The sequence below is a fragment of the Bos javanicus genome, chromosome 16, assembly GCF_032452875.1.
Source record: "Bos javanicus breed banteng chromosome 16, ARS-OSU_banteng_1.0, whole genome shotgun sequence".
NCBI lineage: Eukaryota > Metazoa > Chordata > Mammalia > Artiodactyla > Bovidae > Bos > Bos javanicus.
In genome coordinates this window covers 31,398,360-32,320,637 of record NC_083883.1, presented here as the reverse complement: position 1 = coordinate 32,320,637, position 922,278 = coordinate 31,398,360, and the positions used below count along the sequence as shown (strand labels likewise).

General features: G+C 40.1%; 3 protein-coding genes, 1 long non-coding RNA gene, 2 other non-coding genes and 1 pseudogene across 12 annotated transcripts; 2 read left to right on the top strand and 5 right to left on the bottom strand.

Annotated features, from left to right (window-relative positions):
- Positions 1–40,444: 40,444 nt before the first annotated feature.
- SMYD3 (SET and MYND domain containing 3) lies at positions 40,445–786,813 on the bottom strand. 5 transcript variants are annotated; one of them, XM_061382446.1, is made up of 12 exons: positions 786,549–786,813; positions 619,490–619,553; positions 598,200–598,307; positions 596,608–596,665; positions 594,743–594,879; positions 205,374–205,441; positions 203,526–203,628; positions 193,617–193,727; positions 149,838–149,925; positions 145,367–145,541; positions 61,527–61,635; positions 40,445–40,758 (listed from the first exon to the last, which is right to left on the bottom strand). In XM_061382446.1, exons 1-12 carry the CDS (start codon positions 786,710–786,712, stop codon positions 40,657–40,659), a joined length of 1,287 nt encoding a protein of 428 aa, XP_061238430.1. In that variant the 5' UTR covers positions 786,713–786,813; the 3' UTR covers positions 40,445–40,656. The 5 variants fall into 5 exon arrangements, with proteins under 5 accessions (XP_061238430.1, XP_061238432.1, XP_061238431.1 ...); XM_061382448.1 differs by lacking the exon at positions 786,549–786,813 and adding an exon at positions 759,599–760,909; XM_061382447.1 differs by lacking the exon at positions 193,617–193,727.
- On the bottom strand, positions 189,351–191,118 carry LOC133227670 (non-histone chromosomal protein HMG-14-like; annotated as a pseudogene).
- LOC133227672 (uncharacterized) lies at positions 378,027–379,645 on the bottom strand. Its single transcript, XR_009729907.1, has 2 exons — positions 379,424–379,645; positions 378,027–379,372 (listed from the first exon to the last, which is right to left on the bottom strand). It is a non-coding gene; the product is annotated as an uncharacterized LOC133227672 (long non-coding RNA).
- LOC133228291 (small nucleolar RNA SNORA18) lies at positions 751,828–751,954 on the bottom strand. Its single transcript, XR_009730154.1, has one exon. It is a non-coding gene; the product is annotated as a small nucleolar RNA SNORA18 (small nucleolar RNA).
- On the top strand, positions 776,469–776,540 carry TRNAC-GCA (transfer RNA cysteine (anticodon GCA)). Its single transcript has one exon. It is a non-coding gene; the product is annotated as a tRNA-Cys (tRNA).
- Positions 786,814–803,976: 17,163 nt separating the features above from the next.
- On the bottom strand, positions 803,977–822,347 carry TFB2M (transcription factor B2, mitochondrial). Its single transcript, XM_061382445.1, has 8 exons — positions 821,886–822,347; positions 820,978–821,066; positions 814,130–814,283; positions 813,647–813,795; positions 811,531–811,620; positions 808,967–809,029; positions 806,176–806,327; positions 803,977–804,702 (listed from the first exon to the last, which is right to left on the bottom strand). The coding sequence occupies exons 1-8, from the start codon at positions 822,193–822,195 to the stop codon at positions 804,525–804,527; spliced, it is 1,185 nt and encodes a 394-aa protein (XP_061238429.1). The 5' UTR covers positions 822,196–822,347; the 3' UTR covers positions 803,977–804,524.
- A 283-nt stretch (positions 822,348–822,630) lies between these two features.
- CNST (consortin, connexin sorting protein) lies at positions 822,631–921,165 on the top strand. 3 transcript variants are annotated; one of them, XM_061382442.1, is made up of 12 exons: positions 822,636–822,721; positions 842,419–842,564; positions 854,119–854,547; positions 880,479–880,684; positions 889,298–889,328; positions 891,388–891,474; positions 891,904–892,018; positions 894,200–894,221; positions 894,397–894,493; positions 903,407–904,293; positions 916,542–916,677; positions 918,307–921,165. In XM_061382442.1, exons 3-12 carry the CDS (start codon positions 854,169–854,171, stop codon positions 918,510–918,512), a joined length of 2,166 nt encoding a protein of 721 aa, XP_061238426.1. In that variant the 5' UTR covers positions 822,636–822,721; positions 842,419–842,564; positions 854,119–854,168; the 3' UTR covers positions 918,513–921,165. The 3 variants fall into 3 exon arrangements, with proteins under 3 accessions (XP_061238425.1, XP_061238426.1, XP_061238427.1); XM_061382443.1 differs by having other exon boundaries at positions 822,637–822,721; positions 842,384–842,564; XM_061382441.1 differs by lacking the exon at positions 842,419–842,564 and having other exon boundaries at positions 822,631–822,721.
- Positions 921,166–922,278: the final 1,113 nt, after the last annotated feature.

Below are 922,278 nucleotides of genomic sequence, written 5' to 3'. Positions count from 1 at the left end.
GGAACAGGTCAGAAACTGGAAGGCCTCCTAGGTGTCCCCCATCCTCAAGAACAGTCTGGTGCCTTCCCCTGAAGGTATTCCCCTGGGCAGCATGAGACCCTTCTCGATGGTGGTACCTCATCCATCCAATGAATGAGTGCTCTGAGTCTGAGAGAGAGGGCAGCAACCACTTGTAGCAAATCACACTCATTGTTCCTGGCATGGCATGCTCTGAATCCATGTCTCCTACTTTACTGAGCCAGTCTGGACACACACAGCTCCCATCCACCCCCTCCTCTTGTCTCCACATCCTACACTGGACCCTCGTGGGCTCACTTTGGGCCACTGTAGCAGAAGTCATAAGTTCTTAAGAAGCCAGGAGCCATAAGGGTTTTCTAGACAAAATGCCTTCAATAGAAGAGCTGGTGGAGGGGATACCTAGCCCTGGCCATCCCCTGGGAGTGGAGAGACCATAAAGATGGCACCTAGAACTGCTTCTAACCCCTTGCTCTTCCCTCAAGGGAGGACTACCAAATATGTGATCTTACTTGTTGTTTAGTCTCTAAGTCATGTCCAACTATTTCATGACCCCACGGACTGTAGCCCACCAGGCTCCTCTGTCCGTGGGATTTCCCAGGCAAGAATACTAGAATGGGTTGCCATTTCCTACTCCAGGGGATCTTCCCCAAACCCAGAGATTGAACCTGCCATCTCCTGCACTGGCAGGTAGATTCTTTACCACTGAGCCACCAGGGAAGCCCATGATCTTATGTGGATTTGTCTCCTAAACCATTAAGCTCTCCAAATTGTTACTAACATAACTGTTACGTTTTTCATCCTTTCCATCCTGTCTTTTGGTCTCAGGGAGGACATAATGACTCTGTCTATCATGGGACCATGGCACACTCCTGCAGACACGGGGACAGGAGGACATAAAAACCAAAGCAAGGTGACACTGCCTTCCAGCAGCAGCAGACCAGGCCATTCCTACATCTGCGTGGAGAAAATGCTGCCCTGTCTCACTTAGGGCCCACTGCAATGTCTGATCTTCCAGCTGAAGGTTTTGTTTCCAGAAAACCCTTATACACATGCAGAGCACTTGAATGTAAACACATTGGCCTGTCAGCGGCCAGTGTACCCAGCACCAATGGGTGTTTCTTGTTCTTCTATATCCCCAGGGTCTAGAACAGAGTCTTGAATGTGGTACTCAAACAATACTAGTTGAATGTATGAGTGAATGAATGAAAGGATCACCTTTGGAAGAAGAAGAGGGTTCAGAAAAATCCTGGGCAGAAGTGTGTGGAAATGTCAGACTTCTTTAACAAAAGAACTGAAGGTCTGCAAACGCCTCTTTGGGCATGAAGTCCATAATTACACTCGGCACCAGGTCTGCACCAGGCAAACTGGAGCTCTTGCTTAGCAGACACACAGCCTTGATTTCCCCACCACTGAGCAGCCTTGGCCTTCGGGCCTCCTAGAGATAGAAGAGTAGCATTCAAGCACATGGATGCCTTCTCACCATTTACAAAGTAACCATGGAACAAATCTTCAGTGAGGGCTTGCTGAGGCTAAAACAAAACAGACTCCAGCCTCCAAAAGCTCAGTAAGTTGGCAACACCAGCTGGCAAACAGAAACCCCATTATAAACAGGCAAACACAGTTCCCCTCAAGGGAGATGACGGTTTCTCCTGCCAGTCCCCACCACGTGCCCCAAGGTTCCATCTATTTGGAACCTCGGGCCAGACCTCACCTCCAAAAGAATCTTCTTGGGCCCAAAATTGGGAGGGCAAGGAGGGGGGAAGGAGGGAGAGAAGAAAAGTATGGATCACCCTGCAAGTCACCTTATTTCTGCTATGGAAGTTCACTCCCCATGGGGTCCCAGGCTGGCCCAGCCCTAAACCTGTCTGCTGAGGCTTGTCATCCCCAGGGCTGTTCAGCTGAGTCCTCTAGCCCTTGTTTGGAAGCCTTCTCCCTGCACTTACCAAGGGTCTGAAAAGAATCCAGGAGGCTGAGGGGTTTAGGAGTGAGGGGTAGATTGTCCTCCCAAGCCAATAAGGCCTCTCCATCTGGGGAAGTGACCTGGAGGTCACCCGAGGAAGTTGCTCTGGGAGCTCCCGGTCCTGTGCGCTGGGTAATCCACTTATTTTTTGAGTTGCTTCCCTGGTGGCTCAGATGGTAAAGAGTCTGCCTGCAGTGCCAGAGACCCGGGTTCGATACCTGGGTTGGGAAGATCCCCTGGAGAAGGAAATGGCAACCTACTTCAGTATTTTTGCTTGGGAAATTCCATGGATGGAGGAGCCTGGCAGGCTACAGTTCATGGCGTCACAAAGAATCCGACATGACTGAGCAACTTCACTCTCTCTCTCCCGCTTATTTTTTTGTTTGTAATTGTTAAATTGCCCCCAATCTACCCATCCTTGGGCACCTTCCTTCCATAGCAGTCCCAAGTCCAGATGTGTATGTTACATTGTCTTGTGTGTGCTCAGAAGAAAAACTCGAAATAAAGGCTTTCCGCCAAACCACAGAACTTCATCCACAAACCCCAAGTTCCCTGAAGAGCCAGCAAGAAAAATCTTAAAAAAAAAAAAAAAACAACTAGGATTTTGAAAAGCTGGAAATAGAAAATAAAAATTATCTTTACTCTCACTTCAGAGAACCACTGTGATAATAGACACACAAAAACACCTGTACAAATACTGGATAATCACAGACTTAACCCTTTTTCAAAATTTGCTTTCCTCCCCCTTAATAATCTTACCTTGTAGCTCAAGCAGTAAAGAATCTGCCTGTGATGCAGGAGACCTAGGTTCAATCCCTGGGTCAGGAAGATCCTCTGGAGAAGGGAATGGCAATCCACTCCAGTATTCTTGTCTGGAGAATCCATGGATAGAGGATCCTGGTGGGCTACAGTCCGTGAGGTCGCAAAGAGTCAGACACAACCGAGCGAACAGCACTACTACCACTAATAATCCTACAGTGCACATTTATTTCCCCAGTCAAGAACATGTGTTCTTACAACTAATGTATAATGGCTCCTGAATATTCCATCAGGTGGATTGACCATCATTTCGGTACTACAGTTCCTTGCTGCTGCTAAGTCACTTCAGTCGTGTTCGACTCTGTGCAACCCCATAGACCGCAGCCCACCAGGCTCTCCCGTCCCTGGGATTCTCCAGGCAAGAACACTGGAGTGGGTTGCCGTTTCCTTCTCCAATGCATGAAAGTGAAAAGTGAAAGTGAAGTCGCTCAGTCGTGTCCCACTCTTCGTGACCCCATGGACTGCAGCCTACCAGGCTCCTCCGCCCATGGGATTTTCCAGGCAAGAGTACTGGAGTGGGGTCCCATTGCCTTCTCCAACAGTTCCTTGCTATTGGACCTTAAAATTGTTTCCACTTTTTTGGTATAAATTACATTACAATAAACATATTGAACATAAATCTCTTTTTTGCATCTCTGGCAAGTCTCTTAGGATAAATCCCTAGAAGTGATTCCTCCCAAGAGGAATCCAAGATTACAAGGCGTTTTATACACAGAGAGCAGCCATGTTTTAAACCAACATTACAGGGCATTTTATACACATGGAGAGTGACCTGAACAACTTAAAGGCCTCCTCCAGTGGCCCCATTTACAGTCATCTCTTCCTCTCTAAATTCCTATTTCATTGACTCACTTACTTGTTCACCCCACTAATGTATATCAAGGAGTTCCAAAGTGGGGATGTGTTCTTGCTCTAAGATGCAACAAGTCCTTATACATTCCTTTGTATCTAATGGAAGAAAAATGTATCTGCCTCTGTAGTAGGCTCTGGAGGTGTAGCAGAGACAAGACGTAACTCCAACCTTCTTAGGTCTTCTGCTGTACCTTAGAATTAAATTGACACAAGACAGGTTTACAGAAGAAACACATACATATTTAATATAAGCTTTATGTGCCATGAGAGCCTTCATTAAAAAAAAAAAAAAATGAAGATCCAAAGAAGTGGCAAAGCCTAAATGCTTTTAAACTCAGCTGAAGAGAGGCAGCTGTGAAAACGGAACTAAAATATGTGGGGAGGCTAAAGGAAGATGAGTTATTTTAACAAGGCTCTGTGTGCAGTGTTCTCTCAGCCTTGACTCCCCATCCCTGATGATAAGAACATTTTTCTTCTCCTCGGTACTGGGAGGACATCTTTCATAGGGGAGTTATACCTCCTGTTTTCAGGAAGAAAAGGGGGAGATCAGAACATACTTCTTACATCTGCGGCTTTTCAAGTGCCTTTAGCTCAAAATAACCTTCATGCTAAACTGGCATGTTGTGGGTGGCAGGTTCTTCAACTTTTCCAAGCACAGATCTTTCTATGACCCATAGTGTCTAGCACAGAGCTGGGCACACAAGTGTTAGCACACAGAGGTTTTGGGTCATCACTCTCAGAAAGGAACTTTTATACACATTATAAATATATACGTTTTGGGAACACTTCCCTGAGAATTCTGACATGTGTCTTCACTCCTAGCCAAGAAGTCACAAACCTGGGTGCTAGTTTGAGAACAGCATTCTGCACTCGATTTTGAGGGGGTGAAGGGAGATCTTTGGGTTCAGATTCCTTGTCTGTGTAGAAGCGAATGTGCGGCCGAGGTCCCTGGGGCTGGTTCTGACAGTGAAAGGAGACACTGTATGCAGAAGGATGTCAGAATCTGCTAATGCTCACCGGGCATAAGATAGTAGAGCGCCAGACACTTAATAATTAGAACAAAAACTCTTCAGACATACTTTCACTTCTCCCACGGGCTGTGCCTGTCATCCAGTGGCCTCATTCAGCATTGGTCCATTCGTTTATAACCCTCAGGGGCCTCTTCCTGCTGGACGTAGATGGGCTGTCTGTCCTTCACTCCCCACATCCCGCTCCCAAGTGGGATGACTGATGAAGGCCCAGGTGGTGGGGTTCTGCTGCACGTGGAACTTTTCTTCCCAGGTTCATAGCATCCTGTGACCCTGCCTCCCGGTCCTCAGTCACTCCGAGGAGAACCCCGTTCAAGGGGTGCAGGCAGCTGCTCCAGGGGGCATAGCTGCCAGCGCTTCCCTGAGCGATGGGGACACAGGATCAAGTGGAACCCCAGACCCAAGGCCTCGCTCCAAACTCCTTGCTGGATGCAGGTAAACCCCCCTGCCCGCACCAAGGATGGTTTAGTTTGTTTCTCAAGTGGACCACATGTCTTCAATCTCTCTAATATTACTAAGAAAAACAATTTCAAAATGCCTTAGCTATTAATTCACAAGCCCCCTGGTTTGATTCAGGTGATGAGGTTTAAACTGATTACTGCTATGTGGCTCTGAGTCCTTCACGTGCTGGCTAGCCATTCCTGGCGGATGGTTCCAGACTTTGCTGCAGAATCTGACTACCCCTGAGGTGTTCCCTGAAGCTCCCGCGAACCGCCGTTCACAAAGAACGCTTTAATGTACTGGAGCAGCCCGGGAGGGCACGGTCTGCAGGCGCCTCCCCCGGGCGGCCAGGCCACTCTGCGCACGCGCAGCCCTCTCTTGACGGTGGGAGGAGCTGCCAGGCCCGCACCGCGCGCTTCTCCTGCGGCCACCGCCCCCGGGGCGACCAGAGGTGGTAATGGAATCTTTGTGAAAAATGAAGAATTACGGCTTGAGTCCGCACTGTGCACGCGCACGTGCCTGTCAGAGGAGAGGCAACCCTACCCTGAACGAATGTGTTGCCGCCGGGGACTCGGCCGCGGTTCACAGAAGTGATGGGTGCGCGGCGCCAGGGTCCCGGCTCAGCCGGGCAGAGGACGGGGCGGGGCGGGGAAGAATGATGCGATCCTCCGCGTCCGCAGTCTGCACGTGGACGCCGGGCTGCTGGGGGCCGGGACTGCGCTTCGCAGCGCAGAGCACAGCGATCCACCGTGTGCCTCGGCGCCCTCGGAGGTGCTGGTCACCCAGACCCCGTGGGACGGTGCAGATGCCCTCGGCTTGAGCAACTTCAGTGCTGGGTTACCAAGACACACCAGCTTCCAGGCTGCTGATCTTTCTGGAAAGTTTTTTAACTGTGGAGGAGAAAGGAAACCTTATAGTTTTAGAAGCTGGAACTGCCTCGAGGGCGAGGCAAAAAGGTGGAGGGGACTGGAGGTAAGAAAGGTTCAGAGACTGAGGGGAGATCAGTTTTACCTTCTGCACAGCTTCTCTCAGCCCCCTAGGCCCTGCCTCTTGAGTTTCCTTTTTTGGACACCTGAAAACCTGAACTGATGTTACCGCTTTCCCCGGCTCCGTCTCCCCGCCTTTGCCAACTGTTTTCACCTGGTGGCTGTATCTGAGGCGGCAGGAGTAGGCAATAATTTCATCATCCCCGTCCTTCTCCACTTAACTCAGCTGTGTGCTGAGTGGCTTCAGTCATGTCCGACTCTGTGCGATCCCATGGGCTGTAGCTCTGTAGGCTCCTCTGTCCATGGGAATCTCCAGGCAAAGATACTGGAGTGGGTTGCCATTTCCTCCTCCGGTGATCTTCCCGACCAAGGGACTGAACTTGTGGCTGTTATGTCTCCTGCACTGGCAGGAGGGTTTTTTTTTTTTTTTTTAACCATTCGCGCCACCTGGGACATCCACTTCACTCAGCGTCACATGCTTTTTTTTAATAGACAAGGAAGGCCGTTCTGTAAAAGGCCAAAATGAGCGCCTTAGACGCGCTAGGCCAGCCTGGAGAAGGAGGAGGGAGCGACTTGAACCCTCAGGCATCTCGCACTTCGCATGAGGTCACCTGGTTTGTCCGTGTCTCCCTCTGGCTGCGCCCCAGCAGTTAACTGGGGACTTTTCGGTTCAGGAGTTCTTGGCAGGGAAGGAGGCTTCTCCTTGTCCCTGATGGAGTGTTTGAATTCACTCAGGCACAGACAGGCGGAGGGGCTTTGCTCCACGATACACCTCCCTGTAGCCTCCTGAGCCATCTCAGGCTCCAGGCGGGTGGCAGCCCCTCTTACCGGCCCCAGCTCATGATTTAAGCATGGCTCAACCCCTGCATACTCCTGTGTGGCCCACACCAGTGAACAGACATCCTTTTCCCGTATGTACACACATCCTATTGGTTCTGTTTCTCTGGAGAGCCCTGACTAATACAGGCTGCCTCCCACCATGACTGTGGAACTCCTTTCTCTCTAATAAGAGCTCCCTTTGGGAGAGCTCAATAAGAAAAAAGAAAAACCCTCATTAGGACTGTCCACAGGAGCAGTGACTGCATGAACCCTAATTACTGCATCCAAATTATTCTTTTCTGGTTGCAAAGGAAGGAATCTCTAAGGTCCTTATTAAAACGAAGGACACTTCTAAAGAATGGTAAATTGAGAAGGCTTGAGTCTTTTTTTTTTTTTCTTTTGCATTGACAGGAACATATAAGGTCCTAAGGGCTTCTGAACCCCAACCAGGTCAGCCCAGAATGGCTTCAGCCAACATGCCCCATGGAAGGGAAGAAGCAGTAAGTAGTAACTCATGTTTATAGAGCACTTTATACTGTACTAAGTGCTTTCATATTTGTTAATGTCTTTGATCTTCATCACCACCTCCTTTAGGTTAAGTATTAGCTCACGTCTTTGGACAAGGACAAGTCAGAAGGTGAGAGGGAAGGTAGGAAAAACATTTGAAAAGAACAGGAAGGAGGACCTGCTTGTTGGTTCATTCATGCACTCATTGCACAAATATTTATTGGCTACCACAGTGTGTCAGCTGGGGAGACAACAGTTAATGAGGGCAGTCATGGTCTTAAGTCCTTTATGAGCTTAGAGTCTAGCAAACATTTCTTCACTACCTGCCCCTGGCAAAGCACTATTGGTGAAATCCAAGTGTGCATCAGCCTGCTTACCAGAAGGTTTTCCAGGTCTGAAAGGTACCCTCCAGTGAACTTCCTTGTCCCCTCTAGCGTACCTCCGCCACAGTGATGGTCACTCTGTCTTCTGTTGTGGTTACCTCTTTTATTATCTTTCTCCCCAAGAGCAGGACCATTCTCTGCCCAGCCCAGCACAGTGTCTAGCCCGCAGTTCCTAAGGCATGTTTATCCACTGATGACCTATTGTGAGCCATGCTTGGCAGCAGTAACTGAGGCTGCAGGAAAGGAAGAAACCCAGGTCCTTTCCTCTAGGGATCTGGAGTCTAATGGGGAGAATGACAAATAGAGAAGCAATTATGTTGCTGTGATAAGGTTTGAGGGGAGTGAATAGATGCCTAAGCAGCACAGAGGTCTGCTTGGAACGGTCAGAGTGAGTGAGCAGAAAGTTTCCAGGGGCATGGGGGCGGGGGGAGGCAGAAGGGCATTTGGCACAGAGTGAGTAACATGAGCATAGGGGCACGAGGGACAGACTGCCAGGAGCTGGGCTTGGCTGCAGGGCAGGAGGCTTCTGGTAAGTTGGAGGAAGGTGAGGCTGGGCACCCTGTCAAAGGCCACAGGCTGACAAGCACAGGGACAAATGGTGGGCAGGGACACTTGGCGCTGGTGGACAGCACTGAATCATTTTTGCCCTTTAACCCTCATGGAAGAAAAAAATAAGCAAACTCAGAAGTTATTTAGCCCAGTTGTCACTGGATGCAGAGGTAATTTACCCAAAGTCACAGAGCTTATGGTAGAGACAGGACACAAATCTCATAGTCTTTGTCACTAACATCCCACATCCTCAGGCAACACCTGCAAGAATCTTTGTATCATTTATAGAAAACTCTCAGAAACTTTCTGGTGTGTCAACAATTTAGTCTGAAATAATTCAGGAAAAAACAATTTTTTTTGTCCTGTACTTGCAACTCTTCTGGAATTTTGTGATTGTTTTTTCTTAAAAATCCCAGCAGAATGGTTAACATATTAGTTTGCTAGGGCTGCAATAACAAAAGACCACAGGCTTAAACAACTTACTCTCCTGAAGACTGGGAGACCAGTATTGAAGTGCTGGAGGGTAGGTTTCTCTGAAGGCCTCTCCCCTTGGCTTGCCAATGGCCGCCCTCTTGCTGTGTCCTCACATGATCTTTTCTCCATGCACACACCTCTCTGGTATTTCTTTGTATGTTCAAATTTCCTCTTCTTTTAAGAACAACAGTCAGATTGGATTAGGACCCATCCCTAATAACCTCATTTTAACTTAGTCACCTCTGTAAAAGCCCTGTGTCCAAATGCAGTCATATTTTGAGGTACTGGGGGTTAGGATTTCAACAAACTTGGGGAAGGAAGACAGAATTCATCCCATAATAGTTAACTTCGTCACTTTCCTAACTCCTCTCTTGCGCGTGCTCACTCGCACTCACTTGCTCTCTCTTGGGTCTATACCCCCTATTTTCTGGGAATTGGCAGTGAATCTCTAGAACGCTCATCCTATGTCTTCAGCACCCAGGAGATGAGTACTTAGTGACTGAAAATCACACATCATTGGTTTGTCTGTTCTATGTCTTCACTACTGGGCAGTGATTTCTGATGGGCTCTGCAGTGACTGTTTCCCAGAATAGAGCCTTGCGCAAAATAGACATATTCTCAGTGGTTAAATGCATTCAATAGTCACATATCACATAGCAGTTAATTTGAAATTTTTTAAGAAAAGCAGAACAGCAAAAAACTGAATAATATTTATTCTTTTAGATTAGTTAGAAATGTATATTCTATACATAAGAAATATGAACCAATAGAATGAAATCCCAGAGTATAGTTTTTACATGTGCTTGCAATGTGATAAGTCCATGTTCCCTGAAGAATCATAAAAATGCACTAATCGTCCAATATTTAATGTATGAGAAAACTACCTAAATCATGGGGGAATGTTGCTTGATGGGGCACAATCAACTTTTTTATCTCTTATATGTTTCCTATTTGTGATTGTAAATGCATGTGCAGCCATGTGAAATCAGTGTTAATATCTGGTTTCTATAGGAGGTTCTGAAAAGGTAGGAAACCTGTCTTACTAGGATATTGCAAAACTCAGCACATTGCTGTGTACAGAGGATTCACATCATGAAATACCTAAGAAACTAGTCTGTGGATGATGCTTGTTATTTTTTACAGGTTTTGCTTAGTAACCCAGTCAGAGTTTCTCATACTCTGTTATTCTAATGACACACCTTATCAAATGTAAGGAGTAAAATGCCTACAGTAGAACTAAAACAATCAGAGTGGTTAATGAAAGAGAGAGAGGAGAGGAGGGGAAAAGAATAGGAAGGGTGAGTAATTCCTGTTCTCTCATAGTGGGTCATGTTTCTTAACTCAGCTATGAGGAAATCCCAATTCATGCAAAAATAATTCTGTCTTTATTATTCCGTGTCTATGGTGATTTGAGCCCTCCTTTTCTGAAGGGAAAAGAAAAGCATGTGTCTTAACAATACATTCCTCTTGTTCCCACTGAAATGTTACGTTAGTGACTGCATTTGATCTCAATATAACCTGTCTCAGACCCCCTGCTGGGCTCTTACAGACCATTGTTAATGCAGACTCCTTCAGGGGCTGTAATTTGGGATTCAATTTGCCATAAAATTGTCCTGAGTGTCACCTTGGTAATCGAAGATCATGTGACCCGTGAAACACATTGAACTGAAAGATGGCACCTCTTGAAAATTAATGTCAAATTGTTTCCAGTAGTAAAAAGGCCTTAGCCATTTTATGTGAAATGAATGTCGCTTTATCTTAGAGCTGGTAAGGGGTTAAGAGGAGGATGCTCCACCCACATCCCTTGAGCTGGGCCTCCAGGGTCTCAGAGCAGAACCTTCACCATAAATATCTCAAGGCTCAGCACACAGACTGGTCAACCCAGCAGCCCCTCTGGGTTTGATGGTCCTTCTTTTTAACCAAAAATCTGCATGTGGTTTAGTAAAGGGTTTTTATTTTGATTGTACATATAAAGGCAGTTTAAATGTAAAGTCTGGGCAAACAAAAGTCATAAATGGATGTTGGATATTGTCAGAAGCTTTTCCTGCATCTGCTGAGATGTTCATATGGTTTTTTTCGTATTTGTTTATATGGTACATCACATTGATTGATTTGTGAAGAATCCTTGTATCCCTGGGATAAATCCCACTTGATCATGGTGTTCAGTTCAGTTCAGTTGCTCGGTCATGTCCGACCCTTTGTGACCCCATGGACTGCAGCAGGCCAGGCTTCCCTGTCCATCACCAACTGCTGGAGCTTGCTGAAACTCATGTCCATTGAGTCAGTGATACCATCTAACCCTCTCATCCTCTGTCATCCCCTTATCTGCCTGCCTTCAGTCTTTCCCAGAATCAGGGTCTTTTCCAATGAGTCAGTTCTTCCTATCAAGTGGCCAGAATATTGGAGTTTCAGCTTCAGCATCGGTCCTTCCAATGAATATTCAGTACTGATTTCCTTTAGGGTCAACTGGTTAGATCTCCTTGCAGTCCAAGGGACTCTCAAGAGTCTTCTCCAACACCACAGTTCAGAAGCATTAATTCTTTGGTGCTCAGCTTTCTTTATAGTCCAATTCTCACATCCATACATGACTACTGGAAAAACCATAGCTTTGACTAGAGGGGACTTTGTTGGCAACTTAATGTCTCTGCTTTTTAATATGCTGTCTAGGTTGGTCATAACTTTGCTTCCAATGGAGCAAGTGTCTTTTAATTTCATGGCTGCAGTCACCATCTGCAGTGATTTTGGAGGCCCCCCAAATAAAGTCTGTCATGGTTTCCATATTTCCCTATCTGTTTGCCATGAAATGATGGGACCAGATGCCATGATCTTAGTTTTCGAAATGTTGAGTAAAACTCAAAAAAAAAAAAAAAAAGCCAACTTTTTCACTTTCCTCTTTCACTTTCATCAAGAGGCTCTTTAGTTCTTCTTTGCTTTCTGCCATAAGGGTTGTGCCATCTGCATATCTGAGGTTATTGATATTTCTCCCAGCAATCTTGATTCCAGCTTGTGCTTCATCCAGCCCAGCATTTTGCATATAAGTTAAATAAGCAGGGTGACGATGTACAGCCTTGACATACTCTTTTCCCAATTTGGAACCAGTCTGTTGTTCCACGTCTAGTTCTAACTGTTGCTTCTTGACCTGCATACAGATTTCTCAGGAGGCAGGTCAGGTGGTCTGGTATTCCCATCTCTTTAAGAGTTTTCCACAGTTTGTTGTGATCCACACAGTAAAAGGGTTTGATATATAGTCAGTAAAGCAGAAGTAGATGTTTTTCTGGAACTTTCTTGCTTTTTTGATGATCCAACTGATGTTGGCAATTTGATCTTGGGTTCCTCTGCCCTTTCTAAATCCATCTTGAACATCTTGAAGTTCATGGTTCACATACTGTTGAAGCCTGGCTTGAAGAATTTTGAGCATTATTTTGCTAGTGTGTGAGATGAATGCATTGTGCATTAGTTTGAGCATTATTTGGCATTGCCTTTCTTTGGGATTGGAATGAAAACTGACCTTTTCCAGTCCTGTGGCCACTGCTGAGTTTTCCCAATTTGCTGGCATACTGAGTGCATCACTTTAACACCATCATCTTTTAGGATTTGAAATAGCTCAACTGGAATTCCATCACTTCCACTAGCTTGTACATAGTGATGCTTCCTAAAGCCCACTTGACTTCGCATTCCAGGATGTCTGGCTCTAGGTGAGTGATCACACCATTGTGGTTATCTGAGTCCTGAAGATCTTTTTTGTATAGTTCTTCCGTGTATTCTTGCCACCTCTTCTTAATATCTTCTGCTTTTGTTCATGAATCATGGATCATGGTGTATGATCCTTTTGTTGTGTTGTTGGATTTTGTTTGCTAGTATTTTCTTGATGACTTTTGCATCTGTGTTCATCAGTGATATTGGCCTGTAATTTTCTTTCTCTGTGATATCTTTGGTTTTCGTATCAGGGTGACAGTGGCCTCGTAGAATGAGCTTGGGAGTATTTCTTCCTCTGCAAGTTTTTGGAAGAGTTTGAGAAGGATGGGTGTTCAGTTCAGTTCAGTCACTCAGTTGTGTCCGACTCTGCAACCCCATGAACTGCAACACGCCAGGCCTCCCTGTCCATCACCAACTCCCAGAGTTCACTCAGACTCACGTCCATCGAGTCGGTGATGCCATCCAGCCATCTCATCCTCTGTCATCCCCTTCTCCTCCTGCCCCCAATCCCTCCCGCATCAGAGTCTTTTCCAATGAGTCAACTCTTCACATCAGGTGGCCAAAGTACTGGAGTTTCAGCTTTAGCATCAGTCCTTCCAAAGAATACCCAGGACTGATCTCCTTTAGAATGGACTGGTTGGATCTCCTTGCAGTCCAAAGGACTCTCAAGAGTCTTCTCCAACACCACAGTTCAAAAGCATCAATTCTTCGGCACTCAGCTTTCTTCACAGTCCAACTCTCACATCCATACGTAACCACTGGAAAAACCATAGCCTTGACTAGACAGACCTTTGTTGGCAAAGTAATGTCTCTGCTTTTTTTTTTTTTTTGTCTCTGCTTTTAAATATGCTGTCCAGGTTGGTCATAATTTTCCTTCCAAGGAGTAAACATCTTTTAATTTCATGGCTGCAATCACCATCTGCAGTGATTTTGGAGCCCCCAAAAATAAAGTCTGACACTATTTCCACTGTTTCCCCATCTATTTCCCATGAAGTGATGGGACCAGATACCATTATCTTAGTTTTCTGAATGTTGAGCTTTAAGCCAACTTTTTCACTCTAGCTCTTTTCAAAATGCTTGATAGAATTCACCTATGAAGCCAACTGGACTTTTGTTGGGAGACTTTTTTTCTTTTTTAATATTTATTTATTTTTAATTGGTTGATTGCTTTACAATAGTTTGATTTCTGTCATACATCAACATGAATTAAACATAGGTGTACATATGCCCCCTCCCTCTTGAATCTCTCTTCCACCTCCTGCCCATTCCCACACCTCTAGGTTATTACAGAGCCCCAGTTTGAATTCCCTGAGTCATACAGCAAATTCCCATGGGCTATCTATTTACCTATGTTTATGTATATCCTTCCATGCTACTCTCTCCTTTTGTCTCACCCTCTTGCTCCTCTCCCCCATCCTTGTCTATAACTCTGTTCTCTATGTCTGTTTCCATTGCTGCTCTGTGAATAGGTTCATCAGGTTCATCTTTCTAGATTCCATTTATACGTGTTAACATACGATATTTGTTTCTCTCTTTATGACTGACTTCACTCTGTATAATAGGCTCTAGGTTCATCCACCTCATTAGAACTGACTCAACTGTGTTCCTTGTATTGCTGACTAGTATCAAAGAACATCATGAGAAACGCTGGACTGGAAGAAACACAAGCTGGAATCAAGATTGCCGGGAGAAATATCAATAACCTCAGATATGCAGATGACACCACCCTTATGGCAGAAAGTGAAGAGGAACTAAAAAGCCTCTTGATGAAAGTGAAAGTGGAGAGTGAAAAAGTTGGCTTAAAGCTCAACATTCAGAAAACGAAGATCATGGCATCTGGTCCCATCACTTCATGGGAAATAGATGGGGAAACAGTGGAAACAGTGTCAGACTTTATTTTTCTGGGCTCCAAAATCACTGCAGATGGTGACTGCAGCCATGAAATTAAAAGACGCTTACTCCTTGGAAGGAAAGTGATGACCAACCTAGAGAGCATATTCAAAAGCAGAGACATTACTTTGCCAACAAAGGTCCGTCTAGTCAAGGCTATGGTTTTTCCTGTGGTCATGTATGGATGTGAGAGTTGGACTGTGAAGAAGGCTGAGCGCCGAAGAATGGATGCTTTTGAACTGTGGTGTTGGAGAAGACTCTTGAGAGTCCCTTGGACTGCAAAGAGATCCAACTAGTCCATTCTGAAGGAGATCAGCCCTGGGATTTCTTTGGAAGGAATGATGCTAAAGTTGAAACTCCAGTACCTTGGCCACCTCATGCGAAGAGTTGACTCATTGGAAAAGACTCTAATGCTGGGAGGGATTGGGGGCAGGAGGAGAAGGGGACGACAGAGGATGAGATGGCTGGATGGCATCACTGACTCAATGGACGTGAGTCTGGGTGAACTCCAGGAGATGGTGATGGACAGGGAGGCCTGGCGTGCTGCGATTCATGGGGTCGCAAAGAGGTGGACACAACTGAGCTGCTGATCTGATCTGATCCCATTGTATATATGTACCACAGCTTCTTTATCCATTCATCTGTCAATGGACATCTAAGTGCTGCAGTGAGCATTGGGGTATATGTGTGTTTTTCAGTTTTGGTTTCTTCAGGGTGTATGCCTAAAAGTGGTATTGCTGGGTCACATGGTGGTTTTACTCCTGGTTTTTTAAGGAATCTCCATACTCTTTCACAGTGGCTGTATCAATTTACATTCCCACCAGCAGTGCAAGAGGGCTCCCTTTTCTCCACACCCTCTCCAGCACTTGTTGTTTTGTGGATTTTTTTGATGATGGCTATTCTGACTGGTGTGAGGTGATACCTCATTGTAGTTTTGATATGCATTTCTCTAATAATGAGTGATATTGAGCATTTCTTCATGTGTTTCTTAGCCATCTGTATGTCTTCTTTGGAGAAATGTCTGTTTTGGTCTTTGGTCCACTTTTTGATTGGATTGTTTTTCTGTTATTGAGTTGTTTGAGCTGCTTGTATATTTTGGGAATTAATCCTTTGTTAGTTGTTTCATTCGTTATTGTTTTCTCCCATTCTGAGGGTTGTATTTTCAGCTTGTCTTTTAGTTTGTTTTGTTGTGCAAAAGTTTTAAGTTTAATTAGGCCCCACTTATTTTTTTGCTTCCATTATTCCAGGAGGGAGGTCATTAACGATCTTGCTATGATTTATGTCATACAAAGTTCTGAAAGTTTTCTTCTGAGAGGTTTATAGTTTCTGGTCTTACATTTAAGTCTTTAATCTATTTCAAGTTTATCTTTGTGTATGGTGTTAGGAGATGTTCTAATTTCATTCTTTTACATGTAGTTGTCCAGTTCTTTCAGCAGCACTTATTAAAAAGATTACCTTTTTCCCATTGTATATTCTGGTTTCCTTTGTCACAGATAAGGTGTGCATATGTATGTGGGCTTTCTGTCTTGTTCCATTGGTCTATATTTCTTTTTTTTGTTCCAGTACCATTCTGTCTTGATGACTGTAGCTTTGTTGCATAGTCTGAAATCCAATAAGTTGATTCTTCCAGCTCCATTCTTTTCTCAAGATTGCTTTGGTTATTTGGCATCGTTGGTGTTTGCATACGAATTCGAGGTTTTTTGTTCTGGTTGTGTGAAAAATGCCATTGTAATTTGATAGGGATTGCATCAAATCTGTAGATGGCTTTTGGTATCTACAAAAATGACTGTGAAAACAGTCATTTTCAGAATATTGATTCTTCCAGCCCAGGGGCATGGAATGTTCTTCTATCTGCTTATGTTGTCTTTGATTTCTTTCATCAGTGTCTTATAGTTTTCTGAATACAACTCTTTTGTCTCCTTAGGTAGGTTTATTCCTAGGTCTTTTGTTTTTTTGTTGCAATGGTAAATGGGATTGATTCCTTAATTTCTCTTTTTGATTTTTCATTGTTAGTGTATAGGGATGCAGGTGATTTCTATGTATTGATTTTGTAATTCACTGGTTAGTTCTAGTAATTTTATGATAGTATCTTTAGGGTTTTCTATGTTCAGTATCATGTCATCTGCAAAGAGTGAGAGTTTTACTTCTTCCTTTCCAATCTGGATTTCTTTTATTTCTTTCTCTTCTCTGATTGCTATAGCTAGGAATTCCAAGAGTGGGCACCCTTGTCTTGTTCCTGATTGTAGAGGGAATGCTTTGCTTCTCACCATTGAAAGTAATGTTTGCTGTGGGTTTGTTGTATGTGACCTTTATTATGTTAAGATAGGTTCCTTCTATGCCCATTTTTCGAAGAGTTTTTTTATCATAAATGGCTGCTGAATTTTGTCCAAAGTTTTTTCTGCATGTGTTGAAATTATCCTATGGTTTTTATCTTTCAATTTGTTAATATGAGGTATCACATTGATTGATTTGCATATATTGAAGAATGTGTTGCATCCCTGGGATAAACCTGACTTGATCATGGTGTATAATCTTTTTAATGTCTTGCTGAATTCTGTTTGCTAGAATTTTGTTGAGGATTTTTGCATCTATGTTCATCAATGATACTGGCCTATAATTTTCTTTTTATGATATCTTTGTCTGGTTTTAGTATCAGGTTGATTGTGGCCTCGTAGAATGAGTTTGGAAGTGTTCTTTCCTCTGCAATTTTTTGAAAGAGTTTCAGAAGGATAGGCATTAACTTTTCTGTATTTGATAGAATTCACCTATAAAGCCATCTAGTCCTGGGCTTTTGTCTTTTTTTCTTGGGAGATTTTTTATCACCGTTATTTCATTGTTTGTAATTGCCTGTTCATAATTTCTATTTCTTCCTGGTTCAGTCTTGGAAGGTTGAAGTTTCCTATGAATATGTCCATTTCCTCTAGGTTGTCCATTTTATTATAGTTGTTCATAGTAGTCTCTTCTGAGCATTTGTGTTTCTACATTGTCTACTGTAACCTCTCCTTTTTCATTCCTAATTTTGTTGATTTTTTTCCGCATTTTTCTTGATGAGTCTGGCTAATGGTTTGCTGGTTTTGTTTATCTTATCAAAGAACCAGCTTTTAGTTTTATTAACCTTTACTGTACTATTGTTTCCTTCATTTCTTTTTCAGTTATGCTCTGATCTTTATGATTTCTTTCCTTCTACTAACTTTGGGGTTTTTCTGTTCTTTTTCCAGCTGCTTTAGGTGTAGTTAGGTTGTCTATTCAGTGTTTTTCTTGTTTCTTGAGGTAGGATTGTATTGCTATAAACTTCCCTCTTGGAACTGCTTTTGCTGCATCCCATAGGTTTTGGGTCATTGTGTTTTATTTGTCATTTGTTTCTAGCAATCTTTTGAGTTCCATTATTTCTTCAGTAACCTTTTTGTTACTTAGAAATTTATTGTTTAATCTCCATGTGTTTGTGTTTTTTGCAGTTTTTTTTTTTTTCCCCTGTAATTGATATCTAGTCTCATAGAATTATGGTCAAAGAAAATGCTTGATACAATTTCAATTTTCTTAAATTTACTGAGGCTTGATTTGCGACCCAAGATATGGTCTGTCCTGGAGGATGTTCCATATGTGCTTGAGAAGAAAGCGTATTCTGCATTTGGATGGAAGTCCTCAAGATATCAGATCCATTTGGTCTAGTGTTTCATTTACCATTTGACTTTCTGTTTTGATGATGTGTCCACTGGTGTAAGTGGGGTGTTACTTACTTACAACAATAGTTACCTACTATTGTTGTGTTACTGTCAATTTCCCCTTTTATGTCTGTCTGTGTTTGCCTTATGTACTGAGGTGCTCCTGTGTTGGGTGCATAAATATTTACAATTATTGTCTTCTGGGTTGATCCCTTGTTCGTTATGTAGTATCCTCCCTTATCTCTTATAATATTCTTAGTCTATTTTGTCTGAAACGAGAATCACCACTCTTGCTTTCGTTTGACTTCTATTTGCATGAAATATCTTTTTCCGTCTTTTTACTTTCAGTCTATATGTATCTGTAGGTCTGAAGTGGCTTTCTTGTAGACAACATATATATGGGTCTTGTTTTTTTTTAATCCGTTCAGCCAGTATGTCTTTTGATTGGAGTGTTTAATCCATTTACATTTTTTTCTTTTTTTAATATAAATTTATTTATATTAATTGGAGGCTAATTACAATATTGTATTGGTTTTTCTATTTACATTTAAAGTAATTATTGATATATATGTTTCTATTGCCAAATTCTTAATTGTTTTGGATTTGTTTGTGTAGTCTTTCCTGTCTCTTGTGTTTAATGCCTATATAAGTACCTTTAGTATTTGTTATAAAGCTAGTTTGTTGGGTGCTAAATTCTCTTAACTTTTGCTTATCTGTAAAGCTTTTGATTTCTCCATCAATTTTGAACGAGATCTTTGCTGAGTAGAGTAATCTTGGTTGTAGATTTTTTTTTCCCCAGTACTTTAAATATATCCTGCCATTTCCTTCTGGTCTGCAGAGTTTCTGCTGAAAGATCAGCTGTTAATTGTATGGATTTTCCTCTTGTATGTTACTTGTTGCTTTTCCGTTGCTGCTTTTAATATTCTTTCTTTGTGTTTAAACTCTGTTAGCTTATTTAGTATGTGTCCCAACGTGTTTCTCCTTGGGTTTATCCTGTATGGGACTCTTTTAGCTTCTTGGACTTGACTGACTATTTCCTTTCTCATGTTGGGGAAGTTTTCTATTACAATCACTTCAAAATTTTTCTCAGTGCCTTTTTTTGTCTCTTCTTCCTCTGGGACCCCTGTAACTTGAGGGTGTGTTTAATATTGTCCCAGAGGTCTCTGAGGATATCCTCAATTCTTTCCATTCTTTTCCCTTTATTCTGCTCTTCAGCAGTTATTTCCATCGTTCTATCTTCCGTCTCACTTATCCTTTGTTCTGCCTTAGTTATTCTGCTATTGGTTCCTCCTATTTTTAATTTCAGTAATTGGGTTATTCATCTCTGTTTGTTTTTTACTTCTTATACATCCTTGATAGTTGATTGCTTCTTGTATTTTCTCCATTCTGTTTCCGAGGGTTTGGAACATCTTTACTATCATTATTCTGAATTATTTTTTCAGGTAGCTTGCCTGTTTCCTCTTTGTTTATTTGGTCTTGTGAGTTTCTACCTTGTTCCATCATTTGTGCTGTATTTCTCTGTTTTCTCTTTTTTTCCCCCTAATTTACTCCATTTGAGGTCTCCTTTGCCAAGGCTTTTTAGGGTCATATTCCTTCTTCCTTTTGGTTTTTGCCCTTGGTGGGAAAGGTTGGTTCAGTTGTTTGTGTTGACTTCTTGTTGAATGTGACTTGTGTTTGCATTCTACTGGGAGCAGGTGAGTTTTTTTTTTTTTTTTTCCTTTTTTTCTTCTAATGGGCAGGGCTGTGTGAAGTGGTATGTTTTGGAGTGTCTGTGGGAATCCTGTTGCTGATGATTGTTTTTGTGTTTTTGTCTTGCTTGTTGTTTGGGTAAAGTGTCCTGCACTGGATGCCATCGGCAGCTGGGTGTTACCAGACTTTGTGCACAAGTGTAGGCCTTCCTGAAAGTTCTCAGTAATTAATACCCCTGGGGTTTGGAGTTCTCTGGCTAAGATACTGGACTCAATGCTCCCATTTCAGCAGTTCAGGCCCAGTCCTTGGATGGAGGATGGAGACTCCATAAGTTGTTTGTTACGGGATTAAAGGGGATTAAAACAAACACACCAAGACAAGAAGCAAAACATAACATGAAATAAAAGACAAACCCAGATAAATGGAAAATACAGGATCAGGCAGGTAATTAGAATAACAATGGGACACATGCACACACACAAACATAACCAAAGTATTCCAAAGGAAGTATAAGAGACTGACTTGGTGAGCAAAGGAAACCAAAATGATATTGACCAATTAAAAACAGAGCTAACTTAACACTCAGACCAGAAAACTCAGCCAGAGCAGAGTGCCAACTGGGGAATATAGCAGAGGAAACATAACAAATTAACGTACATGGTGAAAAAAGAGAGTGAAGGGGATAAAAAAGAAGGGAGAGAAAAGAGAAAAGGAAGGGGTGAGAGAAAGGATTAAAAGAAAAAATAGAAAAGCAAAGATAAATAGACATGTGAAAAAGATTTGTATATATTAAGGAATAGCTACAGCAGGAAAAGAACAATAAAAAAAACAGAACAAAAAATAAAATAACAAAAAAGGAAGAAAAAAAATCTTAAAAAAAAAAAGGAAAAATCCACAATTCCACAAAAAGCCAATGTAAAGTTCGAAGTATGTAGGGGGAATAAAAACTGTGATTTAAAAGAAAGAAAAAAGTTCTCAAGGTGCCAGTTCTTCTTAGTCGTGGAGTTTGCCCCCAGTGGATGGGGTTGGACGAGTGTCCTGTGATAGCTTCCTGGCTGGGGGACTTGTGCCTGTGTGCAGTTTGACGGAGCTGGATCTCATCTCTCTGAAAGGCAGCACAGTCTCCAGTAGTAGGTTTTGGGGTGTCTGTGGGTGGGCAGTCCACTGGCCTTGGGCAGTCCTTGGCTTTGGCAGCGGCTCAGGCAGTGACACTTCCACGTCTGCGTCAGAGTAGCCCTCTTAGCACATCCTCACTGCTGCCAGCCCCCTGCTTCTCCCTGGGGTCTTTGCTGTAGCTTCTGCCCACAGCCCCACCTGTGCTGCAGGGCAAAGCTTGCTAGGCAGAGGCTCCTGTGGCATGTTTCTCTGTTCCCTGACCCCACCCTCTGCTCTGCCGAGATTTGTGTGCACGTCTCTCAGCACACCGGGCCGCCCTCTGTTGGGAGGTTTTTAATTACAGTTTCATTACTTGTGATAAGCCTATCCATATTGTCTATTTATTCCTGGGTCAGTGTTGGAAGGTGTTTCCTTCAGTTAAGGAAAGTGTACCTTTCTAAGAATTTGTCCATTTCTTCCAGGTTGTCTGTTTCATTGGCATATAGTTGCTTATAGTAGTCTCTTATGACCCTTTGTATTTCTGCAGTGTCGGTTGGAATTTTTCATTTCTTATTTTATTGATTTGAGTCCTCTCCCTTTTTTTTTTTCTTAATGAGTCTGGCTAAAGGTTTATCATTTTTACCAGAAAACTGCTGGTACTAATCAGTGAATTTAGTAATGTTACAGGATATAAAAATTAATGTATAGAAATCTCATGCACTCTTACACACTGACAGTGAAAGATCAAAAAGAAAAATTAAGGAAACAATCCCATTTACCATTGCAACAAAAACAGCAAAATACCTAGGAATAAAGCTACCTAGCCAGGCAAAAAAAACCTCTATTCAGAAAATTTTACTGATGAAAGAAATCAAAGATGACACAAACGGAGCAATATACGATGTTCTTGAATTGCAAGAATATTGTGAAAGTGACTATACTACTGAAAGCAGTCTAAAGACTCAGTGCAATCCCTGTCCCAGTGGCATTTTTCACATAGCTAGAACAAAAGTTTTATAATTTGTATGGAAACACAAAACACTTTGAATAGCCAAGGCAATTTTGAGAAAGGAAAACAAAGCTGGAGGAATCGGGCTCCCTGACTTCAGACTATAGTACAAAGATATTAATTAAGACAGCATGGTACAGGCACAAAAACCATTAATATAGATCAATGGAAAAGGATAGAAAGCCCAGAGGTAAACCCGCACAACTTTGGTCATCTAATCTATGACACAGGAGGCAATGGAAAAGAGACAGTATCTTCAATAACTGAGCAGCTACATGTAAAATAACAAAATTAAAACACTCCCTAACTTTGACCACCTCATGCAAAGAGTTGACTCATTGGAAAAGACCCTGATGCTGGGAGGGATTGGGGGCAGGAGGAGAAGGGGATGACAGAGGATGAGATGGCTAGATGGCATCACCAACTTGATGCACATGAGTTTGGGTGAACTCTGGGAGTTGGTGATGGACAGGGAGGCCTGGTGTGCTGCGATTCTTGGGGTTGCAAAGAGTTGGACACGACTGAGCGACTGAACTGAACACCATACACAAAAATAAACTCAAAATGGATTAAAGACCTAAATGTAAGGCCAGACACTGTAAAACTCCTTGAGAAAAACATAGGCAGAACACTCTTTGACATAAATGGCAGCAAAATCTGTTTTGATTCACCTCCTAGAGTAATGAAAATAAAAACAAAAATTAACAAATGGTACCTAATTAAACTTAAAAGCTTTTGCATAGCAAAGGAAACCATAAACAAGATGAAAAGACAAGCCTCACATTGGGAGAAAATATTTACAAATGAAGCAACTGACAAGAGATTAGTCTCCAAAACATAAACAGCTCATGCCACTTAATATTTTTAAAAAAGCCCAATCAAAAAATGGGCAGATGATCTAATAGACATTTCTCCAAAGAAGACATACAGATGGCCAACAAAAACATGAAAAGATGCTCAACATCACTAATTATTAGAGAAATGTAAATCAAAAGTATAATAAGGTTTCATTTCACATTGGTCAGGATGGCCATCACCATAAAATCTACAAACCATAAATTCTGGAGAGGGTATGGAGTAAAGGGAACCCTCTTACACTGATGATGGAAATATAAAGTGATACAGCCCCTATGGAGAATAGTATGGAGATTACTTAAAAAACTAAAAATAGAACTACTCCATGACCTAGCTATCTCACTACTAGACATATATATACCTGAAGAAAACCATAATTCAAAAAGATACATGCACTGCAGTGATCATTGCAGCACTGTTTACAATAGCCAGGACAAGGAAGCAACCTAAATGTCTATCAACAGAGGAATGATAAAGATGTGGTACATATACACAATGGCATATTTACTCAGCTGTAACGATAATTGTGTCCTTTACGGAGATGTGAATGGAACTAGAAACTACCATACAGAGTGAAGTAAGTCAAAAGAGAAAAACTAGTATCTTATATCCCTTTTATGTGGAAGCTAGAAAAAATGATACAGATTAACCTATTTGCCAAGCAGAAATAGAGACACAAACTTAGAGAACAAATATGTGCACACTGAGTGGAGGAGGGGAGTGGGCAGGATGAATCGGGAGGTTGGGAAGGACATATATACACTACTATGGATAAAATGGTTAATTAGAATCTATTGTATTGCACAGGGAACTCTACTAAATGCTCTGTGGTGACCTGAAGTGGGAAGGAAATATAAAGAAGAGTGGATGGATATATGTATGTGTATAGCTGATTACTTTGCTGTAGAGCAGAAACTAACACAACATTATAAAGAAACCATTGTTCAGTCACTAAAGTGTGCCTGATGCTTTGTGACCCCAGGACTGCAGCACGCCAGGCTTCAAAATTTAATTATTATTCTGAAAAAAAATGATTAAAATGGTTAATGATTATAATTATATTATGATTATTTTGCTTGTTTACATATTGTATTTAGTACATATTATATGTATACTATATAATATAATGATTACTATATAATTATATCGATTATAGTTATATAGTGATTATAATGATTAACATTTATTCTTAAATCTTTTCTTTTTCTTATGACGCTGGCTAGGAACTCCTGTATAATGCTGAGAAAATATTTCTTGATAGAATATTTCTTTTTTTTAAATAAAATATATTTGGTGTGTAATATTATTGTAAGTTCAAGGTGTGTACCAAATGTTGATTTGATATGTTTTTATGTGAATGCCATTGTAGTACTAGCACCTGTATCACATGATATAATAATCTTTGTGTGTGATGGGAGTGTTAGATTTAGTGTGTTAGCAAGTTTGATTATAATACAATATTCACTAATATTCAATATTCACTAAACAGTGCATTATGTCTCCAAGACTCATCTACTAAGAAAGGCAAACTTCTAATGTTCACTATTAAGTGTGGTGCTTGTTATATGTTTTTGTAGATATCCTTCACCTTTTAAGGATTCTCCTTCTATGATTAAGGTTTTATTTAATCATAAAAAGATGTTGAATTTTCTTTAAATGCTTTTTCTGGACATCCTGAGATGTTCACATGATAACATCTCTCTAGTGTGTAAATGTAATGGATTTACTGGATGTATTTATCCCTTTTATTTGTGCTTACTTTGGCTTACCAGCATATTAAGTGTTGCTAACTTTGATTTACTAATATTTGTTTAGGGTTCTTGTGTTTTCTTTGTACTTTTCCCTTCTGTACTGGCAGATTTTGGTACTGAGGTAAAATGTCTAAATTTTAGTTTTATATAATTTAGTTTATATAATTTAGTTGGAAAGTACTCCTTAATGTTCCCTTCCTTGGAAAAACATTGTGAAGGGTTGGATTCTTTTCTTCCTTAAATGTTTTGGTGGAATGCACTAGTGAACGGGGAGGCCTGGCGTGCTGCGATTCATGGGGTTGCAAAGAGTCAGACACGACTGAGCGACTGAACTGACTAATGAAACCAACTCAGCTTTTCACTATCCTTTTAGAAAGAGTACTAAAGAGTAGAAAGTGTTCCTTGTTTTTCATTAGTGAATTTTTTTTCAGATTTTTAAAAATTTTCTTGAGTCAACTTTGGTGAGTCACATTTTTCTAGGAATTTGTATCTCTTCAAGAATTTTGGTATAAAGTTGTTAAAAATTCTCTTATTTAATGCTGAGGCATGAATGCTGTTCCCTTTTCATTTCTGATACTAGATGCTTATAGCTTCTCTTTATTTCTTCATTAATTTTGCCAGAAGTTTGTCAGTTTTATAAGTCTTTTCAAAAAATAGACTTTTTTATTGATCCACTGTATTTTGTCCTTACTTTGTGTTTTTGCAGATTTTCCCCTGGTCTGTATCATTCCCTTCCTTCTACTTTTGTTGGGTGTGTTTTCAGAGTTTTTTATAAGCTCTTGAGATAGGTTCTTAGCTGGTTTATTTTTGGCCTGTTTTTTTCTTTGAATAGTACAAGGACCTTGCAACATTTCTAGCCTATATATTTACACTGTCTATATCTGATTACTGCTGATCCTGCAAGTTTTTGTTATCAATCAGTTAGAATATGTTTGTGTTTCCATTGTAGTTTTTTCTTTGATCTTTAAGTTAATATCTCATTATGATTGTTGATATGTCTGTTTCTGTTAAAAGTTCTAGTCTTTTCTACCTTATAGATACTAATTCTGTATTATTATATGCCCTTTTTGATTTTATTTTTAGATGTCTTTATTTCATCCTTACTATTGAACTTTCACAGGGTGTAATATTCTAGGGCAACTGTTATTTTCTTTCATCAGTTGAAAACAGTTTTCCATTTTTTCTGACTTCTGGGGCTGATGAGAAGTCACCTGTGAATCTAACTGGCATTCTTTTGAAGATTATCTGCCTTTTTCCTTTGGTTGCTTTTCAGATTTTGTCTTTTTTCATTCTTCTTAAATTCACAATGATATACCTGTTGTGAATTTCTTGTTATTTACCATATTTGAAATTCACTGATCTTTGACTCTGTGGATTAGTGTTTTTATCAGTTTGGGGAAAATTTCCATCATTATGTGCTTGAATCTTTTCAACCATTGTGTGCTGCATGTTCTTACTCTTTTTTCCTTAATATATTTTATTGACGTATAATTGATTTACAATGTTTCAGGTGCACAGCAAGGTGATTCAACTATACATATACACATATATTACTTTTGAAATTATTTTCCATTATAACTTATTACAAGATACTATAGTTCCCTATGCTATACAGTAAAACTTTGTTGTATGTTGCATATCTATTGTTTATATTAGAAATCTAGCATTCTATCCATACTAAGTCAAACAAGTAGAATAAAAATGTCATGAATTTTTTACTTAGACAAAAATTCATAAGTTTTATAAAATACATAAATTATGTAGACACAAAAGCTTTTCTACTATGCTTGATAAAGGCTTGAGAAACTGGGAAACTGGAAAACGTAAATGAAATGGGATCATTGAGTATGAAATAGAAAAAGTGAAACAAACTAGGTAAAAATAAAAGATCGTCATATAGTCCCATTGTTTTTTTAAACATGGCTGCTCATTAAAAACATATCTGGAGCTCTGAAGAGAGAAAAAAGGAATACATAGGTATTTGTATTTTTCAAAAAATTCCGAGGTAGTTCTGATATGCATCTGGATTTTAGAAAATGATTACAGGTTTTTCTATTAAGTTGTAGTTTTGGTGATAATAGAGTTCTATTGTTTTTCTGTTGACAAATCTTGATACAGTGGTATTAAGTGAGTAGTAGTTACATAATCACAATAGTAAAAGATGTTTATCAGTTTTCACAATCAGTAGCCAGACACAAATTAAAAGATAATTACAACTGCAAGCCATAATGGGAACATGATTAAATCTCCCAGTACAAAATAATTACATACAATTTAGGGGGTCAGGCAGAGTGATGTGATAGGTGGAAGTGCATATACATGTTTTCATCCACCCAGCCAGTTTGTGTCTTTTGGTTGGTACATTTAATCCATTTACATTTAAGGTAATTATTGATATGTATGATCCTATTACCATTTTCTTAATTATTTTGAGTTTATTTACTGTAAATCTTTCCCTTCTCTTGTCTTTCCTGCCTTGAGAATTTGCTTTAGCATTTGTTGTAAAACAGGTTTGGTGGTGCTGAATTCTCTTAACTTTTGCCTGCCTGGAAAGCTTTTGATTTCTCTATCAAATATGAATGAGAGTCTTGCTGGGTAGAGTATTCTTGGTTGTAGGTTATTCCCTTTCATCACTTTAAATATATCGTGCCATTCCCATCTGGCTTGTAGAGATTCTGTTGAGAAATCAGCTGATAGCCTGATGGGAATTCCCTTGTATGCTATCTGTCATTTTTCCCTTGTTGCTTTTTATATTTTATCTCTGTCTTTAATTTTTGTCAGTTTGATTACTGAGTGTCTTGGTGTGTTCCTCCTTGGATTTATCCTGTCTGGGACTCTTTGTGCTTCCTGCACTTGGTTGACTATTTCCTTTCCCATTTTAGGGAAATTTTCAGCTATTGTCTCTTCAAGTATTTTCTCAGGTCCTTTCTCTCTTCTCCTTCTGGGACCCCTAAAATGTGAATGTTGGTGCAATTAATATTGTCCCAGAAGCCTCTTAGGCCTTTTTTAAAATATTCTATTCTGTGGCAGTAATTTCCACTATTCTGTCCTCCAGGTCATTTATCTGTTCTGCCTCAGTTATTCTGCTATGGATTCCTTCTAGTGTGTTATTCATCTGTTTGTTCTTTAGTTCTTGTAGATCTTTGGTAAACATTTTTTGCATCTTCTCCTTTGTTTTCCCAAGATCCCAGATCATATCTTCACTATCATTATTCTGATTTCTTTTTTCTGGAAGGTTGCCTGTCTCCCCTTCATTTAGTTGTTTTTCTGGGGGTCTATCTTGTCCCTTCATCTGGGACTCAACTTTCTGCTTTTTCATCCTGATGAACTTCATGTAATGTGGGTTTTGTTTTAGCTGCTGTGGGATTGTGGTTCTTCTTGCTTCTTCTGTTTGCCCTCTGATGGAAGAGGTTAAGAGGCTCGTGTAAGCTTCCTGATAGGAGGGACTGGTGATAGGGAAAAACTGGGTCTTGCTCTGGTGGGCAGGACCTTGCTCAGTAAAGCTTTTATCCAGTTATCTGCTTCTGGGTGGGGTTGTGCTCTCTGCCTGGTAGTTGTTTGACCTGGGGTGACCCAGCCCTTGGGTCTACAGTAGGGTTAATGATGACGTCCAAGAGGGTTTATGCCAAGGGGGACCTCCCAGGACTGCTGCTGCCAGTGCCCGCATGCCTGTGGTGAGCCCTTGCTGACCTGCGCCTCCACAGGAGACCCTGCAACAGTAGCAGATAGTTTTGGTTCAGTCTCCTGTGGGGTCATTCCTCTTCTCCTCTGGGTCTTGGTTCCTGCAAGATTTTGTTTGTGCCCTCCATGTCTGGAGTCTCTGTTTTCCCCAGTCCTGTGAAAGTCCTATAATCAAATCTCTCTGGCCTGCAAGGTCAGATTCCCTGGGGATTCCCAGTCCCTTTGTCAGATCCCCAGACTGGGAAGCCTGATGTCAGGTTCAGAACCTTCACAGCAGTGGGAGAACTTCTTTGGTATTATCGCTCTCCAGTTTGTGGGTCACTCACCCAGTGGATATGGGATTTGATTTTTATCGTGATTGCACCCCTCCTACTGTCTCCCTGCAGCTTTTTTTTTTTTTTTTTGGTAGGTTCCAGCATCCTCCTGTAGATGGCTGTTCAGCAGATAGTTGTAATTTTGGTGCTCTCTCAGGAGGAGATGAGCACACATCCTTCTGTTCCACCATCTTGAACTGGAAGCCTGCACGTTCTTACTCTTCTATCCTTATGGATCTTAGATCAAATTCATGGTTGACCTTATTACCATTTCCTCCTCATTCTTCACTTATTTATTGTTTTTTTCATATTTCTCTCTCTGTGATGCATTATAGATCATTTCTTCTGACCTATCTTCCAGTACATGGCTTTTTTCTATTCTGACCAATTGGCTGACAAGATTATCTATTGCAATTTTCATTTCACTTACTATATTTTTTTATCTCTAGAATCTGTGTGATTCCTTTTCAAATATATTATTTCACTTTTTATTCCTTATTCTCTACTGTTTAAAAATCTATCATTTATTATTTTAAATTGTGAACTTAATTGTTTTAAAATACGTATGAGATTTCCGTGCTTGGAATGTGAGTGTGTCGCTGCTCTTTGTTGTTTTCCTGATACAGACTCATGGCACTTCTGTTCTGGAGTTCCTGATTACCATTGACTGGTCATTAACTGGTCATGAAAAATGACTTGTGGGCATTGCCAGAGTTTTTCATTTGTTTCTGCCAGAGATTTGGGGATGTTATCAGCTGAGAATCACCCCTGAGTCAGTTCACAACCTGAGGCTCATTGGTTAACCCAGACTTTGCCTGGTTGGATAGTAAATAAACAGAAGTTCTGGTCTCTAGGCATGACTGTCACAGAGTCTTCTTTTTGCCTCCCCTTTCCTTTCATTTTCCATTTATTACTCTCTTCAATACGAAGACATTCCTGAGCCAGTCTCCTCTTAAAATAAGTATTTAGCCTTCTGGGGTCCCAGTTCAATATAAACAGAATCTCTGTTAAGTCTAACCATGTTAGAGATTTCATGAGTCTTAATTTCTGTCCCTTTTCCCCCACAAAGCCTCTGAAATCCAAATATGCAGCACTGACAAATGCCTTTAATAGATAAGCAGCTTTGGTTACAATATCTAATAGTTCACTAGCCTGTCTGTTACAGGCTTTCATCCAAAAATTAGCCTCAAAGTACCTCAGTGTTCCTTAATCTCTTCAGTGTTTTAAAAGTTATTTTTGTGGTTTCCCCCCCAGCATTTTCCTCATGAAAGAGTTGTGCCCAAAACTTAACATTCCATAATCAGAAGCCATAAAATCTCCAAACTCTTTTATGGAATCCTATTCTAAATTATGATGAATAGCCAGTGGTCACCAGATATTGAGAAAATATATTATAAGAAGAATAGATAATAAAACAAAAAGAAAAAGGTAATTTGGTCGAAATCAGTTATGCAGAGAAAAAAAATTAACCTCTCACTGTCATTAGTATCCTTAGAGAGATAAGATATTGAATCCATAAAACAAGAAGAAGATGCTATTTAAAAAGAACATTAGAATATAAAACAAGAGCTCTTGGAAGTTAAAAATGCTAGCAGAAGTGAAAAAATTCTATAAAAATTTGAGACTTAAAATGGACAGAATCTTTCATAAAGTAAAATAAAAATATAAAAGACTGAAAAATAGGGAAGAGAGACAAGAAAATTAGAGTGCTAAAATCATCTGGTAGCTTCCTAAAAAAGTATTCATGGGAAACACAATTTGGGAGACTTATAGTCCTTATTTCACGTTTACTTTTAATATACTAGGTTGGCATTTATCTTTCAGATTTGGGTTGTAAACAATTTTCTCTCACAACTACTGTTAATGCATTTGCAGATTTTTGCTTCCTATTCCTGTGACTTTTGAATCTGCTGGTTTAAGTTCCATGGCTTAAATCATTCCTCACTTAGAAAAGGGAGGAAGATTCCTCCAGGAAATACAATAATGGCACCATTATTATGGGAGCTGAGATTTTCATGTAGTTATTTGGGTCTTTTCTTGCCTCTGAATCAACAGAAGAAACAGATTACTGATCTGGTTGAACTGAGTGATCTCTTTCAAGCTGGTGCTATACACTCGGGTAAAGGAGAACCATGTCTGAACTCAGGGGATTCTCTGAAGTGCATCTTAGTAATTGTATATCTAGTTCAGTGAAGACTGAGGCAACCCAAAGGCAAAACCACTAAGGACCCTGACAGTCAGGTATGAAAATCTGGATCATTTCACCAGGTAAAGAACCTTGACAAGGCAAGGTGCTGACTGAAGTCAAGATCATAGAGTGGATTGTAGAAGAATGAATTTTAAAATATTAACTCCTCAGGTCAGTTTATTTCTCTTCCTCAGTTCTTGTCTCATTGCAACAAAAATTTTGAACGACAGACTAAAAGGTTTAAAACAACAGACAAGTTACAGCTCAATTCAGCACAAGCAGACGGATCTTTTACTACACAGACACTCCCAAGACACGGGAGCACACCAGCAGCACAGCAGTCGTCCTCCTGTCCCTCTCGACTTCCCCCTTTTTATACTTCCTGGCTTTTCCTTTTGGTTGTGCCGTGTGCAGAATAGGTTACCCACCACCAGTCAAGAAAGGGAGTACAAATGGGCATACGCTCAAGGCCGACTGACAGCAGGTTATGTAACAGTAGCCTCTGTTGTGCATGTCTTCCCGTAATCCTGTCTGTTATAAGCAGATGTATGTATGTGTAGAATATTTATGAACCATATATGGGCTTCTGGCTGCCTAAGGTTACTTGATAAAGCCCAGTGGCTAGTTTGTATCCATTGTGTGCCTAGGGCACATGTGCAGGAGGTAGAAAAGTCTCTGTGGTTATTTTTGTAGCATATCTGTGAGTTCTCCTTAGTGTGTCTGGGATGGGGTTTAGAGATCAGGTTGAATCCTTTTTGGCAAGGCCACCCCTCTTTGCTCATGCCTAATTTCCTATCTAATATTCCCCTCCTCAAGTGTATGGACCCCAATTCTTTGGGAAATGGATGTCTTTCATTCTGGATACTTCCTGCTGAGTTGGGCCTTGAGTGTCCATCACTTGCTAGCTGTCAACAAGAGGGGCTGGGAAGGGCTGCTGATGTCCATCCAGAGGGGAGCGGTATGAGGAAGTTGTCACAGAGGTCAGGGGTTGGTATCCATGTTGCATCAGAACCAGCCTGTATCTTGTTGACATGAGTAGAAATAAACCAAGAGAGAAAGTTGAGGAAACAGGGAGTGAACAGAATTATAGGCCAGAACCACTGTAGGAGCGTATCCTTGATTGACAGAAACCAGGATGTTGCTGTGGTGACTTTGTCTTGTTATGGTCATTTGGAGGCCTGTTCCGCTGAAGGCCTTTCTAGTAATCTCTGGAGGGCTTTGCCTACTAAATAAGTGGTGGCATATAGGGAGCTGACCAACTTCCATTCGAGGTTCTCGGGCAGCAAGAAGAGTCCCTCCTTTTGGAACCACCCCACATGATCTTGTTGAAAGCCCTCACTCTTAGCTTTGAGTGTCTCACCGTCAGTATATGAAGCAGTTTCTGGCAAGGTAGACTGTGGATCTAGGGTAGCAACCACTGCTATGTCACAGTTTTGTGCTCTCTTAGGCTCCTGATTGGCAGTTTGGTTTCCTCATGCCACCTCTGTACTTTGTTTTTGGTGTCCCCTGCAGTGGGAGATGGAAACTTCAGTCGGCAGATGGACTGATTCCAGGAGCTTAAGGATCTGGTCAGCATATTTGATTGGGGACCTTGGGTGGTCATGTGGGGCCCTCTCTTTCCAAGTGGCAGCATGTGCATATAGCACCAGAAAGGCATACATGGAGTCAGTATAAATAGCTACTGCTTTTGTTTTCCCTGGCTTTAAAGCTCCAGTCAGAGCTATGAGCTCAGCCAGTTGGGCTGAAGCTTCTGGTGGTAAAGTTTTAGCCTCTGTGGTCTCCAAATTGAAGACTACTTTACTGCATATCTTGCTTTCCTTTTTCTAGCAAAAAGCGGCTTCCATCACTGTACCAAATTTTCTCAGGATTGTTCATAGGATATTCTGACAATCCCTCTCGCAGCTTTAACCAATGGTCTGATAGTTTCTAGACATCAGTGGAAGGGGAGAGAGCCCTTGAGTGGGCAGACGGGTAGCTAGGTTAAGAACCTCACAAGGAGATATAGTCAGTCCTGGATTTTCCATCAGCAGTACTTGATATCTGAGGCTCCTTTGATCAGACATGTACAAATGTCCTCTCCTCTTCAGTTGTTCCCTCAGTGGGTGATAAAAATAGCTTGCCCCCAAGAGAGCATTTTAAGGCATCTTCTATCAGGAGTGCAAGGCCATAAGGTTTTGAAGGCAGGGAGGCCAGCCTCAGGCACTTGGGTTGAGCCTCTTGGAAAAGCAAGCCACTGGCTGGGGTTCAGGTCCCAACCTTTAAGTTAATACTCCCAAGGCATCAAGTCGTGGCACTGAATGTCAGGTCAGTTTATTTCTCTTCCTCAGTTATTATCTCATTGCAACTAAAGTTTGTTGATGGACTAAAACAACAGACAAGTTACAGCTCAGTTCAGCTCAACCAGACAAATCTTTTATTACACAGACATTCCCAAGATATGGGAGCAAACCAACCACGAAGGAGTCATCCTCCCTGTCCTCTTGGCTTCCTCCTTTTTATACTTCCCATCTCTTCCTTTTGGTTGTGCCCTGTGCAGAATAGGGCTTGCACCCACCACCAGTCAAGAAAAGGAGTGCAAATGGGCATACGCTCAAGGCCAACTGACAGCTGCAGGTTATATGACAGCGGGCTCTGTTGTGATGTCTTCCCATAATCCTGTCTGTTATAATCAGATGTATATATGTGTAGAATATTTATGAACCATTAATGGGCTTCTAGCTGCCTAAGGTTACTTTAAGTCCCTGTGGTTATTTTGTATCTACTGTGTGCTTAGGGCACATGTGCTGCTGCTGCTGCTGCTGCTGCTGCTAGTAAGTCGCTTCAGTCATGTCCCACTCTGTGCAACCCCATAGACGGCAGCTCCCCAGTCCCGGGGATTCTCCAGGCAAGAACAAGATGGGTTGCCATCTCCTTCTCCAATGCATGAAAGTGAAAAGTGAAAGTGAAGTTACTCAGTCGTGTCCGACTCTTAGCGACCCCATGAACTGCAGCCCACTAGGCTCCTCCATCCATGGGGTTTTCCAGCAAGAGTACTGGAGCAGGAGGTAGAAAAGTCTCAGTGGTTATTTTTGTAGCATATCTGTGAGCTCTCCTTGGTGTGTCTGGGATGGGGTTTAGAGATCAACTTGCATCCTTTTTAGCTAGGCCACTCCTCCTTCCTCATACCTAACTTCCTACGTAACAAACTTATGAATTGTTGAGTCAAGAACCATATGAGGAAAGTTGGTTGTGCTTACTAGTTTTAAAACTGGAAGCTGACTTATCATGGAGTAGAATTCTTACGGAATGTTTTTGAAACTTCTGTCCAAAGGAACTCAGGGCAAAAAAGTAAAGCAAAGTCAAAAAGCAAATGACAAGCTGAGAGATTATTTATTATAAAGGGAAAATCTCCCTATTATATAAAGATCATGAGGGGAAAAAAACAAAAAATCTGATAGAAAAATTGACAAAAGGCATGTAAAGATGGTTCACAAAAGATAGGCAAAAAGTCTTTAAATATTTGAAGACATCCAACTTCACTAATAAGAAGAATGCAAATTTAAACTACATTGAGATACCTACCATTTCTCACCTATCAGCTTAGAAGAATCCATTCTGTTGGAAAGGCTGAGGGGACACAGACATAATTATGTTATCCCTCTCAAGGTAAATTTGACAGTACCTATTATAAATACATTTACCACTTGATTCATAAATTCCACTTTTAGGAAATTACCCTGAGTGTACATCTCTAGCCATAGGACAATAAAAAATAGGCACACAGTTTTTCATTATGGCATTATTTATAGTAGCAAAATATAATATATATTAATATATTACTTTGATATTTATATACCAGCATACATCAGTAATGGGACAAACTGTAAAATCAAATAAAAAAAAGAAACCTAATTGGATATCAAATTGATTACATAATCTCATAGGAAAATTTAATTCAAAATTTTAAACATAGTATTCTGAAAATACGGTCTCTCTTGCTTAAGAACAAAAAGCACTAGAAAATTTAAATTTCACTTAGTAGTTTTGCTGTTAGTGGTGGTCATAGTCATAATTTTGGAACTATTGCGTGTGTATGAGAGAAGTTCAAATATGGAAGGAGGAGGAAGACAAGAATACCCCATATGCTGGATTTCTTTAAAAAAATATATATATATATATTATTTTTTTTGGCTGTGCTGGGTCTTTGTTGCTGTGCAGGCTTTTCTCTAGCTTCAGCAAGCAGGCTGTCCTCTCTAGTTGTGGTGCACGGGCTTCTCACTGCAGGGCCTCTCTTGTTGGAGAGCCTGGCTCTAGAGCACAGGCTCAATTGTTGTGGTGCTTGGGCTTAGTTGGTCTGCAGCATGTGCAGTCTTCCCAGATCAGGAATGGAACCCATGTCTCCTGCATTGGCATGTGAATTCTTTTTAGCACTGAGCCACTAAGGGAGCCCTGCGGATGCTGAAGTTTAATCAGGGGTATCAGTGTGAGCTCATGATTTTAAAAAGGCCTAGACATTGAAATATGTATAATATCATATATGAAACGAGCCGCCAGTCCAGGTTCGATGCACAATACTGGATGCTTGGGGCTGGTGCACTGGGATGACCCAGAGGGATGGTATGGGAAGGGAGGAGGGAGGAGGGTTCAGGATGGGGAACACATGTATACCTGTGGCAGGTTCATTTTGATATACGGCAAAAACCAATACAATATTGTAAAGTTAAATAATTTTTTTAAAAAATCAAAAAATAAAAATAAAAAAAATAAAAAGGCCTAGAAAGCTGTGCAGTAAGCAAACACAGTACCTGGATCAGGGCTTCTAATAAACCTTTCGTTAGTAAAAGAAACCAGAGATCTTCAGAGAACGGTTAGTTCCAGGTCTACAGTGCAAGAGTGTAAGATAAGCCTAGAATATCTTGCTGTACCAAGTAAAAAAGTGTTCCCCAAAACATAGCAAGTCATAGGAAACAGGATCCAGCTTGAAGATGATTCCAATAGCCGACTGATACAACCTGAACATCAAAAATAGTAATTCTTGTTATAGAATGTAACATGTTTGAATGATTTTTAAAAAAGAAAAAAAGAGGCTTGGGCTAGACCTTTGAGAATGGATTCAATTTAAATAGATGGAGAAGAAAGGTAGTTTAGTCAGTATGAAGAAAGTAAGGAATTGGTAAAGAAGAGGGCATATTTCAGGGACTTGGAGTTGGGGTGGGGTTGATCCAGCTAGGTTGCAGGTTCACATGGGGATCAGTAAGCATAAGAGTTGATGGTTCCAGTGCCAATCTGAAGACTACATTTTGAGTGTAGTGGCAATGGGGAGCCACTGTAAGTTTCTGAGCAGAGGAGATATATGAGGAAAAGACAAAATAGGTGTTTTGGGAAGATGACTGGCAGCTAGATGGGCAACAGGAAATAGAGGGATGGCAAGCAAGGAGATCAGTGAGGGAGTCTTTGCAGAAGTGCTGTGGCCTGCAAAGAGCCTGGGAATGGATAAGGAGAAGAAGCGCTGAATTTAAAAAAGCATTTCAGAGGATGAATAGACAGAACTTAGTCCTCTCATGAAGGACAAGGGACGAGTCAGTGACTCTTGAGTTTCTGTGTTGAAGGGTAGAAAGATGATGATGGAGCTAAGCTAAATATGAGGAGCAGAGAATTGTTTTTTGATGTATTTTTTAATGGAAGATAACCTGCTTTATTTTTTTCATTTTGTATTGGAGTATAGTCGATTCACGACGTTGTGATAGCTTCAGGTGAGCAGTGAAGGGAGTCAGCCATACGTGTACATGTATCCATTGTCCCCCAGACTCCCCTCCCATCCAGGCTGCCACATAACACTGAGCAGAGTTCCGTGTGCTGTACAGTAGGTCCTTGTTGGTTATCCATTTTAAATATAGCAGTGTGTACATGTTCAGAGTTTTGATGTATTTCAAATTGGTTTTGAATATATTGACTGAGCCAATAGCATTTGGATGTTTACCGATCTCAAAAACATCAAATGGGTGTGCCACTTTAGGGATGGTGCTGCTGGGCTTCCTCAACCAGCTTGATCTCTTTCAGAGCTCAGGCGAAAGCAGGGCTCTGGTGTTTTCCTAAAGCTGCTGTCAGTGTTTGCTTTTCACGGTACTTTATGCTGCTCCACAGACAATGCTCAGAACAACCATGTCCCTGTGGAAGCCCAGTGGGCTCCTCTGAGCGAATATAACATCACCTCCTGGTTGGGCCAGAAAAGCGTTTTCAAGGCACAACTCAGGGGAGGGCGCCCATATATGGAAATTTCTCTTTCATCCCTGCAGCGAGGCTTGACTGAGGGGCCTCTGTGGTTTGTGGCTGTCTGGCTTCATCACAGGGTGATTGCCCTTTCTAGCCGCCCCACACTCTTGCTTAGCTAAAGGAAGCCTGTGCTGAGCTCTCACAGTGAGCAGGTTTCCAGGCAGCCTTCCTCCCCTGCAGTCTTGGCATCCACATGGCATGGCTATAAATTATGCCCGGTGTGTTCATTTTCAGTTTAAATGTGTTCTCATCCCAGAGGAGCAACTAATGGAGTCAAGTTACTGATGTGAAAAAAGCCTGCCGCTACAATGACTATGGATTAATGAAATAGCAGACATGGAGGCTGGGGCAGCAATAAATTGTCAGCCACCAGTGACGTGGGTTTTAAATTATATTCTCCATTTCCTTTCAGCTTCACCCAAATTGTTTTCCTGTAGAGTTGTTTGGTAAATGTTTACCATTGTTTAAATGTTTGCTTTCTGTTAAAAGTTGGTGCAAGCTGGGCCCCTTCCTCTTAAGAACCCTTTTCTCAGAAAACTGGAGGTGAGCTAAGAGGGATTTCAAAGCCTATCATGCTTTCTCTAGGAGGCATGAAGGCAAATCTCTTAATCCAGGATCATCACTGACTGATCACTTTCATTCAGAGAACTGGCAAACACAGGGCTCTATCAGTGAATTCTGCTCATTCAGCATGTAAGTTGGCTACCTTTACCTTCTATTATGACCTTTTTCTTTTCCTAATGAATTTAAAATTCACCATGTTTCTGACAGGCAACGAGTCTGTTTTTCATAGATGAAGGACCCCAGGCAATCCATTGATGGGCCATAGGGAGATCAAGGATGCCTGATCCTATAAGCAAATTGCCCGTATGTGTGTTTCCCTAGAAGGAAGGTCTGTGGGTTTCATCAGATTCACCAAATGTTCTGTACCCCTGAAATAGCTTAAGGGCTACCATGGTGGACTACATAAATAGCCACAACATCTCCCTCTCCCCAGATCTATACCCTTGCAGTGCACTTTGTATTTCTTCTGACTGAGAGGAGTCTAGCTACCCTGTATTCTGGACTGGCATTGTGATTGGCTTTGGCCTCTGTTGTTCAGTTGCTCAGTCATGTCCAACTCTTTGCAACCACATGGACTGCAGCATGTCAGGCTTCCCTGTCCTTCACTATGTTCTGGAGTTTGCTCAAACTCATGTCCATTGAGTTCATGATACCATCCAATCATCTCATCTTCTCTTGCCCCCTTCTCCTCCTTCCCGCAATCTTTCCCAGCATCAGGATCTTTTCCAGTGAGTTGACTCTGCATTAGGTGGCCAAAGTATTGGAGCTTCAGCGTCAGTCCTTTCAATTAATATTCAGGGTTGGTTTCCTTTAGGATTGACTGGTTTGATCTCCTTGCTCTCCAAGGGACTCTCAAGAGTATTATTCTCCAGCACCACAATTCAAAAGCACCAATTCTTCAGGGCTCAGCCTTCTTTATGGTCCAACTCTCACGTCCGTACATGGCTACTGGAAAAACCATAGCTTTGAGTAGATGGACCTTTGTTGGTTTCCCCATCTGACCTGCCAGCAACTGCAGACAGTGAGTGTGCCCAGCTGAGATCAGCCACGCCAAGGTTTATGGATTTCATTAAACTCACTAAATGTGAGTTTATGCTGAAATAGTGTAGGGGCTGCCATGGTGGATTGCATATGTGGCTGCAACTTCTTCCTCTCCACATATCTATGCTCCTGCATTGTGACTTTGCAGGATCCAGGGGTGTATGGAGATTGGGCCAAACCAGAAGCAACTATTCAGTCCAGATTGCTGACATACAAAATAGTGAACAAAATTAATTTATTTTGGAGTAGTTTATTATACAGTAAAAACTGATATAAATACTGTAACTGTGCATTTTGAGAATGAGGGATACATCTCATTCAGACTTTGTATCTCTTTCTCCTAAGAACACAATAATCATTTAATATGCATGTGTGCTCAGTTGTATCCAACTGTTTTTGACCCCATGGACTGTAGCCCTCGGGCTCCTATGTCCTTGGGGTTTTCCAGGCAAGAGGGTAGCCATTCCCTTCTCCAGGGGATCTTCATGACCCAGGGATTGAACCCACATCTTATGTCTCCTGCATTGGCAGGCAGATTCTTTACCATCGCCCCACGTGGCAGTTCTCCAACCATTTAATATATATTTATTGAATTGGTTAGAACTGGTCTCTCAAAAAGACTGAGACTTAGCCACTTTCTCAAGGTCACTTAATAAATCAGGAGAGATCCCTGAGCACCTAACTCTGGCCCTCCATTTCCTTATTTATAAAATGTGCTTCAAAACACCGACCTTGTGGTGCTACTGTGGCTATTAGAGATACTGTGTGCATTAGAGATGCCTAATACTTGACAGACAGCAGCTCCAGCCAAGCACATGGATGAAATGGCTGCAGGACTCATCAGCATGCAGGAGATCAGGCATGTTTTGATGATCACAGTGACCACCAGGTGTGAGGCTTCCAGGTGTCAGCTTTCTTTGCTGCAAAATGAGGTTGGTTCCTCCTGGCTCGATCATGTGTCATTCTGACATGGCTGCTGCTGCCTCATGCAACCATGTGGCCAGAGGACTCACCACTCCCTCCATGGGGGTGGGGGAGGCTCCTGAAGGAACAAGAGTTGCTGCTCTGGATTCTGCCATCACTCCCTGTATCGCATTTCCTTGCTTGTAAAATCAGGTGTGGGTGGCAGCAAGCTCTCTCAGAATCCTGTCAGCTGCAGGAATCCAAGGGCTTCAGTTACTACCAGAGTCTCCTCTAAGGACGGGGGACTAAACTGCTCACAGGATCACTGAGCCATAAGAGAAGTTACCTTGCACCTACTAGAGGAAAAGAAAAGGTTTCTGTATTTGTCTAAAGCAGAAAGAGAAAAAGCAGACCATGGAATTGGGGAATAACTAGTGAGGAAAAAAGGGAAGGGAGCAAGCCTGATTTGAGCTGGGGTGCTAGAACCCTGCTTCCTGCAGGGTAATGGTGCCTCATGCTGTGTAGATCACATGGTCAAACCTTAGACATAGAGAATTACAGAAAAAAATTCCTTCCCCCAAAGCATGACACACACCAAGAGTTATGAAATGCTTAGAATGAATTACACAAAGAGCCAAGAGACATATGAATTTTTTTTCTTTTCCATTAAGACCTCCTGTCCTTTTCTAATAAAACCTAATAAACCTAATATGACTTCTTTCTAAGATTTAGAATAAAACTTCTTGTGTTGGAGACATATTTGGAAGTGAATAATGGACACACATATCATTTACCACAAGCAGTGAGGACAGTATCTGAAAATCTTGCTTTATGCCAAAACAGACATTAACTTTTGCTTGGAAGCAAGTGTGAAAACACTGATTTCTATCCAACTCTCAACATATATCCAACAAGAAAGTTACAACTTATTCTGTTATGCTTTTAATAGGATTTTCTGTCTTTAATGTTGAGATCTTTAACATTACCAATGAAAACAAAGCAAACAATTACCAGATGGTATTTTCAACCAAATTTTTTTATATTATAATCATGCTTCTTTACAACTAAGGATTCTTGTGGTGTGCAAACCATATGTCTGATTTATTTACCTAAGTAAATATGGAACAGCATTTCCAATAGGGGAGGCCCACACAACAAATAAAATATAGTGTGTGTGACCTCAAGGCATTCAGTAAAGGTACAAGCTGGCTCTCCCTCTGCAGGGTTCTCTTAGGGTGCTCTGATGTTGGCGTCGCATTCTTCTAAGAGTAGAATCAAATCTTCAATCAGGCTGTGCTCTCTGCCATGTGTTACTCTCATAATATCAAAAGCCTGAAGGAAAAAGAAGATGGATTAGATCCCCAAGTTAGGCAGGTCCCCACCTGTTCCTCATCTTTTCTTGGGCCAGGAGCCCGGAGAAACCCGCAGCCTACAGTATGATCAGCACAGTGGTTCTCCACACTAGAAATGAAGTGACAGGGTGATTTAATGTGGTGCTTGGACTTACTGCTTGAGTCTTGCTGGAACTGGTGTCCAACAATGATCTTCAGGGATTATTAGAGCTTAGATTTGGTGTAGGTAGTTAACAGAGGTTTAAAAAGAGTTACTCAAATGATTAATATTAATGATTAAGTACCATGCTGTTATCACCTTAAAATAAGTTTTCATGCTGTATTTCTCATCTGTATGATACATATAACATATACATATGCTTTTTGTATTCTTTTCATGTTATATGGCATTATAGCATTTGCATTTTGACATTCATTGCCTTCAGTCTTCACTAAATCTTGTCAATTCTACCTCCAAAATATTTCTGAAATCTGGATGGATTTGTGACCACTACAATAATAGAATATGATGGAATTAATGCTGTTAACTTCCAAAGCTAGGTCAAAAAGACCATGCAAATCTTTGCCTGGTTTATTAGTACACCTGCTCCTGGAAACAGGAGCTTCTATGCTGTGAGGAAGCCCAAGCCACATGGGGAAGCCAAGGGTAGATGCTTCGGTTGATAGTCCTAGCTGAGCCTGTCTTTAAATTTTATTTATTTACTTTTGGCTGTGCTGGGTCTTCACTGCTGCATGCTTTTCTCTAGTTGTGCAGGTCGGGGTTACTCTCTGCTTGTGGTGTGTGGGCTTCTCACTGTGGGGGCCTGTCCTGTGGAGCACAGGAGCTAGGTCGTCTAGGCTTCAGTAGTTGCAGCTCCTGGGCTCTGGAGCACAGGCTGAATAGTTGTGGCACACAGGCTTAGCTGCTCTGAGTGAACCTATCTTTAAAATCACCTTAGCCTAAACACCAGAAAAATGTGCATAAAGAAGCCTCCAGATGATTTCAGCCAGATTTCTAAGCTGCTACTGCTGCTAAGTCGCTTCAGTTGTGTCCGACTCTGTGTGACCCCAGAGATGACAGCCCACCAGGCTCCCCCGTCCCTGGGATTCTCCAGGCAAGAACACTGGAGTGGGCTTTAGATCACTACCAATTTTTTGTTATGGTGTAAGTCTTCTGGCATCGGCCAGATTCCAGTCTTCGCAGCCGACACCCAAGACATTATGGAAAAGAGGCAGGCCATTCCTCCTGTGATCTGTTTGAATTCCTGATCCAAATCATCTGTGAGCATAATAAAAGGGCGGTTGTTTCACTCTGCTAAGTTTTGGGATGGTTAGTTATAGAGCAATAAATAGTCAAAATATCCACAAAATATTTTTGCAGTAAATTATAGATAAACCATATCATCCTGAGCTTCCCAAACTGGGGGCTCTCAAACAGAAGGGCTGGTCAGCTCATTTGGTTAGAGCATGATGCTAATAAATTACACCAGGGTCAAGGGTTTGTCCCCATATGGGCCAGGCTGTGCAGTGACTATATTTATGGGCTTCCCTGGTGGCTCAGTGGTAAAGAATTTGCCTACCAGTGCAGGAAATGTGGGTTTGAGCCCTAGGTTGGGAAGATCCCTGGAGAAGGAAATGGAAACCCACTCCAGTATTCTTGGCTGGAAAATCCCACGGACAGAGGAGCCTGGTGGGCTACAGGGCATGGGGCCGCAAAGGGTTGGACACGACTGAGCGACTAAACAAAAACAAACAGAAGGGTCATCAGATCCATTGTCTTCCATGTAAATGGGCCTCAAGAGACAGGTAAACACACTTTGGGTGTTTTAAGCACCCAGAAAATTACCTGGCAGGCAGTACCATGGCTCTCAGCCTTGGGTGCACAGCAGTATCAGCCAGTGGGCTTCCAAAGGTGTACCAGTGCCCAGGCCCCACACATGGTCAACTGACTCCTGTTCTCTTGAGGTGAACCTAGCCTGGGGAGATTCTCACATGTCCTCAGGGTTGAGAACAACTGATAGAATAAGCTTTCAACAAGTAATAACAACTATTGATTATTCAATGGTTACTTGTAGCCAACCATAATTACCATTTTAATGGCTGTGTACAGTTCATTTCATCAGGTTTATAGATCATTATTCACTGAGCTACTCTTAGAAATTCAGATCACTACCATGTTTTTGTTGTGATGTAGATCTTTTAGCATAGGGCTTTTTGGCCTTTGCTGACTCTGCTTAAGATGCGTTCCTAGAGGTGGGATTCCTAGGTGTGCGCATCTTTAAAGCCATAAAGACTTTAAAGCTGGGGCATACAGTCTCTTGAGGGGGAGACCTGAGAGTGGAAGAAGCAAAGTGTTCAGGACGAGGAGCACTTTCCACCCATGTTCCTGGCTTTTGGGCCTCTCTAAAAATGTTCCCTTTAGGCTGGAATGAAGGAAAATAGGCAGACAGATGGGGTCTAGATTTAGCTGCTGAGAGAAAAGAGAAAGGGAAAGAAAGGCCCGCCATCTCTGGCACTGGTGTGCCAGCCTGGAAAAGAAAGAGCTCCGCTTATGGAATCAGCTATAATCCTGCAGACCCATCACCTGTGATACCCTAGCTGGAAAACCAGAAGGTGGCTGTGATGGAGTCAGGGTGGTGGGATTTGGTTCTTATTAACTTGAGTGGGTCTGCCCTGTATAGTATCTGCAAGCAAATCCCGAGGGTGGTTGGAGTGAGGGGTGTCTGAGATGGAGGGGAGGCGTTGGGAATAGCCCACACCTTGGAGGCAGCCAAACTCAGTGAGATGTCTTTGGGCAGAAAATCAAAATCAAATATTTGATGCCATTCAGAGAACAAATGTCTCCTGTCTCCTCCCCATACCCCCCTTGGTGCTCCATTGTTCTGGACATCTCAGGGTCTGAGGCAGAAGCATATGGGAGAGCGTGATTGGACAGAGAGACTGGAGACATGCTTAAAGCCCTTCACGGGAAATTCTCTCACTCAAAAGCTGCTTACATGTTCTCCCTTCTGCTCAACAGAGGGCCAGATGTACTTGTGATCTGACAAAAGGAGTGAATCCTCAGGAGCACTGCCTGAAAAGCTCTTTGCAGGAAGAGACATACTGTTCTAGCCCACCCCATGGACAGCTGGGCCAGAGAAAGGCTAGCCTGACCTGTGGGGGCTCTCGCCTCCCCACTCCTTACAGTTCTCCTTCGCAGGGTGAGGGCCTGGCTTTGTTTCTCAGAACTCCCAGACCAGCTTCTCTTAGTCCTCCTCGTTGTATTTCTCCAGGTTCCTCCCCAGAAAATATTTCTCAGGGACTTAACTCAGAGGCTAGGACAGTCACCTTCGTACCACTCGGACAGGGTCAGGCCCATCTGCATGTTTTTAGACCTGTTACAGCTGTAGCTTCCTTCCTCACTGCCATTCTTCCAGTCATATGCTTCGCTGTCTCCTCCCTTCCAGCTCTAAGAATAAGGCCTACTCCTCAAGAGCCAGAGCTCGTGGTGGTTGGTCTGGAGTCTTCCCATTCGTTCCTGCTCATGCCACAACAGGGCAGGTGCCAGCAGGAGGCTTCTGGCCCCGCAGCCCTTCAGGATCCACAGAGGCACAGCCAGGAAGGAGAGCCTCGCTTCCATGCCTCCCAGCCTGTTCCCTTGCAGAAGCGCCGTAAAGACCATGTGGTCCAATGTCCTCATGTCTGGCCTGAGAGTGGCCCCAGGGTGAACCCAGTGTTCATTCCATGCCTGTGCTATGTGGCCTTCCCCTGCTGAGAGTCTGCAGTGACCAAGGAGAGGGCCTGGAGGGTCTCTGAGCTGTGCCTTCTGCAACACCTGGAGGGGCCACGAAGGTCTTCCAGGTCAGGATGCTGCTGGTTTTGACCTTCATTCTTATTTGGTGATGAATGAAGCATTGGAAGCAAAAGTGGGGTGGGGACAATCCCTGGGTGTGCATATGTAAGATTCGAGATACTAAGATTTGAGGATCTTATCAAATCTTCTAGCCACAGGGGTGACTAGAAGCAGAGCAGAAATGGGCATAGCTGGGAGCAGAGGGCCAATATGAAGAGCCTGGGAAAAAAGTCCGTATCGTTTGTCTAGAAGGTAAAACCAAATATAAATATGATGAACAAGTAAATACTGTAATTTTCTCAGAGCCATGGGTGGGATAGGAGGGAAAGAAAAAAAGAAATAGGATTTAGTAATGTGCAAAATATGGTGATGACTATGTTCTGTGTGTGTTGAGAAATATGTCAATTTGGGTGTACAGGAAGCTAAAATTCAGACCTGGTCAGGTAGGACATCTGGTCCTTGTCGTGGATGCCACCTGGGCCTCCAGCTAAGCTGGGGCACAATTCTCAGTGATGTAAGAAGGGAGCCCTAGGGAGCTGTCAGCACAGGCCGGCTCTCTGCGGTGGCCACAACCCCTCAGCCCGGCAAGAAGAGGAGGGCTCCCCTCCCCCAAAGTTACAGTCAATCTCTGACAAAGCAGAACAATTGTTTCTGGGAGCCCTGTGTCTCCCTTCTCTCAGCCCTGCCCAACTGCCACACATACACAAGTCAGAGAGAATGGCTTTGATTTAATTTCCTGCAGCAGTATGTAAAACAGATTAAGGAAGTATAGAACCAGAGCCAGCCTGTGCTGGGAAAAGCTTATCTCTTTCCATTAAATTTTATTTTTTTAATGGTAGCATTTAAAAAGAGCCTGGCGTAATCTCCCACTGAGGACCTATTTGAAGCCTTCAAGGGGGGCTGCTGCCCCTGTGAACTGACTCTAAATGTCACAGGAGGAATGGAAGCACAGATTGTCTGCCACATGACAAGCACGTTCACTCAGGAGTAAAGATGCGGTCCTTAAAAGATAGGGTCCCCAGAACGGGTTTCAATCTCATCCCAGCGTTTTATTTTAAAGTAATTTTAGAATTGTGGTCATATATTAAATAAAATGAATTGAATCAAATTATAATTTAAAGTTGCAAACAATATAGCTTTCTTATTAATTTTTAATAAAAATATATTAAGCTTATCAAGGATCTCATATACTCTCTCCCAAAAGCCTGAGGGAATCCAATAAATGACTTTCCCAAGCAGGATTTAAATATGGATATAAATCAGAGGGAAAAGAAATGTATGCATGATAAAATCCTCTGCAGTCAGATCACAAGAGAGGGAAATGCAGGCATGTTTTCCTCTGCCCATCCAGGACGAAAGCAGAGCAGTGGGGTAGACGTGTAAGAAGACAGACCTACAACACATCAGGAAGCTCCAGAGCCATGATGGGCCCTTCACAAGGGGCAGCAGGGAATCCCAAGGCTTTTGATGACCTGCCTGAGCTCACAGCATCCTTGCAACTTCATTGTGCTCTACACTTTGTACAGGACCCACTGGAAGGACCTGTCCTCCTAGCAGGCAAAATTGCCTTAAAAGGTCTACACACTAAATATTGTCTGTGCTGTGCTTAGTGGCCCAGTCGTGTCTGACTCTTTGCGACCCCATGGACTGTAGCCCGCCAGGCCCCTTTGTCCATGGGATTTTGCAGACAAGAATACTGGAGCGGGATGCCAGGCCCTCTCCTCTAGGGGAACTTCCCAACCCAGGGATTAAACCCAGGTCTCCTGCATCGCAGGTGAAATACTGTCTAAGCAGCTGTAATGCGTAAGACTTGGCCTTAACTCTGGGAGGAGCTTTGGCACAACCAGGAGACAGGGTTATAGAAGGACAGTGTGTGACAAAGGGAGATGAGAGGTGCCGAGTGTCCAGAGGAGGGAGCCCAGAAGGGGTGACAGGTGTGCTGAGCTGAGGTGTGTGTCTTCCAGTGGGAGTAGCTGTTCCAGAAAGAGTTGACTTTGTGTTGCTGTGTTTAACTAATCAATCGATCTAAGGAATATTTATTTGTTGAGTACCTGAGAGACCCTGAAGACATCATGTCTCCTCCCTGAGCTTAGGTTTCCTCATTTGAATACGAGGAGATTGGATTAGATCAATGCTGTGGACAGTCACAGACACAGAGCTAGGAAATGCTGATTTGGTTTTGCTTCCAAATATTGTGGTGTGTGTGTATTAGTGTTTTCTAATATAACTCCATTGGAGTCAGAGAATTTACCTTGTATGACTTGAATCCTTTTACATTTATTGAGACTTGTTTTATAGCCCAGAATATGGTCCTTCTTAGTATGTTTTGTGGGTACTTAAAAAAGAACATGTATTTTGTTACTACTGGATAGAGTTTTATAAATGTCAGTTGGATCCTGTTGGTTGGTTGATGTTGTTAAATTCTTCTACATCCTTGCTGATTTTCTGTCCATTTCTTCTGTCTGTTGTTGACAGGGGGTGTTGCGTCCCCAGCTATAGTCATATCCGTAAGTCTACTGCCTGTATCTTCTTTTAGTTCTATTAGTTTTTGTTTCCCATATTTTCAACTGGGTTGTTTAGTGCATACACACATAGGATTGCTTTTAATATGTTTCCTTGATAAATTGACCTCCTTTTCCAAAATTTAATATCCTTCTCTGTCTCTAGCATCATTTTCTTTGCTATGAAGTCTACTTCATCTGATATTAATATAGCCATTTCAGCTTTTTTTTGATGAGTTGTGCTTTCATGGTATATCTTTTTCCATCCTTTTACTTTCAACCTCCCTGTATCCCTATATTTAAAGTGAGTTTCCTATAGACAGCATGTAGTTGGATCATTAAAAAATCCATTCTAATAATCCCTGTCATTTAGTATATTTTAGACAAGAAATTTATACTTCTTACATAGATCACTTACATAATGTCATTCATATATTAGGGTTTTAAGTTTGCCATTTAGAAAAATTTATGTCTATTTTTGTTTTTTTGTTTTTTTTGTTTTTTGCTTTTATTTTCTTTCTTTCATTTCCAGTGGACAGCTAACTTTTTAAAAGAATTCTATTCTGTAATGTTTTTGAGTGTATTTGTGTAGATTTTAAAATGGTTACTCTAGGTCTTATATATAGACACAGACGTTGTTATTGTTCAGTTGCTAAGTTGTGTCTGACTCTTTGCAACCACATGGACTGCAGCATGCTTGGCTCCTCTGTCCTCCCCTATCTCCTGGAGTTTGCTCAAATTCACGTCCGTTGAGTTGGTGATGCTAACTGACCATCTCATCTCATCCTTCCATCTTCTCCTTTTGCCTTCAGTCTTTTCCAGCATCAGGGTCGTTTGCAATGAGACACATACATACACAAATAGAGACATATTCAGTTGTGTATGGTATCTCTTCACACTTCTACTGGTGTCCTCATTTTACCAGTTCAAGAAACCTTACCTCCCTTTATGTCTTTTACCCTCCCCGAAACACAAGCTGGAATCAAGACTGCCGGGAGAAATATCAGTAACCTCAGGTATGCAGATGACACCACCCTTATGGCAGAAATTTAAGAGGAACTAAAAAGCCTCTTGATGAAAGTGAAAGTGGAGAGTGAAAAAGTTGGCTTAAAGCTCAACATTCAGAAAACAAAGATCATGGCATCTGGTCCTATCACTTCATGGGAAATAGATGGGGAAACAGTGGAAACAGTGTCAGACTTTATTTTTCTGGGCTCCAAAATCACTGCAGATGGTGACTGCAGCCATGAAATTAAAAGACGCTTACTCCTTGGAAGGAAAGTGATGACCAACCTAGATAGCATATTCAAAAGCAGAGACATTACTTTGCCAACAAAGGTCCGTCTAGTCAAGGCTATGGTTTTTCCTGTAGTCATGTATGGATGTGAGAGTTGGACTGTGAAGAAGGCTGAGCGCCGAAGAATTGATGCTTTTGGACTGTGGTGTTGGAGAAGACTCTTGAGAGTCCCTTGGACTGCAAAGAGATCCAACCAGTCCATTCTGAAGGAGATCAGCCCTGGGATTTCTTTGGAAGGAATGATGCTGAAGCTGAAACTCCAGTACTTTGGCCACCTCATGTGAAGAGTTGACTCATTGGAAAAGACTCTGATGCTGGGAGGGATTGGGGGCAAGAGGAGAGGGGGACGACAGAGAATGAGATGGCTGGATGGCATCACTAACTCGATGGACGTGAGTCTGAGTGAACTCCGGGAGTTGGTGTTGGACAGGGAGGCCTGGCGTGCTACGATTCATGGGGTCGCAAAGAGTCGGACACGACTGAGCGTCTGATCTGATCTGATCTGATTTTGAATATAATTGTCCTAAACATTTCCACTATATACATTTAGAACCACAGAAGATAGTGTTATACATTTTGTTTCAACTGTCAAAGATTAGCTAAAAAACTTAAGAGGAGAACAAAAGTCTATTTAATTTACCCTTATTTTTGCTGACCATGTTCTTTCTTCCTGATGTTCAAAGATTGCTGCTTTTATTACTTCCGTTCTGTTTAGAGAAATGCTTTAGCAATTCTTTTAGAAGCGATCTGCTGGTGACAAATTCCCTTAGTTTTCCTTTATCTGAGAATGTTTTGATTTCCCCTTAACTCTTGAAGGCTATTTTGCTGAATGCAGGTTTTTGGCTTAACAGTTCTTTTCTTTCAGTCCTTGAAAAATGTGCCACTGTACATTTGGCCTCCGTGGTTTCTAATGAGAAAGCCACTGTAACTCAAATTGTTTTTCTCCTATAGGCAAGGTATCATTTTTCTCTTGCTGCTTTTAAGATACTGTTGTCTTTATAGTTTTCAGAAGTTTGACTAGAATGCCTTGATGTGCATTGTCTTGGATTTTTCTTATTTGGATTCACTTAGCTTCTTGAATCTGCAGGTAGATATTTTATTTTCAGTGGCATTAATTACATTTGCATTGTTGTGCAACCACCACCACTATCCATACCTAGAACTTCTGCATTATTCCAGACTGAAGCTGTATACCCGCTAAACAAGAATTCTCCATTCCTTTCTCTCTCAATCCCTTGGTACCACTCTTCTACTTTCTGTCTCTGTTTTTGACTACTCTAGGTACCTCATATCAATGGAATCATACAACATTTGTCTTCTTGTGAGTGGCTTACTTCACTTGGGGCTTCCCTGGTGGCTCAGCAGTAAAGGATCTGCCTGCAATGCAGGAGCTACAGGAGACACAGATTTGACTCCTGGGTCAGGAAGATCTCCTAGAGAAGGGCATGGCAACCAACTAAAGTATTCTTGCCTGGAAAATCTCATGGACAGAGGAGCCTGGTGGGCTACAGTCCATGGGGTTGCAAAGAGTCAGACATGACTGAAGCGACTTAGCATGCACGCAATGTTCAACAAGTTTCATCCATGTAATTTCACTTTTAAGGCTGAATAATATCTCATAATATGTATATTCCAGCTTTAAACTACTCATCATCCATGGACATTTAGGTTTTTCCACCTTTTAGCTGTTGTTAATAATGCCTGCTATGAACACTGGTGTACAAATATCTGTTGAAGTCCCTGCTTTCCAGAGGTGTAATTGCTGGATCAAATAGTCATTCTATGTTTCACATTTTTTAGGAACTGTTATACTGTTTTCCACAGTGGCTTTTCCATTTTGTAGTCCTGTCAGTAATACGCAAGGGTTCCAGTTTCTCCACATCTATACCAAGACTTCTTTCTCTTCTGTGTGCTTCTTTCTTTTCTAATAATAGCTATCCTAGTGGGTGAAAAGTAGTATCTCATTGATTCTGGTTTGCATTTCCCTAATGATTAGTGATGTTAAGCTTATTTCTTATGTGCTTTTTGGCTGGTTGTATATGTTTTTTTGGAGAAATGGCTATTCAAATCCTTTGCCCGTTTTTGAACTGCACTGTTTTGATGTTGAAATTTAGGCATTCTCTATGTATTCTGGATATTAACCACGTACCAGAAATGTGATTTGCAAATGTTTTATTCCGTTCTATGGGTTGCCTGTTGATTTTTACTATTTACTCCGCTGATTTTGTCTTTTGGTGCACATTTTTAACGTGGATGAAATTCAACTTGTCTATTTTTTCTTTGTTGCCTGTGCTTTTGGTGCCATATTCAAAGAAACCATTGCCAAATTCAGTTACCATGAAGCTTTTTCTCTGTGTATTCTTCTAAGAGTTTTGTAGTTTTAGCTCTTATACTAAGTCTAACCCACGCATCACTCTTTTTAATATAGTATTAGGTGAGGCTCTATCTTCATTTTTTTGCACGTGGATATCCAGTTTCCCCAGCACCATTTGTTGACTAGACTGTCCATTCTGCATTGAGTAGTCTTGTCACTCTTGTCAACAGTCATTTGACATATACACGAGAGTGTATTTCTCAGCTCCAGTGTATCCCGTTGGCCTTCATGGCTGTCTATCCCGGTCCCACCTTGTTTCGATTACTGCAGTCCTACAGTAAATTTCAAAGTCATAAAGTATGAATCCTCCAACTTGTTTTTTCAAAATTGTTATGCTATTAGGGTTCCTTGAGCTTTCATATGAATTTTAGGATGGACCTTTCCATTTCTTAAAAAAAAAAAAAATGTCATTGGGCTTTTGACAAGAGATTTCACTGAAACTATAGGTTGCTTTAGGTACTATTAAATCTTAACAGTAATAAGTCTTTCGATCATGAACATGGGATGTTTTCTGTCTTATTTTTTTCAGCAGTGTTTTGTACTTTTCAGTGTATAGTCTCCTACATCCTTGGTTAATTCTTCAGTATATTTTGTTTACTGTTGATGTTCCATCACCCAGTCATGTCTCACTCTTTGCGAAACCATGGACTGCAGCATGCCAGGCTTCCCTGTCCTTCACTATCTCCCAGACTTTGCTCAAACCCACGTCCATTGAGTTGGTGATGCCATCCAGCCACGTCATCCTCTTTCAACCCCTTCTCCTCCTGCCTTCATTCTTTCCCAGCCTCAGGGTCTTTTCTGTGAGTCAGTTCTTCGCATCTAGTGGCCAAAGTATTGGAGCTTCAAAATCAGTCCTTCCAGTGAATATTCAGGGTTGATTTCCTTTAGGATTGACTGGTTGGCTCTCCTTGATGTCCAAGGGACTCTTGAGTCTCCTCCAGCACCACAGTTCAAAAGCATCAATTCTTCAGTGCTCAGCCTTCTTTATAGTTCAACTCTCACATCCGTACATGACTGCTGGAAAAATGACAGCTTTGACTATACAGACCTTTGTCAGCAAAGTTATGTCTCTGCTTTTTAATATGCTGTCTAGGTCTGTTATAGCTTATCTTCCAAGGAGCAAACATCTTTTAATTTTGTGGCTGTTGTCACCATCTGCAGTGATTTTGGAGCCCAAGAAAATAATGTCTGTCACTGTTTCCATTGTTTCCCCATCTGTTTGCCATGAAATTATGGGACTGGATGCCATGATCTTAGTTTTTTGAATGTTGAGTTTTAGCCGTCTTTTTCACTCTCCTCTTTCACTTTCATCAAGAGGCTCTTTAGTTCCTCTTCACTTTATGCCATTAGGGCGGTGTCATCTGCATATCTAAGGTTATTGATATTTCTGCCAACAATCTTGATTCCAGCTTGTGATTCATCCAGCTTGGCATCTCTCATGATGTATTCTGCATATAAGTTAAATAAGCAGGGTGACAAAAATACAGCCTTGATGTACTCCTTTCGGAATTTTGAACCAGTTCATTGTTCCATGTCCGATTCCAGCTGTTGCTTCTTGACCTGCATACAGGTTTCTCAGGAGGCAGCTAAGGTGGTCTGCTATTCCCATCTCTTTAAGAATTTTCCACACTTTGTAGTGATCCACACAGTCAAAGACTTTAGCGTAGTCAGTAAATCAGAAGTAGATGTTTTTTCTGGAATTTTCTTGCTTTTTCTATAATCCAGTGGATGTTGGTGATTTGATCTGTGGTTCCTCTGCCTTTTCTAAATCCACCTTGTACATGTGGAAGTTCTTGGTTTACGTACTGTTGAAGCCTAGCTTGAAGGATTTTGAGCATTACCTTGCTAGCATGTGAAATGAGTGCAGTTGTATGGTAATTTGAACATTGTTTGGAATTAGAATGAAAACTGACCTTTTCCCATCCTGTGGTGACTGCTGAGTTTTCCAAATTTGCTTCCATATTGAGTACAGCACTTTTACAGCATCATCTTTTAGGATCTGAACTAGCTCAGCTGGAATTCCATCACCTCCTCTAGCTTAGTTCGTAGTAATGCATCCTAAGACCCACTTGGCTTCACACACAAGGATGTCTGGCTCTAGGTGCATGACCACACCATCATGGTTGGGTGATTAAGACCTTTTTTGTATAGTTCTGTGTATTCTTGCCACCTCTTCTTACTATCTTCTGCTTCTATTAGGCTAATACCTTTCATGTCCTTTATTGTGCCCATCTTTGTATGAAATGTTCCCTTGGTATGTCTAATTTTCTTGAAGAGATCTCTAGTCTTTCCCATTCTATTGCTTTCCTCTATTTCTTTGCATTGTTCACTTAAGAAGGTTTTCTTATCTCTCCTTGCTATTCTTTGGAACTCTGCATTCAGATGGGTGCACCTTTCCTTTTTCTCCTTTTCTCAGCTATTTGTAAAGCCTCCTCAGACAACCATTTTGCCTTCTTGCATTTCTTTTTCTTGGCAATGGTTTTGATCACCACCTCCTGTACAGTGTTAGAAACCTCCAAACATAGTTCTTCAGGCACTCTATCAGATCTAGTTCCTTGAATCTATTTGTCACTTCCACTGTATAATCATAAGGGATTTGATTTATGTTACACCTGAATGGCCTAGTGGTTTTCCCTACTTCCTTCAATTTAAGTCTGAATTTTGAAATAAGGAGTTCATGATCTGAGCCACAGTCAGCTCCCGGTATTGTTTTTGCTGACTGTATAGAGCTTTTCCATCTTCAGCTGCAAAGTATATAATCAGTCTGATTTTGGCATTGACCATCTGGTGATGTCCATGTGTAGAGTCGTCTCTTGTGTCGTTGGAAAAAGTTGTTTGCTATGACCAGTGCCTTCTCTTGGCAAAACTCTGTTAGCCTTTGCCCTGCTTCATTTTGTACTCCAAGGCCAAACTTGCCTGTTACTCTAGTTATCTCTCGCTTTCCTACTTTTGCATTCCAGTCCCCTATGATGAAAAGGACATCTTTTTTGGTGTTCTGGAAGGTCTGGTAAGTCTTCATAGAACTGTTCAACTTCAGCTTCTTCAGCATTACTGGTTGGGGCATAGACTTGGATTACCTTGATGTTGAATGGTCTGCCTTGGAAATGAACCGAGATCATCCTGATGTTTTTGAGATTGCACCCAAGTACTGCATTTTGGACTCTCTTGTTGATTGTGAGGGCCACTCCATTTCTTCTAAGGTATTGCCCACAGTAGTAGTAATAATGGTCACCTGAATTAAATTCACCCGTTCCCATCCATTTTAGTTCACTGATTCCTGAAATGTCCATGTTCACCTTTCCCATCTTCTGTTTGACCACTTTCAATTTACCTTGATTCATGGACCTAACATTCCAGATTTGTATGCAATATTGTTCTTTACAGCATCTGAGTTTACTTTCACCACCAGACACATCCACAACTGGGTGTCATTTCTGCTTTTGCTCAGCCTCTTCATTCCTTCTGGAGCTATTTCTCTGCTCTTCTCCAGTTGCATGTGGAACACCTATTAACCGGGGCGGGGCTGGGGGGCGGTTCATCTTTCAGTGTCATATCTTTTTGCCTCTCATACTGTTCATGTGGTTCTCAAGGCAAGAATGCTGAAGTGGTTAGATGCAATTACAAGTAGAACTGTTTTCTTAATTTTCTTTTGGCATTGTTCCCTCTCAGTGTTATTAAACACTGCTGACTTTTGTATGTTAATTTATATCCTCCCGCTTTGCTGAATTTCTTAGTCGTTTTATCTCTGTTTTTTCAATTGGACAGCTTATATTGCTCTGTCTTCAAGTTCATTAACTCATTCTTCTTTCCGTTCTGTTGTTAAGCTCCAGTCTGTTTATTTTGGCAGTGTATTTATCAGCTTTTAAATTTCTGTTTGCTTCTTCTGTGTTAATTTCTTTGCATTAGTATTCTATTTTTTCATTTGTTTTAAGGATTTTTGTGATTACTATTTAAGCATATTTATCATGGGCTTTAAAATCTTTATCAGTCTAAAATCTATTATCTCTGAGTTGGCATCTATTGATTGTCTTTTTTTTTTCATCAAGATTAAAATCTTCGTCTTTCCTATGGTGAGTGATTTTCAACTGAAACCTGGACATTTGGGGTATGACATGGAGATTCTGAATTTTATGTCAACTTTCTGTTTTAGCTGGCTTTCTCCACCATTGCTCCAACAGGAGTATGGTGGATGACACCTTGTTACTGCCTGGTAGAGGTACAAGTCCAGGTTCCTCGCTTGGCTCCTTGTCACTGCTGGGATTACACTTTCTGATAGGTAAATTTCTATTTGTTTCCTTTAATGTAACTTAATCACTATGCTCTCATTTTAGGATCATTCTCTCATCTTCTCCTTTCTTGGTTCAGAAACATACTCTTGAAATTGTTGTTCCCTATTTCAGGTTAGTAGGGGCCTGTCATAAGTACCAGAGGCAGAGACTGTCAAACTCCTCTTTGAAGGCATCAGTAATGATTATGGCACACCTCTGCACACCTTCTTTTCCTTCCTGTCTCCCTTCCGTCTGTCTACATGTGTGATGATACACACTTAGAGAAGAGATTTTTTAACCTAGAGACTGCTGGCCTAGAGAAAGTCCATGGAGTCTTCAGGTGGTCCCTATATCCCCTTTCCCCACTCTCTCTCTCTCTCTCTATAAAATGTTTTATGTGTGTACATTTTCTCTGGTAAGTCAGTGGTTCTCACACAATTCATAAGTAAGAACATGACCAGAGGGGTTAAGAATCATTGTAGCAGATTAAGAAATGGGAACAATAGATGTGCAGGCTCTAAATCATCCATTTAAGGAGGAGGACTTGAAATCAGGGTGCAGGCTGGAGTAGACACACACCAGCTTGTGCTTGGCGCTTTCCTTGAATGTGCTGAAATAGCGCATAACTGTGTGGGTGTGAGAGGAGCTCTGTGTGGGACTGAGCCTGGGCTCCCTATTCAGGTCCAGGAAAAGCTTAAAAGATCCTCAAAATGCTTTAACATACAAAATGAGAAGAGAAAAAGCATTACAGTGTAATTTACATCTCAATAAAACTGGCTATTAAGGGGGATGAAGTCTGACTTTTTCTTTCTGACTTCAGTTAACAAGGCACTGCTAACAAAGCCAGGGGTGAGGGAGTTGGCAGTGTGCAGAGCTCACAGGAAAGAAGCAGGCTCCCTGATAAGACAGCCCAGATGAGGACGGTTGCCCTTAAGGTCTAAGAAGTCAAATTAGTGACTAACAAAATTCTTCTTAGAAATAAATGGAAAGAAATGAAAATAGATTAGAGACAGGACAAAGCAGGAGGGAGGTACTGTGAAGGGACCTCAGGGCTGTCCTATGGCAGCAATCACAAGAATTTCAGCTGAGCCCAGTGGAGATGGGGGCCTAAACCAAATCAGAGCTGGGCTAAATGGATTCCTTTCCTGGAGGAGGCTGGGCCTAATTGAATCTGTAACGCATTTTTGTTTCTGAAGCTTTTCTCATTTTTGTTCCAAACTCAGCCTTTGGAACCGTTATTCAAACTCTTTCTTCCATCCTATTATTTCCAGAGCTTCTAAGAAAGAATATCTAGGGGTGCCAGTCTAAAAAGAACATCAGTTTATTTTTATTTTTAAAAAAACACTTATTTATTTTGGTTTCACTAGGTCTTCATTGCTGTGCACAGGCTTTCTCTAGTTGCAGAGAGTGGGGACTACTCTTTGTTGCAGTGCTCAGGCTTACCATTACAGTGGCCTCTCCTGTTTGGGAGCAGTCTCTAGGCTCACAGCCTTCAATAGTTCCATCTCACAGGTTAAGTAACTGTGGCTTATGGGCCCTAGAGCATAGGCTCAGAAGTTGTGGCGCATGGGCTTTGTTGCTCTATAGTATGCAAGATCTTCCCAGATCAGGGATCAAACCCATGTCCCCTGTGTTGGCAGGCAGATTCTTATCCACTGTGCCACCAGGGAAGTCCAAGAACATAAATTTTAAAAGGCAAGTATATATCTTTCTTTTCCTTTCTCTGGGTCACCTGAACCCTGAGAAACCTCAGGAGGAGAGTCTTTCTGCTGAATGAAACTGACCTGCTTCTAGACTCAGGTCCTGTGAACTTGCAAAAAGATGGATGTGTGTGGGCCATCCCTCGTGTGACACTGTGATATATAATAAATATACACTTGGTCTTCATCCCTGTTTCTGGTACTGAGCTCCTAAAACCCTTGGAAGTTCCTAAGTGATGAGAATGATCAGGGTGTCTCTTGTTATTTTAATAAGACGACTTTTAGAAGCACCTAAATGTGGGGGCTGGTTGCTAGGATAACCATGTGATTAAAAGGTTGGAACTTTCAGTCCAACCCCTGATCTCTGAGAGAAGAGGAGCTGGAGGTTGAATCAGTCTCTAGTGACCAATGATTTAATCAATCATGAGTCTGTAATGAAGTCTTCATAAAAACTCTAAAGGATAGAATTTGAAAGCTTCCGGGTTGGTGAACACATGGAGAATTGAGGAAAGTGGTATATTCGGAACGGGCCTGGCACCTCCATGCCCTTTCCCAGTGCCCTGCCCTGTATGCATCCTTTCCGTCTGGCTGCTCCTGATGTACAGTCTTTTATAATAAATAGGTGATCTAGTAAGTAAAATGTTTCTTGGGGTCCTATGAGCTGCTCTGGCAAACTAATCAAGGCCATGGTGGGATCCTGGGAACCCTCAAGCTGTAGCCAGTCAGTCTGAAGCCTGTGTGACAATCTGGGCTTGTGAGTGGCATCTGAAGTGGAAGAGGATCTTGTGGGCTGTGGAATCTGATGCCACCTCCAGATAGATAGTGTCAGAGTTGAGTTGACTTGTAGGACACCCAGTTGGTGTCTGAGAGATGTTTGTTGATGGGGGACAACCCCTACTGCATGCTGGAATTGGGTGAACAGAATCTTACTCTGCTAGTAAATGGCCCGCACAGGTCCATATGTGTTAGATTAAATTGGACAAACTAGACCTGGCTCTGCCTCAGTGGGACTCTAAGCCTTAGCTCCTTTGGTTTTCAAATGGCCATGAAAATGCCTGGCCCACTGGCCTCAGATGGCCGTCATGAGCATTCATGTACACATGAGCAGTATTAATACTTTCTAGTTCCATACAGGAGAAGGCAATGGCACCCCACTCCAGTACCCTTGCCTGGAAAATCCCATGGGCGGAGGAGACTGGTGGGCTGCAATCCGTGGGGTTGCGAAGAGTCGGACACGACTGAGTGACTTCACTTTCACTTTTCACTTTCATGCATTGGAGAAGGAAATGGCAACCCACTCCAGTGTTCTTGCCTGGAGAATCCCAGGGACGGGGGAGCCTGGTGGGCTGCCGTCTATGGGGTCACACAGAGTCGGACACGACTGAAGTGACTTAGCAGCAGTCCCATACAACATAAAGGATTAATTTGATTACCTGTAGATTACCTACTTGGAGATGACCCTTGGAAAATTTCCTCCAGAATGTTTTTGTGGGAGAACATTCATATGGTAGATCCTCAATAAGCGTTTTCTGCCCAGTTGATTTGACTGACTGACCACCATTCACCAGAGCAGAAAAGAAAAGTTCTTCTGAAACTGCAGGAACCTTCCAGTGTTCTTCTGTCAGTCTGGGTAAAGATGTCAGACCAGGTGAACGAAATAGGAAGTGATGAGTGCCTTCAGGAATCCTAGGATTCTTCCTGTTTACGTCACTTAGAGATTGGGAAAAAGACAACAGGGCTGGTATTCAACAACCACCAGCATAAGGGAATGTCACTTTTGAGTATCCCTTTGTTGTTCTTGCTCAGTCACTAAGTTGTGTCTGCAGTGAACTGCAGCATGACCAGCTTCCCTGTCCTTCGCTGTTTTCTTGGGTTTACCCAAACTTATGTCCGCTGAGTCAGTGATGCCATCCAACCATCTCATCCTCTGTCGCCCTCTTCTCCTCCTGCCCTCAATCTTTCCCAGCATCATGGTCTTTTCCAGTGAGTCTGCTCTTCCCATCAGGTAGCCAAAGGATTGGAGTTTCAGCTTCAGCATCAGTCCTTCCAATGAATATTCAGGACTGATTTCCTTTAGGATTGACTGGTTTGATCTCCTTGCTGTCCAAGGGACCCTCAAGAGTCTTCTCCAGCACCACAGTTTGAAAGCATCAATTCTTAGGCACTCAGCCTTCTTTATGGTCTAACTCTCACATCCATACATAACTACTGGAAAAACCATAGTTTGACTATATGGACAGACCTTTTTGCAGCAAAGTGATATCTCTGCTTTTTAATATGCTGTCTAGGTTTGTCATAACTTTTCTTCTAAAGAGCAAGTGTCTTTTAATTTCGTGGCTGCAGTTACCAACTGTAGTGATTTTGGAGCCCAAGAAAATAAAGTCTGTCACTGTTTCCATTTTTTCCCCATCTATTTGCCATGAAGTGATGGGACTGAATGCCATGATCTTTGTTTTTTGAATGTTGAGATTTAAACCAGCTTTTTCACTCTTCTCTTCCACATTCATCAAGAAGCTCTTTAGTTCCTCTTCGATTTCTGCCATTAGAGTGGTGTTATCTGCATATCTGAGGTTATTGCTATTTCTCCTGGCAATCTTAATTCCAGCTTGTGATTTATCCAGCCCACCATTTCACATGATGTACTCTAAACAGAAGTTAAACCAGCAGGGTGACAATATACAGCCTTGACATACTCCTTTCCCAATTTTGGAACAGTCCATTGTTTCGTGCCCAGTTCTAACTATCGCTTCTTGTCCTGCATACAGGTTTCTTAGGAGGCAGGTAAGGTGGTTTGGTATTCCCATCTCTTTTAAGAGTTTTCCACAGTTTGTAGTGATCCACACAGTCAAAGGCTTTGGTATAGTCAGTGAGGCAGAAGTAGATGTTTTTTGGGAATTTCCTTGATTTTTCTATCATCCAACAGATGTTGACAATTTGTTCTGTGGTTCCTCTGGCTTTTCTAAATCCAACTTGAACATCTGGAAGTTCTCAGTTCACATACTGTTTCTCCAAGCCTGGCTTGGAGAATTTTGAGTGTTACCTTGATAGTGTGTGAAATGAGCACAGTTGTGTGGTAATTTGAACATTCTTTGGCATTGCCCTTCTTTGGGACTGGAATGAAAACTGACCTTGTCCAGTCCTGTGGCCACTGCTGAGTTTTCCAAATTTCCTGCCATATTGAGTGAGGCACGTGAACAGCGTCATCTTTTAGGATTTGAAATAGCTCAGCTGGAATTCTATCATCTCCACTAGCTTTGTTTGTAGTAGTGCTTCCTAAGGCCTGCTTGACCTCACACTTCGGGATGCCTGGCTCTAGGTGAGTGATCACACCATCATGGTTATCTGTCATTAAGATCTTTTTTGTACAGTTCTGTGTACTCGTGCCACCTCTTCTTAATCTCGTCTCTTTCTGTTTGGTCCTTGCCATTTCTTTGCTTTATTGTGCCCATCTTTGCATGAAATATTCCCTTGGTGTCTCTAATTTTCTTGATGAGATCGCCAGTCTTTCCCTCTATTTCTTTGGATTGTTCACTTCTGAAGGCTTTCTTCTTGCTATTCTCTGGAACTCTGCATTCACAGTTGGGTATCTTTCCTTTTCTCCTTTGTCTTTCTCAGCTATTTGTAAGGCCAGTGGCAGGATAACATGATGACATGGAAAGTATCCCTTAGGCATTTGTTATTTTTCTCGTCTAAATGTGGATAACCAGCCCCGAGACACTCCCTGAGAGATCCCATTTCAGGGCCTGAGTCTCTCCATTCTTCTGCAGACAAGGGCATCATGGCCCAGAGGACCTTGGGAAGGTGCTGCCCCTGAAGCCCCACACACCAGTTCTCCATACAAGCCACCAGTCCAGTGCCTGGACCAGAGGAGCACATGAGCTCTCCTTTTGGAAGCTCTGCCAGAGTGGAGTGGTCAGGACAGCATAGAGCCCTGGGCCTTGGTGGCAGCGGAGGCGCCTTGAGAGGGTGAGCACAGGTGTCATCCTTTACATCGCATCCCAACATGAACCCAGTTCTCCCACTTGGTCTCTGCACTTATTGCAAGGATTGTACTGACCGCTCCCTTCTTCTTCCAACAGTGAACACTTCCTGAGTCTCAGGTTCTTTGAACACTTCCTGAGTCTCAGGTTCTTTGTGGCTATTTTGAAACCAGCTCAGCATCAAGCAGAGACCTTGCAGTATCCTGAGGGGAGGGGCCTCAGGTATTTGTGCTGCTGTGTGGTGAGGGCTCAGCTGACAGAGTGAGCAGGCTGCAGAAGGTCAGGGAGCAGACAGCATTCCAGCGGGCTTTAAAGGGTCAGGAGAGTTATACCAAGCCTGAGGAAACAGCTTTGAAAGGACCGAAGTGTGAGCATGCCTTGGGCACTGGTGAGTGTCTCCGTGTACACTGTCTGTAATGTGTGGAGGTGGGAAGGGAGGCTGGAGGTGAGGAGGCTATGAAGGTGGTCAAGGGTCTGCAGATTTAGACTCGGTTCTGTGGGCCGAGGGTGGGGAGGCATGGAGACAGATGGGTACAGGGGTGTCTGAGGTCAGTTTGCACCAGTTAATAAGAGTTAATTGTTACTTTTTCTGAGTTTTGTGAACTGGTTGATTTGACATTAGTAGTTTAAAACCAGTGACGGTGGGCATGTTCATACCATAGAAATTGGCAAACACGCCAATGATTTTTTTTTTAAAACATTTATGGGCGTGTGTGTGTATTAATGCATGTGTCTGCACACTGGTATAGAGTTGATAGAAATCACAAGGAAGAGGCCTACCAACAGAAAGAACTGCATGCGATTTTGGCACACTCACCAGCCTCAGATTCTTCATCGCTTGGGGAAACATGCCTTGGTGTAACTGCAGTTTGCCAACTTTCATTATCTGCACACCTCTGACGGGATGGTTTCCTGGGTAAAAAATCCTGGAAGAAAACAAATGGCAAGCAGTGTGAGTAGCTCTCACCCATGCAGTCAGCATTTCATCAGGAGAATACAAAAGTGGGAGCGAACGCTGGCTGTGGATGTCAACGAGCCACTAAGCAGAATCAGCTTTGCAGCCTTGAGAACACGATGCTGAAGGAGGAAGCTCACTGCTGGTCTCCTGCTCCCTGGAATGCCTTCTGCATTCAGGGAAAGCGACAGGACTGGAATGCCTCTCTACTGAACGCCAAGAGAAGCTCCAGCACCCAGGAAGCCTTGGACCAGAAGCTGGCCTCTCAGTATATAATTGTTAAGTAAATCAATGATATGCCCACAGCCTCCTTTAACCACAAAGTCCTCTGAATCTCAGCTGCAGAGTTTATCATTCATCGCAGTCCATCTTTCTTACTGCCCCTATGTATTCATTCTATCATCACTGGACTCCAGAGCTTTGGATTCAGCCACCCCCTCTGTGTTGGCCACCGTGTCCTGCACGTAAGAACTCCGCACATACTTGACCTCTTCCACACACAGCGGAATAGAACAGAGCGTTGCAGTGGACTGAAGCATGAAAACCCAGACTATGTTTCAGACCCAGTGTTATCTCACCTTGACTCAACAAGAACTTACTATATTAGATTCAACAAAATGTGAACAGTTCGGCCTCTTCCTCCTCCTACATCGTCTATCCTGAGAGTCTCCTGGGCTCCTGCTGTATGAGTAAGATCGATCCTAGGGCTGGAGGAGATAGTACACTGTATATATGTGATCTTTCCCCTCGAGGCTCATAATCCCATTAGACACAAGACAGACGTTCATACAACAGTTTAAAAATATCCCAGGATAGAGCATGACTTCGTACACAGCAATGGTCAGTTCAAGTGTGTGGCATGAACTGAGAAAGTGACACAGGAGTTACGAAGAGGAGAGTTATGATGATTGGTGGGATCAGGGAAGGTTTCCTGGAGGAGGGGAACAGGAGGACTTTAATGGGGCTCCCCGGGATCTGGGAAGGCTTGTCTTGGTCGGGCGGGGGGGAGGGGGATGGAAATGCATCCTTGCTGTTGAGCGGCTTGAGAGAAGGTGCATTCCAGATGCTGCCTGTCCAGAGACCACAGGTACTTGCCTGTAGGCCTCCAAAAGGTAATCCTAAGTCATGACTTATATGGGGCTTGCCATGTGCCAAGCACGGTTCTGCTTTTCATTTATGAACACGTCATAGAACCCACATTTAGGCTCTACTGTGAGGTGGCTTTATCAAGAGACACATATGTTCTCCAATTAGTATACTATCTGCACACCATTCCCTAGCCCTGAACCTCAGCTCTTGCCCACATGAAATGTGATATAGAAACTTTGTTCATTCAGGCTCTTAAAGAAATGGAAAGCAGTACCCAAGAGAGGGAGGTACTTAAATTAATAGAATGTTGGCTATGTTTCTTTTAAAGAACTAAAAAGGGAGGGGACGGAGGGAAACAAAGGTGACACCTGGGTCCTGGCTTTTCCTGCATCTCCTGAGCCTGCCGAGAGATCAGTCACGTCACCTCTCCCCTTTACAAAACGAACATCATTATCTACTTGTGTGGGAAAGATTTTAAGATCCCCGGACAAAAGGCTTAAGTATAGGACGCCATTTCCCTGTACTTAATTGCCTCGGACACTTTCCTTGAAAAGCACACCTGGATTTGGAACTTTATTTTATTGCTATGAATGTGACATAATTAAATTTAAAGGCCAAAAAGTAATTTAATACTAATCATCATTCTATTAAGTGGATGTCTGTCATGTCAGCTAGCAGAAGCAAAGAAAATCTTGGGTTCTATGGTTGCAGAGAAAGTGGTGCATATAATTACTCCATGACAGGTACCTGCTCTGGTTGCTTAAAGATATTAAAAAAAACGAAGTGGAGTTTAATCAGGAGAGGATAAGGAAGTGTCTGGGAGGGGGACTTCCACATAAATATTTAGGGAGCAGCCTTGCAGCTCTGGCAGGGGGTGCTGTGCATGTGCCTGGGTTGTTTCTGGAGGCCTCCCAGCTGACATATGGAATAAGCATCATGGTTACTTGCCGGAACAGCACCCCAAGGAAACCTGGTGAAGCTCACTCCTGCTGGGAGAAGTTCTCTACCCAAGGCACAGCTTTCATCAGCTCTCTGCATGTGACAGTGATGAGGAGGGAGGAGGCCTGCAAGAGGTCTTCAATCACAGAATCAAGGCCAGGCTGAGGGCCTGAACCAGAGAAGGAATGAAGGATGCCCAAGGACTAAAACAGGAGTTTGAGTGGGAAGGTGAGACTCTAGAGGCAGAGAGACCTGAGGCAGGATGGTGGTAATGAGAACAGAAGAGAAGGATCTGACGTAAAAGATGTTCTACAGCTGACTGGATAGGGCCTGGAGACCCGCTGAGGTCTGGCAGTCAGAGTTGACTCCAAGATTCAGAAATCAAAATGCCGCCACAAAAACACAAGCAGACTGTATAATAACAAAATTTTCATTCACCCAGGCATTCTGCTTGTTCGGTGTTATGAATTTTCTTTTCGTGGGTATAGTGCTAGCAATCGTGTGGCCCAGGATGCTGGGCCCAGAAAGGAAAAAGCTCCCTTGGTGTTTCCGTGGTGAAGTGTATAGGAAGGAAGGTGTTTAAACAAGCAAGAGAAAAGCAGCAGCACATGCTAATTTAACTAAGACCCATAAGCACCAAGATCTTTCTGCTATATTCTCCCGGAAGGCTTCAGGTCAGGGAACTGGAATGTCTCAAATTAAAAGGGGATAGAGAAAAACACACCCGATGGCAGGACCTATGTTGTTGGTCTTGCTGAGGTTTTCCCACGTGATGCAATTACAGGTCACATTTCTTCACTACAGGTAGCAGTTCTAACATTTGTATGGCAGCAAAAACCACTTATTGTTAGGACTCTTTTTTAGAATGGATATAAACTGTATTTTAGTGTAACCAAGTAGCTATAATGTATTAGTATGAATTTTAGCTGATAAATGTGAAATCTAATTCTAATAATTGAATTAGAAAAATCAGCATTTTGCAACTCTTGAAGAAATAACTAATCCATGGAAAATGTATCACTATATGAAACCAGTAGATCAAAGAATGATGGAAAATTTTTACAGTGTGTAAGGTTGTTACCATCTGAACCCAGTCATCAATCTTAGCATCACTAACATGGGACAGCCAGACACTACCTGCTGTCTGAGCTGACACAGTAAGATTTTGTACCACCTATAAAGGATCCTTGACAACAACAAAAAAAGAAATTTAATCAAGCCCATAAAATTCCATTTTACAGGAAAAACAATTGGTAGAGGAACAAATAAAAGCAACCAGCTAAATTCAAAATATGGGAAGTTTTACAGAACCGTCATCACCCAGGATCTTCAGCAGATCCATGGCATGAAGAGAAAAAGGTTGCAGAGGAGGAGAAGACTAGATTAAAAGAGACTTAAGAGATAAAACAGTCAAAGGTAATTTGTAGACCTTTTTCATTTTAACTCAAAATAACTATAAAAAGACATTTCTGAGTCAATCTAGGAAATTTGAACATGAAATGGGATTCTAAGAACATGTCCACATTTTTCAGAGATACAAACTGAAATACGCATGGATGAAATGATGTAATGACTGTGATTTGATTTAAATCTCTTCAGCATAATTTCTTCTTCCAGCAATGATGAGGTTTTTTCAGACCAAACTCCATGCTAACAAGAAACGTTAGACAAAATATTTATAAAACTGTTTGAAGATGTCAAAGAATGACTGAGGGACTGGAGTCTGAAAGAATCAAATGGCAGAAAGAATAGAATCTCAAGTAGGTGGTCCTTTGTTGCTATTTTTCCCTTTGTTGATTTCAAAGGAGAGACAGCTAGACTAAAGAGCTGAGCACAAGTTTTGGCAGTCTCAAAGGTATGGAGACACAGAATTTGGAGTTCAGGGCTCAGCAAAGGAGAGAAGGAGCACTAATAAACATCCTTGACTTTCATTTGTGACCCAGCACCCTCCTCAAAGGACTACAATCCAGGAATAGTGGTGGAGTAGCTTTACTTGTAATATGATGCATTTTTGTTGTTGTTAAAAAAGATCCTAACATTGGGATAAAAAACCAAAGAAAGAAAAGAATGTGTAGCAAAGAGAAGCCTGATGGGCCAGGAGAGGTTGGGAAGACCCTGGTTGAGTAGCCAGAAGCTGCCTCCTTAAGGAAAGGCTTATGATGTAGATAGAGTTAAATTTTGAACCTAAAAGTTTGAGTTTTAGCTTTCTTTTTGAAAAAAATGTACAGAGAAGACATTGCCTATACTTGTAACTTTCAACTAGGTGTGTTTAATTAGTTTAATTTAACCCTGGACTTGTGCACACATTTCCTCATCCCCTTGCCAGACCTGCTTCTGTGCTGCCCGGTCCACTGGCAGTATGGCTAACAGTGGGCAGTTGCCATGGGCCAGCCAACACGACCGAATTCTACTGTGACTATAATTTAGTCATTAAGTCCTTGGGAAAAAATGGCAATGAGATTTTCACTAGAAAAGTTCCACTTGTCCTATATAAGGTCTATTTATTCACTTACATGGGCAACAAAACTCACCACTGAAGTTCTAGATGTATACTCTAAATCCCCTTAGTATCTGAATACACAGACCTCATATCACTCTGAGATCAGTTCCCAAGAAGAAGCTCTTGAGTAGAAATCTTGTTTTCATAAATTAGATTTTATTTGAACCTGTTCAGATTTATGAAAATTGTTCTGATGCTGTTTTATTGGTAATATGGCAAGTTTAGTAGCCATATTGATTATCTCACTGAAAACAATGTAACGTGGCAGGTAAAATATTTTTAAAAGTAACAATGTGCTGGCAAGATAGTAAAGAACCATCAGGCCAAAATCTAAATGAAGAGGTACCCTTGAGAAGTAAGGAGAATGGTGAGACTACTGCTCCACTGGTGTGCTGGAACCTCTGGCTTCATCTGCTTTTGGGAGCTTGTGGGGCAGAAGAGCAAGCTCAGGGTCTACCCAGTGTGGAGGGGTCTAATAGGGGAGCCTCCCCTTTTGCCAATCATGAGAGACAGATTACATTCAAAAGCGATGCAGTAAGGCTGACAGGGGAAGCCTGTAGAATGATACCTTCAATGTGCCTAGGAAAAGTGATTCCTAGACCAGTATTCTGTATCTTCAAAAATAACTTTCTCAAGAATCAAGATGGATAGGTGAAAGGTAAACTTCTGGAGGTGATGAAAATGTTCTAGAATTGACTGTAGGGATGGTGGCATATCTTTGAACATAATTGAAAAAAAAAAAAACACTGACTTGTACCTTTAAATGGGTTGTATGGTGAGTGAATTGATTACAACTTAACAGAACTTTAACAAAAAGAATGAGACATTAGCACCCCACAAATGAAATAGCTATAAATCTATAACAGAATATATAGAAGATCTATACAAGAAAAACTGGAAAACTCTGATGAACAAAATCAGAATAAGTGGAAAGATATTCCACGTTCACTGATAGGGACAGTCAGTATTGTCAAAATGTCAGTTCTTCCTATTTTGATCTATAGATTCAGTGCAATCCCAAACAAAATTCTAGCAACTTACTTTGTGGCTGTCAGCAAACCCATTCTAAAGTTTTCATGGAGAGGCAAAAGATTCAGAATAGCTAGCACAATACTGAAACAGAACACAGTTGGAGGACTGACACTACCCAAATTCAAGACTTACCGTAAAAGCTACAGTAATCAAGACAGTGTGGTATTGTATTTGTGAAAGAAAAGACAAAATACTGCGTTGGTCAGTGAACTTTGTGACAACCCAGCAGATCAATGGAACAGAAGAGAGAGCTCAGAAAGACCCACATAAACACAGTCAACTGATCTTTGACCAAAAAGCAAAGGCAATACGATGGAGCAAAGACAGTATTCTTTTTTACCCCCCTCAAAAAATGATTGCAGAACAACCGGCGATCCATATGCAAAAAAAAAAAAAAGACACGTATCTTAACACCCATCACAAAAAAGAACTCAAAACCAATCTTGGTTTGGTGGTGCCTTTTACTTACAACATCAAAGACACGATGAAAGTGAAGTGAAGTCGCTCAGTCGTGTCTGACTCTTTGCGACCCCGTGGACTGTAGCCCACCAGGCTCCTCCGTCCATGGGATTTTCCAGGCAAGAATACTGGAGTGGGTTGCCGTTCCCTTCTCCAGGGGATCTTCCCGACCCAGGGATCGAATCCAGGTCTCCCACATTGTAGGCAGACGCTTTTAACGTCTGAGCCACCAGGGAAGTCAAAGAAATAATTGATAAGCTGGACTTCATTAAAATAAAAAACTTCTGCTATGTAAAAGACAATGTCAAGAGAATGGGAAGATAAACCACAGATGGGAAGAAAATATTTGCAGAAGACACTTCTCATAAAAGCTTGTTATCCTAAATATACAAAGTACTCTGAAAACCCAATAATAAGCAAAAACTCCATTTAAAAAATGGGTCAAAAACCTGAACAGACATCTTACCAAAGAGGATACAAAGATGACAAATAATGATTATGAAAATGTGCTCCATATTATATGTCATCAAGGAAATGCAAACTAAAATAACAAAGACATATCAGTACACATCTGTTGGAACAGCCACAACCCCGAACATGGGCAACATGAAGGGCTGGTGAGGAGGTAGAACAGCAGCTTTCACTCATCACTAGTGGGATGCAAAATGGTGTGGCCACTTTGGAAGAGTTTGGCAGTTTCCTACAAAACAACACGTGCTAATCAGACTAAACCGCAGTATCCAGGAATTGTGCTCCTTGGTATTTACCCAAAGGAGTTGAAACCGAAAATCTACACATGGACATTTATAGCAGCTTGTTCATGATCGCCCGAAGTTGGAAGCAACAGAAGTGTCCTTCAGTAGGTGAATGGATAAATAAACTATGTTATTGATACATCCAGACAATGGAATATTATCCAGTGCTAGAAAGAAATGACCTGTCAAGCTATGAAAAGATATGGAGGAATGAACCTTAGGTGTATAAACTGAGAAGCCAACAACCTGAAAGGGCTATATTCCAACTGTATGACATTCTGGAAAAGGCAAAACTATGGAGACAGTAAAAAGATCAGTGGTTCCCAGGGGTTCAGAGGTGAAGGAGGCATGGATAGGCAAGCACAGAGGTTTTTTCAGAGCAGTGAAATTACTCTATCTACCACCATAATGATGGAAAAATGTCATATACATTTTACGTATACATATATATACCTTTGTCCAAATACGTAAAATGTACACCACCAAGAGTGAACCCCAAGGTAAACTATGGGCTTTGGGTGGCCGTGATGTGTCATTATAGGTTTTTCAGTTGTCACAAGTGTCCCACTCTGATGAGGAATATTGATAATGAGGCATGCATGTGTGGGATAGGGAGCATATGGAAAATCTCACTACATTCCACTCAATTTTGCTGTGAACCTAAAACTTAAAAAAAAAACAAAACTAAGGTGTAATTTAAAAAAAAAGGAATGAGGTTGAAATGAAGTCGTTTTGGACAAAGAAAAACTGAATTTGTCACCACAGATCTTAACTAGAGGAATTTCTAAACCTATGTACTTCTGGTAGAAGGGAACTAAGTGAAGATGGGAAGTCAGAGGTTCAAGAAGGACTGAAAAGAATGCTTATATGGGCAAGTCTACAAATACTGACAGACAAAACAGTTTTAGGACATTAAAAATACAGTAAAAGTAAAAAATATAATAAATACATCATATATGTCAGTAGGAAAGCAGGATTCAGGTACTTTAAAATCCTTCTATGTCCAGAAAGAACTTGGAGATATATATTTCTTTAAATAGTTCATTATAATTTATGTACTCTTTGATATATTTAATATATCAAATATTATATTTATGATATGTATTTAATAATTATTTAATAGTCTTAAATAACTGAATTAATGTTCTAATTTCTAGGTACAAAACCATTGTGTAAAGAACAATTAGATTAATTATAATTGGCATCTGGTCAATCGCCTGGAGAATCCCATGGACAGAAAAGCCTGGCAGGCCATACAGTCCATGGGGTCACGAGAGTTGGACACAACTTGGCAACTAAACCACCACCACTGCCCATCACTTCATGGCAAAGAGATGGGGAAGCAGTGCAAACAGTGGCAGATTTTATTTTCTTGGGCTCCAAAATGACTGCGGACTGTGACTGCAGCCGTGAAATTAAAAGACACTTGCCTCTTGGAAAAAAGGCTATGACAAACCTAGACAGCATACTAAAAAGCAGAGACATCACTTTGCTGACAAAGGTGCATATAGTCAAAGCTATGGGTTTTTCAGTAGTCATGTACATATGTGAGACGTGGACCATAAAGAAGGCTGAGTGCTGAAGAATTGATGCTTTCGAATCGGGGTGCTGGAGAAGACACTTGAGAGTCTCTTGGATGGCAAGGAGACCAAACTAGTCAATCCTAAAGGAAATCAGGCAAGGACTGCATATTCATTGCAAGGACTGATGCTGAAGCTCCAATGCTTTGGCCACCTGATGGGAAGAGCCAACTCATTGGAAAAGACCCTGATGCTGGGAAAGATTGAAGGCAAAAGGAGAAGGGGGCAACAGAGGATGAAGGAGTTGGATGGCATCACTGACTCATTAGGCACGAGTTTGAGCAAACTCCAGGAGATAGTGAAGGACAAGGAAGCCTGGCATGCTGCAGACCATTGGGTCACAAAGACGGACACAACTACTGAACAATAATAATAATGAATTTAATGATCTCAAAATGTTGAGTATTAAATGAAGAAGGGAACATTGTGGCTTTTAAAATGTACATATACACCTTTCCTTTGTTTTGAAGGAAAACTCAGATTTATAAAAATGAACAACTAATAAAAAGTTGCACAATCTAGTTTTACATCTAAGATGAAATACAGCTTGCCATCAGTAAGGTTAACCAAGTTGTGTGTCTGTATCTGTAATACAGTGTGTTGATACCCAACAACACAGTGTTGTTGACATATATTCCAGAAGTGACATGTACTTTTACTGAAATCAGCTCATACAGATGTCAGGCACTCTTTAAGAGTGCCCTGAGCTCTTGAAGAAGTCTTAGGCTCCCAGAGCACAGGTGTTGGGAGGAGCTGGAATGTGTGCTGAGAAGCAGAGATGTTCTCTTTTTCAGTGATTTCCAAGAGAAAATATAGCCTGTTGGAGCCGAGCAAATGGCACTGCTAAGATGTAGAATCTATAAGACAATGAGTCAAAAGCAGGGGTCAGCCAACTATAGCCCGAAGGCCGTACCCGACCTGCAGCATGTTTTTGTAAACTGCTTTATTGGCATACATCCACACTTATTCATTTATATATTGTCTATGGCTACTTTCAGGCTAACTCAATAGAACTGAGTAGGTGACTGGACTGTATGACTTGCAAAGCCTAAATATTTACTGCCTGGCCCTTTACAGAAAGTTTGCAGACAGCTGGTTTATATAGTAAAGGAGTTTCTAGAAATAAGAGGCTGGAGAGAGGCTCGCATGCAAAAAAAAAAAACACTCTATAACAGATGACTATGAATATGTATTAGATATGTAACTATAGAGTTGTCTCTGTCACTAATAAGAATAATGATAATGATAGGAAATACAGTTAAGAGTCCTTGCTTCATATCAGGCACTGTTGAAGCACTTTATTCTAAAATAACCTTAGACAAGTAAACTTGGTAAAGATGATGGGATCCAAGAGTCTCCTCTGCAAAAAAGTATGAAGCTGAACAAAATTGCCAAAAGCCATCACTTCAGGGCATGATAAATTGACCAAAGGCAAAGAACAGATTGAAAAGTGTTTATTCTCAAAACAACAACAACAATAAAAATAGCTAGAACTTAGAGTAAGAAAAGCAGAAGGCTATAACCTGCTTGCCTGGATGAGCCACAGAATGACTGAGACAACCTCTCCATGTCACCTGGGTACCTGAGAAACTGGACATCCACAAGAAAATCTGGAGATAACTTGGGAGGTTGAGAACTGGCTACAACTTTGAATGCAACCTTCCCGCACATGGCAGAAGGTGGAAAGTGAAAGTGAAGTCGCTCAGTCGTGTCTGACTCTTTGCGACCCCATGGACTGTAGCCTACCAGGCTCCTCCGTCCATGGGATTCTCCAGGCAAGAGTACTGGAGTGGGTTGCCATTTTCTTCTCCAGGGGATCTTCCTGACCCAGGGAAAGAACCCAGGTCTCCTGCATTCCAGGCAGACGCTTTAACCGCTGAGCCACCAGGGAAGGAAGGAAGCCTTATAGGTTCAATGTGTTCGAGCAACACTTTTGCCCACGTCATTGGCTGGTCACTAAGCTGTGCAGCCAATAAATGGAGAAGCTGAGTTCAGAACCCAGCAACTGCTTCCTGAATCTGTTTTCTTTTCAGTCTGTATCTCTGCCTCACTAAATCTCCTCAGTCTAAGTTTTGCCTTAGATTAGCTCTGTGCACTTTGTTAACCTCTCATAGTACACCTAAAATATCTCCAGTTAATTTCAATAGCCCCTAGTACACAAATCTGATACCACTGAGCACAGGCATGCCAGCAGCCTGACATTACCTCTTGCCACCAGGTGCCTACAGGTGAAACCAAATTCATCATTTAACTGGAAAAAAAAATCACAAACTGTTGAAAAAATGCAAAACCAGTGAATCTGCCAACATGGTTCACACAGAGAACTGGGAATCCAACATCCAAAGAAATAGCAGGATACTGTTGCTACCAGCTGTGCTCCCATTTAAGATGCCATTTGTAGAAAATATTTATCACAGTCTTCCATTTTCTCTGCGCAAAATGAAAGAAAATTGAGAAATGCCAAATTACATTGTTTTAAAAAATCCTGCCATAGAGCATCTCCGCTCTTACAAGCTATTCTCTGAAGACATTATTGATGTTCTACCAGGTTGATGGAGTAATATAATTTGCTAGCAGGAAGAAAGGCTGGCAAAGAGACCTATGTTCATTAGGGCAATATCTTTACAATGACTTATTCCATTTTCATTATTTTTCAAGATCACACATATCACAGGGAAGAACAGTTGACTTGCTATGTCCTGGATATTTCAGTATTTTTACAGTTGGAAATAGATTTTTTAACACTTCTGTAAATTACATCTATTCTGGCTAGAAAGCACTCTTATTATACTGCTGAGGAAAAGAACTCTCTGAACACCTATGTGGCTTCTGTTTACAGGCAGCTTCCCAGGATTCACTAGTGGTAAAGAACCTGCCTGCCAATACAGGAGACTGAGTCACAGGCTTAGTCCCTGGGTTGGGAAGATCCCCTGGAGGAGGGCATGGCAACCCACTCCAGTGTTCTTGCCTGGAGAATCCCATGGACAGAGGAATCTGGGGTCGCAAAGAGTCAGAGATGACTGAAGCAATTTAGCACACATGCACATCATTTTAGACTCAACAAGTTCCTGTGGGGCAGTCTTTTCCTTAAGCAGTTCATCAAGCCCATCAAGCTGGGGCTGGACCAGCTCTAGAACTGACATCAAAGTTTTGAAGTGCCATTTGTCTTCACTCGTTTCATATCTCCTCCTTTTTAAAACTCTTCCCTTCAGATTGGGACTCACCAGTGGTCTTGTCAGTGGTGCCTCACATAAGCTGTCTTCCCCAAGAAAGAACCCGCTTCACCCAATCAAAACTCCCAATCTTCCTTTCGAATAGTCTGATTTCATCAAGGTGTTAAAAAATTCAATCCTATTAAATTATATTTGTTAATGATTGATAATTTCAGAGAGCTGTTTGCATTCTGAAGAAGAAATTTTCATTAACCCAAAGGATTTCTAATGGATAAAATTCAGAACAATATAACCAGGTGATGCATTCTCATTAGTGAGAAGGAAAAGTATTTGGGGGCACAAGTACCTCTCAGGAATTTTTTTAAAACTCTGGTGAGTTGAGGTTCACAAGTGTGGTAGTTGAGCACTAGCCATGGGACAGCCTAGGTGAGCCGTGTGCTGGTCGCACCCTCAGCCTTGCTACTGAAATGTCCATTAGCTTGTTTTGTCCTGTGAGGTCATGTAAGATGCCGGGAAGGGCCTCAAACCACCTGACCAGACTCCACAACAGTGACTAGAAAGAGAGAACCCTTTAGGCCTTTTCTTCTACTTTCTAAACTGTTGGATTGAAAGACTTGTTACTATGAGGTCTGTCATCTGCCTTCCTCTCCTTCTACCAATCTTTCATGGCATTTGGCTGGCCAGATGATATTCTTTGTATGTGCTTTGCTTACAGTTGTTAGAATGAATAATAAACTGTTCAGAGTTAGAAGGAATCAGAGATCATCTACTTCAGCCCCTTGAATTTAAAGACAGTGTAAAACCCAGAAAAGTTGCTCAGAGTCCACTAACTTGTGCTAAGCCATGTAGCATTAGGGTGACACCACCCTAAAAGCAAAAAGCAAAGAGGAACTAAAGAGCCTCTTGATGATGAAGTTGAAAGAGGAAGGTGAAAAACCTGGCTTAAAACTCAACATTCAAAAAACTAAGATGGCATCCTGTCCCATCACTTTATGGCAAATAGATGGGGAAAAAATGGAAACAGTGACAGACTTTATTTTCTTGGGCTCCAAAATCACTGTGGATGGTGACTGCAGCCATGAAATTAAAAGATGCTTGCTCCTTGGAAGGAAAATTGTGACAAACCTAGACAGCATATTAAAAAGCAGAGACATCACTTTGCTGACCAAGGTCTGTATAGTCAAAGCTATGGTTTTTCCAGTAGTCATGTATGGATTTGAAGGGTTGACCACAAAGAAGGCTGTGCACTGAAGAATTGATGTTTTCAAACTGTCATACTGGAGAAGACTCTTGAGAGTCCCTTGGACAGCAAGGAGATCAAACCAGTCAATCCTAAAGGAAATCAACCCTGAATATTCATTGGAAGGACTGATGCTGACACTGAAGCTCCAGTACTTTGGCCATCCGATGTGAAGAGTGGATTCATTGGAAAAGACCCTGATGCTGGGAAAGATTGAGGGCAGTAGGAGAGGGGAGCGACAGAGGATGAGATGGTTGGATGGCATCATTGACTCAATGGACATGAATTTGAGCAAACTCCGGGAGATGGTGAAAGGGAGTCAGAAAGAGTCAGACTTGACTGAGCAACTGAGCAAAAACAACAATGTGGCATGATAATCTGCCACTGGTTAGCCACCTTTTAGGGAAGCCTGGCGTGCTACAGTCCATGGGGTCACAAAGGGTTGGACATGACTGAGCGACTTCACTTTCCTTTTTCCTTTTCATGGAGATAAAGAGGAAATAAAGCAGATAATGGTTCTTCTCTTCATGATGCTTACATCACTGGGGATGGGCCAGACATGGTGAAGTACTGACAAGTCTGGTGAGTACCAGGTAAGCTTCTGTAGGGGTCTGTAGCAGGGGCTTCCCTGATGGCTTAGTGACCAAGAAGCCGCCTGCTGGTGTAGATGTGGATTCGATCCCTGGGTCTGGAAGATCCCCTGAAGAAGGAAATGGCAACCCACTCCAGTATTCTTGCCTGGAGAATTCCATGGACAGAGGAGCCTGGCAGGCTACAGTCCATGGGGTCGCAAAAGAGTTGGACACGACTGGGCGACTAAACAACAACAAATAGCAGGAAAAGTGAAGTCGCTCAGTCGTGTCCGACTCTTTGCGACCCCATGGACTGCAGCCTACGAGGCTCCTCCGTCCATGAGATTTTCCAGGCAATAGTCCTGGAGTGGGCTGCCATTTCCTTCTCCAGGGGATCTTCCCAACCCAGGGATCGAACCCGGGTCTCCAGCATTGTAGACAGATGCTTTACCGTCTGAGCCACCCGGGAAGCTCAGTTATCAGGAGACCTACTCTAAACTGGAAGGTCAGGAAAAACCTTCTGAGAACAGGAAACAGTTGGGGTCTGATCGATGAGTCAAAATGAGACTGATGAATATTCTGGGCAGAAGGAACGGTAAGTACAAAGGTTATTGGGCACAAGACAACACTTGTATTCAAAAAACTGATGAAAAGTCAATGTTCTGAGTATGGAATGCAGGTGACACAGATCATATTGATTTGCAGAGAGAAAGAGAGAGCACGTTACGGTACCTGCTGTATCAGCTTAGTCAACCCCAGTGGCTCATGAGGCCACATGAGCCTGCCCTCACCCACCCACTTGTGTGTCACGTCCAAGCCAGGGGGAGTGCCTATAGTCAGTACAGCAAAGCTCGGACAAGGCAGGACCTGAGGCTCCAGAGCGATGGTACCTTTCACACCCAGCTACAAACAAGGCCAGCCAGCACCCAATAAATGTGAAGGCTTTAAAAAGAGGGAGGCACAAGTACAATTAAAGACAGAGTGGCAGCCAAATTTTGGAAGCAGGAATTGCCACAGACAAGCCATGATGGGTGGTGAATGCGCTTACAATGTGATACTCTGGCACCACTGCTTGAGTCATTTCCACTGAAACAGCGAACTTTAAGAAAAACATTTGAGCATCTTTATGGATCAACCAAAAATTGAAACTTAGCAACAGGGCTGAATTTGAATCCAAGACTCTATGACTCTCTGTTCTGTTTAACCATCAGACCTCATTATTTTCCACTATGGAATGAAGAATTTTTTGCCTAAATCACTGTACATGTGTACTGCATCTCTACTAAGTTGCTTCAGTCATGTCTGACTCTTTGCGACCCTATGGACTGTAGCCCACCAGGCTTCCCTGACCACGGGATTCTCCAGGCAAGAACACTGGAGTGGATTGCCATGCCCTCCTCCAGGGGATCTTCTCAAGCCAGGGATGGAACCCATGGCTCCTGCAACTGGTAGGTGGGTTCTTTACCATTGGCGCCACCTAGGAAGCCCCAATTCACTGTATATTCCTGAGTAAATCTTATTTTTCAGTTGAAAAAGTACTGCATCTACCTCAAAAGCTCAGGAAGTAGAAAGACGAGTGATACAGATGAATCCATTCTGTAATTAGACATATATTTGGTGTTTGTCATTAAGAAAAGATGCACAGGAGACAGGAAGAAAGGAGGCAGCTTCAGTGAGCTACTCAGCTCAGCTCTCTTTAGAGAGCTGTGTCATTACAAAGGGATGTCCCTATCAGACAAGCAGTTCCTCCCCAGCATCTAAGATTTCAGTCATTTTCTCAAACTGGCTTTTTTTGGCTCATTCCCAAGTGACCTCTTTATGAAACTGTTTTGGGCATTTTGCAGGGAATGAAATCAGCTGGGTAAAAGACAACTTATTTCACCTAGGCGAAGAGGTCTGGCAAGCACAGCAAGAGCCTTTCCAGATCCCTCTTGGGCACCAAAGTACTTCTTGCAACACTAGTTAATGCAAGGGATCAGTTTATCCCACTGACTCCGTGACCCTGCAAGATGCCATATGGAAACGGCAGGAGTCCCAGCGTGGGGCACTGCGACACGCGTCTCTGTCGCTAACCAAGGTTTATGTGCTCACAGTCTGTGTTTTTCTTGAGTAGGGATGTGGAGCAGGGCTCAGCCAGATGGATTATCATTTTCTATAGTTAATGAGTTTATCTGTCTCTTAGGAAAGAAATGCAGAGAAAGAAGGGTGAGGGGAGGGAGGGAAACAATGTGTCCATACTCATATGAGCATCGGTGGACATTTGTCCTGTAGAAATTCAATTCATTAAACAGAAATGCTCGTCTTTTTAGCCTCCAGCCAGGTTGCGTCTGATACCCAGAAGGTCACATGTGTTTGGAAGCCAGTGAAGAAGTGACACTGAGCAGCTTCTGCAGGTCAGGCAGGCTCCTCCCCTCCCCCAACACTCCCCTCTTGCTTTTTTCCCCAGAATCACTGCCTGACTCTTCTCTGAGCCACTCCCTCCTCCCATCAGTAGCTCTTTTCTCATTTTTCCTGATTAGCTTTCATTGTCAGGCCCAATGACACACAACCACCTGATTAGATTATTTAAAACATTCTAATCTGAAAACAAGTCTATGTGTCTGTGTTAGTGGCACATGTAAATTTCTTCCCCAAAAGGCTGCTCTGAGGAGTTCTGTTCATGTCACTGTTCTTGGCTTTTTCTCAAATATGGATCAAAGACTGCTGTGTGCCTAGGGGCTTTACATCTCTCCCTCCCCTCCACCCCCACCTTCCTCACCCCCCACCCCCACCCTGCAGCTTCCTTCAGTCCTGGAATATTTACTGAGTATTGAGAAGTAGTCAAGCACTCTTCTAGGCGCTGGGTACTGTTCTACAAAAGCATTACTTCAGTTAATCCTTACAGTATTATGAGTTTAACATTAATATTCCCATTCTATATGAGAAAACTGTATCTCATAGAAGTTGAATAATTATCCTAAATCACATAACTACTGTAGTGCAAAACTGGTCTGCCTCTACCAGTTAATCTTTTTACAGTGCTGTAAGCTATGGATCACAGCCTTGTTGTGGTGAAGGAGCTTTGACACCGTGAACCATGCCGTGCAGGGCCACCCAAGATGGACGAGTCAGAGTGGAGAGTTCTGACAAAATGTGGTCCATTGGAGGAGGGAATGGCAAACTCCTACAGTATTCTTGCCGTGAGAACCCCATGAACAGTACAAAAAGGCAAAAACATAAGATCCGAAAGACGAGTACCCCAGGTCAGAAGGTGCTACTGGGGAAGATCAAAGGGCAACTACTAACAGCTCTAGAGAGAATGAAGCCGCTGGGCCAAATCAGAAATGCTGTGGATCGTTGTGGATGTGTCTGGTGGTGAAAATAATGTCCACTGCTGTAAAGAACAATATTGCATAGGAATCTGTGGTGTTAAGTCCATGAATCAAGATAAATCGGATGTGGTCAAGCAGGAGATGGTGAGAGTGAACATCAATATCTTAGGAATCAGTGAACTAAAATGGATGGAATGGGTGAATTTAATTCAGATGACCATTATATCTACTACTACTATGGGCAAGAATCCCTTAGAAGAAATGTGAGTAGCCCTCAGAGTCAACAGAAGACTCCAAAATGCAGTACCTGGTTGCAATCTCAAAAAAACCCAGAATGGACTCCATTTGTTTTCAAGGCAAAACAGTCAACATCACAGTAATCCAAGTCTGTGCCCAAACCATTCATGCCAGAGAAGCTGAAGTTGACCAGGTCTACGAAGACCTGCAAGATCTTCTAGAATTAACACCAAAAAAGATGTCCTTTTCATCATAAGGGATTGGAATGCAAAAGCAGGAAAGCAAGAGTTACCTGGAGTAACAGGCAAGTTTGGACTTGGAGTACAAAATGAAGCAAGGCAAAGGCTAACAGAATTTTGTCAGGAGGATACACTGGTCATAGCAAAACATCCTTTTCCAACAACTCAAGAGACAACTCTATACATGGACATCACCAAATGGTCAATACCGAAATCAGATTGCTTATATTCTTTGCACTCAAAGATGGAGAAGCTTTATACAGTCAGCAAAAACAAGACCTGGAGTTGATTGTGACTCATATCATCAGCTCCTTACTGTAAAATTTAAGCTAGGCCATTCAGGTATGACCTGAATCAAATCCCTTATGATTATACAATGGAAGTGACATATAGATTCAAGGAATTAGATCTGATAGAGTGCCCGAGGAACTGTGGATGGAGGTTTGTAACACTGTATAGGAGACAGTGACCGAAACCATCCCCAAGAAAAACAAATGCAGTAAGGCAAAATGTTTGTCTGAGGAGGACTTACAAATAGCTGAGAGAAGAAGAGAAGTGAAAGTCAAATGAGAAAAGGAAAGATATATCCATCTAAATGCAGAGTTCCAAAGAACAGCAAGGAGAGATAAGAAAGCCTTCTTAAGTGAACAGTACAAAGAAACAGAGGAAAAGAATGGGAAAGACTAGAGGTCTCTTCAAGAAAATCAGAGACACCAAGGGAACATTTCATGCAAAGACAGGCAAAATAAAGGAGAGAAATGGTGTGGACGAAACAGAAGCACAATATATTGCATATCTGGAAAACTCAGCAGTGGCCACAGGACTGGAAAAGGTCAGCTTTCATTGCAGTCCTGAAGAGGGGCAAGGCCAAAGAATATTCAAACTGCCATATAACTTTGCTCATTTCACATGCTAGTAAAGTAACATTCAAAATCCTTCAAGCTAGGCTTCAACAGTACATGAACCACAAACTTCCAGATGAACAAGCTGGATTAGAAAAGGCAGAGGGACCAGATGATCTGGTTCCAGATTTGCCAACATTTGTTGGATCATAGGAAAAACCAAGTGAATTCCAGAAAAACATCTACTTCTGCTTCACTGACTACACTAAAGCCTTTTCTGGATCATAAGACAGTGGAAACTTCTTAAAGAGATGGGAATAGCAGACCACCTTACCTGCCTCCTCAGAAACCTGTATGCAGGTCAAGAAGCAGCAGTTAGAACCAGACATGGAACAATGAACTGGTTCAAAATTGAGAAAGGAGAACGTCAAAACTGTATATTGTCACCCTGCTTATTTAACTTCTGTGCATAGTACATCATGCAAAATGCTGGACTGGATGAAGCACAAGCTGGTTTAAATACTGCTCGGAGAAATAGCAATAACCTCAGATATGCAGATAACACCGCCCTAATGGCAGAAAGTGAAAAGGAACTAAAGAGTCTTTTGATGAAAGTGAAAGAGAGTGAAAAGCTGGCTTAAAACTCAGCATTCAAAAAATGAAGATCATAGAATCCATCCCATCATTTCATGGCAAATAGGTGGGGAAACAATGGAAACAGTGACAGACTTTATTTTATTGGGCTCCAAAATCACTGCAGATGGTGACTGCAGCCATGAAATTAAAAGACGCTTGCTCCTTGGAAGAAAAGCTATAGGAAACCTAGACAGCGCATCAAAAAGCAGAGATATCACTTTGCCAACCAAGGTCCCATCTAGTCAAAGCTATGGTTTTTCCAGTAATCATGTATAGATGTGAGAATTGGGCCATAAAGAAGGCTGAGCGCCTAAGAATTGATGCTTTTGAATTGTGATGCTGGTGAAGACTCTTAACAGTCCCTTGAATAGCATGATGATCAAACCAGTCAATCCCAAAAGGAAATCAACCCTGAATATTCACTGGAAGGACTGATACTGAAGCTCCAATAGTTGACCACCTGATGCAGATAGCCGACTCACTGGAAAAGACCCTGATGCTGGGAAAGATTGAGGGCAGGAGGAAAAGGGGGTGACAGAGGATGAGATGGTTAGATGCATCATTGACTCAATGGACATGAGTTGGAGCAAACTCCCGGGAGATACTGAAGGACAGGGAAGCCTGGTTTGCTGCAGTCCATGGGTTCACAAAGAATTAGACATGACTGAGGCACTGAACAACAACAACATGATAAGCAAAGATTCTGTTGTTTCAACATTTTCTAAAAAGAATATATAATAAGTTTATTAGGACTAATTGGGCTGATTAAACAACTTATTTAATAAAAATTTTAAATTTTGGATTCTATTAGTAAGACAGATTGATTTTTTGTTTTATATAAGTGTGTACAATAACAGAGTGTTGGCTACTAGAATCTTGCCAGATAGAGACTCTGCCAGGGCCTGCTTTAATAAATAGTGAGGAATTGTCCATGATTAGCAGTGTTTATTTGGGATAGCATGCTTAAAGGCAGTATTAATGAGTATGTCCCCTATAATTTCCTACATATTCATCATTTGCTTTTTAGAAAACATTTTTTTTCTTCTATAGATACTGGAAATGTGAAGATCAGCCCAAGTCTTCTCTAAACTACCATACATTCAAAACCCATGAGGCCAAATCAATGGGATTTGATGTGCACAAAACTCTTGTATATTTTGATTTGAATTTGGAAGGAAACGCAGTGTAGTCACTGCATGTTCAGGCAGCTCTTTTTTCTAAATTTATTTTTTATTGAAGGATAACTGCTTTACAGAATTTTGTTTTCTGTCAAACCTCAACATGAATCAGCCATAGGTATACATATAACCCCTCCCTTTTGAAACTCCCTCTCATCTCCCTCCACATCCCACCCCTCTAGGTTGTTACAGAGCCCCTGTTTGAGATTCCTGAGCCCATACAGCAAATTCCCGTTGGCTATCTATTCTACATATGGTAGTATAAGTTTCCATGTTACTCTTTCCATACATCTCACCCTCTCCTCCCCTCTCCCCAAGCCCATAAGTCTATTCTCTATGTCTGTTTCTCCACTGCTGCCCTGTAAATAAATTCTTCAGTACCATTTTTCTAGATTCTGTATATGTGCGTTAAAATACAATATTTATCTTTCTCTTTCTGACTCATTTCACACTGTATAATAGATTCTAGGTTCATCCACCTCATCAGAACAGACTCAAATGCATTCCATTTTATGGCTGAGTAATATTCCATTGTGTGTATGTACCACAATTTCTTTATCCACTCATCTGTCAATGGACATCTAGGTTGCGTCCATGTTCTAGCTATTGTAAATAGTGCTGCAGTGAACAATGGGACACGTGTGTCTTTTTCAGGTTTGGTTTCCTCAGGGTATATGCCTAGGACTGGGATTGCTGGGTCAAACAGTGGTTTTATTCCTAGTTTTTTAAGGACTCTCCACACAGTCTTGCATAGTGGCTGTATCAATTTACATTCCCACCAACAGCACAAGAGGGTTCCCTTTTCTCCACACCCTCTCCAGCATTTATTGTTTGTAGACTTTTTGGTGATGGTCATTCTGACCAGTGTGAGGTGATATCTCATTGTGGTTTTGATTTGTGTTTCTCTAATAATGAGCGATGTTGAGCATCTTTTCATGTTTTTTTTTTTTTAATTGAAGGATAATTGATTTACAGAATTGTGTTGGTTTCTGCCAAACATCAACATGAATCAGCCATAGGTATACATACGTCCCCTCCCTCTTGAACCTCCCTCCTGCCTCCCTCCCCATTCTAACCATCTAATTTGTTACAGAGTCCCAGTTTGAGTTTCCCGAGTCATACAGCAAATTCCCATTGGTGCTGATGAAATTATTTTCAGGGCAGCAACGGAGACACAGACATATAGAACAGATTTATGGAGGTGGGGGAGGAAGGAGAGGGTGGGATGTATGCAGAGAGGAACAGGCAGCTCTTTTACTACAACTTGATCACTGCCCTAGTCTCTCAATTCCAGTCAGGCAGCAAATAGCTGGTAAAGTGAGGAGTCTCAGTGTTTCTTTCTCCTTTCTGTCTCTCTCGCTATGGAAGGCATCACTGTTCTGATTAGTCTGTCAAAAATGAAAGGCCATGTGAAATGGTACCTCATAGTGGTTTTGATTTGCATTTCTCTGATAATGAGTGATGTTGAGCATCTTTTCATGTGTTTGTTAGACATCTGTATGTCTTCTTTGGAGAAATGTCTATTTAGTTCTTTGGCCCATTTTTTGATTGGGTCATTTATTTTTCTGGAGTTGAGCTGTAGGAGTTGCTTGTATATTTTTGAGATTAGTTGTTCATCGCAGCGCTGTTTATAATAGCCAGGACATGGAAGCAACCTAGATGTCCATCAGATGAATGGATAAGAAAGCTGTGGTACATATACACAATGGAGTATTACTCAGCCATTAAAAAGAATACATTTTAATTAGTTCTAATGAGGTGGATGAAACTGGAGCCTATTATACAAAGTAAGCCAGAAGGAAAAACACCAATACAGTATACTAAGGCATATATATGGAATTTAGAAAGATGGTAACAATAACCCTGTGTACAAGACAGCAAAAGAGACAGTGATGTATAGAACAGTCTTATGGACTCTGTGGGAGAGGGAGAGGGTGGGAAGATTTGGGAGAATGGCATTGAAACATGTAAAATATCATGTATGAAACGAGATGCCAGTCCAGGTTTGATGCACGATACTGGATGCTTGGGGCTAGTGCACTGGGACGACCCAGAGGGATGGTATGGGGAGGGAGGAGGGAGGAGGGTTCAGGATGGGGAACACATGTATACCTGTGGTGGATTCATTTTGATATTTGGCAAAACTAATACAATTATGTAAAGTTTAAAAATAAAATAAAATTAAAAAAATAATAAAGAAAATGCAAACAAAGAAAAAAAAATTCAAAAAGCAAAAAAAAAAAAAAATGAAAGGCCATGATGAAAGTGCAAAGCCCCTAAGAAATCATGATGAATCTGAAAGGAGACATATCTATACTGGCTAGTACACTCAGGAGCCAGATGATGGAGGAAATTGCTTCTTTGTTAGCATGAGTGAAAGTTTTCAAAATAGTCAGTACAAGGAACTCTCTATTCAAGTACCAGATTGCTGGACACAGAATATGAGGGGATCTGGTGTATGTTTTCTTTTAAACAGGGCCTTCCTTCACTTGAAGGAAAGCTGCTAATGTCAGTACAGGAAATGGGCAACTCTGAAGAGATTTCAGGTCTGCTGCAAATGCCCACTACTGGCAGCTTTTCAAAACCACGTCAAGGTGTGTCTCCTCATTTGCTTCTGGTTTCCAAAAGAAAGCTGGACCCAGAGATTGTTGATGCGCATTACTACCTGTGTATTCTAGGGAATTCCATTTTCAAAAGCTGTAAGACTTCTCACGATATGAATTCAAGTATGCTCAGTAGGTGACATGAGCAGCTTGGGGCACAGGAGACAGATTAAAGATTAGGCATAAATGTCCAGTGTTACCCTATGTGAATGAATCACAGTCCAGAAAATAGAAACAATCTTTAAAACTTTTTGGAAATTATCCTATCTTTAAAAATATATACAATTCTTAGCTATTACTGGCTACTTCAAATTCCAGGAAGTCACATGTGAGATTTCTCACACCCAGTTGTTGCCCTTGAGCATGGCAGCCCCAGCCGCCCTACCCCACCGCCTGGCCCAGGCCTTTATGTCCCTGAGTAGAGGTGGTGCCAGGCTTGGCTTCAGTCCCTCAGGCCCGCACAGAGGATGCAGTTTCCAGTGCAAGCCAGAGGGGCCCCACCTGCAGAGAACTACAGTCTGAGAAGACTTCTGAATGAGGAGCCCTGTCTATTTAGCGCTTGCGCTTGCGCGCACCCATGCACGCGCGCACCCATGCACGCGCGCACACCTTGTGCCTTCTCCATGCTGAAGTGTCACCAGCTTCTCAGCCTGTCTACTCCAGAGCAAGCAAGCGAGGGACAAGTATCAAGGGTCTTAGGCTCCCTGTTTTCTCCAGGCGGGGCTTGTCCCGTATGAGGCTGAACAAGAGCCGGGGGCAGGCATCCTTAGCTCTACCATGGCTGTGCTCCCTGTATCTCCTGCCTTTCTGGCTCTGGATTAGTACTCCAAGCTGCACTCCTCACCCTCGCTGTTCGAGTCTCTTCAGATCACCATCCTGCCTTTGCTCCCTATTTTCTTCTCCCACTTCTGTCTTTCATTTCCCCCCAAGAACGCATCATCAGCCCCTCAGCCCTGTTGTTCTTTCGCTCCCTCTGCTTCCACAGTCTCTCCCTGAGGACAAACATCCTTGTGACTTTTCCACAACCCTTGTGCCCATGCCCCTCCCACTCCCTAAACTCCGTACTCTGTGGAAACGCCGCAGCCCTTCCAGGCCAGAGGCCCTGCCTCTCCTCTTAACCAGAGGCCTTCAGGAAGCAGGGCTGCATGCGAAAGCGCCCCCTGCAGGTCAGGTGCAGTGCGACCGGTCGAGGGGAGCATCCAACCACACAGACGCCCAGGAGCGCAGCAGCAAGGAGCTCATGGTGCACAGGGCGGGGCCAGCTACCGCTCCGCAGGAACGTCCACCACGTCCTGCCTCATCCAAATGCCAGGTTCTACATATTCTGCTTCTTACACCCAGACCCAACCTGTTCAGGACCCCAAAACTAGTTTCTGTGAGGGATCTGCAAGCAGTTCATCCCCCAGAACCACCGGGTAGTGTGGTCATAGTCGGGGAGGCACCTACCTTCCACTCCATAAGTCCCTCTCCTCTCCTTTCCGGTGAAACGACAACTTTTGGGGCATGAGTGCATGGAGTCTGGGGTATTTATGACGAGAGGTAGATTTAGTTGCTCTGAAGCAGACTAAATGATGAGTGAGTTTATGCAAATGAGCATTTCAGGCTTGGTTGGAAAGCGTAAATAACGTTAATCACGGGGGTGAACTGCGCAGGCACATCACTCTTCCTGCATGCCCGCGGCAGCGCTGACAGAGGAGGCAGCCATCCTGCCCTGCAGTAGGTTCTCTGTGCTGTCTGCTCATGGGTTGCTGAGCCAGGAGAGGATTCTCCTGGCAACCCCAGCCACGGGCTGTGCCTGCCCAACTGCCCACCGCAGGTTGCAGCTCAGGAATTCACACCAACTGCACGAGCAGCTGGCATCACCTCCAGACACCCTGTGGGGGCCTCTGCATTTAATAACAGAAACTTGAAACCACGACCAAGGTAGCAAAGCAGCCAGCCTGAGGCATGTGCCCATTTCGCCAGCCTCCTTCAGGGCCATTCATCCTGCCGGATCCTTCACATCCTCCTCTGCCCCCTAGCACACTAGCCTTTGTGCAAATTCTTGAGTCTATCATCCCTCCTGCCTCAGGACCTGTGTGCCAGCTTTTCTCTGAGACTGGCTCAGCCCCTCGCTAGTTCATATCACTCTCTGAGAGAAGTGTTCTCTTTCTAATGCCACTCCTCTTCACCCCAGACCATGCCAGGTCCTTCCATCTTAAGCTCTCACAACAGTGTATCTTCCCTTCACAGCTCTAACACAGTGCTTAACGACATGCTGTATTTTTAGAATCCTGTCATTAAGGTACGGGACTTCCCAGGTGGTGTGGTGCTAAAGAACCTGCCTGCCAATGCAGGAGATGCTGGTTCAGTCCCTAGGTTAGGAAGGTCCCCTGGAGGAGGAAGTGACAACCCACTCCAGTATTCTTGCCTGGAAAAGTCCATGGACAGAGGAGCCTCATGGGCTACAAGTCCATGGGTTTGCAAAGAGTTGGATACGACTAAGCACTCACATTAAGGTATGCCTCTCACACCAGGGTATGAGCTGCCTGGTGGCAGGATTCCTATATGCTTTTTAAAAAAATATTGTATCTAATAGTGCTTGGTAAGTGGGAGATAATAAATAGTTAAATTTTTAAGAAGTTGATGAATGAATGGCGGAGAATGGTGCGACAGAGAGCCCTAGCGTGCCTGTGTAAACAAGCAGCGAGGGAGCTGTTGCAGGGCATGCTAGGTCACTTCAGTCATGTCCAACTCTTTGCAACCCTATGGATTGTAGCCCGCTAGGCTTCTCTGTCCAAAATTCTCCAGGCAAGAATACTGGAGTGGGTTGTCATTTCTTTCTCCAGAGACTGTTTCTGACCCTGGCGTCAAACCTGCGTCTCTTACATCTCCTGCACTGGCAGACGGTTTCTTTACCACTGTCGCCACCTGGGAAGCCCTGATACTGGCTGAAAAAAAAGAAACCTATTAGAACCAAATATGGAGCAACAGACTGGTTCAAAGTTGGGAAAGGAGTACATCAAGGCTGTATATTGTCACCCTGCTTATTTAACTTCTGTGCAGGATACATCATGCAAAATGCGGGGCTGGATGAATCACACGCTGGAATTAGGATTGCTGGGAGAAATATCAATAACCTCAGATATGCAGATGACACCATCCCAATGGCAGAAAGAGAAGAGGAACTACAGAGTCTTGATGACGCTGAAAGAGGAGAGTGAAAAAGCTAGCGTAAAACTCAACATTCAAAAAATGAAGATCATGGCAATTGGTCCCACACTTCATGTCAAATAGATGGGGAAAGAATGGAAACAGTGACAGATGTTATTTTCTTGGGCTCCAAAATCACTGTGGACTATGACTGCAACCATAAAATTAAAAGAGGCCTGCTCCTTGGAAGAAAAGCTATGACCTATCTAGACAGCATATTAAAAAGCAGAGACGTTACTTTGCTAACAAAGGTCCGTGTAACCAAAGCTATGGTTTTTTCAGTAGTTGTGTACTGATGTCAGAACTGGACAGTAAAAAAGGCTGAGCGCTGAAGAACTGATGCCTTCAAACTGTGATGCTGGAGAAGACTCTTAAGAGACCCTTGGACTGCATGGAGATCAAACCAATCAGTCCTAAAGGAAATCAACCCTGAATACTCATTGGGAGGGCTGATGCTTAAGCTGAAGCGCCAGTACTTTGGCCACCTGATGGGAAGAGTGGATTCACTGGAAAAGACCTTGATGCTGGGAAAGATTGAGGGCAGGAAGAGAAGGGGGCAACAGAGGATGAGATGGTTGGATGGCATCATTGACTCAATGGGCATGAGTTTGAGCAAACTCTGGGAGATAGTGAAGGATAAGGAAGCCTAACGTGTTGCAGTCCATGGGGTTGCAAAGAGTCTGACACAACTGAGCGACTGAACAACAACAAATGGATAACAATGGATGAAAATCTTTTCTTAAAGACTACATTTTATATAAAAGCATAAGGAAAGACTAGGACTTTTTTTTTTTTTTTTTTGCAATTAATAATAAGGATCCTAAAATAAGCAGTAGCCAACCCAGCATCACCTACAGGAGACTGAGAGGTGCTCAGGGGCAGGTGCCCAGGACCTGGAAAAAGGGTGCGGTGTGGCTGATGAAAGACACTCTTTCCTTGGACACCATGGCTGAAGATTAGCACTACCTTTCTGATGGGGAAGAAACAGAAACTGTCAGAGCGGGGCCCATTTGTGGTTAGTTGCACATAACTATGAATTTTATGTAGTTCTCATTACAGAGCATGGGACTTAGTGATTCTCAACAGCTTCTTTGTTCATCACATAAAATCCTGAGTTGACGAAGCCCTCTAGATATTATGATGTTGGGGTGCCAGAATGCACTGAGTCCAATTTGGCTTTTAAAGTCAAGTGTCTGATGGACAAACCAAATAAACAGCCCCACTTAGAGAATTCGATCTTAAATAAGTTTATTTTTTGTCTGGGTGTGCTACATATTATACCAGAACCAATCACAAGTGTTTAAAATAGCTAAACTTTAAAAGATGTGTTTGATGCTTTTATACGTAAAAGCATTTTCAAAAACAATAATAATGTCAATAAACAGAGTATCAGATGTGACAAGGTAGATCACTAAGTGGCTGAAAAACTATTCCCAGAGGATGTTGATTAACATCTCCCTCCGGCCTGGGGGGCACTGGAAATAGGCCATCCCCGGCCTGGATTTAGTCAATGTCTGTAGCCATGATCTGGATAAAGATATTTAAGACATGTTTATGAAACCTGCAGCTGCTACAAGTCCAGAGAAGGGATAATAGCTCTATAATCTTGGCCATGTTACTTAATCCACTGGACTCTCCATTTCCTCATCTATAAAATGGGGATAACGCTTCTGATCTCAGAGGGTTACTGTGAAGAATTAACGAGCTAAAAGTACATCAAGTGAGCCAATAAGGCTAGTTATCCTCCTTCTTGTGCAGAGGAGTGGAATCAGGATTTTTTTGAAAGTCTCAAGTTTGAAAGGCTGAAACTTATCAAAATAAAAGGGGAATCCTGCATTTACTTTTCAAAAAGAAAAAAATGACTTCGGGGAAGGAGCCACACAAATACAGTGGCACAAGAAAACGAGTGAGTGGCAAACAAACAAAAACAGAACATCAAAAAGCAAACTTGGAATAATGTCATCAACTCATGTTCTTCCAAAAGATAATGTCATTTACAGAGTCTTGATTAAGTCTTTGCTACACCAGTCCATTAAAGGAAGGCTGTCTGTTGTACAATTCAGTCCAGTGATTCCCAGGGACCTGAATTCAGGAATGTTATGAACACTGCTGTGAACATATTCCACTGTGTTTTATTTTATAATCATTTATTGAAAATAATCTGAGTTACTTTCAGAGTACACCTGCATATAAGCAAAAAATTACTGAAAACTCACAGAATGGGAGAAATCTGACCCGACAGTGTTCCTAAGATGGAGTTTTCATGGCCACCAGCGCAGTAGGCTGCTATAAGGCTGCTGTAGGGACTATACGTGAGTCCTAGAGTGAAGAGTCAAATGTTAACCCCTCCCCTTCTCAAATCATGAGATGACTCTTTCTTCTTCATTATAAATTATAAAACTAGCTACTATAGTAAGATCAAAACTAATTTAATCTCTTGCAAGATGATTAGTTGTTTTTAAGATTAAAAAAAAAAAAAAATCTTATGCCTCCCAAAGCAGAAGGACTGCAGTATTAGAGATGGAATTTGCCCATGCTTTGGATACCCCAGGTCAGTGGCTGCAGGCTGTAGCCTAGGGCCTGTCTCTGGGCTTTGAAGATTTCTGGCATTTAAGGTGGTTCCAGTTTCTAATGTTCCCTCATGTGTCTGTCTGTGACCTAAAATTTCACAATTAAAAACAAGTCAAGCTATGAAGGGGGAGGGGAATGAACTTGACTCCTCACTCTGGAAGGCCAGCATTGCTCCTGGAAATGATAGAATAAGAGGAAAAAGACAGGGCCAGGAAGCCAGAGCCATAAGCCTTGCCCTAGTTCTGAGTCTGGGCGCATATCTTAACTCACTGAGATTCGACATTCTCATCTGTAGAGTGAGTGGCTAGATTGTCTTTAGAGTCCTCTCCAGCTCTGAAATTCTATTCTCTGTTAATGGTCTTAGCACATAGGTAGATTGGTCTTTTGGGGATTTATGGACACTCTCCTCACCCCACCAACAAAGGCAGAAGTGAGTTAAAAAGCACGAATGTTTTAAGACTCACAGGACTGGCAGTGAGGTGCTGCAGTTTCTAAAAATGTCTCCTATCTTTTCTCATTATCTGACTCACAGAACCTAAATTAATGGTGAAATTCTGGAACGGTATGCCAGAACCTCCAACTGTGACATGAAAGATGGTCATCTTGGGCACGGGGCTCAGTTATGAATGACTTGCCATATGCTCAAGCACTCTGTCATTTGCCTCCAGCTGTTTATACATCACACTGAGGCCAGGAGAGGTGCCAGTAACAAATCGTCAACAACAACAACCAAAAAATAGCGATTTATGCAAGGTTCCTGCTGCTGCTGCTATAAAACATTTACCACTGCAAACCTGATATTTTAGATTGAACTGTATGAACCTGCCAATTTCATAGATCAGAAACGATTGGCTATCAATAGTTCCATATGGTTAAAGCTACACAAGATCCCTGATAGATAGGGAAAGTAGAGTTCTACAGATCTGCCTCTGAGTGCAGTACAACAGAAAGAAGATAAATGACAATCCAAACACAAAGCCAGGACACACAGAGGCTAAACGGTTTTTATAAAACTGAAGGACAGTTTTGGAGGGGCCTTCTGGAATACTGGAATCAGGTGAAGGTTCAAGGGAAAGAACAAATTCACTATTTCTAGAATTAAGAAATATCAATAGAAAAATGACACATTTAAACAAATTTGATGTACCTGATTATGAAGCCAACACAAGGGGAAACAGCTGGAGAGAAACAGTGTTGTATTCTTTGAGCCCTGGATCCAGCTATGACTAAAGCTAGATACCCCTGGACTTTTCAGTTCCATGAGTCTTCCCACTAGAAAACATACTCACACTTACACACAAATAATAATTATGATATACACAAAAGCTTATGACGCTAGACCAGACTGACTTAAAGTGCTGAATCACAAAGAGGCAGAATCCGTTTCTTATCAAACATTCAAAAAACCTTAGGCTTCTAGTCTGATTTACAAATCCATGGGGCCAAGGCCCAGGTAGCTGAAAACTGCAGAGATAAATTGTTTATGCGAGATTCTGAGTAAAAGAAAAAAGAATATATTTCCTGTCAAAACAGGAGAAATGAAAGAGAAACTTCTCATATCCACAGGTTCTGCTAGTGTGTTATAGTGTCTAATGCAGAGCTGAAAGTCAGGCTATTTCACAATTAAGTCTTCAGAATATAAGACAGAAGCAAGTTTGTTATGCCTTCATTCATAGGCAAGCAGCTCAAGTTTAGGTAGACTGTGTAATTTGCACAAGCCAACAGCTAAAATTTGATTAAAATGACCAAATTATTAGATTAAAACTATTAGAATATTCCCATATTATGCTAATAATAAAATATTAGAATAATACTAATAATTCTATTAGTACTAATAATTCCAAGTCAATTTTGTCTCTTTTCTGAACTGGTTAAACATTTGCGAATATGTAATACAGAAAATAATAGCCATCTGCTCATTTGTGTCCTAAGTCTTCCTGCCCACATTCTGCTCTGATAATTTATTGTTTCAGGCAAATAAAAGATAGATTTTAATTTACTGCCAAATGTGTGGCATGGGCAAAGGATAAGTTGGAACCAAAAAAAAATATTTTCCTTTTTACCATCTATTAGTCACCATTTGAAAATCAGTATTCACCCCATCCATGCCTCCAGACAACCAAGTGAAAATTGTGGTCTGTTCCCAATTCCAACTGATGATGCATTGTGCCATTATCCCAGGAGCTAATATGAGATTCAGTAGCTGCTGTCTCACCTGACAAATATGCCTTCAGAATCCAGGTTCACGCACATTACTTGAAGAATCTGCAGCTAGGAGTTTAACATAATTTATACTCCCGAGTCCCTCACTAAAGCTTCTGTATGCAGCGTATGACTTGAGACAGAAGGATAAAGAGACCAGAGTGGTTCTTTTCTTTCCTGCTCCATCATCTAGTTGGTTTTGGACATTCCTTCCATCTCTGTGGTCATCTATTACATATTGAGGGCCTACTGTGTGCACTGGAACAAGTTAGCTGCTGGGAATATGCTGATAAGTAAGACAGTCTTTCCAGTGGTTCAGCCCCTTTGATATTCATAGGAAGGATAAAAGGAAGAGGAGAAGAATTCTAGTCTGGAGAGGTGTTAGAAAGTATTCTAAAAGTACTTCAAAGTAAGGATGCAGAATTAAAATGCACCCCAAAAAGAATGCCAATGTCCCATACTATAGATCAATAATTAAAACATTAGCAGCTAGTATTTGTTGAGTACTTATTTTGTGCCAGGCATTTGCTAAGATTTATATCCTTTAATCCTTATTACAATCCTATGAGGCAGGTTCTATCAATACACCCACTTTAGAGATGGGAAAAGTGAGGCTCAGATACACTAAGAAACCCATATCTAAAGTAAGAGACCTCAAGGCAATGGAGTTGCAGCACAGCCTTATTTGACTCCTATCTAAACTCTTAGCTGCTATGTTACACTGCACTAATTTACTCATAAACTTACATCCTGCCAATTTAGGACAGGATATAAGTATTTCTTAAGATGAATTTTCAAAATGTATATTTTTTTAAAAAAAGCCATGTCTTCCCCTAAATTAAAAATGAATCTGATTGAGGTCAGGGCACGAAGGTGGGCCTTGCCTACAAATCACAAGTAGGTTGAGGTCCAGCTGCCACTCACGTTGAGTCCCCTCCCAACCAGCACTCCAGCGTCCCCTAGCGTTGAGGCCGGGCTGCGGGCAGGTGGGAGCTCTGCTCCTGGTGTGTTCAGCTCCACCTCGGGCCCGGCCGGCTGTCAGAGACTGGGGAGCTGACCAGGTCTGTGTGAGAACACTGACCTCAGATCCAAATTCAAGAAATCACTTATTAGCACAGCTCTGCCATGCAAAGACATTTCTACCAACAAAGAGAAAAAGCGATGAAGGGAATGGAAGGAGGAAAAAACATTTGGCTAAGGCCAGACAGGGTCAGCCAATTAAGTCTCCCAACTTCTGGCCAAATGTTAATTCCTTGTCCACTGGTGACAAGTCAGGAATGGACCCTAAATTGTGCAAAGCTATGTGAGGGAAGCGAGGCTGGCAGTGAGATGTCATTACTGGCACACGTTAGTGAGAGCAGTAACAGCCAATTTGAAAATGGCCTTTCGTTCCTGGACTGGTTACTTATTTTTTGGCCTCTGAGAAACCAAATAAAATTAAAATGCACCATTAATAACAAAACAATACTTTACTATTCCCCTTCCTTTTCAGAGACCCATCCATGACTGCATCTGATCAAAGCTGAATTATTAAATGCCTATAGATTAATCCTGTAACTCTCAAGGGCTTAGAGTTTGTAATTTCCTTGAAAAAAAAATAGTCACAATCCACACCGTGAAAAATTTAATTGCACTTTAATTACCAGTTAGGCTGACTAGCATGAGATATGGGTGCCTTCAATTTCTAATAGTCATTATGATTCCAAGAGAATTTTGAAAGGAAATAATTGAATCTCTTGGGAGTATTCTCTTCTTCTTCCACTGCCAAAATCAAAATGAGAGCAGGAAAAAAAAAAAAGTACAGGGTGATTCAAATTCTTCCAGATCATAACCCAGGACGGCCCCCAGCAATAATAAACTGGCCGTTCCCAGGCAGCTGCACTGCACATTTGGTAATATGCTAATAGAGAAACCAGTTTCCTGCAGTTGAGTTCTGGTACATTAAACAGATAAAGGCTCTGCGCTGGGGTGTTTCTTTACGAAAATCAGATCCAAAGATGTCATACTTGTTTCTTTGTTTCTAGGAGCTAGGCACTCCTGTAGGCCTGTGGACCCCACCCCAAAGCACTTATGTGTACACCGGCTCCTCTCCCACCTGTTTCCACGATGTTTCAAAAACATTATTTCTAAAGGAAAAAGGGTAGAAAATAACACCATTAGGAAAGTCTCCAGCAAAAACGGAAATCGGAAGAATTCAAGAGGATACAAGCTTAGCTCTTCACCACTTTCACTTTATCAGAGAGCCAGCTGGGAAGAGAGCAGGCCTCCTGAGCGCTGGTGCAGGGGGTGAATGGAGGCCAAGCACATGTTGGCTCCTAGGTGCCCCAAGGTTCTTGAGGTGTTTGCCGTGTGTGTGTGTGTGTTTCCATCTAGACTGTGGAATGCCTCAGCCTCTTTGGGGGTGCCATCCCCCCACCGCCCAGCACAGGACTTTTTATATGAAAACAAATGTGGCTGTGTTTTTTTTAAAGTCAGGCTGGAGAACAAACGGGCAGATACCTGGAAGATTGGGACTGGCATATATACAACTATGTATCAAATAGGTAACTAAGGAGAACCTATTGTATAGCATAGGGAATTCTACTCAGTGCTCTGTGGTGACCTAAATGGGAAGGAAATCCAAAAAACAGGGATGTATATATATGTATAGCTGATTCATGTTGCTGTATAGCAGAAACTAACACATTGTAAAGCAACTATACTCCAATAAAATTTTTTAAAATAATAAAAAGCAAAAAAAAAGTCAAAATACAATTTTTCATGAGGCCTCCAACCTTAGCGCTCTGTACTGGCTGCTGCTGCTCAGTGCTACCCGGTTCATCACCTCGGTATTAGAGATCATTTAGTAGCTGGATTGGGGGCTTCCCTGGTGGCTTAGACGTTAAAGCATCTGCCTGCAATCTGGAAGACCTGGGTTCGATCCCTGGGTTGGGAAGATTCCCCTGGAGAAGGAAATGGCAACCCACTCCAGTATTCTTGCCTGGAGAATCCTATGGACGGAGGAGCCTGGTGGGCTACAGTCCACGGGGTCGCAAAGAGTCGGACAGGACTGAGCGACTTTGCTTTCACTTTCACTTTCAGTAGCTGGATTACAATTTCATCTGCTAGGCAAATGTTCAGAATTATCTGCACTTTTCTCCAACCCTCTGTATCCAACCTGCATCAACATACAGTACTGCATGAGGTTTGGGTGGGATTTGCCTGTCCCTCTCTCAGGGACCTAGGAGCTGGGTTGAGCCGTCCCATCCCAGCCATGTGGGTCCCAATGTACAAGGAAGCGCAGGCCCTTTCCTCCTGAGCCCTGTGGTTCAAGAGAAGGAAGCAGTAGACCTTAACCCTTCCATCAACACTTGGATGTATCCTGTCTTGGGTGTATGCTCTTGACTTCCTTGGGGTGGCAGCTGCGCCCACAGACATGAGATACTCAGGTTAGGGACAAAGGAGGATGGCATTGGAATGCCCAAGTAAAGACTGTGAGCCCGCAGCACTTAGGAAGCGAGATGGGCAGTCTGGACTGAAGAACAAGCGGGGATGCTGAAGTGAGGATCCGAGCCAGCCCAGCACACAGCTCTCCCCAGGGCCACGTTGCTCAGGGGCAGTTCCTTGGTGAGAAGGATCTGGGAACTGGTGGCAGCAGAAGCTCCTCTCTATCCTTGACAGTTTATTATTTACAAGCATTTGGAGTAAACTGTACTGTGTCTTCATTATAGATGGTGAGCTCTCTCTCACTCTCATCTCCACCAAGACTCAAGATATAGGGACCTGTCTAGGTGGCTGGTATGCCCAATTTGCCACCAGAGCTGGTTTTGGTCTCAGCGGAGGTGAACCTAGGCAAGCAGGCTGCTGTGGGCACTGTCCATTTCCCCAGCGGAAGCCAATTTCAGCGGGTTTCTGTTCTCCCTGCTGCCTGGGCAGAAGAAAGCTTTGCCTCCCTTGATTTATGCTCTGTGCATTGAAGCCAGATAGCCAGCTCAACAGCTAGAGCAGCTCTTATGAGCCAGCACCGCCTCCTTGCTGGGTCCTAAGCAGAGGCCTCTTGCCCAGCAAGCTGGGAGAGGCTTGTGTTCACAGAACACAGAACCATGGGTCTAGAACCCATTCCGGAGCTTCCCAAGTGAGCCAAGGACGAATGACCCGCCTCCCCCAGGCAATGACCACTGCCACTGTGGTACTCTTAGTGGGAGCATCCAGTCCAAGTTTCCCCTAAATGTTCCATAATCCATTTCTAAAAGTGCAAAGTCCTCATCCAAACAGGATTGGAACTGGTAAGTGAACGTGAGTGGTCAGGAGGCCAGTCTCCAGCATCTCCTCCCCGTCATCGACTGAAAGTTGTGTCTCCACGCAAGCCCCTCCTTCCAGGCTGGGCGGGCTGGCTCCGAGCAGTGCTCCTGCTGGCCTGCTGTCTTAGGAGCCTTGAGGGGTTGCACATTGATGGACCTGAATAGCGGTTTTAGGTTTGAGGAGGCTGGAAGAGGAAAGCCATCAGGGTGCCTATGAGCCCCTGGTCTGTGTCAGAATGTGGCAGTTTGAATGACAGAAGTGAACCGAGAGCTGTGGAGAGAGGACCAGTTTCCCTAGGAGTCCTTAGTAGCAATCTGAAATATGTTGGCAGCAGGGTGCTACAAATGGATTGGCTGCTAAAACCAGGTGGCCTGGGAGACAGAGGAAATGTGGTTTCCACCTTGAGGCAGACTGGGAAAAAAAAAAAAAAGACTAGGAAAGATTTTTTAGTAGCTACTGAGGTTATCAGATATTCTGACCAAAGTCCCTAGTGTTCATTATCCTTCCAATATATTTTCTCGTCTCCCTTCAGGCTGACTGGTGCATCTTCCAATTCAACAGGGCCTCCTGTTCTGAAAGGAGAACTAGGAGAACTAGCCCCTCTCAGAATGTAGAAGGTGAAGGCTGCTCTGCAGCTGTCGCATTCGGGCAGATCCCTGTTGCGGACTCCTCCGGCCTCCCCAGGATCCTGGTGGGATGTGAGTGAACACCCGGCAGCAGGTAAACAGAGCGCTAAAGTGCAAAGCGAAACTCTTATTTATAGATCAAACACCTGCCATCAATTTAAACAGTAGTTATCTAACTTGAAAGTTGAACGAGAGACTGAATGCCCCCTTGAAGCAAGTAATTTTGAAGCAGCAGTTCGTGTATACAGATGTGTTTAAAGCCTACTTCAGAATGCTGTAATTATCATCAAAAAGACAGATTCCATTAAATATCTGTTATGCTTTTAGGATCTGCACTTTCAGACAGATTTGAACAAATGGTGAAAGCCTTGGGTTTCTTAACACTATACTTTTAACATTATTTCTTTAAAGGACTGGCATTTAGGATCTTCAGAATTTGGAAAACCACCCGATCAGAGGTTTTGGGAACAGATAATGATACAATTTGGCTGTTCCTGTCATTTTGCCTTTTCAACCACAATTCTATTGCCAGCCCCTGCCTCTCTCATATACATAACAAACTTAATATTTGGAGAAAGCCATCTTCCTAAACACAAATCAGTGAAGAGTAAATGCATCTCTAATCACAAGCAAATAATAACGATCATTTCTTGAATGTTAAAAATAAGGTGATGTATGGTACAGTTGTACCATGAATATTATTCCATTAATACTTTTGACGAATTCTTGAAGACTGGTGTTACTACCTTCATGAGTAATAAAAAGTGAGGTTCTAAGAGGTTTAGTACACTGAGATCACCCAGCTAATAAGTGGAGGAATTTGGATTTGACCACTGGTTGGCCTGGTTCCAAAGCCCTTGTTCTCTCCACTACATCATACTAGCTTAGGAAAAAAGCACCACCACCACCCCGTCTTATTTGCATTGTTGTTTTTCAGTTGCTCGGTCCATGTCTGATTCTTTGCAACCCCATGTACTACAGCACACCAGGCTTCCCTGTCCTCCACCATTTCCCAGACTTTACTCAAACTCACGTCCATTGACTGGGTGATGCCAACCAACCATCTCATCCTCGGTCACTCTCTTCTCCTCCTCCAGTCTTTCCCAGCATCAGGGGCTTTTCCAGTGAGTCAGCTCTTCGCATCAGGTGGCAGAAGTATTGGAGCTTCAGTATCAGTCCTTTATTGTTTCAAAATTGACTTTCCATGTACAGGGATATGGCAAGTCCTTCTGGAAGTAGGTGACGACTATGTTCAGTGGCTAGAGACTGGTCTGACCTTTGGGGCCTGAGTCAGCCCAGGGACAGGACTGGGCTGCAGGCCACATCAGTCAGGCACATATGTGGGCAGCTCATTTCCCTCCGTGACATTTCTTCTCCCCCAGGAAAATGTAAGAATGGATTGGAGAACTCTTACATTCCTTATAATTCTAAAATTCTATATGCTTCCAAGTCATGATTGCCTTACCCTGGCACTGGTGAGGGCAGGTTTGTGCTCAGAAGATCCAGTATGATTCTAGGCTCTGAAGGCACCCACCCTCCTCCAGCAGAAGCTATTCCTGCAGACTGTAACTTCCTTCAGCTCCTCCCCCTTCCTCCAGCTCCCTGAATTGCTGTGTAAAGAATGTACAAGGCAAGGCGTGAACGCAGACATGTCTTCACTGTGTTCTTTGGGAGGGTGTGCCTCTCAATTTCCTCCTTTATGACCAACATAACACCGCAACCCACCTCCTACCTGAGGGAGGGAGCTATGTTGTCCAGTAAACATGCTTGGAGTCAGATCCGGGGAACCATCCCCTCGTCAGAACAACCTGATGGAGAACATTTCCAGTCATCTGCCAAGCAGGAGAGACTCACCCAGTAACAGGAATAAAAAAAGAGACAGGCACCCACTCAAAGGGGCGGGGTGAGAGAGAAGCAGTACCTTATTTGTCAAGATATAATGATTAGTTTTTTTTTTTTTTTCTTTTTTGGTATAAACTACTGTGAATATTCATTGGAAGGACTGATGCTGAAGCCGAAGCTCTAATACTTTGGCCTGCTGATGCCAAGAGCCAGCTCACTGGAAAAGACCCTGATGCTGGGAAAGATTGAAGGCAGGAGGAGAAGGCGGTGACAGAGGATGAGATGGTTGGATAGCATCACTGACTCAATGGACATAAGTCTGGGCAAACTCTGGGAGAGAGTGAAGGATGGGGAAGCCTGGTGTGCTGCAGTCCATGTGGTCGCAAAGAGTCGGACAAGACTGAGTGACAGAACAACTACGAGTGAGTGAATCTCATCCAAGGAACAAGCCAGAGAGTTTGGTTTGAGCAAGGATGGAGATGCGGCCTGGGTCCAGAGGAAGATGAAGGTGGAGAGAGGCAGTGAGATGGCTTCTCTTCACTGGAAAAAATCCCTGAGATAAAATTCACAAGGGTCAGCACACAGTCTGAGAGGCACAGCCTGTCCCCTAGGTGCAGGCTCAGCAGCTGGCCTCAGAATAAGATGAAATGAATAGCCTTGAACGAGGCAGGCTGCCCAGGCAGGAGAATCACACCTTAGAGATGGCAAGAAACGAAGCTATTCCCTGGCCTAAGGGAATTTGTGAGAAGTATATGAATAGTAATTATCTGAAAAGAGATAACAACAGAGGCTCAGAAGGCCAAGTACCAGTCTAATTTACTCAACATTTACAACAGGGCTGAAGACTAGGTGAGTTAATGACCCACCCATCAAACACTTTATTGTGATTTCTAGATGCTTCACAGAAGGCATCCAAATAAGACCAGAAGTTGGGGAAAGACTCTGGAAACAGAGAAGTGGGACTAAGGGTGGTAGCTGTCTTCAGGAGAAAGGCAAAATTTAGATTTTAGATGTCATCAGCATAATAGCACCTAAACTGCTCTTTTACTAGGGTTACCTCATGGGGCCTTATCTATGCATAGATGAATCACTGGTATAAATGAGCTAAAATATTAGTTGTAGTTGCATTGAGGTGATGGGGTTGTTGGGGGGGGTATCCATTGTTGTACTTAAAAAAAAAAAAAACAAAAAACAGATAGCGTAACTTTTATAATCAGAAAGGGGGAAAGGAAAATCAACACAAGTCCAGCTGTTGTCTTTCCATAGTGTAACAACTGCAAAAAGAAACTTCAGTCAACGTCAGCACAACTACTGTCTAGCAGAGGAGTAAAACATGACTATTAATGAACTATTAAGTATGAGTTGAACTGCAATCCTGAAGGAAAGCACTCAAATTTCTGGTATCCTCCTGCTCTGAACAGAAACAATTTAATAATGTCATTTATAGCCGTGTCCAATTATACAAGCCATTGTTTGCATAGAAATATTAGAAAATGAAGATGGAAAAATCTGTGAGGCAGCACAAGTGTAAGAACACATACAGCTCCCCTTTTTAAAAGAAGAATTGTTTTTTGATCTCATTTGATTGGGGGTAAAAAGAGAGCTCTGTTGTTACACACTTGTTTAGCCTTGTCCTAGTACTGAACACACAGAGAAGGCAATGGCACCCCACTCCAGTACTCTTGCCTGGAAAATCCCATGGACGGAGGAGCCTGGTAGGCTGCAGTCCAGGGAGCCTGGTGGGCTGCCATCTATGGGGTCACACAGAGTCAGACACGACTGAAGTGACTTAGCAGCAGCAGCAGCAGTACTGAACACAAGCAGCCCCAGGGACCTGTGAGATGGATGCTACTGCAGGACTTTATTAAATGACATGTTTTTATCTCCTGTGCTGTGTACCTGGAATTGCTGAGGAGCTGCTCTTGCTAAAGGATTTGAGGTCACTTATCTTGTACTTTGGCCACCTCATGCGAAGAGTTGATTCACTGGAAAAGACTCCAATGCTGGGAGGGATTGGGGGCAGGAGGAGAAGGGGACGACAGAGGATGAGATGGCTGGATGGCATCACCAACTCAATGGACATGGGTTTGGGTGAACTCTGGAAGTTAGTGATGGACAGGGAGGCCTGGCATGCTGCAATTCATTGGGTCGCAAAGAGTCTGACACGACTGAGCGACTGAACTGAACTGAACTGATCTTGTACTGGCTCTGTCAGGAGCTCCAACAAGGAAAGCTTTGGGACCTTCCACCTGACAGAACTTTGGAATTCCCAGAAATATGTTTTCCTTAGGTTTCAGATGCTCAGGAATGACCTCATACCATGGATTCCATCATACACACATTCTCTTCAGTAAAGGCTCCCAAGACAACTTCTCACAAAAGGGCCTTGGTTAGTGCTTGAGATGAAGAGTAAACTAAGCTCACAAAAGACCCTGTTGGACAAGGCCGGCGCGGGAAATGGTCTCAATCCCTTCTCTACGTCTCCAGGTGAAACAGGAGGGAAGGGGGCAGGGCAGAACATTTGAAAGAAGGACACAGCCCGAGGACACGAGTAAACTGATTAGAACCACATGGGTCCAAGATGGCGGACAAATCGACTTCAGCTGGACTTAGAGCCTCAGTAGATGTTCACTGTAACACATCAGTGTGCTAAGTGAGCACATGTGGCATGTGCTCCCCCACAGGAGCCATGACATTTCCAAGGCTGACCATCAAAGACCAAAAGTGGGTGCTGGCCCAATTCCTGGAAATCTCTGCCCCTTCCCTGGTAGCTCAGCCGGTAAGGAATCCGCCTGCAATGTGGGAAACCTGGGTTCGATTCCTAGGTTGGGAAGATCCCCTAGAGAAGGGAAAGGTTCCCACTCCACTATTCTGGCCTGGAGAATTCCATGGACTTCTCCATGGAATTGGAGAGTTGGACACGACTGAGGGACTTTCACTTCACTTTCCCAGAATAGGTAGCCTATGAAATTAACCCAGCTCATAAAAGCTAACCACACCACATTTCAAGGCTGGTGTCTCCTTCTGAGATGGCCCACACTCTGTCTGTGGTGTGTGTTTCTAAATAAATCCACTTTTTACCTATCACTTTGCCTCTCACTCGGAGAAGGCAACGGCACCCCACTCCAGTACTCTTGCCTGGAAAATCCCATGGATGGAGGAGCCTGGTAGGCTGCAGTCCATGGGGTTGCTAGAGTCGGACACGACTGAGCGACTTCACTTTCACTTTTCACTTTCATGCATTGGAGAAGGAAATGGCAACCCACTCCAGTGTTCTTGCCTGGAGAATCCCAGGGACGGGGGAGCCTGGTGGCCTGCTGTCTATTGGATCGCACAGAGTCGGACACGACTGAAGGGACTTAGCAGTAGCAGTACCAGTTGCCTCTCACTGAATTTTCTCTGCAATGAGACTTCAAGAACCTGAGCTTCATTAAGTTGTGAAACTAGGTGTGTGATATCAGTTGGAAGACTGTGGGTTTGGGCCACGTTCGAGTCCCAGCCATGTGGGTTCAAGTCCCAGCCAAGTCACGTGGTTTCACAGGTACAGCCTCCAAGGAAAATGATTTGAAGGCAAGCCAGGAAACTGTTGTTACCAAATAGTGGGCTCTTCAGTGTATGAAACAGAAGGCACTCTTATGTCTGTGACACCACTATACTAGACTTCCCCACTGGCTCAGGGGTAAATAATCTGCCTACCGTGAAAGAGACCCAGGTTTGATCCCTAGGTCGGGAAGATCCCTTGGAGAAGGAAATGGGAACCCACTCCAGTAGTCTTGCCTGGGAAATCCCATGGACAGAGGAGCCTGGCGGGCTACAGTCCGTGGGGTCACAAGGGCTGGAGATGACTGGGTGACTAAGCCACTGCCACCACCATACCCCAGGGCCTCCCTCCCAGATGCTCAGGGATGAACACTCCGTGTGTGGCTAAGAATTTGCACTGACTTGCCAAGGGTTGAGGCTCTGGTTTGGGATACACTTCAGCTTTCCTTCTGAAGTTATAAATAAATTCAAAACTTAACAACGGAAATCTCGGACCCAGCATTGCTTCTTATCCACGACTACAAGAAGTCAAACATCCCAACCAGAAGGAAACAGGAACACGCAGAGGAAGCTCTTGTTGACAGATGGGACGTCATGGAGGCAGAACCAGAAGAGCTGCTGGTTAACTCAGAATGAAGTACCCCTGCCTCCCACCCAAGGGTGCACATGGACATCACACCTGTGTTCCCCTTCTACCCCATGGTCACCTAGTCTCAGCAGCACTCACTAATTTTTCTTAAGTGAAAGTGAAGTCGCTCAGTCGTATCCAACTCTTAGTGACCCCATGGACTGCAGCCTACCAGGCTCCTCCATCAATGGGATTTTCCAGTCAAGAGTACTGGAGTGGGGTGCCATTGCCTTCTCCTAATTTTTCTTAAAGTATGGTTTATGGATAACCTGCATCAGAATAGTTGGGGAGCTAAAAACAGATGGATCCCGACCAAAGAGATTAATTAGAGGGTTGGGGCCTCGGGAATCAGTATGTTTAAACTCCAGGTGATCCTGATGCATAGTAACATTGAGGCATCACATCCAAGGAAGTACTCATATCCCATTGCCAGTGACAACCTGATGGGTGGGGCAGAAGCCACTGTGTTCTGGCAGTGCCACCTCTGTGTGGTTGCTGTCCTGCTTGATGGCATTAGAACACCCTTCCCAGGTGAGGATGGCAACAAAGGGTAACATCTTTAGCACTCTGTAGCCTACAAAGTTTGTCCACAGCCACTGTCTCGTCACATCAACCCCTCAGAGGTGTAGGCTAGAATCTCTGTTTTCACAAACTCAGAAATGACATGCCCTAATAATACCACACAGCCTGCTGGTAAACATCTGAGTTGAGACCTTGGACTTGGGTTTGGTGATTCCAAACCCTGTGATCCAGCCATTCACTGGAGCTGCCCTTCAAGTGTCCATGTGGCTGCCCCGCAGCGTTGACTTCCTCTGGCCAAGTGGGTGAGGTGCAGCTCATAGTTCTTTTAAAAGAGCGGAGCACCTCTGTGTGGGTTCCTAGGTGGCTCAGCGATAAAGAATCCACCTGCTAACGGAAGAGACATGGGTTCAGTCCCTGGGTGGGGGAGATCCTCTGGAGAAGGGAATGGCAACCCACTGCAGTATCCTTGCCTGGAGAATCCCATGGACGGAGGAACCTGGTGGGCTACAGTCCATCAGGGTCACAAAGAGTCAGACATGACTTAGCAACTAAACAATACCTCTATGGAAGAAGATGGGCCAGGGTACCTCAAAGAGGTTTGGGGCAAAGCCTTGGGGTATGGGAGAGGGGTCAACATGTCCAGTGAAGCTCAATGGGAACAGAACGACAGATCCAGGAGTTCCTTCCTACCATGCTGCTGCTGCTGCTAAGTCGCTTCAGTCGTGTCCGACTCTGTGCAATCCCATAGATGGCAGCCCACCAGGCTCTCCGTCCCCGGGATTCTCCAGGCAAGAACACTGGAGTGGGTTGCCATTTCCTTCTCCAATGCATGAAAGTGGAAAGTGAAAGTGAAGTCGCTCAGTCGTGTCCGACTCTAGCGACCCCATGGACTGCAGCCTACCAGGCTCCTCAGTCCATGGGATTTTCTAGGCAAGAGTACTGGAGTGGGGTGCCATTGCCTTCTCCATTCCTACCATGAGCCTCTCCCAATTATCTGTGCCAAGAAACTGAGGTTTTCTCCAGATGGATTACAGCTGAGGAGAAGAGAAAATTTAAGTCTATTTCCATGCAGATTGCAGCAGTGGTAGACTCCCCACACAGAGTGTTCCTTGGGGGCACAACACCTTTACTCTATATCAAGACAGACCAAGGGGAGTGGGGCTCACTCTGACATTTCTGGAGTCGTGCTCAGCTGAGCAGCATCCTCAGATGCAGCTCAGAATGGGAGACTGAAGCAATGTGATATTCAGCTGAGCCACTGCAAAGCCACATATTATGCAATCCAAGGTGACCTTGACTGCAAGAGGTCCCCTTCATCTGCATAGAAAATGCCAGATGCCGTCAGCTGCTACCAGCTGTGGTCCCAGGGGCTTAGTTGTTTCCCCGGGATGCTATACGGATGTGGCATTCTTTGCATGGTGCCCAATTTCCCAGTTGAGGTCAAGGACTCAGCAACCGAGACCCCATGACCTGCCATCCACTTCAGCCATTGCCACTCCACATGGCTCCTCCACCCTCCCACATGGCATTGATCTCAATACCTCCTGCAACTCTCCAATCAAAAGACATTTTTACACATGTGGCATAAAGCCCATTAAAAAAAAATCTTCCAATGAGACTGTCCTCAAATCTACAGAACAGGGCTGAGCCAAAGTGAATGTTTAATAAAAACAGAACTAGAGGATGATCAAGGCATGCCCTACTCCACTTGCATCAGTGTGGGCAAGTGCCCTGAAGTGCGCAGACTCTGTGAGAGCAAAGGGGCTTTCATTCTCTGCTTCCCTAGGTAGTACAGTCTCTGTCTGGCACCCCACAGGCACGGGCCCTGTGGGGGAGGAGCTCAGTTAGCCCTTTGGTGTGAAATCAAGAGTAACAGAGGGCTTCCTGGGTGGCTCGGTGGTGAAGACCCCACCTGTCAACGCAGGAGACATGAGAGACGCCACTTGATCCCTGGGTCAGGAGGATCCCCTGGAGGAGGGCCTGGCAGCCACTCCAGTATTCTTGCCTGGAGAATTCCATGGACAGAGGAGCCTGGTGGGCTACAGTCCATGGGGTCGCAAAGAGATAGACACGACTGAAGTGACTTAAAATGCTTACACACACAGTGTGACAGAGGCCTTTGGCTTTAGAAGAATGGGGATGGATAAACACACATAAAAGGGGACACAGGAAAAGCGTTTAGAGAACCTTCTTCCTATCTTCTTTCTTTCCCACCTTCTTTAGGACAGCTTTTAAATTCATTTTAAAATATTTCTTCCTCTCTCTTAGCCCTTCCCTAAGCATTTCTGTGCTCGCCTGCCCCCTCCCTCGACAGGCGTGGGCGTGCTCCTCTTTCCAAGGCTGCGTTATCTGTGCCCGGAGAAGCTCACCTCATAAAGGCAGGGAAGAAAGGGGGTAAATAAAAGCAAGTATCCTTTAAAACTCGGTGCCACACAGCACTGCAATTTCCTGGGCCAATGGCTTTGTCCGGGCAAAGCTCCCACTCATGCCAACAGGCCCAGTAGGATTTATCAAATTCAGCCATATGGACAGTATTCATAGATGTTCATTCCCGAAGCTCTTGCTTTATTGACTCTCTCTCATGTTTTCTCCCCCAAGATCGTTCACTGAAGTAGTTGGACGACCTTTAACAGGAGCCTGGAAGTGGGATTTCTGCTCTCCTTTTCTGTTGGAGAGAGAGAGGACAGGCACAGTGGGGAGAATGCCAGGGGAGGAAAGAAATGTGGAGTGACCTCCCTGATTCAGTCCCGGTCTTGGTCCTGGACGAAATGACGCTGGAGCAGAATGGGGTCCCAGGCACTGTGGGGCAGGCAAGGCTCCTCTCCTTCACGCACAGGGACCCAGAGGCCCGGAGACACACTTTCTGTGACCCAAAAACAGGGTCAAGTCTGCACAGCCTTGGCCCTGGGGCACTCCTCACAGTCACCCAGCGCTGCACACAGCCAGCCACTAATCAAAAGTACTGTCACCATTTAATAAGCAAATAGCCTCAAAGAAGAGACACCTCATACCAAGGACTATGGACTATAGCCCACCAGGCTCCTCTGACCATGGGATTCTCCAGGGAAGAATACTGTAGTGGGTTGCCATGCCCTTCTCCAGAGGATCTTCCCAACCCAGGGATCAAACCTGCATCTCCTGTGGCTCCTGCATTGCAGGTAGATTCTTTACTTCTGAGCCACTGGGGAAGCCCGTCTCTTCCATACTGAGTATCAATAAAGGTTAGTTGTATAAAAGAACAGGGAGATGAAGGGGTGACAGAGTGAACAAAAGTAAGGCATAAGTAAGGCATTGTTCTCTCAAGCCTTAAGCCAAGCATTCACTGAGGAACTTTGACGATGCAGACCCACCGGTGCTCAGCAGGGATCTGGATATGTCACCCTTAGGGAGGACCCCGGAGAAGCCACCAGACCCTTTAGGACATGGCTGTACCATAAGACAGATGTTAAAAGAATAGGTTCTACCACGACTCGCGGCAACCTGTGTCCACCTTCTCCTAGACTCCAAGCTCTCGGCAGCTGCCCCCACCACCTCTGCTAGAAAACTTCACACCTGCTTGGGGTCTCAGGCTTTTCTCCAGCTGTTCCTGCCTCTCCCAGTTCCAGATCAAGGAGAGTCTACCATTATTAAGTCACTGCCATGAGATTCCTAAGTGGGTATATTAGTCTGCTGGGACTGCCACACCAAGATACTATAAACTGGGGGGCTCCAACGACAGTTATTTCTCACAGTTTTGGAAGCTGGGAAGCAGAAGTTCAAAATGCAAGCAGATTCAGTTCCTGGTGAGAACCCTCTTCCTGGCTTGCAGACAGCCGTCTTCTTACTGTGTCCTCACACAGCAGAGAGAAGGACAGAACTAACTTTCTGGTCTCTTATAATCCCATCACAAGGACCCCACTCTTATGACCTCATCTAAATCTAATATCAATACCTCCAAAGGCCTCAGCTCCCAACACCATCATGTTGGGGGTTCAGGCTTTAACATATAAAGCTGTGAGGGACACAGACATACAATCCATGACAGCGGCCCCTCCATCTAGTCTGCATCCCTATCATCAAACCAGGAGGTGTTCATAGGGTGGGATGAGGCCATCCGTGGCCTTCCCTGAACACCTTGCCTGTCCCTTCGCTTTTCTTACCACCTTTGTGACTTCTGTTGTGTGCAGGCATTTCTTTGACCTCTCCCACAAGAGTGTAAGCCCCTCTAAGAGAGGAATCGATCATAAGAGCATTTATTGAGCCTGTGCCCACTGTTCTAAATACACTGTCACTTCATTCCTATGGAGTCTGTGAGACAGACATAAATCGTTCCTATTTCACATCTATAGCAAGCTCACGATTGGAAGAAGTAACTAACTTGCCCAAGGTCATGCCCCAGCTGTGGCTCATCTCGGACTGGAATTGAGGTCTCAAAACTGTCAGTTATTTTCTTCCCTGAAAGCAGGGACTTCCTCTTGGTTATCTTTGTATCCCTGCTCTTACCTCTGGCACCTGGCACAATGCTTTCGATGTTGTATTTATTTAAATACTCATTAAATAAAAATGGAAGAATATGCATCTTTTATTCACTCCACCAAATTTTTAAAAAGTTTACAGTTGGGTAATATTAAGTATATTCACATTGCTGTGGATTAGATCTCTGGGATGTTTTCATCTTACAAAACTGAAACTCGGTACCCACCCACCGAACAACTCTCCATTTCTCCTTTCCCCAGCCCCTGGCAACCACTATTTTATTTTCTGTTTCTATCAGTTTAATTACTTGAAATGCCTCATCTGGGTGGAATCACGCAGTATTTGCTTTTTGTAACTGTCTTATCCCACTTAGCATACTCAAGGCTCATCCATGTTGTCACAAATGCAAGATTTCCTTCGTTTTTATGGCTGAATATTATTCCAATATATATATAGTCCACTAAGTTTTGTTGTTTTTTTTAATAAATGATTTTCTTTTTAGTATTTTAAAGTATTTATTGAATTTGTTATAATACTCTTATGCTTTTGGTTTTTTGGCTGCAAAGCAAGTGGATTCTTAGTTCCCTGACCAGGGATTGAACCCACATCCCCTGCAATGGAAGGTGAAGTCTTAACCACTGGACCACCAGGGAAGTCCCCTATTCCACTAGGTTCTAAAAATGCCCAGTCTTATCAAATTGCTTTCTTATACACTTCTACATTTAAAATGGATAACCAACAAGATCCCACTATATATAGCACAGGTAACTCTGCTCAATATTATGTGGCAGGCTGAATGGGAGGGCAGTCTGGGGGAGAATGGGTATGTGAATATGTATGAGTCCCTCTGCTGTCTACCTGAAACTATCACAACATTGTTAATCGGCTATACTCCAAAAAATACAAAGTTAAAAAAAAAAACACCCTCAATTTCACTTCACTCACAGAAGAGCTTTGATGATATGACCACCACCCCCATCAGCTAATGAGCTCTCGCACTGTGCTAACTGATCCTCTCACTCTGTCCTCACAGTAATCCTTGAAGAGCGTGGTATGACGTGCAGATGAGAAAACTGAGGCCCAGGGAGATTAAAGAACATATTCAAGGACACGGTACTGCAGAGTGCAGCAATCTGGATCTCTGACGCTCTTCCAGGGCCCCTCTGACTCTACAGCCTGCTGCCCGCCATTCATCTGTACTTCCTCCCAGTGAGTGGCATAGCAGAAGCAGGGACCAGAAGCATGAGGTGACACCCGAGGATGCACTGCCGTTTAGCTGTAGCAGTGGGGTGTAGCCCTGAATCCCTGACTCCCAGCCCAGGGCTCTCTGCCCTGCTCACCTGCCACCCACCTCCCCAGGCCACTCCTCATCTGGGTAACCTGTGCACGTGATTCTCAAGTCAAATCTCATACCCTCCTCAAGGCCCAGATCAAGACTCACTTCTTCCTGACCAAATGCTCCCACTGACTTTCCTTGTAGTTTGCTTCCCCTTTGCTTTGGGTGGCCAAATCTAGTCAGATAGACATTCTCCCAGGTGGCGTTAGAGAGTGCTTTGTGATCCTCCAAGGAAGGATGCACATGCCCCTTCCCACCTCTCCACCTAATAGCATCCTGGTATGGCCAGCACTTGACAAATGCTTTCTGACCAGATGCACCACGGAGCCGCGCAATGTAAGAGCTTCTTTAGGGAACATCTGCCTTAACACTCTTACTTTCCAGACGAGAAACTGAGTCCCAGGAACGTGTAGTGACTTGTCTGGTTACAGAGCTAACTAGTGAAGACTAGGGCCTTGGAACCCAGTCTTCTGTCTCCTGGTTGGAGTTCTCCTGCTGCTGTGGGTGCTGGGCCCCATCTAACCAGAGTCTTTAACCCTTTCTGCATCAGAACTGTGTCCTAAGGCCCTAAGTGGGCAAACACAAGGAAAGAGAGGTTAAATCCTACATTCAGTCATTTTAAGTGAAAGAAAGTGAAGTTATTCAGTCGTGTCCGACTCTTCGTGACCCCCTGGACTGTAGCCTACCAGGCTCCTCTATCCATGGGATTTTCAAGGCAAGAGTACTGGAGTGGGGTGCCATTGCCTTCTCCATCATTACTCTCAGACATAACCAATTAGATCATATCTTATTTTCAATAAGCAGTCAGCACTTCTCAAATAATGCAGAACATTGATTTCTAGGTATTTATCTCTGTATGTTATTTATCCAAATAGATTTATATTAGAATTGAGCACTTTAGAAATGTATTAATAGCAAAAATATATTAAACACTCATAACTGGACCACATATGGCTTTCCTTGTCTTCTATATAGATATACTTACTCATTCATTAATTCACTTATATTAATTCACTTATAGTAATACCATCCGGAGAAGGCAATGGCACCCGACTCCAGTACTCTTGCCTAGAAAATCCCATGGATGGAGGAGCCTAGTGGGCTGTGGTCCATGGGGTCGCTAGGAGTAGGACATGACTGAGCGACTTCACTTTCTCTTTTCACTTTCATGCATTGGAGAAGGCAACGGCAACCCACTCCAGTGTTCTTGCCTGGAGAATCCCAGGGATGGGGGAGCCTGGTGGGCTGCTGTCTATGGGGTCGCACAGAGTCGGACACAACTGAAGTGACTTAGCAGTAGCAATACCATCCAGACCTATGAATATTAATAGCCTGAGAACAAAATCCTGAGCATTAACTTCTGTTGTACAGGCATTAACTAGGTCTGACCTCAGAGTTACAGGGTTTAACCAAATCATTTATTCACACACACCTCAGATATGCATTGGTTCAAACTTTGCACCCTTCCATTCATGCGTACCTTTGTTTACTGATCCCCTAATTAAGTCACTAATAATAATAAAGTCAATGTGTAAAATTCAAAAAACTCTAAAAACAATATCTTAGAATATTACTAAGGTCTATCTGTAGGCTTATTTTTCATAAAACTAAGATGCTATGTCTTTTTTGCAGCAGATCACAACATTATACACAAAGATTATCAGCTTACTTGCTTCATGTCAATCCCATATTTATACTTTATCTACTATGCCTGTCCTTCATTCACTTAATTTTCCCATGTTTTAAAGATGGTACATATGGTAGCCAGCCTCCAAGACTGCACCCAAGGATTCCTGGCTCCTAGTACTCGTAGCCTTGCAGTCTCCTCCCATATTAAATCATGCTTGGCCTCTATACCCAATAGAATATTTGACAGGCTGACAGTGTATGACCTCTGAATCTTAATTACACATACACTGAGCTTTCTGCCTCCCTTTCTCTTGTATGGATTGCTCTTGGGGAACTCAGCTGTCATGTTGTAAGGACACTCAAGCAGTCCGGAAGCGAGGTCCATGTATAAAGAACTGTGGTCTCCCTCCCAACAACCAGCACGAACTTTCTAGCCTTCTGAGTGACTCATGGAGGCAGATCCTCTAGACCAAGCTTTCACATATCTGCAATCCTACCTGACATCTTGACTGCAACTTCACAAAAGACCCTAAACCAAAACTGCCCGCTAATCCTCTCTAGATTCCTGCCCCATAGAAAATGTGATGAATAGCAAATATTTATTGTTGTTTTCAGTTGCTCAGTTGTAGGGTAATTTATTACACAATAAAAAAACTGATACAATGATCAACCACCAAGTGTCATATCTCACAATGAGGACATTGATTTAAGGGGATATGAAAATACTACTTTTTAATTTCTAGAGGAGAAAAAAAAGATGAAAAGGAGTTTTGAACACAGAGAAATTCATAAAGAATAGTGAAAATTCCCAGTTCTTACAGAGCTATTAAATAGCTGAAAGACAACACAGTCCCTCTGTCCTTCCTCCTCTGTCCCTGCCACCCTCGCTACAATACCGCTTGCTTTAAAGGAAGGTTTGGGAGATGCAATTGTCTCCAGGGTGAAGTGTGAAAATCTAGAAAAGGGCATTAACATTTTATGACCTCAAAATTCTTAATAAATTAACTTTATTAAAGGATCGCTGGGTTTCTAGTACCTTGAAAATGAAATTGCACCTTCTAGAAAACATATATTCACCTCATTTGCAGGTTTGCCGCATTGTTACAGCTACTCACATCTCTTCATGACAAAGGAAAGAAACCATACGTTTCTTTTTTTTTTTTAATTAGCATCTTATAATTCATAAAACATCGGAACACATTGTTTTTTTAAATGCCTTTTCTTATAATAAACCTAGGGGATTGCATAATGGAGGTAATTTAATCCACAAATGGGACTTTTGAGAGCCTACTGTGTTCTGGGCACTATTCTAGGCCCTAGGTATACAAGATTACACTAAGCAGAGAAACTTTCTGTTCTCCTGGAACGTATTCTATTCCAATTAGCTCCCCTTTCATTGGATGAGACAACCGAATCTTAGACAGCCTTAAGTGATTTGCCCACGGCGCTCTGGTTAATGAGCAAGAGGACCGGGGCTTGGATCAAGGTTTCAGATTCTCTCACTCCAGAATACACCTGCTTTATGCAAACAGGTGTTTGTTTTCTCTAAAGTCAAGGGTCTGTATGTTCTCCCAACACCTTCCCCTCAACTGTGGGACACAGGTATGGGGAGCAATTGGTCTTTAACACAATCAGAGTGACTGTCCAGAGATGGATTGTTTTTTTTCTCTTAGAAAATGATATGTAACAATGACATATCCACATGAGGTAGGGCTGGGTCCCCACTCTTCTTCCATATACAAAAATTAAGTCCAAATGAATCAAAAACATAAATATAAAAGCTGGAAACCTAGTAGAAGAAAATCTAACTATAAACCTAGTAAAAGAAGATACAAGGATTAATATTCATGGCTTTGTATTAGGCAATGTTTTCTTAGATATGGCACCAAAAGCATAAGCAAGAAAAGAAAACATAAATAAATTGAACATCATTAAAATTAAAGCTTTGGGGCAACAACAAAAAGAAAAGATAACCCACAGAGTGAGGAAAAACACAGGTAAATTATATACGGCAAAGAACTTCTTTCTAGAATATATAGAGAGTTATTACAACTCAGTAAAGACAAAGGGTATGAATAGATACGAGCAGAGTATATGAACTGACACTTCTCTAAGGAATAAGTAATAATAGGCAAATTAAAACCACAGTGCGATACCAATACACGTCCGCTAGGTTGGCTAGAATCAAAGGACAGATAATAGCAAGTGGTGACAAGGATGTGGAGAAACTGGAACCTTCATACACTACTGGTGAATGTGTAAAATTGTGCACCCACTTTGGAAAACAGTTTGGCAATTCCTCAAAATGTTAAACACAGAATTACCACATGATCTAGCAATACCACTCTTAAGTATATATTTGGGAGAAATTAAAACATGCCCATACAAAAATTCGTTCAGACATGTTCATAGCAGTATTATCCTTAACAGCCACAAAGTGGAAAGAGCACAGATGTCCATCAGCTGATGTATGGATAAATACAATCTGGTATATCCATCAAATGGAATATTATTTATCAATAAAAAGAAACAGAGTACTAATACATGCTATAATATGGGTGAACCTTGAAAATATGGTCAGTGAAAGAAGCCAGCCAACCAAGGCCACCTACTGCACGATTCCATTTACACACACTGTCCAGAAATGGCAAATACGAGACAGAAAGCAGATTACTAGAAACTAGGGGCTGAGAGGACTGTGGTGTGACTGCTAATGAAAATGTCCTAAAATTGCATTAAAAAGGTAGTTGAGTCATAATTCTGTAAATATATTGAAAGCCATTGAGTTGCACACTTTAAATGGTAATTGTATACTATGTGAATTACATCTCAATAAAGCTGTAAAAATAAGAAAAGATGATGCATAATCTAGTCTTTCTTTTATGGTAAAAGATGACCTCAATAGCTATGTGTATAAGTGAGCAGGCAGCTGGCCTGGGAACAAACTTGTCTTTTATCTTTTGTAAACCTGTAGAGAATGATCTTCTAGGGAACTTTCTAGAACAAGAGTTTGTGACAGAGTGTAGTCAGCAAATATTTCCCAAACTATTCAGAAAACGAAGACCATGGCATCTGGTCCCATCACTTCATGGCAAATAGATGGAGAAACAGTGGAAACAGTGTCAGATTTTATTTTTGGGGGGCTCCCAAGTCACTGCAGATGGTGACTGAAGCCATGAAATTAAAAGACGCTTACTCCTTGGAAGAAAAGTTATGACCAACCTAGATAGCATATTCAAAAGCAGAGACATTACTTTGCCAACAAAGGTCCGTCTAGTCAAGGCTATGGTTTTTCCAGTAGTCATGTATGGATGAGAGAGTTGGACTGTGAAGAAAGCTGAGCACCGAAGAATTGATGCTTTTGAACTGTGGTGTTGGAGAAGACTCTTGAGAGTCCCTTGGACTGCAGGGAGATCCAACCAGTCCATTCTAAAGGAGATCAGCCCTGGGTGTTCTTTGAAAGGAATGATGCTAAAGCTGAAACTCCAGTACTTTGGGCACCTCATGCGAAGAGTTGACTCATTGGAAAAGACTCTGATACTGGGAGGGATTGCGGGCAGGAGGAGAAGGGGACGACAGAGGATGAGATGGCTGGATGGCATCACCAACTCGATGGACATGAGTTTGAGTGAACTCTGGGAGATGGTGATGGACAGGGAGGCCTGGCATGCTGCAATTCATGGGGTCACAAAGAGTCGGAGGTGACTGAGCGACTGAACTGAACTGAACCATAGAAAAAGAAAGCTCAGAGATTACCGATTTTCCTGGCAAAACACAGCCTCTGGTAATGTTTACAACTTTGTATGGTGGCACCACATTCACAAGTGTTTTACATGAGAGAGCCAATGTTGTTGTTAAGTTGCTAAGTCATGTCCAACATTTTTGTGATGCCATAGACTGCAGCCCACCAGGCTCCCCTGTCCATGGGATTCCCCAGGCGAGAATACTGGAGTGGGTTGCTGTTTCTTCCTTCAGGGAATCTTCTTGACCCAGGTATCAAATCTGTGTCTCCTGCATTGGCAGGCATATTCTTTACCACTGAGCTACCAGGGAAGCCCAAGACAGACAATACTTATCTTTAAACTAGAAGAGACAGATATTTCTTTCTTCTTCCTCTCCAATGTCACCCTCCAGCTTCAAAATGCCTAGACTGAGTTTCAGAATTATCATCGAGAGTAAGATGTAGATTCTTGGTGGGTGGCCTCTCAGCCCACGTCCCTGCCCTGCCCACTTCCCTCCTCACAAGAGTTGGCCTGGTTTCTCTCACCACAAACAGCGCTATCAACAACCACATCCAAATTCCACAGCTTCTTACCCAAACTTGAGCTAATCCCAAGTAAACAGTACTTGAACTTCACAAGTCTGGGTCCATACGTTTGTGTGAATGACACACTTCTCAGTATTTTAGCCAGGGCCCACCCTGAGTGACTGTTTTTCTGTAATGACAGTTCTCTACCTTATTGAGGCTAATAAATGCTTGTTCTTCTCAACAGAGCTACACACAGGACCTCAAATGATGAATTTGCTGCTCTATATACAGTGAGACAACTCTAGCTGTGACATATACAAAGAAACTGTCTTTACTCATCTTCACCAGTGGGAAGGAGTCAAGACGTCTATCTGGTAAGTGCAGTCCCTCCATCCATGGCTATTTTGGGGCAAAGCATGTGGCTCAGTAACCTTCTCTCTCATTTGTTATTCTACCAGAGCAGGGGCCAACTCTGCCCTTATTGCCTTGCCCCAGAAAAGCCATTAACAACTCGAGGTTTCCATCAGCTAGAAACATACCTGCCGGACAGCTCCTTTACTGCAGCACTCACACAAAGGCTGCACTCACACAAATGTCTGGACTGAGGTCCAACAGAGGATTTTTCACTTGGTTGACATTGTTTTCAGTGTTTTCTTGTTTTCCAGTGATTGAAGGTCAAGTCTGGAGCAGGGGACTGGATTAATAAAGTCCTTGTGCAATGACACATTAACCCTTCACTCACCAGAGAACCGAAAACTGCCAAGCAAGGCTCTGAGGACAACAACTTTCAAATGTCCCTCGATAACCCGAGGCTGATTCTGGAGGAGGCCAGGGTTTATGAACGTGTGTGTGTCTGTGATGCTGGAGAACCCTGGCTCTCAAGTAGGGAGTCTTGAATTGGAAACCTTGCCAGACATCACCTAAGCTGGTGTTACAGGAGCAGAGTTTGCTTCTTCCCTAAATCAGTACCTAGCACACTCATTCCCAAACTTTACAGCTACAGTTTTTATAACTGAGAATTCATCTTATAACAAAAGGATACTAGTAAGTAGGGTAGAGCACTTTCACCCAAGGATGCTCCATGGAACCCCAGAGTTCCCTGGGCAGTGAAGTTTGAAAAAATGTATTCCATTTTTGTTTTATTCTTTGATTCATCAATTGTAAGCTCTCCACTGATTTAATGGCAGCTTTTTTGAAGGGATGAGGAAGAAACACCTGATTACAATTACACAGTTTTGTTTTTAAATTATAAGAGTTTACATTTATCTCTACGGGCACTTACAGACTTCCTTTTTCAGTATCTCAGTAATGGTTTGTATCTAATTCTTTGCCTTCAGATTCTAAAGATTTTCTGAATCACTTTTGACCTTTGGAAGTTATCTGAAATATAATAATGATAAATTGCTTTTCATAAACTTTTCATGACCTTGACTTCTTTTGCAACTTTAGGATAAAAATATAACTGAATCCTGTAAAGGAATATTAGATTCATGAGCCTTCTCTTTTTGACAAGTTTATAGCTTCATCTTTTCCTTTACTGAGTAACATGTCACTAGATGGTATCAACTTCACTTAAGTGTGAGCTAGAAGCTTTTAATAAATGCTTGGAGACAGAGTTAGGGTTCTTAATAATGAAGGACTCATCATTTCAAGAATTAGCACACCAATTTCTCATTTTGAAATCTGTATGACACAGTCCTTGAAATCTGGTTATTGCTATCAACTTTAACTATACTGCCTGCAGGGTGGCAGAAAATTTGCCTTTACAATGCTACTTCATAACAGGCTTTTCTTTTTAAAAACATTTCGCTTGCAGATAATTTTACATTTACAGAAAAGTTGCAAAGACAGGACAGAATTCCCATAATCCTTCTCCAGTTTTACCTGTTGTTACAATCTTACATTACCCAGGAACATTTGTCAAACTAAGAAACCAAAGTTGGCGTACTACTGATAATTAAGTTATAGACTTGATCTGGATTTACCAGTGTTTCCATCAATGTCCTCTCTCTCTTCTGGAATCCAATTCAGGGACAAAATTGCATTCAGTTGTCATGTCTCCCCCTTTTTTTTCTGGACCATGGCAGTTTCTTAATCTTTCCTAGACAGTCTCAAACAGCACTGGCCAAGTTACTCTATTCAATGTGCCCTGATCTGGGTTTTTCTCATGACTAGGGGTTATAGGTTGGTGTAAACAGTATCAGGGTTTGCCATGATAGGCACAGAGCATCACTCATGATGCTAATCTGAATACTATATGGTTAAGGTGTCATTTGCTAGGCATTTTCCACTGCAATTCATAGTCTTTTCTTTCATTCTTTCTTCCTGTTTAAAAAAATTAATTTATTTTAATTGGAGGCTAATTACTTTATAATACTGTAGTTGGTTTGCCATACATTGACATATAATAATCTTTTAAAAGGCATTTTAAGAGTCAAAGAAAGGGACCTCCCTGGTGATACAGTGGATAGGAATCTGCCTGTCAGTGCAGGGGACATGGAATCAATCCTTGGTCTGGGAAGACTCTACATGCTGAGAGGCAACTAAGCCTGTGCCTCACTACTGATCCTACGCTCTAGAGCCCGTGCACCACCACGGAGAGGAGCCCCCTGCTCGCTGCTAGAGAAAGCCTGTGTGGAGCAACAAAGACCCAGCTCAATCCAAAATAAATAAATAAAATAAATAATGAAAAAAAGAGTCAATGAAAGGGTCTAAGTTAACATTTAACCTTGGTGGGCTATTTTAAGCACTCACTCAAGTTGTCATGAGATGAGCAGACCTCTGGGAAGACTGAGCCCCAGCATTTCGTGCGGGCGGGGGAGCCTCAGCACATCCACACCCCCACTGGGTGCTGGGTGGTGGGTGGAGGAGGGTGAGGCGAGGGAGGCTCTGGGCATGCTTGCTCCCGGGGCTCACCTGTAGGAGCCTGAGAATGAGCGTCTTCTTAAACCCTGCACCTTAAACACGTCACTTACCTCACCCTGTTGCTGACACTGATTCGAACATTTACTGCACGTTCAGAAGCACCAGAATATAGACCAATGCACTCGTTATGTTACAACAGGATGAAGTGAACTGTAGAGGCTCTGGGCTGTCCTGTGGTACCTCATTTAATCTGCTGTTTCTCAAATTAATTTGACCACAGACCCCCCTGCTTTTTTTTCCCCCCATTTCAGAGCCCTTTCTTCACCTACACCTGTGACTTACTCTTTGGAACAGAGAGAAGGACAGTGGACTGGGTCCAAACCCTTGGGTTCTGGACTGGAATCTGCCTCTAGCCCCGCCTGCCTGACATGACTGCATTTCCTCATAAACAAATGCTCTTCAGAGCCTCTGCCATCCTCGGTGACATTTCTGAGGCATACAAATGGATTTCTCTGACCTCTCCCTCACCCTGGGAAGGCTGTGCTTGCACTTCTGCGAGCTGTGTATGGATATGCTGACAGTCCTCTGGGAGTGGCTGACCTCTGCCACCATGTTGGAGAGGAAAAACTCTAGCTGAGCAGCTGAGTACTCCAGTGCTGACCCCGTGAGAATCCTATCAGAACTGCTCACGCTCCACCATGAAGGCTGGCGGGCTGCAGCCAAGCCCTGCCCTTGCACCCCAGGCCCCCCATCCTACCCCCATTAACCTTTCTGTCTTTTAACCGCCAGGACCCACATAGGACTTTAATAGAATGCACTCCTGTTCTTTGATACAGGCTCTTTAACATCCTCTGAAGAGCACTGTATGGGCAGCCAAGTAGGCTGCAAATTTAGGAAGCAAATTATGATCACCAACCTCATTTCACCATCCTGAGTGGCCCCAATGGAGCAGTCTTCCTGTTCAGAAGATCACAGCAATGTCCTGGGTAACGATGGTTCAGCCCACAAGTGGAAAATCAAAGAGGGAGATCTAATGTCAGGCTCTGTCTTGGCTACTGACAAGGACATTTAGGACACAGGATTGTATTTTTCCTACTAAATGACAGCAGCATTTAGCAGCAGGCACACATGAGTACACAGGGGTGTAGAGGGCCATCCATCAAATGAATTAACTCCTACGGGGAGTCTCTGGGGAAAAATTCCAAATTATGGGAATGGGAGCCTTTTCAGCTATTCAACAAGATGGGCTTAGAGATCAACAAGCGCAACTATTCATTTTATTTCAAAAAATGTGTCATCTTTTGTAAAAAGAACGATATGGTAGAAAAGGTATGGACTTGAAGTTGGACGGTCCATGATTCAAATCTTATCTCACGGGGCAAGTTTCTCCACTTCTCTGCGTTTCGGTTTTCTCATTCGGAAAATGGGAATAACAACACAAGGATGACTGAAAGGACGTCCTACTGGCAATGACACACTCGTTCGTGCTAAGTCGCTTCAGTCGTGTCCCACTCTTCATGACCCCATGGACTGCAGCCCGTCAGGCTCCTCTGTCCATGGGATTCCCCAGGCAAGAATACTGGAGTGGGTTGCCATATCCTTCTCCAGGTGATTTTCCTGACCCAGGGATTGAATCCAAGTCTCTTATGTCTCCTGCATTAGCAAGCGGGTTCTTTACCACTAGCGCCACCTGGCAATGATACAGTAAGAATCAAATGAGGTGATTTGTCTGAAGCGTTTTAGCCAGTGCCTAGCACAGAGAAGATGAGTAGCAAGAAATTCCCTTGCTGTGCAAACTGCCTTTACACTGGGGATTATCTCATGCTCAACACCACATGGCATGGCCTCAATTCTGCACAAGCTTGGTACGCCAACACCCCAGCTTTGAGAGGGTCTCAGGGACAATCCAGAGAGGCAGGAGCCTTTCAAAGCTGTCTCTGTCAGGACAGACGTCAGTGCCCTGAAGTGAGTCTACCTGAACAACCCGACATCGCTCAGGGCTAAGCGGTCTTATTCTCTTTGGACATGATCAGAATGCTGTTTCTCCCTCCTTCTGTTTGCTCTCTGCCCACATTTTGTTAGCGTTTATACTGCCCATGCACAAGAATCATAAGGGCAGCTGAGACTTACAATCATACCCAGTCTGCTCTGATGGAGGTGAGTTTCAAGCACAAGTAAGGAGATTAACTTATTTAACTTATATGCAGAGTACACCATGAGAAATGCTGGACTGGAAGAAACACAAGCTGGAATCAAGATTGCCAGGAGAAATATCAATAACCTCAGATATACAGATGACACCACCCTTATGGCAGAAAGTGAAGAGGAACTAAAAAGCCTCTTGATGAAAGTGAAAGTGGAGAGTGAAAAAGTTGGCTTAAAGCTCAACATTCAGAAAACGAAGATCATGGCATCCGGTCCCATCACTTCATGGGAAATAGATGGGGAAACAGTGGAAACAGTGTCAGACTTTATTTTTTTGGGCTCCAAAATCACTGCAGATGGTGATTGCAGCCATGAAATTAAAAGATGCTTACTCCTTGGAAAGAAAGTGATGACCAACCTAGATAGCATATTGAAAAGCAGAGACATTACTTTGCCAACAAAGGTCCGTCTAGTCAAGGCTATGGTTTTTCCAATGGTCATGTATGGATGTGAGAGTTGGACTGTGAAGAAGGCTGAACACCAAAGAATTGATGCTTTTGAACTGTGGTGTTGGAGAAGACTCTTGAGAGTCCCTTGGACTGCAAGGAGATCCAACCAGTCCATTCTGAAGGAGATCAGCCCTGGGATATCTTTGGAGGGAATGATGCTGAAGCTGAAACTCCAGTACTTTGGGCACCTCATGCGAAGAGCCGACTCATTGGAAAAGACTCTGATGCTGGGAAGGATTGAGGGGAGGAGGAGAAGGGGACGACAGAGGATGAGATGGCTGGATGGCATCACTGACTCGATAGACTTGAGTCTGAGTGAACTCTGGGAGTTTGTGATGGACAGGGAGGCCTGGCGTGCTGCGATTCATGGGGTCGCAAAGAGTCGGACACGACTGAGCGACTGAACTGAAGGAGATTAATGTGCAGAGATTGAAAGATCCAAGACAGTCCAGGGATCGCCGCACTGGTTGGTGCCTGGTGACCAGACTGTGATCCTTACAGCTTCAACAACTTAGATTGATGCTTTTATTTATTAATATTTATTTTTTATTGTGCTGGGTCTTTGTTGCTACACAGGGGCTTTTCTCCAGTTGTGGTGAGCGGGAGCTACTCTTCATTGTGGCGCCAAGGCTTCTCATTGCGGTGACTTCTCTTATTGTGCAGCACAGGCTCTAGGTGTATGGGCTCAGTAGTTGCAGCTTGCGGGCTCTAGAGTGCAGGATCAGCAGCTATGGCCCAGCAGCTTAGCTGCTCTGCAGCATATGGAATTTTCCAGAACCAGGGATTGAACCTGGGTCCCCTGCACTGGCAGGGGGATTCTTATCGACTGTACCATCAGGGAAGTCCCTACCTTAATGCTTTGATTTCTGTTAAAATGCAGGTGTCCTTGGGAAAGCCAGCTTATAACTTGCCAGTCAGGAGACACCCCGTGGGACAGAAGGATCTGAGAGTGGTTTTAGAAAGGACTACAGGGAGACAAGAGTGGGGCCTTGAGCCCTTAGGGGCTAGAGGAGTCACCACTGAGGGGAGGCAGGGAAGGGATACAAAAGGAATGGCATCAAGGAAGAGGGTGGTGAGGCCACAGACCAAGTCTGCTGTACAGACACGCCCGGCACCAGGCTCAATGAAGCTAATTCCTGCATTAACTTTGGCGACAGTGACAGACCTCAGTTTCTCATCCTTTCCATTCCTCTCTCTTCAGGACTGTAGCTGCAGGTGACTTCTGGTTAGGCAGAGACAGCTCCATGTTTTCACTTGTTTGGTCCTCCACGTGTCATCTCAGAGGTGCCTCAGTAGCCCAACACCTGAGCCCAGGAGGCCAGGCTCCTTCCTGCCAGACCAGAAGTCCCTGCTCCTTTTAACGTTGTTGTTTAGTCGCCAAATCGTCTGTGACTCTTTTGTTACCTCATGGTCTTTAGCCCTCCAGGCTTCACTGTCCATGAGATTTCCAGGCAAGAACACTGGAGTGGGTTACCACTTTCTTCTCCAGGGGACCTTCCCAACCCAGGGATCGAACCCACGTCTCCTGCATTGGCAGGTGGATAGGTGAATTCATTACCTCTGAGACACTAGGGAAGCCCACTGAGAAAATATTTTTTGGCAAAAACCATTCCTGGCCAATCTGGTTAAGGGGACAAGGATGACACCCTTTGATTTATACATAAACAGACACTGCAGACCTAAGAGGTGAGACAGGATAAAGCCAGAGCAATGACTCAGTCCAGGATGACCTGGCTTATGCTGAGCTGAGGAGTGAGTCTGGTTTCCAACATAGCTGGATGTGAGTCGCTGCTGCTACTTTCTCTCCACCATGGGGCTTTCCCCCTGCAGCCCCCAGCCCCAGACCGGCCACAAGCACCCTGCAGCGTTCAGGGGTCGGTGCTGAGGAGTGATCTTTTCTTGAAGGACATCTTGAGAGAGGAGTCTGTGTTTATGAAGGCTAATTCCAAGCTCATCCGAAGGCCACCTGAGGCACTAATGTGGGTTCTACAAGTTCAATCTGTAGCTGAGCACCTCGCTGCGGTGCACATTTCCAGTCGGTGGACTGTCCTAAACATTCTCAGCTGCTGACAGACAAAAGCTGGCCTCGCCGACTGCACACGTTCTTCAGTTTGCACACATACTCTTATGAGGAAGTGGGGCTTAGCAGGCACTCACTCATGCACAGCTGGGGAGACTGCAACGGTGCTTACAAGGATGTCCTGATTCAAACACAGAGGTGGCTCCAGTGCCTCATTTTGTGGTTTTACTGTTACCAGTGTCGCTGAAACCTTGGCAGAGCAGAGTCAAAAGAAAGGTGTTCCTTGAGACAAGCCCTGAGAATCCATCTTTAAAGGAACAACTCTGCTTCCAATTTGCCAAGGAACTAGGGTGTCAAACAGGCTTCCCTGGTGGCTCATCAGTAAAGAATCTGCCTGCAATGCAGGAGCCACAGGTTCAATTCCTGGATCAGAAAGATCTCCTGGAGAAGGCCATGGCAACCACTTTAGTACTCTTGCCTGGAAAATCCCATGGATGGAGGAGCCTGGTAGGCTGCCATCCATGAGGTCGCTAAGAGTCGGATACGACTGAGCAACTTCACTTTCACTTTTCACTTTCATGTATTGGAGAAGGAAATGACCACCCACCAGTATTCTTGCCTGGAGAATCCCAGGGACAGGGGAGCCTGGTGGGCTGCCATCTATGGGATCGCACAGAGTTGGACACAACTGAAGTGACTTAGCAGCAGCAGGGTATCAAACGGGCTTCCCTGGTGGCTCATCAATAAAGAATCCTCCTGCAATGCAGGAGCCACAGGTTCGACCCCTGGATCAGGAAGATCCCCTGGAGGAGGCCATGGCAACCCACTCCAGTTTTCTTGCCTGGAAAAATCCCATGGACAGAGGAGCCTGCTGGGCTATAGTCCATGGGGTCGCACAGTCAGACACCACTGAAGTGACTTAGTACACACGCACAGGGTATCAAACAGGAGCCTATTACACAATTCAGCCCTCATCCCAAGTGATCAGACTTTGTCAGGAGCTGGGGTGATTTTTTGCAGTACGGCAGAGTTCCTCATCAATCAGAAGCTATGCCAGTTGTAGCAATGGAGCAGGTACCAGATGGGGTGTAGGGCACCCACCTGTTTTGGTTCCTGGATGATGGGAAAGTTTCAGGACAAAAGCCTGTGTAGCTGCACAGAGGGTTTAGGTCATGGCTGCTTGACAGCAGGAAAAAAGTATTCTAATGCCATTACGAGCATGAGTCAACACTAAGTCGAGGGGCTTCCCTAGTGGCTCAGTGGTACAGAATCTACCTACCAACATAGGAGACACAGGTTAGATTCCTGATCTTGGGAGATCCCACATGCCACAAAGCAACTGAGCCCACGCACCACAACTACTGAGCCTGTGCTCTGGAGCTAGGGAGTTGCAACTACTGAGCCCATGTGCCGCGACAACTGAAGCCCGAGTGCCCTAGGGCCCGTACTCTGCAACAAGAGAAGCCATGGCAATAAGAAGCCCGTGCACCAAACTACAGAATAGCCCCCACTCACCGCAACTGGAGAAAGCCCACAGGCAGCAACAAAGACCCAGCACAGTCAGAAATAAATACATAAAACTATAAAAACAAAAATACCAAGTCGAGGTGAATCCTGGGCCAGTGAAGGGTTGAGGGTGAAGATGCAAACACCGAGAGAAGCAGCGTGGAAAGAAGGAAGCCTCTGGAACCTTGGCCTTTCCGATCACACCATGGTATTACCCGCGAGTTAAGGGGACCAAATTGCCACTGGATCAATAATTTGAGAATAAGGAAGTTCTAGAAAGAATGAAACCCCCTAGAGCCAGGTCTCGTGTTAGCCTGGGGTCTGGCTGGCTATAAGAGACTGACCTGAGACATTGGGAGATTTCTTCTCTGCCTCTGAGGCATTCAGTTCAATCCTCCAACAGACTCAGACCATCTCTTCTGGGCATCAATGGCTCAGATTTCTACTCAAAACACATATATCTGTGTCTGGGGAAAGGCAAGCATGAAATATACTTCATTGAGAAGCTGAAAAGCATAGAGGGCAAGTTAATTTTCACAGAAGAAAACGACAGCGGCACAACAATGGAATGCACGATTCGCCTCTCCAGAGCAGACATTGATTTTCCCACCTGGGAGAATCACCAAATTAGTTGGCAGTTGAAAATATGATCTCTGACTGTTTTTTTCATTCCCCTTAGACCTTACATTTTATTTGAAGACCATGAAACAACAGAAGATTAAAAGTCTTATTCAGAAACAGAAGTAGAAAGGAGAATTCAGTATTTCTGTTTAGAGAAAATACTTTCAAAGGTATTTCATAATTGAAACCTAAATATGTAGGCGGAGGTGGGGGAGGGTGTGTGGCTTTCCTTGTTTGGTTCCTGTTGGATAGAGAGACAGCCCGTGAGCTTGGGAGGCAACAGAAACCAGCCACCTATAGTCCTCACCAGCTGCCCTGGGCCCATCCCTTGCTGACAAACCCAATGGCTGCTGTCCTGGGAACAGGAACAAATCAGAAGCCACTCCTCTCGGGGGTAGGGCGGGGGCAGACAAGTAGAGGGAAAAATCATACAGTTATGACACGTTCTGCCTCTTAGTAGATGTGTGACCTTGGGTGAGGCACCCAACTCTCTCAGCCACAGCTTTAATAGCTCTGCTGCTAAGTTGCTTCAGTCATGTCCAACTCTGTGCAACCCCATAGACAGCAGCCCACCAGGCTCCCCCATCCCTGGGATTCTCCAGGCAAGAATATTGGAGTGCCATTTCCTTGGCACTCCATTGTTGGTTGCCATTTCCTTCTGAATGCATGAAATAGCTCTAAGTTGGGGCTAATCATATCTGCTAAGATGGTTGGATGGCATCACTGACTCAGCAGACATGAATTTGACCAAACTCCGGGAGATAGTGGAGGACAGGGAAGCCTCGCGTGCTGCAGTTTAGGGGATTGCCAAGAGTTGGACACGACTTAGTGACTGAACAACAATAACAAACATCTGCTGTTATCTAGAGAGGAGGACCTAGGTTCAGGTTTTCTGATGCCTGACTCTACAAAATATAATTTTGTAGGCCTTCTTTAAGGAAAAGAATGCAAATACAGGATTGAGAACAGGGTTTTAGAAAGGGTTCATGCAAGCAGAGAATCCTACAGTTTCGGTCTCATTAGTGCCATGGCGAATCCACCTTTGCACACCTGCCTATCTCAGATAAGGGATGAGGATACAAAAGGTGCTCTGCAATTGTAAGGCATTATATAAACAAATGGTACTGAATTCTTCTACAAATACATAATACTTACTGTGCTAAACAGTATGCCAAGTGCAAGAGACAAAGCTGCGAAAGAGACACACATGTCCCCCCACACCCATTCCTTATGGAACCCAGAGTCTACAGGCACTGAGTCAGCACTGTGGCAGGGTGTCCTCTGAATCCTGAACACAGAGGTGAAGCTGATCAGTACAGAAGGTCTGACTGCTCAGCTGCAACACCAGCCCCTCTCAGGGCTCTCCAAGGTCCTGATTCCCACACCCAGCTTTCTAGGACTTGAGTTCTACTCAGTCTCAACCTCCAGAGAAGGCAATGGCACCCCACTCCAGTACTCTTGCCTGGAAAATCCCATGGACAGAGGAGCCTGGTAGGCTGCAGCCCATGGGGTCGCTAAGAGTCAGACACGACTGAATGACTTCACTTTCACTTTTCACTTTCATGCATTGGAGAAGGAAATGGCAACCCACTCCAGTGTTCTTGCCTGGAGAATCCCAGGGATGGGGGAGCCTGGTGGGGTGCCATCTCTGGGGTCGCACAGAGTCGGACACGACTGAAGCAACTTAGCAGCTGCAGCAGCAGTCTCAACTTCTGCCTTTTCCTCCTTCTCAAGCACTGTCTTCTGACCGACTGCCATCTTGAAACCCACAGAGCAACAAGTCCACCTTTCTAATCGTTTATTTTCAAATATGGAGGGACAGTGGTGGCCTAAGGCATCGGGCGTGGGTGGGAGTGAGTGAGAAGATTAGGGGATAGATAACCACTAAGGAACGTGGAGTTTCCTTAGAGGGAAATAGTGAAAATGTTCTAAAATTGATGATAGAATTAGATGTACAACTCTGTGAATATACTAAAAGCGACTGTAAACTTTCAATAAGTGACATGGCATGTGAATTACACCTCAATAAAGTTGAATTATGAATCAACTATGAATCAAGATGATTCATAGATGACTAATATGAATCAAGAAGCACCTAAAATTCAAGAAAAGAGCACAGAAAAAGATCAGAATAAACTGAAGGAAAAAAAAAAAAACTTGAAGAAACAGAGATCATTCAGAAAATGGGAGAGAATTTTTTGAAAGACCAATTATCCTTAGATTTGAGAAGATGCTGAGTCTGAAAATAGAATAGAGAGCTATGAAAAAGGAAAATTTCAAGAATGGGTTCTGACCAATTCAGAAACAAAATTTTTGCTGAGATATAAAAATTCTAATAAAGGTCTGGAAGATAAAGCCAAAGATAACTCTCAGAACATAAAGCAAAAGACCCGAGATACTAGAAACATCTAACCACCAGGACTTTCAGGACAAAAGAACAGAGAAAACAGATGAAATTGAATTAAAAAGAAAAAAATAAAGAAAAAATTTCCCAGAGATAAAGGAAGACAAGAGTCTTTAAAATGAAAGGATGTAGCATAAATGAAAAAAATCTGTGCCTAGATACATCAATGTGAACTTTCAGAACATCAAAGAGAAGAATAGAGCCTAAAAACTTACAGAAAGATAAAATGATGGTCAACAAAGAAACCCAAATCCAAGTAGAATCAGAAATAAAAGATCTTAGAAGACAGGGTAGCAGGCTTTTAAAATGGCCATTGAAAGTCATTTTGATGAGAATTTTATATCTTAATTCTTCATCAAGAACAGGAGTACTAAATCTCCATCTAATAGAGTGGGAAACCAAGGGATATGCCTGAAGTGGATAGAATGAGAAATAGAAATTTTAGTATATTGCTTTAAGTTTCACAGGTATCCATTAATTAAACAATATAATTTTGTAATGGAAAGGAAGAGGAAGGATAGAGAAAAGAGGATAATATAAGGTAGAGTTTTAGTTTTTCTTAGCCAGGAGTTGATAATTTATTAGGTAATATACAAGAAACCTAAATCTAAAAACATTATTCAGAGGTATAAAAATAACCATTAGAAATACTGAAAACAGTAATGTTTTTTAAAAGTTGCTCTTAAGAAGCAAACTTGAAAGTAGGGAGGCAGAAGCCTGTTATTTAAAAAACAAGGTTTTAAAAAAAGTTTTAAAATCTAATTAATGGGACTTTTAAACACAAAGCCCCAAAGCACCAAAGCGAGGCCAACACCTGTCACCCATGTAGTGGTGTGACACTCACTTCTTCGTGGTTTGTGGCTTTTGCAGTTGTTTGAGACTGAAAACTATCATCTTATTCTAATTGCCTCTTCTAGACATTCAAAATGTACACTAGTTTATTAAAAACCTTGAGAAGTTCTGCACAAAAGAAACCAGTTTAAATCCATCTGAAAGCAGGTCAATTCAAAGATAAATTTGATGAATTATTTGCTGATTTTAACAAATTTACCAACGGTCATTTTTTTCCTTCAAGACATGACTTATAGTGGGAATGTTTTCAAAGCTTCGACAGAAATGTTCAAGTGGCAAAGAAGTATTAAACTTGCAAAAAGTTAATAAAATATAAATTAATAGAAATGGATACTTTCCCACAAATAAGATTGTTTAGGCTGCTTCTGGTTTCTTTTGGATATTTCCAAATGTCGTTTTTAAGTTTGTTTAAAATGTCAAGCATGTAAAGTTTGTCTATTCCATAATTCCTTCAGTGGCTTATCAGCCATAGTTTAGTATTTCTAGCAGTTAAATGTGTAAATTAAATATAAATTCAAAGGCCCCCTAAAGATATTAGCATTTTAAAGTAATTTAAGTTGAATTTAAATTCTAAATTGATAGAAATACAGAACTAAGGTTAATAAGCTTTTTAGGAATTGGCAAATGAACCTTAGAAATAATGTTAAAAATGCTTAAGTGTTTTTTAAAAATGACATTTTGAAAGCATAGAAAAAAATCAAATACAGCTGAAGCAATCCTCTCACATATGAAATGTCGAATCATTCGATAGAAAAAGTATACTATTTCAAGTAGGAGTTTTTCAAATAAACTGAATTTTGTTTTTGCTAGCATTCCAGAATTTGTATTTTCCCAACATCTTGGAGAACATCTCAGTATTAGTTCATATTCAGAAAAGTATCTTTCAATGTCCGTTCATCAGCCTGAACTCTTTTTTTAAAAGCTGCTAGATCATCATTGGTAAATTTGGCATATGTGGCAAACAGGTCTATCATGGAACTGGTGTTTGGTGAGCTGGCTACCAGTAATTGATTTTCAGCAAATTGACCTGAAGCCGTTTTTTTTTTTATTCTACCTTTTCCCAGACTCACTTGACCAGAATCGTTTTTCACATCAGATCAAGAGAATAATTGTCCCCAGGGAACATACTTTGGGAAACATAACAAGAATGGGGTCAGGTGTGTGCATCAGAGGTCCTGAGGAATAGTAGACTCTGAGTTCATTAGAAACTGGTAACAAGGGAACTAATGAGAAAAGGTACTTAACCTTTACCCAGATGTTACATTCCTATAAATCTTCAAACTCTTATGCTCTATTCATCCATTTCTAAGTGTGAAAAATGCCACATTTTCTAATAAATTTTAAAATTAAAGCCTTGTTTTGTCATAGAAAACTAACAGGTGAGAATGAAGTGTCAGCTTGCTTCTTCTTCCATGTTCTTTGGGTCTGAGAAGCAGCATGCCTCCACATCTTAATTCCCTCCTACTCCCAGTGGCCTCTGTGATAACTGCCAGCACAGGGCTAGGAGGGAAAAAGGCAACATTCGGGGCAGAGATCACACACTGACAAGCCCACCGGGACCGAGAGGATGCGGCTGAGTGAAGCTGAAGCTGGCCTGGTCGGGGAACGGTGGGAACCTTGGCAATGGACAGAGCACAAGCCAGGTTTAAAAAGCCACTGCTGCCCTGCCCAGCGAGTAATGCTTCAGGGACATGGATCCACTGTGAGCAGGACTTCCGACTTCCCAAGCAAAGCTAGAAATTCAGGCTTTTTAAAGTATAAAAATCTCTCACTTTCTAGAGGTTAGCAACTGTTTCAATTTAAAACAAATGCAACTGATGAGAAATGTATCCTTTAAAATATATGAATATACATGTTCATATTCATGAATATGAATATGTGTGTATATATATATCAGTGTATATGTATACATACATATAACGTAAGCAATATCACTCTGTGAAAGTGAAAGTATTAGTTGCTCAGCCATGTCTGACTCTTAGTGACCCCCATGGACTGCAGCCTGCCAGGCTCCTCTGTCCAGGGGACACTCCAGGCAAGAATACTGGAGTGGGTAGCAATTCTCCTCTCCAGGGGATTTTCCTGACCTGAGATCAGGAAGGGATCGAACCCAGGTTTCCTGCATTGCAGGCAGATTCTATACCTTCTGAGCCACCAGGGAAGCCCCACTCTGTTTTATACACACACACACACACACACACACACACACACACACTACTTAGTACGTGGTGGGCTTCCCTGGTGGCTCAGATGGTAAAGAGTCTGCCTGCAATGCTGGAGACCTGGGTTAGATCCCTGGGTTGGGAAGATCTCCCGGAAAAGGAAATGGCAACCCACTCGAGTATTCTTGCCTGGAGAATTCCATGGACAGAAGAGCCTGGCAAGCCCCAGTCCATGGGGTCTCAAAGAGTTGGACAAGACTGAGCGGCTAACACTTAGTAGGTGGTAGAATAATAATGTATATATTATAATTATATTATTATATATAGAATGACATATATTATTCCCTCTATACATTATTATAGTTACTATTCTACCACCTACCAAGTTATAGAAAAAGATTATAAGCTATCAAAGCTACACTTACCCTCAGGATGTTCTCTTAGAGCCAGGCAGAGGAAGGAAAATTATGTATCATTCATAACTTAATGATAATTGAGGCAACAGAAAATCAGAGTTGAGTTGGTTGTTTTTGTACTTTATTTTGACTAAAAGTGAAGAGGTTTTGGAGGGTTCTTAAACTCACAATCTCAGCCAAAAGGGACATTAAAGTTCAGCTGGACAAGCTTCCCACCTAATAAGGGAATTATTTTGATAAAATTCCAAATGATGGTCACCTGTTGTGTATACACTTCCAAAGATGGGTAATTTACTACTCTTCAAAACAGAATGGACCACGATGGGACACTTGAATTGTCATGAACTGCTATATCCTGGCATGCAAAGTGTCATCTTCTAATTCCAAGTCATACATCCTAGTTCCTCCTCCTTGGGTTATGAGGAAGAGTCTACTCCCTTCCTACACTACAGCTCTTTAAAAATCTGAAAACTTGTACCGGGTCTCCTATTCGTTCACAAAGTCTCTTCATCTTGCGGCAAAACCTCTCCGTTTTTCATCTGCCATTTCCCATATAATGTCACTACAAGAGTCTTCTCATTCTGGTCACTCTCAGTGAAGAACTCTCTGGACACAATGCAGTGAATTCATGTATTCAGTCTCTTCCAATTACCTACAATCATGCAGTATACAGGCTCAGCTGGTAAAGGACTGGCCTGCAATGTGGGAGACCTGGTTTTGATCCCTGGGTTGGGAGGATCCCCTGGAGAAGGGAAAGACTACCCACTCCAGTGTTCTAGCCTGGAGTATTCCATGGACTGTATAGTTGATGCAGTCGCAAAGAGTCGGACACAACTGAGCGACTTGCACATGCAGTATAAGGCGGTGGCATCTTTCTCGGCCATTGTACTGCACTCGTCTCCTGCAACACCCCCATAGAGAGCAGTTAGGATTCTTTACATTATATGAGCCAAGAAGTCCAGTTCAAACTGGCTGATAAAAAATGACATCTATCAGCCTAAGTGTTGTGTAACTCAATATTATAGGGCTGAATTTGATTTCGGGCAATGCTGAAATAATGGGAACCAGGATCTCTCTCCACTCCTTACCTGTGCTTCCTGGATTTCATCTCCATTCTCTCCCTCAATAACCTAGCAGCCTGCATCTCCTGCGGCCATATGCTTCCTCTATCATGAGGCATAGGAAAGGGAAGTTTACTTTCTTAATATTGCAAATAAAAGTCTAAGAATAGACCATCATTGGCTTTAACTGGTCTGGCTTGAGTCAGGAGACCAGAGAAATATGATTTTCTAGCTTAAGCTAATCATTTTTCTAGCTTAAGCTTAATTGATTGTGGTCAATCAATCACGTATAAACTAAATGGCTAGGACATCTGAGGTTCCATTAAGAAAAAGAACAAAGGAATTAATGCTGGTGGGGCATCCAAAAATTATCTACTACAAAACACTTCAAAAACTCTCCAGCCTGTTACTGAATTTTTCATCACAAATGCAGACTTTTCTGTGTATCCCTGTTTAAGTTCGTGTTGTTGGTATTGGCCAAATGTTTCTAATTAAGGAGATAATTCTGAAGTTTGGTTTAGTCCTCCAAAGTATTAATTATTCTACTCAGCTTTGCATCCCTTGCAAATTTGATATACATAACTCCTATGTACTCATCTCATTAAGTCTTTAATAAAAATGTTGATTCAGAACCAAAAAAGTGGAGCTTTGAGGCACATACCATTATATGTTTGCCCAAAGGAGTCTATCAATCTGTTAATGGCTACAGTTAAGAAATGGCTGTTGAAAAGGCATAAACCAACTTTACTAGCCCATTTTTTTTCCATCTATAGGAAAAGTACCAGAAGACACTATCAAACTCCTTGATGGAGTCAAGTTGTACTCTTTCTGCAGTGCCCCCAAACTGAATGCAGGCTTCTGGTTATGTTCCTTAGTGCCTCCAGCCAGAAACAGGAAATACACACAGGGGCTGAGAAACCTGCTCGGGATGCATCACGTGGCTGCCATAGGGCGCACTTTCCTACACAAGCTTCTCGGCTCAGGAAGGGCTCCCCAGCACCCTGACCCATCCGCTGCTCTTACAGCAAACAGACTTCTTAAGCAGCTAGCTTGTGTTCTGGTCCAACTGAATCCTGCTGCTCCTTTTAAAAGTCTAGGAATCTGCTCTTGCAGAACTTCATTCCTAATTCATAACGTTAACGGTAAAATGCTATCTTTTCTTTCTCTCCCATGTCATAACTTTTTATTTATCAGCCTTTGGACTCTCTTTCCCACCTTGGGATTTTTCCTTTTTTTAAATTTATTTTTAATTGGAGGATAATTGCTTTACAATGTTGTGTTGGTTTCTGTTGTAGAACAATGTGAATCAGTCACAAGTATACATATATCCCTTCCCTGTTAAATCTCCCTCCCACCCCTACCTGCCCCCATCACCCTCCTCTAGGTTGTCACAGAGCACTGGGCTGAGCTCCCTATGCTACATCTATTTTACACAGGCTTCATAGGTGGTACAAGTGGTAAAGAATCCACCTGCAGGAGACTCAAGAGACATGGGTTTGATCCCTGGGTGGGGAAGATCCCCCGGAGGAGGAAATGGCACCCCACTCCAGTATTCTTGGCAGCAGAATCCCATGGACAGAGGAGCTTTGCAGGCTACAGACCATGGGGTCACAAAGAGTTGGACACGTGTGAGCACCATCTATTTTACACATGGTAATATAAGAATGGATGCTTTTGAACTGTGGTGTTGGAGAAAACTCTTGAGAGTCCCTTGGACTGCAAGGAGATCCAACCAGTCCATCCTGAAGGAGATCAGCCCTGGGATATCTTTGGAAGGAATGATGCTAAAGCTGAAACTCCAGTACTTTGGCCACCTCATGCGAAAAGTTGACTCATTGGAAAAGACTCTGATGCTGGGAGGGATTGGGGGAAGGAGGAGAAGGGGACGACAGAGGATGAGATGGCTGGATGGCATCACTGACTCGATGGACGTGAGTCTGAGTGAACTCCGGGAGTTGGTGATGGACAGGGAGGCCTGGAGTGAGTGATTCATGGGGTCGCAAAGAGTCAGACATGACTGAGCAACTGAACTGAACTGAAATGAATATACATGAATTTTTTTCTTTCCAAAATTTTTACTAGGTCATCTCTGAGTATACTAGTACAGTGGAGAACGTTCTACTTTGTCCATCATTCACATCAGTCATTCATCATGAATTTTGATTCACTTGGATCAAAAGTCCAAGCTTTTGAATACTTTCTGTCCATCCCACACCTTGTTACTGGAAGGGCTGCCAGCACATCATCTCCCTTGGTCCAAGAAGCAGAGGGCATGAGACCCAAAGGTGCCAAACAAGTCCACCCAAAACACATACTCTTAAATGTGGAGCTAGAGGGACTTCCCTGGCAGTCCAGTGATTGTGACTTCCCACTTCCACTGCAGGGGGTGCAGGTTTGATCCCTGGCACCCCACTCCAGTACTCTTGCCTGGAGAATCCCATGGACAGAGGAGCCTGGTGGGCTGCAGTCCATGGGGTCGCTAAAAGTCAGACACGACTGAGCAACTTCCCTTTCACTTTTCACTTTCATGCATTGGAGAAGGAAATGGCACCCCACTCCAGTGCTCTTGCCTGGAGAATCCCAGGGACGGGGAGCCTGGTGGGCTGCCGTCTCTGGAGTCACACAGAGTCGGACACGACTGAAGTGACTTAGCAGCAGGGGACTAAGATCCCACATGCTACATGGCATGCCCCCCCACCCCAAAAAACATTTAGAGCTACAGGAAATATGTCTTCTTTTGTCACAGAGCTAGGAGAACGTGAACTAGGGGCTACTGGAAGCCATCTTCTCTACTGCACTGTGGGGAGATGGCCTGTGTGGGAAAGAATGAAGGCAATAGAAGAGGGAGCAGAGAGAAACAGATGTGGGGAGAGGAGGAGGGAAGGACTGGGAGTAAGAGAGGCAGAGACCCAACTGATGACCCAGCCTGGATCCCTGACTTCTGTCACAGTAACTCTGTCCCTGGCTGAGCAGTTCTGAGGGCAGCAAACTCCCTTCAATGCTTAGGCAGCCTGAGTTGGGTTTCTGTCACTTGTAACAAAAAGAATCATGATAGATTTATGCAGCAGGAAGGCAAGGTGGTGGAGCTGGAAAGACTACTCAGCCGTCTACAGTGCAGTAACAACCCAGACTTTTACAATCAAGCAGATCCGGGGTCAAGCTGACTCAAACACTCTTCTGGAAAATTATAATCACTATAAAATAAATAAATGTAAGGTCCGAGCCTGAACCCCAGCTCTGCCACTGAGTTGGCAAGTCACGTAGGTCTCATCCTCAGCCTCTGCATGTAGAAGACAGGGCAGGCTAACTTCCTGCTCACTGTGCTGGGAGGATGAGAGGGACGAGCAAGCTGCCTGGTCCACAGGAGGCTCTTAATAAATAAGAGCAATTACTTTTCAGTTGAGGGAAGCTGAAAGGTGGAGGAGGGCTCTTAGCTTCCTCTCACCCAGTCGTCTCAAAAGATGATGCTAAAGGATAGCTGCCGGATGCTTCTGTGATGGCTGAACCTGATTTATCTCACTCTGGGAGGATATTACGGTGATAGTTCCCATTACAAGCAAGAGCAGATTTGTTTCTCTTTAATTCTGAAGGGCAGTGTAATTGCGTGATTGGAGTGCTTTGTGTAGGAAGCGCCACTTCCATCAGCCATACATTCTTTGTAGAGCCGGTGCTGTCTCCACTCCCCTCTCGGCCCCCAGGGCCCCGCCCTCTGCCCTGTTCAAGGCTACAGACTGCCACCCTCTTGCACTCCAGTTTCGTCGTCCCTGGCTGGGTTGCATCCCTTGAACATATCACACATTTTTTCCCCCAGGCAGTTTGCTGGTGGCTCACACAATAAAGAATCTGCCTGCAATGCAGGAGACCAAGGTTGGATCCCTGGGTTGGGAAGATCCCCTGGAGAGGGGAATGTCTACCCATTCCAGTATTTGTGCCTGGAGAATTCCATAGATGGAGGCGACTGTCCATGGGGTCCAGAAAGTCCGACAGGACTCAGCGACTAACACTTTCACTTTTCATGCTCTCATGAGCTTATGAGCTTTGAACTATCTAGGCAGAAGGATATTGTTCCAACTCAAAATAACCTGGCTCTCTCAAGAACTGGGTCCTATCATTTGGGGGGCTATTTACTCTCCATCTTTCATTTATTTCAAGGACCTCTTAGTGTTCCTTACAAATGGCATCACCATTCTCTGTAAGTGATCAAATGTATGAGGCTTGATAAATCAGCTTTACTTGTGCAATTTAATCCAAGGTCCGTTCATCTATCCTTGGAGAATTTCTGAAAACTCAGTATGGAGTTCACTCAAATACGCAGATAAATAGAATGTGAATGTGTGGATCAAAACATTTTTGTTTAATTATAAAACATGTATTTATATGAAATTAAGGTTGGTTTTCATGGATTTTTTTTGAACCTTCTGAAGCTGTATCTGTCACTTCCCATTTCTCAGGCCTGCCTGATTTTCTGTTGGCTCCCTACAGAGGAAAATGGGAGAGAGAGAGAGAGAGAGATATATATATATTTTTTTTTTTTTCCCCCTGTTTTCTCTTCCAAGAGTTGAGAAAAAGGAAAAGAGATAGCAGCTATGTGCCTGCAGGGGCAGCCAAGCAAGAGATTGATTCAACAGGAGAAATTCAACGCATCCCAAAAGACTCCCTAGGATTTGATATCCTGCTGCTCAGGGTACAATTTGTTGTAATAAGAAACAGAAGATTTCTGTCAGCAAAGTCAAAGTACTCAGCAGTGGCTTGTGAAAGTTAAAAAAAAAAATGTGAAATGGAATGAGAAATGTTTTTCTTCTGGAAACGCTTTCATAAACAGGAGGACTGAACACCACATCTCAGAGGATACACACTTGTGAACGCAGAAGATGAAACGCCTTCCGGTGAGGGTACCTGATCCCAGGGTGGAGCGTGGCTTTCATCTGACGCCACAGGGAGGTTGTTGACTGAGCAACCGGCAAATGCAACAGAGGAGAGGCAGGTCCCGGATCCCCACCCGGCCTGGGGTCTCTAGAGTCAAAGTAAGAGTGGGAACAGATGAGGCTGGCCTGAGGCCGCAGGATTTTCTTGTCTGGAGGAATGTGGCTATGGTTGGTGGGCTGATCTAACAACTCAAGCATGGGATGGGATGGGGGGTAGGATGGGGGGTTGATTAAAGTTCAGCAAAGATTTCCTAGGATCCAGGATAAAGCAGAAGGTGGGGCCTCTGAAAGATGATCAGGGGTGGCCCTCCTGTAGCCAGGAGACAAACATCAGAAGCGGTACGGCCAAGAGGCAGGAGGAAGCGTGGGTTTTACGTGTGTTCTGCTATGAACAGCATGTTGGGGCAATGTGTGGGTCACCTTCTCTTCCCAGCAGGGGCTGTACATATATCAGCAGTGCCCAGTTATTTGGGAATAGCCAGGTTGGATGAAGACTTGGTTTGTGAAGCTGGCCCGTGACCTAGGCCTGTTTAGAGCTAGGAGCTCTGGCAAAATCTGCAGCCCTTGTTCAGAGGCCAGAGAGCCTGGGGTGGCAGCAATGGACAGGGGGACCACCGCATCGAGGAGAATGGGTGGGCTTGTGGTCACCCCTCGTCTCTTTCAGAGACTGCCAGAGCTTCATACCAACTCCAAGCACAGACTGTCCTTTATTTCTTTCAGAACTAAGACCACAAAGCTGGGCGATTCTCATGTAACTGGAACCACCCAGCACACTGTCGACAAACAGGTCTTTCCCCAAACATACAGGCGACATCTTCAGCAAGAGGGTTAGAGCGAAAGGGAGCTTAGGGTACTTTTAGAGGAGTGGACCCCTGAAGGCGAGATGTTTTTTTTTCTGCTGCCCCAAGAAAAGTACAGTGAGAGAAACTGCTTATCCTGCTCTCCTTTCTTCTACCAACAGGCTCACACTAGCTCCAGGTTATGCATTCCTGGAAAACGGGATGAGCTCACATCAGTAGTTTAGGAAACACACGTGCACCTGAACTGCTGCAGCTGTCGGAGGTGCTGTCCTCAGTCTTCCTTCCCCTCTCTGCCTTTGCATTTTCCTACGGTTGTATTTCCAGATTCTATATTAAAAGAGCCCCCTGGGGGCCTCCCTGACGGCTCAGTGGTGAAGAGGTCTCCTGCCAAGGCAGGAGACACAGGATCAATCCCTGAGCCAGGAACATCCCACATGCCGCAGGGCAACCAAGCCGGCACTCCACAAGTACTGAGCCCGCGCTCCACAAGTACTGAGCCTATGCTCCACAACTACTGAGCCCATGCTCAAGAGCCCGGGAGCTACAACTACTGAGCCTGGGTACCTAGAGCCTATGCTCTGCAACAAGAGAAGCCACTGCAATGAGAAGCCCGTACACCACAACTACAGAGTAGCTCGCACAATAACGAAGACCCAGCCTAGCCAAAAACAAATAAATAAATAATTTTTTTTTTCACAAAGAGAGTCTTTTGGTATTAAAGTTCTGCTATTAAATAGGTAAAATTAAGAGCACTTAGATCTCAATGGACCCCTTCCCCCATGGCCAAGCAGGCGGTCACTGCCCCAGTGTCAAGATTAAGAGGCGATGGCTAAGAAAGGAAGCTCACAGAACCAGCAGCAGAGAGAGGCCGTGATTAGAGGTATGGGGTAACTCTGTGCTTTACACAGACATGCACACAGGGCTCAAAATCTTACACAGGGGGTTGGCCACCGAAGATATTTTAATTGAAAATTACAGTGTATAAAAAAAAATGACTAAGTGGCTAAGGGATCACTGTCCATATCAGTGAGCAGAGAATAAAACATTTGTTCATTCATTGGGTGAAATAATTCTGTAAACCTCAGCATGGAAGACAGACGGCAAACACGGTAAGTGGACAGAGCATGGGGTGAAACTCAGATACTCGTGTCCGCTCCTGGATGGAGACCTGGCTTGGCTTGATATTCTGGGTCCTCCTCTATGAGTGTGGCTGAGGGAAGTCTTCCCACACAAGACCCTGCAGTCTAGGGATGAGGGATACGGAGAGGAGCATCCTCCTGGAGCCATCTCACCAGGTCTGTGTGACACAGAGACGTGAAGGAGCAGCAGAGCAGGCCCAGGGAGTGCTGAGTGAGGGACTGCACTCGGGTAACGAGCACCCACATGCCCTGCCAGCTCCCAGACCAGAACGTCATATTGATGGATGACAAAACCCCACAGAAGACCAACTGCACATCTTCAGGAGAAAAGCCAGCTTGAAAACAGTAGTAGAAGGTACTGCTCTGACGAAACCTTACATTTCATTAACTTATCTGCTGAAGCTTCTGAGGGAAAAGTTTAAAAATTACTGGCAAAATGAAAATGGAGGCGGCTGCTATGTAATTACTGGCAATGTCTGATTTACAAACTCTTACTTGTAACTATGTCATGTACACAAACCACTAGCTGCATTTTACTTCTGTTCTTCCCACTATTTTTTTTTTTTTCCCCTGACAACAAAGCACAGAAACTGACCTAAGATGAAATCTTACTCTTTCATGCTTTCTTTCCCCTGAGGAGGATTTCATATCCCCTTACTTCTTTCTCTGATCATGGCACCATCATATACGCACTCATGCTTAAGATCCTTCATCATACCTGTTCTTCTGCATCTTTAAAGGTAATTTACAAAATGTCATACCCAGCACTACTTGTGGACAAGTAAATCAGTCCAAGCAAACCTCACTCTATAAGAACAGACCTTGATCAGGGAAATGAGAAGGTCCTTATATATTTTGAAATGAATTTAAATCAGATATCATCAAGATCATGCCATCCATTCTTAATCCTTTGGAAGAAAGAGAGACATTTTGGTGGATGGGGGACACAAATTGGTAATAATTATCTATCGAAATGTGAAATAGTTAACATTGAAAATGAACATCACCTTTGCTAGAGCAAATTAGCATTTAAGGAATTTACCATGTGGACTCACCCTATGGATCCAGTCACATCGGAACACAAGGATACAAGTCTGTGGCTGTTAATCATAGTATTGTTTGACATGGTAAACATACATGGAAACCAGAGGGATGGATGATGGTACACTCATGAGATGATATACTAGCTGTCTGTTAAAGAGAATGGGTACAGAATGAGGCCCAGATGTCCACATTGGTTATAAAATGAAAAAAGTCAGTTATGGAACATGAGACAGACAGAGACCCTATTTTTTCCCCTTCTCTCTCTTCCACAGAGGAGAATTCCACTGGCTTCTATATTCTTTTTCTCCCTCTCACCTTTCTTTCCCCACCCATCATGCTAGTAAGCATATTTAATAGATCAGGATTGGGACCAAGTCTCTTCCTAAGAAAAGACAAGAAGGAGAGAGAAAGTGAGGAAAGGAGGGGAAAGTAAGGAAACAATGGGATAGTGGGGCTTTGAAATATATTCAGATGAGTGCCTCACACATTGAAAAGTTCAGAAAGAAACTCACTATGGCTATCGTTAGGGAGTAGGACAGAAGTGTGAAATATGAGGGCGGGTTTTTACCTTTCCATTGTTTTGAAAATGTCCTTTCCTAAAAGTATACATTATTCTTACCATAAAAATTAACAGAATCTGAAAATATCTTGAAAGTACTCCTTGAAGCCTTAAAAAGCCTATTTTCATATCATCTTCTGGTTCCTAAAGAAAATCAAGTTTCATTTCTAGTCAGCATAATTTAAATCTTAGTTTTTAAAACTATGTACAATTTTGTTTTTTGTATTTCTTTCTTTCTATTTTTTTTTTTTAAATTTATGGCCTATATTGATGATGCTGAGCAGACTTTCACGGGCTGGTCCAAGGGACCTCAGCATGATCTGTAACACCTTCTTCAATAAGAAAATTCTTTCCAAGTTCTAAACTACCAACTGGCAAACTAACTTGCAGGACCCAATTTATCATATGGCTGAGATGTGACCGAATTAAATTTTTAAATAAAATTTGTGAAGTAACTTTAACTTACTTTCATTCTGCTTAATGTCTGCAGTGCTAAGGGACAGATGACCCTGCATATATAATCAGAGATACATGCACAGATACCCTCAGGGGACATACTATACTAAAGTATACCCTCAGGGGACAGTCAATACTAAAGATTACACATTTTGTCCTATGTGAATTAATTCTAAATTGCTTTATGGAACATAAAGAACTTAATATTTTATGTTGCATCATAAAAGGAACTTCTATTGAGTAAAAATAAGTGGAGTGGCAAGAAGGGAGTTGAGGGCAATGGATTGATTTGGATTGGATAAAAATGGAGTAATGGACACCTTCTCTCAGGTTGGCAGTTACGATTTCACCAAGGTCAGCAGTGACAAAATCTCTGAGAGTCTTGACCTCAATATAGTTGTTGAAAACGGTAATATCAACATTGTAAACCTGTTACAGCAGACAGCAATCCAGTCACCTCTCAGTAACATGCCTAACTGCCCATGTCCTTGGCTGCTGCTGCTGCTAAGTCACTTCAGTCGTGTCCAACTCTGTGCGACCCCATAGACAGCAGCCCACCAGGCTCCCCCATCCCTGGGATTCTCCAGGCAAGAACACTGGAGTGGGTTGCCATTTACAGGTGGACAAAAAGCGCCCCCGGAGCATCTGCTGGGCTTGCCTGGTGGCTCAGATGGTAAAGAATCTGCCTGCAATGCAGAAGACCCTGGTCAGGAAGATCCCCTGGAGGAGGAACTGGCAACCCACTTCAGTATTCTTGCCTGGAGAATTCCACAGAGGAGTCTGGTGAGCTGCAGTCCATGGAGCTGCAAAGAGTTGGGCATGACTGAGGGGCTAACACAATAAAACCAAGAGCATCTGCTGGGAGATGGTGTAGACTGCTGAGTCCCACAGCATCAGTTCCCTCACCTATGGGTCAAAACCCACTGCCCACTTTGGGATTCCCACCTCACAGTTTATGATTGTTAAAGGGCTTGAGGGGAAAAAAGACCAAGTCTGCCAGCATCCACCCCTCTCTCCTTTCTCTTAACTCTGTTGGCTCTGGGTTACACATTGCCTTCTCCTCTGCTACAGCTCCAAAAACAAACCGTTCAGTTCCCACTCATTTGAAGTGGATTGCTGCAGGTTTGATTTCTTGAAATACAGAACACTGCAGAGCAACTCCGTAACAAGCTCCAGGAGGAAAAATGGAGGGAAGCTTGGAAACATGTCACCCAGCCTAAGAACAGAGGGTACATTTACAGAGTGAGCATGACCTGCCAAACACCAGAGAAACATAAGCAAATGTATTCCAAACAACATGGAGTATATTCTGGTGGACTTGGCCTCACTTACAAGAAAGGCCTCTTTGTTTGATTCAAATTTAAGTTGGTGAAACTGCCAGTTAATGAAGGGGTAAGAAAGTCCTTCAGAGAAGCCTCAGTGGGTATAGAGAAAAGAGGATTCAAAAGTACGTGCAGAAGGAGCTCCCTCGAAGGCATGCTGCCTTTTTAATGAATCAGGGGACCAATGTATGTTTCTGCACTGGGGGCAGGGGTGGCTTAGCTGCAGAAAGGATGGGGAGGATGGATAGGATGGGTCAGTGTGCATCCAGCCCAGCCAGCAGCATGGGGTGAGTGGCTGCCAAGGGGGTCTGGAGGAAGGAGGGTTTTCTGTCTCCTGGCTGGCATCCATTCACTCATCAGGCAGCCTGCAGTTCAGCGTCCTGAGACCCAACCCTGAGTTCAGAGAGGTAACGCCAACCGTCCCCAACCTGCCTCTCATTGCAACACAGAGGCTCAGAAAGTGAACGAAGCCTTATCTCTTTGTATTCAATTCCTCTTTTCTGAGAACCCACAAGATTCATCATACTAAAAAGACATTTCACGCTCATGGGAAAGTCTACAGTCTCAGCCCTCAAGGCAATCTCCTATAAGTTTGATTAAAGCTGACTCACAGTCTGGATTCCAAAGCTGTTTAACCACAAGGCAGTGGAAGAAACCACCCAGAGAAGCTCTGAAAAACGCCCTCAGGGTCACCTGGGTGCTGTGGCTGGCCTGTGGACTTCTGCCATGCACCTGGCTGGTGGGTCTGCACCATCTTTAGGTTCTTCTCTGTCTGTACCATGCTCCTGGGTTCCTGACCAAGCATGTCATTTCCAGCTTCCTTCCTTTGCCTGAACCAATATCCTAGTCCCTGGACTTGCTTCTGTTCTTATCATGTGGATCCTGGTAACTTTCCCACTCCACTGTCTTCCGAGGCTCTTCCTCAAGTGCAGACAGGTGGCACCCTGGGCTCTACTTCCCTCTCCTCCTTCCCCCGAGGACCACTCCCCTGCCTGTTGTCCATGTTGCACAAGTCTAGACTGGATCCTCCCTCTGCTCAGTCCCTTAGGGCTGACATCATACGGTCTTCAGAGTTGAGAAACTCAACATCTGCCTGAAACAGCGCCTCTGCTACCCTCAGGAAACTACCCCCCACCTCCAACCCCTGCAGGTCTCAGATGCTTTCAAGGCACCTTCGCCACACTCGGTGACCTTGTTGCATGCTGGAGATGGCTATTTCAACCTCAGATGGTGGTATGTATGTCTCTGTGTCCTTTCTTCTAGACTGATCTATCTCATCTTCCAAACTTAGGTTCTTCAGTTCAGTTCAGTTCAGTTGCTCAGTCTTGTCTGACTCTGCAATCCCATGGACTACAGAATGCCAGGCTTCCCTGTCCATCACCAACTCCCAGAGTTTACTCAAACTCATGACATCGGTGATGTCATCCAACCATCTCATCCTCTGTCGTCCCCTTCTCCTCCTGCCTTCAATCTTTCCCAGCATCAGGGTCTTTTCCAATGAGTCCGTTCTTCCCATCAGGTGGTCAAAGTATTGGAGCTTCAGCTTCAGCATCAGTCCTTCCAATGAGTATTCAGGACTGATTTTCTTTAGGATTGACTGGTTGGATCTCCTTGCAGTCCAAGTGACTCTCAAGAGTCTTCTCCAACACCACAGTTCAAAAGCATCAATTCTTCTGTGCTCAGCTTTCTTTATAGTCCAACTCTCACATCCATATATGACTACTGGAGAAACCATAGCTTTGACTAGACAGACCTTTGTTGGTAAAGTAATGTCTCTGCCTTCTAATATACTGTCTAGGTTGGTCATAGCTTTTCTTCCAATGGAGCAAGCTTCTTTTAACTTCATGGCTGCAGTCACCATCTGCAGTAAATTTGGAGCCCCCCAAAATAAAGTCTCTCACCATTTTCATTGTTTCCCCATCTATTTGCCATGAAGTGATGGGACCAGATGCCATGTTCTTAGTTTTCTGAATGTTGAGTTTTAAGCCTACTTTTTCACTCTCTTCTTTCGCTTTCATCAAGAGGCTCTTTAGTTCTTCACTTTCTGCCATTAGGGTGGTGTCATCTGCATATCTGAGGTTATTGATATTTCTCCCAGCAATCTTGATTCCAGCTTGTGCTTCATCCAGTCCAGCATTTCTCATGATGTATTCTGCATGTAAGTTAAATAACTGGGGTGACAATATACAGCCTTGACATACTCCTTTCCTGATTTGGAACCAGTCTGTTGTTCCATGTCCAGTTCTAACTGTTGCTTCCTGACCTGCATACAGGTTTCTTAAGAGGCAGGTCAGGTGGTCTGGTATTCCCATCTCTTTCAGAATTTTCCACAGTTTGTTGTGATCCACACAGTCAAAGGCTTTGGTGTAGTCAATAAAGCAAAATTAGATGTTTCTGGAACTCTTGCTTTTTCGATGATCCAGTAGATGTTGGCAATTTGATCTCTGGTTCCTCTGCCTTTTCTAAATCCAGCTTGAACATCTGGAAGTTTACAGTTCATGTCCTGTTGAAGCCTGGCTTGGATAATTTTGAGCATGCCTTTGCTAGCATGTGAGATGAATACACTTGTGTGGTAGTTTAAATATTCTTTGGCATTGCCTTTCTTTGGGATTGGAATGAAAACTGACCTTTTCCAGTCCTATGGTCACGGCTGAGTTTCCCAGATTTGCTGGCATACTGAGTGCAGCACTTTCACAGCATCATCTTTTAGGATTTGAAATAGCTCAACTGGAATTCCATCACCTCCACAGCTTTAGGTTCTTAGCCCATTGCAAACCAGGGTCCCGCACCCACCAGTGCCAAACTCCCAGCACCAGACTTTAACACTGCTATTCCTCCCAAAGTTCCTCTGATCTGGGGCAAAACACACACTGGCCTGGAGGAGCTGAGACTAGTCAAGAAACAAAGACCAACAGTTCCTTCCTCTGCCTCAGTGATGTGTTTGAGAGGGCTGTCTCCCTGATCTCCAGCTTGGGTCATAAGGCAGTTAGGTCAAATGATTCAAGTGAAGGCACCAAGAACCATGAAGCCCTGAGAAGTGAAAGAAACCAGCGTTGCTGTCAGCCAGATGGAGGACCCCACACCGTGCCCATCAGCAGAGCTAATGCCACAGCCCCACCGCACAAGCTACGTCTGTCCTGCACTCCTCTCTGCTCCCCTTGCCCCGGGCTCTGCACTTGCCTTTGCCACCTCGAGCAGCGCACTTTATTAGCATCACTGGCTCCATATAGACAGCATCTCACTAGTCCCTGCACAGACACAACGCCTGACATATGGAAGGAACTCTATAGATGATGAATGAACGCATCAGTGAACAAAGGTTTGGCTTTACACATCAAGCGAGAAGCAGATGCAGCAGTCTTATAAAGCAGCTCTGATGAGCATGAGGTTACATCCTCGAGTCTTTGCCTCTTAATCTGGCCTGTCCCCTCGACTCACCTGTAAGGCTCCATGGTCCGGATGCCGTAGAACAGCGCCTCCTCCAGCAGCCCGAGGTTGAGGCAGGCGTCCATGGCGCAGTCGAGCACCTTCAGCTGGTAGATGTTGATATCAGGAAGCCGCTCAGCGTTACTGCTTATGATTGACTGGCACATGGCCAGAACCTGTTCCCACTCTGTTATTAACCTCAGTTAAGGATTCATTGTGTTCATCAAGAGAAAACAAAAGTGAAATTAGAGTCTCTACAAGGCTGAAGAGCTCCCAGGCACAGGAGGGAAGGAAGTGCCCATTATTTTGCACAAATGAGCTCCCTGAAAACACACTTGAGAAACAAAAACACGTAAGTGGTGTCTCAGAGAAGGAAATTCTGTTTACATCAACAAACCATCTTCCCACCAAGCCTGTGCTTTGGGGGATTAGACTTTCAGAGAGCCATTCTTTCTTCCTAGTCCTCCTAGATGAATTCTCCTGAAACCTAGTCCTCAAATGAATGCAGCTACTTATTAAACTGAGCTAAAGAGTAAGTTCACTTTATAATTATTTACTCTGTTAGCTGCTGTTTCAAAACTCATCTGAAATTAAAGAAGCTTTAGAGAGATTCCTTTTAAAAAAGGAAGAGCTCATTTTTGCTTCTGTGTCATTTGAACCTTGGGCATATATGAAACCAAAAACAACCCATGGGCACACTCAAGGGGAAGCAACTGAAAGAAATCCATTCCACTGTATCTCAAATTTTTTGAGTATAAAACAAAAGTGATCTAAGTCTATACTTAAACAGTGTGTGTGTGCTCAGCCAAATCTACTTCTTCCAGCATTCAGACTCTCAGGGCACTGCTTTCTGACACATTAGTAAACAGTTTAAATAAACCAATCAAGTCAACCGTGTGTGTGGGAGCTCATATCTTTCTTTTTTAACTTTTTATTTTATTTTGTACTGGGGAGGGGCTTCCCTGGTGGCTCAGATGGTAAAGAATCTGCCTGCAATGCAGGAGACCTGGGTTCGATTCCTGGGTCAGAAAGATACCCTGGGGAAGGGAATGGCAGCCCACTCCAGTAGTCTTGCCTGGAGAATTCCATGGACAGAGGAGCCTGGGGGGCTATAGTCCATGGGGTGGCAAAGAGTCGGACTCAAGAACTATCGCTAACATTACAGCTAATTAAGGTTGTGGTAGTTTCAGGTGAACAGTAAAGGGCCCCAGCATTACATATACATGTATCCATTCTCCCCTAAACTCCCAAGAGCTCATATGTTTATTAATCCTCACAAGAAATATATAATCCTCAGAGGGCGGAATGCCTGGCACTAAGGCCTGACTTCCTGGGTAGAACTTCAAGCGTCAAAATACACGGCTAACAAGCCTTTCTGTACATGATGCTCTATCATTTTAGGCCGAGTCCTGCCTCTGAGGAGTTAACTGTGGTCTTGGAAGAGGTACATTTACTGAAGAAAATTGACTCGGTGGCTTTCTGTTTTACTCATCTGATGTGTGTGCTTGAAGTTTACTGCATGTATTCCCTAGAGGCTGGGGGAGGCAGTGTCTTAGGCAATGCACTGGTTTTGTAACAAATGCCAGGCTAACCTCTGTGGCTTTTCATCCTAGGATTAGATATGTGATGGATTATCAGGAGGAACGACTGTCTCTTACACAATGCCCAGACATTTCTGTGGCAAGACTCTGACCCTATTTTAACATCAAGTTGTGTGACTTCCATTATTATTTGCCTATTCATTTATATACGCTCCAACTCATTTTAAAGAAGTTTGAGGTGACAAGCCTTGGAAGTAAAAGCCAGATGCAACCGCTGATAGGAATACATCTGCTTTATGCCCCAGCAAGCTGGCAAGAATCACATGACGACTTCCCTTCACAACACTGGCAAGTCTCCTGGCAAACAAGGCAAACCCTTCCTGTAAAAACACCTCAGTGAGCAAAAAAATGGAATAATTTTAACTAAGCGGCTTTTCTCCCAAGCTTATGCTGACATGTATAATGTTTGCTCAAAAATTTAGTCCCTGGCATTTGCTGGGTGTTTACCACAAGTCACTCTGTTCCAGTGAGGAGAGCAGGGCAGACAGCCCACCTGAAGAGAAAAGAGTACTGATGCCAGGACAGGTACCTTTCTGCAGAGTTTACCACGACCCTGAGAGAATTGAGGGGGAAAGAGAAAGGGGAACACAGTGAATCCACCTGGGAGTTAACTTCTTAAGACTCAAAGACTGACAACCCTGGGCCCTTACAATCGTCCACTGCTTACAATCCTCCCATGGTCCCCGAGCCTATATGTAACACCTAGTCTGGTGCACGACACTGAAGCCAGGCCCGGCCATGCTCCTGTCTCTCACACTGAACAACTAAGGCACAGGCTTCTCCCTCAGGGTCTCCCCTTCTCCACCGCCTGTCTGGTGAGCTCCTCCTAACCCTCCCAGGCAGTCGCCTCCTCTGTGAAACCTTCTTTAACCTCCCAAAGTTGACTGCTGTGCTTTCAATGTCCCTCAAATATTAATCTATGTATTTACTACCTAGCTAATCATGAGGGCTGGGAGTACAGGCTTGTGTCTTCTTAATCCTGCCTGGACCATAAGATGGGTTAGAACCAGTAAGGCACCCGGCACAGTGTTCGTCGTCAGTAAAGCTCATCCCACTGAGACTGAACTGATCATCCTTCGGCCTTAATTTCTCTGCAGGGCACTACACAGAACAAGTCTTTTCTGCAGTGTAACAACAGCTCTCCGAGCCTGAGAACAGCCCTCTTGCTCCCAGATTCGACTGCTTTCCAATTGTCTCCCATCCTGTCCACAGAGTTTCAAATACCACTTGATCCTCGTTCCATTCCTCAAAACTCATTTTCTTCTCTATCCCTTTGAATGTGGCCTACCCCAAACTGAAGAGAAAATTTTAGACATGATCGGACTAATACTATTACCTTTCTCATTTTCGATTCTCTCGTTCTACTAATGGAGTCCAAGATCACAGGAGTATTTTGTTTTTTTTTTTTCTGGGGGGGGGGGGGAGGGGATTATATCATACTCTTAAGTTTTATTGAATTTTGATGTTTACTAAAAATCTTAAGGTTCTTTCACAGATTCTGCTGTCAAACTTTATATATATTTATACACTTGAACTTTTTGGCCCAAATAGAAGATGTGAGATACCCTCTTGTTGAATTTCATGTTCATCTCAGGCATCATTGCATCATTCAAACCTTCAAAGATCTTTTGAGCTTTTGATTTTGTCAACCCACCTCTGCCACCCTTCCAGTCCAAATACTTTTGAGAATCTGATGAACCTGTGCCCCGCATCCTCAGACAAAGTGCTGAAGCAAAGTGGGAGAGGACTGGTCTGGGAACAGAGCACCCCACCGTGACAGCGATCCACTAAGCATCAGTTCTGCAATTTGGCTCTTCAACCATTTAATGAGACGTCTGGTCACTCTAGCATCTAGCATAAATCTCTTGGTTACTTTTTTTTAAATCAAATCTCTTTCTGAAGTCCACATACAAACTTTACCAAAGAAAGCCATGACTCTGTGGACTCACCCGCTCTTAAGGAACCCCTGCAGCATCCTGGTGATCACAGCTTCCTTTCCATTCCTTTGGTCACCAGCTCAAGGTCACCAGTAAACTGCTAACAACAAACAAAAACCCACTGGACTATAGATTTTATGAATTACTTATTTCACCTTAAAAAAATAGGAACGTTTGTCTAACTGCCTCTCCTGCTCTTTTACAACTCTTTAAAGAACACTGTACTTTGGAAACCTCATTTATAGATTTTCTTAGTGCCTGGGATATAATTTATCTAATGATGTTTTGCAATCTTTTTTTTTTAATCTACCTTAGTCTCTTTCTCCTTACCTTGTGGTTTCCTTTTGTCACATTTTTGCTCAAGCTAATTCCACTACTGGAAGTGGCTCCCTCTCAGCCTCTGCCTATATAAACCCTGTCCCTGATTTGGGCTACTTTTCACACAGTATAACATCGGTGGAGCTTTCCCAGAGGACCTCCATCATAAACGGTCTCTCCTTACTCTAAAATGTGACCCACTCACAGTCCTTACTACTTATGCCAAGAAAATGTACTGTGCAGCATGGCTGACTACCACTGTAGTCATGGCTGACTACAGTCATTAAATTATAAGGATTTAAAGTTATACATTATAGAGATGGAGGTCATGGGTGAAAGGGAATCCAGAAATCTGTTACCGTGTACATAAGTAAAGAGAGTACTCCATACTATCCTACTAATCCTAGCTATAAATTTTGATTTTCAAAAATTGACCTTACCACAATCTTCCCTCACCATTACTGAAATTGTTGGCTGGGGACAGGGATGCAGCCTGTGATTGTGGAACAGAGTGAAGCTCTCTGGCTCACGGAGAGGTCAAACCCTGGACTTGAATTCATTAATGCCAGGCTCCAACCAGTAAGGAAGCAATCCTATAAACAGCTCAGTCCGTAGGTAAAAGGATACTCCAATGTGCCTTCAGGTCTTCAATTTTTTTCAGGGATTCCTGGACTTCCTTCCATACCTGCTCATCACCAGTCAGCATATCAGCATCCTGTTCAGGCCACATGAAAAGAACAGAGGAAGACAAATTCCTCGATTAAAAAAATGGGCAAGAATAGACATTTCTCCAAAGATGATATTCAAATGACCAATGAGCACATGAAAAGATGCTCAACATTATTAGCCAATGGGGAAATGCAAATCAAAACCATAAGGAGATATCACTTTGCACCTACTAGGATGGTTATAATAAAAAAGATAATAAAATGTTGGTAAGGTTGTGGAGAAATTGGAATCCTCATACATTACTGGTAGGAAAGTAAAATAGTGTAGCCACTTTGGAAAACAGTCTGGCAGTTACTCTAAAAGTTAAATAGAGTTATTATATAACAATTCCACTCCTTCCATATATGTCCAAGAGAAATGAAAATATATGTTCATACAAAACTTATGCATAAATGTTCACCATTACATCATTCATAGTAACAAACAAAGTGGAAACAATCCAAATACCATCAACTGATGAACGGGTAAATAAAATGTGGCATAGTTACACAATGCAATGCTGGTTGACAATAAAAAGAACTGAAGTACAACGTGTACAGCATAGATAAACGTGAAGAACATGATGCTAAGTGAAAGAATTCACTAACAACCACATATTATATGATTTCACCAATATGAAATGCTCAGAACAGATAAATCCATACAGTTAAGTAGATTAGCAAAAGGCTAGGGCAGGAGGGTGGTAAGTACACAGAATTGAGGAGGGACTGCTAATGATTTTTTAGGGGTGATGAAAATGTTTAAAAGCAATCCTGGCAATAGTTTTAATCATTTTCTGATGTGATGAAAAGCTACAAATCGCTACACAAAAAGCTATCAAATTGTACACTGTAACTGAATTGTATCCTACGTGAATTATGTCTCAGTAAAGTCTACATACATTCATAAATGTATGTATGAATGTATTCCTTGGTGGCGCTAGTGGTAAAGAACTTGTGTGCCAGTGCAGGAGATAAAGGAGACTCGGGTTCAATCCCTGGGTTGGGAAGATCCCCTGGAGGTGGCCATGGCAACCCACTCCGGCATTCTTGCCTGGAGAATCCCTTGGACAGAGGAGCCTGGTTGGCTACAGTCCATAAGTTCACAAAGAGTCAGATCGGACTGAAGCACCTTAGTGCACACGCATGTATGTATTTATCAGGAGAGAGAACAGAGGCAAGAGCAAAAATCATTTGTCAGGAGACCCATGAATAACACTTTAATCAAATATTGAGTCATCAGTCAGAATGAGGATAGGGAAAAGATGACTACAATTATACCCACGTGAACCAATTTGATTACTACAAAAACTAAAAAAAAGTAATAATAATTTAAAAAGTAATTCCGAGCTTCACAGGTGTCTCAGTGGTAAAGAATCCACCTGCAATGCAGGAGCTGTGGGTTGGATCCCTGATCAGGGAAGATAATCCCACATGCCTCGGAACAACTGAACTATTGCGCCTGTGCTCTAGGGCCCGGGAGCTGCAAGTACTAAAGCCCGAGTGCCCTAGAGCCCTGCTCCACCACAAGACAAGCCACTGCAATGAGAAGCCTGAGTACCACGACTGAAGCTCCCACATGCTGCACGCAGCTGGGGAAAACTTTATGAAGCAACAAAGCCCTGGCCCAGCCAAAAATAAACTAAAGTATTTTTAAAAAGGCAATTCAAAACGAAAGTAGGAGCTACCATTCATTCATTGTCCATCCTCCTACTGGGTCCTCTATTTTTCCTATACGTCTACATTTTAAGAGCTCAGCCACATGTGGCTGTGGCTCCCACACTGGGCAGTACAGATATATTAGAACAATTTTGTCATCACAGAAAGTTCTACTGGATGGTGCTGCTTTAAGGAACACGTGTACACCCATGGTGGATTCATGTTGATGTATGGCAAAATCAAGACAATACTGTAAAGTAATTAGCCTCTAATTAAAATAAATAAATTTAAATTAAAAAAATAAAAATAAAGAGGTTAATCAAAGGGTAAGAAAATCTGGGGCACTTCCCTGGAGGCCCAGTGGCTAAGACTCTGCACTCCCAATGCAAAGGGCCTGGGTTCGATCCCTGGATCAGAAACTAAATTCCACATGCCAAGACTAAAAGATCTCACAATGAAGACCAAAGATCCCATGTGCTACAGTGAAGACCTGGGGCAGCCAAACAAGTTAATCAAAAAGGTAAGAAATTCTCAGACTCTACTCAAACCCAGGTATTCCATATCCACTAGATTCTCAGTGGGGGTCAGGGAGAAGAACAATTCTAGGAAGTTATAGCAAATCACAGCCACTGTGGGGTGATGGTTAAACTGAAGGAGGGCAGACTTTTTCCAACTCTACGTATCTCCCTAGAGATTCTTACGTACCTTCTAGGGAAGGTTTATATCGACAGAATGACCCCTGTGAGAATCACCGCCTGAGTTGTGTTACTAGTGGGAAGATACAAGTCACTCGGGTGTGAGGGCAGGGGGAAAAAAAAGAGGACTACCAGGTACCACAGAAAAGAGATCTCAAGTACAAAGAGAAGCAGAGGGGCTATGTATGAGGAAATGTGTGTGTGTGTGTGTGTGTGAGAGAGAGTGTGTCTGTGTAACAGGGCTTTATGAGTCTCTCTATATATGTGCTCTACACATGTGTAAAATGACAGGATGGTTTTTAAAAATGGACTCTGCTTTGTTTAGGAGATTCTAAATAAGAACCTAGCTTTCTGTATGTACAGGAGGGAAATAAAAACTCAATTGCTTTTAAAGAGGTAAACATCAATCTCCCTCCAAATACTTGCTCTAAGTCCATCTTCATCTCCTGAAGCCTCAGTTCCAACACATGACTCCAGAGCCCTGAGTAACTTCCCAGTGCCTCCCATATAAGACCACATATTAAATCTTGACAACCATGACCATTCTTGATTAAATTTTTGTTTTCTATTTCACTACTGGCAGTCAAACCTTAGGCTCTAAGCAAAATGTCTCACTTGTTAGTCCTTATGGTAGGGAGAAAAATGGATCCCCAAAGAAGTCCACATCCTGATCCTCAGAACCTGTGAATATGTTAGCTTACATGGCAAACAGGAATTAAGTTGCAAGCTGACTTTAAAGAAATCATCCTGGCCCACCCAGGTGGAGCCAGTGGAATCACAAGGGTCTTTAAAAGTGGAAAGAGGCAAAAGAGGTCAGAGCAATGCAATGTGAGGAGGACTCAACCTGCCTTTGCTGGCCTGGAAGATGGAGGAAGGGCCCCTCAGGTCAAGGAGTACAGGCAGCTTCCAGAAGTTGGAGGTCAGGGAAACGGATTGTAGCTTGGAGCCTCCAGAAAGAGGGTAGCCCTGCCAAGACCTTGATTTTAGCCAAATGAGGCTCATGTCAGGCTTCTGATCCATAGACTATAGATAAGAAGTTTGTGCTAAGTCACTAATTTTATGACAATTTGTTAGAGCAGCCACAGGAAATGAATACAGTCCACGACATACTTCTGCTTTTGTGACCACTGGAGTTTGGCACATGCCCTCCCAGTGCCTGTGAGGGTCCTGAGTTGCATCAGTAGTGCTGGACTCTTTGCAACGCTATGGACTGTAGCCCAGCAGGCTCCTCTGTCCATGGGATCCTCCAGGCAAGAATACTGGAGTGGGTTGTTATGCCCTCCTCCAGGGGATCTTCCTGACCCAACATCTCTTGTACCACCTACATTGGCAGGCAGGTTCCTTACCACTAGTGCCACCTGGGAAGCCCACCCTCTCAGTATCTGAAGGTAATTAATTTGATCACTCACCTATTCAATTAGTATCTACTGAGTGCTGTAGGCATTGCTCTAGGATAGAGAAGTAAATCTGATTTTGGTGTTGACCATTTGGTGATGTCCATGTGTATAGTCTTCTCTTGCGTTGTTGGAAGAGGGTGTTTGCTATGACCAGTGTGTTCACTTGACAAAACTCTATTAGCTTTTTGCCCTGCTTCATTTTGTACTCCAAGGCCAAATTTGCCTGTTACTCCAGGTGTTTCTTGACTTCCTACTTTTGCATTCCAGTCCCCTATAATGAAAAGGACATCTTTTTGGGGCGTTAATTTCAAAAGGTCTTGTAGGTCTTCATAAAACTATTCAACTTCAGCTTCTTCAGCATTACTGTTTGGGGCATAGACTTGGATTACTGTGATATTGAATGGTTTGCCTTGGAAATGAACAGAGATCATTCTGTCATTTTTGAGAATGCATTCAAGTACTGCATTTCAGACTCTTCTTGACTATGATGGCTACTCCATCATAGACTTCACCAGATGGACATCATAGACATCACCACATGGACATCGCCAGATGGTCAACACCAAAATCAGACTGATTATATCCTTTGCAGCCAAAGATGGAGAAGCTCTATATAATCAGCAAAAACAAGACTGGGAGCTGACTGTGGCTCAGATCATGAACTCCTTATTGCCAAATTCAGACTGAAATTGAATAAAGTGGGGAAAACCACTAGACCATTCAGGTATGACCTGAATCAAATCCCTTATGATTATACAGTGGAAGTAAGAAATAGATTTAAGGAACTAGATCTGATAGAGTGCCTGATGAACTATGGACGGAGGTTCGTGACATTGTATAGGAGACAGAAATCAAGACCATCCCCAAGAAAACAAAATGCAAAAAAGCAAAATGGCTGTCTGAGGAGGCCTTACAAATAGCTGTGAGAAGAAGGGAAGTGAAAACCAAAGGAGAAAAGGAAAGATATACCCATTTGAATGCAGAGTTCCAAAGAATAGCATAGAGAGATAAGAAAGCCTTCCTAAGTGAACAATGCAAAGAAATGGAGGAAAACAATAGAATGGGAAAGACTAGAGATCTCTTCAAGAAAATTAGAGATACCAAGGGAATATTTCATGCAAAGATGGGCTCAATAAAGGACAGAAATGGTACGGACCTAACAGAAGCAGAAGATATGAAGAAGAAGTGGCAAGAATACACAGAAGAACTGTACAAAAAAGATCTTCAGGACCCAAATAATCAACGATGGTGTGATCACTCACCTAGAGTTAGACATCCTGGAATATGAAGTCAAGTGGGCCTTAGGAAGCATCACTACGAACAAAGTTAGTGGAGGTGATGGAATTCCAGTTGAGCTATTTCAGATCTAAAAGATGATGCTGTGAAAGTGCTGCTCTCAATATGCTAGCAAATGTGGAAAACTCAGCAGTGGCCACAGGACTGGAAAAGGTCAGTTTTCATTCTAATCCCAAAGAAAGGCAATGCCAAAGAATGCTCAAACTAGAGCACAATTGCACTCATTTCACATGCTAGTAAAGTAATGCTCAAAATTCTCCAAGCCAGGCTTCAGCAATATGTGAACCATGAACTTCCAGATGTTCAAGCTGGATTTAGGCAGAGGAACCAGAGATCAAATTACCAACATCTGCTGGATCATCGAAAAAGCAAGAGAGTTCCAGAAAAACATCTATTTCTGCTTTATTGACTACGCCAAGCCTTTGACTGTGTGGATCACAATAAACTGTGGAAAATTCTGAAAGAGATGGGAATACCAGACCACCTGACCTGTCTCTTGAGAAACCTATATGCAGGTCAGGAAGCAACAGTTAGAACTGGACATGGAACAACAGACTGGTTCCAAATAGGAAGAGGAGTACGTCAAGGCTGTATATTATCACCCTGCTTATTTAACTCTTATGTAGAGTACATCATGAGAAACGCTGGGCTGGATGAAGCACAAGCTGGAATCAAGATTGCCGGGAGAAATATCAATAACCTCAGATATGCAGATGACACCACCCTAATGGCAGAAAGTGAAGAACTAAAGAGCCTCTTGATGAAAGTGAAAGAGGAGAGTGAAAAAGTTGGCTTAAAGCTCAACATTCAGAAAATGAAGATTGTGGCATCTGGTCCCACCACTTCATGGGAAATAGATGGGGAAACAGTGGAAACAGTGGCTGATTTTATTTTTTCTGGGCTCCAAAATCACTGCAGATGGTGACTGCAGCCATGAAATTAAAAGATGCTTACTCCTTGGAAGAAAAGTTATGACCAACCTAGACAGCATATTAAAAAGTAGAGACATTACTTTGTCAACAAAGGCCCATCTAGTCAAGGCTAGGTTTTTCCAGTGGTCACGTATGGATGTGAGAGTTGGACTATAAAGAAAGCTGAGCACTGAAGAATTGATGCTTTTGAACTGTGGTGTTGGAGAAGACTCTTGAGAGTCCCTTGGACTGCAAGGAGATCCAACCAGTCCATCCTAAAGGAGATCAGTCCTGGGTGTTAATTGGAAGGACTGATGTTGAAGCTGAAACTCCAATACTTTGGCCACCTGATGCAAAGAGCTGACTCATTTGAAAAGACCCTGATGCTGGGAAAGATTGAGGGCGGGAGAAGGGGACACCAGAGGATGAGATGGTTGGATGGCATCACCAACTCAATGGACATGAGTTTGGGTAAACTTCAGGAGTTGGTGATTGACAGTGAGGCCTGGCGTGCTGCGGTTCATGGGGTCACAAAGAGTCGGACATGACTGAGTGACTGAACTGACTGAGAAAAGTAAGACATTAGACAATCACAGTGTTTACAATGAGGAGGGAGGAGGAGCTCTGTGTATGACAGAATATACACACACACGTAAAAAATATATTTGTCAGAAAGAGAAACAAACAGGAAAGAGGGAAGGGGAACACTGGTCCCAGGGAGTTTAGGGTGATCAGGAAAGGCATTGCTGAGATGACTCGTGAGTGGAGGAGGAGGTGAGGAGCAGAGACAAGAATTCTAGGGACAGTGAACAGTGAGTCCCACAGTACAGACGCAGGTGAGGCCTGAATGTTCCAGGAGCGACAGGAGGCCAGTGCAGTTACAGTTCCTGGGCCATCATTTGTGTGCATGTCACATCATCCTCATTTCAAAGATAAGTGAAAGTGTCAGTTGCTCAGGCAAGCTGGACTCTTTGTGACCCCATGGACTGTAGTCCGCCAGGTTCCTGTGTCCATGGGATTTCCCAGGCAAGAACACTGGAGTGAGTTGCCATTTCCTTCTCCAGGGGATCTTCCCGACCCAGGAATTGAACCCGGGTTTCCCCATATTGCAGGCAGGTTCTTTACCTCTTTGATTCTCCCAAATACCTAGCACAGAACCCTGTACGGAACAAAAGCTTACTTAAACATCTGCAGAATGGCTCTGGAAGGAGAAAACGAACATTTATATGATAACAATCGGAATAGCTCTTACATGTCTCTTTTTTATTCCTCTCACCATCCCTATAGGGCATCAATACCTATAATTTACAAAGGTGGCACAAGATAGTCCTAAAGCTTAAGTAACCACTACAATGTCCCTTCTACATCGAATTGCCAGAGGTAAGATTCAAATCCAAGTCTGTCTGGCTCCAGAGCCCATGCTCTTTCCACCGTCTTCATGTTTAATTTGAATTTGCTGTTTTCCTAGGCTTTTTAAAAGGTGAAACTCATGTCTGTGAGACAGTAAGTTGAACATATATTCAACTCACTCAATTTAATTTAATTGATCATAGATCAAGTCCTATGATCTTCCTAGTCTTAGCACTTGGAAAAGGCAATGGACTCCTCCAGCACGGAACCCACAGTGGGAGCTATTCTTTCACCAAGCAGAGTGAGACCATGGCCCAAGGCAGAACAATCTCATATGGGAATTATATTCACAACTAAATCCCCACCATTATCTGATTAACTGTTCTTTGGGTTGAGCCTTTGGCTTTATTTACTTAATAGAAGAGCAGGCAAGCTTGGAAATTGTTTCCAAACATTCAGAAACAATAGCCCTAGGGAGCGCTATATATTGGAGCTAGACATTCACTAACAGCTAACCATCCACACCTGGAGTGTTTCACCAAGGTGACAGTCTCCACTTTCAGGTTCCCAACTGCCATGCCCTGACCCTCCCAATTCCATTCTCCCATAACTGCCCCTAAAATGGGGCCAGTCAGGAGGAGACCATTCAAAGGGGAGTGTGTGTGCGTATGTGTGTAATGTATATACACAGAGAGACTACTTAGGGAAGCGGAACTTAAATCTTCTCCTTTTTCAATTTGCAAATAGGAGTAAATTAGTGTGCTCTTTTCACAGCCCCTGAGGTATGAAATTAGTAAATTTATTTCATCATTTCTTATCCAAACGTATCAAAGATGTTTGCTATCATTTAGGAAAAAAAAGTTTTAATTCCTTTTCAAATTTCAGCTCTACCTTGTAAAAGGGGCTTGAATGAATGAGTCCTGAAATTTGTTTTCAGTGGTGTGAGAATATTTTATATATAAAATATATATTATATTATACATTATATATATGTATGTGTGTTTTAAAATCAAATGTAGTATTGCTGAGTGTTCTACAAATGATCAACATAACTCAGACTATAAGCAGAAGGACTCCGAAGAAGGTTCTCTCTGCTGGGAAGTGATGAAGAGAATTCAGAACGTGTTGGTTCCAGCCCCAACAGCACCCCTGTGTGTCCCTGTGACAGCCTCCTTTGTCTGCCCCCAGCTTCCTCACCAGTAAAACAAGAAGCTGGTCTCATGACCACCCGACCACTTTAGAGCCTAGAGCAGTGCAGAGCTAGTTCGGCTCTTCTTCTGGTGACCACTCCCCCACACAGCTCCAGAAGAGTCCTTAAAAAGCGACTCCATTTTAAACAATAAAAACATGGAAATAGTTCATCTAAGGCAGGACTGTGCCAACTGTTCTCAGAATCTGGGTGGGAATGAATCTCCTGAATTTCTCCCTTCAACTACTCAAGCTCCTCTATCTGCCCCTGCCCTCTCAGCGGCCAGGTACAAACTCCTCCACAATTTGAATTATTGCTCTTGATATTTGATTCTTTCTCATTCATTCCCATTCTTTTCTCTCCCAGCCCCATCCCAAATCTGACCCATCCCCTGGCTCCATCTTACTGCCAGTACACCTACTCTTCCAAGTGGAATCTTTGCCCTTTGGATTCTGTCAGGACTAGGACTGGAGTTTTCTGCTCTTTCCTTGCCACTTCCCAGTTGGCGCTAGTGGTAAAGAACCCATCTGCCAATGCATGAGACGTTAGAGATGTGGGTTTGATTGAAGTCAGGAAGATCTCCGGAGAAGAAAATGGCAACCCACTCCAGTATGCTTGCCTGGAGAATCCCACGGCGGACTATAGTCTATGGGGTTGCAAAGAGTCTTAGATTGCCACTTCCATTCATTTCTCCAGCTTTCTTCCCATTTGTCCTTTAGGAGACAGTCTCAAATGTTCTCAGGAAATCTTGTCTATCCACCCTCTGAGGCAGCCCAGCCCTCCTGAAGCATCATAGCCACTCTGCAAACCTCTCTTTAAAATAAAAAATAATAATAATAATTTTCTTTGTTTATGTATTCATTTATTTATTTTTGGCTGCGCTGGGTCTGTATTGCTGTGCTGCCTTTCTCTAGTTGCGGCAAGCCGAGGTTATTCTCTCCTGGTGTGCAGGCTTCTCATTGCAGTGACCTCTCTTGTGGAGGATGGGCTCCAGGGCGTGTAGGCTCGGTAGTTGTGGCCCCACCCCACCGGGGTTAGCTGCCCTATGGCATTTGAGATCTTCCTGGTTCATAGATCAAACTTATGCCTCCTGCACTGGCAGGCGGATTCTTTACCACTGAGCCACCAGGGAAACCCTGCAAACCTCTCTCTTAGCGCCAAGGTGTCATTAATGATCTAATGTTTCCTCAGTTAGCTCAGAACTCCTTGAGGGACCTGGACTTAATCATATCTATTCCCCGTGCCATCGAGTTATTCAGTAAGTGTCTGGTGACAGAGTAAATGAATGCAGAGAGAGGAAACATCTACAATCCACAGGTAACAGTATTAGAAGAATAAAATAACTTGGACTTCCTTGGTGATCCAGTGGTTATGAATCAACATGGGATCGATCCCCAGTCTGAGAAGATCCCTCGTGCTGTGGGGCAACTAAGCCCACTTGCATCACAACTACTGAGCCTGCGCCCTAGAATCTGGGCTCCACAACGAGAGAAGCCACAGCAATGAGAAGCCTGCGTGCCACAGCTAGAGAGCTGCCCCTGCTCGCCACAGCTAGAGAAAGCCCGAGAACAGCTGCGAAGACCCAGCACAGCCAAAAATGAATAAATACATTTTTTTAAACTACAAAAATAAAAGAACAAAATACCTTAATTCTGCAACAACAAGGACAATCTCAGCTGAGGAAACAGAAGATTATTCTCTTTCCTCCATATTTCTATCTTGACTTATTTCTAATACTACTATGTCACAGTTATGTTGGAAAATGGCATGTTCTTACTGAAACTGTTGGTATTTACCAAATGACTAGATATCCGTCTAGAACCTAAAGGTGACCTCTACCCCAGCATACGGAATTCCACACAGGCTCACGACCTGTGTTCCCAGACAGCAGCATCAAGACTGTTTCCAAGTGAGCTCTGTTGACTCCCCTGGCTTCTACCTCCAACACCACCCCGAGCCTCCTGCCACTCAGTTGGCAGACAGGCCCCTGCCCTCAACTATCCATGGATGGATCAGCAAAGCCATCCAATTTCCCCCATGCAAAGCTGCTCAACAAATAAACGTTTTTCCCTTAAGAGTAAAAAATAGGTACCAGATGATACGAGACAATCCACTACATCAAAGGGTGTCAGTCCACACAGTTGCATTCAGTTGGCCAAATGCTTCCTCTGGGTTTCAGGGTAGGCAGCATCCCTGCCAGCTGCCAGTGGTCCCCAATAGATTTGGAAATCTGAGTCTCTTTAATAGAGTAAAGCTGGAATCCAGCAGGACTGGTTGAGCACATCCTTGGGGAAGTGGCCAGTGGCTCTATCAGGTTCAAACATCAGAGGCAGCCATCCAGACCTACTCTGCATCTGGAACACTTACACAGATGTGTTCACTTGGCTCACAAGCATTTGATGTTGAAACTCTTGCACTGGGTTAATTTCAGATGGTTCACATTAAGAGGAAAAGGAGAAAGGCAATCTGCTTCTCTGTACTTCCTGTTATCCAATCCTCATGCAAACTCTAATTAGATTGGATTGAAGAGAGATGAGTACAGGATGGGCAATAAAATTACTGAACACATAAACTTTTCCAGTAATTCAATAATTCTAGCGTCTTAAAAGAAGAAGTTTTTTTGTGGTCTGTTTTGTTTCTACAGCAAAATGAGGCTCAAATATAGTGTCTGCACTTAGGAGAGAAATTGGAAAGTCCTGAAATCAAAATTAGGGGAGAAACAAAGTTTAATTTGCAGTGCTTTTTACTGAGGTCCTCTGGTTCATAGATAATATACTGAGACTAATAGATTAATATGGGCTTCCCTGGTGGTTCAAATGGTAGAGTCCAAGTGCAATATGGGAGACCTGCATTCAATATCTGGGTTGGGAAGATCCCCTGGAAAAGGGAACAGCTACCCATGCCAGTATTCTGGCCTGGAAAATTCCATGGACAGATAAGGCTGGCTGGGTACAGTCCATGGGGTTGCAAAGAGTCAGACACAACTGAGCAAGTTTCACTCACTCACTCACTCAATAGATTAATATACAACATCATTCAAAATCTTTATGATCCACAGGAAACAGCTCTACAGGAACCAATTTCCACCTCTTTAAAAAAAAAAAAAACTGAAAACATTTCAGATTTAACTTGAGGGGAAAAATAGCTCTTTCATAAAGTGGAAACATGGTTAAAAATAGAGCATTCACTCTTATTCATATCAACCACAAACCAGTCAGTGGGCATTATGGACAGAGAAGAAGAAAAAGAATGTTCTCTCAGTGAAGCATGCTCAACTTGCAGAATGTTCTAATTAGCAATTAACAAGCAACGGTACACAATAATTAGAACTTAGTGAAAGGAACACTGGATTTAGTCCTAAAATGAATTTCACTCCATAGCTGAGTGATATTGGCAAGATATTTAATCTAGCTAAAGCTAAGTTTTTCAGTGGTAACAATCCTGAGTGGATACACATTCTAACCTTTACTAGATGCACTAATGTCATGAATGGCATCATGCCCTGAGTTTTCACTTCCCATCCTAGAAATCAGGGGTCTGACTGGAGTCTGTTTTGTTGGTGGGAGGGAGAAAAAGTCTCACCCTCATGAAGGAGGGAGAAAATTACAATGTAATCAAGAACCACTCGGCTCACCCCCACATCTCTGTGTATTTCATTCCCTCTGCCTGGAAGGCTCTTCCTCAACTGAGTCATCCAGACAAACTCCTCTCATGCATCAAGAACCTATGCCCTCCACAGGCACAATCCCCTGTATATCTTCCACTGGGTTCCGTGCTAACTGTAGCTACAGGTCACGCTGATGCAGATGAAAAGGATGTCATTCAGATATGCATGGAGAACAATCACCTTGCAAAGTTTCTTTCTTTCATCTTCTTCATAAAATGCTGAAATCTCAGTGCCTGCAAGGGATGTGCACCAAGAATCTACAGCCAGGCTCGAAACTCTGCATCTCCAAGAGCCTGACCGAAGCTCTAGCCTCCTGCCCCATCGTGGCCCCCAAGCTGGCTGACCCCAGAAGAGAGGTCTTCTTCTCAGGTTGGCAGGCCTCCTCCAGATAGCCAGTCCTGTCACTGGCTTGGATCCAGGTGAGGAGCATTTGGGCAACTAGGAGCACTAAGCCCAGTCCAAACAAGCGCTGATGCTGAAGAGAAGGTTCATGAGACCACCTGGGCCCATGGCAGCGCCGTCCACTTCACCTCCACTGATCCTGTTCCCACTGCTGCTGTCAGCATTTGCCAATGCCCATTTCATTCGATTTGCCATAACTCTACTGCAGCTACAGATTTCCACAAGGCCATACACTGCGACCAACTGCAAGGTCAAGGTTACACGTACAGGAACACAGAGTTGCCAGAAGGAAGGGGCATGCCCCTTCAGGGCTTCTAGGAAAGTGATCAAAGCCTTGAGTGTGACTAAGAACCACTGGCCTTTCCCAGCTGTGACCTTAACGGCTCCCCTCCCTCTGTGCTCGGTGTTCCCACCACTGCGACTAAAACTCCTTCTCTGAGAATTAAACTCATTTGCTTATATAAAATCATGTCAATTTACAGAAAATTAAAAAACAGCATCCGCACACTTGGGGGAGTTTGAAAGCCTACCTATGTCAGTGGTGCTTGCTGGAAATCTGCCTTTAATGACACCATGTGTGAAAAACTGGCTTCCCAGGGGGCACAGTGGAAAAGAATCCACCTGCCAATGCAGGAGACGCAAGAGCCATGGGTTCCATCCCTGGTTCGGGAAGATCCCATGAAGAAGGAAATAGCAACCCACTCCAGTATTCTTGCCTGGAAAATTTTGTGGACAGAGGAGCCTGGAGGGCTGAGTCCATGGGGTCGCAAAGAGTCGGACAGGACTGAGCACGCGTGCATGCACATGTGAAAAACTAGCATGACTAGCTGATATGCAAAGGCAAGTAAAGATTGCATGAAGACACTGAAGTAGCAGATACCTCTCCCACAAAAAAGACACATTCTTGAGAGTATATAATGGGGTTATCTGAAGCAGAAGGCTACTGGCTCTGTTTGCAAAAGCACACTTAAGCAGAATTTGTTGCAATTCCTAGCAGAGTCCTGCCAATCCTGTCATATAACCACCACAAGGAGGAAGGTTTGAGACTGGGAAAAACACAAATTATCTTACAGGAAAAATTGTCCAAATGGCAACCCTCATTAAGGTAAAGCATACCCCCAAATCTCAGGGCAGGTGTTATTTAAGGGAGACACAAACAACAGCCCTCACCTCTGTCTGCTACACCTCCATCTCATCATTCCTTCTTTAGGAATAGCTGCTTTCACTTTCCTCTGCAAACAGAGGAAGATGCTTGAAATTGCAGCTGAACAGACCCAAGTTAAGTATAGGGGCAATGTTCTAAGAGCGGCAGTTACAATGAACTAGATGAGGCTCTTCCAAAGACAGTTATAAATAAGATGAACAATGGGCATAAGGGAGTGTGTGACAGGCAGCACCGAGAAATGGAAACAAGGAGGCTGGAGCCCCAAGCCCAGCTCTGCTGCTGGCCAGCTGTGTACCCTGGAGGCTAACAGAGCTTCCTGGCTCAGCTTCCCCAGGTGAGAACCTGATTAAAGTTACCATGGAGATGGAAACCTATCATTCCACTCCATTAGTCACCTGTGTCTGTGGTGTCTGCAGGAAGAGACCTGAAATTCAGAAGGGTAAGACTTTGAAATTTGTGGTTGTGCAACAGGTTACAAACACCTTCATCCTATTTTTTTCCTTCATTCTATTTTAAGCTGATTTTTCTCACTATAAAATATACCAGTCAGAGCAGACAAAGTATGCAGAGGACTGAGCAAAGACTAGATCCAACCCAGTAGAGCCCTCTACCAAACCCAGAACTTGACAGTGACTATTTAATCCACACATCTCCCTGAACACCTGTATGTATAATGATTAGTGTTGGGAACATTCCAAACTCACACGAGAACATGGCATTTGCTTATCTCCTAAAGCAAGTACATCAGATTGTTTCATCTATGATCTCAAACTGGGGGCTTCCCTGGTGGCTCAGATGGTTAAGAATCTGCCTGAAATGTGGGAGACCCTGGGTCGGGAAGATGCCCTGGAGAAGTAAATGGAAACCCACTCCAGTATTCTTGCCTGGAGAATCCCATGGACAGAGGAGCCTGGCGGGCTACAGTCCATGGGGACACAAAGAGTCAGACACGACTGACTAACTCTCAGACTTAGGGAGTAATTTAGTTGGGGCTCACACTAACAATTTCAGATAATGAGTCCTGAACAGAAGTCTAGATGTACTCTTTTAGGAGGTAATCATAAGGGCAACCAAAGGAAATGATTTAATGTGACATCAGAATCTGTCCCTTAACCCCAGTTAATGCACTTTTCATTAGTACCCCCTACCTTTTCAGAGCTGGCTTGCACAAATTCACCAATTCTTACTAACACCTTGTAAGGCAGGACTGAAATCGACAGACTGTGCCACACAGGCAGATGTTCCAAAGAAATGTCCCAATTTGAGGGGAAGAATTATCTTTAATATCTCAGTTATATTTTCAGAAATAAAGAGCCCAGAATTGCATTTGTCTCCCAGTGGAAAAAAGCCAGCGCTCCTCCAGTTCTTCTAAAATAATTCTCTTGTCTGTGAATTAATTCATAAAGAGCTCTGTTCCTGGAAGCTGGCAGGAATTGGGGTGGGGAGGGTCATTCCAGAGGGCATTACTCATAAGCTGAGGGTCTGGCAGGGAGACCACTCCTTCTAAGGTCTGGGAGAGGAGGTGACCACAGTTCAACTTTTTTCTCCCCCACCTCAAACCGACAAGAGACCCTTTACAAAATCACCAGGACCCAGATGCTCTCCCTAGCAACCGTGCCTATCCTGGAAGTGAAGTGCTGGCCGAAGTTATGGTGAGCGTTCCCTGGCATAAAAGCACACATCTGCATTTTATGTTCCAGGAAACTCCAATCTGGCCCTTGGCCAGGGGACCTTTTTTATAATGTCAAAGATAAAAGCACCGGCTATGTTCGGTACCCCACCCCCACCTCCATTTTCCTGTAACCATCTCATAAACCAAGCAGGCATTACTGTTAACAGAGCCTTCCAGACAAAAGTCTGATGGGGCTTCATAAACATAACCAGACAATGACCAGAGAGGTCCCCACTTCACAGGAAGAGAAAGAGGCACAGAAAGGGACAAGTGATCTCATGGAGGGCACGCTGGAAATCCTGGGTAAAACCGGAAACACGCTGCAGCATATACTCAGCATACTCCTGCTTCCAAAGAATACCCACTGAATCTCCTGAACCATGAGTATCTTTCAGGTGGACCCGGTTTGTGGGCAATGTCAAATCTCAATTCTGCCCCAACTAGTACAGGTATAGGTATAGTCTGAACGCTGATGTCTGATAAGGACCCTATCAAATTCTGGGTGTCCAAACGACATTTTGGGTGTATACAAGAGAACCTAATCCTCTTTTCATACCTCTTGCCCCAGGGAATGCTATGATGCCAGTTATAGAGGATTTATAAAATCATGATGTCTTAATCAGTTTTTATTTTCTTTGTGAGTCATACTCAATGGGTCAAAGTACACAGCCCCAGCTATTTTCCTTTAACATTGCTAATTTACTATTTGTTTAACTTCCTAGATTACTTGAAAGTAAGATTTTAATATTACTCAATGCTCATCATCAATTAAAATAGGCATGGAATTCCCTTCTGGAAGTAGACAAATGTGGAATATCCCTCTTGCTCTGTACAAGTGTAGACAGAACCTCATTCAGAGAGTTCTCAGAGACTTCTCATTCACACGTGAGGGAACCTGCTTTTCATCACCAGTGGGAGATGACTCTGTGGAACATGCCAGTTTTATATCTATCAGGGGCTTTAGTTCACTCTAGGCATCTATAGGGGCTTCTCAGGTGGCTCAGCAATAAAGGATTCTGCCTGCTGATGAAGGAGCCTCGGGTTCAATCCCTGGGTCAGGAAGATCCCCTAGAGGAAGAAATGGCAACTCACACCAGTATTATTGCCTGGGAAACCCCACGAATAGAGGAGCCTGGTGGGCTACAGTCCATGGGGTAACAAAAGAATCGGACACAACTAAGCGACTAAACTACCAACCACCAACCAAGGCATCCACAGAACGCCCACTTCCTGCCTCACTAGAAATGTGTAAGAGCAGAGGCCCCCATGCCCACGCCTGCACCACAAGGAATGTGCTTTAAGGAATACCAAGGTCTCTGACTTTGCTCCAAACTCGGACCTATTGTTCCTCCATGGGGGCAGGGATGGCAGAAAAGGAGGAGGTGAAATAAACATGAAGTTGGACGGGGAGGAGGGGAAGCCAGTCATGGTGAGGTTTTCACATGAGCAGATAAATAACCTTTCTTTGCTCCAACTACAATTCAGCCAAGAAACCAACACACATTTGTTTAACCTCCAGGAAGACCAGTGACACTTCTGTCATCTAGGTTTCATGATGCTCATAACAGATATTAGAACCACTTTCCCATGTCTCCACTCCCTTTTTTAATGTGTTTTCATTTTATAACAAAGCACCTATAGTCTTGATAATGAGGGCACATTCATCATTAAACTATTGGGAAACTGTAAGCTTGTAAAATTTTTGATAATCATTTAAGTTCACATTTGCTGTACCCATTTCTATTCGTACCATGGCACCACTTCCCCATCCTGAACAAAATCTGAGAGCGTGATGCTAAAGTAGCTGTTGAGCATTTCCCAACAGGAAACAGAACTACAGAATCGACCTTACACAGCTAGCATCAGGACTAAACAAAATACAGGGCGTGTAAAGTGCTCAGCATGGCAACCGCCTCACAGTAACTGCTAAACAGACACACACACAAGCTGTATCATAACAGAAGGTGGACAAGAGCAGACAACCCCAGGACAGTCCCAGAGAGGAGCAGTCACCCAGGAGACCGTAAGGAAGGGAGTGCTGAATGACTGCGGCTTTCAGGAAAGGTTCTGGGCTCAGTGAGCAGGAAGCAAGCACGAAGGGATTTACAGCTTGGGGTGAGTGGTATGAGATCAACAGATAACACAGAGAACAGAGCTACATGATTCTAAGGTTTCTCCCCCTTTCGTTTCTCCCCAGAGAAATTATTCTCAAACAGGACAGAGCAGAACAAGGTATCTTAAGGAAAGTTCTTACGTTTAATTCCAGGTGAACTAATATCCAGGGTAGTCAAAGAACTTTGCAGAGACAGCATGAAACAATTATTATTCCTCTGATGAACTGGAGGAAAGGGAGTGGCAGCAGAAGCCCAAAGTGGTGGCATAAGAGGTCCCAAGAAAACACAAACAAAAATAAAAGTGTGCATAATACACACATAAGCCCCCTCCCATCAGGTAACTCAGTGTCTTTCTTTGGCTAATGCTTACTGAGACTTCAAAGGATAAAGTAGTATTCCTGAGTATACCAGCAGGGGAACAGGAAGAACAAACCTTGCAGTCTGCACTCATCTCCTCACAGAGGCTGTACAAGCACACAGGGTGAACATTACTAATAACATATATTTCTACTTCAACAAGTATTTAGGTCTTTCATGATGTTCTGAGGGCAAGGTAATAAAAAGCTGAGATCTATGCTACAAAATAGTGCCTGCCATTAATAACACTATACTGTACACTTAAAATTTGCTAAGAAGGTAGCTCTCATGTTGTGTTCTTTCACAAAAGCTTAATAAGTGTAGTAAAAGGAAAGTTTTGGAGGTGACGGACATGTTTATAGCATAGATTGTGGTGACTGTTTCACTGGTGTGTACTTATCTCTAGATCCATTCAGTTGTATGCAGTAAATATGTACAGCTTTTTGCATGTCAATCATACTTCAATAGACCGATTTTTTTTTTTTTTTTAAGAAAACATAATGAAATCTGGTTAGGATGAGAATGCATGTATAGATTCCAGTCTGACTGACCAATCAACCATGTCTTAGGACTAAATGAAGTCAACCTTGGACCACTCATTGGTAGGAATTCTTTTCCTTATTTTACACATAAGGCTGAATTTCAGAGATCTGGCTAGCTGCAGGGGAAAAAATGCCAATAACATTTATTGAGATTTATGGAAAATTCCATGGACGGAGGAGCCCATGGGGTTGCTAAGAGTCAGACACGACTGAGCAACTTCACTTTCTCTTTTCATCTTCATGCATTGGAGAAGGAAATGGCAACCCACTCCAGTGTTCTTGCCTGGAGAATCCCACAGACGGGGAAGCCGTCTATGGGGTCACACAGAGTTGGACGTGACTAAAGCGACTTAGCAGCAGCATTGAACTAGTTACTTTAAGTGCTTTACCTCATTAAATCATTTCAAGAAGGTAGAAGGTAAATACCACTCAGTCCCTAATTTATAGATAAGACTGCAGCTGAGAAAGATGAAGTAACATCTTCAAGTAGCTAGAGAGTAATGGAGATGGAACTGATCTTCTGGTTGTTTAACTGATGGCCTGAGTGCTCTGTGCTACCCTGTACTGGGCTTAGTCCTGTTGCCTGCCAGGCTCCTCTGTCCATGGGATTCTCCAGGCCAGAATACTGGAGTGGGTTACCATGCCCTCCTCCAGGGGATCTTCCCAACCCAGGGATCGAACCAGGGTCTCCTGCATTGACGGCAGATTCCTTACTAGCTGAGCTACCAGGAAAGCCCCCTGTACTACTCCACCTGCCTCCAATACTCTGATGGGTGGAGTAAGGATGCTATTTACTCTCTACATCCTTTTCCCAATGCAGGAGATGAAAGAGATGTGGGTTGGATCCCTGGGTAAGGAAGAGCCCCTGTAGGAGGGCATGGCAACCCACTCCAGTATTCTCACCTAGAGAATCCCGTTGACAGGGTAGCCTGGTAGGCTACAGTCCATGGGGTCAGACACAACTGAATTGATTTAGCACACACGCACTCTTGCACATGCTCCACCAAGCAGAACTAGAACTCTGATGTGAGTTTAAAAAGACAAGTTTGAATTCATGAGGTTAATTAACTTGATAATCACAGTTGCCTGGGAGTGAAATGGTCTACCAAAAGACACTGAGTGTGCTAAGATCTCCATCAAAAATGGGTTCACATTGAGTTCTATACCCACCAGCAGGAATTACCCCAAAGAGGTTCCTGCCCTGGTTGGGCAAGGCCTTTAAGGTCCTTTCTAGTCCTGGGCTTACAGGTCTCTAGAAACTACTCTCTTACACTTTGTTAATTATAAAAAACGAAGATATCCAACAGGGTAATGTGAATAATATTTATGCTCCTGTGGTTGTAAGTCATGTCTGACTCTTTGCAACCCCATGGACTGTAGCCCACCAGGCTCCTTTTTCATGGCATTTCCCAGGCAAGAATACTGGAGTGGTTGCTGTTTCCTTATGCTCCTGATCAGCTTAGAAATATCACATATCTTGGTATACACCACCCTGTGTGAATAAAGTCTAGTTTCACACACGCTGGAAATGTGTGCTTTCTGAGAGGAAAGTATGCAAGGGGCTCAGACAGGGGGTCTCATGACTAGGTCACTGCAATGCACCCGGTCTTTCTGGGTGGTTTACATGCAGGTTTGTAAGCCTTGGTGTTGGGAACTGCGATAGGTCATGTTCCAACCTAGAAACTTTTGGAGGAAAATTAGGTGAGAATATTCCTTCCTGAAGCCCATCATTTACACTATTATGAAGTTGTTTTACAAGCAAAAGTCATTTCAAAACTTCTAGTGATGCAGTTACTTGGCATATCCTGTAGAGCTTCAGTTCAGTTCAGTTGCTCAGTCGTGTCCGACTCTTTGCGACCCCGTGAATCGCAGCACGCCAGGCCTCCCTGTCCATCACCAACTCCCAGAGTTCACTCAGACTCACGTCCATCGAGTCAGTGATGCCAACCAGCCATCTCATCCTCTGTCGTTCCCTTCTCCTCCTGCCCCCAATCCCTCCCAGCATCAGAGTCTTTTCCAATGAGTCAACTCTTCGCATGAGGTGGCCAAAGTACTGGAGTTTCAGCTTTAGCATCATTCCTTCCAAAGAAATCCCAGGGCTGATCTCCTTTAGAATGGACTGGTTGCATCTCCTTGCAGTCCAAGGGACTCTCAAGAGTCTTCTCCAACACCACAGTTCAAAAGCATCAATTCTTCGGCGCTCAGCTTTCTTCACAGTCCAACTCTCACATCCATACATGACCACAGGAAAAACCATAGCCTTGACTAAACGGACCTTTGTTGGCAAAGTAATGTCTCTGCTTTTGAATATGCTATCTAGGTTGGTTATAACTTTCCTTCCAAGGAGTAAGCGTCTTTTAATTTCATGGCCGCAGTCACCATCTGCAGTGATTTTGGAGCCCCCAAAAATAAAGACTGACATTGTTTCCACTGTTTCCCCATCTATTTCCCATGAAGTGATGGGACCAGATGCCATGATCTTAGTTTTCTGAATGTTGAGCTTAATAGCAGGCAAATAGCAGTATTTTTTTTGACCAATTCATTCATGCCACACAAATATGTTACAATCAGTTGTAACTATTGCAGCAGTACACTAGGCATTGAGGACACCATGGAAAATAAGACTGATAAAGTCCTTCTGACTTTCTTAACAAGTGAGCACACAGGCAATTACAAACAATAATGATATGTAGTAATTGTGCTCTAATGGAGATAGAGAGGCATCAGGGAATAACGCGGAAGGAGGCACCTTATTTCACAGGGGAGTCAAGACTGCCTCTCCAAGGAGGGAATGCTGAGCTGAAGAATGATGAAGAAAGAGCTGGGGAGGCACAGAGACACAGATGACTGATTCAAGCACAGGCAAGCCAGGTGCAAGGACCCCAGACAGCAAAGAGCTTGGTAAGTCGTTGCCAAGGGGTTGAAATTAGAAAGGTGAGCAGCAGAGGCCACACGGTGACCTCACCAGGATCATTCCATCTCTCCTTCCCGTGAATGGGGCGTGGATGAGAAGTCCCTCCTGAAAAACACCCCTCTGGTTTCTGCACAGAAAATAAATTCTGGAGCAGCAGGGTAGCAAGAGGCAGACCACTTAGCACACCCCTTCAGCAAGCAGTCCAGGTAGGAGAGAATGGAGCAGAAGACATCCTTAGAGTATCAGAGCTGTTACTGGAGGGAAAGAAAGAAGTGACAGTGAGCTGGTGTGGTCACACGGTCTGGACTGGCCTCACTTTGGCATGCTGGCCAGTGAACACCGGTCAGGTTGATTAGCCCAGCCCCCCGCTGCCTCAAACAGCTGCCACTAAACCTTCCGCACGTTTGCAACAAAAGTCCCCATTTATCCTCTGTATTCTCAGCGATCTTAGTCATCAGACCCTTATCTCATCTGAAAGAGAACCCATCCATAGCTTGCAGTGACTACAATAAGCCAAAAATGAATTGATCATTTTGGGTGATTGCTCTAAACCTGTTTTTAACGGGGCAAGGGAGGTGGGAGGTAGCAATGGGAAAGAGAACAAAGTTTGGAAAACCTGCAATGAGGTCTCTGAGTCAACAATTTAATGACTTAAAATAAATAAATAAATGTGCCAGCGCACCCCGGGGCCCTGTTCTTATTCAGATACACATCTGTTCGGCAATAGAATGAGGAAGTTAATTACTTTTCTATGACACGTATGTATTTTGTGAAACGCCACACTGTACCAGTTAATAATGATCTACCTTCTGTTGACACAAAATGTTTAAATTAATAAAAATCTAAATGCTATGTCTCATAGCAAAGCACACTTAATTGAAAGGCTGGATGGCGAAGAGTAGTAATTTTCCTGGGTAAAAATTACTGGGATGAGCTTACGGCAGCATGAAAAGCTCAGTCAATAGACGGACTTACGTAGGCAAACTGTTTTCAAGCGTTTATATTTTACAGAAAGAGAAGACTAAGCTTCCCTAATTGCTAACACAGCGGCACTGGGATTGTTTCAGAGAGAAACTGAGACTGATAGTCAGTCACTGCCCTTAATTGACAATATCAGTGATTTTACATTTAAACCTGTCCATTCAGTCTTTAAGTTCTGAAATGACAAATGTGGAAAGGGCATAGACAATCCCTAAAAGCTTTGTTAATAACATCAAAAATCCATCTGCTCCTAAGTACAACCCTGATACCTAGATGCTAAACCAACAGCATTACGGCAACAGTTTATTTCTTCCCGACTATAAAATAGTATTTGGTTACCTCAGAACAATCCAGATAACATCTGCAGCAGGCTCCCAGCACAAAGACTAGGGGGCGCACTTGAAATGAACTTGTCTTGTTCAAGCCCTGAAACCACCCAAAGAAAAGTCTGAAACCCAAGACATCCTGTGATAATTTTGCTCTCTTCCACTTTTTCTGGGGTAAGGAACAAAATGGTCTACCACCTTTCATTTTTAAGCTCCCCCCGCCCCCCAACCCCGTCTATTTGCCACTCTATCATGCTTAAAAAGGGCTTCCCTGATAGCTCAGCTGACAAAGAATCCGCCTGCAGTGTGGGAGACCTGGTTCTATTCCTGGGTTGGGAAGATCCGCTGGAGAAGGGATAGGCTACCACTCCACTATTCTGGCCTAGAGAATTCCATGGACTGTATAGTCCATGGGGTCACAAAGAGTCAGACATGACTCAGCCACTTTTACTTTCATGCTTAAAAAACAGAACAAACAAAAATACTGGGACTGAGGTATAGAAGTAAACTCTATTTCCTGTTTACTAATTTGCTTCTTTTTGTGTGCTGATCCTGAAGGACCAGGGAGGAGGACTGCCTCATTTTCTTGTTTGTTTATTTATTTAATTTTATTTTTGGCTGTGCTGGGTCTTTCTTGCTGCTTTCTCTAGTCACAGTGAGCAGGACTACTCTCTAGTTGCGATGGATAGGCTTTTCATTGCAGTGACTTTTAAAAAAAATTAATTTATTTTTTAATCGAAGGATAATTGCTTTATAGAATTTTGCTGTTTTCTGTCAAACATCAATATGCAGCGGCTTCTTTCTTTGCTGAGCTCAGGCGCTAGGTGCATGTGGGCTCAGCAGCTGCAGCTCCTGGGCTCTAGGCCGTGGGCACAGTAGTTGTGGCACATGGGCTTAGCTGCCCTGTGGCACGTGGGATCTTTCAGGAGCTGGAATTGAACCTGTATCGCTTGCACTGGTAGGAGAATTCTTAACGACTGGACCACCAGGGAAGCCTGGAGGACTGCTTCTTTCTGACCTCTCAACATCTTTATCCCTGGAAACCAACAGGAGATCACAACACACACAGATGGCCCAATACAGTAAGAATCCAGGCATCAACCTAATAGGCTTAACCCTCTTTTCATTCTTGCCTAGTTCTGGCCTGCTTTCTGGGAGCTTCAGTTAACAGGGTCTTCTTTTAGGCCTTGGAGTAAGTACAAGGCAGGCACTCAGCAAATGCTTGCTAAACACATATGTCATGCGAATGAGTAGATAAAGGTGAAATGACCCAAACCCATGGTGGGTGATTTTTAAAAGTCTTCTTTACTGGCAGAATGTGTGATTTTTTAAAAAAAATCCTCCCCTGTCCACCCAATCTCACATATCTAGGGCACTATTAGAGTCAAATCGGTTCCAGAACTTACAGAATGGTAAGCTTCTTGGGAATCCAAGCAAGAGACAGATGGGAAAGATTTTGTTCTTAGAAGATCCCCTTGAGGGGAAACACCATCATGTCTTAAAAAAAAGTTTGGAAGGTCAGTACATCTAATCCAAAGGTCACTGTGGTTGCTGTTTAGTCGCTCAGCCGTGTCCAACTCTTTGCAACCCCATGGACTGTAGCCCTCCAGGCTTCTCTGTCCATGGGATTTCCCAGGCAGAAGTACTAGAATGGGTTGCCATTTCTTACTCCAGGGGATTTTCCCCACCCAGGGATCAAACCCTGTCTCCTGCACTGCCAGGCAGGTTCTTTACCACTGAGCCACCGGGGGAGCCCTGTCTAATCCAAACACTTGCAATTGAAGTCTGTTTCCCCAGGCTTAGTTACCACTGAAGGTCGCCCAGCCTGGATGCAGTCCTGCCCCTTCCCCTGCAGGCTAAAGAGTCCTGTTCCCTTATCTTCCCTTAGAATCTTATTTTTCTACAGCACTTCTGCTTCTCTGAGGACATGGGAGGTTCTCCTTGTCCCTTTTTTAAGTTATGGCTGCTGGACATGATGACTTCCAGCTTCAGAAGAAAGCTGCCCTGGGCCTTTTGTTGAGCTTGAAAGGCAATGCTATGTAATTAAGGCAGTTAGTCTGCACAATTCTTACCACGACTTTCATTGACCTTATTCATAACAAGACACAGTTGTAAAAAAGTAGATAGTCACTGACATGACGTCAAACTCAGGGAGTTTTTCTCATCTTCTGAAGGTGTGTGCCATTCCCACTGAGGAACTCTCCATGTTGAATGCGGCCTAATTGTTTAGAAATGATTAACATGTCTTTATTTCATTTGCAGAAAACATAATTTATTAATTGGTTGCTGCTTTCTGTGTTTCATTTTGAGAAGCACAATAAATAAATAAATTAGCATAAGACGACACTGAAAAAAACGCAAACGTTGACTAAATTCTGAAAAAAAGCAAGATGATTCTAAATTAAGGACACGCAAATTTATTGCATAAAAAGGTTTAATGACAAATGTGGGGACAATTGTTTTTATGAGCCCTTAGCTGCAGCTTTCAAATTTTAATTTCACGGACAGGAAAGCATTATCAATGCTTTAACAATTTCAGGGTTCAATTTACATATCAAAAACGGAGAGACAGAAAGCTCACATCTTTCTTTACTTTTTAAGAGTTCTCAGGGTCTGAAAATGCCTGGGCAATACATGCTGAAGGAGAACAGCAGACATGCTGATGTCTGCATCTGAAGCAATACAATATCCTAATTACCGAGAAGTACAGTTCTAGTTCAGAGAACCATCACACCCTCTCCTCAGCAATTAATACTCAGCACAATTGGTAAACATGCTAGTCTTTAACTGAAGCACCCAGAAACAGCCTGTAAGCAGATGAGTATCTGAAATAGACCAGCTGCCATATCCCCTGATATTAACTGCACCCAATGACATCTCATTCTCTGGGGTGGTGGGGAGGGAAAAAGTCAGGTAAGAAGAAAATCTGACTCCATATTGGATCTGCTTCTTTTACTTTAACCTTGGCTTTCCCTTGCTTTTGTTACTATACTCACTAAAAAGATGCTGTCTGTAGCTGTAAGCATACATAATGGCCTTTCTGCCTGAATGTTAAACTAAAGTACCCTCGTTGGGATCACAAGGAAACACCCTGACCCTGCCCAGCTGTGAATGGCTTCAGGAAAGAAGAAATTAACACATCCCTTCCCAGAGGCTGGCCAAATCAAGAGATATTTTGCAGGATTTATGGCCTTTTTACTTTACTTCCTCACCTCCTCCCCTTCTGTTGCATAAAAGGAACTAGCATCCAGACCCCTTAAAAGGGTAGTCTAAGACCCTAGTCCACCATCTTGTTGGACACCCAGCTTTCCGAATAAAGTCATTATTCCTTGCTTTAACACCTCGTCACCCAATTATTGGCCTGTTGTGCAGCAAGCAGAGTAAGCTTGACTCAGTAACACCATCACAAACATGCAACAGCAGCCTTCAAAAAGCCCTTCTTCTGGATGTAATAGTATAAGAACCTCACTAATTTCCTCACCTGTTTTGAGAGTTTCTGATTTTCCTTTGTAGACTAGTTTCTGACTTTTTTATTTCTACACACACGATTATATTTTTCCTGGCTGCTGCTGGTCAAAGCCAACCCTCATGTTCTTTAATGGCTTCCCATCACTCTGTAATGAAAATCCAAACTCTTCGCCTGGTTTACCTCTCCCCTTGCCCCCAGTCACTACCCTTACCAACCTTTATCCTCCAGGAACACTGAACAATATGTAGTTTCCTGGTACAGGTGTGAGAGCTGGACCATAAAAAAGGCAGAGTGCTAAAGAATTGATGCTTTCAAACTGTGATGCTGGAGAGGACTGTAGAGAAATCTCTTGGACAGCAAGGAGATCAAACGAGTCAATTCTAAAGGAAATCAACCCTGAATAGTCATTGGAAGGACTGATGCTGAAGCTGAAGCTCCAAAACTTTGGCCACCTGATGAGAAGAACTGACTCACTGGAAAAGACTCTGATGCTGGGAAAGACTGAGTGCAGGAGGAGAAGGGCATGACAGAGGATGAGATGGTTGGATGGCATCACTAATTCAATGGACATGAACTTGGCAAACTCCAGGAGACGGTGAGGGACAGAGAGCCCTGACGTGCTGCAGTCCATGGGGTTGCAAAGAGCCAGACACGACTTGGCAACTGAACAACGATGACACGCTACACTCTCCAAACCTCCAGGACATTTCCTAGGGTGTGCCCTCGGTGTGGAATGCTCCCTCTGAACCTGCCTCACGGAAAACACCTTACAGCCTTTATATCTCAGGTCAATACCACCTCTTCTGTTAAGTCTCCTCCGACTGTGCAGGGTTATTTGTTTTTCCTTTCCTTTTTCCCACTGCACTTGAAACAGGCTTCCATTCAGATAACTGCTGTACTGACAGAACTGTGTATCTGATGTCTGTGTCCACACTAGAATGTGCGGGAAGGGGAGGTCTTTTTCTCTTAGGATTACCATAGTTGGTGTATTACAAGCCTTATTTCATTAAATACTTGGGAGAGGAAGAAAGAAAGGGGGAAAAAAGGAAGGAGGGAAGTAAACATTCATGCAGGTTTGCTGAAAGATTGGCGATAAATGGTGACTGTGGATGAGAGAGAAGCGAAAAAGGAGACAAGTCCACTCCTAAGTCCTAAGCAATACCAGAAGCCTGATTTCCTGAGAATTAATGCTCAGGCTTGGAACAGAAAAGACTTCCTGGAAATCACAGTGCTTGTTGCAGAGTGTGTCTTGGTTCCTCAGATGCACCACTAGCGGCTCGTGGTTTAGTCTTTTACAGGCTCAACCGAATCTCATCCTCCTGGGTGGTTAGTGGAAGCATTAGCGAACATTCATTCTTGGTCTTGGACATGCATTACAATTAAAATACACTAAATTACCCAGTGGTAAAACAATCTATCTAAACAATACAAAAACAATCTAATATATATATATATATATATTTCTGTTTTTATTTCTAGAGTTCTGTCATCCAAAGGAGATGAGAAATTGGATAAAGATATTATTTTAAGCACTTCAAGATAAGTGAACAAATGGAAGTGATCTTGCAAGAAAAACAGTCAGAGGGGAACTTCTAGCCAACTTACTCTTTTAACCTTTACCTTTGCCCTGATGCCCAGGTACAGTACCCACAGCGCCTCATCAAAAGGGCATTGTCCCAGAGTTAGCATCCCTGGGTTTTCTGGTCCTGACTCTCTAACATCACTCACTGTCCAGGTCACTTTTACTCTCTGTAAAAGGAAGGTATTGAAGCAAATGCCTAATGTTTCTTCCAGCTATTCAAACTAAACCGACACCTTCTGACATATCACTAGCCTCTTGTGATATTTGTTTATGGATCTAAGTAAAAAGCATGCTTTCTTGTGCCTCTTTTAGGCTCTGAAAGTATGCACTCAACAATACGTAGGGAGAGCCCAATCTTAGCATCATTTCAGCAGGTTTTGGGGTAAGAGTGTGGAGAAATGCAGAAACACATACAACATGCCGTATTTACCTGGAGCCCTAGAGCTACTTCTCAAAGGGTCTAAGAAAGTGGAACCACAGTTGGTAGCCCCCATCCACAACTCACAGAGCCGCATCACACATTCTCCTGGACTCACCAATGACACCATTTCCCAAGCTTCACACCTTTATGGAGGCGGTGTTGCCGCAGGGGCCTGTCTGCTGCTGCTGCTTGGTCGCTCAGTCATGTCCAACTCTGTAACTTCATGGACTGTAGCCCACCAGGCTCCTCTGTCCATGGGATTCTCCAGGCAAGAATACTGAAGTGGGTTGCTATTCAATTCTTCAGGGGATCTTTCTGACCCAGAGATTGAACCCAGGTCTCCCACACTGCAGGCAGATTCTTTACCTGTCTATAACTACACAAATAGTGAGCCCCAAGGAGTTACCATGAAATTCACTATTTAGTCTGCTTCTTCCCATATCACCACGGTGAGATGTCAGTGGAAGTTTGTGTGACAGAGACCCACAGGATTCCAAAGGTTTGGGAAGTCAAGCACATCATATTTTAAGGGCTTTGGGCAGGTGCCATGGATAAAAAGTCTTAGCCTTCAAGTCTGCTGTTGTGCCCAGCAAATAGATACGGGGGGGGGAAATGTACTTTGCAAATTAAATAAATAAAAGTTATTTTTGAGTGGCATCATATTCTCTTAATTTCTACACAGATTATTACAATTGAAGGAATGAGAATACCCCATCTTCCCATGAGCCAGCTACAGGTTTTAGGCACAACCCTTGCCCACTGCCCTGCAGAGTAGCTGGTCTCACCCACTCTGGAGCCCTGAGCTGCTGTGACTGCTGAGGAGGCCTATTCTTAGGCTCAGGGCTGAGGGAGGATGGAAGACACTCCTCTGCACTGTAGTGAGAAATCAGTGGCAAGGGAAGTCTTGTCTGGCCTCTGTTCCCATGGAGTTCCATGATTTCTGCTTCATCGTGGGCAAAAGATTCCAAGTGTAGTCACACTCAGAAAGGAAGAATTCCCACGTGCTAAATCCTAAAAGCAGCAGCATCTCCTCTGGGAGGGAACTTGAGGAAAGAGCCAGGATGACATCTGGTTTGTCCCGGGATCTGGGGGGAAGGGGAGGAATGGCCTGCAGGTCACTCTGGCCGGCGTCACTCCTGCTGTCTTTGCTGTCTTCCCACTCATTCAGACAGCCGCCTCCCTTCCCTCCTCCCCGCACATACCCCACACCCCTACATACAGCCCAACCACACACCCTTCAGTGTGAGCCTCGTCAGGAAATGTGGGAATGAACAGGGTCACATGTGATGAAGGGTCGTGAGATGCCTCAGCCTGGACACAGGTCAGCTCCCTTCTCAGGAGGGAGCGCCCAGGCAGGGGTGGGCGGGGTATCACAGGGTGAATACAAGAGTGAAAAGTACTAATCACCACGACACAGGGATCACTGGAGCCAAACAGAAGGCATTAGGAACAAAAAAGGGGAAGGAAGCAGGCAAAGATGACTAAAAGTTGGAGCAGGAAGACTTCAAAAGCTGTCAAGAAGATTAGGTGAGCAATTCGGGGAATCTGATCAGCAAATGATGGGAACAGCAGATGCTGTAATTCCTACAACTTTCCATTTAGACTCTTTCCTCAGACAACTTGATAACAATAATAGCCACCATCACTGAGGAAATACCACCTCCTGAGCTAGACTTACATTATCTAATTGAACCCTCCAAGCAGCTTTGCCAGATATGGATTATTCTCATCTTACAAAAGGAAAAACTAGGGACTATTACAGGGAGACCTGCCAACATCCAACAGTTAGGAGGCAGCAGACTCCACATGCCTCTAAAGCATGTAGTCAACTGCCCTGCTACCCAACATTCAGATTTGACCTCTGCCTAGTGTCACCAGTGATCCGAGTAGGTGTTCCAGGACTAGAGCTCAACTACTCCAATACCTAATACTGCACCCTTTCTATGATATACTATTGTCTTACATAAGATATTGATTCAACAAATGCTACTGGAATAATGGGGCATCCATTTGCCAAAAATAAATGAATAAATAAACAAACCTTGTACTACATATAAAAATTAACTAAAAAATGGATCACGCCTAAAACTATAAAATTTCTAATAGAAGACACAGAAAAATCTTTATTCTCTTGGGTTAGGCAAAGATTTCTTAGATATACCATCAGAAGACAGATTTGTTAAAGAAAGAGAATGAAAACTGAATGGCAGTAAAATTAAAAACCTCCACCCAAAAAATAAAATAAATAAAATAAAAACCTCCACCCTTCAAAATACTCTTTCAAGAGAATTAAAAGACAAGTCACAGACAAGGACAAACGTTTTCTGAAATATGTATCTAATAAAAGACTTGGATGCAGGATAAAGAACTCTCAAAACTCAAGAAGAAAATACCTAACTTTTAACATGGGCAAAAGATTTGAACAAGTATATCACCAAATAAGTTATATAGATGGCGAATAAGCACATGAAAATAATAAATCATCAGTCTGTCCATGGGGGTTTCTCCAAGCTAGACTACTGGAGTGGGTTGTCATGCCCTCCCCCAGGGGATCTTCTCAACCCAGGGATTGAACCCACATATCTTATGTTGCCTTTATTAAGTGGGTTCTTTACCACTAGCGCCACCTGGGAAGCCCCATTAGCCATTAAAAAATGCAAATTAAAGCCAGAAAGTGAAATTAACTATACGTCTATTTGAATGATTAAAAACAAAAACAAAACTGATAAAATCAAGTGCTGGCAAGGAAGTGAAGTAACTGGAGCTTTCATTCACTGATGGTGGGAAATTCAAAATGGTACAGCTACTTTAGAAAACAGGTTGGCAATTTCTTATACAGTTTAACATATATTTACTGCACGACCCAGCAATCCTACTCCTAGATATTTACCCAAATGAAATGAAAATTTATATTCACACAAAAACCTACATCAGTTCAGTTCAGTCGCTCAGTTGTGTCTCTTTGCGACCCCATGAGTCGCAGCATGCCAGGTCTCCCTGTTCATCACCAACTCCCAGAGTTCACCCAGACTCACGTCCATCGAGTTGGTGATGCCATCCAGCCATCTCATCCTCTGTCATCCCCTTTTCCTCTTGCTCCCAATCTCTCCCAGCATCAGAGTCTTTTCCAATGAGTCAACTTTTCGCATGAGGTGGCCAAAGTATTGGAGTTTCAGCTTTAGCATCATTTCTTCCAAAGAACACCCAGGGCTGATCTCCTTCAGAATGGACTGGTTGGATCTCCTTGCAGTCCAAGGGACTCTCAAGAGTCTTCTCCAACACCACAGTTCAAACGCATAAAGTTCTTCGGCGCTCAGCTTTCTTCACAGTCCAATTGTCACATCCATACATGACCACTGGAAAAACCATAGCCTTGACTAGATGGACCTTTGTTGGTAAAGTAATGTCTCTGCTTTTGAATATGCTATCTAGGTTGGTCATAGCTTTCCTTCCAAGGAGTAAGCGTCTTTTAATTTCATGGCTGCAGTCACCATCTGCAGTGATTTTGGAGCCCCCCAAAATAAAGTCTGACACTGTTTTCACTGCTTCCCCATCTATTTGCCATGAAGTGATGGGACGAGATGCCATGATCTTTGTTTTCTGAATGTTGAGCTTTAAGCCAACTTTTTCACTCTCCTCTTTCACTTTCGTCAAGAGGCTCTTTAGTTCTTCTTCACTTTCTGCCATAAGGGTGGTGTCATCTGCATATCTGAGGTTATTGATATCTCTCCTGGCAATCTTGATTGCAGCTTGTGCTTCTTCCAGCCCAGCGTTTCTCATGATGTACTCTGCATATAAGTTAAATAAGCAGGGTGACAATATACAGCCATGGTGGAGAGGTCTGACAGAATGTGGTCCACTGGAGAAGGGAATGGCAAATCACTTCAGTATTCTTGCCTTGAGAACCCCATGAACAGTATGAAAAGGCAAAATGACAGGATACTGAGAGAGGAACTCCCCAGGTCGGTAGATGCCTAATATGCTACTGGAGATCAGTGGAGAAATAACTCCAGAAAGAATGAAGGGATGGAGCCAAAGCAAAAACAATACCCAGTTGTGGATGTGACTGGTGATAGAAGCAAGGTCCGATGCTGAAAAGAGCAATATTGCATAGGAACCTGGAATGTCAGGTCCATGAATCAAGGCAAATTGGAAGTGGTCAAACAAGAGATGGCAAGGGTGAATGTCGACATTCTAGGAATCAGCGAACTAAAATGGACTGGAATGGGTGAATTTAACTCAGATGACCATCATATCTACTACTGTGGGCAGGAATCCCTCAGAAGAAATGGAGTAGCCATCATGGTCAACAAAAGAGTCCGAAATGCAGTACTTGGATGCAGTCTCAAAAATGACAGAATGATCTCTGTTCTTTTCGAAGGCAAACCATTCAGTATCACAGTAATCCAATTCTATGCCCCAACCAATAACGCTGAAGAAGGTGAAGTTGAACGGTTCTATGAAGACCTACAAGACCTTTTAGAACTAACAACCAAAAAAGATGTCCTTTTCATTATAGGGGACTGGAATGCAAAAGTAGGAAGTCAAGAAACACCTGGAGTAACAGGTAAATTTGGCCTTGGAATACGGAATGAAGCAGGGCAAAGGCTAATAGAGTTTTGCCAAGACAACGCACTGGTCATAGCAAACACCCTCTTCCAACAACACAAGAGAAGACTCTATACATGGACATCACCAGATGGTCAACACCGAAATCAGACTGATTATACTCTTTGCAGCCAAAGATGGAGAAGCTCTATACAGTCAGCAAAAACAAGACCGGGAGTTGACTGTGGCTCAGATCATGAAATTCAGACTGAAATTGAAGAAAGTAGGGAAAACCACTAGACCATTCAGGTATGACCTAAATCAAATCCCTTATGATTATACAGTGGAAGCGAGAAATATTTTTAAGGGACTAGATCTGATAGATAAGAGTGCCTGATGAACTATGGACTGAGGTTTGTGACACTGTACAGGAGACAGGGATCAAGACCATCCCCATGGAAAAGAAATGCAAAAAAGCAAAATGGCTGTCTGGGGAGGCCTTACAAATAGCTGTGAAGAGCCTACATAGGAATGTTTAAAGTGGCTTCATTGATAATCACCACCAATTGGAACAGAACCCAAACACCCTTCAATTGGTAAATAGATAAACTGTGGGACAACTGCATAATAGATTACAACTTGACAATAAACCAAATACTGAGATTATAAATTTACATGCATGTAAAAATAACATGGCTGAGTATCAAATGTATCATTCTAAATGAAGGAAGATAGAATCAAATGGCTGTTAGGATCAATTTATATGACATTCTGGAAAAGGTTAAGCTCTAGTGACAGCAGAGCAGGGGTTAGCAGGGGCTGGAGGTGGGGGTGGAGGCTGACTTTAAAGCAGTTACAGGGGAATCTGGGGAGGGGTGATGGGATTGATCTGTATCTGGGTGGTTGTAGTGAGGCAAACAGCATGTATTTGTCAAAACTCAGAACTGTGCAGTAAAAAGAGTGAATTTTAATGGGCGCAAATCATACTCCCATTTTTAAAATCTAAGAGAGGGAAAATGTATATACTATTAATGAAATTACAGAGAAAATATAGTGGAGCAATTAAGAATGTAGCTCCTGAAGTTACTGCATCTGCAAAGTGTGAAGGAGAGCAACCACCCTCTTATAAGATGATGGAGATTAAGTGAGAGGAGGTATATAATCATGCCCTGCACACAGTGAGAGCCCGGAAGCTTGAGTAGACAAAATTATGATGATTCTATGCTTTGAGGAAGAGTACCTCACTCTAGGGCTTCCCTGTTGGCTCAGCAGTAGAGAATCCACCTGCTAACGCAGGGTTGGGAAAATCCACCGGAGGAGAAAATGGCAACACACTCCAGTATCCTTGCCTGGGAAATCCCATGGAAGGAGCAGCCTGGAAGGGTCCGTGGGGTTGCAAAGTGTCGGACACGACTTAGGGACTAAACAACCACCACCACTTCACTCCGCAGCGCTCCTTGAGCACCATGTGCCACGTGCTGAGTGAGGTAATGTGCCCAGGACACAGAATACATACTTCCTTGTCACAGGAGCTGCCACCACTGAATCCGTTCCCCAAGCCAGAGCTGCTTCTACACCAAAACCCCGGAGAAAAGAATTTGTATGCAAGAATTGTAAAGGTTGTGAGATGGCATTCATGTCCCCACAAATTGTGGCAAAACCCTCTTCTTACCCTTGGGGTGGGCTTTTGGATAAACCAGAGCCATATGGTCTCTGGGGGGAAGTCAGTGTTGAAGCGCTGTGACCTGTGATATGGAAACAGCACACACCAGGGCTAATGCCATAGCTACAGGGTATATTTCACAGCCTGCTATGTCCACTGTGCCATACCCAGAAGCCTTGCCCTGGCATTCACAGAGACACTGTATGTGGGGTTAGGTGATTATGAAGCCAATCAACCCCTTTCCTCACTTTAACATTTTTACAGCCATTTTTGGAAAAACCATTCTTCTGGGTGTTTGGAGAAACAAGACAGGTAACATATAGTAGTGTTAGGTTTTATTTCTTAAAAACTTATCACACACACACATGCACAACACACTCTTTCTCTCTCTTTCCTTCAGTTTCCTACCAAATCGTGCTAATCTTCTGAAGATAATGTAATTCTGTTATGATGAAAACTTTAGAAACAGGAAACACATTCTACTTAGATTGTTAAAACTTGAAATAAAAAACAATTCAGAGCTGAATGGGCTCATCATTCCTACCATGAGGCATTTCTGCTTACAATTAATTTAGCAAAATAGAAGAAGGCAGCAAATATATATATATATATATATATATATATATTGGTTTTCTAATGACCTTTCAGTAATTGCTCATATTTCAAAAAGACTCAAGTTACCATAAAAACCTTTTCCTGGGTAGAAAACTTTCATTTCCTTTGAATACAGCTTTAACTCTACATCCTTTACTCCTTCTTCAGACAATCCTTGTTCCTCCCTTTGGGTCAAGCCTGCCTCTTCTCCCCAGTTTTTCCAGTTTAGCAGTGACAGGGCAGGGACAGCGCAGCACATACAGGAACCAAGGCTGCACTTGCCTGGCACCAGCACTAGCCGTGTCTCTAAGGGACGCTGGGCTCTGTAACCCACAGAGGTTGTGGAGGGCTTCAGAGAGACCCAAGAAAAGGGAGTCTCTGAAAAGAAACTGAAATGATTACCAAAGACATTGCTTTATTTCTATAGGAGAAAATGTGTGTGCATAGTTGCTCAGTCGTGTCTGACTCTTTGAGACCCTTTGGACTGTAGCCCACCAGGCTCCTCTGTCCACGGGATTCTCCACGCAAGAATACTAGAGTGGGTTGCCATTTCCCTCCTCCGGGCGATCTTCCCAGCCCAGGGACTGAACCTGTGAATCCTGTGTCTTCTGCATGGCAGACCATCAGGGAAACCCCACAGGAGAAAATAAGAGCAAGTGAACTTAGAATCGTAGTATCAAGGAATGAGGAGTTTCTGAGGGTGTTTCCCCTACAGAACCATCTTTTAAACTATTTTTGAAATGGATATACTTTCAGAATGACTCTACTCAACTCTCTGTCCATAGAAGGCCCAGTGATACAAGACACAGATCCCTGCTTCGCAGACAAGCTGGTACCAGGAAAAGTGCACACATGTTTGGAAGCCCTCGGGAGAATTAGATCATTGTTTATCCTCATATTTTCTTCCGCTGCCAAAGACTTGAATTCTTAGCTATGAGAAGCGAACAGCAGGCTTCCAACAAGATGGTGTAAGTTTAGACTTGGAGGTGCTCACCTCTACTCCAAAGTGATAGTAATGATAAGTAAACTATAAAAAGAGAAACAAAAATGGCTTTACTAATTCAAAAACAAGATCAACCTCTCTTCTGGACCAGTAACAGAAATGCAGAGCAGTCAGAAAAACCGAAGCCAGAGCTTCAGGTCTGGAAGCTGGCAGTCACAGACACGCATTTAGTCCCAATGGTTAAGAGAGAAAAGTGCTTCACAGACAAAGGTGAGCTTAAAGGCAAGGGTGAGTCTTCCCTGGTTATGAAAAGAGGCTGAAAATATAGGATGATGACATGTTTCCTGGGGATAAATATTTACAGGAACTGTTGGCCCTGGAAAGCCTAGAAGACACACATAGAGTCTCTCCGGGTACAGAGTCAGATGCCTGTTGCCTAAGTAACCAGGTCTGCAATCTCAACATCACTGTGGTCCACATTTAAAACGCCATGAAGTCTGGTTCTGAGCTGGGGCCTGAGGGAGGCAAGCAGAAAGCTACGAGAGCGCAGATGCGCAGAGAAGGAGGAAAAAGAAGAAGAAGACGTCCCACTAAAAACGGGCCTGCCACACAGAATTCCAAAACACACAGCAAAATGCAAGGCTAAGGCAGATACTCAACAAAAATAAAAGATGAAGAATCCGAATGTGATTTCACTCCAGGAAACTGAACTATAGCACTGAACGACCAAGACTTTAGGATGTGCAAATAGATAGCTAACAGAGAGGCACGTACTGGACATGAATAAGAAATTACAGAACAGAAACATGTAGCAATAAAACCTAAACTGGAAGATTGGGAATAAAAAGCAAATTTGAAATCCTGCAAATAAAAAAGTCATTAAAGCAACCCAATAGCAAAATAGCATGTGATGTAAGGGCGCTTTAGTTTTAGAAACATAGAATAAAGCCAGAAGCTGAAATGGGGCACCTCTAGGGGGCAAGACTTGGGGAGCAGCAGGAGAGAGCGTGTACTAAGGTTTTCAATGGGGGTCTAGTACTTTGACTTTTAATAAAATTTTTTTTAATTAAAAGACTATAAGAAATAATAAAGGACTACTTGAAGGATATGCAATCTTTGCTTTCTTCTATATAGTTCTATAAGTTTTACTCTTGGAATGAAGTAAGCCAGAGAGATAAAGAACCTAGATTACATAAATTTTCACCTTCCTTACTTCTTTGATTAAGCTACAATGTGAAATTATGTCAATCAGCCACACTGAAGAATATTATAAAAGTCAGCTGTTTAAATCTTTGTGGATGTCTGGACAAGGATATTGATCAGTCAGTCTCAGTGGGACCCATGGCGGGGGCCTCAGAGACAGGAAAAAACTGCTTCAGCTGAGGAGCATGTATGTGTCCAGTCTTCCAGGTACTGTGCATTTTGAAATTAGTCTTAATACAACTCCCTTGTATTACAGGTAGAAAAAAATCAAGAGAGGCTGAATGCCTTGTGCAAGATAGATACATGATGGACTGGAATTCAGCACAGAAATAGAGCACTTTTCTTTTTTTCTTAAATAATTGAGATTTTCTTGGCTATTTTGAGGATCAGTACACAGATGTTTGGCTGCTGAGAAATTCAGAGCAAATTTGTAATTTATTTATTATCACTATACAGGATCATATGGCATGCATTCTGGGTTCTAACTTGGTTTTATCTGATTGTCACTTATTTCACAAATCAATATAAAATGTATCTGTTATATGGCATATGCAGGTATATATTACTGCATACATGTGTATCATGTACGCATGTGTGCCTGAAAGCCACTTCAGAATCTTTTAGATGGGGGAAGGTTATAATTAGATTAATCAAGTTAGATCAGATAACTGAAGAAGAGAAGAGAGGGAAAAGGAAAAGAGAAAAAAGAAACCAAGGTAGGCTGGACCTTGGGGTCATGATCCTGGAGGACAGTGAATGCCATGCTGAGTTTGAAGTTTATCTTGAAGACTAAAGATAATGCTAAATACTTTTAAAAATTCTGAATAAAGCAACAGCATGGAAGTAGTGCTGTTTCAGAAAACTTACTCTGAAACCATGTAAAAGACACATGAAAGAGAAAGAAATTTGAGTGTCAGGTGACCATTTAGGGTCTATTTCAATAACCTAGGAATGAGGCAAGAGGGCTGTGAGTAGACCGACGTGTTTTAAAAGAAAGATCATATGTAACAGGTATTAGGAAAGAAAGTGACATGGAAAGTAAACACAGCTTTTTCTTTTGCAATAAAACGTGTGACATCCAGGGAAGCATACTAGGTACTATCCATGAACTTACGGAAACAATCAGTTCCATTTCGTCCCTTCTGTTCCTATTGCCTTGGATTTTGACCTGCACAAGCCAAATCATTCCAAAACCTTCTCGAGAAGGTAAGTTTTATTTCTTCCAGAAATTAAGTTGTCGCTGATTACAAATGACAGCTAACTCCACAAATGCAAATTACCCCTGCTATTAAAAGGCCTCTTGCCTTCCTGAAATACGACACCAGGCAAGTCCAGTAACATGCAGATGTAGGCACATAATAAATATTACTTGATGCAGAAACCTGTTGAGATGAATTTTCTAGGTTCCAAGAAAAGCAGAAAAATAAGCTTGAAAACTTTAAATCTAAGACCTGAAGTAAATATAATTTTTGACTGAATTAATTTTGAATGTATGCTCTTTTGGGGATGCACTAAGTTGAATTCACCTTTATATTTTTCAAATCAAATAAACAGTATAGAGAATTCAGAAGGAATGTTTATATCGCTAAACACAACAAAATTCTCAAATAGAAACTTGAAAATATAACTGATAAACTAATTGAAATCAAGTTTATATTCTCATCTAAATATATATTCTACTCACTCCACTAGGAAATATTTCATAGAAATAAGGGGTAATAGAGCCAGAAGGGGCCTTAAGATGATGGAGTCTTAATACAACCCTCCTTTGTGTAACAGATGACATAAAAAATCAGAGAGGAAGAATGCCTTGCCCAAGATAGGTACACAATGGACTGGAATCCAGCACAGAAATCAAGCATTTTTTTAAAAATAATAATAGAGATCTTCTTGGCTATTTTGAGGATTAGTACACAGATATTTCAATTTGCGCACAATTCTTAAAATCTGAAAAATCATGTCATTGTGATTCTTTCCTAAAACAGTTATTCTGGTGACTTTCCAGCTTAAAATTTGAAGGCAAATTTTTCTTAATAGGATATTAAGTACCAGCATCTTCAAATATTGTTAAGTTACTACATTATAAATTTCACTAATTCACAATTTAATATCATATGGCACCCTACTCCAGTACTCTGGCCTGGAAAATCCCATGGACTGGGGACCCTGGTGGGCTGCAGTCCATGGGGTCGCTGGGAGTCAGACATGACTGAACGACTTCCCTTTCACTTTTCACTTTCATGCATTGGAGAAGGAAATGGCAACCCACTCCAGTGTTCTTGCCTGGAGAATCCCAGGGACGGGGAAGCCTGGTGGGCTGCCATCTATGGGGTCGTACAGAGTCGGACACGACTGAAGCGACTTAGCAGCAGCAGCAGCAGCACACTGTATATTAAAATTTTCAGTTTTCTTTCACAGTATATTACCAAAGTTAGTACAAAAACTGCACTACCATGACCAAAGATGTTAGCATGCAATTCTGACAGGGACAACCAAGACAAGGGATTTTCTTTAGGAAACGATTCTACTGAAAACAACACAGGAATGGAAGTTCAAATGTTCAAGACACAGTAAACATACAATGTGACTTCAAATTGCCATTTAATATGCTTTGTATTATAAGATATAAAAAATAATCCCCATCTATGGTATGTTAAGTAGACATTCAAGACAATCAAAACCTCCTTATTCAATATCCCACTATTTTCTGGTTGTACCAAAAAAGTAAAAAAACAGAAAATGTTTTTACCTCTTAAAAAAACCCTTGCAAGGGGAGGGAGGGACAAATTGGGAGAGTAGGATTGACATATATATATATAATCACGTGTTAAATAGATAACTAGTGGGAAGCTCAGAGAAGGCGATGGCACCCCACTCCAGTACTCTTGCCTGGAAAATCCCATGGATGGAGGAGCCTGGTAGGCTGCGGTCCATGGGGTCTCGAAGAGTCGGACGCGACACGACTGAGCGACTTCACTTTCACTTTTCACTTTCATGCATTGGAGAAGGAAATGGCAACCCACTCCAGTGTTCTTGCCTGGAGAATCCCAGGGGCGGCGAGCCTGGTGGGCCGACGTCTATGGGGTCGCACAGAGTCGGACACGACTTGAAGCGACTTAGCAGCACCAGCAGTGGGAAGCTGGTGTAGAGCACAGAGAGCTCTGCTCGGTGCTCTGTGATGACCTAGAGGGGTGTGACAGAGGGGTGGGATGGGGGAGGGGTGGGAGGGAGGCTCCAGAGTGGGGGATATATGTATACATATAGCTGATTCACCTTATTGTACAGCAGAAGCTAATGCAGTTATGCTCCCCCCCAAAAAATTTTTTTAAAAACCCTTTACACTTAAAAAGGGAAAGAAGTAGAATTCTCTTCTTAAAAATGTCTCCAGAGCTTCTAAAAGTCTTGTATTTACAAATTATTAGATAAAAATATTCCTCTGAGTCATGCCAGAAGGGAGACAGGGGCCACTGATATGACATAGCAGATGATATTAATCAGACAGCTTTTTTCTTTCCTGTTCATCAGAGGCTAGACTTGCTTCATTTTTACTTTCTCCATTTTCTACAGGTAAATCTTCTTCAGTTTCTTGCTTAGGCATTTTGGCCAGTTTTCCCTCTGCTCCCTTTTTCCCTTTTGTGTGCACTTTTTGGTCTGAAGAGTATCCTTTCCTGATGCCTCTGTGGCTTCATGTCCACATTTTCAGGAACAGGCTTAGCTGACAACCTTGCCCATCTCTTGGGCTCCCCATTCGCCACGCCTTTGGTGGAGCTGACCCTCCCCTTGGGCGTCATGATGGTGGTGGGGCAGGTGTGCGCTAGGTACCTGTGGGCTACTGGGCACCAACAGCCTTCCCAAAGCCAGATGCTGCCACGCCTCCTGCCCGCCAGTACTTTTTTGATGATACAGCTTGGCCTGCCTCTAACACAATATTCATAATGGTTTAAGTTATATGTCAACTTGACTGGGTCATAGGGTGCCCAGACATTTTTCTGGGTGTGCCCATGAAAGTGTTTTTGGCTGAGATTAACATGTGGATAAACTGGCTTATTAAAGCAGATTGTTCTCCCCAGTGTGAGTGGGCCACACTCAATCAGTTGAAGCCTTGAATAGCACAGAAAGGCTGACCCCACCACTAGTAAGAGCGAACTCCTTCTCCCTGACTACCTTCTAGGTAGTCAGGATTTCAATTTCTTCCTCTCTTTGGACTCAAACTGAAATACTGGCTTTCTTGCATTGCTGAGCCTACCAACTTTCAGACTGTAACTTAATGCCATCAGCAACCCTGGGTCTCCTGCCTGCCGACTGCAGATCTTGGGACCTGTCAGTCCCCAATAATCACATGAGCCAAATCCTTATAATCAATAAATCAACCTCTGTCTCTTTACATGTGTGCATGCATGTGCACACACAAACACACATATACACCCTGCTCATTCTCTTTCTCTGGACAATCCTAATATTATCTCAAACTTTGAACTCAAAGGAGTAAAGAAAATGGTCTTAATGGATGTGATAGACACTACAGATGAGCTACCAAAAAGCTATTCACAACTTCTTCTCCCTTGTCTTCTTCTAGTATAAAGGCTGAAAAGCCAAAATTCTGTTTCCTCACCTCTTTTACAGCTGCAGTAGTATGTGACACAGCTCTGACCCATAAGATACAGGTGGAAATCCCCAGGAGAGTTTCCCTTTGTTCTCTGCCTTTTATCACCCCTTATTTTTCCTGTCTAGAGCTTGGATGCAATGACTGGGGCTTGGGGGCAGCAGTCATCCTGGGGCCATGAAGACAAAAGCATATGCTAGGGCTGTCTAAGGGGGAAGACAGACGGATTCTGGGTCTGTGATGAGACCTTCCAGTAGCTGCTCTCACGTTGGGCTGCTTCTCTAGAATTACTGAAAAAAAACATATTAGTAAAGCCAGTTTTCTTTGGGTTATCTGTTATTTGTAGCTAAACTCTTTCCTAACATATTATTTCATCCCATATTTCAACTATAACAATAAGCCAAAAACGAACATGACCTGAGTTTTAATCAAATAATCACTCAAAAAAACAATTGAGGTCTGCCATACAGATGGCATGTGCGTTTGCATGCACAGTCATTAAGTCATGTCCGACTCCTTGAGATGCTCTGGACTGTAGCCCACCAGGATCCTCAGTCCATAGGATTTTCAGGCAAGAATACTGGAGTGGGTTCCCATGCCCTTCTCCAAAATGGCAGGTAAGAGGCACTAAATGCAACAGCCTTCCCATCCCCAACCAAGGATGCTGATGGGACTCTAGCTTGCTCCCAGCCATTCCAGGTTCAACTCTGAGGAGGAATTCCAGGGGATCTGATTCCTGGAAAGCTTGTGAATGGCAAAACGTAAACACTAAAGTAGACTGAAGCTTGGGGAGCTATCAGCAATGGATCCAACTTTCCCCATTCCATTCATTTATTTCTATAATCTATGCTTTTTCTATAACTAATGCTTTTTTTTTTTCCTATATGACGGGCATGGTTATGGCAAATTAAAGTATCAGACTGATCAAATTAATCAGAGTGTTTTCATTAATTCAAGATGGTGCTTGATTCAGAAGATACATCCTATTAGCAAAACTTACCATTAACTGTTTTTTTTTAATTGGAGGATAATTGTTTTACGATATTGCATTGGTTTCTTCCATACAACAACATGAATCAGCCATAGGTATACATATGCCCCCTGCCTCTTGAACCTTTCTCTCTATAAGCTATTTTTAATGAAAACCAATCGTGATCATTGATTTCTGCATCTTTAGAGTGAGCTTATGCTCTCTTCTTATGGAGTGAAAGCAACTACCTTTCTCCACTGATGTGGGCACCAGAAGCCACAGGTAGTTGTCATACAGTGGAAGGAGCACTAGGTTCATCAAAAGATCAGTGTTTGAGACTCGGTGCTACCACTTTTCCTTCATCCTATCCCAGAGGCACAGCGCTGAACCTTTCTGGGTTCTGTTTCCTAATTTATGAGTCTTAAGTTCCAATGAGATAATGATTACAAAAGAATTCCAACAAATATAAAACACTCTACAAAAGTAAGAGTTCATTAGACAACATGATTGTGTGCAAACTAAGAGTAAATAGGTTCAGTGTAAGGCAAGCATATGAGTAATGTGAGAAAAGTTCATTTATTATCTTTATGGCATTTATTTTGACTCTCCATTTCTCAGAAAGTAAAAGTTGCTGGATAAGGAATCTCCATCTGATAAAGTATTGCAGCAGAAAGGGTTACAGGAGGAACTTTAAAGAAATAAAAACTAGATAAAACTTGGTGTATTTACCACTGAGCAATAACTGTTACCACTCATATCTTAATTAACCCTCTTGCTGTAGGCACTCTGGCCTCCAACATCTTTTCAATTACATGTTTTACACCCACATTCCCTCTAGACTCCATAGATTGTTACCTGAGATTAAACCTCTTGTTGCCTGGTGGTTGATAAGAGTCCCAGGAAATAAAACATATGCAGCACAATGTATTATTTTATTTACCTTTGTTTCCTATTATGCACTGAGAGTCATTCGCTTTTGGGTTAACGGGAAATGAAAGCAGAGTTCTCTGCAAAATCATGGGGATATTGCCTGGGTGGTGTTTCAAGCTGGTTCCATACCACATACCTTGTCCTGGGTTTGACATCGGAAACAGTCACAGTCAAAGCAGTACTGGCCCCGAAGCTGCTTCCTGCGCTCCTCGCTGGTCATCAGCATATCCAAGTAGCAGATGGTGAGCTGCGGAGGCCAGAGAGAGGGAGGCGTCACACGGCTGCCGGGCCCACCTTCTTTAACAAAAGGCTATTACATCAAATTGTTAAAGTAAAATGTGTTTTAGTTTTAGTTACATACCAGAAAGTGTGAGGAGATGCTTCTTATAGTCTCTCCACTCAAATAATCACATGTAAAATTTTTTAAGGCATTACCTTCCAGTCTTTGTTAGGTATCTCATGTATTTAATATTTTAAAGAATTGGGCTCATCAACTCTGCACTTTTGCACATTTTATTCACTAAACAGAAAATATCAAGAGCTGTTATATGTTTGGTGTTAGTAAGTTTTGGTAATACTTTGTGTAACCACTGGCAATTAATCCTGGCAATCAAATGGATGGCAGATTATGTAGCCAGATCGCTCTTAAATCCTACTCAATTCTATAGCTGCTTCATGGAACTTAGGCTCAACCACATTTGGACTGTTGGAAATGAAGAGACAGTTCTTTCACTTGTGAGGATTTAAAAAGACGGAACACTTTCCAGATAGGGAGAATTTAATGTCAGGATCTGATCACTGATGAAGGTACCTAACTTGACTTCCTTGAACCCTTTTAAATATAATAACTATGCCCTGCCTTGAGTTTTAAGACAGATTTTTCACTCTCCTCTTTCACCTTCATCAACATTCAAAAAGCTAAGATTATGGCATCTGGTTCCATCACTTTATGGCAGATAGAAGAGGGAAAAGTGGAACCAGTGACAGATCTTATTTTCTTGGGCTCCAAAACCACTGAGGACAGTGACTGCAGCCATGAAATTAAGAGACACTTGCTCCTTGCAAGGAAAGCCATGACAAACCCAGATAGTGTATTAAAAAACAAAGACATTACTTTCAGACAGTGAAAGCTACGGGTTTTCCAGTAGAGTGAGAGCTGGACCATAAAGAAGGCTGAGTGCCAAGAACTGATGCTTTCAAATTGTGGTGCTGGAGAAGACTCTTGAGACTCTCCTGGACAGCAAGGAGATCAAACCAGTCAATTCTAAAGGAAATCAACCCTGAATATTCATTGGAAGGACTGATGCTGAAGTTGAAGCTCCAACACTTTGGCCACCTGATGTAAAGAGTTGACTCACTGGAAAAGACCCTGATGCTGGGAAAGATGGAAGGCAAAAGGAGAAGAGGGCAGCAGAGGACGAAATGGTTAGATAGCATCACCGACTCAATGGGCATGAATTTGAGCAAACTCCAGGAGACAGTGAAGGACAGGGAAGCCTGACATGGCGTTGTCCATGGGGTTGCAAAGAGTCAGACACGACTTAGCGACTGAACAACAACGTGCCTTGCATCGAATAGTGAAAGACCACAGGCGAGAGGGCACACTTGAGGGACTTTCCAGCTTTCTCTCTAGCCCTAGCTTTTCACTTCAAGACACAGGTCTTTATGTAAGATCAAGATGTTTAAACATTTCTTAGACCTCCTATCTACTGAAAGTCTAATTCAAAACATACAAAATAGAACTCCAGATTTCCCCAACCTTTCCCTCACAGCTGGAACATTCCCAGTCTCAGTAGACATTAATTCATCCTTTGTGTTATCCAAGTGGAGACCCTGAGGTCGCCCCTGATTTCCCTTGCTTCCACTTTCCCCACTCAATCCACTAGGACACTCTGTGGACTCATCCGTAGAAACACATCCAGAGCCACTCATGTTCCACCTTTTCCTCCTGTTCCATCCTTGTCTGAGCCATCATCATCTCTTGCCTGTAAAATGCAAGTCTCACCAAGCATCCCTGCTTCTCCCCTGAGCTGCCCGCACTCCGTCCTCTAAACCAGACTGATTCATTAAAATGTCAGTTGGATCAGATCTTTCCTCTCTTCTAAATGTTCCAATGGCTCCTCCTTTAGCTTAGAGCAAAAGCCAAGTCCTTACAACGGATTCTCATAACACGACTCAAAGTGTGGTTCTGCAGCGTGGGTTATTGGTCTATGTTGAAGTGAGTACAGAAATGCAAAGGAAACATTTAGAAATTTTGACATCAATCTGGTAAGAGAAATTTTATGTGGCTCTAATAATAAAATATTAGGCTCTTATTTTAAATTCACTTTTCTAGCAATTCGTTTTCATTAAATCTTATAAAACTATCAGCTGACACTGTAATAAGGAAAAAAACAATAAAGAAACTGGTCCTTCATCACAGGTGGTGGGGGCAGCAGTGGCTTCATAACAGGTCTGTTCCTATCTCCTCTCCCCTCCTGGCTGCTTCAGGCAGCACAGCCCCACCGGCGTTTCACACACACACACACACACACCCTGCTCATGGGAGCTTCCTCTGCCCTTCCCCCAGATCTACTATGACGACCTCCCCCAGCTCCTTTGAGTTTCCATCAAAACTGACTTTCTCACTGAGGTCTAACCTTACTACCCCATTTATCTGGCTACTCCAGCTCTTTAGTTGCAGCACGCAGGATCTTTAGTTGTGGCATGTGGGATCTAGTTCCCCGACCCAGGGCCCCCTGCACTGGGAGCTCAGAGTCTCAGCCACTGGATCACAAGGGCAGTCCCCTTACCGCCGTATGTAAAATAACAACTTGACTCCTCCCTCACCCGAGCACTCCTACTTTCCTCATCCTCCTCTAGCTTCCCTTTTTCTGTACCAGATCAGCTAGTGACACACTGCATAAATTACTTCTTTATTTGCTTTTATGTGTAGAAGTAATTAAGGGGGGGTTGCTGTGTGGTGGGGGAAGAAGCGGGTAGTAAAGGAGGAGGAGGAGGCAGGATTATCCACTGAGGAGAAGACAAACACTCCCTAGAGCGGAACATGCCATGTGGCTGTCTGAGACTTAAAAGAAAGCATCTCCTGTCTACAAAGCCTGATCTTTCCAGTCTGACAGCATGATGGGGCAGGGGAGGCCATTCCCTCACAGAAAACATGGCTTCGGGAGGCCTCGTTAAAGCGGTCAGTGGGGAAGGACGTCAAGTTCACCCTGGCCATCACCAGGGTGACAGAAGCCACAGCCTCAGCTGGCTGGCCCTCTATAAACCTTTCCCATGTGAGATGGCTAAAACATGCTGCTCCACATGCAGAAAACAAGAGTGCCTGTCCTTAAGGAATGTACACTGACGTTACTGAATATCTACGATGTGCTGGGCACTCACTCACCAGTGAAAACCAGCCTAGGTCTTAGATCCATTTGGGAATTGTACCCAAATCTATTGACTCAGGCTGACACTCTTTTTACAATAACATGGCTCATGCCTCTGTGGTGCTGGGTGGGGGAAGAGGTTGGGGAGTAGAATTGCATCATGTGGGGTCTTCCTCCGTTGCAGCGCATGGACCCTCTAGCTGTGTCGTGCTGGTGCCAGAGCGGGTAGCCTCAGTGGTTGTGGCACACGGGCTTAGTTGCCCGTGGCAGTAGGATCTTTCCAGATGAGAGACTGAACCCATGTCCTGTGCACTGGCAGGCGGGTTATCAGAAGAGTCCCTACGACTCTAGTTCTCCATCCAGCCAAATGGCTCTTAGTCATCAGCCCCAAATATCAGGATTAACCAGTAGTAGTTATTGGGTGATTACAATGTGCCCAGGGTGAAACAAACAAATCCAGGGCCTGTCTCACCAGAGAAATATGCTTGACAAACTTGAGTTTTTTACAAGGGCCAAAACTCATGAGTGATCATTCCAGCCAGAGAATGGGCAGCAGGAGGCTAGTTATTTCATTGAACCCCAATAGAGAGACTCCTACAGCCTCCCTCAGTAGCCTGTAACTGCCTGGAACCATTACCTGGACTGTGTAATGATCTTCCACCTAGCCTCCCTGCTGCCTTTAGCCTATAGCACATCTTCTAAATTGCTTTAAAGGAGATCTTCCTAATGCTCACATTTGATCGCATCATTTGTCTACACAAAGTTCTGATGATTCCTCCCTGAATACAGGATGAAGGTACACAAGGCTTCCCAAGCTGATTTTCTGTCTGCCTTTCTAACCTCAAAATCTCCCCCTGTTCCCTTTGGTGATTTAGTTGCTCAGTCACGTCTGACTCCTGCAATGCCATGGACTGTAGCCCACCAGGCTCCTCTGTCCATGGGATTTCGCAGGCAAGAATACTGGAGTGGATTGTCATTTCCTTCTCCAGAGGATCTTCCCAACCCAGGTTTAGAACCTGGGTCTTCTGCATTGCAGGTGGATTATTTACCCTGCCCACTACCATCTTCCATAATTATGTATATGCAACATAATTATGTTGAAACAATGTACACCCTGCAATGTGTATGGTGTTGACCTTCACCAGCCAATGAATGCCCTTTTACCCATTCTCAGCCTATTCAGAACTCTCTCCTCCTTCAGGCACGGCTCAAACAGGACTCCTCCAATGAAGAATGGCCCATTCTTCTTGGGCCTCTTTCACACCAGTGAAGTTTGCAAAATACACTATAAAAACTGAATGTCTCAACAGTGAAAACATTTTTATCCATAATTTTTTTGGAAAAAAAATCCAAATTACTAACTAGTGATGGCAGCTAAATCACTTTATCAACCAGAGCTAAAAACCTTTATCAAAGACTCACTGAGTCACCAGTTTTAATGGAGAACCTGCTCATTCAATATAGGGCTCATTTAGCAGGAACATATATCTGAAACTTTGCCATTGATCAGTGGATGTTTTAATGGCAAAGAACAAGATCACATTAAAATATTAATGCTACTGACCGTAGCTTTGCCATTTTAGTGTAGCTCTTATGGAAAATGCAGTATATCATTTCCAACATTAGAGTAATATCACGAAAGATATTTGCTGGATATTGAATTTGTTGCTTACTTGAAAATTTCAAGGCAAAATGAATCCCTTTTACATGAAGCCCATCTTCTCATTATGTATTTCTGAGTGGATAATAAGATCAAATTAAAATTAAACTCTGTTTTCATTTCTCAAATTACACTGTCACAATTATAAATTTTTCGAATACTGGCTCTGAATTGAAAATAGACTTTGAAAAGTCCTTCCTTTCCTAGAGTAGGATTGACATATATACACTGCTGCTGCTACTACATGACTACTGCTAAGTCACTTCAGTCGTGTCCGACTCTGTGCCACCCCATAGACGGCAGCCCACCAGGCTCCCCCGTCCCTGGGATTCTCCAGGCAAGAACACTGGAGTGGGCTGCCATTTCCTTCTCCAATGCATGAAAGTGAAAAGTGAAAGGGAAGTCGCTCAGTCCTGTCTGACTCTTAGCGACCCCATGGACTGCAGCCTATCAGGCTCCTCCATCCATGGGATTTTCCAGGCAAGAGGACTGGAGTGGGGTGCCGTTGCCTTCTCCATATATATACACTACCATGTATAAAATAGCTAGGGGGAAGCTGCTGTATAGCACAGGGAGCTCAGCTTGGTGCTCTGTGATGACCTAGAGGGGTGGGATAGGGGATGGTTAAGAGGGAGGCTCAAGAGGGAGCATGTAGATACATACACATACACACACACACACACACACATACATACATATGGCTGATTCACACTGTTGTACAGCAGAAACTAACAATTTCTGTTAGCAAAGCAATTCTGTGTGTGTGTGTGTTCACAGTCACGTTCGACTCTTTGTGACCCCGTAGACTGTAGCCCACCAGGGTCCTCTGTCCATGGGATTTCGCGGGCAAGAATACTGGAGTGGGTTGCCATTTCCTTTTCTATAAAGCAATTATACTTCAATAAAAGTAAATAAATACAATCTTTAAAAAAAAAAGAAAAATCCTTCCTCTCTTTAAAATCAAACTTGAATGCTAATCATGTCTCTGGTCTTTGTCACAACCTTGTAGCCAATTTTCAAATTCTGCTAATTCTCAGTTCAGTCAGTTCAGTCACTCAGTCGTGTCTGACTCTTCGCGACCTCATGAACTGCAGCATATCAGGCTTCCCTGTCCATCCTCAACTCCTGGAGTTTGTTCAAATCCATGTCCATTGAGTAGGTGATGCCATCCGACCATCTCATCCTCTGTCATTCCCTTCTCCTCCTGCCTTCAATCTTTCCCAGTATCAGGGTCTTTTCCAATGAGTCAGTTCTTTGCATCAGGTGGCCAAAGTATCGGAGCTTCAGCTTCAGCATCAGTCCTTCCAATGAATATACAGGGTCAATTTCCTTTAGGATTGACTGGTTTGATCTCCTTGCAGTCCAAGGGACTCTCCAGAGTCTTCTCCAGCACCAAAGTTCAAAAGCATCAATTCTTCAGCACTCAGCTTTCTTTATGGTCCAACTCTCACATCCATACATGAATACTGGAAAAACCGTAGCCTTGACTAGATGGACCTTTGTTGGCAAAGTAATGTCTCTGCTTTTTAATATGCTATCTAGGTTGGTCACAGCTCTTCTTCCACAGAGCAAGTGTCTTTTAATTTCACGGCTGCAGTCACCATCTGCAGTGATTTTGGAACCCAGGAAAAAGTCTGTCACTGTTTCCATTGTTTCCCCATCTAATTGCTACAAAGTGATGGGTCTGGATGCCATCATCCTAGTTTTCTGAATGTTGAATTTTAAGCCAACTTTTTCACTTGCCTCTTTCACTTTCATCAAGAGGCTCCTCAGCTCCTCTTCACTTTCTGTCATAAGGGTGGTGTCATCTACATGTCTGAGGTTATTGATATTTCTCCTGGCAGTCTTGATTCCAGCTTGTGCTTCATCCAATCCAGCATCTCACATGATGTACTCTGCATATAAATTAAATAAGTAGGGCGACCGTATACAGTCTTGACATACTCCTTTCCCAATCTGGAACCAGTCCATTGTTCCATGTCCAGTTCTAACTGTTGCTTCTTGACCTGCATACAGATTTCTCAGGAGGCAGGTCAGGTGGTCCGGTATTCCCATCTCTTGAAGAATTTTCTACAGTTTGTTGTGACCCACACCGTCAAACGCTTTGATGTAGTCAATAAAGCAGAAGTGGATGTTTCTCTGGAACTTTCTTGCTTTTTCTATGATCCAACAGATACTAAAGGAGTCATGTGCATGTGTGTGAGCATGCATGCTCAGTCACTGAGTCGTGTCCAACTCTTTGACACTATGGACTGTAGCCTACCAGGTACTCTGTCCATGGGATTCTCCAGACAAGAATACCAGAGTGGGTTGCCATTTTCTACTCTAGGGGATCTTCCCAACCCACAGATTAAACACATGTCTCAAACTCAGGGATCAAACCCTGCATTGGTAGGGGAATTCTTTACTACTGAGCCACCTGGGAAGATCAAAGGAGACACAGTAAGACACAACTGCCCGTGCTCATGAAGCTTGTCGCTGAACGGAGAAGTCACTAAAAGAGCCAGAATAAATGCCAAAGAAATATTAATAACCACTCTAAGAGAGGTCTCAGAGAAAAAATATCTTATAATTTGAGAAATTAGGAAACACTTTATAGAAGAGATGATATTTGAGCGGTAAAAAACATTAAGAAGGTAAAACGGTGGGAAGACAGAGCCACTGAGCACAGAAAGTGTATAATGGTAGGAAAACATTTATTTTCTGAAGTGGTATAAAAAGGACTTACGGGGACAATTCTTTCTGTTGAGAAGCCGTTTTGATAAGGACTGTAGGGGGAAATATCTGAGTCTACAGGGCAGATGCTGAGCAGAACTACTTTGTGTGAGGCAAGAAGGATTTGCTTGTTGCTCCAGAGATGGAAAGTGAAGGACATGAAATAAGCACTAAAAGACGGTGTTTTTCAACTAAATGAAAACTAACCAAGGAGAATAATTGGCAGACAAGCCTAGAAAACAAGATATGAAGAAATTTCTCTGTTGTTTCTGGGAAGTCCAACTGTTTCTCATAGTGTTCCTGTATGCTTGTCAAGTTACCTATTTTTTTTTTTAATTTAATAAAACAACAACATTATCAAAAGGCAGCCATCGCTCAGCTCCCAAACTAATGTTGTTGAAAATGGATAGCAGTCCCCTTCTTCCCTGGCTTGAAGTCACACATGGTCTAAGGAAAAAAAATCTAAATTCCACATATTGTTGACAGATATCCCCATGTACCTACTACACCAATCCTAAACACTGGAAATTCAATTAAGTGGCTGATAAGAGACAGCTTATTCAGTTGCAACTCAGTTTGGAGGCAGTCTTATCAAAGCCAAATCCCTGTCTACATAAAATATGGTGCCTCTGAGTTTAGGCTTTATTGGCTGAGTGCTGCATAAATGCAATAAAAGCTTATGATAGTCTGTTTTCCTTGCAATAAATATCCACTTTAGCAAATTGGAAGGTAGAGGGAAACTGGGTTCTAAAAAACATAAATATCTATAACCCAGAATTCAGAGTAGGCACTGGCTCGGGTTCAACAGTGCTGGAGTAGCCCATTATAGCTGTCTTATGAGTCTTCGGACCTCTGAGAAGGGCCCTTATCAAAAGAGGCTGGCTGGGCAGCCTGCAGAATGGAAAGGTCAAGGGCAGTTCAGTGCTGGAGGTCATACTTCCTGTCCTCTGTTCCCTTCACATCTTTGCTTGGACAGTTACTCTGAGAAGCTTACGCTGATAGGTTTGTAAAGACCCAATGACAACCTGAAAGACTATAAAACCTGTTTGCTTTCTTAACACAAAGGTAAAAATGAATCATTCTTGAAATGTAATTAATGGCCTTGCTGCTGCTGCTAAGTCGCTTCAGTGTCCGACTGTGTGACCCCATAGACGGCAGCCCATCAGGCTCCCCTGTCCCTGGGATTCTCCAGGCAAGAACACTGGAGTGGGTTGCCATTTCCTTCTCCAATGCAGGAAAGTGAAAAGTGAAAGTGAAGTCGCTCAGCCGTGTCCGACTCTTCGAGACCCCATGGAATGCAGCCCACCAGGCTCCTCCGTCCATGGGATTTTCCAGGCAAGAGTACTGGAGTGGGGTGCCATTGCCTTCTCCATTAATGGCCTTGAGAGTAAGTAAACCCTTGAGATCTCTCACAAGCTTGGGCTGACCTCTCTGACTGCAGAAGGATGACCACTTGCAGAGATGCAAGAGGCCGATGAGCTGTCATATGCACAAAACATACACACTATATCACACACACATGTCTTTCCCACACACATATAGTAGGAACTTTTCATCATCCAGGAAAATGATGATTAAAAAAAAAAAAAGTTAGCCCACCTATATCTGGAAGTAACGATGGTTAAACTAGTCTCTGGGCAGAGGTATTTTTTTTTAGTTAATTTTTTATTGGAGTATAGTGGCTTCGTGGTTCAAATAGTAAAGAATCTGCCTGCAATGTGGGAGACCTAGGTTCAGTCCCTGGGTTGGAAGGATCCTCTGGAGGAGGGCATGGCAACCTACTCCAGTATTCTTGCCTGGAGAATCCCCATAGACAGAGGAGCCCGGTGGGCTATAGGCCATGGGGTTGCAAAGAGGCAGACATGACTGAGCAACTAAGCACAGCCCGGCACATAGTCGCTTAACAATGTTGCATTAGATTCTTCTGTACAGTAAAATGAATCAGTTGTAGGTATGCGCATGTATAGCTGATTCCTTTTGGACTTTCTCCCCGTTCAGGTCACCGCAGTGCATCAATGGATGAATGGATAAAAGGGATTTGATATTTACATACAATGAATATTATTCAGCCACGTAAAGGAATGAAATGGGGTCATTTATAGAGACATGGATGGACCAAGAGAATGTCATACAGACTGAAGTCAGAAAGTGAAAAAAAATATCGTATATTAACACATATATGTGCGTAGAGGTGTTATTTATCTTTTCTTCAGCAGAAAGACGATGAAAAGCTGCCCTTCAGGCACAACTGGTTTTAATGGAAAAAGAGGTCAGCCAGTGGGAGACATGGATTCCTTACCTCCTCTCCTGCCTCAACGTCTCGGACTGCACGCAGCAAGAGGTGGGGCCCGTTGAACACAATCGAACAGTTGGGGTCACAGCTGTGATTGAGCAAAGACATACTGGGGAAAAGGAAAAAAAAAAGGAGAATACTGTGGCTCAGTAGACAGAATCAAACATCTAAATTTAACAACTATAATGGCAAAAGACACTTTAATTTAGGGGCAGGGGGACAGGTAGGGTTGACAGTGTACCAGGGATTGAGTCCTCTCAGGGCACTAGCCTACTTCCCATGAAGTGAAAGGCTCCCTGGATGAAAGCTCATTAGGGAAATTTGTTAATAAACTTTAGGGGATGGGGAGGTGGCTGTCTCATTAGGTGCCAGCTACTAAGGCGACCCAGCATGAATATGGGGGAAAACGAACTGCCTTGCAAAGGAAAAATTTCTGAGGTAAAGGGATACCTTATTTACTTCTGAGCTAAGTAGGAAGCAGCCAAAATACCCCTGAGCTTCCCACTCGGGATCACATTTGTTGAACTCCTTCGGTGGAACTGCCAACTTCTCTAGAACACACGCAACCATGTTGCAGAATAATTAGAAGTACTTCCTCTTCAACAGAATGTTGAGATTATCTCACTACTAAGACCCCCATGCACTCCAGGCCATGGCCAAGTCATTTCATTACCTTGGAGGAATATCTTTTACTTTCGGGAAAGGGAATGTATTTAAGCTGCCACATTTGATAATAATTAGAAATAACTCTAAGTGGACATTCACTATGTAGAGAGCACCTTCTTAGCACACGAGCATGTTGATCAAATTTCATCATCACAATAATCTTACGAGAGTCATTTATTGATCCATACCATAGACCTGTGGTTTATAACACATGAGAAATAAGAAGCTGACTTCTCAGATTCACAGTTAATTATAAGAAAGACCCTCTTTGTATTTGGACGTTAATAGCCTGAAAACAAAATGAAATTCAGAGGCTCGTTGAAGGGGACTCTAGCAGCTCGGCGATACAGATCACCTGGGTGAGAGCTGGAGAGAGCTCTTTGGGAGACCAGAGCCTAAGAGGGTTCCACCTCATGGAGCATTGGGGTTCAGAGTAAGGTGAAGGTCAGGTGAAGTCGCTCAGTCATGTCCGACTCTTTGCGACCCCACGGACTGTAGCCTACCAGGCTCTTCCATCCATGGGATTTTCCAGGCAAGCGTACTGGAGTGGGTGGCCATTTCCTTCTCCAGAGGATCTTCCAGACCCAGGGATCGAAGCCAGGTCTACCGCACTGTAGGCAGACGCTTTACCGTCTGAGCCACCAGGGGTTCAGAGTAGGCAGAGCCAAAAGACAAAATGGACCCAACTGGTGCATTACAGCAAGTTTGGTGTAATAATCATATGATCAGCCCAGAAGGCTAGGGAATAAGATCAGGGCAGGGTGGTTTACTAGCACCCACAATTTTTTTTTTTTTTAATGTTTGTGGGGTTTTTTTTTTCCTTTTTGGTCATGCCCTGTAGCATGTGGGATCCTAGTTCCCTGACCAGTGATCAAACCCACACCCTCTGCGCTGGAAGCACACAGCCTTAACCACTGAACCACAGGGCACTCCTCAACACAATTCCCAACAAGAATTTAGGTCTGAGGTCTGCCTCTCCATTAATAGCATAGAACATAATGTGGGGTTATAAAACTGTTTTCTTTAAAATTCACATTTTCCATTTTTCTTGTAATTTATCATTAAGTTTCAAGCTTGGCTCTCAAACCAGCTGCAGGTAATAGCCTTTCTAACTACTTTTAAAAGGTTGGGGAGCTGGGTGGGAATTAAAGAGGCTTCTTCCAGTAAATGAAATAGCATCCACCCTACCTAGGATACAGGCCAACACCAACTTCCTGCATCTCTGCATTACAGATGGTGAAAGAGTTGCAGATCACCTGTAAAAACAAGAGGGAAACAGTCAGGATTACCTGTCACCTAAGAAACCTAAGAAACCTCATAGGCAAAAGAACAAAAATTGTCAAAATAAAATGCAAGAGCCTTTTAGTATTTGCTTTGGGAAGACTCAAGCCAAACACGGATACTCTTCCATTTGTAAAAGAACATGTCTCAGACATACTTTCCTTAAGTTTGAGAACTGATGACATATGGATAATCTTTAAAAATAATATTTTTCTGTCAATATCATGGTGACACAATAAAAAGGTCATGATATGACGCATGAAAATCTAAATAGTATGTAGCGTATAAAGAAGGCTGAGTGCTGAAGAACTGATGCTTTTGAATTGTGGTGCTGGAGAAGACTCTTGAGAGGCCCTTGGACAGCAAGGAGATCAAGCCAGTCAATCCTAAAGGAAATCAACCCGGAATAGTCATTGGAAGGACTGATGCTGAAGCTGAAGCTCCAATACTTTGGCCACCTGATGCGAAGAACTGACTCACTGGAAAAGACTCTGATGCTGGGAAAGAATGAGGGCCGGAGGAGAAGGGGATGACAGGATGAGATGGTTGGATAGCATCATTAATTCATTGGACATAAGTTTGAGGGAACTCTGGGAGATAGTGAAAGACAAGGAAGCCTGGTGTGCTGCAGCCCATGGGGTCACAAAGAGCTGGACACGACTTAGTGACTGAACAACAATGCAGTGTGTGATCCCGTTCTTTAAATATACACACAGACACACATACATATATTTATATATATATATATATAATTTGTATACATTAAAAAAAAGAACTTTGGGTGGTTAAATGCAGAAATATCAACAACATCAAATATCAACATCAAAAACAACCACCACCACCACCACCACAAAACCCTCAGGCTTAAACCAGCACAATCTAATCCTCTCCATCAAGTATTCAAAATTCAGAATACAAATAATCTATTTATTGAGAACAAAGTCTCATCTCATCATGTTAGATTTTTCATGCAAACAAACTGCCTATAGTTTCCAAATGCCACTGTGTATCTGGGGAATAACAGCAACTTGTCTTTTATTCCTACAAAGGGTGAAGTACATCCTGAGTAAGTCTGCGATCCAAGCTGATGACCAACCATATGAGCACAGGAAGTAATTCAATCAGGCTATGTACGGCACTGACTTGGCACATGGAACCCCACACTGAGTATACAGCACAGTCCTGTATCCCATGAGGCGATGGGGCAAAAGAAATAAAAGATGCAATCATTGCACTTGGGGAATTTAAAACCTATGGAAGGGCATACAGGACCATGGAAAGAGCAGTGGACTTAGAAAATCTAGGGCCTGGCCATAAATCCTGCCTTAGGGAGGTATTAGGGATAGAACAAGAAAGAAAAAAATAAAAATTTCTGCCTTCATGGAGCTTAAGTACTAGCAGGGAAGATATGAATATTTGATAGAAAAATGACACATGTGGATAAATGCTAAGAAAGAAATAAAGGGCAGAAAAAGGTGTTCAGGAAAGTTCTTTAGGACAATTAAGCAGAAATCTGAAGGAACTCTGGAAATGAACATGTGTGTATCTAGGTGATGATGGTTCATGTCACAGCAAGTGCAAAGGCCCTGAGGTGGGAATGCTCTCGGGTACATGGCCAAAGCAGAGTAGGTAAGAAGAAGCGGGGTGGGATATGAGATCAGAGAGGTAGCTAGATCATATAAGGACTTATAGCCAGGCCTGGATTTTACTGTAAATGAGACAGAAAGCCACTGTGTTTATTCTGACCAAGGAGTGACTGGATCTGGTTTCTGTTTTGAAAGGATCACCCTGGCTGTTCTGTAGTGAATGGCTATAGAAACTCACAACTGGAAGTAGAGGAAACAGTTAGGAGACCAAGCCAAGAGCCCAGGCAAGAGATGATGGTGGCATGGAGGCTGGTAGCTGTAGAAATGGGGAGGAGTGGGTGGTACTGCTGATGGATTGCTTATGGAGATGAAAAGAGCCAAGGATGATGTTCAAGTATGGGCCTGAACAAGACTGCCATCGCCCTATCTGTGAAGAAGACTGTGAAAGGAGCCAGGTTTGGTTACTGGAGTTGGGAGGAAGTCCAGTGGCTTTGTTTTAGTGATGCTAAACTTGAAGTGACCTATTAGACATCAAGCCAAGACTAAGAATCAGCAGTTGGGGTTCAGGGGAACAGTTAGGGCTAGACACTGACACTCAGGACAAAACAGAACAAAACCCATCAAGAAGAAGACAGAAAAGGCCACCACAGACTTGAGATGAACCAGTGTCTACAAATGGATCTGGTTTGTTGTTATAAAGTTTCTGCAAAGGAAAAAGCAGCAATAGGAATTTCTCTAAGTCAGCATTACGTGAAAGAACATAAAGTATGAAAAAGCATTCAGTCCTTTTAGTCTCTTTCACTGTTCCAAAGAGCTCTTAGATGAAATCTAGTGCAACCTATCATGATTTGGCATTTTTCCTCTACAAGTCTGATAAAACTGCAGTTTTAAGTCAGGAAATAAATTGGTGTACATATACATACTTTAGACACACACACTCATTAAATTGCTTTAAGGGCATCTGTTTCATATTAAGCTGCAACAGTGTACTGCCTATACATATTTATGCATAACATGGATGTTAAAAATACATGACAAAAGATCCTGTGCTTTGTTTTTGAAACTTCATAAATATTTTTAAATGGGTATGAATCTTTTAGGGGGAAATATACATTAGAACATCTATTTTAAATGTGTAATCAGGACTTTACCTAAAACAATTCACCAATGAAAAGCCAGGTCAAACAAATCTAATTTACTAACTTTTGAATCAAACCAAAATTAAAAATTTTTTCTGAACTATGAGGAAACTGAAGGTTTTTTTCCACAATAGGCATTCTGATGGAATTTTTAAAAAGGACAAGCTAACAAGGGGAAATATCAACTTGGCTCTCTCTTACTTCAGGAAACTCTTACTGATCCCAAGACTTAGCTGACTTTTACTTATCTCTTTAGCAGCATTTATCGCACTGAATCATTTATCCATTTACTTGACACAACTAGATCATAAAATACTCAGAGGGTGCTGATAGAGTTTCACTCACCACTGCATCTCCCTGCCTAGCACAGTCCTGGCACATGGAAGACACTAAGAAACATTTTTTTCCAATAGATGGTTGTTTGGGTGTAGACCTTAGCGTGCCCAGAGAGTCATTATCCAAATAGGGTATGAGAAGATGCCAGAAACAAATCAAAAGTATCCTGTGGGTGTGAAGAAGGGGAGATGGATGTAATTCTGTACCATGAAAAAGAATAAGTAGAAGTTAACCTTGCATCTCTCTTGTCCTTAGGCATCCAACTTTTATATTTTCTGCTCATATTTCTTTGTCCATTCTTTCTCTTTATTCCAGCTCACTTTTGTCTCGTCCTCTTTTCTTTCAGTTCAGTGAAGGGGAAGGCAGTAGTATTCATCAGAGGAGCATTAAGGACTTGTTTAATTCTCTGCTTAAAATGCCAGAAGTCCAGTACACTGAGCACAAAATATGTATTTGGAAAATGAATGAACCAGTGAATAGATAGGTGATGGTCCTTCACTTTCCCTTTCACTTCTCTTCCATCTTTTCTTTTTATTGTTTATTTTCTTCCCTTCTTTTCCTATTTTCACTATTATCAATCTGTCACCATTTCTCATTCTGTCCCACTCCACAATATAAGTAGGACTGTTTTAAAGTTTTATTTAACAAATTCTTAACAAGTCCCTCATTTGTATTCTGAGAGGTGTTATGTGCTAGTGTTACTGAGCTAGCAAAAAAAAAAAAAAAGTTTAATTTTTTGCATACATCTTTTATTTAAAAAATATTGGTTCCATTCAGTAATATGTAATTTAAGAAAAGTGTTACAGGAATTCTTTTGACATATATAACTGATAGCAATGGTGGATATGAGTTAGCCCTCAGGTTTTATCTTTTTTGCATGAACTAATAGGTAGATAATATTTCCATATGTGCACTACTAAAATTTGAAAAGAATTCCTTTTTATACCAAGAGATAAAAGAATGTATATGGAGCCAAAAATAAAAGTTTAGACATTTTCCAAAATATTATCTCTATATAAAACATTTTCTTAGGAAATTAAACAGGTTAAACAATTAATGAATATTTCACACAATAGAAAAGCCTATTAATGGGATTATATCTAAGAAAGCAATTAGGTTAAAAAAGTGGTTTTAAAAACTAAGCTTGACTATTACTATAAGAATATTTCCCATGACATGAAACTAAAACATACATTTAAAGTATTTTATAATTATTGAATGTAACATCATGTATACTCTTTATAATTTTTCTTTTGAAATAACTGAAAGTGTTTATAAGATAAACTGTAGCCTTTCTAGATGGTAAAAACTTAGTGAATGAGTAGAAGTAGCCATAGAACATCTCTGTTTTGTAAAAACAACAAAAACTAAAGTGAACTTTAAAATATTCTATAAACCAAATTCTTAAGTCATTTTGTTCATGTTCTAGGTCCAGAACCTGACATTTTTATTTTGAGTTTAAAAACTTCTCTGCAGCAATCAATACCACTTATTTAAATTTCAAATCTTTTGGGTCAAATTTTCTGAACTAGAAGCCTTCTATTATAGTGCCAGACAAATGAAGATGTTTGAGACACAAGGGGAAATCACCAGCATAATGGCTTTTAATGGCAAAGCTGAACAGCTATAAGAGAGCTTACCACCAATTCAGAACAGAGTAATTCTACACCCTAATAGGAGAAGCCATCCACTTCCCAGCTGCCCCCACCCAGCCCAATTACTGATTTTTACAAAGAACTGAGTCTTGTGCTCAAGTAGCTTTAGCTGGTTTCTAGCCTACTTCAAAGAATGCTTTCAATTTCAAAATATATAAATTTTAAAACACATTTAAACATAAGGGAACTCAGTTTCTGAACCGAATATAAAGTGGTTTCCTCAAAGACCATCTGCATCTCCTTAAAAATTTCTCTATTTGAAGCATAAATAGAATGCTCACGACACAGGACTTTTGACACATAGAGTTTATTAATTAGAGTACCTTTTCAAAAGGAAGTTTACTGCACTTAGTTTTATTAAGCTCTGTAGACAGAAGGAAAGGAAGAAGAGTAGGCAGGAATGAAAACCAAAAGCAGGGGTTTTCATTCAAAATAACGGCCCTCCCCGCTACTCCTTGAACTAACAATTCTCTAACTTCACAAGCAAGATAAGCATTTTAGTCAGGGAATATTATTCTCTTTCCATAGAATATGATATTTTATTGAATAGAGAATTCTTTCCAAACATTCTCACGAGCCTTAAGAGATTAAAATCTTTATTTCTTTCTCCCACCAATCTGCATGGCAAATATCTATCCCTCTTTCATGACTCAAAGCAGGCCTTTCCTAATACCTCACTCCTTCCTTTGGTCACTCATTTACAGTCTTTTCCTAGCCTTGAAGATGAAGGTTTTGCAGTCTCCAGGCCAGAAGAACAACGGGAGGAGACCAGGCTGCAGAAGAAGTTTTCTCAAAAGACAAAATCATAAATCCCAGGATCCACAAGTGTTCCCCAGGCTTACAACAGTAAGGATGGTTGTAACATCTGTTTCAGTCAGGACTTTTAACAATCAATATACAAGACAAGCGCTTCAGTATATTTATTTGCCCTTTATCAGGAAGTAGCTGGCGAGCCCCTGTGTTGTGTTGTAAGCGGGCTGTAAGGAGGTGGGGGCAAACCAGTCTGCTTGAGATCCCATCACTGAGCCACGTCTCTGCTGCATTGCAAGCCCCATGGAAGTCTGACATTATAACATTTACTAATGTGCTATTTCACTTGCAAACCTAATGGACCACTGGTTAAAGATAGCAAGCAAGGATTGCAAGCACGAACACACAAAAAAATAATTCTATAAATAAATTATATAAATAATTCTATAAATCTGATTCAAGATGTTCCATATGACGACTTTGATCTGGTTTAAATTCTTACATAGCACCTCCAGACATTTCTAGTGTTTAGAAAATGTTAGAGAATGTATAATGAGTACATAATCTTATTTTTAGCAGGTGACATGAACTCTATTAAAGTCCTGTGCATGCTGTGCTAAGTCGCTTCAGTCGTGCCCAACTCTGTCCATTTGCAGAGTGTTATTTGTCACCTAAAACCTTCTCTCTTGCTTCATCACTTAGAACATGAAAATTGTGAAATCTAATCTAACTGGATTTTGAAAAGTAAATGATAGTAATGGCAAACATCAGGTCACGAAATCACGATACTAAGGCCAAACCAAAAATACTCATTTAAAAATCTATTTGTTGACACTGAAATAGATGGGGAAACAGTGGAAACAGTGTCAGACTTCATTTTATTGGGCTCCAAAATCACTGTAGATGGTGACTGCAGCCATGAAATTAAAAGACGCTTACTCCTTGAAAGGAAAGTTATGACCAACCTAGACAGCATATTCAAAAGCAGATACATTACTTTGCCAACAAAGGTCCATCTAGTCAAGGCTATGGTTTTTCCATTGGTCATGTATGGATATGAGATGGACTGTGAAGAAAGCTGAGTGCCGAAGAATTGATGCTTTTGAGGTGTGGTATTGGAGAAGACTCTTGAGAGTCCCTTGGACTGCAAGGAGATCCAACCAGTCCATTCTTTTTTTTTAATTTTATTTTTAAACTTTACAAATTGTATTAGTTTTGCCGAATATCAAAATGAATCCGCCACAGGTATACATGTGTTCCCCATCCTGAACCCTCCTCCCTCCTCCCTCCCCATACCATCCCTCTGGGTCATCCCAGTGCACTAGCCCCAAGCATCCAGTATCATGCATCGAACCTGGACTGGCAACTCGTTTCATACATGATATTATACATGTTTCAATGCCATTCTCCCAAATCTTCCCACCCTCTCCCTCTCCCACAGAGTCCATAAGATTGATCTATACATCAGTGTCTCTTTTGCTGTCTCGTACACAGGGTTATTGTTAGCATCTTCTAAATTCCATATATATGCGTTAGTATACTGTATTGGTGTTTTTCTTTCTGGCTTACTTCACTCTGTATAATAGGCTCCAGTTTCATCCACCTCATTAGAACTGATTCAAATGTATTCTTTTTAATGGCTGAGTAATACTCCATTGTGTATATGTACCACAGCTTTCTTATCCATTCATCTGCTGATGGACATCTAGGTTGCTTCCATGTCCTGGCTATTATAAACAGTGCTGCGATGAACATTGGGGTACATGTGTCTCTTTCCCTTCTGGTTTCCTCAGTGTGTATGCCCAGCAGTGGGATTGCTGGATCATAAGGCAGTTCTATTTCCAGTTTTTTAAGGAATCTCCACACTGTTCTCCATAGTGGCTGTACTAGTTTGCATTCCCACCAACAGTGTAAGAGGGTTCCCTTTTCTCCACACCCTCTCCAGCATTTATTGCTTGTAGACTTTTGGATCGCAGCCATTCTGACTGGTGTGAAATGGTACCTCATAGTGGTTTTGATTTGCATTTCTCTGATAATGAGTGATGTTGATTCTGAAGGAGATCAGCCCTGGGATTTCTTTGGAAGGAATGATGCTAAAGCTGAAACTCCAGTACTTTGGCCACCTCATGCGATGAGTTGACTCATTGGAAAAGACTCTGATGCTGGGAGGGATTGGGGGCAGGAGGAGAAGGGGACGACAGAGGATGAGATGGCTGGATGGCATCACTGACTCGATGGACATGAATTGAGTGAACTCCGGGAGTTGGTGATGGACAGGGAGGCCTGGTGTGCTGAGATTCATGGGGTCGCAAAGAGTCAGACACAACTGAGTTACTAAACTGAACTGATGGTCAATTAATCTACAACAAAGGAGGCAATATTACACAAAGTTGGAAAGATAGTCTCTTCAACAAAGGGTGCTAGGAAAACTGGATGGCTACATGTAAAAAAATTAAATTAAATCATTCCTTAATACTATACACAAAAAGAAGCTCAAAATGGATTAAATGCCTAAATGTTAGACTGGACACTATAAAACTCTTAAAAAGAACATAGGGGGAAAAAAAGAACATAGGAAGAACACTGACATAAATCACAGCAATTATCTTTTTCAATCTGTCTCCTAGAATCATGGAAATAAAAACAAAAATACACAAATAGGACCTAATTAAACTCAAAAGTTTTTGCATAGCAAAGGAAACAATAAACAAAACGAAAAGACAACCCACAGATTAGGAGAAATTATTTGCAAATGATGTGACCGACAAGGGCTTAGTCTCCAAAATTTATAAATGGCTCATGAGGATTAACTTCATCAAAACAAACAACCCATCCAAAAAGTGGGCAGAACCTCAACAGACATTTCTCCAAAGAAGACATGCAGATGGCCAAGAGGCACATGAAAACATGTTCAACATTGCTAGTTATTAGAGAAATGCAAATCAAAATTAAAATGAGATATCCCTCAGTTCAGTCACTCAGTTATGTCCGACTCTTTGCGACCCCGTGGACTGCAGCACCCCAGGCTTCCATGTCCATCACCAACTTTCGGAGCTTCCTCAAACTCATGGCCATTGAGTCGGTGATGCCATCCAACCATCTCATCCTCTGTTGCCCCCATTCTCCTCCTGCCTTCAATCTTTCCCAGCATCTGGGTCTTTTCCAATGAGTCAGTTCTTCCCATCAGGTGGTCAGAGGATTGGAGTTTCAGCTTCAGCATCAATCCTCCCAATGAATATTCAGGGCTGATTTCCTTTAAGATTGATTAGTTTGATCTTGCAGTCCAAGGGACTCTCAAGAGTCTTCTCCAAAACCATAGTTCAAAAGCATCAGTTCTTCAGTGCTCACCTTTCTTTATAGTCGAACTCTCACATCCATACATGACTACTGGAAAAACCATAGCTTTGACTAGACGGACCTTAGTTGGCAGAGTAATGTCTCTGTTTTTTAATATGCTGTCTAGGTTGGTCATAGCTTTTCTTCCAAGGAGCAAGCGTCTTTTAATTTCATGGCTGCAGTCACCATCTGCAGTGATTTGGGAGCCCCCCAAAATAAAGTCTGTCACTGTTTCCAATGTTCCCCCATCTAACTAACATGAAGTGGTGGGACAGGATACCATGATCTTCGTTTTCTGAATGTTGAGCTTTAAGCCAACTTTTCACTCTCCTCTTTCACTTTCATCAAGAGGCTCTTTAGTTCTTTGCTTTCTGCCATAAGGGTGGTGTCATCTGCATATCTGAGGTTATTGATATTTCTGTCAGCAATCTTGATTCCAGCTTGTGCTTCTTCCAGTCTGGCATTTGGCATGGATATCCCTCACACCAGTCAAAATGACCATCATCAAAAAATCCACAAACAATAAGTGCTGGAAAAAGCATGGAGAGAAGGGAACCCTTCTACATTGTTGGTGGGAATATATATTGGTACAGCCACTATGGAGAACAGTATGGTGATTCCTTAAAAAACTAAAAACAGAACTACCAGATGACCCTGCAATTCCACTTCTGGGGATATACTCAGAGAAAATCATACTTTCAAGAGATACATGCACTCCAATGTTCATTGCAGCACTATTTACAATAGCCAAGATATGGAAGCAACCTAATGCCCATTGACAGAGGGATGCATAAAGAAGATGTGTGTGTGTGTGTGTATATATATATATATATATAGAGAGAGAGAGAGAGAGAGAGAGAGCGAGAGAGCGCGCGCGCAAGAGCGAGCGAGCAAGCGAGCTTAGTTGGTACAAAATCTGCCTGTAATGCAGGAGACCCCTGAAATGCAGGTTCGATTCCTGGGTCAGGAAGATCCACTGGAGAAGGGATAGGCCACCCACTGCAGTATTCTTGGGTTTCCCTTGTGGCTCAGCTAGTAAAGAATCTGCCTGCAATGCAGGAGACCTGGGTTTGATCCCTGGGTTGGGAAGATACCCTGGAGAAGGGAAAGGCAACCCACTCCAGTATTCTTGCCTGGAGAATTCCATGGACTGTATAGTCCAGGGGGGGTTGCAAAGAGTCCGACACAACTGAGTGACTTTCACTTTCAGCCATTAAAAAGAATGAAGTAATGTTGCGGCAGCATGGATGAACCTAGAGATTGTTATACTGAGTAAAGTAAGACAGAGAAGAAATATCTTATGACATCCCTTACATGGGGAACCTAAAAAGAAATGATACAAATTAATTTATTTACAAAACAGAAACAAATTCACAGACTTAGAGAACGAACTTATGGCTGCTGGGGGGAAAGATGGTGAGAAGGGATAGTGAGGCAGTTTGGGATCGACACATACACACCACTCTATTTAAAATAGATAACGTGCAAGGACCTACAGTATAGCACAGGGAACTCTGGTCAGTGTTATGTGTCAGCCTGGATGGGAGGGGAGTTCAGGGGATAATGGATATATGTGGTTGAATTCCTTTGCTGTTCACCTGAAACTATCACAATATTGATAATTGGCTATACTACTAAGTCGCTTCAGTCGTGTCCGACTCTGTGCGACCCCATGGACTGCAGCCTACCAGGCTTCTCTGTGAGATTCTCCAGGCAAGAACACTGGAGTGGGTTGCCAATTCCTTCTCCAATGCATGAAAGTGGAAAGTCAAAGTGAAGTCGCTCAGTCGTGTCCAACTCCCAGCGACCCTATGGACTGCAGCCCACCAGGCTCCTCCATCCATGGGACTCTCCGGGCAACAGTACTGGAGTGGGGTACCATTGCCTTCTCTGATAATTGGCTATACCTCAATACAAAATAAAGAGCATTAAAAAATATGTGTTGATAAATAATGCTGTTTTGGGTACAAAACTAACTTAAAGCAAATTAAACCATGAATACCACTTGTTCAATGGAAAAATTAAAAAATTGTCCTTGTGTTAAATGAATATTCATGTATGGATGTGAGCGTTGGACTATAAAGAAAGCTGAGTGCCAAAGAATTGATGCTTTTGAACTGTGGTGTTGGAGAAAATTCTTCAGAGTCCCTTGGACTGCAAGGAGATCCAACCAGTCAATCCTAAAGAAAATCAGTCCTGAATATTTATTGGAAGGAGTGATGCTGAAGCTGAAACTCCAATCCTTTGACCACCTGATGGGAAGAACTGACTCATTGGAATAGACCCTGATGCTTGGGAAGATTGAAGGCAGGAGGAGAAGGGGATGACAGAGGATGAGATGGTTGGATGGCATCACTGACTCAATGGACATGTGTTTGAGTAAGCACCAGGGGTTGGTGATGGACAGGGAAGCCTGGCATGCTGCAGTTCATGGGGTCACAAAGAGTCAGACACAACTGAGTGACTAAACTGAACTAAATGAATATTATTGATTTGGTAAATGTATTATAATACAACCCAGGTAATAATAATCTTACTTAAGTAAACTACCTTACCACATCCCATATAACAATGTATTTGGAAATGTGTGCTTCTAGACCCTAGTACATTCAAGTACTATTTCCACAACTTTAACAGTGTCTTTCATATTTCAAGCCATGGTCACAAATAGTGTACCCTGGACATATAGAGAGCCTCTTCTGGTGGTGCTAGTGGTAAAGAGCCTGCCTGCCAATGCAGGAGACATAAGAGATGCACATTTTCCCTGGGTTGAGAAGATCCCTTGGAAGAGGGCATGGCAACCCACTCCAGTATTCTTGCCTGGAGAATCTCATGGACAGAAGTGCCTGGTAGGCTATAGTCTATGGGGTCACAAAGAGTTAGACACAACTGAAGTGACTTCACACGCATGCACACAGACATATAGAATACTCAGCATTGACTTGCCACGGCTAAAATCAACATCAAGATCAGTATCATAAGTGAAGGGACAGCAATCATAAATTTGGGCTTTCTGTTTTACATTTTCCCCCAAGGTCAAACGACCCAATGTTAGCAAATGAGGATTCAAAGAATGAAGCCCCTTTAGATATCATGTTTGCTTTCTAAAATCCACTCACATTTTCATTTTTCTAAGGGCTTTACTCACAGCAGAACTTATTATATCTTCAACAACTCTCCTTGATAATAGAAAGCCAAACAGAAATGATATTCACAAATTTGCCCATTGTTCTTTCCCTGGGGATATTACCTGGCATTTCACCTCCTTATAAGTCATCTGATGAAAAAACCACTTACTGTCGATGTCTGTCAAGTATGTATAAAAATACAAAGTCCTGGAACATGATTTCCATTGTTTAATTTTCCTCCCACATCCTGAGGCTCAGAACTACTATGATATTCTTAAATAATTTATTACAGGATATTGTAGGTTTCCATAGCTCTGACATAAGAGTCTTTTCTGTTAAAAATTTCATTGAGTCACGCTCCTATCCAAAAAGTTTATGACCACAGTGAACTCAACTTTTTTCCACAGAGCACACTTAAAGATTCTTTTGTTTGACCTGAATCGCAAAAAATGTTCTCTTACATGATCATCTAGTTTCATTATTCTCTTTCCATGTAAACAGAGCAAAAATCTACCCGTGGGCAGTCGAGTATTCCTTCTTGTAATTTTTCTGAAAGTGTGTTAGTCGCTCAGTCGTGTCCAACTCTTTGTGACTCTATGGACTGTAGCCCACCAAGCTCCTTTCTCCATGGAACTCTCCAGGCAAGAATACGGGAGTGGGTTGCCATTTCCTTCTCCAGGGGAGCTTCTGGACCCAGGGATTGAACCCAGGTCTCCTGCATTCTAGGCAGATTCTTTACCATCTGAGTCACCAGGGAAGCCAATTTTTCTGAGCTCCAGTGCTCCACTTCTAAATGAAGTATGCTAGGTAATGTGCATCACCTGACTGAGCCTGAACTGGACAGAGCAGAGTATGCCTCAAATCATCTGTGTTTTTCCATCAAGTTAATGGAGAAAAAGAAAACTACAGAAAAATACTCCATGTGAAAGGTAATACTGAGCACTAACCAACTGCTTAAAATGAAAGATAAATTCACATGTGAGCTAAGGTTACGCTCACCATGTAGAAATTAAGGTGAGTATTCTTTCCAGGAGAAATGTTGGCAGGTGAGGGTTTATCATCCTGATCACACCCGACATCTCAGGGAGTGAAACCCCAGAAGCATATATTTCACCTTATACCACATGAAGTGTGCAGGGCTCCTCTACAAGCTGCACGAACCTGTACTAGGGTGCTTTGGGGACTAGGGTTTGAAGCTGTTTCTGGCAGGCAATGGCCACGGTTGAGGAAGCACTTCAGTGGGTCAATCCCTGTGTGGTTTTCCACACCTACCCGATCCCTGGACACTGCCTGTTGATCCATGTGAGCGGGAGCCAGGGAAGAAAGGACACCACACTAGACAGAGTCACAACTCTACTCCTGTGGTCCAGCATGTGGAATGAAGCCCCGGGATGACAGTCCCTCTTGTGATCTTTCAAGGTGCGCCCCTTTATATTCAGAAACACAGAGTCAAATAAAAGAGAAGGTAAACCACCGCTTCATCCCCGCCCAACCCCCTTCTCTAAGAGGTAATCAGCCTTTCCCCTGCTTCCTCCAGCCACTCTTACAAACAGATACACAGGACAGACGGGTGGGATTTCAAGGCAAGGACCCAAGGTAATTATTTGTCCTTTCTTCTGGTGCCATTTTAAATTAAACAGCATAATGTATACATAAATGCATACTATTCCCAGCCTCTGTTTTGACCAAGAGCCTGAGATGGTGACTGGATAAAACACCAGCACACGCCCTGCACCACTTTGGTGGTAAGCTACAGAGATTCCTAAGGGAGGACCCCTCTCCCCATTCAGACTTCATCAGAAAGTGAAGAGGAGGGTTATCTGGAAAAGCAGATTAAATATATCTTTTCTTCTGTAACGTGCGTTGCTGAAAATAAAGCTTGCTAGTCTTGGCTAGGGTGTGGGACTCTGTAGCAACAAAGCAATATATTGTTGTTCCGTTGCTAAGTCATGTCCGACTCTTTGCAAACCCATAGACTGCCACACACCAGGCTTCCTTATCTTTCAGTATCTCCTGGCGTTTGCTTAAACTCATGTTCATTGAGTCAGTGATGCCATCCAACCATCTCATCCTTTGTCACCCCCTTCTCCTACTGCATTCAATCTTTCCCAGCATCAGGGTCTTTTCCAGTGAGTCAACTCTTTACATCAGGTGGCCAAAGTACTGGAGCTTCAGCTTCAGCATCAGTCCTTCCAATGAATATTCAGGACTGATTTCCTTTAGGATTGACTGGTTTGATCTCCTTATTGTCCAAAGGGCTCTTAAGAGTCTTCTCCAGCACGAGTTTGAAACCATCAATTCTTTGGTCCTCAGCCTTCTTTACGGTCCAACTCTCACATCTATACAGGACTACTGAAAAAATCATAGCTTTGATTATATAGACCTTTGTTGGCAAAGTGATGTCTCTGCTTTTTAATGATGTAATGCTTCTAGGTTTGAAACATGAGCTTTAAAAAGATCTTCCCTGTTATTGTTTGAGGTTTTGATCTTCCTTGCGTAAGGTCATTTATCTTTGTAAACACATAAAACATTTTTGCTTTCTCCAGTTTTCTGTTAATGGTGAAAGAATGGAAGTGAATAAAGTTCTACTGATTCTTGAGACACTAAAAAAAATTTAAAAGAAAGAAAAAAAAAAAAAAGATAGACAAGCCCTGGGCTAGGGAGAGAGGCTAACTACTGGACTTGAATCTGGTCCTGACCAAATCTTCCAGTCTCTTTCCCGGCACTGGCCTCTCACGCTGCCTTTGAATTTTCCACTCTTAATACCTTGACATCTCTGTGGGGCGGGCCAATCTTTCTGTCTAGAATTGGTCCTCTCCTTTTCCCACCTATTGAATGCACTCCCACTGATCCTTTAAGGTTCACCTGAAAAATCTTCCCTCCTGGGAGGCCTTTGGACTTGCCCGGCTGGGAAGTGAGGCCCCTTGGCCAGCAATCCTGCTGTGCTGTTCACACATCCACTGCCACACTCGATGCAGGACATTATGACGAGTTCTGTACGCCTGACTTCCAGGAGGGTAGATCTTCCATTTTATTCTTTTTCTCCTCCTGGCTCAGACAGGTCTGATACAATGAGTATGTTAAAAAAATATATGCTGAATGAATGATTATGGACTGAGTACATTAGTGACTCTGTTAGCTTTTGTGACTTTCATATAGAAATGTTCATAAACCAAGGCAATCATCACTGTACAATCAAAAAAAAAAAAGTTCTCTTAACATCCTCCACTCTTCCACCCTTTTCTCTCCCTCCCCATCTCCATTCCTTCCTACAACAAAGTCACTCAGCAAATCACATAGACAGGTTCTAGAACTGTAACAGGACATGCAGTCAGACCCTGCGCTCAAGGACTCTGAGACCAGCAGGCAAGACAGCTGTATGAACTACATCACACGCAAACTGAACTAATGCCCAGTGGAGGGGTCCCTAGCTGGGCTGGGTCACATCAGGGAAGGCTCAGTGAAGATCGGATGCCTAAAGAGGGACCCGGAACCTGGAATCACAAGTATAACTCAAACTTCTAATTCCTTCTGAGACAAAGTGGGAAAATATTGACTTAATCATCAATTCTAAAAATCCGTTTCCTAAGATTGAAGAAAACTGGCATAAACTTAATACCTATACAGACCCCTTTGACTTTAAAAAGTTAAAGGTGGTGACATCTGATAACGGCAGATATTACAAAGGAAACACCAACAAGTAAAAGGAATAGGGGCTTAGGATTTTGCCAGATGGTAGGAAATACCCACCACATTTCTTTCTTGGTTTAAAAAGGTCCACAAGCCTCTGATATGTACCTTGTTTTCACTCCACATTGTGGAGAGGAGAAAAAAAGGATCTAACTGTTTTCTCTGAAGAACCAGAAAGGGTATACTTCAATTTAAAAAAAAAAAAGAAAGGAAAGAACCAGAAAGGAGATGCAGGAAAAGCGGAATGCAAGGTGTGGGTTCACACCACTGAACCCACAATTTTCCAGCACAGCAAAGCCATGACTAAACCTAAATGTGCTGCCAGAGAGCCAGCTGACACTTCTGCGGTGCCCTTGGATGCACTTCTCACTGGATCTCGTCTACTTTTCCAGTCCACCAATGAGCTATGAGTACCGTGGCTTCATTATCAGGAGGAGAAAAAGCAGGCTCAGAGAGATCAGCGCATGTTCTCTGGGACAGATTCACTTGCTCTCCCACAGCAGCAAAATGTAGTTGATCTTAGCGGAAAACTTGGTCCTGGAGGACTTATACACAGGACAGACTGGGAGAGGGGGTTCACTGAAAGGTGAGATCTGGAAGGATGATGTACCAGGGCCTTCAGATATGAGGACTTATTCATTCATTTATTAAGGGCCTTATATGTACCAAAAGCTCAGCTGTTAAAGAATTCGCCTGCAGTGAGGGAGACCCTGGTTCGATTCCTGGGTTGGGAAGATCCCCTGGAGAATTTGATAGGCTACCCACTCCAGTATTCTTAGACTTCCCTAGTGGCTCAGCTGGTAAAGAATCCACCTGCAATGTGAGAGACCTGAGTTTGATCACTGGGTTGGGAAGATTCCCTGGAGAAGGGAAAGGTGACCCACTCCAGTGTTCTTGTCTGGAGAATTCCTTGGGGTCACTAAGAGCTGGACACAACTGAGCGACTTTCACTATGCACCAAAGCACCAGGAGCAAGGAGCAAACGCTACCCTTTCCACCATTTTGCCTGGTGATCCCAGTGAAACAAGCAAGTAAAAACAAATGTCACGTTTCTCTCCAGTTCTGACAAATTTGAGCCTTCCTCAGCCAAAGATTATTTTCCTGACTACTGACCATATTTCTTTATAAGTCACTCTGTCAAAATACAAGTTGCAATAATGCAGGGCACCACTCTGATCTGTCAGATCAATTTAGAAACATACGAGGCCACTGCTCTTCCACGGCCCTAAGAGGCGGGCTGGCCTCCCCATCCCCTGATCATTCACACAAAGGATTGCTGGGGATTACTGAAGACCAGCTGGGAGACGTCAAGTAAAATGGATGGCTTTTGAATTTTCCACTCTCCCACTGTCTGACTGCAGCCCACCGCCTTCACCAAATTAGTGCCATGAAGAGAGGGATGCTCTCTCCCAGCACAGTCTGGAAAGATCAATCAGCTATAAAAGAGCAAGTGGCTGAAGAAAGAAGGAGAAAATGAGGCTGAGGATACTCTGTCACATGACTGTCATGGTAGCTGCGGGCACTCACACAGGGAGGGATCAGAGACAGAATCTGGAAAGAACTCCTTCCCACGTGGTCCTCTCTCTGAAATAACCATGATCGCTTTCTCTTCTTTCATGAATGCCTTCTGCCTTCCCACTTGATCACATTTAAACATCAGGGAATCTGTATTTTTTATGTGGGATGATATGTACCACATTAGGTATGTGCCTGCATTACTATGGGCTTCCCGGGTGACTAAGTTGGTAAAGAATCTCTGCCTGCAATGTAGGACACCCAGATTCCATCCTTGGGTCAGGGAGATTCTCCAGAGAAGGAAATGGTAACCCACTGCAGTATTCTTGCCTGGGAAATCCCTAGACAGAGGAGCCTGGTGAGCTACAGTCCATGGGGTCGGGGGACCTAGACATGACTTAGTGACTAAACTACCATCACTGCATTTCTACACTATTGGCCAATTAGTTTAGATTAGGAAGAGCCCAAAAATAAAAGACCAGAATTTATCAGAAAGCTATAAACTAGAGGAATTGTGAGGATTAAATGAGATAATACATGCAGGCCTCGGAAAGTCTCCTGGCACACAGGAAACTTAGTGAATAGGAGCAAGATCATTATTACCACCCAGTTTATTAACTATAAGACAAACTCAATAATTAGTAAGATACACCATTATATACACCACTAGGAAAAAACACTGGAGAAGGAAATGGCAACCCACTCAAGTGTTCTTGCCTGGAGAATCCCAGGGACGGGGAAGCCTGGTGGGCTGCCATCTATGGGGTCACACAGAGTTGGACATGACTGAAGTGACTTAGCAGCAGCAGTAGCAGCAGGAAAACACACAACCAAACTAGGTTAGATTGTCAGTCATATAAAACAGATTCCGATTTCAGAGATGTAAAATTATAAAAAATATGCAGCTTGGAATGAATAAAATACAACATCACTCCGTAGAACTCCAGGTTCCTGGAAGAACATCAGTTGATGTCGATAAACAGCTGGTATCTGAGGATGTCTGTGTCAGCACAGCCACATCACGCCCTGAGTTCCTGACCTCTCGGATCCTCTCCCACCAACAGACTAGGTTGCTCCCCTTGACTCTTACTATCACTCAAAGGCATTCACTACCACGGTCAGTCCATTGTTTTCACCATCTTCTGAATCCATCATCACAAAATAGACTATTGCCAGTCACTCAAAACCCAAAGGACAATCGTGATATAAAGTTACATCACTTGAGCCAAGTCAACTGTCTTGCAAATTTAGCTATACTCTGGAGGCTGACCTAATGCACATATGTTCCCAGTATCTTCTTTCAATACTCAGTTAAGCAGTGCAATTTCCCCTGGAAAGGAATTTGTTAAAGCCCAAACTCACAATTTCCCCCCACCTACCATATAGCTCTCTCTAAAGAACCAAGTGAAAGCACTTTTGAGGATAGTTTGGGTAGAGACCCTGCAGACAGATTTCAAAGCCACTCATCATTAGCCTGACAAGTCATACAGATAGGAATTGAATGCTCCAGAATCTTAGGAAGTTTTCAAGAAGAGTACTGGCCTTCAAGACTACTTAACACATAAGGAACTGAGAAAGACACACAAAGACACGAACAGAAACCACACAGGACTTGGAGAAAGAAAAGGCGTGTTGTTTCTACAACACCCTTGTCACTTCACTGCCAAAGGGTGGGTAATCTTCTAAAGCCTCAGTCAGAGTCCTCGGTGACCAAGAGGGCATTGCATTCCTTGGTTATACAAATATCTGAGAGTGAAATGTCCACTTAATGCTCACCTTATCATAATGCAAATATACTCTTCAGATATATTTTTAAGAATACTTCTTCATGACCATACACAAATCCTAACTATTAAAACTCAGATTATGCTGCCTGTGGTCTGGCCATTCAAACTCCCCACTTCCTTTGCATTGTCCTTTATAATGATCACACTCAGAGTTGCCTACACAAAGAAGAAACATCTGAACTTTCTAATTTGTGAGATCCAACAGTCCACCCTACGGTCACAAAAGAGTCAAGTTTTCCTTTGCTTAGGTTATACAATTTTAATTAGTTTTTTAAATGAAAAATAAAATTCCAAATGATTCTTTCTTTCCCTCCAGCCTTATTTTGCACGTATGCTCTCATTTTCTAGCAACATCTAAATGCAAAACAGAACATATTCACTGAAGGAAACAGAGTTTGATAATTAAAGCAAATAGAACCGAATTTGCATATGTAAGGTTTCCAACTTTGAATTTAGAGACAATGAGTAGAGAATTAATCTGCTGTTTGTGAAAAAAAAAAAAATCAGTAAGTTATCAATGGCAGGAAAAGAAATGTTGGTTTCAAAGAAAATAACACAGAAATATTGCTATGTGAAGATTATTATTACAAAGACAGTTTGAAGAGGAAAAAATAAACCAAAGCATTATCAATAAAAGATAAGTTCACAAAACTGAAATGCAAGGATCATTTTGGGAAATGGAACAAAAACGAAATAGAAAGGAAAAAAGCATGAAAAGGAGATTAAGGAAATAGTAAGTTGATAACAAAAAAGTTACAAGGATAGTAAACATAAGTATGAGAATTACTGATTTCTAGTATGTATTTGGCTTGTCATGAAAAAAAAGATTGACAGGAATAGGAAAAAAGACAATGATTTTTACATGACTGCCTGATAATAATTCAGTCCAGTGAGTCAGAGAGTTGATTTTCAGAAGCAAATCAATGAAGATGCAGCTTACAGGTAAATGGGGAGAGCACAGTGTGGTGGGCACTATTGCTACCACTGTTCTAATCTGAGCAGGTTGTGATACAGGCTCCCCAGATGCTCCTGCTACTGATTAAAGACAGGTATCTCCCCGTTCCCATCGCTTCCACCATGGCGAAGATTCTGTGCAAAAGAAACACTGGAAGTCAACATGCACTAACCATATGTTTTGTAACACGGTGTAGACAGAGCAAGCTTTACTAAGCTGAAGGCAAACAAAGCATCGGCTACCCACAGCAGCAGAAAGCTGTAAAACTCTTTCTAAAATGAAGAGCCTCAACTTCCCAAATGCCCTATACATGTTGGGGTGCCACATTCCAGCCAATGCCTTTTGAACATATGCAACTACCTTTCCCGATGCGGGGTCAGTGCATACCTAGATGATCTATCACGGCAAAGACTAAATATCATTACTGTTAGGAAGGCACTAGAATCAAAACAGAAATGCAGTTATCAGACAGAATAGGTAGCAATTAGAGGCTGAGCAGGAGGCTGTAGGAACCTAAAACAAAGGAGCTTGGCAAGCATGTAATCATGAAATCCCCAAAACACCCCAGAAAGTGATAAAAATAAATACCTTTGGGTACAGTGTTGTTATTTCCCGAAAAAGGAATTCAAGACAGTTAGACCTCTTTGGTCCAGTGTATTTGGAGAAAGAAACAAAGTAAGGTGAGATGTTTTTTCTTCCGTACTTGAATTGACTATAATTGGGAAACTTTTCTACATTGATATGCTGGACTCCAACTATATAAAATCTTTAAACTAAAAATATTTTTCAGGATGTTATTCTGAGGAGAGGCGGTAGGGACACAAAATGTCAGGAACACAAGCTTACATGTAGGGTTCAGGGTTCAAGAATGAACAGCAAAAATAACAAAAGCCTGACCCAATGGACATGAATCTGAGTAAACCCAGGAAGATGGTGAAGGCCGGGGGAACCTGATGCGCTGCAGTCCATGGGGTCACAGTCAGACATGACTTTGTGACCGAACAACAATAAATACTTTCCGAAGTATATTATGTGATTAGTTTTGGGCCTGTTCTTCAACTACAGTACTACATACCATAAATGAAGCCTAGAAGCTCAATACCAAGTTAAGGTTAAAATGTGTTTAGTAAGTTGTATCTACTAAGGCCCCTGGAACTTCAGAAAGACTTTCAACAATGATTTTCATTGAAATTTTAAGAGATTTTTTTCTGTTTAACTTTTTTGAATCACAATAATCAAAAAAAAAAAAAAAGCAACACAATAATCCTCTTTACCTCGAATAATTAAAAATAAAACAGCTAATGGATGTAATGAGTGAGTGAGTGAAGTCACTCAGTCGTATTCGACTCTTCATGACCCCGTGGACTGCAGCCCACCAGGCTCCTCCGTCCATGGGATTTTCAAGGCAAGAATACTGGAGTGGGGAGCCATTTCCTTCTTCAGGGGATCTTCCAGACCCAGGGATAGAATTCAGGTCTCCCGCCTTGCGGGCAGACTCTTTACCATCTGAGCCACCAGAGAATCCCAATGGATGTAATACTTTTAAGTGAAAAGGAACTAGAAAAGGTAGCGCATGAGGTACCTTTACATGTTAAGGTACTGATGTGATTAAACTAGAGATAAGTGATCAAATCCTGAGCTATCAACACTGTAATTAGGAAAAGTATATTTCTCCTTAGTCCTTACCCATTTGCCCCGGTATAAATATCTGTTGCAAATACCCAGATAAATGTTTTAAAGATGTTAGGTAAAATGCGGTTGGTAATGCCTTTCCTGAGTTGCTTGTTATGTGGCAATTAAATAAATACAAGGATGCAGATCAAGATGGGACTGATGCAGGAGTCAATGTAAAACCAGGGCAAAAAGGTAAGATAAAGAAAGTGGTGGATCATTCCTAATTCAATTACCAATCAGGTCATATCTCTGTGTCAGCTCTCACTTTCATCCCTTGTTTTCCATTTCCACTACTTCTTTTTTTTTAATTTTAAATTTATTTAATTGGAGGCTAATTACAATATTGTATTGGTTTTGTCCACTACTTCTTATACGTTCATCTTTTGCTTGCAACTTTCCAAGGTAGGCTCTCTGCGAACTCTCCCATCCCCTGCATCTTTTTCCAATCCATTCTTCAAAATGCTACCAGATAAAGAGAAATCTGAGATCCACTGAGTAGTTGCAGAACAAAGACAAAATTCTTTAGCATGACATTAAAGGTCCTGAGTCTAGCCGCATCCCTTCTTCCCTCTGCATCCAGCACTGACTGTAAGTTTCAGTCACACTGGCCTCGTTGTCATCCTCCGTCATGTCCTGTACTCAAGAGATGTTACATTTTTGTTTACAGTGTTTCCTCTTTATTTTTTTTTATAATTTTATTTATTTATTACTTATTTTGTGCTGGGTCTTCACTGCTGCGCAGGTTTTTCTCTACTTGTGGTGAGCGGGGGCGACTCTCCAGTTGTGGAATGCAGGCTTCTCACCGTGGGGGCTTCTCTTATTGCAGAGCACAGGCTCCAGGGTGCTTGGGCTTCAGTCGTCGTGGCTCCTGGGCTCTAGAGCACAGGCTCAATAGTTGTGGCACAGGGCTTTTTGCCCTGGGGTATGTGGGATCTTCCCGGATCAGGGATCAAACCGGTGTCACCTGCATTGGCAGGCGGATTCTTTACACCCGAGCCATGGGGGGAAGCCCTACAGTGTCTCCTCTTTAAAACAATTTTTCCCTCATGATCTATGTTGCTCATAATTTTATTCATCCTACAAGATCCAGCTTATATGACACCTCCTTTAAGAAGCTTTCCTATAACCTATCAATTTCATTTCTCTATACTCTTATAGCGCTTTACTTATATGGCATTTATCATAGTCTACTTTGAATTGAAACTGTGTAATTGAAATTATGTAAAAATTAATCTCTACAAGGGACTATAAGCAGCTGAACATCACAAGTCATATTTCTCAAGCACTTTGTGGAATTTATTTGCTAATACATCTTTTCTATTTCAATAAACTGTAAATTTCTTGAGGTCATGATCCACACCTCCCTCTAAAAATATTCTAAGTAAAAATTAAATATATATCAAAAATATAAATATGATACTTAATATAAATGTATGTCAAGGTTCCATTTACTCACTAAATAAACAGAAATGAACCAGAGTTTCCTGTATGGGTGGAACAGTACAATAGCCTTTGTGTGTCCCCCATCTCATTCCCTCTCCATCTTCCTGAGATTATCTCTGTCTTAATTTTGTGTAACTTATTCCCTTGTTTTTATGATAGTCTTATCCCATATGCATGTATCCCTAAACAACATAATGTTTATTTTTCATGCTTTTGGTTTCTTATGAATGGAATCATACTGATTTATTACTGTATTGCAACTTATATGTGTTTGGTTTTTGGCTCAACATTATGCTAAGATTTACATATGTTAATGTGTATAGCTATAGTTTATTCATTTTCACTACCTAAGACAACCTCCTGCAAAGGAGCTCTGGGAGGCACATACAAGAAAAATGTCCATAGTAACATCATTTATAAATGTAAAAACTGCAATTGACCTGAATGTTTCTTATCAGGAGGATATGTAAATAAATCAAGACATTTTCCACACTTGTACTTACTAATGTGTCTGGCACACAGTAAGTCTCTGTAAGTATTTTTTAAATAGATAAATGGACTTGAGGAGAAACAACAACTGATTCACCATGGCCTCCCCCTGCAAGCCCAACACACAACACACACTCATATGCTCAGTAAATATCTGAGACATTTATTCGCAAAAATCAGGTTAGCCCCTAAGGCTGGCACTGGACAGGTACTCAGAGAAACTGACAACTTAGATAAACTGCACCGAGCAAGTGAGAGAACAAAGTGGAAACTGCGATGTGGCAATCCCTGGTGGCTCAGTGGTAAAGAATCTGCCTGCCAAGCTGGAGACCCAGGTTTGACCCCTGGGTCGGGAAGATCATCTGGAGGAGGGCACGGCAACCCACTCCAGTATTCTTGCCTGGAGAATCCCATGCACAGAGGAGCCTGGTGGGCTACAGTCCATGGGATTCCAAAGAGTCAGACATGACTGAGCGACTAAACAACAATGCCTACCACAAGCTAGGTGGATGGAGTGTTACACTTGATGGTGTTAATTCTACCTGCTTACTTTTGAGCCCTTAGAAACTACTGTGGCTCATAGGCACCCTCCTCGCTCTCTGCAACCCACCCTCTCCCCCACCTCCTCATCTCCTTTGCTACTCTCTTCTGAATGAATTTGCTCTGCTACACCTGGGAAGGATTAGGGATGGTGGTAAGAACTGACCCTTGAATTTCCATTCTCTGCCTACCCATCTCAAGCTCTGACTTGCTCTAGTGATAACTACATTCTCTTAGGCAATGATCTGTCTCGCACTGTGTCACCGTTTGAACATTGCAGACCCATTTTCAGGCAGTTGAACTACCCTGCCTTTTGCCTTTTTAACATATTTGATGTCAGCTCTTCAGCAAAACCTAGAAAAAATGATCACCATCCCAGCATGCTATTTAATCTATTTCTCATTTTATTGAAATAGAAACTAATTCTCAGGATAACACTGCTGGTGAAGATGCAGGGGAAGACAAATTATATCAAACCAAATAAGTATATGTTTATCTGCAGCACTAGTCAATTTACTTTCAAAAGAATTGGTGTAGAAGATGATGAAAAGGGATTAAATCCAAAGGTAAAGAAAAGACTGTCAACTACAGATGAGTTTTTCCATGAAATTGAGTATTATTCATAGAAGTTCATCTCACTTTGAGCTTTGCTGTCATCATTTTACCATGGTCATAATTTAGACCTGATTATTTAGCCAAAAAAAAAAAAGGCACGGGGCTGCTGTGGAAAGGAAGGAAGGAAGGGGAAAAGTCATTATTCTGACACAGCAAATACACAAATACAAAGCCACACGCATCACCCTTTCCTTCACTTCCGTTCATCATTAAATCTCCCTCACCGCTTTCCCATGGCTCTACTAGTCTCATTTCCTCTCCCACATCTCCCTTGCCTCTCTTGATAAAGATCCTTGCACAGGACTAGAGAGTAGCCAGTCCTTACTTTTTAACTTCAACTTTTCTCCAGGCAAGGCTTTTCCTTTCTAATTTGAGTTTCCATTTCACTGCAAATAATTCAACTCTTCCTTTTACACTCGGGGTCTTTCTTAAGACGGCTATATTTCTTGCACGTGCTTTTAGCTAAAGCACATCCTCTGCTCCAGACATGTTGCTACTACACTTGAGTAGGTTCAAAATCCTTCTTCAAACAAAATATATCTACCATATAAACACTGTCTCCCCCACATACTTCAATCAAATTCAGCAGCTTCCCTGACCTTTTTGTCTGACTCTCTCAGAAATCCTCATCATCTCACTCTCTTAGTCTGCTAAAAGCAGGATATCTGGAAAAATCATAACTTACCTTTCTAATCACTTTCTCTCTCAAAGCCTTAGGAAGTAATAAGGGTAATCTTTACTTTGGGTTTAATTTCACTCCATAATGCAGAAATGTGTGGTTAGGTAAAAATGACAGGATCCTTGCCAAAAACAAAACAAAAACAAAGCAGTCTAATGTTAGAGTTTACAACAGCCAAGGCAGGGCCTCTGGGTGCAATTACTACAGAGACTTTAGGAAAAGAGGAGAAAGACTTTAATAGCTACAGTGAGTCAGGAACTATGTGAGGTGTTCCCACGTATCCTTTTATCTAAACAAAAGTTGGGAAAAATTACTACCACCCTCAACTTACAGATGAAGAAACTTAACGCTTAGAATAGCCTCATACTGGTGTCAGGATTTGAACCTAAAGTTTTCTGATCATCATGCTCCGAAGCAGGACAAGTTAAATTTGAAAGCATCTTAAGGTGGCTCAGATGATAAAGAATCTGCCTGCAATGCAGGAGACCAGGGTTCTATCCCTGGGTCAGGAAGATCCCCTGGAGAAGGAAATGGTAAAACCCACTCCAGTAGCCTTGCCTAGCAAATTTCATGGACAGAGGAGCTGGCAGGCTACGGTGGGGTCGCAGAGAGTCGGACACGACTGAGTGATTTTCACTAAGAGGGGTGAAGGCTATAAAACACTCTTCTGACAACACAGCTGCACACGATGCAGGCGGCTGCATCATACTCCTGCGTCCTTTCCTCACCTCTCTCCCCTCACTTGCCATAAATCTCCCTACCTTCAGCTGTACAGATCATCATACTCATCTCTAAAGTGATGCGCTAAAGAATGATTCTGAGCCCTTCCGCAGGTTCTTCCCTTTGTCTGAGATGCCCCCTCTTCTTTCTTCATCTATTTATCTACTTATTCCAAAACCCAGCTCAAGGGTCACCCCCTTCAAGTAGCTTTTCCTCACCTGGTTCCAGCCTGATTTACATGTTTCTCCTGCACAGCAAAGCACATACCCCTCCAGAGTACTTATCCTGCTGGCTCCTCATTACTCATTCATTTGACAGTTTCCCCTACTAAGCTCCTGGAGGGCAGGAGACACGTTTTATCTCACTTTGTATTACTAAAAAATAGAAAGTGCTTGACACATCAAGGAAGAAAACTGGGACAAATGGACAGAAATCAGAGGGTAGTCTAACTGGGATCCCACACAGAAAATCCGTAAGAGCTGGACTATCATCTCAGGAGCCAGATAATAACCCATCAGGATGGTAAAGAACCCCTCACATCAAGTGAGGAGTGGTACAGATGACACAGGGCACCCATTCTAGCTCAGATGTTCTGTGGCTCCTGACAACTCCTGACCAAATTTCTGTGACGAGCATGAGCCAACGTCTCAGAAGGTACCATGGCACAATAACAAGACAGACAGACACAGGAGTCAGAAAACCTGGGTCCTAGCCCTGACTCCATTGTGTGACTTTAGGGAGATACATTATTTCATCTCACTTTTCCCACTTATAAAATCAAAGGTGAAAAGAGAGTTGGGTGAATGTAGTCAACTGATGGCCTGTAAAATGTCTTCCTACTCTAAGAAGGGTTTTCTGTTTGTTTTCCCATCATTTACTGTGTTCTGTGCAACATACTAGGGCTCCCCAGGTGGCTCAGTGGTAAAGAGCCCACCTGCGATGCAGGAGACATGGATTCGATCCCTGGGTTGGGAAGATCCCCTGGAGAAGGAAATGGCAACCCACTCCAATATTCTTGCCTGGAAAATCCCATGGACAGAGCAGCCTGGCAGGCTACAATCCATGGGGTCACAAAAGAGTCAGACACAACTTAGCAGCTAAACAACAACATGTAACATACTTGTGTCCAAAGCCCCCTAACTCATTATCTTGCATCAACACTTTTTTCTGTCTGATGGCTCTTTCTAGACAGTAAGGTATGACATGCACAAAAAACTGAGTAAAATCTACATATTTTATTTGAGAGCACTGGACAGGATGATTCTGGGGGAAAAGCTAACAAATGAACGCAGGTAAAATCCAAGTCCAAGCAGAAATTGATATTAGCTTACAAAATTTAATCTGTTGCACTACAGTAGACACTTAGTATTCATGGGTTTTACACTTGCGTATGTGATGCTGAGGGTACATGATATGTGATCATTTGTAATTTTATTGAGAAAGATATTTGAGTTCTCCTTGCTATAAGCCTGATGTCCACAGGAAAAGGTCCATTACCTAGTGACTGATTCATAGGCTCTGTTATTCTTGGCTCTTCATAATGAAAGCAGAAACTTGGGTAAAATGGAAAAAACTTTTTTCCTGCCTGAAAACGATCCTAACACGAAAACCAACTGACCAATGTTGGTGATAGAAGTGAATCAGTCTAAACAATAGCCAGATAGTAATTTTATAAATTACTTTAATCCTGAATTCATGGAATCATTACATATCTGGGTTGCTTAACTTTCTCAATTATACTTTACATTTTTCAGGAAGAGAAAAAGGGAAAATTACATGTTATATGGCATTTTTACACTTGGAGGTTTGTAGCTGCCCCGAGACATAGTCCATGTGAATGCCAAAGGTCTCCTGGATGGTATTTAGCCCCTTAAAATGGCAACAATAAGAAAAAAAAAAATTCCCCTAAAAAATCCACTCAGTTTGGTGAAATGCTACCAGATGTCTTTGCAAATTACTGAGGGAAGGCAGAGTTAGATAAGATGCATGCGTTTGTGGGTATCTAAGAAGAACTGAAGATAATCACAAACTAGGATTCAGTACGTGCTCAGTTGCTTCAGTCGTGTCCAACTCTGTGTGACCCTATGGACTGCAGCCTGCCAGGCTCCTCTGTCCACGGGATTCTCCAGGCAAGAATACTGGAGTGGGTTGCCATGCCCTCCTCCACGGGATCTTCATGACCCAGGGACTGAACAAGCATCTCTTAAAGTCTACCTGCATTGGTAGGCGGGTTCTTTACCACAGCGCCACCTGGGAAGGGTTCATTATCCACTCAGGTTTCTCTTAGGCTCTACACAAAAAAGGTTCTCATGCTTCTGTGCAGAGATGTACAGGCTCATTCTCAACCGAGTCAACCCTGATTCCTAAGAACATAATTTTCAACCAAATAATTTTCTGGAGCTTTCCACTTTCCCCACATCAGCTGGCTAAGAAAAGTTATCTGGGTTATAACTTCACTTTTAAAGGGGATGAGTCTTTAGAGAACACTTCATCTGTCAGCATTTGGGATCTAAATTTCCTTCTCAGCCTTCCATCCTACAGTATCAGCCTGCATAAGACACAAAGCAAGACACACAGCTGTGAGCATCCGAGATGGCCAAGGAGGGCAAGGGGGACAAGTCACTAATCAGCTGTCCAAACTGGACCCTCAAACAGAGGAATCATCCTTCTCTTCTACCTGATATTTCTGGAAGGGTTTATGTCAGTAACGGAAAATTTAAATGCTGTCATATAATCCCACCATTTTTTTTCCCTCCCCTCTCTAGCTCTGAATGATGTTCTAGCTGTTAAAATGCCTGACCTATTGTAGTGGTTTGCACATTGCACCCTCAGAACCCCCAGAGCCAAGAAGAGAGAGGAGGGAGACCTACAGGTCTTTTCTTAAGTTCATTTCACCAACACTAACGGGGCTCCCCGGGCTTCCCTCATAGCTCAGTCAGTAAAGAATCTGCCTGCAATGTAGGAGACCTGGGTTGGATTCCTGCGTCAGGAGGATCCCCTGGAGGAGGAAATGGCAACCCTCTCCATTATTCTTGCCTGGAGAATCCCACGGACAGAGGAGCCTGGCAGGCTACAGTCCATGGGGTCGCAAAAGAGTCAGACACGACTTAGCAGCTAAACCACCACCACCAATAGGGATCCCCAGGTGGAATAGTGGTAAAGAATCCACCTACCATTGCAAGAGACAAAAGAGACATGGGTTTGATCCCTAGGTCAGGAAGAGTCCCTGGAGAGGGAAATGGCAATCCACTTCAGTATTCCTGCCTGGAAAATTCCATGATAGACAGAGGAGTCTGGCGGGATATAGTCCATGGGTTCACAAAGAATTGGGCATGACTAAGCACAGACAGGGCAGAATCTTTATAATGAGAATGCCTTTTTAATTGGAGGATAATTGCTTTATAATGTTGTGGAGGTCTCTGTTATATATCAAGGCCTCCCATTCCCCACCATGTCATCACAGAGCACCAGGCTGAGCTTTCTGTGCTTAAATCCGGTAGCTTCCCACTAGTTATCTATTTTACACATGATAATGTATACATGTCAATAAAGCAAGGATGTCTACCTGTTTTCTTCAGGGACACAACCCTGTGCTTAAAATAGAGCCTAGAATATAGTAACATATTCAATGAAAACTTCTGAATGTGCAAATGAAAGGATGGATGAATCATAGACTTAAGACAGCCAAGCACTGTCCTGGGTTGTCTTCATAGCCACCCTCTGAAGCAGAGACAGCGGTCATCCTCCGTTTGCAGATGAGGCGCCCAAGCAGTACACCTGTGGAGTCTCTGTTCTACACTACACCACACGACACAGCCTCCCATGTGGGCCAGTAGCTGTTCTCATCTACTTCACATAAGATATTTCCTGACACTTGACTAAAGAAAGTCAAGTGGGAGACTTTTTGGGTGGGAGAGAAGAAGAAATGCTTCAAAACCACTGACTTCGCAGTGAGATGCAAGTCACAAATCTCACTTCTTGCTCTGTTTTTACCACTACCTTTGGGACTTCAAGCAAGTGGCTGAATTTCTCACTTTTTCATGTTCCCTCATCTCTCTTTATCACTTACCTTGCAAGGTTACTCTACACAAAATGATTAGAGAATCCTGGTGTTGTCAGAAATACAATTTTGCTAACATTGATTCCAAAACTGTGAGACAAGGGGAAGGACTAGGTGATCACAACACTCTTTCTAAAGTTCAATGCCTCTGTGATTAAAAGACTTTGTGCAGGGCCATCCACATGGTTATTTTATTCCTGAATATCCTTTCTGCCTGAACAAGCCATATGGCTTTCGGTTCAGTTGCCAGGCAGCCTGGCCAAGCTCCTATCAACATGTCAAGTAGATGAAGTGGAGGGGAAGGAGAAACAGAACTCTGCGTGTTGGTTGTGCTGAACGGTAAAGAGAAAACAGAGACACAAAATCTTGGGCTAAGGTTTGACCTCAACAGCTGCAAAACCAATCATCTCAATGTTTCACTAGGTTTCTAGAAGCATCCATGGGAGCAAAAAAAATCACAGTAGCCCTTAATATATAATAATGCCTCTCATGGGCTTACTTCTGGTATGATGTTTTAAATATGTGACAAAACCCAAAAAGCTACAGTTTCAGATCTTGCCAGAAACTGGGATTTTACTTTAAATTTACAAGAGTCACAGGGGGCTTACTGGATAAGACATGAAGACCTTCTTTATAAATTCTTATAAGACTAGAAACCACGGCATGCCTATGCAGGTCCTGCTGCTGGCATTTTGTTCAGGAAAATAAAAAGGTCCAAAACCCTGTTTTAAAAATCGGATGAGACTTCCAGTTTCCAGCTCAGCATGTAAGGAGCTTAGAGGTTGCTACTCCATCCTAACAGCAAGTAAAAAGCTGAACAAATGAAAATTTAATGATTCTGTGGAAAACTCTCAGAGAAGTGAGGTCATAGGGCAGACAGCTGCCCCCAAACTGGAAAGATAGATACAGAGAATCACAACCTACAGGAAACAGAAACCCTCAAGCAGAAACCTCCATGAAAACCAGTGCTGGCACAGGAAACCCAAACTGTAATTGATAAATTGCTGGAAGCTCGGTGTGGACAAATCTGAGTGAAAAACTCTAGTGGGACTCAGGCGTAGAGGACCCCACACCTTTGTGAATTTTACCTCCCAGAGCTCGACCAGAGCCTCACAGTGAGTACTTGAGAAAAACCCTTTCAGGTTTCCGGCAGAGGGAGGGCAAAAGGAACCGTTTTGACAACCACCACAGAATTCTATTCTTTACAAGGCCTGGCCTTGGGAGAAACTATTTACCAGAACCTGTCCTCCTGGGGTTTTATCAGAGAATAAGTGACCTCAGGAAGGGAAATATCCTACTCCAACTTGGCTGAATAATTCAGCCATCTTGTCCCACCTGAGAGAGGGGATAAAACTGAAGAGCACTGGCAAGGTCCACAGCCCAGGGTACATGCTCACCAAAAGGCTGAGACCTCATCACAGGGCTACAGGGACTTTCCGGATGGTGCAGTGGATAAGAACCCACCAATAAATGCAGTAGACACAGGTCCGATCCTTGGTCTGGGAAGATCCCACAAGCCTCAGAGCAATTAAGCCCGTGTGCCACAACTACCGAAGCTGGCGCTACAGAGCTTGTGCTCTGCAGCAAGAAGAGCCACCACAATGGAGACTCTGCAACCAAAACTAGATTCTTCTTAAAAATCACAGGGCTACAGGATGCTTCCCAGTCCCTCATACTTTATGCAAGGCCTATTTACAGCAGTTCCTTTTATGCACTACATCACGTCAACCTTTCAACAAAAAATGACAAGGCATAATAAAAAGCAAAAAAAAAAAAAAAACACTGCTTGAACAGACTGAACAGTTATCAGAGCCAAAATCAGGTATGGTACAAATTTTGGAATTATCAGACCAGAAATTTCAAAATACTGATTAATATGTTAAAGGGCTTTAATGGGAAAAGTAGGTGACATACAAGGATAGATAGATATTGTAAGCAGAGAGATGGAAACTCTAAAAGAATCAAAAAAAGAATGCTAGGGATTAAAACCAATGTAACAGAAATGAAGAACGCCTTTGACGGACATAATTAAGAAAAAAATATTTCTGAACATGAGGATATGACAAAAGAACCTTCCAAAATGCAAAAGCAAAGGGAAGAGATAGAATAGACTATCCAAGAATTATGGGGCAACCATAAAAGGTATAACATACGTGAGATGGGAACACCAGGAGAAGAGAGAAAGACACAGAAGCAATATTGGAAGCAATAATGACTGAGAATTTCCCCAAAATTAAATGTCAAACACCAAACCACAGCTCCAGAAGCTCAAAGAGCCCAAGCAGGATAAATGTCCAAAAAACCTACTCCTAAAGGTATCACATTTAAGCTTCAGAAATCGAAGATAAAGGAAAAAAAAAAACTTGAGAGAATCAGAAGAGAAAAGAACCTTACCTATAGAGGAATAAGGGAAAGAACTCACTTGACTTTTCAGAAACCATGCAAATAAGACAGTAAAGTGAAATACTTAAAATATTGAGAGGGGGAAAAGAAACACCAATCTAGAATTTTGTTTTCTATGAAATTAGCCTTCAAAAGTGAAGAAGAAATAAGGGCTCTCTCAGACAAAGAAAAACTGAGGGGATGTGTTTCCAGTAGACCCATCTTACAAGAAACATTAGTTCTCACAGAAAAGGAAAATGATATACATTGGAAACTCAGATCTACATGAAAAAGGAAGAGCACTGAAGAAAGAATCAGATCATACCAGATCAGTCGCTCAGTCGTGTCTGACTCTTTGCGACCCCATGAATCGAAGCACGCCAGGCCTCCCTGTCCATCACCAACTCCCAGAGTTCACTCAGACTCACGTCCATTGAGTCATTGATGCCATCCATCCATCTCATCCTCTGTCGTCCCCTTCTCCTCCTGCCCCCAATCCCTCCCAGCATCAGAGTCTTTTCCAATGAGTCAACTCTTCGCATGAGGTGGCCAAAGTACTGGAGTTTCAGCTTTAGCATCAGTCCTTCCAAAGAAATCCCAGGGCTCATCTCCTTCAGAATGGACTGGTTGGATCTCCTTGCAATACAAGGGACTCTCAAGAGTCTTCTCCAACACCACAGTTCAAAAGCATCAATTCTTTGGCGCTCAGCCTTCTTCACAGTCCAACTCTCACATCCATACATGACTACAGGAAAAACCATAGCCTTGACTAGACGAACCTTTGCTGGCAAAGTAACGTCTCTGCTTTTGAATATGCTATCTAGGTTGGTCATAACTTTCCTTCCAAGGAGTAAGCGTCTTTTAATTCCATGGCTGCAGTGACCATCTGTAGTGATTTTGGAGCCCAGAAAAATAAAGTCTGACACTGTTTCCACTGTTTCCCATCTATTTCCCATGAAGTGGTGGGACCGGATGCCATGATCTTCGTTTTCTGAATGTTGAGCTTTAAGCCAACTTTTTCACTCTCCACTTTCACTTTCAGAAGGTAAAATTTTTTTTAAAAACCCTTTTATCTTTATTTTTAATTGATTTAACAAAAGCCTGTTCAAAATAATAGCAACAATACATTCAATTATATATATGCTTATATATAAATGATATGAATGACAACAATTACACAAGGAACAGGAAGGAGAAAAAAAGATTATTTTGTTATTATAAGGTACACATACTACCCATGAAATGGTATAGAGTTATTTGAAAGTGGACTTGGATTGGTTGTAAACGTACATTGCAAATTCTAGGGCAACCACTAAAATGCAGCTTTAAAAGACATTTAATGGATATGCTAAGAGGAGAGAAAATAGAATCATATAAAATGCAGATTTATAACTGCCAAAACCTGAAAGCAACCAAGATGTCTTTTGGTAGGTGAGTGAATAAACAAACTGTGGTACGTCCAGAAAAGAAAATATTCAGTGCTAAAAAGAAATGAGCTATCGAGTCATGCAAGACACGGAGGAAAGCTAAATGTGTATTACTTGCTAAGTGATGAAGCCAATTTGAAAAAGCAACATCATGATTTCAACTATGACATTTTGGAAAAGGCAAAACTATGGAGACAATAAAAAGATCGCTGTGGCCAGAGGCTAATGGGAGGCGGAAGGATGAACAGGAGGGCACAGAGCGTTTTGAGGGCAGTGACTCTGCCCCGTGGGATGCTACACTGGTGGATCCACGCTATTAAACATCTGTCCAAGCCCACAGAACGCACAACACTGAGCCTGAGCCCTAAGGATGTGTCAGTGCAGGTTCACTGACTGCAACAAATGGACCACTGCGAGCGGATGTTAGTCGTGGGAGGTTGTGCGCGTGTGGGGACAATGGGTATACAAAAACCTACACTTTCTCTACAGTTTTTCCATGAACCTAAAATTGCTCTAAAAAATAAAGTTTATCAGGAGCACATTCACTAAATCTTGACAACCATTTCCCTCTTTCTTCCTTATCACAATTATTATTTTTCCTGCATTATGTAGCGGTTTTTAGCATGAAAATAATATATACATATTAAACAAAATGTGAAAAAGGAAAAAAGAAAAAAATCACTGAGAGTTTTCCAATTGGGAACTACAATTACAGGTTGTTTCCTTGTAGCCTGTTTTCTAAACATAGATTTTTTTTTTTTTTTTTAATTCTGCTTAAACCTGACTGCTAAGGATCTAACCTTGGGGAAACAAACTTTTAGTTAATCTAGCGTCCCTATTTTCTCCCCACCCTCAAAACCTATCCTGCAGCTGGGGTCTGGGGCTTGCTCCAGAAATCTTAACTGTGTGCAGGAGGGGGTTCCACCCTGGGTTGTAGGGAGACAGGGGAGGATCTTATGCAGCCTCTCAAACACTGCTTCTCTTTCAAGCCCTCCATATCAACTCATCCTTCTCAGCACCTGGCTTCTTCAATTTCTGAGCCTTTCCAGAGTTCTGCAGGAAATCTGCCTGCTTCTCTTTGGCAGCCATCACTATAGGCAGCCATTACTATAGGCACTCTGCCCTATGAATGTAGCCGTCAGACCTCCGAAGGCTCTCTGTCTTCACTGCTGGTAGACTGGTGTTGTAGGTGACTGTTGGTCTCATCAGTTCTATTTCTCATTCTCCTTGTCATTGTCAGGTGATGAATGATATTTGAGAGAATAAAGAGGATGAAAGGTGTTTATTCCATCATAATTCTTATACAATATCCTAGTACTATATTCTCTGTATTATTAAACCTCTTTATTTCACTGTTAGGAATACACCCATTTCAAATATGACTGAATGTTTCTGGAAGTCTTTTTCGTGTGTTTGTTTTTAAAATTGGGAACGAGTTGCAAGATCAATGAACTGGAAAGAAGTTCGAAATTCTGAACACAATTTTCATAGGTGGAACTTCCTCCATCAACTCCTAAGATAATGTCAGGCACATAGCTGGTGATCAATACCCGTTGAGTGATTATGGAGAAGCTGTCTGGGGGAAGGTCAACAGCATACATAGTGGCATTTATGGAAACCTAGGCTTGTCCCTGAAAGGAAATCTGTTGTACTGTGAATTGCTTCAGTCTGAGAAGCAAGAAATGTTGGCCTGTGACCACATCTGGTATCTATATGTACCTACTACGAAGGGTGCTGAAGCATCTGTAACACAGACTCAGTTCATCTAGTGGGCTCACCAATGACCTGCTCACTGTGTGACACAGACTTCCTGGGGCCCTCAGACCAGGGCCAGGCATAATTCAAGAATTTCTTCTTAATTAAAGCAACAGAGATCAAAGACCTAAACAGAGCAGTAATGACAGAGCATTAAACGCAAAGTAAATGCACCATTCCTTGAATAATTCCATTTGTGACTAATTTAGCCACACAGCCATAGAAGAAATCATTTCGGTGGAATGGTTGGTATAAGGCAACAGGCAGGAAGAATAGCATGAACTAATGTCTTCATATTTTCACTGCTTATGCCTCACTTTGAGGCAATGTTTCATTTTTAAGCATCTACCTTGTGGCTTAAAGGTGTTTCTTAACTCCCCCTAAACCTTGCATTCTGAACCAGTAGAGTGCAGTATGTATTCATACCTCTGGGAAACATCTGTGACAAAGTTAACGTTTCCTGAACTCAGTAAATGAAAACCCAGATTTCTCGAGCTCCTTAACAATTTCTATGGAAAAGGTCACTTCTTCCTCAGTTTATTTCAACACCACTCCAATCTATGCACTGCTGTCAGAACAATCTTAGAACACAGCTCTGAGCACTTTAATCCTCTCTTCAGAAATGGCTTTCCTCCGCTTCCCAGGTCCTGGCCTAAAACCCTCACCTCTTGATGCGCTCAGATCGCCTCAAAATGAACTACTCTTCAGTCTCTGACTAAGCCTGCACCTTTCTCAGCTTTGCGCCTTAGCCACGCTGTGTCTTCTGCCTGAAATGCCCTTCATCAGACAGCTGAAATGGCAATCCTCCTTTGAGGCTCCCACTCCTTTTTTAAGAAGGAATAGTTAGAACTTTTCATTTCACCAAAATCATTCAGAACTTGCATTACACTCAAAAAGGTCACTATCCAAAGCGGAGGGTGAAAGTCGTTCAAGGCCAAATAAATTTTGTTACCAACACATGTTGTACAAACTGCTATGGGGCAAAGCAGAAGGGACGGATTCTGAAGTCAGATATATGTGGCTTTATATCCTGGCTCTGACATCTTTTAATCTCTCGTGACCTTGTTTAAGTTAATCAACCTTTCTGAAACTGAGTTTTCTCCCCGGTAAAACAGACATAATGATCCATGTTGTCACAAATGTAGGTGGTAGACACAAAACACACATTTCCCATGTTCTAATGAATAATTCTATGCTGCCCATGTCCCTCCTATGTTGTAAGTTTGGGTCTCTTCAGGTTTCTTTCTTTTGCTGGTCACTAAAGAGGCTTAGTTCCCAGGGCTCGTGGAAGATGTCTCCACAGACTGTTGAGGAAATGTTCCCTCTCCCCATCCCTGATCACAAGGGGAGATAATATTCTCCATCAGAAAACTGAGATTTCCAGACTTGGGGGACTGCTACTGTGTCCTGTTAAAGCAACCTCTAAAAACATGCAATTTTGATTGTTTTCTCAATTTGTGATGGTTTTGATTATTTGATTGTTAATAATGTGTTACCCTCGTAATACTATGGAAACAAACCTCTCCTCTTCCTCCAAATGTAAGTACTTGTGAATTATCTTCATTAAGTCATAAGGGGAGGCAAAATGAAATAAGAATAGATCTGAAGAAGTTCTCATTTCAACTAAAACATTGAGAGCCTGGGATGAAGTTAACACGGAGTCACTATGAAAATTAATCTCAATAATTCATTAATACTATTCAGCAGATAGGGCATAACAAAACATAGCAATAATGTAACAACTGCACCTATCTCTTCCACCAGTAAAGATGATGACAGAGCTTATTTTAGCACACACGCTTTCAAGGCCTCAGCCAAAACCTCTCTCTACTACGCTGAGGAAACGCACAAGCAAAGCTCTCTTGTCTGAATCAGCCGGGCTTCTCAGCCAGGGTATGTGCCTGACCCTGTTTTCCCTGCTGACTTTGCCATCCTGTCATAAATCTGTCAGCGCGAGCCCAGAAACATACTCCGTTCATTTACTTAATAGCATGCAACTCTTCAAAGGGCAAAGGGTTTTGAGGAAATCCGAACTAACTGAGGAGGGAAAAAGGCCAGAAGTGTGGATTCCTCTGCTGGAGATAAATGGTACCTATCAAACGCACACACAAATCCCTGAATAAATACGGAGAGCATTGCTTTGTGTTGCTTCAGAATTGAGACTGCATTAAGAAAAGAGCAAGGTAACTTACTTTTCGTCACACCACTAAGTCTTCGCTCTGCCAGAATGCTATTAGCATTAATGGGAGATTTTACTACCTCTCAAAGTGTGTGTAAAAACCAAGTGTCTCTAAAAAGTATTATTTTGTTGGCATTTATGATAAGCACTATTAAAACAACATATAAAAATGTCAATGTTTCATCTGAATACCTAGTTGCACCCAAACTGGCTGTTGCACAATTTTAGTTTACACAATCTATTAACAAAACACACACTCTAGTCTGATTAGACTACATTATTCTTCCTGAGGGAAAACCTGAAGCTACTATGTGGTGGGCTCTTGGCTTACATGATCCGTGATACTTAAAATGATGCTGTGAAGTAGCTTTCATTAACCCCACTTTTCAGAGGAGAAGTCTCAAGCTTAAGAGGATTAAGGAACCTGTCCAAGGTGACATAGCTGGTAAGTGGCTGAAGGAGACTCAGCCTGCAAAGCCTAGCTGAAGTGAGCAGCGTACTCTCCTCAGCGTGGTCTCCTGTGACCACTGAACTCCCTGCCCTGGTGACAGCTGGTCTTAGAGAGCTTCTGGGTGCCACTGACTCATTTCAACTGAAACAGGTGAGCAGGGGCCACTGATTCAAAGGTGTTCTTACCCCAGGCCATGTCCTCAAATATCTTAATAAGTCCTGATGTTGTTATTGTTGAGTCACTAAGTTGGGTCCCATTCTTTTGCAACACCGTGGACTGTAGCCCATTAGGCTCCACTGTCCATAAGATTTTCCAGGCAAGAATACTGGAGTGGGTTGCCATTTTCTTCTCCAAGAGATCTTCCCGACCCAGGGATCGAACCCACATCTCCTGAATTAACAGTTGGATTCTTAACCACTGAGACACTTGGGAAGTCCCCTGATACCAGATTGCTTTCTTGTCCTTACCTCTAGCTCCTGAAAAGCAGAGGAAAGGAAATCGGATTTCAAATCATAAGGATTATGCTGTGTTTTCACTCCACTACTAGGTCACAGGCACTTTAGCTGCTGGTAAGAGGTTGGAGACACGCTTCTGAAGCTGTGAGTGAGTTCATATACCTGAAGCTCCACTGTCAACTCCAGAGGGTTGGAGGGCAAGGACAAAGTGCTCAGTGCAACGGGGTGGTGAGAGGAGAGCAGAGTTTGGACTCTAATAATTAGGATCCAGCCCTTCCAAATCTTGACAATTCTGCTTCCAGAAAGTCTCTGGAATGTATTCACTTCTTTCCATCCCTGCTGCCAGGCTCCTAGTTAACACCATCTTCTGTCTCCTCTGATTGTAACAGCCTTGGACTCAGCTTCTACTCTTGCCTTCTTGGAGCCACTCAAAAGTATCAGACTCATCTTTTTAAAAACATGAATTCGATCTGGTCACGCTCATATTTCATACCTTTCAATGGTTTCCTACTGCTTTGACATAAAATGTAAACTTCTTCAAATGGCCCATGAGGCTCTGCTAGATCAGATCTGCCTGTTACCCAGTGCTCAGCTCCCCCCTCTCCAAACCACTTCTCTTCTGCATGCTCACCAGCTCAGGGTAGCTCAAATACAACCAGTGTAGCAGCCTACCCGAACCAAAAAATCTAGTTTCCTCTTTAATTTTCTCTCCATTGCCTGATAATATTTTCTCTCACGCCCTTCCAGTTACCACAATTTGTAATAGTGCCTTTATTTCTCTGGTGCTTGTTATCAGCACCTCTGCAGGAAGGTAGGAATCGTGCTATATTACAACATGGGCTCACTCTCAGTCTACGTATATGCTCCTTCAATCCTCACCAAAACCCTATGAAGTAAAGACTAATACTATCCCCACTTTACAGATTAAGGAATCTGAGGCAAAGAGGGGTTAAGCACCTCCCTCAGGTCACATGGCTGTTGAGAAGCAGGGCCAAGCACAAGCCCAGGCAGCCTGGCCCCAGAGTCTGCTCGGCATTACCACTGCAGGTAAACCCCCTGTACAAGCAGTGAGCCTGGCTCATGGTGGAGCTCCATAAATACTGGCTCAGTGAACAATGCAGTAAAATCATCTAAGTCTGAACAACCAGAGAAATTGAGGACCTTTATATGTTCCCTTACCCATTCCCAGTGCTATTATTTATGTTGGTATGCACTGTCTCTCTCTGCTAATTTATAAGCTCCTCTAGGGCAAGAATCATACTTTATCCATCTTTATGTCTCTCATGGTATCCAACATAATGGTAAGTGCTCAAAAAAGTTTGCCTAATGTGCGCCGGCAAATTAAAAGTTAGTAGAACCAGAATTGCAATAAACTAAAAGTCACCTACGTGTTCCTATAAAAAATAAGTACAACGGTTACCATTCATCATTTTAATCGCTTACGGAGTTGATTTGATTCTACAGGTATTCTTTGTCTTTCAAAATTAAAGAGCCCTTTTATGGAGTGTGGCATTCTATTCCATGAGCGAGTAGGAATCATCTTTACTGGAAAAACGTTTAAGTGTGGGGGAGGGAAGGGAGAACTGTTTCAAAAGTCTGAATGCCCCAGGGTAGGGCATGTCCAGCCTTTCAGAGCATGGCTAGTCTACCACAAGCCTTGTGGGGAGCTCAGCATGGCCTCACCCTCCAAGAGTCTTGTGTCTCGTTAGCGCTGCTCCCCACACCGCCCCTATGCTCCTGCAGCCCAGTCTCCTCTCCCATTTCCTCCTGTTAGCTCTGACTTCTGCTAAACCAGATGATGGTGATCCATGCTGCAAAGTTCTTTCTACCACGTTCATGAAGAATTCTCTCCTGGGAAACACCTAGGAAAGGGCCTACAAATTCAGGGCAGTTCAGCCTAGTATCAAGTACCCATCCCTCTCACAGTGGGCATGTATCTTTAAAGTATCTGGCTACTGTAAACCAGGCTTTCCTGGTGGCTCAGATGATAACGTATCCGCCTGCAATGCAGGAGACCTGGGTTCACTCCCTAGGTTGGGAAGATCCTCTGGAGAAGGGAATGGCTACCCATTCCAGTATTCTGGCCTAGAGAAGTCCATGGATAGAGGAGCCTTGCAGGCTACAGTCCATGGGGTTGCAAAGAGTTGGACATGACTGAGCAACTTTTACTCACTGTAAGCCAAAACATGGAAGCAACCTAAATGTCCAATGATGGATGAAAAGATAAAGAGGATGTGGTACACGTGCCTATTGGACAACTGCTCAGCCATTAAAACAACAAAGTAATGGCATTTGCAGCAACATAGGTGCATAGAGAGCATCACACTAAGTGAAGTTAAGTCAGAAAAAAAAAGACAAATACCATATGATATCACTTACATGTGGAATCTAAATTATGGCACAAATGAACGTATCTGTAAAACAGACTAGATGCGCAGACATTAGACTTACAGTCACCAAAGGGGAGATAGATCTGGGGAGAGGGATGGACTGCAAATTTGGGGTAGGTGCAAACTATTACATTTAGAATGGATAAGTAACAAGGTCCTACCATACAAATAGGGAACTATATCCCATCTCCTGAGATAAACCATAATGGAAAAGAATATTTTAAAAAACAATGTATATTTGTGTAAAACTGAGTCATTTTGCTGTCCAGCAGAGATTGGCACAACATTGCAAATCAAGTATACCTGAATTAAAAAAAAAAAAAAGTATATGGCTATTGTGATAATCCAGACCTCCCTGTTATGAAATGTGGCTTTCTGCTCCATGAGAGGATAGCAACAGTCTTTAGTGAAAAGAATAAACCCAGCTTCCTAGTGAGGGAAATCCAGATGACTAAAGGTCTGGCATTCAACCCTTCTCTGAAACAACCGCCACACCACCAAATAAAACCTTGAGGGCAGAAACAGTCAAATCAGATGCCCAAGGAGGCCAGAAGCAACAGAGGTCTGTGACTCTGTTCTAGAGGGGATGAAGGAGAGTGAAGTGGGGGTGAAGAGGGAAGTTCTGTCCTATCTAAAAATATTTGTTAGGGATAGAATCATGCTCTCATCAAAAGAGACATACTGGACCGTGGACCAACCACCAGGACCTCAGAATGTGCTTTCTTTGGATACGTGCCACTGTGGGTGAATTAGTTAACATGAGATCACAGAGTCGAGGGGCCCCTAATCCAATACGAATCGCGCACCTTGTCAGAAGGCTGTATGAAGAGGAACGCACAGAAAGCTCCATGTGCAGATAGAGGCAAAAGTTAGATGAATGCAGCTATGAGCCAAGGAGCACCAAGCATGGTCTGCCGTCACCAGGACAGAGGAACGGGACAGCCTCACACTCAGAACCCTTAGAAGGCACCACCTCTGCTGACACGGTGATTTCAGACTTCTGTTCTTCAGAACTGTGAGAGAATCGATTTCTGTTGTTTTCAGCCATTCAGTTTGTGGTACTTTGTTTTCATATTTTGCTTTACAGCCCTAAGAATCTAACAGTGTCCAAATTCAGATGTCTAAAAAAAAAAAAAAAAACCTGTGTTGGCCAAACAACACATCTGTGGGCCTGATCCAGAGCCCGGCCGCCAGACTGCCTCTAATTCAGTGTTCACTATCCAGGGGGTAGTCATATTTTTGCTAAAAATCAAAAACACTGTTACAAGACTCTTTTGGCGGCAGGGGGGGTGGTGGGGGGGGGGGGGTGGCAAAAAGAAAGTTCAATCTCCGGATGGTACACATCAGCATATGCTCTTCTAAAGAGCAGAATTACCTTTCAGGGTCTGGAGGCTGGAAGCAGCATGAGCTCATATGCTAGCCCTGATGCTCACCAGCTGTGGGGTTGGGCTCTCTGCGCCTCAGTCTCTCCACCTAAAAATGGAGATGATACTGTAACATGCCTCACCCGTGAGTATACACGGCACTCTGGGCAGCCTTCGGAATCACGTAGAGAGAAGAGAACTCAGCAACCAAAGCAGTGTGGTTTCCATCTTGGGTTGAATCATTTGACTGCATCTTGCTGTGCATTACTTTCTGTTTACTTTCCTGTGAACTTCTCTAGGACAAGGCCTGTGTCTTGGTCTCTCCACCTTCCTTGCATGTATGTGGTAGGTGGTCAAATACATTGGGAAAAGAAGGTATGAATTTACTTCATCTCTTTGACCTCTGTGACTGTGTACTCCCTGAGGGGAAAATCTGAGTTCTGTTTCCTCCACAGCGCCAGGCATGAGGTGAAAGGTTACGCACAGAGTAAATGGAAGTCCTCCCACGGGAGGGATGTCTGTGGCTGGGTGAGGAAGATCCCCTGGAGAAGGGCATGGCAACCCACTCCAGTATCGTTGCCTAGGAAATCCCATGGGCAGAAGAGCCTTGCGGACTACAGTCCACAGTGTCACAAAGAATCATTCACTGCCAAGCGGAAGAGAGAGCCAGAATTAAATGCTTCCTTCCAAGTTCAGCGTCTGGACCTGAGTTTGCCTATCTCTTTCCTGCATGTCACACACTTATGACATGTAGAGCAAATCAGGGTGATACTTCCTAACTGAGGACTTTGGGAAAACCTATTAAATCCAAAGGCAGAGAACCAGTTTCAAGAAGATGACAAATGCAGCAGTCAGTAATTTTGCAATAACCAGCAAAAGGCGAGAAATGCACTTACTCTCTATGGCTGCTGGATGCTGACTGGAGCAATGCCTTCCAGTCTGGAAGGCAGAATCCTCGTACAGACTGTGTTACGGATGTTGCCCTGCTGAATTGCTGCTGTTACCTGATACACCAGTTACCTGTTTTGTAAATAAAGTTTTATTGATACTCAGCCCTGCCCATTCACTTACATATTGTCTATGGCTGCTTTTGTGTTCAAGGACAGAGTAGAATAGTTATAACAAAGACCAGAAAGCCTAAAATATTTATTTACTGCCTGATTCTTTATAGAAAAATCAGCCAACCTCTAATCTGAACCATCCTATGGTGTTTATGCTACAATTTTAGCTCTAAGAGGATAGGAACCTTGTCTGACTCAGACTTCTATGTCTGACATCTGGAATACCTGGTTTACAGCAGGTACTTGATAAACCTTTGAATATAGAATGAACACATAGCCAAATAAATGGTGAGATTCTGGATGGGTAGTAACAACAGTATACCAAATACTAGTAGGATGCCCATGGGGCCAGGCCTGTGTCCATAGGCTCTGCCCACTTCGAGAGGCCAAACCATGAGTATCTAGGGCTGCTACTGTATGTCCTGTGGTCAACTAAGTACCTAGGCGTGCTCCGGGAGCCCAGGCTGGACAGACAACCAGGACATAATCACTGTAAGAAATCAAAATTGCTGGCCTGTCAGGACAGATTACACCTAACTATGAAGAACCTTTCAGAATCCTTTTTCTATATATATACATTTACATTAGAAATGTTTCAAGGGAATAAACACTTGCAAAGCGGTTCAAATTTAAGGGGTCCCTTACACAGTTGAACCCAAAACAGCTGTCAGAAGCCAAACATTTATAAACACAAATGTTCAAGGTACTGAGCAAAAAAAAAAAAAAAAAGACTTTCAGATCTGAAAGAAAAAGCTCAATCTAACCTGCCATAACAAAAGCAAAGAAAGAAACAGAAAAGCCAGACATTTCTAAGCAAGATCCTTTAGTGTTAATATTAAAAGCATGTGTACGTTCTGGCTCCAATAAAATTGTTTATGGTTAGAAAGTAAGGAAGGGTCCTTTAACTTGGAAAATGATCACATGGAACTTGTTGCATAAAAGAAGATTTTGATATTATTTTTCTCTTTTCATTTTTTCCCTCTCACTCAAAAGAACTTTTGCTTCTATGCACATGTCTTGGAGGCAGGCTTGGGTAGAAGACTCTAGGTCCTGCTTCAAGGGATTTGGGGCACAATTCATACTCCCAGGGCCTCTAAGCACTGTGGTGTCTTCTTTACAGGAGGTCTGTAGAGCTGTGACTTTCTCGTAATCCACACATATTCTCCTTTAAAATGTTTTTGGTAATACTGAATTACCATCATTGAAAGCAGTGGGGGTTTTAATTACTGTTATGACAGGATCACACTTAGATTTAAATAAAAGTGGCATTTATTTTCTCAGTTTCTGATCAAATATGAAACAATCAAAATACCATTCTGAAGGCTGACCTGACATTACAATAAAAGTATAAGTTAAATACTGTACCAAAGAAATCTCAATGTAACAAAGTTTTAAAAATTAACTGTCTCCAAAGCCCACTTGGGCTTCCCTGGTGGCTCAGATGGTAAAGAATTTGTGGGCAATGGAGGAGACCCGGGTTTGATCCCTGGGTTGGGAAGATCCCCTGGATGAGGAAATGGCAACTCACTCCAGTATTCTTACCTGGAAAATCCCATGGATGGAGGAGCCTGGTGGGCTACACCCCATGGGGTCACAAAGAGTCAGACACAACTGAGCAACTAACACACACATGCACACACACACACTTAAGCCCACTTACTTCATATTTATTAATAATTCAGGTACTATGGGAAAATGTGCACAGTCTATATCAATTATTTTTATAATATTAAGAAAATTTATTTAATCCATAGGATGAGCAAAAAAATCAGACAAAGATTAAAAAAAAATCACACTAGACTTGCTTTGAGGAGTGTTGTATTCCACTCAGAAGTAGGAATTCCCTTTTTGTAGTCACACCATGAGGGATGTAGTCAGGTGTTTCTTACAACAATTTCTAAAGTGCTGGTGCTCTGCATGATGGTACATGATGCCCCAACATGACCCTAATCCCCTATCAGGTGAGAACACTTGGCAATGAAGATCTATTAATAATAGACATAACATCTCTCCCCTTCCTTATTTTGCCACGGCCTTCAGGACATTATTTTCAGTTGTAACTTTTCAAATTCTCACCCTTAAGGGATTCTGTGCCTAGATTAGAATATAAATGCATTCTTCAAAAGGTAATAGCAAAAGAAAATTAATGGTTAATTACAGCAGATTGAGAGCCCCTGATGGCTCAGATAGTAAAGAGTCTGCCTGCAGTGCAGGAGACCTGGGTTCGATCTGTGTGTCAGGAAGATCCTCTGGAGAAGGAAATGGCAACCCACTCCAGTATTCCTGCCTGGAGAATCCCATGGCCATGGGGTCACAAAGAGGCGGACACAACTGAGCAACTTCACTTTCACTTTCATTATTTTTTTATAAGAATTGGGCATGTCAAAATGATGCTTCTTTGTCAAAGTCCTTCATAATATTGAAGTCATAAGATGAAATGGCAACCACCTTTTCATGAGATCAAAAGTTCAGCCTATATGGCCCACCTGGACCCTTGACCAGACACTCAGATTTTTTGTTTGGCTTTTCAAGATATATGTCCTGCTTTCCTCTTGATAATTTCAAACCTTCCATGTGAGAATGTTAATAAGAAGCTATTAGTAACATCTGTCAATCTTTTATTGATATGATGGATCCTTACTTGTTTTCATCTTTATTTTGGTTCTGAGTGATGTGATTTCAGCAACCTCCCAGAGTATCCAATGACTAAGACAATATTGTAAAAGCCCCATTGAAATCACAAACAAAACCCCCAAACACCTAAAGATATAGTTTCCAAACACATGGTGTGATAGGAACAGTTCTGGTTGGAAGGAATTAGAAACCAATAAGCAAAACAGCTTGCTCCCGTAAGAAATGGCCAGGAGTAAGATCCAAGGAGAGAAAGAATAAAGTTATATTTTAGCTTCAGATTAATCATATTCTAGTTCAACTATAAGGCAACACTTTCAAAACGTAAATGGGTATTACATTAGGATAGACTCAATTAAGCCTACTCTTATCCTGGAATCTTTCATAGACAAAGCTACTTTCTATTTCTAAAAGAAAAATTATTCAATCAGAAGCAACTTCACAACCATTTACCAAGAATCTATTTGCACTTGAATCCTACAGAGATACTTCCTGTCCTGCGTAAGGTGTGTGTATCCATCTGGATTCTGGATCACACCCCTCTCCCTTCCCTTTGAAAAGTGAAAGTGAAAGTCGCTCAGTCGTGTCCGACTCTTTGCGACCCCGAGGACTATACAGTCCATGGAATTCTCCAGGTCAGAATACTGGAGTGGGTAGTCATTCCCTTCTTCAGAGGATCCCAATCCAGGGATCGAACCCAGGTCTCCCACATTGCAGGCAGATTCTTTACCACCTGAGCCACCAGGGAAGCCCTTCCCTCTAGGAGTTCTCAGACTTGAGGGTGTTTCAGAATCACCTGGAGGGCTTGTTAAAACTCTGGCTGCTGGGCCGCAAACCCAGAGTTTCTGATTCAATAGGGGCTGAAAATTTACTCTTCTAAAAAAGTTTCAGGTGATGTTGATACTGTTGCCCCCAAACAAGACTTTCAGAAACACTATTCTAGAACCTGCTGCGTTGACTGTCCTCTCTTCCCAGATTCTTTAGACTTCCCCTCCATATTGCCTTTCTCTCAGCATATAAACATGTTTAAATTTCTCTCATTTAAAAATGCAAACAATAATCTCCCTTGACCTCGTCGGGAATGGGTGTAGTATATTTCTCTCTCCTTTTATGCATCCAAAATTCTTAAGAGAATGTTCTCCACATATCCCTTTCTACCTTCCCACTTCCTCCTCGCTGCTCTGCAGCCTGACAGCTGCCCTCTCAGATTCACTGAACCTGCACAGCCTATGCTCCTGCATAACTCGAGTCTCCAGGCTACTTCTTGGTCCCCATCTTCATCTTTCCACAATGTCTGGCGTACTCACCTGCCAAAAGGGCATTCCCTTCTCCTTTGGATTTTGTAGCATCTCTCTATCCTGGGTCTCTTACCCCTCTCTTGCTGACCCTTTTTGGTCTCCTTTGTAGGAATACATTTTCACATCCCCCTTAGTGTCGGTACTCCTTAGGTCCTTCTCCCTTGGCCCTCCTCTTCTCGCTCTACACATTTTGCCTGAGAATTCTCATTTATGCTTATATTCCAACTATTTTCTATATCCTGATAACACTCAAACATACACCTCTCTCCTAAACTTCAAATGCACAGCTATCAATAGACAATTGATAGACAACTCTATTTGTCCAACAAGCACCTCAAAGATATCAATGCATAAAAGCAAACCCATTACTTTCTACCTCATTCCTGTCCTTTTTTCTTAATTTCCTGTTCCTCTTTCTTTTTTTCTATCTAATAATAACCCCCTGCTCCATTACCCACTCATACAAACCAGTCTGCAAGGACAAGCATGTCTTTATGTCTCACACCCAATCATATCCTAAGTCTGTCCAATCCACTTCATATCTCCAAACTGGCCATTTGTTCCCATCTCCATGACCTTTGCACCCACTTAGGTCAACATCATCCAGCCCGCACCAATGATCTCCTTACTTCTAAGCTCTCCCCTTCCAAGCTCTACATTGCAAACACAGTGATCTATAGTCCTCTATGCAAAATTATTCAGTAGCTCCCAGTACCACTGAGATAAAGATTTTAACTCTTGTGCATGGCATTCGGACCTTTTAACATGTGGCTCTTCCCCATCTGTCTAACCTAATTTCTAGTCACTCCCCCCTCATATTTTAATCTCTAGCAATATTACACTATTTAATTACATCTTTGAATATGTCATGTTCTCTCACATCTAAAAATGTCTGTATATCCTATTCCTTCTGCCTGGAAAACTATCTATCCTTAAACCCCTGCACTAGCTCTCTTCTTTCCAAAGCTTTCCCCAATCCTTTTGGATTCAGATCCCCTTCCTGCTCCCTCCACTTGGCACCTGCCTGCACTAAAACAAGTGATCTGTTCCTAAGGCGACCAGTGCATTAGACTGTAGGGTTCTCAGAAATAAATCTTTGAAGTGCTACTGCTGAGAGTAATACATCACTCACAGTATGATCCTTACTAAAAATAAGTTTTAAATAATGTATCAGTGACCCCGAACAAGGGAACATGTTCCTCTGGCAGTCACTGAAACACTAAATTTCAGACCACCAATGTCTGATATTTTTTTTTCACCTCAATTCAAATACGTTAATCTGTTTTTCATTTCACTTCTTCAAGGAACTGGGGAAGGAGACATGAAATTGGATTTGAGAATGATTAACAGTCTGTTAAAACATTTTTTGAAATGTCTCTCTCAACAGTTTTTCTCCTCTAGTTGTTAGAATAAGGGAAGTTAAGGGAAGCTGATGAAAAAAAGGGAAAGTGTTAGTTGCTCAGCTGCGTCCAATTCTTTGCGACTCCATGGACTGTAGCCCGTCAGGCTCCTCTGTCTGTGGAATTCTCCAGGCCATACTGGAGTGGGTAGCCGTTCCCTTCTCCAGGGGATCTTCCTGACCCAGGGATCAAACCTGGGTCTTCTGCATTGCAGGCAGATTCTTTACTGTCTGAGCCACCAGGGAAGCTGGTATTGGTAATTTTTATTTCTGTAAAAGTACCTGTTTCCTAACACTTGAATCAAAGGCAGTGCCTCAGAACACATTTGTGCTACGTGAAACTGGACTGTTACTCCTGCCTCTGGGCCAAGGAGGACAGACTACCTGCACAGCCCCTAGTAAGCCCATCTGCTTTCATATTATGAGACCACAAACAAAATTACAAGAAATTTTAAGGCCAGCTGTAAAGGCCCCGATTAGCTGACTGAAACTGGTAAATTCCTGGCACTTTCATGGTCTTCAGTGAAGGCTCTACTGCCCTGAATGGCCCACCATCAAAGGAGGACACTCCATGCCCATCTCCTCAGCGTGAAGCGCCACCCACACCCTCAGGCCTTAGCAAGGGCCAGCTGGGCACTATCCCCATCAGGACTCAATAGTCACGCTCTTGTCTTACAGGCGTTTCACAGAAAGCTCATTCACATGGACACATCAAGTAAACATGGATTTGAGGATCAAGAAATAAAAATAAATAGAACTAAAACACACTTGCATTTTACGTAAATGGCAATGCACTCTGCTGGAGAGGACAGTCTGCAGGACTGACATACAGTCAGTCATCACGGTTGCTGCAGAGGAAAATGCAGACAGATCTGCATTAGAGAAAGCAGATCATAGTGGCCTTGGAAACAACCTACTTTGATGATGAAACTCATACTATGCCTCCAAACACAGCTTAGGCCTGAAAATAAGCCAAAGAATGTCCAAAAAATCTTGAATGATCCAGATATTTCTGTAACTGTCCACTGATAAATTTCCCAAGAGAAGAGAACTTACGCAAGGATGGGAAATTCCCAGATGGTGAATATCTAGAGGATATTTGCATGCAGAGAAATGTCGCACTCAGACCACAGGAAGTTACAGTCCTACCGTTTGCTGACATGGTCAGATGCCTAGAGTTGTGTGCTAACATCTACCCACCCCATACCACTACCCACTTTTCTAAAGAAAATGCAGGGGAATCGCATTTTAAGAGGAAAATTAAAGTGCACCAAAAACGAGGGGTAAAAGAGATCTTGAAAATACAATTTTAAAAAGAGCTAGAGGAGCAGGGGACTTTAATCATTATTAACAGCTAGTAATATCCATTGAACCCTTTCTGTGTGCCAGTATCATGCTAAGAAATGCCACATGCTTTTTAAACTTTTTCCTTGCAACAATTTTTAAAAAAAATACAGGCTGATTATTCCCATTTTACAAATAAGAAAACTAAGGCTTAGGGATAATAAGAAACTTCCCTGAAATATATGACTTATAAACAACAGAGAGGAGGGTTTGAACAGTGTCTTTCTGATTCTGAAATCTCAACTGTGAAGCACAACACAAGAACCTGAAGAGGCAAACGGCCACAGAGGATGAAACAGTCTTAAATATTTCAAGATTCGTGACATGGAAAAGAGAAGAAGCTGGTTATGTTCTAAAGTGCAGGCGTGCGTGCTAAGTTGCTTTAGTCATGTCTCTTTGCAAAGCTATGGACTGCAGGCTGCCAGGCTCCTCTGTCCAAGGGATTCTCCAGGCAAGAATACTGGAGTGGGTTGCCACGCCATCTTCCAGGGGATCCTCCCAACCCAGGGATGGAACCCAAGTCTCTTACATCTCCTGCATTGGCAGATGGGTTCTTTACCAGTAGGGCCACCTGGGAAGCCCGTGTTCTAAAGTAGGAGTTCCCAAACCTATATATGCTAAAGGATCATCTCTGGAACTGACGCCCTGCTAGCCTGAAAACCACTGCTCTGGACCTCAGAACTGGAATAAAATACAGAGGAGTTTCACCAGGAGGCAGGTTCAGTTTTACATTATTAAACAGATCAGACAAACCACATCTCCACTCCCACACCAGACCTAACAATCAAAACTCTCCCAACATGGCAGCAGCTCCCTCCTAGGACATCACGACATAATAGATAAAAGCTCAGTCTCTGCAAGCAGACATGCCCGGTTCCACTCCTGGTTCAGCCATTTGCTGGGCGTGCAGCCTTGGTCGAGTTACTTTCTCTGAGTCTGTTTTTTTCAGTTACAGAATATGACTTACCTCAAAAGACTCTTATTAAGAACTAGAGACGATTAGCTAAAATTCCAAGCACTGTGGTTGGCCTGAGACAGGTCCCCAATCACCCATGAGCAAGTGGCGCCTCTGCCCGCTTGACACGTATCCAGGCTGAGGTGGCAGCGAGTCTTGATAAGCATCCATCCCCTTCATCCCCACCACCACCCTTCCCGCATGTAATATAATGGAAGAGGCTCCAGCCTCAACTTACTGTGGGCCCTGATTGGCCCAATTGAATCAGCTGACACCTGCCCTCTTGGGAGATGCAATAACACAGCTTAAACCAATCAGCAAATGCTGTTCCTCTGGCCACAGTGGCTGGTGTGAAGGGAGGATGCATATGTGCCCTAAATGGGGCCCATCAGAATGGATTTGGGCTCCCCAGGCGCTGCAAGTGGTAAAGAACCTGCCTGCCAGTGCAGGAGACGTAAGAGACGTGGGGTTCATTCCCTGGGTTGGGAAGATCCCCTTGAAGAGGGCATGACAACCCACTCCAGCATTCTTGCCTGGAGAATCCCATGGACAGAGAAGCCTGGAGGCTAAAGTCCATGGGGTCGCACAGAGTGGGACACAACTGAAGCGTCTTAGCACGCACACACCAAGCAATTCCCTTTTATAATCCACGCTGCTTTGAAGTTCTTTTTCTATTACTGAGACTGCAAACATTTCAACTTATTCAGAATCACCTCTTGGGGAGTGGTGAGATATAAACACTTGGATCATTTCTAACTTTATGATTCCGTAACTTCTTAGGACTATTTACATAATTAGTGCCTGTCATAAAATTCACAACATTTATGATGACAGGTTTCTACCTGAAGTCCCCTGTCTCACTTCTCCTGAAAAACTCCTCTGCAACTTTTAGGGCCTGTAGGGGGATAGAAATTAGCCAAGATGGCAATGGTCAGGCTCTCTCGCCCCACAGCCTCTCGCTCTCGCCCCACACTCTGTAAACAATGACTTTGCATGGTTAAGTAACAGCTGAGATCATTTATAGCAATGCACATGCATATCACGATGTACTCACTTTGCCACGACCCACCTTTGTTCTGTATGCCTATATAGTCCAGTTGCTCAGTCGTGTCTGACTCTTTGAAACCCCTTCAGTTCTACCATATACCTATATGAGCAATATCTGAAACAGTGCTTGTGTCAGAGTCAAGCATTAGAGAATAAAGCATGTTTGACTTGCTGCAGCAACAGCCACCAGCAAATAAAGGATGTCTGCAGTTCCTACGGCTCCTCTCATCTTCCTGCTTCCCCCCTTGGGCCTTGCCTACCCTGGGTTCGGTGATCGGCGAGACAGGGCCCAACTTAAATGTCCCCACTGCTGCAAGGCCTTAAAGAGAAACACTCCCATAAGCACTCTACTCACATGGTTGTAGGCAGGCCTCGGGTGCTCACTGGCTGCTTGCCAGAGGCTCCACACGGCAGCTACAAGGAAGCAGGAGGCTTCTCCCCAAGTGAGAAACCCAAGAAAGAGAAGGACCAAAACAGAAGCCAATGTCTTTAATAACCCACTCACAGAAACAGCATACCATCAGTTCTACCGTGCTCTATTGGTCACACAGACCAACTCCAGTGCAAGGTAGGGGGGAATCCTACACAAGGATGTGAATACCTGGAGGCAAGAATCATGCTGGAGGCTGGCTGTCACACCATGTTCTTCCAAAAGATTTCAACAAAGGAAGCCATTCAGCATAAGAAGCACGGCTCTAGAATGTGGTCACGAGGCCTGAAGTGGTCATGGGTTGGCTACTTCCTAGTGTGTAAAACCCATCAAGGTCCAGTCTCCATAATTGGAAAATGTAAATGGAGTCCCAGATAATGTTTTTTTAAGAGTTATTTTGATGTGGACCATTTTTTAAAGTCTTCATTGTATTTGTTCCAATATTGTTTCTGTTTTATGTTTTTGGCCCTCAGGCATGTGGGATCTTAACTCCCAAACCAGGGGCTGAACCTGCACCCCTGCATTGGATGGTGAAGTCTTAACCACTGGACCCACAGGGAAGTCCCAGGAGTCCCAATTATCAATCACATTGGACACAGAAGGTCTGCTGCTCCTGCTACTCAATGTTCATTGAATCTTTATCATGTGCCAGACACAGTTTGGAGCATCCCATGCTTATTAACTTGTTTTCTCCTCACTCCACCCCTAGGAGGTGAGCATAGTTTTTACCCCCATGTGATAGCTGCGGAGTCAGAAGCACAGAGAGGTTCATCCACTTGCCCAAAGCTGCATCACTAGGAAGAGGCAATCAGGATTGGAACCTATGTGAGTCAGTACCTGAATCCATGTTCTAAGTCGCTGTACTCTACTGGCACTCTAAGAGAGAGGATGAAAATAATGCAAGCAGATACACAACTTATAAAACATTAGCAGTACTAAACCTTGAAAAAAGCAATCACACTTTAACAGGCACTATGAGTGCACTTATATGAGGGACCTAGAGTAGTCAAATTCATACAGGCAGGAAGTAGACTGGTGGATGCCAGGGGCTAGGGGAAGGACAGATGGAGAGCTACTGTTTAATGGATACAGAGCTTCAGTTTGCCAAGCTGAGAAAGTTCTGGAGATGGATGGTAGTGACAGTTGCACAAACTGTGGAAGTGTTAGTCACTCAGATGTGTCCGACTCTTTTCGACCCTGCGGACTGTAGCCCACCAGGCTCCTCTGTCCACAGGATTCTCCAGGCAAGCATACTGGAGTGAGTTGCCATTTCCTACTCCAGGGGATCTTCCCAACCCAGGGATTGAACCCAGGTCTTCCACACTACGGGCAGATTCTTTACCATCTAAGCCACCAGGGAAGTCCACAAACTGTGGACTATGGACCTAATGCCACAGAGTTGTATGCTTAAAAACAGTTAATGTATACATATGGAATCTAGAAAGATGGTCCTGATGAACTTCTTAGCAGGGCAGCAATGAAGATACAGACATTGAGAACAGACTTGCAGACACAGCAGAGGAAGGAGAGGGTGGGGCGAATTGAGAGAGCAGCAGGGAAACATACATTACCATACGCAAAATAGACAGCCAGTGGAAATTTGCTGTATAATGCTGGGAGCTCAAACCCAAGCTCTGTGGCAATCTAGAGGGGTAGGGTGGGGTGGGAGATGGGAGGGAGGTTCAAGACGGGGTGGCGGGGGGGACATATGTCTGCCTATGGTTGATTCATGTTAATATATGGCAGAAACAGAATATTGTGAAGCAATTATCCTTCAATTAAAAATAAATTTAAAAGATCATAAAGTCCATGTTATGTATATTTTACCACAATTAAAAAAGCAGACATGAAACTCAGCATCTGATATTCCATTCAGAACCACACAAAATGGAGAACCCCACATATTTAAGCACTTCAGATGCTTAGAAAATAGGTTAGTTGGAAAGCATAGAAAGGAAGCCAGAGGATTTGTCCTTTTTGGTTGGTTCATCATCTTTCTCTCACCTTCTTCTGACTGCTCTTTCCCTCACACACACACAAAAATGTTAGAATAGTTTCCTCTATGCTTATATCTCCCAAGTCGTATAAGTAGCAATTTTAAAGTGGAAATTGCAGTCCAATCCTAAATCCAGGGAAAATCTGCCCACACTATTAAGTGCTTCATAGCCTATACTTTAGACACTACTCTGTGATTATCATTATTTACACTCTTCCCCAGATGTCTCCTGTGTGTTTCAAGAGTCAGAAGTCAGCCCCACAAACTGAAAGCATGGGAGTCAGCAGACAGGGAGCTGCTGGGACCTTGGGGTAAAGATGCACAACAACAGACAGACACCCGGCAGTCAGGGTTTCTTCCTAAACTCCTGTTGTGGATGTGCTGGCTCATCAGAGGCGATGTGGGAAGGCTGCTCTCTCCCGGGGTTGGCACCTTGGATTAACCTTAGACCCCTGTCCTCAACCTCCGGAAGAGGCACTTTCTCCTGGTACACTGGGGAGCCCAGGGCTCATGGCCCAGAGCTCTGGCTACTTCCTCACCACCATGGTCGTCCTGCCCATTTGGGCAAAAGGCATCTCTGGTCTCATTTCAGAAACAGAGAAGACTTCAGTCATAAATGCAGTTTTATGCCCTTAGTTAAGAACATAAATTTTTAATTCACCAACCACTTCCCTTAAGTATCCATCCATGTGGATGTTGTATATGTTGTCAGCTGCTCAGTCATGTCCGACTCTTTTTGATCACATGGATTATAGCCTGCCAGGCTCCTCTGTCCATGGGGATTCTCCAGGCAAGAATACTGGAGTGGGTAGCCATGCCCTCCTCCAGGGGATCTTCCTGACCCAGGAATCAAACCAGGGTCTACTGCATTGCAGGCAGATTCTGTACCACTTAGCTACCAGGGAAGCCCCGTAGGCAGATCACAACACTATGTTATGGAGTGAGATAAACTAAAAGATATAGAAAAGTTTTTTAAGAGAAGGAGATACCATACAAAGGCCACAGTTTGTAAAACTCAACCTTCAAAACAATCAGCTCCTTTAAAAAACTACAAATAAAAGGACTTTTCTGGTGGTTCAGTGGTTAAGACTTTGCCTTCCAATGCAGGGGGTGCAAGTGTGATCCCTGGTCAGAGAGGCAAGACCCCACTTGCCCCACGGCCAAAAACAAAACCAAAAAATATAAAACAGAAGCAATCTTATAACAAATTCAATCAAGACTTCAAAAATGGTCCACGTCAAAAAAATTTTTTTAATACAAATAAATAAAATAGTAAAACAAAGCATATCATCCACCGTCATGTTTCTGATGTCTACTTCCTACACTAACTTTTGTGCTTGGGAACACTCCACATCTGAGGTGGCTTTGTAATCCTGAGGGCAGCCTGTGATCACCACAATTTCTTTACTGTCTGTGTGATTTCCACTCGAATGACAGTGTGTAACCTAAGCCTTTTCATGCACCTGAAGAATGGTGAGAACAGTAACAAACTCATAGCCGCTATGACGATTCAATAGGTTAATTTATGCCAACGTGTTTGGGAAATCTTTACAGATTAGGCAGAAGTGAACTGTGGATGACATTTCAAGGCAGTAATTTGTTTTCTCCTCTTTCTTTTTCTCCCAGGGAGCAGATTCTGCCCAGAACCTCAGCAGAGGTAGTGGGGGCTGAGGGGGACCGGGAGGTCTGAATGGTTCTTGGTAGCGCTAACATCCTGGCAGCACACTTCACTGGGAGGAGGAAATGGGTAACACAGCCACACGCAACTTCAAGCGAGACTCCTAAGTCCTCCGTGTGGCAAGGAAGCAGCAGAGGGAGAGCTGCCAAGGGCTGGCGGAGACCCAGCCAAGGGAGATCCTGCCCAAGGGTGGCGGAGACCCAAGCCCCTACCGACTTGGTCTTGGAATGGCCCCGGAACCTCCAGAGGGAGGTGGTTTTCCACCACACTAGTGGAAAGAGGAATCTGAGCCAGAAATTGGGCAGCTTTAGAGAAAAAAGTTTAAGTGTTATCTCTTGAACACTGTACTTTTTGCACTGGAGATTATACTCATTCCAGTGTCTAATTTTCCAACACATAATATATTCCTGGCAGTTAGCAATGCTCAGTGCAATGAATGTTTAATAAATGTTCTTGTTTTACTTTACATACACACACACACACATAAACAAGCCATCTTGTCTGACTAAAAAGAACATACGCATTATACTGCTTTAACGAATAGCAGGACGTATTCTGAAATGACTTTCTATATGCTGCTAGGTACACAGAGGATGCTCAGTGAAAACCTGCTGGCTGATTGGTGACAAACCATCCAGTGTAGGTCTTAACTTCTCCAGACCCTTGAGGTCAACAGTGCCAAACCGCCAACCAGGCGGCTTTGATTAGGGATGTAGTGTGTTGTGATGAGTGGAACTTTTCTCTGTGTAATTTTTATAGGTGTGTATAGACTAGAACTCATGATATGGATGTTATTTTACTTTAAACACTGTGACCTAACAAGCTGAGAATGGAACAAATAGATAAACCCGGGAGGGTAGGACCTTGTCTATCCAGTTACCTAATGCATTCACAGGGTCAGAAAGAGTGCTAGGCACACAGTAGGGATTCAATAAATACCCAACACATTTTGACAGCCAGAAGACACAAGACCTCTACCTGCAAGTATGAAATAATACAGATATTTATAAAATATAAGGTAGCAGTAGCTTAAAAATAGCCAAACCCAGGATTCAAGGACCCAACAAAATCAAGAACAGCATGCAGAACAAGGGCTGGCTGGCTCTCCAGTATCCCCATCCAAAGAGGGGACACTTTCTGAGACACAAAAACCTCAAAGCCTGTGGTTGTGGACAGAGAGTGGAGAGGAAAGAGCCACTTATTCGTCCCAGGTTTCAACTTCCTCCAGCTCCTTCCTGTTCTTCAGCAACATGCCTCTGTGCTTTGGAAGGAGGAGTCTGCCCCAGATACAAAAGCCCTAACATGACCTACATTCCAGAAAAGTTCTGATTTATGAATTGGCATGGAGACTACATTAGCTGGTGCAGACAGCCAGGGCGTCTGCTTTGGGGAGATGGATATGTGGGGTGTCCTTGCACGAGTACAGTCACCTCTGGCTCTTGGGGCTTCTGAACTTAGTTCAGGGAATGGACTTTAATCTAAGAAATGACACACTTGCCCGATACAACGAGACATTTAGTGAATTTATTTAATGATGCCAAATATGGGGAGCCCCCTTTAAATGGAACAGCACCAGGAACAGGAAGAAAAAGACTAACTCGTTATAAGACATCTCAGGGAAACTGAATCCGTCACCTGAGTGCCGTTGTTTTTGTTCAGTCACTAAATCATGTCTGACCCTTTGTGACCCCATGAACTACAGCACGCCAGGTTTCCTTGTCCTTCACTATCTTCCAGAGTTTGCTCAAACTCATGACCATTGAGTTGGTGATGCCATCCAACCATCTCATCCTCTGTCGCCCCCTTCTCCTTCTGCCCTCAATCTTTCCCAGTAACAGGGTCTTTTCCAATGAGTCAGCTCTTTGCATCCAGTGGCCAAAGTACTGGAGCTTCAACATTAGTCCTTTGAATGAATATTCAGAGTTGATTTCCTTTAGGATTGACTGGTTTGATCTCCTTGCTGTCCAAGGGACTCTCGAGAGTCCTCCAGCACCACAATTTAAAAGCATCAATTCTTTAATGCCATCCTTCTTTATGGCTCAACTCTCACATCTGTACATGACTACTGGAAAAACCATAGCTTTGCCTAGACAGACATTTGTCAGCAAAGTGATGTTTCTTCTTTTTAATATGCTGTCTAGGTTTGTCATAGCTTTTTTTTCCAAGAAGCAAACATTTTAATCAAATATAACTGGGAATGTCACTCAGTGGTGGTTGGGGGAGGGGATAACTGGAGAACTGACTTCCCTATGAAATCAGAAGTGTGAGCATCTTTCTTTCAGCTGGAGCTCACTGAGCTTATGTCTTATGCTGTAAGACACAAAAGACTCCTTCTCTCCTCAAGAAGCTTTGGAGAGACATTAACAACTAACATATTTGGTGAGCAGTGCACTTTCATCTCATGTGATTTCATTCGATTTTAGCCATGAATCACTCAAGGCAGGGACTGTCTTTCCTGGAAAAAACTGGGACGTGGGCTTGGGGCAGAGCAGGCTGTGCTATAAGGAACTGTCTCCAGGTCACTTAGCTATGCAAATAGCACAGTATGAGCAAGGGCTGCAGCCCACACTCAGGAGTCCTCGCCCTTCCTCAGAACCCCAGAGCATCCAACAGCACCAGGAAACAAGACCCAACTCAAGGTGGCTGGGAGTACGTGAGGACACAGGAGGAAGGACAAAGGTGAGCGGTGGGGACCAGGGCCCGACTGTCTGGGTGTGATCAGAAGAGCTGGGAGTGGGCCCAGCCGCTGTCAGGTGCGTCTTCAAGCCCTCAGCTGCCCTGCAGAGATAGCAGTGCTCTCTGGCAGGCGCTCAGACAAGAGGTCACGCGTAGGCGCTGTTCTGGCAACAGACCGACCAACCTCTCCCTGATCCCAGCTGAAAGGTTGGACAATAACACAGTCTGTAGACAAGGAAATCCAGAGCGGGGCATCCCTCCAGGGAAAACGCTGTGCTGGGCCCAGGCCAGGGCTGCCAACACCTGCGAGCGAGTGAATTCCAAAATGTACAGTCACAGGTTTGGCTCCTCTGAGGCTTGGCTCACAGCATTTCTTCAAAAGAGAAGTGAAGACGAGAAGACACCTTCCTGCTAAGAGCCCCACTCAGGTAACATCACCGCCTTTTGGGAGGGTAGGGAGATCACTAACCCTGGAAGAAAGGGACAACGACACTTTCTTCTCTGGAACTCTCGTGGTTTGGAAACCTGATAAGTTTTATCAAGACATGACTCTTGTTGGATAAATAATTCTAAGTCAGTAACCTAGCCAGGGACACACATCTGAAATATAGCTTGATTTTTACGATAAATTAGCTTCATTTTATTTAATAGCTATAATTTTAGTAAAGAACTATAAGACAAACACAGTGACAAACTAGATAACAAAATGCAAACACGACTTCATTCTTATTAGGATGACTATAAGAAAGAAAGAAAGAGAGAAAGGAAAGGAAGGAAGGAGGAAAGAAGGGAGGAAGGGAAAAAGAAAAGAGAAGAGGAAAGAAAAAAGAAAAACACTGGTGAGGATGTGGAGATACTTGATCCCTGGTGCATTGCCAGTGGGAATGCAAAGCAATACAGCTGCTGGGGAAACAGTTCAGCAGTTCGTCAAAGAATTAACCTAGAATTAACATATGATCCGGCAATTCCACTTCTAGGTATATACCTAAAATAATTAAAAGCAGGAGTTCAAACAAACATGCCAACGTTCAGCAGCTTCCCTGGTGGTTCAAATGGTAAAGAATCTGTCTGCAATGTGGGAAACTTGGGTTTGATTCCTGGGTTGGGAAGATCCCCTGGAGAAGGGAACAGCAACCCACTCCAGTATTCTCGCCTGGAGAATCGCCAGGGACAGAGGAGGCTAGCGGGCTACGGTTCACGGGGTCACAAAGAGTCGGACACGACTGCGTCTCTTTCACTACCATATGATCCAGCAATTCCACTTCTAGGTATATACCTAAAAGAATTACAAGCAGGAGTTCAAACAGATAGGCCAGTGTTCACAGCAACACTATTCACAATAGCCAAAAGTTGGAGACAACCCAAATGTCCGTGGACAGACGAAAGAATAAAGAAAGTGTGGCGTATACATGCAATGAACTATTACTCAGACCCTAAGAGAAATAAAGTTCTCATAAAGGCTACAATGTGGATGAATCTCAAAGATCTCATGCTACGTGAAAGAAGACAGTCATTACAGGATAAATGGAATATCAGATTCATAGAGATAAAAGTAGACTAGAGGTTACCAGGAGCTGGGGAGAAGGGAATGGGGATTACTGATCAATGGGGTTTGGTTTCTATTTCAGGTGATGAAAATGTTTTGGAAATAAAGAGTGGTAATGATTGCCTAACAGTGTGAATGTAATTAATGCCACTGAAATGTATGTTTAAAGATGGTTAAAATGGCATATTTTGCCATAACAAAAACAACTAAATATGAAAACAAAACATAAGGGAGAAAGCAATGTAGAAATTTAAAAAATAACAACATAAGATAGTTTATTCATAAAGTATTTTTTTTTAAAAGAGGATGTGATAATGACACACTGCTCTCATGAAGTTTATTTCCAAAAGTAGAAAAAAAATAGGATAATGGTAATATTTACAATAGGGTTATATTAACAACATTTATATAGTACTTCTTCCATACCAGGAATTAAGTATTATACACATATCAACCCATATAGTCCTCAAAGTGATCCCTTGATGTACCTTCAACTACAAGCTCTATTTTAGAGTTGGTTATTCTGAGACACCTAATGGTTAAATGACTTGCCTAAGAAAAGACTCTGATGATGGGAGGGATTGGGGGCAGGAGGAGAAGGGGACAACAGAGGATGAGATGGCTGGATGGCATCACTGATGGACGTGAGTTTGAGTGAACTCTGGGAGTTGGTGATGGACAGGGAGGCCTGGTGTGCTGCGATTCATGGGGTCACGAAGAGTCGGACTGAGTGACTGAACTGAACTGAAAGTCACATAGCTAGTAAGTGGCAGATTTAAACTCAGGAAGTCTGGACCCAGAATCCATGTTTTCAGAACTGATCCTTGTGCCAGTATAAAAGACAAAAGGATGCCTCCACCAAAAGAGGTTAAGGTTGCTGCTGCTGCTGCTAAGTTGCTTCAGTCGTATCTGACTCTGTGCGACCCCATAGACGGCAGCCCACCAGGCTCCTGTCCCTGGGATTCTCCAGGCAAGAACACTGGAGTGGGTTGCCATTTTCTTCTCCAATGCATGAAAATGAAAAGTGAAAGTGAAGTCGCTCAGTCATGTCCGACTCTTAGCAACCCCATGGACTGCAGCCCACCAGGCTCCTCCATCCATGGGATTTTCCAGGCAAGAATACTGGAGTGGGGTGCCATCGCCTTCTCCAGAGGTTAAGGTTAGGGATGTATAAAAAAATTACAGACTAACTAAAGTAAGAGAGGGGCTTCCCAGGTGGCACTAGTGGTAAAGAACCTGCCTCCAATGCAGGAGATGCAAGAGATGTGGATTCGATCCCTGGGTCGGGAAGGTCCCCGGAGAAGGGCATGGCAACCCACTCCAGAATTCTTGCTTGGAAAATCCCATAGACAGAGGATCCTGGCAGGCTACAGGCCACAGGATTGCACAGAGTTGGACACGACTGAAGTGACTTAGCTCACACGCATGCAAAGTAAAGGACAGATAAAGGTTAATGAAACTGATGTGTTCCTCTTCTTTCAAAATCAGACATTAACTGTTGAATAAACAGTACGGGATACCACTGATCTTTTAGGCTTACCCAAGTTCCTTCCAGGAAGATGAATAATAAAGCAGAAGGATCACTGGACTTGAAGTCATAAAATCTGGTTTCAAATCGCAGCCCTATCATTTACTTTATTCTTTTAAGTCTTTTCTGAATTTGTTACAATATAGCTTCTGTTTTCTGTTTTGGTTTTTTGGCCATGAGGCATGCGGGATCTTAACTCCCTGACCGGGGATCGAACTGCGGCTCCCTGCATTGGAAAATGAAGTTTTAACCACTGGACCACCAGGGAAGTCCCTATCACCTACTTTAGTTACTCATTTAACAGGCATTTATCAACCGTCTGCTGGGCATGGGGCACAGCGTGGACCATTTCTCTTGGTGTTTTGAATCCTGGCTTCTCAGCCACAAAATGGGAAGAATTATTCCTCCCTCACCAGGTTGTCAAGAAGGTAAATGAGATAAGCTGTGACCGTTCCCGACTCCCATTTACTCTCCATAATGGCTGACTGAAGACACTTTCTCTTGCTTAACTCCTCAGAATAAAGATTCTTGATAATGATCAGATATATAAATCTCGGCGCTTGTTTTTTCAAGGACGGCATTGTGCCTGCCAGGCTGCAGACAAATACTCCCAAACAGCTACCTTGTTTCTTCTGCCCCTCCCTGCTTCTTACCCTCAAGCCAGCCAGATGGTGACACAAGGCAGGGCGCTGATAACAGAGTCAGTCCTTCTCTAGTCTTCCCAGAAGACGTGGGAAGAAGAGAGGGAGGAAGGGGGAGAGGAGAAAGAGCGACCACAGAAGGAAAAAAGGAAACAGGACGTGAAGACACAGATGGGACACTACCTCCATCGCTCCGCTCCCAGTGGGGGAGGAGGGGCTGTGGTCTGTAGGAGGCTTCCGCCTTCCATTTCTCTCTAGAATGTCCTGTCACATCAATCACACCCCAGGACTGAAGATGACAGGAAACTTCCACACCCTCAAAACTAGCGTGCGTGCTGAGTGGCTTCAGTCGTGTCTGACTCCTTGCAACCCTTTGGACTGTAGCCCGTCTGGTTCCTCTATCCATGGGATTCTCCAGGCAAGAATAGTGGAGGGGACTGTCATGCCCTTCTCCAGGGGATCTTCCCAACTCAGGGATCAAAGTTCTCCTGCACTGGCTGGTGGGTTCTGTACTACCAGCACCACCAGGGAAGCCTACCTTAAGCCAGGGCTGGGCTCAAAGGACTCTTCCCATTCCCCCTTCCCTGGCCACCACCACACAGGCACAAGTACGTCATCAGTCTTTAGCTTGCAACAGACCAAAACAGTCAGCTTGGGGCTTCTTAGGTGGCGCCAGTGGTAAAGCACATGCCTGACAATGCAGGAGATACAAGAGACGTGGGTTCGATCCCTGGGTTGGGAAGATCCCCTGGAGAAGGAAATGGCAACCCACTCCAGTATTCTTGCCTGGAGAATCCCATGGAAAGAGGAGCCTGGCGGGCTACAGTCCATGGGGTTGCAAAGAGTCGAGCCTGACTGAAGCGATTTAGCACACAAAACAGTCATTGCCCTTCCGGGGTGGCTCAGTGGTAAAGAATCTACCTGCCAGTGCAACAGATGCAGCTTTGATCCCTGGTTTGGGAAGATCCCCCGGTGAAGGAAATGGCAACCCAGTCCAGTATTCTTGCCTGGAAATCACATTGACAGAGGAGCCTGGCGGGCTACAGTCCACAGGGCTGCAAAATAGTCAGACGTGATTTATGACTAAACAGCAAGAAAACAGTCATTAAGGAGTTTCATTTTTGAATATTCAGTAATCAAGATAACAGAGAACTCAAATACAAGGTCAATAGGTCTTATGCTGATCACTGGTTATTCACTGAGTTCCTGCTGTCTCGTAAACTGTAGGATTCTGGATGGCGGAGAACATGTCTTATTACAACATTAAGGAATATTTGTTCAACTCATCCCTGGTTTATTCAGCACTGGAAAACAAAAAGATCAAAGATTTCTTTGAAAAAATATGCCAATGAATTGAAAGTCTAGATCACTTAAATAAAGACTGACTTGTTTCACCTAAAGACTTCATATAATTTTTAAAGTCCTGTGGTGGCAAGGAAAAATCTACCAATAAACAACAAATTTATTCACACTACTTCACCCACGTCTGATGAAATGGGACCACTGTCCTGCTCCTCTGATGGAAGAGAGGAGCCAGGTTAATTCCTCAGGTCACCAGAAAAAGCCATACTTAGGGTCATTATAGACCAGTTGTAAACACTGCCTCTCAAACGGTTCACCTGAACTTCATTGTAATTTGTTACATTGTTTGTTTATGTTTTATTATTATTAAATATTAAATTTTATTTTATTATTAATTAAATATTAATTACTAAACATTAAATTTAAATATTGTTAAGTTGTTAATCGTAATTTGTTAGTGTGAATTAAACAGCATCTGGGAAAATGGACTTCTGACTAGTGAGAAAGGTTTATTTCAACAGAAGATGAATTACATCGAAGAGAAAACATGCCAGGCAAGTCCAAACATGTTTGCCCACCTACAAGCTTGATTCCCATAAGCACCTCCTCCTCTTGCCAACCCATCTTCAACCTCATAGGGTGTAGGTGTTTTGAAAGTTTCCCCTTGCTCATGGTACTATGAAGAGACAGAATCTAGCTTCATCCTAGACACCAAAGGATATGAGGAATTCATCACGCTTTGAAGGGGGAAGTTTTTACATCAGCCAGCCTTACCAAGCTCTAAATCTGAGAAGCATGCCTGTTTCCCACCAGGTGATCTCTGGCTTTGTAAAGCTGGGATGCGAAGGCAGAAACGTTAATTCTCTCACATAGCAAAGAGGAACACTTGACGGGGAGGACTGAAAATAGTTTAAATATTTTTCATGATCCCCTTTTGAATTACAAATGATAGTCAAACAGAGGTCACTTCTCTTAAGTAATCCTCAGAACTGCAGACCCTACAGTAAACAGCACTCACAGATGGGTTCCTTCCTTGCACATCAAGGCTCTCCCTCTTTGGAACTAGCAGCTTACTCAGGAGATAAGGATCTTCCTGATCTCTCCTCACTTCAAAATGAGGGGTTTAGACAGAGGCCCTGGCAGCTCCCTGTTAGTCCTGGTTCTGAATGATGCCCAAGAAGATCAAGATCAAGTTTTATGCCTCCAATATTCTACACCCCATGCCAGAGCCCCTTTCCTTCTTCTGACTGTATTTCCTAAAGCCAAACCTACCACTTTTGAGAAAGCACCAAATTCACTGTAGGGAGAAACAGCAAGCTGAGCCCACTAAGAAGACCATGCAGGTATAAGGAAAGACCCCAGTCTGCAGGGCAAGATGACCGTCTCCTGGCAAATTAGCCTCAGTAATTGGTCCCACTACATGGCTCATAAATGTCTCAGTCTATTACCGCACAATATAAGAGCATTATGTACCCTCAAGGAGAAAATGCATATGACTCGTAAGGGAGAGAAGAGTGAAGGTTATAGGTGAAGAGAATTGGTGGGCAGGGTGTGGGAAGAAAGGCTGAAGATCTAGAGGGAAAGAATGGTAACAGGACAAAGATATACCAACTGAAGACATGGAGAAGAACTGGAACCAGAGTCAGACATGTGAAAAAATTCTATTACACCAATGGAGCGCTAATCCACACTTCCTTGGACTTTGGAACATCCTAACAGAACAGAGCTCTCACCTGCTTCTCAAACCAATGGTGGGGCATCAGGCATATCCATGTTACCACAGCGCCATCTAGTGGAGTGGTGGGACTTATAATGACCTAATCAGAACTGTTACTACTGTTCAATCCCTAAGTCACGTCCAACTCTTTGGGACCCCATGAACTGCAGCATGCCAGGCCCTGTCCTTCCTTGTCTCCAGGAGTTTACTCAAACTCATGTTCATTGAGTCAGTGATGCCATCCAACCATCTCATCCTCTGTTGCCCCCTTCTTTCCTTGCCCTCAATCTTTCCCACCACCAGTGTCTTTTCCAACGGGTCAGCTCTTCGCATCAGGTAGTCAAAGTACTGGAGCTTCAGCTTCAACATCAGTCCTTCCAATGAATATTCAGGGTTGGTTTCCTTTAGGAATGACTAGTTTGATCTCCTTGCTGTCCAAGGGGCTCTCAAGAGTCTTCTCCAACACCAAAATTCAAAAGCATCAATTCTTCAGTGCTCAGCCTTCTTTATGGTCCAGCTCTCACATCCAGACATGACTACTGGAAAAACCACAGCTTTGACTATACAGGCCTTTGTTGGCAAAGTGATGTCTCTGCATTTTAATATGCTGTCTGGGTTTGTCATAGGTTTTCTTCCAAAGAGCAAGCATCTTTTAATTTTGTGGCTGCAGTCACCATCCACAGTGATTTTGGAGCCCAAGAAAATAAAATCCATCACTGCTTCCACTTTTCCCATTTATCTGCCATGAAGCAATGGGACTAGATGCCCTGATCTTAGTTTTTTGAATGCTGGATTTTAAGCCAGCTTTTTCATTCTCCACTTTTACCCTCATCAAGAGCCTCTTTAGTTCCTCTTTGCTTTCTGCCATTAGAGCAGAATTGCCTAGGACTAAGTCCATATTGAAAATATTTCAAGCAGTAAATAAAGATGACAAAATCTATTACTAAGAAATACATACAACTTAAGTTCAAAATTTTTTTTATGTCCGACAGATTACCTCCTCTTAGAACAAGTGAAGCATAACTTGATATTCCACATTCTGAAAGATCCCCCCTCTTTTAAAACTAACTCAGCTCTCAATGAAATTTTTAATGAAAAAAATGATATTTTTTATAATAATATCTATTTTCAGCATCTCTTCTCTTAAAGTTAGATATAGATGTCATGAAACATGTTTATTACATATAAATATTTCATATATAATCATTAAATACTAACATACATTTTTACAATACAATACAATACAATTTTATTGCTTTTTTTTCTCTCTCTATGGTTTTCCCATGAAATTCCCTTGAAAAGTTACAATAGTGTAAATCTCAGTGATTTATTGTACAACTGATTATACTAGTCATATTAGGACCCATGATATGGGGCTCCAGAAATACTATAGATTTTTCTGTGGCATCAGGCATGAGTTCTGGGAAGCAACATAGGGTGAGGGCAAAGCACACACTTTGGTTCAGATCTCAGCCAGAATTCAGACCCCACCACTTACTGAGTGACCTTCAGTTCAGTTCAGTTGCTCAGTCGTGTCTGACTCTGCGACCCCATGAATTGCAGCACGCCAGGCCTCCCTGTCCATCCCCGACTCCTGGAGTTCACTCAAACTCACATCCATCGAGTCGGTGATGCCATCCAGCCATCTCATCCTCTGTCATCCCCTTTTCCTCCCGCCCCCAATCCCTCCCAGGATCAGAGTTTTTTCCAATGAGTCAACTCTTCGCATGAGATGGCCAAAGTATTGGAGTTTCAGCCTCAGCATCATTCTCTCCAAAGAACACCCAGGACCGATCTCCTCCAGAACTTATTCAATTTCACAAGTCGGTATCATTCCTGTCTGTAAAATGGGAATGCTAACATCCACTTCACTGGATTGCTGTGAGGCTTCAGTAAAAAACAAGCGTGTAAAATGGCCATCACAGTGCTGACATTTAGAAAGTGCTAAGTATATACTAATTTTTTTCAGCTGCCCTTTCTGAAGAGCCCCAACAGAGAAAGAACAATTTTCATTTTCAGTCGAGTATCCATAGTAAGTGTCCTCTGTCTTGTTTGATAAAAACACAAAGGTGAGAGAGAAGAAAAGCCCTTTCAGGATCCTGATACCTGCCCTCCAGTTTTCAACTGAGAGTCAACCTATTAATGAGCAGTAGGGTGAAAATGGAATTTTGCCAGGCAAGGTACCTGGGAGAGTTCATAACACACTTGACTTTAATTCATGTGCACTATAATCCTGTGGGTTAAAGGGCCATAAAAGTTGTTCTGGTTTTGCTTACACTTCAAAGGAAGCAATTTAATGGCCATGAATTACAGTTTCCCGATTACACTGTAACTATGAAACGCAACTGTTCTGGTATGATTTCCAGTCTGGCTCCTTTACCAAAGGAACTTCAAGGAAAGAATTTAAACAGAATAACCTTTCCAGGCGTTCATCCAGCTTCCTCATGTAGGAGACTCTATCTTGGGAGCCCAAGAATACATGTGCACACAAAGCATTATGTGGGGTTTAGGACTAAAGTATGGTCAGCCATAGAGTTGAGTTGGGGACAACCCAGGAGGAGAAGGGGATGACAGGGGATGAGATGGTTGCATGGCATCACTGACTCAATAGACATGAGTTGGAGCGAACTCCGGGAGATGGTGAAAGCCAGGGAAGCCTGGCATGCTTCAGTCCATGGGGTCACAGAGAGTCAGACACAACTTAGTTACTGAACAATATGAAATGAGGAGCCACTAGACACTGTTCCCTAGGGAGACCCATGTGATGACAGATGTTATCAGATATAAACAAATGGAGTAACAATGACAACATTTAAAGGGAGGAGGGTCCTATTAAGAATGTAAGCAAAGAAAGATTTCACAAACGGGGGCTCTTCCTTTCTTTTCAATCATTCACCAGTAAGGTTAAGGCAAGCCTAAGAGATCCCCACTGTCCTGAGACTCAGCAGACAAACTATAAATCTTTGCCACAGCAGCAAACAAATGCTTACAGCAGGAAAGTGATCACATGTGGGGGATTGAAGACTACACTTGGAAATGGATTTAAACCCTGGTTTATCAACTGACTAGCTGTCTGACCTTGGACAACGTCCCTGTACACTGGTCTGGTCATTTAAAATAGGGATGGTCACCTAGCTATACAGGGGGCCGGGGCTTAGGGGTGCAAAGAAGCTAAAATGAGAGGATGTGAGAAAGTAGGTCAAACCACCCGGGAGGGCTCCATCCCTCATCTCCAGTTTTCCACAACTATCAACATGGCCATGGCTTAAAGATGTAAAGAGGCAACTTTAGCATAATACTGCAAAAATAAAACATAAGTTTCTGCTCAGTACTGAGTCCTCTCACAGAGCCCCATGAAAGCTGCAAAGAGGGTAAAGAAAAGGTGGGGAAACCAAGTCCCTCCAAGCTCCCCGCTTGGTCGTTCACGATCATTACCCTGATGTCCTCACTGAACCAGCCCTGGAAAGAGTGTAGCACATATCTCTTGATATTTAAAGTTTATTTCCAGTCTGGGACTTTCTTGGTGGTCCAGTGGCTAAGACTCTGCCCTCCTAATGCAGGCGGCCTGGGTTCCAAACTGTTCAGGGAACTAGATCCCACATCCTACAACTAAGAATTCATATGCTGCAAGTAAAGATCCCATGTGCTGCAACTAAGACCTGGCACAGCCAAATAAATGAATATTTAGAGTTTATCTCCAGTCTGCTCAGAGCTGACCTCTGGACCAGATGTGGCGTTTGAGAATCAGATTGTTCCTGAGCTCTGTGAGTGGGGGTTTTATGTGCTCTGAAGACAAATGGGCATTTAGAGAGTAAGAGAAGAGGAGAACTGGGAGTCTTGACTGTATTTTTGGGAATCAAATCTACTATAATGTTTTAAGATTAGTTTAAAAAATAAAGATTTGGGGTTTGATGTTTGCATTAAAGTGCTTCTCATGTAGCTCAGTGGCTAAAGAACCTACCTGCAATTCAGGAAACACAGGAGACCTAGGTTCGATCCCTGGGTTGGGAAGATACCATGGAGGAGGGCTTGGCAACCCACTCCAGGATTCTTGCCTGGAGAATCCCCACGGACAGAGGAGGCTGGTGGGCTACAGCCCATAGGGTTGCAAAGAGTCGAACACGACTGAAGCAACTGAGCACGCACGTACGTTTGCATTAAAAGCACAAACGTGCCCTGATTATTCAATTTAACTATATGCAGTGGTCCCCCAGGATAACATTTAAGGCTGTTGGAGTAAAAATATACTTTGTAGGGAAAGCAAGCCTTGCCATTCTGACTTATAACTGATTGGAAAGGGAAGGTGGGGGGTCAATGAGGGGTGGTGAGCGTGTGCAGTGTTGCTGAGGCTGGGTAAGAGAGGGCAGATAATACGTGTGGAGAGGCACAGCTCAGGAAGGCTCAGGCAGACCCACCTCTTCCTACCAAAGGGCAGCTGAAACCTGCGCCCCACCTTACCAGATGGAAATGCCGGGTGATAATATGGAAAGCCCTTCCCTCACAGCTGTCTTCTCTCACGTTTTTAGAAAATGTGTGAGAAAACGGTGCCGTGATAAGCAACCCATGCATAACTCCAACTTGCTCTGAGAAGATTTCTTGTGAATATGAGAGATGGTGAATCAGGGAAAAAGCAGCTAGTTTCTGTTGTTCCTGGGGCCTCTTCGGTTTGGTCATTGCCAAAGACAAGGTAAATCAATGAGGTCTGTTTTCATGACATCTTAAAAAAATCAGAAGCGAGCTGAATTCAGATCAGTAGGTAAAGGCAAGAGGTATGGCACACTGACCTGTCTCACAGCACCAAACGCCTGTCTTTCCTGCCCACAGAGAACACAGGTGGGGCAGGGTGCAGCAAGCTCGCTGTGTGGAAGCCCTCCACATGGACCCCACTACTGTATCAACTAACATCATGAACACAACGAACACACCGCAGGGCTACTGGGGACCTGACAATGAACAGGACAAAGGATTCTGGAACCTCTAGAACACAACAGCAATGCGCATCGTGAAATTCAGGAACAGGAGCAGCCAGAGACTGAGAAGAGTGCGGGAGGGGAAGAGTCGGATTACTCTTTCCTGATTATTTTTCTCCTGGCAAAAAAATGCTGGGTCTTTCCCCTCCCCGCTTCCTTCCTGCCACCCCGGTTAATGGCTGAGAGAGCCTTTCCCTACTGGTCCAGAACTGAAACCAAAGCCCAAAGCTGAGGACAAGATGCTAAAACCCCCATAGTCTAAAGAGACTGTCAGAGAAACGGCCAACAGCCGGTACCATACATCCTCCCCACCAGGGCAGAACTCTGCTACCACCTCTCCATGACCACACTTGTCCTTCCCAGATTGCGGAGTCTGAAAAAAATGCGAGTTTATCTTTGGCCTTGTTTTCAAAATGAAAAGTGGTTCTACAGGGGATGGGAGAGGGTGCTTTCCCTTCCAGAAGGGAATGTTCTTGGGTATTGATAAGTGTGCATACGTGCTAAGTCACTTCAGTCATGTCCAGCTCTTTGTGACCCTATGGACTTGTAGTCCACTAAGTTCCTCTATCCATGGGGATTCTCCAGGCAAGAATACTGGAGTGGGTTGCCATGCCCTCCTCCAGGGGATCTTGAAGTGAGTCTTATAGACAACAGACTTGTTGCCAAGGGGCGGTGGGGGAGGGATGGACTATGAGTTTGGAGTTATTAGATCCAAATTATTATACATGGAATGGATAAACAACATGGTCCTTCTGTATTGCCCAGGGAACTATATTCAATATCTGGAGTAAACCATAATGAAAAAGAATATAAAAAAATAATGTCCATATGTGCATAACTGAGCCACTTTGCTGTACAGCAGAAATAAATACAATATTATAAATCAACTCTACTTCAGTTAAAAAATTTAAAAAAGGAAGTGAGTCTGGGGTCAGTTCCCTGGTTAGCTGCCCACTTGAGCAGCTATTTCCTGATCTCGCCCCTCCCTGCCTGAGCAGGGCAGGTGAGAATGGGCGCTCACAGGAAGGCGGTGGCATAGCCTGTACGCCGCCAATTGCTTTGCCACAAACACACGTGTGTCCTATGGGCCAGGTGGATACCACACGATGCAGCTGAGCTTGAGCCATCGTGCTGATGCCTAATCCCAGAGGCGGCTGACAGAACTAGAACCAAGGCTTCCACGTCCAGCACCTCCACAGTGGTGGGAGGAAGACAGGGGCACAGGGCCCTCCAAATCACCCACACAGGCATGCTGCAAGAGTTCAGTATTTGGATACTTGCTACAGAGGGTGTTACAGAGCAGTAGGGACAACCAGCATGTTCTCCCTGAAAGAAAACAGAATTTTTGTCTTGAACCATCCTCCGACTGATGGGCTTCTCGGGTAGCTCAAATGGTAAAGAATCTGCTTGCAATGTGGGAGACCTGGGTTCTATCCCTGTGTCTGGAAGACCCCCTGGAGAAGGGTATGGCTACCCACTCCAGTATTCTTGCCTGGAGAATCCCATGGACAGAGGAGCCCCAAGGGCTACAGTCCATGGGGTCACAGAGTCGGACACAACTGAGCAACTAACACTTTCACTTTCACCCTCCGATTGGCCCACCAGGGCATATGTGCCAAAGTTACCACAGGAGGAAATGGGAAGGAGGGGAAGGAGGGGAAGGAGAGGCTCCCAATCCCCTCTCCTCTGAGCTCCCTGAGTTTTAAGTCTAACCTGTGATGGGGAGAAAGATATTTGAATCAGATGTAAAGTTAAAATTAAAATCAGATGAACGGGCTAATTTTAATAACTAAGGGAAAACCAAGACAGTTGCCGGATATCTCATTAAGGTTCAAAAAAAGTAGGGGAAGGAGATTAGACACAGAATCACTGATCGCAATAAATGCCTGAAGAAATAAGTAAATGCCCTTGGAATTTGAGGCTCCTCAATAAAACAGATCCATGATTCTAACACTTTGGATGTTCATTCTATAGAGGGAGAGGTGGAGAGTTAGGAGAAGAAAAGGAGATAAGGAAAGAATGGAAGATTCAAATCTGGATCTCAAAGAGCTATTAACCCTGAGTCCACTGTGGTATCATCTACAGTAGCTTAGATGTGGAGACAGTCTACATGCCCACTGAAGGATGAATGTATTTTTCAGATGTGGTACGGTTCTACAACGGAATATTACACAGTCTTGAAAAAGAAGGAGATCTTGCAGTATGTCACAACATGAATGAAACTTGAAGACATTGTGCTAAGTAAAACAAGCCATTCACAGAAGCACAAATTCTGCATGATTCCACTTATATGAGCTATCTAAGATAGGCAAACATATCAAAGCAAAAAACAGAATGGCAGAGATTGGGGGAAGCAAAAAGAGAGAGCAGCTAATCAATGGATATAAAATTTCAGTTATGGAAAATGAACACATTTTAGAGATCTGTACAACACTGTGCCTCTAGATAAGAATACAGTATTGTTCACTTAAAAATCTGTTCAGAGCGTAGGTCTCATGTAAAGTATCACAATATATACATTTGTATATAAATATATGTATATTTAAATAATGGAAGAAAAGGCAGAAGGGTAAGACAAGAAATACACTCCAGGGCAATTTGTGCTTGGGATTGAGAAACAGGATTAAATTCATTAGAAAAGAATGAAACTGAAATTTTGAGAAATGACAGCAATGAGTCAATTAACAAACTCTGGGGACTTCCCTGGTGGTCTAGTGGCTAAGACTCCGCATCCCCAGTGCAGGAGTCCTCGGTTCAATCCCTGGTCAGGCAACTAGATCCCACGTGTCACAACTAAGAGTCTGAGTGCTGCAACTAAAGATCCATGCGACACAACTAAGACCCAGCCCAGCCAAATAAGTCATTTTTTAAAAAGCTATTACCACTGTCAAGGGGGTGATCTTATACCAAAACAAAAACACTGCAAGTCATGGCCCTTGTCCATACAACAAAGACACTTATAACAAAGCAATGTCAGCAAACGAGTGCCGTTCCCAGATGTGGGTTGCCTGGAGGGGGACCGCTGGTACTGTGATTCTGTGATAGTGATGAAGTCCCTTCCCTTCTCCTGCCTGTCCTTATTTGTAAATAAGGCAAGAGAGGAGGGTAAAAAAAGAAAAAAACAACTCAGGGCCTCTAAACTCTTGACAGTAATGAAGGGCCACGTGCTATGCTCGATGGCTGGTCCCAGTGACCCTGGAGACACAGTGGCAATCGGGCCCTTATGCACACACGCCGGGAGCCTGTGCAGGGAACACACGAGACCCTGCTCGCCTCTGTGAAGTCTGAGGGCCCTTTCCATATTCTACAACTCCACATAAATAAGAAATAAAGGTGGGCGCTCCTCTGGGCTGACAACCGGCTTAGCCTGAATTTCTGGGAAGGAGTCTGCCCTCCCCACCCGGCTCCCTGGGCCCATTAACATTTCTGTGCTTGGAAGTCAGCTAGGCTGAGATCCTGGTGGGAGCCAGGGCGGTATGAATGCCACCACTATTTTTCAGATCTTGAAAAGTCAATGCTAGAAGCTCGAGTAACAACAGTGCTTTGGGAGTAGCTGTTATCTCTGAAGTTTTCTTTTCCTTTCTCCAGCAACACAGGGAGGGAGCAGTTTAATGAGGAGCAGCAAGCCAGGGAAGCAAAGCAGCAGTGTCAACAAGCAAGGTGCTGGCAATTTCCTAGGTGTCCTTTTCTCATGAATGCCAAAGTCATTTGTTTTGAAAACAAGAGCCCCTCCTTTGCCCTCAGCATCCCTGTGAAGACATTAAACCACAGGATGGAGTGTGTTCAGGCTTGCAGAGCGTGGGCAAATCCACTGAGACACTGCGGGACCTTTTCCAGGTGAGATGATGGCAAAGAGCTTACTAGAGTCTGGAGTCAGACAGACTCAGGTTCAAGTACCAGCCAAGGCACTTGCTGGCAACGTGACTTTGGTCAAATCGTTTAGTCTCAGTTTCTTCTCAGCAAAAAACTAAGGAAACTAGGGTTGCTGTGAAATACCTCACCCCTACACAGTCCACACTCAATAAATGTTAACTCTGTAAAACAGTGTCAAAACAAACAAAATATCTCCAAGCGTGTGGGACTTGGCGTTGCACTGAGATATTATACTCAAAGCACTTAATGCAGTATCCATCACAATACCTATCCAGACTGTGGCAGTCAAGTCAGAAACGCTCTGTGAACCCCTGTAATGGGGGAAACACCCTACTAACATATAGAAAGTTTAGTGGTGATTCGTCCAGGTGGTTTTGGGGGCAGAAGAGCCTGAAGCTAGATGACTTAATGAGCCTTCTCTTAAGTGTCCTTTCCATTTGTGGGAAGATTCTACAATCCTAACTTCAATGTATTCTCATCATCTCATCTAAACTTGGAAACATTTATGAATATATATTTTTAATTGGACCCTTAATGACTCTGCAACATGTATATGTGTAGGCACACATATGCGTGAAAGGCTATTAAAGGAGAAAATAACATGGGCTTGTATGTATAATATGGGCTTCCCAGGTGGCTCTAGTGGTAAAGAGTTCGTCTGCTAATGCAGGAGACATAAGAGAAGTGGGATCGATCCCTGGGTCAGGAAGATCCCCTGGAAGAGGGCATGGCAACCCACTCCAGTATTCTTGCCTGGAGAATCCCACGGACAGAGCCGCCTGGTGGGCTACAGTCCAAAGGGTCGCAAAGAGTCGGACACGGCTGAAGTGACTTAGCATGCATGCACGCATGCAAGAACATCAGATTCCAACTTAGACCATCTATTTCTAATACTGAAGACAGCAGGAGTCTTCAGACAAGTCTCAACCTTTTTGATCTCAGAATTCTCATCATTTAAAACAGAAAAGAAACATTAAGCATGTTTTCTTTTTCATTAAAAATGAGAAACAAAAACCTGGAATACTGTTGTGACCCCAAGGAGAATAACTAGAATGAAAAGGAAGAAGCTTTTGGGAGGTGATATTGTTTCATATTAGACTGTGTATATTATAAAGTTTAGTACTATCCTCAATAATAATGTTGTTCAGTCGCTAAGTTGTATCCGACTCTGCAACCCCATGAACTGCAGCACGCCAGGCTTCTCTGTCCTTCACCATCACCCTGTGTTTGCTCAAACATATGTCCATAAGAGCCTGAAATAATAATGATGATGATTTTTAAAATGACATTGGGAATGGTATTTGTGGGTGTTACAAGATGTTTCTCCACCTTTTCTGAATTTCTGATGGGAAACAGAATTTAGCATCATATTTTCTCTTTGGAGCAACAATTTGGTTGTAGTCAAAATGTATGAAATGATTAAAAATTGACTTTTAAAAATTGACCTCTACTTTTATACTAGTTGACTACCAGAACACACCAGTGATGAAGCTTTTCCATACAGAAAGTAAGGACTGAAGTTTGGGCATGGAACACTCACCAGGGACAGCTGGGCCCAGCGTCTATCCTTGAAAGAAACGTCCAGAGAAGCAAGTAGTCAGATCAACATGAACCCAGAGTAAGCATAGTTTAATAAACTCCTTATTTTCTTCATTTGCTACTATTTTGGTTTGCCTAAAAATGAGTTCTTGCAGGAGAAATCTGAGTATATTTTTGGCAAGCAGTTAAATGAATTACCTTTGCTGATTCATAGAATGAATAGTTATGACAGAGAAAATCCAAATAGGAAAAAGAACAGGAGACGGGGAAAAGTGAGTTTCTTCATCTTTAAATATTCATCATAAAATATTTCTTAGATTAGAGGAAATTCTTATCCATGGTTAAGGATTAGAGGTCTAAAACACCTGCCAAAAAAAAAAAAACAAAAAAAAAATAAATAAAATAAAATACCTGCCAAAACATAGCTGTTTTAAGGCATCAGATATTCACTATGATGTGCTCTTTACGGATATAAAACGTGTGTCACCTGTTTAAATGTATTGAAGATCAAAAAGAATAGGCTGAAAAGGGTCAAGGGAAGATGGTATTTCCCCAAGGAAAACTACGCTTATCCTAGTTTATTTATGAGTCTTCTATGAAAACTTTGGAGAGTTTCTGTCATAGAAAACACATGGACGCTTCTCCCAGAATCATGAGGCTAGAAAGAGGGCTATCACCGCATGTGTTCCAGGGAAAGGAAAGCCTAGTATTGCAACTGGACTGGAAATTGACATTTTTAAATAGGATTTTATATATATATATCCTATGCCATATTATAAGATTAATTCCAAATACATGAAAGTACAAGAGACCTCAAAAATCTCATCCAATCTGACCTGAATTTCCCATTTTACAGATAAGGAAATCAAGGCCCTAAGAACTTATAAACTTGCCTCCAAGGTTGAGGAGTAGCTTTCAAATATCTTCTGCCTCCCATTTATTACTGTTTCTTTGTTTGTTTGTTTTTAAATTCTCTGTCTGAGCTTTGGCTTTCTTGAATTTAAAGGCCAACATGGACACCACTGATTGGTGTCAATTCTCAGTAAGACAACTTAGAATTTACTGCTAGTGGTTTAGCAGGGTCAGAAAGTCAGCAATACATGTCTGGCACCTGTGTCTGAGAAATTTAGAAAAGGAATATGAGGAAGGGGGAGGATTGAAAACCACTTAGGCCACTGTCAATGCTGTGGTTGGGAATCCCTCCTCCCCAAGGCTCCAGTGTAAGCTGCTTAGAATTTAGAATGTTGAGAAATGGTCTAAAAACCAGGAACAGTTTCAGAGACTGGAATCCAACAAGGTGATGTCCTTTACCTGGCCTTGCGTTGCCTTCTGACCGAGCTACCTGTTTCTCAACAGGTAGAGTTCTTTAACTCTGTGAAAGCCTTTGCATTAAACCATGGTAAATTTGTACAGTGGGTGTTGATCTCTAGCAATCAAGATGGCTTGAAACCTGTATGATCACACCCCATCTGTCGGAAACTCCTACTGAGTTCACATTTGTTCCACTACACACACTTAACACTGTTTGCCCTTCTGTGGGAAAAACAGTTTCGTTCCTGGCACTTAATACCTCCAGGAACGAAACTATTTTCCCCACAGAAGGGCAAACACCCTGGGGGCAGAACAAGTCATCTGATATGAAAATAAGCCCACACATTGTTGTTACTGTTCAATCACTAAGTCCTGTCCGACTCTTTGCAACCCCATGGACTGCAGCATACCAGGCTTCCCCGTCCTTCACTGTCTCCCAGAGTTTGCCCAAACTCATGTCCATTGAGTTGGTGATACCATCCAACCATCTCACCCTCTGTCACCCTCTTCTTTTGCCTTCAACCTTTCCCAGCATCAGGTCTTTCCAGTGACTTGGCTCTTCACATCAGGTGGAATCCATGTATGTGGCTAAGTTGCTTCAGTCCTGTCTGACTCTGTGTGACCCCATAGATGGCAGCCCACCAGGCTCCCCCATCCTTGGGATTCTCCAGGCAAGAACACTGGAGCAGCCATTTCCTTCTCCAATGCATGAAAGTGAAAAGTGAAAGGGAAGTCACTCAGTCGTGTCCAATTCTTCGCGACCCCATGGAGCGCAGCCTACCAGGCTCCTCCATCCATGGGATTTTCCAGGCAAGAGTACTGGAGTGGGGTGCCATAGTCTTCTCCAGAATCCATGTATGGACAGCAGCAAAAGCAACCAGTACTGGCCATCATGAACTGTGGTCGAGCTGCTTGCTGGATGTAACACTAGTCGAGAGCACTTTCTTACTTTTTCATCCGTCATTAGCAGCTGTAAGGAAGATAAACTCCTCTTTTGTTTTCTTGAGGGAAAAAAGCACCAAAAGGGAGAGCCTTAAGCTTCACGGTGTGGAAGAAAGCATTGAAAGTCGCAATGCAAACAAGGACCAATGTGCACTTTCAATACACTGTGAAAGCCCGTACTTGCTAGCCTACTTTATAACCAATGGATGAGAGGTTATAAATGAGGCACTGGAGGTTCCCTGTGAAGAGACAAGAGAAAAGCTCCCTGGTGTTCTCTCCTAGCGTTGGCTTCCATATTTGTGCAACAGAACCTGAAGCTGTTCTCTGGTTTAAACAACAGGTGGCACTGCCAGAGCTACATTTTCCCTGGCAAGAAACCTTTGCAGTTTGCGATTTCACCTTCCAGGAGGCATCAACAGTTTTCACAATCACCTCTATCGATAGCATGTACATATGTTCCCATGTAGTAGATGCAAACACGAGCAGGGAAACGTTGGAATTTGTGTGACTGCGGTTTTACCAATCACCACCTACTATCCTCGCACCCCTTCCTGCACGGTCATCTACACACGGGCATAAATTCCCTCAAGGGCACACCACCGCGGGGAAGAAGCAGAAGGGAAAGAGATTCCCGTCACGTTTGTTCTGATTTTCAATTACCGTAGACGTGTATATCCCCTCCCACCCCCGACACAGGCACAAGAGAAGCACCACAAGGTATGGGGCACATTCTAGGCAAATGATTGAGAAATCTAGGACCTGAGAAGTCTGTTAATTAATTCACATCAAGAAACAACACTCTACTGTCCATTTTTCATAAGCACTTGTCACCCATGAAGTCATAAGCACCTCTGCACCAAAAGAGCATGCTTAATATTTGGAAGGAATAAATAGGTATAGAAATTGCATTTCCATGAGAAAAACACAGAACTCAGGACTGTTCTCAAAAGTGCCAAGAAGACAGATTACATTTCACAGGTTTTTTTGTGTCTCCTTTAAATATGAGAAAATTGCCATGCCAAGAATCTCTCATTCAACACCTACGGCTCATTTTCTTTATTCACATGCTCATTTTTTTTTATTCACATGCACAGTTTTATTATGTAACAGCAGTTACCATGTGATTTCTAGACTACAATATAATAGTTACTGGCTTGATATATTAAATTTATTTAATTTTGAGTTTGGGGGTTGCTTTTTTTATTATTATTAGGACAATTTAACAATGGAAATCTTGCCAATGCAGCAAGGCTGAGATCAAGATGACGGATGGGCAAGTCATGAGCCTAAAGGGATGTGCCAGGTATGAGACAGTTTGGAATGCTGAGCTGCAGAAGTACTAAAAAATGTATTTTTGTAAAAGTAGATGAGTGGGTAAGAGGAAAATTACATGGAAAATCATAGGCTGCACTACAAAGAGATAACGGGCTTTTCTTGCACTGTCTCAACTGTCATATGGTATTCAATGCCCACACTCGGAGAACAGAGAGCCTAAAACTTCTACCTGAGTAGCCTCTTGGTGTACAGTTTACACTATCTTATTAATATTATCTGTAAATACAAAAAAGAAAGAAGAATGGAGGGAAAAAGTCAAAATATATCTCCTAGAATTCAAAAGCATCATAGAAATTTGGCTTTCATCAGCAACTTTGTCCTAAAGTACGTGTCCTGAGCTTAACTGTGAAGCTAAGGCCATGTGATTTCCTAGTGATCAGGTAACACTTCATTCGTGATTTCTGGAGGAACAGGGGTTTCATGAACTAGCATGAACTCTGCACCAAGAGGTGAGGGCTTATTCCTGACTCTACCACATACCAGCTGATTAACCAGTCACATTATTAACCTCTTTAAACCCCACTTCCCAGTATTCAATGATAATATAACAAATCCTTTGTAAGGCTATTGTGAATATTTTACAAGGATTCTTTATTTATAGTAGATGTTTAATTAAAGTTCATTTGAGGCCTTCTGGACTTCAGAAGATATCTTCTTTTAATTTCCCATTAAAGTACCCATGAGACTGCATGGAATCTAGCCGCAGTACTATCAACTGAAGATGAGAGAAGATTCCTTACTCAACAATATGAAAGGAGTTTCCTTTGAGGACAGCACTGGTGAATGAGTGTTCAGACTTCTAACTGGTATCCAGTGAAGCTCATAACTGGGCGATCCTGTCTGTCTACTGGCAGATGCAGATTAGAAAGAGAAAAGCATTATCACGGGTCTCTACAGCACGAAGGAAAGAGAACCTAACCCTAACGCTACAGAATAAATGCACATGTTTGAAAATGTTTCAACACAGAAAACAAGAAATCCTGTCCTCAGGGAGATGCAAGGGGCAGGCGGGACAGAGACAGGCTGAGATGAAGCAGGGATGGTGCTGGGTGCAGTGAGCTGGCTAAGGTAAAAGAAAAAAGAATACACGGAAACAGAGCTACGTGAAAGGAAATTAAAACATATACTGAAAAAAATTGGGGAAAAGGTTAGCCAATGTATGGCCATTCAGAGCTGCCTTGAAGGGTTAACACTAAGAATAATGGGGATGGGGGTTTTCCAGTCTGTTAAGGATATTTTGTACGTGGTAAAGAAGTCACTGTAGGTAGGGCTTATTAATAGAACTTTCTCACTTAACACTATAATACAAATACCTCAGGATACATACATTTAAGGCTTTTGATACATATTGTTAATTTGCTATCCAAAGGGTTATATCAGCAAGGTATCAGCACTGCCATTTTTAATTTTGTTATTTTTTATTTCAAAAGAATATTAAACATTAGTTGAAAAAACAGGATGGTTTATTTTTTCTGAGCCATTTGAGAGGTAGCTGCCCCACTCCCATCAAATTGTGCATTTCCTATACAACATTGTCCTACAATAGAACCGTGAAAATCAGGAAATTAACCCTGGCGTATCACTGCCATCTAATCCTTAGACTCTATTTCAGGTTCGCCAATCATTTTGTAATGACTTCTATGGTAAAAGGATCCAGTTCAAAGCATTCATTTCCTTATCTTTCCTGACACTGACATGTTTGAAGATTAGAGGCCAGTTATACTGTAGAATGTCCCTCAATTTGGGTTTGCTTGATGTTTCTTTGTGATTAGATTCAATTTATGCATCTTTGGCTAGTCTATCACAGTAACGCTGCTGTGTTCTCATTGTAGCCTACCTGGTGGTACCTAATTTCAATCAGTCCTACTACTGATGCTATTAACATTGATCACTTGGCTAAGGTGGTCTTCCAGGCTTCTCCACTGTGAAGTCACTCATCTTCATCTGTAATTAATAAGAATTTGAGGGTATGGGAGTTACTTTGAGATTTCACAAATATCTCCTTTCTCCTCAAATACAGACTTTAAGCACTGATTTTATTTAGCTCAGTAGAGGATCATGAATTCCTATTTTATTCAACAGATTATTACTATCACTATTTTTATGCTCAAAATGACCCAGGTTTGCCTAGTGAGAGCTGCTTAAAGCTTGTTCCTGTGTCCTTTTGACATATTCCCTACCTTTAACACTTCCTTACTTTATGCAGTGGTCCCCAACTCTAACACTTCCTTACTTTATGGTAGTGATCCCCAACTCTTTTGGCACCAGAGACCATTTTCATGGAAGACAACTTTTCCATGGGGGGCGGGGATGATTTGGGGATGATTCAAGTATATTACATTTATTGTGTACTTTATTCCCATTATTATTACATCAGCTCCACCTCAGATCATCAGGCATTAGATCCCAGAGTCTGGGGACCCCTGCTTTATGGAACAGTGAGATATTCCAGGCTCATCTACTTCTCTGTCCCAGGCCTAAAATCAGCCATTTGTCCAGGGAATACTTTAAAGTGGAGTTAGTATTGAGAAGCCAAGGTCTAGACTAGGTGTGCAGCATGAAGCACTGCTCACAGACCCTCTTGGTAGACAGAGCTGGGAAATATCTATATGAATGACACAAAGATTTACATCCGTGTCTGTTTCTACAACTCTCTCTACTGAACACCATGAGCTCACACCAATACCTTCAGTGAACAGCTGTTGTTGTTCCATCACTAAGTCATTCTGACTCTTTGCAACCCCCTGAACTATAACAAGCTGGGCTCTTCTGTCCTCCACTGTCTCTCAGGGTTTGTTCAAATTCATGTCCATTGAGTTGGTGATACAATCTAAACATCTCATCCTCTGCAGCCTCCCTCTCCTTTTGCCTTCAATCTTTCCCAGCATCAGGGTCTTTTCCAATGAATCAACACTTTGCATCAAGTGGCCAAAATACTGGAGCTTCAGCAATAATCCTTTCAATGAATATTGAGGGTTGATTTCCTTTAGGATTGGCTAGTTTGATCTCCCTGCTATCCAAGGGACTCTCAAGAGTCTTCTCCAGCACCACAGTTCGAAAGCATCACTTCCTTGACAGTCAGACTTCTTTATGGTCCAACTCTCACATCTACATGACTACTGGAAAAACCATACCTTTGACTATATGGACCTTGGTAGGTAAAGTGATGTCCCTGCTTTTTAATACACTGTCTAGGTTTGTCATAGCTTTCTTTCTAAGGAACAACTGCCTTTTAATTTCATGGCTGCAGTCACCATCCACAGTGATTGTGGAGCCCAAGAAAATAAAATCTGCCACTTTTTCCCCATTTATTTGCCATGAAGTGATGGAACCAGATGCCATGATCTTAGTTTTTTTGAATGTTGAGTTTTAAGCCAGTTTTTTCACTTTCCTCTTTCACCCTCATCAAGAGGCTCTTTGGTTCCTCTTCACTTTCTGTCATTAGAGTGGTATCATCTGCATATCTGAGCTTGTTGATATTTCTCCTGGCAGTCTTGATTCTAGCTTGTGATTCATCTAGCCAGGCATTTTGCACGATGTACTTTGCATATAAGTTAAAAAAGCAGGGTGACAATATGCAGCATTGACACATTCCTTTCCCAATTTTTAACCGGTTCATTGTTATTATCAGAGTTCATTCTAATTTCCTCCCCTTCTAAAACAAGAAGTCCTGTCTGTCACTGTCCCCTGGTCCTGCTTGGACGTGGACCGGGAAATGTTCTCCTCACTTCCCCTGAGTTCTGACACTCAGCTCTGGGCCATTGTGGCTTTCCTCTATCCCGGGACCCTTTCCTAAGCAAGGTCCCTAATTTGCTCTGCTTCGTCTAATAACTTTTGCTACTGAACCACAGGGGAATTGTGAGAACAAGATCTATTACCAGCTTTATGTATGAGTTTGAATGTCAAAATTCAAATGAGTTTGAATGTCATGTTTGCTAGTGTATTTTCTGGGTGAAAATCGTTTCATGTGTTTTGCTTATTCTTCTAAATGGATCTATGTCAATTTCATATTGATTAGCTTATGATCTTTGTATGGTAAACGTATTGATTCTTTGGTTTCAGTGTTGCAAATAATCTCCTGATGTCTTCCTTAGTTCTTAATTTCTTTTATTTTCTTAACAAGAACTTATACTTTGTTGATTAAGAAAATCTGAACTGTTTGTTGCTTTTCTACTGCCTCTGAGTTCCACTTGTTTTCTGAATTTGGGGCATTTCTGTTATTCTCTACACCACTGGTTCTCCATCAGGGATAATTTTGCCCCTTAGGGGACATTTGGCAATGTGCGGATACTTTAGTTTGTTGTTACCTGGGGAGGGGGAGTGTGATGCACATCTAGTAAGTTGAAGCCAGGAATGCTGCCAATCATCCTACAATGCACAGGACAGCCCCACAACCAAGGATGAAATAGCAATAGTGTCAAGGTTGAAAAACTCTGTTCCATATTCTCTCCAGGGCTTCCCAGGTGGCACTAGTGGTAAAGAACCTGCTTGCCAATGCAGGAGACACCAGAGACTCAGGTATGATCCCTGGGTAAGGAAGATCTCCTGGAGGAGGAAACAGCAACCCACTTCAGTACTCTTGCCTAGGAAATCCCGGGGACAGAGGAGCCTGGCAGGCTAGAGTCCATGGGGTCACAAAGAGTTGGACAGACTGAAGCGATTGAGCAGACATGCACGCAAGCACACATATTCTTTCCACTGCTTATTAAGTTGTCTTTTGATTTCTTCCAAAACGAGATATTGGAGAAGAAAGGGTAAAAAGGGAAGTATCTTTAATGTAAACAATGACTTTCTCTGAATTTGACTTATAAATATTGATCATAGAGCCTCCTACAATCCAAAGTTATTGTAAAAAAAAAAAAAAAAAAGCTGCTATTACTATTTCCACAAAGGATTCTCTCAGGTGAAGTCTTCACATGAAGACACTTATCTGATCATTCAGTCTTAAATCTGTGTTTGCAATATTGTCAAGAACCCAAATCTAGATTATCTGGCTGCATTTGCTCTATCTTGCTAAGTCACTTCAGTCGTGTCTGAATCTGTGCGACCCCATAGACAGCAGCCCACCAGGCTCCCCCGTCCCTGGGATTCTCCAGGCAAGAACACTGGAGTGGGTTGCCATTTCCTTCTCAATGCATGAAAGGGAAAAGTGAAAGTGAAGTCGCTCAGTCGTGTCCGACTCTTAGCGACCCCATGGACTGCAGCCTACCAGGCTCCTCCGTCCATGGGATTTTCCAGGCAAGAGTACTGGAGTGGGGTGCCATTGCCTTCTCCGTTTGCTCTATCTTAAATGCCCACAAAAAGGAAGGCAAATAACAATTTAATTGTTTCAAATCCTATAATGCCAGTACCAAGGACCTTAGTACAAAAAAAAAAAAAAATACTAATAAATACACATCTTTTAAATAAAGAGAAGTATTAAAAATAAAATCCTTGCTTCCTTGGAATTCAGGTTCCTGAAAGAAAAGTTTTATATAGCAGAGAAACATGAAGAACTATAACAAGAGTCAATTATATATGCCTCCACAAAGCCAAGGGAAAAAAGAATATATAAGATATATTAGAAATAAAGGAGATTTTAAAACATTTTTCTCTTTGCACACACAGCATGTATCTTCTTGCTTATAGAATCGTTACTGGCCTGCCAGAACAGTTTACTATCATTTCACAAGTATCCAATTCTTAGAACCAAGGGATTTCAGGAGCTCCTCTACCCAATCAGAGCAATGTCTTTGTCCCAGATCCACCTGAACATAATCTGATCCTCCTGACAGACTTGACATCTACTTTCTTCCACCCTGCACGGGAAGAGAATGTGGAGTCCAATAAAACGTACCTAGAGGCTAACGGTGAAACAAAAACCTATGCTGTCTCCCTTTCCTTCAGCACAATACCTTGAAAAAAGTACCACTGGTAAAACAGTAGTCTCAGCAACTGTGATTTCCAGTGAGAAAGTGTTAAACTCATTAGAGGGGCTTCTTGTGGTCTTGATTCCCTAATGAGCTATGGGAACTTACATAACGAGGAGAACTCTCAGTCTACATAATTCAAAGGCCTACAAACTCTGTAAATTCTGTTTCCTCTCTTACATGCACTAAACTAGCTTTTGTTCAAATTTTTAACCACTCTATTTAAAATACTTTTGTCTCTTTCCTGACTTGTTACAAAAAAAAAAAAAGCCTGTGAAAATGACAAAATAATAATTATTTTATAATAACAACAATCAAAATAGTAGCTAACATTTATTGAATTGGGGGCTTTCTGTGGTGTTACTTACTAGTCTAAATGCTTTACATGAGTTTACGTGTGTTAATCCCATGGCAACCTATGAAGTAGATACTATTATTATAATTATTTTTCCCATTTTACAGATAAGGAACCTGAAGCCCAGGGGTTTGAATAACTTTTTCTAGGTCTGAACCAGGATTGCAATCAGAAAGCCTCATTATAAAACCCTTGGTACCAACCACTATTCTGCCTCTCTCATTTCCACCCTCCTTATAGTATTATGGGCTTCCCTGGTGGCTCAGCTTGTAAAGAATCTGCCTGCGATGCAGGAGACCTGGGTTCAATCCCTGGGTTGGGAAGATCCTCTGGAGAAAAGGAAAGGCTACCCACTCCAATATTTTGGCCTGGAGAATTCCATAGACTGTACAATCCATGGGGTCGCAAAGAGTCGGACACGACTGAGCCACTTTCACTCACTCGCAGCATTATGGTTTTTCTCTTAGGTTCTTTAAGTTGTATGCTAAAAGGAATGTTACTCTGTAATGGAAAATAAAACTTTCTTCATCTTTATTTTTGATTGAATGTGAAACTTCAACATTCATTACTGCATGAAACCCAGAGCCCCCTTATTTTATAAAGCCTAACTGCATGAGCATATTTACATAGTTACCAGGACAAATCTTTATAGGTTTGTCTGGATCATTGATGAATTTGATTGCAAAAAAAAAGCTAAAAAGAACATCATTTATTTTGTTAAGATGACCAGCAACTATTCACAATGACAGTGGCAGAAACATGTGACTGTCACAAGGTAATCATTAGGTTATCTGAGAAAAAGGAAAAATGGAGTGCATCTCTCCAAACGCATACGAAAAGCCTCTCTACCATCTTCTCTCTCCATTCAGGGCAAAGATTGGAAGGACACTAGCTGCCCCAGTAGAGTTGAGGGAAGACTGAGGAGCTTTGAAGCCTCATGATGCACGTGCAGAATTCCACTACATCTTTCTGTCTTGGTGCAAAATATAACTCCACCATGATGGAAGTGTTCAGAGTTAATCTTTCTGTGGTGGTTACTGTTGTTCAGTCGCTCAGTGGTGTCCAATTCTTTGCGACCCCATGGACTGCAGCGGGCCAGGCTTCCCTGTCCTTCACTATCTCCTGGAGCCTGCTCAAATTCATGTCCATTGAGTCACTGATACAATCCATCTCATCTTCTTCCCACCCTCCGACTCCTCCTGCCCTCAATCTTTCCCAGCATCAGGGTCTTTTCCAGTGCATCAGTTCTTCGCATCAGGTGATCAAAGAATTGGAGCTTCAGCATCAGTCCTTCCAATGAATATTCAGGGCTGATTTCTTTTAGGATTGACTGGTTTGATCTCCTTGCAGTATAAGGGACTCTCAAGAGCCCCTTCCTATGGTGGGGAGAGTATATTCTGACTTTGGATCTATCCACACTATCACACAAGCCCCTGCCACAGGGCAATCTGTGGCCAGGCAACAGGAGAGTGTGGACTGAAGCCCATGCTCAGGACTGCAACCGATGGATCTGGAATCCTACAGCCACAAAGACATCTGCTTTGCCAAGCAGTTGCCCAATCCCTATAAGGATCTGTAGGGAGATGGAAGAAAAAAAGAGATTCTGTAGAAGCTTCTTGGGAGGCAGGAAAGTCATATCAATCATTATACTATTGATTAGCCTTTGCACTCTCTGATGTAGTAATTAATCACTCTATTGATGAAAAGCCATCTCAGCTTTACAATTCTGTTGTTTTCTCAGCAATACAGTCAAAGTTTCACACACCAAATTTTATTTGTATATTATTCATTAATTTTTTTTAGGCAAATCTAAACCATTCAAATGGAAAGTGGAAAAATGGAACTGTACTTTCCAGTGTGATACTGAGCATAAGATACCTTTGTAAAAGGACTGTATTATTTCAGTATTCAGCAGGTGACCTCTTTGAAGATTAGACTTTTGAAGAGTAAGTCCCCCAAATTGTTCCATAATCAGGGATTCTTTTCCTAGGCTCTGAATGACTCTGATAGCTGAAAACATGGACTCCACTGGCACCTGGGAGCCAGTAATACTGAACAGAATCAAAGACTGGCTGACCTTGTATTAAATAAAAATCTAATAAAACAACAGAACTGAATTCTTTGTCATTATCAAGATGATATATTGCTATGCTTAAGACATCAGGCCCTCTGGAGATAGGCTGTAACCTCTTTGCACAAGTCAGTATCATTAACAAAAAAGTTGGCTCTCAAACATAAAACATTACAGATCAAAGATAAATATTCATAAAAATGTATACAAACATAATACAGATGTACACATCTATACAAAGATGTTCATTATAAAAATACTTGTCATGGTGTAAAAGATAGATGAATGTCTATGAGCAGGGGGTTGGTAACATGTATTACAGTGCACATGTGGATTCTGGGGCCAACAGCCTTGGTTTAAATCCTGGTTCCACTTGGTTTAAATCCATAGTCCACAACATACTCGCTGTATAACCTTGGGCAAGTTACTATACCTCTCTGAACCTTGGTTTCCCCACCTATGGTTTCATAACTTCTATGAAGTGCTCTGAAACAGTGCCTGGTTCTTAGTCAAACTGAATAGCTGTTAGCTATTCTTTCAGAGACATCCTGGTGAATGGTAAACTTTGATCATTTAGTGAGAATAAATGTAAAGGGTTTAATAAAATACCAGACACAGAATAACAGCTCAACAAATGCTAGCAATCATTATGATATAACATTACCAGTATGCCTGAAGTGAAGTGAAGTCACTCGGGCGTGTCCGACTCTTTGAGACCCCATGGACTGTAGCCTGCCAGGCTCCTCCATCCATGGGATTTTCCAGGCAAGAATACTGGAGTGAATTGCCATTTCCTTCTCCAGGAGATCTTCCCGACCCAGGAAATAAACTTGGGTCTCCCACACTGTAGGCAGACGCTTTACCGTCTGAGCCACCAGGGAATACCCAGTATGCTTGGTAAAACACAAACAAACTTTTTGGCTGACAAGTGACCATTAAGAAAAGGACAGACCTATATTTGTTAGCATGTTAAGATGGCCTTGAGTCAATGCCGCAAGCTGTAGATGAATATAAGTAGCATACCTCTGAATGTGTGCACATGACTGTGTGTGTGTGTGTGTGTGCGCGCGCGCGTGAGCACATGCAGGGATACATACCAACTATGGATTCCCTTGGAAAATGAGAAGTTGCTAGGCGAAGGAAAACTTTCACTTTTACACTTTTCATGATGTGAGGGTGATTCTACATCATAACAGTAAATAGCAATTATAACCATAACTCTGAATTTTCTTATCTAAATTTTAATCCTGTGAAGAATTTTCTGCTGCTGCTTCTTCACATCAGGACAGAGGGATATAATTTAGGAAAAATAAGGTCACTTGTTAGCCCAGGAATTTTTAGAGCAGCAATAAAGTATACCTCTCTACCAACTCACTGTCTAAACTTCCCAGCCAGGGTTGCCTCTCCACCCAGGACACAGGCAGACCTTTGTTCCTCTCAGACTTACTGGGTGTTTGTCTTGCACCGGATATCCTTGGTGAGCGAAAACAGCTAAGAGGCACAAGTGATGGGAATTGAAGATGCATCTACTTAAAAAGCAAACTCTTGCTATCAGTGATTGCAGTCTCAAGAACTGATATGCTGAAAGCACCGATGGAAAGCTTTGTTAGAATGCATGTCCAAGCAGAACTGTGGTCCTTTATTTTTATTTTTTATTAATTTTTATTGGAATACATTGCTTTACATTGCCATGTTAGTTTCTGCTGTAAAGCAAAGTGACTCGGCTATACACATATCTCCTCTTTTATGGATTTCCTTCCAGAACTGTAGTCTTTCAAATTAGCAATTAGAAATATGAAGATTAGATAATACAGCAAGCTATAACTGATAAATCAAATGTGTCTTATTAGATTACCAAGGAAAACTGAATCTGGGAAAATGACCAAATGAAGTTGCTTGAATCATTTTCCTTTTTTTTTTCCTCCAATGGTTTTCACCAGAAAAGGGTCATGCTTTTTCATTTTCCAAAGTCACTACTATTTGAGAATTGTCAAGAAGACAATTCTTTTCCATGTATAGGATGATGCTGAGAATGAATGCTTTACTGTGGGCCCTAGTCTTGTTTCGAAAATGAAGCTGTGGCTTTGGTTTTGAGACAAAGAGACATAGATAACATAGAAGAAAAGAGGAATTGAGCTGCATGAGTTCAAATCTTGGCTCTCCACTTTTTAGTTATTCATGTTAGGCAAGTTGTTTAATCTCTCTGGAGTTAAGTTTCTTCATCATGTAAATGAAGGTATGCACTATTAGAATCCCGTTCATAGTACTATTCTGAGGATCATATGAGATAATTTCTATAAAGTGCTCTAAAACAGTGACTGGTTCTTAGTACAAACCTAATAGCTGTAAACTATTATTTCAGAGACATCTTTGTGAATGGTAAATTTTGATCATTTAGTGAGAATAAACAGAGAACAATAACAGATTAACTCCTTCAAATTACCATATGTATGACCACCACTATACTAGGTAGGCGGAGAAGGCAATGGCACCCCACTTCCAGTACTCTTGCCTGGAAAATCCCATGGATGGAGGAGCCTGGTAGGCTGCAGTCCATGGGGTCGCAAAGAGTCAGACATGACTCAGTGACTTCACTTTCACTTTTCACTTTCACGCACTGGAGAAGGAAATGGCAACCCACTCCAGTGTTCTTGCCTGGAGAATCCCAGGGACGGGGAGCCTGGTGGGCTGCTGTCTATGGGGTCGCACAGAATCAGACATGACTGAAGCGACTTAGCAGCAGCAGCAGCATACTAGGTGGGAGGAGATGAAACAAGAAACTATAGAGATCATCAATTGACAGTCACATATCTTGGTCAGGTCACCTAGGAGTGAACTCGAGCTAAAATCAGTTCTTATATCACAGTCCAGTATTTTTTTCAACCACATCTCACCATATTCTGCCTTCTACAATATTATATGGAGGCAAAACATAGTAATCTTAGGTACAGTAATAGATATACAATATAATTTTTTTTAATACCTAATCCAGATGGTATGGCTAGGGCCTATATTACAGTTGATAAAAAAAAAAGCTACCTAAAAATGGGTAGTTTTATCTGACAGACATGAATTCCAGCAGAAGGTTGAGAATCCATTCAGTTAGAACTTTTCTGAACACCTGCCACTTGTCTAGAATAGGCTAACTGCAGAGGACACAGATCAGTAGCCTTTGTCCCTAAGACTGTGTGAATGAGCAAGAGTGTATTGTAAAGTACTGATAAGATCTCGGGGATATGCTCAGAGAAGTGTGCGTGCACTATTACTCTTGGCCAATGCAGCTGAGCCACGTAGGGGGATGAGCCCCAGCATGCTGGGTTGAGAAACAGGCCTGTGGTCTGAACCCAGGATACACAATACAGCTTAATCTTTTTCCAGAAAAGGAGAACCTCAAAAAATTTAAAGACTATATTGATGGATAGCATCTAGAAGGAAAGTTATGACAGATATGATCCAAGAGGAAAACAAATCTAGAAATAAAATGGATCACCTTGAACGTAAGAGCACTATCAGTAAGATTTGTCTCCTCCATCCAAATGATGGCTAAACTCAGAGATTCCTAACATCCCTCTATAAACCAAAACGCAGTATCATGACTCTATGGATCAGGTCACTGGAATTAGCTGAATCATGAAGAGAATAATGCTAAGTCTAAGTCTGGAACTCAGAAAGAAAAAACTGGCTGGGTATTCTGTACACTCTGCCAGCCTAAACCACAGAGAGGACACAGACTCTCCAAGACTCGGTGCCTTTGGACAGAGAGGGGCTTGGGTCTGCCTGTGAACTTTAGTAACATACCCTTGATAAAGACAGTGGGTATAATTTCTCCCTTTTGTCATCTGAATAGATCATGATTACATTATAAGTAGGTAGGGAGGTGAATAGGTGAGAGAGAGAGAATCAATGGATGTGGTGAGGTTACTAAGACCCCGCAACAGGAATTTCAATGAACTAATGAGCTATATGCTAAACCCCAAGAGTTCGAGAGAGAGAGAGAGAGAGAGAGAGAGAGAGAATCAGTGGACGTGGTGAGGTTACTAAGACCCAGCAACAGGAATTTCAATGAACAAAGGAGCTATATGCTAAACCCCAAGTGTTCGAAAGAGAACCCTGTCCCAGAAATAAGCTTGCTCTTTTTTCAAAAACAGAGTTCTTCTAACCTTCCCTAAGTTCTGTAGAAGAGATCATAAAGAACTCTTAGATCAAGTACTCTCATTTAAAACCGTGCCATATAATTATGTTTATCTATAGGATACACTGGAGAAGGAAATGGCAACCCATTCCAGTATTCGAGCCTGGGGAATCCCATGGACAGAGGAACCTGGTAGACTACAGTCCATGGGGTCGCAAGAGTCAGACATGACTTAGTGACTAAACCACCACCACCAATACAGGATATACATAGTGTAACCATGCAACCGCAAAACACTCACTTGCCTAACAAAATGGTAGTTTTTCCATTTGTCTTTGGGAGAAGACAGGTTGGTCTTTTTAAAGTTCATCTACAGTAATCACATGGGAGAAGGCAATGGCACCCCACTCCAGTACTCTTGCCTGGAGAATCCCATGGACGGAGGAGCCTGGTGGGCTGCCGTCTATGGGTCTGCACAGAGTCGGACATGACTGTAGTGACTTAGCAGCAGCAGCAGCAGAGTAATCACATAGGTAAAAAGTAGCATCTTATAGGACATGGAAAATCAAGCAGATACTTAGAGCACTCTACACTGTATTCTAGACGGCCAATCAACTTAGGCTGTTTTGTTTAAAAAAAAAAAAAACTTGTAAAACAAGCTCTTTCAAAGTTCCGTTGTTGCCAAACTTGTCACAAAGAAGGTCATAAGTACATACCAACACACAAATTATGTGCATTTACCATGTTTCACCAATGACAGAGCCCTAAGAAGACTTATTAAGCATCTTGACTATAGTTTTCAAACTTTTCAGCTGTGGAACCCTTACATCTATCACAGCATTAAGAAAAACCCCAAAAACATAGAATCACAAAATAAATGTGATCTGATGTGATGGAAGGAAGATGTGTGTATGTGTCTGGGCTTGGGGGAAGGGGACATGAACATGTCTGTGTGAAAGGACAGGGCTGCTTCCCCAGAATGTTGTTTGAAAATCACTGATGCAGGGACTTCCTTGGTGCTCCAGTGGTTAAGAACCCGCCTGCCAATGCAGGGGACACAGGTGTGCTCCCTGGTCAGGGCTTCGCTGGTGACTCAGGCAGTAAAAAATCCATTTGCAATGCAGGAGCCCCAGGTTCGATCCTTGGGTTGGGAAGAACCCCTGGAGAAGGAAATGGTAATCCACTCCAGTATTCTTGCCTGGTGAACTCCACGGACAGAGGAGCCTGGTGGGCTGCAGTCCGTGGGGTTGCAAAGAGTCAGACACAGCTAAGTAACTAACACTTTCACTTTCAGGGAACTAAGATCCAACATGTCTTATGGCAACTAAGCCCCTGGGCGACAACCACTGAGCCCACACTCTCTGTAGCCCACGTGCTGCAATGATAGATCCCACACACCAAGACCTGATGTAGCCAAATAAAAAATTAATTAACTTTTTTTTTTTTTTAAAGAAATTCACTGAGGCAGTATAAGTCTCTAATTTGTGGATAAAATTAAAAGTGGATTCCCCTCCTGGTGATGTCACCTTATACATTTTTTTTTTCCAAATGCTTCTAGCAATAGTATTTTATGACTCTATGATATAGGGTTCTCACAGGAAATCACATAAACAAAGGAAAGATCATTGGCATGATAATCACTACAATAGATCAAACTAAACAATCCTGATGGCATATTACCTATCTGCTAAGAAAAGAGGGAGTGAGAGCTTAAGCTCAGACCACCCTGGAATCTTATTTATGTATTTATTATGTATTAAACACTGAAATCTAAAACTGAGTGAAGAATTAACTGGGAAAATCTGTTATTATAATAGAAATAATATTGACCCCTGGAAATAAACATTATTTCAGGTTACAAAGATGTTAAGTTATGGTAGAAGCTGATTTCAAAAGGCTTTGCTGCTATGAACATAAAATCAGGTCATTTTCATTCCGGCTCCATTGTAGTCTGTTGGGACTTAACTGAAATCAGCCGTTTTAATTCAGAAACAATATTTAGGTTGCAGAAAGCAGTGATGACGACCCTGCCTTTGTTTAAAATCTCTGAAACAAAAGGGATATTTTCTGTAATAGCATAAATTACACAGGCTCTAAAGTTATATGGAAAAGACCATTTCACTCTTGCAGAAATGTGCAATTCTGTGGCTGCAATTTTCTGAAACTGCTTAATAAAACTTTATCCTTTTTATCAGAAAAAAAAAGCAGAATACCAATAGCTCCATAATAGGCACCCAGGTACCAACACTCTACTTATTAGGGCACGGAGTATTAATAATTAACTGTTGGTCAAGCACACTGAGTGAGCACTCGTCTCCCAAAGGACAGTTTCCTGTCAAGATGTCACCCAGAAATAACCCTTTAGATTACAGGAAGGGGCTGCAATTCCCTGCAGTGCATCTAATAACTATAAACACCGTCAGAGTTTCAGTACCTGCCACAAGCAGATCAGCTCACACCTGGATTTGTCTCACCCTCCTCCCTCCTTCTCCCACTCTCATCTTTCCCACAAACACAGCAATAATTGATGGCATCTGTCTTTCTGAGGATCAACCGTCAGCAGCTGCCTGTCCCAGCACTGAAGGATGTACGAGCTGAAAGAGAGATGGCAACCAGATAGAAAAGGGATGGGGAGTTTCTATCTATACAAGCCCGGGCTTTGCCCTTGATTCACTGAACAAGTCCCTTCAACCTCTCAGCAAAGCAGGGATCATAAAACTTGCTACCTTGGCATCGCAATGCTAGGAGCTCTAATTTAACGATGTCTATCATGGACTCTGGTACCTCTGTGCTGATGCTTGTTGTCTCCTCTCATGTTCAAGCAGCATAACCATTAAACCACCTCCTTACTTTTAGGGATCCAAGGTCAGGCAGAAACAGCATCCCCAGTCTTTCATTCCACCGTTACGTGTAAAGACTACATATTATATTAGAGTCCTTGACTGGAAAATGTAAGGATGTGGGGAGTCAGACAGACCTGAGTTCAAGTCATAGCTCTGCTACTTCCTAGCTATGTAAGCTTGGGCAAGGCAACTAACTACTCTGAGCTTCAGTTTCCTCACCCGCAAATAATTAATAGTAGTAGTAGTTCTGTCCGACTCTGTGCAACCCCATGGACGGCAGCCCATTAGACTCCCTTGTCCCTGGGATTCTCCAGGCAAGAACACCGGAGTGGGTTGCCATTTCCTTCTCCAGTGCATGAAAGTGAAAAGTCAAAGTGAAGTTGCTCAGTCGTGTCCGACTCTTAGCGACCCCATGGACTGCAGCCTACCAGGCTCCTCCATCCATGGGATTTTCCAGGCAAGAGTACTGGAGTGGGGTGCCATTGCCTTCTCCGTAGCAGTAGCAATAGTAGTGGTAGTAAATAAAGAAAATGCATACTTTAGAGGATCACCGCAAGTTTCAAACAACATGTGCAACTACCACACAGCTTGGGAATTGTACTCCTGAGTATCTATCCCAGAGAAATGAAAATTCCTATTTCTATAAAAACCTGTGCATGAATATTATAGCAACTTTACTTGTAATACCCATAAACTAGAAGCAACTCAGATGTCCTGCATGGGGTGAAAGGTTAAACTACTTAGTAATAAATGGAATATTACTAAATCATAAACAAGGAAGAAATAATTGATACACACAACAAGCTGGACGAATCTGCAGAGAATTAGGCTAAGTGAAAAAAAAAATCCAAAAGGTTGCATAGTATATGTTTCTATTTGTATATCATTCTTGAAATGACAAAATTATAGAAATGGAGTGTAAATTAGTGGCTGTTTGGACTAGAGGGGTTGAGGTGGGGAAAAAAAAATGGATGTAGCTAGAAAAGGGCAACATTTAAGGGACACGTGTGGTGATGAAATGCTATTTCTTGACTACAGTAATGTCAGTGTCTGGTGATGCTGTATCATAGTTCTGGAAGATATCACCCCTGGAGGAAACCAGGTGAAAACACAGAGAGCTCTTCTGTATTGTTTATGAAAACTACTAATACATGTAATTTACAATGATCTCAAAATAAAAGTTTTAATTGAAAGACATTTTAAAAATAGTGCATATTTCAGAAGATCACACAAGGATCAAATAATATATGGAGAATGGCATTGAAATATGTATAACATCATATATGAAACAAATCGCCAGTCCAGGTTCGATGCACGATACTGGATGCTTGGGGCTGGTGCACTGGGACGACCCAGAGGGAGGGTATGGGGAGGGAGGAGGGAGGAGGGTTCAGGATGGGGAACACGTGTATACCTGTGGCAGATTCATTTTGATATATGGCAAAACCAATACAATATTGTAAAGTTAAATAAAATAAAATTTAAAAAATAATATATGGAATTGAAAAATAAATTATTATTAAATAATGTATGGAAAATCTCCTAGAACAGTCAGTTCTTGGCAAAAACAGACTCACTAAATGTTCGTTTCTTTCCTCTAGGAAGTTGTTCATAGATAGAATGTGTTCTGGTGGATTTTTGTGGCTCAAATGAAAACATAACTCCATGAAAACAGTCTGATAATAATACAAGTCTTTCTCGGCCTTTTTTTCTGTAAATCTAGACTTTCAGGAAAATTTGCAATATTTCATATCAAACAAAACCAGCCCAATTCCCATAGAAAAACTGTGCAATTCAGACACCACCAAATTTCTTTATCAAAAATGTGAATAGTGGGGTAGGCAGCCGTGGATTTTGATTTACTTAGCCAAAGGCCACCATCAAAAGAAAAACTATGGCCCAAAATCAGTTTGTATATTCCATTACTGGTATTGAAGGAAAAAAGAGAAAAGGATAAAACCTGGCTTCATCCACTCAAGAATTCACATCTAGTTAAGGAAGGAAAAGTCACAAATGAAGAGGTCAGAGAACAAGTAAGTGGAGAAGAGACCATCAGTGCAACAAACGTGCTGAGAAGCCAGAGGTGAGCGGCGCTGGGATCTGGGCACACGGCTGGGAGGGGGCAAGGCAAGGCCAAGCAGGACACTACAGGTCTGCACAGTGCCCCTTGGCTCCTGCTGTCTGATACATGGCCCCGGCCTCCTGCAGGACTGCAGTCGACCTTAGCGTTTTGCTGATGCTCAGAGAGAGAGCTTTCCAGAGAGCTCTAGGCCCTCTGCCTAATCCTTACTGTATAAATGAGCTTGCATGAAGCTCCTAATTACAACACAGGCAAAGGAAAGGAAAACACACACACACACACACACACACACACACACACACACACGCACAGTGGATGAAGCATCAGAGTGTTCTAGCCCTCAAAATAAAATGAGGAACAAAGTCTTTGGCAGGACAAACATTCCCACATCTTATCCCCCAGTTCACTGCCTCAGGATACAGAATTACCAGGCAGCCCCATCTGAACTCTTTAGTTCTAAATTAGGGCCTGAAATGATCCAAATGCTGTCCAAATCCTTCTCATGCCAAAATGAAAGTGGTAAGCATATCTTTATTCCAGTGATCAAAACCTGGCAATTTGCTATGTTAAACCCCTGCTCCAAAGCCATGTATTTGAGGAACATATGTTTTCAGAACAGCATTTATTGTATAAATGCCATCTTGTTGCAAGTCTTCCAGCTAGGAGAGTTCCCTGGAAGCTGCTGGTCCTGAGTTGAAATAAATGGAAGGGAATGAAGGTCACAGCCTACAGCAAAGTTCCAAGATGACTTCTCTGCCACTCACCAAATGAGCCTTTTGACAGACTCCAACATCAGGACAGTATCGTCATTTCATGAGGTGAGCTATTGGCAGACAGATGCCTCCGAATCACATTAATTGGAACCTCTTGTCACATATAGCAGCATTTCAATTTCTCTGTGGATGCTCGTGTGCTACACATGGTATCTGGCAGGTGTAAGAATCTCATCTCTGATTGCCTATATTCTCAATCTACTTTCTCGGCCTATTTTCGTACTGCAAAGCAATTATGGTGGAAAATCAGTTTGCAACATGCGCTCATCCATATTCAGTTCTTTCCACTTCAGGCAAATATTGCCCAGAAAAAAAAATAAAAGGAGACAGATTTGAGAAATCCAGATCTGTTCCTATATTTTGATCCCCTGATTGTCCAAATGTTTACTTGTTGATAATCCACAATTTGCTCCATGTCAAAATAAATATTCAAAAGATGCAGCTCCAAATGACTAAAGCATACATCTATCTTTAGGAGGGATGACACATGCAGAGAAAAATCTCAATATATAGACCAATAGATGCGGGCAGGATGAAAGCACAGTGAATTAACTGAAAGCACAATGATAGAGAATAGTTAAAAATAAATAAACAGTGTTACTGATTTCGTGTATGCTGAGGAAAACAAAAATTTAAGAGGCAGTACCTGGGACCATGACCAACTGGCCAACAAAATGGGGCTGAGGAGAAGACAGAGCCTCCTCACTGAAGCCTTAAGAGCCAGCCCAACTTGGATATCCCAATCAGCTTCTCAGATTTTGTTTTTGAAATTAACAGAAGTCACAAGGTGGGGACTAGAATTTTGAGATTCTCCTAAATGAAATTTTCATATGAAAGCTACCTACGACTGCAACTAACTCGTCCATAAGATTATTTTTACTTTATTTTTAAATAGGTAGGGGATATAATTTTTGAGGGTAGGAGCCAGGTGAGTCCTCCTTTGCCTAGCAAAGCAATAGTTATTCTTTTTTAAAAAAAAAAAATAGGTAATTCACTGACATGAATCAAAATTGAAAAGGTTCAAAACCACAAAACAGTCTCCCTGCCCAGTCCCTCCTCTTTAGAGGCATCCAACTTTATCAGCTTTACTTTTATGCATATAAAAGTATGTTTACATATTCTTCTCCTTCCTAATTTTTACCCAAATGGCCATATACTACACAGTCCATTTTCATTTTCTCCGCACACTAAATAATATAACTTAGATTTAATTTCATATGAAGGCATAAAGAATATCCTCATTCTTTTTTATGACTTTATAGTATTCCACTGAACTTCCATAGCTTGATTTAACTAACCAGTCTATTGGTGAATGTTATTTCCATTCTTTTCATATTACAAATAATGCTGCAGTGAATGTCACTTCAAGTATTTGCTAAAGTATGTATTAAATAAATTCATAGAAGTGTAGTTGCTGAGTCAAAGGGTATATGTATTTGTAAAATGTATTCACACACACACACACACACACACACACACACAGCTTGTTTCTCTGTACCCTTGAACACAGGGTACCAGTGAACACCTTGCTCTTTACCAATCTAATTGGAAAAAAGAAAAAAAAAAGACATTTCAGTGTAAGTTTTCACTTACATTGTTCTTATTATGAATGAGTTGAGGATCTTTTCATCTGTGCCTTAGGAGGCTGACCCCTGGGGACAGCTTCACCTGACCTCTCTTGCCTGGCAAGGTTCAGTAACTGGGAGGCTCCAGGAGGAGATTGGAAGGTAGAAGGAGAGAGATATCAAGGCATTTCTTTCCTATTTCTGCCTCATCCCAATGCCATGCTTCTCATGGTGGCTATATGCCTCCAAATTTACAGCTTCCTTTGGGCAATCCGTCACCCCCCGCTACTGTTCTCACTGAGTTCTAGTAATACTATTTTCCCTCTGTGTGCCCTCCACCTGGAGTGATGGTGATGGCTTCCTGCCCCTGCTGGTCTTTGAATGTCTCATCACACCTCATTCATTCCCTTCATCTTGCCCCTTAATCTGAGTCTTCATTTGAAAATGGTTAGCTGTTTTTGTGTTTTGCTGAGACACTGACATACAAACCCCTTGCCTATTTTTCTACTGAGCTGTTTAGTCTTTTTCATATTGATTCATAACTGTAGGAACTCATTATTCATTAGAGCGAAGAGTGGGAAACTTTTTCTATAAAGGGCCAAACAGTAAATATTTTTGGCTTTGTGTGCCACATGGTCTCTGTTGCAACTGCTCATGTCTGCCACCGTATGGTGAAAACAGCCCCAAACAAGATGCAAACCGATGGCTGTATAAATCAAGTTCTAAAAAACTCAGTTTATAAAAGCAGGGTTTGGCCTTGGGACTGCACTCACAGACCCAGCACTAAGCAAATTATCCCTTCCCTAGGTTATAAGCTGCAAATATTTTTCCCCAGTTTGTTTTTTATAGGGGTTTGGCCATGCAGATGTTTTTTTAATGTTTATTTTAACACGGTAGAATTCATCTTTTATTTATGGTTTCAGATTTTTGTGTTACACTCAAAAAAAGAACAAGGAGTCAGGAAAACCACAAGAAACTCAAAGCAGAAAGCTTGCATCTTAAATTCAGTCAGGTAGCCTGCGCTACCATCAATAGTCTATTAATGAGGCCACTCAGCTTTCTAAGACAAGAGTTTTAACAACATGTCTCAATTAGTGACACCTATTTCTCAAATAAAATCTTCCATGGAAGGAAGACTGAAACATGAAATAGACCGAGCACCATGGCTGAGGCAAACTGTCTACTCCCAAAGTGCGAGAGAGTGAGCTTGCAGCCCACTGGATTCTGGACCATAAAAACCACTTCTCTACATGAATACTAAGGACCTTAGAACTCAGAAGAGTGTTTACATCATAGTCTTGTAACAATTCCAAGAATTCTCCATTGCATCATGTACAGAGGCAGATGGCATGCCCACCCCAACATTCCATCAGCAGACATACGGGACTTCTGCTGCAGGTCTCACCACGAAGGCAATCTCTCCGTGTTTCCATCTCAGGCCCACACACTACTTCCTGTATAATTTTGCTCCAGGGTATAAGGGTTCTTGGCCTTAGTTTGTAGTGAATTTAGTATAGCGAATTTCTGCTGTCTGCAATTTAAAAAACAAATAACTTCAGGGAAATTTTGGAAGTAGAAACAGGGAAATCAAAGCATTGCCAATTTAAATACTTATTTCCATAAACTAGGAAAGGTTTTCCTCGTAGGAAAAACAGTGTTGGGCATTCAAGTCTCTACCGGGGTTTAATACCTGAAAGCCACAGTTAGCGCTGCTTATTTCCTCCCGTCATGAAGAAGCAAATTCAGTTACAGGCGAAGAAACAAAACAGACTGTGGAGATTTAGAGATTTCAACATGAATTTACCTTCTACACAATACTAGTAATGAGTAATAACAATCTAAAGTTTTTCAGTGGAGGTACAAAAATAATCTTTGAAATTGCAATCGGTTGCTCTGTCCATGACGGAACACATTTACTCATATTTAGATGCCCTTCTCTCCATATGCAGATGTACAAATTATACGTTCATCCATATGTAAACACAGATATAGGCAAGTATATACCCAGCCTCATCTAATGATATTGCCTAGAAAATATATATTAGAAAATATACATTTACAAAGGCCAACATACAAAACCAAAATGGCCAAGGTAAATATAGGCTTTGGGGAAGAAGAAAGACACAGCTCAATAATAAGCACAATACCTAGGATAATCTGAGGGAGCCTTTGAAATGTGACCATAATATCACTGCATTCCTCAAAGGAATAACTGATGCTTATAAACTGGCTAGAGACTTCTTGTCTCCATTTACTAATTGACTCAATAAATTTTACTAAGTGCCTAATGTGCAGGAATACCATGTGGGATTAAAAGGGTAGGGGTAATTGGTGACAGTTGAGTCACAAGATCGCAAACATCAGTTACATGGCAATAAAGAGAGGAGAACCCTCTAAAGAAAAGCTGCGGACAGGAGTTTTCTCAATTGATTAGGTCCTGTTGTAGTGGAAGCAAGGTCACAGGTTCAATCCTCTCTTTGCCAATTACCTTTTATGGTGTTTCAAAGACATAGCCCAGGCCTGAGTATTCTCAACATCCTAGCAGGAGATCAAAGAGATTTGGGAAGAAAAGAGAATGGTTCAGCCTAAACTAATCCCAAGTACTAGAAAAGTAATTTACACTAATTCAGAGTGAATCAGTACCACTATTATTGTCTAAATTATAGTGAATGTCCAACATAAGTTGTGGCTATGTACAATTAAGTATAAAACATTTCTCCTGGGTAGTGTTAAACTGGATTTATTCAGTCACCTAATAAGACACTCTAATGAATCAGAGAAAGCATTCACCTTTCAAATGGATGTATTCTAATGCTTCAGTTTACAAGTAATTTGGGGCTCTTTTGGATATTTATTGCATTATGATCTGAACGTTATTAACACGCAAAGATTAAAAAGGAGGAGGATTTATTTAGCTCCAACCTGAGGGGTTAAAGAAATAGGAAAACCACCAGGATTCAAACTCTCGGCTTTTAATCCATCCCAGCATATTCAAAAGTCAACTACTTGTGCTTTGTCACCAGAGATCTAAGAAATGCTGTTGCTTATCTTTTCTCTTACACAAACATGAACTTGGGCTTGGAATGATTCTGCCACACTTTCCTTCTTTCAAAGAACTATCCCAATAAAAGCTGAGAATGCCCTCCGAACACTCCTTTCTGATAGGAATTTGCCAAATTAGTTCCAAATGCAGCCCCCAGAGCCAGAAATACTTGAGTTCAGCCACATTGGGATAAAGCCTTCTGGGTGTCAGGGTTCTCAGCTGGGGCTTATATTAAACCAGTAGTTACAAACTCTGCTTCCCAGAACCTCCCCAGAGTCCCACAGCCTGGGGGGTGGGGCAACCAAGGAAGAGGTGTCAAACTCTGGGGATCCCCATTCCCCACACATTCCCCTCAGTAAGCATTCTATATACTCTTACCAAAATGGCTTGGTGGGCTCCTGTATCCTCTTTCATTTAAAGAAAGGGTTCTATGCTAAAATATTTGGACAACTCCTATTCCTACAGAGCGTTAACACTTTATAGTCTACCCTTCACTGATTCTACTGCGTCTTAATATCCTGCTGCTTAGAATTTTGTTTGGAAATGGTTAAATGTTGCACAAATGGCAAATAACTGTAAGACAGATGGTTGTGCTTTTTCCATTTTTGATATATAATCAGTGAAGAACTACTCACTAGGAACTACTTCCTAATTAAGACATACCTATCATCCAGAGGGGCTTTAAAGTCCCCACGCAGTGAAAACATTTGATGTTCCTTACTCTCTTCCCACAATGGAGATTTCAAAATAAAAACACTATATATCAAAAGAAAAATGCTGCATATGCTGAAATTAACTACATCTTTACAGAACTTCTAATAGTAAATTTCTGGTTAACTTGTTCAGACTTGACCTTTTTTATAAAAGTAAATTGCATATGTGTATGTTCGCCTGTGCATGCATCTCAGTGCTGCTAGGGCATTAAGCACGCACACAACAGCCTGAAATCTGCCTTGTGGGCAATTCAACAATGGTTATAATCTAAAAGAAATTAATTCTAAAGAGAGCTAGTAAAACATTCATAGCAAAAGCAATCAAATATACTGGCTACATTAGGACTATTTTAATTTCTGGTTCTGGGAGACAATTAGAGGGGTCGGAATCTCTTTTCCAGTGGATTCAATGGAGTTATATCTAGCTAAACTTAGATGGTATGAAATCCTTATTATAAAAATAAAGGTTTGACCAAATAAATAGCTTGCATTCCTAGATGAAACTACCAATAAGGAAGTTATTATACTATGCCTTAAAGCCCTTATTGAGGTACTTTGTAACACTTATCTATAACAGCTTCACCTATAGAGATAGTTTCAGTGTGTGTTCATTTCACAGTAAAGGAAATTGAGGATCAAAAGATTAAAGAATCTGGCCTAGGTCATCTGACTGATAAGTGACATTTTGAGGATGTGACCCTGGGCCCATCTGATTGTGAACATCCATTTTTTCCCGAATACAATAGGCTGTTGAGGCATGTTATCTGTATATCCTAGAATGAATATTAAACCGACAATGGATAGCTTAACAGTTTCCCTCCAAAGCCTATTCTTGTTCAGATAATCCTTTGGATATTTTATATTCTTATATGCTAATTAAAATTTCTAAGATGTTCCTCCGGATTCACAAATATATACTGCATATTATAACAATGGGGAAAAATTATGATTAGAAGCAAATTAATATGACAAGAAAAAAACTGGGGGTAAAATCCCAGAAACATAATCACAATTCAAGAACCATATGGTTGCCTGAGGAAGGAGGATGAGGGGGAGGGTGGCTAAATGAATAAAAGGGAGCAAGCTGTAAAATAAATAAGTCATGGGGGTGTAATGTACAGCATGGGGAACATAGTCAATAATATTTTATTAACTTTGTGTGGTTACAGATGGTAACTAGACTTACTGTAGTGATCATGTTACAATGTATACAAATATCAAATCATTATATATATATATACAGGAAACTAATATAACAATGTACATCAATCATGCTGCAATTTACAAAGAACCACATACTCAGACTATCTCTAAATTCCTAATTGCAAGTTATGCAAAAGGAGCATGACACACCATGTATATCAAGAGGTAAACATGCCAAACCACAGAACATTCAATGGCAATAGTTTTGCTCTTTTTGAGCACTGGTAGGTTTTCCACCCATATGAAAGAATTTAATATTATGAATGAACCAATTCTAAAAGAGGCACCTAGTGTGACACCTTAAATTCAAAAGGTTTCTCCTCTATCCCTCAAGAAGAAATTAAAGCTGTATAAATCAACTCTCCATGGCTGCTGTTGCCTTTGGCTGAAGCCCCCCTTCTTCCCTTCTCTGTCAAGCTAGCTCCTTTTTCATCTTCAAGACTAAACCCGAGTCTCACTCCTTGAAGTAAGATTTCTTGAATTCCACTCTAGTATGGAGGCCTGATTTCGTGCCTTGACTTGCAAACCCTACCTTTATCAAAGCCTTAACCACACAGTCTCCTGTTATCTCTTCTACTAGGCTAAGCTTACTGAGGCTGTCTCTGGAGCTTTAATGCCTGTTCTTAGTAGATGCTTAATAAGTATATCTTGAGGACTAAAGGAAAAATCAAAGTGCCTAAAACTATTTCCAGAACACAGTGGGAAATTTTTATCTCTTTTTTTCAGCCACTCTCACTATTTCTTTATCTTCACTCTTACCTACATACAGATAAATACAGGCCAACATTTGCACGTAAGTATAGAGACACATGGAGAAGGCAATGGCACCCCACTCCAGTACTCTTGCCTGGAAAATCCCATGGATGGAGGAGCCTGGTGGGCTGCAGTCCATGGGGTTGCTAAGAGTCGGACATGACTGAGCGACTTCACTTTCACTTTTCACTTGCATGCATTGGAGAAGGAAATGGCAACCCACTCCAGTGTTCTTGCCTGGAGAATCCCAGGGACGGGGGAGCCTGGTGGGCTGCCGTCTATGGGGTCTCGCAGAGTCGGACACGACTGAAGCGACTTAGCAGCAGCAACAGCATAGAGACATATCATTATCATGATCATCCATTCTACCTTCTGCATGGACTAACACTGTCTCCACTGCCATTATTATCAAAAACGGGCAAAAAGGAATCAAGAAATCTAAGAATTCCTGATAATACACACAACATTGTATGATTCATCAGCCTTACAACGCATTGCTGCTATTCAATCAAACAAATATTCATGGAGTTCATAGTACTGGGTAAAGCACGAAAAGCAAGTCAGTTAAGACACTCACATATTTTGAATACAAAATGCCTGAACCATCATGGATATTCAGAAAAGTCCAAAAAAAGCAATATTAACTACTGTACATATACCAGGGCTTCCCTGGTAGCTCAGCTGGTGAAGAATCTGCCTGCAGTGCAGGAGACCTGGGTTTGATCCCTTGGTTGGGAAGATCCCCTGGAGAAGGGAATGGCTACCCACTCCAGTATTCTGGCCTGGAGAATTCCATGGACTGTATCCTCCATGGGGTCGCAAAGAGTCGGACACAACTGAGCGACTTTCACTTCACTTCACTTCACATAATTAAAACATATCTTGAGATAGAACCAACATAACCAAAATATATGATTATTTTAATATGAGGGATGACCCAAAACATAGGAAATAACTCAGGGGGACAGGGGGGTAGCTCCCAGCCTTTGCACAGGTAATGGCACAAAAGATAGACACATGTCCCGTGCAGAGCACAGGTTTGTGGTAAAGAATTGATGCTGTCTTAAAGTGGATACCAACTTGAAAATCTGATAAATGCTGTTTACTTTTAAAACATGATTAAATAGCATTGATAATGAACATGCTTAGAAACTGATGAATAATGTATTACATGTGGAGTAGAAGGAAAATACAAAATAATTGTCTGAGGGGGTAGTTTTTCCCCGGCAACGTCCCAAAACTATGACAGTATGTTCTTTTCTCAGAAACACTGGGATGAGGACTCTGCAAGAGGCAAAAATCCTCAACACAGAGAGGAAACCAAATAATGATTCTCACCAAGGAAAACCAAAGGAAAACCTGTCAGAGCACTAGATTTAGGAAGATTCAGCGTTTACTACAACTGCTGCAGTGTCTGTAGGTACATCCTGGTGAGAAACTGTAGCTTCTCAGGTATGTTTCATTTTTCTCCCAGGTCTCAGTGAAGTTCCCTTGCAGGCTCTTTTGGCTAAGACTTGTATTTAAAAATGAAAAAAAAAAAAAAAATCATTCCACAAAATAACATACTCCAATTTTCCTCTAATTCAACAGTTTTATAAATAATTAAACACAGATCTAACTTTAATTGATACACAGTATATTTTTTTAAGTTAGGGGGTGCTCATTGTGCAATAAAAAGTCAATATTTGGATTCAGTTCTTAGTGTAAATTATAATGGCATCACCAACTTGATGAACATGAGTTTGAGCAAGCTCCAGGAGTTGGTGATGGACAGGGAAGCCTGGTGTGCTGCAGTCCATGGTGTTGCAAAGAGTTGGACACAACTGAGCGAGTGAACTGAACTGATAATGATTCATGGTTCAATTTATGGGAAATGGCTTAAATAAGTCCATGTCTACACACACCAAAATAACATGTTCTAGATGAACACATAGCAGAAAAATGAAGATATCACGTGATGTTCATTTTACTTTCAGGGAAATTAATATAAACTTGTTAATGTTTACGCCAGAGTAAAGACTCTCATGTAAATGGATGGCTTGGGAAATAAATTATGTAAGTACATAAAGAAAGAACTAATTTAAAGATGACACACGCTAACTCATATTTTGCAGAGAGGCTAGAGGTCAGATCACTGAGAAAAAAAATTCATCAAGTAAACTGATTTCCAGCCCCCTTCACTTGGCACAAAAATCTTATGATGAATTGTTTATTTGAATTAAGGCTGCAGAACAGGTAAAGAGGCCTTTATGGAGACCAGCCTGTAACAAGTTAGGCCAATAAAGAGGTGTGTTAAAAATACTTAATTAGGAAAAATGAAAATTACTTAAACATGATAAAGACAATTTTGCAAAATCCAATAGCAATCAATGCCCAATAGTTAAGTGTTCAAGTCATTTTTATTAAAAAGAGAAACTTGACATGGATGGCTATCGTGATCTCTTTTAAAATATTATTTTGAAAGTTCTGGTTGATATAAGAAAAATACATATATACATACTTACATATATAAATTTTATATATGCACACAAATAGTCTTTACTTGCAGATAGTAAGATTATATACTTTGAAAATCCAACTCTAATTGAAAGAAATATTTAAATTAATAAGAGGATTTACTAAGATGCATAGATGCAAAATAATATACCAAAAAATAATTAACTTTTCACTATACTAGGAATAAACAGCTAGACATTTAATAAAAATACTCAACAAAAGTAGCAATACATATCATATGACATATAGGGTAAATTTAGCAACAAAAAATAAGATCTATATGAAGTATCAATAAGGAATACAAGTTAGAGAGCAAGCAATGACTGTGTTAATACAGCCCATGGGCAGTCTTTCACCAAAGTATATAGAGATTAGGGCCATAAACTACAAGCCAATGTTCTTTTCACTTCAAAATGAAAGATCAGAAGTTTAGTATAAGCCAACACTAGACTCATAGTCTAGAATTTTTATATCGTTATTCAATTAAGGAGATCACCAACAAGCTCTAGCCCCACAATAGTCTTTAGACAGGTAAGTCTGGTCCAATACACAAAAAAATGTCATAGATATAATCTTAGCCAACTAGGAATTCAAAGAGCATCAATGCACAGTAAGTAGCCCCCCAGTATCTGTCGAGGATTAGTTCTAGGACCCCTCAAAGATACCAAAATCTGTCTGCTCAAGTCCCTTAAATACAACAGGATAGTATTTGTGCATAATCTATACACACCCTCCTGTATACTTAGAAGCACCTCTAGAGTATCTGTAATACCTAATACAATGTAAAGGCTATGTAAGCAGTCGCTGGCCCACAGTAAATAAGTTTTGCTTTTTGGAACTTTCTGGAATTGTTTTTTTTTTTTCCCCTGAATATTTCTGATCTGTGGTTGGTTGACTCTGAGGATGCAGGCCCACAGATATGGAAGAGGAGGGTATCCTAGATGGGAGGCTGGGCAAAAGATGAGGGTCTCGAGGGTAGGCCAGACTCAGCGTGCTGCCCACCTAGAATAACCAAAGGTAGTCTGCCTGGGGGAACAGTATTAATCACTGTGGACAAGGGAAGAAAAAGCACGGGCAAGATGTGGTTCTGAACGTCAGGTTCAATGTATATGACTTGACCATAAAAAGGTTAAAGGAATCCCTAGGCCAGGCATGAGGAATATCAGGAGTTAAGGATCAGGATATGGAGAAAGAAGACTGGATCCTTGCAAGCAGTTCACACTAAAACTGTGAATACTGAGAGATGGTTAGAGAATCTCTGTTACTGTGCCAGTTGCATAGAGAATGCTTATGCAGGCCACACACAGATATGAACCAACTGGGAGACTGTGAGGGAAGTGCAGGTTTCCTGGCTTCAAGCAAGTGGGCAAGACCAAAGTTCCAATAGAATATCAACCATCAAATTATATTTCAATATTGCCTCTTACTGAATAACAGCGAAGAATTGTTTGGGACCAACCACTGGCAGCCCACTCCAGTACTCTTGCCTGGAGAATCCCATGGATGGAGGAGCCTGGTGGGCTGCCATCTATGGGGTCGCACAGAGTCGGACACGACTGAAGCGACTTAGCAGCAGCAGCAGCAACCACAGTTAAACCGATAGAATAAATTATCCAAGTGGGGAAAAGCTATGCATGTCATTAGGATCCTATGATCAGAGCTAAAAGGATGAGGAATTCAAGACCACAGACATACCCTGACTTATAAAATATAAAATCATGAAGAGGAAGACATCCTAAGAAGAATTCTTTAAAAATATGAAATTTTTGTTGAGCACAGCTTAATATCAATTTCCCTTTTAAGGTGACAGACTAGGAAGTCATGCAGAAGTTGATCATCATATCTAAAACAGAGTGAAAATACTCTGAAACCTTTATATACAAATTATGTAACTAAGGCTAACATGAGTCATTTTCTATTTTCAAATCAATTTCTAGCTTAGATACTTCTCCCTGACACTGGAAAAAATCAGCAATTAAACTGAAGACCAGAAAACTAATTTCTTCTCCAGTACAGAAAATACAGCAAGCAAAATGTAATTTCTTTTCTTTTTGACCTAGATAATGCCAATTACTTTAGATGTTTTATTTCCCATATGCACCAGGATGTTCAAATGATACATAGCCTTCTAAGAAGATGATGCCTCATTTCCCAATGGTACTCTCTCTGAAACAACAAACTTCACTTATTAATCATTGTGAAAACTGTCTGCTCACAAAAACGTGAGCAAAATTGGAAGCAAGAACCTTTCAAAAACAAACCACCAACTAAATCAGATAGGCAGATTTGAACTTTTTTTTTTCATCAGGCACTGCTGGCATGATCACAAAATTTAAAAGACCCAGATGATTCTGCATAAATCTAACTCATCATCTTTCTTATGAAAAGTCCAGCTCTAATGAAGTCCATAATGATCTGAATAAGATACATTTAATTAGATTATTAACTGCAACATAAAACAGCTGCACCATGCCTTTCAACATTTTCCTCACTGAAGATCAGAGGATTGAAAGGGGTTATAAAACGGCCCATTCATTTTTCTTGTCTTTTAAAAGGAGGAAGAAAAAGAACTGTTAGGCACAACCAAAGTTTCAGACAACTTTTAACAAGTGAAATCCAAGTCTTCCATATTCCGAGACCTCACACATAGGGCATGATAACGGTGCCAGCTGACCAGCACATTGATGGGACGGTATGAGAAAAGAAAACTTTGGAAAATTCTAATGATTTCCTATGTGATACTGATAGTACAAGACTTATTTTCTGCCTGATGGTGTCTAGATGAGATAGACAAAAGCGGAAAAAATCCAGGCTAATTAAAATGCATTTCAGAAATAAACCTGACATGACTTTCCAATGATAGGCATGTCCACCATGAGTTTGAGATGGTGGACTAAAGACTTATCTATCCTTCCATGAGTATATCTAACCGCTCATATACCTTGCATATATATTTTAGGTTGGAAGAAATAAGAAGTGAGAAAAATAGGCATGCAAAAAATTGCTAAGAGTATCTTTAAATAAATATCTGTAGTTCCCAAATACATTATCTTGACTACTAGTGACTGAGAGCATGGCCTCTGGAGCCAGCAGAGCTCTCTTGAATCCCAGTTCCAATATTCATTAGCTCTGTGACTCTGGGCTAGTGACAGTCTCTCTCAGTGGCAGCTGCTCCACGGAACACAATGAGAACACTACAAGCTTTAGGGTAATAGAGGATCCATTGCAATCTTTGTACTTTGCTTGGCCTAGAAAAAATTTGAGGGTATACACTACCTGATTTCAAGACTTATTAAAAAGCTCTACAAATCAAGATAGTATGATATTGGAGAAAGGATAAACAGAAAAAGAATCTAGAAATAGAGCCATACATATATAGATCTGGCTTCCCTGGTAGCTCAGAGGTAAAGATCCACCTGCAGTGCAGAAGACCCACAAAACACAGGTTCGATCTCTGTGTTGAGAATATACCCTGGAGAAGGAAATGGCAACCAACTCCAGTATTCTTGCTGGGAAATCTAGAGATTGCTTTACTGCTTTATATATATATTTATATTATATATATATATTCATTTATATTTAAAAATTTATATATTTAAGTCAATATATTGTTATATATATTTTATATATATTGTTTTATATATATATAGTGACAATAATATATTGTTGACTATATATAGTCAATTGATTTCCAACAAAGATGACAAGGTAACTCAATAGAAGGGAAGTCTCTTCAATAAATGATGTTATAACAACTGAATATATGCATAGAAAATACACATCAGGGCCTCCCTGGTGGTCCAATGATTAAGATTCCCAGGCTTTCACTGTAGGGGATGAGGGTTCAGTCCCTGGTTGGGGAAGTTCCACATGCCTTGAGGCTCAGCCAAAAAAAATAAAATAAAATAACAAGAAACATCAACCTTAACTTCACCATGTGAAAAAATTATTTCAAAATATATTATAAATCTAAACGTAAAAGCTAAATTTTAAAAAGTCTATAAGAAACTTTTTGTGAATTTCTGCTGTCAAAGATTTTTAAATAAGACACACAAAAAAAGAACCATAAAAGTAAAAAATGTTACACTGACCTTTACCAAAATTAAAACTTTTGCTCTTCAAAAGACACCACTAAGAAAACAAAAAGAGAGATCACAGGGAGAAAATGTCTGCAGTGCATATCTGACAAAGTACTCATATCCATGTTATATAAAGAAGTCTTATGATCCAGCAATCCCACTGCTGGGCATACACACTGAGGAAACCAGAAGGGAAAGAGACACGTGTACCCCAATGTTCATCGCAGCACTGTTTATAATAGCCAGGACATGGAAGCAACCTAGATGCTCATCAGCATGAATGGATAAGAAAGCTGTGGTACATATACACAATGGAGTATTACTCAGCCATTAAAAAGAATACATTTGAAGCAGTTCTAATGAGGTGGATGAAACTGGAGCCTATTATACAGAGTGAAGTAAGCCAGAAATAAAAACACCAATACAGTATACTAATGCATATATATGGAATTTAGAAAGATGGTAACAATAACCTTGTGTACGAGACAGCAAAAGAGACACGGATGTATAGATCAGTCTTATGGACTCTGTGGGAGAGGGAGAGGGTGGGGAGATTTGGGAGAATGGCATTGAAACATGTATAATATCATGTATGAAATGAGTCGCCAGTCCAGGTTCAATGCACGATACAGGATGCTTGGGGCTGGTGCACTGGGACGACCCAGAGGGAGGGTATGGGGAGGCAAGAGGGAGGAGGGTTCAGAATGGGAAACACAGGTATACCTGTGGCGGATTCATTTTGATATTTGGCAAAACTAATACAATATTGTAAAGTTTAAAAATAAAATAAAATTTTAAAAAATGAAAGACTTAAAAAAAAATAATATGAAGCCAAAAAATATAAAATGTGGAAAATATATGAACAAATATTTCTCAAAAGAAAAATAAAACAGCAAAAAAGCACATGAAAAGATGATCAACCTCATTAGCTAATCAGAGAAATGCAAATAAAAACCATAATAAGATACCACTCCACACCCATTAGAATTGTTTCAATTAAGGAGATTGGCCATACTAATTGTTGGCAAGGATGTAGAGCAATTGGAACTCTCATATGATGCCAGGTGGAACATAAAATGGCATTATCACATTGGAAAGCAGTTTGGCAGTTTTTTATAAAGTTAATCATAAACCCATATAATCTAGCCACTATGCCCCTAGATATTTACCTAAAAGCAATGAAAACATAGTCCATATAAAAATTTACATGTGAATATCAATAGCAAATTTATTCATAGTAAATATCCACCAATAGGTGAATGGAAAGACAAAAATGTGGTATGTCTACATAATGGAACACTACTCATCAATAAAAAAGGGTAAATTGCTGATAGTACCAACAAAGTGGGTGTTATCTCAAGACCATGAAGCTAAGTGAAAGAAGTTGGTTATAAGGGTATATACTGAATGATTTGGCGAAGGCAATTGCACCCCACTCCAGTACTCTTGCCTGGAAAATCCCATGGACAGAGGAGCCTGGTAGGCTGTAGTCCATGGGGTTGCGACGAGTCAGACACGACTGAGCAACTTCACTTTCACTTTTCACTTTCATGCATTGGAGAAGGAAATGGCAACCCACTCCAGCGTTCTTGCCTGGAGAATCCCAGGGATGGGGGAGCCTGGTGGGCTGCCTTCTATGGGGTCGCACAGAATTGGACACAACTGAAGTGACTTAGCAGCAGCAGCAACTGAATGATTTTGCTCATATAAAATGCAAATAGAGTACAGTGACAAAAAGGAGATCAGCAGTTGGGGATGGATGGACAGAGGGTTGGACTAGAAAAGTGTTCAGTTACAAAGAAGGTATAAGGTCATTAGTATGCACATAAAAAGATGCTCAATTTTACTAATTGTTAAAAAATGCAAATCAAAACCACAGTGAGATACCACTTCATATCCATTAGGATGTGCTTAGTCATTCAGTCATGTCCGACTCTCTGTAACCCCAAGGACTGTAGCCCACCAGGTTCCTCTGTTTATGGGGATTCTCCAGGCAAGAATACTTGAGTGGGTTGTCATGCCCTCCTCTAGGGGATCATCCTAACCCAGGAATCAAACCCAGGTCTCCCGAATTATAGGTGGATTCTTTACCATGTGAGTCACCAGGGAAGCCCATATCCATTAGGATAACTATTATGAAAAACAAAAAAGTACTGATAAAATGTAGAGCAACTGGAACCCTTATGAATTGCTGGTGAGAATGTAAAATGGTGCAGCTGCTTTGGAAAACATTATGGTGGTTCCTTGTAAAATTAGACACTATGTGATCCAGCAATTCCACTTCTAGGTAAAAAACCATAAGAATTGAAAACAGAGATTCAGACAAGTATTTGTATACCAATGTTCATTGCAGCATTAATGACCACAGCCCAAACACAGAAAAAACCAAATACCAAACAAATGAGTAGATAAACAAACTGTGATGTATATATACAATGGAATATTATTCAATAATAAAAAAGGAATAAAGTTCTAACAGATGCTTCAACATGGAAGCATCTTAAAAACTTTATGCTAAGTGAAAAACCGCAGACACAAAAGGAAAAATATTATATGAATCTGCTTACATGAAAATTATCTAGAATGGGCAAATTCATAAGAAAGAAAATAGGTTAGAGGTTACCAAAAGCTGGAGGGAAGGAGAGAATGAGGAGTTACTCTTTTATGGGTACAGAGTTTCTATTTGGAGTGAGAAAATTGTTGAAAACAGATCGTGGTGATGGTTGTACAATATTGTGAATGCAATTAATGCTATTGAATTGTGTATTTAAAAATGATTAAAATGTTAAATTTCATCTTGCATATATTTTACTGCAATAAAAAATAGTATAATGAAAAAAGTGGAACAGGAAATTTTTTTAGAGTAATGAAAATGTTCTGTATCTTGACTGTGATTATGGTTTCATGGGTGTATAAAACTGTCAAAACTCATCCAATTAAATAGATCCATTTAATTATATATAATTATTGCTCAGTAAAGTTGATAAGGGAAAAAGAGACCAACAAGTTAGCAAGAATATAATTTATTATGCCTCTCTTCCCTGCTTTCCCTCATTTTATCCTGCCGTATCTACTAGGTGTCCTGTCATCTCCCCTCTGCTATGAGAAGCAGGAAGAAAAGAGGAGAAAAACTCATTCATCAAACAAATACCTGGGGAGCATCTGTTTCATCTGTCACTCCAGTAAAAGATGTGTGGATGAGGAAACTAAGGTTTGGCACCTTATAATAATTTATCCAGGTTCCACAGAGAGTAAACAGTAGGGCTCAGTTTGCAACCAGTCTGATGATTCAGAGTCTTCACAAGACGTGCACTCAAAGATTTTCTATCTGTGTCCAAACCAGGCCCAAATACATGAGGGGAATCAATGCATAAGCAGGATCCCACATACTGGGGCGGTGGGTGGACGGGGAGGGGAGAAGGGAAGTACTAAGATGCAAAGCCATGACAATCAATCAAAATAAAATGTGTGGAAAACTTTTGTTCACATTTAAGAACCTCCTGTAAAGAGTTCAAAACTTTTGTCTTGGGCTCTTTCTCACTTCAGTCAACATTTGGACACACAGATTAATAGCACATGCCCTCAATGAGCACAAGTATCATACCTCCTAGGTCCCAATCTTGGATCTAAGAAGAGATGCCATCTCTTCTTACTGCAGTTTTCTCAAAGGCGAAATTGAAATTATAATAATATCAACCTCAAAAGGTTTTTGCAGTGATTAAATTAAACAGTAGATGTTATACTTTAACATAATGCTGGGGACATAATATATTCTCAATAAATATTAGCCTTTTTCATATTCTTCTTCCATAAACTCCACCTATAATATCTAGGTATGGAAAGCATAGCTGTATGCAAAAATGAAAAAAAAAGCAGCTTCTTACGTGGTGGCTTAGACTCATTGGTGCTTTCCTCTCTCCCTTCCTCCTTTCTTTCCTGTCCTCTCTCCCTTCCTCTCTCCTACTGTTCTTCAAATAGAGCTTTTGCATTAAAAATCTATGACGGATACCATGAATGATAGAAGCAAACCCCAGTCAGTAACCTAAAGCAGCACATTATCTTATGAAAGAATAAATGATTCATTTCTCTTTGGCAGAATTGGGGCTTTTCCCTGTCTTTCTCTTTCTAGGGAAATAAAAATTTTACTCCTTCTCAAAAACTTGGGAGATGGCTTTTAAAAAGCCAGTATGAGGAAGCTTGAGGAGGTCTTTTTGTAGCTAAGCATAACAGCTGGCAGTCTGAAGGGCCATATAAAAACATTTTGCTGTTCTATAGAACTCAAATCCAAGCGGCTCAGAAAAGCAGAATCAGTTTTATTGGGGAAACAATAAAATATTGCTGGAAGATTGCAAAGTCATGCAGCACAGAAAAGGACTTTTAGTGTAATAAAAATAATGTATAGATAATATTTCTTACAGTTAACAAAGGTACCCACTTGCCTACTCAAATCCTACATTTCTAGGCTCCAAATCAGTAAAAGTACATGAGAAAGCAACAGATCCTTGGGGTATGATGTATGTATAGTCAAGTCAGGTGGTGTGCTGCTGCTAGGTTTTCCAAAGTAGCAGAGTCTCAGATAATAAAAGACAGTCAATTATTATAGAAAAAGAAAGAATATTCAAATTAAAATGATTATACATGTTCTACAATAGTAGGAAAGCTTTTAAATTAGAGTGGTCATCATGGTCAACAAAAGAGTCCGAAATGCAGTACTTGGATGCAATCTCAAAAACGACAGAATGATCTCTGTTCGTTTCCAAGGCAAACCATTCAATATCACAGTAATCCAAGTCTATGCCCCAACCAGTAACGCTGAAGAAGCTGAAGTTGAACGGTTCTATGAAGACCTACAAGACCTTTTAGATCTAACACCCAAAAAAGATGTCCTTTTCATCATAGGGGACTGGAATGCAAAAGTAGGAAGTCAAGAAACACCTGGAGTAACAGGCAAATTTGGCCTTGGAATACGGAATGAAGCAGGGCAAAGACTAATAGAGTTTTGCCAAGAAAATGCACTGGTCATAACAAACACCCTCTTCCAACACAAGAGAAGACTCTATACATGGACATCACCAGATGGTCAGCACCGAAATCAGATTGATTATATTCTTTGTAGCCAAAGATGGAGAAGCTCTATACAGTCAGCAAAAACAAGACCAGGAGCTGACTGTGGCTCAGACCATGAACTCCTTATTGCCAAATTCAGACTTAAGTTGAAGAAAGTAGGGAAAACCACTAGACCATTCAGGTATGACCTAAATCAAATCTCTTATGATTATACAGTGGAAGTGAGAAATAGATTTAAGGGCCTAGATCTAATAGATAGAGTGCCTGATAAACCATGGACTGAGGTTCGTGACATTGTACATGAGACAGGGATCAAGACCATTCCCGTAGAAAAGAAATGCAAAAGAGCAAAATGGCTGTCTGGGGAGGCCTTACAAATAGCTGTGAAAAGAAGAAAAGCGAAAAGCAAAGGAGAAAAGGAAAGATAGAAGCATCTGAATACAGAGTTCCAAAGAATAGCAAGAAGAGATAAGAAAGCCTTCTTCAGCAATCAATGCAAAGAAATAGAGGAAAACAACGGAATGGGAAAGACTAGGGATCTCTTCAAGAAAACCAGAGATACCAAAGGAACATTTCATGCAACGATGAGCTCGATAAAGGACAGAAATGGTATGGACCTAACAGAAGCAGAAGATATTAAGAAGAGATGGCAAGAATACACAGAAGAACTGTACAAAAAAGATCTTCACGACCCAGATAATCACGATGGTGTGAGCACTCACCTAGAGCCAGACATCCTGGAATGTGAAGTCAAGTGGGCCTTAGAAAGCATCACTACGAACAAAGCTAGTGGAGGTGATGGAATTCCAGTTGAGCTATTTCAAATCCTGAAAGATGATGCTATGAAAGTGCTGCACTCAATATGCCAGCACATTTGGAAAACTCAGCAGTGGCCACAGGACTGGAAAAGGTCAGTTTTCATTCCAATCCCAAATAAAGGCAATGCCAAAGAATGCTCAAACTACCACACAATTGCACTCATCTCACACGCTAGTAAAGTAATGCTCAAAATTCTCCAAGCCAGGCTTCAGCAATATGTGAACCGTGAACTTCCTGATGTTCAAGCTGGTTTTAGAAAAGGCAGAGGAACCAGAGATCAAATTGCCAACATCCGCTGGATCATAGAAAAAGCAAGAGAGTTCCAGAAAAACATCTATTTCTGCTTTATTGACTATGCCAAACCCTTTGACTGTGTGGATCACAATCAACTGTGGGAAATTCTGAAAGAGATGGGAATACCAGACCACCTGACCTGCCTCTTGAGAAACCTGTATGCAGGTCAGGAAGCAACAGTTAGAACTGGACATGGAACAACAGACTGGTTCCAAATAGGAAAAGGAGTTCGTCAAGGCTGTATATTGTCACCCTGTTTATTTAACTTATATGCAGAGTACATCATGAGAAACGCTGGACTGGAAGAAACACAAGCTGGAATCAAGATTGCCGGGAGAAATATCAATAACCTCAGATATGCAGATGATACCACCCTTATGGCGGAAAGTGAAGAGGAACTCAAAAGTCTCTTGATGAAAGTGAAAGTGGAGAGTGAAAAAGTTGGCTTAAAGCTCAACATTCAGAAAACGAAGATCATGGCATCCGGTCCCACCACTTCATGGGAAATAGATGGGGAAACAGTGGAAACAGTGTCAGACTTTATTTTTCTGGGCTCCAAAATCACTGCAGATGGTGACTGCAGCCATGAAATTAAAAGACGCTTACTCCTTGGAAGGAAAGTGATGACCAACCTAGATAGCATATTCAAAAGCAGAGACATTACTTTGCCAACAAAGGTTCATCTATTCAAGGCTATGGTTTTTCCTGTGGTCACATATGGATGTGAGAGTTGGACTGTGAAGAAGGCTGAGCGCCGAAGAATTGATGCTTTTGAACTGTGGTGTTGGAGAAGACTCTTGAGAGTCCCTTGGACTGCAAGGAGATCCAACCAGTCCATTCTGAAGGAGATCAGCCCTGGGACTTCTTTGGAAGGAATGATGCTAAAGCTGAAACTCCAGTACTTTGGCCACCTCATGCGAAGAGTTGACTCATTGGAAAAGTCTCTGATGCTGGGAGGGTTGGGGGCAGGAAGAGAAGGGGACGACAGAGGATGAGATGGCTGGATGGCATCACTGACTCGATGGACGTGAGTCTGAGTGAACTCCGGGAGTTGGTGATGGACAGGGAGGCCTGGCGTGCTGAGATTCATGGGGTCGCAAAGAGTCAGACACGACTGAGTGACTGATCTGATCTGATCTGATGCTTATAAACTTATTTACAAAACAGAAATAGAGTCAGATATAGAAAACAAACTTATGGTTACCAGGGGAAAAGGAGAGGAGGGATAAATTGGGAGACAGGGATTGACATATACACACTATTATATATAAAATAGATAACTAATAAGAACCTGCTGTATAGCACAGGAAACTCTATTCAGCCCTCTATGACGGCCTATATAGGAAAAGGATATATAAAAAATGAGCCTATATAACCGATTCACTTGCTGTACACCTGAAACCAACAAATGTAAATCAATTATACGCCAATAAATTTTTTTTTTTTTTAAAGAATTCAACTTGCTTAAAACTGAGCAGATACTTGACCAACTGGAGGTGTTGCTTCTGCTATGACCCTGGAATTAGGGTCCTTTTACTCATATTTATGAGTGGCATGTTGAACTGACATTAGTCATATTGCACAGTCTTGAGAACCAGAACTAAAAGCACTATCTCCAAGAAGATATAAGAAATAATTTTAGACTTGATGCTGAGGGATAGATAGATTAAAAACAACAACAAGTGTTCCTTTCCTTTTAAAAGGTCTTAAACTTTTGTAAGAAGCCTTAGGGAAAAGGCAAATAAGACAGTTATTCTGTGGCATAGTAATATTTCATTTTCTGAAACTCAATTAGGAGAACTAATGAAGAAGAAATGTGTTTCTCGCTTGTAGAAGCCAGCTGATACTGGTAAAAAGCCTAATTACTAGCAATATTTGTTAAACAAAATCCATTTATATTGAAGGGCATGTAAGTATTATCATGAAAGTTAAAATAGAGAAGACAGTGCAGAACACTTAAGTTATAATTTCAAATTTGGCAGTGCTAACTCCAGAGATCACTAAATCTACTGCTTTAAAAAAGTTTCTCTAAATAACATGTCAATTTATTTAAATGACTTGGCAATTTTAATGAATTTTTAGTTATTGCTGTTCCCATTTGCAGAACGAATCTGAGCTCTGATATTATCATTCCGTTCCACCAACAAAGACACCCAGGTCCCATTTTACCTTCCTGTTGCTCTGCTAGGCCGGTCAGAAGGTGGGGAAGCAGTCTCTCTCACCACTACCGGGAACACCCATTTGCTTAGCATATACTAGTCTTCCTAGCGGCTCAAATGGTGAAGAATCTGCCTGCAATGCAGGAGACCTAGGTTTGATCTCTGGGTCAGGAAGATCCCCACTCCAGTATCCTTGCCTGGAGAATTCAATGGACAGAGGAGCTAGCGGGCTACAGTCCATAGGGCTGCAAAGAGCTGGACACAACTGAGCAACGAATACTTTTACACTTTTCACTTACCATATATTACTGGTCACCTACCTGACACATATTCCTTCTTTTTCATTTCTAACATAATCCTGGTTTTATGCAGGGAGCCACCCTCATTAGAAACAGATGTTTTAAACTCTTGTAAATGCTTAAGGGTAAAATAACAGAGAGAGATAGCTGAAACAAGATATATAAGTGGGCAGTTGGGTACCATATAAGCGTTTCCCAAATAGATAACAACTGGAAAAATGCATTGATTTATGCTCTGAGATCATGGCAAACCACATCAAGGCCACAGAAAGTGTCTTAAAATGCTAAATTTGGTAAAATACAAAAAAAAAAAACAACCTATCAAGTAAAACCCCAGGAACAGTGCTCAGCATAAACCACAGTGTCTGTACCAACAGCTCAGGGTGTGTGCCCGAGTTCTCTGTCTTATTTCTCAGAACTCTCTCCCTTCTGTATCCTCTGCTGCAGTCATACTGAATGATGACGTACAATTCTCAGAAGGCATCACGCTTTCCTGCCTTTGGCACTTTGTACAGACCACTTGCTCTGTCTCCCTGGAACATTTTTCTGCTTTTGCCAAGGATCAGAAGCATATATCCATTTTGATATTTGGCAAAACTAATACAATTATGTAAAGTTTTAAAATAAAATAAAATTAAAAAAAAAAAAAGACTGAATGAAGATCTGAAAAAAAAAAAAAAAAAGAAGCATATATCCTTTAGGACTTTCCTGAGACACTAACTCCCCAGATACACTCCCTCCCCGAGTCTGGACTGTGCCGTGATGCTGTGAGCTTCCTCCCCTCCACGGCATTTACTACACTGCACTGTGATTTCCAAGTTTATTTCATTTATTTATCTGCACACACTAACTATGTACTCCTTCAGGGTATGGTCTGTGCATCCACAGTGTCTGCTATGATGACTGACAAACTGTTCAGCTTCAACCAATATTTGTTAATTGATTAAATGTCATCATTTTAGCAAAGGGTTCTCCTGAGGTCAGCTTTATCTCTCAGCCTTTGAGAGAGGACTCAACTTAGTTCTGGTAGAAACATTGGGAGTAGTGCATTATTCATATTACTCTGTTTGTACTGGCTTTGTTCAAAAGCTAACAGCCAAATGTGTGGTCTACTTCTTGTGATTGTCTAGGTTCTCATGGCATGAAATTTGTACATGAGTCCCCAGTCTGCTTTCAACTTACTTTCCTTCCTTAGCTTCTTATCCTGATTATTTCTATACATTTTGTTTTCCTTTTTTAAAACTTAAGTTCTTTCTAGAAAAAGGCAGAATATAAATATGCATAAGTCCCAGAGACAGGAAAAGAAAACATGATCCCATTCTTCTCTAGAGAAAGTGAACCCGTGATGTTTCTCGGCGACCCATTTCTAGCTGAATCCAAAGCACATCTTAAAAAAGAAAATATTTTACTTCTGGTTCTCAGTGAAACTTCATGCAATTAAGTCAGTCTAACAAAAGGCACGCACAGGTGTGCCCAGATTTTCCTCAGAGGATTCAGGAACACAACTCAAAGAAGCGAGTTCATATGTGCACTTTGTTTTATTTGGTCAACTCACTGCTGAAAAGCTAGGCGTAAAGTGAGTTGTGTGCAGAATCAAAATTTAAATTTACTTGAGATGCTCACTATCTAAAGGAATGCTATGGCAAATCAATGAAGTTTCTTTGGGATAAAGTCAGGAAACACCCCACAATTATACTTACTTTGTCATTCCAGATTTAACTATTAAGGTATTTTAAAATGTACTATGAGAAAATCCTCCCCAGATTCTACTGTGCAATCCTTTTAATTTGTTTCACCTCCAAATGTAATTCAAGTCCAAAACCATCCAGAAAAATCAAATTAATATTAAATACTGAAAGTGTTATCAATGAATTCACACTAGAAATTATTAGCACCTCAAATGTGAGAATGTGCTCAAAGTCCTGTTAATTTCTGTCCCCTTGACAAAATTTCCTTGACAACATCCTAAATAAAACATTGTATTAAGAGCTGAGTGGATTCAATGTAATTAATGTATAGTTCTTGCCCTCAAGGAACTTTAATGACTACCTAATGAGCAAACTCATTCTGTTTCCCCCTCCCCTCGTTTTCATTATTATAATATCTAACCCTCAATATTTATTGGAAGGACTGATGCTGAAGCTCCAATACTTCGGTTACCTGATGCGAAGAGCCAACTCGTTGGAAAAGACCCTGACGCTGGGAAAAATTAAGGGCAAGAGGAGAAGGGGGGCAGCAGAGGATGAGATGGTTAGATGGCATCACTGACTCAATGGACATGAGTTTGAGCAAACTCTGGGAGATGGTGAAGGACAGGGAAGCCTGGCGTGCTGCAGTCCATGGGGCTGCAAAGAGTCGGGCATGACTTAGTGACTGAACAACAATAATCTAACTATTACTGACATCAGATAACTTTCTTCCAAGTTTTTTTTCCTCCTTTGCATCTGTTTTTGCTTTATAAACACTCAAGCAGGAGATAATTTTCATTAATTTGCTTTATGATATCCCCAACAAATAACTACAGAGAGAAGGGAACACAGAGGGAAGACATTTCATACAGAGTTGGGAAAAATAAAATCCTGAAGAAAATTCAAGGCTTGTCACCATAAAAATATCAAAATTTAATACTAAATCTTACTAGTTTTAATTGCTGGATGAAAACTCTTTCTGAATTAAATTTAAATTTTTAAAGCATTCAGTTTAATTTATGTCAAGTACAAAGGCAGCAGTTCAAACTGGGCTAATCAAATGTTGCTTAGTGGACATCCTGCTGCTGCTGCTGCTAAGTCGCTTCAGTTGTGTCCGACTCTGTGCGACCCCATAGATGGCAGCCCACCAGGCTCCCCCGGCCCTGGGATTCTCCAGGCAAGAACACTGGAGTGGGTTGCCATTTCCTTCTCCAATGCATGAAAGTGAAAAGTGAAAGTGAAGTCGCTCAGTCGTGTCTGACTCTTCACCACCCCATGGACTGCAGCCTACCAGACTCCTCCGCCCATGGGATTTTCCAGGCAAGAGTACTGGAGTGGGTTGCCATTGCCTTCTCCAAGTGGACATCCTAGGAGGTTTAATTTTATTAGATTTGTAATTCACGTCTTAACAATATGTGTATACACAAGACATTTTAGAAAACATCTAAAAACTGTACTTTCCTGTAGGTTACGAATCAGTCTTTTTAGTATGGTGACAAAAGAAAAGTGAAAGCGAGGTCGCTCAGTTGTGTCCTACTCTTTGCGACCCCATGGACTGTAGCCTGCCACGCTCCTCTGTCCATGGGATTTTCCAGGCAAGAGTACTGGAGTGGGGTGCCATTTCCTTCTCCAGAGGATCTTCCCAACCTAGGGATTGAACCCGGGTCTCCTGCATTGTAGGCAGATGCTTTACCATCCGAGCCACCAGGGAAGATAGTGTAGTAACAGATGGAAACTAAATTTTTGGTGGTGAGCACCCTGTAGTGTGTATACACAGAAGTAGAACTAGAATGGATATATGAAACTTACCTTATAAATCAATCTGATCTCAACTTTTTGAAGTTAATTAAAGGGTCAGTCTTTTAATATCTTTTACATTACTTTTTTCTCTTCAAATTATTTTTCATAAATAGTGAAATGGTTTTAGCCAGTTTATGTCCAAAATAATAACAATTTCTAAATAAGTATGATCAGATGGAAACTCTCTTGTGAATGAACCGGACAATACACCATGACTTAGAAAAAGAAGACGTTAAAACTGCTCAATATAATTTGAGCTAAATTCTCAATGTATAAGCAAACACCTTCTAGAACACCTGATAGATCAGGTTTTCAAGCCCTTGTTAATTGTTTAAAGGTCCCTTATTTTGCTATCTGTCATACTGCGTGTATTTAACCTACTCACAGGTATTTATGCTAATTCATTAGCTCCCCTAGTGTGGGAAGGGCAGACTTTATCATCTTAAAGCACTGATGCATAGCTTCCTGGGTCAGAGACAAATAAATCTTTTAGTATAATTGCATGTTGTTTTATGTGCTGCTGTTTCGCTGCTGTTTCCCTGCTGGGAAAAAAGCTAAAATATTTAAGGTTTACTATCCTGTGTGAGAGTGGTTTGATAATTAAAGGGTAGAATGGGAGGAGTGGATGGCAGAATTTAATACTTTATTTTAGTTGGAATAACCTTTCTTGGAATTGGTAAACTTTCAGAGAGAGTCAATAAAAGTAAAAGTTTCTGGTGAATAAGAGCTGCTAGAGTCGTTTCTGAGGTCACTGTAACAGCCACTTGGAGACAGGATAGTTCAATAAAGATAGATTAGAAGAACTGGGGGCATGGGTATGTCACAAAGATCATGACTATTGCCAGTGATAAACTAAACTAAACCCTATCATCAGTACTTAAACACACTAAGCTCTAATACTGCAACTGGTTTTACATATCTATATACCAGACAGCCAGAGGAGGAGCACAGTTTTAAATCCCAGGGATGGGGGAGCCTGGTGGGCTGCCGTCTATGGGGTCACACAGAGTCGGACATGACGGAAGCGACTTAGCAGTAGCAGCAGATGATTTTGAGTTGAACTATCTGACTGCAGGGGTTCTTCAAATACTTAATACTGCTCTGTAGACTTGTACTTCCTGGTACAAACACAGACACTCCTCCACTCTCTAATGCCCTCCTAGGGACCACAGCCTCAGGGCTCTCCCAGGAAAGCAGAGCTCAATAACCAAAACTAAGGACAACTTACTCCTGGGTGCGAGTGTCACGAGCAAGATTATTTTCATTTGACATGTTCATTCAATAACTTGATGCAAATCCATTCTCTTATTTTGCTCGAATGAAAAACATATGTATAACAGCAACCTGGAAGAGAAATTGGAACTTCCAGATGCATGTTATTGTATGTACCCCATGCTCTGGAGAGGACTGGCCCCATCAGCATCATGAGGCAGGAAAACCACAAACAGTTATGAGGGCCACATATCCCGGTGCCAACTAAGCTGGTGCTGCTGGAAGAGAAGTACACAGTCCCCAGCAAGACCTTATTTGGGGGGAAAAGAGACTGTGCAGAGGTTCATGAGAATGAATCTGTGGTTTGCAACTCGCTAGTCAATTCTCAACATAAATGAATTCAACATATGTCACTGTTTAGAAAAGCAGTTAAGGACAGCTAAATATTTCTTGGTTAATTAAGTAATTTTCATCTGGAGGTGTGGTTGGAGGAAGAAGCCTCCTGGAAGCTAGGATCAGAAAGAAGGGTTTAGTGTGAAAAACATCAGTTCCAGATGATTTTGCTTATATCTAGACTAGTAAGTCTAGACAAAGGAAATTAAACTATAGGTCAGCAAAAAAAGGAACACTCAAGAGGTAAAAAGCTGTCCTGTCATTGCCTTTATTAAAGGGATGCAGTTTGCTTCCTTCCAGTCAGTGTTTTATAATTTTCTTCTTCATAACAAAACTTGTATTCTGATGATACAAACAATTGAAAAAGAAAAATCAAAAGTGATAATAAAATTAAACCCTTAAGCTTAATATGTCCATGCTGATCAAAGCAATGCTCAGGAGGGTAATACCATTGGGATGGAATATGAGACGCTGGTGAAGAACAAGAGCAGAAGAGACTGTACCCTTGAGCCAGTCACACTTTCCATGTCTCTACCAAGAGTAGAATAATGCACGTAAGTATATTGTCAATAGTAATAATGAATTACGTTGGCATTTGTTAGTTACACTAATAGAAACCACAATAATAAATACCACTCATTAGTAACAAATCAAAGAATCTCCTTCATGTGGAATCAGTATGAATGACTCTTGGCAGGGAATCAGTTTTACAGACATAACAGGCATACAATTTGCAAAGTCATTCATCCAGAATCACCACACACAGGTCCACAGGGAAAGGATCAATATGGTGGCACCAGTGGTAAAGAACCTGCCTGCCGGTGCAGGTAGACGAAAGAGATGTGGGTTCAATTCCTGGGCTGGGAAGGTCCCCTGGAGCGGGGCATGGCAACCCACGCCAGTATTCTTGCCGAGAGAATCCCACGGGCAGAGGAGCCTGGCAGACGACAGTCCACAGGGTCACAAAGAGGCAGACACAACTGAAGCGATCTAACACACACACGGTTAATGAAAAGGTGATCTTCCTAACAAAAATAAAACACCAAGACCAACATGGGAAGAATCAGTGTGTCTCATCAGGAAACAAGGTAGCTCCCATCTGAAAATAAAATGACAGTGATCAATTAGGTAAAACACCATCGGTATTGTTATCTCCATTTTTCAGATACTGCAACAGAGTCCCAGAGATAAGTAACCTGTCCAATGGCAAACTACTAAGCCAGTGGTCTGGCTCTGGACCTTGGGTTCTTAATCTTGACATTACAGCTGCTTCATATTGTTCTGCCATGAAAAGAAAAATTTTGAACCAAAAATCTAAAAAAAAAAAGTGTTAATGTTTAATAAAAAGAAAACAAACTAGGAGAATTTGCTAGAGGCAGGAAAGTTTTCTTCTGTATAAGGAAAGCTTCAAACCAGATACCTTCAGCTCAACATTAATATCCAACACATTCCACACACACAAAAGAATACTGTCATGGTAATTATGATTATGTTCCTAAACTAGATAAAAATCTTGAAGACAAGTCTCTTTACAAATGTTAATATGCAATGATGCACCATGTTTGTGTTTGCAAATAAACCATGCTAAGCATTTAAGGACAAAAATATTGTCAGAAATTAAACATAAGTTCCTGAATGCGTGTATTATTTTCCTAATTATTTTAATGTTAATAAGTCAAACAAATAAACACAATCTCAAATCAAGAAACAAAGCCATCATAAAAGAGAAAGATGGTATTTGTAATCCCAAAAGATATCACTTCAAACTGCTTTCAAACTTATCTCCATCCAACCCCAAAAGCATGTAGAATTGCTTTGTTGCTTCATTCAACATTCATTCTTCATTCAACAGAGAATTCAACATTCTCTGCAGGCTCATTCCTGAATCAAAGGCAGCAGTAGTCTCTTTTTTAGCCACTTGCTCAGGAGTTAGCACTGGGCAGGCTCTGCAAAGGGTACTGCCTCAAACCCCAACACTCTCCCCCACATCCTCAGGATGTATAGCCTCAGTTGTGAGAAGTGAATGACAACATCCCACTTTCCTGTCATGCTCATGGGTGTGGTGGTCACTTCTTAGGCCTGAGTCTGTGCTTTGAGAGATGGTCACCCTCCTCTTCTTTATTTTAAGGCAGTGGAGACTTGGGAGCCACAAAATCCAGAGAAACAGAAAACAAGTGAGGGGTGAACTGGCAATTCCTAAACGCATGCCAATAGCTTATGTCTTAGGTCCTCTTCTTTTCCTGTTCCCCTCCATCCCTGATGGCTGCAGGGATGATAACATTCACCTTACCTCTTTGTGAAAGATGAGAGAAGAGGCCACAACTGTGTTAAATTCTCAAAGAAGGAAAAAGAGAAAGTAGTACTTAATATCGATCAGGTCCAATTATACTTTCTTGGTGTTTAGCCAGAAATACAATTGGGTATTTCTGAAGATGCCACAACTGAGTTAAATTCTCAAAGAAGAACAAAGAGAAAGTAGTATTTAATATCGATCAAGTCCAATTATACTTTCTTGGTATTTAGCCAGAAACACAATTGGGTATTTCTGTAACAATCTGTAAGAGACTTTATAAATATTTAATGCATCCATTTGAAAACACCCTTTCCTCATTCCCATTTTATCTTTTGAAAATGATATCCAAAATGATTTTTTTTAAACATTTCAGGCTATTAGAATACCAAAAGAGAAAGTTTCTGTCTATATTCCCTTCCCCTAACTACTCAGGGATCAGGCCCAAGGGGAGTACTCTTCACCCAGAGATATGTCAGAACTCTAATCAGAAAGTAACAGAACCAAGTAAGGCAGTGGAATAAGATGTGAAGTTAATGATCGTGTCTAACTTTGCAAAGGCAGAGTCCTAATTAGTGACAAATCAGATTGTGGAATTATTTTAACGGCATGTACCTTTTATTGCTTTCAAATGCATACAGTTAGCAGAACAAGCTACTATTTCATTAGATAATGAAACACAGATAAAAATTTATATGTAATTGGTACATTTTAAACTAGGGTTTATAAGCTATTTATCTCTTAGTTAGAAAAAAATATTCTTTTAAAGTCATTAATTGGCAGCCATAAATTTTAATTCTATTCTTGGTCTAATTATCACAAATTTCAAAGTAAGTAGGTTCCACAACAATGAGGCTTTACTGGTTCAATTAAGAATACTAGTTGAAGGGTTTCCTAAGGAGATTACAACAGGATAAATTAACTCTGAGAAAAACAGAAGTATACAAAATCAAATGTAGTAGATCTGTATGTGGTAAATATGAAAAGATATCTAAGGCCTATTAGTAAGTAAAAATAAGGATGCTATACACACACACACAATATAATCCTACCTATCAAAACAGCACAGAATAATTCTCCATTTTTCTGTGTGTGTGTGTGTGTGTGTGTGTGTGTGTGTGTGTGGTCTTGAAGATCACACGCCAAAATGTTAGCAATGGTTACCTGAGGGAAGGTGGGCAGGTAGGAGGAGAGGAAATGGGGACTGAGAACAGTGACCAGGGCAGGTTTTAGCTTTGTATGTATCTTTCAAAATTAAATGATTATATATTTTAAGATTTCAGATTAACTATAGCTCACTGTAATTAATCACGTCATGACTGCGTGGTACTGAAGAAGCCTAGCACCTAAAGATACTCGGAAAGAAAGCACTATGTAGGTGCTGCAGCAGTTCCTAAAGCATACGACTCCATTAATATTCCAACTTAAGAGATCCATGACTCAGGCACGATTTCCAAAGAAAAATTTAAATGTAGTAACCAGCAAGTTGATTGTGGTCTAGGTCTTTAATACTAGAGAAATGTCTAGATAGGATCCTGCTAAATTAAGAAGTGGCCTGCACCTCCAAAGAATATACTTTGATACTTCTAAGAGTCAGACAAATTCTGGTAAAACACATTTTGCAAATAAAAACAGGAGAAAAAAATTATCTTCCTTTTTGTTGGCTTGCCAAAAAAGCTGTAAATATACACTAGAAACAACAGTTATTAAAAGTTATAATAAGGCTTCTGGTCATAGCTTCTACCATAGCAACCTTCCCAAATATAACAACTATAGACTCTGGATAAAATATAAAAACCAACTATCTGAAGGCACTGGAGAGTAATGAAAAGTAGGCAGAAACTGTAGGGGAATTAACATTTGAAAAAAAAATGAACAACATCTGGTGAGTTCCTTGTTTTTAAGGTTTTGTGGCTGAAGGTAAGTCTGTATCAGCTGGGCAACTGAAACTTGAAGAAAAAGAAGAAAGTGAGAAGAAATGTCAACAATAGCACAAAGGGGAAACTAAATCTACTGCATAAAATCCACTTGAATCTCTGGTTAACTTCTGAAATCCACTTGGATCAAGCAGATGCCAAGAAGCCCAGCTAAGGCCAAAGGGACTGAAAAGTAGCCCTTCGCAGAGTTAACCAAGTTTGGATCATGAGTTGAGCCAAGTTAATTGCTTACAAAAACAAACAAAATCCAGTATTCTTCAGAGAAATATAACAGAGTCCCAAATCCTAGAAAATATTCAAAATAATCAGGATAAAAGTCAAAATTACTAGACAAAGAGAGAGGAACAGGTGATCCATTTTCCAGGGGAAAATGCAATCAGTGGAGACCAACCCAAGATGATATAAAGGTTGCAATAGCTAGATAAGAATATTTTTATTTAGGTTTTGTAACTATGCCCAATGGAATAAAGGTTAATATGCTTGCAATAAATGAACAAATAGGAAATAGTATCAGAAAGTTAATGTTTTAAAAACTAGAGAGAGTACAATGGAAATTCTAAAACCTTCAATATATGTAATAAAAAAAATTATTGCATAACTTAATAGTGGGTAGCAATAGCAAAGAAAAAGTCAGTGAAAGCCTCTAATCTATAGAACAAAGAGAATAAGATTGGAAAAACTTTTAAAAGCTTCAAAGATCTGTGAGAAAATATCAGAAGGTCTAATGTGTGTTACTGGAGTCCAGAGAAAGAACAGGAAGAGAAAGGGATGCAGAGTAGAAAAAGTTATTTGAAAACACAATGACCAAAACTTGATTAAATTTGGCAAAAGAAAAAAAAATATTCAAGAAGTTCCACAAACCACAAGTAGGATGCATTTTCTAAAAACCTCATATTTATCATACTCAATCTGGTGGTAAAAAAAACAAACAAACAAAATGAGAAAATCTTGAAGTAGCCAGAGAAAATCATATTATAGGGACATTATTTTGAGTTCTTCCCAGAAACTGTAGAGGGTGGAAAGGCAGTGGAACAAAAGCTTTAAAGTGCTGTGGTTGGTGAGGAATGGACCATAAAAATGTTTAAATTCTAATCCCCAGAGCCAGTGACCATGACATGTGACAGATGATTTAGGCTGTAGATAGAATTAAGGGTACAAATCAGCTGACTCTAAACTGGCGAGATTATCCTGGATTATCTAGCTGGTCCCAGTATTATCACAAGGGTCCGTAGAAATGGAAGAAGGAGACTAGAAAGAAGAAGGTACAAGAGAAATGGCAATGATAAAGAGTCAGCCTGACACTGCTGGCTTTGATGGTGGGGCCATGAATCCGGAAATAGGCAGTCCCTAGAAGCTGGAGAAACAAGGAAGCAGATTTTCCCTTAGAACCTCCAGAAGGAACACAGCCCTGCTGGCACCTTGATTTTAGCCAGCTGAGATCAATTTTGGACTTCTGACCTCTAGACTTGTTCTTTCTAGACAGAATTTTTATACGGTTCTATGCCAGTAAGTTTGTGGTAAACATGTTGAGAAGGGAAGAAAACCTTAATTCTGTATCTAATTCTATACCATAATTCTATATCTAGCAAAAATTATTATACAAGAATAAAAATAAAGACATTTTCATATAAAAGAAAACGAAGAGAATTCATTAAGGACTTCCCCTGGTGGCTCAGAGGGTAAAGCGTCTGCCTACAATGCAGGAGACCCGGGTTCAATCCCTGGGTTGGGAAGACCCCCTGGAGAAGGAAATGGCAACCCACTCCAGTATTCTTGCCTGGAGAATCCCATGGAGAGAGGAACCTGGTGAGCTATAGTCCATAGGGTCACAGAGTTGGACACCATTGAGTGACACCTAAAAGGTATAATAACCATAGTAAAATAAAGCAGCATTTCTCTCAAAATAAGTCGGTATGGACTAAATACTTCTGCCTTTGCTAAATTCATATGATGAAGCCCTAATCATCAATGTGACTGGTACTTGGAAGTGGGGCTTTTGATAGTTAGGTAATGAGGGTGGGGCCTTCATGACTGAGATTAGTGTTTTTATAAGAGACACAATAGAGATAATCTCCTTCTCTGCCACCTGAGGATATGGCAAGAACCTAGGAAGTAGGTCCTGACCAGACACTGAGTCCACTGGCACCTAGATTTTGGACTTCTCTAAAAATCACCAGATTTGGAACAAATAAATATTTGTTGTTTCAGCTCCCCAATGTAGGGTAATTTGTACAGTAGCCAAAGCTGAGTAAGACATAAGTGATATTTGAAACAACTGTTCTTTCATCATCCGAGTTTAAGAAACATTGGGATAAACAAAAGTTAATCACTTTTTTCTGAGCAGAATTTCTCATCCTTTAATATGCAAATACACACTGAAACTCTCCAGGGGTTATACCACCCAAGCCCTCTACCATGATACCATCACTTAGAGTTAGTTTTTCATGGAAAATACTTTTGGCAATGCTATTATAAAGTCTCAGCCAGCAATGATCTCATTCATCGATTCCTTGCCAATATGGTCATTTGCATAAGAAGTGGTATGAGACGCACTGGCAGATTTAAACATGTACACAAACGCATACGTCCATTAAAATGTTTTAGTTCTCTACTTTTCATTCAATTAAAGAAGAATGAAAGCACAGAAAGAGATACCAAAAGGCAAAACAACAAATCCATCTCTAGTTCTGCTGTGTCCATTCACAATTCCCACTTTGCATTTCAACAGCTGAAGAAATGAGAAGACACAGGGGAGCGGAGACTTCCTACACGTGCAGCCGAGAGGAGTTTCTTCAGTACAATCCACCCACTCACCCACACTGAAAAAGCCAAGGCAGGCAAATGCGAGGTGAGATTTCAGTGTCCTTTGAATAGACCCCTCTGGAAAAACCATAGCCTTGACTAGATGGACCTTTGTTGGCAAAGTAATGCCTCTGCTTTTCAATATGCTATCTAGGTTGGTCATAACTTTTCCTCCAAGGAGTAAGCGTCTTTTAATTTGATGGCTGCAGTCACCATCTGCAGAGAAAAGGCAGAGGAACCAGAGATCAAATTGCCAACATCCGCTGGATCATCGAAAAAGCAAGAGAGTTCCAGAAAAACATCTATTTCTGCTTTATTGACTATGCCAAAGCCTTTGACTGTGTGGATCACGATAAACTGTGGAAAATTCTGAAAGAGATGGAAATACCAGACCACCTGACCTGCCTCTTGAGAAACCTATATGCAGGTCAGGAAGCAACAGTTAGAACTGGACGTGGAACAACAGACTGGTTCCAAATAGGAAAAGGAGTACATCAAGGCTGTATATTGTCACCCTGCTTATTTAACTTCTATGCAGAGTACATCATGAGAAATGCTGGACTGGAAGAAACACAAGCTGGAATCAAGATTGCCGGGAGAAATAATGGCAATAACCGTTAGATATGCAGATGACAATAACCTCAGATATGCAGATGACACCACCCTTATGGCAGAAAGTGAAGAGGAACTAAAAAAGCCTCTTGATGAAAGTGAAACTGGAGAGTGAAAAAGTTGGCTTAAAGCTCAACATTCAGAAAATGAAGATCATGGCATCTGGTCCCATCACTTAATGGCAGATAGATGGGGAAACAGTGGAAACAGTGTCAGACTTTATTTTTCTGGGCTCCAAAATCACTGCAGATGGTGATTGCAGCCATGAAATTAAAAGATGCTTACTCCTTGGAAGAAAAGTTATGACCAACCTAGATAGCATATTGAAAAGCAGAGTTATTACTTTGCCAACAAAGGTCCATCTAGTCAAGGCTATGGTTTTTCCAGTGGTCATGTATGGATGTGAGAGTTGGACTGTGAAGAAAGCTGAGTGCCGAAGAATTGATGCTTTTGAGGTGTGGTGTTGGAGAAGACTCTCGAGAGTCCGTTGGACTGCAAGGAGATCCAACCAGTCCATTCTGAAGGAGATCACCCTGGGATTTCTTTGGAAGGAATGATGCTAAAGCTGAAACTCCAGTACTTTGGCCACCTCATGCAAAGAGTTGACTCATTGGAAAAGACTCTGATGCTGGGAGGGAATGGGGGCAGGAGGAGAAGGGGACGACAGAGGATGAGATGGCTGGATGGCATCACTGACTCGATGGACGTGAGTCTGAGTGAACTCTGGGAGTTGGTGATGGACAGGGAGGCCTGGCGTGCTGCGATTCGTGTGGTCGCAAAGAGTCGGACACGACTGAGCGACTGAACTGACTGACTGACTTACTCAGGGAAGAATCAAATCTGATTCAATGTAACTCTTTTGGGTTTTAAAAACAATTCAAAATCTTAGACTTCACTGTATGGTTGATTAACTGCTATATAAACTAATAATTCAGAGAAGGCAATGGCACCCCACTCCAGTACTCTTGCCTGGAAACTCCCATGGACGGAGGGGCCTGGAAGGCTGCAGTCCATGGGGTCGCTGAGGGTCAGACACGACTGAGCGACTTCACTTTCACTTTTCACTTTCATGCATTGAAGAAGGAAATGGCAACCCACTCCAGTGTTCTTGCCTGAAGAATCCCAGGGACAGGGGAGCCTGGTGGGCTGCTGTCTATGGGGTCGCACAGAGTCAGACACGACCAAAGTGACTTAGCAGCAAACTAATAATTTAAGACCATTAATGGTACTGACTAAAATAATAATGAATAAGCCAAGTGACTGAAAGAAATATCAGTCACTTGCCCTTTTTGGCTCCTTTATTTGAACTGCTTACATTAGCATCCTATCATTTTTGCATGGTCAAGCTAGATAAATGATTTAATTGTCTTCCTTTTGGTTAGGGTTTATAATAATAACAATAATAATAAAAACAGAAGAAAATGCTTTGCTTCATGGTGAATCTGCATTTATTGGACATATTTATTGTAACAGTATTCATTAAAAGTCATCATAATGACTGAGACAGGGCTCATCCTCTAAGACTTAAGTGGAATAAGTAAGCTATACACAGAGACAGAAAACAAGACTGACTGTCATATGGAAGCAGAAAAGAGGAAACACTATTTCCAGTTGGAGAATCAGGAGGAACTGGTTCTTGATGAGTGTTTCAGAGGTGAGATTGGGGTGGGGAACCTAAGATAGAAATAAGACAGCAGAGAAGTGTAGGGCATTTAAACAAAGCGGGTAGTCCAATGTGGCTGGTGTGTAGAGGCAATGTGGGCAAAAGTTGTGTGTGCAAGAAAATGCTGGATATGTAATTTGGGGTCTTGGTGCCAAACTAAAAAGCTTGGACCTTATTTGATAAGCAGTGGAGTTGACCAAAAAAAATTTTTTTTGCCACTTTATTTTTTAATTGAAGAATAATTGCTTTACAGAACTTTGTTGTTTTCTGTCATACATCAACAAGAATCCACCATAGGTACACCCATGTCCCCTGCTTCCTGAACCTCTCTCCCATCTCCCTCCCCATCCCACCCTTCTAGACTGTCACAGAGCCCCTGTTTGATTTCCCTAGGTCATAGAGCAGATTCCCATTGGCATCTATTTTACATATGATAATGTAAGTTCCCATGTTACTCTCTCCATACATCTCACCCTCTCTCTCCTCCCCTCCCCCCACGTCCATAGGTCTGTTCTCTATGTTTCTCCACTGCTGGCCTGAAAATAAATTCATCAGTACTGTCTTTTCAAATTCCATATATATGTGCTAGTATATGATATTTATATTTTTCTATTTAGATTCCATGTATAAGCATCAGTATACAGTATTTATATTACTCTTTCTGACTTACTTCACTCTGTACAATAGGTTCTAGATTCGTCCACCTCATTATGAAAGTGAAAAGTTAAAGTGAAGTCGCTCAGTCATGTCTGACTCTTTGCGACCCCATAGACTGTAGCCTACCAGGCTCCTCTGTCCATGGGATTTTCCAGGCAATAGTACTGGAGTGGGTTGCCATTTCCTTCTCCAGGGGATCTTCCCAACCCAGGGCTCAAACCCTGGTCTCCTGCATTGTAGACAGACGCTTTACTGTCTGAGCCACCAAGGAAGTCCACTTAATTATAACTGACTCAAATATGTTCCTTTTTATGGCTGAGTAGTATTCCATTGCATATATGTACCACAGGTTCTTTATCCATTCATCTGTCAATGGACATCTAGGTTATTTCCATGTTCTAGCTACTGTAAATAGTGCTAGCTATTGTAAATGATTATTGTAAATTATAAACAATTATTGTAAGTAATTAAACTATATTATAAATAATTGAACTATGAATTACCATGCTTCTCCATTTACAACAAATATTCTTTGAGAGACTATACAGTGCCAGAAACTGTGCTAAAAAGTAACGGTACCAAACTGAATTCTACAAAGTCCCTCAAGAAGACGATAGCCTGGCATGGGAGCTAAATGTGTAAAGCTTAATAATTTCCAAAGCAGCAGCATGGAGAACAGATTGTACTATGGTGCTGCCCAGAAACCATGCCAAGATCGGGGCTGCCTTATCCAATTCATGCCCTCTAGGTGACATGAAACGTATACACAGAAGAGTAAAGAATTTAAAATACTAAAAAAGAAAGGAGAGACTAGAAGAATAAACTTCTTCTATAATCAGAATACCCATCATTGAGTAAAAGGTCATAAAAGAGTGCAAAATAACACCACAAACCTCAGAGAAGAAAGAGATTTCTTTTTGAGGCAAAAACTATTGCAGAACTTTTTACACATGCTCTGGAATGCCTTTCCTGTTCTGGTGATACTCTCATTTTAAAAAGGGAAATAATGGTTTGTCAAATGAAAACGAAAACTAATATTTTCCCTTCTTTCAAGTTTCAAAAGTAGTTCAAATAAAAATCTATATTGCCAGTGTTCAATAAAAGTATATCTCAGCAATTTCTTTTAAAGTATCCTCCATAAACCAAGCAGGAGATACACTCACAAACATACACACACACTTAAAGAAAAAAAAAAAAACTTTGAGATAATATAAGCTTTTCTTTTTACTATAAAACATCTGGGCAACTTTTATTTGAGCACTTCAAATATTTTCCCCCCAAAATACTCCTTATTGGACTATTGTTATCCCAATTTTACTCTTAGAAGACAAGGGGGAAAACAGGAATATAATGACTTAAGGACTCAAATGCCACATAAACCCCAATTACTGCACAGATGCCCTCATTTCCAGTGTTCACTAACACAGTCAAATTTCATTTCTAACAACAACAAAATGCATTCTTTTTTTAACTGGTTCCTTTCTATCCTACAACAGAGATATTGTCTCATCTCTAATAATATTCAGTTCACTTCAGTCTTGAGAGTATATGAAGTCCATCTACCTTTCAAGTGCAACACTCAAGTCCCACTGAACTAGCCTTTCACTCATCCATTCAATAGTTATTGCACTTTCTATGTCAGACCTCTGTTTGCTTCTAGAGTTAAACACACACACACACACACACACACACACACACACACAACTCATAAGACAAAGTCCTTGGCCTCAGAGATATAACAGAATACTGGAGGAGGTAGATAAGTAATTTCAATACCATGGGATAAGTACCCTAATCATAAAAAAAAAGAATCAGGACACTATGGGAGCATGAAGTTGTGGAAATTCATCCAGACTGGAGAGTCCAAAGAAAGATACATTGAAAAGGTTCAGCCCTGAAGAATGACGTGGAGAGTGGAAGGGACACAATTCAGACATGGAACATGAGTTACAGGAATTACATTGAGGATAGAAAGCATGTAGGATTGGAGAATTTCAATATGGCAGAAGCACAGAAGGAGCTTCTAAGGTCAAAAACGACTGGGAGGTAAGCAGGGGACAGATTATGAAGGGTTTTCTATTTATGTTAAGGAGTTTGACCTTTATTAGAAGCCAATGGGGAGTCATAAAGGATTTAAAGATGGATAGTTTTTCAATCCATGTGCTGTGGAAGCATTCTTGGCTAAAGGGAGGAAGGCAAGACAGGAAGCAAGGGACCAGTTAGAGGCTGATTCAGTGATCCTTACAGTGGTGGCCTGAACTAAGGAGTGGGCAGTAGGGATGGAGAGAAACACATAGAGATTCTGGGATTCAAGGAGTGTCAGCAGGTAGAACTGACTCAGTGTATTGACTGCTTTCATGTGGAGATAAGTGAGAGGGATGAGACAAGAATGACCCCAGGGTCAATCTGGGTCAATCGAGAATGACTCAATTCAGTCATTCAACAATTATTTAACAAATACCTAGTTAATATCATGGTTCTAGGCACCAGAGACACATCAATGAACAAAAGAACATCTTGGGCTACCCTCAAGGAGAAAGAGGACAGACAAATAAAGCCCTCCACGAGCCCATCCCTGCTCATTCTAGCCAAAAATCATTCCTGTCCTCTTAGGTGTGCCAGAGTACACCACACACATTTCCGAACTAGATGACAAAGAGTAGAGTGCCTGGAGAATGCCAGGGACGGGGAGCCTGGTGGGCTGCCGTCTATGGGGTTGCACAGAGTCGGACACGACTGAAGTGACTTAGCAGCAGCAGCAGAGTCATATCATAAAGATCCTGATGGTAAGCGAATCTGGCTGCAAGTCCTACTACATGTACATTAAAGAGATGATGGGGCTGATCAAGCCTGAAAGAGGCCCTTCATGCTGAAAGAACATCTGAACAACTTAAGGACTCTTCTGTTAAACAGTCCTTAACAGAAATATTTTTTATACATTTGGACCATTTAAGAAATTATCCAGACAATTTGGACTATACTTTTTCTCATGTTATGTGATAAATTAAAAACCTAATTTATTTTCCATCCCTACTTCCCAAGTAGACTGTCCGGTATTTTTCATTATTTTTCTCTAATTGTTTCACCTGGGTAGGTAAGTAAAACTAAATCTATAAGTGTCCAAGTGCAGGGAACACAACACTGTGCCTTCTGTGTCTTCACAATCCCTGTGGTCACCAGCAGACTTCAAGGCATATAGGAAGTGTTGGGTAAACATGAGCTTAGTGGAAACCAACGAGGCTCAGTGTATAATCTGGCTGCAAATTCTGGTCTCCAGTGCAAAAAAAAAATAAACAAAAAAAAAACCATAACCCCAAACAAACTAGGGTATGTCAGCTATATAGCAAGGAAATGAAATCTGTCCCCTAAAAGCAAAGAATTTAATAAACATTTCATACAAAATCATAAATGTTGTTACTAATTATAAAAACCTTTGTAAGCAAATGAATGTGATGAAAGAAAATTTCATATATCGAGGTATGAAAAAAGTCATTCTGGCTTATAGGTGATTTGACTTGAACTTTATGCTAACTAGAACAGCATGTCTTATGACCTATCAGTCATATATTGTACATTTGCTTTCACATTAAAAAAAAAAAAAAAGCAAAGAATTCATTTACTGGATTGTTTAGATGGTCAAATTCGAAGACAGGGATAAGTGACCCTCCCCGTTCCGATGACACCCATGCTAGGACTCCTTCGAAGATGAGGCTCTCTTCCCAGACACCAACATCATGCTGACTCACTGTGTATGTGCTAATCTCTTTTCAAACCTTGAAGGAATGTACCCCTGTCATGTTTGATGTTTGTTCTTTGTTCTGAGAAGATATATAATAGCAGTTCAAGTATCCAAAATGGAGCCAGTGGCCATTGTTGATGTGATTTCAGATTTGTTCTTGCATCACTGAGAACATGAATCTTTTGAACTGTGTCAAACTCAAGGACACCACCAGCCATTCTCAAAACATTATCTGTTAGCAGCTGCAACCTTATGATCTCAGGGTCTCCTCTTATAACTATGCAATGATTTTGGGCCCCAGCAAATCCTTGCTTAACAAGCACTCTTACTTCTTGGCAACTCCAATCCTAATTCTTGATGAACAATTTATGTAACGTGGTGTTTTGCTTTTATAATTCTCTCCCATTTTGTAGTCCTGTGGAACACAATTCAAGTGCTTTTTAAATCTGTGGCTCCCAGGGTATAGTCTTCAGTTTGGCTCAAATAAAACTCTTCTATTCATATTCTAGACTGTTTATTGATTATTTTCACTGACAAATGTAATCTCTAATGACTCACTACAGAGCAGTTTAAAGTCTGAATAATCGTAAAAGAATGAGAGGGGGAGAAAGAGGAAAGGGAAGATCAAGCAAAGAGATAGTTTGGGGAAAGGAGGCCTTTTCAGACCCTTTGGGGTAATTTGGAATGTTAGTACTGTACAGGAAAATAAAACTGCAATAATCTTTAAATTATCTTTAACTTTCTTCATCAACCCTTAAGTCAATGCCCTAGGAGAACCGTGTCTGTGTAGCAAAAGTCCTTTAGGAAAGCTGGGGAATCTAGAAGGAAAGAGAACTAATACTAATGTAAAAAGAAAGATTATCAGGGACTCTTTTTCCTACCACACAAAGGAGGAAGCCCTTAAGATACCTTGAACTTAAGTGTTCAAGTTCAGTGTACTCTTTTGCTACAAAATACACAACCCCTTAATTTTCTTCTTTTGTCTATCCAACCCCTTACTTATCTTCTTTGTTGTCTATCTCCCAACTAGAATGTGAATTCTGCAACGATAGGGAACTATAAAAGAAGATAATATTTCTTACAATCTATAAGCACAGTTAAATATAGAACTATTTTCTTTTTCTTTTTTTCCTAGCTTCTATCTCTTAATTACTAGTGTGCCAGCTGAGAATCGAATACATCATTCCCTCTGCTAGAAAAAATTTTAAATAAATGTACTTCTCTCCAGTTGGCCTAAGGGCCGAATTGAGCTCCTGGATTTTTGAAGAGCTCCCTTCACACGAAATAAAAGCTCCAAACCAATAACAACACAGCTGGTCTTGCTTACATTTCAGATTAAGTCAAAGCCATTAGCCCCTTCCTTACTGAGTTCCAAGTTCCAACCCTTGATCCAAACAGATAAACAAAAAAACAGACAAAACACATACAAAGGTCACAATGCAGTATCTGCTGAAGAATCACATAGTTCAATTTAAACCAAAGTCAAACTAAACAAAAAACTTTGTTAGGAAAAATTATCAGAAACTTGGAAATAAGGACAACTTTGTGTCCTTTCAATGTCAGAGTGGATCTGTCTCACAGGCCTACTTGAGGATTATTTAGCAATGTAGGATCCTGTATCTTTGGCTTACTTTTTTTATTATCTCTCAGGGTCCAGACTGCTGTTACTTGTTAACTTGTAGATTTTTGTCCATAGAGAAGCAACTGATTTTTCTCTGGTATAAAGATAACCCCAAGATTACAGTTTCATTGCCCTATGAAATAATAACCAATTTACTAATCTTACAACCTTACTTCAGCAAGTAAGTGCTTCTGAAACATAATCTCTGGATCTGGGGGGAATCAGCTTTACCATGCTGTTGACTGCCATTTGCATTAGGCAAATGCCTTTATGACATGTGCTTACTCTGTATTTCCATAGTAATCTTATTTTCATGTATTTTTTGAAAACCATGCCTACCTGCAGAATATAGGAAAGATAAACCGTTATCGCCCTATCAGTGAAAACAAAAGAAAGTACATCAGTTGCATTATTCATTCTTCAGCATACTAATTATTGATCCTATAGTGCTGCTGTTGAATTATTTACTTTAAAAATCTACTAACTGCAAATTATAAGTGACTATCTGTATTCTTTAGTGCACATTATTTTACCCCCAAAGAAGCACACTAATATTTTATGATTAAAGCACTCAGAAGACATAAAAGAGAGTGCATATAGTTGCTAAAGGCTGAGTCTGCCTGTGTTTTCCTCTTAATGCAGTCTTAAGCTGTGTTCACACTGTACACACTAAGCAATACTGCATTTTCTCTTTTAAAACCACCAGGATTTTGTCTTCCAGCAAAGGCATAACTTTTAAGTACTTCAGTACAGAAGTATTACAGGGTGATGGATGTGTTTTAGTGAGTTTCAATTCACATCCAAAAGGTATTAGTTAACACCTCAAGTAGGTTAGTGAGCCATTACTCCAGGAGTGGTTATTTTCTGACATGTTATGCCACCAAGCCAGAAGTAGCTACAAAAAGGTTTCAAATATCTTTTCCTCTGGTCAACCTTAAAGGTGATGCTAATTTGCATAAAAGATGATAGAAATAATTTTTCCTAGGTGGATACAATGAGTGTTTAAGATATGTGGATGGATAAAAATTGGAAAAGGGAACGGCAACCCACTCCAGAATTCTTGCCTGGAGAATCCCATAGACAGAGGAATCTGGCGGGCTACAGTTCATGGGGTCACACAGAGTCAGACATGACTAAGCGATTAAGCATGCATGGATGAAAATACAATGTAAATAGGTATCTTTGCTTTGTATGAGCAGAGGATGCAAACCTAGCCTGCCCAGAGCTAGAATCATCACAGGTTCCAATTTCCCTGGTATAGCCCTGGTTTACACCACTTACCGTAGAATAATTACAAATAGCTCCTCCTTTTGTTCTCAGAAGTATTCTGGCTTGAACATTAAATTGTATGGACACTCCCATACAATATAGAATACACATCTTAGAATCCTCTATATTTAAAAATACAATGGAAGCTGAATGGAGCTTTGTCAACCGACTAGGTTGAATAGCTGAATCCTGAAGCTAAAACACCTTCGCACCTACCTCTAGTGAATGATTCCTTGTAAGGTGCTTGTGACAGCTCTCAAGGACAAAGAGACAGGGGCTTCAAGAAGTTTACAGAACAGGCGGTGTGACAGTTTTTGTGCCTGTATGGTAATGTTCATATTTGTGTGTGATACAGTCTGAGACTTGCTTTCATTACACCACCCTGCCTGGAACTGCTTGCATGACAAGACCTTCAGTTCTCCCTTCCCCCTAACAACTGGAGGCTACAGACATATTTCCACATAAATTAGTCACAAATAAATTTACTTAGGTCAGTTTGCACTGGGTACCTTGAGGTACTTGAGGATTATTACTTGAGGAAGTCACGAAGTTTGTCACTAGGCACACACCTCATACCTCTGAAAACCCTGGAAAGAAAGCTGAATGGCAAAAAAACTGACAGGAAAGAACTGAACTTTTACCAAAAAAACACAGTGAGGAAGGCAGTCAAAGGCTTCAGTCCCTGAGATAACGATATGACAAGGACAAACAAAAGGAATGAAATACTTTAAAAACTCCATCTCCAGGAATTAAATCAGCCTCTGAGTTGGAAATCTTGTGATGAGCTGCATAACAACAGACTGAAACATTGCAGAATGAAACACCGCAGAGCTACCAAGAAGGTTCACAAAAGGTCTTCAAAGGAAACGGGGCTTCCTTTCACACAGACACTGAGAGCTTCTCTCCATCCCTCGCACAGATGCAGAATGCTCAGGAGCAGTGCCAGCTGCACCATTCGCTCATTTCTCTTTCCTCTCTCCTGCTTTTATTACCTATAAACACGACACAGTGTGTGTGGATATGTGTTAAGGGCAAAGGTACTTCAGTACTTTCATCGCTTTGGAGCAAGACACGGCAAAACCAAAATGCACCCAAGAATTCCTCGGTCCCATCAACTTTCAGTCATATTCTATTATGGCAAGTATATTAAGCTGTGTGCTGACACAGGGCCTAATCTTATGTAGATAAATATGAATGTGTACATTATGAAATGAGAATACCTCCTGCCATATGAACAAACAAGAAATGTCACGGCCATCAGCGATTCCTGGCCTCCAAATGTGAATGAAGGCTCTCCAAAACTGGGATCCAGTGGATGCTGCCACCCCTCCCCCCACATGCAATGCTAAAGCCCTTAAACAATACCTGATCTTTAATGTTCAGACTGCCTGCTCCCTTTGTTGCAAACTTGTATATAGCCCAACTTCTCCTCCTGCCTCCTTGGAGCAGTTTCGTCAGAGCTACTGAGATGCTGTCTCCCAGGGGTTCGGAGTCCTAAACATTCTCACCAAATAAAAGAACTCTCTACTCTCAAGTTGTGACTTTATTTTTTAGTCGACAGTATAAAATCATGAAGGATGTTGTCAAATACAATACAAGAAGAGGAATAATATGGATGCAACTTCATTGTAAAAGGCAAAAAACATCATAGATACAGCTTATGAGGCATTATCATTGATTTTCTTTTAAGAAGATCCCAACCTAATGGAACAAATAAACACAACTTAAAATTCCTCTCGACACACTGATTTCTAGAGTTGAACTCCTGAGTTGGAAATCTTGTTTACGACTGGCTTAGGCAATAATGACAAGCTCTGACATGCTTCTTCTGGTCAGGACCCCAAGCAAAGCCTACCAGAGCTGCTTGCCAACTCCCGTCCCTGAGACAGAGATGAGCATCCCAGGGACTGAGGCCAGACCAAAGTAACAAATCATGTGGAACTAAAACTAAAGGTTAATGGGGTTAGGGAATGCATAAGATCCTTAGTGTCAAAATATTTCCTCTAAATATTTGAAAAGGAAAATTGAACATATTCAAGATTCTCTCTTAGGAAAACCCATTCAGCATAGAATAGCACAACTTAATCTAATACACAATATAAAAGACCGCATTTGTCTATATATATGGAAGGGAAAGAGAGATCAAGAGAACCTAAATAAGGAAAGATGGAAAAATCTATTGAGCATGTATACTTATTAAGCATCTTTAAAATACCTTCTTTAATTTAATCTATTTTAAATTACCTACTTTTGTAACTTATTTCTCAGACAGGCAAATGCCATTATCCTCAGCTCCCAAAGAAGGGCTCATTAGCCAGAATACCTTAGAAAGATGTCTTTTTCTTAAGAGTTACTGCTTCCTATAATGCACACGATGTAATGTTAACCATTTTGCCGACTTACTTGATCATATAAGCTCTTAAAAAATTTTTATGAGTCAAATGTTTTTAACAAAGGGATAAATCCTCCATATACTTGCCAGAATAAACATAATAACTAAATGAAAATGGAGGGACCCTCTATACTAATACCTTCATATGACTGAAGAATAAGAATTGCTAAGATTATCTGCCTTCCCACTGCCTAGGTCCAGAACTTGAATGAATCTGGGAAAAAGGAAAACCACATGACTGAGAAGATCGCATCCCTCTCTGTGAAAATAACTCTCTACTAGCCTTAAATTTTCTCTTGCAATTTCTCTTTCTCTTGCTGGCTTCCCCATTCTGTCATGACTATTTTCAGGTCTTCCTGTGTGCATGCTAAGTCACTTCAGTCATGTCCAATTCTTTGAGACCCTATGGACTGTCACCTGCCAGGCTCCTCTGTCCATAGGATTCTCCAGGCAAGAATACTGGAGTGAGTTGTTATTCCCTTTGCCAGGGAATCTTCCTGACCCAAGGATCAAACTTACATCCCTTCTTATGTCTCCTGCATTTGTAGGACGGTTCTTTAACGCTAGTGACACTTGGGAAGGCCCTAACTCTCCTCAAATCCACATTCCCCATTTACCCTGCTGGCAATTTCCAGCATATGAATGCTCTTCCTACGTCTTAGAGCAAACTGAGCTTTTGGCCAGAAGTACCCCACAATTCTTGCCACCAAAACTACAGGTCCATTTGCCTATTTCCAGATTCCTCCTGTCACTCATGTTTTAAGGGAATTAGAATCTTTTGCTCTTTTAAATTCTTGTACAGAATCTCTCTTCCAACACTAGGCTATAAGCTTCATGAAGACACTTGCATTGTCCTTCCTTTTTTTTTTTTTTAAATTAGAGTAGAATTGCTTTATAATGTTGTAAAGTTTTTGCTGTACAACTAAGTGAATTAGCTGCCCCTCCCTCTTGAACCTCCCTCCCTCCCTTCTTAATCTTCTCTATATCCCTGGGTTCTACCACATTTGGCATGTACCAGTTAGTCAATGTCAGAACAAACTGTGGAAAATTCTTAGGAGATGGGAATACCAGACCACCTGACCTGCCTCTTGAGAAATCTATATGCAGGTCAAGAAGCAACAGTGAGAACTGGACATGGAACAACAAACTGGTTCCAAATCGGGAAAGGAGTACATCAAGGCTGTATATTGTCACCCTGCTTATTTAAGTTCTATGCAGAGTACATCATGAGAAACCCTGGGCTGGAAGAAGCACAAGCTGGAATCAAGACTGCCGTGAGAAATACCAATTAACCTCAGGTACGCAGATGACACCACCCTTATGGAAGAAAGCAAAGAACTAAAGAGCCTCTTGATGAAAGTGAAAGAGGAGAGTGAAAAAGCTGGCTTAAAACTCAACATTCAGAAAACTAAGATTACGTCATCTGGTCCCATCACTTCCTGGCAAATAGATGGGAAACAGTGACAGACTTTATTTATCAGGGCTCCAAAATCACTGCAGATGGTGACTGCAGCCATGAAATTAAAAGACGCTTGCTCCTTGGAAGAAAAGTTATGACCAACCTAGACAGCATATTAAAAAGAAGAGACATTACTTTGCCAACAAAGGTGCGTCTAGTCAAAGCAATGGTTTTTCCAGTAGTTGGTGATGGACAGGGAGGCCTGGCGTGCTGCAATCCATGGGGGTGCAAAGGGTCGGACACGACTGAGTGACTGAACTGAACTAAGTAAGTCAACAAATATTTGTTGAACAAGTGAATAAAAGAAAGATCTCCTGGTTTCTCCTTCAGACTTCAACAGTTATTATTCTCCTTTTGAGACAATGGGAAAGCAATGGCAATAAAAAAATCTGAGGAGTAGAGGCTCTTATAAATGCTGCAGGGGAAAAAGTTTAGCAGTTAACTTTTGTGGGCCCCAGGACACTTTTCTCTAAATAAGCAAAGTGTTCTATATAGAATACTTTAACTCACTGACATAGCAACTCGACTTACAAATATGACAAGACTACCTGCTTACAGTCCACAGGGTTGCAAAGAGTCTGACATGACTGAAGCAACTGAGCACACATGCACACACATACCTGCTTATGCATCTTGATTGTGATTTTTAGTATGTTAAACAAACAAACAAAAAACAGAAAAAACCCCTCAATTTGGCAAAGTTGAGTTCCAACATTGCTGTGATACAAGATTACAGTACAGTTCAGGTCCACTCTGGATCCCACATGAAGATTTAAACCAGAGCCCATTCCTCAGCATCATCTGAACATTCATCAAAACAGACTCCCAATTCTAACCGACTAGACTTATAGCAAGCAAACGTTTAAATCTAAATTTAAAAAATTGTAAATCTGTTTCATACACTGACTTTCTAGCCAATGCAATACTCTTGTTCTTCTCTGGATCCCTTTGGTACATGAGTTGACAATATCTGAAACCTCCAACACAGACTAAGGGAGGGACCATAAAAATATTCACCAGGAAACACACATCTGACACAGCTCAGAAATGCCACAGAAATGTAACCCATGTAAAAGCACGTGAGCAAACATGTACACACGTGTACTCTTCAGGAGTTCTCAATTTCTTGTTCCTTCTGGCTTAAAAGTTGAGAGGAATGAGAGAAATTTCACAAAGGAATCTAGTTAAAATTTTTATTTTACCCAAGAGGTAAGTCTGAGGAGACCTGACGATCGTCCATTTCTATCTTCAGTACCACATCACAAAATGTTTTGAAAAATGAGCATTGTATGCTCCATCTAACATACTTCCTACATTGCATCCCATTTTAATGATTTCAGAAAAGCTTATAATTTCCACAGGAGGGAGTCACATGTTTATTTATCTTAGAAATATGATGACAAATTGAAATTACATGGGAGTAACCGTGGTTAAGGCATACAGAAATGGAGTAGAGCCGCCACTGAGGATCTGTTCTCAGACATGTCCCTGCTCCACTGAGAACATGAATTTTTTCTGAATGGTATCACACCCAAGGACACCACCAACCATATTTAGAACAACACTTTCCAGCTGTGACTTCAGGGTTTCAAGGTCTTTATTGTAACCATGCCTCAACTTCAGCCCCCCAACCAATCCTTGCTTAACAAGCACCCTTCCTTCTAGATAGCTCCAATTATAATTCTTGAGAAACAATTTATTTAACTCACTGTGGCCTTGAAGTTTTTGCCTTGATAAGTTTCCTCCATTTTGTAGTCCGTGTTCAAGTGCTTCTGAAATCTGTGTCTCTTGAGCTACAGACCCAGCAAACTGCAAATAAATGTGTCTTTATCGCAATCAGTACTTGGCCACCTCATGCGAAGAGTTGACTCATTGGAAAAGACTCTGATGCTGGGAGGGATTGGGGGCAGGAGGAGAAGGGGACGACAGAGGATGAGATGGCTGGATGGCATCACCGACTCGATGGACGTGAGTCTCAGTGAACTCTGGGAGTTGGTGATGGACAGGGAGGCCTGGTGTGCTGCGATTCATGGGCTCGCAAAGAGTCGGACACAGCTGAGCGACTGATCTGATCTGATCACAATCAGGTCTCCATTTCTGCAGTTTTGGTTAACAAGTCCATATGTTTGTGTGCATTCATGCTATATACATACATGCTATATTCAGGAGAATTTCAACCATATTTTTAGTTTCAGAGGTTTTGAATCCTTGGACTCCTGTGTGGGAATTACCTGACTCTTATTTGAAATTTCAGTGCATAAAGACACGTTTCCCAGTATTTCCCTGGTGGTCCAGTGGCTGAATCTCCACACAACCAATGAAGTGGGCCAGGTTCAAACCCTGGTTGGAGAACTAGATCCCATACGCCGGAATTAAGAGTTAGTATGCCACAACTCTTGAGAGTCCCCTGGACTGTAAGGAGATCAATCCAGTCAATCCTAAAGGAAATCAACCCTGAATATTCATTGGAAGAACTAATGCTGAAGCTCCAATACTTTAGCCACCTGATCAGAAGAGCCGACTCACTGGAAAAGACCCCGATGCTGGGAAAATTTGAAGGCAGGAGGAGAAGGGGATGACAGAAGATGAGATGGTTGGATGGCATCACCGACTCAATGGACATGAGTCTGAGCAAGCTTCGGGAGATGGTAAAGGACAGGGAAGCCTCGTCCATGGGGTCGCAAAGAGCCGAACACGACTGAGCGACTGAACAACAAATGCCACAACTAAAGATTCTGCATGCCGCAACTAAGACCTGGTACAGCCAAATAAATAAATAAATATATTTCTTAAAAGATTATTTTTTCCTAGTACATTCTTTTTCGTATAACTAAAACATTAGGCACTGGGAGTCAGTTACATTCTCCATGTCCATAAATAATATCTTTATTCTTAGGATCTATTTTAATTATAAATATTTGATCCAGAGAATTTATTTTAGAAAAGATGTATATCCAACTCATCCATATTTTTAGTTGGAATCAAACTGCCCCAAATTACTTAAGCTGTTCTTTTAAGAGCGCCAGAAATATTTCTGATCTTCATAAAACCTTCACAGATCACTGAAGTTACCAGCTCCCAAAAACATTCCCATTTCACATGATCATGATTTTCATATTTTTTGTACACCCATGAAAACAGGCTTATGACTATTCAGCCAAGGCCTCTGGTAGAAAGCTGTCCCTTCATCTTCAGTAATAGTAAAGAAGTTGAAGAGTCAAGGAGATGAATAGACACAATGACTGATTCTATTTACCATCTGTTGCCCCTCCAAATGCCAGCCACACACATTTACAACACTGTTTCATCCTATAAATCATTCAGAGTTTCTATGGTGCTGTTATTCAATAATTAACTCAGAAATTAGCATAGTTTTGGGGGGTGAGAGAGGTGTTTGTATAGAGGAGATTGGGAGAAATGTAGGTAGGGAAAAAATTGTATTTCCAATTCCCAATTTCTGAGGCTAGAAAAATCTAGTCTGTTTTTTCCCCTTGGTCCTTCACCAACTCAATGGACATGAATTTGAGCAAACTCCGGAAGAGAGTAGAGGAGCCTAGCGTTCAATGAGTAGGACACCACTTAGCAACTGAACAACAATACCCTGTAGGAGTTGCCCTCAGAGAGTCTACTGTTCAGTCTACCACTGGATAGGGAATCATTTTCCCATCAAAGAAAAGGTGAAACTGTTTCAAATCCAGGGTTAAATTTCAGATCAATAAAATATTAAAATTAAAAAATATTAGAAAAATTCTATAAAGAAGCATACAAATAGCAAAACTGACCAACACACAAGCTTTTACGTGATCACTCTGTATGTCCTAAGAGGGAAAGAAATAAGTTCTAAGGGGGAAAAAAAAAAGTTAATCATATACAAGAGCTCTTCTTGTCTCAGCCCTCAGTGACAGCTACAAGTTGGTCATTAAATGGGCACTGGGGAAGCAGAGAAGATGGTGTGCTCTTTCTGAACAAAACCCTGATGTCAGCCAAGCACTGAAATCACTTCTGGCTTCACACTGGGAAAATGTGCTTTAAATTTGGCTGTGGTTGTTTTCTCTGATGGTCAAGGAGAGTATGCTAGTGATTTGTGCTTTGGCATTTCCACTGCACACTGACAGACTGCTCCTTTTAAACACATACTCAAGTGATTTAGACAACGTCCTGTGTATGACTGTAGCTTCACTAGAAATCCTAATAGTTCCTGGAAAAGTATGCGCTAACCCAGTAAAAAAGAGTGACGGCAGGCATGAGTGATTAACTTGGTGCAAATGCTGCATCAGGAATATTAATCTTGTGCTTCAAATGCCACTTTCATCTCTATTATCAAGGGATATTTTATCAACACGACTCTTTGTAATACCTGTAACCTTTGCATTGGGCATAGAAGACAAAACAGAGAAGAAAAGAGGTGTTTTAATCAAGTTATCACTGTTCATCTCCCGCAAAGCTGATGATAATCTCAGAAACAGAGATAACTGCTCTTTAATCATTCAATACATTTTTTTCTTTAAAAGCCTTTATAGCCATTACTCATCTACGTTATACAAAATTCTGTCCTAATTATGCATGTTATCTATTCAAATCTTACTTTATTTTTTATTTTCGGCTGTGCTGGTTCTTCATTGCTGCATGGGCTTTTCTCCAGTTTTGGCAACTGGGGGCTGCTCTCTAGTTGCCGTGCACAAGCTTCTCATTTCCGTGGCCTCTGCTGTGGAGGACGGGCTCTAGGGTAGGCGGGCTCAGTAGTTGAAGTTCTCAGACTCTGAAGTACAGGCTCCATAGCTGGTACACGGGCTTAGTCGCTGCTCGGCATGTGGGATCTTCCTGGACCAGGGATCGAACCGGTGTCTCTTACGTCTCCCACACTGGCAGATGGATTCTTTAACACTGAGCTACCAGGGAGGCCCTCAAATCTTACTTCAAGCATAAGATGTCAATTTAGATGAAAGGCCATGTGTGGACTATTATATTTTCTAATGATAAAATGTGATTAATTAAACTGCATAGCTGTGGGGTTAATCTTACTTTTTTTGGGGGGGTGGAGGCTGCAGTTATTTTAAATGTCTATTTTTCCCCAAAAGAGAAAATGTTAAAATAACTTCAAAAATCCTTACAGGGCACAATGCAAACTTGAGCTGCTGTTTAAAATTACCCAAGACCCATTAGATAAGAGGAAACCACTGGAGAACCAGGAATAAACACATTCGTAGTTTTTGGAAAATAACCCCATACGTTAAAAATTTGAAATTTCTAACACTAGAAAACAATATCTTTGGGCAACAATTTTCTAACTCATTTTTAAAATTCCAACAGATAAAGTTCTAAGATGTTATTGAAGGCTCTGTGCCTATTTGGATATACTTAAAATGTAAATAAATCTCATTTATTGGCATTTTCCCCTCTTCCCCCACTTCAGATTTAAAAAAAAAAAACAAAAGAAGAAGAAGAAACACACAACCTATGCAAATTTCTGGCTTATGTAAAGTATCTGTGCTGTGCGCTCTGTCAGCTGATAAACATCCTTCATCAGGGCAGGGACAGGACCATCAAAACATCAAAACCCACTTGATCACAAGCAAGGGAGTTTCCAACAGGTGGGGTCCCAATGGCAGGGCAGGGGCCGGAGACGGAGAATCTATACACTCACTGCAGAGACTCCTCCAGCCCCAGTCACAGAGGCAACTGCCTGGGGGAGAGAGAGAGAGAGACCTCTAGGATTATGCAGGGGTTTTAGCATTCGGGCTGTTTCTGCTCAGAGGAAAAACACCACCATGAAGGCTGGTGATAACCTTATACTGCAAATCAGAATGAAAGAGAATGGGGCTCACAAGCTGGGGCTTTCCATATGCCTCACCTTTTAATCCCCAGTTAAATCCATACACAGACTCGATGAAGGGTCACAGCCTTCTGTCCTAAGCAGCCTTCAATAGGCCACGTAACTTTCCCAAGCTCACGTGATAAGAAATGAGGCAGTGGAGTTTCTGCTCACTGGACAACTCCACACCACTCACATCCAAGTCACTGGGACTTGGAGTGTTTGTCCGGATACTCAGGCTTCCCCTGAGTGATCCTCTACACAGCGCTTTCTCTTCCACAGTTTATAACTTTCCAGACTTTCAGAAACCTTAGCTTGCCTGAGTTCAAAGAAGCACCCTTCAAGGCTCCGGCAGGTACACAAAGGTCCAGAGTGACTGTTTTTACTTCTCCAAAACAATTTACAGAGCTATTTCTGGCTGTCCCTCAGAGCTTTAAAGTCCTATACCATGTGAGCTGCACCTCACTTCTTCAAGTTTAAGTATCCCCCCAGGAATACCAGAGATTTCTTAATATTAACACACCTAACACTTTTCCCACTTCCTATTTTTCATATCTAAGCAGCACCAAAATTGAAAGAGTATCTCACATTCTCTAATCTGGCTCCTTTTTGCCACGTTCTCTTCCCTGCCTTGGTTAGACTTTTCTTGTCTTTGGCCTTGAGTATATGCAGGGACCTTCCTTCATATTGGTATGACCCCTCCTCACATCAATGGCTTTTCCATACTACAGCCATCATCTTCCACTCCAGCGGCTACCCCCTCAGACAGCCTTCTCTGGTCTCTCAGGCTGAACAGGGTGTCCTTCCCTGGTTTTCCAAAACTCCCTGCACACATCATCCTATTACTAATACATGGTATTTTGATTTTGATTCTGAGTCTCAGTCTATACCATGGGCTTCCTGGTAGCTAGCACAAATACAACTTTACATGCCTGTCCTTAACAGGAAGAAAAAAAGTCTAACATATGTATAAGAAGGAAGTACTCCACAGTCATTTAGTATCTCAATCTTTCTTAGGCTTTAGCTATTTAATAGTTCATTTAATGAATACTTACTGGACTTATACTATATATCAGACACTCTATTAGGCACTATAAGGACAGAGATGATTAGGATACAGTGCCCTGCAATATGGTAAAGGAGTCAGACATGCAAACATAATTGTTAGGTGATAAGGTAAGCACAAGGTTCTCTGAAAACACAGATGGAGAAGACAGATGCATGCCTAAAGATTTGGAGAAGACTGCATAGAAGCTTAGAGGCCTGGGTTAAAGACAGTTATACTGGTAGTTTATCAGCAGGAGACACAGGGAAGAACAGCCATGTATGCTTTGCAAGTAACAAGTCAATCAAGCCAGTAACAGAGCCCCGGTGAGCCAGCTCGGAAGGAGAAACCACCTGCAACGTGCCCTTCAGTCCTAGTGGGGTGTTCACACATCAGGACCACCATTCACACTCCTTCTAAATAAGCTGAACATTCAAAGACAATCACCTTCTATCAAACCACAATTATAGTAGTATTTCCCCCAAACTTAGTAAAAATTATAAAATATTTTTCTTTATGAATACTAGAAAGGCAATTCTGTGAGGACTGAGTAAGCAAAACTTACGGATATCAAACACTATTTCCTTTACAATTGAAGAGTAAACAGCAGTATCTTTTGTTTAAAAAAAATTGCAAAAAGTGTTAAAACAAATGTAGAACAGCTTGCTGCTGAATATATATATATACATATATGAAATACCTGCACTCATACTTATTTCTATTAGCTTGAGTGTTTAGAGCTGCTTTATGTCTGGAGCTTTCTTCAACCAACATACTCAAAGCAAGCAGAATAGACAATATGAAAAACTAACCCCTTCACTAGCCTTACCAGGGGATTAGCAGATCTTGGTCCAAGCCTCTTTGTTGGCAAATTCTGTAACTGAATAAACAGAGAGACAAGATCTGCAAGGCCTCAGCACTCAGAAAATTATGACAGTGGGAAGAATGAAGAGCTGAGGTCTAAATCCTTTAAACAGAAATAATCTTTGAATAAATCTGGCAATCTCAGTCCACTGTATTTAGGGGGATGCTTTTTTAGATACTCTGATGGATTCAAGTACTCTGAAGCAGGACCACAAAGATCCAACCAGAATATACTGTCAACCAGAGCCTCGGTCTGAGTTAATAACATTCTACTGGCCTGAGAAAACGACGTATATGAAAAAGATACCAGAGCCAGCTTTTGTTGAACAAAGGATCCGTGGCTCTGGCAAGTGTTTATCATCTAAACCGTACTTCCAATTATATGACGACAAGCACAGTCTATAAGGAGAGACACTTATAATAACTGCCACATGATCTGCCTATCTTATCAAAGGCAAGAAAATGATGGGCTCTGTGCTTGTGCATGAACACTTTTTATCCAAGTCTTTGATTTGTATGTGTTCAGTCCAAATTCTCATGCATAATCCGGGAATCTAAAGAGCTTCATAAGTACTAGGCACAGATATGCAATTTAAAGTTGCCCTACTGAGCCAGTTAAATGTTCTTCTATTACAAAGTATTCATTTCTTGAGTTCTTAAATAAGTAGAAAATTTAGAAAACATAGGGAAAAGATAGCTTTGCAAACAAAGAAACATCACACTGATCTGCTTCTATTTGCTCCCCAAGAACAGAACTCATTTCAACCTATTTCCTTTAAACCCACTGTTCTCCTAACTTGTGCAAAGCACAGAGTAGGAGTTGGGAGGGGTTGTAAATTATGTTGATTCCCTGGTGTGAGCCTCACTCAGCAGGGGTGAGGTGGGGGGGGATTGGTATCCAGCTCTCTGAAAGGATAACAAAGGCAGGAAGTTCAGGGCAAGAACCAGGCTTGCTGAAAAGGTTTCAAGCCAGCTCACACCGGCCACAGGGAACCTCTCCAAATTTCCCATGCCACGGTTCTCTCCACGGTTCTCTCCCTCATGTGGCCAATGAGGCCATGCAAACTCGACTTGCCTGAGGAGAGTTGACTGGAGAAGCAAAACTCGACTTGCCTGAGGACAGTTGACTGGAAAAGCAATACATTCTTCATTACTCCAGAGCTTTCAAACAGACACAATGAACTCCCCTCACTTCTTTCTTCCAATCTCCAATACCAACTCCTTACCTGAAACCCCACCCCATCAAGTTCCCAACAAGTACTTCCCACTGGGAGGGCTGTGCCACACCGAGGTAGTCACACATCCCTTCCACTTCCTGCCCAGATCAGACTTGACCATACACCTTCTGACCTAGCATATTAATTTCTATTGTTGTTCAGTTGCTAAATCATGTCCAACTGTTTACAACCCCATGGGGACTGCAGCCTACCAGGCTCCCCTGTCCTCCACTACTTCCTGGAGTTTACTTTAATTCATATCCATTGAGTCATTGATACTATCTAACCATCTCATCCTCTGCTGCCCTCTTCTCTCACCTTCAATTTTTCCCAGCATCAGAGTCTTTTCTGAAGAGTCAGTTTTTTGCATGAGGTAGCCAAAGTATCAGAGAGAGCTTCAGCTTCAGCATCAGTCCTTCCAGTGAATATTCAGGACTGATTTCCTTTAGGATTGACTTGACTGGTTTGATCTCCTTGCTGTCCAAGAGACTCTCATGAGTATTCTCCAGCACCACAATTCGAAAGCATCAGTTCTTTGGCGCTCAGTCTTCTTAATGGTCCAACTCTCACATTCGCACATTACTACTGGAAAAACCATAGCTTTGACTAGATGGACCTTTGTCAGCAAAGTGATGTCTCTGTTTTTTAATATGCTATCTAGGTTTTCCATTGCTTTTCGGCCAAGGAGCAAGCATCTTTTAATTTCATGGCTGCAGTCACCATCCACAATGATTTTATAGCCCAAGAAAAGAAAATCTGTCACTCTTTCCACTTTTTTCCCATCTATTTGCCATGAAGTGATGGGACCATATGCCATGATCTTAGTTTATTAAGTGATGAATTTTAAACAATTTTTTTTCACACTCCTCTTTCACCCTCATCAAGAGGCTCTTTAATTCCTTTTAGCTTTCTGTCATTAGAGTGGTATCATCTGCATATCTGAGATTGTTGATATTTCTCCCAACAATCTTGATTCCAGCTTGTGATTCATCCAGTCCACTGTTTCACATGATGTACTCTGCACAGAAGTTAAATAAGCAGGGTGACAGTATACAGCCTTGATATACTTCTTTCCCAACTTTGAACCAGTCCCTTGTTCCATGTCCAGTTCTAACTATTGCTTCTTGACCTGAATGCAGGTTTCTCAAGAGACAGGTAAGGTGATCCGGTATTCCCATCTCTTTAAGAATTTTCCACAGTTTGTTATGATCCACACAGTCAAAGCCTTTAGCATAGTCAATGAACAGAAGTAGATGTTTTTCTGGATTCCCTTGCTTTCTCTATGATCTACAGGATGTTGGCAATTTGATCTCTGGTTCCTCTCCCTTTTCTAAACCCAGCTTGTATATCAGGTAGTTCTCAGTTCATGTACTGCTGAAGCCTACCTTGAAGGATTTTGACCCTTACCTAGCAAGCATGTGAAATGAGCGCACTGTATGGTAGTTTGAACATTCTTTGGCATCACCCTTCTTCAGGATTGCAATGAAAACTGACCTTTTCCAGTGGCCACTACTGAGTTTTCCAAATTTACCGGCATATTAAATGCAACACTTTCACAGCATCATCTTTTAGGATTAGAAATAGCTCAGCTGGAATTCCATCACCTCCACTAGCTTTGTTCATAGTGGTGCTTCCTAAGGTCCACTTGACTTCACACTCCAGGATGCCTGTGTCTAGGTGAGTGAACACACCATGGTGGTTATCTGGGTCATTAAGACTTTTTCTTTTTGTATAGCTTTTCTGTGTATTCTTGCCATCTCTTCTTAATCTCTTCTGCTTCTCTTAATTGCATACCATTTCTGTCTTTTATTGTGCCCATCTTTGCATGAAATGTTCCCTTGGTATCTCCAATTTTTTTGAAGAGATCTCTAGTCTTTCCCATTCTATTATTTTCCTTGATTTCTCTGGATTGTTCACTTAAGACTTTCTTATCTTTCCTTGCCATTCTTTGGAACTCTGTATTCAGATGAGTATATCTTTCCTTTTCTCCTTTGCCTTTCGCTTCTCTTCTTTTTTCAGCTATTTGTAAGGCCTTCTCAGACAACCATTTTGCCTTTTTTCATTTCTTTTCCTTGGGGATGGTCTTGATTACTGCCTCCTGTATAATGTCACTAACCTCTGTTCATAGTTTTTCAGGCACTCTGCTCTATCAGATCTAATCCCTTAACTCTTAGTCACTTTCACTGTACAATTGTAAGGGATTTGATTTAGGTCATACCTGAATGGCCTAGTAGTTTTTTCTATTTTCTTCAATTTAAGCCTAAATTTCACAATAAGAAGCTGATGAGCTGAGCCACAGTTAGCCCCAGGTCTTGTTTTTGCTGATGGTATAGAGCTTCTCCATCTTTGGCTGCAAAGAATATAATTAATCTGATTTCGGTACTGACCATCTGGTGATGTCCATGTGCAGAGTCATCTCTTGTGTTGCTTCATTTTGTACTCCAAGGCCAAATTTGCCTGTTACCCCAGGTATCTCTTGCCTTTCAACTTTTGCATTCCTATCCCCTATGATGGAAAGAACATCTTTTTTTTGGTGTTAACTCTAGAAGGCCTTGTAGGTCTTCATAGAACCATTCAACTTTCACTTTTCAGCATCAGTGGTTGAGGCATAGCCTTGGATTACTGTGATGTTGAATTGTTTGCCTTGGAAACAAATGGAAATCATTCTGTTATTTTTGAGATCGCACCCAAGTATTGCATTTCAGACTCTTTTGTTGACTATGAGGGCTACTCCATTCCTTCTAAGGGATTCTTGCCCACAGTAATAGATATAATGGTCATCTGAATTAAATTTGCCGATTCCTGTCCATTTTAGTTCACTGATTCCCAAAATGCCGATATTCATTCTCACCATCTCCTACTTGACTGCATCCAATTTACCTCGATTCACGGACCTAACATTTCAGGTTCCTATGCAATACTGTTCTTTGCAGCATCAGACTTTACTACCAGACATATCCAATACTGGGCATCATTTTCTCTTTGGCCCAACCTCTTCATTCTTTCTGGAGCTTTCTCTGCTCTTCCCCAGTAGAATATTGGACATGTCCTGACCGGGGGGACTCATCTTCCAGTGTCATATATTTTTGCCTTTTCATACTGTCCCTGGGGTAATCGAGGGAACAATACTGGAGTGGTTTGCCATTTCTTTCTCTTTTTGTTACAATCTTATTTTTCCTTCCTGTGTCTACTTATTTCTAAATTACCATTAGATTCATTTTAATATTTTATTTGTATCAAACATATGAATGTCAAATACACACCCTCAAAAATAATAAGCAATTGAGGGCGGGAATATATTTACACCTGCACCTAAAGAGACAATATTGCAAAGGTGTAAATCAAGAACAAGAAAGAAGATGGAATTAATTCTCAAACTACTCCAAATGAATGATGGTCACATTCATTTGCTTGTTGCATGCCAATAAGCATATCTTAAATATTTGGTCATTGCCAACCAATAAAGCCCTAAGTTAAAAGCACTATATAAATGCTTTGAGTTTTTTCCAGGTATCCTGAATATTCAAGAACTTACTGCCTTAGAGGGACTTCCCTATAGCTCAGATGGTAAAGAATCTGCCTGCAATGCAGGAGACTTGGGTTCAATCTCTGGGTCAGGAAGATCCCTGGGAGAAGGAAATGGCAACCCACTCCAGTATTCTTGCTGGAGAATTCCACGGACAGAGGAGCCTGGTGGGCTACAGTCTATGGGGTTACAAAGAGTTGCACACGAGTAAGCAACTAACACACACTATCTTAAGAAGGTTGATGAAGATCCACAAGCAGCAACCATAGACTTTAGAAGAAAATACTTTCTATCTTGTGTCCTTAGAGCCCACTGTTTAAACATTTAATTGTTTAAAGCTAATAAATAAGAAGCTATTATTTCCTTTTAAAATATCTCTTTTTAAGAAAGATAGGATATCTCTGATCCTATCAACAATCCTATCCTTGTTGATAGGATCAGAGGAAGAGATGCCTATGAAAGGGTTTTCAAGTTACTAATTTTTGCAAACAAATTGTTTTGCAAAAAAAAAAAAAAAAAGGAATAGATCACGTATAAATAAATCACTTTGCTGTATACCTGAAACTAACACATTATTAACTAACTATACACCAATATTTTAAAAAGGCAAAAAGGAATAGCCAAGAAGCATCAAGTATTCACAATGGGCTTTATTACACACACAAATTTTTTTTTTACTTTATTTTATATATATTAGTATTAACACTATATTTAATAATATATAAAGTGAATACCAAAAAAAAAAAAAATAGTACTAGCTTCATTTAATAAATAATTCACCTTCCTCACTGCCCAGCAATCTGTTATAAAGCAAATTTCATATTGATTGGCTTTGTTTTGGTGCTCTGTCTTTTGTTCGATTGACTCGTGTATCCATTCATGAGCTGAAGAGTCTTAATTACTAAGGTTTTTAATGAAATCCTTACAAAGTAGGTCCAATTCGGCCAACATCCCCCCTCCTTCTGTTGCAGGTGTATCTTGATTTATACCAAACCCTTCTGTCTGACATGGAGTTCTGAATTATATTTTGTCATGAAATTTATATTGGGGTTTTATTAGAAATTTGCTGTGTACAGACACGTATTTGGGGAATACTAACATTATCATTCTTGAAAGTCTTATTGGAATAATGATTACTCCTATGTAAAGGCTTAGTGCAATTCATTTCTTTATATTTTTTATGGCTATCAATAAAATGTATATTTTATCCAATAAAAAAGTAAAATAAAATATCTCTTTTCAAATTGCCCCAATGTTTCATATGCCATTTACAGAATAGTTATATGATGATAACAAAATACTAGAAAAATTTTCATGTTGAGTGACCTATTTTATGTATAGTGTTTTGAATTTTACATTAAAAACAAAAGTTATGTTCATCTCTTAGTATATGACACTGTATTTCTTTAGACAGGTTCCCCTGTCCTATTAAAATAGTTTTTAAATTATAAAAGATTTATTATACCTAACTTTTAATAAACATTATTACATAAAGACAGGTATGTGTGTGTGTGTGCACACACATTTGAACCCTCTGATTAAAACATAAACCATACACATAAGTCTTATAAACACATTAAAATATTGAAAAAAATTCCAAAAATAACTAAAATGCCATTTTGCCAAACTATTTCCAAGCTGTCTCTCAGCAAAGAAACGTGGAATTCCTGCCAGTATCTTCCAGCTAGTCTGTCTTTAAACAATACTAGGGACTGACAACAATTTTCAACTAACAGATTTAGCCTGTCTAGTTTCCTGGGTTTAGTGTGTTAAGAATTAAAAGTGGTAACTGCACGGCTTGAGCTGTGATGCTCTGGAGATGGATGCTGCAAGCGGACGGTCATTGGCCAACAGTCTGTAAACAAATGGGGTGGCAGCAAGTCTTTGCATATGAAAATGTCTGATAAACTACGTTTCAAGCTCTTTATTGATTCAAAAGAGAATCCATATTCACCATTCATTGCTTGGTAAAGTGTCTCAAAAAAGTGTTGACAGAGCCTCAAACTGTGAATCTAGGTCCAAAACAAGTAGTTAAGATTTCAGCACATAGTAGTTCTCATTATTAATATCCTTGAGTCGAATAGGCAAGTGATTTCCTCAGAATAATTTCAGGAACGTTCAATTTGATCTTTATTTGGACACAAACATTCAGTCCCATAGTTGGCTGTGAAATAAACAGCTTTCTCTGAGTTATTGGTAAAGGGCTAGCAAAATTCAACCACCTCATCACTCCATCTGCCTCTGTGTTGACAATGAACTGATCTATGCACAACGCATGATTCCAGCAAAGCTGTCTGTTCAAAGAATAGAACGATGTCTGCAAGAAACAATGAAGCAATTACTGAAACTGAGCACTAAAAACTGTCACCGATATCCACAATAATAAAGTTTTAAACTCAAAAAGATGTAAAAAAAAAAAAAAAAAGACACCTAAAAATGATCCTGGTTTGGTCCCAGTGTGGCTATGAAGGACTATTGTCTGTCTATTACACACTGATTCACTGACAACTGGAGGGGAAAAAATATAAATTCCAACAATTATGATGTTAATAATTTCATCTGCAGCAACATTCAAGAAGTTGATTAGATGATCCTAATGGGTGATTTAAAGTGAAAGGAAAAACACCCTTAGCATAATTTAATAAGTTCTTCAGACTGAAGCATATTCAAGAGTTTCATGAAAGACCTTCTCATGGCCTTTTAATAGCTCTTTCCAGTTCCAATTAACTTGTTAAATGCCAATTCTCATTACCTCATCAGAAATCTAAAGCCAGCCCTTTCTGATTAAATCATTAAATGACCATTAACAGCACCATGCCTAGTAAGTATTTATGGACAATCCAACACATATAAGCAGCTCATAATTTTTCATGCCAATAGAACAGAAAAGCTGGAGTTTTTTTCCAGTTAATTAAAAAAAAAAAATCAGCAATGTCTTCATCTTGGGATACATGAGGTTACGTTTACCTAACACATCACCCTGCCTAATTGTTTAGATTAGCATAACCTTTTTGTAGACCCTCAACAGACGGTGCAGAAATGTTGATTAACAGAGAATACATTTGCATGAAGAAGCCAGGTTGGTACTGAAGAAATCAGAAGGCACATGTCAAGTGTGAGCTGTGGCACCTGCCAATGTGATGAGTAAAGTCACCCCCGTCATGAGTCACTCAAATGTCTGCAGACTTCTCGGATGGGCAAGCGCTACACTGACAAGCACTGCCGACGTCAATCCCACTCAACACTCAATGTCTGCACAAATCTGCCTGCAACCTTCATTTCCCCACCTGCCCTCGAGGACTGGACAAGCCTGGCCCAAGGGACCAACGAGCACACCCAGGGTCTGGTTCGAAATTCAGGGTGTGCGTACCTTCTCAAGAGAGAGGACGCCCACCCACTGAACTGTTCACGGGTCAGCTCGGCCACATCCCCCTTGGACTTGAATTTCTTGCATCTGTGAGTAACCTCAAATCCAAGAGAGTGACTCAATCTGCAGGGAAGGATCCACAGCTTCCCAAAGCTTCTTTGCTTACAATGTTATACAGACTCCTGTGAATCAAATTTCTATGTACCTTTTCCCCCATGAAGTCTTACAGATATTATCATTGAGAAAACAAATTAAAACAAGATCAATAAAAACTACCACTTAACTTACAGTTATAGATTACTATATTGAAGCAAAGGAATTATTAAGTTTCAGTCTCTTCCACAAATCAGATAAATTGCTAAAACTTATTTCAATGAATATGTTACTAACAACACTTTGGTTTTTTAGTTGAAACAGAGCTGACTTACATTGCTGTGTAGATTTCTGCTATACAACATGGTGCTTCAGTTACACACACACACACACACACACACACACATATATCCTTTTATATATTATTTTCATTATGGTTTATCACAGAATATTTAGTGTAGTTCCTTATGTTATAACAGTAGAACCTTGTTGCTATTCATCCTACATCTTATTTAATATTTTTTATGGACTAAGAAGCTTGTAATATATGAAGTTCTGTCAACTACTTCTTGAGATGCTAGGGTTTGTTCTGCTTAGAATCATACCTCTAATCAGAGGCAGCCAAATTTAAGATTTGACTGTGAAACAAAAAAGAATTGCAATGCTAGTGCGTCTCTATATTTTCCAGTTGAGAGCTTACATCAGCAAACAGGAACAAATACTGCAGCATCCCAGTCATATCGATGGTTCAGTGAAGATAGGGTATTATCTCTTAAAAAAATCGTATCAGACTCTGCCTATTTATCCTTACCTCTTACAACACAGTATCTGGCACAAAATGGGCTTCTTAAATCTCTGCCAATCTCCATCCACACATTCTACAAACTTGCAGGGAATTTCCCTGATTAAATGCTACTTGAGGTATTTTTGTTGCTGTTCAGCCGCTAAGTCGTGTCCAACTCTTTCCACCTCATGGACTACATGCAGCACACCAGGCTTCCTTGTCCTTCACTGTCTCCCAGAGTTGACAGTATTTTTAACTTATTCTAAATCATCACAGTATTTAAATGCTTAGTTTATAACTATCTTTTCCTATTTTAAAAATATGGCTTATATAAATTTTATAGTGATATTTTATTTGTATGTGTGTGCTAACTCACTTCAGTTGTGTCTAACTCTTTGGGACCCCATGGACGGTAGCTCACCAGGCTCCTCTGTCCTTGGGATTCTCCAGGCAAGAATACTGGAGTGGGTTGCCATTTCCTCCTCCAGGGGATTTTCCCACCCAAGGGTGCAACCCGAGTCTCTTACATCTCCTGCACACTAGCAGATAGGTTTACCATTAGTACCATCTTAATATATTGTACCTGTTCTCAAATTATCTCATGCTTACATTAAAAAAAAAAAAATTTCTCTAACTATACAATCCAAGAAAAGAAAAGATTTCCCCCTTTTGTCCTTCAGTATCTTTTCACTTGTCTTCCTTTAGACAAGCAAAAAATAAACACCAGCAGTTGCATTTGAATTGGCTTCTTTTGTCCTCTGAGGTCAATTCCCTGTAAATTTGAACCAAAGGATGAACAGTGTAACTTTGATTTTCTTTTAGCCCCATGAATGCAAATGCCTCCATTATCAATTTTAACTACCTGTTTCTACATGTTGATGACTGCCCCCCCCCCCCAATCCGCGCAAGCTTCAATTTCTCCAAAGTCCTCTCTCTGCACATGAACATTTAGCTACCTGCCAGACATCTCCAAGTGTCTCGTACAGTCTAAGGGTGAACTCATCAAATTTCTCCCCAGTATGGTTGCCCCAGGCTCTTAGTGGCGGTCCCTCCACTTACGTAGCTCATGTTTGAACCTGTGCCGTCTCATGGGCCTTCCCTCTCTCATTTTCTGACCCGAATCAACCTCTATGTCTCCTTCTATTTCTTATATTACTCCTCATTCTATTCCTGATATTGCCTGATCCTGATCATTTTTCACTTGAGCTACTGCAGTGTCTCCCAGGTAGTCTCCCTGATTCTGCCCTTGCAGGGTAGAACTTATAACCCACTCTCCACAGTGGCCAGCATAACCTATCTAAACCTAAATTTGTTCAGTAATTCTTCCAATGAAACCTTTCAAAGGTTCTTCATCTGACCATAAACTCTCCCATGTCATACTGGGCCTTCAAGAATCTGGGCCCCACCTACCTCTCCCTCTAACCTCTACCCTCCACTCCTCTTTAAAAGTCCTTCTTACTTGTTTTCACCTAACATGTACTCATCTCTTAAGACTATTCTCGAAACTTATCTCTTCCAATGCTTTCATGGCCCTCAGTCGTATGAGCAAGATTAGCCATCCCTCCCATGACCTACGTGTGCTTCGTCACTTAGTCGGTCTGACTCTGTGTGGCCCTATGAACTGTAGCCTGCCAGGGTCCTCTATCCATGGAATTTCCCAGGCAATAACACTGGAATGGGTTGCCATTTCCTTCCCCAGAGGGTATCCCCAACCCAGGGATAAACCTGAGTTTCTGAGATCTTCTACACTGGCAGGCAGCTTCTTTAACACTAGTGCCACCTGGGAAGCCATCCTTCCTATAACTAACCTACCTGCTGCTGCTGCTGCTACGTCGCTTCAGTCGTGTCCGACTCTGTGCGACCCCATAGACGGCAGCCCACCAGGCTCCCCCGTCCCTGGGATTCTCCAGGCAGGAGCACTGGAGTGGGGTGCCACTGCCTTCTCCAAGCCTACCTACCCAGACCCATATTGCTGTCCCTATATTTAGCCTGTGAGCTCCTTTAGGGTAGGGCTTACAACTTAACATTTATATTCCTAGCTCATAATCCAATGCTTCTCAGGAGGTAGCCTTCAATTAATATTGAAGCATGAATGAACACATGGAGCTCAAAAGTGAGAACTAAAGATATTTATCAGAAAATGAAAGTCAACCATCCTAGCTGCTATTTAATAAAGAAGGTCCTCCTACTACATTCCCTAGGGCAAATCTGTATTTCGTCCTTTGTCCTCTATTTCAGTTTTTACATTGCTTCTTCCATTCCTGAAATAACTTCAATTATTTTGAGACTGTCGGGATCATTGAAAGTGATATTTCTATGCTCTCTCCTCTTTGCTGCAAAAATCATCAGTATTTTCACCCATGGAAAAATCTGTGATTCCATATATCTATGTGAAGGAGGTCTGGACCCTCAGCTAGTCTCTCTCCCTGCACCCCACACCTTCACTTTCAGCTCAGAAATGGTCCTTATGCTGATTCCCTCCTCTAAATTCCCAGAGCCAGGTCTTTATCACCTCCCACTTAGACAATTTTAACAAACTCCCTACAAGAGCCTCTCCTTTGAATAACTCTTTATACTATCTGGGCCCTACCGGAAATCTGTTCATGCCTTAAAATCATCTCATGTGATCAAGAAAAAAATGTAAACTTCTTAGCCTGCAAGTCCAGGCCCCAATACCACCTTGCTCCATTCTACCTTGCTAACCTCCCCTGCCTTGGTGCATTCTAGACTCACATCCATCTGCCAATCACTGATCACTTCTCATCAAGCTATGATCTGTCACATCTCTCCAGTTTTGCTCATGCAGTTCCTTTGACTTGATCCCTTTGTCACTTTGAAAAATCTCTATTCATCCTTTTGGAAGATCCAGGTCAAATAAGCTTCTCCTGCATAAAACTTTCCAACCGGCCCAAGTTACAAATAATGACTATTTCAGGCTTTCCATACCATTTAGTTTAGACACCTGTACGAAACACAAATACTGGATCTATCTCTACTATAAAAGGGAAACTCCAGGCCAAAAAAAAAAGTCTGTGAATTACATATCTTTGAATATTCACCACCTAAGATAAAGCCTAAGGCAAAACAAGTGCTCAAAAACAAAAGTTGAATCAAGCCATCTTCATTACAGAGCAAATTCTCAAAGGCAGGAACAATGTCTATTCATCCTTGCATTTTTAGGGGCACCTATCACAGCTCCAAGATTAAGACTTGTGAAATAAAAGAATGGCCCACTTTGGGGTCAAACACACTGAATAGGTAAATCAGCTAATGTGAGATATTTGGAAAACAGAAATATTTCCAAAATGATTTAAACACTTTTATTATGAAATACTTCTGGCATACAAACCCTAGAGTATGCCACTGGCCAGGAACACAGTTATGGGTCTACTGTGAGATAAGAAGCAAAATAAAGAATAATCATCTAGAAACTTTTATAGCAACCTGACAAGGATGACACATACACCATCTGTGGGTTTGTCTTAAGGTACCGGCTGGATCTTGTTGACTTTACATGGTAAGTGGCGTGGATGGCAAGAGTTGCAGGCTAGTCATGGCTCAACAGGTGTGCATACCATTCGTGATAGATTGAAAGTGAAAAGAAAAAAATGGTCTTTCACTCAGAGATAGTTTGGAAAACACGACCAAAGACAATAATATAACAATGTCCCATGTACCACAACCAATGTCTTCATACTCACCTTCCATATTTGCTTGAAACCTTTTTCTCCCATGACAGAAAATAATACAGACACAGCTGAAGCCACCTCTATGTATTTCTCCAATCCTCATGTCCTCCTTTCCTCTTCAGAGACAGCTTCCAAAATGACTTTTAAAATAGGTTACTAAATCCTGTTTGGTGCTTCCTTGGTGGTTCAGATGGTAAAGAATCTACCTGCAATGCAGGAGATCCAGGTTCAATCCCTGGGTTGGGAAGATCCCCTGGAAAAGGGACTGAAAACCCACTCCAGCATATTCTTGCTTAGAGAATTCCAAGAAAAGAGGAGCCTGATGGGCTACAATCCATGCGGTCACAAGAGTTGGATACGACTGAGCAACAAATACGAATACAGACATAATCCAATTTAGTCACACGAAATTTTCCTGCTGAGGTTTACAGCAATGTGTCACTAAAGAATACTAATATTTAACAGTGGTCGATGTTATTCTGAAGACTTCTGCATGTTTAATATCACTGTATATGAACACCTGTGTTGTGTATCCTTATCTGTGATCCTCTGGCCACTGACAGACCTGAACTCCAAGCAAAGGAACATCTGCCAGCTAAACATTTAGCGAGAGAAAGACTTTCTTAAAATGCCCACAACCTGAAAAGAAAGATAAAAGAGCAAAGGGTGAGAGTGTAGAAAGAAAGATTCCCACTGATTTCCACTTATAAAACAGGCTTCCTGAGAACACTGGGCTGATGAGACTTAACTATCAAAGATGCATATTTCGCTGTTATAGGTTAGCTTGGAGAAGACATGAGAGAGAGAAAAGATGCCTGAAATGATAGGTGGGAAATACGTGATTTCCACAATCAAATGGGCACTGTGGAAGCCAACACACTTCCTGAAATTCAAACCTCTGGTTTTTGCACGACTGCCAACTCATTTCCAAAGCATCCACAGCTCATCCAACTTGTTTGGCTACCTCCTTATCGAAACTTTACAAAACTTTAATTTCAGCCTCATGAGCCCTGCAGCTGTAAATTAACTGAATAAAATTTACAGACATTATGCAGTGAGATAAAGCACTTTCAAAGCCTTTTCCCTATTCAGTTGACTTAGCTGCCAAGCATGCCAGTTTTGCTTGACATGAGTTCAGAGCCCCTGGAAACCTTCCTAATCCTACTCTCTAGGCCTTGTGCCTATTCATGGAACCATGTTAACCCATATCCGGAAAATTAATAAACCTCAGATGGGTTTAAGCACTCAGAAATATTCCCGATACTTCTTGCCATTCATTATATTTAGGCATTCCCTGCAATGGGAGAATCCTTCTCAAAGGGCCACAACAGCAGCAGATAAAATCCCTAAGGTTATTAGCATGCAACAAAATATCTCATTGAAGATTTCTGAGGTCTAAAGCCAAAGTCAGGAATTAAATTTACTGATGGTGAAATCGCTTATGCTTTGGTTAAATACAGATATTCTCCAAACTGTTTTTCTGAACTCATCCATTTCACAATGAGAGTGCAAAAATTATCACGATTTTTAAACAGCCAAGGAAGTAAAACTCTCCCTTTTCTGCCAGCAAGCAAGCAGCTCACTGGCAGTTACATGATCCTACATCATACTAACAGAGAGAAGACAAAAGACTATTAATTTCTTAAAATGTGTAGTCCTAATACACCAGGTGCCATAATTTAGATACGATTTCCATGGTTACCAAGAAAGAGTTGAAATGTCCCCCTCTGGTTGATTTTCACAGCACAACTGTGACCACCTCTTCCAAAGGAGGTCAAGTCTTTCAGCTTCCATTTCCAACAATTTTATCTGCATGTGGACGCCTCCAAGCCCATCAGAGCTGTGGGGACAGAGGCTTATCTCACAAGCTTCTGAGATAAGCTTCCCCCTCGTGGCCAAGACTTGGGTTTGAAACAACCTCGGATAACTGACTGTTAAGGGAGTTTTGTAGATTTTTGTGAGCTCTCTGAAACATTGTTCCGAACAGTAAGGTGAGGACGACAATAGTGCCCAAGTAGGGTTGTTGTGAATGTGAAATAAGAGAAAGTAATGCAAGACCTGGGCACAGAACACGTTCCAGATGAGAAAACTTTAGAACTGTAAATATATCTATTTTCCCTTCTTTAGAAAAGAAACCAAAAACAGAACCAACTTACTGCACTGCTGAATTATGCTTTAAGAATATGGCCCTTGCCAAGGGGGAGGTTGGGGTCGGGGAAGAGATGGATTGCGAGTTTGGGCTTAGCAGATACAAACTGGGGCTGGATAAACAAGGTCCTGCTGTAGAGCACAGGGAACTATATTCAGTATCCTTTTCCTTTGATAAACCATAATGGAAAAGAATATGAAAAAGAATGGTTATATATGTATAACCAAATTACTTTGCTGTACAGTAGAAATTAATACAGGATTATAAAGCAACTATAATTAAATAAAATTTTACTAAATACAAGAACCAAGCAAGTTCACAATTTCTTCTTATAACTTAATCACAGAAAAGATCAAAATATCATGTGTTTGATGGCCATAAAAGTGATACCCCCTGCCTCTGTGCTGCTGAGCAAGAACTGAATAGAGTAATTCCTTGTGATAAATGCTCACAACTTCCCTCAAGAATTCTGGGCAGTGGGAAAATTAGCTAACTCAAACAAAGTTCATTAAATAAATAAAATTCCAACACTTGTCTCTTTGGACAAGAAACAGATGGAAACAATACAAAAGACTGCTAATGCTTTGGCAAACTAATCATTCTTCCAAATGCCATTTATAAAAGCCCACCAGACCTCCAGCTGTGGCCATGCCATGGGAATCCCCTACAGCAATTATAAGTGCATTTAACTGAAGACCATAAACACGAGAGTATTTTTCAAAAAAGAGAACTCCCAAATAAACAAATCTAGAAAAGAATTACTGTTTTTATCACAGAGCCATAGTTTCAAGCAGCCAGTGTTAATATGAAAAAATACATATGTATATATTAACATATATGTATATTTCAGGGAGAAGGAACCCTCCCCTCCCTTTTCTTGAGTTCTTGTGACTGAACTAATAATAAAATTGCAGTACAGATGATGCAGTACAGATGACCAGAAGAGAAACAAACTTTATCTCATGTGTACAGAGGTCTCTTTAGAAATGGGACCTAAGAAGTCACCAAAGCAGGCAGTTTTTATACTTTTTTGGGCAAAGAAACAACAAACACATTTGTGACGAATCAACAGGACAAAGAAAGTTAGGCTTTGAATGCTTACTTAGTGAAGGATCTAAACAGAGTTTGGGCTTGGGGCAGTAAATTAAAGAAGTAACAGATTTGTTTATACAGGCTTCTTGGCCCCAGATTTCCTAAATTTAGCAATAAGGGGTATCCTTCTTCCTTCGGATGTCCAGAGAGTACCTTTCACATGACAGATTTATGTCCTGACTTCAGGGAGTCAGAGAAGGAGGGTCAGAGTGTCCTTTTTGCATAGGTTGCTTCATAAGGAACTTCAACTCAAAATAATCCATATGCCATTGAAGTACATTTTGGGGTTGCCTGCCCCGGATTCCAGTACATGTGCCCACTTCATCATGTAATCTCTCAACAATAAGAACTTCCGTCAGTTGTCATCGAGGAAACAGTGAGATCTAAGCCTGGGCAGTTTCTGGAAAAGAGAAAGCCCAGAGAAACTTGCTCAAACACTGAAAATTATAACTGACTTTTAGAACTAGCTAGTCTTGTTTCTGACACAAAGCAAAAATCTTGGGTAAAGGAAGAATTCAATAGAGGAATTCCTTACATAGGCGGCTGATGCCTCATCAAAGCACTGAAGTGCTTACCAAGCACCTACTCTTGTGTTTGTGCGCTCAGTCGCTCAGCAGCGGCCGATTCTTTGCGACCCCACAGACTGTAGCCCACCAGGCTCCTCTGTCCACAGGGATTCTCCAGGCAAGAATACTGGAGTGGGTTGCCATTCCTTCTCCAGGGGATCTTTCCAACTCAGGGATCGAAGCCAGGTCTTCTGCGTTGCAGGTGGATTCTTTATGGACTGACCACCAGGGAAGCCCAGTACTATTAGTATATACTTAACGCTGTGCCAAGGAGTGGGGTTAACAACAGCAACAACAAAGTAAAACTAGGCCCTGACCTCAAACAGTTTATGCTCCATGGAAATACCTGACCATGACAATACAAACAGAACAAGAGCTGTGCCAGGGAGGTCCACAGGGGAGCTATGAATGCAGGAATCCCAGAAAAGAACCTTAGTCACAATCTCAACAAAAGGATTATGCCCTCCCATAATTAATGCCATCAACATTAATCCAGTCCTAAAGTTCACCTTCCTCTAAATTCCTTGTTTTACTGAGTTCCTGATCCACCTAAAAAATATCATCCAAACTGGTTCAAACATCATAGCCGCTGCCTGCTTCTTAACACATACCCTATACCTTCTGTTACAAATACTTTTCAATCTGGGTCCTCACTTCCAGCATCCACATCCTTCATTATTTACTAGTTAGCTACTAAAATGTTTTCCACAAACAAGAATCTGATTTCACTCCCTTTCTTTTACTATATGTAATTTTTATTTATTTATTTTTGGCTACACTGGGTCTTCACTGATGCACACAGGCTTTCTCTAAGCTTCCCTGTGCGGGGGCTGCTCTCTAGTTGCAGTGCATGGGCTTTCATTGTGGTGGCTTCACTTGTTGGGGAGCACACACTTTAGGGTGCATGGGCTTTCTAGTACTTGTGGTTCCCAGGCTCTAGAGCACAGGCTCATTAATTGAGTAAGGCGCACAGGCTAAGTGGCTCCACTGCATGTGGGATCCAACCCGGGTCTCCTTACATTGGCTGGCAGATTCTTTACCACTGAGCCACCAGGTAAGCCCTGCTGCTGCTCCTGCTGCTAAGTTGCTTCAGTCGTGTCTGACTCTGTATGACCCCATAGACGGCAGCCCACCAGGCTCCCCCATCCCTGGGATTCTCCAGGCAAGAACACTGGAGTGGGTTGCCATTTCCTTCTCCAATGCATGAAAGTGAAAAGTGAAAGTGAAGTTGCTCAGTCGTGTCTGACTCTTAGCAACCCCATGGACTACAGCCTACCAGGCTCCTCTGTCCATGAGATTTGCCAGGCAAGAGTACTGGAGTGGGTTGCCATTGCCTTCTCTGAGGTAAGCCCTACTCCCTTTTTTATTAATAAAACCTCTAACAGTTTCTGATGGGCAGAAGATGAAGTTCAAACTAACTGGTTTAGCTCAGTCCAACCAGCAAAGCAAATACTCACTTTATCCCTCCCCCCACCTCCCACACGCAAGCTAACACAGAAAGTCAGACTGAACTCAGCGCTGACCCCAGGACTATCAAGCCGCCACCGCTCTGTACACACTGTTCCCTCTCATCATGTATGAAACGAGTTGCCAGTTCAGGTTCGATGCACGATACTGGATGCTTGGGGCTGGTGCACTGGGACGACCCAGAGGGATGGTATGGGGAGGGAGGAGGGAGGAGGGTTCAAGATGGGGAACACACGTATACCTGTGGCGGATTCATTTCGATATTTGGCAAAAATAATACAATATTGTACAGTTTAAAAATAAAATTAAAAAAAAAAAAAAAGGCGGCCTCTTCCCCTTGGCCTTGCCCAGTGAGCTCTTTTCTCTTTCTTCTAACACACTGTCTTCGGTGTGGTCTTCTTTGGCTCCAGGAAGGTTTAACATCTGGCCCTGTGTAGCTACAATACTCTACATATGCCACAGAACTGTATTCAGTGTATTGGTGTGATTTTATTTGTCTTTTTTCTTCCTAGAAAAGGACCATTTCTTAATCATCTGCCAGAACCTAGCACAATAGGCAATACAAAGAGCATATTTGATAAATATCTGATGAATGAACTAGCAGAATTACTAATCCATCCTCAATACAAGTCTAATAAAGGAAATTACTACCTATTAGGCTGGTACTGTACCATGTTACAAAGATAAAATTATCCTGGGCCTGATAAAGAAATACTGTTATAGTTCTGGAAAGAGCCAGAATGGGAGGCTTTTTATTAATGGATTCTTTACCATTCACTGCATCCGCCTGGCTCCACTGCACTCACCTTGCAGCTTGCAAGTCATTTGAGGTTTGAAGTTAGCTCAAGGGAAAATAAGACTGGCTTCTGACAAACTTATTTTTAAGCTTAAGGTCAGATTTTATTAAAAAAAAAAAATAAATGCAATGTATCTTAAGAAGATGATTGAAAAAAATATCTCTCTGCAGCTGAAATCTTTGTATGGTCAAGAAAACATTGTTTGCTTGCCTCCAGGAAAGTTATTAACCTATACCAAAAAAAAAAAAAAATCAGGTTTCATCAACAGTCTCATATAGTCAGCTCTCAACAAAACAAGAATAGAGGTCTCTGACCGAATTCTCACTTACAACCAAATCACTGATTACAGATACCCTGGTCTCCAAGTTTGTTTGTCTCACTAAAATAAATTTCTCCTGGGGCTGCAGATGCATACCAGGGAGCCAATCAGGTGGGCAGAGGCCAGGCCTCAGTGTGAGGCTGTCAATTTGCCGTGTGGGAGCACAGAGGAGGAAGCAGAGACTTGGGCAAGGGTGCAGGGAAGCCTTTCTTCCAAGGTCCCAGGACTCCCCATTAAATGCTACAGGAAGGCGGAATTCTTAGGATAAGAGTAGGACTAGGAGGCCAAACAAGGCATGATGATACATTAATACAGTCAGAGCCCCAAATGCAGCCTCAATAGGACACACAGCCAAGATATTCCTCATTCAGCAATGCACACCCAACTCCAGGGTAGACAGACTCGCAGAAGAGGCAGACCTCAGCAACAAATAAACAGAAACTACAAATTCCAGTGAGGAAAGGTCATGGATCTAGAAGTCAGAAGTCAGGCTCTGTCTTAGCTTAGTCTCTAGATTTGTTCCCTTTGACAAGTCAGTTAACCTCAGGGGAACTCAATCTCTTCATCTGTAAAGGAAGAGTCCAATCAGATCATCTCTTAGGTCTTGTCTAATTCTAAACTACTACAATTCCACATAAGGATTCTAAGCTACGAAAATGAAGATGGTTATGATTTTAGATATTCTTCAAATACTAATTTAGGAAAGATCCTTTCATTAGGATGTTTTCTGTTTCACTGCCCATGAGATAAATCACCACACCCTCTCACAAAGAGAAACAACCAAAATACAACAGAAATGGCATTAAAAAATTGTTTTACTAAAAACCCTCACCCAGCATAACATTTGGGTACAACATGGTTATTTGAGCAAGATACTCATGTGATAGAAATATGTCTAGAGGTTTCACACTCCCTCTTAATAAATCATTAACAAAGTTCAACCCCCCCAAAGAAGACAACTTATGTTTTTCCTAGTTAAAAGAATCCAGGTGCTAATACTACTGATACTAAGTGATCCCATCCATAATAACCAGTGTTTGAACAGTGTTACAGCTGTCTTAAGGCCTCCTGAGTTAAAGGCTCTCCCTCTTATTGATATTTTGACTCTGGAGCAAATGATCTTGAAGGAAACCCACATGGGCCAGCATGGGTGGGAAAAAAAGCCACAGTGGGCAAGCAGAGGGTCTTTCCACGCCACACATATAAGGAGTGCCTACGGGGCAGAATTCAGTGCAGCCAGAAGAACCACACATATAAGGAGTACCTACAGGGCAGAATTCAGTGCAGCCAGAAGAACCTCTGGCTTTTCCTTAACATTCTTCTGGGTGGCTTTGCTCAAGAACAAGTTTACTCGAGCTCTGAATCTATCATTCCAAATCTATCATTCTATCATATATATCATTTATAAAGATATACACTCCTCTACACAAGGAGGACTGTTTTCACCCACGTGGTAATGTCTCTACACAGCTCATGGATGATCCTTCTTTCTGGGCTCCTCTTGCCCAGGAGGAGTGCACAATAGTCACCAAAACAGTGGACACCGTCTTTTCATCCACACAGCATTCTGCTAGTTTAGGTAACATCACCATCACAGCCATCTATCTGGAGTGAACCGACGACACTACTTTTTCCCACGGTACTCTACCATGCAGGGTGAATAATATAGTTAGCAAAAGGTCTGCTCAGTGTATGGCTGATACAAGATAGGCCTGCTTATGATAGACAAACAAGAGCTGCTTATTAACCAGCTCTTCAGTTCAGTTTAGTTCAGTCGCTCAGTCGTGTCCGACTCTTTGCGACCCCATGAATCGCAGCACGCCAGGCCTCCCTGTCCATCACCAGCTCCCGGAGTTCACTCAGACTCACGTCCATCGAGTCAGTGATGCCATTCAGCCATCTCATCCTCTGTCGTCCCCTTCTCTTCCTGCCCCCAATCCCTCCCAGCATCAGAGTCTTTTCCAATGAGTCAACTCTTCGCATGAGGTGGCCAAAGTACTGGAGTTTCAGCTTTAGCATCATTCCTTCCAAAGAAATCCCAGGGCTGATATTCTTCAGAATGGACTGGTTGGCTCTCCTTGCAATTGACCAGTTAATTTATACATACTGCACAGAAGTTAGTTTTGGAGGAATATTACTTGTCTGGTATGTTCTTACCCTAGATAGAGTGGGTGCATACCCACTATATACTTAAAATTGCTAATTACTAAGTCATTTCATAATGAAGGCTGTGCAGCACTTATAAACAACCCCAAATTTATGACTTTATTCTTCAAACGATAAGATAAATTATCAGACAGAGGGAATAGCTAAACCTCATTTCCTTGTTGTTGCAAAATTTGAGCTATTTTCTTTAAGATTTCTACTGACTGTTGTGAAAAAATTCAAAATTGGTCCATTTTGGAAGAAATGTAAAACTGGCCAAATGTGCTAATAAATCTATGTTAAATTTTTGGTTCTACAATGACTGTACTACTGGATTACTTTATTTTGTTTCTCCCAAATCAGTCTCCTAAACAGGTGAATAATTAGGTTTCTTTAAGAGAAGCCACTGACAATTCACATTAGATGGGTACCAAGAAAAGGATCAGAGCTAAATAGCTCCAGTATTTCTTCTTTCATGTGCTACATAAGCCAAGGTTACTGCAAAATGTGGATTATGTGTGTTTTGAAAAATCTAAGCTTTGAGAAGTAATATCTTGATTGGTATCAAAAGATAAAACAAAGAAAATTAAAAACCAGCTAATGAACATTTGCAAATATACCTGGAAAAGACCTGTTATTACTTCATTTAATAACATCTTGGAGAATAGCAATGCTTCTGTAATATATTTTTACAGAAATAATTCTACTTCTTAAAGCACAAGTTAAAATACCAATGAAGACCAAACATCTCACAGTTGTTTTATAAAAAAGATAGAAGAGACTTAATAAAAAGAGACAATCCCATTTTTTCCACTAGAATTGCTGCCAAAGGGAATACATATTTTAAAGATCAAGGCTTAGAAATGCTCTCCACATGGTAAACAGAATAAAACCTATCACCGATCTGAAAAATTACATCAACAAACAGCAAATTCTATGTAGGTGACTACAAATTAGTAAAGTGATAAAAAGTGTCACCTGGAGATAATCTTAGCAAGAAGAAATGTTTCAAAAAAAAAATTTTTTTTTTTTTTTGCTCTTTGATGGTTTGTTGATAAATGATAAGATAGGGAATTTTGTTTTCACCAGAAATCTGAAGTTCACAAAAGCACCAGAACAGTATTGTTCAGCTTGTGTTAAAATGGGAATGACAGAGACTGTCTCTGGTGCCTAGGTCTTTAAATAGGAAAGCCACAGCTTATCACATTGTACTAGAGTTTTTCATCTGCATACTTTTTCTCCCATAGACAGAGCTCCCCATGGGATAGGACATCTGCTTCTCACTCATCCTGTCTTCCGCACCCGTATATACAGTCAAGACTGGCACACAGAGAGACTTTAAACTATGGCAACTTACAATCTCATCCTTAAACCTTTCAAAAAGAGGCTGTAGGAGCAATAAATGCCTTTGCCTAGAAATGACCACCTCATTCTGCTCCTTTTGAGAATGTCCACTCCATGCTGACTCACGGTCAACAGGCAGAGATGCGGCCACGCTCATGGCACTCCTTGTAAACCTGCTTAGGAATCCACAAAAGGAAGAGAAGTCCAGCAGGCAGCACAGGAATGGGACTTCTTGGAGACGCTGCATAGATTTCCATGGTGGGACCTATAACTTAAACCTTATACTGCTACTAACAGAACTCCAGTATCAAGAGGAGAGAAAATCACTAAGTTCAGATGGGCTCTGACAGGGGATAGCATTGAGAATTTAGATACAGACACTTCAGCTACCAGCCCAGCGGGAGTAATAAGAATTGGATCTACCCTTCCACATGAAACAACCTGGATCAGGTATATGAAAAATAAGGAAAAAAAGAAAGGTTTTCATGACACTGAACATCATGAGACAAAGACCAGGGATCACTGACAGATGGGAACTGAACAAAAAGGTGACCCCAGTTCACTGCAGAGAGTTATGGCATGTCAGAGGGAAGCCTGGTGGGTTTCCTGAGTTAAGATAATGAAGCTGAGAGTACAGGGAGACCTACAGGGCTAGACCTCAGAGATCAGAATGCCGGAGAAGAAAGAACTGCACAGTGGAAACTACAAATCTGTGAGTGCTCACCCTTAAGTACTCAACAGACCGCTGATCAGCACGGGCACATGAGGACATTACTCCAGCGTGGGGACAGGCTACCTGAAAGAATAAGAGGTAACAAAGCCAAAAGCTTGCTCCCATCAGCCAGAGAAGGAAACCTCAAGATTCTTAGGGCACTGGATAGAGGACTCAGAGAGTCTTGCCTTGGTAATTTCACCAAGACTAACCACTGCTCCTGCTGTGCTGTGCTCAGGTCGTATCTGACTCTTTGTGAACCTGTGGACTGTATCTTGCCAGGCTCCTCTGTCCACAGGATTTCCCAGGCAAGAATATTGGAGTCGGTTGCCATTTCCTACTCCATTACTTCTGTACAATTAGCACTTACCAATGACACCTTCCACGTAGGGAGAGTATGAGAAGGACTGGGATCAAAAGGTAATGGACTAGAAAGCCACTAAGTGCTTTCAGTAAAAATGAACTTTAATCCTCTGTGTAAAGCACTTGTGTGATACACACACACACACACACACACACACACAGAGTTTCTGCTAGACACTGGGCCATGGTACGCATCCTAACCTTTAGAGCAAAACTAACATTTCTCACTTTGTAAATCACACTGAGGCCATTTTCTTCATAGTTTATCTTCTAAAATAGGGCTATAACCAAGAAATCAATAGGATAAATTTACCACAATATAAAAACAAACACACGTAATAGATTGCAGAACAGAGCTGCACCTTTATCGTCACTGGTTCTCTTGCAGAGGGAGATCCAATAAAACTTTATGATTCCTCTTTTCACTTGTAAACCAGTGAAAGAAGTACTAGTTACTTGCTAAGCCTTAGACATTGTTCTTTAATGCAGAATACATCAAAACACCAGATTGGCTTTCAGACAGAAGCCCTTAGCTCTGCTGTTTTACTATGTCTTTAATCATATGGGGAAAATATCAGATATTAATGAGAAACAGAATAGCTTTCATACACAGTAAATAAAACTAGTTAGCCAGGCCCATCTGCAAGACTTAAGTCATTCTTTACAGAAAAACAGTATTGCTTCAATTAACGTAGTAACACATTTTCAAAGATCAAGGGCATGAAAACAAGTCAGCTAGCTTAGACCTCATTTCCTGTAACAAATAGGGGGAAAAAATTTATGCAGGCAAATTAAAAAGAACAACAACAAAAAATTAGATCTCTGACTCCAAAACCAAAATTTAGTCAAGTGATATTAAGTTCCCCTTTGTTTCAGCAAGAAATGAAATGGTTTTCCTTAGAAACTCTAACTCCAATGGATAAACAAAATAAACCACAAAAACGCATTGGAGCATCTGCTTTTCTGTAAACACACAAGATATCTTGCAGAAAACAAGTCTCACTGAAATCAGAACTGTACGAAATAACACACTCTACATTTGCTGATCAGATTTCAGAACAAAAAACCCCACAAATATTATAGCTATTCTGCAGCAACTATATAAGCTAAAACTGACAAGAAATCTAAATCATGCTATTTTAATTTTTTTCTAATAATTTTAGGCTTAAATAAATAAAAGGGATTAATTTCAACTCTCATTTCCTTTCAGCATATTTATATGGCACAACCACTTCTATCAGGAGGAAGCAAACCAGGCTGCTGACTTTCCAACTGATTTCTCTACTGCCCCCTTCTGCTTAAACAGGGCACAGGAAGCAGGTTCCCCAGATGACAAAAATAACCTGAAGCCAGGTTAATAGAATGCAAAATGTTGATGTGTGGCAAAAACCACCACAATATTGTAAAGTAATTAACCTCCAGTTAATATAAGGGAATTAAATTTTTTAAAAATAAAAGGCTTACTGAATTCAGAAAGAAAAATCCAGCCTAGCAATAAGACTTGATTATCTTATTGTTTAAAAAAGAGCTTTTCATTTTCCAACAGAAGTCATTTCCTGTGCATCCTGAATTCTGATCCATGTGTCAGGTTATGCAAACCAGTAATGGCACTTATACTCTTAAGCAGGAAACTTAGGAATCGATTTTGTCATGCATGCAGCCAGCAACTTCACATTTACAGTAAAAAAACAAAAAAACAAAAAAACCTACTTTAAAAACTGAGTTCCTTTAGTCCTAAAAAACAAGGCAATAATAGTATTTCTCACCACTGGTCAAATGTATGTATTTTCTTTATGACAGGATATCTTTCTGTTAGGAACTTAGAAATTAATAGTTACTATATGATTATTGATGTATCTTTCGATCTCAAAACCATTACAATGTAGCACAAACGACATAAATTCCCAGGAGGTGAATAACAGCTGTGTAATTCCGATAATGAACTTTTAAGGGAAAAGGACTACAAGAATAATAAGTGGTTCTGAAAGTGCCTATATATTATCAGTAACCAAGTACATAAATCAGAAGTACCATAAAGTTTTACAAATAATTATTTTATTTATTTATTTAATTTTATTTTATTTCTAAAATTTACAATATTGTATTGGTTTTGCCATATATCGAAATGAATCCGCCACAGGCATACATGTGTTCCCCATCCTGAACCCTCCTCCCTCCTCCCTCCCCATACCATCCCTCTGGGTCGTCCCAGTGCACCAGCCCCAAGCATCCAGTATCGTGCATCGAATCTGGACTGGTGACTCGTCTCTATTACATATTTAAAATAATTATTTGTAAAACTTTACAAATAATTATTTTAAATATGTAATAGAGGCGAGATTATACGGAAAGAAAGTAGCTGAACACAGCTCTGCTTTCTAGTTTATTCTCTGAAATTCACATGTTAGACAAAAAAATAAAATAAAGAGAAGTGGAAGATATATGTTATTGCTGTCATTCAGCCTCTAAGTAATGTCTGACTTTGCAACCCCCTGGACTGTACCCACCAGGCTCCTCTGTCCACGGGATTTCCCAGGCAAGAAGACTAGAGTATGTTGCCATTTCCTTCTCTAGAGGATCTTCCTGACCCAGAGATGGAACCCACATCTCCTGCATTGGCAGGCATATTCTTTACCACTGAACCACCAGGGAAGCCCAGAAGATATAAGTGCTATCTTAAAGGCCATTCAAAGGGCAGAAATGATTTTAAAAGCAGATGATGGGATTTTTTTCCAGGTAGAAGCTCTACTAAACAATGAAATCACAGGAGATATAACTCAGTTCCACCCTTCATTTCAAATGCACTGAAAACTCATGGTGACCCTAGAAGCCTACATCAAACACCACCGGCGAGTTAATTCATGCAGTAATCACATGGGATACAGCCCATCTTCACCCAGTGATCAGATGAAGCAAGCTATCATTTATACCAACTCAAGACTTTCAGTGATGGAAAAAATTAAAAAAGGAAAAAAGAAAAGCTGTCAGGTACCTCTTTCTGTCAATCTAATGCCAGTTTCAACATTACAGTCACTAAGTCTGACTCCATGGACTGTAGCCCTCCTCTTGTCAATGGGATTTCCCAGATAAGAACACTAGAGTGGGTTGCAATTCCTTCTCCAGGGGATCTTCCTGATCCAGGGATTGAACCTGCATCTCCTGGATTGGCAGGAGGGTTCTTTACCACTGACCCACCAGGGAAGCAATGCCAGTTCTCTAACAAACAAATCCTCCATCCTCTGTCAAGCAAACCCTTCTAAATTCAAATCTGATGACACACCTCTAGGTAACAGGGAATGGGGTTGCTCTTGAACATCAAGTCTCCCTTCTTCAATAAGGAAGACCTTCGCTTTTTTATTTATCTGTTTTTAAATGCATGGTAAGTAGCAGTGCTGTGGAATCTCAGCAGAGGTTACTTCAAAGGATGGGGCATGTGCGCTCATTGGCTTATCTGCCTTCTTTAGTGCAGAAACAATGGCTGATGCTCCAACAGCTGCTTTAAGCCATGCAGCACCTTCGAGAAGAAAGCCAGGTACAACAGAGCCAAAGAGACTCAGCCAGGACCTCTGAGGGCTTGTTAAAGCTGCTACTCCACCCCTGGAATGTTTGCCTGGTTTCTTTTATGTGAGAGTATAAACTCCTATATCTGTGCCACTGTAGCTGGGTGTCCGTCTCTTGCAGGTAAATGTTGTAATGAATATATTCCCTCCTGAATGACTCTGAGTTACCCATCAGATGTCCTAAATCCTGCTTCACCTTCTGTCACATGCTATACTGCTTTTGCTAAGAACACTATTCCCTATCATGCCCCACATTCTCATAGATCAGGTTCCTCTGCATGAAACCAGACCCCAACCCGCCCACTACTGACTTACTAAATTCCCAGTCCCACACCCTAAGTTCAAGGGTCATTCCCACGTGGTCTTTGCTGGTCCTATCTTCCCCTTCAAGTGAGGCTCTCCTCGTCTGTCTCTCTCTTCTCCCTCTACAGCATTTCACTCACAGCCCTCCTCACTGAATTTTAATCATCTGTATACATATCTGTCTTCTATAAATCCTTAGTCCTGAGAGCAGAGAGTATATCATGTTCATCTCTATATCCTTAGCATCTGGCACAGTGTCTGGCTCATGACCTTTACTGGATGGCCAATATTTGATTTATAAATGATGGATCAATGGCCAGCCAAGCTTGAATGTGACTTGTTCTGGGAAATCATTATCCTCAACCCAACCTCTCCCTCCTGTGTGCCTGCAGAACACTCTGTACATACCACTGAAAAATAGATTGTGGTTAGGTATTCACACATTTGCCTCTCCTGCCAGACTGGGAGACCCAGAAGGGCAGAGACCATGTATCACACAGGCTGGTACCAACACTGAGCACCTTGACTAACTCACAGCACTTGCTCAATATTTACTCAGCACTGACACAGATCAACTAAATGAAGAATGGCCTTCTTCCATCTCCTGTTCATCACACACTGCTACAGTAGGGATACAAAATAATCACAGAGTCTTTGCTTTGAGAAGGTCACATATGCTAATAATTAGAAAGTATGAATACAGCTTTTAAGACAGAATACCGTGTTGTGTCTGCAGTCTCCAGCCCGTATTATGTACTAGACTGTAAATATTTCATGATACTAAAGATAAAACAAAAGCAATCTAGGATATAATCTTAATGCATTATATTTGTTTGATGAGTATTTTAAAAATCCACTTAGTAAATATGTGGCAACAAAGAACCAGTGGGAAGCTAAATATTACTGCCAATTGAGTCAGACCGAGGCTGAGACCCTTCCCTCACATTTGTTTGACTTTACTTTCCAGCATTATCATAAATTTTGAAACCCTCCCACTTTGTCAAGGATAACTGCTCTAATTAGTGTTCATTTTAATTGTAATCTTTTAAAAATGAAATACTACAACAATCATCTATGTCTGTTAAACAGACATTTTTTGTTTCCATACTTTTCAGTTTATTCCCAAACAAGTAACACTGTTATTTTTTCTTTCACATCGTAAAATTAACTGCAGCTAATACCAGACTCCTAATAGTGGATAAAGACTTGCCCTGGCCTTCCTGGTGGCTCAGACTGCAATCCCTGGATCTGGAGGCGAGCATGGCAATCCATGCCAGTGTTCTTGCCTGGGAAATCCCATGATCAGAGGGGCCTGGCGGGCTACAGTCCATGGGGTCACAAAGAGTTGGAAATGACTGAGCCACTAATACTTTCACTTTTTGCTTTCAAAGACTTGCCCTATAGGGCAAGGAGGAAGAATGAATTCTGGACACTGGTCCTTAAATGAGTATTCAGTGATGTCATTCTGGGATAAAGAACATAGTCTTAATGATGTCATCTGGGACTACTACCCATGACGGGAGCATCATAACGTAACAAAGAGATTTACTAAAAGATGTCTAATAAAATAAAATATCATAAACTAAGTGAAAAATTTCATGCTCAGAATAAGACACCAGTTAATACAATACCTATATCCTCTTTTATAGTAACATATCATCTCCAACAAGTTACCGTGATATCTGAAAATATTTCTATTTCCAAGGGAAAAAAAAAACCCTTTATTCTTTCAAATTTTAAAAAGAAACATATTTTATAGAATGTCTGGGAAGGAAAAACTGATAACACAAAAAGAAAAGAAAAAAAATTTCCAACATTTTATGGAGCCAAGGAGAGACAATATCAAGAACATACGTGTGTTCATCTCTAGCACACATATCTACATCCTTATGAAAATGTATTCATATAAGATGTTACTAGGAATTCTGAAAACTACTCCTTACTGCCAAATGATAAATTGCTAAAGCCCCAAACATCTGTCATGTATTTCAAAAGTGATTCACTAAATATTAATCCTATTTCATGTTAATGAAATATCCCCAGTTGCCAAATAATTTTCCCAAATGCACTTACTCATTAAAGAAAAAAATCACATACTTGACTAAAGGACATATTTCATTTAACTCTTACTGAACCTTTTCATTGAACACTAGGTGGTCATTCTGGTAAGTCCAGCTTTATAACAGAGCTGGAACTCAGAGACCAAATGCAAGATGGCAGCATGTGCCGTGACAGGCTAAACGTAGCTGATGTGCTAACCAAGAAGTCAAGCGAATATTCTCCCTGCTATGCAGAATTACTTTCATATCTGTACCAAAACAAATCAATGTGGAATACAGCAATTACTAACGTCAGGCCAATCCTATGGTTCCCAAAGGAGGCATAATTTTACATCTATGGTTCATGGAATTTATTCAGAGCGAGTTTCTGCCAGTAGAAAACATACTTTGAGTTTTTTGGTTTTTACTTTGATTTCCAGGGAACATCATCTCTAGAATGCTCAGTGAAGTCCAGTAAAAGGGAAAGATAGAAGGGGGATAAGAGACTCTCCTCGACAATGAATTCTCCTCTTTTTTCACCCTGTTCTCTCACCAAAAACTGAATAACTTTAGTCAAAAATGGAGTTCAAAACCACAGAAATCCAAAATTCTGAAGTGCCAGAATGCCTACCAGATAATAAGTGAAGCTGAGTATGTTCAAAACAATTGAAAATTAAAGAGAACTTTATTGGCCTAAGTCAGTCTGGGCTGTAAAATAATACCTTTTCTTTTTTCTTTGTTTTAAGTCAGTCATTCTATTTATAGAGCATGTCTTTTAAAATTATATTTATTTATTCTTAATTGATCGATTTATTTACAATATTGGTTTGATTTCTGTGATACATCAACATGAATTAACCATAGGTATTTCTATGCCCCCTCCCTCTTGAATTTCCCTCCCACCTTCCGCCCATTCCCACCCCTCTAGGTTATTACAGAGCCGCAGTTTGAGTTCCCTGAGTCACACAGCAAATTCCCAGTGGTTATCTACTTACATATAGTGTATATCCTTCCATGCTACTCTCTCCTTTCATCTCACCCTCTCTCTCCTCCCCCACCCTTGTCTAAAAGTCTGTTCTCTATGTCTGTGTCCCCATTGCTCCTCTGTGAATAGATTCATCAGTATCATCTTTCTTAAGCCTGCATTATACGTATAGCTGATTCACTTCGTTGCACAGCAGAAACTAACGCAACATTATAAAGCAATTATATGCCAGTAAAAAAATAAAGATAAAAATTTAAAAAATACCTTTTCTAACAGTGACAATCCTTGGTTTGCATCTTTATATTTTTGTTCCTAATAAAACTAAAGGCATTTAAATTGCATTATAGGGTTTTATTGTTTTACATAAGGTAATATATAAACTACTAGTAAGTAAAAAGTAAAGGTCGCTCAGTCATGTCCGACTCTTTGTGACCCCATGGACTGTATAGCCTACCAGGCTCCTCCATCCATGGGACTTTCCAGGCAAGAATACTGGAGTGGGTTGCCATTTCCTTCTCCAGGAGATCTTCCCAACCCAGGGATCAAACCCAGGTCTCCCGCGTTGTAGGCAGACGCTTTACCGTCTGAGCCACCGGGTAAGTCCTAGTATATAAGTCCAAAAGACCTAATTAAATCATCACACAGAAATGCATGCTGTCCTCAGAGAACCAACTTACAGTTACCAGGCAGGGAAGGTTGAGGGAAGGGATAGTTAGGGAGTCTGGGACTGACAAGTACACACTGCTGTATTTAAAATGGATAACCCACAGGACCTACTGTATAGCACAGGGAACTCTGCTCAATGTTATGTGACAGCATGGATGGAAGGGATGTGTGGGGGACATGGGAAACATGTCTATGTATGATTAAGTCCTTATACGTCCACTGGAAATGAGCCTGATATTGTTAATTGGCTCTACTAAATATAAAATGGGCTTCCCTGGTGGCTCAGATGGTAAAGAATCTGCCTGCAATGCAGGACATCTGGGTTTGATTCCTGAGTTGGGATGATTCCCCTGGAGGAGGGCATGGCAGTCCACTCCAGTATTCTTGCCTGGAGAATCCCATGGACAGAGGAGCTACAGTCCATGGGGTTACAAAGAGTCGGATACGACTGAGTGACTAAGCACACACCAATATAAAATTAAAAGTTAAAAAAAAAAATGCCTACTGTCAAATTTTCCATTTTTTTTCTTCCAAGAAATGTGTGTTTTCATACAGGAACCATCAAAGTAATAGCATCCCCAGCATCAAAGGCTGAGCCTAGCTCTCCACCTGCCTTCATTAGCCATTCTTCCCATCAATTCTTCATGCAGGTCATCTCAGCCACCCTTTCACTATCCTCTGTCACTGTCATCTATAAATGCATTGCATGCATGTATGTATACAGGACCCATTGTGTCTGGCTCTTTGAGATCCCATGGACTGTAGTCCACCAGGCTCCTCTATTCATGGGATTTTCCATGCAAGAATACTGGAGTGGGTTGCCTTTTCCTCCTCCAGTGGATCTTCCCAAACCAGGGATTGAACCTGAGTCTCCTGCATTTCCTGCATTGCAGGCAGATTCTTTACTGCTGAGCTACTACATTTTCTTTATTTTTAAATCCCTTCATTTAACATCCTTCTTAGAAAACAAATTTTGTCTTTGTATATATATCGTTGCTAAAGCCTAATAGCATATTCTGTGCCTAAAAATGGTCGATATATATTTGTTGAATTAATGATGAACTAGACTACAACTATTACTGTGAAAGCAATGGTCAGTTTTAATAAGTGAAAAATAATCTTTCTGAAGTATTTAAACCTATATTCTTGATTTAATTCTCTTGCTGCTTCTGTTTAGTCACTAAGTCATGTTTGACTCTGCAAACCCATGGACAATATAGCCTGCCAGGCTCCACCATCCATGGGATTTCCCAGGCAAGAATACTGGAGTGGGTTGCCATTTTCTTCTCCAGAGGATCTTCTTGACTCAGGGATCGAACCTGTGTTTCTATTGGCAGGAAGATTCTTTCACCGAGCCACCTTAGTTCTGTTGCTAACTGGCTAAAGATTTAGGCCAAGTCACTAACCTCTTCAGTTTTCTGTTTCTCTATCTATTAAAGATGAAGTTGGCCAAGGTGATTTTTTTTTTAAAGAAATTCTTTCCAGCGATAGAAGTCTATAATTCTATGATTTTTTAAAAGGCTATTTTAACTGATTCAAAGTCTCTCAGTCATGTTGAACTCTTTGCAACCTCATGGACTATTCTTGAATTCTCTAAGCCAGAATACTGGAGTGGGTAACCTTTTCCTTCTCCAGGGGATCTTCTCAACCCAGGGATCGAACCCAGGTCTCCCACATTGCAGGCAGATTCTCTACCAGCTGAGCCACAAGGGAAGCCCAATATTAACTGAATCAGCATCTAAAATTCTTTGAAGGTGATTAATGAAATGTCATAAAATTTGAAGATGCTGTGCTCTAATGAGAAGATGAAGTGTGGGTAGAGTCAATTTCCTAACATGTACTGAACACTGATTAAGTGTAATGGTTGGCGACTCAATGGTAAAAAATCTGCCTACCAATGCAGGAGATGCAGGAGACTCAGGTTCAGTCTCTGGTTGAGAAGAACCCCTGCAGGAGGAAATGGCAACCAGCTTCAGTATTCTTGCCTGTAAAAGTCCATGTATAGAGGAGTCTGGAAGGTTACAGTACGTGGGGTTGCAAAGAGTTGGACACGACTTAGCTGCTGAGCACACACACTGTGTGAGGCGATATGGGTGCACAATTGTGCTAAGACGACCCCTCGCGCTTTGGATCTAATGGGAGGAGAAATAAGTAAAAGATCAGTGCAACATAAGGCAGATGTCCTAAGTGCTAGAGAGACGCACAAATAGCATAATTTTAAAAAAGAAAACAACTGGCTGTGATGTCTCAAGCTTGAACATGTCTTATGGTCACACAAGGGGACCTGGGTAGGTCTCATCCCAGGCCACACATGACCCCGAAGTAGAGTTTGATCTTCTACTCAAAACAGAATCTGATCCTATTTCCTTTAACAGATTTCTGATGTGTCAACCATTATGGAAATTTCCTCTAGTTAGTAAAGAGGATGACGATGGCATATTTAAAACCTTGAACAAGTTTCTTAGTACTCCACATACTGAAATCGAATCCACATCCAATTTTTCTCAAAAAAAAAAAAAAAAAACAACCACAAAACCCCCCTGCAGAATGAATATAATTTAAGTCATTAGAATATAACTTTGATCATTTTACTCATCTTAAGAACACGTACTGACTATTGTCTGTCATACCAAATGAAAGACAAAATCTTACTGTGCCCGTGTGGTAAACAAGATATACATTACATTACATTAATGTAGTTGATACATTACACTACATACTAGAGGTTTCTGTGACAAAGAAACTAGGGCTTTCTAGATCAAGTCTTTTAGATATTTCTCATTCTGGTATAGACAGAACAAAAAAGGAGTAAACAAAAAAAATTAATTAAAAAAAAAACAGTATTAACTGATCCCTGAGTTTACAGCAATTTTAAAAGCACAGCAGAGGACCATGATATAGATGAACTGGAAGCAAAGAAATACTCCAATGGAGTGGTGACATATCATAAAAGACACTTTCATAAAGATAAGAGGAGTGAGAACTGCAACAGTGATGATGATCACTATCAGAAGTGGTGGCAGGGATACTGAGCAACAGACAAATGCCAGGACATGGCCATGAAATTTAGATGACAACAGAAAGAAAAACAGCCAATCAGTCATAAATCACCAGCAAGAACAACAACAACCAGTTCTGTAATCAGAAAGGTGCTGAAAAGGAGTGAAAACTACCTAACGATTTACTTCCTTTTATACATAATATACATAATAACCTTTGAAGAAAGTATATAATGTATCTTAAGAAAGGGGCTGGGGAATCTGGAGAATTGGAAACCACCTGAGCAGATTTCAGCATCCCTAAGGAGTTATCAGCCAGACGTCTGGAAAGTGCTTCAAGAACAGTACCAGAGCAGGAAGGGGCACCCACACGTGGTGCAGCATGGTGCCAAGCTAAGTCAGGAAGCAAAGAGCACTGAAGCTTCAACAAGACCCCACATGGGCACAAGTGGTGAGCAACAGCTTTAGACCAGTAGCTCTCAGTGGGAGCGGCACTGCCCCTGGGGCTACTTTTGGATGCTTCCAATGATTACAACGGGAAACTGGAGCCCTGCAAGCTAGACAGGACAGTCTTCAATAACAAAGACTTATCTTGCATTCTGCAAGTCTTTCCAATATCTCACTGGACTTTTCTGTAGATGAAAAATTCCTGTTTATAATTATCTAAATTTAGAATCCAACCCCAATTTACTTAGAGACACAAAGTTTCCTACACATTTTAATAACTACTAAATTTTCAAAGACTGCAATTTCCTTGAATGTAAACGGAGGAAGGATTATACCTTGTTTCATTTGAAATTATATCAGAGTTGTTCACCATTTTGGAAAATCGTGTCACCAAATCATGGTGTTTAATACAACATACCTGCACCCATCTGCATTTGCAGCTGTTACTTCTATGGTTACTCCATGGGTGTCTATGTATACTTATTTAGTCATCATTTCAAAATTTCAAATATAAAGAACTTTTGCCAATACCCAGTTGAATGTTGTTTGACTTTTCTTTAATCCAACCTTACGCATGAGAAATAGGTTCAAATATCTGATTATCTCATTACATCTCTTAGCAGAGTAACGAACAAGTTTTACATAGTAAAATGCATTTAAAGTTATCTTTCGGGACTTTCCTGGCATCCGGTGGTTAAGATTCCATGCTTCCACTTGAAGGGGCCTCTTTTTGACCCCTGGTCAGGGAACTAGATCCCACATGCCACAACTAAAGATCCCGTGTGCCACAACTAAGACTTGGGGCAGCTAAATAAATAAATATTTTAAAGTTATCTTTCTTTTTTATAATTGTAGCATTATTTTAATTTCAAAATTCAATGTATAGGTGGTTCTTTTATCTATAAATTTCATTTTGAAAATAAAGGGGGTATATTCCAACAGATGCTTGGAAGAGGGGGCAATGAATCCGCTATGGCTGGTAACGACCGCTTTAGCTGCATCAGAGAAAACTATAGAATAGATTCTGATTTTCCTATAGAGAAAAGCAAAGGGCAACAGTATCAAAAGTTGATGCTAGCAATGAAGAAGAAAACATCACCTGATCGTGACTAGAATAGGAGATTGGAAAGGGCAGCTTTCCTGTTCTTTCAGCTACACCATCTAACCAGTCTGCATAAACAGCTGACTGACTCTCATTCACAGAAAAGCTACAAGCTTTCTTGTCAATAACTGCCACTGAGATGAGCCCTAGTATTTTCAGAAATACTGTTGTTTCCATGTCATGATACTCTATTGGAAAGTATCTGACAAAAGACAGGTAGGAAATTTGAATCAGCAGAACAACTCTCTATTTTCTGTTTTATATTGCTTTTAAAGAACTCATTTCTAAACTAGTCTAACCTGTACACTCACTGCAGTGGGGCAGAGACATTGAGAGGGGAGACATTCAAGGGAAAGGAAAAGAGGAAGCCAAAGTGACTGTATATATAGCTCATCGTTTCTATAATGAAAGTTAATACTATTAAGTATCAATTTGTGATATTAACAATTTGTACTACACATAATAATGGTAGAAATGTATATACAAAGTAAAACCCTATTTGGTAGAGTTAATAATATTAACAAAGACCTTCAAGTTTCTCTTCAAATATCATCTTCTCAATGTAGTTCATATATACAAGGGAACATTACTCAGCCATAAAAAGGAAGAAAATTGGGTCATTCATATTTATGTGGCTGGACCTTGAGTTTGTAATACAGATTGAAGTCAGAAAGAGAAAAACAAATATAAAGTACTAATGCATATGTATGAAATCTAGAAAAATGGTACTGATGGGCCTATTTGCGGGGGAATAGAAATGCAGATATAGAGAATGGTCTGTGGCCACAGTGGGGTGAGGAGAGGGTGGGGCTGACTGAGACAGTGGCGCTGACATGGATATACTGCTGTGTGTAACATGGGAGGGAGCGGGAAACTGCATAACACAGGTTGCTCAGCTTGGTGCTCCGTGATGAACCAGAGGGGTGGGTGGGGGGCAGACGGGAGGCTCGAGAAGAAGGGGATATATGCATGCATTTAACTGAATCACTTTGTTCTACAGCAGAAAGTAATACAACATTGTAAAGCAAATATATTCTAATTAAAAAAAAAAATGTCATCTTCTCAACAAGGCCTAAAGTGACTCCATGTTGAAAATCACAACTTACTCTGCAATCTACACGCCCAGTCCCTATAGTGATGCTCAATTTTGTCCCATAGCTCTGCTCAATTTCTAGCATGCTACATAATTTACTTATTTCTTATGATTATCATTGCCTCCTGTTACTAAACTATAAGCTCCACAAGGGGAGGAACCACTCCCTGTTTTGTTTTCTTTATATTCCAGCATCTAAAAAGGGGAGCTGAAACAGTAGGTGGCCTGTACCTATTTGTGGAAAGAATGAAGAGTAACACCTATCATTAACTGAATGCTTTCTATGAACCAGAAACATCGTAAAGTGCTTTACAGAGAGGATTTATTTAATCCTTACTAATAGAGCCTGCAAGGTAAATGTTATTAACCTCCATATTACAGATGAGAAAACTGGAATTTTGAGAAGCTAAGAAAGCTGTTTAATATGGACAGCCAGTGAGCAGTAGGGCTGGCATTCACGCCAAGTCCAGGCAGTGTGAGAGGAAAGTCTGTCCAATGATCAATACAATGGACCCTGGCAGAGCTCAGACCCCATCATTCTCCCCTCCGGAGATGAAAGAGGTCTCTGGATCACTCAGCCCCAGAGATAATCCCAATTTTATTCACTGGCACCCTCAGCAAGAGGCTTCCCTGGTGGCTCAGGAGGCTTGGACAGCAAGGAGATCAAACCAGTCAATCCTAAAGAACATCAACCCTGAATATTCATTGGAAGGGCTGATGCTGAAGCAGAAGCTTCAATACTTTGGCCACTTGATGCGAAGAGCCAACTCATTGGAAAAGACCCTGATGCTGGAAAAGACTGAAGGTAGGGAGCAACAGAGAATGAGAAGGTTAGATGGCATCACTGACTCAATGGACATGAGTTTAAGCAAATTCTGGGAGATGGTGAAGGACAGGGAAGCCTGGCGTGCTGCAGTTCATGAGATCGCAGAGAGTCAGACACAACTTAGCGACTGAACAATACCCTCAGCAAAATATGCACAATAAAAAACAATGTTTTCATGCACCTGTGTTTCTAAATACCTCAGTTTGGGGTCTTACAAGCTTTGATGGGTAATTGTTGACTTAACACCTCTAAAACAAAGAATGACTTGTGCCTAAACACTCTGTGAGACAAAAGGAAATTTATCAAATGCAGTAAAAATAAACTTAAGAATACATAAGAGCGTGGCTGATCTCAGCTTCCTAAAGTGACATTTTACATTTTCTCATTTCTCAAAGGATCTTTGAGGGACTAGCCTTTTGACATTCTGAGCTATTTTCTTTCAACTAACAGCATCTTCTGCTGCATGTTCACTATTCAAACTAGACCAAAGGGAACAATGACAGTCTGCATCTATGATGCTGTTGTTTAATCAACCCTGAATAAAGCGCTTGGTACACATAAGAAAAGGCACGTGTGTCAAGGGACTCACGAGAGGTTATAGGAAGGGGCTGCCGGGAGAGGACTCATCTGTTCACAGGAGAGGAGTAATTCTCCATCAGGCTGAGGAAGTTCTGAATACATTTCTTTCTCTCTTTTTAAAGACTGAATTATTTTAAGATAATTCTACCGTACTGTAATCTGATAAGGCAAAGACAGTACTAAACTCTTAATATATAAATATTCATAACCACATCACAATAAATTCTTCTTCGGTACGCCCTTCACTGAATTATCTCAAGTATTTCTATAATTTAAAGTTCTGATGAATCAAGATGCAATTGTAGCTATCTCTTCTCCTATTCAAAGGCACAGAGACTAGGAAACTAAGAACATTAAGTGATGCTACAATCTGAAGACAAGTTAAAAATGCAAAGAAAGGAGAGTATCCCCAAGAAGACAGGTTCTCCAGAATCAGGTGACCACAGACAATGACCTGCAGAGTGACTCACACAATTCATCACATCACTTTGAGTGGCCATAGTTTAGAATTAAGGCTTAATCTCTAGTCTAAACTATGATTTTTCCAGGAGTCATGTATGGATGTGAGAGCTGGACCATGAAGAAGGTTGAGTGCTCAAGGATTAAGACTTTCGAACTATGGTGCTAGAGAAGATTCTTGAGAGTCCCTTGAACAGCAAGATCAAACCAGTCAATCCTGAAGGAAGTCAATCCTGAATATTCACTGGAAGGACAGATGCTGAAACTAAAGTTCCAATACTTTGGCCACTTGATGTGAAGAACTGACTCATTTGAAAAGACCCTGATGCTGGGAAAGATTGAGGGCAGGAGGAGAAGGGGGACGACAGAAGATGAGATGGTTGGATGGCATCACTGACTCAGTGGACATGAGCTTGAACAAGCTCTAGGAGATGGTGAAGGACAGGGAAGCCTGGCATGCTGCAGTCCATGGGGTCACAAAGAATCAGACATGACTGAGTGACTGAACAACAGCAACAATATATAGACAAAATTATCTCCAAAAAGACTTAGGCTCCTTCACTCTTTTATATAGTTAGTTTCTAGACCTCCATATCTTTGGTGTTATAAAGAGCAGTAGAATTTGCTCAAACTGAGCTCCTATTACAAGTACTATACCCGCCGAATCCCCAAAACTGAAAAATTTTAATTACAAAACAGGTAATGCAGAGTGACTGCCTCCCCTAAGAATACCAATGTATGCTAAAATGTACTGATTCTTACAGAGTGATTGCCCTTTTAAAATTCATAACTTCATCACTCAAAGAAAATTACAACCTATGTTTATTATTTATAAAGAAGCCAGAAACCTTAAGTGAAAACAATGCATTTCTGTTTTCAAAAACCCAATTTTTACTCTCCTTAGATAACAGAGGATTTTAATCTCCTCCTAATCACAAGGAGAAAATGCTGCTTGGAGCAAAAGCAGCAGTTACATGAACTCACTGCATTTCAGATGGTTCTGACCATTTTGAAAGAGATCAATTTTGCATTTCCATTTCTCCTGCCTAAATCATCACAAGGGTTTAACAGACTAGAGGATCCTTTCCTCTAGTCCCTTTACTTTCTAATCTATCTTTGACATTATTACCAGAATTATCTTACTAAATCATCACAATCATGTTATTCTCTTGCTTAAAAACTTTAAATAGCTCCCTATTTACTACAGAACACAGTCCAAACTTCATACCAGAGGATTCAAGAACCCCACAGTCAAAGCTCGTTTCATCTGTCCAGTCCCCTGTTGTTTAGATGCTAAATCGTGTCCAACGCTTTGTGACCGCATGGACTGTAGCCCACCAGGCTCCTCCATCCATAGGATCTCCCAGGCAAGTGTACTGAAGTGGGTTGCCACTGCCTTCTCCAGGAGATCTTCCCAACCCAGGGATCGAACCCACATCTCTTGCGCCTCCTGCATTGCCAGGTGGACTTTTTTTCCTTTTTTAACCACTGAGCCACCAGGGAAGCCTTTCAGTCCCCTCTATGACAATAAAGCTCAACAGCTGCAGGGCTTCAAGGGCTGGGTACACACAGAGCCCTTCCCTCCAGTGATCAGCCTCACTCCACACATATTCCACTTTTTTCATGAAGATATTCCTGATCCTCACAGTTACAGTTACTTGTTTCTTCCTTTGCATTCCCACCACACACAGAGTTTTACCGCTGGAATGATGCCTAGCGTATCATGATTAGTATTATCAGTGGCTGCCTACACTGCCCTCTTGCTTGCTACTGTACAAGATCAAAGATTCTGTCTGGTTTAACTCCAGATTATCAGAGCTATCTATCAAAGAACCATGTACATGGTGGTTGCCTTGAAGTGAATGCTTACTGAGTGAATGAATGAACCATGCAGTTACCCATCCATCCATAAGAAGGGGGAAAGATGAAGCTGTGAATCAAAGGCAAGGTTTTGAACACCTGCACTTACACATATCATCACCACAGGTTTTTCAGGATGCAAGGTACACTTACAAAAATCAAGTAAGAGTGTGTGTGTTTGCACACCTGCATGCACACAAGAGCACATGGATGCACAAAATTTTAAAACCAGTACCATTTATAATTGCTCAAAAATGAAATACTCAGTTGTAAATCTGATGACACATAGATAGGATCTATATGAAAAAAACTACAAGTTGATAAAGGAAATTACAGAAAATCTAAGCAAATGGAGAGACGTATCATGTTCATGGATTAGAAAACTTCACACGGTAAAAAATGTAAATTCTCCCCAGACTGATACATAGATTGAACATAATTAGCATCAGAATCCTAGCAACAAATTTTGTAGCTATATAAAAGATTATTCTAAAATATATTTGGGGAACTTCCCTGGCGGTCCAGTGGTTAAGACTCCACACTTCCACTGCAGGGGGCATGGGTTCAATCTGGTTGAGGAACTAGGATCCTGTATGCCACAGTTAAAAAAAAATTTTTTTTTATTTAATTTGAAAAGCCAAAGGAACTAGAATAGCTAAAACTATAATTGGAAAGAAAAAAGGGAAAGGTATCATCAGTCTTGGAGAAGGCAATGGCACCCCACTCCAGTACTCTTGCCTGGAAAATCCCTTGGACAGAGGAGCCTGGTAGGCTGCAGTCCATGGGGTTGCTAAGAGTGATTTCACTGTCACTTTTCACTTTCATGCATTGGAGAGGGAAATGGCAACCCACTCCAGTGTTCTTGCCTGGAGAATCCCAGGGACGGGGGAGCCTGGTGGGCTGCCATCTATGGGGTCGCACAGAGTTAGACACGACTGAAGTGACTTAGCAGCAGCAGCATCAGTCTACATGATTTCAAGACACTACACAGCTTATGGTGATTGAGACTGTGTGGTATTGTTAAAGGCATAGACACACAAGCAATGAAACAGAATAGTGAATCCAGAAACAAAGATAAAATCTTTTGGTTTTAGGACTAGGCAAAGAGCTCCTAGACAACACGAAAAGAACTATCAAAAAAATATTAAATACTATTGATAAACTAGACTTCAACAAAATTAAAAGATGAGTTACATACTACGAGAAACTACTTCCAAATCATGTATCTGATAAAGAACTAGAATCTAGAATATATAAAGAACACTCAAACCTCAACAGTTTGAAAACGTGAACATTTGATTTAATGCAGAGAAGGTAACTTTCCCACAACACATCATTTAAATCAGCTCTTATAACCTGACTGAGGGAAAAAGCTCCCAGGCTCTGCAGTTACTGAAAGTATCAGTTGGGCCAGTTCCCATAATGTCAGGCAAGGATGAGAGTGTTTTCCACAGTAAATCTTCATATTTTACTAAATGGAGAAGCTAGAAAACTTAAAAGAGCTTCAAAAGGCCTGAATATTATTATACTTGCTATATAATGATAATGTCTCATTGTCCCTTCAGTAGTTTTCAATTTTGTTTTCCTTAGTTGGGAATTTCTACAAAAAGAAGGGTGAAGAGGCCCATCTGTTACAACTGCTTACGTGCCCTAAAACCTGATTCCTGACTCATGTCATCATTATTCTGAAAGAGATGGGAATACCAGACCATCTGACCTGCCTCTTGAGAAACCTGTATGCAGGTCAGGAACCAACAGTTAGAAATGGACATGGAACAACAGACTGGTTTCAAATAGGAAAAGGAGTATGTCAAGGCTGTATATTGTCACCCTGCATATTTAACTTATCTGCAGATTACATCATGAGAAACGCTGCTTATTTAACTTATATGCAGAGTACATCATGAAAAACGCCGGGCTGGAAGAAGCACAAGCTGGAATCAAGATTGCCGGGAGAAATATCAATAACCTCAGATATGCAGATGACACCACCCTTATGGCAGAAAGTGAAGAGGAACTAAAAAGCCTCTTGATGAAAGTGAAGGAGGAGAATGAAAAAGTTGGCTTAAAGCTCAACATTCCAAAAACTAAGATCATGGCATCTGGTCCCATCACTTCATGGGAAATAGATGGGGAACCAGTGGAAACAGTGTCAGACTTTATTTTGGGGCGCTCCAAAATCGCTGCAGATGGTGATTGCAGCCATGAAATTAAAAGACGCTTACTCCTTGGAAGGCAAGTTATGATCAACCTAGACAGCAAATTAAAAAGCAGAGACATTACTTTGCCAACAAAGGTCTGTCTAGTCAAGGTTATGGTTTTCCAGTGTCATGTGTGGATATGAGAGTTGGACTGTGAAGAAGGCTGAGCACCAAAGAATTAATGCTTTTAAACTGTGGTGTTGGAGAAGACTCTTGAGAGTCCCTTGGACTGCAAGGAGATCCAACCAGTCCATTCAAAAGGAGATTGGTCCTGGGTGTTCTTTGGAAGGATTGATGCTAAACTGAAACTCCAATATTTTGGCCACTTCCTGCAGAGTTGACTCATTGGAAAAGACCCTGATGCTGGGAGGGATTGGGGGCAGGAGGAGAAGGGGACGACAGAAGATGAGATGGCTGATGGCACCACCGACTCGATGGACATGAGTTTGAGTGAACTCCGGGAGTTGGTGATGGACAGGGAGGCTTGGCGTGCTGCGATTCATGGGGTCGCAAAGAGTCTGACACGACTGAGCGACTGAACTGAACTGAACGGAGGGAGGCGTACACTATACTGGGAGCAACATGATCAAACATCCTCTTAAAGAAATTCAAATTTTCGCTCTTTCACGAGCATATTTTTTAAAAAGTAGCAGAGTAATAGCACAATAAACTCAACTGCTATCAAAACAATACTTGAAAACATTTCATTATTTTAATAACAGTCAGAGCTAAGTTAGCAATTGACATTGCAGTGGCTCTTATTATTATAATTAAAAGTTTTTTTCTAAGTTTTCATTTTAAACTCCATAATTAAACCATTGCCATCGATAGGCTAAAAGTACTTCAAAAGGAATACATTATTGTTATGATCAAACTATTTAAAAATGCATGATATTTGCACCAGAAGAACCATTTCCATACACAGGCAAAGATAGCCCTGGGGAAATGACTAGTGAAACTTCAGATAAAATGACATTTTAATCTTTCTTTACAAACCACATCTCCTACCTAGCTTCACAAGCATGTCAGCTCACTTTGTCACTTGCTGTATTACATTAAGAAAAATGTTTTTATTTTCTCACCTTTCCTTCTAGAAGTGGCATATGACTGACATTTCAAGAGGAATCGCCTTTACTTGGAAATATTTTCTTTTAGAAATAGTACTCCAAATATATATTTCAACCTAAATTCCATTAAGACATATTTTAAATTGGGGCTTTTCATAAAAGCATTTAATAAACATGCATGTATTCAGCTCAGCTAGATCATTTATATAATTTATAGATAATCTAGATAATTTATAAATGTAGGAAAATTTTAAATTATACATTTGTAATATAATTTTCAGAAGATAAATTAACATATACTTCTTATTTGCTCCTAGCAGGTCCACTTTTGTGTTTCAGGATCCATGAAACCCTTGAAAGTATATGCAAATTTTGTTATGTGTGCTTAGTTTTAAACAGTTTTTCAAAAGAATCTGTGAATTGTTAGTTTATTCCCAAATGACCATTATATTTATAAATAGCATCTCTGAGCAGAAAACAAAACATGACTTTTGGAGGACTTAAGTAACCACGTAGCTGTCCGTTTACTTCTATACCTATATGCGATGAGTTTGGATTTACCAAATTTTCCAGATGCTTGCCTGTACATTAAGCCAACCTAAAAATTATGCCACCTAGAAAATGTTCATAGTCAAACTGCAAAGAAAATTGGGTACTTAATGGAGGAACTCGGAGAAGGCAATGGCACCCCACTCCAGTACTCTTGCCTGGAAAATCCCATGGATGGAGGAGCCTGGTAGGCTGCAGTCCATGGGGTCGCTAAGAGTTGGACACGACTGAGCGACTTCACTTTCACTTTTCACTTTCATCCATTGGAGAAGGAAATGGCAACCCACTCCAGTGTTCTTGCCTGGAAAATCCCAGGGATGGGGGAGCCTGGTGGGCTGCCGTCTATGGGGTCACACAGAGTCGGACACGACTGAAGCGACTTAGCAGCAATGGAGGAACTAGCACTTGGCCCTGGGATAGTGCTGAAGTCGGCAGTAAGAACTGGAAAGGAAGAAGAGCTTCTCTGACTTACAACCACACCAGTATTTGAGTGCAAAACATTACTAATATTTAAAATGCAAATATGCTCCTTGAAATCAAAAAGTAAATCTTTCTCTTACAGTGATGTGGTGAAGAGCTACAGTTTGGTAATATACCTCAAAGTTTTTCAAGTCAAACCTTTTAAGATAGGTCTAGGACTTCCCTGGTGGGGCAGTGGCTAGGAATCTGCCTGCCAGGGCAGGGGTGTGTGTTCAGTCCCTCGTCTGGGAGGATCCCACCTGCCACAGGGGAACTAAGCCCGTGCGCCGTCACTACTGAGCCTGCCTTCCCTGGACCCTGTGCTCCACGGCAAGGAAGGCCACCACAACGTGAAGCCCGTGCACCACCGCAAGGCATAGCCCCCACTCAGCACAACCAGGGAAAGGCCACACGCAACCACCAAGACCCAGCACAACCGAAAATAAACAAACAACAACAAAAACACCTGCAAAAAATAAACAGTCTAATTCACTAATTAAATAGGTCTGTCTACACTACCCCTCTTTGTGCTGCTGAGGGTAGGGACTTTGTCTCGTTCGTCCTTCTACACCGAGTGTCAGACACAAGGGCCGGTTAACACAGGCAATTCAAATAGCTTTTGATTAATTATAATACTGCACGGTCTGATTAAATACTAAAATTTGAACTGTTGAAAGCTATCCAAATTTGGACAGCTTCAGAATGCTCTAAAATGATGGAGGGTCATAAATAAAATAAGTCATATTAGGGACACGTATCAATTTCTTCTACAGAATTATCACTTCCAGTAGCATTCCTTGAGTCATTTCATAACAAGTCAGTGGCAATCAATATACAAGGAATTGGCCAAATAACAAAAACTTGATTAAAATACAGGGACAATAAGTGATTCTAATATCAGTTACCCTAAAGTTTCTTAAATAAATGAATGTGGACTGAGTGACTGCATGCTAAGTCACCTCAGTCATGTCCAACTCTTGACGACCCAATGAGCTGTAGCCCACCAGGCTCCTGTGCCCATGCGATTCTCCAGGCAAGAATACTGGAGCAAGTTGCCATGCCCTCCTCCAGAAGATCTTCCTAACCCAGGGATTGAACCCCATCTCTTATGTTTCCTGCACTGGCAGGCACGTTCTTTATCACTAGCACCACCTGAATGTGGAAATTTCACCAAAAATATAGGTAAAAATATAATAAAAATACACAGTTGAAAGTCTTTTCACATTCAACCCAAAATAAAATTCTAAATAAAAGAGAAGCATATAAGATCATACAAGTAGAAAGAATTGCTAGGAGTCATCTCATTTAAGGCTTCCCTGGTAGCTCAGCTGGTAAAGAATCCGTCCGCAATGAGGGAGACCTGGGTTCGATCCCTGGGTCAGAAAGATCCCCTGGAGAAGGGAACAGCTACCCACTCCAGTATTCTGGCCTGGAGAATTTCATAGACAGAGGAGCCTGGCAGGCTACCATCCACAGGGTCACTAAGAATCAGACACTACTGAGTGACTTTCACCTTCCCTTTTCTTTTATCTCATTTAAAAGGGGAAAAGGTGTTCCAAAACCATCCTTTGTTCACTTCTGCAAACAGGAAAGACAGCTGGATGAGAAAAGCAGAGGATTCTTAAATCTGGCAGTGCCCACTGATAGCAAGAGTATTTATTTGGGATTGTTAGATCAGTCACTGGTGCTTGTTTCTCTATCACTCAGTCTTAAATCCTCTCAAATAGGAGTTGCATACGTTCCCAAACTACCATCTCAACATAGTTCCAACAGGTTGGAATTAACCATGCACAGAACACTCTACAGAGGTGAAAGCTTATTAGGCTAACTGATAAAAACGTAGATCTCCTTGATTTGTAGTTACCATCACGCAATAGCATTCTTCAGTTTGATATCTATTATCAATTCTAAAAGCATAGGTCCCTCTTGCTTACATCTGAAAGTTGAAAGACAGGCAGGTATTGAGACACAGGAGTCTAGAGACAGTCAAGAAGAATGAATCTCTTACTGTCTACAAAATAAATACTGACTGTACCATGGTAAAGAAAAGTGGAAAAGAAGTGGTGGTATGTAAAGAGGGACTTGAGAATGCTTAGAAGTGAAGAAAAAAGATGGGGAAAGAGCTGGGATGAAGCAGAGCATGGGCAGTCCAGGCAGAGAGAACATACCAACCAGCAGGCAATTTTAAGATAAGGAATACAGTTTATTGAAGGAATGAGTGAGTGAAAGAATGAATGAACCAACAAAGCAACCAATGAACAAACAAAATAAATGAGTTCATGAATGAGTGAACCTGTAAGTGAATGAGGCTGGTGAATGGTATGCTGGAGCTAAGGTACAGATAGTCCTGAATGCGAAGCAATGAGTTTGAATCTTTCCTAAAAAGCAAGATAAGAAAGGCGCTCCTTAAGAGCTGTATAAAGTACAGTCTGCCCAACTGTATGCAGACTTGCCAAAATCAAAGAGAATTCACTGAAAGTTTTTATCACTATAAAATAAATGATTGAGTAAAATTAATTTGGAAGCAGTAGGTAAAATACAAGAAATAGAAGACATAACAGGTAACTACAAGTTAAGCCACTATTTTGACTACTCAAAACCAACATGATAGGCACATGATAACTAGAATTTCAGCATTAGTGATCTTCTTAAAAATTGAGATATAAGTCACATACCAAAATATACATGTTCTTGAAGGATATAATTCTGTGATTTTAGTATATTTGCAGTTATGCAACCTTACCACTATCTAATTCCAGGAAATTTTATCACTGTACCTATTAGCAGTCACTCCCAATTCTCCTTCCTGCCAGCCTACAGAATTAACATGCTGCAATCTTAATATGAATTTCTATTTTTTATATCTCCCCAAGGTGCACATATGGTGATTTACATTGAAGAGTCTCAGTAGAACATAAAAGATTATTTACTAAAGAAATACTGCCAGAGCTGAGGAAGTATCAAAGAAGGAAATTTTCTGTCTACCTGATGTGGCATTTTTATTTTCATTTTGTAAGTAACAACTTTCAAGGTTCAGTACATTCTTAAAAGTATCACTTGGTTTCCCAATTACAAAAGCGTAAGAGTTTTTTCTGCTCTTTGGATATCATAACAACCTAAATATAGTGGCCAGATCAAAAGCTGGTTAAAGAAGATGGCGAACACCTAATCACCCACTGCAGCAACCACAGCCTTAGATCATCACTGGTTTTTCCTCCAAGTCACAGAATGAAACTGAAATTCGCCCAAGAATGCACAGATATTCTTTTTTTTTTTTCCCCGTTTAAGGTCAACTAAGAATGACCCTCCACTAAATTTTGTGCTTATAATTCTACCATTGGGTTTTGAGATTGCTGTTTAGCAGCACATTTTAAAATAAGTAAATCTCCAAAGATCTCTCCAAAATATCCCAGATATCTCCAAATATCCCTGTATTCCTGGGCTTCCTTGGTGGTCCAGACAGGAAAGAATCTGCCTGCAATGTGGGAGACCTGGGTTCGACCCCTGGGTTGGGAAGATCCCCTGGAGGAGGGCATGGTAACCCACTCTAGTATTCTTGCCTGGAGAATCCCTATGGACAGAGGAGCCTGGTGGGCAACAGTCCACGAGGTCACAAAGAGTCAAATACAACTGAGTGACTAAGCACAACATTTGCCTTTATATGCCACATACACACACATACTTTTATCCCTCTGTATTCTTTTAAAAATGCAAAATACCTTTATTTTTTAAAAATATTCTTCTAGTTAATGAAATCAGGCTGAACAAACACAAAATAGAACTTGACTTATTTTTCCTATTCTATGAATATGGCCCCAAAGACTGAATTTACAAATAGGACAAATATTGTACAGTTCTCATCTGCCCCTTTCTCACTCTGCCTCCAAGTGCTGCATTCTCAGGATCCACACCCCTTTCACACATATACACACACCAATTATAAAGGTATTAATATTAAAACAACTGTTTCGATGATCTTCAGCTTCTGGGATCAAAAAAATAAAGCCAACGAGTTGCCAGTCCAGGTTCGATGCACGATGCTGGATGCTTGGGGCTGGTGCACTGGGACGGCCCAGAGGGATGGTATGGGGAGGGAGGAGGGAGGAGGGTTCGGGATGGGGAACACATGTATACCTGTGGCGGATTCATTTTGATATTTGGCAAAACTAATACAATTATGTAAAGTTTAAAAATAAAATAAAATTAGAAAAAAAAAAATAAATAAAGCCAAACAAATATGAAGAATGTGTTTTGATCAATTCACTTTCTCCAATCAACTATTAGACAGATCCCTGGAGAAGGGAATGGCTACCCACTCCAGTATTCTTGCTGGATAATTCCATGGACAGAGGGGTCTGGTGGGCTACAGTCCACAGGGTTGCAAAAATCAGACACGACTGAGCGACTAACATGTTAACTGTTAGAAGAATCTATTTTCTAAATAGGTCCTACAATTCTTTGAACTGCTCTCTGTGAACGAATATATGTGAAACATGTTTTCTAAAGTGGCCAGGTCCATTAAGTTCACTGGGCACAGTCTAACCCCTTATGTTTCTTTCCAGCAACTCCCGATTTTGGAAGGGCTGTAGAGGGATTGAGATAACAGGGAGCCAAGGGAGGTGGCCTCCTCAGGCACCGCAGCCACCAAGCTCTGTCTGAGCCATTCAGAGGAAGAGGTTTTATTTTCTCCCTCTACAATGCCTCAGTACCCTGAGGGGATCCTCCATCAATAATTCATGAGCAGCAAAAAGAACATGTTCTAATCAATAAAGAGTAATGCTGAAACTCACAGCAGGTTCCACAGGACTGATGGGGTGTTATATTAATATCTGATTAAACTTCCCAGGAAATTTAATTTTTCATAAACCAAAGACCTAAAATTAACCTTTTAACCTTATATTTACAAAAGATCTTTCCCAAGGGCACAGAAATATTTTAGAAACATATCTTAATGAAAGCAGGAGGCTAAAAAGAGTATATCAATACCTAGGGGATTTGCTCCAGATCACACAAAAAAAGAGAATTAGAACTTAGTTCACCTCACACTTACCTAAAACATTCTTAATTGGAGTATTTTTACACATCTTTAATGATTATGTTCAAGTGCATGCTATAGGGACTTTAAAACACACTCAGATTTTTCAATCGCCAGTTCCATATATTCAAGAAAAAGAATTTGGAGTACTTTGCATCTTATTTCTTCTTTTCCAGTAACCTCCTTTGTCCATTCACAGCGAAACAATCAAATCACAAGCCTATGTGAATTTCATAAAGTCAAATTAGTACAAGTCTAGCTATATACAAAATGAAGAAATTACAAGGCTATATTGCACAGCCCAAAGAATACAGCCAGTGGTTTATTATAACTATAAATGGACGATAACATTTAACGTTGTCACTATATTGTACACCTGAAACTTATATAGTAAATCAACTAAACTATAATGTAAAAAATTAGTAAAAGTCTAAATTCTCCAGATTTTGCTTGTTTATGCTTGGGGATCCCATAAGAAACTTCTCCCTGGCCACAACACTTCTCAAAGTTGCCCTGGATCCTCCATCTGCTAAGTCTTTATCACCCATCTACTTACCGGGAGGAACACCCAACTGAATAACCCCACAAAAAGGCGTTAGACAAAGATGGTGAAATTTGATCTAATGCAGAAAAGGTGACTTTTACAAAGCTTTCATAGTGGGCAGTCAGATATTTTCATCCTCACAGAGCAGCAGCATGGTTAATAAACTGCTTCTAGAAGCTCCTGTAAAGATTTATAACTTTCGCTGGAAGAAAAGCTGGAGATTTCTTTTTCATTCTCTGACTGTACTTATAAACTACTTCCTGCAGCCCAGCAAGCCGCTCCTCGCCCAGATCGACAGCATCCTTGCAGAGCTGACAAGTGGTGATGGATGTACCCACCAGAGTATTACTGAGGATTTGAGAGGCTGTTACTGCCATGTCCTTGGCACTCTTGGATGCAATCCTGTGCAGTATTTCCCCTCAGAAGCTCAAGATTCTGAGATGCAACCAGCCTCAAAATTCTAACCCAGCCCCTTCTCAATGCAATTTCTTCTCTGATTAACACTGAAGAAGCAATGTGTTTTTGCTATTTGAAGCTCATTGTTATGTTTGCAACAGTGTCAGTTTGATTGACCCCTTATTATTAAACTATAGTTTTTAATGAAACTCCATTTCACCATAGCATCTAAAATACTACAGCTGAATTAATTATACCCTAGAAGAAAACAATAACGGATTTCCCTATTTCAAATACATAATGGGAAGCTGCTGTTTTATTCCTCTAATTATATAAGAATGGACAGAGTAATATACCATCTCTATCAACAAATTTCAAGGATCTGCTTTTATCTTTTTCTTTCTTTTCTCCAGTCAGAATTGTTATTAATGACAGGAGCATATCATAATTTAATTAGCTGACACTGACTGGCAATCTATCCATTTCTTTTTAATTGGAGCCATTTCATAGGATTATCCATAAAGGCAGATTCTGCATAACTAATAACCTTCATAAATAAGACCTTTAGAAATCTCACAAAAAGATACAAAATATTTGGACATAGTCATTATGTTCCCATGTCACTGGAGACTGGGGGCACAGAACTTCCCCTGAAGGGGACACACTTGGCTAGTTCTGAAAGCATGAAACAGGTGCCCTGGATAGCACACAATTGCCCCAAAGTCAACTTGGCCGCCACCTCACATAAGCATTACTTAACGATATACAATGACTCAGAAATGTGGCTCTGTGAGCGCCACAGAAGGCATTTCAAGAGACTGAGTCTCACCAACCTGCCCAATTGAATTAAAGGAGGGGAGTAGCTACATCTTAAGAACATGATGGGAAAGGCAATTGCACTCAAATATCATATGCACGGTCTTGAGACAAGGCTGTGGGGAAGTGCTAAAGAATCTGCCTGTCAATGTAGGAGACGCAAGTTCAGTCCCTGGTCAGGAAGATCCCTTGGAGAAAGAAATGGCAACCCACTCCAGTATTTTTGCCTGGGAACTCCCATGGACAGAGGAGCCTGGCGGGCTATAGTCCATGAGGTTGTAGAGTAGACAGGACAGAGAGGCGGAGAACAAGATAAAATAGACACTTAATCTGCCTGAAAAGAGCTTGGAGACAATCTAGAACGCAGCTATTATTCTTTGTGTTAGGAAAGTGTATGGGGTATGTGCACAAGTGACTCCTGAAAATTGTGTAAGTATACACCTTTAAGAAACGAAGCCCATGGAACTGAAAAATGATAAAATCATTTTTAGGTTTATGCTCACTCCTTTTATAAAATGTCAGGCTCCTTGGAAGTAGACTTTTTTAAACAGAAATACCAATAAAAGAAGAGAAGGAAATGGCAACCCACTCCAGTATTCTTGCCTGGAGAATCCCATGGATAGAGGAGCCTGGCAGTCTACAGACCATGGGGTCACAATGAGTCGGACATGACTAAAGTGACTTAGCACAACATGTTGATAAAATAATTGTTTAAAATATGATTCCATTCTTAGTTCACAACATTTTCATCCATCTACAACTTTGCAGGAACTGGACTAAATCAAACTGGGGTTATCTGAGGCCACAGGGTTTTCCTTGTATAGGATTGTGGTAGTTTCACTGAGAAAGCCCCACATGCAGTCAAATAGGCTGAGCTCTCTAGGAAGAGTTCTAATTAATTAGGTGTGTGTAAGTGGAAAGAACATGGACTTGGGAATCAGATCTAACCTTCAATCTGCGCACTGCCATTGTAGCTACAATGTGACTTCGACAGATTTTGTTGACTTCTCTGAGCTTCAGATTCTTATTTGTAAAATGAGGGCATGCTAGTAACACCTAACTCATAAGGCTGTTATGAAAATTAATTAAGTATGTAAAGTAAGTATGTAAAGTTAAGTATGTAAAGCCTGTTAACTAACAAATTAGTTAAGTATTGAGCACTGAGTAGCTGCTCAATAAAGAGCAACTTTTATTCTAACAATGATAATACATTAATTTTGGCTAATAATACTGAGTTGTTTAGGATCACATTAAATAATTTTGTGCAAATATTTAGAGAATTAAAGACACTATAGGCATCTCAGCTTCACTGGATTAAGGACAATTTGTAAAGTATAGCTCTTGCCCCTCATTTATCTTGATTATCAAAGTATGGTTGTTGAATAGCTGCTATATCACTCTTTAAGGAGCCTGTAAACTAAGGAGCACAGGCTCTGAAGTCAGATGATCGTGTTTTAGTTTCTAGCTTGCCCACCTTCCTAGCTGTGCAATCTTGAGTGAGTAATAAACTTCTTAAGGCCTTGACTTTATCATCCCCAAATAGCAGGTAATAATACAGTACTCACCTCACAGATATCATGAGTGTTTAATGAAACAATTCCTACAGAGTCCTTAGCACAATGCCTGGCACATGGTCCTTCCTATGTGTCAGGCATTACTAGCTATTTAGTGACAATTCAAGATCATACCTCTGCTACAGAGGCTTAGAAAGCTCGAAGAGTCTTGCCACTGTCAAGGAGTAGATGTGGGAATTTATTCCAGGTATGTTTGACTTATTATAATAAACCATATGGAAGATAGACCTGGCCTCAGGGAGCTTACATATTTGGAAGAAACACGTAAGAGACTGGACACTGGGACTTCCCTGCTGGTCCAGGAACTAAGACTCTATGCTCTCAATGCAAGGGGCCCAAGTTTGATCCCTGGTCAGGGAATTAGATCCCACATACCACAATTAAGAGTTTGCATCCCATAAGATTGAAGATCTCACATGCCACAACTAAGACCCAACACAGCAAAATACATAAAATAATAACAATAAATATTTTTTAAAAGATACTGAATACCACAAAATAATATGCTCTTATCTCACAGGAAAAATACACAGGTCTCAGGGAGCACCACCGGAGAAGGCAATGGCACCCCACTCCAGTACTCTTGCCTGGAAAATCCCACGGACGGAGGAGCCTGGTAGTCTGCAGTCCATGGGGTTGCTAAGAGTCGGACAAGACTGAGCGACTTCACTTTCACTTTTCACTTTCATGCATTGGAGAAGGAAATGGCAACCCACTCCAGTGTTCTTGCCTGGAGAATCCCAGGGACAGGGGAGCCTGGTGGGCTGCCATCTATGGGGTTGCACAGAGTTGGACACAACTGAGGCGACTTAGCAGCAGCAGTAGCAGCAGCAGGGAGCACCACAGGGGGATGAATAGTTAAGTGAATAAACATGGGATGCTTTAGAAGTCAAGAATAAAGGTAATGAAAAAATTTACATGACCTCACACTTAACCCTGTTCTTAAAACCCAATTTCCAGACATGTCTAGCACCTCAGAACATCTGAGTATCAAGGATCCAAGCCGCAGGAGTGCAAATGCACCAAAAGGATGGAAATGCTTGTGGACTGAACTCAGTAGGGCAAGTACACGGAGGATAATGCTGAGGGTTTGAAAACAGTCTCCTGCTGACCTTTTCAAACAAGGGGGAAAAGTTCTTCTTCCACAGCTAAGGAAAGACTTTAACTGTAACAGCACACAGACCTGAGGCATGGTGAGGCACGAAAGACTGCTAGGAGGTCTCTCCTGAAGGTGAGTGTTGAGGTAGACAGAAAAAAGGTGTGTGTTGAGGAGGACAGAAAAAAAGGGCCTGGGACTTCCCTGGTGGTCCAGTGGTTGAGAATCCACCTTGCAATGCAGAGGACATGGGTTTGATCCCTGGGTTGGGAAGACCCCCTAGAGGAGGAAATGTCAACCCACTCCAGGATTCTCTTGCCTGGAGAATCCTCATGGACAGAGGAGCCTGGTGGGTTACAGTCCACAGGGTCGCAAAGAGTCAACACGACTGAGCAACTAAGCATAGCACAGCAGCACAGGAACTAAGATCCCACATGCCATGGGGCAACTAAACCCAAGGACCACAACTACGGAGCCTGTGAGCCACAACTAGAGAATTTGTGCACAGCAAGGAAAGATCCCACGTGCCTCAATTAAGACCCATTGAAGCCAAATAAACAAATTAGTTAATTTTTTTTTTTAAGGGACTTGAAAGGGAAGCAAGGTAAAAGAGAACTGGAGTGGGAAATAGGATGACAAAAAGGAGGTAAACTGGCTGAGGAATCTAAATAACGGAGCCTCTGCTCCAGAGACACAGACCTGTAATTAACAAGTCAACCATGCATTCTGAGAGATGATGCCTCAGAAAGAAGGCTGGAGAAAAGAAGAGGAAAGAGCTTAAAATTTCACGCTCCAGACTGTTGCTAATCTAGTGAAGGGTGATGGTGCTGTCCATCCACACACTGAGGTAAACTGACAGAGAACCCACGGATGACTCTGTGTGGTTTTTGAGTTAGACTCGGGCCATTTTCTTGTATGCCTGCATACAAGGATGATACTTGGCAGAGGACCATCTGTTCAAGAATAATTAGATGCCTCCTCACTTCTTGCCTTGGTGGCAGAAGCACACATATATTTACAATATCCCATTTTGCTTCCATCTGAACCCCCATGTTCACTGATCGGGTTAAAGCTGGAGCTGCATGCTACATTCTTCACTGTGAACAAACTTTGCTTCAGCAAACCCTCAAGGAAAGCGGGGTATCCTGCTCTGTTAATTTCCCAGGCCAAGGAATAGGAGCAGCTCTGCTGATTTATTGCTGGAGAGGGCTATTATGCCTCAGAGGATTCATGTCATGAGCTGCAGGGACAGCCAGGGGAGCAGCCCTCATTTATGGTGAGACAGGAGAGAAAAGCTGGGAAATAGCCCCCATGAAGAATATGCCTTTATCACATGTTGAAAGCAAGGTGAATCAGAATGTGCTCTGTGGTTATAATTCCACGCTATGATGTAGAGGCCAAAAGTAAAGGGTGGAGAAAAGATGGAAGGAGAAAAAAAAAGATGAAGAAAAATCTTACAGGTATAGACTGCCTGCTATTCAACAGCACAGGGCCAGGCATGCTATACAGGTGATCTCAGATTGCAGGTTGCCTAGTGACATCTGAAGTTAAAAGCACAATTTCCCATTCTAGCCTCCAACATACTCCTGGGATCTGCCCTTTACTGTGTAGTAAGTGATAACTCATCTGTCACAGGTCTGCCATCAGAAAGAGAGAGACGTGCCATCAGAAAGGAGAGACCTGCACCACCTAAGCACCCAAGGGACTCAAAGGCTTCATCTAGTGCTCTCAGGTGGGTGAGTAGCAAGGAAACCCTACAGCCCATGGCAGGTCCTAGGACAAATGTATTGGGTTTAGCAATGCAGATACCTTGACAGACAGTCTGACTAGAGTAGAGGGGGCCAAAGGGTGATAAAGTAAGTTTAAGAAAAAATGGGAGGGTAAGAAGCAAAACCAGGGGATAATGACACCTCCTTTGAGAAGTGTTCCTATAAGGGAAATGAAAGCGATGGAGTAGTAGCTGATGGAGGGTGTGGTGTCCAAAGAGGTATGAAAAGTAAGAAGGTCGAATTGGGAAATAATACATCCTGCTGCATTTTGATTAAATTATATAAGCAATAAGCACTAAAACTCATTAGATTCATTAGAAAAGACCCTGATGCTGGGAAACATTGAAGGCAAGAGGAGAAGGGGACAACAGAGAATGAGATGATTGGATGGCATCATTGACTCAATGGACATGGGTTTGAGCAAACTCTCGGAGATGGTGAAGGACAGGGGAGCCTCGCATGCTGCAGTCCACAGGGTTGCAAAGATTCGGACATGACTGAGCAACTGAACAACAACAAAGCACTAAAAAGTATCTCAGAGATCTAAATCGAAGTCCTTCTTTCTGTATGAAAAAAATGAGACTCAAGAGAGTTTAGGTGACTTCTTCAAAACACAGCACCGATGAAGAGCAAGGCTGGGTTCAGAGCCCTGAGGAATCCAAAATGTGCCAAGTAGACAGAATATTAACATTAACTTCAGATGTTGAGTGCCTTCAAAATAGAGATCAGTATTCTAAGGACCATCTTGGAAAGTACTCATATAAGATAGGAAGCTTCCTAATATCCAAAGATACACCTGCTGCTGCTGCTGCTAAGTCGCTTCAGTCGTGTCCAACTCTGTGCGACCCCATAGACGGCAGCCCACCAGGCTCCCCCATCCCTGGGATTCTCCAGGCAAGAACACTGGAGTGAGTTGCCATTTCCTTCTCCAATGCATGAAAGTGAAAAGTGAAAGTGAAGTCGCTCAGTTGTGTCCAACTCCTAGCGACCCCATGGAGTGCAGCCTACCAGGCTCCTCCGTCCGTGAGATTTTCCAGGCAAGAGTACTGGAGTGGGGTGCCATTTTCTTCTCCTACTGTCTACTATTTAACCTGAAGACTTCTGTGCTCCACCCACCATGGTGGGAATTGCCATGCAATACCATGCAATACCATGTCCCTTGCATCACTGTGACTAGACCCAATTTTTGTTTTGATTTTGCTTTTACTAAGATGTTTCGTAAGACCCTGAAGATAAAGGTATCAGATTAACTAGAAGAAGTGAACTTTTTTTTTTCCTTTCAGATGGGAAATTTTAACTACCTTCACCAACAAAAGGATTAAGTCTGCTCTGTGACAGAATTGCATTAAAAAAAATGAGGCGGATAAAGAAAGGCTTTTTATTATTTTAATGAATTCAAATGCTGGAAGCATTATTGAGAAGAGCAATGTGTTCACTGCTCTAATCCAATGTAATCATGTTTAAAAAATTATTCTACTTAGGAATTTTTCTGCTACATCAGACAAAATCCAAAATGTGCCAAGTAGACAGAATATTAAAATTAACTTCAGATCTTGAGTGCCTTCAAAATAGTGATCAGTATTCTACGGACCATCTTGGAAAGCACCCATATAAGACAGGAAGCTTCCTAATATTCAAAGATACACCAACTGTCTACAATTTAACCTGAAGATTTCTGTGTCTCCCTTTTATCTCATGTCCTAAGAAAGTTACAATACTATACATTTTTTATCTGCATTAACCATTTACTTCTGTATATAAGGAAGCCCATTTAACCTCTCTGTTCTTCTGTAGCCGCAGCTATTAAAAAAGAAACTCAGTTTCTGACTCATCACTAGGACTGATTTTAAAGAAAAAAACACCCCAGTAACTTTTAGCATAAACATAAATTTGTTGCACAAATATTTTAATCATTTAAGCCTCAGAAGAAAACATAAAAATCTTTTCTTTCTCAAACAACTTAAATGCCCAAAGAAATAAATAATACCTAAAGAAAATATATAAGACATCTATAATAAGACTGCCTTCCTTCTCAAAATACATCACACTTCTTGGCTATTAGATTCAGGTCATTCTGCTAAAATTTTGACACATATAGCTTAGATACATATACATATAGTGTATATATGTATATGTATAGTACTATACCTATATGTGTATATATGCATAGTACGATACATATACTAGTATATATATGTATATGTACAGATACATATAGTACTTAGGTAACTATGGGGGCAAAAATTACTTTGATCAAGCAAAGGTAATTGTATTTCACTTGTTTGAGGTTTTTTATTTTTTACTATAGCTCACTCATGCTGAACATTTCATTTTAACAAAAAATGGTAAGTCACCAATCTCAGGTTCAGCTTTAATTTCAGCATAAGAGCAACAGTAATTAGAATTAAACTTGGAAGAGGAGTTCAATTCATCTTCCTTCACATCTGTGATTAAAACCACTCATTCCAAATTATTCCAAAATCCTGTGCCAACTATCATAAAATGATTAAGCCGTGTTCAAAATACCCAAAACCTTACTAAAAATCCAATCTAGAATATAGCACATCAATCAGGCAAAGGATTGTATACCCCAAATTTGTAACAGAATATAATATAAACTTTAAAATTAATATAAATATTAACTGAATATGTGAATTGGTAATCAAGATTTTGTAATTAGGGGTCAACTATCTGTTTGATCATTTCCTACATTCTTCCACTAACATCTTAACTGTCTACAGTCTGCTAATGCTGTTGGTGTGAGTTTTCATAAGAATGAGGGAAACAGATTACCCCCACCTTCTGAGCAGGGCTAGTAGGAAGGTCTGATGAATCATGTTTTACACCTATTGGTTAAAATAATACAGTATTTTACTACTAACAAAAAAAATTACTATACCGCTAATTCTGGACATGACAGACTGGGACCCAAACCAAAGACTTCTCTGCAGCCACGGAGGGGACAGACTAAGAAGCTTGTCCCGGAAAGGAAAGGCCTGACCCAACCACGGAGGGGACAGACTACGAAGCTTGTCCCGGAAAGGAAAGGCCTGACCCAACCACGGAGGGGACAGACTACGAAGCTTGTCCCGGAAAGGAAAGGCCTGACCCAACCACGGAGGGGACAGACTACGAAGCTTGTCCCGGAAAGGAAAGGCCTGACCCAACCACGGAGGGGACAGACTAAGAAGCTTGTCCCAGAAAGGAAAGGCCTGACCCAACCATGAAAGAAGGCAGAGATGGGGACACAGGGAAGAGGCCACAGGGAGACAGAACCAACAAAGTCCCGTCCATGTCCTGTCCATATAACCATGGTTATAGCCTAATGGCTTATTTTCCCATCTAGAGCCCTGCCAAAACCCCAAAGATTTGGCAAAATTTTCCCCAGTTACCAACTTGAGATTTTTTTCAGAGAAAGTAGACTTGTTTAGAAGTTTGGCTCCAGGCTGAAATAAAATTCTACCAAAGTTATAACTTAAAATATTCTTTGAGGGGAAAAAATAGCTCTGGGGAAAAAATAGCTCTGTAACTCTCTATTTTTCATATGTAATTATGTCCTTTTTATGCAGGATGGAGTTTCTATTAACTAGTGAGTCTTCCTGAAACAGCAGAAAAAGGACAAGGTTTGAGACCAAGCAGTTTAAAATCCTGACTCTGCTACTTACTAAACACAGTGCAACAAACAAGTAACTTTAACCTCTGACCCTCAGTTCCCCAATTTGTGAAACAGAGATAATAAGCTTGTGTTGAAAGACTATCAAAAGAACGAAAAATTAAAATAAGATTTGAAAAGGACCTAGCCTAGAGTCTACCGTTCAACGGACACTGAACAAACAATTATTTGTTCATCTTTTTCCCACAATTTCCATTCTACCAACAGATCGGTTCAAACATCACTTGATTAGATAAGCAAATATGTGGCTATTTAAGCAAATTATCTTTAAAGTTTATTTCACTCCTGGAAGTATATTCAATACCTAATGGCTACTGGAAACGAAGATAAGAGAGTCTGGGTGATGGATAGAAGAGGCTCTCAGCAGATGGTTCACATCCTGAACAGAGAAAGATAGCTGAGAATGCCTTGCACCTGAAAGAAGCAGGGATGATGGTGCTGGAGAAGTGGAGGGAAAAGTGTCTACGAACATACACTGCAGGCACAGTGCACTTGACAAGATAGCCACAGACCTGCAGAAATGATCTGGAGAGAAGAGCCTGCAGTTGGGTATGTGGAGACAGAGCATAGGACGTACCATTTTATTTCTATTCTCATACTTAACTAGTATAACTTGGTAAAGCAAGAGCTATACACTTTCAGACTAATGTCATCTCAAATTAGGTACTTATTAAGAAGGAAGTGGTGAGCAGAGGAAGGGAACCAGGATTTTCTCTGCACTTATTATGTTTTAAGCAGAATGAGGCTTTTTCTCATCTAATTCCATGTAATTTCATTCTGCAGAATTGCATGCCAATTTTATTTGATTAGATATACTTCTACCATCAGTTCAGTTCAGACCATAAAGGTGGTTTTTTTTTTCATAGTTTTTCATCGCTCTTTTTTTTAAATTTATTCTTTTATTGAAGATTAAAATTTACAGAATTTTGCTGTTTTCTGTCAAACCTCAACATGAGTCAGCCATAGGTATAAATATATCCCCTCCCTTTTGAACCTCCCTCCCATTTCTCACTGCATCCCACCCCTCTAGGTTGTTACAGAGCCCCTGTTTGAGCTTCCTGAGCCATAAAGCAAATTCCCGTTGGCTATCTATTTTACACATGGTAATATAAGTTTCCATGTTACTCTTTCCATCCATCTCACCCTCTCCTCCCATCTCCTCATGTCCATAAGTCTATTCTCTATATCTGTTTCTCCATTGCTGCCCCATAAATAAATTCTTCAGTACCATTTTTCTGGATTCTGTATATATGTGTTAGAATAACATATTTATCTTTCTCTTTCTGACTCACTTCACTCTATATAATAGGTTCTGGGTTCATCCACCTCATCAGAACTGACTCAAATGCGTTCTTTTTATGGCTGAGTAATATTCCATTGTGTATATGTACCACAACTCCTTTATCCATTCATATGTTGATGGACATCTAGGTTGCTGCCATGTTCTAGCTATTGTAAATAGTGCTACAATGAACAATGGGGTACATGTGTCTTTTTCAATCCTGGCTTCCTCGGGGTATATGCCTAGGAGTGGAATTGCTGGGTAATATGATGGTTTTCGGAGAAGGCAATGGCAAGCCACTCCAGTACTCTTGCCTAGAAAATCCCATGGATGGAGGAGCCTGGTAGGCTGCAGTCCATGGGGTCGCTCAGAGTCGGACGTGACTGAGCGACTTCACTTTCACTTTTCACTTTCACACAATGGAGAAGGCAATGGCAACCCACTCCAGTGTTCTTGCCTGGAGAATCCCAGGGACAGGGGAGCCTGGTGGGCTGCCATCTATGGGGTTGCACAGAATCGGACACGACTGAAGCGACTTAGCAGCAGCAGCAGCAGCATGGTGGTTTTATTCCTACCTTTTACAAGAATCTCTATAGTGTCTTCCATAGTGGCTGCATCAATCTTCCATAGTGACTGTATCAATTTGCATTCCCACCAACAGTGCAAGAGTGTTCCCTTTTCGCTACACCCTCTCCAGCACTTATTGTTTGTAGACTTTTTGATGATGGCCATTCTGACTAGTGTGAGGTGATATCTCATTGTAGCTTTGATTTACATTTCTCTAATAATGAGTGATATCGAGCATCTTTTCATGTGTTTGTTAGCTATCTTGTATGTCTTCTTTGGAGATATGTCTGTTTGAGTCTTTCTCCCACTTTTTTGATTGGGTTGTTTGTTTTTCTGGTATTGAGTTGTATGACCTGCTTGTATATCTTGGAAATTAATCCTTTTTCAGTTGTTTCATTTGCTATTATTTTCTCCCATTCTGAGGGTTGTCTTTTCACCTTGCTTATAGTTTCCTTGCGATTCACGGGGTCGCAAAGAGTCGGACACGACTGAGCGACTGATCTGATCTGATAGTTTCCTTTGCTGTGCAAAAGCTTTTAAGTTTAAACAGGTCCCACTTGTTTACTTTTGTTTTTATTTCCATTACTCTAGGAGATGGGTCATAAAGGATCTTGCTTTATGTCATCGAGTGTTCTGCCTATGTGTTCCTCTAAGAGTTTTATACTTTCTGGTCTTCCATTTAGGTCTTTAATCCATTTTTGAGTTTTGGGTTTATTTCTGGGCTTTCTATTTTGTTCCATTTGTCTATATTTCTGTTTTTGTGCCAGCACCATACTCTCTTCATGACTGTAGCTTTGTAGTATAATCTGAAGTCAGGAAGGTTGATGCCTCCAGCTCCATTCTTCTTTCTCAGGGTTGTTTTGGCTATTCAGGGTCTTTTGTGTTTCCATATGAATTGTGAAATTTTTTGTTCTAGTTCTGTGAAAAATGCCAATGGTAATTTGATAGAGATCGCATTGAATCTGTAGATTGCATTTGGTAGGACAGTCATTTTCACAATATTGATTCTTCCTACCCAGGAACATGGACTATCTCTCCATTGTTTATGGTGCCTTTGATTTCTTTCATTAGTGTCTTATAATTTTCTGTGTACAGTTCTTTTGTCTCCTTAGGTAGGTTTATTCCTAGATGTTTAATTTTTTTTGTTGCAATGGTGAATGGGACTGATTCCTTAATTTCTCTTTCTGATTTTTCACTGTTAGTATATAGAAATGTAAATGATTTCTGTGTATTGATTTTGTATCCTGCAACTTTGCTAAATTCACTGATTAGTCCATAAAGGTTTTTGAATGAAAGCAAATTTAATTTTGAAGCTCAAGTTATATTCTTTGAATATTATCACCCAAAAGATAACCTGGAATTCACATCAAGTATTTATTGATTTATTTGGAAAACATAACCTACTATGTATACTAGTGGTCTTCAAAGCAGCTCTCAAAGACTGTTTCAGAGGATCTGAGAGGTCAAGACTATTTTCATAATAATACTAAGGTACTCTGCCTTCTTCATTCTTATCATCTTGTGAGTAAGTGGACAGAGTTTTCCAGAGGCCACATGTTGTATGGGATCACAAGAGGCTGAATGCTGAAGTAGATATAAGGACTCAGCCACTGAATATTATACCAGACACTAAAGAGATTTGTAAAACTATAAAACATTGTCAATTTTCTTACTAATTTTTGTCTTCAAAAAGTTATTTTTCATAAAAATATTTTACTAATATTTAACGGATTTCTTATCTTAAATAAATTAATAAACAGTTTAAATATCTCAGTTTTAAATTTGTAACATGGCAAAAATTTATATAACCCTTATAAAAATGTATATTTGGGGTCCTCAATAACTTTGAAGAGTATAAAGAGTATACTTCAAAGTACTTTGATCCTGAGATCAAAAGTTTGAGAATCACTAGGATATACTATAGTTCACCTTTCTCCACCTACAACAAATCAAGATATGGTATGACTCAAGCTTCCCTGGTGGTACAGTGGTTAAGAATCCACCTACCAATGCAGGGGACATGGGTTTGATCCCTGGTCCAGGAAGATCCCACGTACCAGGGAGCAACTAAGCCCATGCATCACAAATACTGAGTGTGTGCTCTCGAGATGGGTTCCGCACCTACTGAGCCAATGTGTCACAACGACTGAGTCTGCGCTCTAGAGCCCATACTCCGCAACAGAAGCCACCACAGTGAGAAGCCAGCAAACTACAATTAGAGAATAGCTCCCGCTTCTGGCAACTAAATAAAGCCCGCATGCAGCAACGAAGATCCAGCACACCCAAAAACAAATTAATTCATTTTTTAAAAAAGAAAAGAAATGGTATGACACGACCCCAAATCCTGCTGACCTTGCCTGGGATAACATGAAATCCAACTTTCTACAAAGAACAAGAAACACACATCCTTTCTTCTTTTGCTCTTTCCAACCAAACTGTATTCCTTTCTGAGTGATGCAGACAGCATTTTTAAAATTAACAGGCTGTTAAATTTTGAGGGGGCTATATTTTTGCTATGAATTTCTGGGGTTTCTGCACTGTAGTTATTGAGATTCTCTTTGCTTAATGCATGATCAAATTTTGTAATATAGTTTTATGATCATGTAAAAGAATGAATGTACTCCTAAATGTTCCTTACTCAAAGCTGTCTCTCTTTCTCTATAGATGTAATATCCTCTTGGATCTCACTGAGAATAGTAATATAACTGGTTTTAAAGTTTTCTCCTTTGTTCCCAATTGCTTTGGAGTGAGTCCTGGACTGTGAGGACCACCAAGTAGCTATATATGTGAAAAAAACCTTTTAGAAGTGTTAGCCTGTATTGTTTGGTATTGATATGACCTGACCACCCATGTAAGTCACTGTTTAATGTTCGTACACTGTCCTCCATAGGGATTTTCTGTCTGTATCCCGTGGATGAAGAAGTTGCCTAGTACGCTTCACTCTGGAGAATCTAAAGCCCAAAAACTTTCAATAAACTCATCACACAGTTCACTGTGCTGCAGACCACACGATGCAACATTATAGCTAACAGTTGCTGTTTCCCAACAGAGCAGTATTAATGCCAATACATTTCTTCCCTATTAATGCTGATACTCTGTTCCAAGTCTTTCGGGTGAAAACTTGAAATATCTCAAATACTAAGCTCTTTTTCTATAGGAAGCAAATTGTGTAGAGACTGATTAGTCAAAAATAGTGCCCATAAGAACACCTAACATGGCCAAAGTTTTTAAAGAAAATAAAATACCTCAGGAAAATGTGTGTTGGATGAAAACCTTACCCCCTCCCTCCAGATCCATGTGATACCCTCCTGTTATTAACCACTCCTCTTGCACTCTAGTCCCTGGAGTACTCTGTTCTCCAAGGACCTCAAACTCCTAAACCCACTCCAGATCCACCCCTTTATCCATCCACCCAGATCCCAAAGGGCATCATTTAATTCCACGCAATTTCAACCCTTCTATCACCAGCATCATCAACTCCTTTTCGGTTTCAACTTCTCAGCAGAATGCAACATGGGGTGGTCCACTGTGCACCTGTGGGCTCGAAACCAGGAAAGCACAAGTGAGGGCTGGCTCCAGAACAGCACTGCCTGCACTTGAACATCAGCCCTGCTACTCATTAGCTGCAGAATATTGAGTGATGTATTCAACTTTCCAGTCTCATCTGAAAAATGCAGATGGTAAAGACAGGAGCTTATTTTACAGCAGTGTGGTGAAAACCAAGAGAGTTATTACACATAAGATACTTGGCACAAAGTAAGCGCTCAATGAATGTTTGCTATTTTTATTTGCTATAACACCTGGCTGCCAAGCTGTGATGGAGGAACTCTGTGGATTAGTGTTTCAACACATAGATGGTGCCTGGTTCATCCTTATAACCTGCTCATGACCCTGGAACCTTGTTGCATCGTCCAGATTCATTTCCTCAGATGTCCCCTCAAACCTCCATCTCTCTGCTCAAGCCCCAATCCTCTGTGTCTGCTCCTCCTCACCTGATGATCTTGCTCCTGATTTCACAGAAGCCATAACCTGCTATGAACTCCTACCAGTCTATTAGCTCAGACAGTAAAGAATCCTCCTTCAATGCAGAAGACCCAGGTTTGGTCCCTGAAAGTTGGGAAGATCCCGTAGAGAAGGGAATGGCAACCCTACTCTAGTATTCTTGCCTGGAGGACCCCATGGACAGACGCAGAGAGTAGGACACAAGCGGCTAACACATTCCCCAGGAACAGCATGCATGCCCATTCTTTAAATTCTCCCTCTTTGAGAGGAATAGTCCTCCTCCTGCTGGAACAATATTCTCCTGTGTTCTAAACTTCATTCTTCCTGCCTCCTTCCCGCTCCAGCAGTCATAACTTCTACTTCCTAATCTTTAGTTTATTTCTCTCTCCACTAACTACCTCTCCTGAGCCTAAAGTTTGACTCACAGACTTCCATCTTAAAACAAAGCCCCCTTCTAACTCCACTCACCTCTAGCTCACTTTATTTCTCCCTTCATAGCCAAACTGCTAGAAAAAAATCTCCACACTCATATTCATTACTCAAATTTTCAACACTTTATAATGTGTACTGCTGCTGCTGCTGAGTCACTTCAGTCGTGTCTGACTCTGTGCGACCCCATAGATGGCAGCCTACCAGGCTCCCCCGTCCCTGGGATTCTCCAAGCAAGAACACTGGACTGGGTTGCCATTTCCTTTTCCAATGCATGAAAGTGAAAAGTGAAAAGTGAAGTAGCTCAGTCATGTCTGACTCTTAGCGACTCCATGGACTGCAGCCTACCAGGCTTCTCCATCCATGGGATTTTCCATATACTATGACACCATTAAGCCCTCCATCTAAACTTGCTTTGGTTTCCAGTGACCTCATATGCAAAAATCAGAGGATTTTGGAGTTTGTACATTTCGCTTACTCTCCCACCCTTGAATCGCTCTTGTATATTTTGGTGGCTTCATTAGACTGTAAGTTCATTAATGTCAAAACAACAGCATGATTTTGTCTCTAAATCCAAGCACATAAGATGGTGCCTAGTCTGTACTGAATGAGTCAATGAAATAAAGAATCAATGAAAATAATCAGTCTTGGTGGCTCCAAAGCCTTTAGTGTGTTATCTCTGTTGATTTCACCTTAAAACTTAAAAAGTGATTCTGTAAATTACTTTGTTGGCAAAGTGAGATATCAAGGAACCAAGGTTCTACCGATGCTACTCTATTTAGCTCTTGGTTTTTTCCTGTGGAAATATGTTTACTGGTTTAATGAGTGATCGAGGGTTTATGTCTTCAAAGTCTCAGCCTGGCTCACAACACAGAAGGTTGTCCAACACACTTCAAGGCCACATAGCTTTATCAGTGGTATTACAATGACCCTGGAAGCTGAAGCTAGTACCCCTCCTAGTTAATCTTTCCTGTAATACAGTCTCAGATTCAGTGTTTTCTCCTCTCCTTTCCTCTAAACACAATAGGGCGGGGACTTCCCTGGCAATCTGGTGGTTAAGATTTCACCTTCCAGTGTAGGGGGTGCAGGTTCAATCCCTGATCGAGAAGCTAAGATCCCACACACCTCAAGGCCAAAAAACATAAAAAACAGAAGCAATATTGTAACAAATTCAATAAAGACTTAAAAAAAAAAATGTTCCACATCAAAAAAAGATTAAAAAAAAAAAACAATAGGATGTACTTAACAAAATTTTGCAAGAAGTACTACAACATAGAAAGAACTCTTTCTTTATTGTTTATACTTTTGAGGGGAATGTTTTTAGACTTAATATTTTTAGAGCAGTTTTAGGTTAACAGCAAAATTGAGAAGACGGAACAGAGATTTCCCATGCCCCATCACCCACTCCACACAGGCACAGCCTCTGCCATTATCAACATCCCCCACCTGAGTGGTACATTTGATACAACTGATGAATCTATTTTAACATCATAACCACCCAAAGCCTGTAGTTTACATTAGGCTTTGCTCCTGGTGTGGTACATTCTATAGGTTTGGATAAATGTACAATGACAAGGATCCATCATTATAGTATCATACTATAATATCATACAGTATTTTCACTGCCCTAAAAATGCTCTGTTTCCTCTATTTATCTTTCCTCAATCCCTCCAACCTCTCATAACCTACATAATTTATGACAATAACAATGCATTAAAGAAATGAAGCTACTACAAAATTAACATTATACTAAATCAGCAAAATGAATTAATGAATTGGTTTTCTTCATTCCTAAACTTCTTTACCCTAAACAAACCATGCATCCGATGAGGAGAGTGAAAGGAATGAAGACATTTCTTTTGTTATTATTATTACGGCAAATAATCTGGCATCACTTTAAAAAGGAAAAGATTATTGCTTCCCACTTAGCTTTGTCTCCATGGCAAATTCCAATTCTTTGAGAATAATAAAAGACATAAAGCATATAATTTTCATCCCTTTCATTCTATAATTTTCTTGATTCAAAATAGAAACCCAGTAGGATGAGTACACTGATATTTCTATACATTTTGATTAAATAAAAATATAAAACTTTGACTCCATTAAGCAGATCTTCTCTATAGTAATCAAAACCTACCTGCAGCATAAAGAAAATACGTTATCAAATCCAATAGCTTGATCTCTCATCAATCCCGAGAAGGAAATATCATCATTCATTTACTGATTGATCTCTCACCAAACATTCATTATGCTAGACACTGGCAATACAATGAATAAGATCCACTTCCTGCCCTCAAGATTTTCAGAGTCAGCAGGAGAGACAGAACCCAAATTACAACATGGCAAGAATCTTATCTATCCTCAGCTATGACAATTCTAAGGACAGCATTTCTATTAGATTAATATTAAAGTCTGAGAGGCTTGCCTTGGCTCTTAACTTCAAACACTTAACTATTCAAGACTTCCTCCAGTTTGCTCATCATTTCCAATAAATTTAGCCAAGACCCTTTTCTCAAACAATCCTTACCCTTGGTCCACAAAACTCAGGAATTGGTAACAAAAAAAAAGTGAAAGGAAATAGAACAACAACATGAAAAGGATTTGTAAAAATCCTGCCACCAAGAAGTTGTTGATGAGGGCAGAGGACTGGTAATTCACCACCACACAGAATCAAGGTTTTTAAACAGTTTAGACATTAAACTTCACAAAGGAACTTTCAGAATGCCATCTGCTAATCCCCTAAAGCTTATAATCCTAAGTTATTTTATTTTCCCATGAAAATAAGTTCTCCATCATGGTCACAATCCAAGGTTAACTCACCAAGACCTATTTCTTTGACTCCTTCAATAAACATTAAAAATGCCTATGAAGCACTGTGCCAAGAGTTGGGGATGTGAAGTCAAATAAGATCCAGTCTCTGCCCCAAAGAGCTTAGAGTCTAGTGGAGGAAATTAATGTTTGCAGAAGAATGCTGTTTTCTAAAATATTCACAAGGAATTTTGAAGAGCCAGGAAAGGGAGGCATTCAAGTCAGGCTGAAGAGGGAGAGCCCCAGCACACTGCCCTGTCAGAGGACATGTCTGAGCTGAATTTGAAGGTTGAGAAGGAATCAACTGCCCTAGAAAGGGGACAGTAGGTGAAGACACAAAACACACTGGAAAGATGGCTGATGGCTGCTTTGAGAATCTGCAAGCCAAGCCATCTATTACAGGGCTTCTAAATTGTCACATGTCACAGAACCACATGCTTCTGATCAGTGTATTAAGGATCTGGACTCACAGTTGATATGAAAGATAAGCTTCATAAAGAAATACGTTGCCAGTGAGATCCCAGTATGTTGCAGATTGCAGAAAACTGAGATGCTTAAATTATTCTGGTTAATGGGCTTACTCTCCACTGGTTATGTACAGTAGACTGAATGGACAGAGGTAAACAGACCTCTAAATAAGAGCCAGGGAGCACTGGCCCAGGAAGTGCAGGTTGCAGAGTGAATTATTAATCCTTGTACTGATCCACAGTCAAAGGCAGGACTGATTTCTAAGTGAAGATATCTTATTCTGAATGCTGTGACTTTAAGGTTAAAAATAGACTCATAATTCCCTCGACTCTCTTTCTCTATCACTGGTGAAAAATGAAATAGCTCCGTTGGGTGGTAATTGATGCGTCTGACACTAAAATTTCATTCTCTATACTGCCATCCATTGAAAGGCACAGTAAGAGAAGAAGGGAGTCTTGACATGCAAAATGGCACATTTTTGACACAAAGCCATTGAGATATTTGTGAAAGAGCATTTTCTACTGGGACAGAAATGCAGTTCTATTTCAAAGGCCACCACACATCCCAAACTTCACTTTGAGCAAACATTTCAGAGTAAACACATATACAATGGTGAAAAGAGGAAATTTTTTTGTTTTTTAGAAATACCTAGGAAAGGTAGAGTAAGGGGTAAATTTTTTACTTTCTTTTTTTATACAAACTATTGAAAAATATAAAAAGCTAGAAGTCAGAGTTCCTAGCACATAATAAGTGTGCAATTTATTGATCTCAGGGACATAAATAGACACATAAGCACAGATTATATAAATATATATAATCAGTCTAATACCATTCATTTTACTTCAATTTGTTTTTGTTCTTCCCAATAAATTACTTACTAAATTAAAAAGTATCTATTTAATCCACATAATACATCTTATATTCACATAAAAAAATATTTACTAGTATCTACTTCGTATCAGACACAGTCCTCCATGCAGGCAGAGCAGTGAATAAGATACACTAGGTTCTTGTTGTAATGCAGGTTAATTCCACAGAGAGATGTACAGTACCAAGAAGTAAAGAAACATGATCATTCCAGATGACGTTAACAATTTAATAATAAAACAGTGATGTAACAGGAATGTGAAAGAAAGAGTTATGATGAAAGGACCAGGGAAGGCCTCTTTGTGGAGGCTCTTTTCAACTGAATACCAAATGATGAAAAGGAGTTGGTCATACAAATTGAAAAGGGTCGGGGGGGTGCGGTGGGGGGAGGACTTCCCTAGTGGCTCAATGGTAAAGAATTCCCCTGCCAATGCAGGAGATGCAAGTTTGATCCCTGATCTGGGAAGACTCCACATGCCATAGAGCAACTAAGCCCATGTACCACAACTAGTGAGCCTGTACTCTAGAGCCTGGAGCCACAACTACTGAAGCCCCTGTGCCCTAGAGCCCATCTCTGCAAGAAGAGAAGCCAGTGCACCGCAACTAGAGTGTAGTCCCTGCTCACTGCAACCAGAGAAAAGCCCATACAGCAATGAAGACCCAGTACAGCCCAAAATAAATAAATAAACAAAAATTTTTAATTAAAAAAAATTAAGTGGAGGGAAAGAACATGTATGTGTACATGCTAAACATGTATGTGTGCATGCTAAGTTGGTTCAGTCATGTCCAACTCTGCGACCCTATGGACTGCAGTCTGCCAGGCTCCTCTGTCCATGGGATTCTCCAGACAAGAATACGGGAGTGGGTTGCCATGCCCTCCTCCAAGGGATCTTTCTGACCTAGGGATCAAACCCATATCTCTTATGTCTTCTGCATTGGCAGGTAGGTTCTTTACCACTAGCGCCACCTGGGAAGCCCAGAATTCAATTCAATTTAATACAAGTATAAACAGCCAGAATTAAAACCAGCTGCTTACAATAGAATACCAAATAAAATGATTTACCCAAAGGAAGTTCTTTTTCTCATAGCTTGGCTCTCCAGAGGGAGACCCAAGCTCCCTCTAATGTTTCTTTTGATACCCCTGATGTATCTCTTTTCTCCTTATGCTCACCCAGAGGGCCATTCTATCACTTTCCAGGAAACCAGCATCCAGGGGGTGGGGGGGGGGGGCGGTGTGGGGTGTGCGGGGGGAAGAATGGAGAAGGGTGAAGGGTAAAAGGCCCAGCCAGTCCAGCCAGTCCCTTCATATCAGAAAATAATAGCCTCCTGAAAGCTCTGCCCATAAACCTCAATTTACATTTGCTCTGAACACTGTTCACAGCTACTGCAAAGCAGCTTGGAAAGCTGCATGCCTTTAACTTGCCTGGACCTTTTGTAGCCCCTTTGCCTCCTTGGAGCAGTTCTCTTGGGATTACTTCAGATGGTGTCTCCTGGGCTTGAAGTCCTAAAAATTCCCACTGAATAAAACATAATTCTCAACTCTTAGGCTGTGAATATTTTTTAAGTGGATAACACTCATAACCCTGTCCTCTTCCACTGCCTTCATCTCTCTGCTTTAAAAAGGACTCAGAATATTGAACTGACAGAACTCATTCTTCCAAATCCATTCTGGTTATTACCACTGTCCTATTCATTCACATTTATGAGAAGTACTTCTTTATTTGTTCTAATATTTTCATTTACCTGGTACTCTAGATAGATTTCCATGTGATTCTTTACCTATCTAATACGTATGGGAAGAAAAAAAAAATTCTTTAAAAATCGAAACTGACTGTATCTCTTTCTGATATTGAAGTTTGGGGGAGTGAAACTCATATTAGTGGGAAAATAATCTCTACACAGCTCCTTTTCACTCTGAGATACCTAGGGAGGCAAGAAGAAAAGAGGGAAATTTCAAAGCTCCTGCCAGTGCTTCAGTGCTGTGAAACATTAATGAGCTTCTGGATTTGCAAAGGTGGGCCCAGAGCCTAAGGATGTTTGAGAGTTAAATTGCTCTGCATAATGAAATAAAGGTAATTGAGTTTCCCGAGGAATTGGAGAATAAAGAGGTCTGGGAAAACGGAGGGAGCAGGGAGCTGGGAAGGTGGCAGTTGTCCAGCCTCACATTAGAGCTTGCAGGATTCCAGCATGACCCGAGAGGCAGGCAGCAGTGATTCTGTAGGTGCATCCTGTGGGCAGGCACTGGGCAAATGCTCAGAGATCATGTCACACCCAGGACAAGCCATTATTTTTAAATCTGGGGAGCTTAAAAGGAGGCAGTGAGTCTCAAAGAAGGGGAGGAGGCTGGAGCTTCTCTGGAGTCTCCAGGGCAGAGACACATGGAAGGGATTTACACCTCTCGCCCTGAAGGATACTGCCCTGCATGCTGAGACAGACAGTAAGGTCAGACAAGCCCTGAGTTCCAGCAACTGCTTTAGATGAACCTCATTCCCTCCCCTCACTTCTCAGCAACCCCCTCCCCACCACCACCACCCAGCACCTTCAAGTAGAGTCTTCTGCAAATGCAAACGCAGCTGGCAGGGGCACCTGGTGTGGCTGAACCCTGATTCCCAAGTGTGAAACGCTGTTTTCTCTGTGGTAGTTAAAAAGGTCTGTTTTCCTCCAGAGATGTCTCTTCCTCTCTGGGGCCCAATGACTTTCAGTGTAACTTTCAGTAACATTACTGTGTATTACAGTGGTTCCAAGCACCCCAACTATGCCCCACCCTCTGGCCTCCACTTACACTGCGCCTCACCTGCGTGCCCCCCAGTACCAGTTAAGACAGAGCTCCTTCTGTCTCCTCTGCATACCAGGTTACATCCCTCCTCCCCACACACAGGCTGTTCCCACTTTTCCATGCTGCACCTACTTTCATAAAACTACATCTCCTATGGGGACTTCAAAAAACCAATTCAGGCCTCATTGCCTCCAGCAAGCCTCCCCCAGCCTCCACGTCTGACTTGAGGGACCTCCTTCATGCCCCACTTCATTCTGAACATGCTCTACCCCAGCATATCACACTCTACTGAAGTCACTGATTTACTTCTACACCTCAATAGCTGTATCTGTTAGGGGAAGCACACTGACTGAAACCGCCCACCCTGGCCAGGTCCTTTAGTAACCATTCGCACGAGTTGTTTTATGACAGGAGATCCTGGTAAGGAATACGGAACTAATAAGCCACCACCAACCGGAAGAGTTCGGGAAAGGTCAAAAGGACCGCGTGTCCGTCCACTTCCCAGAATCCCTCTCGCTAGTATCCATCTTGGCTGAGCGATGTGTGCGCCACCAGCAAAGACTCCGAATTAGAGTGATTGGCCAAAGACCCCCCGGAAACTGATCCCATCACCATAAAACCCTGAGACTGCGAACCACGTGGCAGAGCTGTTCTCCTGGGTTCCCTTACCCTACTGCTCTCCACCCAGGTGCCCTTTCCCAATAAAATCTCTTGCTTTGTCCGCACGTGTCTCCTCGGACAATTCTTTTCTGAGTGTTAGACAAGAGCCCGCTCCTGGGGCCCTGAAGGGGGGCCTCCCCCTTCCTACAACATATCCAGAGCCTAGCACTGTGCCCACAACATAGTAACGGTTTAATAAATTTTTGATGATAAATATATGACATAAAAGTTTTTATTCCAAAGCCTAAAAAGATAATCAGATACAGATCTGCCCAAGAAGAGCACATTTCAAATAACTGTCAGGCAGGAATATGTCTTTCCAAGTCCTGATTTTTCCTTCAACATATAGCTATGACTCTTCTGGCCTCTATTCAGACCCTCATATTACTCTTCCCTAGTTAAACTAATAGCAGCCTTCAAACCAAAATTATGAATGCTAATTATTTCATTCAACAAGTATGTATCACACACTTCACACAGAAAGTGTGGTGCTAAGCCCTGGGAATACATTAGCAAACAAAACCGGCATTAATCCCACCCCCATGGAATTAAACCAATGAATAAACAGCTACAATATTACAATTGTGATAAATGCTTTATGATGAAAATGACAAGGTATAATGAAGAGTGTAGCAGTTTAATAGGGGAACCTAAACCAGTCAATCCTAAAGGAAATCAACTCTGATTATTCAGTGGAAGGACTGATTCCCATACTTTGGCCACCTGATGCGAAAAGCCGACTCACTGGAAAAGACCCTGATGCTGGGAAAGACTGCGGGCAGGAGGAGAAGGGGGCAACAGAGGATGGGATGGTTTGATAGCATCATTGACTCAATGGACATGAGTTTGAGCAAATTCCGGGAGATAGTGAAGGACAAGAAAGCCTGATGTGCTGCAGTCCATGGACTCACAAAGAGTTGGACACGACTTAGCAACTGAACGATAACAACAACCTAGTTTGGGTTAGAGATGGGAGGTTTGCCAGTAGGAGTGCATATGGATTAGGGCAGGCTTCATTCGGAAGTAAGAGTTTGCCAGCAACAGTGTGTGCGTGTGCATATGTGTGTGTGTGCATGTGTGTCTGTGAAAAGATGGTTATTACAGAGGGAAAAGCCTGTGTGCCTCCTGAGGGAGCATAGAGAGCTTTGGGAATGGAGAAGAGGGCAGTGTGGTGGAACCCTGAGCTCCCTGTACAAGTGAGTGAGGCTGCAGCGTATCTGGCTGGCTAAGCTAAATTAGTTTTGCCTTGGGAAATCTGTCAGAGAAAGACTAACTGTACAGGCTACATCTGTAGGCACAGTTTTTCCAAAGTGAAAAAGAAGCATAATAGTGAAGTCACGGCACACAGAAATGACCGTCAACTGAAGAGGCAGCATCTCCAAACTGCCTAAGTGGAGGGACAGTCTTACCTCAATTATTCCAAGAGAACCCACCAGAACTAGGTTAAGCTAAAGAGACTCTATATTTGGGGGTGGCGGTGCTTCTGGGAAAAGGAGTCTGTCAGATCCTGGGCACAAGTGACGGCTACAAGTCACCTCAGAGAGAACGTGGACTAACACCATAAACACAGAAGTGTTTCTGAAGATTGTAGCCAACCAATTTGAACACTGCAGCCACACCCGGCACGTGAATTCTTTTTAAATTAACAGCATAGTATGAATGTTGTTGGATCATTTAAAATTCTTATCTCCTATTTAGAAGGATCTGGATTTTTGTATTACCTCTGAATCCAAATGTATACAATGCTGAGGAGTCCATGGTTTTCAGGCATCATTACAAAACAACGAGCACTTCCTAACAAGTGGTGGCAGCAAAAAATCTTGAATCTTGAGATCAGATTTCTTAGTTATGATGCCTACTCCAGAATCACCTCAAACTCTCAAGCACAGTAACATGTGAGGGTTAGTCCAGAGGTAGAGATTACTAGTATGTCAGGATTCCCATAAAAGGATATGAATTATGCCGTATACTACATAATGAACAACTTCCAACTTCCTATGTAAGTGTTATAATTACAACTCATGTTGAAGATCTTATGTTAGTAGTATTTGCTTTATGCAAGGAAAAATTATTTTCAGTTGAAATGGTAGGGTGCCAGCAGCTTACTTAATATATATCCTAAGTGGCTTAGGGGCTAAGTACATAATCCTTTCAGCTGGATGCCTCAATTACATTTATCTTACTGTAGTGACCTATTGCACAGTTAATCACCTTCAACTGTATTGTTAACCTGATGCTTTAAATATTCATACTCTCAGAACACATCAATTATTTTTCTGCCATTCTTTCACTTGAAAAGATCCTTGGCACATTAATGGCTGGTGAGATAATAGATGCCGTGTTCCTAATATTATAAATTATTGTGACTTCTACACTCAATGACTGGTTGTAACTTAGAAAACCAAAACCACAACTACATATGACTATAAAATGACAATGAAAATAGGAGTTCATTCTATACTTAGGGGCTGTTTGACATTTTCCAGCTTGCCCTGATTTTATAAAAAGAAATGACCTTGAAAATAGTTAAACCTATCAAGTGGTAAGGCTGCAGTTCACTGGAATAGACAACATGTTCATGTCTTTATAATGCTGTTAAGCATTCATGAAAGCAAAAACAATTTTATTGCTCTTTAACCAATTTATACTTGTATTTCATAGGCTTATGCATATTCACCACAAGGCCATTCTAATCTTTGTTTACCTATGGCCCTCTGAGCTTGGAAATAAAGGCAATCAGGTCTCAGCCTGCTAGACTAGGAAAAAAGATCAGATTTTCCAAGAGGCATAAGGAGCTGGTTGATGTTTTATCAGCCTGTGTTTAATTAGAGTGCTCTCAGTAAAAACACCAATTCAGATTAGCTTCCTTTGCTCAGTGTTTATTAATATAGACACTCTTTAAAAGGGAACTTATGTTGACAAATAAATTTAGCTGCTGTCACTTTACAAAAGGAACAAGTACAACAATAGCAACCAAAACAAAGAAGACAGTGAGATGGAAAGAAAATACGTTTGAAACCCGGAGGTTACCAGGCCCACTATGTAAACCCCCTGCTGTGCTGGTACATTGCCTTCAGCCACACCTCATGACCTCAGGGTAAAGGGAACTGAGAGAAGGCTCTACAAAAGTCAGAATCTCCATGAACTGAAGACCAAAGATTCAGAGATCTAAAGAAAAGATCCTCTAAATAAAAGAAATACTCAAGACAGAAGGTATGTTTCTGTGTTTAGTTCAAGTTCTCTGAGGGCCTCTTCTTTCACTCCCACCCTATGCTATGCTAAGTCACTTCAGCCGTGTCCGACTCTGTGCGACCCCATAGACGGCAGCCCATCAGGCTCCCCTGTCCCTGGGATTCTCCAGGCCAGAACACTGGAGTGGGTTGCCATTTCCTTCTCCAATGCATCAAAGTGAAAAGTGAAAGGGAAGTCGCTCAGTCGTGTCCGACTCTTAGCGACCCCATGGGCTACAGCCTACCAGGCTCCTCCATCCATGGGATTTTCCAGGCAAGAGTACTGGAGTGGGGTGCCATTGCCTTCTCCGCACTCCCACCCTAGCTGAGTCAATTCAGAGCACGAAGTTTAAATGTACACGTAGTGTTGAGCTGTTTTTTCCCAGTAGGTTCCTAGGAAAGGGATTTGAAGGAGGATGGTATAAAAATAAGGCTTCTTATAAGATGAGGGACTGCTTTCGATATTCTGTAAACAGCTGGGGAACAGGGTCCCTGGAGAAAGAGAACCAGGCATGATTTTTTTTGACAGAAGAGAAGCCATTTTTGGCCAAAGCCATTTTGTGGTCTAAGCTGGCCACAGTGCTTGCCCTTGAATGGATCTAAGTAATTAATGATCTTAAAGGACGTGGGGGACTATGGGAACAAAAGAAAAGCAATCGAGAAATGATAGTAGTCTTAGTTCTTCCTCAAAAGATGTACAGAACAATCTGATACACATTTTTGAGTCATTTGCAGGAACCAAGGCTCCCACCCAGGTAGAGGACTTAAGTACCTGCTGACACCACAGCCTGGTTAGAACCTGACCCTCAAGACTCGAATCAGCTAAACTTTGCCCTAATTCTATACTAAACTGTCTTCTGCTCAAGCCCCCTCATGACTAGGCATGTACCCTTCACTTAAAGCTTCCTCAGTTTTGCTGTTCAGAGAGACACTGCTTTGGGAAAAGTTCTCCAGTGTTCTCCTTATCTGCTGCAAGTAATAAATCCTTCTCCTGATGTTTGGCTTGTTGTGTCTTTTGGCTCAAGGACCCACCAAGAAGCAAAAACAGTTTTCAGGTAACAGGAGAGGTGGAGGGAGGAAGAAAGATTTCTTAGAAAACATTCTTTCTACTTAATACAGGGACAAGTGGCACTGCTGGGACTATGATTAAAAAAAGCTCACTAACTGCGGTTCGCAGTGATGTCCATGAGAAACACACCTGAAGGTGAAAAAAGTAACTGTCGTGGCCAGGTCCAGAGAGGAGCTGTTCCCAGCACTAGGATCTTCCTGGACACCCACTCATTCATTTGCTTATACTGAATGAGTATCTATCACGTGCCAGGCACGCTGTCCTTGCAGTGAGCAAGACTGACAATGTCTCTGCTCACATGGAGTTTACACTATTTTAAGTGGTGACTAACAGAAACAGTAATAACCAATACCTTTGGGAGAGCAATCAGTGCCATTAGGAAAATATCCATCCATTAGTCTATTCATTCCCTCACAAAAGACTGAATGCATGTTGTGCTAGCAGCTGGAAACACACAATGGAAACTAAAACACAGGTGAAATTTGGGGATGAGTCACATATATATGGTAACGAACCTATAGGAATTAATGAGGTCACCCAGATATAGAGTGTGTAGAGGACAAAGGAAAAAAGGGGGGGAAATGCCACAAACATAAAAAAGTATTTAAACTTAAACTAGGAAAGTGTTTCAAGTAGGAGCCATCCATAGTACACACATTTTTTATGTCATGGATGAAACTGAGCAGGACCCCGTAGGGCTCCTGGGCACAGAAACACTTCTGTGTCCCTCATTCCCTCATTCCTTATTTGGAGGGAATAGGCTTCAGCCTCCAAGAGCTTCCCCAAGTTCCACAGGGCAGGTTCAAACAGATGCCACTCACGGAAGGAAGGGGATACGGAGACAAGGCAAGAGCAGCCAAGACACCACGGTGCAGCCTTGGGAGAGGGTCCTGGCTCCACCTCAAGGGACACACATAACAATGTCTTTGAGCTCCTCCTAGAACTAAAACCCCCACCAAATGGAAGATGTTAACTACTTGATGTTAACCATACAAACTCATCAGGAGAACGCCTGAGGCCAGATTAAAGGAGTTGCAGGCCCTGCAAGCGCCCTGATCCTTATCAGCAACCCCACACTGAAACCATTGCTATGAAACTCCTCACCAAATCCACCCCAAGTTGGGACACATGGTTTTGAAGGGCATGAGCCCGCCGTGTACCCCTTTGCCTGGCAAAGACAACAAAGCTATTCCTTTCTACTTCACCCAAAACTGTCTTTGAGATTTGATTTGGCACTGGTACACAGAGGCCAAGTTTTCAGCACCGTGGAGTCAATACCAAGAGAATCCAGGACTCACTGGATTTAGCAACAGGGTGACATCAACTAGAGCAGTTTCAATTGAGTTATAGGCCTGAACCTAAGACTGCACTGGGCAGGTGAGCCCATGAGATGTACGAAAATGCAGTCAGAATGCAGACAATTTCAGTTTTGATTGTGAAAGAAGAGACTGATTCCAGGATAAGTAGAGAAACAGTCGGGACAGAGGAGTTTTTTGGGTTTTTTTCCCTTTCTTTCTTCCTTTCTCTCTTCCTCCCTTCCTAAAATAGGAAAGATTTAACCATACTTAAAAGCTGAAAAGAGAGACTAATGAAGAATAACTTGGTGGATTGAGGTCCCTGAAAGAATAAAAAAGAGTGGGATCCAGAAAGTAGGAGGAGACTCCTTTCCCCTGGGAACTGAGGGACAGGTGGAGGAAAGATGCTGAGGAGTGGGGTAAGGAGCAGAAGTGAAGGATTAAAGGTTGAAAGACTCTTCTACCGGAATGGCCTCAGGCCAGGAAAATTCTCAGGCAAGATTTACTGCGAAAGGAAGAAGCCCCCAGAGACTGGAATGTGTATTTTAGGTTAGGTTAATTGACAACTGGTAAAAGTGAATGGGAGGTTTGAGAGGGGAGAAGGTGGGTTATAGTTTAATAAATTTACTTAACAGAGAGACATATAAAATCTGTCCAACTAGGCAGAAATACTTGGGGAATACAATGATTCAAACATCTGCAAATAAACATTTTCATTTATCACTCCATGTCTGGGGTAAAAAACCTTGAAATGTAGATAGAGCTGAATCAACAAGCTCAGTACCACAAGAGGGTTATACAGGAGCAAATATCTCTGCACACATACATCTGAAGTGAAGGGGTGAGGAATTCAGAGAAATAAGGTCAGTTACCTAACCTCAGGCAAGCTGCTTCCCCTTGCCGTATCCCAAATTTCCCTTCCTTTTTTTTTTTTTAAGGAAAATACTATCTATTTTCTTTAAGCTCCTCAGGGATACTGTTGAGATGAATGCACTGTATACTTAAAACTCTTAGCCAACTTAGAAAAGAACCTGAGAACATCAAAAGCCCACACTAAACTGGAACAACGTCTGGGCACTGGCTACACTGGGCCACACAATGGGAGGCTCCCTTTACATTCCGATGAGTACAGGTACCGATGAGTACAGGGCTCTTTTCAGGAACATTCCTCTCACCTGAATCATTTGTTCCACTGTGCATGACTGAAACCTAACCTAACGAGCAAGAAGAAAGATAGCATCACGCTGTCTGAACACGCTTGAAGGCCTGTGACTCTCTTCTTACTACTTGCTGTGGGAAAAGGCATGTTAGTTCTTTGCTTATCCAAAATGTTAAGCCCTTTATTTACCGAGTGTCAGCTCAGTCAACACAGAGCGGCAGCCTCTGTTAATTCTTCAAGATGGCAGGATCCTAGAGCCTGGGAAGCATGTCAATCACTGTGCCCTGCACACGTCAAGTACTCAACCTAATGTTTGCCGGATAGTGCCTGCCTGCCTTGCTCTGCCATAGAACATGCAGGCATGTGCTCCTTAAAAGCAGCAATATCTGCCGGCCAGGTGATGCGGGATAGCTTGCTCATTTTCATCTAATTTTTTATGGAGGTGAAATTCATATAACAAAAATTAAAAATTTTAAATGAACAACTCAGTAGCATTCACGGCACTGAAAATGTTGTAGAAGTACCACCTCCACCTAGTTCCAAAACATTTAATCACCTCAGGACAACACCCTGTACTCATTAAGCAGTTGCTCCTGACTCCCTCTTCCCACAGCTCCTGGAAACCACCAATCTGAGCTCTATCTCTGTAGGTTTATCTCTTTTGGATATTTCATATAAATGGATTCATATAATATGTGGGCTTTTGGGTCTGGCTTCCTTTACTTAGCATAATGTTTTTGCAATTCATCCATGCTATGGCATGCATTAACACTTCTTCCTTTTCATGGCTGAAAAATATTCCACTGTATCAATACAACACAACTGGCTTATTCATTCATCTATTAATGAACATCTGGGATGTTTCTACCTTTTAATAATAGTGCTGCTACAAACATATGTGTACATATATTTGTTAAGTATTGTTTTCCAGTCCTTTTGGAGATATACTTAGGAGTAGAGTCACTTAGTCCCATGATAATTCTATGTTTAATTTTTTAAGGAACTGTTTTCCACAGTGGCTGTACCACTTTGCAGTCTTACCAGGAACTGTACAAAGATTCTAACTTTTCTGTATCCTTACCAACACTTCTTATTTTCCACTGTTTTGATTATAGCTATCCTAGTAAATGTTAAATGGTACCTCACCGTTTCCTGATGACCAATGATCTTGAGCATCTTTTCCTGTATTCGTTAATAACTTCCCTGGAGAAACGTCTATCCAAGCCCTTGGCCCATTTTTAAACTGGATTGTTTGTCTTTTAGTCATTTTTAAGCAAGGTACTCCAATACTTGTCTCTAAACATACTGCTTCAAGCAGCTGAGATGCAAAACAAGATGTTAACAGTATAGTGTTAAGAGGTTATGTTCTGAAATCAGACTGCTTGGGTTCACTCTGTAACTGACTATCTTTATGACCTTGACAGAGCTATGTCTCTGAACCAGAGATTCCCATTGTAAGATGAAGACATTAATACTAAACTTCATGGATGTGTGATGAGCAATAAATAATTTAATCAATGTAGTATACTTAACTGTGTCCAAGACAAAGCAAGAACTATAAAATTGTCAATAATCAATAAAATTTGTAGAGACAGCATCTCCATGTAATTACATTTCCCATAGAGACGGGAGAAATGCATGAACCTTTGCCAGATTCAGCCATGCAAGGGAAAAGGGAACTCCAGCAAGGAAGTATGTTAAGTATAAATGTTAGTACAAAATGGTCTCAAAATAATGAAAAGCAATCGATAAAATATTGTTCTTTATACCTTTTAACAACATAGGAAAGCATTCTTATACTGTAGAACAGAAGGCAGAACCCACATCTGCAAAGAAAGTTTGATGATACAAACACTAAACAAGGACCAAACCTCTGTCCCATCATACAGTCCCTAGAATGAAAAAGATGGAGAAAGCTTGCAAGCTACAGTATTTTATAACTGTCATATCACTGAGTAGGAACAATAAACCATATTATTGAGAAGCATCAAGATTCTCTCCTTTCTGTACAAACAAAAACTTCATCACAACCAGGGGAATCATGTCAAGCAGTGCACCCACTCACATCCAAAAGTCACATGCATCTTTCTGCTAAGTCTATGCTGCTGCCTTTATGCTTTGCAGTCTTTAGAAACACACGCTCTTTGTAACATGTGACACCAATCCAATGTCAATGGGCAAAGGCCTCTGTGCTCCAAGTCTATCCCAGATTTGGTAACGAAAAGTTCTTCCAGGGTAGGGGTTCAATATCTCTTACTATATTGTTGTTATTCAGTCGCTAAATTGTGTCTGACTTTTTGCGATCCCATGAACTGCAGCATGCCAGGCTTCCCTGTTCTTCACTATCACCCAGAGCTTGCTCAAACTCATGTCCATTGAATCAGTAATGCCATCCAACCATCTCAACCTCTGATGCCCCCTTCTCTTCCTGCCCTCAATCTTTCCCAGCATCATGGTCTTTTCCAATGTCTTCAGGGTCTTTGCTCTTACTATATACTCTGGTTCAATTAAATCTTCTGTTTATAATATACAATTTCATACCTGTAATTTTTCCTGTCATTTTACATTGCTTTAAAAAGGAATGAAGTCCTGACTTCACTTGAATTCCTTAGGGAGCTTGAGTTTTCTAAAGGCTTATGTATCTCCTTCCCCACATTCCCTCCACCAGCAAATTTAAACCTTGACATACTGATTAACTTAGATTATAATTCATGAGCTCTGCAAAGGATAGATGCAAAGGAACTAAGAGTCATGGGTAAATTCAAGTTTATTCTCAATACTGGAACAAATGAATAAGATGGAAGGGGTGGTCAAAAATTAGTAAATCAAAAGGAAGGAAACAAATCAGTAAATGAAAAGGTAAAATGCCAAAATTAATTTACAAAGTAGAGAGAAGGGAAATTAGTGAAAGTCTGTTACAGAGCAAAAAACTTTCTCTGAAAAACCTCTAATTATATGATATATGAAATGGGCAAGCTTAAAAGTGAACTTACTGTAAAAAACACAAATTATGTTCTTAGGAAAGCAAATAGAAATTAGTCCTGGATTAGTCATCAAAATGTTCTTGCTTGTCCCAGATCACAGTTAAAGAACAATTAAGAGGCAGAATAAGGTAATGCACATACAATGCACTGGCAGCCCCAGGTTTGAGTTCCAACTCCACAAATATGGCAAGAAGCTTAGGTCCAAAATGTAACTAATAAGCTCATTTTTCCCAAATTATGGAAATGATTTTGATTTTTCAAATTTGGTGATAATCAGAATTTGTTGCAGCTTAATTCTGGATGCTGCCTCTTTTTTTATTTTCTGACCATTATAGAAAGTACAGAAATCACAGAATGCTGCTCTTGCTGCTAAGTCGCTTCAGTCGTGTCCGACTCTGTGCAATCCCATAGACAGCAGCCCACCAGCCTCCACCGTCCCTGGGATTCTCCAGGCAAGAACACTGGAATGGGTTGCCATCGCCATCTCCAAATCACAGAATAATACAAAGAAAAAAGAAAGGGACTCTATATATACTATAATGTATACTACATACATGTTATACTTTTCTAACACTGTTTTTTCAATTTAGTTATAATTCACAAAGAATTACATGTATAGATTTAGATATAATCTGATTAATTTGAATACTGATAGGCGTTCATGTGACTCATGCCCCCATAAGTACACGAAGAATATCTATAACCATATAAAGTACTATAATATTTTAATTTATAATATTATAGAATTCCTAATTTTAAAATTAGCAGAGAACCATGGACTAGCAATCAAAGAAAACCACATTGCAGTTTATTAGGTATTTATAAGTTAAGAAAAGGGATATTTTTGGTATAGTTCTTGGTTATCACAGGCAAGAATGAACTATTTTGTGTTATCCTAAATTGAGAATTTACATATTATGATTTCTTCCCTCCCAGAAATACATCTGATTACAAAATATCAGATTGATGTTTTATATATATACATACATATTGTTCAATTAATATTGTACCATGGTTATTTCCCCATATTATTAAAAATGATTAATGGTTCAAGTAACTTCTTTTTAGTTTCACTTATAATTCATTTAACCACTTCACATTGCTGGGCCTTTTCTTTTTTTCCACTAAAATAAAGAAAAATACTAGTTGCACCAAATAGGATCACTATGAATTAATAATTTTACACTCTTGATAAATACTTTCAAATTCGCTTTGTACCAATCACAAATCAGTGCAAACAACAATAGCAGTAACATGGAAGTGACTTAAGTTCTTGCTAACATTTCAGCATTAACATTTCTTATTAATTTCTGCCAAATGGCATTTCCCTACTTGTCTTTCTTTGACTATTAGTAAGATTAAATATTTTTTCACATTTTTATAGGCTAATTCTTTTGTGACTTCTCTGTATATTACACTATCTTGTCTATCGATTCTTCCATGTAAAATCTAAATAATCATCTGGAAGAAATGTCTCAAAAATACTTAGTTTGGAAAGACCGCCATATTTATAATGCTTAGCCCTTCATCTACAAATTTAGTATGTCTCTCCAATTAATCTATCATTTCTTAAAGTTTGTATTTTTTTTGTACATTCCTTGTGGTATTTGTGGCCTCTGACAACACTTCTCAGAGATTTCTGCAAGCAAAATACATGGCATTTTCCAAATCACCCTCCAATATATTTTTTTTTAATCAGAAAATTTGCTATGGTCATGACATGGGAATGACTATGATTTCCACTTTGGTCCAATAATTACAGTTTCTTAGTTCCCAAGGAATGGGTAGGGCTGAATTAACATTGGCACAAAAAATAATCAATTAGATATCTCAATGATAACTGAATCTGAATGAACAGTATAGTTCCTTTCAGTGGGAAATATAGCTGACATACAATATTATGTTAGTTTCAGGTGTGCTGCATAATGATTTGACATCTGCATACATCAATTTGACACTGCATATGTCTAGTAGCCATCTGTCCCCATACAAAGTTATTACCGTATTATTGACCATGTTCCTTATGCTGGATATTACAACCCATGGCTTATTTATTATATAACAGTAGGGTTGCGCCCCTTATATCCTTTAAAGAATTTCACCCAACTCCCCAACTCCTTCTGTCCTGGCATCCACCCAGTTTTATTTCTTTTATGAAAGAGATAAAATTCATTCCATTAAATTTTTTAATCTTAAATTCTATGTATATGAAATTGATATTGTAATCCCTTTCTTTTAGTTTAATTGCCTGATTTGCCTTGCCTATAATTTTACTTCAGTAACAAAGTTTGAGGGAGGAGGAGAGTGCAGTCACCTGTAAATATCTTAAATTTTACAGTATTTGTTTATTAATAATGGATTTACTCTAGGAGCTAAAATAACTCATGCAAGGAACAGAGCCTCAACAACTATTAAATTATTAATATTTAATACATCTTCCTTTTTCTATCATGCTTTCCTCTAGTAAACACCTAACAGACTGAAATGAAGTTTTCTCTGATCATTACTCCAAAGTTCTCTGCCAATTTTAAAATCAGGAATACTATAATATTATAATACTTTCTAAAATCATGAAAATGCTTTACATACTGATGGGAGTACATGAATGTGTGTGTTACATGAATACCTACATATCAATATTCAAGTATCACTGAATTATATCTAGGTCTATGTCTGTTACTGTTTATGAATTGTAACTCAATTTAAATAAAGAGTACTTGAGGGAAAAAATATAAGTATGATTAAAGAATCATGTGGGCTTCTCAGGTGGTGCTAGTGGTAAAGAACCCGCCTGCCAATGCAGGAGACAGAAGAGACATGGGTTCGATCCATGGGTCAGGAAGATCCCCTTCAGGAGGGCATGGTAACCCACTCCAGTATTCTTGCCTAGAGAATCCCATGAACGGAGGACCCTGGCGGGCTACAGTCTTAGGGTTGCAAAGAGTCAGACACGACTAAAGCAACTTAGCACACAGGCAAGAAGTCATACAGTCCATGCAGAAGTGACACTGGTCATACAGACACGAGCATTAATTTTATTTATAAAATCATACTTGAGTACGAAATTCTGTTTTTGTTGTTCAGTTGCTAAGTTATATCTGACTCTTTGTGACCCCATGGACTGCAGGATGCCAAACTTCCTTCTCTATCTCTTATATAATGGTATTTTGTGACATGGTAACTATCCCTCTATTGCACCAAAAATTAAAGTTGAATTTCAATATGAATTATGACAATAAACACAGTATTTTCCAATTGTTATGTGAGATAAAAGAAAAAGTAGCCCTGAGATAAGTTTTTGCTATTGTTTAGTCACTAAGTAGTGTCCAGCTCTTTGTGACCCCATGGACTCAAGCCCGCCAGGCTCCTCTGTCCATGAGATTCTCCAGGCAAGAATACTGGAGTGGGTTGCCCTTTTCTTCTCCAGGGGATCTTCCTTACCTGGGGATGGAACCCATGTTTCCTGCATTGACAGGCAGATTCTTTACCACTAAATCACAAGGGAAGCATTCAACAAAATAACTGCTCTGATCTTTGAGATTTAGAATAACCATTATTCACATATTTAAAAAAAATAAGCAAAAAAGGTTAGTTTTTTTTCTATAAGAAACTTTTGCACTTAGAGGTACCCTAAACTCTACAGTTCCTTCACTACCTAAGAATTAAAACACTATAAATATTCATATCTGCCTACTCAAGTTGAACCACTTGTTCCATCACAGATCTGAAAGTACTTCATAAACCATCTGGGAAGACGGGGTGTTACAGCATGAGCATTCATTCCATTTATGGAAATACAGTATCCGTCAGTCCCCTATAATTTTGCTCAACAGCAATTGCTAAGGGAAGTTTCAAATATTTGTTGGAGATACTCCTGAAAAATAGAGGACAATGTACTGGTGTGTATGATTGTCAAGTGCTAGAATATGTCAATCATCTAATTACCAACTATTCACTGAGGAGGGCTTTTAAATATATTGTAAATGAAATGTGTAAATTAGCCACAAATTTGATATATATTATGCGGGATAAAAGAGAATAGAAACCTCTTTCAAATCTGTAATTTATTCAAAGGAGTTTCCATCTTAAATACATTCCACATGAAAAGCAATTTACATTGACCCAAGTTACTACATCTTCCATGGTTCTTTTAGAATAGGTATTTATTTACTCAAGAGCAGCAAGAGAATGGGGAACAAGTCTTCTAGTCTAAGCTAATGTTACACAAAGTCGCTAAGGAGCTCGTTTTTTATTCCATTCCAACATCCTCCTTTCCTTTCAGTTGCCTCCTCCAGGCCCCAGCAAAAACTCCATTACCAGTGACCACAAAATAATCCTTATCTTTTTACACAACACTTAGTCTCAGAAACAAGTGCAGAGTTGCGAAATTGGAAATCAGTAAACAAAATTAGCCTCCCTCAACCACACTGATGAGTTCCAGCCCATCAGTCATTCCTAAATGTCATTCCTAAATCCTCCCATTGCCATCCAAATCCAAAAAGGGAACCCAAATTTGGGGCCATATTTGGCTTTTCGGACCTTGGCAGATAGAGAAAACATAAAAAAAGAAAAAAAAAAAAAGACAGCATTTAAAACTGAACTGATACCATGACCAAAAAGTAATTTTTTGTTATTTAAAACAGAAATGACATACATGGCCTAAAATCAGCAACAGGAAAACATTTTCCAAGCAATGAGAATACACTTATATTGGACTTTTGTCAATGATGCTGGTCAATGCTGGCTCTTCCCTTAGGTGGTGAGGTTAGCCACTCCTGAGTTCAAATAACACATACATGGACTTGTCACACAGCACAGGGAACAACTACTGATACATTCAATATCTTGTAATAGTCTATATGGCAAAGAATCTGAAAAAGAATATATGTGTATGTGTGTGTGTATAATGAAATCACTTTGGCGTACATTTGAAACTGATACGACATTGTAAATAAACTATTCCCTATTGGATCAGTTGGCAAAGAATCTGCCTGCAATGCAGGGGACCTGGGTTCGATCCCTGGGTCCAGAATATCCCCTGGACTAGAAAATGGCAATCCACTCCAGTATTCTTGCCCGGAGAATCCCATGGACAGAGGAGCCTAGCGGGCTACTTATTGTCTATGGGGTCACAAGAGTCGAACACAACTAAGCGACTAACACTTTCACACCTTCAATTTTTTAAAAAAGGAGAAAAATAAAGAACAGACAAACATACTGTATGAATCCCCAAATTACAGACTTTAACTAAAATTGGTAGAAATACATAATATTTCTATTTAAATATAAAGCAAAAGGAAGAGAAGTTTTGAAATTTTTGTCAGGCTTACAATTTGCTTATTGTAGGAATCATTGTGATTCATATTTGTCCTGAGGGTAAAAAGATCTCTGCTTATATCCATGACTTAGTCAAACCTTTCATAACACCAGAGATACCTATTTATGATATTAAGACTACTGCTTTCTTAAATTAGATCCTTTTGTTCACTATCCTTACATCATTTAAGAATTTTTATAAATTTCAAAGAAGAACATGAACAAAAATCATAACAATTCATTATTATCCAAGGTAGAATTATGGTGTCGATTTTCTAAATAAATTCTAGACAGGTTCAGATAAGATCAGATCAGTCGCTCTGTTGTGTCCGACTCTTTGCGACCCCATGAATCGCAGCACGCCAGGCCTCCCTGTCCATCACCAACTCCCGGAGTTCACTCAGACTCACGTCCATCGAGTCAGTGATGCCATCCAGCCATCTCATCCTCTGTTGTCCCCTTCTCCTCTTGCCCCCAATCCCTCCCAGCATCAGAGTCCTTTCCAATGAGTCAACTCTTCGCATGAGGTGGCCAAAGTACTGGAGTTTCAGCTTTAGCATCATTCCTTCCAAAGAAATCCCAGGGCTGATCTCCTTCAGAATGGACGGGTTGGATCTCCTTGCAGTCCAAGGGACTCTCAAGAGTCTTCTCCAACACCACAGTTCAAAAGCATCAATTCTTCGGCGCTCAGCCTTCATCATAGTCCAACTCTCACATCCATACATGACCACAGGAAAAACCATAGCCTTGACTAGACGGAACTTTGTTGGCAAAGTAATGTCTCTGCTTTTGAATATGCTATCTAGGTTGGTCATAACTTTCCTTCCAAGGAGTAAGCGTCTTTTTTTTTTTTTTTTTTTTTTAGTTTTCTTTTTTTTTTTTTTTTTTTTAATTAAAAAAAAATTATACATGTGTTCCCCATCCTGAACCCTCCTCCCTCCTCCCTCCCCATACCATCCCTCTGGGTCATCCCAGTGCACCAGCCCCAAGCATCCAGCATCGTGCACTGAACCTGGACTGGCATCTCGTTTCATACATGACATTTCACATGTTTCAATGCCATTCTCCCAAATCTTCCCACCCTCTCCCTCTCCCACAGAGTCCATAAGCCTGTTCTATACATCAGTGTCTCTTTTGCTGTCTCGTATACAGGGTTATCGTTACCATCTTTCTAAATTCCATATATATGCGTTAGTATACTGTATTGGTGTTTGTCCTTCTGGCTTACTTCACTCTGTATAATAGGTTCCAGTTTCATCCACCTCATTAGAACTGATTCAAATGTATTCTTTTTAATGGCTGAGTAATACTCCATTGTGTATATGTACCACAGCTTTCTTATCCATTCATCTGCTGATGGACATCTAGGTTGCTTCCATGTCCTGGCTATTATAAACAGTGCTGCGATGAACATTGGGGTACACGTGTCTCTTTCCCTTCTGGTTTCCTCAGTGTGTATGCCCAGCAGTGGGATTGCTGGATCATAAGGCAGTTCTATTTCCAGTTTTTTAAGGAATCTCCACACTGTTCTCCATAGTGGCTGTACTAGTTTGCATTCCCACCAACAGTGTAAGAGGGTTCCCTTTTCTCCACACCCTCTCCAGCATTTATTATTTGTAGACTTTTGGATCGCAGCCATTCTGACTGGTGTGAAATGGTATCTCATAGTGGTTTTGATTTGCATTTCTCTGATAATGAGTGATGTTGAGCATCTTTTCATGTGTTTGTTAGCCATCTGTATGTCTTCTTTGGAGAAATGTCTATTTAGATCTTTGGCCCATTTTTTGATTGGGTCATTTATTTTTCTAGAGTTGAGCTGTAGGAGTTGCTTGTATATTTTTGAGATTAGTTGTTTGTCAGTTGCTTCATTTGCTATTATTTTCTCCCATTCTGAAGGCTGTCTTTTCACCTTGCTAATAGTTTCCTTTGATGTGCAGAAGCTTTTAATTTTAATTAGGTCCCATTTGTTTATTTTTGCTTTTATTTCCAATATTCCGGGAGGTGGGTCATAGAGGATCCTGCTGTGATGTATGTCAGAGACTGTTTTGCCTATGTTCTCCTCTAGGAGTTTTATAGTTTCTGGTCTTACGTTGAGCGTCTTTTAATTTCATGGCTGCAGTCACCATCTGTAGTGATTCTGGAGCCCAGAAAAATAAAGTCTGACACTGTTTCCACTGTTTCCCCATCTATTTCCCATGAAGTGATGGGACCGGATGCCGTGATCTTCGTTTTCTGAATGTTGAGCTTTAAGCCAACTTTTTCACTCTCCTCTTTCACTTTCATCAGGTTAGTAGTCTACTAAATAAATAAAAACAATTCATAATCCCAAATACTAACGGCAGACTAAAATGATCTTCCCAAACCTTGCTGAGTTTTAACTGCCTACACACTACTCACCAAATGAGGTTAAAAGCAGCTACAGACCCGTTAGTACTAGTTCTGTACACCATTACCACATAATTTAAAAGAGATTCCTCCTTGTTGTACATATACACAATGGAATGCTACTCAGCTACTAAAAAGAATGCATTTGAATCAGTTCTAATGAGGTGGATGAAACTGGAGCCTATTATACAGAGCGAAGTAAGTCAGAAAGAAAAAAAGCAATACAGTATATTAACGTATATGTATGGAATTTAGAAAGATGGTAAAAATGACCCTATATGTAAGACAGCAAAAGAGACACAGATGTAAAGAACAGATTTTTGGACGCTGTGGGAGAAGGCAAGGGTGGGATGATTTGAGAGAATAGCATTGAAACATGTATATTATCATATGTGAAATAGATCGCCAGTCCAGGTTTGATGCATGAGACAGGGTGCTCAGGGCCTGAGCACTGGGGTGACCCTGAGGGATGGGATGGGGAGGGAGGTGGGAGGGAGGGTCAGGATGGGGAACACATGTACACCCATGGCTGATTCATGTGAATGTATGGCAAAAACCACCACAATACTGTAATTAGCCTCCAATTAAAATAAATTAAAAACAAACAAAAAAAGAGATGCCTCCTAAACTATTAGACTTTTTAATTTTTGTACTGCCATTAAGAATTTGTAAATTACCAGACACAGTAATGCTAGGCTAGGCACTATACTGAGCAAGAAGGGTATGTTCACTCTACGCAGGAGCTCAAAGACACAATATCAAGTCAAGAGACCACTCAGCAGAAGAACAAGCATTTTCATGGCAGAAGAGCACTGAAAAGGTTAAGGAATGCACAGGGACTTGTTGAAAAGTGGATTCTGAGAAGGCTGTGAGTTGCTTTCCAAGCAATGCCTAGCACATGAAGTGTCCTATGAGCAGACTGGTGTCCAGTCCTATTTGAAATATGGAGAAAAAAAGAGCCAAGAAAATACGTATGGTCATGAGAACAAAGTAGATAGTGAGACATGCAGAGACAAGTTGATGTTTCTAAGAATTTAGATTAAAACAGGAACAATAAAAAAATCAACCTCTCCAATTACATCAATCTTATCCAGATAGACTATTCTAAACATTGGGTTTCCCAGGAGGTTCTAGCAGTAAAGAGTCCACCCGCCAATGCAGGAGACATAAGAGATACAGGTTCGATCCCTGGGTCTAGAAGATCCCCTGAAACAGGGCATGGCAACCCATTCCAGTGTTCTTGCCTGGAGAACCCCATAGCCTACCAGTAGGCTATGGTCTACATGGTAGACCATGTAGGCTATGGTAGGCTATGGTCTACACAGCATTGCAAAGAGTTAGACATGACTAAAGCTACTTAGCACACAGGCACAATCTAGAAACCCTCCCAGACCATCCCTACTCCAGGTTTCAGACCCTCTAGCTTCTTTCTTTCAAAAGGGGTGCTGCCTCTACTTTCAGATGTTTATAAAAATGGGAGCAGTTTCCTATTTGAATGTTAATTACTGTTATGACACACATGATAATTTAACTTGCTTCAGTAATTTATTCTTCCTTGTAATTAGATGTAGTAATTGGAAAATCTTCCAGAGTGTAACAACAGTTCTAAAGGTGAACTGGCAGGGGGAGGGAGCTTTCCCATAGGATTTCAACTATAAATCTGGAGCTGCCTGTTCCATGGGAAGTCACTGGATGAACCAGGCCAGAAATCAGAGATGGTCCTTCTGGAGTCAAAGAGGTGGCACTTGTGACCTTTAAGAGCTGGATGATTCAAAAAGAAGGCAAAGACCCAGCAGATGGTTAGTTAGAGCTACCCTGAGAAGAATATTAAACACTAAACTTGAATGAAGCCAGGCAGGACATGACACAGTGCCGTTTAAAATCCTCTAGTCTGGAAGCTATTCACATACAGTTCAGAAACTCTGTAGAATGAGTTCAGGCCAAAAATACCATTGGGTGTGATGGGCTCTATTTTTACGTGATTTATAGAAGTGTTTCGGTGCTTGCCACATCATATACACTCAATAAATTATTACTGAAATAAGTAACAGAGTAATTGGATAAATGCATGGGTGCGTCATGGCTTAGCAATAATTATAGCCAATACAATTCAATACATAAAACATACCAAGTATCATGCTAAACACTTAATATCTCTTTTTCTTCTCTCTCAACTTCCTTTTCATTGTTCCCAAAGCCTTACTACATATCTTGACATAAGATTCTTAAAGAAAAAAAAATTCTATGACAGATTATTTCAAACATATGCAGAAGTAGAGAGAAGAGCTCACAAACTCAGATTCAGCTTCAATAATATTGACCAATCTTTCTTCATTTACACCTTGTGTCATTAGCTCTCCTGTATTATTTTGAAGCCAATTCCAAATATCATATCATTTCACGTGGCAATGTTTATAGGGTTTGGGACTCTCTGGTGGTCCAATGGTTGAGAGTCTGCCTTGCAATGCAGGGAATACAGTTTCAATTTCTGCTTGGGAAACTGGGGTTCCACACGCCACAGGGCAGCTGGGCCCGCCCACCACAGCTGCTGAGCCCACACACTGCAACTAGAGAGCTTGTACACCGCAGCAAAGGACTCCGCGTGATACAACTAAGGGCCAAATAATTATAGGCTTCATTTTTAAAACTTCAGTGTAATAATCCCTTAAGATAGTAATAAGAATTCCTTAATATCATTCAGGCACTATACCTTTTACCCATTATTCAGTTCAGTTCAGTCGCTCAGTCGTGTCCAACTCTTTGTGACCCAATGAACCGCAGCACACCAGGCCTCCCTGTCCATCACCAACTGCCAGAGTCTACCTAAACCCATGTCTATTGAATTGGTGATGCCATCCAGCCATCTCATTCTCTGTCGTTCCCTTCTTCTCCTGCCCTCAATCTTTCCCAGCATCGGGGTCTTTTCAAATGAGTCAGCTCTTCGCATCAGGTGGCCAAAGTACTGGAGTTTCAGCTTCAGCATCAGTCCTTCCAATGAACACCCAGGACTGATCTCCTTTAGGATGGACTGGTTGGACCTCCTTGCAGTTAAAGGGACTCTCAAGAGTCTTTTCCAACACCACAGTTCAAAAGCATCAATTCTTCGATGCTCAGCCTTCTTTATAGTCCAACTCTCAACATCCATACATGACCACTGGAAAAACCATAGGCTTGACTAGACGGACCTTTGTTGGCAAAGCAATGTCTCTTCTTTTGAATATGCTGTCTAGGTTGGTCATAACTTTCCTTCCAAGGAGGAAGCGTCTTTTAATTTCATGGCTGCAATCACCATCTGCACTGATTTTGGAGCCCAAAAAAATAAAGTCTGACACTGTTTCCCCATCTATTTCCCATGCAGTGATGGGACCAGATGCCATGATCTTAGTTTTCTGAATGTTGAGCTTTAAGCCAACTTTTTCACTCTCCACTTTCACTTTCATCAAGAGGCTCTTTAGTTCTTCTTCACTTTCTGCCATAAGGGTGGTATCATCTGCATATCTGAGGTTATTGATATTTCTCCCAGCAATCCTGATTCTAGCTTGTGCTTCCTCCAGCCTCGCGTTTCTCACGATGTACTCTGCATATAAGTTAAATAAGCAGGGTGACAGTATACAGCCTTGACGTACTCCTTTTCCTATCTGGAACCAGTCTGTTGTTCCATGTCCAGTTCTAACTGTTGCTTCCTGACCTGCATATAGGTTTCTCAAGAGGCAGGTCAGGTGGTTTGGTATTCCCATCTCTTTCAGAATTTTCCACAGTTTATTGTGATCCACACAGTCAAAGGCTTTGGCATAGTCAATAAAGCAGAAATAGATGTTTTTCTGGAACTCTCTTGCTTTTTGATGATCCAACAGATGTTGGTAATTTGATCTCTGGTTCCTCTGCCTTTTCTAAAACCAGCTTGAACATCTGGAAGTTCACAGTTCACCCATTATCGTCTTTTATAGTTTGTATATAATTGTATCCAAAAAAGGTCTAGATAGTAGGGTGAATTGACATATCCCATAAATTCTTTTAATCTATAGATTTCCCCTCCATATCTTTTTAAAAAACAATCTTGTTTATTTATTTATTGACTACACTGGGTCTTCATTGCCATTTAAGGGCTTTCTCTAGTTGCAGCAAGCAGGGGCTATTCTCTACTTGGGGAGCTCGGGCTTCTCATTGTGGCGGCTTCCCTTGTTGCAGAGCACAGGCTCAGTAGTGGTGCTGCACAGGCTTAGTTGCTCCATGGCATGTGGGATCCTCCCAGACCAAGGATCACACCTGTGACTCTTGAACTGGCAGGCAGACTCTTTACCACTGAGCCACGAGGGAAGCCCTCCGTCTCTTTTTATTTCTGTTGCATTTTTGCTGTTGTAGCTAATGAAACAAAGTCATTTGCCCTGTAGAACTGCCCAGTCTAGATTCTTAAAATTGTAGTTCCATGATATTTAATTCAGTCTGTTCCCCTGCCCTCTGTACTTCCAGTCCATGGGTAGACAGAGAAAGAGGCCAGATCAGATTACAGTTTGAAATTTTGGCAAGAACACTTTAGAAGCTGTGTACTGGAGACCTACAAGCTCAAGGTGCCTCTCTGTGATGTCCATAAAAAGGGGTACTTACCACTTGGATTCATCAAATTACCAGGGGCCACAAAATATTAAATCCTGACTTTCTGACCCCTTCCTCTGTTATCAGGACTAAACCTCTTTAAAGAGAGACAGTTTCATCAACTATTTGGTAAACACGAGATATAGTTTGTAAAGGGAAGCATGCTAAAAACTGCTTTCCTTTTATTTGCCAGTTTTCAAAGTAATGATTGACTCCCTAATATCATTACAAAAAGAACCAATAAGGGTTTAACTTTTCGCTCTGAAAATCCCTTGAGGGGACCATCCCCCACATCTGTGTCAGAAATCTAAAACTGTCCGTTATCTAAGTATGTCTAAGAGTGGGAGTAAAGAAAGATAATAATCTGCTTTGAGAGCATCTGTCTCCTTGGGGCCTCTTCAGCAAGTAGATCTTTTTTTTTTTCCCCTTAATTTGAATATCTCCAAATAAGAAAGTTTAAAAATTCTGCATCTTTAAGAATATTAAATACCTAACACCTTTCTCTCAGGGTCATGATGCAAATACTTGCCACCTGATTTCAGAACCTCAAAGGGTAGAAGAGAATGGGTAGCAGTCACTACACAGCTGTCCCTGGTATCTGTGGGAGTCGGCTTCCAGGAACCCCTTAGACTAAAATCCAAGGATGCTCAAGTCCCTTATATTAAATGGAGTAATATTTGCATATAGCCTACATATTTACATACTGTGCTATAATTTATGTTTTCATATTAATTTATTTGGCTGTGCTGGGTCCTAGCTGCAGCACGCAGGATCTTCCTTGCAGCGCATGAACTCTCTAGCTGTGATGTGCAGGCTTAGTTGCTCCACCGCATGTGGGACCTCAGTTACCAGAGATCAAGTCATAACCACTGGACCAGCAGGGAAGTCCCCCTCCAGAACAATTTAAATCATCTCTAGATTACTTATAATTTCTGCACTGTGCTGTGCTTAGTCGGTCAGTTGTGTCCGACTCTTTGTGACTCCATGGACCGTAGCCCGCCAGGCTCCTCTGTCCATGGGGATTCTCCAGGCAAGAATACAGAGAATGCCCTCCTCCAGGGGATCTTCCCAACCCAGGGATCGAACCAGGTGTCCCACATTACAGGTGGATGCTTTAACCTCTGAGCCACCAGGGAAGTCCCTTATAATACCTAGTACAATGTAAATCTACATAGGTAGTTGCTGGCAAGCAGAAAACTATAGTTTTGCTTTTTGGAACTTCCTAGAATTTAAAAAAAAAAATTGATCCTCAGTTAAATTTGTGGATGCAGAATCTGCACATAAGAACCCCTGGATAGACAGAACTGACTGCCACTAGTTTCCAGCAAGAGATGCTTCCTTTCGCAAACACTCCTCAAAAGTGATATAAAGAGAGTCTGTGATATAAGAAACCATAAAGAGATGTGGAAAAAGCAACCAAATACCATGGAAATGACATATTCTTCTATAGTATGTACATCATATTTTTCCTGAGAAGTAAAGTGATCACTTTAAACTATGATAATTACTATCATCTCTCTCTCCACATGCATTTCCACCCTTGAGAAGCAGCAGAAACTGGAGGCCAACATGGTGTGTAAACAAATGCTCTTGTGCACAGAGGAGAACTCATTCTATTCCTAGAGGTTCTATTCCACTCAGAGGAACGACTATAGAGAACAGTGTCTCAAGAGAGCAAGGCAAATGAAGGTCTCACCAAGAACACACTACAGACAATGAAAGTGACCGCAGTGGAGGAAAATGTCTCTCCTGTACTTTTCCTTCAAACAGACAGCCTAGTCTCCACTCCAGTGGAAGGGAGAGGTGACATTGAAATGATATGCAGCTGTGATATAAAAAGTTTGCCTATGTACAACAGTAATGAAAAGCATCTCACCTCTCCACACTCCAAAGCCGAGACAGCTCAGGAACAGGCAAATAAGATGTCAGTATGCCTGACATCTTATTTGCCACATACAGGACTTGGGAAATTCAAGAATGCTAGCAATTATGTATCATTTCACGAATGGCACTTTGGGCAACCAAAGATCCTCTCTACACAGAAACACAGGAAATCTCAGAATTTCTGTTCCCCACATGTATGGATATTTTCTTAATTTGTATAATTTTATTTATAAGAGGCAGAACTCAAGTTACTGACTTATGAAACAAATACATAGACTAGGGTGATCTAGTTTGGGATCCATTCCCCAATATGAAAGGGGATGCAAGGCTCCCATCTTTGAGATATGGTATTACTTCAGCTACTTGTATGCCAAGCACCAGTTGTCAAAGTAATATGTCCTCCAGATACCTACACACAACTGAAAACTGAGAAGCCTAACAGAGAGAGCTGAAAACTGGATTCTAACACTAGCATATTTATTTCTGAATAAATTGTTTAGCAACCTTGTACCTTCATTTATCCATTTTACATAGTTTATTTTGCAGAAGCATTTTGGAAAAATAAATTATTTGAAATCTTCAAAGAAAGAACACAACTTTAACCTAATTATGGAGTAAACAGAAAGAAAAACTTGCACAAATCCTGCCAGTTAATCCAACTAAAGAGAGATTAGCCAGAGAGAGATCAACTTCCAAGGCTAGGAAGGACCCATTATCAGTGGCTGTAAACATTGTCTTCTCATCAGTTCCTTACTGAGGTTAAAACCCCCACACCTGGTATTTGCATCTCCATCCTTCCTCTTCGTCCCACCATCATAGCCTTCCCCCAGGTACTCCTGCTCTCTCTTGGGTCCTCTATCACTCATCTCCCCTATTTTAGCCTCACTTCCCTCTACAATCATAAAGTCCCTCCCACTGTCACCAATAACACTGAGCTGAAGGGGACCTTTGAACTCTTCTAATCAAACTCCTGACCAGTAAAAATAGAAAGATGAAGCCTGAAGTGATGAAGGCACAGGCTCAGCATCGTCAGGAAGTCAATCATTTGCAAAGCTCCATCCTCATCCAGCAATCTTCCTCCTGGTATAGCATGGTGCTACCACCTACCTGGCACTGCTCACTCCTACCCAAGAAAGGGATTTGAGGAACCAGGTGGTGCATCTCATTGTTTTCTACCAGAAGGAGGGCTTCCAGTCACAAATGGAAAAATAACACAAAAGCGACCACCTTGATCAGATTAGATTCCTATATCTACAGGACTCCACCAAAGTTCAAATGTCTTCACCCTTAGTCCACCTCATCCAGAGAGTAAGATGTGATTTCACAATGACCATCTCCCAATGGTTCTTTCCACTACTGAATGTGACTGGAAGGATACCTTCCATGAATCAAACCTAAATCCTTCCTAGAAGAAGAAATAGCCCTTAATTCTTATATGTGATGTGTGTATGTATATGTTAAGCACTTCAGTCATGTCTGACTCTTTGTGAACTTATGGACCATACTCCACCAGGCTCCTTGTCCATGGCATTCTCCAGGCCAAGAATACTGGAGTGGGTTGCCATGCCCTCCTCCAGGGAATCTTCCTGACCCAGGGATCGAACGCACATCTCTTATGTCTCCTGCGTTGGCAGGTGGGTTCTTTACCACTAGCGCCACCAGGGAAGCCCCCTTAAATGTGATATTGAAGTGCAATCACACCAAGGTTGAAAAGGCACTCTACATAAGCCCCTAAGTGCAGGTGGGCATGGTTGACAGAAAGAACACAAGGATCTTTTCTAAGAGCACAAACCTAAACATTTCCACAGCCTTACCTTACCTTTAGGAGGTTAAATAATCTTAGTTCCTTTAGCTTTATTAACTCTTTAATGATATTTTTGGCTTTGGTCTAAGGTCCGTTCAAACTGACCATGTTGCTTTCTGGAAGCTAGACTCTAGAACCAAAGAACAGGTTAATATAAAGACCAAGGACATCTTTAATGTAAGAGAAAAGCCATCAACAAAAGTATTAGAAACTTGTACAAGTCCAGGGCAATCAACGAAACTTCCATGCAAAAGAGGCAGTATTCAAGAAACAGTATTTTTCAGGTAGACTAAACTTGTGAACTTCAGGAATAACCAGAAACAAAGGAGAAAACATCAAATATGTCTTAAAATTATTTTCAAGCACAAACTCAAATATAGTCCATTAGACATCATTTAATCTGACAGCTCTACCCATGTAGCTAAATATGAGAAGGTTAGCTTAAGAGACAAAAGCCAGAAACGGCCTAGCTAACCCCCTTAGTGACACAATAAAGTTAGGAAGAAGCAAGGTGAATAAATTAGAGAAAATGCATACAAAAAATAAACAAATATATACATCAAATTTCTGACTGAGCCAGGGAATAGTGTTCAGAAAAAATAAAATAGTGTGTACTCTTGGTATAAAGTCTTGAGAATAATAAGGCTGCCAAATTTCAAGCATCAGGGAAGTCAAGTACTAGCTCAGAAGATTATGAAAAGTTAGCTTTCCAAACTGAATCTGAAAAGGAACTGAGTAAAAAGAGGTCAGTTCATCCTAAGAAAGCTGGCTGTTTCAAATTAATATCCTGGAACATTAGCAGGTTAAAGAACCCTATAAAAATGGCAGAGAGGGAGAAGCAAATGGGGTAGAAACAACAGTGTTTACACCTTAGTAATCGAAAGGTATTACTAGAAGGATTTACAAGGTACTAATATGACATATATGAAAGCCCAAAAGGCGAGCTTTAATAAATGATGAGAAAAGGCATTATGCATGGAAGTAAAGCCAGATGACTTGAAATAACTCTATCTACACACATACTAGATTATTTTAAACCAAGTAAGCCACCCCAAGATCCAAGAAAGATCATGCTTTATTATTCCCTAACAGGCAGTATCCCCATTACATCAAACCAGTAAAGGCAGTTAGGTGGAAAACTAGGAGTGAGATGAATACAAGATACTTGTCCTTTCCAAGATATCGTTACAAAGGCTGAAAAAACCTGAAGGCATACCTTGACCCACAGAGGCCTCAGTTTTTACATTAAATAGGAAAGATAAGCAAGTGCATCACCCTTTTCTTCTACGGGGAAATACTTGGACAATAATAGTTGAAAAAACAGATGAGCAATAATAGGCCAATATAACTAAGTTTCCAAGTCAGCACACACATTCACAACATCAGACTCATCAACACTCAGTGACCTGGCCATCTCTGGAGGACAGTACTTCCTGTCATCCCCAATCTGTACCTTTGATGTGTAATTTCTGCTTCTAAAAGTATCACACCTTGTTATGGCCTGCATATCTGTGGCCCTGCAAAAAAAAAATATGTTGCAGCCTTGGCTCACAATGTGTCTATATTTATAGAAGGTGTCTCTAAGGAAGTACCTAAGAGGTCATAAGGATGCGGCCTTGATCCAATAAAATTAGTGTCCTTTTAAGAGGAGACATCAAAGAGCTTGCCCTATTCACCACAAGTACCCACAAAGGAAAGGTCACATGAAGACACAGCAAGAAGACGGACATCTGCAAGCCAGAAACAGAGTCCTCACCAAAAATCAAATCAGCCAGAACCTTGATCATGGACTTCTAGGCTCCAGAACTGGGAGAAAATTAATTTCTATTGTTTAAGCCACCCAATTTGTGGCATTCTGTTATAGCAACCTGAGTTAAGACATACCTACTCTACCAATGCTTCTTAGTGACTTTCCAGACAGCAGGAATGAAATTTTAAATTTATTTACTATATATGGCATAATGCAACACTCTGTGCTTCAGAAATGCTCTTTTGAACATAATAACGGTTTAAAAACGACACTGACTGCAATAACACTTATGATTATCCGTAAGTGCTGATATAAGCCAAGATATCATTTCTACAGTCAAACAAATGTTTCTCTTTATCAAAAAGTAGGCTGTCAGATGCTCACCCTTTTTGTTCACTCACTACCAAAAACTGTCGATAGCAACATAAGTATTATAATTTCTCCATGAGGAACATCAACAACCAGATAAAATATCTTTAATACTAATTTATGTGTACATGTGTGCTAAAAACACTGAAGAATTTCTCTTGAAATTCTTACATAAGTAAGATACTTAACTTCCTTGGTTTTATGACCATTGACTTAGATATTACCAAACGTAGGACAGTACATTTGGACTTACAGAATATAAAATTATAAAAGTACAAAATGGGGAATCATAGACCAGAGACAATTTAAGTCAACCTCATTTTTTTTTAAATAAGAAAATCACTGATCAGTGACTTGAGTGCCTTATTCAAAGTGACATAAATAGATCCATTAATTCTCAAAATTGTGCTCTTCTATTGTGCTGTTAAGGAGTAATTTTTAAGTTAAAATCATAAATCTCAAAAAAGTGTAAAACTTTCATTAAATTCATTAATTAAGGAACCAGTGAGATGGTATAATCTATTCAAAAGAGAATCACAAGAGCAAATAAATATATAAGCATCAGTACACCCCACTCCAGTACTCTTGCCTGGAAAATCCCATGGATGGAGGAGCCTGGTAGGCTCCAGTCCATGGGATCGCTAAGAGTCAGGCATGACTGAGCGACTTCACTTTCACTTTTCACTTTCATGCATTGGAGAAGGAAATGGAACCCACTCCAGTGTTCTTGCCTGGAGAATCCCAGGGACGGGGAAGCCTGGTGGGCTGCCATCTATGGGGTCGCACAGAGTCGGACATGACTGAGGCGACCTAGCAGCAGCAGTGTTTATCTGGAAATAAGCAAAAGTAGGCAAAATTGGAAAAACTGATCACTATACATAGGGCAATAATCTATTGCATTCACTGATCACAATTAGCTTTTCATAGACAAGATCATTTGCTTAACTATTTGATGTCTGTAATATTACAGAGCTATAAAACAGCCCAAAGACAATGAATGACAGAGAGAACCTAGCTGGTTGAGCTAAACAGCAAGTTTCATACATAAAATGTTGCTGATTGATTCATTCAGCAGGTGCTGGTAAAGCAATGAACAAGAGAGCAGATTCCTGCCCTGGTGGAGCTTACTATCTCTGGACTGAACTGTACAAACAGGTTCTGCTCTGCACAGGATCTGTGTAGCATGGTCCTAACTTCAGCTTCCCTTTTACCGGATAACACCCCAAGGAACATTGTGAATATCCACCTAACTGACTTCTTTTTAAATGACAAAATTTGCCATTTTAACCATTCCTAAGTATTTGATTCAATGGCATTAATTACATTCACTATGCTGTGTAAACATTACCACTAATTCCAAGCCTTTCTCAGCACTCCAAATGGAAGCTCTGCAGTAACTCTACTTTTTAAAAGTTTTTTGTTTGTATATTAGTTTCTATTGAAATATAGTTGCTTTACAATGTTGAGTTAGTTCTTACTATACAGCAAAATGAATCAGCTATACGTATACACATATCCCCTCTTTTTTGGATTTCTTTCCCATTTAGGTTACCACAGAGCACTGAGTAGAGTTCCCTGAGCTGTACAGTATGTTCTCATTAGCTAGTTATCTATTTTATACATAGTATCAATAATGTATATATGTCAATCCCAATCTCTCAATGCATCCCATCTACCCTTCTTTCCCGCCTTGGTGTCCATATGTTCATTCTCTATATCTGTGTCTCTATTTCCGTTTTGCTTTTTTAAAGGGCCACAGGTTACTAATATTTCTAGTTGACATATTTATTTTAAACATATCTACCTTATCAGTTAGATAAGAACTGCCTAAAATCTGTCCCTTTAACCTCTGTGATACTTCAGCCATTGTGCTTTGATTTTATCATCATTTTCCAGAAGGTAAACTTATTTTTTGAGAAGAGAAATGGCATTTCTACCACCCGGACACTGCAGAGAGGCACTTTCTTGTGTGCTGTACACTACGTTACCCAAGTCTCACAAACATCTAGACAGACATTACCATCACCTTTTCACAGATAAAGAAGCTGAGGCTCAAAGGAATGAATGGATTTTCTCAAGGGTACTCAGTAAGGGAAAAGTCCAAGAATCAATACCAGTTATTCTATATTAAAGCAATGATGAAAGAAAGGAAAGCAGAGCAAAAAGAAAAGGAAGAAGGGAGGGAGTGAGGGATGGAGAGAGGAAAAAAGGAGAGAGGGAAGGAACATATGGTTAGTTGTGGTTTTGGTATAGAGCTACCATTAAAAATAAAGATTCACTAAACCCTGATTTTAATCTGAATTCTGTATTTTAAATGTTGTTAAAAAACACATTCACACAAGAAGAGGTACCTACGGAAAAACACAGGAAAGATGAAAATGATATTTTCAAAGATATAGGAGAGGCTAAGGAAGGATTTTTAAATGAATAGGCTTTGGGAGATATCCTCAATTGCCTCCCTGTAAATGTGTGACCTCAATCTCTTAGGGTGGCTGCCTTTTTCTAAAAACTGCCAAATATTTCAAAGGAAAAAATAAAGAGAAGACCCTAATGCACACCCTGCAGTTTATTGGTGTTTGTATCACAGTAGTACTCTGCGGCTTTGAGACACATTGAAACTCCATCACACACTGCTTTAAAGACCAAATGACCAGAATAAGAACTCCCAGGGACAGCAAAGGCAAGATACTGCCAATTGTGTGTACTTAGGAGAGGCACATTTCTCTGGAAAATGCTATAATTCTTTCCTTCTCTTTACAAGAATTTCTTTTTTTAAAAAAGAAAGAACTGAGGAACAAGAGGAAACATGGAGACAAGTTTCGCGTCAGAATCTTATTTTTTGTGGAGTCAAATTTATTTCAAGATATCTAGATTATCAAATCTTGAAATAAATTCGGCTCCACACAAAATAAGCATGAAATTATTATTAATCTTGTATGAGATTATTCAATACAAGTCTCCTCTGAGTAATGGTCTCACACGGGGAGTTATACAAACTAGTCCTTAAAGGCATAAGCTGTGGCATCCAAAAGACCTGAATTCAAGACCCAGCTTTTCCACACACAGAGTACAAGGCCTTGGCCACATATCATAACCACTACAGCTCTACTTCTTCAAAGTGAAGGTGAAAGTCACTCAGTCCTGTCTGACTCTTTGTGACCCCATGGACTATACAGTCCATGGAATTCTCCAGGCCAGAATACTGGAGTGGGTAGACTTTCCCTTCTCCAGGGGATCTTCCCAACCCAGGGATCAAACTCAGGTCTCCCACATTGCAGGCAGATTCTTTACCAGCTGAGCCAACAGGGAAGCCCTAATCAGCAACTTTTTCAAAAGTGTACCTTATAAGGCCAATGTGAGAATTAAGTAAAATGCTGTATATAAAGCACCAAACATAGCCTGGCAAACATTAAGGCTTAATACAAGCTTTATAAAGAGCGAGGACAGGAGAGGAGTGCTTGAAGCACAGAGTGAGATTCAGGTGTGAAAGCATGGAGAATTTTTTTTTTAATTAATACTCAACAAGACTAAGTTAACCATGTCAAGGCTTCCTGTGTCCCACAGAGATGAAGACAACAAAAACAAGATAATAATAATGAAGATCACTGGGTCAGGATTTTCAATCTGTTCTCCTGGCACTACATTTCTCTCTTCCTTGTTTGGATGACAAAGGTCCAAGATCAAAATAGAACAGAAGGAGGGAAGCACGGGAACAGAGAAATAAGGAACTAGAAAAAATAGTCTCAGGAAAGTACACCAATGTTTTCTTCATAATATTAGAAAAGATCACTAGGCAACACTCAAAAGGTAAGCTCTGGACACTGGGTGGTACTAGGTTTGACTGATCACTCCACAAACATATGCTGAGGACCCTGAACCAGTTCGGAGAGAAACTGTGGGGAAGGGAGAGAAAGCACGCACCCCAGTCCACTCTGGACACCAATGTCTTACACATAAGAGTCACGACTTTAAGATTCCTTGCCTGGATCATTCATGTTCCATCCTTATTCCCTGCATCCACAAATAATGGTTCTGCTTAAAACCATCACCACAAATTAGAGTGAAAAAAAAAACCAGAGCACTAGGCTAGTGGATAAAAAGAAATCAACATCTTTCCTCATGATAAAGGGAAGCCTTAACAAGTTATATAAGCCTTCTGTTTCTACAGAAGGACTTAGCATTTTTAGAACATCTTAACACATTAATATCAGTTATATCTTTAAAAGGGGAGACCATTTAACACACGTATTTATTAAATGTGAGTGCCAGGGGAGGGTGTATCTACATAGAAAAATGGCTCTGTACAGAATGCATCAAAAATATCAAGCATTTGAAATCAAGAGAGAATTTTGGGGGAACTGAACTCTTGACTTGAACAGGAGAACAACTGAAACGTCTTCACAGGTTCTCGTCTCTGATCAACCAGTAATTCATCATGTGCCACAGGGAAAACCATGAATTTCTGCAAGTCTCAGGTTCCTCTCTACATCTGCCCAACACCATACTGGGTTCTTATGAGGATCAAATAAATTAACCCCGTCGTTTTAAAAAATTATTTATTTCAGTTTCGGCTGTGCTGGGTCTTTGCTGTGGTCCGCGGGCTTTCTCTAGTTGCGGCGAGGCGGGGACTGCTCTCTAGTTGTGGTTTGGAGACTCAGTGGTTGCAGCATGCTCATCAGCACGCTCAGGCCCAGCAGTTGTAGCTCCTGAGCTCTAGAGCACAGGCTCAGTGGCTGTGGTGCACAGGCTTAGTTGCTCTGTGGCATGTGAGATCTTCCCGGACCAGGGATCAAATTGTTGTCTCCTTCATTGCAAGGCAGATTCTGAACCACTGTACCACCACGGAAGCCCTCTTCAGCAATTTCTGAATTGCTGTGTTCCCCACTACCAACAGCCATCAGCAACCTGGGAACTTCATCAAAATGTACAATCTCGAGCTCTACCATAGACCTGCTAAATCAAAAACTCCAGTAAGGTGTAATGTGAATGCACTATACAGTTGAGCATCTCCACAAAAATATATATGCAAACAATCAGAAAATCTTAAAACACTAAAGTTACAGTGGAAAAATTAAGAATGTTACATTTGTTTGAAGTTGTAAGGACTTTCACTTACACATAATTGGATACAGATAAGGCTCTCTCTGTGTGCTTTACATGCAAATTCACATTCTAACAGTCTCTTTAGTAAATGTTACTATAAAATAAGATGAAATCTGAAATTATGGCACCTATCTATGTTAAAATGTACCATTATTTAGTCCTAGCTTTAAAGGACTGGGGAAAAAGAAATCAAATCAATAATCACCACATTTTCTTTAAAAGAATAAATATTAGACTAAACTGATTTAAATCTAGTTATTAATAAAGAATGAACCTGAGATCAGCTCTCTCTTGGGAAAGGAGAAAAATAAATTTTACTGAGATCTTTACATTTCATGGTTATGGTAAGGCATTCATTATTTTTAAAATGGTAAAATGTGAAGTCAAAATAAAAAGAATGTGGTTATAAAGGATGCATTTCAACTGACAATGGAGGCTTTTCATGTAATAAGTAGAGTGAGTCTTTGAGAAATTCTAATAAGCAGAACTAAATTAAGAACAAATATGTTAAGAAAGGGGCTTCCTAGTGGCACTAATAGTAAAGAATCCACCTGCCAATACAGGAGACGCAAGAGATTGACCCAGGTTTCCACCCCTGGGTCAGGAAGATTCCCCGGAGGAGGAAATGACAACCCACTCCAGTATTTTCGCCTGGAACATTCCATGGATGGAGGAGCCTGGCAGGTTACAGTCCACAGGGTCTCAAAGAGTCGGACGCGACTGAGAGACTAACATAGTGACAGTGACAGCAATAGCCGCTCAGTCGTGTCTGACTCTCTGTGACTCCATGGACTGCAGCCCACCATGCTCCTCCATCCACGGAGTTTTCCAGGCAAAAGTACTGGAGTGGAATGGCGTGGGTTGCCATTCCCTTCTCCAGGGCATCTTCCCAACCCAGGGATAGAACCTGAGTCTCCCATACTGCAGGCAGATTCTTTACCCTTTGAGCCACCAGGGAAGCAGACGGATTCTTTACTGTCTGAGACACCAAGTGAGAGGTGGCACTATGATTATTTTTTTCATTCTAATTAAGCCCAATAAAACATGTTAAACAAAAAATAATTCCTTATTAGAAATATTCTTAGCTTACATTTATCTTCGTATCTCATTTATTACCTCTAGTTAAGGGAATCCAAGACTGCAGCCCCCGACAAATTAGAGACGGCTTGAGAGTTACATTACTAACAACATACATTTCTGAAGTAAATGAGATGGAAAAGGAAGAAGAGGCATGAAGAATAAATTAATGGTTAAAATACAATAAGGAATAGGAATAACTAATAATAAGATTTGTCCAAAAAAAGTGAAATCACCAACTATTTGGAGCTTAAATTGAACTATATACCGCTTTACATATCTTTAGAACACGCTTGGAGAAGGCAATGGCACCCCACTCCAGTACTCTTGCCTGGAAAATCCCATGGATGGAGGGGCCTGGTGGGCTGTAGTCCATGGGGTCGCTAGGAGTCGGATACGACTGAGCGACTTCACTTTCACTTTTCACTTTCATGCATTGGAGAGGGAATTAGCAACCCACTCCAGTGTTCTTGTCTGGAGAATCCCAGGGACGGGGAGCCTGGTGGGCTGCCGTCTATGGGGTCACAGAGTTGGATATGACTGAAACGACTTAGCAGCAGCAGCAGCAGCAGCAGCAGAACATGCTTATTACTAAGACTTTTTTTAATATAATTTTTATTCTTTGGCTGTTCATGTGGCATGCAGGATCCTGTGCCCCCTGCAGTGGAAACACCAAGTCTTAGCCACTTGGACTGCCAGGGAAGTCCCTGTAACACATTTTAAAATGTGCCCTCAGATAAAAGTCTGGGTTATGCAGTACACTGGATGAGGTGCCTGGACAAGAAAAAAGCGTAGCCCCTCAGTGGCTTGCGGTCTGACTGACCCGGCAGAGATAGCCAAGCAGCTCCCAGCTCCATCACCGTTGCCCTTTCCACACTTCTCACCAGGCTTCTTTCCCACAGTATAGACCAGATCCAGGTCAACTGCTAATCACAGCGAAGAGAAAACGACTTACCACTTATGACCTCCTGGGTGGTAGCCTGCCAGGCTCTGCTGTCCATGGGATTTCCCAGGCAAGGATCCTGGACTGGGTTGCCATTTCCTGAGACACCTCCAGAAGGAGCCACTGGCAGCACAGCTACAAAAACCCACTAGCTCCACAATCAGGCCACAAACATGGCACCCTTAGCTCTGCAGGTTCTTCCCTTTCTTTTCCTCTTTCCGTAATTCTAGGCCTGCTTTTCTTTCCCTCCTACCTCTGAACCCCCTCTCAAACTTCCCCTTTTATTCAAAGAGGAAAAATATATTGGAAAACTACCAAAGCATCTTGAATCATGTTCACCTAGTCTGGAGCTGGGGAACAAAATGGATACAAATTTATTAGCTATGTTCTCTTTCATTTGGAAACACAAGATTAAGAGAGGTATATTGTTTTCAGGTATATTTTTCTATAGTTTCATAGTTCTACCAGTTCCTGATTCCATCTTGAAATTTAAGAGATATATGTGCAATGGTGCTATATTTGGAAAGTTAAAACAAGAGATTTATTCTCCTCTAGGTTGTTATTTAAAAGAAGTATCATATAAGCCTACATACTTCCTAGAGGGAAATTGAACATTTTTTGAGTTATCTATTATGCCCCAGTTTTTGGACATTATCTGATGAATATACATGACAAACATAGACCTCTAAAGCTATGCTATTTAAATTAAAAACCAAATTAAATTAAAAATTCAGTTCCTCAGGCACAGTCATCGCATTTCAAGGACTCAAAAGATGCAGGTGGCCAGTGACCACCATACTGCAGGGTCCTGATACAGGTCATCTCCATCATTACAGAAAGTTCTATGGGACAGCTCTGCTGTCCTTTCTCCTTATTCAAGATTTTCCACAAAAATATCTGTAGAATTACACTTGGTCCCTCCAGCACAATGAAGATGATTTCTGTCACACCAAAGCTCTAACCAGAACCCTGCAGCCTTCTGCATGAACTCTCTTACAGCTACCTCATTTTTCACCACTGCAATTTCTTTAAAAATTTTATTGGCATATAGTTGATTTATAATGTTATGTTAGTTTCAGGTGTACAGCAAAGGGAAGCACTCAGCATGTGGGATCTTAATTTCCTGATCAGGGATTAAACTTGCGCCCTCTGCATTGGAAGCATAGAGTCTCAACTGCTGGACTGCCAGGGAAGTCCCAAACCACTGCGGTTTTTGATGCTCTACCTTGCCCATTGAGAGCAGGAGTCTTCCAACCCGGACTACATTCCAACCTCTCCTGAATGTCTAGCAAAAGTTTGGATCAAAAAAAGACATCAAATTATTGCACATATGACATAATATTGTTGTCTCCTGGAAATTCACTGGTCCATACGAAGTATGACTCCTAGGGAAGGGACAGAAGTCAAGTTTATGCTACTGAAGTTTCACTTCAGCCCAGGAGATTGAAAGCACTTGGGCTACTGTGAAGGAAGTAATAGTAAATAACTTAATGGCTTTCAAAGTGAATGTAACAAAACTTTTTGTAATGAGTATAATGTCACTTTCAAATGAAAAAGCTGTACTTGAAGTTGAGTTCAATTTTAGTTCGATTTCCTTTAAAGTTTAAGAGCAATACTGTAGTGCAGGCCCATATAATGCAATGTGACACTGGGCTCTGTGACAATAGGGAAATTTTCATAAACACTTAAGCACAGCGGGACTATATTCCAGTGACCCTCAAGGTAATACATCATTCTGTCAGTTGGACAGGTATGTTCAGAAACAAAAAATCATCCAGGAAATCTTCCACCATACGACACAATGCTCAAGAAAACACACACACACTGAAAGAACATTATGATAATAGTCCACCTTTCTTCCAAAGTTTACCTTCTGTGGTGCAGCCTTTCCCTATTCTGAAAAAGAACACCTCTTACTAAGTAATTACTTTGCAGATCACCAGAAGGAATCATCACATGCCTAGATTATTAAAATGGGTGGATGGTTCTTCCACACAGCTCTAAAGCAGGTTGGGAAGCTCTATGGAAACTCTGATTTTGCTGAATTTTTAACCAAAAGATTTAGAGACCTTGTCGATATCAGTCATTGCAGTGGTGGCTTTCCGGCAGTAACAGGCTTGAAAGAATGAAGATTTTTTTCCGAGTACTATATTACCATACAAGGGACAGCACTGTCTTAAAAGCTAACAAAAATAACTTTCACTGTCATTTCTAAAAAACTTACTTTTAGTAATATCACCGATATTTAAAAGATTTTTAAATTCATAATATTTATAAGCCAAAATTTCTCAGATCTTTGGCAGTGCTTTAGGCTTGGGCAGGAGTGATATTTGTCCAAAACACACCTGGCACAGTCTCCTTGTTTCCAGCTATCCTGTTCTCATCGTTCAATCAGTGCTAGCTATTAACATTTCTGAAAATTACTCCAGGGCACAGATACTGTCATTTGTCTCTTTTGCTTTTTCGGTTGTGTAACTAAGACAGTCAATCTCCAGCTTTCAAGAGCTAAATTCAGTTGCTGGTTTGTTGGCATTTCTCATTCTAATCCAAATTAAACAAATGAAAAGTCCACTGTAAACAAACAAACAAACAAAAAGCACAAATGGTATTCTTCACATCACTATCCAGAGAACTGTTACTTAAAAAAAAAAAAAAATCAGAAACTTTATAGTTTTAAATTTAAGGAGACAGTTATGGAATTATAAGACAACAGTGCATGTTCTTACAAAGCATGCTTTCGTTAATTTTATTTTTGGCAGTTTTTGACTGTAGCTACAATAGAACATTCTTTCCCTAGGAATAACAAATTTACACCTATTTGTGTAACACTTTTGGTTACCGATATTTAAAAATACTGGTCAGTAGAGAAGTTCAGGCCCCTTTAAAAAGTTAGAATTAAAACGTTTCATAAGCCCTGGCCGCAAAGACAGTCCAGTAGCAATAAGCACAACTAGCATTCAGCTCTTGGTTTCTAATACCATTCTCTAATAAAAGGAACCAGGGCTCACTGCAGGAAAAATGGATTCAAGGAGTAGAGTTGGAAATATACAAGATAAGCCTGGAGCGTTTTGTGATGCCAGGAAGTAAGGAAGAGCTATAAACAAACTCCACAAAGGCGGGAATATGTCCAAGGGAGACAGAAGTCAACTGAAAGAGCTCCCAGTGACCAAAGCTGGAATACTTTGAGCAGCAGCATAAATGAAGCAGTACTGAATTATAACCAAAGTGTGAAATAAATATCCATATCCAAATAATCAGTAAATAACTTAAATAAATAAGGGAGAAGAGACAATATTTGTATGCAGAAGAAGCCCCAAAACAATATTGGTCCGCTAATTTCAACAAATGTACTATACTAATGTAAAGTGTTAATGACAGGGAAATCAGTGTGGGAGGTAGGGGAATTCTGTACTATCTTCACAATTTTGCTGTAAATTCAAATTGTTTTAAAATTTAAAGTTTATTTTGAAAATTTATACTATCTTTTCAAAACTAAGTCATATTACATACCATTTTAGGTTTGTTTTTTATTTATTAAAAAAATTTTTTTAACTTTACAGTATTGTATCGGTTTTGCCATACATCAAAATGAATCTGCCACAGATATACATGTGTTCCCCATCCTGAACCCTCCTCCCTCCCCATACCATCCCTCTGGGTCGTCCCAGTGCACGAGCCCCAAGCATCCAGTATTGTGCGTCAAACCTGGACTGGAGACTCATTTCATATATGATATTATACATATGTCAATGCCATTCTCCCAAATCATCCCACCCTCTCCCTCTCCCACAGAGTCCATAAGACTGTTCTATACATCAGTGTCTCTTTTGCTGTCTCGCATACAGGGTTATTGTTACCATCTTTCTAAATTCCATATACATGCGTTAGTATACTGTATTGGTATTTTTCTTTCTGGCTTACTTCACTCTGTATAATAGGCTCCAGTTTCATCCACCTCATTAGAACTGATTCAAATGTATTCTTTTTAATGTCTGAGTAATACTCCATTGTGTATATGTACCATAGCTTTCTTATTCATTCATCTGCTGATGGACATCTAGGTTGCTTCCATGTCCTGGCTATTATAAACAGTGCTGCAATGAACATTGGGGTACACGTGTCTCTTTCAATTCTGGTTTCCTATTTGTTTGACATTGCCATTGTAGTGAAGAGCATGAACAAGGATCAACTGCTTGGATCAGAATCCAATTCAACCGTCTACACCGATTTTTACTAGCTAAGGGCTTGCCTTGTACACAGGATATAACTAACTATGGAGACCAGCCTGACTTCGGTATATTCAGCACAATCTCTGCTTTCCCAACACGAGAAAAATAAGTAAAGCCCAATCAGCCTTGACTTTCTTACCACGGGTTAACCATGCCTAGTGATGACCAAGCCGATGGGTTGCTCTGAATAACACTGAGAATAAGCAGATGGCAACCCTGTCCCCATTCACAGTCAAGGCAGGTCCTCCTTTCTAAGAACAGATATAACCAGGGAAGTGACTAATGCCTCTGAGAAAAGCGCAGGACTGATTTTAAGAACTATCAGCAGTTTCGTATGATTTGAACACTACCTGTTTATTAGTTCTAATATTCAGATGAGGCTAATGAAATCCTATTTTCTTTTCACAAGCAAAGCTTATTATAAGAAAAAGGGCAAAATGAATTTGATGAGAACATCTGAAGATACTTTTAATAAAAAATGACCAGGATTTATAGTGTTGTTGTTGTTTTTAATTTATATGTTGTAAGATTTACAACTTTCCTACAAATGAATGCTTCTCAAATGAATATTCATGCAGCAATTGTACTGGCTTTTACCAGCTAAGATAGTCATTAAAGGCTTGTCATCTTGGTCCAATAATGCCTCTGGTGCTTCTAAATTATTAGATCTTCGTCTACTCTTTTGAATGCTATAATAGCAACATAAAACATAATAAATTATCAGCATAAATAAGCAAAGGTCACAATTTTCAGCAAAAGCTCTGAATTTTCTAGCGTCACCTACTTTTAACATAAAACCATAAAGACACATTGTCTTCATCAGATCGAATAAATAAAAAGATGAAATGAAATGAAACCAGTGAAAAGCCCGAGTAAAAGCTATTCGTTAATAAAAACCTAATTAATGGAATTAAAGGGATTTTTTTTTATTTAAAACATCTTAATTAACTTTTTTAGAGTTAGATTAGCTGTCACTATGCCTAACACTAAATTTAATTTGGGGTTATGCCTCAGACTGTGCGATACATGAGCTACTGTGCTGGGGCCAAATATCCTCTGTGAAGCCACTGAATTGAGAGCACCACGGGAGCAGGAAACCTGCTCTTTCTCTTCTTTGAATGCACTCCAGCACTCAGCACTGGACAGATTAAGAGGAACATAATCAACACATGAATGAAAGTACCTTGGGGGAAATTATTCAAGTTTACCAGTCAAGTGTACTGGTCAGCGGACTCTGGGTATAGCAATATTAACAAAGCAACCCAGGTAATTTAAGTTTAAAAAAAGTATTTGCTGTAAGAGACCAAAGCAGTGGCAGGGCTCTAAACAGTAGAAACTACTGGTCAGTCAGTCCCTTCAGGACACTATTCTACACATTTGCCAAAGCATGATGCATAGCTCAAGAATCATGAGCACATCTGAGTGCTTGGCTTGGCCTGTATGTTTACCAGGGATCTTGATTAACAATTACACCAAGTCTCTATCCAAAGACGGAGGACATGGTACCAAAGCAAATGTGGAGGTGCTGTTCCCAGAAGAGGGAGATACGGATGCTAGACAGAGGCCCACTATGACGGAGAAGGAGCAGGGGACGGGAAAAACCAACTCATCTCCAGGAACTGTAGGAGGCATTTTGTTTTCACATATCTGATTCAATTCTCCAAGCAACCAAAAATAAAGTATTATCAGCCTTATTTTACTAAAGTTTAAATGCTGAAGTTCACAACATTTAAGTTACTTAGCCGAAGTTACATAGGAAGAAACCTAGGTCTTTCTACCTGGCAATAGAAATAGAAGTTTCTTATCCAAGTATCAAGATGTGAAACATTAAACCCACACCGTCTCAGAGATGCAAGTCTTTCTTGAAGACAACCATTCTTGACTGTTAAGGATTTCCTGTCCTCATATAATCCAGGTTTTTTTCACATAATATATATAGACTCCTTTTCATTCAATATAAATATATTGTTTGCTTACAGACAAAGCCATAGTTTCCACAGATAATGATAGAATGTGGTGATACCAAGGTAACAAATATAATTCTTAGAGATAAGTTAATGAGTTTGCTCATCTGTATAAGCTCAGAACGCCCCTCTAACTAATTCTGTCAGGCCATACGTATGATACCAGTAATGAGGGACACCAGGTGAGAACATGAACACATAAGCAAAAATCACTAATCACTAATCCCTAATGACAAACAGTCAGCCCTGCTAAAGGGGGTCAGAAGCAGGAGCATTTTTTAAACCAGTGCAAGCCCAGCATTTTCCCACTATGTCAAAAATGCAGGTTCATCTCCAGATCAGCTGAAGCACACACAAGCAATTCAGTTTATTATTTGGATCACTATATCTGTAACCGAAGCAGATGGTATATGCGCTTTATGTGAAATATTTAATTAGACAATCAGGAATGTGGTGGTACCAGCTGTTGTGGCCAGCTGACCTTGGTAAAGAAGGAGATACCAGCAAACTGATGATGACAATGTTCAGAGGAAACCCAGAAATGGAGCCTGTTTATGAAAGTAACAGTTGCTCTAACACTGCCACATTGCAAGCCAAGACATGTCAGCCCAAGTACAGTAATCTCTCTCACATCATTCACCTTCAGGCCTTTTAGATTTATTAAAAATTATTTTTTAGTGATTTCTATTGATACATAGGAGAAATTCTGGAAATAGGCACTTCAAAGTATTTGTGATTGCTATTTTTAGATGGTGAGCTTATGGGTGATTTTTTTTCTTTTTATTAGTATCTTCAACAATGTACTTTAATTATTTGAAGAATTTTAATTTAAAAAAAACCACTGATTTGTACAAGTCTTTTTATAAATTCCAAAGTTCTTGAAACCCTGCCTTATAAATCCATTTTTTCTCCTATAAACTAAAAAAATTGCATTTTGTCATTTACATTTAAGTGACCTTTACATTTTTCGTATCTGATCTCCCCAACTTGTGGATGAAGCTGATGCTACATTCTTCTTTCCACCCAGTCAGAAGACTCCTCTTACTGCAGATCTCAAGCTGGGTCTCAACCCTGCCTGCAGGTTCTACGAGAACCAAGTCAGCTTGTTCCCCCTTTCCTCAGAGGCATTTCCAAAGATGTCCCCTTTTCCTCAACTTCTCCAATCCATTACCTCTCTTCAATCAAACCCCCAAGATGAGAAGAATGACATCCATGCACAGACTTAGAAATGCAAATCTTGCCCTCACATATCTAACAAAATACAGCCCAAATCCTTTTTCACTAAACAAAACTTACACATAAATGTAAAGGCCCCATCGCTAGCAACACCATATGCTAATATTAAGGTGTGAAAGAGTTAGTTGCTCAGTCATGTCTGACTCCTGGTGACTCCGTGGACTATAACCCACCAGGCTCCTTTGTCCATGAAATTTTCTAGGCAAGAATACTAGAATGCATAGCCATTCCCTTAGCCAGGGAATCTTCCGAACCCAGGGATCAAACCCATGTCTCCTGCATTGCAGGCAGATTCTTTACCACTGAGTCACCAGGGATGTCCCATATTAAGGCAACAAATCCAATCCAATTGTTCCTCAACCTTTTTACAAAGAAAACAAAAGCTGGAAACTAAGAACTCTCTCAATCTTCCTTCCTTTCCCCACAGTGAATACCTCTGACTCTGGAGCTGTTTTCTTGTTACTGGTGAAATAAAAGTGAAAGTCACTCAGTCCTGTCTGACTCTTTGTGACCCCATGGACTATACAGTCCATGGAATTCTCCAGGCCAGAATACTGGAGTGGGTAGCCTTTCCCTTCTCCAGGGGATCTTTTCAACCCAGGGATCGAACCTAGGTCTCCCACACTGCAGGTGGATTCTTTACCAGCTGAACCACAAGGGGAGCCCAAGAATACTGGAGTAGGTAGCCTATCCCTTTTCCAGGGGATCTTCCAGACCCAGGAATTGAACCAAGATCTGCATTTCAGGTGGATTCTTTACCAACTGAGCTATCAGGGAAGCCCTCTTACTAGTAATTCAATTAAATTAACTCAATAAACATGCATTGAGTTGAGCCAGATGTGTTTAAGGTACTGGGGATTTTTCTAGACAATAATCAGAGGCCCCTTCTTTCACAGGCCAATAGTCTCTGCTACCTAAATAATCTTCTCTCCCTCTTGCTTCCAGGACTTCTATGTATTAATCAGCTAGTGCTACCATAACAAAGTACCATAGACTAGGTGGATAAAATAACAGAAATTTATTTTTCCACAGTTCTGGAGGCTAAAGTCTGAGGTCAAGTTGGTTCCTCCTGAAGCCTCTCTGCTCAGCTTGTAGATGGCCATCTTCTTGCTGTGGCCTCTCACAGTGGCCCTCAGTGTGTGCCCCTCCCTGGAATCTCTCCCTCTTTAATAAGAAAACCTATCACATTGGATAAGGGCTCCACCTTAAAGTTTTCATTCTGAACCTCTTTAAAAACTTTATCTCCAAGGAAGGAACACTTCCAAACTCATTCTATGAGGCCACTATCACCCTGACACCAAAACAAGACAAAGACAACACACAAAAAAGAAAACTACAAGGCACTAACACTGATGAGCACAGATGCAAAAATCCTCAACAAAATTTTAGCAAACAGAATTCAACAACACATTAAAAAGCTCATACACCATGATCAAGTTGGGTTTATTACACGGATGGAAGGATTCTTCAACATAGGCAAATCAATCAATGTGACACACCATAGTAACACACTGAAAGATAAAAACAATGTGATAATAGATGCAGAAAATGACAAAATTCAGCACCCATTTATGATTAAAACTTCAAAAAATGGGCATAGATGGAACCTACATCAATATAGTAAAGGCCGTACATTATAAGCCCATAGCAAACATTATTCTCAGTGGTGAAAAACTGAAAGCATTCTCTCTAAGATCAGGAACAAGACAAGGGTGTCCACCCTTCCCATTATTATTCAACATAGTTTTGGAAGTTCTAGCTATAGCAATCAGAGAAGAAAAAGAAATAGGAATCCAGATCGGAAAAGAAGAAGTAAAGCTCTCACTGTTTGAACATGACATGATACTATACACAGAAAACCCTAAAGATACTATCAGAAAATTACTAGAGCTAATCAGTAAATTTAGCAATGTCACAGGATACAAAATCAATACACAGAAATCACTCGCATTCCTATATACTAACAATAAAAAATCAGAAAGAGAAATTAAGGAATCAATCCCATTCACCACTGCAACACAAAGAATTAAATATCTAGGAATAAACCTACCTAAGGAGACATAAGAACTGCCTACAGAAAATTATAAGACACTGATGAAAAGAAATCAAAGACAACATAAACAGATGGCGAGATATTCCATGTTCCTGGGTAGGAAAAATCAATATTGTGAATATGACTATCCTACCAAATGTAATCTACACATACAATGAAATCCCTATCAAATTACCCATGGCATTTTTCACAGAACTAGAACAAAAAATTTCACAATTCATATGGAAGCACAAAAGACCCCAAATAGCCAAAGTAGTCTTGAGAAAGAAGAACGGAGCTGGAAGAATCAACCTTCCTGACTTTATATTATACTACAAAGCTACAGTCATGAAAAGGGTATGGTACTGGCACAAAAACAGAAATATAGACCAATGGAACAAGGTAGAAAGCCCAGAAATAAACCCATGCACCTATGGGTACCTTATTTTTGACAAATAAGGCAAAAATATACAGTGGGGCAAAGACAGCCTCTTAAATAACTGGTGCTGGGAAAACTGGACAGCTACATGTAAAAGAATGAAATTAGAACACTTCCTAACACCATACACAAAGATAAACTCAAAAGGGATTAAAGACCTACATGTAAGACCAGAAACTATAAAACCCTTAGAGGAAAACATAGGGAGAATACTCAATGACATAAATCAAAGCAAGATCCTCTATGACTCACTTCCTAGAGTAATGAAAATAAAAACAAAAGTAAACAAGTGGAACCTGATTAAACTCAAAAGCTTTTGCACAGCAAAGGAAACTATAAGCAAGGTGAAAAGACAACCCTCAGAATGGGAGAAAATAATAGCAAATGAAACAACTGACAAAGAATTAATTTCCAAAATATACAAGCAGCTCATACAACTAAATAAGAGAAAAACTAACAGCCCAATCAAAAAGTGGGAAAAAGAATTAAACAGACATTTCTTCAAAGAAGACATACAGATGGCTAACAAACACATGAAAGATGCTCAATATCGCTCATTATTAGAGCAATACAAATCAAAACTACAATGAAATATCATCTCACATCGGTCAGAATGGCCATCATCAAAAAGTCTGCTGCTGCTGCTGCTAAGTCGCTTCAGTCATGTCCGACTCTGTGCAACCCCATAGATGGCAGCCCACCAGACTCCCCTGTCCCTGGGATTCTCCAGGCAAGAACACTGGAGTGGGTTGCCATTTCCTTCTCCAATGCATGAAAGTGAAAAGTGAAAGGGAAGTCGCTCAGTCGTGTCTGACTCTTAGCGACCCAATGGACTGTAGCCCACCAGGCTCCTCCATCCATGGGATTTTCCAGGCAAAGAGTACTGGAGTAGAGTGCCATTGCCTTCTCAAACAATAAATGCTGGTAAGTGTGTGAAGAAGAGGGAATCCTCAGGTAGTGTTAGCAGGAATATAAACTGATACAACCACTGTGGAAGAGAGTATGGAGATTCCTTTAAAAACCAGGAACAAAACCACCATACGACCCAGCAATCCCACTCCTAGGCATACACCCTGAGGAAACAAAAACTGAAAAAGACACAGGTACCCCAGTATTCATTCCAGCACTATTTACAATAGCTAGAACATGGCAGCAACCTAGATGTCCATCTACAGATGAATAAATCTGTATATTTACAGATTTACTTATCCAGATGAATAAATCTGAATAAAGAAGTTGTGGTACATATACACAATGGAATATTACTCAGCCACAAAAAGGAATGTATTTGAGTCAGTTCTAATGAGGTGGATGAAACTAGAGCACATTATACAGAGTGAAGTAAGTCAGAAAAGAGAAAGACAAATATCATATACTAACGCATATATACAAAATCTAGAAAGATGGTACTGAAGAATTTATCTGCAGGGCAGCAATGGAGAAACAGACATAGAGAACAGACTTATGAACATGGGGAGAGGGGAGGAGAGGGTGAGATGTATGGAAAGAGTAACATGGAAACTTACATTACCATACGTAACACAGATAGCCAACGGTTATTTGCTGTATTTCTCAGGAAACTCAAACAGGGGCTCTGCATCAACCTAGAGGTGTGGGATGGGCAGGAGATGGGAGCGAGGTTAAAGAGGGAGGGCATATATGTATACCTATGGCTGATTCATGTTGAGGTTTGACAGAAAACAGCAGAATTCTGTAAAGCAATTATCCTTCAATTAAAAAAGACTTTAAAACATTTTTATCTCCAAGTATATTTACATTTGGAGGTAACTGGGGATTGAAATTTTAACATACAGATTCTGCACAATTAAGCCTGAACACACCTGGCCCACATCCAGTCTCATACTTGGTCCTGGTTCTTCTCCCTCATTAATAACACTCTCAAGTCTTTTTCATATTTAAACACCAGCAGGCCACCACTAGCCCACATCTTTCCCCTGTTCCATCTGCCTGTTTCCCTTAACTGCCAAGATGTGAAAATATCCCAGGCTAGAAGTCTCCAGTCCAGGGGTCAGAAGTGACTTAGTAACTGAAAAACAACAAGGAGTCTCCACCTCAAAGTAGAGGGGTAGATCGTGCACGGACCTGGGGGAGAACCAGAGAGCACCAGCCCATCGAGAGATGGGAAGCTTGGCCCATTGCTAAACTTCACGTGTGAAAACAGAGCCCAGGGTATCTTGTTCTTCTGACTTTCAAGAGAACCTAGAAATATAACATTTCCCAAGTTTTATATGCAGGTGGCAAGGAAAAAATAAAAGTGGGCCAAAAAAGTAGACCCCAAATCTCTCTTTTTCCTAATTTTTTCCATGATCTCTTTCTAACCTTCCCCATTTCTTACCTCACTCATTCTAACATTTCTGACATCAGGTTTCTTCACATCAATTCCTTTTTGCATATTCCACTGAAACAGTTATTGCTGAAGTCCACACAGCTTTCCTGTTAACCTCCCCATTTTGAATATGAGCTCCTTGAAGGCAGACTGTGTCTATTTTATCTCATTTGTGTCATATTTCAAATGCTTAACACTGTATCCTGAACAAATGATTATGGAGTAAAGAACTAGCTTATCTCTTTGGAGCAACCAAAATGCATGGAGGAACTATAAATCAAAGAATTCTAGTTTGAATAATTTTGTAAGGGCTCACCACTTATTTTATTTACCTAGTTCCTTCATTATTTCAGCAAGATTCCTGATTAGCATGTAATGTATATCCTCCTACATGGCATGAGAGCTTAAATCCCCACTTTTCTTCCAAATGGCAAATTTTAGCTTCTTAAGAGGAAAATTCTGATATAATGCTATCACTTTTATTTACAAGGTCAATTATCTACATGCTTGACATTTTAGAATATAGGTGGTTTAGTCACTAAGTCATATCTGACTCTTGCAACCCCATGGACAGAGGAGCCTGGCAGGCTACAGCCCATGGGATTAGCCAGTCAAGAATATTGGGGTGGTTTAGGAGAAGGAGCCAAGATGGCGGAGGAGTAGGACGGGGAGAACACTTTCTCCCCCACAAATTCATCAAAAGAGCATTTAAACGTCGAGTAAATTCCACAAAACAACTTCTGAATGCCGGCAGAGGACATTAGGCACCCAGAAAAGCAATCCAACTCTTCGAAAGGAGCGTGACTGAACAAAGAGAAGAAATACAGCTCCACCCATTAGAACACCGACACAAGCTTCCCTAACCAGGAAACCTTGACAAGCCACTTGTACAAACCCACACACAGCGAGGAAAAGCCACAATAAAGAGAACTCCACAAACTGCCAGAATACAGAAAGGACACCCCAAACTCAGCAATTTAAACAAGATGAAGAGACAGAGGAATAGCCAGCAGATAAAGGAACAGGATAAATGCCCACCAAACCAAACAAAAGAGGAAGAGATAGGGAATCTACCTGATAAAGAATTCCGAATAATGATAGTGAAATTGATCCAAAATCTTGAAATTAAAATGGAATCACAGATAAATAGCTTGGAGACAAGGATTGAGAAGATGCAAGAAAGGTTTAACAAGGACCTAGAAGAAATAAAAAAGAGTCAATATATAATGAATAATGCAATAAATGAAATTAAAAACACTCTGGAGGCAACAAATAGTAGAATAACAGAGGCAGAAGATAGGATTAGTGAATTAGAAGATAGAATGGTAGAAATAAATGAATCAGAGAGAATAAAAGAAAAATGAATTAAAAGAAATGAGGACAATCTCAGAGACCTCCAGGACAATATTAAACGCTACAACATTCGAATCATAGGGGTTCCAGAAGAAGAAGACAAAAAGAAAGACCATGAGAAAATACTTGAGGAGATAATAGTTGAAAACTTCCCTAAACTGGGGAAGGAAATAATCACCCAAGTCCAAGAAACCCAGAGAATCCCAAACAGGATAAACCCAAGGCGAAACACCCCAAGACACATATTAATCAAATTAACAAAGATCAAACACAAAGAACAAATATTAAAAGCAGCAAGGGAAAAACAACAAATAACACACAAGGGAATTCCCATAAGGATAACAGCTGATCTTTCAATAGAAACTCTTCAAGCCAGGAGGGAATGGCAAGACATACTTAAAATGATGAAAGAAAATAACCTACAGCCCAGATTATTGTACCCAGCAAGGATTTCATTCAAGTATGAAGGAGAAATCAAAAGCTTCTCAGACAAGCAAAAGCTGAGAGAATTCTGCACCACCAAACCAGCTCTCCAACAAATACTAAAGGATATTCTCTAGACAGGAAACACAAAAATGGTGTATAAATTTGAACCCAAAACAATAAAGTAAATGGCAACGGGATCATACTTATCAGTAATTACCTTAAACGTAAATGGGTTGAATGCCCCAACCAAAAGACAAAGACTGGCTGAATGGATACAAAAACAAGACCCCTACATATGTTGTCTACAGGAGACCCACCTCAAAACAGGGGACACATACAGACTGAAAGTGAAGGGCTGGAAAAAGATTTTCCATGCAAATAGGGACCAAAAGAAAGCAGGAGTAGCAATACTCATATCAGATAAAATAGACTTTAAAACAAAGGCTGTGAAAAGAGACAAAGAAGGTCACTACATAATGATCAAAGGATCAATCCAAGAAGAAGATATAACAATTATAAATATATATGCACCCAACACAGGAGCACCGCAGTATGTAAGACAAATGCTAACAAGTATGAAAGGAGAAATTAACAATAACACAATAATAGTGGGAGACTTTAATACCCCACTCACACCTATGGATAGATCAACTAAACAGAAAATTAACAAGGAAACACAAACTTTAAATGATACAATAGACCAGTTAGACCTAATTGATATCTATAGGACATTTCATCCCAAAACAATGAACTTCACCTTTTTCTCAAGCGCACATGGAACCTTCTCCAGGATAGATCACATCCTGGGCCATAAAGCTAGCCTTGGTAAATTCAAAAAAATAGAAATCATTCCAAGCATCTTTTCTGACCACAATGCAGTAAGATTAGATCTCAATTACAGGAGAAAAACTATTAAAAATTCCAACATATGGAGGATGAACAACACCCTGCTGAATAACCAACAAATCACAGAAGAAATCAAAAAAGAAATCAAAATTTGCATAGAAACGAATGAAAATGAAAACACAACAACCCAAAACCTGTGGGACACGGTAAAAGTGTGAAAGTTCATAGCAATACAGGCATACCTCAAGAAACAAGAAAAAAGTCAAATAAATAACCTAACTCTACACCTAAAGCAACTAGAAAAGGAAAAAATGAAGAACCCCAGGGTTAGTAGAAGGAAAGAAATCTTAAAAATTAGAGCAGAAATAAATGCAAAAGAAACAAAAGAGACCATAGCAAAAATCAACAAAGCCAAAAGCTGGTTCTTTGAAAGGATAAATAAAATTGATAAACCATTAGCCAGACTCATCAAGAAACAAAGGGAGAAAAATCAAATCAATAAAATTAGAAATGAAAATGGAGAGATCACAACAGACAACACAGAAATACAAAGGATCATAAGAGACTATTATCAACAATTATATGCCAATAAAATGGACAATGAGGAAGAAACGGACAAATTCTTAGAAAAGTACAACTTTCCCAAACTCGACCAGGAAGAAATAGAAAACCTTAACAGACCCATCACAAGCACGGAAATTGAAACTGTAATCAAAAATCTTCCAGCAAACAAAAGCCCAGGTCCAGACGGCTTCACAGCTGAATTCTACCAAAAATTTAGAGAAGAGCTAACACCTATCCTGCTCAAACTCTTCCAGAAAATTGCAGAGGAAGGTAAACTTCCAAACTCATTCTACGAGGCCACCATCACCCTAATACCAAATCCTGACAAAGATCCCACAAAAAAAGAAAACTACAGGCCAATATCACTGATGAACATAGATGCAAAAATCCTAAACAAAATTCTAGCAATCAGAATCCAACAACACATTAAAAAGATCATACACCATGACCAAGTGGGCTTTATCCCAGGGATGCAAGGATTCTTCAATATCCGCAAATCAATCAATGTAATACACCACATTAACAAATTGAAAAACAAAAACCATATGATTATCTCAATAGATGCAGAGAAAGCCTTTGACAAAATTCAACACCCATTTATGATAAAAACTCTCCAGAAAGCAGGAATAGAAGGAACATACCTCAACCTAATAAAAGCTATATATGACAAACCCACAGCAAACATTATCCTCAATGGTGAAAAATTGAAAGCATTTCCTCTAAAGTCAGGAACAAGACAAGGGTGCCCACTTTCACCATTACTATTCAACACAGTTTTGGAAGTTTTGGCCACAGCAATCAGAGCAGAAAAACAAATAAAAGGAATCCAAATTGGAAAAGAAGAAGTAAAACTGTCACTATTTGCAGATGACATGATCCTCTACATAGAAAACCCTAAAGACTCCACCAGAAAATTACTAGAACTAATCAATGATTATAGTAAAGTTGCAGGATATAAAATCAACACACAGAAATCCCTTGCATTCCTATACACTAATAATGAGAAAACAGAAAGAGAAATTAAGGAAACAATTCCATTCACCATTGCAACGGAAAGAATAAAATACTTAGGAATATATCTACCTAAAGAAACTAAAGACCTATATATAGAAAACTATAAAACACTGGTGAAAGAAATCAAAGAGGACACTAATAGATGGAGAAATATACCATGTTCATGGATTGGAAGAATCAATATAGTGAAAATGAGTATACTACCCAAAGCAATTTATAGATTCAATGCAATCCCTATCAAGCTACCAACAGTATTCTTCACAGAGCTAGAACAAATAATTTCACAATTTGTATGGAAATACAAAAAACCTCGAATAGCCAAAGCGATCTTGAGAAAGAAAAATGGAACTGGAGGAATCAACCTACCTGACTTCAGGCTCTACTACAAAGCCACAGTTATCAAGACAGTATGGTACTGGCACAAAGACAGAAATATAGATCAATGGAACAAAATAGAAAGCCCAGAGATAAATCCACGCACATATGGACACCTTATCTTTGACAAAGGAGGCAAGAATATACAGTGGATTAAAGACAATCTCTTTAACAAGTGGTGCTGGGAAATCTGGTCAAACACTTGTAAAAGAATGAAACTAGAACACTTTCTAACACCATATACAAAAATAAACTCAAAATGGATTAAAGATCTCAACGTAAGACCAGAAACTATAAAACTCCTAGAGGAGAACATAGGCAAAACACTCTCTGACATACATCACAGCAGGATCCTCTATGACCCACCTCCCAGAATATTGGAAATAAAAGCAAAAATAAACAAATGGGACCTAATTAAACTTAAAAAGCTTCTGCACATCAAAGGAAACTATTAGCAAGGTGAAAAGACAGCCTTCAGAATGGGAGAAAATAATAGCAAATGAAGCAACCGACAAACAACTAATCTCAAAAATATACAAGCAACTCCTACAGCTCAACTCCAGAAAAATAAACGACCCAATCAAAAAATGGGCCAAAGATCTAAATAGACATTTCTCCAAAGAAGACATACAGATGGCTAACAAACACATGAAAAGATGCTCAACATCACTCATTATCAGAGAAATGCAAATCAAAACCACTATGAGATACCATTTCACACCAGTCAGAATGGCTGCGATCCAAAAGTCTACAAATAATAAATGCTGGAGAGGGTGTGGAGAAAAGGGAACCCTCTTACACTGTTGGTGGGAATGCAAACTAGTACAGCCACTATGGAGAACCGTGTGGAGATTCCTTAAAAAACTGGAAATAGAACTGCCTTATGATCCAGCAATTCCACTGCTGGGCATACACACTGAGGAGACCAGAAGGGAAAGAGACACGTGTACCCCAATGTTCATCGCAGCACTGTTTATAATAGCCAGGACATGGAAACAACCTAGATGTCCATCAGCAGATGAATGGATAAGAAAGCTGTGGTACATATACACAATGGAGTATTACTCAGCCATTAAAAAGAATACATTTGAATCAGTTCTAATGAGGTGGATGAAACTGGAGCCTATTATACAGAGTGAAGTAAGCCAGAAGGACAAACACCAATACAGTATACTAACGCATATATATGGAATTTAGAAAGATGGTAACGATAACCCTGTATACGAGACAGCAAAAGAGACACTGATGTATAGAACAGGCTTATGGACTCTGTGGGAGAGGGAGAGGGTGGGAAGATTTGGGAGAATGGCATTGAAACATGTGAAATGTCATGTATGAAACGAGATGCCAGTCCAGGTTCAATGCACAATGCTGGATGCTTGGGGCTGGTGCACTGGGACGACCCAGAGGGATGGTATGGGGAGGGAGGAGGGAGGAGGGTTCAGGATGGGGAACACATGTATAATTTTTTTTTAATTAAAATTGAATAAAAAAAATAAAATAAAAAAAAAGAATATTGGGGTGGTTTGCCATTGCCTTCTCCAAGTCAAGCATCAAGAGACAAGAAATTGTATAAATTATCAGAATGGATGATTAGTCAGAATAGATGGTTAATGTTCATTAATTTCACTTAAAAGGGAACCCTATGGGCCTTCATTCAGAATCTTAAAATCTTATGTTTTAATTTTTAAATGTAACTTTATTTGGAAGGGAAATATATCTGGCCAGAACTATGTTCTATTATGTTAGCCTGAAAGCCAGACATAGCTCCTAAGATATTGGCTTATTATTCTGTAGTGGTGTCTTTTTAACTCATATGCACAGTACATCATGTGAAATCCCAGGGTGGAAGAAGCACAAGCGGGAATCAAGATTGCTGGGAAAAATATCAATAACCTCAGATATGCAGATTACACTACCTTATGCCAGAAAGCAAAGAGGAACTGAAAATCCTCTTGAGGAAGGTGAAAGAGGAGAGTGAAAAAACTGGCTTAAAACTCAACATTCAAAAAACTAAGATCATGGCATCTAGTCCCATCACTTCATGGCAAATAGATGAGGAAACAAGAGAAACAGTGACAGACTTTATTTTCTTGGGCTCCAAGATCACTGTCAATGGTGACTGCAGCCATGAAATTAAAAGATGCTTGCTCCTTGGAAGAAAACCTGTGACAAACCTAGACAGTGTATTAAAAAACGGAGATATTACTTTGCCAACAAAGGTCCATCTAGTCAAAGCTATGGTTTCTCCAGTAGGCATGTACAGATGTGAGAGTTGGATCACAAAGAAGGCTGAATGCCCAAGAATTGATGTTTTTGAAATGTGGTGTTGGAGAAGACTCTTGAGAGTCCCTTGGACTGCAAGGAGATCAAAGCAGTCCATCGTAAAGGAAATCAGCCCTGAATATTCATTGGAATGTGTAATGCTGAAGATGAAGCTCCAATACTTTGGCCAACTGACGCGAAGAGATGACTCATTAGAAAAGACCCTGATGCTGGGAACGACTGAAGACAGGAGGAGAAGGGACAACAGAGGAGAAGATGGTCAGGTGGTATCACTGACTCAATGGACATGAGTTTGAGCAAGCTCCAGGAGATGGTGAAGGAGAGGAAAGCCTGGCGTGCTGCAGTCCATGGGGTGCCAAAGAGTCGGACACGACAGACTGAACAACAACAAGGGGTATCTTTGGGGGGCTTTCTAGGTGGTGCTAATGGTAAAAAAAAAAAAAAAAAAAAACTAGCCTGCCAATGCAGGAGATGTTGGAGACCCAGGTTCAATCCCTGGGTCTAGAAGATTCCCCTGGAGGAGGGCATGGCAACCCACTCCAGTATTCTTGCCTGGAGAATCCCATGGACAGAGGAGCCTGATGGGCCACAGTCTGCAGGATCTCAGAGAGTCGGACATGACTATAGCAACTAAACATACGTACATACACATCCCTGGTGTAGCATCCAGGTTAACACTCAGATTTTCTATTGAACATCTTACATGAAATAATGTTCTTTATTCACAGGACAATTTCAATGACATATTGAAGTAACAGAAAAAAAAAAAAAACCAGAAAACTCTGAAAATATAATTTGTCAAAACCTAGACACCATTTAAACCTAAAATGAATAAAAAGAGCAAAGTATAAAATGGCAAAAAAAAAAACAACACCTAATTTTATTTGTCCTTTTTTTTTCTTTTTTAAATGTTAGGCCTTCCTGGAAATCTGAATTGTGTCCTGTAATGTTTAGTTACTTTCAAAAGAATCAGAAAACTATTTTTGACCCAGCCTACCATAAAACAACTATCATTGTTTAAAAAACAAAAACACGGTCTAGATGACAGATGAATAAATATCAAAGTAGGGGGTAAAATCTATACTGAAGCCAATATGCCCCCATAAAACAACATGAGACCTTCTTGTAAGAAAAGATGAGGAATTTTGAATTTCTCTTAAGTAAAAGCAACATGAATTCTGTGGGTAAATGAAGCAGTTGAATAAACTAAACAGGTATTTGAGCAGGCTGAATGTCACACACAATTGAGCTAGTACCACACGGAAAGTTTTAGTGGGGTCAAAAAAAAAAACCCATACAAAGTGAACAGAAGAAAACTCTGCACAGAACTGGTATGCTTGAATGAAAGATTACAAACATTATTTTTCTCTCACCACAATGCAAAACAAGCAAAATCAATAACCAATTTTATTTCTAGATTTGTATCCATTGTAGTATTATAAAGCCAATTTCGGCACTGCCTGAATGGAACTCCTAGCTCAGCATCTTCTCAGAAAGTAAATTTGTCATTCTGACCAGTACATAACTAATCATACAGTGGAAAGAGAGCATTTTGTATTTGATGCTTTAATAAAATTCACAAAAGGTTGGGAAAAACACAATCTTAAAACCTTAGCTACTTTAGAGCAAGTATATTACATTTTAATATAGTTTTAGAAAGTATATCACTTCAGCTGATTTAACAACAATAAAAAGCCAGATTCATAGGAATATAATTAGTATTAACTTTATGATTCACTAATAGAAACAGAGATTTGCCAAAGATTCAGACATTTTCTTAAAAAAAATTTTTTCCAAACATTTCATTGCCAGGCATTAGCAGGGAATGCCATTCTATGCCATAGTACACAAGGCAGGTATTAGGACTTCAAATCACCTAAAATGACCACCATGAGAGGCATTTCTATACAGACAGAGGATGAGATGGTTGGATGGCATCACCAACTCAGTGGACATGAGTTTGACTAAACTCCGGGAGTTGGTGATGGACAGGGAGGCCTGGTGTGCTGTAGTCCATGGGGTCACAAAGAGTCAGACACAACTGAGCGACTGAACTGAACTGAATGGATACTGTACATTGACATTATATTTGAATTATTTGTAGATCTAAGCTATATAAAATAAATATTTTACATGAAACATCACACAATTTGAATTCCTGGATATAAATAATTCCTATATCTACTCCTCTCTTTTAAATCACTGTTCATCACCATCAGATTCTCATATCTATTATCAAAATGTATGTCTCTCTCTCTTCCATGTTCTCATGTTAACCCTTGGCCCATGCTATTATATTATTTTGTAAGCCTTAACATCTCCCAGAATTTCAAGATGGAATACTGTGTCCTCATATTTCCATCTAAAATGCAGAATAAGAAGTGGAAAGGGACAGTGGTTTGGATACTACTAAATAAAGCTCATTGGGGAAAAAAAAAAAAACATGTCAAAAGAAATGTAGCCCAGGAAAAAGTGGCATGTATGGTAATATTTATCAGAGACACTTGTAGGAAGAGTAAAGGCTGAAAAAGCAATCCAAGAAAAGGTTGAATAATACAAAAATTTTTAAATAAAAGGGAAAAAAGCTTTAAAGTCTACAAATTTATATAACCATGGAGTAGTCTTCTTTCATTCCTAACTAGAAGAAAGATAAAGAAAATAAATCACAAACATCTGGTAGGGAAAGATTTGCTTAAGAAAGCTTTTAAAGTTTCTTTTTTGGGGTTGGTAGGCACTTTTTAACCATATCTACTATTCAATCTCAATTTTTCACAGGAATCACATTAATACAACTGAGACAAGGAGCGAACACTGACAAGCCTAGAAAGGAGCACAGAAACTTGGGGCCGGGGGCGGTATGGGTATAGTTAAATAAGATGTGCAAGCTACCTCTGATGACACAGATGTAACTTTCATTCCCATCATTGTTAAATGAAGAGTGACAGGAAAGACTATGCCTCTCTAACATAGTCACACTAGGAGAAAGAGTTGGGAAAGAGTGAGAGGCTAGGTGCAACAACATAGTCTTGGCTTAAAATATGAGAAAGATACGTAAATAGTGAGAGAACAAAAGACAAGCAACTATCTGTGTGTTGAGATTTGAGACACCCCACTCCAGTACTCTTGCCTGGAAAATCCCATGGATGGAGGAGCCTGGTAGGCTGCAGTCCATGGGGTCGCTGGGAGTTGGACACGACTGAGTGACTTCCCTTTCACTTTTCACTTTCATGCATTGGAGAAGGAAATAGCAGCCCACTCCAGTGTTCTTGCCTGGAGAATCCCAGGGACAGGGGAGCCTGGTGGGCTGCCGTCTACGGGGTCACACAGAGTCGGACACGACTGAAGCGACTTAGCAGCAGCAGCAGTGCTTAAATTTGTCCTCATGAAAAAACAAGTATAAATTTGGAATTATAGCGTAAGCCTGTGAAAATTGAAGCTTTAGGATAAAGTGCACATTCGTTTGGTGATACATAGAAAATCATCTGCAAATGACTTACTATGACTACTTTAAAGATTTCCTCTTTGTATTTCCTGCGAAGCATAAAAAACATGGCTTCAAAAAGAACAACAGACAGAGATGAACATGGTTTGAAAAGTCAATAGGTTGAAATGTAAAGGAAACTGGATAAGATTTTAAAACAATAAATGGAAATTTAAAATTTGCATCCAAGACAATAAAAAGCCAAATGGACAATATAGAAAGTGAATTCTGAAGAAAAGAAGACAAGTCTGGGAAATTCTTCAAGATATTAGAACAGAAGGCAGCAAACTATCGACTGAAAGCCAAATACGGCTTGCCCCCTGTTTTTCTAAGTCCTGTGGGCTAAAAATGGTTTTTACAGATGAATATTTGCAATCAATTAATGTGAAGAACTGACTCATTTGAAAAGACCCCCTTGCTGGAAAAGATTGAAGGCAGGAGGAGAAGGGGACCACAGAGGATGAGATGGCTGGATGGCATCACCGACTCAATGGACATGAGTTTGAGTAAACTCTGGGAGTTGGTGATGGACAGGGAGGCCTGGCGTGCTCCAGTCCAAGGGGTCTCAAAGAGCTGGACACGACTGAGCGACTGAACTGAACTGAACTGAACGGTAAGAACTCTGAACCCCAGTGAAGCAAAAGGTTGCATGCTCAGTCACTGAGTTGTGTCTCTCTCTTTGTGACCCTACGGACTGCAGCCCACCAGGCTCCTCTGTCCATGGAATTTTCCAGGCAAGAATACTGGAGTGGTTTGCCATTTTCTCCTCCAAGGGGTCTTCCCGACCCAGGGATTAAATCCGCATCTCCTTCATCTGTACTGGCAAGCAGATTCTTTAATACTGAGCCAACCTGGGAAGCCCCCAACCAAAAGGTTATCTCTGTCCAAAAGAATTATATTTGTCTCATTAGTAGCTCCATATTACAAGAAAACAAAACAAAATTCAACAAAACTCTATTCAATTATGCTTTTATTTGGAATTGAACCAATAAAAAATTTATAGAAATTTGTTTTTGCTTCTGTTACAGTAGCTGCATAATATCCTCAGTTTTGCCTCTCAGTCTACAAAGTGTAAAATATTTACTATCTGGCTCTTTGCATAAAATGTTTTACAACTTCTGCTTTAGAGGAAAGAGATAAAGAGATCTACATGCTAGGAAAAAGATAATGCCTATGAGGCCAGGGACAGAAAATTCAACCAATGAATAAGGGATAACTCCAAAGAAGAACCAAAGCGAATGACATCTGTCAGTTGGTATAATAGATGTAAAAAATTCTGTCAAGAACAGGACAAAGTAGTCACAACCCAGATGTTGTGACCCAGATGTGACCCAGATGTGACTACTTATGAGCTCTGTGACCATGAACAATTAATTTTCTATTTTCTGGGCCTCTTTTTTTTTTTTTTTTACTGTCAAATGAAAGTAATAAGAGTACCTTCTTAGTTGGATAGTTGTGAGGGTTGGATTAGCCAGGGTTCTTTGGAGAGACAGAGCTAATAGAATATAGACATATACATGAAAAAAAAAAAAAAAGAACAGGACAAAGAACTTAATATAGGGCCAAGAAACAAAATGAAACAGAAAGATTAAAAATTAGAGAGCAGGTAAAGATATATAAATCATAATTAAAATAGTTAATAAATTAAAATCAGATTACAATGGAAAAGAATCTAAAAAATCATATACATATAAGTATAACTGAATCACTTTGCTGTATACCTGAAACACTGTAAATCAACTATACTTCAACAAAATAAAATAAGATAAATCAGATTACAAAAAATTCAGAGCAAAAACCAAGCCTGTAGGTCAATTTATATTTATATGAATCCTATGATGAAATAATTTTGAACCTTTTTCCACTCAGTCATGTAATATCAAAATATGAAAATCAAAAGCTATTAGAAATGAACAAAGACAAATTGTAGGAGAAGACTGAAATACAGTGATCAATCCATAAGTATGGTTTGTAAAAGATTTTACCTACAAGACTGGATTATTAATACACCAACTCTGCATCTCCAAGTAATATTGCACTTTTTGAAAAATGTCGATGAGTTTCAACAACTATTAACCTATAAAAAAATCTATAATAAATACACTGAACATATTCTGAAACTAGAAATTACTGAATGTAAATACAAAATTCTATTCATCTGAAAAAACAAACACTAGACCTACAACAACCTATTTCTTAGAAAGTAACAAAAAAGAATTCAAGGTATAGGTTACAGCTAACACTGTAACTAAATTTATACCCTGAAAAATGTTCATTATTAATTAAAAAAAAAAGAAAAGCAAATATACAAAAAACATTCAAGTTAGCAAAAGGAGGGGGCCTTAAGAAAATTGTCTGTGTTTTTGGCTGCATGGCATGTAGGATCTTAGTTCCCTGACCAGGGATAGAACCTGTACCCCCTACAGTGGCAGCATGGAGTCTTAATCACTGAACCGCCAGGGAAGTCCCAAGCAAATCCTGAGTTTAAAGAAAATATAAAATGTACATTAAATAATGGAACAGGTGGCAAAAAAAGAATCATAACTTTACTGCAATGGTACTTACACTAGCAAAAATTTAGGTATAACCTAAACAACAGAAAACTATATTAATTTTAGCATATCTTTTCAATAGGATTGATTTCCTTTGCATTCTAAAATCAGGATCTACAAAGAATTTAGTGAAAGTTAACAATGTATTTAATACAATAATAAACAAAACTGTAGAATATAAACATTTGATATACAACATGATATCAACTGTGTAATAACAAAAAGAAAAAACACACAAACACAGAAAACCAACTGCAGTTATCTCTACAGGGTAACATTTTAAAACAGAAAATCCCCCACAGATTTTCCATCGCACCAGGGTGAGCACCCCTAACCTCCACATTGTTCAACCCTCAACAGTTGTGTGCAATGATTACCACAAGAAATCTAGCTCGGGTCCATCATTATACATAGCTGGCATAATATTTTTTTCCTTGTGAAGAGGACTTTTAAGATCTATCCTGTTAGCAACCTTCAAATATGCAATACAATATTAGTAACTATAATTATCATGCTGTACATTACATCCCTAGGACTTAGATGAGTGATCAATGATCACCCTGTACCTATCTGTTAAGTCAATGCTACCTTTTAAACCACTGTCTCGCATAAACCAGGTAGACATGTACATTGCTGCATGACACGGGCTCACACAAAGAGCTACGTGGTTCAGACTTCCCAGTGCCTCTCCAAAGCAGCTAACTGACTCATTTTTCCTTCAGGTCACCAACATAAAAATAAGCTCAGCTATTTGGGAGCTGTCATGTTTTATTAGAAAAGTTATTATTTCCTATAAATCTGTGATTTCTAAAGTCTTAAGAGACTTGATACCTTCTTAATATTGCCTAAATCTTGGTGCAATGTCTTTTCATCTAAATGAATATTTATCCATAGAAAAAAAAATAAAGGAAGCACAAATCAGTATATAAAATTGCAGGTGACAAACTTTTTAGATGCGTCTATTCTGAAAAGTAAGATTACACATTTTGCTTTGTGTCGATATGACGTAAAATAATTCTTGAATGACAGTCATCCCTAAATTGTAGGTTAGTTGAAAGCACAGCCAGCTCTCTGTATGTACCTTTTGTTTCTGCAACAGAGCTGCTACAAGAGCCATTATAATGGCTGCAAATTAAACAAGGAGAGTTGAGAAACCAGGCCTTTGTGAACAAGGCTGAGACTATTCCACTGACTTCACGTGGTGAAGTGCATTACCAGGGAGCTGAAATGATGGCAAAGTGTACATAGATGCTATTAAGCTGAAATGAATCTAAACATGTGAACGGTCCCCTTCTAATATTTCATTGATAATAGAGTTAAATAGTCTGAGTAGTTCATTTCCAAGGGATTACCACACTTACCCTGTACTCAAAGTCATTTATGCCTTTCAGCTTACTTGAAAGGTTCAGTAGTAACTCCTCAAATGTTCATTGCTTGTCATACTCTAAATTCTGAATTTCTGGATGCAAACACAGGCCCTATTAGCACTAATGGAAGGTATATATGTGTACCTGGGAAAGAACATACATCTAGAAACCTGTTCTCTGCTGCTTAGAGGCAATCACGCTGCATTTTCTCTTGTGGGCAAAATAAAAAATGCATTGCTATTTCTGTGGAACCATTCAGGTGTTACAGGCACTTCTATAACATCCAAGAATGCATTAGCCAAAAACAACTAGAGTCATTTTTTTTTGTCTCATCATCATTCAAGCTGAATTAATAATATTAAACAGCATGTGGGATGAGGAAAAACACAGTGCAGAGCAATATTAAAGCCCCGTTCCACTCAGGCATGATTCATTTTGATCTTTACTACTTGATGCAGCTAAAGGCCAAACCATATATGATGCTTTAGATCCAGAAAATACATTATTTCACTGTTGAATATGGTCCAAAATGAAGGCACCTAATTTCAAAATGGAAGCAATTTAGAAAATGTAAGTGCAATGAAAAATGTCTCTATTACAAAACATATAAATTAAGTTCTATTTGATTATTGCCAATATTTTAAACCTCCCTACACATACTGGTAATGCCTTTAGTGCAACTTAATTTTCTTCCTATTGTGTCATATACATTCAATGAACATCATTTTGGTAAGGTACCAAGAAGAAGGTCAGAAGTGTTCGTGATGATAAATTACAGACCTTAATAACTTTTGAACAGTTTTAAATGTACAGTCATTTATAAGTCATTTAGCTTGATAGATGAATGGTTAACAAACTATATAAACTAATAAGAACCGTACGTTATTAGTCTATAGTACTACATGGCATGATGCCAAGATTTCAAACATGGTCTAATTAGGACCAATACTGGGCTCTGCAGCATATTTAACTGGAGAAAGGAAAAAAATATCTTATTAAAAGACAGTATAAAAAATAATTACTCATTGATTTATGCAAATACTACACAGGCACACGAGATTTTATTAAAGGATTGGCCAGATTCACAATTGACAGACCACTAAAATGTAATTAGCTTTGGGGTTAAAAAAAAAAGGATGACCTGTTGGTTCAGGTGTTTGCTTTTCTCTTGTTTTTTGCTTTCAATGAAAGGCAGTTTGGAAATCTAGTCTCTGGGGTTTGTACTGCAGATTTACACCAAGCTTAGCTTGTGTACTTTGTTATACGTACTCTCATTTGTTGCTCATGGGTGAGTCGCATGCAGTGATGATGGGCTCCAGAAGCGATAGTTCCACAGAAGTTTCTGGAAGGAACCCCAATTAGTCTCACTCTACTGAATCAAAAGCAGTTCTAATATGGAGAGGCTTAAGAATCAACTTGGAGGGACTTCTCTGGTGGTTCAGTGATTAAGACTTTGCTTTCCAAAGCATGGGGTGAGGGTCTGATCCCTGGTTGGAGAACTAGGATCCCACACACCTCATGGCCAAAGAACCAAAACATACAACAGAAGCAATATTGTAACAGATTCAATAAAGACTTTCAAAACAGTGCATAAAAAATTTTGGAAAAAGAAAAGAATCAAGTTTGAAGAGGCACAGATTGAACGAACAAGTAAAATCACAAAAGTAGTTCTGTTATTGAATTAAAACTGACAGGTGACAGTTTTAATTGAATTAAAACTTTCCTGGTAAGAGTGGTGAAATCTCCTCTAATCCATCTACTTCAGTATTTCTTAAGAGTGGTTCTGAATTATTATCAGAATAATTCATGGAGCTTGTTTAAAATGAATATTCCTAAATTACCTTCCAGACCTCTGATAATAGGATCGCCAGGAACAGGGCTGAGAAATTATTTAATAAGCTGCCCAGGAGATTTCACATGCCTAAAAGCTCCAGGGCTACAGTCCTAGAAAGAAGGCCCAAGAGGCTCTTCATTATACCACATGTGCACTGTTGCAATGCCACCTCTAATTCTCTACCATCACACCTACAGTGCACCCATTAGCAATACAAGAGGTACCACTCTTAAGAGCAGCACAGTGCCTTGAACATTAAGCTAAATGAATGTGTGAACATATTCATGGATGAATGGATAAATGCATGAATGGGAAAACTAATAATATTTCTGGAAGGAAATAGGAATTCTGTTTCCTTTGGAGTCGGCTCTATAAATCCATTCACAGTTAGCTCTCTAAAAATTCCCAAAGTGATCCAAAGTTTTCAGTCTATATATTTGACATATGATGTTAATGTCTCAAATACTGATCTTAGAAAATTATGAGAGAGGAAACACTGGGCCCGGGTTCTGATTCCTCTGAAACGTCACAGTGCTGCACAGCTTTCTAGCCTGCATCGTGTGCTGGCAGACACCACCACTGCGCCCTGCACATCTGCTGGGAAAGCTGTTGCTTAGCAACAGCAATCAATGCTGTATTTCCTCTTCACCATTTTCCTGAAGATTGAGACACTGCTCCAAGGTATTATTTTCAAATACCTTATGTTTCACTGACCAAACATGTTTGTTAATTTTTCTATTATGTGGGGAAAAAAATAACCATGAACCAAATCAGCATAAGGATCCAAGAAAAGAAGAGTGAAGGAAGGTCAGTAGAACACATGGTGCTTTGGGACTTGTTTGATGAAGAAAAATTCTTTGACAGCTCATTGACTTTATTTGCTATATCCTTTCATTCTGCCACTTTAGAACTGATTTCTGCTACCTCGTGGGAGATGAAAGCCATTAGCATGAATTATCATTCTAAATGCAGATCCACAAGGTACGGCCATAAAATATAGAAAGCAAATGATTTTCAGAACCTGGTTTAATATACATCTCACATCTCTGGGAAAGCTCCCATCTTGGTTACATTCTTACCAACCACTAGCTACATTTTCCAGTCACTTTCCACTGACAGCACAACATAAGATTCTTGGATGGACACTGCTTACAAGCTAAATTACTTGGTGTTTATGATGTGATTTAGAAGCTAAATTACATACACATGATACCAGAACTGACTTTGAGAGGAGGGGATAAGAATTCTTATTTTAAATTCACCAATATGGCCTACCAATGTATGAGTTCTTCATACAAAAACAAGAAAGACACTCAGGAACTTTATGTGATGCTTTCCAATAAAAAGAGGAGGTATTTGCTTAAAATATATGCATATATATGTTAGTAAGTGGTAGAATCCATCAAGGTGGGTACTGGGTATTACATGATCATTATTTTCTATGTTTACTGAGCACATAATATGGGCTTCCCTGGTGGCTCAGATGCTAAAGAATCCACCTGCAATACAGGGAACCTGGGTTCGATCCCTGAGTTGGGAAAATCCCTTGGAGGAGGGCATGGCTACCCAATCCAGTATTCTTGCCTGGAGAATCCCCATGGACAGAGGAGCCTGGCAGGTTACAGTCCTGCTGCTGCTAAGTCGCTTCAGTCGTGTCCGACTCTGTGCGACCACATAGACGGCAACCCATCAGGCTCCCTCATCCCTGGGATTCTCCAGGCAAGAACACTGGAGTGGGTTGCCATTTCCTTCTCCAATGCATGAAAGTGAAAAGTGAAAGTGAAGTTGCTCAGTCATGTCCGACTCTTAGCGAACCCATGGACTGCAGCCCACCAGGCTCCTTCGTCCATGGGATTTGCCAGGCAAGAGTACTGGAGGGGGGTGCCATTGCTTTCTCTGAGGCTACAGTCCATGGGGTCACAAAGAGTCGGACATGACTGAGCGACTAAGAACAATATATGCTCATATCTTTATGAGCAGCATTAAGATGAGGAAAATGTGATCCCTCTACAATCTTGTAGAAACAGTCACGTCAATAAGCAATGCAGAAGTAATACAGAAGAATAGAGGCATGACCTCAGGTATTTAGTTACAACAAACATCCCAGTTAATAAGGAATATATCTGCAACACAGACTAGATGAATAAATAAGTTCAAAGCCTTTTTTTTTTTTTTTTTAATGAAAACACTGTTGGCAAGGTTACGATGAGATTAAAAGGCCATAATGCACTTAAAGGATATCAGGCTGGTAAACTAAATCTACATTTCTGAAGAATATTGGCAATATAAAGAAAACAACTTTAAAAAATATACTTATTTAAGACTTACAGACATAGAAAACAAACTTGTTACTAAACATGAAAGGGAGGTTAGGGATAAATTAAGAGTTTGGGATTAAAATATACACCCTACTGATATAAAAAATATATATACATACATTTAAAATTTTGACATAGTAATTGTTTATCTAAGAAAGTATTTTAAGGAAATAATCAAAGGGGTTAACAAAAGATATTTAATTACATTTAAAATTATAAATACTTAAATGCCCAGTATTAGAAGAATGATTAAATGAATAATGATACAGCATATGAGAAGCACTATTAAAGCATTTTTCAGGAATATTTTATGAAAAGAAACGATTCTTATAATAAAAAAACAACAAAATAACATGCAAATATGTATAGAAAACAGTGGAGGAAAACATATCACAATATTAGTAAACAATTACATGTTTTGTAATGAAAAAAATGTCCTAGTAAATAAAATATATGAGAATTTTCTTTGAATGATTAATAGGTTTTTAAATTTCCACTCAGAACTTCATCCTTCATTGGCCTCCTAGGTATTGACAAATTGAAGTATTTAAATTTCAAAAGTATTTTTAGAACAACAGTGTTCATTTCTATAAATATCTGATAAATTTTGCCAATATTTTCTCAGAGAACAGTTACAATAAAAGTATATATCTTAATTTAATGTAAAGAAAAGCATCCTTTAACAATTCAACAAACATGCACCAAGCACAGGGCATACAAACATGGATAGGATACTCTTGAGATGTTGGGGATATATTTCAATAAATTGTTTTCCATCTATGATCTTCCATAAAATATAGAGGGGTCAGGCAAACATTTCCCTTATATCAGAATGCACTGTCTTTTCACTAAAGGAGTTTCTAGTACCATCTGGAGCAGGGGATTATGCTATCTACAACTGCAAAGCCCTGCCAGCAGAGAGACTGAAGTGTCAAAGATGCAGAGAAACAAATGAAATTAAGAGAAACAATGGAAACTGGTAAATCTTTAAATCTTCTGTATCATGCATATATACACACATATATATATGGTTTCCCCAGTGGCTCAACTGGTAAAGAACCTGTTTGCCAAGGCAGGAGACACAAGAGACACGGGTTCAATCCCTAGGTCGGGAAGATTCCTTGGAGGAAGAAATGGCAACCCATTCCAGTATTCTTTCCTGGAAAATCCTATGGACAGAGGAACCTGGTGGGCTACAGTCCATGAAGTCACAAAGAGTTGGACATGACTGAGTGACTAAGCAGGAGCACACAAAGACACACACACACACACACACACACAAATATACGGGTGTGTGATTATCAGTGACTATAGGTGCTGAAAAAAAAGCAATTTCCTAAATCCAAAAACTGAGAGGCAGACTTTTCATTCCTTATATCAGCAGAGATTGTATCAATATCTCCACTATCGAAGGAGGAAATTGGAGTTTTGAATGGGGAAGTAACTTGGTCAGGGTCACCCAGGTAACCAGCAAAAAGACAAAACTCAAATCTAGGTCAGCTGACCACCTCAATCTGTGCTCCTTCCATCATAGCTATGTGACAACTGCGTAAATGGATTGGAGAAAGGTATCTATTTCAAAGGAATGGGCAGCATGGGCAAAACAGGGAGCCTAAGTGTTCTCAGGCCCACACTCCCACCACCCCCACCCAAGACTAAGGGCAACGGAACACTCAGCTTCCTGGTTTGTGTCAGCCTGGGACTATCCCACTGCATTTCCAGTCCAGGAGGCCCTGTTCAAAAGCCAAGATCAGTCCTACCCTGATGCTCCCCTTGGCTCACTGACCTTCCCATGATCCCCAAAACAACTGTAAACTTTGAGTAAACCTAGTTTCAAATCTGCATATGACTAAAGAATGTTTCCTCCTCTCCTGGTGCTTTCTTTTCCTGGTGCTCCTCTTCCTCCAAGAAATGCCTTTCAGAGGTACCTTAAGTATCCTAGCTTATATCTTCTGAACACCTGCTGTCAGGAGCTCTGCAGAACTGGCTCCCATAACCTTCCCTGGTTGGTGGCTCTCTTGTAACACCAAATCCACCTCCTAACATCAGGAGACAGAAGTTGCATTAAACTGGTTATGGTTTAATCTTCTAGGTACTGAAATATATACTCTCCTCCCCACCTTCTAGAAGCTGTCAGACTTTTTTTTTTTTAAAGAAGTGATGATTTTAGCCTAAATGGAACATGGTCTTCAAAATGCCAAGCTGTGAATATGATTTTGAAAAAGACAAGGAGGGCGTGCTCCTTCAGATCTTGCCAGAGAAAGATTTCACATCCTAGACCATGAATCAGTAGGGAGGTGATACATTTTAAAAAGATTTATTTGATAAAAACACACAAGATGGACTGATGAGGAAAGAGACAAGTATCAAATGCCATAGAAATCTAGCTAGAAGTGTCCAGTCTGTGTTTGAATATTAAACCAAACGTGGCAAGAAATCTCAAAGGAAGAACAAACTGAACTCTCAATTAACCATATCTGGAGAAAAGGAAAAGGAAAAGATGAAGAGATGAGGTTTGAAACCAACACGTTAAAGTTAATAGCATCAGCTAATTTATTAAGGAGTTAAGATAACAAGAAATTTAAAAATCAGCACACTGAAGTAAATAAATAACCGTACAACAAATATACCCCCAGGAAGTAGGGCTAAGATAGCAACTGTTTTAGACCACTGGGTTCTTTCATGTAAAAAGATGATTCTGTTTTACTCAACATTTTTCCATTATGGTCACTGAAAATATTTTTTAAAGCTTTCCATAGACAGCTAATGGGATATTAAGGTTGAAAAATGAAGACACAGAACCTTCTAATTGCTGAGGGATGGTAATTTAAAAATACAAAGAAGGAGGAAGAAAAGTCATTTTGCAGCTAAACCAGCTGAATTCTAAAATTATATGTTCATGTTAGTGGCACTATAAAAGCATACATACATATATATTCTATTATGAAAGTCATTTTTTCTACTATCTAGTAAGTTAAAATTCATGGGTACATCTTCTTTTCTTTTTTTTAAAGATTTTTTACCTCTAACGAATGCTTCTGCTGAGCTTTCTATTTTTTGTTCATTCATATTAAAATGCAATGATTCACCAGTTATTACCACCATAGCCATACACATGCTGAAGAGAAGCTCATGATTATAATCGCCACAATTACTGACTGCTAGATAGCAAGCCTAAACAGTGTTTGAAAAAGCAGCTTCATTTCCGATGAAGATCAGGACAGTAATAAAACAGTTGCACAGTCTCTTCACTAAATACATCTTTGTATGTACGGTCAATGTATATTGTCATGGGGCAGGTGCCAGATAATATAAATACTTAAAGTCCTACTGAGCTGCTGTGAAGTCAGTAGCAAAGAAAAATACAAATATGGGGGCTTCATGTGGGTAGCTAAATACATAAATAACTATGAAATCATCAAAAAGAAGCAGCACAGTCATATTTCTTATGTGATGCTTATTATTATTCAATAGCAATATATTTTTTGAATCCTCAGCCATTTAAAAAATACCTCAAGCAACACTAAATTCATCAAGCCTTACACCCTAAAGAAAGTTGCCAGTAATGAGGAGCAACAATAGGTTAGGTTTATATTTAAGAAGAAATCTTTATCCATCTATCTTCTCCCCATAAGTAACTTGGATCACTCTTCATCTTCATCATTCTCCACCCATCTTCACCCCACTGGGTTGACCAGCAGCAGCACACAAAGGGGTCAGCAGAATTCAGTTGTTCAAACAAAAGTTCAACAACAGATTGGTTTTGTTGTGTAAAGAAAACCAAATGTCTTTAAAAAAAAAAATCATACCCAGGATGCAATCCTAGGTAGGGTCAGTCCACTTACCTTGACAGAACTTAAAACTTACAACTATTTGGGGGAAAGTCAATGAGCTAACTACCTCTGTATCTTCCACTTGAGAAGTGAAGATCTTTAAAAAGGACATAAAAATAATTTTTCTATAGAATTACAGTTCTTTAACTTCATACCCAAATAATCAGCACCTCAAAGGAAAGTGAGTAAAGGGCAAAAGATGTATCACCTCCAGCTACTTAAAAAACAAAAGTTATGGGCAAACTTCGGAAAAAGTCAATCAACCAAGTGTCTTTCCACGTTTGAAAGTATGGTGAACCAAATAACCCAAATAGCCCTACGGACAAATAAATGCATTACTACATTATTCGTATTCTCATTTTAGAGAAAAAAACATATAACAACTGAAGGATTTGAATACAGAGTAGGCATTCAATAAAATATGAGAGACTTTTTATTTATTTTCTAAGGTGTAATATGGTACTGTGATTATAAAGTAGAAAGTCCTTATTTTCAGAAGATGTGCAACAAAATATCCAGGGTCAAGTGTTATGATATCTGCAACTGACTTCCAAATGGTTCAAGAAACCACCGTCCCCGCCCCCCGACACTCGCAAACGCACACACAAGAGCAAATATGACAAAATACTAACAATTAATGAATCTAGGTGATACACTTCCTGTTTCATCGCTTCATCTTTTCTACATCACTGGATGTTTTTATAATTAAAGAAAAATTAAGGTATATAAGAAGTTCCATCAAAAAAGAGAAAATTTAAAGTTAATCATTTAGATGACAAGAAAGGAAAGTATCACTAGATGACTGCAGTGAAGCAAAAGCACCAACCCAGAGAGGTAAGTAAACTCTGAGGCTGGCTCTCTGACTGGGGACACACGGCTGGCTAGCCCGAGGACCATGAACCTCCATTCTGACAGCAGCCAGGTAAAAAGCACTGGGATCTGTGCCTGGGTCAAACTCCTGGATAGATCTGGATTCCAAAGGATCATACCCTTAGAGTGAATTCAATAAATTTTTTCCACAGAAGGAACAAGGAGGTTGCCAAACTAGTCTTTAGCACTGAAGAGTGGAGTAATACTTTTCCAGAGAATTCAGAGCTGTTAACTTGATCATTGACCAAGCAAGCATGGAGCCTAAATTAACATTTCTGGCCCAAGAAGTTTCAAACACAGAAATTAACCTTAGATTGTCCTAGTGAGTCACCAGAACAAAAATCAAATTCACTTTGGATGAAAACACCTTCAATAGAAACCTCACAGAATTTCAAAAGCACATAAGCTTGCAGTTTTTTAAAAAAATCACAAAACAAAGAATTAAAACTAGTGAGGAAGACTCAGCATAAATATCATATAGCTGAATTAAGCTCACAAAGTTTTGCAGTTTGGGCTGTCAAAGTTTTTCAAAAACAAAACATTACAAAAATGAGGAAAGATAAAAATATCCTTTAATGTTTAAACAAAAATGTTTAGAACTACAAAATATAGTTATAAGTAAACTGATAAAAATTGGCAATAATCCTTAAATCCTACAATGTCTGAAGTCAGCAAAAATGTGAAACAATACAGACTCTGATACACAGATGGTTAAGTATAAATTTATACAGTCCCCTTGGAAAATAATTTGATAGAATCTAGTGAAGCTGACATAAGCCTACTCATGGCCCAACAATTCCATTACAAATTATACACCCTAGAAAAACTCCTATATACTTGCAACAGGAGATAAGTATATAAATGTTCGTGGCAATCGAGTGTGTAATTGTTAAAAACAGAAAGTAACTAAACTATGATATATTCACATAATAGAAAACTATACAGCAGTGAAACCGAATGAGCTATAGCTACATTTATCATCATGAATAAATTCTCAGAACACTGGGCCGAAAAGAAAAGAAGAAAAAAACAATTAAACTTACTTTGACTTCTGTAAAATAAGGTTAAAAACATATAAAAATAAACTAAAACATCAACTGTAATACACATGTGAAAAACCATATAAAGAAAAGCCAGTGAATGATACTTAAGATCTGAGATAGTGATTACATCACGGGAGACACGGAGGTAAGGTAAAGGAGGTACAGGGAACTTCAGAGGTAGTGGGAATGTTCTATTTGTCAGGCTGATTGATTGCTATACCCGTCTCTGTTTACTATTATTTGTGCCTCGTATTTCTGTTATAAACATTTTGTTGTGTCTTTAATGATAAAAAAAAGTATTTAGCAAAACAAAGAAAGCAATATACCTGGGCATTCTGGCCAAAAGCACAATTATACTCGTGCTGCATACGGGACAGATGCCTTAAAAAAAAAGGAAAATAATAACATTCAGGAAGATCAAGAATCTGTGTGTTTCAAGAATATATTGGAGAACCTATCTACAAAACAGAAATAGACTCATAGACATAAATAGGCTTGTGTTCGCCAAGGTAGAGGAAGGGAGGGAGAGGAAAGAACTGGGAGTTTGGGGTTGGTGGATGCAAACTATTACATTTAGAATGGATAAACGATGAGGTCCTACTGTAGAGCTCAGAGAACCATATCCAATATGCTATGATAAACTGTAATGGAAAACAATACTTCAGAAAAAAATGTATATTTAAAAAAACATATATACTGCCGTAAATCTTGTTATAAGTAATTTCAGACATTAAAAAAGAAGAATATATGGGCTACTGCAATGATCAATCTAGTCAAGCAGACTTCCATCCTATGGTGTGCCAACGGTTTTCCCTCAGTGTCTAGGAGATGTCAAGTCTATCTGCAATAGAGGCTGGGCTTAAGCTAAATAATTTAGCCTTTTGTTTTCCCCTCTATTTCTGTTCATTCAGTTTCAACTCAAATGCTATTTGTAAATGCAATTTTGGGCGTTTGCTATGTTCCTCTAAACCCGGCTTTACCCTTAAATGATGACAATCTTAAAATTTCCTAGATGGACACTACCACTTTGCACATCTGTTGATGAGGATATGACTTATATTTTGTGTTACACTGTCCCATCATGATTCATATTAGAGCTGAATCTGCTATTTCGCTGTGATGTTTTGGCTAGCAGCTGAACAGATGGATAGCTTTTCTCCAGAATGAATATTTGCCAACAATTGGAAAGGTGTAAAACTCATCCTCAAAGAAACCCAAACATAACCACACGGAGTCTAATAAATAATTAAAATATCCACTGTTGCAGATAGAAGTCTTCACAGAATCATGATGGGTATTCAGAACCCTTGGTATAAAATGACAGTTAATTAAAAGACCATTTTGGTAATGTTGTCAGATTGATGCTACTAATAATCATAATAGAGCTTAGAATTTATATAGGTATTACATTCATATTCATCGAGTTCTCATGGTTTTACAAAACAGATATGGAGGTATTATTAGCCTGACTTTATACAGACAAGGAATAAAGAATAGGGAGATACTCATGTTAATAGAAAATGGGCTGATTTCAGAAATCAAATCTGGGATTTAAGCTCATCTGGGTTTCATTAGCTGCATAACTTTGAGCAAGAACTTAATTTCTCAGAGCCTCCACCTCCTTTTTTTGTAAACAGGTATAATAATACCTAAACCACAAGGTTCCTAAGAGAATTACATATCATCTATTAAAGTTCCTAACAAGAGTACCTGTCATTGAGTAGGTTCTCAATAAACATATTCTTCCATTTAATAATGAAGTCCCAATTGACAAGAAAATGTCCAAATTTTCATCTTACAGTTGAGTTCAGTTCAGTTCAGTCACTCAGTCGTGTCCAACTCTTTGAGACCCCAGGAACCACAGCAGGCCAGGCCTCCCTGTCCATCACCAACTCCCGGAGTCCACCCAAACCCATGTCCATCAAGTCGGTGATGCCATCCAACTATCTCATCCTCTGTCGTCCCCTTCTCCTCCTGCCCCCAATCCCTCCCAGCATCAGGGTCTTTTCAAATGAGTCAGTTCTTCGCATCAGATGGCCAAAGTATTGGAGTTTCAGCTTCAACATCAGTCCTTTCAATGAACACCCAGGACTGATCTCCTTTAGGATGGACTCGTTGGATCTCCTTGCAGTCCAAGGGACTCTCAAGATTCTTCTCCAATACCAGAGTTCAAAAGCATCAATTCTTTGGTGCTTAGCTTTCCTTATAGTCCAACTCTCACATCCATACATGACCACTGGAAAAACCATAGCCTTGACTAGATGGACTTTTGTTGGCAAAGTAATGTCTCTGCTTTTGAATATGCTGTCTAGGTTGGTCATAACTTTCCTTCCAAGGAGTAAGTGTCTTTTAATTTCATGGCTGCAGTCACCATCTGCAGTGATTTTGGAGCCCAGAAAAATAAAGTCTGGGCTAAACACTAAAATAAAGTCTGGGAAAAACACTGTTTCCACTGTTTCCCCATCTATTTGCCATGAAGTGATGGAACTGGATGCCACGATCTTAGTTATCTGAATGTTGAGCTTTAAGCCAACTTTTTCACTCTGCTCTTTCACTTTCATCAGAGGCTCTTTAGTTCCTCTTCACTTTCTGCCATAAGGGTGGTGCCATCTGCATATCTGAGGTTATTGATATTTCTCCCAGCAATCTTGATTCCAGCTTGTGCTTTCTCCAGCCCAGCGTTTCTCATGATGTACTCTGCATGTAAGTTAAATAAGCAGGGTGACAATATACAGCCTTGACATACTCCTTTCCCAATTTGGAACCAGTCTGTTGTTCTACGTCCAGTTCTAACTGTTGCTTCCTGACCTGCATACAGGTTTCTCAAGAGGCAGGTCAGGTGGTCTGGTATTCCCATCTCTTTCAGAATTTTCCATAGTTTATTGTGAAAGGAGTCTGAGGTAACTGAGATTTAGGACAAGAGAAAAGTTTACACCTAAAACATCAATATAAACTGGAGGTTGCAAGGAACTCTAAACTTTCTATTATCACACTTGAGTGGCTTCTCACAGATACCCTGAAGGAATGGACAGAATCTATTAAGTGGGTTAGTAATAATCGTGATTAATCTGACACTAAATCATAATGCTCTAATGTTGTTATTTAACATCTAATATGTGCATGTCTTTTCTATTCAGTTCAATAGTATACTCCATATCACATACACACAGCCTTTGACATTCATTCAGATTTCCTGTTTCTGATATTGGGAATTTGTAATTTGTTGAATCCTCCCTGGAGCTTCTAGCAAACACCCCTCCTCCCAACTCCTCTGTTTCCCAGCAGAGGGCAGAGGGCAGCCAGGGTTCAGAAAAGCAAGTCCCCTGCAGGCAGGAATGAGGAGAGCTGGGCACAAGAAAGGAAGAGGCTATGGATGCACTCCACCCACAAATGTCTCACCAGGCAGAGGAGAAGGAAGTGTAGCCAGGGAACGAGAGTGGGGATGTTGTCCGATCAACTATGCAGCCTGAGTTTCCTGTACTATCACAGAAACCTTCCGACCTCCATGATTTTAGTTTCTTGTCTCTTTTTCCCACTTGAGGGTGACACACAATACTTTATATATTTGTTCATTCTGACATTTTGAAGAAATACTCAAAATGGAGTTGTGTTCATTAAAGAGGATGTCCAGCACCCTCCTAACTCTCTTATGTACCTGACACTATGCTGTTAGCTACTGAAGGCATGCAAGGATTTCACCTAACCTTGGTGTCACTTTAGGAGGTCCAGCCCTTCTACAGTCCCCTTCTCTTCTATGCAGCATATCCTCTTATCTGACAAGCACACTTGATTGGAAACATGTGTTCTGACTGGTCCCTTAGAATATGGAATACTTCTGTAATTCTAATATGCTGAAATTGCTAAATTCTATAATTTCATTAAATGAACTTAAATCATAGCATCCAGTCTGACCAGTTTCCAAAATCACTTTTGATTATACTTGAAAAGAACTGAAAAATCCTTTTAGTTAAAAGACTTTTCATTTGTAAGAGGATTTCAATCCTTTGATTTCTAGCACATTTATTCAAGCATCCTTCTTAAACACATGGGATTTCTTTGTGAGGATTGCTACTAGAAACTGAACTAGACCAGCAAAGACCCTGTCCTCGTGCAGCAGAAAGACAATAAACAAGTAAACAAGTAAATGAACAACAATATTTTATACAATACTATTGGCTTCAAAGAGACTGTAATACAGTAGCTTTAATGGGGAGCTCCTTTAGATTGAGTGGTCAAGGAGGTCTTCCTCAGGAGTGACATTTTTACTGAGACCCACAGACTTAAGACCATCCCAACCAGAGAACTAGCAATTACAAAGGCCTCATGTCGAAAATAACTTGGTATGTGGGTTGTTGTTCAGTCGCTCAGTTGTGTCCGACTCTTTGCAACTCCACGGACTGCCGCTTGCAAGGCCTCCCTGTCCTTCACTATCTCCTGGAGTTCACTCAAACTCATGTCCATTGAGTTGATGATGGCATCCAACCATCTCATCCTCTGCTGCCACCTTATCCTCCTGCCCTCAATCTTCCCCAACATCAGGCTCTTTTCCAATAAGTCTGCTCTTCGCATCAGGTGGCCAGTACTATATTGGCCTAAACAGTCATATTCTCTTTAAGTAAACTGTTGAGTTATCGGAAGTCATTTACCCAAGCTTTATCCAAAAGAGTTATCTAAAAACAAAAGGCTCTAGGGCACCATGAATCTCACTTCATGCTTTTGACAAAGGAAAGCAGAGAGGAAAGAAGAGAGGCAGGTGCTCTGAAAGCCAAGAAAGAATCAGTAATGATAAAATAAAGGTATTTCTGGGGGGGGGGGTGCGGGATGAATTGGGATTTGAGGATTGACATATATACATTATTGATTAAGTAAATGGTTAGTAAGTGTTAGCCGCTCAGCCTTGTCTGACTCTTTGCGACCCCATGGACTGCAGCCTGCAAGGTTCTGCTGTCCATGGGATTCTTCAGGAAAGCATACTGGAGTGGGTAGCCATTCCCTTCTCCAGGGGATCTTCCTGACCCGAGGATCAAACCTGGGTCACCTGCACTGCAGGTGGATTCTTACTACATATAAAATAGATAACTAATGAGAACCTACCATATAGCACAGGGAACTCTACTCAGTGCTCTGTGGTGAACTAAGTAGAAAGGCAATCAAAAAAAGAGGGGATAGATGTATATGTATAGCTGAGTCATTTTGCTGTACAGTAGAAACTAATACTACATTGTAAAGGAACTATACTCCAATAAAAATTAATAAATAAAATAAAGGCATTTATGTCTCTTTTTAAAAGCAAGATCTGTTGCAGCAAAACGTATCCTTCTTTGGAATAGGAAGGCTCCTCTCATCTTTATATACACAGTTCTTTGTTATCTTATTAAGAGCAATAAGGAATTAATTTGATATTGAAGAATGGTGGTATCTTCCACTGAAAACAATGGACAAAGTAAGTCCAAAGCAGAGAATTCCAATCAGACACAATGAAATGTCAGTCCCCTTTTAAATATCAGATACTGTCTGAATAATTTGTTCTTGCTTAGGCATGTTCACTCACTGCATCTAAAGCCACACAAACCTAAAGATGTGCCTGGAGAACCAAGAGAACCAGGGGCAGATCCTAGAAAAGAGGGGCCGATGTAGACCAACTGTAAACCGTAACCACATCAGCAAAAATGTTTCACCGTGCTTACAAATATAGCAGTAATTACAAAGAAGGTAAGTCAGAAGAAGTGTGTATATGTGAGTGTCCACATACACTCAAAATAGGTAACAATAGAAGTTACTGTAAGAAATGGAACATACTTAAAATCCCCTCAGTTTGTTTCCCATTCAAATCAACCTGCTAAAGACTAATTCTAAAAATCCTCTTACTGAATAATGGATATGGACCCACAACATATAATAACTCTCAGGCCCATATTTCTTTTATTCAACCTCTCTGTCCATATTCTTCCAAATCTAATCAGCAGTTTAGAGGACAGATTTGGATCAACTATAATCTTCATTTTTAAAAACATGCAAATAAGCAGCATTTTGTAGGTATTAAGGAGAGACATACCTCACAGGATACACACACAAAAAATTTTGATGTTCTCTTCTACTTGGAAATGGGGAAACTTCCATTAGAAAGATTAAATCTGATTTTCTATTATTTCCATTCATGAAAGTCAATGTTATGTTCCAGTACCTTTCACAAGGTAAGTTTCCATATTTATTAGCTCTTTTTACACTCTCTGGCCCTCATTTTGTTCTGGACAGTTTCCCTTTATCCAAAATAAACTCCCATCTATAGTCTCTGTTAAACTGAACTTAAAGTGCAGCAATTTGATCTGTATAAACAGTTTGGACTCTGTTTTCACAGGGCAGGCTGAGGGACTCACAACTATGAAAGCCCTGGTAATGGCCTTAGCAGGCAGTAAACTCCTCAGTGTACTGCAAATGCAGTTCCACAGCCTTCCTATTAAGTTATTGAAGGAGCATCTCTTCTACTAAACACACTTTGCGTAAGTTAGGAAAAAAATGTTAATTTACATGAAGACCACTTAGTGATGATGCCATCTACTACATCATGGTAGTTTACATGGGATGCAGGACATATTTTCATCAAGGACTACTGGAAGGATAATTACAAATTATGCAAAGATAGAATATTCAAGGAGCAGTCCACCTTTCAATGCTGATCATAATCTCACTTACTACTAAAGATGTTTTGCTCAAGTCCTGGACTGCAGCACTGCCATTACCTGTGCTACCAATTATACCGACGAATCTCTGATGTGCCCAACTTCCTTCAACTATGAGTTATTTTGAGTGGAACTGGGAAGCACAATGACTTCTAGTCCTTTTACAACTTGATTTTGTTCTGAGTTTTTAAATGAATATTTGGAAAAAAGAATTGAAACTCTGTTTTAAAACTATCAAACTAACCTTTGAATAAACAGATGTGAATACCAGATCACCTTATCTGCCTCCTGAGAAATCTGTATACAGGTCAAGAAGCAACAGTAGGAACCAGACACGGAACAACGGACTGGTTCCAAATCGGGAAATGAGTACGTCAAGGCTGTATATTGTCACCCTATTTATTTAGCTTACATGCAGAGTACATTATGCAAAATGCCAGGCTGGATGAAGCACAAACTGGAATCAAGATTGCCAGGAGAAATATCAATAACCTCAGATGTTGAAGATGACACCACCCTTATGACAGAAAGTGAAGAGGAACTAAAGAGCCTCTTGATGAAAGCGAAAGAGGAGAGTAAAAAGTTGGCTTAAAACTCAACATTCAAAAAATTAAGATCATGGCATCTGGTCCCATCACTTCATGGCAAATAGATGGGGAAACAATGGAAAGAGTCACAGACTTCATTTTCTTGGGCTCCAAAATCACTGCAGATGGTGATTGCAGCCCTGAAATTAAAAGATGCTTGTTCCTTGGAAGAAAAGTTATGACCAACTTAGACAACCGTATTAAAAAGCAGAGATATTACTTTGCTGACATAGCTCCATATACTCAAAGCTATGGTTTTTCCAGTAGTCATGTATGGATGTGAGAGTTGGACCATTAAAAAAGCTGAGCACCAAAGAATTGATGCTTTTAAACTGTGGTATTGGTGAAGACTCTTGAGAGTTCCTTGGACTACAAGGAGATAAAACCAGTCAATCCTAAAGGAAATCAGTCCTGAATATTCATTGGCAGGACTGATGATGAAGCTGAAGTGCCAATAGTTTGGCCACCTGATAGAAAGAGACAACTCACTGAAAAAGACCCTGATGATGGGAAAGATTGAAGGCAGAAGGAGAAGGGGACCACAGAGGATGAGATGGTTGGATGGCATCACCGACTGAATGGACATGAGTTTGAGCAAGCTCCAGGAGTTGGTGATGGACAGGGAAGCCTGGCATGCTGCAGTCCATGGGGTCGCAAAGATTCGGACATGAATGAGCGACTGAACTGAACTGACAGATGCAAATACACCAAAAAGGCAAATACATATATATTTGTTTTTATATGAAAAACACCAAAACAAAGAGTGTCTAAGTAATCATCATCACTGAATTTTAAAGCTCAGGAAGACATTATAAATCATATAGCTCATCTTCCTTGGTTTCAAAACATATTTCTGATTTGTTTAGCATTTGATTATTACGTAAAGTTATTTGTTCATCCTAATTTTCTTTAGCATTAATAATTAACACTTAATAACTGCATGTACAATGACTGACATATTAAATTCTATACCTCAGTAATAATTCATGGAAAACTATTAACCAAGTCCAATTTTCCATATGTCTCATGGTAAAAAGGTAGACCCTGAGGAGGAGAAGGGTAATATTTTCACTGGGACACATTACAATACATGATTAGCTGCACTTTTCACTTTTTCTACTATTAGAGAACTATGTAGCTATTTTAGAAAATGTTCATTATATACTCTACCATTTTATGCTTCCTTACCATTTAATATACTCAAGAGCACTTGCTGCTGCTGCTGCTGCCAAGTCGCTTCAGTCGTGTCCGACTCTGTGTGAACCCATAGATGATAAGCCCTCCAGGCTCCTCCGTCAGTGGGAGTCTTCCAGGCAAGAACACTGGAGTGGGCTGCCATTTCCTTCTCTAAGAGTGCTTAGAAAGACTAAATAAAACAACACTGAAGTGGAGAAAACTCCATACTAAGATGCCAGGCTGTAAAACTGGGTTCCTTTGGAACTTCATTAACATTTTGAACTTAAGCAGATGACCCCTTTCGCGCCTTTAACTTTAGGCATAAAACAAAAATAATAGTAGTTTACACTTAATCATTCAAATAACTCTCTAAGGTCCCATCTATCTCTAAAAACTACGGTAAATATATTTATAAACTAGGTTTGACATCACATGTCATTATTTACACTTACATAAAAATATTTCCCTTATTTCCATTTCAAAGTTGACTTCAAAAGATGCTAAAGCAGAGCAATTCAATTGGCTTTCAATGTTCAATGAGAATAAAATAGCTTCTCCTATAGGACTCTTGAATTTATAATATTTTTAAAGGAAGGCAAAAGATTCATAGACTATTGAACTGTGTGGTACTGCATCTATTCTAACCTCCAACATTTTGAGGCACAAGAAAATCAATCAAATGTCTTGTTCTGATTCCCACACATCCTTTCTTGCGTCTTCAGTACTGGCTGGTGATACTTGAACTGTCTGCATCCCCATCTCAGGGGTTCCCTGTACTTCCTGCTGAATGGCAGCAAAAAACCCAAAATACTCACAAATCTTAATATCTTGACCACATCTTTTATAGCAGTTGAAGTGGCAATTTAGGTTTCAGTTGTTAAAAAGTTCAAAATCCTCTATTCTACTGATATTCCTTTTATGCATGAATTTCTCAAAGAGAAAAAAAACAAGATATGTTATGCCTGACAATAATCATGGATCTGATTTTATGAAAACAGTTAAACCTCTACCATTCCTGGATGAAGCTAGAGCCTATTATATAGGATGAAGTAAGTCAGAAAGAGAAAGACAAAAATCACATATTAACACATATATATGAAATAGACAGCAGTGGAGATGCAGATATAGAGAACAGATCATGGACATGGTGCGGGCGTGGGGGAGACGGTGGACGGAGTAGCCTGGAAACACACACACTACCATACCAAAAACAGACACCCTGTGGGCATCTGCTGCATGCCTCAGGGAACTCAAAGCAGGGCTCTGTAACAAACTAGAAGAGTGGGATGGGGTGGGAGATGGGAGGGAGGTTCAAGAGGGAGGGGACATATGTATACCCATGGGTGATTCATGTTTTGATGTATGGCAGAAACCAACACAATATTGTAAAGCAACAGTTCTTCAATTAAAAATAAATAAATTGAAAACTCTACCATCCAGATACAATCTTTCTTCTAAACGTAAGGCCTCTTTTTAACTGTATATTATTTCATATTCTTCCATTACTTTTAGAAGTTTCAATTAGCCTTGGAAATATCCATAGTAATAAAACCAAAAATGAACAAATTAATGAAGTGAGATTTTTGAGCCAGATTAAAAAAATTTTTTCAGATAAATTTAGAAGCCACATTAGCATCATTCAGATTAAGATAAGCAATTTAGGAGCCTGAAATAATTTCCACAAGTAAAGCTCCAATATTGTTTTATAATTAATTGATAATGACAATTATCCTAAGTCTGCAATTAGTAGCTCATTAATTTACAAGTCATTATAGGAATAATGTTAGAACATCTCCTAATAAATTATCTTTGCTTATATCCAAAAATTCTACACTTTCTCCTGAGAAACTCTACATTGAGTTTTTGTTCATCTTATCATCCTGCTAAAATTCTGTTAAATCAATTTATGTCACTCATTAAAAATAAAAGGGATTAGTGTCAATTTAAATGAAATGACTAGCAATAACTTATTGAATAATTAGTTTAGGTTAGTAACAGGTGTTGCATTGCTTCAGTCTATCTGCCACAGAACAAGATATCAATAATGTATTTAATCCTAAAAGGTTTTTACATGTTAAATCTACAGAAAAAATGAAAATTTCCCCTTATCCATCTCACAGAGATGTTGCAAAGTTAAATAACACACCTTTCAAGAAACTGACATAATACTGAAACTATCTCAATGTCCATTAACACCTACAACAAATTTAAATATATCTTCAGTCCTAAAAATCAGGGCCTGGGTTTTTCCGGTGGTTTAAACAGATGAATCCCCTAAATAAAGCATTAACATCAATATCATTGTCCAGAGACATAAAATAATTTCAATATCATAGTATTTACACATTAATTCAGAAATGTCTTAAATTTTTTTAATTTGAAAATGTACCAAGTCTTCAAGAACCACTGCTTTTCCTACATGGTGTTTTCCAGGTATCTGTGGCACTCTGTATATAATGTTTTACATTTTTCCAATTGTTCCCTATGATCAATTCATTATTTCTCATACTATTATGATGCATGGATTAATAATATCAACTCTTTTTTAACAAGTAGGAAACTGGTCATTTATCTCAAATTCATACTCCACACCAGAAAGGATTTAAGTTTGCATAAACACAATTAATACAATAAGCTAACAATTTTTTTAAAGGTACACAAAGAAATCATAACCTGAAGGAAGGTATAGATCAAGATGGTGAAGTAAAAACATTCTAAGCTCACCTCTTCAGACAGACACTATGAAAATTATAATAGGATAACTATTAGGCTATAGTTATATATAGGATTGTACAGGAGACAGGGATCAAGACCATCCCCATGGAAAAGAAATGCAAAAAGGCAAAATGGCTGTCTGGGGAGGCCTTACAAATAGCTGTGAAAAGAAGAGAAGCGAAAAGCAAAGGAGAAAAGGAAAGATATAAACATCTGAATGCGGAGTTCCAAAGAATAGCAAGAAGAGATAAGAAAGCCTTCTTCAGGGATCAATGCAAAGAAATAGAGGAAAACAACAGAATGGGAAAGACTAGGGATCTCTTCAAGAAAATCAGAGATACCAAAAGAACATTTCGTGCAAAGATGGGCTCGATAAAGGACAGGAATGGTATGGACCTAACAGAAGCAGAAGATATTAAGAAGAGATGGCAAGAATACACAGAAGAACTGTACAAAAGAGATCTTCACGACCCAGATAATCACGATGGTGTGATCACTGACCTAGAGCCAGACATCCTGGAATGTGAAGTCAAGTGGGCCTTAGAAAGCATCACTACGAACAAAGCTAGTGGAGGTGAAAGAATTCCAGTTGAGCTATTCCAAATCCTGAAAGACGATGCTGTGAAAGTGCTGCACTCAATATGCCAGCAAATTTGGAAAACTCAGCAGTGGCCACAGGACTGGAAAAGGTCAGTTTTCATTCCAATCCCAAAGAAAGGCAATGCCAAAGAATGCTCAAACTACTGCACAATTGCACTCATCTCACATGCTAGTTAAGTAATGCTTAAAATTCTCCAAGCCAGGCTTCAGCAATATGTGAACCATGAACTTCCTGATGTTCAAGCTGGTTTTAGAAAAGGCAGAGGAACCAGAGATCAAATTGCCAACATCCGTTGGATCATCAAAAAAGCAAGAGAGTTCCAGAAAAGCATCTATTCCTGTTTTATTGACTATGCCAAAGTCTTTGACTGTGTGGATCACAATCAACTGTGGAAAATTCTGAAAGAGATGGGAATACCAGACCACCTGATCTGCCTCTTGAGAAACTTGTATGCAGGTCAGGAAGCAACAGTTAGAACTGGACATGGAACAACAGACTGGTTCCAAATAGGAAAAGGAGTATGTGAAGGCTGTATATTGTCACCCTGTTTATTTAACTTATATGCAGAGTACATCATGAGAAACGCTGGACTGGAAGAAACACAAGATGGAATCAAGATTTCCGGGAGAAATATTAATAACCTCAGATATGCAGATGACACCACCCTTATGGCAGAAAGTGAAGAGGAACTCAAAAGCCTCTTGATGAAAGTGAAAGAGGAGAGTGAAAAAGTTGGCTTAAAGCTCAACATTCAGAAAACAAAGATCATGGCATCCGGTCCCATCACTTCATGGGAAATAGATGGGGAAACAGTGGAAACAGTGTCAGACTTTATTTTGGGGGGCTCCAAGATCACTGTAGATGGTGACTGCAGCCATGAAATTAAAAGATGCTTACTCCTTGGAAGGAAAGTCATGACCAACCTAGATAGCATATTCAAAAGCAGAGACATTACTTTGCCAACAAAGGTTAGTCTAGTCAAGGCTGTGGTTTTTCCTGTGGTCATGTATGGATGTGAGAGTTGGACTGTGAAGAAGGCTGAGCGCCGAAGAATCAATGCTTTTGAGCTGTGGTGTTGGAGAAGACTCTTGAGAGTCCCTTGGACTGCAAGGAGATCCAACGAGTCCATTCTAAAGGAGATCAGCCCTGGGATTTCTTTGGAAAGAATGATGCTAAAGCGGAAACTCCAGTACTTTGGCCACCTCATGCAAAGAGTTGACTCATTGGAAAAGACTCTGATGCTGGGAGGGGTTGGGGGCAAGAGGAGAAGGGGACGACAGAGGATGAGATGGCTTCATGGCATCACTGACTCGATGGACGTTGAGTCTGAGTGAACTCCGGGAGTTGGTGATGGACAGGGAGGCCTGGAGTGCTGCGATTCAAGGGGTCGCAAAGAGTCGGACACGACTAAGTGACTGATCTGATTTGATCTGATATATAGGATAACTATAAATAACATATAGGGTAACCATTTCTAAGAATGACCTGAAGACCAGCAGAACAGATTTTCCACAACTAAGTATATATATATATAGGAAAGGCCACACTGAGACAGGCGGGAGGAATCTCCGTCCTAAAATTCAATACAGTCTGATCAGAACCCCATACCCCTGGGGTGGTGGCCCAGAAAAGGGGTATCACAACCACAGAGGTACCCCTGGTGAAGTCAGGAGTCTAAGTCCCATACCAGCCTCTTTGACATCAGTCTTGCTATATTTTTGGATCTGTCTCCTCAAGGAAAGGAAAAAAGAGCAGGAGTAAACAGAAGGAAATACGTCAAACTAAGAAGCTTTTGCACAACAAAGTAAATCATCACCAAAAAGAAAAGACAACATAGTGACTTAAAAATACAATTTAAAATAATCTATGGAATTAGGGGTTAATATCAAAAATATTAATAACACATTAATGATATAAAAAATGACAGAACGATCTCACTTCGCTTCCAAGGCAAACCATTTAATATCTGAGGAATCCAAGTCTATGCTCCAACCACTAATGTCAGAGAAACTGAAGTTGAAGAGTTCTATGAAGACCTTCTAGAACTAACACCCAAAAAAGATGTCCTTTTCATCACAGGGGACTGGAATGCAAAAGTAGTAAGTCAAAAGACACCTGGAGTAACAGGCGGGTTGGCCTTGGAGTACGAAATGAAGCAGGGTAAAGACTAACAGAGTTTTTCCAAGAGAATGCACTGGTCACAGCAAACAACCTTTTCCAACCGCACAAGATTGACTCTACACATGGACATCACCAAGTGGTCACTGAAATCAATTGATTATATTCTTTGCAGCTGAAGATGGAGAAGCTCTATACAGTCATCAAAAACAAGACTCAGGAGATGACTGTGGCTCAGATCATGAACTACTTAAACTGCAAAATTTAGACTTAAATTGAAAAATGTAGGAAAATCACTAGACTATTTAGGTATGACCTAAGGCAAATCCCTTACGATTATACAGTGGAAGTATCAAAAAGATTCAAGGGATTAGATCTGACAGAAAGAGTGCCTGAAGAACTATGGACAGAGGTTTGTAACACTGTACAGGAGGTGGTGATCAAAACCATACCCAAGAAAATGAAATTCAAAAAGGCGAAATGATTGTCTGAACCCCTTTCAAATAGCTGAGAAAAGGAGAGAAGTGAAAGGCAAAAGAGAAAAGGAAAGATATACCCATCTGAATGCAGAGTTCCAAAGTATAATAAGGAGAGATAAGAAAGTCTGCCGGGAGCAGGAGCTCTGCCCGTGGCAAAGGTCATGAGGATGGAGGCTGGGCATACGCAAAGGCGGGATCAAGCCTTAGGAGTCCCCCTGGAAATTCTCGAGCATCTACCCCCAAAACCAGAGTCTGCCTACTTTCTGCTTTGTGCTCTCACCTACACCTCTGACTTTACGGGGGCTGTCCCCCACTACCTCTCTCTGAAAAAAAAGAGTTAACTTACAGCTCCAGTTAATAAAGTTCCTGGATGTGATAGTGTTTCAACCTACAAACTCCTTTGGAAGTCCTCTAGCCTGCCTGAATAGGTTTTTCCGGCCACATGTGATTGCTCAGAGCCTCCCAACTGTGAGAGGCATGAGATGTTCTAAACTGTCTACAGATTCCTTTGAGCAGTTAAAAGATTGATTAGAAATTGTGTGAAGGGTTATTGGTGAAGGGTTTTTCACTTGTTGGGCCAATGTTTGCTGCTAAATTTCCATATCCCTTACCTGCTGTGTCCCTGGCAGTGTATTGATTAATATAATTGGTGTAAGTAGTCGCTTTAATGTTTGTAATCTTGCACCCTTGAGTTAATTCTTTTTCTTGTTATAGCCCACCACACCTTTGCCCTATAGGAATGCAACTTTAATGCTTTTGGAGGGTGGCACCTGACTAATCACCTTTAGAGAAAAATAAGTTTTCTAAAGAAAGGGTCTTAAAATGTTAACGGGCCTCTGGGCCAGAAAATGATGCAAATCACCTAAACTTTTGCATATGATAAGTTTGCAGGAAGAAAATCTGGCTTACTGCATGACTCTACCCCTTCCCCCATTATCCTCTATGCATAACTTAAGGTATAAAAACTACTTTGGAAAATAAAGTGCAGGCCTTGTTCACCGAAACTTGGTCTCCCCATGTCGTTCTTTCTCTCACCTTCTGGCTGAATTATTCAGCCTCTTTTCTCCACTGAATTTCCTCACTGAGCTATCCTTATTTAACCACTCTTTATATCCTTAATTAATGTTTAATTAAGCAATTGTTTCCTGATCGCCGATGCCGTCTCCCCTTCAATTTCCCTGGATCCACCGGGGCTGGACCCCAGCAAAAGTCTTCCTCAGTGAATAGAGGAAAACAACAGAATGGAAGAGACTAGAGATCTCGTCAAGAAAATTGGAGATAGCAAAGGAACATTTCATGCAAAATAGGAACAATAAAGGACAGAAAAGGTATGGACCCAACAGAAGCAGAAGAGATTAGGAAGAGGTGGCAAGAATACACAGAAGAACTATAAAAAACAACATCTTAATGACCTGGAAAACCACAAAGACGTGATCACTCACCTAGAGCCAGACATCCTGGAGTGCAAAGTCAAGTGGGTCTTCAGAAGCATCACAATGAATAAAGCTAGTGGACGTGATAGAATTCCAGTTGAGCTATTTCCAATCCTAAAAGATGATGCTGTGAAAGTGCTGCACTCAATATCCCAGCAAATTTGGAAAACTCAGCAGTGGCCAAAGGACTGGAAAAGGTCAGTTTTCATTCCAATCCCAAAGAAGATCAATGTCAAAGAATGTTCAAACTACTGCACAATTGCACTCATTTCACACACCAGCAAGGTAATGCTCAAAATCCTTCAAGACAGGCTTCAAGAGTACCTGAACCGAGAACTTCCAAATACACAAGCTGGATTTAGAAAAGGCAGAGGAATCAGAGATCAAATTTATTAACTTACTCCCTAGTGGCTCAGACGGTAAAGTGTCTGCCTGCAATATGAGAGACAAGGGTTCCATTCCTGGGTCAGGAAGATCCCCTGGAGAAGGAAATGGTAACCCACACCAGTACTCTTGCCTGGAAAATCCCATGGGCAGAGGAACCTGGTAAGCTACAGTCCACAGGGTCGCAAAGAGTTGGATATGACTGAGCGACTTCACGTTCACTTTCACTTTTATACTATTTGGCTTATTTTTATCATTAAAAAACAGTATCACGATCTTTGTTCCCATCTTAAGAAGAAATTCTTTTAGAGCAGTCTTATCCCAGACAACTTCATGCAATAATAGAAATTTTCTATGTCTGCACCATTAAATATGGTTGCCAGTAGCCACATGTGGCTGTTGAACACTTGAAATAGTACAACTAAAAACCTAATTTAAAATTTTATTTTAATTAATTTAAACTTAAGTAGCCAAATGCAGCTATTGGCTGTTGTATTTGACAGTTTAGTGCTAACGCATATACGCATTTGTGTGTGCTAAGATACCTCCGTCGTGTCCAACTCCTTGCAACTCCATGGACTATAACCCACCAGGCTCCTCTGTCATGGGCTGCTTCAGCTAAGAATACTGGAGTGGGTTGCCATGTCTTCCTCCAGGGGATCTTCCTGACCCAAGGATGGAACCTATGTCTTGTATGTCTCCCGCAATGGCAGGCGGGTTCTTTACCACTAGCCCCACCTGGGCGGCCCAGTGCATACACACATGTGCATAATTTCTCCACCGTGATAGTACTTCCTCAGTTACTTAGCTTCCTTCGAAGTATTTTTCACGAGTTATATTTTCATCTAAATATTTTAATTTAGTTACTTTTCTATCTAATGCATTTTATTCAAGAGAATTTTTCAAATTAGGAACTCAGTACATTCTTCACCCGTGAGTTTCCTGGGTTATTGCTAAGCACTATATTGGATGCACCTAGATTCTGGTCCTCATTCATTTCTGAAAGCAGTCTTTTGTTCTCCTAAACTATCAATCATTCTTACCCTACTCTCACTGAACTTGACATTCCACTTTCAAAGAGGTATGTTTTCCATACTGTTTCCTGCTTTATTGATACGGCTGTGGACACTTGCAGAGTAATAAAGATGCTGTACAGAAAGCAGCTTCTGTAGTCACTGGGCAGTTGACAGCAGCAGCAGCAATAGGAGGACTTATTTTAAAAAGCAAATACGTATCTCTACTACAGCGAACAGTATAACAACAAAATGCAGCTGTAATATTTTTACAGTGCTCAGATAAGCATCAACATAGTAATTCTAAATTCCATATTAAAAACCGATTTTGGGGTAATTTTACTAAAATGTACATATAAACACACACTGATACACACACAAAAAGAAAGTACTGCTTTAAATGGCAAGGGAATTACTCAAAATAAGATCCTAAGACATTTCATAATATCCTGGAGATAATATCCCTTAACATTTCAAAACCACCTTAGTCATCCAGGGTGCCGGTTATTCATCAGATACAGCACTTGACACATAAAGGCATGGCATGAATGACAATTACTGTTTGGGGTACAAATCTGTACAGATCACCCACAGGATCCAATACCATTTAGCTGCCCACAGCAAATCAATTTTTTCAAAATAAAGGGTATACTCAATGTTTACTTTGCGTTAAGGATGGGAAATCAAATGAAAGGGGAATGAAGTGACATTAAAATCCTTATGTCCCAGTTTAGTTTCTCCATGGGAGCAAAGAGCAGATTTTATTAAATTTAACCTAATTTTGCTATGACAACAGTTGTATCACTTGAGATCATATTCTAAGAGAAACACAGTATTTACTCTCTTCTTGTAGCCCTTAGATCTTTCACAGTTTGACTTAAAAGTCATAGTTTTTAATGCCAATGAGAAAAATATACAGAAAGAGAGAGAGAGAGATTTAGGAGGGATGAGAACATTTACATTTATAATAAACCTAATGTATGCCTCTTCCTTGGGAAGTTCTTTTGAGACATGAAGCTTACTCAGTGGTTAGGGGGTTAATGAACGAAATGGATTACTGCACTGAAAATAAAAATCACTATTAAAAAAAAATGTGACACCAAGAGAATTAGGCACTACATAATACTGTAACCACTGAGAATTCTCAACAGTAAAATAAAGCCTTGTAGTCCCAGCATTTTCATTAGTTTTCCAGTAGCGCTGGATGTAGAGTGAATTACAATGAGGGAGACAGCAATGGCTGCTGCCTTTAAAGAACACACACTGTACAGAAAGAATGTGCTCCTTCAAGCCACCCTGGGATGGTTACTGGCTTCTCACACCACCATATGTCTTAAATTTAAGTACCTTAAAGATCTCATGTAAGAGAACATTGCATTTAGCCTGCAAGATGCTAAATGCTAAATACCTGACACAGAGAACCATGCTGCAGTGTAAATTTTAACTTCAGAATACAGAATTCTATGTATCAGTTAAAACTTGTGCAAGAAACCTTTGTAACCACACAATTTGGAATTAGAATTATGTTTAAATTATGTGTTGATTTAAGCAGATACAAAATTAACATAAAGAATGACTGAAACCTATACAAAGGGAGAAAAAAAAAAATCAGGTTCTATTACCTCTGAGACTGTTTCAGTTCAAAAGGAGAAAGGTAGGGAGTGCAGATATGCAATGAAGACTGAAACATGAAATGTGACACTAAACCTGATTTTGCAGCACAGATTTCTATTTGACTTTGCATAGCTTTCTATTCTCCCAGTCCTAAAAATAGGACTACTTTTGAACTACTAACCTGGAAAAAACTAAAGGTCAAATATCTCATTAACAGATCTGCTCTTAAGTGCACGGCTGAGACAGAAAGTACATGATCACAGAAGAAAAAGACAAGAGTTAACACCATTTTATCCATTGTAATTAGGAAGTGTCATAAACCCTATACTAGTTTCTGTCCTAATCATCCTATATTTAACCCCTTCCAGTTCACTGAAATTGAAGAATCAGTCTCAGTCTCTGCTGGAGTATGAATCACACACTATCTTCCAGCCAGACTACGATCCCTTCCCATACACATTATTAATACATTATTCACTGAAGAAGAGGCAGAATGATAAACTATAATTCTTCCTCTCCAGTTGCTTATAGTCTGGTTAGGGATACACAACCATACACGGCTATGTAGGTAAATTAAGTACAACTGTGGTCCTCAGCTTGGCGACAGCAAGGCTCTGGGATAAATAAGTATCTATGTGCTGTGTGCTAAGTCACTTCAGTCGTGTCCGACCCTTTGCAACCCTATGGAATGTAACCCGCCAGGTTCCTCTGTCCATGGGATTCTCCAGGCAAGAATACTGGAGCGGGTTGCCATGCCCTCCTCCAAGAAATCTTCCCGACCCAGGGACGGAATCTGTGTCTCTTGTGTCTCCTACACTGGCAGGCAGGTTCTTTACCACTGCGCCACCTGCGAAGCCCTGAATATGTATCTAGGGGGAGCCATCTCCACTCATCAGGCTCATGGCAGTGCCATGTCCTGTCAGAGGTCCCCCCACCAGGAAGGAAACAAAATCATTGTTTGGTGGCAGTCAACATCACAGTTTACAAGAAGAACAAAACATCTGCTGAACTTAAGGTCCTGAATCTTTGTGCTTTGGAGTTTGTTCTGGTCTTGGTTTTCTATTTAAATTCTGTTTTCTTTGTCCTGGATACTTTTAAGGCACCGTATGTAATTCTACTGCTGGTCTTCTCAAGCTCTCTATGGAACAAACTGGAGCACAAATGTGATTAAATAGCCATAGGAAAAGCAAACCAATGAGTACATTTAAAATATTTTATTATTACTGATACCCAAAACAAATGAATATCTGGGCAGGAAAACATGGCTTAGTAATTGACTGACACCTTGGCCTTCTATGTAATCTATGGTTATGTGGTTGAACTGGCAGAGTTGAAAAAAATGGAGCTGTAACTTTTCATACAGTATGAATCAAATTCATACAGAGTGTGAATACAGAGCAAAGTCTGACCATGAAAGAATTGCCTTGACAATACTGAGAAATAAGGTCCTCAACGGTTTATTGGTATTGAAGGAATGTTAATTAGCTAATGTCAGTTTAGCCGAGGGTGATATAAAAGTGTCATTAAGGCTTACTCAGAATCACATTATGTTTCAAGCATTTTCTACTTTAAATTTCAAGCTTTCATCTCTGAGATACAAGTCACTTGTATTGATGAGATATTTTAACTTAAGTTATAAAATGTTTCATTTCTCTCTCCCTTTTGGGGTTGTGGATTACCCTGAATGCAGTGTGTCTGCTCTCTTCTTAAAATAATAGAAACTAAATACTTTTAGCAGGGCTTCCCAGGTGGTGCTAGTGGAAAAGAACCTGCCTGCCTAATACAGGAGACAAAGGAGACGTGGGTTTGATCCCTGAGTTGGGAAGATCCCCTGGAAGAGGAAATGGCAACCCACTCCAGTATGCTTGCCTGGAGAATCCCATGGACAGAGGAGCCTGGTGGGCTACAACCCAGAGAGTCACAAAGAGCCTGAAGCAACTTAGCATGTACGCACACACATATGCTAGCATGTTTCAAAATATTTTCGTTCCCAATTTTTATTCTTATTTTTAAGCTTCACTTTATTTGGAGATGAGACCAAAAGGAAAAAATAAAAGCTAGCAGCTGTTTAATTCCTAGAGCAACTTTATAGTTTATAGACCAGGTTCTTGGTCTGTTTGGCCATGGCAGAATTTATGAAAATCTAAAACATTAATGATGCCTAAAAGGCAGGCTGCCACACAGAGATGAACACACTGCCTGGTCTGAGAGCAGAATTACAGAAACTGGAAACCTCAGCATTTTGAAGATCATTGAAATATCATTTTTGTATGTGTTCAGAATATTCCACAAATAATGTTTAGAGAGATCCCATATAAACCCAATTCACATTAGAACTAAAGTATCTTTTCTGTATATAAAACTGTTGAAACCAGACAGTAAAAAAAAGACATGTTTAAATGTTTATAGTAGGTAAAAGAAAACACTGTGGAAAAAAGAAAGATGTAAAAGCAGTATTAGTAGTGCTTCCTGTCTCTTTTTATAGTACCAAAAAATATGAGCAGAGAGAATTTGATTATATATGCACAAGATGTGCTCTTATGGTATATATTTTATATCTGCCCTTACAGACCAACAAAGAATCTTTCACTGTCAAACTGAGTTAGCTGTGGTGCATATCATGGATAGCTTTAAAGCTATTTTCCATTAATAATAAGGTATTTAAAATATGAAAATAAATAACTATAGTATATACCACTGGAGCTTTCAGTTTGCTGTTTTCTGTGAATTAAATCCTATTTATAAGGTGGTGTTATCCAAAGTGAATGGGAAGAAAATGATCCAGAAAATCAGGAATGCTTTCACATTCACAAGTGAAAACCTCATTTTCTCCAATGAAGTGAGTCAGCACTTTAGGATTAAAAATTCTACTATGCAAATAGTCTCAAGATACATTTTAAATGGGGGTCACTCAAGAAAGTGAAAAGTGCAGTGTATCTGCATTTAAGTGTCCTTGGACTCTCTCAGGTGTGGGAGCTGAGTGATGAGTAGCTGATTCGTGACCTGTAGCTAACCCCTTTTATAGTGTATTTTAGAGTTCAATAAAAAAAGAGGGAAGTGTTTTGTGTTAGTGTTTCCTGTGTACAAGAGACAATAATAAAGTATTTTTTTAACATGGAAAAAAATTTAGCAGAGATTCTCTTAATATATATTTTCCTCTTAATCTATTATTGTCCTTCTCCTAAACCACAAGGCTAGGCAAAAACCTGTAACAGTGGTCAATTGAATCTGTGGTGGCCTGGACACATGATTTAAATTTGATGACATAAAAGTATGCATGAAAAGAGTATGTAGTTTTTACTGATAATAGGCTACACTTCAGGCAGTACTTCACATTAGAATGAGAGATGAGTTCATTCTTATACTTAAAAACAATCACTTTGTAAATCCAAATAAGACAGGGGAAAAAATTTTTTTTTAAACCTTGAAAATGTTTCTGACTTAACTCTTAATCTGTTGTGTTCTTTGGCCATGACTAAGAGTCCTTTTTGCATCAGTCTTTCAAGGTAGGAATCAAAACAGTACTGAAATAGTTAAACACATTTTTCCTAAGAATTGTCTCATGATTTAAAAAATAAAAAATTCAATATATGGACAAACTAGTAGAATAAATATAGCCAAAAACTAATTTTGAAAACAAAGTTCAGAAAAACTCCCAAAATATGTATGAAGAAAGACTAAGTAATGGATAATTTGGGAAATAAAAGACTTTGAGGTTAACATGTAGGAAGACCAAGACCTTTTCATCAGGATTTTCAGAAGCAAATAACAGTCAAAACAGAGAGGAGAAAATAATAAATGAAATTACAGAAAAATTCTTCACAAAGCCAATAAATGCTATACTAGGCTTCAGACCAAAAAAAACTACACATTGAGTCAGATTAAAAAAAAAAAAACTCAGATATTACTATTCTCAGTGATGATTCCATGCAGTTAAAAGTGTGTGTTTCTGTATGTCTGTGCATGCATGTGTGTGTGTATTCCTATATACTTCTAGAAAAAAAAAGTAAGTTGCAAAAGGTACAAGAACTACACTAAAGTTAAATTTCTCATGTGCTGCACTGGATTCTAGAAGATAATGGAGTAATGATGCTAAAGCTGAAACTCCAGTACTTTGGCCACCTCATGCGAAGAGTTGACTCATTGGAAAAGACTCTGATGCTGGGAAGGATTGGGGGCAGGAGAAGAAGGGGACGACAGAGGATGAGATGGCTGGATGGCATCACTGACTCGATGGACGTGAGTCTGAGTGAACTCCGGGAGTTGGTGATGGATGGGGAGGCCTGGTGTGCTGCAATTCATGGGGTCGCAAAGAGTCAGACACAACTGAGCGACTGAACTGAGCTGACCTGAATATTTTCAAAGTTCTCAGGGAAAATAACTTAGCTAAAAATCTTATGTAGTCAAAACTATCTATTCAGGCAACAATAAAAATCTTCAAATATGCATGGTTATAAGCCATAATAGTACTATCCCTGATTTCTCTATGAAAAATGAGTATCTGAAGAGTTATTTAATGAAATGACAAAGAATCCAAGAAAAAAGGTAACTTGAGATGTCAGAATCAATAGCAGATTGAATCTACTTGATCTTGATTCTTAGAAAATTTTTCTTAAAGAATACAGGTTTAATTGGATTTCCTTTTCTGCGGGTCTGTTCACTTTGCCACCGTACTTGGTTCTATGCTTAATAATATTAATATAATTAGAATATTATAAATGTTGTCTATTGGTTTTTAGTCTCCTAAATTCAACTAATGAAAAAGTACAGAGGATGGAGTTCTAGTTTATAGAAAAGAATAGTTTATGGCAGTATAAAATAATACTATAAGAAAAATCAAGAAACGTAGGAATATATTATTTAAAACTATGATGGTAGCCATCAGAATAAAAATAATATATTTTAGAAGTGTTGTTTTTTTTTTTTTTTCAGAGAGAGTGATGATGGAGGAAGGAACATTTTCATTTTACACTTAAAAAAATATATGTGCATATATTAATTTCCTAGTTTTAAGGAAAGTTCAACATTTAAAGGGCATCTTCATCAATAAGAGATTGTTAAATAACAGTTCTTCCTCATAATATAGTAGATAAAACAAATGAGAAATATTAACATATGTAATCAAGATTTTTAATCAAATAACACAAACCGAGTTGCCACATGTTATGGACAGCATGACATAATTTAGGTTAAAATACTTTGAGGTTTCCATATATTCATTTGAAAAATAAAAGTCTAGGAGGCTACAGAGCTGCGCTTATTTCTTCTTTTAGTTCTATAGATATATATGAGTTTATAGGGGCTTTCAACTATCACTTTGGCTTTTGTAACACTCAATAAAGACATTTTGAAAAATGAGATTGTTTGAAGCCCAGAAAAGGGGAATGAGTTGCCCCAGATCAATCAGGAAGCAAGTGCCAGAATTAAGACTAAAATCCAGTTGGTAGCGGGGTTGCCAAGTCTTGGGGAATTTTACCCCTCCTTTCCAATTTCCATCAACCCTTCTAAAGTGAAAGTCACTCAGTCATGTCCAACTCTTTGCAACTCCATGAACTATACAGTCCATGGAATTCTCCAAGCCAGAACACTGGAGTGGGTAGCCTTTCCCTTCTCCAGGGGATCTTCCCAACCCAGGGATCAAACCAAGGTCTCCGCATTGCAGGCAGATTCTTTACCAGCTGAGCCACAAGGGAAGCCCAAGAATACTGGAGTGGGTAGTCTATCCCTTCTCCAGTGGATCTTCCCAACCCAGGAATCAAACCAAGGTCTCCTGCATTGTAGGCGAATTCTTTACCAACTGAGCTATGAGGGAAGTCCCTAAGAGAAAAGTAACACCCCTAATAAAAATGTTAACAACAACAATAATAATGACAAACATACATGTCAAGTTTTATATAAAGTGTGAATAAAAGTATCTTCAAGGGGGAAAAAAATGTCTATCTCTGACATCTTGCTGGGGGATCAGGATGATAAGGACAGACTTAATAAAGGAGGTGAGAGTGGGGCAAAGCCCTGGCAGCAGGCATAGGTTTTAATAGACCAAGATGCGAGCGCAGCTGTGGCCAGAGTTACTCCAGGTAGTGCAAGGGCACCAAAAAGAGAACTTGTGTGACAAATGCCATCTTTTCTATTACTATTTACATTTCTTCAAAAGTAAACCACAGGTAAGATCAAGGATCACACCACAAGGACATAGACAAAAGACAGGTGGTGAAAAGAAAGAAAAGAAAGATCATATTAAAACAATATTTTTGACTAAGGAAAGCCAAAATAATTGAATGGAAAGCTCAGCCCTGGCTTTCGTAACAGTTGGAAAGGAAGTGAAAAAACTGTCTGGGAGCAGTCAATATCTCAGCTTATCAGAAGAACAAAATGATGCAGAACAGAGCCTGCTAAGTTAAAGACAGGAGTAATTTACTGTGGGAAGAAAGAGAATGCTGTCACTGGGACCCGATGCTCAGGAAAGGCAACACGGAGAAGGTAGGCAGTGAGCTACAGAGATTTTTGACTGGCTTTAGGGACAAAAGCAAAGGAACCATCAGAAATACAGAAACAAAGATTGGACGGCACCTGGATTATGGAGCAGTTATGCCATGAGATGCTTCAGTTTAACAATCTCCCCTTTCCTCGAAATGTTTACCAAACACTCATTTCTGAGCTACATGGCCCTGCTAACTGACGCTTAACCCATACTGATCCAAACAGACTCTGATTCCAGGGTACAAAGGTTTGAAACAGAGACACTCAGAGACAGGATACTGGTGAAGTGGTCACACACAAGGGAGCATTCCAGAGGCCGGGCAGGTCCACAAGTTCTGGCTTGGCTACCAAGGAATTTTTTTTTTTTTTTTTAATCTCACAAAATAATCCAAGACCCAGTCAACAAATTCCCCTTTGACCTAAGCTACCCAGAGTTGCTTTCTATTACATTCCACACCAAGTCTCTTAATTAACATACTACCTTGGGGAAATGGTTGGGGGTACACTGGAAGGAGAGAGAAGCCAAGTGGTAGGAACCACCTGAGGCTTTGAAGGCAGGATCAAGGTGAACCATTAGTCCGAAGGGCAGAACTGAGCCCTGGTATATGAGCTAGGTTTTAATGTAATATGGATCAAGAACACAGAGGCTTTTGGTTTCATTCACTAAGTCTGGAGCATGTATCTTGACTGCAAAGAAAACTATCTTGCATCACTTTTTAACCAAACTTCAAGTGCCAGACCTGAGCTGTGTAACTCAGAGATGATCCCAGTCACACTGCACTGCTGGGTAGACCTGCTCAAACCTCCCTTTCCTTTTCTGCCCTTTCTTCCCCTTTTCTTTGTTGGTTGAAACATCTAAGTTTCAGAAAGGTTTCTGATTTATAGGACTCTATAGTGCATCCTTCTATATCACAAATTATTATTTTCTTGATTTATTTTATAAGTCAAGGACATTTGTGAATGAGAATTTTCTCTAGCTAGACATACATATGGAAATGTATACATACCAAAGTCCTGTATCTAATAAACTCATTACTGGGCCCATACTGTGAAAAAAAAAGAGAAAGAATGGCCATCTCTCCCTCTGATTATGTTCGGTTATCATGAGATCTGTAATTTGCAACAAAGATTTACTCCAGGGAAGTCAGTGGCCATGAAGCCTGGCTGACCCAGGTCACACGGGAACCAATCACTGATATGGCATGCAAAAAAGAACAAGCAATTCAAAAGACGATAGAGCCTGAGAGTTACCAGAAAATGAAATTGGGGAGTGGCAGGTGACAGCCAAGTTACTATGCTTCCCTTACCAATTTAGTATCCAAATAAGAAGAGTCCAAGATATAGCTTCGTCCATGACAAAACTGGGTGATGGGCTTTTGAGCAAATGTAAGAGACCAATAGTGAAGAGCAATCTGTTTCACTATGCAGGTAACAAATGGCTAAATAATTAGGGAGCGGGAGGGTTTCTGCTTAATAACCTAAGGGATTTAGGGCCTTCACCTTCTGAAGATCATGTCAGCACCACCTGTGCCCAGTATGAATTACACACTAGTGCTGCATTCTCATTTAAGTTAAAGCATCAATATTGATGAGATGTTCTGACCCAAGAGAGAAATGTGATATGAAATCAAAGGAATTTATTTCCCAATAGCTTAAAAAAATAAAACAAAATAAGACAATAAATCAGGGTGGGATGCTCACTTGAGATGGACTTTGATTTCTTCCTGATAAAATTACCTTCTTGATGTTGGCACCCAGGGCAGTACCAGGCTAACAGTGGTATACCCAAATGAACGTGCCAAGAACCAGGCAGCTGCCAACAAAGGTGAAGAGGCCAAGACCAAGACTCCAGGTAGCTAGGAGATGTATGACTTAAAGGAGCCCCACTGACTTGATAAATAGAAGGCAATGATAACAAGGGCATTTCCCAAACTATATATCTCTAGTACCTAAGCTTCAGCCTACAGTTATGACTACCAGCCCTGTTTATTCAAAGAAACATTTAAATTATAAAGATATTCAAGTATACTTACTACATATAATGTACAAATAAAGGAAAATATAGAATATTAAGTATATTCTACAAAATTCATTATTCAAAATAATAAATTATGAGATGGTTGAGATGAGATGGTTGGATAGCATCACCAATGCAATGGACATGAGTTTGAGCAAAAACTCAGAGACAATAGAGGACAGAGGAATGGTACAATCCATGGGGTCCCAAAGAGTTGGACATGATCTATTGACTGAACAATGATGACAATTTTCAAACACACATTCTTTGCATTGAATAAAGATTATTAATATAAGCTATAACCATGAAAATGTGTTTATTATATTGAACTGGACTTGCTCTAGTTATTCAAATGTGATCCTACTGGCAATGTACAATATACATTTTTCTACTGGACAATCCTGAGTCTGAGTACCTAAGGTTACAGTTATAGAGGAAATAGCAGCAATCCCAAGTACTGAGGTTTCCAAGTGGAGTCATTACAATACATGGAGTGCTCCATACTATTGCAGACCAAGTATAACTTACAAAAAATGAATTATTTACATTATATATGCATTTGTTATCATCAAAAAAGTGTTATATTCATAAATGAATTCTATAAAATGCAATAAATGGCATAGAGTATTTACAACATGCATTAATAGTAGATCTATGATTTTATTTAATCCCCACAGGAGCCCTATGAAGCTGCAACTTTTAGCAGCTCCATTTTATAGATGCAGAAACTGAGGCATATAGAATATGTCCAAAAGACACATGTTTCTGCCAAAATTCATGCCCAATTTGATTCCAACATTTTACACTGCTGAATATGATTATAGTATGTCCAGGAAGGGTAAGACATCTAAATTCCAATTATTCTGATAATTAAATGCTTTCATGGAGAAAATAACATTCAGCATATGTCTTGGTAGTTATAGGTGTCAAATACCCAGATTACACATCCAATCACTAAATGGATTAATAGGCCAAATGCTGAAACGACTTCCTTGTTAGGCTTGAAGGTGATGGAGCTGTAAACTCACTTGGCTCCTGATCTGAGTTCAGGCTACTCTGTTGTGTCAGTTGTGTTGTATGACTTTGCACTGAGTCCGCAGAGGAACCGCAGTGAAAAATTAGCTGCTCAGTATAACAAATGGCCAGATGCTGGACTCCAGCAGGTAACAGCATTTCAGAGTGTGCATTTCCTTGGAAGGAAATATCTCGAGCCCCAGATCGCGAACTTTATGTGTTATAAGCACAACACTAAAAACCCAAGTTTCATTTCTTGTGATTAAATACACAGCCTTAAAATGCTTTTTAAAGGAAAAAAAAAAAGCTACAGTAGCATTTTTTATTTTCTAGCTACGCGTTACCTATTTTCTTTACAGGGATAAATTGAAGTGGGTTATAATGATTGCTTTGAAAAATTTTAGTAGCCTCTCCCTCCTAAAAGAATCCAGGTATTCTAGAATCTGGATGATTGTTCCCTTGGATGGGTAGCTGCTACAGATAAACTCTACCTCAGAACTTCACTTTGTTTTCATGAGCAAAGAGAACAACATATCCTTTCCTGCCTTCACTCTTGTTCATCATCAAAATTCCTCCTGCCAACTGGCCGAACCCAAAGTTCCAGAAGATTCATTCTCTTGACATTAGGTTTGAGTCTTGATTTAAATAGTTCACAGAAAGTGAGGGTATCTCTTTGGATAATTGTGAAGTACAAGGGCATTGAGTCATTGAGAAAGTGTTTGGAAGTAAAGCGTTTTATAAAACTGGAAAACAACCACAAGAAAGTGAGGCTAGGGCTGAAAACATAAAAATTGATGATTTAACAATTTTGCCCAGACTGTTCCTGACCACATAATCAAATCACGCCCTCTAACCAATGTAATATACACAGGAAAAGTCTGGGTACAGAACAGAAACTGGGCTCTTTGAATTTTGAAAAGATTTCACAAGATTTAAAATCTTCCTGTCTCATCCAAAAGTTACCCTTCTTTCCAGCTTGAAACTTCTCCAGAGACAACATTTTATTGGAAAGAAATTTTGGCCAAATCAGTATTTATAAACTAATTTCTCTAAGTCTGGAAACTAAACTTCCATTCAGATCTAAGTGTCTGCTTTCAGTAGTTTACAAAGGCTGCCTCTTCTGCACGGTTTTGCTAATAAAGCTTCGTCTGAGTCATTTGTTCCACCAGCAATTTGTTGCTGTTGTTCAGTCTCTAAGTCAGATCCAGTTCTTTGTGACTCATGGACTGCAGCCAGTCAGGAATCTCTGTTCTCCGCTATTTCCCACAGTTTGCTGAAATTCATGTCTATTGAGTCGCTGATGCTATCTAACCATCTCACCCTCTGCCTCCCACTTCTCCTTTTGCCTTCAATCTTTCCTAGCATCGGGGTCTTTTCCAGTAAGTCAGCTCTTCGCATTAGGTGGCCAAAGTATTAGAGTTTCAGCTTCAGCAACAGTCCTTCCAATGAATATTCAACATTGATTTCCTTTAGGACTGACTGGTCTGAAGTCTCCATGAAGTCCAAGGGACTCAAGAGTCTTCTCCAGCACCTGCTGATCAGCGTTTCAATACTTCTTTTCCTAAATCAAAGCTGCTCCTGGGCTTCCTTGTGCTGACATTCTAGGCCTCACCTGACTGCTCTGCAGTCAAGCTCTGAAAGCCTGGTTTGTAGACCCACGTCTTTGGGCAAATCATGTTACTGATCTGGCCTCAACTTCCTCATCTAAAGAAGGAAGAAACCATCTACTTGCTTCATAGTGTTGTTCTGAGGATCAACTGAAATCATGAACAAGATGTGAAAATTATAAAGCGCAATAAAAACACAGGATAATATCACTGTTGCTATTATTCAACATTCCACACTTTAATTCATGAAAAAGTGCCCACAATGGACCCTTATACAGTATTTTTTTGGTTCTTTTTTAAAATTTTCTCAATGTTCTAGAAAAAATAATCCTGGAAAAAAAAAAAAGGTTCTATAAAACTCTTCATTTAAAGTCATATTTGAGAATCATGGTACAATATGATTAAAAGCTTTACCTAAAGCAACATCAAAATACAGCTTCTCTTTCGTCTTTAAAAAAATGTATGTATGTGTGTGTGTGCTGCTGTTGTTGTTGTATATGTGTTTATGTACTTTGAAAACTAGGTTTCCTTATCATTTAATTAGATAAGGTCACATGAAGCCTACTGCCCTTACCTTTCATTGCACTATATCTGCTTTGGCAACTGTTTCTTAGATAGGATGTTCTATGAACTCGAAACTTATTTCCCCCTCAGATAAGTGATCTTGTCCTTTTTATATTAAAACTTTGTCTCATTTCTGCTGAGAGCAGTTGCCCCAGGCAGTCAAATATGTTTCATGTGAACTTGCCTTCAAACTGAGTTACTTGTGGCAATGTGCCTTTATGGAGTCCATTAATAATTTTAAGTGCTTGCAGGATAAATTTAAACGCATTCCTTTCCATCCTCCTCTTTTTCTTCATTCTCCCACCAACTATACTTTCCCCTTTTCTTTCTCTTGCTACATAACATACCTGCAAAACTGTCTCAAAAAAACCTATACTTCTCTATATTCATATGATACATTGATTCCATTGGTTCTTCAGTCTAACATGTCTCTACAAATTTGGCAACACTATCTAATCTATTCTCACCTTGTGTCTACTGTGACTAATTACATTTGAAATTTTTCATTTTCATAGTGCAATACTTACATCTTCAACTCTTTCTTGAGAATTCTGGTTATCATAGAACATCTATTTGAGGAGAAGCAACTAAGTTTAGAACACTATTTTCAGTGACTGCAAAACGGCAGCATGCAATGCGGTTTTTCACAAAAGCTAGGTGTAAAGACAGATAATGTTCAAATTTCATAAGAGAATATTTTATTTTGAAAAATAACTCTTCACCAGACCCAATACATAAGTTTAGAGAAAACAAGTAAGACATTATTACCCTTATATAGCGCTTTGAATAATCAAAAAGGAGCCCACTGATTACACTAGAAATAGTCAATAGGGTTGTAACACTGACAAAATAGCAGCTTCTGTCTAATTCATTCAGAAATTAGATTACAACTGAGATTTCATTTAAGGTGATTTTCATACATTTAGAATTTTACCAAGCAAAATAGGAAAAAAGTAACTTTGAAAGATGCCTTTAAGGATAACTATGAAACTTGAGACAGTAAACATAACTGTCCTAGATCGGACTTTAAAAGGTAGCCATCAGACGCCAAAAACAAAGGCAGCAAAAACAAAAGCAAAAATAAAAAACTGAGACTACGTTAAGCTAAAAAGCTATTTCACAGCAAAGGAAATCACAAACAAAATGAAAAGGCAACCTACCAAATAGGAGATGATATTTGCAAATCGTGTATCAGATAAGGGATTAATAGTCAAAATATACAAAGAGCTCAAACAACTTAATAGTAAAACAACAAATCATTAAAAAATAGAGGATTTGAACAGCTTTTTTTTTCCAAAGAAGGTGGAAACAGAGATGGTCAACTAACACATGAAAAAGACTCAATACCAAAAATGATCAGAGAAATACAAATCAAAGCCACAAAAAGATACTTCACACTTGTCACAATGACCATTCTCAAAAAGACAAGAAATTACAAGTGTAGGTGAGAATAAATAAACATACATACATACACATACACACATATACTGGAATATTTTTCAGCCATGAAAGAGAAAGAAATCTTGCCATTTGAGACAAGAAAGTTCATTGAGGGCATTATGTTAAGTGAAATCAGACAGAAAATGTTAAATACTTTATGATCTCATTTTTATGTGAAATCTTAAAACAAAATGAGCTCATATATACAGAGAACACAGAGGTGGTTACCACAGGCAGAGGACTGGGGGAGGACAAAATGGGTTAAGGGAGTCAAAAGCACAAACTTCCAGTTATAAAATAAGTTAAGTCAAGGAGACGTAATGTACAGCATGGTGACTACAGTTAATAAGAATGTGTTGCAAATTTAAAAGTTTGGTGGTGTTGGAGAAGACTCTTGAGAGTTCCTTGGACTACAAGGAGATCCAACCAGTCCACTCTAAAAGAGATCAGTCCTGGGTGTTCTTTGGAAGGAATGATGCTAAAGCTGAAACTCCAGTACTTTGGCCACTTCATGCGAAGAGTTGACTCATTGGAAAAGACTCTGATGCTGGGAGGGATTGGGGGCAGGAGGAGAAGGGGACGACAGAGGATGAGATGGCTGGATGGCATCACCGACTCGATGGACGTGAGTTTAAGTGAACTCTGGGAGTTGGTGATGGACAGGGAGGCCTGGCGTGCTGTGATTCATGGGGTCACAAAGAGTCAGACATGACTGAGCGACTGAACTGAACTGAAGAGAGAAAATCTTAAAAGTTCTCATCATAAAGAAAAATTCCTTAAGGATGCACAGTGACAGATGTTAATTAGACTTCTAGTGGTGATACTTCTGCAACATACACAAACACTGAATTGCTATGCTATCAGATCAGATCAGATCAGTCGCTCATTCGTGTCCGACTCTTCGCGACCCCATGAATCGCAGCACGCCAGGCCTCCCTGTCCATCACCAACTCCCGGAGTTCACTGAGATATCATAGTTCACTATACTATAGTATACCTCAAACTCCTATAGTGTTGTACGCCAACTGAAAGTGAAGCGAAGTTGCTCAGTTGTGTCCCACTCTTTGCGACCCCATGGACTGTGGCCTATCAGGCTCCTCCGTCCATGGGGTTTTCCAGGCAAGAGTGCCGGAGTGAATTGCCATTTCCTTCTCCAGGGGATCTTCCTGACCCAGGGATTGAACCCGGGTGTCCCAAATTGCAGGCAGATGCTTTACCATCTGAGTCACGAGGGAAGGCCAATTATACCTCGACAACATCCCCAAAAAGTTCAATAACAGTTATTAGCTGTAAGAGATCAATAAACTAAAATGAAAACCTGAATTCCAACTACTTTAAGGTCTGCTAAAAATTACATACGACCTACATGCAGTTCTGGAAATTCATTTCAGGCGTGATTTTTTTGGGGGGCAGTGCTGTGCTGACTCTGTTGCTACACAGACTTTTCTCTAGTTGCAGAGAGCAGGCAGGGGCTCCTCTCTAGTTGCAGTGCACGGGCTTCTTATTGCAGTGGCTTCTCCTGTTGCAGAATCCAGGTCTAGAGAATGTGGCCTCAGTAGCTGTGGTTCACAGGCTCTAGAGCACAGGCTCAATTGTGGCAGACGGGCTTAGCTGCTCTACCGCATGTGCGATCTTCCCAGACCAGGGATCAAACCCACGTTTCCTGCATTGGCAGGCGGATTTTTTTACCACTGAGCCACTAGGGATGTAATTTCTTAATTCAAAGAAAATCAATAGGTAGATTTGAGTTGGGAGTAGGTAGTCTATTTGAGTTGGAGATGAGGATTATGTTGCTGGATTTGGAGTTTGGAGATGAGGGAAAGGAACTTCACAGAGGAACAATTTTTTTCTCATAACGTAAAGTAACCTGAGCTGACTTCAAATAGTAGTGTCTTCCTTGAGATATTTGTATGTAAGTTGCAGACATAAGACACCGGTTCGATCCATGGGTCAGGAAAATTTCCTGGAGAAAGAAATGGCAACTCACTCCAGTATTTTTGCCTGGGAAATTCCATGGACAGAGGAGCCTGGCGGGCTACAGTCCATGAGGTCACAGAATCGGAGACAACTTAGGAACTAAACAACACATAAGACACCTTCCACAGAATGTTATCATTTTGTGACTGGAGCTCATCTCAAGTGCAAAAATAGCCAGCCTGAATCCCTAACAGGGCCCTTGAAAGCGTGCTATTTCCGTTGATTCTGAGTGGCTCATCCTCTGGTTCATTCTCTGTCCCCACTTCCCTACCCTACTCTACATATCATATACAAAAATAACAAAAGATAACACACAGTGCTTGCTAAGTGCCACAGACAATTCCAAGTATACTCAAAATACATCAGGTAGGAACTATGATTATATCCATTTTTCAGATAAAGAAGCTGAAGTATAGTGCGATCAGTAACTTGCCCAAGGTCACACATTCAGTGTTATGAACAAATAATACGTTTAATTATGTTGACTCCAAAATATAATGAAATAAATGTGCTCTCTGTTAAAGACTGCTTTTTAATTCCATTCCAAATAGTACATTGTATTATTTTAGATTCATTCCCTTTAATTAAAGCAGCTTCCCTTTCCCATTCATCCATAGTAAGATTTTACTACCTACATTAAACCCATCACCAGGTGCAAAGCACCCAGTTTTAATGAGGCCTTGGTTACTGTAAGGAATGTAGCGTATAAGATAGAGGCACCTTTTCATAAATATTTCTTTCACAGAAGAAACAAAGGCATACTTCGAAAAAGACTATTTGTGGATTTCAGTATAGACTATGTCTGACATAGGTATATTTATACATGACTTATAAACCATATTTAAGTATGCACTAGCAGAACAAAGCCTATTAATCCACAGTAAATAAACATGCACAGTTCTATTACAATACATGGAAGTCATCAAGCAGACAATTTTTTTTTCATTAAACACTGAATCATTGTGTCCTGCCAGCAGCATGAAATAAATTAATGTTTAATATTTAATACTGTATGATGGTAATACTGAACCAAACGTGTATTTTAAATTTTATGTTATTTGACATTTCAATTTTAACTCAAAAGTATTTCTGAAAGAGTTGAAAATATGGGCCTGAAAGTAATAGTTTAAATTTAATAAGTGTTCCTTGTTTTTGAATGCCACCTTATAGTCATAGCATTTTATCCTTTAGTGATGATTCAAATCCAATTTCAGAAAAGATGAGGCATTATTAGCATTAAAGACATGACAATCTTCAAATAAAAGACATTCAAAAAATCAAAAAACATACAAAGGTCATCAAATGACCTATGGTATTTAAACAATTATGTACGAAATGATCAGTTTAGAGATCAGATTTTTTTAAATGGTTAACTCTAAAGATAGATAAACACAAAACACATTATTAAAATATGAATTGACCTTAACAAGGGAAAACACTGCACTGCATCTAATATACTTCACACCAGCAATTTTTCTTAAAATAGCAATAAGGACTAAAACAAGTCAGTTTACTGTGGTCTAGCAGGAAAAACACATCATTTTCTCTTCCTGTTAAGAAAGAAAGGGAAAAGTTCTTTAAAATGAGTGGCATTTCGTGCAGACAGGCACAAACCGTAGCCTGTCACGTGTACGTCACATCCCTTCGGCATCACTGGACTCTGCTGCTGGTGCTGCTGCTAAGTCGCTTCAGTCGTGTCCCACTCTGTGCGACCCCACAGATGGCAGCCCACCAGGCTCCCCGTCCCTGGGACTCTCCAGGCAAGAACACTGGAGTGGGTTGCCATTTCCTTCTCCAATGCATGAAAGTGAAAAGTGAAAGTGAAGTCGCTCAGTCGTGTCCGACTCTGGCGACCCCATGGACTGCAGCCCACCAGGCTCCTCCATCCACGGGCTTTTCCAGGCAAGAGCACTGGAGTGGGGTGCCATTGCCTTCTCCTTCACTGGACTTTACGTCTGTCAATATTCAATCACAAGGAAAAAACACAATAAATCTTTTTATACGAACGACAAAATATGTAGAAGTGAGGGGAATGAAGCTGTTGAAATTTCAATACCTACACATCTCCTTCTGTATCCAAATTTTTATCCAATAATATAATTCTGCTGCTTCTGCTCATTTCTCACATTCTCCTGTTATTAGAGAGGACATTTAAATATAAAAACATTTCATGGGTTTAAGAAAATTTAAACCTGTGGACAAGAGAAGAATAATTATGAGCACAGGAGCAGGGAAGTGTGTAGGTGTGTTTGTGTATGTGTGTTTTCTTCGTAGGGTCTAAATCTCTTTGGATTATTAGTGAAATTCAGACCGAATTTTAAAGCAAATACCTGGGAATGACAGCTAACGTCCAACTTCATAATGTGTAAGAATCCCCTGTTCGAAGCCATGACACATCTTGAGAACAGGGAATTTTTTTACTTTTCACTATTTTACCAACAATTATTAACTATCTGATATGTGCCAGACATACTTCTGGGCATGTCCCATATGAAGCATACTCCCATAATTTACCTCATTTAATCTTTTAAAAAATTTTAATATTTCATATAATTTTTAAAGGTAACTTTTCATTTATGATCATTACAAAATACTGGCTATATCCCCCATATTATACAATATATCCTTGGGCCAATTTTACACCCAATAGTTTGTACTTCCCGCTCCACTATCCTTATATTGCTCCTTCACTGGTAACCACTAATTGGCTGTTTATTTGTGAATTTGCTTCTGTTTATTATAGACACTAGTTTGTTGTGCTGTTTAGATTCCAATACGTGATACCATACAGTACTTGTCTTTCTTTCTCAGTTCGACTTATATCACTCAGCATTATATCCTCCAAGTCCATCCATGTTACTGCAAATGGCAAAAAAAAAAATTATGGCTGAGTAATATTCGATTATGTTGTAAACCACATCTTTATCCATTCATCTCTGGATAGACACTTAGGTTGCTTCTATATCTTGGAAATTGTAAGTAATTCTGCTTTGAGCTTTGGGGTGCATATATCTTTTTCAATTAGTGTTTTTTTTTTCAAATATATAGCCAGGAGTATAGCTGCTGGGTCATATGGCAGTTCTGTTTTTAGATTTTTGAGGAACCTCCATACTGTTTTCCACAGCGGCTGTACCAATGTCCATCACACCGATAGTGTACAAGGGTTCCCTTTTCCCCACATCCTTGCCAACATTTACTGTTTGGTCTTTTTCTTTTCCATTATAGCCATTTTGACAGCTGTGAGTGATATCGCATTGTGACCTTGATTCGCATTTCCCTGGTGATCTGGTGATTAGTAATGCTGAGTATCTATTCACGCGCTCTGTTGATCATTTGCATTCTCTCTTTGGAAAAACGTCTATTCAGTTCTTCTGATCATTTTTTAATCAAATTGTTTTGTTTTTTTGATGTTGAGTTGTATAAATTGTTTATATATGTTGGATATTAATCCCTACTTGGTTGTATCATTTACAAATATCCTTTCCCATTCAGTAATATTTCCATATTGTTGAATAACTCATTTAATCTTGACATAGTCCCTCCGATGGTGATTTTATTACCCTGTATTTTTGATGAAGAAACAAACTAAGAGTATTAACTAATTTGCCCATTTTAGATAGACCACAATTTCAACTGTGACCCTCATTTCAGTTAATAATTTAATAATTAATTAAAAATAATAATAATTTCTTAGGACTTTCTGTATGTACCAGGCCCTCTGCTTAGCTCAGTCACCACCCTACAAGCCCATTTCCCTTTCACTTGTCCACAGCGCCAGTCCCTGACATCCAGCACGCTACCCAGCCCATATTAGGCTCTTTGTGAAGGTTCACTGAATTATTTGATTAAGTAAGTTACTTGTCTCTACAAAATAAATATACATAGATATCTTGGCCCAGGGTGATATTATCTTAAAACATCTTGCCATTCAACCCAAAAATACATATTTTAAAAACAATGTTTAAAAAGAGCAATTATTTCACTGATTATAAGCATCCAGGAAACCCACATCAGATGGCAAATACCTGTCCTTCAAACTTACAGAGAGAGAGGATGTGTGGCGCAGGGTGACGCATGCCACATGGTGCACATTCCTTCCACCCAGTGTCCAAAGAAATCATCACACAGCCATCTGATTATTTCAAGTGCGTGATTTGCATACCCAATCCCGTTACAAGCATCACATGGGCATAGTCTTCTTTTTCAAGCTACCAATCAAAATAACTGCCTATAACTTAGTAGTAAATACGGGAAAAATTACTGATATCTTTCTGAATTACTCTATACTCCCTCAACAAATCTTGCCTTTTTATTCTAAAAAGAAAACATGAATTCCTTTCAAAGGCGTGATCAAACCCAAAGATTTGTGATAAATCTGAGTATTTAAATCTGAACATTTAAAAAATGTGTCTCAGAAAAAAATTATACTAGCCATTTATTCACGTCTTAAATGAAAAGTATAAGATTGTAACTGGCTTAGACAATTATATTCCTCCTTGATAGACAGTACATAATTAGTTTTTTAATTTCCAAATTACTAATTACTTTGATGTAAGAAGTCTTTATAACCAACAGACAGATATATCAAGCTTTCAATTTCTAAGTCATAGCCAAACAATCATTAGGAACACAAATATGCTTTGTTTTATTTTTTAACTTTATAACCTACATACAAGTATGAAGAAACTCAGGTTTACAACACAATCCTCTGAGGGAGAGACAAACAAGATGGAAACTTTTCCTGTTAGAAGTAAAACTCATTGTATCTTAACTAATTGCTCTTGTTTTATTCTATCACTTGGATATTCACCTCCTTTTGAATTGGCATATAATTATTCTGGAGACAATAATTCAATACAATCATCTTTCCCAGGGCCCATTTTAAGTATCTTTTTGAACAAGCAGTAGAAGACAGCAACAAAGTATAAGCTATCATGGGGCTAAAACCTAACATCATTGCCTATAAAATAAATAAATAAATAACTGCCCAGAGTTGGCACAGGTACACTAAATAAGCAGCATGGATAGGCCTTGACAGCCTGGGAAATATTTAGTGAGTACAGTCAAACAGTAAGTATTCATCTCAGTCACCGGCGTGAAGATAAGCAAAACAGACAATAGCTCTGCAAAAAGCTGAGAGAGCAGGCAGGTAAGAAAAATCGTTCAACAGGATAATCCTTGAAGGCTGGCAGTTGTTCAGTGCTAGTTCAGAAAGAAGATGAAGCAATTAAAAAAGAAATCAAACACCTCCTCTCCAGTATATCTTTCACATTGCTACCAGATGTGAAGCACAATTCCCATCATGTTCTTCTCCGACGCAAGAAGGTAGCAGGCTAATCTCTAACACACTGATTTTCAAACCTTGCTTCCTGAAACTCCAGTTGTTCTGCTGAGGTGCCAGTGTGATAGTAATGGGGAAGACGGAGCATCCAGGGAGGGTGGGAATCCAGTGTCTCTATCAAAAAGAGTTCAGAAAGGCTGACAAACCTGCCCAAGTAACTCCATTTCCTCTTTTGAATACACTAGGATTTTCTTATAAAAATGTGAGAAGAAAATTCTGCTGGTAAATAACAATTGAAAATGGTAGTCTTGTTATAGTGGGTTCCATCTTCTCTGGCTGGTTGCTGGGGACATCCATAACCAGGTGCTACCCCACCTCTCAACTCTTCTTTCTCACAACTTTCCTAACACTCTAGCCACTCCAGGCAACACGACTGGGCTCTACAAGTTGTAAGCACATTACCTCTTTAGTCATTAACCCCATTGTCAAGAATGTTTTTTTTGCTTCCCTTCAAATGCCTTGTTCAATTCAACAAATTCTAGACAATTTCTGTGGGCAAAATGATTTCTTAGACATGTCCCTACTTTTAACTAACTTTTGATATAATGGATAAGAAAATAGACAAAACAATTGACACAATATAAATCTAAATAAAACTGATGTTACAAAGAAGCCCAAATTCCTACAACTTCTGAGGGAAAATGGGAGAAAGCAATTTTTTTTCTAGTATAATCAGAAAAGGTAAGGATATTTACACTGGATCTTGATGGATGTGGATATAGAAAATATAGTGAAGAATAAAATTCCTACATCATAAACATATAGCACACAAGCATGTCAAAGCACGGGCTTCCCAGGTGGCTCAGTAGTAAAGAATCCATCTGCCAATTCAGGAGATGCGGGTTCAATCCCTGGGTTGAGAAGATCCCCCGGAGAAGGAAATGGCAACCCATTCCAGTATTCTTGCCTGAAAAATCTAATGGACCGAGGAGCCTGGCAGACTACAGTCCACAGGGTTGCAAGAGTCAGACACGACTTAATGACTAAACAACAACAACATGTCAAAGTATCTAGTATATTCTGGGGATGTATATAGCTGGAGTGCATTGTAGTGCACTGATCTGGAAAGAAACCATGGAATAAGTTCATTAAAGGGCTAGAATGCTTCAGTAAAAATAATCTCTAATTTGACAAAGCACTTCATAGTTCAGAAAATAGTAATTTAAAGAACAAAATATCATAATTTTAAGAACAAAAATAATTTATGCTTTCATATAAATCATTTCCATCAATCATCAGAGCAATCCGACCAAGTTAGCAAGGAAAAAATGATCAACCCTATTTTACAGATGAAGAAACTGAGTTAAGTGAGAACACTGCTATTTACTAAACGTTCAGTATGTAACAAGCCCTTTGCAAGGTAAATAGCAAACATAATGACCCTCTGAGATAAAGAATGATTATCACTCCAGTCTTACAATTAGGACAATGCGTTCAGAAAGGCTGACAAACTTGCCCAGGGAGATGTGACCACCAGGTGACAGATGGAAGACTGGGCCGGACCGGGCTCTGCCGTCTTGGGAGGCAGATTTTAGAGACTTGAGGAGGGCAGTAATAAGATTCGACTGTTATTAAAAGGACTCTCAGAGTGTTTGAAAAGATAGATTAGTGAAAAAAATTATTATCAAAGTAGCCCAGATAAGAAGTCTGGGCCTGAAATACCACCGGAGCAGTTAGGATGGTGCAGCTGATGAATGTAAATGTCAGTCGCATAGTAGAAGAGAAGCCAGAGGGTTTGACTGACCCCAGTCAGATACACAGTGGTTACCCAAGTCCCATGACCTCCTCTTAAGGAGTTGCGTTGATTTCTCTTTGTCTAGACGCTCACCCCCATTCTTGTGAATACCACATAGGTAAACATTTGTAACATTTTATCAAATCTAAAATGCCTGTGATTTTAAGATGCATTTTAAATTATATAAGAAAGAAACACATTGTCAATTAATCTACAACATGCCATGGATTTAAAAAGCACATTGATTTCATATAAAACAAAATATGAAATAAGATCTGCATCTTAGAATTGATGAAATATGGTAACTTTTCTATATTTGTTCAATACAACTTTCTTCTCACACCTCAACAAGACCATGTCTTTCAATAGTTTTTTTTAATGCAATGCAGTGTTTCATGACCATTCTGTGGGGACCGCATGCACTGTCTTCATAAACACAGAACACACAGTCTGGACCAAATCCTTCTTAGTCCAAAACATTTAAGGCCTTCTTAAATTCCTGAGACCTAACTGGCTAGTCCTCTTTACTTGTCAGAGACTCTAAGGTAACAGAGAATGTGAAAGTAAGCACTTACAGGGATGATGATATTCATGGTGATGGTGGTAGTCCTAGGGATGATGAGCCCAAAAATGCTAACTGCTAATCATTCAGTGCTTGCTATGTTCCAAACACTCTGCATAGACTTTCTTGCTTAATTCTTGCAATTCTATGACACAGATAGTACCGGTAATCTTACTACTAGAAGAATGTCAATTTCCAATTGGTAATTTTGAAGAAATAAAAACCTAAAGGAGAGTGATTTTTAAATCAATGGTGCATATGAAGAGAAATATGCCTAAAAAATAATCCTGCCAGCTTTTGTTTATCCTGATTTTGTGAAACATTAACTCAACTCCAGGTAATCGTGCTTGCATGGCTCTTTATTGACAATGGATCAGATGGATGATATTGGTCAGCATATATTTCTTTCTTCCTTTTTTTTTTTAATTTTTAAAGAATAAACCCTCATTTCACAAATATGAGCCAGCAGAAAGAGACAAGATGACTCTAGAGAGCCTGCAATCCTCATTTTTAAAGAACACATCTTTCAAGGGTGATAGTTCTTGGTATATTCACATGTTCAGCAGGTCTCAATATAAACATGAAACAACAATGAAAAGTCAGCAAATCAGCAGGAGGAATAAACATGTCAGACACAGTATAGCATTCAGTGACCACCACATATCTTAATAAATCAGCGCACCGTCCAGCTTGTATAAGCCTTCTCCCGTGGGGGCATCTTGATAAATCAAAGAAGCAACAGAAAATACTCCCGCAGTGCTTGCTTTTTTAAGTAGGATTATGTGAAAGTACCTCAGAACCACTTCCATCCCCTCACACTGACAATGTTCCAGTTAATGAGAAAATGGATTTTCTTCTCCCAAAGTATTGGGTTTGAGAATCTTCTTCTCTGCATTAACTAATTCTTCACAAATGTTTTTTAATGCTTAAGGTCCAGATATTTGCTATTTATAAAAACACAGATGCAACTGATTCACCTCCTTATTTTAAGCTTGTTCCTCAAGACACCACTAACTTCTCAGTTCTCTTGAATGCTGAAAACCTATTTCAAAAGGGAATCATGCAAACCCCACAGACAACTGGTCCATGTTAGTCATCCTTAACACTCATCTAATACACTTTTTTTTTTTTTTGCTCACCAATATCAAAGCTTATGATTCCTAAAAAGTTTGGCAATTTTTAAAGGACGGGGAGAGAACTCTGCTGGAAATGCCATGCCTGTCCCTTCACACCCTTATTTTTAACATCAGGCAACGTTATATACCTCCTGCCAGGACCAGATCAAATCTCATTTCCAACCTGCCGTAACAGAATTAACAGTTCTTCCTTCCATACTTCCAAACTTTGTGTTCATACTACTATCAGAGGACTAATAAAATTATTATAGTAAGTTGTTTATATTCCAGATAATGAAGTCTATGAAGACAGAAAATATCATTTATTCATCTGTATATGTCCAAAATGTACCTGATACAGGGGTAGTTACTAAATAATAATTTTGAGTAATTTGATCAATGTGACTCAAAACCTTCAGCAGTTATTTTAAGGAAAATATTATAACATAGTCTTTGAAACGAGAAAGAAAAAAAAAAGTGTCTTTTTAAGTAGTAAAAACTCAAAATGGAGTATGAATCCAAGTAAAACATTTAAATTGCAGAAACTAATATTTTTCTTTTCTTATTCATTTCCCATGGTTTCTTAATTCTCTTCCATTAAACATCTTTTAGGGCAATTTATACTTATGAATGGTTATATCTAGTTTTATGAACCTGAAAAATGCCTTGCCCCAAAGATACATACAGAATATATACTCAGTACTGAATAATATAAAATTCACTTTGCAACTTTTTGTCCGAATATTTGCCTGCATTTTAAAGATGAAAAAGAGCAATATTAAAATATATTTGCATGGCATGAATACAAATCAGCCTAGTGATAGCTGAATATATGCTTGGCCCAAGGAAAAAGATGGACCACAACTATAAGTATAGCCTAAATAATCTAAAAAGCTAATAATCATATCTTAACATAAGAACTGAAGTTTTACCAACTGATAGAATACCTATAAAATGCTCTTCTGAGCCCAATTCTCAAGATAGAAAAAATATGGTTTATGTTGATTATTCCATGTCCATAGCAAACCTCTAAAATCTGACATGAATAATGCTGTGGGGAAACATTTTCAAATTTTCATTTGAACATACTTAACTTCATATTTCTCAAATACCAGCAAACCATTCCTGGCGCATAGAAGCAGAGAGATCTTATCAAAGCCATCCCTAATTCTCCCCACCATCCAACTAGACATTATGCCCATATATCCTCAGACCACTTTTTCTGCATCTCTCTTACAACCCTTTAGACAGCCTCCCTGGAATGCAACCCAAAGACAGAGACCACACCTTAGTTACTTGAGCACAGACATGCATGCTCAACAATACTTGTTGAATGGAAAGTAGGCTTGTAGTCAACCTTAATTCCAGTTCTTCACTTCAGTAGACTTCTACTCACACACCAGGCTTAGAGTTCTTCATCATTCTTCTGTGAGTCTCTAAAAAAGAAGGTCCTTTCTTTTCCTATGAGCAGTAAGAGAAGGCAGCCTCGCATAGTCACCATTCCCAGGTGTGGAGTCATGTAAAATGATATACATTAAGATTTCTCTCCAGATTTCTTTTGGGTTTTGGAAGATCCTGTTTCCCTATTATTTCTTGCATATTTTATCATGGTATCAGTTATCAGTGGGAAATCATATCACTGTTCATAAAATGATCCAAACTCTAATTAACATCACCATTGCCTTGATAAATTGGTTACTCTGAAGTAGTTGGAGACTTTGTAGGCTCTCAGTACTAAATCAGCATCAATAAAGACCAGCAAGTTTGTGTGTCTAAACCTAACTAATAAGCAAAATCTTCCCTTTATCTATCCCACTAAATGCCAGTAATCCCACTCTATCCCCCTGTACCCTTATCTAAAGCATACCATTTGAGACCCAGGGTTAGATCCTGAAGTTTCACAGTTTTCTCTGCTCACTTTTTGAATGGTATCATTACTCATTCCAGATCTGCCACTATACTTAGATTTACTGAAAAATGTAACTATAACCAATATTAATAAATTGATAAATATTGAATTGAATGACCCCTATATTATCACTGGCTTCCCTGGTAACTCAGACAGTAAAGAATCTCCTGCAATGCAGGAGACCTGGATTCTATCCCTGGGTTGGGAAGATCCCCTGGAAAAGGACATGGCAACCCACTCTAGTATTCTTGCCTGGAGAATTTCATGGACTGAAAAGCCTGGCAGGCTACAGTCCATGAAGTTGCAAAGAATCAAACACAACTAAGCAGCTAACATTTCACTTCTTATTATCACTATAAGAATTAGTTTAATATTGCAATGTTACAATATTGCTTGTTTTGATTTTTTGGCAGCGAGGCATGTGGGATCTTGGCTCTCCAACCTGGGATCAAATCTGCATCCCCTGCCTTGGAAGACGAAGTCTTAACCACTGGACTACCAGGGACGTCCTAATGTTGTGATGCTGATATATTCTTATTTTCTAGATCAGGAAACTAAGGCTTATAAGTTAAATAATTGGTGGCAAGTAATGGAGCCAGAACTAGAATCCAGATCTAATTTATAAATTAATAGTCTTTCTCCCATACTGCAGTATGGCTCTTGCATTTATTCTCTCAAGTATTATTCTTGAATGACCCTAATGGTGTTGGCTTAACATTTCTAGTACGTTATTTGTAAAACGGAATTCTGACACAGCAGACAGCAGGGGAGCGAGGCTGAGACTGGCTCTCTACACTGTCAGAAATGAGCTGTGTTCCCATGGAATGCGACTGGCTCTCAGGCTGCCTGTATCTGTGGTGAGACATTTTATTTCACAGAGTTAATGGGCTAGTCAATAAAATTTGGATGAATTTATACTGGATGGAAGGACTCTCAACCTGAATCAGTGAAAAACCAGAGCTGTAGAATTTTCTTCAAGTTGTATTGTTTTCAATTATATGTAGTAAGTTAGCAATTTTAAAACAGGAAATAATCATGTGCATTTGGAAAACAGAGTCCACAGCATCCAGCAGTAGTGGCTTAAAGCAGGAGTTTTTGTTGTTGAGTTGATAAATCATGTCTGACTCTTTGCAACCCCAAGACAGTAGCCCGCCAGACTCCCCTGTCCATGGGATCTCCTAGGCAAGAAGACTGGAGTGGTTTGCCATTTCCGTCTCCAGAGAAGTACCAGAATAAAACGCTGGACTGAATGTCAGCGTTATGCTCACATCAGTGTTTTTCGCTATATGACTCTGTTCTTTCTTAGAAAAGTCAGGTATTATAAGATGCCCATATGCGAAACTTAGAATACTAAAACTAAAGGGAGACTACATCACAGGTTTGTAAAATTTAGATAATACTGAAGTAATTAACTACAGGAATCACAGAAACTGTAAAATAAGTATATTATTATTTTAAGCCACTAAATTTGTAGCAGTTTGTCACCCCCAACAGAGAACTAATCAAGACACAAAGGGACTTCTTACCTGGTTAAAAAGAAAAAATGTTGCCAATAAAGCAGGCTTTTTCAGAACACCAGTGCCAGGCAGAGCTGTCGGTCTGTTGTACAGACCACAGAGTCACTCCTTAGTTCAGTGAGTAATCCCGTCCTGTATTCCTTCCTGATACCACTCTAGTCTAGCAACTTCAGCCCTGAAGCATGACCAAATGTGGATCACAGGCCTCACAACAGTCCTTACAGGCACTGCTGGGAGCATGAAACCCACTGTGCTTTGTAGCAGAGCCCTATTGCTTTCTGAGGAGACCCCTCTCTGTGGCCCAGGAGACATGGCTCACAACAATCCCGTGGGAGCCATTAAAACCAGGAGGGGAGATTGCTGTCACCAGCCCTTACTCACGAGCATGGGCTTCTAGTCCACAACTGAAGAAGGGTACAACACTAAGGCAGGCTCTTGATTTCTACAGTATATTTAACATCCAATTCAAATATGCAGAAGAGTGAACAAGCCAAAGCAAACACGCAGTATGGAGACAAAAACACTGTATGCTATCATGGAAAAGAGACTATAAGAAGTCTGAAGTGGGACTTCCCTGGTGCTCCAGTGGTTAAGAGTCCACCATGCAATGCAAAGGACAGAGGTTCAATCCCTGATCAGGGAACGAAGATCCCGCAAGCCACGAGGCAACTAGACTCATGTGCTGCAACTACCGAGACCGCGGGCCACAGCTAGGAAAGTCAGTGCACTCCAGAGAAAAGACCTCCCAAGACACAACTAAGACCCGATGCAGTCAAATGAATTAATTACATTGAATAAAACTTTTAATTTTTTTTTTTTTAAACAGGAAAAAGGAAATCTGAAGTGCTCTGCCAGCAGCAGCCCTGCCATGGAGCACTGTACAGCCACCCATGAGAGGCTTATGACACTCCAGGTATCTTCCAGGTCTAACAGTTCCTACAGCCTTAACATAAGAATGTCTTAGTTCAACAATGTTAGTAACAAGCACCTACTACCTTAGGAAAAGAAGTGTACGAAGACATCAAGAAAACAACTATTCGATCTGCTAAGAGTACTTATTCTCAGTAACTATGATTAGCAGGCAAGGCTCTGAGTTTTAGCACACATTGTGTTCTTAGGATTTGAGAGTCTAGTCTTATTAAATGTCAACCCACACATCAAGGCTGCAAATATAAAGGCCATTCAAATCCTCTCCTGGTGGTTTAGATGTTAAAGAATCTGCCTGCAATGCAGGAGACCTGGGTTCCATTCCTGGGTTGGGAAGATTCCCTGGAGGAGGAAGGCATGGCAACCCACACTTGTATTCTTGCCTAGAGAACACCCATGGACAGAGGAGCCTGGTGGGCTATAGTTCATGGGGTCTCAAAGACTCGGACACCACTGAGCGACTGAGAACAGAACAACACGAAAACCTCCAGCTAATAGATAGATAGATATTTGTTATTTCACTTGAAGTTTAGCATTCAGAAGTCATGATTTCATGTACAGTTTCTTATTATGAATACAACTCTGTGAAGTATTGACATTTTATATGCAAGCTGTGAGTAGTGCTGGTTTATCGTTATAGCCAGGTAGCCCCAAAATAGGCATAAATTTAAGTATTGTGTTATAAAGCCTACCAAGTAACTAAGATCAAAGGAACACACATGCTATTTCCACGCTTCTTTTGGCATATGTCAACACAAAAGAGCCAGTGAGGAAAATAACTTTAGCTGAAAGTCCTATTCTGTCAGATCAAGAAAAAGAGAGTGAATCCATCTATTGTCCATCGTTTATTTTCTGTCACTGGTAGTCTTTGTCATCCATTAAAACTGGTTAAACATTCTACCTCATTTTTTGGCAATTCTCTGCTATAGCTTAATATTTTATATTTGGACTGTATGTTTCAGTTTCTATTCTCAGTCCAGTTTACAGAGAAGTAAAAAGCACTGTGCTTGCAATGTAAGCTGGTATTAAGCTGACCCCTGCTGGCCTCATCTTTTCTGCACTTGTCAGATGCGACAACACCCAACTGCATCCTATAGCTGAAACTGCATTTGATCAGATTCCCATACCAAACACACCCAGTGGAAAAATATGGCTGCTCCTGCAACTGTGAGTGCAAAGAGGCTTTCTTCAGTTTGGCTCTTTTATTTGCAAAGACCCAGCAATTAAAATCACCCTAGTATTCCATAGCAGTGTTTCCTAGAATCTACCGATTTATTCTACAAATACATTTATCTAACAAACACTTACATATTTCTGAAAGAACATGGAAAAGCAGAGATACATAGAAATATAGCACCTGCCCTCTGGGTACTCACAAGCACTTAGCAGTCATTAAAAAGATACATTTGAGAATTAAATTCTAGCATAGGATTGGATACCATAAAAGTGAGAAGGAAGCAGGGCTACCATACCATATACAATAGTACAGCCTGGATCATGGGTCTGAGTTAACTCAAGATTCTTTACTGAACAAGCCCAGGAAAATGTTATCTCCTTCTTCTTTAGGAACCCACTGTACTTTATGAATAATAATGGATTCCATTTAAAAATTAATGATCTCCTATGTGCCCGGGACTGTGGCTGGCTGCTTTCCAAACACTATCATATTCACCTTACTTGCAACATTATGAAATAGTTATTTTTATGATTAGTTAATGTATGATGAAAGCTCTGTCATACTATACTACAATGTTTCTGTTTTAAACAGATGTTTCTCCTCTACAAGAAAACTGAGCGTCTTAAGCATAGGGGATTAGGCCACTGTCATTTTTGTATCCCCAGAACTGAACACATCTCCAGTACCTGGTGTATAGTATGCAACCCAAAAAATATCTGCATAATATATGAGTGGAGACAACACTGAAGAAATGTGGATTTTAAATGCATACTATGAGCACAACCTGTGCTTAAGTGTTAAGAAAGCAGTGGAAGAAAAAGTTGTGATTCCTGAATATAGTCACCCATTCTCAACTGTGGCAAGAAAAGAAGAAATTCCCAAGACATGAGTTAAACAGAAGGCTATGGAAACACAGCTTAACACTATCTAGCTATAAAAACCAAATAGAAAAAGGACTCCAACATCAGAGGATGATGACATCCATGGGTGCTGGACTTTATTAGAACCTGAAACCTATTAAGAGAAGGGGAAAAAAAAGAAAACCATGAAAAAGAAGGAGTCGTGAAAAGAAGAAAGGAAAACATGAAACCAAATACAATGTAGAGATTCAAAAACCACATCACTTCCCAAGAAGTTAATGTCTTTTTCTTTTCCTACCTCCTCTTATTTTTCAACATCTCTTTTCTTGCCACTCAGGGACAGATGAAGATAAATGAAGTACAGTGGTTAAACTTCTTTGTTTGGATACAAATGATCTTGTGTATCAACATTATTGTTATGTAAGCACTTTTAATAGTGCTTCTAGCAGATGAGACTTCTGTTTCAACATATGTTATGGGGAAAACGGAAGAAATGTATTCATGACTAAAATAACTAAACAGTCAACAAAAACTGCCTAGAAAATATTATACATGAATCTGGTTTGTTATGGTTGCTAACAATTTAAGGTAAAACCGAGGGTGAATCTCTCTCCCCAAACAGGAACGAATAAGCCTAGATTCATTGTCAGTACTTGCTATGCCATCCTACCCTACACCAAACCACTACTGTAAAATCACTTCTTAAGAGGAACTGGAATTTAACCCCCTCTTCCTGCACCTTCCCTGGTACAGTAAAACAGGCAGAAGAAATAGAGTTTTTCTGCTCAACAACAGTGCAGAATACAAAGGGCCCTGGACTCAGGCTGAAGGGCCACAGCTGTAATCATGGGCAAGTCCCCTACTTTTCTAAATCAAATATAATAAGCTTATCTTTGTAAAACCAAACTATCACATGCAAAGAGCCTAGCATACTACATGGTAGGTAAATGTTCAATAAGCATAGGCTATAACTGTTATTACAACTCCTATATTATTTCCCTCCTAAAGTCTTGCCTTTGATTTTCAACTTGAAGAAAGAGACAGGACCTCAGAATCCTCACTCTGGCTAAGCTGGGCTTTAAATGTGTTAGAGGAGTCCATTTCACTCTCCTCCCTCCCTCTCCCCTTCTTGTCAATAATCGGCATTTCAGGAAATGTTCCCCTGCTCACACACAACTGAAGTTCCCATTCACATGTATTTATGATTATGTCTTTTTTTTTGGTAACTAGAGGTTTCAAATTAAACAATTTGATCCAAACTGCAATATTCTGCCCCACTGGTCCCTAAATGACACCAGCTTCTGCAAGACCAGAAAAACATAAAATTGCCATACCTATGACATCAAAAGCACAAGCTCATTTGTACATAGAGCCTACAGCACTCACAGAAATCGACAAGGATCCCTACTCGCCATGTCTTTAGGGTTTATGTCTCCCACTTTTCACACTGTCCAGTCATAAACAAAGACCAGGGTACATTCCAGATTTCAGACTCCATGACAATTATGATTATACACAACCTCAAATACACCATTCACGACAGTCCAGTTTCTAACAATTGATTAAAAATAACAAAAGGAGGTATTTGCATTAGATTAATGTTAAGCATTTACATTTAGCATATCAATACTTAAATAAAATAGCAAACCAACCAGTAGAAAAATTAAACATAAACTACTCTTGAAGAAGACTATATGTTATAGTTTTATTACTGACTGTAGAATATTACCAGTTTCATCTCCAATCTAGAAATCTTATTCTATATATAAATTTATAAATGTATTCATATATGTGGGCTTCCCTGATGGCTCAGAGGGGAAAGAATCCACCTGCAATGCAGGAGATGCAGGAGATGCTGGTTCGATCCCTGGGTAGGGAAGATGCCCTAGAGGAGGAAATGGCAACCCAATCCAGGATTCTTGCCTGAGAAAGCTCAGGCACAGAGGAACCTGGCGGGCTATAGTCCAAAGGGGCACAAAGAGTCAGATACTAATGAGCGAGTAAGCACACACACGTGCATATATATGTAAATAAAATATGAACATGTATCAATATACATAACATATAATATATATACATATATATATAAATATATAAAGGTTGGAATCAGCAGTAATCCTACTGGTTTCCTTGTTAATAAGTTAATAAATCATTGACACAATTTAGTCTGCATTTCTATGACTCAAGTTCTAACTTCTTGAAAATTATTCCTTGATATTATACTTTGTTTGCAGATCTAACAGTGTACATAGATCTACCCTCCCAATGACCCTGATCTCAAACAGGTCTTTTACAAAATAATTCAAGTAAAGTGCTGAGCACAGTTCAGAGCACATAGAAAATGCTCAGTAAATGTGTTCACAGCTGCTAGTAGTTGGCAGGGATTTTATGTGACTACAAGTGGCCATAGAATCACCAACAGGAATTCAAAGCAATAATCGAGGGTGACCCAGGTCACCCTCAGATACACGGAAGAATTCAGTTACATGGAAGTCTCCCTCAGTTGAGGCCATTTGAAAATATTATGGATAGAGGGAGCCACTCTGTTCAAAATAATTCCCCAACTATCAATGCAGATGATGAGAATCACTTGGGTATTTATCACAATAGGTATGTGGGCCTATGGGGAGAAAACAGTGATAACTTAATAAAATTAAGTACACTGATCGTAAAGAAGCCATCTCTTGGTGACCAAAAGTGTGTTCTTCCATACTTAAAGGGGATACTTGAATGATATTCAAAACTTCTGCGACTGACACGGTTCTAGAAAAAAAAGGCAATAGAGTCAAGTTAACTATATTGGTATGTGAGCAGAGAGGAAACTGGTCAAGGGAGGGAGCTAAAGCTCCCAGAAAGCAAAAGTACAGTTAATTTCTTAAATTATAAACTTCATAGGTATGACTTTTCTACAGGAAGTTTCTTCACAAATGAAGTGCACCTGTAAAAACAAAACTTTGTCTAAATTAAAAATGGGCTTATAAGAAACTTCAAGACTTAACTTTGACTTTAACTCAGGGGGTGAGAATTTCAGACACATCAACACACTATCAAGGCCATAGCCATCAGATGCACTTCATTCCACTGCTTTTCTTTCAAGTGTCTGGAGTTTAGTTTTCCTACTATCAATAAGCAATACCAGGACTACAAAGTACATAAACCTCACAAAATAAAGAAAGGAAACTCTGTAGCATTCTTTTTTCCAAGTTTATCTTTTCCTTTGTCCAGATTGGGGGGGTGGGGGGAATCTAGCTTTATTCTGAAATAAAAACACATGAGATGCACAATTTTCATAATTTACCAACCTGGCATCTTAATCATCCATTATCCTATCACCAAATACAGAACAGTTGAAAGAAAAGTAATAATAAATCTCTGAGGTTATATACCTCTTTTTAGACAGGCAGTTTTCCACGTTAAAAAATATCTAATTTTCCCTGTTTAAAAAATTAGACTATTTGTTACCTCACGATGATTCAATTAAGAAAGCTTTTAAGTAGAACAGAAAATATGTAAATTAATAAAGCAATTTTAATAAAAAGAAAGGAAGCTTTGAGAATATTGGTGTTTCTATATCTTACAGAATGTTGATGATGATATGGTCAAAATGAGCATAAGCTATAAATTATGTGTACAGCTTGCTAACAAATTACAAAAATGTTCCCCTTTGGTTTCTTTTCTGACTACTTGTAAAATAATATTCAAACACAAATTTACAATTCAAATTTGATGTCTTATGAGTACATTTTGCAGATCATGCTCTGAGAAGGGAGACAGTAAGTGAACAGTTGCACGGAAAGTATAATTTGCTCCTGGCATTTAGCCAGAAACACTAGACCAAATGTTTAGAGACCATGAGGCATCTAACAAGCCCAGGGCAGCATCTGGACTCCTCAGTACTCGTTGTTGCTGTTTATATTTGGACCTCCAAATAAAGGGATGAATAAATCTGAAATTCATGCAAATTAAAATGTATTTATTTTACTTATAGGAGACAGAAAAGGAGGCAACTTGAAGGCCCTTGGGGAACATTTGCAACAGCACTGACAAGAAGTCCCGATGATTTCAGCAACACTAATAAACATATGTCTGGACCTACGTTCAGCTGTAACTTACACATTAAGTATAAGCCTTTATTTTCATACTTGAGAAAACATGCCAAGTAGTCACTATTTATTATCATAGTTAACTTGCAGAGTGAGAAAGCTAATTATAATAGAAAGAAGAAAATATTGGTCTTGGGAAAAAAATGAATTTGATTATCATACAGGTAGGTCGTAAAGGAGTCATGACGACCTCCCACAATTAATCCAACATGTCTGGACCTTAAACTTACTATAACTGTCACATACTAAGCAGACATGATCTCTACACGGGCAAATGTATGGCTAATAAAAATCCACTCCAACATACAAGTCACTCCAGCACACTACAATGTAATTTTTGCAGGTATATGCTATAATAAACCATATGACACAGTAAAAGGTATGGCAATTACCAGTCTTTCTTAAATTATGTGAGCAGGTATTGTCAACCTGTCTCTTGAGATCATTCACGGGTTAAAAGCTCTCGCAGAACTAGCAGTCTGCATTCTTATAAGGGACTGAGCAAAGACAGAGGGGGATCAGGCAGGGGTGAGGGGAACTGAAAACATAAGGAAAGAAGTCATTTCAAGAAAATAAACCATTTTCAAGAAAATAAGTTTAGTTGACGTGAAGGGTTAAGTCTGAAAACTGAAGCATGAGTTGAGAAAACTTGCAGATAAAATCGAGGAGGATTACAAAGAACAACAATCTAGCTGCCACGGTTGGTAAAATACCTTTCTCACTGCGTCTATACTAGGAATGCCCACTGCAGACAAACCAGATCACATCTGATACTATTTTATACTTGGTGGCAACTGTAAGGCCAACCTGCAGCTCCTCACCAGGAATGGAGTGTGAATCCCTAAACAACATCATATCACCCCCTCAAGATAGTGATGGGGCCACGGCCTTATAGGCAACCTCGTCAAGAGTCTCAGAACTAGCAGTCCACTTCTGAGCTATGTTGATTGCCAGTTTGTACAACAAATCACTCACCTCTACACATACTATGTACTTTGGTATTTACTAATGGTTCATTGGCACCTTAGAGTGCTTCCAAAAGGCTACTTTAATATAAATGTGGTCAAGGTAAATTTTTTATTAAACTGTGAGTTATATTAAGCTATTATCTGAAGGTGAGTTTAAAAAAATTAGAGCACTGTGAGGTCAAAGTAATATAGAATAGTATAATGTGGGCATTGCTGTTGTTCAGTTGCTAAGTTGTGTCCGACATTTTGCAACCCCATGAACTGTAGCCCGCCGGGCTCCTCTGTCCATGGAATTTCCCAGGCAAGAATACTGGAGTGTGTTGCCATTTCCTTTTCCAGGGGCAGATGCACACGTATTTCTCTTTTGAGGATACAGGACACTTTAAGGCTCTCCAACTGGTGAGCCCACTCTGGTAAGTCTTCCAGCATACACAGCGGAACCACCCACAGTAGTCTCAGGAGGGAAGTGTCTCTCCCAGGACTCAAGGCTAACCCCTTTGCTCTCACCTCAGAAACCTCACTTCATCACCAGTGACCATCTACCCCACTTACCTTTAAATATGCATCCAAGCTCAAATCTCTTTAAAACAACCAACCAATGAACCCAAAAACTGCATTCCCTTTTTAACTACCATCCTATTTATTTTTATTTGTAGCCAAAATTCATAAAAAGAGTCAGCATTCATCTCTAACCACTAAAGGATTCTTTACCATTGAAATCAATTAACACTTTTTAGTCTTCATCATAATTGACTTCTCTACAGCATGAGACTGTGGACTTCAATCTTGAAATGTCTTTTTCTCCCATGGTTTCTATGACATTTTTTTTCTCTAGGTTTTCCCCTGCCTTTTCCTCTCAATCAGTCACCATACCTGCTTCCTCTTTCTTTTCAGCTAGTCTCTTAAATGGGAGCTTCCCTGTTGGCTCAGCAGGTAAAGAATCTGCCTGTAATGCAATGCATCTCCTGCAATGCAGGAGTTGCAAGAGATGCAGGTTCGATGCTTGGGTTGGGAAGATTCCCCTGGAGAAGGAAATGGCAACCCACTCCAGTATTCTTGCCTGGAAAATCTCATGGACAGAAAAGTCTAGCAGGCTACAGTCTATAGGGTTGCAGAGTTGGACATGACTGAACACACATGCAATCAGCCTCTCAAATAGTCCTGTTCCACAGAGTTCCACCCATGCTCTTACCGTTTTCGTTGTTTCCACCATGTCCCTGTAGTATTTTTACCTCCACAGAATAAGAAATCCTCTCTATATTTTTGAGGATATACACTATATTCTCAAGTCTCAATTTCCTACCCCAATTGTTCTTGAGATTCAGCTGCATATATCCAGCTTCCTGATGAATACATCCACCTGGATATCCCACAAACATCTCATACTCAACACATCCAAAGTGAAATTCATGATCTATATGGGCAACTCCCTCTCCACTTCCTCTCTTTCCTATTCTCAACTCCCCAGGCTGTATTCACTGTCTTTCTAGGGCACTACCACTCTCTCCCCAGTGTGCCACGTTAGAAACATGGGCATCCTCACTCCTTTCTTTCTAACCCGCACAGTGGGCAGCTTCCAAGTGCTGCAATCCTACCTTCTCAAAAATATTCTCATTCCTTCCCTCTTCCCTTCTCATGGCCACAGTTACCACTGCCACAGTACAGGAACACATCATCTCTTGACCTGGTAACTGTAGCAGTCTTCTGGTCTCAGCTTTACTCTCTTCCCATCACCCTCCAAACTGAGACAGAAAGAGCTTCTGAAGCACATATGTCACTCACCAAATTCCACGTCCCTTGTCAACTTAAATGGGGACTTCCCTGGTGGTCCAGCAGATAAGAATCTGCCTTCTAAGGCAGGGGACGTGGGTCAGATCCCTGGACAGGGAACTAAGATCCCACATGCCTATGGCACAACTAACCCCATGTACTACAACTAAAGGGCCTGTAAGCCCCAAGAAGAAGCCTGTGTGCCATGACAAAAGAAGTCTGCCAGCCCCACAACTAGAGAAAGTCTATGTGCCCCAATGAAGACCAAGAGCAGCCAAAAAGAAAAAAAAAAGAAAAAAAAATATATATATAGAGATGTTCTCCTTCAAGATAAGGCCCAACTCCTTGGCTCCAGCCTATCTTTAGCCTCCCTTCTAAGCAAGTTCCTACATCCTGTCCATACTGAATTATTTAGCAGTTTCCCAAAAACAACATCTTTTATATCTGTGCCTTCACATATACTGCTTCTCTGACTGATAATTTTTGTTCCAAATTTATCTAGCTGCAAAGACTTTTCCATGGAGAAGGGAATGGCAAACCACTCCAGTATCCTTGCCTGGAAAATCCCAGGGACAGAGGAGCCTGGTGGGCTGCAGTCCATGGGTTGCAGAGTCAGGCACGGCGGAGCAACTGACACTGAACACTGGAAGACTTTCCCATAGCCCTTCCCATGTGCTCTAAGGGCAGGAGCCCCCTGTGAATAGTAGACAGTACTGTGACTCTCATATTTGAAGAAATAAACCAATAGTTTATATGGCAAGCATAGCAGGCACTCAAGGACTTTCAAAGAATGTAAGATGAACAAATAATAATTTGGCTTGACTCAACTGGTATAACAGCTGTAGAACCTAAAGAGTCTATGACAAATTAAACTTACTCAGAAATTCAGAGTAATATATTTCTTGTTATTTTTAAGTATTAATAAAGAGTCAAAGAAGGGACCAGTCTCCAGGCCTTAATAACAAACTTATCTTGATAGAAATATCACATATTCTTAGAGAAGTTCATTACAGGGTCTGACTACCCAGACCACTGGCTAAGGCTGTCTTACTCATCTCTGTATACATGAGTCCCTGGGACACAGTGTCACTCACAAAGTTTGATAAAGGCCTAATGAATGAGAGATTATAAAGAAAAGTATAGAAACTAACAGGGCCTATTTTGTTGAAAAATTACTAATTTCTAATTTCTTGACTAGTCCAGATTTAGCTTATCAATAAGTGGTCAGTGTTCCTGAAGCTTATATTTCCAGGAAGTATTCAGTTCCGCATTCACTTATTCAACAAATATTCAGAGTCAGCTACATGCCAGCTACCATGATAGGCACAAGAACTGGGAGGGAAAGCAATAAAACTAGAAAAAGAACTGATTCCAAATCCACCTAGACATTTAATAGCTGTGAAATCTATGTGCCAATCAATTAAGCTTTCTGCTTATAAATGTCTTCACACATAAATGAGAGTAAAATATCTATTTCAGGGTTACTGTGAGAGTTACATGAGATAATACATAAACCCATTATGGAACAAATGTATTAGTTATTCCTTTTATTCACTATGAATAAAAACAGTAATATTTCGTGATTCACTTTATTAAAATAAATCCATGAGACAAATAAGAATTAATATTTCCACTTATCATTTTCAAAAACCTGTCCCAAGGAATCTAAGCCATTTTCCCAAAACCACTCATGCAGTTGGTCGATAGCAAAATCCTTTGGTGTCAGGTACAATACTGTGATTCTCTTTACTTAGTGTCTCTTACAAATCTCACTGGTGCCAACTCTAGAAGACCTTACATCAAAGAAAGGGAGAAAGTATAAGTTGAGAAAGTATAATTCTTCCTAACATAGTAGCTGAGGGGTTGATGAGCAAATGAAGTGTTTAAATGAATGGTTTCCTTGCTAAAGAATTAAGAGTTTTCTTAGCAGACACAGGGTACCACCAACTATGAGACACCATAAAGTTTTTATAGTCAGGGGAAGGTCCCCAATGTCCTAAGTTTTGCTTTAACAAGAAAATTCTAATATTAAAAACTGTCAGGTTGCCATAGTAACAATCTATTTGCAATCATGATGCTGGTAGAATTCCGTTATATTTCTCTCAAAGAAAAGTAAACTAGATATAGCCAAGGAATTTAATAAAAGTATCTGCTGGACCAAAAGCCAAGATATGACCATTTTTAGATGATACGACAGAATTTAAATATACAGCAAAAGACCCTCAGGTTACAATGAGCTCCATCAATAAAATTAAAACATTTTGACCTTGACACCAATACCAGGTATAGCTATATTATCTGGAAAACTCAATTCTCTGAGTACAAAAAAATAAATCACTGAACAACTGAGATGACAGCCATGGAACAAGAAAGTCAGAATTCATCAAAAGCAGAACAAAATCAATCCTCAAGGGAAGTATGAATTATAAAGACTAAATTTCTCACAGAAAGCTCAAGGGTTTCATTTAGGGTTTTGTTCCGTGTGTATGTGTACACGTATTTGTTGCGGGATTGGGGTGGGGGCTGTATTTTGAAATCCAGGATATCCTTGGATGATTTAACCTTCTACTTTTATCTAGAAAATATCAGAAGGACATATTCAAAATAAATTGATTCTAAACAAAAAAAAAAAAAAGAGAGAGAGAGAGAGAAGAAAGTTACTGTTTTTAATTAGACCATTTTGAAGTCTGGACACGCAGACTGCTTAAGCACACAGGAACAGTTTCTACAGAATCAGCAAAGCCTCAGCCGTGACTATGAAAATCATATAGATTTTCTTTCCTGTGAGCTTTTTAATATTTGTTTCTACAACAATCCAAGAAATGGTAACTTTCCCCCCACAACCTCAGCCGTGAACAAAGCATTCCTTTTCTACTTGTAACGATTTCACAGAATAGCATATACATGCTCAATGTCCTCAAAGACAACCAGAATAAAAATCTGCACTCCCTCTACTACAACAATAAACTGGCTTTGTTAGAAAGTATCAATATGCATAAAAAATCTCCTGAAGAAATTTTCCTGCTCATTGGCCAGCTCTTTTCTTATACAGTCAGTGCAGAATTATAAATAACTTAATTTTGGTAATATATTTATATTATATGTACTATTATGATATATACTTATATGTAATACCATCTATTTTTACAAACATAACTATTTATATACAAAATAACTCGCTTGCTTTCTTAAACATAGTCCTGAAAACTATGTGTAGTCAAATTTTCTATATGTCATATTTTCCCTCTACCTATTTAAAAATAAAATTACAGAACACGTCCCCAGGTTCCCTGAAAAGAATTGGCTAAAGACACCTTTTCAAAATAACAGTTAAGGTTAAAGAAAACTTTAAAATCTAGTATCCTAAATTTTATTAAATCCAAATAAAATATTAACAATTTAAGTAACAACTATAGCTTGCACAGACTACATACTTTTGTTTATTGTTTTTAAAGATTATGGAGATTAAGTGAAAATCGTTCAGTCATGTCCTACTCTTTGTGACTCCATGGACTATACAGTTCATGAAATTCTTCAGTCCAGAATACTGGAGTGGGTAGCCTTTCCCTTCTCCACTGGATCTTCCCAACCCAGGAATCAAAATGGGGCCTCCTACATTGCAGGTGGATTCTTTACCAACTGAGCTAGGGAAGCCCTTATGGAGATTAAGATAAAGACCAAAGGTTTCTAGGTAGAGGAACTTAGAGGCAAGGAGATCAAACCAGTCAATCCTTAACGAAATCAACCCTGAATAGTCACTGGAAGGACTGATGCTGAAGCTGAAACTGAAGTTCCAATACTCTGGCCACCTGATTCAAAGAGCTGACTCATTAGAAAAGACCCTGATGCTGGGAAAGATTGAGGGCAGGAGGAGAAGGGAACAACAGAGGATGAGATGGCTGGATGGCATCACCAACTCGATGGACATGACTTTGAGCAAGTTCTGGGAGATGGTGAAGGACAAGGAAGCCTGGCGTGCTATGAGTCCGTGGGGTCACAAAGAGTCAGACACAACTTGGCCACTGAACAACAACATTAAATGGTAAAGGAAATATACGAGTGAGTACAAATTTGAGGGAAAGTGCTAGGTAATCATTCACTCTTTAACAAACTGAAAAGCGAGGTGGGGATATGTGGTAAATAGTCAGAAGTTGAAAACACAGGGTTGGAACTCAGGGGGGGCTGTCTGCAGAAGAGATAAAGATGCCCTTACTGGTGAATAAGCAACAACTAAATCTAAAAAAGAGGATGATCAGTTCACTTCAGCTCAGTCGTTCAGTCGTGTCTGACTCTTTGCGACCCCATGAACCACAGCACGCCAGGCCTCCCTGTCCATCACCAACTCCCAGAGTCTATCCAAACCCATGTCCATCGAGTCGGTGATGCCATCCAACCATCTCATCCTCTGTTGTCCCCTTCTCCTCCTGCCCTCAATCTTTCCCAGCATCAGGGTCTTTTCAAATGAGTCAGCTCTTCGCATCAGGTGGCCAAAGTACTGGAGTTTCAGCTTCAAAATCAGTCCTTCCAATGAACACCCAGGACTGATCTCCTTTAGGATGGACTGGTTGGATCTCCTTGCAGTCCAAGGGACTCTCAAGAGTCTTCTCCAAAACCACAGTTCAAAAGCATCAATTCTTCGGCACTCAGCTTTCTTCAGAGTCCAACTCTCACATCCATACATGACTACTGGAAAAACCATAGCCTTGACGAGATGGACCTTTGTTTGCAAAGTAATGTCTCTGAATTTTAATATGCTGTCTAGGTTGGTCATAACTTTCCTTCCAAGGAGTAAGCATCTTTTAATTTCATGGCTGAAATCACCATCTGCACTGATTTTGGAGCCCCCAAAAATAAAGTCTGACACTGTTTCCCCATCTATTTGCCATGAAGTGATGGGACCAGATGCCATGATCTTCGTTTCTGAATGTTGAGCTTTAAGCCAACTTTTTCACTCTCCTCTTTCACTTGCATCAAGAGGCTCTTTAGTTCTTCTTCACTTTCTGCCATAAGGGTGGTGTCATCTGCATATCTGAGGTGATTGATATTTCTCCTGGCAATCTTGATTCCAGCTTGTTCTTCTTCCAGCCCAGTGTTTCTCATGATGTACTCTGCATATAAGTTAAATAAGCAGGGTGACAATATACAGCCTTGACGTACTCCTTTTCCTATTTGGAACCAGTCTGTTCCATGTCCAGTTCTAACTGTTGCTTCCTGACCTGCATACAGGTTTCCCAAGAGGCAGGTCAGGTGGTCTGGTATTTCCATCTCTTTCAGAATTTTCCACCGTTTATTGTGATCCACACAGTCAAAGGCTTTGGCTTAGTCAATAAAGCAGAAATAGATGTGTTTCTGGAACTCTCTTGCTTTTTCGATGATCCAGCGGATGTTGGCAATTTGATCTCTGGTTCCTCTGCCTTTTCTAAAACCAGCTTGAACATCTGGAAGTTCACGATTCACGTATTGCTGAAGCCTGGCTTGGAGAATTTTGAGCATTACTTTACTAGCGTGTGAGATGAGTGCAATTGTGCGGTAGTTTGAGCATTCTTTGGCATTGCCTTTCTTTGGAATTGGAATGAAAACTGACCTTTTCCAGTCCTGTGGCCACTGCTGAGTTTTCCAAATTTGTTGGCATATTGAGTGCAGGTCTTTCACAGCATCATCTTTCAGGATTTGAAATAGCTCAACTGGAATTCCATCACCTCCACTAGCTTTGTTCTTAGTGATGCTTTCTAAGGATGATACCCCTTAAGAAAACATTGTGAAAAAGAGAGCAATAAAGAGAAATAAGGATAAACCTTGAGGGAGATCAAATATTTAAAGGTAGGGGGATTTTTAAAAACAAGATGAAAAAAGTATCTTGGAAGTTCTAAGAGGAAAGTTTCAAGAAGAGAGCAGTCAACAATATATGCCTCAAAGAGCTCAACAGAACATAGCGACAGAAAAGGCATATTGGGATCTGTCCTTAGAATGTAACTAGGTGTATTAGTGGAGTCATTTTCAATATAGTGGTTGAGGCTTGGCCTCAAAGGCTAGAGAGTGAGAATATGGAAACAACGCATCAAGAATTGTTGTATTCTATGCCCTTAACACTAAAATCGGAATCCTCAACAAATAAAAGTTAGTGTTTCTGGACTATATAATAACCAATCTTATGTGAGAGAAACAATAGAAGATTTGTTTTTAAAGGCAAAAAACTTTAAATTACTGACTTAGACTAGGAAGCAGCAACCCATCCTTTTTTTTTCCCTCAAATCCTAGCAGTATAAATAAATTTCCCAGCCAAAAAAAAAAAAGAGTCTATTTTCCTAGGCATCAAATGTCAAAATGTACATTTTTTCTAATGTGCAAATGCCATAAATCCACTGCACCAATTAAAGGATGCTATGAGTCTATCTGAGATTAGTAATGATTTTAATTAAATTAAAAGATTTTTCCTTCCAAGACTTCCATTTCTGTCCTAAATATGTGTTCTCTGTATTCACCCTTGTCTCATAGGGCAATGATCTTCATATTTTAGAGGGAGACAACTTTGCTTTTTTGGTTCCTGTTAACAGAACATGTTGGATTTAATTGTCAATATTGTTTATGAGTTACGAGTATAGGAGTGTTTTGCAGTATGATGAATATTCCGTCATCTGTAATTTTTAAGAGCTGCCTAAAATGAAGAGGGATGGGACAGTATAGTTGCTCTTTTCTTCTCTTGCTACACCCTCTTCTGGAAAGGTAATGAACAACAGAGGTTTTTTCCTTTGTCTATTTAAACCTGCAGGTTTAGAGACAGTTTCATCAAAAACCAAAGAGAAATAAGAAGGAACTTCTAAGATAACTATTCGTAAAAGGCAAAAACATGCTTACAGAGGTTAAAAAATAATAAGCAGCAGCTATTACTGCAGGCAAAAAGCAGGGGGAAAGATAAAATATAATGGCATAGCAATTTCAAGCCCTACAAACATAGTGAATTGAAAAAATACTTAAATATTGAATATTAGTTTTCTTCTATACCAAAAAGAATAGTAAAGCTAAGAAACTTGGCTAATGCCTAATGGGATTCAAAGTTGTTGTTGTTGTTGTTGGACACAACTTAGCAAGCCCATGGACTGCCAGGCTCCTCTGTCCATGGGATTTCCCAGGCAAGAATACTGCAGTGGGTTGCCCTTTCCTTCAGGGGATCTTTCTGACCCAGGGATCGAACCCACATCTCCTGCATTGGCAGGTGGATTCTTTACCACTGGGAAACTACTAAATCCAAAGTACTTGAATGTAAAGGAGAAAGCTGAGATTAGTACAGAGGTTCTCCTGTGTTTACAGTACAATTTCTGATATCATATGGGAACTGCCACATTTGGTTCCAGGTATTCTTTCATAAAATAACAGAAGTGAAATGGAAGTTTTGCTCTAAAAGTAAAGCATATACCCCACCATGTTAAAGCATTCTACATCTAATGGCTCTTAAAATAAAGCTATACAAAAAGCAATCATAATGTTGTGATAATGACTGAATCATTAAAAACATACAACATTACTTGTATATTAGACTCAACCATGTAAAGAAGGAAGAAACATTTCTACTTTTAAAAGCCAAAGAAAATGTCTAGGTCTGTTTAGAATTGTCACAGCCTCAATTTCATAGAGAAAAATAGTGACAGTCTCAACGTTCTATCAAGCAAAATTTCAAGATTCAAAACCCAACAGAATTTTATAACATAAGAAATTGAAATTAAATTACAAAGAGATATTACTTACAGCATTTATAAGGTTGACAAGGATTAAAAAGAATGATAATATCGCATGCTATCAAGGCTGTTAAAGAAGATGCACTCATACAGTGCTGATGGAGTATAAGTTAATACAATATATACTGGAGCACAATTTGGCAACATGTATGTGGCTCAGCTGGTAAAGAATCTACCTGCAATGCGGGAGACCTGAGTTCGATCCCTGGGTTGGGAAGATTTCCTGGTGAAGGGAAAGGCTACCCACTCCAGTATTCTGGGCTAGAGAATTCCATGAACTATATAGTCCATGAGGTCTCAGAGAGTCAGACACAACTGAACAACTTTCACTTTCAAAAAATGCACAAAAAAATTTCTTTGGAAATTCATTTTTATTAACTTATTCCCTGGTGGCTCAGATGGTACAGTCTGCCTGCAATACGAGAAACCAGGGTTCGATCCCTGGGTTGGGAAGATCCCCTGGAGAAGGAAATGGCAACCCACTCAAGTATTCTTGCCTGGAAAATTTCATGGATGGAGGACCCTGGCAGGCTACAGTCCATGGGGTCACAAAGAGACATGACTGAGCAACTTCACTTTCCTTTCATCCTATGCAAAAAAAAAACCAAAATACAATTTTATTATGTAAAGATGCACATATACTGATGTTTCATGCAATAAAAAAATAAATTGAAATACCCCCTAAAGAGTACGAGTTATATACATTTTGACATGTTTCATACCATGGAATGGGCTTCCCCGGTGGTGCTAGTGGTAAAGCACCTGCCTGCCAATACAGGTTAGATGGAACAGATGAGAGTTTGATCCCTGGGTAGGGAAGATCCCCTAGAGGAGGACATGGCAACCCACTCCAGTATCCTTGCCTGGAGAATCCTATGGACACAGGAACCTGGCAGACTGCAGTCCATAGGGACACACAGAGTCAGACATGACTGAAGCAACTTAGCATGCACGCATATCATGGAACAGTATATGACTATTAAAAGAAAATTACATATGGTGTGCATGCGGGAGTGTATAAGTTAGATATAGATACAGATGTAGACCCAACACCATCTATGGAATGATGGAAATACTGGTCTCTAAGAGGTAGGGTTTCTGAAGCACTTGAATTTCTGATTTGCACTTTTATGATTTTCTTTATAATGCAAATAAACATTTTAAACACTTGAACAAGTGTTTGAAATAAGTGATTATACCTATTATCACAGTTGAAAAATACACATTTGCATATATTATAGACAATGACTTTCGCTTGTGTCAAATGATGAGAGATACTTAGAGAAATGAAAGATAGTGTGTTGGCTGTATCGTTATCTATAGTCTACCACTGTTATTACACAAGAGATGAAAAGAAATACACAAAATTGTCTTCTTGGGAATACTGGTGAAAACATTAGTCCAGCAAATGTTTAATATATTACCAGCATGAAGATGCTTTCAACCGTCAAGGTGGTAGGAGAGAGACGTGGGTGGTAAAGCATGAATTGGGTTTACAAGTCTCTGTGCTGTCCAGGCGCTTACACCATGGGCTCTGCAATCAGAGATACACGGTTTAGGAGTCCAATTCTGTCAGTCACCCGCTATGTGACCTTGGGGAGGTTCCTTCACCTTTTCAAGCTTCAGTTTTTCTCCTACAATACAGGTGTAATAATAGTATTACCCTATAAAACTATTGGGGAGATTTAAGAGATAATATATGCAAGGAACAGGGCCTCGTATATGGCCAATATTCGATGTTGGCTCTTATCCTTCTCAAAGCACACCAAGTTTGTTTCTTTCAGTAGCAATTACAAAGACCTCAGGGAATCAAAGCCTGAATTTTATTGCAGAAAAAATAAAAACAAGGGAAGTAAATGTCAGATTGAATAACAGAAAACACACAACCAGTCAGTAGAATTCATTTTTTTCTTTGTAATAATATTCATCCTAAAGACAGTTTTAGTATTCCAGAGATCTAAGTCCTCTGTGATTATTAATACCAACTCTGACTTTGTGACAGGTATTAAAATAATACCAGTTCAAATTGTACATATAAAAAGCACCAAATGAAGAACAAAACCCAAATCTGCCTGTTAAACATAAATGAGAACTTGAGGGAAAAATCTAAACAAAGTCTTAGGAACAAATAAACTATAAAGAGATAATGCAAAAAGAACTGAAACTGTTTCCCATGATCAAAGCACATACATTTCCATCATTCTACAGAAGGAAATCAACAAACATGTATTAAGCAATTCATTGCCCTAGGGAATATCCCATTCTACTACTGCTGCTGCTGCTAAGTCGCTTCAGTCGTATCCGACTCTGTGCAACCCCACAGACGGCAGCCCACCAGGCTCCGCCATCCCTGGGATTCTCCAGGCAAGAACACTGGAGTGGGTTGCCATTTCCTTCTCCAATGCATCAAAGAGAAAAGTTAAAGTGAAGTCGCTCAGTCGTGTCCAACTCTTAGCAACCCCATGGACCGCAGCCCACCAGGCTCCTCCACCCATGGGATTTTCCAGGCAAGGGTACTGCAGTGGGGTGCCATCGCCTTCTCCGCATTCTACTACAGAAGCCAAGATAAACCAACAAGTAACTGACACAAGAATTTCCAAGCACCATAGCAATCTGACCAAGAGAGACCATACTTCTTGCCAGTCAGGAAGAAGCATACAGGTATAGTGGGAATGCTCTTCAGGTATGAATACAAACAAAATGGTCACAAATTGAGATTCATTCATCTAGCAAGCCTGAAGTAATAAGACTACTAGTAAGCTGTATGCATGAACTTTCTACTGTCTATCAAGAGTCTATTTTGTGGAAAATATTATGTTATGTGCTACCAGGGAGCACAGTAATATTTCTGATATACCCTAAGCTTTACAATCCAGTTGGCAAACAAATGATACACACTGTATTGTGAATTCCCCAAGGGCAACTGATGAGTCTTCTTTATCTTCATATTTTCATCCTCTTGGTCAATGCCTACATAATCAATGGCAGCAAATAAATGTCTGGCAAATAAGTGAATAAACAAATGACTATAATACAAAGCAGGATATTATATGTGCTGCTGAACATCAGTATCAGAGAAGTTTAGCAGAGGGACACAGAATTTGCCTTAGGGCAACCAAGGAAGGGGAAGGTATATACCATTTTTGTCATCCAGCCTTCATACCCATATTCCTCTCTGGGTAATCATCTCTTCCCCATTATGTGTCTCCCTGCTCCCATGAAGCTAACTTCAGGGGTGGGAGGTGACCTAGGCTGAGTAAATAAAAAACACTACATCCCCCTGGTTACAGAAAATGGTTCAAAAACTCATTCCTGACCCAAGCCATGCTGATTAGATACAATCACCACTAATCTTAGGAACTTTTCTTAAGCAACCAAAAAAACAAGTTCTTTTCCATGCTGGATTTGGAGCTGGGAGGATGAAAACTTATAGCTTGCAACCAATGTCCTGCCACCAAAAGGTAAGAGCCTGTCCAAGAATGGAGGCATCCCATGGAAAGAGAGTCTAGCAATGGAGAGACAACAGATCCTCATGATAGCTCTTGAGCCTCTGGATTTAGCAGTGCCAAAGGAGGCATCTTTTAGTTCCTAGCAAGCAAATCCCTTTTTTGCTTCATTCCATATCAAGCCAGATTTTCAATCATATGAAATTAGAAGAGCTTTTGTGCAAAGATGGAATTGATCACAGAAGGATGTGGCAGATTTTCAACAGGGAAAGAGATTCCAAATGGAAAGAATTGCAAAAACAAGATGGTAGCGAAAAGAAGCAAGAAGACTACTTCAATTATAATGACTTTTTTAAAAACCTGTTGCTCAAGTTTATATAAGTCTGAAAGAATGGGTTGAGGTTAGCTGAGTGGGCTGCATATAGCAGACTGGAGTGCAATACTAAAAGGAGCAGAGCTAAGAGGAGCAGCTGCCACCCAGCTCAAACAAGTCGTTGCCACGCGGGAAATAGCCCAGGGCAGCCACAGCCACTCATCTCTCTCTCTCTCCCCTCTTCTCCTCCTCCCACCTTCCCCCTCAAACACACACACACACACACACACACACACGCACGCATACATATAGTTGGTTGTTCCTCTGAAGATTCCCAAGTTACAAGGAACCAGGGCAAACAATATAAAAAATATTTTTAAAATATATGTATTGACAGTGACTTTAAATTGATTTTGTAGGAGGAAAGTAATTGTTTTGTTTGTATACTATAAACTAGAATCCAGTTGGAAATATCAAGTTCAAGATATGCAATTACAAAAAAAAAAAAAAAAAGATATGCAATTACAGTCTACTAACCTAAAAATAAGGAATAGCACCACAAAGTTATTTTTAAGTGTTTTAAATCAACAAATACTTAGCATGGAAAAAGGCATAATAATCTTCGTGGTAAATAAAATCCCATATCATGCATGTAATATAAAATAATGGTACTATATTTCAGATGATACTAGCAACTAACACAACAACATAATATAAAATATATTTGCATCAATTTCTAGAGACCACATATACAAAATGATAGCAAGGGATTTGTACAAAGCAAATAAATTTGAAAAAAATTCCTATAAAGGTAACCATAGTACATGTAGAAATATACAGCAGCTATTAAAAAAAAAAAAAACTAGCTCAAAGCACGCAGAAAAATAATGAATTTGAAAAGATACTCCTGTAATGCACATACATGTCATAAAAATCACTTGTTTCTCTGAATATTAGTAAATGACAAGCAACAAAAAACTGAAAATACGATTTTAAAAAGAAGACTTCCATGAACACAAGAAGAAAAAATAGTGAGGAAAAAGTATTTTCACCCTCAAAACCAAGTGAATCACAGCCCAAAGCCTAAAGGCCACCCAACCACCCAACCACCCAACCACCCACCCACCCATGCTGCTGGAATGGGAGTATTCTCTGAACCCCCAGCATTCTTAATTAGTCACAGTCATCATGACCTTAAAAAGACTATTTTACAGCATGATCAGTGTAGAGACCTATAACATTAGCTTGAACTTAACGTTCTGTCAATGCCTCTGTTGCTTTTGAGCCCTTGGCTACAAATTAATAAATCTGTATCAGAAATAATGTAAGAATAGTCCACTGGTAAATCTCTCTGGGTTGTGACTTGTTCGTTTATGTTAAAGCTACCCATGAGATATGAAACTTTCATCTTGGTTGAAAATAATTATATTCCTAAGCTCCATCACTGAGCACAGCCTGACTGCTCAACCCAGAACTATTAGCATACACCCTCTTGGTCTTACATCTCTACAATACACACATGAAATGTGAGATAACTTTTGATACAATTATTTGAAGTAAGAAATAAGTATAGATTTACAAAAATACAATAATTCACTTTTCCAGAGGTTGCTTCAAGCTTTCATAAGTGTTCTAAATCTCTCACAATAACTGCTGAGTCCAAAAGGGTTCACAGTTCACCTTTTGAGGAGGAGCACAGACTTCATTTAGAAAAACAATGATTAAACATTCCATTTCACATTTGATTACAAAATAATAATAATAAAAATAATAAAATCTTATAAGGTACAAAACTGCCCCAAGAAATAAGATAAACTCAAACAACAATTTCATAGAATTATACAAAACCTCATTTCAGCACAAGCCACAGCATAAGAGTTTCCTTGTTATCTTCAATATAGAACAAATTGTCCTTCTAACATAAAATATTAGGGGTCATAGTAATTTCACAGCTTTATTACATTTGAAAAAAATTTAATGGTCAAGTCAGATTGCCTCCATTTTATAATATGCAGATAACAGCTACTTTCTCATAAAGATATTAAGAAATGAATATTAAAGAGAGATGATAAAGGAAATAAAACCATTTGAAAAAGATAATTTGAAATTAACATATAAGCTTCCAGAGTCACATGTAGAAGGAAAATGCTAACTGAAGTTTGACTATTATTGATTACCACAGAATTTTTAATCATAAAATCTAATATGAAAGAGCCAAAAATACTTTAAGGCCCCTTTTCATAAGTATACAAAGTTAGTTTGTCCTATGATTTTTCAACTATAATCTTGCCTTAAAAGCAAGTACGATGTTTAAGAGCTCCACCCTCCTCTTGAATATGCTACCGATACCTACTGGCAGCATTCAACCATGACAAACCAGGCTATGAAAGTCTTTATTCCCTTCAAGCCTGGGAAGACCTAGACTTGGTAAGTAAGCCAGGCGCTGACACCACTGATTTTGGGAAGCTTCCCAAGGGCACTGCAAAATGTATTTCTGAGTGGAGTTAAAAACATTCAAGAGACTGTATCTTCAAGCTTTATTTGCACCATCATGTTCCTCCAAAAACTTACACAGAGACAGATATATTTTATTGTTTTAATGCTCATGAATAAAAGTATATTCTCTATATACAAATATGAACATTTCTGCTATTCAAGCAGATGCCTATTCAAAATAGCACAATTTGGTTTATATTTCCTACATCACCTGCTGGTGAGTGAATACTCAACAGCATGATAGAGCCATTAACAGGTACAGCTTTTCAATACATAATCACTTTAGTTAGTACCTTTATACAATACTTAAGTGATCACAACATACATTAAAATAAACCTACACGTCCAACTTAGTAAGGTATAAGTAATCCCCAAAATTAACATTTGTGCACTACTTTTCAGGTTAATATTGTAAAAATGATGCTTTACAAAGGATTGACTAAAGCAAATGATTGCTCAGATAAGACCATTTTGACTTCTTTCTTCATGCTGCATATTTTCACTATAGAACATAACACAGTAATCAAGTTTGCAAAATCCTAAATCACCATGACTCTGCAGCCCTCCACAAAATACTTCAAAAGATACTCGCTGATTTTTCAGAACAATGGATTAACATACCAATTTAGCTAGGAGTAATTCTGAATTCAAATATGGTAGAAGCAAGGCATTTTTTCCTAAGAATGAAAAAGAATAACTCAGTTTTTCATTAGGGGCATCCTAAGAAACATCTTATCATTTTGGCTGTTGTTGTTCAGTTGTTAAGTTGTGTTCAACTCTATGTGACCCCATGGATTGCAGCATGCCAGGCTTCTCTGGCTTTCACTATCTCCCTAAATGAGTTTGTTCAAACTCATTTCTATTGAGTCAGTGATACATCCAACCATCTTATCCTCTGTTGCTCCCTTCTCCTCCTGCCCTCAATCTCTCCCAGTATCAGGGTCTTTTCGAATGAATCGGCTCTTTGCATCAGGTGGTCAAAGTATCGGAGCTTCAGCTTCAATATCAATCCTTCCAATGATTATTCAGAGTTGATTTCCTTTAGGGATTGACTGGTTTGATCTCCTTGCAGTCCAAGGGACTCTCAAGAGTCTTCTCCAACACCACAATTTGAAGCACCAATTCTTCAGCACTCAGCTTTCTTTATGGTCCAACTCTCACATCCATACATGACTACTGGAAAAACCATAGCTTTTACTACACAGACCTTTGTCCACAAAGTAATGTCTCTGCTTTTTAATACACTGTCTAGGTTTGTCACAGCTTTTCTTCTAAGGAGAAAGCATCTTTTTAATTTTATGACTGCAGTCACCCTCTGCAGTGATTTTGAAGCCCAAGAAAATAAAGTCTGTCACTGTTTCCCCATCTATTTGCCATGAAGTGATGGGACTGGATGACATGATCTTAGTTTTTTGGATGCTGAGTTTTATGCCAGTTTTTTTCACTCTCTTCTTTCACCTTCATCAAGAGGTTCTTTAGTTCCTCTTAATGAATAAGAATAAGAAATAAGACTGATTAGGTATTTGGTTTTATTCTGAAGTAAAAAAAAAAAAATGAAAGTCTTCACAGTTTCAGTCCACACAACATATAAAAACAGCACCAGGGAGGGACTTTCCTGGTGGCCCAGTGGTTAAGACTCTGCATTCCCAATGCAGGGAGCATGGGTGCGATCCCTGGTCAGGAAACTCAGTATCTCACGTGCTGTATGGCATGGTCAAAATAAATAAATCTTGCTTCCTACCCTTAAAAAAATAAGATTTTTTAAAAAATACCAGTGAATTTCTAATTGCTAAATTCAATGCTGACTTTATTCCCCTTAACATCTTCCCCCTTTCATGTATGTTGGCCATCTCCTTTTTGAAACTGTCTTCTTTCATGGGTCCCAACCACCTGAGATCATCAAGGTTCCTGAGACACCTAAGCTACTCTTTTTTCTTCATGTCATTTAAAACATCTTTCTCAGTTTATTTTGAAAAACAAACTCAAAATAACAACAGTCTACCGCCAAACTTCCCACGTGAAAACAAAGTTGTCATGAATCAAGGGAATCCCATCAGGACGAGGAAGAGCCAGTGGCATATGGAAGGCTCACATAGGGAAGAGAGACTCACTGGGACAGCCGCAGGTATAGGCTTCGAGGAAAATCTTAAATTATCTGCTTCTGACACAAAATAGTCAGATTCATTAAACTTAAATCAGCAGCAAAAATCTCCTTGTTGTATGTCAATTATACCTCAGTAAAGCTATTTAAAAAAAAAAGAGAGAGAGAAAGAAATCTCCTCGGGGGGCAGGGGGGAAAATCTCCTTGGAATGCTTATTCCTTTGGCATCCAGGGTTGTAGCAGCCTAATTCTTAGCTGCAGGGCCCACACTAACTTGTGTGGGCAACAGTGGCTGCTAAATTCTGGGAAGTCAGAATTGTCTCTTGCACCTACAGCACCTTTCCTTAAAGGCCCAAATCAAATGATCCCCCACACCAGATGTCCATCTCAGGACTACTACAGTCATTATACACAATATGATAGTACACCAGAGAATATCCTGAGCAACTATAGTGTGCTGAATTTGGCATGCAAATTTTTTTTAAAAAAGAAGATTAAGACATAGTCTTTAATCTACGCAAGGAACTTCCAATATAAATATATAAGTTATTTATAGACTTTTTTAATGTCTCCTAACAGACGAGGCAGAAATGAAGTCTTAATTACCCTTCTTTTTCCACATAGTGGTATAAACAGAGACAACATACATTTGTTGAGCTAAAATGTATTAAGCTGTTTCTTTCTGACCCAAAATATCCAAGTCACCACTTTGTTGTGACCCTACTTCTCCACTTCACCAATTTGTTCTAGAAATAAAAGAAGCTTAGGAATGACAAGTCAAACCAATTTTCCCTCACTTCATTATGGCTAGTTGTTATTGTTCAGTCACCCAGTTGTGTCCGACTCTTTGTGACCCCATGGGCTGCAGCACGCCAGGCTTCCCTGTCCCTCACCATCTCCCAAAGTATGCCCAAGTTCATGTCCACTGCACGGTGATGCCATCCAGCCATCTCATCCTGTGACGCCCTCTTCTCCTTCTGCCCTCAATCTTTCCCAGCATCAGGGACTTTTCCAATGAGTCAGCTGTTTGCATCAGATGACCACAATACTGAAGCTTCAGCTTCAGCATCAGTCCTTCCAATGAGTATTTAGAGTTGATTTCCCTTAAGGTTGACTGGTTTGATCTCCTTGTTGTCCAAGAGACTCGCAGGAGTCTTCTCCAGCACCACAGTTGGAAGGCATCAATTCTTTGGCATTCTGCCCTTTTTTACAGTCCAACTCTTAAAACCGTATGTGACTACTGGGAAGACCATAGCCTTGACTATACGGACCTTTGCCAGCAGAGTAGTGTCTCTGCTTCTCAACACGCTGTCTAGGTTTATCATCGCTCTTCTGCCAAGAAGCAACTGTCTTCTGACTTCATGGCTGCAGTTACCATCTGCAGTGATTTTAGAGTCCAAGAAGAGGAAATCTGTCACTACTTCCACCTTTTCCCTTTCTATTTGCCATGAAGTAATGGGGCCGGATGCATGATCTTAGCTTTTTTAATATTTAGTTTTAAGCCAGCTCTTTCACTCTCCTCCTTGACCCTCATCAAGAGGCTCTTTAGTTTCTCTTTGTTTTCTGCCATTAGAGTGTATCATCTGTATATCTGAAGTTGTTGATGTTTCTCCCACCTATCTTTTTGCCGGTACATAATACTAATAAATACCATAGTGACACACAAAGCTGGAGAAAGAGTTTAGTCCCAGAAGAATGCCCTCCTGGCCAACTGCAATAGCAATCTCTAGCAAAAGAGCCTACCAAACTGACAAATCAAAGCAACAACAGCATATGAGCCTTCAGAGGAAGAATGGCTCACATTTAAAATTTATGATTGCACAAAGGCACTCTAGAATTTTATGTTCAATGTACTGAATAAAAAGCAGCTGTTAGGCAAAGAACAATTAAATGGCTTCAATGTGAAAGAATTAATCACATTTTCTTATACTTGGGATTCTGCTGTCAGTGAAAATAAAGATGAAAAGGACTACAATGTCAATATTCTAAAAACCAACATCAAAACAAGCATCCAATCTAGGATTCATCCACAAAAATGTAAAACTACTTCCTTGCGTTAAAATTTTAAAAGCTTAATCACACTAAAAATTTTTTACAGCACTCATTCTATATTTATATAACAGAACAAAGTTATTTCTAACATCAGTGTATATTTTTAATTGTTCAAAAACACTGAATGTTGAGAATTCCCTGGCAGTCCAGTGGTTAAGACTAGATACTTTCACTGTTATGTGCCTGGGTTTGATTCCTGGCTGGGTAACTAAGATCTTATAAGCCAGGCAACGGGCCAAAACAAAACAGACAAACAAAAATATTTGCAAGTATAGGCCTACAGGCTCTTCATGGGCTTTCCATTTCACAGAATGGACTCATATTCTAGTAAACATATGAAATGATGACATAAGTGGAAACGTCGAAGTATAAAATATATGCAGATAAAAACATCAGAACAGGCACTTGGATTATTATACGACTCCAGTCAAGCATGTGGAGAAGGAAATGGCAACCCACTCCAGTATTCTTGCCTGGAGACTCCCAGGGACGGAGGAGCCTGGTGGGCTGCCGTCTATGGGGTCGCACAGAGTCGGACAAAACTGAAGCGACTCAGCAGCAGCAGCAGTCAAGCGTCAGTTCAGTGATTGGCCAGTTTATCACAAGAGGGAATAGAATAGCCAAAACGAGCACTATGTCAAATACATCAGAAGTGAATTGAATGGCTGCATGAGGATAAATGGCAGTGTGACTGCTACCCTTATTTCCTCTACTTACCAGGAAGGAAGTTTTAGAATGCTATTTTTTCTCTCGTGCTCTGTGTCTACTGTAATCTGAACACCTGCTGAAGTTACTGGGCTTTGAAATTCCATTTAGAAGACAGCAAACAGAACTGTGGAATAGGTATTTTGCATAGAAATGCTCCCAGGGACACTAATTAGGTTTTGGAAAAGAGGAAGTCAGTCACTTGCTAAATGGCCTCATGGCCAAAAGATAAATTTCACAGCACTCTTCCTATGAATCACAATTTAGCCAAGTAGATTCAACCAATTCTAGAAACAGAAGGGCAAATGGGCCCCCACAAACTTGGTAAAGCCCATTAAGGAAACAGTTGGCTCCTGCAAGAGGGGGGGGAAAAAAGGCAAACAACCACAAATGTACTCTGACTCAGGGAAAACTAGACACATATGGAAATCCAGGTTTTAAAAATAGAGCAGTAAGTTTACCAAAATAAATCTTCCTCCACAAAAAGATTCAGAACCTCCTTAATCTTCAAATTTTCCTACTTCACATAATTTGATATGTATGGAAGTTATTCATAAGCAATATTTTCAAAAAATACACAGTATACTATTTAATACCTATTTTATCACTTAATGCCTAATGCTTATCGTTTTGTTATAAATACGACAGTGACAATGTTAGTCACTCAGTCATGTCCGATTCTTCGCGACCCCATGGACTGTAGCCTGCAAGGCCCCTCTGTCCACTGAATTCTTCAGGCAAGAATACACGAGTGGATTGCCATTCCATTCTCCAGGTGATCTTCCCGATCCAGGGTTCAAACCCTGGTCTCCTGCATTCCCCACAGATTCTTCACTGTCTGTGCCACCAAGGAAGCCCCTAGTAAATTGGTAATTTTTTAAGATCTGCTTTTTAAAAAATCATGAATCCTTTGATTCTTCACAGAGGACCAGAATGATAAGAGATAAAAACTATCAAAAAGGAGAAAATGACATGATTAGAATGGGAGGAAAGACTTCCAAGTGTCTGGATGTGAGATACCGCAGTCATCTTGAGCAGCCGTTCAACCCTGATGGACTGGAACCTCTGACTATGCCCTTTTGTGATAAACTGGCCAACTCCTGACAACAGCTCCTGGCTGTGGGGATGAAAGGATAAACGTTACTGCTCTTAGATTTTTTTAATCTGCTTTTTTTGTACTTCTACTTTCTCATTCCTGTCATAATGGAACATGTCCAAGGAAGTTGAAAAAGACTTCCTAGAAAAGGGAGCATTTGAAGTGAACCTTGAAGAATGAAAAGCAATTTGCCAGGAAGAATGGAAAGAGCTGTACATACAAAGGTTGGAATTAGGAAAGGAATCTTTACTGTTAGGGAAATGACAAATGGCAAGAGTTTAAAGTACTTTGAATCCTATTCAACTAATGCTGATAACTATTAGTATATACGTGAATTATCACACTCACTAAGACACTATATTATTTTGTAATTGAAAACATGAAGTTGTTTTCAAAAGAAACTTTCAATTAACAAGATCATCTAAGTCTAAACATTGCTTGCCATGTAGAAAATACCCTCCCAGTAAACTGAAAGAGATATAACTCTAACTATACAGCATAACACCTTGCTTCTACAAAATTCAAAGGACTTTGCAAGCTTCTCTTAAGTGACTTTGAGGAGGTAAGAAGTGACAAAGAATATCTAAAGATCACTGGGATATGAGGAAAAGATTTTCAGCATAGAAAAATTATGTTTAGCAAGTATCTAAAGAAAAGCTAGAAGCCTGCCTGACAACCATTAGCAAACACACATAGATATCTTCTAGGAATGGAATTCCAAAATCTGATTACATCCTTATAATTCTCTAATTAACCAACTTGCTGCTACTGCTGCTGCTGCCAAGTCGCTTCAGTCGTGTCCGACTCTGTGCGACCCCGTAGAAGGGATAGACCCCATAGAAGGAGCCCACCAGGCTCCTCCATCCCTGGGATTCTTCAGGCAAGAACACTGGAGTGGGTTGCCATTTCCTTCTCCAAAGCAGAAGCCCACTCAACTACTGCTGATGATTATTAGCATTCAAAGCTAAATTTCCTCTGTCAAATCAGAATGACTTACAGGTAGAAGCACATTACCTCAGGATCCAAAGGAACACAATGATTTCTACCTCCTTGTTTACACATCTACACACACATGTGTGCACGCACGCACACACACACACACCTGCAGCCATAACCAGGCTTTGCTGATTAGTCACACTGACTTTGATAACCTCTCCTTGTGTGTTCTCATATTTACTGGCAGCTTTACAAACAGGCTCAAAATAGCTTAGCCTGTCAAAAATAATTCCCCATCCAGAGGACATACCTGCCCTGCCTACATTCATTTGCTACTGTCATAGCAGCAATGCTTCCGATATCACCAGGCTTTGGAAGTGTGAAGAAACACATTGACGATGCAATAATGTGAAAAAGGAAAAGCAAGATGCCAGTGACAATGCAACAACGTAAAAGAGAAAGCATGTTGATTAAATCCTTGCAACTTACTAGTTACTATGCAAGGTGCTAAGAAATGGTTATACCCCTCTAGTTACAGCCTGTTCGAGCAGTCACCCAGTTCCAGGAAAGGAGCAAGGAATGAGGCCTGCAAAGCCTTCAAGTGCCATATTGTAAAACCTTGATTTTATATAATAGGCAGTAGGAAATCAACATTTTAAAGCAGGAGAATACAAATGATCAGATTAGTTTTATATATATATATATATATATATATATAAGTGAAGTGAAATGAACTGAAAGTTGCTCAGTTGTGTCTGACTCTTTGCGACTGCATGGATATACAGTCCATGGAATTCTCCAGGCCAGAATACTGGAGTGGGTAGCCTTTCCCTTCTCCAGGGGATCTTACCAACCCCCAACCCAGGGATTGAACCCAGGTCTCCTGCATTGCAGACAGATTCTTTACCAGCTGAGGAAAAGCCCATATATCTCTAAAGGAAAGCCCATATATCTCTAAAGGCAATATCAAAAATGAGTTGAGATCCAGGAAAGGAGAAGCAAAAAAGATTAGATAGGCCATGTAGGCAGGTTAAAAAGAACCTTAACTAGGCCAGAGGCAAAAAATAGATAAAGAGAGAAAAGGAAAAAAAAAAAAAACACAGAATTAAGAGATATTTCAGAAGCAGCATCAGCAGCGCATATAGAAGGCAAGACAGAGGGAATATTCATTCAGAGGCATCTCGGATATTCCTGATGTGGCTGACTCAGGAGACTGCCATGCCGAGAGCAAAGACAGAAAAGGTGGAGAAGAAGCCCATCCTATTGAGGAGAAGGAGAAGACAACACTTTGAAGTACTGTTCATGATGAATCTGAACTTCAAACAGATTATGCAAATAAAGGTTTTTATTAAGTAGAAAATATGAGATTGAAGATCAGAGGAAATAGTAAGGCTCAGCAAGTTAGGCCATGACAGCAGAATGTTTGTCATTCAACAGGTAAAAAGAAGATGAACAAATTATGATTTTTTTAAAACAAAATGGTAAGAGGTATAGAAGGAAAAACAGGGGCAGGTCACGCCACAAAAGGCAATTCAAAGATTTCTAAAATTTGGACAATATCACACCATAATATCTGCATTCTTGAGGTTTAAGTGGGTACTGTTCTATGGACTCTTGGACAAACAAAACAAGAAAATCCACAATCACCTATTATTACAAAAGACTCCCGAGGCACCAAAACAACATAGCTACGAATTTCGCTCTAAACCTGAAACACCAGGAGCCCATGAAAGGCTGTGAAGGATGAAACAGGCCCCAGGACATCACCCAGCAAGTCACACGGGCCTCTTCAGACGCTGGGTTGGTCCCGTTAATTCAATAAAATACCGCCAGCCATGAGGAGCAGGAGGGGAAGAAAGAAAATGCTGTAAAGGGCATTTTTAATCCTGTTTGTATTTCAGCAGATCCTAATGAAAGAGCTCTGCATAAACAGAGGCCTTGGTAATCTTTTCCTATAGCATCAAAACTAAAACCAAATGTTAATTGTCAAATCTGGTCATATGTAGTTCCAATGCTTTTATTGACAAGTATTTGTTCAAAACATAGTATTTCTACATTATTTGCCTATGTCACTCATGTCATAAATTTTAAAGGCATAACAGAAAAATAGTTGTCAAAGAAGCCAAAGATGATTTTATCCTTTACTGTATATATTCTATTGTATTATAAAATATTTTAATCCATACATGTAAGTACTTACAGAATTACAAGAAAAAACACATCCAATAATGGCTTGAAAACAAGACAGACCAAGTTGAAGGCTCTTGAATGATTACTGTTTTAATATTCAGTACTTGAAGGTTGTGGAATCTAGATTTCAAAAAGTATCTTAACTCTGTGCAAATTTCATTTCAGTTATCTTTATTTTCACCTACAGTTGTGGCAGCATCAGCTCAGAAATATTTGATAGGAAAAACCTCCCCTCCCCTGACCCCTCGTGCTATCACTTACCTAGATTTGAATACATGAAGGAGAGAGGTGTAAGACATGAGGCACCACCTCTATGGAAACAGAAGGAATCCCAATTAAATAATTTAAACATTTAATTTAAATAATACTATAGCAGTGCTTTGGTATTAGTGACAGACATCTTATCAGATATATACTCCCATTTCTTCCACTCTGGTTTTGCTCCTAAGGCTTAGAGTAGTTCATAATTAGACCTTTAATATAGAACATAACACAGAATGCAGTATGGTGGGATGAGGAAAATCTAAAATCATGATACTCAAGTTAAATCTCTGGCACCTTTATTTAAAAACAATGTGACCTTAAGCATTCCATCATCTGCAAAAGGAATAATAGCAACTCAGAAGGTTGTTATAAGCAATGAATGTGATTATATTTGTTAAAGTACTTTGAGGAGTTAAAAACTAAAATAAAAAATAAAATTGGGTGACTAGAGCACTAGGCCACTTGTGATAAATCTTTCAATTGTCCTGTGATCTACTGCTGCTGCTGCTGCTAAGTCACTTCAGTCATGTCTGACTCTGTGCAACCCCATAGACGGCAACCCACCACGCTCCCCCGTCCCTGGGATTCTCCAGGCAAGAACACTGGGGTACGTTGTGATCTACTAATGTAAGACAAAAACCTCTGCCTAATACGCTCTGGCTTCCCAGTAAGTATGGGATAAAAAAAAAAAAAAAAGAGCAATACAAGACAAATCCACAAACTGTCAAGTATCTAATACAGCATACTCTGTTCATAACAGTTATCTGGACAGAATACATCCAGATGGTTTGGAAAGTCACTGTCATTTAAACATAGCCAGATAGAGTCTCTGATACTGAAACTCATCCTTATAGAAACAATCTAGTCTAGTTTCTAATGCTGATAAGAGTAATCCTACAGTGTAACTTATTCTTAATTTCCTGGCTTTATACTGATAACTTTCAATATAAGGAATAGAGAAGTGTGGACCCAGGGAAATGGGAAGATGTCAGTGAAAGGGTACATATCCAGCTATAAGATGAACAAATTCTGAGAATCTATTGGACAGCATGGTGATTATAGCTGATAATACTGTTTTATATTTAAAAATTGCTACATGAGTAGATCTTAACTGTTCTCACCACACACACACAAAGATAATTATGTGACGTGATGGAGGTGTTAGCTAACCCTACAGTCAAGAATCATTCTGCAATATGTAAGCATATCAAAGCAACACACTACATATTAAACATATACAATGCTATATGTCAATTACATCTCAATAAAGGTAGAAAAAATATATAAGGAATAGATACTGATGAAGAGTTGTTTGTGACATTGTTTGCTCCATCACAGTTTTACTTCAACTTAGAAACTAATTCTTGAACACTCAGGCATCAGATAGGAGAAGGAGCATTTGACTGAGCTCCAAAGACTTAAATTTTAGCATCCATCCTGGCAGAGGGTGATTATTTTATCAACCTTCTCTTAACCGCAACATGGAAAGAGGTAGAGGAGAGGAAGCAGGGGAGCTAGGGAACTGGCTAGTTTCTTTTCAGGCCTAAAATTGTATGGTTCTCTGATGCTTAAGGAAGGAACTGGGTAACATGACCCCTATTCTCACAAAGTTTACAATCTAGCTGGGAATTTAGGAAATGAAGACATACAGCTAATAAAGAGAGAGAAAATTCACAGTTGTCAAATGATCGGTATAGAAAATACCAGTGGCTACTGATTTTACAGCATGGAAGGATTGATCCTAGTCATGTGGATTTCATCAATGATTTGAGCTGAAATGTTTAAGAATAAGCAGGACTTGGGTAGAGAGGATGGGGAAGGTATACTGCATTCTTCCATGATGCACCATGAAGAGGACAAACACAGAGTATCTTACAAATCATCAAGCTTTACCTTATTTGTGGGGCTTCCCTGGCGGCTCAGTTGGTAAAGCATCTGCCTGCAGTGTGGGAGACCCGAGTTCAATCACTAGGTTGGGAAGAGCCCTGGAGAAGGAAATGGCAACCCACTCCAGTATTCTTGCCTGGAGAATTCCAGGGACAGAGAAGTCTGGCAGGCTACAGTCCATGGGGTCGCAAAGAGTTGGACACAACTGAGTGACTAACACTTTCACTTTACCTTATTCATGGAGATAACTCATCCTGACATGAGCTTCTAACCTGGAACGACACACTTGCAGGGACAGGAAGCTCAAAGCCATGCCAAGGCAGCCTGATGCATGCTGGGACCACTCTAATGACAAAGCTCTTCTAGGTCCTGAGTCATAGGCAGCCTGCCCAATATGACAGGGCTTTCTGTTCTTCCTTTGTCATACTGTACAAAGAACAGCTATCTAAATATGTATCTTTAACATGTAACACTAGGTACTGAAGAAAAATTTAATGAAAATTGATCCTTTCGGATAGCGATTGGGCTATTTTCTCTCCTGATCAGGCCACATTTTTTCATCTGACTTACAGAAGCCATCCCCACACTTACCTGCTTACCTTTATAACATAACACCTTATTTTCTACATCATGTAGCAATGTCTAGTTTCTGCCTTCAAAACTACCACTCTATTTCTCCCTGCTATAAAACTTAACGGAAGTTTATCATATCATAATTTTTCATTACTATTAGTGTTATACCCCTAAAGCTTTTTTTCCTCCCATAAGAGGTCCATCTCATTCATAACACAAATAGTCAAAGCACAGTAAAATCTGAAGGTAATATCCACAATCTAAGAAAAAGATCTGAAGACTCAAACAAAAATTTTCTAAACCTGAGTTATACATCCAAAATAATTCTACTAGAAAACTGTGTTGTTACATTTCTTTTCAAGGCAATATAATAAACTATAACATCTGCAGTTAAAAAAAAAACAAAAAACTAATAATGATAGTTTATGATAAATGTTAATAAAGTATAAATTTTTTTCTATTTAAGAGTTTTTTCTTCCTAATCCTTAGTGATATACTACATCATTTCTACTATATTATTTAATTAAAACATCTTAAATTTATTCAATCAAATATTTTGGGGATAAAAAATAATAAATCCAAGAGATAATTACTGTATACACATTGTGCTTACAAATGTCACTGGGAATGTAAAACTGTAGAACCAATGGCATGTTAAAAAGTAACTGTTAAAAGTAATTTAAATAAAATATTTCCTATCTTTTTTTTAATTAGAGAAGTTTTGATAGCATGTGCTATCTCCTATTGTGCACACACACACACACACACAAATCTTTTGGCTTACAAAAAATAATTTAAAGATTGGCAAGCAAAGGCCCATGGACCAAATCTGATCCACCACCTGTTTCTGCATAGACTGCAAGCCCAGAATGTTTTCTTTCATTTGTAAAAGGTTGGGAAAAAATAAAAAGAAGAATATTTGAGTACAAGTAAAGTTACATGAAAATCAATGTTCTATGTATGTAAACAAAGTTTTATTGGAAGACATCCATGCCAATTCACTTATATTTTATCCATGGATGGTTTCAACTATAATGGAAGCGTTAAGGAGTTGCCATGGAGACCATGAGTAGCCCTCTCACCGTGCATTACAAATTGCCAGTAATAATTCACTTTTGCCTCTTGGCCTACAAAGTCTAAAATATTTACTATGTGGACTTTTGCAGAAAAAATTTGATGAATTCTAGAATAATTAATGTAATGATTCATAATTTCCTGAAGAATTTATGAATATGGCAGCTTCTGTGATTCTGAGCTATCAACTGAACTTCTTGAATTTTACCATAATATAGGTTCTTTTTTTATCTAGTCTTATATATTTACAGTAATAATTTTTAAATATATTTAACTAAGGATTCTCCATAAAACAGAAAACATACAGTTTTCATATATTCTTTGACCCAGTCAATAATTAAATGCCTACTGTGTACCATGAAGATTCCCAGGGATTTTTTGTACCATGAAAATTCCCTGGTAATTGCTAGCTCTAAGAAGTCACACTCTAGTAGGGAGACACAGTACTCTAATAGGAGTTTTTGTCACTAGAGGGAAAGGCAAAGCAATGAAAGTAAAGTCTGCCATTCCGTAATGACATATTATCATTTTAAAAATATTACCTCTATCTGAATTATTGGCAAGTTATACACTCAAATAGATAAGGCAACAAGGCTTGGCAAACACTGTCATCCATCAGTAGTTTTAATCAAAGTATTGGCCTTATATTCATAATTAACCTTGAGCAATGCAGGTATACATAAAAATGTTGATTAAGAATTTAATAATTATCCTTCTGAACTTCAGAAGTTAGCTGGCATCTGGTCCTTAACTATGATAAACAGACATCCATTTATCACAGGCTATTTATACATAAATGAAGAGAAATAGTAACTGAATGGTTAATAATGAATATAATAGATAAATATCACTAAAAATACATGACTTGTTTTGTTTTGAAATCCCAAGTGCCCTACAAATGTCACTTCACTTGGAAGAACATTTTTGAGAGTAATCGTCTCTTGAATCTACTCAGAGAGTCAATCTATTGTATAAAACAACATAAATCATAAATGCATCAGCTTCTCATAATTAGAATGCCAAGATCTACATGCAGTTAAGTGTGTTGGCTGTTTGCCCATTTTACTTAAAACCTGAAGAAAAGTATAATCCCCAAAATTAAGTCTTCTAACAGCTGTTCTGAGCAAGACAAGAGAGCTGTGTTATCTAGCAGCTACCTCCAAATGTTGAGATACACGCACCCTGGTGATTAGAGGTTAGCAATCCTGGTGTGTCTGCTCGCTTTTAGTATTAAATATTTAATGGCATATTTTTCCTTAATGGAATCCAGGCACATCTGATCAGTCACTGGAATCATTTAGTAATGCAGTCAAAGTTATCATACTGCCATTTCATATAAACTTTGTAATTAGATAATCCATCACGTTACTAATTCAAAAGATTGCTTTCTTTACTACTTTAAAGCATGCTACAGTAGTGAAATCCAACTGAGCTGATCAACAAAAAGGTTCTAAAATCGGGTCCTGCATGAACTCGAAACCCTCAAGTGGCAAATGCACACACACTCCTGACCTTTCAAACAACAGAGGCCATATTTGTCCCACAAATTAACCTAACAGCAACACTGAAGTACTAAGGCACCCTACATCCAGAATGAGAGGGCTAACTAGATGAAAAATTTAAGATTAAAAACTGAATATATCAGAAACAAATTTGTTCTTCCTTTTTATTGAGGTACACCATTCTTCAGCAAATAGAAAGATCCAAAAAGGGATTATTTAGTAATTTTTTCCACCATGCTGACTTATATACTTTGCTAAAAGTATGAGGTTATGGCAGAATACCAGGGACTATTTATTAACACTCAAATGGCATATACCAAATGCAACTATATGATCTTTAATATATTACCGTTTGTGTCTTATTTCTAACACATCTTGATTAAAAATATTAAATCACTACATATTTTCATCCTCTGAATTAGTAAGATTCTTGTCCTAACCCATTCTTCACTGCATTTCCAATAAAAAGTAAATCTCTCCCTGTAAAAAGAATTTACTCAGAATGAAACTGAATGTAAACTTTAAGTATCATAATACAAAAAAAAACCTTCTAAAATTCTCACTTTCAGATCTATGCAATCACAGTATATATTGCAAAATCAGTGGCCACTAATAGCATGAGTCTGGAAGGCAAGATCAGGAGGTCATAGATGTACCCTTAAGAATAAAAAGAACGTTCTACCAGGAAAACTATTATTTTGTTTAAAAGAAAAAAAAAAAACATCTTCTCAAACAGATGTGGAATTGCTAATCAAAAAATTCTGTTGCAGTTGTATATTATCGAGTTAAAAAGTACTTTGTAGAGCTCTGGCAGCAATAACAATGACATGTTTTGTGGTCAGAAAGGTCACTTTTATTCTTGTTGCTTCCAATTTAATATCTGGCTTTGAAACATTTTACGCAACTAGTCCATTTTCTATTTTATTGTTCAGAACTTATCACATTCTCATCAGTCTACCAAAGGCATTTTTAGAAAAGGAAGTTCTAAGTCCAGGAAAAAATAAGTATATATTTTTAAAACTCTGTACAATAATTTCTAAAAAATATACTCTATGCATTGGAAATAAGCTTAAAACTAAGTCTACTGACACTAAATTTAGAAAGACCATTACCAATAATTACCAGTGTACGTTTGAGGGGATAGAATAGAGGAAATACTATACATGTCATTTCAGTAAACTATGCCATGGCAACTAACAAAACTCTCATAATTTCATTTCATCCTTTTAAGATTCATGTATAAGAAACATTTCATTCATCATAGAAAGCCTGCTTTTATATTTCCTCCATGAAATCCCAAGAACTACTCTGAAATCATGACGTTGTGATGAATGTAGGACACAGTAAATGATTTTTGACCATGAAAGCTACGGGCTGAAACGAAGCCAGTTACCAGGGGAAAGGTACTACTCTCTGTTTGCAAAATTTTCTTCTCAACAACAGAGGTAATGCTGAGTGTGGGATACCAGCACCGGACACATCTGTATGCAAGTATCTGTGACTCTGATTTACAGCCAGCTGCAGATTACACTCCTGTTTCATACTGGAACACAAATAAAGGTGGAAAATGGGGCAGTATTAGCAGAAATTAATAACATGCATCAGACACTCTAAGTACTTTATGGTTAATCCTCACTTTAATCTGTATTTATTATTATATTTTGTGTTTTCTATTTGTGCGCTCAGTCACTCAGCTGTGTCTGACTCTTTGTGACCCCATGGGCTGTCGCCCGCCAGGCTCCTCTGTCCATGGGATTTTCCAGGCAAGAATACTGGAGTGGATTGCCATTTCCTCCTCCAGAGGATCTTGCCAACCCAGGGACTGAACTTGTATCTCTTGTGTCTCCTGCATAGGCAGAGAGATTCTTAACCACTAAGTCACCAGTATTATGATCATCATTCCCATTTACAGATAAGGAAATCGAGGTTGACAGAATTTCACTTACTTGTCTGAAAAAATGCCTTAACCATAACACGACTACTCAGCCTCCCATTTAAATTTGTCCTCTAATTGTAATTTTCTCCCTTCTAAAAGCTTATATTCATGATTATGCGTACATACTATCTGCATATTTGTAGCAAATGTTTAGAGCTCAATCAATAGATTGAACCATAGGAGTTGTCTTGCCAATATAAATCCATTTTGAAATCAAACCAGAAGTTCTACTTCAAAATAGAAGTGGGAAAAAATAAAAAGCTGGGGAGTGGGAAGGAGGAAGGGCGTGTACAGATGAAAACATACATTTTCCCTTCTCCAAACAATCTGAAAAAGAGCCAGTAGAGATGAGTCTGGTCTCTATTTTTGATGAAGATACAGATAATCACATGCCATCACTATTCTCACAAATATCTGCAGTCCATCTCCTATCCTTTGGCCACCTTCAATACCATCAGTGGTAAACCACCACTTTCCTCATACCTGATGCTTTAATTTCCATTCAGCCCCACCCTCAAGTAACATACAACCTAAAATTTTTTTTAAAAACCGTTAACTACTTTGGCCACCTCATGCGAAGAGTTGACTCATTGGAAAATACTCTGATGCTGGGAGCGATTGGGGGCAGGAGGAGAAGGGGACGACAGAGGATGAGATGGCTGGATGGCATCACTGACTCGATGGACGTGAGTCTGAGTGAACTCCAGGAGTTGGTGATGGACAGGGAGGCCTGGTGTGCTGCGATTCATGGGGTTGCAAAGAGTCGGGCATGACTGAGTGACTGAACTGAACTGAACTGAAGCAAATAAAGCTACAGGCAAACCACTCCCACCTTTCCATCCAACCAGATCATCACTCTGTAGCCACCCTATTTAGAAATTCTGGAGGCACTACCACCCTCTCTAATTTCTATTACTACTGAAAATAAACCGCATTTTAAGCATCAAAGCTTTCATTCAACTCTGATTGTAATCACTAACTGAAAATGTGTATAACTGTAACATGTATTCCACTGGTAACAACTGCCTTTTCAAATCTCCTTTATAGGAAGCCAATGAATTTTTCTTAGCACATGGGGTTAGAGGAGCTGTACCCCCTTGCTCCCCACAGGTATTTCTAGACCATTCTAATTGATTCCAAACACCATCTTCTCTTCTGAAATGCATGCCATTAATTTCTGCTTCCTATGTGAAGTTCTCCTTGATTTCTTACCCTAGAAAAATTTCTCCTTCCCACTTAATTTTTACAACCAGGCAACAAATTCCTAAGTGGACAGGATATTTTATACAGCAAACTCCTAGCCTCTGAATCCCAATTTGTCAGTTGCTCTGTGGGGGTGGGGGGAATGGGGGGCTGGTACGGCTAATAAGGAAGTGGTAAAAACCAGGGATACTTGGAAACATAACTGGAAAAAGACTACACTATAATGTCTTCAGAGTAATGAAGTGGAGCAAGGGGGTGAGGGGAGAGAGTGGGGGTGGATAAATTTTCTAAGTAAAACCAAGTCTTGAGCAGCAGAAGCACAAGAGGCACCAAGAATATAGCCCCAAAACAAATATACACTATTTTTCAACAGAAAACCCCAGAGTGTTCAAAATATAAACTGCCAACTTTTGAGGAATTAATCATGGGCTGCTACTAGAAAAAGCTATCTGCTCAGCAGAGAAGAAACTTGTTCCTAGGATTAAGAACCTTCTCATCCTCCACCAACCCCTTTCATTTCCAGGTAGTGCAAGTTTGATAAATATGTGCATATCCCCAAGAAAGACTTTTGACTTGCTGAGGTTCTTTGCCTTGGAACGTAATTTTCAGAGTTAGATTAGCCACATATTTCTATAACCTTGGCCCAAGAGTGCTTTGTACACAGTTCACCACCAAACAAAAACAAAATAAAACTTGAATAATTTGATCAATGAATTCACTAACAAACACCTCTCTCAGGAAGCCAAGAGGCCTGATAACAAAAGAACAACTGTAAGGAATGTTTGGAAATCCAAGTAAAGGCGACGAACACCTGTGTGAAATCTACCAGATACATTAATAAAACAAGTTTGAAAACTACTGATGCCAAGTGATGAAAACATGAGGGTTCATCAAAATTGTCTCTCTACTTATGTGTGTGTTTGGAAAAGTCCATAATCAAAACCTCATAAAAAATTAAGATAGAAACCAATTTGAAAAAGCTCTCAGAATTCCTCCTGTCTTAAATGACAATCAGATGAACCGAAACATAAGCTTAGCGTGTCTAATACGTTCAGAGAACCTAAACAAATATAAATGAGTGGGAGGAAAAGCAAAACATAAAGCAGGCTTTTCTTTATTGAGGCCAGGTAAAGTCAGCTTTCTTTAAAGCATAAATTCCAAAGCTAGTTCCTTATGTTGAGAAATGCAGGTCAGCATGGAACCACTGCTGCCAGACTGCACATAGAGAAGCAGCAACCGGTTGCAAACCTCCCTGTACTGCCCATTTCTGCTCTTTCATTAATTCTTTTTCCCAGCAAGACAGGGAGAGGGCAGTAGCTGGGGATAAAATTTCCTGACCAGCATTCTCCACCCACTTGCAATGCATTTGTCATGATCTACATCATCACACACTTGCAAAGTTATAAACTTAGTGGGTCATCCCTAAGCTTTGCAGGACACTGATGAGCTTAATTTAATACTAATCTACTCTTTAAAAAAAAGTGAAGGACAGGAAGGAGGGATGGAGAGGAGGAGGGGAGAGGGAGAAGAGTTTTCTCTTTTAAGGACAAATTTATAAGCAGAAAAATAACTACAATCTATAAAATATAAACAAAACTTTTACAAGGAAGTTCAGGAGCCATAAGTCAATGCTGCTTTCCTCTGATTATGGTTAAAGTATAGGTTTATATATATTAACCTAAACTTTAAGACAGAAATCACAGATTGAGTTCAATTCCCTCATAAATTACAAAGATGAAATGTTTTACTTTTGCAGCAATAACAAATATAATTTTGTGGGGAGAAGGAAAGCATATTATTAAAATTTTTCCTGGTTAATTGTAATGACAGAATTTCGCCCTCTCCAAACAATATGGAGAAAAGTTCATTGTAAGATTCATAAGATTAAAACTATTTTAAAAGAAAGCAGAGAAATAAGATAGTAATTCACATTTTACATGGAACAATGCAAACCATTTTAAAACAGGTATTATGAACACTAATAACTCCAGCAATTAGCACTTGAACATTTCCCAACAACAGGGGACACTAGGAACAAAGTTATAGTCATCATAGGTATATTTTTATCTTTCAGTAGGTGTTACTTTGCAGAGTAGGTAAAAGCTACTATACTTTGTATAGTAGGTAAAAACTCAAAAGAGCTTGTGTGTGCTGTATACAGAGCACTACTATAGGTTGTAATTTTCAGAAGCATATGAAATACATATATATGAAACCTCTCAGATGTATCATAAGCAATCCTTATATTCTGAAATCAATTTAAAATTACAGACAAACCAGAATGTAATGCTAAGATGATAGTACCAGAAAATCATAAGAACATACTCTAAAGAATAAAAATACACTTGGGAAAAACAAAAATAAATCTATAGCCATCATACTAACTACATTGAAATACTTAGAAAATAAGCAGATTATAATATAAAACATATTTTAAATATATTCACAGGATAAATATGTCACTGGATGTGTGTTATAAATTGTAAAATTAACAAAAATCACCCTCAAATGTAAAATTTTGCTTATTATTAAAATATATCAATATTTTAAAATATTGATAAAATATTTAAACAGATCAAAACACACAGTATGGCCAAGTAAGGAAAGCAAACATATGATAATAGTGCAGGACATATTGATCCCTTTATCCCTGTCCCAGGGTAGACATCAAGAATCAACCAGTGCATTCTGTCTCTCTGAGCCTAAACAAAGCCAAGAATCACTTACAAAAAGAGCACTCAGAATAACCACTGCCAAGAGACCATAATGAAATATTAACTTACACCTATTTTATATTCCTAATCTAAGATTTGAGTGACTTGAAACATTAAACCAAATTTTTAGGCAATTTAGGAAATCCTTTTTAAATCAGAAACGATTATATCTTCATTCTATTTAGAATTCACTAAATCAAGAAATGGATTCCAATAATTTTTCCGCCTCAAAAGAGTTTCCATTGCTGAAACCACCACCGCTAAACTAAATGAACTCAATGGCAAACTTAAATCCATTAGTAAGAAATAATAGAACATGTTACTCTCTCTTGAGGAAAGAAAGCACACTCTTTTGAGGGTGAGCTTTCACAGCTAACAGTGAACACTCTTGGCTGTTAATTAGCATAGTGATAAAGCAGAAAAAGTAATACTCTTTTCATTATTAGCAATACTTTCTCCCATTTTCTACTCATAAAGGCAGGGAAGTGATAAAGACATGAAGAGTCCTGGATTTTCATGGATCAACAACAAAATAAGGAGTAAAGGGTTGATTTCTGGCATTAGCAAAGATACCAAAGTCAACACTTACTTTTGCAAAGGCTTCAAAAATGTCAAAGGAAGGTGGCAGCTGAGAAGCATCCTGTATTTCTTCTCTCATGAAATGTTGAAATGTCAGTGCAAGTTGCCTGAGGCCCTCTTTCTTATCTTCAGTCAGTTTGTTAATATCTTTTTTAAACAGAAAACAAATAGTACTATCATACAGTGAACTTTCAGTGGATAATTTTCAGGTATTCAGTGGTAGCTATTAAGCCAGATATTTCCTGCCCTAAATTTCATTCTAACAGAGATCAGATATTTGACAGAAAACAACAAAATTCTGTAAAGCAATTATCCTTAATTAAAAAATAAAAATTTTAAATGCCTATCTTTTAATTTTTTGACAGCTACAAATCATTATATACACATTACCAGTTAAATTCTGCCAAATGTCATCTACAAAATAAGATCAAACACCTAGCAAAACAAAATACAGACACCCACATGAAAAAAACAGTAAAACCAAAATCAGTAATGATGTCTGTTAGCAGATGTCTGTTAACATCCTCCTGCACACATGCTCAAACCACCATAAATGCCTATTTCGTCAGTGAATTTAAGCAGACTTTTTCATGAAACAATTTACAATCAGGACATGACTGATTACCATTATCATTTTAAAGGCAAAAAACAAAAAATCCCAGAAAGCAAAAATTGACAAGTTTGGTTAAATAAGCTCAAATTGATGATATGTGTCAAGGAGAAAGTATATCAAGAAGAAAACATGGATCAACCAAAGAAATCGCATCTTCAAGTTCTTTAAAGAATGAATAAACAAGATATATAAGGTTTCCATTCAAACAGAAGGAGAAAGTTCCAAAGCCAGTATCACTCCTTGAAAAACTCAGTTTCATTTATACCACAAAGGGTTGTGAAGGCTAAGAGTGCACAATTCAATTAATAACATTTGAGAGCACTTCACTTACGGCAGCACTGATGACACTGCTAGTGAGCAGGGCTACTGTTCATAGCAAAACTCACTTTAAGAGATGTTAATTATCTTCAGTAATATAACAAGAAAAAATGACTAATTAGTTCTCTATTAAAACTTGAAAACATAGATCAAGATGAACTACAGCATTACTCTGTTGCTCATGTCAGGTCTACATATTTTCTTTAAATTACTTGTGCAACAGAACAATTAAGCCAATGATTTCTTAAATAATAATTTATTATCATTGGCACTTAGGATTCCATAACCATAAATCTGTACTAGGTCATCTTGTTTGTCTCCATCCAGAAATATTAAACTGTATAGCACATTTACTCCACAAGCTCTTGCTATTTTTGAGCTGAAGTCATTTGCAACTTCAATGAAGAGGATCTGTGCCAATATGAAAGAAAAATAAATCTTACATTCACTAAACACTCGGATGCAAAGCCTCTCAGTGTTCTCAGGGAGGTTGGCCACTGCCATGGTAGTTCAGGAGTTGAACAACACTCATTGCTGTCAGAGAGCCTCAGTCATCGGTACCTTCTATTTTCCATATTATCTAAAGGACCAGTGAACCTAAATGTTCCTTGGAGCTCCCCCATTCATATTACTGTTCCCTGACATCAAAAAGAAGCCAAGCGTGGAAGAAGAGAACAACAGAGGGGAAAATAGAAGTGAAATTATTTTGTCAGCTTGACTAAGGGTTACACTCTCCTTAAGACTCCTCTATGGCACTTCACAAACCCCTCTATGGCCAAAGCTATCCTGGAATAAATTAAATAAACTAATGTGTCAGTCTACATAAAAACTTGAAAAGGTCTGTTGCCTCACAAACAGAGACAGAAAAACAAAGGCAAAAATAAAGCAGCTCATCAGTTCAGCAAATAAATTATAGAACTTTTAAAATGCTGACAATCACTTACTTGACTCCAGATCATAAAATGAGTACAGTTTTTCTGATTCAGAGGGTGTTTCTTGCATCTGTGAAGAAAGAAGGAAAACATCAAAAACAATTTAAAGTGTTCCAATATATACATGAATACGTTTAGGTATCTTTAGATATTTAAATGCAAGTATGTCAAAAAGACAATTTTCTATATATTCCTTCTCTTCATCATGTTAAAATGTGTTGCAACTTGACCCACCAGTTTAATTTCTAAACACAAAATTCTTTTACAAAAAGTTTCCATACTTTTATTTTTTCCCCAGTTCTACCACTGACTTGTGTCATTGCAAGGATTTTATTATTAATTATTACAGAAAAGCAAAGATAGATGAATAAAAATGAGTTTATTACAAAATGTGCAACCTTGGGCATGTTACTTAACCTTGACGCAAGAGGAGTCAATTTCCTTATGTGAAACACACATAAGAAGTAATGTATATCACTGAGTTGTTGTGATATGTTTAACATATAAAGCAATGAGCACATGGCCTGGAAATAAGTGCTCAATAGAAGGGAGTAATCATTATAACTACTTTTTATTACATTCTGACTCTGTAGTTTGGGGGTAGAGATTGAGAACTAGAACCTTGGGTGATTCTGAAGTAACCTATTCCTGCTCTAACAGTGGTTCTCTATCTTTTCAATATTAATAAAGTTGACAAAGTTCAGACTCAAATATCATATTATTATACTTTTAATATCAAGTAATTAAAGGAATGCATAATAACAAAGTTGCTTTCAATTTACTAAAGCTTTGAAATTAATGTGTGTATTATTGAGTTAGTTCAATACAATATATACATTCGAAAACAGCAGTAAGTATATGTAACAGATGTTGTATAATCAGTCCAAAGACAATACCCATTTGGTATTCTAAATTCATCTTTTAGTACTGATGTAGCTGATATAAACACTGCACCGGTTTTAGGTATATACTTTTACATTTTTAAAAATCCCTATAAAATTTTATTGCCAAAAAAGTTAATAAACAACAGGACAGAATAGAGCTGAAGCTTGCAATAAAGAGATACATGCTAAAGCCTGGGAAAAACAAAAGCTGGAAGCTATTCCCCAAAGAGTGATTTCATAGAATCCACTAGTCACTTTGGCAAGGTAGGAAAAGGGATGGGAGAAACAATTTCAACGGATGTTAGCTTTAAAAAAAAAAAAAAAAAACACTCTTCCTTGAATCATCTAATTAAAATCTCACTTAAAGAAGCAACCCCAAAAATGATATACTTGCCCTGTGCATTAGTTCTCAGTAAAACAACAATAAAGGCAATGTAACAGGAATCACTAACATCTCATGCCCCAAACATAGGACCTCATGTCTCCACTCCTAACAGAACACATACAGAGCCTTCAAAAAGGGGGCCATGCACTTCATCGCTGCCACCAATGTTGTGATTAACAGAAAATAGCAAGTTTTGTCTTAAGGTACTCCCTGGAATAATCCACCTTGTACTTTAATAAAGATTTAAATTTAGCCTTAAATATGAATACTACATGCAATTGCAAGTGCTTATGTTAAGTTAAAACCCAAGCATATTTCGCAAGTTTTATACTCACAAGTTTGAAAACAACTCTGCCAAGTAGTCGGACAGAGTCAGGAGGATATCTGGGTTTGCAGCTTTTAAGGCATTTGCATTCTCGCTTGTGGTCCTGCCAAGCTTTTTTCTGTTAAGACAAGAGTGAGGAGGGCATACAAGACATAAAAATTTAACTTTCGTTTATATGGGTTTTGAATGTTGAGAGTCATCAACATTAACTTAATTTTAATAGCCTAAATATAAGTGCAAATAGAAAAGGAAAGCAATATTGTAATACTATTACTGATCCAGGATTTAGTATGCAATTACCAAGCATGGACATCAAAAGCTTCCATTTCACCTTTATCCTTTATTTGCCCCGTGGTTATTACCTGGCTGGTAGCATCCAAAGAAAGAATGATTATGTCTTTCTTAATAATTCATAAGATAGTCTCTTAGGTGATTAAATAGGATTCCTTAATAGACAATGATTTTGAATACAAAAAGAAAACATCACTCCAAATTAGAAAATAAAACACATGGTTCAGAAAAATCAAAACAGGACAGACAGCTATCTGAATTTCTGTGCTGCTATAGTAAGTACAGAAATATCAGCAGGGCTAACAACATTTTAAAAAATAGAAAAATCCTTTTGTTTTTTAACATAGAAAGGAGTTACTAGCTGAAATGACCGAAGGCTATTTTTACTCAGAACAGTCTTGGTTTATTTATGTTGTCCTGGCCTAATTATTAACATTCTGAAATGTTAAAATTGCACAGTCACTTAGCCCAGAGTCCTAGCCATGGCTGGTGGGGTGAAGAGACCACAGAGCTAGTCACCAATATCGAAACACGAGGAGGGAGAGGACTAGATGGACAGACATTGTCCTCGAGTCTGAAATGCCATGACTCCCTTTATACGGGATTGCTTCTATGTGGAAATATAATCCAGAGTATCTAATATTTAATCCTGGTGAGAGGGAGACCACTAGACCAAATATCTAATATTTCTTTTCCAAATGAGAGCTGTAAGTCCTACCTCTGACATGCTTCATGCTCACATTGTCTTCTTTCAGAGATTATAAATCTGCTTCCCAGATGCTGGGCCTATGAAATCCCCCTATATGAGGTCTCTCTTTCCCACTTAATAGCACAACATGCAGCATAATCAAAACAGTAGCTGCAGCTATTCTGAAGCTGTGACTCAGATTCAAGTTCAAGCCAGCATTTTGCTCAGAAAGACTGCCTGTGCCAGGTTGCTGGGTGAAGGCACGGTTTGTCTACCACTAAGTCCTAGTAAACCAAACCTTGGAGACATTGTTTACAAGGGGTACATCATTTCTTTTCTCAACTCTACTCACAATTGCCTCATTTCATTCCTTCTTATTCACTATGGCAATGCTCTTAATGTGATTTTTTTTTTATAAGTATTTATACTCTGTCTGTGTGTGCTCAGTCGCTCATTCGTGTTCAACCCTTTGCGACCCCATGGACTACAGCCAGCCAGGCTCCTCTGTCCATGGGATTCTCCAGGCAAGAAAACTGGAGTGGGTTGCCATTTCCTACTGCAGGGGATCTTCCCAGGGATGGAAACTGCATCTCTTGCATCTCCTCCATTGGCCGGTAAATTCTTTACCACTGTGCAACCAAGGCAGCCCCATTTATACTTGCCTCATTTCCAAATAAAAACGAGTATTTCAAAGAGAGGTGCATATGAGATAAGATTGTAAAATTAGAAACAAAATGTAAGATTATGGGGAAAAAAGGTATTTTAGCATTACTTAGCATTCTACAGTGTGTTAGATACATGGCTAAGCCATTAAAAAATATTTCACTTGATTTTCACAATAATCCAAATGGTAGATATTATTCTTATATTAAAGATGATGAAAATAAGGCTCAAGAGCTGGAATCTAACTACCAAGCTACATAAATATACAGAGAGAGAGTATAAATTCTTAGTAAGCTAAACAGGAGAGAGAAGTAACGATCACGCTTGTGCACTCCATTTATATGAGTTGCCTTACGGGCAAAGCAAAAGAAATCATAATTCTCATCTGACAGAAGAGAAAAACACATAGATTTACCAAGTACTAAATCACAGGAGGGATTTATTCCAAGAATGCTAATCAGTATACTGGACAATGTTGTTGACAATAGCTCACAACACAATGGCCTTTCATAGAGCTGCTTCTAACGTCAATAGAATGTAACTCAGTGAAAGCAAAGATTTCTATTGCTCAGGAGGCTAATCGTGGACTACAATTAGCAAGTACCAATGTGCTGTAAGATCCCTAAAATTAATATGACTACACTGTCAAATAAGTTTGAAAAATATTTCATACTGTAGAACCTGCTTAGAGATTCAAAATATTTTTAGCCTACTAAAAGTTCTAAAATGTCCTGTATTTAAGAAATAAGTAAGTTAATACAGAGTTTCCTGTTACTGTTATTGCCATCCTTTGGGAAGCCAGGTTGGAGTACACGGACTCAGAGATACCTATACACTTTCTTTCCTTCAGCTGGTCTATGAATGAGGGTGGGTAAGCAAACAAATTCACAGTCATTCTCACTGACAGGAAACTAGAGCATGGATATTTTTGATTATTGATTGAGGAGAGAACCATAACTTTGGTGCAAGAGTTTTCATTTGATATTGAAAGTGTCTGGCTGGAAAAGAACTGCAATTAGTAAAATAAGGCTGAGATAACTGATTAAATGATCTTAAGAGCAGATTTTAATTGACACTTAAAAACTATTAGAGATCACCCATAACTTTCATGTTAAAACCTCCAGTTTTGAGCAGCTCAGCCTTCTGGAAGCTTACCAGGGAAAGGTAACTACAACATGTACCCCAGGTAACAAACCAACAGATCTGTTAGATGACATTAATTAGAATGAAGCTTCTAAATTTTAGAAAGCTCTTGTCAAAAATGACTTTATTTCTTTAACATAATTAAAGTTAGTTTTTATTCTCAGCAATAATTAGAAAGTAGACAATATATCTCTTCAGGCTATTCCTAGATCATTGCACAAAAACGTTGGACACGTACTCATTTTCCCACTTGCTTCAGCAAAAAAAAAGTTCATTATTTTCATCTTAAACCAGATCTATATAAATATGGAAGGTAATCATACCACTAGAAACCATGATACTAAAAACCATGTTTTTAAAACATTAATTGTAGGCTTACCATAGGCTTACTAATAGAAAAAACCACAAGAAAAGGTTTAAAAAGAAATCTTCTAAGCAACTGCATTTGACTTTGAAGAAAACCTCACAATCATACAAAAACATTAGGCATTATCTTCACTTTACAAACTTTAACCATGGAGTGCAGCTCACCAGGTTCCTCTATCCATGGAATTCTACAGGCAAGAATACTAGAGTGGGTAGCCATTCCCTTCTCCAGGAGATCTTCCCAACCCAGGGATTAAACCCGGGCCTCCCACATTGCAGGCAGATTTTTTACCATCTGAGTCATCAGATGGAGGCCTTAAGGACACGTTGCATAAGGACATATACACATTACATACCTGCTGCTGCTGCTGCTGCTGCTAAGTCACTTCAGTCGTGTCAGACTCTGTGCAACCCCAGAGACGGCAGCCCACCAGGCTCCCCCATCCCTGGGATTCTCCAGGCAAGAACACTGGAGTGGGTTGCCATTTCCTTCTCCAATGCATGAAAGTGAAAAATGAAAGTGAAGTCGCTCAGTTGTGTCCAACTCCTAGAGATCCCATGGACTGCAGCCGACCAGGCTCCTCCGTCCATGGGATTTTCCAGGCAAGAGTACTGGAGTGGGGTGCCATTGCCTTCTCCGCATTACATACCTACCCCTTCTCAAAAATAAGCCCTCAATCTACTTTTTTCATTTTCTTCTATTACTACAAATACAGGGTACAACTAAGATTTTATTCACAACACTAACTGCAATGCTTTCTGTTCTCATGGTTGAAAATCAACAATAAAGTATAATAAGCACAAATTAACATGAAAGACAAAGGAAATTAAAATAGTGAATTAAGAAACAAAGGTGAAACCAGAATTGAAAGAAACATGTGTACCCCAATGTTCATCGCAGCACTGTTTACAATAGCCAGGACATGGAAGCAACCTAGATGTCCATCAGAACATGAATGGATAAGAAAGCTGTGGTACATATACACAATGGAGTATTACTCAGCCATTAAAAAGAATGCATTTGAATCAGTTCTAATGAGGTGGATGAAACTGGAGCCTATTATATAGAGTGAAGTAAGCCAGAAAGAAAAACACCAATTCAGTATACTAATGCATATATATTGAATTTAGAAAGATGGTAATGATAATCCTGTATGTGAGACAGCAAAAGAGACACAGATGTATAGAACAGTCTTTTGGACTCTGTGGGAGAGGGCAAGGTAGGATGATTTGGGAGAATGGTATTGAAACATGTATAATATCATATGTGAAACGAATCGCCAGTCCAGGTTCCATGCATGATACAGGATGCTCGGGGCTGGTGCACTGGGATGACCCAGAGGGATGGGATGGGGAGGCAGGTGGGGGGGGGTGTTCAGGATGGGGAACACGTGTACACCCGTGGCGGATTCATGTTGATGTATGGCAAAACCAATACAATATTGTAAAGTAATTAGCCTCCAATTAAAATAAATAAATTTATATTTTAAAAATGAAAAAAAAAAAAGAAACAAAGGCAAGGAGAGAAGAATTTTAGATAGGGCAAAAAAGAAATTAAGACGTCTTTGACTCAACTCCATGCATAAGTACATGTATGACTCAAAAACAACTTCAGAGTATATACATTTTCATATGGTTTATAGCATTTATATTGATTCAGCACATAAACTGATGAACTGAACCCAGTGGTTTTCAGTGGGAGTAATCCTAATCTTGGGAGTTGTATGGGCATTTTATTGGGGGTATTTTTGTTTCACACAATGCTTGGGGAGCACCATGGGCACTTAGCAGTCAGGAGCCAGAAATGCTAGACATCCTGCATAAGACTGTCCCATACAATGAAGAACTGTTCCAAATCCAACAGGACTTGTAAATGTCTGATCAGACTTTCTAGAAAGGTGACAAACTTATTCATAGTTATCTGAGCCTAGAAGTAAACCTCCTTTGTTTATACAAAGACATTTTTACGTAGTTTTAATAGCACTGAATTCTCCAGGGAAATTAAGGTAAGATTGCATTTAAGAATTAAATGCTACAATTATTCAATATTTCACAAAAGCATATCACTGAAGCCAAAAACAGCTTTGGTATGTGTGTTAACCAACAAAACACATTTTCTGATGTGCATTTTGCAACTTCCCTTTTCACAGTGACTCTGTACAGGTACAAGTATGTGACTTCTTAATTACGTCTTCTAGTCTAGTCACACCTGAGCACTTACACACAAAAGTATGTATTATTTTAAGTTATTTTAATGTTCATTCTCCTTTATGTTACAGTTATGGCATTTATACTGATATTGAATGTTGAAATATGTAACTAGGTAGACTGTATTACCTAAGAAATTTCATTTGAAGATAGTAGAGAGAACAATAAAATAACTGTCTTAGAAAGATGGAGTTAGGCCTGAAAGAGCTGAAAACCCCAGATCTAGAACATTGCTACAGTTACACATCCAACACACACATAAGAAAATATTTTAAAATACACAGCCTGGGACACATCCCACAGAGTCTCACAGTATTGCTGAGATAGAATCGGATGTCTAAATTGTTTTTAATCACTGCGCCAGATTTCATGTGCAGCCAACGCTGAAAAACCACTGAGCTAGGCTAAATTAAAAAGGAGGTCACCAAACATACAAGATAGATTAAAACGATAAAATACTATTCTATGCTTATAGTTAAACTATTGTCTTACAGGAATTAACATTTTTATAATAATGAGGTGGGAAAGAGTTTCTAAAGCAGGACATTAAACCTAGACACCATAAATGAAAAGATGTATATGCTAACAACATAAAAATAAATAACTTGTATATCAGAAAGAAGAAAACCTAATACCTCAAATATGGTTGAAAATAAAGAACTAGGAAAACAAAATCTAAACTATGTATATGGCTAGTGTTAAATGTCTCCAAAATACAAGGAGGTCTTATAGAATAAATAAGAAAAGGGTGAATATTTCCATAAAATTGGGGGAGAAAACTGAAAGACATGAAGAGAAAATTCATGCCTAAAAAAGAAATGCCAATAAACAAAAAACACCAAAAAAAAAAAAAACAGTGATCAAAGAAATGCTAATAGACACAAAATATCATAGGTGACCCATTAGTGTGCTAAAGAAAAATGAAAATAACTGTATTCAAAAGTTTCTAGGGTGTAAGCAAGTAAGGACTCTCTAATTCATCATTAGAATTATAAGTTTCCCTGATCTTTCTGATGAGTGTTTGGTAGAGAACATCAGAATTTTTAAAGTGCATTTTGCTGGCATAGAAGTAATACTTATAATGTGATTAACCCTAATTTAAATGATATATTGTCACCCTGCTTATTTAACTTATATGCAGAGTACATCATGAGAAACGCTGGACTGGAAGAAACACAAGCTGGAATCAAGATCGCCGGGAGAAATATCAATAACCTCAGATATGCAGATGACACCACCCTTATGGCAGAAAGTGAAGAGGAACTCAAAAGCCTCTTGATGAAAGTGAAAGTGGAGAGTGAAAAAGTTGGCTTAAAGCTCAACATTCAGAAAACGAAGATCATGGCATCCAGTCCCATTACTTCATGGGAAATAGATGGGAAACAGTGGAAACAGTGTCAGACTTTATTTTTCTGGGCTCCAAAATCACTGCAGATGGTGACTGCAGCCATGAAATTAAAAGACACTTACTCCTTGGAAGGAAAGTTATGACCAACCTAGATAGCATATGCAAAAGCAGAGACATTACTTTGCAAACAAAGGTCCGTCTAGTCAAGGCTATGGTTTTTCCAGTGGTCATGTATGGATGTGAGAGTTGGACTGTGAAGAAAGCTGAGCGCCAAAGAATTGATGCTTTTGAACTGTGGTGTTGGAGAAGACTCTTGAGAGTCCCTTGGACTGCAAGGAGATCCAACCAGTCCATTCTGAAGGAGATCAGCCCTGGGATTTCTTTGGAAGGACTGATGCTAAAGCTGAAACTCCAGTACTTTGGCCACCTCATGCGAAGAGTTGACTCATTGGAAAAGACTCTGATGCTGGGAGGGATTGGGGGCAGGAGGAGAAGGGGACGACAGAGGATGAGATGGCTGGATGGCATCACTGACTCGATGGACGTGAGTCTGAGTGAACTCCGGGAGTGGTGATGGACAGGGAGGCCTGGCGTGCTGCGATTCATGGGGTCGCAAAGAGTCGGAGACGACTGAGCGACTGAACTGAACTGAACTGAAATGATATACATAAATAAGCTGAAGAATGCTCACTGTAGATTTGTTAAAATATTAGAAAATTGGCACTAATTTTCCAGTTTTTGTATAAGAAAAAGCCAATTTTGTTCTTCCCTGTATAGTTTCCCAATACTGTTATCTTTTACAAATATCATACATTATATTTATAAGTAGAAGCAAACATAATTATCTTTCTTATATCTAGTAATGGTGATTCAGGGGGAAGCATTTTTATATGAAAGAGAAAGAAGTAAAATCACTATTAATAAACACAACTTCTTAATGTTTGTTTATTTTGGAAAACCTGGTTGTAACTCCAATAATCCCTTAAATGTATTAATTTTTAAATATTAAAAAAACGCTTCAATAAATTCTTTTATAACAGCAAAGAAATCTTTTGTAACACAAAGAATAAGTAAACTCACCAATTTTTAAATATTATTATTTTATTTTTGAGCTCCCCATGTGGCACTAGTAATAAAGAACCTGCCTGCAAATGCAGGAGACGCAAGAGATGCAGGTTCGATCCCTGGGTCAGGAAGATCCCCTGGAGTAGGAAATGGCAGCCCACCTCCAGTATTCTTGCCTGGGAAATTCCATGGACAGAGGAGCCTGGAGGGCTAAGTCCATGGGGTCATAAAGAGTTGGACATGACTGTATCATGCAATAGATATCTGATGATTTATTCTAAAATAAGTACCATTTAGGAGATATAATTTACTATATATTTATCACTGTTTATTTTAAATTTAGGCCATCCAAAAAGAAGATCAGAAAAATCCCTAACAATTCTTGCTCTGACCAGTCTGAGATGGTCTTGATTGCTTAATTACAAAAGGAGAGGATTAATGAAATGTTAGGACAGGAAGAGAAAATCCATTTATTTCTTCTTTCTTACACAAGATAACCTTTATGCTATTATCGTAATGTTTTCCTCCCTGAGTTGGACACGAAGCCACTACAGCTCAATAACCCATTTAAAAACTATTTAACATTTAATTTTGGTTGGATTAAATACTCATTTCAGGGCAGCTTATTATTTTGTGGGATAGCATGTGGGAAGGGTCAATATATATTGAGCCCAGCCTGGGTAAAATACATCTAATTTACAACTAAGGGCTCACTAGACATTTATACTGTAACTGGACTGCATTCAGTCATCTCTAAGGCAGCTTCTCAAAGGCAAAAAAAAAAAAAAAAAAAAAAAACTATGATTCTGTAATATCCATTTCTAACAAATATGTGAATTACGTCAAAAAGACATGAAAACTCTTTGTGCATGCATGCTAAGTAAGCTTCAGTTGTGTCAACTCTTTGCAACCCTATGGACTATAGCCAGCCAGGCTGCTCTGTCCATGGGATTCTCCAGGCAAGAATACTGGAGTGGGTTGCCATGCCCTTCTCCAAGAGATATTCCCAACCCAGGGACTGAACCCATGTCTCTAATGTCTCCTGTATTGGCAGGCGGGTTCTTTATCACTAATACCATATGGAAAGCCCCTGAAATCTCTTCATGTGAGACTTATGAAAATCTGGAATGGTATTTTCCTCAGATTTGGGGTCATTTAAAGATGAAGGAAATTGGCTTAAACTGTGGAAAAAAGAAAATGAATTCTTTTAAGCCAGCTTATTCAACAAGTTCATTTGTAATTGATAACCACTGTTAGCTTAAATTAATAACCATTAATATGCACAATCATCTACAGTTTGTCTCCCAGGAGCAAAACTTAGGATATTTGAGTTGCCATGAGACTTGCAGGAAAGAAAGAAGACCCAAGTATTCCATTCACTTGCAACCTCTTAATGGCAAATAAGTAATATCTTCTTCATGCTTCAAATGTAGTATACTAATGAACTGCAGGTTGACAGATGTCTGAAGACCTGAAAAGCCGGAATCTGGGAAAAGAAAACTGGAAAGCTAAGCAGTCTGTGTAACAAGCTACAGTTGACTGACAAGTATTGATTAAAATCTTGCATAAGTTCTCCTTAGAGCACGCTAGAGACCTCGTGAGAGACATTAGACTTATCACTTTAAAAGCTTTCTGGATGCTGTATCAAATGTAGAACAAGAATGCCTTCCCACAGCCTTAATCACATCAGACAGATAGGGCCAAATTCAAAGACAGAGTAAGGCAAGGGGATGGTTACAGGGCAAGAAGTCGACAAAACTAATAAATAATTACTCCTTAGGAAAATGGGGATTACAGTCTCCTGGTTAATTAAGGAATCTCGTAATAAATAACAACATGTGTCCCAAAGTAAGTCAATCACCATCTAGTACAAGGTTCAGGTCAAATCCATTCTGACACCTATTTTTGGAAAGTTTTATTGAAACAGCCACATTCACAGTTTACACTCACTCTTTTCATACTACAACAACAGAGTTGAAGAGCTGGGACAGAAATCTTACAATCCACAAAGCATGCACAAGGAGGTTTCATGCCTTTTGGACATAATTCACATATTTGTTAGGAATGGATATTACAGAATCATAGATCTTTTATCATTGATAAAAAATTAAAAAAAATATTTATTATCTGGCCCTCCACCAAAAAAGTTTGCCAACCTCTGACCTACTGAGAGGTCATATCAAGATGGAATGATGCAATTGATACATTTTATCTGAAAGGGCAAAATAAATAATTCTCTACACACTTCCAATTTTCCTTGAAAGAAATCTCCATGCTAGATTAATTGAAATGTCAGTGCTGAGTTCTAGTGGAACATGGCAGATGGGCACATGCATTTTATCTCCCCAACACAAGTAATCTATCAAGTTTTTAACTCCCAAAGTAAACCAGAAGGGCCGTCAGTGGATGAAGGGTTTAACCTCTTTTCTGTAAGTCAGAAAGTGAGGATAAAAGGACAGGCTAAAGAAACAGGGCAAACAAGGCTGCCTCAGAGTGGCAGGTAAGTTTTTGACTTAGTTACCTTCAAATTTTCAACTCCTACCAAGCAGAACTCCAACAAGAATCCGGAATTGAAGACGATGTATGGGGCAGAGAATGGGATTAAGGAGTGACTGAAAAAGAAAGTATTAACCAGAAGTCTCTATACAAGAGAGTCCCAAAACAGCTCCTTACTACTGGCATGATTTTGAGCAAGTTGTAGAGTTGAATGCAATGCTAAAATTATCTCTGATCCAGATCACTGCTTTTACTTTCTGCTTGGTCTTCCTTCCCTCATGCTTACCCCCTTATAAGGGTTTCCTCAAACAGCAGTCTCATTCTTTGAGTGGCTTAAAGTTATGATCACTTTATTAGAGAGGAATAAATAAGATCTATGCATGCTTAATAGTTGTGGAGTGAACAATATTTTTTAAAGAATACATTAACATATAATTATATTACAATAAAATGTGCCCATTTAAGAGTATAGTTTGATGTGAACAACATCAAAATTAAGATATAGAATGTTATTACTTCCAAAAGTTCCTTTGTGGGCCTTCACATTCAAGCCCTCCATCCCCAACAACCACAAGATATGGTCTCCATTATTACAGACTAGTTGTGCCTGTTCCAGAACACACTACTACTCTCCATCTGGCTTTATCACCTCTGTAAAAAGTTTCTGAGATTCAGTCATGTTGATGCTTGCTGCATGCATCACCAGTTGTTGTTTATGGCTGAGAAATAGTAAATGACATGTGTATCTATGTGTATACACACGTGCACACACAAATACAAATACACACACACCTACCTAGGAGTAGAATGCTAGGTTAGTTGGTAAGTATACATTTAACACTTTTAGACGGTACCATACTTTTCCAAAGCAGTTATAACATCTCACATTCCCACCAGCAGAGTATGAGGCTCCAGTCGTTCTACTTCCTTGATAGCACTTGGTATCGTCGGTCTTTACCATTTTAGCCATTCTAGTGGGTATATAATGATATCTCATTGTGCTTTTCATTTTCATTTCTCTAATGACTAATGATATTTAAGCCTTTTTTCTGTATATCTCACTGAAGTGTCTATTCAAATCTTTTGTCCACTTTTCTGGATTACCTTACTATTGAATTGCAAGCACTGTTTAAAAATTACAGATACAACTCTTTGGTCGGATATATATGAATTACAAACATTTTCCCCAGCTTATGGCTTGCCTTTTCAACTTTGCTCTAGTCCACTTTATCCATATGTCTTATACAGTTAGTGCTTTCTGTGTCCAGCCTGAAAAACTTGACCTAGAAAATTCAAAGATTTTCTCCTAAGTTTTCTTCTGTAAGTTTTATACATTTGGCTTTTACATTTAAGCCTGTAATCTATTGTGAGACTTTGGTGGGGGAGGGGGTGCTGTGTGTGTGTATATATATATATATATAGCCACCAGGGAAGCCTATATATATATATATATATATATATATATATATACACACACACAGAGAGAGAGAGAGAGAGAGAGAAAGATCAATTCTTTTCCATATGCATATCTATCACTATTTGTTGAAGATCATCCTTCCTGATTAATTCTTTATGTGGTGTATGTTTTCATTTTGATGAATGCTTGAATTCATTTATTTCCGCTTGTTTTCAATATTAGGATTAAAAAACTTAAATCAGACACACACACACACAGAAGACTATCCTTTCAACCCTGAATTACCTTGGCACCTCTGTAGAAAATAAACTGGCTATATATGTGTGGGATTGTATTTATGTTTTTAAAATTTTTCTATATATTATGATGTTTTGACATCTTAAAAACCTTTCTGGCTGGAGAGAGACTACCCATCCCAGAGTTAGCCAATTCTTGTGCATGTGTGCTAAGTCATCCCAGTCATGTCCAACTCTGTGCGACGCTATGGACTGTAGCCCACCAGGTTCCTCTGTCCATGGGATTTGCCAAGCAATAATACTGGAGTGGGTTGCCATGCCCACGTCCAGGGGATCTTCCTGATCCAGGGATAGAACCCACATCTCTTAGGTCTCCTGCATTGACAGGTGGGTTCTTTACCACTAGTACCACCTAGGAATAGACAGCAAAAGGCTCAGCAGGGAGCATGCCTTTGATATGCAAACTAACCAATCAGAGACCTACCTCTTCCATCTGCTTTAAAATTCACGGAGTCAGGTAGGGCAACTAGCAACCACTCCTATAGCTCAAATCTCCCTGGAATTATTCAAATTAGCCAGTCTGAAACTGTTTATCTTACCCTTCTTAGCCTTCTGCAGAAACCTTACTAAAGGCGCTAGCCTCTAATTTCCCCTCTCTTCTCCTTTATGCCTCCTGAGAGGCTCCCCCATGTAATGCCGTGTGGCGATTCATGGTCCTGTTTCTAGATATATGAGTAAAATAAACTGTTTTTCCTGAGCTTCTCCGAGTCCCCTCTTGCGGCCACAACTACCTATCACAGAAAGAACACAGAACAGGGCTTGTTCCTGAACTCTCTATTCTATTCATTGTGCTGTATGTCCATCCAAAAACCACTGTCTTCATTACTGCAGCTTTAGCATAAGTGTTTAAATCAAGTGGTCTACACCCTGAAACTTTGCTCTCCTTTTAATAAAGGACTCAGTTTAAGTCTTCTGCACTAACACATAAATTTTAATCAGCTATCAATCTTTGGGACTTTGAGTAGGATTGCACTGAATCTAAATCTAGAAAGCGATATTTTGAAATCATGTATTTGTAACTTTTTATTGATTTTGAATTTTTTAAATTCATACTTAAATTTAAACTTTGTGTTCTAGAACAGCATGCAATTATCATTAACCTTGAAAACATAAGAGTAAAGGTACAACTAGCGAACTATGGAAAATGGAGTGATAGAGAAGAGGAAAGAGTGGGAATATTAATATCTTCACCTTTAACGTAGGGAATCAAGAGATACTATTTAGAATTGATAAAACATGGATGGGGGCTTGCACACAACATTTAAAATTACAAACACAAGAAAAAGAAATTTAACCTAACAGACATATAATACTTATCACAATTCTAACACAGCAAAAGCAGATTTTTTTTTCCACCTAAAACTGGGTCTATTACACTCGCTTCCCCATGTCAGTAAAGAGAATCATCTGCCCAATTTTTAAAGCCAAAAGCCAAGGAGTCACTCTTGATTCTTCTCTTTCCCATCCCCATGTTCACTTCCCCTACATTTTTTTTCATATAGTCTAATCCCCTGCAATCTGAGCAACAATATCCAGTTGCCTCCATGCAGATGTTTAATGGGTACAGACTAAACATTTGTATATTATAATTCTCCTCTTAGAACCTGTTCTTCACTAAAATTTCTGTAAATCACTAATTAGCACCACCATTCACCCATAGTTACTCCAGCCAGAAACTTAAAAATTGTATGTCTGTTCTTTTTGTCTAACCTCTTACATCTATCGACAAACTCTTTTAGCTACACCTGCAAAATATGTCTCAAATTCAATGACTTCTTATCACCTCTACTGCTACCACTCTAACCCAAGCCATCAGAGCTCTTGACTAGACCAATGCCTGACACATGTTGAGTTCTCAACTTGAATGAATGAGCATCCATGAGCAAACTCAGTCAGTTCTTCCTTCAAAAGATATCTCAAATCTAACCAGTTCTCTTTGCTGTTACTACTCTAGTCCTATCAACCATCATACAGAAACCAGACTACTATAATCAACTATAGAGAAACCTATTAGAGGTTTCTCTAATAGGTTAGAAACCTCTAATAGGTTTCTCTATCTCTACCCTTGCCTCCTATACCCTGTTCCCACAGCAGCCAGAAAACTTCCTTTCAAATTTCAATACTACTAATCCATACTACTAATCCCCATTCCCTTCTCAGAACCCTCGAGTAGCAGCTCATCACACAGAAAACAAAATGTTTATTTTTAGCCATAGGAAACAATGGCCTCATAACCTGACTCCTCCTATCTCTCTCATCTTATCTCCTATAAAACTCTCTTTGTTGTTCACTCTGGTTCACCATATTGGCCTTCCTGTCCTTCACTGAACACACCATATTCATTCCTGCTTTTACATTTGATGTACATCCAACCTGAAATTTCTTTCTCCAATATTCACATGTCTTGATTACTTCTTTTAGGTCTCCATTCAAATGCCACCTCCTGAGAAGTCTTAGATAGAGAAATATTTATCTCCCTATAGACATGGATATGGATATATCTCTTTCTCGGTATTATATATTAGCTATATATAGAGAAGATAAATATAGATAGGTATACGTATATATGTGTATAGGTATATACATACATACATAGTTATATCAAAATAGACTCCCAATCCCTATCATTTTCTCTTACCCCCTTTGTTTTAGGCATAAAAATAAGGCAGTATTATATACCTGTCTCACAAGGAAAATGAAAGCTCCATAAAGGCAAGGATTTTCTGCGTCTTGTTCAATAATATTCTGTCAGGGAGATGGAAGGGAGATTCTGGAGGGAGGAGACATGGGTACATCTATGGCTGATGTTTGACAGAAAACAACAAAATTCTGTAAATCAATTATCTTTCGATTAAAAATAAATAAAGTGGCAAAAAAAACCACTGTGTCAAGAAAAGTCCTGCCATCAGCACTACTATTTGCTGAGTAAATTAATAGATGAATGAATGATCAAGTCCTTCAAGTCTTAACTCATTGGTCTCACCTCCAACTGCTTTTTTTCCCATACAATTAATTTTTTTAAGATCTTAATTTTTAGAGCAGTTTTAAGTTCACAGCAAATTGAGAGGAAAGTACATAAAGTCCCCATGTATCGTCTGCCCCTACGCACATATAGCCTCCTCTGTTACCAACATCCCCATCACAGTGGTGCATGTGTTAGAACTGATGAACTTACGTTGACACAACATTATTACCCAAAGCCCACAGTGTACACTAGGGTTCACTCTTGGTGTGGAAAATCCTTTCTAATAGCGCTTGGGAGGCTATTTTTATATATGTATAAAAGATCACTTTCATTTTTTATATGAATTTGTGAATCTGTTTACATTCAGCTTCTTTTCATTTCTCTAAGATAACAAGCTTTTTCCTACTTCAAGTGCCTTTACATTTGCTGTTCCCTATATATTAAAAAAAACCTGTTCATGGCTGATTCATATCAATGTATGGCAAAAACCACTACAATGTTGTAAAGTAAGTAGCCTCCAATAAAATTAAAAAAAAAAAATATGTGTTCCCAGACGTTTCCAAAACTAGGTAGTTTTAGATTCCAGGCCAGATGTCACCTCTACAGGAAGTCCCTCTGTAACCACCCATGCAATGGCAAGTTAATACTCAGCCAAATCATACTCACTTACATTAATACAATCATGGCATTTGTTACTGTCTCCTCACTCCTATTTATAAATGCCAGGGCCTAGCTTACTTGTTCATTGCTAACTGCCCACCACCCTAATCCCAATTTAGAACAGTGACTAGCTAGCAGGTACTCAGTAAATATCTGCTGGATAAACTCTGGAAGAATGGAGGATCCTGATATAGCTATGCAAGAAGAGAAACAGGAAGGAGATGTCAACATAGGTAAGCTACATTCCCTGTCCATCAGAGCAGGAAGTTAATAGATAATACCTATACTGGTGAATCAAAAAATATTACTATGTCTCACTTGTACATGGAGTCAAAAAAAAAAAAAAAAACTTATAGATACAGAGAACAGATAGGTAGGTATTTACCAGAGGCAGAAAACTGGGGAGGAAGTAAAGATGGTCAAGTGATACAAATTTCCAATTTATAAAAATCAAATAATTCCTGGGATGTAACGTACAGGATGGTGACTATAGTTAACAACATGTATATCTGAAAGTGATAAAATAGATCTTAAATGTTCTCATCACAATAAAAAACATTATAGTTACGTGTGCTGATAGATGTTAACTAAACTTACTGTGATGATCCATCAAATATACACCTATCAAATCATTATGTTGTACATCTAAAATTAACACAGCATTAAATGTTATTTATATTTCCATTAAAAAGAAATATTACTACAGATTATTTAGAGATGCTGTAATTTTTAAAATCTAATTCAACAATTATCACTAATGAAAGATATTCATTCATTCAATCATTCATTCATTCACACATTATACTATAGCTGCAGCATAGAGCACACCCTCAAGGAGCCAGACGTCTAACTAGACACAGGGAATTAACCCCAAAATTAACACAATTAGTTTTCTATATGATAAAGAAAGAACACAAACTAGTTTCAAGGGGGTAAGAAAGAAGGGAGTGACATTTAATCCAAGTTCTAAAGGATAAATAGAAATTCAGTAGCTAGGGGGAGACTTCTGGTTTAGGTCCAGGAACTTACATAGCCAAAGGCCCTGAAGTAAAAACATGGTAAAGTCTGTGAGTTTGAATTTCATCCTGAGGAAAAGGAGGGCCAGGGTCTAAAACTGGCGAATAAGAGATTATGCTGGCATTTCCCTGGTGGCTCAGAGAGTAAAGAATCTGCCTGCAATACAGGAGTCCCAGGTTTGATCCCTTGGTCGGGAAGGTCCCCTGGAGAAGGGATTGGCTACCCACTCCAGTATTTTTGCCTGGAGAATTCCATAGACAGAGGAGCGTGGTAGGCTGCAGTCCATGGGGTCTCAAAAAGTCAGATACAATTGAGCAACTAACACTCTCCCTAGAAAAAATATAACACTCTTGTTCCTGTGTAGAAAACAGAAGCTGGCAGATTAAAGACTGCAGACAACCTTGGAAAAGAGATCATGGTAATGTGTATAAGAGTAGTTGCAGAGAAGCTAGAGAGAAGTGAGCCAATGCAGACCTTCAGGTGGTAGAATAAGCAGAACATGGTGGTGAATGGGACGTGGGGTCAGAGATGATGACACCATGGCACCTGGGACTGCTGAGTGGTTGGTGAGATTATTTACTAAGGTTGAAAAACACAGAGTAAAGCAGGTTTGGGGGAAGATAATGCACTCAGCTTTAGATACACAAGATTTCAGACACCAAGTAGAGGTGCCCGTAAGATGCGGGTCTGGTGCTCAGGAGAAAGGAAGAGGCTGGAGATGGAGTTCTGAGAAAAATTAACACACAGTTGCCAATTGAAGCCATGAGAGTGGAGGGGATCATTCCACAGGCAACCATAAAGTGAGATAAGAAAAGCTCAAGCCCGCAGAATGCTGTAGAAATCTAAAGTTAAACATGATCAAATAATTTTAACCTTTATACAGTATTCCTTTTTTGTTCACAATTAGACATGAAGTCAACTTCTCTACAGAGCACCCAGTGCATATCCTAGCAGCCTGAAGCCCAGTTTGGCTTTCTTCATTATCATCATTTTGGGTTTGACAACTCATTAAATCACCCTGCTAAGTGCTCACTAATGTGGGATTCATCAAAAATGAATCAAATCATTCTACAACTAAACATCAAACGCAAACTCAAAAATATGATTCACATTTTTAAGAGGTCTATAATTACCAACATAAACTAGAGCCTCTTCCTGCTAATATAGTACTTTTGAAAAGTAGATAAACTGCAGTTTGATGTGGTGCCTAGCTGCTTATTTCGCTCAGCCCTTAATTCAATTAGAAATGTACATATTGTGAATCAAATTAAATCCAACAGAGATGAAGTAATAATTGGTGAACCTGTCTGAAACTGGTTTACTTGCTATCAATATTACAAATTTTGAGAATTTTTGTAAGAAAACTTAGCCTGCTCCTCTTCTTTGACTCATAACCATCGGTGATATTTCCGATTACGCCAATATAGAAATAAAACTGGATCCCATATATAAGCCACAGCCCATCTATTACAATATCTGACACCCCATAAGAGAGTCTACACAGAAGAATATAAACATTTCTGACATAGCAGTAAATATGTACATATCTTCCACTTACAAAACAAACACAAAGAGATTATCTCTGAAGAACAGAAGTAGGAATGGGGGAAGAACACTGGAGGAAGACTTTTTACACGGCAACCCACTCCAGTACCCTTGCCTGGAGAATCCCATGGAGAGAGGAGCCTGGTAGGCTACAGTCCATGGGGTCACAAAGAGTGGGACACGACTGAGCGACTTCACTTTCACTTTCAATCTATAGTGTGCTAACTTTTATAATGCAAATGCATCCTGGTTTCCCTTATGTTTAAAAACGAGGTGTGAGAACTGATGCCACTGATATCTTTCTTAGGGACTCAGGGGACATTACACCCAGTAACACCTCAGCCCCCTGTGGACAACTCACTGATGCGATGGCCCCACACATCAAATGCTAAGCTGGTGAACAAAAGTTATGTCCCCCTCGGGTAAACGTATTATAGATTTTATGTTATGAATTCACATCTTCTCTATCAATTTCCATTCCAAGTGCTCTTGTTCATTACAGTTCATAGTTCAGTTGTCAGTTTAATTTTGTGCTCCTTTGTAGGTATCCGCAATAATTACAGTGTTTAATGCTGTACCTTAAGGGTGAGTTTAACAGAGCAGTTTAAATGCATATGTTCCGGCCATTCTCTGACTCCCACACCACCTTTGTGCACACACTCCATCCCCCCCACCCCCACACACACAAGCATATGCACTAACTGTGTTATAGATGGTATCTTTCATCTTACTAGCTATTTTCCCATTACCTTCTACAGTATCTGACGATGACATTATTATTAATGCTACAGTAAACAGCTAATATATGTGGTAAAAATACACGCGCTATAATGAATCAAAATGACAAACCTACCCACCAGACTTCCTCTACTCATTCTAACCAGATAACGGGTTTTGCTTTTTTGTTTCTTGAGTGTACTGTAAAAGGAGGGAGTAGCACTGGGGAAAACATTCATAAAAACAAGGGAAAATAAAAGCAAATGTTCAGGTCATTGAGAACAGAAAGGAAGCTTAGCGAGAAAATCTGTATCAAGTAACATGATAATTCATTGGTTCTATATGGAGTCTTCTTAACTTGAAGTTCCCTGAAACATGTAGCTCAGTTTCACATGAATAAAATATCTAAACCATCACCATGGATAGTCTTTCCAGAATTTATTTTGCAGAAAAGGGGTGGGTTTGTTTTCATATTTTGCTTTTTGTTGCTATTATTGCTGATGATCTTATACAACTCTGGCATCTTTAAAATTCTGATAGAAGTTTTGGTTTACAAAATGAGGTATAGCGCATTCAATTGATTTTCATGTTCCTTATTTTTATTAGGAAAATGTTATTTCTAACCTATTTCTTGTATTTTTTTTTTGTTTGCATTCCTTGGGGATGTACTCATGAGGCTGTACATCCTTATTAAAAATAAAATAAAGGCCAGGGATGAAAAGGAGATTACAATAGAAAATGGAAAGCTACAGCTAATCAGAATGTTAGAGCAAGATGAAATTTAGGGTTAGAAGAGACATTAAGAGTTTGGATTCTGACTACCTGGATTCATTTAACAAACTGCAGAGCCTACAAGCTATACAATGTTTGGCAGGCTGCTTGCCATTCTTACACCTCAGTTTCCTTAATAGTAAAATAAGCATAATAATAATAGTTAGTCCTTTGAAGACTCTTGTTAAGAATAAATAGAATACAATAGGGCATGGCATATAGTAGATGTCTAATACATATGAGCTCTTAGTAGTAGTACAAAACAGGAAACTAAGGCCCAGAGAGATTAAGTGCTTCCTCTGAGATAATTTAATTGGCCTGATGGCAGAATATTATTAAAATGGGTCCTCTAATTTTTGTATGTTTCTTTTCCATTTAGAACACTTTATCTGTAGTCTGGAGAAATTATTTTCAAAGGAAAAAGTGATATAGCAGAAATCCTTCAGATAAGCATAGCCTAGATTTAAAAGAAGGAAAAGAGGAATTTTCACACACACACACCAAAATAAGAAGCAAAATGTATGGATGGAGGGTGGGTGAGAAGTGACACAAACACAAAACCTCCAATTACGACTTTTTATTATGACACAATTCATTAGAGCATAATTAAATTTCTTATTAAATAAGGTTAGAAGAAAAGGTCATGTTGAATGTTAGTTATTCATCCTTTAAAGAATTTCAAAGATGTGAACAGCAGTACTCTCATAGACTGTCAGTTGTTACAAATTAACTCAAACTCTTGAAAGGCACTAGGCATTATCTTTAAAAATTCAAACTACATATATCCTTTTACTAATCAATATAATGTGGAAGAATTTGTCCTACAATTAATTTGCACAAGTGTGCAAAAATGTGCACAAAAGGATGTTTATTGGTGCACTACTGGCAATACCAAATATTGGGGGGAAATCACACATTCATTAGTGGGGAAATTATGATTGCAGTACATTCATGTAATAGAATAAACAAAATGATAACAAAAGTTGTTCTAGATAGAATATTAAATGAAAAGATAAATCAAAGTATACAAGAATCTGTGCCAGAATAACCTGTATCTGCTTTTTAAAACAAAAGATAAAGATACATGAATGTGTTTGCACAAAAAATGCTTCAAAGTTACACAAGAAACTTAACAGCGGTTAGCTCTGGGAAATGGGATTTAGATCAAGAGAACAAGAAGATGGAGAGGAGTAAACATTTAACTTTTCTTCAGTGATATATGAGCTTCCCAGATGGCTCAGCTGGTAAAGCACCTTCCTGCCAATGCAGGAGATGCAAGAGATGCAGGTTTGATCCCTGCATCGGAGAGATTCAGGGAAGATCCCTGGGTTGGGAGAAAGACATGGCAACCTGCTCCAGTATTCTTGTCTGGAAAATTCCATGGACAGAGGAGCCTGGTGGGCTACAGTTCATGGGATCACAAAGAGTCAGACACATATATATACACACATGTACATGTATATATTTATATACTATATAAAGTTTATATATTATATATATATAATTTTTAGCATATATATATATGATTTTTAAGTTGAAAGAAAACAATGTTACAATAAATAAAAGACTATGAAGAAACAGTTCATCAGGCATGACGGAGAACAAATTTAAGAGTAGAGAACTTATATACAGCAGAATTCTTACCTGACACTTAGCACTACAGTATTTGGCGATTCGGCATTGAGAGCATCGCATCAGCTTTTCCTTCCTATTAAAGAATAAAAATAAAGTTAAAAAATAAAGTTCACATTAGGAAATGAATGAGAATCATATACGGCTGAAGAAAGAATGAAAACGTAAGTCAGCACGCTGACACCAAGATGTTCTACTCACTCCATCTGTATAGTCCATGAGACTTAAATTTTCACAGTGGTGAACATCTTCTTTCAGTGTGAAACTAGTGACTTTTTAAAAATAACTAGTGTTCTTTTTTAAAAATTATGGTAAAATATATGTAACATAAAATGTGCCACTTTAACTATTTTGAAGTGCATAGTTTTAGTGGCATTAAGAACATTCATTAAGTGGCATTAAGAACATTGTGTAACAATCCCCACCACTAATGTTCTTTTTAACATAAATTTAATGAAAATACAGAGATTCCCACTTAGGCAAAAAAAAAATCACTTTAATAGAGTTTTTAATCTCTGCATATGAAATTCAGAATCCAGTCTATCAACTAACTCAAAGTATCCTATGCCTTTCAAATATAAAAACTGTCCAAGTTTAAATTTATCATATAGGTTAATTGTAATATACTCTTTCTAGGAAATGATTTTTAATTCCATTAAATTCAATTACTACTTTCAACATGCTAAATTGGGATACACCAAAGTTATGTCCCCCTAGGTTGCCTGAGGAAGAAACAGTCAAAACAAAGAAAAACTTATTATAAAATGAAACAATAAATTTGATGATGAGACTCATAGTGACAAATAACAGACAGGACTGTGCATGCGTGCTAAGTCACTTCAGTTGTGTCTGACTCTTCACAACCCCATGGACCGTAGCCTGCCAAGCTCCTCTGCCCATGGGATTCTTCAGGCAAGAATACTGGAATGGGTTGCCGTTTCCTTCTCCAGAGGATCTTCCCAACCCAGGATCAAACCCCTGCCTCCTGCAGCTCTTGCACTGAAGGCAGATTCTTTACCACTAAGCCACCAGGGAAGCCCACATTATAAAATAAAAACAATAAATCTGATGATGCAATTCATAGTGATACATAACGGACTATAGATGCATTCAAGGTGGCCAAGAGCATTAAAAGTCAAACTATAATACTAATATCAGTGATGAAACAAGAAGAAATCTTTCTGAGCACTTCTGATGTGCCAGGTATGGTTCAAACTTCTTTATATCTATTGACTCACTTCAGACAGTTCTGTAAGTAAACAGTTTTATTACGCTCATTTAAGAGATAAGAAGTAGATGACCAAGGAAACACACCATAAAGTGCAATGCGGTAGGTGACACTGAATGGGTAAGAACAAAAACCACAGAGAATCAAAACATGAATATATCAGGCACCTCATTCACAGGAGAACGGAGTGAGATACGGAGCATATAACGTGGGGAGAGGTTAAAGATCTAAATAAAGCAAAGTCAAAACACCTCCTTCCCCCAAGTGTAGAATTATAGCTGTCAGAAATCAATATCCCAAACAACAACCCAAATCCAAACAAGATGGCCTTAGAGTCCTTGTTTTTAATGATCATACTCCACTACCACTATTAGACAAAACTGGATCAGAGCAAAATCCACCCACGGGCAATTGATGAGACACACTTCAAATAAAAGAACATGAAAATCTGGAATGAGAAGAATATGATGGGCAAATAGTTACATTAATATTAAAATTTAATTAATACTAATAGAAAAAAGCCTGTGTCACTATATCAGTATCAGAAAAAAAAAAAAAAAAGATGTTAAGGTTAAAAATATTACTGGAGATGAATAAGTCAATCCACAAAGATTAAGAGAGTCCAACCACCTGGTACTAGTACCCAGCAAAAAGTGTACCCAGTCTATAAATATGTAAAGTAAAAGTAATAGATCTAAGATAAAAATGAGGAATACATAACAAATTCATACAAGTAAAGCCTTTAAAATAGTACCTGGAATATATTAAGTACCATACCAGTATATCACCATAACAGTTATCACTATAACAAGTCTTTTTCAAGAAGTCATAGATCAAGCAGATGAAGAAGAAGCAGCTCTACAATTATTTGATTTCATGTAATACAGACCCTTGCACTTTTTATATGCATGTGTATTCACACACTCTCTTCAGGCACTCACTGACCTTTTACAACATATGCCCACATACTAGGCCACAGAGCAAATCTCAAAAATTACAAAGAATCAATATTATATATATATATATATATATATAATTTTCTCCAACAATAAAAGAATTAGATTAGAAATCAGCATCAAAACCAAGCCAGTAAAATCTCATATTTATGGAAATTTAAAAGCTTACCTCTATATAATTCAACGATCAAAGAATTGTCATGAAAATTAGAAAATAGATTAAATAATTTTAAACAAGCTAAAAATGTAATCTAAAGTAATACTTAAAGGAACATGTATAGCTTTAAATGCTTACATTGACTGCAGTGGTATAACTTTTTAATCTCTTTAATGGTCCTCGTAAAAAAAAAAAAAAAAGAGTAAATAGGAAATAGGAAAAACTAACCATCACTCCCCAACCTGGAAAGGTACAACAAAACCAAAAATATTATCAGAAAAAAAATACTACAGGCTTCAAGAATTGATTACATCAGTATATTTGTGGGAGAAAACAAAGGCAACTTCCAACAGACTTGAAAACAGAAGAAGCTCCAAACTGCCAAAAGATATCCGGCAGAAAGCCTGTCAAGCCAACTAGAGAACTGCCACCAAAATTGGGAGAGAATGCTTTCTGCAAAACACTCCTAAGGACGAGGCCCCTGGGGCGCTTCTGAATCCTGCTTTCCTTAGACGTGGCTCCTCAGATTTCTCCTCATTTCCTTTTTTCTTGTCTAAGTTGTTCAGAGGTTATTTCTGCTGCCTGCAAATAAAGATCTCCAACTATATAAAATGTTTCATCTCAATTTTTAAAAATAACGAGCAGAATCAAAACACCCAAGAAGGTGAGTGATGAACCTGGCAGCAGGTATTAAAACCTCACCTCCCCACTCCATAGCTTTCAACCACAGACTTTTATGAATTTTAGCACAGACTTTCAGCAAAATGAATAGCAAGATGATTCAAAGTACTTGGATAATTTAGTTGCCATTTGATGCATAAAGAAAAATTCTTTAATATGAGTTATTTAAATATTTGGGGTTATTTTTACACATCATATAACTATATAAATAAACGTAACTTCTCAAGTTTAAAAAAAAAAAAAAGTCAACTGAATCCAAGAGAAAAGTTGTGTCTTTGACTAGAGGAACCACTGAGCCTTCGAAAAGTTACTGCTTTTCTCTTTGGGGTAAGGTTCAGAGTAATAGCGTATCAGTAAGTTTTCCCTACAGAGAAAAAACTTGGGCAGCAGAGGGAGAGGAAAAGAAGTATTAGAAACACAACCACCAGACAGTTCAAGAAAACATTCTCTTTCTCTTAAAAATCAACATATCATTTCTAATTGAAAAACCCATATTTTTCTTTAAAAAATCAGTAATATACAGGTCAAATAAAAAGCAGAATTAATTAGAAGCCCCTAAATAAAAAGGATCACCTATTCTAGGCATCTCCAGAGGCTAAAACAAGAAATACTGAATGGAAGGTAGAGACAGGCAGATTTTGTTTAAAGGTAAAGATATTTGGGGCAACAGTTCACAATTCAAAAGAAATGCCCTGAGACGGTGGAGTTCTCAGTCTTTTGATATGTTCAAGGAGAATCTGGTATGTACATTTACAGACATGATGTAAAGGAAATTCCAGCACTGCAAAAGAACATGACTTAAGTTTCCTTCTAATTCCAAATTAATTGGTTCTCCTCCTCTTATATAACCAACAAATATAAAATAAATTTGAAGACAAAATTTGGGCATATTATGAGGCCAAATATGATAATCTCAGAGGAGTAGAAAAGTGAGGAAAACAGCTTTCACAGGCTACACAAACATCCTGTTTGCAAACTGATTATCTCAAGAGTGCATCCAGAACTAGAATTTCTGAATGAAAAAGAATCTAAAGAAATAGGTTAGGAATGTATCAGTAACAGCAAAGTGATGAATTTTTATCTACTCTTCCCCTCAAAGACAAATAGTAGTATGCTACCTCTAAACTAGAGAAGATATACTTTTGTATACTAAAATAAATGAAAGTTTTAGATCCCACTGCAAAAAAGTAAAAAAGGGATCCCTTATCACTTGTTCATATAAACTCAGATATGTTATTGAACACAAAGTCAACTCAAAGAAACTTCTCAGCTTGCTCAGTGCTCCAGAGAAAGTGATTCATGGAGCATAAGTGAAGTCCTCTCTTCCAAGTAACACTTAGCTCATAATTAGTTTCTCCAATAGCCTATGCAACTGAAGTATGGAAAAGAAATAAAACTAAGGCAAAATTAATTGTTCTTCTAGTATACAAGTTAAAAATTTATACTGTTGACTCCTAAACAATGCAGGGCGTAGGGGTGTTGGCCCTACCTGCAGGCGAAAATCTGTTTGTAACTTTATAGTGTGGCCCATGTATCTAAGGTTCTGTATCAACGGATTCAACCAAACTCAGACCAGGTAACACTGTAGAGTGTATTTAGTGAGGAGAAAAAAAAAAAAAACCTCTGCATATGAGTGGACCTATACAGTTTAAACCTGCGTTATTCAAGGGTCGGCTATATGTGGATATAGAGGAAACCGGTGTATCTAAGAAATAAAAGAAATAAATTGGAAGACTGAGACTGACATATATACACTACTATATAAAAATAGATAACTAATAAGGATCTGAATTAAATTCACCCATTCTCATCCAGTTTAGTTCACTGATTCCTAAGATGTCGATGTTTACTCTTGCCATCTCCTGTGTGACCATGTCCAATTTACCTTCATTCATGGACCTAACATTCCAGGTTCCTACTCAATACTGTTCTTTACAGCATCCGATTTTACTTTCATCATCAGACACATCCACAACTGAGCGTCATTTCTGCTTTGGCCAAGCCATTTCGTAATTTCCAGAGTTACTAGTAATTGTCCTCCATTCTTCCCCAGTAGCATACTGGACACCTTTCAACCTGGGGGGCTCATCTTTTTATGTCATATCTTATTGCCTTTTTACACAGTTAATGGGGTTTTTGCAGCAAGAATACTAGAGTGGTTTGCCATTCCCTCCTCCAGTGGACCACATTTTCTCCTAACTGTCCACTATGACCCATCCATCTTGGGTGGCCCTACATGGCATGGCTCATAGCTTCATTGAGTTATGCAAGCTCCTTCCAATGACAAGGCAGTGATCCTTGAAGGGTGAATTTAATTCAGATAACCATTGTATCTACTACTGTGGTCAAGAATCACATAGAATAAATGGAGTAGCCCTTATAATCAACAATACAAAATCAACAATACAAAATGCAGTACTTGGATGCAACCTCAAAAAAAAAAAAAAACGGAATGATCTCGGTTTGTTTCCAAGGCAAACCATTCAACATCACAATAAATCAAGTCTATGCCTCAACCACTGATGGCGAAGAAGCTGATCAGTTCTATGAAGACCTAGAAGACATCCTAGAATTAACACCAAAAAATGATGTCCTTTTCATCATAGGTGATTAGAATGCAAAAGTAGGAAATCAAGAGATACCTGGAGTAACAGGCAAGCTTGGCCTTGGAGTACAAAATGAAGCAGGGCAAAGGCCTAGAGAATTCTGTGAAGAGAATGCACTGGTCATAACAAACACCCTTTTTCAACAACACAAGGGACAATTCTACACATGGACATCACCAAATGGTCAATAGAAAAACCAGATGCATTATATTTTTTTGCAGTCGAAGATGGAGAAGCACTATACAGTCAGCAAAAACAAGACCTGGAGCTGACTGTGGCTCAGATCATCAGTTCCTATCCAATTCAGGCTTAAACTAAAGAAAACAGGGAAAACAACTAGGCCAGTCAGGTATGACATAAATAAAATCCCCTATGATTGTACAGTGGAGGTGATGAATAGATTCAAGGGATTAGAGCTGATAAAAGAGTGCCTGAAGAACTATAGAGAGAGGTTTGTAATATTATACAGGAGGCACTGACCAAAACCATCTCAAAGAAAAAGCAATGCAAGAAGGCAAAGTGGCTGTCTGAGGAGGCTTTACAAATAGCTGAGGAAAGAAGAGAAGTGAAAAGCAAGGGAGAAAGGGAAAGATATATGCAACTGAATGTAGAGCTCCAGAGAATAGCAAGTAGAGCCAAGAAGGCCTTCTTCAATGAACAATGCAAAGAAATAGGGGAAAGCAACAGAAGAGGAAAGATTAGAGATTTCTTCAAGAAAACTGGAGATATCAAAGGAACATTTCATGCAAAGATGGGCACAATAAAGGACAAAACAGTAAAGACCTAATAGAAGCAGAATAGATCAAGAAGAGATGGTAGGAATACACAGAAGAAATGTACAAAAAAAATATTACTGACCTGGTTTGGTCACTCACCTAGAGCCAGACATGCTGGAGTGTGAAGTCAAGTGGGCCTTAGGAAGCACTGCTGCCAATAAAGCTAATGGAGGTGATGGAATTCCAGCAGAGCTATTTAAAATCCTAAACGATGATGCTATTAAAGTGGGCTTCCCTGGTGGCTCAGATGGTAAAGAGTCTGCCTGCAATGCAGGAGATCTGGGTTCAATCACTAGGCGGAGAAGACCGCCTGGAGGAAGGCATGGCAACCTACTCTAGTATTGTTGCCTAGAGAATCACCATGGACAGAGGTTGGGCTACAGTCCATGGGGTCGTAAAGAGTCAGACACTACTGAGCGACTAAGCACGGCACTTAAAAGGTCACCAAATTTGAAAAACCCAGCAGCGGCCACAGGACTGGAAAACGTCAACCTTCATCCCAATGACCAAGAAGGGCGGAAATGAAGAATGTACAAACTAACAAACAACTGCATTCACTTCTCATGCTAGAACGGTTATGCTTTCAACCTTTCAACATTATGTGAAACAAGAACTTCCAGATGTACAAGCTAGGTCTAGAAACAGCAGAGGAACCAGAGATCAAACTGCCAACAGTTGCTGGATCATAGAGAAAGCAAATGAATTCCAGAAAAAAACTCAACTTCTGTTTCATTGACTAGGCTAAAGCCTTTGACTGTGCTAAGTTCAGTTCAGTCACTCAGTCATGTCTGACTCTTTGCAATCCCATGGACTGCAGAACACCAGGCCTCCCTGTCCATCACCAACTCCTGGAGTTTACTCAAACTCATGTCCATTGAGTCAGTGATGCCATCCAACCATCTCATCCTTTGTCATCCCCTTCTCCTCTTGCCGTCAATCTTTCCCAGCATCAGGGTCTTCTCAAATGAGTCAGTTCTTCTCAACAGGTGGCCAAAGTATTGGAGTTTCAGCTTCAACATCAGTCCTTCCAATGAATATTCAGGAGTGATCTCCTTTAAGATAGACTGGTTGGATCTCCTCGATGTCCAGGGAACTCTCAAGACTTTTCTCCAACACCACAGTTCAAAAGCATCAATTCTTTGGTGCTCAGCTTTCTTTATAGTCCAACTCTCACATTCATACATGAACGGGAAAAATCATAGCTTGGACTAGAGGGACATTTGTTGGAAAAGTAATGTCTCTGCTTTTCAATATGCTGTCTAGGTTGGTCATAACTTTTCTTCCAAGAAGCAAACGTCTTTTAATTTCATGGTGGAAGTCACCATCTGCAGTGATTTTGGAGCCCAAGAAAATAGTCTCTCACTGTTTCCACTGTTTCCCCATCTATTTGCCATGAAGTGATGGGATGAGATGCCATGATCTTAGTTTTCTGAATGTTGAGTTTTAAGCCAACTTTTTCATTCTCCTCTTTCACTTTCATCAAGAGGCTCTTTAGTTCTTCGCTTTCTTCTGTATGTGTGGTGTCATTTGTGTATTTGACGTTACTGATACTTCTCCCAGCAATCTTGATTCCAGCTTTTTCTTCATCCAGCCCAGCGTCTCTCATGATGTACTTTGTATATAAGTTAAATAAGCAGGGTGAGAATATACAGCCTTGATGTACTCCTTTCCTGACTTGGAACCAGTCTGTTGTTCCATATCAAGTTCTAACTGTTGCTTTCTGACCTGCATACAGATTTGTCAGGAGGCAGGTAAGGTGGTATGGTATTCTCATCTCTTTAAGAATTTTCCATAGTTTATTGTGATCCACACAGTCAAAGGCTTTGGCATAGTCAATAAAGCAGATGTAGATATTTTCTGGAACTCTCTTGGTTTTATGATGATCCAGCGGATGTTGGCAATTTGATCTCTGGTTCCTCTGACTTTTCTAAATCCAGCTTGAACATCTAGAATTTCACAGTTCACGTATTGCTGAAGCCAGGCTTAGAGAATTTTGAGCATTACTTTGCTAGTGTGTGAGACAAGTGCAACTGTGTGGAAGTTTGAGCATTCTTTGGCATTGCCCTTCATTGGGACTGGAATGAAAACTGACCTTTTCCAGTCCTGTGGCCACTGCTGAGCTTTCCAAATGTGCTGGCATATTGAGTGCAGCACTTTCATGGCCTCATCTTTTAGGATTTGAAATAGCTCAACAGGTATTCAATCATCTCCACTAGCGTTGTTCATAGTGATGCTTCCTAAGGCCCACTTGACTTCACATTCCAGGATGTCTGGCTCTAGGTGACTGACCGCACCATCGTGAGATTGTCTGGGCTGTGAAGATCTTTCTTGTACAGTTCTTCTGTGTATTCTTGCCACTTCTTCTTAACATCTTCTGCTTCTGTTAGGTACATACCAGTTCTGTCCTTTATTGTGTCCATCTTTGCATGAAAATTTCCCTTGGTATCTCTAATTTTCTGAAGAGATCTCTAGTCTTTCCCATTCTGTTGTTTACCTCTATTTCTTTGCATTGATCGCTGAGGAAGGCTTTCTTATCTCTCCTTGCCATTCTTTGGAACTCTGCATTCAAATGGATATTCTTTCCTTTTTGCCTTGCCTTTTGCTTCTCTTCTTTTCTTAGCTGTTTGTAAGGCCTCCTCAGACAACCATTTTGCCTTTTTGCATTTCTTTTTCTTGGGGATGGTCTTGATCACTGCCTCCTGTACGATGTCACGAACCTAAGTCCATAGTTCTTCAAGCACTCTGTCTATCAGATCTAAGCCCTTGAATCTATTTGTCATCTCCACTGTATAATTGTAAGGGATTTGATTTAGGTCATACCTGAATGGTCTAGTGGTTTCCCCTACTTTTCAATTTAAGTCTGAATTTGCCAATAAGGAGTTCATGATCTGAGCCATGGTCAGCTACCAGTCCTTTTTTTGCTGACTGTATAGAGCTTCTCCATCTTTGGCTGCAAAGAATATAATCAGTTTTGATTTCAGTATTGACCATCTGGTGATGTCCATGTGTAGAGTCTTCTCTTGTGTCGTTGGAAGAGGATGTTTGTTATGACCAGTGGGTTCTCTTGGCAAAACTCTACTAGCCTTTGCCCTGCTTCTTCTGTACTCCAAGGCCAAATTTGCATGTTACTCCAGGTATTTCTTCACTTCCTACTTCTGCATTCCAGTCCCCTATAATGAAAAAGACATCTTTTTTGTGTGCTACTTCTAGAAGGTCTTGTAGGTCTTCATAGAACCATTCAACTTCAGCTTCATCAGCATTACTGGTTGGGGCATAGACTTGGATAACCGTAATGTTAAATGATGTGCCTTGGAAATGAACAGAGATCATTCTGTCGTTTTTGAGATTGCATTCAAAAGCCTCTTCATGAAAGAGAAAGAGGAGAATGAAAAAGTTGGCTTAAAGCTCAACATTCAGAAAACGAAGATCATGGCATCTGTTCCCATCACTTCATGACAAATAGATGGGGAAACAGTGGAAACAGTGTCAGACTTTATTTTTCTGGGCTCCAAAATCACTGCAGATTGTGACTGCAGCCATGAAATTAAAAGACGCTTACTCCTTGGAAGGAAAGTTACGACCAACCTAGACAGCATATTCAAAAGCAGAGACATTACTTTGCCAACAAAAGTCTGTCTAGTCAAGGCTATGGTTTTTCCAGTGGTCACGTATGGATGTGAGATTGGACTATAAAGAAAGTTGATCACCAAAGAATTGATGCTTTTGAACTCTTGAGAGTCCCTTGGAATGCAAAGAGGTCCAACCAGTCCATCCTAAAGGAGGTCAGTCCTGGGTGTTTATTGGAAGGACTGATGTTGAAGGTGAAACTTCAGTACTTTGGCTACCTGATGCAAAGAGCTGACTCATTTGAAAAGACCCTGATGCTGGGAAAGATTGAGGGCAGGAGGAGAAGGGGACGACAGAGGATGAGATGGTTGGATGGTATCACCGACTCAATGCACATGGGTTTGGGTGGACTCCAGGGGTTGGTGATGGACAGGGAGGCCTGGTGTGCTGCGGTTCATGGAATCACAAAGAGTCAGATATGACTGAGCAACTGAACTGAACTGAACTGCATTTCAGACTCTTTTGTTGACTGTGATGGCTACTCCATTTCATCTAAGGGATTCTTGCCTACAGCGGTAGATATAATGGTCATCTGAATTAAATTCACCCATTCTAATCCATTTTAGTTTGCTGATTCCTAAAATGTTGATGTTCACTCTTGCCACCCTGTTTGACCACTTCCAATTTGCCTTAATTCATGGACCTGACATTTCAGGTTCCTATGAAATATTGCTCTTTACAGCGTCTTATTTTACTTCCATCACCAGTCACATCCACTACTGGGTGTTGTTTTTGCTTTGGCTCTGTCTCTTCATTCTCTCTGGAGTTATTTCTCCACTGACCTCCAGTAGCATATTGGGCACCTACCTACCTATGGAGTTCATCTTTCAGTGTCCTATCTTTTTCCCTTTTCATACTGTTCATGGGGTTCTCAAGCCAAGAATACTGAAGTGGTTTGCCATTCCCTTCTCCAGCGGACCACAGGGAGATCACACCGAACTGTGGAAAACTCTTAAAGAGATGAGAATACCAGACCATCTTACCTGTCTCCTCAGAAACCTGTATGCAGGTGAAGAACCAACAGTTAGAACCTGATATGGAACAACGAACTGGTTCAAAATTGAGAAAGGTTCAAACCCACGAAGATGGCAGAGGAATAGGATGGGGAGACCACTTTCTGCCCAACAAATTCATTAAAGAACATTTGAACGCTGAGTTAATTCCACAAAACAACTTCTGAATGCCGGCAGAGGACACCAGGAACCCAGAAAAGCAGCCCATTGTCATCGAAAGGAGATGTTTTATCAACGGTGCTGTAAAGATAGAGAAGTCTTGAGGCTACTGTAAAAATAAGACTGAAAACCAGAAGCAGGAGGCTTAAGTCCAAATCCTGAGAACACCAGAGATCTCCTGACTTCAGGGAACATTAACTGACAGGAGTTCATCAAACGCCTCCATACCTACACTGAAACCAAGCACCACCCAAGGGCCAACAAGTTCCAGAGTAAGACATACCACACAAATTCTCCAGCAACACAGCAACATAGCCCTGAGCTTCAATATACAGGCTGCCCAAAGTCACTCCAAACCCACTGACATCTCATAACTCATTCATTGCACTCATCTCATAACACTTCATTGCACTCATCTCATAACACTTCATTGCACTCCAGAGAAAAGAAATCCAGCTCCACCACCAAAACACCGACACAAGCTTCCCTAACCAGGAAACCTTGAACAGCCACCCGTACAACCCCACCCACAGCAAGGAAACTCCACAATAAAGAGAACTTAACAAACTGCCAGAATACCGAAAGACCATCTCAAACACAGTAATATAAACAAGATGAAGAGACAAAGGAATATCCAGTGGGTAAAGGAACAGGATAATGCCCATCAAATCAAACCAAAGAGGAAGAGATAGGGAATCTACCTGAAAAAGAATTCTGAAATAATGACAGTCAAAATGATCCAAAATCTTGAAAACAAAATGGAATCACAGATAAATAGCCTGGAGACAAGGATTGAGAAGATGCAAGACAGGTTTAATAAGGACTAGAAGAAATAAAAAAGAGTCAATCAATAATGAATAATGCAATAAATGATATAAAAAACACTCTGGATGGAACCAACAGTAGAATAATGGAGGCAGAAAATAGAATAAGTGAGGTAGAAGATAGAATGGTAGAAATAAATGAATCAGAGAGGAAAAATGAAAAACGAATTAAAAGAAATGAGGACAATCTCAGAGACCTCTGGGACAATGTTAAATGCCCCAACATTCGAAACATAGGAGTCCCAAAAGAAGAAGACAAAAAGAAAGACCATGAGAAAATACTTGAGGAGATAATAGTTGAAAACTTCCCTAAAACGGGGAAGGAAATAATCGCCCAAGTCCAAGAAACCCAGAGAGTCCCAAACAGAATAAACCCAAGGCGAAACTCCCCAAGACACATATTAATCAAATTAACAAAGATCAAACACAAAGAACAAATATTAAAAGCAGCAAGGGAAAAACAACAAATAACACACAAGGGGATTCCCATAAGGATAACAGCTGATCTTTCAACAGAAACTCTTCAGGCCAGGAGGGAATGGCAAGACATACTTAAAGTGATGAAAAAAATAACCTACAGCCCAGATCACTGTACCCAGCAAGGATCTCATTCAAATATGAAGGAGAAATCAAAAGCTTTACAGACAAGCAAAAGCTGAGGGAATTCAACACCACCAAACCAGCTCTCCAACAAATGCTAAAGGATATTCTCTAGACAGGAAACACAAAAAGGGTGTATAAATTCGAACCCAAAACAATAAAGTAAATGGCAACGGGATCATACTTATCAGTAATTACCTTAAACGTAAATGGGTTGAATGCCCCAACCAAAAGACAAAGACTGGCTGAATGGATACAAAAACAAGACCCCTACATATGTTGTCTACAAGAGACCCACCTCAAAACAGGGGACACATACAGACTGAGAGTGAAGGGCTGGAAAAAGATATTCCACACAAATAGAGACCAAAAGAAAGCAGGAGCAGCAATACTCATATCAGATAAAATAGACTTTAAAACAAAGGCTGTGAAAAGAGACAAAGGATACTACATAATAATCAAAGGATCAATCCAAGAAGAAGATGTAACAATTATAAATATATATGCACCCAACATAGGAGCACGACAATATGTAAGACAAATCGTAACAACTATGAAAGGGGAAATTAACAATAACACAATAATAGTGGGAGATGTTAATACCTCACTCACACCTATGGACAGATCAACTAAACAGAAAATTAACAAGGAAACACAAACTTTAAATGATACAATAGACCAGTTAGACCTAATTGCTATCTATACGACATTTCACCCCAAAACAATGAATTTCACCTTTTTCTCAAGTGCACAGAGAACCTTCTCCAGGATAGATCACATCCTGGGCCATAAATCTAGCCTTGGTAAATTAAAAAAAAATGAAATCATTTCAAGCATCTTTTCTGACCACAATGCAGTAAGATTAGAACTCAGTTACAGGGGGAAAACTATTAAAAATTCCAACATATGGAGGCTGAACAACACACTGCTGAAAAACCAACAAATCACAGAAGAAATCAAAAAAGAAATTAAAATATGCATAGAAACGAATGAAAATGAAAACACAACAACCCAAAACCTGTGGGACACTGTAAAAGCAGTGCTAAGGGGAAGGTTCATAGCAATACAGGCATACCTCAAGAAACAAGAAAAAAGTCAAATAAATAACCTAACTCTATACCTAAAGCAACTAGATAAGGAAGAAATTAAGAACACCAGGGTTAGTAGAAGGAAAGAAATCTTAAAAGTTAGGGCAGAAATAAATGTAAAAGAAACAAAAGACACCATAGCAAAAATCAACAAAGCCAAAAGCTGGTTCTTTGAGAGGATAAATAAAATTGACAAACCATTAGCCGGACTCATCAAGAAACAAAGGGTCTATTATACAGAGTGAAGTAAGCCAGAAAGAAAAACACCAATACAGTATACTAATGCATATATGTGGAATTTAGAAAGATGGTAACAATAACCCTGTGTACGAGACAGCAAAAGAGACACTGATGTGTAGAACAGTCTTATGGACTCTGTTGGAGAGGGAGAGGGTGGGAAGATTTGGGAGAATGGCATTGAAATATGTATAATATCATGTATGAAACGAGTTGCCAGTCCAGGTTCGATGCACGATACTGGATGCTTGGGGCTGGTGCACTGGGACGACCCAGAGGGATGGTATGGGGAGGGAGGAGGGAGGAGAGGTCAGGAAGGGGAACACATGTATACCTGTGGCGGATTCATTTCGATATTTGGCAAAACTAATACAATATTGTAAAGTTTAAAAATAAAATAAAATAAAAAACCTGTGAGACGCAAAAAAAAAAAAAAGAAACAAAGGGAGAAAAATCAAATCAATAAAATTAAAAATGAAAATGGAGAAATCACAACAGACAACACACAAATACAAAGGATCATAAGAGACTACTATCAGCAATTATATGCCAATAAAATGGACAATGTGGAAGAAATGGACAAATTCTTAGAAAAGTACAACTCTCCAAAACTGAACCAGGAAGAAATAGAAAATCTTAACAGACCCATCACAAGCACGGAAATTGAAACTGTAATCAGAAATCTTCCAGCAAACAAAAGCCCAGGTCGAGAGGGCTTCACAGCTGAATTCTACCAAAAATTCAGAGAAGAGCTAATACCTATCCTACTCAAACTCTTCTAGAAAATTGCAGAGGAAGGTAAACTTCCAAACTCATTCTATGAGGCCACCATCACCCTAATACCAAAACTTGACAAAGATGCCACGAAAAAAGAAAACACAGGCCAATATCACTGATGAACATAGATGCAAAAACCCTTAACAAAATTCTAGCAATCAGAATCCAACAACACATTAAAATGATCATACACCATGACCAAGTGGGCATTATCCCAGGGATGCAAGGATTCTTCAATGTTCACAAATCAATCAATGTAATACACCACATTAACAAATTGAAAAATAAAAGTCATATGATTATCTCAATAGATGTAGAGAAAGCCTTTGACAAAATTCAACATCCATTTATGATAAAAACTCTCCAGAAAGCAAGAATAGAAGGAACATTCCTCCACATAATAAAAGCTATATATCACAAATCCTCAGCAAACATTATCCTCAATGGTGAAAAATTGGAAGCATTTCCTCTAAAGTCAGGAACAAGACAAGGGTGCCTACACTCACCACTATTAGTCAACATAGTTTTGCAAGTTTTGGCCACAGAAATCAGAGCAGAAAGAGAAATAAAAGGAATCCAAATTGGAAAAGAAGAAGTAAAACTCTCACTGTTTGCAGATGACATGATCCTCTATATAGAAAACCCTAAAGACTCCACCAGAAAATTACTAGAGCTAATCAATGAATATAGTAAAGTTGCAGGATATAAAATCAACACACAGAAATCCCTTGCATTCCTATACACTAATAATGAGAAAATAGAAAGAGAAATTAAGGAAACAATTTCATTCACCACTGCAATGAAAAGAATAAAATACTTAGGAATATATCTATCTAAAGAAACTAAAGACCTATATATAGAAAACTATAAAACACTGATGAAAGAAATCAAAGAGGACACTAATGGATGGAGAAATATACCGTGTTCATGGACCAGAAGAATCAATAGAGTGAAAATGAATATATATATGTATTTGGGTATATATATACCCAAAGCAATCTATAGATTCAATGCAATCCCTATCAAGTTATCAACGGTATTTTTCAGAGAGCTAGAACAAATAATTTCAAAATTTGTATAGAAATACAAAAAACCTTAAATAGCCAAAGCCATCTTGAGAAAGAAGAATGGAACTGGAGGAATCAACCTGCCTGACTTCAGGCTCTACTACAAAGCCACAGTCATCAAGACAGTATGGTACTGGCACAAAGACAGAAATATAGATCAATGGAACAAAATAGAAAGCCCAGAGATAAATCCATGCACATATGGACACCTTATCTTTGACAAAGGGTGCAAGAATATACAATGGAGAAAAGACAATCTCTTTAACAAGTGGTGCTGGGAAAACTGGTCAACCACTTGTAAAAGAATGAAACTACAACACTTTCTAACACCATACACAAAAATAAACTCAAAATGGATTAAAGATCTAAACGTAAGAGCAGAAACTATACAACTCCTAGAGGAAAACATAGGCAAAACACTCTCCGACATACATCACAGCAGGATCCTCTATGACCCACCTCCCAGAATATTGGAAATAAAAGCAAAAATAAACAAATGGGACCTAATTAAAATTAAAAGCTTCTGCACAACAAAGGAAACTATAAGCAAGGTGAAAAGACAACCTTCAGAATGGGAGAAAATAATAGCAAATGAGGCAATGCACAAAGAATTAATCTCAAAAATATACAAGCAACTCCTGCAGCTCAATTCCAGAAAAATAAACAACCCAATCAAAAAATGGGCCAAAGAACTAAACAGACATTTCTCCAAAGAAGATATACAGATGGCTAACAAACACATGAAAAGATGCTCAACATCACTCATTATCAGAGAAATGCAAATCAAAACCACTATGAGGTACCATTTCACGCCAGTCAGAATGGCTGCGATCCAAAAGTCTACAAGCAATAAATGAGGAGAGGGTGTGGAGAAAAGGGAACCCTCTTATACTGTTGGTGGGAATGCAAACTAGTACAGCCACTATGGAGAACAGTGTGGAGATTCCTTAAAAAACTGGAAATAGAACTGCCATACGACCCAGCAATCCCACTGCTGGGCATACACACTGAGGAAACCAGAATTGAAAGAGACACGTGTACCCCAGTGTTCATCGCAGCACTGTTTATAATAGCCAAGACATGGAAGCAACCTAGATGTCCATCAGCAGATGAATGGATAAGAAAGCTGTGGTACATATACACAATGGAGTATTACTCAGCCATTAAAAAGAATACATTTGAATCAGTTCTAATGAGGTGGATGAAACTTGAGCCTATTATACAGAGTGAAGTAAGCCAGAAAGAAAAACACCAATACAGTATACTAATGCATATATATGGAATTTAGAAAGATGATAACGATAACCCTGTATGCAAGACAGCAAGAGACACAGATGTATAGAACAGTCTTTTGGACTCTGTGGCAGAGGGCGAGTGTGGGATGATTTGGGAGAATAGCATTGAAACACGTATAATGTCATATGTGAAACGAATTGCCAGTCCAGGTTCGATGCATGATACAGGATGCTTGGGCTGGTGCACTGGGATGACCCAGAAAGATGGTATGGGGAGGGAGGTGGGGGGGGGTTCAGGATGGGGAACACGTGTACACCCGTGGTGGATTCATGTTGATATATGGCAAAACCGATACAATATTATAAAGTAATTAGCCTCCAATTAAAATAAATAAATTTTTTGTAAAAATTGAGAAAGGAGTACACCAAGGCTGTATATTGCCATACTGCTTATTTAACTTCTATGCAGAGCACATCATGCAAAATGCTAGGATGGATATGTTACAAGCTGGAATCAAGATTGCCAGGAGAAATTTCAACAACCTCAGATATGCAGATGATAACCACTTTAATGGCAGAAAGCAAAGAGGAACTAATGAACCTCTTGATGAGAGTGAAAGAGGAGAGCAAAAAAGCCATCTTAAAACTCAAAATTAAAAAAACTAAGACAATGGCATTCAGCCCCATCACTTCATGGCAAGTAGGAGGGGAAAAAGTAGAAGCAATGACAGATTTTCTTTTCGTGGGATCTAAAATCACTGCAGATGGTGACTGCAGCCATGAAATTAGAAGACAACTGTTTCTTGGAAGGAAAGCTATGAAAAACCTAGACAGTTTATTAAACAGAAAAGACATCACTTTGCCAGCAAAGGTCCATATAGTGAAGGCTGTGGTCTTTCCAGTACTCATGTACAGGTGTGAGAGCTGGACACCAAAGAACTGATGCTTTCAAACTCTTGTGCTTGAGAAGACTCTTGAGAGTCCCTTGGACACCAAGGAGATCAAACCAGGCAATCCTAAAGGAAACCAACCCTGAATATTCTATGGAAGGACTGATGCAGAAGCTCCAATACTTTGGGCCCTGATGTAAAGAGCCAACTCACTGGAAAAGACCCTGACCCTGGGAAAGACTGAAAGCAGAAGGAAAAGAGGGTGACAGATGATGAGTTAGTTGGATGGCATCAGTGATTCAAAGGACATGAACTTGGGCAAATTTCTGGAGATGGTGAGGGACAAGGAGGCCTGGCATGCTGCAGTCCATAGGGTCACAAAGAGTTGGATATGACTTGGCGACTGAAAAACTACAACAAATAAGGATCTACTGTATAGCACTGGGAACTCTACTCAATACTCTGTAATAGTCTATATAGGAAGAGCATCTAAAAAAAGGGAATACATGTATATGTATAACATTCATTTTGTGATACACCTGAAACCAACACAACATTGTAGATCAACTCAGATCAGATCAGATCAGTCGCTCAGTCGTGTCCGACTCCTTGTGACCCCATGAATCACAGCACACCAGGCCTCCCTGTCCATCACCAACTCCCGGAGTTCACTCAGACTCACGTCCATCGAGTCAGTGATGCCATCCAGCCATCTCATCCTCTGTCGTCCCCTTCTCCTCCTGCCCTCAATCCCTCCCAGCATCAGAGTCTTTTCCAATGAGTCAACTCTTCACATGAGGTGGCCAAAGTACTGGAGTTTCAGCTTTAGCATCATTCCTTCCAAAGAAATCCCAGGGCTGATCTCCTTCAGAATGGTCTGTTTGGATCTCCTTGCAGTCCGAGGGATTCTCAAGAGTCTTCTCCAACACCACAGTTCAAAAGCATCAATTCTTCGGTGCTCAGCCTTCTTCACAGTCCAACTCTCACATCCATACATGACCACTGGAAAAACCACAGCCTTGACTAGACGGACCTTTGTTGGCAAAGTAATGTCTCTGCTTTTCAATATGCGGGCTAGATTGGTCATAACTTTCCTTCCAAGGAGTAAGCACCTTTTAACTTCATGGCTGCAGTCACCATCTATAGTGATTTTGGAGCCCAGAAAAATAAAGTCTGACACTGTTTCTACTGTTTCCCCATCTATTTCCTATGAAGTGATGGGACTGGATGCCATAATCTTCGTTTTCTGAATGTTGAGCTTTAAGCCAACTTTTTCACTCTCCTCTTTCACTTGCATCAAGAGACTCTTTAGTTCTTCTTCACTTTCTGCCATAAGGGTGGTATCATCTGCATATCTGAGGTTATTGATATTTCTCCCCGCAATCTTGATTCCAGCTTGCGCTTCTTCCAGCCCAGCGTTTCTCATGATGTTCTCTGCATATAAGTTAAATAAGCAGGGTGACAATATACAGCCTTGACGTACTCCTTTTCCTACTTGGAACCAGTCTGTTGTTCCATGGCCAGTTCTAACTGTTGCTTCCTGATCTGTATATACATTTCTCAAACGGCAGGTCAGGTGGTCTGGTATTCCCATCTCTTTCAGAATTTTCCACAGTTTATTGTGATCCACACAGTCAAAGGCTTTGGCATAGTCAATAAAGCAGAAATAGATGCTTTTCTGGAACTCTCTTGCTTTTTCCATGATCCAGCGGATGTTGGCAATTTGATCTCTGGTTCCTCTGCCTTTTCTAAAACCAGCTTGAACATCAGGAAGTTCATGGTTCACATATTGCTGAAGCCTGGCTTGGAGAATTTTGAGCATTACTTTACTAGCGTGTGAGATGAGTGCAATTGTGCGGTAGTTGGAGCATTCTTTGGCATTGCCTTTCTTTGGGATTAAATGAAAACTGACCTTTTCCAGTCCGGTGGCCACTGCTGAGTTTTCCAAATTTGCTGGCATATTGAATGCAGCACTTTCACAGCATTATCTTTCAGGATTTGGAATAGCTCAACTGGAATTCCATCACTTCCACTAGCTTTGTTTGTATTGATGCTTTCTAAGGCCTACTTGACTTCACATTCCAGGATATCTGGCTCTAGGTCAGTGATCACACCACCGTGATTATCTGGGTTGTGAAGATCTTTTTGTACAGTTCTTCTGTGTATTCTTGCCATCTCTTCTTAATATCTTCTGCTTCTGTTAGGTCCATACCATTTCTGTCCTTTATCGAGCCCATCTTTGCATGAAATGTTCCTTTGGTATCTCTGATTTTCTTGAAAAGATCCCTAGTCTTTCCCATTCTGTTGTTTTCCTCTATTTCTTTGCACTGATCGCTGAAGAAGGCTTTCTTATCTCTCTTGCTGTTTTGGAACTCTGCATTCGGGTGTTTATATCTTTCCTTTTCTTCTTTGCTTTTTGCTTCTCATCTTTTCACAGCTATTTGTAAGGCCTCCCCAGACAGCCATTTTGCTTTTTGGCATTTCTTTTCCATGAGGATGGTCTTGATCCCTGTCTCCTGTACAATGTCACGAACCTCACTGCATAGTTCATCAGGCACTCGATCTATCAGATCTAGGCCCTTAAATCTATTTCTCACTTCCACTGTATAATCATAAGGGATTTGATTTAGGTCATACCTGAATGGTCTAGTGGTTTTCCCTACTTTCTTCAATTTAAGTCTGAATTTGGCAATAAGGAGTTCATGGTGTGAGCCACAGTCAGCTCCTGGTCTTGTTTTTGCTGACTGGATAGAGCTTCTCCATCTTTGGCTGCAAAGAATATAATCAATCTGATTTCAGTATTGATCATCTGGTGATGTCCATGTGTAGAGTCTTCTCTTGTGTTGTTGGAAGAGGGTGTTTGTTATGACCAGTGCGTTTTCTTGGCAAAACTCTATTAGTCTTTGCCCTGCTTCATTCCGTATTCCAAGGCCAAATTTGCCTGTTACTCCAGGTGTTTCTTGACTTCCTACTTTTGCATTCCAGTCCCCTATAATGAAAAGGACATCTTTTTTGGGTAAATCAACTATACTCTAATAAAAAATGTTTATAAAAGAAATCAGAGAAGAAAGGGAATTAAATAGTTCCCTTAAGTACCAACAACTAGACTACTGTTTAAGGGAACATCTGTCCTTCTTGGCTATCTGATGGGGGAAAGCATCCTTACTATTCAGAAACTGCCCTAAAATAATATAGGCAGTTGCCAGGTAGAAAGAAGTTCCCTGGAAAGGATATAAAAAAATGAACAAACTCCACTGACTGCCAAATTTCACCCAGCCCAGGCACCTACAGAATCCATTTTAAACTTCCTCTAGAGGACAAAAGAAGAGTGCATCTACAACACATTCATAGGTAATACATTTATTACACAGGGATTTTCCCTAGTAATACGCCTTGATCTCCTAGAAGTCTCCCAGTATGTCTAGCAGTTGAATGTCTTCTTGAAAGTCCATTCTCACTATGGAAGGTAACTGGCTCACCACTGTCCAATCAGCTACAGGCAAAGGCTCGGACACCACAGAAAAGCCAGGTGACCCTCCTACCTGCTGAAGCACACTTATCTGGATGGAGCAGAGCCCAGTATGATCAGAAGGAACACAGAGCCTAGTGTGTGCCTGTGCAGCCTTATTCACAACGAAGATCCCTGCCCAGGGATCTTCTGCATACTGAGTATCTCAAGGACTGAATTTTAATTTGTGGCTGATCACTGCGGAAATGTAGTTTGAAGCTGATTTCTTTGGGAAGAAGTCTGAGCTAAGAAAAAGACCAGAGCACATGGAGTAGAGCCTGTACCACTTACAGTTGCCAAAGAGTGTTGACTTATGGCATGTCTGATTAGTACACTCGGCTTTTATACAAGTTTTAAGAAAGATTCTCTGAATAGAATTCCTATGAAAGTATTTTTCATATAATTAAGACCCAAGGTGCTCTATGCTGTATGAGAAATAGTGAATATCATGAAGAAACTCTTAAGAATAAAGAATAAAAACTCTCCATCTGTTTTTAAATGGAGAAAGCCAAAATAAATAAGGAAGTCTAAATACAATTTTTAAAACAAACACCACAGAAATATTTATTTACAGAATTTTTATGTTTGTAAACTTCTTTAAAGTCTCAGAATTCATTAGAAACGTTAATGCCTCTTTACCAAGTTCTTGGCTGTTTCTCCCTGAAAATTTCTGAAGCAAAAGGAATTCTACAGTATGAAAAAGAGATTATCCGAAATAAAATCATGTCATTCTATTCAAGGATAATGTAACATCTACTCTGCCCAAATAAAATACACTGGAAAATGCTAAACAAAAAGAACTCCTTTAGGCATAAATATTTATAATAACACATTAAAGGGATACTCCATTTTTGCTTAGAAATGGTAATTGTGCTGGTTTGGGCCCAAAGGCCTTTTTAAAAATTAAAGAGATTCATATCCACCATCCACCTAACTATCCAGTGGTTTTTAATACAAAACAGCAGAGGTGATCAAAATAATATAGATTTACATCACAGGAAACTAGAATCAGTTTGGATTCCTTTTTCTACAGTCCCTATCACTTTATTTCCTATTTCTAATACTTAAAGTACAAAACAAGAAAATGTAATGGTTAATATTTCAGGAAAAATGAATCTGTGATTCACAGGCACCATCACATCCTCGGAGAAATACAAGTAATTTAAACCCACATTAGCTCTTAAAGAAAAGCACAGCAAAGTATTTGAGACAGGTTAGTCAAGAGAGGCTGACCATCCTACTCGAGAACTTCCGTTTTTCACGGTCTTTGGTCTCCTAAAGCTGTCCCTCTAACATCTGGAACAAGACAAGGATGTCCACTCTCACCACTTTTTTAAACATAGTTTTGGAAGTCCTAGCTACAGCAATCAGAGAAAAAAAAGGAGTAAAGTAGTCCAAACTGGAAGAAGCTCAACTGTCACTGTTCGCAGATGGCATGATAATATACACAGAAGATCCTAAAGATGCTACCAAAAAACCACTAGAACCACCAATGAATTTGGAAACATTGCAGGTTACAAAATTAACACACAGAGATCTGTTGCATTTCTATACACTAACAACAAAAGATCAGAAAAAGCAATTCAAGAAACACTTCCATTTACCACCGCATTAAAAAGAATAAAATACCTAAGAACAAATCTACTTAAGGAGACCAAAGACCTGTACTCCACTCTAAGATGCTGATGAAGGGATTAGTGTTTTTATAAGAGAGACCCCAGAGAGAGAGATCCCTTATCCCTTCCACTGTGTGAGGACAAAGTGAGACAGTGCCAGCTATGAATTAGGAAGAGGGCCCTTACCAGGATGTGACCATGCTGGCACCTTGATATTGGCTTCCAGAACTGTGGGGAAATTTTTCAGTTGTTTATAAACTATGCAGTCTGTGACATTTTGTTAGAGCAGCTGGAAAGGACTGAGAAACTAAGCCCACACCCTACCAACAGTGCAACTGTATCCCGTTAGCCTCAATTTTCTGCTCTGTAAAGTGAGAACAAGTGATCATTCATAAGACTGTGGGGTAGGCTACACCAGATAACTTACATAAAGTGTCTGCTAACAAAGCATAGAAGCGTAGAGTGAAAACTGAGGCTTTTGAGTATATTTTCAAAGTCTCGAGATAATTTTGCCTATTTCTATGCCATGTGTGAAAATCCCACGCCCCTTCCATGGTTGCTAAAAAACCAAAATCCACAAACACCACAAATCTGATCATCCCTTTCAAGCACACAGACAATTCACCATTTTTCTAAAACCCACATGTACCCAAAATACTTGCCTCTAGTTTCAAAATTTGACTCGCATCATGTGTTTCACCGCTCAATTTACATTCACTAAAGTCTGTATTGTTTCTGTTTTTAACTTGATCAGAATGATTAATATCAAAGTGGTCTGATTCAAGAAGGAAAAAACGTTTTACAAAAGTTTCATTTGTGGAAATTAAAATCAGAGAAGGCTGTTATATCTTCAATAATATTAAAAGGCAATGATAGCTCCTAGAATTCTGTTTGCTTTATGCAAAGTAATATCTATTATAGGTTAAGGAGTAATTAACATTTTTGCAAAAGTACAGATTTAAACTCTTATTATATGTTTCTCTACAAAACTGGATACTGTGAGCTGTGCTATGGGTCATTCTAACAGCTAAGAATTGAAACCTGGAGACTTAAAGATGTTTTTTAGGCAGAGAATACATACATGAAGAAAGCTGTGACCCAAATAAATTGTTGAAGAGGGATTTGTTCCAGTGACATTATCTGTGTGTCTAAATAGGAAATTTCTTTGGCCTAGTCAAGTAATACAATTCTGATAAGTCTAAGAGACATTAATACATTCAATTTCCCTAAGTCATCTTAAAATCTAAAATAGTTTTAAATCAGGATGAAGGAAAAAAAATGCTTTTGCCTAAAGACTGAAATCAGATATGCTTTAAATATATAAGTATTGCTATTGTAAATATCATACTGCTTAATCATAAAAATAAAAGTACCATAGGTAAAATTTCAAAGAAGGTACAAGAAAATCTGGTCAATATTTTCATTAATATACTATAACCTAAGCCTTCAAAATGGCAAAAGATGTTCATCTTGGTTTCAAATTCAGAGTACACTTTATCAGTATGGATGAATCATCAATAATGCTTCCTCTAGTTAAAAAATAAAACAGCAGCATATTTCTATTTTAGCTCCAACCGTGAGAAATCCAAAAGTCAAATTCACCATCTAATCATATTAATCTCTTCATTTCAGAGGCCTAGAGACCATTTTCTCCTTTGAGCTACTTTAAAATTTTCCTCTTATATTTTATAATTAAGTATATTACTTTGTTTAACTTTTAACTCTAAATTTCCTCAAGTCCTCTTGGAAGTAAGCAATAATGAAATCTCAAATAACTCATTCTCAATTTTGAATAAAGTGGCCTTCAGTTCAGTTGAGTTCAGTCGCTCAGTCGTGTCCGACTCTTCGCGACCCCATGAATTGCAGCATGCCAGGCCTCCCTGTCCATCACCAACTCCGGGAGTTCACTCAGACTCACGTTCATCGAGTCGGTGATGCCATCCAGCCATCTCATCCTCTGTCGTCCCCTTCTCCTCCTGCTCCCAATCCCTCCCAGCATCAGAGTCTTTTCCAGTGACACTGTGCTGACCTAGTCCCAAAGAAACCTTAAAAGACAAGCCCATAGGAGACAAAGAATTAAATGTTTCACCAGTCAATTCATTATAATTATTAATTCCCAAGATATTTATAAGGAGAATGATCATCAGCTGATAGCCAACTAATGAGAGTTAATAGGAGTGGTTTGCAAGGATTTTCATGCCCGTGTGGCCCTCTTACAGTGAGAAGGTGCTATGCCAGTACAAGATTCTCTCATGGTCCCACAATATTACACTCACATTATACTTATCAAAAACCTTTCTGAGCTTGATAGCACCTTGTGATAAAATGTACACATCACTGCAAAAGACTTATGACTACAATTTATTTGCAACTCAGTATGAAGAGTTGACTCACTGGAAAAGACTCTGATGCTGGGAGGGATTGGGGCAGGAGGAGAAGGGGACGACAGAGGATGAGATGGCTGGATGGCATCACCGACTCGATGGACGTGAGTCTCAGTGAACTCCGGGAGTTGGTGATGGACAGGGAGGCCTGGCGTGCTGCAATTCATGGGGTCGCGAAGAGTCGGACACGACTGAGCGACTGAACTGAACTGAATGAATTACCTTAATCAGATAATCATATTATTTTTCTCTAAACACTTAGCTGAGATTTCTGGGATTAGAAATTTTGCTTCGAGAAGGTATAGGAAGGGGAGAGAACTACCAGAGTGTTCAAAATGAAGAAAGGTCTAGAGAGAAAAGACAGGAGAAACTATGACAATGGACCAAAATGGAAGTTTATTTGGACTCCAGCTCAGTATGCAAAACAGGTATGGAATAGAGAAGGTAAACTGAGCATAAAAAGTTCTAGAAGAAGCAAACTTTAATCCTAGCTGCTTCATTTATTGCTCTAAAAATGATAGTAATAAATACAATTCTCTGTCCTTAAAGTTGTAAGTTATTCTAATCTATAATAATAATAATAAAGGCTACCTAGAAAGTTGAACAGATTTTTCACGTTACATATACTTTATGAAATTAAGTTCTTGAAATGGGGTGTGGGGGCGGAGAAAAGAAATAGACCAAATTGTTTACATTTTTCTTTGCGTGATACAAATTGGGGTGATTTTCCCTTTTTTTCCTCTTTTCCAATTTTATATAATAATATTATTTTACTTCTATAACCAAATAAGCATAATAATGAAAAGCCAATATGTACTACTATTTAATGACTTTAAATTGTTCTTGGTCTAAGGCAGGACACAGAGAGACTGAATTTGAATTAAAATTTATTACAACATTGGGAATAGTAAACACAAATGTATACTTTGTTTAAACAAAATGTAAATTAAATTATATTGTATTAATTGATTTTATTTTTAAACGGTGTTTGGTACAAATGGTAGTATTAAAAAGTAAAATATTTTTACTCTTAGATACTATATGAGAACCTGATAATTTAAAATAATGATATCTATATTATCATAGTATATTTTAAAACATTTTCTAGAGTTAATATCTTTCAAAATATAAAAACAATCATTTCTGAAAAGGAACAATATGAAAAAAAATTTTTAAAGTTCGATCAAATGAAATTTGGGCTACTCAGTCATTTTCTGAACACAAATTTCAACTTCAACTGATGTTTCATTTTTTATTATTTTCTCTGACTCATTTGGACTTCCCTGTTGGTCCAGTGGCTATGACTCTGTGTTACCAATGCAGGGGGTCCAGGTTCGATTCCTGGTCAGGAAACTAGATCTCATCTGCTGATTTAAGAATTTGCTGATTTATTCAACTCGAAGTTAATCCATATAAAGTCAAGTTTCTTTATTCTCTTACATTATCTTTCACTTTGACTTGGAGTTAACCAGTCAAAATACCACTTTTTTAAAAATTTCAGATGCAAATGGAAAAATCTTTGAGGTATGAGAGATATTAAAGGTTGTTTTCAAAACTGACCCTGTCATTCATTCACCAATTCCTTCTTCAGCAAAAATGTACTGGGTCCCTTCCAGACGCCAAGCACTTGTTTGGGCATACAGCAGACATTATCCATTGCTTACCCAACAACCACTTCACTCTTCCCTGCCAAGGGAACTGTGGTTTGTTGAAATAACAAGAGATCTTTTGATTTCAGAGCATGCAGGTTGCCAACTCCAGGGGGATAAATCATCACTGATCTAAACTGGTAAAAATCTCATGCCCATGGACACTGGTTGTTCTGAGAACAGACCATGTTACCCAGTTCTGGCTAATGTCTTGTAAAGGAATACAGCTGATCCTCATTACTCATGGATGCTTTACTAGAAAATCTGCCGACTCACTAAAATTTATTTATAACTCCAAATCAATACGTGCAGCATTTTTGCAGTCCTTCGTGGATATGTGTAGAGAGGGAAACATTTGAGTCACCCAGTGCGCATGTTCCCAGCTGAGGTCAAACAAAGGGACACTCTGCTGTCCTGTTTCAGCTCTCATACTGTAAACAGGTACCCTCTGTATGATCTATCCAGTGCCACACTTCTCTTATTTTTTTTGCTTTTCATTGGTGTTTTTGCTATTTTAAATGGCCAGCTAGCATAGTACTGCAATGTTATCTAGCGTCCTAAGCACAGGAAGCTATGATGTATGTTACCCAGGAAATACTTGTGTTAGATAAGCTTCATTCAGGAATGAGTTACAGTACTGCTGGCGATGAGCACAGTGTTAGTGAATCAACAATATACATTAAAAAGTATGTCTTTAAACAGAAACACATACCAAATAGGGTTATATACTGATTTTTGATTAAAATATGCCCAGCGACTTATCTAGAGAAGGAAATGGCAACCCACTCCAGTGTTCTTGCCTGGAGAATCCCATGGACGGAGAAGCCTGGTAGGCTGCAGTCCATGGGGTCGCACAGAGTCGGACACGACTGAAGCAACTTGGTGGCAGCAGCAGCAGCGACTTATAGGAACCTAACTCTGAATATCACCTAGGAGCAATGACTCAGTTTTGGCTAATTTAGTGCTTGTGGTAAATAAAAAGAATCAACTATATTTCTAATGAGAGGCATTTTGCCCATTTCAACTTTCTGAGCACAAGAAACAATAAGAGAATAAATACTAACAGACAGAAAGACCCTGATAACATCCAACAGCCAGCAGCTACCAACATCCAGACTTTGAATCAGAATATAAGTTCCTATTTGTTCAAGCCGTTACAGTGGAAGTGTCTATACAAAGATACAATTAAATGACGCTTCTTTTTCAATAAGCACACAGTACAGTACTCTTGCAATAAAACAACAAACATGTTCTACATTCTGAAAAACCAAGTCCTATAAAAGGGGCTTATCGTGCATCTAGTCAAATGGAGTAGCTTCTGTTTGGTACCACTTTTATTTCTACCTTGCTTCCCTGGTGATTCAAACAGTAACGAATCCGCCTGCAATGCAGGAGACCCACGTTCAATCCCTGGGTTGGAAAGATCCCCTGGAGAAGAGAATGGCAGCCCACTCCAGTATTCTTGCCTGGAGAATTCCATGGACAGAGGAGCCTGGAGGCTATATTCCATGGCTTGTCAAAGAGTCTGACACAACTGAGTGGCTAACACTTCAAGATGAAGGTCAACAAACTTGCAATATTATGAACTGATATTTAATTTTTAATAAACTTTGCATCTATTTTTATTGTGTACTTATAAATAGAAAAATACAGTCTCAAAAACATTTTGACACATAAGGTAAGGAATATCTGAGAAATATGGATGAATGTGTGTGTATATATATAAAGATATATCACAATTTATTTTACCATTCCACATTGATAGAATTGGCATCGTATCTATATTGATGGACATTTGGGTTTATTATTTTACTCTTATAAACAATACTATGGTGAACACTTGCAATGTACACATATACAATGATTTTCAAAACTATTTTGGACTTAACATATACACACTACTACATAATTAACAAGAACCTACTGTACAGCACAGAAAACTCTAGTCAATAATCTGTAATAATCTCTATGGGAAAAGAATCTGAAAAAGAATTGATATATGTATACATATAACTGAATCATTTGCCATACACCCGAAATGAACACAACACTGTAAACCAACTATACTCCAATATATAATATAAATTCAATGTAAAAAAAAAAAAAAATTGCTGAAGGACTCCAAAGAGGTTTTACTTACGCAGGTAACATCTATCCATATTTCCTATATTAAAGACTAAAATTAAGAAATTTAAAAAATACATATTAATTCATTTAAATGATAATTCTACTACATGCTGATAGAATATATTTTTATGAAAATAACTATATTTCACAAAACAAAAATAAATTAGTGAGGAGAGTGGCACTGTCATGTATTTATGCAAATCTGTTAAGTGTATGGTTTAATAAATGCAGCTGAATTCTCATCAATGTTTCTGAACTCAATCTGCTGAATAATCAGTTATCATGGAGCTTCTGAGAAAACTCACTGTATGATCATGAGAAAATTAGAATGAAAAAGGCAAATATTGTCTTAATATTATTATAAAAATGGATTTCACCTTATAGATCCTCTGAAAGTACCTTGGGGAAAGCCCAGAAGTTTCAGGACCCCACTTTGACTTTTGCTGCACATATTTGTAGAAGTGGAATTGCTGAGTTATAAGAGTACACATCTTGAAATATTTTACATGTCAACAAACAGTTCTCCAAAGCTGTTGTAAAAATTCACACTCCCGCAGCAGTGTGTGTGTGTGTGTGTGTGTGTGTGTTATTTGCTCATTCATGTCCAATTCTTTGGGACCCCATGGAAGGTAGCCCACCAGGCTCCTCTCTCCATGAAATTCTCCGCAGCAGTACCATTCTCTTAAATACGTATCTCGTCAACCCTGTTGACAATCATTTTACTTTTTGTCAGCCTGATGGGTGTGAAATATTATCTCACTGTGCTTTTACTGGGTGTTCTCTTGATATATAGAGCTTGAGCATCTTTGCAAGTCCATTCACCATTTTTGGTTTCTTTTGTGTGAGCTGCCTATTCATATAATTTGCCCATTTTCAGCTGTGTTGTCTTTTAAAGAGATTAAATTTACTGAGTTTGATCTCTTGTTGGATGCATGATTTTAAATTAATTTCTCACAGATCAAGTCTGTATTAATTCCTCAATTAGGCACTACAAGAAAAGTACAATAGGTAAATCATTGACAGTGAAGCCATATGGCCTGGAACTTAATTTTCAGTTTACTTTCTCTAAACACTGAACTAAAGTGGGAATAATAATAACACCAAAATTACATGGCTATAATAAGAAATAAATAAAATATGACAAAAACTTACTGTCCTTGGTTTATAGGAAGTGCTCCTTATAATCATCACCATGTTATTATTATCTAGGAGATTTTTTAATGGCAAACTCTAAAAGATGTTTCCAGATACTATTTGAAATACCTCAAGTTCTGGGTAAAAAAACATATTAATATATTAAAAAGTTTACCCTTATAGAAATTCAGAATTTTATAAAACCTTGAATGTTTATAAATCCTTGGAATATTTTTCCCAATGATTTTCAAGCCCTTCATATTCTAACTATGAAAAATTACTGAAAAGTATAATAGCAATATAAGTAGAAGTTATTTACTGAAATATTCATGGGTATAATGAGCAACCACACATAAATACACTAATAATGAAACTAGTGTTTCTGGGAAAACTGTTGGTACATATTAGTTTTAAACATTCTAGAAAGTCAACATCCAACCGAAATAAGTAGAAAACTTTTACATATCTTTCTCTTATCTCCAAAAAAAAAAAAAATCAGGAATAATACAATGGCATCAAATACTTCTATTTTTCTACAAAGATTATAAGAAAGGCTGAGAAAATCTTAACACATCCACTCCCCTCTCCTTTCCACTCATTAAGTGAGCAGTAAAAAGTTTTCTAACACTGAAAAGATAATTAATTCTTCTCAGGTAAGCTGACTCATTTTACTAAAAAGCAATCTTCCTATTTATTAGCTCAGTTATAATCATATTTGGATGATGGAAATTTATAACTGATTAACCCTGACTAAAATTAAAGAATCCCAATGGCAATAAATTATAACATCTATTTTCACCCTGAGGGAATGAGAAAGAAAACAATTTTTGAAATGTCATTACTCAAATGGCTTTTTAAAGCCATGTGATATTTAAATGGTAAATTTTCATTATCTTTTTTTCTGATAAAAGGACCTTTTGAAAGACAAATTCTTCCTATTGTTACTGCTCTTTATTTTACTGGGCCCATAAACATCACTAAGAACTGTTTTGTACAATGGACTGTGGTAGGTTCTGTAGAAATAGAGATCATAATAAGATACAGTGCTTACTTTCAAGAACTTCTGATGCTACAACAGAAACAGAGAAGCAGAACAGTAACAATGCTTAACATCCCACCTATTATGCGGTATCGGTGCTGTGCTAGCCATCTGAAAGGCAGTAGTAGGTGGAGAGTGGGAACCCAGATATTGAAGTAACAGAAGTAATAGTTACTGGTCACCACAGGTTCCGGAGTATGACCACAGAAGAGGTAGCTAACCTGGGATAAAGGGAAGGATAATAAGAAATAGGGATGAAGAGGCCAGGTGTTGGGTGGATATTCACTACACCAAGAATGACACAAAGAGTAATGATGAGGAAAGAAAAAGTGAGTCATGAATGTAAAGGAGTAAATGGAAGGTGAGGTGATGGGGATATAAAGGCAAATGCTTCAAAGAACCTGGTAGCTTCGAAGGAGAAGAGACACGATCTTTAAAAGCAGCAACGGGAGCAAGAGAGACATGTGGTTTCTCTCGACACCAAGGAACACAGGATATGAGAAAACACAGCCCCTAGCTGGAAGGACAGGAAGCACTGTCCTTAAGAGGCAGGCAGATTTCACTTAGAGCAACGAGAAGAGAACATTCAGAGAAGACCTTCAGGATACTGCCTGGAGTTTTGCTGATGATAAAGCACATTCCAGGTGATAGAGAAGAAAGGATAGGGGGAAAAATGTTAAGAAAGGGTAAAGAATTGAGTGAGATTAAGGTAGACAAGAGCCATTTGTAGCTACACGTCCAATATTGATGGATAACTTTGGATATTAGCTGACTTCAGAGGCCACACTCATCTTACCTACATTCTACTCTTAAAATAGCCTTGATGCAAAATGACAAATGTTTTAGTCAAAACATGTAACAAATATCCAGGAAAACTCAAGATTAGAAACAAAGAGTTGTCAGAACAGAATTCATTAAAAATGATCAACGAAATCAAAACTACAGAATGGGTAAGAATTTGCTGAGTTAATGAGGTTAAAAGGCAATGTCAGCACTGCAGATGATGGGAATGGCACTTAAGATGCACAGATGTCAGCTAGAGAGCAGTCCTTGTGGCTGAATCGCACAGTGCAGCAAGAGATAAAATTGTCAAAATATGAAGGGGCCAGTCATGAACAAAACCTATAAACTGGAAAGGCACAGGGTAAGGGAAAGGCTGGTGGTAGTAAAATTAATTTCAAAACAGATGTGGTTGTATCTACAAAATTAAATGTTACAGAGGCTTGATCACATAGAGTTCTATTGTTTCTCTCATGTAAACAAAGGCAGGAAATTGGGATGCTTGGAAAGATCCATGGTGACCAGGCATCCAGCTCCGTCCAATAGTTACTGGTGAGACCAAGATGCTACTAGAGCACCAGTGTATCCAATTCCAGGCAGCAAGAAGTAAAAGCAGAGACCAACACAATCCCCCTCAGTAAGCTCCCTCCAAAGATCCATCCTGGAAGTCACACACAATGTTTCTTTACATCTCACTGGCCACAATAAGTCACATGGCCACATCTAACTGCATGGAAGATGCTGCTAAGTCACTTCAGTCGTGTCCAACTCTGTGCGATCCCATAGACGGCAGCCCACCAGGCTCCCCCGTCCCTGGGATTCTCCAGGCAAGAACACTGGAGTGGGCTGCCATTTCCTTCTCCAATGCATGAAAGTGAAAAGTGAAAGGGAAGTCGCTCAGTCGTGTCCGACCCTCAGCGACCCCATGGACTCCAGCCTTCCCGGCTCCTCCATCCGTGGGATTTTCCAGGCAAGAGTACTGGAGTGGGGTGCCATTGCCTTCTCCGGCCATTGCCTTCTAGGAACATATAATTCTTTAGCTGGAAACTGAGATAGGCAGAATTCAGTAACTTTCTACTGTCACATGCTAGGCACTGATTTCATCTGACTCCACAACCTACACTCTTAGCCACTGTGCCACTGCCTACGAGTGAGTCGCTTCAATCAGGCAAGAGGCATCAAGACCTGAATCAAGGCAGGGAAAGTGAAAACAGGTGGAAGAAATGGCTTCAAAAAATAATAAAGAGCTACTTTGGAAAACAATCTAGCAATTCCTCTAAAGTTCAAACACAGACTTTACTCAGCAATTCCACTTCTAGATACACAGAAAAAAGTAATGAAAACTGCAACACACAAAATTTTGTACATGAATGCTCATACCAGTACTCTTCATCACATTTCCAAAGTGAAAAGAAACAAATGTCAACCAACTGATAAGTAGATAAACAAAGTGTGATATAGACATGCAATGGACTATTATTCAGCCATAAAAAATAAATGAAGTATTGCTATGCTACAGCATGGAGGAACCTTAAAAAATAATGCTAAGTGAAGGGAGTCAGTCACAAAAGATCACATATTGTATGATTCTGTTGATACAAAATATCCAGAATAGTCAAATTCATAAAGGAAGAAAGTAGACCAGTGGTTGCAAAGGGCTGGGGTGGGAGCAGTGGAGGATGAGGGAAGCAAGAAGTACCTCTAAGAGGTTCAGAAATTCTTTTGGAGTGACTAAATCTGGTCCCATCACTTCAAAGGAAATAGATGGGGAAACAGTGGAAACCGTGTCAGACTTTATTTTTTGGGGCTCCCAAATCACTGCAGATGGTGACTGCAGCCATGAAATTAACAGACGCTTACTTCTTGGAAGGAAAGTTATGACCAACCTAGATAGCATATTCAAAAGCAGAGACATTACTTTGCCAACAAAGGTCCGTCTAGTCAAGGCTATGGTTTTTCCAGTGGTCATATATGGATGTGAGAGTTGGACTGTGAAGAAAACTGAGCACCGAAGAATTGATGCTTTTGAACTGTGGTGTTGGAGAAGACTCCTGAGAGTCCCTTGGACTGCAAGGAGATCCAACCAGTCCATCCTAAAGGAGATCAGTCCGGGGTGTTTATTGGAAGGACTGATGCTGAAGCTGAAACTCCAATACTTTGGCCACCTCATGCGAATAGCTGACTCATTGGAAAAGACTCTGATGCTGGGAGGGATTGGGGGAAGGAGGAGAAGGGGATGACAGAGGATGAGATGGCTCAATGGCATCACCAACTCGATGGACATGAGTGTGAGTGAACTCCGAGAGTTGGTGATGGACAGGGAAGCCTGGCATGCTGCAATTCATGGGGTCGCAAAGAGTCGGACACGACTGAGCAACTGAACTGAACTGAAATGTTCTAAAATTGATTACAGTGATGGTTCCACAACTCTACAGATATGTTAAGAACCACTCACCTATATGCTTTAAATGAGTAAATGTACAGTGTGGTACAGTGTGTGAATATCTCAATAAAGCTGTTACAGGGAGAAAAAAAAAAAAAGACAACCAAGAGATGATATAATTTGACTCCTCTGATTAGTTCAGCTCTATTCTAAAGTCTGAGAAGGAGAGATTGTTGGGGTAAAGAGCTTTCTTTGCCCCGACAATGTTAGAGCTCTTTACCTCTAACATGAACATGGCTCTGTCCTTCCTTTAGAAAAGGAAAGCAGCAGAATGTCCACACAATGGCTCCATCTCACTGGGAGGATTCTAACTTCCCCACGCCCAAGCCTCATGTCCTGTCGTGGAAATAGGACAAGCCTGTCCTACCCTTTACACTTGTTGAAACATTTCTCTCATCTTCTCCCTCCACACTACTAGAGAGCAGAGCAGACTTTATCTGACATAAAGACTTTATCTGACTTAAAGACTTTCTCACATCATGAAGGAAGACCAGTGAACTCAGACTGATTGATAAATGCATTAAAGGCAATGAGGATTTCCTTAAAAGATGAATTGCATCCGGTACCTCTCTGTAACCTCATCAGTGTCTCCCAAGGTGCCTTGCACATTTTACATGTAAATAAACATTTGCTAAACGAATATGTGTATTTACATAGAGAAGTGCTTTCAACTAGACTGCCAAGACCAATAATGGTTGAGATCTTTAAAAGAAAACTGACAAATTTTTCCAAAATAATATTCCTGGAGGTCAAGAGGCAAATTTCAGATTGAATAGACAAGGTTTAGTCTTTTGTGCTTCTCAAAACTTGTACTATTTCAAAGATAAAAGCAAAAAAAAAAGGTCTCCACCCTCACTCAAATATTTCAACAAACACAATACAGTTTTCATGATTTTATGTTAAATGCTTAGTTAAGGGCAAACAAAATTCTCACCTGGTAACCATGCAAATCACTTAGCGTGTTCTAAGGGAAAAAAGTGTACACCATCATGCTTTTCCCATATTATTATTTATGCAGCAAGTTTGAAATTTTATGAAATAAGTTCAAAAGTGAAAATACATGCCCATATAAAATAACACTTCTTTTTTAAAAGCCAATAACAGAAACGCTAACACAAATGAAAATTAGGGAATTATCTTTTTTTTTAAAAAAAGAATATCTTACATTCACTTTTCACTGACTCAATGGACATGAGTTTGAGCAAACTCCAGAAGATAGTGGACAGGGAAACCTGGTGTACTGGCAGTCCACGGGGTCACAAAGAGTCAAACATGACTGAGCAACTTAACAACAAGGAATTCCTTATATTCACTTTTCAAAAAGATACTGAAGTATTCTATTAAATGGGACTGTCTGCTACACTTAAATTATTAGATTCATTAAACTTTACTTGCAGTTGTCACGCCAAGCCTATGTCTCCAAGCTAAAATGTAAGTCTGCCTCTACCGTTATCATAAACACAAGTTCCTGACATTCTTAATTCAGAGGTCAGTTAAAAGAATGGGTCCAGCCTCTCCTCAAATGAGGTGCACCTTCTCCTCTGAGGGGTGGAGTCATACAGATGGAAGGCAAAAGGACCTTACAGGCATGAAAGATCCTTAAGGAATCACTAACCTAGCTTCTGTCTTCACAGTAAGACCTACCCGCTGGGAGGACATCTGAATGACAGGAGATTTCTGCCATCCCTGAAAGAAGCCTTCTAGATAATATCCTCCTCCCAAAATGACAGAAAGTGACAGCTACTAGTACCAGAAGCCTGGCTTCAGCTGGGAGCTTAACAGTATCCCACAACTATGGAATCTGAACCTGAATCTTAAAAATACCTTTAGGTAATTCATATTGCCTTAATAGTAGAAAAGCACTATTCTAACCTGAAAAAAAAAGTCATATCTGAAATGGAATTGCAAATAATAATTTTGAATATTAAGCCTCTTTGCTTTTAAAATATATAATCTTTGAAATGGTAAGCAGCAAAATCTAACATATCACATGAAATAAAAGCTGTCATGATGCTGCTTTTTAGAAGACAGTCAATATATTAAACTGATTCATCCCTAGCCTATAAAATTTAGGACAGAATATACATACACATACACACACACACAACATATAATATTGCGTCATATTAAATACAGTCCAAAAGGAGCTAATCAGGAGAAATACAGAGTTGTAATCAATTACTAAACCATTTGTCTTCCCAGGTAGCTGAGTGGTAAAGAATCTGCTTGCCAATGCAGGAGACACAAGAGACGCAGGTTCTATCCCTGGGTCAGAAGATCCCCTGGAGAAGGAAATGGCAACCCATTCCAATATTCTTGCCTGGAAAATTCCATGGACAGAGGAACCTGGTGGGCTCCAGTTCACGGGGGTCTCAAAGAGTTGAACACTACGGATCATGCATATGCACTAAACCAATTATGTAACCATTTGAAAATTTTAAACCGGTAGCCATCATTTTATGTAAATGTATTTGAGAAAACACTGATAAAGGAAGGTCTAATTTATTTCACCAACATGAAGTTTCAAATTTAAAACATCTAGTGAAGCATTAGTGAAGCATGCAATATAGGATTAACAATGATTGGTAAAGGTGACAGGATAGCCTTGCAGTGGGCCTAAAAGGCACCCAGACTACAAGAATAGAAGTACAAAAATGCTATCAGGAATAGAAGGAGAATTCATGGTCAGGGGAAAGTCAAGGAGGAATAAAAGCAAAAGTGAATTCTAAAGCATTCCTAGGACTACACACAGCATGTGAAACAATTACTATTTTCCTAATAAGTTGCTATTCCTAAAAAATTCAGATTGATTTTAAAGGCCACAATTTCCCTTCAATGGAGCAATTTTGAAATGAAAGTGATGAGTAAAAATAGAAAATGCAAATTAAACAAGGGGAATTGAGAGACCAGGGCTTTGTGAACCAGGCTGAGACTATTCCACTGACTTCACGCGGTGAAGCGCATTAACAGGGAGCTGACATGACTGCAAAATGTCCGTGTACACTATTAAGCTGAATGGGTCTTATTGCAGGTCAGTTGCAGAAACAAAAGGTACACACGGAGATAGCTGTGCTTTGAATTGTGAAAAGTGTTAGTTGCTCAGTCATGTTTGACTCTGCAACTCCATGAACTGTTACAAACCAGGCTCCTCTGTCCATAGAATTCTCAAGGCAAGAATACTGGAATGGGTAGCCACTCCATTTACCAGGGGATCTTCCTGACCCAGGGATCGAACCCAAGTCTCCCGCATTGTAGGCATATTCTTTACTGCATGAACCACCAGGGAAGCTGACTGTTTTCAATTAACCTATGATAAAAGGCTGACTATGGGCTTCCCTGATGGCTCCGAGGTAAAGAATCCACCTGTAATGCAGGAGATGCAGGTTCGATCCCTAGGGTCAAGAATATCTCCTGGAGTAGGAAATGGCAACGTGCTCCAATATTTTTGCCTGGGAAATCCCATGGAGCCTGGTGGGTTATAGTCCATTGATTTACAAAGAGCCTGACATGACTTTAGCAACTAAAAAACAACAACAACAATTTTGAAGCAATATTATGACATGAAAATACTCAAGAAAAATATCTTGAAAGATAAATCAACTTTCAGATATTTTTTCTCCCATGCCGTACTGTTTTAACTTCATGTTATTTTTATAACAAAGTTTTGAGCACTTTTAGGATGACAGCAAAGTTGAAAAGAAGGTACAGAGATCACCCATTTACTCCGTGCCCCCCGGAACATTCATAGCCACTCCCATATCAACACGCCCTCCACACCACATTTGTTACAATCAGTGAACCTACATGCATGACACATTATAAGCACCTAAAGTCCACAGTTTACATTAGTGTTCACTTTTGCTGTTGTACATTTTCTGAGCTTTCATAAGTGTACAATAACATATATCTATCTTTAAAGTGTCAAACAGAATATTTTCACCACTCTAAAAATCCTGGGCTCCACCTATTTACCCCTTCCCTCAACTCGACCCATAGCAACCATGGGTCTTTTTCTGTCTCCACAGTTTTTCCTTTTCCAGAATGTGATATAATTGGAGTTGTACCGTACAGACAGACTTAACAGATTATCTTCTTTCATTTAGCAATATGCAGTTAAGTACCTCCATGGCTTTCATGGCTTCGTAGATCATCCCATTTTAGCAGTGAGTAATATTCTTTCCTCAACCATACCCAGTAGATATTAGCAGATAGTAATATTAGTAGATATTAAAGAAATGAATCGTTTCTGTTACAGCATTTTTTTATTTCTAGCATTTCTTCTGGTTTCTTTCTTAGGATTTCTGTCTCTCTGCTAGTATTGTCCATCTGTTTTTATATATTGTCTACTTTATCCATAAGAGCCCTTAGCGTATCTATCACAGCTGTTTTAAATTCCCAGTCTGGTAATTCCAATATCTCTGTTATATCTGGTTCTGACACTTCTTTCTCTTCAAACTGTGTTTGTCCCCTTTTGGTATGCCTTATGATTTTTTCTTTTCTCTTTTGCTGTGTGTTTTTTTTCTTCTTCTTCTTGATAGCTGGATATGCTGTCCCGGGTAAAAGGAACCGCTGTAAATAGACCTTTAATAATGAAGTGCTGAGTCATGGACAAGAGTGAGTCATAGGGCAAAAGCAGTCTCGTGATTAGGCTTCTACCTTTTAATGAGCCAGTGCTTCTGGACTGTGAACATCACAAGTACTTGTTTGTTTTTGGTCTCTTTAGGTGAGAGAATGGCTAGAGTGGACTGGAGTTGGATATTTCCCTCTTCACGCATGGAAGGCAGAGAGGAAGTTAGCATTTCCCATCTACTAGAGCTGACTGGAGTGGGTATTTCCCTTCCTCCAAGTCCATTAGGCTCCAGTAACACATATCCTAACAGCAGGTTAGGATATGATAAACTAATTTCTTCTGAGGGAAGCATTGTTAGGAAGTGCAAAGTGCTCTGGTGTTTTTCAGAATGGCTCCTCTTCCCCTCCCCCTGCCAGAAGCATGAGGGAATTTTTCTCCAACATTTACTGTTGAGAACCTGGTCAAGCTCCCAGAGGTAAAACTCAAAAAGTATGGACAGCCTCCCATGACTAGGTTCCCCTGAAGTTTTTAATCCTCAGATTAAAAAGAGCCTAATATTGTAAGTCAACTATATATCAATAAAAAATTAATTTTAAAAAGCCATTCAACAAGACCAAAGATTATAGTCATATTTTATGCAATTTTCATCATTGCCTTTTTTCTCTTTTTTTTTTTTTTAAAGAAATAATAGGCAAAGAAACTCCTCTGTGTGACTCCATGGACTGTACCTGTCAGCCTCCTCTGTCCGTGGAATTGTCCAGGCAAGAATACTCAAGTGGGTAGCCATTCCCGTCGCCAGGCCATCTTTCCAACCCAGGGATCAAATTTGGGTCTCCTGCATTGTAGGCAGATTCTTTCCCATCTGAGCCACCAGGGAAGCCCATATTTAAGGTACATAATCTCAGTGGTAAAGAATCTGCCTGCAGTACAGGAGATGCAGGTTCAATCCCTGGGTCGGGAAGATCCCCTGGAGAAGGAAATGGCAACCCACTCCAGTGATCTTGCCTGGAGAATCCCATGGAAAGAGGAGCCTGATGGACTACAGTCCATGGTGTCGCAAAGAGTCAGACACAACTGAGCTGCTAACACTTTCACACTTTCAATCCTAAAACAAAGGTTCAATTACTAAGTGACTAAATTTATGTCATTAGTTTAAGAAGTCATTCATTGATTTATTCATTTAACAATTATGTATTAAGCCAGATATTATTTAGGCAATGAGGAATAAGCACCGAACAATACAAAAACAGTACCTGCCTTCACAAAGCTTAGTCGTCAGCTGTAAAATAATTTAACAAAGGAACTAAAACACAGTATGTCAGGTGCTTTTTTTTTTTTAATAACTAAGTTTTGCAACTACACCAGAAATGACTTGCACTTTAAGTTTTCATTTCAGATCCATTTGCTAAAAGTCCTTGAGGTATTTAGACAACTTTAAGAAACGATAACATGGTTGACAACATGAAATAGTTGTGCTATTTTATGACTTCTAAAGATCGAAGGCAGGAAGAGAAGGGGATGACAGAGAATGACATGGTTGGATGGCAGCACCGACTCAATGGACATCAGTTTGAGCAAGCTCTGGGAGTTGGTGATGGACAGGAAAGCCCGGCGTGCTCAGTCCATGAGGTCACAATGAGTCGGACATGACTGAGCGACCAAACTGAACTGATGACTTCTGATATTGATACAGTATAAATTCCTAGCCACTTCCAAATTCTTGCTACTCTCAGGCTACTGCAGTTTAGATGGAAAACCTAAGATTAAAAAAAAAAAAAAAAGGCAAAAGAAGCAAAATGAAAAATACTAGACATGCAATAAAAAAAACTAATACACTTAAATTTTATTCAGTTAATTATCCTGGGCAGAAAAGGAAAAACCGACTATGAATTAAATGGTATCTGTGAGTGTATTCTTAGGGAAATACTGAAAAATGAAAACATTCACATGAAAAGAAATGGCTTTATACCCACCACTGACTTTTTTTCAGAAACTGAAATTTATAAATGTCACAAAATTCTGGTAATACTCAATGAATATGGTACTAGTTTTTTTAAAAAAATACTGGTAAATATTCAATGAATATGAGTATTCATTGAAACTGGTAATACTCAATGAATATGATACTAGTTTTTTTAAAAATGTTTGGGGCAGCTGACTATCAATATCACAGTATCTTAAGACATACTTCCTTAGATTAATTCAGTGACTATTTTCAAAGCAAAGCTTTCTCTCAAAGCTAAAAAAAGAAAATATTTCTAGGTAACGAAAGAGTCCATTACGATGGAAAACACTGATAATACTAAACTCTAAAAATAATGTACATAATAACTGTATAAAGTTTTAAAACATCCCAGTAACAATGGTTTTAAAGCTCAGAAACTCAAATATTATTTTAAGATTATTATTATAATCCATTCTACCCTAGGATAAAATAACCTCTCTAAACAGTATGTACTACCTTCATCCATCCTTTCTTTTCCCAAAGGAATGGCAAAAACAGAAATGCGGTATTTTTATTGCAGTCATAGGAACATTAGTTCAATATATATAGAATTCAAATTCTAAATACAGTAAATAACAAAATACAGGTATTTTTTCATCCTACTGAGTAAATTCAAGATATTTGCTAATTATCTATTCTCCAAATTTATGAATTACCATAATAAAATGTGAAGCAAAACTGTTCAAAATCAGTTAAACTCAGTCTTGATGTGCTAAAATGATTAACAACACCATCTTAAAGATAATCCCACATCTGAAACACGTGATATCTCCAAGATTTCAAGACACAAATCCTTCTATCCATCAAAGTAAATGGAAGGTTAGAGAGGTTAATAGAGACAGAATGTCTGTAATAGACTTCTGCATTTCATCTCCACTCAATATACTCCAATGATCATTGAGCTATTTGTAATGTTCTTATGAATCAATGCTCCCTTTACATTCCAGATAGAAGCTAGAAGCCACTGTGTGAAGCAATAAAGCTCACCTTTGCAAATCCTCATCAAGCTGATCGGATGATTAAATCTATGTGAGGCTTCATAAACAATTGAAGTGCAGGCACAACTTTAATTAAAAACTCAAATGGCACTGCTAAACACCTAAATAAAACATGAACAAGTACAACAGCCACCTGCAAAGAGCAACGGCAATTTCCAGCCTCTGTTTACCAAAGAGATTTTTCTCTATTCAGATGCACAATCATCCTGGCTGTATGATCCCTGGGCTAGCAGTAGCAGTCAATAATTTAAAATCATGGAAGTAAATGTTGAATATATATACTTACACTTTACTATGAATTGCACAGTAGCCATCAAAAATTGCTACAGACCGAAAAAAACAAAGTGCTCTCATATGCTAGGATGGCACCCAATTCTCTTTAATTCATTTTATTTATTCACTTAGTTTATTTGGCTGGGCCAGGTCTTAGATGCAGCACATGGTGAAAGGTTGTTGTTGAATCACGCGAAGACACCGGGATTCTTGGCCCCAGAGGAGAAGAATTCAATCTGGGGCCAGAGACGGGGCTTGATCGCTCAGAGCTTTTGTGTAATAAAGTTTTATTAAAGTATAAAGGAGATAGAGAAAGCTTCTGACATAGGCATCAGAAGGGGGCAGAAAGAGTATCCCCTTGCTAGCGTTAGCAATAAGGTTATATACTCTCCAGTGAATCCAAAGAATGTCTGGAGGTTATAAAGACCTCCCATAATTTACATTTTAAGATAACAGAATTAGCCAGAAGGTTTAATCCAGAGACTGTCCTTAGGCAGGATACATTATTGTTATATAATCCTAAGGAATGTGGAGAAAGAAAAAAAAGTTTGTCCTTTCTTCCTCCTTGAGAATTCCAGACCCCTCTCTCCTTTGGGGACCCCTAGACTCCTTATCTTTCACTTTTCACTTTCATGCATTGGAGAAGGAAATGGCAACCCACTCCAGTGTTCTTGCCTGGAGAATTCCAGGGATGGGGGAGCCTGGTGGGCTGCCGTCTATGGGGTCGCACAGAGTCGGACACGACTGAAGCGACTTAGCAGCAGCAGCAGCAGCAGCAGACTCCTTATCAACCTGCCTAGGAACTGACTCTCTCAATGGGATCTAGTTCCCTGACCAGGGACCAAACTTGGGTCGCCAGCACAAAGTCCTAGCCACTAAACTTCCGGGGAAGTCCCTGGCACCCAATTCTATCCTAACTTTTCATAAAGACTCACCATCGGGGAAAAAAAAACCCAAAACCTCATATGGCAGATTGCTGCCATAAAACAGGGTCAATTTATTCTTCACTCTGATTGAGTGGCTGATGAAGGATAATCCTGGGGTGACATGACTTTTTGGTTCATCCCTGACAGAAGGAAAATTTCTGGAAGATTAAGACCACAGAGCTGGTTGGAAAAGTCACTGTCCAAGTCAGAAGGCAGAGTCAGAAAGATTTGTGCTGGAGAGCAATATGCAGGGCCTGGAGCAGAAAGTTCCTTGTGTTTTCTTTTAGTAGTCTACCTTGAAATCAAATTTCCTGGTGCTAGGTTGACTTTGTTCTTTAAAGTGACAGAGTCTGACAGTACACTGTTATATTTTCCATTTATACTTTGTCTCCTCTCAGGGTCATATAATCCTGACTGTTCTAGTCAGCCCTATGTAGAGAAAGCATAAAGGATTTAAGTCAGAAAGCACTCGGGTTGAACATTTAGCTCCATCTCTTATGAGCTGTGTGATCTTGGAAAAGCTGGTTTTCCTCTGTGTAGGTCCATTTCTTCACTAACTAAATGAAGATAATAAAATTTCTCACATGACTGTTTTGAGAAGTAAATGAGATGGCATATGTGACAGTTCAGATACCCAAAAAATAAAATACATTAGTTCCCAACTCTTCTCCTTATTTCAAATATATCCTTCATTCCAGATTGCTCTTCCTACTGTTCTCTCCTTCTCAGAGGTGGATAATCTATGCCCTATCCTTGCTACCTCCCAACAATAACACAACAGAAAATATAATCAACTGAAAGAACATTTAACCAGGAAACAACCCCGAAGTTCACTGACAGGAGAATGAATGAAGTGTTATATAATCTATACAGTGGACTATCATACAGCCATGAAAATGAATGGACTACAGCTACATGCAATAACAGATGAATCTTGAAATTTTAATGTTGAATACCCAAAATATCCCATAATATACATTCAGCAATGATACCACTTTATAGCATTCAAGAAATAAGAAATATCTGGGTTTAAGCATATATACCAGAGAAGGCAATGGCACCCCACTCCAGTACTCTTGCCTGGAAAATCCCATGGACGGAGGAGCCTGGTGGGCTGCAGTCCATGGGGTCGAGAAGAGTGGGACATGACTGAGCAACTTCACTTTCACTTTTCACTTTCCTGCATTGGAGAAGGAAATGGCAACCCACTCCAGTGTTCTTGCCTGGAGAATCCCAGGGATGGTGGAGCCTGGTGGGCTGCCGTCTATGGGGTCACACAGAGTCAGACACGACTGAGGTGACTTAGCAGCAGCAACAGCAGCAGCAGCAGGCATATGTACATTTGTACTAAGCATAGAAACATCTCAGATACCCCAATTCATAGTCAGTGTTTTCACAGAAATTTATTCCTTTTTGAATACACACTTAGATCGGAATGTATACTACAACACTCCTGGACACACTGAACACAAGCAACATTCTTCTGTTCTAATACCATAGATTTTCTTTAAAATAAAGCCAGCAACATAGACCACCTTTCATTTACCTACCTTGAATGCAAATCACAATGATGGCTCTAAACAGAAATTTTTTGCTTTTTGTTAGAAAAGCTTTCCACATACTGTGGCAACCACAGCTGTTGAGGTCAGCAGCATCATGGCAACTATGAAAGGTCAGCAATTTAGCTCTTTCATATTGAGGTCTCGGCTGTAGATCCCATCTGTGCTGACTTCAGGCTGAAGGGAATAAATTTCTTCCAGCTTAAAAACTGAAACATATGCTGCAATAATTAAAGGTTTCTGGAGCCAGTTTAGCAGTGCCAGGGATGCTGAAGCCGAGGACCTGTGAACACACCAGAGGACTTCCCACAGGGCACCCACCTGCTAAACAAAGGATACTTCCGAAGGCGTGGCACGAAGGTCCCCATGTCCAAAAGGCAGAAAGAAACCAGTCCCACTCCCTCCATGTATTTTCTATACCTTGTAACAGACTCCCTCCTACTGAAACACAGGGTGGTGGTTTTGCAAGTCCAGCGTTTTCTCTTTGCATCTCCTTTACTTACCTAGGCCTGCACTAATACTAGCCACATGTGGCTATTCATATTTAATTAAAATCCAATAATATTTTAAAATTAACTTCCTCGGTCACACTAGCTACATTTCAAGTGCTCAAGTACAACATATGACTACTGGCTGGTTACCATACTGAACATTAAAGAAAGTACTTATGAACAGTCCTGATCCAGACACTAATGCATATTTAAAACAAAACCAGGGCTTCCCTGGTAGCTCAGCAGTCAAAAATCCGCCTGCCAAAGCAGGAGACACAGGTTCGATCCCTGGTCCAGGAAGATCCCACATGCCACAGGGCAACTAAGCCTGAGCACCACAACCGCTGAGCCTGTGTTCTAGAGCCAGGGAGTCACAACTACCGAAGCCCCTGTGCTCTAGAGTCTGTGCTCTGCAACAGGAAAAGCCACCTCAATGAGAAGCCCGCGCACCGCAACCAGAGAGTAGCCCCTGGTCACTGCAACTAGAGAAAAGCCTGGGCAGCAACGAAGACCCAGCACAGCCAAAAATCAATCAATAAGTAATAAGTTAGTCAAAACAAACCTTCACCAGACTGCTGAATATAAAAATCTTAGAGTCAGCCAGAAAATGTCAAGGATTAGTCACCCAGCACAATTAGCTGAGGTTTTTCCCAGGCTTGGGTGTTTGAGGCTTCTCTTGGTGCTGTCTGTATATGTCCATTTCATTGTTCAGTGCTGCCCAGTGATTAAAAAGAATGGAGCCCTGGAGCTGCATGGTTGAGTCTGACTCTCTAAACTGTGACTCTCTGAGTTACTCACCCTGTCTCATTTTTCTATTTGTAAAAATGAAGTCAATAGTAACAACTTCATAGATCTGTTTAAAAATTAAATGATACAATACTTATAAACCTATTAGTACCACGCTTTGTACATGTTAAGAGCTCTATAATTGTTAGCTATTAACCATTATTATCATTGCCAAAAGGTAGAGAAAGGAAATAATATGATGGATTTTATCCATTAAAATCTATTTAGAGCTCTGGTGAAGATTCTCTATGAGAGAAAATCAAAATACATGATCTATTTCATTTTCTGCACTGCATATTTACAAATTAATCATTTCCTGTCTCACTTTTTAAAGGCCTGTTCACTGTTCTCATAAGTCTTGTGTACACACTGTGTGCACAGTGCTATGTGTCAAGAATTGCTCAAAGCACATCACATGTGGCCTCTAATGAAATCCTCATAACAGTCCCACAAGGTAAGTAACTCGATGTACCTCTCCCCTTTCAGATGAGAAACCAGAGACACTGAGACGTTCAGTAACCCATGCAAGAGCATACAGCTTGGAAGTGGCAGTGACTGGATTGGAATGCAGGCAATCTGGATCCAGAGCTTCTGCTCGCAGTCATTATGCAATATTTCCCTAAACGCTGAAAGTTCCCTTCCCAAACAAACAAAGCATTTCCAAGCTAGCTGTTAGGTAATATTATTAGAAACAGACAGCTTATTTAATGGGCTTGGCAATGACAGGGAAGGGGGAAGTCTCTTGGGATTTGGATGTGACCCCAGCAGTAATCACTATCTGGACTTCTAATCCCCCTGGCAAATGTGGAAGGAAACAAGCTCTGCTCAGGAGGGTTGGCACTGATCCCTGGGAGGTGTGGGAGCAAGCTGTGAGGGTGGATCGGATTTCACAATGAGTGGTGGGGTGGGAGGAAACACGGGCATTCACCCTGCAGGAGACAAGGGTGCTTACATCCCTCAGTACGTGTCACAGTCCCACACAGCTTTCAACTAGCACATTTCGGTCTAGAACCAAATTCCTTTTTACATATGGGCGGAAGCAATCCTTGCATTGTTTTAGTAATTTAACATGCTGAATTTTCCAGGATTGCTATTACTACGTAAACTAAAGAAAATTAATACTTTTTTGTCCAAAGCTTTAGCAAGAGTTGCTCAACATTTCAGATGATAATGTTATGCTATTTGAATCACCAACTCAGTACATTTCTGAGTCTTCATTAGAGCTGCATATTTACAGTAATTCTTCCATGAATTCTAATCATGCCTAAACATTCATATAAGGCAACATATACTATTTTATGATAACTTCCCATTTATTTCTTCCTTATTGTATTATGTGGGCATTATATTTGTATTCTGAAATAATGTGTATAAGTAGCTATCTTAGCTAAGATTTTTTTCCTTCAGGATAGTAAGTCTGTGTGTCTGTTTCCAAATACATGTTTACAAAAAGGGGACATAGTTCTGTGAAGCAAGCTGGTGGTGCACAGAATGGAGCCATGTGATACACACCGTGCTGCTTCCTATCAATATTTTACTATCCTCAGAGCTCCATATCCCCAACACCAGCTTTCTGACTGCCCAGGATAAACAAAGGGAAAAATGAAACTTGCAAGTTCTTCATAGAGTCCTGGTCCCTCCCTATCCTAATCCCTACCCTGAAGCAAGTCTGCAGAAGAGAAACTACTGTCCCCCCTCTTTCATTTTTTTTTTAATTTTTAAATTTTTTAAAAATTTTACTTTTTATTATCACTGCCTTCCAGGCTGAGCCATCTTGGTTTGAATTTACCATTCTCAGCACATCCCCAAGAAGCTACAGAAAGGGCACATGACCTTAGATTGATCACCATCAGATCACCTCAGATTCTCAGCATCTTTACCCACTAGGTGAATAAGAATGACTTCACAATCCCTTGGGTAGTCCCTCCAGCACACTCCCAGCCTGCATATAGTTTACTGATATTGCTATTTCCATCACCAAATCAAAGACAAAACACAGGACTTGCATTTCATTTCTCTGACCTACCAGGCATCTCTTTAGTTTCTTACCACATAGCATCTAATGAAAGCAATTCTGTTGCCTATTTTTTTATTTTCTATTTATTCTTTAGACATAAAACCTTAAAGCTCTCTAAAACTTGATCTCTTCTCAATGCCTTCTACTCATTTCCTATAATTTACCAAAAAAATAGGGCAGGCATTAAAAAAAAAAAAAAAAGATCCCAGTAAAACAAAACAGATTGAATGACAACTGCTTAACATGTGTTATAAAAGAATACTTGCTGAGTTTTAAGAGAAGGGGGTGGAGAAGTAAAAGATTTTCTAAATTTGCATTCGGAAAGGGAGAAGAGAAGTAGCACAGAGGGCAGTTTTATAAGTTTGCTCTATACCAGACCTTCCACTCACCTGATAAGGAAGGTTACTCAACTTTTTAGTTTGAAGAAATCAACACAGAGAGGTTAGACAGTTTGCTAAAGATCTTGTATATATAAAAACAAAACAAAACCTCCACTCTGACTGCCACCTCAGTGCTAGGATTATAAACCATGCTTGTCTAATTCAATTACACCTTTCTGCCTCTTGACAATAAGTATTAAACAGGTGCTAACAAGATACCAGGAACTGTGCTATTTCTTATTTAATTACCATAATAACCCAATGAGATAGGTACCAAATTTAGCCCCATTATGCAAATGAGAAAACTGAGGCTAGAGAAAATATGTTAAGCTGCCCAAAACCACATAGGAAATAGAACAGCTCATATTCGAACCCCAGAATCCATGCCCCTCACCATGAGACTATACCCTCTGCCAAGACTAAAATTCACTAGGCAAAACTGAGTGAACAGCTAATTTTCACCAGCCAAGGTAACTAATGGAATTACAACAATTCTATTCCCAACAGTGGAATTACCCAGGTGGCTCAGTGGTAAAGAATCTGCCTGCCAATGGAGGAAACACAGGTTCAGTCCCTGGGTAAGGAAGATCCCCTGGAGAAGGAAATGGCAACCCACTCCAGTATTCTTGCTTGGGAAATCCCAGGGACAGAGGAGCCTGGGGTGCAATGGTCCGTGGGTCACAAAAAGTTGGACAGGACTGAGTCACAGCTACATTCATGAGGTTGGATTAGCAAATCAAAATGGGACTTTTTAAAATGTACAAATGATTACAATTCTTAAAAATCATAACCATTAACCTTAAGGATTAAATATCCTCTTTTGATGTGCTATTGTAAATACCAAACGTGAAGTGATTAAAGAGATAATTCCCTTTAATTGCTCTTTATGCATGGAAAGGGAGTAGATGAGATTTAATGGTATAACATAGAAGTGTCTCCCTATGTCTACCCCGTTGGAAATCATTTTTCTGCTTGGACCTCCAGGCTCCTCCTTAACCACTGAGCAGTCAAAGAGAAGTGGCTTCAAAACACAAAACAGAGTAGGCAGTCTCTTGAGAGACTGAGGGCTGAGGCATCACACAAGTTTATAAACAAGGCCAACAGTGAGAAATGGGAAGGATATACGAATATACTAGAGAAGAGCAAAAGAGTCTAAATAAACCATTTTTAAGGGCATTGAGGGTCTGTTCTTAGAAAATATGCTAAGAAAAGCTGAAATCATTATCCATTAAACTAACAAAGCCCTGACGTAAGAATCGGATATCCCAACTCAGCTATGTGGACACAGAGAAAAATCCAGATAAGAAGAGAACCATTCCTCTTCTCCACACAGCTTAAGATTCAGAATAAATATGCTAGAAGAACTGATAGATTAATGTGTTCAGTTCAGTCGTACAGTCGTATCCAACTTTTTGCGACCCCATGGACTGCAGCACGCCAGGCTTCCCTGTGCATCGCCAACTCCCAGAACTTGCTCAAACTCATGTCCATCAAGTCAGTGATGCCATCCAACCAACTCAGCTTCTGTCATCCCCTTCTCCTCCTGCCTTCAATCCTTCCCAGCATCAGGGTCTTTTCCAATAAGTCAGTTCTTCACATCAGGTGGCCAAAGTATAACGTGTAGTATCATGTAAATACTTCTCATTGTCAACATTCTGAAGGCTTTTATGTATATATTCTATCTGTATCATATATATATATATATATATATGTAGACAGAATACATTTATATATATATATGTATAGTCTCACATATGTTCACATACATATGTTCACAGGTAGAAACACATATGTAAATGGAAATACATGTCTGGATCGAGTAAGCGTAAATACTGGAGTCACGTTTCTCAATCCATATTGGGCAAATCCAGTGAGTAGAAGAGCATTTGTGACAAAATGCTGTCGTAATTTAAGGCTGACAACTTAGGTTTAGGTATATTTTATATTATCCTAATGAGGATAATATCTAAAAGATAAAACTAATAAACCTAACTTAGAACTGTTAACCCAGATTTAGTCTTAGTAATTTTTATCCAAAAACTACCACACCAATTTGTGATCTTTTCTTCTCTAAACTCAGATAAGATTTATCGTCTCTAGGCTCAGAATTCCAGAGCTGGGAGAAGAGAGTCCTGTCTTATAAAAATAGGGATATTTTAGAACTTGGACAAAGAAAATGGTAAAGCTCATCAAATTTCCACCAAATACTGCTGATTCTCTTTCCAATCAACCATTTTTGCTGTTCTGCATAACCGCTTCTCTTCCTTAACCTATGCTAAAATTTTAGTGGGCATGATTCTTCCTGCTAATATTTTCATTTTAATACTCTTTCTGAAGACTTAACCTTGAAAGCTTTCTGTTAGTGGGTATTTGATATATTAGAACAAAGCAGTGGATCAGAGATACGGAGGGGCTGAATCTTTCAGCTCCCTGGGAAACCATGCCAAGAATGTGAATATCTTCTCTGGCCATTCATAAGACCAGGTTTGGATAGGGCCACAGATTCTTGAAAATGAAACTATAGCTCTTGGGGACTGCCCCAATCATTCTGACTCTTTGTGACCCTATGAACTGTAGCCCACCAGGCTCCTCTGTCCATGTCCAGGCAAGAATACTGGAGTGGGTTGCCATGCCCTCCTACGGGGGATCTTCCTGACCCAGGGGTCGAAACAGTGTCTCATGTCTCCTGCACTGGCAGGCTGGTTCTTTACCACTAGTGCCTCCTGGGAAGCCCAACATAGTCATAGATTCCAGGATTAGGATATAAACATCTTTAGGAGGCTATTACTTTGCCCCACAATTCATTTTAGCACTTGGGCTTTAATTTCCAAAAATACTTGTTTTATGAGTTTAAAAAAACAAAACAAAACAGGGTTGCAGTAACATTTCCCTAACAATATCAGGACAGTTTTTTTTGTTGTCTCATTTTGTTTTCTTCCCCTTGCATTGTTTATTTCCGGAAAGTTACTTTAAAAAAAAAAAAAGTTCGTTTTGTCTCTGTCCTTCATATTAACATGTTTCCTCAAAAGTCTAATGAACTTTGACTATCCCCTCTATGGTAGAATATTGAAAGCTGTTTTGAAGTCAGTAAGTAAAAGCCAACTATTGAGTAGAAGGCTTCATTCTGGAGCAGTGCTATCCAGTAGAAATATGTAATTTTAAGCTTTCTGGTAGCAACATTAAAAAGAAATGGGTTAAATTAATTTAAATAAAATGTTTTATTTAACCTACTATATCAAAAATATCATTTCAGGGGAACTTCCCTGGTGGTGCAGTGGTTAAGACTCTGAGCTCTTGGTGCAGGGGGCCTGGGTTCGATCCCCGGTCAGGGAATAGATCCCACATACCACAACTAAGAGTTAGAATGCCACAACCAAGATTCCCTCTTGCCACAACTCAGTGGAGCCAAATAAATACTTTAAAAAAAAAGAAAAGAAATATCATTTCAACATGTAATCAGTATATCAATTATTGAGGTGCTTTATATTTTTCTCTTATGAAGTTTTTAAAATACAGAGTGAATTTTACTATCTAAAATCAGACCATCTATATTTCAATGCTCAGTAGCCTCACGTTGCTCAGTGCCTACCAAGTTGTACAACAGAAGCCTTGAGTGATTTGGGGAAAGCCTGATTATGGGAACTAGGGCTGGTCAAAATTCCCCAGAAAAATAGAAAAGTGTCCTCCACATCCTGTTGGGGGAGTATAAGTCCCTCTGCCATTGCTCTAGGATTCAACTGTGCAAAGGGGTTACAACACAGTATAGACTGTCACTTACAACATCCCACCCCTGCTAGTGTTCAGCCTGGCACCATTGCCTCAGCTATGCCTGATGCCCCTTAGCGGGGCAATTCCCAGGCTATGCAACATCAGGGAGAGCTGAAGGCGGGGGGCATTAATTCTTTGTCATTTCTTTCAACAGATCATTGGCACCTTTAGAGATTCTTTCACAGGTTCAGGATGCTCGCAAACACTCACTTTCTATCATCTGTTTAGATTTCAAGTTTTTATTTCCTTTCAAAGCAACTCTCTGACTTTTTAAATCAGCTTCTACAATTACATTGGGTGTTTTCTTCCTCCTATTTTTTACATTGTTTTCTGTTTATGCTAATTCTCCCTCCTCCTCTTAAAAAAATTTTTTTCCTTTGTTATTTTTGTTGTATTTTAAGAGGGAACTGAAGTAAATGTAGGTATTTCCCCAGCCATTTTTAACTGCCTTTTTTCTGCAGTTCCACACATCTCTCTTGGTAGTCATTTGGCTGGCTGATTCTGTCTGTGCCAACCACAGCCTTCCCTTCTCCCAGGTATTTGACTGACTTACTGAGTCCTTTTCATGTCCGAAACTCTGAGAATACAGAGATGGACATGACCCCTGGTCTCTTAGTCCAGTGCAGGAAGATTTACAAAGGGTAAAGAAAGGAATGAACAGCTAAGTGATTTCAGTGTGTGTGTTCTTTATACCACAACCCTGAACGGGTGTGTGTGTGTGTGTGTGTGTGTGTAGTCGTATCCAACTCTTTTCAACCCCATGGACTGTAGCCCAACAGGCTCCTCCGTCCATGGGATTTCCCAGGCATGAATACTGGAGTGGATTGCCATTTCCAAATCCAGGAGATCTTCCCACCCAGGGATCGAACCCTCGTCTCCTGCGTTGGCAGGCGGATTCTTTACCTTTACCACTAACACCGCCTGGGTGCCTTCAGAGCACAGAAGGAAGGTGTCCAGCTTCCCCAGGCAAGCTGCCTTCCTCCACTGCACATCTGGTCTTATCTTCTTAGCATTACCTGTCTCGTTTTCTTTTTCTCCATTTTCATTCTTTTAGGACTTCCAAGTTTGCAAAATTTCACATGTCTCCTACTCTGGGTCAGTCAGTTCCTTTCCCAACTACAGTGTCTCACAAGCGGATCACCTCTAGATTCCTCTGTCCCCCTGACCCACACAGGTCTACCATGTACAACCTGGAGGTATGCCAGGCAAGGCTCACTCATGGGCAGAGAGAAGGCTCTGGGCCAATGGTGTGATCTGGTTCAGTGTCTGTGAAATCAGTTGCTTTCTCATGCAAAGACTAAAGAAAATGCTTACATTTCCATCCCAGTAATTAATATGCTTTTTAAAATGTAAAATAGACAACATAAAATTTACCATTTCAACCAATTTTAAGTACAATTCAGTGGCCTAAATTATATTCACAAGGTGGTGCAATCATCAACACTGTTACTGAAATTTTTAAATCATCCCCCTCAAAAGGTTATATTACCATTAAGAAATGGGTTCCACTTTCTCCTTCCCACCAGGCCCTAGCAACCTCTAATCTACTTTCTGTCTCACTGAATTTGCCTGTTCTAGGTATTTCATATAAGAAAAATCATACCACATTTGTCCTTTTGTGTTTGGCTTATTTCACTTAGCCTCGTGTTTTCAAGGTTCATGCATGCAGTAAAATATAACAGAACTTCATCTATTGGTTTTTGATCATAGATAGTCATACTAATTTTCTCTTGAAACATTTTTATGTTTTTCAATGCAAAAATGAATTTTTTCTCCTTTTTCTTTCATATTATATGACCTTAGTAACAGGTTTTTTTTTTTTTTTTCACTTTTCCCAGTGGATACTGTTATAGTTGTGTGCTTATTGATTCATGCTGATGAATAGTAATTTCATGCAAGCTATCCTGGCATGTAGGGTTCATTTTTCATGGGATCTGCATAAAAATAGTAGTGGTGAATATTAATCAAGTAAGAATGCGGACCTGAATTTCAAAAAAAGCTTAATTAGAATACACATGTCATATGAGCCATCCCATTGCAGGAAAAGTATGCTCCATATATTTGTAGCTTAAGACTTCTTTCTTGTTCCAACCTATGAAGTGATATGTGTCACCGTAGGAATACGAAATGGGGGTGGGTGGGGCAGAACTGCTCCTCTCAGACATTCTCAAGATTGATTTTTATTATCAGTACCATATTTTACACCAAATTAAAATTGCTTTCCCAAGGACAAAAATGTGGGTTTATAACCAAAAACTTGGCTATAGTAAGTTTACTTATTGAAAAATTTATATGTCAAAGTCCTGTGCTGGGTGCCACATAGGAGACACAAAGAAATAAAATTCTCTAGGGAAATCCAGTCTAATGAATGTATCTTTAGGAAATTTATACCCATATGGATACAGTTCAGGATGTAAATATATTTGTCACAAACATCAGAAAGTTAAACAGCAACACAGAATTAAAGCATGTATCAAGATCACAGTAAAAGTGATGTCAAAGGATAAGTAATAGCAACTAAATGAACTCTGCAGTGCAGTGGCATTTAACATTTGTATTTGTAACAGTAAAACCCTTTTGTTCTCCAAAGGGAATCTTAAACCAAGTATGTTAAAAGTGTGTATATGTGTGTGTGTGTGGTGGGAGGTGGGGAGTGTTAGCCACTCAGCTGTGTCAGACTCTCTGCAATCCCATAGACAGTAGCCCACAAGGCTCCTCTGTTCATGGGGTTCTCAAGGCAAGAATACTGGAGTAGGTTGCCATGCCCTCCTCCAAGGGATCTTCCCAACCCAGGGATCAAACCTGGGTCTCCTGCATTGCAGGCAGATTCTTTACCTTTTGAGCTACCAGGGAGGCCCTAAAAGTGGGGGCGGGAGAGGCAAAGACTTTTTTATTGCTAGAAGCCAGAGTTCTAGATTCAGTTCTGCCAACTGTATGACCTGAGACTATTTACCTAAATTTTCTGTCAATTTCCTTATTAACAGATGGGATTAATAATGGGATTGTTGCTAGAATTAAAAACAATGGAGTATGTAAAGCATTCAAAAGTGTCTGGAAGGACCAAATACATCTTCACGATTAATACAGGTTTAACTCATTTTATTAAGCTTTGTTTTATTGCCCTTCACAGATTCTGCATTTTTTTTTTAAATAAGTTGAAGGTTTGTGGCAATTGTGGGTTGAGCATAATTTTTCCAAAAGCACTTGCTCACTTTCACATCTCTTGTGTCACATTTTGGTAATTCTCCCGACATTTCAAGCACTTTCATTCTTATTATATTTGTTATAGTGATGTGTGATCAGCGATCTCTGATGCTACAATTCTGATTGTTTGGGGGCAGCGTGCACCTCACCCATGTAAGACAGTGAACTTGACAGGTACTGTGTGTGCGTTCTGACTGCTCTACTCTCCCTTCCTCTCCTCCCCCTCCCTATTCCATGAGACACAAGAATTTGAAATTAGGCTAACTAATAACCCTACTGCTACTGCTAAGTCACTTCAGTCATGTCCGACTCTGCGACCCCATAGATGGCAGCCCACCAGGCTCCCCTGTCCCTGGGATTCTCTAGGCAAGAACACTGGAGTGGGTTGCCATTTCCTTCTCCAATGCATGAAAGTGAAAAGTGAAAGTGAAGCTGCTCAGTCATGTCTGACTCTTAGCGACCCCACGGACTGCAGCTCACCAGGCTCCTCCGTCCATGGGATTTTCCAGGCAAGCATACTGGAATAGGGTGCTACAGTGGCCTCTAAATGTTTAAGTGAAAGCAAGAGTAGAATGTCTTTAACTTTAAAACAAACGCTAAACACGATTAAACTTAGTGAAGAAGGCTTGTCGAAAGCCAACACAGGCCCAAAGCTAGGCCTCTTTTCCCAAATGGTTAACCAAGTTGTGAAGGTAAAGGAAAATTTCTGGAAGGAAATTAAAAGTGCTACTTCAGTGAGCACACAAATAGTAAGAAAGCAAAACAGCCTTATTGCTGATATGGAGACAGTTATAAAGATGGAAAGAGGGTCAAACCAGCCACAATATTCCCTTAAACCTAAGCCTGATCCACAGCAAGGCCCTAACTCTCTTCAATTCTGTGAACACTGACAGAGGTAAGGAAGTTGCATAAGAAAAGTTTGAAGCTAGCAGAGGTTACTTCCTGAGGTTTAAGGACGGAAGCTGTCTCCAAAACATAAAAATGCAAAATGAGGCCACAAATGATGATGTAGAAGCTGCAACAAGTTATCCAGAAAATACAGCTAACATAATTAATGAAAGCAGCTAACTAAACAGCAGATTTTCATGTAAATGAAATGACCTTCTATTGGACGAAGATCCCGTCTAGATCTTTGGTAGCTAAGAGACGAGAAGTCAATGTCTGGCTTCAAAGGACAGGCTGACTCTCTTGTCAGGGGCGAATGCAGCTGGTGACTTGAAGTTGAAGCCAGTGCTCATTTACCACTCTGAAATCTAGGACCCTTAAGAATTATGCTAAGTCTACTCTGCCCGGGCTCTATAAATGAAACAACAAAGCCTGGATGAAAGCACATCTGTTTACAACATAGTTACTGAGTGTGTAAAGCCCACTGTTGAGATCAACTGCTCAGAAAAAAAGTTTCCTTTCAAAATACCACTGCTCCTTGACAAAGCACCCGGCTACCTAAGAGCTGTGATGGAGATGTACAAGGAGATTTATGTTGCTTCCAGGCCTCCAACACAACATCTGTCTGCAGCCTTTGGATCAAAGAGTAACTGTGATTTTCAAGTCTGATTATATAAGAAATACATTTCGTTAAGGCTAATGATTTCTCTGATGGATCTGGGGAAAGTAAACTGAAAACCTTCTGGAAAGGATTCACCATGCTAAATTCCATTAAGGATATTCAAGACTCATGGGAAGAGGTCAAAACGTCAACATTAACAGAAGTTTGGAAGAAGTTGATTCCAACACTTACAGATGACTTTGAGGGGTTCAAGACTTCAGTGGAGGAAATAACTACAGATGTGGTAGAAATAGCAAGAGAGTTAGAAGCAGAATCTGAAGATGTGACTGAATTGCCACAATCTCACGATAAACCTTTAATGAAGACACAAAATTACAGAGGGAAGTTGGGCCAGTGCCGGGTGGCATCACATAGGGACCAACATGGGACTTTATATGAAGGAGAAAGAAACATCAGCCTTGTTTAATTCATTGTTAAATCTGGTCTCTGTTACTTCAGCCAAACAGATTCCCTGACTAATACTCCATCATTCACATGTATATGTGTAACTGATTCACTGTGCTGTGCAGCAGAAACCAACACAGCACTGTAAAGCACCTATCAGATCAGATCAGATCAGATCAGTCGCTCAGTCATGTCCGACTCTTTGTGACCCCATGAATCGCAGCACACCAGGCCTCCCTGTCCATCACCAACTCCCGGAGTTCACTCAGACTCACGTCCATCGAGTCAGTGATGCCATCCAGCCTAATTTAATGAATGAGGAGGTGTTTTACTGATGAGCAAAGTGGTTTTGTGAGACAGAAGCCATTCCTGGTGAAAATTACTGAAATGACAACAAAGGGTTTAGAATATTCCATAAACTTAATTGATGAAGCAGCAGCAGGGTTTGAGAGGACTAATTTTGGCAGAACTTCTACTGTGAGGAGATCTGCTGGATCATAGAAAAAGCAAGGGAATTCCAGAAAAATATCTACTGCTGCTTCATTGACTACTCTAAAGCCTTTGTGTGGGTCACAGCAAACTGTGGAAGATTCTGAAAGAGACGGGAATACCATCTTACCTGCTTCCTGAGAAACCTGTATGCAGGTCAAGAAGCAATTTAGAACTGGACATGGAACAATGGATGGCTTCAAAACTGGGAAAGGAGTACATCAAGGCTGTATATTGTCACCCTGCTTGTTTAACTTATATGCAGAGTACATCATGTGAAATGCCAGGATTGATGAAGCATAAGCTGGAATCAAGATTGCCGGGAGAAATATCAATAACCTCAGATATGCAGATGATACCACCCTTATGGCAGAAAGCAAACAAGAACTAAAGAGCCTCTTGATGAAAGTGAAAGAGGACAGTGAAAAAGTAGGCTTAAAACTCAACATTCACAAAACAAAGATCATGGCATCTGGTCCTATTACTTCATGGCAAATAGATGGGGAAACAATGAAAACAGCGACAGACTATTTTCTTGGGCTCCAAAATCACTGCAGACCATGACTGCACCCATGAAATTAACAGAGGCTTGCTATTTGGAAGAAAGGCTATGACAAACGTAGATGGTGTATCAAAAAGCAGAGACATCACTTTGCCGACAAAGGTCCATAGTCAAAGCTATGGTTTTTCCAGTGGTCATGTACAGATGCATGAGCTGGACCATAAAGAAGGCTGAGCACTGAAGAATCAAGGCTTTCAAACTTGGTATTGGAGAAGACTCTTGAGAGTCAGCGGAGAAGGCAATGGCACCCCACTCCAGTACTCTTGCCTGGAAAATCCCATGGACAGAGGAGCCTGGTGGGCTGCAGTTCATGGGGTCACTAAAGTCAGACACGACTAAGCAACTGCACTTTCACTTTTCGCTTTCATGCATTGGAGAAGGAAATGGCAACCCACTCCAGTGTTCTTGCCTGGAGAATCCCAGGGATGGGGGAGCCTGGTGGGCTGCTGTCTATGGGGTCGCACAGAGTCGGACATGACTGAAGCGACACAGCAGCAGTAGCAGCAGCTTGAGAGTCAGGGATCAAACCAGTCCATCCTAACGGAAATCAATCCTGAATAGTCATTGGAAGGACTGATGCTGAAGCTGAAGCTCCAATACTTTGGCCACCTGATGGAAAGAATCAACTCATTGGAAAAGACCCTGATGCTGGGAAAGATTGAAGGCAGGAGGAGAAGGGGGCAACAGAGGATGAGATGATTGAATAGCATCACCAACTCAACGGACATGAGTTTGAGCAGGCTCTGGGAGATGGTGAAGGACAGGGAAGCCTGGCGTGCTGCAGTCCATGGGGTCGCAAACAGTCAAACACAACTGAGCAACTGAACAATAACTACTGGGAGTAAAATGCTACTGCACACTACAGAGAAATCATTCATAAAAGGAAGAGTTAATTGAGGCAGCAAATTTCACTGCTGTCTCATTTTAAGAAACTATCACAGCCATGCCAAACTTCACTGACCACCATCCTGACCAATCAGCAGCCTCCAATATCAAGGCAAGGCCTTCCACCAGCAAAGGAGTCAGATGATGGCTACCATTTTTTAACAAAAGTACTTTTTAAATTAAGGTTTGTACATTGCTTTTTTAGATATAATGCTTTTGCCCATTTCATAGATTGCAGTATAGTGTAACCATATCTTTTACAGGCACTGGGAAACCAAAAGCACTATGACGTACTTTTACTGTGATATATTTGCTCTATTGCAGTGATCTGGAAAGTAACCCATGATATTCTCAAGGTATACCTATACCTGTCAAGACATGATCTTATAAAAGTAAGATATCCAACAATGAAATTAAGTCTAAATTCCTCAAATATCCATTCTTCAATTTTTACTTTGTCATATCTAATAGGTAAGGATCAACTTTACATCATTAACTGATGAGTAATCTAAATTACTAATTATGGGAAGACGCTTACTTAATTTATATCAATATTTCACTGTGATCAAATAAACAAAACTACCAATAAGGCTAAAACAAATGTACATTTTGAGGCACCTTACAATAAGGAACAGTAAAGAGCCTGATAAATTACCTTCCCTGTTTAAAGATTCCTTTACTGATATGTGAAAACCAGTAAAAGTTATCAAAAGAATCTGAATAAAAAGATATCGAGAGATGCCCTTTGTATAAACACTAAAGGCAATAAAATGTAATAAAATGATAAAATCAAAAAGGCAACCTTCAAATTCATGAGAGAAATGGGGGAAAAGATGACCTGAAAACTAAAGTTTAATGTGACTTTTTTTATTTTATTGAAAGCCACAGAGCCCTAGAGTCTATATTAAAGGCAATCTGATAGGATTTAAAATACTAAATAAAAAATACTAAGAACAATTGTAGAGAATTTGAAAGTACCTGAAAATAACATAGGATAAATAAAGATAATAATAAGAGATTTTTAACTCTAAAATGGAGCTAGAGGAGGCTGCTGCTTAGGGAGAAGAAAGCTGGAGTGCAAAGCCCCAACTATCAAGTGCAAATTGAAAAACAAACTAACGCTGAAAGAGAGGTCAATACTCCTCCAAAGGAAAAGGAAGGATGGGGTTAAACAAACTTCACTGGCTACACGATTTTTCCTACAGTCAATGTTATTGCACTGCACCAACATACCTACCTATGTCAAGAAACAATGAAATTACTTAATGTTTTAAAACAGTAAAAAGTGTTGAGGCCCTATGATCTCTTAAGCATATTCAAATATAATATTTCATTCCAAAATATTAGAGTCCAAAAGAAGTTCAGATTAAGGAACAACCATTTAATTCTGAGCACTGGGAAAGATGTCACAAAAAAAGATAGTATTTGATATTAAACATGAAAGACAGAAAGGATTTTCACAAATAGGAATGGAAGACAGGAATCTTTAATGGAAGGAACAAAAACAGCATCTAAAAAAATAAAACGTAGAACAGGTATGGGATACAGAGTAGGAATGGTGATATGGAATACTGGAGACAGGATAGAACATGGAAGAGCAATTTTGATGATTGATCAAAGAATTTTAGGGCAATCAGAAACCAATGAAGGCTTTCCACAGATGAAATGGTATAATTAATCTCCCTACTACATGTTTAATCTGATTACAATGGATTTTTAAAGGAAAAACTAGGAAGGAGACCTCATTATGAACCTGTTTATTAGAATGATGAATGGAAAGTTGCAGAGCACTTTAGACATTGTCTGACTCCATTCCTTCAGTTGTCAGGCTCAGAGAGTATAACCTACTCATGGTCAGCTGAAGAATTATTAACAGAGGTTATGAGGTTTCCATACAATGAACTCATAAGTACCCTCATATCTAATATGTTTTCTAAGGATACAGATAGCTATCTTTAATGCCCCAAATTTATACCATCACTTCCTAAATGAACTGAAACCTGCTATCCATTTGTCTTTCTTTTCTTTATTTCCACAAATACTTCCTGAACCCCTATTAAGGGTCAGGTACTATTCGAAAATATAAAGAAAACATTAGTTCCCTTCCTAGGTGGACTTAAAGTTCAATAGTAGAAACAAGACAAAAAACAAATCAAGACAAAAGATGACACAGTGATAGGCATTATGGATAAAAGTTATGTTGGGTCAGAAGGAAAATAAGTGCAGAATGGAAGGTATTACTATTATATAGAGAGTAACCACAGAATGCTTTTCTCATAGGATGACATGCATGTGGTGAAAGCTGGAGAAGAGTGGCCCACAAAAATGGAACAATAAATACAAAAATCCATAACAGATAAGCACTCAGCCTGCCTGAATGAGGGAGGGAGGTAAGAGGAGGAAACGAGGGAAACAGCCAGGAAGTTTCAAATCGTGTAGACTTTCCGGGTCACTGAGAAGGCTTTACCACTGCAATCATCTCAGAAACAATGCAAACAGAAGACAATGGAGCATCTTTAATGTGTTGAAATTAAAGAAAGTAATAGGGGCCTGTCAAGAAAAAAAAGCAAGCCAAGCTAGAATTTTATACCAAACAAAAACATTTAAAATGAAGCAAAATAAAAATTTTAGTTAAATGCAAAGATAATTTGGTACCAGAAGACTTGAAACTTAAAAATTTTAAAGGAAACTGATGGAAAAGAATACCAGATGGAAATCCAGATAAATCCAAAGATAGATTAGAAATGCTATGTAAGTGACAAAAACTTTGACTCCACACTTCCAATGAAGAGGGCACACGTTCGATCCCTGGTCAGTGAATTAAGATCCCACATGCTGCATGGCTTGGTCAAAAAAAAAAACAAAAAGAATAAAAAAATTTGTTCCACATTTTAAAATTGTACTTGAAAGATAATTTATCGTTTAAAGTAAAGATGACAATATACGGTGGGGTTTATAATACATACAAGTAAAACTTATGATGAAATGGCACCAAAAATGGGAGGGGGCAAATGGAAGTATACTATTATTATAACATCCATACATTACATGTTGTGTATGATATTATTTAATAGTAGAGATAAACAGATAAGTTAGAGATAAATATTTTAAATCCTAGAGCAACAACAAAAAGTAAAACATAGTTAATAAACCAATAAAAGAGATAAAATGGAATATTTAAAAATATTCAATTCCAAGGAAATCAGAACAAGAAATGAACAAGAAAAAACAAGTATACTTAAGAGAACTTGGCAAGAAAAGTGACTACCAAGCAACATGTGTAAGCTAGTCTGACTCAGCGTATCCACTGGGAATAAAGGTGAAAATCAACATCTTCACTAATGGAGGTAAATGTTTACCTGTAAGTTTCACAGGTGATTTATTGTAATATGCTCATTTTGCATATTCCCTTTCAATCTGTCACATTGCACATGGTTTTCAAAATCAAGAGATGTTTTTAATTAGCCAACTAGATTACTGATACCTACTCATTCAAATAAGCTTTTGGAAATACTGCTACTGCTGCTAAGTCGCTTTAGTCGTGTCTGACTCTATGTGACCCCAAAGACGGCAGCCCACCAGGCTCCCCCATCCCTGGGATTCTCCAGGCAAGAACACTGTAGTGGGTTGCCATTTCCTTCTCCAACGCATGAAAGTGAAGAGTGAAAGTGAAGTCACTCAGGAAATACTAGATACCACCAAATAAAAACAGTGGTTGAGGATATATAAGAAGAAAATCAAGTAAAATATTCAATGGAAATAGTTATTTGCAAAACCCTAGTCTTTGCAGCAAAAGAGACACTGATGTATAGAACAGTCTTATGGACTCTGTGGGAGATGGAGAGGGTGGGAAGATTTGGGAGAATGGCATTGAAACATGTATAATATCATGTATGAAACAAGTCGCCAGTCCAGGTTCGATGCACGATACTGGATGCTTGGGGCTGGTGCACTGGGACGGCCCAGAGGGATGGTATGGGGAAGGAGGAGGGAGGAGGGTTCAGGATGGGGAACACATGTATACCTGTGGCGGATTCATTTTGATATTTGGCAAAACTAATACAATATTTTAAAGTTTAAAAATAAAATAAAATAAAAAATAAAAAAATAAAACAGAAAATAGACAAAAGTCTAGAAGGAAGTAACATGGAAATCTTATTTATGCTGGTAATTTTTTCAGTGTTTCCATCACCGTTATTAAAGGATTTTTCAATAGTTTCTGACAAAAAAAAACCCTAGTCTTTGGTTCATGGAACCATTTGGTATCTCATGGACTATACAGTTCCTTGATCAACATGCAACAGTCACATCAACATATCTGTTTGCAAAATTACACTCTTATTTCATAGTATGATAAGGATTAAACACATTAGAATTCATGTTGGCAGAGGCAAATAAAACCAAAAAAAGTTTCTGTTTTAAACATAAACAATTATCTTGTCAATGTTAATTTATCCTATTTGATTAAATTTAATTGGCAAAAACCACAGGCTCAATGTAAAACTGGTCACAGCAAGAACTCCTTCCAAGAGCCAGTCCAGACTTTTGAGCAGGCCTGGACGAGACGTGGAAAGAGCACAGGTGATCAGGCCCTGAGGTGGAGAAGCCCACCAGCTCTTTTCAACAGAAAAAGTGCAAAACTGCTCCCTGACTCATTTATGGGCCCACTCAGAGAAGACTGTAGCTCTCCAGGTACTGGAGATAAGACACCAAGCAGACAACATAGAGTACATCCATCTCCTCATTTTGGCTTGAAACTAGAATACCTTCTGTATCTCAATGCAGATCTGGAATGCCAACGGAGCAGGAGCTGCTTGTCTACTCAGCACCCACCACTCCCTTACAGTCTTACAGCTTACCGCGGGCCACAGCTACTCTCTGCCTCAGAGTGTTCATTGGCTAGAAGCGTGTAGACAGCAGGCCAGAGTAGCAGGGAGAAGCTAGCCACCAAAGCTGGGCAGAAGTTGATGAATCACATTGCCAATTATTATGGTAAGAGGTCATCAACTGTAACTTCATCATCCTAACTTCAGAGATATTGAAATATGGGAGAAAATGTTCATGTTAGTTTCAAATAATATGACTCTAATAATATGATAAGTGAAAACAGCCAGAGATCAAAAAAATCTACACCTGCTTCCCCACATATATCTAACATGAGTCTAGTCTGACTCCACACGCAGGCTGAGAAATGGAACAGAAATTAGTCCTGCTGTGGCCCAGCACTTAACATGAATGGTAACTGAGAGCTGTCACAGGTACCACTCCTCAACCCCTCAGACACCACACCAGGCTACGACATGCCCACCAGATGTCAAGCCCAATGTGTGGGTTCTCTGAGAGAAAATGTCTTAACTCCAGCCTGATGGATATGATAGGCTGGAGGGGAGGTAAGGCAAGTACTAAATAATTATACAGAATAATTAACAGAATGAGGTAATGTCATTAAATGGGTTTTAATAAAATACGCGTATGTGCACAGTCATTCAATCATGTCTGATTCTTGCGACTCCATGGACTGTGTAGCCCACCAGGCTCCTCTGTCCATGGGATTTTCCAGGCAGGAATACTGGAGTGGGTTGCCATTTCTTCCCCCAGAGGATTTTCCTGACACAGGGATCGAACCCACCTCTCCTGCAATGGCAGGCTATTCTTTACTACTGAGCCACCTGGAAAATCCTCAACAAACCTATAAGAGTTCACAGAAAGGAAAGAGGAATGTAGACCAACTAGATCAGGCAAAGTTTCAGTATCAAGCTGGCATAAGGACTGTGCGAGCATCTGTAGGAGATGAGGGAGGCAAGAAACAAAAGAAAATAAAAAGGATATGGGCAGGTTCCGGACATTCTGGTAGAAAACTAAATATTTTTATTTCACTGAAGCAAAGGTACAATGGAAAATGAAGCTAGAAATATAGAGTACTGGCAGGCAAGGAGAGGCACTAAATGTTTTCCAGTAGAGAAAACGACATGACCAGAAAGCAGGGGGCATCCCCTAAAGAATGCTTGGATACACTGAATTTAAAGGGCTTCTGGGACATCTTGGTGATCTTTCTCACCTATTGCAAGGGCCCAGAATCCAGTTAGATATGAGTCAGGAAAGCAAAAGAAAGATGTGAACTGGGAATTTTATTTAGGACTCATCTGGACTCCTCTAAGACTCACTAGGGCTTCCCAGGTGGCTCAATCGGTAAAGAATCTGCCTGCAGTGCAGAAGACCCAGGTTCAACCCCTGGGTCAGGAAGATCCCCTGGAGAAGGGAATGGCAATTCACTCCAGTATTCTTGCCTGGAAAATCCTATGGCAAGAGGAGCCTGGCGGGCTACAGCCCATGGGGTCAGAAGAGTCAGACATGACTTAGCGACTAAACCATCACCATTTGGACCAAATAATAGCTGAAGTTATGAAATAAGATGTTTCACTGAAAGGATGTGACACATAAGGGGAAAAAAAAAAGGAACTCAGAGAAATAATCTGAGGAACATCACCATTAGTGGGATGAGCAGAAGAGCTCACAAAGAATAAGCAGCAGCAACCACGTAAGTGGAAAGAAAATCAGGAGAGCAGGAAAACAGCATGTAAGAAAAAGAGACATCAATACCGACAAATTTCACAGCAAGATGGAGTAAGAACCAAAACACATTCCCAGGGATTTAGGCTGTTGATGGCCTGACTAAAAGCAGTTTAAGTGGAGTGGCCGGAATGGGAGTGGAGTGCACACTGGGAGGTCAGAACAGACTCCCCTTGAGCTGAGCCAAAGGTGGTTCAGTGGTAAAGAATCTGCCTGCCAATACAGGAGAAGCAGGTTCAATTCCTGGAGGAGGAAGATACCCTGGAAGAGGAAGTGGTGACCCACTCTAGTATTTTTGCCTGGAGAATTCCATGGATAGAAGAACCTGGCAGGCTACAGTACATGCGGTTGCAAAGAGTGAGACATGACTGAGCAACTGAGCATCCATCCAAGCTGAGTCAAAGTGACCCAGATGAACAGGGTAAGTCATCAGGTGGAAGGAGAGGAAAATAGCATCTGCAAAGGATGAGTTGGATGCAATTTCAAGATGTTTATCCTAAACAAAAAGAGCTGTAAAGCACACATTAAAATATTTTCAAATTCAGCAAGCATAACAAGAACTTGTTATTTTGAGCAAAATAATATTAATCACAATGTTAACTTTTTGAGGAAAAAGAAACTAATCAAAACTCTCATAAATACACTGCTTAGCAAAATTTTATGAAAAGGTGTATGAACGAGGTCACACCCTTTGTATGACCAATTTCTAAAAGGAACAAATCTATACGTATCTGCTACATTAATTACTCTCCAATTCTGCCACAGTCTGTTCAAGCTCAACCTAGGCAGTGAAACTTCAATCTTAAATCTTCATTTTTACTCAGTTCTCCTTTTCTTAAGAAGGAGCCATTAAAAAAAAAAAAAACTCAAAATGTCCTTTATCTTTATTGAAATTTAGAAAAATCAGTCAGTTCCTAAAAAGCCACATTTCTAGCTACACTGCAGGAGGAAAAAACGAGACATCACACAGCATGTGTACGTTTTTGACCTCCCTGTATGACTACAGATGCCACACTAGAGTCGTGATGAAAAAGTTATGTCAAACTCAGATTGGACCATAAGTGTGAAAGTGCCAGCTCCTTTAGCACTTGCTCAAAGGAAACTATCAGAGCCACTTATTATCAACTGCATGGACAAAGCAGAACTGTCAGTTATGGGATGGGCTACAAAAAATAGACACAATTCCTAATTACATCCATTCTTTCGTTGTAATTACTCTGGAGAGTGATTACATATTTAACTTGGCTATCTTTTTTAAAAAATAAGTAGCTTTAATGAAAGTATTTTAGATAGTGATACCACCATACATCAATTAGAAAGTTAATCATTCTCCTTGTTCTCACAGAACAGTTTTAAAGGAGGTGGGGAGGTACTAGCGTTCAGTGCTTTTTAAAAAGTTAATTAGAGGGCACCCAGTAAAGAGAGGGCCTTCCCAGGTGGTGTTAGTGGCAAAGAACCCGCCTGCCGATGCAGGAGATGTGGGTTCAATCCCTGGGCCAGGAAGATCCCCTGGAGGAGGGCATGGCAACCCACTCCAGTATTGTTCCCTGGAAAATCGCATGGACAAAGGAGCCCATCGGGCTCCGGTCTACAGGGTTGCAAAGAGCTGGACGCGACTGAAGCAACTTGGCATGCATGCAGCAAGAGAAAACATCCAGGAAATAGAGTTTATCAAAAACTCAAAATATGTAATCTGCATAGAGTCAAGAAACAGCAAGAGATCCTCGTCAGTGGGCTCACTCCAGGAGAAAAAAAAATTCTCTTCACCGTGTCAGGTTTAATTTTCAATATTCTACGAGACTTCACTACGTAATAAATGATTACTCTAGAATCGTTCTTAGAATATTTCCGAGAGACAAAGGGCAAACAAAGTCATAAGCTCTGACTAACAAAGCTCAAAATTAGCTCAAATACACTACAGATTGAACTATAAATAAGAAAGTTTTCATATAATGGAATCCAAGATATTACCAATCAGCAGGTAAATCATGTGCTACAACTGTGGCACACATTACCCTCATCCTAGATTCATTAATAATAAAGCAATTTATTTCCATCCAAAGTACTCCATCTTAAAATGCAAACTCATTATGATTTTATGTAGGCAAAGGTGCCATCACTAGCATTTAGTGTTAGAGGTGACTTTCAAAACATACACACAAGCTTATCTTCCAGTCTTATCAGCCTTCCTGTATGTTACTTTATACATATTTTATGCCATTCTTCCACTGCCTTCCAGAATCCCATTAGTAATCCCACACACTTCACTCAAGATGATTTGGGCCACACAATAAAATGGTATTCTGTGTCAGCTATATTTCACAGTCTCGTTTAACTAAATAAGATCAAATGAAAGAAGGCGTATGAAAGTGGATTTTGCACAGTCTACCACATAGAAGACATTTAATAAACATGTGTAACCTGAATTCAGCACAAGCCCTCTGACACCAAATCATTAAGAACTAGAAGGTTCACATTTAACAGCAAGTAGACTAACATCATTGCAACAGCTTAAGGACAAATGGAATATACGGAGAATGGAACACAGGAAGAAGTAAAAGGATTTGACAGAATGCAGGTAAGACACGAGAGTAAGGTAAAAGATTCCCAGATCCAACATCCTTCAGCTATACTCTCATCAAGACAAAACAGTCCATAGTCTTTTTTTTTTTTTTTTTACAACCTTTCACTGTTTTGAGTTATCATAGTCAACCCCTCCAAAATCATTATCTAATGTGATAAGAACTAAATGAAGTATCAAAGTAAACTGATACTTCATTTTTGCCCCTGAACATGATTCCTTACCTAGAGTCAATGAATAAGTTTTGTGAGATCTGCTTGTCTGATATTCTTGCAAAATGTGTATAAATGCCTTTTTCTACAAATAGGTTTCATAAATTAATTTTCTTATTGCATGAGTAAGACCACAAAATAAACAGAGCAGCAGAATTTCAAGTGAAGGCATTTTATTTATACTCCAAAGTTTCTTTTTTAAGAGTAGTTTGTTAAGCAAAAAGCATTCTGAGAAACTGTGTGTGCGTGCTAAGTCACTCCAGTTGTGTCCGACTCTGTGTGACCCTATGGACTGTAGTCCACCAAGTTCCTCTGTCCAGAGGAACTCTCCAAGCAAGAATACCGGAGTGGGTTGCCGTGCCCTCCTCCAGGGGATCTTCCCAACCCAAGTCGAGCCCATGTCTCTTACATCTCCTGCATTGGCAGGTGGGTTCTTTACCACTGCACCACCTGAGAAACTGTAATACTAGATAAAGCACAACCAAGACAAAACCTATCGCTCCTCTCTGAGTTAGGAAAATCATCAGAAAATACTGAGAAGTCCAAAATGGCTTTAGAGGGTGGAGGAAAAGGAACAGTGCCAAGGTGCTGAGATTCTAAACGAGACAAATTCCAAACAGAAGGTACAAAGAGACTGAAGAAAAAAACCACACAGAATAGGATGCCCCCATGACAATGAGATTTCCTCGACTACAATTTTCCCTACATTCTCCAATACTGCAGCTTCATCAAGGGGACAGACCTACCCTGACAGTCTTCGTACCACATGTCCCAGCTCAACACCTGTCACATAGCCATTACTCAACATTTCATGAAACAACAATGCAAGTAAGAGTTGGAAGCAAATGCCAAGTTTTAAAAAGTTGGGGGGCCAGAAGTTTTTAGCAGTAGTTATGTTCAAATTCACCAACTTGAGAAATAAAATGTATAGATCCCAAAATATATGAGAGGAAAATTGCTATAAAACTTTCTTCCTTGTTTTAATAAATCTATAAAACAAAAGTAGAAGAATGCAAAAGAACTTAATCTTCCTAAAGTGAATGGAGATTTACAAGTTTAAATTTCTTAACTGGAGATGGGAGCTTTATTAATTTTTTGTAATTTAAATTTATTTATTTTGATTAGAGGCTAATTACTTTACAATATTGTATTGGTTTTGCCACACATCAACATGAATCCACCACGGGTGTACACATGTTCCCCATCCTGAACCCTCCTCCCTCCTCCCTCCCCATACCATCCCTCTGGGTTATCCCAGTGCACCAGCCCCAAGCTTCCTGTATCCTGCATCGAACTTGGACTGGCGATTCGTTTCTTATATGATATTATACATGTTTCAATGCCATTCTCCCAAATCATCCCACCCGCCCTCTCCCACAGAGTCCAAAAGACTGTTCTATACATCTATGTCTCTTTTGCTGTCTTGCATACAGGGTTATCGTTACCATCTTTCTAAATTCCATATATATGCGTTAGTATACTGTATTGGTGCTTTTCTTTCTGGCTTCCTTCACTCTGTATAATAGGCTCCAGTTTCATCCATCTCATTAGAACTGATTCAAATGTATTCTTTTTAATGGCTGAGTAATACTCCATTGTGTATACATACCACAGCTTTCTTATCCATTCATCTGCTGATGGACATCTAGGTTGCTTCCATGTCCTGGCTATTATAAACAGTGCTGCGATGAACATTGGGGTTTATTTTTATAGTATCTCAGTCATCAGGCAAAAATTTTTAAAAAACCTACAGTTGTCCCTTTAACTTTTTATTTTAAAATAATTTTAAACTTACAGAAACCTTGAATAGTACAAAGAATTCCCAAATACACTTCATCCAATTTCCACTAATATTAATATTTTACTTAATCATACCATAATTATCAAAACTAAGAAACAAAAATTGATGAAATCATCAAATAAACTACAGGCTTTACTCAGACTTCATCCAACTAAATATTTGCACTAAGATCCTTGTTCTGTCCAGGATTCTACAATGCATTTACGTACCCTGCATATCTTTAGTCTTCTTCAGTCTGTGGTAATCCTTAAGTCTTTCCTTGTGTTTGACATTTGATACCATTGAAGAGTAATGATCAAGTATTTAACATCTGTCTGATGTTTTTTCACAATTAAATTGAGGTTATGCATTTTGGCAAGAATACCACAAAGGTGAGGTGCTCTTGTCTTCGTTAAGGTGGTATTTTCCAGGTTAATCCACTGTAAAGATACTCTCTTTCCCTTGTAATTAATATCTTGGGAGGGACATTCTAAGATTCTGCAAATATCCTATTTCTAATCACACTATCATCCACTAATTTTGGTATCCATCACTGGATCTTGCCTGTGAAAATTACTACTGTTGTATTCTAACGGCAATTTTCTACTTCCCTCATCCCTTCCACATTTACAATTCAAATTCTTCTATATGCTACCTCCCCACTCACTTATTCATTTATTTTATTTATTTGCATCAGTCTGGGATCCTAAATATTACTTTATTCTGTGAGTTATAGTCTAAAACTACTTTGATATTTTATGGTTCCAATTTTTCCAGCTTTGGTCACTGACAGCTCTTTCGGGTTAGCTCCTATGCCTCTCAACATGCCCACATGCTTCTTCTAAGAACTTGCTTAGTTCTGGTAATACAAGATGCTCCAGGCTCATCTTGTATTTTCTCGCATCCAGTCCTGGAATCAACTGATTCTCAAAGGAACCCTAGCTCCATTAACTGGAGAATGGTATTTAGAAAACAAGATATGGGAACCAGCTGTGCTCATGTCAATGGGCTATCTCTGATTCTAGGCAGACCCTCTCCATGGACAGTGATAAGAAATATTGTTGGCCTCTGAACAATGTGGGTATTAATCCTTGTATAACTACAGTCAGTCAGTCCTCCATAGCATCAGATCCCCTGCATCCTCATGTTGAACCAGCCCCAGACCATGTGCTACTGTAGTATAGTAAATACTGTACTGTATTATGGAGAAGGCAATGGCACCCCACTCCAGTACTCTTGCCTGGAAAATCCCATGGATGGAGGAGCCTGGTAGGCTGCAGTCCATGGGGTCGCTAGGAGTCAGATACGACTGAGCAACTTCACTTTCACTTTTCACTTTCATGCACTGGAGAAGGAAATGGCAACCCACTCCAGTGTTCTTGCCTGGAGAATCCCAGGGACGGTGGAGCCTGGTGGGCTGCCGTCTATGGGGTCGCACAGAGTGCGACACGACTGAAGCGACTTAGCAGCAGCAGCAGTACTGTATTATATAGCAAACAGTATTTACTATTGCAAAATATCAGCATATAAGAGGACCCATTCAGTTCAAACCCATGTTGTTCAAAGGTCAACTGTATATGTACATATACTACCGAACACATACATATGCACCTATATTTATTTCTATATCTATTTACATATACAGCTAAAATATCCAGAATGAATTTATACTGATACTTCTGAGTGCAATCCAACACCACAGGGTTCATTTTAATCGGTCACATTCCTTATTTGTAATTTCTCTGGCAGAAATCTGAATCTCCTTACCTATTTTTTCAACTCTAATAAACATATAGTTTCAGAATTGCTAATCCATACCTCTGTGAGAAACAAATACGCCAACAAGAGTGCAGTGCTTGTGTGCAGCTCTTTTTTGTCTTTTAGCCTTACAACATCCAGTCAAAAGACTATCTTCTGACATTAATTAGGCGAGCTTTTTTCCTCCCCACTCTCTTTAGTGATATGTTATTCATTTGTATTCCATTTTGTTTTCCCCTCACATCCTGGTTGTTGTTTTTAATTTACAAAGAGTAAATCACACTTTTGATAGTTCTGATAGATGGATAGAGCCGTCCACCCAGCACCACAGTCACAGTACAGAATAGCTCCATCACCTCCGGAGTTCCCACACATTGGCCCTTGCAGTCAAACCTTTCCCCATCGCCAACTCTGACAACCTCTGCTCTGTCTTTTCTTCCTATAGTTTTACTTGTTCCAGTTTCTTTAGCGGTTTACAATATAAAAATCGTGCTTACCTTTGACTTGTTAACATCACTCCATAGCTCTTAGATGCTCTGTTCTATTTTGTGTTTTCCTCTTTTTACTCTTTTTTGACTTTTTTCTCCTTTATAGTAGTTTCTTGGCCTATTCACAAGCTCAATGATTCTTCCCTTGGCTGTCAGAACTACTGATAAGCCCATCAAAGGCATTCTTCATGGCTGCCTTTCCTCACTTCTAGTGCTTCTATTTAATTCTTTCTTATAGTTTCTATCTCTCCACTAAAACTATCCATGTAATCCATGTTAACCTTTTTAGTTAGAGCTTTCAATACAGTAACTATAGTTGTTTTAAGTCAGATAGTCCCAATATCTATGTCATACCTAAATCTGATTTTGTTGACTACTTTGTCTCTTGGCAATAAGTGTATTGGGGGTTTTTTTGATGGCCTTTTTGTAGGCCACCTAATTTTTTTTGTTGAAAGTTGAACTTGTGAAGGAGATTAAGAACTAAGGTAATAGATTTTATGCATAGGAAGCAACATAACTCTTTTCTTTCGCTATGTTTTTAGGGTGAAGGTTTAAATTAATCTAGTCAGATGGCTCAGCTGGTAAAAAATCCGCCTGCAATGCAGGAGACCTGGGTTTGATCCCTGGGTTGTGAAGATCCCCTGGAGAAGTATTCTGGCCTGGAGTATTCCAGGATTCCAGGCCAGTATTCTGGCCTGGAGAATTCCATGGACTTTATATTCCATGGAGTTGCAAAGAGTCAGACACAACGGAGCACATTTCACTTCACTTTCCTCCAGTCAGAAATCAGGCTAGGTTTGAGATTTATTGTGGATATGGTATCCTTGGGGCATCACAGTCTTCTAACTCCTCTCCTAGTAACTTGTGTTTAGAGTGGGGACTGGTTCTTAATGTCTGCCCTGCTCTCAGCTTTAGGTCTTTCCTTTGTGCTGCACCTCAGGGAGGTCTGCATGGTCTGGCCAGTCTCCCAGCAGTGTTCAACTGTTACCTGTTACTTGATGCTCACCACCCTGTGATAGGAATAGGGATTTTCTGTTGTTCTCATTAAGCATAAATCTTAGAAAGTCACTGAGTCTCAAGGATGTGGCCTTCTCACTACTCCTGTCCCTTACCCAGCTGTGGTTCTGAACCCAAAGTGTCACCCAAGTGTAGCTTTGATTCTACTTCCTACCCTCAAGTGCAAATGGGGTTTTAACAGTGCCCTAAGGCAAAGTGATTTTTCGGCCTTTCCCCCTGCTTTCATTCAGTATAAGAGAAACAAAAGATAGGGAACAAGTGTACCGGCATAATTTCTTGCTTCATCCATGGCAGTGGCTCTTCTTACCAATCCCTATACCTCCAGAGGATGATTTCTCAGGAGCCGCACCTGTCTTTGTGGGGGAACACCTGGTAGAGTTCATAGAGGAAAAGGCTGCAAGTGTATAGAAATCTACCTAGATGTACAGCCTGCAAAGTCTTCACATTCTCTTACCAGCCCACATTCAGCATCCATGAATTCTTCAGCTAAACTCTTGCCAGTGCCCAGCAATTGCTGCCCCGGGTAAGTAAGTGCTCATGTCTCTCTCTATAGGGACTGTTTCTCCTTAGACCTCACACCAGTGGGCTGCTCTGGAACCTAAGCTCTCTGATGAGTTCAAAAAAAGTTATAAGCTTGCAGTTGTACCATTTTTTGTGGAGAGGAGGAGGTCATGTTTTAAGGGTAGAGGAAATGCTCTTTCTGCACAATTTTGATTTTATTAATGCATGAACTTGTTTGCTAAAAGATAAGACCATGAAACCAAAATTAAAGCTTAGTAAAAAGTCATAAGCACCATTCCAAATTCCAAATTAAGATACTCATATAATTTTTAATCTGAAAACTTAATTAGAGAGTTTTGGCTGTTCACTGAGGTGATTTTTTCCAGCTGCTTGTTGATATATCAAGGAAAGTCTATTTCCCTAACAATAGAATAAATTCAAAACTAAATTACAATAATGCATTTAGAAATAAACCTAACGAATCAGCTTAATAAAAAACATAACAGCTGATAATGATTTCTTAAAAGCATTTACTCTACTTTTGACAGAATGCTTTGAGAACACCAATTATGTATTCATAGTCCCCATAATTTTGTTTTACAAAATATTTCCTCAAATCTCTTGGGAGATTACTACAGGGTTAAAAGCTGCCTTAAGATCAAAGATCAAAATACAGAAAAACCCTGTAATCTCTATAGCAGTTCACTGATCTTTACCATCTGCTATGCAAAAAGAAGGTGTATGGTAAGTTTGAAAAAAGAAAATCTTTTTAACTAGAAATGACAGTAAACTGATTCTGGCAAACGTTCAGAGGGAATTTTTTCTTTATGAGATCCAACTCCCTTTTGCCAAAATATAAACGATGTCAACAATAGGAAAATAAAGTCTAGTCAATAAAGTACTGTCTCTTATTTATATCTTTCTTCCTGCAACTATATCACATGATCACATTTCTATAATAAAACCACACACAGTAAATGAATTTTCAACCATCAAGAGGACTTTATAAGCACAGGCTTACGGGTGAATGATGAGAGACAGCTGGAGCAAGACAGTGAAAAATGTACTTAACTCAGGCCCAGAGAAATTACTTTCCTGGTATAGGCCAACAATCTGTGAGCTTACCTAGACTTTCCTTTATCTAAAAATCTAGAAGCTCTGTCTTACATTGTCTTGGAAACAATCAAGAAATTACTAGAAGATAAATGGCATGGCACATTTTTCAGAACAGAAGAAGAACTCTGTCTCATAGGCTATATCTACAATTATCGCCTTTGGTATCAACCATTTATTCTAGAATGGGGTCTGCTTATCTTCTCTCTCCTCTCACAATTTTAATTGTACAATTAAAATGGGTAAACTTCATGGTATTTAAATTATATCTTAATAAAGTTGTTTAAGAAAAAAGAAATGAAATATTGGATCTGTGTTACTGAACCAATGCGTGAATTGACAATTTCCATTCTCCCTCCTATAAACAGAAGTGTACACAGGTACCTATTCAACAAATACTGGGACAATTAGGTATCAGAATAAAAACTATGAACTCTTACTCACCCCATATACAAAAATTAATTCAAAATGGATCAAAGAACTAAATGGAAGAGCTACAGCTCTTATAAGAAAATGCAGATATAAATCTTAGTGATCGTGCATTAGATAGTACTTTCTTCAGTATGACACTAAATGCAGAAATAACAAAAGAAAAAAATCAGTAAGTTGGACTTAATCAAAATTAAAAACTTTTGTGCATCAAAGGACACTATCAGGAAAATGAAAAGACAACTCATGAAACGGGAGAAAATATTTGAAAAATCATACATCTGATAAAGGTTTACTATTCAGAATAATGAACTCTTACAATTCAACAATAAAGAGATAAATAAACCAATTTAAAAATAGTCAAAGGATTTGAACATTTCTCCAAAGAAGATGTAAAATGGCCAATGAACAAATAAAAAATGCCCAAATCACTTGTCACTAGGAAAATGCAAATCAAACCACAAAGAGACACTACTTTATACCCAGTAAGATGGCTATACTAACTTTTTTTAATGGAATAACAAGTGCTTTTGAGGATGTGGAGAAACTGGAGCCCTCATACATTGCTTGTATAAAATGGTGCAGCCACTGTGCAAAAGTTTGGCAGTTCCTCAATTCTATATAACACACAATCAATGCAAACAAATAGAGGAAAACAATAGAATGGGAAAGACTAGAGATCTCTTCAAGAAAATTAGAGATACCAAGGGAACATTTCATGCAAAGATGGGCTCGATAAAGGACAGAAATGGTATGGACCTAACAGAAGCAGAAGATATTAAGAAGAGGTGGCAAGAATACACAGAACTGTACAAAAAAAGATCTTCATGACCCAGATAATCACGATGGTGTGATCACTCACCTAGAGCCAGACATCCTCGAATATGAAGTCAAGTGGGCCTTAGAAAGCATCACTACGAACAAAGCTAGTGGAGGTGATGGAATTCCAGTTGAGCTATTTTAAATTGTGAAAGATGACGCTGTGAAAGTGCTATATTCAATATGCCAACAAATTTGGAAAACTCAGCAGTGGCCACAGGACTGGAAAAGGTCAGTTTTCATTTAATCCCAAAGAAAGGCAATGCCAAAGAATGCTCAAACTACTGCACAATTGCACTCATCTCACACGCTAGTAAAGTAATGCTTAAAATTCTCCAAGCCAGGCTTCAGCAATACGTGAACCATGAAATTTCAGATGTTCAAACTGGTTTTAGAAAAGGCAGAGGAACCAGATATCAAATTGCCAACATCTGCTGGATCATGGAAAAAGCAAGAGAGTTCCAGAAAAACATCTATTTCTGCTTTATTGACTATGCCAAAGCCTTTGACTGTGTGGATCACAATAAACTGTGGAAAATTCTGAAAGAGTTGGGAATACCAGACCACCTGACCTGCCTCTTGAGAAACCTGTATGCAAGTCAGGAAGCAACAGTTAGAACTGGACATGGAACAACAGACTGGTTCCAAATAGGAAAAGGAGAACGTCAAGGCTGTATATCGTCCCCCTGCTTATTTAACTTATAAGCAGAGTATATCATGAGAAATGCTGGGCTGGAAGAAGCATAAGCTGGAATCAGGATTGCCGGGAGAAGTATCAATAACCTCAGATATGCAGATGACATCACCCTTATGGCAGAAACTGAAGAAGAACTAAAGATCCTCTTGATGAAAGTGAAAGAGGAGACTGAAAAAGTTGGCTTAAAGCTCAGCATTCAGAAAACTAAGATCATGGCGTCCAGTCCCATCACTTCATGGGAAATAGATGTGGAAACAGTGGCTGACTTTACTTTTTGAGGCTCCAAAATCACTGCAGATGGTGATTGCAGCCATGAAATTAAAAGACGCTTACTCCTTGGAAAGAAAGTTATGACCAACCTAGACAGCATATTCAAAAGCAGAGACATTACTTTGCCAACAAAGGTCCGTTTAGTCAAGGCTATGGTTTTTCCAGTGGTCATGTATGGATGTGAGAGTTGGACTGTGAAGAAGGCTGAGCACCGAAGAATTAATGCTTTCGAACTGTGGTATTGGAAAAGACTCTTGAGAGTCCCTTGGACTGCAAGGAGATCCAGCCAGCCCATTCTAAAGGAGATCAGCCCTGGGATTTCTTTGCAAGGACTGATGCTAAAGCTGAAACTCTAGTACTTTGGCCATCTCATGTGAACAGTTGACTCACTGGAAAAGACTCTGATGCTGGGAGGGATTGGGGACAGGAGGAGAAGGGGATGACAGAGGATGAGATGGCTGGATGGTATCACCGACTCGATGGACGTGAGTTTGAGTGAACTCCGGGAGAATATGGTGATGGACAGGGAGGCCTGGCATGCTGCGATTCATGGGATGGCAAAGAGTCGGACACGACTGAGTGACTGAACTGAAATGAAAGAGCTATAGAGTTTGATTTCACAGTGACATAAATTTTCTAGAATTAGATAGCAGTGATATTTTCAGAACACTGAATATATTAAAAATCCAATTGTACACTTTTAAATGGTTAACATGGTGAATTTTTATGTTGTATGAATTTTATCTTAATTTAAAAAAATAAGGAGAGGAGGAAGGCGTGACGGTAGCGAAGTGCAGACTCTCTGAGCAGAATTACCTTCACGATGTCTATTTCCTGGGATCACATGAACCCCCTGTCACAAGAGAGGGGGCACACCCTGAACCACTATCAAAACTTTAAGAAGACATAAGTAAGGAGACACAAGAGACACAGGTTCGATCCCTGAGTATGGAAGATCCCCTGGAGAAAGAAATGGCAACCTAATCCAGTATTCTTGCCTGGGAAATCCCATAGACAGAGAAGTCTGGTGGGCTACAGTCCAAGGGGTCGCAAAGAGTCAGACACGACTGAGTGACTAAGCACACACAAGTTAAGTAAGATCAGGAAACCATGGCCACAGAGTCTAACAGGTGGCAGTTGTTCACATTTACTAACAGAGGCAAACTTGAATTTGGATGACCAATAGTATCCATGAAGAGGAGCATCTATACCAATGTAGTCCCACATGTAGCGAGAGGAAGTCACAGTCCCTCAATTAGCAACTGCTGTGGATGACCAGAACAGAATTTTCACATATGCAGCTGCAACCCATTAGTGGGTTGTAAAATCAATGTAGGCACTCTTTAAGCGATCTAAACAAGGGACTAAAGATGAATAGAATAAAAAATATATCCCAGATCACAAGTAGTAAGGTGTGATTTACTGTTTTCAATTATAAAAATACTTGTTTGAACTAACTCAAGATATAAATTTTTGCAAACTCTAATTTTAAAAAAATCTGAAAAAAGCTAGCCTACAATAGCTAGTGAAAGTCTTTGCTGCAGATCCTTAACAATACATAGGCATAAAACAATCTATATAAACATGCTTCGGCTTTCATCATCATCAGAGCTCTAAACTTTGCTTTACAACTGAAACAAATAGCAACATTTTTATTGTCCCTTTAGGGGAGCGTTTAACCACTCAAGCTGTTATATTCATTTGTTAAATACGTACTGTAATCCTAAATCTGAAGATAATTCTGTAGGTTTTTCTTCCTCAGTGTATATGAAATAGATATTTCAGTGCTCTAAAGGACCAGTAATCTCCATGTTTCCCAAACAGAACTGTATTAGTGAATCAGTTCAATACAGTTGCTCAGTCGTGTCTGCCTCTTTGCAACCCCGTGGACTGCAGCACTCCAGGCTTCCCTGTCCTTCACCAACTCCCGGAGCTTGCTCAAACCCATGTCCATTGAGTCGGTGATGCCATCCAACCATCTCATCCTCTGTCTTCCCCTTCTTCTCCTATCTTCAATCTTTCCCAGCATCAGGGTCTTTTCCAAGGAGTCAGTTCTTCGCATCAGGTGGCCAAAGTATTAGCTTCAGCTTCCACATGAGTCCTTCCAATGAATATTGAGGACTGATTTCCTTTAGGATTGCTACTAGTGAAGAGCCGTTATCAAATACTCAAGAAAGTTTCTCTCGGATGTTCACAAATAGTGCCTTTTGTTACTTCTTACAGTCACAGGGAGGCCTGGCGTGCTGCAGTCCATGGGGTCGCAAAGAGTCAGACACGACTGAGCAACTGGATAGTCATGTCTGATAAAAGACAATTCAAAAAACTAAAAGCTGTATTTTATAATTATTCTCTTATGAGCACTTGCACTAAAAATTTTATTTTTTTAAAGTGTCTATTTTACCTCACAAATTGAAGATATGATTCACTTCAGAGGACTGGAGGTACAACCTCAAATCGATTTTATTTCAAAGTTAAATTTTTTTGAAGAATGTTCTTGTAATATGGTTTCTCAAATTCAGTTAATATTTAGAAGTGATAATTCATTAGTTAGTAAATAAACAAGCACTGCAGGACTTGTTTAAAACAAAAGGAAGAAGGCATATGGGTTGCTGGTGACACTGCGATCTTCAGTTTGTAAAAACTGATCAATAGTTCTTGTATTGATACATAACCACATTTATGTATGTTGCGTGTGTGCACATGTGCATGTATGTCCATATATAATTTATATATAGTTTATATATATAAACGTGTGATTTTAGATACATTGTGTATACACATTATCATACGCACCATATATGTATAAAAATTCAATAAACAATTTTACAGAATTGATTTGAAAGGTTTTATGAAAAATCCTTTTCATGAGTGTTAAGAGTTACAGCTGAGTTTGTACAGGTATATAGTTGCTATCGTTTGGTTTTTTGAATGGGTTTGAGCTTATAAGAGTATATAGTTGCTGTTTTGGGTTTTGAATGGGTTTATTTTCTAATTCTAAATTTTTATCTTCAGATATAATGAAAAATTTTCTGGCTCCATGGTTCCATGTAGCAAATCATCTCCTTGAATGACACACGGCAACTTTGGCATACTTCATGTAGGTCAAACAATAAAGTATAATCATGTTTCAGATCCTCTAGAAGGGCAATGCCCAATGGAACTTTCTGCAATGGTGGAAACATTCTGTAGCTACAGGAGCCACTAGCCAAACACTTAAAGTGTAGGTATTTGGTTAAACCACTATTTTTTTGTTCTTTTTTGGTTGTACTGTGAGGCTTGTGGGATTCTACTTCCCCAATCAGGAACTGAACCAGTGCCCTAAGCAGTGAAAGCGAGGAGTCCTAGCCAAGGCACAGCCAGAGAATTTGCTAAAGTACTAAATTTTTAAATTTAAATCAAATTTAAATAACCACAAGTGGCTAAAAGCTATTGTACCAGACTTTTTGATTCTAGGTAACACCCAGCACTTTCTGCTTTGCAGACAAAAAGCTATGCTTCACTTTCGTCGGTTATAGGACATTTTGTAGTACCAGAATCACTTTGACTACTACAGAAACAAGAAGAATCCTGGATATTTCTCCCTCTTGTGTGAAAATCTTCGCTCCGCCCATGGCAAAGGTCATGAGGAAGGAGGCTTGGCACACGAAATCTTCCTTCTCTTTCATTAGTGACAAAAGATTACAATAAATAAGTCTATAAATTTAAGGCTAAAATAATTAAAACAATCCCAAGAAACCACTTAAAAAATTTAAAAAAAAAAAGTCCTCTTAGTTATAAGCAGACAGGGTATGGTAGGCACATAGAAGACAAAAGACCTCTTTCACACAGGGAATTAATTGATAGTTAAGACCTGAATATGTTATGCTAGGTTGTAAATCCACTAAGTCTAGTAAGACCTTTGAGCTGTAAAATTTTCAGAACGGTCAAATTTTCACACAGAATATGAGTTAAGAAACAGTTTAAATTAATATTTACCAAACTATGTCTGTTGGATTGCAAAGAGATCAAACCAGTCAATCCTAAAGAAAATCAGTCCTGAATATTCACTGGAAGGACTGATGCTGAAGCTGAAACTCCAATACTTTGGCCACCTGATGGGAAGAATCGACTCACTGGAAAAGACCCTTCGCTGGCAAAGATTGAAGGCAGGAGGAGGAGGGAACGACAGATGAGATGTCCATCATGGACTCGATGGACATCTGTCTGAGCAAGCTCTGGGAGTTGGTGATGGACAGAGAAGCCTGGCATGCTGCAGTCCATGGGGGTCACAAAGAGTCGGACATGACTGAGCAACTGAACTGAACGACCAAACTACGTTTTAAGGCATAAGAGCCTAGAATAAGAAGTTAAATATGCTGCCAAAAGAGGGCTCATGCTTAAGCTAGGAAATGCTGGACTAGACTAAGGTAAAAGAGCTTTGGGAGAGGTATTTTTACAAATCTTTTACTAAGATAATATTCATTATGAATCTCCAAGAGGGAGATTATTGAAATTTTATGAATCTATCTGACCAAAAATCAAGGCAAATAAAGTTCTAATCAGTATTTCTCAAATTGCCTGGCAGTAAGAATCACCTAGGATCAAATACATAGATTTTCAAGCCTGGAGATTCTGATTCAACAGGTATGGGGCAAGTGTTCTTACTACCCACTCCAGAAAGTTTAGGCAACATTGGTCTAGTTCATTCAGATTATCCATAAAAATCTGAACAACGTATCAACAAACTTAGACTGACCATCACACATCCAGGCAACCACGGTGCATGCAAAAAAACAGAAAATAAGTACTGGCAAGGATATGGAGAAACTGGAACCTTATGCGCTGTTAGTGTGAATGTAAAATGGTGCGGCCACTTTGGAAAACAGTACGGCAGTTCCTAAAAAAATTAAAAATAGAACTGCCATGTGATCCAGCAATTATATTTCTGGATATATTTACAACAGAATTTAAAGAGGTTTCCTGAACAGATACTTGTACTTTGATGCTCACAGCTGCACTACACAACTAGTCAAAATACTGAAGTAATCCAAGTGTCCATCTACAGAGGAATGGATAAACAAAATATTGTATATATACAATGGAATAGTATTCAGCGTTAAAAAGGAAGGAAATTATGACACCAGCTACAAGGATGAACCTTGAGGAAATTATGCTAAGTGAAATAAGCCAGTCACAGAAAGGCAAATTCCATATCACTTCACTTGTATGAGGTACTTTGAGCGGCTCAGATGGTAAATAATCTGCCTCTAATGCTGGAGACCTGGGTTCGATCCCTGTGTTGGGAAGAGCCCCTGGAGAAAGGAAAGGCTACCCACTCCAGTATTCCTGCCTGGAGAATTCCATGGACAGAGGAGCCTGGCAGGCTACAGTCCTTGGGGTTGCAAAGAGTTGGACACAACTGATCAACTTTCACTCATTCACTCACTAGAGTAGTTAAATTCATAGAAAACAGAAAGGGGAAGGGGAAGTTACTATTCATGGATACAAAGATTCAGACTTGTAAAATGAAAAGATTTCTGGAAATGGATGGTGGTGATGGTTGCAAAACCATATGAATGGACTTAATGCCACCGAAACATATAGTTAAAAATGGTTAAGGGGATACATTTGATGCTACATACACTTTACTACAACCTAAACAAGACAATTAGATTGTCTGGGTACACAGCTAAGGTTAGTGCTAGAAGCAACCTAGAACCTTCTGACTGCCAGACAAGTGTCCTTATCACCACAACCCATCACTAAGAATGGACAGCCAGGTATGGGTCTGAATATAAAGTTCAGCATATCCTAGGTCTGAGAAGATACCATTTTCTTCAGTTCTGCTAATTTAGAATTTGTAATAACCCAAGGAAAAACTTCAGTCCACCCAAATTATCTAACTATAATGATATCTGAGCACTGAAGAACTGATTCTTTTGAACTGTGGTGTTGGAGAAGACTCCTGAGAGTCCCTTGGACTGCAAGGAGATCCAACCAGTCAATCCTAAAGGAAATCAGTCCTGAATATTCATTGGAAGGACTGATGCTGAAGCTGAAGCTCCAATACTTTGGCCACCTGATGTGAAGAAATGACTCATTGGAAAAGACCCTGATGACAGGAAAGACTGAAGGCGGGAGGAAAAGGGGATGACAGAGGATGAGATGGTTGGATGGCATCACTGACTCGATGGACATGAGTTTGAGCAAGCTCTGGGAGTTGGTAATGGACAGGGAAGGCTGGCATGCTGCAGTCCATGGGGTCGCAAAGAGTTGGACACGATTGAGCAACTGAACTGAACGAACTTTAACTATGCACAGAGAATATATGTAACCCACCTAAGAAATCAAACTTATCAGTACTTCCAGTGCATTCACTATGCTTCTAGTCCCAGTGTCTACAGTCACCATTTCTTGAATTGAATTACGGGAGTAAAAATAAAAGGCTGACTTCTATGTAAAATTTAATTTCTCCATACACTCTTTAAGTCCTTCTAGCAATAATGCATGATTTCCCACGGTTGATTCTGAGTCCAGTTTTGTATTTTATTCAAGCTACACTAAAAATTGTTTAAAATGAAGGGGCTATGTTATATACTCTAAAATTCTTAATATCATCACACAAAGACAGTCATTACTAAACTTTGTGGTTTTTATGTGAAGTTCTGATAGAAATTTTATTACCATAGAATCAGTCAAGATTTTATCTTCTTTTAACCAAATGTAACATGTGAGAAATAAAAATGTGATTGGCAGATCAGGTCATCTAATATTACCTCACACAAATAAAAACCGACTTTGGAAATGTTTCAAAAATGTCAAAATAGATTTTGGGAAGGTATATAATGACCAGCCACACTCTAATTCTGCATTTTTCTTTCACCAATACCACCAAATGTCATCAATATACCTGCAAAGTAAACATCCTATCCCAAAGAGGGGTAAGTATTTTCAATTTATCCTCTGGCCAAAAAGAGTTAAACATTATTTCTGTAGGCAGTCATGACAGTTTTCAACAGTACTCTTAGTTCAAAAAACAAAAAAGAAGAAAAAGAAGAAGTGGGGAAAAAAAGGAAGAGAGTAAAGAAAAAATTTTTCTCTCAAATAGTCATGGCTATGGGGAGTTTTTTAAGCTGTGAAATAATGAGAAAAACAAACATAAGACAATAATGCAATTACGTAGAAAAATAACCACTGTTAAATCAATACACATACAAAATATATATAAGATTTTATTTTTCAAGGCCCAGGATACAGTTTTGTAATTTATTTTTATAATTCAATATGATTATGTGTCCCATGTTATTAACTATCATTAAAAAATGACTAACAAAGATCCATACCTATCATATATTAAGGCCTTATCATCTGCCAGGCACTACAGTTAGCACTCTCCATAAGTTATTTCATCCTCACAAAAAGCCTGGGAGAGGGTATCATAATACTCATTATACTGATGAACAACTGAGTGTTAAATATTTAGTGATGTTTAGGGTTGCACAACAAATAATTACAATAGTAGTTTTTTTTTTTTTTTTTTAATTACAAAGTACAGAAGTCTTTCAGGCAGAACTTCAGTGGGAACTCTCCTCAAATCAACAAGTTCATGTCTATGAAAAAAAATTTTAAGTACAAAAACTAAATTAAAATAGGAATACAAATATATTTAAGGTAAAGTTGAAAATCTTGACACTGATGTGACTAAAAAAGAAAGCCTCACATTTGACTACCATACAGACGTGCAGAGAGGGGTAATTCAAACAACCTGTAGCAGCAGCACGGGCTTTCACAGAAAAAGCTCACAAAATCCCTTTCATAATTACAGGGTTGGAGCCTTCTCATCTGTGACCGTCTTTCCGAATGTCCTGGTTTACCCCTTCCTTTGTATTTTCCTTCGAGAGGAAGAAATCCCTTCGTGAATGGAACAATGCCCTCGGTGCCATGTGTTGTAAAGCTATCTGTGCTTGCTGCTTGGTTTCAGGCCATTGGGAATTGTGCACACCTGTTAATGGGAGCAACAAGGCCCTCCAATCTGATCATATTATGCAGGAGCAAACTATAGGTAACCCTTAATCTCCACTTTGTGCCTCTCCCCTTGGCCTGCCATCCATGCTGCTGCGGCTGCTAAGTCACTCAGTCGTGTCCGATTCTGTGCAACTCCATGGACGGCAGCCCACCAGGCTCCCCCGTCCCTGGGACTCTCCAGGCAAGAACACTGGAGTGGGTTGCCATTTCCTTCTCCAATGAGTGAAAGTGGAAAGTGAAAGTGAAGTCGCTCAGTCGTCTCGGACTCTTAGCGACCCCATGGACTGCAGCCTACCAGGCTCCTCCATCCATGGGATTTTCCGGGCAACAGTACTGCAGTGGGGTGCCATTGCCTTCTCCCCTGCCATCCATAAGCATTCACAAATTACAGGCCTATAAGGAGAAAACTTTTCCCCAAGACTTTGAAAGACCTCACTAGGAGACTCACAGAACAGTCTCTAAGAGGATCACTGCAGGTAAAAATCATTCTAAGGTGGTTCTTTCTTAGATCTCGTTCATGGACGTTTACTTATTAAAGTCCCACAGTACCTTTGCTGCAAGGTCACTTCACCTACAGGCCAAAGTGATGGTTTGAAACAACCCTGCAGAGTGTGTGATCACAGCGCTCCAAGCCACTTCTTTTCACCCTCACAAGAACCCTGTGAGGAAAGTACCACTGGTCACTCCTTTTCTGACATCACTGAAACTTGGAAATCTTCAAGAACCTGGAAAACATGCTAGTGGCTCAGCAGAGACACTGAAACAAGGACAGAGAATGGCTTCTTAGTTTCCCTAAATTAACAAGACTGAAATCTTAGGGACTAAGTCATTTTTAAATCCTACGGAAAATAGAATTTCCTGGGCTTCCCTGGTAGTTCAGTCAGTAAAGAATCTGCCTGCAGTGCAATAGACCTGGGTTTGATCCCTGGGTTGGGAAAATCCCCTAGAGAAGAAAATGGCAAACCACTCCAGTATCCTTGCCTGGAAAATCCCATGGACAGAGGAGCCTGGTGGACTGCAGTCCATGGGTTGCAGAGAGTTGGGCAGGACTGAGCAACTAACCCTGAGAAACACAGAGAATATACTCCCTATTCTCTATGTTGTTGAGCCTTCTCCTCTGAAAAAGCTCACAAAGAAGATAGCCACAAATCTGACATTCAAGACATTTAATTGTGTTAAGTAAAAGTGTCAATAGAGTCATTTATGAAATAAAAATACTTAACATTTAGTGGCTGTTTCTTTTTAATAGGCACTGCCTAAGTGTGTTGCACACATTAACTTACTCAGTTCAGTTGCTGAGTTGTGTCTGCCTCTTTGCGACCCCATGGACTGCAGCACGCCAGGCTTCCCTGTCCTTCACCAACTCCCAGAGCTTGCTCAAACTCATATCCATCGAGTCAATGATGCCATCCAACCATCTCATCCCCTGTCATTCCCTTCTCCTCCCTCCCTCAATCTTTCCCAGCATCAGGGTCTTTTCCAAGGAGTCAGTTCTTCGCATCAGGTGGCCAAAGTATGGAGTTTCAGCTTCAGCTTCAGTCCTTCCAATGAATATTCAGGACTGATTTCCTTAAAGACTGACAGGTTGGATCTCCTTGCAGTCCAAGGGACTCTCAAGAGTCTTCTCCAATACCACAGTTAACTTATTCAGTATCCACAATAATCACATAATGTACATTCTACTGTCATCCTCTTTTGGCAAATGAGCAAATGAAAGCACACTTGCCCAATAACCTGCATAGCAAATTAAAGTCAGAGCCAGAATTTGAATCCAGGTAGCCTGGCTCTAGAATCCAGAGTCTTAACTTTGAGGGTATAATGTCACCTAGAGTGGGTCAAAATAGACTATTAAAGCTTCCTTTGCATTCCAATTAAGAATGAACGAAGGCCAAGTTTCTAAGCCACTCTCACTTGTCTTTAATCTATGAAATAAAATTTGAGAAGTAATTCATGAAGTCATGAGGATTCCATGAGTTAGTACACACAAAACACTTATTATGGCACATAAGAAACATACCATAAATGTTGAATAATACTATTATTGGGCTTTTTCTTCAAACGTCTTTCTCTTTAATGCCTTTGATGTTCACATATATCCATTCATTCAGCCGACAAGCATAAAAAGCCTCCCCTGTGATAGGCTCCAAGGAAAGCGATGAAGAATGACAGATACCATCATGCTTCTCACAAATTAGCCAAGAAATCCAATTTATAAATCATGCACTATATCACATGAGAAGTGTTATATAAGAACTATGAGAGCACAGTGGAGGTGTCATTTGAGTCATACCATGAGGCCCCTTTTCATCAGGCAAGAAGGGGTAATGTAACAATCCATCAGAGCTAGAGCACAGAGGACAAAAATTATGTGCCCTTAAGGAAAAAAGTTTTTTAGTGAAGGATAATTACTTTACAGAATTTTGCTGTTTTCTGTCAAACCTCAACATGAATCAGCCATAGGTATACATATATCCCCTCCCTTTTGAAACTCCTTCCCATCTCCCTCCCCATTCTACCCCCTAGGTTTATTAAAAGACAACTGAAAAGGTTTAGTAAGAAGTAAAAAGAGTAAAAGTAGTCACACAGAAAATGAGAAAAAGAAAGACAATTTTATGATAACGTAATGTATGGATGCTGAACTGGCGACCAGTCGGAGAATAAGTTTTAAAACAAAACACTTTTGAAGCAGGTATGAAACGAGGCCAGAGGTTTATAGATATAGCTATATGCTATAACTCACTGATAAAGCAAAATTATTAAAGCAAACACTGGTTCTACTCCCTCAAAACTTCTAGGGGATGAAGCAGTGCAAAAAGAGAATGGACGGATGGTCATAGATTAACTCAGGCAGGAACCCGATGCCTTGAGAAAGAAGGTCAGTATTCCCACTGGGCACCTAACCACTGTGTCCACCTAACCTCAGGCTATCTTCTCTACTCTCTAGGATTCTTGCCTACCAACTTCCCATACAAAATGCTCCACAAATCTGACTTCAGACTTGAAACTCATTATCTTTAAAATGTTCTTTATTTAAAAAAAAAAATTTTTAAACTTTACAATATTGTATTGGTTCTGCCATATATCGAAATGAACCCGCCACAGGCATACATGTGTTCCCCATCCTGAACCCTCCTCCCTCCTCCCTCCCCATATCATCCCTCTGGGTCGTCCCAGTGCACCAGCCCCAAGCATCCAGTATCATGCATCGAATCTGGACTGGCTAACAAACACATGAAAAGATGCTCAACATCACTCATTATCAGAGAAATGCAAATCAAAACTACTATGCGGTACCATTTCACGCCAGTCAGAATGGCTGCGATCCAAAAGTCTACAAGTAATAAATGCTGGAGAGGATGTGGAGAAAAGGGAACCCTCTTACACTGTTGGTGGGAATGCAAACTAGTACAGCCACTATGGAGAACAGTGCGGAGATTCCTTAAAAAACTGGAAATAGAACTGCCTTATGATCCAGCAATCCCACTGCTGGGCATACACACTGAGGAAACCAGAATTGAAAGAGACACGTGTACCCCAATGTTCATCGCAGCACTGTTTATAATAGCCAGGACATGGAAGCAACCTAGATGTCCATCAGCAAATGAATGGATAAGAAAGCTATGGTACATATACACAATGGAGTACTACTCAGCCATTAAAAAAATGTTCTTATTTAAATGAAAAAACTGTGGTAGTTCTACTTTGGAGTTTGTGTATTCTTTACAGTCATTTTTTTTTTTTTACTCTCTTACTTCTTGCATTAACATTTTGGTTCACCTACACATATTTGGCATAAGAAGTTTTGCTCAACTTCCTCTTACCAATCAGCTCTGGTTTCATCAAGGAATAAGACTACAGTTAACTGTTAAACTCTTCAATATCTTTGAGTGCGATTGTCAAACTGGACATTTCTCCATCTACTGTAAGTTTAATATCCACCAACATGTCTAACAGAATTTAACACACAACCAGACATCAATAAGATTTGAAATCTGAATTAGGAAGCTCTAGAACATAACTCCTCAAACAGAAATCATCTCCTACACAATCAATACACATGTAACACTAAAAGGCAGCCTCTACAGAAAGAGATGTGGTAACAGATTAATTTAATTACAGTGCTTCAGATACATAATCTAATTGTAAAACACTTAGGAGAAGTCAGTCCTAAATCCTTACTTGTACAAAGAGGGGCTCTAACCAGTCTTGATCAAGGCTGACATAGGTAAAAAGGGCACAGCGATCCAATACCATGTGCTTCAAGTTCTTTGCTTTTGCACCTCCTAAAAGAATGCACTCCTCTGACATTTTTAAGTTGACCTCTTAAATTATAATCATAAACTTAATGAAGAATTTCCAACATTATGTATGTATATATCCTATTTTTCTAGTTTTACTGAGATAAAACTGACAAAGAAAAATTGTATATTCAGGGTGCACACGATGATTTAATATACATATATATTGTGAGATGATTGCCACAATCAAACTAATCAACATTTCTATCACCTCATATAGTTATTTTCTTTTTTTGTGATGAGAAGATTTAAGATCTAATTTCTGAGCAAATCCTAAGTACATAATACAATACTACCAACAATAGTCATCATACTATGCATTAGCTCTCTAAAACTTATTTATCTTATAATTGGAAGTTCGTACCCTTTGATCAAGGTCTCACCACTTCCCCTACCCCTTGGCACCCACCATTTTATTCACTGGTTCTATAAGTTCAACTTTTTGAGATTTCACATATAAATGATATCATAAAGTATTGTCTTTCTGTGTCTGGATTATATCACTTAGCATAACTTCCTCCAGGATCTTCATGTTGTCTCAAAAGGCAAGATTACTTTCTTTTTTATGGTTGAATAACATTTATATTATTATTATTACATGCACATACATATACATATATATGTATAAGCCAACAGTATTTTAAATATATTTTTGTTGCAACCCTGGTTACTGTAGATTTCACCCATTTACTTGTGAAATATGCTTACCAAACAATCTAATTGCTAAGCATATCTTCACCATCAAATCAATAAACCAAATCAAACTTATTATCTTTCAGAAAAGCCTGACTTCATTTTTCATTTCAAATAAACGTGCTAATCTGCCTTCTCAGTAACCCCTCCCCCTCTCTATACACAGAGAAATCAAGTTCAACTCTAAAAGAAATAAGTCATGGACACCTGTGGTGTATTTGTTACCAAGATGAAGTAAGGCCCTGTCCCATCTAGGATTCTGACCCATCTAGGATTCTGACCCATCTAGGATCTGTCCCATCTAGGATTCTGACTCTGTTTGCTTTGCTATAGATTCTCACTCAGGAGCTAAGAATTGCCAAATGGTGCCTTTGTTTGGAGAGCCAGAGGCTTTTGCATCCAGAAGCAATCAACTACTGAAAGATTCACGCTGGGTGAGAAGCATGCATGACTGTGGCCAAGTAGGAGGAAAGCAATTTGTGAAGGGGACGGTAGGAAAGGAGAACCAGCCAACCACAAGTGCTCTCAGGCAACCAATTTCAGGAAAGCAGATATGTGCACTGAGCAACTAAATACCATTTAAACTACTTCTGCATGCAAAATCCCTAGAAAGCTTCCACGAAATGCCAGGTGTATATATACTCCCTTCTGAAGACTACTAACCTAAGAACAGCTCCAGAGTGGGACTCAAAATTGAAAGTCAGGCACACAAACTGAAAACTATCAGTCATAAAGTCCTAAGCAAAGAAGCAGAATCAAGATACAGGGCAACATAGTAAAAGCTCTAAGATAAGTAGGTTCAACATAGTGAAGGCTGAGCTTGGACTTTCTAATCATCATGCTCAGGGTTTGGATTCCAGCTCTACCACTTAAGAGTACTGTGACTTTTAAATAAATTTCTTTTTCTTTTTGGATGACCTTTATTGAGATATCATTGAGTATATAACATTATATAAGTGTAAGGTATATAATATAAGGATTGAATATATGTATATATTATGAAATGATCACCACAGTGAGTAAACACATCCATCAACTCACACAATTAAGATTTTGTGTGAATTTGGTGAGAACTTTTAAAATCTACTCTCTCAGCAACTTTCAAATATACAATATGGCATTGTTAACTATAGTCACCATGTTATACATTCGATTAGATTTTGTCTACTGAATTTAATAGTCCTAACAGTTTTTTAGTGGAGTCCTTAGAATTTTCTATTTAGAAGATCATGCTATCATCAAACAGAGACAATTTTACTTCTTCCTTTCCAATTCAGATGGCTTTTACCTCTTTTCTTGCCTTATGGCTCTGGCTAGGACTTGCAGTACTATATTGAATAAGAATGGTGAGAGTGGGCACCCTTGCCTTTTTGCTGATCTGATAGGAAAACCTTTCAGTCTTTCCTCATTAAGTGTGACTTTTGACATATGCATATTAATAAGTGTGGTATATCACATTCATAAAATGAAAGGAAAAAACCATATGATCATCTCAAAACATGAAACAAAAAGCACTGGACAAAATTCAACATCCACTCACAATAAGAACCCTCAACAAACTGGATAAAAAAGGAACATATTTCAGCAAAGCAGGACATATATGACAAGTCCTTTTTCTCCTTAAGGCTCAGTTTCCTCAACTATAAAACAGGAGCGATGGTCATCATGTCATGATGATGACTGTTATAAATGTGCTTCACTGAATTGTTGTGAGGGTTAGATGAGATAGCAAGAGACACTTAGTACAAAACCTGCCATGTCATAAACACTCAATCAATGCTAACAGTAATTTAGGCTGTGAGTAAGGGGACTGTTAACAAAATCAAGTCAACTCAGAAAAAATGGAGACATTTTCAATTACAGGCCCACCCTATGTCTTTAAAATTGACTTCCATGAATCTAGCCCCAATCACAGCACAGTTTAAGAACCTAAGAATCATCCCTTCTTACTACTGACCTAAGGGGTAAACAGCACTAATAAGATTCTGCTATTTTTTAAGCTACTCTCAAATCTTTATCTGAATTTCAAATTGAGTTTAAGGTGCCCAGAGTCTAATAGTATATGACACAGTTAACAAAGGAAGTGAACTCAAGACAGCTTAGTTAGAAAACCCCTACAGGTGTGAAGAGAGTCTTTTGCAAACCAAGAGATTTGGAATTTAATTTGGGCAAGTATGGAGGGGACTTCCAGCCAGCCACCTGTCCGGGAAAGCTTAGAAGAGATAAGAACTTGATTTGTCTGAATGACCTAGGCTTAATTTCACAAATTTTCACTTCTGAAATGAGCCTAGAGCTTTGCCTTTGAGTAGACATCCAAAAAAAAAAAAAAAGTCCTAGACATGAAGAAATTAACTTAAATGATTCATAAAAATAAGGTATTACTAGACATCTGTTAAGATTAAACAACATATGAACATATAATCAATGAATTGCCCCACAGATCAAGCTCATTCAAGACCACAAACAGTTAATTCTATTTCATTTTTTAAAACCTTTCTAGAACTGGTTAGTTCTTTCATCTTTACCTCCCCACTCACTAAGGTAAATCAGAGACCCAGGATGTAATTATATCAATTGCCTCTAAAAACAAAGACCAAATATTGAAAGAGCAAGGAAGATACTGCACAGTCGCCCATTGCTTTTGTGGAAGCAGAGCCCAAAATCATGGCTTATGTTATTAGCGGACAAACTATGAAAACAGTGCATCATTACATGCAGCAAACAGCAAGTAGGCAGAGAATCAAGGGATCACAGCACTACACCCATAAGACAATGTGTTACCTCATTCATCCTGAAGACAACTCTAGAAATAATTCTATTTAATAAGAAAAGGTGCAACAATTTACTATATATAAACAATATAATCCTTCAAAGAATGTCAAAAATAAAAAGGCTATATTATCCAATAAGTTCTGGGATCTGGGAGAGACAATATACTGTGTGCTATGCTGTGCTGAGTTGCTCAGTCATGTCCAATTCTTTGCAACCCCATGGACTGGCTCCTGCAACCCCACTAGGCTCCTCTGTCCATGGGCATTCTCCAGGCAAGATGCTGGAGTGGGTTGCCATGCCCTCCTCCAGGGGATTTTTCCAACCCAGGGATAAAACCCAGGTCTCCCACATTGCAGGTGGATTCTTTACCATCTGAACCAAGAGGGAAGCCCAAGAATACTGGAGTGGGTAGCCTACCCCTTCTAAAGGGGAACTTCCCAACCTAGGTATCGAAACAGGGTCTCCTGGATTGCAGGCGGAATTCTTTACCAGCTGAGCTACCAGCAAAGCCCAGTCAACCTATTCAGTTCAGTTCAGTCGCTCAGTCGTGTTCGACTCTGCGACTCCGTGGACTGCAGTACTCCAGGCTTCCCTGTCCATCACCAACTCCCGGAGCTTGCCTCAAACTAATGTCCATCAAATCGATGATGCCATCCAACCATCTCATCCTCTGTCATCCCCTTCTTCTTCTGCAACATACTAATCTTTAGTAAATGATGACTTTCACATTAAAGATAGTATCAAGCAATGCTGTTTATCTAAACCCATTCAAGCTAACTCTTTGATCTCTTCCCATGAGAAGTTTCATTTCTAAAAATTCATGAATACTTATCTATGATTGAGATTGGTACCATATGGAGATAAATTTTATGAACCTCGGTAAGCTGAAGAATATGATGGCACTGCTTTATTAAAAGGAAAATTCTATTACTACATAATACCAATTTAGAATTGGCATCCTAGTTAATTTTGTCACACCATAACTTAGAGAATGTTTAAGTGGGAGGGGACACGGGTAAAGCTATGGCTAATTCATGTTGATGTTTGGTAGAAACCAACATAATACTGTAAAGCATTGATCCTTCAATTATAAATAAATAAAATAAAAAGAATAAAAACAGAGCTCTATAAGCTGGTAATTTTTTTAAAAAAAGATACACAGCTTTGAAAACCATATCCTATAAATGAAATTTTTACTAAATATTAAATGCATTATTATCATTATAATGTTTGCTTTAGAAACTAGATTTAATTGTAAGAAAATCTGTGATGTTTTGTCTTTTCTGAGAAATTGGTGGGTGATTAAATAAGTGGATTAGAGTGTGTACTATACTCTTTTGGTTCCATAAACTTTACTAATGTTCAGTAATGAAATGTAGTATGAAAAAAAAAGAATACTTGTGAAATCAATAGCATAATTCAAATTCCTTAAAGACATAAAAATTGATTATTGACTATAAAAGCCAGAGGGAAATTTCAGGCTTCTGACAAGATAAAAACAGGAAAAAAAATATTATTTTTGATATTTGAAAACATATCTAATCATCAGAGCTGCTCTCACAAATATCAGAGAGACTTACTCACAGGCCACCTACCTAAAGTTGTTGTACCTGTCTTTTAAGATTGATTCTCTCAATACAAGGATGACTGTCTTTCCAATATTTCTTTTTCAGCCTTATAGACTACAGAAATACCCACATAAGGAGAGCGAGAAGGACACACACACATCATAAATCACAGGGGACAGGTCAGCTTCATGCTTAGTCAATTCATTCAACATCCTTTCCCAGTTCAAGGCAGCCTCATCTTCCCTGGGGAATTAATTGCCACATAATCATCACTTGGATTATCAAGCTCTACTCTTTCACTCCCAGCTTTGTAAGTAAACTGTTTTCCTCCCACTTTTTTCAAAAAGAAAAGTTGAGCGGGGGAAAAAATACAATGGTCACCACTATATCCTTCCCCTAGATTCAACGTTTCTTAACAATTTGCCACGTCTGCTTATCTCTCCAGTCATACATCAACATGGATGTTCTTTGGCTCATCCATTTGAAAGCTGCAGAAATCATAACTCACCCTAAAATCACCAGCATGTGATTCTTAAGATTAACATCTTTTGTATGATCACAAAGTATCACTCCACCCAAGAAAATAAACAATTATATAGTATTATCTATTATTCAGTCTGTGTTCAGATTTCACCAGTAGATGAAAGAACATTTGTTTTAACTTCCCCCTACAACCTGGATCCAGTCTAAGTTCATAGATCACAACTGGCAATTATGTCTCTTTAGCTTTATTTAGGCTAAAGAATAGTTTCTCTCTGTTTCTCTTTCTCAGACACACCAATCCACCCACCCAGCCACACACACACCCACACCCACACCCACACCCACACACACACACAGAGTGTGCTCTTTTATGACAATGACATTTTGAAAAGTTCCAGAAAACTCTTATTTAATGTCATGTATTTTGAACTTGACTATTTTCCTCTTCAGGCATTTACCTTGTTTTTCTATCCCCCGTGTTTCCTAAATATTGACTTTGGTTCAGGCTTGATCAGAGTCAAGATAAACATTTCTGAGAGAATATTTCACAATGGTGATGTTCTATCATCCATCTATACTTACATGGGGGATTTCTGTTTCCATGGTAGAGCTTTGTTTTTTGATTTCCTCTGTTTTCCTCCTTACCCTACTACCCTTTTTGAATACCACTAGCCGGGAGAAATTATCAATAACCTCAGATATGCAGATGACACCACCCTTATGGCAGAAAGTGAAGAGGAACTCAAAAGCCTCTTGATGAAAGTGAAAGTGGAGAGTGAAAAAGTTGGCTTAAAACTCAACATTCAGAAAATGAAGATCATGGCATCTGGTCCCATCACTTCATGGGAAATAGATGGGGAAACAGTGGAAACAGTGTCAGACTTTATTTTTGGGGGCTCCAAAATCACTGCAGATGGTGACTGCAGCCATGAAATTAAAAGACGCTTACTCCTTGGAAGGAAAGTTATGACCAACCTAGATAGCATATGCAAAAGCAGAGACATTACTTTGCCAACAAAGGTCCATCTAGTCAAGGCTATGGTTTTTCTAGTAGTCATGTATGGATTTGAGAGTTGGACTGTGAAGAAGGCTGAGCGCCGAAGAATTGATGCTTTTGAACTGTGGTGTTGGAGAAGACTCTTGAGAGTCCCTTGGACTGCAAGGAGATCCAACCAGTCCATTCTCAAGGAGATCAGCCCTGGGATTTCTTTGGAGGGAATGATGCTGAAACTGAAACTCCAGTACTTTGGCCACCTCATGCGAAGAGTTGACTCACTGGAAAAGACTGATGCTGGGAGGGATTGGGGGCAGGAGGAGAAGGGGACAACAGAGGATGAGATGGCTGGATGGCATCACTGACTCGATGGACGGGAGTTTGAGTGAACTCCAGGAGTTGGTGATGGACAGGGAGGCCTGGCATGCTGCAATTCATGGGGTCGCAAAGAGTCGGACACAAATGAGTGACTGAACTGAACTGAACTGATGGACTATAATAATAATAATGTGTGCATGCCCAGTCATGTCTGACTCTTTGTGACCCCATGGAATATAGCCCTAAATGATGATGCTGTTAAAGTGCTACACTAAGTATGCCAATAAATTTGGAAAACTCAGCAGTGGCCACAAGACTAGAAAAGGTCAATTTTCATTCCAATCCCAAAGAAAGGCAATACCAAAGACTGTTTAAACTATCTCACAGTTGCACTCATCTCACATGCTATCAAAGTAATTCTCAAAATTCTCTAACCAAGGCTTCAACAGTACATGAACTGAGAACTTCCAGATGTTCAAAATGGATTTAGAAAAGGCAGAAGAACCAGAGATAAAATTGCCAACATCCGCTGGATCATAGAAAAAGCAAGAGAATTCCAGAGAAACATCTGCTTCACTGACTACACTAAAGCCTTTGACTGTGTGGATCACAACGAACTGTGGACAATTCTTCAAGATATGGGAATACCAGATCACTTTACCTGCTTCCTGAGAAATCTGTATGCAGGTCAAGAAGCAACAGTTAGAACTGTACATGGAACAACAGACTGGTCCCAAATCGGGAAAGGAGACTATCAAAGCTGTATATTGTCACCCTGCGTGTTTAACTTGTATGCAGAGTACATCATGCGAAATGCCAGGCTGGATGAAGCTCAAGCTGGAATCAAGATTGCAGGAAGAAATATTAACAACCAGATATGCAGATGACACCACCTTTATGGCAGAAAGCCAACAGGAACTAAAGAGCCTCCTGATGAAAGTGAAAGAGGAGAGTGAAAAAGCTGGCTTAAAACTCAACATTCAAAAAACTAAAATCATGGCATCTGGTCCCATCACTTCAAGGCAAATAGATGGAGAAACAATGGAAACAGTGACTGACAGACTTTATTTTCTTGGGCTCCAAGATTACTGCTGCTGATGACTGCAGCCATGAAATTAAAAGACGCTTGCTCCTTGGAAGAAAAGCTGTAATCAACCTAGAAAGCACATTAAAAAGCAGAGATATTACTTTGCCGACAAAGGTCCATTTGGTCAAAGCTATGGTTTTTCCAGTAATAATATATGGATGTGAGAGTTGGACCATAAAGAAAGCTGAACGCTGAAGAATCGATGCTTTTGAACTGCGGTGTTGGAGAAGACTCTTGAGAGTCCCTTGGACTGCAAGGATATCAAACCAGTCGATCCTAAAGGAAATCAACTCTGAATATTCATTGGAAAGAACAATGATGAAGCTGAAGCTCCAATACTTTGGCCATCTGATGCAAAGAGCTGACTCTGCGAAAGACCCTGATGCTGGGAAAGACTGAAGGCAGGAGGAGAAGGGAGTGACAGAGGATGAGATGGTTAGATGGCATCACCGATAAGATGGACATGAGTTTGAGCAAGCTTCAGGAGTTGGTGATGGATAGGAAAGCCTGGTGTGCTGCAGCCCGTGGGGTCGCAAAGAGTTGGACACAACTAAGAGACTGAACTGAACTAGACTGTCGCCTGCCAGGCTCCTCTGTTCCTGGTATTTCTCAGGCAAGAATACTGGAGTGGGTTGCCATTTTCTCCTCCAGGGGCTACGGACTAGTAGATTGTCACCTATTCTAAATGCTACCATCAGACTTCTTATTCTTTCTTAATACTCAAATTGCTCCAAATTTGACAATTAGCACATTCTTTAAGCTGCTGTTTTTTAAAAATCTGAGTCTTAATATAGTATGATTAAAGTCACCTTTTTTTTTAAGGTTATTTCTCTACTGAAGAAAATCACCTACTCATTCATACAAATTATTTCAAAAATTTCTCTTAAGTATTAACCATGTGCCAGATGCCTTTTTAAGTGTTGGGGATACATTAAAGAACAACAGAGTCCCTACTACCATGGGGCTTACGTTATTATTTATGAAGACAAAAACAGAAAGAAAAATAACTATATAATATATCAGATGGGGGTAAGTGCTTAGGAGAAAAATAAAGCAGTGTATGGGATGAAAAATGATAGAGAGTTGGTATTTAGAGTAGAGAGAAACCCCTCCAAAGAAATAACATAAGGCAGAGACTCAGATGAATTTGATTGAGTAGCTTGTAGCATCTGGAGGTTGAGAAACCCCAGCCCTGGGAACAGAGCAAGGGGCCTGCTTGGAATGTTTGAAGATCCGCAAGAAGGCAGTATGGCTGGAGTCCAGTAAGCTGGGGGTAGTTGCAGGATGTAAGATCAGAAAAGAATGAATCCTGACATTCATCATATACTCAGTGTATAACTATGATTTGTTTTTGCTTTGTATTTTTCCCCTCCTTGGACCGCCCGGCATGTGGGATCCTAGTTCCTCAACCAGCCGCCACCCCTCCCTGCAGCAAAAGCACAGAGTCTTAACCACTGGACCGCCAGAGAAGTCCCTTGTTTTGCATTTTATCATAATGAAATGATTTTTTAAGCTGGAGACTGAGCGTGGTTCTTAGAGTGGGTTTAAAAAAATATGAACATGTCCTAACCCCAGGAACTTGTGAAACTCACCTTATTTGGAAGAAGGATATTTGCAGATGTAAAGAGGTTAAGGATCAGGAGATGGGCTCCAACTGGAATTACCTGGGTCGGCCCTAAATCTAGTGACAACTGTCCTTACAAGAGGCAGAAGAAAAGAAGACAGAGAGAAGAGAAGCCCACATGAAGATGGAAACAGAGACTGAAGTCATGTGACCACAAGCCAAGGAACACCTCTCGCACGCTCCTTTAGAGAAACTGGCAAACTGATTCTAAGGTGTATACGGAAAAGCAAAGGACCCAAACAACTTTTATAAAGAATGAACTTGGAGAACTCACACTATCTGATGCCAACACTTACTACAAAGTTAGAGTAATCAAGACAGTACACTCATGACATAAAGACAGATATATACACCAAAGGAACAGCACAGTCCAAAAACAGACTCTTGTATACAGTCAAGTGGCTTTTCACAAAGCTGTTGTACTGGAGTGAATAGTGTGGCCCCGAAACTCATGGCCACCCAGAACCTCAGAATGTGACCTTATTTGGAAGCAGGGTCTTTGCAGATGTCATTAGTTAGGCTGCAGTCATACTGGATTAGGTGGGCCCTAAATCCAGTGATTGGTGTCCTTCTAAGAACTCACAGAGAAGACATAGACATATGGGAAGAAAGCCACATGACAACACAGGCAGACAGGAGGATTGTGGAGCCACAAATGCCATGAATTTCTGGGAGCACCGGAAGCTAGGAAGCGTCAAGAAAGGGTTTCTCAATACGATGTTTAGAGAAAGCTCTGCCAAACCTTGATTTCAGACTTCTAGCCTCCAAAACTGTGAGGAAAGTCACCTCCCCTTTAAGTTATCGAATTTGTATTAATTTCTTAAGGCAGCCCTAGGAAACTGATGCAGTTTTAGTTTGCCGTTGTTTTTTGATTGGTTTGTTTTTATTGAAGTAAAATGAACAAAACACAAAATTTACTTGAACATGAGTTTCATAGTCAAACTGGCCTGGGTTCCACCGCTTCATCTATCACTACACTTTCCAGAGAACGTAGCATGTGCTACTCTTTAGTCATGTCCGACTCTTTGCGACCCCACGGACTATAGCCCACCAGGCTCCTCTGCCCAGGTGATTTCCTAGGCGAGACTACTGGAGTGGGTGCCATTCCTTCTCCAGGGGATCTTCCCAACCCAGGGATCGAGCTGTATGGGCAGGCAGATTCTTTACCACGGAGCCACCTGGGAAGGCCAACCTCAGAGGATGACCTGCTCTAATTAGCCTGCCTACAGCTTCCCCACACAAACAGTCTCCCATCAAGGCACACCTGAACCTTCCTTTCCACTATCAAGGTTCCCCACTCCCCTATTTGCCTTTGAGTCTCTGACAAATACAAGCCTGGGTGATTCCCTTGTTACAGCAAGCACCAAATGAATAGCCATTGGTTGCTCTCCTTTGGTTGGTCTTCATTTACTTCCACAACTAGGATAAAAGGAGTTGAGGTCTTCATTTTATTTTTGTGGTGTTTCTGCTCTGTATCTTAAAAATCCCTTCTTCTAAGACAGTATGATATATATGATATATTGTGGGGCGGGGGAGGGGGCGGCTGCTTTGGAACCAGAGAGACTTGGGTTTCAAGATCTGACTCCTCTAGCTATGATCTTATGGAAGTTCTATAATTTCTTCGAACACCAGTTTCCTTGCCAATGTTCCCGACTGAGGGAACAGTAACCACCTGCTGCTAACTGCCCTAGAAAGAGATGATGATCGCAAAGAGGAACAGTGCCTGGCACAGAATAAGTCCTCAATGAAGTTAGCTGCTTTGATTACGCTTCAGTTTTCAGCACTGAAACACTTAGCTCTGTGATTCAATAACCTGCTGTTAAGGTTGGTAGGTATTTTTTTTGTTTCTAAGTTATGTTATTAGCAATATGGTGCCAAGTCCCTCATCTTAGAAAGCTAAGGACAGCATGGATGTGATGTTCTGACTGCAAGTGACAGAAAACCACCAAAACCAGCTCGTGTAAAATCCCACACACAGATCTAAAGTACATCTAGGATCGAAAAGGACTGAATTTAAATTAATAAACAGTAATTCAAGAAACCAGGTTACTACTCTCTCAGGAAATGCTTGGTTTGATCACCCTCACTTCTCTTTCAACTGGTTTCTTCTGTTAACTCAGCCTACACGTGGCCCTTAAAAACAGCCACTCCAAGACGGTAATGATCTATAACTTGATAGGGATTTGGGTTGAAACCCGTGTATATACGTCTTTCGGGCTTCCCTGATGGCTCAAATGGTAATGAATCTGCCCGCAATGCAGGAGACTGGGGTTCAATCCCTGGGTCGGTAAGATCCCCTGGAGAAGAGCATGGCCACCACTCCGGTATCCTTGCCTGGAAAATTCTGCAAACAGAGAAGCCTGGCAGGTGCAGTCCACAGGGGTCACAAAGAGTCGGACGCAGCTCAGTGACTAACTTTCTTTCACATGTATATACATTTGTCAACACTCACCTAATGGCACACTTAACACGTACACATTTCATTGTAAGTTTGAATCTCTTTTCCTACCTCTTTCATCATACTGTGACATGTCAAAGACAAAAAGGAAATCGTATTCAATTCTAAATCCCCAACAACAGTACAATGCCTAGCACGTAGCCGAATCCCAACAAATGTTTCATTATTAAACAAAGGAAGACAAACTTAAGAAAACGAGGAATTTTACTTACTGGAATTCATCCTGAAATGTGTGTGAAAAGTCCTCATTTTAATTAGTAATTACATTCTAATTAATATAAACAGATTTAAATTTTACTTATTATAAAGAGAAGTATATTTATAAGCAAACAATTAGTGACAATTATGGGGCAAACTGCTCTGGCTACATGACACTACCGCCACCTAGTGGAAATAAATGAACATTACCATGACTGCAAACTCCTTAAAGAAGAAAATTTCCAACTGGGTTGAGGAACCATGAGCAAACACATTTCAATCACACTAACCAGGCACCTGCTAGGTTCTGGAAATTATGCCAGGTTCCATGAGGACAGCAAAGATCATGACTGTTTTGATCACTGCTGTATCACTAGAGTCAAGATGAGTGACGATATACTTTGTTCATGCGTGCTCAGTCGCTTCAGTTGTATCCAACACTTTGCAACCCTATGGACTGTAGCCCACCAGGCTCCTCTGTCCATGGGATTCCCCAGGCAAGAATACTGGAGTGGGTTGCCATGCCCTCTTCCAGGGGATCTTTCTGACCCAAGGATAAGAACCCAGGTCTCCTGCAGCTCCTACACTGCAGCCAGATTCTGTACCGCTGAGCCACCAGGGAGTCCTGATATAATGGGGCCGCAGAGTCAGACGACTGAAGAGACTTAGCAGCAGCGGCAGCAGCAGCTTTCAGTAAACATCTGTAAGCTGACTGACTAGATTCTAAGGATTAAAAGAAGACTGAGACATGATCTTCAGTAAAGGCATTCAGCCATCCAAAGCCAATAGAATTTTATCCAGGCCATGGAATATTATTCAACATGCATGCGTGCACGCACGCACACACACACACACACAGACGCAACCATCAAGCCATTGAAAAGACATAAAGGAACCTTAAATATATGTTATACTAAGTAAAAGAAGCTAGTCAGAAAAGGCTACATATATGATTCCAACTATATTACATTCTGAAAAGGGCAAAGCTATAGAGATAGCAAAAAATATCAGTGGTCACAAGGGGTTGGGAGAAGGGAGAGACTGACAGGCAGAGCACAGGATTTTTAGGGCAGAGAAGCTATTCTGTGTGGTATTTTATTAGTGGAAACATGTAGTTATTCGTTTGTCAAAACCCATGGAATGGTCAACCCTAGTGTAAACTATGGACTAGACGATAATGACGTGTCAGTGTGAGTTCATCAGTGATGACAAGTGTACCACTCTGGTGGGGGATGTTGACAGTGGGGGAGCCCGTGCATGTGTGGGGGTAGGAGGTAGATGGGGGTCTGTACTTTCCACTCAACTTTGCTATGAATCTAAAACTGCTCTTGTAAACAGTCTGCTTCTAAAAAACAGTATGATTTTTACCCTGATGTTCAAATAAGCAAACCCACATCTAATGAGTACATCAAAACTATGCTACTGGTTTTAAACACCTAAGTTAATGCTCAGTAAATGCTATTTCCTCACCTCTATGGTGATGGTTTAGTCGCTAAGTCATGTCCAACTCTTGCGACCCCACGGACTGTAGCCTGCCGGGCTTCTCTGTCCATAGGATTCTCCAGGCAAGAATAGTGGAGTGGGTTGCCATTTCGTTCTCCAGGGGATCTTTCCCACTCAGGAATCAAACCTGAGTCTCCTCCATTGCAGGCAGATTCTTTACCAACTGAGCTACAAGGAATAGTCCTCACCTCTGTGGCACAGCCCGAATTCCACACCCCAAGCAGCTGCCATTAAGCAGCTATAAACAAGCCACCGGGTCTTCATCTGTAAAATTAAGACAACTAGACGAAGTTTCTCAGTTCCCTTCCTAATATAACATTTTTTTTAATTTTAAATGAAGAAATAATACAAGTTAAATTTTTCTAGGGTATAGAGAAAGAAGGAAAACTGTCAAATATTTACAGCATCACACTGACACCAAAATCTGACAAAGAACATATTAAAAATTACTGCAAAAACTCTAAAAGTGATGCCCAAAAGAACTCAGGGATACGTTAAATGAAAGATATGCTATGAGCACAAAATGTTCAATCTAGGAATAGAAGGATTATTAAATATTAAGTTTACTCATAAAAATAATAACCACACAAATAGGTCAAAAAACAAAAGTTAATGACCATGTCAGTATATGTCAAACGTGTTTATGAAAAAATTCTAAAACCACTCCTAATTTTTAACCCTTAGCAAAACAGCAATAGGTGACTTTTTCCTTAACATAATTGAAAAATACAAAATGTTATGGCGGTGGTGGTGGTGTAGCAGCTTCCAGGTAGCGCTAGTGGTGAAGAATCCACCTGCCAATGCAGGAGAATCAGGTGCAATCCCTGGCTTAGGGAGATCCCCTAGAGGAGGAAACGGCAACCCCCTCCAGGATTCTTGCCTGGAGAATTCAATGGACAGAAGAGCCTGGTGGGTTACAGTTCAGGGGGCCGCGAAGAGTCAGACACAACCGAGCAACCAAGCACACACAAACAGCAGGGAAGCCCATGGGGGGATCCGAAGTCATTTTTCTGCACGTTATCAGTAAACCTCAACTGTGTTTGCACAACAGTCCACATTTTTATCACCCAACTAAGCACCAAATCTCAAAACAAAGAGAGGGGGAGCGAATCTGATGGAACCGTAACCAGAGATCTTCCCATTGGCTCCTCTTCCATGAAAGACTTTGATGAAGGCCGTTAATGCCAAGATGAAGGCAGTTGCTTCAGACCAGCTGGCTCACATTAGAGCCTATGTGAGTACACTGTTCACAAGGCAAAAAGAGAAATCCTGAACAAGTATATAGAAATACACCCCCCCGAAAAACAAGGGTCGTTTTCATATGAAATCAGTTGACGAGAGAATCTGGGATTCTAAGACAGATACACGATCATTAAGAAACTGTCATGCACTGAGATGGTGAAGATGCTTTCGTTGTCAAGGATACCCCCTTAACTCATCAATCAGCTAAGCAACCAATCAATAATTTAGGGGGCTCCTACTATGTGCACAGCTCGACAGCAGCTATAATAAAATGTAAGATACAGTTCCATCAAGACAAATGCCTATTTCACGGCTGGGGAGACAGAATAAACACAGGAAGAGAACCAAACAATACATGAGATGGATAAGGCAACCTGATTCTCTCCCTGCTTCCCCACATACGTCTCAGGAATAAGCACACAAGCAGCAGTCAGTCAGAACAGTTTACTTCCTCTAACTTTCAGAAGCCAAAAGCACTTGAAGCTTTTTATACAGACACAGGTAAATAATCTATCACAATGATAATAACTGATCAGAGATTCTTGAAAACATATTAACACCTTAAAGAAATCTCAGTAATGTCTATTCTCCCACCTAACAAGGCATATTAACTAATTAACTTAATCACAATTATATTCGCAAGCCACTATGCTAGGCGCCAACTGAATGAACCAAAATTAAATAGATGAAAATATTCAAAGAAATCTTATATAAAGCCTGTTACAGGACTGGAAGCAAGTTCTGAGGGTAGCTCATTAACAAAGAAAGAACTGGGACTGAAATAAGATCTTCAGTTTGTAACCGAAAATAAGCACATGTAGCTACATAGTCACCTCTGCTTATACTGCCAGGATAAAAACTGGTGATGAGATTAAATCAAGGTCCTCCCATCCCTAAGATAACCCAGCCTTGAGGAAGCACAGGTGATGGCTCACTTTAATTCAACAAATAGTGCTGAGTTTTCATACTCTGCTCAGTGCCTGAAATGGGAAGTTGAGTAAGATGTGGACTCGGTTTATTGTGTTTTTAAAAAAATATACAGTCAAGTCCAAGTCCTTGATCTAAAAGAGCTCATGTTACAGAGTTCTTTGTCGGTGGTAAAAGAAAATGGCATGCCTTTAAAAGGTAAGGTTCCTTGAAACAATCCTGTTTTTCCAATCATTAACTGCCTAACCAAGAGGCTACAAAGCTGGAACATCACTACACTGTACTTGTAATGAACGATTGGAATGTGAATTAGAAATAAAACTACATATCTCTAAAACTATAATGCTGTGCTGGTTTGATGTAAAACTATGACATCCTACATCAAGAAATTTTATTTACACAAAATCTATTCCAAAAAAAAACAAGATATAAACAGCTAATATTTCATGGCCCCATTACCAAGCGTAAAGAGGTTTTCAAGTAAGAAATGTGTACTATTGAAAGCTTTGGGAACACTGAGCCTCTATATCCTGTGGAAAAGGCAGATACAGCCTTGAGGCAAAAATGCTAGGAAGTGATAGAATGCCTTCTTTACAATTTGCAGTTAGGTTATTACCCATGATAAATTGATAACCATTCATTAACTTTGAGAGCAATAGACAACTGACAGGCTATTTCATGCCTCAAAGAATTTATGGCAAAAATGACAGGTGACTTAGAATTCAGAAAATAAAATGGATTCTTGGAAATTGTTACTTTCATGCAGCCTTCTTTTAAATAAACTTGGAAGCAGGTATAGGTATTTGCTACTGATAAGAACTAAAGGTCATGATTTTCTACATCAATGACCAAAGGATTAATGTTTATCATTTGCATCAGTCTGTCAATCAACAATATATAAACACAAATCCAGTATTTAAGGTATCAGGAGATAGACTATTCACCATGGGTCATAAAAGGGAAGAATTATGCAAAACTCACATTAATAACTTAATTAAAACAGGGTACAATTAAGATTTAGGAATTATGTTTACAGAGTCTCCTTGGCTGGCACATCCTTGCCACCTATCTCTAAGTTGCAGCTATCCTAAGTTGCTTTAATCATGTCCCCCTTTCTGCAGCCCTATGGACTGTAGCAGGCCAGGCTCTCCTGTCTGTGGGATTATCCAGGCAAAAGTACTGGAGCAAGCTGCCATTTCCTACTCCAGAGGATCTTTTCCACCCAGGGACTAAAGCAGCATCTCTTAAGTCTCCGGCATTGGCAGGCAGACTCTTTATCACTAGAGCCACCTGGGAAGCCCATCAATTCAGTTCAGTCACTCAAGTCGTGTCCGACTCATTGATCCCATGGCCTGCAGCACACCAGGCTGCCCTGTCCATCACCAACTCCTGGAGTCTACTCAAACTCATGTCCATTGGGTCGGTGAGGCCATCCAACCATCTCACCCTCTGTCGTCCCCTTCTCCTCCTGCCTTCAATCTTTCCCAGCATCAGAGTCTTCTCAAATGAGTCAGTTCTTCACATCAGGCCTACAACAACAGTCCTTCCAATGAATATTTAGGACTGATTTCCTTTAGGATGGATTGGTTGAATCTCCTTGCAGTCCAAGGGACTCTCAAGAGTCTTATCCAACACCACAGTTCAAAAGCATCAATTCTTCAGTGCTCAGCTTTCTTTATAGTCCAACTCTCACATCCATACATGACTACTGGAAAAACCATAGCTTTGACTAGACAGACCTTTGTTGGCAAAGTAATGGCTCTGCTTTTTAATAAGCTAAGTTGGTCATAACTTTTCTTCCAAGGAGAAAGCGTTTTTTAATTTTGTGGTTGCAGTCACCATCTGCAGTGATTCTGGAGCCCAAAAAAATAAAGTCTGACACTGTTTCCACTGTTTCCCCATCTATTTGCCATGAAGTGATGGGACCAGACGCCATGTTCTTAGTTTTCTGAATGTTGTTTTAAGCCAACTTTTTCACTCGCCTCTTTCACGTTCATCAAGAGGCTCTTCAGTTCTTCTTTGCTTTCTGCCATAAAAGTGGTGTCATCTGCATATCTGAGGTTGTTATTTCTCCCAGCAATCTTGATTCCAGCTTGTGCTTCTTCCAGCCCAGCATTTCACATGATGTACTCTGCACAGAAGTTAAATAAGCAGGGTGACAATATACAGCCTTGACATATTCCTTTCCCTACTTTGAACCAGTCCGTTGTTCCATGTCCAGTTCTAACTGTTGATTCTTGACCTGCATACAGATTTCTCAGGAGGCAGGTCACGTGATCTGCTATTCCCATCTCTTTAAGAATTTTCCACAGTTTGTTGTGATCCACACAGTCAAAGGCTTTGGCATAGTCAATAAAGCAGAAGTAGATGCTTTTCTGGAACTCTCTTCCTTTTTCAATGATCCAATGGATATTGGCAATTTGATCTCTGGTTCCTCTGCTTTTTCTAAATCTAGCTTGAACATCTGGAAGTTCATGGTTCACATACCGTAGAAGCCTGGCTTGGAGAATTTTGAGCATTACTTTGCTAGCATGTGAGATGAGTGCAATTATGCAGTAGTTTGAGCATTCTTTTGCATTAACTTTCTTTGGGATTGGAATGAAAACTGACCTTTTTCACTCCTGTGGCCACTGTTGAGTTTTCCAAATCTGCTGGCATATTGAGTGCAGCACTTTCACAGCATCATCTTTTAGATCTGAAGTAGCTCAACTGGAATTTCATCACCTCTACTAGCTTTGCTTGTAGTGATGCTTCCTAAGGCCCACTTGACTTCATATTCCAGGATGTCTGGCTCTAGGTGAGTAATCACACCATCATGATTATCTGGGCTGTGAAGATCTTTTTTGTATAGTTCTTCTGTGTATTCTTGCCACCTCTTCTTAATACCTTCTACTTCTGTTAGGTCCATACCATTTCTGTCCTGTATTGTGCCCATCTTTGCATGAAAATTTCCTTTGGTATCTCTAATTTTCTTGAAGAGATCTCTAGTCTTTCCCATTCTATTGTTTTCCTCTATTTCTTTGCACTTATCCCTGAGGAAGGCTTTCCTATCTCTCCTTGCTATTCTTTGGAACTCTGCATTCAAATGTGTATATCTTTCCTTTTCTCCTTTGCCTTTTTCTTCTCTTCTTTTCATAGCTGTTTGTAAGGCCTCTTCGAACAACCATTTAGCCTTTTTGCATTTCTTTTTCTTGGAGATGGTTTTGATCCCTGCCTCCTGTACAATGTCATGAACCTCCGTCCATAGTTCTTCAGGCACTCTGTCTATCATAAGATCTAGTCCCTTGAATCTATTTGCCAATTCCACTGTATAGTCATAAGGGATTTGATTTAGGTCATACCTTAATGGTCTAGTGGTTTTGCCTGCTTTCTTCAATTTAAATCTGAATTTGGCATTAAGGAGTTCATGATCTGAGCCACAGTCAGCCCTGGTCTTGTTTTTGCTGACTGTATAGAGCTTCTCCATCTTTGGCTGCAAAGAATCTAATCAATCTGATTTTAGTATTGACTATCTGGTGATGTCCATGTGTAGAGTCTTCTCTTGTGTTGTTGGAAGAGGGTGTTTGCTATGACCAGTGCATTCTCTTGGCAAAACTCTACTAGCCTTTGCCCTGTTCATTCCGTATTCCAAGGCCAAATTTGCCTATTACTCCAGGTATTTCTTGACTTCCTATTTTTGCATTCCAGTCCTCTATAATGAAAAGGACATCCTTTCTGGGAGTTAGTTCTAGAAGGTCTTGTAGGTCTTCATAAAACCATTCGACTTCAGCTTCTTCAGCATTATTGGTCAGGGCATAGACTTGGATTACTGTGATGTTGAATGGCTTGCCTTGGAAACAAACAGATCATTCTGCCGTTTTTGAGATTGCATCCAAATACTGCATTTCGGACTCTTTTGTTGACTATGATGGCTACTCCATTTCTTCTAAGGGATTCTAGACCACAGTAGTAGATATAATGGTCATCTGAGTTAAATTCACCATTCCAGTCCACTTTAGTTCACTGATTCCTAAAATGTTGATGTTCATTCCTGCCATCTCCTATTTGACCACTTCCAATTTGCCTTGATTCATGGACCTGACATTCTAGGTTCCTATGCAATATTGCTCTTTACAGCATCGGACTTTACTTCCATCCCCAGTCACATCCACAACTGGGTGTTGTTTTTTCTTTGTCTCCGTCTCGTCATTCTTTCTGGAGTTATTCCTCCACTGATCTCCAGTAGCATATTGGGCACCTACTGACCTGGGGAGTTCATCTTTTAGTGTCCTATCTTTTTGCCTTTTCATACTGTTCAGGGGGTTCTCAAGGCAAGAATACTGAAGTGGTTTGCCATTCCCTTCTCCAGTGAACCACGTTTTGTAGAACTCTCCACCATGACCCATCCGTCTTGGGTGGCCCTACAGGGCATGGCTCATAGTTTCATGATGATCACATAGGAAGCCTTTGGTGTTTCTTAATCAGGGGTTTTGTCTAATTGTATTTTCTTCTAATTCTCTCTGTTCCCAAACTGATCAAGGCATTCCACAATTTCCAGGATTAAAGTGACTGACAACCTTGGCTGCGCATTAGCATGACCTCAGTAGCTTTTAAAACATAACAAGCTGGGTCCCCATCCCACATTAATTAAATCAGAATCTCTGTAAGAAGCACCAGGTCATTGTTTTGTTGTTGTTTAGTTTCGTTAGCGGGCCGTCAAGGTCCAGAACGACTGCTCTTCTAGATCCATCACATCACCCTTCCTGATGACCCTCACCTGAGTATCCCACAGACCCCCTCAAAATTCTCTCCTATCTGACATGTGCTTCCACCAGCACTAAGCTAGAACATTTTCTTCTCTTCTTCATTAACTGACCCCAGGAGCATTAGATCGTCCTTCCTCCAGTCTTCCACAGAATTCTGTCCATGCCTCCATGAGACCATCCATCACCATTTACTGGAACTGTGCATATGTCTATCATCCCCGTAAGACTGGATTTTCCTTTTTCATTTTTGATTCCCAAGCATCCACAAATGGGTGGCACCAGAGGGTGAGTGATAGCCAAAAAGACTAACCAAACCTTTACAATCAGTTCTAAGAAGTAGCTGCAAGGCTAGAAAACAAGAGAAATAGCTAAGGGATGATTAACCAAGAAAACCCAGGATGATAGTCACGGAGGAGGACACAGAAGGGAGGGGATGGGGCACCTGAGCCTCCAGCCCATACACTAAGTAGACTAGATTGATTAAGTCTGATCTTGTGCTGGAGCTAACAATCCTGTGAAGTCTATCCCCCCAGAGTATATCAGATATAAGTGCTTTTCACCCTCATTGCTATAGCCCTTAGATGGATGGAGTCTTCAGTGTCTTTGCCTGGACTTTTAAAACAACATCATGATTCATGCTCATACTGTACTGCCCATTCCTTGCCACCCCAAGCTTAGACTCACCACAGAGCAACCTTTAAAAAAAGAAAATCTCCTCCCATTACTCCCGCACTGGAAATTCTCATGTAGCTCTGAGGTCGAAGTCCAGATTCTCTACCATAACCTGTAAGGCCTTTCTCAAGCTGACTCTAACCAATCTCTTCCACTATTCTCCTACCTTGTACCAATGCTACATGAACCAATGCTACATTCACACTTGACCAGCTCACAACTTCATTCCTATACACGAGCTGTTCTTACAGTAAAAATGTCAACCCACTACCCACCCATCTTCCAACTTTCACAGATCCTGCAAAAAAAAAAAAAAAAAATCAGCTCAGCTGTTACCTCTAGAGTGAAGCTACAACAGATGAACACACTCATTATGTACTGATTCTAAAAGTTCTTCTAAAGGCCCTACTATGTGACGGGCATTGGTATAAACATTCCTTTGGTACCGTGTTCAAACTTGAGTTATGACAGTTATAATGATATATTAATAACACTTGTGATTTTACTTTCTTCATTTGTCTATACATTTCTTGAAGATAAGAACTGTAATTTCTGGTCCAGCTCTCTTGTTTTTCTTTCCTGGGCCCAAGAGGAGCCCGGCATGCCAGGCTATGCCTAGTAAAGAGCCCCTCCTTGAGGTCAGCTCATAACTGTGGGGGGTCCTGGATAAGGCTTCGAGGACTGACACTAGCCTGAGCCCACGTGTAGAATACAAATAGTGAAAGTGAAGAAAGGTGAAATAAGATCTTCATCCCAGATGAAAAGGATAGAGGTGAAAGAGACAAATGGGGCAAGCAGGGATGAAGTGGAGGTATGGGAAAATTGAAGATTAATTTTTGAGCTAACATCAATGGATCACTTTGCTGGAAAACAGGGCCATAACCTTCAAGGGGCAAAATGATTCTAAATACATTATATTAATCTCTGTAACCATTCCTATAGCCTAACCTAGTAATAGGAATGGATGCTGCAAAATATGCTGAATTAATTAGCACTTTTGCAAGCAGTAATTACATATGCATACATGTATACAGTGTGTCTTCAGATGACCCAGAAGGCAAAACGAAGACATTAGAAACACTACTTTTAGAGCAGGATGTCAGAGCAGATGTAATCTAAAAGCAGTGACTTGAGATTACTAACATCTACCACACAGCACATACCAAAAGACTAATTTATTCTAACACATACAAGTCATACTCAATTTTAAAAAAAGGCTGGACCGAAATATAAAAGATGGAGCTTTGGACATAAATTGTCATGTGGACCAAGCACCACAGCAAACCATTCTGCAGCAAAACAAAAAAACGAAAGCAATCAAGCAGAAAGAAACACAGATGAAACAGTGCAGAACACGCGTGGGATCCTGAAGCCTTTCCAGTCCTAGTTTCAATCCCTTCCCAGGTTGTGAGATGTACCTCTGCCCTTCAGTTCTATAAGATAGCCTGAATCCTTTTAGTGTATCCGTCTTTGCTTAAGCTAGCTCGAACTGGTTTCTGTTACCTAAAAACAAGAAAGCTTAAGTAAATATCAACACCACAAGGGCTTTGCCTCTGCTGCCTTGATTACATCCAAAAACTTCATTGCCAGAAACATCTACCCCTTTTATAAATCCTGTTTCATTTCTTACTCATCTTTCCAACCTCCAGTGTATTCAGTTAGCATCTAATGAGCACCTACTTCATGCCAGCCACTGCTAGCACCTGGCAACAGAATGATAAGGAAGCCATGGACCCAAATTCATAATCTAGTGAAGTACTTACATCAAATGTGAGTCTTGATCAATTAGTGAGTTCCTAGAAGTACTTTTAAAAATTTTAAAATATGTAAAAATAAAAGTAGAAATAAGTGGTAAGGTTAAACATTGCTTTCTATAACTTTTCTCTCAGCTACACGTGTGTTCGCAATGGATAGCTATATAATATGTATTTCTAACTAAGTCATGAACAAAGAGTTTGAAAAATACCAGTGGATCAGTATTTTTTAGTAACCTCAACAAATACCAGACAGAAGTTGTGCCTCAGAGAATCCATTAGTGCTTAAATTAATAAAAAATAATTTTACTTAGTTTGTGTTTATTTTACATGCTTGAAAACAGTTACTGGTTCGCCTCAAGTACATTAAACAGTCCTCCTTGTTTAGTTTTCATTAGCTAAGCAAATCCTTTTCTCTTTGCCTTAAACAATACAAAGAAAAGTTCAAATCAGCATGTCAGAATTATTATAAACTCTTAATTAGCTAAGTATAAATTTAGTAAGTTTCTGCCTTACTTACAATGAATGCCAACTGGGAGAAACCCAATCATCACCAGGGTAACTACCGCGCTACAAGAGATGACAAGTTAGCCTAGTCTAACTTGTTAGCCTGCCACGAGGCAGAAGATACCAGAGTTCAAATATTATCAAAAGCATACAATGACTCTAAATGGTCTAAGGCAACTTCTGAAAAACATTAACTGAAGAGAACGTGAGAAGAATACATCAAATGACACTTGGGTATATCCTGGCATTTTGTGTATTTTCCACATTATCTTAAACCTAAAAATCTGATTGCATTTCAAGGAAAATGATTTCAAACACATTTACTCTCTAAAGACTTCCAAAGGTTATCAGCTAGCAGGAGTTATGATACCCTTGATTAGTCAACAAGAATCTTTCCTGAACACCCAGCACATGCTGCTCTAGGAATTATGCAGAACAACATAAATAATGTGGAATGCCATGAAATATTGACACTTTAAAACTCATCATAGTCAGTCTCCCAAGACAATAGAAATAAAGCAAAAATAAACAAATGGGGGACTTCCCTGGTGGTCCAGTAGTTAGGAATCTGCATTGCAATGCAGGGGACAGAAGTTCAATCCCTGGTTAGGGAACTAAAATTCCACATGCCCTGGAGCAACTAAGCCCAGCAACACAACTACTGAGCCTGCATACCCTAGGGCCCGTGACCCACGACGGGATGCTCACGAGCCACAACTAGAGAAGCCCGCATGCCACAACAAAGACCCGGTACAGCCAAACCTACAAGAAAATACACAAATGGGACCTATTCAAACTTGTAAGCTTTTGCACAGCAAAGGAAACTATGAACAAAACAAAAAGATAACCTATGGAATAACAGGAAATACTTGCAAATGATGTGACCGACAAGGACTTAATTTCCAAAATACACAAACAGCTCACACAATTCAACAACCAAAAGACAAAGAACCCAATCAAAAGATAGGCAGAAGACTTAAATAGACAACCCTCCAAAGAAAACACACAAATGGCCAACAGGCACATGAAAAGAAGCTTCTCATCCCTAATTATGAGACAAATGCAAATCAAAACTACCATGAGCTACCACCTCACACCAGTCAGAATGGTCATCATTAAAAAGTCTACAAATAACAAATGCTGGAGAGGATATGGAGAAAAGGGAACCCTCTTACATGTTGGTGGAAATGTAAGTTGGTCAGTCATCATGAAAAACAAGAAGGATGCTCCTCCAAAAAACTAAAAGTAGAATTGCCACATGATCCAGCAATTCCACTCCTGGGCATATACACAGACAAAACTATAATGCAAAAAGATATATGCACCCCTGTGCTCACAGCACCACTGTTCACAATAGCCAGGACATAGAGACAACCTAAACGTCCATTTACAGCTGAACAGATAAAGAAGATGGGGGGGGGGTGTGTGTGTGTGAGTGTAGTGCAATATTGCTGCTGCTGCTGCTGCTAAGTTACTTCAGTCGTGTCCGACTCTGTGCGACCCCAGAGACGGCAGCCCACCAGGCTCCCCCATCCCTGGGATTCTCCAGGGAAGAACACTGAAGTGGGTTGCCATTTCCTTCTCCAATGCATGAAAGTGAAAAGTGAAAGTGAAGTCGCTCAGTCGTGTCCCACTCTGAGCGACCCCATGGACTGCAGCCCACCAGGCTCCTCCATCCATGGGATTTTCCAGGCAAGAGTACTGGAGTGGGGTGCCATTGCCTTCTCCGAGTGCAATATTACTCAGCCCTTAAAAAGGAATGAAATAATGCCATTTGCAGCAACATGGATGGACCCAGAGATCATCATACTAAACGCAATGTCATAGAGAAAAATTCCACATGATATCACCTAAATGTGGAATCTAAAACATGATGCAAATAAACATATCTACAAAACAGACAGAGACACACAGATCTAGAGAACAGACTTGTGGTTGCCAAAGGGGAGGAAAGGATTGGGCGTTTGGGATTATCAGAGGCAAACTATTATGTACAGGACAGACAGACAACCAGGTTCTACTCTATAGCATAGTGAACCATAATCAATGTTCTATGATAAACCATAATGGAAAAGAATATGAAAATATATACATATGTATGAGTGTATAGGTGGTGTATACGTATGTTGTGCGGATCACAACAAACTGTGGAAACTTCTTCAAGACATGGGAATATCAGACCACCTGACCTGCCTCCTGAGAAATCTGTATGCAGGTCAAGAAGCAACCGTTAGAACTGGACATGGAACAACAGACTGGTTCCAAATTGGGAAAGGAGTACATCAAGGCTGTATATTGTCACCTTGCCTATTTACCTTCTATGCAGAGTACATCATGTGAAACGCCGGGCTAGATGAAGCACAAGCTGGAATCAAGATTTCAGAGAGAAATATCAATAACCTCAGATATGCAGATGACACCACCCTTATGGCAGGAAGTGAAGAGGAACTGAAGAGCCTCTTGATGAAAGTGAAAGAGGAGAGTGAAAAAGTTGGCTTAAAACTCAACATTCAAAAAACAACAATCATGGTACCCAGTCCCAACACTATTTCCCCATGGCAAGTAGATGGGGAAATAATGGAAACAGTGACAGACTTTATTTTGGGGGGCTCCAAAATCACTACAGATGGTGACTGCAGCCATGAAATTAAAAGGTGCTTGCTCCTTGGAAGAAAAGCTATGACCAACCTAGACAGCATATTAAAAATCAGAGACATTACTTTGCCAACAAAGGTCCATCTAGTCAAATCTATGGTTTTTCCAGTAGCATGCACAGATATGAGAGTTGGACTATAAAGAAAGCTGAGCACCGAAGAATTGTTACTTTTGAACTGTGGTGTTGGAGAAGACTCTTGAGAGTCCCTTGGACTGCAAGGAGATCAGACCAGTCAGTCCTAAAGGAAATCAGTCCTGAATATTCATTGGAAGGACTGATGCTGAAGCTGAAACTCCATTACTCGGGCCACCTGATGCAAAGAATGGACTCATTGGAAAAGACCCTACTTCTGGGAAAGATTGAAGGCAGGAGGAGATGGGGATGACAGAGGATGAGATGGTTGGATGGCATCACCAACTCTATGCACCTGAGTTTGAGCAAGCTCCAGGAGTTGGTGATGGACAGGGAAGCCTGGCGTGCAGCAGTCCATGGGTCGCAAAGAGTCAGACACGACTGAGCAACTGAACTGCACTGGTAAGTGAATCACTTTGCTATACAGCAGAAATTAATACAATATTATAAATCAATTATACTTCAACAAAATTTTTTTAACATTCATCATAAAAACTTAGGACAATTTTAATGGCAGAAAGTGATCATGTCATAAGCATGTTTCTGTAGAAAAACAAAAATCTGTCATACAAAGCATAATAGCAGTCTATTTCCATGCTTTTTCAAACATATGTCATTGTGTGCTCAGTTGCTCAGTCATGTCCAACTCTTTTCAGCCCCGTGGACATTAGCTGGCAAGGCTCCTCTGTTCGTGGAATTTTCCAGGCAAGAATACTGGGGTGGGTCGCCACTCCCTACTCCAGGGGACCTTCCCAACCTGGGGATCAAACCTGCATCTCCTGCTTTGGCAGGTGGATTCTTCACCATTAGCGTCTTCTGGGAAGCGTAATTATTCATTAATTTTGCTAATAAGTAGTATGTAACTGAAAGTTAAGAAAAATGTATGGAAAAATATGACAATTGAGAAAATATCCACACAAACATATTTTTTTCTGACACAGTAAAAGTACTATTATTTGATTTTTGCTGTGGCACATACTTCTTAGCTCTCAGAACACTCATGTTCATGCGGTCATTATCATTTATTCTAAATACATGTGTCTAATTCTAAGGACATAAAGATAAAGGTACTTACTGTTTAGAAAAGAAACAAACACATAAGCCTAACTGTAACTTAATTTGGAGAGTGTAACAGAGTGGGGTACCTAATGCAGTGTGAGATGGTAGGCAGAGCAAGGAAGGGTCCCATTCCATGAAGGAGGTAAATCTAAAACAGAGATTAGAAGGTAGCCAAGTTGGATTGTGGTGGGGGGAAAGAGGGGGATAGAGAGATGTGCACATACACATGTGTGTGTGTGTGTTGTGTACAGATGTGAGGGGAAGCCTGGAATTTTGAGTACAGCCCTGGAGAGAAGAATCAGCTTGCTGGGAATGGTGGGGGACAGGAGAAGTGGCTTCAGGTAACCCAGTCTAGCTGAAACAAGTTCAGGGCAGAGACAATCAGGAGATGAGCCCAGAGTTGAGAGGATGATCAGGACTGCAGGACTAAAGAAACACACTGAGGAGTTTAGACTTGTTGTTCAGTGGCTAACTCATGTCTGACTCTTTGCAACCCCATGGACTTCAGCATGCCAGGCTTCCCTGTCCTTCACTATCTCCTGGAGTTTGCTCAAACTATGTCCACTGAGTGGGTCTTGATGTTATAGGAAATCAGGATCCAAAGAAATGTCAGATAACTTATTCTGGTGGTTAAGAGGGGTTGGACTGGTATATAAGAAGTCAGGAGGTAGTGAAAAACACCTTTAAGAGGCTGTGTCAGGGATGACATTCAAGTAAAATAATAGAGGTCTAAACTCTGACATTGGTAGTAGGTATGGAAAGAAGGAGAATTCAAGCAAAATTTAGTAATACAGACCACAAAGATAGCTGGACTTGATTAGAACAAGAAGAAAGAAAAGGAAAAGGGTAAGAAATGGCTCAAGGTGGAAGGGGGGAGGGAGAGAATGCAGGCAGGGACGGATTTTAAGCCCTAAATTAAGAACAATAGCTACCTATTGGTAGAGCAGGAATGGGGTGGGGGGAAGGAGAGGGTGGGTCAAATTGACAGTTAACAGTGACGTACATACACTACCTCATGTGTAAAGTAGCTGGCTAGTTGGAAGCTGCTGTATAGCACAGGGAACTCAGCTCCGTGCTCTGTGACGACCTAGACGGTGGGATGGGGGCTCGGGAAGAAGCCTCAAGAGGGAGGGGATACGTGTATACATACAGCTCATTCACTTCTTTGTACAGCAGAAACCAACACAACATTGTAAAGCAGTTATACTCCAATAAACAAAAAAGAACAACAGCTAGAAGGGGAATAAAAATGGATACAAGGCGACATATTAGGAATCTGCTACACTGGTTTATATGAGAGGTGATGGCATGGTGGCATGCTGGTTTCAACTAGGGTGAAGCCAGTAGAGACACTGAGATAAACATCTATTTAAGAAACATTGCCAAAAATTTTAAAAGTTCAAAAAAGAAATACTTCATTGCTAAAACCAGTAGGATTCACTGGTTATCAGACTGATGCGGTAGAGAGAGAGAGAATGTCAGAGATCCCTCCCAACGCATCACAAGGGCAAAAATGGTGGCAACAATAATTGAAATAAAGTGGAGGAAAGATGATTTAAGAAGACTGAGAACACAGTATTTTAAACATGTTCACCTCTGAGATATCTAGGAAGAAATACCAAGCAGACAGCTGAATATACAGATCTCTCAAAAGAGAGGCCTCTTTACACTAAAACTATAATTTGGGGAACTGCTAGTCTATAATTAATTGCAACGATACCCGAGATCACCAGAGGATAAGGAAGAATGTGTCCTGAAAAGACGGCCTAGGAACAGGTGCTGCAAAGACCTAAAATCTTAACTTTGGCTACTAGAGGCAAGGAGGACCTACACATGAAACTGAAGTGGAGTCTTCCATTGTAAACACAGCTTTTGAAGCTTTTTGTGCTTGTGAAAAAGAGAAGATAATACAGGAAGTAGCCTTGAGAGACAAGAGGCTAAGGGAGAGGGGTGCCACTTTATCTGGGATGGAAGGCAAGGTAACACGTTTAAGTGCTTGAAAGGATGAGTCAGTAAAGACAGAAAGATTAACAACACAAGAGAAAAATGATATTCAGTAGTATAAATCCCCACAAGGCTAGAAAATGGGCTGTTCCACGTCGGGGGAACAGCTCCTCCTCTCCTGGATGGTTTCTGGTTAAACTAAAGTTTGTGTGGCTTTAGGGTGGTGGCTGAAGAAGCAGTCTACCAGATTTTCAGTTTTTCCAGCCCACTGGTTATGGTTAACCTGGACTTACCACTAACATATTGTCCTGTGGGGCCTTTTCTCCCCCCAGAGATTGGGAATGTTTATTTATTGTAAGTAAGGTCTTACTCGGTCCGGTATGTTAAAGCAAAGAAAGAACGATGACAGTTTTGTTATATACTCTTTTATTAGCTTGACTTGAGGGATTTGAGATTGTCATTTGGTGTATCTTCCTGCTTTAGGAAACAAATTTCCCAAAAGTGAGAAGCACTAAATGCAGGGAAAATTAAAAAAAATGAAAAGCTCTCAGCTAAACCTCGGACACGACTGAGCGACTGAACTGAACTGAAACCTCTTATTTATGCTTTCCAGATGCTACTATCCTTCAAGATGGTAATAATAAGGAGAAGATGGAAAACTGCCCTCAGTAACAACCAAAAAATGGTGATTACATGAGGTGAATGATATGTTGACTAACCTTTCTGTGGTAAACATTTTGCAATATATACACGTATCATTACATTGTACATTTTAAACTTTCACAATATTCAACTATATGTTAATACAGCTGGAGGAGGGGAAGTGACCAAATACCAGTTGATGGATTCCTGTCAAAATATATCTCATCATACCCAACAGAGATAGCAGGAGTCAGTGTTCTACCAAATAATTTGGGTCCTCTCTCCAACAACGTGACTTGCTTCAGGAAAAATGGACTAATTCACAAACCTGGGAAGTAATGCACCTGTAGGAACTCGACACTGCCATCACTCTGAAGATGACCAAAATATGACGGCATCTACTTTTGGAATTGTGTCAAATACCCTGCTAATAACTCTTGCTCTGGCATAGGGATTCAGTGCTGATACTAAAATATAAATTAATGGAAGAAGTTCTAGAGTTTGAAAGAGATATTGGAAGGACATCTATCACTAAAACATTGGGAATCAATGTATCATTCCTTTATTTAGGCCAAGAGATGCACAATGTTTGACACTAGAGTTTTTATACAATGAAGAATGGCTTCTCTTTACCTTGACAAGAAACACCCAACATGCCTTTTAAAAAAATTTATACCTTATTAAAATCATTCTTTTGATACACAATTCTATAATTTTTCAAAAATGCATAGACAGAAAAGTTCTATCATCCCCCAAATTCTCTTGGGGTGCTTCTTTGTACTTAATCCCTCTCTCCATCCCTTACCCCTGCCAAATGGCTTGTTGGGACACTGTGCTACCACACACTGCCATGGTCCACAACCACAGTCATCTGCCTTTGCTCACTAAGTCACTACACATGGCAGCCTTTCCATCCTAAACCCAGTACCCACTAGCCCATTCAGTACCTCCACAGTCCATCACTAGAGCAGAAGGGAACTTGTGGAATCCTGGTATGACAAGTATAAAACATGCCATGAAGAACCAGGAGTACGGTCACATTTGGCCAGTCTCTTTGGCCACCCACTGGAGTGGCCTCTGCTGTTGGCCATCTGCTCTCCACTGTCACCACCTCCGTTATCAAACACACCTCCCAAAACAGGTGAAGTCTTACCAACTACTTCTTTAATCTGGGTCTTTTTCCTCTTCCCACAATTTCCCTTGGTGGAAAAAGCCCTAAATATTGTAAATTTCGCTACCTCATAGTCTAGACGTGGTTGTTAGGATATCAAAAGAAGCTAAAGGACAGATGCAAGCTGTTATATATAGGATGGATAAAAAGCAAGGTCCTACTGCATAGCACAGGGAACTACATTCAATATCCTGTGATAAACCATAAAAGAAAGAATGTGAAAAAGGATACATATATGTGTAACTGAATCACATATTCTTTGCTGTACAGAAGAAATTGACATTGTAAACCAACTATACTTCAATAACATGTTTAAAAATAAATTGAAATTTTTTTTTAAAAAAAGAAGCTAAAGGAATTCATAAAAATGGCTGATCCAAGGAGGGAGAATATACTAGACAAACCTAAAACAGTCTGTTGCACCAGAGAAAAAGAGTGTTTAAAAAATATGGAGGCAGATCAAAAATACAAGAGCCAGATTTAAGGGGCTCTTTTAGTCAAATCTTTGATAACTTCAACATCTAAGCAAAAAGAACAATGATGGATTGTAACTCACTGAATAAAATCAGCTTTTTATTTTTTTGAACCTATCATACTGTTATCAACAGATAATAAGTAATTAAGAAGGGGGGGCTCTTCCTTTGAAGAGAATAAACATTCATAAATATAGAGGGAGTAAAAGGAATCATGTTGATGTATGGCAAAACCAATACAATATTGTAATTAGCCTCTAATTAAAATAAATAAGTTTAGATTTGAATAAATAAATAAAAATAAAAGTCGTTATTTTACAACCATCACAGTAAATTTTGGTTCAGGCAAGAACCAATCATAAAGAGATGCTAAACATATGCAGAAACAAAAAAAGATGAGGATTAGATGTTTCCATGGTCTCAAAGTATATTCCCCACAAACTGGCTTACAAGTTACAAAGGGGAAAATCGTAACTACTTAACCTAGGCAGTACCTTGACCAGGTGATCAAAATTTTATCAGTGAGGAGCACATGGACATTGTGTGCCTCCTGACATGAGACGGGGAGAACACATCGTTTATGTCGCCCTCTGGCTAGGGGTGAATAACCCAAGTCTCACCATGAGGAAACACCAGACAAACCCTGTTTTAGGAATGTACTATAAAACAACCACCTGCAGTATTCCAAAATATTAACATCATAAAAATATTAATGTCATAAGACTAAGAAATGCTGAGGAATATTCCAGGTTAAAGAAAACTACCAAGCAATAACAAACACAAGCAATTCTAGCCTGGATCTTGAATGGGAAGGGGAAAAACACACAAAGGACATTATTAGAACAATTGAAAAAATTGGCAATATGGACTAAAGATACAAGTATTGTGTGAATGTTAAGTTTTCTTGATTTTATTGAGTATACAGTGGTGATATAAGAGAATATTGCTGTTCTTCAGAAAGACACAATAAAGTGTTAAATAAAAGAGACATTATGTATGCAGCATACTCTCAAAAAGTAGTGTGTGCCTGTGTGTGTGTGTGTGTGTGTGTGTGTGTGTGTGTGTGTATGAGTGTGAGTATAGACAGAGGAAAAAACAAATATGATAAACCTAATCTGGTCCCATCACTTCATGGGAAATAGATGGGGAAACAGTGGAAACAGTGTCAGACTTTATTTTTGGGGGCTCCAAAATCACTACAGATGGTGACTGCAGCCATGAAATTAAAAGATGCTTACTCCTTGGAAGGAAAGTTATGACCAGCCTAGATAGCATATTCAAAAGCAGAGACATTACTTTGCCAATAAAGGTCAAGGCTATGGTTTTTCCTGTGGTCATGTATGGGTGTGAGAGTTGGACTGTGAAGAAAGCTGAGTGCTGAAGAACTGATGCTTTTAAACTGTGGTGTTGGAGAAGACGCCTGAGAGTCCCTTGGACTGCAAGGAGATCCAACCAGTTCATTCTAAAGGAGATCAGTCCTGGGTGTTCTTTGGAAGGACTGATGCTAAAGCTGAAACTCTAGTACTTTGGCCACCTCATGCGAAGAGTTGACTCATTGGAAAAGACTCTGATGCTGGAAGGGGTTGGGGGGCAGGAGGAGAAGGGGACGACAGAGGATGAGATGGCTGGGTGGCATCACTGACTCGATGGACATGAGTCTGACTGAACTCCGGGAGATGGTGATGGACAGGGAGGCCTGGCGGCCTCATGGGGTCATGGGGTCACAAAGAGTCGGACATGACTGAGCAACTGAACTGAACTGAATGTAGCAAAAAGTTAAAATTTGCTGAATTTGGATAACAGACATGTGAGTCTTCTGTACTATTTCTTCGCTCTTCTATAATATTAAAATTATTCCAAAATAAAGCTTTTTAAGTGGTTTAACCAATTTAAAAACATATTTAAAACTAAGAATGCATTCACACTTTGTCTTTCATTTCAGCCATAATTAGCAAACTAATAAAATATACCTTCCGATGGAAAAGATCTTTATATCTGTGATAAAAAGCATAGATAAATATTTTATGAGAGGATTAAAGCTTCAGCTAGCATAAGGATAATGCATTGGAGCTCAGCTTATTGTTTCACTTGGATTTCATTTGGGGCTCATCAGGGATCCCCTGAGTAAGATTAAAACACTTTATCTCTTATCTATAAATAGATCATTACATTTGGATATAAAAGAAGTTCTATAAAAATGGAGGAAGACAGCTCATAAAGTCAACTAGGTTAAGAACTGCACAGGCACCAAATTTGGCTCTTAATCTCATTAACCTTTAAAAGCTAGTTAGCAGGAAGCCCAATTCAAATATAGAAAGTGGAAAACATTCAGACCTATCTTGGGAAATAAAAGCTTAAGTTGTTACTTATGAAGTCTTATGCTATGGATGATTCTATAAAAATATGTAAGCATTGAACTAAAATGCCTGATTTTTGTTTTCCAATGATTTTGATGCTCTTTAAGTAATAATAAAAAAAAAAAAAACATGGGAAGAATATAAACTAAAGATTAATGACCCAGCACAAGCCACAGGAGCCTCAGAAAAACACACACACCACACCTCTACAAACCCACTCATCTAACACTCAAACAGAAGTGCCATGTGTAATTACAAGAATCAGAGGCTTTCAACCATATGAAAAAGAGCTCAGAACAGTGACAGGCAGCCCTTTCTGCAATTTAATGAGTGGATACTCCTCCGCAATTGAAGCGTGTTTTCTTTTGTCTTTAAATTTGTAATCAAAGTAATATATAGCATATGGTTAAAAAAATCAAGGAGGCCCAAGGGTTCCGTTCTCCTGTTCCTAAAGGCAATCATATTTAACTATTTCATTTTAGGGGTTTTCCTGCAGTTACTCTTAATTTTCTAAATAATTCACTTTTACCAATATTTCTTCATTTATCACCTCAGAGAAGGCAATGGCACCCCACTCCAGTACTCTTGCCTGGAAAATTCCATGGACGGAGGAGCCTGGTAGGCTGCAGTCCATGGGGTCGCTAAAGTCGGACACAACTGAGCGACTTCACTTTCACTTTTCACTTTCATGCACTGGGGAAGGAAATAGCAACCCACTCCAGTGTTCTTGCCTGGAGAATCCCAGGGACAGGAGAGCCTGGTGGGCTGCCATCTATGGGGTCGCACAGAGTCGGACACGACTGAAGCGCCTTAGCAGCAGCAGCTTAATTTGTCACCTACAGGTATCTATGAGATACATCTGATAGGACTGATGCTTTAGTTAACTTACACTTGCCATAAACACCCTCTCCATTCCTCTCAATGTATATCACTAATTTTAGTCCGTTACTTTTTAGATATACTACCAATTTCTTTTTTGTTCTATCAAATACAAAATACTTTGATGACTCCTTCACAAAACAAGACTATCAGAACCTGTATCCATTCTTCTACATCTCCTCCCAACTTCCCTCAGCTCTGCTTTATTCTTGTCCTACATTCTTAAGATTTCAAATTCACATTCCAGGGATTTCCTTGGCTAAGTGGCTGGACTCCATGCTTCCGATGCAGGGGCCCTGGGTTCTATCCTTGGTCAGAGAATTAGATTCTGCATAAAGGAAACTGAGACCTGGTGCAGCCAAATAAATACATAGTTTTTTAAATAAAATAAAATTCACATTCCATTATATAGCCATAATTTTATGTGTCTTTCATGCATTGGGCAAAGCAGTGGTTCTTAAACTGCAATGTGAATCAGAATCACCTGGAGAACATGTTAAAACACAAGACTTGGACTTCACCTGGTGAGTTTCTGATTCTACAGATCTGAGATGTGGCCTGAATCTTTGCAGTTCAAGTTCCCAGGGATGCTTCTGGTCCAGGGACTCAACTCTGAAGACCACTGGTCTAAAGGATGATTCTAAAGGTAAAAACCAATAAAGGACATGCTCAACAACACGTCAAATGGCACGTTAAGATTACACTTCTCTCACTGTATCTCACTGTGCACACTGTTCACTGAGTCCATAGTAGACAAGACATGAGCTAAGAAGAAGCTGGAAGAAAATGTGAGGAGCCATAGGAATTGCAGACATGTTTATTCTCTCCTGGCTGGCACAACAGCTGTAGCAGCAGCCATAATATAACCTAACACAACACACCCACAAGGGCTTTCCTGGCGGAGCTTACATATGCTTACAGAACAAAAAGATGCCCGTGGCCAAGCGAGTACCTCATGACGTGCGTGCACAGCGCTATAAGTGATCTCAGCTGTTACGTAATCATTTACAAAACGTGGGGCAAGGGAAGCTGACCATGCCATGTTGGCTGATTTGCTCTTTCCCTACACATTTTGTTCTCTATGCTTATAAGGTCATGACCCTTTTGCTACTAGAAAAAGAATGCTCCGAATGCCACAATACAATACCCTTTCTGGCTATGACCAGTTGCTCCAAAGCGTACCAAGTTTTAATTTGATTGATATTTAGATCAGAATTTATTGCACTATTTCCCCCTTTGAAATTTGTTTTATGTTTTTTGTGCACTTTTTACTCACCCTATCTATAGCTTAGATTAGAAAACAAATGGCCTTCTCTTCTAATTTGAACCAAATGCATATTATAAGCAGTCATCCTGACATTTCACTGCCCTACAGGTAGTCTCCTGGAGCTGAGGATAGAGGTGGGAACTGGAGACATACATTTGAGAATCATCAATTTACAGGCAATGTTTTAAGAGACAGTCAGTCAATTCTAAAGGAAATCAACCTGAATATTCATTGGAAGGACTGATGCTGAAGCTGAAGCTCCAATACTTTGACCACCTGATGCAAAGAGCTGACTCACTAGAACAGACCCTTATGCTGGGAAAGATTTAGGGCAGGAGGAGAAGACGGCGACATTGGATGAGATGGTTGGATAGCATCACCAACTCAATAGACATGAGTTTGAACAAACTCTAGGATAGTGAAGGACAGGGAAGCCTGGCGAACTGAAGTCCATGGGGTTGCAAAGAGTGGGACACAACTTAGCACATGAACAACAAATCTGTCTCAGGCTTATAAATTTGGGTGTAAACTTGGTAATAGATGTTTCTCAGGCTTCCCCAATGGCTCAGCAGCCAAGAATCCGCCTGCAATGCAGGAGACACAGGAGTCGTGGGTTCAGGTTCAATCCCTGGGTTGGGAAGATCCCCTGGAGGATGGCATGGCAACCCACCTCAGTGTTCATGCCTGGGAAATCCCATGGACAGAGGAGCTGGCAGGCTACAATCCACGTGGCTGCAAAGAGTCGGACATGACTGAGCACACATACACACATAAACTTAGTAATAGATTATCTCAGGCTCACCTTTGGTATCACAAAATGACAAAGAACACTTGCAGACTGAAGATAAAAATTTACTTATTATTGACTCCCACCTGTCCTTAACCCAAAAGGAGAAGAAAGTGAGATTCCTGGTAAGAAGGAATGACCCACAATCTCACTAAGCAGTAACGTGAATGTACGTGAAGTCGCTCAGTTGTGTTCGACTCTTTGCGACCCCATGGACTGTAGCCTACCAGGCTCCTCTGTCCATGGGATTTTCCGGGCAATAGTACTGGAGTGGATTACCATTTCCTTCTCCAAGGGATCTTCCCAAGCCAGGGATCAAACCCGGGTCTCCCGCATTGTAGACAGACGCTTTACCATCTGAGCCACCTAAAACCTATACAAAAGGGAGGAAAGCAGGCCACCATCTCAGCAACCTGTCAGTCACCTATGACACTGACTCCTTGAGCCTCTTCTGGTCAGATGAGAAACAGCTCTTCTACACAGTGAGGAGGTCTTAGCAGGTGAGCAAATTCCCAGGTGCTCCAAAAAAATCCTCAGAATTTCCAGCTGCCAACAAGGGTGTTCAAAAGCTTCCCTCTCTATCCCCAACACCAACATACACACTCATCTAAAGTTCAAACTAACACTTAGAAAATCAAAAGCAAACTGCTCACAATTTTAGAACCACAGATTTTAATTTGGCCGGTCACTTGGTGGTCATCTTAAGGGAAGCTCATGATATCATATCTAAAAGTCAAGGAAAATGAAGACCTAGAAGGACTGCCTCTACTACAGAAGATATCGAAATGCATGAGACTGAACAAAGTTCCCTAAGAAAAATGTTCAGAAAGACAAGAAGACCCAGATTGTACCTGAGGAACTCCATTTTTCAAGGGCAGGCAGAAGAGGCAGAATCAACAAATGAGACTAAGAAGTAGATAATGAGATAATCGGGAAACCAAGAAAGTGTGGTATTACATGCAAGTCAAGAGACTTAGGTATTTTAAGAATAAGGGAGACATTAGCCATCAGGGAAATGCAAATTAAAACCACAAGGAAATACACTTCTAACCCACCGTGATGGCTACAACCAAAACACAGACTACAGATGTTGGCAAGGATGTGGAGAAATGAGAACCCTCCACATGTGTTGGTAAGAATGTAAAATGGCACAGCCACATGGGGAAACAGTCTGGCAGTTCCTCAAATGATTAAACATACATGATTCAGAAATTAAACACACATAAAAAAAAAAAAACACATATTCCTACACAGGAATATAGTCCTACATATATTCCTAAGAAAAATGATAATGTCCACACAAAAATTTACATTGTGAATGTTCACAGCAACATTATTTATATATTATAGCCAACAGGTTGGAACAATGTTCATCAATAGATAAATGGCTAATCAAAATGAAATATATACATACAATAGAGTATTATTCAGCCAAAGAAAGGAACAAAGTTAAGATATGCAACCACATGGATGAACCCTGAAAACATTATACTAAGTGAAAGAAGCCAGTCATAAAAGGCCACATATTGTATGATTCCACTTACATGAAATATCTAGCAGAGGCAAATTCATAGAAACAGGAATTAGATTCAAGGTTACCAGGGGCTGGGGAAGAAAGAGGAGAGTTACTACGTAGTGGTTACAGAGCTTCAGTCCAGTATAACTGAAGCAGTATTGGAAATAAATAAATTATGGTATTTTAGCTACATCTCAATTTTTTAAAAAAGGAAAGAACAGGGGACTTCTCTGGTGGCACAGTGGATAGGAGTCCACCTGCCAATGCAGGGGAAATGGGTTCGATCCCTGGTCCAGGAGGATGCCACATGCCACTTGGCAACTGAGTCCATGCACTGCCACTACTGAAGCCCCTGCACCTAGAGCCTGTGCTCCACAAGAGAAGCCACCGTAATAGGGAGCCAGCACACCAGAGAGGAGCCCCCACTCCCCACAACTAAAGAGAGCCCACACACAGCAACGAAGACCAGGGCGACCAAAATAAATAAATTACATAGAAAAGGAAAGAACAAAGAAGGCATGGGCAATTGCTCCTGTATGCGGCAATCCTCCTGCCCATGACAACTATAAACTCTGGGCAAAATATTAAAAAATCAACTACCAAAGGCACTTGAGAGCTACCAAAAGCAGGGAGAAAATCACAGAAGACAAAAGTGTGGGTAGAGAGGGAGTCGGGGGTTATACTTGGAAGAAGGGAATAGTCCTTCTCCAGGTTGGGTGGTTGGTTTGAATGACCTTTATTCTGAAGGCAGGTCCCAGTTTATGCTATGCGGGACAGCTAAAATTAAGATTAAAAAGTCACAGACTTAAATTACTGGCTTGAAAAACCAGAGTTTGGGGCATCTAAAACAGCTAGCAAACGAAGGGAAGAAACGAAAAAGGAGAGACTCAAAGAGAAGAGCACATGTCCCCCAGTTTCTAAGTATTAAATCTACCAAAATTTTTGGCTGACACTAAAAAATTACACACGGATAGGGTAAGATGCCAGAGAAGGCAATGGCAACCCACTCCAGTGTTCTTGCCTGGAGAATCCCAGGGACAGGGGAGCCTGGTGGGCTGCCGTCTATGGGGTCGCACAGAGTCGGACACGACTGAAGCGACTTAGCAGCAGCAGCAGGGCAAGATGCGGGCTTCTCAGGTGGTACTAGTGGTAAAGAACCCACCTGCCAAAGCAGGAGACGCGAGAGACGCAGGCTCAATCCCTGGGTCAGGAAGATCTCCTGGAAAAGGAAATAGCAACTCTCTCCAGTATTCTTGCCTGGGAAATTCCATGACAGAAGAGCCTCATGGGCTACAGTTCATGGGGTGGCAAAGAGTTGGACATCACTGAGCAACTGAGCAGAGCAAGACGCAAGCAGCTAAAATAAAGCTAACAGAAATGAACAGAGATTTCAGCTGCTGCCCACTGCAGAGGAGAGAGTCTAGAGTTTAACTACTGTAACTAGGATCAAAGCCATAAAGGTTTCAGAGCCCTAAACACAGTGATATGGTATGTGAAGCCTTAGGAGATGACACTGCCCAGGGCCCTCACTTATATAAGAAGTTTGAAAGGGCTTCATGTTACAATCTATAATCAGATGATAATGGCCTGCTAGGAAGAGAAAGGTATTAAGAGGGACTAGAAGCCAATTCCACAATACCACAGGAAGTTAGTCGAGTCTACTCAGGCAGAAAGGAGTGCTAGCATGCATGACACATATCTGACATTTCTGACCTAAGAGATCAAAATCATGATTTCTGTACACCCAATAAAGCTAATACAGAGGCCTGTATACCATGGACTCGCTCTTCGTTGATGACATAACCACTTCTATGTGTCTTAATGCTCCCTGCTTCTGCTCTAAGATGAATAACCAAGTCTGGGCCAGAACAAAAAGAACTGTTTTAGGTTTACTTCTCCAAAACCCAACTGTAGTACATGTAGTTTTGTCAGGCCATTTTTTCCCTTAAAACACATACACACACACAGCGTATGTGTGTATACTTAGGTAGATACAGCTGCACAGAAATAAACAAGCTTGTGTTTGTGTGTGTATGTGTGCATGTGTGTTTGTTTAGACAATGTTGGCTGCTGTGCAAATAAAGAGAAACGTTCAAATTCAAGTTACACACTGAAGGAACAGTTGACAATATTTATTGTTTAATTGAATGGAGAAAATGAAACAGTTCTATTTAAAGATTTCCCATGTTTTCTTACAGCTTGATTATTACTAAAGGGACAAATAAGAGTTTCTTGTCAATCTGGTCTCCTCTTATTAAGCTTTTCCATTCCCTTAATTAGCATGTATCTTAATACTTTAGTTAATCCTTTTACACTGCTTAGGTTCTAGTAATAAGGAAAATCAGTACACTAAGTCTAACTTGCTTTATATCTTGGAGACTACTTTAGTAGTCTGGGTCTAGAATATATTCATAGCAACTCTGATTTATTATGGTACTATTTATTTTTTATACCTATTTTTTTAAACTAAAGAAAGTATCTTGGCTCCTTATTACTTTTGTTGATGGGTATTCTGTTCATCTCAGGGAAGAAAATCTTTTATGACTAGCTCTATAAATCACTACTCCAGGCTTATTTCAGAACCATTTTTCTAAAAACATTGTTTTACAACTTCACTTGCTTTTGGCTCAGGACATTACTTTGTAATAGGTCTTGTAAGGTTCAAGAAACATTTTTCTGTACTAAAATAGCAGATAGACACTACGGACTGAAAGCCCAAGACCCATTTATGACTTACATGACTGGGGAGTTTGGGAAGCTGGACACAAATGGCTCAGTCCCTTCAGAGTTCTTTCCTGGGGTAACACATCCATGTCATAAACTGCAGAGAGGCAGGTCCTGCCCCTCAGGGGAAAGCCTGGGGTCATCCAGTGATGCCAAGAGACTAAGTGGGCCTCTGCTGCCTAATCCTGTGGAGGCCAACTGTTGCCATACGCCAAAGTCATTTTTTCCCAATGGTCTATCACTAAGGCTGAGGTTTTGATATTCAAAACAAAACAAAAAAATCTGTAGGGCCATCAAACTCAGTATACCATAGGCCTACCAAGAGTTCCCAAGATTTATTTGTAACCTACTCCTAAAAAAAAAAAAAAAGTGAAAGTGTCAGTTGCTCAACTGTGTCCGACTCTTTGCAACCCCATGGACTGTAACCCGCCAGGTTCCTCTGTCCATGGGATTCTCCAGGAATGAATACTGCAGTGGGTTGCCGTGCCCTCTTCCAGGGGATCTTTCCAACCCAGGGATCAAACCCAGGTGTCCTGCAATGCAGGCAGATTCTTTACCATTTGAACCACCAGGGAAGCCCAACCTAATTCTATATATGCTTAATCACTTTTAACACCTAAATAAAGTGAAATAAAATACAAAATATTCTAATTCTATATCAGGGCACTTTCAGCTTTTTTTTTTTTTTTTTTTTTGCACAAAGTGTAAAGGGTTTTTTAATTATGCATAACACATGCCAAATTTTTATTTAAGCCAATAAATTTTTAAAGAATTGCACATGTTCTAATCTTTCTACTGCTTCACCTTAGTTCCTCCAAAGTCATAATCTTCAAGATAAGACAGCCCTTTCAAAAAGAAGTTTTGCTCAATCCACAGCTGTCACGTCAATCAGCACAAAATTCTTTCATCTCTTTGATCTCCAGTGGAATACAGACACACTTCAAAATTTCCCACCTAAGGAAAAAGATTGTAATCTTTGGGATCCAATTTCCTGAAGCAATTTACTTTAGGACCATGGTTAGGGTCAGGAGATGGATCTGCTAGTTCTGAATTTGACACTCTTTAAAAATATATTAAATTCAAATCATATTCACTCCTAAGCTATCACACCTTAGAACAGTACAGATTGTTGGGATATGCCCATATCTAAGATTTTAAAAGTTTGCCTATTACGTTTTTCATAGTTTATTTGGCAGCTCTGTCTTGTAATTCTTTCCCACTGACCTAACAGTTGTATGAGTAAAGGAAACCACACAGTTACTCTATGAAGCATTTCCAACAATGTAGGTTTACAGATAAAGCCCCATCAGGACAGACCTCAAGGGGCACTTTCAGCTTTTAAACTTTGCAGTCTGTAGTTTTCCTCCACAGACAAGACAGACATACATTTTACACAGTTCTTACAGAAATTCGGCTTGACTAGTCTTTTTAAAAACTAATATTAAATAATTATTAACAGCAAAACTTAATTCTACATATAGGATTATAAAATGTAGGCACTAGGCTTTTTCTTCTCTAATATGTACAGAGGATTCCAACATCTAAAGCACAAGTCAACAACTCTTGGAGGTTAATGGAGGAAAGAAGGTAGACAGGAAGAGGTGGGGGGAGGAAGAGAGTCTGCAGGTCATTCTCCCCCTTCCTTTCTTCCACCCTCTTTCTAAGAAGGTACAGTTTTATGAGGCAATTCAGGTAGAAAGAAAACAGCCCTATGATAACCTTAAGGTGTTGCCTTTGGTACTTTTGGCAAAGATGGTCAAATCCTCAACTACAACCTCCTGGTGATTTATGGGATGATTAAAGTTCTTACTGTGAATTTGTACTTAAATTGATTTTATTCATGCTCAAAAGTTGTAAGTTATCTACTTTTCACTTTGCTATTCCATGACAAGTAACACTGATACAGAAAGATAATAGTAGTATATGATCCTAAAGCTATTTTTAATACCTTTACCAATAAATTAATAATGGGCTCATGGTAACAAACATTGGCATTTTACTCTGTAATTACTCATGTGCTGCACATAGTATACCCTACACCTTAAAAATGCCTTGCTAATTCTAATGAAGCACTTCCTGTGAACTCCATTCCTCTAAGCACTGTACATATACCATTATTATCTCTGTTCTACAAATAAGGAAATTGAAACTCAGGAGGTTAAATAACTTGCCCAATGTCACAACATTAGAAAGTGTCAGATTCATGTCCATAGCTCATGTTCAACTGGTGCTTCTCAGACTCTGAGACACACACAAATCACCCGAACACTTTGATTAAGCTGGCTAAGGGCTGGGTCTGACATTTTACATTTCCAAAAGGCACCAACGCTGCTGGTCCACAGACCACACTTTTAGTAATAAATTCTAGATCACTTCACTCTGCTACCCAACTATATACTAGAAGAGGATGATATTTAACTTAGGATCCAGTGACCTAAGCAAAAAGGCATTTATATCCTAACTTTAAGTACTTAATCAAGGTGTTGTTTTCAGTCTATGTCAAGAGTTTCAATTTACAATGAAGTTCTAGACCCAACTAAAATACACTTGATTTGTGCAATGTCTTTTTTTCTATTCTTAGGACAAAAGCCTATTTCTCCTATTCCCATGCAAATATACAGAAGAAAAACAACCTTTTTTTTTTTTGATTAGGGGGAGTGGGGAGGTAGACAAGGTTTTACAACTTGGCATTTGACTGAACATTACACATAAAAGCAGACACATCATTAAGACACAAAGCTCTTGACTACTCAATTCTCAAATATGCCACAAAAAGCTTCAAAGACAGCTTGTCTCTGGATTTCTCCTGCTCAGCAACTTTTTAAAGGTGGGATTACAAAAAGATATTGTTCCAACTAGTCATGTTTGTCTACTAAAAACAACACGCTTCAAGTCCTTATACTTAAAGACACCTCTGACACGAACTGAAATAGACTTACTTGTTTGAAACTAGACCAACATTAAAATATGGTTAATTCCTAATATACTTAAACCTCATTTCTCTTTCTCAAAATCAAGCCATTTCTAAAAATTATCTTGTCTCTCTTGAGGACTACCCAGGGTTTTCTGTGTTCATGCACTCTATTTTTCCTTTTTATGTAATATTTGAATAAATATAATCAAGGAACTTATTAGACTTTGAAATTAAAATCTGGTCTTATGAACCAAATTACCTATAGAACTTTCTCCAACAGGTACCTTTATTTGGCAAAACTAATACAATTATGTAAAGTTTAAAAAAAAAAAAAGAGTACTGAAAAAAAAAAGTGCTGCCTTTTAAAATCACCTTTCTTTTTTTTGTGTGTGTGTGTGACTGAACTGAATTTATTTTTTTTCTCTCTCTTTTTTTTTTTAATTTTATTTTATTTTTAAACTTTACATAATTGTATTAGTTTTGCCAAATATCAAAATGAATCCACCACAGGTATACATGTGTTCCCCATCCTGAACCCTCCTCCCTCCTCCCTCCCCATACCATCCCTCTGGGTCGTCCCAGTGCACCAGCCCCAAGCATCCAGTATCGTGCATCGAACCTGGACTGGCATCACCTTTCAACATAAATATATTCTAATGTTCTTTTTGAAACGTAGAGAAACTACTTGGAAAAAATGGGTAGAAGGGACTATTTATATGGCTTTCCTACCAGCAAATAGGTACAAATTTGGCAATTAGGCAGATCCGGATTTCTATTCTGGGTTTACATCCACTCCTAGTGACTGTGTGACCTAAGGGCAGGTTTATCTAAACTTGCTATGCCGTAATTCTTGGTTTTTCATATAGTAAGCACTCACATAATTATTATTGCAGCAGATATTATAGAACCCTTTATATTATAAAAGAGAAAGTTAAACTTCACGGAATTTATGCAACTTGTCGAAGGTCACACAATAACTGAAAAAAAATGAATAAGTTCAGCTCTATCTGACTGCAAAGCCCATGATATCTCCTCTGACCCAGATTGCATCTTTAATGTAGAGTTTTTAATTGCTTAACAGAGAAAACAAGTACTTCTCACACACCCAGTGGATCTTTAATTTTAAAAAGCCTATACCTATCAGATCAGATCAGTCGCTCAGTCGTGTCCGACTCTTTGCGACCCCATGAATTGCAGCACGCCAGGCCTCCCTGTCCATCACCAACTCCCAGAGTTCACTCAGACTCACGTCCATCGAGTCAGCGATGCCATCCAGCCATCTCATCCTCTGTCGTCCCCTTCTCCTCCTGCCCCCAATCCCTCCCAGCATCAGAGTCTTTTCCAATGAGTCAACTCTTCGCATGAGGTGGCCAGAGTACTGGAGTTTCAGCTTTAGCTTCATTCCTTTCAAAGAAATCCCAGGGCTGATCTCCTTCAGAATGGACTGGTTGGATCTCCTTGCAGTCCAAGGGTCTCTCAAGAGTCTTCTCCAACACCACAGTTCAAAAGCAATACCTACACTGTATCACAAATGCCACCTACATCTACAGTATTGGTAGTAAGACAACCAATTATCAAATATCAACTAACTGGATGGGAAAAACATAAAGGTGAATCTCAAGTAAACACACATACATATGTAGCTGAGGACAAAGATGACTGAGAAAACTAGCTATTAGGTCCTCCCAGGTTTTTATTCTAAAAAACATCTGTTGAAGACCCACTACGAGAGCATAGTGCTAGAGTAATATTTTACCAAACATTATAAGAGGGATTAAGACTAAAGATAAGGACAATTTAAAACAAGAAAAATAAACCAACTTAAACCACAATAAGAATATCTAATAGCTGATGTTTTAAGTGATAGGAGATTTAATGTAATTGCATCTCAGGATATTCACCCTAAGGGCTTTTCTGGTGGCTCAGTGGTGGTAAAACAGCCGTCTGCCAATGCAGGAGACTCAGGTTTGATCCATAGGTTGGAGGAAAAAAACAGCAACCCACTCCAGTATCCTTGCCTGGGAAACCCCATGGTCAGAGGAGCCTGGCGGGCTACAGTCCATGGGGTCACAAAAAAGTCAGGCACGACTTTAAACAACAACACACTCACCTAGATACTAAGGCTCGTCTGTACAAAAGTGATAATGGGTGAGAAAGCGTCTATGGACATGCAACTGCTCAGTTGTAGACGCCTATCCTCTATCCTGGAGGCAGTACAAGGTCAGGATTCACAGCATGGACCTGAGGTCACAAGGACCTGAGTTTAAGATCTAGCTCCGTCATTAACAGCTGTGTGACTTTAGTAACCTCTTTTAAGCCTTAGTGACCTCAACTGTCAAATGGGAATAAAAACCACACTTATTCTATACAGTTATTCACTGAACACACTTTCACTGAAGGTATACCTCACCATCTAGCATTGCACTGGGCGCTGTGGGTAAGGTGTGAAAATACGTGTAATGCGCTTGGCATGTGTCAAGAACAACCCAGGGATTTTTGTCAGTTTTGTCCCCTGCTGTTGCTCAGTACTTAAGAGCAATGACTGACAAGTAGAAGGCTTTAAATAAATATCTTGCTAAATAGTGAATAAACTGGTTAGTGCCAGGTGGATCAGAAACTATTCCCGCTGCCATAACCCTTGCTGGACTCGGCCTTCTTGAGAATATACATATGTAAGCATTGCTGGAAGTTCAAGTCTCCTCATTTGTTTTTAATAAGATTTAGAAGTCTAGCTCCTAAGACTCCATGTGAGATTTTCTGTCACATATTTACAGTGTTTTTAACTGAACATTCTGTACAATAAAATATTAAAACATACAAAGAAGTAAAGTATGATTCACCTTCATGTATTCATCAACCAGCTTCAACAATAAGCAACACATTTTTCACTGTATTAAAATGTGTTTCCCAAATCTTAGCAAGGTAAGACTTATAAACTACCTATTTGGACATAACTGTCAGTTCCTAGTCTAAGAGAAAGCAGGAGGTATGCATTTATGCTCTCTCATACAACTTTGGCTCTCGCATCAGCTCTCTTATAAGATGGCACTGCAGAGCAAAAATAAATTTTACTGGCAATGAGCATTCACAGAAAATATAGCCATCAATCCTCTCCTAAGCCCTTCCATTCTGCTATTTTGGGTCTTTCTGATAAATTAAAAGCAAATTTCAATGCAATCCAAGGAAGGTTTTTCATTGTTTTGTTTTTTAAAGGATCTCTTTAAATTTCAATTTTAAAAAGAACCAACAGGGAAGCCTTGCTACACAAAGATTATGAACGTAATAAATCAGCTCCATGATTTCCCTGGTGGTCCAGTGGTTAAGAGTCTGCTTGCCAATGAGGAAGACACAGGTTTGATCCCTGGTCCAAGAGGATCCCACGTGCCACGGGGCAACTAAGCCAGTGAGCCAAACTACTGAGCGCCCCTGCGCCCTAGAGCCCAGGAACCGCAACTACTGAGCCCACACGCTGCAACTAGGGAAGTCCGAGCACCACAGCCTGTGCTTCGCAACAAGACAAGCCGCTGCAATGAGAAGCCTGAGCACCACAAGAGAGTAGCCCCCGCCACCGTAATTAGAGAAAGCCTGCACGCAGCAACAAAGACCCAGCACAGCCACACATAAATAAATAAATATGTTTTTAGTTAATAAATAAGTGCTCCAAGGACCTTCAGATCAGTATGTCATCTCTTCTCTGAGAAGCTTAAAACACTTCCTTAACATCTTTCATTAAAGTGATTCTCAGTTCGCCATGAGAATCCAGGCTTCCCTGGTGGCTCAAAGGGGAAAGAGTCTGCCTGCAATGCAGGAGACCCAAGTTTGATCCCTGACTCGGAAGATCCCCTGGAGAAGGAAATGGCAATCCACTCTAATATTCTTGCCCGGAGAATTCCATGGACAGAGGAGTCTGGCGGGCTACAGTCCATGGGGTCACAAAGAGTCGGACATGACTGTGCAACTGACTCTTTTCAGTTTGCCATGAAAGGTGACATGACGCTCTGGGTCAGGCCAGGACAAACAACCGCTATACTGACGGTCTCACTTGAGGCTATTATGTGTAGGCATGGCAGTCCTCCTCACCGACCCAATCCTCAAAGTTACAGGCAGGTACCAGGCACTTTTTATCACTTTACAGATTAATTAGTCATGTATCTAGTTCCATCAAACACAAAAGCACCCACGTGATACAAGTTCCATCAGATTTTTTTTTTTTTAACAGCGACAATGGCTGCTAGAAGCCATCTCATTCCCTTTCCTGGCCTCGATCATGGCCAAGTATAAGCAGGAACAACCAAGATAGGCTCTCCACAACCCTCAGTCAGAGGCACACACACCCATCCTCTCACATGTCCTAGGATAAACTGCTACTCAATCACAGTACCTTTTTCTAAAGATGTGGCCAGCCCCTGAACTAACAGACACAGAACTTCAGCTGGTAAAATTAAGGTAACCAGCCACACGTCTTTTATAAACACAATAACCTAAGAGATAGTGAGAAACAAGTATTACTCCAATTTCAAGTGCAAGAAAATCAAAGTCATACATTTCTCCCTAGGAGAAATATCCAACAAGATCCTGGAAAACTGCCGTCTAAGAACAGAGAGAAGAAAACATTATACCACAAACAAAGAGGGACCAGGGAACCTCTAAGATTCCCAAGAGTCTATGGTTGTAAGTAGATTTCCCAAAGAGATAAAACTCGTTACCCCAAATTTCAGGTTTCTTCTGACTTAGACCATATGTTCTTACACAACCAGATTGATCTCACTGGCCCTCTCTTGAACCTAAACAAAACCCAGTTGTACATTTAGAGAGGATTTACTGCTCACAGCAACAAAACTGATTTTCTACTGCACGCACGTGACTGCTTTTCTAATGTTCCTTTTTAAGTTAAGACAATGAAAGGAGGAGTTCTCCCTTGATGATATGTAGACCTCAATTGATGCGCTTTAACATTAAACTAAGAATTAAGCTGTTGATAAGTCCTTGAAATCTGGTATTTTCATAAAACATTCACGTTAATTCAAGCAAAACATTAAAGAGCATTACATAATAAGTCATACTAAACTGGCGATGAAAAGAACCACCATTAAGACACCCAGAGCATCAGTTTATCACAAGTTATCATTCACAGCATGAAAATATGTTTTAAGACTAACATCAAAATACTCACTGAGCCCCCAAAGGTACCCTATTCTTCCCTTAAATACACAGCATTTACCAAAGCATTGTTGTATGCAAACACAAAGATTGCCTTCTCTAAAAACAAAACTACAGAACTTCTTTGTTCTTTAGAAGAACAGCCACTAAGTTATCTCTATTGCTGAACTAAAGGCTTAAGGGACCATTTATGGGAAAGAAGGTTGTGTAATTATGTACTTATGTTCTCTCATACAGCCTTGACTCTCACATCAGCTTTCTTACAAGAGCGTGGAGCAAATAAGACAGCACAACAGAGAAAAAATATATATATTCATAAATACCAGCAATGAGCATTCACCGAAAATGTAATAATCTGTATCTCTCTCTTCCCTTCTCTCTTTCTCTCTCTCCCCCTTTCATCCATTCTGCTATTTGGGGTCTTTGTGATTAAAAACAAAGTCTCAATGCAGTCCAAGTTGTTTGTGGTTAATTACAAATAATATTTCATATATTAATAAATAGACCATTATTTTTTCACTATTTAACAGATGCTATTAACAAAAAAAGTTTTTAAGATAATGAAGGACAAAAAATACATAACTTTCAACCTAAATCTCTAAACTACTGGGCTAGCTACACATTACAAGAAAGGGTTTTATATATTCACTCTTGTCTGTACAATTTTCCCTAATCTCTAAGACAGATTATCGTCGATTTTATTACATCACAGAATGTATAATTACTGTTGACATCTGACAAGTTTCAAACAGGAAAGAAAAGCTTAATTAGTAATAAAGTTCATGGGGTCTGACTTCAGGAATAATAGCATTAGCTGGATGCCTAGGGCAAGTTAAAACTTATCTAAATTTTAGTTCCCTTATCTATAAAATGGGAATAATAAGAATACCTACCTCATGGGCCTCATGGGCTTCCCTGGTGGCTCAGACAGTAAACAATCTGCCTACAATGCGGGAGATGGCGAGCTGGATTCCCTGGGTAGGGAAGATCCCGGGGAGAAGGGAATGGCAGCCCATTCTAGTATTCTTGCCTGGAGAATTCCATGGGCAGAGGAGCCTGGCAGGCTACAGTTCATGGGGTCGCAAAGAGTCAGACACGACTGAGTGATTAACACTTTCACAGAGACCTCAGGAGATTTTGTGAGATTATATAAGATAATGCACGTTGAAACCCTTGGCATTGTTCCTGACATGGCAAGTACTCTAGAAGTGTTAAATATCATCATCCACTATACTTACTATCACCATTTTGTTATTGTTCAGTCTCTCAGTGTGTCCGATTCTTTGCCACCCCGTGGACTGCAACACACCAGGCCTCCCTGTCTTTCACCATCTCCCGCAGCTTGCTCAAACTCACGTCCATTGAGTTGATGATGCCATCCAACCATCTCATCCTCTGTCGTCCCCTTCTCCTCCTGCCTTCTATCCCTCACAGCATCAGGGTCTTTTCCAATGAGTCAGCTCTTCGCATCAGGTGGCTAAAGTATTGGAGCTTCAGCTTCAGCATCAGTCCTTCCAATTAATACTCAGGGTTGATTTCCTTTAGGATGGACTGGTTGGATCTCCTTGCAGTCCAAGGGACTCTCAAGAGTCTTCTCCAACACCACAGTTCAAAAGCATCAATTCTTGGGCGTTCAGCTTTCTTTATGGTCCAACTCTCATATCTGTACATGACTACTGGAAAAACCATAGCTTTGACTATACAGACCTTTGTTGGCAAAGTGATGTCTCTGCTTTTTAATAGGCCATCTAGGTTTGTCATAGCTTTTCTTCCAAGAAGCAAGCATCTTTTAGTTTCATGGCTGCAGTCACCATCTGCAGTGGTTTTGGAGCCCAAGAAAATAAAGTCTGTCACTGTTGGCATTGTTTCCCCATCTATTTGCCATGAAGTGATGGGACCGGATGCCATGATCTTCGTTTTCTGAATGTTGAGTTTTCACCTTCATCAAGAAGCTCTTTAGTTCCTCTTCGCTTTCTGCCATAAGGGTGGTACCATCTATCACTATTACTATTTACTTATCAAACACAAATAATATCTTAGGCATTGCACCTGATGCTGTATACTTTATCATAGGTTTTCTCATTTATTTCTTTCAGCAACCTCATAAGGTAGGTACTGTTGTTATTGTTATTATTATTACTATTAACCCTATTTATCAATGAAGAAACTGGGTTTAGCAAGTAATTTTTCAGGTTCATACAATTAATAAACGGCATTTTTGTTGTTGTTGTTTAGTCAATAAGTTGTCTCCAACTCTTTGTGAATTTATGGACTGCCAGACTCCTCTGTCCCTGGGATTTTCCAAGCAGGAATATTGGAATGGGTTGCCGTTTTCTTTACCCAGGGATCTTCCCAACCCAGGGATCAAACCCACATCTCCCGCATTACAGGCAGATTCTTTCCTGCTGAGCATCAGGGAAAATTCCAGTAAATGGCAAAACCAGAACCTGAACCAGAATGTATCTGAAAACAAAGCTCCTTAACAGGTATGACGTAAGTATTAACAGGTTGCAATTCCTCTAGAATGAGTAATAACAGATTCATTATCCAAAAGACATTATAGGTGATATTCACCTACAGGTAACTACACCAACTTCTGAATGCTTCAGCCAAAAATAGAAAAACCCAATTCCATCTCTAGATTAACTGACCTTCCGTTTTTTTAAAAGCTCCTTCAGGGATGTGAGTGATGATTTTGATAATATACCACATTTACATAGTCCTTTGGTATATAATATATACCAAATATATACTATACTATATATATATATATATATATACACACACACAAATATATACTATAACAAATTGATCTTCACTATAATCCCATGGATACAGATAGGAACTATCATCTGATTAGATGAGGCAAGTGAAAGGTCACAAATCTGACAAGTAACAGAAGAAGGACTCAAACCTAAGTCTTCTTACTCCAAGTACAGAGCAATTTTTTTTACCACAACACGTAGACAAACAGGTTAATAAATATTAAAAACAAATCTCAAAAAAGAGTAACTGCTTCCCTAAAAAGAGTAACGGCTCCTCCCAAAAGGAGTCTATACATCACACTCATTCTTATCCATGATCAAAAGCCTTAAAGACAAAACAATGTGCTGTTCTCCAAATGACATCATTGAAAGAAAGGAGAAGGAACGTTAACAGTCTTCAAAAAGGATGGCCGCGGGACCTAGAAGGAAGGCAGAGGATCACAGTCTCCAAGATAGGAAAATAAAATTATTTACCTGTACTAAAGGAAAATACAGAAAATAAGGTTGAAAACTATACTGAGAAATTTAATTTATATGAGGAAGAACCATCAGAATCGGTATATATTGGCAGTACTAAAAGACATAGATCCTGCAATCAGAGATTCCAGGGGAGACAGAAAATTATATAATAAATATAAGTTCAAATAATTAACTAAAATACAACGTAGTACACAGAATAAAAGATATATGCTATGAGTACATGGAAAAGAGAGTAACACCTTAACAAACTGACTAATTGAGTAATCTGTTGATCTACATTAAGAAGAAGTTAAAAATAGGAAATGCTTCAAAATACAAGAAAACGAGTTTCAGAAGGTGTCAATCTGCTGTAGAAAACTAAGCTCAGTTTCTAATACAGCTGCCACTTACTATGCTTTTCCATTTCCGATGCCCAGTACATGAATCATTTGACCTGTCAATAAATTGACCATCCAAAAATGCACTGCTCACTAAATCCTGCTCATTCAGGGGTGGGCTCCAAGTTATATTTAAATCAAGTTACTCATTCTGTGACTGATAAATTAATGACTAAAGACAGTTCTTACAAGTCTAAAGTAGGCTTCTAGAATCATCTGCTAGCTCGAGTTGTATATCTTAACTAAAGACAACAGAAGATCTTACTATAGATCTCCAATATTAAAAGGTCAGGTTCAAGAAAATCAATCAAAAAGCAAAGTTAAGACAGATAAAAGTGAAGTTTGCCAAGAAAAACGTCAGAGCTAAGCATAGAAAACAATAGTAAAAACTTTAATCAGGCTGTTACTGAGATATGCTGCAAATATTCACATTCAAGTAATATTTATTTCACCCCAGTAGTCTCAAATTTCAGCGCCAAAAAGACAAAGTAGACAAAAAGACAGATTCCATAGGGAATGTGTTCTTATCCTGCAGGTAAGCAAGTCTTAAAATTTGCTGCATACCAACACCACCCAGGTAGTCTAGTAAGAATGTACACTAGTGTGCCTAAAATAGTAGATATTCTGAGAAACACAGAAAAACAAATTTTAAAATAAGCCCACTGCCAACTTATTCTGATGGTTGTGGGTCATGCTTTGAGAAACAGCAATATTCCAGGCATTATACTAGGTACTCTCAGATGTGTTCTTTCACTTAACCTTCATAAAGATCACACGACATAGATATTATCCTTACTTTATGAATGAGGAAACAAAAGTCCAGGGGTTAAGATGCCCAAAATTAAACAGCTAAAGAGAAAGAAAAAGGACAGAAGACCAAAACTTAAACAACTAGAGAGAAAGAAAAAGGACAGAAGAGAAATTTGCTGTATTAGACAGCAACGTGAGAATAAAGTAAAGAAGCTGAAAATCAAATATTCTTAAAAACATTAAAAAATAAAAATAATAGGAAATCAGAGAGTTTCATTATCTTGTGTCACTCAAAGACACAGAGACATGAAAGATCAACACTAAAAATTATACACTATTAAATAATTATTTAAAATTATCTATATAAAAAGAATGTCTATATGTGCATAACTGAGTCACTTTGCTATACAGCAGAGATTGGCACAACGTGTAAATCAACTATACTTCAATTTTTTTAAAAAATTAAAATTATCTCTGTAGCTGACTACACGTAGGCTGAGGCAGAGAGCAAAAGTACTTTGGTATGAAGTTATCTATGTTTAAAATTTACTTTCTTTGAACTTTCAGTCATCTTTAACAGGTAAATTAAATACTCACCTATTAAAATTTATTTTGATATAAACTTCTTGGTGATTACACAGAATTATAATTTTGATAAAAAGAATTCAGCCTGTGGCCCAATGTATACTAGCTCTCTTAACTGGTAGTACCAACTGATAGAGCATATTAATTAATTAAAGGAAGGAGAAAGTTTCAAAGTACAAGGAAAACATCTCAGGAGCTGGCTGTAGACATAGTGCTCTGATAACCCTGTAAATCTCAGAAACTGAAATGCTTATCAAGCATCCCTGTGTGCTCAGTACTGTGCCAGGCCCTGGAAATTCACAGGAAAATAAGACTACATCCTTGTCCTCAAGGAGGCTAAAACCAAATGGGAAATAAAATCTACTAAGAACCAAATTAGGAACTAAAGTATGTAATATTACCTACTACCACAGATCAATGAAGGAAATCAGTGAGAAGCAGAACAAGAACAGTAAGTATGAACACCTCTTCCATACCAAATACTTTCACACATGTTATCTCTCTTAATTCTAAGCATACCTGAGAGGTAGCGTTCAAGGTGAAGAAAGCAAAGTTCAGAGCAGGAAGTCACTTCCCTCAACTCCCATAACTAGAAGGTACACTGAGAGGTAAGGCTGAACAGAGATGGGCCGGATAAGACAGGACCACTTGCTAATCTGAGAGAGCTAAGAATCAGTCACTGAAGGGACATTTAGGGAAAACCACTAGGCCATTCAGGTATGACATAAATCAAATCCCTTATGATTATACAGTGGAAGTGAGAAATAGATTTAAGGGTCTAGATCTGATAGATAGAGTGCCTGATGAGCTATGGAATGAGGTTCATGACATTGTACAGGAGACAGGGATCAAGGCCATCCCCATGGAAAAGAAATGCAAAAAAGCAAAATGGCTGTCTGGGGAGGCCTTACAAATAGCTGTGAAAAGAAGAGAAGCGAAAAGCAAAGGAGAAAAGGAAAGACATAAACATCTGAATGCAGAGTTCCAAAGAATAGCAAGAAGAGATAAGAAAGCCTTCTTCAGTGATTAATGCAAAGAAATAGAGGAAAACAACAGAATGGGAAAGACTAGGGATCTCTTCAAGAAAATCAGAGATACCAAAGGAACATTTCATGCAAAGATGGGCTCGATAAAGGACAGAAATGGTATGGACCTAACAGAAGCAGAAGATATTAAGAAGAGATGGTAAGAATACACAGAAGAACTGTACAAAAAAGATCTTCACAACCCAAATAATCACGATGGTGTAATCAATGACCTAGAGCCAGATATCCTGGAATGTGAAGTCAAGTAGGCCTTAGAAAGCATCACTACAAACAAAGCTAGTGGAGGTGATAGAATTCCAGTTGAGCTATTCCAAATCCTGAAAGATGATGCTGTGAAAGTGCTGCACTCAATGTGCCAGCAAATTTGGAAAACTCAGCAGTGGCCACAGGACTGGAAAAGGTCAGTTTTCATTCCAATTCCAAACAAAGGCAATGCCAAAGAATGCTCAAACTACCGCACAATTGCACTCATCTCACATGCTAGTAAAGTAATGCTCAAAATTCTCCAAGCCAGGCTTCAGCAATACGTGAACCGTGAACTTCCTGATGTTCAAGCTGGTTTTAGAAAAGGCAGAGGAACCAGAGATCAAATTGCCAACATCCGCTGGATCATGGAAAAAGCAAGAGAGTTCCAGAAAGGCATCTATTTCTGCTTTATTGACTATGCCAAAGCCTTTGACTGTGTGTGGGTCACAATTAACTGTGGAAAATTCTGAAAGAGATGGGAATACCAGACCACCTGATCTGCCTCTTGAGAAATTTGTATGCAGGTCAGGAAGCAACAGTTAGAACTGGACATGGAACAACAGACTGGTTCCAAATAGGAAAAGGAGTTCATCAAGGCTGTATATTGTCACCCTGCTTATTTAACTTATATGCAGAGTACATCATGAGAAATGCTGGACTGGAAGAAACACAAGCTGGAATCAAGATTGCCGGGAGAAATATCAATAACCTCAGATATGCAGATGATACCACCCTTATGGCAGAAAGTGAAGAGGAACTAAAAAGCCTCTTGATGCAAGTGAAAGAGGAGAGTGAAAAAGTTGGCTTAAAGCTCAACATTTAGAAAACAAAGATCATGGCATCCGGTCCCATCGCTTCATGGGAAATAGATGGGGAAACAGTGGAAACAGTGTCAGACTTTATTTTTCTGGGCTCCAAAATCACTACAGATGGTGACTGCAGCCATGAAATTAAAAGACGCTTACTTCTTGGAAGGAAAGTTATGACCAACCTAGATAGCATATTCAAAAGCAGAGACATTACTTTGCCAACAAAGGTTCGTCTGGTCAAGGCTTTGGTTTTTCCTGTGGTCATGTATGGATGTGAGAGTTGGACTGTGAAGAAGGCTGAGCGCCGAAGAATTGATGCTTTTGAACTGTGGTGTTGGAGAAGACTCTTGAGAGTCGCTTGGATGCAAGGAGATCCAACCAGTCCATTCTGAAGGAGATCAGCCCTGGGATTTCTTTGGAAGGAATGATGCTAAAGCTGAAACTCCAGTACTTTGGCCACCTCATGCGAAGAGTGACTCATTGGAAAAGACTCTGATGCTGGGAGGGATTGGGGGCAAGAGGAAAAGGGGACGACAGAGGATGAGATGGCTAGATGGCATCACTGACTCGATGGACATGAGTCTGAGTGAACTCCAAGAGTTGGTGATGGACAGGGAGGCCTGGCATGCTGCAATTCACGGGGTCGCAAAGAGTCGGACACGAATGAGCGACTGATCTGATCTGATCTGATTATATCAGTACTGCACAGAACAAACCAAAAGAGGGAAGATCTATAAAAAGATACAATTGTCTAAGAAACTGCTCTAGAAAGAAGCTGCCCCTCACTGTCAGAGCCAGCCTGGCACTATCAGCTTTGGCTAATTAAGGGAAGGAGAAAATTTCAAAGTATAAGGACAATGTCTCAGGTGTTGGCTGTAGACACAGTGCTAGGAGCTGCCCGACACTCTTAGCTAGTGGGTGGCGTTCCCCTGTTGAAGGTAATTCCACAAGCATCATCGTCAGACAAAGCTATTCTGTGGCAAAGATGGATCAAGACAAAAAAATAAAATAAAAAAGACCTCTCCAAAACCATGAACACAAAACATGATCAATGTCCAAGCCACAAAAATGATCAAACATTCCCCATCCTGGCTAACACAGGTGACTGTAGCTTCTTTATCAATCATAATTGTAGCCTCAATTCATTCCTCCTGCCTTCTAGGTCGGAGAAGGCGATGGCACCCCACTCTAGTACTCTTGCCTGGAAAATCCCATGGACGGAGGAGCCTGGTAGGCTGCAGTCCACGGGGTCGCTAAGAGTTGGACACGACTGAGTGACTTCCCTTTCACTTTTCACTTTCATGCATTGGAGAAGGAAATGGCAACCCACTCCAGTGTTCTGGCCTGGAGAATCCCAGGGACGGAGGAGCCTGGTGGGCTGCCGTCTATGGGGTCGCACAGAGTCGGACACGACTGAATCGACTTAGCAGCAGCCTTCTAGGTAAGATTTAAATCACTGAATCGCCCTGCTTCTTGACAGCATCCAACTCCGAGCAAAGTCTTACTTCCTTGAGCCCTCTCCAAATCACTTAACACAAGCCAAATCCTACAACAAATCCCTTCCAACATCCTCTGAGACACCCCACAATTCCCCCACGGTCTGTGAGTTTTCTCATTGAAATGAATTAATAAACCCCACTTCGTTCAATGGCTCGTATTTTCCTGGTAGTCTTTGGGTAGAGGGGGCACTGACAGAGACAGGAGCCTGTACTAAGCCAGAGGCAGCGGGAACGCACGAAAGAAAGAGACATTTTCAGATAAGAATGAAAAGAACTAGTAACAGACAAAGAAGAAAAAAAATCAAGACATACATCGCTAGGAATACTGAAATATTATGATCTTAGAGTGGATCTAGTTAAATTAGCTCATTTCTCATAGACTGTATAAAAGATATAGGAAGACAAAAATATTTAGTAGGCAATTTAGAGATAAAACAATAATGATGTCTGGGTTCCAATTCCAAAGGTTCTGATTTAACAGATCTTGAGTGTAGCTTGAGCATCACAGGATGTTTTAAAGCTCCCCAGGTGGTTCCTAGAGCAAAGTCAAGAATCACTATCGCAGAGGATTTTCATGACTGGGAGAAAGAAGGAAAAGCAATGGGAAAGGTGAAAAAAGACCCAAGGAATTACTGGGGCCAAAAGCTAAAATGAAAAATCTGGCTTGAAGACTGAACAGGATTCCAAGATACAGAGCAATGAAAATGATAAAGGAGGCACTGCACTTAACAAATGATGCACAGAAACCAGATGGGACTGTGAAGACAGGTTTGCTGCTGCTAAGTCGCTTCAGTCGTGTCCGACTCTGTGCGACCCCAGAGACGGCAGCCCACCAGGCTCCCCTGTCCCTGGGATTCTCCAGGCAAGAACACTGGAGTGGGTTGCCATTCCCTTCTCCAATGCATGAAAGTGAAAAGTCAAAGTGAAGTCGCTCAGTCGTGTCCGACTCTTAGCAACCCCATGGACTGCAGCCTACCAGGCTCCACGGTCCATGGGATTTTCCAGGCAAGAGTACTGGAGTGGGGTGCCATTGCCTTCTCCGGAAGATAGGTTTAGGTGACTGGAAATATGGTCGACTGGTAAAGACAGTATTCGGCATTAGCAAAGTCTTCAGGTGGGAGACTTTCAGTCCTCTGAGGGTGCCTGCATAACAACTACACCTACTACCACAAATAGATGTAACTGTAGTTAGTGCCTGTTGTAGCTGTGTAGAAACGGAAACAGAGATATAGTCCTCCAGTCACGTTTCCTACCTGGTGTTCCCACACTGCCACCTAGTGGGTCAAAATGGCAAGGAGCTGATTTGAACTGAAAGTGATTTCTAGGTGGCTGTGAACTCATTTGGTTTCAAGGCAGGTGGAAAACAAGATGAATTCAAGGGTTTAAATCTTAAGGTTTTCCTCTGTTTGTTTAGAGTAGAAGATAGGCTTAAGGTACAGGGTTTCTTTTGGGGGTGTTGAAAATGTGCTACAATTGTGGAGATGGTTGCGTAACATTTCGACATACTTAATGCCAATGAATTATACAGTTAAAAATGGAGAAAAATGGTCTTTTATGTTATATCACTGAATATATGATATGGTATAAGAATTATATTTCAACAAAGCTGTTACAAAAAAAAAAAGGAGGAAGAGGCAACAAATACAGGAATGATCTCAAGAACGGTAGAAGAGTTTCAAAAGGATGTCAGAAATCATTCAATCCCTTCATTTCTAGCCCCCTTCATTTCAAAAAAAGTAAAATTGAGGCTCAGAGAATTAAATCACTTATGTTACATAGACAGTAAAACCTAAGCCCCTCAAAAGGGCACTATTACCTTATTTAATAGCCTTCTCTTGTCTCCCAGCCCTGACAACTGATTTTTCTTAAGCTTGGTCCTCAACAGTGCTATCTTTTGTTCAGTAACTTATTACCTGGGGATCTCAGCCACACCAATGACTTCAAATAGCACCACTATCATTGCCTAGTGTCATTATTCCAACAATTAAAGCCCAAAACCTGCATTCATCTTTTACTTCTCCCTCGCCTGACGGTCAGTCAATGAACTGTATCAACTCTTCTCTCAAAAGGACCTGTTTTATTGCCAGGCTCTCTAACACCCCCCTAACTTAGGCCTTCATTACTTCATACCCGAGTAAAGGAAATTTTCTCTGAACTGGAATCCCCATCTTCAGTCTTCCCACACCTCTCCCCAGTCACATTCACCAAACCAGTTCTCCTGCACAAGTCTTCTCAACATTTGTACATTTCATATTGCTACTCAAAAATCTTTATGAGTTCCTCAATACCTACAAAATAAAGTTCAAATTATTTAGCCTGACCATCAAGGCCTTCTGTATTCCAGAATCTATTCCAACCTTATTCACTATAACCTTCCATACAAATAACATTCCAATATAGTCAAAATGATCTGCTACAGAATCCATGGACTTCCCAGGTGGCACTGGTGGTAAAGAACCCGCCTGCCAATGCTGAAGACATAAGAGACACAGGGTCGATCCCTGGGTCAGAAAGATCCCCTGGAGGAGGGCATGACAACCCACTCCAGTATTCTTGCCTGGAGAATCCTATGGAAAGAGGAGCCTGGTGGGCTACAGTCCATAGGGTCACAAAGAGTCAGATACGACTGAAGCAACCTAAGCAGATACACATAGAATCTATATGCATCTCTCCATTAGTTATACCCCATAGCTATTATCTATTTCACTTATATCTATTTACTATTAATCTGTTTGTCTTTCCGCTCCCCCACCCCCTGTTTCCTAAAAGTTCTCAGTTCAGCCTTACCTAGGCATCAGCCTTACCTGTAGGGCTTTAAAAATGTGGCCCGGACATCTGGATATTTTTTAAAATTCTACAAGTAAATTTTACAAGGAGTGAACACCAGTGTTTCATAGACTTTAAGAAAGTCTTCTGTAAAATGGTTAAGTTTTCCGTACCTAAACTATCTAATATCATACAGTCAAAAACAAAAAAAACGTCCAGAGAAACTGTTTCCTAAATATCCAAGCATCCTTTTCTTGATCATCTGTACAATATCAATCTAATTAACATCTATTTCTTAACAAGAGTAAACGCAGTAGTTGAAAAATTCCAACAAGAATTAAATTTTTATATACTCATGAAGTTAATTTGTGAGAAATATCACAACCATTCAAATTAAAAACACAACTTCATACATGCTTGTCCCACATATGATGATTATTTAAATATGAACAGAACATGCTAATGTAAATATGCAGTTTGAAATTCAACTGCAGAATTATTTATGGTATCCTAAGTAGCTTGACTAAACCCAGCTGTGCCAATTTCACCCTCACCCTTGAATTTAAAGATGCAAAGAAGGGAGTTAGTTATGGTGAAAAAGAGAGTAGTTGTCAACTCAAGACGGAACATTACAAAAACCTGGAGAGTCTTAAAATTTCTATGCTCAAACCATACTCTAAACCAAATAAAACAGAATCTCTGGGTGGGACCCATGCATCAGTATTCTTTTAAAGCTGCTTCCAATGGGTAGACAACGTTGAGAACCTGTGAATCAGAAAATCTCTCAGAGAAATATGAGGCTGACAACTGTTTACAGAGACTGAAACAAAGAGGGGGGAGGTCCCAGTTCTCTTATTGATTTATGAATGATTTTTATATATTTAAGATATATGCCTTTCTGTGTTACAAATATTTCCCTCAGTTTCTTGGCTTCCCATTATAAGACAGTTCTTTCATGAAGCCAAATCTGTTGATCTATCAATCTATCTTTATTCCCTTATGAGATTTCTCTCATTGTTTTTGCCTTGATGGCTAACAACAACAAAACAAACCAGAGAACTTCATAACATCATCATTTTCAACCAGAGTAATGAATAAAAATCAACATTAATCTAGGACTATAAATGCCCTTAAGTATTTTAAATTGAACATGAATAGGCCATGTGTAAAACAGTAAAATGGCAACAAGCTAACTTTAAAAAGGCAATCTTTTACTGGATTCAGACAAGTGAAGTAATGGTTTTGACAACGTTTACTTTTAAAACAAAATGTCTAAGGTGTTTGGCACACAGGTGAACTGAAAAGGAACAGTTCAGATATATACCTATGCCCCTGGAAAAGCAACCATTTGAGTTCTAAGATCAGAATGTGATATAGAAGAAAAGGTCACTGCACCAGTCACATTAATTATTTTCATCCTAGTAAGTAATTATTATAGCAAAAGCTAGGGGGGGATTAATTGCACAAAATATTTCCTAGTAATAAATTCCATTATAAATAGATCAAAGGCACAATTTTTCTCCCATATCATCACAAATCCAACTACCAGTTTCAGACAAGATTTTTTGACTTTCAATGTGAATAACATGATCAATATTATTAATAAGGCACTGTTGGGAATTCCCTGGTGACTCAGTGGTTGGGACTCCACACTGTCACTGCCAAGGGCTCGGGTTCAATCCTTGGTCCAGGAACTAACATCCCACAAGCCTCGTGGCATGGCCAAAAAATAAAGAAGGCACTGTTACTGTATCAGTTTGCCAGTGCTCTTTCATTATAGTGAGTTTTAGATAGATATCTATGACAAAATTTGATTCTGGTTGGAGTATTTTTGGTTCAAATTCAAAACAAACATTATGGGAAACGTCAGAGGTCGAGAACAGTTTGGAAGGGAGAGTCATGAAGGTGATCACTCAGGGAAAATAATTTTTTTTTTTTTTAATATTTCTTTGGGCTTTCAGACAGTAAAGAATCTGCCTATAATGCAGGAGACAAGGGTTCAATCCCTGGGTCGGGAACTACTTACTCATGTTTGGCTGCACTGGGTCTTTAGTTGCGGCATTCGTGATCTTTGCTGTGTCAGTGGGCTCTTTCCTTGTGGCACACAGAGTCTTCAGTTGTGGTGTGCAATTTCAGTCGTGCCAGCACATGAGCTTAGCTGCTCCACCACATGTGGGATCTTCGTTTCCTGACCAGGAATCAAACCTGCATCCCTTGCATTAGCAAGGAGGATTCTTAACCACTGGACCACCAGGGAAGTCCCAATATTAAGCTTTAATAGCTGAAAACCAAGCCCCTCAGTATCCTGAAAAATGTCTGCATGCTTTTCATCCACTGTCCACCAGAGGGAGCATCACATCTAATTAAGACTGCTTGCAGAACTCCCAAATAAAAAGTAGAAATCATCTAAAACATTAACCTGCAAAAATTTTAGATGTATATATAGCTTTAAAAGTTAAAAAAATCATAAAAATCCCCAAAATAATCTCAAAGGTAATATTTATCCAATTATTGGATTGCTGAGAACTTAAAAAGTTTAAAAATACTTACAGAAATCACTGTCTTAATTTAGTGTAAATACAAGTTACACAGATATCTTGAAGTCACATACAGAAAATGTATATTCTGATTCAGTCTGCGGTGTAGCACAGAACTCTGCATTGCTAACAAGCTCCCAGTTGATAGAGATGCTACTGATTCACAGACCACATTCAGCAAGAACTGGATGACAACATAAGCTGAATGTCCAAACTCATGTGTTTAACTCTTACATAAAGTTAGGGGACTGACGGGTAAGGAGTGGGGCCCTAAATATGAAATGCAAACATTTGGGCAGATACTCATGAAATTTGGCACCTTGAACTCCCAAATTATGTTGAATCACCTTTACCAGTAAAAGTACTCTGAAGAGGTTGCTTTCCCTTTGCCTGAAGAACCTGCAAAGGCCTTCCCTATGCCAAATGCCTTATAAAGGACTACTGATTCTCTCTGGGAACTACTTTCACTGCCTTCGAGAGTTTCTAGATCTATGGCCAGATTCGAGTCTGGTTGGGCCCCAAGGACAAAGCTAAAAAAACGTGACCCATTTGGAGGTGAATAACACACCAAAAGAACTGCAAGATTTTGCCAATTTCTATCAACAAAAACTTGGGAAACACATATGGGAAAGGATGCTAAGAGAGCTGTAGTGTTGGGTACAGGTGGAAGATAATGCTGGATTTTTTTTAATATTTATTTTTATTTATTTGGCTGCAGTGGGTCTACTTTGCGGTATGTGGGATCTAGTTCCCTGACCAAGGATCGAACCCAGGTTCCCTGCATTGGGAGTTTGGTGTCTTACCCACTGGACCACCAGGGAAATCCCTGGATTTTTTTTTTTCAGCTGCTCTGGGCCCACTGTGGGGAGTGGGCTTTCTCTAGTTACAGCACATGGTCTGTCTTGTTGTGGCACAAGGGATTCTCTTGTGAAACACAGGCTTTAGAGTACGTGAGCTCAGCTTCCCCATGGCATGTAGAATCTTTGTTACCTGACCAGGGATCAAACCTGCATCCCCAGAATTGGCAGGTGGATCCTTAACCACTGGACCACCAGGGAATTCCCAATAATTCTGGATTGAGCTGAATTTATTGATATAAGTGGATTTATTCAATAGGTGTGAATTCAATAAGTTGGCTCAAGCAGCTGGAAATGACTCTTAACATTTGCTTGGTTGGCTGAGAGCTGAACTAAAGGTTGTTGCTATTCAGTGGTTCAATCATGTCCAACTCTTTGCAGTTCCACAGACTGCAACGTGTCAGGCTTCCCCATCCTTCACTCTCTCGGAGTTTGCTCAAACTCATGTCCACTGATTCGGTGACACCATCCAACCACATTATCCTCTGTCGTCTCCTTCTCCTCTTGCCCTCAATCTTTCCCAGCATCCGAGTCTTTTCCAATCTAAAGGTGACCTACGCTAAATGAAACTGCAATGTCAGAGGTTTCATACACTGAGGAGGAAGTTATCTGATGGCTTAGGGAGATCACAGTGTTGAGTGGATTTAATATGTAAGACTTGCTTACCCACGCCCGAACCATGTCCCAGGAAGGATCCAGATAACTTGCCATTCACCAAGCTAAAAGAAATACCTTCATGAGAGAAGCCCTGGCCTCCCTTAAGAGCTCCGTGGTGGCTATTCTCCAGAGGCCAGGAATAAAAGTGTGAACTCCTGCCATCAGACAGGGCTCCCAAAACTGAATGGGGGACAGTGGGGCCCCATGGTACAAGGGATGACAGTACTCAGTCACCAAAGAGAAGGTGGGAGCAGACATCATAAAGGCAGCCAAAACAGTAACCAGAAAGATTCGAACTGCAGAGATCTTTGACATAGCCTAATTAATCACTGCGTCCCTAGAACTGAAATAGAAAGGCAATCTACTAAAGTTTTACCTGATTAATATAAGGAAAAAAATTTGAGGGCTGCTAAAGAGAAGTATGACTTAAATCACTGAAAAAATAAAGTGCTGTAGTTGTTCAGTCGCTCAGTTATGTCTGACTTTTTGCGACCTCCATGGACTGCAGCACACCAGGCTTCCTTGTCCTTCACTATCTCCCAGACTTTGCTCAAACTCATGTCCATTGCGGAGAAGGCAATGGCACCCCACTCCAGTACTCTTGCCTGGAGAATCCCATGGACAGAGGAGCCTGGTGGGCTGCAGTCCACGGGGTTGCTAAGGGTTGGACACGACTGAGCAACTTCACTTTCACTCTTCACTTTCATGCATTGGAGAAGGAAATGGCAGCCCACTCCAGTATTCTCGCCTGGAGAATCCCAGGGACAGAGGAGCCTGGTGGGCTGCCATCTATGGGGTCGCACAGAGTCGGACACGACTGAAGCAACTTAGCAGCATGTCCATTGAGCTAATGATGCCATCCAACCATCTCATCCTCTGGCCCCCTTTCCTCCCACCAATTCCCATTCCTGAGCCACTTCACAGACCCAGAGCCCCTTGAGAGAAGGGAAGGTCAGCTCCTTGAAGAAGAACTCTACCAGAGAGTCAAATATGGATAATATAAATTTTCCTCCTAGGCTTCCCAAAAGACATCTACAGCCATTTACAAGGATAACTTTGCACTAGGGTCCTCATAATGCAGATGTTGGTGGGGGTGGGTTACTGGATATTAGCCCAGAACTTAATTCTTGGCCCAGAACCCAAATTTGGTCCAATCTCTCAGAAATAGAAGCTTGTGGAAGTCAGAGAATCAACAGGATTTTAGCTCAGGTTCATTTCACAGTGGGCTTGGTAAGCCCCTGAATCCACCTCACGGTTACAGTCTCCAGTTCTAGAATGCAGATTTGGGAAAGACATCACCAACAACTGTCAGAATCCCCGCTCATTCCCTAACCCATGTAGTAATGGCTATTATGGTTCAAGTGGAAGCCACTAGAACTGGCTTTGCCCTCCTAAACACTGACCCAAAACCAATACTGCATTTCTGGAGGGCGTAATGCTACCATCACTGGTGGTAGCACTATCTCACAAACATCATCTCATGTTTGTGAGAGGCAAAGGTGATGATTCCTCCCACATCCTCACTTAACTTGCCTATATGGCAATGGAGAAGACAGATGGATCTCAGAGAAGGACAGTGATTACTGGATATCAAAGTTATAGACTACTGAAAGGAGAATGCGACTCAGCTCTAAGAAGAATGAAATCACCCAAAGATGGGTGAAGAGATTTTGGATACTCTTTCTGGGAGAGGGCTAGTGTTTTCAGTTGTGCAAAGGATAGTTAGGTGGGAGAGTGAGCTTGCACTTGTCTGTTAAGTACAGTTCAGTACAGTTAAGTGAAGTATGTATAGATGACATGGGATGACCTGTGCTGGCTTCTGCAGTTTAGCAACATTGCAAAGTGGAACCACACTTACCAAAATTCCCTCTCTGTGTGATTCTAGGTGAAGCTTGGCCAAAATAGACATGGGTGAGATTTGGGAGGCAGAAGTGCAGCAAGACAGTGTATCCTGACAGTCTGTGTAGGGCACCGCGCTCTGCTGCGGCTGGTGTGCACTGTTACTCATCTAATGGCTCACTGTATGGCCTGGGGCAGCAGGCCAGCTCTTTCCTCCAATAATTCCCACTGTATCTCTTTCTGAACATTCTTCAAGGCAAACAGTACTGTGGCAAAGAGCATCAGCAATTTCCGTAGGCCATCGGTGTCATTGAGGGGGAAGGCAAGGAGAGACACAGGTTCCAACTGTCCTATTAGTTGTAACTGGATTCCAATTTGTTCTTCCTTTCTTCCACTTGATACCAGATTATCTTTCCACCAGTTCTTCTGACTTACCAAGTTTTCAGGCCCACTACAGAGGGCAGAGGCAACAGCATATTTTCATATTGTTCATGGGGTTCTCAAGGCAAGAATGCTTAAGTGCTTTGCCATCCCCTTCTCCAGAGGCCCTTCCCTGGTGGCTCAGAGGTTAAAGCGTCTGCCTGCAATGCAGGAGACCAGGGTTCGATCCCTGGGTAGGGAAGATTCCCCTGGAGAAGGAAATGGCAACCCATTCCAGTATTCTTGCCTGGAGAATCCCATGGATGGAGGAGCCTGGTGGGCTACAGTCCACGGGGTCGCAACGAGTCGGACACGACTGAGCGATTTCACTTCACTTTACTTCACTTATTCTCCAGTGGACCACGTTTTGTCAGAACCCTCCACCATGACCAATTCATGTTGGGTTGCCCTCATGGCATGGCTTATAGTTCCACTGAGTTACACAAGGCTGTGATCCATGTGATCATTTTGGTTAGAAATATCAATAACCTCAGATATACAGATGACATCACCCTAATGGCAGAAAACAAAGAGGAACTAAAGAGCTTCTTGACGAAGGTGAAAGAGGAGAGTTGAAAAGCTGGCTTAAAACTCAACATTCAAAAAACTAAGATCATGGCATCCGGTCCCATCACTTCAGGGCAAACAGATGAGGAAAAAATGGAAACAGTGAGAGACTTTATTTTCTTGGGCTCCAAAATCACTATAGAGAGTAACTGCAGCCATGAAATTAAAAGACACTTGCTCCTTGGAAGAAAAGCTATGACCAACCTAGACAGAGTATTAAAAAGCAGAGACATCACTTTGCCGACAAAGGTCCATCTAGTCAAAGCTGTGGTTTTTCCAGTAGTCATGTACAGATGTGAGAGTTGGACCACAAAGAAGGCTAAGTGCCAAAGAATTGATTCTTTCCAATTGTGGTGCTGGAGAAGGCTCTAGAGAGTTCCTTGGACAGCAAGATGATCAAACAAGTCAATCCTAAAGGAAATCAACCCTGAATATTCATTGGAAGGACTGATGCTGAAGATGAAGCTCCAGTACTTTGGCCACCTGATGCAAAGCTGACTCACTGGAAAAGACCTTGATACTGGAAAAGATTGAGGGCAAGAGGAGAAGGGGGATGAGATGGTTGGATGGCATCAACTCAATGGACATGAGCTTGCGCCAACACCAGGAGATAGTGAAGGACAGGGAAGCCCGGTATGCTCAGTTCACTGGGTTGCAAAGAGTTGGATGAAATTGAGTGACTGAACAACAACAACAGTATCTTTATCAACTTATCATGTCAACTCTAATCTCTATAATCCTTATCCCTTGTCATTCAAGGATTCTGGGTCTGTGATCAAACCCTAAGTGATATAATCCCTTCCCACAAAAACTGACCAGCCTTAGAGAATAGCCTTGACAGCTGGGAGACACCGGATGACCATATATATAGTCACCCACTGGGAAAGAACCTGTACAAATGCCCAGAATTTTTTTAACCTAAAACTTTGTGGTGTCTCACTTTTAAATACAACTGGCCAAGAATGAACAGACACTTAAGGACTCTTTTCCTTTCCTTTTTCCTTTTCATAGAAAATTTCAAACATTCCCCAAAGTAGAGAGAACAGTATAATAAAAAAACCCATCAACTAGCTTCAGAAATTATCAATACATAACCAATCTTACATAACCTAAACTCCCCAATACCTCCCAATTCCATCACTTTAAACACCAGACAGCCTGTCACGCCATCCATTATCTATCTCAAAAAGATAAAGTTTTCGTTGTTTTTAAACTTTTCATTTTGAAATTAATTTCAGATTGATTTTTATCAGTCTTTTGAGAAGTTGTAAGAAATAGTAAAGAATTTGCAGGTGTCCTTCATAAAGATTCCCCATGTTAGTATCTTATGAAACTAAAGAACAATTAACAAAATCAAAATATTAACACTGAATCAATACTTTTATCTATGGGTTTTATTCAAATTTCATCAGTTGTCCCACAAATGTCCAATTCTTTATCCAGGATCACATTTGCATTTAGTTGCCAGGCTTCCCTGAATTCAAGAGTTCTTCAGTCTCTGCCTGTCATTCACACCCTTGACATTTTCGCAGGGCACTGCCTAGTTATTTTGTAGACTCTTCCTCAGTTGCTTCCCAAGTGGCGCTAATGGTAAAGAATCTGCCCGCCAACGCAGGAGACACAAAGGACACAGGTTTGATCCCTGGGTTGGGAAGATCCCCTGGAGGAGGGCATGGCAATTCACTCCAGTATTCTTGCCATGGACAGAAGACCCCGGTGGGCCAAGACTTGGGGTCGCAAAGACTTGGACACAACTGAAGTGACTTAACATGCATGCACAGCTGGATTCACTGAAGTCTCCTCACAACTAAATTCAGGTTACATGTTCTGGCATCCATACATCACAAAAGTGATGCTGTGTCCTGTTCAGGGCATATCAAGAAGCACATGAGGTCAATTTGTGCTGTTACTGGTGATACTAACTTTGATCACCTGTTTAAATAATGCCTGCCAAGTTTTCCCATTGTAAAGTTACTGTGTTTTTCCCTTGTACTTAATTTTAAAAAAAAAGTTCTTTTGGGTTTTTCCATAAGCAGCTACAGGAAAACCTGAACAGCTTGCTGGCTAACAGAGGAAACAAGTTCTAGAAGAAAACACGTGTGAATTGCTCTATCACAAGAAATGTTAAAAGACAAGTGACAGCCAGAAAGAAAATATTTGCAATATTTATCAAACATAAATCTAATAACTCTAATAGACAAAAAAATGTTTTAAACTTGGAGGAAAGAAAAAAACAAAAGTCTTACAGAAAAATGGGCTAAAGATACATACTGATAATTCACAAAGAGATATCAACATGCCCTTTAAGCATATGAAAAGATGTTTAACTTTACTGATAATATAATTGTTTTTCAGGAAAATGGCTCTTTACTTTAACATACATAAATTTAACAGTACAGGGTATACTGAATTGCAAAATGCAATCATAGTAAGTATATGCAAAATCAGTTACATTTTGTTGACATACAGTAACTTTTTGATAGTGCAATTTAAATGCAAATTAAAACTATACTAAGATACCACTTCTCACCCATCAGACTGGTAAAAATTCAGAACTCTGACTACATAGTAAGTCTGCGAAACTGAGGGAAACAAGCACTCATACACTGCTAGAGGAAATGTAAAATGGTACCACCCTCACCCTCATAGGTATTCACACTACGACCTAGCCATCCCACTCCTAGGACTCCACCCCCAGTACACACCTGAAACAATATGAAAATACTTATGTGCAAGGTTGTTCATGACAGCACTATTCACCACTGCAAAATACTGAGAAGTACCTAAATGTCCAAGCATAGGAAAACTAGAAACTACGGTACATTCATAAAATGGAGTATTATGGAGCAATAAAAAAGAGTAAGAAAGATCTCTTACTTGGAGATTTTTCTCCAAGTAAGATGGAGTGATTTCCGGTAGATTTTTTAAGTGAAGAAAGCAACTGCAAAAGAGCAAATACACCATGCGATCTTGTGTATATGAATGGAAAATAAGACACACACACATATATGTGTTTCTCTTTACCAGAGAGAGAGAGATATACACTAGAAAACAATGAGGTTGGTTACCTGCAAGGGGTGGGAGTGAGGAACAGGATGAATATGGGAGGGGTGACATTTCTCTTTTCCATAATTTGAGTTTTGGAAGCATATGCATGTTCATATATTCAAAATACAAAATTAAATCAAAAGGATAAGGGAGAAAAACTAAAACTGAAAGCAAAGGAAAACAAATGAATTCAACTGGATTTCTAATGGATACAAATAAATATACTGAAAGTGGGGGGAAGAAAGAATGTAAAACGAATACAGTATTTAATGATATATTCTCAGCCTCTGGCAGAGTAGAAGGAAAGGGGAAATTGCAAACAAATTCCATACTGGTCCTTTTGGTAACAATGTGGGCAAAGCAATTCTGAAACAATTTTAGATGATATACAGAATTGAGCAAATGAGTAAATATGCTGAGGCTTTCAAGGCTCAGAGTTCTCACTGAGGAAGAAAGGATTAGGGAATGAAGAAAAGTAAAAAGAACCCTGAAGAGACAAATCTCAATTCAAAGTACTGATGTGAACTCATGACTTCTAAAATACATATTATATATGTATGTGTGTGTGTACCCAGTCATGTCCGATTCTTTTCGACCCCATGGACTGCAGCCTGCCAGGCTCCTCTGTCCATGGAATTTTTCCAGGCAAGAATACTGGAGTGGGCTGCCATTTCCTACTCCAGAGGATCTTCCCAACCCAGGTATTGAACGCACATCTCCCGCATTGGCAGGTGGATTCTTTGCCACCAGCACCTGAGAAGCCCATGTATGTGTACATATATGCATATTTGCACAAACCTGCATACTCCCTAAAGCCTATCTTCTGCACAAGTCAAAGAACAAAGACATTCTTCAGCTACAAGAATTCAAAAGTAGAAACCAGAGCTGATTGAAATTTTCTTTTTCGGCCATCATGTCTTCACAAACAGTATTTTTGTTTACATATGTGTATACATACATATTTTTTTATAAAAAAAAAAAAAGGGACTTTAATCGCCTAGGTCATGTCTGACACTTTTGCGACCCCATGGACTGTAGCCCACCAGGCTCCTCTGTTCAAGGAATTTTCCAGGCAAGAATACTCGAGTGGGTTGCCATTTCTTTCTCCTTCAAATTCAACTTAAAAAAAAAAAAAAGCAGACATAAACTGGCAAGCATTTCAAAATCATCTTCATCCCAAGCAATACCACCCTTTTACAATTCCAAATGAAACAAAGATTTTCTCAAAGTTTATTCAAATCTCTAATTACAAAAATGATACAAGCTTTGAAAAATACAAAATATATAAAGGACCAAGGGATATCTTCCCCCACCTCCAAGTCTCATTCTCCAAAAGTAATCGTAACAGAATGCTGGGATGTTTTTCCAGAACTTTTCTATACACAAGCACATATACAAAAAGATTTTCAAATACATACATTGTTCTACAACTTTATTTACCCAGTTAATGTGTTATTGACATCCATCCACATCTGTAGAAACAGATCCACTTCAGTCTTAACAGCCATGTGCTATTCTACAATATGGCTGCAGCATAATTTAACCAGTCTCTATTAATGGGCATTAAAATTCTCTCTCCCTTTCTTTTCATCACCAAATTGCTATGCTAAGTATCCCTGTGCAACCAATGTTATTTTTGTCAGAATCCCATAAAATAGAGTCAAAAAAACCACAGTGCTCAATTTTGCTAGGTACTACCAAACTGCCCTCCAAAGGAGCATACCAATTCAGTTTACAAAGGTATAAAAGCTCTCTAGTCCCTATCTGTGCTTATAAGGAACATAATGCACACTTTTTTAGAGTCACTATGAGAATTAAGTGAGGTAGCACATAAGGTAGAGTGCTTAAAATCAGGCCTGTCACTGCTTAGTGTGTGCTAAGTCACTTCAGTCATGTCCAACTCTTTGCGACCCTAAGGACAGTAGCCCTCCAGGGTCCTCTGTCCATGGGATTTCTCAGGCAAGAATACTGGAGTGGGTTGCCATTTCCTTCTCCAGGGGATCTTCCCAACCCAGGAATCGAACCCACATCTCTTATGTCTCCTGCACTGGTAGGCGGGTTCTTTACCACCAGCGCCCACTGGGAAGCCCCTGCCACTCATTGCTTAGTAAATTATAGTAAATATTACCTATTGAATAATAATTTTCAATCACCATATATTGTGGTAACAAGTAAGTAGAAAATGGCTCTTACTTTCCTTTGAAAATCAAGGTTAATCACCATCCAAATCCCTTGACTCTTAACCAGAACCAGCCAGAGTGAGAAGTGAGTCATCTTAACAGACAGGCACTAACTCTGTACTTTAGTTCCTGATCCCAATATATCCTGGCAGATTATGCGAAAACCAAAGCCAAATATTATTCATGGTTCACAAAAAACATTAAAGAAACCCCAGACTTTCCAAATGTTACAAGACACGTACGGTGTTTTACAACAGAGGCTCTCAAAGGATGGTCCAGGGACTCAGAAGCCCTTTCAGGAGGCCCACAAAGTCAAAACTATTTTGATAATAAGACATTTTTTGTCTGTTTTCTTCTCTTCCTCTCATAGTATACAGTGGAGTCTTCTAGAGGCTAAATGACATGTGATTTTACAATACACTAAATGCAGGAGCAGTGATGAGAATGTGGGTCTTCTACTAAGCCAGACATTAAAGAGATATTCAAACATGTAAATCAAGTTTTCTCAGTAAGTTTTCTTTTGCTTTGAAAATATAGTCCACTTCATTAAAATCCTTGTCAAAATGTAATTATTTATTATGTCTAAATCCTGCCATCCCTTGGTATCTGCTATGGACTGGTTTCAGGACCCCGCCAATACTAAAATCCAAAGATACTCAAGTCCCTTATGTAAAATGGCATCTTATTTGCACAGAACCTATACACATCCTTTCATATACTTTAAATCATCTCTAGAATCTAATACAATGTAAATGTATGTTAGGCAAGAATACTGGAGTGGGTTGCCAATCCCTTCTCCAGAGGTTCCCGACCCAGAGATAGAACCCAGATGTCCTGCATTGCAAGTGTATTCTTTACCATTTGAGCCACCAAGGAACCCCCGTAAATGTATGGAAATAGTTGTAAATAAAAGTTAAATGGTCTGTAAATAGTTGCCTTCACACCGAAAATTCAAGTTTTGCTTTTTGGAACTTTCTAGAATCTTTCTGTCCCCTGAAGATTTTTGATCCATGGATGGCCAACTGCACACAATTTCAAAACTGATCAATTTAGTTTTTTAAGCAGCAAAATCAACAAATATAATCACATTATTTATGTGGTTATGGTTTCCTTTACACCTCTTCAGAGTCCTAAGTACATTTTTTTTAAAACCCTTTTAGGAAATCTTTATAATTTTTAAGAGAGTAAAGGAGTCCTGAGACTGAAGTTTAAGAACCACGCCTATGAAATCAGGTGCTTCAAATGATAGCATAAATCAAGAGCAGTCAACCCACGGGTATCAACTAGCTCATTGCTACACTTCTCTCTCTGTGAAGGTCAGAGGCAACCTTGAGAGGAATACCATGCCTTCACAGAAGATTTCATACGGTCTCAAGAGATGCAGTACAAGTAGAAAAGGCAAATCCAAGTGCAGGGAAAAACACGAGTGTTCCAATGAGAACAAACCAGTGATCCCTTCATGACAAAAGGGTCTAAAATAAAAACCCAACCCAGCTGGCCAGCTGGCTGTCCCCAGACGTGTGCTGCCGTGTGGGGAACTCAGGATCCCTTACAAACTGTAACAGTAGAAGCCACGATGGCCAAGGTGAGAGGAAGTCTGCACTGTTGAGGTCCAGGCACCAGCCTCCATCCCTGTCTCCAATGGTCGCTCTGTTCTTGAGCCCTTGAACAAGCACCAGGCTCTCTGAAGAAGGAGAACTTACTGCTATCCACAAAGCAGGTCATGCTGTCTGATTAAGAACGTCCTCTGCTGTGGCATTCACATGGACCAAATGTTTTCAGGCTCAGGGCTCTGACATACGGCCCTTCCCCAAACCTCCTTGCAGAAGAAAAGGAAGAAGCAAAAGAAACAGGAATTATAACTCCCACTTAAAAAAGGAAAAATGGAAGTCATATCCAACGAGACCTTTCCCAACCCACCTCATTATCGATCCTTCTACTTTATTTATTCCAAGTCCTTGACCCACCAGTAAACCCATTAGCCCTTGCCCAGGAATCTGCAAATCCTGATTTCAAGGCGTCTCTCAAGGTTTTATGACCCTTGAGAGGTCAACACTGCAGCAGTTCACTTGCAGCTGGTACTGGTATATTTCAGAAAACCAGCTGTAAACCCAGAGAATGCCTTTTATACACTATTTGAACACTGCCTGGGTTCAATCCCTGGTCCAGAAATTGAGATCCTGCAAGCTTTGCAGCACAGCACATCCCCTCCCACACCCCAAAAATAAAAACTAACATCACAAAGAAGCATGGTTGAGACAGCAACTTTCCAGCAATAACCACTTCCCCAAGCAGTTGAGCCCCTTGTCAGGGTGCTGATAATACACACTGCAGAACCCAGAGTTACCAGGCAGCATCAGAGGCCACGGACTCCCAGAGTCCCAACTCCAACTACTTCTACAGTGCAATTTTAACCATGGAACTCCCCTGGCTCCCACCCATTTTCAGCCCTGGGTTTCCTCCAGACTTTAAAAGAATGCTGAGAACTCCCCAATACAATTTCATGAAATACCTTTTTTTTTCTTTTAATTTAAATCATTACAATTTTTGTTAATAAGAAAAATAAGTGATAGCAGTAATGGAATTGTATGGTAAATCAAGAAACACCCCACATACGAAGGGCTGGGTTTGTGTAGTTTATTTTGGAAAACGTACGATTTCATCTGTCTTATGACTCAGGTTTAGCTCTGATAATTTAATGAATAATCGGACATACTGTATTTATTACAAAACTTTTCTAGTCCAACTATGAAATAACTTGGCAGTCTGGTTTTATCTGCAAGATGCTCCACATCTTCCCCAATTAATGCTGCAGGGTTTAAGAAAATGAAAGTTCTGTTTTAGACTGCATTCAAACTCTAGATACAGCCCCCACAGGACTGAACAGGAGGAAAAGCCCAGTTTTCTAACTTGCTTGAATGAGAATTAAAGATCTATACCTTTCAATGCTGAAGCCTTCAGCATTTCATTACTTGAAAGGAATGAACTGTTTTCAACCACACATTCTACAGAAATGTCAGGGTGTTCTCAACGAATTGCTGTTGTTGTTACTGTGATCATTACTTTAGGAAGCAACAAATAAAATACACTTAAGTAACTTCAAAATATGAAATTAAATAAATTCCTCAATTATGAACCAAATAAGGACATAACAGTATTAATGGTCAAGCTATTGACTTAAGCTTTGCACTTAACCCCCTCACCTCCACAATCCCAATCCCAGCTTAATGGATCTGGAAAAGAAGTCCTGGGAAAAAAATTATCCTGCCCATCTCAAACAGAGCTTTTCTCCTTGACCTATAATAGCTCAATAACAATTGTTTCTTGAATACAATTCCTATGACTGTGCATACATATTAACACATTTCCATAAACTGCTGTCACATAGCACTTTACATTGGTCCAATGTGTCCAGGCTTATAAAACATTTTCACATAAATTCTTGCCTCTAGATAGATGGTTAAGAACTAGAGCTGCCTGCACAGTTATTATATGCAAAGCACACTATGGAACCTCAATAACCTATGCTCCTACTGTACAGTACTTAGCGTGTGCTAAGTCGCTCCACTCGTGTCCGACACTGTGAGACCCTACGGACTGGAATCTCCAGATCCATGGAATTCTCCAGGCAAGAATACTGAAATGGGTCGCCATGCCCTCCTCCAGGGGATCTTCCCGACCCAGGGATCGAACCCAGGTCTCCTATGTCTCTACTGGCAGGCGGGTTCTTTACCACTAGCGCTCCCTGGAAAGCATCTCAATTTCAGCCCTTCTGATACACTGTAATTAATCATCTCACTCACTCATCTGCTCCTTAAGGATTCTTAAGGATGTCCCGTTCATCTTCTTCTTATCTACAGGCCCAACAGAATCTGGACCACAGGAAGTGCTCCGTAAACACCAAGAGTCTTCCGCCTCCTGCAAGCTCAGTACTTGCCTGGCTAGGCCTCCGCTGTGATCCAGATTTACACCATCCCTGCTCCCACTCATCCCTACCTCCACCAACTGTGATTTTCGCAACTGCACCAATGAAGCTTATACCCCAGGACGCAGACTTTTTTGCTCCCCAGCAAAACTACCCACGACTCAACGCTTCCTCGTAAGTCTGCCCACCGGCTCTCCCCAACCCATCCTGCAGCGGGTCCAGCTCTGCCCTGCACAGCTGCAGGCGATGAGCCTGGGGTCCCTTCACCCACCCGCCGCGGCAGTTCAGGCGACGGCCAGGCGGAGCCCGTCTGCCGCGAGGTGCCCTAGGGGAGCCGCGCGTCTAAGGGAAGTGCGGGGCTGGGCATCTGGGCACACCGCGGAGATCTACTGCAGCCACGGCACGGCAGAGTCCGGGGAGAGCTGTCCCGCTACGTCCCCGGCATCCCGGACCCCGCACTGTTCTGGACTCGGGCGAGGGCGATACGTACCCGAGAAGGCAGCGGTCGCAGACGACACCACGACTCCCCTTGCTCACCGTGTACGCCAAAGGATCTGAGCGGAAAAGCAGTTCTCCCGGCCGCAGCGGTGTCAACGCGCGCAGCCCGTTTCCCTTGTCGGTGGTGCTGAACTTTTCCACCTTCGATGGCTCCATCCTTGCCGAGATCGGACACCTCGGCGTCTGCCGGGACTAGCAGCTAGGGTCTCGCGGGCCACCGGAGCCGCGCGCCTGCGCTCTGCGCTCACGTACGCCCGAGGGGCGGGGCGGGCGCGTGCGGCCTCTGAGCATGCCCAGATGGGGTCCCTTCAAGGCTGGCTGCGCCGGCCGGGGAGAAGCGGGTTTGGGCTGTCATTTGTGCTCTCTTGACCTTTCTTTCCTAAGGCGGCGCTGCATGGAGAGGCGGTTTTTCCCCCCGCTAACATTTTATTATGATCATTTTTCAATGCAGACAGAAACTTGAAAGCACAGTGCGGTGAGCACTTGTATACCCTCCACCTAGATCACACAGTTCTTAGCATTTTGCAGTTTCTGCTCATTTTCTCCCGCTATGTATGTATGTTTATAATAGTGATTCAGACACTTCAAAGTAAGTTGTTGTGTTGAACCATTTGAAAATGGCAGACATCATAACGTTTCACAACTCTTTACATCATGACGTGTCATAAGTACTGTAACATGCATTTCCGCAGAATAACAGTATTCTGTAAAACAACATCATCACATCTAAGAAAATTATTCTGATTGAGAGAGTAGCACTGCCATATATAAAATAGATAACTAATGGGAAGCTGTTATATTGCACACGGAGCTCAGTTCTCTCCTCTGTGATGACCTAGAAGTGTCGGATAGGGATTGGGGGTGGGAGGGAGGCTCAAAAGGGAAGGTATATATGTATAAATATAGCTAATTCTTGCTCTTTGTTGGATTCACGTTGTGTTGTTTCAGCAGAAACTAACGCAACCTTGTAAAGCAATTATATTTCAAATTTAAATAAATTAAAAAACTGAAGCCAAGAGGTTGTCTGTCCATTCTCCTTTGGAAGATAATAGGTAATGATCATCATAATAAGTAATGATACCTATTGTATGACCTTGCCTGGTCTATTCAACTTCTGAGCCTCAGTTTCTGCATCAAAAAATGGGGAAAATAATACTGCCTCCCACACAGTGCTGTTGTGTAGATTTAGTTAGAACAAGTAAAATAGCAGTGTTGGCACATAGTATTTAATATATATGTCAATTACAACTATGATCATTATTATTTGTGCTTATTTTCAATCATTTTAAAATTATATAAAAATAAAGATATTCCAAATTTTAAAAATTTATTCTGGGAATTCCCTGGTGATCCAGTAGTTAAGACTCTGTACTTTCACTGCTGAGGGTGTGGGTTCAATCCCTGGTCCAGGAACTAAGAACCCGCAAGACATGCGACCAAAAAAAAATATCATTCTATAATAGCAAGCAAAAAACATTCACTCTAAGAATGGCTTTGCTAACTTTTTCTTCAGAAAACAGGATTGCATTTTCTTTTTCATGACAGTGACTCTTTTAAGATTCTAAGCTAGGATTCTTGTTAAAATGTTCCACATTCTGTATTTGCCTGTTATTTTCTCCTAGTGTCATTTCCCTTGTTCCGCAGTACCCTGCACGCCCTATAAAATTCAGGCTAGATCTAGATGTTAGAAAATGTAGGTTTGACTTAAGTGTTTTTTAGTAAAAATTCACACTACAAATTATAGATTGTTCACTTCATATTGCATCAGATCATATCAGCATGCATAATATCAGGTTGTTTGCTACTAATAAAATTAAGTTTGATCAGCTGGTAAAAGTGGGGGCTGCTAAAACTCTTCCTTGTAAATGTACATTTTACTTTTGCTGTTAGTAATTTTTGAGGTAATATTCTCGTACCCTAAGAATAGCTTGACTTTCACAACCTTGAGAGGCAAACTTCTGGCACTCCCTAAAGTCGCCCAGCAGTGGCTGTGCTGGAGTGGAAAGAGCTGTGGGTCAGGATTTCAAAACATGACTTTGAGTCCCAGGTCTGCTGTGTGAGCTCTGGCGACTTTTCCAAGCCTGTTTAGTAACGTTATAATGAAGATTATAATACTTTACAAAGTGATGAGAAGAAATCCTATGAAAGTATTTTTTAAAATCTTTAATTCACCTTACAAATGCAGGGAGTCATTATTCTAAGGTAAAGCTTTTACATCTGTAAGTTTAGGTTAATGCCTGAGCATTCAACAACACTGCTGGTATAATCATCTCATACCAGTATTTAGCATTAAGCACGATACATAGAAGCAACTCACAAACCTCTTACTGAACTAAATAACATGTCACAAGGAGTTCCAGAGAACCAGGGGCTAATTGTACCATAGAATAGTCCCTGTCACTAAAGCATGTGGTAGACTGCAGTCCACGGGGTCGCTAAGACTCAGACACGACTGAGCGACTTTGCTTTCACTTTTCTCTTTCATGCATTGGAGAGGGAAATGGCAATCCACTCCAGTGTTCTTGCCTGGCGAATCCCGGGGATGGTAGCCTGGTGGGCTTCTGTCTGTGGGCTTCCGTCTATGGGATCGCAGAGTCGGACACGACTGAAGCGACTTAGCAGCAGCAGCAGCAAAGCATGTGGAGTTCTCAAGGGAAACATGATGCTGGGCTCCATGCTCAGAGATGAGATGACTTATTCCTTCCTTTCTGGGATGTGGTTCCAGCTACCCAGACATGACACTTTTTCCTCTAATGTATGACTTGTTCCCCTTCCCTCTGATGCAGAAAGTCAGCTGCCCCACATCTTAGAGGAATATCCTGTTCCTGCAGTCTCACTTTTTCCTAGTGTGTACATATATATACTGCTGCTGCTAAGTCACTTCAGTCGTGTCCGACTCTGTGTGACTCCATAGACAGCAGCCCACCAGGCTCCCCCATCCCTGGGATTCTCCAGGCAAGAACACTGAAGTGGGTTGCCATTTCCTTCTCCAATGCATGAAAGGGAAAAGTGAAAGTGAAGTCGCTCAGTCATGTCTGACTCTTAGCGACCCCATGGACTGCAACCTACCAGGCTCCTCCATCCATGGGATTTTCCAGGCAAAAGTACTAGAGTGGGGTGCCATTGCCTTCTCCAGTGTGCATATATAAGTTTCTCATTTCCCACTGGTTGGGACTTGGCTGGTGGTGAGCCATCACCTCCCATGAAGAAAAAAGCAATATCCCAGACAATGATGCAATAAGAAAGGAAGATCCCTACAGTTCCAACTGTTCACCTCACTGGACATTTCCATGGAAGAGATGACTTGGTTAAATAACTCTAATATTGGTCTGTGTTAAAGAGAGAAAACCAATGTCACTACATCCCAGCCTCTTTAATATCTAAAGTGCAATACCTGGGCTCTGCCCATCTGGCTTTCCCATGCAGAGTTATGGAGGCACTTTTTGCTAATACCTACCTTTATTTTTCTTCATTCCCTGCTCATGTTCATTGTTCAGGAACAACAGGAGCCAGGGCAGGCAAGAAATGCCTGGAACAAGTATCAGATACTTTCACGAGAGCCAAGAGAAGTTAGGAACTCTCATCAAGCTGCTTATACCACAAGAGGTCATCTATGCTTCCAGAAAAGCTCAGTGTCCAAGAGGCTATGCACAAGAGATCTCTGTTTGGGCCCATACATGGCAACATGGAGTCAAAACTTTTATCTCAGAAGCAGATGCTGGGCATTAAAAAGATAGCTACAAAGCAAAAAACATGGACACAGTTTCAGGGATGCAAACTTCTATCTTCTTGCGATCTTAAATAATGCATTGCTCATAATCAGCATGCAGAGATTTGACAGATGATTGAATGGCAGGGTCTCGGTCCCTATTCTTGTGGGTTGTTTCATGAAACTGGTGTGATGCTGTGTGCCTGTGAGCAGTACACTGGCAAGAGAAGGCATGGGCTCCTCAATTGAAGGTTTAAGGCTCAGAAAGAATGTAGGATTTAAGTTTTGGGGGTTCTTTATTGTTTGGGGGTATTTTTCGCTGCACTGGGTCTTTATTGCAGCACAGGGGGCTCTTTGTTGGGGCCACTTGGACTTTTACAGTTGTGGCGCAAAAGATTAGTTGCTCTGTGGCATGTGGGATCTTAGCTCCCCAGCCAAGGATTGAACCCACATGCCCTGCATTGCCACGTGGATTCTTAATCACTGGACTACCAGGGAAGTCCAGGAATTTCAGTTTTTGAGATGCTATGTGAAGCCAAGATAACTCAATGTTGAGCCCCAGAATGTAAAGTTAGAATGAGTTAAATAATCCCTGATTTGAGTTTAGAGTACTGAGCCTAGTGTTGAGGATCTTTGGCACCCAACTGTGAACAAAAAGAGGGCTTCAAGAATTGGGAAGTAGCCTAACCCCTGCAAAGCATTTTTCTTACCAAGTAGGTCACCCACTGTCCCATGCTTGGCCAGTAGACAGAGACTAAGGAAACTTCATACTCAGAGTTCTTCACTTAAAAAGCCCCTTTCCAGGCTCTTAGTCTTCCTCAATGAACAAAGGAAGGAAGCAGGAGTCTCAGGCACATAGAAGCCATGGAGTACTGGGGGTCATCCTCTATTTCCTGGTGGCAGTCTTGAGAATGTCAGCAGTCCCTCCACAGCCACATCTTCGATCCCAAGGAGAAAAGGCTAAATGAGTCACTGCTGGGGACCACTATGATCCAGACTTCACTCACCAATCCAAGACCAACCTGGCAGAGACAGGGTTGAGGGAATGGGGAGGACCAGGTACTTCATGGAACTGGACCTGGGGCAGTGTGCAGGGAGATCAAAGGGCTGGAGCCCCAAGGGGCTTGCCTTCAGGTGAGAAGCCCAGCCAGTACAAAATAATGCAGAGGAAGTTAGAGACATGGAATCACCAATTAGTTAAGAAGAAAATTCAAACTACTGCTAAAAAAAAAAAAAAAAAAAACATTTTAGGCAACCATGTTAGAGGGAAGACTGAATTATCTTTTCACCCTCGCTATAGAAACTGATAATGTTATATTATGATATTATAATATAAACTTGCTCTCTGGGCTCAGAACTAGTTTGGGGTAACATGGCTAACACCCAGTTGTGGATGTGTCTGGTGATGGAAATAAAGTTCGATGCTGTAAGGAACAATATTGCATAGGAATCTGGAATGTTAGGTCCATGAATCAAACAGGAGGTCAAACAGGAGATGGCAAGAGTAAACACCAACATTTCAGGAATCAGCAAACTAAAATGGACTGGAATGGGTGAATTTAATTCAGATGACCATTATATCTACTACAGTGGGCAAGAATCCCTTAGAAGAAATGGAGTAGCCCCTCATAGTAAACAAAAGAGTCCAAAATGCAGTACTTGTGTGCAATCTCAAAAATGACAGAATGATCTCTGTTCATTTCCAAGGCAAACCACAGAGTATCACAGTAATCCAAGTCTATGCCCCAACCACTAATGCCAAAGAAGCTGAAGTTGAATGCTTCTATAAGGACCTATAATACCACCTAGAACTAACACCAAAAAAGGATGTCCTTTTCATCACAGGGGACTGGAATGCAAAAGTAGGAAGTCAAGAGATACTTGGAGTAACAGGCAAGTTTGGCCTTGGAGTACAAAATGAAATAGAGCAAAGGCTAATAGAGTTTTTCTCAAGAGAACACACTGGTGATAGCAAACATCCTCTTCCAACAAAACAAGAGACAACTCTACACATGAACATCACCAGGTGGTCAATACCGAAATTGGATTGATTATATTCTTTGCAGCCAAAGATAGAGAAGCTCTACACAATCAGCAAAAACAATACCAGGAGCTGACTGTGGCTTAGACCATGAACTCCTAAATGCCAAATTCAGACTGAAATTGAAGAAAGTAGGAAAACCACTAGATAACTCAGTTATGACCTAAATCAAATGCCTTATGATTGTACAGTGCGAGTGACAAACAGATTCAAGGGATTAGATCTGAGAGTGCCTGAAGAACTATGGACAGAGGTTCATGACGTTGTACAGGAGGCAGTGATCAAGACCATCCCCAAGAAAAAGAAAGGCAAAATGGCAAAATGGTTGAATGAGGAGGGCTTAAATAGCTGAGAAAAGAAGAGAAGCGAAAGACAAAGGAGAAACGGTATGGACCTAATGGAAGCAGAAGATATTAAGAAGAGGTAGCAAGAATACAGAGAAGAACTATACAAAAGAGATATTAATGACCCAGATAACCACAATGGTGTAATCACTCACCTAGAGCCAGATATCCTGGAATGCAAAGTCAAGTGGGCCTTAGAAAGCATCAGTACAAACAAAGCTAGTGAAGGGGATGGAATTCCAGTTAAGCTACTCCAAGTTCTAAAAGGCGCTGTTAAAGTGCTGCACTCAATATGCCAGCAAATGTGGAAAACTCAGCAGTGGCCACAGGACTGGAAAAGGTCAGTTTTCATTCCAATCCCAAAGAAAGACAATACAAAGAATGTTCTGACTACCACACAATTGCACTCATCTTACATGCTAGCGAAGTAATGCTCAAAATTCTCCAAGCAAGGCTACATACAACAGTACGTGGACTGAGAACTTCCAGAGGTTCAAGCTGGATTTAGAAAAGGGAGAGGAACCAAAGATCAAATTGCCAATATCCGCTGGATGATCAAAAAAGCAAGAGAGTTCCAGAAAAACATCTACTTCTGCTTTATTGACTACCCCCAAAGCCTTTGACTGTGTGGATCACAACAAACTGTGGAAAATTCTTCAAGAAAAGGGAACACCAGACTACCGTACCCACCTACTCAGAAATCTGTATGCAGGTCAAGAAGCAACAGTTAGAACTGGACATGGAACAACAGACTGGTTCCAAATTGGGAAAGGAGTATGTCAAAGCTGTATATTGTCACCCTGCTTATTTAACTTATATGCAGACTACATCGTGCGAAATGCTGGGCTGGATGAAGCACAAGCTGGAATAAAGATTGCTGGGAGAAATATCAATAACCTCAGATACACAGATGACACCACCCTTACGGCAGAAAGCGAAGAAGAAACTAAAGGGCCTCTTAATGAAAGCGCAAGAGGAGAGTGAACAAGCTGGCTTAAAATTCAACATTCAGAAACGAAGATCATAGCATCTGGTCCCATCACTTCATGGCAAATAGATGGGGAAACAGTGGAAACAATGACAGACTTTATCTGGGGGTGGGGCTCCAAAATCACTGCAGATGATCACTACAGCCATGAAATTAAAAGATGCTTGCTCCTTGGAAGAAAAGCTATGACAAACCTAGACAGCATATTAAAAAGCAGAGACATTACTTTGCCAACAAAGGTCCATCTAGTCAAAGCTATGGTTTCTCCAGTAGTCAGGTATGGATGTGAGAGTTGGACTATAAAGAAAGCTGAGCACCAAAGAATTGATGCTTTTGAATTGTGGTGTTGGAGAAGACTCTTGAGAGTCTCTTGAACTGCAAGGAGATCAAACTAGTCAATCCTAAAGGAAATCAGTCCTGAATACTCATTGCAATCACCGATGCTGAAGCCGAAGCTCCAATACTTTGGCCACCTGATGCAAAGAACTGACTTATTAGAAAAGACCCTGATGCTAGGAAAGATTGAAGGTGGGAGGAAAAGGGCATGACAGAGGATGAGATGGTTGGATGGCATCACCAACTTGATGGACATGAGTTTGAGCAAGCTCTGGGAGTTGGTGATAGACAGGGAGGCCTGGCGTGCTGCAGTCCATACGGTCACAAAGAGTCGGACACAACTGAGTGACCAAACTGAACTTTTGCTGGATTTTTTGATATTTGTGGTATTTAACAGGTTTTAAAAATTTATATTTGTTATATTTTTTCTTATTCCAAATATGCCCTCTTGTACTTACATTTGTATTCATTGTTTTGAATCCTTTTTGTTAAAAAAAGATCCCTCTACTCAAAAGAACTGAAAGCAGGGACTCCAAGAGAATTCATAGCTTCACTCTTGATAATAGTCAAAAGGTATTATAGAAACAACCTAAGTGTCCATGTCCAGATGAATGGATAAACAAAATGTAGTCTATACATACAATGGAATATTATTCAACCTTTAAAAGTAATGAAATTTGAACATGTTACAGTGTGAATGAAACTTGAAAACATTATACTAAGTGAAACAAGCCAGACACAAAATAACAAATACTATATGAGCCCACTGATGTGAGGTCCATGGAATAGATAAAATCAGAGACAAAGAGTAGGGGCCAGGGGAGAGAGGGGAAATGGAAAATTCATTTAATGGATATAGAGTTTCTATTTGGGATGATGAAAAAGTTCAGAAAATATATAATGGTGATGGTATCACAACAATGTGAATACACTTAGTGCCACAGAATTGAAGCTTAAAATGGTTAAAATGGCATATGTGTGTGTGTGTGTATTTTTTCTTACTACTGTATCTATTCCATAGTTTTAAAAAGATGGCTCCCTAAAGTTGTTTAAACTTTAGGCCGACAAACTTGGATCTGTTCCTACCAATGGAATATACAATTCCATAATAATACAAATATCACGTTCTAAAATGAGAATCACGTAGTCGGTAACAGAAAGATTAAGGGTTTTTTCCCCCCTCCTCTTAATAAAAAAGATTTAAAGCAGAAAGTGAAGAGGAACTAAAAAGCCTCTTGATGAAGGTGAAGGTGGAGAGTGAAAAAGTTGGCTTAAAGCTCAACATTCAGAAAACAAAGATCATGGCATCTGGTCCCATCACTTCGTGGGAAATAGATGGGGAAACAGTGGAAACAGTGTCAGACTTTATTTTTCTCGGCTCCAAGATGACTGCAGATGGTGACTGCAGCCATGAAATTAAAAGACCCTTACTCCTTGGAAGGAAAGTTATGACCAACCTAGATAGCATATTCAAAAGCAGAGACATTACTTTGCCAACAAAGGTTCGTCTAGTCAAGGCTATGGTTTTTCCAGTGGTCATGTATGGATGTGAGAGTTGGACTGTGAAGAACGCTGAGCGCCGAAGAATTGATGCTTTTGAACTGTGGTGTTGGAGAAGACTCTTGAGAGTCCTTTGGACTGAAAGGAGATCCAACCAGTACATCATAAAGGAGATCAGCCCTGGGGTTTCTTTGGAAGGAATGATGCTAAAGCTGAAACTCCAGTACTTTGGCCACCTCATGCGAAGAGTTGACTCATTGGAAAAGACTCTGATGCTGGGAGGGATTGGGGGCAGGAGGAGAAGGGGACGACAGAGGATGAGATGGCTAGATAGCGTCAACGACTCGATGGGCGTGAGTTTGAGTGAACTCCGGGAGAATACGCTGATGGACAGGGAGGCCTGGCGTGCTGCAATTCATGGGGTTGCAAAGAGTCGGACACTGAGCGACTGATTTGATCTGATCAAAGTATTAGGAAATGGGAAGTTCTGCTCTTCAGAATTCCCAAATGATAAATCACAAGCATCAGATTCCATCCAGATTTCCTATTCAAAGACCACTCAGAAACTGTAAAGGTGGCTGATCATACTATAAAGTTCCCTAGAAGGGATCACATTATGGTTTAGATGTATTAGAAAAAAAAAGCTCAGAATCCCTAAGCTCTCAATCTTGTCCTGCACTCAAGAAATTCTTGTGGGAGTTTCTCTTGTATGAAAACAGTAAAAGAAAATGTTTATTTTAAAGAGAACTGAAGGATGTTATGAGAGGCTCAAGATATATAGTAAAGGTTTCTATACCATAAATTATAAGGAAATCCTGGGTGAGATATTTCACATGACCTTCTTTCTCAAAGTTTTGGAGATTTGATATTTCCAATAAAGAGCCTTACTAATATGCTTTACAATTAACTTTTACCAGGAGTCAAAGTTGAATTTTAAAAATACACCTTATTCATTCCATTACTTTCATATCCTCACTTTAAATGATCAAATAAAAATAAAAAAGAGCATAGAATATTTTGTTTCAATTCCCCATAAACCCTATCAAAAAGTTTAACACACTATTTTTATTAGCAAGAGGTAAGTTAAGTAGTAGCTATAAATCTTTACTACAGAATTACCCAGCAATTTTCATAATAAACTGAAGGAACGTTTAACCAAGAATTATTGAATTATTTTAAAAGTCTATAATTAATACATATCTCATCAGGTAACTAGAATTCCTCATTCAAGCCTATATAATGGTGCAAATAATATATTCCAGGTCATGGAATTAAAAAACCCTTCCTCTTTCACTGATCCAAAGGCCCATACTTGTGGCTTGGAAGTCACCAACCACAGTCATCACTTTCCGTCAGTTCAGTCGCTCAGTCGTGTCCAACTCTTTGCAACCCCATGGAGTGCAGCACGCCAGGCTTCGCTGTCCATCACCAACTCCCGAAACTTGCTCAGACTCACGTCCAAGTCAGTGATGCCATCCAACCATCTCATCCTCTGTCATGCCCTTCTCCTCCTGCCCTCAATCTTTCAGCATCACGGTCTTTTCCAATGAGTCAGTTCACATCAGGTGGCCAAAGTATTGGATCTTCAGCTTCAGCATCAGTGCTTCCAGTGAATATTCAGGACTGATTTCCTTTAGGATTGATTGGTTTGATCTCCTTGCAGTCCAAGGGATTCTCAAGAGTCTTCTCCAACACCACAGTTCAAAAGCATAAAGTCTTCGGTGCTAGACGCATGCTAATTTGTAGTAAATTCAGAAGACTCTGTATTAATATAGGAATGGGATTCTATTGATGAGTGCTATTAAGAGAGTATTTATATTAGAACTCTGGATTAAAAGTAATAGAATTCCATCCCAAACTAGTTTAAACAAAATAGGAAATGGATTGGCTACAGGCATTTCCTTGGCTTTGAACATGTATGTGGCTTCAGGTGGGCTTACCTGGTGGCTCAGTCAGTAAAGAATTGGCCTACAATACAGGAGACCACCTGCAATGCAGAAGATTGGAGTTTAATTTCTGGGTCGGAAAGATCCCCTGAAGAAGGAAATGGCAACTCACTCCAGTATTCTTGCCTAGGAAATCCCAAGAGGAACCTGGCAGGCTACAGTCCATGGGGCTGCAAGAGTTGGACATGACTTGGCAGCTAAACCACTACCATCATGACTTTGGGTATAGCTGGGGCCAGGGGTTCAAATATTAGAATGACATCTCCCTATTTCCATGGTTTCTCATGTTGACTTCATTTTTTAGAAGATTCTCCTTCTGTGGTGGGTAAAAAAGATATTTTCCTCCCTATAGGAAATAAACTTTTGAAAACACATTGTCAGATAATTATATTCAGTTCAATTCAGTTCAGTCGCTCAGTTGTGTCCAACTCTTTGCAACTCCATGAACCGCAGCAAGCCAGGCCTCCCTGTCCATCACCAACTCCCGGAGTTTACCCAAACTCATGTCCATTGAGTCGGTGATGCCATCCAGTCGTCTCATCCTCTGTTGTCCCCTTCTCCTCCTGCCCTCAATCTTTCCCAGCATCAGGGTCTTTTCAAATGAGTCAGCTCTTCGCATCAGGTGGCCAGAGGATTGGAGTTTCAGCTTCAACATCAGTCCTTCCAATGAACACCCAGAACTGATCTCCTTTAGGATGGACTGGTTGGATCTCCTTGCACATAGTTAAATCCATCTATCATGGACACGCAAACCAAGACCCAGATAAGTAACTTGCTAAACGCTATTCTACACTTCAGTGATGAGAGAACAAATGGAAATATTCCACAATAACAAAGAACTTTTTAAAAAAATCCTGCTAATATAGAGCAAGCCTATTTTGGTCCCAACCACCTTCTGCATTTATTCTGACTGCGTCCTTATATCAGAGAAGGCAATGGCACCCCACTCCAGTACTTTTGCCTGGAAAATCCCATGGATGGAGGAGCCTGGTAGGCGGCAGTCCATGGGGTCACTAGAGTCGGACATGACTGAGCGACTTCACTTTCACTTTTCACTTTCATGCATTAGAGAAGGAAATGGCAACCCACTCCAGTGTTCTTGCCTGGAGAATCCCAGGGACGGGGAGCCTGGTGGGCTGCCGTCTATGGGGTCGCACAGAGTTGGACACGACTTTGGAAGCAACTTTGCAGCAGCAGCAGCAGCATCCTTATATACTCTACAGAGAAAAATATCTATTTTCTTAATGGAAATTTATCAATATTCTAAAATAAACACACAAGGAGATTCATAAATACCACTGAAAAAGGATCTCCTGTTGTAAGCTGTTAGCTCTCCTAGAGGCCATGTTCCCAATATTCCATTTGAACATTGTACTAAACTCACCAGGTTTGGGGTATTCAAATGAATCGAATGACCCTTCATTATCCTCGGCCGCCAGCAAAAATAAAAGGCCTTTTGGCAAAATACCTTTCAAAGTGCTTAACCCCAAAGTACGTAGTACTGGGACCTTTGCATCATGAGGCATCACTCCATCTCTGGCACCTTCTTATCAGAATTTAAATGACTTGAATTTCTAACACATGCTTCAATTATTCCAACCATTCTTCTTCCTATTACTTTCACATTTCTTGACTCTTCAGCAAGTTTGGGTCCATAGAGAGGCAGATGCTAAGAAAAGATTAGCCATGTAAAACCTTTTTAAGAGAAGGGAGCAGAAGGCAGGAAGGGCTTCAGACTGTGACTGCAGGGTGATCTATGGGAAGAGAGAGGAAAGGCAGGAAGATTGGATAGGAAGTCCCCAAACACAGCAAAATTCAAAGCAAGTTTTAGTCAGTTCAATAGGGAGCTCTTAAGTCAAAACTGCCCTCTGAAAATGTTTTTGTCTTCTAAATATTTTTATTTGGCTGCGCCAGGTGTGAGCTGTTGTATGAATGACCTTTAGCTGCAGCATGCAAGCTCCTAGTTGGGGCACGCGGTATCTAGTTTCCTGACCAGGAATCGATCCCAAGTCCCCAGATCGGGAGCGCAGAGTCTCTGTTACTAGACCACCAGGAAAACCCCCAAACTGCCTTTGGAGTTCTGTGTGTCATCAGATGGCGACTTCCTCAGTACTTCCACCATGCTTAGTCTGGGAGCAGCCTGTTAAGTGTGGCCTCTGGCATATAGTGGTAGACTGAAGGAGTAAGAAGCTGGGGACACCAGTCAAATTGCTCCCCACAGAGATGTGGTCCCCCCGTCACTGTCTTTAGGCTGCATCCATCCCTTCTGAAAGACAGTGAATATCAGACTAATTTCTCACTAACAGAAATCATTCACACACACAGATCTAATAGCTAATGTCCTCAAACACAAATTTCACTTTCTATTAATCTAATTGTCCTTTTCCTCCGTTGCTCTAGTCCTACCATGACACAGTAGTATAGAATAAAATGATACAACTGTAAATTTTGTTTCTATTCTTAGTTAGACCCTCTTTATTAGTCTTTCCTTAACTCCCCAATTGCCCACAGCACTCGACAAATCTTTATCATTCTCAAATCCTCTTCCATTCCGCCAGAAGTGACACCGCCTGGTACTTCTCAAGAGCATACACCAGTTCTGGTTTATTGGCAAGTTGTGTCTGACTCTTGAGACCCCATGGGCTGTAGCCCGCCAGGCTCCTCTGTCCATGGGATTCTCCAGGCAAAAATATTGGAGTCGGTAACCATTTCCTTCTCCAGGGGATCTTCCTAACCCAGGAATTGAACCCAGGTCTTCTGCATTGCAGGCAGATTTGTTACCAACTTAGCTACAAGGGAAACAAAATACAGGGAAAGGGTAACAAGAATGGTGATTTGTTTTTTGTAATACTAATAGCTAACATGAATTGAGTGCCTATTATTTGTTAGACCCCATCCTAGGCAGTTTGTGCAAGTAAACTTATAAATCCTTTCTGCCCATCAGGAAAGAGACACCACGTAGAGATTAAGGAGCTATGCGGCTAAGGTCTCGGGTCAGGAGCAGACATTCTGGCTCAGAGAATGTGTAAGAGAGAAAGAGACGGAGAGAGAAATTCAGTGTAAAGACTGAAACCTCAGGGTTCTAAGTAATGAACAAGGAACCATCACTGGCATAACCCAGCCTCAGATCTGGGAGTCCTTCTTTTTTCATTGGCAGGTCCTGTTAGCTTCATGGCCATTATTTCAGGCTGATCCTTCCTGTCCCCAGGTTCTCCCAGTTAAAAGGCATTAATTCATCTTTTTCTCCCTGCATACATCTGTATCAGCACCCATACCCAGCTCTTTTTACCTTGTTTCCACAAAATGTGCTTTTCTGGTCTTTTGACATCATACCGTTTCTTAAAAACATCAGCTAATCCTTCTGAGCTTTATTTAACATGTCTTTCTCAGCTGACTTCATTCTTGTAACCTAGTAACATGTTTAAAGGCTTCCCAGGTGGCACTAGCGATATAGAATCTGCCTGCCAATGCAGGAGACGTGGGTTTGATCCTTAGGTGAGGAAGACCCCCTGGAGGAGGTCTTCGAACCCACTCCAGTATTCTTGCCTGGAGAATCCTGTGGACAAAGGAGCCTGGCGAGCGGGCTACAGGACATGGGATCGCAAAGAATCTGACAGGACTGAATACTTTTTAAAAGATGATGCTGTTACAGTGCTGCACTCAGTATGTCAGCAAATTCAGAAAACTCAGCAGTGGCCAAAGGGCTAGAAAATTCCAACCCCAAAGAAGGGTAATGCCAAAGAATGTTCTAACTACCATACAATTGTGCTCATTTCACATGCTAGCAGGTAATGCTCAAATCCATTCAAGCTAGCCTTCAGCAGTGTGTGAACCAAGGACTTCCAGAGGTACAAGCTGGATTTAGAAAAGGCAGAGGAATCAGACATCAAATTGCCAACATTTACTGGATCATAGAAAAAGCAAGGGAGTTCCAGAAAAATATCTACTTCTGCTTCATTGACTACACCAAAGCCTTCGACTGTGTGGATCACAACGAACTGTGGACAATTCTGAAAGAAATGGGAATATCAGTCCACCTTATCTGCCTCCTAAGAAACCTGTATGCAGGTCAAGAAGCAACAGTTAGAACTGGATATGGAACAATGAACCAGTTCAAATTGGGAAAGGAATACATCAAGGCTGTATATTGTCACACTGTTTAACTTCTATACAGAGGGCATGGGTGTGTGCCAAGTCGCTTCAGTCATGTCTGACTTTTTTGACTCTATGGACTGTAGCCTGCCAAGCTCATCTGTCCATGGGATTCTCCAGGCAAGAAAACTGGAGTGGGTTGCCATGCCCTCCTCGGTTCTTCCAGACCCAAGGACTGAACTTGTCTCCTGAAACTCCTGCACTGCAGGCAGATTCTTTATTGCTGAGCCACCTGGAAAGCCCTATATGCAGATTATGTCATGGACTGGAGGAATCACAAGCTGGAATTAAGATTGCCAAGAGAAATATCAACAACTTCAGATATTCAGACACCACCCTTATGGCAGAAAGCAAAGAGGAACTAAAGAGCCTCTTGATGAGAGTGAAAGAGGAGACTGAAAAAGTTGGGTCAAAACTCAACATTCAAAAAACTAAGATCATGGCATCCAGTCCCATCAATTCATAGCAAATAAATGGGGAAACAATAGAAAGAGTAACAGATTTTATCTTCTTGGGGGGGTGACTGCAGCCATGGAATTAAAAGACACTTGTTTCTTAGAAGGAAAGTTATGACAAAGCTAGACAGCATTTTAAAAAGCAGAGACATCACTTTGCCAACAATGACCCTATAGTCAAAGCTATGGTTTTTCCAGTAGTCACGTATGGATGTGAGAATTGGAGCATAAAAAAGGCTGAGCACCGAAGAACTGATGCTTTCGAATTGTGGTGCTGGAGAAGACTCTTGAGAGTCCCTTGGACTGCAAGATCAAACCAGTCAATCCTAAAGGAAACCAACCCTGAATATTCATTGAAATGACTGATGCTGAAGTTCCAATACTTTGGCCACCTAATGTGAAGAGGTGACCTATTGGGAAATATCCTGATGCTGGGAAAGACTGAAGGCAAAAGAAGAGGGCAGCAGAGGACAAGATGGTTAGATAGCATCACTGACTCAATGAATATAGTTTGAGCAAACTCCAGGAGACAGTGAAGGACAGGAAAGCCTGGTGTGTTGCAGCTCACGGGGTCACAAATAGTCAAACACGACTTAGCAACTGAACAACCTATTTAAATGTCTCATGTTAAAAAAAATCAACCAAGAACTACAGGGACCCATCCTACACCTCGACTTCTTTTTCTGCCCCTATACAGCCAAGTTTACAACAAAGCACACACTCCCACCATCAGGGTTGTGGCTCCACCACTTATTTGAAACTGGCCTAACTGATAATTACATTGCTTGTAAATTTTTAGTTAACTGACCTCTCCAGAGGCTTTGGTTACTATTGACTCCCCTGTGTTTTTACTGTGCAACAAGGCTAACTTTAATTCAAAATTCTTGGGGCACCTGTTACCATGAGCAACTATCCCCACATATTAAGCTTCATTAATTACTTTATTTTTTAGTGAATACATAATTATTAATTTCTTTTCTTAAACTCTGTATTATATCAACATTTACCACTACCACTCCTGCTGCTGCTAAGTCACTTCAGTCATGTCTGACTCTGTGACTCCATGGATTGTAGCCTGCCAGGCGCCTCTGTCCACAGGATTCTCCAGGCAAGAATACTGAAGTGGGTTCCATGCCCTTCTCCAGGCATGTTCCCAACCCAGGGCCTGAACCCGCATCTCTTACATCTCCTGCATTGGCAGGCAGTTCTTTACCACTCCTGCCACCTGGGAAGCCCCAGCACTCCTGATAATAACCCTGATAAACGCCACTATTACTCATTAGGAAACCAAGGCCTTAGAAGAATCTAAGGTGAAACAAATGTTTTAAAAAGATTAATATAGCAGTAATAAACAAGATGTAATGAAAATGAGAGAGAAGTAGGTAAGTTTCAGGAGAAATTTAGACTTAAGGCATAGGACTGAGAAGAAAGACTGAAAGACATTATGAAGATCAGACAGATTATGTAATAGCAGGATAGGAATTACAAGAGAAAAAAGGACTCAGAGTTTCCAGCTGGACTGAAATGTAAACCAAGGACAATAGCAGGAAAGTCAGGAAGAAATGGTTTTGCTAAATATTATTACTAATGTGCCTTACAGTGAGTTACTAATAATATGTCTTAGGTATTATGAAGTATTATATATAACACCAAAGAAATCTAACAGAGGAGATTAGATATGCCTCAGGTGAAATCTAGAAGCTTCTTCAAAGAGCTAAGAAAACAGATATTTTAAATTCCATTTCAGTTCAGTTCAGTCGCTCAGTCGTGTCTGACTCTTTGTAAAAGTCTTAACTTCAGATGTTCTTGACAGAACAAAAATGCATGAAACTTCTGAATAACAGACTGATTAACTCACTGAAGTACACTGACTACACAAGACAGAATTTAAAGTGAAGAAGTCAGGGTCAGTTTTATGTTTGAACAGATAGAAACAAAAAGTCACAAAATCCTATTACTTAAAATATTTTTATTTCTAAAAAAGTTTAAACCATATTAAAATTTAAATAACTGTACAGTACTTGATAATACATTTCAATAAACTGAAAAGTAAAACAAACCTATTAAATCAGTTTACTTTTCACGTTTCTGTACTCTTCTGCTCCTCCAGGAGGATATAAAAATCGACAGCGAAAATGGAAAATTTAAATACAGCGTACGATATAAGGCCAAAAGAATTTCTAAAACTAAATTTCACCTAGTAATACCCTATAACTACCAGTGTGCTTACAACAGACAGGAATTTAAAACAAAACAAATCCAATTTGATTAAATCCTCAATTAACAGACGTTTTCATTTCATTCGAATAAAATAGCAACCACTGTTTTATCCAATACACCATTATCAGTCCAGAAGAAATGATCTGCCTAGTTGTGCAAAACAAGAACAGTTATCTTCTGAAAGGATGTGAGCTTTTCAAACTCAGTTCTTTTTCATCTGTGTCATAATTTCCAAAATAGTAGACAGCTCCAGTTAATGTCTTAGCAGTCCACTTCACTATGAGAGTGCATCCTCCATGAATTCATCATATAGCCACTTACAGGTATCATCTTTCGAACATTCTATAGTTTCAAAAAGGCGCAGAAAGTCTTTAGGGTACATATCTACTACTCTTACATCCTTTTTTTTTTTAATTTGCTTCAATATATGCACTGCATCAATTGGACTCAATGACCTGCAAAATAAACACAAAGTAAATCTGCTTAAATATCTTTCATAACAAAACTGGCAGTGAATGCTGATAGAGGTGGTTTCTAACCCCAATTTTAAACATCTAACAATATATGTAAATTAATCTTATTCAATTTAAGAGCCTGCATATCATAAATAGCTTTAACTATGTCTATATTCCTAAAGTTTCATGGCTTGCTGCAATGAAAAGAGCAGATTTAGGCTTTAACATGTTCTAATTGATTCTTAAGCAAAACACTAGTTTAACATTTGTCCTTCAAAAAAATTATTCTGCCCACCTGCTTCATCTTTTAACTCTCTTTGCAAAAAAATTAACTCCATTTACGTTTAGGTAGAAGTTCAGTAAGTATTCAAACAGCAGAAACTACTGTCTGTTTTCAAAGAGGAAATAATTTTTCACATTTTTGTTTAACTATTACTGTGAATAAATTAGAAGCAGATAATAAACTTATAATTTATAATTACATAAATTATAAATAAATACTGCTGCTACTGCTGCTAAGTCGTTTCAGTCATGTCCGACTCTGTGCGACCCCAAAGACAGCAGCCCACTAGGCTCCTCTGTCCCTGGGATTCTCCAGGCAAGAACACTGGAGTGGGTTGCCATTTCCTTCTCCAATGCATGCAAGTGAAAAGTGAAAGTGAAGTCGCTCAGTCGTGTCTGACCCTTAGTGACCCCATGGACTGCAGCCTACCAGGCTCCTCCATCCATGGGATTTTCCAAGCAAGAGTACTGGAGTGGGGTGCCATTGCCTTCTCCAATAAATAAATAAGCACTGCCTTATTCTGTATTGGTCTAGTGAGAAACCACCAGTGAGCCTCTGACAATAACAAGTAAACAACTGTAGTAAAATGTTTTGGAGGAAAATATTCCAATACTTTTCTGACTGTGAATGGAATCCTGGTGACGGGTATAAAAATCCTTGCAGTTCATAGCGTCTCAAAAGCTTTAGGTAGAAATACAGGGTATGACCCACAGTAGGAGGACCGGGGTGGTATAATGATTTGTGCCTACTTTGGTTAGGAAACAGAACCACCGAGGACAGGCAATGACCAGATGCAGACGGTGGGTATGCCACCACTAATGCCAGTGGCAAGGAGCCAGGTCTTCATGTAGATTAATCTCGACAAAGATAAAACAAATTTTAGGCATCCCCAGTTGTTTTTTCAAAGAAGGGGGAAAAAATTAAGCTCAGGAGAGCTTAATTGGAAAATTAAGAAAATTAACTGGAAAATTAATTTCCTTAACTGGAAAATTGTGTGGAAAATATATTTTCCTCAAAATATGTACCAGCAAAAAGGAAGTATTTTGAAGCAATATTAATAGATGAGTGAAAACATGGTCCCTCACTGTTAACGAAGCCATAAAAGATATAAAAACAAAGCTCTTAACATGAAAGCACAATTCTCACATTAAGTTGCTACTTTTGTATTTGCTTGTATAATTCTTACTTACGGTAAATGGTCTATTAGCTTGGCATTGCGTTTCATAAAACATTGTCTTAACATGTGAAAAAATACATCATAGTTAAAAGGTGTTAAGGTTCCTGTAAATAAATTTCTATGAGGAGTCAACTGAACAAAACACAGGTTTTGTTCTAATGATTCCTGCAGAGAAAGGAAAATAAAATGTATTAGTCATAAAATATTGCCCGTGAAAGACACTGTTCACTGATGCATTCAATTTACCTTTTGGAAGACAGAATCATCATAGACCCTGAGTGTCTCTAGAGCTTCTTTTTGGATGTGCCAATAAAGCAAGGCCCCAGTTGCTCTTAACCTGGGCTATTCTCCTGGGGGATGAGATGATGCCCCTCTACGGGACAAAATGTTTGCTATAAAAGGGATGGACACCCCCAGCTCTGTGTTCCTCAGCTGCAAGGCAAACCCACTGCACGCACACCACTCAACCAAGCAATTCACATTTTTCCAAGGGACACAGGGCTATGTGTCTCTGGCCAGCACTACGAAAGAGTGACAGCTTATTAACTTGTAAGCAGGGGAAAATGAAATCCTAAATGTGACACTTATATATACTGAGTCTCTTCTGTATTTGAGGCATAACAGCAAACACTAAACATAAAAAAATTATTGCCTTATAATTTTTATTTGCATTTTAAAAAATATAGGGTTAGCAAGCATGGCCTGCCTGTTTTTGTATACTACGGAACTACAAATGGTTTTTACATACATAAAGGACTCTTAGAAAACAAACAATACCAACAAATCCACAGAGGACATGTGATAGACTGTATGTGGCCTGCAATCATAAAACATGTACTCTCTTTTACACAAAAGGTTTGCAACCTGCTCTAGTATATAGTGTTATACAGATTAAAATAAAAACTGTACATGACTTGATGTAACGTTAAGCTGTTTCTCCCCCCTAAAATTAATTCCTCAGAGCACAGGGAGCCTTATGCTTGAGTTCTTAGGAAATCTCACATATTAGCTAGTAATCTCTTATTTAGGCTGCCCAGGTGGCTCAGTGGTAAAGAATCCACCTGTCAAGCAGGAGACATGGGTTTGATCCCTTGGTCTGGAAAATCGCCCAGAGAAGGAAATGGCAACCCACTCCAGTATTCTTGCCTGGGAAATCCCATGGACAGAGGAGCCTGGCAGGCCACAGTCCATGGAGTTGCGAAAGAGTAAGACATGACTCAGCTACTATACAACAATCCCTTTCTTTATTAAAAAAAAATGTATATATACACATATGTAAACAAAAATACTATTTGTGGAAGGCAAGATGGCCAAAAAAGAAAATCTCAATCAGCTTTGGTTTCTGCTTTTGAATTCTTGAGGCTGAAGAATAAAAAAGCAAGGCAGTAAAATTTTTAAATATTTAGCAATTATTAACTAGGGAGGGGAATAACGTTACAATTGAAAGCATTGTTACCAAGTTTTTTGAAAGTGACTTTAAAAAGCACCTTGTAGATAGATCTGGAGTTACAGATTTTGGTTCATTTGATAAATAAGGAAGAAAAAATAACCTCCCCAATGTCAACGAATGGCTATTTATATTTAATAGCTTAAGAGAAAATTTCCAGGAACAACACAAAAACATGGCTTCAAAAAAGTGGAAACCTCAAACCATGTGGATAATGAAGATCATGAACTTTAGAAAATCTGTTAAATATCTAAAAGTGCTTCTTAACAATTATGAACACACCAACATCAAAGACACATGTGAAATACCTGAATAAAAATTTCTCATGAAATGTAACATTTGGTTATTTCATCTTCATCTCTAAAAGTCTGAACAATTATGTTAGCCAAAACAACATTGTACCTTTTGACACTGTCAACGAGCCAATGAGAAAGTGCATTAAATGCAGGGCGTTACTCGTTTTCAGGCCATATGGATAAACACTTAGCGGTGCCAAGCCAAAATGCACCCTGTTTTGTGAGGCTCCATAAATTATGTTCACAGACAGGGGAACACCACTAAAACTACAACGATCGCTGCTTACTCTGAAGTCATGATTATTTAAAAATGGAACATTTTCCTGTTTTCCTTTAGTGGCAAGAGTGAGAAAAAAACAAAGTAGGAAGCGATTGGGAACGTCATACTGAGCTAATACACTGAGATTAGGGCATCGTTAGCATTTAATCCCAAAGTGGAACTTCTGAATTGAGTCCAAAAATTATTATAAGTAGCTCTATATAATCTAAATGGAGGATCACTTTATAACATCATCACTTTGGCACCTTATAAAAGGAAAAAAAATCTTGTTTTTAGTTTATCAAATTAGATGACTATTAAAATAACCGTATTTTCCAAATTTGAGATGTATCTTCATTTCAAAAATTAAAAAGAGAAGACAGAATCTGGGTTTAAGCCTATTATTATGCTGGCAAATAAAAGCGTCTGTCTACAATGCAGGAGACCAGGGTTCGATCCCTGGGTCGGGAAGATCTCCTGGAGAAGGAAATGGCACCCCACTCCAGTATTCTTGCCTGGAAAATCCCATAGACGGAGGAGCCTGGTGGGCTACAAGTCCAAGGGGTCGCAAAGAGTCAGACTCGACTGAGCGACTTCACTTTCACTATACAAATAGCTGAAAAATACAACTCTTTACCAAAATAATTTGAATATTTATTAAAAGCAATAAGATATATTTTTTAAAGTTCTAGATATTCTAAAATTTAAAATTTCAGTAAATACAGAATACCAGGTAATGCAAAAGAAAACAAAGTATGTTACATTCAGAGGAAGAAAGGAAAAGGTATTCATTCATTCTTACCCTATGCCTTTGCTTTTCCAGCTCTCCCTTTATAGCATACGTGTCAAATAATGAGGAAGGCTCCTTGAGGGAAGATAAATTAAAAAAACACATTTCTTTCATTTCTTTTTGGACAAAGTGCCATACATCATTACCGCCTTAAAAAATGTCTTGCCTATACAGCAGAATAAATTAAAGCCAAGTCTAACTGAATTTAAGAAAAATATGCGACAGTTAAATCATACACATTTTTCTTCTCTTTTTTTTAGATAAAAGGAGGGTCAAAGGTCTATCCCAATACTGGTAACTCTATTACTTGCTTAGATAAACACGGCTGCCCTTAATATAATTATGTAAATACATTCTTAAGTTAGCAAGCATTTCTCTATTATAGGCACAATCAGTTTAGGGGCTAATAGATCAATACTGAGGATGTTTCTGTTCTACTTTAGTGGAAAAGTCACTGATATGAATATGCTGGGACATGTAAGGAGACAAACTATGTCAATTTTTAAAAGAATCATTACTTCTTTGTATCTAACTTTGGTATAAGCAATTTTGTATGTGAAGCAATTTTAAAAGATGACCCAACTGAGAAATTGTGTGTGTTTGTGTGTGTGTGTGTGTGTGTATGTGTGTGTGTATATACCCATATACACACAAGAATTTATTTAATATGTGTACATACATTAAACACATATTTGGCTTCCCTGGTGGCTCAGATGGTAGAGAATCAGCCTGCAATGCAGGAGACCTGGGTTCAATCCCTGGGTCAGGAAAACCCCCTGGAGAAGGAAATGGCAACCCACTTCAGCATTCTTGCCTGGAGAATTCCATGGACAGAGGAGCCTGATGGGCTTCATGGGGTTGCAAAGAGCTGGACACAACTGAGCAATTTTCACTTTCATATATACACATTTAATTCCAAAAGAACAGCATTTGACACAGAGTTAAAAGACTAAGACATAATATTGGGTGTAAGGTTTGAAAGTCTACTGTCAAAAATGATAATTTATTACTAATTGCAGCTGCTGCTGACATAGAATGAAAAATGCAATTGTTGCCCATCAGTTCCCAGCAGTTTCATGAATGTTACCGAGAGGAGGAAGGCAGAGCAATAGCAGTAGCAGCAGGCAGTGCACAGCACACTCCCACACCTGGTCTATCTACAGTAGTTTAGGGCTCTGCAGTGGGCACAGAGGAGACCTCATTTCTATTTACCAAACTCACAGGAGAGGAAAACCTACAAGACCTTGGGAACTGGGTTTAACAATGGACCCTCTGGTAGGAGACACATTAATATAATGGAAAACTGTTTAAAATGCTGGGTCTGGAATAACTTGTCCTTTCTGGAGGTTAATAAATGGCAAAAGTCAATATAGGGCTTTTGAAAATAAATACTGCAAAAAACAATAAAACTATCCTGAAAGCTGAAGTCCTCTGAGGGCCTCTTTGAAGCAACTAAAGTCAGGAGGAGAGAACAGCTGAGATGAAAAGCCAACAGAATGAGAAGAGATCAGTGGGGTTAAGAGAGGATTCTAGGGAAACCAAGAACTATAGCACCAAGACTGGTATGGGCAGAAAGCAGGGTCAGTGCCATGAAGGTCAAAGGCGAAAAAGATTTCTGGGAATACAGAAAAGGGATGAGAGCACGGTAGAAATAAGACAAGGTACAGAGTGATCCAAGCTAAGAACCTGGGATGCGTTGGAGGGAAAAACCAGAATTGGAACAAAAGCTAAAATCAAATGAGATCACATTCTAACGACCAAGCTCGTATTGAAGATCTTAAGGTGTTCCTGGACAGAAGCAATGAAGAGACTCCATGGAGAAACACTGTACGCGACTTTAAAATTAAACAAATATATCTTTGGAAGAACAAGGGTTCGTAGAACATTCACAGACATATCCCTAACAATAACTTGATGGATAATCTACCACAATAAAAAACAGAATGGGCAAACTATGCTATGAAAGAAATGGTACGTATCACTTTTTTCTTATACTTTAGGCCTCTATTAAAAATGCCAGACACACACATACACACGAAAGGGTAGCCACAAGTCATATGTAGCTCCTGAACACGTAAAGTGCGTCCAGTCTGAATTGGTTTTAAGTGTAAAATATACACTGGATTTTTACTACGCAAAGAAGAATGTAAATTATACAATAACCTTTTTTCACTTTTCATAACGTTACTGTTTAAAAATGTAAAATTACACATGTGGCTTGTATTATGTTTCTATTAGATAGCTCTGATCTTGCCTAAGGAAATAAACTAAAAAGGAGAATGCTCTATAATGAGATATTAAATAGCCATTAAAAACAAGAAAAATGTTTAGATAGAAGGGAAAAAAATTTTGTAATTGACTATTAGCTATCAAATTTTAAAAAAAGGTAAACTCTCCACTGTAAAAGAATAAACACTTTTACAATGAAATACGTATTTGTGACACAAAACATCGCCACAGTGCTCTATTATCTTAAATACTTGGGAAAAAAGAAATTTAATTTTTCTTCATTTACAGAAATGCAGCCTCTTTGAAAAACAATGAACCTCTTTGTTGAAATTTAGGATTTTACTCACCGTACACACGACCTTGATCCCACAAGCTGTTTGACCGAGCACACTTAATGACTGATACAAGGCTGGAGTTTGGGGATTTGCCGTTAGTTTCTAGTAAAAGGAAAATACACCAAAATCAACTGTCAGATCTTAATAGCATCTAGAAACGGTAATAATATCTTAATAGCGTCTAGAAATGAAAGAAAATGAGAATTAAATGCAAAATCTTAACCATTTCAAGTAAAAGTCTCCTTAAACTTTCATACTGAAATATATCATCGTGTACATTTAACATGTGAGCCTGATGGGCTACATATAGACTGAATGTAGTCCACCATGCTCCACTGTGCATGGAATTACCCTGGTAAGAACACTGGAGTGGGCTGACATTTCCTACTCCAGGGGATGTTCCTGACCCAGGGATTGAATTCGAGTCTCCTGTGGCTCTTGCATTGGCAGGTGGATTCTTTACCACTGAGCCATCTGGGAAGTTCTTCTCTTTCCAGGGACAGTCACCATTTACTTACTATTTGGATCTGGGTGAGCAAATCATCTTTTCATCTCCGGACCCTGGTCCCCCACAACCCCCATCCCAATCTGTAGCTCTTAAACAAATAAGCATTTCCAGTTATCTTGGATTAAAACATGAATAACATGAAGCATTCTGAGCAGCAAAGAAACATAACTTTCAAGGACTTTAGGAGGCCCTCAGCTTTCAGAGAATAAAAAGTCTACAACTATATGTTCACTACAGCATCATTCGCAACAGCCAAGAAAGAAATATAATCTAAGTGCCCACTGATAGTTCAATGGGTAAAGAAGACGGATAAAGATGGATATGTTCTTTAAAAATACGTGTGTGTGTATATATATATATATAGACACATATATATACATTACACAGACACACAAAATATAACTCAGCACTAAAAAAGAATGATCTCTTGCCATTTTTGACAACTAAGGATGGATCTACAGAGTATTAAGCTATATCAAATAAGTCAGACAGAGAAAGACAAATACTGTATAATTTTATTCATATGTGAAATCTAAAAAACAAATAACAAACATAAAACAGAAACAGAATTACAGATAGAACAGAAGGTTGCCAGAGGTGAGGGGGTGTGGGAATAAATGAAATAGGAAAAAGAAATTAGCAGGCACATGCTCTCAGTTACAAAATAAATTTATCAGAGGGATGAAAGGTACAGCCTGGGAAATATAGTCAATGATACTGCATCTCTGTGTGATGACAGATGCTAACTAGACTTACCACGGTGATCATTTTCTAATACATAGACATTTTAAATCACCATGTTATATATATCAGGAACTAACGTAGTGTTTAGATCAATTATACTTCAAGAAACAAATTCATACATCCCAAGAGTTCTCTTCACAAGTATTTTTTTTTTAATTTCTATCTGTATGAGATGATGCTTAGAAGACTTATGACAATCACTTCATTATGTATATAAGTCAAAACATTACACTATATACCTTAAACTTACACAGTGCTACATGTCACTTATATCCATTGATAAAAATGGATAAACGAAAGATGGTGGGGTGGTGTAAATATACAACAGAGTTATTATTCAGCCTTAACAAGGAATGACATTCTGACATGTGTTACAATTTGGATGAACCCTAAAAAGACAGAACAGTAAGTGAAATAAGCCAGACACAAAGTGGAATACTGTACGATTCCATTTACATGAGGAACACAGACTAGTCAAATTCATAGAGGCAGAAAATACGGTTACTAGGGGTCCAGGAGATGGGGGAAGGGGAATTAGCTGCTTAGTGGGTGCATAGCTTTAGAATGGAATGATGAAGAAGCTCTGTGAAGAGACAGATGCTGGTAAGAGCTGTGCCACAAGGTGAGTGCACTCACTGCAGTGCAACTGTACACTTCAAAATAGCTACAATGGCGAACTTTAGTTACGTATGTTTTATCACACAAAAACCTTTTAAAAATAAAACCTAAGGAGCGCTCTACAGAAATTTAAAAATAACCTCGGTACTCTTAAATGTCATGAGCCCAAATTAAAATCACGCAGATTAAGACTAATCTGATAAAAATCACAGTACTCTTTCAAAACAAAAACCTAATCAGGTACTTGTAACAACCTACCCGGCATTCCTTTTCAGAAATAAACAAATTTAGTTCTGCTCGTCCATATTTATAAACAGAAGAACAGGAATACAGGTCATGTAAAATTTTCCAAAGTGTGTTCCTCTCAGTTTTAGCTGGTAAGATCCCAACTACTTTTAAAGGGAAACCTGTTAAGGATACAAGCAAAAGTATTTAAATAAATTCTTAACATTTTTTTCCTATGAGTATACTTTACTGAGTCAAATTAGGTTAACAAACTATATTGTTTTAAAGTTACTTCAATGAAAACTAAGCCTTAGCATCATTCCATGATCTAGAACTTAGCCCCTACAAAATTGCTCTGATTGAATCTAGGTGACGGAAAAGCCATAATCAATTTAAGAGCAACTGCCCATAAACTATACTATGTAAATATTTACACAAATCTTAACAAACCTGGTATACTGCTAAAGAAAAACTGACAAACTCTAAGCTACTTCTCTACTGAAAGACAAAAATCACCTTTTTTCCAAGGATGTGCTTTCACTCCCAAATACTGAAAAAGCATATCTGAAGTCATAACGGGAGGGGTCACCATGCCATGATTTCTAGGGTCCAGTTTAAAGAAGTCACAATAGATCACTTCTAGTCTTCCATTCACACTGTTTCCTAAGGACTAGAGAGAGAAAGAGAGAACTTGTTTAGAAATTTTAGTGTTTAAAAATGGGAAGATGTTTTATAACAGAAAATAACAATAAAAATATTAAAGTGAAAGACAGATAGATCCAAGAGAATATTTCTAGACAGATTCAAGAGAGTATTCCATTTTTTCCCAGAACAGTTTAGTAAGTCCTTTACCAAACAAACATGGCCCATTCTGTAGGTCACTCTCTAGCTTCTTCTTAATTTTTCCTTTACTTTTCCTAAAGTCAGAGCCAGCAACAGAAGGAAAGCTCCTTGCCTGCTAGAAGACAAAAAATATACCTCAATCTTTTTACTGCCCATACGTTTTTCACCCGGCAGTGCTTGAGAACTTACTAGTGAGAGGAAGTATTAGCTACTGACTCTACAAACTTAATTCGAAGTTACTAAAAATCAAACAGAAGAAAGCAACATTTTGATGTGCACACTGAGGTTCCCATGCACAAAAAATTCTACAGGTATTTACAAGGTTTCAGTGAATCTTCAATTTAAAGTTATGAGTTAAAAGAAAAAACTAAGCTTTCTTAACTGTTTGAATTCAACCTATAAATATGACTCTATTTCTAAATTTAGCATTTAATGATTACTTTCAAGAGGACCCTTAAAAAAAACTAGTGATAGAAAAAGGCACAGAGCTGGGAGTGGAAACAATACATTTTGGTCATGATAATTCTGAGACACCTATAACGTGACTTAAGTGGAGATGCAGGTAGGAAGTTGTAGACCTGGATACTGAAGTACAGGTTGAAGACATAAATGAACTAAGACACAGTTTACCACAAAAGCCTTAGGAAGTGTGCCTTTGGAAGCATAACTATAAACAAACCAAGTGGAGGTGATGGAATTTCAGCTGAGTTATTTCAAATCCTACAAGATGATGCTGTTAAAAGTGTTGCACTCAATATGCCAGCAAATTTGGAAAACTCAGCAATGGCCACAGGACTGGAAAAGGTCAGTTTTCATTCCAATCCCAAAGAAGGGCAACGCCAAAGAATGTTCAAACTACCGCACAACTGCACTCATCTCACATTCCAGCAAGGTAATGCTCAAAATCCTTCAATCGAGGCTTCAACAGTACGTGAACTGAGAATTTCCAGACGTTCAAGCTGGATTTAGAAAAGGCAGAGGAACCAGAGATCAAATTGCCAGGATTCGTTGAATCATAGAAAAAGCAAGGATATTCCAGAAACACATCTACTCTGCTTCACTGACTACACTAAACCCTTTTGACTGTGTGGATCACAACAAAATGTGGAAAATTCTTAAAGAGATGGGACTACCAGACCACCTGGCCTGCCTCTTGAGAAATCTGTATGCAGGTCAGGAAGCAACAATTAGAAGCGGACATGGAACAACAGACTGTTTCCAAATTGGGAAAGGAGTACTTCAAGGCTGTATATTGTCACCCTGCTTATTTAACTTCGATGCAGAGTGTATCATGCAAAACGCTGGTATGGATGAAGTGCAAGCTGGAATCAAGACTGCTGGGAGAAACATTAATAACCTCAGATATGCAGATGACACCACCCTTATGGCAGATAGTAAAGAGGAACTGAAGAGCCTCTTGATGAAAGTGAGAGAGCAGAGTGCATCCAGTCCCATCACTTCATGGCAAAGAGATGGGGAAACAATGGAAACAGTGGCAGACTTTATTTTCTTGGGCTCCAAAATCACCGTGGACTATGATTGCATCCATAAAAATAAAAGACAAGTGCTCCTTGGAAGAAAAGCTATGACCAACCCAGATAACATATTAAAAAGCAGAGACATCACTTTGCTGACAAAATCTGTCTAGTTAAAGCTATCGTTTTTGCTGTAGTCATATATGGATACGAGAATTGGCCCGTAAAGAAGGCTGAGCACCGAAGAATAGATGCTTTCGAATTGTGGTACTGAAGAAGACTCTTGAGTCCCCTGGACAGCAAGGAGATCAAACCAGTCAATCCTAAACAAAATCAACCCTGAATATTCACTGGAAGGACTGATGTTGAAGCTGAAGCTGCAATACTTTGGCCACCTGTTGTGAAGAGCTGACTCAGTGGAAAAGACGCTGATGCTGGGAAAGACTGAGGGCAAGAGGAGAAGGGGGAGACAAGAGGATGAGATGGTTGGATGACATCACTGACTCAATGGAAAACAGTTTGATCAAACTCTGGGAGATAGTGAAGGACAGAGGAGCCTGGTGTGCTGCAGTCCAGGGGTCACCAAGAGTGGACACACCTGAGCGACTGAATAACCACCACAAAAGATGATGTCTCTTCTACTGAATACACATAGCTATTTCTTCAACAATAGTCTTCACAATTCAAATGAGATATAACTCCATCTATTTAAATAAAAACAAAATTAAAGAGTAGTTGATTTACACAAGTTGTGATGATTTATCATTATAGAACACAATTTACAACATGTGTATCTCTAGCACATCCAAAGAGGAAAACAAACTGTTCCTGTTTGAAACACTATTAATGTGGAATCTGAGAATTTTATCAGGGGAGTGGACTAGGGGAGAGAAGGATTTTAAATTTAGGTAAACATGCTGAGTCAAGCATTAACCTTGAAAATCCTTTTAGTTTTTAGTACAACTAAGAGCCTTTAGGTGGCTAGAAGCACTGCTTGCTAAGAGCACCACTTAAGGCTCTGATTTAGGGTTGCAAAGGTTCTATTTAATTACTTCTCTTTTATTCTGGCACATATATATGAATTCACTCGAAACTTTGAATGGCTTTTCACTTTCAGTTCAGTTCAATTCACTCACTCAGTCGTGTCCAACTCTTTGCGACCCCATGGACTGCAGCACACCAGGCCTCCCTGTCCATCAACAGAGCATCTTTTAATTTCTTGGCTGCAGTCATCATCTGCAGTGATTTTGGAGCTCAAAAAGATAGCCTGTCACTGTTTTCCCATCTATTTGCCATGAAATGATGGGACCAGATGTAATGATCTTAGTTTTCTGAATGTTAAGTTTTAAGCCAACTTTTTCACTCTCCTTTTTCACTTTCATCAAGGGACTCTTTAATTCTTCACTTTCTGCCATAAGGGTGGTGTCATCTGCATATCTGAGGTTACTGATATTTCTCCCGGCAAACTTAACTTCAGCTTGTGCTTCTTCCAACCCAATGTTTCTCATGATGGACACTGCCTAGAAGTTAAGTAAGCAGAGTGACAATATACAGCCTTGATGTACTTCATTCCCAATTTGGAACCAGTCTGTTGTTCCATGTCCAGTTCTAACTGTTGCTTCCTGACGTGCATACAGATTTCCCAAGAGGCAGGTCAGGTGATCTGGAATTCCCATCTCTTTAAGAATTTTCCACAATTTGTTGTGATCCACACAGTCAAAGGCTTTTTTTAGTCAATAAAGCAGCAATAGATGTTTTTCTGGAACCCTCTTGCTTTTTTGATGATCCAACGGATGCTGGCAATTTGAACTCTGGTTTCTCTGCCTTTTCTAAATCCAGCTTGAACATTTGGAATTTCATGATTCACATACTGTTGAACGCTGGCTTGGAGATTTTGAGCACTGTTCAGTTCAGTTCAGTTGCTCAGTCCTCTTTGTGACCCCATGAATCGCAGCATGCCAGGCCTCCCTGTCCATCACCAACTCCCGGAGTTCACCCAGACTCACGTCCATCGAGTCAGTGATGCCATCCAGCCATCTCATCCTCTGTCGTCCCCTTCTCCTCCTGCCCCCAATCCCTCCCAGCATCAGAGTCTTTTCCAATGAGTCAACTCTTCGCATAAGGTGGCCAAAGTTTGAGCACTACTTTACTATCATGTGCTGCTGCTGCTGCTAAGTCGCTTCAGTCGTGTCTGACTCTGTGCAACCCCAGAGACAGCAGCCCATCGGACTCCCCCGTCCCTGGGAATTCTCCAGGCAAGAACACTGGAGTGGGTTGCCATTTCCTCCTCCAATGCATGAAAGTGAAAACTCAAAGTGAAGTCGCTCAGTCGTGTCTGACTCCTAGCGACCCCATGGACTGCAGCCTACCAGGCTCCTCCGTCCATGGGATTTTCCAGGCTAGAGTACTGGAGTGGGGTGCCATTGAGATGAGTGCAATTGTTGCAGTAGTTTGAGCATTCTTTCACATTGCCTTTGGGATTGGAATGAAAACTGACCTTTTCCAGTCCTGTGGCCACTGCTGTTTGTTTTCCAAATTTGCTGGCATATTGAGTGAAGCACTTTCACAGCATCATCTTTCAGGATTTGAAATAGCTCAACTGGAATTCCATCACCTCCACTAGTTTTGTTCGTAGTGATGCTTCCTAAGGCCCACTTGACTTTGCATTCTAGGATGTCTGGCTCTAGGTGAGTGATCACACCAATGTGGTTATCTGGGTCATGAAGATCTTTTTTGTAGTTCTGTGTACTCTTGCCACCTCTTCTTAATATCCTCTGCTTCTGTTAGGTCCATACCATTTCTGTCCTGTATTGTGACCATCTTTGCATGAAATGTTCCCTTGGTATCTCGAATTTTCTTGAAAAGATCTCTAGTCTTTCCCATTCTATTGTTTTCCTCTATTTCTTTGCACTGATCATTTAGGAAGGCTTTCTTCTCTCTCCTTGCTATTCTTTGGGAACTCTGCATTCAAATGGGTATAACTTTCCTTTTCTCCTTTGCCTTCACTTCTCTTCTTTTCTCAGCTATTTGTAAGGCCTCCTGAGACCACCATTTTGCCTTTTTACATTTCTTTTTCTTGGGGATAGTCTTGATCACTGCCTCCTGTACAATGTCACGAACCTCCATCCATAGTTCTTCAGGCACTCTATCAAATCTAATCCCTTGAATCTATTTGTCACTTCCACTGCATAGTTGTAAGTGATCTGATTTAGGTCATATCTGAATGGTCTAGTGATTTTCCCTACTTTCTTCAATTAAGTCTGAATTTGGCAATAAGGAGTTCATGATCTGAGCCACAGTCAACTCCTGGTCTTGTTTTTGCTGACTGTATAGAGTTTTTCCATTTTTGGCTGCACTTTATAATGAGTTAAAGGCTGGGCTCAAGCTATTGCTAAGGCGAAGAGGGAATGGAGACTTAAGACGTTTCAATTTTGCACTTCTATTTACAGTTTCAGAAATATTTTCAAGGGTAGTCTTACATTCTCTCAAGAAATACTGTGTGTGAGGAATTCTCCAGACCCTATTTATCCTTTTTTCATTGATTCAATTGTTTTGAGACTGTTACTTTGACCTTATAGAAAACCATTGTGTTACAGGATAACAAACTGTAAACAGGACATGTTAATGCCATCTGTAGTTCAGTTCACTTCAGTGATTCAAATGGGTACATCTTTCCTTTTCTCCTTTGCCTTTAGCTTCTCTTCTTTTCTCAGCTATTTGAAAGGCCTCCTCAGACAGCCATTTTGCCTTTTTGCATTTCTTTTTCTTGGGGATGGTCTTGATCATTGCCTCCTATACAATGTCATGCCTCCGTTCATAGTTCTTCAGGTACTCTGTCTATCAGATCTAATCCCTTGAATCTGTCACTTCCACTATATAATCATAAGGGATTTGATTTAGTTCATACCTGCATGGTCTAGTGATTTCACCTACTTTCTTCAATTTAAGTTTGAATATTGCAATAAGGAATTGATGATCTGAGCCACAGTCAGCTCCCGGTCTTATTCTTGCTGACTGTATAGAGCTTCTCCATCTTTGGCTGAAAAGAATATAATTAACCTGATTTTAGCATTGACCATCTGGTAATGTCCATGTGTAGAGATTTGTCTTGTGTTGTTGGAGAGGGTGCTTACTATGACCAGTGCATTCTCTTGGAAAAACTCTGAACATGTAGAGTAATCTTCAAAAGTAGGCACCCTTCTAAATACCAAAATAAAAGCTATCTTGTTTTTAATTTCCAGGTTGAAATTACAGATGGCTTTGTTTACTTAATCACATTCAAGATCTTGAATCTCTGAACAATTTTGTGTGTCCTTTTTCTCGTCATGTTTTTGGACTTTCAGCAGATTAAACATCAATTACATAACCTGATTATAATCTTGGTTTTTTTCAGTTGTAGAAAAACAACCATCTAATGTGTTGTATGGTTTTATTTTCCTGAATTGAACCAAATGATTTATAAAAGAAGGAAAGAAAGGAAAGAAAAAAAGAAAAAGAGACTGGCAATGAGGCCAGGAATTTCCACTTTACTGTTTACTGAACTTGTCAGCCATACATGAAGCTGAATTCACTAAAAAATCCATTTGGATAATACCTTTACTCCACGGAGTTTTACAAGAATACATCAAACTTCTCCAGCCTCTGAGTCCTTAAGTCCTGAAGTCCAGGGTTAGCATAGTCCCATTAACCTAATACTAGCAACTAGATTCTAAGCTCCCTTCCAAGCCCCTTCTAAGAAAGAAGAGGCACAGGATAGTCCACTAGTGATGAGGAAACAAGCCTAGAGACACGAGTTATACATTTTGTTCAAAGTCACCCACATGTAGCAGAGCTAGAATTAGGAAAAAAAAGTTTGAATCCTATCTTTCAGTCATTCAGCAATCATTGATACTTACTCTGTTCTATCCATTGAGAGTAAGGAGATATTCATGGCATAGCCTGTAAGAGTGATTCTTTAAAAATAATCTGTGTGCTTAATTTTACTTCCCTAAAACACTGGAATGTAGCTGACTGAACAATAAATTATTTTTAAAAACAAAAATATACCTTCAATTCTGGAATAAAATTTTTGTCACTTTCAAGGGCAATCACTCTGGCACCACTTTCAAGCAATGCTCGGGTGAGTACTCCAGGACCTAGCACATTAAAAGAAAGAAAAGTTTATTTGCAAAAGAAACACCATAATCTTTTTCAATATCAAAGAAATTAGATGTTTTACCTGTATGATCTAATTTTAATTCTCACAACATCCCCAACGTAGATATTACACTCCTTATTTACATATAAAGAAATCGGGGATTAGACAGTCACTTTACTCCAACATCAAAACCGGTACGTGGTGCTGCATGGCTCTGAAAGCATTCCGTCAAAGAGTGAAAAACCTGCGCTCTTAATTACAATGTTCCACTACTTCTCAAGAAAAAAAAACAAACAAAAAAGCTTGCCTCTAGCTTACCAGTTATTATTGGCTATCCGGATATTTTAATAGCAAAGGTACTGCGAAACCTAAACAGAACTTGAGAAGGAACTGGCAACCCACTCCAGTATTCTTGCCGGGAAAATCCATGGATGGAGGAGCCTGGTGGGCTACAGTCCATGGGGTCGCAAAGAGTCGGACACGACTGAGCAACTTCACTCCACTTCACTTCAAACAGAACTTGACTGCTCGTGATAGGAAATGGTGCTTTAAAAAAAATTATTCTTCAGTAAGTCTATAAATCTTGTGTTCCCAGCATCCTGCTACGGTCTATGGAAAATGCACTAAAGAGATGAAAAGTTCTTTTGGGAAGATAGTGAAATCTAAGAGCATGTTTTATCAAAACATTTTGTAAAGTGCAAATTGATACAGAAATATGGGAAGTCAGGATTAACACAGACCATAAAAGTTCCTTAAACGAAGGGGTCATGTTTCTGACAGTACGCAGACGTGAAAATGCAGTCCGCGAGGGACTCACCTGGATTGCACTCCAGGATTAGCTGGCCAGCTTTTCGTTTTCCCCGCAGCATGCGCACCACGGTCTCAGCCACTCTCGGACTGGTTACGTACCGCTTGGTCTCGGAACGGGACTTGTACAGGCGCGAGGACAATTTCCCAAATTCCACATCGGGCTTCAGTTGCGTATGAAAGTCATACAAGCCACGACAGTTCTCTGCCGGGACGTCCTTCCACCTCGCCACTCCGGAATTCAAAACGCAAAATCGCCCAGCGCGGGTAAACGCTGAAAGCGTCAGCCGAGAGGGAATTCCCGCCCCCGGGACCCACATTCTCACCCTCTAAGGCCTGTCCCAGGGTCGCCCAGGATCGTTACATTGTCGACGAACTCCATACAGGGCACACCCCACGTGCCACTTAGCCCTACTCCAGGACTAGGCCGGCGGAAGTAAACACTCCACCCTGTGCCTGCGAATGACCTCTCCGTCTTGCCTTTGCCGTCACTTCCGTTTCCGTGCCGGCGCAGACGCCGGAGGACTGCGAGTGGACGGCCGGGGAGAGAGAAGGCCCGTCTAGGCGGTGTCTGAACTGGGACTCTATGGTCGTCTGCCCTCTGTGCCTCCTCTCTAGCCGTCTGCGCTCTATGCTCCGCGGTCCCTGGCCGCCGGCCGCCCTCCCGCCTGCCGGGAGGGGTGAGCAGAAGGAGGCGGGGCGGGAAGGCGAGAGGTGTCTCCTCCACCCGACCGGCGGGAGACCTGAGCAACCTCTGTGACAGCTCGTCGGCCGCCATGTCAGCGAGCGGGGCTGGAAACAGATTCGGCGCCCGGCGGTAGCCCTCCTTGCGTCTCCTGTTCCTAGGTAAGGAGAGGAAGAGCGAAATGCAGGAGACCGGCCGGCTGGCGGCCGAGGGGAAAGCCATTGGGACCCCCCCCTCGTTCCTTCCCCGGCGCTGTCCTCCTCTGGCATCGCCGCCTCTGCCCTCCGGGCGCGGTGGAGCCCCGTTCCCTCACCTCCGCCCCTTCTCCGCTCCCCCGTTTTCCTCTTTTTCTCTCGCCGCCTTGGCCTCTCCCTGCGCCGCGCGCCCATTTCTCCCTCCCTAGGGCACTCGCGCCAGAGGTCCTCCGTCGCCCGGCTGCCCGCGGAGCCTGCGGCTTCCTCTGCGCTTCTGTTCCTTTTCATTCTGTTGCCCACAGCCTCCACCTCTGCGGGTGATTTGTATTTTCCTTCATACCTGTTCCCCCCTCGCCTCACCACTTAGGCTGTCAAGAAGCACCTAGTGCCTCCCATCCCTCCCTCCGGGCCAATATATACCTTTGTTTTATTTTTATTTGCGTGTTGTTAAAGGTGTAAAGTTAAGACTTAAAGAAGAAAAATGTAAAAGCTTAGCATTTCTTCCTAGGCTTGGAAACATAAAGGTCTTAGAATGCTTATGTTGTTGCTTTTGTAAACTTAGTCCAACACATCTTACTGTGGAATGCAATTTAAAAGAGAGATTCCAAAGACTCTAAAAATAGGATGCCCTAATGGAAAATTTGGCAGTCTTTTTAACCTCTTAGGCAGTGTTAGAAGCCTCAGTTCTTTGAGAGTGGTTTCGGTGTTTAAGGATTATACTCAAGAGCTTTACCAGCATCACTCTTTGTACCAAGGCAGGAAGCTGCAGGCATTCAACTTCCTATTTTAAAATATGCACCATCCTTTCTGCATACTTTACTGGCCGCGTAATTGATCTTGGCATTTTAAATGCACAAGGAAAAGGTTTCTAAGGAATGTATCACTTAGCAAATAGAAGTCTGAGGGTTTACTCAGCTGGTAAATATCAAATGAAGAAGGAATTGGTGGCCAACTGTGGTCTTTTCCGATTATAAATTTGTTAGGACAGCATAGAAAGTATCTTCTCAACTGTTGTGGAGCCCAGGGGACCCTTTGGTCTTAATTTTTAAAAATTCTTTTTAAAATGGGATTTTGCCATTGACAGTTCTCCAGAAGTTATTATTCTTGCACCCTCTGAATACCTGAGTGAACACCAGACCTGCCCCCCATCCTTTTACTGAGCTGTCCCCTCTCTCCTTATAAAAATATTTTTGTAGATTCAGAAATATGCAAGCTCTGGAGGTCTAAATATTGTTAAAGCAGAAAGATGTGTTACAGTTAAAGAAGAAATAGTTCACTTAGAGAACTATATGGTTCAATTTCTCACTTTTAAAATATACTTTTAAAAATTGTGGTAATACTTTTCTTAAATACTTTTCTTAAAATTTGGTTTCTTCATAATATTCAGCCCTGGAGAAAATGATGTCACTTTTAATTTTGCTTTTGAGTGGTGTTATTCTCTTCTGATTTTGGAGAAGAGAATTAGGTTATGATAAGTATCTCCCCTTTTATAGTGTTAATAGTGGTTTGTTTGAGGTTGTAGATGCTTAAACAACACAAGAGACAGAATATTACATATTTTATTTTTCTGAGGTCCCAGTTGCTAGAAATGAAAGAAATGTCCATTTTACTTTAAAGATGAACCTTATAATCAGCGTTTAGACCTACTTTATTAGAAAAACCTTGGTTGTTTATTCCCCATCTTATTTTCTTAAGAAGTATAGTTTTTGCATCTGGTACTATTTTTGCCTTTTTGAAAATATGTCTTTGGTGTCAGTCAAAGTGATTCCACTATTTTAAAGTTTTTTCTATTGTTACCTCAATTTAACTGATAAAGAAGCCAAAATACTTCTTTTCTTTTGACTTTTATGTTACTGTTGTGATTGGGAAATGCCAGGTGGTAAAAGTTTGTTGTCAGAATTAAGGCTGTGGATCTACAGTAGTACTGTCCACTAGAAATACAAGGCATTAGTACACGAGCAATTTAAAGGTTTTTAGTCACATTACCAAAAAAATAGGTAGGGTTAATTTCAACATGTTTTATTTAATCCTGTATATATCATTTCAACAAGTGATCTGTTTTAAAAGGTAACAGTGAGATATTTTACATTCTTTCATACTGAGTCTGTGAAATTTCGTGTGTATTTTACATTTATGCTACATTTGAATTCTGACGCTACTGGTCTTAGCTTGTGGCTAAGACCTTCCTTATTGGCTAGCATGTTACCTATAGGATTTCTGTGTGATTCTTAAGATGTTTTCTTATCCTAAGAGTCTGGGGTAAATTCTGTGAGGCAAATTTAAAAATCCTTTTCCTGAAGTGCTACGATGTTCAAACTGAGATGATTCTAAGCAGGATGAAAGCCCTGGAGGGTCTCTTCCTCTTAGTGTTGACTGTGTTAATACTGAGGAGGATAAACAGGTTGCCCTGTGCTTGTTTAGTAAGGGTCATAAGATGTATAGAGTGCTCAGTCATTTCCTGGGGTGTCATTGTTGCAGTTATTTACATCTGCATGTCAACAGTGTGTCAAGGAACTGTATGAGTCTTTGTCTACTAAGTCTGTTGGCATTAAGTAGGGAGAACCTGAAGACATACAAGAAGTTTGAACTTTATGGTGAACAGGTAGAATTATCTGCTTTTGGAGACATGTTCTGAAGCAGTTTCAGGTATGGCTAAGAGTTTTGTGTATGTGCTTCTCTATATGATGGTGTTATCAAAGGAAAGATAAAACCTTTTTAGCAAAAATTAGGAAGGAAGAGGGTATGTTTTTTGACTCCCAAACACTGGGAGTAGCAGCAAAACACAAATGTATATGGTGGTTTGGGTAAGCTATAAAAGAAATATGGCAGTTTTTAGAGAAAGCTCCTGACATATTGACTAGGAATGTGTTTTAACTTGTTTTTGCAACAGAGATGGTGATTTACATGGAACGCCTCTTGTTCAGAGCTGTTAGGACTGAAAGATAGCCCTGTTGGAAGGGTAACTGCAGCTCACAGACTTCTGTGGGTTACTATGATCCTTCATTGTTCTTATCCTGATGTCTGTATTCTGTTAAACTTACCTAAATACTATTTTAGCCGAATGGTTTTACATTTACACTTAATGTCAAAATGTTCTTGAAGGATTAATTATATTCATTGTAATTTAATGTGAGAAACTTGCCTCCTCCACAACTTTTATGGTACCTGATCAGTAAACAAATTCCTTCTGTAAAATCTAGTCAGTATAGACCTAGCACAGTGTTGGCAGTGTGTGCAGTATTAAAGGATCAGGGACAGATTTGGGCAAGGGATAGTTACTGGTTCGGAGAAGGCAATGGCACCCCACTCCAGTACTCTTGCCTGGAAAATCCCATGGGCGGAGGAGCCTGGTGGGCTGCAGTCCATGGGGTCACTAAGAGTCGGACACGACTGAGTGACTTCGATTTCACTTTTCACTTTCATGCACTGGAGAAGGAAATGGCAACCCACTCCAGTGTTCTTGCCTGGAGAATCCCAGGGACGGGGAGCCTGGTGGGCTGCCGTCTATGGGATCGCACAGAGTCAGACACGACTGAAGGGACTTAGCAGCAGCAGTTACTGGTTGTTGCTTGTTTCATGAGAGGTGCATGCATGTTATGTAGGAAAATGTAGGATTTCATTTGTTTTTAAATATAGGTGGCTATCCGTTGCTACCATTTTAGTTGGATAAGAGGAAATACACTGTTTTGTTCCTACATATTAGCCTTAGCTAATTTTTCTTTAGTCAATTAAGGATGAATAATTGATAGTCTGGCAATTTGCTTTTTTTTTTTTTTCAGTTTTATTTTTGGCTGTGCTGGGTCTTCGTTGCTGCATGGGCTTTTCTCTAGACGCGGCAGGCTGGAGCTACTCTCTAGTTGTGGTGCATGGGCTTCGTTGCCCCATGGCATGTGATATCTTCCTGGATCAGGGACTGAACCTGTATCCCCTGCATTGGCAGGCAGATTCTTACCCACTGGACCACCAGCAGAGTCCTGAAAGTTTTTTAAAAAGCTCAATTTAAGTGGCCTCTACGAGGATTATATTTTTATTGAGAAGTTCTACATTCAATAATTTATGTCTCAGTACTCTTATGAGTGTGTTCTTTTGTTTAGGGCCTTGAAGATTCTTGTGAATATAGGCTTCTCTTTATTTATGGATCATTCCTTTGGGGGGAAATTATATTTCCTTTTAACCAAGGGATACTTTTTAAAAATGCATTTGAAATAACTTTTGGAATATTCTTTAATAAAATTTAAAAAAAAATCTGAACAATCTTTAAAAAAGGCAATACATCATTAAAAAGTTCTGAATCTTATAATAGCTTGAGATTTCTTAAATTGTTTTGGTCACAGTTTTCAGATTCTGCTCTTTACCATATTTGGAGATGGAAACTTTTTGCCTTTATATGACCTCCTCCCTGCCATCTCTTAGGGCCTCCCCCCAGACCCCCACCCCGTTCATCATCATTAGCCACGTGGAGAGGAAAGGTAGTGTGTGTGTGTCAAAATACAGTTCAAGATTATTTTTCCCTTTGACTGTAGGACAAATTTTTTTTAAATGACAGATTTAGTCATTTTTATTAACATCGGAGCATTTGATATTTTAATTAACTGTACATAAGAGATTTTAAGGGTTTCCCTGGTACCTCAGATGGTAAAGAGTCTTCCTGCAGTGCAATCCCTGGGTTGGAAGATCCCCTGGAGAAGGAAATGGCAACCCACTCTAGTATTCTTGCCTGGAAATTCCCAAGAAGAAAGGAGGTTAGCAGTCTACAGTCGATGGAGTCGGGAAGAGTCGGACAGGACTGGGCAACTTCACAAGAGATTTTAGGAATTAACAGTATCTTGTGATTCAGTTCAGTCGCTCAATCGTGTCTGACTCTTTGTGACCCCATGGACTGCAGCACGCTAGGCTTCCCTGTCCATCCCCAACTCCCGGAGCTTGCTCAAACTCATGTCCATTGAGTCGATAGTGCCATCCAACCATCTAATCCTCTGTCATCCCCTTCTCCAGCCCTCCATCTTTCCCAGCATCGGGGTCTTTTCCAAGGAATCTGTTCTTTGCATCAGGTGGCCAAAGTATTGGAGTTTCAGCTTTGCATCAGTCCTTCCAGTGAATATTCAAGACTGATTGCCTTTGGGATGGACTGGTCTGATCTCCTAGCAGTCCAAGGGACTCTCAAGAGTCTTCTCCAACACGTAGTTCAAAAGCATCAATTCTTTGGCGCTCAGCATTTTTTTATAGTCCAACTCTCACATCCATCCATGACTACTGGAAAAACCATAGCTTTGACTAGATGGACCTTTGTTGGCAAAGTAATGTCTCTGCTTTTGAATATGCTATCTAGGTTGGTCATAACTTTTCTTCCAAGGAGCAAGCATCTTTTAATTTCATGGCTGCAGTCACCATCTGCAGTGATTTGGGAGCCCAAAAAGATAGAGTCTGTCACTGTTTTCCCATCTATTTGCCATGAAGTGATGGGACCAGATGCCATGATCTTAGTTTTCTGAATGTTGGAGCCTCATCAAGAGGCTCTTTAGTTCTTTGCTTTCTGCCATAAGGGTGTGTCATCTGCATATCTGAGATTGATATCTCTCCTGGCAACTTTGATTCCAGCTTGTGCTTCATCCAGCCCAGCATTTTGCATGATGTACTCTGTGTATAAGTTAAATAATCAGAGTGACAATATACAGCCTTGACATACTCCTTTCCAGATTTGGAACCAGTCTGTTGTTCCATGTCCAGTTCTAACTGTTGCTTCTTGACCTGCATACAGATTTCTCAGGAGGCAGGTAAGGTGGTCTGGTATTCCCATTTCTTGAAGAATTTCCAGTTTGTTATGATCCACACAGTCAAAGGCTTTGGTGTAGTCAGTAAAGCAGAAGTAGTTATTTTTCTGGAACTCTCTTGCTTTTTTGTAATTGCCGTAGCTATTAAATCCTCTTATAAGAATACTGATTTTTTTAGAAAACTACTACCTGAATAAATAATTACATTTTTTTCTATGTTTGCTACATCTTGAAAACCCAGTGAAATAGATGGCTATGGTTTTGTAATTTGAATGAAGGCAAACAACCATTTTGAAGAGCCTTTTATGTTACAGATTTTTAGGTAAATAGTTTCCTTAAAAGATGTGAACTTTATAATAACATAAAGAATGCTGTTGTTCCTGGATACTGGAGAGCATACCACTTGTATTTTTAATTTATGCATGCATTGTTTTTCTTGTTCACTGTTTCTCTCTTCTGCAGGTATTAACACTGTACAGATAAATCTTAAAAGTAATTATTAAATGAACTGAAACATCTTCCTTTAAGATTTTTCAGCAAGGATTTATTTTTGTGAATTTGCATTTTATTTATTGAATCCTCATGGAGTTTTTTTTTTCCACTGTGGGGATGAAAAGGTTTTCTTAAGTCAGGTCTCAGAAGGATTCATAGCAAGTAACAGACTTGATTTCCTCCCTCATGTTCAACCCAAATTAAAAGAGGGATGGAATTTTGTAGAAACTATGCTGATTAGAAAATTGCAAAGTTTAGTTTCCTGAGGAAAAGACTTTGTATCCATTTGTGACTTCTTAATCCAAAATCAGTCATTAAGCTTTATTTTCTTCAACAGTTTACAAAGTAATCACTAGGTTCCTTTTGCTTCAATAGTTAAAAAAAAAATTGTTCTGGAGTTCTTTGTCATTCCAATTAGAGTTTATACCTATAGCATTGCATCAGCACTGTAAAGAGCCAAAATGAGAAGCAATGTCGTGTGACTTCTTTGATCATATAATTAAATGTTTTGTAAGATGAAATGGTTTGTCTTATTAGTCTTACAGTTGAACCCTAGTTTAAAATTGACCTAATAGGTCTTACGTCAACCAAAGTTCATATTTTTGCTAGCCAGAGAAAGATCTATTTCAAATTAACCTAAAGTAAACTATTTAATTCAGGAGATAATTTTTTATTATATCAGGTACCCTCTTGGTTAATTATAATTTTGTGGATTTTGATGCCTACAGCCTTTTTGTCCTCTTTCAGCTGTTTACCTGGGGAAAACCTAGGGATTCCCTAGTAAATCATGACAGGTCTTTGATGCTTGAGAGTATGGCTTACCTTCCCTGATAGCCTCCAAGAGTAAATGTGTGTGTGCAGAAACTTATGAGCAAAAATTCTGCTTCAGAAACACTTACCTACGGTGATGAAACAGATATTCTAAGACTGTCTTAAAATGACAGTTTCCATGTACTTGTATAAAACTTTGCATAAAACTGTATATTTTGCTGGAGAGTTTTCATTTTGTTCCAGTGCTTCGGAGTATGTAAAAAAATGTCCAGAATAATATCTCCTCTAGTTTATTCTGCCTAGCTTCACCTTTTGGTTTTCTCCTATCATGTCTTCCATGTAAAGTTCAAAAGTCAGAATAGGTCATGGTTTAGTATAACGTTGGCGGTGGGGGTGGGGGTGTGGGGGTGGTAGGAGTACAACAAATTTTACTCCTTTCTTTTTTCCTCTCTTTCTTCTCTATTACAGAAGTAGTTGTGCTCCATAGAGGGGAAGGGGGAAGGAAGCTAAATTTTAATTTAAGGAAAACATGGCTTTTCAAAAAATTAGTGTTTTTTCCTGTCATGAAAGTTGAACAGAAGTTTTAATTTAGCAGTCAGAATCCATTGACCTCTCTTGTCCTACCTTTGATGTCTGGTGGGCTTGCCAGGAAGAAACTTTGGGTACAAGTGTTAGCAATACTGCTTGGGAAACGAGTTCTTGGGGCAAGGAATAGTGAGTGACTTTATTCAGAAAGCCAACAGACTGAGAAGGTGATGAACTAGGTTCCCAAAGAACCATTCCTCCAGTTAGAGGTCAGGCTTCTTTTTACCGAAAGGAGTGTGCCTGTGGTTGGTCTCTGGGAACTTTTCGGTATGGAAATCCTTTGTTCTTGCAGCTTTCCAGGTAGCCAGTCACAGTGTTCCTATAAACCTCCAGCCAGACAGATGTTATTTTTTATCCCTATGTGAATAGGAAAGTGTTTTTACCTTTAGAGATCAGAGTCTTGAGATTAGGCTATCCTGTATGTTTTAGGCTATTGGCAACATTGTAAACTTCTGGCAAAAACAATAGAATACAAAAAGTTAAAGAAGAAGAAATAGATCCAATAGGATGTCAGATTTGTTCTTCTCTATTACACAGGGAAACTTTGCACTAATATGAGACAGTGCTAGAAATATATACACATATATATTGTATTTATTATATATATAATTTATTTGGCTGTGCCATGCAGCTTGTGGGATCTTAGTTCCCCAATCAAGGATTGAACCTGGGCCCTCAGTAGTTAAACCACTCAGGCCTAACTAACTAGTGGACTGCCAAGGAATTCCTGCTAGCATAAATATAATAGTGTCTCTTTTGTCATAGGTGTTCCTTTAGGGAATATTCTCCACTGAAATAAAATACCTTGGGGAAAAATCATATTCTATCAGCAGTCTTTCAAAGCATTGCAAGTTATCTTCCTCTGAGACAGGTTTTTTCTGTACTGGTTTTTTTTTTATTCGTTTCTAAGAATTTCTTACCTAGAATAAGCTGCCTTACTCTGGAATTTTTTTTTTCCCCAAACCTCCATCAAAATATTTCTCTTGAATGGCTGACAGTGAGAAGGCATATTCACTTTTGCACCTATCTCCATTCTTGCCTTCCTAGTAACTTTTGGTACGCTGGAGATATAAATTAGCATGTCACCGTTGTGTCACATCACGGTAAGAATTAATATCATTAATGTTTATTTAGATATTTTATTATAGGAGAGGAAAACAGTATCTACCTATTTGACATGGATAAAATACAATCTCTGAAAACAGTCAGAGTTTTTTAACCTTGGGTCCAAGAACAGGCTTCAAGGGGTCTGTGAGCCACCTGAAATAACTCTCAAAACTTAGTGGTAGTATATGTGCATTTTTTTTTTAATGTGTATTTTTCTGAGGAGACATTTTTTGTCAGATTCTTCAAAGGGTCCATGACCCAGAATAGGATAAGACTCACAGAATTAATTTGAGCTTGGTTATAAATTGCTAATCCTTATAAGCAGCTATAGTTTTATAAACATTCCTATATATATATGCTTTATTTTTTTGGTAATATTTTATTTATGACAAAAATAATTTAATAAATTATTTTATAAGAAAAGGCACAGTGATTCATTTTTAAAAAACAAATCTTCCTCAAATATCTTACCTTTTATTTTGAATGCCTTTACACAGTTCTGTCGTTACTTTGTTTGTTTTTAAAATTTGTTTACCACCTGTGCATTTTACAGAAAGATGATTAATTCTTAGTGGTTGAATTTTTCCTGGCAGTTCAAAGAGTTGTTCATAAACTCAGAATCAGGATAAAGGAAAGCTGCATTTTATGAGGCTCCCCTACCCAGTGAGAGGAATGCATTCACAGATAGGTTGATTATATACGCATGCTCCTGAGGAAGTAGAAAAAAGTAAGAAACTGGGTACAAGTAGAAAGATTACCCTTGAACAGCAGATAGAAACATTGTACTACTGAGATAAGAAGGGGAAATAACTGATTACCAACTGACATCTGGTAACTTCTGTTTACCTGTGGCCCAGTTGAGACTGCTGAGCTAGGAATAGGAAGAGGACTGGAGGCCAGTGGTGAAGGTTAGTGTCGCTCTGGGAATGTGGTTCTGGGACTAATTGGGGAAGAATGTCAGGCCAGCATTGAGGCTGCACCTGATGTTGGAAGGATACTGCTTTTATAGTTTCCAATCTGCATAGTTATGATTTTCTTTAGCGCCTGGGTATAAGAGCAGAGAAGGTGGTCAGGTTGATCAGGCCTGGGGTTTATAGGGTCAGTGCAGTAGATGCATAAGATAACAAAGGAAGTAGCTAGAGATGATACATGAATTCAGTGCTTGAAAAGAAAGAATGCCAGGAGTCTGACTAATGTTTAAAAAAAAAAGAAAGAAAATGCAGGAGTCTGGAGTTTTCACTTTGTTTTTTAATAATTTAATTTTGTTCTTTTTTTTCTTTTCGTTTTGTCCATGATGCATTACTTGTGGGATCTCAGTTCCCCAAGTAGGGACTGAACCCAGGCCTTGGCAGTGAAAGCCTAGAATCCTAATCACTTGGCCACAAGGGAACTCCTGAGTCTGGAGTTCTTGATATGGTTGAACTGGGTAATGGTAGTGAGGTAATGACAGTAAAGATTGAAGTTAGAAAGAATAGGAATTTAGAACCAGACAATGGGATATTGGTAGTTGGAGATAGGCAGACTCACCTGAGATGAATACAGTGTTTTGATGTGCAGGGAGACTCACCTGAGATGAATACAGTGTTTTGATATGCAGTAAAATCTAAGACTAGGGTGACAGTTGCTAAATTGACCAGACAATAATGTCGTTATAGATTTTTGAGACACAAAGATACATGCATTCCATAAATCTGTTAAGTCACTGTTTTTCCTATGTAGAACACAAAGATAGTGTATTCTTTTTTAAAATTTTATTAGTATTTTTAAATTAATTTTTATTGGAGTATCATTGCTTTTCAAACGTACTGTTTTCTGAACAGTAATCTGCCTCTGGCTTATGAGAGAAAACCTTAATTAAAAGTAAACATATCAGCCTAAACTCATTTTGAAATTTCATAACTTCTGAAATGATAAAATTAATAAATTTTTACCTTTTGTTCAAAAGGGGACTAGAGAGTAAACTGGAGAGCTCCTAGCTTAGGTTTATAATTTTAAAATACTGTTAAAATGGTTTTGTTCTTTATTCTAGTTGAATTGATAGGTTGATTTTAATCTGATATCCATTTGAACCTGCACATTAAAATGTCCATATATGCTGTGGTGAATAGTTTTGAAATATGGTAGCTCATCAATGACCTTGAACCTAGCATTAGTTCCTATTAGTTCATTGGCTAATGTTTGAGCTCATAGGTCCCAGGTGTTCTTGGAAGGACTGATGTTGAAGCTGAAACTCCGATACTTTGGCCACCTGATGCGAAGAGCTGACTCATTAGAAAAGACCCTGATGCTGGGAAAGATGGAGGGCAGGAGGAGAAGGGGACGACAGAGGATGAGGTGGTTGGATGGCATCACCGACTCAATGGACATGGGTTTGGGTAAACTCTGGGAGTTGGTGATGGACAGGGAGGCCTGGCGACCTGCTGTTATGGGGTCGCAAAGAGTGGGACACGACTGAGCAAATGAACTGAACTGAGCCCATAGGTGATCAGAATTATACTAAGTACTGTGTGAAATGCAATAAAAATGAGCCCTTTCACCAAAACATTTGATGAAAAATACAAATCTCAAATATATACAGGTAATTTTTTAAGAAAAGGAAGGAAATTTACATGAAAACCTTTTTTGGTTTTGTCTAACTTATAGTTAATTTACTAAGTATTTTGTAGAATTTATTTCTTCATTTTTCCAGAATTTTAAATGCAACCTTTTTGACCTAGGGTTTGGTAAACATAATAGGGAAGAGTTATGTAACAGTTTAGATGAATTCATTTCTAAGATCTGTAGTGTTCCGTCCGCCATAGAGGTTTCTACTTTGTGCCCTTGAGAACTGGCCTTGTAGCAACTCCTGTTTCTGTAGGTTATTGGCAAATATACCCAGTGATTATTTGCTGCTCTAAAATAGGGTCTTAAAGCAATGAGAGTCCTTTGAGATAGTGGATAAAAGCAGTTTCCAAAAGAAAAAAAAAACACATTTATTACATGATATAATGCATTTTAAAGTGACTGTCTTTCTCAATGTTAAGTACACAGAGCACTTAATAAATTGGCTGTTTTTAATTTGCTAAACTTTGTGATAACCTTGTATTTATTTGGATTATTTGTAAAGAGGTGAACAGTATTAATATATGGATTCACTGTGTAGCATTCTTAGGAGTTATTAAAAAATGTTGTGTCTTTGATTCAGTGCTTTAACGTTTTTCTTGAATAGAAAAAATATTGTGTGTTAGAAATACAGAAAGTAACACAGAAAACAAATACAGCAAAATACAGAAAAGTATAAAAAAAAATTGTACTCCCATCAGCCAACAGCAAGAACTGTGAACATTTCTATATATGTACTTTCAGTGTCCCTGGAGTGTGTGTAGGCATAATTGAAATCATATTTATGATTTTAAGTTACATTTATTATAGATTCACAATGTGCACATTTTGTGGTGTTGTAACATCTAAAGTATAAGCTAATTTATTTAATCATTCCCCTGAAAGTGAAAGTCGTTCAGTCGTGTCTGACTCTTTGTGACTTACAGTCTATGGAATTCTTTAGGCCATAATACTGGTGTGGGTAGCCTTTCCATTCTCCAGGGGATCTTCCCAACCCAGGAATCAAACCCAGGTCTCCCACATTGCAGTTAGATTCTTTACCAGCTGAGCCACAAGGGAAGCCCAAGAATACTGGGGTGGGTAGCCTATACCTTCTCCAGAGGATCTTCCCGACCCAGGAATCAAACCTGGGTCTCCTGCATTGCAGGTGGATTCTTTGCCAACTGAGCTATCAGGAACATGTTATGAAATTGTTTTCTGATAAATTGTACCAGTTTATATTTGAACTGAACAGCATGTGACGATGCCTATATTTCAGTAGAAAATTGTTGTTGTTTATTCACTAATCATGTCTGACTCTTCTGCAACCCCATGGACTGTAGCCGTCCAGGAGCCTCAGGCTCTCAGAGAAGCCTGGCAGGCTACAGTCCATGGGGTTTCAAACGTGTCAGACCTGACTTCGCAACTAAACAACAACAACAGAGGGCAGTGTGAGTTGAAAAGGCAACTTCAGTAGGCCTCCAGCTACTTCTTAGACTTTTCCCATCCACCCAACCTATCACACTCATTTTTCTCTAACAACTCCTAGTCTTTGTACTGTAGTGCCTGTCCTGTCCCGCCTCTCTTTATTGTCCATCTGTCTAATTTTTCCTTCTTAATCTTTGTTTCAATCTTTTCTCCTCTGTCTTTTCCTGTATGGGAGGCCTACCCAGCCAGAACAACAGAGCAGAGCAGTCTATTTTCTGCTGGCAGGGTCACTCAAGAGAGAAAGGTGGCTGAGACAGTTAAGCTTAGGTATTACCAAATTTACCAAACTGATAAATCAGTTTACCTCCCCAGAGATGAATCCAAAGGAAGACATCAGGGGTGAGGGAAGTTTCTTCATAACTCTCAGTATTTATAGTAACCTTGCCACATTCTTAGTGATTAAAAAACATATATTAGCATATGTTCAATGCCTTAAAAAATTTTTTTTCTGAGAACATGAATAATACAACTTACAGCTCAGTAAATAATAACCCACTTAAAAATTGGGTAGAGGATGTGAATAGACATTTCTCCAAAGACACAAATGACCAATAAATACATGGAAAGATGCTCAACATCATTAGCCGTCAGGGAAATGCAAATCAAAACTATGTATACTACTTCATATCTGTAGATAAAGAAATTGTAGCCTTGTATGTTGCTGGTAAGAGTGTAAAATGGTACGCCCTCTGTGGAAAAAATAGGATGCCTTCTCAGTAACTTAAACATCAAATTAGCATATGACTCATAATTCCCCTCCTAGGTACACATTGAAAAGAACTGAAAACAGATGTTAAAAAACAACCCGAAAGCTTATATAGGAATGTTTGTAGCAACATTATCCATAATAGCCAGATAGTAGACACAACCCAAATATCCATCAACTGATGAATAGATAAAGTGGTAAACCAATATAATGGAATGTTATTTGGCAATAAAAGAAATGCAGTATTGATAATATGCTACAACATGGATATGCCTTGAAAATATTATGCTAAGTGAAAGATGATAGTTATGAAAACCACATATTATATGACTCTCTTGATATGAAATATTCAGAATGGATTGATCATAGAGAAAGAAAGTAGACCAGTGGTTGCCTAGAGCTGGCTGGGTGAGCTGAGAGAATGGGAAGTGACTACTAATGGGTACGTGGGTATTGGGGAGCAAGGAGGTTCTTTTTGGAATGATGAAAATGTTCCAAAATTTATTGTGACATATGTGCACAACTTTGTGACTATACTGAAAACGGTTGACTTACACATTTTAAATGTGTAAATTCTGTGGTATGTGAGTGATATCTCAATAAAGCTATCATTTAAAAGCTCAGTTGGAAAAAAAATGCATGTTTATCATAGAGAATGTATAAAACATAGAGAAGTACAAAAAGGAAAAAACTGTTAGAATTAAAAATTTTCCTGTTTCCATTTTTATGATAAGATAAAAGCAAATGCTGCTGCTGCTGCTGCTGCTGCTAAGTCGCTTCAGTTGCGTCCAACTCTTTGCGACCCCATAGATGGGAGCCCACCGAGCTCCTCTGTCCCTGGGATTCTCCAGGCAAGAATACTGGAGTGGGTTGCCATTTCCTTCTCCCAAAAGAAAATAGCATAAGCTTATTCAAGATCATCATGAACACTGCCATAAAACAACTTTCTGCTATGGGATTTCGGTGCTCAAATTTCTTTTTATAATCACCTGGTAAAATTAATAAGTAACGTCTTTGGAGCAACATTATAGCATGTTGTAAAAACAAAGGTTTCTCAGTAGAGAAAACTGGTGGGAAAGCTGAGTCTTAAGGTGCTCATGGTAAATAGATATGCTGAACTCGAAGGAACCTGTGTTATCACAGTGAATACCAAATTCAGGTTATGAATAAACATTTAATTTTTGCAGAGCAGCATCATACATCATATTAAATTAATGTTAATATTATTGGTGTTTTTATTGCTTGTATTAATTTTAAATTTTGTTTTGGTTTAATAATTGTATTGGAGTTATAAACACATAATTCTGTTTTTACATCTTTTAATTTTAAGTAAAAATAATTTGTCAGTTCATAAGGACTATCATAATTATTTCTTTTAATAGCCATTCAAGAGGAATAATGGCATAAATAGTTAGAATTAAAAGGGCCCATGATTTTATTGCTGAAGAAATTAAGGCTCAGAGGGGTTTCTTGTTCAGGCTTTTCAAACAAGTTTAGGGCTTGGTTAGAATTCAGATTTCAGTATTTGTAGCCTAATTTTTTTTCTCATATGCTTTTATCACTTTTTTCTTTTGACTTATTCTCAATTATTATTGCCTTCTTTTGTGATTTCTTTCTTTCATACATGCTTTGTCACCTCAAATAGAACACTTTTGGACACAATTACACCTCAGTTCTTTTTGTCCTATGCTCCTCTTCAGCCCGCCCCACCCGGCTCCACCCGCAGTGTACACTGCACTGAGCCTGGTGTTAGATACTTAGTTGGCTCTCGGTAGATGTTAATAAAGGGTTTTAACTTTGCCTTCTGGGAGCCATAGAAACTTGGCCTTCAAAATTCAAGCTTGGGCCAGAGTGCAAACCTTTGGAAGTCTTGTTCTAATATGGAGCAAATAAAGTAACACTTTTTCCGTAAAATATTGATTTGGGGTTTTGTTTTTTTTCTCTGGTCACACTGAACCAGCCCTCTCAGCAATGAGAGCAAGGAGTCCTAACCACTGGCCACCAGAGAATTCTCTTAATTCAATTCTTAGCTTTGTAGAAGGTATCCTACCCTCTGTTGTTGATGGATCATTGCAAAGTTGTAGGTTTTTTAAAATATTGCTAAGTTGGACATCTTCCTTTTAGTAACTAGAAGAACATGTACTAAAATGATTCAGGTGCAAATGTTTTTGTGGTTAAAACATCTTCACAATTGGCAATTCTTATGAAATAAAAATGTAAACAGTAATCCTGTGGCACTATTATTATGACTTTGTTGTCCCCCCCTTCCCCCACCCCATAGCCTCTTCCCTCTCCTGCTTTTACCTCCTTATTCTAATTCTCTTTCTAGACCTTCTGACCATTCTTCTGGGTCTGACTTTGAACTAACTTTGGGCCAAGGAAACTCAGTAGTAGTCAGGGTGATATCCTGTAATTCATCCAATATTTTATACCCATCATTCAAATTCTCAAACTATATTGCTACTTTCACTTGGACCTCTGAGATTACTCTATGATATTAGCCTTTTACTTTTAAATTTTCAGGAGATCCCTATTAGTAAAATAATATATTTTCTTAATTTCAGCAAGGTCATAATTTTTATTGGAACCAGTTTTATTCCATTTATTTCTTAGGTTTCATTTTGTCTTTTAAATGAGCATGGAAATGTCTTTTATGTTTTTCTTTAGTGGAGAAATCCAGTCAAGAATGTGAGAAGATGAAACTTTCAAGTAAAATTGTTGTTGAAAAAAAAGGAAATTCTAGATTAAAATAAATTTGACCTTGGTCTGGTTCCATTTGTCTTATCTCTATATTTGAAAGGAACTTAAAACAATTCTTCTGTATGTTCTTTGAATAGTTAAACCTTATCCTTTAATTTACGTAGCATAAAATGAAGGATTTGTAATTACAGACTCAAAATTTTCTGGATCAGAAAATAGAGTGGGCCCATTTAATTGAATCTTTGCTTTTTGTTCTAATTCATGCTTCTTCTTTTTTTTTTTTTTTTCAGATTTGCTGAATTGCCCTTATATTTAATCTTTCAATGACAAAAGTGCTCTTTTAGAGTTTCCCTTCTATTTCTGTTTCCTACCAGATAATATTTGTGGGGTCTTTTTTGTTAAATAAAGTTTAAATATTGAGTGATGTAACCATTTTTTCTAAGTTTATTTCCTTAGGTAAGAGGTAGTAAAAAAGAGATGTTGGTGTTCTAGTTCAATTGAACAGTCATTATTTAGCACCTGTTAATGTGCCTTGGGCTTTGCTATGTTAAGTGTTGCAAAAGAAGTAATACATTCTCTTACTTCAGGCACTTGGATTCTACCTTGGGAAATAATATACTTGCATTGGAATAGCTTGTGAAAAAGCCCTAAAGCAATAAGTAAGCAAATTTGAGGCAGCGCCCACTAGATGGGGGTCCCCAACCCTATTAGGAATCAGGCCATACAGCAGGAGGTGAGTGGGTGAGTAAAAAGCTTCATCTGTATTTACAGCCACATCCCATCGCCCACGTTACTGTCTGAGCTCCACCTCCTGTAATTAGATTCTCATAGGAATGAGAACCCTACTGTGAATATGCATGTGAGGGATCTAGGTTGTGAACTCCTTATGAGAATCTAATGCCTGATGATCTGAAGTGGAGCTGAGGCGGTGATGCTAGTGCTGGGAAGTGACTGCAGATACAGATTCATTAGCAAAGAGGTTAACGGCAGAGACCATAATAATCAATTGTTTGCAGGCCCATCAAAATTCTGTCAATGAGTTAGTGGCAAGTGACAATTAAGCCACATCTGGTAGCAGGCTCTAAGTCAGAATCCAACGCTTATTTCAGTCCATGTATGGTCCACCCTTTATTTTATATACCACTTCCATCCATTTCTTTTTCCCACACTGCACACATGTCTCACACAGTTTTGGGAAGCCTGCAATATAACCTTCACCAAAATGAGTGAAAAACAAATGTTGCTGGAGAGCTTCTTTGAAAAGGGGGAAAGACCCAATGATGACACAGCAGAAGACTCTAAGACTGCCAACAAAAAGAAAGCTGCATTTTAAAGAAAATACCAAGAGTCCTACTTAAGTTATGGGTTCATTGCAACAAGTGATTCACATTCTCCAAGCCTGCTTTTTATAATACGTGGCGACTGACTATCAATGAAGTCATGAAACCTTCACAACTGCTTTGCCACATGGAGACGAAGCACCCTGCATTACAGGACAAGCCTTTGGAGATTTTCCAAAGGAAAAAGTGTGAACATGAAGAACAGAAGCAATTATTGAAGGCCACCACTTCATCAAACGTGTCTGCACTAAGAGCATCGTTCTTAGTGGCTAACTGCGTTACTGAAGCTAAGAAACCCTTTCCTGTTGGTGAAGAGTTGATCCTGCTTGCTGCTTAGGACATTTGTCATGAACTTTTAGAAGAAACTGCAGCTCACAAGACGGCACGTGTTCCTCCTTTGGCTGGCACCATAACTAGACAAACTGATGAAATAGCAGAGGATGTTGAGTCATAATTATCAGAGGATTAATGAGTCACTGTGGTACACAATCCAGGTTGACAACAAGGCAACAATGCTTGTTTTTGTGCATATATTTTTCAGGAGGATGTACGTGAGGATATGTTACATAAACCTTTGTTGCCAGCCAACACCACAGCTGCAGAACTATTCAAGTCTTTGAATGATTACATATCAGGAAATTGGTGATACATGGAATTGGTCATTCCATGTCAGTATATACAGACAGAGCTACTGCCATGACTAAAACTTTCTGGTTATACTACTCAGGTAACCAAGAGGTTGCTTCTGAATGTGATCCTATGCACTGTGTCATCCATGCAGAAATGCTGGTTAGCTGAAAAATGTCACCTGAACATAACAACGTTTTGCAGGGTGTGAATAAAATGATTACATTTAAGTACATGCCCTTAATTCACGTCTGTTAGCACAGCTCAGTGAGGTGGACACAAGAGCACGCACGTCTTCTCACACACAAAAGTGAGGTGTCTTTATAAAGGAAGATCACTGGCCAGAGGTTTTGAGTTACAAGAGCTACTCCAGAGATTTCTTTTAGAACAGTCACCACTGGCAGTATATTTCAGTGACACAGAATGGGTGGCAAAACTTGATTACTTGTGTGACATAGTCAGCCTGCTCAAAGAACTCACTCTGTCACTCCAGGGGAGAACGACAGCTGTGTTCAAGTCAGCAGATACAGTGGCTGCATTCGAAGCCAGACTGGAATTATGGGAGCGATGAGTGAACAATTGGAATTTTTGATGTTTTGAACATTTAAAGAGATGTTGAAAGAGACTGAGCCAGGGCCTTCTTTGTCCCAACTGGACGTATTATTACCTGTCTCAGCTTTCAAAAGAGTTTGAGCATTACTCCCCTACCACGAAAGACCCCTGGGCTGGAAAGGAATGGATGCCTAGTGAATCAGTTTTGTCCATTGTAGAAGAGGATCAGCTACTTGAGATCGCAAATGTGGTGGCCTTAAAAGTAGGTTTAAGTCACCTTCAAATCTTCACATGTTCTAGATCAAAGTCAAGACGGAATATCCTGAGATTTCCACAAAAGCCCTGAAAAGCCTGCTTATATTTCTACCATCCTGTTTTTGTGAAGCAGAGTTTTCTGCAGGGACAGCAACCAAAACAAAATCACAGAGTAGACTGGACATAAGCAACACAGTTCAGGTGTCACTGTCTCCCATCAGCCCCAGGTGGGACCGTCTAGTTGCAGGAAAACAAGCTCAGGGCTCCCACTGATTCGTATTGTGGTGAGTTGTATGATCATTTCATGATGTATCACAGTGTAATAATAGAAATTCAGTGCACAGTAAATGTACTTGATTCATCCTGAAACCAACCCCCTCACCCCCACCCGTGGAAAAATTATCTTCCATGAAACCAGTCCCTGATGCCTAAAAGGCTACACTAGATCTTTTAATAAATACAGTGTTTACTTCGTTTAAAAAAAAAAAAAAAGGTCTTTGTAAATGTTTTAGCATAGATCCAGTGTAAGCTGTCTCCATCTATGACTGGACTTCTCTAAGGACAAAGAATAAATTTGTATTATATGTATTTTAAGTTATGTTAGAGTTTCTTTTCCTCCTCCTCCTAATTTGTCCCAGCTTTTCCTCTTCAACAGCTTAGCTCAGATTCTACCTTGTGTGTCGTCACCAGAGGCAGCACAGACTCTGGACAGCTGTTTGACCTGATAAGTACTTATCAGTGCTTTGGCTTGCTCACGCATAAAATAGAGGTGCTAATAATAACTACCTAAGAAGATTGTTGTGAAGCTAAATGAATCAGTATATACAGGGCACTGAGTAAGTACCGTATGAATATTTGCTTTTATTCTCACACTCTGTTGTTACGGTTATTCCTCACAATAAGTGTAATCATTTTGTGAAGGCATGTATTTGAACCTAAATACTTTTTGGAATTTTATGTTTTTTTAAATTATGCTTCATAACATCTATTTTAACATACAAATAGTTCCCACCTCAATTTTTGGAGTCAGTTGATGGGAAGGATTGGGGGCAGGAGGAGAAGGGGACGACAGAGGATGAGATGGTTGGATGGTATCACCGACTCGATGGACATGAGTTTGAGTGAACTCCGGGAGGTGGTGATGGACAGGGAGGCCTGGCGTGCTGCAGTTCATGGGGTTGCAAAGAGTCAGACATGACTGAGCGACTGAACTGAACTGATGTTATCAGGAAATGTTCGCTTATCATCCTATGAATTTACAGATCCCTGGTTAACTTTTTTCCCCTTGTTTTCTCTTTTTCTGTTAAGTATTTATTCATTATGTCTGACTATGTACGTTATACACATGTGCTCTCCACTAGCCTATAAGTTCTTCTCAAGGAAGTATTTTGTCTCTATAATAAGGACAAATGTAACAATTATTCATCACAATATCATGCATCTTGCTATCATTAGAATTTCATAATTAGTCCATCAAACATTTTAATGTTGTGATTCAAGTATAAATCATAGCTGGAAGTGCCATCCAACATTATTTCTACTCAGTAGTTTGGATGATATCCTGTAATCTACCCACTGTTTCATACTTGGGCTTCCCTGGTGGCTCAGTTGGTAAAGAATCTGCCTGCAATGTGGGAGACCTGGATTTGATCCCTGGGTTGGGAAGATCCGCTGGAGGAGGGCATGGCAACCCACTCCAATATTCTTGCCTGGAGAATCCCCATGGACAGAGGAGCCTGGCGGGCTGCAATCCATGGGGTCACAAAGAGTCGCACACAACTGAGCGACTAAGCACATTAAAAATCTGCTAAATACTTAATTGTTCTCAGGATTCCCAATACCAAGCTTACACACTGAAGGAGAATGTTCATTCAACAGACAATTCTTGAGTGGTTTCTTTGCATCTAGCACTAGCCTAGGCACTAGAAAGATGTTTAAAAAGTGGCAGTATATGGTAATTAACAGGGCATATTCCAGATTCACATAGATCTCGGTTCAAATCTCAGTCCTGCTTATTTCTTGCTGTATAAACTTTGCGCAAGTTCTCATTTCCCTTTATGTTTCCATGAGAATGAAATGAAAAATAGAAGGATTTCCATGAGAATGAATTAAGGTAAGATACATAAAGTGTTAGTGTAATACCTGGCATTCATGAAATGTTGATAAAAAATCACATATAATCAGCAGCTATTTTAGGACAACAGAAGAGGGACAGTTATCCAGTAGACTTGGGTTTTAACTGCCACACTGGGACAGAAAAGGGGGCCTTAAGTCCAAGCCAAGGAACCTGAACAGGGCATTGGAGCCGAGAGCTACACATGCAGCCAGGACCCTGAAGACCTCAGTTCTCCAGTGATAGATTTAGGGGAAGGGGGTCTCTGCCTAGTAGCAAAGAGATGAGGAGTTTTTCTGTCTCTCCCTTCATAACTCTGTTGGAAAGTGGCTGCTGCTTTTTGTGTTGGTAATCATGAGTCTATTAACTCTGAAGTTTGAGGTTCATATTAATGCTTTCCTCAGTTAAGAATTAATACAATAATTGGCCCTGACTGGTAATATAACCAGGGATACCAGGCAAAAGCTAAAGCAGTCTGAAAGAGATGGTCCTTAAATCTGCCTATGCAAGATCCCTACAGAGCAGCTTGTCCAAAATCACAGAATAATTCACCACGATCAAGAGTCGACAGAAACAACAAACAATAGATTCAGGTTCCTAAGAATGAGTAGTTTCTTTATAATTATATACTTAAAATATTTTAATAAAATTAATAAAATGGGATAAAAAGGAAAAAGGTGCTATCAAAAAGTTAAAGATATTTAAGTAGTACTGTATGACTTCTAAAAATAAAAATCACAAAAATAAACTAAGCAACAAATTTTATACAGTTGAAGAAAGCAGTAGTTCACTGGATGATATGTGAAGTTTGATTTGGAATTCAAGCCCCCAATCTCAATACAAAAATATAAAGAGAAATTATAAAAGAGTCAGTGATGTGGTCATACAGTAAAGAAATCTAATGTACATCAAACAGTAATTTTTTTCTTTTTTAATTGAAGGATAATTGCTTTACACAATTTTGCTTTTGCCAAATCTCAACGTGAGTCAGTCGTAGGTATACATATATCCCCTTCCTCTTGAACCTCCCTCCCATCTCCCTCCCCATCCCACCCCTCTAGGTCGTTGCAAGATTACCTTCTATGCATAAATAAAATCCATGTTTGTTGTATTCTCTCTTAGAATCATTACCTTCACATTCTACAATAATCGCACATTTGTTTTTCTTGATTTTCTTTTTATATTCTTTTAGTTGTGTTATATAGGGCTTCTCTGGTAGCTCAGCTGGTAAAGAATCTGCCTGCAATGCAGGAGACCCCGGTTCAGTTCCTAGCTCAGGAAGATCCGCTGGAGAAGGAATGGGCTACCTACTCCAGTATTCTTGGGTTTCCCTGGTGGCTCAGACTAAAGTATCCGGCTGCAATGCAAGAGACCAGGGTTCAATCCCTGAGTTGGGAAGATCCCCTGGAGAAGGGAATAGTACCCAACTCCAGTATTCTGGCCTGGAGAATTCCATGAACTGTATAGTCCACGGGGTTGCAAAGAGTCAGACATGATGGAGCCACTTTCACTTTCATTTGGGCTTCCCTGCTAGCTCAGTGGGTGAGAATCCACCTACAATGCAGGAGACCCCAGTTCAATTCCTAGGTCAAGAAGATCTGCTGGAGAAGGGATAGGCTACCCACTCCAGTATTCTTGGGCTTCCCTTGTGGCTCAGCTGGTAAAGAATCTGTTATATAATTTGTTGTGTTTTTGTTATTTTTTAATGTATTTTTCAATTGAAGCATAGTTGATTTACAGTGTGTTAATTTTTTCTGTATAGCAGAGTGGCTTAGTTATACACATATATACATTCTTTTTTTGTATTCTTTTCTGTTATGGTTTATCCCAAGATATTAAATATAGTTCCCTGTGCTATACAATAAGACCTTGTTGTGTATCCATTTTATATGTAATTTTTTGCAGCTGTGTCTTTTGCTATATTTTTATCTACCTTCTTAAGACCTGTTTTCTATGACTTTTCAATTTATTAAGAGTAAATTCCTTACTGTGAGATAGAGCTTTTTATTCTTATTAAGTAAAACATTCTAGCTTACCTTTGTACATATTATCATATAGAAATTATTTAGAAAGGTTACTATGTAGGCATCTTCAGTTCAGTTCAGTCACTCTGCCGTGTCCGACTCTTTCTGACCCCATGGACTGCAGCACACCAGGCCTCCTGTCCATCACCAGCTCCCTGAGTTTACTCAAACTCATGTCCATTGAATCAGTGATGCCATCCAACCATCTCATCCTCTGTCGTCCCCCTCTCCTGCCTTCAGTCTTGCCCAGCATCAGGGTCTTCTCAGATGAGTCATTTCTTCTCATCAGGTGGCCAAAGTATTGGAGTTACAGCTTCAGCATCAGTCCTTCCAATGAATATTCAGGACTGATTTCCTTTAGGATGGACTGGTGGATCTCCTTGCTGTCCAGGGAACTCTCAAGAGTCTCCTCCAGCACCACAGTTCAAAAGCATCAATTCTTCAACACTCAACTTTATTTATAGTCCAACTGTCACATCCATACATGACTACTGGAAAAACTATAGCTTTGACTAGGTGAACCTTTGTTGGCAAAGTAATGTCTCTGCTTTTTAATATGCTGTCTAGGTTGGTCATAACTTTTCTTCCAAGGAGCAAGCATCTTTTAATTTCATAGCTGCAGTTACCATCTGCAGTGATTTTGGAGCCCAAAAAAATAAAGTCTGCCACTGTTTCCCCATCTATTTGCCATGAAGTGATGGGACCAGATGCCATGATCTTAGTTGTCTGAATGTTGAGTTTTAAGCCAGCTTTTTCACTCTCCTCTTTCACTTCATCAGGAGGCTCTTTAGTTCTTCACTTTCTGCCATAAGGGTGGTGTCATCTGCATATCTGAGGTTATTGATATTTCTCCTGGCAATCTTGATTCCAGCTTGTGCTTCATCCAGCCCAGTGTTTCTCATGATGTACTCTGCATATAAGTTAAATACGCAGGGTGACAGTATACAGCCTTGACATACTCCTTTCCCTATGTGGAACCAGGCATCTTACTTATTACAATTACTATTCAACATTTCTTAAGTACCAGGAGTATTTTGAATATGGGAAAGTACCCAAAAAGGGGGACAACATGATCCTGAAAATAGGATATAACCAAGTACTTACAAATTAATTTTAAAAGCTTTTAGTATCTATTTCTTTCACTAGGTATTTACCTTGTTAAATTATAGTAATAATAATGTCTGTACTCAGGAAATGCTAACCGAATAACTAGTATTAGCAAGAATCATGAATGGAGTGGTTCACTGTGAGCCGTGACTTTGGCCATGGTGGCACTGTCAGTGCAGTGTAATGGAGAGCAACGTGGTCTAATAGAAATGAATGTGAGCCGTATATAGAATTCTCTTTTCTAGTAACCACATTAGAAAAGTGAAAAGATGAGATGAGTTTTTTAAAATTTATTTTTAAAAGGTGAGATTAATTTTAATAGAGTTTATTTAATCCATTAGATCAAAATGTTATTTTAGCATGTAATAAACATTTAACATTATTAAAGGTCTATTATTTGACATTCTTGCCATTCCCAATAAGTCTTTGAAATATGGTGTTTATTTTACAAGTACAGCACATCTCAATTTGGACACATTTTTTAATTGGCAATGTTTGATCTATATTTAAATTTCCTAAAATTTAGGTGAAAAAGCAGATTCACATACCCAGTTTACTCCAAACATGCATAATTTTTTCAATAATTGAATCAACAACTTTCAGAATTTAAATGAACTGAAATTAAAGTAAAAATTGAGTCTCAGTCTCACTGTTCATATTTCAAGTACTCAGGAGCCATATGTAGTTAGTGGCTACCATTGGTTAACAGAGATGCAGAATATAGCTAACAACTGAAACTGTCAGCTAAAGAACCCTGAATCAAGCGTATTATTTTAGCTAAATTTTAATGTGAAGGGAATGATATAAATTAGCAAAAATTATTTTATTGATATTATAGGGATAACATTTTAAGTGAAGTTTATGTCTGAGTTTATGTTATGATGCATATGGTCTGCATCATTTTCAGAAAAGCTGTGGAGATAATTGCAAACTTATCTACTACTCAGTTTGTGGTCTTCGGGTTGAGATTCTGTTATTTCCTAGAAACTGCCTTATTGCTGTGACTGGTGCTCATTAGTGGGGTATGAAATCTGCCTAGTGGACCTTGAGTAGCATTTAAAGAAAATAAGAAATAGTATTGAACAGAATGGAGAATGTATCACAGTGCTTCATATGTGTGTAGTCTAACCTTTGCTTCAGTTTTTTAATTTTTTCGTGTATATTTTGTATGTACATGATCTCAATGAAAAAATGAATTGTTAATTTGGGGCTGCAAAATTTTTGAGAATTGTTTTTCTGGGGCATGCTTTTGATTCCTGATATACTAAATGTTTCCTACAGGTACATATGTCTAAACAAAACATTAATCACAGAAAACTGTAGGTTTAGTAATGAGGTATAAGTAGTATTAGAACACATCAAGTGAGTAAGGTGGCAAAACATAAAGTGATATGTAGTTACCTTCATAGACCCAACGTAGGCTTGGAGTGAATTTCTTCCTCAATTCTGAGTTATTACGAGTAGGCAGATTTGAATTTATGGTTAATAGAATATGTTATTGATTTGGTAATTTGTCTTCTAAATTTTGGTTTGACTATAAGTCATCAAATTTAAACTTGGGGTTGCATCTTAATTTTTAAGAAGAATCTTGGCTTCTTGCAGAGGTAAAAGTGTAGTGTTTAGGCCTCATTTACATGAATTACAGAAAAATGGCACTCAAAATCTTCTTAAAGCATTTTAATAAAAAGAATAATGTTATATATTTAACCATTCCTATAAATTAATATTTTAATTTTAATTACACTTAATATTTAGTCTAGCCAGATAATCCATTGCTGCTGCTGCTGCTGCTGCCGCCAAGTCACTTCAGTCGTGTCCGACTCTGTGCGACCCCATGGACAGCAGCCTACCAGGCTCCTCCATCCATGGGATTTTCCAAGCAACAGTACTGGAGTGGGGTGCCATTGCCTTCTCCCAGATAATCCATTAAGATGTATCAAAAAATGAAGTCAAATAAATTTAAATGTTTTTAAAGGAAGTCAGGGGCTTCCCTGGTGATTCAGATAGCCAAAAAAAAAAATGAAGTCAAATCATACCTGGGAGTGAGATTGGTTTTTTTTTTTTTTTTGACAAAATGTAGATTTGTTAGTCTATTTATTTAAAGCTGCTTCCTCAGAATTTTTTTTTTCAAGTTTTATGTAAGCCTCATGAATAGATTTCTCAAAATTCTTCAGCATGGAGTCAACATGTCAAATAACTTTTATGCAGTGTCCATATTTGGTATGCTTTTTTGCCACAAGAGGCTGAAAACTTGGGCAGCACTTACTATCATGCTTTAAAAAGGCAAAAACTGGCAAAAATTATGCCCAAGTCAGTGCTATGCGGTCACTATACTGTGCCACTGTTTCTTTTGTGAGAATTGGTGCAGTCATAGAGACTCTTACATAATAGACATACAATTTAGATACAGCAAATAACTTAGATTGCCATTTCAGCTGTACTTCTAACTTCCAACGTTGCTGTTAGTCGCTAAGTCGTGTCCAACTCTTTAGCGACCCCATGGACTATAGCCCACCAGTCTCCTCTGTCTATGGGATTTCCCAGGCAAGAATACTGGAGTGGGTTACCATTTTCTTCTCCAGGGCATCTTCCCAGCATGGGGATTGAACCCTCATCTCCTTCATTGGCAAGCAGTTCTTTACCACTAAACCACTAGGAAAGCCAGTGTAATATTAGGGCATATTTTAAAGTACTGTGTGTTAACTGAGGCTTCTTGCTATGATTTTCTCTTGGCTAAATGCTTTTATATAGTGCAATATAGGTGTACCTGAATATCAACTTTTTGAAATGCTGTCAGTGTAGCATTGAGGGAAAGGGAAGAGGAGAAAGAAGAGACAAAAATAACACTTTAATTTATAACTGTTTCTAAAAGCAGTAGGAATGTACTAATTTGACATCCCATTAAGAATATTATCCTACTGCTTAAAGTGTTCCAAATGAAATTTGTTAGAAATGAAGATAGACGCCAAATATTATATAATAGGTTCCTTTACCTCTCAGAATATGGGCAGAGGAGTATATAGGAATACGTGTGCCTTTCTGCTTTTCAGAGGAAAACTGTAGAAAATAAGTCCTGTACTCCTTCATGTATACGTATGTACGTATATACACTGCAGAAAACTGTATTTGGGAGAAACTCTGTGCATGAATGCTGCAGAGGTATACATTATATCTTACAGAATGTAGAAGTCAAGGAAGACAAATGGAGTGACTTCTGCGCCAAGCCACAAAGAATTGGTCAGTGTCTAATAATAATTACAGAACATTCATACTTGAAAGTATTAGTATTAGAAAATAGTTTACAAAGTGGGCTTTTGAGAATTCAACTAATTACATCATCACAAAATAATAGGAGGCAAAATGTCTTTAGGCCCAAAGAAATAAGACATACTTTACTGGTAATAGATATTCAACATAAATAGTATATTAGTATATACATCTTTTTTTTTTTTTTTTTTTAAGTTCTCAGCAGAAGAAGGTGGGCTAGATAAGAAATTGTATATTGTGTGAATCCAGCAGTTCCCAGGGAAAGAGAGAACTTCCAGGAACTTGAGCTTCTTGGTTGTTAGAAGTGTATCCTCTGTTGTAGGGTGAGATTCTTCTCTGAGGTATACCACAGCTGGAGTGAAATATTAACTTGCTTTTGCCCATTGTCCATAGAGCATAATGAACAAGTGCAGCCTCAGGATCACAACCATTCCATGTTCTATTTCTAAACTTATTAGCTGACCTTTGACGAGATTATGAGACTTGGTTTCTTCATTAGTATGAAGTGAAGTTAAGTGAAGTCGCTCAGTCGTGTCCGACTCTTTTCGACCCCATGGACTGTAGCCTATCAGGCTCTTCCGTCCATGGGATTTTCCAGGCAAGAGTGCTGGAGTGGATTGCCATTTCCTTCTCCAGGGGATCTTCCCAACCCAGGGGTCGAACCCAGGTCTCCTGCATTGCAGGCAGATGCTTTACCATCTGAGCCACCAGATCAGATCAGATCAGATCAGTTGCTCAGTCGTGTCTGACTCTTTGCGACCCCATGAATCGCAGCACGCCAGGCCTCCCTGTCCATCACCAACTCCCGGAATTCACTCAGACTCACGTCCATCGAGTCAGTGATGCCATCCATCCTCTGTCATCCCCTTCTCCTCTTGCCCCCAATAACTCCCAGCATCAGAGTCTTTTCCAATAAGTCAACTCTTCGCATGAGGTGGCCAAAGTACTGGAGCTTCAGCTTCAGCATCATTCCTTCCAAAGAAATCCCAGGGAAGCCTATAATAGGACTAAAAATTAGCTATGTGCTGGAGAAATTGTGAGAATTGAATAGAGTGTTGGTCTGAACAGTTTAACTGGCACATGATGCTCGATAAAGTTGCAAAATGTGATTTGTAATTTTATACTCAACAAGGAGCCTTAATCACTAATTTCTAGATATCTTTATCATCTGAAATGGTTTATAGAAGAGATAGTTAAAAGTTCCAGGAGCTTGCTGAGATATCCCTATCATAAATTAATACTGCGGCATTCTCAAATGATGCTGCTTAGTGTTAGTCTGTTATTAGGAACCTAATAATTTTCAGGAGGTTTAGAAAAGCACTGTTTCTGAACCTTAAGCCACTCGAATAAACCTGTTACTATGCCCATCTGTGAAATTTTGGGGGCAGTATTTAATGGCTGACTTTCTTGAACATTTACTGTGGGCCAGGTACTCTGCTTACATGCTTTATCTGCCATGTCATCTAAGCCTCACAAATGACTCTTCGAGGTAGGTATTACAGTTCTTCACTTTTACAAAGAGAAAATTAAAGCTTGGAGATGCTAGGTAATTTGCCTAAGGTCACATACACAGTTTGTTAAATGGCAGAGCCAGAAATTGAACCTTGGTCTGCCTGTGTTCTTAGACGTTATTTATGCTGAACTGCATAGGATTCAAATCAGGAAGACCTGGTTTCAGATTCAATTCCACTTATTTCTAGGAATAAATATGATTTTAATCAAGATATTTTTGCCTTTCCGAGCCCCAGAGTCTTCATCTCAAACACAGTATGAATACCTCCATGTAGGCTTGTTTGGAGGATTAGAAATAAGATACATGAAGTGCCTGGCACAGCTTCTAACACATGACAGAGACTCAGCGAGAGGTGACTGGTATTATTTGGGGCTCTCTAGATTGCTTTCTGCCTTCCGCCTTGGCAAGAAATCTCTGTGTCTCTTTCAGATAAAAATAAAACCTTTATGCTTTCAACCACAGATACATGACAGAAAATAACTTGATTGTTTACATTAGAAAACAGCTGAGGCTGTTGACAGTTTTAAGAACTGACATTTCTCTTACAGAGCCACATAAATTTTTCACTATTTTTACTTTTATTGTGGTAAAAATATATGACCAAAAATAAGCCATTTTAACCATTTTTGAGTATGCGGTTCAGTGGCACTGTTGTGTAACTGTCACCACTCTCTCTTTCCAGATCTTGTCCGTCATTCTAAGCAAAATCTCTGGAACCATTAAGCTGTAACTTCCTCCCTTGCCCTCAGACCCTGTAATCTAGTTTCTGTCTCTATGCGTTTGCCTATTACGAGTATTACATATAAGTGAGATCATGTAGTATTTATACTTTTGCATCAGGCTTACTGTTTTTAAGGTTCATCCATGATGTGGCATGTATCAGAATTTTATTCCTTTTTATGGTTGAATAACATTCTATTGTATAAATACATCGCATTTTGCTTATCTCTTCATCCATCATAGGACACCATATTAGCCACATGCACTTTTAAGCTCTTATTAGAATTTGGATTTTCTCATGATAGAGATCTGAAAATACTTTATTAATCACGTTTCAATTAAAAATTATACTCTAGTTTGAATTCATTTTAGGTCTAAACTAAGTTATTCTTAGTCAAGTTAAATCATTTTACTTTTTATATTATGTATCTGTTAATGAAGAAATATAGTATATATTTTAAGGAAAATGATACCAGCCAGATTTAGATATTTTTTATATTGGATAAGCAGTACATTTATTCTGAATCAGATAAAATATTCCAGTTGTAAGATAATTGAAAGCATGTGATACAGTCAGTGTAGAGCTCATGTTTTGTTTTATACTTTGTTTTTCTGTTTTTCAAAAAAAATTAAATATGATATTTATTTACTGTGTATATTTACTGTTTCTAAAGAGCAAATAGCTTTTCTGTTTATTAATTTGAAGAATTTACAAAATTCTTACCACAATGTTTTTCTCAAAATTGCTGAATTATATTTGATTCAAACCCAAAGCAAAACTTGGCAAGCATAAAATACCTAAATCTGGCTGGCATCATTTTTCTTAAAATATGATATACTTTTGGATGAGAAGAAGGGAAAAAAACGTGACTGATACAGGGCTTAAAGTCTGTTTTGTATGTCTTTAAAATGTTACAAGGATTCTTGGGGTAGATTTACATTTTTTCCAAGTCTAAACTAAGTAGCCTAGAGTTAATCATGGTTCTCTCTTTTTTTAAACTGAATAAAATAAATTTGCTGACAATTCTAAAGAACTTTTCAGCGCTTATTTTTAGAAAGTAAAGTATGTAATGAGAATATATGCTACCTGAATTTTCCCCCATATACTTTTTAAAAATTTTATTTTAAAACTGTTCTTAAATGTTTTCATTTGTAAATATTGCTGCTGCTTGGCCATATAAGGACTTACACAAGGACTTACACTTAACTTTCACTTGTCTCTTAAGTGTGCAGGGGTAAGATGAATGATTGGTTTTAGCAGACAACCTTACTTAACCAATAATTTCTTTCATCAAGGAGGTGGTTCCAGCATGTTGCACCATTAGAATATCTTGAGAACTTCAAAAAATACATCAATAGTTAGGCTTAGTCCTCAGAAATTTTGATTTCATAGGTCTACAATAGAAATTTGACAGGCTCCACAGGTAATAAACATGCACCCAGGATTTAGAGCCATTGTATTCAAGCAGGAACCAGGTGAGGTGGGGTAGGGTTGTGAGAAAAGTAGATATAGTAGGAGTGAGCCTTTGTCATTTCTGTCTCTTCCATATTTGCAGTAAAACAGTCCAGGAGAAGAGGAAAATCAAAGATCACTGAAAATCCAGAGTTCAAAAAAATAAACTAGATTTTTCTTTTTGTCATTGTAGACATTGAAGGACTTTAATGAAACTTAAACGGTTCAACAAAAGATGCTCTAATGGATGACAGCGAAACTCCTGCATATAATCTGCAGATAGAACCACAAGATGGATGTCATCCTGGTGACGGCGTGGAAAGTAAAGTAACATGCTTGCCTTCTGCATCAGATGAAAATGAAAATCAGCTTGATGGGGACGGGCTTGAGCTTCTGACCAGCAGTGGCAGTGCGATGGGCAAACCTGAAGTGTTGGAGCAGGACAGTCTGAACAATAATGAAAGCTGCACACCAAGCTGTGAGGTGGCTGCAAGCGAGAACTCGGAAGACATTTCTTGTGAAAGCCCCAAAGACGGGCAGGCCTTCTTGAGAAAGGACCACAAGATACCTGGAAGCAGAAGTCCAAGAAGCAAAAGAGGCACTGTAAAGAAGATACCACAAGGTATTTTATTTTAATTATTATTTTTAACTAAAATAAACAGTCTTCCCATCCCATACTGTGTGTATTGTCCTGCTTCTTGCTTTTCTTCTCAATATGTTCCAGAGCTAGTTCTGTGATCGCACGTACAAACCACAGCTGTGTGGTATGCCATGTATGTGACATGTGTCTCTATAGTGTTCATTGTGTGGGTGTACCATGAAGTATTTAACCACTTTCTGGCTATTCCCAGTATTCTATAATAAATGTGTTGAAGGTGGCATTTTTTGTACATGTCTTCTCACTAGATGGTTTTAATGTATGTATGTATATATATATAGCCTTTTACTATATCTATTAGACCATTTTCTACCAATATCAGCATTAAAAATTTCCTTCCATTGTCACTTTGGCTTTCATTTCTAACCAGTGATTTTATGGGCTAGTCCAGTCTTACACAGCTTTTTTGGATCTTTACATCTCACTCCATTAATGTATATTAATATACATCATATAACAATGTTGAGTAAGACATCTAGCTTTATGTTACTTTGGTTACAGAGTATTTTTCATCTGGCATATAATTTAGCAGTTAAAATTTGGAGCTATGGACTTTTTTTGCCTGAATCATAAGGCACCCTTGCGAAAAGGCAGCCTCTGGTTATTTTTTGATCAGAACCATGTGGGTCTAGAGAGTTCTGGATACCTTATTATGGGACACCTTAGTGTAGCACCACTTTACATACGGCCTGTGTGAGGCTCTGGAGAACAAAATGGGCTGTCTCATCTGCTCTCCTACTTCTTTGGCTGGTTGAGAAATATGGCCATTCTATCCATATCCTGTTTTTTATTTGTATTTGTTTATTTGGAGTAAAATATGAAACTTTTCAGTTTCTACAAATCCTTGTTTATTCAGTAGGGCAATTTGACAACTTTTTACTGTAACTCATCATTTGGCTTTCCAATTAATGGATCCCTTTTTCTTTGCTTTTTCTTAGTAGACGTAAAGCAAAAAAAATTTTGATGAGAGATTTGAAAGCATTTTCTTAAAAGACCTAAGTGTAAACCCATGACATATACAGCGCTATTTGTATGTAAATTGATTCACTCTGTAAACATAAGTCAAAAGTTATTTGTTCCTTTCTAATGTGACTTTGTGATGCTTTTAAGAACTGAGACCTAGTTGCGTATGTGTAACAATCGGTCATAGCTTCAAGATTGATGGCTCTTTTTATTTCTTCCATGATCTTATTCCAGTTACCCTAGGTGTGATTATATAATTTCAAGTTATTTAGTACTTATTATCCAGTGAGCAGATATGTGTGGAATTAGTATTCCTAATGCATTTGAAACATATGATTTACAAAACTTAGGGACACTTTTTATACAGATTATTTTTTAAATTATTTTATATACCTTTAATAAAATGAGTTTAAGATTGTGAGAAAACTGAATTATGAGTTGTAAAACCTAAGTTCAAATCTTATTACTTCTGGTTCTTGGTCACTTGGTGAGTCTTAACTATTCTGTATTTTAGTTTCCACATCTGTGTAATGATGATGTTCATCTCCATATATCTATAAAATTCCTTTTTGAGCTGTGAATTTCTCAGATTTCTGAATCAAGATGGTACAGTCTAAACTCAATTAAAACTTGGTAATTCCTCTCTAGTGTATCTGTTGAGTTTTTCATGTGTAAGCAATATACTGGTACATTTTTGTTTTTAAATGTCATCTTTAACTGGGGTACTGCAAAAGCCCTCTGCAAACATTTCTTCCATCTTATGTTTTGCCAATCCATTCTGCATGTTAGGATTAAAAAGGCAGAGAGTTTATAGTTAGAGATCTAGACATGAGCATATTTACTCTTTTCACTATTTAATTCCAAGAGTCTACATAAATAAAGTCTCACAGTTTTGCAGATAAGTACTTTTCTAATAATAGAATAGCTTCTCAAATGTGATTTGAAAGACATATAGAACATGATGTTCAACCCCAAACCAGAAGTAAGTTTTTTATAGCTGGGTGCCCTCTCAACAGTTGTTTTTTAGAAACAGACATTAAGGTGAATTTATGTACTACTATGCTTACAGGTGGTGCTAGTGGTAAAGAACCCCCCTGCCAGTGCAGGAGACCTGAGAGACGTGGGTTCAGCGCCTGGGTCGGGAAGATCCCCTGGAGGAGGGCATAGCAGCCCACTCCAGTATTCTCGCCTTTAGAATCCCATGGACAGAGGAGCCTAGCAGGCTACAGTCCACGGGGACTCAACAGACATGACTGAAGTGATTTAGCACACATGCATACATTATGCTTAATTTGTAGTTAATTTTTCATGTATCCAGTAGCTAGTACTAGGGGAAAAAAAATTGGAGTAGAAGTATTAGGAGACGTCATTATTTGCTGGTTTTCTGAAGGCCACATTTCTGTAAACATGCTAAAACCTGGAACTTGTCCCCAGGAAAATCCAGTTGTCATTATATTACGAGAATTTTTTTTTCCTTAAGAAAATGGAATCCCCTTGATATAGTCAACTAAACAGGGTTTCAACCTGCATTCCATCAAATTTTCCCTGTGGCTAAATCTGGTGAAGCTTTAGGTAAATATCCTAAAAACAAGTGAAAATCAATATATTTTTTATTTTTTATTGAATTATAGTTAAAACCAATAAATTTTTAACAGCTTGATTGAGATATAATTCACATACCATATAATTCACTCATATAATAAAGTATGCAATTCAGTGCTTTTTAGTATATTCAGAAAGCCATGCAGTCATTACCATGGTCAGTTTTAGACAGTTCAGTTTATTTTCATTACCACAAAAAGAAACCCCGTACCTATTAACAGTCATTCCATTTACTCTGCCCTGAAACAGCCTATAGGAGCTCTCATGGGCATTCATTTGTTAAATTCCCCTGGAGTTTCATGAAGTTCATTTCTTGAAGTACTTTTTCAGATCTGTTATATATAAAATCTAAGTGTTAAGTTTAGGTTACTCAGAGAGTTGTGTGCCCTAAGTGAGCCTTTAATATGAAAGGAGAAAGTAAATAATGGTTTCTGAGTTTAAGACAGTCTGGCTGGATACCGAGGTGCTTATATAATAAGGTAAGCTTATAGAACCAGACTGTGGCTTCATGTGGCTCATTAAATTTTCTGAAGTTCTGCTTCTTTAGGAGCTCAGCAAAGCAAGTAAGCTGAAAGAAGTGCTGTTCTTTCCTCTCAAGATAAGTGTCCTTTCTGGCATCTGAGAAGAAAATAAGGATATTCTTTTGAATATGTTTATGTTAGAGTCTGCTATGATGGCACATTCCTACTAAAACACTTAAAACATAGATGATTTAGGTAGTGAAAGGAGTGGTCTTTCAGCCTTGTTTGAGTCCCATCCCCCAAAAGTCATGAAGTATTCATAGTAATTTTCATGTCTTCAGTCGTTCAGTTGTGGCTGACTCTTTGCCACCCTATGAACTGTAGCCCACCAAGGCTCCTCTGTCATAAAATAAAGTTGTGGCTATTGTTATGTCTTTGCTTCCTTATAGTGACATTGAAAAAAAAGTCTTCATTGCTGTGATTTCATGTTACGATTCTTAGAACCATTGCATAACTAAAATTCCTCAAATCGCCTGTGTATGCTGATGCCTGTCTTGGCCATGAATTTGGGAAATGAATCAGAAATAAATTTCAATATATTAGTTTGCAGTTTCTATGCTAAATTTGCTGTGCTTTGTTCCTTCCAAAATTTCCTCTTTCAAAGGTTCAAGTTAGTGCTATGGAAATAGAAGAGTGCTCAACATTTAAATATCTTCAGTTGTTGGCTAAACACATTTAAGCATTTAAAAGGAAATATTCCTTCCTTTTCCTTAACACTACATACTAGTATTATGAGACAAGGTTGAAAAATGAGTCAGCTCCTTTCTGACCTGACCTGGGGTCAGAGGGTTATCTTATGTAATTATAGTGTAATTACTGACTGCTTGGGGCAACGCTTTCTCCTCCTATGCCCTCAGGTGGCAGCCTCTGCCTTTAGAGGAGCAGCACAGCACTGTGGTTAAGCTCTCAGGCCACAGTCAAGCTGCCCTGTGACCTAAGGTAGGCGACATGAATCCTCTCAACCTGGGTCCTTATAAATTAATGGCTAAGGATTAAATTAAAGACATAATAGAATGACCCCAAGCACTTAGGAGACACTACAAGTAGTAGCACAGTTTTCAAGATTGAATTGTTTTCTGATAGGATAATTATCTTTGTCAGCTAAAAAGAATCACAGCCTAAAGGTTGAGAATCATACTTTCTTTGACAGACAAAACTGAGAACTTAAGCCCAGGATGCAGCCTCTCACACAGCTCTACAGAACTGCTCCAAATAGGTAAGGGAGGAGCCAAGATAGAGTTTTCGCAACAGAGGCCAGGTAGTGGGAATATTACAAGATCACTGTTAATTAAAGAAAAAAAGACATCTCAAGGAATTTAGTGCTTTTCTACAAATGGGAAGGTGCAAGGGCTTGCTGAAATCATCCATTTGACGTGCACCTCGGCTCCCTGGGACCAGTGTCCTGTGCTTTCTTGTCCTGACTCTCTGGGTACCTCATTGGGGTGGCTGCAGTGGCTGGCTACTAGATAGTGGGCATCCAGTTTCTATCCTGAGTCCCTCAGGGTTCACCCTCTGGGCAGCTGTAATGTGATGGCTTGATGGCTCCAACATCCTGTGTTTACTGATATGACAGGTGGAATTTTTTTTTCTCTGACAGCCTGTGGGAGCTCTCATGGGCATGCATTTATTAAATTCCCTTGGAGTTTCATGAAGTTCATTTCTTGAAGTACTTTTTCACATCTGTTGTATATAAAGTCTAGTCTAGTAATTATTCATAGACGTGAAGCCAAAATTCTGGAACTTAAGAATACAGTGATTGAAATGAAAATTTCACTTAAGAGGATTCAACAGCAAATGTCAGCAAGCAGGGAAAAGAATCCGTAAACTATGTCCAGAGGGATGGATTTAAATTAAAATGCTCTGAAGAGTACTACTGTATAATATTTTTGTATGATAGAAACTTTGAGGTGTACGTACTGTTGATTAAGAAACATCACCTCAATCTTTGGGATGTAATATTATTTTTGTCTTAGAGATGGGGGGAGGGGGAAACGCATAACTGTTGCAGGCTCATAAAGATACGTCAGTTGAGGAGTTTAAATTCTATAGAGCTCCAGGAAGACAGTTTGGTAGACCCTTGAAAAGTTAAACATAGAATTAAATCCACCAATTCTACTTCTAGATATGTACCCAGAGTAATTGAAAGTAATGCCTCAGATACCTGTATATCAGTGTTCAGGGCAGCATTATTCAAAGTAACCAAAAGGTGTTAACACCCCAGATGTCCATTGATAAAATACATAAAGAAAAAAAAAATATATATATATATGGAAACATTGTTCAGCCTTAAAAGGAGTAATAATCTGATACATGCTGCAACATGGATGAATCTTGAAGACATTGTGCTGAGTGACACAAGCCAGACACAGAAAGACAAACATTATGTTGCTTTGCTTACATGAGGCACTTAGTCTAGGCAAATTCATGGAGACAGAAAGTAGAGTAGAGCTGTTGACTTGGAAAAAAAGTATAGCCTAGAAGAGAGATTGTTTAATTTGGCAGACTTTCTGAGGATTTAAACCCAGGAGTCAACCTTTTTCCAGAGAGACTATTCCCAAGAGGTAAGGTAAGCACTGGGAAACAGAGCAATTTTTGCAACAAAAACCAGATGAAAAATTACCATTAAAGGAAACTAGAAAACGTTAAATAAAGAAAACACTCAGTGAATTTATAGATTTTCTATGTATAGGAAGATGTGAAAGTCTGGGCTTACTGAAATCATTTCTTTGATCAGATCAGATCAGATCAGTCGCTCAGTCGTGTCCGACTCTTTGCCACCCCATGAATCGCAGCACACCAGGCCTCCCTGTCCATCACCAACTCCTGGAGTTCACTGAGACTCACTTATCTAGGGCCTGTATCTTGCTTTTTTCAATCCCAAATCCCCTCAGGATGCACCACTGGGGAGAGGCTGCGGTGGCTAATATCAGTGGCTGGCAGCTTGTTTTTGTCCATCCTGATTTCTCTCAGGGCTTAGCAGCCGGGCAGCTACAGGGGCTAATGATGTGATGGCCGCAACATTCTTTGTTTACTGATATGGCAGGCAACATTTGTCATCCACAGAGGATTCCAGGTGTAAAGCAGGAGGGGAATGAGGAGTTAGTTTTAATGGGTACAGAGTTTTTGTTTGAGTGATGAAAAGTTCTGCAAATGGTAAGTGGTGAATTACAACATTGTAAATGTAATGTCACTGTATCATACAGTTCAAAAGGGTTAAAATGTTAAGTTTTATGTTATACATAAAAAAATCACCAAATAACAATTCATAGAGTTCCAAATTCACTGTCATGGACATATTTAATTTAATTTGATTGCAGCTTGCTGAGTTTTAAAAACAAAAGTTCTTGAACATTTTCTGAGCAGTTGGTGTATGAATGCCACCATGATACCTGCTTTGTATGAAATATCTCATTTAATCTTCTTATTAAGTACCATGATTAGCCTCAATCTCTAGAGGAGAAATCTGAAAGCACAGAGAGAAGTAACTTGCCCAGGATTGTACTGCTGACAGGTGACACTCTCAGGATTTGATCCCAGGCAGTCTGACTTCAAACTGAGCCTGATTGTTAAACTGTGCTATTTGACATTTTCTAATTTTGAAGTATGTTTAAAGAAAAGTTCTGTTTCATGTCTGACTGAACATACTTTGCCACAGGACCATTTCACACACACTTTCTCTCTGAGTATGTTGCAGCCTTGCTTCTTCAGAACAATTCCTGCCAAACAGCCTTAGCAAGATGAAACAGGATCAGAGAAAAGGGTGTTGGTTCACCCTGAAGGAAGTGGTAGAGTTTGGTTTGTTTCATTAATTGTCTCTAAATCCTCAGATTCTTTATTTGATCTAGCCTCAATGTAGTGGAGAAGGACTGTCAACAATTGGGTCAAGGAAAGTTTTGGCTTTTTTGCTTTTTATTAACCTAGGATAAAAATACCTATGTGCTAAGTCGCTTCAGTCTTATCTGACTCTCTGTAACCCTGTGGACCATAGAAAACCTACCAGGCTCCTCTGTCCGTGGGATTCTCCAGGCAAGAATACTACAGTGGGTTGCCATGCCCTCCTCCAGGGGATTTTCCCAACCCAGGAATTGAACCCACTTCTCCTACCATCTCCTGCGTTAGCAGGTTCCTGGAGTTCTTTACCACTAGCACCACCTGGGAATCCCCAATGACATCTTTTAGTCTTCTGGACAGTTTCTTCCCATTTAGCCAGAGCAAACTGATTTAAAAAGCCTGAGGACTCCCTTTAACACAAACTGGAAGTTCAAAGTTCAAGCCTCATCAAGTATTCTCTTAAATACATTAAGCCAATCACCATTCCCTGTCCTCTCAAAAATCATCCTGCCTCTTGTTGTAATTTAGACATTCAATCATGTTCAACTCTTTGCCACCTCATGGACTGTAGCCCACCAGGCTCCTCTGTCCGTGGAATTTTCCAGGCAAGAATACTGGAGTGGGTTGCCATTTCTTTCTCCAGGGGAAAGTATTTTTTTTTTAAGCAGTGAATGTAGTTTTGTTTCCTAATATCTTTCTTCGAAACTCAATGTTCTTAGTTGAAAGTAGATAGATCATGGAATTGTGAATAAATAGCAGTGTTAATTTCAGTTCAGTTCAGTCACTCAGTCATGTCCAACTCTTTTCAACCCCATGGACTGCAGCACGCCGGGCCTCCCTGTCCATTACCAACTCCCAGAGTTTACTCAAACTCATGTCCATTGAGTCAGTGATGCCATCCAACCATCTCATCCTTTGTTGTCCCCTTCTTCTCCTGCCTTCAATCTTTCCCAGCATCAGGATCTTTTCAAAGGAGTCAGTTCTTCACATCAGGTGGCCAAAGTATTGGAGTTTCAGCTTCAGCATTAGTCCTTCCAAGTGTTTGCTATGACCAGTGCGTTCTCTTGGCAAAACTCTGTTAACCTTTGCCCTGCTTCATTCTGTACTCCAAGCCCAAATTTGCCCACTACTCCAAGTATCTCTTGACTTCTACTTTTGCATTCCAGTCCCCTATAATGAAAAGGACATCTTTTTTTGGGTGTTAGTTCTAGAAGGTCTTGTAGGTCTTCATGGAACCATTCAGCTTCAGCATTATTGGTCAGGGGCATAGGCTTGGATTACCGTGATATTGAATGGTTTGCCTTGGAAACAGATCATTCTGTCATTTTTGAGATTGCATCCAAGTGCTGCATTTCTGACCCTTTTGTTGACTGTGATGGCTACTCCATTTCTTCTAAGGGATTCTTGTGCATAGTAGTAGATATCATGGCCATTTGAGTTAAATTTACCCATTCCAGTCCATCTTAGTTTGCTGATTCCTAAAATGTCTGTGTTCACTCTTGCTATCTCCTGTTTGACCACTTCCAATTTGCCTTCATGGACCTAACATTCCAGATTCCTATGCAATATTGCTCTTTACAACATCGGACTTTACTTCCATCCCCAGTCACATCCACAACTGGGTGGTGTTTTTGCTTTCTCTCTGTCTCTTCATTCTTTCCAGAGTTTGTTTTCCACTGATCTCCAGTAGCATATTGGGCACCTACCAACCCGGGGTGTTCATCTTTCAGTGTCCTATATTTTTGCCTTTTCATACTGTTCATGGGGTTCTCAAGGCAGGAATACTGAAGTGGTCTGCCATTCCCTTCTCCAGTGGACCACGTTTTGTCAGAACTCTCCACCATGACTGTCCGTCTTGGGTGGCCCTACATGGCGTAGCTCATAGTTTCATTGAGTTAGACAAGGTTGTGGTCCTGTGATTGTGGTTTTTTTGTCTGTCTGCCCTCTGATGGAGAAGGATAAGAGGCTTATGGAAGCTTCCTGATGGGAGAGACTGACTGAGGGGGAAACTGGGTCTTGTTCTGATGGGCAGGCTTCCCTGATAGCTCAGTTGGTAAAGATTCTGCCTTCAATGTAGGAGACCCCGTTTCAATTCCTGGGTCAGAAGATTCACTGGAGACGGGATAGGCTACCCACTCCAATATTCTTGGATTTCCCTTGTGCCTCAGCTAGTAAAGAAGCCTCCTGCAATGTGGGAGACCTGGGTTCAATCCCTGGGTTGGGAAGATCCCCTGGAGAAGGGAAAGGCTACCCACTCCAGTATTCTGGCCTGGAGAATTCCATGGACTGTATAGTCCATGAGATCACAAAGAGTCAGACATGACTGTTTCTTTACCTCTCATCTAAATGAAGTTTCTTAGGAGAGTCCATATAGGGTATATTCCAGTTTAACAGATAGAAAAATAAAGGATTAAAGAGATTGACTTTGCCTAGAGTTGCAGAACTAGAAAGCAGTTGATTTTTGAATTCACAGGCAGGCACTTGACTTCCAAGCCAAGGCTCTCATTTAATCTCTGATTAATTTCAGTTGCTTTATCTATAATGTTGTGAGGATTTAGTGGCATAGTGAATTATGGGCTTGTAGTCTACTCTGTGGTATGTAACGTTTAACCAACATTTTCCCCAAGAAGTGTTGTAAGTACGTGCTGTTTGTCAGGCACTGTGCTTACTGTTGATGTCACAGTGATGAAACATACCTCTACTCTTTAAAAGCTGACTGACCAGGCAGAGGGACCAGCATGAACAAAAATCAGATTGTTTTCTAAAGTCACACTAACCTGCATATAAGAAAGCATCCTTATACTCTGAAGTAGTAGACAGTATTTGAAATGATTGAACTTTTATTGTTTTAATTTGAAGTATAGTTTTATAATTTTGTGTTAATTTCTGCTATGCAGCAAAATGATTCAGTTATATAAATAGACATTGTTTTTTTAAAGTATTCTTTTCCATTATGGTTTATCATAGGATACTGAAATATAGTTCCCCATCCTATACAGTAGGACTTTGCTGTTTATCATTCATATATATGTATCTATATGGTAGCTTACATTTGCTAACCCCATCCTCCCCTCCATCCCTCTCCCAACTCTCTCCCCATTAGCCCCCACAGATCAGTTCTCTGTGCCTGTGAGTCTATTTCTGTTTCATAGATAGGTTCATTTGCGTCATACTTTTGATTCCACATGTGAGTGATATTATATAGTATTTATCTTTCTGACTTACTTAGTATGATATTCTCTAGTTGTATCCCTGTTGCTGCAAATGGCATTATTTCATTTTTTTATGGCTGAGGAATATTCCACTGAATGTATGTCCTACATCTTCCTTATTCCCTCATCTGCCAGTGGACATTTAGGTTGCTTCCATTTCTTGGCTATTGTGGATAGTTCTGCTATGAACGTAAGGGTGAAATACATTAAGCCTTTCACTAACCCTTCTTCCATCCCCAAACATCCCCATCAGCTTAGTTTACATCATTACTTTCACTGTTTGATCCTGAGTATAGTCATTGCTTCTGTCTTTACCTAGACCTCAATGTCTCATTGTAGCGCCTTTTCAAACCCCATTTTGCCTGTGATCGTTTTCCATTATCTTGATTAATTACTACCTCAAGTACTCGCTATGAGATTTTTACCTTTAAGTTATCTGGTTACATCATTCTCCCTGTCACGCAGAGAAACAGTTAATATCTCTTCAATATATTAACAAATGGTAGATCAGTGCTAGATTGTTAAAGGAGAATACTGCCGGTAATTTAGTGTTAGAGTACACTCCTAGTGAGTTAAGGTCAGGGGTCCCAGCACTGGTGTCCCCCAGGTGTGTCTCTTGACCACCACGAGAGACAGATTCTGAGTTGAATGAAACTACGTGTCAAAACTGACACAGAATTCAGTTATGAATTTTATCATATGATAAATTGAGTAAAATCTCTCAGGTAAGACTACTCCTCTCATCTCTGGCCCAAGGCAGTTACAAGTAATTTTTTTTTTTAAAGTGTAAAACCTCAATAGGTACATGTAAACTGTGATGTCTATTTTAGAGCTTGACGAAGTTGACAGATATTAAGTGAAATGAAGGCCTGTGATTTGACTGTCACCACCTACGTATACTTATAAAAAGAACACCAAATTGGTTAATGGCAAGTTTTAACCGTAGCCCACAGATGAAGACAAATCGAATTTTTTGTTCCTGTCTGTATGTATAGATTCATATCTGACACAAGAAAGCTTCATTTATGTTGAATGACAGTTTGTAGTGAAGGTGAAATTATATGTACCAGTATATGTTCTGATTTGGCTTTTCTCATTAATGATAAATATATCTTTACTGTTAAAATATGTCTTTACCATTAAAAGAAAACTTTTAATGTATTAGAATGAATTTTCCTATTAATTGATGACATATTCTTAATTTTTTCAAGCAAAACTTTGTAAGACCAATGTGACATGAAAAATAATTTGAAATTCACATGGAAAAATACTGGAACTTCCGTGTTATGACATAAATGCTTTGTTATGACTACTTTAAAATGTTTTAGTACATTATGAACGTGTCAATTCACAACATGCTAGTCATTCTGAGTACTTATGGTTACGCAAGTATTTATTTTCCTTACTGTCTTTACTAAAAATAAGTTCAAGCATGTTCAAACTTATAGTACTGGTGAGTAATAAATAAGCAATTTGATATTCCAACATAGTTTTTATAATTCCTGTTATTCAATGTGACAATAGAAATATGAGCTTCATTAGCTTTATTTACACTTTCTTCTTAATGTTTTCTTCAAATTACAAAAACAGTGCTGTCTCAGAAGTGCTTTACAAGTCCTGTGACCTTTTTAATTCAAGTGACAGTAAAGCCTCAGGATATTATTTTAAGATGCTCTTTGGGAGGATACCTGCCTTTTACATTCACTGTCTCATTTAATTCTCACAATAGTTTTATAAGATGGTAGAACACCCAGTTTAGAGATCGCTTGGGAGGCTAGGGAGTGAAGGATTGACTGATGTGCCATAGGAATAGCTAATAAGTACTGGAAACAGAAACGGCACTCGGGGCTGCCCTTACGTCCCCTGTCCTCCTCCTCCCAACTTTTTGAGAATAGTTTTCTCAATGTGAGTTTTTTATCCTAGCAATGTGAAATTAATCAGGATGTATTTTAAGTAGTTTAAAAATTGATGTAGCTAGAACTTGGCCAACTATTGTTTTCCTATTGAATTTTATGTGTAAAGTATATCCTTGTCACTTGATTACGTGTATGATAACAATTTATGTTTCTTTGGTGGTGGGGGTTCAGTCACTAGTCGTGTCCAACTCTTGCGACCCCATGGACTGCAGCCTGCCAGCCTCCTCTGTCCATGGGATCTCCCAGGCAAGAATCCTGGAGTGAGTTTCCACTCCCTTCTCCGGCGTCTTCTCCACCCAGGGGTCAAGCTTGTATCTCCTGCATTGCAGGCGGATGCTTCACCGTCGCGCCACCGCGTGTTGTTAGTCGGTCAGTCATGTCCGACCCTTTGTGACCCCATGGTCTGTCCACGGAATTCTCTACACAAGAACACTGGAGTGGGTTGCCATTCCCTTCTCCGGGAGATCTTCTCAACCCAGGGATCGAACCAGGGTCTCCTGCATTGCAAGCAGATGTTATTTTTTTTTACCGTCTGAGCTACCAGGGAAGCCCCAAAATTATTTCCCTAAAAGCTTAACAACACTGAAAACAAAAAACCTGCTCTTTAGTGTGGAATGTTACATAATTCTTCTTTGCAAGGCCGTTCAGTTATTTTCTTGCAAACTCTGATATGCTTCTGTTTATGCAATCCACAGTTTATGCAAAATAGTCACAGGGGTTAAAAAAAATACAGCATGTGGGGTGTGGAGCAGCTAGAAGATACTTTTATTACACAGGTACCCTTACCTTCACTTTTCTTAAATGAATGAACAGCCTTGTTCACAGCAGCATTTTACATTTCATTTATTTTAATTGTACATATTTGGGGTGTACAACATGATGATTTGATACACATAATGCAGTCAAACCAGTTAACATGTCTCATCTCGTAGTTGTCATTTATTACTGTGTGATGAGTGCAACTAAAAGCTACTCTCTTGGTGTATTTTCAGTGTTCAACGCAGTATTATTATGTAGAATCATCATGCCTGTATATCAGACTTCTAGATTTATTCATCCTACATAACTGCAGCTCTGTACATTTTTTTAAATTTATTATTATTTTTTTTTTTACTTTACAATATTGTATTGGTTTTGCCATACATCAACATGCATCTGCCACAGGTGTACACGTGTTTCCCATCCTTCCCACCTCCCTCCCCATACCATCCCTCAGGGTCGTCCCAGTGCACCAGCCCCAAGCTTCCTGTATCCTGCATTGAACCTGGACTGGCGATTCGTTTCTTATATGATATTATACATGTTTTAATTCCATTCTCCCAAATCATCCCCCCCTCCCTCTCCCACAGAGTCCAAAAGACTGTTCTATACATCTGTGTCTCTTCTGCTGTCTCACATACAGGGTTATTGTTACCATCTTTCTAAATTCCATATATATGCGTTAGTACACTGTATTGGTGTTTTTCTTTCTGGCTTACTTCACTCTGTATAATCAGCTTCAGTTTCATCCACCTCATTAGAACTGATTCAAATGTATTCTTTTTAATGGCTGAGTAATACTCCATTGTGTATATGTACCACAGCTTTCTTATCCATTTATCTGCTGATGGACATCTAGGTTGCTTCCATGTCTTGGCTATTATAAACAGTGCTGCAATGAACATTGGGGTACACGTATCTCTTTCAATTCTGGTTTCCTCAGTGTGTATGCCCAGCAGTGGGATTGCTGGGTCATACGGCAGTTCTATTTCCAGTTTTTTAAGGAATCTCCACACTTTCTCCATAGTGGCTGTACTAGTTTGCATTCGCACCAACAGTGTAAGAGGGTTCCCTTTTCTCCACATCCTCTCCAGCATTTATCGCTTGTAGACTTTTGGATCACAGCCATTCTGACTGGTGTGAAATGGTACCTCATTGTGGTTTTGATTTGCATTTCTCTGATAATGAGTGATGTTGAGCATCTTTTCATGTGTTTGTTAGCCATCTGTATGTCTTCTTTGGAGAAATGTCTATTTAGTTCTTTGGCCCATTTTTTGATTGGGTCGTTTATTTTTCAGGAATTGAGCTGCAGGAGTTGCTTGTATATTTTTGAGATTAGTTGTTAGTCGGTTGCTTCATTTGCTATTATTTTCTCCCATTCTGAAGGCTGTCTTTTCACCTTGCTTAGAGTTTCTTTTGTTGTGCAGAAGCTTTTTAATTTTAATTAGATCCCATTTGTTTAGTTTTGCTTTTATTTCCAAAATTCTGGGAGGTGGGTCATAGAGGATCCTGCTGTGATGTATGTCGGAGAGTGTTTTGCCTATGTTCTCCTCTAAGAGTTTTATAGTTTCTGGTCTTATATTTAGATCTTTAATCCATTTTGAGTTTATTTTTGTGTATGGTGTTAGAAAGTGTTCTAGTTTCATTCTTTTACAAGTGGTTGACCAGTTTTCCCAGCACTACTTGTTAAAAAGATTGTCTTTTCTCCATTGTGTATTCTTGCCTCCTTTGTCAAAGATAAGGTGTCCATACGTACGTGGATTTATCTCTGGGCTTTCTATTTTGTTCCATTGATCTATATTTCTGTCTTTTGTGCCAGTACCATACTGTCTTGATGACTGTGGCTTTGTAGTAGAGCCTGAAGTCAGGCAGGGTGATTCCTCCAGTTCCATTCTTCTTTTTCAAGATTGCTTTGGCTATTTGAGGTTTTTGTATTTCCATACAAATTGTGAAATTATTTATTTGTTCTAGCTCTGTGAAAAATACCGTTGGTAGTTGATAGGGATTGCATTGAATCTATAGATTGCTTTGGGTAGTATACTCATTTTCACCATATTGATTCTTCCAATCCATATACACAGTATATTTCTCCATCTATTAGTGTCCTCTTTGATTTCTTTCATCAGTGTTTTATAGTTTTCTATATATAGGTCTTTAGTTTCTTTAGATAGATATATTCCTAAGTATTTTATTCTTTTCATTACAATGGTGAATGGAATTGTTTCCTTAATTTCTCTTTCTATTTTCTCATTATTAGTGTATAGGAATGCAAGGGATTTCTGTGTGTTGATTTTATATCCTGCAACTTTACTATATTCATTGATTAGCTTTAGTAATTTTCTGGTGGAGTCTTTAGGGTTTTCTATGTAGAGGATCATGTCATCTGCAAACAGTGAGAGTTTTACTTTTTCTTTTCCAATTTGGATTCCTTTTATTTCTTTTCCTGCTCTGATTGCTGTGGCCAAAACTTCCAAAACTGTGTTGAATAGTAGTGGTGAGAGTAGGCACCCTTGTCTTGTTCCTGACTTTAGAGGAAATGCTTTCAATTTTTCACCATTGAGGATAATGTTTGCTGTGGGTTTGTCATATATAGCTTTTATTAGGTTGAGGTATGTTCCTTCTATTCCTGCTTTCTGGAGAGTTTTTATCATAAATCGATGTTGAATTTTATCAAAGGCTTTCTCTGCATCTATTGAGATAATCATATGGCTTTTATTTTTCAATTTGTTTATGTGGTGTATTACATTGATTGATTTGCAGATATTGAAGAATCCTCGCATCCCTGGAATAAAGCCCACTTGGTCATGGTGTATGATCTTTTTAATGTGTTGTTGGATTCTGATTGCTAGAATTTTATTAAGGATTTTTGCATCTATGTTCATCAGTGATATTGGCCTGTAGTTTTCCTTTTTTGTGGCATCTTTGTCAGGTTTTGGTATTAGGGTGATGGTGGCCTCATAGAATGAGTTTGGAAGTTTACCTTCCTCTGCAATTTTCTGGAAGAGTTTGAGTAGGATAGGTGTTAGCTCTTCTCTAAACTTTTGGTAGAATTCAGCTGTGAAGCCGTCTGGACCTGGGCTTTAATTTGCTGGAAGATTTCTGATTACAGTTTCAATTTCCGTGCTTATAATGGGTCTGTTAAGATTTTCTATTTCTTCCTGGTTCAGTTTTGAAAAGTTGTACTTCTCTAAAAATTTGTCCATTTCTTCCACGTTGTCCATTTTATTGGCATATAATTGCTGATAGTAGTCTCTTACGATCCTTTGTATTTGTGTGTTGTCTGTTGTGATCTCTCCATTTTCATTTCTAATTTTATTGATTTGATTTTTCTCCCTTTGTTTCTTGATGAGTCTGGCTAATGGTTTGTCAATTTTATTTATCCTTTCAAAGAACCAGCTTTTGGCTTTGTTGATTTTTGCTATGGTCTCCTTTGTTTCTTTTGCATTTATTTCTGCCCTAATTTTTAAGATTTCTTTCCTTCTACTAACCCTGGGGTTCTTCATTTCTTCCTTTTCTAGTTGCTTTAGGTATAGAGTTAGGTTATTTATTTGACTTTTTTCTTGTTTCTTGAGGTATGCCTGTATTGCTGTGAACTTTCCCCTTAGCACTGCTTTTACAGTGTCCCATAGGTTTTGGGTTGTTGTGTTTTCATTTTCATTCGTTTCTATGCATATTTTGATTTCTTTTTTGATTTCTTCTGTGATTTGTTGGTTATTCAGCAGTGTGTTGTTCAGCCTCCATATGTTGGAATTTTTAATATTTTTTCTCTTGTAATTGAGATCTAATCTTACTGCATTGTGGTCAGAAAAGATGCTTGAAATGATTTCAATTTTTTTGAATTTACCAAGGCTAGATTTATGGCCCAGGATGTGATCTATCCTGGAAAAGGTTCCATATGCACTTGAGAAAAAGGTGAAATTCATTGTTTTTGGGTGAAATGTCCTATAGATATCAATTAGGTCTAACTGGTCTATTGTATCATTTAAAGTTTGTGTTTCTTTGTTAATTTTCTGTTTAGTTGATCTGTCCATAGGTGTGAGTTGGGTATTAACGTCTCCCACTATTACTGTGTTATTGTTAATTTCCCCTTTCATAGTTGTTAGCATTTGTCTTACATATTGCAGTGCTCCTATGTTGGGTGCATATATATTTATAATTGTTATATCTTCTTCTTGGATTGATCCTTTGATCATTATGTAGTGTCCTTCTTGTCTCTTTTCACAGCCTTTGTTTTAAAGTCTATTTTATCTGATATGAGTATTGCTGCTCCTGCTTTCTTTTGATCTCTATTTGCATGGAAAATCTTTTTCCAGCCCTTCACTTTCAGTCTGTATGTGTCCTTTGTTTTGAGGTGGGTCTCTTGTAGACAACATATATAGGGGTCTTATTTTTGTATCCATTCAGCCAGTCTTTGTCTTTTGGTTGGGGCATTCAACCCATTTACGTTTAAGGTAATTATTGATAAGTATGATCCCATTGCCATTTACTTTATTGTTTTGGGTTCGAGTTTATACACCATTTTTGTGTCTCCTGTCTAGAGAATATCCTTTAGCATTTGTTGGAGAGCGGGTTTGGTGGTGTTGAATTCTCTCAGCTTTTGCTTGTCTGTAAAGCTTTTGATTTCTCCTTCATATTTGAATGAGATCCTTGCTGGGTGCAGTAATCTGGGCAGTAGGTTATTTTCTTTCATCATTTTAAGTATGTCGTGCCATTCCCTCCTGGCCTGAAGAGTTTCTATTGAAAGATCAGCTGTTATCCTTATGCGAATCCCCTTGTGTGTTATTTGTTGTTTTTCCCTTGCTGCTTTTAATATTTGTTCTTTGTGATTGATCTTTGTTAATTTGATTAATATGTGTCTTGGGGTGTTTCACCTTGGGTTTATCCTGTTTGGGACTCTCTGGGTTTCTTGGACTTGGGTGATTATTTCCTTCCCCATTTTAGGGAATTTTTCAACTATTATCTCCTCAAGTATTTTCTCATGGTCTTTCTTTTTGTCTTCTTCTTCTGGGACTCCTATGATTCAAATGTTGTGGCATTTAATATTGTCCTGGAGGTCTCTGAGATTGTCCTCATTTCTTTTAATTTGTTTTTCCTCTCTGATTCATTTATTTCTACCATTCTATCTTCTATTTCACTAATCCTATCTTCTGCCTCTGTTATTCTACTATTTGTTGCCTCCAGAGTGTTTTTGATCTCACTTATTGCATTATTCATCATATATTGACTCTTTTTTATTTCTTCTAGGTCCTTGTTAAACCTTTCTTGCAGTTTCTCAATCCTTGCCTCCAGGCCGTTTATCTGTGATTCCATTTTTATTTCAAGATTTTAGATCATTTTCACTATCATTACTCAGAATTCTTTATCAGGTAGATTCCCTATCTCTTCCTCTTTTGTTTGGTTTGGTGGGCATTTATCCTGTTCCTTTACCTGCTGGGTATTCCTCTGTCTCTTCATCTTGTTTATATTGCTGAGTTTGGGGTGGCCTTTCTGTATTCTGGCAGTTTGTGGAGTTCTCTTTATTATGGAGTTTCCTCGCTGTGGGTGGGGTTGTAACAGTGGCTTGTCAAGGTTTCTTGGTTAGGGAAGCTTGTGTCGGTGTTCTGGTGGGTGGAGCTGGATTTCTTCTCTCTGGAGTGCATGAAGTGTCTGGTAATGAGTCATGAGATGTCAGTGGATTTGGAGTAACTTTGGGCAGCCTGTATATTGAAGCTCAGGGCTGTATTCCTGTGTTGCTGGAGAATTTGTGTGGTATGTCTTGCTCTGGAACTTGTTGGCCTTTGGGTGGTGCTTGGTTTCAGTGTAGGTATGGAGGCGTTTGATGAGCTCCTATCGCTTAATATTCCCTGAAGTCAGGTGTTCTATGATGTTCTCAGGATTTGGACTTAAGCCTCCTGCTTCTGGTTTTCAGTCTTATTTTTACCTTCTATACAGCACCATTGATAAAACATCTAGGTTAAAGATGAAAAGTTTCTCCACAGTGAGGGACACCCAGAGAGGTTCACAGAGTTACATGGAGAAGAGAAGAGGAAGGAGGGAGTTAGAGGTGACCCAAATGAGATGAGGTGGAATCAAAAGAGGAGAGAGCAGGCTAGCCAGTAATCACTTCCTTATGTTCGTTCCACAGTCTGGACCGCTCAGAGATGTTCATGGAGTTATACAGAGAAGAGAAGAGGGAGGAAGGAGACAGAGGTGGCCAGGAGGATAAAGGGGGGAATCAAAAGGAGAGCGACAGATCCAGCCAGTAATAAGTTCCCTAAGTGTCCTCCACCATCTGGAATACACAGAGATTCAGAGAGTTGGGTAGAGAAGAGAAGCAGGAGGGAGGAGACAGAGGTGACCTAGTGGAGAGAAAGGAGAGTCCAAAAGGGGAGAGAGCAGTCAAGCCAGTAATCTCGCTCCCAAGTACAAATAGGTACTGAAGATTGGGTTCTTAAAGGTACAAAATTGATAACAAATACCAAAAAGCAAAGATTAAAATTCTAGAGTAGAGGTTGGATTTTCAAAAATACAATATTAAAGAAAAGACAAAAAAAAAAGTCACAAAAGTTATTTTTAAAAAACTATATATATGAAGTTTGCTTTAAAAAAGTCTTTTTTTTTTAAAGTAATAGTAGGTTATAAAAATGAAAATTAAAGGAGCAATAGAGGACTTAAAAATTTTTTTAAAGTTAAAATAAATAAAAAGAAAATAAAAGAAAAAAAAGAAGAAAGGAAAGAATGATCATAAAAATAGTAAAAATATATCTAGGACTTTCTTTGGTGGTGTTGTGGGCAGTGTGGGGTCAGTTCATTTTCGGATAGTTTCTTGGTCTGGCTTATATTTCTCAAGATCTATAGGCCCCTTCCTATGTAGTCGGTACTAACTACAGGGTTTTAATCTATTGCACCTGTCACTTCCAAGGTGGTTCCCTCGGTTTTAGCTTCTGTTTGCTGGTCTCTTCAGTGTCTGACTTCCGCCCTGACACAAGGGGGTGGTGGTGGACACTTTTAGGCTCACTTGTTCAGTCGCGCTGTGGGGATGGAGGGACACTGCAAACAAATAACACTGGCCTGTGCTCCTAGTGTCTCAGCCACACTGGGCCTGCCCCCACTCACGGTGCATGCACCCCCCCTGCCCATACAGCTCAGGCTCTAGGTTGCTCCGCCGGAACCGTCCAAGGCCGGGCCTGGGCTGCATGCACCTCCCAGGTCTAAGCCACTCAGGTTCAGGCACTCTGGTAGTCCTCAGAGGCGCAGACTCCATTGGGCCTGCGTTTTGTGCCCTTCCCAGCTCCGAGCAGCTCGAGTGATGAGGTGTTTGGCGAGCGCGGTCGCTGCGCGGTCACCTCTTCCGTCCCTGCCGCTTGGTTTTCTGGGTGTACAACCGGCCCACCTTCTCAGGCGGATGACTGTCCAGAACCCCAAGAAGTCTTAGTAAGCAAAGAAGCCTGCTTGCAGTTTGGTAGATAATGTCTCTCTGGGGCTGCAATTGCCCCCTTCCGGCTCTGGCTGCCTGTCACCAGAGGGGGATGGTCTGCAGCCAGCTAATTCTGTTCCGCCCTTTGTTCTGTGTGTGGGCCTGGCAGTGTCTTAGGGCTTTTCCTGTGGTAGCTATCCCACAGTCTGGTTTGCTAGCCCAAATTAGTTCGCTGTGATTACCCGTGAGAGCATTCCGGCCGATCCTTACTCTAAGCCATGCAGCCCACGCCTCCCTGCCCAGCCCCACTTGCTAGTGGCGGGCGCAGGCATCTGCGCTGCTTCTCCGCTGGGAGAGTTACCGTTGGGCTCCTAATCTGTGGGTTTTAATTATTTACTTATTTTTCCTCCCTATTATGATGCCCTCTGTGCTTCCAAGGCTTAGCACAGACTCGGCAGTGAGAGTGTTTCCTGGTGTTTAGAAACTTCTCTGTTTTTAAGACTCCCTTCCTGGGACGGAGCTCCGTCCCTACCTCTTTTGTCTCTTTTTTTGTCTTTTATATTTTTTCCTACCTCCTTTCGAAGACAATGGGGTGCTTTTCTGGGTGCCTGATGTCCTCTGCCGGCATTCAGAAGTTGTTCTGTGGATTTTACTCAAGAGTTTAAACGTTCTTTTGATGAATTTGTGCTGGAGAAAGTGATCTCCCTGTCCTATTCCTCTGCCATCTTAGGACCGCCTCCCAGCTCTGTACCTTTTGATCAATATCTCCCCAACTGCCCCCACCAGCCCCTGGTAACCATCATTATATTACTTTGCTTCTTTGAGTTTCACTTTAAAATTTTATTTTTTAGATTGCACTCATAAGTGAAATTATATAGTATTTGTCTTTGACTAGCTTATTTCACTCAGCATGACGACCTCCTAATTCATCCAAGTTGTCATACAAGGTAGCATTTCCTTCTTTCTCACTGTTGAATAATACTCCATTGTATCTGTGCATCACCTTTTCTTCAGGTGTTGATCCATTGACAATAAGCCACTTGGGTTATTTCCATATCTGAACTACTGTAAGTGATGCTGTAATGAACCTTAGGGTGTAGATAATCATTTTGATTCTTGATTTTGTTCCCCTTGTGTGCATACCCAGAAGTGGAATTGCTGGATCATCTCAGAGAAGGCAATGGCACCCCACTCCAGTACTCTTGATTCTAGAGAATCCCATGGACGGAGGAGCATGGTAGGCTGCAGTCCATGGGGTCGCTAAGAGTTGGACACTACTGAACGACTTCACTTTCACTTTTCACTTTCATGCATTGGAGAAGGAAATGGCAACCCACTCCAGTGTTCTTGCCTGGACAATCCCAGGGACAGGGGAGCCTGGTGGGCTGCCGTCTATGGGGTCGCACAGAGTCAGACACGACTGACGCGACTTAGCAGCAGCAGCAGGGTAGTTCTAGTCTTACGTTTTTGAGGAGTGTTTGTACTGTTTTTCATAATAGCTGTACCAGTATGCATTTCCACCAACAGTTCGATCACATTGTTTTCTTGGTATTGAGTGGTTTGAATTCCTTATGTATTTTGGATATTAACCCCTTTTCAGATGGATGGTTAGCAAATATTTTCTCCCACTTCATAGATTGTCTCTTCCCTTTGTTGATTGTTTCCTTTACTGTGCAAGAAGCTTTTTAGTTTGATGAAATCCCATTTGTCTACTTTTGCTTTCGGTGCCTGTGCTTTTGGTGTCATGTCCAAAACAGTCTTACCTACATCAGTGTCAGGAAGCTCTTCCCCTATATTTTCTTCTAACAGTTGCATGGTTTCAGGTCTTACTTTCAAATCTCAATTCCATATCAAGTTGATTTTTTGCATATGTAGTAAAATGAGTTCAATTTCATTCTTCCACATATGGAAAGCCAATTTTCGTAGCACTCTTTGTTGAAGAAACTATCCTTTCTCTAATTGTGTGTGTTCTTTGCATGTTTGATAAAGATCATAAATGTGTAGAAACAAATCTGTTGCTCTATTGTGATGCTCTATTGTGTTCCGGTGTTCTGTGCATCTGTTATTATGCCAACTATGTTATTGTTGATTACTATAATTTTGTAGTAGTTTTTGAAATCTCATAGATGCTATTAACTTTGTTGGTTTTTTTTTTTCTTTTTTTTGCTCATGATTGCTCTGGCTATATGTTATCTTTTATGGTTCCATATAAATTTTAATACTTTTCTAATACTTTCAAAAATGCCATTGCAATTTTGATAGAGATTCCATTGAATCTGAGGATTGCTATGAGTAGCGTAGTTATTTTTTAATTCTTCCAACCCATGAGCATAGTATATCTTTACATTTATATTTGTCTTCAATAGCTTTCAGGCTTCCCAAGTAACTCAGCTGGTAAAGAATCCATCTGCAGTGCAGGAGACCCCGGTTCAATTTCTGGGTTGGGAAGATCCCCTGGAGAAGGGATAGGCTACCCACTCTAGTATTTGTGGGCTTTCCTGGTGGCTCAGGTGGTAAAGAATCCACCTGCAATGCGGGAGATCTGGGTTCTATCCCTGGGTTGGGAAGATCCCCTGGAGGACAGCATGGCAACCCACTCCAGTAATCTTGCCTGGAGAATCCCTGTAGACAGAGGACTCTGGAGGGCTACTTTGCCAACAAAGGTCTGTATAGGCAAAGCTGTGGTTTTTCCAGTAGTCATGTATGGATGCAAGAGTTGGACCATAAGGAAAGCTGAACACCAAAGAATTGATGCTTTTGACCTGTGGTGTTGGAGAAGACTCTTGAGAGTCCCTTGGACAGCAAGGAGATAAAACCAGTCATTACTAAATGAAGTCAATCCTGAATATTCATTGGAAGGACAGATGCTGAAGCTGAAGCTCCAATACTTTGGCCACCTGATGCAAAGAGCCGACTCATTAGAAAAGACTCTGATGCTGGGAAAGATGGAAGGCAGGAAGAGAAGGGGGACAACAGAGGATGAGATCGTTGGATGGTATCACAGACTCAATGGACATGAGTTTGAGCAAGTTTCGGGAGATGGGGAAGGACAGGGAAGCCTGGCGTGCTGCAGTCCATGGGTTCGCAAAGAGTCAGACGTGACTGAGCAACTGAACAACAACAACAGTAGCTTTCATGTACTTTGTTAAATTTATTCCTAAGTACTTTGTTGTTTTAATACTATTGTAAATAAAATGGTTTTCTTTTTCAGATAGTTCGCTGTTAGTATATAGCATTGCAACTGATTTTTATATGGTGATTGTATATCCTGTAACTTTACTGAAATCATTTGTTGGTTCTAACAGTTTTTTAGTGAAGTCCTGAGGGTTTTCCATCTATAAGATTATATCATCTGCAAACAGAGACAGTTTCACATCTTCCTTTCTGAGATGGATGCCTTTCATTTCTTTTTCTTGCTTGATTGCTCTGACCAGAACTTCCAGTACTATGTTGAATAGGAGTGGTGAGAGTAGGCACCCTTGTCTTGTTCCAGATCTTCAAGGAAAATATGTTAACCTTTCATTGTTGAGTATGATGTTATCTGTGAGTTTGTCATATATGGCTTTTATCATATTGAGGTACATTCTTCCGTACCTACTATGTTGAGAGTTTTATCATTAAAGGATATTGAATTTTGTTAAATAATTTTTCCCACATCCATTGAGGTGACCATGTGTTACTTATCCTTCATTCAGTTAATGTGCTGTGTGACATTGATTGGTTAATGTATGTTGAATCAACCTTGCATCCCAGGAATAAATTCTGCTTGATGACAGTGTCCGATCCTTTAAATGTGCTTTTGAGTTAAGTTGTTGAGAATTTTTGCATCTGTATTCATCAGAGACATTTATTTGTAGTTTACTTTTTATGTAGTATCTTTATTTGGCTTTAGTATCAGGGTAATGCTGGCTTTGTAAAAATGAGATTGAGACTGTTCCCTGCTCTTTGATTTTTGGAAAAGTCTGAGAAGGATTGACACTAATTTTTCCTCAAATGAATTCTACCAGACATTTAATTCATAGGTGAATTTTGTTTTCGTTGTTGTTCAGTCACTCAATTTTGTTTGACTCTTTGCGACCCTATGGGCTATAGCCCTCCAGGCTCCTCTGTCCACAGGGTTTTCCAGATAAAAATACCGGAGTGAGTTACCATGCCCTCCTCCAGGGGATCTTCCCGACCCAGGGATTGAACCTGGGTCTTCTTCATTGGCAGGTGGGTTCTTTACCACTGAGCCACCTGGGAAGCCCCTTGGTGAATTCTACCAAACATTTAATGAAAAATTAAGAAGAATTTAATTAAGAAAAATATAGAATTTGGATGATTAGCCTTATCACAGTCTTACGTGATTTAATGTCTTGGGTATAGTAGTGTGGCTGGGAGGAAAAGGAAAGAAAACAGTATTTATCTTAGTTTCTTTGTAGTTCTCTATAGAAAGCTTCTCTTCCTACATTGGCATTACCACCATTGCAGTTAGAGACACTGATGTCTAGAACAGTGTTTTGAACTCTGTGGGAGAGGGAGAGGGTGGGATGATTTGGGAGAATGGCATTGAAATACATATAATATCATATATGGAACGAGTCGCCAGTCCAGGTTCGATGCACGATACTCGATGCTTGGGGCTGGTGCACTGGGATGACCCAGAGGGATGGTATGGGGACGGAGGAAGGAGGAGGGTTCAGGATGGGGAACACATGTATACCTGTGGCGGATTCATTTCGATATTTGGCAAAACCAATACAATATTGTAAAGTTTAAAAATAAAATTTAAAAAAAAAAAAGAAAATTAGAAAGCAGAAAAATCATTCCTGTTTTTCACAAATACAAAATAAAATGGCAGGCCATCTCCAGGCCGAAGGCATCTTCAATCATGGTGTGCATATACTAAATTAGTGAGAAAGAGCCTTCCTGAGACGGACTAGCTGAAGGTAAGTACAGATTCACACAGTCTACTCGATTTCAGTATGAAAATTAGAACTCATGCTGAGATTTCAGTGAAGGGTAAAGTTATAATGTGTTATGTTTAGAGTTTTAAAATTTGGTGTGTTATTTCAGGAGCTCTGGGCCAAGGATTTATTTGCTGATTTTTTTTTTTTTTCCCAAGTTTGTTTTACTCTTTTTTACTAGGAAGAAAGTTTCTGTGACCATTAGCTCTGGACATCTGATTCCCTCTGCTCTCCTGGGCTCCAGAGGTAGTTCTAAAGTTATCAGACCAGAGTTTAGAGAAGAAGGCTTAACTTCTTTAGCCTTTGATATGATAGCCACATTTACTTTCTTATTTAGTGCTATTTCATTTGGAGCAAGGTATGACTTCAAATTATAGTTAATTCATTTTTCCTTTGGGAGAGTCAAATTTTTTGTCAGATTTTAACCTTCATACTTTTCTTTAGATCTCTCTTTTTTTAATATTCTTAATTAAGAATATAGATTCTTAATCTATAATGTATTATAAATAGAAAAGTTTATATAGAACTAACAGAATTGCTTCTGTTAACTAATTGCTAATAGAAAGAATCAGATGTCAAGCAGAATCTTAACTTAATGAGGAAAATAACTTGTGGCTTCTGTGGGTTTTTTTTTTTTTCCTATAATCAGTTTTATTTGAAAATTTTATGGTTAAAAGGCATAATTATTATTAAGTGTTCTACCATGATGGAAATTTATTCTAACATGGGCATTTTATTTACTCTCAAAGGACTTTCTTCAGAAGATAGCACACCTTTAATGCAAGAAAATATACTACATGTAGTGACACATGCTGTTAGTGATGAAGAATCTGCAGAAGTAAATGCTAACGATCAACTGGAAGCCTCAAAGTTGGTTCTGCAATCTCTGTTCTCACTTATACGAGGTGAAGTTGAGCAGTTGGATTCAAGAGCACTTCCCCTTTGCCTTCACCAGGTATCTTGCTGAACTTTGAATTGCAGCCTCACTGAAATTCTGGGGCCAATATTTGTAATAATCTAAAATCCAATTCTCTGTAATTGATTCTGCTCCACCTGTCATTGATGAGTCCAGGAAAAGGTGACTTTGGATCAGTAGCTGGTAGGAAATCTGGCATATCACTGACTGGTGGCCACATGTTGGCTTGGATCATCAATCTATGGCTCATACAATCACTAGCTGCTTTTACTTGGTGGTGGTGGTGGTTTAGTCACTAAGTTGTGTCCGACTCTTGAAACCCCATGGACTGTAGCTGCCCAGGCTCCTCTGTTCAGTGGGATTTCTCAGGCAAGAATACTGGCGTGGGTTGACATTTCCTACTCCTGGGGAATCTTGCTAACCTAGGGATCAAACCCGCATTTCCTGCGTCTCATGCATTACAGGCAGATTGATTACTCCTGAGCTGCCAGGGAAACCCCTTCTTTTACTTAGTGTGTACAAAAGAGAGTCATTGTCTACAAATGAGTCAATGTAGAAAGTGCTTAGTAAGTACCAACAAGGTACCCAAAACTAAGCTAGACACTAGGGAAACAGATTACCTAAGAACATGTCTTTAAGACAGACACTGTGGAATAGGAAAAGCAATTATGTAGCCAACTAATGGTAGAAGTCTGTATAAAGTATTAGAGTAGGTGTGTGCTTCAGGTTCAGCAAAAGCACAAATGCATGATTAACTTTGTCCTTTGGACATTAGACAGAAAGAAGGTGATTCTTGAGCTGGGTTTTGCAGGATTTATAGGCTCACAATAGATAAAGAAAGTGAACTGGTACAGAAAGAGATCAGCCTTTGCAAAGACATGACTGGGATATCATTTTGAAGATTAAGATGGAAGAGAGATGGGAATTAAGATTGGATAACTTGTAACATTAAGGTCTTGCTTTTAGAGGCTGAGAGCTTTTAATTATGGAGGTGCCAAAATTAGAATTCTAGAAATATAATTCTTGATGATTGAGAGGGTAAACTAGAAGATGGAGAGCCTGGAGACTGGGAGACCTTAAGGACAGTAATACGGAAGGTTTTTTTACATGAGATAATTCTGAAAAGATTAAGGTATTTATGAGCTGTGTTTTATTTTCTTTTTTTAAAATGAAAATAATTCATATATGGGAATGGAAGAAGCTTCAATTTTATTTCACTCACTCTTCCTGTTCATTAAACATTTGCAATAAGCAGGGAATAATTTTTTTTAAGTAAAATAGCTTTTGTCCCAATGCAGGAAAACATATGTTCTTACAAATTTATATTACCTCCTTGGTGGGCTTGAAGAATGCCTTTGAGAAAATGTGTACTACTTGTTGACCTCTGGTGTGCTGGTAACATATATAGTACATGTTAACCATAGTTGAGAACTGTAGTTGAGAACTACCAATACCAAGGCAGCTTTGTAATCTTTGATCCTTCTTTAAATTTGTACAATGGATTGAGTATTACACTAATGGTTATTTCATTCTCCAAACAATTTAGAGAGACATTATAATCATCTTTACAAATGCGAGATAAAAGACTCCCTCACAAAGCAAGTTCCTTATAATTGTAGGGCTTTGTTTTGTGCTCAGTTGCTCAGTCGTGTCTGACTCTTTGCAACCCTGTCTGACTCTGTAGCCCACTGGGCTCCTCCATCCATGGAATTTTCCAGGCAAGAATACTGGAGTGGGTTGCCATTTCCTACTCTAGGGTCTCTTTCTGAACCAGGGATCAAACCCACATCTCTCAAAGCATGTGTTTTGGGGACAACTTGACAGAAATTTGAATACTGACTGTATAATAATACTACTATTGCATCATTGTCAAATTTCTTGAGATTGATAATGGAATTGAAGGTCATGTAGGAGAGTGTCTTCATTCTTGGGAAACACACGTGAAAGTATTTAGGAATAAAGTTATATAATGCCTGCAACTTAAGATATTTCAGTGGGAAAAAACGTGTAAGAAAGGGAAAGAAAAAGAGAAGATTTGGCAAAATGTCAATAATTGACAAATCTAAATAAAAGGTATATGACTGTTGATTTTACTATTCTTTGAAGTCTTATGTAGAATTTCAATAAAAAGTTGGGGAAATGGACATTTGGAGTAAATAGAAACAGCTAAGTGTAGCCAAATCTTTTCAAGCAGTTTATGTCACTGGGCTATTGTTACATTAAATGTAAGGAGAATGCTCTTTTCTACTAGCAGGTGATCCTATAGCTGAAGCAGATCTAGTAGAAAATCACATTTTTAGGCAGGAAGATGATAACAGTCTTGATCAGATGCAGATTATTTAATTTGTTTTAATGTCTCAAAGTAGAACTCCACCTTCATCCCCTAGGAATATGTCAGTTTGCTAGTCCTGTAGGTTATGCTTCTGAAATACCTCAGCAGTCTGTCCTCTCCTGGCAAAGAAGATTAGAGAGTATATTGGTGGCTTTAAAGTATGGGCTCTGGCTCTACTTTAAAATCTAACCCTAACCCATACTAACAAACTAAGCAGCTTTTAGTTTCATCTTCTGTAATGTTGTAGACGACTCAGTGAAATACTGCATGTACAAGTACTTAACATATCAATAACACTTGGTATGCTTAACATAAAAGTAATTAAACATTAGCGGTGTAACTATATTTCTCTGTCACTAATTCAAACATTGCTTGTTGGAAAGAGATGGCTGAGACTGCAGTAAACTGAGACACCAGGGCAACAGCAGTCAGCTGATAACTGCCTTCCATAGTCCAAGAATACAAAATATCCTGTCAGTTACTCTCAAGGGAAACACAAGTTAGAGAGAAGTGGAGTGACTTGTTTTTCCCCATTATTTAGTAATTCCCAGAAGTTCACACTGTGTCTTTCACTTGAATTTGACAGCTGTTAACATTTTGCCAGATTTTCGTTTCCCCTCCTCCCACTCAACCCTACCCCACATATTTATTTTCCATGAAACATCTTAAAGTAATTTTCAGGCATTACATCACTTCACCCTTAAATACTTGCACATAAATTTCCCAAGAACAATGACACTCTCCTAAATAACTTACAATGCCATTATCAACCCCAAGAAATGAGACGTTGGTTTAATATTATTTAATATAGAGCCTATATTTGTTTCTTCATGTTGTTCCACAAATATTCATTATAACTAGTTTCCCTCTGATCCAGGATCCAGTGAAGGAGCACAAATTGCATTTGGTTGTGAACATTCTTTAATCCTTAATAATCCAGAACAATTCCCTGCATTCTGTTTTATTTGTTGGTTTATTTTTGCTTTTATAACATTGACACGTCTGAAGAGTTAAGAGTTCTTGTAAAAATGTCCCATAATTAGGATCTGTCTGATTATTTCTTCATAAAGTAAAAGAGGAGAGTGAAAAAGTTGGCCTAAAGCTCAACATTCAGAAAACTAAGATCATGGCATCTGGTCCCATCACTTCATGGCAAATAGATGGGGAAACAGTGGAAACATGTCAGACTTTATTTTGGGGGCTCCAAAATCACTGCAGATGTGATTGCAGCCGTGAAATTAAAAGACGGTTACTCCTTGGAAGGAAAGTTATGACCAACCTAGGTAGCATAATAAAAAGCAGAGACATTACTAAAGGTCCGTCTAGTCAAGGCTATGGTTTTTGCAGTAGTCATGTGTGGACGTGAGAGTTGGACTGTGAAGAAAGCTGAGTGCTGATGAATTGATGCTTTGAACTGTGGTGTTGGAGAAGACTCTTGAGAGTCCCTTGGACTGCAAGGAGATCCAACCGGTCCATTCTAAAGGAGATCAGTCCTGGGTGTTCATTGGAAGGACTGATGTTAAAGCTGAGACTCCAGTGCTTTGGCCACCTGATGCAAAGTACTGACTCATTGGAAAAGACTCTAAGGCTGGGAGGGATTGGGAGCAGGAGGAAAAGGGGACGACACAGGATGAGATGGCTGGGTGGCATCACCGACTCGATGGACATGAGTTTGAGTAAACTCCAGGAGTTGGTCATGGACAGGGAGGCCTGGCGTGCTACAATTCATGGGGTCGCAAAGAGTCAGACTCGACTGAGCGACTGAACTGAACTGAACTGAACTGAAAATACATTGGGCAAGAGTTCTACCTAGGTAACATTCCATATTCAGATGACGCTTGAACTCACTCCAGAGTGGCCTTTGTGCCACTACCCCACCAGAATTGCACTGTAAACGCCAGGATTGATCTCCGTATTGCACACTCATGTGAATCTAATTGTTAGTCCTCAGTTTTCTTCCTACCAGAAGTATTAGAAGCTCTGACAAGTTGATCACATGCTCTATTTTGCAGCATTTTCTTTTGCTTTTTAGGACCCCCCCACTTTCCACTTTTATATCTTACCTCACTGGATATGCCTTCTCTGGGTCATTTGTTGAGTCCTCCAAATTTTACTGATTGTTAAACATTGGAGTTTTTGAGGATTCAGTCCTGCAGTATAGACTAAACATCCAGCTTCCTGAGGCATCTCATGGGCCTTTCAAACTTAAGATGCCCAAAATCAGACTTTGACTTTTTTTTCTCCCTTTTGTTAGATGGCATATCCATCCCTCTAGTTGCTGAGACCAAATACTTTGAAGTCATCCTTCACTTTTCCCCACGTCCATATCTAATCAGCAGATCCTGCCAATCTATTTAAAAAATATATGCAGATTCTGATGTCTTCTTTCCTCCTTCATTGCCGCCATCTTGATAGTACAAGACACGATCAGATTTCATTCAGATTCTTGCAGTAAACTAATTGTAGAACCCTCTCTGCTTTACCTTTATTTCCATTTAGGTTTTTTTCCCCTTCCTCTACATAGCAGTCATTGTGATCCAGATAAAATGTTAGTTGGGATCATGAGACTTCTCTGTTCAAAGCCATCCATTGACTTCTTTTCACATTGAGAGTAAAAGCCAAAATTCTTACCATGGCAAGACACTCCATGATCTGGCCCTGTTACCTCTTAGACCTTAATTCCTAAAACTCCTTCTTATTCACTTCTTTCCAGGTACACTGGCCTCCTAGCACTTCCTCAGCTATACCAGGAATGTTCCTATGTCAGGGTCTGTGATATTTCCTTTTCATCCTTTCTCAGGAAGTCACTATATGATGTACTCCACCAAAACAAGAGAGTAAACCAAGGAACAGGAAGATTAAGATAAAAGAAAATGGGGTGCTACCCCGGAGACGGGTGAAGGGGTTCTCTAGGAGAAGAGAGAGTCTTAGATGACAGCTTTGTACCAAGAAGGAGAGTGTACCCACTTTTATTTGAGCAGATCAGAAGGGTCTGGGGAGAAACTTTTATATCATTTTCCGATTTCTGAATATTTGGTGTGTCTGAATACATTGAGGGAAGTTTTCAACTCTTGATAGACTAGCGTTGTATAAGCGATAAGTGCATGGAAAACTATACCAAAAAAAAAAGGAAAAAAGAAACTCCAGTGAAAACAGAAAGTTTTCATGAAAGGAAAAATAATGAGAGTTTACTACATGGCTTACTCATAATAAGGTAAACATTAAATGTTTGCCTACCTTTTACTACAATATAACAGCATGGGATAGGTCAATATGTGAGAGAAAGTATGTGTGGTATATGTTTGTAGGGGAAGGAGCAAAAGACTCAATCCCCATTTTCTAAAACTGAAAAAAAAATCAAGAAATAGAAAATATAAGCATAATATTTAGAGATACAGCATTTTTTTAAAAAGAGATATCTTAGTGCTTGCTCCTGAAGAAAGGAGAATCGGACACGAACAGCAGGGCCTTTCTTAAACACATCTTATAGAACCGTTTAACTCTTTAAACCATGTAAATATATATATTTTTGATAAAGGTAAGAGGTAAAAGAAGAAGTTTATAATTCAAACATAAAGTGAGAATAGTTTCTAGGTTAAGGTGGTGACAGTGGAAACACAGAGAGGTGAATTTGAAATCTTGACCTAGGGACTCGGTGTAGATAATGAAAAAAGGGATGATAAAGAAATCAGAGAAGAGTAATTCTAGGAATACCCAGTTAGGAGGAATGGTAGTTCCACTGACAGAAATAAGGAAGTATTAATGGAGAGTTAATTACAGGATAGTTACTATTTCTAACATATTATATGGATGAATATATGCCAAAGGACATTTGATATTAATGACTATGATCACTGCAGATATTCACTTACGTTTTTTAGCTCTTGGAACTCTTTTTTTCTTTTGGCACTTAATATGTTTTATTGATTCTTGTTTTCCAAGCACCCATTGTACATCTCTGTCAGTATTGACATAACAGTAGTAATAACAGCCTCAATGATAAGAATACTAAAATAGGAAATACTGTTTTAGTACCACTATTCTAGGTTTTTTAGGCCATTTAATCCTCACAGTAATACTGTCAGAATGACACATTATTATAACCAAAGAAGATTTTTTTTTAACTTGTCTGACGTCACACAGCCAATAAGTCATAGAGACAAGATTCAAGTCCATGTCTGGTTCCAGAGTCCACACTAAAGTTCTTGGATCTCTCGAAGATTCCATTTAAAAATTACTTTTCTTGGGGACTTCCCTGGTGGTCCAGTGGTTAAGACCTGCACTTCCACTGCAGGGGGCATGGGTCTGATAGCTCATCAGGGAAGTTCCACAGACCGTGTAGTGTGGCCAAAAAAGAAAAGTTATTTTTCTTGGGTGTGAGTAATCTCTTATACACTGACTTTGTTAATATAATGGCAGGTTAGCTTTAAGTGTATAACCTAAGTCATAAACTTGAGAGTTTTTCCTATAGACGTGAGAAGAAGTTCAAGTGCTGTACTCTGTGCTCAGTGAGCATGTCATGAAACTCATCTCAGACTCAAGCAGGAAATGGCTTCACTGGGATCCTTGAAGCCACTCTGTGGGACTGCGGACAAACACATACGCCTTCCTAATTCCTTTTTGTTCCCAGTAGATAAAAGATGCCTTAAACCAGGAAAACTGGTTAAAATTACTTAAAATTACTGCCCTCCCAAAGTGATTTTCAACTCACTTCTTCACGATTCTGCTCTGCACTGGTAGAGTATTTCTGGTCCAGAGTCAGCAAGCGCAACCCGTTTTAAGCACTTGCTGCTGTGTCCTGGGCACTGTACTAGACACACGTTCTGTCTCCTGGAGTTGTAGGTATTACTGACCCTGTTTTACAAATAAGGAAGCCGAGGTTGAGACATGAAATGACACGTCCAGAGTCACACAGCTGGTAGTGGCAAAGCTTGGTCTAGAACACAGATTATTCACCTTCAAACTTTCATGTTTTTCTGCTCTACCAAGCTACCTCCTGGATTTAGACATTTGGGGCATCAAAGAAAATCACACCTTCTTTTACCCTGCTCGACTTGTCAGGAGTAGGTTTTTATAGGAGAAGGCACCCTGTGTATTTATTTTTCAAGCTGCCCTTTCACCTGGAAGTGCCTTTTTACTTTTGAGGCCTTGGGTTTCATGATCCTGTCTTTATGGTTGCACCTATGGGACTGGAACTGTCCCAGAAGTCTGAAAGCTAATTGATTAAGCTGACAATTTACAGAGAGGTGATTGGGTCCATCTATATTGTTGTTTTGCTCCTGGAAGAATATTAGATATATAGAATAAATTTTAAGCTAGGCAACTATTTCCTTTAAAACTATACTTTTTCCACTGTGGGATTTAGAGAAAAAAACATTCCTTTTTTATTTCTGATTTATAGGTTTGACTGGTATTTTACTGCTCTTTGTACTGATAGTTTCCTGGAAAGTAGAGGTCTTGATCCATAAACAGAATACCTTTTTCATTAGAAACTTAGGAAAAATCAGGGCAAACTGAAAGTGTAAACTACTTAATGAAGTATTTTAAGTATGACAATAGTCAATTCATGCAAATATTTCTCCATGTATACTTTTGGTTTTACTGTTCTATTGATAAATGCTATATCTGAATAAAGGATTCCAAAGTTTTTAGACTCAAAGAATTTTTAAATTTAAAGTTGCCCTAGAATGAATCTGCTAAGGGATATGCCTCAGCTGGGTGCAGAGGCTGAGTCCCTGGACCTTGCCCTCCCATCCAGTGCCCTTTATCCCATGCAGCACTTTGTATCTATTCCAAACATCATTGCTCAACTAGTAGCACTTGGTCTGTCCTTTTCTGAAATATCAAAAGAGAATGAAAAGTCTGTGTCCCCTGAGGTAGTTTGTGAAATACTAATGAGACCAATGGGTTTTAAGATCCCTTGTGACCTGACATAGTTCAGTTTTTTAGTTCATGATACAGCCATCCTTTCATTCATGTTCTACTTTATAAGCCTCGATAGCATCTCTCTCATTCTTTAGAGTTCTTATTCTAAACTCTAGTGAATCAGTGATGTTTGCTTTGACTTGAAATAGAATAGAAAGAATGAGATTGTGTACAGACCAAAGAATGTCTGTGTTTGCTTTTCTTGAGACAAGTGACTTCAAAAATGTGTCTTGTGCCTAGAGTCATATTTTTTTCTGAACTGGCTAATATGGTTAAGAGTTTTCTTAGTTTGATATCAAAGATTTTGAGAGTTTCAAGGTTTTGGTTTCTTCCAAATTTGTCTTTTTATTCAACTGTTAATTTAACTTTCTCTGTTTTTTATTTGTTTTTAACAGATAGCAGAGTCTTATTTCCAGGAGGAGGACTGTATCCTTTTTTTAATTACAAGAAGAAATGCCTAGAACGCTTAGTGAACTGCCCACTTTTAAAATTGAGATTTACCTACAATGAATGTATGATCTGTTGTTGTCACTGGATTTTGTTTCATGGACCCATGTAACCATCTCAGAAAACAAGATGTAGGACATTTGTTACTCCAGAAAATTCTCTAGAACCACCCAATTTTGACCTCCTGTGGACAAGCTCTAATTTTACCAAAATCTAAATATTTGTGTGTGGAGGAAGGGGAGAATGCATGTTGCAAAAAAATAGAAACCCATTGGATTTGTTTTCTTTTGAATTAAACAGAAGTACAAAGCAAGTAATATTCATATGGTAGAGTTTGTCAGCCATATTATACACAGCAAATCTCATGACTCTTATTATAGCTATATATATATATATAGCAAAGGGAAGATTTGCTATATCTAATTTGCAAAATTTGCTATATCTATTGCTAATGAAGAGTTCTTCATTAGCGATAAACAGAATAACTGTTGTCAAGGAAGACTGCATGTTAACTTTTGTTTGTGCTGTCTCTTCAGTCACGTCCGACTCTATACAACCCAATGGACTGTAGCCTGCCAGGCTCCTCTGTCCATGGGATTCTCCAGGCAAGAATACCAGAGTTAGTTGCCATGCCCTTCTCCAGGGGATTTTTCAGACCCAGGGATTGAACCCACATCTCTTACGTCTACCTGTACTGGCAAGCAGGTTCTTTACCACTAGCACCACCTGGAAAGCCCATAACTTTAGTAAAAGAAAGATTTATTCCTTCCATTTTTTAATTTCCCTCTCTTAAAATTGTTTTTATTTTTTCAGAGAAGGTCCAATATATACACTTTAGAGAGAACTCATCCTAAGTATCTTTATTTCCCCATTTGTGTGATTTCTTTTTTCTCCTAACCTTACTGATTTTCACTACAGATTGGGGGACAAGCAGTTGTCATCCTGAACCCCTATCAAGTAAACTAGTAAAGTGTGGTAGAAACTTAGGGCAGTGGCTGTTCATCACTAAGTCTGGAGGAAATCAAATTCTTAAGGAAATGAAGCTTAGGACTACCCAAATGATGAGTATGATGTAGTACAGTGCAGAGCACATCAGCTTCCCTGGGAGCTTCCTAGAAATGCAAACTCGTGGGCTTTAGAATCAGAGCTTCTGGGGATCAGACTCATAAATCTGTATTTTACCAAGATTTTCAAATAACATTTATGTTCAGTAAAGTGTGAGAAACATTGGTATATTTTTAAGTTATGAGCAGAGGAAAATAGAATTGTCTCTGCTTCTCCCTGGTCTATTTTATGATCCCTGGCATATATTTAAGACACAAATGAGAGAGAGAACTAAACCACCTCTGAGTGACCATGGGAAGACTAAAAAGCTAAACAATGAGTTTTTTCTCTTCCTTCTTTCTGGGTCAACATTTAGAACATGGCCCAAAGGAAGGTAGACAGTTGGACAGCTTGTCTTGACCTCATATAATGCTAAATGTGTGATACAGATGGAGAAGGCAGAAATTCCTAAGAAAATCTACCAAAAAAAGTCAAATCACATAATTATAAAAATCACTATGGCAAGTTAATTTACAAAAAAAAAAAGCATTCAGTGAAAAATAAGGATCACGGGGAGTTGAAATCAGAAACAAACATTTGACTAGAGGGTAACATGGTGGCTTGACAGAAGGTAATTTAAGGAGAGAAAAAGGAGGGGGAACACTTAGATTACGGATTCCATATGGGCCCTATTTCCAATTAAATTATATTTAATTGACTCTGCTAGAGATATTATTAGCAAGCAGGCATTTCTTGAACATTAAAACCTTCTCTTTGTGTCTCCTGTTTACTGATAGAATAGAAACCAGGTAGCTTACTGCATGATATGCAACATTAAAATTTACCTACTTCAAAACCAAAAACCCTTACTTTTTTGTTTAAATTTAAAATTATTTAGAGCCCTCTCAGTTTTTTATAAACTTCAAAATTCTCAGTTGATCTAAGACATTATTCTGTAGCCTGGATTCCTATTTTCCTTAAATTTTCTGTTCAGATGAGAAAGCAATGAAATTCATTCAGCTCGAACGACTGTATCACGAGCAATTGCTCGCAAATCTTTCTGCCATTCAAGAACAGTGGGGTGAGTACAAACTAGAATGCAGAATTATCAATAATCTAACAAGTTGCTATCTAGAAAGTTAACATATTTGACCTGGTTTTCTAGGTCAGGAAGTAGATGTTTCTAGTCAAGTTAGTGTTGCAAAGAAAGTAGCATTTTTACAGCAAGTTTACCTCATTTTAAGAAAGTTTTTGTCTTTGTATTTTGTTTTTCATACAAGTGCCAAGAAAAGAACACTTGCAACTTTTTCATTTCTTCTGATGTCCTTGGCTGATTTAGTCTCTGGGATATATACTTAGATTTAAAAACAATCACTTAGCTATTTCTGTGTTAACTTTGGGCTGAAAAGATAATTTTGCATGATAATCTTTATCAGTAGAGCCAGTTAAGTATTTTCCCTTCTAAACATGTTTTGTAATAGCTAGTGACTAACAAATATTTTAAATTTAGAAACAAAATGGAAAACTGTACAACCACATACAGTTACACCTTTGAGGAATTCAGAAAAAGGATTTAATGGTGAAGATTTTGAACAGCTTGCTAAATTTTGTGCAACACATCAAGAGTAAGTACTTGACTGTTTACAATGAATTGGAATAGAATATTGGAGAAGCATTGTAATACTGAATATTTCAAATGCAGAATTCACTTATTTGTTTTGTTAATGCTAACTGGAGAAATTAAAATTAATAAAATGATTTGGTTCCTTTCTCAGATTTTATCTGTTTCTTACACAAAACTTAGCAAAAGGTCTGTTTTACAAAATTCAAAGCACCTTCTAATCAGAAATTTTTTAATGTAACTTCTAATTTCAATTAATTTTTGCTTAAGAGGTTAGGTGATTCCGATGGAAAAATTTGTGTTAGGATTTTTATTACAATTGTTTTCCAGTGTTTCTATGTCTGTCTCTGTATGTTGTAGTAAAAACACACTTTTAAGAGTAGCCTGATACTGGAATGCAAATGCATTTAATCAGAATACCAGATAATTTTAAATTATTTGATTTGTATCAAAGAGTTGGATTTTTAAAACTGAACATAGTAATAATAAAGCACTTAAGTATATATATTTTAATTTATTATTTGAAGACTCAGAATTATAAAGGTGAGGGGATATGATAATTATTTTAAACTAGTGCAGATTTCTGGGATGTACAATTTTCTTGTGTTAGTTTGAACTTTTAAAACAGTCTTTTTATGGATTCTGCATTATGACCTAATTTTAATATGTTAAATAGGTTAACTTTTGGCTTTGTAAAACTTTTAAATAATGGAATATTAAAGATAGATAAGGGAGATTGTTTTCTTACTTTCAAAACATTGAATATAGATACTTTTCTGCTCTTCCCAGGGAACTAATAATTGTTTAATCTGTTACAAATGTTTTAATTATTTAAAAATAAAGAATTATTGAATCTAATATAGACGTGACTCTTTTTCTTTTTTTTCCTCTTTTTAAATATAAGGCAACTTGCCAACACATAATGTTTTTTTAATTTTTATCGCAGTATAGTTGATTCATAATGTGGTTTTAGTTTCAGGTATACAGCAAAGTGAATCAGTTATACTTTTATACATATACCCACTCTTTTTTAGATTCTTTTCCCATATAGGTCATTACAGAGAATTGAGTAGAGTTCCCTATGCTATACAATAGGTCCTCATTAGTGCCAACACATAATTTAAAAACTAGTCTTCAGTCACATTGCTTCACATCTCTAGAGAATTTCTACTAGTGAACAGTAGATAGTATTGTAAACCAAACCTAAAATTGTATGCTTATATTTGATAATTCCCCAAAATTATACACCTAAAATTAATACAAAATGTTTGACTATTACAATACACAGCTGAATTCTTACATGTACAGATACATATATGCAACTAATACTCTGACCAAGAATCAAAACAGTCCAGCCCCTCAGAAAGCACCCTAATTTGTGTACAAAGCCAGCACCCATCCCCTCAGATAGTAACTGCTCTCTGAGTTCTGTAACACTGTATTTGCCTGTCCTGCAGTTTTACATAAATGTTATCACACAGACTAGATTTTTGTATCTAGCTTTTTTGCACATGATTACGTCTGTGTTACATGTTGCTACCTGCAGTGGTAATTTGCTCTGCTTTACTCCTATGTGGATTCATTATATGACTGTGCCGTAATTTATTTATCCATTATATTGTTCATAGACATTTGGATTGTTTCCAGTTTTTTAACATTATGAATAAAATGGCTGTGAACATTACTGTGTATACTTTTTGGTGAATGTATACATTCTTTTATCTTGAGTGTTCCCTAAAATATATTTACAGATTACGTCTTTTTTTTATCCTTTTCTGTGGAAAATGTGAATAAAATTATCTTCTACCATAATCAACTTTAGACGATAATGACATAAACTGAAATTTTAATATGTATAAAATACTCTTGAAATACATGATTAGCAAAGGTTGACATTGTTTCCCCTGCTGACTCTCAGGATTTATAGCTTCTTTGGACGTTTTTCATTAGTTATTGGCCATCTAAGATTAACACATGATATAGTTGCACTTTGAACTGTGTGAACCAGTGGTAATGTTTCAGCAGTGGAAATGTTCTGTGCTAATATTAGAATCCGGAGAAGCTGTATTTTTTTCTTTTCTTTTTTTTTTTTTTACAGCCGTTTCAGTGACATTTGTTTGGAAGCCTTTTGCTGCTATAATATTTTTTTAATTCTTTTTTCCCCTCTCTCTCTTTTTTCCTACAGTCCTCTTTTATCCAAAGATAAGGTAAGAGATTTTCTTTGAAAATGTTTATAGGAAAAACGTGTCATGTTTTGTTGTATGGACTGGTTTAGAAAATAATGAAACCTTCCTCAAATTGTTTTCAGCTTTCTAACTTAATGCAACAGTTTCCCCCAAAGTTTTTTTTTTTTTCTTTCTTTCTTTTTGAAAAACTTTTTAGATAGCAGCTGTCCAGAAGTCCCTGGGAAGGAAATGCTTTACGCAGTTAATAGTGTCTGAAGATCCAAAGGAAAGAGGAGCTACAGCCAAAGAGCTGGGTATGTTTTTAAATTAGAAGTAGACATTAAAAATGCCTGCCTCATATAATATTTTACAAGTATTACATCTGAGTTGCTGTGAAGGAGCTTTTTTGCGCATACTGCTCCTAGACAAATAGCAAAGCAAGGTTTTTTTTTTTTAACGTCATATAATCCTATTTTTAGATATCCAGTAGTAGAAATTATAAAATCTAAATTCTTATAAAAACATAAAATTGTTTCATGTTTTCAGTAGGTGGTTATATGTATCTAAGAGAATATGACAAGACTGCAAATAAGCTGTGAAAGCGAATTGGTTTTAGTGCATTCAGGCATTCTTTTCTGTATAAAAACCAACAATTTTTTTACAAACTTTACCAGAAATTTTTTTCTGTAAATCTAGATATTATCAAGATAAGCTCTGTATCTTGATAGCATATCTATAGTAATTTATTCTCTTCCTTTTTTGTTGGCTAACGTGGTATACTTTAATTTATATATATATATTTCTAAAGCATTTATAGTTATGTTTTATATCACTGTGTCTTATATCAAAAGTTAAGAGTTTTAGAAATTTGTTTTCTTATAGTAATAATGTATGTTCATTATAAAAACTTTAGAAACTAAAGATAGATTTTTTAAAATGTGTTTTAGAGTATTTGTTTTTCCATGTATATGATTTTAGTACTACTTTATATTTCTGGGCCTGAAAACTCTGATATTAAACAGGCAGCATCATGTGTTTTAACTGAGTTGCCTGAAAAGATAAAATGATGATGATGATGCCTTCAATTTCACTTGCCTTTTTCTCTTTTAAGTTTTTTCCCCTCAGATCTTTACTTTATCCCCTCTTTTCTTATGTGGCAAATTTGGGTTGCCTTAGGTCAATCCTACTATATTCTATTCTTCCTATCTCTTTTTTCTGGTCATTTTTATGTTGGAAATCAGAATATAATGAGCTTCATAAACATCCTATGGGAAAACATCACAAAGTAGTCACCTAGTTTGGGTGTGAATATGTCTCTGTGTTGTGCACATTGCGAAGAAGGCTATTCTAATTTTGAGTCTGACACTGCCCAGCAATAGCTCGGCACTACTTCCAGCTTAGCCTCTGCCACAGGATGAGTGGCACAGACAGGGAAACTGAGATACCACACATAAGCCACTTACTTGGTGCTTTGACTCACAACCAGAACCTGTGTCTTCTGGTTTCTAACTGAATTGCAGCAGACTTCTGCTAAGGAAGTTGTGTGGATTATCAGATTCCACAGTGCAGACATTTCATTAATAACCATTTTATGGGAAGGGTGTGAACTAAATTCTAGAGAAAGAAATCTTGCCAAGTCTGGTAAAATAGTATCTTTTAAAGAAAAATGTCAAATCTCTCATAGTCTACTCAGACAGGTTATTCTATGAATAAATACAGAGAAATGTAAGAAAGAATATGAAAAAAATAGAAATATGAAAATATTACTTTAAATGATTTTTTTTAACTTTACATAATTGTATTAGTTTTGCCAAATATCAAAATGAATCCGTTGTTTTACCCCGTATTCCTTGTTTCTAATATCTTATGTGTTCTACAGTGTAGAGTTTTGCTTTTCTTTCTTTATATATGTCTTGGTCTTAAGCTCCTTGTATAATAAGTAACTTGCTTTTCTCTGTGTGTGGTTGTTTCTGGTATCAAACTTGTCTGGTTTGAATCCTCTCTACCACTTAAATTTGTGTGACCTTAAGAGACTTCCCCTGGCAATCCAGTGTTAAGACTCTGCACTCCCAATGCAGGGGCACAGGTTTAATCTCTGGTTGAGGAGCTCAGATCCTGCATGCCACATGGCGTGGCCAAAAGAAAACATTTGTGTGACCATAGACAAGTTGCTTAATTTTTTTCTATCCCTCCCTTTGCTCAGCTCCAAATGTGGGTTATTTTTACCTCATAGGATCTTTATGAGGATTAAGTTAGTAATTTCATTAAGGTTTAGAACAGTACCTGGCACAAGGTAAGAAATCTACGTGCTGACTGCTCTCATTACCCTTCCTCCACCACTTCCTCCCATGTTATCACCACCCGCTATGGCTAGTATTCCATTAATGTTCTCTATGTGTTATTCATTGCTGCTGCTGCTAAGTCACTTCAGTCGTGTCCGACTCCGTGTGACCCCAAAGACGGCAGCCCACCAGGCTCCCCTGTCCCTGTGATTCTCCAGGCAAGAACACTGGAGTGGGTTGCCATTTCCTTCTCCAACGCATGAAAGTGAAAAGTGAAAGTGAAGTCCCTCAGTCGCGTCCAACTCCTACTTTTCTAATTAATCTACCATGATTAAAGTCTCCAAGTTATTTACATATTACTTTATGTTTTCGGCATACTTTTATGTATATTATTTCATCTTTTCCTCTTAACAACCGATTTAAGGTAGGCTAAGTCATTTTAAGAAACTCAGGGAAGGTAAGTGACTTATCCAAACTAATTAGAACTAATTAGAACACAAAGTTAAAACCCTGTTTTCTGGCCTTGAAGCCCATGTATTTTTATTATATTTTAATTCATTTTTATTAAGTAGTATTTATGAAAATATGTTACATATATACATTATAACAATGTATTAAAAAAATGAAGACCTGTGAACCTTATACCCAACAGAGGGACTAGATTATTGTCAGTCCTCCTGTTAAAACTGCCTTTGTGTTCCTTTCTATCCCATCACCTGCTTCACTCCCCTGCCCCAAGGTAGTCATTGTCCTGAGTTCTCCATTTATCATTCCCTTCCCACTTTTTAATCAACTTTATTGAAGTACAGTTTCCGTGCAATAAAATGTACCCATTTTAAGTGTACAAACTGATGAGTTTTGGCAGTTGTGTACACTCATGTAACTACTACCCCAGAATATGGATCATTTTTATCACTCCAAAATCTTTCTCCCAATCTTCTTATACTTAGTCCTTCCCACCTCTACTCCCAGGCAATCCAGTGCTTCCTGTTATTATCAATAGGTTTTCCTTGTTTTAGAATGTAATAGAAATAGAATTGCTCAGCATACTTTCTTCTGAGAGTTACCCTTATGACTAAATGTACCATTAATACATTCTTTTTTGTTGCTGAGTAGTATTCCATTTTAAACTTTACACAATTCATTTATTCACATAATTGTTGATAGACATTTGAGTAATTTCCAAGTTGGAGATATCATGAATAAAACTGATAGGAAGTTGTTTGTTTTTGGTTTTGTTTTTGTAGGTATGTTTTCAATTCTCTTGGGTAAAGAACTGAAAGTAGAATCAGAGTCATATGGAATGTACATGTTTAACTTTGTAAGAAACTGTCAAAATAGTTCTACAATGCTGTTGTCCCATTTTATACCCTGCCAGCAATATATGAAAATTTCAATTGCTCCAAATCCTTGCTGACATTTAATATTGTCAGTCTTTTTTTTTTTAAGTCATTTTAGTAGTTATAAATGTCATTATGGTTTTTAACCTTTTTTTCCCTGAGGACCAAGTGTATACATTTTTAGTTTTGCATTAATCTCTGTAGAAGATGTACTCATTTATACTATTATCAATATTTCAGACTTAATGAAGGCACATTTTTTCATCAATCTGCCAAAATAAATATTAACATTGAAAATTTCTTTTTCAAGCCTGATATCACTCAAATGTTTTTACCTGATGATAATTAGTGAGATATTGAGAAAGTATAAGAAACATGTTAATTCATGAATGCTTTAGTCTCATCCATAAATAACATAGGGAATTTTTCCCTAAAGAGAATTCATGGCAGAATGAGAGTTGCGAGAGTAACTCAAAGGCATGTGCGTTTGTAGAGCACATGTTAGAACTTAGATTAAGTCTAACTTCTCATTTGAGAACTACCTCTTTAATTTGGTATTATTAAGTATGTCATACATTTGACTGTTATTCCATTGTTATTTCATCAGAGTAGAATTTTGTTTTTAGTGTGTCTTAAGTCAATGCAATAGGGATTAGTAGACTTACCTTACTAGATCTTTGGGCTCAAGAAAGAAAGTTAACAGAAATTCATGTTAGTATTAACAGATACATTAGCAATAAGTTTATACTGTGATACCTGCTTATAGAAAATTCAAAATATATTTTTGGTTAAACATAGTGGATCAACCATTTACTTCTACTTTTTTTTTTTAATACTATTGTAATGTCACAAAGGGATCCTTAAAGTCAGAAGCAAGAAGGACAGAATTGGCAAGGAACCAACCAGCAGCAGATATGACATCCAGAAAATGTTGGAAGTTGGAAAGCAGATGGATGGGTGACAACTGGCTTAACATACCATGCATGCTCAGTCGCTCAGTTGTGTCTTTGCAACTCCATGGTTTGTAGCCCACCAGGTTCCTCTGTCCATGAGATTCTCCAGGCAAGAATACCGGAGTGGGTTACCATTACCTTCTTCAGGAGATCTTCCCCACCCAGAGATAAGAACCTGCATCTCCTGCATTGGAAATGGATTCTTTACCACTGAGCCACCTGGGAACCCCAACTTAACATACCAGAGGAAGCCAAAAACTAAGTGTCTACAGGGGAAAAGGTTGATTTCTGCCTGAGAGGGTTTGGGAATTGGAAGCACAGAGAGTACTTCTAAATTTAAGTTAAAAAGCTGTGTAGGAAGCATTTAGACCTTGATATCCCCTCTCTACCAAATAGGAAGCCCTACTGGAAGCTAGACATAATACAGCAGTGTCTTCAAAATTGTGAGAGAAAAGGATTTCTAACCTAGAAAACTTTACCCAACCGAAGTTTTAGTCAGTGGTGAAGGAGTAAAGACTTTAAGATCGAATAATCTTAAAAAGTTTACCGTCCATGTACGTTTTCTTAGGAAGTGTCCTTAAAATAAGAGAAAATAAACAAAGAGGAAGACCTAGGATTCAGAGAAAACAAAGTTTCCAAAATAGAGCCAAAATGAATTCCTAGGATCATTGGGAAAAGAAATTCCAGGACAATACCTGTATAGCAAGCCTGGAAAGGAGTTCCAGGTCAGGGACTCAAGAAGAATATGTTTTAAAACTGAAAGATTATCTGTTGTTACATATACCATAGTTGTCCATCTGTCAGAGTTCAAAGATGCATAGATTAAAATTATTTTTAACAGAGTAATGAGGCAGTTATCAACACAAAAGAAAACAGCATAAATGAGAAAGAAAAATGCAGTCTGGGTATCTTGTGAATAATACTTACAAAGCCATAGTACTGTAAACTTTAAATAGTGATTTGCCCCAGATTTATGTTGAATTGTAATGGGAGCTAGAGGGGAAAGAAAACATCACTGTGGGGGCAAAGAATCTAAAGAACCATGAGAACTAACTCTCTTCCTTAGTAGGAAGTTAGTAGGTGGTCTCTAAAACTGAAAAGTCAATAGATAACAATGGAAGTCTTCTCTAGAAATGGAGGGTAAATATGAGCAGAAACAGCTAAAGGAATTGAAAAGAAGCTGCCCCTAGAGAGCAGGAATCAGACAGATGGAAGACTAAGGCAGAAGACTGTTTTGCATTACCAGTAAAGACAGGTTTTTAAGCTTTTCTCCAAAAGCATAATTTGATACAACAAATTATAAAATAGCATATGTCTTGTTTGATTTGGAGACTGAATATGTATTAAAAACATCATTTATACTTTATATGGCATCACACATAAATTACAGCTACTGTCTTGATCTAGTCTGAAATTTTTGCCCTTTACATCTTAAATTACTAAATTTTTTATATTTTATATTATTTCTAATAGTGGAATGAAGCAACTGTTCTCAGGCTAGTATTTTATAAATAATACATTGTACCAATGATAGTCTTTATTACACACCACTTACGTGCTATCTTGCTTCATTAGGAACTACTTAAATTGATTGTGTTTCATCTGGTAACTACAGTCAGCCACTTCGCTTTCTGGTTGTATTGTTACCGAGTCCAAGGTCACTCTGCTTACCGCATGACAAGCCAGTACATCAAAGATGAGGTGTTGGAGGCAAGGAATACAACTTTATTCAAAAAGCTGGCAGACCAAGAAGATGGCAGATTAATGTCTCAAAATAACCGTCTTATGGGAGCCTGGATATTAGGTTCTTTTATAGAACAGAGAGGGGAAGGAGGTGAGGAAGTAAAGTAAAAAGGTCCTAAGTCTTGCAGAAATCTCCTGAAATAACCAGTCTTGTGGAAGGGTTATGTTAATTTCTTTTCTGCAGCCTTGCACAGGTGAGCAGGGTCAGAATGTCTGTCTGTGAGCTGAACAAAGGTACTCTAGTTTAACAGTCAGGTTGGAGGGGCAGGGTTCCCTGTGGCAGGCCATTGTACCTGCTTACAGTGGTAGACGGTGATTATAATAACAAAAGCATAAAAAGCAAAGGTTAAAGTAAAAGAAACAGATCCAACATAAAGCCAGAATTTGCTCTTCCCTGTTACAGTAGAATGCCATCTCAGGCTGATTCCCTCCCTAACTTTTCAGTAACTTACAGCTATTAAATACTCTCATTTTGATTCTTTATGACTTAGTCCTATTCTGTTCCAAATTTAACACTTAAATCTCATTTTATTCAAAGCTCTTCTCTGTCCACCAGCTCTGCAAGGGCTGGGCGCGTTGTCTGTTCCCTTTTGAGCTATCTAGATCAGTGCATAGGCCTGAATCTAGTCTATAGGGACGTTGGTGGCGCCAGCAGGACCAAGTGCGGAGGAGCTCACTTCCAAGTCACTTTCCTGGACATTTGTGGTCCTTCAGGTAACTGACCTTCAGCTTGAGACAGCATACCCATTCCTCTGATGTGAGGGCCTCTCTGCCATGTGTTTATGCTCTTTACTCTTTGAATTCTATGGATGTGTTTGGAGGGCTGTCTTCTGAACCTTTGGGTACTGGGAACCTAGGGAGGAGAGCTTGGATCCCTTTGCAGCTGGCTGGGGCCCTCCTTGCTCTGACCTCCCCCATCTTAACAGAGAGGCAGACCAGCAAGCTCAGTGGTGAAGCTGACAACCTAATGGGGATTAAAATGGTTTTTTGCAGTCTTCCCAATTTTGAGTGATTCTTTGTTGTTCTTCAACGCTCAGTCATGTCCAACTCTTTGCTACTCCTTGGACTGCAGCTGGCTTCCCTGTCCTTCACCATCTCGTGGAGCTTTACAATCTCCCCAAGTGATTCTTTGGAGTAGGACAAAAGAAAGAATGCTGTATTCTCCCCAAAAGAGACCTCTTTTTCCTTGTCCTCTCCTCATCTGACTTTGACTTAAGGCATTAGGAGAGGTAATACGAACTCAGCAGTACAGAGCTGAGGTTGCCAGTTTCTTTCCCTGATTCTCTGAAATCAGAAGATGACATTTAAGTCCTGCCTTTTCTTTGTTACGGTATGTGCCACCATTGCTAATTGGTAATTACTGAAGTACCGATACATGAAAAGGTATAAATCATCACTATATTGCATCCTTGATTTTAACCTTTGGCCCATCGTGTATTATTTAATTTACATCATTTTTAAATAATATATGATAAAAGAAAAAGTTAAAATTTCTGTGATAGTTGTTCAGTTGCTGAGTCCGACTCCTTGCAACCCCATGAAGTGCAGCATGCCAGGAGTTAGGAATGCTTGATCGACCGAAAGGGCTTCCCAGGTGCACTAGTGGTAAGGAACCCACCTGCCAGTGCAGGAGACGTAGGTCCAATCCCCGGGTCCGGAACATCCCCTAGCGAAGGGCGTGGCCACGCACTCCAGTGTTCGTGCCTGGAGAATCCAATGGACAGAGGAGCCTGGCAGGCTGCAGCCCATAGGATCACAGTCAGTGACTTTTTGACTTAGCTGAAATGAAAGTGACTAAAGTGACATAGCACAGTCAACCAAAAGCTGAATCATGAACAAGCTTCTCTGATCTACTAATTTATGTATGCATTCAGTATTATTTTGTGAAACTTTTTAATGGTTTAATTTTAAATCAAAGGGAAGTATTTTACATTGATTTTATTTAAAATAGAAATTGAAAGAAATATCAAAATTCCAAACCCATTTCTGCCTAGTACCAAGACTTATGCTTTGCTTTTTACCACTGCCTGTTACTACTTCCCCTTGAGAAGTTACAAGTAATTTTCTAATACATTAATTAAGGATGCTATTATTAAGGATGCTTAAATAAATTTAAACAGATTTATGTTCTTTAGGGGCTTCCCTGGAAGCTCAGCTGGTAAAGAATCCACCTGCAATTCAGGAGATCCTGGTTTGATTCCTGTATCAGAAATATCCCTAGAGAAGGGATAGGCTACCCACTCCGGTATTATTGGGCTTCCCTGGTGGCTCAGATGGTAAAGAATCCGCCTGCAATGTGGGAGACCTGGTTTCAATCCCTGGATTGGGAAGATCCCCTGGAGAAGGGCATGGCAACCCACTTCAGTATTATTACCTGGAGAATCCCCATGGACAGAGGAGCCTGGTGGGCTGCAGTCCATGGAGTCACAGAGAGTCAGACATAACTGAGTGACTAAGCACAGCACAGCATGTTCCTTAATTAGCCTTAAAAGATCAGAACCAGTATTGTTTTTCTTACAATATGATACAGTATATTTCATAAACATAATGAAAATAATTCTCCCACACTTTAAAATATTTGTTTAAATAGATGCAGCTAATCAAGTTTAGAATGTCTTTTAAACCTTTGAAAAATGACTTTTTTTTTCAATTATAATGAAGACTAAGCAATATATTCTTGTTCTTAACATGTTTTTGAATAATCTCTGTTAATTTTTATATCTAAAGGATTACTTACTAAATGTTTAGAGTATTTCCTCTACTTAGAGATGCTATAATCCAACAGGTTGAATCCATTTCAGAGGTGCAGAGCATTACTGTGTCCCACGTACAATTCATGTCCTTTCTCTTCCCTTCTGTGCAAAGTGCCGTGTTGAATCTTAAAACCACTTGTTTTTCTTCATCTTCAGAGAGTGAAATTTGTCTTGGCATGGAATCAGGAAAAGAAAGCCAACATAAAGAAGAGACCCCGGAGAGCAGTCCCTGCTGTAATGAGATGGTCAGGCAGGCAGATCCCCGGAGCCTCCCGGTAACTGCAAGGAAGGGCCACACGGAGGAGCCACTCTGCAGCTCTGAAGCCACGCAGGAGCTCCACGCCCAGCCCTCAGAGTCGGCAGGGAGCAGGTCCAGCCCCCACTCCTCAGGGAATGCTCCTGAGGATGACAGCCGCTTGCAGCTGGCTCAGACAGAGGCCTGCCAAGACGTGGCCGAAACAGAGCGCATTGCTAAGAACCCTAAGGTTTCCAGCCAGTCAGTGACAGAGCCATTGATTTTACCAGGCTCTGACCATATACCTCCTGCATTGATTTCTGAGGGTAAATACTCACAAAGAAAGGAACTCCGGTTGCCACTCCGGGATGCTTCTGAGGCGTTGCCCACAGACCAACTTGAGAACAATGAATTAAATGAGCTGCAGCAACCTGATCTCACAGAGCGTGATGGAAAATCACCACAGGGGCAGGCTGACTCAGAGGGTTCCGAGAGTGTACTTTGTGAAAATAATCCAGTGTCTGATTTAAGTACAGTGCTTCCAGAGGTGTATATGGCCCCAGAGGAACAGGGAGATAAGGAAGAACAAGTCAGTAAAGAGACAGACGACTATTTGAACAGCCTTTTAGAAGGATGCTTAAAAGATACTGAAGATTCCCTCTCATACGAAGATAACCAAGAGGAAGACTCTGATTTCCTTCAAGATCTTTCTCCTGAAGAAGCATCCTATAGCCTACAGGAGAACCTGCCTTCTGATGAAAGCTGTCTCTCTCTCGATGATCTTGCAAAAAGGATAGAGATTGCAGAGGTAAATTTGAGATTTAATATAAATATAATTTTAAAAGTAAAATGAAATTTGAAAGCACATGTATGTTAAGTATTGCCTTGCTTTTGTGAATTTTTCTCTGGCCTCAAACATGACAGGGAAATTTAGTTAGCATAAACTTTGACTCACTATGTATAGTCATGATGTTTATACCTCAGGTAATTATATTGCATGCCTCCAGTAAGTATTATATACACCATTTTTCGTATTTTTACAATTTTCATTCGGCAGGCCTGGGAATTATGAACAAGACAAGATTAGTTACATTCTTGTAAGGAAATCTTAGGTTTCTTGTCATACATCTATAAGATAAAATACTACTGTTTCTTCTTAATACTAATATATTTTGAAATTCTTTAAAACAGTAAAACAATGAATGAAACATTTTAAAATACAGTAAGAGTTGGAAATACTGACTGGATTTATCAGCTCTAGGTTTGAACAAACTAAATATTCCTTGACTAAGTCCAATTTTACAAATAATTCAAAGTTTTAAAGTTTCTCTAAATAGTAATTAAGCTAATCAAAACCAAAAAAGAGGGCAGGAGAGAATATCAAAGTGACCAAATCCTTTGTTTGAAAATACAGTTTTTTAAAGTTCAGGCCAGGGTGGCGGGTACCATACCAAAACTACAGCACCTCCGAAAGGCAGCCTGACCTAGTAGAAAGAGCGATGTGTGACCACCTTAGTTCAAATACTGACTCAGCCTTCAAATACTGACTTCAAATACTGTTACCAGCCTTATGGAGCTACCATCTAATTCTGTTTATTTCTCTGAGAATTAGGATGCTAACTACTTTTCTTCTTGTCTCATCTTATATTTTTTTCTAAGTAACCTTTTAATTTAATTTGTATCTGTTGTTTTCTGATTCTGCATTATCACTGAAATAAAAAACCATCAAGTAGAAGATGGAAATGTAGCCAAGCCAAAGTAGATAACAGAATACATATGGAAATGAAACTCTGTGAGAGCTTTCTAAGATAATTACTGTCATGTTACTAGCTTGCTTTCTTGCAGTTTATAGTCAACTCTCTATCAACTATGATTTTTAAAATTTTTTTCTTCACAAAATAGATAAAATAGTCATTCTTTTTAACTAGATCTTTTTATTGCCATTGACAGTCAACCCTCCATAAACTGACTTTTCTTCTTAATTTTTTTCCTGAAAATTGTTTAGTAGTGCTTAATGAGTGCAGAGTTTCTGTTGGGGTGATGAAAATTTTAGAAATAGATATTGGTGGTGGTTATACAACATGAATATAGTTTCACCTAAAAATGGTTAAAATGGCAATGTTATATGTGTGTGTGTGTGTGTGTGTGTGTATATATATAATTTTTGTATCATAATTTTTAAGAATAGTAAAAAGAAAAAAGATTTTAAATAGATCTAATAGTATAACACTGGACCCAGAATTCCTTTCTCTTTATTTTCATCAGACTTCAGGTACAGGGAATTATCAAAGCAAAGTCACAACCATATCCAAATCTAGGTTTAATACCAGAACTTTACTACTGTCTAACTGCTTCTTTTCAAGAATCAAGCTGACTTGTTGTATGGTCTAGTTTTACTTTTTTAAATATAAACTGCGGAGAAGGACAGAGAGCTCCTGTTGAGTCTCCCTGCCTTAAGAGAGACTCCTGTTGAGTCTCTCCTCCCCATTTATGGTGGGGAATTACTGTTGAATTAACACTGTACTACAACTAAATGGAATAGTCCTTCCTAAAACCCATAATGTCAGCTTTTCCTAGGTTTCCTCCATGGAGATTATGCTATGTACATCTTAAAATCATCCTTCTTGTGAAATTACTTTTTTTTTTTTTCCAGTATATCTTTGGTATATTTTTCCATTTTTTTAACTTTTACTCTTTTATATATTTATATTAAAGGTCTCTTATACAATTATGTAAAGTTTAAAAATAAAATAAAATTTTTAAAAAAATTAAAAAAAATAAAGGTCTCTTATAAGCAGCTTTTTTTTTTTTTTTTTACTCAAGAAAAACATTTATTATTCTCGTGTTTTGACATGTTCTATAGATTCTTCTGGATTTTTTTTTTAATTTTCCTTTTTTTTTTTTACTGATTCTCTTTCTGCGCCCCCACCTCCCTCCCCCCACCACCCCATTGTAGTTGTCAATTTCATTGGCACTATGAAATCTAATTAAGCTTTTGAGCTTTTTTTTTTCTCAGTCATATTTTTTATTGTTGTTATAAACCTCTGCCTCTAGGTTGGCCTTTTGCATTGCACAATGGTCCCCTTTCCTAAAAGTCTATTAGTCTGTTAAATTGTACTGTTTTTAAAACCCCAGAAGCTGCATATGACTGACAAAGCTAGTTTACTTTTCTATGATAATGCTAAACAGACTGTTTCTGACTGTTTCTGAATACTCCTTCTCCATCCTAAAAAATATACTTTAATAAAATCTGCCTAACTGTGTCAGGAAAAGTTTTTAAACTTTGAAACTGAAAATCAGTGTGCTTACTGTTTCCTTAGTGCCTTAAGAATGAAGTTTTGAGCTAAGTAAAATGTTCAGGTAATAGGGGGTTTGCTTTTAAGCACAAACTTCTTTTTAATCCAAACACTGTTTATTTCATGCTTTCAATGAAATTGCATTCAGGATGTCTTCCATGTGTCAGGTGATGAAGATACAGTGAGGAATTAGATGAAGTTCGTGGCATTTGAGGGGCTGTCTGCTGCCACACTTGTCCATACTTTTGTGAACGGGATACAGAACATAATTTCTTAATAACTAAATAATATTCACGGATGTTTTTCCTGCCCTCAGGAGCCACTGAGGCTCCTAGCCTGTGTTCCTCCACATAACTGTGCTCTCCTTGTGAGTCCTTCTCTCCCAAATTCATCATTTCTTGTCAGTGACTCCGCCCCTCACAAATCCCCTCACAGCCTGTCACACTTGCTACCACTCTGTTTATGGTAGAATATAATGGTATGTTCTCTCATTGTCATATCTCTCTCTGCCTTCATTCTCTTGCCATTTCTGCATTGCTCAGCCTTGACTTCAGTGGAGCTTGGCCTTGATAGCCATTACCAGCACAGTGGAAGTGTTTGTTGTTTTTTTTAAACATCGTTATTTCATTAAGATGAGATAATTTATACAAAATCTCATAGAGAACTAAAAACATGTACAGTAATTTAATTCATTAATAAAGAAATATGTATAAATGAAACTTTTCTAGGTTTGGGAAATGTTTTCAAAGCCAGAATAATTTTGCTAAGTAAAATAATAGCTTAGTATCCGAAGCATTGCTGTTCTTTCTTATGTAAAAAAAGAACCTAGAACCTGACACACTGTCATCAAACGTATCATATCTACTATTTTTTTTAATCTTTTAAAAAAATTTGTTTTTAATGGAAGGATAATTGCTTTACAGTATTGTGTTGATTTCTACCAAACATCAACATGAAATCAGCCATAGGTTTACCCATGTCCCCTCCCACTTGAACATCCCTTCCACCTCCCTCCCCATTCTACCCCTCTTTACTGTTTTCAAAAAGCATCAAAAACATTGATGTTCATTTCATAGATTCGTAAGAAAAAAGTTCATCACATGTGGAGTGTCTGTACGTTAGAGCGATTCACTCACTTATCCCCCCATTCAGTGATTTTTATGTAACTTCTGAGTGCCATGACATTACAGATGCAGTGATTAAAAATTCAGAGAAGGATGCTATATGTGTGAAGCCTCAGTCTAACAGTTGTCTGACTGCAGGTGCTACCTGTTTACTGAATTTGACTATCCTAGTTTTTAGAAAAAGATGAAATTTTTTCTCAATACCCATAATACCCTGACATTTTAATGTCAGAATGCAAACTCCTCTTACCCAGCAACCTAGTAATGCTAACACATCATTGACTTGCTTTGTTCTGGAACCTGGGAGGATTGCATTATCGTCTCTTTAAACTCTTTAGCTGTTCCTAACATCAGAACCTTAGGAGGAAATATGCTATACAAGTTCAAGGAGGCATCAGGAACCAGCCTCATACTGCTATTGATAATAAAAGTCCACTCAGCCCATAGTAGGCTGCTACATATGTGGAGAAGAGGGAGTTGTTTTGTTTTCTAAATAAGTATCACATAAAGTATTGGATTAATTTTTACAAAAGTTAATCTATTCACATTGAAAATAATCATAGTATGTAATTCAGAGATCCCTTTATGAGCAGATTTTGGCAACATGATATGCCATATGAAAGTAAACCATTCATTTTTCATTTAACATATGTATGTGTAATCTGTTGGCAGAGATGTCATATGTTCAGAAAACTAAAGGCTTCAGATTCAAGCGATTTTTGTTTTTAGAAATAATATCATAATTTCTTTACTCCTTTACTACTGCTTGGGTCTTTAAAAAAACTTTTAATCTGAAAGAGGGCAACACATGTTCCTTGTCCTGTGTCTATATCGGCAGCATTACTTAGCTTTAGGTCTACCTGTCTCATGGGAACCAAAATAGGGAAGGACATAACCTAGAACTTTCTGATGGGGAGGAAGGTAACAACCCAGAATTGGTGTTGAGTTTGTCTCCAGAGAAACTAATCTAAGTGACTTCTGTGCAGTAGTCATCTCTGTCTCTTGGGTGGGATCGGGGATTAAGTTACATTAAGTAACCACTGTGGGATTCCCTTACCAATGTAAGATGCAAGGCTAGGATCAAGCAGCAGGATTTTAGGAAATCATATAATTAGCTCTTCCGTGGATCTCAGACAAAGGAGAATCTTACAAACAGCAATCACGGTGTTTTTTTGAATGACTATTTTAAGAGGAGCAAGTTACAAATGGTTGCTCAAACTCCTGCTACTGCTGTAGCTTCCTCCAGCTACTATTTGGGCCCCCTGGATCAGATATCCTCAATATGAGGATTAGGAGAATATGTTGCCTCACCAATTTAGGGACAACGCCCCAGTCAGCTTGGTAGTAGTTATGGAACGAGAACGATGCCCCTTTTCCCTAGGCAACATAATTCTCCTAAAAAGAAAAGGGGGAATGAGAGTCAGTTCCTAGGCAGGTTGATAGGGAGTCTAGGGGTCCCCAAGGAGAGAGGAATCTGGAATTCTCAAGGAGGAAGAAAGGACAAACTTTTTTTCTTTCTCCACATTCCTTAGGATTATATAACAATAATGTATCCTGCCTAAGGACAGTCTTTGGATTCAACCTTCTGTTATCTTAAAATGTTAATTATGGGAGTAGACCTGGTCTTTACAAGGATGTATCTTGCCTGAGGACAGTGTTATCTTAAAATGTAAATTATGGGAGTAGGTCTGATGAGGTCTTTACAACCTCCAGACAGTCTTTGGATTATATAACTTCATTGTTAACACTAGCAAGCGGGTACTCTTTCTGCCCCCTTCTGATGCCTATGTCAGAAGCTTTCTCTATCTCCTTTATACTTTAATAAAACTTTATTACACACACACACACACAAAAAAAGAGGAGCAGGGTTAACCCAGCTTCGTCACCATAGAGGAAATATAGTCTTCTAATAACGTAAGAGGGTGCATGGAAAATGCTTGCCCCAGGATTTATGTGTCTAATGAGCCCCAGAGGATTATCCAGGGATTACCTATCCTTTCTCTGTGCCAGATGGTCTCATCTTTGCCTTTCTTTTTTATCCTGCCCTCTAAATTTTCTGATTACTTACTTCATCTCTTATTTGTCATGTCTCGGACCCAGCTCCTTTTCTTTTCCATTTAAATCATTCTTTAAATTTACATCTTTACTGCCTCTTTCTGGACTCTTGCAGTAGCTACTTAATAAGTTTCCCCATTGCTCATATCATCTTCTCCCCCTTCAAATGGTCTTATATTTAGTACTGTATAAAAGTCGTGTCTCCAAAAAAAAAAAAAAGTCGTGTCTCGATAGGCTCCCCAGCCACTCAGGCAACACGGGTAAATGAAATGACTCAGTTATAGGTGATGGGGGAACGTTCCCATTTCTTGTCTAGAAAGCTGAATAGCTTTTTGAAATTCTCTAGGTGCAACCAAACACACCTGAGGGTCTGGATCTAACACATAGACTGTGAGTTTAAACCTCTGCTATAAAATAATGTTTGCTTGTCAGTCTTTTCCCATGACTCCATTTGGCTCCAGGATAAGGGCTCTATAGTAATGGCTTGATGTTCGAGACACATGGTGATCTCGCCCACTTTGCCTTTCCAACACCATCTCCTGCTGTTCCTTTGTTCTAAAACTGTTACTGTTGTCAGCCTGGCCTCCCTGCTGCCTCCCAGGAATTACTCGAATATTGTCACCTCTGGTCTTCACCTTCTGTGTTAGTCTTAGTCTGCTCTGGAGTGACAAACTCTTTCCCCACACATTTATTTCTTGTCCACTCTCGAGGTCTAAGCTCTGCCTTTTTAGCATATAGAGTGCCAAGCACAGTGCCCCTCATGGGCAGTACTCAATAAATGCTAGCTGCTGCCATTGTTTCTTGATCACCAAAGTCCATAATGTTTTTCCCTTTGACTTGCAGATGAGGGAGGGGCCTGAACATCATTCCTCCCAAAGTTCTGTCTACCTGTCCCGTTATTAAAGGACACACACACCTGTTTGTATATTGCCCTCTTCACTAAATTGCAAGCTCCTGAAGGGCGAGGATCCTGTTGAATGCATTTTTGTATTCTCTGCAAAGCCCAACAGCCACCTGCATACAATAAGCCTTCCCCTGCTCCTCTTTTCTTTTTTTGACCTAGTTCACTTAGAAAAATAAATCACCTTTAAGGATAGATTTGGTTTTAATTATTTTAAGGGGAAAGGCTATGTTATTTGAGCAAGTATAGTCTAGGGGCTTTATATAAATTGCTCATCTGTATATTCATTTGCTCTTTGGCATATTTATTGAGTACCTACTATAATTTAGAAACTAAGGAGATACCAGTGAATACAGATCAAGTAACCTGCTCTCATGATACTTAATCTCTAGAGGGAGAGACACATAATAAGTTAAGTTCATATAAAAATAAACAGTACCATTTTATATATTGATAATGGCTCTGAAGAAATTTTAGCAGGAGGAAGGGGTATAGAGAGACCAAAGTGCTGGGGAGGGTGGAGGAATGGGCTCTGGCTAACCAGGGTGGAGGGGAGGACAGGGAGGGGACCACCTGGAAGGCCAGCGAAGCTGGAGCACAGTGAACAGAACGGTGGACGTTCAGGTGGAGAAGACAAGCTGAGCGAGTTCCCTGAGGGCCTCGTAGACCAAGGTAAGGCACTGGAATTAAACTTAATCAGTGGTAACATCTTGAGATGGATTTTGAGCAGAAGATGTGATTTTATTTGTTTCTTGCCTGCTCTACGGAGACTAGAAAAGTGGAGGCAGAGGCCAGAGAAAGGAGATCAATCTAGTTATTTCAATTATTCAAGTGAGATATAGTGAAGGACTCAGTAGCAATGGATGTGGTGAAGATATATTTTTATGAAGGAGGAACTAACAAGATTTGCTAATGGAGCAGTTTTGAGGGAAAGAGAATCAGGAGTTCTGTTTTGGAATCTACCTTTGGAATCATTTAAAATGATTTACTGGGGATTAAAAAGTGGGATAGTGTCTTGACATTCTTACCCATTTCTTTTCCTATTTTATACTTATTGTCCCTTTAAACAAATAAAACGTAATTACAAAAATATGAGATAGTGCCTAATTTAGAAACTTAGGTGCATTATAAAACTCATATTTTTATTTTAAAAAACTTTTTTCCTTTTTAAATTAATCTTGGAAAAATTCAGTATCACTGTACTTCATCATCATTTGTTTTTCACTCTCCGAATTGCAGCGTGTTCTAAGATGCAGCAGTGTGGGGAGATAACCATTGTGTTCTTTCTAGAAGATGACTTTCCTCCATTTAGCCGCAGTTCCTGTTGCTCCAGCTGTGACTTGTTATGTTAATTTGCTGTAGTAGTAGCCATGACATTAATCTACTTCCAGATGAATTGAGTGACACAAATGATCTTTCATCTAACCATCTCCTCCCCAGTGTCTCTAGATAGATTTAGCCATTAATTTAAGTATCTCTTAATTCAGGTGACTTATAAGGATTTGTTGTATAAAGTGCTTTGGAAAGACAAAAGAAACTTATTAGGTTTATTTGAAAGTTCTGTTCATCTCACTTTAATTGTAGTATATAACAAATGACACTAAGCAAAATTTTAGTAATCATGGAAAATAAGATCTCTTCACATTAAGGACATGGCAGGAGGTTTAATCTTGTGTTTGTATTCAACTCTGCCAATAACTGGTGCTACAAATGTAAGCAAGTTATTTAATCTGTCTCAGCTTGACTTCTTCATCTGTAAAATAGGACTTAAGTATGACATATTATGTAAATGTCTTTACAGAAAGTGTGGAGATTCACTAAATTACAGTTCTTATTATGGAACCCAGATCTAAAGGACCAAACAGAGAACCATGACTTTTTCCTTCAGTGAAGAATAGTAGCAGAAAACTTGACATGTGTTTCAACAGTGAGATTGCTGGCGTTCAAGCTATTTGTAATATGATTTATGAATATTAATTATCAAGTTAGTTCCAAACCAAGCAAAATTTACCAGCCTTAAGGTTCTGGATTGAGCAAAGCCTAGGTCAATAAAATAATATTATTTAATATCTATTTTCTCCTTTAAGGAGGCAGATTTAATAGCAAGGCCTGTTTTTTTCCTTGTCATATTATGATTTCTTGTGCCAGCAGAGTTGCAGAATAATCTTGTTTTTATAACCAGTTCATTCTTAAAATGCTGTTTGTGATGATCATTGATACTTGAGGGGAAGTGCAGGAGAGCTATTTATTTACAATACAAAGCTACCACCATGCATGCTAACTCGCTTCAGTTGTGTCCAACTCTGTGCAGCCCTATGGACTGTAGCCCACCGGGCTCCTCTGTCCATGGGATTCTCCAGACAAGAATACTGGAGTGGGTTGCCATGCCCTCCTCCTTTGTAGGGGATCTTCCCTACAAAGGGATGGAACTCGTGTCTCTTATATCTCCTGCATTGGCAGGCCAGTTCTTTACCACTGATGCCACTTGGGAAGCCCATGCAGAGCTAGGTCAGGTGGATATTTCATTTTTTTTTTTTAATTCTGCACTAATTCATAGTGTAGACCAGTAAAAATTACACTAATTGCAGCTTAGACATTCTTTTTGTTATCAGTGTAAAGGCTTGGTATACTTTGTTTCAGTAGGAAAGGAATTTGGTAATTGAAGTGGGAAACTAAATTTAGTTTAATTTTCTCTCTTTTTCTTTTTTTTGCTGTACCATGTAGCTTGTGGGATCTTAGTTCCCCGAACCAGGGGTTGAACCCGGTCCCTCAGCAGTGAGAGCACAGAGTCCTAACCACTGGATCACCAGAGAATTACCTAAATTTAGTTTTTAAAGCTTTGTTTTTTGAGGTTTAAAATTTCTTAACCTTTTAATCTTGATATTATGATAAAAAAATTAAAAGGCATAGAAGCATAAAAATTTTTTTTAAGTAGTTTGAAGAAGACACATTTCTGTGTCCCCTAAACTTGGAAACACTTGGCAAACTTTTGAATGAGACCCAAGACTAACACCATGATCTTGTTTTAACTAACTTGCCCTTCTACCATAAAATTAAACTCTACCAAAGCCATTTCTTTAATTTTTTGTTCAATTGCCTTGGCATGGTAAGTAGGAATTTCCACGCTAGAGGTAGGTTCTAAGACCTTTCAAAACTCCTCGCAGAACAGAGAAGACCTGTCTTCTAAGAGTTTCCCTTTTGGCTTGCATCTCCTATGCCTAAACTTGGTCCCACCATCCCTATAGTCTGTAGGACCAGAGGGCAGTTAAAAAAGGATCCCTGGAGAAGATCCCTGAGCAAGACTGAAGGGAAATAACGGAAAACAGCACATTCCTTCACTTCAGACACTGTCTTGCTGAAACATGTTCTTGGTGGGAGAGAAAAAGGAAAAGAAAGTAAAGCCTGTGGTTAGATTTTTGCTAGGAATTAAGGGTTGAGTGGGGAGGGTGTCAAGACAGCATGTTGGCTCATCCCACATAACTGTAATTTCTCATACTCTTTCTTCTTCCCTCTTTAAAAAATTTGCCAAAGTTCACTGCCACCCATGGTAAATAAGGTGGGGCCACTTGGAAAGGCTTGTGTCCCGTAACTACTTGACTTCTGGAGCCAAACACCCCAAATTAGGCCAGGCAGGAGCTAAAGTGGGGGCCGAACAGCTCCTGCACCTAGTATAGCTTCTAGGTCTTAGAAGCACCATCTGTGTCTTTCCAGATGATTCTGAGAGTTTCTCTTGGCCTTTCACCATCCATTTACTCATAGTTGCAGTTCTTTAGATTTTCTGTTGGGTCTGTTTCTTGAATTTACAGATTCAAAACTCAGATCACAATGATATAAGTTAATAGTAATGCGATTCTGGGGGTCTTCTTCAGAGCTATTCTTAACAGAATTGTTTATTCTAAGTAGTTAAAGCGATTTGAAAGCACCTGTGATAGGTGACATCACTTTTGGTAAATACTATTTTATTGAGAAAATTGATAGTAAATGAATCAATGAAAAGTTAATTTCCATTTTCCATGTCTTGCCCTTTAGAAACGTATTAGGACTTCTTTTTCTCCCTTAAGTACCCAGTTTCAGCATGATACTTGTGAAGTTTTTCTTTGTTTTATGAAGATTCTCTTTAATGTTTTGCTTTCTGATGAAAGATTGAAAACTTCCTTTACATAATTTGTACTTATCATTTTAATGTCACTAAAGTACTTTAGCTTTCTCAAAAGAAATACATCATCTGAAATACATATTTTCTATAAAAAGAATAAATTACTGACATTGATTTTTTTTTGAGATAATGGTTTCTATAGACCCATGTTCAGGGAAGCCCAGTAGAAGACAATATTGAGTTATTTGAGCCTAAAAGCCTTGAGTTATAAAAAGAACTAATAGAATCTATAATATTTATGTATAATTTATTATCAGAGATGGTTGGCTGGAACTCCAAATAATTTATTATCAGAGATGGTTGGCTGGAACTCCAAGTCATATTAAGTATTTTATACCATTGATCAGATAAATGACATTACAGGAAGTAGCCAGCTTACAGTGAGGTGATACCTGCAGATCACTGACATGTACAGTGTTAGGCACACAGTGCCCAACTGTGTCATCACCTGCAGCGTGTCCAAGCAGGCAGCCTCAAGTCAACCTGTGTGAACCAACATACTGCTTAGGGGGCCTTTGGTAAGGCCTCTAGTCTCCCAGCCTGGCTCTACGAACCAATTCTCTTCTGTTCCTCCCTACACCTCGGAGTCTTTTCATTCCAAAATGGCAAGGGTTTCTGTTTTGTCATTGATCCTAAATAAAGGGTGGGGTGGAGGGAGAGGAGAGGTATCCCAAGTGAAAACCAGAAAGACAGCGTAGAAAGGGGTAGAGGTGGGGGACTAAAGAGATAATACCAAACTCTATGAAGGCCAAGTATTGAATGTTTTAGACATTATGGCCTGTATTTAGTTTTCCCTTTGTAGCAGACACATACAATATGTGGATGAGTGAGCTTGGCTGTGTTCCAATTAAATTGTATTTACAAAGCTAGGCTGTGGGCCTTTGGCCTACTGGCCATAGTTTGCCACACTATGCATACTACAGGGTAATACGTGCCTAGTAAACTGGGTCTGAGAGATATTCTAGAAGAGAAGTTCTTAGTGTTTAGAGCACTGTAACGTTACTTAGTAAATGTGTAGTTTCTCAGAGAAATTGAGGACAACACTGATTTTGATGTTAAAAAGTTGATATCAGGTATATTTTTAGCCTCACATATTCATTTCTTAAAAGTTGCTGATGAATGAAAAAAAAGCCTCTGTTGTAAAGCAAAACCCAGCACTCATGATTAAGCAAAGAGGGGCGGAAAGGAATCATTTTATAGATGACATAACAGGTAAGGGGAGCTTTAAAGGAGGCCTGATTTCCAGTCGATGATGCTGTGTCACGCTGCCTGGCCCTGGATTCAATTCAAGGCTTTAGAAATCGGTGTTTGAGAAGTGTGTATTTGGCAGTATCTAAATACAAGTGGAAGTATTATTTTGTAAAATTTTGATAATTGTTATGTTTTTTTTTTTTTCCTATGGTTAAAACTCTAATAGGAATTCCAACACTTGTTGAATTGAATGAGCCTTCTTACCATTACATGTAAAATATCCCTGAGGTGTCTTACCACGATATAACAGACGGTGCTTGTCGTTTCTGACAGGTTGTTCCTGCTGAAGGACTGGTCTCTATATTGAAGAAGAGGAATGATACTGTAGGAGATCGTCCTGCCCAGATGCAGCAGAAACCATCCAAGCGAAGAGTGAGGTTCCAAGAAATAGACGACAGCCTAGATCAAGGTAGCGTGCTCAGCACTGTGTCTGGCACAGATTTGATCCGTGTTTGCCAAAAGAATGAATTAATGTACAGTAAGATGTTTGGTAATAGGATTTGTAAAGAATATGTAGACTTAGTTGCATTATATAAAGGCACACAGAGAAGGGATCTATCATAAGTTCTTAAGTAAGTCCTAAGTATTCTGTTTGCTCAAATAAGTGACCAGTTGCAAAATTCACCTCCTTGCCTGCCTGGCCCACAGATAGTTGTCAGTGTTCAGAGCTCATTTCAGTTTCTTGTTTAGTGTTTTGTTTTCTGACTTTTTGTTTTTAGTGAGCCTGCTGTTTTTGTCTTGTTTTCAGTGGCAGTCAATATTCCTTGATTGTTGTGGAAAATATTTATAAATTACAAATATATTCTTTTTGGTGATTTCTTCTCAACTCTATGGAAAAAAGTGTCTCTCAAGAGCAGTAGTTTAACACTGTTGCTGTTGTTTGGTTTTTTTTTTTTTTCCTCCCGGGCTTGTATTTAAAGTTGTTGTTAAGTTTACCTAAGGCCTGGGTAAATCAGAGTGAGTAGAAACATGGCCTAGAATCTCTCAGTGTGCTTTTCATGTTTATAAAGCAACTGCAGTATTAAATAATGATGTCAGTGTGTAGACACAATTTCTGAGTACGACATAAAGTGATGGCAGTAGATGTTTCTAAATTTTTACAACTATAAAGCTGGCATGAGCCATGGAAATAATCTGTTCTCACTGCTCATTTTTACCTCTGAACCTTGCTTGTAACTATCACAGTCTTCTCTAGATAAAGTGCTCAGTTCTTTGTTTGTACCAATTGGTACTGAATTTAGTAGGAGGAACCCTGGACTTAGAACTGACAGTCCCTAGTTCCCTTAGGAATCATTGCATCTTAGACTAAGTCATAACTTGTGCTCAGTAGCCACCTGCGCTTCTTGGCTTCCATGTTGGACAGCACGGCTCTAAACAGTGTCAGTGCGTGTAGATAAATAAAACAAAATAGGTGTTTTAAAATAAATTATATCTAAATGTTTGTACATAAATATATGATAAAGAAATAGCTGAAAAAATACATAAAATAGATTGCTAACCAAGATAAGATGGTGAGTGGGAATCATGGCAAAAACAGAAAAGATGATAAAAGTATTGAACTGACCAAAACCCCCCAAAACACTTAAGAAACACAGCACAAATGATACAGTCCTTTTTATTTGTATGTATAAAAAGTATACTAAGTATAAACTCTTAAATCTCTTAAGGTCTATTAACTGTGAAGAGCTACTAAACTAAATATGTCAAAGGAGAATACAATTACATAATCCTGTTTCTATAAAAATCCTTAACCACATGTGTTTGAGATGTACTGCCAGATTTCTTCTTCTTTTTTTATGGAAGTGGTTACATCCGTTGGATAAATGAACTAGTTTTAACTTTAGCATTCACAAGTTCCACAAGTGTGCATCTTTGTGGTAACAGGTGTTCGTAGTCATTGTTGATACACTAGCTTTATATCAGGGACCATCCTTAGAGGACTAACATTACAAACATCTGGTTATCTTAACCGGTGAGACAATATACTAGAATTTGACTCTTGTGTCAGCTTAACCTTCCTCTGTTTTCCTGTTTGCAGATGAAGTTGGAGGTGGCTCCTGTATTTTACTGGTCTTGCTGTGCATAGTGACGGTTTTGCTTAGTGTGGGAGGAACTGCGTTATACTGCACTTTTGGTGACATGGGGTCACCCGTTTGTACAGACTTCGCAGACAACGTGGACTTCTATTACACTAAGTTACTACAGGGAATAGCAGAACTTAAACACTGGATCTACCTCTCCTAGCAAGCATTCAAGAGGGACAGGCATGCTGGCAGTGAGAATCAAAGAGTGAACCTTTCTCAGCAGCTTTTATTTCAGGAGTTCCGTAACATGCGCCCTCACCTCCCCCACCCCGCTCCCCAGAGGAACAACAAACATCAGAAACAGCAACTGTAAATGGCAATCCAGAGGAACTCTCAGAATAATCACACCATGAAGCGATACTGATCTGAGCACTGTGGGTGGAAGGCATGGTCTTTGGACAGCGTGTCCACCTCCTCCTCACTGCCTCCCAGTGTAGTGAGCTGCACTGAGCAGAATTAGACAGGGCAGTGTTGGAGCCAAACCACTTTTGGCTACCTTCAAGCTAATGGTTGACTTCCCTGGTGGCTCAGATGGTAAAGCGTCTGCCTACAATGCAGGAGACCCGGGTTCAATCCCTGGGTCGGGAAGATCTCCTGGAGAAGGAAATAGCAACCCACTCCAGTACCCTTGCCTGGAAAATCCGATGGACGGAGAAGCCCGGTAGGCTACAGTCGCAAAGAGTCGGACGCGGCTGAGCGACTTCACTTCACTTCACTAAGCTAATGGTTAAAGGACACTCTTGATTTACGATTGTTGGTCCAAAGACGTTGCTTCCAGCCATCCCGCAATAAGTTTGTGTGTAATGAAAAGGAGTTTCCTTATGGTTTCAGTGTCTTTTTTAGTTCACGTTGGGAGCTATATAATTTAGGCTTTGTGCACTCTTTCCAGATTCTGTTTTCCACTTGCAAAATGGTTTTGTGTGTGTGTGTGTGTGTGTGTTTCAGACAGTTACCATAAGCAAAAACCCAACATAGAATAACAAAGATTATCCTTTCAACATGACTATAAATGTGCAGGCACAAAACTTTCAAGAAGGCATAACTGTGGAACAGATGAATTATAGAAGTCTTGGCCCTGAATTGAGAAACTGTGACAGATACAGTGACAGTTAACTTGGTTAACTAGCCAGAAGTTCATCACAGGCCTAGAGATAAAACTGAATAGCTTCCCCTGAGTCTCAGGCAACCAGTTTCATCATGGATTCAGTGCTTCCTGTAATGAATGCCGGATTCAGCTCAATTCAGTAAGACCTAGTGAGCACCTATTATGTTCTGAGAATCTAAGACCCCTTCTACAAAGGTAAATAAGATATTAGTTCCTGCTCTAGATGTTTTGATTCTGGTCTTAGGTAAAATAAACTAATACTTTAATGAATGAAATTAAATCATCATATATAATTCAGTATTAACAGATCAGACACTCAGATGCTTGAATATGCATTCATATCATGGGCTTAATTCAGACCTAATATGGGGTCATTAGATGAAAATCCAATCATATCTTAAATAGACAAATGTCTGATTTTTATTTAAATCTGTCAGTTTTTCTTTTCTAAAGTACAGTGATCTAACAATTAGGAAGCCTTTCTTTAACCTTTTTATCTCATTGATAGCATTCTAAAAGAAACAAAACACATGAATTATAGTTTTTTAGCAATGATCATTATTTCATGTTTTTCAGTTAGAATCATTTGAAAGAAAAAGAGAATTTTCTTACTAGTTGTTACTGGCTGGTACAGTACATCCCTTCGTGTTTCAGCTTATTTATTTAGACTTATGATTTTTAAAAGGGCTTTTTATAGAAGTTGAAATTGTGTCATTTAGCACGCATTTGGTTATACCTGATATTTAATTACTGTATACTTAGTGTTTTGATTTTCTATAATTTCAACTCAGTGTGTTTTTAGGCTTATTTTTAAATTGATGTTTTATTTTTACTTACAATACTGTTTGACTTGTCTCTATCATGCCACCATAAACTATAATATTTTCAAGGATTATAGATCAAAGATATTTATTTAGAAGTGTACAAGATACTGAAATCTAGATTCCTTATACTTAAGGCTGATTTTATTAGAAGATTATTTTAATGTTCTATTATAAATTTTAAGAATTTGTATTCAACTTGTATGTAAATATATAAAATGTTGATGGTACTATCTTATGTGGTTCTGTAAGAGACATTCACAGAGTCTACTGTGTGGGTATCCCCAACATAGACGAACCTCTTCTGTTTTACCCTCATGATTTCTAGCTACAGAAATTTGGCAATGCTGATTTCTGCCAGTTTTATGTCAAGATAAGTCAAAATTTCCTTCCTGTTCCTTTTTTCGATCACTATTGAAGTTCTAAATACTCTGTAGTATTACATTGGCCACCAGGGCCATTGCTTCCGAAACTGAAGATTTCCCAGGTGCCTTCACACTGAGGGGAAAGATCTGAGATGACGCCTTGGTCCCTGGAGGCAGCTGCATCTCAGGAAAGCCACGCTTGTCCTCACTGCGTCCCGTGGAGAGGGAGCTGAGCTCAAGAGCATACTGATGTCTTGATTTAAAATAGGCATGAAATCTCACCTAGAAAAACTAGGGCAGCTTTTTAAAATGTAATGGTCATTTATTGCATGAATTGGAGTAATTCCATCTGGTGATGAGAGAATTGTTATCTCTCACATAAAGAATTCATCCAGTTTGACTATCATGTAATTTTTTCCTGTCATTGGAAAGTACTGACAACGATTTGTAACTAATCTTCCTTAAAAACTGTATTTGGGGGTAACAGATCAAGCTTGTAATTTAAAATCTACACCAACAAAATGTCTCAGAGAGTTTATTTGAACCTCTTGGGTACTGAGAAAAACCGCTTTATTTAAAGTGAAAGTAAAGTAATTTCAGAAGTTGGTCTGGCCCCACAAGTAGGTTACTTTGGGTAGTCTAATAGGTTCCTACATAATGCTCCTGTGCTTCTAAAACATCTCCGCATCTGCCTGAAACAGCCACTGAAATTCACTGTAAAAATTCATTCCTTCAGATTTAAAAATCAAATCTCCCTGGGAGGTTTACTATATTGAGCTGTGAATTTGTGTATTATGCTAAGAGGATTTAAAATTTGGAGGTAGGCTTTGTTTTGAAAGGACAGATGTGAATTGGGTCTTGCTGAAATCGTAAGGTGGAGAAAGGGATAGGAATTGAGAAATGAAGAGGGAAGATTGGGAAAAGAACAAAGAAATCTTTTACCTAGTACCTGTATTGCTGAAGCTGACTTTGTGGCATTTAACCCCAATCCAGAGAGAGACTAAATGCTTGTGTTCCCACTAACGTGACCTGTATAATTCTATTCATTTCTGTGGGCTCAGTTGATATTAACTTACCCTTGTGGCGCAGTGGTAAAGAATCCGCCTGCCAATGCAGGAGATGTGGGTTCAATCTCTGTCAGAAAGATCCTCTGGAGAAGGAAATGACAACCAACTCGAGTATTCTTGCCTGGAAAATTCCATGGACAGAGGAGCCTGGTGGACTACAGCCCATGGGGTCACAAAGAGTTGAACACAACTGACCAACTAACATTTTCAGTACACTTGCATGCTTACTTATGAAGTGTACGTAGATTTTGCACACTTATTCATTTGGTGCTTAGATCAGTAAGCATACATCCCTAAAATCAGGCCTTGTACTTCCAGAATCCATTATACATTCACTTCTATCATGTTGCTTCCATCTTCAAAAAGAGTAAGAGTGATCTAAGGTTTATGGTACAAATTCTGGTGCCAGCTGATATTTTAATAACCTCAAGGATAAATTAGTGAGCCTTATGTGCTAAAGAATTTTGAGGAATTCTGGTAGCATTTCAGTCTCTCTTGGTGGAGGCTACTAGGCATCTCTTCTTCGCAGTCCTAAGAAGAGTTAAGTCCTAAACTCAGTCTCTTACCT

What these genes read in the sequence shown, in the direction of transcription:
- CNST (XM_061382441.1), top strand. Translation starts at nt 854,169, where the DNA reads ATGGATGACAGCGAAACTCCTGCATATAATCTGCAGATAGAACCACAA. An exon ending in TGCCATTCAAGAACAGTGGG is followed by an intron (nt 891,475 to 891,903) that starts GTGAGTACAAAC and finishes TTTTAAATTTAG; the next exon opens with AAACAAAATGGAAAACTGTA. An exon ending in AGCTACAGCCAAAGAGCTGG is followed by an intron (nt 894,494 to 903,406) that starts GTATGTTTTTAA and finishes CTTCATCTTCAG; the next exon opens with AGAGTGAAATTTGTCTTGGC.
- SMYD3 (XM_061382446.1), bottom strand. Translation starts at nt 786,712, where the DNA reads ATGGAGCCATCGAAGGTGGAAAAGTTCAGCACCACCGACAAGGGAAAC. An exon ending in TGCGACCGCTGCCTTCTCGG is followed by an intron (nt 619,554 to 786,548) that starts GTACGTATCGCC and finishes ATTCTTTAATAG; the next exon opens with GAAGGAAAAGCTGATGCGAT. An exon ending in GGTGTTGGCCTGTATCCTAG is followed by an intron (nt 203,629 to 205,373) that starts GTAGGGTGGATG and finishes CCTTTTCCCCAG; the next exon opens with TATGTCTTTGCTCAATCACA.
- TFB2M (XM_061382445.1), bottom strand. Translation starts at nt 822,195, where the DNA reads ATGTGGGTCCCGGGGGCGGGAATTCCCTCTCGGCTGACGCTTTCAGCG. An exon ending in ATTTTATTCCAGAATTGAAG is followed by an intron (nt 814,284 to 820,977) that starts GTATATTTTTGT and finishes TTCTCTCTCTAG; the next exon opens with TCCTTAGGAAACAGTGTGAA. An exon ending in TGGAAAAGCAAAGGCATAGG is followed by an intron (nt 806,328 to 808,966) that starts GTAAGAATGAAT and finishes CTTTCTCTGCAG; the next exon opens with GAATCATTAGAACAAAACCT.